At 45.5% G+C, this 1,153,433-nt stretch overlaps 21 protein-coding genes, 5 non-coding genes and 1 pseudogene across 50 annotated transcripts; 16 read left to right on the top strand and 11 right to left on the bottom strand.

Moving 5' to 3' along the window:
- Positions 1–21,040: 21,040 nt before the first annotated feature.
- On the top strand, positions 21,041–73,547 carry Fa2h (fatty acid 2-hydroxylase). Its single transcript, XM_057753771.1, has 7 exons — positions 21,041–21,361; positions 52,504–52,596; positions 62,097–62,239; positions 62,971–63,077; positions 69,642–69,814; positions 70,763–71,015; positions 72,176–73,547. Exons 1-7 carry the CDS (start codon positions 21,092–21,094, stop codon positions 72,253–72,255), a joined length of 1,119 nt encoding a protein of 372 aa, XP_057609754.1. The 5' UTR covers positions 21,041–21,091; the 3' UTR covers positions 72,256–73,547.
- Positions 73,548–77,457: 3,910 nt separating this feature from the next.
- On the top strand, positions 77,458–78,279 carry LOC130864044 (N(G),N(G)-dimethylarginine dimethylaminohydrolase 1-like; annotated as a pseudogene).
- Positions 78,280–90,552: 12,273 nt separating this feature from the next.
- Mlkl (mixed lineage kinase domain like pseudokinase) lies at positions 90,553–111,969 on the top strand. Of its 2 annotated transcripts, none has more exons than XM_057754001.1 (11): positions 90,553–90,921; positions 93,574–93,994; positions 97,819–97,892; positions 99,216–99,399; positions 102,560–102,657; positions 104,856–104,991; positions 105,498–105,582; positions 108,355–108,506; positions 109,340–109,389; positions 109,675–109,815; positions 111,656–111,969. In XM_057754001.1, exons 2-11 carry the CDS (start codon positions 93,576–93,578, stop codon positions 111,685–111,687), a joined length of 1,371 nt encoding a protein of 456 aa, XP_057609984.1. In that variant the 5' UTR covers positions 90,553–90,921; positions 93,574–93,575; the 3' UTR covers positions 111,688–111,969. The 2 variants fall into 2 exon arrangements, with proteins under 2 accessions (XP_057609984.1, XP_057609983.1); XM_057754000.1 differs by lacking the exon at positions 90,553–90,921 and adding an exon at positions 90,982–91,040.
- Positions 111,970–116,771: 4,802 nt separating this feature from the next.
- Rfwd3 (ring finger and WD repeat domain 3) lies at positions 116,772–146,293 on the top strand. 4 transcript variants are annotated; one of them, XM_057754039.1, is made up of 13 exons: positions 116,772–116,882; positions 119,601–120,111; positions 123,482–123,660; positions 125,720–125,787; positions 128,475–128,657; positions 128,737–128,828; positions 134,764–134,878; positions 135,424–135,649; positions 137,364–137,514; positions 140,384–140,560; positions 141,682–141,896; positions 143,014–143,225; positions 144,390–146,293. In XM_057754039.1, the coding sequence occupies exons 2-13, from the start codon at positions 119,603–119,605 to the stop codon at positions 144,531–144,533; spliced, it is 2,271 nt and encodes a 756-aa protein (XP_057610022.1). In that variant the 5' UTR covers positions 116,772–116,882; positions 119,601–119,602; the 3' UTR covers positions 144,534–146,293. The 4 variants fall into 4 exon arrangements, with proteins under 4 accessions (XP_057610022.1, XP_057610020.1, XP_057610021.1 ...); XM_057754037.1 differs by having other exon boundaries at positions 128,472–128,657; XM_057754038.1 differs by having other exon boundaries at positions 125,717–125,787.
- Positions 146,294–156,209: 9,916 nt separating this feature from the next.
- Positions 156,210–253,971, top strand: Glg1 (golgi glycoprotein 1). Its single transcript, XM_057753370.1, has 26 exons — positions 156,210–156,649; positions 200,693–200,725; positions 202,603–202,689; positions 205,036–205,251; positions 211,790–211,993; positions 213,010–213,081; positions 215,392–215,575; positions 216,429–216,643; positions 221,325–221,446; positions 223,582–223,683; positions 225,828–225,981; positions 228,095–228,232; positions 230,487–230,573; positions 231,680–231,742; positions 233,221–233,334; positions 234,536–234,624; positions 236,093–236,210; positions 237,051–237,143; positions 239,661–239,798; positions 241,193–241,316; positions 242,513–242,655; positions 242,830–242,931; positions 243,766–243,873; positions 246,464–246,584; positions 247,289–247,395; positions 249,358–253,971. Exons 1-26 carry the CDS (start codon positions 156,221–156,223, stop codon positions 249,523–249,525), a joined length of 3,531 nt encoding a protein of 1,176 aa, XP_057609353.1. The 5' UTR covers positions 156,210–156,220; the 3' UTR covers positions 249,526–253,971.
- Positions 253,972–257,792: 3,821 nt separating this feature from the next.
- On the bottom strand, positions 257,793–297,120 carry Pdpr (pyruvate dehydrogenase phosphatase regulatory subunit). Of its 2 annotated transcripts, XR_009055735.1 has the most exons (19): positions 296,944–297,120; positions 287,310–287,582; positions 286,054–286,187; positions 284,722–284,803; positions 284,466–284,629; positions 283,257–283,378; positions 282,426–282,543; positions 281,090–281,239; positions 279,888–280,080; positions 276,821–276,945; positions 275,488–275,643; positions 274,744–274,877; positions 273,076–273,224; positions 272,378–272,490; positions 270,420–270,514; positions 268,865–268,954; positions 264,709–264,891; positions 262,147–262,640; positions 257,793–261,304 (listed from the first exon to the last, which is right to left on the bottom strand). XR_009055735.1 is itself a non-coding variant. In XM_057753661.1 (18 exons), exons 2-18 carry the CDS (start codon positions 287,531–287,533, stop codon positions 262,236–262,238), a joined length of 2,637 nt encoding a protein of 878 aa, XP_057609644.1. In that variant the 5' UTR covers positions 287,534–287,582; positions 296,944–297,120; the 3' UTR covers positions 257,793–262,235. The 2 variants fall into 2 exon arrangements, 1 of the variants encoding a protein (XP_057609644.1); XM_057753661.1 differs by having other exon boundaries at positions 257,793–262,640.
- Positions 297,121–309,871: 12,751 nt separating this feature from the next.
- Positions 309,872–322,588, top strand: LOC130863561 (C-type lectin domain family 18 member A). Of its 9 annotated transcripts, none has more exons than XM_057753670.1 (11): positions 309,874–309,969; positions 311,990–312,232; positions 316,599–316,696; positions 317,159–317,280; positions 317,456–317,563; positions 318,339–318,431; positions 319,181–319,287; positions 320,120–320,249; positions 320,561–320,657; positions 321,599–321,690; positions 322,182–322,588. In XM_057753670.1, the coding sequence occupies exons 1-11, from the start codon at positions 309,958–309,960 to the stop codon at positions 322,217–322,219; spliced, it is 1,140 nt and encodes a 379-aa protein (XP_057609653.1). In that variant the 5' UTR covers positions 309,874–309,957; the 3' UTR covers positions 322,220–322,588. The 9 variants fall into 9 exon arrangements, with proteins under 9 accessions (XP_057609654.1, XP_057609652.1, XP_057609653.1 ...); XM_057753664.1 differs by having other exon boundaries at positions 309,884–309,969; positions 321,576–321,690; XM_057753663.1 differs by lacking the exon at positions 309,874–309,969 and adding an exon at positions 311,158–311,293.
- Positions 322,589–330,796: 8,208 nt separating this feature from the next.
- Trnag-gcc (transfer RNA glycine (anticodon GCC)) lies at positions 330,797–330,867 on the bottom strand. The gene has a single exon. It is a non-coding gene; the product is annotated as a tRNA-Gly (tRNA).
- Positions 330,868–336,105: 5,238 nt separating this feature from the next.
- Positions 336,106–337,625, bottom strand: Exosc6 (exosome component 6). Its single transcript, XM_057753969.1, has one exon. The coding sequence runs from the start codon at positions 337,313–337,315 to the stop codon at positions 336,497–336,499; it is 819 nt and encodes a 272-aa protein (XP_057609952.1). The 5' UTR covers positions 337,316–337,625; the 3' UTR covers positions 336,106–336,496.
- Positions 337,626–338,346: 721 nt separating this feature from the next.
- Positions 338,347–361,364, bottom strand: Aars1 (alanyl-tRNA synthetase 1). 2 transcript variants are annotated; one of them, XM_057753768.1, is made up of 21 exons: positions 361,283–361,364; positions 358,742–358,906; positions 355,231–355,419; positions 354,790–354,935; positions 354,061–354,252; positions 353,336–353,480; positions 352,718–352,863; positions 352,190–352,298; positions 351,586–351,736; positions 349,866–349,990; positions 348,867–349,011; positions 347,243–347,421; positions 345,299–345,412; positions 344,479–344,685; positions 343,820–344,004; positions 341,436–341,544; positions 340,848–340,961; positions 339,960–340,079; positions 339,761–339,847; positions 339,317–339,430; positions 338,347–338,887 (listed from the first exon to the last, which is right to left on the bottom strand). In XM_057753768.1, exons 2-21 carry the CDS (start codon positions 358,883–358,885, stop codon positions 338,702–338,704), a joined length of 2,907 nt encoding a protein of 968 aa, XP_057609751.1. In that variant the 5' UTR covers positions 358,886–358,906; positions 361,283–361,364; the 3' UTR covers positions 338,347–338,701. The 2 variants fall into 2 exon arrangements, with proteins under 2 accessions (XP_057609751.1, XP_057609750.1); XM_057753767.1 differs by lacking the exon at positions 361,283–361,364 and adding an exon at positions 360,969–361,276.
- A 2,830-nt stretch (positions 361,365–364,194) lies between these two features.
- Ddx19b (DEAD-box helicase 19B) lies at positions 364,195–389,176 on the top strand. 2 transcript variants are annotated; one of them, XM_057753526.1, is made up of 12 exons: positions 364,195–364,284; positions 370,673–370,721; positions 371,802–371,852; positions 373,161–373,296; positions 373,587–373,679; positions 375,545–375,647; positions 379,968–380,082; positions 380,912–381,089; positions 381,395–381,632; positions 384,356–384,518; positions 384,865–385,056; positions 385,377–389,176. In XM_057753526.1, the coding sequence occupies exons 1-12, from the start codon at positions 364,195–364,197 to the stop codon at positions 385,436–385,438; spliced, it is 1,470 nt and encodes a 489-aa protein (XP_057609509.1). In that variant the 3' UTR covers positions 385,439–389,176. The 2 variants fall into 2 exon arrangements, with proteins under 2 accessions (XP_057609509.1, XP_057609510.1); XM_057753527.1 differs by lacking the exon at positions 364,195–364,284 and adding an exon at positions 367,269–367,425.
- Positions 376,282–376,975, top strand: LOC130863494 (60S ribosomal protein L23a-like). The gene has a single exon (XM_057753528.1). It carries the CDS (start codon positions 376,282–376,284, stop codon positions 376,747–376,749), a length of 468 nt encoding a protein of 155 aa, XP_057609511.1. The 3' UTR covers positions 376,750–376,975.
- A 5,697-nt stretch (positions 389,177–394,873) lies between the features above and the next one.
- On the top strand, positions 394,874–420,319 carry Ddx19a (DEAD-box helicase 19A). Its single transcript, XM_057753234.1, has 12 exons — positions 394,874–395,015; positions 397,462–397,510; positions 401,034–401,084; positions 402,694–402,829; positions 408,762–408,854; positions 413,859–413,961; positions 414,274–414,388; positions 415,617–415,794; positions 416,100–416,337; positions 418,226–418,388; positions 418,735–418,926; positions 419,247–420,319. Exons 1-12 carry the CDS (start codon positions 394,959–394,961, stop codon positions 419,306–419,308), a joined length of 1,437 nt encoding a protein of 478 aa, XP_057609217.1. The 5' UTR covers positions 394,874–394,958; the 3' UTR covers positions 419,309–420,319.
- A 2,668-nt stretch (positions 420,320–422,987) lies between these two features.
- Positions 422,988–475,747, bottom strand: St3gal2 (ST3 beta-galactoside alpha-2,3-sialyltransferase 2). Of its 2 annotated transcripts, XM_057753235.1 has the most exons (7): positions 475,467–475,605; positions 439,578–440,924; positions 436,167–436,360; positions 429,830–430,009; positions 425,800–425,845; positions 425,403–425,522; positions 422,988–424,799 (listed from the first exon to the last, which is right to left on the bottom strand). In XM_057753235.1, exons 2-7 carry the CDS (start codon positions 439,914–439,916, stop codon positions 424,626–424,628), a joined length of 1,053 nt encoding a protein of 350 aa, XP_057609218.1. In that variant the 5' UTR covers positions 439,917–440,924; positions 475,467–475,605; the 3' UTR covers positions 422,988–424,625. The 2 variants fall into 2 exon arrangements, with proteins under 2 accessions (XP_057609218.1, XP_057609219.1); XM_057753236.1 differs by lacking the exon at positions 439,578–440,924 and having other exon boundaries at positions 475,467–475,747.
- An 11,709-nt stretch (positions 475,748–487,456) lies between these two features.
- Fcsk (fucose kinase) lies at positions 487,457–506,292 on the top strand. 4 transcript variants are annotated; one of them, XM_057753325.1, is made up of 24 exons: positions 487,457–487,488; positions 489,680–489,790; positions 490,323–490,474; positions 491,781–491,831; positions 493,352–493,435; positions 493,959–494,031; positions 494,545–494,642; positions 494,987–495,067; positions 495,535–495,654; positions 495,818–495,989; positions 497,270–497,382; positions 498,120–498,221; positions 498,338–498,508; positions 498,943–499,007; positions 499,393–499,763; positions 500,990–501,200; positions 501,362–501,528; positions 501,604–501,825; positions 502,172–502,315; positions 502,473–502,592; positions 504,569–504,756; positions 504,839–504,938; positions 505,328–505,551; positions 505,683–506,292. In XM_057753325.1, exons 2-24 carry the CDS (start codon positions 489,709–489,711, stop codon positions 505,800–505,802), a joined length of 3,231 nt encoding a protein of 1,076 aa, XP_057609308.1. In that variant the 5' UTR covers positions 487,457–487,488; positions 489,680–489,708; the 3' UTR covers positions 505,803–506,292. The 4 variants fall into 4 exon arrangements, with proteins under 4 accessions (XP_057609308.1, XP_057609306.1, XP_057609309.1 ...); XM_057753323.1 differs by having other exon boundaries at positions 493,352–493,477; XM_057753324.1 differs by lacking the exon at positions 487,457–487,488 and adding an exon at positions 487,712–487,779 and having other exon boundaries at positions 493,352–493,477.
- Cog4 (component of oligomeric golgi complex 4) lies at positions 506,293–542,498 on the bottom strand. Of its 2 annotated transcripts, XM_057753327.1 has the most exons (19): positions 542,315–542,498; positions 540,038–540,120; positions 537,900–538,014; positions 537,006–537,180; positions 534,716–534,909; positions 530,510–530,615; positions 529,859–530,016; positions 528,450–528,508; positions 524,139–524,272; positions 520,617–520,735; positions 520,009–520,175; positions 518,404–518,569; positions 512,319–512,381; positions 510,868–510,984; positions 509,596–509,688; positions 508,824–508,907; positions 508,567–508,668; positions 507,919–508,047; positions 506,293–507,744 (listed from the first exon to the last, which is right to left on the bottom strand). In XM_057753327.1, exons 1-19 carry the CDS (start codon positions 542,468–542,470, stop codon positions 507,610–507,612), a joined length of 2,355 nt encoding a protein of 784 aa, XP_057609310.1. In that variant the 5' UTR covers positions 542,471–542,498; the 3' UTR covers positions 506,293–507,609. The 2 variants fall into 2 exon arrangements, with proteins under 2 accessions (XP_057609310.1, XP_057609311.1); XM_057753328.1 differs by lacking the exons at positions 537,900–538,014; positions 542,315–542,498 and having other exon boundaries at positions 540,038–540,089.
- A 229-nt stretch (positions 542,499–542,727) lies between these two features.
- Positions 542,728–584,044, top strand: Sf3b3 (splicing factor 3b subunit 3). Of its 2 annotated transcripts, none has more exons than XM_057753772.1 (26): positions 542,728–542,959; positions 545,321–545,461; positions 546,693–547,019; positions 547,727–547,899; positions 548,798–548,939; positions 551,170–551,282; positions 552,745–552,882; positions 553,731–553,834; positions 555,582–555,747; positions 557,211–557,306; positions 559,191–559,263; positions 565,370–565,521; positions 565,946–566,101; positions 568,011–568,166; positions 568,915–569,058; positions 571,046–571,168; positions 571,937–572,091; positions 576,243–576,417; positions 577,779–577,984; positions 578,079–578,235; positions 579,336–579,461; positions 579,997–580,209; positions 580,846–580,944; positions 582,159–582,302; positions 582,797–582,901; positions 583,469–584,044. In XM_057753772.1, the coding sequence occupies exons 2-26, from the start codon at positions 545,392–545,394 to the stop codon at positions 583,607–583,609; spliced, it is 3,654 nt and encodes a 1,217-aa protein (XP_057609755.1). In that variant the 5' UTR covers positions 542,728–542,959; positions 545,321–545,391; the 3' UTR covers positions 583,610–584,044. The 2 variants fall into 2 exon arrangements, with proteins under 2 accessions (XP_057609755.1, XP_057609757.1); XM_057753774.1 differs by having other exon boundaries at positions 542,728–542,973.
- LOC130864240 (small nucleolar RNA SNORD111) lies at positions 547,326–547,402 on the top strand. The gene has a single exon (XR_009055934.1). It is a non-coding gene; the product is annotated as a small nucleolar RNA SNORD111 (small nucleolar RNA).
- Positions 552,448–552,535, top strand: LOC130864239 (small nucleolar RNA SNORD111). The gene has a single exon (XR_009055933.1). It is a non-coding gene; the product is annotated as a small nucleolar RNA SNORD111 (small nucleolar RNA).
- Positions 584,045–588,451: 4,407 nt separating the features above from the next.
- Il34 (interleukin 34) lies at positions 588,452–643,076 on the top strand. Of its 3 annotated transcripts, none has more exons than XM_057754192.1 (8): positions 588,452–588,616; positions 629,156–629,249; positions 632,052–632,456; positions 636,595–636,728; positions 638,226–638,303; positions 638,541–638,699; positions 642,192–642,327; positions 642,508–643,076. In XM_057754192.1, the coding sequence occupies exons 3-8, from the start codon at positions 632,429–632,431 to the stop codon at positions 642,675–642,677; spliced, it is 705 nt and encodes a 234-aa protein (XP_057610175.1). In that variant the 5' UTR covers positions 588,452–588,616; positions 629,156–629,249; positions 632,052–632,428; the 3' UTR covers positions 642,678–643,076. The 3 variants fall into 3 exon arrangements, with proteins under 3 accessions (XP_057610175.1, XP_057610173.1, XP_057610174.1); XM_057754190.1 differs by having other exon boundaries at positions 638,538–638,699; XM_057754191.1 differs by lacking the exon at positions 629,156–629,249 and having other exon boundaries at positions 638,538–638,699.
- A 426-nt stretch (positions 643,077–643,502) lies between these two features.
- Mtss2 (MTSS I-BAR domain containing 2) lies at positions 643,503–663,394 on the bottom strand. Of its 2 annotated transcripts, none has more exons than XM_057754187.1 (14): positions 662,891–663,394; positions 658,386–658,447; positions 658,220–658,293; positions 657,505–657,589; positions 657,311–657,402; positions 657,156–657,230; positions 655,731–655,888; positions 655,294–655,401; positions 654,335–654,432; positions 652,175–652,391; positions 647,497–647,571; positions 646,962–647,138; positions 646,632–646,797; positions 643,503–646,466 (listed from the first exon to the last, which is right to left on the bottom strand). In XM_057754187.1, the coding sequence occupies exons 1-14, from the start codon at positions 662,957–662,959 to the stop codon at positions 645,679–645,681; spliced, it is 2,244 nt and encodes a 747-aa protein (XP_057610170.1). In that variant the 5' UTR covers positions 662,960–663,394; the 3' UTR covers positions 643,503–645,678. The 2 variants fall into 2 exon arrangements, with proteins under 2 accessions (XP_057610170.1, XP_057610171.1); XM_057754188.1 differs by having other exon boundaries at positions 652,175–652,295.
- A 926-nt stretch (positions 663,395–664,320) lies between these two features.
- On the bottom strand, positions 664,321–776,484 carry Vac14 (VAC14 component of PIKFYVE complex). Its single transcript, XM_057754399.1, has 19 exons — positions 776,102–776,484; positions 762,681–762,831; positions 762,200–762,367; positions 761,091–761,153; positions 760,150–760,257; positions 759,350–759,459; positions 759,001–759,107; positions 757,962–758,096; positions 757,402–757,554; positions 738,696–738,759; positions 732,538–732,682; positions 732,218–732,283; positions 714,389–714,545; positions 704,744–704,876; positions 674,328–674,502; positions 673,030–673,148; positions 671,557–671,636; positions 668,952–669,102; positions 664,321–664,884 (listed from the first exon to the last, which is right to left on the bottom strand). Exons 1-19 carry the CDS (start codon positions 776,203–776,205, stop codon positions 664,722–664,724), a joined length of 2,352 nt encoding a protein of 783 aa, XP_057610382.1. The 5' UTR covers positions 776,206–776,484; the 3' UTR covers positions 664,321–664,721.
- Positions 763,718–763,788, top strand: Trnag-gcc (transfer RNA glycine (anticodon GCC)). The gene has a single exon. It is a non-coding gene; the product is annotated as a tRNA-Gly (tRNA).
- Trnag-gcc (transfer RNA glycine (anticodon GCC)) lies at positions 764,387–764,457 on the top strand. The gene has a single exon. It is a non-coding gene; the product is annotated as a tRNA-Gly (tRNA).
- Positions 776,485–782,347: 5,863 nt separating the features above from the next.
- Positions 782,348–1,093,011, bottom strand: Hydin (HYDIN axonemal central pair apparatus protein). The gene is made up of 87 exons (XM_057753452.1): positions 1,092,964–1,093,011; positions 1,064,536–1,064,693; positions 1,062,422–1,062,547; positions 1,055,593–1,055,712; positions 1,053,771–1,053,905; positions 1,045,043–1,045,242; positions 1,039,822–1,039,946; positions 1,023,418–1,023,619; positions 1,016,306–1,016,489; positions 1,004,416–1,004,515; positions 990,675–990,793; positions 985,356–985,579; positions 979,234–979,301; positions 974,518–974,753; positions 971,475–971,575; positions 969,019–969,154; positions 966,428–966,592; positions 965,025–965,177; positions 949,359–949,597; positions 945,476–945,749; positions 943,755–943,898; positions 940,595–940,738; positions 935,189–935,502; positions 923,228–923,255; positions 909,875–909,993; positions 909,005–909,077; positions 904,345–904,455; positions 903,405–903,614; positions 902,359–902,496; positions 895,899–896,076; positions 893,793–893,920; positions 891,599–891,732; positions 891,033–891,169; positions 890,717–890,844; positions 890,303–890,494; positions 889,848–889,997; positions 887,351–887,590; positions 884,806–884,974; positions 882,058–882,231; positions 881,072–881,245; positions 878,700–878,873; positions 873,099–873,313; positions 870,966–871,103; positions 868,310–868,493; positions 866,275–866,416; positions 863,766–863,931; positions 860,312–860,932; positions 858,340–858,561; positions 853,380–853,588; positions 853,004–853,186; positions 851,964–852,083; positions 851,448–851,607; positions 851,176–851,348; positions 844,972–845,170; positions 842,743–842,842; positions 840,905–841,004; positions 839,672–839,840; positions 838,697–838,932; positions 835,677–835,794; positions 831,910–832,114; positions 830,711–830,946; positions 828,716–828,867; positions 828,437–828,626; positions 825,670–825,772; positions 825,180–825,467; positions 824,088–824,230; positions 821,563–821,781; positions 817,700–817,860; positions 816,138–816,235; positions 814,990–815,188; positions 813,472–813,684; positions 812,496–812,634; positions 810,167–810,332; positions 807,765–807,912; positions 806,713–806,920; positions 806,047–806,268; positions 803,938–804,107; positions 801,259–801,457; positions 799,678–799,836; positions 797,638–797,915; positions 795,662–795,881; positions 794,379–794,591; positions 792,888–793,051; positions 791,901–792,051; positions 790,389–790,619; positions 786,104–786,328; positions 782,348–784,246 (listed from the first exon to the last, which is right to left on the bottom strand). Exons 2-87 carry the CDS (start codon positions 1,064,668–1,064,670, stop codon positions 783,764–783,766), a joined length of 15,339 nt encoding a protein of 5,112 aa, XP_057609435.1. The 5' UTR covers positions 1,064,671–1,064,693; positions 1,092,964–1,093,011; the 3' UTR covers positions 782,348–783,763.
- Positions 982,071–982,922, bottom strand: LOC130863454 (60S ribosomal protein L7a). Its single transcript, XM_057753451.1, has one exon. The coding sequence runs from the start codon at positions 982,914–982,916 to the stop codon at positions 982,116–982,118; it is 801 nt and encodes a 266-aa protein (XP_057609434.1). The 5' UTR covers positions 982,917–982,922; the 3' UTR covers positions 982,071–982,115.
- Positions 1,093,012–1,122,625: 29,614 nt separating the features above from the next.
- Positions 1,122,626–1,129,672, bottom strand: Cmtr2 (cap methyltransferase 2). Its single transcript, XM_057753725.1, has 2 exons — positions 1,129,616–1,129,672; positions 1,122,626–1,125,902 (listed from the first exon to the last, which is right to left on the bottom strand). The coding sequence occupies exon 2, from the start codon at positions 1,125,881–1,125,883 to the stop codon at positions 1,123,574–1,123,576; it is 2,310 nt and encodes a 769-aa protein (XP_057609708.1). The 5' UTR covers positions 1,125,884–1,125,902; positions 1,129,616–1,129,672; the 3' UTR covers positions 1,122,626–1,123,573.
- Positions 1,129,673–1,153,433: the final 23,761 nt, after the last annotated feature.

The raw sequence follows: 1,153,433 nt of genomic DNA, 5'->3' as shown, positions 1-1,153,433 counted from the left end.
TTTGTGGGAAATTTTTAGAAGCTGGCCATGGCCAAGAAATAGATTTTTCTCTCATCTCCAGAGGAAAGGTAACCTCTTGATTTTAGTTCAAAATACTCATTTTTGGACTACTGATTTTCAGAAGTGTGATTTCATTTCTTAAGACCCCAGGCTGGCCTCAAGTTTTCTCCTTGATTGAGGAAGACCTTGAACTCTGGATCCTCTTTGCCCTCCCTCCCTAGTACTGGGACTGTGGGTATATGCCAGTGTGTCTCTGAGACAAAGAAGGAGAGAGCACTGACTCTGCCTCACGACTAAGAACAAAATAATGTAAGTCAGTCTACTGTACATAAATGTAATACATAACCCTGTGTAATTAAGGACAAACCCTGTTATCATTCTCAACGTGGAAACACAGGCTTCCATGGGGATAATTCAAATTAACCACTTTGTTGGACTGTACTTGTTCATATGGAAGTTTTTTAAACTTTAATTACATTTTATTTACCTATGTGTGCATACGTGTGTGTGCGCACGTGCGTGCATGTGCCAGGGCACACGAGTGGAGGTCAGAAGATAATCTGCAGGAGGCAGTTCCTGCCCAACCTTGTCTCAAGCCAAAAAGAAAAAGGTCAAAGATGGAGGCAGGGAAAGTGCAGGGAAGAGAGGGGAACATGGTCAACGAGAATCACACTTACATGAAAATGTTCTTGGAAAAACCAAGACTATGAAAAAAGAAGGTACACTTTAAAAACAAAATGTTTGGCCGAGAGATGGCTCGGAGTGGAAAGGTGCTGCCCACCAAGCCTGACAACCTGAGTTGGGGGGCAGGGTGAGATCCCACAGTGTGGAGGAGGTGCTTGTCCATGATCCCAGTACTTGGGAGCTGAGAGCCGCTGAGGTCTGGGGCATAGTGCAGCAGCTATCATCAGAGCATCCTCCCATCCTCCTGGGGTAACCTTTTCAAAACCAGGTCAAGCACGGTGACTGCTGCTTCAGGGATTCCAGTTAATCCAGCTCGCAAGGAGACAGGCTCGTAGGAACTTGCCCTCTGGTGGGAGAAATGATGGAAACCAAGGATTTAACTGGCTCCATCTTGTATGAAGTTGGGAGAGGATCCAACTTGGTCCAGGTCATCAGCAAAAAGCATTTTATAAAGCCTTGTAGATCCGGCACCATAACACCCAACTATGACAGGGTTCCACGTGCACATTCAACTCCAAACATAAGAAACGCCACAGTAGAAATGCAGTTCACAACCAAATCCATTGTGGGTAGTTCAAGAGCCTCAGTGATCTCTAGTCTTTCTTGGCCAAGACAGTGTGTCTGCTTTTAGATGAGAGACAGAGGCAAATGGATCTCTGTGAATTCCAGGCCAGGGAGAGAGAGAGAGAGAGAGAGAGAGAGAGAGAGAGAGAGAGAGAGAGAGAGAGAGAGAGAGAGAGAGAGGAGTTTGAAATATGCACTTCTACCAAAACAATACTATAAACTACTATTCATTCAAAGGACTTCTTTCCTTGGGTAACTATCTGATGCTCTACTACACCGAGCTCAGAAATCTTATTTCAGTTCTGAATGCTGTCTACCTGTGTCAGGCAAGGGACCCTCAGAAACAAGATACACCTAAGACTGCCTGCTCTTCATCCTCAGAGACAGGGAGACGGAGGAGAGAGAGGGAGAGAGAGAGAGAGGAGGAGGAGGAGGAGGAGGAGGAGGAGGAGGAGGAGGAGGAGGAGGAGGAGCGGGAGGGAGAGCAAGAGAGCAGAAGGCACTATATGCCCTTGGACTGTATTCTGAATGCCCTACAATAGCTCACAAGGTTTTGTGTAAACTTTAGGTCCGTGCCCCATCAGTCTCCCAGTTTATTTTCTCAGGTTACCCCATTGTTTGCTCGCCCCACACTTCCCTCAGCTGACTCTTTTTTCAAACACACTTCCCCTCCACTGATGTCTTCATTCCTGTTAGGTCGCTATTTTCTAAGGTGACCTTTCAATCCTCTTGTTGTTTTGACTGTATATTTCAGTGTTTTAAAGGTCGCCATGGGAATTACAGAGAACGTCCTGTAGGAATGATTGCTGCAGCCCCGTCTCAGAATTGCGCACAAACTTTGCTACACAGCTCGGACCTGTCCACCTTTCCTTCTACTGTGATTCATAGATTGTATCTGTATAGGTTCCTGGTCCATCAGCGTTAATCTGTCATTACGCAGTTGTATTTTAAATCATATGAAACATAAGGGAGAGTTACAAAATAGCCGTCATGCCTGTCTTTTATGCTAATCTGTATGCTCACTTTCATAAATGCTCTTTGTCTCTTTATGAAGAGTCAGGTTACAATATAGTGTATTTTCTTCCCAGGCTGAAGTATCTGTTGCTGTTAGTTAGCTTGCTATAGTGCTCAGGTTTTATTTCTCTGAGAATATCAAATTTCTTTTTCTTTCCCTTCTTTTCTTCTCTCATTTTCCTCCTCCTCTTATTTCTTTTTGAACGTAGGAATGAAGCCATGCCAAGTAAACACTCCACACTCAGCTATGTTCTTGGTTCTCTCCTTCCCCTTTCCTCCCCCTCACTCTCTCCCCTCCCTCCCCTGTCCTCTTCTCTCCTCTCTTCTTCCCCCTTCCCTTTTCCCCATTCCTTTCCTTCCTTTTTCTTCTTTCTTTTTCCCTTGTTCTGAAACAGCGACCTGCTATACACCCCAGGCTGACATTGGTACTTGCCACGCAGCCAAGGCTGGCCTTGAACTTCATGATCCTTCTACCTCTGCCTCGTGCCTACCCTAATTCCCTTTTCTTGTTGTCCTTCTTGGGTGTGTAAATTAATCTTTCTAAAATAAATTTGAAGAGCTTTTGCTATTTTTCAAGTATGATTTCTGCTCCTTCTTTCTCCCTTCTCTTCTATATGTACATATATGTACATCAGATTATTTGATGGTGTCCTACAGATCTCTGAGGCTATGTTTATTTTTATCCATTCATTTTTCTTCTTTTTCCTCAGACTGGAAAATCTCAGTTAATATGTTTTTAAGTTCTTTAAATGTTTCCTCTATCTGGTCAAATCTGTTGAGTCCTTCAAGTAAATTTTAAATTTTCATTTCTCATTTATTGTGCCTTTCAGTTCATATTTGTTTAAAGTAATTCTATCTCTTAAGCTCAGTGTGGGAGTTCAAGTTTACAACTCCAGCACTTGAGAGGTGGGAGCAAGAGGGTCAGGAGTTCAAGGCCAGCCTCAGCTACTTAGCGAGGTTGAAGTCAACCTCAGCTTTATGGAAGTCTGTCTCAAGACAAACATTCCAGCTTCCTTAAAGATGGCTTCTGTTGATTATTCCCCATGGGTACACGCTACATTTATTTACTTATCGTGTATGTGTGTGTGTGTGATTGTGTGTCCACACTCATTTACACACCACACATATAGGTGCCACAGCATGTGACTGAAGGCCAGAGGACCACCTGTGGGAGTCAGTTCTCTCCTCTCCACCACGTGGCTTCTGCTGATTGAACTCCAGGCATTAGGCTCAACTGCAAGACTTTTATCCAGGGGACCATCTCACCAATCCTAGCTCATAATTTGTAACCAAGTTTGATTTATTTTCTTTAAATGGCAGGCCTCATGAATATTAGGTAAATATTCAACTATTGAGTTTCTTCCCCAGCCCTACAATTGGAAATCTTAAGTATTATGGCTCTTAGAAAGAAGGTCCTTGTCCACCCTCCCTCCAGAGTTTATTGCTGATGCTGCTTGGGGTCACGGTTGGCCTAGTGACTCTTATGGGGCAGTTGTATTAACGTCTGTATTTTGGGGTTGCATTGGTCTGGTTTGAGGAGTGGCCAGTTAGTGACTCAATGACTAGAACCAATAACTCGTTGTCAAAAGGCCACATGCCTTCAGCAATCAGCAAGGGAGTTGAGAACTTGGCCTTACCCTCAACTCTAGCTTATTCAGAACTGCAGAATCAACCGGAGGAGAAAGTCTGAGGTCTTCTCGCTTGTTCTTCAGCATATATACAATGCTATAAGCATGTAATTATCCAAGCTTCCAGAACACCTTATGGTGGCCCTAGTTCCCAGATTTTCATTTTTAGCTTTAAAACGGTCTAGAGCAAGTTTCAAACATCATGATGCCAGAACTGGAGAGATGGCTCAGGATTTAAGAGTGTGTACTGATTTTGCAGAGGTCTGGAATTGTGTGCCCATAAGGGCAGCTCACAAATGCCTGTAACTCCAGCTCACCAGGTCTGATGCTCTCTGGTCTCCTTAGCAACACATGCACATGTATAAATCAAATGCAAACATGTAACATGATTAATAAAAACCCAGAGACAGAAATTGGGCTTCAACCTGAAGGTCAGAAAAGTGAAACAGCAGACAGTCACTGGCTCTTAACCTCTACCTCAGTCTGAAATGGCGATCCTGTCTCCAGGAATCTCAGAATGAGACTGTGTGTGAGAGCTGTCTCTTCCCATTTTATATTCCTCTCTAGTGCTGGATTAAAGGCGTGCACCACTACCACCCTGTTTTTATGGCAAACTAGTGTGGCTACTGGGATTAAAGGTGTGTGTCACCATTGCTGACCAGTTTTACCCTCCGATCTTCAGGCAATACTAAGTCCTGTGGGGGGGTGGGGGGCGAGTCTTTAAGAGTAATAAATAAATGATCAGACCTTGGAAAAATACCATCTAAAGCAGTCAGTGATGCTATAGTTGTGACGATCAATAGTCAAATTGAGTGCACATTAAACATGAAATATTAGAATGTATCAATAAACTTCTTTGTTTTTCTATTATTTAAAAATGTGTGTGTGTATGTGTGTGTGAGAGAGAGAGAGAGGAGAGAGAGAGAGAGAGAGAGAGAGAGAGAGAGAGAGAGAGAGAGAGAGAGAGAATGCATGCAGTGCCATGGTGCATTTGTGGAGGACAGTTCTTGCCTTCTATCTGTTGAGGCAAGGTCTCTCTTATTTAGGTTTCTCTGCAATGTACTCCAGATTAGCAGGTCCTCAGGCTTCTGGCTCATCCTCCTGCCTCCACCTCCCATCTCTGGTAAGATTGCAGGGGCAAAGCACAGCATATAGCTCTTTATGTGAGTTCTGGGATTAAACTCGGGTGGTCAGGCTTGGCCAACAAGTGCTTTTACCCACTGAACCATCTTCCTGGTCCACATGCTTTTCTCAAAAACAACGAAACTATATGCTATGGGTCATACCATCATCCTCACACACAGGGGACTGAGGCAGGAGAATTGCCTTGAGTTCAAAGCCAGCTTGAGCTACACAGTGAGTTCATCATAGAAAAATTAATCTGGTACCAACCAGGAAGCTTTGTCCTGCTGCTTAGATGTTCCAGTACTATAAAGGGCTATGTAGTCTCCTGGGGGAGAGAAGTCATTAACAGTCTTACCCACCCAAGAGCCCTGAGAGCTACAATAACAACAGCCTGGCAGGAGATACCCACAGGTGCAATAGTGGCACAGATGCCATGGTTTCTGATTGGATTTAAAGTCTACTGCACAGGAAGAAATGTATGATACTATGCATCTGACCAAGAACTTGTACCCGGGGGGCCTGTAGACCACAGAGGTGAGCCTACTATTATTTTTTAAAAAGATCTATTTATTATGCATATGGTGTTCTGTCTGCATGTTTTGTCTGCACACCAGGAGAGAGCATCAAACCTCATAATAGGTGGTTGTGAGTCACCACGTGGTTGCTGGGAACTGAACTCAGGACTTCTGGAAAAGCAATCAACGCTCTTAACCACTGAGCCATCTTCCCAGCCCATGAACTTACCATTTTTAGTTTGTTGAATGGATATAACATGAGACTGATTGCCTTAGAAATACTCTACCTGTAGTAGTTACTTGTCTATTGGTGTGGTAAAGCACCACGGCCAAAAGCAACATACGCAAGAGTTTTCTTGGGCTTACAGTGTCAGAGGGAGAGAGAGTCCATGACAGCAGGTGAGGCACGGCGGCAGGCAGCCAGAACAGGAAGCCAAGAAGTTACATCTTCAAACATAAACGTAAAACAGAGAAAGTGAAGAGAAACCCTGTCTCGAAAAACCAAAGCAAAAACAAAAACAGAGAAAGCGAAATGAAAGTAGAGCAAGGCTATAAACTCTCAAAGTCCACCCAGTGGACTGCGCCTCCTGAGCCTCTCCAAATAGTCTACCAACTAAGGACCAACTGTTCTAATACACGAGCCTGGTGGGGGACATTCTCATCCCAACCACCACAGTGCCCAGAGATCGCTGCAGCTCTTAGACCTCATCAGAGAAGTTTCTTTGTGCAGTGTACAGCAGTTCATACAGAAGCTCACAACTGGTCATAGCGCAGGGATTAAGGGTTTGTGGAATGATGAGCCATAAAGGGGACAATCCTATTCTCTCCTATTCCCTCCTCTCAAGATGCAACAGACATCATGGAAGACAGGCCAGAAGCATTATTAAGACTGTGGGGCTGTTCATCTAGTAACTGATGGAAACAGACACAGAGACCCACAGCCAGACATTGGGCCAAGATGGAGGAATCCTGCTGAAGAAAGGAAGAACTGAACGAGCTGGTGGGGGTAGGGCGGTCAAGGACATCACAAGAAAACCCACAGAATCAACTAACCTGGGCTCATAGACACCCACAGAGACTGAACTGACAACCAGAGAGCCTGCATGGGACCAACCTAGGCCCTCTGCATAGGTGTGACAGTTGTGTACTTTGGTGTACTTGCAGGACTCCTAACAGTGAGAGCAGGGACTGTCCCTAATGCTTTGGCTGGCTTTCGGGAACCCATTCCTCATACTGGGTTGCCTTTCCCAGACTTAATACAAGGGGAGGGGCTTAGTCCTACCTCAACTTGATATGCCATTCTTTGTTGACACCCATGGGAGGCCTGTCCCCTTCTGAACAGAAATGGAGGCAGAGTGGATGGATGGGGGCAAAGGGGAGGAGGGAGCAGAGAATAGGAGGAGAGGAGGGAGGGGAAATTGCAGTCGGGGTGTAATATAAATAATTTAATTTTAAAAATGCTTAAAAAATGAATAAGTGTCTTCTGGATGTAATAGGTGGATAAACTCATAACCACTCATAACCACTGTAGTTGCTTGCACAGGATCAAGCCAATCAACCTTCCAACCTGGAGGAGGAAGGGGACCATGAGCCCCCACCACTAGCGAGGCGCTATTGGCAACTGATGCCTGCCAGGGGGCAAAAAGTCAGTTTTCTGTAGGTGTGCGGTCCCTGGTAGGCAGATCAATGGATGACCCAATACCCACGCATATGTGGGCAGCACAAATTAAACTTGGTGGCTTATATTTTTTTTCAAAGAGGATGTGAACTTGTGAGATGGTTGGGGTGATCTGGTAGAAGGTAGGGAGAGGAGTCGAGGTAAAAATAATCAAAATACATTGTATGTGTGCATGAACTTTTCTGAGAAGTAATAAACGTTGTAATCTTAAAAATGAACTTGCTTTGCAACATGGCAGGTGGGATGGACGTGGGAGGCTGTTGGCAGGGACAACGTCCGTCTAAGGCTCCCTGGCTTGGGCCCCTTTGCTTAGTAGTTGTGTAGCTCTTGGCGAGTTTCCTAAGATTTCTAATCATTGGTTGCCTCATGGGGACAGTAAGCATGATTAATAATAGCGCCACATTCACAGGGCTGTTAACCGTCAATGCAGCAATCGAATCCGGCCACAGCACATCGTCTGAGGTGATGTCAACATGAAACGCCCAATGCAGGCTGACGGTCACAGCCGCGGGAGGGTTCAGTGGTGGACTAGCGACTGCTTTCAGACAGGACCAGCCTCTGGGCCAAACAACCCCGAGCTTCCGGAGTTCAGCTGTTCTTGCTGCTGGTTGCCATCCCCTCAGAGAAGGAAAGGGTCACAGTACCCTCATCTGGGCATCCAATCCCCCACGCCACCTGTTGTATACAGTTCTGCCTTAATTGCGTGTGGTCTCAGGGAGGGACTAGAATATATAAGAGAGTGAGGGAAAGACTAGCCAGTAGGCTTCCATCCGCGAGTCTGGGGGAAAGTCACCTTCTCTGTTAAGTGAAGATTTTCTAGGAAGAACACCCACAGTTCTGTATGTAACCCCTCACTTCTGCTCTGTTAGCCCGATAAACTCATTGGTGTCCTAGGGTGAACTTTGGTGACATTGTGCCTTGTTTTGCTGTTGGAACCTTGGAGGTGGGGAGATGTTGTTTACATGATGATGTCTACACACTTTCTTCCCGGAAATTCCCGGAAAGGAATTTTAGTAACACTTGGCATACCGGAAGAAGTCAACCAGAGTGTTGATGAGTTCGGGAAAAGCAATGTTGTCTTTGATGTGGGGAGTGAGGCAAACAATTGACTCCAAGGTGTGTGGGGTTGCAGGGGAAATTTTGACACAGTGGTTATAGGGACAATGGGAAGACCTGTGCAGAGAGTAGTGAGACCTGTGACTAAGGTGTGGTCACTTGGGTGGGAAATGCCCATGGGGTAAATTCCAGGATAGGCGGTCTTTGAGGTGGTATGGAATGGCACACCTGTGTGATGGGTGGGGTCCACCCTGGAAGTGTGGAGACTCCTCTGCTCCCAGTAGCACCAATTTACTTCAGAGATGATGGACTTTGAAGAAACTCCATAAGGTGTTTGATTTCAGTGTGGCAAGGCTAGTCATTTGGGCAAGAAGTTGCTCTTGCCTGAACTGCTTGACAGTATGTTGTATAAACTGGACATGCAGAACCCACAAGAAAGTGACCACTGAGCTTTACCAAAGCAAGGCAACATGGTCCTTCAGGGTTCCTGCTTCACAGAAGAAACTGCCAGACATTCTTTAGGACACAGAGGAAAGGGACCAATGAACTTTTTCAATACAATGAAGAATAGTCCATACACTTTCCTTCTTCACTGAAAAGTTTGCCAAATACTCTAGCTTCTTAGGCTGAAGATGGATGCCTCAATATTTTTTTCTTTTTTTCCCTTTATTTATTTATTTAGTAAAGATTTCTGCCTTCTCCCCACCACCGCCTCCCATTTCCCTCCCCCTCCCCCATCAAGTCCCCCTCCCTCGTCATCCCTAAGAGCAATCAGGGTTCCCTGCCCTGTGGGAAGTCCAAGGACCACCCACCTCCTGGATGCCTCAATATTACCAAGGAACTTTGGGTGACTGCTCAGGCAGTTAGATTTCTCTGCCATTTCTAGAGTTTTGGAAGTTGTTTACAATTACATACTGTTTACTCAGATCATATCCTTCTGGGGTCTTTGGAGTTAAAGACGACATGGTTATAGTTTCAGTTTTCCTTAGTTATAAAAGAAAGTAAATTAAGCCGGGCGATGGTGGCGCACGCCTTTAATCCCAGCACTCGGGAGGCAGAGGCAGGCGGATCTCTGAGTTCGAGACCAGCCTGGTCTACAGAGCTAGTTCCAGGACAGGCTCCAAAGCCACAGAGAAACCCTGTCTCGAAAAACCAAAAAAAAAAAAGAAAGAAAAAAGAAAGTAAATTAGGTGTAAAACTTTAGATTCACTAAGATAGGAAAGATAATGCATTGTTTTCTCTGAACAGGCTAACTTCAAATGCACGGAATATTGTAAATGTAATTCTTACTTGATAACTATTTTTTTGAGTATAGTTTTACTATGTTAAAGTTAAAACTTTTGCTGTGGGATAATGTTCTTGTACACTGTGAAGATTTATCACTATTATTGGTTTAATAAAACACTGATTGGCCAGTAGCCGGGCAGAAAGTATAGGTGGTGTAACCAGACCAGGAGAATTCTGGGAAGAGGAAAGGCGGAAATACAGTTGTCATTCAGAAGCAGAGCAAGCAAGGTAGGAATGCCTAACTGAGAAAAGGTACCAAGCCACATGACTAAACATAGATAAAAATTATGGGTTAATTTAAGTTGTTAGAGGTAGTTAATAATAAGCCTGAGCAATAGGCCAAACAGTTTATAATTAATATAAGCTTTTGTGTGTATTTTTGGGACTGAATGTCTGTGGGACCAGGTGGGACAAAAATTTCTGTCTACAAACCTTTCTTTTTATTTAGGCAAAAGGGAGAAATGTTGTAGAATATTGTTTTAAAGTGTATTGCTTTTGTTTGTGCTGCATTTGTTTAACTCTATGAAGCTATGATTCTTTGCCTATCTAAAACACCTGATGGTCTAATAAGGAGATAAATTGCCAATAGTGAGGCAGGAGAAATAAAAGGTGGGATTGACAGGCAGAGAGAATAAATAGGAGGAGAAATCTGAGAGGAAGAAGGAGCAAGAGAATAAGGAAAGGAGGACACTAGAGACCAGCCACCCAGCCACCCAGCCATCCACCCACCCAGCCAACCACAGAGCATGATTTGAAAGTAAAATTACCGAAGTAAGAAAATGAAAAAGTCTAGAGGGAAAAGATAGACAGAATAATTAAAGAAAAGCTAGCTAGAAGTGAGCTAAGCAAATGCCAGGCATTTATAAGTAATAATTAGTCTTCCTGTGTGATTGATTTGGGAGCTGGGTGGTGGGTCCACCCCAAAAGCCAAAAGAGTAAAGAGTAAAAAAAAAAAATACCCACATGCTTTCATTTTCTCTGTGTGTATAATATTCGAATGGGTATGATATTTTATTTATGATCTAACAAATAAAACTTACCTGAAGATCAGAATGCAGAGATAATCACACCAGTTAGCCTTAGAGGCAAGGCAGTGGTGGCACACACCTTAAATCTCAGCACTTGGGAAACACACTTTTAATCCCAGTATTTGGGAGTTGCATGTCTTTAATCCAGCACTTAGGAGGTGGAGACAGGAAGGGCTATGGCTGGGCAGAGAGGAATATAAGGTGGGAGGAGGTAGGAGCTCATTGTAGTCAGTAGTCTGAGGTGACAGTCTGAGCATTAGTGGAGAGAGGAATTCTAGTGGCCACCGTTCTGCTTCTCTGATCCTCCAGCTTTCACCCCCTGAGTTTTTATTACTAAGACCAATTAGAATTTGTGACACACTCTGTGTGTGCATTCCTCTGGAGACCAGAATACCTTCCTCTATTGCTCCACCTTATCTTCTGAGGCAGGGTTATCAAACCTAGAACTCAACAGTTCAGCTAGACTGGCTAACCAGTGAGCCCTAACCACTCTGTTCTCTGCACCCCAGCACTGTGGCTTCAGATGTATACCATTGCACCCAGGTTTCTATGGCTCTGAAGAGATACCATGACCATGGAAACTCTTTTTCCATTTTTTATTTTTTATCTTTATTTTAGCTTTACTTATTCTTTGTGTCTTTCATATCATAAATCCCAATCCCACCCATTTCCCATCTCCTTGCACCTGCCCTCTGCCCCTGCACCCTCCCCCTCCCAAAATAAAACAAAACAAAATTTAAGATAAGAAAGGGAAAATATGGTCATGGATGCTGCAGTGTGTCACAATGAGTTATACACTAAACCCCTTTACCCATATTTCTTTACATTCAGGTGCTCATTGCATAGAATCATTGGTTTGGTTTGAGGCCCCTGGTCTCTGCTACACTATAGACACCGGGCCATCACTGGGACGCTTCCTGGACACCCGTTGCTGTCCTGTGTCATGGGGATCCTTTAACCCTGGATCAGCAGGACTACCCCCCACTGCCACCTGGGCTCAAGGAGATTGCAGATGGGGTGGGTGGATATTGGGGTGAGCCAACACTTAACCCTGGTTCTGAGCCTGAGTAGTTGCAGGGTTGGTCAGCCCACCAGCTCTCCCCTGTCTTCACCACCAGGGTGAGCTCTTCAGCATTGCCCTGGCAAGTTCACCCCTTGCAGAAATAAGCAAGGGTCTGGGCCAGTTCTCCAGCTTTTACATCCTCAGGGTTGGTTCTCCCAAGCCTTCACCTTCAAGGCCTGCTCTACTGTGTTTCCCAGTCGAGGTGTAGGGGTCACTCTCCCAAGTGCTGCAGCTATGAGGGGCAGGGACAGCTCTCCTGCTCTTATGACCTCAGGGCCAGCTCTCCCACCAGAGGCCAGGGGCATGGGGTGGGAGGTGATCTCTCCCCTGCCCATGCTGTCACATGACACAGGATGGGGACAGCTCTCCCATCTGGACCACAGCAACTCTTACAAAGAAACATTTAATTGGGGCTGGTTTATACTTCATAAATTTAATCCATTATCATCATGACAGGAAGCATGGCAGCATGCAGGCAGGCGTGGTGCTGAAAAGGTAGCTGAGAGCCCCACATCTTTATCTGAAGGGAAAAGGAAGTGAACTGTGTCTCACACTGGGCATAGCTTGGGCATATGAGACCTCAAAGCTCACCTCCACATTGACACGCTTCCTCCAACAAGGCCACACCTACTAATAGTCCCACACCCTATATGCCAAGCTTTGAAACACATGAATCTATTGGGGGGGGGGCATTCCTATTCAAACCACCACAATGGTGTTGGAAATACAAACCCAGGTCCTCGTGCTTCTACAGCAGGTCTTTACCAGTTGAGCCATCTTCCTAGCCTCTCGTTTTCATTATTTTCTGAATATTTTCATAAATTTGGACCCTTGAGCAAATAGTTAAAGAAGAAGGGTAAGCCAGGCACGGTGGCTCACACTTGTAACCTCAGCACTTAGGTAGCTGAAGAAAGAGAATCATGAGTTGGAGGCCATCCTGGCCTATATGACAAGACTCTGTCTCAAAAACAACAAATCAAAACAAAGGAGAAAGGAAACACCTGTGTAAGGTGAAGCAGGGAACTGTAAAAAGTCTCTTGTTTTATTGTTTTAAAAATATTTATCTGTAGTTGTTTCTTTCCCTCTTTGCTCTTTTGAGGACCCACCACACAGCTCCTAAATAAATACAGAGACTTATTCTTACTTATAAATGCCCAGTTTTAGCTTTGTTTGCTTCTAGCTAGCTTTGCTAACTTAAATTATTCTGTCTACCTTTGGCTTCTGGGCTTTTCCCTTTCTCTGAGTTCAGGGAGAGATCCTATCTCAAAAAAAAAAAAAAATAAGTAAGGCTGACTCAGTTGATAAAGTGCTTGTCACAAAAGCGTAGGATCTATTTGGATACCAAAGCACCCATGTAAAAGTTAGTTCAGTCAGTTGATGAGACACAGGTTCAGGGAGAGAGCGCATCTCCAAAGAAAGTTTAATGATCAAGTAGAGAGCACTCACAGCAGGTGGCTGCCACTTGCTGGGACTCTGAAAACCTGGAATCTAAAAAGCAAAAATAACTGAATTAAGAGAAAAAAAAAAAGAGCCGGGCAGTGGTGGCGCATACCTTTAATCCCAGCACTTGGGAGACAGAGGCAGGCGGATCTCTGGGAGTTCGAGGCCAGCCTGGTCTACAAGAGCTAGTTCTGGGACAGGCTCCAAAGCTACAGAGAAACCCCCATCTCGGAGAAAAAAAAAAAGAGGGACACACCTGGCTAGAAGCCAGCAGCTGTCAGCCAGCCTGACACGAGAAGCAGTGAAAGTCAGATACACAGAAGGAAAGAAAGGTAAAGTCCCAAGGCAAAACGTAGATGAAGAGAAACAAGTTAAGTTCTAAGAGCTAGTGAGGCAAGCATGAGATAAGGCCAGGCATTCGTAACCAACAGGAAGTCTCGGTGTTATGATTTGGAAGCTACAAGCAGCAGAGGAAGAAACACCAAATCAACCTCTATGTATCACACACACAAAGAGACATGTTCATTACCTTGTGGCATTGGGGTCTCTGGGATTTGGTTTGGAGATGACTGGATTTGACTTAGTGGTGTGTCTCCTCCGTTTTGTGGGCCTTCCCTAGAGGGATAGGAGGGTTCTGGACTTGTTCCGGGAGTCTCACTGCCAAGAACCTTGCTGTGCTTGGGCACTGTAGCACTTCCTGCACCACCTAGTGGCAAGTCAGTCCTGGATCAGGAGTCCCTAGGAAAGCCCATGCTGAAGTGTGACTTGTAGATCAGTGTGCATGAATTCACTCCACTGTCTGATCCCAGAATCCCAGACCGGGGCTGATGTCTTGGTCTCTTTTTCTGGCAGGACTCCTAGTACGTCCAAAGAAAACCAAACTCTGTGTCACTGTTGTGATCCTAGTCATTCTGGAAACTGGGGTTGGAGAACCTCAGATTCAAGGCCAACCTGGGCAACATAGTGAGACAACATTATCAAGACAGATGCGGAGAGGAAGAGGAAGACCAGAGAAAGGAAAGACTTTTACATCATTCTTAGAAATGGAAAACCCAGTAGCGATTGCCGCATGCCTAAGGTGGCTGCGACGGAAAATACAACAAAGAAGACAATATTGCATGGTTGCTGATGAAGTTTCACTAGGCTTCGGCTGAACGGCAAAAGTTCTAATCTTCAGCAAAGGGTGAGAGGGCAGTGTCAAACAAAGGTTTTCTCTTTGGCATAATCAATAAGACTGGGGGTGAAGGTGCAAACTGGCCTAGCTTTCTTACTGCATGGGATGCAGTGCCACTGCGGTCTGACCATTCTGCCCCTGGGGAGCCCTGAAGCTCTGGGCACCTCAGCCTTCAACACCCTGAGGGATGGGAAATGCACTTGTCCTGAATTAGGGGTTCTGGGTTATTTTAGGATTTTTTTCTTCAATTTTTATTTTTGTCCTTTTAAAGAAAAGAGCCTCACTCTGTAGCCCTGGCTGGTCTGGAACTCATTCTGTAAGCCAGGCTGGCCTGGTATACGCAAATCCTCCTTCTCTGCCTCCCAAGTACAAGGATTACAGGCATGTGTGATCACTCCCTGACAGTCTCTTCCACTGATGGCCATTTTGCTTTTCCCCAGGGGCTATCTGCGGAGAGCCATTCTTGGGTTACAGCTAGCAAACCACAGGGGCATTCCTTGCACGTGGGGTAGATTTTCTGTCTACTTAGGCTCAAAGTGGCAAGACATGAGTGCACAAGCAGGTAGGAGAAGCCAGGCTGGGGGCCAATATACTCCCTCGGCAAGTTCACAGCCTAGGGTTTGTGCCAGAACTCAATGCTCCATTCAGCATTTACCCACAGCATTTCCAAAGGAGAGGCAGGAGAGAGAACTGAGTGAGGACCTGCAGGAGCTAAGAGTGACCTGAGGTGGGTGTGTGCGTGAATGCGTGTGTATGATGAGAGTTATGGAGTTCTCAGAACATAACGCACATTAAATCTATAAATCAAATTAGAAAGAACAGACATATTAACACTATTATGTATTCTAATTCATTATTTTTAAAGCAGGGTCTCTCTCATGTAGCCCAGGCTAACCTCAAACTCATTATGTAGTCAAGGATGGGTGGCCTTAAGCAGAGTATGTGTCAATACCTAGAATTCTTTCTACATTTCTCAGCAATGTTTTATCGCTATTAATGCATAATCACTGAGTGACTTTTGTCAGATATATCCCTATTTCACACACACTTTTTCTCTCTCTTTTGCATGGTGAGTGGTGGTTGGTGCCTGTGCATATGTGGATGTTCACATGTGGATGCTCATATATGAATGCATGTGGATGCACATATGTATGGAAGCCAGAGGTTGGTATCTGACATCTTCTTCTGGTCACTCTCCACCTTGTACATTGAGGCAGGGTCTCTCATCATCAATTCAGCTAGTCTAGCTAGTCAGCTGGCTTCGGGACTTCTATCCCTGCCTCCTGAGCTCTGGGATTACAGGCAGCCACCAAGCCTGCCTGGCATAAATGTATGTGTGTATGGCAGAACCTTAACTGGTCCCTTATGCTTGTATACCAAGCAGCTTGCATATAAAGCCATCTACCTAGTCCCTTTATTTCACATTTTAAATACTATATCAACTGCTTTTTTCAAAATTTCAACTTCTGATCACTCGTTTCTAGTACATGGGGCTGTAGTTGATTTCTGTAAATTGACCTTGAATCTATTTCCTTGCTAACTTCACTTATTCTAGTTTGTGTGTGTGTGCCAATTGTTCCTGGCTTTTCTGCCTAGACCACGGTGTCATCTCCCAGTGAAGACAAGTCAGCTTCTTTCCTCTGAGCCTAAATAAATTCCTCTTCTTCTCCTCCTCCTCCTCCATCCTCCTCCTCCTTTTTTTCGAGACAGGGTTTCTCTGTAGCTTTTGGAGCCTGTCCTGGAACTGGTTTAAAGTTTACTGCAGGGGCAGGCAGAACATCCCACACCTTAACCACAGCAGGAGAGTGAAAACAGAAAGATCAGGAGTTCAAGGTCATCCTTGGGCATTGAGAATTGGAGGCCAGCCTGAGACACTTGAGATCCCGTTCCTCTCCCCAAAACAAAAGGCAGGTGTGGTGACTCATGCCTTTGATTCTAGCACTGAGGAGGCAGAGACAGATGGATTTTTGTGAGTTCGAAGCCAGCCCACTCAATATAGTGAGTTCCAGGACAGCCAGGGCTATGTAGTGAGACTTTGTCTCAAAGAGGATAATCTTTTGTTGTTGTTGGGTTTTTTTGTTTGGTATCATGATAAATAAACGTGATATGAGATTTTCACACAATTCCTGATGGGAAGTTATTGTCTTTTTGCCATCGAGTTTGACCTTTGTTGTGGGATCTGTAAATTATCTTTATCAGGTTGAAGATGTGCTTTCTGTTTCTCCTGGCGTGAGAAGATGAAGGATGTCAGAATGTTTGACTAGATTGTGTCAAATGCCTTTTCTGCATTCATCCAGTGGCCACAAGGCGTTGAGTTTTGTTTGTTTATGTGGTGAATGTTATTGAGCTCCCAGTGTTAAACTAAACGTCATTACCTGAAATGGACCCTATTTATTCATGACATATTGTTATATTGTTGTATTGTATTGTTGTATTATGAAAGTTTTGTTAAGAATTTGTGTTGGGGAGATTACCAGTGTAGAAAGCACTGAGTTCAGATCTCCAGGACCCATGTAAAGCCAGATGCAGTAGCATTCATCTGTAATCCCAGCATGCATCTGCAATCCAGCATGCATTTTGTAATCCCAGTTTGCATCTGCAATCCCAGCATGTATCTGTAATCTCAGCATGCACCTATAATCCCAGCATGTCTTTTGTAATCCCAGAATACCCATAGCAACATTGAGGGTAAAGATAGAAGACTCTGGAAGCTTGTGAGTCAACTACCCATGAAGAGACTTGCCTCAAAGCAAGTAGACAGCAAGGATACCTGAGGTTGCCCTCTGACCTCAACATGTTTGCAATGGTGCCTGTGTACCCAACGCTCTTTCATTTATACACAAATACACAAACACATTGGAAATTCTCTCCAGTGATGTTGGTAAGTGATACTGTCAGTAGTTTTATTTGTTTATTTATTTATTTATTTATTTATTTATTTATTTATTTAATGTTTTAATCTGATTTGGGGGTTAGAAAAATGTTGACCTCTATGTTAGTACTTTCTGTTGCTGTGATAGAATGCCATGACCAAAAGCAACTTAAGGACTGGGCGGTGGTGGTGCACACCTTTAACCCCAGCACTTGGGAGGCAGAGGCAGGCAGATCTCTGTGAGTTGGAGGCCAGCCTGGTCTACAGAGTGAGTTCCAGGACAGCCAGAGCTGTTAAACAGAGAAACCTGGTTTTGAAAAACCAAATATACATATGGAAGAAAAAGTTTTATTTTGTCCTACAATTCCAGTGGGAGAAAAGTTCACCACAGTAGGGAGGTTTGGCAGCAAGCAGCAGACATGGTTGCAGGAGCAGGGAGCCGAGAGATCACATTTCCAGAGACACACATGACCCCTCCCCAGTGACAAACTTTCGCCAGGAAGTCCATGCCTCCTAAACCACCCCAAACAATGCTGCCCGCTAAGTATTATGTATTCAAATACAAAACCAACTGAACTCAAGAATATGTTCTGTAGGCACACACAGATCATTAGAATAAAAGCTAAAGAGGCTGGGGAGATGGTGCAGAAGGGAGGATGCTTGTCATGCAAGTTTGAATCTCTAGGATGTGTGCAAAACCAGGCAAGGTAACACAGTCTTATTTTACAATCTCAGCATTTCTACAACGAGGTGAGAGACAAAGATTATTTTAATTAAAAATAGACTATATGGGCCTAGAGAGACGGCCGAGCAGTTAAGAGTGTTTGCTGTTCTTCCAGAGAATCTGAATTTGACTCCCAGCACCCTACTAGGTGGCTCACAACCACCTGTAACTCATTCCCAGGGATGCAATGTCCTTTTCCGGCCTTTGTGGGCACCCTCATGCCTATGCATATACTTACATGAATGCTTGCACATGTGCACGCACGTGCACACACACACACACAAGTAAAATAAATCTAAAAAATAAAAATAAAAGGTAAAGATAGCTGGGAGTGTAGCTTATTGGTAGAATGCTTACTCAGCATGTACTTGAGTTCAACCCCCAAGACAGGAAGGAAACAGAAACAAAACAGAACTCAAGATCAGGGGCTGCCATTGCTAACCACCCATTGCTAACCGCCCATTGCTAACCGCCCATTGCTAACCACCCATTGCTAACCGCCCATTGCTAACCGCTCATTGCTAACCCCCCATTGCTAACCGCCCATTGCTAACCACCCATTGCTAACCACCCATTGTTAACTGCCCATTGCTAACCAGGAGGCAGAATATAGATGGTTTGGAGTATAAAAGCGGGTTCAAATTTCTGTCTTAGTTAATACACCATTTGTTTTAAATTTTACATATATTCTTTTGTTTGCATGCAAACAAAACTACATAATTAAAAATAACAAGGCCAGGTGTGGTGGCGCACACCTTTGATCCCAGCACTTGGGAGGCAGAGGCTGGTTGTTCTCTGTGAGTTTGAGGCCAGCTTGGTAAACATAATGAGTTCCCTGCCAGCCAGAATTACACGATGAGACCTTGTCTCAAAATAAACAAACACAATAAACGAACTGTTAGCATGCCACACACATTATTCTTCGTTCCCACTACAATGTCCTGGAGATTATTTCACCCTGCCCAATTCTTTCTAATGGCTATATGGTATTTTGCTATCATTTCTCCCTCATGATGTATATTTGGGCTGTCTCTATAAATATGTTGTAATTACTGCTATTATTTATGCATCTTGATACAGTATATCTGCAAGGTCAGATTTCTAGACATGGAATTACCAGGGCAAAAATGTGGGTGTTACAATTCTGAACTGTTACTTGTTTGTTCGGCTCAGACAGCTAGCATTGAAGGCAGTAGTGAGAAACAGTAACAGTAACAGCAGACACACCTGAGGAACCTGGGCTTGGCTGCTTCTGCCATGCCAAGTGTTTGAAACATAGGTGTGAGAATGGGGTGAGGGTGACCATTTATGTCTCATTGCCCAGGCCTGCTGGCTAGCTGTTCCTTAGCAGGCCTATGGGCACAGTAGAACTTTTACCTACCCTGGGGTGGGGGGTGGGGATTGAGACCAGATAGCCTGACCTTAAATGCATCTATTGTGATGGTGGCCCTGAGGTTTCTGACACAGGCTTACCACACAGTGCTAGTGCTAGCCCTGTCTGGGCAACAACAGAGGCAACCTGGAGAAACATTTTCTGAAGCTATACAGTGAGACCCTGTCTGAAAATCAAGATAAACAACAACAACAACAACCAAAATGTGTGTGTTCCCATGGAGGCCATAGAGGACATAGGATCCCTTGGAGCTGGAATTGGTTATAGGTAGTTGTGAGCTGCCTGACATTGGTGCTGGAAAGACAGTGAAGGATCTTAGTTACTATCTTCTAGCCCCAGGATAAATATTTTTCTTCTTGAAAATATTACAGTTTTATTTTCCATTCACCAGATGATGTCTTATCCAGAAATCAAGAATAAAATTATCACTCAGAATAAACTCACAAAAGAGATGACGTAGGCGCAAGCCCATCAATTAGCAGGAAAGCCAGCGGTCTACCTCTACCTCGGGATGTCTTCAAACCCCTGCCCTTCCCAAAGAGGAAAATAAGGAGGCTGGGGAGGGCATTGAATCAGCTATATCTTTATTACAAGACTAAGAGGTGACAGAGAGATGCTGATAGATGGATAGATAATAAATTTATAAGTTAATAAAGAGTAATTCCTAAGATAAATACAATAGTCTTTGACAACTCAGAACTAATGAAAAATGTCCATAATGAACAAAACAGAAAACATTTAAATAAAAACACAGTCTAGCTGTGTATCTTCCCAATCCTGTTCTACTAATTATGACTGTTACTCCAATAAAACATGATTTACAAAAACAACGGGCGAGCTGCCTCAATGGTTAAGAGCACTGGCTGCTCTTGCAGAAGACCAGAGTTCCCGGTTGCCAGCACAGACATGGCTGCTCACAACAGTCTGTAAAGGGGATCAACATCTTCTTCTGGCCTCCACAGGCATTTTACGCACATGGTGCCTGTAAGTGAACACACACTTAAAAGTCATCTGTTTACTCATCCAGACCACCCAGTAAAGTGTGTTAATTTTTATTTTAAATTGTAGTTAAAATGTGTATAATATAAACTTAGAATGCTTTAACAATAAATATTCATGGCCGGGTGGTGGTGGTGCACGCCTTTAATCCCAGCACTGGGGAGGCAGAGGCAGGCGGATCTCTGTGAGTTCGAGGCCAGCCTGGTCTAAAAGAGCTAGTTCCAGGACAGGAACCAAAAACTACAGAGAAACCCTGTCTCGAAAATCAAAAAAAAAAAAAAAAAAAAAACCAATAATATTCATCGTTTAGATGCGCATTCATATGGTACAACGATATAATTCTTTTAAATATTACACTATTATATACTGTGCCTGAATTTGGGATGACTTTAAATTTTTCGCCCCAGGCACTAGACTAGTCCTGTTGCTTTTTGTCTTTGTCGCCTCTGCAAACTGCAGAATTCAGTACAGTTAGTTTCTCCCGTGAAGCTGAAGTAGAAGATACGAGGTCACGGAGGATGTCGTTCGGTCTGTCCACTTCGATCCGCTGCCATCCACCTGCAGCCGGACACACCTGGCGGGCACGCCCTCTACCTGCCCAGGGCCACCTGGCGCCCGCGCTCTGCGCCCAGCGCTCGGGACTCGGGTCCCTGCGGGCCAATGAGGAGGCGGCTCCGAGCACGAGTCGCGTCCCACCGAGTGGCCAATGAGAGACCGGCATGCAAATGAGCAGGTGCGGTGGCGGCCGGCCCGTTGCGGCGGCCCGGGTTCCCGAGATGTTAGAGGCGCGCTGGGCGGCCGCGGAGCAGACGGCCGGGCTCCGAGCTCCGAGCTCCGCTCTCCCGCCATGGCCCCCGCTCCGCCCCCCGCCGCCTCCTTCTCGCCCGCCGAGGTCCAGCGGCGCCTGGCGGCCGGTGCCTGCTGGGTCCGCCGCGGGGCCAGCCTCTACGACCTCACCGGCTTCGTGCGGCACCATCCGGGGGGCGAGCAGCTGCTGCGGGCGCGGGCTGGCCAGGACATCACTGCCGACCTGGATGGGCCACCTCACAGACACTCGGACAACGCCCGCCGCTGGCTGGAGCAGTACTACGTGGGTGAACTGCGAGTGGACCCTCAGGTACCAGCCGGCCCGGGGGACACCCCACTCCCTGCTTCCCACCCCTCCCCCAGCCCGCCACTCCAGAGAGTCCAGATCACCTGCCTGCCCTCTTGGAGAACGCAAGGTGACAGCGGCAGCCCTCCCCACCCTCCGCTTCCCCAATTTCTTTCCAGATTGTTAACAGGTCACTACCCCCTTTCCTGCCGCCAGGAGCCTGCCCTTCCTTCCTCTTCCCAGCGCTAGTCCCTGACCTGGCTGAATCCTCCTTTCAACATGTCCCTTCTGCAGCCTCTGCCCCTTGACAACTTGAATTCCTGATTCTGGCCCCAGCCACCGCCACCCCTTTTCTCTCTTCTCTTTCTTCTTTATCAGCCTTTCTGGTCTTCTTTCTAGTTTCAATAATAGGTTCCTGGGCTCACCTGACCTTCTGAGCACACCGCTCTCTTGATTCAAGGAGGCACAGCAAAATAAAGTTCTGCTCAGCTAGCTCCCAGGGCTCCCGTGGGTGGGGGAACTGGACAGAGTTCTATAGATGATGTCCTCCAGTCCCTGGTTTTATTTCTATCCTAAGCAGTGTTGTGAATGTGAAAGACTGAATGTGCCTAAGCCAGCTTGCTAAAGAAAAGAGCTCGATCCTTCCAACCCGATGCTAAGTTGTGTACTGTTGCGTGGTCCAGGCTGCTTGGGGTTTTACCTTCAACACACCTCATTTTAGGATGTGAACACAGAGGTTCCATGAGGTTCTATAAAATGTCTGAGATCAAACAACTAGGTGGTACAAAAATCAAATCCAGAATCAAAGTCGTCTCCATCCCGAGGATCCAAGGGCTGAGAACACAGTCCCTATCTACAGAAGTCTTGGTAGATTCAGGTTGGAGCCAAGCTGATGCCTTGTTCCCAAGCCTGGCACAGGACTGGTGACAAGTGAGGCCATCGTGATTAGATGGGAAGCAGCGCTTGTTCCTTGTGGCTTACTCTTGCTTCCAAGAGCGTTTAGCTCTTTGGATGAAAGTCCAGGTCATGCACTGTTCTAGGAGATCTCTCTTGCTGTCTTATCTAAGCCTTATCTTATTCAGTCACTTGGTTCTTAAGTGGGTTGACAACACTGGCTAGGCACCAACAGACATTAAAGAAAACATAGTTCCCATTCATAGAATGAGCATGCTGATGGGGAAAGGAGGGACCCTATTACCCACATGATAATTATTTAAATGCATCTCATTCATATGTATAATATTTACATGTTGAGTCTGGCTGCAGATTTCAGAGAACAGGTTCAATATGAACTACCTTGAGAAAGTGACATTTTTACCAAGAGCTAATTGAAAGATGGAGCTTGGCTAAACAAAGTGGTGGAAAAAACATTACAGACGGGGGTGGGGGCAGCATGGATGAGAAAAAAAGAGCATGATACAGCCAAGAGACAGCAATAGGACCAAGGTGACTAAGGGTTATCAGGCAAAGGGAAGAGGTGGAAGCCAAAAGTCACTGGGGCTTGATCACATGACCCTCAAAGGTTATGGTCCGGGGCTTGACTTGTGTCATGGAAAAGCCAGAGGATTTAAGCAGGGGAGTGGCATGAAAGATTTGCATCTTTAGAAGAGTGTCCTGGCTCCAGCGACAAGAAGGAATGGAGGGCGCTCCAGGGGGTGTGACGAGACCAGAGGGAAGGCAGCTGTAGAGCTCCATCACCTTGAGTAGAAAGGGAACAGAGATTTCATAACTGAAAGATTTGAGAGATTTTATAAAGTGCCCAGACTTGGCATTCCACAATGGGAGCCCAGCATGCTATGGGAAGCTGATGTTTAGTATCAGGTCTTGCTGAAGGAACAGAAAACTTAGCCAAAAATTGAGTACAGAAATTGACAAGAGGTTAGGACCAGAACGCTGGAGACCTCCAAGGCCTGTGACAGCTGACAGGCCTGCATTGTTTTGTAACCGTGTTCTACAGCCAGAGGATGTGGCCTTTCTACTCGACAGCATCCTGAATGCACTCCCACCCTGGATGGCCTCACCTACCTGCTTTGCCAACCATCCAGCATTAGGGTTTGATTTTGCTTTGTCTTGCCCTGCCTGACCCCTAGGGAGAGCTCAGAGGCAAAACCCAGTTCACCTTTGCCTCCTACTCCTTCTCTTCCCTGTTACCCTAAGAGCCCTGGTGCAGTCATGTTGCAAATATCCAGGTTTCCGGGCCCCAACCTGAGGATGTAGAGAGAATCTACCAGTCCACCTTCAAACCCACAGCAGCCGCAGTTACTCACGTTCCAGTCTCCCGTCACTGTTGGCAGAGCGCAAAAGCAGAACCGAGTTCAAGGTTCTCCTTATTTTAGCTAACGTTTTCTTCGATGGGTTTTGTTTGTTTGTTTGTTTTGTTTCATTTTGTTTTGTGAGATATCTTGCTGTTTAAATCAGGCCAGCCTCAAACTCGACCCCTCTACCTGGGCCTTACAAGTGAAGGGATTACAGGCATGCCTTACTATAGCAGTGAAGGGGTTACAGGCATGTCTTACTATAGCAGTGAAGGGGTTACAGGCATGCCTTACTATAGCAGGCGAAGTTCTCTTTAAACTGAAGGAGAAAAGCAGTCAAAGAAGAAATCAGGCAGGAGTGGGGTGTCCATTAAAAGAGATGACTAGATAAGCCCCCACATTACCTTCTCTCCTGCTGGATTCAGGGTGCTGACTCCTCTGGACGTAAGAGCCCTCTCCTGTTGTGTGAGGAGCAAAAAGAAAATCCTGTGAACTGTTGTCCCCGCCCCTAGGGACCCTTCTCTAGCCTAGTCCTTAAGTGGGGGCACTCTATATCTTCTGTGGGACCCCCTCACTTATCTCCCCTCTTCCCCACTTTGCCACACCCCCTATGTACACACTCCCTCACACACTCACACACACACATTCACACTCACACAAAGGCACACACACGGAACAAGTCAGACTTGTTTGAGCTAACATACTGTGGGGTAGGGGAGATGAGCTGCTCACCTTGAACAAGTGAAAGCCACGGCTGATGGAGGAAGCTGGCCCCTGACTGTCCTAGGCTGCCAGAGGCCAGTTGGATCAAGCTCCTTAACCTAAACACTGACAGCTGTGCTCTCCCACCTGCAGACACAAAGCCCAGTTTTTGAGTTGTGATCACCACTTCCAGCAAAAAATGAAGCAGGGCTGCCGAGATGGCCCAGTGGGTGAGGGTGCTTGCTACAAGTGTGATCCCTGGGATCTGTGCAGTGGACCAGCTGACCTCTGACCCACCCCTGTGGACTCTGCACATGCAAACAATAAAATAAAAACGTAAATAATCAAAGAGAGAAAGAGGCAAGGAAGGGATTTTGTGTCTAACCCTCCTGCCGATCCCACAGATGTTCCCTACTTTGGTCCTCCGTGAGTCTCGGTCACAGTGCTTTACAAACTGACACACCACTTGAGTTATAATATTTGATATTCATATCTACATAGACTCACTTTTTATTTTAGCATTTACTGACCCTAAGTGATAATATAAATTTTGTGGGAGGGAAGACAGGTATGATGTAGCCCAGACTGGCCTCAAATTCACTATGTAGCAGAGGATGACCTTGAGTTTTTGATCTTCCTGCCTCCACTACCCATGTTCCAGAATTAAAGGCATGTTCTATCATGCTCAGTTTACGTGATGCCGGGAACCAACCTAGGGCCCTGGGCATGCTAGGCAAACAGTCCATCAACTGAGCTACAAGTTGTCTCTTGTATCTCCTAAGACCGTCATGGGTACCACTTGGACCCATATATAGGAAAGAGTGATATAAGACTTCTTAAACCTAGTGTTCTGTGGGTCATCTGGGCCTTAATGGAATTGTGTATGGGAAAATGTATGAGTCTATGTGTTTCTGGAGAGAGTTCTAGCTTTCATCACAGCCCAAACCAGGTCCTCTGACAACCACGAATCTGCCACCAAGAAGACAGTAACAGTCAGAAAGAGACCTGTGTTTTCCCCACATGGTATCACAGACCTAGATGGTTCTTATTCAGAGACCAGTGAGATATGAGCTACCTGAGAATACCCTCAAGCAAAGTAAATCTCAACTCTCCAGACTGTAGCAAAGAGGTAGTATTATGTCTGGAGGACTTGAGAGTCACATAGAATGTATCTCTGAGTGACTGAGAAGCCCACAGCTTCTGCCATCTATGGTTCTGCTAGGCTTTGTCATACACAATGAGAGCTTCAGGGCTTGAGTGATTAAATGGGAAGGGAATCTAAATACAGGAAGCCTCGGGGTCCCTTCCCTTCTCTAAAGCCCTGGAACATCTCCAGCACAACCCTACTTGGAGGTCTGAGCTGAAATCTCAGGGAGCTGGGAACCTCCCTCCACATGCATTGTGGAGTGGGGATGAGAAGTCGGCTAATTGAATTCATTGTCAAGGGCTTCACACAAGGGCCTCCCTGGCCTGTTAAAGGTTGCCATCCTTTTCCAACTGCTCTGGCCTGCTGTAACACCAGTAAGTCTTACATGAAGGATGAAACCAGGGTCAGCTAGTAGCACATCTGGAGACCTGGCCACTGATTCCATGTCCAAATCCCAAGAGTGTTCCCTGGTATCACTCCAGACTGGCTTTGAAACCGAGAATTGAAGAAGAGCAGAAATAGGACTCTTGGGAATCCAGAAACACGTGAGACTTATCACCTTTGGAAATACTGCCAGAAAATACCCCAAAATGATGCCCAGATGGCTTCTGTCGTCCTTTCTCCCCTTGCTGTTTGGTGTATCCTCTCTGACCCCATACGACACACATTGTTGCTTCACATGTAGTTTTTGTTTATTTAGACAGGTAACAGATACCCCATCCTCTCCAAAACCTACCTTGCTACTGAAGCTGCCTTTGCCAGGGTCTTGTGAGCTTCCCTTCCCTGAAGCTGGCGGGTGGTTATCCCCTGCTCCTCCCTGGCCTGGCAGTGGTCCTGAGGTTGACCTCTACCGTTGCCTCACCGACTCTTTTACCCCACTTGGATACCTGATCCTTTTGGTTTTCTGCCTGAATTCATTTCCATTGCTACTGTAACAAAATGCCACAGGCAGAGATTTAAATCCACACTGACGTATCCTCTTACCCTGGAGGTCAGAAGTCGGACATGAGCAGGAAGGGCAGCATTTTTTCTAGAGTTGCTAGAGCCGCCTGTCTTGCCTTTTCAGCTTCTGGGGGCAGCCTGTATTCCTTGAGTGACCACTAGCCGGCGTCTCTTTAGTCTCGGCTTCCGGCATCATAACTCCACCTCTGGCTCCTCTGGTTCAATCCACCACTTATAATGCTTTTAGGTTTATATTGGCTACACCCAGATAATCCCGGATAATCTCCCCCAATTCGATCCTTAACTTACACCTGCAAAGTCCTTTTGACAAGTAAAGTAACATACTTACAGGCTTCAAGTATGGGCCCTGGGAAGAGAGAGCATTGTTCTTCCTATCATGCCACCCGTATCCCTGGTTACTATCTCTCAGTCTCTGTTGCTGCATTCTCTTGCTTTTCCTCTGACAGAAAAGAGGGAAAGGCTTAAAACAACCAAGGAGTTCAACCCAGTGGACTTCAGTGACTTTTTTTCTCCACTCCACAATACATGTGGAGGTAGGTTCCCAGCTCTCCACAGTGACTTTTTTTCTCCGCTCCACCATTACATGTGGAGGGAGGTTCCCAGCTCCCCAAGGTTTCAGCTCAGACCTCCAAGTTGGACTGTGCTGGAGATGTTCCAGGGCTTTACAGCAGGGAGGGCACCTCAGGGATTCCTGTAAGTGCCTTTTTACCCAGGTAAACCCTTCTATTGCTACTACCCAGAGGAAGATGTAGGACTCTTTCAACACTGGCAATGAGCTCTTGTCTCCTCGCAGCCAGCAGCACCTCCCAGAGGCAGCGCTGATCTTAACCTCTGCCACTACCAGCTGTTCTGTTCTGTCTCTGAGCCTCCCCTAAAAGTCACTGCACTCTGGAGGGTGGCTTCCTTCACTCAGTATCTCCCCTGGGGATACTCAGTGTTTCCCCATCTCTAACCACAGCTGTCTCTGTAGCTTGCCCTGACCTGAAGGATCCACAGACAAGTTGAAGGGGGAAAAATGGTGACTAATTGAAAAAAGAAAAGTAGGAGACTAGACAGGTGACAAGCTTGTCCTCAGGAGCCCCTTTAGTATCCTTTCTAGATGCTCTCCCCTGCTGTGACTCTACCTTGGCCGGAGTCCCATCCTGCTCCTCATTGCAGCACTCTTCTGGGAAGGTCACCTCAGTGACCCACATCGCTGTGACACTTCAGATGACAGCTTGGTCATGTCGTGGCAATCCTCATTGGATCCCCATGGCACCATCTCAAAGGTTTTGTCTTGTTTTCTCTTATCTCTTTCTCTATAACATCCCTTTTCCTTCTCTGAAGTCCTTGTAGCATTTTACCTAGCCCGATTTATTTCTCTCAGGGGATCTTCACTGCCTGCCTTATCTTGTCTTTCGTCTTGTCTATGAAATTGCAAACTCTCTGAGGCATGGACTTGTCTGCCTCACCTGAGTTTCACTAGGACACATTGGCACACTTGTTCTTGCCTATAGGAACTAAGAGATAATTTGAACAAGCCAATGAATGGGGTGCTTGGAAAACTGGGTTGTGTGTATAACATAAAAGATAATAATTCAGAAATTAAAATGTATGAAAACTACCTCCTGTTCCTTTATTAGCTAAATGGGTTGGCATTGGTAGAAAGGAGGGAGTCTCTTGTTTCTGCCAGAGTGACGGGAGCATATTCCTCACCCAGACACTGCTGGTCACTTCCTTTCAGACTTCCTCCAAGGGATAAGAGTGAATCTGACCATAGGAAATAGGAATAAAGCCAGTGTGGTACACATCTGTAATCCTGGTGCTTGGGAGACTAACACGGGGGGATGGAGAGTTCAAGGCCAGCTCTGGCTGTATATATTGACCATATCTCAGAAGAAAAACAATAGCAATCAATCAATCGAGTCTGGATGTAGTGGTATGTGTCTGTAATCCCAGCACTTTGGAGGCAGAGGCAGGAAGATTGTCACAAGTTCAAGTTAAGGGGAAGGCAATTGGGATATCACCTTGCTCTCGGGGTGTGACTAGTTCCCTAGGGGCTCTTAATACCAGCATGATATACATAGGCATGACACAGGTTGCCTGTATTTCTAGGGCGAGTTATCTTTTCTGATGACTTCTCATGCAAATTTCTCTAGAGCATGCAGTCTTTATGTATGCCCTCCCCCTCTCTCACTGTGTGTGCGTGTGTGTGTATGTGTGTGTGGTCTGTGTGTCATTCTCTGTGTCTGTCTGTCTCTTCCCCCCTCTCAGATTTATTTGTATGTATCTTATATGTATGAGTGTTTTGTCTGAATGTATATATGTGCACCGTATGTGTTCCTGGAGTTGATAGAGGTTAGAAGAAGGTGTCATATCCCCTGGGACTGGAACTGCAGACAGTTGTGAGCTGCCATGGGGATGGCAGGAATTGATCCCAGATCCTCTAGAAGAGCAGCCAGTGCTCTTCACTGGAGCCATCTCTCCCGCCCCCAGGCAGTGGTGCTCAATCTTCTCTTGCTGCCGCCCCTCTAAGGTGGACACACAACTCTATTGCTCTCCGTCTCTCTTCCTCTCTACAACAGAAAGAACACCCTGTCAGTAATAAAGAGGGGGTGTGGACAACAAGCCCAGTGCTCAGTGATGTACTTGCAAAGCTTATGACTGAAAAATATGAAGCCCAGACTTGGTGTTTTATAATGAGAAGCATGTCTCCAATACATAATTATGGGAATACTTTTACTTTCCATTTTTACAATATATTATGTGGTGTATAAGTAGTAGTATCAGGTAAGCCAATTTTAGGGGTTTGCTTTGATGTATTTGAACTATGGGGTATACAAGAGGCCCGAACACCCTGTTATGGGAAAGCTGGTAGCCAGAATTTCCACTGTTACAAGTACATGTGGTTCTGTAGAGTGAGATGGACAGTCGATAACATATCTGGTTGATTATTACTTACGTGAATTAGTCATAATTTCTTCTTGCACAGGAAGGGGAAATAGGATTCCATTGGCTACATCCTTCTCTGCTTGGTAAGACTTCTCAGCATTGCTTAGTGTTGCATAAGGCCCAGGTTTCCTACTGCAAAATGAGTCAGAGTTTTGGGGGAGATTTCTTTAGAAATCTGGTTTTAGCTTATGAATTCAAATAATACAACCCTCTTAATTGTTTTCTAGTGGTCCCTATTCATTTGTAATAATGAAAATATAGGGCTGGGATGTGGTTCAGCTTGTAGACTATTTCCCTAGCATGCACGAGGGCCTAGGTTTGATCCCTAGCACCCTATTAAGCCCAGCATGGTGGTGCATGCCTATAACCCCAGACTGGGGAGGTAGAGGAAGAAAGATACACACACACATAGGGAATCTGAGGCTAGCCTCAAACATGAACATGAGACCCTGCCTCAGGAAAAGAAAGAAAAGAAAGATGGAAGGAGGAAGGAAGGAAGGAAGGAAGGAAGGAAGGAAGGAAGGAAGGAAGGAAGGAAGTCTACAAACTAGGTCACCATTTACTCATGAACATCAAAGGAAAGACTTAGGGGGGGGGGTGTTGTTGTAGTTGCTGTTGTTTTCGGAATCCCGTGTGCCTGAGCCTTACCTTGAATTCCTCACCTCCAGCTTCTGCCTCCCAAGTGCCCACATCACAGGTGTGTGTACACATTACCATACCCAGCTCCAGGGTTTGTTTCGTTGCCATTTTCTGAGACATAGTCTTGCCATGTAGCCCAAGGTGAGCTCCAACTTGGAACCCACTTGCCTCTGCCCCTTACAAGCTTGTGCTACCACATCCTGATTGTTAACTCATTATAGGGCCTGCACTTGAAACTCCCTGCATTGGAATAAATGCGGCTTCTGTGATCGATAATACCCCAGGTCAGGGCGAATGCCAGATTAGCATGGCTTTTTGGATGCTCTCTTTTGACCCTGGCAAACCCTTGGGTGTGCCAAGTTTAACCACCTTGGTGACATAGGGTGCCATTAAAAAAACAAACAAAACCTCAGCTGGTTCCTCGTTCTAAGTAAAAGAGTCATTGAGTTCAAGGATAAAAAGTCAAAGTGCCTTAAATGAAGGATGAGGGGATGGGAACTAAGACACTGGGATCAACACAGGCAGTTTCTCAGAAACGCAATAGTAAGCAACAGGCCAGTATCCATTTCTAAACTCCATTCTGAGCACCTCCCAGCAGGATTAGCTTGTGTCACTTTAGCAAGTTTATCTGAGGACCAGGGGCTTCTCCTAATCCCTCAATGAACAGGTTAGTCTCTTTGGGGGGGGGAGGTGGTCTCAGTTTTTAATTAGCTCACTTTTCAATATTAACAGGCCTGACTATGCCAGGTCCTTATTTACAGCAGAGTTGTGAGTTCTCTCTCATCTTCCCTGACTCATGAAACATGGATTTTCACACTGATTTTTCAACCTCACTCTGCATTCTGCTATGTCACACGTAGTCAGATGATAGCAATCTCCAACCAGGAGAGGTGGGACACTCCTGTGGCCTGGGAGAAGCTGGAGGAGGAGCTGCTGATGGAGCAGCAACAGTGAGAGCACTGACTGTGAGCTTGACAGGGTTTGAGCTCGGCCAGGAGGTAACCAGTGACCGAATGTTTAGATTAGGCTAGCTTCTGGACGCTAGCTTCTGGACGTCGCTCGCTGTAAGGGGTTATCTTGATTAGACTGACTGAGATAAGTTGCTCCACCCTAAAGGAGAGCCCTGCTGTTCTCTGGGCTTGGATCCAAGGCTGTGTAGAGAGAAGGAAGCTGGCTGACGGTGGGATTTGATCAATCTCTAATCCTGACTGTGGCTGCACTGTGTGGCCGGTTACTTCAACTCCTTCCCTTTCCTGCTGTGATAGACTGTACCCTCAAACTGTGGGCACCAGGACAAAGCCTTCCCGTCCTTAAGTTGCTTTTGTCTGAATATTCTATCACAGCAACAGGAAAAGCAACTAATACAGAGGCTAAATTTCTGTGTCATCAGCTGGCAGATACCTTCATGCTAAGTCAGTTTTGCCATACTTTGTGACTGGAGTCTTTTTTTTTTTTTTTTTTTTTTTTTTTGGTTTTTCGAGACAGGGTTTCTCTGTGGTTTTGGAGCCTGTCCTGGAACTAGCTCTTGTAGACCAGGCTGGTCTCGAAATCACAGAGATCCGCCTGCCTCTGCCTCCCGAGTGCTGGGATTAAAGGCGTGCGCCACCACCGCCCGGCGACTGGAGTCTTTAGGGACTTGGGTAACTACCTGATGCCAGTAACCCTTATAGAACTAACAGTAAGGTGGCTTAAGTTTGTTAAGCAATTTGCATTTTAAAATATATTTATCATACGTTATTTTCACTTGAATTCCTTCTTAAGATTGTGTGTGTGTGTGTGTTTGTCATTCTGCACAAGTTGATATGCACCACATGCATGCGGGTACCCTCAGAGGCCAGAGAAAGGCTTCAGATTTTCTGGAACTGGAGTTACAGGTGATTGTGAGTCACCACGTGGGTCCTGGAAAGGGAACCCTGGTCCTCTGCTGGAGCAGTAAACACTCTTAACCACTGAGTTTTCCTTCCTTAGTCTTCCTCCCTCCCTCCCTCCCTCCCTCCCTCCCTCCCTTCCTCCCTCCCTCTCTCCCTCCCTTCCTTTCTTCTTCTTCAAGACAGTGTCTCTCTGTACAGCCCTGGCTGTCTTGGAACTCACTCTGTAGACCAGGCTGACCTTGAACTCAGAGATTTGCCTGCCTCTGCCTCTATAGTGTGTGCCATCATGCCAGACTCTAATTTCTCTTGAACCCTTAGAGTAGACAGAGCAGATTGTTTAGCTGAGAGAGCTCCCTGGGTGGTATTCCCATTAATTCAATGGGGACAGCTGTGCATGACATTAAGCCAGTGGGGAGCAAGTGATTTCGTTTGGAGTAAGCTGGGGTGATTTAGGGTCCCTCTTAACCTCCTGCTTGGGCTTCTCAGCCTTCTGAAGATGGAAAGAGGATCCTTAGGTTGGTTGTTTGCCTTCCGGCCCTCATTGACTGTCTCTGCTTCGTGGACTGTGCAGGACAAAAGGAGTGGGAACATTTCTCTTCTTTCAACATGCCTGAGCTCTGCCCAGTGAGACGTCGAGCTGACTCCAGTCTACTGACCTGGAAGTCAGTCTCGATAGTCAGATTAAATAGCAGTTTGACCTGAAGAGAGGGGAAGAGGCGTGTGTCATGGCATGTATGCTGCACATGTACCTTTGCAGAGTAAAGACTAATGGAAGCAAATCAGGACTGGGAATGTGGCGCAGCTGGTAGAGTGTTTGCTTAGCATGCACAAGGCCTGAGGTTCTATCCCCAGTACTGAATAAATGAGGCGGCTCAGCACTCAGAAGCAGAGAATTGGAAGTTCAAGGTTATCCTCAGCTACACAGTAAGTTTGAAGCCAGCCAGAGCTACATGAGACCTGGCTCAAGACAAAAGGAAGAGAGAGGAAACAAGGAAGGGGGGGAGGAAAAGAGAGAAAATAAAGTTAGCTCTGACTCCCCTGTCCCACCTTTTCTGAGTGCCTTTTCATGTCAGGATATAGTTATAGAAGATGTCCCAGAGTAGATACCAAGGGCCTGGGGATGAACCAAGAGAGAAACTGCCAGGTGCAGGGAAGAGGAGCATGTCCTGATGGGTAAAACAAACACAGACAGACAGACAGACAGACAGACAGACAGACAGACATGAACTTGTTTTCAGAGGCAGGCAGCCTTAGTAAAGGGAGTATTTGCTACATGGCCTTGAGCTTTACATGTAGCTAAAACTGTGGCCTTCAAGAAGGCTCCCCTGGATTGTTCCAGATGGTGGGTATTGTACCTTCTGAAATGACTGGGAAGGAGCATCAAGTCCACCATATTCCAGACATTCTGGTTTCACGTTTCAATGGATAGTAATCAAAACTCACTACAGACATTTCATTAGATAGATGGTTCTCAAAGGTTTATCATGTTTGCAAGCATTAAGTGTTCTCAATGTTGAGATAGTACCTTTTAAAAATTAAAATTGCACATTATTTTTAATTTTTTAATTTATTTTTTATTTTATGTGTTTAGGTGTTTTGTCTGTATGTATGTCTGTGTACCCTGTACATGCTCAGTGCCCATAGAGGTCAGAAGAAGGCATCAGATACCCTGGGACTGTTACAGACAGTTGTGACCCTCCATATGGATGCTAGGAATTGAACAGCCTGTGATCTTAACCACTGAGCCATCTCTCCAGCCTGTACACTTACTCATTTGTGCACGTGCATGCATGTGTGTGCACGGGTGTGTGTGCACTAAGCACCATATGTATGTGGAGAGCAATGATGAGAGTTATTACTCTCCTTCCATTATGTGAATCCAGGGGATTAAACTCAAGATTTCAGGCTTGGTTGCAAGTGTGCTTACCAACTAAGCCATCTCATCAGCCCCCAAACCTGTTTTCTCCTTCTCATCCTCTTCTTCCTCCTCTTCTTTTATGGTTTTTCTTCCAGACAGAGTCTATATTGCTTCACAATTATATTTGTTTGTTTTGGTTTTTGATTTTTGGAGACAGAGTTTCTCTGTGTAGCCCTGGCTGTCCTAGAACTCTGTCTGTAGACCAGGCTGGTCTCAAACTCGGAGATCCGCCTGCCTCTGCCTCCCGAGTGCTGGGATTAAAGGCGTGCGCCACCACCCTCTTCCTATTTTTTATTAACTAGATGCTCTTTTTCTTTTGAAAATTCTACTCATTTATTCAGCGCGCGTGCGTGTGTGCGTATGTGTGTGTGCGTGTGTGTGTGTGTGCATGAGTGTGACTTAGTTCTCTCCTTCCACCATGTGAGCCCGGGGGACAAACTCAGATCATCAGGCGTGGGAGCAAGCGCTTCTCTCCCAGACGCCCACCTGCCACTCTGCTCTTCTCAAGAGGAGCTGTCACTCCTTGGATATAAACGATCTTATCCAGTCTCAGTCAGCTCTATTGCTAGTTTCCCTTTACTTTTCATTTGTGTTTGTTTTATTTAAGTGGTTTTTTCCCATAAGAATTCTTGACATTTCCTTTAAAGAACAGTTATCCCGGGCTGGAGAGATGGCTCAGCCGTTAAAGGCTAGGCTCACAACCAAAAATAAAAGTTTCTCAGTTTGGTCCTTCTTACCAAGAATTCCTCCTTTAAGATTTTATACATTATTTTTTAAAAGTAGCATCCTGTTAATAAGCTGTGCTTAATGTTTTTATCTATGCTTAAATGTTTTGAGCTATGCTTTTCTTGTTATTTTTTTAAATTGTTTTACTCCCTAGAATTTTTTTTTTGGATGTAAGAATCAAGCTTTTTAATTGATCATCCTGTTTTAATGTTTTCCTACTGGTTCTTTGAAGCTCACATTTATCACATACCAATAATTTGCATACATATTTAATACTGCCTGGGAGCTCCATTTTGTACCAAGGAAATCAAAAAGGGCTGGAAGTGAGGGCGGTGGTAGACTGCCTACATAAGGCCTCGGGTTTGATCCCCAGCACTCCGAAAAATGAACATCAACAGCAAAACACATTAATATCAGTGTGTGCCCGTGCATGCCCTAAGCCTAGCACTAGGAGGGCTGAGGCAGTCAGACCATGCTCTCAGGACTAGTCTAGTCTAGACAGTAAGACTGAATCTTTAAAAATATGGCATTTTTATCTTTCCATTCCAAGCAAGGTACTTGCTCCAAAGTACGGGGCAAGTGCTGAGGGTCACACTGTTTGGTGTTCCTAGCCTTGGGGACATAACGTAGGCGAATGAATCTAACCTCTAGAGGCTGGAGCAGCTCAGCTTGCCCTTAGCCCTGTGGTCAAAGAGCAAAATCAAGGAAGAAGTCACTTCATGCAAACTCATGCATATGGTGAACCCTAGTCTTCAAGTTCATGCTGGGGTTTGGAGGGTTCAAAAACGAAGGTTGGAGAGGTCAGAAGTGGGGGCTGGCTAAGAATTTTTGGAATGGCCATGAAATTCTGGAGAATGCAGAAAAGGGGAGAGTTGAGGAAGGAAAATGTAGCAGCAGCTTTCCCTTGAACTCAGCATCAGAGCAGGTCCCACACACGGCTCTGTGTTGGCAGCCTGGGGTGGCATGCTTTGCCTACAGGTCAGGGTGTGCATGTGGATGCCTAGAGGCTGAGAGAGCCGAGAAGCTATCATATTTACTAGCAGGGCGCCTGATGTCTCTCCTGCAAAGTCCTGTACACCTCAGACCTCTTGTCCCTGCGGTCAAGGAACCTGGACACTTCTTTCCTCACCTCTTCCTGTTATTTTCATTCCACGAGGAGCTTATTTATCAAATGTGCTCCTTGGGGGCAGGAGAAGCAGCTGCGAGTTAAGTATGCATACAGCTCTTGAAGAGGGCTTGAGTTCCATACCCAGCGCCCCCCATTGGGTAGCTCACAATTACCTGTAACTCCGCTACCAGAGAATCTGACATCTCTGGCCTCGTGGGCACCTGCACTCATATGTACATACACACATAATTAAAAATAAATAAATTATAATAAATCTTAAAAACAGTGGACTCCTGGTGTAATGGAAACACTATATCTTGATTAAAGCATTGCCTTCACCCGTAAGATCTGTATATCAGGAGCCAGTATGATGGACGGCTCAGCCAGTGCAAACACTTGCCGCACAAGCCTCACAATGGGAATTCCACACCAGAGAAGCATGTTGGAACACCAGATGTGGTGGAGTGTAGCTATAATTCCAGCACTGCTATGTTGAGATGGGAGATGAGAGCCAGGAAAATGTCTGGAAGCTCTTGGTCCAGCTAGCCTGGGGCACGCAGTGTGCTAGAAACTAGAGGATCTTGCCTCACAGTGTTAACAGTTGTCTTCCGACCTCCACACACACGTCATAGCACACATGGGTGTATACACACACATACACACAAAGATGATTTTGTCACTTGGAGTAGGAAAATAATACCCAATCAGGAAAAAAAGAAGGCACGTGAACTTAAGTGAATTTAACACAGATTTTTGCAATTATTACCTCATTGCAAACAGCTTTGTAACTGCAAGAATTAGAAATTGGTATGCACAAACTTTAAATAAAATTTTTTTTAATATTTTTCCTCCCTCCTTCTCTTTTGCCATTCCAGCTCTTTCTCAAACTCATGGCCTCTTTCTTTGACTTTATTCACACACACACACACACACACACACACGTAAAGGTAACAGCCTACTGAGTCCATTTAGTGTGGCTTGTATTTTCCCATCTAATCTGCAATGTCAGCCTGCACTGGGATTCTTCAGGTCTTGTTTAGCACCATGTTGTTGAGATTTCATGAGTGTAGCTATATAAGTTTTTAAAGAGCAAATAGAGGATTGGAATGGAGCTCAGTTAATAGAGTGCTTGCCTAGCTTGCAGAAGCCCTGGGTTTAATCCCAGACACCATTTAAATGAGTCAGAGTCATGGTGACACACACCTATAATTCCTGTACTTGGGGGGGGGGGCAGCTCTGTTAGACCCATCTCAAAACAAGGAGATACTAGACTGTGAATGATGAAACCTAGTAGAAGAGATGGGCTGTCGGTGGTGTGATTCTTTCAGGTGTTGCATGTCTGAATTTCTTCTCATAGGGAAATGTCAGAAGAAATGCTTGAGTAGTTGCCTTGTGGAAATCGGGCATTTGGTGTGCCCTTAAAGGAGGAGTGGGGAGATAAAATAGCCCAGGCATGGTTCCCCGCCGCAAAGGGACATACTTCCAGTGATGTCATAATACTTTCCCAGATGTTCATATCACAAAGCACCACTCGAGGTGCCTGAAAACAACGTTCTCACAGTCCCTTGTGACATCTGACATAAAGATATCAATAGGATTGGTCCCTTCTGGAGGCCCCAAAGGTAAATCTCTTCTTCACCTTTCCCGGCTTCTGGAGAGGCCACCATTTTGGCCTCACAAACCTACCAATGATTGGCCCCCTCTTCACAGGGTCGTTCTTGTGGTTCTTTGTGTCTCCAAGTTTCATTCTTGTAATGAAGATACCATTTGTACTGAAGTGAAGGCCCATGCTGCCCTACTATGACCTCACCTTAACTGGCATGTGTCAGACACCTAGTTTCCAAATAGTCCTGTCCACAGGGTTCAGGTAGATATGAATTTGTGGGAATGGAACATGACTGCTCCCCTTTAAAGATATAACCTGAGCATCCAAGCACATGCAGCTCAGAAATGCCTTAGGGTGAGAGAATATGAGAATTTTGATTGCTTGATTCCATTCTCCAAACCTAACAAGGCAGACTCTCTGGAGACAAGACCCGAGGCATGTGTTTGTCGCAGGTAGGCTGTGTAACTCAGGAGCACCGTCATGTTTGCAACACACTGTTCTGGAAGACCAAGGGGCAGGGCAAGGTTGGAACTGGAGAAATGGGAAGTACTGAGGTTGGCTGGGGTTGTGTCTCAGGATATTAAAGAAACAGCAGAAGGAGCTTGGCATAGGAAGTTACTCAGCGGGTACTACCCAAGCACCCCCACTCTTGCCCCCTGGGACGAATGGAGCTTAACGACAGTGCCACCTTCCTGACGCTGCATCGTTAATGGCTGTGAGATCTGAACAAGTCACTTCGCTTTGCAGAGCTGTGGTCTCCCTGCTCTCTGCTTCCCATCATGGGACCGTGTGTGGTTGCAATGAGAGCTGGAGAAACAGCATGTGTGGGTAGACTGTAGCCAAGATTCCGAGTCCCTTTTACTAAAAAGCAGGTAGGTTTCTGCCAGGTAGATGGGGGTTTAAAGCTAGAGTTGCTGAGTGCTTGGACCTCCTCGGGCACGAATCCCTGCTCCCTAGAGAATTAATGATACTCTGGCTGCGCAGTCACCCTTCCTCATGGTCAGGGTTGGGGTTTTTTTTTCTGACATGCTCATCTCGCCCTGTCTGTACTCGGACCTCAGACACTTGCCTTAGTGACAGACAGACTCCAAAGGCAGGGATGATTAAGGCTTCAGGTAATCCCAGGGACTCTCAGGGTCATTTTCCCTCTCTGTCATTTTTTTTCTTTACAACCACAAACATTCTGTTTGCTTGTTGTGCAAGATAAAATGACCCATTGGTTCTGTCCCTGTGGGGCTTACCTGGCAGTGGGCAGGGACGGATACAGCAATAAACAGGTGGTGGTATGTACTGCAACAAAATAAAAATATTCTGTGTACACAACAGAATAATAACCAGCAGTGCGACAGAGTGGTAGCCCCCACAGATAAAGGTACTCACTAAAAAGAAAAAAAGCATCCCTAGAGAATTGATGTTTGGTAGCTGAGAAGGAGCTACCAGAAGAACGGTATAAATGTCATTTCAGACGGAGGGAACAGGAAGGGCAAAGGGCCTGAGGTGTGAACAGAAGAGGGACTGTTATGAATAAGGACAAGTATGGAGGGAGGGAAGTGAGACATGACCAGGGGTTCTATCTTGGTTGTACTTGTACGTCACTGTCGGAGATTGAGATTTTATTTATAAGACTAGTTGGCAGCTTCTGGGAGGCTTTAAGCAGAAGGCTGAGGAAGTGAACTTCGTGAGATAAATAGTTTGATCTACCATGTGGTAGTCTGAAGGGAGTTTGAGAGTTAGAGGCCATCACTGTTACCCAGGTCTGGACTGGCCTAGCTATGAGAATGCAGAGTCTGGGATCATCCTGGTCACAGAATCATTACAGCTAACTAGTGACTTAAAGATTGAAATTGGAAAACGAAGTAGTTTTGGGTGGTGCCAATGGTTTTGATCTGAGCAAGTAGGCAGCTTGATCAATGGGAGAAGACTGGGCTTGGGTGGTGTGGTTAGTGTTCACTGGGGCCATACTATGTTTAAGCTGCCAAGGAAACTTTTCAAATAGCAATTGAACACATGAGACTGTAGCTTGCTGTCAGCATAGCTACACTAACCATTCATGGCTATTTCTGCTGGCTAGTTTCTGTCAGCTTGACACAAGCTGGAGTCATTTGGGAAGAGGGAATCTCAGTTGAGAAAGTGCCTCCAAAAGATTACCTGTAAGCAAGTCTGTAGGAAATTTTTTTAAATTAGTGATTGATGTGGGAGGGCCAGCTCACTGTGGGCAGTGCCACCCTGGAGTGGTAGTCCTGGGATGATAGGAAAGCAGGCTGAGCCAGTCATGGGGAGCAAGCCAGCAAGCAGCACCCTCCATGGCCTCTGCTTCAGACCTGCCTCCAGGTGCCTGCCCTGCTTGAGTGCTTTCCCTGCCTCCCTCGGTGAAGGACTGTGATGTGTTTATTTCTAAGCTGAAATAAACTCTTTCGTCCTCAGGTTGTTTTGACCATGGTGTCTTGTCACAGCAATAAAAACCCTAAGACACTATTTAGAATAAAATTTTAAAAGGTAACCCCTCTCGGGGTCTGCTTTGTTTTCGTTTGGTTTTGATCTTCAGACATGATCTCACGATGTAGCCCTGGCTAGTAGGGGACCCACTTTGTAGACCAGGCTGACCTCTTAACTCACAGAGATCCGCCTACCTCTGCCTCCCGAGTGCTGGGATTAATGGCGTGTGCCACCATACCTGGCTTCCTGTGATACATTAGACAGCTCAGATATAGGATATTTTCACCAGTGAAAAGAGTTCTGTTGGGCAGCATTGGTCTAGAACTGTGGCCTCTCTGGGATGAGAGTGTGTTCTTGGTTGGAGTCTGCTCCATTCACAAAAACCTGCCTGATATGTTACAGTATGTGTTCACCATGGCCGTGCCACACGGACCATTCGGGAGGACAGCCTTCTCCTCCGGTTGTTCAAGGGATTCATCCCTCTGAGTTAAAACCCTGTGTTACCACCAAGTACAAAATGTGGTGTTTAACCATATAAAGTTCCAAGGGCAAGCTCGCCAGACCCGTCTCCCATGGCCAGTTAAAGGGTCCCCTGTGCAGTGAGGGGACCTGGAAGTTGTCAGGTTAAATGTGAGTAAAGGAGACATAGGCCTATAGGACACAGGAAAGCCTGTGTTTCAGAACCAAACATGGTACCTAAGACAGGTACTCCAATCCCTGTAAGCAAAAATATTCTTCCTTTTAAGAAAGGGACTAGAGAGCTAGGCTGGGGGAGTAAGGTGAGGTATTTAGACATAAGGCACAACATTTGCTGTTGGTTAGGAGGTTGGTTTATCGTTGTTGTTTTTTTAAAAAAACATTTCAGAGACTATTATTGGTTCTTACAATGAAATTATTTTTATAGGTGCAAACAATGGCAGAACAAATATTGCCTTAAATAATTAGACTATGAAAGAAAAATGTAGGAATATTGCCTCTGGGGTGGTCATATTTGAGGTCATTTATAGATCAATGTTTTTTGTCTCTTTTGAAAAAATAACTAAGTCTGGGTTGTAGCTCAGTTGGTGGAGTGCCTACCTACCACACACCCTGCTTTTCCTCCCCAGCACTGTGTAAATGCACAGACACTGGGCGTTGGCGTGTGTCTGTAGTCCAGTACTCAGGAGAGAGAGGTGAGAAAATCAGGTGTTCAAGATCATCCTCTGCTGTATAGCAAGTTCAAGGCCAGCTTATGCTACATGAGCCCCTGCCTCAAAAAACAAAATGGCAATTGCCATCGAGTCTAATCTGAGTTTAATCCCTGGGTCCCACGTGGGAGAGAGAACCAACTCTGACGGCCACACATGTGCCATGGCGTGCACACCTGCACGTGTATGTGTGCACACACAGTAGCTAAAACTTATCAATAAGTTAGAAATAGTCCAATTCAGTATTGAGAGGACAGTCCCTCCAGCTCAGGATGTCACGTAACGGCTCTGAAGTGTGTTTTGGATGTGTGTTGGGTCAATGAGGTGATATAGGTTTTAGATGGCTTCCTAGTATTTTCCTGGTGGTAGCACATCCCATAAAGATCCCTGGTTCCCCGTGAGATAAAGGCTTGAGAGAACATAGTCTGGGTGACCCCTTACCAGTTCTGCAAAAGAACATTTCAAGGCGCTGCCCCCCTGAAGCTGCTGGCGTTCTCATCTGAACCCAGACCCTGGTCCTTTCCATCCGACTCCAGCAGCAGAGGAGGAATCTTGCTAGGGAGGAGCCAGACACCTCAGGCAGCTCCCCTTGTCCAACCTCACCAAGCCCAGGTTGTGACTCCAGGGGGGAGATTTACCCCCACAGATCCCTCCAAGCTCTTAAGTAAGACATCCTTTGGGCAAATGCACCCATCTGCTTGACTACGGAACACTTTCTCGAATTAGAAGTTGGAGGTTAGGGAGGACCCACGTGGTGAGATTTGGAAGAGAACTGAATAAATAGCACGATGCAACATAGTGGTCCATCCCCTGTAATCCAAGAACCTAGGCTGTGAGTTCAAGGCTAGCCCAAGCTACAAAGTTGGTCCTAACTCAAAACCCCTGTCCCCAAAACAGTTCATGGGAGCTGTCAAGATCTAGTATGGGTGTTCTGGCAATATTTTTCATATATAATGCTTTTATTTATTCTTTGAGAGTTTTATACATGTACACGATATATTTTATCATATCTACCCCCAACTCCCTGCTCCAACTTCCTTCCCCCACCTCCCCGCACACAGTCTGCTCCCAACCTCATGAAGTCCTGTTGTCCTTCACCACCAATAAACCACTGAGTCCAACTAATGCTGTCCATATGCATGCGTGTGTGGTGCCATCCACGGCTCATGGACAACCTGCCAGTGGCCCACCCATCTGGTGAGTTTCGAGTGGTGATTTAATATTATCAAGCCACTGGTCCCTTTTTTGGTGTCCTGGATTTCCTATATAAGTTACCTTCTGCTTCTGAGGACAAGGCTGCAGATGATGGCAGCAAAGAGGCCTCATTTCGTGACTAGAAGCTGAAGTCAAGGGCCTACTGCCAGGCTGTCACTCTGTCCCTTCCGTATGTCTTGATCAGAAGCAGGTGGTCAGACCACAGCACAAGCTTCCTGTCAATTCTTTCTGCTTTACTTCTTACCAAGAACCCTGGGATAGTGACCTGGCGCTAACCCTGCTGTGACTATGAGAGGATAATCATGGCCCTCCTTTGGGGGTTCAGTGGCTTGTCAGTCATCAGATGTGACCCACAAGGCACACAAAAGATTAGCCAGAGATGAGCCTGAAGACCCTGACTTCTGATTTGGACACAGGGAGACAGAGAGCAGCTTCTTAGAAGTAGAAGCTAGCAGGCCTTGCCACCTTCGTTACTATTAAAGTTTCCAGTTCTCTTAACAGTCAGCTCCCAGGAGGCCTGGAGAGCCCCCCGAGGGTGGGTTTGTCAACACAAAGCCTTCCTAGCAAAGAAAGTCCTGGCGCTATCATCTTTCTCTCTGGAGCCTGCCCCTTGCACCCAGCCTTGGGCAGTGTGAAACCAGGTGTGTGGAGCCGCCACCTCCTCTGTGCCTGCAGCGGGTGGGGGCAGCTGGACACAGGGCCGGGGCCACCAGCCTCATTTCACAGAAAGGGTTTTCAAGCACAACCCAAGCCGAGGGATAAAAGGACATCTGTCCATCCCTTGGTGCCCAGCCCCAGCTTTCTCAAACAACATTCCTTTATGCGGGTCCCCCCTCCCTCTGCAGCCTCCGCCTGCCATACACTGCCTCCTTTCAGATGGCCTGCATGGCGGACTTGTTTGTTTGCGCTGCAGCACGCAGGCTTTCTGTTGTTCTTTACTGTTCTCTCGCCGTGCACCCTCTGAGCACACCCTCTCTAGGGAAGACAGGAGGAGTGCTGGGGGCAGAGACAGGGACCCTGGCTAGGGGTTTGGAGACCTTCAGGGTGGCCCTCCCAGAGCAGACTCTTCCCAGAGACTAATCATCTGAGAGATCTTGCATAGGTTACCTGCTCCTCCTGGTCCTCAGTTTCCCCATCTGTGCAACCTTCTGTCGGTCCCTCAGGGAGAAGTACATTGATACCACTGAGATGGTAGCTCTCCGTGGCGGGAGATGGGAGGTACAAAGAGCAAGGTTTGTGCTAAAGGGAGCAGCAGTTTTTGATCCACCACTCCCCCATCCCACCATCCCCAAGCATTGCCTGTCTCTGATGCAAACACTTCTAAGTGGAGAAAGCTGGGGAGTGACTTCTCAGGCCTTAAAGAAGGGGGAACAGGCTGCTGCTGAGCCAGGAAGGGAGACAGTTGAATGTCCCTTTTAAGAGCTAAGCATGGGTTACCACTGTGGGCCAGGGAGGACTGTGTAGACCAGCAGACTCCTTTCCAACGTCTTAGTGTAGGGTGATGTGTAGACCCTGACTCCATATCACCTTTCGTGTCTCCTTCAATGTGCCTTTGTCTCCTAGGGAGTTCCCTCTTCCCCTGTGGCCTTGTCTGGATCCCCAGCAACACTGAGTAAGACTTCAGTGACTTTCTACTAGATTCCATGACAAATTATTATAGCGTAAGTGTTTAGACAACAGGAATGTATAATCTCAGAGTTCTGGAGACCAGAAGGCCACTGCCAAGGTGCCATAGGACTCTAGTTTCATCTCCGTTACTGTGATTAAATACTCCAACCCAAGGCATCTTAGAGGAGAAAGGGGTTTATTTCATCTTACAGATCACAGTCCCTCATTGAGGAAAGTCAGGGTGGGAACTCAAGGAGGAATCCGTGGAGAAATTCTGCTTGCTGGCTTGCTTGTTCATGTTTACTTAGCTTTTTCATACATTCCCAGGACTGCCTGCTTAGGGAATGATACTGCCCACTGTGGGCTGGACCCTCCTCCACTAATCAACATGACAGTCCCACGTAGACATGCCCACAGGCCATTGCGGTTTAGGCTGCTCCTCAGTCCAGGCTTTCTTCTCTGCTGGCTCTAGGCTGTGTCAAGTTAGCAATGAAAGCTTCCTACAGCCTGTGGGTTCCTTCTAAGGGCTGTGAACCGTCGCATCCTAGGCATCACCACAGCTTCTGGTATCTCTGTCAGAATGCTTTTCCTCGGCTTCCTGACTCATCTTCCTTGTCTGTGCCTTCATCTTCACATAACGTTCTCTCTGTAGCACCCCTTGCTTTGAAGCTTCCCCATTGTATAAGAATATCAGTTACATCAGAACATACTCTAATCCCCCCTTATTTCCTTTTTAATTATGTATTTACAAATACGATCCAATTCTGAAGTGCTGAGGCTTAGGAGGGTTATGAGTGGGGAAGTGAAACCCTGAAGACATGGCCTGTGGCCCCTTCCCAGAGACAAGGGAAGGAACACTAGTAAAAATGAGCATCTACTGCCACGTCAAGTCCCTGGCTTCTCTTGAAGTTGATCCTTGTCATTCTGCACTGGAGGGAGGAGGAAGTCCAAGGTCTCCCTTCATGTACCTTAGACCCTGGTTCTTCAAGTAGCAGCCTATCACCCAACACACCCAGGGGCTGGGTACAGGGCTCCCTACAGGCCTGTTTCCCGTGGGTGCATCCCAGCCTCTCCATCCAGATTCCTCATTCTGGGAATTTGGGGAAGAATAAAATCCTTGTTCTTGGCTACCCCTTTCCCTCCTTCCCATTGACTCCCCTGCCCCTTCTCCTCAGTGAATAGGACACCCACATTTAGCAGCTCACCAGGAGATTTCCAGCGTTCACACCAAGGGCTGTGTGTATATTCATGCATGTCAGTTTCAACCATAAAATCTGTTGAAAATGCAAGTCCAGGCCTGGGGCTAGAACCCAGTAGAGCATTTCCAAGCATACATAAGAAGTGGGGGAGAGAAAAAATGTCTAGAAATTTCATATAAAAACCTAGTTTTCTGGATCTTCTTAGAAATCACAATGTGATGAAACAGGCCCCATCTCCCATGACCTGAACCTCCTCCTTCAGAGCTGCCCCCTCACCACAGGACACGGCCCTCTGTTTCTCTGTACTGTCCTCATTCCCATCATTCTCCCCAGCTCAAGATCATGTGACCTGAGCATTGAGTAGCACTACCCTTAATGTCTGCCTCCTTCTCTGTGCCAATGCTTGTAGCAAAAGGTATCTCATGCCTTATCAGCTGGAAGGGATTTAGACCTACCAAGGAAACACACTTACTTCCAGGGGAAGGTATTTCCAGAAAGATTTAACTACTCAGAGGAGACCTACCCTGAATGTTGGTGTCACTGAACATAAAGGAGGAAGTGAGCTGAGTACCAGATTCACCTCTGCTCCCTGTGTATCCAGTATGGCCAGCTACCTCATGCTTCTGCCACCAAGCCTTCCCCACCACAAGGCACAGTATCCTCACGTCAGGAGCCCAAGTAGCCCCATCCTTCTGTCTGGTGTCTTAACAAAGCTCTGAGAAAAGTAACTCATACCCTGAGTTGTTGTTTCTTGATGGCTCTGGTTTGAGGGGAAATTTGTGCAAGTGTGTCTCCACTCGTGGAAGTAAAGTCTAGACCATTCCTGCATAGAAACTGTCTATGGAGTCATGAGCCACACCCTGCTGTACTTGACACTGTCACCTACTTAGGCTCTGAAGGTAGGAACAGGGAGTCAGGGTGCCTGGGACCTTCAGGGACTGCCAGTGAACACCTGCCATTTGTGTATTTGTGTCTAATGGGGCTGAACTTGCTGTGAGGAAGCTGGCTGGGGAGGAAAACCCAGAACCATAAGCAGGACTGTGGCCACAAGAGCAAGTGACATCTCGCGACCAGCCAGTGAGTGGCATTGAGCTGAGGGAAGCTATGGCAGGAGCTGCTGGCTTCAGGCTTCCCTTCCATGTGGCCACAGACTATGGCTGGAAGGGTTTCAGGAAGTCAAAATGTCTGTCTCACTCCCCACAGTGATTCTGAGCTGGGAAGGAACGGTGCCAGCCTCTGCCAGGTCCTTGGCAGGTTGCATTGGTGACTCCTTGTAGCTGTCTTTCTCTTTCTAAGGAAAATCAGCCTGTGGAAGGCCCTGGAGCTGTCTTCTCCTGCCACCCTGCCTACATATAAACCCTCCTTATATCTCTCACCTAGACAGCCATTGATCTGCTAATACATGGCTGCCTCCTCTGTTCAGCAGGTATTTGCGTGCCCTCCTGGGGCACGTGCATCAGGGGCCCCACTTTGAAGAGCCCACATTCTAGCTCAAGAGGCAATCAGCAGGTGAATAGGATAGAAAGGAAGTGAGCTGCTTCCAGCCCTGAGCACCTGCATGTCTTCCCACAGCAGAGAATTTGGGCAGGACCCAAACACACAGGACTGTCTCATGTCCCTCGAGTGGATCATAAGAAAGTCGCCGCTTGCCAGGCGTGATGGCAATGCCTATGATCTCAGCAGCCAGGAGGCTGAGGCAGGAAGATGATGAGTTCAAGTCCAGCCTGGACTTCAGAGCAAGATCCTGTCTCAGGGTCCTCTTCCCCTAAAGAAGAAAGCTGTCACTAGACGGAAAGGACACCGTCTGTCATCGCACTCATGAGTGCATGTGTTAATCCTTCTTGTGAAAGCCGGTATACATCTGACTACAAAATTCCTCACATCCCAAATACTGAAACTTGTCCAACCTAAAGTAATCAGCCAGAACAGTTTTCTTTGTTTGGGATTCTTTATTGATTTATAAAGGTCCCTTTGGCATCCTTCCAGGATCAAGAAAGTCTTTTAAATGCATTGTGGAAGTTTCCAAAAAAAAAAAAAAATGTTTAAAGACTTTTAAAGTTAGGGCTGTACCCTATTTCCCTGGGATGACCTTTGCACACTTCTGATTCATGGTCGGTGTTTGCTTGTGGAATGCAAAGGTGAGCCCAGCCTGACTACAGAATAAACACGGGCCTGGAAAACACGGCTGCTGCCACCAGGTCTCAGTTCCTGAATGGGACCAGGGGAACCTCATCCAGAGGATCTTCTGTCCACATGTAGAGAAGGTTCTCTAGACCTTCTGGGACCTCACAGGTAGTCTTGAGAGAATTACTAAAAGAAGAGATGGCTAGGAGGAATGTGTCTAATCCAGAATGTTCCTGCAGCAGGTGATGTCAATGTATGGCTGACCCTAGCTCTCCTTGGAGTCTCTTTCCATGTTGGATGCCTGTTAAGTCTTGTGATACTGACTCGGGCTTCTGCCAGAGAAGAGTGTTGACCCATGATGCCACCCAGGAAGTGCTTTGTTCATGAGGTCACTCCAGGAGTTGTTGAAAGGATGACACTTGTGACAATGCTGCCTGATGGTCCTCATGCCTCCTTGAGGTCCGACTGGGCTGGGGCAGTGGAAGAGGTCACACCTATCCCTTCCCCTTTGTCCCTCTTCTCCTTCGCGGTCAGTGTGCTCCCATTGTCAGCCCTCACTCTGGGCGTGGTCTATGACTCAAAAGAACTCTCCGGAAAGAACCACTGGCTACTCAATACTGGGATGGGAGCTGGTGAGTCACTCTTTCCTGTGACAGCAGACTCTGTCTCCTGGCTCTTAGGAGGAGCAGGTCCCCAGAGCAGCTGTCCCTTGGCATCTCTCATTTAAAACAGAAGTTTCTGAACTGAACAGAAAAGCCTTAACAGTTTTGTTTCCATTTGTAGCCATCATCTCTCTGTCTAACTGGACTTCCAATTGTTTTTTCCAAGTAGAGCCTTAGGATTGGTTCAAAGCGAACACCTGGTCTGTTTCCTCTTATAGCTTCTGTCTGGAGTCCAACCACATCAACCCATTTGAAGCAGGAGAACAAGTGTGAAAAATGGGTGCTCATAAAGTGAGATTTTACTCTGGAACTTCTGTGTGCTGAACCTCTTGTTCCCAGTGTTGAGATAAAGTTGTCAGCTGCCCTTCTTTAGAAGAACTGCCCTTTGTGCTGTAAACGGGCATTTCCTATATATTTGGTATTGGATCTCCTCTTGTTTGGGATGTGTTGCTGATAGTCATCTTTAAAAATGCTTTTATTTGTGGAAAAAATACTGGTATTTCATATGAGCCTTCGCTCTGCTCAGACAGTGTATGTCCACGTGCGTTTTCATCCTTGTTTGTGGCCACTGCCTGCCCTCGCCAGCCTGGAGTAGCACTCCAGGACGATGTGTTCCCTGTCTTGGGGACACCACTTTCTCAAAGAACCATATTCCTCACTGCAAAACAGGGTTAGGGCACTGCATTTGTTTAACGCCTCCAAGAACATAAGCCCTGATGTCCCCCCGACCCCAGCATTCGGTCCTATCATTTGGCAGGAAGTCTCAAGAGTCATTGGCTGTTTTGTGAAGTATGAGCTCTCTGAGGGCATGTGGGTATAACATTCGGTTTCTGCAAGAGTCCAGTTAGAGAAACAGCAAGCAGCAATCCAAAGGTCCCTGATATAAGCCCCTGAATAAATGGTAATCACCCAAATATTTGAAAACAGAGGCGAGAAATGATGCCAAAAGAGGACAGTGAAGACATCATCTCTGACTCAGATGACAAGGGAAGAAGAGCATGATGGGAAAGAGAATGTGCTGGAGTCCCATTACTAGGACTAGTGCTCCTCACTAGGTAGAAGGCTATAGGAATGTCACTGCGCCTACTTCATGTAGTATTATTGCTAGGGAGGTTAAAGGGCCAAGCATACAATAAACATTCATGAGACATTAACCCGTCGTCTCCTAGACAGGGTGACATTTGAGAAGGGAAATGTCAGGGATGTTAGAAAATGGGAAGGTTAGAGGCAGCTGGTCACCTGGTGTCTGCCATCAGGAAGCTAAGACTGCTCAACTCTCTCCTTCTTACCCAGTCTGGCACCCTAGCACATAGGATGGTACCACCCATTGAGTTTTCCCTCTTTAGCTGAGCCCAGGGGTGTCCAACCTATAGTCTGTGGTTCACATGTGTCCCGAGATATTTCACCCAACATAGTTTCAGGTGACAAGATCGTGTTGCAATGTCAGAAAGTCAGGCATCCTGACTGCTAACCTTTTCTGGAAACACTCTCATAGACAACCCCAGAGATGTTCCCATGTAAGACTAAATCCAGAAAAGCTGACAATGAAGATTAGCCTTACCATACACACCCTCCGACCCCATGCCAACAGCAGTCACTAACAAAGCTTCAGGGTTCAGTAAACTGAAGGAATGAGCTGATAGAGTGGTGGCCAAAAGGCATGATGTTGTCTCAGTTCCCATGGTCTGTGAGAAAGGGGTACGAGTTCTGTTTGGTCCTACACGTAGCCCACCATACGCTCCTTGGGAGAGAAGCATGGACCCAAAGACATGGTAAGAGATTCTGTTGTGTCCCAGGACAGACTGGGGAAAGCAGATGGCATGAGGTGGAAACGCTGGCCCTCTTCAGATGTTTTTGGACCTATCAGGTGAAAGAAGGAATTGTGTAGCCCCAGAGGGGAGGAGCCAGGGGTGATTGCCAGGACCTGGAGGCAGCCAGCCAAGCATACTAGGATGTGTGCCGAAGACTGGAAACATGAGTCAGATAGTGGAATACTTGGTGCTTTCCTTCTGTTTGCAGCCGTGTCGAGTGGGTGCCTCAATCGGTTCTGTATATGATGCTCTCAGTGTCTAAAGAGTGTAAACATAGGCAAAAACATTAAATGGTAATATGTGTGAAAATCCCTTCCCAGCTAAGACCATCCTTTTGTCTTAAGTTACAGCAATGGCATTACAGTGGGCAGGACTGCAGTCCAGAGAAGGGGTAGAACACACTGAGAAAGGAGTTGGGATGTATTAGTCAAGAGTCTCCAGAGGAACAAAACTTGTAGAATGAATCTCCCTCTTTCTTATATACATACATACATACATATATATATATATATTTCACATAATATATAATAAATCACATACACACATACATATATATGTGTATACACACACACACACACATATATATAATATATATATAAAAGGGATTTATTAGGATGTTTTACAGGCTGTGATCCAGGTAATTTAACAATGGCTGCTTATGAATGGAAAGTCCAAGCATCCAGTAGTTTTTTAGCCCAAGAGGCTCGATCTCTCAGCTGGTCTTCAGTGGATGCCGGAGTCCCAGAGAAGCAAGTTATAATGACAGGGGAGGAATGGACTTGCTAGCAAGAGGGAGAGCAAGCAGGTGTGGGGGGGTGCTCCATTCTTCCATGACCTTATGTAGACTACCCGCAGAAGGTGTAGCCCAGATTAAAGGTTGCTCTTCCCACCTCAAAGATCCAGATTAGAAGTGGAACCTCTCACTTCAAACGATTTAATTAAGAACAAAATCCCTCACAGGTGTGCTCATGCGTTTGCGTTTTAGTTCATTCCAGACTAGTCAAGTTGACAACCAAGAGTAGCCATCACATGGAGCAACCAGAAGAAAACAGCCACCTTGATAGCACAGTGGCTAAAGCCCTCGGGAGTGTTTTGAGATTAAAACAGCGCTCTCAGGTCGTGCACGAAAGCTCACATCTGTAATCCCAGTGCTTGGGAGACCAATGTAGGAGAAGCACCACCAGTTTTAGGTCAGCCTGGGCTACCAAGTTAGTTCCAGGCCCCTGAAGGAAAAAACAAACAAACAAACAAAGCAACCTGAAAATCGAGGGAACTTGAAAGGAACAAGAAAGGTAACTGAACTGCTGACAGAGAAGGAAGAAAACAGTTTATGAAGAATATCTAAAGAGTTTCTGTTCATAATGTGTTGTAAAATCCGTCTTTCTGTTCCTCAAGAGAACATAAGATGCATAGATAGATAGATATGATAGATATAATAGATATGATAGATAAATAAAATTCAACCAGGTGGGGGTGGTGCAAACCTTTAATTTCAGCACTTGGAAGGCAGAGGCGGGCAGATCTCTGAGTTCAAGGCCAGCTGGCTTACAGAGTTCCAGGATAGCTAGGGCTACACAGAGAAACCCTGTCTTAGAAAAAACAAAACCCATAAGGGGCTGGAGAGACCAGTCGTTAAGAGTGTACACTGCTCTTGCAGAGGCCCTGGGTTTGGTTCCCAGAGCCCACATGAGACTGCTCATAACCACCTGGAACTCCAGCTCCAGGGAATCTGATGCCCTCACTTGGCCTCTGCAGGCAGTGCACTCACACGCACATGCTCACACCTATCCACATAATTAGAAATAAAACTACCTTTTCAAAATCCAAGTATTGAAGCTGTGTATAGTGGTATATGTCTGTAACCCCAGCCTGTGAGAGGCTGAGATGGGAGCATGGTAAGTTTGAGACCAGCCTGGGCTACAAAGCAAGACTATGTCTCAATTAAAAATACGTATATACATAGATATATAAAGAAGAGGTATTAGTCTGATAATTAGCCCACTTCTGGAATGCATCTGGGTTTTCTCTAGAAAACACCAACATGGCCGCCATCACCATCAAGCTCCCTTAGACTTATTTGGAAAGAGAAATATGAGCATAGTAGTGAACTCAGTGCTGCTGGGCTTGCTGGCGCATACCCAGTCCTTGGGAGGCTGGCACAGACGGGGAGCTTGAGATGGGTCTGGCCTGCATTGTGAATTAAAGGGTAATCTGGGCTACATACTCTGTCTGAGGAAAAGGAAAAAAAAAAAATCCCAGCTGGTTGCTCAAACCTCCTAAACCTCTTGCTAACATCTGGCTTCCCAGGGTCACTAGGATTGTGGTTGTTTGGGGGCACAGAGATTTGGGAAGCTCCCTTGGGCAAGGTCCGTCCCTACCCTTCCTACAGGGAAGCCTGAGTTTCACTTCTGTGTAAGCCTGCTCTCTCTGGCCCCAATCCCATGTGACGTCGAAGCTAGCCAAAGCTGTGTGATTTTCCCAGCACATTCCATCTCCTCCTGGCTTTACCTCTTTGCTCGTTTAAATTAACCTTGAGCCCACTTGGGCACACCTTAGCTCGCTCTGTCCCACATGTGACTGCGATTGCTGGAGGACCAGTCTCCCTGGCTTCCAACTGCCTGTCTTTCGTGCAGTCACGTGGACCAGCCTGTGACCCACACAGTCTGGTGAGTAACCAAGCAGGGAGAAAGTAGAGGAGGGCCGTCATCAGCTGTGGCGCAGGGAGCTGCATCCGGTGTCCTGGGGGCCACTCTGTGACTTGGTTTGCCTGACACTTGCTGGGTCTGGCAGCTACCCCTAGCCACTCTCACTTCCTTATGTTTTGCTCGCTCTTCCAGATCTTTCTGCATCTTTCATTTTTGTTTTGAAAGGGAGAAGTACAAAGAATAAGGACACCCACACCAGTGTCTCTAGTCACAGAAGTACTTGCTGTCCTTGGATTCCACCCACCCCAGTTCCACCCGTGGGGTTTCCCCATTCCTAGCTCTCCTGCTAGGGACAGTTGGGGCTCCATTCTCTCCCCATCACCCTGTAAGTAATTTTGTGTCTCTCTTTCCAGGATCCCATGGAGAATGGTGCTGTAGCCTCTGCAGGGACTCAGAAGACAGACACGGCTATTGAGCCACAGTTCACAGTGGTGGACTGGGACAAGGTAGCTGGCAGAGGACACTGGGGATGATTGGGGTTACAGGGTTGGGGGAGGTATGTGAAGCTATGATGTGTGCCCAGGGAAGATGAAGAAGGGCCACTGGGACCCACAATGCCCAAATGTGAGCTGGGACAGCAAACCTAGCTGCAGGCATTGGGGGCTGCGGAGGGCTTGCCGGTGGGAAGCTGGGATAAATGGTGTATGCTATCTCTGCAAGAAACCCACCCTACATGACCTGGAATAAGACAGGTCTCCCATCAGGAATCCTGAAGTTATAAAGGGGCTATGACAGGATTGACATACCCACCCTGGCCAGTGTACATGGAAAATCTACTCCTGGCACCTATGATCCCTCAGGAAAGTCCCTTGTAGATAAAGAACCCACAAGACCCTTGTGGCAAAGGTTATGTGGCAGATAGGGCAGTCTGACAGCCAGCTTCTTTTGTCCTCTAGAGACCATGCAGATCCTAATGCTGTAAGGTGAGCTCTGGAAGAGTAGAGTGGGGGCTCCCCACGGAGAGCACAGAAACGCAGCACTGCCTAGAGGGGCCTGGGTGAGAACCAAGCTCAGATGTTATTTCCCTCCATCTTGGGTCACAGTACTGTCCCCAAGTTGTTATCTCTGGACATAGACAAGAGTGCGCATGTGTGTCCTCTGCCTGCAATGGACACCAGAGGCACAGAAACAAATAGGACAGCCATCCCCTCCTCCTCCAAGCAGTTGTGACAGCACGAGGAGAAGGGACATGGACCAAAGGAGCTTCCCACAGCTGGCTGTTTCTTGCACCCCTTTGACCAGGACTCCCAAGGCTGTGGCCCCATTACTTGGAGAGATCCCTTATCTGTGGGACTCCCTCTGGAGAGCTGCCAGTCCATGACAGAAACATGTAGTGCATCCAGTTTGAGAAACTGGGAGATTCTTCCATGCCCCATCCCCTCCAGAGAGCCATGGGACCAAGAGGAAAATAGACCAGCAAGAGGAAAGACTTGTCCAAGTCACAAGGAAAGCCTTGTGTCAGCTTGTTAGGACCCCCTTTCTGGCTTCCATTCCTGGATGAGCTCATTACTCATCATTAGCGTAGGGTTGGGCAATGATTGCCCACAGTGGACAGAGGAGAAGGGTACTCAGTACAAATAGCAGGCTTCTCTAATAATCTAGAGGATTTGGGATTGCTCTGCATATGGGCAGAACAAGTGAGGAGCTGGACACCTGAGTGATACATGGACCCCAGGAGCTAGACTCCAGACATTGCCTTGGAACAGGAGGGACTTTGATGAGGATGAGGGTTTGGGGCGAGACCAGGGATAAGCCAGTGTGTTCTCACTCAGGCTGTGAGTAGCCAGCAGAAGGTACTTCAGGCACAAGTCCTTTTAGCCAGCACCAGTGAGACTGGCTTAGGGCTTGACTCTTGGAAGAACATACTGCAAAGAGCTCACGGGGGCTATGTCAGTGTGGCAGCCTATACAATATCTCGGGAACAAACTGCTTTGTGACAAGTTGGGGACATGACACACACACACACACACACTTCACCTCCTGCTCCAGAGAGATTCCTCCATGGTCTCCCTGAGCTGTGGTTCAAGGCTGACCCTCAGCCAACGCTGTATGAGGCAAGAGGATGATCTAGTCCACTGGGCTCTTTCACCATCACTTACACAATGAGGAAGAAGGAAAACCATACAGAGGGGAGGAAGGGTGCCCTCCTAGTCCCAGCCTGGCTCCCAGCACATCAGACAGACAGCTGGGCCTGACTCACCTTCCCCACCTCTTTTTCATTGTCTTTCACACACACACACACACACACACACACACACACACTCACTCACACAAACTTCTTCTACCTTCTTCCTGTGTCCCTGGACTGAGAGAGAAAGACTAGGAGTGGCCTACAAGAAGGGGTCCACCACCCACCTGGGTCCCCTTGGTACTGTCCCCACCCCACCTCACCCCATCCACCCTGAGGAAAGCCAGTGCAATGCTGAGCTCTCTGGGTAGAATAAATAGCGCTCTCTCCTCCCCTCTTCTCTTTCTTATCATTTCTTTCTCTGTCTTGCCCTCCCCTCCCTTCTCTTCTTTTCATTTTTGCTCTTCTCTTCCTAAAAGAGTCCTCCCACTCTCTCCTCACCTGATCGTGCCCCAGCTCTTGGGGAAGGAAGGGACTAGGAAAGCTGCCGGCTGTTTCTGACCTGGTTGGGGTAGGTCTGTCTTGAGAAGCTGTGGAAAGACACCAAGGTGGTGGTTTTGCCTCCCCTCCACCAGAGGGTCCGCAGGCCAGGAGTGAGTTTGCAAGAGTAGGACTCCTTAGTTTTGTATTCAAGGTGAACCCTCTAGATGCTGCCAAGGAAGGGAGCCATGGGCTGCCAGGGCCCAGCTTTCCTGGCCCTAGAAGCTGGGGAACCAAGTGGGTCAGACTGGACAGAGTGAGGAGAAACTAGGCTGATCATGCTGGGCCGGGGATAGAAGAATCTGAAAAGACAGCAGAAATGAGCAAAAATCAGGAAACTCTGGTGCCCCACCCTGTCAGAGGTGAGGTCCATCTGACTTTCAGGCTCTGTGTGGAATTTTACCAGAATGATCTAGATTACCCCTTGACTCTCTCAGCTGAGTAGGACTCAGGCTTCCTTAGAAGGAAGAAAAAAAAACAACTAGATCACAACTCCTTCCCATACCTCAGTCTTTGTTTTCTAGAACCCAGCTGGCCTGGTGACCACAGCTGCCCATCACCTTCTCTCTTCAACCTGCTTCATCTTTAGGCTACTTGCTGCGTTCTTCACAGAGTGCTCCCTTGTTAGCCTTCTGTGCCAGTCCTGTTTCAGAGGGCAGGGGTTGCCAGCCTTCCAGGAAGCAGTTAGAGCAGATGGGGTTTAAGGGATCCTGCTGAAGGTCCCCCTCCAAACACCCCTAGACAACAAATGACCACCAACTTAACACAGCTTTGGGTTGTTTTCTGTTGCTGTTTTCTTTCTTTCTGAAACATGTTCTCACTGTGTAGCCCTGGCTGGCCTGGAGCTTTCTATGTAGACCAGGCTAACCTTAAACTCAGAGATCCACCTGCCTCTGCTTCTGCCTCCCTCGGTTCTGGGATTAAAGATGTGTGCCATTCATCGTGCTACAGATGTGCGCCATCGTGCCTGACTAAATTACAGCTTTGCTCTCCAGTTCGTACTTGAGCCGGAATAAATGTAGTGAAGAAGTTCATGAACCATCTGTGATCTCACTGGCTCTGTTAACACTGTCAGCAGCTAGCCAGGCGTGGTGGTGCAGGCCTTCAATCTCAGCACTTGGGAGGCAGAGGCAGGCAGATCTCTGAGTTCAAGGCCAGCCTGGTCTACAGAGCAAGTTCCAGGACAGCCAGGGCTACACAGAGAAACCCTGTCACCAAAACAAACAAACAGAAAAGAAAAAAACAAATGCCAAGAGTCAAGGGATATAGTCTTCTGCCAGAGCTACTTGGCCAACAGCTAAGCAGCCTAGTTGGCATGTTAACCGGAGGTAAGCAATCCGGATAGCAAGTTAGCCGCAGTAGTTACCTGGGCTGACCATGCCCAGTGAGCCCTTTCCTTTCTACTCCCATGTGTCTCGAAATCTTTTCACCTCTTATCTGGCCCAAAGTGAGTCTCTCTGAGCCTATGACTTGAAGAGGAGATGGCAGAAAGGAAGGTCAAACCCGAACAGGTTCTGGAGGCCTCTCCAAAGGCATGGCTACATCTCCTTCTGTATCCTGCCTCAGATTAAACCAGACTCCAACACAATCGGCTTCCTTTACCTTGGAGAGGCTGTACAATGTAGTATACCCTTTTCCATCAAGAGACAGGTAGAAAACCACCCTACCAGATGTGTCACCAAGAAAAATGCATTGGTGCAGCTGGGGAGATGGCTGAGTCATTAAAGTACTTGCCATACAAGCATGAAAACCTGGGTTTAATTCCCAGAACCTACATGTATATATCTGTAACCTCAGCACTAGAGAGAGGTAGACAGGACGACCCTTCCCCAGATCTCATGTCCCCTGAGTGGAGAGAATGCGGAGTACCAGAGAAGAAATCAGGTGACCCAGAGCTACCGCAGTGGTCTTGAGATTGCCCCACTTCTCTGAGTAGGAGAGATCTGCACCAATCCTGGCAGGACCCCAGCCAGCCAGCTCGATACTCCAGCTCGCTGACACTAGGCACAGCTGTGTGCTGGGGAATTCATAGCCACAGGCCCCTGATTCCACTGGCTGATGGGCTAGGTCTCCAGGTGCTAAGAACTCAGGCTCTGAGCTCCATGCTCAGGATCAGGCCCAGCTCTAACTTCTGTGGCTGAGCAGACAATCTTTGGTGTTCTCACCTGTAATATGAGGTTATCACAGTCCCCAGTCTGATGATTAAGGCTTATGAATATAATGAGTATGGGACCAGAGCCCAGGATGACTTATCACTAGGGTGTAGAAAAGGTAGCCAGGAGTCCTTCGGGAACTTCCTGTCCCTCACTGCTCTCTCCACTGGCCTGCTGCTTGGAGGCCCATCCTCTGCTTCCCTGGCTCAGAAAGCTGTCCTGGAGCAGGTGCCTGGGGCCCAGGTGGACATTTCTTTAAACAATTGCATGAACTCATGGCAGTGGGAGGAGCTACCGGCACCCAGCAGTTGCCACCTCCTGTTCTTACTCCCTGGGGAAAGCAGAGCCTGAGCACTTGCCTCTGGGTAGAGGCAGCTCTGGAGGAGTGTCCTGTGCCACCTGGGTCCAAGAGGAAGGGCATGTAGGGAACCAGAAGAAGAGCAGAGCAAGCCCTCCTCACCCTGGCAGCAGGCCCTCTGCCCACTCTCTGGGTAGCAGGCTGCCCTTTCCTCCTGCTGCATGCTGCTGCCAGCTGCATTCCTGACATAGCCAGGAGCAGCCTCCCCCTTCCTGGCTGGGCAGGGGCAGAACTGCGTTGGGGGAAGGGCATGGGGTACACAAGATGCTTGGCCTAGATACTCACTGATTTGCATCTGCATCCTGGGCCCAGCCTGTTGCTCAGGTCTATGAACTACCAAAAAAGGCCTTGAGGCCAGCAACCTGCCCACTCCAGAGTAGTTTCTGGGCATGTTCTCACCTTCATCCACACAGCACTAGCCTTGCCTGTTCTGAGCATCAGGTCCAACAGGCTCAAAGTGAGGGTAGCCATGGAAGTCTCCAGATGCCTGGGAGCTGGAGGCATGGTCTACGTCTTACTTTTCTTTCCTTTCCCCCACCAACCTCATCCAGTGGCTCTAGACCTTTACAGTGCCCAGACCTCCCTTGTACCCAGAGCTTTAGTCTGCAGAGCGGGAGGGCAGGACTAGGGGCCAGCAGGGGCCAGCTCCTAGGAAGAAAGCCACTCACATGGGAGAGCAGGGAGCTAAGAAAGTGCCTGTCTGTTAAAAAGGGAATGAGCTTCTTTCTACCTCATTAGAGCCCACCTAGGCAGTCAGCCAGCACTAGCCTGCCTCAAAATCAGTTTTCTACAGCTTCCATGTTGGAAATAACCAGCAAGGGAGAACCTGTGGCTACCTAGTCAAGACACTGTCTTTCAGGAACCAGGACTAGACACAAGCTGAAAAAAGAAAGAAAGAAAGAAAAAAGAAAAGAAAAGACAGTATGCATATAGCAGCCAAACAGGCCTAGCACCAGGTAAAGGTCCCAGCTCTTGGGAAATCGCTTTGAGGGTGCTACAATGCCAGGGGAAGAAGCCAGACATGGTAGCACATGCCTGTAATTCCACCACTTGAGAAGCAGAGACGGGAAAATTATCTCAAGTTTAAGGGCAGCCTAGTCCACATGTTGAGAGCTAGGTTATCCAGGGCTACCTCACGTAACAAGCCCTGTCTCAGAATACACCGCCAGGAGCCTGTGAGATGGACCAGCCGGTGAAGGCATTTGCTGCTAAGCCTGACAACCTGAGTTTAATCTACAGGACCCACATGGTGGAGGGAGAGACCAACTCTGGAGACTGTCTGTGCTAGTGCAATATGACACACTGTTACAAGAGCATGCACACACACACACACACACACACACAAATAAAAAGTAATTTATAAAAACACCAAAACAAAAACTTATGGGAGGAGATAAAAAAAAACTGTAAGGCCAAATTAAATGTACAAATGAAACTTAGGCATATGGGTGTCATTTGTAACGTGCAAGCATGGAACATGGAAGATCCCGGGGTCTCATGTGAGACAAATGGTGATCAAATGAAAGATGCAGGAATCACCCTAAAAAAAAACTACTAGAAGGAAAAATTGAGAGACATCGCTAAAAACCAATGGAGGTGTTAATGTAAAATGTCTTAAAATAATTAATCCAGGAAGGATAAGATGGCTCATCAGATAACAGTTCCTGCCAACAAAACTGGCAATCTAAATTCAATCCCTGGGAATCCATATGATGGAAGAAGAGAACTGAGTCTCTCCCAAGTTGTCCTCTGACCTCCACAAATCTGTAACATGCATGTGCCCACACACATATCCATGCAAACAACATGAGTAAATAAAATGTTTAAAATTTCGTAAAAATAAAATACAGAATTATGGCAAATAAAAAAGAAAGGACAGAGGGGATAGAAAACAGCAAGAAAGAATAAACATAAACAAATTTGGGATGGAGGGAGGAGTCACTTGACAAAGTGCTTGCTGCATAAGGGTTAGAACCTAAGGACTTCAGAGCAAGGAATTCCCTATAGTGAGTGGACAGTTCAACAAGAAAATGTGACAGGGTGGCCTTGACAGATGACCAGGTTCAGATCACATCTGTAAATGACAGTAATTATAGCACCTGTTCGGCTGGGAATGGTTTAGGCCATGTAGAGTTTTTACAATCATGATTGACATATAACTCCGTGAGTGTTGAGACTGGGGCAAAGCTTCAAGCTCTCATGTGACCTTGCCCAGCCCCTTCTAATGTGAGGCTCAGCAGGCTGGGCACTGCATGACAAGGTATAGACATGGTGTGCTAGAAGGTTCCTCCCATTCTTTTGCCTGGTATAAAGTGAGCATGTGTGCATAGTTGGAGACCCAGGATGGAGATACGGAAGCCATGAGACTGCCCGCATCACTGGACCAAGGCATGAGGTTAAAAAGACAGAGTCAGGAAGGGAACAGCAACCAAGTGAGGTCTGGGCCTTTTTCCCTGGTCACGAAGTCAAGAAGAGTGACTGGTGGCCTTACCTGCCTGCTGCAGAACACCTACCCCCCTTCCCCAAAGCTGTGATGGCAACAGTAGAGAGGCTCCAGAGGGCTGGGAACACCTGAAGCCAGTTCCTGAGAGAGCTGCCGGGGCTGAGCCAGCTTTGGCCAGGAGATGTGCGAAAGATGAGCAGGCTTCCAGATCGTCGCAGGGTCTCTCTCCCAGGCTTGCTTGCTCTTCCTCTCCTTCCCTTGCTTGCCACTGCCACCCTTCCTCCTGTGCTGGCCACCTCTCTTCTGTTGGAAACCCTCACTCTGATTTTTGGGTTGTTGGACTACCAGCTTTACTTACAAGAAACTGAGCAGCTCTGAGGGTATAGACGCTGCTTGCTCGGGATCTCACAGCTGGTAAGCAGCGAGGACAGGATTTCAATATGGGCCCTGACTTTAGGTTCCTTGTTCTTTACTGTTTAGAATCCAGATTAATCTCTTACACTAAGTCACCAGAAATCTTCGAGTACTTCTTGTTGCCTATAGGTAAAACCTCTGAACTCTTTGGCTCTGTATTCCTATAAGTAAACTTCAGGCACATTTTTTTTTCATTATACGTCCATGTTAACACACACACTTATTATATATTGTATTCTTGCCGACTGTGAATAAGAACACAGTCAGATACGATTTAAATCTCTGTGTGTGCATGTGCATGTGTGTGTGTGTGTGTATCACAAACACAAATAAGGTCTTTGGAGGCAGCAGAGATGGCTCAGGACCCAGGTTTGGTTTTTTGCACTTAAAATGGGCAGTTTATAGCCACCTGTAACTTCAGTTTCAGGGGATCCAGTGCCCTTTTCTGACCTCCAGGGGCAGAGGCAGCAGGAATATGCACATGCACACATACATGTGCACACATACACACACATGGAGACTAACACTAACATGCATAAAAATAAAATAAATAAATCCTTACATTTGAAAAGTAAATAGGGCCCCTCAGTTTTTCCTTGGGGGTGAGCTTGCAAGTGCTGCTGAGGTTTGTGTAATGTGTGTCTGGGGACAGCTGGCCTGGCACATGAATCACCATTCCTGGACCTCAACAGGGTGTCCTATTAAGCCCTCAGCAAATTTCTTTCTGCAATCCACAGAGCAGTGTCCAGGAACTGATCTGTAACATGAACCACAGTTGTTTCCAACTCCACATCTGTACCCATAGTCCCTGCAGTTAACCCCACCCAGCAGCCAAATCTTCCATGTTGATGAATAAACCCCATATCATGTTCAGAGTCTTACTTGCTTACCCTAGATCTGGGCATTTGTGACAGTCCTCTTGTCTCTGAATTGTGGCATCCTTGAGTCAGCACTAAAGTGTCTTACTCCGTGTGCTTCACCCTGCGGAATACCTTCCACAGATATTGTTATTATCTGTTTTATAGCGGAGGGAACTGGGTTTCAGAATGTTCAAATAATTTCCCCCCAAAGTGAGTGGTAGAGCCAGGATTTGAACCCAGCACTGACTCCAGAGTCTCAACTCTTAAGTTCTAATCTGTGTGAAACAAAAAGGGGTCTCCTGCACACCTGTTGATTCTTTCCAGAACCTGACAGACCTATATGCACACTTTCAATCATCAAAATACACAAAAATCAAATGTAAAGCAAATTATTGAATGAATAATTACTTGAGTAAATTAATGGACGAGTGAATTATTGAGGCCAACATCAAGAAGAAAGTCTGCAGTGGAGGAGTGGGGGCCTTTATTTATGATGCAGCTCCTGGTGATGCAGAATATATTGGTTCTTGTATGTAGAGTCAGCATGGGCCCTTAGACATCACCACTAGGCTTCGACCTATCTAGCTCTCGGCTTGGCCATACTCTATGATGTCTGGCTCATTAGTTGGGCTCTGCTGGCAACTCCAGACTCTACCAACTTAGCAACTCCAGTGGGAGGAACAGGTATCGGATGGCTCTTGGTCCAAGCAAGCTTAGGCCACGAGCCTGATCTGGATCCCACACCCAGGGGCTGAAAGGGACAGTGTGGTTAGATCTGGGTTTCCCTCCTCCAAAACTACTGTGTGTGTGTGTGTGTGTATGTGTGTGTATGTGTGTGTATGTGTGTATGTATGTGTGTATGTGTGTGTGTATATGTGTGTGTGTGTGTGTATGTGTGTGTGTGTATGTATGTGTGTGTATGTATGTGTGTATGTGTGTGTGTGTATATGTGTGTATGTGTGTGTGTGTATATGTGTGTGTGTGTGTATGTGTGTATGTGTGTGTGGCTCATGAGCCGAGATGGTGCTAGGGAATAGGAAGCTATAACCAAGAGATGTGGAAATGGATATCAGAAGTACAGGTATCAACGGTCCAATTTGTCTCTTGCAGGACCTGGTGGACTGGCAGAAGCCTCTCCTGTGGCAGGTGGGCCACTTGGGAGAGAAGTATGATGAGTGGGTTCACCAGCCAGTGGCCAGGCCCATTCGCCTCTTCCACTCTGACCTCGTCGAGGCTTTATCCAAGACTGTCTGGTGAGCACTGTGCAGGGTCTGAGATGGGAGCACCAGTAAAATATAGAAGGGGAGGGAACAGTTGAGTCCTCCTTAAAATAAAGACTATACTGTAAATTTGGGGGGAGGTGGGACAAGCTGTAGCCATAATCAATTCCTGCACACAGTTTTATCCACTATCTGGGTAACACCCTACCGTGTGCCTGGGCCTGCTCTTTTCCAGACTCCTGTGTAGAGTTGGAAGCCTTTAATGCATCTGTTGACACTTTCCCTGCAATTAGTTCTCCCTGCCCCAAGAAGACAGCGTCTATATAGCTGTCCAGAGTCAGTCACCGTGTACCCCATAGTTCTTTTCTGCCCATGACTCATCTCAAGAGACAAATCCAGGCCAGGTGGTGGTGATGCACACCTTTAATCCCAGTGCTCGGGAGTCAGAGGCAGGTGGATCTCTGTGAGCTCAAGGCCAGCCTGGTCTACAGAGCAAGTTCCAGGATAGCCAGAGCTATGTAAAAAAACCCTGTCTCTTAAAACCAAAGGGGGGGGGGACGACAAACGGACTCACAGCCTCTCTTTCCTTTCCCTTGCTCCTCCCACCACTGTGCCTTTGACCACAGCTCTCCATGGCTTTCTGCGTGTACTTTGGTATCTGCTTGTCCCGCTGTAGCTAAAATGTGAGCCTCAGAGAAGCTAGACCCTGTTGTCCCCACTCCTTCCATGCATCTCTCTCTCTCACCCTGATGGCCCTCCTGCAGGTACAGTGTCCCCATCATCTGGGTGCCCCTGGTGCTGTACCTCAGCTGGTCCTACTACCGAACCCTCAGCCAGGACAACATCCGACTCTTCACGTCATTCACGACAGGTAACGACAACAAACTGCCTTCTTGCTGACTTGTCTCTGTGGGTCTCGATGGCAGGAAACTGTGTTCTCTGTGGTCTGGAGTTTCTATGGGCATAAAAAACCGTGTCACAAATACTTCAAAGTGGAGTTTAGCATAGAACAAATTGTCTTCCCCAATCCAACGGATACAAAAGTCAGTATCACAAACATCATCATATCATCAAGTGTCACAGCAGGAAGGGAACCTCTCACTGAAATTAAAAACAGAGAATGTGCTAGGTATGGCACCCCCCCCAGGAGGCAGAGACAGGAAGATCATTACAAGTTGAGGCTATCCTTATATATATTAGCAGGCCCAGGGCAGCCAGGACTGCATAGTAAGATCCTGTCTCAATTCAAGAAACAGAGAATATACAATCTAGAATTCCTCACTGAGAGACTAGATGAAGACCAGGCACAGTGGTGCACACGTGTAATCCTATGCTTCCAGAACAAGGGCAAGGGAATTACTTACTGTAAACTAGAGGCCAGCCTCATCTACCATAGTATGTCCAAGGCTAGCCAAGGCTAACCAGGGCTATATAATGAGTCTCTATATCAAAAGGCAATAGATAGATAGACAGATAGTAGAAAGGTAGGTAGATAGATAGATAGATAGATAGATAGATAGATAGATAGGTAGGTAGGTAGATAGATAGATAGATAGATAGATAGATAGATAGATAGGCAGACAGACAGACAGACAGACAGATAGTAGAGAAGCAGAGAGGTAGATAGATGATAGATAGTAGAGAGGTAGATGATAGATAGATAGATAGATAGATAGATAGATAGTAGAGAGATAGATAGATAGACATATATATATATAATAGAAAGGTAGATAGATAGACAGACAGACAGACAGGTGGCACAGCTGCATGCCCATGAGCCCATGTTCACATCACAGACTGAAGGAGAACTTGGGAGAAAGATATTGAAACACCATAGACCATCTTCAAAGCTAAGGGCATCACAACAGAAGCTGAGCCTGGCAGGGACACATGATCTCCTCTACTTAGTATGTAGCATGTGCCAGACCATGTATTTTCCCGAGACTCCTCTCAGCAGCCCCATAGAAAAAGCACTTGCTATGCCCTCTCAGAGTTGAGGAGACAGTTACTCCCAAAGGTACACATGTGTCCAAACACCACATAGTACATGGTTAGGTGCATGCTTATCTTCCAGGTTTATCTCCCAAGATTTTTTGAGAGGAGGGACTGGGAGATAAATCGGTTGGTAAAGTGGTTGCTTCACAAGCATGAGGACCTGAGTTTGTCCCCAGCATCTATATAAACATCCAGACATGGGAGTGAGCACTTGTAATCCCCCAACTCAGGAGACAGAGACAGATGGGTCCCCAGGCTTCACTGGCCAGCCTCTCTAGCCTGACTGGCCAGCCTCAAGTTTCAGTGAGAAACCCTGACTCAAAAATCAAAGTAGATGGCTCTTGAGGAGGAACACACCCAAGACTGTCCTCTGATCTGTACGAGCATGCACACATACCTGCAAACGCATGTGCATTTGCACACACAAAGTAGAGCCTGGGGAAGGTAAGTGAGTCATTCAGGGTCATATGGTCAATCTGTCCTCTAGCTCACAGAGTCTCTGCTTACCTTGGTCTCCAGGCACATGCCTCTTCTCCTGCCCAGGTATCTACCTGGGCACCTTAGGATACTGTCTGGGGGTATCGCTGCTTCCCTTGCCTGATCATAGTTTGTTCCTGACATGGCACCAGACAGTTTCCTTCCTCCATACACAGAGGCTTCTCTTCTTCCTACATCCCCTGAGGACAGCAAGTCAAGAGTACTGGGGCCCTCAGTTTATCTGCCTCACCCAGGATAGGGTGGGGGATGAGCACAGTGTGGAAAGTGCCCCCGCACCCCAGCCCAGAACCCAGAGGGTTACCGTGCATATCCCACTAGCCACAGTTACCCTTTTCGGCCCACGCTGAATAGCTCAGGCACAGCACAGGGCTTGTTGCTCAGAGGCCTGCTCACTGAATTGCCCACTGTCTGCCCGGCACTCCCCTAACAATTACCAACAGTGGCAGGGCCGCCGGGGCTGGTGGCCAGAGGGGGAAGGGGACGCTAAAGCTTTGGCCCGGGTCCCTCTGCTGGATTCCTCCAGAGATGCCACTCAGTACCAGCTCCGGCCGGATGGGCAGACTGGGTAATGCTGGGGTGAGGAGGCGGGAGGAGGCTTGACCTATAGGAGAGGGCTGTTCTCTATGGCAGGGACCGTGATTTGAGGGCTCCACAGCACCACAGACCTCTGCAGACAGCTAAAATGTGCCCGTGTGATAAAGGTCCAGTGTGGCAGGCTAGTAAGCTGAGGCCGCAGTGCCAGCAACAGAGGCATGGGAGACGCATTGCCTCATGCATTCCTCATCCTGAAGGTCACCATGCAAGGCACAAGTCACACGCAAATAAAAGCTCACAAAGCAAGGCAAAGGGACACTCAGTGGAGTCCCACTGCAGCTACCGGACAAGTAATGCTCTGGGATAAACACTGGAGTGCCGAGAGTAGTGTAAGCTCTGGGGAGACAGAATTTCAGAGAGGGGTGGTACATACGGGTTCAGTCTGTAGCTGCATCTCTTGTTCGTTCCCAGATGAAGGGTCATTACCAGGCATCTAGAAATTCACTTGGAGCCATTTGTCAAAATGAGGACTGGTCTGACACTGGCCAAAAACCTGGTGGTCACTCCTGCTTCCAACCTGCCCAGACTTTCTCCCTTCCACAGCAGCCCCTGTAGCCATTGGTCCTGGGCCTGCCTACAGTATGCAGATCCCCTGGGCCCTTCGGAGGTCCATCTCAAAGCTGTCTCCCTCTAAGCCTGGTCAGCGCATAGGGTGGCACAGATCAAATTTCATCCAGGAACAAACCTCCAGTGAGGGGTTCTCTGCTGTTCTCTCCTGATAAGTGACTAGGAGCCTTCTGTGTTAAGCACTGGACACATAAAGAAGACCTTAGTCAGGGCTGGGTAGATGGCTCAAAGGTTAAGAGCACTGGCTGTTGGCTGTTCTTCCAGAGGTCCTAAGTTCAATTCCCAGAAACCACATTCCCAGAAACTCACAACCATCTATAATGAGATTTGGTGCCCTCTTCTGGTGTAGAGACATACATGTAGGCAGAATACTGTATTCATAACAAAAACATCTTTAAAACAAATTTTTAAAAATTAAAATTATGATCTTACTCATGGAAAACCTTATCTCCCAGTTGGGGGCAAAGAATCAAATGATATCACAGTACCTAGTGCTTTAGGGCAGAGCAAGATGCACAAGCCAGCCAGAGTGGGTGAAGACAGGGACACGTGGATTGGCTCCCCAGGGACAAGAAAGGTGGAGGGACTCCAGGGAGGAGAGCATCAGCAATCTGTATGCGTGGGAGCCACTAGCGGTTAGATTTGGCCCTTGGACAGGTGATATGGCTGGAAGATCAAGACTTGAAGGACATGGAATGTTGTGTTTGGCAGGACTAGACTTTGTGTAGAGGCCATGAGGTATCACAGAATGGTTTAACAAGGTATAGAAGCATGAACGGAGGCCTGACACTGCCCTGGGGTATAATTTGTGATAAGGCAGTGGGAATCAGAACAGTGAACAGGGGTTGGGGAGATGGCACAGCAGCTGAAGAGCATGTACTGCTCTTGCAGAGGACTTGAGTTCACTTCCCAACACCCGTGTCAGGCAGCTGTAATTACCTTCCTGTAATTCCAGCTCCAGGAGATCACAAACCTCTAATCTTTTTGAGCACCTGCCCCCCCACACACACTTAAAAATAAATATCTAGAAAGAAAAATAGTGAACTGAGATGGTTGAACAGACAGACAGACAAATGGATTTAAACAACAGATTGTGCATGGTGGCGCAAGACATTGTCAAGAAAAACAACTATATATTCCTCTTCCCCACACAGCATCACTTCAGCCATGTGCCTATGTGGAGGCTATCTCCATAATAAATAAGCAAACAGCCGGGCAATAGTGGTGCACGCCTTTAATCCCAGCACTCGGGAGGCAGAGGCAGGCGGATCTCTGTGAGTTCGAGACCAGCCTGGTCTACAGAGCTAGTTCCAGGACAGGCTCCAAAGCCATAGAGAAACCCTGTCTCGAAAAACCAAAAAAATAAATAAATAAATAAATAAGCAAACAAACAAAATGCCAATGGAGGTGAGATCCACATATCATAAAACTAACGTAGCACTTGACTAGCATAGTGGCCTTTAGTGCGGGCACCACCTCCATCTAGTTTCAAGCCCTCTCGTCGCCTCAGAAGGAAACTCAGACCGGATGGGCAGTTGCTCCCTATTCTCCATCCTCCTCCCCACAGAGTTGCCCCTCTGCTCTCTGTGTCCACAAATGGACTTGTTCTGGACTTTCACACAAATGGGACCAGGTACTCTGTGGCCCTTGCTTCTGGCTTCTCTCACTTTGCCAAAGAGATTTGAAGTGGGTGGAGGTGACAGGCCTTGGTAAACTTCTGGGTGTTTCCCCAAGGAGAAACCCCAATGAGTAGCCTGGATGGGTGGGGCCCAAAGGAAGGAAGATGATTAGTTTAATTTGGGAAGGGTTAGCTCTGGAGTCCTACGTATACCATGGGAAGACACGTGGTAGCACGTGACCAGCCGAAGGTGTGATGGAAGCATAGATCTGGGAGCTGCCAGCCTAGACTAAAACCAGTTATGAAGCAGGGAGTTTGGAAAGACAGGCACAGTTTCCACGGTAGAACCTGAGAAGGGACATCCAGTTCCATCTCTTGAATGATGATGGGCACACAACTCAAAATTAGCTAAAAACCACTGGGCTATATCTTTATCTTTACATATAAGGATAAAAGCTCTCCCCAGACTGGTTTTGAACTAATGATCCTTCTACCTCAGCCTCCTAATTACTGAAATTACAGGCATGTACCACTATGGTCATCTTAAGAATGGTATCTTAATAAGACTATTTTTTAAAGAGAGAAAGTATAGCTTGTGAGGAAGGGGGATGTATAAGTTTTTATTACCATGACAAAATGCATAACAAAAGCAACTTGAAGTAAGGGTTTAGCTTGGCTCCCAGTTTGAGGCTATTCCATCGATGCTGGGAAGTCTGGGTGGCAGAACACTACTCAGTTGGTCATATAAGACCACAGTCAGGGAGAATGAGCTGCTGCTGCTGCTGCTTCTCCTCCTCCTCCTCCTCCTCCTCCTCCTCCTCCTCCTCCTCCTCCTCCTCTTCCTCCTTCTCCTTCTCCTCCTCTTCCTCCGCCTTCTTCTCCTTCTTCCCCTTCTTTTTCATCTCTTTCTCTTTCTCCTCCTCCTCCTCTTCCTCCTCCTCCTTCTGGTTTTTTGAGACAGGGTTTCTCTATGTAACCTTGGAGCCTGTCCTGGAACTTACTCTGTAGACCAGGCTGGTCTCAAACTCACAGAGATCCACCTGCCTCAGACTCCCAAGTGCTGGTATTAACGGTGTGTGCCACTACTGCCCAGCACTTCTGCCTTTTTATTCAAGTCTAGGACCCCAGTCCAGCAGACACTGTGGTCCACATTCAGGATAGTTCTTCCCTGTTCAGATTAAATGTTTCTGGAAACACCCTCATAGAAGCACACAGAGGTGTGTTTCCATGTTTTCATGGAGATGTTAAATACAGCCAAGTTGACAAAGAAAATTAACCATCACAGAGGGTAAAACCAAGAAGAAATGGAGGAAACTAGACAGGAGCAGAAGGACTAGAGTTGAAATCTAGAGATCAAAAATGAAAACAGGAATAACACCAAAGAGTAAAAACAGGGATGTCATTAGAGGGCTGGATCTCAAGGACTTTGACCTTGAAGATATTTGCACAGCCTTCCCGCCTCCATCCAGACACAGGTAACTATACCTGCACAGCCTTCCCGCCTCCATCCAGACACAGATAACTATACCTGCACAGCCTTCCCACCTCCATACAGACACAGATAACTATACCTGCACAGCCTTCCCGCCTCCATCCAGACACAGGTAACTATACCTGCACAGCCTTCCCGCCTCCATCCAGACACAGGTAACTATACCTGACACAGACAACTATACCTGCACAGCCTTCCCGCCTCCATCCAGACACAGATAACTGTACCTGCACAGCCTTCCCACCTACATCCGGACTGATCATTTTCCTCAGATACTGTGATTTCAAGTCTATTGACATTTCCTTATTTAGCCTTTCCTGTTCTTCCTGCCCACACACTCATTCATATATATATATATATATATATATATATATATATATATATATAGAGAGAGAGAGAGAGAGAGAGAGAGAGAGAGAGTACTCATTAGGAAAACATTGGCTCTCTGACCAATAACCCCATCACTCTAGTAAAGAACCTTCCCAGGGGGCACTACAGATCCTCAGAGCCTCCTTTCCACTTTACCACAGGACTTTTCAGTGTGACCTGCCCATAGCTACTAGACAGAGGGCAACAACACCCAAGATAGCCTTGGCAAGGTCTCTAGAGCCACCAGGCACAGGTGTACATGGCATCCACCAACCATGAGCATCTCTCTGGCTCCACTGCAGATTATTCCGTGGCGGTGCCCAAGTCCATGTTCCCAGGCCTCTTTGTGTTGGGCATGGTCTCCTGGACCCTCGTGGAGTACCTCATCCACCGTTTCCTGTTCCACATGAAGCCCCCCAGTGACAGCCATTACCTCATCATGCTGCACTTTGTCATGCACGGCCAGCACCACAAGGTGAGCAGTGTGGGTCCTGCTTGGCCCCAGCACATACAGCCAGCTGCAGGAAGCCTTGCAGCTAACGCCACTTCCCAGGAGTCTTCCTGAGAACCCGGTTCTGGGCTTGGAGTGATGGAAGTGGAGGATATTTGAGGTTTTCCAGGGGTCTGACTAGGTTGGGCATTCTAATCTGAGCCAGGCAGGAACGATGTGTGTGATACTCTAGGTTTGTGCCCACACCACGATGATTGACACTAGATTCTATACATCACCCAAATTCATCATCTTTAATGTTTACAACTCATTCATTCAACAAAACAGACAAGAGCCCTCGCCCCTGTAAGGGTATCTACTGAAGACGGTCTTCCTGTGCTCCTATCCCACAGTGGAAACTGACGCTTGGGGACACCGAGGAACTGAGTAACCCTCCCTCTTCCTTTGAGGGTTAAGGGCCAAAGACTTAGGCTCTGATTCTCTGGTTCACTGTAAACCTTCCTCAAAAAAGCTTCCAACTGAGAAATGAGGGGTGGGAGCACCCTATTCAATTTCCAGGATCCTCCCACTACGGACTGTATTAACCCAGGTTGCTGGTATGCGGCTCTCCCATACAACACCAGGGTTCAGTTTCCAGGAAGCCCCTCTGCAAAGGACTTGGTATATGAGGTCAGGACTCCTGCTGTAGCTAATAAGTGGTCCCAGGAGCATGGGTGTCCTTGGGCAGTTTTTCAGGTACAATTCTGGCTAGGAAATGAGGAGAAGGACACTTTCTTTGGGTCCTTCAGGCTTGTTGACCTACCTGTCCCAAAGTTGCAAAGATACCAAGCCTTCCAGGACAGGTCACTGTCCCCTCATTGGGACATCTGACTGCTCCACTCCGTGAGGAACATCTGCACTTTGACATACCATGACCACAAATAGGCTACCAGTCTTGGGCTGCCTCTGATACCCACACCTCTCTGCCCACAGGCACCCTTTGATGGCTCCCGCCTGGTCTTCCCCCCAGTGCCAGCCTCTCTGGTGATTGCCTTCTTCTATGTGTTCCTGCGGCTCATCCTGCCTGAGGCCGTGGCAGGCATCCTCTTTGCAGGGGGTCTCCTGGGCTATGTCTTCTATGACATGACCCATTACTACCTGCATTTTGGCTCACCACACAAGGGCTCCTACCTGTACAACATGAAGGCCCACCATGTCAAGCATCACTTTGAATACCAGAAATCAGGTAAGACTGAGCCTCCCAGGCTTTATTTTTGTTTATTGATTTATTTGGCAGTTTCTGCCCCAACTAAAAGCCAGCCTCCATTCAGGAAATGGCATATACAGAGTGCTCATTTGTGTAGTCAGCTATGCAGAGAGGGGCAAACTCGGATATCAATACATGGCAAAGATTATCTCAGACAGTGATAAGTGTCATAAAAAAAATAAAGCAAGAAAGCATTGGGCTGGGTGTGGTAAAACCTAGGTTAAACTCAACACTCTGGAGACCAAGGCAGGCAGCAGATCTCTGTGAGTTTGAGGTCAACCTGGTCTACATAGGGAGTTTTAGGCTTGTCAGAGCTATATCCTAAGACTCTGTCTCAAAAAAAAAAAAGATAAAAGGAAATTTTATGATATATTTAACTAGCATAACCAAAGTATTATCATCTTGTAATTAACATAAAAATCATTAATGAACTACCTTATATTCTCTTATACTATTTATTTTGTAGAGAGAACATCTTAATTCATATGCTAAATTTTTGTCAGAAATACTTGATCTATGTTTTTCAATAAAATCTATAGTTAAAAAGACAGATTCACAGATATAAGTTGCTCCAAACACACTTCTGAGTTATTCAGTAACTGTGTCAAATATATGTGTTCACATCAAAACTTAATTTGAATTGAATGGAATCATCAATCAGTCCCTCTGAAGCCCTAGCCACACTCCCAGCACTCAGTAGCCCAGCGTTCATTGTGACTACCATGCTGGCATATAAAGCCCTAGAGAAAGAAATTCAAGGAACAGGTCACTGCAGATGTCACTAGAGCTGAGACCCAAATGAAAGGAAGGCCGCTCTGATATCTAGGAAGTGGCAATTCCAGGAACAACACCCCGAGGCAGGAATGAACTTGACCTTGCAAGGAAGAGGGAGAAACTGAAGGAGAGCAATGTTGGGGGGGGGGGGGATACAGGTAGGGCCAGGCCCACCCAGGAGCTCAGGACACATAAGGAATCTGGGGTTATACCAGCTGTGTCTTGGGGAACACTAGAGACACAGGTGTTTGGCCCTTGGGAAGGCCAGCGGGGACATACTGAAATTTTCCCTAGTTCTACAAGTAAATTTCTTTCTGCTCTTCGGTCAACACCTGATCTTCTGCCCCATTTGTCTCCTTCTGCAGGGTTTGGCATCAGTACTAAGTTGTGGGATTACTTTTTCCACACCCTCATACCAGAGGAATCCCACCCGAAGATGCAGTGACAACCGCCAGACCCTCTACTCTGCCCTTAGTCTAGCCCTGGCCCCTACACCCTGTCCTACCCCCGCCTCCATCCAGACCCTACCGAGATCAGCTTGGCCAGGCAGGATGGGCTGTGTCTAGCCCTGGAGTTTGGTGGAGACCTTAAGGCAGGACTTCCCTTTTGGCTTGCTGTGTGAGGATAGCATCCTCTTGATAGCCAAGTGGCCCTTGGGGACTGGCTCATTCTCAGAGAATTAGAATGCCCCAATGGCATTCCTACCTAAGCTTCAGCCCTCAGTACTGACTCAGGGTCTAGACAATGGCCCCAAGGGGCATGAAGGAAACTGACCCCACCTGTGCCTTAGAACCCTGGGCTCCCTGGGAGCTTCCCTATGCAGCAGAGGACCAGTGTCACAGCAGAAGCATGCCATGTAGGCCTGTGGCCACATCTTTCTCTCCTGCCCTCTCTTGAGAGAGTTTGGTGGTTCAGAAGTGAATGAAGGGCTATCCCAAGAAAGGACAGCACGATGCCTCCCACGGGCCACTCCCAGACCCCAGGACAGCCATTCTGGGCCCTGCCAACCCCAGATATCAGCTCTACTACCAGCTGCCTCAGTGGAAGTAATCGGCACTCATCTACCTGGGCAAAAAGCCTGAGGATGGCTGGCATCCATTGTGAGGCAGACAGGAGCCCCTTGTCTTTGGGAATCAACTGCTGCTTTCTCCATCTCTCCTATGCCCCCAAACCACAAAACTGCTCCCCAAAAGAGGCTGGAGAGGTCTCTGCATTGGTGAGAGCCCCAATCCAGCCTTGGCCATTCTTGGCTTCCACCCACACAGGTGGATGCCTGCCCCAACTCAGGACCCTCCCAGCAGTGCCTCCTGAAGCCAAGAAGGGGCTTTCACGTGGGTGCCTTATTGCCTTCCCCGCCCTGAGACCATTCTTCCTTGTAACCAGAGCCCTCCCTGCTCCTAAAGTCTTATTTATAAATTACATAAATATTCTTAATCTGACTCCAAATGAAGTAGCTGGTCAGATAGATGACTCTTTCTAATCCTGTGTGTTGAGCTTATGTAAAGAAAAAAAATCATCTTGCCTTCCTCTTTGTTCCTTTCTTACCCACAAGCCATTACTACTTGAAACTTGTCAAAAACCCAATGGGTGCAAAGACTAAAGAGAAGCAGTGTGACTGGTCCTATGATTTGTACTGTTTACGGTGAAGCTACCTAGAGATTTTGAGATAAATATACAAAACTGCAGTTGTGAAATAAAGATGTAAATAAATTGTATATTTTGAAAAATAAAAACATTGAGAAGAAACCAACAAAGACCCGTTGGTGTGTGTGGGTAGTGACTGGACTCCATCATGATTGGGAAGGAGGATGTTATTACTCTGAGCAGGTTGTATACAGTGCTGGGAAATGAGATAATGCAAAGCTGACTGGCAGGTCAGGTATTGTGGCACACACCTTCAACCCCGGTAGAGGCAGAGGCAGGCGAGTCTCTGAGTTTGAGGCCAGCCTGGTCTAATCGCTGCTCTCTACATGCTGGGTTTTATGGTCTGAATGGCACTTCCACCATGGAGTAAATAGTACTAAACTCTGGAGGCCTGTTATGGATCCCAGGGATTGAATTCAGGTCACTGGGATTTATGACAAGTCCCTTACCGGTCTGACCATCTCACCTGCCCTCATATTTAGTCTTATTACTGATTTCTTCAGACTTCTTCATTTACTGATATACAGACTTACTTCATTTCTTCATTTACTGATCTCTTGAGACAGCATCTCTGATTGTTGTCTGAATTCTGAAGGGATCTCTCTCACAATCTACCTTAACATACCACTGGGAGGATTTTGATTTTTTTTTATTTCTGAGAATTTCATGCATGTGTACACCCAAGTCTGATCATACCTAATCTCCATCCGCCCGTCCAACTTTTCCCGTATGCCCCCAGTATGCTCCCCCTGAGTTTCATGACCTATCTTTAATAATCCATGGGCTGGTTAGTTTTTTGTCAGCTTGACACAAGCCAGGGTCATCTGGGAAGGGAGGACATCAACCGAGAAAATGGCTCCATCAGATTGGCCTGAAGGCATGTCTGTGGTGGCATTTTCTTGATTTATGATTGATGTGGGCAGTGCTACCCCTGGGAAGGGGGGCCTGGGCTGTATAAGAAAACAAGTCGAGCAAGCTAGTAAGTTCCTCCATAGCTTCTCTTTCAGTTCCTACTTCCAGACTTCCTGCTGGCTTCCCTTCATGATGGACTGTGACTGTAATGTGTAATTCAAACAAACCCTTTCCTCCCCTAGTTATTTTTGGTCACCTTATGGTATCACGACAATAGAAGGCAAACTAGAACAACCAGTTAAGTCCAGTTAGTGCTGCCTATATCCATATGGGTGTGGGGCCATCCCTGGGATCATGGGTAATCCTCCAGGTGGCCACATCCTCAAAGACAAAATGAAACAAAACAACAAAATGAAAACGTCCTCCCTCAGCAACTGTCCACTGTTGGCAGTTCTTCAGTATAAACTGGAAGCTGACAACCATCTACTTCATCTAGGCTGGGATCCTGGCTGGGCGGATCTTGTGTAGACCTTGTGCAGGTAACCACAGATGCTGTAGGATCATGATTTCAATAGACAGCACCCCATTGCACTTCCTCACCCTTGGCTCTTACACTCTTAATGCCTCCTCTTCTGCCGTGTTCCCTGAGCCTTAGTGATTAGAACGTTAATACAGATGTCCTGTTTAGGACTGAGCACTCCACCTCTTTTTCAGGAGGATGGGGTGCAAAACAGGGTTTCTTTGTACAGCCCTGGCTGTCCTGGAACTCGCTTTGTGAAGGGGAACACACCAGATGAAGGGGAACACTAATAAAGTAATCCCACACAAGCTCCTAATAGGATATAGTAAGGGGTTCTTTATTTAAGGGGGGGACTCACAGATAACAACAGGAAACACCAAATGTCTTAAGCAAAGGTAGAAACATGCATGCATACAATATGACAAAATAGCTTTGCATAAGTGTACAAATATTGTAAGCAGAAATAGGAGCATATTCAATATAAAAAATATAGTTTGAACTTGTATCAATCAATATGTAAGAATCTATGCCAATGTAAACTGACTATAAATAATAGCTCAAAATTATTCACCCTATTACTCACTATTATTTTAATGTGAGTTTACTCACACTAATCTACCTATTATCCCATTCAATTCCCCTTTTTTTGTGAGATTCCTAAGCCTACAAAATTTCTACCCCAACCCCGAACCCAATATACCAGTTATGATCAATCCCTAATTGATATCCCTAACTCTGAGGACAAACTTTTTTGGGAGAAGGGTTGTCGTCTTCTAGAATTACTTCCAATTGTCATGGGGTGATGTTCTTTCTATGGGATCCTCTGAAAGTAAAATGATTGTTAAGTTCCAAGATTACTGTCTGGTAATATTTGCAAATAGTCTCTGAGTAATCTGTAGGGCTTTTCTGTAGTTCTTATTTGGGGTTCTGGCCAGAACATTGTAAGAAGGTGCATCATTTCAACTAACCAAGTTGGAATCATCTTGAGCAGCTGGTAACCAAAACTGGTCTTATAGTAGCACTATCAATATCATGACATCATATCAACCAGGCGGAGTCGTTGTGGGGCCCCTTCTTCCTGGAAACTTCAAAGATTACTGAAGGAAAATCTATTGTTCATTGTGGAAAACTTAAACATTATTCATATAGACATATATTCAATGAAAGAGGTGATATATACAAAAATAGGTATGGAGAAAAGTAAAATTTTTCCTAAAATCTTTCTTCTTTCTGTCCCATACCAGATGGCTCATGACATGAAACAGAAACTCTGAGTTTTTCTTTTAACAACATGCTTGGATTTAGAGAAGGACTGCCATTTTCCAACTCCAAAACCAGCTTTGATTTTAAGTGAGTCTATTATTCTACTGGTTAGTATATGTGTGTGTGTACAGAAAATGAAATTTTACACTGCAGATGACCTGTCTACATAAGTCATATTTCTCTTTGCTTGGTGATCCTTTCTGGATAGTTATATTTTCCTCTTTAGGCATCTAAACATCCAGGGTCTCTTGACTTTTTGAAGAATGTTATCCTGCAAAGACAAGAACAGGACCCTGCCTCAAACCTTATGAGGTTTTCTTACCACCTGTTCAATTGTCACCTCTGTGGGTGAGCTGTCATTTCTCTGTCTCAGGAGGTTTCTCCTTTACAAATTGAATCTTTATTAATTTTGATGTTATCCATATTTTTCTTCTCCTGTGGAAACAAGAGTGAAACCCCTTCCTCAGCATAGCACATCTCCTGGTTTCCATTGTGAGGTCAACACATCCTTAAAATATACAAGCTTATTTAATTCAGAAGTTTTTACTATTATCCATTCTCTCTCTCTCTCTCTCTCTCTCTCTCTCTCTCTCTCTCTCTCTCTCTCTCTCTCTGCTGCTATTGTTCCTTTCATTGGTTCTTATTCTGCACATATGATTGCAAGATACGAAATTTGTCCAGTAAGGATAACGTCTCATCCTTGGTCATTATTTGGATGGTGTGCATATTGCCTTCCTAGAGAGATGTCCTATCCATTAACCTATCATAACTTTTTAAAAACAGATTTTGATTGTCAAATTCAAATTCAACAGTATGAATTCTTTCAGATAATTTCTCAGCACCATTTGACATGGGTTGAATTTTGTCTGTCAAATTAATGTTATCCTTTTCAATGGTATTAATTTTTTCAGCGGGCTGTTCACTACTAGTCTGTAAAAACTATCATTTCTAAATGTATCTCATTCTTGGCTATGTTATCAAACCATTTTTTAAGGATACAATATGAAAAACAAAGCTAATCCCCAAAATCAAATAAATGTATGCATAAGAAAAATCACGACACCTAGGCACAGGGAGGGCATCAGAGCTAGGAAATCTCTAGCCTCCTCATCCATACTTGCTGATCCAGGCAGGGATGCTGCTGATACTGAGAGCACAGGAGTAGGTTGGCAGGTGCTGGGCCAGCAACCCAGGTCTGGACATATGCTCAGTGGTGTAGGCAGGGTTCCCACAGCAGCACATTTATTGGCTGTCAAGAGGAGCCTCCGGGTGCTTGCATACTCGGCCAGCTAGATTGCAAGCTGGGAGCATGCTGCTGCCCTTGGGAGGACCCGGCTGCTAGGCCAAATCCCTCTCTCCAGGTGAGCCATGACCAGCCTCAGCCACCCCGTCATCTTAGGCCAGGCCACCCACGCAGTGGTGTGGGTGCTGCCTAAGTCCCTGTGTTGCCACACGCTGAGGCGCTCCCAGGGCGAAGAGATAGATTTCGAGCGCCAACAGCGGCTCTGTGTGGACGTGCTAGGCAGCAAGCTGGGGCAGCAGGTGGTGCAACTTCTGGCCAACAGCCTACGAGAACCTTCCCAACTGCTGTTAGTGAAGGACTTGGCCTCATCACCTGTCCCGAGGCGCCCAGCCGCAGGAAGAAGATTGACATGATGAAAGAGGCAATGGAGAAACTTCAAGTCAACATTGTGGAGACAAAAGACGAAAACGCAACCTTAGATAGTGGTGATGTCTTATTCACAGGCAGAGAATTTTCTGTGGGCCTTTCGGAAGGGACAAACCAGCTTAGGCGCTGAAATCTTGCCTGATACTTCTAAGGACTACACCGTCTCCACAGTCCCTGTGGCCAATTCTTTGCATCTGAAGAGTTTCTGCAGCAAAGCTGGACCCAACCTGATTGCATAGGGTCCAGTGAATCTGTGCAGAAGGCCCTCAAGATCATGCAGCAAATGAGGGACCACTGTTAGGACCGAGTCTCACTGTACCACCAACTGTGTAGATCTAAATATCCCTAACAAAAGGCCCATCTTACTGCACCGAATCCCAAAAGGGCACCCAGAAGGTGTAAAGGTTCGTGAGAAACTGGAGGACCATCTACTGATCCCCGTGAGCAATTGGGAAATGGAAAAGGTGGGCGGTTTACTCACCTGCTGTTCCATTTTTATTAACAAGAAGGTAGACTCCTGAGCCAGAGTCCCTTCCCGGCGGCCAGCAAGGTGTCTCAAGCCGGGCTGATGACTCTGTACCCGCTTCTCTGTTTTCCTTGACAATCTGTTGTGCCACTGTGCTGCTAACTCTTGTTTACAGGAAACAAAATTAATTCCAGTTTGAACTGCTTTATTTTCCACGCCCTTCTTCACCTCAGCGGTGGTACCTAACCTGTGAATTGCTAAATGAATTAAACAACCTAGGAAATACAGAACTAACGAATTATTGAAACATGAGATTAATAGCGTGGGAACATTCGGTTTGGTGATGGTGTTATTAGTGTGGAAATGGTTTAGGTGCAGGGTATTCTAAAGGCTGTCTTCCTGATCAGCAAGATAAGCAAGGGATTATTTTTTTTTTTTCTTTTCTGTATCATGAGTCACATTTGGTTCCTGTGAAATTCCCTGGCCCATGGATTTTTCCCATTCTTCTCTCTTCTAAAATCTGAAATCCTTTCTTCCGGGTACTTTCTTTGGCCTCTCCCACTTCTTTCATAAGCACCTGGACCTTGGATTTGTTCAAGGTCTTGCAGTATGGGTGCCTTCCTGAAGGTCCACCTTGGGTGCACTCCTCCTCTGCCCCGTGGCCACATCTCCTACCACCACCAGCCTTCCCTTTCCCTAGAGAAGCACAGTGGGTCCTCAACAGAACTGTGGTCAAAATCAGAATGGCTGGTTGGGGAACAGGAACCTCACAGAGGTACCTCCTGATAGGGTTTACAGGAGACCTGAATGCCGGAAGAGGTTGTTACCATGCCTAGGAAGGTAAATTCAGCCCCAGGTGGTTGATATGGACTGTTAGACCAAGCAGCCTGGGAAAACCACTTGGACATCTTAGAAAGACTGAGCGAGATGCCATGATTTTGCCTCATGACTGGTCCTATAGGAGCATGGAAGAAAATCTTTCTCTGCCCCACCCACCCCCTTTTCAACTTCTTTCTGACTCAGCTTGTACCTACCCCCTTACAATTATTATGATCTTGAAAATCCATTTCCTTCCAAAGAGGCATAGCATCTAAAATGGCTGTTGCTGGTTTGGTAAGAGTCAGAGGGAGCTGCCTCCACCCACGGCCTAGGTGCACAATCAGGAAACGGTTCCTAAAGTCAACTTCAAACAATGTGTTAGTCTCCCGTGAAATATCCATGAATGTTTCCTGTGGAATTTGGCTGAGACTTCTTTCCTCTCTAGCCTTCAGCTTACACAACCTCCAGCTCGTACAAAGCTGAAACAGGTCTCTTACCAAGGACGGGGTGACAGCAAAGGAGGAAGGCTGAGCATTCCTTTCCTTAGAGCTGGAAGAATCAGGCTAGCCAAGGCATGGCACTTTACAAGGAAGAGTGACCCAACCGGGCACTTCATCAGACTTCCGGGTACTGCTACCTTGGCTGCGTAGCCTGCAGTTTGCCATTCAGTGTTTAAAACTGGGAAGACAAAGAAAGATTCCTTTCTGATCTATCCCTCCTCACCTCCCTTTGTGATCAGTGGTCCTTGTCTTGATGAGCAAAAGAGAATTGCCTTTACTGCCTTCCCCTCAGCAGATGGAAGAGTAACCCCTTAGAAATCAAGATTTCCTTTACCACTGTCCCTCTTTCACGTTTATTTGACAACTTTCTGGAGAAATATGTTCCGTCTCTTCCTTGTTGCCTAACTTTACACTCATATCATGCGCAAATATCTAACTATGAACATCCTGTGAACGAGCCGTATCTTGGTCACTATCACATTTCAAAACATCTCATCATGGATGAATAATATGGTTTTTTCCAAGTTCTTATATGTTATTTCTTATTTAGTTGTTCTTATATGCTCTTAAGAGCCAATTACTAAGGCCACCATCTCTCCATCTCTAAGGAAAGATGAAATAATCTAGTTTAATGGCGTGGTTTGTGTAGGGTTGCATGTTAGTCTTTGTGAGTATTCACTCTTTAACATTATACGGAATTCAGACATGATTTCCATGGGGTGTCAGGTTTGTGCCTTCTTATCTTCTTGCCTGTCTTCTTCCAGGCAACGTGTGGTTTTCCAGTCTGTGTGCCAAGCTAGTACAGTCACGACAGAGTGAAGTGTGGTTGTGCTGTGAAAAAAAGGACAAATCACAGAGCCTTTAGCATCCATAGTGTGAGCAAAAATGGTTCTTAAATTCCTAATGTAACATTACCTGTTATCATACGGCTTTCAAATTTATTAATTTACTTACCTCCTTTAGGAAATTTCAGTGAATTGTTCTAGGTGTGATAATCTTTATTGGCCAGCAGGTGTCACAGTTGCAACCGTGTGTAGGTGAGACGGCAGAAAGATGCGATCAGTGCGCGCATTGCCCTGCTTATATAATGACAAATATGCTTTGTTTGACAAATTTAAAAGCACTTAAAGAGATTCCGTACACGGAGAGAGTTTTTTGGTGGTCAGAATCAGAAAGAAAAAAAAAAAAAAACCCAGCCGGGTGGTGGTGGCACACGCCTTTAATCCCAGCACTTGGGAGGCAGAGGCAGGCAGATCTCTGTAAGTTCGAGGCCAGCCTGGTCTACAAAGGGAGTTCCAGGACAGGCTCCAAAACTGCAGAGAAACTCTGTCTCGAAAAACCAAAAAAGCAAACAAACAAACAAACAAAAAAACCCAAAGCTTTCTGTTAGTATTGAGCCATGATGTGCACAGCAGACAGATGTAAAGCCGCAGGCATCTTGGTGTGAAAGAAATGGCGGGCTGCGGTGAGAAAGTTGGAGTCCTAGGCAGGTTGCAGGTGAGAAACATGCCCAAGATGGTGAACTGGGAATTCTGTGGAGCGAGGAGAGGGTGCCCCAGTAAGCGGGACTTATTTCCACGTGGGTGCCAGATGAAGAGGACCACACAAGATGAAGTAATCCCACACTAGCTCTGAATATGGTATAGAAAGGGGTTCTTTATTTAAAGGAGAACTCACAGGTCACAACAGGGAACAGGAATGAGTTCAGCATCCAGGTTGGGAGGGTGCGTGGGCGGGCCTGCATCTTTTTGGTACCCAAGGCCACACCCAACCTGGTCCAGCCTCTCAAAGGCCATTGCCTGAAGGAGGTTCTGTTACGGTTTAGATAAAAGGCTGTGCAGTTCCCCGAGGGGTGCGGACCATGAGGGACAGCCCACCATCCGAGGCCTCTGTGGATCCCAGGCGGATAAGAGGTGACAGGTGAGAGACCTTGGCAGGTCGGGTCATTGGTGGGGAAGCCGGTCCCACAAGGAGCCGCAGTGGGTGATGGATAGGCACACCCTTCAGAGAGAGGGTTTGAGTATAGTTTATTCAGTGGGTTATGGGAGGAAAGGAAAGGGGGGGAGAGAGAGAGAGAGAGAGAGAGAGAGAGAGAGAGAGAGAGAGAGAGAGAGAAACAGAGAGAGAGGGAAGCGGAGGAGAGGAGAGGAGCCACAGCAGCAGCCACCTCTCCTGAACACAGGCTGTAAGAGGAAGGAAGATCCCCTTGCCTTGGCAGAAGTGGGCGGGGCTTGTCTCTTAAAGGGACAGGACAAACCACCAGCTTTGTAGACCTGGTTGACCTTGAACTTAGAGATCCACCTGCGTCTGCCTCCTGAGTGCTGGGACTAAAAGTGTGCACCACTACCACCTGGCTACACTCAGTCTCTTATTCTCAGTTCTGTGACCAGTTGTGAACATCCCTCCCATGTCTGCTGTCCTGGTACAAAAGCTTCTCTGAAAGCAGCCCAGGTCTACAAATACAAACGTGAATATTTAGAAGGCAATTTGATAGCATAATCACATAGCAAAATAGCAATGGCAGATTCTGCCCTAGTGCTCTGACCTCCCCAGCTTTGACCAGGATTACAGGAGCAGGTATGAAATTCCCTCCAGTGAAACAGGCCTCACATCCAATCGGAAATCAGTTAAGTTACTCCATAACAGCCATGCCGCTATTACACCAATGGACATATCTTCCCTGGAAGGTTGGTATTAAACCACGTAGTGTCCAGTCGTGGGTAGGACCACTGATGTCTTTTCTCCTTGGCAATTTAATTGCACCTTCAGTCACTATGACAACCAGCCTACAGGAGAAAGTTTACTGTTGCCTTGAGACTGATCTCTCTATGTTCTGCAGCCAAACTGTGTGGTGTCTCCAGCAATAGGGTCTTACCTCAGTGGGTAGCCAAGGGCAATAGCATTTAAACAATTTGTCCAGCCCCAGCAGAAGTTCAAGAAAGGTTGCTCAAAAGAACTATTTAAATTCTGATCAGTGGGGGGAAAAATCACAGGTTGACTTTTTTAAAAAATGATTTATTTATTTCTACTTTATATGCATTTGTGTTTTGTCTGCATGTATGTTTGTGTGAAGGTGTCAGATCCCATGAAGGTAGAGTTACAGGCAATTGTGAGCTGCCATGAGGGTGCTGGGAACTGAACCCAGGCCCTCTGGAAGAACTGTTAGTGCTCTTAACCGCTGAGCCATCTCTCCAGCCCACAGGTTGATATTAATGATTTAAAAAGTTCCCTTTCCTGATTCTCTGTCAAATACCTAGTGCCTTGCCAGGGCTGGACCCAGGGTCACCTTGTTTCTGTTCGTCATGACCCCAAATCTACTGTCTTTGGGTCTTTCCTGCATGGCTGGAAGTACTGTCCCCTTAATTTTATTCTATAGCATCTTTTTTTAGCTCTTAACTCTGACCTCTGCCTTTGAGCTTTGTATGCTTGCCTCTTGTGCCCAGAACAATATCCAACTTGTAGCAACGGCTAGTGTAAGTCTGCTCTGTCTCCAAGAGGTCTGTCTCTGCCTCGGCTTTGCTCAGTGCCTCTTCTTCTGGTCCCTGACCTCTGCTGCCCTCTGGTGACAACGTGCAGCTCTGCCTCATGATGAGCCTGCAAGAGTTCTATTTGGAAATTCTAGAACTTGCCCATCTTCTCTGGACTGCCCTTCCTGTCTCATTTCCTGTTTGAGAAGGGAAATGGAATGCTGTAGTATGGATTTCCAAACAGCCACAACGGTTGGAGCTTTCTTTACGGGCATTTGGCCTGTGAGAGATAACTTCGAGAAGCATAAAGACTACCTGAAGACAAGACACCGAACTGTCTCCTCATCAGTCAACCCCTCCCCATGCTGGCTGAGCACTGTCTTCAGGGACATCATCTGCCTTAAGGCTACTCCCTGTCAATCTTCTGCCTTAGTCCATTTTATGTAGTTATAATAAAATGCCTCAGACTGGTCTACAAAGTAAGTTCCAGGACATCCAGGGCTATACAGTAAAACCCTGTCTTGGAAAGCCTATATGTGTGTATGTATGTATTATGTATATGTGTATATATATATATATAATATGTGTGTATGTATGTATATATAACCACTAACCCCTGAAGTCTGATCCCAGATGTATATAAAAAGTACATATCTGTAATTCCAGCTCTGGAGAATGGGAGAAGGCAGGCTCTTGAGGCTCACTGGCCAGCCAGTCTAATTGAAATAGTGATCTCCAGGTTCAGTGAGAAGTCCTGTATCAAAAACTAAGGTGGGGGCTGGAGAGATGGCTCAGTGGTAAGAGCATTGCCTGCCTGCTCTTCCAGAGGTCCTGAGTTCAATTCCCAGCAACCGCATGGTGGCTCACAACCATCTGTAATGATGTCTGGTGTCCTCTTCTGACCTGCAGGCATACAAGCAGACAGAATACTGTATACTACATATATATATATATATATATATATATATACTATATAATATATATATATTAAGGTGGTGGGGATTGAAGAGATGATGGCTCAGCAGTTAAGAGCACTTGCTCTTCAAGAGGACCTGGGTTCCCACATGGTGGCTCACAACTGTCTGTAACTCCAGTTTAGGGTATCTGATGCCCTGTCCTTACTTTTGCAGACATTCACGTGATACACATACATGTACACAGGCACAACACTCATGTATGTAAAATAAATAAAACTAGAAACATTTTGAAATAAGACGGTAGGAGGCATAGTGATGGCTCAGTGGTTAAGGGCACTGGCTGCTCTTCTAGGGGACTCAGATTTGTAGATGAACATAATAAAGTGATCCCACACTAGCTCAGAATGGGGTATAATAAAGGGTTTTTTTATTTAGGAATAAACTCACAGATCTACAGTCCTCTGACAAGCGAGGAGCAGACACCAAACCCAGCAGCCAAGAGAGAGAGCATGAGCGAGCACATGAATTTTTTAGTACCCAAGGCCACGCCCAACCTGGTCCAGCATCTCAAAGGCTATTGGCTGAAGGAGTTCCCCAGCACTCCCCCCTTTTGTCTAAATAGCAGTTTCAAACCCAATATAAAACTATATACAATAAGAACAAATATCAAGTATAAAAATTAGAATTACAACCAGCATGGTATTGGCATAAGAACAGACAGGAGGACCAATGGAACCGAATAGAAGACCTGGATATCAATCCACACATCTTCAAACACCTGATCTTTGATAAAGAAGCAAAAAATATCAAATGGAAAAAAGAAAGCATATTTAACAAGTAGTGCTGGCATAACTGGATATCAACATGTAGAAGAAGGAAAAGAGACCCATATCTATCACCATGCACAAAACTCAAGTCCAAATGGATCAAAGACCTCAAACATAAAGCCAACCACACTGAACCTTATACAAGAGAAAGTGGGAAGTACACTTGAACCCATTGGCACAGGGAATCACTTCCTAAATAGAACCCCAGCAGCACAGACACTGAGAGAAACAATTAATAAATGGGACCTCCGGAAACTGTAAAGCAAAGGACACGGTCAACAAGACAAAACGACAACCTACAGAATGGAAAAAGATCTTCCCTAACCCCACATCAGACAGAGGTCTGATCTCCAAAATATGGAGTACAGACCTAAATAGAGAACTCTCAACAGAGGAATCTAAACTGGCTGAAAGACACTTAAAAAAATGTTCAACATCCTTAATCATCAGAGAAATGCAAATCAAAACAACTCTGAGATTCCATCTTACACCTGTAAGAATGACCAAGATCAAAAACACTGATGAGGGGGCTGGAGAGATGGCTCAGTGGTTAAGAGCACTGACTGCTCTTCCAGAGGTCCTGAGTTCAATTCCCAGCAACCACATGATGGCTCACAACCATCCATAATGAGATCTGGTGCCCTCTTCTGGCCTGCAGGCATACATGTAGACAGAACACTGTATACTAAATAAATAAATAAACTTTAAAAAAAAAAAAAAACACTGATGACAACTTATGCTGGAGAGGTTGTGGGGGAAAGGAAACACTCCTGCATTGCTGGTGGAATGCAAGGTGGTACAACCCCTTTGGATGTCAGTGTGGCAATTTCTCAGAAAATTAGGAAACAACCTTCCTCAAGACCTAGTAATGCTACTTCTGCATTGCTGGTGGGAGTGCAAGCTGGTACAACCCCTTTGGATGTCAGTATGGCGATTTCTCAGAAAATTAGGAAACAACCTTCCTCAAGACCCAGTAATACCACTTTTGGGTATATATCCAAAGGATGCTCAATCATGCCACAAGGACATGTGCTCAACTATGTTCATAGCAGCTTTGTTTGTCATAGCCAGAACCTAGAAACAACCTAAATGCCCCTCGATCGAAGAGTGGATAAGGAAAATATAGTACATTTACACAATGGAGTACTACACAGCAGAAAGAAATAACGACAGCTTGGATTTTGCAGGCAAATGAATGGAGCTAGAAAACATTATTTTGAGTGAGGTAACTCAAACACAGAAAGACAATTATCACATGTACTCACTCATAGGTGGTTTTTAAACTTAAAGCACAGAAAGCCAGCCTACAAACCACAATCCCAGAGAACTTAGACAACAATGCAGACACTAAGAGAGACTTACATAGATCTAATCTACACGAGAAGTAAAAAAAAACAAGATCTCCTGAGTAAATTGGGAACATGGGGATCTTGGGGGAGGGTTGAAGGGGAAAGGGGAGAAGCAGGGAGGGGAGCAGAGAAAAATGTAGAGCTCAATAAATATCAATAAAAAATTACAAAAAAGGAAAAAATTCAAATAAAAAAACAAACTAAGATGGTGGTGCAATTGAGGAAGAAACCTAATGTCGCCCCCCCCCCCCGGCTTCCACACACCTGCCTAAAGGAGAGTGCACACACACATGTGCATGCGGGGCCAATCCCATTAGAGTCACTTAAATGTTTTCAGATTTTCTTAGTAGGAAAAGATGCCTTTATTTAATTCTGCTAATTTCTCACCATTTTCTAGACATTTTCTTAGTTCTGCTTTACATTTTAAATCTACAATCCTTTGGGGTTAATTTTTGTATAATGGTTGAGGTTTAGGCCAAGTTTATTTTTAGCTGTTGCTTCATTGCCATTTGGATACCAAATATTTATTAAACAAAAAATTGTAATACATGGACTCTCAAGACTCACCAGTTAAAAAAAATAAGCCAGACGGTGATGGTGCACACCTTAATCCCAGCACTCGGGAGGCAAAGGCAGGTGAATCCCTGTGAGTTCGAGGCCAGCCTGGTCTACAAGAGCTAGTTCCAGGACATCTAGGACTGTTACACATGGAAACTCTGTCTAAAAAAAAAAAGAAAGAAAAAAGAAAGAAAATGAAAATGGGCAAGAAACACAGACATTCACCAAAGAGGCAATACTATGGCAAAAAGCCTATGAAAGATCTTAGCATCATTAGGCACCAAGGAAATGCCAACTAAAATCACTTTGAGATAGCCACACCCCTATTAAAATAACCAAAATTTTAAAAAGCAAGAACAAAACCAAGGTAATAAGATGTCCCACCCAATCTAGGGTCTGTCTACTGGAGCATGTGAAGGGTTAATCCACAGCAGCACATGAAATGAGTGTGACGTTATACTGTAATCCCAAAATCCATGAGGGAGAGACTGAAGGATCAAGAGTTCCAGGCCAGCCTGGACTACTTGAGACCTTATGGGGAATGTGTGTGGGGAGACAACAAATCAGAAAGTATCAAATAAATGAGAAAATGAATAAACTAAGCCCCCAGACAGCCTCCAACTGGGTAGGCCTGATGTGGGAAGTCCTTCTGTATATGTATTGTTTTTATTGGTTAAGGAATAAAGAAGCTGCTTGGGCCTATGACAGGGGAGAATAGAGTTAAGCAGAAAAACTAAACTAATTGGCTAATAGACCAAGCAGTGTTGTAATAATACAATTTCTGTGTGATTATTTCGGGTTTGGGTAGCCAGGAACAAGCAAGCAGCCTCCAAGTACACAGGCCCAAAGTAACTACATCTGCCCATTTGTTGTGGTTTGAAAGAAAGAGGCTCCAGAGGGAGTGGTACTGTTAAGAGGTGTGGCCTTGCTGGAGGAAGTGTGTCACTGTGGGGGTGGGCTTTGAGGTCTCTTTCACTCAAGCTTCCCTCAGGGTGGCTATCAGTCAACTTCCTGTTGTCTACAAGATGTGGAACTCTCAGCTCCTCCAGCACAATGTCTGCTGCACGTCATCGTGATGATAACGGACTGAACCTCTGAAGCTGTAAGTGAGCACCCCAACTAAATGCTTTTCTTATAAGAGTTACTATGGCCTTCGTGTTTCTTCACAGCAATAGAAACCCTAAGAAATTGGTACCAGGGACTGGGGTACTGCTGGGATAGGCCTGACCGTGTGTTTCTTTGGGAGATTTGGACTTTGGGACTTTGGGCTATGAAAGCAGTGGAATGTTTTAAGCACTGAATAATGAGCCATCCTAGTAGGAGCTTAGGAAACAGAAGTACCAAGGGTCTCTTGCACTGTCAGGAGCACACTCAAGAGGTTTCGGAGAAGAATTTCGGTATGCTGCCTAGAGATCATTCCCATGATATTTTGATGAAGAAAGTGGCTGCCTTTTGCCCTTATTCTAAGAGTCTGACTGAGGCTAAAGTGGAAAGTTTTGGGTTAATTCTGTTGGTAGAAGAAATGTCAAAAACAGCCTAATATAGATTCTGTCATGTGATTATTAGTGTTAACTCTAATAAAGATTTATAATGAAAAGGAGCAAGCTGAGCAGGGTAAATTACAAAAAGTAAATTTTGAGGAGAAAAAGAATATCAGAATGTGGAATGAAGCTAAATTCTGTGTTCAAGGATTAAGAAATGAAATAAAGGGAGTGGTGGGAGTGGTGACCTCAGGGCAAGATCCCATCCAGGTAAGTTTCCAACTTGTGGGAAGAAACTAAACAAAAACTTAGAACCTGATATGATGGGACACACCTTTAATCCAAGCATTGAGAAAACAGAGGCTGGCAGATCTCTGGGTTTGAGGCCAGCCTGGTCTACAGGGCAAGTTTCAGGACATCCAAGCTTAGGCAGTGAAAGACAGAAAGCTGGTGAAGATATTAATGAAAGAGGGTTCATGTCCCAGTCCCAGTAAGCCACAGAACTTGGCAACTCTGGCCATGTGGTTCTGGCTTTAGAGTTAAGGATAGAAAAAAACCATGTTATTGAATTTGCCTCCTCACCTAAAGAAAGTCACTGAGGCCAGGCATGTGTCACAGGTCCCCCTGAATGGAAGACTAGTAGAGAGGTCATTGTGTGAAGCTGTGAGGTTGGAGTCTAGATTGCCTTGGAGAACCCAAGATGTTAGAGATGCCAGAGCCATGGGATAGCTGCTGAGGAGAGCTGCCAACAGGGAGTGGAGCCAGCCCAAGAGAAAGAAGTGTGTTGCAGTCAGCAAAGCTGAACTGAGTTGGAGATCTGAAGAGTGTGTTGATGTCAGACATGGAGATGCAGAGTTTGGAGTTTGCCCCGCTGGTTTTCCATCTTGCTTTGGTGCAATATTTCCTCACTGTGTTCCCTTTCTTGCGTTTTGAGATGGTAAGGTATATCCTGTTCCATTATATGTTGGAAATATGTGAATTGTTTGCTTTTTTTTTTTACAGGACAATTACAGTTAAGAGATAGTTAAGAGATTGCCATGCAATTCAGAAGAGACTTTGGACTTTGAAACAAGCTTGAGACTATTATAGACTATGGGGACTTTTGAAGTTGAACTAAATGCTTTTTTTTGTTGTTGTTGTTGAGACAGGGTTTCTCTGTAGCTTTGGAGCCTGTCCTGGAACTAGCTCTTGTAGACCAGGCAGGCCTCGAACTCACAGCGATCCGCCTGCCTCTGCCTCCTGAGTGCTAGGATTAAAGGTGTGCGCCACCACCACCAGGCTCTGAATGTGTTTTTTACATTGTGATATGGCTATAAACCTTTGGGGCCCAGAGAGTGGAGTGTGGTGGCTTCAAAGAAATTGGCCCCCAAAGAGAGTGTCCCTATGAAGAGGTATGGGCTTGTTGGAGGAAGTGTGTCACTGTGGGGGTCTCTTTTGCTCAGGGTTCCCTCTGTGTGACTGCCAGTCGACTTCATATTGCCCACAAGACTTAGGCCTCTCAGCTGCTCCAGCATCACATCTGCCTGCACGCTGCCGCTCTCCCCGGCATGATGATAACGGACTGAACCTCTGAAGCTGAAAGCGAGGCCCCCATGAAATGTTTTTCTCATAAGAGTTGCCGTAGCTACGGTGTCTCTTCACAGCAATAAAAACCCTAAGACCCCACACAATCCATTTCTAGTCTTTCCCGGCTATCTAGCCTTAGTAGTGAATGGCATTTCTTATACCACTAACTGAGGATATAACTGACTTTAATAAAACTCACCTCGAACCATAGCCAAGTTTTGAGATCACCTTAGAGAAAAAAGGAAGTGACTTCCCCCTACTTGGGCAGCCTCCCGTTCCCTTACCCAACTGCTACCACTCCGCTTCTCCTGCCCCAGGATTATCCAACACAAAGCACATGTAGGAACTTCCTCCTTATTTCTAGGGCTTATTCCCAATTTTATTTATTTGCTGCGTTTGGAGTGTGTGTGTGTGTGTGTGTGTGTGTGTGTGTGTGTGTGTCAGGGCCTGCGCACATGCGGAGGTCAGAGGACAACTTGGAGCAGTCAGTTCTTTCCACCCCGTCATCAGGCTCACTGAGCCATCCCATCAGCCTTGCTTTTTAATTTCTATTTTGCTGGACTTCCAGGCCATCCCATACATTGGTTATCAGAAGTCCCTGTAATCTTCTTTTTCCAATCCCTAATCTTGAGGTCCCAAGCAGAGGACCTGGGAGTACTCAGAGAGTTGCTATTTAAAGGATTAGGCGAAAGGACCGGAGTCAGGTAGGGGCTTTAACTGGGAGCTGTCCAGAAAGCGGGTGTAGGAAGCTGGCAGGTCACCAGCAAAAGTCACAGAGGAACCTGGGGGAGTAGTGTCAATCCGGCACCGGTTTCCGGAGGAGGACTCTGGACGGAAACAGCTGTCCAACAGGTTGGTTGGGAGGACTCCGCTGTGGCATGATTGAGTCGCCCCAGCTTTGACTTTCGGCGGGAACAGCAGTTTGTGCGAGTCCCTCGGAGGCACCGGGAGCGCTCAGGCTGCACCGCACCTAGGGAAGGGGCTCTGGAGACCTGAGAACTGCTCCGGCCTAGGGTGCATTCTCTGCTGGGCAGAAGACCGTGGTCCGGGAGCAGCGGGAGACTGATCCTACTGCAATTGCGCGTAGGAAAGAGGGGACAATCGACCCCGCGATCACAAGGGTGAGCCCGCAGGGTCGAGAGAGCTAGGAGCCGCGGCTGAAGGAAGCGGGGAAAACCGCAGAATCACAGATTGGATTTCCTGGAATTCAGGGGTGAGTTGCTTTCGATTCCCTGACTCTATTGGAGGGGCTGTCTGTCTGCAAAGATCTTTGCTGGCCTTCTGTCAAAGCAGGACGGAGCTGGAGGAACGGGGTTTGAGAAGAGGAAAAAGGTAGGGACCCCGCCCAGAGGTGCTGAGTAGGTGGGTACTCGATAGGACAATCTATTTGCAGGACAGACGATTCAGGTTTTTTGTTTTGTTTTGGGTTTTTTTTCTTTTTCCTTTTTTTTCTTTTTTGTTTTGTTTTTGTTTGTTTTTAGAGACAGGGTTTCCCTGTATAGTCCTGGCCATCCTGGAACTTACTTTGTAGACCAGGTTGGCCTTGAACTCAACAGGAATCTTCTTGCCTCAGCCTCTGAGATTAAAGGCAGGCACTACCACCACCCTCACCCCCCACCCCGAACTGGATTCCAGTCTTTAAATATGAATGCCCACTTCCTTTTCTAGGGCCCATTTCATGCAAGGATAAAGTAATCTGATGTAATGTTTGTAAAGGGATGTCTGTTTTTTAGACTGTTAATTTATTTATTAAGACAAGGTCTCACCGGGTAGCTATGGCTGCCCTGGAACTCACTGTGTGGTCCAGCTGGCCTTGAATTCATAGAGACATCTCTCTGTGCCCGCCAAGTATTGAATTTAAAGTTGTGTGTCCCCAAGCCCAGATATGTCTGATACTTTTTTAGCGGGGGATGGTCAGGCTTAGAGTAAATTGTTATTACTACTTCCAGATTTTTCCCCTTTGCTCTCATACATCCAAGGAAAAAATGTGAAGGCAATGTGTTCTGCATCTGGGAATGGCTGGGCCCTGAGATCAATGATTTTCTTTAAGAGTACCCTAACAGTCTGTAGCGATGGCTCAGATGTAAAGAGTACCCTGATGTTAACATCCATGCCTCCTGCCCAGTTCAGTGGAATCCAGTGAGCAAGGAAAACAAAGACCCGTGGATTGCCACGTACTCAGTTTCAGTTTGACTATTTGGGTTCACTTTTTTTTTTTTTTTTTTTGGTTTTTCGAGACAGGGTTTCTCTGTGGTTTTGGTTCCTGTCCTGGAACTAGCTCTTGTAGACCAGGCTGGTCTCGAACTCACAGAGATCCGCCTGCCTCTGCCTCCCAAGTGCTGGGATTAAAGGCGTGCGCCATCACCCCCGGCCCTGGGTTCACTTTTTGACTCATGTTTTAAAGGTCACACCCGGACTTTTACACTGGTGTTGGGGAGCCAAGCTCAGACCTTCAAGTTTGTTCAGCAAACACTTTATGGACTGAAAGGAAACACTCTTCGACTTCCTTGCAAAATTTAAAATCAGGAGGTCTGATGTGAAAGTCCAGATGCCTGGCTGCTCAGGTGAAACTGAGAGACCCTTTGTCCTTGCAGAGCAGCGGGTGTCAGCCTGCCGAGTAACCTCTGCGCGTGTTTAGATGGAGCTGGAGTGGTTTCCTCGACCATGAACCCAGGGGCCAGTTTGGGCCTTTTTCTCTCCAGGATTTGAAGAGAGGATGTGAATGGTTGGACTCTTCCGTGTGTCTGAAACAGAGAGCTGCCAGGGTAACGAAGCCAAGGGTGGAGAGGTCTAGGCCATTCTGAGATACAGAGCAAGAGCCTGTCTCAAAACAAAACAAAAATGGAGAAGTGAAAGATAAGCCGAAGGGCCACGTCACAGAGACTAAAAGGAAGCTTTTCAGGTTTATTTTCTAGACTTATCGTATTATTTCTTGTGTGTGAATGTTTTGGCTGTGTGTGTGTGTGTGTGTGTATGCACACATGTGCACCATGGGCATGCCTGGTGCCTGCAGAGGTCAGAAGAGGGCATTGAATTTCCTCTGAAAGGGCAGCACGTGCTCTTACCCACTGAGCCACCTCTCTGCCCCAGGAGCTTCTCTTCTCTTCTGCACCATCAGAGCCTTAGCCAAGGCTGGCCAAACACTCTACCATGGAGCTATAATCTCAGCTTTGGGTTTTTTGGAGACAGAAGGTAGCTGGGGCTGGCTGTGAACTCGTGGTCCTTCTGCTTCGGCCTCCTGGGTACTGGGATTTCAGCAGCAGCACATCTGCCTGGGAGTATACTCCTTTGCAGCACTGTTCTAAGGCAACTCACTCCACTGGTTTGGGCTGCCTGCTTGGCCCCTGAAGGTATTTCTAATACTTCCAAAGAACATAGGCTAGATAATATGACCAAAATACCCAAAAATATAATGGCTCCCACACAGCTGAAACTGCATCTTCAATCACACAGTTCATAGCAGAAATTCTGGCAACAATGGCAGCTTTCCTCCAAGCAACTATTCAGGAACCCAGGATCTTTTCCTTAGGGTACCAGTATCCCTGAAACCCTATCCTTGCAAACCTGTCTCATCCTAAAGTAGCACAGATCCCATCCACTCACGACCCATAGTTAGGTGCTAACCACAAGGCCTCTCAGAGTGGCAAGAGGTTGAGGATATAGTGCTAGCTGACCAATACTTCTCAGTTCAAGCTCTATTACAAGGGCAGAATAGATTTGACAGACAGCAAGCTCTCTCTGCCTTACGTGGTGGAGGCAGCCCCTTTCTGGTACTGAGATCATAGATACCCTTGACCCTCAATTAGCTGAGTAATAAATACACCAAGGATTGTGGGATCTCAGCCAATCTGTGGGTCTCTTCCAGGTATGGATAAATTGGGACAGATCATCACCTTAGGCCAGCTCATCTATAAAAAGTGTGAAGAAATGAAACACTGCCAGAAACAGTGCCAGCGTCTAAAGGAGCGTGTGCATGGCTTGCTACAGCCTCTCCAGAGGCTCCAGGCCCAAGGAGCAAACAATCTGCCAAAGAACATGACTGAAACCCTGGACAATTTTGAGACTGTCCTGCAGGAGGCTAGGCAGCAGATAGAAAAGTTCAGCAAGAAGTCCAACATTTGGAAGTTTGTAACTGCGGGCAATGACAAGATACTCTTCCTTGAAGTAAATGAGAGGCTGAGAGATGTCTGGGAGCAGATCATGCTGTGGCTTCAGGTTGATCAACAGAGCTCTGCTTCAAAAGCATCCTGGCTGCAAGAAGATCAAGAGGATGCAAGAGAGGATGAGTGAGTATTCCAAAGACCGGGAAAGAATAAATGGGGTTTGGGTGATGAAGTGGAGGAACAGATGGAACCAGGGAGCATCTTAACCTCACTTTGATTTGTCAAAGAAGAGGAACAATGGAGGAGTTTGAACAGTTGCATATACTTGTGACTTAGAAATCCTACTGTATGATAGAGGCTAGTGAGATCTGGGGAAGTCTTTGTGGAGGAGGGGACACATTGTTACATGCTTATGAGTCCCCTTTGCTTCTCTGTTCACTCTTTGATGTAATATACGGAATTCTAATTCATATCTTACCATCTTGGCTTCTATGGGACTCTTTTTCTTGAAGTGAAAATTGTCCAGAAAAAAGAAGTAAATAAACAAACTAAGGAAACGTGGATTGGGTACAGCATGCACGATACTGTTCTAAACCTTAGGGATAAACTCATGGAGTGTAAAGTCTGCTGATAGGAAGCTAATTTTCTCGGAAGCCCTTGAAAGTCACAAGGAAGAGTAATGATACATAAGAATTCCAAAAGAACGGACAAGACAGACATTTCTGTGTACACCTTGACTAATCCATACAGAGACGAGATTGCTCTTATGGCAGAATGTCAGGAACAAGACCTAGCTGAGCTATAATCTTTCAAGCCTCTACTTGCGGCACATCCACTAAAAATAGCCATCTATCTGGTAAAGTTCAACGTGAAGGGACAAAGGCATATGGTTCGTCCTCTATGTTGCTATGAGTGTATACAGCTACTACCTGGAAGCCAATAACTAGAGTCAATAACTCAACCTACCTGAGAGTCAGAACGGAAGCAGGAACTGAGTTAGGAGACCACATTAGAGGTTAGATGAGTTAACAATAGCTAGAGCTATAATGGCTCCCCTTGAACATCATGGAAAGCCAGGCTCTAAAGAAGTGAGGCATGGACTAGCCTGCATGTAGAGGGTAAGAGTTGAGCTTAGGCCACCAGGAGAGGAAAGATAAGGGAAACATGGAAACAAATATGACCTTCTTGGACCTTTTTTTTTTTTTTTTTTTTTTTTTTTTTTTTTTTTTTTTTTTTTTTTTTTGGTTTTTTGAGACAGGGTTTCTCTGTGGTTTTGGAGCCTGTCCTGGAACTAGCTCTTATAGACTAGGCTGATCTCGAACTCACAGAGATCCGCCTGCCTCTGCCTCCCAAGTGCTGGGATTAAAGGCGTGCACCACCACCGCCCGGTGACCTTCTTGGACTTTTGATGACCCAGTGATACGAGCCACAAACATGGTTAGCTAAACGTTAAAAGAGGTTTGTAGGAAAGGAAAGGAAACTGATACAAGATTAACTTCTTATCAGGCAAATTACAGGCTGATGGCCACAGACAGCTATTGATGTGTGCTATGAATATGTTTTATTACCATTGATTATTAAAGAAACTGTGTGCTATGAATATGTTTTATTACCATTGGTTATTAAAGAAACTGTTTCAGCCAGTGGCTTACTAGAGTAAAGCCAGACTGGAAGTTCAAACAAAGATATAGAGAGAAGGTAGGCAGAGTCAGAGAAACACCATATAGCTGCCAAAGGAGACAGATGCCAGAAAGCCAGAATCTTACCATTAGGTCACACCCTCATGGTGATTCACAGATTAATAGAAATGGGTTAATTTAAGATGTAAGGGTTAGCTAGGAATATGCATAAGCTATTGGCCAAACAGTGTTGTAATTAATATAGTTTCTGTGTGATTATTTTGGGTCTGGGTGGCCGGGAATGAACAGGCAGCCTCTGCCTACAAGCCATGATACGGCCTTTATGAGATCGCTAGGAGAGTTCCCACAATAGTATCATGAGACATAGCCTGGCCTAGCTGTGTGCCAAGGGGCATGGAGACATGAACTAGGCAGGACTATAAATGTATCCTAGAGCTACAAGGGTGGAGGGGGCTTATCAGCTCTATCTGAGAGAAAAGATACGGGGGGGTGGGGGAGGAACGGCCTGAATTCTTTGACAGAGAAAGCACAGAAGTTAGAGGGTCTATAACCCAATACTGAGAGTTGGGCAGAGAGAAAGGGAGCAAAGAGGTGAGCCATGTCGTGTCAGCTTGACACGACCTCCAGTCATCTGGGAAGAGAGACCTTCAACTGAGAAAATGCTCCATCATGTAGGCAAGTCTGTGAGGAATTTTTTTTTCACTAATGATTGATATGGGAGCACCTAACCCACTGTGGGCAGTGCCACCCCTGGGTTGGTGGTGCTGGCCGTACAAGAAAGCAAGTGGAGCAAGTCATGGAAAGCATGCCAGTCAGTAAGCTGTGCTCCTCCATGGTCTTCGCTGCAGTTCCTGCCTCTGGGTTCCTGCCTTGAGCCTTCTTGCCCTGGCTTCCCTAGATGAGAGACTGTAATAGGTAAGCTAAAGAAGTGGAAGTTACTTCTGATCACAGCATTTGTCACAGTAACAGTGCCAAGACCAGAACAAAAGCACACATGGACACACCCTTTAGATGCTCGAGCTCAGAGGAGTGACTGTCCTAATGCTCTGCTATGGGGGTGATGATCCATGCCCAGTCAAGTTGGCAGATGACATCGAAGTGGGACAAGTGAGGAGAGTCTTAAGCAAATGAGTTCTTTGTGTAATAAGAGAAACCAAGACATCTGTAATCCATTTAAATACCCACCATCAAAGAGAGAGAGAGAATCAGGGATTGGAGAGGGTGGGCGTATGGTAGTATAGAGAGGTTGGTTCAGCTAGAGGGCAGGACTGACTTCCAACCTTTCTAATCATGAGAAAATGCTGATCCACCCCTTCATGGTGGCAGGAACCATGTGGAAGCCATTAACCTGGAAGACAGGACTGACTTCCTGCTCTGCCCTTTGTGTTTCGGTATGGGTGATGCATTCACAGGGCACCACATACAAAAGATTTTTTTAAACATTTATTTATTTATTTATTATGTATACAATATTCTGTTTGTGTGCATGTCTGCAGGCCAGAAGAGGGCACCAGACCTCATTATAGATGGTTGTGAGCCACCATGTGGTTGCCGGGAATTGAACTCAGGACCTTTGGAAGAGCAGGCAATGCTCTCAACCACTGAGCCATCTCTCCAGCCCCCAAAAGATTTTTTAAAGGCCCAGAATAGCTGGGTATAGAAGTGTATGCCTTTAATCTTAGCATTTGGGAGGCAGGAGGAAATCCCTGTGAGTTCAAGACCATCCTGGTCTACATGATGAGTTTCAGGACAGCCAGAGCTACATAGTGAGATCCTCTGGGGGTGCGGGCAGGGGCGGGCAGAGAGGCCCAGCATAAGAAATTAATCTTCCCCTCATCCTTGACCTCAAGGGACCTCTTTTACATCTCAGACACACTCTGTATTATCTTTTTCCTGCTCTCTGGAGATTTACATGTATGTATTCTGATTCTTCTTCTCAATATATAATCTTGAGTATTCTTCCAAATAAATTTCCATAGGTTTCTCTAGTATTCCTTGGTATATATGGACCGGATATATTGAACATGTAAATTATAGCTAATTGTTCACTGTTATAATTTCATAAATGAGCATCGTTTTGTGTGTTTCAGAATAACTTTCGGATATAGTCCCAGTAATGGAATTACATGGGTAATCGCTGAGTTAAAGGCAATGATCAAAGAGATCCACACAGCCAGACTTCAGGGCATTTCCTATGCATTTGAAAATAAAAAAATGAGTATTAACGGTAGTATTTCCTGCCATATGATTATTTAGACTTAAAATCTGACACCTTGGTGATTTTAATTAGCATTTTTGTTTTGATGCACATATACTTTTTGTTTAGGGCTTGTATCTTTAAGCATGTGCTGCCCCTTTTCCCTGCAGAACAGAAAATCTGCGAGCTCTCTGGATGAAGGTGAGCATTGACGTGGAAGAAATCAAGGAAACTCTGAAACAGTGTAAGTTGTCACATGCTCTGTTACAGTGGATGCTCCCGAATTAGACGTTATCTGTTTGCTAGGAACTCCAGCCTACTCTGCTCCTGCCCCATTCCGTTTTCTCTGCTCACAGGTTTGGGGATATGGAGAGGGATTTTTTTTTTTTTTTTTTTTTAGCTTACTACTCTTGGGTCACATTCCATCACTAAGGGAAGTCAAGGCAGGAATTCAAATCAGGAATCTAAAGGCAGAAACTGAAGCAGACAGAAGTAATGGAGGAGTGCTGCCTACTGGCTTGCTCCTCATAGCTTGTTCAGCCTGCTTTCTTATAACACCCAAGACCACCAGGCCAGGACTGGCACTACCCGCAGTGAACTAGACCTTCCCACATCAATTGTCGATCAAGAAAATGTCCCATAGGCCAATCTGGTATGGGCATTTCCTCAACTGAGGTTCCTTCTTTCAAAATGACTAGCTTGTGTCAAGTTGGCATAAAACTAGCTGGCCCTCAGATGAAAGAACGATTTGTCCAAGTCTATCTTGATGAACCAAAGTATTACCATTACTTGCAGGAGCATGGGTGAGAAGCGGCTTATGAGAGAATGATGATCTTGGGTATTTGAATGACCTAACCCCCCCCACACACAAGTTACATGAGCAAGAATTTAGGAAGGCTGGATCGCTGGTCTCCTACAAGGGTCTCCTCTCACCCAGCAATGATTTACTATGCAAGAGACTGCTGTGAGTCCTGTACGTTTCTAGAGCTTCCTCAGTCTTGTAAGTTTCCTATGAACTTCACAAACTTCTAAGGAAGAAAATGCATCAATCTAGGAGGGAACAGTCACATAACTGACAGCAGTATAGTTGCTGAGCTTGAACTGTCTCTCTATTTGATCTGAAAAGACTGGACATAATGCCAGGTCCCTAGTGTTAAGCTGTGTGGCACCAGGAGTAAGGAAAACTCCAAGATAAAAGAGGCTGGCATTAAAACCAGAAAGACAGGCAAGATCGAAAAAGGAGGCTAGAGACATAGTTCAATAATTGAGCATTCACCAAGCACACACAAGTTCCTTGGTTCAATCACAGGCATCATAAGAAAGAAAAAAATAGATTGGAAGAGGAGGTCAGTGAAGTACACAAAACAATACTACTGGCCTCACATGTGTCTCTACACGTACCGCAGACACAGAGGACCTTCTACCCGGAGTTGAGTCCACTGGAAGCTCTAGCCAGGACCAGTTTTGGTTCATGAGGTGGAGCACCACCACCCCCGTCACATCACAAAGAGGCCACTTCCCTGACTACACTTTCAGCACACTGACTTTTTGTCTCCTTCTGTCTCAGACTCACTACAACCCACACAGAAGATCCCACAGGAAAAAATCAAGGAGATTGAGAAGGAACATCTTACCAGTTCTCCATGGACTTTACTGAAGAAAAATGAGCTCAGCACATTTTACAGAGGAGAGTATCACAGATCTCCAGTCACCATCAAAGTATTCAACAATCCCCAAGCCAGAAGCGTCAGGTTGGTAAGCTGTAGCTTATGACTCTCACGTGTATCAACATTTGTTCTCTGTAACTTCCCAAGGAGAAAGCTATATTTTCTCCATTATTAAATGGGGGAATCAGGCTCTAAAGGGCTAGATGACTTAATTTGTATTATTAAGAAACAGAGGCTACTGGACTGGACAATTGGTTCAATATAGGGCTTGTTGCTCTTACAGGGGACTCAGGTTCAGTTCTCAGCACCAACATCAGAGCTCACAAACATCTGTAACTCCAATTCCAGGGGGTCTGACACCCTCTTCTAGCCCACAGGTGCCAGGCACACAAATGGTACAGACATACATGCAGGCAAAACACTTGTGCACACAAAAGGAAAAGAAACAGACTAATGTTGAGTAACTTTCTACCTCAACTCTAGAACTTTTCCCCTTGTACTCATGGATTTATGTATCATCCAGAATTTACAGTCTTTTTTGGACATAGTGGTGTCACCCCTTAAAATCACAGCACTCGCCGGGCGGTGGTGGCGCACGCCTTTAATCCCAGTACTCGGGAGGCAGAGGCAGGCGGATCTCTGTGAGTTCGAGACCAGCCTGGTCTACAAGAGCTAGTTCCAGGACAGGCTCCAAAACCACAGAGAAACCCTGTCTCGAAACCACCCCCCCCCCCCAAAAAAAAATCAGAGCACTCACGAGGCAGACACAAGCAACTCACAGAGTTTGTTTTTCGAGAAAGAGTTTCTCTGTGTAGCCCTGGCTTTCCGGTCTCCTGAATAGACCAGGCTGGTCTAGGAATTACTGACCTCTGCCTCCTGAGTGCTGGGATTAAAGGTGTGAGCCACTGCCGCCCTGCTTTCGTTGCGACATTTTATTTTTTTATATGTACGATTGTGTAAGTACATCTGAATGAACGTGCCCATGAAGACCAGAGGCAGCAGATTCCCATAAAGCTGCAGTTACAAGTAATTGTGAGCCACCCTACATGGGTGCTGGGAACCACTCGGTCCTCTGCAAGAGTAGTACGCACTCTTAACTGAGCCATCTCTCCATCCCCTCATTATGGCATTTTCAAATACAATTTGGGCCGGCCAGTGGTGGCACGTGCCTTTAATTCCAGCACTTAGGAGGCAGAGGTCAGTAATTTCTGGACCAGCCTGGTCTATACAGGAGACAGGTCAGCCAGGGCTACACAGAGAAACTCTTTCTCGAAAAAAAAAAATCAAATACAATTTGGTTTTCCCTATCTTGACTCCCTCCTCCCCTCAGGAGCATCCCTTTCCAATTTCGTGTCACGTGACCTCTTGCCCCTTTCCTCTTCTCTCAACACCTCTGTCCACTATTTACATGCATGCACACATTAGAAGTTAGGATCTGCATGTGACAGAGAACACATGATTTTTGTCTTCCTGTATCTCCCACAGAGGTGAGTGCACACCCATGTTTAATGCTGCCGCACTCACAGTAGCTAATTGACATGCTTTTCTGTAAATTACCTCTTCATATCTTCTGCCTTCACATTTGCAACTTCTGTGGGGGTTTTTTTCTGCCTGTATTAAATGTTTATGTTATTTTATGTGCATGGACAATTTTTCTACATGTATGTCTGTGTACCGCTTGCATGCCTGGTGTCTGCAAAGGCCAGAAGGTGATACTGAATCCCCTGGAGCTGGAGTTATGGATGGTAGTGAGCCAACATGTGAATGCTGGAAATTGAACCCAGGTCTTCTGGAAGAACAACAGTCAGTGCTCTTAACCTCTGAGACATCTCTCCAGTCCCCAGCTTTATTTTTTAAGTTTATGTGATATTATGCAGGGTCTAGTTTTCGTTTTATCCACAGAGTCAGTTTTCTCTGTATTATCTACTAAATCACCCATCCTTTTCCCCGTTGATGGGCAGCACCACACTTATTGTATAAGTTTTTTTTATTATTATTATTATGTATACACTATTCTGTCTGTGTGTGTGCCTGCAGGCCAGAAGAGGGCACCAGGCCCCATTACAGATGGCTGTGAGCCACCATGTGGTTGCAGGGAATTGAACTCAGGACCTTTGGAAGAGCAGGCAATGCTCTTAACCGCTGAGCCATCTCTCCAGCACCTTGTATAAGTTTTTGTATAAACGTCAGTCTAGTTTCTATATCTCTGATCTGTCCCAAGGGTCAATTTATCTGTCTTTGCATCAGTGAATGTACTGATTGGGCCTTTGAGGTGGGGGGAGGAGTCTGTTGATATTATTACTTTTTTGTCTTGTAGCCCTGGCTGGCTACAAGATTCTCCTGTCTCTGCCTTTGGAGAACTGGGGTTGATGGCATGCAATCATGCTTGGCTTTGTTAAATTCATTCCTAAATTTCTTGCTATTTTTTACACTATTGTAAAAGAAATTATTCTCTTAATTTTGTTTTCACATTCTTCATTGCTAGCAAATTTGAAATAGTCTATTTCTATATGCTTTGGTCCTGCTCTGCCTGCCTGACAGATCTTGGACAAATGTCATTTTCTCTTGGAGCCTCACACAGTGTGAAGTAGCAGACTGGACTGAGTTAGTGGGTGCTGGGACCCTCTATAATAACTGATGCCCACATTCCCGAGGCCATGTTCAGGAAGGGATTTTTGTTTATAAATTTTCAATTAATTTCCTTATTTTTGCTAATCAATAACACACATCACGGGCTGGCGAGATGGCTCAGCGGTTAAGAGCATTGTCTGCTCTTCCGAAGGTCCTGAGTTCAATTCCCAGCAACCACATGGTGGCTCACAACCATCTGTAATGAGATCCGGTGCCCTCTTCTGGCCTGCAGGCATATATGCAGACAGAATATTGTATACTTAATAAATAAATAAATATTTAAAAAAAAAGAACATACATCACAGTTTTTTTCAGGACATTTACTAAAATAAAATATGACTAGTAATAAAAACTCAACATCTTAATTTGCTATATAAGTCACAAAAATACAGTTCTATCAAATACCAGATAATACCAAATAATAGGATTAAGAAATACTAATATTATTCTTGTGACAGATACTTGGGGAGTAATTCTGCATCTGGGAAGTTAGACTGGTAGCCAAGCCCATCAGCGATTCTGGGATCCTATGGTATCTCAAGCCCCTACTACACCATACATTCTCTGGGGACCATCAGAGTCCAGATGCTAATTTCCCCTCTCACTCTCCTAGTACAGTGAGGCACGCTTTCCACAACGAGATCACAACCATGAAGAAATTTGATTCTCCCAACGTCTTGCGTATATTTGGGATTTGCATTGATGAAACGGGTAAGGAGGCTTCCAGGATTGGTCAAGCTTTTGACTGCCTAGAAGATGCTGTCTGTGTTTTAATGTGTTACTCTTTTTTTTTTTTTGAGCTTTAAAGATAATTACAGATTGATAGGTGAGCATTTAAGAGGTTAGAAAGAGAGTTGTGCCATCTGAGTTAGGGATGGAGGTCAGCCACATGGTGGACAAACAGACATGGTGGGGAGGAAAACTTTAGAGACGGTAAGAAAAGCTCAGGTACCAGAGGAAGTGTTCCTCACCTCTGGCCAGCATCCTAAAGAAAGACAAGAGCCAGGCCTTTGAAAGGTGGGCAGGCCCCAGAGACTCAAGGTGGCACTGTGTTACATTCTAAGGGCAGCTGCTAGGGTGGCAGTGAGGGACAAAGAGACAGACTCTCTACTAGGCAGACAGACAGGAGGACCATGACTGAGAGACAGACTCCTTGGTAGGCAGACAGACAAGGAGAGGGGCCATGACTAAGTCAAAGAAGACAGACTCTGAAGATGGGCAGCTCCTTCCTCACTCTCCTGACCGGACTCGAGACCAAAGCCAAACACAGAGACTTGGCAATAGGGCACATGTGACTTCACGTCACACCTCTCCAAACGCTTCTTTACACAACAGTTGTGAGCGAGCAATCCTGTCTTTGTTTCAACCAACCCACCCCAAATTAGGAGAGGAAGACCCTTCAAAAACGTTAAAAAACCCAGCCCAGGAGAAGAGACTGGATTTTCAGACTCCCGAGTCAACTCTCTGATTTGTAGAGGAGAGGGTGTTTCTGTGTGCTTGCTCTCTCTACCTCCACCCCCCACCCGCCCTCTTTCTCTTCCTCACGCCTCATAAAAGCCATTCCTCACAGCTGACTCTGCCTGCTGTGATTTTCCCCACTGCTACCTGTCTCAAGAGTTTTCCTGCCCTTTAATTCTCTGACAGAGAAAGTAAACCCCATCAAAACCCCTCACTGGTAGCAGTGAGGTTATTACCAATGTTCACTATTTCTGTGTTTCAAGGTATAAGCTCCCATCTCCTCTGAACTAACGGAGCTGTGTCTCCCCTTCCCTATCCATTGAAAACCCAGGGGTTGCTTGTTGAGATGCTAGCCTAAGTCAAGGGTATGTTTTGTTTTCTTTCTTTTCTTTCCTTTTTTTTGTTGTTGTTGTTTATTTTTAGACAAGTTCTACTTAAGTAGTATACCTGGGACTGGCTCCGTTGACCAGGGTGGATTTGAACTCACAGAGATCTGCCTGCCTCTGCCTCCTGAGTCTGAGCGCTGGGATCAATACAAAGGCACACCACATCCAGCCCCTTAGGTTTTCAATATTTTTTTTGGATTTTTTTGTTTTTGTTTTTTTATTTTTATTTTATTTTTTGGATTTTCGAGACAGGGTTTCTCTGTAGCTTTTGGTTCCTGTCCTGATACTAGCTCTTGTAGACCAGGCTGGCCTCGAACTCACAGAGATCTACCTGCCTCTGCCTCTGCCTCCCGAGTGCTGGGATTAAAGGTGTGCGCCACCACCGCCCGGCTTTTTTTTTGGATTTTTTGAGACAGGGTTTCTCAAAAACCCTGGTAGCTTTGGAGCCTGTCCTTTAACTGGCTCTTGTAGACCAGGCTGGCCTCGAACTCACAGAGATCCACCTGCCTCTGCCTCCCGAATGCTGGGATTAAAGGTGTGTGCCATCACCACTTCCCGGCTAGCCCCTTAGTTTTTAATGTTACTTTAATTGCTTCTTATCCTTTAGCTAAAACTAAGGGTTACCATGGCTCCATTTCCTCTCGCAGCATGGAAGTCCCTGCTGTTCATTTTTGCTGTTGTTGCCTAGAGAGAGGACAGCAACATCTCCCTTCTGGAAACTACTCCATAGCCTCAGTCCAACCTAATCTGTGTGTGGAAGGGACTGACTGGTGAAGAGTTGAGACCAGAAGTCAAAAATCCCAGGTCAGAGGCTAGAAATGAAAGAGATAACTCCTGCAAGGAGAGTAAGCCCCCGCCATCTCCGAAGAGAGTTGTTACTTCAGTTTCCTTTAGACTGAAATGTTGTACTTTAAAGTCAAGTTGGTCTTAGGCTGGGGAGAAATGAGGCTTGCTTTAGGGCGAATGTATCACTACAGGAAGAAGCTGAGAAGGGACTTGTGACTATGGGAGTCCTGAGTGAGGCTGGATCTTCACCGCTGTCTGCTTCTTTTCCTCTTTTCCTAGTGAAGCCCCCTGAATTCTCCATTGTCATGGAGTACTGTGAACTTGGAACCCTGAGGGAACTGCTTGATGAAGAAAAGGACCTCCCTCTGAGTGTGCGCATCCTCTTAGTCCTGGGAGCAGCCAGAGGCTTGTACAGGTACCAGAAGGGTTAAATAGGCACCTCAAAGAACTGGAGGAGTCAGGCTGGAGAGATGGCTAAGGGCACTGCCTGCCCTTCCAAAGTTCCTGAGTTCAGTTCCCAGCAACCACATGGTGGCTCACAACCATCTGTAATGAGATCTGATGCCCTCTTCTGGCATACATGCAGACAGAATACCGAGAATACTGTATACATAATAAATAAATAAATAGATTTAAAAAAAAAGAACTGGAGGAGTCTAGCCAGGCAGTAGCGGGGTGCACCTGCAATCCCAGCACTGAAGACCGCACTACTAATGCTCTCGGAGGTGATGGGAGGAAGGGCTCCAATTTCCCTTCCTTCCACTGTTTCACTGCAAACTCTGGTGCTGGGCAGGTGCGTTTTTCTAGGTTGCCCACAGAGAGCCACCCACATGAAAGGCAGGGTACTAGCCAGCCTCATTATCCCACTAAACACTGTGTATGTCAAGATCATTAATACACCCTACCTTTGGATATCATCAGGCTACACCATTCAGAAACATCCAAACAACTGCACAAAAACATCAGCAGTTCCAGCTTCCTGGTAGCTGAAGGCTACAACGTTAAGGTGAGCACATCCTCCAAGGTCTCCTTGGGTTGGTCAGAGCTTTGCTATGGTTGCTGCCTAGAAGAGGGTATTGCAGAAAGGCCGCGCTTCTTATTTCACTCCTAGATTTTAGAACTGAGTGCACCTCTTCACCTACTTATACAGCTTTCTGGGTTCCCACTACAGAACAAACTCTGCCCTTGCCTCCCACTCGGATGAGCGAAGAACCGTTTCTCTTAGACATTTAGACACCACTTCTCCATCGCTGAATACTTACCAGGGGGTCTGCTTGTGATCAACTGGGCATTCAGATTCAGAGGATTGTCGTGGGGCCACACTTGTCATTTGAGGTGACTTACAAGGCTCCACAGGGAGCACACCTAGCTAGTGGCATCAACCCCTTCTCTCCAGTGGGGGTCCTCACATTCATCCAGGCTTTGCTCCTACCAGTGGCTAAAGAAGGAGGCTCCCATTAGGTGGGTATGGAGCCATCCAGATTTCGAAGTCTCATGACTTAAAATAGTCAATGTCTCATAACTTTATAGACATACCTTCCAAGAGCCTGCAAGGGACGAGTTAGTTCCTATGTATAATGGTTGCTACAAAGTACAGCATGCCTGTTAGGTATTTATGCCCCCCCAACCCCTACCCCAAAGCAATTTGTATACCAGCAATAATTTTTATAATTAGGTGACTAAGAAGCATAGGTTGATGGTCTACCTATATCAGTTTTTCAGGGGAACAGAGCCGATGGTTAGCTGAAAATCTACCATGACTTGTTTCATTTGCTCAGAGGAAGAAAGGGGTTTGTTAATTCATTGTCCAAAACCCTAAAATTGTAAAGGAATGTTTGTCATTCATAGATACTTTCTCCTCTCTCTCTCTCTCTCTTTCTCTCTCTCTCTCTCTGTTGTTTGTTTTGTTTTTTGAGACAAGGTTTCTCTGTAGCTTTGGTGCCTGTCTCCCAAGTGCTGGGATTAAAGGTATGCACCACCACCACCAGGCTAGGCTATATCTATCTATCTATCTATCTATCTATCTATCTATCTATCTATCTATCTATCTATCTATCTTTTTAATTTTTAATGATGGAAACAAATACAACTGAACTAAAGCTGCTGACAGAACCCTATGATCTCGCCCATCTCTTGTCATTCCTCCAACTTGACTTTGAACTCCCATCTGGCCTTAAGTTTCAGAGCTGGGTTCCAGAAAATGTCCCTGTTGGTGACCCTTTTGTCCAAGGGGATATCTGTGGAGAGCCTTGAGGGCATGAGATGATTGCAATCATAAACTTTCACCAGAGACGCAATCTGGCCTCCTGGTACTTTTCTTCTTGCCCATGACTGCTGTCACTCCATCAGAGGCAGCTGTCAATCCCAGGCACCAGAGCATGGCTATGCCAGGGAGGGGGGCCAAGGTACCGTCATCAACATTCTTTGCTATGGCAGCCTTATATCCTATCCATATTAGCATCCAGCCAGGATCAGTGCCTCTTTCCCAAGCTTTTTGAGTTTGCTCATTGTCTTAGTTAAGGTTTCTATTGCTGTGAAGAGACACTATGGGCACACCAGTGCTTACAAAGAAAAACACCTAATTAGGCGGCTTGTCGTGGTGGGACTGGCAGTGTGCAGACAGATAAGGTGGAAGTAGCTGAGAGTTCTACACCTTGCAGGCAACAGGAAATGAGCTGAGATGCTGGATGTAACTTGAGCATGTATGAGACCTCAAAGCTTGCCTCAGCGGTGACACACTTCCTCCAACAAGATCACACCTACTGCAAGAAAACCATACCTCCTAATAGGGCCACTCCTTTTGGAGGTCATTCTCTTTCAAATCACCACACCCATTTCAACAGCAACCAACAGGCTCCCAGCAGACAGGTGCACAGCTTGCTCTTCCTTCCAGCCTCGTGCAGACAGAGCCTTTCTGCCTTTCAGATGCCTTCCCCACCTAAGTGTCTTCTGTTGTTTTGTTTTGTTTTTTGGAACAGGATCTCACTATATGTAGCTCTGGCTGTCCTGGAACTTGCTATGTAGACCAGACTGATCTTGAACTTACAGAGTTCACCTATCTCTGCCTCCTGAGTGCTAGGACTAAAGGCGTGTGGAATCACACCTTCTGCCATCTGTATGTCTCAACTTTTTCTTGACCTCACCCTTAGATTTGGGTACCTGGCTGACTGTGTCAGCCTATTCTCTTTCTGCACACTGATGGTGCTAATGTCAGCTCCACGGGGAGCAAAAAACATGCGCACCCTTTAGTCATGCAGTGACATCTTTGGACATGTATGACTTCCGGGATGACAAGGATAACTCACACTTTTAATGCAAAATCCAAGCAACACCGTGCAAGGACAGACAGAACAAAGGAGTTCCTCCTGCCACTTCTGCAGCTGCTCCTGGGGAAAATCAAGCCATGATGGAGCTCTATGGCCCCTCCCTCCCCTCGCTGATTGGAGTTGGGTCTTTCACCATGAAAGCCCTAGACCTAGCAGAAGTAATAAGTACGTTCAGTCAGTAAACTTACCAAAGCATACAGGGACCTTATAGCCGTTGTTTCGGAGACTCTTCCCTACCACCCACCCCATTCTATTGAGAAGAGCTGTCCCAGAAAAGAGCTTCTCTTTGGTTGGCACAACATGATGAATTGAACCTATCATGTCAAGCATAGCCTGAAAGCACCATTGGAAATAAATCCCCTAGGGAAAAAGCCACCCCAGCTCCACCTTCTACCTCCCCATCCTGAGGCTTGCCATTTCAACACCTACCTCTAACTCATCTTTCTGTCTAGCTTGCAGGGTTTGAATTAAGTAAGACACAAACTTCCATCAGTCAGAAGACAAAACACACTAACGCAGAGAGAAACCATCCAACGGCATATACCTCCCCTGAGAGACTGAAAAATCCGTATCGTAAATATAACAGACAAGCTGAAATATATAGGTATGTGCATGTTTTTGTACAAATTCTAACTCAGGCAGAAAGGACAGTATAGTCCCCAGTGAAATCCTCTTCTGAGGACCATCTTAACTCTGTTGAACAGGGGGCCGGGGTGCAGGTCGGTGGGGAAGTACTTACTAATGTGTGTAGGTTCTAGCTTGGATCATGCAATGGGTGTGGTGGGGTGTAGTGGGGTGTGGTGGGGTGTTGCCTGGAGTCAGGCAGTAACCAGAAAATTCAGTGTTTTCTGAAATGGCTCAAGGAGCATGGGAAAAGAAATGTGTTACATGCTTAGATTTTTGGTTTCATTTTTTTTAAAGATTTTACTTATTTCTTTATTATGTATATAGTGTTGGCATCAGAGCTCATTACAGATGGTTGTGAGCCACCTGGGAATTGAACTCAGTACCCCTGGAAGAACAGGCAGTGCTCTTAACCTCTGAGCCATCTCACCAGCCCTCATTATTAATTTTTTTAAAGATTTATTTTTATTGTATGTGCACGAGTGTTGTGCCTGTGTTTATATGTACCATGTGCATATGCAGTGTCCACAGCGACCAGATCCGGAATTACAGATAGCTGTGAATTGCCATCTGGGTGCTAGGAACAGAACTCAGATCAGCAAGTGTGCTAAACCATCAGCATCTCTCCAGCGATGTATGGAAGGGTGGCGCACAGGCCATGATACGTGTATGAAGTCCAGGCAATAGCTTTTTGGGTCATTTCTCTCCTCCTACCTCTAATTGGTTTCTGGAGGTCAAATTCAAAAGAGTACAGTGCGGCGAGTTCTTTGCCCACTGAGTTGGCCACCTGACAAACCCTTGATTTTCTTTCAGCTTTGGAATTGTGCTCTGGGAGATTGTCACTGGAAAGATCCCATTCCAAGGTAAAGAACATGAAGGCTGGCCCCATTGGGGTTGTGGTTGGATCAACCTTCTTCTGAGGGAACAGAAATTCCCCCTTGGTGCTGCCATAGCCACTTGGTTAATACAGGGATTCCTTGAACCGGTTAGTAGAGTCACTAAAAGCTCTGTTGTTTCTTTGTTTATTTTCCTTTCCTTTCTTTACTTATTTTCCCCATGTTTGAAGTCCCTCGTTCTAATCCTATCAATGTCCAGAGAGAAGTACGTGAGTGAAAATGAAGCCACTCATCCTCTGTCTTCCATGGTAGGTTGTGATTCAAAGAAGATCTATGAGCTGGTAGCTGAGGGCCAGAAGCAGGAGCCAGTGGGTGAAGATTGCCCTAAGCTATTGCAGGAGATCATTGACGAGTGCAGGGCCTATGAGCCCAAACAAAGGCCCTCTGTGGATGGTAGGATTCTTATGAGGAGTGGGTGGGTGGGGGTGGTGGAAGGGTGTGGCAGGGCTGGGAGGAAAAGAGGGAGGGAAAACTGTGGTTGGTATGTAAAATAAATTTAAAATGATGAATAAAAAAAAAGAATGCAAGCCGGGCGGTGGTGGCGCACACCTTTAATCCCAGCACTCGGGAGGCAAAGGCAGGCGGATCTCTGGGAGTTCGAGGCCAGCCTGGTCTAAAAGAGCTAGTTCCGGGACAGGCACCAAAGCTACGGAGAAACCCTGTCTCAAAAAACCAAAAAAAAAAAAAAAAAAAGAAAGAAAAAGAAAAAAGAATGCAAGCCACACGTTTATTTCACAATTGTAAAAGTTGGGGGTTTTGTTGTGTTGTTGTTTTGGCTTTTTTTTTTTTTTCTTAAAGCTCCAGTAGAGAAATTCACACCCAGGGGTAATTCTGGGTGTGCCCCTTCAGGGGACATTTAACGACTTCTGAAAGCAATTTTGGTTGTTGCAATTCAGGGCAAGGGGAGGCAGGGTGTGTATTCTTGGCATCTAATGGACAGAGGTTGGGATGCTATTCATAGGACAGGGCTAAAGGTGTACCTTAGTGGTACTGTGTGTGACTAGTGGATGGGAACCCTGGGGTCACAGTCCCCAGCAGCACACACACAAAAGCTTAACATGGAGCCCTCAAGCGTATAGGACATCTCGCCACAAATAAGAATGATGTAGCCCAGTTTTCAGCAAGGCAGGGCTTCAGAGATGGAAGCAGGTTACTTTTCTCAGGCCTGTTTCTTCCTCCCTCCCTCCCTTTTACTCCTTTTTTCAGCATCCTTGGGATTATTTCTTTGACTTACTTAGACGTTTTCAAATACTTTTTTAAAATATTCATTTATTTATTATGTATACAGTGTTCTGCCTGCATGTATGCTTGGATGACAGAAGAGGGCACCAGATCTCATTACAGATGGTTGTGAGCCACCAGGTGGTTGCTGGGAATTGAACTCAGGACCTCTGGAAGAGCGGCCAGTGCTCTTAACCTCTGAGCCATTTCTCCAGCCCTAATTTAGCCTTTTTTAAGGTTTTGTTTTTGTTTTTTTTTTTGTAGACAATATCTAACTGTACAGCTCTGGTTGTCCTGGAATTCCCTATGCAGAAGACCAGGCTAGCTTTGAACTCACAGACATCCGCCTACCTCTGCCTCCCGAGTGCTGGGATTAAAGGCATGCGCCACCACCGCCCGGCTGTAATGTTCTTGAGATATCCTTATGCAACGTTATTTGATTAGCTTCTTGTTGACTTTGTCCTACTGTATGATAGCTGCTGACAATGTCCCATGTCTCCCCTGGAAACAACATATAAGATGCCGCACTACTTAATAAGCTTCCTTGGCATAAGACATAGCTTACGCAAGCACTCCCACTCCCAAACTTTGGTATCTTCTCTACTTTCTATTCTCTTTTCATCTGAACTCCTGGTCCTCTCTCTCAATACCCTGTCACCGAAGAATGACCAGGTCATTCACTTTTTCTTTTTGAGGCAGGGTCTGTTCTTGAGCCTGGGGGCTTCATTTTCTCAGCTAGCCTGGAAAGCCATCAAGCCTCAGTAATCCTTTTGTCTGTGACCCCCTTGGAGTTGGGGTTACAAATGTTTCAAGATTATAGGCACACACATGATGCTTCATTTGGGATTTAGGTTTTCATAGGTGGTGTTTTAGGGGTCTGTGTGTGCAAACAGTTTATGCACCAGCCAGACAAACAGTTTCTGTGTATTTTCTATTGTAGACATGTGTTTGTGTTTCTAGCTTGGCTGTCAGTAACTTGCTCTTGTCTCACTTTCTGTTCATTCCTTCATAGAAATCTTAGAGAGACTGTCTGCAATTAACTGAAGTTGTGTATGCAAAGCTAAACGGAAGACTCCCTGGACAAGAAACTGGAAGAGAAACAAACTGGACATTTGTCTTTCATATCTGTTAGTATCAAGTTTTGCTAGGTGCAAAACTTTTTCTTTTCTTTTTTTTAAATGTAGTCTCACCATGTAGCCCCTGTTAGCTTGGAACTTGCTATATAGAACAGACCGAGTTCAAACTGAAAGAAATCTTCTAGTTTTGCCTCCTCAATGTTGGGATTAAGGGCATGGGCCACCACACCTGGCAAAGTTCTTATTTGTTACAAATAGAAAGCAACTCCATGGGGCTGGAGAGATGGCTCAGCAGTTAGGAGTACTGGTTGTTCTCCCAGAGGACCTAGGTTCAATCCCCAGCACCCACATGGCAGTTCACAAGTCCTGTTCCAAAGAATCTGACACCGCATACAGATACACATGCAGGCAAAACACCAATGCACATAAAATAAAATAAATTATTAAGAAAAAAAAGATTAGAAAGAAGGAAAACAATTCCAGCCTAAAGTGGTGGCGCACGCCTTTTATCCAGCACTTGGGAGGCAGAGTCAGGTGGATCTCTGTTTGAGGCTAGCGGTTTACATAGCAACTTCCAGGACAACCTGGATTCCATACAGAAACCGGTTTCAAAAAACAAACAAACAACAACAACAAAAGAAAACAATTCCAGCTATAAAGAATTCCCAGTATTTCTAAAACTATATTGCTAAGATTAACTGCAGATTATTTACGAAGGTTGGTAAATGGTTTTATGTCCATGGCTCTTTTCATGATTTGAGGGATCTTATCAAGAAATGGCCTCTATTTCCCCAGCATTTGAATCTGACCCGGCTAAGGCTTGATTGTTTCAACAGCATGTGGAAGAAGGAACAGTGGACCACTTCCAAGTCTAGGCTTTAAAATATTCCCTCCCTCTCGTGAAACAGTGCCCACCCGTGCACAAGAGTGGTAGGCATTGCTGGTAGATGAGGAGCTACACAGAGTAGCAGCAAATGGTCCCATCTGAGTTCACGCTAAGCCAGCCAGTCAGCCTGGCAATTGACCCAGTTGCATGAGGAAGCCCAGTTAAGATCGAAGAGCTACCCAGCTGAGCCTACCCCACTCCCAATTTACAAAAACATGAGTTCAATAAATATATCCCTGTCTTAAGCCGCTAAGTTTTGGGGTGTTTGCTACACAACAGTAGTAATAGTGAACCCTGCACAACCCTTCCCTTTGCCCACTGAACTAAATACAAAACTTGCTGTTTGGATGTCCATGGTCTGGCCTCTGATCACGTCTGACTTTGTACATCAGCTCCCAGAGATCTCCATATTGTTGTGATCTAGGGACCAGTGATGTTGTTCAGTGATGTTGTTGTACAGAGTACTTGTACAAAGCCCTGTGTTTGATACCCAAAAAAACACTCACTTAGTGGTAGGTAAGGCAGAAAGATTAAAAGTTCAGTCATCGCCTGGTGGTGGTGGCACACACCTTTAATCCCAGCACTCAGGAGGCAGAGGCAGGCGGATCTCTGTGAGTGTGAGGCCAGCCTAGTCTACAGAGATAGTTCCAGAACAGCTAGGGCTGTTACACAGAGAAATCCTGTCTCAAAACACAAGACAAAACAAAACAAAACTTTCAGTCATCACTGGACGGTGGTGGTGCACACCTTCAATCCCAGCCCTTAGGAGGTAGAGGCAGGAGGATCTTTGTGAGTTCCAAGCCAGTCTAGTTTGGCTGGTCTACAGAGTGAGTTCTGTTCTTCTGTCCTTCTACAGAGGACAGCCAAGGCTACACAGAGAAAACATATCTGGAAAAACACACACAGCCAGGCGGTGGTGGCACGTGCCTTTAATCCCAGCACTCGGGAGGCAGAGGCAGGCGGATCTCTGTGAGTTCGAGGCCAGCCTGGCCTACAAAAGCTAGCTCCAGGACAGGCTCCAAAGCTACAGAGATCAACCCTGTCTCGAAAAACCAAAAAAAAAAAAAAAAAAAAAAAAAAAGAAAAAAAATAGAAAAACACAAAACAAAACAAATAAGTTTAGTCATCTCCAGCTACATAGTAAATATGAGGTCCCACAATGACCGGGATCACGACAGCTAAGAACAGCATACCTCGGAGCTGAGAGACCCAGGCTGTTTGTTTCTACCGCTTAGAGCAATAAGTGTAAACTTCAGACCTAGGCCCATAGAAATTGCAGCATCTGGTGAATGTGCTAATCAGATCAGGAGCCATTAGCTTCCCCCCTGACTGTTTACATAGGTTGTTGCCTGGTTACCGGGTGTCCTGTGCAGGCTGGGAGAAAAGGTGTGCACCACCACTATCCAGCTTGATGGGATTTTAAAAACAATTTATTTTCATTATTTCTATTTATGTGTAGGTGTGTGTGTGTGTCTGCATGTGGGCACATACATGACACCGTAGTTTCCTTCACAGATCATCAGAGGTATCAGATTCCCTGGAGCTGGAATTACAAACAGGAGATGTCTTACATGGATGCTGGAAAACAAAGTGAAGAGAAGCAAGTGGTCTTAGCCACTGCCTTAGGGTTTCTATTGCTGCAAAGAGACACTGTGACCATGGAAACTCTTACAAAGGAAAACACTGAATGGGCTGTCTTACAGCTCCAGATGTTTAGTCCATTATCATCATAGTGGGACAAGGAAACATGCAAGCGGACATGGTACTGGAGCTGAGAGTCCTACATCTTTATCTGCAGGCGACAGGAAGTGGTGTGAGACATTGGGCGTGGCTTGATCTTATAGACCACAAAGTCCACTTCCACAGTGACACAGTTCCTCCAACAAATTCTTTCTAGTCCAACAAAAGTCACACCTTCTAATAATGCTACTCTCTGTGAGCTGATGGGGACCAATTACATTCAAACTACCACAACCACTAAATAATCTCTCCGGTCCCTTGTTTTTGTTTTTTAGGACAGGTTCTTACTCTGTAGCCCAGATTGTCCTGAAACTCACTATGTACCCAGGCTTATTCGAGTTGATCCTACTGTTTTAGTTTCCCGGATGCCAGGATGATAGGGGTGCGCTAACACAAAACACCACGGCACACAAAATATAAATAAATATAAGTTGGTACTGATCTTGGTTTAGAGGAGAAAATATACAAAATATCTATTATTTATATTGTCTTCTACCAATTTTACTAAAAATTGGCTGCTGAATTAATAAACTAAAAATGCGGCAATGTAATCTGTGCCTGAAGTTCTGATTTTAAAAACATAGCTGGGGCCGGGCGGTGGTGGCGCACGCCTTTAATCCTAGCACTTGGGAGGCAGAGGCAGGCGGATCTCTGTGAGTTCGAGACCAGCCTGGTCTACAAGAGCTAGTTCCAGGACAGGCTCCAAAACCACAGAGAAACCCTGTCTCGAAAAACCAAAAAATAAATAAATAAAATAAATAAAAATATAGCTGGGTGGTGGTGGCGCCCGCCTTTAATCCCAGCACTCAGGAGGCAGAGGCAAAGGGATATCTCCAGCCTGGTCTACAGAGCTAGTACAATTTCAGAAACATGTTTGAAGAATCTTATGTGATGACTTATACTTCCAAGAAATTTTATTGGAGTAATTTCAAGTTGAAGAAATTGTACAATTTTTTTTTTTTTTTGACCATTGAAGACAAGCTGCCCACCCTGTATGAGAATAAATGAACTGATTACGGACTCCAGAATTCTGGGGTCAACATTATCAATGATATCATTGATAAACTACTATATTATTTAATGAAGTCTTAGAGAAAAGCGGAGGACGTCACTTTTTAAAAATAATATTGATTATGTACACAGTGTTGGCATCAGCTCTCATAGATGGCTGTGAGCAGCCGTGTAGTTGCTGGGAATTGAACTCAGGACCTCTGGAAGAACAGTCAATGCTCTTAACCTCTGAGTCCTCCCTCCAGCCCGAGGAAGTCACTTCTAACATTTTCACTTACATTAGAAAAACGAGATGGCTCAGCGGTTAAGAACACTGCCTGCTGTTCCAGAGGTCCTGAGTTCAATTCCCAGCAACCACATGGTGGCTCACAACCATCTGTAATGAGATCTGGTGGCCTCTTCTGGTCTGTAGGTATTACACACAGACAGAATATTGTATACATAATAAATAAATAAATATCTTTTTAAAAAAAAAGAAAAACGAACGGAGGGGCTGGAGAGATGGCTCCGCAGGTAAGAACATTGGCTGCTCTTCCCGAGGACCCAGGTTCAATTCCCAGCACCCACATGGCAGCTTTCAGCTGTCTGTAATTCCAATTCCAGAAGATCTGATATAATTTATTTTTATTAAAATAAATAAATTTTTATTAAAAAAAATTATAGAAAAGGAGGAGGAGGAGCGGAGGAGAGGAATAAGAAAAGAAGAAAAACAGCCGGGCGGTGGTGGCGCACGCCTTTAATCCCAGCACTTGGGAGGCAGAGGCAGGCGGATCTCTGTGAGTTCGAGACCAGCCTGGTCTACAAGAGCTAGTTCCAGGACAGGCTCCAAAACCACAGAGAAACCCTGTCTCGAAAAAAAACCAAAAAAAAAAAAAAAAAAAAAAGTCTGATGAAATTTTGCCGGGCGATGGTGGCGCACGCCTTTAATCCCAGCACTCGGGAGGCAGAGGCAGGCGGATCTCTGTGAGTTCGAGACCAGCCTGGTCTAAAGAGCTAGTTCCAGGACAGGCTCCAAAGCTACAGAGAAACCCTGTCTCGAAAAACCAAAAAAACAAAAAAAAAAAAAAGAAAAGAAGAAAAACGGATGAGGAACTCTCTTCCTCGGGTCTTCTTCCGGCTAGACGGTTCAAATAAATGCAAAACAGTTAAAAAAAAAAAAAAAAAAAAAGGAAAAAAAAGAAAATGCTCACGCTCTACCGTACAGGGGCGGGGAGCGAGATGACGGACATGGATTTCTACCAATTATAGGAGGATTTTTCGCACGAGGTTCTCGCCAAGCTAGTATCAAGAGCTGGCCAATGAGAGAGCCACTAGTTCAGCCAGCGCCGACCAATGGAAGAAGAAGAAATAGTATTGGTCGCTGCCTTCGGGGACTGACCAATAGGAGCTCGCTGAACCTTGGCTCGAACGGGGCGCTCGAGGAGTCCGAAGAGTTGTTTGGCGCCGGCGGGCGCCGAGTTTTGCGCGGCAACGACAGCAGAAGTCGCAATCGGTCGGGGCGTCCGACCTGGTTCCTGCAGTTTAAGGTGAGGCAGGTACCTGCGTCTCTTTAGCCCGGGGCCTCTGGGTGCGGATCCATCTTCCCTTGGCCTGTGTCTGGTCGCGGGGCCTAGTCTGGTTGGCTGAAGGCGGGTTGCGCACTCTGCGGTGTCCTTCGACCAGGGCTGGGGACCTCGGACTTTTTTCCTTGTGTCCCGAGGAATGTGGGGGGTCCGGGCGAGAAAGGCGGAGACGACGAGCTCTCCGGAAGGAACTGAAGCGGGGTTCCGCTTGCGCAGTTTGGGGCCCCGTGCGGCATAGTTCTCCAGGTGCCTCCGGTGCGCTCGAGCGCCAGGTTGTCTTTGGCCCTTGTCTCTCGCTGTGTTACAAGAACTGCAATTTTACCAGGCCAGCCGAGCTGTGACGTGTGTATTCTCGTTATCTCGTGGCTGCGGGTAAGCAGACTCGGACAGACAGTTTAGGAAACTTTTTAGGTTTTCCAGAAACTAAAAGGGGGAGCCTGGATCTGAACCCAGGTCAGACTGAATCCCCACCGACTCCAGACGCCCTGTTTATTGGGGGTCATCGCCCCCGCCTTCTGGTTCTGAAGCTTCCTTGTAAGATGGCAGATGTGAAGTTCACCTTTTGAGGGCCGCTGACATTTCGTGGCCATCACGCTAGCGGGTTTTTTTTGTTTGTTTTTGTTTTTTTGGGTTTTTTTTGTGACGTGCCTAGGGTAAAGAAGAGGCGCGGGCAAGTGGGTTTGTTTCAGACAAAATCCTGGGTTCGTGCACAGGAATTGGGAATGGTTGTGTTTATTGCTTTCTTCCTACGCGATTGAGTTAAATTAGCTTACTTAATTGTAAACTTTAAATAGCCGCCTGTAAGAAGTGGTCTTCGGAGTGGACGGTCCTGTGTCCCTCGAGTTTGCCTGTATTGATCCGATCCTGTCTTTTGTTTGCATAAGTCTGAAGTAGCTTAGGCTTGTTTGTTTGTGATGTCTCCCTCTGGAGCCCGTATTGCCCTCAAATTTGAGACTATCCTTTCTAAAGAAGGAATTACTGTTAGGACACTAAGCAACGGCAGGGTCTTTTAAGATAATTCTTGTAAGGATGTCGGTAAACCTTAGAACACATTAAAAGCGTTAGTTTACGTGTTTTCGAGGAGTAGTGAAAAATTTTTTAAGCATAGCCTTTTTTGCATAAAAAGTTAAAATTGCTAGGTTCTTTTATAGAAGTCTACTGCGGTTTTAGTAATGTATAGGTCCTGGCATGTTCTTAGTTGTTGTGTTTTGGTTTATCATTTGTTGGAGTTTTTTCCTTGAGAGGATACAGCACCAGCTATGAAATCGATGCTGTGTGGAATTCTCTGCTGTTACCTCCCATTTGAAATCAGAACAATGGTTGCTCTTGGCACGAGATGGGAGGATTTCGTTTTAAAATATAGAACCATGCTGAAAATTAGAATAAAAAATTCTGTGCATTCATTACTCAGATCTAATAGGTCTTGGACTGTGTTTTTTAATTAAATTTACATATATGTATGGTTTTGCTAAGTAGTTCAGGTTTCTGAAACCTACTTTGTAGTTCAGGCTAGCCCAGTTCACCATTCTCCTGCCTCTGCCTTCACCCTGGCAGTGCTAGGATCACAGATATGTCACCAAGACCAGCATATTAGCTTTGATGTATTTGCATATGTGCCAGGGTTAATCCAAATACCTTTGTAGACTAGGCTAGTACTGAGCTTCAGTCCCCAGTCTCACTTTCGCTTTTTCTCAAAGAAATTTAAATTTTATCTTACAAATGTGAAAATGTCTTCTGTGGCTTGGCTGAGAGCAGATGGGTGGGTTAGAACTAAGTGGTAGAGCAATACGCTTAGTGTATTCAGTCCCAGTACCACATGTACCAAAAAATGGCATTTCTGTATATCCTTTGTCACTTTTCATGTTATGAAAGATTAATATTACCTGTTAGGTATAACATTTTGTTTGTTTTGATAAATGTCTTTATGTTGGTTGAGACAAAATTGCAGGGTTTCTGGGAGATTACTTTTTTTTTTTTTTTTTTTTTTTTTTGATTTTCGAGACAGGGTTTCTCCATAGCTTTTGGTTCCTGTCCTGGAACTAGCTCTTATAGACCAGGCTGGCCTCGAACTCACAGAGATCCCCCTGCCTCTGCCTCCCGAGTGCTGGGTTTAAAGGTGTGCGCCACCACCGCCCGGCTGGGAGATTACTTTTTAATACAATATTAAGCCTCCTTATTATAGGTCTTTATATTTTGGGACGTATATACTACACACACACAGAGACACACACATATACTATGATTATAGGAAAGTGGTTGTAAATGGTTTGGTTTGCTCTGGTCTTGTCTTGTAGCCCAGGATGGCCTTGAATTCATGGTGATCCTCCAGGCTCTAGAGTTGGTTGCCAAAACATTTCTTACCTCGTTAATTTTTAAGGTTTTTCTAATTTGCTGATTTGCTAAAAAGACTCTTAAGCAGAAATTCTAAAAGACTGCTTATATCAACTATATAATTTTTTTTTTTTTTTTTTTTTTTTTAAGTTTTTCGAGACAGGGTTTCTCTGTGGTTTTGGAGCCTGTCCTGGAACTAGCTCTTGTAGACCAGGCTGGTCTCGAACTCACAGAGATCCACCTGCCTCTGCCTCCCAAGTGCTGGGATTAAAGGCGTGTGCCACCACCTCCTGGCTGTTGTTTTTTTTTTTAACCTATTTTACTAATGTTTTACAAATGCTTTATCTCTAGTGATGGCTCAGGAGGCGATGGACTGTGATCTTCAAGTACCATTAGATGGCACTACAGGACAGGCTGCTCCAACTGAAGTTACCAGCCAAGGGGCACCCCTCCTCCCGCCTGCCCCAGCTGAAGTGGTCAGCAGCCAAGGAGGAGTACTTGGTCAGCATGTCCCTACTGAAGTGGTCAGCAGCCAAGGAGGACTGCCCCTCTTACAGCCTGTGCCACCAGCATCCATTGATTTGACAGAGGATGCCCAGCTCTCAGAAGGCAATGTGGAGGCAGTCACTCCAGGAACTTCAGAAGCGCATAGACGGGGATCTGGTGCTAACGAGAGTATCCGAGCTGCGACGGCGGTTTCGATGAACAACTTCATTAGTGGGCTGCAGAGACTCCATAACATGCTGGAGTTGCTGAGACCGCCACCTTCAAACCACAGTGTGGGGCCAGTGCGAATGAGGAGAAGAACAGGATCCGTTTTAAGGGCCAGAAGTGGAGGGTCTCAGAGGCCAGATGGTGCCAGGTAAAATATAAGTTAAATGATTGATGCCACTTTATGAAATTAGTGCTTGCCTTTTTTACTTCTTTTAATATTGAGGGGATGGTTTCAGTGATGTACTTTGAAATCTAAAGGTAGGTTTGTCAGCAATAATATTTATTGAAGGTGGCCCCTTTTGTTTATTATTTCTTTATTATGTATACAATGTTTTGCCTGTGTATATGCCTGCACACCAGAAGAGGGCACCAGATCTAATTATAGATGGTTGTGAACCACCATGCTGGCTTCTGAATTTCCAAAATTTAGATGAATTTCTCTCTATAATGTTTGCCATTGACTCACCTGCTAGACTTCCTGGGGCCAAAGTGAGTGGCTTCTGCCTTAGACCTAGCCAAGAAGTCAATTTGAGGGAAAAATTAAATAATGAACTGGTCTTGGCAGCAAGCCCCTAAGCCAAGCTTTAAAACTCCATCCTGCTTGGTTCTGTTGCCAAAGCCATCATTCATGAAGTATTACAACTCTAATATGTGAAATTGAATTTTACCCTAGAGATATTAATGAATAGGATAGATCAGAGTATCTGTTATCACAAAACTAAGGAAGACTTAGGACTGCAGATGATAAAGAAAACCTGAATATTTTTTTTAACTCAAGAACAGGGTGGTCTGAATTGATGGCTCAGTGCTTGGCTGCTCTTCCAGAGGACCAGACCAGGATTTGACTCCTAGTAGCAGCTAACAACCGTCTGAAACCCCGGTTCCAAAGGATCTGACATCCCTCTTCTGACCTGTACTACATGCAGGTGGTACATAGACATACATGCAGGCAAAGTGCCATAAATGTAAAAAAATAAATAAATCTGAAGAGGCAGCTAGGTGTGGTACATGCCTTTAATCCTAGCACTTTTTAGTTCTGTAATAAGGATACCTTATCGTAAAACAAAGCCAGATGGTGGCACATACCTTTAATCACAGCATGCAAGGAGGCAGAGGCAGACTGATCTCTGAGTTGGAGACCAGTCTAGTCTACCAAGTGAGTTCCAGGGCAGCCAGAGATACACAGAGAAACCCGCCCAAGAAACCAAAACCAAACAAACAACAAAAAACCAAAAAGAACTAAACTAAGCTTAATTTAAAACAGGTAAAAAGGATTTTTTGTTGTTGTTGTTGTAAGAAAGGAGCTGTTTCGGATTTGATAGAGCTTACCTTCCATGCACTAAGTTCTGGGTTTGATTCCCAGCATCAGTGAATTGGGAATGGTAGTGTATAGGTGGTTTTTTGTTTGAGACAGGGTTTCTCTGTGTATCTTTGGCTGTCCTGGAACGAACTCTGTAGGACAAACTGGCCTCAAGCTCTGCCTCCAGAGTGCTGGAATTAAAGGTGTGTGCCATCACTCCTGGCGGTAGAGTAATGGAGGAAGGTCATTGGTTAATTAATAAAGAAACTGCTTGGCCTCATAGGTTAGAACATAGGTGGGTGGAGTAAACAACAGAATGCTGGGAGGAAGAGGAAGTGAGCTAAGATGCCATTTCCTCTCCTCTCTGGGGCAGACGCGATGAAGCTCCGACCCAGGATGAACGTAGGCTAGAATCTCCCCGGTAAGCACACCTTGGGGTGCTACACACATGAATAGACATGGGCCAAGCAGTGTTTAAATGAATACAGTTTGTGTGTTGTTATTTCGGGGCATAAGCTAGCCAGGTGGCCGGGAGCTGGGTGGCAGGAAGGCAGCCGCAGCTCCTTCAACAGTAGAGTAGACCTTTAATCCCAACACTTGGAAGGTAGATCTGGAAGATCAGAAATTCAAGGCCATCATTGGCTTGTTAGCAAGTTAGAAGCCAGGTAGGAGTATTTGAGACCTGGTCTATTAAAACAAACAACAACAAAAAAAACCCAACTGGGTGTGGTCATGCTTGCCTTTTAATACCAGCACTTGGAGGCAGAGGCAGGTAGACAGACCTGTGAATTCAAAGCCAGGCTATTTGTGGCTACATAGACCCTGTTTAGAAATGGGGGTGGGGAGGACACAAAAATGTTCTTCTGAAATTGTTTAGGATTGGATGTAGAGATCCAGCTCAGGAACTCTGGACCTTGTGCTTACTAGGCACTATACCAAAAAAAAAAAAAAAAAAAATAAGGACTATAGAAAATTTTCTTCTCTCTTGTCCCTCTTCTGAAGAGGCAGGCTGGTCCTTGCCTCTTCTTTCTCTCTGTATTTCTCTCCCCCGCCCCATTCCCTTTATTTCAATAAAACTCCCACATTAAAAAAAAAAAATAGGAAAATTTTTCTCCTTAGAGTAGTAACAGTGTTTGTAAAATGTGAGCTAAGTTTTCATGACAGAGTTGGCCATGTCTGTAGTAATCTAGGGGTGATTAGTGAAGGAAAACAAGTGACTCTTGATACATTTTGTGGTGTTCCCTATTCTCATCCCTTTGTCCAGACCCATCAGCCACCGTTGGAGCTCCATGTTGTTGGAAAGAATCCTCATTATGTGCTGTTTGGTGGTTGGTTTCCTAAGACTCCATGATTGAATGGGGGGGGGGGGTAATATTTAACCAGTATTTGCCTGGTCTTCTATTTTTTCTTTTTTTAAGAATTTATTTTTATTATCTTAAATTATGTGTCTAGGGGGCTGGAGAGATGGCTCAGCAGTTAAGAGCATTGCCTGCTCTTCCAAAGGTCCTGAGTTCAATTCCCAGCAACCACATGGTGGCTCACAACCATCTGCAATGAGGTTTGGTTCCCTCTTCTGGCCTGCAGGCATACAGACAGAACATTGTATACATAATAAATAAATATTTTTTTTTTAAAAAAAGGTTCTTTTTGATAGATAGATAGATAGATAGATAGATAAAGTGTCTATGTGGGGATCTGTGATTAAGTGTGTGCATTAGAGTCCAGGTACTCAAGGAGGCCAGAGGCATTGGATCCCCTCAAACTGGAGTTACAGATGGCTGTGAGCTTCCGTGTGGGTGCAGGGTACTGAATCCTGGTTCTCTGGAAGACCAATAAGTGCTCTTAACACTGAGCTATCTTTCCAGCCCAGTTATATTTATTTTTGTTTGCCTGTGAGTATGTATATGTATGATATATGTGTCTGGTGCCCATCAAAATCAGAAGCATCAGAGCTCCTAAAACTGGAGTTACAGATAGTTGTAAGCTGCCATGTGGGTACAAGGAACCATACCCAGGTCCTGTGTAAGAGCAACAAGTGCTGTTGCCTGCTGAACCATCTCTCCAGCCCTAGAATATGTTAGTTTCACTCAGCTTTCAATGGAAACATTTAATGACCTTGAAATAGACTGAAATAACTGGAATTGTCTTCATCGTTAGAGATTATTCTTGCAGTGATGGTCCATTGTACTATAATTCTTTTGTCCCTATGTCCACGCAGGTTGAGAACACCAATGTATGCCTACTTTCAGGTAAGCAGGTCTCAGCCCTACATACCAGCCACTGCCCCTGATTCACAGACCAGGAATCCCACATCAGGAACTGATTCAGACAGTGATAGCTCTGCAGAGAATGAAGAGGTTGTTGTCCAGGCAGAAGAACCTGAAGCTAACATCCCAGGTCTGTATTTTATCCAAAACTAAAATCCACATAGCATAGATAGCTTTCACTGGCTGTGGTGACATTAAAAGACTTCGATCTGTCTCATGATTTTCTGTAATTTGTGTTCCAACAAATAAGTCTCTCTGTAACGGTCTTCACAGTCCCTTTCACTTTTTATACTGAGATGATCCACCCACTGCCTCACTAATTAAACAATTACTAGAGCCCTTTAATAATGGCTAGACCAAGAACAGACTAACACCTCCAAAATGTGGCTTGGTGCTAAAGTTCAGAGGTACATCATTTTTAAAGACAAAAGCCACAATTACATCAATGTTAGAGGAGATTGGAATGAGTAACCTTGTAGCATCTGTCTTTTTCCAGATTTTAGCAGTGTCTTCCAGACATAAGATTACATTTATTGATATATGCTTCCTCTAGTTGTTTTAGTTTTATATTTTAGCTTGCACAAACATTTAATTATTTTGGCTAATAACATCTGGACCATGGTCAGGGTCATGGACAGTCCTAAAAGTATTGCCAAGATAGATGTGACCAGAAGGCTGAAAAGTATCTGGGCAGACATAATGTGGAGTCAGGACAAGAAATTACCTCAGTAAACCTGAGGAAGTAAATTGTGGGAGGGCACCAGATCTCATTACAGATGGTTGTGAGCCACCATGTGGTTGCCGGGAACCGAACTCAGGATCTCTGGAAGAGCAGCCAGTGCTCTTAACCTCTGAGCCATCTCTCCAGCCCTGAGGAAGTAAATTGTGTATTTTAAAGTTTTGTGTGCCTATGTTGTTGGTACAAATGTCTATAATGCCATCATTTTTGAGGCTGCAATAGGACGATGTAATGCAAGATTAGCTTGGGCTATATAATGATAAATTCAGCCATCTGAGTGTGACTTTCGTGTCTTAGTATGTTTTATTTTGTGTAAATGGAATTTTATTTGGCAGTTGGTAAGCAGAGACCCCCTAAAGTAGATGTTCTGTTTTCATTTAAAAGCCAGATCATGTTTTTTCAATACCTTTTCCTTTAAAAATCTTTTTAGATATTTTTAAGAATTTATTGTTTATGAGTGATTTACCTGCACATATGCATGTGTATCGTGTACATGTCTGTGCCCAAGGTGGTCAGAAGAGGACACTGGATTCTCTGAAACTAGAGTTTTATCAATGAACCACCATGTGACTGCTGAGAACTAACCGCAGTCCTCTATGAGATCAGCAAGTGCACTTAACTGCTGAGCCCTATCTCCAGACCCTGTTTTTGTTTTTGTTTTTTGGTTTTCAAAGACAGGGTGTCTCTGTGTAACAGCTCTGTCTATCCTGGAACTCACTTTGTAGTCCAGGCTGGTTTTGAATTCACGGAGATGGACATATATAGTGAAAAAGATGAAAATCAACTATAAAGAACAACTATTGAGGAGTTTTTAGTATAAACAGGATTATCTATTATTAGATGGTAGTAAGGAATTTCTATTAATTTTTAAAGATATATATATTAATGATAGTGTTTATATGAAAAATGTTTTTAGTAGTATTATAAAGGTTTTTCAAGTATTGACACTTTAAGTTTCATCTGGTTTTCATGTATACACAAAACAATGGAATAGAGCTTAAGAATTAGTGAGTTTTTTATATTACTTTTTAGATAAATTTTATTTGTATAAATGTATTGCCTGCATATATGAGAACTACATGTATGCCTACTGCCCAAGAGAGAATCAGATTCTCTGGAACTGAAGTTAGAATGGCTGTGAACTGTCATATGGATGTTGGGAATTAAACCTGGGTCTTCTGTAAAAATAACTAGTGTTCTAGACCACTGAGCCATCTCTCTAACCCTGGTTTGCTTTTTAAAACTGAGTGTTGGATATTTTGCCTACTTATGGAATATCCAAAATAAGTACATAGTAATAATAAATCACTGATGCTATATGGTAGAAATCACATCCTTTGCAGAAATATTATAGATTCAGGTGGGCAACTGCAGTGAGGCTGTTAGCTTCTCCTACCTAACTTCTGTCTTTTGTGTATTGTCTGTGCTGTTTCTGGATACAACTTAGTAGAGCACGGAGTTATCTCAGCAGAGCAAGAAGCTACATCTGTCACAGGAGGTGAAACAGTCCATGAAGAGGTAACAAGAATTTTCTCCTCCCCTCCCCCCATTCATTTTCTTCTTTCCTCCCCCCACCCCCCACCAGACAGGGTTTCTCTGTGTAGTAGTCCTAGCTGTCCTGGAACTAACTCACTTTGTAGACCAGGCTGGCCTTGAACTCACAGAGAACTGCCTGCCTCTGCCTCCCAAGTGTTGGAATTAAAGGTGTGTGCCACCATCACCTGGCCTCATTTTCTTTACATAATGTCTTAACCTGAAGTTAGTTTGGCTAACTCAGGATCCTCCATCCTTGGCCTGCTAAGTGCTACGGTTTCAAGCATATGTCATCACATCCAGTTTGAACATCCCTTTAAATGAAAGTTAAGATTTTCATTTTAAATAAGACTACAGGTTAAATTAGAAAGCTTTGCAGGCTTTGTGAATGAGATTTTCAGATGTGGTTTCTATTTCAGTTATTCATTGTGTGACTTTCTTCTTTGGGTAGCCCCGGCTGTCCTGGAACTTTCTCTGTAGACCAGGCTGGTCTCAAACTCAGAGATCTGCCTGCTTCTACCTCCTGAGTGCTGGCAATAAAGGCATGTACCGCCTAGCCTTGCACTGGTTGGTTGGTTGGTTGGTTTTTGGTTGGTTTTAGGACAGTCTTCTTAGGTAGCCCAGACAGGCCTTATTTTAGTATTTGTATATTTCATAACATAGGATACATTTTAGTCAACTTCCTGTTATGCACCCTATTGCTTCCTCCCCCCTCCCTTTTTTTCTTAAGTTTTTCTTAAATAAGTCAAGAGTATCATTGGACAGTTAACAAATAGTTGTGATTATACTCGAGATATATTTTAGCAGAGACTTCTATATCAAAGAAAAGTATGTTTTAATTTGATAAATGAAACTTGCATTTGAAAATTTATGCAGACTCATGCCCACAGCAACAGTTTGTAAGCATGTTTTCTTTTCTCCTTGAGACAAGGTGTTACTTGGCACTCCTGGTTGACTCAGGGTGGTCTTTGAATTTGTAGCAGTGCTCTTGTCTCAGCCTCCCAGGTGAAGGGATAACAAATATATATCCACAGCAGTAATTGGTGTCATCGGGTAACAACTTATGCCTGTCTGATAAATAAAAAAAAAAAAAGTTTCTTTAGTTGAATTTAGTAGCTATAAATGATTGCTTATTGATCAGTGTGTGTGCTGTTTTTTGTTTTTGTTTGTTTGTTTTTGTTTTTCCAAGACAGTTTCTCTGTAGCTTTGGGCCTGCCTGTCCTGGAACTAGCTCTTTTAGACCAGGCTGGCCTTGAACTCAGAGATCCACCTGCCTCTGCCCGCCGGCTGGGATTAAAGGCGCACACCACCACCACCGTCAGGCTTTTGTTAAAATTTTTATGTTCTTTGTTTTCTCATATTTTCCTTTGACTGGAATGAGCTGAATGTTTTAAGGCTATAGGAGTTAATGATTAGTTTAATTTTGCATGTATAAAGAACTTCCTTGGGCTGGGTGCATGTCTTTAATCCCAGCACTTGGAAGGCAGGCGAATCTCTGGTTTACAGAGTATGTTCCAGGACAGCCAAAGCTGTTACACAGGGAAACCCTATTGAAAAGCAAAAAATTGAAAGAAAGAACCTTCTTGACCTGAACAAGGATGACACCAATAAATGCTAATGTAGAAAAGGAAAAGCTATGAATGAGGCTTCGAGCCTAGACAAAGAACTGACGGCAACTAAAGAATGCTGAAAGCAGGAGAAATAGTCTGCCCTGGAGGAGTACACCAAGTAGTTATCCAGTACCTGGATAGCCTGGATAGCAATTCAGTTTCAGCCCTGAAAACACACATAAAAGTAACATTATGTGGACTAAGCAGGATGTGTTTATAGTGTGTTATGTGTACATACATACAAATTATGTATATATGCCCACATGCACATGGGTAGCAACAATTAAAGAAGAAAAGGCCATACATGGGGGGAGGGACATTAGTGCACATGATGTCAGTCCAGGCTGTATAGTAAGACCCTGTTTCCAAAAAGTAAAAAAGAGCCTGCCTACTATCTGATGTTGATTATCGTGATTTCCAGATTGTTTTTACTTTACTTTCTGTAACTTTGGACTACTAACTGCTTTTCTTTATTTGGATTGGAAAAGATAGAGAATCAAACAATTTTGTTAAATCAATAATAGGAGGCCAGATAGGTAGCTGTCCTACTGGTAAAGGCACTTCCTGAGATCCACGTGGTGGACAGAGAAACAACTCCAAAAGTTGTCTTCTTTACCACACATGAAATAATGGGTGAATGAATGGAAACAAGAGGTTTTCTGGGTGTGGTGATGCTACCTGCTTGTAATCCCAGCACTCAAAGGCTAAGTGGAGAGAATTTAAATTTGGGGCTAGTATGGTTCAATATTCAGGCCCTTTCTCAACAACAGTAAAAAAAAAAAAAAAATCAGTGTTTCTGGAATGTAACTTCATGGTAGAAGACATGTTTAGCATGTATGAAGGTTCCCCCACACCCCAGAAGTAGATAGTGTATATAGTATATAATGTATATTTTGTTGGGTTGTATTTTATAAAAATGACATGTACCTAGAAGGTGTCAAACATTCTTTGCAGCTTTTCAGGTAGGTTTATATCATTTTGGTGCAGTTTTATTTGGTAGTTTGTGCACGAGATTGTTTTTGCAGTTTCTGACTTGATTGCATTTCAACTTTCATCGAGAAGTCTCCGCAGAAACCCAACGTTCTACCTTCTGTGGATGATGAAGAAGGGGAAACTTGCACAATATGTTTGGAACAGTGGACCAGTGCTGGGGACCATCGGCTCTCAGCCTTACGCTGTGGGCACCTCTTTGGATATAGATGCATTTCTAAGTGGCTTAAAGGACAGACACGAAAATGTCCTCAGGTAAGGAACATAAACAAGGACGTTGTATTAAGTCAAAATCCCTAGAACCATACTGATTGTGTCTCACTGGACTCTTTAGTGCAACAAGAAAGCCAAGCACAGTGACATCGTTGTTCTTTATGCCCGGACCCTCAGAGCTTTGGACAACAGTGAACAGGAGCGCATGAAAAGGTAGGTGAGGGTGAGTGAGGTAGTGTAGTGGTAAAGGCACGTGCTCCCAAGCCTTGTTCAGCAGATTCAATAACCAGGACTTAATGGAGGCTGGAGAGAACTGACTCCTACAAGTTGTCCTCTGACTTCCACACATGTATGTATACAACACACAGTAAATAAATGTTCCAGGCCAGCCTGGTCTACAAGAACTCGTTCCAAAGAAGAAAAAGGGGAAGAAAAAAAAAAAGCTAGTTCCAGGCCTCAATGCTACAGAGAAACCCTGTCTCAAAAAATAACAACAACAAAAACCACTGCCTAGAGTTTCTCTGCTTCATTTCGTTTCTTTGTTTCTTAGGTTTTGTGTTGTGTATGTGTGGTGGTGATTTGTTGTTTTTTTTTTTCATATAGGGTTTCTCTTTGTAACCGCCCTAGCTGTCCTGGAACTAGCACTGTAGACCAGGCTGACCTCAAACTCACAGAGATCCACCTGCCTCAGCCTCCCGGGGCTGGGATTAAAGGCGTGAGCCACCACTGCCGTGTGTGTGTGTGTGTGTGTGTGTGTGTGTGTGTGTTTTCAAGACAGTTTTGCTATATAGCCATTGTTATCCTGGAACTCACTCTGTGCAGTGCTAAAATTAAAGGTGTAGCCGGGCGGTAGTGGCGCACGCCTTTAATCCCAGCACTTGGGAGGCAGAGGCAGGCGGATCTCTGTGAGTTCGAGACCAGCCTGGTCTACAAGAGCTAGTTCCAGGACAGGCTCCAAAAACCACAGAGAAACCCTGTCTCGAAAAAAACCACAAAAAAAAAAAAAAAAAAAAAAATTAAAGGTGTGTACCACCACTGCCCCTGGCTAGACTTCTCCAGTTTTTTGTGGTGCCCGTTTGACCCCTGACTGCTTCCAGAACTAGGATGTGCACATTCAATGAGAGGTCCTTTTCTTATCCAGAGGCACTCTTTGCTTCTTTTTAAAGCATATTTGATAAAGAAATTATCTAATTTCCTTAATGCTCTGACATTTTTCTAGTCTCTTAATTTGGGATTTCTGAAGATCATTGAGTTTATAATCTCAGGCGCTGGTACTTACATAATCACATTCTACATGATTTGTTGTCTATATAGCATTAAAATGTGAGGCTGGAAGCCAGAGATCATGGCACCTTTACTTCTAGCACTCGGGAGGCAGAGGCAGGCAGATCTCTGAGTTTGAGGCCAGCCCTGATCTATATAGAGATGAGGATAGTCATGGCTACATAGAGAGACCCTGTCTCCAACAAGTAAAGTGCAGTGTGAAGCTGAGGTTGGGAAGTATAGCTTCGTGGTAAAGCACTTGCTTATGGTCTACAAGAGCTAGTTCCAGGACAGGCTCCAAAACCACAGAGAAACCCTGTCTCGGGGGTAAAAAAAAAGCACTTGCTTAACATTGCAAGGTCCTGGTCTTCATTTTAGCACTGGGGGATTAAAAGCTCTTGAATAAAGATCTGGTTTTGCGTGGTTGTCCACACCTGTAATTTCAATACTTTGGAGGCTCATGCAAAATTTGTGGGGGATTAAAAACAATCCTGAGAAAATAGTAAGCCCTAGGCCATAGTAAGACTCATCTTTTTATTTGTTTGTTTTGGGGTTGTTGGTTTTGTTTGTTTGTTTTCCTGGAGACAGGCTCTTATATGTACCCCTGGCAGTCCTATCCTAGAACTCACTACATAGATCAGGTGGCCTCAGACTCAGATCTGTCTGCATGCTTCTGCCTCCCAAGTACTAGGATTAAAGGCATATGTCACCGTGCCCAGCTAAGACCCATGTTCTCACATAGTTAATGTTTTTTAAAATGGTGACATGTTCATGGGAGATAGAAGCAAGAGGATCAAGGCCAAGACTGGGTACATAGCTCACTGGTAGAGCTCTTGACTGGCATCCACAAACCCCTGGGATCTATAGGGGAAATGCCTAGCAAGTTCCAAACTGCCGTGCTACAAAGGCCCTGTCTCTTGAAAGAAAAAGGAGACTAAAGTTTAAAATACCCACCATTGAGAAAATTGCAGACATGTATTAATTCACATTTTACTTAGAGCTGGCGATGCCATTTGGAAGGTTGTGAAACCTTTAAGGGGCCAAGATTAGCTGGAGGAAATGGTTCACTGGGCAGGGAGGACCTTAGGAGTTGACTTACTCAAGTTGTAGCCTGGCTTGTCTACTTCCGGGTTAGATGTGTAAGCGAGCCTTTGTAGAGCCACCAGGTGCTGTAGGATTACCTCATACTGTGTGCTCAAATAAATACTTCCTCAGATTGTTTCTTACTGAGGATTTGGTCACCGCAATGATAAAACTTTACTTTCAGATGTTTAACATAGATACATAGTTATCCTACTACAGGCAATTCTTTTACCCCCTCTGTGTTTCTTTGGAGCCTGTCCCTGGAACTCACTCTGTAGCCCAGGTTGGCCTCGAACTCTCAGAGATCCACCTGCCTCTACCACCCGAGTGCTGGGATTAAAGGCGTGCACCACCCCTGCCCAGCAGTAATTATTTATAAAAGGGTATTTGCAAAGATTTACTTAATGAAAACAATTTTGTTTTGTTAATAATCTAGGTCAAGTAAATTAATTAGTTGAATAAACTGATATATCTATGTGATATAGTATTAGACATTGCAAAATTGTTGAAGTGCATGTCTTAAAACATCACTGTGACTATATTTTGTAAAATATTTTTTCCTTGTTTTTATTCATTTGCTTCCACAATTTCCCCCCCTGTGGAGCAAAGTCCTGCACTGGGGAGACAGAGACGGGAAGATTTCAAGTCCAAGTCAGTATATAGTGAAACCCTGTTCCCCAAACCATAAAAATCAGTCATTAAAATGCATACTTGTGTTTAAAAAGCAAAGTTCAAACTGGAGATATAGTTCAGGATTAGCCTAGGATAGATTAGAATGTACAAATCCCTGATTTGGATCCATAGTGCCACCAGAAAGTGAAGACAGAATATCTACATGAGTATCGATGGATCCTGAGACTTGGAAACAATTTACTCTAGCCTCTTTAGGAAGAATTAAAAATTTTCAAAATGCAGCCAGGCATGGTGGTGCATGCCTTTAATCCCAGTATTCAGGAGGCAGAGGCAGGTGGATCTCTGATTTTGAGGCCAGCCTGGTCTACAGAGTGAGTTTCAAGACAGCCAGGGCTGCACAGAGAAACCCTGTCTCAAAACCTTCCATCCCCAAAACAAGAAAGGAAAAGGATAGAAAAAACAAAGCAGTCATGGGAGCTGGAGAGTGGCTCAATGGTTAAGAACACTGGTTGTTCTTCCAGAGGACGTGGGTCAATTCCTAGCACCCATATGACAGCTAACAACTGTCTGTAACTCCTGTTCTGGAAGATCCTAGGGAAAAACAAAAGGAAAAAAATTGAAAATGCCAGCAGAAAAAAAATTAGTCATCTTTGTACTCAGCTTTACCAAATCTTAACTTTTTGCCAAATTTGTTTTGGAGCCTTCCTAAAAAGAAGTCAGTTCCAAGCAAACAAGCACTGTGCTTTTCTAAAGATAAAGAGAGGTAGATTGCCTCATGGTAGATAGCATGAGTTCTGTGTGAGACCTACCTAGGCAACCTGTCCAAAGTGCTGTTTAAGAACTGTGGAGGCACCGGGCGGTGGTGGCGCACGCCTTTAATCCCAGCACTCGGGAGGCAGAGGCAGGCGGATCTCTGTGAGTTTGAGACCAGCCTGGTCTACAAGAGCTAGTTCCAGGAAAGGCTCCAAAGCCACAGAGAAATCCTGTCTTGAAAAACCAAAAAAAAAAAAAAGAACTGTGGTGGCGCACGCATTTAATCCCAGCACTGGGGAGGCAGAGGCAGGCAGATCTCTGGGAGTTCGAGGCCAGCCTGGTCTACAAGAGCTAGTTCCGGGACAGGCACCAAAGCTACAGAGAAACCCTGTCTCGAAAAACCAAAAAAAAAAAAAAAAAAAACTGCGGAGGCATTTGTTGTTGTTGGAGATGCTCTCTAAGTTGTCCCCTGGAATTGTTTCAGCACCTGAATAGTAGTGACAGGCCTATGCCGCTAGGTTCAGCCTGTGTGGGTTTTTGTTTCTCTGAAGCTACATCAGTCTCGGTGGTTGTACTTGTTTCTGCTACTTTAAGATCAAAGTGTAGCTCTGATCTTTGAAAGTTTTGTCAGATTGGCTCTTAACTCTGAAGTCTGCTCCCATGGATTACCAAGTGCTGTAGTGTAATTTATTAAATACTGTGTTCTTTTTGCACAAACTTTTTATAGCTACCTATGCCTTAAATCAAGGATGTTGTACATCACCTGTTTTTTGGGGGTTTTTTTTGTTTGTTTTTGTTTTTGTCATTTTTGAGACAAGGTGTCATATAGTCCAAGAACAATGACCTTGCTCTTAGTAAACAAGGATAACTTCCCACCCCCACATGTCTTTTAAAGATTATTTTTTTTATTGTGCAAGGCATGGGTGTTTGGTCAGCACAAATATATATGCACCATATATTTCCTTGGTGTTCTCAAAGGACAGAAAAGGGCCTCAGATTCCCTGGAACTAGAGTGCCAGGCAAGTGTGAACTGTCATGTGGGTCCTGGCAACTAAACGCTGTCCTGTCTATGCAAGAGTAGTAAATGCTGCCAGGCGAACGTGGCACACGCCTTTAGTCCCAGCACTCGGGAGGCAGAGGCAAGTGAATCTCTGTGAGTTGGAGGCCAGCCTGGTCTACAGAGTGAGTTCCAGCAAACCCTGTCTCAGAAAAAGAAAGAGTAATAAATGCTCTTAACTGCTGAGCCATCTTTCCAGCCCGCTGATAGTGTTTTTGTTGTCTTTGTTTTGGGTTAGAGTCTCACTCTGTTAACTTCTGAGCCATGTCATTCTAGTCTTTTTATCTTTTTCTCTTTGCTATATCAGTGACATGGAATTTTGTTCTTGTTTTTGTGTTTCATATTTTGAAATTATGTTTAAATACATGCAAATTTGTGATTATATATTGTTATTTTTTATGTCTATTCATGCATTTTACCTTCATTCTAATTGACTTTTTGTTAGAATTTGCTTAATGTATACTTCTTTATTTTTCTAAGCTTTAGCCTTTTTAGTTCTGTTCATTTGTCACTTAATTCACATGCTTTGGGACAAGCCACAGATATACCAATAGATAATCTTTGGGACAAGCCACAGATACACCAGTAGATAATCTTTTTCACATTTAGGTTCAATTTTTTATAATTTACTTGAGCTCAAGCAGTGAATTGGTTCTTTTCCTCATTTTCTTAGGCTATTTTTAGTCTCCATTCAATAGTGTAAGTCAAATTTCTGGCTTCTATTGCTTCCTTTAACTCCAAACCCCAGTGGGCTGACTGTTTAGTCCCACATGCTATTAGAGAGATCATTTTTTACTTTATTTTACTTACATGGCATACTTACAGTAAAGTGTTTATTACAATATGAATTTAACTATGTCTCTTATGGGATCCGCTTGGATCCAATACAATTGAAAATACCAAATCAATGCAGAAAACAAAAATTTATTGAATCCAGCCACTACTTACTGATTAGGGCCCAGAACGCAGGAGCTGAACCCCAGGCCAGACTGTTACAAAGCTTTTAAGCATGAAAACTATGAACATCTGTGCCAAATTACAATTACATTTTCACCAATCAGGATTCAGGGATCAGGGACTTTCCTAGGAACATATCTCTGGTACACTTATCTTCTTCTCATTGGTTGGTTTACTTAATATGGCCAAATGATTTGCCCACCATTCTGGTCTCAACTTGCCAACCAGGATGTTAGTGATGTCCAGTTACCCAAGGGGATCTGAGGAGGTCATGGGAACTTACACTTTACTTGCCCCTTATTCAAAATGGAATTTCTATCCAGAATGGCTTCAATTTGGTTCCTTCTTATCCTGCAAAGTCTTTTTCCTAATACTCAGCTGCCCCTGGCTTTTCCCTTCCAGTGACTTACTGAATGAACAAATGCTCAGGAAGCAGGCAGAGTTAGAATCTGCACAGTGCCGGCTCCAACTTCAGGTCCTCATTGATAAATGCACCAAACTCAATAGCCGTGTCCAGGTGAGTTTGTCCTTTCTAATTAAAGAACAAATTTAGAATCAGAATTAAAGACACAGGCAATTTAAGAGGAATCTAAATACTTAGGTTTATCTCAATGATGGGACATTTGCCCTAAGCCCATACTTGTGAATTCTATGAGGACTTCAGACATAGAGCAACCACTAAGGACTATTGATATTTGGAAATTCTCTGCATTCTTTATTTCAGTTACTTGGTGAAATTGAAATGAAGTTCTTTGAGATTCTTGGTAACATGTTTATGATTGGCAAGAAATCTTTTATCCAATCAAGAATTCATTCTTGGAACCTGGAGAGATGACTGAGTTGTTAAGAACGCTGGCTAGAGAGAACCTAGGTTAAATTCTTAGCACACACATGGCAGCTCACAAGTGTCTGTAACTCCAGTTCCAGGGTATCTGACTCTCTGATACAGATATACATGCAGACTAAACATCAGTGTGTATAAGTAAAAATTTAAAAAAGAAAAACATTTTTGAGAGGGAAATAAAAGAAAAGCTTTCATTTACAAAGTCTTTTTCCTTGTAGGACTTAGAAGCCTTTGTTATGCAGCATCAGAATCAAATGCAGCAGCGCAAGGGCTCCCAAGCACTTTGCAAGAAATGCTTGCCCTCCCGCCAGAACCAGCGTAAATACAGCTTCCAAAAGACCTTCGCAGTATCTCAGACAGGAAACTGCCGAATTATGGCATATTGTGATGCTTTGAGCTGCCTAGTGGTATCACAGCCTTCTCCTCAGACTTCTTTCCTGCCAGGTAAAGAATTCAGAAACTCATCTTTTGTATTCATTACTAGATACTACTTGCTTTTCTTCCCTTTTTGAAGAATCTTGGGCTCAGTGGTGGTTAAACACTGATAACAGGCTATCAACTCACTTTTCTCTGTCAGTTCCCTATTAACTGAATGCAGGTGCTTTGGGTGCCTCAAAGATAATCTTTCACAGTGGCAGGCGCAGACAGATAGATCTCTGAGTGCCAGGCCAGCCTGTTCTACACAGCAAGTTCCAGGAAAGCCAGGACTACATAGAGACCCTGTCTCAGAACAAACAAAAAAGCATGTCTTTCATAGCTGGGTCTACTGACGCACACACCAATTGTCTTAGAACCCAGGGGCTTGAGGCGGAAGTTTGAGGCCACTGTGGTCTATGTAGTGAGATCCTGTTTCAGACAAACAGAAGATGTCTTTTTTTAGCTACAAATAGTACAAGTAGTATAACTATTTTCCTTTAAAAAATTCTTTCATGGCTGTTGCTTTTATTTTGCAAAATCATTTGTCAAGAATGTAGAAATAGGAGTTGGAGAGATAGGTCAGCGGTTAAAAGCACTGGCTGCTCTTCCAGAGGACCTGGATTCAGTTCCTAGTACCCACAGGGCAGCTCACAACTGCCTGTAGCTTCAGCTCCCTGGGAGCTGACACCTTTACACCAATAAACAAAAAAACAAAAAAAAAACAAATTAAAAAAAAAAAGAATGTAGAAATAACCAGTAGTCATATCAATGTGAGGAAGAAGATACATGGTCACCAGTATCATCCAAATAGAATATTCCCTGTGTATGTCGTTTACTGTACCAATTCATTTGAATGTTCGGCAAATTCAAATTTAAACAAAATTGAGTATTTTGAATTGCAAATAAGAGAATTTGAGGACTGTAGTAGTCATTTTATTAATATATATTAATGGGGAGCTGAAGAGATAACTCAGTGGTTAAGAGCACTTGCTGTCTTTCAGGCGGGAAAGTCGTACTCTTTTGGAATTCCATAATTCAAAGCTTAGCACCCATGTTAGGTGTCTCACAACCACCTATTACTTCAGTTCCAAGCCTGTCAGTAGTGGCACATGCCTTTCATTCCAGTACTTGGGAAGCAGAGACAGGTGGATATTCGTGAGTTTGAGGCCAGCCTGGTCTACAAGAGCTAGTTCCAGGACAGGCTCCAAAGCTACAGAGAAACCCTGTCTTGAAAAACAAAACAAAAAAAAAACTTGTCATCTTAGTTTCTATAGCCTTTTGTCTTTGTTCTTTATTGCTCATATATATCTTACATCTCCTATAGGTAAAATATGCTTGATATTTGTCTAAACAACTGTATTTTGGCTATTTGAGACTGGGTCTTGTTATTTAGACCAGGCTGACCTCAAACTTCCAGTAATGTTTTCCACCCCCAGAGACAAGGGTTTTTCTATGTGTACCCCTAGCTGTCCTGGAACTCTGCAGACCAGGCTGACCTCGAACTCAAAGAGATCCACCTGTCTCTGCCTCCCAAGTGCCAGGGTACACAGAGAAACTCTTGTCTCAAAAGGAGGGAGTAAATAAATCTAGGGAATAATTCCTTTTCATTGTTTGACTAGCTGTTTTCTAGGGACTTGGATTCTAAGAAAGGTAAGAAAAGGTTACTTTAAAAATTATTTTAAAAGATAGATTTTGCCTTGATTTACTTTTATATGCCTTTTTTCAATTCTCTTCTTGGTAGGCTTTGGTGTTAAGATGTTGAGCACTGCCAACATGAAAAGCAGTCAGTACATTCCTATGCATAGCAAGCAGATCCGTGGATTGGCTTTCAGCAGTCGATCCAAAGGCCTTCTGCTCTCCGCTTCCTTTGACAACACTATTAAACTGACCAGGTAAGTGATCGTAAGATTGGCCTGGGCCGCTGTGCATCAAATTAGTCTTAGTTCTCTTATTTATCTGAGGCATTGTCTCCTTTTAAAAGTATATAAGCAACAGGTGCATACCTTTTATCCTAGTGCAAAGAGGCAGGCAGACAGATCTCTGAGTTTTAGGCATAATGAGTTCGGGGATAGCCGGAACTATATAAACAACTATATAGAGAAACTGTCTCAAAATAAACAAATGAATAGCCAGGCAGTGGTGTCACATGTCTTTAATCCTAGCACTCAGAGGACAGGAACAGAGGCAGGCGGATCTGTTAGTTTGAGGCCAGCCTGGTCAACAGAATGAGTTCCAGGATAGACTCCAAAGCTACACAGAGAAACCTTGTTTTGAAAAAAATAATAATAATAATAAAATAAAAGTCTATAAACCCTATGTGGTAATTGACCCCTGTAATCCTAGCACTTGGGATCCTGAGAGGCATGATGGTTACTATGTGTTTGAGGCCAGGCCTGGGCTACATAGAGAATTCCAGGACAACTTGATTTGTTTTGGTTTGGTTTTTCGAGACAGGGTTTCTCTGTGGTTTTGGAGCCTGTCCTGGAACTAGCTCTTGTAGACCAGGCTGGCCTCGAACTCACAAAGATCCTCCTGCCTCTGCCTCCCAAGTGCTGGGATTAAAGGCGTGCGCCACCACCGCCCGGCCTTCCAGGACAACTTGAAATACAGAGTTAGAACCTGTCTAAAACAGAAAAGTGAGCATCAAGTGGGGTGTGATAGGAGAAGCCTCTAATCCAGCACCTGAAAGATGGAGACAGGAGAATTGGGACTCAAAGTCAGCCTAAGATGAGGAGTGCGGTAGAAAAAATAAAAGTGACATAGTAGTCACTAAGTTAATGACCTGAGTTAGTTTTTGTTGGCTTTGGACCTAGAATATTCTACACAAACATTGTGTCATGGCACCACTGTCTGTCATTTTTATTTTTTACTGTAAATGACCTAGGCTAGCCTTGACCTTGGAATTGTCCTTCCTCGCCTTTTGGGGGTGGGAGTCGAGACAGGATTTCTCTGTATAATAGCCCTAACTATTCTGGAACTCGTGCTGTAGAATAGGCTGGTCTTATACTCCTAGAGATCTGCCTGCCTCTGCCTCTGGGATTAGAGGTGTGTGCCACACCACCTGGAATTCTCAACCTTTTGAATAGCTGGTGTTTCAGGTCTGCACTAAAGATTGGGTTGTTCTAATTCTTTAGAATTTCATTTAGAAAAAATACTTAACTCACTTTTATTCATGTGTGTGGGTGTTTTGCCCTGATGGATGACTGCACCACCAGAATGCAGGACCTTCAGAGGGTCCTCTTGAACAGAACAGCAACTGCTCCTAACTGCTGAGCCAACTCTCCAGCCTCCAAATAAGATCTTGTAAAAGTGGTGAGGGTGTGCTAGAGAGATGACTTGGTGGTTACAAACACAGACTGCTTTCCCAGAGGTCCCAGGGTCAGCTCCCAGCACCCACAAACACAGACTGCTCTTCCAGGGGTCCCAGGGTCAGCTCCCAGCACCCACATGGCAGCTTACAGCTGTCTTAACTCCAGTTCCAGATCTGAAACTACTTCTGCCCCCCCCAAGGGTGCACAGACTTACATGTGGGCAAAACCCCCATATGTATTAAAAAATAATTTCATGCCGGGCAGTGGTGGCGCACGCCTTTAATCCCAGCACTTGGGAGGCAGAGGCAGGCGGATCTCTATGAGTTCAAGACCAGCCTGGTCTACAAGAGCTAGTTCCAGGACAGGCTCCAAAACCACAGAGAAACCCTGTCTCAAAAAACCAAAAAAAAAAAAAATAATAATAATAATAATAATTTCATAATTTAAAAAAATAAATAATTAAAAGGGGCAGACATGATAGCATACGTCTTAACTCAGCAAGTTCTAGACCTGCCAGGGCTGCATGGTGAGACCCTATCTCAGAGCAACAGTAAGGGCAGGGACAGACTGAAGATACAGCGCAGCGATAGAATGCTTGCCTACCGTGCATTAATCTCTAGGTTCATTGTCTACCACCCCAGGAAGCATGTGTGTTGGGGTGCTCTTACATAGTGTTATTAATGACTACTCCTGGGCCGCTGAATTATAGTTTTTGTGTTTTTTTTTTGATTTATTTATTATGTATACGGTGTTCTGTCTGTATGTATGCTTGCTGACCAGAAGAGGGCACCAGATCTCATTACAGATAGCTGTGAGCCACCATGTGGTTACTGGGAATTGAACTCAGGACCTCTGGAAGAGCAGTCAGTGTTCTTAACCTCTGAGCCATCTCTCCAGCCCTAATTTTTGGTTTTCCTTATATTTTCTACTTTTTTGTATTGCTTACTGATTATTTGTGTGACAGTTAACTATAGAGAAAATTCAGTAGAGAATGGAATGTATCATTTGTGTATTCCTTCAGTTTACCCTTTCATTTCATTGTAACTCATGAATTAAGTTTGCAGGGCTGGAGAGATGGCTCAGAGGTTAAGAGCATTGCCTGCTCTTCCAAAGGTCCTGAGTTCAATTCCCAGCAACCACATGGTGGCTCACAACCATCTGTAATGAGGTCTGGTGCCCTCTTCTGGCCAGCAGGCATACACACAGACAGAATATTGTATACTTAATAAATAAGTAAATATTTAAAAAAAAAAATAAGTTTGCAGACTAGAAAGCAGGAGTGTTTTGGAATTGAGAAGTATGCAGTTCCCAGAGGAAATAATGAAATCCAGCTAGTTTAGGGTGCAGATAAGTTCTCAATAAATATTCCTTTGTTAAATGTCTTATTAAACATCACCATTGTATACATGGTTTTCTTAATGTATAGTGGTAAAATCTCTGTACTCCACAGCCTAGAAACAAATACTGTTGTGCAGACTTATAATACTGGACGTCCTGTTTGGAGCTGTTGCTGGTGTCTTGATGAAAACAATTACATCTATGCTGGACTGGCCAATGGTTCAATTCTGGTATATGACCTACGGAACACAAATGCCTATATACAGGAGTTAGTTCCTCAAAAAGCCAGGTAGGAAAAACTTGTTTTTATGTAGATCACAGCATTCTTTTTAGATTGTTAACTGTATTAGTTCATTCCTCTGAGTGTCTCAACAATTGACTACCAATCTAAGCTCTGGTGCTTTTACCACTTCAGAATCAATAGAATTTGAGGTAGGGTGTGGTAGTGTGTACACCTTTAATCCCAGCACTTGGGAGGCAGGAAGATCTCTGAGATGAAGACCAGCCTGATTTACAGAGTGAATTTTAGACAGACAGAGCTACACAGAGAAACCCTGTCTTGAAATACCAAAATAAAGTATTTGTTTTGGTAACTTCTACATTAAAATCATAGAAACACAGCCTGCAGGTTGGTATCTGTGAAAGGATTTTTAGCATATAGTATTGTTCATAACCTTACAGGTGGAAATTTAGAAAATCTAACCAAAGCCAGACATGGGGGACAGGGCACATCTTTAATCCCACCTAGCATCAAGAGGCAGAAACAGGTCAGTCTCTGAGTTGGAGGCTAGCATGTTCCAGAGAAAGTTCCAGGATAGTCAGGGATATACAAAGAAACCCTTTCTTTTAAAAAGAAAAAAGTCTAACCAGTGCTGGCGGCTTATACCTACCATTCCAGAGCTTAGCGGGTTGAGGTGGAAGAGTTATTACGAGTTTATGGTGAGAAGTCTAGAAAAATCATCTTTTCTGAGTTAAGTCTTTTTGTTACAGTGCATTTTTTTTTCCTTTTTAAGTGTATCATGTGTACTGTGGAAAGTAGATACAGAATGTTATGTGTATTTCCTTTTTCTTTCTCCTATAAAGATAGCTAATTATTTTTAAAGGGTGTAGGAAGCCGGGCGGTGGTGGCGCCGCCTATAATCCCAGCACTTGGGAGGCAGAGGCAGGCGGATCTCTGTGAGTTCGAGACCAGCCTGGTCTACAAGAGCTAGTTCCAGGACAGGCTCCAAAACTACAGAAAAACCCTGTCTCAAAAAACCAAAAATAAAATAAAGGGTAGGTCAGGAAGATAGTCACCCTTCTGTTTGATTTCTATTGAGACCGAAATGTGACCCAGGTCTCCTGGTCATGAGGTCTGGAGCACAGTATTGGATTTGGAGTGTGTGTCATAGTTTTCTTTTTTGCCTTCAGATGTCCTTTGGTGTCCCTGTCATACTTACCCAGAGCTGCTGTGACTGCATTTCCTTATGGTGGGGTGCTAGCTGGAACCTTGGAGAATGCATCCTTCTGGGAGTTAAAAACAGACTTTTCTCATAAGCCTCATGTGCTTTCCTTGGAGCCAGGGGGCTTTGTAGACTTCCAGACAGAGAGCAGCACCCGACACTGTCTCGTGACTTATAGGCCTGGTGAGTTCTGAAGTTCTCAGGGACCTGCTGTTTTGGTGGGAGCGGGCCAGGGATGTGGATTTGTACAGGAAAGAAGACATTCCTTTGAGTAGTTTTGGTAAACATCTCTAAGGCTGACGGGCTTGTTGTATTGCCGCTCTTGGTGCTACAGTGAAGATGATGGCTCCCATTTCCTCCATAGAGTCTGCTTCCCTGACATGCATTTGAAAACTTTCTGCCATGTGCTTCTGGAGTCCATTGCATTTACCTTCAGACCTCTTTCCTTTGCCCCTCATGTCATATCCAGGTGGAAACAGCCTAATGCCCAATCAGGCTTTTAGTTGTTCCATATTTGGGTCCAGCGAAGTTAAGACTGACAGCCATGGTTTTATGGGAGTATCTAGGCATCTGAACTCCACTGCCTCGCCTTAAAAACAAAACAAACAAACAAACAAACAAAAAACTGTATTCCTGATGAACCATGCTGATGGTCATTTTGGTAAGGGTTTGCCTTTTTAACTTGGACTTGAGGTCTCAAGAGAATGGTTCTGGCTATGAATTCTAGCCCTGCTCTAATGGGATTCTGGATATTTAGTAGTGGTTGGTTATGGTGTGCCTTTCACAAGACATATCTTTGTCTTGACTAGCACCAAATATCTTAAATTCTGGCCTGTAACTGGGTGTCTCTCACAGGAAATTTGTTTATACTGGCGGACACCTTTGTTGTGGCTCTTACTTGGTCTGAATCCAATTTATTCCTACCTAGACAGCTGTTGTCTGGGAGAGCCCCAACCAGATCAGCAGACAGGTTCAGGTGAGACACAAAAGTAGCACAGCAGCTCCAAAGCCACAGAGAAACCCTATCTCGAAAAACCAAAAAAAAAAAAAAAAAAAAAAAAAAAAGTAGCACAGCAAAACTCATTAAATAACAAAAGGAAGTTTACTACTTAAAGCTCCAAGGAAAAGAGCCATGCTTTGTAGGGCTCTTGTGAAGAGGCGGAGCCATCTGTGGTACGTATGTTCAGTCAGTGGGTACAGAGTTTTTTTTACACAGCTTAGTTGTAAGTGAGGTTCCAGTACCTAGTTAATTTCTTTTGTATCATCTCCATGAGGTAACACCTATTTCTCTGTCTCATAGATAAAAGCCATAACACCATGCGAACTGTGCTGTTGGAGATGTCTTACAAACTAGATGATGCTGGAGAGCCTGTCTGTTCCTGTCTTCCTGTGCAAACATTCCTTGGGGGACCCACTTGCAAACTATTGACCAAAAATGCCATCTTCCAAAGCCCAGAGAATGATGGTAATGTCCTAGTATGTACTGGGGATGAAGCATCAAAGTCTGTCCTGGTGAGCCTATTTTTATTTTATATTTAAAAATAGTTTGGGGTGTGAGGCCTAGACCTAGCGCAGTGGTAAGACACTCTCCTTACCACTACACAAGTCTAAAGGTAATGAGGCAGAGAGCAATACCAGAAAACACCTGTGGTTTCCAGATGCACGTGTGGGGGCACATATAAATATATGCACATATACGCTCAAAACTGTCGCTGGTGTGTAATGATTACACCAGGTATTAAACAATGTGAAGTAATAGCACAAGTAAAGGGAAGAAAACAGGATTGCTAAAACGTTGAAGTTAATAGGAAGTTGACTTATTTAGTAACAGGTCAAGTGTGAATTTCAGGTCAGCTAGAGCTGCACAGACCCTGTCTCGAGAAAGGGAAAGTCTGGTGGTAGTTTATTAGACCCATTTTGTTATTTCAATATATTTTTTGAGCCATTGTATACTCACTATGTAGATCTTGCTGGCCTCAAGCTTGTCTCTACCTTCAGAATGCTGGAGTTCAAGGCATGTCTGGCATACCGCAAGTTTTAAAAACTTCAGTGTATGATGTTAGGGGTGATGAGTATGTGCTACAGTGCACAGGTGCAGGTCAGAGAATAACTTTGTAGACTTGGTTTTCCTTCCACCTTTACCTGGGTTCTAGACATCGAACTCATTAGGCTTGCATGGTAAGTGTCTTTTCTTGCTGAGAATCTCACCGGCACTATCCTAGATACTTTACAAGTTTCTTGTAATAAATGTTCTAGAAAAGAAAACACTTGCTAGAATGTATGTTCCATGGCTGGAGAAATTGCTCAGCAGTTAAGGAGGATTCAAGTTTGGTTCCCAACACCTAGATTGGAAGGCTCACAGACAGTTGTAATTCCAGCTCCAGGAGATCTACCTTCTTCCACAAGCATCCCACATAGACACACATAATTAAAATAAATATATTTTTTAATATAAGTTCTATGAAGATAGAGATAGTGGGCTTTTCTCAATTGACTCTTCTGTCTCTAGAGGAGACAATATTTAAAAGACTTCTGGCACATAGATGAAAGAAATGAGTCCTTGACTTGCTTTTCAAACCAACTTAAGGTGTGCTAGTTTTGAACAGTGTTAAGGTTAGAGACAGTTCTCACCTGGGCTGACTAACTGCTGACTTCTATTTCTGCTTACTTCTTAAGCTGTGGAATGCTGGCAGTGGCTCGTTGTTGCAGGACTTGAAGACTGGTCAACCTGTCTTGAACATCTGCCCATTTGAAGCAAATCAGAGCAATTATTTGGCCACCTTAACTGAGAAGGATGTCCATTTTTATAAATGGGAGTGAGCATGGTCTTGAGACCCTCCAGTCATGCTGCTAGTTAATGTTAAGTATTATTCTTAGCACCTAGTAGCCCTGAACAAAATACCTGTTTATATGCTGTAACCAGAACTTTTGGATCATGGGTTCATTTTGATTAGTGTGATTCTAGGTCACAGAGACACTAAGATTGTGTATGCTATTTGCACCAAAAGAGTACCTTTGTGAATCTTGCCTGAACCAGTCTTCATTGAAATTCTGCAGATCTTACAGTCCTCTCGGCTGTTATTCAGGATCTCAGTATGCACAACATTTTGGGGCTGTGATACCCAACCGGCCTGAATTGTCTTGGGTCGAATTTGAATGCTCAACTTTTTAGTAACTTGATCTCACCCACACCTCTGCACTGTTTGCCCCAGTGTTTGGTACTTCTCGTGCGGTCTGTGTTGTATCAACAACAGTTACATTCCAGGTGTACATGCTTTCTAGAATGTTGACAAGTCCAGTGATGGAGGTGGCTGATGAGCTAGCTGTATGTAGAGCCAATGGCTAGAGCTTGTGTACATTCAGTTCATTGCATTGTGGGAGGTAAAGAAAAGGACCAGTTGTTGGGGCAATTGTGAAAGACTTAACTTTTTCTAGTTAGCTTAGAATCGTTAGGGGTTTTTATTCCCCACCAAGCCAGTGCTTAAGGACATACGTAAGGAAAGGCTTCCTTTCCTGTGTGTGTGAAATGTCTGATTCTAAGTTGCTTTGATTTGCCTTCCAGTCGTTTCTGCAAGTGTTGTTAATAAAGTGATTATTCTCAGGAAGGTAGTAGACCTGGACCTGTGGATGGCAGAAAGGAAGACACTTAGAACTTGCATTCTGCTGGTCCTGAAATGTCCACCATTTAGAGTTATGCTCAGGTTACATTTGTCTGCTTCGCTTTAGGCTACTCCATTAACCACTGCCTCTAGAACACCTTGTCTCAAGGTGCAGACACCATGGCCGGTTGCCTCAAATATTTGCTTGGGAGGCACTATCCTGTCCTTTTTAGTAACAGTTCTGTCCTATGTGTCAAACTCCGGAGCAGGGAACTGTTAAGGTTAATTTTCCTAGAGTTCCAAGTTGTGGCTACATGTATTCAATGAAACCTTCTATTTGAAGATACTTAAGAGTTTTTTTTTTTTTTTTTTTTTTTTTTTTTTGGCTTTGTTTTAATTTTAAAGCTTTAAAGATGTCGGCTTCCACAGCTTGGGGAAAAAGCCCCCCTCTCTCCCGCGCTTTTAAAAGTAGCTGCCTAGACCTGGAACTTCAGCAGGATAGAACTGAAATTAGATAGAACTTGGGGAACTTCAGCAGGTGGCCACAGAGAAAGCGCCGGGTGTCAGGTTGGTATGGGGCAGGATTAGAGTTTGACTTGCCTTGAAGAATGTTTAACTAAGGCTGACTGGTTAAGTTTACTACCACAGAAGCTAAAATAAATATCAAGCTTTGACACGTTTTGCATTTCCACAATAAATTTGGCCAGGACCTCACAGTTGTTGAGTTTTTGCTCTACTGCTGAGCTGGATCAGAAACCCAAATCTGTGATTTGGAAGCAGATTCACATGATGGACTGATTGTCTAAAGAAAACCTTCCCCTCCTACCCCTACTTGCAGGAACTTTCGTCTCTAGACCCAGACTCTAATCTTAGCACCAGCAGGACGTTTGTTTTTAAATACTATCATAATACTTTGGAATTTCTGAATATTTGCTGTGTTTCTATGTTGTAATATTAGCAAAATAAAGGATTTGCCATGGATAACATCAACTTCCCTGTCTTGTGCCTGTGTCTACCAGAGTATACCTACCTCTTGGGAGAGGGAGGGGCATAATCCTACTCTAGTATATTCTCTGTTGGACCCAGTACTGGATTTGAGTCACACAGGGTGAGCCACTAGACCTGAAGTAAGCATTTAATTTACTGTCTATTTATTTGTCTGATTTACTGCTACTGAATCAGAGTCTCTTGTAGCACAGGCTGGACTTTCCCCACACAGGAAAAACTGACCCTCCTTCTACCTATATCTATATAACCCTCCTTCTACCTATATCTATATAACCCTCCTTCTACCTATATCTATATAACCCTCCTTCTACCTATATCTATATAACCTTCCTTCTACCTATATCTATATAACCCTCCTACCTATATCTATATAACCCTCCTTCTACCTATATCTATATAACCCTCCTTCTACCTATATCTATATAACCCTCCTACCTATATCTATATAACCTTCCTTCTACCTATATCTATATAACCTTCCTTCTACCTATATCTGCCAAGCACACAGATGTACTTGCAGGTGTGCTCCACTGTGCCCAATGTAAATATTTTGTCTAAACTGGTAAGGCTCCAGCTGCCAGTTCTTTTTTGCCGTTGCTAATTGGAAGCTGCATTTGCCTCTTCAGTCAGCCAGTATGGAAACACATACCTGTAATCCCAGCACTCCGGAATCTGAGGCTGGAGGATCACAAGTTTCAGGCCAGATTGAGTTTTACAGTAAGGATATACTCCTCAGACTTTCATGCTTGCCGGCTTCCTGTTACTGCTCAATTGAGGAAGGATGGAAGCAATTTATTTTTTAAATTACCTGTCAAGCCGGGCGATGGTGGCACATGCCTTTAATCCCAGCACTCGGGAGGCAGAGGCAGGCGGATCTCTGGGAGGTCGAGACCAGCCTGGTCTACAGAGCTAGTTCCAGGACAGGCTCCAAAGCCACAGAGAAACCCTGTCTTGAAAAACCAAAAAAAAAAAAAAAATTACCTGTCAATACTTGGACGGGTATTAGTGATGAGCATGTATAGGCCCTTGGGTTCCACCCACTCAGCACAGTTCTAGCCTCTTATCCAGATTGTCTGTTCTGTTCAGATCAGGATTCTGTAGGTACAAACATACTCTGCAGACTGGAAAAGCTGGAAATGTCTTCCAGTTGAGCAACAAATAAAAATACTGGGTTCCAAGAAGAATCTAAAGGTATAACAATACTGTTATTACAAAGCCAAGTGTTTGAAGGAAAGGGAGTTCTGAGGTGGAAATCAATCCCAATTGCTAAGTATTCTAATAGCATTTTTATTTTTTAAGTTATTGTGTATCTACCCTGGCTGGTCTGGAACTCACCTTGTAGCTACCTACATGGACCAGACTGGCCTTGAACTAGGAGAGATCCACCTACCTCTGTCTCCCAAGTATTGGGATCAAAGGAGTACAAAGTACATTCCTAATGGATAAAGAATTTGAATTACTCATTATCTTCAAGGAAGAGATGGTTTTAAAATTATAATGAAATTAAAACCAGGCATGCCAGCATTCTAGAGGCTGTGCAGGAGGATCTCAAGTTCAAGGTAAGCATGGAGAGAAATACCCCTGTGTGTCCCCTTTACCTACCCCCCACCAAAGGAAATGGCATGCACATGGGGCTTCAGCTTTATGTGTCCTGCTTCTTCCGCTCTACTTAGACTATTTAAAACCTGGGAGTGCTGGAGAGAAGGCCCTTGCTGCTTTGAGAGGATCTGGGTCCAGTTCCTATGATCCCACAACTATCCATAACTAAGTTCCAGGGAATCCAGTGCCTTCTGATATCCAGTGCACATACATAACATCAGGCAAAGCACGAGTAGAAACCTTTTTAAAATTTGAAATGGTAAAATGTAAAAGCTCGTTTTGACTCCAGGTTTCTGTCTCCAGGACAATGTAGGCAGATAACCTTTATGCTGAAAAATACAACAGCCATATACATTGTTGAGCACTGTTTATCCAACAGTGAACACTAGGCAGAAAGACTGACCTAGAGGCTCGGTGTGGCCACAACTACATCTGAATTAGATAGAGGAAGTGATGAACATAGAGGGGAAAATAGGATTTGAAGACGATGGCCCTGTTTTGGAAAAAAAAAAAAAAAACAGTTAAAAAGACTTGGAGCTCTATCTAGGCAAAGCTCTGTGCATTGCCAACAATTGGATAAGGTTACAATTAAAGTTATAATTAGAAGCTCTGAGCATCCTGACTACCTAGATTATACAATGAGAGCTTGTCTACAAAAAAGTAAAATTGCTATACCTTCAAACTCTGGCTTCTTATAGACCCTAGCGTCTGACTTAAATGCTATCAGCATTAGAATTGACGCCTTAAGAAGAGAGCTGCTCAGCTTTGTAGAAGTGATGTGAGTCTTCTCCCTCCCTCCCTCCCTCCCTCCCTCCCTCCCTCCCTCCCTCCCTCCCTCCCTCCCTCCCTCTCTCTCTCTCTTTTGTTTGTTTTTCTTTTTTCTTTTTTTGGTTTTTCGAGACAGGGTTTCTCTGTGGTTTTGGAGCCTGTCCTGGAACTAGCTCTTGTAGACCAGGCTGGTCTCGAACTCACAGAGATCCACCTGCCTCTGCCTCCCAAGTGCTGGGATTAAAGGCATGCACCACCACCACCCGGCCAATGTTTGTTTTTCAAGATAGTTTCTCTGTAACTTTTTTTAACTATTATTTAATTAAAAATTTCCACCTCCTCCCCTCCTCCCATTTCCCTCCCACTCCCCCCTTCTCTATAGCTTTGAAGCCTGTCCTGGAACTTGCTCTAGACCAGGCTGGCCTCAAACTCACAGAGATCCTCCTGCCTCTGCTTCCTGAGTGCTGGGATTAAAGGCGTGCACCACCACAACCCACCTTCAAGTCTTTTCTGTTAAATGTGGCCTAAAAAATTGATTGTTCAAAGCCAGGTGTGGTAAATGCCCACCTGCAATCCTAGTACTTGGGAGGTGGAGCCAAGAGGATTGAAGGGGTTCAAGACCTCCTTCACTGGATACTGAGTCTGTGAGGCCAGTCTGGGCTCTATGAGACTGTGTCTCAAAACACAAAACACCTGACCCCTGCCTAGCAATAGATCTCAACTGGTTGTACCCAGGTACAGATGGGAAATGATGACAATGGGGAGGAGAGAAACAGAATCTAAACCTGGTGAAGTTCTGGGACTTGATTTACCCCAGTGGCCCTGGTTCCATATCCTCTCAGGAAGGGGATGCCTTAACTGTTAAGATAATGTACTTAGTATCACTAGGCAAGCATGCCTCTTCCTCAATTTCCCCTCTTTCTTAGTGTCAGGAAAAGCCCCAGCTACTAACTTGTGTTTCCCTGATAAGAGGAAGGACAGCTAGGCGTGGTGGTGGTGGTGCCTGCCTATAATTCTAACTCAAGGTGGAGGCACAATGACCAGTTCAAAGTCATCCTTAAGAACAACCTGGCTTGTGACTAGGCAGTGGTGCGCACGCCTTTAACCCTAGCACTTGGGAGACAGAGGCAGGAGGATCTCTGAGTTTGAGGGCAACTTGATCTGTGTATTGAGTTCCAGGCTAGTTAGGGCTATACAGTGAGACACTCTCAAAAACAAAAATTCCCACAAAAGCAAACCAAACACCACAACAAAACATACAAGAATAATGCATACAGGGACTGGAGAGGTGGCTCAGAGGTTAAGAGCACTGTCTGCTCTTCTAAATGACACGGGTTCAATTCCCAGCACCAGCACCCACATGGTAGCTCATAACTGTCTATGACTCCATTATATGGGATCTGACTTCTTTGCATGAACTTACCTGCAGGCAAAACATTAATGCACATAAAATAATAATACATTTAAAAAAATAATGCATACAGGGGGCTGGAGAGATGGCTCAGCAGTTAAGAGCATTGCCTGCTTTTCTAAAGGTCCTTAGTTCAATTCCCAGCAACCACATGGTGGCTCACAACTATCTGTAATAAGGTCTGGTGCCCTCAGGCATACACACAGATAGAATACTGTATACATAATAAATAAATTTTTAAAAATGCAGACAAAAATACTTCTTTTCTAGAAAAGGTTTTCTTCTTGTGCACAGAATGCGAAGTAGTAACGGATAACCTTGATCTGACTAGAGAATATTTGAAGACTTATAATGGCTGATCTATTGTAGTTTTGCCCTTTACTCTAGGACAAGGTCCTTCCTAAGGTGTCTGTCCTACTGGTCCATGGCTTTCATTTCTAGGGTGCTGCCTTTCTGAAGCCTCAGCTGAGGTGTTTACCCAAGGCTACTTGTATCTCAGCATGGTTTTAAACCCTAAAGTCAATCAATGTCTTCCGGCATTCTAGAGCCACTGAAAGCTCCATTCAGTTCACTACTCCCGCAGCTATTGTTTGCTGGGGCATTTGGAGCCTTGCTCTGTGCCTGCCCCTTTAAAATTTAGCCTGTGACTCAGGAGGAATTCATTCACATATTTTTTTTTTTAAAGCTCTTTTCTGTGGTTTTCCTTCACTTGAAATTTGTTTATTTGGGGAGAGGGTGTTTGTTCCTGTTTGTATTAGTTTGGTTTATTTGTTGTTATGTAATGATCTGGCAGGAGTGAAGTTATTCTAACAAGACATATGTCCCTTTCTTTGGCCACCAGACTTTTCAAACAATGGACTCTAAGAAATTGTAGTTTTTCCAAGGAATCTCAGGCTGGGAAAAGGAAAGGCTAAAGCCTGGTACCATCTGGAGCGGTAGAGGGGAAACTTGGGGGGTACTTGATGGGGAGGGCACAACCATACAGTTCTGACAAATTATCAGACCACCTTGAAGAGAGTGAAGTCAAGAGAAAAATGGGTCAGTGATGGCCAGGACTTAACCCCTTAACTGGAATTGTTTAGCTGTGCATAACTCTTGGATATTATATAAACCTAAACATCATGTCCCCTCCTGCTGTGAAGGAAGATGGACTTGGGGGAGCACCCAGATGGCACTCACAATTCTCTATAAATAAATCTTTTTTTTTTTTTTTTTTTGGTTTTTCGAGACAGGGTTTCTCTGTGGTTTTGGAGCCTGTCCTGGAACTAGCTCTTGTAGACCAGGCTGGTCTCGAACTCACAGAGATCCGCCTGCCTCTGCCTCCCGAGTGCTGGGATTAAAGGCGTGCGCCACCACCGCCCGGCCTATTTGAAATTCTTACACCATCATTAGTACTATTATTCTTTTGGGTTTTTGCGACAAGATTTCTTTGTGTAGCCCTGGTTGTCCTAGAACTCTCTATAGACCAGTCTGGTCTAAATCTGCCTGCTTCTGCCTCCTGAGTGCTGGAATTCCAGGATTAAAGATGTGCACCAACCAACACAGTCCACTGTCTTACCATTTATTAGCTCTCCTGTTTATCTCTCACAGGTGACAGCTCTTAAGCAGTGCCTAGCGTATGTAGAAAATGGTCATCAGCCGGGCGGTGGTGGTGCACGCCTTTAATCCCAGCACTTGGGAGGCAGAGGCAGGCGGATCTCTGTGAGTTCGAGACTAGTCTGGTCTACAAGAGCTAGTTCCAGGACAGGCTCCAAAACCACAGAGAAACCCTGTCTCGAAAAACCAAAAAAAAAAAAAAAAAAAAGAAAATGGTCATCAGCAGGTGTGGTGATTCTGTTTATAATCCCAGTCCTTGAGCAGCCAAGGCAAGAGTATCTGGAGACCAAGGCCAGTTTGGGCTACATAGTGAGATCTAAGCCAGCCTGGTCTCTGTATTAAGGCCCTTGTCCCAAAAACTAAGACAAAAATGGTCAACAGGGGCTGAAGAGATGGCTCAGAGTTTAAGAGCATTGGCTGCTCTTCTAGAGGTCCAGCGTTCATTTCCCAGCACCCACATGGTGGCTCACAACCATTTGTAACTAGATCTGGTGCCCTCTCCTGGCGGGCAGACACACAAGCAGACAGAATGCTGTGCCGGGAGAATGCTGTTAACATCAAATAAATAAATCTTTAAAAAAAAAAAAAAAAAGGTCAACAGTACCTAATGAATAAATACATTAGTCAAACAGGGATCTTAAAACAGTACAATGAGCTAGGCTGTAGTGGTGCACGCTTCCCAACATTCTGGAAAGGCAGACAGATCTCTGTGAGTTTGCAGCCAACCTGGTCTACAAAGCAAGTTCCGGGACAGCCAGGACTGTTTCACAGAGAAACCCTATCTCAAAAAACCAAGAAAGGGGCTGGAGAGATGGCTCAGAGATTAAGAACACTGACTGTTCTTCCAGAGGTCCAGCTCACAACCATCCTAGTTCTCATAAAGGTAATGTATTTATTTATTTATTTTTTATTTATTTTTTTTTTTTTTTTGGTTTTTCGAGACAGGGTTTCTCTGTAGCTTTGGAGCCTGTCCTGGAACTCCCTTTGTAGACCAGGCTGGTCTCGAACTCACAGAGATCCGCCTGCCTCTGCCTCCCGAGTGCTGGGATTAAAGGCGTGCGCCACCACCGCCTGGCGGTAATGTATTTTATTAAGTCTAGGGACTGAACCTAAGATCTTTCATACTAAGCACATAAGCACATTCTAAACCATTGAGCTCTGTGCCCGGGTGCCGTGTGTGTGTGTGTGTGTGTGTGTGTGTGTGTGTGTGTTGACAGCTGGAACTTACAAGTTTCTCCTCTTGCTTGCTCTTCTATCCCAAGTGCTGGAATTACAGGCATGAGCTGCCATGCCTGGCCTGAAATGGTGCAATTTATACTGAAAAGTTAATGGGGCTAGAAGACCTTAGTAAAATCAACCATCTCTCTACTGGTTGGAGTCTATGCCTTCTGTAAGGTCTAGGTTTGTGGGACACAGCCTGAGCTGGCCAGGTTCCCAGATTTCTCAGTGTCTTGTTTCTTGGTCACTGAGACCTTAAGACAGATTTATCTTCCTCCCTATCACTAGACACAATCTGTGGCTTGGTGTAGGATTTGCTCAGTGTAAAATGAAAGATAGGCAACCATTGCCGTTTCTACGCAGACTGTCCATCTCTAGCCTTAGACTGGCTGAAAATAATCTCCCACTTGTTATCTGAGCACTTGCAGACCCAGTATGGAAAATTAATGGCCCTTAGTAACCTCCAGGACTTCTGGTGATGTAGCTGTTGGAGACTTATGTATGTCATGCGAACACTATGAAATATATTTATCCAAGCCAGGCGGTGGTGGCACACGCCTTTAATCCCAGCACTTGGGAGGCAGAGGCAGGCGGATCTCTGTGAGTTCGAGACCAGCCTGGTCTACAAGAGCTAGTTCCAGGACAGGCTCCAAAACCACAGAGAAACCTGTCTCAAAAAACAAAAAACAAAACAATATATATATATCCAGTCCATCCTGAGCTACTTTTATCCATGATTAAGTTTAAGGGAGCCTCCAGATAATTCTGTGGTAGTAACCAGGGGAAGTGCTGGGGAAATGCAAACATACTTCCATTCGTAGAGATAGAGACCAGGGCCAACCACAGTGGGCAGTTTGACCTACAGACTGTTCTTAGGGGTTTCCTTTCCTGGTGCTTAAACCTGTATGCCAGCTCCTCTGATTCTAGTCTTTTTGTTTGTTTGTTTGTTTTTTGTTTTTTTTGAGACAGGGTTTCTTGTTAGAGTCTATCCTGGAACTAGCTCTTGTAGACCAGGCTGGCCTCAAACTCACAGAGATCCGCCTGCCTCTGCCTCCCAAGTGCTGGGATTAAAGGCATGTGCCATCACTGCCCGGCTCTGTTTATGGTTTCAGAACAGCAGAAGCTGTAGTTTTAGTTGGTTCTTTTTTTGAGACAGGGTCTTCACTGTATCTCTGGCTGGACTGACAGACACATGCTACGTCTATCTATCTGGCTGGCATCAAACTCACAGAGTTCTATCTACTTCAGCCTCCTGAGTGCTGGGATTAAAGTCATGCTCCACTACACCTTTTTGTCTGTTTTGCTTTTTATTATGTATATTTGTTTATGGGTGTTTTGCCTGCATGAGTGTCTGTGCACTGTGTGCATGCAGTACCCACAGAAGCCAGAAGAGGGCATTGGAGCCCCTGGAACTGCAGTTACAGTTTTTTGTTTTGTTTTGTTTTTTTGAGATAGGGTTTCTGTGGAACTAGCTCTCATAGACCAGGCTGGCCTCGGAGATCCACTTGCCTCTGTCTCCCAAGTGCTGATATTAAAGACATGTGCCACTTCCGCCATTATGGTTTTGTTTGTTTGTTTGTTTGTGTTTTGTAGCTGCCATGTGGGTCCTGGATCTAATTCCAGTTCTGTGGAAGAGCTGCCTGTGCTCTTAACTCTTAGCTATTTTCCTAGCTTTCCACTTCTGTTAAACTGTATTTTTTAAATATGCTGATCAGTAGAGATTTCATGTCTCAAGTTGTCTGCATTTACCACTAACATTCTGAATTGCTGAACTGGGAGGAAAGTGCACCCGGGATGGGAAGGCTCAGGGGTTCTAGTTGGACACTGTCTGCAGACTAGTTTCATTCTGGGCAGTTCATTAAGTATCTCTGTACAGAACCACTAGTATCTCCCCTCACTACAAAGTATTTCTCAACTGAATTAGAACCTAACCGTTGGATGTGCAGAGGCTTCCTGGAGTGTGAAGCTCTCATCCTAAGGAAGGGTCACTAGTGTGTAGTTGCATATAGGTCAACAAAAATATTTGCTGACACAGGCTTAACCTGGTTGGGCTTAGTGGCTTACAGCCGGCAGAGGCAGAGGCAGGTGGGTATCTGTAAGTTAGAGACCAGCTTGGTCTAAGTAGTGAGTTTCAAGTAAGCAAGGACCATGTAATAGTGTTTCAAAAACGGTGTGTGTGTGTGTGTGTGTGTGTGTCTAAATTCTGGTTCTTCACTAAGATTTTCAGGCAAAGGCCCTCACAAGTTTAATACTATTCCCAATAGCTTTTGGAACTTCGTGTTACAGGCCAGATATTTTCCTTACTCTTTTTTTGAAACAGTCTCATAATGGCCTCAAACTCCTGCCTTCACCTCCTGAAGTGTTAGATCACAGGCATATGCACCACACGGGTTTATGAGGTGCTGAGGATCAAACCCACGGCTTTGTTCTCTCCTCTCTCTCTCTCTCTCTCTCTCTCTCTCTCTCTCTCTCTCTCTCCTCTCTCTCCTCTCTCTCTCTCTCCCCTCTCTCTCTCCTCTCTCTCTCCTCTCTCTCCTCTCGGTTTTTCGAGACAGGGTTTCTCTGTAGCATTGGAGTCTGTCCTGGAACTAGCTCTTGTAGACCAGGCTGGCCTCAAATTCACAGAATCCGCCTGCCTCTGTCTCCCAAGTGCTGGGATTAAAAGGCGTGTGCCACCCCGACCTGGCAAACCCACGGTTTTGTGCATGCTACACAAACTACCAATTGACTTACATCATCAGCCTCTCCTTCTTTTTATTCCTAATGTTCACAGTTTTACTTCACATTTGAGCGATCACCCGGAAAGCCCAAGAGCAAGTATTATGATTTATGTGCGCTTAACCTTTATTCAATTGCCATTTGATTCTCTAGTTAAGGGCGGTCAGGCGCAAAATGAGGCTCTCAGATATCGGGATACATCTGGTTTTGAAGTTCATCTCTATACACACAAAGTTTTCTATCCCTCTTCCTCTCAAGTCTCTGAACCGGCAAAATATTCCACCAGCCATCTTGGTTGTGGCAGCCTAAATTCATTTCTTTTCTTTTTCACGACGACGATTAAGAAATGAGACCACAGTGCTCCTACCCAGGTTTCCTAAACAGCCCCAGCAGCTCCTCCGGGAAGGAAAACCACTTTCCCGCCAGCCGGGTTCAGGGCGTGGGCCCTTCGCCGGGCACCCTCCGCCCTCACCGTGCCGTGGGCTCTACCACCCTCCGGGGAGGAGCCACGCCAACTCACGCCCGCGGCCCCGCCCCCTCATTTAAATACACGTCGCCGGCGGGTGCGTCGAGCTCGCCGCGAACCCAAGATGGCGGTGTGTGGACGTGTACGGAGGATGTTTCGCTTGTCGGCGGCATTGCCGCTGTTGCTGCTAGCTGCAGCCGGGGCCCAGAACGGCCACGGCCAGGGCCAGGGTCTGGGGGCCAATTTTGCATCTTTGCTAGGGCAAGCTGGAGGCGGCAGCCCGGCGGGGCAGCAGCAGCCTCAGCTGTCTCAGTTATCGCAGCAGCAGCAGCAGCCTCAGCCGCCTCAGCAGCAGCAGCAGCAGCAACAGCAGCCTCCGTTCCCGGCGGGCGGGCCCCCGGCCCGGCGGGGTGGAGCGGGGCCCGGTGGGACTGGCGGAGGCTGGAAGCTGGCGGAGGAAGAGTCCTGCAGGGAAGACGTGACCCGTGTGTGCCCCAAACACACCTGGAGCAACAACCTGGCGGTGCTCGAGTGCCTGCAGGACGTGCGGGAGGTGAGAAGGTGGGACGGGCCTGGGAGGAGGGCCGAGCCTGGTGTGGGCCGGAGGGTGTCGCCGGCCTGGAAGCCGCGGACGCCGGGCTGCAGCTTGCCTCGCTCTTTTTCCTTCCGGGCTGTGCTCGCGCCTCTGTCTCTGCTGCCCCTCACTCCCGGGTGCCTTCGGTCAGGCAAGTGGATCCTACCGCTGCTCCTTCCTTCCCCGAGCCCTTATTTCGCTCCCTGTCGGCGGTGTTCTGCGATCGAGACCTGGGCTCACGGCCTCGGCAGGCGAAGGCCTAGGAGCGTGTTTCTTTCTGTTTGCGCTCCTGTCTTTTGTGTGATGCTCTATGCAGAGTGGCTTCTTGCCGAAAAGCAGGGTAGGATTTTCCTATGACTTTCGACCTCGGCAGTTTGTAGCAGTGCATTTCAGCGTGAAAGATGGTCGGCATAGTTAAACTGTTAAAAGATAAATCTGCTGTTTATTTAGCAGTAGATACTTGATTAGGTGACCTGGGTTCTCTTCTAGTGTGTATGTAGTCAAGCGCTGATTTACTGTTTTTAACCACATTTCTTTGTAATTGGTAAATCCTTATTTACCTGGTGCTGAAACTATAATTTTTTTTTTGTCCTCACTTCCTATGGTCAGTTTGTAAAGAGCCTCATTTTTAGGCTACTCCTTCATGTCGCTTGGAACCCTAAAGCCTGAGAAAGTTGCATCATTTGAAGCTATAATAAATATGCGGTGTTTCTGATTGCGTTGTGGGGCCTTTCTGAAGTCTTAGTTGTTTTGGAGACATCTGCTATGTTGCCCAGGCTGGCTGCCTACTGGAGGCATCTTCCCCTGACTGAACATCTTCACCTGGTTTGAACAATTTTTAACTACCTATTAATGAGTTCCAGATCTGATATTGCTTGGTGTGTTTCAGTAAAAGACATTGATAACTTCTTTTCCATGGGAGCTGCAGACATGAGTGCATATTGGTAGAAATACTTTCTTCCAATGTTTAGATAAATAGAACTAGTTCCAAAGGTTGACAGGTGTGAATCATTTCGTTTGGGATTGTTCAAGCCCATTTCGTTTGGGATTTTAGATAAATAGAATTAGTCCCAAAGGTTGACAGGTGTGAATCATTTCGTTTGGGATTGTTCAAGCCCATTTCGTTTGGGATTTTAGATAAATAGAATTAGTTCCAAAGGTTGACAGGTGTGAATCATTTCGTTTGGGATTGTTCAAGCCCATGACGCCCCCAGTGGTTTGTAGACATTTGCTAGTCTTGCTTTATTTAGTATTATATACCTTCTGGATGGTGTACCCAATTGTTTAATCCTGGCACTTGAGAGACAGAGGCTTGCAGATCTTTTTCTGAGTTTGAGGCTAGTGTGGTACAAGTGGAGGGTTCCAAGTCAGCAGGGCAACTTTAAGACTGTATACAAAAAAGAAAGGTAAGTCAGAAGAGGAAAAGACATACAAGAGCCAAAGAGTTACCAGACCCACCAAAAATGTGGAGTCATACATGGTTCTTATATGTAGCTTGAAGACTAGAAGCAAAAAGAAATTATCTGTCTGTCTGTCTATCTATCTAGTTTTTCAAGACAGGGTTTCTCTGTAGCTTTGGCTATTGAGGATCATCTCGCTCTGTAGACCAAGCTGGCCTCAGACTCTGCCTGCCTCTGCCTCTGGAGAGCTGGAATTAAAGACATTTGCTCAGCTATAGCCAAAATCGTAACTATATTAAACTTTTTGGAATTTTCTATTTGATTTTTGAGGATACTTAATAGATGTTGTTCCTTTAAGCTAAGATCCTAATATTGGTCACATTGTTACTGGATTGTTGTAGAAATGGGTTCTTATGAGGGGAAAGTAGCAAAGAATGCCAATTATGGAGCTGTGGAGCCCTCCCCTACCAGGAGCACTGGACGGTTCTGTCATACATGTAAAAGCATGTAGAGGCACATGAGAGTCTTTGGAGTCTTTAACTTAGTGATACGTTTTTTCTTTTTTTTTGTTTTTTTGAGACAGAGTTTCTCTGTAGCTTTAGAGCCTGTCCTGGAACTAGCTCTTGTAGACCAGGCTGGTCTCAAACTCAGAGATCTGCCTGCCTCTGCCTCCCAAGTGCTGGGATTAAAGGCATGCGCCACCACCGCCCGGCTATTTTTTTCTTAGATTAGTTTGGATAAGGAAAATTACACTGGTCTGAAAATGTAGTCACTGGTCTACACTGGTTTTTTTTTTTTTTTAGATTTCCATTTCCCAGTAAGGCTGTTTCAGTAAAATAATTTTTTCTTCTGTCAGGATAAACTCCGATGGCTGGTAACTACATTTCGTGTTGTCTTTGTGATGTTCCAGACTACCTACTTGAGTGCTGGACCACAGAAAATACTGTTAGCTGGCAGAGCATGACTAATTGATGGATGTGATGCTGTGTTCAGAGGAAGGGAGTGTTACGTAAATTGGAGTCCCCCTAAGCCAAATCTTAATATAAATGATGGACATCACTTGCTGAGCAGAGCATGCTACCATGGATCTTTGACATCTTATCTCTGATGTTCAATTGTTTTGTTTTTTCCCAAGACAGGAACCTTTTTGGTTTTTCGAGACAGGGTTTCTCTGCAGCTTTGGAGCCTGTTCTGGAACTAGCTCTTGTAGACCAGGCTGGCCTCAAACTCATAGAGATCCGCCTGCCTTTGCCTCTGCGAGTGCTGGGATTAAAGGCGTGTGCTGGGCTCCAAGACAGGAATCTTACATGGTTCTCATGGCTTGAAGACTAGAAGTCCTGGACTCACTTTGTAGTTCAGGCTGTCTTCAAACTCAAGAGATCCGCCTGCCTCTTCTGTCTGAGTGCTGGGATTAAAGGCGCCCAGCTCACTTGATTTTTTTTTTTTTTTTTTTTTTTTAAGACAAACTCTCCACAATTCTCACTCTGCAGACCTAGCTGGTCTTGAACTCTTTTGGTTTTTTGAGACAGGGTTTCTCTGTATAATGGTCCTTACTGGCCTCGAACTCACAGAGATGTGCTTGCCTCTGCCTCCCAAGTGCTGGGATTAAAGGTGTGCGCCGCCACCACCCATCTTGAGACTGATATTTTAAAGCGTACCCCAGATGTCATTTTATTTACAAGTATTTCAGTGTGTGTCTGTAATACTTAAAAGTGTTTCTTAGTTCCATTTATGAATATATTAATCTCATAAAAGTTGTGAGCTACTATCTACACCTTTTTATAAATACTTTGTATTTATTTAAGATGGGCTCTTTTTTATAATGAGCAGAAAGTAAAATCTCAGGATTACAAACTTTTCCTTTTTGAGACAGGGTCTTCTTGTGTTGCCCTGGCTGGCCTAGAACTCATCTAATCAGGCTAACTTTGAATTCAGAGAGTGCTAGGATTAAGTAGCCACCACCCCTGGCTATTTAAAGCCACTTTCAGACTCAGTAGGTGAGTATTTTGTTAATTGTCCCAGTACTATGGATTGAACCCAGAGCATTTTATTTGCCAGGCACAAACCCTACCACTATACATTTCTGGCACTTTTTTTACTTTCTCTTTCTAATTTTGAGGCTGTCCTAGAACTCACATTTTATAGCCTTAGTTGGTCTTGAATTTACTTTATAGGCCTGAAACACCAGACCTAGATGTTAAACCGATTTGTTTGTTGCTGTTGAGACAGGGTTTCTCTGTAGCCTTGACTGTCCTGGAACTCACTCTGTAGACCAGGCTGGCCTCAAACTCACAGAGATCCGCTGCCTCTGCCTCAGAGTGCTGGGATTAAGGTGTGTGCCACCACATCTGGCCTGTTAACTGTTCTTAGTCATTCACTTGACTGTATACCTAGATCATACTATCTTTATCTAATTAACATTTTTGGTAGTCTTGTGAGGTGCTTTAGTGTTATTTTGTTGTCTTAATTGAGAAATAGGCTGCAACAAGTAGTGTTGTCTTATTGTCGGGGTGAAGCTGATGTGTAGCAAGTTCTCAGACTGAGAGACCATATAGTTTACAATTCATGCTACTGTTTGCAGCTAGGGAAATTAGTATGTAACTGTTGAAGATGCTGCGTGTGTATCAATAGATACAAAATCTAGTACAAGAATCTTTCCTTTGCTATCAAAAACAATTGAGTAGCAGCTTCTGTACACCGAAACAGTATTGACTTCTCAGGCAGACAGACTAACAATATCAGGTAATGTTAAATTAAGTACTGGTCTGGGGGGCAGCAGTTGAAAGCAGTGACTGTTCTTCCCAAAGACCAGGGTTCAATTCCCAGCACCCATATGGCAGCTCACAACTGTCTGTAATTCCAGTTCAAGGGGATCTGACACCTTCACACAGACATATATGCAGCCAAAACACCAATCACTGCTCATAAAATTAAAAAAATTATTTTTAAAAACACTTAAAAAATAATTACTAGTCTGGGTCTATCATGAAGAGAATTTCTGCAATGAAGTGAATCTAAAATCCCAGTTCGCATTAACCCGGATCTTTTTTTCTTAAATATTTATTTATTTATTTATTATGTATACAATATTCTGTCTGTGTGTATGCCTGAAGGCCAGAAGAGGGCACCAGACCTCATTACAGATGGTTGTGAGCCACCATGTGGTTGCTGGGAATTGAACTCAGAACCTTTGGAAGAGCAGGGAATGCTCTTAACCGCTGAGCCATCTCTCCAGCCCAACCCGGATTTTTATTATCAAAATAGAATTAGTTATATTTTCCTGTTATTTGAACTGGCTCCATGAACAGCACAAAAAGTGCATTGGCCCTTTGGCCAGTACTGCCATTAACTCTATTGTGTTTGGTGTATGTGTTTGTATACCTGCAACTTTGGGTGTCTTTTAGCATTCTGCCACCTTTGTCAAAAATTTTCTTCTTTTAGATTTACTTATTTTATGTACATCAGTTTTTGCCACCATGTATGTATGTGTACCATATGTATGCCAGGTGCCCACAGAGATCTGAAAAGGGCATTTGATCCTCTGGAACTAGAGATTAGGATAGCTGTGATCTTTCCATTGAGGCCCCTGCAACAGCAGCAAGTACTTATAGTCTCTGAGGAATCTATTTCTTTTTATTTTGTTTTTTTGAGACAGAGTTTCTCCGGGGCCCGCCCTAGAACTAGGCCAGGCTGGCATTGAACTCTCATATCACCTGCCTCTGCCTCCCAGGTGCTGGGATTAAAGGCGTGCCCACCACTTTATTTGTTGTTTGTTTATTTATTTATTTATTTATTTATTTATTTGTTGGTTTTTCGAGACAGGGTTTCTCTGTGGTTTTGGAGCCTGTCCTGGAACTAGCTCTTGTAGACCAGGCTGGTCTCGAACTCCCAGAGATCCGCCTGCCTCTGCCTCCCAAGTGCTGGGATTAAAGGCGTGCGCCACCACTGCCCGGCTTGTTGTTTATTTTTAAAGAATTTAACAGGGAGGTGGTGGCACAGGCCTTTAATCCCAGCACTTAGGAGGCAGAAGCAGGCAGAGTTCTAGGACAGCCAGGGCACCACAGAGGAACCCTATCTCATAAAACAAGAAAACAACACACAAAAAATAAATTTCCTTTAATCCCAGAATGAGGAAGTGGGTATCTGAGTTCAAGGTCAGACTGGTCTGCGTGTTGACCTCCACACCAACTAAGGTTACATGGTAAGACCTTGGCTTGGACCTCCCCTACACCCAAAAATTTATTTTTAATTATGGGTGTCTGTATTTGGATATTTGCACATAAGTATATGTCTAAGAACACCAGAGGCATTGAATATCCTGGAGATGGAGTTACAGACTGCCTCTAGTCACAGTAAGTAGGTGCTGGGAACTGAACTGGGTTCTCCGGGAAGAGCAATAAAGTATTCTTAACCAATGCGACACATCTCCAATACTCCTTTTTTTTGTTTGTTTTGTTTTGTTTTGATACGGGGTGTTATTTCGTAGACTTGGCTGACCTAGAGCTTTGTATAGACTAAGATGGCCTAGAATTTGAATAGATACACCTGCCTCTGCTGGGATTAAAGGTGCACGCTACCATGCTCATCCTACTTCATCTCATTTTTATTATTTATTTATTTTGGTTTTTCGTAACAGGGTTTTTCTGTGTGACAGCCCTAGCTGCTAGCTGTCCTGGAACTAGCTCTTGTAAAGTAGACTGGCCATGAAAGTGCTGGGATAAACGATGGGTGCCACTACCACCCAGCTTCCTTTTTTTTTAAGATTTATTTATTATGTATGCATTGTTTAACATTGCTGTAGCAGGTAGGAGCCACCATGCATTTACCACTCTGAGACTTAGTTTCTTTGTTAAGTGAGTGAGATCAGAAGAGGGCCTTGGATCCCCTAGAACTGGAGCTACAGGTAGTTGTCGGTAGCAATGTAGGTGTGTAGAACTTTTTTTTTTTTTTTTTTTTTGGTTTTTCGAGACAGGGTTTCACTGTGGCTTTGGAGCCTGTCCTGGTGTGTAGAACTTTAAGACAATTCTGAAGCCATTTCTGACAGCTCTCAGTACTTCCCCTCCTCCCCTGGGAACCAAGGACATAACAGCTATGCATGCACTTACTGAGATGTTGGGAACTTTCCATCTCCCTGAATAGGAGCATGATAACCCTTAGGTGTTGACTCAGTTACTGATGTTTTGACTTAGTCCCTGGGAAGGGGCAAAGTGACCCTCAGAAGTTTCCCTTTACCTCATCTGATCTGGCAACCACTCTCCAGCCAATTATTGGTAGTAGCCATTTTGAATAAGCCAATCATAATAGTTAAAAAAACAACCCCCAGACACCCTTTCCTTCTGTGGTTTTTCCCTTTAAAAATAGCCTGTACCAGACATTCAGGGTCTTCTAGCCTCCCGACTGCTCGAAGACCCTGTCATGACAGAATTAATAAAATCCTCATGCTTTTACATCAGCTGTGATGAGAGATGGTCTCTTGAGGCGACTCCTCCTCCTCGGTGATTGGACGCTAGGGTCCAACAGGTGTAGGGACTAAGTCAGCCTCTTTGCAAAAGCAGCCAGCAATGCTAGCCATATCTACAGCTCTAGGAAGTGAGAGTGTGTGTGTGTGTGTGTGTGTGTGTGTGAGAGAGAGAGAGAGAGAGAGAGAGAGAGAGAGAGAGATTGATTGTGTGTGAGAGAGAGAATGTGTATGTGTGTTACTAGACCTAGGGCGTCCTCCATGTTAAGCAAGCTCTTTTATTTTTTATTATTATTATTTTTTTGGTTTTTCTTTTCTTTTTTTTTTTTTTTCGAGACAGGGTTTCTCTGTGGTTTTGGAGCCTGTCCTGGAACTAGCTCTTGTAGACCAGGCTGGTCTCGAACTCACAGAGATCCGCCTGCCTCTGCCTCCCAAGTGCTGGGATTAAAGGCGTGCGCCACCACCGCCCGGCTTTTTTTTGGTTTTTCGAGACAGGGTTTCTCTGTGGTTTTGGAGCCTGTCCTGGAACTAGCTCTTGTAGACCAGGCTGGTCTCGAACTCACAGAGATCCGCCTGCCTCTGCCTCCCGAGTGCTAGGATTAAAGGCGTGCGCCACACCGCCCGGCTAAGCAAGCTCGTTTATCACTGATTCTCAACTCTCAAGATGTTTGTTTGCTAGTTTTTCAAGACAAAGTTTCTCTGTGTAACAGTCCTGGCTGTCCTGAAACTCGATTTGTAGACCAGGCTAGCCTTGAACTCAGAAATCTGTCTGCCTCTGCCTCCTGAGTGTTAGGACTAAAGGTGTGTGTCATCACTACCCCACTGAAGATATATCTAACTAATATAGTTGTTTACCTTATTCTGGGTAGTCATATATTGTATGGTTTTTAGGATTTGCATATGTAATTGTCTCCTGATTTCTTGTTCATTCAGAGGAAAATAGTGGTATGAATAATGAAAATAGCAATTAATCCAAACATTGTTTGACTGTAGGATGTAGTAGTTTTGTTTAAGATCATTTGAAATTTCCTCTCATGATAACTCAGTGGTTGGAAGCAATTTAACCACATAATCAAATCATTATTGACCTCCCATTATGTACCTGTCATTGTGGAAAGCAGTAGAACTTTGAGATACTGCCATTGCTTATAGTTAAATGAGACTATAAACAAGAAGCAGCTAGGGGCTGGAGAGATGGCTCAGTGGTTAAGAGCATTGCCTGCTCTTCCAAAGTTCCTGAGTTCAATTATTCCCAGCAACCACATGGTGGCTCAACCATCTTTAATGATGTCTGGTGCCCTCTTCTGGCCTGCAGACATACACACAGACAGAATGTTGTATGTATAAATATTTAAAACAACAACAACAACAACAACAAGCAGCTATATAAGAGTATTTAAGGGGCCTGGAGAGATGGCTCAGTGGTTAAGAGTACTTGCTGCTCTTCCAGAGGACCTGGGTTCAATTCCCAGCACCCACATGGCAGCTCACAACTCTCGATACCTCCAGTTCCATGGGATTTGACACCTTCACAGCAATACATACAAAATAAATTAAAAGAAAAAGTGTTAATGTCATAAAAATACTATTTTTTTTCTCCTTGAGACAGGGTTTCTCTTTCGAGACAAACTTTAAAGGCTTTCCTGGTATTTGTTCTGTAGCCTAGGCTGGCCTCGAACTCTCAGAGATCCACCTGCCTCTGTCTGTGCTTATCTCTAGTCATCTCATATCTATGCGTAGTGCTGAGATTAAAGGTGTGCGTCACCTCTGACTGGTGATGCTAAATTCTTTTAGGGCAGAGAAATGAACACAAAACTATGTTAAATATTTGGGTGGAAGTATGGATTCAATCTCTAGTACTGACTGGGAAAAATTTTTTTTTACCCTTAAGTAAGGACTATGTATTTAACTCTGCTTTGAGTGAAGACATATGGAAATTCATAAGTTTATGTGCATAGTTATATTATGCTAAATAGGTACAATATAGTAAAATATACAATATTATCTTATCAGAAATTGTTCATGTACGTCAGCAGCTCAAGGGGGTTCTCCTCGGCCTGCTGCATTTTTTTGTGCTGCGTCTGCTAACTGGGTTTCTAAATAAAGCCCAGAACTGGAATGTTTTTTCAATAGATTTTCTATATACCCAGGCTAATCTTAAAAACTTGAAATATTCTTGCTTTAGCCTCCTAAATGTTGACAGGGTTTCTCTGTAGCTTTGGAGCCTGTCCTGGAACTAGCTCTTGTACACCAGGCTGGCCTCAAACTCACAAAGATCTGCCTGTCACTGCCTCCCAGTGGCTTTTTAATTCCAAATTGAGTTAAAAATTCTTCTCCAAATAATTGAGATAAAGAGTCCCTTCCAGATAATTGAGATAGATACTCCTCCAGATAATGAGGTAAATATTCTCCTCCAGATAATTGAGTTACCTGTAAAACAGCACTGACATTCCCAGCAAGCCCTGAAGAAGTCTCTTGTTGAGAATGCTCTATAGCATATAGTTGTTAATAATTTACTGTTCTGTAGAAGGAAATAATACCCTTGAATAGTTCAAAAGAGGAATTTCTACATTTATATTTTGCTAAAGACAAATGTAAGCAGCAATAATAACAAAACAGCTCAAACGCTCAAGATTATGTCTTAAAAAGCTATTAAAATGGCTTTTAGGTAATTTATTTTTTATCTGTCAGCAATTGTTTACTGATCCTGTATACAAGACACTGCTCAGTGTTAGTAATAGAGATATTGATAATAGCACTTATTGTTTCTCTTTTGTGTTTCTCTGTGTAGCTCTGGCTGTCCTGGAACTAGCTCTGTAGACTAGGCTGACATTAAACTCAGAGAGCCGTATTTACCGTGCCTGACTAGGGAGGGGCGGAATTCTGAGGTTGAGTCTCAGTTTGTGGTGTCACAAACTGGCCTTGAACTCAAAGCTATTCCTCGGCTTTCTCAGTTCCTTTCTTCCTGCTAGCTAGGATTGTTAGGAGCTTCCGTGCTTAACTGCTTAACCTTTTTTTTTTTTTAAGCCCAGGTTGCCCTAGAACTCCCTTTGCCCTAAGAGCATGATCACAAATTCCCAGTCTTCCTGCCACCACCACCCACAGTTACTGGGACTAGGTGTGTGACACACGCCCAGTTTTACTGTTTGTTTGTTTGTTTGTTTGTTTGTTTGTTTATTTATTTATTTTGGTTTTTCGAGACAGGGTTTCTCTGTAGCTTAGTCACCACCGCCCAGCATCTGTTTTTATTTTTAAATGAGGGAAACAAGATCAGTAATTTGCCTCAAATAAATCTGTAAATTGTAAGGTATCTTACTCTTTCTGTTCCTACAGCATTTATACTTAAGGACTGTATTATTTGGTTAGTAATTAGAAGCAAGCTGTAGATGTTAGACAGTGGATTCGTATCAACTCTGAATTACTCTATGTAACACATACTTGATTTAGAAGATAGTGCATTTTTTTTCATTTTTTATCTTGATTATCCATTTAATAATAAGTTGTTTGTATTGAATTAATTAAAATGTATTATTAAAACCAGCTACTTTTTTTTAGGTGTGGTGGTGTACATCTGTAATCTCAGTACAAAGATTGTTGTAGTTTCTAGGCCAACTTGCACTACAGTACCCCTGTCTCACACTCCTTCCTCCTTCAGTGAAAATGCCTCCTAATCTTGTTAATAGAAAAATCAGATCTTCAATTTAACTTCATTTATTGGCTATAAGGGATGTTTTTGCTTCATCCAGAGGAATAATGTTCCAATAAAACTGAAATCAGTCAGTGACTCATCTTTATTAGGGTGAGTTAGATAAATTTGAAACTTAAGAATCTCAAGCCACCCTGGTCTACAAAGAGAATTAATTGTAGGACACAGAGAAACACTGTCTTGAAAAACCAAAAAAAGAAAAGAGAAGAAAGACTCTCAAAGTAACGTCCCTCAGAGCTGGATTAGTAATAATCTTTGTATCTGCATTAAAATAGTGTGGAGGAGCAAGAAGTGTGGACTGGAATCTAAAAACAATAAATAAAGCAAGAGAGCCAGACTTCTATTTTCATTCAGCATTAATCAAATACCAGGAGATGTGTAGGAGTGTTCTGCTTGTGTGCATGTCTATACTACTACTGTGAGAGTACCTATTAGTAAGAAAGCCAGAGGGGGACATCAGATCTCCCAGGATTGGAGTTACAGACAGTTGTAAACTGTCATGTGGGTGCTGGGCTTCAAATTCAGATCCTCTGGAAGAGAAGCCAGTGTGCTCTTAACCACTGAGCCATTTCTTTAGCCCTCATGTAGAGTACTTAACAAAAAGCCTTGTGTTTGACCCTATCACCACATAATAAACTAGACATGTACCAGCACTTGGAAGAGGGAAGCCGGAGGATCACAAGTTCAAGGTTAGCTGGGTAGAGTGATTAGTGCCTTTAACTCAGTACTTGCGAAGCAAAGGCAGGAGGTTCTGAGTTCAAGGACAGCCAGAGACCCTGTTAAAAAAGAAAAGAAGTTTAAGGCCATCAAACCGTTAGATTGAATTTGTGGCATTTATAGTGCCTGTGACTACCTGAACAAGACTGTATTTTTCTTGAGATGGGGGTTTCTCTGTGTAACAGCTGTAGCTGTTCTTTAACTTGATTTGTAGACTAGGCTGGCCTCGAACTCACAGAGACCCACTTGCCTCTGCTTCTGTCTTCCCAAGTGCTGGGATTAAAGATGTGTGCCACTGCCGCCCAGCAAATAAGCAAATCTTAAAACATAATAATAATAAATTTGGGAGCTAGTGAGCTTTCTAAGAGACCTGGCTTTCTGTACAGATATAAGAACCTCATTTCAGAGCCGTAGCACCCACATTTAAAAACAAAACAAAACCAAAAAAGTGTGGCGCGGAACAAAATCCCCAACGTTCTTGTATTGGTCATTAGGTTTATGGTGTCATAACATAGCATGAAGTGCACAGTTTCAAGGATGAAGAAAAAAGATATACTGGAATTTGGAGTTTTCTTTGTGGTTTATTGTGATTTTTGAGACTGGGTCTTCCTCTGTATCCCAAACTATCTTTAAACTATGTAGCCTCGGCTGGCTCTACCTCAAATCTTCCCAAGTACTGAGACGACAGGGTGTGCCACTTCACCTGACTCAGGGGAGTTCTAATAACAAGTGAAGCCTGTCACATGTTAATATAACTACTGAGCATACATCTATTATACATGAAATAAAAATCAGAAGAGTTAAGGTTTTATTGACATGTGGACCTTAAGATATGAGGAGCAGTAATATGAAGAAAACAGAATGGGCTTTGGAATTAGTCTTGGATCAGCTCACATCACCATTTTAGAGCAGTCAACCTCTTCCCACCCCTCACCCCCTTTTGAGACTGTCTCATGGAACACCAGCTGGCCCGGAACTCACAGAGGTCTGCCTGCCTCTGCCTCCAGAGTGCCGGGACTAAAGGCCATACTGCCCTATCTAACTCAGTTTTTTTTATTATTACTTATTTATTATGTATACAACATTCTGCCTCCATGTGTGCCCACACGCCAGAGGAGGGTGCCAGATCTCATTACAGATAGTTGTGAGCCACCATGTGGTTGCTGGAAACTGAACTCAGGACCTTTGGAAGAGCAGGCAATGCTCTTAACCGCTGAGCCATCTCTCCAGCTCCCCCCCTTCTTTATAATCCTCCTAAGGGTCCACCAAGAACATTTCAGAGTATACCACTATAAGCACGCACTTGGGACGGGTGTCTGTGTGTAGGAAGATCATCTGTAGCCTTCTACATCTAGGCATAGCAAGGTCTAACAAGATCTTCAAAGAAAAAGTAAATAAAGCTAGATATAGCTAGATATAGCTCAGTGGCAGTGTTCGCTCAGCATGCTTGGGGCCTTGGATTTGATTCTTAACACCATTAAAAGAGTGATGAGTGGGGTGAAAACTTGTTTTTTTCTTTCCTTTATTCCCTGCTGCCCACCACTACGGGGTCCACTCTGTAGAACTAACTGTCCTGGGACTCAGAGAGATCCTCTGCCTTTGCTTCTGCCCTAGCCCGAGTACTAAAGATTAAAGTGTGTGCCACTCTGCCTGCTGCCTACCTCAATTTTCTTTTTCTCTGCAATCTTTCTTGTAGTCCAGACTGGGGTTTCTCTGGCTCTCCTAGAACTTGCTTTGTAGAGCAGGTTGGCCTTTAACTCACAGAGATCTGCCCTTCTCTGCTTCCTTAGTGCTGGGATTAAAGGCGTGTGCCACCACCACCATCTGACTCAAAACTCCATTTTTTTTTTTTCAATATTTATTTATTATGTATACAATATTCTGTCTGTTTGTATGCCTGCAGGCCAGAAGAGGGCACCAGACCCCATTACAGATGGTTGTGAGCCACCATGTGGTTGCTGGGAATTGAACTCAGGACCTTTGGAAGAGCAGGCAATGCTCTTAACCTCTGAGCCATCTCTCCAGCCCAAAACTCCATTCTTATAAGAGGGTAAAAATAGTTTTGTTCTGAAGATGGCACTACTTAAAACAGATCTGACCTTTGTAGAATGGAATGACTAAACATAAAGCTATTTATCTGCTTGAAACAGAAAGCATTGGTTGTATTGTTTACTTGTATAAGTGCAGATAAGTATAAAAGTTATTGAAGTTTTCCTGAAAGTTAGTGATTCTCTTTTTTTATTTTATTTTAAAGTTAATGTGAAAATGTGAGCTCTTCTGTTGCTAAGGTTGGAACATTTCTTTGGCTTACAAAACACTCAGTAATTGCTGGTTCAAGTGGCTCATGCCTTTCATCCCAACAGAGCAGTGGATCCTGTGAACTTGAGGCTAGCCTAGTCTACATAGTGAGACCCTGTCTTTAAAAAATAAAGTTGAAATACTCCCATTAAGACTGATTAGGAAGAGCCGGGCGGTAGTGGTGCACGCCTTTAATTCCAGCACTCGGGAGGCAGAGGCAGGCGGATCTCTGTGAGTTTGAGACCAGCCTGGTCTACAAGAGCTAGTTCCAGGACAGGCTCCAAAACCACAGAGAAACCCTGTCTCGAAAAACCAAAAAAAAAAAAAAAAGACTGATTAGGAAGGGCTGAAGAGATGACTCAGAGGTAAGAGCACTGGCTGCTTCCAGAGATCCTGAGTTCTATTACCAGCAACCACATGGTGGCCCAGTCATCTATAATGATATCTAGTACCCTTTTCTGGTGTATAAGCATACATGGAGGCAGAATGTTGTATACATAATAAATAAATGAATCTTTTTTTTTTTTTAAAGATTGATAAGGAGTTGGAGAGAAAGTTCAACAATTAAGAGCCCTGACTACTGGCCGGGTGGTGGTGGCGCATGCCTTTAATCCCAGCACTTGGGAGGCAGAGGCAGGCGGATCTCTGTGAGTTCGAGACCAGCCTGGTCTACAGAGCTAGTTCCAGGACAGGCTCCAAAGCCACAGAGAAACCCTGTCTCGGAAAAAAAAAAAAAACCCAACTCTGACTACTTTTCCTGAGGATCTGGTTTCAGTTCCTAGGAACAACATGGCAGCTCACAACTGTCTGTCCCAGTGATCTGACACCTCTTCTGGCCTCTGTGGGTTGCAGTTATTATGTTTGTAGTGTACTGTACAGATATTCACGCAGGCAAAATTCTCCTACACATAAAACTTTGATAGGGCTGGTGATGTCACTGCATGCTAGGGGAGTACTCTACCACTGAACTATCTCACCTAGCCCTTTTTATGTTTTACTTTGAAACAGGGTCTCACTTAGTTTATCAGGTAGGCCTTGAATTTGTAATCCTCCTGTCTGAACCTCCCAAATTCTAGAATTATAGGGCTATGCCACTAGGCCTGGTATTTTTCTTTTTCTTGTTTCCTAAAGGGACAAGGAAGGATTCTCACTGTGTAGCCCAGGCTAGCACTGAACTCTTGAGCAGTACCATACTGAAGTGAAAGATTTTTTAAAAACTGGTACCTCGCCTTCTTGTGTGGTGAGATTATTGGCTTGAGCCATCACATCATCTTGGCTTTTAAAATCACTATAAGAAACTGCAAAGACTTACAGTGTTTTTAATTTTGATTTAATTTTGATTTTCAACTGAAAAGTATTCTGAGATAGAAATTAGGACAGAGAATGTTGAAGTCGGAAGATGTGTTGATGTACTTCCCTTTCTTTTAAGTGTTGGGGGCGGGGGAATTCACATTCATTAGCCTGATTTCTCAGCCAGCCTTCCTGCCTTACTTTACACTGGTTCCATACACTTCTTACCACCCTCATCTGAGAATGCATGGTGTGATGTGGGTTTCTGGAGAGTACAGAGCTACAATTTTGAGTTTCCAGGATTTATATGATTTTGTGGTACGTGCTAGACAGACATGTACTGTGGTAGTGGTTGGAAAGGGTTTTGTTATTTCCTTTATATACATAGTTCAAGTTTTTGTTTCCTTTTCTGTGTTTTTGTCTGTTCATTTACTTGTATCATGTTAATACAGTTTTTAAATCTTACTCTTACATCTTAGGGTTGGGATATTTTAAGTACTGGAACTCCCTTCAGTACTATTCTATGTTTTCTGTTTTTATTTTTTTTAAAAAAAATTTCCTACAGTTTATTTAACTTTTATTTTATGTGCATTGATATAAAGATGTCAGATCCCTTGGAACTGGATCTTCAGACAGTTGTGAGCTGCCATGTGGGTGCTGGGAATTGAACCCAGGTCCTCTGGAAGAGCAGTCAATGCTTTTTTTTTTTTTTTTTTTTTCTTTTTTTCTTTTTTAGGATTTTCGAGACAGGGTTTCTCCATAGCTTTTTGGTTCTTGTCCTGGAACTAGCTCTTGTAGACCAGGCTGGCCTCGAACTCACAGAGATCCGCCTGCCTCTGCCTCTGCCTCTGCCTCCCGAGTGCTGGGATTAAAGGCATGCGCCACCACTGCCCGGCGCAGTCAGTGCTCTTAACCATTGAGCCATCTCTCCAGCCCCTTCTGTTTTTATTTTTAAACGCATCTTCTTACTCTTATATTCCTAATTCCTCACACCTCTACCCTGGCAAGTGGTATTTTTGTCAAGGCTGGTCCTCGACACTCAGTCCCATAGTATTATGAGAGCTTAGATGGCAACCCCAAAGTCAAAGCACCTGTCTTTCTGTGTTACTATGTCACTTTTTTTTTTTTTTTTTTTTTTTTTCGAGACAGGGTTTCTCCGTAGCTTTGGTTCCTGTCCTGGAACTCGCTCTTGTAGACCAGGCTGGCCTCGAACTCACAGAGATCCGCCTGCCTCTGCCTCCCGAGTGCTGGGATTAAAGGCGTGCGCCACCACCGCCCGGCACTATGTCACTTTTTAGATTGCTTTCACAGTTATACAGATATTGTAATGTATTTGTGTTTTGATAATCCTTTCCAATTTTTATTTAATCAAAATTTGAATATATACTGGGATCCCATATTTTTATAGTTTTCTGTTCTTTTTCCATTCCTGAACTCTGGTCATATCTAAGTTAATGATGTCTTATAGGTGACCGGGCCCTGTCCTGAACATAAATACCCCATTATGCTTTATTTTCTTGATATATTTCACTTGGGGTTATTATTGTTGCTCTGTCTTCATGTTCATGGTTCTTTTTATGAATGATGTTTCAGTCTGCTATTAATAATACTATCCAGTAGCTTTGTTTGTATCAAGTTTTTATAAAGCCCAGGTTTGCCTTGAACTTAATATGTAGACCAAGCTGGCTTTTAACTCAAGAGATCCACCTGCCTCTGTCTCCCAAGTGATGGAATTAAAGATAGTCACCACCATGGCTTATTTTCTTTTTTACTTTAGATAATCTGTTTTATATGTAGAAGTTTGATTTGATCACTTAAAAATAAATTTCATTCCTTTTTTGTTACTTAAGTTTTTTTGTATATTAAATATGCTTAAGTTTTTTTTTTTTTAGTTTTTTTTATTATTATTAAAAAATTACGTGGTCCTGGTTGTTCTGGAACTCTGAGATGCACCTGCATTTGCCTGCAGAATGCTGAGATCAATAGTGGGAACTGCCAGGCTCGACTTCCCTCAACCTACTTCCATATATTGTTTTGGGGTTCCCATTTCTTTTACTGTTTTTTGGAAACAGAGTCTTTATATAGTGTTTCTCTGTAACAAACCTGGCTGTCCTGGAATTCATTATGTAGATCAGGCTGACATAAATTCATGGACTCACCTGCCTTTACATCTTGAGTACTGGAATTAAAGGGATGGACCACTGTGGCCAGCTTGGGGTGCTCATTTCTTGAGTGTTTCCTGTTGGCCTGTTTTTCTCATTGTTTGGCATAGTTGTTTTTTTTTTTTTAAATATTTGTTTATTATGTATACAATATTCTGTGTGTGTGTGTGTGCGCGCGCGCGCGCGCGCGCGCAGGCCAGAAGAGGGCACCAGACCTCATTACAGATGGTTGTGAGCCACCATGTGGTTGCCAGGAATTGAACTCAGGACCTTTGGAAGAGCAGGCAATGCTCTTAACCACTGAGCCATCTCTCCAGCCCCATAGTTCTGTTTCTTTACCTAACGAGTCTGCTAAGTTTTTATTATGCACAAGGAGGGCCATATGCAAATCTATTGTGGGTTTTTGTTTTGTTTTTGTTTTTTAACCAGGTCTCTGTTCTTTATTGTTGACTATTATTGCAAGTTCTATCCAGTTTACATCTTCTGAGTGGTGATTTCCCTCCATTACTGAGCAAGAAAATTAGATTCTGTTTGAGTTCTTGCTCAGGGATCAGAGTTCCAATATTGAACAGTATGTTTGTTTTTTGTCTAATTGACAGTATGTTTAAAGAGAGCAGTTGCTATGATAGTTAATCCTTAATGGGTGAAAGGGCATAGAAAGAGCAAAAGTTCAATGTCAGCCTTGGCTACAAAGCAAATTTGAGGCTAGCCTGGGTTATATGAGATTTCAGCTTAAAAATAAAAACAAAGAATTACTAAATGTTTAAATGTATCTTTTGACTCACTAATCCTTTTTCTGAAAATTTATTCAGAATTTGTATAATAAACAGTATAATAAATGTAGAGGCCTTTTTTTTTTATGACAATTAGAAGCAACCTAAAAAAGTGATGGAATAGGATTGGAGAGATGGTTCAGTGGGTACAGGTATTTGCTGCCAAGCTTGAAGACCTGAGTTTGTTCTCTAGGACCCATATGACAGAGAGAACCAATTCCTGCAAGCGTCCTCTTGACTTTTACATGTATGTCATGACATGATATACATACTAGAGATTGAACCTAGGGCCTATGTATGCTCGTTAAACACTCTTTCATTGAGTTTCTCCTTTATTAAAAAAAAAAAAAGGTGGTACACTCTTGTGAGCTGTAATTTTATTTTCTTCTTTAATGATGGGTCCTACAGATGTAAATATGTGTGTGTGACACATTAATATGATGTCAGAGCTTCCGTTTTCCCCCAGAAATTGTGTAACCTTAGCTTTGTAGACCTGTTAGGCCTTGAACTCAGAGGTCTGCCTTCCTCAGCCTCCCAAGTGATGGGATTAAGCACTGATGGGATTATGCCACCACTGCCCAGCAATATTTTTAAAAAAGTTTTTTTCTTGAGTGTATGCTACCATGCTCTGAAAGAAATAGCAAGACTACTAAAAGATGCATGGGAAACTCCCCATTGTATTCTTTTTTATTGTTATGTTACATATGTGCACACACACACAATACTTTTTGTGGTTTTTCAAGTTAGGGTTTCTCTGTATAACAGCCCTAGCTGATCTGGAACTTACTTTGTAGGCCAGGCTGGCCTCAAACTCACAGAGTTCCGTCTGCCTCCCGAGTTCTGTGATTAAAGGTGTGTGCAAGTACTGTGCCTGCTCACACAATACCTTTTTTTAAAAAAAAAAGATAAACCAGGCATGTTGACATGGCCTATAATTCTAGCATTTGAGAAGCTCGAGAAGGAGGATCACATTTCAAGACCCTGTCTCCAAAAAACGAATACTTTCATGTTATATGTTATTTAGGGTAAAGCATTCCCATGACAACACTAAAAGTATCATCTACCTAACACTGAGGACATGGGAAACAGCTAGCCACCCAGCAATCTGGAAACTTAAAAAAATTATTTATTTGTGTATTTATTTATTTTATGTGTATGCACATGCCAACTTGTGGAGATTGAGGATTACGTGTGGAAGTTGGTTCTCTTCTTCCATCATGTAGAATTGAGAGATTGAGTTTACGTTATAAGGTTTGGTAGCAATCCACCCCCCCACCCCCAGACAGGATTTCTCTGTGTGGCTTTGGAGCCAGTCCTGTAGACTAGGCTAGCTCAAACTCACAGAGATCATTCTGCCTCTGCCTCCAGAGTGCTGGGATTAAAGGCATGTGCCACCACTGCCCTGCTTGGTAGCAATCTCTTATCCATTGAGCCATCTTTCTGTCCCACCTTCCCCCACCCTTGTGTTTAAGACAGCTTATAAATAGGTGATTTTAAGTTTTTAGGTAAAAGAACCGTATCTTTGGTTGACTTCAAATTTGTTGACATACTTGGATTTGGTTTAATAATATATTTTCATTTTTTTTTTGGTCAAAGTTTGGATAAATACCATTCATTTACTGTGTTCTAGAAACATAGTAGATACTGAGAATATGGCCATTATCATCCCCCAATTAACTGTTCCCTAAGGATCTGATCCCTACTTTCATGGGGCATTCATCTAGTAGAGGAGATTGGCATTAAGGAATTACGAATAAGGGCTAATGATATAGATGATGTGGCAAAACACTTAATATATTCCAGACTCTGACAATAATTCCCAGTACCATTAAATCAAAACAAAACAAAAACATGACTTTGGGTTTGGGATGTAACTTAGTGACAGCACTCACCTTGCTTGTGTGAAGCTCTGGGATAAATCCGCAACACCACACACATACCCACTCAAAAGTATTTGGGAAATTACAGGTTTGATAAGCGCTGTGAGAGAGAGGTGCGTGGACAGGTTTGGTAAGCGCTGTGAGAGAGAGGTACGTGGACAGGTTTGGTAAGCGCTGTGAGAGAGAGGTGTGTGGACAGGTTTTTAGCTTGTGTTGAGTTTCAAATGACAGCCAGGCACTAAAAGCAGTTTCCAGTAAGAGGTTATAAATTTAGAACAAAATGTTGAGCTAAATCTAAATTTTAGAGCTATTTTAACCTTAAAAAGGTGTAGTTGGGAGTATGAGAAATGGCTGAGCCCTCTTAAAGAATGTGTAAATACGGAGTAGGATTCCAAGGACTGAGCCCCGGGGAATGCTTACAATTAAGGGTTGCAAAAAAGCTGGTTGTGGGAATTGTAGGGAACAGGAGTGGTAGAAAGTTAAAAGGAGATTTGCAAGAATTTATTTATGGAAACCAAGGAAAGGAAAAGTTTCAGTTGTGAGGGTCAAGGACAGGGCAGTTTTTTGAATAGTAGAAATCAGGAGGGTAAACAGAATTAAACACACACACACACACAATTAAGCTTATTGACTGAAGGGGCTGGAGAGATGGCACAGAGGTTAAGAGCACTGACTGCTCTTCCGGAGGTCCTTTTCAAAGAGTTCAATTCCCAGCAACTACATGGTGGCTCACGACCATCTGTAATAAAATCTGTTGCCCTCCTCTGGCCTGCTGGGATACATGCAGGCAGAGCACCATATGTATAATAAATAAATAAATCTTAAAAAGAAAAGATTATTGACTGAGAGAAGGGTATATTGTAATCAAATGTTCTTGCTACTGAGCTGTGCCCCCTCCTGGGGACTTTGTTTTATAAAAAATAGAACAGCAGTTTTTTCAGGACTCAGATTTCACCTAATTTAGACTACATCAGTGTACTTGAAAATTTTGCTCGTTAAAAGGTAAGAATAACATCCCATTTAGTTAAAAATCTTTTCATATGAAAAAATTTGGGTTGCGACTACAGTTTACTGTTTTTGTATTCAACTCCCAGCCCTCCCCACTGACGTACATACACACACACTCACACTCACACACACACACACACACACACAAGATTAAAGAAACCTATCTTAGTATAAGGGCACAGCGATAGGAACCAGTAGTGAGAGACTGGAAGTACCTCATGAGTATCTGCATTAAGAAGGGGAGGAGGGAGGAGAAGCAGCTCAAGGTGTTAAGAGAATTTGTTGCTTTTTCAGAGGACTTGGGTTATAACTGTAGTTCGAGGGAATCAGATGCCCTTTGGAGGCAGAGGCATGTAGAATCTGAATTTGAGACCAGCCTGATCTCCACAGTGAATTCCAGGCCAGCCAAGGCTACATACTGAAAGCCTACTACTCAAAACAGCAACAATAAGCCACCATACCAGAAAAGCTGGCACGTGAATGCCATCATGCCAAAAAGTGTGCATCTGAAACCAACGTGTCAGAGAATGGAGACAGGTGGTTCCCTGGAACTGATTATCTAGCTAGTCTAGTGAAATTAGTGAGCTCCAGATTCAATAATATATATGCCCTGGAACTATAGACTATCGTGAGCTGCCATGTTCGTACTAGAAATTGAACCTGGGTCTTCTAGAAGAGCAACCAGTGCTCTTAACAGCTGAAACATCTCCCTAGCCCTGACTCTGTTTCAGAAAACTAAAGTGGAGAAACTAGAGAGAAACTCAGCCCTGGTTGCTTTTTCAGGGGAAGTACGTATGATTTCATGGCATCCACATGATAGCTCAAGGAAATGGTGCCCTTTTCTGGGCTCCTTGGACACCAAGTATGAGTGTGGTGCATAGACATACACACAAGCAAAACACCCATATATATTTTTTTTACTTTTTAGTTTTTCAAGCCGGATTTCTCGGTAGCTCTGGAACCAACCAGTCCTGGAACTCACTCTGTAAACCAGGCTGGCCTCGAACTTACAGAGATCCACCTACCTCTGCCTCCCGAGTGCTGGGATTAAAGGTGTGCGCCACGCCACCACTGCCCGGCAAGACCCTGTTTTTAATACCAAGCCAAACACAACCAAAAATAGAGAAAGGAAAGGATGGGGGGAGTGCTTTGTATCCACTGGGTATCAGATAACATGACACATACATGCATATGTATGTACATATATATCGGAATGCCTGTCTCTAATTTTCATTCTTGGCAAGTCTGTGCATGCATTGGTGTGTAAGTATGTAAAAATACTTTTTTAATTTTATTTTTTTAATTTTACGTGCAGTGGTGTTTTGTCTGCATGTATGTGTGCGGGTACCAGATCCCTTGGAACTCTAGTTACAGACAATTGTGAGTTGCCATGTGGGTGCTGGGAATTGAACACAGGTCCTCTGGAAGAACAGTCAGTGTTCTTAACTGCTGAGCCATCTCTCCAACCCCTAAGTATTTTTCTAACTCACTATGTATCCGAGGATGATCTTTGTTTGTTTGTTTGATTGATTGTTTTTGTTATTGATTGCTTGTTTGTTTTTGGGTTTGAGACTAGGGTCTCACTGTTCTTCCTTGTGGAAACTGGAACTTGATATGTATACACCAGGCTGACCTGAGTTCTAAGAGTTCTGCCTGACTCTGCCTCCTAAGTACTGGGGTTAAAGGTGTATACCACCACACCCTTTAAAATCTGTGTCTTGCTATGTTTGTCCACGTTGGCCTTGAGGTTTCTATTTTCTGCCTCCACTTCCCAGACTGCTGATATTTCAGGCGTATACCACCATGCTCAGTGTTACACCTGAATTTTATACAAATTGCTATTATTTGTGATCCCCCCTCCCCAGCCCCACAAGCCAAACAGTCCCAGTCGCTCTGTGTAGCCCTGACTGTCTTGGAATTCACTCTGTAGACCAGGCTAGCCTCAAACTTACAGAGATCCCTCTGCCTCTCGAATTTTGGGATTTAAGGTGTGTTCCACGACACCCAACTATTTGATTCTTTTTGTTTTGACTATTTGATTCTTTTTGTTTTGTTTTATTTTACTTATTATGATACAGTGTTTTGCTTGCATATATGCCTGCAGGCCAGAAGAGGACACCAGATCTCATTATAAATGGTTGTGAATTGCTGGGAATTAAACGCGGGCCCTCTCTCCAGCCCAGCTATTTGTTGTTTGCTTGTTTGTTTGTTTTGTTGTTGTTGTTGTTTTTCCAATACAGGGTTTTTCGGTGTAGCTTTGGCTGTTATGGAACTCAACTCTGTAGACCAGGCTGACCTTGGACTCACAGAGATTCGACTACTTTTGCCTCTGTGAGCGCTAGGATTTAAAGGCATGCGCTTTTTAATAATTTCTTATGTCCTGCTTTGGCCCTTGAATTTCCCATTTTCCTAGTAGATGCAAAAAACTCTCCTTGGGGGCTAGAGAGATGGCTCAGCGGTTAAGAGCATTGACAGTTTTTCCAGAGGTCCTGAGTTCAATTCCCAGCTCACAACCATCTGTAATGAGGTCTGGTGCCCTCTTCTGGTCTTCAGGCATACACACAGAATACTATATACATAATAAAATAAATATTAAAAAAAAAACTCTCCTTGAATTGAAGGCACCAAATCTCTAATATTATCTGTATCAGCAGTACTATTTTAAGCTGTAATTGGCACACGTCTTCAATTCTAGCTCTTAGAGGTAGACAGAATTCTGTGAGTTCAAGGCCAGCCTGATCTACATAGAGTTCCAGGACAGCCAGGGCTGCATAAGTAGACACTGTCTCAAAAACAAAAATATTTTTCAATTAATTACTTTTTTTAGGCCTCAAACACAGAGAAATTTCCTGCTTCTGTTTCCCAAGGGTTGGGTTTAAAGGCTTGAGCTCCACTTCTGGCAAGAGTGTATTTTGAATCTGGCTCTTGTCATGGTATCTTTAATACTTGATAAGTGGCCGGGCGGTGGTGGCGCACGCCTTTAATCCCAGCACTTGGGAGGCAGAGGCAGGCGGATCTCTGTGAGTTCGAGACCAGCCTGGTCTACAAGAGCTAGTTCCAGGACAGGCTCCAAAACCACAGAGAAACCCTGTCTCGAAAAAAAAAAAAAAAAAAAAAAAAACTTGGTAAGTGGTCTTTATGACCTAGACCTTTTGAAAGATAATGGTGCTAAAGATGTTATTTAGTTAGTAGATTACTTGTAGTCTTCCTTCATAACTGAGTTTGATCCCAACACTCCATATATTGGGTGTGATGGCACATGCCTGTATCCCAGTATTCAGGAGTTGGAGATTAGGAGAGTCACAAATTTAAGATCAGCCTGGGCTACAGACCTTTTGTGTGTTTGTGTGTAGAAGTGCAACAGAGTAAGATATCAAAGGAAAATCAGGAAATATTTGTATAGTTATATGCATGCTATATGTACTGGCAGGCACTTGAGTTTAGTGTCGTCGCACCCCCCTGCCACAGGGTTTCTCTATGGCTTTGGAGCCTGTCCTGGAACTAGCTCTGTAGACCAGGCTGGCCTGGAACTCACAGAGATCCCTGAGTGCAGGGATTTAAAGGCGTGCGCCACCACCACCCGGCTTTTTTCTCATTTTTTTTTAAGTCAAGCAATGTGTATACATAGTTTGAAACGTCAGAGTGCTGCCAGCATCATGTGAACACTGTAATTTCCCTCCTTAACTCTCTTTCGATTTTCTTTCATTTTTGAGACAGGGTTTCTGAGTGAGATTCACTTCCTCTGAGTGCTGTGAATCTGATTAAAGGCCTGTGCTAACACCACCCAAATTTTTTCCCCCAAATTCTACTTTTTTTTTCCCGGAGAGGGTTTGGTTTTTATTTTTTATTTTATTTATTTATTTTGGTTTTTCGAGACAGGGTTTCTCTGTGGTTTTGGAGCCTATCCTGGAACTAGCTCTGTAGACCAGGCTGGTCTCGAACTCACAGAGATCCGCCTGCCTCTGCCTCCCGAGTGCTGGGATTAAAGGCGTGCGCCACCACCGCCCGGCTGGTTTTTATTTATTTGTTTCTTTGTGTGTATTTTTTGTTTGTTTTTGGAGATGGGGTCTCCGACGATCCCTCCCTTCCTCCCTCCTTGCCTCCCTCCTTCCCTCCCTCCGTCCACCTAGGGCTTGCCACATACTATATCAACATTCAACTATTATACTTCACATTCACCTTCTATTCATTTCTTAGAATTTACTTTTATTTTCGTAATACATACACCTTTTCTTGGTATACTCTATAAGTAAACTCTGTAGAACAAAACATCTTCAAGGCTGAAGAATAGATGGTAATGCCACACTAGAAACGGTATTCAGGAAGTCAGGAGCTGTAGAACACGGCATTTTTTTGGCTGAGTTCTGTGGAAAGCTTTTACCTACTTTAATGAGATCGATTTTAGTCCATTTCCTTGTCTCATTCATCAGTCATGAGTCATCCACATACTCATACAGTAAATAGGTTTTTTTTTTCTTAAAGGAGATCAGATTCATTGTTACATAGGTCTGGTTATTTAAAAAAATAAATCCCACCACCACCACCACCATTAAAAAAATTCCTAAACCGGGCATGGTGGTGCATGACTTTAATCCCAGCGTTTAGGGCTTTGAAGCAGGCAGGCGGATCTCTGAGTTTCAGGCCAGCCTGGCCTACAGAGCAAATTCCAGAACAGCCATGGCTACACACAGAAACCCTTAAAAACAAACACAATAACCCAGACTTCATCTTAACATCTTCGAAATCAGAGTGTACTTAATAACCTAATTATTATTGGCAGAGGTCCCCTTCAGTATAAAGTAATGGCATGTGCGCGGGCGTACACACCACACACACACACACACACACACCATAACACAGAGCTTGTTTATTTTTGTTTTTTTGTTTTGAGACAGTTTCTCTGTGTAACCCTGGCTGTCCCAGAACTCACTTTGTAGACCAGGCTGGCCTCAGAGATCTGCTTGCCTCTGCCGCTGAGTGCTGGAGCTAAAGGTGTTTGCTTGCACTCCTGTTTTCGTAAAGTATGTTTTTTATGATATGATTTAAGTAGTTCTCATATTGTTTGAAATCACAGAGGTTTTGTAGGTGATAAAATATGCTAGAAACTCTGGGTTTGGAATACAGCCAAGAATATAGGCTGTTCTGTGGGGAAGCACGAGTCTCTTTCTTTCTTTCTTTCTTTCTTTCTTTCTTTCTTTCTTTCTTTCTTTCTTTCTTTCTTTTTGATTTTTATTGAGCTCTACATTTTTCTCTGCTCCCCTCCCTGCCTCTCCCCTCCTCTTCAACTCTCTCCCAACGTCTCTATGGTCCCAATTTACTCAGGAGATCTTGTCTTTTTCTACTTCCCATGTAGATTATATCCATGTGTGTCTCTTTTAGTGTCCTCATTGTTGTCTAGGTTCTCTGGGATTGTGATTTGTAGGCTAGTTTTCTTTACTTTATGTTTAAAAACCACCTGTGAGTGAATACATGTGATAATTGTCTTTCTGGGTATGGGTTACCTCACTCAAAATAATGTTTTCTAGCTCCATTCATGGGCCTGCAAATTTCAAGATGTCATTATTTTTTCTGCTGTGTAGTACTCCATTGTGTAGATGTACCACATTTTCCTTATCCATTCTTTGGTCCAAGGGCATTTAGGTTGTTTCCAGGTCCTGGCTATGACAAACAAAGCTGCTATGAACATAGTTGAGCACATGTCCTTGTGGCATGATTGAGCATCCTTTGGCTATATACCCATCCTTTGGTATTACTGGGTCTTGAGGAAGGTTGTTTCCTAATTTTCTGAGAAATCACCAGACTGACATCCAAAAGGGTTGTATCAGCTTGCATTCCCACCAGCAATGCAGGAGTGTTCCCTTTTCCCCCACAATCTTTCCAGCATAAATTGTCATCAGGGAAACACTTGTCTTAAGGAGGTGTGAGCAGGTAGAGAAGAAGATAATTTGCAGACCCTAAGTCAGCTGCATAAACCTGCAGGAAAACAAACTGAAAACTTTAGTCCTGAATTCTGAGTCTGGCAAGTGGCAGACAGGAAGTAAAACAGGGTGAAGCCGTCAGAAGACCTGATTCCAGAAACATCTGAAGGATGTCTGGAGTAGTTATCTGGGAACAGTCAGATTGTTTCTTTGGTAGAAATTGTTCTTTCCGGAAGATCATGGGCCTCTAATCACTTTCCCCTATACTGAAGTTGAAATAAAGTGAATCCTTTTTTATAAAACACACTAGTTAGTTGGGGAGAAACAAAGGAAAAACTTGGCTCTCTAGCCCCTATTAAAGTGAGGCAATTTGATGGTAAAATACTTGACTTTAATATAGGAGGCTCTGTGCTTGATCTTTACTTCAAGGGCGGGGGATGATTCCTACTTATTTTTTTCTTGTTCTCACCATCCTGCCCACATGCCTTATTATGTAGATCTCCTGATAGCTCCTGGAGGACTTTTTCTTGTTTTAAAGAGCAGAAGTGACATTTTGTGATTTAGGAATTTGCAGTTGACTTTTGGTTTTTGTTGTCTTCTGAAAAGACAGGGTGTCTCTATGAAGTCCTGGCTGTCCTGGAGCTCACTCTGTACATTAGACTGGCCTCAAACTCACATCTGCCTGCCTTCCAAGTTCAAGGATCAAAGGTGTGTGCCACTACACCCAACTGATCCATTTTTCAGTTCAATTATAATTTATGACCATCATGTGTTATGGCATATTTGTATATACAGATACACTTGCCTGTGTGCACTTAATGGGTGCTAGAGGTCAATGTCAGGTGTCTCCCTCCGTCAATCACAGCTTTATTTATTGTATTTTTGTAGTACTTTGAGAATTTCATGTAAAATATATTATCATTTACAACTCCTTGTGTACTCTTGGGTGTGTGGCTACCCCTAAACATAATTGGTCCATTGGGGTCACAAACCTTAAAACTGTTACTCTAGTAGCTTTATTGACCAACAAACTTCACGGATCCTTTTGTCTCTACTACCCTGGTGTTGAGATTACAGGTACAAGTTAATGTCTGACTTTTACATGGATGCTGGGGATCTGAACTTATGTCCCCATGCTTGCTTACTAAGCACTTCATCCACTGAACCGTCTCTCTAGCCCCTATTAAAATAACATCTCATGTTCATTTATGTTGGTTAGGTCTAGTGTTAGTCTCTATGTATCCCTGGTTGTATGTATATAGAACAATGTAGAACACACTCTTGCCTGGAACTCAGATCCACCTGCCTCAGACTCCTGAGTGCCAAGATTAAAGACATACATCACCACTCCTGGCCCAACTTAGCTTTTTAAATTATTTATTCTACTTGAATAAGTGTTTTGCCTGCATGTATGTCATGTACACCATGTACATTCAATGCCCAGAGAGGCCAGAAAAAGGCACTGAATTCCTTGGAACTGGAATTGTGACCTGAGTGCTCGGCAGAAACAAACTACTGAGCAATCTCTCCAGCCCCAGTGATTATGGGTTTTTAATAATCTCATGATAAATATAGGCTGGTGGATTGAAGCTTTGTATATAATAGTCTCACTATTACCAGATAATTATTTCCTTTATTTTATATTTTTATATTTGCTTATTTGTGTGTTGGTGAGGGAGGCACATGCCCCAGCGTATGTAATAAAGGTTATTTGACAACTTACAGGAGTTAGTTTTCTCTTTCCTTAGTTTGGCTTCCAAAGCTGAACTCAGATTCCCAGGCTTAGAGGCTGCACCCCCCCCTTCTTTTTAAAAAAAAAAAACAAACAAAAAACGACTCTTTCTTCACTTGCTAAAGAATAGCCCTGAACTCCTGATCCTTTTTTCTCTTTGGATAAGTGCTGGGAATGTAGACTTGCGTCCATTTAAAGCTTTCAGATGGTTGGTTCTTTCTTTCTTCTTTTTCTTTCTTTTTTTTTTTTTTTGGTTTTTCGAGACAGGGTTTTTCTGTAGCTTTTGGTGCCTGGCCTGGAACTAGCTCTTGTAGACCAGGCTGGCCTTGAACTCACAGAGATACGCCTGCCTCTGCCTCCAGAGTGCTGGGATTAAAGGTGTGCGCCACCACTGGCCAGATGGTTATTTCTATTAAAGAACTATTTGCTAAGTTTTGAGTTTTGGATAAATAGGGTAAGGTCAGCTTCTATAAGCCTCAAAAAGATTTTAAAAAATGATAGCAAAATATAAGAACTAAGTTAAACTGCTGTAAAGTCTACATCTGTTAAATTTTTTCATGAAGTTACCATCTATTAATATTAAAGTCATATATGAATAGTAAATAAAATTAGATTCCATAACTAAACTGTGAACTTAAATTCAATTTTGAATAGTTTCAAAATTGGTGGGGATATCAAAAGCAAAGCATATGTTGAATGTGATGAGTGAAAGATCAGTCACTTTCCTATCTTACAAGCACTGCATGAAAAGATTATAATCCATCCTCTAAAAGACAGTGTTGGTCCCAAATAGATTTTAGATGTGCTTTTTTTTTTTTTTTGGTTTTTTGGTTTTTTAAGACAGGGTTTCTCTGTGGTTTTGGAGCCTGTCCTGGAACTAGCTCTTTTTCTTATTTTTTAAATATTTATTTATTTATACGATATTCTATCTGTGTGTATGTCTGCAGGCCAGAAGAGAGCATCAGATCTCATTACAGATGGTTGTGAGCCACCATGTGGTTGCTGGGAATTGAACTCAGGACCTTTGGAAGAGCAGGCAATGCTCTCAACCACTGAGCCATCTCTCCAGCCCCTGGAACTAGCTCTTGTAGACCAGGCTGGTCTCGAACTCACAGAGGCCTGCCTCTGCCTCCCAAGTGCTGGGATTAATTAGATGTGCTTTTAACTGCTTAGGAGAAGTTATATATAACTTGTTGCCATATCTCCCAAAACAGGGCATAGCAGTGGCTTAACTGTAGATAATTCAAATTTTTGTGGGTAATATTTAACTCCTTAGTAAAAGAAAGGTACAGGAAAAGAGAAATTGGAAATACACTGACAGTTTCTTCTAGTTATAATTCACTTTCTGTTCTGGACTACCTTCTTTGTGTCTTTCTGGGTTAATAGCTAAGGTTGTTAACAGCCTGCAAGTAGAAAAAGAGTTGTGTGTGGTGCTGACAGTGAACCCAGTGCCTTGTGCATGCTAGCCAAGGGCTTGCCACTGAACTGCATCCCAGGTAGGAGACAAGGGTATTAACGTCATATGGCCAGTAGTGCACACCTGCAGCCCTAGCACTCAGAGTTAAGGCAGAAAGATTATGAGAGTGAATTCTTAAAAATCAAAAAAAAACGGGCTTAGCAAAAAAATGGCTTAGCAGTTAATACTGGCAGCTCTTCTAGAGGACCTGAGTTCAATTTTCAGCACTCATATAGCAGTTCTTTGTAACTCCAGTTCCAGAGGATAGGATCTGATACCCTCACACCAATCAATGCACATTAAAAAAAAATTCGCCAGGTGGTAGTGAAGCATCCTTAATTTCATCCCTCGAGGGGTAAAGCGTGAGGATTAGGAGTTCAGGGTCATTCTCAGCAGCATAGGAGACCTTATTTATTCTCAGGTTTTTAAATAGTTGATCATCTGAATGTGGTGACACATGCTTGTAATCCAAGCTCTTAGTAGACTGAGGGGGAGGATTGCAGTGAGTTTGAGGACAGCCTGAACTAAATACACAGTGATTTCCATTCGACCTGGGTTGAAAGTGAAAAACCAGGGCCAGGCGTGGTAGTGCAAGCCTTTGATCCCAGCATTTGAGAGGCAGAGGCAGGCAGATCTCAGTGAGTTCTAGAGCAGCCTGATCGATAGATTGAATTCCAGGACTGCCAGGACACTTAACAGAGAAACCCTGTCTCAAAAAACAAACAAATGAAAACACTGATTGCTGCATCCCAGCTCTAGTTTTTTGTTCCGTAGGTATAGGGTGGAGAGTCCCAGAATTTGTATTTCTGACAAGTGTTGTGAATATTGAAGCATTTTGAAATCCCCTGCAGGATCAGAGACTGGTGAGATGGCTCAACCATAAAGGTGAACAAGCCTAGTAACCTGAGTTTGTTCCTCAACCATGTAGGAGATAACCAACTGCACACTAACGGTGGCACTAGAACATAGTACATGCAAATTCACATTCAAATAAACTGAAAAACCACTGCGTCTTGTGTGAATTTTTTTTTTCATCAGGCCAAAGGCTTTTGAAATGAAAGCTAATGACATTTACCTGTTCACTTTCCTCTAGATAATGTGTTTGTTGTTATGTGAGCTATTAAAGGGAAAGAAAGGAGTTTTCACTGGCAATTTTAAGTTCACCTTGATCTTATCTTAAAAATTCCATGCCTATATAAAGTAATTCATAAAACTCTTATTGCTATCTCAGGGTAAAAAAGATGCTATTTTTACTGTCCATAATTAACCTAATTCAGGGAAAAAGAGCAAGCTTATAGGAAAGTGTATCTCTGGAACAAATAAGAAAGCTCAAGAATTGCTTTCTTGAAATTAGTATTCCCAGATCTAGTTTGATGTTGTTGTGTTTATAATTATGAACTTTGTTAGACAGATCAGTGCTAAGTTTATAGGGGGTTAAAAAATTTCTTATATTCAGCCAGCGGTTGTGGCGCATGCACTTGGGAGGCAGAGGCAGGAGGATCTCTGTGAGTTCAAGGCCAGCCAGGTCTGAACAGGCTCCAAAAGCAAAAGAGAAACCCTGTCTTGAAAAACCCAAAACCCAAACAAACAAAAAACTTATATTTAACATGGTTTATTCCATTTTTTATTAATGTTTTTAATGATTTTATTTTTAGTTTATGTGCATTTGTGTTTTACCTGCATGTTTGTCTGTGTGAGGGTGTTAGAAGCCCTGGAACTGGAATTACAGACAGCTGTGAGTTGCCTTGTGGGTGCTGGGAATTGAACCCTGGGCTCTGAAAGAGCAGGCAGCGCTCTTACATTAGCCGTTTCTTCAGCTCTTATTTCTTTTTAAAATAGTATTCGGAGTTGAAAATATGGCCTTACCTGTGCTAGGCAGACACTTCACTGCTGAGTTGTATTCTGAACTCAGCATGAACTTTACAAGATTCAGTAACATCAAACATGAGATTAGCTGGAGAGGCTGTCGTTGTGCTGTTGTATGGAACATGGGAAAGTGGCTGGAGGCAGATAGAGTCCTCCCTTTTCAACTTTTTTGTCTTTGTTTGGCATTAATAGAATGTAGTATTTCAGGTCAGGTGTAGTGGCCACACATTTAATCCCAGCGCTTGGGGTAACCCTACCCCAAGCATAGGAAGGGGGATCTTTGTTAGTTCAAGGGCAGTCAAGGCTACATAATGAGACCCCATCTCAAAAAAAAAAGTACTCTAAAAGCTGTTTCTGTGTGTTGCACCTTTATATTTAGAGTAGCTAAAATTAACTTTCATTTAAATCCTTAAACTTTTTTTTCAGAAAATTTCTAAGCTTATCTCCCATCTTCTGACTTTTTTTTTTTTTTAGTCTTTGTCTCATTTCAAAGATCAAGAACTGTTACTTAGTTTAGTTTTAAATGGTAGGTCTATTTTTAGTGAAAAAGACCCCTTTTCACTTAAAAATGCTTATATTTTAAATTTGTATTTATCACATCTAGTGTCCCAGAATAGCATGTTGAGACTTTGGCATCTTTTATCCTGACAGTGCCAACGCACGCTGCAGCAGATGGTTGGATTGCTGTTACGAGAAGAAACCCACACACTGTAGAGACACTGGCTGACATGAAGCAGAGTTGCTGCCATCATATGCTGTCTCATTAGAGCCAGTGTGTTGACCAGGATATATGCGGATTACAGTAGTGCATCACAGTATCATGTCAGTTAAGCCTTCATCCCAGCTCCAGTATCTGACCACTTGGAAACATACTCAAATTTCATGGGATCTCAGAAACTTTTGAATGGCTACTGTAGGAAAGAAGAATATATACTTTTTAGAATCCAGAATCCAATCAATAAATATTTTAGTATCCCATAAGTGCTTGCAAACTTGTGCTCTTTCTTGGTAAGAAATTTATTTCCATCCTAACCAAGTATCCAGAAGGAAGAGAGATTGCAAACTCCAATCTTAGATGTTAATAATATTACTGTGTGGGGTGAGGAATTAGAGTGGAAGAGAGAGCACATGTACAAAGAGAAAAGTGACCCAAACTCCCAACCGAATCTCCTTCCAACAAGGATGGTATCCCATCCATTTACAAGGGCTCTATTTGCCTCCCACTTGGCCTCAGTTCTCAACATTGCCACTTTTCGAAAATAAGACTCCCAACACAAGTACTTTGAAGGAAGCACTCAAACCATAGCATTTGCCTTAGACTATTGAGAAGTGACGTATCAGTAAAATTTCTTACCTCCCTTCCCAGTTCAGCTTGGGTGTATGGTTCAGTCTGACCTCAAAACCTCATAATTCTACCTCAGTCTCCTAAGTCTTAGAATTACAGTTGTATGCTGCATTCGAATTTTTTATTTTTTTTATTTTTTGAAGTTTGTTGTCTGTGTTTGGGGGGTGTTTTTGTTTCCGTGTATGTATATGCACCACTTGTGTGCCTGGTACCTGTGGAGGTCAGAAGAGAGTATCGGATTACTTGGGAGGCAGAAGCAGGCAGATAAGGAGTTCCATCCAGGCCAGCCAAAGTTTTATACACACACACACACACACACACACATATATATAAAACTTTAATTTAATTAGATTTGTTAGAAAGAAGGTGTGTGTGTGTGTGTGTTTTGCTTGCTTCTCTGTATGTCCACATGGTTATTTGGTACCTGTGAAGGTCAGAAGAAGGTATCAGATCCTCTGGATTGGAGTTATGGATGGTTGTGAACCACCATGTGGGTGCTGAGAACTGAGCTCAGGCCTCTAAGAAATGCAAGTGCTCTTAACTGCTAAGCCATCTCTCTAGCGCCTATTTTATTCTACTTTAAAAAAAAAAATCAGTATCTCTTTATGTAGTTCTGACTGTCTTGGAGCTTGCTTGTTATGTAGACTAGGCTGACTTTGAACTCACAGAGATCTTCCTGCCTCTGCTTTCTGAGTACTGAGAATAAAGGAATGTTCCATGCCTGGCCTACACTTTAATTTTTGAGATTGGTTCATCTTGGCGTTGGGGCATAGCAAAAAAAATTTTTATTGATATTTATTGAGCTCTACATTTTTCTCTGCTCTCCTCCCTGCCACTCCCTTCCCCCCTTTAACCTTCCCCCAAGGTCCCCATGCTCCCAGTTTACTCAGGAGATCTTGTCTTTTTCTACTTTCTACTTCCCATGTAGATTATATCTATGTAAGTCTCTCTTAGTGTCTGCATTGTTGTCTAAGTTCTCTGGGATTGTGGTTTGTAGGCTGGCTTTCTTTGTTTTATGTTTAAAAAACACCTATGAATGAGTACATGTGATAATTGTCTTTCTGGGTCTGGGTTACCTCACTCAAAATAATGTGTGTGTTCTAGCTCCATCCATTTTCCTGCAAAATTCAAGCTGCCTTATTTTTTTCTGCTGTGTAGTACTCCGTTGTATAAATTACCATTTTCCTTATTCATTCTTTGGTCAAGGGGTAGTTAGGTTATTTCTAGGTCCTGGCTATGACAAACAAAGCTGCTATGAACATAGCTGAGCACATGTCCTTGTAGCACGATTGAGCATCCTTTGGATATATACCCAAAAGTGGTATTACTGGGTCTAGAGGAAGGTTGTTTCCTAATTTTCTGAGAAATCACCACACTGACATCCAAAGGGGTTGTACCAGCTGGCATTCCACCAGCAATGCAGAAGTGTTCCCTTTTCCCCACAACCTCTCCAGCATAAGTTGTCATCAGTGTTTCTGATTTTGGCCATTCCTACAGGTGTAAGATGGAATCTCAGAGTTGTTTTGATTTGTATTTCTCTGATGACTAAGGATGTTGAACATTTCCTTAAGTGACTTTCAGCCATTTTAGATTCTTCTGTTGAGAGTTCTCTGTTTAGGTCCGTACTCCTTTTTTTTTTTTTTTTAGTTATTTATTTATTATGTATACAATGTTCCCACTTCCCATATGACTCTGGCTTATGTCAAGTTGACATAAAACTAGCTAGCATGTACAGTTTCTTAAAGAGCCTGTTTTGATATAGATCTTATATTAGGAAATTACTACTTTAAAAGGCATATATATGATTTAGAAATATGGGGAATGTTTATAAAAGAATGTATCTTATTACTATTTATTAATTTATCAGCATTTGTTATAGTTGTATTGATATATTTTTGAGATAATCTCACTCTGTAGCCAGGGCTAGCCTGGGTTCCTCAAGCTGGTCTTCCACCATCAGTGATATTCCTTCCTTAGTTCCTAAGTGCTAGAATTATACTCGTGGCTGACTATCATAGTAACCTGATTTAGTCTAATTCAAGTGGTAGACTAGTCTCAGAATTAAATTGTTCCCTTAGAAGCACCAGTAATTTGAACTAGGTTCTATAAAAAGATCTGCACATCCTAGAGCCTTGACCTATTTGTTTTTTCTCAGACTATTCCTGAATTTAAACAAAAGGAAAAAAAAAAAGGAAGGACGTGACTGGTCCCTGGGTTTTGGTACCAGGTTAATGAAAAAAAGAAATAAAAAAGAAAACGATATGACTGCTCCTAAGTAGGGTGGAAGAGAAAGTTTATTGTAGATGTGTGGTTGAGCATAGTCAGAGGCAGGGACGTAGCAGACATGACCCTGAGCCCTGTGAGGAGAGGAGAGATGGGAAGGAAGAGGGAAGGAGGTGTCCAGCAATCAGGTGCCACAGCCAGGAGACACAAAAGAAAGGGGGTAACCAAAATTATTGGATTATATACGGAACGGTAGCTGGGGGAAGGGCTTGCCATCCTGGAGGTTCCTGTAAGAGGAAGGGGTTGAGGGATGCAGGGAGAACCTGGTGGCCAGCATCTGCTTTGATATGTTAAATAGGCACCTTAGCCATTAGTCCCAGGTTTGAAACCTAACAATCACCTTACCTGCCTTTACTGAGTTTTACCTTTTTTTAAAATCAACATGTTCCTATAGAAGTGAATAATAGTTTTAATATTTGCCAGCAGTATTGTCTACCACACACTTAGGGAAGAATCCAAGTAATGAAAGTAAGTTAAACCCACTACTCTAGGCTTAGTGTAATATGCCTATTTGGACTGTGGGGAAAAGAAATTGGACCTTCCTTGAGATTTTTTTTAAAAATCAAAACCTTATAGTTATCCCACCACATATCAGGAGATAACAAATAAATAAGCCTACAAATGATCAGCATAGGGGTCAACTATGAATAATAGATGGTTGTGTGAGAATTTGTGGCTTACCTCTTTATCACACAAATTAGTAGAGCCAGAGTTTGTATTTTTCTCTGTGTTTGTTTGTGAGAGAAGTATTGAGACAGTGTCTCATGTAGCCCAAGTATTGCTTCCAACTTCAAAGTGCTGGCATTGCAGGCACCATGGGCAACAGCACCTAGAGAAAGCACAACTTTTCATGAGTTAGCATTGTTAGCAGACATACAACCTGTGTTGGTCACTGTCCTTTGGAAAAGTAGTATTCAGCTGCACCCCCTGGATGATCAGAAGTAAGGCACTGAGTGGAAAGTAGTCTGAATCTGTGGAGACATAGGGTCAATTTTTCAAGACTACAAAGAGTTTATCCCATCAGAAAACCATTTTGTTATATTCATTTTGCTTTGAGGAGCAGGCTCTGGACTAAATTAGTAATGAATTGTGCCTGTGTTATTTGTACTGCCTTCAAATTTTCTCAAGGACATCTTTATTGGTAAGCAAATCTGTTGTGAATTTAATACCTAATACTTAGGAAAAGCAACATGTTCTTTTGTATTCCTCTGGTGGAGATTTTGACTTCAGTTGATAAAACTTCAGGATGATTAGTGTTCTAGTTATCATCCAGTTCTCAGTTTCTGTCTCAGAACCTGGGATAGTTTCTACCTATGTCTGCACAAAAAACAGCTCTCGTCTTACAGGAGTAGTTTATTCAGAGTCATTTTGAGTGACCATAATCCAGAAACACAGATAATAGGTTATGCCAAAGTTCATGTTCCAATGTAGTGGCAGTTTTGTGAAGATTTTATAGTTTTATAGAACAGAAAAGTCATAAATGAAGTTTAGAACACACCAATGGGAACGTTAGATTTCCTGTAGACTGAAGACATCTGATGGTATTCTCAGCTTTGAGGTTGGCAGAAGCTATTGGTCTGCTAAGTCAACAGATTCTAAAAGACTTTTTTTTTTTTTTTTTTTTTCCACTATGGCCTCTCTCATCGGTAACCTAAGGAAGTAGTATCCTGGAAACTTACTAGCCAGTGGGAAGGCTAGGCTCATGGTAAAGTAGCCTGACTTATAACCTTGAGCAGACGAGTCATATAAGTCCCTGGTTTTTTATATGTTCATCTGTAGATGTCTGTCCTGCAGTCATTGAGGGTTTTTTTTTTTTTTTTTTTTTTTTTGGTTTTTCGAGACAGGGTTTCTCTGTGGCTTTGGAGCCTGTCCTGGAAGTAGCTCTTGTAGACCAGGCTGGTCTCGAACTCACAGAGATTCACCTGCCTCTGCCTCCCAAGTGCTGGGATTAAAGGCGTGCGCCACCACCGCCCGGCTTTTTTTTGGTTTTTTGAGACAGGGTTTCTCTGTGGTTTTGGAGCCTGTCCTGGAACTAGCTCTGTAGGCCAGGCTGGTCTCGAACTCACAGAGATCCGCCTGCCTCTGCCTCCCGAGTGCTGGGATTAAAGGCGTGCGCCACCACCGCCCGGCCTCTAAAAGACTTTTTATCTATTGTCACAAGACGCTAGTTCTGTCTTGGGGCAAGGAGTGGGTGTTCTGGAGGGCCAGAATTTAGCCCAAAGTAATTAGCCTGGACCTGCAACTTTCCAATCTCTCCACGGCACTGAAATTCTAATCAGCCAATCTCTGCAGAAAGATTCCTTCCAGGTATCCTCCTTCAGTTCAGTTGTAGGAATCTGCTAACTTCTCTGGCAATGTTCAGTGACTTAAGGAGTACGTGTTTTTGTATTTATGCCTCCTGTACAAAAGCATATTAAATCTTTATGAATCCCAAACCCTTGGGAAAGAAGTCTCAAAGCCTGCCCTTAGCAGTTTCCAGTTAAGTCACATAAACTTCTGTAGATGTGTGCTGTAGTTCTGTTAGTCAGAACTCTGTTTTTTGAGACAGGATTTCTCTGTGTATCCCTGACTGCCTTGAAACTCACTCTGTAGACCAGGCTTGCCTCAAGCTCACAGAAATCCGTCTGCCTCTGCCTCTGCCTCCCGAGTGCTGGAATGAAAGGCGTGCACTACCATCACTATTCAGACTGGCCAAGATCTTGTCTGCCTCCCTTAGCCTTCCAGGTGCTGGTTAGTGTTATTCTACCAGCTCTTCCTTTCCTTACAACCTGCTGTGAATTTATGGAACTTAGAGGAAGGCCTAGGAACTTTAAGTCTTAAAAGCAACTATTTCAGTTTTGCTTTTCCTGAAGGAGGAGGGTAAAGTACAGGAATAGCCACAACTTCTGAGTCACTGATGTATAAAAGCTAAGTAAGGTGAGCAGAGTTCTCATAATTCAGGGTGGCTCTTAATCCAGGTCCCTGGTTTATCTAATTATGGCATCTGTCTGTATCTGAATTTATCATGTAACTGTCAAACTAAATCATTTTAGACTTTAAAGAGCTTTAGTGGGTAAAATTGCTTGTCATGCAAGCCTGACAACTTGGCATCCCTGGGACTTACAATAGAAAGAGAACAACTTCTGAAGTTGTCCTCTGTCCTCCACACTTGCACCATGGTGCACATGTGCCTGCACTCACACAGATAATACCCCTCTCCCCCGTGCTGGCTAGATTTAATGTCAGCGTAACACATAAACTAGAGTTATGAAAGGAGGGAACCTCAATTGATAAAATACCTCCATAAGATCTGACTGAAAGGCATTTTCTTAATTAGTGGTCGATGAGGGAGGGCCCAGTGCATTGTGGGTGGTGCCATCCAAGGGCTGGTGGTTCTTGGTTCTATAAGGAAGCTGGCGGAGCAAGTCAGTAAGCAGCATGCCTCCATGGCTTATATGTCAGCTCCTGTTTCCAGGTTTCCCCTCTGTTTGAATTCCTGTCATGACTTCCTTTGGTGATGAAGAGTAATATGGAAGTGTAAGCAGAATAAACCCTTTCCTCCCCAACTTGCATTTTGTCATGGCGTTTTCATCGCTGTAATAGGAACCCTAGCTGAGATACCCCTACAATAATAGTAATAATTAAAAATTTAAAATTAAGAGCCCAAAACAGTAAGTTGGTATATTATACCTGACCACCCTACCATTCCATTTTTCACGGGAGAGGCACCAGACTGAACACATACACTTTAAGCCGTTCATTATTTAGTTGTCATTCCTTGAAAACCTAGTGTTGCTACCTGCAAGAGTACGTTTGGTCATGTTAGTTTCTCCGTACTTTGAGTAGCTTTGTAAAATTCGATATAGTTCCTTTATCTGGAGTCTGTTATGTTGTAAGACATGGAATATCAGTTAAGTGACAGCTTATGCCAGCCTTCAGCGACATGGGTTTTTGTTGGAGTCAGGCAAGTATCTCCAAGTTTGCTCATCCTCTCTCCTGTCTTACTGCCTTTGTTTGCTGCCATTACTCATATACCCTCCAAGTTCCTTCTCGGTTTTATTTACCACTGCGTTAGGATGGATACGTGTGTTAGATTCTCTCTTTCCTGTTGCTAGTAACATTTTTCTTTAAATATTTATTTATCATGTATACAGTGTTCTTCAAGCCAGAAGAGGGCCGGATCTCATTACAAGTGGTTGTGAGCCACCATGTAGATGCTGGGAACTGAACCTAGGTGCTCTAGAAGAGCAGTAAGGGCTGTTAATAGTTGAGGTATTTTTTTCCAGCCCCAAGTTTCAGCTCTTAATTCTCTATCCTTATCATGTTATCATTTGAAAAATTTAGGCATATCTGTATTAGTCAGTGTCTCAGGATGAACAGAACATATATGCATGTAATATATACATATATATGGGGGGTTTTACATGCTGTGGTCCAGCTAGTTTAACAATGGCTGTCTATCAATGGAAAGTCCAAGAATTCAGTAGTTGTTCAGTCCACAAGGCTGGATGTCTCAGCTGCTCTTCAGTATACACGAGAACTGAAGAAGTAGCTTCTAGCTGGTGAAGAAATGGACTTGCCAGTGAGAGCAAACAGGCAAAGAATATAAACTCTCTTCTTCCTTGTCCTTTATTTAGGCTGCTACCAGAAGGTGTGGCACAGAAGAAAGGTGGATCTTTCAACCTCAAAAGATTAAAAGTGGGTCTTTCCATTTCAAATGATTTCAGGCCGGGCGGTGGTGGCGGCGCACGCCTTTAATCCCAGCACTTGGGAGGCAGAGGCAGGCGGATCTCTGTGAGTTCGAGGCCAGCCTGGTCTACAAGAGCTAGTTCCGGGACAGGCACCAAAGCTACAGAGAAACCCTGTCTCGAAAAACCAAAAAAAAAAAATCAAATGATTTCAGTAAGGAAAAAAATCCCGCACAGGTATACCCAGTCACTTGGATTTTAGTTAATAACTCTAAATATAGTCAAGTCGACAACCAAGTCATCACAATATTGTATTTGGAGGTTTGTCTCCTGTCTGCTAGTTCCCAAATAACCATACTGAGTCTTAATATTAATTACAAACTGTTTGGCCTATTAGCTTAGGCTTATTATTAACTAGTTCTTATGACTTAAATTAACCCATTTATATTATTCTGTATTTTACCAAGAGGCTCGTGGCTTGTTACTTAACATCTTGCTTTCCTGGCAGGTGCTGATATCTCTCAGACTCTGCCTTCTTTTGCCTTGTATCTTTGCTTGGATTTACTGCCTGGCTCTATTCTGCCAAATAAGCTTCTTTATTAATCAGTGGTAATAAAACGTATTCATAGCATACAGAAGGGCATCCCACATACAATATCCCCAATGTATATATATTTATTCATGAAATATCCCAACATTACATATATTTTAAAATACCTTAGAACATATGAGCTTGGGAAGATACTTGGGAGAGTGTTTGCCTAGCAAGCTTGAGAACCTGAGTTTGGACCCCAAGATCCACATGAAAAGCTGAGTGTGTTGGTGCACACTTGTAATGCTACCCACAGGAGATAGAGATATGTGAATCTCTGGGGTTAGCTGGCCAGCCAGCATAGCATATTCAGGGAGCCTTGTCCTAATGAGATACAGGGTGAGCAGTTACTAAAGAACGACAGCCAAGGTTAACCTCTGGCTACAAACAAGTACTCACCACTTTTCCTTTCACAGAACTCATTCTCAGTGGCTCCCAACCTTCCTGATGCTGCCACCCTTTAATACAGTTCCTCATGGTACGGTGGCTCCCAACCATAAAGTTATTTTCATTGCTACTTCATAACTAATTTTGCTACTGTTATGAATCATAATATAAATATCTGATATGCAGAGTGACGTACCTCAAATTCTACATTTGTTTGACTTAGCAGTTTTTCTATACTGCTGTATTCTTGAGCTACCTAAGTCTTGAATTTTTTATGTCTTACAACAACACCTAGCATAAGAAATATATATTTGTTAATTCATTTCTTGTGATTTCACTGACGGCTAGAAAATGAAAGAACATTCCCAGCCATATTCTATTTTAGTAATTCTGGGTTTTGTGTCCTGTGGTTTTTTGTTTTGGTTTGTTGTTGTTGTTTTTTCCAGACAGGATTTCTCTCTGTAGCTTTGGAGCTGTCCTGGAATTTGCTCTATAGACCAGGCTGGCCTTGGAACTCAAGGAGATGCATCTGCCTCCCAAGTGCTAGGATTAAAGGTGTGCACCACCACCGCCTGTGGGCCTGTGCTGTTCTTTTGAGATTAAAAATAATCTAGTGTGTCTAAATTCACAGTTTGGAGGAAGTAGGTGTGTTTTATCTGATGGAATGATTTGTTTGGGGTATTGTAGAATTAGCACCCACATCTGTTTTTGTTTGAAATTTTTGGTTTGTAGTTCATCCCCCCCCCCCCCAATGCTGGGATTAAAGGCACGAGCCAACATGCCTTTTAATTCCTTATCAAATGACGTAACAATACAAGTTTCTCCTACCATTTCTTTAATTTTCATTGGCAGTGATATGCCTCTGTTCACAAAATTGTGAAAACATTGTTTTATATCTTATATTTTTCATGATACTCATGTGTTTCTCTTAGCCACTTCTCTGGTCTTTTATTCTAAAGACATTTCGAAGTTTCTAAAATTAACCATCTGTGATTATATTTATAAATCCTTTATAGAGGCTGGAGAGATGGCTCAGTGGTTAAGAGCACTGCCTGCTCTTCCAAAGGTCCTGAGTTCAATTCCCAGCAACCACATGGTGGCTCATAACCATCTGTAGTGAGGTCTGGTGCCCTCTTTTGGCCTTCAGGCATACACACAGACAGAATATTATATACATAATAAATAAATATTTAAATAAATCCTTTATAGCCATGATGTCCCATGAATCTTCAAAGCTTGATATCATAACCTAGAGAAACAAAATCTAGCAAGAAAATGACAAGTTTATGTTTAGTTGCAAATCAAGGTAGTAGGGGTTGTGGGGGTGAGATGGATTAGATTAGCAGACAAGGGCACCTGCTGACAAGCCCAAGTACTTGAATTTGAATCTACAAGGTCAAAAGAGAACCGGATCTCACAGGTTGTGCCCTAACTTCTGCGTGCGTGCGTGCGTGTGTGTGTGTGTGTGTGTGTGTGTGTATGTGTGTGTAAAAAAGACAATATCAAAAAAAAAAATCAAGCACTGGCTTCTAAAAGTAGCAGTTCTATGTCTGGTTATGTCATGCCTTCATGAAAATACACTAGTCTGGTTGTCAGTGGTTTGGCTCTTACCAGTTAAAGATTTGAAGATTGTTTATCATGTCCTTGATAGGGATATTTGTTTTCTTGTGCACGGTTGTGCAGCCTGTTTGGTTAGGCTTTGCTCTAGCTAGTGGTTAGATTCAGATCTGCTTCATGTGTCTTCTCCATGCTACCAGCAGCCTGGACACCCTTTCCCAGGGGAGCCACGAGTACTAGAATGCAGTGTTAATTCCACAGATTCGAGAAGAAAGACCACTGACCCAAATCATGGCCAAATTAGTTAAAACAAGATTTTTTTTAGTCATGTACACATGCTGTCTCTTCCTGAAGGTAAAGTGCAAGGGATCAGCACGGAATGTGAAGAAGTTACGTAAAGGTTTTTGTAGTTCAGGAGTAGGGGGTTTCCAGATGGGGGATTTGGTGGGCAAGTTGGCAGGGTTACAGGAGCAGAACATAAGCATAGCAAGTTGGTCATGGCAACCTCCTGAAACACATGGTTGCAAGGTGGTCATCACAACAACCTGCTGAAACCAAGGCAAGAACCATTGCTGCTTCCTGAACAGGCAGCACAGAACCATTTGTAGTTAAGTTTACAGGTGGGGGCACAGCCCAATCCTTGAAAAACAGGTTTAGTCATAAACAGGAATGAACCTTGTTTGTCTTTATGGTGGGATGGCTTTTAAGCCTAAAATGGAGTTTATCGCCGGGCGATGGTGGCGCACACCTTTAATCCCAGCACTCGGGAGGCAGAGGCAGGCGGATCTCTGTGAGTTCGAGACCAGCCTGGTCTACAGAGCTAGTTCCAGGACAGGCTCCAAAGCCACAGAGAAACCCTGTCTTGAAAAACCAAAATAAATAAATAAATAAATAAACAAATAAAATGGAGTTTATCAACAAGCCAAACCTCCCAAACACATTTACAGCTTTTGTTTATATGTTGACATAGGATTTCAATATGTAATTCTGACTGGTCTGAAATTCACTATATAAATCAGGCTGGCCGGGCGGTGGTGGCGCACGCCTTTAATCCCAGCACTTGGGAGGCAGAGGCAGGTGGATCTCTGTGAGTTCGAGACCAGCCTGGTCTACAAGAGCTAGTTCCAGGACAGTCTCCAAAACCACAGAGAAACCCTGTCTCGAAAAACAAAAACAAAAACAAAAAAAATCAGGCTGGCCTCAAACTCAGAAAGATTTGCCTGCCTCTGACTCCCAAGTGTATTCTGCCTGCATGTATACTTGCAGGCCAGAAGAGGGCACCAGATCTCATTACAGATGGTTGTGAGCCACCATGTGGTTGCTGGGAATTGAACTCAGGACCTCTGCAACAGCAGGCAGTGCTCTTAACCTCTGAGCCATCTCTCAAGCCCTTCAGGGTACTTCTTGATTAAATATCAGATTCTGGTTTTGACTTTATTTCTGTGATGTTTGAAAACTTGAGGGGGTGGGTTTTTTAGTGTTTGTTTCTTTGTTTTAAAACATCTTTCTCCTTTTTTTTTCTTCTAGCCTGAGAATGAAATTTCTTCAGACTGCAATCATGTAAGTATAAGTTTTCAGTAGCTTACCATATGTGCTTTATAAATATGATGACAGATTTTAGGATGCTTTTTCATCTTTTTCTAGAAGCTTTATATTTTCTCTGATTCTATTGGTTTTAAAAGGATGAGAAGCCTTGTTGCACTGTAGAAACCATAAGGTGTGGCTCATGGTCGTCCTTATTACAATTGCCATATAAAAAGAATTTGTGTTCTGTTTATCTAATTAACAGGATATTGGTTTTCTTTGTTGTTGTTGTTGTTGTTTTATTTTGGTTTTGGCTATTGCTGGTTTCTTGTTTATTTTTTGTTTGTTTTTTGATTTTCGAGACTTTTCTCTCTAGCATTGAAGCCTGTTTTGGAAGCTCAGTAGACCAGCCTGGCTGGCCTTGAAATCCAGAGTGCTGGGATAAAGGCCTGCACCACTGCCACCTGGGTGACAGCTTAAAAAAAAAAAAAAAAGTTCTTTCATCAAGATAACTACTGTGAGCCAAGTGCGGTAGTGCATACCTTTGGTCTCAGGAGGCAGAGACAGGGAGATCTCTGAGGTAGAGGCCAGCCTGCTTTACATAGTGAGTTCCAGAACAACCAAGGCTACACAGAGAAACCCTGACTCCAAACAAAGCAAAACCATATTTATTATACAGTAACACCTTCAAAGGAGACAGATTGCCAGGGTGGTGGTTAAACTCCTGAATACATTAAATAAATAATTTAAAAATCAAAACCAAACAACCATATAATAAAGGGTCAATCAAGTGTTTTCAGGGAATAAAGACAGATATTTCTGAACTAGAGTCTGAGCAACTATCCTTAATATTGATCTGTGGAAAGCACTGTTCTGTGAATTCTCAGACAAACTCCACCACATCTGAACAATTGGGGCAAATTTTTTGGAAGTAGATATTTTCTCTAAACATAACAAAACATCACACACAGAGGATCAATATGGGGGTTGTTTCACTAATGAAAACAGATATCTAAAAACCAGGATTGCTAGCTCACGCCTGTATTTCTAGCACTTGGTAGATTTTTGTTTAATTTTGGTTTGGTGTTTTGTTGTTACTGTTTTTGTGTTTTCAAAACAGAATTTCTCTGTGTAGCCCTCAGTGTCCTGGAACTCACTCTCAGGCAGGCCTTGAACTCACAGAAATCCCCTGCCTCTGGCTCCCCAAGTGCTGAGAGTAAAGGCATATGTCACTACTGCCCAGCTAGTTTTTTCTTGATATCACACAATTTAGAATTTTTTTAGTTTTACTCTTAATTATGTCTGTGTGTGGGTTTGTGCACTTAGGTGCCGTATCCATGGAGGTCAGAAAAGACTATCAGATGCCCTGGAGCTAGAGTTACAGTTAGGCACCTCAGAACCTGGGTTCTGCGAACTGAAACTCTAGTTTTTTGCATAAGCAGTATATACTTGTTTGTTTGGTTGGTTGGTTGGTTTTTCGAGACAGGGTTTGTTTCTCTGTAGCCCTGGAACTCACTCAGTAGACCAGGCTGGCTTTGAACTCACAGAGATCTGCCTGCCTCTACCGACCTGAGTGCTGGGATTAAAGCCATACGCCATTACCACCTGGCTAAGCAGTACATATTTTTAAACACTGAGCCATTTCTCTAGCCTATGTACTACATAATTTTAGTTCATAGTTGTAAAAACATGTCATTTAGGAGGAACGAAAAAAGAACATCTAAATGGTGGGTGCTGCTTTAATTATGTTTGTATATATTTTGTGTTTTTTTTATCTGTGATTGAATGTGTGTTACTGGAAATGTAAATATGCTTTATATGGCTGTATAATTAGTCTTGTAGTTTATAATAATCATTGATGACAAATAACCAGAGAATTTTTGTTTTGTTTTGTTTTTTCGTCTTGAACCCAGTTGTTGTGGAATTACAAGCTTAACCTGACTACTGATCCCAAATTTGAATCTGTGGCCAGAGAGGTTTGCAAGTCAACTATATCAGAGGTAAAGTGTGAAATAATTTTTGTGACTATTGTGATTTGTAAGACAAAGTAGAATCTGTTGACCAACCTCCTTATTAAGAGAATGACTCAATTGCTTTACTTTTCTTAGAGTTCTCATCTGCCTTGGTTGTGATACAAGAAGGATATTTAACTAGACTTCTTTTTGTGACTACCCACTGAAACAGTACAATGAATTCAGGGTTTTTTTTTAAAAGATTTATTTATTATGTACACAGTGTTCAGCTTCCATGTATGCCCGCAGGCCAGAAGAGGGCACCAGATCTCACTACAGATGGTTGTGAGCCACCTTGTGGTTACTGGGAATTGAACTCAGGACCTCCAGAAGAGCAATCAGTGCTCTTAACCTCTGAGCCATCTCTCCAGCCCTAAAATCAGGTTTTTGTTATTTCTCAGATACACAGGACAGCTGCTGAGGCTATCAGAATAGATTTTTCCAGAGACCTATAAACCTTCCTAAATGATTTGGCTATGTGTGCAGTTTGGGTGTGTTGAGCACATATATCAGATAATAGGCATTAGTGTTTAAAAGGTAAATTATAATCATTGTTTATATAAGTATAAATTGAGTATAAAGAGAAAAACAATGAAATTGTATGTCAATATATAGATGTTTTGTTTTGAGATGGGATCTCACAGTGTGACTTGGAACTCAGTATGTAAAACTCTGAGATCCACCTTCCTATGCTTCCAGAGTGCTGGGATCCAAAGCATGCACCACCACAGCTGACTTTTTAAATTTATATTAGAATTCAGAAAGAGATTTCTAACTAAAGTATGAGACTCAGAAAGAAAAAAAAAATTGAATCCTTCCTCAACTCCTAAATGCTGTTATCACAAGCATTTACCACAATACATGGTCTCCAGGTGATTTAGCCAGTTACTCTGTTAAAAATTGAGGTTCAGGCCGGGCGGTGGTGGCGCATGCCTTTAATCCCAGCACTCGGGAGGCAGAGGCAGGCAAATCTCTGTGAGTTCGAGACCAGCCTGGTCTACAGAGCTAGTTCCAGGACAGGCTCCAAAGCCACAGAGAAACCCTGTCTCGAAAAACCAAAAAAAAAAATTGAGGTTCAGCCAGGCATGGAGGTGCACACCTTTTATCCCAGCCTTTGGGAGGTGAAGGCAGGTAGATCTCTTGAGTTCAAACCCAGCCTGGTCTACATAGTGAGGTTCAGGACAGGCAGGGCTCTATAGAGAAAGTCTGTCTAAAGAAAATAAAAGGAGGGCTGGAGAGATGGCTCAGTGGTTAAGAGCATTGCCTGTTCTTCCAAAAGTCCTGAGTTCAATTCCCAGCAACCACATGGTGGCTCACAACCATCTGTAATGAGGTCTGGAGCCCTCTTCTGGCCTGCAGACATACACACAGACAGAATATTGTATACATAATAAACAAGAATTTAAAAAAAAAAAAGGATTGAGTGGTGAAAAGACATTTACTGACTTAGTATAAGTGGCATTTGAAAGGATAAAGATCCTTGGTTCTCAGTCTTTCTAAGGCTGCAACTGTTTTAATACAGTTCCTCATGTGCTGACCCCCAGCCATAAAATTATTTTCATTGCTACTTCACAAATTCAATTTTACTACTGTTATGAATTATGGGTCTTAGGTAACCCCTGTGAAAGGGTCCTTCAACACCCACCCCAAGTTCCATGTCCCCTTCCCAGTGCCCCACCCTCTAGGAATCAGCATGTCTAGCTATCTAAAAACTCTTAAACCCTGCTCTTCCAGTTTTTATGGAGACTTCATTGTGTATCTAATATTAAAGTGGGTGGGGAAATCCAGCCAGACCTGTCAGCATTTTCTTGGTCTCTACAGCATTCTGTGGTATTGGCATGACCCCATGCAATAAGAGGGTTCTCATGGTCTAGTAGTACCAGGGAAGGATAGTTCAAGAGTTCAGAAAATGTAATAGCCATCTTCTAGTTTTGAAAGACAGGAAATGTTATGGCTTCTGTGTCCTGAATCAGGAAAGAGAAATCCCAGTTTCTATGACCTTGCTTGGGCCAGAGAGTCGGTGAGGAACCAAATTCTATGTCTCTACCATATCATGATATAACATCATCTTTCCTTAAAACCAATGTATTTCTAACATCCTCCTTTTTGTCTCTTATGTAAAGAGCTTTTAATGACTGAACTCAGGAGGCAGAAGCAAGTGAGATCTCTGAGTTGAAGGCTAGCCTGCTGTATAGAGAGTCCTAGGCTAGCCAGGGCTATATACTGAGATATTATCACCAGCAAAAACAATAACAAAATAAGTTTCTTGGTTTGAATGTGGTTTCTTGATTTTAAATGTGTAAAGTAGCTACTTTTTTTTTTTTTTTTGAACAGATTAAAGAATGTGCTGAAGAACCAGTTGGTAAAGGTTACATGGTTTCCTGCTTGGTGGATCACCGAGGCAACATAACTGAGTATCAATGTCACCAGTACATTACCAAAATGACAGCTATCATTTTCAGTGATTACCGTTTGATTTGTGGCTTCATGGATGACTGCAAAACTGATATCAACATTTTGAAATGTGGCAGTATCCGGCTGGGTGAAAAGGTATCTACCACATTTACTTTTCCAGTGAACCTATGAACTTGTAGATGAAAACCTTCGCAGAGCTCACATGGCAGAAAACTTGGACTTGAGGTGATAGAAAACGAACTTGTACAGACACTTCCTATGATCCAAGACTGACTTAGGGCATTTGTAGGTTGTAACAAAATACCTAATAGGAGTAGTTTAAGGAAGGATGGATGAATTTATTTGGACTTCCTGAGCAGATAACACAGAACTTGGGCTGATTGGTCGTATTCCAAACTGTTAGGAAACAGAGAGAAACAATACCCCTCCTCCACTTTTTCCTTTTTCTTTGTTTTTCAGTTCAAGACCTCTACACCCTTTTTCAAAGCACTCTTCTTTGAGTTAAAGCGCTCTGGAAATACCTTCACAGACATGCTCAGAGGATAAACCTCTGAGCGATTCTAAAGCACATCAGGTTACCAGTTAAGATTATTCATCATCACACAGCCCGCAGTAGTGGCACACGCCTTCAATCCCAGCACTGGGGAGGCAGAGGCAGGCCGATCTCTATGAGTCTGAGGCCAGCCTGGTCTACAGAATGAGTTCTAGGACAGCCAGGACTACACCGAGAAACAAAACAACAACAACAAAAGAGCAAAACAGAAAGAGATTCATCATCACTGTATTCATTGTGCTGTTTGCTGAAGTAGAGAGTTTAAGACAGTCGATGCTACTTCTCACTAGTAATAAGAAAAATGAACTGGTTAACTAAACTGATTATGATCAAGACAGAAAAGAAGTAACTGCTCAACTAGTTTCTTCCTTGGTACAGCCAGTCTTAATGTCTCAACCTTCCTAATGCTGCAACCCTTTAATATAGTTCTTCATGTTGTAGTGACCCCAATCATAAAGTTATTTTTGTTGCTACTTCAAAACTGTAGTTTTGCTACTGTTAATCTGTTTTCTGATAGGTTGAGAACCATTGTATTAGCCTGTTAAACAGGATATCACATTAGACATTTGGTTCTGGACTTGTTTGCTCAGCAAAAATGAAAGACATTCATGAAAAATGATGAGAGAAGTAGTCAAAGACCCGGCATCAGTTCTTAATTGCTGCTGCTCACAAATCTTTTTTGGTTTTTCGAGACAGGGTTTCTCTGTAGCTTTAGAGTCTGTCCTGGAACTAGCCTTGTAGACCAGGCTGGCCTGGAACTCAGCCTTGTAGACCAGGCTGGCCTCGAACTCACAGAGATCCGCCTGTCTCTGATTCCCCAGTGCTGGGATTAAAGGCGTGCGCCACCACCGCCCAGCTATGCTCACAAATCTTGATTAGAACCCAAGATGAAGAAGAAAAAAACCCTTTGTTTATTTGTCCTCTCTTTGTTTATGATTTGCAGACTTCTTTGACAAGTGAACCTTATTTGTGTTAGGACCGTGTGTCTGAAATGAAGGGTTTATTGTTGAGTATTATTTGCCTGTCGGCAAACCATGATGTTTCTTTACACAGCACAGGTTCCTGTGGTCTTGTCAATGTCTCTAAGTCAGCCTTCAAAGCTCTGTAATGTGGACAACTAAAGAAAGACTGGCTTGCCTTTCTTTTTTTTTTTTTTTTTTGGTTTTTCGAGACAGGGTTTCTCTGTAGCTTTGGAGCCTGTCCTGGAACTCCCTTTGTAGACCAGGCTGGCCTCGAACTCACAGAGATCCGCCTGCCTCTGCCTCCCGAGTGCTGGGATTAAAGGCGTGCGCCACCACCGCCCGGCTGGCTTGCCTTTCTTAACAAACTAACTATGGCACAAAACTATTTGAGTCACCCTGATAAATTTAGGAAACTCCTCTGACTTTGCTTAGGGTGTCATTACACCCTTTACTTAGGTGAAATTATATCTGATTCAAAAACTCATTTGTTATAAAATCTCCACACTAGTACCCTGACACCCTTCTCAGGAGTCTTGATACTTTTTACATTGTGTTCAGCAGTCATACAATATAGTTCACCTTTATGATAGTTTTGCTTGTTGCCTGTCAGAGCAATAGCTGATTAGCTTTCTGGACTGTCTGAATTACCAGTATAAAACCTGCTTTCATGCTGGTCTGTGGTGATGAATCCCAGCACTTTGGGGAGGCAGAGCTAGGGGGATCTTTGTGAGTTCGAGGAGCGCCTGGTCTACAGAGTGAGTTCTAGGACAGCCAAGGAAGGCTACATAGAGAAACCCTGTCTCAAGAAACAAAACAAAAAACAAACAAAAAAACCCATGATTTTAGCTGCACGTTTCTAAATCTGCAGTGGCTGGATCTAAAGGCCAAGAAAAATTGTTTATTTGGTTCTAATAAAATAACAAAGGATGCTTCCTTGAACCTTCCAGGTGTAGTACACTTGTATCATTTTTACTTTTGCTTCTTTGTTTGGAGACAAACTAATTTAGCCTAGGTTAGTTTCCCAAATGCTAGGATTATAGGTTTGTACAAACACACCCAATTAATTTTTCTCTTTTGATATAACTACCAATTAAGTGAAATTTCTCTTTATACACAGATCCATCTTCACATGCCAAGTTTTCTTATGCTCTAGGGGCGGTGATAAGGCCTCAGCCTCCCTCATTGACAAAAAAAATGTTCCTTCCTATGTAGTTTCCTCTAGGACCTCAGGGAATGTTTAATCCTCTAGGGCCAAACTTCAGATTTGCTGCCACTGAAACTGACCTCCAAGGCCCAGAGAAGAAAGGATTCATGGCTAATCTGTCCTCACCCTTCCTCTGTATAAGTATGTAAAATAATGTTATGATGTTCAACTTTAGTGATTTTTCCCCCCAAGATGAGTTTTAGAACAAAGAAGGTACATTTTCAAAACCTCTGGAATTTTCTAAGTAAATGTCGGAATGAAAGGGCAGGTCTCCAGAAGTGAAAGTACAGATGGCTCACATCATGAAGAAAAATAGGATGCCTAACAGAAATGCTTAGCTGTGGACTTTTGCTACAGCGTCCGGACGTCTGCACTTTTGTTAGTTATAGCAGTTTAGTAATCAGTTACCTTGAATAGTTGAAATAGTCTTTTCCTTCAGTCCACTGAAATAATCACAGGAAACTTAAAACTAGAGAATGGTAAAAACCCATCAGACTTTTAAATGCTTATCAAGACAGTATTTTTCAGACAATTTTTTTCTCATATATAATTATATAAAAATGTTGCATAATTAATAAAAATTTATTGAGTTTTAAGAGCATTCACTGCTCTTTCAGAGGACTTGTATTTGGTTTTCAGCATCCATGTCAGGCAGTTCACAGCTAAATCTAACTCCTGCTCCTGGAGATTTAATGCCTTTGGCCTCTGAAGGCATTAGCACTCATATATATAGCCCCCTATCTATTCCCCCCCCACACACAATTTAAAATAGAATAAATCTTTTTTTAAAAAAAATTGGCAGAAGATGGTGTCTGGTAGAATGACACAGAAGGTAAAGACATTTGCAATCTAATGACCAGAGTTCAGTTTCCTAGGTCCACATGAAGGAAGGAAAGAGCTGACTCCCATGAGTTATCCTCTGATCTTCACTTGGCACCTGTGCCATTCACACCCCAGCCCTCCCCTACACAGAGGCCTTGGTTTAATCTCTAGCACCATACAATTAAATAAATCTACCTGAGCATGGTGATGCACGCTTCTAATCCCAGCACATGGGATGCCGAGACCAGCAGATCTCTTGAGTTCAAGGCCAGCATGGATTGTGGTTTGTAAGCTGGTTTTCTTTACTTTATGTTTAAAAAACACCTGTGAGTGAGTACATGTGATTATTGTCTAGCTCCATCCATTTGCCTATAAGTCAAGCTGTCATTTTTTTCTGCTGTGTAGTACTCCATTGTGTAACCGTACCACATTTTCCTTATTCATTCTTTGGTCAGAGGGCATTTAGGTTGTTTCCAGGTCCTGGCTGTGACAAACAAAGCTGCTATAAACATAGTTGAGTACATGTCCTTGAGGCATGATTGAGCATCCTTTTGCTATGTGACCAAAAGTGGTATTACTGGGTCTTGAGGAAGGTTGTTTCCTAATTTTCTGAGAAATCGGCACACTGACATCCAAAGGGGTTGTACCAGCTTGCATTCCCACCAGCAATGCAGAAGTGTTCCCTTTCCCCCACAACCTCTCCAGCATAAGTTGTCATCAGTGTTTTTGATCTTGGCCACTCTAACAGTTGTAAGATGGAATCTCAGAGTTGTCTTGATTTGCATTTCTCTGATGACTAAGGATGTTGAACATTTCCTTAAGTGACTTTCAGCTATTTTAGATTCTTCTGTTGAGAGTTCTCTATTTAGGTCTGTACCCCATTTTTTAAATTGGATTGTTTGTTCTTTTGATGACCAATTTTTTGAGTTCTTTGTATATTTTGGAGATCAGAACACTGTCTAATGTGGAGTTAGTAAAGATCTTTTTCCATTCTGTAGGCTGTTGTTTTGTCTTGTTGACTGTGTCCTTTGCTTTACAGAAGCTTTTCCGTTTCAGGAGGTCCCATTTATTAATTGTTTCTCTCGGTGTCTGTGTTGATACAGCAAGCACTTTTCCTGCTTTCTTTTTCTTTTCTTTTTTTCCTCCTTTCTTTCTTTTTTAACTTTATTTTATGCGCATTGGTATAAAAGGATCAGATTGCCTAGAACTAGAGTTACAGACAGTTGTGAGCTGCCTTGTGGGTACTGGGAACTGAACTCTAGTCCTCTGGAAAAGCAGCCATTGTTCTTAACCACTAAGCCATCTCATCTTGGCAGCCCCCCCCCCCCCGCCTTTTTTTAAACAAGTCTTTGTGTAGCACAGGCTGGCATGGAATTTGCTAAGTAGCTGAGTGTGACCTGCTTTAGTTGCCATTCGTGATTTTGTGATTTATATTGTCCCAGGAATGGCGCCTAGAGTCTTTTGTAGGCTAAGTACTCTGTCATCTATGCCACATCCTCAGTACACCTTCCTTCCTTTCTCTTTTCTTTGTTTTTTGCTATTAAGCAGATAGAATTTCACATGAGCTAGACTGACCTCAAGCTTACTATATAGCTGAGGCTAGCTTTGACTCCTGACCCTCCAGCCTCTACCTCCAAGTTAGTGCTAAGATTATAGACCTGTCCCAGCATGCCCAGAAATTCTTTTTTGTTTGTTTGTTTGTTTTGTTTTGTTTTTGTTTTGTTTTTCAAGACAGGGTTTCTCTGTAGCTTTGGTGCCTGTCCCGGAACTAGCTCTTGTAGTCCAGGCTGGCCTCAAACTCACAGAGATCCGCCTGCCTCTGCCTCCCGAGTGCTGGGATTAAAGGCGTGCGCCACCACATCCCGGCTGCCCAGAAATTCTTAGAGCGTTACCCCATACAGCCTCCCAGTGCTGGGGATTGAATACATGAGCTGTGTCTATTAGGCTACCATTCAACCACTGACCCCAGCCATAGAGATAGTCACCATTGTCAAATATTTGTTTGTAATTCAGTTACCCAATGGACAGAACCAGATAGGAACTCAGAGTAACTTTGTAAATATCTTTTATTTTGAAAAAGTAGCCAGGTGTGGTGGTACATGCCTATAATCTCAATAATGTCAGTGCTTCTTTCTAATTGTTTATTTCTGTGTGTGTGTTTCTCTCTCAGTCTCTTCCCACTCTCACCTGCCGTGTGATGACACACATGGAGATAAGAGGAGAACTTGGGAGAGTGCCGTTTCTCATCCCACCAAGTGTTTAAGATTTTATTTATTTATTATGTATATAGTGTTCTGCCTGCATGTATATCTGCAGGCCAGAAGAAGGAACCATATCTCATTATAGGACAGTTGTGAACCACCATGTGGTTGCTGGGAATTGAACTCAGGATCTCTGGAAGAGGAACTAGTGCTTTTAACCACTGAGCTATCTCTCCAGCCCCAATGTCATTTCTTAAGAATTTCTGACCATATATATATATATACAAACTAAATAAATAACTTAGAAAACTTTAAAGCCTACTGTTTTAATAGGAGGGAAGAGCTCCATAAAAATATAAGAACTCAAGACCTTATTATTAGTGCTAAACTATACCAAAATTCCTAGGACTTCAGGGCTGAAGAGTTGACTCTTGTTAAGAGTTCTTCTGCTCTTGCAGAAGATCAGAGTTCAATACCCAACACTTTGTTAGGTAGTTCTCAAGCATCTGTAACTCCAGCTCCAGGGGACATGATATCTTCTTCTGGCCTCCACAGGGACCCATACACATATGCAAATACAGATACATACATACAAATAAATAAAACTTTTTAAAAAAAATCTTAAGAATAATTTCTAAGAATCCTATTTTCCATTTATAACGTGTGTATGTGTGTGAGTGTAAGAGAGATAGACCCATGGAGGCCAGGAAGCTTTGGATCTCCTGGAGCTGGAGTTAGGAACAATTGTGAATCACCTGCATAAGTAGTAGGAACTGAATCCAGATCCTCTGCTAGACCAGAATGTGATTCTTAACTGCTGAACCAACTCTCCAGTCTGTACACACTCCCGTCCTCCCCACCTTTTTTTGAAGAGCAACTGTTTATTTGATCTCTGTATGGTGAAAGATTTAAAATATCCTTGCTATTTTAGGATGCACATTCACAAGGTGAGGTGGTATCGTGTTTGGAAAAAGGCCTGGTGAAAGAAGCAGAAGAAAAAGAGCCGAAGATTCAAGTCTCTGAACTCTGCAAGAAAGCCATTCTCCGGGTGGCTGAGCTGTCCTCGGATGACTTTCATTTAGACCGTCATTTGTATTTTGCTTGCCGAGATGATCGGGAGCGCTTTTGTGAAAATGTGAGTCACTATGAATCTGTTTTTCTTTTTTTTAAATATCTGTAGTTCTGTATTCCAGAATGAAATACACCATCACAAACAGGCACAAATAGGAAAACCAGTAAAGTAGAAGATGGAATTGGTCCCAAGGTACAAAAAATAGTGTTGAATGCTCAGTCTTGAAGATATAACAACATGTAACTAACAGTTTGTTTCTGACAGTCTGAATACATTATTTTTCTACTTTCTCTTACCTTTTAATTTCAGGGTTTTGTTTTTGTTTTAAAACAGGCCGTCTCTACATAGCCCTGTCTATTCTAGAAGTCACTATATAGCCCAGGCTGATGTTGAGCTCACAGAGATCCATTTATCTCTACCTTTGTCCTCTGCCTTCATAGTGCTGGAATTAAAAGCAAGGGCCACCGTGCTGGGCACAATTTCAGTTCTTCAAAACCTATTTTGTCGACAGTGAGTTGATGGCACACGCTTTATTCCCAGCTCTCAAGTAAAATAGACAGTAGTCAGGTTTGGTGGCAGGGACAGGTAGATCTTGTAAGTTGGAGGCCAGTCTGGTCTATAGATTTTCAGGACAGCTAGGGTTGCACAGAGATATACTGTCTCAAAACAAATAAAAAATTATCTACCTTTAAAACCTTATCCTTGGCTAGAGCTTGGCCTGCTGATTTCATGAGACAACTTCCAGTCCCCTTCCTTTTTTTCCCTATGCAGAGAATCGAATGCAGTCCCTTACACGTTAGACCCCGAAGCTTTGTACACACGTCACTGATCTCTTTTCTGACTCAGCAAAGGACTGAGTGACCTCTGTGTCCTCCCTTTCTACATGCCGTTCTGAATTTTTAGTGTTAACTATCAGAGCCACTGTTTATAAAGTCTAACTGACTCTGGTATCAAATTTAAGAGACTCACTTGAGTTTTCTAATTAACAGTGTATTTAATAAAGGTTCTGTATAAGACTGGGTATATCATAACATAACTACTTAACTAATAGTGATCATCGTGTATGTTTTCTCTTGCAGACACAAGCTGGGGAAGGAAGAGTGTATAAATGTCTTTTTAACCATAAATTTGAAGAATCCATGAGTGAAAAGGTACCACTTTGAAGGGAACTATTTATTTACTATGTTATAAAGCTTCAACAAACTTTAGTTTCTTTATTTGGTTTAGATTTGGGTGATTGTTTCTGGAACATAATCTCATACCCCAGACTGTCCTCAAACTCAGGATGGAGCCAAGGGTGACCTTGAAGTCCTGATTCTCTTTCTTTTACCTCCCAAATTCTGGGATTCACATGTGCCACCACTCCTGGCTTTTAGAACATTCTCTGACACGGTTGTCTTGTGGTCTTTCCAAAGGGTTGATATCAAAACACCACCCACATACTCAGATACCAAATATCAGAGGGTGGTCAGTCAAGTTTCTTATACAAAATAGCATAGTTTTTGTATAATAACCTATGCACATTCTCCTGTGAAGTTTAAGTGTCTAGATTGCTTAAAATGCCTCACTTGCCAGGTGGTGATGCAAGCACCTTTAATCCCAGCACTCATGAGGGAGAGGCAAGTGGATCTCTGAGTTTGAAGCCAGCCTGGTCTACAAAGCAAGTTCCAGGGCAGCCAGGGCTACACAGAGTAATCGTTTCTCAAAAAAACAAAATGTGTGTGTGTGTGTATACATGTGTGTATATATCTCACACTGTGGATGAGGTGATAACTGCAGTGATTGTTGCTACATTATATTGTTCAGGGGGTAGTGACTAGAAGATTATCTGTATATAATTGGTACAAACACAATTTTTTTACTCCAAAATAATTCCAATCTATGGATCCACAGAACTGACTTTACCAAGGTATGAATTACTGATAGAGCATATACTCTCCAGAGCTGAGACACTTGTTTAAGTGCATTGAGTATATTTAGGCACCTGGTGTGATTGCACGTGCCTGTGATAGAAGGCACTCAGAAGGCGAAGGCACGAGGGTCTGAAGTTTGAGGCCAGTCACAGTACATAGTAATAGTCCATCTTAAAAAGCAAGTAAGACCTGACAGGATCGCTCAGAGAATAAAGGCACCTGCCTCCAAGCCAGATGACCTGAATTCATCCAAAATCCACATGATTGAAGGAGAAACTCAACCTTTGCAGGTTGCTCTCTGGTCTTCACATACATGTTGTGGTGCACCCACCTACCCCCCCCCACTCACATACAAAGTAAATAATTTTTTTTTTTTGAGACAGGGTTTCTCTGTGGTTTTGGAGCCTGTCCTGGAACTAGCTCTTGTAGACCAGGCTGGTCTCAAACTCACAGAGATCCGCCTGCCTCTGCCTCCCAAGTGCTGGGATAAAAGGCGTGTGCCACCACCGCCCGGCAAATAAATAAATTTTAAAAAATATATTTGTCTTAAACCAAGAAAACAACACTTAAATTGCGATGCTTATACAGTGAGAAGTCATTTGAGATTAAAATTGGAGAAATTTTTAAGTGAGAACCAAGTTAATATCAGCTCTGCATACTCAGGTAGTGTATGCTAACCATCCTAATATCCTTCACTGGTAGCCAGCTGTTTGATTTTTTTTTTCTTAATTTATTATGTATATAGTGTTCTGGGCACCAGAGCTCATTATAATGGGTGTGAGCCATCATGTGGTTGCTGGGAATTGAACTCAGGACCTCCAGAACAGCAGTCAGTTCTCTTAACCTCTGAGCCATCTCTCCAACCCAGCTGTTTAAATTTTTCAGTATTATCTCCTTAAATGTTCTTATTACCCTTAGTCCTGTAGTGACAGGACTTTTTGATGCTTTGAAAAGTAATTTTGCAATTCTATGTTTTGATTTCTTATACAGCTCAAGTATTTACTGTCTTTAGAGTAAACAGAAAGTCTGTTCAACAGCACAGCTGTCACTTAGTTCTTGTGAAATTTATACCAGGAGTATGGCTGAATAGGAAAGAATCCTTTGTGTCAAGTTTAGTGTATTAGGACCCAGCAGACATCTATGTGTTGCCCTTCCAGCAACAATTAACAGTTCACCACCAGATTCCAGAGTTTCCCATTGATTTACTCCTAATTCTTTTCATACTGTTCATCTATTTTTTGTATATGAATGTTTTGCCTGTGTGCATGTATGTGTATGTTGGCAGAAGTTAGAAGAGGGTCAGAATTCCTGGAAATGGAGTTATAGAATGCTGTGAGCTATCGTGTAGGTGCTGGGAATGGAACCTGGGTCCTCTGGAAGAGCTACAAGTGCTCTTAACTGCTGAATCATCCCTCCAGACGCTAGAGCCAGATTTTGCATTTTGGTAAAAAGTACAGTTGTTGACTTGCATGGTTCTGAGTGTCTTCTGCTTATCAGATTACTGAGCCATGTTAAGTGGTCTCACCTCCCCTTACACTCTTTCCTCAGTGTAGAGAAGCACTAACTACACGCCAAAAGCTCATTGCCCAGGATTATAAAGTCAGTTATTCACTGGCCAAATCCTGTAAGAGTGACTTGAAGAAATACCGGTGCAATGTGGAAAACCTTCCTCGGTCCCGGGAAGCCAGGCTCTCCTACCTTCTGATGTGCCTGGAGTCAGCTGTGCACAGAGGTGATTAATGTTTCCTTCAGCTCTTACCTCTCATTCCTTCTCAGTCCCCTTCTGAAGCTTCTCGTGCCTATAACTAGTCATTTCCTACTGTTTCTTTCAGACCTTTTAATTTGTGCAATGGCTACTGAAGCATTCTTTAGAAGAGTGGGATAACGTTACACGAGTTTTAGGTCAGAGTGATCTGACTTTAAATTATGACTCTAAATTATATCATTAAACTAACTGACTGGATAACCTATGTGTTTAGATTGGGGGGAAATTATTAGGAGGTAGGTCTTGTTGCTTTTTTCAGTTTTCCCTGATCACTTTTATAGCTCAAAAACGTGGGAGAACTGCTGTGATACTTGAAAGATAGTTTTGTTTGGTTTGGTTTTTTTGTTTGTTTGTTTTTCACAAACATTAGCTGTTTGGGGCAATAGGGATTATTCTATGGGTTTCTTTACTGCCCTCAATAGTTTTCTTATTAATAAGACATCTAGGGATACACACACACACACATATATGTATAAATGTAGTTCAGTGCTAAGTGCTATGTAACATGAATGAGGCCACCACCCCCCCAATCAAAAAAAGGAAAGGGGGATAAAGGACTTTATTTGGCAAAACATTTGCATTATTAGTTCATAAGGTCTGTAATGTACAACCCTGCAGTTGTAAACCTGGGTCTCTAGAGACTATGTTTGCTTTATGCTGCTGAAGCTTTTGCCAACTTCTAAGCATTTCAATGTAGTAGATATAAATTTAATCCAGAAAGGAAACGGCTTATTCTTTTGCATACAGAAAAGTGCATTAAGTGTAGAGATTACCGGTCCTCAAGCTCACTTTTCATAGCTGTATGACTTACCCCTAACAGGGCGACAGGTGAGCAGTGAGTGCCAAGGGGAGATGTTGGATTATCGACGCATGCTGATGGAAGATTTCTCTCTGAGTCCTGAGATCATCCTGAGCTGCCGAGGGGAGATTGAACACCACTGTTCTGGACTCCATCGAAAAGGGCGAACCCTCCACTGTCTGATGAAAGTAGTGCGGGGTGAAAAGGGGAACCTTGGAATGAACTGCCAGCAGGCGGTAAGGAAAAATATTTCTACTGCCACCTTGGCTGTTGTCTTAGGATTACTGTTGCTGTGATGAAACACCATAACCAATCCAACCTGGGGAGAAAGGGTTTATTTTAAATACTTACTCTTTTCATATTGTAGTTAATCGTTGAACAAAGTCAAGGCAGGAACTCAAGCAGGAATCTAGAGGCAGCAACTAATGTAGAGGCCATAGAGGACTGCTGCTTACTTACTTGTCCCTTCTGGCTTGCTCAGCTGACTTTATTATAGAACCCAGGACCACCTCACTAGAGGTGACACCACCCACAATCACCCGGGCCCTCCCACATCAATCATCAATTAAAAAATGCCCTATAGACTTGCATACAGCCGGGTCTTATGGAGGCTCCTCCTCTCAAATGACTCTAGCCTGTGTCAGGTTGACGTAAACTAGCCAGAACAGCTGTCACATTTTATCAGCCAGGAACCTGACAGGCAGTTTCTCTGGATTTACTCCTCACATCACAGTGAATACCAGGTACTAATGATAGACAAAATTATTGTTTCTATGGGCAGGTTTTATTAAGGATGTAGAAGTTGCTGCACTTCAAAGCTCAAATCCATAATCAATAAAAACAGCTCTGGAGTTGCTTATTTTTTTTCCTGTTTCTAAAGAACTTGCCAAATTGGATTACTAAACACAGAAAGAATAAAGGCAAATCGGTTTCTGCAAAATCAAGGAAGGCTGTTAGCAGAAGAGAACTTGCCTGTCTTAACAAGTTTGATTGAGTTGAAATTGAGAGTTGACATGAATGGAAAATTTCTGGCAGTTTCTTTTGTTCCTTTTTTACTCATATGCTGCAAGCCTGAAACGTTTCCAGAATTACACTGTCTTTATTAATTAAACCAAGGCAACTATGAATAGAAGGGTCTTTATTTCACTGGCTCCAAACTTTGCAGGAAAGGATGTAAAGGTGGTTGGGAGAAGATAAATAAAGTAACTCTTAATTCAGTGTTCATAAGCAAGCAATCCAATAACTGAAGATCAGAATAGAGTCATCAAAATACTTTATAGTGCCTTTGTCTCATTACCTTTGTCCACCTTTGTTACTTTTTTTGAATAATAAATCCCTTGTGCAATTTAGAATACCAAATACAACAGTAGCACCCTGTACAGTGACTTTCCCTTTAGGAAGCATGAACGGTACTTTAGTTTTATAACTAAAGTGTCACTTTAGAAAACCACTATTTGGAGCTGGAAAGATGGCTCAGCAGTTAAGAGCACTGGCTGTTCTTCCACTGAACCCACATGACAGCTCACAACTGTTGCTCCAAGATCTGACACCCTCATATAGATATACATGCAGGCAGAACACCAGTGCACATAATATCAAAATAAATAGTTTACAAAAAAGAAAACCACATTTTATTTTATACTTTGCTTTTGGTATTGTTATTAAACACTAAGTATTACTTGAGTTTTATTTTCTAACCAATCATGTAAAAATCAGAATTTCAGTCTAACAAAATTTGATAGTCTGAAACACAAGCTTATATAAGCTTGGATATTGGAGTAAAATTTTACCTTAGCTTCTGTTCACCCTGACTCAGTAGATAGCATTGTGCAGCTGCATAATGTATCTTGTGGTGGGGTGAAAAGACAGCTGCAGACTCTTCTCTAAAATAGCAAAGTCAGCTAGTAGGAGGCTTCTGGACCTACTGTGGACTGAGTTGTTGAAGATCAGTTCCTCTGTAGTCCTCCTGATGGCTGTTGCCCTCGGTGTCCTCCATGCCAATGAGTGTGCCTGGCTGCAGTCCAGGATGACTCAGGAGACAGCCTCTGCTGGGTTTGCTTTGCATCCTTAATTCCATCTAGAAAGGCTGTGGAGGGAGGGTAGGGGGAAAATTATCTCTCCTCAGCCTACAGCTGCTGTAAAGTGTTCAGGAAAGGAAAATAGACTGGACTCAACTTTATTTTAAGGCACCTTGTTCACTCCCTGAAAGTGAGCTTGTTGAAAGAACTAGTGACTTAGTTTCAAAGTTAAGTGAGTGCCACCCACTTCACCCTTTCTGCCCAGAAAAGGTGCTTTCCAAACCCCAGAGGGTAGCCACAAATAGTGAACTGTGTGGTTTTGACTGCATTAAGACTGCTTAGGAAAGAAACATTTCGTTTTTATTGTACGGTTGTTGTTTGTTTGTTTTTAATCACAAAAACTAAAGGCATTTCTCCAAAGGGAGAGAGTCTTCCATCATCTTCTGTATTATCCATCCTTAAAATGATGAATGCTTTAAAGCAATTCTTTTGGACTTCTTTTCATTTTGAAAGTTTTCTTTCTTAACACAGCGGATTTGAATTAATTTAGTGATCTGTTAACAGTCATCAGCAAGTACTGAGCTGTAAAGCATATGGATAATTATTATCTTAATGAGTATATGCTCCTCAAATTTACCACAGTCACCAACTATTGTCTTGGGCTATGATTAATGGGGTTTAGCCTGTGCTTTCTCACACCAGGGATAACTGCACAGTATTCTCCAGGCAAAGTCTCTCCGAAGCTTTTCTTTAATTCCAGGGCCTGGAATATATACGCAATCATAGCATCAGTTTATAGCGTTTTGTTTTTGCTTTTGCTTTTTTTGAGGCAGGGTTTCTCTATAGACCAGGCAGGCCTTGAACTCAAACATATGCCTACCTCTGCCTCCCTAGTGCTGGGATTAAAGGCATGTTCCACCATGTCCCAGCCAGAAAATGTCCCAATTCTTCCTCTTCTTCTTTTTTAAGATTTATTTACTTTATGAATATGAGTGTTCTATCTGCACATATGCCTTTATGTCAGAAGAGAGCATCAAATCCCACTTTATAGGATTGTGAGCCACCATGTGGTTGCTGGGAATTGAACTCAGAACCTCCAGCCCAAAACTATCCAATTCTTAAGGTGTGTCGGGGGGGGGAGATTTAAACGAGTAAGGGTCGTAATTTTCTGTTTTTCTTTCTCACATTTAAGATTTCGACTCTACAACCCCGTATGTCATCCATCCGTAGTAATAATGGTCTTCCATCTATAAAATGCTTTCCAATTTACCTTGTCTTTTTTTCATGTAGTATTAATTTTTGTTTGCCTTTGTGTTGTTTGTTTGTTTTGGGATCTCAGTGTGTATCCCTGGATGTCCTAGAATTCTAAACCAGGCTGATCTTGAACTCAACAGAGGTCTCTGCATCCTAAGTACTCTGGTTAAAGATGTGCACCACCACACTTGGCTGTTTCTTAAAATGTGCAGTTAAGGCCCGAGTGGTGGCACACACATTTAATTCCATCACTCAGGAGATAGAGGACGGTGGATCTCTGAGTTCGAGGCCAGCCTGGTCTAAAGAGCAAGTTATAAAACGGTCAGGACTACACAGAGGAATTCTATCTCAAAAAAAATAAAATAAAATTCTGCAGTTAAAAGAACTAAAATTTGGCCAGGCTGTGGCTGTGTACACCTTTAGTCCCAGCACTCAAGCACTCAAGAGGCAGAGGCAGGCAGATCTCTTAAGTTTGAGGCCAGCCTGGTCTCCAGAGCAAGTTCTAGGACAACCAGGACTACATAGGGAAACCTGTCCCCTCCCAGGTGTGTGTGGGGGAACCTAAAACTTGTGGGGATGGAGAGTTGTCTCTGGGATTAAACACATCCACATTATGCCTTGAAACATTTGTAACTTTAGACCTAGGGGATCTGACACCCTCTTCTGGCATTCATAGGTGCTGTGTTGCATAGGTTGCTCAGATATTCATTTAGGCAAACCACTCATTCATAAAATAAAAGTACAGGGAAAAAAGTAGAGAGAGATAATGGGAGAACTTAGAGTCAGATGAACTTGTCTAGTTCTCAAAGCTGTTGTTACACTGGAACAGAACCATTAATTGAGCTTGGGTCTTCTGATCCAGTTTCTTCAGTGCTCCACTCTGAGGTGCCTGTTTTCCTGCCTTCATTCCACAATAAAGGATGAGTCAAGCACAAGTAGATGAGAAGGAATGTATTCTCAGTTTCCTGTGCTTTACAACAAACATTTGTGATCCTTAAGGTATAAATATTGTTGGAAAAAGTAAGAAATTGTAACCATTCTTGTTTTCTTATTTTTGTTTTGCTTTCTCTGTGTATCCCTGGCTGTCCTGGAACCTCACTCTAGACTGTAACTCAAAGATCATCCTGTTGTGCTGGGATCAAAGGTGTACACCATCACCACCCATCACATTCTTGTTTTCTAATTCCAACTGTGAGTTAATTGAAATCTCTCACATCTGCCTTAATAAAACACTGTATACTTGTGTACCAGTGTTGCTGCAGCAAAATTTACAGCCTTGTTAGAATCAGATTCAGCTCTAATTAGAGCTGTCTTTTGTTCTTTTCAACTCTGGCTTCCATCTAAGCAGCAGGTTGAGAAATCTGATTAGTCAGGAGGGAGCCTGCATAGGCATATTGTAAAAACTTGTTTGCGGGTGCCCAGTGAAGGGTCCAACCAGGCGAATATTCAAGTGCCACAGTGACTTCAACAGAAAACCTGGAGCAAGTGGAGAAAATTGGGAAGTGTTCCGTTGGAGTTTTTCAGCTTGGCCAGTAACATTTGTAGAACATTGTTTAGATTATGTTGTGAAGTGCTGGACCGAGCATCTGATGATGTGACATTGCTCTTCTCTGTGCCTTAATCACCTTTTTCCCCCCCAATCCAGCTTCAGACACTGATTCAGGAGACTGACCCTGGTGCCGATTACCGCATTGATCGAGCTTTGAATGAAGCCTGTGAATCTGTAATACAGACAGCCTGCAAACACATACGATCTGGAGACCCAATGTAGGTTCTCTTGCTTGTAGCACTGTCCCTTATTGTATTTGATTTGGCAGCACAGAGAACACTCCCTCAAATGACTTCTGAGTAGCTTTAACATATTGACTGAAATTTTGTTGAACAGTGACACATACCAAAGTTTTGTTAAAACCAATACTGAAATTGAGACTTTTGATATGCCTCATCCATGATGAAGGGACAAACTGTGATGATACTTGTTGACAATGTGCTGTACATGAACCTCTCTTGGTCACTGAGTAACTTTTTATAATGCAAAGGCACTCAAGATAGTGTGACCTTGTACACTGCTCCTCTGTCCTTTCATCCTTTCCTACATTGGCTACTTAAATCACCAGGAAGCAGTTCATCATAATTGAGACTGAAGACAAGATGTGATATTTCGAAGCTGTGAACATAGGCAAACTGAGTAGTGACATTTTATCCAAGATATCAGAAAGCTAGTTAAATGCTTGACTTAATATGAAATATTTGATATTCATTTGTTTTATTCCATATGATGTGAAAACAATTCCTAAAACTAGATTGCAAGTAAGAACAGGTTTTCTGTTCTATGTAACTTTCTTGTTTGTTTGTTGGGGTTTGTTTTTGGTTTTTTTAGTTTTTTTAGACAGTGTTTCTCTGTATAGTATTGGCTATCCTGGAACTCACTTTGTAGACCAGGCTGGCCTCCACCTCAGAGATTGCCTGCCTCCCTCTGCCTCCCGAGTGCTGGGCTTAAAGACATGTGCTACCATTGCCGGCTCACATACTCTTCATAGCTTGCATCTGGCAGTGCCTGACAATAAAAAGTCAGTGCTATCCAGCTCTACCATCATTCGTTTATGTGGAAGCTGGTGCTGCTCACACTGCAGGGGAGAATTAAAACGGCATTCTTGCCTAGAGCTTTTGTGTTGGCGAAGGAGGTAGATGCTTAGACACTTAGACTGAGAATGTTTATGGAGTAATAACTATGTCAACCAGAAAAGGGACAAAGGGAAAGAAGGAAACGCATTTTATGTGTATGGTGTTTTCCCAGTATACATGTTTCTGCACTGCTTGCTTGCCTGGTAACAACACAAAGTGGCAAGAAGGGGGTGTCAGATTGCCTGGAATCAGAGCAGTTATGGGGTGCTGGGAATTGGGCTGAGTCCTGTTGTAATCAGTGCTCTTAAACACTGACATATCTCTTCTTTTTTTGTTTTTTGTTTTTTTTTTTGTTTTTTTTTTTGTTTTTCGAGACAGGGTTTCTCTGTGGCTTTGGAGCCTATCCTGGAACTAGCTCTTGTAGACCAGGCTGGTCTCGAACTCACAGAGATCCGCCTGCCTCTGCCTCCCGAGTGCTGGGATTAAAGGCGTGCGCCACCATCGCCCGGCCTGACATATCTCTTCATCTCTTACACTTTAAGTACAATGTGTAGCTCTTTGCTGGGTTGATTTGAACAAATATTTAAGAAGACATGAGATAGTTGAAAATATTTGAGGGGGGACAATAGTATTTTATTTTATATAAAAATAAATAAACCGGGCGGTGGTGGTGCACGCCTTTAATCCCAGCACTCGGGAGGCAGAGGCAGGCGGATCTCTGTGAGTTCGAGGCCAGTCTGGTCTACAAGAGCTAGTTCCAGGACAGGAACCAAAAGCTACGGAGAAACCCTGTCTCGAAAAATCAAAAAAAAAAAAAAAGAAAGAAAGAAAATAAATAGATTTACCTTTTTGTTATTGCTGTGGATATGGTAATGATATCAAATTTTAGAGAAATAGGATAAAGTATTTACTGTGAGTTGCTCAGTTATCAACAAGAGATACTGAGTTTAAACAAATTTGGCTATAGGTTCACAAAAGCTGTAAGGATAAAACGTGATCAGTACACTATTTTCTATTTCTATTCTTGTATTTATTGGAAAATTTTCATAGTAAATGATTAAAAACAAAGCTGTTACACAGACTTAAGCATGCAGAACTTGAAGTGCAAAATGACTCAAAGCTAGTAGAAGAAATAATTACTGTCAAGTTCAATTATTTTTGTGATTCTCAGAAAAATAAATCATGTCATCCTAGGGAAATACTGTATTGAAATAAGAGTTTTGGAGCCTGTCACTAGAATGATTCTTTCATTGCAATTTCACCTCTGTTATAACCAGGATTCTTTCGTGTCTGATGGAACATTTATACACAGAGAAAATGGTGGAAGACTGTGAACACCGTCTCTTAGAGCTGCAGTATTTTATCTCTCGGGATTGGAAGTGAGTATTTTAAAACCGGTGGAAGGCAGTGCCTTATTCTGCCTCTTTGTGTGGTCAGTATCAAATGGATAGGTGTGCATATGGAAAAGAATTTAATAGTTGACTAGAGTGTTCTGCTGCATAGTGTGTGTGAATTTGTTTGCCGCAGTGAGCATGTCAGAGTCAGAGGACAGCTTGATGGAGTCAGTTCTTTCCCTCCACTCTTGCATAGGCTCTGAGGATCAAACTGTGGTCACCAGACTCGCACCATAAAGTGCTTTAACCGTGGAACCTTCTCACCAGCCCATATGTGTTTTTAAACCCAGGGCTTCATCTTAGAGTATACACTCCTACTAAACTGTGTTTCCATACCCCACTTTTTTGTTTTATGGTAATCAATAACAAATTAACAAATTTTTCAAATTCTGGGGTAGCTAACTATCTCCAACCCCCAGAAAACCTACTTACTACTTCTTTGCAGTATCTAAAAGCAGAGTCAACCCCTGCCAGTCTGTAGGGTCCTAAACATTCCTATTCACCACAGCTGTGGAAGCTGGACTCAAACCATTCCTGATACTCCAAACATCTATTGAGAGTGAGTTCCAGGTACCTGTGCAGACAGCAAGAGCATCTTCAGCTTTGACTCTAAAAAGATAGTAGCGCATAAATGACAGTTTGATTTTCTAATCCTTCTCTCATCCTGTTAGCAGAATAAAAAGAAAGGACAAACTAGGGTAGTGCTCTCTACATACAAATAGAATCACTGAAGTTTTTGGTTGTGTTCAGCTGTTCTTTCTACTCTTTCTTTTCCTTCTCCAGTTCTGCTGACTCTGGGTTCTACTGCTGCATCTGTCTCCCACACTCAACAGCTTCCTGTTTAACTTACTTGAACCACTGTACTGTGGTCTTTACTCTTTCTTGCTGATTAATTTATGTTTTGTTCACATGTGTCAATGGAAAAGGGTTACTTGAGGTTTGATGTATATTTATAGATTAGTCGGGAAGGCCAGCCATTATGACACATGAGTGCATATGTGTATAATGGAGACTAAAGCAGAAATATTGCAAGTTCAAGACTGCCTTTGACCGCATAGCAAGACCCTGTTTCAGATAAAGAAATTGGTATGGAAAGGATCAAAGGAAACAGTGATTTCTCCTCTTAGCTCTTTCTCCTATGATTTAAAAATATGTTTCATAATCTACTAAAAGCTTAATGCTAGCCTCCCTCCTGCCAATAAATAGGTCTCCTGCAGTTGACAATAGAATGTGAGCAATCAGGTATCCCTTGATTTGAAGAAAAGAAGCAGGTTCAATACGTAATCCATAGTGTCTTGAGATGATTCAAAGTTAAAGGTTTTATAATTTAATAAGCAATCTTCAGACAAATTAACCACTACTTCATCTTCCATAAAAAGGTGAGTGTTCTGAGTAGGAGACTGTTTTTCCTGTCATTTCCCGTCTTTTTTGAAGCTAGTATATCAGATAGGGTTGCACCGCATTCATCCTAGGAGAAAGTACTTAATGAAAGATTGCCTAGGCTAACAAACCTAGTTTTACTCTGTTGCCTGGGCTACTGAGTCTTATAGAAAAAGTAGGTACCTTACAGAGCCACAATGACATCTTTGAGGGAGACTAGACGTCTTCTATATGAAGGTTAACAAATTTCTCTAAGTTGACTATTGTGTCTTTGTGAGTGGCATTCAGAGTGGGGTGTGGCTGTTTATGCCTGAAATCTCAGTTTAGGAAGTGGAGGTGGATCTCTGTAAGTTTGAGGCCAGCCTGGTCTACAAGAGCTAGTTCCAGGACAGGCTCCAAAGCTACAGAGAAACCCTGTCTCAAAGAATTTATCCTCAGCTACACAGTAGTTTCTAAGCCAGCCTGAGTTATGAGACCTTGTCTGAAAGAGGGGGGGAAAAAGTAAACCTAAAAAACAGCAAAATCTGGCCAGGCGGTGGCAGCGCATGCCTTTAATCCCAGCACTCGGGAGGCAAAGGCAGGCGGATCTCTGTGAGTTCGAGGCCAGCCTGGTCTACAAAAGCTAGTTCCAGGACAGGCTCCAAAGCTACAGAGAAGGCCTGTCTCTCGGGGGAAAAAAAAATCCCTTAGCATGCATGAGAAGGAAAATATGCAAAGTAGTGCTTCTTTTTCCACTCTTAACCTTATAGGTTGGACCCTGTTTTATACCGGAAATGCCAGGGGGATGCTTCTCGCCTTTGCCATACCCATGGTTGGAATGAAACCAGTGAACTTATGCCTCCTGGAGCTGTGTTTTCTTGCTTATACAGACATGCCTACCGTACAGAAGAACAAGGAAGGAGGGTATGCTATCACCTTTGGTTTCCTCCTAATGCCGTTTGTTTTCTACCTGTTCTGATTTCTGTTGTCACAAGGAAGCCTTTCTGGTGTATGCGGTGGGGTGGGAGGGTGTTGTACTACTATAAACATAATCGTTCAATGAGTATCACTGCTGCTACAGTTTCCACCAGCTTCTTTCCTGTGTGTTGGCTTTGTTTTTTGTTACATTTCCGGGTTTTCTCTCTAAATTTCCAAATTACAAATCACAAATGGACAATTAAATTCTGCTGTTCGAACTTTATTTAGCTTTAAAGTTCCATTAGATAGAAGCTTTTAGCCAGGATACAAGTGGCTCTTTAGGTTTCTGCCTTTGGCAGCCAAACACAAGTGCTTTACATTAATGAGATCTCTCTGACAATGCACAAGTTGGAGCCGAAGCTTCAATACCAGCTTCTTGGCATTTCCCTGCCCCAGTTGCCACCCTTTGGTGAAATGTTTGTGTGAACTTCGCTCTCTTCCGTCCGGTACCACATAGCATACTGCTTGCTGTCATTCTGAGACCCTATTGAATATTATGTCTACATATGTTACAGATTGTAGCCGTGTTAGAACTTTACATACCTGAGTACAGATAGGTAAAGTGCTTCTGAGCCTAGACTGTCTAGGATTCAAATCCAGGAGATACAATTAGAAAGTGTCATACTTCAATTGCTAAATTCTCGCCTAGTTTTTTATTCTTGTTTTGATTCTTTTGTATCAGAAAACATAGTATTTCTCATTGGCCACAGATGTTCCCATATCCTGGTATTTGGTTAGTCACAACAGCAGGAGGTTCTTTCTCTTGTAAGTAAAGAAAGAATATGGATCTGGAGAGATGGCTCAGAGGCCAAGAGCACTGACTGCTTTTTCCAGAGGTCCTGCCTTCAGTTTCCTTCAACCACATGGTGGCTCACACCCACCTAAATTGAGATCTGGTGCCCTCTTCTGGCCTGAAGGGTCACACACAGGCAGAACGCTGTATACATACCAAATAAATACCCCCCCCCAGTAGAATCTCTTATGCTAACTTTTCAGGTTTTCTTAATTGCATTTTTTTTTGTGTGTGTGTTCACATACAGACACTTTCATGGCATGCATGTAGACGCCATTAAACAGCTGGCAGATGTTTCTTCTACCATTTGAGTCCCAGGGATCACCAGGCCCAGCACACCTGCCTTTACCCACTGTACCATCTCAACATATTCTTTGCTTGAGCTTTAAAAACTACTTCTTACAGAGTTGAACTGAAATTCACATAACATAAAATTAGCCCTTTAAAGGAAGAAAAAAATCATTAGTACTGGGTACATTCACAGTACTGTACACATGTCAATATTCTGTGACTATGAAAGGGAGCTCCTTGGGCCTGATTCAGTGGGGAAATAAATGTGCTTGTTGCCGAGCCTTTTTCTCTGAGTTCATAACCCACGTAGTGGAAACCAAGAACTGACTCCTGTAAGTTGTCTTCTGATCACACATATGCCGTGGCACTTGCACAATTACTAAATGCACAGGCACAAATAAGTAAATAAATAGATGTAATTTTTTAAAAAAATAAAATGAATCCCCATGCCCCCTAAGAAATTATACCTGCCTCAGGTGTGTGTTTTTTATGGGCATCCAAAAGTATTGTTATCTACCTGTTCACCCTCTGCTCAGTCTATATAATGTCTATAATATACACCCCTGGCTATGTAATTGATGTTCTGTCGTTGCCTGCATGCGGCATATATGTGTAGATCTTGCCTGAATCAGATCTAATATCGTATACTCAATGGAGTAGCAATATTATATTGCTAAACAAAACCCTACTTTGAACAGATATAGTTCACTCTTTTTTTTTTTTCCAGGATACTGTCAGAAAAGGACACCATAGGTATAGTTTAATGGAAAATGCTAGCTGTATAACTGCTTGGAGAAATTCAGTAGCTCCCTAAAGAATTTAATTCTTATTCTAGAAAATAAATTTGGTTTAAAGTTTGGGAAGTAAATGACAGGGCTAGTTATTAGTTTGGTGATAACAGATTTGTTCTGTCTAGGAACTTCATGTGTTTATTTTTCTAGCTTTCAAGTCTTTTGCTCATTCTTTCCAATTTAGCTTTCACGAGAATGCCGAGCTGAAGTACAGAGGATCCTACATCAGCGTGCCATGGATGTTAAGCTGGATCCTGCCCTCCAGGATAAGTGCCTGATAGACCTTGGGAAATGGTGCAGTGAGAAAACAGAGACCGGGCAGGTTGGTGATGGAGCTTCCATTTGCTACCTATAATCAGAATGTAGTGACTCATATTTGTGTAAATTCCCTGAGGTACAATTCATTGTTTGCTAGTGTGATTTGTTATATTTTCAGTGTTCTTTCTAGAAGAAACCCACCAGAGGTTTCTGTTCGTTTGCTTTTCTTTTTTTGCTTTTATGTAAGAATAGTTACATTTTTCATATGTTTTAATGTTATGATTTCTTTATTATTTCTTTATTAGAGCTGATTATTTTCCTTCTTTGTGTAATGTTTAGAGCCAATGTAACTGGGGAGATGGCTCAGAGGTTAAGAGCATTTGTTACTCTTGCAGAGGACCCAGGTTCAATTCCTAGGACATATATGGTGACTCACAACCATCTGTAACTCCAGTTCTGGGGGATCCTATGCTTTCTTTTGACCTTCACTGGCCCTAGCATGCACATGTTGCACATACATACATTCAGAAAAAACACTTATGTATGTAAACTAAAAGAAATCTAAAAATTTTTAGAAAGAAATCTTTTTTTATTATTGATTTTTATTGAGCTCTACATTTTTCTCTGCTCCCCTTCCTGTCTCTCCCCTCCCCTTCAGTCCTCTCCCAAGGTTCCCATGCTTCCAATTTACTCAGGAGATCCTGTTTTTTTTTTCCTACTACCCATGTAGATTAGATCCATGTGTGTCTCTCTTAGGGTCCTCATTGATGTCTAGGTTCTCTGGGATTGTGATTTGTGAGCTGGTTTTCTTTATGTTTAAAAACCACTTATGAGTGAGTACATGTGATAATTGTCTTTCTGGGTCTGGGTTACCTCACTCAAAATAATATTTTCTAGCTCCATCCATTTGCCTGCCAAATTCAAGATGTCTTTTTTTCCTGCTGTGTAGTACTCCATTGTGTAGATGTACCACATTTTCCTTGTTCATTCTTTGGTCAGAGGGCATTTAGGTTGTTTCCAGGTTCTGGCTATAACAAACAAAGCTGCTATGAACATAGTTGAGCATATGTCCTTGTGGCACAATTGAGCATCCTTTGGATATATACCCAAAAGTGGTATTACTGGGTCTTGAGGAAGGTTGTTTCCTAATTTTCTGAGAAATCAGCACACTGACATCCAAAGGGGTTGTACCAGCTTGCATTCCCACCAGCAATGCAGAAGTGTTCCCTTTCCCCCACAACCTCTCCAGCATAAGTTGTCATCAGTGTTTTTGATCTTGGTCATTCTTATAGGTGTAAGATGGAATCTCAGAGTTGTTTTGGTTTGCATTTCTCTGATGACTGATGAAAATGACTAGAAAATGCTGTTGTTTAGCTTTCTGCTACCTCTGTCTAATAGAACAACCAAAAATGTGTTGATATAGAATCCCAGAAAAGATTTTCTTCACACTGTTCTATAAGGTAAATCTTCAGAAACCCCAACTACATTGTGGCCCACAGCTATGAAACTAAACCTAGAAATGGAGTCATGGATAAGATTTTCCTTGTTACGTATGTGTATTACTTGCAGAAACTTGGTGCATTTTTCCTTTGAGTCATTCCCCTCCTCAATTCTGGCTGTTGTAATTCCTCCAATTCCTCTCCTGTCTTCCCTCCTATTCTAACAGAGTCCTGAAGAGTGATCAGTATGTTGAGCCTGAGCTCTTAGCAGAGCACTCTGCTGAGAAGTAGCTTTAGGAGAGAGTGACCTGGAATTGTCCTAACAATCCTAAGCAGCTGAAAGGCATAGTGAATAGTAAGGCTGTACAAGGCAGCATCAGCTCAGTGCCTAAAGCCCAGAGAAAATACCCTTTAGATAATAATAGTATGATAGTATGTGGTTAAAGGGTCTTGGAAATAGCCCATCAGTTAAGAGCACTGGATTGTCTTCCATCACTCATGTGGTAGGTAGCTCACAACCATCTATAAGTCCAGTTCTAAGGAATCTGACTCCCTCCGGGCCTCTGCTGCCCCAAGACACACATGCAGTCAAAACACTTTACACATTTTTTAAATTTAAACTAATTTTTTTAGAATAGCCTACTAAAGTTTATAGGCTGAGGTTTACAGTTTGAAGATACCTGACTACTTCTTGTTCCTCAGTGTACTTACTTGGCCTTCTCAATCACTGTTATCAAATACTTGTTACATCTTAGTTTTAATCAGATAAAGCTTTGTTGTTTTAAAGGGGAGGCAAGGACAAAGAAGACAGACACAGTGTCCCACCTTCCCTTGTTGGCTTCCATGACTGAACACTAAGGCTTGCCTTCTTATGTTCAGGAGCTTGAATGCCTCCAGGACCATCTTGATGACTTAGCTGTGGAATGCAGAGACATAGTGGGCAACCTCACCGAGTTAGAGTCTGAGGTAAGTGATAAGGAGTTCCCTGGAGGAGAGGTGCTGCCCCAGCCTGGCTGTTATTACTTAGCTCTGTCAGTCAAAAGAACCTAGTCAATCCTTTCCTGTTTACTTTATAAAGAAGCAGATTGTGCTGAATTCTGACCCCTCTATCACAGCTCCAGAAAAGCTATCTGCACAGTGTTGGGTTTTTCTTCCCAATTATCACTTACTAAACCTTTTCTCACTTGAGAAAAGATGGCTACTGCACTTTAGGTCTCAGACTCCATTCAAAAGCAGTCTAAGCAGTGATAGTCTCTTATCCCTAAATCTCTTTCAGTGAGGTCATTTCATAGTGTTTGTTTTACATGAAAGATTGAATCATTGTTTCTCTCTGTTATGTCCTGAAGCCTACTAAAATATAAAACTTGAGATTAAGAAGCCTCATAAGGCCGGGCGGTGGTGGCGCACGCCTTTAATCCCAGCACTTGGGAGGCAGAGGTAGGCGGATCTCTGTGAGTTCGAGACCAGCCTGGTCTACAAGAGCTAGTTCCAGGACAGGCTCCAAAACCACAGAGAAACTCTGTCTCGAAAAACCAAAAAAAAAAAAAAAAAAAAAAAAAAAAAAAGCCTCATAAGTGTAGACAGTACTGTTCAGAAGTACAGAGATAATAAAAAACTCTAAAGAATTTGCATACTCTAATATTATTGTCAAATGTTTCATCTCCCCTTTATTTTTGTTTTTGTTTTCTGAGACAGGGTTCTCCGTGTAACCCTGGTCATCCTCGAACTCAGAGATCCTCTTGCCTCTGCCTCCCAGGTCCTGGGATTAAAGGCATCGCCACCACCACCCAGCACATTACCTCCCTTTTCTATCTCTGCCTCTGCATTCGTTCAAGTTGATAGAAAGATCTGCCTGCCAGGTGCAGTGGTTCCTGCCTATAATGCCAGCTGCTACACAGTTCAGGAGACAGAAGCGGGCGGATCTCTGTGAGTTCTAGCTAGGGCTACAAGTTAGACAGATAAAGATAGGAGGAAAATACACACACACACACACACACACACCCTATAGTCTCTTCTTCCTCTAAGCTTGGCTTTTGTGAAGCAGAGTGATTAATCTGTTTCATCTTCTACAGGATATCCAAATAGAAGCCTTGCTGATGAGAGCCTGTGAGCCTATAATTCAGAACTTTTGTCATGTAAGTGATGTCTGGGGGAACACGGGTTACTAACAGAACCAAATTCAACAGGACTTTGGGCCTCAAGGATGTGGGGTTCACCCTGTCTTCACCGTACCCCACTTTCAAATAATAACCAGCTTAAGCAAATTTGGGGGTGGGGAGTTGGAACTGTAGATAGATTGAGGGAGGAGCCAACAGCTTGGGGAACCTTGATGATTGTAGAGCTTGATCCCTGCAGTTAGTAGCGCTCTGCACCTGAGCAGGTGTGTGGCTAGCCAAAGTGGGTGTGGTGGCTTTATAAGAAAAGATACAGAGGCTTGAGAGATCTTAAAGGTTAAGAGCACTGGCTGTGCTTCCAGAGGTCCTGAATTCAATTCCTAGCAACCACATGATGGCTCACAACCATCTATAGTGAGTTCTGATGCCCTCTTTTGGTATAAAGGTGTACATGCAGATAGAGCACTCATATACATAAAATAAATAAATCTTTAAAAAGAAAGAGAGAGAAATTCCAGGGCACAGCTGAGTTGCTTCTCAGGAATTGTTAGCAATAGTAGTAGCTTCCTCTTCGAGCTGTCTCCGTTACATCTCAATGCAAAGTGACTTCTTTTACTTTATTTCTTGCTCCCTTTTTACCCAAATTGTAGGGGTGAAGTGAATTTAGTAACCCTTAATATCTGACAGCTAAGCCAGGCGGTGGTGGCGCATGCCTTTTTTCCCAGTACCTGGGAAGCAGAGGCAGGCGGATCTCTGTGAATTTGAGGCCAGCCTGGTCTACAGAGTGAGTTCCAGGACAGCACAAAGAAACCCTGTTTTTGAAGTGGGGGGAACAGGGGTGTTTGTGGCTGGAGCAATGATTGCTTTTTTTCCAAAGGACCCAAATTCAATTCCCAGTACCCACATGGCAGCTCACAACTGTCTAGTTCCTGTCCCAGGGATCTGACACTCTCACATAGACATGCATGTCAGCAAAACACCAAAGCACATAAAATAAAAGTAAATAAGTCATTGAAAGGAAGAAAGAAAGAAAAAGAAACCTAATCTAAACCTTTCTTCTTCTTCTTCTTCTTCTTCTTCTTCTTCTTCTTCTTCTTCTTCTTCTTCTTCTTCTTCTTCTGCTGCTGCTGCTGCTGCTGCTGCTGCTGCTGCTGCTGCTGCTGCTGCTGCTGCTGCTGCTGCTCCTCCTCCTCCTCCTCCTCCTCCTCCTCCTTCTTTTTTTAAAAAAAAAATCTGACAGCTAGGTATTACCCATAAAGCCACTGCTGCCTCCCAGAAGGAAAGAAGTAATAGTCCTCACAGGGGTGGATGTTCTTGCTTTGTACATTTGCCGGTGAATTTTTATCTTTCCTGGTTTCTTGGGCTTATTTGAAGAATTTAAGCTGTAACTTTTTTTTTTGAAGGCTTCTATTCACATTCTTACATTTTTCATGGATGGCGCTATAGATTATGTTGTTAATTATTACAAATAGAGTGTGAATGTGTACTGTCTTTCCCAGGATGTGGCAGACAACCAGATAGATTCTGGGGACCTGATGGAGTGTCTGATACAGAACAAACACCAGAAGGACATGAATGAGAAGTGCGCCATTGGAGTCACTCACTTCCAGCTGGTCAGTCCATTTCCTGTCTTAGCTGCTGGGGTGATTACTGAATATCTTCCTGCTTTGTAACAACCAAGACGTTGTGCTCTTCTCATTATTTCCAGCTATGTGCCCTATTTAGACTTCTCTCAGTAAATGTGACTTTTTTCAGCTGTGGCCAGGCACTTTCCTCAGCTCCTTAGCATTCAGTGACAGAAGAGGCGTAGTCCTAAAGAACGTTCACTGTAGAGGGGTAGAGACCAGAGCAAGCAACTCCTGCTCTGGTTAATGCTCACATCACTGGAGTGTGTCGTTCTGTGCAGTCGTCTGGATGGACCTCTCTCCTGCTCTACTGTTTTCTCTTTATCTCTTTCCCCCATTGTGTGCTGGAGGTTGAACCAGGGGCTAACCTTACAAGCAGTTTTCTACTGAACTAAATCCCTACACTGCATATCCCCTCCCCCCTTTTAAATCATATAGCTCAGATGTACCTACCATTTGAATAATGTGGCTCTACCATAATCTTTGTAATAACAGGAAGGAAACTAAGGAAGTTCGGTGTAGCAAGCACTTTGTGCAGGAAGAATAATTAGTCAGTCAGCTGAGGCTCTTGACTGCTCAGAGCGTGTAGCCCACATGATTGCATTTCTTGCCATACTAGAATCTAGACTCTAGTAAAAGATGCCAGAACAAGTATAGTGTATGTCATGGCTACACAATCTGGGCTGGTTCAAGGAAGAGAAACAAAACCAGGGCAGGAGTTGGGGGATGAAAGGACTGCAAGAGGAGATACTAGGGAATAGGACTACACATAGAACCTCGAAGGAATGCCCTTGGAAACTGTGCAGATCTGTCAAACACTTTGTCATAGTAAGCCCAGCTGTGTGATTTGAAGGACAGGATGACCAGTGTGCTGTAAAGGGGGAGTCATGAGATCTCAGCAAATTGAAAAATTCTCATGAGCAGTCTAGCCTCAACCTTGCTGTATAGCCAAGGATAACCTTGACCCTCTAATTTTCCTGTGCTGTGGTATTATAGGCGTGTACCATCATACCGGCTTTTTATGTGAAGCTGGGAATCAGTCTCAGAGCTCTGGGCATGCTGGTGAAGCGCTCTGTGAACTGAGTTTCATCCTCAGCCTGGACCAGACTTCTGGAAGTTTTATGCTGATACTAGCCATTGCTGTTAACCATGGTTTGCCACAGAGCTGATTTTCTTTTTCATCTTTTAGGTGCAGATGAAGGATTTCCGATTTTCTTACAAGTTCAAAATGGCCTGCAAGGAGGATGTGTTAAAACTTTGTCCCAACATAAAAAAGAAGTACGTGTCTTAATTGGTCTGTCCTGCCTCCTGAAGTCTCCATCAGCCTCCGAATGAGTATGTAGGGTATGAGGCAACTTCCCGCTCTCTGGCGGTAGTGGTCCAGAGATAGCCAAACCCTGGCACTGTCTGCAGAGGCTGTAGCCACAGCTCCCTCTCAACCACATTTGGTCATGGATAATCTCAAAAGTAAAACCCCTGCAGTATGGGAATATTCTTGATATTTTTTTTCAGCCTCAGTTTAGACTGCCTCTCTGAATCAGGTGTAGGTGTCCTGAGAAGAGAAAGTTGCTGAGTCACCTTCTTCCCAGCCAGCACCTCCCAGTGTGGTGTCTCTGCAGAGAAGCCACACAGCCTCACTGAAGTAGAGCTTTTGAAATAAGTGACTCAACTCCCTTGGGAATTAGGCCTCAGTGAGGTTTTGACAGCACAGCTGCCCAAATCTTAAAAGTTGTTCTTGGTGGTGGTGGTAGTGGGGGATGTTGTTACTAGAACACATTTTGCCTTCCATGAACAGAGACCAGATCCCCATTTTAGACTATTTTTTTTCTGTACCTTTAGGGAATGTTTCACAGAATGTGAACGAGAACAGCATTGTTCTTTCTGTGGTCATATTGTTTCTAATAAACAAGCCACAACAAGAGCTTGAGACTGCAAATGGTATTGAGCCCGGTGTAACCTTTTCCACTATATCTATATACCATGACAGAGCTTGATTCATAAATTAGACACAGTAGGAAATTAATGGTAATTATTTATATGGGTATTTGGGGTGGCCACACATTTTTATCTCAGAACTCAGGAGACTGAAGAGGAAGACTGAGGTCCAGGCCATTCTGGAGTACATTGTTTTAAGAAAAAAATTGAAACAATATACTATATATTAATATAATATGAATATAGATACAATATCTTCTAGTCTGTAGTTCTACCGATCTTGGCATACCTTTTTTTTTTCCCTTTCAAATTCAGAACTTTTACCTTTTCAATTAAATGAGGTGATTCTTAGTGTTTGTTTGACATCCGGATATGCCATATTATAGCATATTAACCTGGTCTTTTCAAAACATGGTTAATAAGAGGGGCAGTTAAATTATTGAAAACAGCAGTGAGGATTACAAGAAAGACATTAAAAAGCATAGTGTACGGGGCTGGAGAAATGGCTCAGAGGTTAAGAGCACTGCCTGCTCTTCCAAAGGTCCTGAGTTCAATTCCCAGCAACCACATGGTGGCTCACAACCATCTGTAATGAGTTCTGGTGCCCTCTTCTGGCCTGCAGGCAAAGATGTAGGCAGAATACTGCATAATAAATAAATAAATAAATAAAAAAGCATAGTGTGCAAATATAAACATGCATATATGAATTAATTAATTCTGGGTACATAATGTTCCCCCTGCCCCGTTCCAGCCCAGTGCCCTGGCATTTGCCCCACTCCACACAGTCTTATGCCTTCTCCTTCCGCGGCAGGGTTGATGTAGTGATCTGCCTGAGCACCACTGTGCGCAACGACACTCTGCAGGAAGTCAAGGAGCACCGGGTATCACTGAAGTGCCGCAAGCAGCTCCGAGTGGAGGAGCTGGAGATGGTAATGCTTCCAGAGACAACAGGACCAGTCCTTAGCTGCAGAGAGACAGGGACAGGGAGATGGAAGCATGAGATGTAGTTACAGCTCAAAATCTTTCTGTGTGACATTAGCTGCTTCTTCACTGTTTTGAGTTTGGTTTTAAATGATAGGATATTTTTTTTAGCACATACCACTAGAAGCCAAACTGGGATATATTCAAAGCATTGGATCAGTACTGTCCTTAACTGTCCACTCATCTGTCCTTGGCATCAGTTTCATCCTCTGGCTGCAGGACTGCTGCCCGAGGCAGCTGAACTACCTACTTCACTTTTCACCTCCTTCAAGAACGGGGGAAAGAGAAATATCCCTTTACCTTGAAATAAAACTCCTTCCCTTAAATTTAGGTCTGTCAGCTTGGGAGCCATGGTTACTCCCCACAAGGCCCATATGAGACAATTGAGGAGGGGAGGGGGAGCATATGACAGTTAGTGCCTTCTCCACACTGCTGCCACCTATAGAGGTCATTCCTAGACAGTATCCGGTCAACAAATAAGTCTGTAAACATCCCATCTTCAGGGGCCAGAGAGACAGTTTAGTGGTTAAGAGTACTTGCTACTCTTCCAGAGGACCTGAGATTAGTTCTCGGCACTCGTCAGATATTTCATGCCTATTTGTAATTCCAGATGCAGGGCATCTTGACCCCTCTGACCTTCTCAAGTCCCTACATTCGTATGCACAGACCCACATCCAGGCATGCATAACTGCATATAATTTAAAATAATAAAAGTAAATCTTTTAAAAGATATATTGACATCTCTAGCTTAAAATCACCTCCCTTCCCACATTGGCTCATTCATGCAGACGGAGGACATTCGTTTGGAACCAGATCTGTATGAAGCCTGCAAGAGTGACATCAAGAGCTACTGTTCTACAGTACAGTATGGAAATGCTCAGGTAACACTTCACGTGTGTGTGTGTGTGTGTGTGTGTGTGTATATACACATATGTATGTATATATAAGTTTAGTTTTGAGACAAGGTTTCTCTGTGTAGCCTTGGCTATCCTGGAACTCACTTTGTAGACCAGGCTGGCCTCGAACTGGAAGAAATCCTCCTGCCTCTGCCTCCCAAGTGCTAGGATCTAGGATTATGAGATAACGGAAGTCAAGTTAAGCAACCATTATTGCAATCAGTTTCTCTCTAGTGAGACAAGGACTGCCACATCTAATCAGCTTAACTATCCTACTGGGCAGTTCTGTATTGCTGTACATGCAGCTCCTCTGTACCCACTCTGCCTTGCCTTGTCTACCCAGTGAGTTCCTGGTATTCGTTTGGGTATTTCTTCTCTATAGCTTCTCCAGTAACCCCACATCCGATATTCACCCCATGCTCTACTGCACAGTTCGTCCTTCCTTCCTTCCTTCCTTCCTTCCTTCCTTCCTTCCTTCCTTCCTTCCTTCCTTCCTTCCTTCTTCTCTTGTTTTGTTGCTGCTGCTGTTGTTTTGTTCTGTTTTTTGAGTCAGAGTTCTCTATGTAGTCCTGACTGTTCTGGAACCGGCTCTGTAGACCAGGTTGGCCTCGAACTCAGAGATCATCTACATCTGCCTCCTGAGTGCTGGCTGGGATTAAAGGCATGTGCCACCAGTGCCCGGCTTCATGATTTTTTTTTTTTAAATGTCTGCTCTCTCAGCTGCCTAGGACCTTGTTTTGGTGCTTTAGCCTTTAAGATGCTTTCTTTTTTCTGTCTTGTCTCTGTAGTTGCCAGTGCACAGTCTGAGTGCCCCCCCGTGTCTCTCTCTCTCTCTCTCTCTCTCTCTCTCTCTCTCTCTCTCTCTCTCTCTCTCTCTCTGTAGTTAATCTTTCTTTTAGATTTGTTCTGTTTGATCTACAGTTTCAGTGGGAATGAGACCAGACAGGGTCTCGACTTTGTCATAGAGAACAGGGTCTTCCTCTAATACTGCTCTGCTTTTCCTTTTTCCTGGAACTCCATGGACAGGTGGTGCACCCAGGTCTCCCCCAGTGTCCTTCTTCACCTTTATCTTAATGCTTTCCAGCCTTACTCTGTCTCTGTGTTGCATTTGAGGTAATTGCTCATCTTCTGTTACCCAGCATACTAATTTGTTGTCAGTTCTCTTTCTTTTCTTTATTTTTAAATCCTTCTCATTTTAATTGTTTAGATAGAAGTGTGCTATACCACTGTTTGGGCTTTTCATTTCCTAAATCTTTGCTTGCTTCTTTTCATAACTACCTGGTCTGGTCTAGATTCTTTTTTTTTTTTTTTTAAGATTTATTTATTATGTATACAGTGTTCTGTCTGTCAGTATGCTTGCTGGACAGAAGAGGGCACCAGATCTCATTACAGATGGCTGTGAGCCACTATGTGGTTGCTGGGAATTGAATTCAGGACCTCTGGAAGAGAAGTCAGTGCTCTTAACCTCTGAGCCATCCCTGGTCTAGATTCTTTATCATGTTTTTCTATATTGTTCCAAAGACATTACATATATTTTTGCATTTTTTCTTTGACCTATTAGCTTTGTCCCTCAGGTTTGAGTCCTTTGTTATGTTTCGCTTCTTAAGGTGTCAGTGTGTTTTATCTAGTTGGTGGTTCCTGGTTGTCCTTAAGTCCTTCAGAGAGATGTCATGGCTTCATGCAAGAGCCCCGGCAGATTATGTATTTTATATCTAAGATTTAGAATAGTGAGTAGGTTGCTTCAATATATACCTACCTCAGCATTCAGTATAGACTGTCCCGGGCTAGAGAGCTGGCTCAGTGATTAAGAGCATTGACTGTTCTTCCAGAGGACCTGAGTTCAATTCCCAGCCACATGGTGGCTCACAACCATCTGTAATGAGATCTGGCGCCCTCTTCTGGCCTGCAGGCATACATGGAGGAAGAATGTTGTATAATAATAATAAATAAAATCTTTAAAAAATATATAGACTGTCCCGTGATACTTTTTATATTGCCACTCAACCTTTTCTGTCATAGCTTTTCATAGTTTGCCCTCTGAGATGTTATTTGTCATGGAGGATTGGGTCCAATTCATACTTAGCATCTAATACTATTCTTATAAAATATAAGTTGATTTTAATTGAATCTCTCGAAGACTACCTGCTCTCTAGTCAGAGTAGTCAGTGAAATGTGTGCTCCAAGAGGAATCCTAACAAGGGATGGCTGAACAAAGTGGAATAAACTAGAAAACCTAAATGAATTTCCTTTTTAGATTCCAGTACAGCCTGCTGATCACCCTGACTTTTTGTCATTTGGTCCACGGTTGGCTCTCAGGTTATAAATCCATGAGTGTGATTCTCCTTAATGAGAAAGTCCTTATTCCCATTGCCTGAAATCAGAAACAAAAGATCCTGGGATAGAAAAACAGTGTCATTCATTGAACTATGTGTTACAGTCAAAATAGATGAGTTTCAATCCCTCATATGCTTCCTAACTCAACCATAACTCTTAACATCATAGATTATTGAATGTCTGAAGGAAAACAAGAAGCAGCTGAGTACCCGTTGCCACCAGAAAGTATTTAAGCTTCAGGAGACAGAGATGATGGACCCAGAACTAGACTATACACTCATGCGAGTCTGCAAGCAGATGATTAAGGTGAGGAACAAGTGTGACCCAAGTGACAGTAACAGTATGAACCCCTTTCCGTTGTGGCCTATGAAACATGGTTAGCATTGTGATTTCCCCAGCTGTGGTCTGTAGTCAGCAGCATTGCCTTCACCTGCCAGTTTGTGGCTTTTTGAGCTTCCAGAATCTCTGGTATGGAGCGGACAGTGTCCATAAGCCCTCCAGGCATTGTGGATGCTGTTCGAGTTGGAAATCACAGAGCTGAGCTAATAGGTGGCCAGGATGGGTGTGCTGAGAGAGCCACAGTCCAGCATCTTCATCAGACCTCTCCACACTCAAGGTGTTTCTTTCTTTTCAAGATTTTTTAAATTTTGTTTTATGTGTATAAGTCTTTCACTTGCATGTATGAATGGGCACCATATACATGCCTGAGACCACTGAGGCCAAAGAGGACATTGGGTTTCCTAGAACTCTAGTAAGATTGCACGTGTGTGCTGGGAGCCAAACCCAGGTCCTCTGCAAGAACAGCAAGTGTTCTTAACCACTGAGCCATTTCTAGCCATGCAAAATGTGTTTGTTTCCATTCGCACATTCTTTTTCTTCAAGTGATCCTCCAGTGAATGTTCTTAACCTGTCTGTATATATAAAGAAATTAAACTAAAGAAAATGCAAAGAAACTTTAATAAAACTGTGCATTTCAGCTTCCCTTTAATATACAGTGCTGATCCTACCAATAAATGTCTGTGAGGATGTAATGTTTATTTATTTGTATGTGTGTGCATGCATGTGCCAAAGAAAGGGGGAAAGGGAGGGAAGGAGAACATGAACCCTAAAACAAGCAAGGGAAACTTGGTGCCGACGTGTCCTAGCAGAGTCTGAGACCCTGTGATGCAGACACGCAGGATAACAAATAGAGATGGGGTTCATAACCAGACAAAGTGAACTCTTGTTTAAGGACAGTAGTAGACTATAGGAACCAACCTCACATGCTTGGTAGATTTCAGCCCTATACTTAAACCACATGGATCCTTACCCCAGATCCCTGTTCACGTGGATTAATAGTTGTTATTTCCTAAATTCTGACACTGTGGTTGGGTAGGTAAGGCTTGAGGGCTGGATAGCACTTGGTCTAGTGTTACATTTGTACTTACACAGTAATTGCACTTGTGAGGTGGTCTCTACTGTGACTTAGCCATAGTAACCAGGTAAACCCATGCAGAATGTAACCAGTGTTCGCAGGGAGAAATGTGGAAAATGTTGGCTATAGGGAAAAAGTAAACAAGGGACCCTGAGTCTGGGCACCTACTGATGCCTTTGTAACTCTCACGTTTTCATGCATTCCCAGGTAGATGTAAAAGCAATCACAGATAGATTAGTTGCTAGTTTGGGATAGCTTTTTTCATATAATTTTGTTTTCTTTGTAGCGGTTCTGTCCAGAAGCAGATTCCAAAACCATGTTACAGTGCTTGAAGCAAAATAAAAACAGTGAATTGATGGATCCCAAATGCAAACAAATGATAACCAAGCGCCAGATCACCCAGAACACAGGTACCATCCTGACTCCACTCTCCTGCTCCCATGGAGTGTAGCCCACGTGGAACTGGCCAGACATGTTACCTATGGGTGCCATATAGCTCATGGATTTGAAGAGAGGAGCCGAGCCTGCATATGAGCTATGTACCCCTCCTCCTTTGAAGCCTACCCAGGAAATTAGAACAAAGGTCAGGGAAGAGCGCTGAAGATCTGGACAGCTGCTCTTGAAAGTCATAGAGGAGGGGTCAGCACAGGTCCCCAGGAAAGGGAATTCTACATGTTTACTCAAACTTCATGAGCATGGCCAGTTGTTTTCAGAAGGGAAATTTCAGCTCTTGACTAGGAAAGCCTGTAGCTTAGCAGACAAAAGTATTATTTCTTTCATGGCACCTTCAGAATTAGCTGTTCTGGGCAAGGTTTCTGTTGTCTGCTTTAATATTGGACCAGAAAGCCCTGCAGAGCTGCTGCAGAGAGGAAGGATCCTGAGGAGTGGTGATGTGCTCCTGAATTGAGTTGCATTGTTTATTAGCAACAGTGGAAAGATAGGTGTGCACAGTTAATCCCAACACTTGAGAGTTGAGGCAGGAGGATTGTGAAATCCGTGTCTCAAAAAATGTAACAAGGCTTGCCACCATGTCTTCCCTACTATGAACAGACATATTCCTTGAGCTTCAAGAAGGCCTTCTCTTCTTTAAGAACAACGCTAGTCCTGGCGTGATAACTCATCTGCCATTTATTAACGTGACAGATTGGTGTTTATAGTCATGACTCTTTGTATCATTATTAATTAAAAACCCAGAGACAGATATTGGGGTTCAGCCTGAAGGTCTGAAAAGCAAAGCAGCCAGTCACTGGTTCTTACCTCTACCTCAGTCTGAAATGGCGATCCAGCCTCCAGGAATCTCAGAATGAGACTGTGTGAGAGCTGTCTCCTCTCATCCTCTCTAGTTTTGGGATTAAGGGCGTTCACCACTACTGCCCAGTTCCTATGGCAAACTAGTGTGGCTACTAGGATACTGGTATGTGTCACCACTTCCCAGTCTGTAAGGCTGATCAGTGGGGCTGTTTTACTCTCTGATATTCATGAAAATGCAAATGAAATGTCAGACTATTGATATAATATGCCCCCCCTTTGAAAGGTGAATTTCCAAAAATTTGTGAAAATTCATAGGTGAACCATTTTACCATATACTGATATATTTTTACTCTAGATTACCGCTTAAACCCCGTGCTAAGAAAAGCCTGCAAAGCTGACATTCCTAAATTCTGTCATGGTATCCTGACCAAGGCAAAGGATGATTCGGAGCTGGAAGGTCAAGTCATCTCATGCCTCAAGCTGAGATACGCTGACCAGGTACACTGACTGGGCTCTCTATACAACTGGAGATGAACATTTTCTCCATGGCCATCACCGGCATTTTCCTGTTGTCCTAAGACCTTTTTTGCCTTCCTCTAAGCTGGGTTGTGAGGGCTCATATAAAAACTGATGCTCTCGGGTGCTAATGAGTTCTCCCTTTGTCATCTCCAGCGCCTGTCTTCAGACTGTGAGGACCAGATCCGCATCATCATCCAGGAGTCCGCTCTAGATTACCGTCTGGACCCTCAGCTCCAGCTGCACTGTTCAGATGAGGTAGGCTGTGTGTGCAAGGAAGGGCTTCCCGGAAGAGGTGACTGGAGAAAATTCTTTGCTGTACTTTCTTCCTGACTGTGGTTCCTTACAGGCCCATCTTCTGGGTAAGACTTGCAGCTTCTGTGTAACACTGAGCTGGACTTGGCATTAGTTTGCTGCTCTGCGGTATTGCGTCCACATTTGTCTGTTAAATAAGAGTGTTCTATTACTTCTACACGTAGTACGGTCTTCCCTTATTATCCTGGATAGCCATTCAGAACCCCTCAAGACTTACCAGGAAAGTAGAAGTGCTCTCCTGATGACTAAGTGCCTGTCCTTGCAAATTATTGGTCTTCCTGGCTAGAAAAGGCCACTTGAGGAGCCCTGCATAGACTCTTAAAACTGTGCAAAGAAGTGTTTACTCTCTTCTGGAGCTGATGTTTGGGAAGTCTGAGGGAACATGTCACATGCAGTGCGTGCCAAGTTGTAGACCTGAGCCAGGTGTTAAGGGTTTGTTTTTAGTATTTTCCTCCTGTGGAGTAGCCTCCTTTCATGACAAGTCCCGGAACAATTGCCTCTTTCCAAAGTGACGGCCTCTGAACTGTGAAAGAGATCAGACCTTGGCGTCTGTCGCTGAGTGCAGATGCAAGGAGTGCACACTCCACTAGGAAGCTGCTCCAGAAGCCTGGACACGACTGGGAGAATCCACATTGATTCTCACCTGTCCCTGAGGAGGAGACCTATTCAGAGTCAGCTACAGGCACCAAGTATTCAGGGCTGATTGGATGGGGTTGATTTTCTCTGGAAGCCAGTTGTTCTCAGTAGGGTGGCCCTGTTTTCTTGTCTCCTGAGCAGATTGCCAACCTGTGTGCTGAAGAAGCAGCAGCCCAGGAACAAACAGGCCAAGTGGAGGAATGCCTCAAGGTTAACCTGCTCAAGATCAAGACAGAGCTGTGTAAGAAGGTAGGCACACCCTCATCCTTGCCTATCTCCTGCCTTCTTTTCTCTTTTTCCTTTTGATTCCCTTCTATTATTTATTGGAAGAGAACCATCGATTAATGAATGGTCAAGGACCATATTACATTTTGAAAAGAGGTAACAGCATAGAATGCTAGGTAAGAAGGCTTATATTTTATATTTGAATACTTTTTTCCCCTGTTTTTTTAAGACAGGGTTTCTCTTTGTAGCCCTGACTGTTCTGGACTCACTATGTAGACCAGGCTAGCCTTGAACTCAGAGATCCACCTACCTCCTGAGTGCTGGCATTAAAGGCATGCACTAACATGCCCAGCTTATATTTGATGACTAAGGAGTTGGTATTATAGCATTAAAAGGATGAAGAGAAAAGGGAGATGTGGGTGTATCTTTCTCCTCTGCTAAAAGTGTTCAAGTCCACATTTCGAGAAATGGTAAGAGGTAGTTAAAAACCAAATCCAAGCTTGTGGTGCACATGTTTATTCCCAGCACTTGGGGAGGCAGAGGCAAGTGAATCTCTGAATTTTAGGCCAGCCTGGTCTGCAGCCAGGACAGCCAAGGTTGAGTAGGGAGACCCAAGTATATAAAAAGAGAACCTACTCCATACATATTCTTGATTACAAATGAACCTGTATGACTTTTCTTTTTTTAAAGATTTTTTATTTATTATGTATGTAACATTATGCTTGCTTGTATTCTTGCATGCCAGAAGAGGGCAACAGATCTCATTACAGATGGTTGTGAGCCACCATGTGGTTGCTGGGAATTGAACTCAGGACCTCTGGAAGAGCAGCCAGTGCTCTTAACCTCTGAGCCATCTCTCCAGCCCTGAACCTGTATGACTAAAGCGAATTTTTAAACAATATTTGGGCTTTGAGGAGATGTTTTTGAGGTTTTGTTGTTGTTGTCTTAAAGAACTTTCTGTTGAAAACAAACTAATTTTTATTAAGAACTCGTTTCTGGGGTTTGGTGTAGTTCAGTAGTAGAGTGCTTGCCTGTTCCTACAATCAGCCCCCACCATCACAGGAGAAAAAGTGAAGGAAAAACACACGCCACCAAGTCTGACAGCTTGGTCCCAGAACCCATGTGGTGGAAGAAAGAACAGACTCAAAGTTTTCTTCTGACTTCTGCAAGCATAAACACAAAATAAACAAACATAATAATTTTAAAAATTCCGGGGCTGGAGAGATGGCTCAGAGGTTAACAGCACTGACTGCTTCTTCTGGAGGCCCTGAGTTCAGTTCACAGCCCAGCAACCACATGGTGACTCCCAACCACCTTGATTGAGATCTGATGCCCTGTTCTGGCCTTCAGGGACACATGCAGGCAGAGTACAACACATGCTAAGTAAGTAAATCTTGGGCGGGGGGGGGGCACTGGCTGCTCTACCAGAGGACCTGGGCTCAATTCCCAGCACCCATGTGGCAGCTCACAGCTGTCTGTAAGTCTAGTTTCAGGGGACCCAGCACTCATGGCAAAGCACAATTTTAAAAAAATTCAGCTGGGCGTGGTGGCTCACACCTTTAATTCCATCACTTAGGTGACAGAGGCGGTGGGAATCTCTAACAGAAGAGATAAACATTTGTGGTCTGTCTTTGCTTCCTGTAATTGCACTGTGCATAAATAAAGTACCTGTGGAATTGAATTTAGTTGTACTGTGTTTATATCCCTCTTGCTCAGAACATCTTTAAACTCAGATAACTCAGAAGGACAGAGATGGGGTTGAGGAAGTGGGCGAGTGGTTGGGGCACTGCTTTCCTTCCTGCAGTCCTTTTCCTAGCAGCTGTCTCAGGCAGCTCACAACCACCTGTAAGTCCAGCTTCAGGGGACCCTGTGCCCTCTGGCCTCCACAGATAACCGTGTCATGTACACATACCCATACACATGTACACATGCACATAAAGTTAATGAAGATAAATCTTTTTTTAAGGACATATATATCTAAAGTAGAACATTTTATAAACAAAGCATACCTTTATTTGGTTCATAAATTAAGTTTTTTTTTTATTAATTATGTGTTGTCTGCATGTGGGTATGTGCTGGAAGCCAGAGGCATTGACTGCTGGAACCCAACTCAGGTCCTCTGGAAGAGCAGCAAGTGCTCTTACCGCTGAGCCGTTTCTCTAGCCTCTTGATTGAGAAGTGGCATTTGAAGGATAGACTAATAGGCTGTAAAAGTTCTCAATCATCAGTCTGATTTTTCAATTTCACATTGTTTGTTTTTCCTAAAGTAACAGAGTAAGTATTATATCAGTAAAAATACCAACATGTAGGTATATTAAAATAAGGTGGCATACCAGATGCCAAGAACTCCTGCCTGATCATCCAATCTTGTACATGCTGTTCTTAGCTTTCTTTAGCTCCTACTGTATTCCTCAGAGGTAGTTAGCAAGTTAAACTGGGTTCCAGAAGTCTGCCTTCTGTGCATACATGGCCACATTACCACCCGCCTGTGCCAGGGTACTTTGTAGTTCATCTTCCCCCTTTGGCCTGTTTATTTGCATGTTCTGTAGAGTAGCCAGCAGATTGGATAAGTTTCCTCTACACAGCTCTTTCCACAATGAACTTCCCCTTTCAGGAAGTGTTAAACATGTTGAAGGAGAGCAAAGCAGACATTTTTGTGGACCCAGTTCTTCACACAGCATGTGCCTTGGACATTAAACACCACTGTGCAGCCATCACCCCTGGCCGAGGGCGTCGTAAGTAATATTTATTGCTCTGTCCCTGTCTGAACTCCTTTGTACTCGAATGCTGCCTTTGAGTAACCTATAGCTACTCTGACTGTGTCTGTAGCCCAGCCATAGACAGCCTCTCCTAGATGTCTGCTAGATGGTAAGCTAGGCCTTGGTGGCAATGAATTTGGGACTAATTTTGCAGGTTTGAAATAGCCAGAGTCAAAGATTTAGTGAAAAAGGAAACGAGTTATTTATTAGGGAATCAAAAATTCAGTTACAGCTAAGCATTGTGGTGTACACCTTTAATCCCAGTACTTGGGAACCAGAGACAGGCAGATCTCTGAGTTCAAGGCCAGACTAGTCTATATAGAGATTTCCTAGACAGTCAGGCCCTGTCTCAAAAAAAAAAAAAAAAAAAAAAAAAAAAGTTAAGTCACAACCATGTCCTCTTTCCTGCACTGAGCATCCTGGGTCTATAATGGGACAATGGCAGCTTCTTGGTGTCTGAAACCAGGGACACCCAGTGAAAATAAGAGGTGTGAAGAGGTTGTGGGCAGCTGACACTAGAAGTCGCACTCCTCACCAGTGGGATCTTGAGCAAGGTTCCCAGAAAGAATTTGACTTTATTGGTCCTGATGAGCTGAGTTCTGAGGTGCTTGGGAATCTTCTCCCTGAAATTACAGAATTGTTTCTATACAGTTGCAAACTTCTTATATTTGCTTCCACAGAGATGTCCTGCCTAATGGAGGCCTTGGAAGATAAGCGGGTGAGGTTACAGCCAGAGTGCAAAAAGCGCCTCAATGACCGAATTGAAATGTGGAGTTATGCCGCCAAGGTAAAGAGCAAGAAAGCCGACATGGAAGCTCTTCTTCCGTTTATGTCTTTGTGGTGTGCATCGCTGCCTTACCTTTGGTAGATCTAACAGTAGAGAGAGGCCTTTAATCCCAGCGCTCAGGAGGCAGGGGTGGGCAGATCTCTTGAGTTCGAGGCCAGCCTGGTCTATAGAGTGAGTTCTAGGATGATCAGAACTACACAAAGAAACCCTGACTAGAAAAACAATATTAAGTCTCTAAAACATGACTGTTCCTAAATCTAGAGCTACCGTCTCCCTTGCTGCAGGCTCTGCAAAGCTCTGTCAGACCAGTACTCTTGGTACTCAGTTTCCCGCAGTTCAGCACTGGAGGTTATCACTTGTGGACCCCGGTTAGGTGGAACAGCCAACACTGAGTCGTCTTCCCCTACTGGTTCCCTCTCCTTTCAGCTGCTCAAGTATGGCTGTGACTCAGAGAGACTTACTGCTTATTGTGTGCTAGAAAATTCTGTTAATCTTACACCTCCTGCTCTGTTCTTAAATATATATCATGAACATAGGAGCTGGATTCCAGGATGATGTACTTAGGGAACCTTTTGGTCCTGATTTTCTGAGTCGTGATTACATAGTGTTCTTGATGTGAACAAGTACTTTTTTTTTTTCAATATTTATTTATTTATTATGTATACAATATTCTGTCTGTGTGTATGCCTGAAGGCCAGAAGAGGGCACCAGACCCCATTACAGATGGTTGTGAGCCACCATGTGGTTGCTGGGAATTGAACTCAGGACCTTTGGAAGAGCAGGCAATGCTCTTAACCTCTGAGCCATCTCTCCAGCCCCGTGAACAAGTACTTACAGTGCAATGGTTACACTTATAACGTGGTGCATGCCTGTAATCCCAGTGTTTGGATGTTAAGGCAAGCACATCACAAGTGTGAGGCCAGCCTGAACCATTCTATAGCAACAATAAAAATTAAAAGAAAGCTGGGTGATGATGGTGCACGCCTTTAATCCCAGCACGTGAGAGGCAGAGGCAGGTAGATCTCTGTGAGTTCCAGACCAGCCTGGTCTACAGTGTTGAGTTCCAGGACAGGCTCTAAAGCTACATGCAGAAACTTTGTCTGGAAAAAACAAAACAAAAAACTGAAAAGAAAAGCATAAAGCATAGTCTCAGCTTTTCACCTTGTTTTTTAAAAAGGTATCAAACACAGTGAAGAGCATAAATATCTGTAGCCTTCTGATTGTCACAAGGACCCCAGCCTGCAGTCTTCGTTGTAATGTCGGAGTAACGAGATGCCTGCTGGGCTGGTGTGAGCAGTGAGTAAGAGCAGGCAGAGACTTCACGCAGGCTGGCATCGTGCCCGCAGCACGAGGGCCTGTGAGTGCTTTAGCAGCACGTGAGGGTGATGGCACCTCTTTGTCTCTCTATGTCTCAGTTTGGGCAGGGGGCACTTGTAGTTTTATGATCCAGAAAAAGTGTTATAGTTGTGTTGGCTTTCTTTCCTCTCCCCCTTGAGCTAAAAGATCTGAATTAGAGTGCACAGGGTGGCTCAGAGTGGGAGAAGGCCTGCCGTGAGACCCTGAAGACCTGAGTTCAATCCCTGGTACCTCTTTAAAGGTAGGAGGAGTGTACCTACTCAGAGTACCCTCTGAGTGCCACGTGTGCATCGTGGCAAGTGTGCATCCACATGTTCACATCTTACACACACACATGCTCTAAATAAGAATAGTAATAATAAAAGCTAGGTATAATAGCACACGCCTTTAATCCCAGCACTTGGAAGGCAGGCAGATGGATCTCTGAGTTCAGGGATAGCCAGGGCTATGTAGAGTGATCCCGTTTCAAAAAACAAAACAAATTAATTAAAAATATTTAATTTATATATTTTATATATTAAACTAGGAATTCGGGGACTAAGTAAGATAGAATCTGCTAACCTATCCAGCTCTCCCTCAGAGGGTCACATTGCTGTCTCCTTCCAGGTGGCCCCAGCAGATGGCTTCTCTGATCTTGCCATGCAAGTGATGACCTCCCCCTCAAAGAACTACATCCTGTCTGTGATCAGCGGGAGCATCTGCATACTGTTCCTGATCGGCCTGATGTGTGGGCGGATCACGAAGCGCGTGACACGAGAGCTCAAGGACAGGTAGAGCCGCCTGGCCATCAAGGAACTACCTGCCCAGGGCCCAGTTTGTACAGCCTCCTGTATAGTGCACCCTCTCACTTCGTCCTCTACGAGGTGGCACCAACACCCACAGTAGAGCAGCATCAGGTGCCCACTGCATCTTCCCATCCAGACTTGACCACATCCGCGGTGTCCTCCTCCTCCCAGTTGCCGTTGCAGCATTGGCAGCTGGCTGCTTTGGTGGTAGCCTTTGTTGGCGAAGGGTTTACCTGCCTGTAGACAATTCTGTCATACCAACAGACCTGCCAGTACTTCCAGAACCGACTCACCTGACCTGCAACTCAGAGTTTTTTAAAAACGAAACAAACAAAAAAAAAAGACAAAAAAGATGTAAAGAAAGGAAAAAGTGTGTATATATTAGCCCATCTCCTTCAGTCTTGACTCGAGCAGTAGGGCTATTTCCGTCACGGAAATACAGCAGGTGACAGCAGGACTCGGAGGAGGTGTGCATAGCATTGAAATGTCTGGTTCCTCTCCTAGAAGCAACTTTGAGCCACATCAAGGCAGGGGACTTCACCAAGTAGAGGGGAGACTAAGCAGCCTGCCCTGGGTCCTGTTTGCCTCTGCTGCAGTGTGATGCCTTCCATCTCCTGCCCCAAATGAACCACTGCTGTCCACAGCCCCATAGCAACAGGCATTCCTGTGGTCTCCCCACTTTAGTGCAGAGGCACGGCCAGTGGACTAGGGAGGGAGCCGAAGTCTGTGCAGCAGGGTGTCCCTGATCTGCACGAAGGCCTGTACTTGAGTCTGGGGTTGCCCTCGAAGTTCTCTACCTCAACAGGAAGTCGTTACTGGTTGGGGTGTGGGACTTCCGAGATGGGGATGACAGGGCCGTGTAAGGAGGGACAGATGGTAGAAACACTTCACTTCATCATTTGGGCTACAGTACAGGCCAGAAGTGGTGGCTTCTAAAGACTGAGCATGGTCTCGAACGTGTGACTGGCAGTGAAGCCAGGCAGACTTCCCAGACAAGCTCTTTTGTGCCTCTATCTGAAGGGAGGTGGAAAGTGATGATGGCATTAAACATGGAGGATTTTCTCAGTTTGTTTTTCCTTCCTTTTTCTTTCACTCATTTGCTGTCTGTACTTACTCTAGTAGGCACTGGCTAAATGTTATATTTTGGTGATTTGTCTACTTTCAATAATCTGAGCTTTACAGGAGCAAGGTTCCCAGCCATTTTTCCTCATTCCTCCAATGTGGAATGACAGGGTTAGGGCCGAAGAGGGAGGAACCCAGGCATTGCATCCCCTAGAGTTGGGCCATGGTGTCACAGTGGCTGTCCGGAGGGTGGCATGTACAGTAGGAGATATATTTATATAATATATATTTTATTAACCTGTTAGATGTCCACAAAGTATTATAAATCATGTGCCTAAAACTGTCCACTTGACCCAGGCCCCTTGGCGGTGCCCTGTCCGCTCCTGGCTCCCATTTAGACCTACAAGTGCTGCCACACCCGAGTGCCGCCCTCCCTGAGGTGAGTTCAGTGCGAGCTGTGGCAGTTACAGATCAGCTGCTCCAAATCACTCCTGGTCTGACCCGACTGACACACATTTGAATTCTGTGGTTTTCTTTTCCGCTCCCTTTTCTCGTGGCAGTGAGTTCCAGGCCTGCTTAGGGTTATAGAAGTCACAAGGGAGTTGCTTGCCGAGCTACCTGGTCCCCTCAGTGCTGCTTTAAGAGTCTCCTGATTCTCTGCAGCTGTCTTGGGATTCTTAAGTTTGATGAGACTTAAAATCCCTGCTCACTGGCTTAAAGCTCCTCCCTCCCCCCAGAGTCTCAGTGTCACACTGGACTGATACCCAATGCAAACATTGTTGAAAGCAGCCCTGATGCCCTGTGATGCAGGGTCACATTGATGTTCTCCAGTAGGCTAGGGCTGGGGCCTGCTTCTAGCATGTCATGGTGTTTCTGACAGGAATCCTCATTGCCTGTAGATTGGGAGGTTGGATGAGTTAGGTTCTTAAAATGTTTGTCATTAGCCGGGCAGTGGTAGTGTACGCCTTTAATCCCAGCACTCAGGAAGCAAAGGCAGGACGATCTCTGAGTTCAAGGCCAGCCTGGTCTTATGAGTGAGTTCCAGAACAGCCAGGGAAACCCTGTCTCGGAAAAGAAAAATAAATGTGATTAAAAATGGTCAGAATAGAAAAGATAGCTATTAGTGTCTTGAATTGCTTAGTACAAGGAAGTGTTCATCTTCCTTGGAGTAGCTCTTACTGCTGGCTCTTGTGGTAGGCCTGGTCTTGAGCGGGTTTTTCTAGTCTATGTGTACAGGGCCCAGTGTGTCCATTCTGTAGTTGTGGGCATAGGAGAGTGGGCTCTAGGCACTCAAGCCCCTGCTCATAAGTCAGTCGTGGTTTAAATTAGCTAGTCAAGAGCCCTGACCCCACAGGGGGGAGCAAAAGTCTGAGCCAGGGAGTTTGGACCAAGGCTTCAGCAGCCAGGTCACTGTGGTCTACTTTGCCGGCTCAAGCCCGTGACTTGGGGACTGTTAGCGCTCCACTGCTACCCTTTGCTGCTTCAGAGAACCAGAGCCCTGGCCAGGGCCTCTGTGGACCGTGAGTCCAGAACCAAACTAACCCCTCCTCTCTGATGGGCTTTCCCAGTGAAGGAACACCTCAGGACAAAGACATTTATTTAGCAGGGTGCATCCCTGGCCTTGATTGCTGTTGCTGCTGTCAGAAGTCTGACCCTGGGAAAGTCTTCCCATTCCCAGAGAGCATCTGGCTACCATTTCCAGTCCTGGTTCTGTGAGTCAAGTCAGCATGCTGAGCCAGTGCACCCGTAGGTAGGGGCACTCCAGGGCCATTGATGAAGTGGTGGTATTTAGTGGTCAGGCAGTAACAGCCCGTTACAGGTACCATGACTGCCATCTCCTGCTCTTAGGTAAGAGAATCCAGGCCAGCCTGGGTCAGAATGTATGAGGAAGAGTCAGTCAGTTCACTGTCGCAGATGAAGCGACAGAAAGTTGTTATCCAACATTATGTCTTCCTGTCTCCTGAAGTCAACTGACAGGGAACACGCTAGGTCAGGGTTGTGAGATCAGTGCCCTCAGCCTTACTGAGAGAGCATTCACTCATGAATCAGTGTGAGTTCCAGAGCTCTCCATGCCCCCTTAGAGGCTTTGGGCCATTTCTGGGCTCTCCTAGCTGGTGTCAGGTTCTTATGAAAAGGTGCTCCCCTTCCCATTCTTTCCCCTGTCCCAAAACAAAAGCAGATTTTTTTCTACTTGCCCCAGGCTCAGTATCTCAGAAGGATAACTGTATGCAGAAGTCCAGCCCAGTCTGGCCCCTGCAGATCTTAGAGAAAGTGGTGGCTCTTTAAGACAGGGTTTCTCTGTGGCTTTGGAGCCTGTCCTGGAACTCACTCTTGTAGACCAGGCTGGTCTCAAACTTATGGAGATCCACCTGCCTCTGCCTCCTGAGTGCTGGGATTAAAGGCGTGCGCCACCACCGCCCAACTCAAGTGGTGGCTTTTTGAATTACATGCTTCTTGGAAGATTGTGTTTCAGCTTCCTGTGAATTTGGAAATACAAAGCTCAGAATGCCCTCTTGGGTTTCTCTGCCCTACTTGGTTTCAGTTCTCAAAGGGCTGTACCTGCTTTTCTGGCTCCCCTTCCCTCCATGGAGCTTTTGCCATTTGTCCAGCCACACTTTTCCCTGGCCTCTCCAATTTCACCTGTTAAGGTAATCAAGTTTAACGTCAAATTTCCCTTCTTGCTACCCAGTTCTCAGACAACAGAGAGTTGCAAACCAAGATTAAACCTGAAAGTGAGCAAACATTGAGACTTCTGACTTCTGGTGGGGGTGGAGGGCTCAGGCTGTTTGTCACCTAAAACACAAAGATACAGCTGTCCGCACAGGCAGGCGGTGACAGGATCTGACAGGGTTCTTCTGTGGCATCTTCACCCCTGCTTGAGAACTGAGCACCAGGCAGTGGACGGTGAAGAGCTTCCTAGGAGAGGAGATGGGCTGACCATGCCTCTAGCTCATGTTTCACCTTTTCCCAACCCAAAACTGACATGAGAACCTCAGAGCATGGAGTCCTTCGCTAGAGCAGGTCCCAGATCACCTAGCAGCGCAGTGGGTGGCAGCGGGCGGGCTTTACTGCCAGCACACAGGTCAGTCCTTGCAGGAAGGCGGAATGCACAGTGAGAGCTGTGCCAGATCTCGGGCCTCTAACCTGTTTTTGCTTTTCATTTTTGTTTTTTGTTTTTGAACAAAAAGTACAATTAACAAGCCTCTTTTGTAAATGGATTTCCTTTTTATGTATAAAACCCCCGCAGTTCCTTGTTTTTACATGTTCATGCTGTGTAATTTCAAGATGTTACTGAGATTCTGAACATAATGTGCATTTTTTTTTTCTGTACAGATGAAATGGGAGAATTTAATAAAGAGTTTGCAGGTTTGTACTTGTTGAATCTTGTCTGTGGTGACCGGGAAGAATCTCCACCTCCTGATCTACTGCTGCAGACTCAGGCACACAGGCCTTGCCAAGGTCATTCTCGGATCCTGGCTTGTTGGGGCCCAGAAAAGTAAGACTGCAGGATTTGGGGAGAAGACCAGTGAATTCAAGGCTAGCCTGGTCTACATAGTTAGTTCCCTAATAACCAGAGCCTCATAAAGAGACATGGTGGCTTACAACCATCCATAATGAGATCTGGTGCCCTCTTCTGGCCTGCAGGAAGAACAGTGTATACATAATAAATAAATAAATCTTTTAAAAAATAGTAATAATAATAGGGGGCTGGGAGTTAAGAACACTGGCTCTTCTTCCAGAACCTGGGTTCAACCCCCAGCACCCACATGGCAGCTCACAACCATCTCTAGCTCAGTTCCAGAGAAGTCAACATCTGACCTCCTTGGGTACCACACATATGGTACACATGCATACATAAATGCAGGTAAAACATTTATAAAAAAAATTTTAGATTAAAAAAAAAACAGAAGTGTGGGCTGGCAAGATGTTTGAGTAAGACGGCCTACCTCCAGGTCTCATCATTAGAGTTCAATCCCTGGGACCCACACAGCAGGAGAAAACAAACTCAGAACTTGTCCTCTGACCTCCACATGTGCACACCTACACCATTGTTCTACAGTTTGTTTTTAATATTTGAGGCTAGAGAAATGGCTCATTGCTTAAGAGCAAAGGATCTGAGCTCGATACCCAGCACCCACATGGCAGCTCATAACCAGCTATAACTCTAGTCCACGGGATCCAATGTTCTCTTCTGACTTCTGTGGGCACCAGGCATGTACGTAGTACACAGGCATACATGCAGACAAAATACTTATTTTTTTATATGTATACAATATTCTGTCTGTGTGTATTCCTGCAGGCCAGAAGAGGGCACCAGACCCCATTACAGATGGTTGTGAGCCACCATGTGGTTTCTGGGAATTGAACTCTGGACCTTTGGAAGAGCAGGCAATGTTCTTAACCTCTGAGCAATCTCTCCAGCCCCTAACAAAAATACTTATACATAAAATAAGAATAGTTTTTAAATATAATACTTCTCTGTGTGTGACTGTCTTGCCTGCTTGCATGCTTTTGCACCACAGACAAGCAGTGCATAGTAAGGCCAGAAAAGGGTACCACGCCCTCTAGAACCAGAGTTATACATGGTTGTTAGAGGTCATGTGGATGTGCATGCTAGCATCAAACATGTGTCTTTGGGAAGGGCAGGAAAGACGTGTTCTTAACCACTGAGCTATCTCTCCAGCCCCAAAAATAATGTTTTAAGTAATAGAAATATAGTAGTCCCAGCTCCTCCAGAGGCTGAGATAGGAAGCTGGCTTCAGCCCATTGTTAAGACCAACCTGGACAATGCTAAGACAAACCTAAAAGGACAGAGGGGCTGTGTCTGAATATGTGATTTAAATGATTGGAACGCTGATGTTGGTTCCCAGCAGTGCATTCAGCAAGTGTTACACACCTGCAATCCCAGCTCTCAGGAGGTACAGGCAGCAGGAACCAAAGGCCTAGACCAGGGGTTCACAACCTGTGGGTCGAGGCTCCTTTAGTCCCTGTAGACCTCTCTCTCAAAAAATATTTACACTACAATTCATAACAGAAAGATCAGTTATGCAGTAGCAGCAAAAATAATTTAGTGGTTGGGGGCCATCACAACATGAAGTGTATGTATTAAAGGGTCACAGCATTAGGAAGGTTAAGAACCACAGCTCTGGGTCATCCTTGGCTACATCCAAGGAGCTAGAACCCAGCCTGGGATGCATGAGACCCTTTTTTGTTTGTTTTGTTTTTTTTCTATTTTTTCAAGACAGTTTCTCTGTGTTGCCCTGGTTGTCCTTGAACTTACTCTGTGGACCAGGCTGACCTCACTACCCGTGTCTGTCTTCCAGGTGTTGGGAATTAACAATGTGTGCCACCACTGTCAGGTGAGACCTGTCTTTAAGGAGGGAAAGGATAAGGGAATAAATGGGGCAGGGGTGGAACACTCGATTCATGTCAAAAATCAGGGATCCAGAACCAAATGCAGTAGCACAACACGGGAGGTGTGGGCCGGAGAAGTTCAAACTCCTATATAACAAGATGTAGGCGTGTGCCCACCACACAACTTATAGGCACTTGAACAGGTTGGCGTGTCTCTTCAGTGGCCTTACTGCTAATATATCCTTGGGGAGGTAGAAGCCTCCATTGCCTGGCTTGGAACATGCTGACCCTTACGGAGCCTCAGGACTTTGGAGGGAATTGCTATTCAGGTAATATATCTAACCCCAACCTATCATGCTCACATAGCCGCTTTAGGTCTGTTGCTGTTTTCCAACCTCCACACAGCATTCATATGCCCACATTTACACAAAAATAAAAAGGATAGAGTTGGGCATTGCTGGTGCACACCTTTAATCCCAGCACTCAGGAGGCAGAGGCAGGTGGATCTCTGAGTTTGAGGACAGCCAGGGCAAAACAGATGGGGGAGGGGTGGTGGGCATAAGGCATGAGTTTTCTCTGCATGTATGTATGTGTTCTGTGCATGCCTGGTGTCTACAGAGGTCAGAAGTTACTGGATCCCTTGGAACTGGATTTGCAGGGAGTTGTAAGAGGTCATGTGGGTGCTGGGACCTCTCCATGATCAGAAAGTGTGGGCTGGAAAGATAGCTCATTGGTTGAAAGCAATGGCTGCTCTTCCAGAGGACAGCAGTTCAGTCCCCAGCACTCAAACACAACTGCTTGGAACTATAGTCCCAGGGGATCTGATGCCCTCATTCTGGCCGCTTCGAGTACTAGGCAGACACATGATGCACAGAAATATAGAGAGTAGTTGATATGCCTGCATCATGAGTCCCCCAGAGCCCACCAGGAATCTGAAATCATAGGCAAAAGCAAAGAGCCTTTATTGTCAGCTTAAACTTGAGCTCTCCTGTTCTCACAGATTGGATTAGGAAGAGCATTAAGCTCAGCTAAGGCGGGATTTTAAGGAGTAAAGGATGGGGTGGTACGGGAATTCTGGATCCAGATGAGGGCTGAACTCCTGATTGGGCAGGATGAGTGAAGGTTGACCCTTGACAAACAGGGATTGGTACTGGCATTACAAGGAAATTGGTAACCTATACACAAGTTAGGTAAACTATCCTTAATGTTCTGGAGCATCTAGTAGTACTTGTCTCAGTTCTGATTGGCCCCTGCAGGGTACAGTCTGTGGCTTTTCCCGGTTATTGCAGTGGTGAGGCCCAGTCTCAGTACTGTTGTTCTGCAGCCTGTCATGGCTACACTGATGTTAGGCCTCTTCATAGTAAGTGCTCTTAATCTCAGAGCTGTCTCTCCAAACAATTCTCTTGTGTGTACCCAGGTTTACCATTGTTCTGAGAAACCACTGAGGACAAATCTTGACATCAGTCATGCAAGGTTTCTGGAACTTAAAAAGGAGAACCAATAGTGGGGAGGGGAGGGGGACGGCAAGTGACCCACAACATCAGACATCACTTCAGTCACCTACTCCCTACAGAGAAATTTTGCAAGCCTGGACACATTTAGGTTTTACCTACATCATTTTATAATTTTGGTATTGGCCATCTCTACAGCTGGCTAGTGCCCTCTGTCCCTCTTTTACATGGACATGGGTTTGCTTCCATGTATGTGGTAGTGGGGTTATGTTCTAAACCCCTTATCATCACAGATGTAAATGGTTTTATGAACAGTGTTATCCTTTGAGAAGGCAGGCAAATACCATGTTGTAACCAAGTTAAAGGACATTTCACAAATGGACACAGCAAGAGTTAATGAAAACATTTTTATTCATTTATATACCTAATACATGAAAAGAAAATCTCAAATTCAGCCATCCAGAAATAATTCTGGCCATGAAATGCAGTTACCCACCCTATGTGTCCAAAGTCAGCTGAATCTGCTCTTGGGAAAAGCTCTTATTTACTCCAATATCTAGAGCGTCCTCGGGACCACACACTGACACTACACGGGGACAGAAGGGAGCTGAGGGAGCCACATTACATGCAGATGTACAGAACTTTATGGTGATTACAATGGTGTTCATGTCTTAAGCACTGACCGGAGAGTTAAGCGTGAACTTAAAGAAGCTTTCAGTGAGATGAGCTATGCACTTTCCACCCCACACCCAGACTACCCTGAGGAAGGAGGCTGACAGGGGTGATGAGAACCCAGACCGAACATTCTTCCTTCCTACCCCAGTCCACTACTGGAGAGTAAGGCACTAGATCTAGGCTGAGAGGAGTATTCCAAGCAAGCTTCAGCTCTTAGTGTGCAAAGGAAATCCTGGCATAGATCTTTTAAAACATGATAAAGATAACTCCCCCTCCTCTTGTAATCTGTCCCTCACAGACAAGGAGGTAGATGTCTGCAAAGAATAAAAACAGGCGAATCAAATATGAGGAAAAATATATATAATTCAAATGTAGACAACTGCTTAGAAGGTCAGGAGTCTTAGAAAAAAATGCTGAAGTTTAACATACTAAGAAAAGACAAAGATGTGTGAAACACTCATTCCTTGTGAAGAGCAGTGTGTTCGTATTGTTGGGGAACTGCAGAAGCAAACCCCATATTGCATGAAAATGGGAGCTTACAGAGCAGCACCTAGGAGACCAAAAGAAGTGCAGGCAGAGGGAGAGGAGGCCCCAGCTGGCTTACCATTTCTGACATGCGCACAGGGCACAGCTATAGCTCAGACACTCTCCTACTCACTGGCTGATGCTCACTCTGTGTCTACAGACATAAAGACGAGATGGACCTGTGCTGTGTTGATACTATGCTACTTATCTATCAGATGGCTATGGAAGTACTGAGAAACAGGCTTTGTGTAATGAACAACTAAGAGAAAAGAATATCTTCATAATATTTCAAGGCTCACAGAAAACTCCCAATCCTAGGTCTTCAATATAATTGTTCAAAGAGATTTAATTGCTACTATAAATCAAAGAAGAGAACATGGAACTCCTCATCTCTGGTAAGTAGATGTGACAACAGATTATCCCAGAGAATCTGTCATCTAAAGCTGAAGTGTTTACATTCCCTTAAGCTAACCGGCTCCCCAAACTGTGCTGTCACAAAATGTCACACAACTTAGGATGTACAGCGATTGTTCTTCCTGGATTTTCAATCATGCCTCTAGACCAGTGGTTCTCAACCTTCCCAATGCTGTGAACATTTAATATAGTTCCTCATGTCATGGTGACCCCCCAACCATAAAATTATTTTCATTGTCACTTCATAAATGTAATTTTGTTACTGTTATGAATTGCAATGTAAATGTTTTCCGATGGTCTTAGGTGACCCCAATGGGATTGCAGTTCACGAGTTGAGTGCCACTGCTCTAGACTAGCATTTCTGTTAACAACCTGTATTTACTCCTGAGGAGCCCAGAATGCTCTATCAACACTGGGGGGAGGGAATCAGGTGTTTCAGGTTAAATGGTGCTTATGACACCAAGCATAGGAAAAGCTGCAGGCTTAGTAGAAGAGAACAGTCTATTTAAAGCACTTATATCAGGGCAAAATGGGGGGGGGGGGTCAGATTTGCAATTACTTATGTTTGAATGGCCAAGAGAAATTCTAAGAATGCATTTAGTGCCAAATATAAGTTTGTTTTGGGGTATATAGTAAGCAAGTGGCAACTCAAAATCCAATGCCTAATCACAGTTGAAGGAACAGGCCCATGACCCTCCCCCGAGAAGGCATTTCAAACAGCCCTGTGTGCCCCACTCTCAGGCCATCTCATGCCATCCTAGCAAGACAAGCACTGTCTGTAAGCTCAAAAGTTGATATCAGCAACAGCCAGGACTTCTAGCTGAACACTAAGAAAGGTGCTATATAATTTTATTTATAATTTTTTAAAAGATCAATTGATCATGCATACAGTGTTCTTTCTGCACATACTCCTACAGGCCAGAAGAGGGCACCATAGCTCATACAGATGGTCGTGAGCCTCCATGTGGTTACTGGGAATTGAACTAGGGACCTCTGGAAGAGCAGCCTGTGTTCTTAACCTCTGAGCCATCTCTCCAGCCCAAAAGTTGCTATAGAATTTTAAATATAGCACTTTCCTTCCTACTTAGAAAGGACAGCTAATTAAGTAACGAGAGATTAAGAAGTACAGAGAAGAAATCAGTCTATGCTGAAAATACTTTTGATGACACCCAATTTTAAACTATTACTGTTTTTTTTTTTTTTTTTTTTTTTTTGGTTTTTCGAGACAGGGTTTCTCTGTGGTTTTGGAGCCTGTCCTGGAACTAGCTCTTGTAGACCAGGCTGGTCTCGAACTCACAGAGATCCGCCTGCCTCTGCCTCCCGAGTGCTGGGATTAAAGGCGTGCGCCACCACCGCCCGGCTACTATTACTGTTTTGGAAGGCCCCCTGCCTCAATTTGGAACTTAAGAGGTAACACTTCCAAAAGTTAAAAGGGCAAGTTTGCTCAAAATCTGTATTCAATTTGAAGTCAGCTTTCATTCAGGCTGTGCAGCCTTACAAGCACATTTCACAGCACAGATCCCTGGAGTGGTGCATCTCTGCTTTCATCTTCACAGGTCAGCCAAGGGTCTGCTCTTGACTCAACAGCTCGCTGCTGCTTTGCTCAGCTTTCTAGCGGAGTTATACACATTTTCTCCAAAATAGCAATTTCCCTTCACACCAAATTCTAATCGTGTGCCCTTTAATAAGTCAGTTAAAATCTTCTCAGAAGCCAAATAGACTGGCCTAGCTGGAGAAAATAGCAAGAAACGTATAAAAAGAACCAGTCTGAGTAGATAACAGGTTCCACAGAAATGACAAAGAAACACTTGAGATTTTTGAAAGGTTTCTAGTAATATAAATTTAGCAGAACCAATGTTTCCAGTTACTGAGAACTACAGTCGAATTAAAGGTTCTCCAGTGCAGACTAGGTCAGTTTGTATATAGAAGAAAATTTAAGTGCTGGTGTTAAATAGCACAGCCTGCCGCCACCCAAGCTTCACCTTCAGAAAACATCCTGTCCCCACACCTGAAATCCTAGTACTCAGGAGACTCAGGCAGGATAACTGCAAATTTGAGGCCAACCTGAACTCTAACGAGAAACCATATTACAGAAAGAAAACAGCAGTACCCTCGAAATGTGAGGTGCACATTTGGTGAGTACTCCAGGCACTTCCATTCCAGAGGTTCTATGGGGCCAGAGTGGGGAGCTGGGGAAGAAGAGCATTGTACTTACAGCTCTCAATGGCCATCTGTACGTGGCTTTGTTCATGCCAGCCGTGGGAAGCCTGAGGCTCTGGTAGCTCTCTGGAACGCAGTATGAACAGCATGGTTTACTTACTCACCCAAGACAACCCACACAATCCTCTCTCTTCTAAAGGGATAGGAATGAATGTTGAGGTCACAGGCAAACTACACAAGGCACAGTGAGGCTAGAAGCCATCTGAAGAAAATCATGGATAGCTAGCTGACCTATGAGTAGCTGACAGAAAAGCAACAACTTCTCAGCCTTGGAGTTCACACTGCTCCTGCTAGGAAAAGCAACACAAAAGGCAACATGGGTTTTATTTTGTTTTGTTTGTTTTTCCTTTCAAATACTGGCACACTTGTTTACTCAGCTAAAAAACAAACAACCTCATACAAAATAGCAGAAATAATATTGCAGACAGGTGGCCCTGGCCTAAACATCTAAGAAAAAGTTGGAGGGCTGGGGACCAGGTTAACTACTTGTCCCTTCCACAGGGCAGGCAGTGTCCATGCAATCCCTCTCAGTGAGGTAGATGGTTAAGAGGTATCAGGTGGTACCCTACAGCACAGTGGAATAGAATCATCTGCCTCTTAAAATATAAGCTATTACCAGGGCTACAGCAGACACACAGTAATCTACCAAAATTAGCAGATTACTCTAAGAACCCCAGCCCAGAGTAGTTAGATTCTGCCCTAAGAAATAATACCAACTTGCCTTAAGATGAATCTAAAAATCAGTGTGGCTCCTGCCTTCCACTGTGGGACTGGCCTGCTGGAGGGGTGAGAAGAGCCTGGATTGTGAGGAGGGGTAACAGCAAATGAAAAGGAAATGGGAGGACAAAAAGGCTTTCAAGGAAAATGTTTAAAGTAGGGCAATCTGAAAAGCGAGGGGACAAAGATACCTTCAGTAAGAAGACAGGGACGAAGGAAAAAGCTCCCAGAATGATGCTCCTCATGGTGAGAGAAGGGAGGAAGGGACAATGTCTTGACATTACTTCCCATGAAAGTCACTCAGCTCCACATCATCCTTTCTACGCTTGTGAGTGAAAAAGGAGGTGACAGGGTAGAGCTTGGCCCTGGCCTGAAACCGATGTCCTGCAATGTCGATCTCATATTCTCCTCGGTTGATGAAATCCGTTGTCACCACCTGTTCTTCCCCATTGTCCTCAGAAAAATTGTGTACATAACCCAGGCATACATGGCGCTCAAGAGTGTAGCTATAGGCACTACTGGTGGTTTTGCCAGCATACTTCCCGTTCCGATAAATGGGTTCTCCCCACCAAGGCCATAAGTCTATGTCCGTGTCGTGGTCATCCAGGATGAACATAGCAAGGCGTTTATACACCCCATTCTGCTTCTGCTGCAGCAGGGCATCCCGACCGATGAAATCTATGCCCTAGAAAGAAAAGGGGAGAAAGCCTGAGATACCAGTCTCCACGACAGTTCTTGGCATGTGAAGGTAGGGAACAAGCAGGTACGTGCAATGGAAAGATGCACATACATATATACCCTTCATTCCTGCTAGCTTTTGGAAAATGATGTCTGAGGCACTGTGAAAATCTGCATCCACAACAGAGATACCAGATGAACTTTGGTAAAAGCAAAAGTGCACGCTTCTTTGAATGGATCTCTGGTGTGGGACTCTCCTCTGTATGCTGTGAATGTTTTATTACCACTGGTTAATAAAGAAACTGCTTTGGCCTATGGCAGGGTAGAATAGAGCTAGGTGGCGCACGCCTTTAATCCCAGCACTTGGGAGGCAGAGGCAGGTGGATCTCTGTGAGTTCGAGACCAGCCTGGTCTACAGAGCTAGTTCCAGGACAGGCTCCAAAAACCACAGAGAAACCCTGTCTCGAAAAACCAAAAAAAAAAAAAAAAAGAGCTAGGTGGGAAAACTAAACTTAATGTAGGGAGAAAGAAGGCAGAGTCAGGCAGAGGCCATGTGGCTACCAAAGGAGAAGAATCTGGAACCTTACCAGTAGGCCACGGCCTCATGGTAATACACAGATTAATAGAAATGGGTTAATTTAAGATGTAAGAGCTAGCTAGTAATACGCCTAAGCTATTGGCAAAACAGGATTATAATTAATATAGTTTCTGTGTCAGGTCTAGGTGGCCAGGAAATGAATGAGCAGTCTCTGTTTACAGATTTCAATCGAAAGCCTACATGAAATAAAAGATATTAGAAAGGAATATTGAAAAATTAATCAAGAATACTTGCTAGAGGAATGTCAAGATGGTTCAGCAGGTTAAGGCTCTTTTCTTTTTTATTTTTTTGGTTTTTCGAGACAGGGTTTCTCTGTGGTTTTGGAGCCTGTCCTGGAACTAGCTCTGTAGACCAGGCTGGTCTTGAACTCAGAGATCCGCCTGCCTCTGCCTCCCGAGTGCTGGGATTAAAGGCGTGCGCCACCACCGCCCGGCCAGGTTAAGGCTTTTATCACACAAACCTAGAATCCTGAGTTAGAGGTAACCTTGGTGTATTTCCAACTAAAAGTCCATGCATCTATATGTATCAATGTTTATACTTATATATACAGGTGAACAAACAATAGTAATTATCTCTAATTAAAATACACGTCATTTTAATTAAGTTATTAACACTTTCACGGCACAAAAAAAATTGCATGTACTTTTTTACATCTAGTTATATGCAGTGGCCAGAGGAATACTATAGCTGGGCATGATGGCACACACCTTATATCTCAGCACTTGAGAGGTAGAGAGGCTGGGGTGGATCTCTCAGTTCAAGGACAGCCTAGTCTACATAGGAAGTTCCAGACCAGTCAGGACTACATAGTGAGACCCTGTCTCAGAAAAGAAAGAAAACAAACTACAGGTATACTGACAGGGAACTGCTTAAATACATTGCTGTGAATAAAGCAAGGTGCAAACTTAACACTATCCACACAAACTTGTGCCATGCTTACACTATAGAACACAAACAAACTTGGCTTCTGAGAAGCCAAGGGGCCAGACACTGGATGAGGTTCAGAGGCGGGAAAGAATTCATAGAATAATCTCTTGAACTACAGTTTTCTTGAAAATAAATAAATAAATAAATAAATAATGCCTAGGGCTGGAAAGAAATCTCAGAAGTTAAAAATATGTGGTTTTTGTAGAGGACCCAGTGCTCTCTCTTTTGGCAACTGCACTCAAATGCATACACCTCACACAGATACACATGCATACACATAATTAAAAGTTAAAAATATATTTGAAGAAAAAAAGCTGGCTGTAAGATGACTAACTTGTGGTACATTAATGAATGACCACAATCAACTAAAAAAAACCTATGCCAGTGTCCTCCACCCTCTGGCAGTAAGACATGTAAGCAAGTGTATTCCCACAGTGTCTCTCCTCCTTGTGATTTACCCGATGCCAGCACTTTCCTGATTTTCCTTATTAACTTAGACAAATCACACTGCTCAGCTGAGAGGCACAAGGGGGATCTGAAAAAATAATACCTTCTCTAACTTCACACGAGACTCTCCTCCACATTCCATGGGAGTGGTGAGGGTGTTTAAGTCTTGTCCCCAGAAGGCAAAAAACTTCTCAATTCGGAGACTTCGAAGAGCATAATACCCAGCATTCCGGATTCCATACTTCTGTCCAACACTCATCACCTCATTGTAGACATGCAGAGCATACTATATGAAGAGAAGGAAAGTTAGCAACCAGTGTACTTTCTGATTAATTGGAATGGTGCATCCCGAGGATTCTTGGATAGGCTGCAGGAAACAGATTTCATTTTTAACAGCTGATTTTGAACAAATACATTCATATTTTAAAAATAAAACCTTGAAACTGCTGAAGACATATAGCTCAGTTCGGAGACAGTTTTCCTAACAGTTACAGGCTTGGTGGCAGACTACTTGCCTAGTGTACACATGGCCCTTGGTTCAATTCTGGGTAATATACATGCAAAAACCACCTCATACCATGTATCAAATGACAACCTAGAAAAAATTATCATGTACAAAAATTACCTAGAGGGGCTGGAGACATGATTCAGCAGTTAAGAGCATTTGCTGCTCTTGCAGAGGACCAGGGTTCAATTCCCAGCACTCACATGGCAGCTTACAATCATCTTTAACTCCAATCCCAGGAGACCTAACACCCATTTCAGAACTCCATGGGCACTGTGTATACATACAGGCAAAATACCCAATTTTCCACCTTAACTTATCCTCCAATGGTGGACCACATTCAAACTGTTAACCAAAATAAGCCCCAAGAAATGTGTGTGTGGTGGGGTAGGAAATAAACAACTAAACTGATACAAAAGATCAGGCTCAGTGGCTGGGGTATCAGTGCCTCCATGACCCCTGGATCCCACAAAGTGATAAGAGAGAACCGATTCTCAAAACTTATCAACTTTGCTGGGCAGTGGCAGCGCACACCTTTAACCCCAGTACTTGGGAGGCAGAGGCAGGTGGATCTCAGTGAGTTTGAGGCCACCTTGGTCTACAAAGTGAGTTCCATGACAGCCAGGACTGTTACACAGAGAAACCCTGTCTCAAAAAAACCAAAAATAAATAAATAAATGATCAACTTTGACTTCCAGCATGTACCAGCCCCTCCAGCCCCTCCCCCAAACATACTGCCTAAATTAAATAGTTCGTTGTAGTTTAAGACAGGAAGCCTGATAAGGCGGGTACAGTCCCAGGTTGATACAAGACAGAGTTTGGGCCAGTTTAGGCTACAAAGCCAGACCTGGTCCTGGGGGATGGGAGATGGGGAGGTAGCATGGTCAAAGGACAAAGACATGACCAAAAACTCCAAAGGAAACACCTAGTATGACTTAGTGTGTGAAACCTACTTCCTTGAGTGATGGAATATAAAAACTATACAAGGAAATCCCAGGAATACACAAGTACTTTTTTGTTTTGTTTTGTTTTTGGAGATAGGGTTTCTCTGTGTAAAAGCCCTGGCTGTCTTGGAACTCACAGAGATCCACCTGTCTCTGCCTCCTGAGTGCTGGGATTAAAGGCATGTGTAGCCACCACCTGGCTACACAAGTAATTTTATTGGAAAGTACTAAGTGCTACAGAGGAAATGGGGAAAAGAGAGGACACAGGTAGGAAGACAGCTTTAAATAAGGTCATCACTCAGAAAGTGATGTGGCTGGACAGTGTAGCACATGTCTTTAATCCCAGCACTCAGAAGGCAGAAGCAAGAGGTCTCTGAAAGTTCAAGGCCAGACTGTTCTATATTGTGAGGCTCAGGACAGCCAGAGCTATATTGTGAGACCCTATTTTTTTTTTAATTTTATTTATTTATATTTTATGTATGAATGCTCTACATGTACTGGGTTGCTGGGAATTAAACTTAAGACTTCTGGAAGAGTAGTCAGTGCTCTTAACCTCCGAGCCATCTCTTCAGCCCCTGTGAGACCCTGTCTTTCTTTTTTTTTTTTTTTTGGTTTTTTTTTTCGAGACAGGGTTTCTCTGTGGTTTTGGAGCCTGTCCTGGAACTAGCTGTTGTAGACCAGGCTGGTCTCGAACTCCCAGAGATCCGCCTGCCTCTGCCTCCCAAGTGCTGGGATTAAAGGCTTGCGCCACCACGGCCCGGCTGAAACCCTGTCTTAATGAAACAAAAAACAAAGTGGTATGAATGATAGGGAGACTGATCAGCAGTTAAAAGCACTTGTGCTTCCAAAACTTCATCAGGTCACCACTACCTGTGAGTCCAGTTCCAGGGAATCTCACGCCCTCTTCTGGCCTCCTCAGGTCCCTGCACACACATGTGCAACACACAGAAATTAAGGTACATATACATACATTTGAAAATAAAAAATCATAATGTGTGTGTGTTGGGAGGGGATGATGTGAGGCCTGGGAGGGAACAGTAGTGAGCTTAGAGATGTCTTTATGGAAGAACATGCCAGGAAGAAAGCTAAGTATTAGGTAGGCAGCAAAGCAACAGCTTAGCCACGCTCCAAGACTAACAGAAATGAGTGCTCCGGAAAAAGACAGTCCAGTTTCAGAAGCAAGAGGGTACATGATAGCTGGGCGGTGGTGGCGCACGCCTTTAATCCCAGCACTTGGGAAGCAGAGGCAGGCGGATCTCTGGGAGTTCGAGACCAGCCTGGTCTACAAGAGCTAGTTCCAGGACAGGCTCCAAAACCACAGAGAAACCCTGTCTTGAAAAACAAAACAAACAAAAAAAAAAAGGTAAATGATGATGGAAAGACTATCAGCTCTGCAAACTGACTTTCAATTTCATTCTGCTTCATTCATGGGGAAGTTTAATTGTAACTGGCATAATCAGGCATATAGATGTGTGGTACAGATCCATAACCCTAGTACTCAGGAGGTAGAGACACCAGGACATGAGTTCTAGGCCAGTCTGGGCTACAATACTGAGACCCCCAAGACCCATTAAAATAACAAAGTCATAAGCAGGTAACACACACCTTTAATCCCAGCACTGGGGAAACAAAGACAGGCTGATCTCTGAGTTCAAGGCCAGCCTGGTCTACAGAGCAAGTTCCAGGACAGCCAGGACTACAGAGGAACAGTATCTCAAATCAAACAAAAAACTAACTCAAAGTGCTAAGAACTTTGCATATGCATCAAAATTATTGATTAGAAATTAAAATACTACTACTGCAGTAGGCTCTTGTTTGTTGATGGGAACTAATCAGATGAAGATGGTCATTTTTTAATCTATAATTTCATAAGTTTAAATTGAGAAAAAATGTTAAGTGACTTTTGGGCTGCTTCTACCTTCAAGTGCTGGGATTTATGGGCATGTGCTACCATACATACCAGTTGATACAGTGCTGGAGATCAAATCAAGGATTTACATGCTAGTAAAACAGTCTACTGAGCTACATCCCAAGACAAGTTTTTATTTTTTTTAAATATTTAAACATTTTATTTCTATTCCATGTATATGAGTGCTTTGCCTATATGCATGTGTACTGTGTATGCCTGGTGCCCAAGGAGTTCAGAAGAGGGCAACTTATTTTCCAGAACTAGGGATACAAGATGGTTGTGTGTAGTAATATGAGCGGCAGGGCTGCGTCCCCGGCACCCAGCTGCCGGCATGGCTAGCTTATGCCCCGAAATAATTACACGGAAACTGTATTCTTTTAATCACTGCCTGGCCCATTAGTTCCAGCCTCTTATTGGCTAGCTCTTACATTTTGATCTAACCCATTTCTAATATTCTGTGTAGTACCACGAGCTAGCTTACCAGGAAAGATCTTAACCTGTATCTGTCTGGAGTACGAGAATCATGGCGACTCACTGACTAGGCTTCTTTCTCCCAGCATTCTGTTCTGTTTACTCCGCCTATCTAAATTCTACCCTATCAGAGGCCAAGCAGTTTCTTTATTAATTAACCAATGAAAGCAACAGATAGAAAGATGACCCTCCTCCATCAGTTGTGAGCTATCATGTGAATGCTGAGAAAGAATGTGGACATCCTGTGCTCCTTCAAATTCTTAGTTATAAAATGACGTCTCTCTTCAGCATTAACTGCTAAAAACGATAAACCCTCTTTCCTGGAGCCTCCGCAGGACTTGTGGGACACACCACTCCAACTCTGGCAGTGCTAAAGAATTTTGGGAAACTGGTAGCCCTGCCCTGAAACAGGAAGACGGAGCCCTCTCACCTCTATGGGGATATACAGCATGAACCCCGGCTCTCCTGTGTGAGTCATGCTCATCACGCGGATCCCATTTGCATAGCCCACACTCATCTCCTGCAAAGAAAAAGCAAGCAGTCAGCACTCGTCCTTCATGCTAGTCAGGAGACTCAGTGCTGGGGGAACCCTGTCAGTGCCCACACTGTTGAACCCTAACAGAGATATAGGCCAAGGAATGCATTTCGTTGAAAATGGAGCACAGCCTCCACATCTCTGCTTATGAATACTACCACTTCCAGTTTCAGGTAACCTGATGGTGAGAAGAGGTGGCATAGTCATTGCTAAGTAAAAATATTTTTATTCACCAAATCTTGTTAATACACTTGGGTTAGCCAAGTAGTATCAAGAACAATAAAGACTAATCAAGAGTCTTCTCTGGGAACTCTGCAAGCAAACTTTGGGCATCTGCCACACAAAGGATAATGCCCACAGAACACAATCCATCTACTCCGGGACAGAGATTCAGATCCTGTGTTACAGCTGCTCAGCTGCCTTGAAAAGTTCACTGATAAAATTATTGCTCCGTGAAGGGAAGTGGTACATCTGTGACAGCACTGAAACAAGTCTCTTTCACAGAATTCTGACAAGATATGGTGTGGGTTGGATCATTCTTTAAAGTACAGAAAAGCCTGTGAAGGATCTGCTCACTAACATGGAAGTTTTCTCTGCCTGGGAGAATAGAGGAAATTATTAAACAATTTGCTATGAAAATCTCAACTCAGGTTTGAACTTCCAGAAGCGTCCATCACTGATGCTGAGCTTATCATGTTACAAGTTGCCAAGTGGCTGTGTGACCGCTTCCTGGAAAGCACTGTTACTCAGCTGTTGTGTCAGAGGACTGGTTGAGTACTGTTGTTAGGGTTCAGCGATACCATTTCTTCCCTGAAGATGGCACACGCACAAAAGTTACGAAAGAAGCAAAGAGTCTGAGCTCAGTGGGCATTCATTTACCTTTATCTTTTCATGTTCACTGTCCACATCTTTTACTTCAAAGTTTAATCCAACTACTACAGAAACTAATAAACATACAAATCTGATATTCAAATAAACTAAATGTACTTCAAAAAATATGTTAGCCAGGCAGTGGTGGCGCACGCCTTTAATCCCAGCACTCGGTAGGCAGGGGCAGGGGCAGGTGGATCTCTGTGAGCTCGAGGCCAGCCTGATCTACAGAGCAAGTTCCAGGACAGGTCCCAAAGCTACAGTGAAACTCTGGCTTGAAACCCCCACCGCCTCAAAAAAAAACCTGCCACCATTATAAAAGAAATAATCTCTAACATTTAAACAGAACTTCTGCTGCTAAGGGTGTGGTTCAGTAGGTAGAGTGCTTGCCTAACATATATGGAGCCATTGGTTTGATGCTCAGCACCATATAAACCAAGTTCATACACACCTGCAATCCTAGCACTTGGGCGAGATCAGAAGGACAAAGTCATCCTCAGTTAACGTAACAAGTTGGAGACCAGCATGCACTACATGAGATTCCCATCACAAACAATAAATTTAGATTACTAGCACCTACCTTGCAGAACAGAGTTGGAAAGTGGTCTGGAGTCATAGGGGCATAAGACAACTCAGATAGTACATCCACAGCCCGAGGGCCAATCAGATTGAGGGCTATATGGAAAAGAACAAGAGATGTCCAGCTTCTCCAGGGGAACAGCTGAGCCAGCGCAAAAGGTCTCTTCCTTTGTTTCTTTACCTACTACTGTGATAAAATACACTGGCAAAAGCAACTTAAAGGAGTTATTTTAGTTCACAGTTCAAAGTCAGTCCATCATATCAGGTAGTCAAAAGCATTAGAAGCATGAAACAGTTGGTCACATGACATCTGTAATTGGGAAACAGTGACAAATGAATCCTGATGACTGCTTAATTCACTTTCTCCATTTATACAATACAGGATCCATCAGGGAATGGTGCCACCCACAGTGGGTGGTTCTTTCTACCTCAATTGATATTGCGATTCACCACAAGCATGTGTATTTCTCTCCCAGGTGATTCTAGATTTTGTTAAATTGGCATTAACACTAACCATCGCATCCACCTAGGACCTGGCCTAGAGCTGGTGAGGTTTACAGTGTCCCTTTACTTAGGGACCTGAGGTTCAACAGCAAGTACCTGGGCACAGACACACACACCTCTCTGACTGGCAGGTGGGAAGAGCCTGGCTAGTGTGGTTTTTCTCCCAAGCTGATAGGAAGGACATATTTTATAGTCTCCTCTGCAATGAGATTAGGGTCATAAGACCAAGGCCTAGCCAAGAGGACACTTCCAGGGCTGGCCATAAGCAAGTACTGTAAAGTTCTCTTTCCCTCCTACGTGGCAGAAATAGCCCCAATCCCAAATCAGTACCTGGAGAACTGTCTACCCACACTAGACTCTGCTGCCTGTGACAGAATTACACATGAGTGCCCTAGTTTAAGACTGTTCTGTACGGGGCTGAGAGGTGGCTCAGAGGTTAAGAGCACTGACTGCTCTTCCAAAGGTCCTGAGTTCAATTCCCAGCAACCACATGGTGGCTCACAACCATCTGTAATGAGGTCTGATGCCTTCTACTGGCCTATAGGATATATGTAGGCAGAATACTATACACATAATAAAAAATCTTAAAAAAAGACTGTTCTGTAGTGTGACAAGCGAGAAGCACACAATTAATCATAATTGCTACTAATGAGAATGAAGGCCTGGGTGAGATGAATGGGTTCAAATAGATGAATGCAAGTCAGTTTTCTCCTTCCACCATGTGCTTCCCAGGGTGGAACTCAAAAAAAAGGTCAATTGGCCAATTATCAAAAAAAAAAAATTAAAAATAAAAAAAGGCTTGTTCTCCTTTAAAGATAGAGGGGGAAGGGTGGGAACTGGTGTTTCGAGACAGGGTTTCTCTGTATAATGCTCTGGCCGTCCTGGAACTTGCTTTGTACATCAGGCTGACCTCAAGCTCAGAGAGATTCACCAACCTCTACCTCCCAAGTGTTGGGATTAAAGGTGTGCATACTTTATGCACATGGGGTTTTGCATATATCTGTGCGCTATATGTATGCAATGCCAGTGGAAGCCAGAAGAGAATGCTGGATTTGAGATGCCACATGGATGCGAGTAAGTGAGCCAGGTGCTCTGGAAGAACAGCCAGTGCTCTTAACAGACATCTCTCCCCAGCCTCAAAGATATGGGTGTTTTGCTTTCATGAATGTTATGTACCACACATATGCAAGTACACATGGAGTGCCGAAAGAGGGCATCGGATCCCCTGAAACTGTGATTACAAGCAGTTGTGAGCTGTCCCATGGGTGTTGGAAACAGAATCCTTGGTCCTCTACAAGAACAGAAAGTGCTCTTAATTGAACTTCAGCCCTAGAGTGTCTCTTTAACACTAATTCTGATTCTCATTTGTAAAAGTCAGATATAAGTAATGTATATGTAATACAGAAGACAATCTAGATCTGTTTCTTTACTGTCGGACCACAGAAGGCTGGTTACCTGTGTATTTCCAGGTGACATCCTCCAGCAGCAAGTTGCTGTCTTTCGGCATGTATTTGTTAAGCCAGGCCCAACAGTGGACCTGCTGGTCAGTTGGAGAGATCATGAAGAAACTGAAAATGAGATTCCCCCCATAAAAAATAGTCAAAACCAAAAGGCCAAAGAAGAATCAGGACCAATCAAGTTCTCATGTAGTTTCAGAGTCCCACAGAAAACATTCTTGGAAATAATCTCTTACCTTTCAAGGAGGGCTATTTCACCGTTCTAGATTCTATACCAATAATGGCAAAATTACACACTTATTAACATTCATAAAGAATACTCTCCTATTAGTAGGAGATATGTCTACACCCAGTTTTACTACATAATTTCTGTTTTTGTTTTGTGTTCTTAGACAGTCTCACTTTATAGACCAAGCTAGCCCAGAACTCCTCATGTAGCCCAAGTTGGTCTTATACTTATAAACCTGCTTCAGACCCGACATTATAGGTATGAGCCACACACCTAACAAGAATTTCTTCTTTCCGTTTGCCTTTGCTGATTTATTTATAGCTGCCTAATGATTAAGATGGGAGTTTATGAAATAGTTTCTGAGTCCCTAGGACTTTGGGCTCCAGAGAAGCATTGAGTGCTCTGCTTCTAGAGCCCTTAAAGTATCAGTTTAATGGAGGGAGCAGAGGGATGGAAGCTCAGCTCACCTGCGTTTGTTCAGGCGTGCGATGCTGCAGTCATTTTCGTACCCTCCATACTCATTGAGCATGCCAGTGTGCACAATGTGGCCTACAGGCACATCCAGGTCATTGGAGAAAAGGTACTGCAGACTTTCTAATGCCTGATCCCCCGTGGACTGTAAGGAAAGGGATAAGGCAAGGACAGTAAACACAGGATCACCTAACAGCATAACCAGCCAGCACTGCACCTTGCTGAGAAAATTCAGTGACACAACACCCACATGACATTATTAGCAGGTTTACTGTTCTGTAAGAAGCCATGAGTAAAGTTAACATTCAGTACTTAAGATAAATGGGACAGCCGGGCGGTGGTGGCGCACGCCTTTAATCCCAGCACTCGGGAGGCAGAGGCAGGCGGATCTCTGTGAGTTCGAGACCAGCCTGGTCTACAAGAGCTAGTTCCAGGACAGGCTCCAAAGCTACAGAGAAACCCTGTCTCGAAAAACCAAAAAAAAAAAAAAAAAAAAAGATAAATGGGACATTCTAGGGGAATTAAAAACTATGTTATAGGACCTAAAATTTATGAAAAATACAATTATACAGATAAACCGCTAAAATAATCTAGAGTTCTTTCAGAATCAGGTTTTTTTAAATTTTTATTGTATATGCATCAGTGTAAAGATCCCGAGTTACAGACAGTTGTGAGCTGCCATGTGGGTGCTGGGAATTGAGCCCGTGTCCTCTGGAAGAGCAGTCTGTGCTCTTAACCACTGAGCCATCTCTCTAGCCCCTGAACAAGTTTTAAAATAGCAGATGAGCCGGGCGGTGCTGGCGCACGCCTTTAATCCCAGCACTTGGGAGGCAGAGGCAGGCGGATCTCTGCGAGTTTGAGACCAGCCTGGTCTACAGAGCTAGTTCCAGGACAGGCTCCAAAACCACAGAGAAACCCTGTCTCGAAAAACCAAAAATAAATAAATAAATAAATAAATAAATAAATAAATAAATAAATAAATAAATAAATAAATAAAATAGCAGATGGAAAATAGGCATTCGGGGGCTAGAGAGACGGCACAGTGGTTACGAGAACTGACTGTTCTTCCAGGACTTGAGTTCAATTCCCAGCACAGAGGGCGGCTCACAACCATCTATAACTACAGTCTCATGGGATTCAGTGACCTCTTCTGGTGTGCAGATTCACATGCAGACAGAACACTCATATATATAAATTTATCTTTGCTGGGCGGGTGGCACTCAGGAGGCAAAAGCAAGCAGATCTCTGAATGGGAGGTCAGCCTGGTCTAAGAGCGAGTTCTAAGACAGCCAGGACTACACAGAAAAACCCTATCTCAAAAAAACAAAAGAGAAAAACAAAATAGGCATTTAGGGGCTGGAGAGGTGACTCAGCAGTTAAGAGGACTAGCTGTTCTAGAGAACCTGGGTCAATTCCCAGCACACACTTGGCAGCTCACACATCTGTAACTCCAAACCCAGGGGACTCCAGTGCCCTCTTCTGGCTTTGTCAGGCACTATGTACACATGGTGCACAGGTATCCATTCAGACAAAATGACCATACACATGAAAATTAAAAAAAAAAAAAAAAAAACATAAAAATACATGAAAGAAGAAAATAAAAACAAGCATTCAATAAGTAGGAAATGTTTCCCACCCTGCTGTTTTGCTTCCCAAATACTTACAGTGATTTCAAACTTTGTAAAAGAAGACATGTCAATGACACACACAGCTTCCTTACAGCACTTCACTTCAGACTCCACAATATCAAACCAGTCTGGCTTGTAGAAAGTCTTGCTCTGTTCCAAGGCAAGAAGGTCTACCAAACAGAAAAAAACAAGGTGGGAAAAAAGAGTTTTGATACTGAAGAATCCCCCACATATTTTGTTATGGCCTACAAGACTTTTTTTTTAAACTCTTCCAGGAATATATTCTAGCTATATGCACTTACTAATTACCAGTTTTAAAAAGGGGTATAGAAGGAATTGATTCAGTAGTTAAAGTGCCTATGCAAGCAGGAAGACCTGAGTTTGAGTCCGTCACACACACACACACACACACACACACACACAGAGAGAGCTAGCTATAGCAGTGGACTCCTATAATTCCAGCATTCCTGGCCAGTCCGTTTAGGCAATCAGTGAGCTCCAGGTTCAGTGAGAAAATCTGTCTGAAAATCTGAAAAAGTGAGATGGAGAACAACAGAGAAAACACTCGACATCAATGTCTGGTCAAATCAAGAGTTCACATACACCTAGATACACATTCATACAACACACACACGAAGCCAAGTGTGGTAGCTTATGCCTATAATCCCAGCTCTTAAGATGTTGAAATAAGAGAACTGATGAGGATTCAAAGCCAACCCGAAATACAAAGTTCTAGGCTAAAATGTGGGATTCTGTTTCAAAGAGACAGACACTTCTTACCCTTATTGGGTGGAACAAAGTACTTTGGCCTCTCAAATCCATGTTTCTCCATCCATCTGGCTCCTTGAGCATCTAGCCGGTCATAAAGAGGAGATGTACGTAACTGCCTCCCAGTCTGGAAGTCCCAACGGGGAACCTTCAGATCATAAATCAGAGCTAGAACAGATTAAGCATAATCTGTCATCTAGGCCCGGCAGCACAGGCTTACAATCCCAGAGACCTGAGTGGTTAACGAACTCAAGGACTACCTGAGCTACTAAATGAGTTCCAGTCAAGCCAAGCCTGGGCAACTTGTGGTTCAAATTCCCATAGGCTCATATATTTGAATGTGAGGTCCCCAGCTGGTGGAACTGATTTGGGAAGGATTAGGAGGTCTAGCCTTGTTGGAAGGTATGTCACTGGGTATGGGTTTTGAGGTTTCAAAAGCTCACACCAGGCGCAGTGTCCCTCTCTCTGCCTCCAACTTACAAATAACATGTAAGCTCTCAGCTATTGCTCTGGTACCAATCCTGCCTGCTGCCATGCTCCTCACCGTATGCTCATGGACTCACCCCTCTGAAATGTAAGCATGCTCCCAATTAAATGCTTTCTTTAATAAGTTATCTTGGTCATAATGTCTCTTCACAACAATAGCAAAGTAACTAGGGAAGTAACTTAGCAAGACCCTTGCTCAAAGTAAAAACTCAAAAACAAAGCAACGGACTGAGGGAGATATACACTTGCCTAACCTGCATGAGGTTATGGAGTTCAGTCCCCATATCATAAGAAAGAAAAGGTGGGGTGGGGGTTGGAAGGACATCTTAGCAGTTTTAAGCACTGGCTGCCTTTCTAGAGAACTAGGTTGAGGCAGTACTCAAGGTCAACTGAAAAGGGTGTTTTGCTAGCAACACACAGAACAGAACACTGCTACATACTAGCTGCAAATCCTATCTACTTTCCTATTCCTAGAGGTAAGCATGGTCTAACAAACTGAAAATGTTCCTAAGGGTCAAATGGGGCATGAGTCCCTATCCTCAGACCTGAAATAGCCACATGAGAAACCCAATTCAAAGCAGTTATTAGAGAGCTAAGGGAAAACCTTGAATGATAAAGTAGGCCACCTAAAAGATTGCTGGAACTAAGCAGTGGTGGTACACACCTTTAATCCCAGCACTAGGGAGGCAGAGGCAGGTGGATCTCTGTGAGTTTGAGGTCAGCCTGGTCTACAACAGCTAGTTCCAGGATAGGCACCAAAGCTACAGAGAAACCTTGTCTTGGGGGAAAAAATTAAAAATAAAAAAAAAAAAAAGATAGATTGCTGAGTGCAATATAATTAGAATAAAGGTACACCTACGCATGACTTCCATGACCCGGTGGCGCAGAAAAGTGCGGCTGCTCTGGAGGGTTCCAAAGCGCTGCAAGTCCAATTCCCAGACATTTTCAGAGGGATAACCATAGACCATCCATTCAGCAAGGAACCTGTTTAGATGGAGACGAAAAGCTGTTGGGCCTCAGATAATATACAGAAAACAATTCAAATAATATAATACAAATCAAGAACCAATGGAAGTGGGCTGAAGAGATGGCCCTGCGTTTAAGAGCACTGGCTGCTCTTCCAGAGAACCTGGGGTCAATTCCCAGCACCCACATGGCAGCTCACAACTGTCTGTAATTACAGTTTCAGAGGATCTGAAACTGTCACACAGACATATATGCAAGAAAAACACCAATGCACATAAAATAAATTTAAAAAAAAAGAACCAATGGAATCAAGAATCTTTGTTGTCACAGAAGTTGAGCAAATCTGGGCAATTTCCTTACATTTTCTAAAATGAACAAAGATGGATGCAAGTACTGTTGTCATAGAAACACTATAAGGCTTTTTTTTTTTTTTTTTTTTTGGTTTTTCGAGACAAGGTTTCTCTGTGGTTTTGGAGCCTGTCCTGGAACTAGCTAGCTCTTGTAGACCAGGCTGGCCTCGAACTCACAGAGATCCGCCTGCCTCTGCCTCCCGAGTGCTGGGATTAAAGGTGTGCGCCACCACTGCCCGGCAAGGCATTTTTTTTTTGAGTCAGGGTCTCTATACACAGCCCTGGCTGTCCTGGAACTATGTAGACCAGGCCTCAGACCGACAGAAATCTGCCTGCCTCTGCTTCACAAGTGCTGGGATTACAGGGGAGTACCACCACATCCAGCTTTTGAAGTTGTTTTTTTTTTTTTAATTTATGTGTATGGATGCTTTACCTGCATATATGTTCACATGCATACATACACTAACAGAAACAGAACAAAACAAAAAACCCTGGTGCTTGCAGAGGCCAGAAGAGAGCACTGGATCTGATGGGACTAGAATTACAGATGGTTATAAGCTGCCATGCTGGTGCTGGAACTGAAGCCTAGGTCCTTTGGAAGAGCAGGTGTGCTCTTCACTGCTGAGCCATCTCTCTAGCCTCACTATGAAGATTTTAACTCTAATAATAGGACCTCTTAGAGCATGTTTAAGATATAAGTCATATCTATGAGAAAATTTATAGCTGTTTTGTTTTCTTATAAATAGTCACCTGGAGTATTATATAGTTATCTCACCAACTCTTTGTTCCAATTGTTTCTTGTAACTTTTTTTTTTTTTTTGGTTTTTCGAGACAGGGTTTTTCTGTAGCTTTGGACCCTGTCCTGAAACTAGCTCTTATAGACCAGGCTGGCCTCGAACTCACAGAGATTCGCCGCCTCTACCTCCCAAGTGTTGGGATTAAAGGCGTGCGCCACCACTGCTCATCTGAGCCATTTGTTAAGTCACTCAAAAATACTGACTTCATGATTTAATCATTCATTTACTTATTTATTTATTTGGTTTTTCGAGACAGGGTTTCTCTGTAGCTTTGGAGCCTGCCCTGGAACTTGCTCTGAAAATCAGGCTGGACCCGAATACATGGAGATCCACCTCTGTTGCTGCCTCCCAGAGTGCTGGGATTAAAGGTGTATGCCATTGCCCAGCTCATTTTTTTAAAAACTTATTTAATATGCATACAGTATTCTGACCAGAAGAGGGCACCAGATCTCATTACAGACGCTATGTGAGCCACCATTCAGTTCCTGGGAAGTAAACTCAGGATCACAGGAAGAGCAGCCAGTGCTCTTAACCACTGAGCCACCTCTCCAGCCTGAGTTGTTGGGTTTTTAAAAACAGTTACTTTTTTTTTTCTTTTTGGTTTTTCAAGACAGGGCTTCTCTGTGTAACTACCCTGGCAGTCCTGGAATTCAATCTGTAGATCAGACTGGTCTAGAACTCACAGAGATCTGCCTGCCTCTTCCCCTACAAGTGCTGAGATCAAAGGCATGCACCACCATGCCCGGCCCGGTTTCTCATTCTTTGTAGTCCAGGCTGTCCTCAAACTCACTGCAATCCTGTCCCTCAGTCTCCTAGGATTGCAAGCATGTGCCACCAGATCAATCTGATTAACTTCCTCCCAAGATCTGGGATTGTAGGATGCAGCAAGGACAACAAATCACCTATTTTTAAGTGTGTGGCTCAGTGAAATTAAGTAGATCTGCACTACTGTGTAACTACAACCACAATCCATTTCTAGAACTCATTTCATCTTGAAAAACTGAAACACCAGACCTATCTAATAGTAACTCCCCACCTTCTCTTCCCTAGCAAATACTATTTTTCTTTCTGTTTCTAGGACTACTAGAAGTACCTCACATAAATGTACAGTATTTGTATCCTTCTGTGACTGGCTTATTTTTTATTTTAAACAAAGTCTCACCATGTAGCCTTGGCCGGCCTGGAACTCTCTTCATGGATCAGACTGGCCTCAAATTTACAGAGTTCTACCTGCCTCTGCCTCCCCAGGTTAGATTAAAAGCGTGTAACACCCTGGCTGATTTTTTTTTTTTAAATAAGGTTTCTCTGTGTAGCTTTGGGAACTTGTTCTGGAACTCGCTCTGTAAACCAGAATGGCCTCAAACTCAGAGATTCGCCTGCCTCTGCCTCCTGAGTGCTGGGGTTAAAGGTGTGCACCCAGCCCTAGCTGATATTTGTAAGTACCTATTTTTAAACTAAAATTTTAATTGCCTAGGCTGAATACCTATTTCATTTACCATACCTAGCTATTTCTAACCTTATATGATCAAAACACTAACATTTGTTACAGCTGAAAAGTTAAAAGGAAAAAATTTCACAGGTTCTGTGATTAACTAAATGACTGAGTTCCCAAAATATTTTATACAGTAACGTTTATGGAATGCAAGGAAACTCTCCAAAGTAATTAATTTGAAGATAACAACTCAAAAATGTTTATTATTATTATTATTAACATTACTATCTGGTCACAGAGCATATTAACAACAAGTAACCTGAAAGGGAAGAACCTGGCAAGCTAAGGTGTCCACAGGTGACTATGGAAAAAGAGACTTACTTTCCAGCTCCTCCACCCAACGACAGGCCAGCAGAGTTCATCCCTGCCAGGACAAAGTAGCCCTGTACTACAGGAGACTCGCCCATGATGCACTTCATGTCTGGTGTGAAGGTCTCAGGGCAATTCACCAACTTCAAAATCTCCAGAGTCTCCAATACTGGCATCCTACGCAGGAGGGAACTCAACAGGGGCTCTGAGCAATCAAAACAAACCCAAACAGAGTCCTCACCTTTAGGGAATTAAATTTTTTAAAGTTCTTATAGTTTTTACTCCTTCCAAAAAAATCTTTTAGGGAAGACTTTCTAAGAGTCATTTGGTCAGTTATGAGAAAGAAGAAAGTTTGGTGGAATTACAAAACACAACTACAAAATGCCTGGCATTCAGAGTAAGAAAAGCCACACTTTTCAAAGGCAAGGCGCTTCAGAGCATAAAGTAATACATGAGGTTACACACAGGCAGTGATCTCAGAGGGTCAGGTGTCGGGAAAAGGTCTTACAGACCACCTAATGTTTCCATGAAAGACAGTGTTTCCTACATGAGACAGACGTACAAACAAGTTTGCATCTTGTTCTATACTGTCTCTGGCCACTGTTCCATGTGGCAGCAGTAATAATACATGGAAACAGGAGTAACTGGTTGATGGGCACAGGGTTTAAAGTTTCCCCTAAGTAGCAGCTTATTTTTTTAAAAGTCCATCAAGGATGAGAGATGGGTATCTTTTCATACCCTTTCAATTTATAACCATGTAACTACAATAATTATTTAATAAAGACAATTAAAGTGATTTAAAGACTTAATAAAGACCATATTACCAAAAAAATCTACTTTCACAATCTCCTGCCTCAGCCTTCCACATGCTGTGATTACTTGCAGGCACATAACACCATGCCTGGCTAATAGTTCAGCTTCGTAAAAACCTCTTCAATTTCATAAGTCTTACCAAAAGAAGGTCCCCTTCTAAAGTATCAGCAGTGATTTAAGTAAATGATGAGTCAAGTTCATTAAACAAGACTGTAGACCCCTGAGTCCAACCAGTACCCACATCCTTAGATCAGGTAAACTCTAGACTATTTTTCATGATTACTATCGTGCTTCCTGGAGTTATCTTAAAGATAAACAAAGAACTATTCATGAAAATGCCTTAAAAAATGTAACATTTTTGAAAAGTAGAAGGCATTGTTATTATAGTTTACTTCACATACCAAAGTGATCCCAATCTTCCCTCAGGTTCTGAATTTCCAACTGGTTCTTGCCCTCAGTGAAAATAGGTTTTGGGTTCTTCTCAAAGCCTCCAGACAATATGCCACCCTGCCAGTTCCTGATGTAAATTCTTCCATCAGCATCCACAATAGCTGAAGAGAAATGACAAGGAAGTAGAGTAAGGAGAAAAACAGGGGGTTAGAAACCAGCCAGATTCTGAGATGAAGAGAGAAAGAAAACACTCATGAATGACTTTACTAACAGACCAGCATGCAATAAATACAGTTATCCATTAGTTTTAAAATACCATTAGAGGTAATGAGGAAGAATTACAGAGAAGGTGGTTTCTCCAATTATCCCAAACATAACTGGGAACCTAAAAGTTTTGCCAATACTTCACAACCAAACTATATTAAAAGTTTGGTTTTATTTTTTTTTTTTTTTGGTTTTTCGAGACAGGGTTTCTCTGTGGTTTTTTGGAGCCTGTCCTGGAACTAGCTCTTGTAGACCAGGCTGGTCTCGAACTCACAGAGATTCACCTGCCTCTGCCTCCCAAGTGCTGGGATTAAAGGCGTGCGCCACCACCGCCCGGCTAAAAGTTTGGTTTTAATAAAGATTTACTTTCCAGCTCCTAGCCAAAGTCTAACAGGAATGGGAGGCACAGAGTTCATTCTCTGAAAAGGTTATCAAAAGCCTTCTAAGACAGGCATGTCTGTCTCTGCCTCCACGCACACAAAAGTAAGTTTCAGGCCATCCAGGACTATACAATGAGACCCTGTCTCAAAATATAAAATAAAACCAGACAGTGGTGGCACACGCCTTTAATCACAGCACTCAGGAGGCAGGGGAATCTGAGCTTGAGGCCAGCCTGTTCAACAGAGTGAGTTCCAGAATAGCCTGGGCAATACAGAAACCTTGTCTCAAAAAACCAAAAATAAAACAAAAAAATCCCACCCTTTCCCCTTCAGTGGTTTGTAACCATTAAATTAAGCATACAGCTTACCTATACCCTTCTACAACTGACACCATTCAAGTTAAAAGGCAAAAGTGATATTCCAAAATTCTCAATGACCTCTATTAGGACTTAAATTAGCTTATAAGACAACAATAACAAAAATAAACAAAAAATTGTTTAATGACATGTTCATTTTGTCCATCTTTTCTTAAGACATAATCAAAGGAAAGTTAAATCTGGATCCACCTCCCTGTAACATGTTCCAGAAAAGAAAAAAATCCTCTACGCATAATGTGTCCTTAATGAAAAGTCTTCCTTTCAAAGGACAGGATATCAGCAAAGAGATAATATTAAAAATAAATAAATAAAGTACAAGTCCTCACTTGGTGTGTTGCTCTGCAGAGGGGTATCCCAGGGACGAGTCAGAAGGTAGAAGTGTTCACAGGCATGTAGCGGGATACTAACCGGCTCCTCGTTGGACAGACCCAGCTCATATGCCCACTACAATGGACAATTTGTAGGTGGGAAGAGGAACAGAAACACAAATGAGCAAATTCAGCCTCTTGAACTAATTTCAAGTGGCCTGAGCGCTCCTATTGCAGTGTCAGGCACGGGAAGTCAAGTTCAGCCTGACCTATCTAGTTCAATTATTTCAACAGTGAGCAATGCTATACTTTCTAAAGCATAAAATTATCTTTTCAATGAAAAGATGGATTTCCTAGTCAAAAGAAGCCCTCTAAATATAATGTCGGGCATCAGCTAGAAACCCCAAACACCAACCATTAAATGCATGATCTGCAGCAGAAAGTATTCCAACATCTGCTGTAGACCGCAGAGTAGAGGACAAGGGAGCAGTCTGCCTCAGAAGTAGAAGCAGCTTACACTCTAGAAACTGGATCCATCGTTCTGATTTATATTTGAGTTTTTAAAATGAATTGTAACATCATGAAAATTTAGCTCTAAAACCATGATTCATGCTAATGCCTATTTGGTGGTCTTCTACTAGGATGGTACTACTGTACCCCGTGTGGAGAGCTGCCTGTATCTGTAACTAAGAATAGGTTTAGAACACAATTCTGGATTGTATTCCTAGTCCACATAAGCAGTGTAAGTGCCTGGTGTCTCTTTAACCAGTAAAACGACAATCCTTTATATCTCTACACAAAAACTCCAAGTTAAACCAAGTCGGAAACCTAGTGCCGTGGTCAACCTACCTGACCAGCACAGTTGACAAAATACTGGCATTCAATCTGTCCTTTATCTGTCTCCACACCAGTAACTCGACCTTTTTTGATCAATACATGAAGAACACTTGTCCGATCATAAATCTGAACACCTGTTCCAAAATAAAGAAAAAGAAGGCAAGTTATTAGTGGGCAGTGGTGGGCACACCTTTAACCCCAGCACACCAAGGCAGAGCAGGAAGATCTCCGAGTTTGCGACCAGCCTGGTCTACAGAGCAAGTTCCAGGACAGCCAGGGCTACACACAGAAACCCTGTGTGTGTGTGTGGGGGGGGGGGGGTTGGCGCACAAATTATTTGATGTTACAGAATTAAGGTCTCTGAAGCAGAATCTCTGCTCCAAAGGGGCATTGGAGAAACTGGGTCAGTACTTAAACAAAACCTCGGGCCGGGTGGTGGTGGCGCACGCCTTTAATCCCAGCACTCGGGAGGCAGAGGCAGGCGGATCTCTGAGTTCGAGACCAGCCTGGTCTACAAGAGCTAGTTCCAGGACAGGCTCCAAAACCACAGAGAAACCCTCTCTCGAAAAACAAAAACAAAAACAAAACAAAAAAAAAACCTCGGCAAGGTATGATGCCGTACACATGTAATTCCAGTACTTAGGAGTCTGAGATCTGGCTACATGCCAAGTTCCAGGACAGCCTGAACTAATAGTGAAACCCTACTTTAAAAAAAAAAAAAAAATCAAAGGCAAGGAATATAGGTTAGTAGCAGAACACCTGCCTGCCTGGCAAAAGCCCTGTGTTCAATCCCCAGCACTATAATGAATCATAAAATGTATGTAACACTCTAGACAGCAGTAAGTCTTTTTCTGATTTACTCTGGATCACATTTAAGCTATAGATTAAACTACCAAATTTTTCTCTAGCCTTGGCACTTCTCAAGTTCACTGGGAGGGGCTCTCATAAATCTGATGTGTATGAATCAACACAAGTAGCTCCTTGGAACAACAACAACAAAAATTAACTCTAAGAAAAATATTCAATGGATCAACTGAAAAACACACTACAGTGATCAAAACAAGAAAGCTGAATATCCCAATGAAGATGCTTTCTCCATGCCTGAGCTGGTGGTGTTCCCTACCATGATACACTCTCTTAGATAACCTCTTCTTTCCAAATCCATGCAAATGATAGTAACAACAAAAACAAATAAACAAATAAATAAAAAGACCCACTCACCATTCTGGGAGGCAGCACTTGCCAGGGCAAGAGCCACATCAGCAGAGGACACCACTGCATCCTCAGGAACATGCATGGCCCCCACCAGATCGTGCACATTGAGGAGAGGGTGAAGTTCAGCCACTTTCTTCGGAGAGATGATCTCAGAAGGGATACCTACAACACTGCCACAGAACACAAGGGGACAAAGACATTCATGGGCTCTGTGACAGAGTCAAGTGGGTAAAGTCAGGATGGTGTCTAGTCTCTTACATACTTCAGCCTTGAGTTGATGCGCTTCAGAGAGATCAACCGGTCCTGAGTTTGGGCCAGAGAGATTGAGCCTGTCCTTAAGTACCCTGTAAGAAAAGTCAATCAAGTGATCAGTCCAGTGGGATCCACTAGATTGATAGGTTAGACCTGCTATAATCCTAGTGCTTCTACTTACTACCCTTGAGTAAATGAATTTGCTCCCTTTGGGCTTCTAGCAAAATTTAAAACACATCAGAGACATAACTACTTTCAGCTCACACTTTCGTGAGCGTCAACTAGAATTCTAGCATATAGAAAAGCACTCATGGGCTAGAGAGATGTCTCAGCGGCTGGGAGCACTGACTGCTCTTCCAGAGATCCAGGTTCAATTCCCAGCACCCACATGGCAGCTAACAAGTGTCTGTGACTCCAAGATCTGACACCCTCACACGGACAAATGTGCAGGTGGGGCACCAATGTACATAAAATTAAAAGAAGTAATTTAAAAAATAAGGCACTCATAATAATAACAAAAGTTACTATGGCTAAAAGTCTTACTAGGGTAAGAACTCATCTCTTTATTAGATAGTTTACCTCTTTCCTTTCTAGTCTTGGTGGAAGTACATTGTTTGGTAAAAGTCATTCATAACACTGATCACCAGAGAGTCAGATCCCCGCTCCTTCCCCAGTACAGCCAAAGAACAAACTGAGCTGAACTGTGATTTAACTGCTAAGACCTGAACGTATGTTCTTTTCCTTCTCTTGTTTAGGAGCTAAGTGGTACCCTTTACCATATATCTAAATGATTGAAATATATATATATATATTTTGTTGTTGTTGTTGTTGTTGTTGTTTTGTTTTTTGTTTTGTTTTTCGAGAGAGGGTTTCTCTGTGGTTTTGGAGCCTGTCCTGGAACTAGCTCTTGTAGACCAGGCTGGTCTCGAACTCACAGAGATCCGCCTGCCTCTGCCTCCCGAGTGCTGGGATTAAAGGTGTGCACCACCACCGCCCGGCTTGAAATATATTTTTAAATGGCCTAGGAAAACTTTCCTATCATGAAAATGATAGGATCTGAACGCCCTAGATTCAATCCCAAGCACTCCCACCAAAAAAAATAAAATAAAATACAAAAGTTATAGATTCTGAAAATGAGCTGGGTTACTGACTGTAATTTCTTTTCTCTATAGGAAAAGTTGAAGGCAAGCTACATGACCTGCCCAAAGGAACACCCTGATTTGAGGCAAATTCTCAAACACAAGTCTTAATCACCAGATCCGATAAAATACAAGACCACACAGAAACTAGGAGTAAGGATTTAAAGACAAGAAGACCAATAAACAGCAGATTACCTGCTTACCTGTTTGGATCCCTGTTTCTTGCTCTAACTGATGGTAGAGTTTGTTTGAATAGTCTGCCATCTTTTGTTCAATACTTGAATGCCTAGCAGTGCTTAGGATGCCAGCACAGAACCTTGTTGAGCCAGCAGCCAGCCTGCAGCACAGGAGCAAAATACTGTTAGAAAGGTTCACTTGTATCTACTGATATAAATTCAGGGTCCAGCACTAGAGAAGTTTCAGCAAGTTAAGAACACTGGTTGTTCTTACAACAGACCCAGGTTTGCCAGGTGGTAGTGGCACACGCCTCTAATCCCAGCACTTGGGAGGCAGAGGCAGGCAGATCTCTGTGAGTTCAAGACCATCCTGGTCTACAGAGCAAGTTCCAGGACAGCCAGGGTTACATTGTGAAACCCTGTCTCCAAAAAAAAAAAAAAAAGAAAAGAAAAAAAATCTTTACCCACCCCAAAAAGACAAAGGTGGAGAGAGAACCATCCATACACATATACACCCCACATTATAATACCCTTTTCATCTAATTTTTTTTTTTTTTTTTTTTTTTTTTTTGGTTTTTCGAGACAGGGTTTCTCTGTAGCTTTGGTGCCTGTCCTGGAACTAGCTCTTGTAGACCAGGCTGGCCTCGAACTCACAGAGATCCGCCTGCCTCTGCCTCCCGAGTGCTGGGATTAAAGGCGTGCGCCACCACCGCCCGGCCCTTTTCATCTATTTTTATGTGTATGAGTATTTTGTTTACATATATCTTTGCACCACATGTGTGCCTCATGCCCACAGAGGCCAGAAGAGTGTATCAGACCCCCTGGAACTGGAGTTCAGATGACTATGACATGCCACGTGGGTGCTGGGGAACCAACCTGGGTCCTCTAGAAGAGTATCCAGTGCATTTAACTGCTGGGCTCTCAAACCCATTAAATCTAAAACTATGCTGAATTCAATGAAAACTAATAAAAGGAAATGGCCAGAATTTTGTTCATCTCAAGAGCACAGGATGCAGCTGTGCAGTGTGAGGACGGCAGACAAGCTGTGCTGTGAAAGCATGTCCTCTTACACACTCTATTCAAATCTGCTACCTCTCTAAAATGCAGAAAACGTTAGTGCTAGAACACAGCTAACCACGGGGTAGATTTCACCTGAGTCTTCTCTCACTAGAGTACTACATTTAGATGACCTACAGGTATGACATTATGGAAAAGTCAGAAAACGAAGGAGCCCTAAACTGTTATTGCAGCCAAACCCCAAGACAAGCCAATCTGATCCTTACCTGCCCTGCTCCAAAAGGACAATATCCTGCCACCCCATTTTGGAGAGGTGATAGGCCACGGATGTACCCATGATTCCACCCCCACAGATGACCACCTGGGCCTGGGCAGGCAGGGCAATAGAATGTGCCTCGGCAGCGGATGTGCTGCTTCTTGCTGATGACCAGGTCTGCCATCCTGGGCTAGTTCTTTGTCTTTGGACAATCGAAAGCAACCGGTAAAGCATCACCAACTGGGAGATAGGGTCTCAGCTGAGAAGATCCAAAGAATCCGAACTAAAAAAACAAAACATTTTTTCACTCTATTTAACTCAGTTCTTATAACTAAAAGAAAAGGATTTAACAACAACAAAAAAATAAAACAAACAAACAAAACAAAAAACAAAAAAACAAGTCAAGTACAGTGGCACAAGTCTTTAGTCACAGAGGATTAAACTCTAGAGGCTTAGGAAGGAGAATCTCTGAGTTCAAGGTCAGCATGGTCTACAAAAAAAGTTCCAAGAGAGCCAGAACTACAAAGGGAGATTCTGTTTCAAAAAAACAACACACACACACACACCCCACCACCACCAACAGCAAGCAAGCAGGCCAACAAAAAACAAGCATAAAGAAGCCTAATCTAGGCCTAGCAGCACAGCCTATAATTCTAGCATTTGAGAGGTGGAGACATGAGGATCCACAGAAGTCCAAGATCATCCTCAGCTACACCGAGATTTTCAGGCCAGCTTAGGTTAGAAATCTTATCTAAAGATAGATACTGACAGACAGACACAGACAGAAAGAATAAGAGCTAGTGAGATAACTTGGTGGGTGGAGGCACTTTGCCATGGAGCCTCATAACCTGAGTCCAACACCTGTAATCCAGCAGAAGTGCTGGGGAGATGCAAAAACAAAGAACAGAGTCCTTAGGAAAAGAAGAGACAACAGGACCCAGAACCCAGTGAAAGCGGCCTGGGATTGACCCAAAGGAAACAGTAAAGACTAAAGTATTAGACACTGTTCCATGGAAAGAGCGAAAAGGGTTTTAGCTTATCATTTACACACAAGTCATACATATTTCTTTTTTTGCTTCATTTTGTATTTTGAAACAGGGTTTCTCTGTGTAGCCTTTGCTATCCTGAAATTCACTCTGTAGACCCTGGCCTTGAACTCAGAGATGCACCTGCCTCTGCATCCTGAGTACTGGAATCAAAGGTGTGGGTCACCACTGCCTGGCTAAGTCATATATATTTCTACAAGATAATATCAATAGGCTAAAGAAAAAGGCAAAGGTTAAGGTCATCAGGAAAAGGATCATACTCAAAGTAGGATTTAAGTTGACTCTTGGAAGACTAAAGGCTGGACAGAGACAAAGACATGGAAAACACACAAAGATAACAGAACAGATTTGACTATCATATCTGCTTAGAATGGCAATAAGGAAACAAGTGAATGCTGGGTAATAGGAACTGAAGGAAGAACCCAACCACAAGAGACTGATATGGTCTAGTATACAAATTACTGGTTGAAAACTAAAAGGTAGGGTTTTGACAAAATCTAACAGGAATACGGAGAACTATTTAAGTCTCAAGAAAAAAAAGCTGACCTACTAGCAGACTATGCCAGCATTAAAGAGCTTAAGACACAGGGTGGCAGACACTGCTAGTAAAGCTGCCACCCCCTCCACTACAGACTCCCCATGGTTCATGGCCTCTAAGGCCAAAGACACCATCAGAAAGGACTCAGAACTGCAATCTTTTTAAATGTCCTTAAGATTTATTTTTATATATGAATGCCTTGTTTGCAGGTGTATCTGTGCACCACATGTATACATGGTGCCTGAGAAGATCAGAAGAGGGTGTCAGATCTGCTAGACTGGAGTCACGGATAGTTTTGAGTCTCATGTGAGTGCTGGGAATCAAACCAGGGCCCCTTAGAAGTGCAGTCAATGATCTTAATGACTGTGCCAGCTCTCTAATACTCAGAACTGGGCAGACAGGGTACACAGAGAAAAATCTCATTCAAATGGAGATCAATATCACTTCTGGCTTCCTGTTAGGCTCTACCTCAAGTTTTACAGTCTGGTGTAGTGACCCACAACTATCACCTAGCACTTTGGAAGCTAAAGCAGAGAGGTTTTGATATTTGCGAACTAACCACATCTCAAAATATTCCAAGACAAAAATAACAACATCAAAGCTAGGTGGTGGTGGAGCATGCCTCTAATCCCAGCACTCGGGAGGCAGAGGCAGGTGGATCTCTGGGAGTTTGAGGCCAACCTGGTGTACAGAGCAAGTTCCAGAACAGTCATGGGCCGGGCGGTGGTGGCACATGCCTTTAATCCCAGCACTTGGGAGGCAGAGCCAAGTGAATCTCTGTGAGTTCGAGACCAGCCTGGTCTACAAGAGCTAGTTCCAGGACAGGCTCCAAAGCCACAGAGAAACCCTGTCTCGAAAAAAAAAAAAAAAAAAAAAGAGCTAGTTCCAGGACAGGAACCAAGAAGCTATGGAGAAACCCTGTCTCGAAAATCAAAAAAAAAAAACCAGAACAGTCATGGCTATTACACAAGATATTGTCTAAAAAAAAAAACCAAAAGACAAAACAGGGGCTGGAGAGATGGCTCAGTGGTTAAGAGCACTGGCTGCTCTTCCAGAGGACCCTAGTTCAATTCCCAGCACCCACATAGCAGCTCACAACTGTCTGTAACCCCAGTTCCAGGGGATCTGACACCTTCACACCAATGCACATTGAAAATAAAGTGAAATTATTTAAAAAAAAACAAAAGGGAAATATAAATTTCTCTACTTGAGTAGTTGTTTGAAATCTAATCTTCATATAACTAGTTTCTATCTATAAATCCAACCTCATCTCAAATTCTCCACTGGGCCTTCTAGGCCACATTTTCAAGTTTTACTAACATTCTCTCCATCTCCTATCCCAAAGGGAACACAGCTCTCCCTGGAGAAGACAATGCTACACATTATCTTAGCCATGTTCTACTGTCTGTTCTTATTCCAATATCAACCATTAACATTTGGTCTTAGAAATGACCCTTGTGTTGGTTTTATATCAGCTTGACACAAGTCAGAGTCATTTGGGTAGGGGGAACTTCAACTGAGAAAATGCCCCTATCAGACTGATCTATGGGCAAGTCTGTGATCTATTTTCTTGATTGGGAATTGATATGGGAAGGCCCAGATAACTATAGACAGTTGTCATCTCTGGGCAGGTGGTCCTGCGTGTTTAAGAAAACAGATTGAAGCCGGGCAGTGGTGGCGCATGCCTTTAATCCCAGCACTCGGGAGGCAGAGGCAGGCGGATCTCTGAGTTCGAGGCCAGCCTGGTCTACAAGAGCTAGTTCCAGGACAGGAACCAAAAGCTACGGAGAAACCCTGTCTCGAAAAATCCAAAAAAAAAAGAAAAAGAAAAAAAAGAAAACAGATTGATCAGTCAGGCATGGTGGCTCATTCCTTTAATCCCAGCACTTGGGAGGCAGAGGCAGGTGGTTCTCTGTGAGTCTGAGGCCAACTTGGTCTACAGAGTGAGTTCTAGGACAGCCAGATAGGGATATAGAGAGAAACCCTGTCTCAAACAAACAAAAAGCAGGCTGAACAAGCTATGGGGAGTAAGCCTCCTCTATGGCCTCCATACAGTTCCTGCCATGTGTTTCTGCTCTGACTTCCCTGGATGATGGACCTGTGATTTGTAAGATGAAATAAAAGTTGCTTTTGGTCATGGTGTTTTATCATAGAAATAGAAACCTAATTAAGCCATCCCTGCTCCTTTGTGACTCAGGTTAACAGGCCTATATCCGTTGTAGGACACGACAAAGAAAACCCTAAGAATTTCTATTCAGGGTTCTGCGAGCACGCTCTTCTCTATGTCTTTTACATACCAGCTTTCTTCCCTCCGTAAGCAGAAAGTCTCCTTTCATTCCTGAAATATTCAATAGGTTGACAGTCTCTCCACAGTGTTAGAATCCCTTCATCTGAGCCGGGCGGTGGTGGCGCACGCCTTTAATCCCAGCACTCGGGAGGCAGAGGCAGGCGGATCTCTGTGAGTTCGAGACCAGCCTGGTCTACAAGAGCTAGTTCCAGGACAGGCTCCAAAGCCACAGAGAAACCCTGACTCGAAAAACCAAAAAAAAAAAAAAAAAAAAGAATCCCTTCATCTGCCTTCTCTGCACCTCAGCCCAATACACTGGTCTCTTTTACATCCTGCAATCAATCATTTCCTGCAATTTGCTCCTTATCTCCAGCATGGTAATAAGCTCAAGTTCCCACTACATAATTTAATAAAGAAACAAAAGCTTCCTATCATAAAATTTTTATTACAAAAAATTTGAAGTTGTACAAATCAGTCATTGCAAAAATTCAAATACAAGCTGGGCAGTGGTGGCGCAGCCTTTAATCCCAGCACTCAGAGAGAAAGAGGCAGGCGGATCTCTGTGAGTTCGAGGCCAGCTTGGTCTACAGAGTGAGTTCCAAGACAGCCAGAGATACACATAAAAACCCTATCTCAAAAAAAAAAAAAAGAAAAAATTCAAATACAGAAAGAACCTTGGAGTTCCCGTATCACAACCATCAATACCAGTGTGTATGGCAATTTCCTAGACTTTTGTCTTCCACCATCCAAACCCTAAGTTCCAATTTCCTCATCCTTTGTGACTAGATGATGGCCACTGAGATTTTTGTCCTTGTTCTTTTTGAGACAAAAATCTTAGTGTACTAGACTATGCAGCCATGAGTGACCTCCTGATCTTCCTACATACACATTCCAAAGTGAAGATCACAGATGTGCATCAGCCTAGTTCTACCACTGAGCTTTTTTTTTTTTTTTTTTGGTTTTTCGAGACAGGGTTTCTCTGTGGCTTTGGAGCCTGTCCTGGAACTAGCTCTTGTAGACCAGGCTGGTCTCGAACTCACAGAGATCCGCCTGCCTCTGCCTCCCAAGTGCTGGGATTAAAGGCGTGCGCCACCACAGCCCGACCACCACTGAGCTTTTTGCTTGTTTGTTTGCTTCTTTGTCTTATGTGTATGAGTGTATTACTTGCACATGTGACTATGCAACACATGTGTGCAGTGCCCAAGGAAGCAAAAAAAAGGGGGGTGGGCACCAGATTCCCTTGGAACTGAAGTTACAGACTATTGCTGCCATGTGGGTACAGGGAATTGAACCTATGCACTTTGGAAGAACAGTCAGTTCTCTTAACCACTGAGCCACCTCTCCAATCCCCAACTGAATTTTTTAAACAAAAATCTATTCTTGAGGCTGGGAGTGCTGGTACACACCTTTAATCTCAGCACTCAAGAGGCAAAGGCAGGCAGATCTCTGAATTTCTGTTTAAAGTCAGCCTGGTCTACATAGTGAGTTCCAGGACAATCAGGTCTATGTAGAGAGATCATTTAAAAAAAAAAAATTCGCCGGGCGGTGGTGGCGCACGCCTTTAATCCCAGCACTTGGGAGGCAGAGGTAGGCGGATCTCTGTGAGTTCGAGACCAGCCTGGTCTACAAGAGCTAGTTCCAGGACAGGCTCCAAAGCCACAGAGAAACCCTGTCTCGAAAAACCAAAAAAAAAAAAAAAAAAAAAAAAAATCTTGGGTAAATAAATTTGTTGAGTGGCAAAACAAACCATTGTCCAATACTTGAGACCTTGTGTTTCATACCAACACTACATTAAAGATAAGACATGACACACCTGGCAGTGGTGATGCGCACCTTTAATCATAGCACTGGGGAGGCAGAGTCAGGTAGGGCTCTGTGAGTTCGAGGCCAGTCAAGTCTACAGAGCCAGTTCCAAGAGAGCCAGAGCTGTTATACAGAGAGAAAACTTGTCTTGACAAACCAAAATCAATAAAAATATATAATAATAATAAAATAAAAATTAGACAGATTCTTGCTGGGCATGGCAGCACCATGCCTTTAACCCAAGCACAGTTAAGCCAGTATGGTCTCGTCAGCAAGCTCCAGGTTAGCCAGTATTATGTAGTGAGACCCTGTCTCAAACAAATAAATAAATGAAACTTTCAAAACCCTATCTTTCACCTGATAGTAAATAAATAAACAGGAAATATTCTACCCCCAACTTCCTCATCCCCCTGCAACAAAAAACAAGCTTTGGCCCTACCACAGTGTTGACACTTTTACCACCAAAACCACTCACTCTGCTGGTTTCAAAGGATATCTCTCACATCATCACACTTGACCACAGCTGATGAAGACCACAGATTACACCTTCCTGGTTTCACTTCTATAGTTCCTGGCTCACACCTCCTTGCCTGAGCCTATCTTCTACTCTGACCCTTTCCAGCTTTCCCCAGGGTGATTTGAATGTCACCATGATGCATGACCTGACCCAAGAATCCCACACCCTGAGCTTCAGATCTGTTCATTAAGTATTGAATGGCCATGCCCACTTGATCCCAGCACATCCAAATGCAAACACCCTTCCTCCATCTTTGCTACACTGTGTACCCAGGGGCTCCACATAACAGAATCCAGAGTGTCACCTAGGTTCCTCCCTTTCTCACCCCTCTTCCCCAATCATTTCTCAGGATCTCCCCTTTCCAGTCTACATCCTAACGCTCACACAGACCCATTTACTCCTCTCCAAATTCCCTGCCATCATATGAGCAAGCCTCTAGGTTTGTAGCTTCTACTTTTAGTGAACACCTTCCTCCCACCACACCTAAGTCCACACACAGGAGAACGTGAGCAGTCTTCCACGGCCCTTCTCACAACCTTCAGTGACAGGGTGATGCCTGCAGGAAAAAGTCAAAGCTCCTTACTACAAAATGCAACACTTTTCACAATGTCGTTTATCTCTGGCCTCACTGTTCTTCTTGACTCTCAAACCCTCACCAAGCCAGAACAGACTACTGGGAACTCCTCTAACAAGTCAGGCTTAACTTTCTCCTGCATGCCTGGGACCTGTGTGCACTGTTTCTCTATCTGGCACAGTTCCTGCCACCTGTATGCCAAGCAAATGTATCTCTTCAGAACACAACCTATTCCACACATATATGGTAGTGTATTTGGGTAAGGGAGTCTCTGTGTTCTCCCAGGACATTCTGTACTTCTCCCAGAACAGAACTTTTCATCCTCCCAAATTATCTGTAAGGCATTTGAGTGGAGGAGTAATACAGCAATTCCCCAGTGGGGGAATCCAAGGTCTAAAGCACATACGTAGGTGTCAAATCTCCTTATATCTCATTACCTGTATGACTTTGATCAGCTTTTTGTGTGTCAGGGTCCTCATCTAAAACATGGATTAAAAATATTATCTCACATAGTTGTGGGAAGCTGTAAAGTGGGGTAGGGAGAAGAAAACAGAGAGAGAAAGAAGAGGGAGAAATGGGGAGGGAGAGAGGAAAAAGACTATCATTCCCCCATTAAATAAAACTCCTAAGGCAGTGAACAACTGTATCCCAGCAGTGAGAAGAGGCAAAAAGAGAAGGAAACTTAAGATCATCCTAGCAGATGCAGCAAATTCAGGCTAAAGGAGACCCTAACTCAATAAACACATACAGGGGCTTGGAGAGATGGCTCAAGGAACAACAGCGGCAGCTATACAAGATATTTCCTAACTATTCAACTAATCTAAGCACGATCCTATCAGAGAGACATAATTTGTGCTGTACACTTTAGGAAACTTATGTGTAAAAGTATAAAAATTATATAAAGTAAACTACTCTATAATTCAAGACTAAACTTTGCAAATCTAGCATCAGAGTCTACCATTTATCCTAACTAATACTACTGCTTTTCTTTTTGTTGTTTGGGGGTTTTGTTGTTATTGTTTGAGACAGGGTCTCTCAAACAATAACAAACAGGGTTTGTAGCCAGTGGCCTAGAACTTACTATGTAAACCAGGGGGGCTTAGACCTCAGAGATTCACTGCCTCTGCCTCCCTAGTGCTTGGACTAAAGGCAGAAGCCACCACAACCTGCTCAAACTGCATTTCAAAGAAATCCAGGTAAGTTTGGACTAAACAGCTGTGAGGCAGAACCAGGTATTCCCTAGCTGGAAAAGAGAACTGCAGAGGTAAAAGAAAAGTAACAGAGTATTCATTCCTCCCTGAGAACCCTTCCATTCTCCAGAACGCTTAGTCACTTTTTCCTAAGAAACCTATGTTCAGGCTGGGAGAGAAAGAAAAGAACAAACAGGAGCTTCAGGAAAGAATAACCATGCCCAACTTCCAGCCTGTTAAGGTCAAGAAAAAGACAGTTGACTTTATACTGACCATGACCTTGGTGAGTGAAGAGATGAGAGCACTGGGGATTAGAGTACACCAGGAAGGAGCACTAGAGAGACAGCTCGGTATTAAGAGCACCTCTTGCTCTTGCAGAGGGCCTGGAATCAATTTCCAGCACCCACATGGGGGCTCATAATCCTCTGTAACTTCAGTTCCAGTGACTCCAATGCTCTCTTCTGACAAGCATGCACGTGGGGCATACGTACATACATGTAGGCAAAATACTCATAAAATAAATCTAATAATAAAAAAGAGAGTAGCTTAAAAAAGATAAAAGTACACCAGGAAGAGACTGTATGAGCGTCCGCTCCAGAAGGTCTGGCACCAAAACCAAAGCAAAGCTCCACGGGGAGGGAAAACAGAGAATGGAGATGTCAAATTCGTTCGAAATGAAACGTCAGCACGTTTAAAAATTTTTACATTTTCGTGAAAATGACTGTGCATCTCTACTAGTAAGAGTGATGTCTAAACATCCTTAAAACCCAGACTGGTTCTGCTCAGATACTACACCAACAAGGTGACAGCGCTAGCCTGGAACAAGGCTCCCTCCCACCTGTAATCCCAGCACACCGGATGCTTAATCAAGAGGAACGTCCAGGTGAGCCTGGGCTACAGTGTGAGACCCTACCACCTATCAAAGACAAAACCAGTGACAGCTCTAACGGCTGAATTCTTCCTCTAACAGGATGAGGCACAGGTCACAAAGAATAAAGGCGGAATGTGGACATCTCCCACAAGTAACGCAGGGGAATCACCAGGATAAGTTTAAAAGCAACAGAATCTGCCTCTGCAGTCTGATTCTGCGGGTTCAGGATGCTGTATTCTTCGACAAATGCATCGGATGCTCCAGACAGTTTAAGAAAATGATACCAAGTCCCTGCCGCCAAAAAGCGGACCCTAAAATGGTGCCTTTCCGACTGGACCCTCGACCATACGCCATCCCTTTACATCCAGATTGCAAGATTTTGCAGAAATGCTCAAAGTGGGCTTGGAGACCGTGGACTCGAACCTCAGTATCACACACAACGGTCCCCTCAAGCCGCCCATTCGAAACCCCACTGCCCTGATTGGCAAAGCACAAACGAACAGTGCGTTTCTGGGCGGGAAAACAATTCCACCTGCAGACGTGTGGGGAACACAGCTGGCTGGGACCGCAGGTGCGTGGCCGCCCGAGCTGCAATCAGCCCCGAGGCCCAGCCGCCCTGAGGGAGCCCGCGCCCAGACCCGGGGTAGCCGGCGCGGGACCCCGAGGTTTCGCACAGCTCTTCTGACTGAAACTCTCGCGTCCAACCACACGGCCTTAGAGACCGGGAGAAGAACCGGGACCCGGAGGCTAAAGCGCAGAGGACAGAGGCGTAGAGGACGCAGGAGTTCAAGGGACGATAGGCCGCCCCACCCTCTTACCTCGGAGGCCCGCCAGTGCGGGGAGCGCGTTCGGCAACGCCCCGCGGAAGTGGAGGGCAGCACAACAGCTACAGAGGGTCGGCGCGGGCCGGAAAGGGGGACGGGGCATGGGGAGGGGAACGGGACGCAGAACGAAAAGTTCCGGGACCGCAGGGGCCTGCGACCTTCCGCGCTTTACGGCCCGCGGCAAGGGTAAGGCCGGCGCGCGCGCGCCAACGCGCCAACGCTCCGTGACGTCACCGCGACGGACCGGCCCGCACGTGGACTTGTTTGGGTCTCGCCAGGCCCCGCCCCCCGCGACCCCGCCCCCTCTGTCAAAATGGCGGCGTGCGGGAGGCGTGCGCCTTTGGGAGGCTTGCTCTTTGTTTTCCGGCCTCCCGCCCGGCTTCATTTCTGCGTAGAGCCCGAACTTCGGAGCCGGGCCACAGCCTCGACCTAGTGTGTCATTTGCCACCAGGCCTGAGCCTCGGTCCTGCTGCGGTAGATCCGCAATCCCAGAGCCACATCTCCGGCCGGTGGTCGCGCTGTCTTCTGTCCCCGCACGGCACTGAAAGCCTTTCGGTGCGAGGCTTTGACAGAGCCCATCGCAAAACTTGTTCTGCGGGCCTGGCCGGACCTCAGAGGCCTAACCTGACTTCCCATCTTACTCCTTGCACCAACCCGGCTTGTCTCTACTCAGAGGAAGAGACATTGTTTACTCAAGCTCCGGAAACATCTTTTACCTTCCATCCCCTTCTCTTTTCATGTCAATCATCAGAGGTGTCCCTTAACTAGCTCCTGACTTCTCTATGCTGAGAATTCCTTGGAGAGTCAAATATTTTGCATGAATAATGTTTCTTGGGAGATTTGGATGCACTTACCATTTTGTCCTTTGCAAACATCCGGCATCCTTGTTTAACTGTTTGTCAAATACAGAGATTGCAAGAATAGGAAGATACCTTTAGCACCTGTTATAAAGATGCATGCCAGGGTGTGCTCTGGATACCAAGAACTGGAGTCAGAGCACCTTTCCGTAGGTTGGTTCTAGTGTCTTGCATTCTGAAATGTCGGGTAGCTGTAGATAGTAAGAACGAGAAAGCAAGCTGGGCATGGTGGCAGATGCCTTTAATCACAGCACTCTAAAGGCGGAGACAGGTGGATCTCTGAGTGAGAGGCCAGCCTGGTCTACAGAGCGAGTTCCAGGACAGCCAGAGCTGTTACACAGAGAAACCCTGTGTCAGAAAAACAAAAAATAATGAGAAAGAAGGAAGTTTGTCTTGGACTGTAGACTCTTGTTACCCCACCCAGTGTCCTTCCTCAGAACAGTGAAGAGAAAGCTATGCAGATCATTTCACTATAGGGCTTTCTAGCTAACACTTAACTCTTTGGTCAAATCTTGGTATGTATCAGATACCACTGTAATTATTGTAATGGCCTGCAATTTATTTGTGCTTATGAGTGATATTTCCTCTCAGCCCACTTCTGTTCCTATGTAGAGTTAGCATGTGGTATTGAGAACATTACAGATGCTTGAGTAGATGGATTTAAGAGGCTATCTGACTAAGCTGGGTGGTTGTGGTGCACACCTTTGCCCCTTTTATCCCAACACTTGGATGGCAGGGGCAAGTGGATCTCTGTGAGTTCAAGGACAGCCATATAGTGAGTTCCAAGACAGCCAGAGCTACATGGAGAGACTCTGTGCTGAAAACATCAAAAAAGAGGCTGAGTGCACAGGGTAACCAAGCATTCCTGCCCTCTCTGAGTTTGGTATTAACGTTGTGTATTACTTCCAGCCATCCAGGTTTCAAGATTTTTTTCATAACTCTTGTCATGTTCTTTTTTTTATATATTTATTATGTATACAATATTCTGTCTGTGTGTGTGCCTGCAGACCAGAAGAGGGCACCAGATCCCATCCATTACAGATGGTTGTGAGCCACCATGTGGTTGCTGGGAATTGAACTCAACACCTTTGGAAGAGCAGGGAATGCTCTTAACCTCTGAGTCATCTCTCCAGCCCCTCATGTTCGTTTTAAAATGTCCTTTAGGGCTGGAGAGATGGTTCATCCATTAAGAGCACTGGCTGCTCTTCCAGAGGTCCTGAGTTTAATTCTCAGCAACTACATGGTGGCTCACAACCAACAGTCTGTAGTGGGATTTGATGCCCTCTTCTGGCATAAAGGTGTATTGCAGACAGAGCACTCATACATAAATTCAATAAATCTCTTAATAAGATCTCTTTAAAAATGTTCTTCAGTAGTAACTTGGTGCTATATGTCATCTGCCATCTCAAAGGATACCCTGTCCATAAAACTGCACCTGTGATACAAAGGTGGAAGGTTTTGGAAACCCAGGGAAAGGAGGTACACACTGACTCTGACTGTGGAGAGAGTACCTTCTCTTCCTCCTCCCCCAGCTAGCGTTGTTGTCTGTACACTTTACTTCAGTCTACCTTGACTTATAGCAAAGACGGATGGACCCCTGCCCCATATAATGTCAGCCCACGTTCATGGTGATGCTGAATGAAAGAACCTGGTCAGAGACAAGTAGCCGGCATACTTTCACTAACTGTAGCTTCCATGCACAAACCACGGGGCATTGTGGCTGCCCCTGCTGGGTGGTGTGCATCTGTGTCAAATGGATTGATGACTTACAGATGGCCATCATCTCCTTGTGCCTTCATATTGTCCATCTATCTCCAGGGTCTCATGTAGCTGGGATTAAAGGTGTGCACCACTGCCCAGCTGAATTTAGAATCCCAATTGCCTCTCCAGTTCATGAACACCCATCTCCTTGATGGAGCATTTCCTTTCTAGGCAACTGGGCCTACATGGTATCCCCACTGTCTTCTTGTCTTTCCTTTCTTTTTAAAAAGATTTTTAGATTTAGTGCCTAATTCCTGTAGAATCCAGAAGAGAGTATTGGATCCTCCAGAACCAGAATTATGAATCACTGTGAGCCACCATGTGAACGCTGAGAACCAAGTTTGGGTTCTCTGCAAGAGCAGCAAATGCTCTTAACCACTGAGCTATATCTCCAGCCCTCCACCTCCCCTCTCTGGGTCAAGATCTCACAATATAGCTCTGGCTAACCTAACATTCCCTAAGTAGACGATGCTGACCCCGTCAAAGACATTCACTGCCTCTGCCTCCCAAGTGCACCACCACCCCTGGGTGTCTTGCTTTCTGACATCCCTTTATTTGTTCATCATCCTGTTGCATGAATTTTTCCAAAGAGACACAAATACCTAATCACCCCAGACAGGGCACAAATGACAGACCAAAAGGATGATGTCATCAAAGTCCCAACTTGGCAAAGGAATGAATTTGTTTAAATTACTTACAGGCCATGGTTGAAGGGTTACTTCCAGGAACATGAGTGACCCCCGAAAGTCTCAACCCAGCTTAGATGACGTCCCCCATAGCTGCACAGCTGACATTCCCCTTCAGTTCCTTCTACCCTCAGTATACTCACGCACCTTCTGAGACCCTGAGACCTCTTGCAGTGGGGAATGAATTGCATACGGCTGACAGAGAGGTATAGGAAGGAGTGGCTGGAATCTCAGGCAAGGGTGTTTCAAAGTTTCTTAAAAGATTGGTTTTCCAATCTTAAAATGAGGATTAACTGTGGGCCATGGATTGAAGTAACCTGGCCTCCAGCATTGCATAAACTCTGTTAGGATTAGTCCCAAATCAGACTGAAAATCTCCCCGTGAAGGTGGATAACTGAGGGTGACTGCTATGGTAAAGAAGACCAATGGTTCATGCCTGTAATCCCTGCAACTCAGAGACTACTGCACGACTGCACTTTATTTTATTGTTGTTTTACGTTTGTTTCTTCATTGTTGTTGAGTGGCGTGGCAATGACAAAGTCTCTTGCAGCCTGGACTGGTTTCTGATTTGCTTTATAGTGAAGGATGGTCTTGAACTCCTCATCCTCCTGCATGCACCTCCGCAGTATTGGGATTACAGGCATGTGCCACCACATTTCCTGATGAACCCAAGGTTTCATGCATACTTGACAGACACTGAAACAACTGAGCTACATCCTAAGCCCAGGGACAGCAATTTCAAAGCCAGTCTAAGAAATTCAGGGAGACTGTCTCAGATAAAGAGTGGAAAACAACAATAACAAAGACAAACAAAAAACAACCCAAGAACAAACACTGGATAGGAAGACTAGGGATATAGCTCCGTAGTAGAGTTTCCTTAAAAAGCATGAAGTCTTAGGTTCAATTCATAGTGAAAAAAAAACAAAACCAAACATGAGCTCAGTGTGGTTATGTATGCCTGTAACTCAAGCACTTGGGAGGCCAAAGCAAGAGTATTGCATTTTGTTTGAAACCACCACATAGGGGGCTGGAGAGATGGCTCAGTGGTTAAGAGCATTGCCTGCTCTTCCAAAGGTCCTGAGTTCAATTATTCCCAGCAACCACATGGTGGCTCACAACCATCTGTAAAGAGGTCTGGCGCCCTCTTCTGGCCTTCAGGCATACACACAGACAGAATATTGTATAATAAATAAATATTTGAAAAAAAAAAAAGAAACCACCACATATTAAATATCAAGCCAGCCATGACTAGTGAGAGGCTGGCACATATAACACAAAGAGGGAGACCCGAGGAGATGGTTCAGTAGTTTATCAAGTACTTGCTGTGTAGGCATGAGAAGCCGAGTTCAAATTCTCAGAACCACTGGGTGGTGGTGGTGCACATCTTTAATCCCAGCACTCAGCACTCGGGAGGCAGAGGCTGGTGGATCTCCGTGAGTTCGAGGCCAGGATAGGCTCCAAAGCTACAGAGAAACCCTGTTTCAAAAAACAAAAACAAACAAACAAAAAACCCAAATTCTCAGGACCTACATAAGCCAGACACAGAAGCACGCGTCTCTAATCTTTGCACTGCCGTGCAGGAATGGGAGGCAGAGACGGTAGAAGCCTCAGAGACTCATGGGCCAGCCAGCCTAGGACACACAACATTAAAAATAAGAGACCCTGCTCGGATGGTGGTGATGCACACCTTTAATCCCAGCACTCAGGAGGCAGAAGCAGGCAGATCTCTGAGTTCAAGGCCAGTTTAGGCCACGGAGGGAGTTCCAGGACGACGAAGGCTCCACAGAGAAACCCTGTCTTCAAAACATGAGTTCAAGGCCAATCAGATCTACAGAGCGAGTTCCAGGACAGATTTCAAAGCTACAGAGAAACCCTGTCTCAAAGAACCAAAAAGAAAAAAAGCAAAAAAATAAATAAAAAAGAAAAATAAATAAATAAATAAAAAGAACCAAAAAGAAAAAAGAAAAAAAAAGAGGGAGAGAGAGATTCTGTCTCAAACAAGGTAGAAAACAAAGACACGAGAGGTCACTTTCTGACTTCCGTACACATGCCATAGGATTCCAATGCTCACATTCATACATAGAAATACACACAAAAACAAAAATAAAGGGTGGAGTTGAGTGGTCATGGCACACATTTAATCCCAGCACTCAGGTGACAGAGGCAGGCACATCTCTGAGTTCAAGGCCAGTTTAGTCCACAGAGGGAGTTCCAGGACATCGAAGGCTCCACAGAGAAACCCTGTCTTCAAAATAAAAAGGCTGGGAGGGTGGCTCAGTGTTTAAGGGCATTGGTTGCTGTCTAGAGGACCTAGGTTCGATTCCTAGCTCTCACATGGTGCTTTACAACCTTCTGTAATTCTAGTTCCAGAACTCCTTTTTTTATTTTCTTTTTGTTTTGTTTGTTTTGTTTTGTTTCGAGACAGGGTTTCTCTGTGTTGCTTTGAAACCAGTCCTGGAACAAGCTCTTGTAGTCTAGGCTGGCCTCAAACTCACAGAGATATGCCTGCCTCTGCCTCCGGAGAGCTGGGATTAAAGGCATGCGCCACCACCGCCCTTTAGTTCCAGAACTCCTGATGCCCCCTTCTGGCCTCTTCAGGCACTAGGTACACACATGATGCACAGACACACATGCAAACAAAACACCCATTCACATAAAACAAGAATTTTAAACTAGTAGAAATAAACTAAACCGGGTATGGTGACTCATGCCTGTAATCCCAACACTAGGGATTTTTTTTTAAAAAAAATTATTTATTTATTATGTATACAATATTCTGTTTATTTATTATTTATACAATATTCTGTCTGTGTGTATGGCTGCAGGCCAGAAGAGGGCACCAGACTCCATTATAGATGGTTGTGAGCCACCATGTGGTTGCTGGGAACTGAACTCAGGACCTTTGGAAGAGCAGGCAATGCTCTTAAGCTCTGAGCCATCTCTCCAGCCCCAGCACTAGGGATGTTGAGGCAGGGGGAATCACTGTGAGTTCAAATCCAGCCTGGTGTATACAGGGAGTCTCAGGCTAGTGGAGTTGGATAGTAAGACCCTGTTCCACGTAATAAAAGTAGAAATTATGATGTGCCAGTTCCCCCAGTACAGACTCTCGGATGCATCACCTGCTCTAACTTTGGGTTTGACTTGGGTGTTGCCTTTCCCTTGTTTACGGTCTGGAGATTATGCTGCCCAGGCATCTGTATCGACTGGAGATCTCCTGAGAAATAGAACCAACAGGCCTTTAATCCCAGTACTCGGGAGGCAGAGACAGCAGATCTCTGTGAGTTCCAGGACAGCCTGGTCTACAGAATGAATTCCAACAGCCAAGGCTATACAGAGAAATCCTGTCTTGGAAAACAAAAACCAAAAAAAAAAAAAAAGTTAGCCAGCTGAATAATAGAAAGCTCAACATGCATGTGTGTCCAGGTTCCCATGGGGGCCAGAAGAGGGCATTGGATCCCTAGGAACTGGGTTACAGAGGACTGCAAGGTACCATGTGGGTGCTGGTAATGAAACCCAGGTCCTCTAGAGAGCAGTCATTCTTTTAACCACTGTAGAGAGTCTTTCTCTGTCCTGCCAGCCAGCTTTCAAATCATGACTTGGAGATTTATTATTAATTATGTAATCTCAGCAGATAGTTTAGGCTTATTTTTAGCTAGTTCTGACAACTTAAATGAACCCATTAAATGAGCACATTTAATCTATGTGCTGCCTGAAGGCTCAGTTACCTCATCTTCATACCATCCATCCTGCTTTCCTGCTTCCTTCCCATTTCTTCCCAGCATCTTCTGTGCCTGGAAATCCTGCCGTGCTATTGGCGGTTCAGTTTTCTATTAAACCAATCAGAGTGACACATCTTCACAGTGTACAAAAAGATTATTCCATAACAGCACTGAGCCATCTTTCCAGCCCCTGTTTTTTGTTTTCTAAGACCAGGTCTCATGTAGGCATTGCTGACCTTGAACTTGGAATCGTCTTACCTCCAAATAGGTCTGCCCCTATTTCCGATCTTTAGTCTCCCCACTGTTTTGCCAACTGAAGTTTTTGTAACCACTGTATCTGTTTGTTAGGGCCGCCATAACAAGATACCACACATTATGCAGCTGAGACAGAAATGTATTTTCCAATTCTGAACATTTAAAGGCCAAAACCAAAACACAGACATAGTTGGTTTCTCCTGAGGGCCTCACTCCTCGGCTTGTAGATGGTGGCCTTCTCCCTCCATGCCTGTGTTCTAATCCTTTCTTCCAAAGACGTCAGTCAAACTGGATTAGAGCTCACCTAGAAGGCGTACTTAACCTCAATTACCCCCGTAAAGATCCAAATAAGTCACGTTCTGCAATACTGGAGTTAGAAATCTACCCTATTGGAGATGCTCTGAGTCGGTCATGACTAGGAATCTTCATCAGACTCAAGGATTTTTACTTATCTTTATTTTACTTTTAGACAAGTGCTCGCTATATAGTGCAGGCTAGCTTCAAATTTATGTTAGTCTTCCAGGCTTAGCATTCCAGAATGTTGGGATTAGAAACATGAGCCTCCATACCTACCTAAGGAATTACATGTCTATTCCTAAATTTGTTGAAATTTTTTTTGTTTCTGTTATTTGAGACAGGATATCTCTACATAGCCTTCACTGTCCTGAAACTCACATTGGTGACCAGCTGACCTCAAACTCACAGACATCTGCCTGCCTCTGTCTCCTGGGTGCCAGGCCTAAAGGTATGCACTGCTACATCTGGCAGAGAATTTTCACAAAGCTCTGTGTTGGGTTTCCTATTTGTTTGATGCAGGGTCTTGCTACATTGCCCAGGCTGATGCTAACCTCCTAGGCTCAAATGATCCTTCAAGGGGGCTAGAGAGATGGCTCAGCAGTTAAGAGCATTGCCTGCTCTTCCAAAGGTCCTGAGTTCAATTCCCAGCAACCACATGGTGGCTCACAACCATCTGTAATGAGGTCTGGTGCCCTCTTCTGGCCTTCAGGCATACACACAGAAAGAATATTGTATACATAATAAATAAATAAATATTTAAAAAAAAATGATCCTTCAACTTCAACCTTCAGAGTACCTGGAGTTTGCACCACTACACTGACTGGTTTCAGATGTTATCAAATACTTTTCTGCCCCCTACCCCTTCTGTATTGGGGATTGAACCTAGGACTCTACTTGTGCTGGGAAGGCACTTTCTACCCAGCTCAAATACTTATCTCTATCTTTGATGTGACCACGTGTGTTTTCCCTTTACTTATTGTGGTAGTTTGAATGTAACTGGCTCCCATAGTCTCACAGGGAGTGACACTATTAGGAAGTGTGGCTTTGTTGGAGAGGGTGTGGTCTTGTTGGAGGACGTGTGTTGCTGTGGAGGCAGGCTTTGAGGTTTCCTATGCTCAAGATACCACCCAGTGTCTCAGTCAACTTCTTGTTGCCTGAAAGATGTAGGACTCTCAGCTTCTACTCCAGCACCATGTCTGCCTGCACACCTCCATGATCCCTGCCATGATGATAATGGACTGAACCTCTGAAACTGCAAGTGAGCACCCCAATTAAATGTTTTCCTTTATAAGAGTTGCCATGGTCATGGTGTCTCTTTACAGCAATAGAAACCGTAACTATGATACTTACTAACCTAGAGTTTCAAATAGTAAACTAACCTTGCATTCTTGTTAAATTAAAGACTATTTAGTCATGGTATCTGATCTACTTTATATGTTGCTAAATCAGGTTATATATTCTGTTGAAAGAGGTTTTGTGTCTGTATTCATAAGGAATAGCCACCTGTAGTTTCCCCATGATGTCTATACCTGGCTTTGAAGTTAACACTGAACTTAGTTGTGGGAGCCCACAGATGTGGATTTGTTCCACCTTGACCACAGATCAGAGGGTTCAGGCCTATTCTTGTTCTTATGAACAAAGTTATTACAGGAGGTTTGACCCAGGGCGTGGCTACTAACAGGATGTTTTGACCTAGGGAGTTTATTTCTTGATGCTTTGGGTATTGAAAAGGTGATTACTTTGTTTCTTGTACTGTGGTAAAGAGGTCTTTTGTCTTTCCCGTCCTCTTTGGCTTGGGGTATACAAAGCTTTTGAGAAATAAACGTGGGGTGAATCTCAGTGCTTACTGGATGTCCTCCCAACTCTATCTTGTGTCTGTCTTTTCTTTTGTATCTGTTCTTTTCTATCTGTCATTTCTTGGAAAATCTTTCACTTGTATCAGTCAGACTTCGCAGCTGAGACAAACTACCTGGCTGTTGGGCGATGTATTTTGCTCTTTTGACTTTTTACTTTTTGACGGGGACCCACCACCCAGCTCCCAAATAAATCACAAACTGAGGCTTATTCTTACTTGTGGATGCCTGGCTTTAGGTTGTCTTGTTTTTAGTCAGCTTGTCTTATCGTAAATTATCCATCTACCTTTCCCCTCTGGGTTTTTATCTTTCTTGCCTGTTTCTTACTTTCCTTCTTACTCCATGGCTGGCTGGGTGTCTGGGTGTCTGGCTGGTTCCTCTCCTTTCGCTTTGTTTCTCCTCCTATTTATACTTTCTGCCTACCAGCCCGGCCAATCCTTTGTCCTGCCTTGCTGTTGGCCATTCAGCTCTTTATTAGACTATCAGGTGTTTTAGACAGGCAAAGAATCACAGCTTCATAGAGTTAAACAAATGCAGCATAAACAAAAGTAACACACCTTAAAATAATTCTCCTCAACACTGGAATTCTAGGCATGGATCACAAATTCAAACCACTCTGGGCTACATATGAAAAAAAGTTCTGGGGAAACACTAATGGAGTATGGTTGTCATCCTAGATGTCAGGCAGTAGGGACAAGGCCAAGCAGCAAGGTGTGTGGCTTTGTACAAAACCCGGGGTCTCAGGAGCTTCTACCTCAAACGGATGGCCAGCATCTTCAAGCTCACCACAGCAGGGAGAGATGGCTCAGCTGTTAAGTGCACTGATTGCTCTTCAGAAAAACCTGGGTCCAATTCCTGACATCTACAAGCAGCCCACAATCATCTGTAGCTCCAGTCCCAGGGCTTCTGACACCTCCTCTGACTGTGGGCACTATACACACAGGATACATAGACATGCATACAGGCAAAACATCCATAAACATAAAATAAAGGGGAATTTTTTTTTCCTTTTGGTTTCCTGAGACAGGGTTTCTCTATAGCTTTGGAGCCTCTCCTGGAACGAGCTCTTGTAGCCCAGGCTGGCCTCGAACTCACAGAGATCCGCCTGCCTCTGTCTCCCAAGTACTGGAATTAAAGGCATGTCCCACCACCACCCAGCTTGAAAGATCCACTCTGTATATAAGTTAAAACCCTGGAAATATGGAAACTCTGAATTAACTGTGATGTACCTGGGACTCACTGTCCAGCTTCCCCATATGCGGGATTGCATCAGAGCAAGGTTCTTGCGACACAAATAAGTTACATTTGTAAACATGCATTGTAAGCTCTATTAAAAGGGAGGTTATGGGGCTAGAAAGATAGCTCAGTAGGAATGGTACCTGCCACCAAGCTGGGTGACCTGAGCTTGGCTTCTGGGAACAGTAGAAGGAGAAAATTCTCTCTCAAAGGTTGTCCTCTGACTTCCACACACATGTTCTATAATCCAGACACCCATACTCTCTCCCCCACACACATAATAGCTATAATTTTTTACAGATAAAAATGCAGCTATTATTAATCATGAAGAGAGCCCACCATGGTGAGCTTGAAGCTGCCGGGCCATCTGTTTGAGGCAGAAGGAGCTCTTGAGACCCTGGGTATTGTACAAAGTTGCATGCCTTGCTGCCTGGCCTTGTCCCCACTGCCTGCTATCTATGTCCCATCAGCGTTTCTCCAGAAACCCATGCATTCCTCCTGTGCCCCAGCAGAATTTCCAAAGGGCTGACCTCTGAGAGACTGCTGCCTCCAGGGCCAGGGACTACACCAACTTCAGAACAACGAAGTGCTGGCTTCAGAGCAGGTGAATACCCTTGGTGGGCATTGACTATGGTCTGCATACCAGTCTTTGATTTGGCTGTGGTAGATCTGCAGCGATTCTGGTGGGATTATGTAGGCTTCAACTAGACCCTAAACGTTATGGCAATGTGCTACCTTCCTGCTCCACTGTGGCCTATTTGTCTAGAGGCAGGCTTGTTCCCAGCAGGACTCAAGTCATCCAAGGGCATCCATCACGGGCTCTCCTCTCTGTCTGCCTTGCCCCATCTTGCCCCTAAGTCACATGGGTAAGCACGGTGGGACCTGGAATGGGCCTCATCTCTCACACTGCCCTGACCTAGCTCTGTAAGGCACATCTTCCTCCCTGAAGGTGCAGCCCCGGCTCACTCCTCTATGATCCTGCTGTGCCACCCGTCTTGGGAATAGTTATTTCCTGCCTATGTTTAATTCATGGCTGGGGGTTTGGGATGCGCTTCCCAAGAAAGGCAAGAACTCCCCTGGGGTCTTGCCCAGTTCCTGCCTGCTTTATGGGCCCACCGCCAAAGTCCTAGCCTCCTCCCCATGAGTGGGGCTAGAGAATAGAAGCTGTCCGTGGGCTTGGAGGACATTGTCCCTGCCAAGGTACAGCCATCAAGTCGCTAATCCACAGTCCTGGAATGTCTGCAGGCCAATCAGCAGGGTCTTTGGGGGCTCCCCGAGGGTGCTAATAATCCTACAATGATTAGCAGGGGCCACGGGGTCAGTGCACACTGCTCTGCTTGCTGTTGCGGAGCAGACTGGCCAGACACTGGAGCTGGAGTAACGAGGCATTTAGAAGGGTTCTGTGTCTCTTTTGAAGCCTGTGCACCACCGAGGGGAGGCTGTTTGGACACAATGATGACTCACTAGCCTCCTCCTTTTGTCTGGCAGCTTAGCGTGACTCCTGGAGACTGTGAACAGCTTCACGAAGCCTGGGTCAGTTAGTTGAACTGCTGAGAGAAGCCATGTCTGCAGCACCAGGCAGGCCAAAGACTCAGCCAGAGCCCTGCCTGGGGCTGGGAGGCCAGAGCCAGTGGCTTGGTCTCTTGCTTGTGCTCCTGTCTCTCCTTGACATCTCCAGGACAGAAGTGCAGACACCCCAGCAGGCTCCAACTCTCCAAGGTAAGGGATACCTAGGTAGAAATGGGAGCAGAGGTGCTGTTTATGAGCCTGAAGAAGGGGTACCAAGGGGTTTCTAGGAGTCAGGTACCCAAAACTGATGTAATATGATGGGACAACCCATTATAACAATCCAGGGAGGGGGGCATGGTGAAAGGATACTGGGGAGGAGGAAGGAGGAAGCAGATGGTCCAGGATTGGAGTTAAGGAGAGATACTAGTTAGAGCCTTCACCTAAGACCTGAGAAGAAACCCAGTGGTAGAAAGGAGCTGCAGCCAGAACTGCTGCTAGTCCAGGGCTGGGTCTCTTATCCCCCTCGTCGTCCCCCACCCACAAACCATTGCTCTGGATTTGGCCTGTCCTCATCTACTTCCCTGTCTCTCTCCTGACCTCCCTCCATCTCTGTCCTGGGAGTTCCTCCCCTACACACCTACCATTGTACCTCCTCATCTCAGATCTGTGTCCCTGGGCGGGGTTGCGCTCTCAGCGGGCTAGGGGGACGTCCCAGATGCTGCTGGTCATCGCTAACCTTGTCTCCTGGCCTCCAGCCCTGAGCAGGAAGGAGAGTTTCTTAATCCTCTCCCTGCACAACCGCCTGCGTAGCCAGGTCCAGCCTCCTGCAGCCAACATGCAGAGAATGGTGAGTATGCCCAACTGCTCTATCAAGGCTGCCAGAGCCCCAAAGTGAGCCCAGGACGGCTTGCCAGTGTCAGTTCCCCCTTCCCCGGGGCACCATGGTCTTGGTCGCTGGAGATCTATGTAGCCTCTTCCTTCAGGGAAAGCCCTTAGCGTGGAGGTCAGTGCCCTCAGCAACTCACACTGGCGTAAAGGACAAACCTGCCTTTCCGGGCATCCTGTTGCCACGGAGATCAACAGATATGGAGGAGCCAGTCTTCCCTCCTCCAGGGAAAAGGAGTTACACAAAGGAGTCCCGCAGAAACGGGAGAGGTGCAGAGCAGGGGAACGAGCAGCATCCCGCTGGGCTGTGGGGGAACTGGTACAGGACCAGGGTTTATCTAGCAAGTATCAGGGGCCTCTCCCAAGTTCCTCACGCACTCAATTATAGAATTTTTTTTTTTTTTTTGGTTTTTCGAGAGAGGGTTTCTCTGTAGCTTTGGTGCCTGTCCCGGAACTAGCTCTTGTAGACCAGGCTGGTCTTGTAGACCAGGCACTCAATTATTTGCAATTTAGAACCTCCATGGTGGAGGCTGCAGGCTTAGGACTGATCATTCTGAGGGCTCAGTAGTACTGCCTTATAGTCTGGGACCCCCCCCCCCACTACCTTCATTGTCTGGGACCCCCAATAGAGACAGCCCATGAGAACAGGCCAGGGAACAAGGGAGGAATTGGGTAAGGGAGGGCAAGGTTCCTCATGGCTGCCTCCCATAAAGTCCTCTGAGGCTGACAGCCACAGTGGGTGGTGACCTTGAGAACTCAGGGGTCAGTTTCTCAGGAGGTGGGGGAGGGCCAGGAGGGAGCAGTCGGCTTCTCTCTCCTGCCCTACTCTGAGGGGCTCTGTCTCCTCCTCATCCCTACTGTCCTGAGCAGCCAGGATCTTCCAAGTTGTACTTGGAAAGCAGTGAGTCAGTCCTTCTACCCCCTGGACCTTGATGACTGAGGAGAATTAGGATTTGTACCTTTATCGGGGCCCTTTAGTCAAAGGCCTGGAAAAATCACATTTGGCCAGAGGGGGGCAGCAGAATTCTTCTGACGGTGGCCAGGGCCCGCTCTTAAGGAAAATACAAGCCAGCCTCCTACAAATCTGCGCACTGTCCAGGCTCAGATTTCTAGATGGGGAACATGGCTGCTGAAGTAATTCCCGTGCCTAGGCTGGTGCTGTTCCCTAAGGAACAGGGCCTAAGGGTGTTTATGCAAGGCTCAGGAAGATGGAGGCACAATTGGCTTTCCTGACGTATCTTGGGCAGCTCCAGAGGTCCCGTCTGAAACGTCAGCGGCTCTGCCTGGTGAGGAAAACAGCTCTGATCATTCATTAGTCAGGCAACTCGGCTCTTTGCTCAGTGTGAGCTGGCACCCCACCGATGCTCAAAGACCATGGGAGTTGATTCATTGGCCATTAGCTTCCCTCTTATCTAAAGGCCGGTTGTAATGGTTCGTTTTGATTGTCTGGAAAGGACTTTCACTGAGCAATTGTCTAGATCAGATTGGACCGTGGGTGCATTCGTGATGAACAGTCTTGATATGTTAACTGACTTAGAGAGACCCAATTTAAAAGTAGGTGGCCCGAGCTGAGGAGAGTGGCACATGCCTTCACCCCAACACTTGGGAGGCAAAGACAGGCAGATTTTTCTGAGTTTTAGGACAGCCAGCTCTACACAGTGAGTTACAAGACAGGGCTACACAGAGAGACGCTGGGTGGCACCATTCCCTGGATTTGAGTCCTGGGCTGTAGAACCAGGGGAAAGGAGGCCTTGAGCTGGGCAACACACACACACACACACACACACACACTGCTCATTCTCTCTCTCTGCTCTTGACTGGTTGTGACGAGCAGCTTCAAGTTCTTGCCTCCTTGACTTCTCTGCAGTGATGGACTGGAATTTGAGCCGAATAAACAAACTGTCTCTCCCCAAGCTGATTTTGTCACCCAGCAACTGGAAGGGGAAACCACCTGAGGATATCTTTCTTTGTGCCGCCCCCAGGACTGGAGCGAGAGCCTGGCCCGAATAGCTCAAGCCAGGGCAGCCCTCTGTGGCATTTCAGCCACCCCAAACCTGGCATCTGTCCCACGGCACACCCCACAAGTGGGCTGGAATGTGCAGATATTGCCCGTGGGCTCGGCATCCTTTGTCGAAGTGGTCAACCTCTGGTTTGCCGAAGGGCTGCAGTATAGACATGGGGACGCTGAGTGTGCCCACAATGCCACCTGCACCCACTACACCCAGGTGAGTGTATTGCCAGTGAGGCTAGGGCGTGGTCTCCTAGTCATCTTAGAAAAGGCCGTATTTTATCCTTAAAAGGACACTGTCTATATTTAGAGGTAACCACACCAGAGCCCTGTACTTGGCTTTTCCTTCTCTCCCTACATAGAAGAACCTTTCTCAAGTTCAGGTACATCATTCTTTTTTTTTTTAAAGCTTTTTTATATTTATTTATTTATTATGTATACAATATTCTGTCTGTGTGTATGCCTGGAGGTCAGAAGAGGGCACCAGACCCCATTACAGATGGTTGTGAGCCACCATGTGGTTGCTGGGAATTGAACTCAGGACCTTTGGAAGAACAGTCAATGCTCTTAACCTCTGAGGCATCTCTCCAGCCCCCCAGGTACATCATTCTTAAGAAAGTTTTTTTCTTTTTCTCCTCCATTCAACAACTATGAATATTTGTTGAGTGATTATACACACACACACACACACACACACACACACACACACACACACACACACCTGGTTCTGTTTAGAGGCTTAGTACAACACTGAAAACCACAAGCAAAATTTTCAGCCTGTTTTAACACTGTTAGTATACACATAATGATAGTGAAATTGACCCAAAAATTTAAATAGAATCTTTGTCTTGTTTCCTGTTTTCTGGAATAAATTATATGACATTTGTTACAATCTGTCCCTAAAACAATTGGACCTTGTTCCATTTTGGTTTCTTTTTGTTTTATTTGTTGTTGTTATTGTTGTTTGTCTGTTTTTGTTTGTTCGTTTGTTCGTTTTTTCTTTTAAAGAGTAGAAAATGCCCTATACCAGCTGAGGTGTCTTGCTGGCCTACTGGTCATTTCTTGATCCTTTCTCACTTAATGGGTTAATTTGGAGGGTTTTCCCCCACTTCTTGAGACATGTCATCAACATGTAGCTCTAGCTGCATGGAACTCCATATGTAGACAAGGCTAGCCTCGAACTCACAGAGATCCACCTGCCTCTGCCTCCTGAATGCTGGGGTTAAAAGCACACCACCACATCTGGGAGAACAGGAGATTTTTAAATTTTATGTTTGAATGCTCATCATATATACCTGTATGCTAGAAGACAGCACCAGATCCCATTATAGATGGCTGTGAGCCACCATGTGGTTGCTGGGAATTGAACTCAGGACCTCTGGAAGAGCAGCCAGTGCTCTTAACCCCTGAGTCATCTTTCTAGCCCTCTTTTATTTTGTTTTGAGAAAGGGTTTCACTATGTAGCTCTAGCTATCTTTGAACTCACTCTGTGGAGCAAGCTAGCCTTGAACTTAGAAATCCACCTGACTCTGCCTCACGAGTGCTGAGATTAAAGACGTGCACCACTATACCAAGCTCTTGTTCCATTTTGTGTTTCTGTGTTTTCTATGTGTGCCTGAGTAAATGGACTACTGTTTTTTTGTTTAAAATGATAATTTAACATTTTGTTTATTTGTTTATGTGTACACCTCCACAAACATGCAGAGGTCAGAGAACAATTTGGGGTGGGAGTTGGATCTCTGGCTTTTTTCATGGGTCCTAGAGACCAAACTGTTGGTTTTGTTCAGTTGGCACTTTTACCTTCTTTTTTTTTTTTTAAAGATTTATTTATTAATTATGTATACAGCATTTTCCCTACATATATGGTGCAGACCAGTAGAGGGCACCAGATCTCATTACAGATGGTTGTGAGCCACCATGTGGTTGCTGGGAATTGAACTCAGGACCTCTGGAAGAGCAGTGTTCTTAACCTCTGAGCCATCTCTCCAGCCCCACTTTTACCTTCTGAGCTATCTCTCTGACTCGCTGTTTTGTGATTTGTTTTTTTTTTTTTAAATGTTTTGTGTTGTGGGAGCTGTTTGTTCCTGGCTGCTCAGCCCCGAAATAACTACACAGAAACCGTGTTAATTAAATCACTGCTTGGCCTATTAGCTCTGGTTTCTTATTGGCTAGCTCTTACATCCAAATTTAACCCAACTCTATTAAACTGTGTACCACCTCGTGACTGTGGCTTACCAGCAAAGTTCCATCCAATGATTGCCTCAGGCGGGGCTACATGGACTCTCCTGACTCTGCCTTCTTTCTCCGAGCATTCAGTTGTGTGTGTGTGTGTGTGTGTGTGCGCGCGCGCGCGCACGCACCACAGAGTAATATGGAGCTCAGAGGACAACTTGTAGAGGCTGTCTTTCCTTCTACCATATGGAGGATTGAACTGTGAACTTCAGAACTAGCAGCGGATGCCTTTATCTGATGAGACCATCGCTCTGTGTTTTGAGGCAGTGCCTTGCTGTGTATTCTTAGGCAGACCAGGCTGCCCTTGAACTGACAGCGCTCTGCTTTCCTCTCCCTCCTGGATTTCAGGGTTAGCTACCATTCCTGCTCCTCTTTGTTTTATGATGTGAATTTTTATCTCATTGATAAGAAGTCTTTTTGTTTTTGTTCTTTTGAAGTTTTTTTTTCCCCTTTTGGGACAGGGTTTCATATAGCTCATACTGACCTTAAGCTTACTATGTAGCCCAGGATGACCTTAAGTTGGTGGTCCTCGTCTCCAGCTTCCAAGTGCTGTGGCTACACAGGACTGTGTCATCATGCCTAGCTCCATTCCATAAGTTTTTTTTTTTTAATGTGCATTGAGATTTTGCCTGCATGTATATCTGTGTGAGGATGCCAAATCCTCTGGAACTGGAGTTATAGACAGTTGTGAACTGCCATGTGGGTATTGGGAATTGAACCCTGGTCCTTTAGAAAAGCAGCCAGTGCTCATAGTCCTTGAGCCATCTCTCCTGTCCCCATCCAATAAGATTTGTTTTGTTTTTTTTTTGAGACAGGGTTTCTTTGTGTAGCCCTGGCTCTCCTGGAACTAGATTTGTAGACCAGACTGGCCTCTAACAGAGATCCACCTGTCTCTGCCTCTCAAGTGCTGAGATTAAACCCACCTGGCATAAATTTTATTTGGTGCTTTTATTGTGAAGGCTGTTTTGTTATTGTTGTTGTTGTTTGTTTTGTTTTCAACAATGATACATGATTGTTTGTTTTGAAGTATGTAATTAAATTTTCTTAATTTATCTCCTAAAATTATATTTTATCCTTTATTTTTCCTCTTTCTTTTATTCTTTAATTTTGAATATATGTGGTACTAGTGATCCAACCCAGGCCCTGCACATGATAGGAAACCACTTTACCACTGAACTATAACTGTAGCTCTAAAATTATAAACTTAAAAATTACATTATATTAAAGCAAGACATGGAAGCATGCCTGTAATCCTAGGACTCAGGAGGCAGAGGCTGGAGGATCGGGAGTTCAAAGTCATCCTTGGGTACACAGAGAGTCTGAGGCGAACCTAAACGATATGAGATCGTTCGTTAAAAAAGAAAGTATGGGTTAGTGGACTGGGGAATGTAGCTGAATGGCAGGGCACAGGTCCAGCACGTGCCAGGCAGGCCCTGAATTAAATCTCCAGCAGGAAAGGACAGCCTATAAACGGAACATGATGAAACATACCTTTAATTCTAACATCTGGGAGACAGAAACAGGCGGGACTCTGTGAGTCTGAGGCCAACCTCTTTACATAGTGATTTCCTGGCCAGTGTTGCATGCTACATGGTGAGACCTTGTCTAAATGTGTGTACATGTGTGTGTGCAAGTGTGTGTGCACGTGCGTGCACTTGTGTGTGCACACATGTGTGTGAGTGTCTGTGTGTATGTGTGTGTACATGTGAATGTGTGCGTGTGTGCAAGTGTGTGTGCACGTGCGTGCACTGTGTGTACACATGTGTGAGTGTCTGTGTGTGTATGTGTGTGTGCGTGTGTGTCTGTGTGTGTATGTGTGTGTGCATGTGTGTGTGTGTGAGTGAGTGCGTGTATGTGTGTGTAGCAGTGGTTCTCAACCTTCCTAACGCTGTGACCCTTTAATACAGTTCCTCATGTTGTGGTGACCCCAACCAAAAAATTATTTCATTGGTACTTCATGGCTGTAATTTTGCTGCTGTTATGAATTGTAATGTAGATATCTGATATGCAGTGCTATAGGGAGAAGTGAAGGCAGGTGGTCATGTTTACAATCTTACCCAAGGTCCTTGATAGCAAAATCTTTCTTCCGTCACTCTCCATCTGCTGACGACCCTCCTTCCTTTCAACACTTAGTAACCGTCCACCTTCACCCCTTCCATTCCACAAGCTTCCCTGAATTCTAATGGCTCTGCTCAGCATAGCTGCTGTTCCTTGGGCCCCAGGGAGGTAAGGAGCCCCTGTCTGCCTGGTTGAGGCCAAAGCCTCCTCAGGTATAATTGTCTGAGCTGCAATCCCCCAGCCTGAAGTAAGGCTAGTCTGAAAGGGTTTCTGTGCCATTGTGTTCTCTGCAGCTTGTGTGGGCCACCTCCAGCCAGCTGGGCTGTGGGAGGCATCTATGCTCTGTGGACCAGGCAGCCATGGAAACCTTTGTCTGTGCCTACTCCCCTGGGTAAGCCCCTCACCAGAGGCTGGGTGCTAGCTGGGGGTGGGGTGAATGACAGGGAGGCTGGGACTGAAGGGGAGGAGTGAGTGGATGACTTCCTCTTAGGGTGCACCCAGCCACCCAAAATGTCTTTACCCTTGTTCTGCATGAGAGAGAAGTAGATAAAAGGAAGAAGAGATAAAAGATTCTGGCCATGAAGGAACAGGACTTGTCCATGAATATCCTTCCTGCTCTGAGGGCAAGTGTCCAGGATTGATACAGAAGTCATCTCTCTTTCCTCGCTGGTCTCCTGGCACATCCAGACCCCTGAATCCCTAACTGGGCCAGAGTGCTAAAGGGGCCCATGGGGAAGGCAGCCAGGACCCATTCCTTCCCCACTCAAGGCCCCTCCTCAACTCTGCCCAAAGCTCCTGGTCCTGCCCTGCCCAAGGCCAGGTTCTCCAGCCCCTCTGATGCTTGCTCTCACAGAGGCAACTGGGACGTAAACGGGAAGACAATTGCTCCTTATAAGAAAGGCTCCTGGTGTTCATTCTGCACAGCCAGTGTCTCGGGCTGCTTCAAGGCTTGGGATCATGCAGGAGGCCTCTGTGGTGAGTGTCTTCCCATATTTGCCTCCTGGAACAGCTGGTACACGAGATTTAGAATTGGTGGGAACTAGCAGTCTGAGGGGCTGTCCCAGAAGCCTTGGCCTCAGCACCTAGGAAAGCGCCTGCCTGACCTGCTGGAAAGAGGCCTCTTCTCAGAATTACCTCTTCTTCTCACCAGAGGTCCCTAGAAACCCATGTCGCGTGAGCTGCCGAAATCATGGATACCTCAACATTAGCACTTGTCTCTGTCACTGTCCCCCTGGCTACACAGGGAGGTACTGCCAAGGTGAGGACTGGGAGCTTATTCTGGCTGAGCCTGAGGGGTGAGTGTGAGGGAGATACACCTCGGCCGGCATACACCTGTCCTGTGGTGTGTTCTGGAGCTGGAACAGTGGGGCCGCTGGAGGCCTGAAGTGGCCAGACATTCAGAGAGTTCCGAGGGAGTCTCAAGTGCATTAGAAGTGTTGACTATCCGGGCAGTGGTGTTACACGCCTTTGATCCCAGCAGTTGGGAGGTAAAGGCAGGTGGATCTCTGTGGGTTCAAGGCCAGCCTATTCTACAGAGTGAGTTCCAGGACAGGTTCCAAAGTTACATTGAAAAACCCTGTCTTGAAAAACAACAACAAAAAAAAAAAAAAAAAAAAGAAAAGAAAAGAAAAAAGTTTCGACCACTGTCTTTTCACACTTTGTGCATCCATTCAGTAAAAATTCAGAGCCCCAAGTGTGTGCCATACCCTGAGCTATATACATGTGATCTAAAATGCTTAGACTATAACCCTAGTGCTTGGAAGACTGAGGCAGCATGACTGTCATGAGCTCCAGATCAACCTAGGCTACACAGTGAACTATAATTTCAGCTAGGGCTATAGAGTAACAATTGACTTGAAAAGATAAAAGGAATCAGATTTGGCCCTATAGACTATCTATTGAAACAAAGACAGAATTAGGAGAGAGAAGGAGCCCCTCCTGTCCCACTGCCCACTCTCCGTGACCTGTCAAGGCAGCCTGAGGTCCAGGTGGTTAGAGGCTTAGCACTCTGCTCTTCTGCTCTGTCCTGGCAGTGCGGTGCAGTGTGCAGTGTGTGCATGGCCGGTTCCGGGAGGAAGAATGCTCCTGTATCTGCGATGTTGGCTATGGAGGAGCCCAGTGTGCCAGTGAGTTCCAACCTGAGGTTGCTTTCAGAACCCTCTTCAGTGTGTGTGGGGTAGCGGGGGGGCTGGATCTGACTTTGCCAGCTCATAACAGTTCATGTGTCAAGCTATTGCCAACTCTTTGCTCAGGAAAAACACTAATATCCTCAAATTGGTCACAGTGGGCTATTTATATCGATGGAATTGGCAAAGGCTACAAACTATGGATTTGTGGGCAGGGAATTCAAGACAAGGTTTCTCTGTGTAGTCCTGGCTGGCCTGGAGCTCACTCTGTAGACCAGACTGGCCTCACTCAGAGATCTACCTGCTTCTGCTTCCTGAGTGCTGGGACTAAAGGTGTGCGCCATTACTACTCGGTTTATGGACCTTTTTTTTTAAAAAAAAAAATGATAATTTATTTGTGTGTGCGTGCCACCGAGCAGGTATGGATGTCAGAGGACAATTTGTGGAGGTCAATTCTCCCCTTCTACCATGTGGGTCCTGGGGATTGAACCCAGAGCATCAGGCTGAGCAGCAAGCGCTTTGCCTACTGAGCTATCTCTCCAGCCCCGAGTTTCCCCAGCCCCCTCTTTCTCTCTCTTGAGAGATCTCATACTTGCAAACTTACCAGCACACTCCTGCCTTCTCCCCATTTCCAGTTTGGAGTAGTTGGCTTGAAGCTGGGGTACCTTGAACTTAGCTCAGCCTGGTGGGAGAGGGTAAGGATTCTGAGGTCATCACACAGACTTGGGCCTTCCTGTTCCTGCTGCCAGCCAAGGTGTACTTCCCTTTTCACGCTTGTGACCTGAGGATTGATGGAGACTGCTTCATGGTGTCTTCTGAGGCAGACACCTATTACGGAGCCAAGATGAAATGTCAGGTAAGGGCTGACCCTCACCTTCCCAGGGTCGTAATGGGGTGACTTTGGGCCAACTTCTCCTGGCCTCACTCTCTTCATTAGTAAAAAGCAGGAGTCATAGATTCAAGGCTCATACAAGCCAGGAGTCCACTTAACACCCAGGAACAAGGCTCTGCCCCACTCCTATGGAAGGAGCTGTCTTGAGTCAGCTCCAGCTGGTAGTGGACAGGCTGGGATGCCATGTCAGGCTGACCAGAACACAGAGTTTCCTAAAGCCAGAAACCCAAGTTTTCCTTCACATTTCTTTTTTTTTTTTTTTTTTTTTTTTTTTTTTTTTTTTAAAATATTTATTTATTTATTATGTATACAATATTCTTTCTGTGTGTATGCCTGAAGGCCAGAAGAGGGCACCAGACCTCATTACAGATGGTTGTGAGCCACCATGTGGTTGCTGGGAATTGAACTCAGGACCTTTGGAAGAGCAGGCAATGCTCTTAACCTCTGAGCCATCTCTCCAGCCCTCCTTCACATTTCTTGACTTGCTAATATTGACAATTGGTCTGATTATATTCAAGATGCCATGTTATTGAGACAAAACTCTCATAAGAACAGGGCCATGCTTGGGCCCATGAACTGCCAGTTGGGTTCATGTGCACACATGGAGGGAAGTCTAACAGCAGAGAGGGAGAGGATTTCCATTCTCAGAGTCAGGAGGTTGTTGGGGATGGAGGTAAAGACAGCCCAGCCAGCACACACATTTGGGATCCTGGCCACAGTGGGACAACAGAATGGGCAGAAAGGTTTGGGCCTGATCGCTACAGCCTGTCCCATATGACCCAGAGTGGGGTTACAGGGAAAAGGTGGGGTGCTAGCCCAGATCGAGAGCCAGAAAGTACAAGACATCCTTGCCTTCTACCTGGGCCGCCTGGAGACCACCAATGAGGTGACTGACAGCGACTTTGAGACCAGGAATTTCTGGATTGGTGAGTGCTTGGCAGGATGGGGTCATTGGGAGGACCTTAAGTTCTACAAAACCCTAGGAAAACATAGACTATGGAAGCCCCCACCCCCCACTAACAGATAGCAAGGGAATGTCAGGGGTTTGGGGCATGGAGCGGGTCAGTAGTCAGGATAGGATGGTCTCCTTCCCTGGGAAGAGGGCCACAGGAAGGGAAGAACCACAGTCGGGGGAGAGTTCTGGAAAGAGAGGCTTAACATCTGGGAGGTTGAAAGGTACTAGGCAGCAGGCTTCTGGACTCTCAGACGATGGGCAACCTTGGCTATCCTGGCGCAGGCCTCACCTACAAGGCATCTAAAGACTCCTTCCGCTGGACTACCGGAGAACACCAGTCCTTCACCAGTTTTGCCTTTGGGCAGCCTGACAACCAGGGGTGAGTCTAGCTAGGATGCTTACCACCTCCCCTGGGCCCACTTCCCACTTGGATCTGTCTGAGCTTCAGATGCCCCTGAAGAACCTTCACCCAGCCTGTAAAGGTCTGGACCTTCCCAGGTTTCAGGTGCCAGGGAAGCCTGGACCCCGCTGATGCAGACACAGGGCTGAGGTCAGGAAGGCACAGAGGTACATTACATGGAAGAGGAGACTCAAGAAGTTTCCATCCAACTGGGTGGTGGTGGCTCACACCTTTAATCCCAGCACTCGGGAGGCAGAGGCAGGCAGATCTCTGCGAGTTTGAGGCCAGCGTGGTCTACAGAGCGAGTTCCAGGACAGGCTCCAAAAAGCTACACAGAGAAACCCTGTCTCGAAAAAAAAATTTCCATCCATGTGTCATTGTTATTTGCACTGGCTACCTGTAGCCCACTCCCTTACCTGCCTACTACCTGCATCAATTCATCATCTCTGGCATCCACCCATCTGCATTCTTCGTGCGTACCTCCACCAGCTGTCCTGTACAGAGAACATTCTGGCTATGTGGCATTGCCCTGGTCTTCAAAGCCCAGTAGTGCCATAATAGGGACTAAGGTGGTGAGTCTATATCTGGAGTCACCCAGGACTCCAGATCTCTCTCCCAGCACACCCTCATTGAGGCCACAACTGACTGAACGGCCAGCAGATATTCCCTTGGTGGCAGAAGGATGAGGGCCTGACTATTCCCATCGTGGCTAAGTGCTGGACCGGGCTGGGTGGGAAGTGACAGAGGCCTCCCAGTCTCCCTGTGGAGAGTTGCGGTGTGCAGGGAACAGAGTGGCACTGGCTCCCAGCAGCCCCTGGGCCTCACAGATGCGGGTGTCCTAAAGGGGTGCAGGGTTGACGACTCTGGTCAATTCCTAATTTCATTCCTCTCCCCCAGCCGTCTTTATTCTGGCTCCACAGGTTTGGAAACTGTGTGGAGATGCAGGCATCTGCTGCCTTCAACTGGAACGACCAACGTTGTAAAACTCGAAACCGTTATATATGCCAGTTTGGTGAGACCATACTTTCGGCTTTCCTCCCTTGGTACCTGTCCCCTGGTGTGCTAATGGTCTGTTTTCTGTTGCTTGGGCATCTAAGTCCTAGGAATATAGTGTTTCTGGGTGCACAGAGTCAGAGAGTTTCCTGCTCAGGGCCTTGTATTTACAGCTGTCTGAGGTTGAGAGGACGATGATGGCCCAGCATTGTGAGCCGTGCCCATGCAGAGAAACAGGACTGGACCCACATCTTGCTTGGGAGTTTTCCAGGGTTCCTCTCCCCCTATCATAAAAGCTATCACCTGGAGATCTATCAGATTCCCTACTGTGTCCTAATTGCGTACAATAATCTATGCGGGAGGGGCAGAAGTGACACCTGGACCATCCCAATTGCCAGCATCCACCTATTAGAATTTGGAGTTCCCCAAGAGAACACAGCCATGGCTACTTCTGGGTGAGTACAGTCGAGCCCTGTCAGGCGGACTCACTCTGTTATGCTTCCGTTCCAGCTCAGAAGCACATTTCCCTGTGGGAGCCAGGGCCCTGAGCCTGGCCAAGCAGCTCTTCTGCCATCCCCGAGTGCATGAGTCAGTTTGCCTGCCTGCTCACCTGTGTGAAACAAGGGCCTGACTGGGACTGAAGGCCCAACATCTACAGAGGTCTCAGAACTTGCACAATGCTGGACATTGGGTAAGGGTAGCACTGAAGCCCGTGAGAAATGAACACGGGGTCCTAAAGGAGCCTAGCAAAGGAAGAGAAAAGCCAGGGACCCTCAGCCTGCTTTTGAGTGGAAAGATAGGTTTCCATGGATCCTTGAAGCAAAAACCAGAGCCAGTAGCCAGAAGATGTTCTGCTCCATCTGGACCAAACTCCCTTGGGCAGCTGGAATTTCCCAGACCAGAGGCTTTACAAAGAATTAAATGACATTATGAATCAGCTGCCTTTGTGATTGGTCAATTTCTTTTTCTTTTTTCCCTGTGTGTATTTTGTTTTTATATTGTTGTTGCAGTTACTGTTTTGTTTTGTTGTGCTTGCCAATTTCTGACTGACCTCAAATTCACTGTGTAGCCCAGGCTGGCCTCCAACTCACGACAAGCCTCCTTCTGTAGCTTCCAGGGTACTGGAACTTTAGGGATGCACCATCATGCCTAGCCAACTGCTGGCCTTGAAGGGGCATTCAGATGGTGGAAAAGATATTCCTGGGATGACCAGAGAGGCTGGTGCTTCAGAGTCCTCGGTCCCTTTCAGCTCATCCTCAGGACCTAAGCCACACTCTGGGCGTTTTTAGGTTCCCTGGTATCTTAGAGACCCAATTCTTTGCCTTAAGGATCTCCTCCTCTTCTTCTTTCTCCTCTTCCTTCTCTGCTTCCTCCTCGTCCTCCTCCTTCTCTTCTCCTTATTGTATTTTCTTTTTTCCTAGCAGCTCCCAATATTGTGCCTCAAGCAGCAAGGTTAAAAGGAATGATACTGCTGGGCGGTGGTGGCGCACGCCTTTAATCCCAGCACTCGGGAGGCAGATGCAGGCGAATCTCTGTGAGTTCAAGACCAGCCTGGTCTACAAGCGCTAGTTCCAGGACAGGCTCCAAAGCCACAGAGAAACCCTGTCTAGAAAACCAAAAAACAAAACAAAAACAAAAACAAAAACAAAGGGGGCTGGAGAGATGACTCAGCGGTTAAGAGCACTGACTGCTCTTCCAGAGGACCAGGGTTCAGTTCCCAACACCCACATGGCAGCTCACAACTGTCTGAAGATCCAGTTCCAGGGGATCTGACACCTTCACACCAGTGCACATAAAATAAAGTAAATAAACAATAAGAAATATTAAAAAAAAATAACTATACCCTGAAAATCTGGGGAGTGGTGTGCGGCGCCTCCTCCTGGGGGTACTATCACACATCACCTTCACACCACATTCTATCTTCCTGTTGAGGAAATGCCAGCAGAGAGGTTGAGTGACTTGCCCAAAGTAGCACAGCTGAGAAACAAACCTGGTCACTTTGGGTGGTATCACCTAATACTTCTATTTTCTTTCACCGATTTAACCTGTTTAATGAAGCCAGGAAGGCACCCAGGAAGAACTGGTGTTCCCCGACTCATAGTGTGGACACTTGAGGGACCTACCATATGCCTATATAGGTGGAATTTCATCTAGGGACTTTATTTGTGGCAAACTCTCGTAAGCCAGGGCACCTGTTTTCCCCAGTCTGTAAAAGTTCATTTTGCTGCCATGTCTGCCTGAATCAGGCCTGAATGAAGCGTACCGACTGCTCCCGATGATACCAGCTCGGAGGCAGAAGGGCCCTACTTTCTTGCCGTGCACCCCACCTGTGCCCTCCTCCCTCCCTTCCCACCTACCCCCTACCCCCGCCTTTAGTTGGAGTTCTATTGGGTAGACAAGGATATGAATCAACCTTAAAGCTGTTCAGGATTCAAGTACCAAGACAACAGCGGTGCGAAAGACGCCACCCCGCCTCCATAAACACCAGCTGGACCCGTGGCGCCGCCCACGACCTTGCCCCACCCTTCCGAGTGAGATGGTCCCGCCCACCTCCCCCGGTAAACCAATCCCTCCCACTGTGACTGGAGTTTGTCACCTGGCCCAAGCACCTGCCTTTAATCCCAGCACTTGGGAGGCAGAGGCAAGCAAATTTCTAAATTCTAGGCCAACCTCTCCACAGAGTGAGTTCCAGGACAACCAAGGTTACAAAGAGAAACCCTGTCTTGAAAAATCAAAACCCTAACCAAAACCTAAAACAAACAGTAAAACAAAAACCCTTAAAGGGTAAACACAAAGATAAGATTAATGTAAATGACTTAATTTTTTTCATTACTGGAGATCAAACCCAGATTCTCACGCATAACAGGCAAGCACCATGTATGTACCACTGAGCGTTGTTCCCAACTGGCTTACTAATATTGTTGCTTTGCACCTGAAGAGACTGTCTTGGGGGTGTGCTTGGGCAGTGTTCCTTATTTCCGGGAGACCATGCACAGATAATCTGAGCTTTACTGGCCTAGGCCACCTACAGATGGGGGCTTCCAGTGGGCATCACTTTGCTATGCGGCCATTAGCACAACCACCCTGACTTGACTTCAGTATGATCCTTCTACTCCTTTCTGGCAGGAGCTGAAAAGGTCCTGAAAAGCTTTGTGTTTGTTGGGTTCTTTGTTCTAAGGGACACAGGATTAGCTGTTTTATCAAGGCATGCCATAAACTGCTGGAATCTTTTCCCTTAATACCAGCTGGATGTTCACTGTCCTCTAGCTACTCACTGGCCTTAGATTGCCCACTGTTTTCTTTCGGGCTTCTCACTCTGCGTACCCTTAGTCTTATATTTGTATGAATCTTGGTTGTAAGCTACAAAAACTAATTCTAGCAACTCTAAGCAGAAATGAGTTTGTGGAAGACATTTGTTAGTCCCTGGGGCTGTGGAAGAGCAAGAGAATCAGATCTGGAAGATCTGGCATGGCAGAGACGGCTTCATGAAGACCTCATTGCCTCTGCTAGGTACAGTAACCACAACTGACACCACAGATGTGGGACAGAGATGCCACTGCTGTTTAAAGCAGGGATTACGGGTCTGATAGGAAGCCCTGAGTCGTGTGTCCAGGTCTTGGCTTTAAGGAAGACTGGGTAAGGAAGGTAGAAAGAGGTGTTTTCAGCTTCTTTCAGGAATGTAGGATCTCTCTCAGCTTGGTTCCACATAGTGAGAAACAGGCTTCTCCTGCACGTTGTTCTCTGACCTCTACACACACTCAGGGGCACCACTGTGAAATGCACATATGCACACACATACAAATAAATAAATAAATGTAATTTTAAAAATCAAAAATGGAAAGAATTTCAAAATAACAAAACTTGAAGTTCTCCTAATGGGACCCCCATTTGACTGCACAGGTTGACCACAAAGCCTGCCTCTGCACTTGAGGATGGGGTCCCACATGTTTTTGCTATCATCCCATGCCAATGGATCAAAGGAGTCCCAATTCAGAGGAGCCCCACTTCAGACCCTTGTTTGCTTACTCTACCATCAATGGGAATTTAAACACTGCTGTGGGGGACCCAGTCACCTCTTGGACACTGCCTTCCAGGTCACAGGAGAACCTGTAGCAGAACTGAGACCACACACACCCTCCAGATCCCATCTGTCCAGACGATGAGGGGAAATCCAGGGCCCTCAGCACCTTCCTCCCAGGCTTGTCCCAATTCTTCACTGTCGTTCCTTAGTCCATTGAGCTCAGTCGGCCCCACAGATCCCAAGGGAGCTATCTTTTCACTACTTCTGTCAGCAGTACCTGGAGGCAGCATCACCAAAACAGGCACTGTAGGACCTTTCTCTGTATAGAACTTGGTTCTCTGCTTCCTTTACCCTGGCATATCCACCAGGAGCAGGCTGCAGAACTCAGAGCTCCTTTGTATTTTCTTCTTTAATTGGCAATGCTAAAACATCTCATAACATCTTTTAAACAGATGTGTGTTGGGGGGTGGTAGAAAGATGGCTTAGTGGGCCAGAGAGATTCCTGCATTGCAGGAATCCCTGCAAGCATCTTGGCAGGCAGGAAAACAAACCACAAAGAGATGAGAACGAGCCAGGTGGTGGTAGCGCGCACCTTTAATCTCAGAGCTAAGGAAGCAGAGGCGGGTTGATCTCTGAGTTTGAGGCCAGCCTGGTCTACAGAACCAGTTCCAGGACAGCCAGGGCTATACAGAGAAACCCTGTCTTGAAAAACCAGAAGGCAAAAAGGTGAGAATGAGAGAACTCAGTTCAGCCCAACTTAGTCACTGGTCAGACTGGATCAGATTTCTAGAGAGTCTGATGCCAGGAGGTTTATGGTCCGCACATTTAAACACAATAGAATTTGGAAAAAAGTTTCCAGGCAATAACCATTCCAATTCCAGGTGCACAACAAAGCTAATAATACGCATGACTGCATAGAAATACCTTTACAAAGTAAAGGCCTAGGACCGCACTTCTCAAACTCCCTTCCTAATGCTGTGACCCTTTAATACAGTTCCTCATGTTGTGGCGAACCCCCCCACTATAAAATTATTCCATTGCTCCTTCATAACTGTAATTTTGTTACTGTTATGAATCATAGTGTAAATATCTGATATTCAACCCCTGTAAAAAAGGTTCCCCTTTTTAACAACCCCACACTTAAATGGGTCAAGACCCACAGATTGAGAACCATTGGCCCAGGATCTGCTTTGGTCTCTGACCAAGATAGTATAAAGGTTATCAGGCTCTGTACGGGTAACATCTCTCTAATTATGAGATAAAGATCAAGGTCTAGGGAGGAAGAGTCTGGGATAATCATTCTCAGGGATTTGGGCGAGGTCTGGCTCTGTAGATAGCAAAACGTCACCAGATTGTTAACGATTTCCACTCCCAGCTTTCTGAGTGGAATGCAAGTATTTCACTTCCTCCATTGAGGAGATGCCTCTGTGTGTTTAAGTTTGGACCTCAGCATACAAACAAACAAAAAAAAAAAAAGAGAGAGAGAGAGAGAGAAATAAAAAATAAAATTAAAAAAAAAACCCACCAGATGTGGCCAGGCCCTGCTTATAGCCCCAACACTTGGATTTGGGGATAGAAAAGTTGGTGGAACTTACTGGCTGCCAGTCTAGTTCCAGGTTCAGCAGGAAACACTGTATTTTGTTTTTTGGTTTTTTGAGACAGGGTTTCTCTGTGTAGCCTTGGCTGTCCTGGAACTCACTTTTTAGACAAGGCTGGCCTTGAACTCAGAGACCCACATGCCTCTGCTTCCCAAGTGCTGGGATTAAAGGCGTGTAGTATCATGGTGGAGAAACACTGTCTTAAAGGCATAGGCAGAGAGATATAGAGTAGGACTCCAGACATCCTCTTTTGACTTCTGGGTACATTCTCCCTGTCTCTGTCTCTATTTCTCTCTCTCTCTCTCTATTTCTCTCTCTCTCTCTATTTCTCTCTCTCTCTCTCTCTCTCTCTCTCTCTCACACACACACACACACACACACACACACAATGTGAGTCAAGAGGTTATTTTGAATTCAAAGCATTTTTCTTGGTATGGTGGTCAGTGCCTGTGGCTTTATGGTGACTGGCTAAGGCAAGAGGATCATGAATTAGAGGCTAGCCTGGTCTATTAGGTAGGGCAGGAGGTGAGGGGCCCAGAAGTTAAAGTGTCCACAATCAGCATTCCCTACTATTGCACTATGGGGCTTGATTACATATAGGCTGAAGGAGCCCCGACTCTTAGGTGATTGGAAAACTCAGTAATGCTCATGAAGCATTATTAAAGTAAGTTAAACTTTAATAATGTAGTCCAGGCTGACCTTAAACTTTCCATTCCCCTTTCCTGCCTTCAGAATGTGCAGGCATATGCCTCCTTTAAGTTTAAAAAAAAAAAAAGGCTGTCTGAAATCTGGGAGGTTATTTGTACGACGGCAAAAATCTTTTGAACTTAGGATTTAAAGGAAAAAAAAATGTTTCTTTTTCAGGCCAGCAGGATGACTCGGGGGTAAATGTTCTTGCTGGCCATCTTGACGAGCTGAATTTCATTGTGACTCTGGCTGTGTGACTCGCCCCCAATAATAACACATACGTCTCTAAAAGTTCCTTTTGCTTCTGGCTCCCAGCAACCCTGGCTTTGCGGCTTAGCACTGAAGCAGGTGTTGGCCACGGGTGTGGGCGCACCAGGCTAGTGCAAGGGTGCCCAGCACAGGCACTTTCTATCCTGGGTTGAAGTGTTCTTAACCAGACCCAGCATTGGGTGCCTCCTCAGAGAACACAAGGACCACGGACATTCTTCCTCCTGTCTTTTGATGGTAACACCCTAAAATCCAGGCCTGGGCAATGAGATTGATATGACTGTGGGTTTGGGTTTGAAGGAAACAGTGCAAGCTTTCCGGGCCTAGCATATTTTTATTTTGAAAGATGCAAAAGGAACCCTTTGTCTCTTTGCCTTAGGTGACTTCCAGGACGACTCTGGCGCTTGAGCACAGCCTTATGTAGGACTATGCTGGCTGTTGGGGTTTGTGCGAGGCCGGGCTGCCCTCTGCTGTGCGCATGACCCCGCCTCCTCCAGTCCTTTTCTCACCCCCTGCACCTTCGCTCCACTCTTTTCTCGTCCCCGATTGAACATGGCTGGAGAGCCCAGGTCTGGCTTTGCCCATCCAGGCCTGAAGAGGCCACAGGACACGACCATCTTCCGGTGAGTCCACCGTGTCAGCAGGGGGGCTGGTTGTCCATTTGTTTGAGTTCCCCCGAGATGGACAAGGTAATCTAAAAGGTTCCCTAAGTGTGCTGCCCACCCAGCTCCGGCTGCTCTACTCTGTGACTTATTCTTGAGCCTCGGGTTTTGTCTGTTACTGAGGGACCCGATTCACTGCATTCTTCCCTGTCAAGTCTACATAACCTGAATCCTCCAGCCTGGAGTCAGGCAGTCCTCCAAGGAGAACCTCTCCTGTGGGGAATCAGAAACTTTTCCCCTAAATAGAGACGTCTGGGAACATCTGTCGTCTGAACGACAACTTGTCCTTACCTTGGTATGCCTGACGTAACTTTTAGGAAAACTTACTTTTTGTTGTTGCTTTAGAATTAAAAACTTATATTTGTTGATTTGCATGTGTGTGTTCGTGTGTGTGTGTGTGTGTGTGTGTGTTTGCGCGCGCATGTGTGCCTGTGTCCATGCACACGTTTCATGGCTCCGGTGTGGAAGTCAGTGTGTGTGTGTGTGTGTGTGTGTTTGCGCACGCATGTGCGCCTGTGTCCATGCACACGTTTCATGGCTCCGGTGTGTAAGTCAGAGGACAAGTTCAATTTGCAGGAGTTTGTTCCTTTCGTCTGTTAAATGGGCGCTGGGGAATGAAACTCAGCTGTCAGTGCTGGTGACACGCACCTTCCCCACTGGGTCACTCACCCATCCAGTTGTTTCATTTGGTATGCGTTTATCTGTATTTTTATTTATTTTGTTTATTTGAGATAGGGTTTCTTTGTGTAGTTCTGGCTGTCCTGACCTCAGACAGACCTCAAACTAAGAGATCCACCCAGTTCTGCTTCCTGAGTGTTGGGATTAAAGGAGCGTGCTATCACCATGAGTTATTTTATTTAAGACACTATTTTTATTCCTTGGTTTCATACCTTTATACAATGCATACTGACTACATCCATTCACCACTAACTGCCTTCAGCTTCCCCTAGTGCCCATCCCACCTCTCCCTTCCTCTTACTTATTTAATTTTTAGACAGGATCTCCCTTTTCAGCCGGGGCTGGCCTCAAGCTCACAGAGCTCCTCCTGCCTCTGTCTCTCAAGTGCTGGGATTAAAGATCTGGGTACACCCTTCCTGGAGGTAATGAGTAGAGCAAGAATTACCTCCATAATCCAAAAATCCATTTACTATATAATCATTGGATAGAGGACATATGAGATATTAAAATAATAAGAACAGGCTGGGCATAGTGGTTCTAGCCTTTAATCCCAGCACTTGGGAGGTAAAGACAGGTGGTTCTTTGAGTTTGAGGCCAGCCAGAGCTACATAAAAAGACTCGGTCTGGAACAAAACAAAACAAAACAAAATAAATAAAAAATAAGAAGAACAGATGGTGAGATGGTTCAGTGGATATAGGTGCTTGCCACCAAGACTGACAACTTGAGTTTGATTCCTGGGACTAAGGACACTAGGCTTCTTTGTTAGAAGGCTCAGAAGCCATCAATTATACTTGTTTATTTTTATTTTTTATTTTTTTAACCTGGCCATTTTGAGGATACTGGGGTCCTGTACAGTTGGTCAGTTCTTAACACTTTCGTCATTAAATTTCATTGTTTTTCACTCCGACTTCTGGCCTACAGAAGCTTGGATCCAATTCTGTTAGCCTGTCAACAGGGACTCAGGCTCTGTTCAGCAGAAGGGCTTCTGGGTATTCAAGATGGTGTGGGGAAAGGAGTGTTTGTTCCTGCTCCAATGCTCACAAGCAGAGCCCAGGATTGTTTTTTGCCTATAGAGCCTCCTCTCTCTCCCTCTCCCTCCCCCCGAAAGGAAAAAAAAAAGAGGCTAGGCCGGGGTCGCAGCACTAAATCCTGCAAGTCCCATGTTTGGATGAGGTAGTCTCTCTCACTCTTCAAAAGAGAAAAGTTACTTGTGCATTGGCCGGGAATCGAACCCGGGCCTCCCGCGTGGCAGGCGAGAATTCTACCACTGAACCACCAATGCCTTGTTGTAGGAGGATGTCCTGCTGGTTGTGATGTTTAGGTGCTGACACGTTTAGCCGATGGACCTTCGATGTTTTGGAAATTCATTATATGGAGCCCTGGATACAACCGACGCTCCTCTAATCAGACGCACATCGCTAAGGTCTGCACGTCTTTTCCTACGCCAGCTCGCTCTTTCTCCTGCCGGCCGTCTTTTCCTACGCCAGCCCGCTCTTTCTTTCTTCTGCCGGCCGGAATTCGAAGCAGCCCTGCACGTCCTCTACCGCCCACCCAGACCTCCAGAAGCCAGGAAGCAGAGGTGGCCGGAAATCTCATCACAGTTCTGGGGACCCCGCAGGCTGAAAGGACAGACCCGCAACTGTCCTTGGTATGAGGCTCGGAGTCTGCCTTTGAGCGGGGCACGAAGGCGACATCATCCGGAGGGCTAAGTGTCGTAACTTTAGAACCCTTCCAGCTGAGCACGCTCACCAGCCTCATCCCGGCAGGACCCAGTGCTTTCGGTGTTCGCACCAGCCCTTCACGTACCGGAACTCACTTGTCTGCACAGATCCTTTATCTCTCCGTGTGAAGAGGGGGTGAGACTGCCCCTATGAGCCTTGTATCTTTTGGAGCTCGACCTTTTCCAAGGCCTGCAGCCAAGGTCAGGTGGCTTGGCAGTAGCCTTAACCTTTCCTGCTGGTCCCCAGTATGCTGACATACTCACATGCCAGGACTAAAATCTCCAGACCCACACTGAGATCTTGGGCTCTGGCTTAACTTTTCCCTTTCATCCTTTGCCGGACTAAGATCCCAAAGATCAGCCGTCCCTGGCTCAAGCAGAAGAGCCTTTGGAGGGCCAGGCTCTAGCTGGACAGCCAAGTGCAGGCGATTGTCCCCCTACTGCCCCCTGCGGAGGGGGGCGGGGATAGCAGAGTCCAGTTAGAAGCTGGTTTGTTGTGGTCTCTCCCAAAATGACTTTGGGCAAAACCCTAAGGTGTCTTCTGGTGAAGAATCCTAACTTTCAAAGGAAGAACTGCAAGTGGGGGGCAGGATGGTTAGGAGTTCAAGGTCAGCCTCAGCTACAAACAAGGCTGTGTAAGACTGATGGAAGGGGGGGAAGGAAGAAGGGAGGGGGGAGGGAGGGAGGGAGGGAGGGAGGGAGGAAAGGAAGAAGGGAGGGAGGGAGGGAGGGAAGGAGGGAAGGCATTCTTGCTCTCCCAAGTTGATCTGAGGATCAGGCAGACTCTGGTTTCCCCTCCTCATTTGTAACCACAGCAGAGGTGACTATGGATGGAGTGAGAGAAGTCACACTCAACTAGTTAGTGGGTGGGTGGGTCTTGTCAGCGGTGTCCTGGGAAAGGGTGGTGGTGGAACAGGTTGACTTCACTGCTCCCTCCTCTCCTGTCTCTTCAGGGTGGATAAAAGCAAGGAGACCCCTCTACTCATCAACCAGGTGCCTGCCAAGAGCCTCAGGACCCACCTAAGTCCGAGGGTCAAGAACACCTACAGCCCTTACAAAGCTTGTAGGGATAGCCGTCTGCCCCTGGGGCAGAGAAAGTGTGAGTGAGGGGCCCAGGCCTCATGGTTCGTGCTAGGGAGGAGTGGAGTGGCCTGGACTGTAGTGAGGGAAGGCTGGCTTGCCCTGGCCATCTGTATTTGCTCTCTGTTCATGTGGACATCAGCCCTGCCCCCTCTCTTGGCAGCCCAGACTGAGGAGCTGGATTCCATCAGGAGGGAGCTGAGCAAGATCAAAGCCCAGGTGGACAGCCTGTTGAAGAGTCTTGAGTCCATGGAGGAGCAGAGGGCTCAGCATACAGGTCAGGTACTCAAGAAGGTGCCCAGGCCACACTCTCAGCGGGTCCCAGTTTTTCCTGTTCACTGGGGGTTCTATCTCTGGCTTTCTCTCACTGTTGTTGTGGTCGTTTTTGCTCTTTTATTCTTCTGGCTTTTTGAGGGGCCCACCACCCAGCTCCCAAATAAATCACACATGGAGGCTTATTCTTAGTTATGAACGCCCAGCCTAAGCTTGGGTTCTTGCCAGTTTTTCTTAAATTACCCCAACTACCTTTATGCCTCTGGGCTTTTATCTTTCTTACTTCTGTATATCTTCTCATTCCTTGGCTAGTTGGGTAGCTATCTTCCTCTGGTTCTCTTGCTCCTTTGTTTCTCTCTTCATACTCTTCTGCCTGCCAGCCCCGCCTATCCTTGCTCCTGCCTTGCTCCTGGTCATTCAGCTTTTTATTAGGACCATCAGGTGTTTTAGACAGGCAAAGAATCACAGCTTCACAGAGTTAAACAAATGCAGCACAAACAAAAGTAACACACCTTAAAATCATATTGCCCAACACACGATAGGCCTCCTTTGCCAGTATTGACTCTGGCTGTTCCACGCCAGAGGGACCTCTGTGACATCTATGTTGTCTGGAGTCAGCTGGGACTTCCAATCTGACAGTTTTCAGAAGAGGACCAAAAGGGAGTGGGAACAGGTGTCCTGGAAGCAGGGCTCCTCATGCACAAACGCCGAGCCCAGCAGGTGACCAGGGGTTACAGGACTACCAAGATGCTGCTCAGGGGAAAGCTCAGACAGGGGGCAACAATGAGTGGTCTGCTCTCCTTCACCCTACTTGTGTTTGGGTTCTGTGGCCACTCTGTGAGCAAAGGCAGGGCACTCTGGTTTGTGTAGGAACCGATAGTCGTAGGGTCCAGACAGGCTTACGACCTCTACCCAAGAGCAATGCCTAGGACAGCCACCTTCTGTCTGCCAACACCCCTTGCTCTTTGACTTGGGGGTTGATTAGCCCAGCTACATCAGTGGCTACGGCCAGGACTTGGACACTTAAGTTAGTCAGTCCTAGGCTGAAATATCATCTTCTGGAAAGGAAGCTGAGCTTTGTAGATTCTAAAGATGTTTCCTATCTCAAGCCCCTCTTGTTACAATTTGAATTTCTGCCACTTTTCTGGCTTCATGCCATTGGTTGCCTCTGGCTCTTGGGGTTGCACTGTACCATGCTGCCCAGGGAGGCCTTGGCATGTTAATGTTCCTAGGTTTGAGACAATCCAAATCTGAACTGGTAACGGCACTTTGTGTAGCAGTAAAGGGCCTAAGTTTTCTCTGCCCTCCCCTATCTTCCTCCATCATTCATGCCCCACACTACTTCCCAAGTCTGTTCAGCAAGATCAGGGTTGGTAGTGGTGAATTCCCTCATGACCCCCCCTCCCCCGGCCTAACCGAGGCTGGATGGGCTCAGAAGAGTGCTTGCTGCTGCCTAGGGCCTAAGTCACAACTGCCCCGGAAAAAGAATGGGCTACAGGAGAATGTTTGCTCTGCCTGCTGGTTCTGGGTTTCCAGGCTTCAGTGGAAGTGGGTATGCTTAGCATGGACAATCTCCAGCACCTCTTCCATCCCCACAAAGAATCTAGGCTAAGGTCCCAGGACATAGGGGTAGGAGGGAAGTTGGGGGTACTAGATTTTAGCTAGTCTTTCCTAAACTCTACCTCCCACACTCTAAGCCAGCCCCTCCTATTAATTCCACAGGTGAAGACTCAAGCATCGGACCAGGATAGCCAGGAGGTGCGGACCCTTCCAGGCTCCACTGTTACTTCTTGGGTGGCTTGTTTCCTTGCCTTGTTTTTGGAACGTCCCTGGTCACACCCATGCAACCTGAAGTAACCTTTCCGGAGCTAGGGCAATGCAAGTAGAAGCATAGTTCAGCCAATCCACCCAGGAAACCTCCTGGTAGTTTTGGGCTTAACTTTGAGGTCTTTTCCATGTGTCCAGGGTGGGCGGGGTCCTCACAACTAGCAGTATCTCACCATCCTCACTGAATTATGGCCTTGCAGGAAGCACCTGACAGGGCCCTGAGCCCCCACTGAATGCAGACTGCCTCTGGTTTCCTCCTTCCCCATGCACCACTAAACCTGGTGGTGTGGCACACTTTTCTGCAGCCACAGTAGTGAAACACACTTATGTCCCTATAATGACACTGAGCTGTGAGATTGTGTGTACCCCTCTAACCAGCCCCTTTTGGTTAAACCCACCACCATGTACCCTACAAAGCCATCCTTTAAAATAGGTAGATAACTTTTGTTTGTTTTTCAAGACAGGGTTTCTCTCTATCTTTGGAGCCTGTCCTGGAACTAGCTCTTGTAGACCAGGCTGGTCTCGAACTCACAGAGATCCGCCTGCCTCTGCCTCCCGAGTGCTGGGATTAAAGGCGTGTGCCACCCCACCTCCCGGCTTGGTAGATAACTCTTATGTCTTGTTTTTATATTGATTTTCACTAGTATAACACTAACTTCAGATCTACTCTAGAGTCATATCAAAAAGGAAAAAAATAAAAGTATTTCTTCCTCCTGGTCAAAGGTTCTTCCGTGGTCCACATAAGCAGCTGAGCAGACCCCTAGGATACCTAAACTTAATAGCAGTCCCAAACAGCTTCCAAGTAAAGATCAGGAACCCTGAACTCCTAGCCAGTGAGGCCAGCTCTGCCTTAAGGACTAGCCAAGCTGTAGTGGTGCCAGTATTTAGGAGCTCTTCCCCTTGGGAGGTCATTGCTACCCTGAGCCAGCACTGGACAGGAGATACCAGGTAATGAAGCCAGCCCAGGACTCCACTTCTGGTTTTTTGTTTCCAACAAAAAACGGTTTTTCGGGCCGGGCAGTGGTGGCGCACGCCTTTAATCCCAGCACTTGGGAGGCAGAGGCAGGCGGATCTCTGTGAGTTCGAGACCAGCCTGGTCTACAAGAGCTAGTTCCAGGACAGGCTCCAAAACCCACAGAGAAACCCTGTCTCGAAAAACCAAACCAAACCAAACCAAAACAAAAAAACGGTTTTTCTCTGGCTGCCCTAGAACTCAAGAGATCCACCTGCCTCAGCCTCCCCAGTGCTGGGTTTAAAGGTCTGTGCCATCACTCCGGGCAGGGCCCTACTTCTGCAAAGCTATGGGAGCCTCCGGTTCTGCTCTTCTACTGGCCAAAGAAGGGGGGACCAGGGCTTCCTTCCAGAGCATAGTCCTTCCCAGCTCCCCAACTCCTAGACATGCATCTGTGCTTTGGCAAACCAAAGGAGAGGGAGGATAGATGTGCACCCAGCCTTCCGAGGACATTTAACTCTCCTGTCCTTTCGTCAAGATAGGGTTTCTGTGTAGCCCCGGCTGCCCCGGCATCTCCTCGCTGCAGATACTGCTCCTGGGGCAGGCGGTTTCTCCACTAAAGGACACTACTACTCCTAGTACCAAGAAAAACAATCACAAGATGTATCTTCAGATATTAAAAAGGTTTTTATGTTTAGTTCGGATAGTGAGAAGTCCCCTTGTTCATTCTCTCAAAAGATGTTTATCATAGACTGGAGCCAATGGCTGATCTGTACAGGGTCCATCCCTTGGAGGACCACACACCCAGTCTCATTTACCAGGTAATCCAGTTTAGGTCGTTTCCAACTTGGGAGTAAGGCTTTCATGTTTTTGTTTTTTTCCAACTGGATAGTGGCCGCAAAGGCCCTTTAAACCGTTCCAACGCAGCTGTCCAGTGCTTCAGTTATGTGCGCGCTACCTCCGCTCTCATTTCTCTGCTCAGCCAAGCCAGGCGACCAAGAGCGCCGGAAGAGAAGGGCGACAGTAGTTGTCCGCATTCTTGTTGTTCAGGTTTTCCAATCAGGACGGGGCGGCGGCGCTCCTCCGGCGGGCAGCCCGCACCAAGCACTGCTGCAGCACTGGATAGAGGCGCTGGCAGCCTTCTAGGCCCAGGCGCACCGCATCCGTCCAACTCTCAGTCTGGCCGCCTTCCCCGCTGCCCAGCAACCCGGCCACCTGGTTGAGCACCGGCATGAGCGCCACCGTGAGGCCGGCGGCAGAGTGCTCCTCCTCGAGGCGCGTGGGGTCCAGCAGCCAGGTGGGCGAGGGTCCCGGCGTGAGGCTCAGGCCGCAGCCCACCACCAGATCGTACATCTCCACTCCCGCGTCTGCCAGGGCGAGCGCGGCGGCCGTGAGCGCCGCGGCCAGGGCAGAGCCGCCGTCCTCCAGCAGAAGCGCGGACACCTCGAGCTGGGCGCGAGGGTAGCGCCCCAGGCGCACCGCGGGCTCCAGAGCCTCCTGCAGCGCCAGGCCCAGCTCGCGCTCCTCGCCGCCGCCCTGGGGCGCGCGACGCCGGCGACCGGAGAAGGGCGCGCGGCGGAAGTCACAGAGCAGGCGGCCACGGAGGGCGGCCGGGGCCTCGCCGCCCGCTCCCGCAGGGCCACCGCCGCGCTCGCCGCCCTCGGCCTGGCGCGGGCCCGACACGGCGCACAGCACCTTGGTGCCTCCCGCCTCCAGGTAGGCCGAGCCCTTGGCCTGGCTCAGCAGCCCGGCGCGCGCGTACACCGGTCGTAGCCGCGTCGGGTCGCGGGCAGCGGGCGTCTCTTCTTCGTCGGCCGCGTACAGCTGTGGCGGCTGGGACTCCTCCGGACCGCGGATGCGGCGGTGGTCTCCCGGCATGGCGACTACCTGCGCACGAGCCACTTCCGCCGGCCGGGCCACCTTGCGCACCGGTTCTTCCGCCTACTTAAACATGCGCGCCGGCGCGAAGCCTATCGGGAGCGCTCCTGTGTCCGCACTGCCTCCTAGCGGCCTGGAGGAAGCATAGCTGGACTTGACCCGCGCTGGGACCTGGACTGGGCTTTTATGGATCTAACCTGTTAAGGCTATTCCTTGAATTTTGCTTTCAGAATGCTTTACATAAATTTGCCCAAGTTAGGGACTTTTTGTTCACTCCTGTACTCAGTCCCCCGGCTGTCTTCAACACTTGTTTAATAAATCGATGAAAAGAACTCTCCCTACACTGTATATATAGATACATGTATAAAATACATAAGGACAGGCTCCAAAACCACAGAGAAACCCTGTCTCGAAAAACCCCCCCAAAAAAAACCCATAAATGTACTAATGCATATAGAGATATATAGATGTCTAGATAGATACATGTATGAATATATATACACACATATGTATATTATATATACATATATAATATTTCTAACACCGAGGAACTGCATAAGCAGGCAGTATCTACTACTGCTTCTAGACACTGATATTTATAGACTCAAATTGCATTTTAGGGCCAGGCCAGGGCCTTGAACCTAATTAGGTAAGAAGAAGGGATAGGACAGTTATTGAGAGACCCCTCCATGCTTATATTACCTGTATTAGTTGTCTGACCTCATATCAGCATCTTCAAAGGGAAGCAGAGAAGGGACATACATGGCCCAAGGCAGAGATTATCCCAAGAGACTGAGAAAGGTGCTTCTCCACTTAAGTAATTCAGTGGAAATTTTCCCCTCAATTTCAGCCCATCCATCCATTTTGCCTCTGGCTCTGCTTTCCTAGAGGCCACCCCTAAAGTTCAGGGGTCTAGAAATGTATTCTGTGAGAACTCAATCCGGAACACGCTGGAACCGCAGCCTGCATTCTGCAGATACACAGGGAGCTAGGGTCCACCTCAGGAGAGAAAGTAGAATGGCTGCATCAAGTATTGCACATGGTCCTTTTTATTTTCTGCAGCAAAAAGGCTTCCTGCCTGCAGACCTGGAAGCCTCAGGCAGTCAGGCTCTAGACATGATCATGACGATGTTAAATAGCATTCCTGGGGTAGTGATTCTACATAGATGGTGCCGACATTTATGGCTCAGAGCAATAACGGAAAGGGGCAATGAATCACAGGACAGCTCCAGGTATGTTCCAGTTACTGCTGGATTAGGACAGATTGGTGACTAAAAGGTCCCCAAACTCAAATGTCTTCGTGGCAGGAGGGCTTCTGGGTAGACTCCTGCATTCTGACACATCGGGTTGGCGGGGAAACACTTCCGGGTGAGGGCTTCCCTCCCATCAGTTCTTCACATCTCCCAGGCGGAGCTGGGCAAAAGAAGTGGCCAGCTGCAATGCTTCCTGAAGGCAGCCCACGTTTTTGCCTGTGGCCTGGGCAGACATATCCTTGCCACCACCTTTACCATCCATCAGGACTGAAACCTGCTGTACCCACTCGCTGGCTTTTAGGCCCCGGTTGGCTGCATTCTAGAAGACAGGAAGGGGAAATGGTAGTCAGAATAGGAGATGGGATTGAGGTGGGGAAGAGAGGAACAGCACAAGGAGGGGAACCACCAACACCCATTCGTATTCTGGGTGACAGCTAGGGCCACTGTCAAGGTGAACAAAAAGCAATGCCAGGCGTTAGCCAGTAGTTACTACATCTACCAACAAGAAGGTCTGGAGTAAAAAGTGCTGAAGGAAATGACAAATTGAAGAATAAGATCAGTAGTTTCTCATTAGGGGTGTGAGTGAGCACGCACGTGCACACACAGTCTTGGCAAATACGACGAAGAGCCCCTCTCTGACTTAGCTTCAGACAGTGCTTCCCTCTGCCTCCTGAGCGCTGGGACTAAAGGCGTGCACCATCATTGCGTGGCTGCAGGTTTTTAAAGTGAGGTCATAAGAAGTTCTGACCTGGGGAACCTGGCACAAGCACGTGATCTTGCCAGCCTCGTTGTCCACTGTGAACAGCATTGCAGATGTCTGAGGAGAGTGCGTCTTGAAAAGCTTCAAAGCTTCATTCAGGGCCTGTGGGGGAGAACTTCCTGTCAGGTCATGGCACCGGGGCAGGGAGCCCTACTGTATGGGAGTCTGTGGAACACAGTCCTCAGAGCAACACCCCATTTCCTTTGAAGAGCACATGCTGTCCCCAGAAGCCCACGCAGACCAAAGGCAGGACCCTGCCCAAACTCTCCCCTAGGGAGCTCCTTCTTCCTCAAGCTACCAGATCTTTCCATGGCTCTGCCTGATTTCAGTACTGAGCAGAGGGCCTCAGAGCCACCACCGATCTGACAAGGCTGGGAGGGAAAACACAAACAGCTGACAGGTAGGGCAGCCCTGGCCCTAGCCCCTGCTTGCCTTGGCTGAGGCCCCGCTCTCCATCTCCAGGATGACCAGGGGCTGGTTGGGGTTGCTGTCAATCAGCTGCTTTGTCTTCTCTAATACCTACAAGACCAGGAGAGAGGCTTAGGCCAAGAGCCCAGACTGGAAACCATGTGAGCCCCTGCTCAGGAAAACCTCTGGGCTCTCTTCCAGCTGCCAACACTGCCAAACTTACTCGCTTCTGGACATCGGCTTTGCTGGCACGGTCTAGGTCATCCATGACCTTCTTCAGGGACTTCAAAGTCTCTCGTTGTTCATCTTTCTGCCACTGGGGCATGACTGCAGTAGCCAAGGCCTGGAACCACAACACAAGTCTGTGCAGGTCTGGGCTACTAAGAAGTAGGGTGAAATTCAAGCCCATTCTACCCCACCCTCCTGTCTTTGAACTAAAAAGTTTCCTTGGCCAGTGTCTGAGAAAACAGAGAACCACAAAGATATCTGTTGACTTTAAGACTCATCCCTCTAGCCAGGCAGTGGTGGCACACGCCTTTAATCCCAGCGCTCAGGAGGCAGAGGCAGGCAGATCTCTGTGAGTTCGAGACCAGCCTGGTCTAGAGATCAAGTTCCAGGACAGGCTCCAAAGCTACAGAGAAACCCTGTCTCGAAAAACAGAAGCAACAACAAAACACTAGTCACTCTATCAACGTAGTAGTCATCACAGCGGGGCTGGAGAGAGAGTGGCATTATAAGGAGGGCTGAGTTCTCAAGTTGAGCCCTGGCCCTTACCAGGCTATAAACATAGCCGCAGAGACCAGAAATAGGAGCTACTGTCTACAAACAGTTCAAGGGCAGTGGTGACATCCTTTCTCAAACAACAACAACAACAAAAACTCCAACACCCCACTTCCCCCACCCAGCACGTGGCTCATGTTTGCAGAGATGATAAGGCCAGAGGACAGCTAGCCTGAGCTATACAGTGTGTATGAGGCTAGTCTGGGCTACAATGCAAGACCCTGGCTCAAAAAATTACAAGTGAAAGAGAAAGCTCAAACACAGGGATGGTCTTACTCTTCAGGCCTGAAAAGGAACGAACAGACCCTGAGCCGAAGGCGCCCATCCCTACCTCACCAAGGTCGGCAATTTCCCTCTGCACGTCCTTGTTGGGTGCAGTCTGGGCCTTCACTTTGGCTTCCAAGACAGAGAGAGATTTCTTCAAGCTCTCTGCCTTCCTGAGGGCCTAGGAGAACAATCAGAGATGTAGATACCAGGGGTTTCTTTCCTTCAGGAAGCAAGTGCTCCGGTCACACACCCCTAGCCAGCAAAGGCTGCACTGTAACTCAGGTTCAAGGGTAACCAGGCACTCATGAGCCAGAAGCCATTTCACATATGCAGCAGCAGAACTCTGACTTGCCCTCCCATACATGGCTGTGCTGGGAGGAAGACGCAGGGTTTATGTGTTCTGCCTTCCATGATGCTATCTGTTTTGGCAAATTTCTATTATTATTTTTATATAATGAGCGTGTGAGCACACGGTCCATGTGTGGAGTTAGTTCTCTACACTATATGTGGGTCATTGGCAACAAACTCAGGCTGTCCTCTGTGGCAAGCGCCATTACGTACTGAGCCCAAGATGTAAAAGATTAAACAGCAACAGCTGGAAATCCTGTGCTGTCACCTGACGGGCAGGGCCCACACACCGGCCTGACCTCACCTTCTGGGCTTCAGCACCCGTGACAGCAACAATCCTCCGGATACCCTTGGCAATAGCTTCTTCAGTCACTATCACAAACGCTCCTGCGTGACTCGAATTCCGGAGATGCCTGAAAGGCAGACCATAAGGCTGTGAAGAGGAGAGTTTCTGGAGCCTGAGTGAGATGCTCCTCACCGTGAGTGATGCAATCTTTCACAGGAGGGAAGGTCTTTTTTTCTTTTTCTGGAGACAGGATCTCACTGTGAAACCCAGGCTGGCCTCAAACTCAGAGATCCGCCTGTCTCTGTTTCACAAGACACCACCACACCCCAGCGGCCTTCACTCTGAAGGGACCTTAGGAGCACAGGCCAGAAGCAAAGGCAAGTGAAGGAGCAGAAGGGAAACAAAGTTGGGCTGAGCCAGAAGTCAGGGCTTCAGAATGTTCAGACCAGGCAGGGTGGTGGTGGCGCACGCCCTTAATCCCAGCACTCGGGAGGCAGAGGCAGGCGGGTCTCTGTGGTCTACAAGAGCTAGTTCAAGGACAGGAACCAAAAGCTTCAGAGAAACCCTGTCTCGAAAATTAAAAAAAACAAAAAACAAAAAAAAACAGAATGTTCAGCCCAAGGCTCAGTTTCCCCAAGTGTCAAGGGACAGGTCTCCCTCACAAGGCTGCTATGAAAATCAAGTGAGACAACATCAAAATGCTGACGCTCTTAATATCCAACTCAGTAATACTGTTAGGAGGTTACACATGACATTTTGATATGTACATTTGATCTTTTGGTGCAATATATGTAAAAATGCTCATTGGTTGAGAACATTGGAGGATTACTTTTTTTTTAAAATATTTATTTATTATGTATACAATATTCTGTTTTGTGTGTATGCCTACAGGATAGAAGAGGGCACCAGACCCCATTACAGATGGTTGTGAGCCACCATGTGGTTGCTGGGAATTGAACTCAGGACCTTTGGAAGAACAGGCAATGCTCTTAACCTCTGAGCCATCTCTCCAGGCCCTGGAGGATTACTTTTAAAAATCATTTTTAAAAACATTTTTAATGATTTATTTATTCTTATTTTATTTGCACTGATGTTTTGCTTGTGTGTCCGTCTGTATGAGGCTGTCAGGTACCCTGTAACAGGAGTTAAAGATAACGTGAACTGCCATTGGGGGCTGGGAATTGAAACCTGGTCCTCTGGAAGAGCAGTCAGTGCTCTTAACCACTGAGCCATCTCTCCAGGCCTACTTTTAAAAATTTTAATACATTCTCTTAAAATAAATGGCTCTAGAAATAGGTCCTATTCTCCAGTTGCTTGAAGAACTCAAAGTGTGCAGTAAGTCTTAGTTGAATTCTGAGAGGTTGGTACAAAGTCTTTGAAAGTCATTTGGTGTCATGTGTTTGAGAATAAGTAAGACTCACCTGAAGGCCTAATTCCGCCAGAAAGAGGCTGGAACTGGATCCCTTAGGTCCCCTTGCCCTCTGTATACCATAAAGCCTGAGGCTTATAGCAGGCTTTAACTGGGCTTAATTGGGCCCCTGAGAAGCTTCCCACTAGGCTTCTTTTGGGACCCAAGTTGGAAGAAACAAGTGGTTTTCCTGAGCCAGCTGAGCCAGGTCTACCACATGGTCTGCTCCAAAGCTCTCAGACAATGGACTCAGTTTCCCTGCCCAGATGCTACTCAAACTGGCAAAGGGAATCATAGAGAGACAGGACTCAAATGAGCCGGGGCCAGAGCAGGAGCTCGGTGGGTACTCTAAGGTCTTGTGGGTCCCGAATGTCCACCAGCTTCCCTTTGAGGCTCGGGACACGAACCAGCAATTTTAAATATGTGCTCATCTCATCGTGGGAAGCACCTTTCATTAGAAACCTAAGAAGTGTTAATGTCAGACACACCAAGGGGTCCAATTGGACCAGCAGGCTATTAGGATTCTCAGGAATCTTATCTGACAAGTGCATTTCTGAGGACTTCATGTTAACCTTAGAAACATGAGAGCCAGGGGCTGGAGAGATGGCTCAGTGGTTAAGAGCATTGCCTGCTCTTCCAAAGGTCCTGAGTTCAATTCCCGACAACCACATGGTGGCTCACAACCATCTGTAATGATGTCTGGCGCCCTCTTCTGGCCTGCAGACATACACACAGACAGAATATTGTATACATAATAAATAAATAAATAAATAAATATTAAAAAAAAAAAGAAGAAAGAAACATGAGAGCCTGAGGCTCAATGGTAGAACACTTGTTTAGATCTGCAAAACCCTGAGTTCCATCCAGAGCACAGCAAAATAATAAGCAAACAAGCAAAGGATCACGGCAGTTGGCTAGTCTAGTTTCATATCCTCAAGGCGGGACGCTAAAAGCGGGTGAGCTCATCTGCTGCTGTTCCTACCAAGGTACTCACGTTCCTCCACAGAACTCAACAGAGGTAAGGGAGCCAGCAGGCCCGGAGGGGTCGTCCAACAGCTCCGACACGGGGACCCCGATGGAGACGACGCGCACAGGGTCAGGATAGGTCTCATCAAACACAGCGCGGAGGCCCTGGATGGCTTTTGCTGCTGCCAGGGGACAGTCCTGGGTATAGACCGGCTGCCATAAAAAGAAGACAAGAGGGAAAAAGCTGGAATAGTCTCTGAAGGTGAGGAAGTAGCTGAGGAGAGAACACGGGCCTGTAACCCCACTGTGTCTGGCACACACCCTGAGGCTTCTGGAAAAAAAAAATCTCATGCAAAACAAAGAAAGCCAGACAGGGATTTCTAACATTTTTTTTTTCTCCCACCCCCCTCTAACATTTTTGTTAAACTGCGAGCCAAATCTGAAGTGAAGACATTGTACTTAAGCACAAAAACACTGGCCACGTATGGAGGAGGGAGGTCAAAGGCCTCCCTCCACATGGCACGGTCTCCACTGTAACAGCGGTCTGAGAACCGCTGCGTTCAGCATCTGTCTCTATGAACAAGTGAGGACGTGGTACAACAGAGGGGGAACATCTGGGCTGCTGAGCCTCCACGACAGAAAGTGATGGAGCAGGAAGACGGAGAACTCAGACACGGTAGAACCTACCTTAGCTGCCTCGATCATGGCATTGGCAATCTCCTCAGCCTGCTTGATCTGTTGGGTCGACATGGCTCCCTTGGCAGTGAAGTCAAACCGAAGGCGGTCAGGAGCAACCAGTGAGCCTTTCTGGTCCGCTTCCCCAAGTACGGAACGCAAGGCGAAGTTCAGAATGTGTGTGGCTGTATGGTTGCTCATGACAGGTCTCCGCCGGGGCTGCAGAGGGCAGAGGAGGCTGCTAGAAATCTGTCCCCAAGTACTAGGAAATCTGAGTTCAATACCTGGGACCATTTGGTAAGAACTGGCTCTTTCAGGTTGTCCATGACCTCCACATGTATGTTGTGGCATGTGCACACAGAGATAAAATAAATATACTTTAAAAAATATTAAAAATAGGCAGGTGTGGTGGCGCACACCTTTAATCCCAGCACTTTGGAGGCAGGAAGAGGCCAGCGTATCTCTGTGAGTTTGATGCCAGCCTGGTCTAAATAATGAGTTACAGAACAGTAAGGTTTCTATTGAGAGACCCACCTCAAAAACAAAACAAACAAACTAACAAAAAACCTCAAAATAAATTCATTAAAAATAAATAAACAAACAAAAAATAAATAAATGAAGTTAGGACCAAAGGAGGTAATATGATAACAATATCAAATGGGGAGCTGTGCAGGGTAGCACAAGCCTAAGATTTTACCAATGGGTGGGGGGAGAGCCCGAGGCAGTAGTATGCCTATAAGGCTAGCTTTAATTACATAGTGTTCAAGAGACAGTCTCAAAACAGCTAAGTAAATAATTAAACATCACACATGAACCAGCACATGCAACTTACCTCGTCAATAAAAAGGCGGACGTGGTCCCCGACTTTCAGGTTTCCATAGATTGTTCCTATGTGCAGCACATACCCACCCCGGACCTGAGCGTTCTTCACTGTGAACTCAGTTTTCTGCAGAGTCAAGGACACCAATAGGCAAATATATCAATTCTCCTTTCAGGTACACATATATCCCTACTATTAGACACGCATGTACACACACATCCCTATCATTAGATACGCATGTACACACACATTTCCTACCATTAGATACCATGTACACATACATCCCTACCATTAGATAAAGTGTACACACACATCCCTACCATTAGATAAAGTGCACACACATCCCTACCATTGGATACCATATACACACACATATCCCTACCATTAGATACCATGTACACACATATCCTACCATTAGATACGCATGTACACACACATCCCTACCATTAGATATGCATGTACACACACATCCCTACCATTAGATACACATGTACACACACATCCCTACCATTAGATACCATGTACACATGCATCCCTACCATTAGATACCATGTACACACACATCCCTACCATTAGATACGCATGTACAAACACATCCCTATCATTAGATACACATGTAAACACACATCCATACCATTAGATACACATGTACACACACATCCCTACCATTAGATACCATGTACACACACATCCCTACCATTAGATATGCATGTACACACACACATCCCTACCATTAGATACCATGTACACATGCATCCCTACCATTAGATACGCATGTAAACACACATCCCTACCATTAGATACCATGTACACACACATCCCTACCATTAGATACCATGTACACACACATCCCTACCATTAGGTACGCATGTACATATACATGCATCCCTACCATTAGATACCATGTACACACACATCCCTACCATTAGATACCATGTACACACACATCCCTACCATTAGATACCATGTACACACACATCCCTACCATTAAATGATACATACTGCCCTTTACTGTACTGAATGCTTGACTTTAATCTTCCTGCCGTCTCACTCTCAAGCGCGAGAACTACAGGTACACAGCCCCACTCCCAGTGTTATACAGTGCTGAGATTGAACCCAGAACCTTGTTCATGCCAAGCAAGAGCTCCACCAACTAAGCTACTTCTTCAGGGAACATCTTAAAATTCTCTAAAATGGATCCTATCCTATGGTAGGAATCAGCTGCCAAAGCAGGCGAAGTGACTTTTTCATCCAGACCAAACACTAAGCAACCACATGGTGGCTCACAACCATTTGGAATGAGATCTGGCTCCCATATATGCAGGGAGAATACTGTACATATAATAAATAAACAAATCTTAAAAAAAAAAAAAAAAAGTGGTCTCTGCCAGGCTGAGGGAGGATTACTGGGAGTTCAAGGCTGACCTGAGCTATAAATGTGAGACCCTGCCTCAAAAATCTAACCAGTCAAGCCGGGGCAGCAGTGTCTAACCAAACAAGCCGGGGCAGCAGTGGTGCAGCAACTGGGAGGCAGAGGCAGGTGGATCTCTCTGCCTTCAAGGCCAGTCTGGTCTAGAGGGAGCTCAAGGATAGCCAGGACTGTTACACAGAAAAACCTTGTCTCCAAAAACCAAAGACCAAAAGAAAAAAAAAATCATGCCAACAAACAAAACCAATCAACAAGTGAAAATAGAGAATCCTTATTATAATTATTCATAAGGAAACATGTAGGAAGCAAGTGTTAGCAGCATCCTGGCTGCAAGGTTCCCTGTACAAGGGAACCTAAGGTCTGAGACAGCCATAGGTCTAAGAAGCAGCTCTCACCAGGCGATAGTGGCACATGCCTTTAATCAGAGAAAATCAGTTCCCCACAGCCAGAAGTATGAAGGAGCAAAAGAGGCCACCCAGCCCCATGTCTGGCCTTCCACAGCTAACAAGGAGGAAGTGTGGCCTTACATCCTCACTGCTGTCATCAACCTTCACCAAGTAGCCTTCATCGTAGATCTGCCCTCCTTGTTCGGCATAGAAGCAGGTCTTGTCCAGCACCACTCCGCACTCCTGGCCAGTGACCACCTCTTCCACAAACATCTTTTCCCTACGCAGAGCGAGCACAGTAGCTACTGTGCACTCAAACTCTGCTCACAGACAGAAATAGGGAAGACAGGTCAGTGACTATTATATTTCTTATATAATACTTACCATTGTTCCTGGGCCGAGATGAACCCAGCTGCTCACATGTTACACAGGCACCCCACCACTGAGTCATCACCCCCGGTCCAATTCACATATTCTTTTGTGGTTGTTTTGGAGACAGGGTTTTAAAATGCAGTCCTTGCTGGCCTGGAATTCTCTATATAGACCAAGATGACCTCCAATTCACTGAGATCCACCTGCCTCTGCATCCTGGGTGTTGGGATTAAAAGTAACACCATACCTGGCTCCAATCACACATTCTTAGTTACCTTGTAATAAATTCCATTTTCAGCATTAGGTCCTAATTGCCTAATTTTATTTTGAAAGCCAGCCCATTAGACTTTATAAAATAATTAGCATACTGATTTCCCACCATGATCAATACTCAGTAGGCTGACTCCAGTTTCTAAAACCCAGGAGTTTCCTAGGGTACAGGCTTTTCCGTGTTAACACTGAGGAGTGTCTGAACAAACTGGACAGTTGGCCACCCTGTATCTTAGACAATGAACTTGGTAAATCTGATTGTGCCTCATACAGTTGTGATAGTCTAGTTCAAATTCTCTCTCTCTCTCTCTCTCTCTCTCTCTCTCTCTCTCTCTCTCTCACACACACACACACACACACACACACACACAGAGCTAATGGACTTGGGTTAGGCATGGTGGCACACACCTTTAATCCCAGCACTTAGGAGGCAAAAACAGGTGGGTTCCTGTTGAGTTCAAGGCCAGGTGGTTTACACAGGAAGTTCTAGGCAAGCCAGGGCTACACAGTGGGACCCTGTCTCAAAAACAGTAGACCAAAACAAACAGGCTCAGTATGTAGGTTTTGATAAAAGATCTCTGCCAGGGCCCATGTAGTGCATTTTCATATTGTTTATTTAGATTCTTTAAATTTTTATTATGCCTGTGAAGAGTTCAGCAGCCACTATGATTGTTTCAAGGCCAACTGCTTTTTTTTCTGTAAGGTGCTACAATTAAGGGAAATTGGTTTAATTGTAGTTCGAACCTCCCTGTGATTTTTTTAAAAAACAATTTTCTGGGGCTGGAGAGATGGCTCAGAGGTTAAGAGCACCGCCTGCTCTTCCAAAGGTCCTGAGTTCAATTCCCGGCAACCACATGGTGGCTCACAACCATCTGTAGTGAGGTCTGGCCTGCAGACATACACACAGACAGAATATTGTACACATAATAAATAAATATTTAAAAAAAAAAAAAAACACAATTTTCTGTGACTATATTTCAAAACAGTTAAGGAAAGCACCAGCTGAGGATGCCAGCGAGAACAGAGGTACACAGTCTGATCACTGGGCACCTTGAGACCGAGCTCCGCAAACTCCCCAAATGAAGAGGAGGGCAGCATGGAAGCAGAAGGAGCAGCAACATACCGTAGCTACCACTGGAGTCTGAACGGTAGTTGTACTTTGGAGAATCGTCTGTGGCCTCCAAACCCTTTGCCCGGAGCTCTTCAATAGCATAAATGTCCAGCATGATGAGGTCTTCCCCACCCGCTCCCTTGCCCTGTGACTTCAGCTGTCAAAACAAACAAAAAAAAAGCCTTAGTTACCTCAATGTAGGAGAAAAGAGAACTGAGACTTGCCAAACTATGGCCAAGGAAAAACTAAAGAGTAGAGAGTGCTTTAATCTTAGCACCACTGACATTTCAGGACGTGACCAGCCTTTGTTTTGGGGGCTGTCCTCTTGCACGGCAGGACACTAAGCAGCATGTCTAGGCTCTACCAAAAAGATGACAGGAGCATCCCTCCCTACTTGTGCAAACTAAAAATGCCTTTAACCCATTATTGCCAAATGCCTCAAGTCGGACGAGAGTCATGATTTAGGGAAAGAAGGCAAACTGATTGGTACCAAAGTAGGGCTTGCCCTTCCTGCCGACATTACACAGTCTTCTCTTTTTGGTGTTAATGGTAATAAACATAGAGGCCATTTCTCAAAAAAGGAAAAATGGCCAGGTGGTAGTGGCGTATGCCATGAGTCCCAGCACTTGGGAGGTAAAGGCAGGTAGATCTCCAAGTTCAAGCCCAGCCTGATCTATAGAGTGAGTTCCAGGACTGTTACACAGGAAACCATTTTGAATAAAAAAAAAAAAAAAAAAAAAAAAGGAAGGAAGAGCCAGGCAGTGGTGGCGCACACCTTTAATCCCAGCACTCGGGAGGCAGAGGCAGGTGGATCTCTGTGAGTTCGAGACCGGCCTGGTCTACAAGAGCTAGTTTTAGGACAGGCTCCAAAACCACAGAGAAACCCTGTCTCGAAAAACCAAAAAAAAAAAAAAAAAAAAGGAAGGAAGACAAGTAGTCCGTCCTGAGGGTGGAAGTGAGATAGGGAGCTGGGAAGACAGGTGCTCAGCAATCACTCTCCACATTCTCTACCTGGGCCATCTTCCTCTCTTCTTCAAAGCCATCCATATCCACCACGAGGCCTTTCTCCTCAGCAATCAACCCAGTGAGGTCCACTGGGAACCCGTAAGTGTCATAGAGGAGCCAAGCAGTGTCTCCTACAGAGTGCAAAGGAATCGCGTCAAAATGGCACGGACAAACCCTTCCTCTCCCACACCAAGGCCTCCCAGGAGGCTGCTGAGAGCGACAGAGTGAGCAGAGTTAAGGCAAGCCAAATCTTTTAGGACTGTGCAGAAGGCAAATTGCTATTTCTTGATCTGAGCGTTTTGAATGAGATCGATAATCATTCTCTTTAAACATTATACTTCAATGAAACGAAAATAACCAGAACTGGAGAGATGGCTCAGATGTTGCTCTTGCAGAGGACTGGCACAACACCCATGTCAGGCTACTCACACCCACCTATTAATCTAGCTTTCCACTGGGTCCAGTGCCCCCTTTTCTCCTCTATGGGCACTGCAATTGCATGCCAAACCCACACTCAAAATCATGGGGGAGGGGGCTGGAGAGATGGCTCAGTGGTTAAGAGCATTGCCTGCTCTTCCAAAGGTCCTGAGTTCAATTCCCAGCAACCACATGGTGGCTCACAACCATCTGTAATAAGGTCTGGTGCCCTCTTCTGGCCTTCGGCATACACACAGATAGACCATTGTATACATAATAAATAATAAATAAATATTTAAAAAAAAAAGAATAAATAAAAATCATGGGGGAAAAAAGCCCTTAGGGCCGGAGAGATGGCTCAGTGGTTAAGAGCATTGATTGCTCTTCCAAAGGTCCTGAGTTCAATTCCCAGCAACTACATGGTGGCTCACAACCATCTGTAATGAGATCTGGTGCCCTCTTCTGGCCTGCAGGCATACACGCAGACGGGATATTGTATACATAATAAATAATTTTTTTTTCTCAAAAAGCCATTAAAATTATTTTTCTCAGCCAGCGGTGACAGTGCACGCCTTTGATCCCAGTACTCAGGAGGCAGAGGCAGAGGTATCTCTGTGAGTTCCAGAACAGTCAGTCTACACAGAGAAACACTGTCTAAAAAAAAAAAAAAAAAAAGAAAAAAAGAAAAAGAAAAGAAAGAAAAAGAAAAACAAAACAAATTAAAAGTTAATTTGGTTGGCTGGTGTACACCAAATGTTATTTCTATATGCGGACATAAATACCTGTTTGGCACTCAGGAGGCAGACACAGGTGTATCTCTCTGAGTTTGAGGCCAGCTTAGTCTACAGAGCGAGTGCCTGGGTTACACAGGGAACCCTTGTCTTGCAAAACCAACCAAACAAACAAAGCAAAAAAACCCACTTATTTGTGATCTCATGCAAATAGAGGAAAATCCTGCTGTGTGTTAGACACACAACAAAATTGTTAATATTTTTCTTCGTGAGATAGTATTTTGTTATGTAGCAGACTTGACCTTGTGATCCTCCTGCCTCAGCACGCTGTGATTACAGGTGCCATAGTGCCAACTCCTAACAATGTTGTTGTTTTGCCTCTGAGAAATGTACCTGGAAAAGGTGTTTACTTTTCACTTCTGTATTGTTTGAATACTTCTGCTCTCTTAAGTCTTTCTTTACACCAAAAGCAGCTCAATTAAAGAACTTTCAACCTTGGCAGAGGCTGAGAAACCACACCTTCTCAGAAGGATTCCCGGTGCGGTGCGTGGTGGAGAAAGGTGAAAGCTGGGGCTCACCTGGAATGGTCTTGCAGTCTCCTAAGCTCTGAATTTTTCGGTCCAGGATGCGCCGCCCTCTGCTGAGTGTCTTGAGAAACTGTACCTCTTCTTCATTAATGATGTCCTTCACCATGTCTGGGTCCTTCTTCAGCTCAGGAAATGCATCTCCCTGACAAAAGAGGTTCAGTGAGGCCAGACACTATTCTATGACACAGTCCCTTCTATTTTGAGACGGGAAATCACTATGTATATAACCCTGGCTGACCTATAACTCGCAATGTAGATCAGGTTGGCCCCAAACTCACCTGTCTCTGCCTCCCTCCCAAGTGCTGGAATCAAAGGCATGCACTACCATACCTGACATCCATGTCTTAAAATATCCATTAACAGGGCAGGAGAGATGGCTCAGTGGTTAAGAGCACTGGCTGCTCTTCCAGAGGTCCTGAGTTCAATTTCCAGCACATAGTGGCTCACAACTATCTCTAGTGGGATCTGATGCCCTCTTCTGGCATTAAGGGGTACATGCAGATAGAGCATTCATACTTAAATACATCTTTAAAAAGCACATCCATTAACAGTACGTTACCACCCATCAGATGCCTCTTAGACTTTCTCCACGTACCAAGGACTGCACGACAACATCGACTAACGTGGCAAAGAAACCCCTGCTGGCGTTCAGTTTCTCATGGGAGTATCGAACAGCTCTGCGCAGAATCCGCCTCAGCACGTATCTGTGAGAAGCATAGCTTAGTATCCGCTAGGAAACATCCCCAGCTGAGGGCTCCATGGTAGCTCCTTCAGAACTCTACTCCAAGCAGAATATGAACTTTTGACCCCTCTGCTTTTGCAGAATTTCTGTTTGACTACTAAGACAAAACCAGACTGGTGTATGAGATCCTAGGCCAGCTTGTCAGGAATGCAGTTTCCTGGGGTGAGCCAAGATCCTGTCTGACACCCTTAGTGCCAGTCTCCCCTCAGTACTTAGTAGAAACTGTTAAATTAAAACTCCCTTTATCTCTTAAAAAAAGGGGGGAGAGGATCCCTCTACCTACCCAAAAGACTACAACAAAACAATAATAAGCATAGTATTAAACTCCACAGTCAGAAAACTCATGCTATCAGTCCAAACCCTGCCCAGAGTGTGACTCACCCCCGTCCTGTGTTGTCAGGTCGGCCGCCATCGGCCAGTGCCACAGTGATGGTGCGAGCATGGTCGGCCAGAACCCTGTAGGCCATGTCAATTCCGTCGGCATCCTCAGCACCGACTTTCCCAGTGTAAGGCCGGGCACCTGTACCCTACCGGTAAACAGCAGAAGAGGCCAATGAGACACAGCCCTGCTGGTGCTGCCAGTCCTAAGCAGGCTCCTACAGGGTGAGGAGTCTAGGAAAGGATGACTGTCTTTGTTTCTCTGTGTAACAGTCCTGGTTGTCCTGGAACTCACTAAGATCCACCTGCCTCTGCCTCCCAAGTGCTGGGATTAAAGGCGTGCACCACCACCGCCCATCAAGGATGACTATCTGCCACATCCCACAACTCCAGGAAAGTGATAGTGGAGAAGCCAAGAGCATTAGGCCAGACCCTAACCCCGACAAATAGCATAGCATTCCCTTATTCAGAGAAGGGTATGCTAACAATAATGAAGTCGGCGGATGGTAACAAGTACTTTGGGCTGTCAAAGCATACGGCCACTCATCTATGATGGCAGTGCTTATTAAAGTCCGTCCTGCAAGCCTCCAGAGGCGTCCACGCTCACAACAGGCTCAGTACCTTCTGAATGGCTTCAAAGTACGGAACGAAAAGGTCAGTGTCGTAGTTGGACATCTTGTTCTGCAGCACAGACACCAGTCTCTCGAGGCCCATCCCGGTGTCGATGCTTTTCTTGGGAAGAGGTTTCAGAAGGCCATCAGATTCCCTGTAGGATACAGAGAGGAAGTTGAAGCAGAGACCCAGGCTGCTACCTCTCTGGGCCCTGTTGGTTAAAAGTCACTTAGCAATGTTTCAAAGTTATTCCTAGTCAGTATTTGCCCTTGTCTGGTTCCAAAGAGAGGGGTAGATACATATTCAGCACCCTTGTCTCATTTGTGATTCTGGGGGGACTGGCAGTGGTGTTGAGATGGGGTCTCTCTACATGGCCCTGGCTGTCCTGCACTTCCCTATGTAGATCAGGCTAGCTTTGAATTCATAGAGATCAGCCTCCTGAATGCTGGGACGTGTGCCATCGTGCCCAGTTCTTTATTCTTAAAGAGAAGGCAAATGACTCAGGAAGATGTTATATGAAATAACATTAGTTTTTCAAACAGGTACATCCCGCTGTAGGGATCAGAATAGAAACCTGACAATATAATTTAAAGAAGCATCTGAAGCCAGCACCAGGGCTGCTCACTGTCTCCAAAAATAAAGATCCCAAACAACCTGTGCAGCTGATTTCTCTTTCTCCGCTTGGTTATAGAAAAAGAACTGCTGTCAGCAGGAGGGAGCAGGGCCCGTACTACCTGTTATACTGAATAAACACAAGGTTCCAGATCTCCAGCACATTGGGGTCATCCTGGTTGACGAGGTGTGCAGCATCTCGACCCCCAATTCGGTCATAGTGGATCTCGCTGCAGGGACCACAAGGGCCTGTGTCACCCATTTCCCAGAAGTTGTCCTTCATGTTGCCAGGGAGGATTCTGGCATCATCCAGTCTGCACAGAGCAAGAAGGAAAAACCGATTTGACACCCAACAAGAATCTTTCCAAGACTTGCTTCTGCCACACAATGGATCCCTATGATTTCTTAGAAAGAAGTCTCCTTCTCTGGCAATTACTAATATTGAGCCTAAATTCAAAACCTACTAAGGAAGCAGAATATAATTCCTCAAAATGCTATAATCATAACCCAATAAAAATGTAATGGTACAGATAAAGTCTAGAAAATATATAATAAAATATTTACTTTGAATATGAATATAATTTAAGCAAATGTTTCTTTTCTTTTCTTTTTTATAAAAGACAGGGTCTCACAACATAGGCCTGGCTGGCATGAACCAGGCTATTAAATATTCTAATATTGAATTAAACTTTTTTTTCTTTAAAAATTTATGTATATGTGGGGTATGTCCATGTGAATGCAGGTCCTCAGAGGCCAGAGGTGTGAGATCCCGTAGGGATGCTTGTTGTGAGTCACAGCATCAGGACCAGAATGAGCTCCCAAATACTAAACCACCTCTTCAGCCCCCTTACCCTAAATTTTGCCAAATCTGTTTGCACTCCAGATCTGGCTCTAGGCCGACTGCTTCATCTCCACCAAAGTAAGTAACATAGAGTCTTTCCACTGGAATACCAAACTCCTGGGTGAGAAGTTCCAGGGCCATCTTACATGCTAATTCCTACAAAAAGAAAGATACAGAAAATGGATTCAAAACCATAATATCTTCATTATAAACTACAAAGATTCAACTTATATAGGAAAAAGAAACTAAAACCATCAAATGATAAAAGTTTCCTAGGGAGTCTTAGAATTATTAAATGTACTTTATTCATTCCTGAATCTTCTAAATGTTGTTTCATCTTTTAAAACAATAAAAATGAATAACTCAGTCCCTTTTTTTAACATGAGGAAATTAGCCTCATGTTAAAAAATTAAAACAAAACAGAAATTTAAGTCACCAATATTGAGCTTACCTTGAAATAATCTCCAAAAGACCAGGAGCCCAGCATCTCAAAGAAGGTGTGATGGTAGACATCTTTGCCCACGTCATCCAGGTCATTGTGCTTGCCCCCAGCCCGGATGCACTTCTGGGTATTGGCAGCTCTGCTCAGCTTTGCCATAGGGTGAGATGGGTCAATTGTGTTTAGGAAGATGGGTTTGAACTAAAAAAGAGAAAGGAACAATCTACCTTTTAAAGGCCTGCAGGCTATGTCAAGTGTCCATCACCTGGCGGGAAGGGGGACACACAAACTGTCCTTTGGATTTTGTGAGCCTGGACATTTAAGAAGCAGGAATATGGCAGAACCAAGGTAAAGAACACCAATCTTGGAGCAGCTTCTCCCTGGACCTAATTCCCAAAAGGTCTCCACCACTGCTAGTAATGCCTCCTGCACAGGGGAAGCCCACCACATCTGAAAGCTGAAAGCGAATGTGTGAAACCATCTGTAACCACTGCGATGTCCTGGTCTTAGTTCAGTGGGTCTCAGCCTTCCTAATGCTGCGACATTTTAATTCAGTTCTTCATATTGTAGTGACCCCAACCATAAAATCATAAAATTCCTAACTGTAACTCTGCCATAGCTATGAATCATAATATAAATATCTGATATTCAGGATATCTGATATGCAACCTCCAACAGGGGGGTCACAACCCATAGGTTGAGAACTACTATCTTAGATCATCCTTCTAGAAGAACTCGTGCAACAAAGCGATGTGCTCACTTGGGAGTAAAGGTGACAAGAAAAACACTGAAATGGATTAGAGAAGTGTAACCCCCACGAGCTGAGATGGATTGGACACATAATTGATACGGGGATTTACCCATTCACACTTGGATGCGTCACTGCTAGTCATACCGCTTTGTGTTATTATTCTCACTAGGCCTGCGCAAGTTGATGTTTTCCAACTCGGAAACCAGTATCTACTTGTGACTGTGACAAATTAATTAAGATTAAATAGGGGGTCAGAGAGATGGCTCAGTATTTAGGAGCTCTTGCTGCTCTTGCGAAGGACCCAGGTTCAGTTCTCAGCACCTACACAGTAGCTCACAATTATCTATTAACTCCATATAGGGGAATTTGACACCTCTTTTGGCATCTGTGGGCATGGCATATACAGGGAGCGTATAAATCTGTACGAGTGGCTGGTGGTGGCAGCACACACCTTTAATCCCAGCACTTGGGAGGCAGAGACAAGCGGATCTCAGTGAGTTCGAGACCAGCCTGGTCTACAAACCGAGTTCCAAAACAGTCAGGACTGCGGAACCCTGTCTTGAAAGATGGTGTGTGTGGGAGGGGAGTATAAGCAACATGCATACACATAAAAAAAATAAATTAATCTTTAAATAAATATTTTAAGAGGTTGAAGAGATGCCTCAGGGGTTAAGAGTACTTGCTGTTCTTGCAGAGGACCCAGGTTCTTTTTCTTTTTCTTTGGGGGGCGTTTTCAAGACAGAGTTTCTCTGTGTTGCTTTGGAGCCTGACCTGGAACTAGCTCTTGTAGACCAGGCTGGCCTTGAACTCACAGGACCCAGGTTCAATTCCTAGCACACACATGATGACTCAACCATCTGAAACTCCAGTTCCAGGGGCTTTGACACCCTCTTCTGGCAGACACACATGTTGAATGCAAAATATTCATACATATAAAAGAAAAAAAAACACTAAAAAAAAAAAGTGGCCGGGCGGTGGTGGCGCACGCCTTTAATCCCAGCACTCAGGAGGCAGAGGCAGGCGGATCTCTGTGCGTTCGAGACCAATCTGGTCTACAAGAGCTAGTTCTAGGACAGGCTCCAAAATCACAGAGAAACCCTGTCTCGAAAAACCAAAAAAAAAAAAAAAAAAAAAAAAAAGTGCTAGGGCCAGGTGTGGTGGTGTATGCCTTTAATCCCAATTCTTGGCAGGCAGAAACAGGCAGATCTTTGTGAGTTCTAGGTCAATTTGGTCTAAACAGTGAGTTCCAGGACAGTCAAAACTATAATAGAGACCCTGTTTCAAAAAATAAACAAAATAAACAAACAAACAAAATACAAAAGCAGCTGTGGTAGCATAGACCTTTAATCCCAGCACTTGGACAATGCAAACAGGCAGATCTCTGAGTTCCAGGGCCAGGTGCTCACACATACACATAAGAGGGCTGAGGATAGAGAGCACTTGCTGATCACACCTTGAAGCCCCAGGTTCAATCCCCAGTAAGAAAGGAAAGAAAAGAAAACATTCTATCAGCATTTTGTGTATCATATGTGTGCCCAGTGCCCAAAGAGCCAGAAGAGGGCACTGGATCCCTAGAAATGAAGTTACAGATAGTTGGGAGACACCATGTGGATGCTGGGAAGAACCTGGGTCCTCTGGACAAGCAGTCAGTGCTCTTAAGTGCTGAACCATCTCTGCAGCCCCCAAAACTTCAATAAAAATAGATTTTTTTTTTTTCCTCTCAGAGACAATGAAAAGATGAAAAAAAATCTTAAAACAATTTCCTTTGGACACCAGCTTACAGGGCTGTAGCCACGTACTTCAGTCCCACTTTCTCAATTGCTCAGTAAAGTAGGGATTTCCTTTTCCTCTTCCTATCTCTGCTTTAAGCAGGCTTTCTCAGCTACTTTGGACTTCCTTACTCTCTCTCTGTCTGCCACACGGCTGGCTGACCACCAGGACACGGCAGCTTAACACAAACAGCATGGCCTTTTACTCCCCCTTCTCCTCTAGGCAACTGCTACAGATTTACAGCTTGCCTGTTCTGGGGTTCTCTTTGAAATGCTAAGAAAAATTGTCCTTGAGCTCCAATAATAAATAATAACAATTTTATTGTAACTTAAATCCTTTGAGACTGGGTCTTACTGTGTAGTCTAGTTTAACCTCAAATTCTTTTAAATTCTTTCTTTCTTTCTTTGGAGGCAAGAGCTCTCTATTACTTAGCCCTGGCTGTCCTAGAACTCACTATGGCCTCAAGCAGAGAACCACCTGCCTCTGCCTCTTAACTGCTGGGATTAAAACAGTGCATTTCCACACCCAGCCTATCAAATTCTTGATCTCAAATGCTATAAAAATAATCTCTTCAGGACTCATTAAAAAATGAACTTATTGGCCAGGTGGTGGTGGTGCATGCCTTTAATTCCAGCACTTGGGAGGCAGAGATAGGCGGATCTATGTGAGTTCGAGGCCAGCCTGGTCTACAAGAGCTAGTTCCAGTTCAGGCCCAAAACTACAGAGAAAGCGTCTCGAAAAAACAAACAAAAAAACAAAACCAAAAATTTATTGGCCAGGTGTTGGAGCCACCTTCTCAACCCTCTTCCATCTAAATATAACCCACAAGCAGTTATCATCTTCATCTGTTATCATCCTTCAGAAACCCAGGCTCTCCATGGGAAGCCACACAGCTCTACCTGGTGACAGGACCCGGATTCTGGCTGACTCCAAGAGCTGGCCTTTAACTGCTGCTCTGCTGCCTTCTGTCAGCCAGTCAGTCCGAAAGAATGACATCCTTACCTGGTTCATGCCTGCGTTGGCAAAGAGCAAGGTAGGATCATCCAATGGGATGGTAGCAGAAGAGTGAACATAGGTGTGCTCATTTTGTTTGAAGAAATTGATAAACCGCTCTCGGATCTCTCTTGCTGTTAGTGTGGACTCCATCTTGAAAGTAACCTCAGGGAACTAATCAAAAAAGAAAGAAAGAATGATGGGAATTTAGGGGAAATAAAACTAAAAGTAGGCATTACTCAAGACTCGTGGCATCTCAAGCCAAGTCAAAGATTGGCAACAGTTGGCTTTTTTGATTCTAAAATCTGTGTGTTGCAATGCCCCAGGGTAGAGTCATTATCAAAGATTTTTGCTGAACCAGCAGAGTGGCCCTGGCCATTCTACACCTGCCAACCTCAACAGACATCAAAGACAGCAGGTGACTTACATTTTCATCCATTATACAAAATATACACTGAGCATCCACTGCCAGGAATCAGAAAAAAAGGGAGCTCATGAGGCAAGGAGAGGCTTAAGAGACCTGGATTGTGATCTGAATCCTTGAGGGGTCACTTCAACAAAAGGAGGAGTCTGTATCTAACGGCCTCTAATAATCTTTCAAACTCTTTCTCTGTTAACCTGCCTCCCGAGGGTTGTACACGGTTCCAGATCCCCAAAGCCAGAGCAGCTAGGTTTGGACTGACACTTTCGTGGCAGTGGCAGTGAGCCCAAGGACAAGCCTATCTGTGCCACAGGCTACCTTAAAGTATCAAGGATGTACCAACCTCTGGGCTGGAGAGATGGCTCAGTGATTAAGAGCACTGGCTGCTCTTCAAGAAGACCTGGGATCAATTCCTAGCACCCACATGGCAGCTCACAACTGTCTGTAACTCCATTTCCAGGGGATCTGAAATTCTCATGCCAATGTACATAATAAAATTTGTGTGTGTGTATATATACATACATATATACACACGTATATAATACATTAGAATTATATATATATATTAAATATAATGTTCCAAAATCTATGTAGCCTGAAATCTCTAGAACGCTAGCTGGAAAAGGGCTGACTAAGAACTGGGGGTAAGGGTCAGTGGTCGAGCATGCATTATTTCAAAATGAGCATGCTACAGAAGAAAAGCCAACTGAATAAGCCCAGGGACTCAGAAGAGAGGCAAGTTGAAAAAGGCAACTTTGCAGCTTCAACGCCTTTGTGTATGTATCATAGTGTCATGGGGTGACAGGCTTTGGTGAGTGTACCAATCACGTTCAGTGCCGTAATGTCATGCACTGGTTGTCCAGAAAAGCAAGAGCTCTCTCATTCATATTATCTAAAAGTCTCTAGGATTCTAGACCCAGATCTAACATTAGTGCCTCACTTTAGCCTGAGTTTAGTCCCTGAATCGAACAGGATTTTGTGAGGATCAAAAACTAATGAAATAGATACTATTACATCAATAAGCATAGGGTTTAAAGATATCCACACAGGACAAGACATGCTGACCCAGACACCCACAACTCGAACTGATTTACAACTCAACTTCGCATTCAGACAGAAGCCCCAAAGGGGCAAAAAGATGGCAAAAAGGCTGAGGGAAAAAACCGGACTAGCATTCCCTGGGTCTTGCTGGTGTTTATAAGCAGTCAAGGCTAAGGTTTTCAGAAACCTTGCCACATCGCGTTCTTTTTCACCCCTCCTCCTCACGCCTCTCTCAACAATGGGCGCAAAAATGAATTTCCCTTTGTAAGAAGACATAATTGTTAAAGAGAAAGTTACATTCCAAAAAACACATGTTTTCCCGTCTTTGCTTATTCATTCAACGTATTAACATGTATGCTGCAAACCAAGATGGAGAGGCAGTCAGTGCCCTCCACAGGGAGATCACTATATACAGAAATAACAAGTGTTAACTAGGATCTAATATGTTGGTTATTGGCCTTATAGAGACTGAAGACTGTTCGATGCTGTGTCGCCAGTCAGACAAAAAGCCCAGCGCTCAGAAGGCTGAGGAAGAGAAATCGGTGCCTTAGGCCTGTGATACCAGCACTCAAAATGCGGAGGCAGGAGAACTGCCGCGAGTTCAAGGCCAGCCCGGGCAACAGGGCTGAGTTCAGGCCCGTCTGGGATGAGGTGTAAGAACCTAAAAAGAATGAACGGAGAAATCTTTCAGCGGGACTTTACTCAGCTGGGTCACCCCGGTCTTCAGGCCTGCACTCCCAACCCCCTAAGAGATTAAAATTAGAGGAGACAAACCCTTAGCTCTGGGTGATGACTTGACAGCAACCGCGATCTTCCCAAGGTCTTGGTCCTCGGCAAGTCACCCGAGGCCGCACCACTTTCAGCGCTCCCAGAGGACAGCAAAAGCTACTCTGAGTCCATGCTCCTGCCGAGCCTGGGGCTCGGTTCCAGCCGCTCCCCAGGCCAGGGGCGGGACGACCCGGCAGCCTGCTGCGGCAGACCCTCCCCCTCCGAGCGCCGGCTCTTCTCGTAGAGCTCTCCAGGCCCTCGACCTTTTCCCCAGAGTCCGGGTCCTCGCCCGGTGCCCACCGCCAGATGCCCCCAGTTACCTGCTCCCTCTGATGCGCAGACACACAGCTATTCCCACCCGCCGCAACCGGCGCCACACTCGTACCTCGCCATCCAATCAGAGCGCTCTTATGAAAAGCGCTCCGTTACGCCTTGCCCTCACCAGATATTATTGGTCCACTCACCAGCCAATCATTCGGAGCGCGAATGAGTTTACAAGCCGGTTTCTGGGAAGGCTGCTGGGCTGGGCTGATGCAATGATCAAGAAAGCTGGGACATGGGGTGTCACATGACAGGGTTGCCTATTGGCTCTAAGAGGCCGACATTTTGGGCTCCATTTGTAAAGACCTAATAGTCTACAAGAGGAATGAAAACATGAATTTGGTGGCGATTACATATTATGGTATAGCACTCCTGTTTTAACTGCAAAGTGGTGTACATACCTCCAAGGTTGTTTATATGGCCTTTTGAAACAGGGACCAGGCTGGGTCAGGGGATTTTCCTGCCTCCCTGACTGTCGAATGCTAGGATTACATGTGTGCACCAAACACATGTTCTGTCACCATAAATAGTCCTCTATTTCCTGTTTAACGGTACTTTGGACTGCAGTAACTGCTTCAACCATGCCAAAGTGCTTTAGCGCTTACCAATACCTCTCTGTTTGAGACAGGGTCTGAATAAATTGTCCAAATTGGGCTGGAATTTTTCAGCCTAGTCCAAGCCTCCAGAGTAGGTGGGATTACAGTCCTGTACCACCAGGTTCAGCTTTGTATTTGTCTTTCTTGTCCCAGTTTGAATTTGAAGAGGAAGAAATGACCTAACATAAGTCAACAGACATCTGGCCTTCAGTTTGCTTTAGAAAAACAGCCACCATTCATAGGAAAAGCCTTTAATGGTGCCTCACACCTATTATTCCAGCACTTGAGAGGTAGAGACAGGGGAAATGGGAGTTCAAGGCCACCTTTGGACTATATTAGACTCAAAATTTATCAGGTCTCAAAATACCATACAAACAAAAGTTTAAGCCGGGCGGTGGTAGAACATGCCTTTAATCCCAGCACTTGGGAGGCAGAGGCAGGCGGATCTCTGTGAGTTCGAGACCAGCCTGGTCTACAAGAGCTAGTTCCAGGACAGGCTCCAAAACCACAGAGAAACCCTGTCTCGAAAAAAAAACAAAAAACAAAAACAAAAACAAAACGAAACAAAACAAAAAGTTTATAGGGGCTGGAGAGATGGCTCAGAGGTTAAGAGCACTGACTGCTCTTCCAGAGGTCCTGAGTTCAATTCCCAGCAACCACATGGTGGCTCATAGCCATCTGTAATGATATCTGGCGCCCTCTTCTGGCCTGCAGGCATACATGCAGACAAATACTGAGAATACTGTATACATAATAAATAAATAAATCTTTTTTTTAAAATATTTATTTATTATGTATACAATATTCTGTCTGTGTGTATGCCTGAAGGCCAGAAGAGGGCGCCAGACCTCTTTACAGATGGTTGTGAGCCACCATGTGGTTGCTGGGAATTGAACTCAGGACCTTTGGAAGAGCAGGCAATGCTCTTAACCACTGAGCCATCTCTCCAGCCCTAAATAAATAAATCTTTAAAAAAAAAAAGAAAAAGAAAAAAAAAGTTTATAGAGAAGGCACTCCACTAAACATTCCACACAGCTTACTTGTTAAACACTATTCATAGGTCGGCTAGTGTCCCCTTTTTACAGATGAGGAAACCCCAAATTACTCATTCCAACGTAGAAACTATTTCATTAATGTGTGTAGCTTTAGAGAATAAACTCATAAATCAAGGCAATTTTAAAACACATTGGTGGATATGTCACAAGCTATCTATAGGCCCAAGATGTTATCTGATGGCATGCTTAGCTTTTGGTGGTCTGCTAATAGATTCCAAATGGTTTCTCTCTATTAGTACAAGACATTAGGTCTAACAGAGAGATTGGTAAAGGACCGCTGTTTCCAGAGGGCAAGAACCAGCCCAAGATAAAGCAATAGCTTCATTCCAGTCTTTACACAGTACTGAAATTATATCTAATCAGTCAACCACAGCCTCTTTTTTTTTTTTTTTTTTTTTTTTGAGACAGGGTTTCTCTGTAGCTTTTTTAAAGCCTGTCCTGGAACTTGTAGACCAGGCTGGCCTTGAACTCACTGAGATCTGCCTGCCTCTGCCTCCCGAGTGCTGGAATTAAAAGTGTGTGCCACCACCACCTGGCTATACACAGCCTCTTTTTTTTTTTTGTTTATTTTTTTTTTGTTTTTTTTGTTTTTCAAGACAGGGTTTCTCTGTGTTTTGTTTTTTGTTTTGTTTTGTTTTTGTTTTTTCGAGACAGGGTTTCTCTGTGGTTTTGGAGCCTGTCCTGGAACTAGCTCTTGTAGACCAGGCTGGTCTCGAACTCACAGAAATCCGCCTGCCTCTGCCTCCCGAGTGCAGGGATTAAAGGCATGCACCACCACCACCCTACACACAGCCTCTTTATAGGAGTTTTTCTTCAGAGCTACACAGCAAAACCACGTCTTTTTCGTTTTATTTTGTTTTCAAGGTAGATCTTCAATTTAGCCCCCGACTGTCCTAGAACTCACTCTATAGACCAGGCTGGCCTCAAACTCGCAGAGCTCTGCCTGTTTCTGCCTCCCAAATGCGGGGGTTAAAGGCGTGCGCCACTATGCCCAGCTGAAATCACTATTTCTTTAAAAATACACACTGTACTGCTGCCTAGGGATTCCTAGTCACTGGCCAACTCAGCAACAAACGACAAACTTGACACTTCAAGTGGTTTTTCTGGCGGAGGCAAGCGTTCCCAGGTGCGCACGCGCAAGCAAGAGCGGTTCCCGGCCCTTCTTTTGATTGGCTAGGAGAAGCGGAATTCAAAGCCTCAACCAATGGAGCTTAGGCTTGGCTCGGCACTGAGTGTGGCGGTTGAGGAAGCCTAACTGCCATGTTGAGCCGTGGTGGCCGGAGATGCTGGCCGGGTCGAGGCCGAGCCCGAGCCCAAGCTCGGAATCCCCTTTCCCTGCCCTTAAGTGGCGTGAGTATCCATGCGGGTAGCTCTCCTTCTGCACCTTTAGGTGCTTTCCTCACTGTGAGAAGGAAGGGAGGGGGAAAGAGTAAAAGCCAGGAGACTTTGTGATCTTGCAGAACCCGGGTGGCTGCTTACCATAAATTAGGAGAAATGGACCTAAATACAGGAGGCTAAATTAAAGTGCCTAAGGGGCCTTTCTCCACGCATCACTTTGGACACCAGGAACTTTCTTCTCAGTTCTTCTCATTGCTCATCTTTATTACGGGTGGACTCAGGGAGTCTAGGTTTTTATTTGATTTATTTGATTTTTTTTTTTCAAGACAGTATTTCTCAGTGTAGCTTTGAAGCCTGTCTTGGAACTCGCTCTGTAGACCAGGCTGGCCTCGAATTCCCAGAGATCCGCCTGCCTCTGCCTCCTGAGTGCTGGGATTAAAGGCGAGCGCCACCACAGCCCAACTCACATTTTATTTCTTAAGCCATGAGGTAGGACTTTCTTTTAATATTTATTTATTATTTATTATGTATACAATAGTCTATCTGTGTGTATGCCGAAGGCCAGAAGAGGGCACCAGACCTCATTACAGATGGTTGTGAGCCACCATGTGGTTGCTGGGAATTGAACTCAGGAGCTTTGGAAGAGCAGGCAGTGCTCTTAACCACTGAGCCATCTCTCCAGCCCAAGGTAGGACTTTCTTAAGCCTAGTTGTTTGTGTGTGTGACTTGTTTTTAAATTATTGTTTGGCAGCCGGGCGGTGGTGGCTCACGCCTTTAATCCCAGCACTCGGGAGGCAGAGGCAGGCGGATCTCTGGGAGTTTGAGGCCAGCCTGGTCTACAAGAGCTAGTTCCAGGACAGGCTCCAAAACCACAGAGAAACCCTGTCTCGAAAAAAAAAAATTATTATTGTTTGGCTGTTTGATAAAGGGTCATAGCACATCTGGTCACATTGATCTCCTCACTTTTTCCATGCCCCAGAAACCGAGGTATTTGTTAAATATTATTCCCTCTGTCTGAAGCAAAATTTGTCTTTTGTTTGCTTTTCATTGTTTATAAATAGTGTCTCACTAGTTATAACCATGGGTGACCACATAATCAATACGAATATGCCTACCTGTGTGCTGGGATTAAAGACTTGCATCACCACATTAAGGTGGTTTTTTTGTTTTGTTTTTGATTTTATTTTTTTATTTTGGTTTTTCGAGACAGGGTTTCTTTGTGGCTTTGGAGCCTGTCCTGGCACTAGATCAAGTAGACCAGGCTGGCCTCGAACTCACAGAGATCCTCCTGCCTCTGCCTCCCAAGTGCTGGGATTAAAGGGGTGCGGCACCACCACCCAGCTAGTTTTTGTTTTTAAATTAAAAAACAATGGTCATGTTGATCTCTAACTCCCTTATTTATTTTCCTGCCTCAGCATCTTGAGTACTGGGATTATAGGTTGCACTACCATGCTTGGATTGATGTATAATTTTTGTTTTTTGTTTTTGTTTTTTTGAGATTCTGTTTCAAAAGAAAAAAGAATCTGAGCACATGGCAAACAATCTCAGAGGATGACATGAAGTTTGAGGTGGTGGTGTGGCTCATGCCTGTAATCCCAGCGCTCGGAGACCGAGGCAAGGTCGCTGGGGTCAGTGAAGCCCCTAAGTGGCCCCATTAGTTGTGTTCCCATGACTTTCATACTGTCTGCCCACCTATGTGAGTTTGTTTCATTCTGTTGAGCAAGTAGGACTTATTCTATTATATTGCATCTTGTATACTTTAATGTTTAACTTTATTATATTGTTTGGAATTTTTTAACCTCTGTAGCCTTGAAAAATACAAAATAACCTACTGTTTTTCTAGCTGATTTTCCCAGGGTTTCTTCTGACTTGAAATAGGTCATGGCTTCACGGCTGTGTGCTTGGTTGTCCCCCTGCCTGCTCAATCCTTAACCTACTTACCATTGCCTGAGATTAATTTATTGTCATGGAAAATGTTTTCATAAAGTTCCAGGAGAATGATGATTCCTTCTAGGGAAATAACAAGGGCCAAGGCTTATTTGATCCCTGTTAGGGGAAAGCAAGTATTTCAGTCCTTAATTTACTATTCTAAAAACTACAGCTACCTCTTCCTTTTAAAAATTATCCAAAACTAAGGCTGGCTAACCTCTGAGATGGCTCAGAGGTTAAGCGCACTTGCTGCTCTTGCAGAGGACCTGGGTTCAGTTCCCAATATCCACATGGTAGGTAGTTCACAACCATCCATAACGCCAATTCTAGGGTATCCAATACCCTTTTCTGACTTCCCTGAGCACCAGGCACACATGTGGTGCACATAGACATGCAAGCAAATCAAATATATAAATCTTTTTAAAAATTATCCGAAACTAAATAAATAAAATGCCAACCATACACCTTTGCATAGGAGAGGAAGAGCTGACCATCTGAAGAAGGCATAGGTGATTCCAAAAGTCCTATATTTCCTTATTAAGCAGCTCTTGCCATTTTCTCCAGGAACTGAATTGGTTTGGTTGGACAAACTGACTTCCTCTTTCTGGTCTCTAATACCTTGGCACCTTCCTTTGGTGTTTTCAAAGCTCAATTTGGTGCAGATCTTTCAGCACTTAATCCTTTGTTTCACAGAACTGAGTGCCAATCTTAGATATCGTATTGATCAGAACAGATGCTATCTTGATCTTAGCTAAAAGTCCGATAAGTGTGTTCACTGAGGCATTTTAAATAACCTGAAAAGTTAACTATTTGCTTGCCTATGTATTCTGACTGTAATTGTTATATGAGCTCCTCTATGCCAACATGCTGGATGTTTCATTTTTTTTCTCTCGGTACGAGAGCATTTAATCCTGGCTAGCTCCGTTGGGTCGTAGGGCAATCTTCAGCGAAAGATGAGGGGTGGGGACCCGAAGACTGCCTTAGCGGTACCGGGTCCCAGGAACTTAGGGGCGCAGAGCTGACGCCAGTCTGACGACACTGCGGCGCGCCGCTTCCGGTCGTCTGCGCCGCAGTGAATGATTTCCCCCAGGGCAGAGCTGGACTTCGCCGCGACCCGCCTGAGCACGGGCGGGCGAGCCTGCCAGCACTGCCCCGGCACGGGGGACCATGGCCACGGATTCCTGGGCCCTAGCGGTGGATGAGCAGGAAGCCGCGGCTGAGTCGGTGAGTTGTCACCCGCCGCTGGTGGACTAGGGGTCCGGTGCCGGTCAGGATCACGGTCCCGTGGAAGGACACTGTTTAAGTTGCTCGGTACAGGGCGGAGGACCCTGGCGGGATGGGACTCGGCCCCAAAGCTGGCATTGATTACCCAGCCCCTCCCACGTTGTGTAAACTCAATTTGGGTGATCGGTTCCCCACAGTACAAGCCTGTCTTCCTGGAATCAGTTGATAATCGATTGCACTCTCAATCTTGGATGGTAATTTTCATATACCTTCAGATGGAAGTTTCTAGGGCTCAGGGACCATGTCTTGCTCATATTTGTATGACTCCTCCCACTTGGTTATTGGTGGTGGAGGGTTGAATGGTCTACCTGTCAATAAATCCTCTCTTGATTGGCTCTCTTTTTCTGAGTCTGGTGCATTGTAGCAAGATATGAGTTTAAATATTACTACTTAGAATTAATTTCTAAACATTCTGAATTCTAGTGGAGGTTTCAATGTAACTCTCAGTACATATGTCTCTGAATTCTAAAGAGTAAGAGTTTCAGCTTGGCATGATGTGGCTCCTCTCATATCTCTTGGATGCTTGGGCAGGAGGAGTGCCTCAAAGACCACCCTGAAAGAAAAAAAAGATTTATTTTCGTTCAAAACTTTATAATATATATATATATATATAACTTTATATATCCACATAGTTTAAAGAGAAATAGTGGTTTGGACTTTGTGCATTGAGGAGAGTATTTTTCTTTTTTGAGACAGCAGGACCTCAATGTATGTATGTATGTATATGTGTATATATACCCTGATCATCTGCCTCTTATCCCCTGAGTGTTGGGATTACAGGCCTGCACCACTATATCATTTGAGAATTTTTTTTTTTTTTTTTTGGTGTTTTCTTGAGACAGGGTTTCCCTGTAGCCTTTGTCTTTCCTGGAACTCCTCTATAGACCAGGCTGGCCTTGAATTTACAGAGATCCACCTGCCTCTGCCTCCCCGAGTGCTGGGATTAAAGGCTTGCTCCACCACTTCCCAGCTAATAACTCTGCTTGTTTTGTAACCTTTAGTCTGATTCAGGCTGGACTGGCCACTCCTGTTCTTAAAGTACAGCTCATTTTGGGAAGGGACGGGGAAACAGCAGATTGGCTTTTAATCTTATTCAGAGGGATTCCTTCTTCATTTTCCATTAGATAAATATACTCTCACCTTTGTCCTTACCTTTCCTCCTCTTAGATATACATAGCCTCATGTAGCCCAAGCTGTGGCCTGGGATGGTCTTTTTTTTTTGGTTTTCGAATAGGGTTTCTCTGTAGCTTTGGGGCCTGTCCTAGAACTAGCTTTCGTAGATCAGGCTGGCCTAGAACTCACAGAGATCTGCCTGCCTCTGCCCAGGATGGTCTTGAATTCCTAATCCCCCTGCTTTCACATGTCGAGTCCTGAGATCACAGTTATGGGCAGCCATGCCTAGTATCTAACTTCCTTCCCCATTTTGGTTGTTTGAGGTAGGGTTTCTCTATGTAGCCTTGGCTATTCTAGAATTTCCAGAGATTTGTCTACCTCTACTTCCTAAAGGTCTTTGAGTACTAGAATTAGATATGCTTCTGGCAGGGTGCTGGGGAGTGCTTTGCAATGGCCTCAATGTATGGAGCACAGTGTGCTGGCGGCTTCACACTTACTCACTTACTGTCTGTTAATATGTTCAGAATGAATGGAGGATGGTTGTGTTTTCATGATTTCCTTTTTCCCTTCCCCTAATCCCCTTTGTCTCTCTCCTCTCTCCCATGTTTCCTCTGCTGTTCTGTAACACTAAGGCAGTCAGGCTCTCTAAGTTTTAGTTTCTGTGAAGACAAATGGGGTTCCTCCATCTGCAGCTAACCACCCATTCAAACAACTTTTTTCTTTCCTGTCTTCCTAATCTTCCTCTCTCTTTTTTTTTTTAAGATTTATTTATTATGTATACAACATTCTGCCTTCATGTATGCCCACATGCCAGAAGAGGGCGCCAGATCTCATTACAGATGGTTATGAGCCACCATGTGGTTGCTGGGAATTGAATTCATGTTTCCCCCGAGACAGGCTGATCTCAAACCACAGAGATCTGCCTGCCTCTGCCTCCCGAGTGCTGGGATTAAAGGCGTGCACCACTACCGCCTGGCTGATAACCATTTCTTTGTAATGATTTTTTATTTTTGCTTTTTACCTACCCTTTACTAGATGATAAAGCTGAGTCTCTAATATTTCATGATTAGTATAACTGCTTTGTGCTAGTTACAAATAAAAATGTTCCTAGTCATTAAGAGTATTTATTTTACGTATATGAGTGTTCTGTCTATATGCACTCAGTCCTGCATGCCACAAGAAGGAACTGGATCCCACTATAGATGCTGTGAGCCACCATGTGGTCGCTGGGAATTGAACTCAGGACCTCTGAAGAGCAGCCGGATGGCCCTGATCCATCTCTCCCGCCTCCCCATTAATATACTTACATTCTTATGGGTGAACCTAAGTCATACCAGGCTACTTCCAAATTTCTGCTGTTTGACAAAGTCTGATAATTGTTGCCTTGGGACATTTCTCTGATCTAGGCCCACTTGAAGGTGTTGTGGATTTCTCTGATCTAGGCCCACTTGAACGTGTTGTGGATTTCTCTGATCCGGGCCCACCTGAACGTGTTGTGGATGATTTGGTTGTGCTGGTGTTGCAGTGCTCTAAGATGTGCTAGTTAAAGTGTCAGAGCCCAGCACAAAGCAGCCTGAAGGTGAGGCTGCGTGTTAGCTGCCGTGGTCTGCCGTAGACCCGCCACAACATGACTGACTGTATCATAGCTGCTCTGCCTGCCTGGTATTGGCTGTCTAAAGTGGGAATTTTTCCACTCTGTGAATTTTTTTTCTTTCGGAACACAGAGAAAATGACAGCTCTAACGATGTCTTCCTGAGAAAGTATTTGCAAGTCAAAGCATTAAGCAAACTTACAAATTATAATTCTGCCTAGAAATTGTAATTAGGATATGTGAGTTTTATACTGTATATTTCTTTCTTTCCTACTGCTGTATTTATGGGAGATTGTGTTATTCTCTTTCGACCATTTAGAAGTGAAAGGAGCCTAGCAGAACAGCCTAATGAATCGTTTCTAATACACCTAGTGAGTCGGTCTTGAGAATAGTCTCTCCACTTTCATTAGGGAGTTTCTGTTGACTCAGTTGTTTAAGTGATTTTTCCTGACACTTTCTGTTCCCCCCATATTCTCCATTTAGTTGAGCAACTTGCATCTTAAGGAAGAGAAAATCAAACCAGATGCCAATGGTGAGTAATCAAATCTAGTCTGAAAACAAGTGTGATTTCTCTTTGATATTTCTATTTTAATATAGCAACTACTTGGAAAATTCCTGCATTTATACTACACAAAGGACTAGTGGATACTGATACTTGTTTGACTTGGGTGTCAATAAACGACTTTAATTCAAGAATGTCTAATAAGAGGATGAGAATATTTAGCTAGCGTGTAAATTACAGTTTATTACTTACAATATGGCTGTGTTGACAGAGATGATTTTTTAACTGTTGTTCAGTTTTTAGTGAGATGCACATAAAGTTTGAGCAACTTGTCAGTTTATCATCCTAAATTTACATCTGTTAAAAAAATGTAAGATGGAGAAGTCGGGCTTTAGCTTGATATAAAGCGCTTGCCTACATACACAAACAAGGCCCCAGGTTCCCAAGAACCACAATACAAACAAGCAAAAAGCAAGATCAGAGCAATGTTAACATTTACCTCACTCTGAATACACCTACAATCTCTGTATATTTTTACATAATTACAATGTTGTTTGATTATATCTTTCTATTAGTCAATATTCTACTTACATGGAATCTTTATGGCATCGTGTTCCCACTGAGAATATGATTTACAGGTATTTTGTTGAGCACAAGGATGCTTTCTAATCAGTGTTGTTGTGGTCACCATTCTATACTATCTCAGAAACGCCATTGCTGTGGCAGAATTAGGCGAGTTTTAAAATAGTACAAGGGGGCCTGGACATAATCACATTCAAGCAGTGTTTCTAAACTTTGTTTTTAATTTATTTATTTTTATTTTATGTGCATTGGTGTTTTGCCATAGGTGTTGGGTCTCCTGGAAATGGAATTAAAGACAACCCTGTGGGTGCTGGGAATTGAACCCAGGTCCTCTGGAAGAACAGTCAGTGCTTATAACCACTGAGCCATCTCTTTAGCCCCTCTAAACTTTATTTAGAGAGAATAAATTGGTTTTAGTAGTGGCTTGGTTTCCTCCTTTTTTTGTTTTGTTGCCCCTAGAATTAGAATTGCCTTAGTTGCTAGGTATGGGATGAGATTTGAATAACATCTACTTTTTATCTAATCAAGGTGCTGTTAAAACCAATGCTCATACAGAGAAAACAGACGAAGAAGAGAAAGGTAATACAGCCTTCAAGCTCTGTAAATGAGGTTCCATGTTCTAGAAAAAAACGTTATGACAAGGTTTTATTTATTCATTCATTTACTAAGGTGTTTTTCAGACAAGATCTCACTATGTCACCCTTGCTGGCCTGGAAATATCTATGCAGTTGAATTAGCTCTTAACTTGTGCTAAATTTCTTTCCTTAGCCCTGAGTGCTGAAATTGCTGACATGTGCCACCACACCCGGCTTGAGACTTTGGGGGGTGGGGTGGCAGGGGTGCGCACTTGCACATGGAGGTCAGAGATTAGCATCAGGTATCTTCTTCAGTCCCTGCCCACCTCTTGTGCTTTTGAGACAGAGTCTCTCTATGTAGCCCTGTCTATCTTGGGACTCACATGTGCTTGGAACTTAGATCTGCCTACCTCTGCCTCTGTCTCCTTAGTGCTGGGATTAAAGGCCAATGCCATCATTCTTTCCGCCTTATTTTTTGAGATAATTTCTTTTTTTTTTTTTTTTTTTTTTTTTTTGGTTTTTCGAGACAGGGTTTCTCTGTGGTTTTGGAGCCTGTCCTGGAACTAGCTCTTGTAGACCAGGCTGGTCTCGAACTCACAGAGATCCACCTGCCTCTGCCTCCCAAGTGCTGGGATTAAAGGCGTGCGCCACCACCGCCCGGCTGAGATAATTTCTCATTAAACTTGGAGCTCACTAACTCAGCCAAACTGCCGGCCAGCCGGTCCTAGGATCTTCTTGTTTTCTTGCCAGCGTGAGGTTTCACTGTTCGACTCAACATTGAATAGGTGTCACCGTGCTGGGGTAAAGTTTAATTTAATCAGTATCTAAAAGAATTGATCGTTGCCGGGCGGTGGTGGCGCACGCCTTTAATCCCAGCACTCGGGAGGCAGAGGCAGGTGAATCTCTGTGAGTTCGAGACCAGCCTGGTCTACAAAGGGAGTTCCAGGACAGGCTCCAAAGCTACAGAGAAACCCTGTCTCGAAAAAACCAAAAAAAAAAAAAAAAAAAAGAATTGATCGTTTATGCTTCAGAGAAATTTCCCATTTTTATTATATTTTAAAATCAGAACTGATGTACTTGAATTAGGAAGCCTAGGTTATTACTTAAAATACCTATGACTTAAAAATACCTATGACTGAGGCAGAGGCAGGCGGATCTCTGTGAGTTCGAGACCAGCCTGGTCTACAAGAGCTAGTTCCAGGACAGGCTCCAAAACCACAGAGAAACCCTGTCTCCAAAAAACCAAAAAAAAAAAAATACCTATGACTTAAATTCATGGACTTTTAAACACTCCTGTACTCTTTCTTCACAGAGGACAGAGCCGCTCAGTCTTTGCTCAACAAGCTGATCAGAAGCAATCTTGTGGATAACACCAACCAAGTAGAAGTCCTGCAGAGGGACCCAACCTCGCCTCTCTACTCAGTGAAGTCTTTCGAAGAGCTTCGTCTGTGAGTATCCGTTGCTTTCTGCAGTCACATACAGATGATTGCCTGCCTATACTTATTTTTCATACAGCATTATCTTTACCTACATGAGGTAAATAATATGCATTTAGTTCCTTCAGGTTGTTCTATAAAATATTGAGGAAATCTGTAAAAGCTTTAGCTGCATTCTCATGTTGTGTTTAGTTATTCTCAGTTGATACTATGTGTACCAGTGAGAAAGAGAAAAGCTGTCTCCTACGTACTTTGCTGTGTTCTTCAGTCTAAGTGACTTGAATCTCTAATGGTTCTTCTAGGAAACCACAGCTTCTCCAGGGAGTCTATGCTATGGGTTTCAACCGCCCATCCAAAATACAAGAGAATGCATTGCCTTTGATGCTTGCTGAACCGTATGTAACTTGATATGATTGCCCTATCCGTTGTTTCTTTTCTTTTTTTTTTTTTTTAAATTATACCTGTTGGCTCATGCCTAATAATCCCAGATAATTAGGAAGCTGAGAGAGGAGGATGAAAAGTTGAAGGTCTGCTCAAGCTGCAAGGTGAACTCAAGAGCAGATTCAGCAATTAAAAACAAAAATGTCTACCAGCTATTTGTCTGGCTTTTAAAAAAGGATTCTATTACATTTTGTGTGTGTGTGTGTGTGTGTGTGTGTATGTGTGTGTGTACACGAGGATGGGCATGCATGCACACCCTGGTATGTCTACACAGATGAGAGGATAAATTGAGGTAGTCGGTTCTAAATTTTCACCATGTGGTTCCCAGAAAATCAAACACAGGCCATCAGGCTGGGCAGCAGGCACTGTTGCCTCCTGACCATTTTGCCAGTCCCCGATTGTTATTTTTACTGTGAATATATTGTTATGAAAAACTTAGGACCTTCAGTGAACTTGAAAAGATTTTATAGGGAATGTCCATGTAGCTACTACCTAGATTCTATCACTAGTATTTTATTATTCTTTTCGTGCATCTGTCTACTAATTGATCTTTTTGATGTTTTTTTGCTTACTTTTGATGGAATGTGAGCTTGATTTTGGTGACAGTCAGTGTTGTTTTGAGACAAAATCTCAGTATAGCTGGCCTCTAACTAATTCTCTTATATTTTCTTATATTGCTGAAGATGATCCACCCATCCATCCATCCATCCATCCATCCATTCTTCCTTCCTTCCTTTAAAATAGCGTTTCTCTGGGTAGCCCTGGCTGTTGTGAAAGTCGCTTTGTAGACCAGGCTGGCCTCAGACTCACTAAGATCCACCTGCCTTTGCCTCCTAAGTCCTGGGTTTAAAAGTGCATCCACTACCACCCTGCTGACTATTTCTTTTTTAATGCTTTAATGCACCTGTTTGAGCGTATACTTTGTGTGCAGGTGCCCTTAGATACCAGAAGAGGAGTTAGCTACATCCCCTAGAATACTGGGATATTGTGCTGGGAACCAAATTGACATCTCTTGGAAGAGCAGCAAGTTCTTGTAAATATTGAGCCTTCTCTTCAAACCTGAAGAGAATTTTGAGAAATTCAAAAGGTTTTAAATTTCTGATCCTCTCGTCTTCACCTCCCAAGTTTAGGATTCCAGGCATGCGCCACCACGCCAAGTTTATGCGACGATGGGGTTAAACTTAAGGCTCGTTTCATGCTGGAGGAACAGACTGCTAACTGAGACACAGTTCCAGCTCCCTAAATTTCTTATTTCTACTTGTGATGAGAAGACACATCCCTGGTCTTGACTTTTATTTTTTCAAATTTTGACTACTCCTTTTTTTAAATTTGTATTTATTAATTGACAGTTGAATTTTGTTATGATATTTTCTGTCGTTCTTTTCTTTTTTTTTTTTTTTTCTGAGGTAGGAATTCTCTGTGTAGCCCTGGCTGTCCTGGAACTAGCTCTGTAGACCAGGCTGGCCTCGAATTCACAGAGATCTGCCTGCCTCTGCCTCCCGATTGCTGGGAATAAAGACATACACCAACACCACCTGGCTAAAAGGTCATTTTTAAGCTTTATAAAAGTTTCTTTTATGTGTGTTTTGCCTGCATGAATGTATGTGTGCTACTTACCTGGTGCTGAACAATGTCAGAAGAAGGTATCAGATCCCCTGGAACTGAATTATAGACGGTTGTGAACCACCATGTTGGTGTTGGGAATTCAATTCAGGTCCTTGGCAAGAGCAACAAATGTTCTTAACCACTAAGCCAACTCTCTAGCCCTTTGCAATCTTACTTGATGGTGGAGCCTCTAAACTTTTTTTCTCTTGTGCAGCCCACAGAACTTAATTGCTCAGTCTCAGTCTGGTACTGGTAAAACAGCTGCCTTTGTGTTGGCCATGCTCAGCCAAGTAGAGCCAACAAACAGATATCCACAGGTAAGAACTGTGGGACTTTGGGCTTCCTATTAGCATATAACCTAAAGGGGGTAACAGTATTCCTGGGCTAAAAGCCAGGTATTCAAGGTTATTTACACTTGTAATTCCAGTACATGACAGGCAGAGGCAGGAGGGTTGCTATGAGTTTGAGGGTAGCATGTGCTATGTAGTATGTTCCAGGCTGGCTTGGGCTACAGAGTAAAGCCCTGTCTTCTTTTTTTTTTTTTACTTTGTTTCTTTCTTTCTCCCCCTACCCCCCCCCCAAGACAAGTTTCTCTCTGTAACACCCCAGCTATCCTGGAACTCACTTTATAGACCAGGGTGGCCTCAAACTCAGAGATCCACCTGCCTCTGCCTCCTGAGTGTTGGAGTTAAAGGCGTGCACCACCACTGCCTGGCTTTTTCTTCTCTTTCTAAATGGTCAGCTTTGAAATATATACATACAACTAACTGGACTGAGCAGGTTATATTTATATATTTAGGAATACACACACACACAACAGGTAAAAAAAGAGTCAATGAATTTGAAGGAAAGTAGAGGTGGTGGGGTACAAGCAAACGTTTGGAGGAAGGAAACAAAGGGAAATGGTGTAATTATAATGTTAAAAATAGAAAAAATAGCCTTTTCGTCAAGATGGCGCCGAAAGCGAAGAAGGAAGCTCCTGCCCCTCCCAAAGCCGAAGCTAAAGCGAAGGCCTTGAAAGCCAAGAAGGCAGTGCTGAAAGGCGTCCACAGCCACAGAAAGAAGACGATCCGCACATCGCCCACCTTTCGGCGGCCCAAGACCCTGCGGCTAAGAAGGCAGCCCAAATACCCCCGGAAGAGCGCGCCCAGGAGGAACAAGCTTGACCACTATGCCATCATCAAATTCCCCCTGACCACCGAGTCAGCCATGAAGAAGATAGAAGACAACAACACGCTTGTGTTCATTGTGGATGTCAAGGCTAACAAGCACCAGATCAAACAGGCTGTGAAGAAACTCTATGACATCGATGCCAAAGTCAACACCCTCATAAGGCCCGAAGGAGAGAAGAAGGCACATGTTCGGTTGGCTCCTGATTATGATGCTCTGGATGTTGCCAACAAAATTGGAATCATCTAAACTGAGCCCAGCCGGCTAATTCTAAATATACACTTTTTCACCATAAAAAATGCTGCTTGGTCTTTTTTTTTTCACTTTCTGGTTGGGCTGCTGACATTGCTGTACTGTGGTATAAACTAAGGTATATGCTTATATGGGATGGGTGCCGGGAAGTGTTTTCCCAGCTCTGAGCAAAAAATAAATCTATTTACTCCATTGGGAAAAAAAAAAAATAGAAAAAATAACCTTTATTGAAAGAACTTGCTGATAAAAATCATTATGCAGTGAGATTAGCCAAACCCAAATTCTACATTTCGGTGGATTTCTATACAGTTAAAATCAATCTAGGGGTGGTGGTGGCACATGCCTTTAATCCCAACACTTGGGAGGCAAGAGGCAGGTGGTTGGATCTCTGAGCTCCAGGCCAACCTGGTCTACAGAGAATTTCAGGATCCATCGTCAGAACTGCACAGGGAAACCCTGTCTTGGAAAAAGAAAAAAAAAAAAAGGAAAAATTCTTAAGCTATGGTGCTTTACATTGGATTTTTCTTTTTTTAATTTTATGTTGCCTATATATAGGTATGTTTGTGTGCCAGGTCTGTGCTTGGTGCCTGCAGAGGCCAGAAGAATGCATCATATGCCTTGGAACTGAGTTATAGAAGGTTGTGAACCTCGTTCTGGGGCTTGACGCTTTCACTTTCCTAGTGTTGTGGTTTTTTTTTTTTTTTTTTTTTTTTTTGGTTTTTCGAGACAGGGTTTCTCTGTGGCTTTGGAGCCTGTCCTGGAACTAGCTCTTGTAGACCAGGCTGGTCTCGAACTCACAGAGATCCGCCTACCTCTGCCTCCCAAGTGCTGGGATTAAAGGCGTGCGCCACCACCGCCCGGCTAGTGTTGTGGTTTTGAGACAGGGTCTCTCTATTATGAAGCCCTAGCTGTCCTGAAATCTGTTGCTTAAATTCTGTCCTCCTATTATCCACTGTTTACCTTTCTAGTTCTCCTTTCCGCATGCTATATTGTATCACAGGCACATTTGTTTACAGACACACATTATAGACTAGGATCCCATGGGAAAATAGAGGAAGTTCGTTTGTTTCCTTTCAGGTGTATGACCTTCCTTAATACAATCTAAGTCCATCCATTTTCTTACAGTTTTTGAGGAGTATTCCATTTTATATAGCTATGAAATTTTCATTATATGCTCATCTTAAACAAACCAAAAAGCTTTTATCACTTTTTTTTTTTTTTTTTTTTTTTTTTTTTTTTTTTTTTTTTTTAGAAAGGGTCTCCCTCCACCTCCTTTTCTTCCTCCTCTGTAATTCAGGCTGTACTGAAACTATGTAATTCAGGGTGGCCATGAGCACCCAGAAATCCTCCTGAGCCTTTCCTGTGTTGGAATTATAAGCATGAGATGCCACATCTGGCCTGATTCATTTTTATATAAACCAGAACTCAAATTGAACACAGATAGAATGTGCAAGTCCTAGACTACTAATGAGCTTGATGCTTTTACATGTAGGAAAAGCTTTGTTATAACAGTTCTAACAACTGCCAGGCATGGTGGTGTGTGTATGCCTGTAGTCCTAGTGATCTCATCTCCAGGTCAGCATGGTCTATGTAACAAGACCTTGCCCCCAAATAGGAGAGGAAGAAAAAGAAGAGAAAGTTCTGAAATTTTCTAAATGGCAAAGAAGCTAATCTGTAGTTGAAATTTCACAACCTGTTCAACAACTTAATGAGATTTAAAATCCCCTGGGGTGTCCACAAGCCTCTGAGTGAGTCAGTAAGGGTGTTTCCAAGTAAGTTTAACTGAGGGAAGGAAACTTACCTTGAATATGTATGGCATCATCCCAGACTAAATTAGAAGGGGGATTAGAAGAAGCAACATTCACCTCTCTGCTCCTTGACTGCAGCTGCAGTGCCCAGATTCTTCATGCTTTACAGTTGCAGCCTCCTCAGCACTCTGCATACAAGCCTTTCCTTCTCGAAGGTACAGGTGTTGTCATAGAAACCCAACAAAATGTAACTAGCAAGTTTTTGTTTTGTGCTCCAGTGGCAGATGTTGCTCTTTTCTTTTCTTCCTTTCTTCAGTCCTTTCTTTCTTCTTTTATTTTTTGAGATTGGTTTTCATTATGAAACCCATGAAGCCTTGGATGTTCTGGATCTTGCTCTGTAGAACAGTTTAGCACTGAATTTAAGAGATCTGCTTGCCTCTGCCTCCTAACTGCTGAGATGAAAGGTGTTTGCTGCCATGCCTGACTGGCCATCCCTATTTTCATGTGTCTTTACCTAGCCATAATCTGACCACTAATAATTCTAGTGTATACCCAGCAGTTTAAAAGTGCAATGATGTAATTGGAGCGATGACGCAGCAGTTAAGAGCACTACTGCTCAGGGGCTGGAGAGATGGCTCAGAGATTAAGAGCATTGCCTGTTCTTCCAAAGGTCCTGAGTTCAGTTCCCAGCAACCCGCATGGTGGCTCACAACCATCTGTAATGAGGTCTGGTGCCCTCTTCTGGCCTTCAGGCATACACACAGACAGAATATTGTATACATAATAAATAAATATTTTTAAAAAAAGAGCACTACTGCTCTTCCACTGGACCCGGGTTCAACTTCCAGCACCCACATGATAGTCACTACTTGTACTCCAGCCCCATGGGACCCGACACCTCTTTTGGCCTCTTGGAGCACTGTACATACTTGGTTCAGACTTACATGAAGGCAAAATACCCACATAAATACAAATTGAAAGGTGTTTTTTTGGTTTTTTGTTTTGTTTTGTTTTGTTTTATGGTAAAGCAGTGGTGGCGCGTGCCTTTAATCTGAGCACTCAGGAGGCAGAGACAGGATCTCTGTGAGTTCGAGACCAGCCTGGTTTACAGAGTGAGTTCCAGGACAGTCAGGAATGTTAAACAGAGAAACAATAAAGACAAATATTTTATACTGTATATATTCTTTACTGTGGCCCCAGATGGATGGGTAGGTTCTATGTGGACTCCCTCAGCCAAACAGACTTTTGTAAACTTTTTTTTTGTTTGTTTGTTTGTTTTTATTTTTTTGTTTTTCGAGACAGGGTTTCTCTCTGACTTTGGAGCCTGTCCTGGAACTAGCTCTTGTAGACCAGGCTGGTCTCGAACTCACAGAGGTCCACCTGCCTCTGCCTCCCGAGTGCCAGGATTAAAGGCGTGCGCCACCATCACCCGGCTTTTGTAAACATTTTGCACGTTTTTCTTTCCAGTGTCTCTGCCTCTCTCCAACCTATGAGCTTGCTCTTCAAACAGGAAAGGTGATTGAACAGATGGGCAAGTTTTACCCTGAATTGAAGTTAGCTTATGCTGTTCGAGGCAATAAATGTGAGTATATGTGGGCCTATAGATAAATCTAAGAGCTTCTTTTAATTTTGAACATGCCCAGGAGTTAAAACAGTTCAATGAATACATCTATGCTCCCTACCCAGATTTAGAAACTTAACATTTGACACATTTTCTTTATTGATATGTTTGTACATTTTTGTTAAAGACTTGTTAAACAAATTGTCTTGTTGTAATTCATTCTTCCTAAATTCTTTTAGTATGGACCTTATGTGGACAGTATATAATTATATGCCCTTGTTACAACCTAGAAATTTTTTTTTTTTTTTTCGAGACAGGGTTTCTCTGTGGTTTTGGAGCCTGTCCTGGAACTAGCTCTTGTAGACCAGGCTGGTCTCGAACTCACAGAGATCCGCCTGCCTCTGCCTCCCAAGTGCTGGGATTAAAGGCGTGCGCCACCACCGCCCGGCCTACAACCTAGAAATTTAACAGTTCCCTAGAAAACTAACTTCTGCTTTACCCTTGCCCCATTGGTACTCAAAATTTTCTTTAGTTGGAAATCTAGGTTGGTCTTGCCCTACAATCTTACTTGAGCCTCCTGTGTACTGGGATTATAGACATCCACTACCATGTTTGGCTCCTTTTTTATTTTATCACTTTTACCATGTTTTCTTATACCCTTAACATATGATTTCACTAATTCTAAATTTGGTTAGCTATGTACCCATTAGTTATTATAGTGGCATCAAGCTTTTTTCTTAAAATATGAACAGAAAGTCATTAGTATTAAATACAAAGTAGTTACAAAATATCTCATGATGGAGAGCTGGCTTTCCTTTGTAATACCTGAAGGAAACGTGTCTTTCCACAGTGGACAGAGGTCAGAAGGTCAGTGAGCAGATTGTCATTGGCACCCCCGGGACCGTCCTGGACTGGTGCTCCAAGCTGAAGTTCATTGACCCCAAGAAGATCAAGGTGTTTGTTCTGGACGAGGCTGACGTGATGATAGCAACTCAAGGCCACCAAGACCAGAGCATCCGCATCCAGAGGTAGGAACTGGACCAGGGAACCTCCAAAGCCTCCCCTTGCATCTTTGGGTTCTCTGCTCTGCTCTGGGCAGCAGTATTTGTGGGATGGGCCATTTCCACAGCAGCTCCCAGCCCGGGATGAGAAGGGAGACCTGGGACCCTCACTCAGCCCAGTACCACGCTCGGTCTGCTCCTCCCTCCTCAGGATGCTCTGTATCCCACTCAGCCTGTGGGGCTGCAGCCCATGCAGGCTGCGGAGGCTGGGCTTGTGTTCCTTCTGGCAAAAAGCTTGAAGCTGTGCAAAGTGCCTGGGCCTCCACTTGCAGGATGCTGCCCAGAAACTGCCAGATGCTGCTCTTCTCTGCCACCTTTGAAGATTCAGTGTGGAAGTTTGCCCAGAAGGTGGTCCCAGACCCCAACATCATCAAACTTAAGCGTGAAGAGGAGACTTTGGACACCATCAAACAGTATTATGTCGTTTGCAATAACAGAGAGGAGAAGTTCCAGGCCCTGTGCAACCTGTACGGGGCCATCACCATCGCCCAAGCCATGATCTTCTGCCATGTGAGTATCTGCTGCCCTGTAGGTCAGTGAATAGACTGGGCACTTAGGGAAGTGTCAAGCTGAGGAGGACCATTGCAGTGACAGGAAATGACAATCCTCACCCACCTGCGTAGGAAATAGTCTCCTTGGATTTTTGAGTTTATAGTTGATATACTTGATTATGCTTGATTCCTTTTAAATCTCCCAAATCCCAAATAATGAGCTAGCAGTATAGCTCAGTTGTAACATATTTGACCAGATGCATAGTTCTAGATTTGATACTCAGCACCACAAAAACTGGAGATGGGTGGTGGCAGCAAGCCTTTAACCTCAGCACTCAGGAGGTAGCTGGATCTCTGAGAGTTTGAGGTCAGCTTGGTCTACAGAACTAGTTCCAGGACAGCTAGGACCATGCACACAGAGAAATTCTGTCTTGAAAAGCAAAAAAAAAAAAGGAAATTCATTGATTTTTGTTTTGTTTGAGCCAAAATGTTACTACTCTCGCTGGACTTGAACTTCTTCCTCAGCCTCTACCTATTGCTGGGATGAAAAGCATGCACTGTCATACCTGGTTTTTATACAAGTTTTAAAAGAGTATCTTATTTTTGTGTGTGTGGGTTCTGTAGGAAGCAGAGAGGCATTCTATGCCCTGGAGCTGGCGTCTCAGGCCATAGGTTCTGGGAACTAAGCACTGATCCTCTGCCAGAGCAGCAAGTGCACTCCACCCCAAGCATCTCTCCAGTTTTGGATTCCAATGAAATTCAGTGGATGACTGATGACCAAGCTTAATTCTCAGAACCCACAAGTTGCACGTGAATGCTATGACATGAACGTGTGTACACACATACACACATACTAAATAAATATAATAAAAAATAAAAATAAATTACTTAGGCTGCCAAGTATCACTACCCCCAACAGCACACAAATGGTGCACACACATTCATGCAGGCAAAAAATAAAATAACTGCCGGGCGGTGGTGGCGCACGCCTTTAATCCCAGCACTTGGGAGGCAGAGGCAGGCGGATCTCTGTGAGTTCGAGACCAGCCTGGTCTACAAGAGCTAGTTCCAGGACAGGCTCCAAAACCACAGAGACAAATACTGAGAATACTGTATACATAATAAATAAATAAATCTTTTTTTTTTTAAATATTTATTTATTATGTATACAATATTCTGTCTGTATGCATGTCTGCAGCCAGAAGAGGGCACCAGACCTCCTTACAGATGGTTGTGAGCCACCATGTGGTTGCCGGGAATTGAACTCAGGGCCTTTGGAAGAGCAGGCAATGCTCTTAACCACTGAGCCATCTCTCCAGCCCATGCTTATACTTTTTTAAACATTTTATAGACTATTTAGAAATGGAGGTAGTTGGTCTTTGTTTTTTGTTGTTTTGGTTTTTTTGTTTTGTTTTGTTTTTTTGAGACAGGGTTTCTCTGTGTAGCCCTGATTCTTAGAACTCACTTTGTAGACCAAACTGGCCTAAAATTCACAAAGATCCACCTGCCTCTGCCTTTCAAGTGCTGGGATCAAAGGTGTGTGTCAACACACCTGACTAGAGATAGTCTTACATGAAAAAGTAACAGCAAGTAGTTCATCCAAATGAATTATATGGCCAAAATTCCTTCTGAGAAAACATTTTAAAGCCATTTCTTTCATTATTTTTGTTTCCCGCTGTGTATTATCTAATATGTGGTGTGTGTGGTATGTTATATGCTCATGTGTTCAGGTGCCTTGGAGGCTAGAGGCTTCAGATCCTTGGGGCTGCAGTTATAAGTGGTTGTGAGCCACATGATTTGGGTGTAGGGAACTGAACTCAGGTTCTCTGCAAGAACATTATGTGTTCTCTAAATCATTGAAATATCTCTCTAGCCCTAGGCAAACTTTTTATTTTCGAGACAGGGTTTCTCCCTAGCTTTTTTGTTTCCTGTCCTTTAATGTTTTTATTTATTTGATATTTTTTTATTCATACATACAATACAGTGTACTTAATCAGATGCAGATCCTGCTACTCCCCTCCAACTTCTCCTGATTCCCGCCCCCGGTCTCCCTTACAACTTTATGTCCTCTTTCTTGTTTCTTTTACAACCCACCAAGTCCAGTTCGTGCTGCCTAGATACTCAAGGTGTCAGGCCGTCCAGTGGAGTAGGGTCAGCTTACAGGATTCACCCCCTTCCAAAACCCTGATCCTCCCTCAGCAGTCACCAGTTATCGGTAGTTCTCAGCTAGGGATGGTGGCTCATGCACGCCCATTCAAGCCTTCTGAACTGTTGGCTGCCTTGATGTGGTTTAGATCTTGTTCAGGCATTTACAGCTGCCCTGAGTTCATGAGTCCAGTGGTCCAGTCGTGTTTAGAAGACAAATTTACTCCAGTTCTGCCCACCCTCTTGGTCTGGCCATCTTTTCACCCCTCCATGTGAGATTTTTGTTTGTTTTTGTTTTTGTTTTTTGAGATAGGGTTTATCTTTGTAACAGCTCTAGCTGTCCTGGAACTAGCTCTTATAGACCAGGCTCGCCTTGAACTCACAGAGATTTGCCTGCCTCTGCTTTCTGAGTGCTAGGATTAAAGATGTGTGCCACCACTACGTGGCCCGTGTGAGAAATTTTAAGCCTTGATGGCCCATTTAAGTCATTAGAGTCTTCATATATCATAATGGCAAGAAACCACCTTTTTGTAGGTATCTTTGTTTCTGTTTTTGTTTTACAGGTCTGTTCATTAAAAACAATTCTCTTCACTCCAGACCCGCAAAACAGCTAGCTGGCTGGCAGCGGAGCTCTCCAAAGAGGGCCACCAGGTGGCTCTGCTGAGTGGGGAGATGATGGTGGAGCAGAGGGCAGCTGTGATTGAGCGCTTCCGAGAAGGCAAAGAGAAGGTCCTGGTGACCACCAACGTGTGTGCCCGTGGTGAGCAGAGACTGGCCCCGTTCCCCAGGCTTGCGGTCCCAGGCCCTCTGAACAAGGAAAGTGCTTGTATCCGTGGTCTCATGGAGGTGGGAGGGCTTTAGACCGATTCCCCTTGGGCAGTAGGAACCACTTGGAGGAAGCCGGCAGTCCCTCCTTGGTGTGAAGAAACTCAGACCTCCAGACACTTGCTTTTTGTTCTTCTGCCGAGGCTGCCATCCTGTAGGCGTCCTCTTTAGTGCCCACAGCCCAGACATGACCAGCCCGAGCCATGTCTCCAGTGGAAGTGGGTGTGTGCGGCTGACGGTGTCCCCTTTTTCCCCTGCCTCCCTCCAACCCCTTTGTGCAGGTATTGATGTTGAACAAGTGTCTGTCGTCATCAATTTTGACCTTCCTGTGGACAAGGACGGGAACCCGGACAACGAGACCTACCTGCACCGCATCGGGCGCACGGGCCGCTTTGGCAAGAGGGGTCTGGCTGTAAACATGGTTGACAGCAAGCACAGCATGAATATCCTCAACAGAATCCAGGAGCATTTTAGTGAGTCCTGAGTTGGCTGTGCCTGGAACCGTTTCAGAGGGGAGTGTGGGAGAGGGGAGGTTTCCTTTGTCCCTGCATATGCTGCCTCCACCTGGGCCTTGTCAGGGAGAGCACCTGCACACTCAGTGCCCTGGGAAGTCGGTATCAGTGACCAGGGCCCTGTTGCCAGCTACTCAGGCTCAGGAAGCCTGCCCTGTGCCTGGAGGAAGCATCACTGTCCCACAGCGAGGCGCCTCCTCAGACTGCCATGCTGCTCTGGGTGACGTCCATTGCATTTCCATGGTAGTCCACGGTGGTCTTCTGATCTTTTTTTCCCTCAGATAAGAAGATAGAAAGATTGGACACAGACGATTTGGATGAGATCGAGAAAATAGCCAACTGAGAAGCTTCACCAGCAACTGGCACCACCCTCAGCACTGTCCCTGCCTGAGAGCGTGGAGCTTTCATGGCATAGGCCTTGACAGGCACCTCAAAGACCAAGGCCTGAGTAGAGACTACCTACCTCATTCAGAATTACGTTTGGACTTGACAGAAATTTGTGCAAATAATGGGGGATGGTAGAAAATTTGTTTACACAACTTTGGAAGATTAGGCATGAATACACAGAAATTTACCTTTTAGAAGTTCCGTCATTTTATTTTTTGTCCAGTGTTTCCTCATCTTGATAAAATGCCCAGAATTCCTTATGACAAACCTTAGCAGTTCTTTGACTTCGAGTGTGCAGGCCAGCCTCGTGGAAGTGAGAGCGCCCAGAGGCAGAGTATGTATGAGATGTATGTAAGCCAGTCCTCGCGCCAGGAGGACGGCTGGAGGAGTTGTGTGAGCTGCTGCTTAGGAATTGTGTGCAATGGCTAAGCTGAGTTACCAGAGCCCTGCTAACTCATTCCACAAAGAGATTTACTATGTTGCACCAAAATGCCTTTGAGGCCTCTCTCTTTAGGTTCGTGCCTCAGAGCATGCTTAGCAGGGAGCAATCTGTGCAGTACAAATCTAGTTATGAGTGGGCTCCGAAAGATTCATGGAGAACTCATCTCGAGACTTAGTCATAGCTCTAGCTTGCCACAAAGCCTGTGTCATGGGGGTACTTGCACTGTCGTTTTTAAATCTGTAACATCACCTTAACTCTTACTAGTGCCAGGCAAATGAAAGGTTACCTGACATTTGGAAACTCAGTGAATACTCTGTCTTCAAGTTTCTGATGGGCAGACTCAATCTAAACAGGTCCAGAATGGTCAGCAGTTGCCAGACATTCTTGCTGTGCATGCAGTTCCTTAAAGGTAGTTCTGTCGGAGGTAGGGAATGGCTCCAGACTTGTGCATCTTGATTCTAAAGGGATTCCGATTATCTGTTTACTGTGCCTGGAAGGGATACAAAGCAGTGTGATGAGGGGACAGCATGGACCACAGCTATTTATCTGTCCAAGACAAGAATGATCACCAAGCATTTGTGCCTTTCTTCCTTGGCACCTGTGAGTAGTGTAGTCACAGCAAACGGTAGCCGTGAAGAGTTCCTCACACCGGGCTAGGCCGTAGGTGCCCATAAAGTGACAGCAGCAGAGCTGAGATGAGCCAGAAGCATCCTCTTCAGTTCTTAGACTTGGACGTGGAGTGATTCCTCTTTCTAGGATGTTTTTTTCATGTATGTGTTGTGCTGGGACTCAAACCCAGAGTCTTCCATATGCTAGGTAAGCACTTTACACTGAACTGTTATTACCCCCAGCCACGGAAGACTGTATCTTAAGGCCAGCTCCATCACCTGGGAAAGGGGAGTGGTTTGCCTAATGTCACAGAGAAACCAAGAGACTGCCAGGTCAGCTACTTCCTCTTAACGGGCATTGACTGATTAGAATTCTTTGTATGCTCCTGGCCAACTTTGATCTATCTTTGGAGTCTTAAGAGAAGAAATTTTTTGTTCTCCCTAAATACTGTGAACCAAACCTGAAATAACTAAAACCAAGGGTATAACTGATGTATATAGACTTTCGCCAAGTCTAAAGAGGATGGGGAAGGTATGCAGCAGACCCTCCAGTGCCTTCTGGTGGAAGTGTAGCTCAGCCATTCTTAACCTAGTGTCTTGGACCTCTGAAAATTCCCTGACTGAGTTTCATGATGTCTGTGAAGTATATGTGTTAGTTCGAGCTTAAGTAATTTCTTGGGAGGACTCCAAAAGGATTTTACACCTTTTAAAAAGGTAAGACCCAAGATTGTGGGTGACTCTGAAATGTCACTGATGTTACTGTGGGCCATATTCCTTCACAGCCCGTACTCATTCCTGCCACCTCCTGTCCCCTAGGGCAAGCTTAGAGCTCTCAGGAGTCCAATACTGAATTGAGTTTGCTGAGCCTTGAACCCCGGGATTTTTTGACGGATTTCAAGAAAGTTACGTGTTTATGAAATGATAAACTGAACCCAGGAACAAAGAAACTCAGGGAAAGAAGAGAGAAGCTCAGGGAAAGAAATGTTTTTGTCTAATGAAAAGTTTTGTGATGTTTATTTTTCATAATAGGTTTTAATGGGTTTCTGGTTTTTGCTTCAAACTCACTTTCCTGCCTCAGTGCTGCGTGCTAGAATTACAGGTGTGCACCATCATACCAGACTGGGGTATTTTGTTTTGAGTAGCATTTATCGATTGTATATATAAGAACTAATCAATTATTGAGACATAGTCTTTTGTTTATTTGGTTTTTTTTTTCTGTTTGTTTTTTGAGACAGAGTTTCTCAGTAGCCCTGGCTATCCTGGAACTTGCTCTGTAATAGACCAGACTGACTTCAAACTCGGCCTCTGCCTCCCAAGTGCTGGGTTAAAAGTGAGACGTAGTTCTTACTGATGTTATAAAGTGTTCATGTTACTAAGACATTAATGATTATAAGAAGTATGTAGCATCTTATGCTTGTTGGTATTAAGTCACGTGTTATACCTTAGGCTAAGTATTACCTAGTTAGTCTGTTTCAATTGGTACTGCTCTAACATGAGTAACTGGAAAACCTCCATAGACCCAGGATTCTGCCCACTTGGCAGAGGTGTGCAAACACACACCTCCTACTTCACTGCAGTAAAACAGGCTAACTATCCAGAAAAAGACCACTGCTGGTAAATTCAGTTTGTAGATCCATCCTCCTAATCTTGGGAAAGAAAAGGATATAAATAGGGCAATAGGTCTTAGAGACCAAGAGTGATGGTCCACACCTGTCAGTCCCAGCATAACCAAAGCTGAGGCAAGAGGGATTCGAGCTTGAAGTCTGGTTAGCCTGGTCTGTCTCAAAACAAAATGAAACAAACAAACAAACAAACAAAAAAACAGGCTGAATATGGTGGTTCATGCTTGGGATATGAAAGCAGGAAGTTCCGGAGTTTAAGGCCAGCCTAAGCAACAAGAGGCTGGGTAGGAGCGTGCAGCCTGGAGATCTTTTCCCCTTTATCATGGACTCCCAGCCCAGGACATAAGACTAAAGCTTAGAATGGTGGGGCATGGCTGAGATTCCAGAGTTCAGAAAGTGATAGGAAGATGAGGAGTCCAGGGTCCTCCAGCTACAAAGAGAATTGAGGCCAGCCTGGTCTCCATTGAGGCCCTGTCTCAACACAAAGACATTTTGACTCCAAAGTCAAGTTGACAAGACTGAAGGAGATATACTAGGAAGACAAAGAGAGCTCAACCTGGCCGAGAGGAAAGTCAAGGTTCACAGGACAAAATGGTTATTTTTTCCTGTGTTTGAGAGAGAGAGGATCTCACTATTAAATACAGACTGGCCTGAAAATCAAAGCAGTCCTGCCTTAGCATCCTGAGTTGTGGGATTCTAGGTAGGAACTACCAAGACCCAGTGATTAGACTGCGTCATAGCCCACTATCCTGCTGTAACAGAATGAATAGCCAGGCCTGGGTAGTCTGAAGATCAGATGCAGCCGGGAAGCAGGTCTGAAGACTGAGTAGTCAACATTGAGAAATTCTTTAATCACAATGTAATGAAATTGGCTTTGTGTTGGAGAGACTACTGACTGCCTCCTTCGCCCATACCACCCAAGGTAATGAAGATTTAAGGGCTCTTCAAGTTTCTCTTGGTCCTCATTGGGGACTCCAGATTCTTGGGAACACCTTACTATTTTATCTGACTTTGTTCCTCTGCCTGAGAATAAATATTCTGTATTCTGTTGCCCGGCTGTTGCAGTGTCTTCCCTAAAGGACCCTGGGGCATGAGATGAACCCAATAACACCAAGGCACTCATTCTTTGATATTTTATCAACGGCTTTGGAAACCTAGTGTGAAAATGCGGACACATGAGGGTAGCACATGCTTTCCTTGGCCTCTAGACTGCCCTGGCTTTTGAATCCATGGGGCAAAGCTTTTCTGCAGTTTCAGTTGTGAAATGGGAAAAGAAGGTGGGGAAAGGTGTCTGAGGCCAAGCTGGGTGTGGCGGCATACAATTGTAATTTTAATGCTTGCAGGGGCTGACCGAAAGTTTGAGTACTGTTGGGACAACATGGATAGCATCTCACCAAAAATAAAAGGTTAGGTGAAGCTTGACTGCTGTCTGAATGGAACACTCACCCTTCTGCCTTAGCTGTAGTTCATGAACAGACAAGGGACATGGATGAGAGAGCAGAGCTTTTTGTGCCCTTTTAGCCTGGGGCTGTGGGTAGATTTTGCCAAGGTAAGAGACATTTTTCCCTAGAAGATGGCTCTTGTTTTCAGTCTTTGGTATTTTCTTACATCCTTATCAGTGTGTTCTCCAGCATCCTAATTCTTCAGTTTCAGAACAGTCTACTGAGTTTAGGTTGTTATTCCTGAGGGCTAACCTCCCCCTGTTTATACTTGAAGGGACTCTACACACAGAAAAACTCTGCTTCCAAAAACCAAATTAATAAGAGACAAAAGGACAACCCAGGTTATGTTACCAAATGAGCCTTTGTGTGTGTGTGTTCATTTTGGTATCTGACAGCAGTAGCTGCTAAATACACATAGAAGTTATCAGGATATGGCTGGTGAGATGGCTCTGTGGATAAAAGCTTCTTAAGTTAGAAAACCTGCCTCGGTGAGTCTTCTTTAGACCTTATCATACCTACACACAGATTTTAATTTTTACGATTTGCTTGTCATTTTAAATACTGTTTTAAAAATATACATTTTTTTTTGTCTGCATGTATATCTGCAGTGCCTGTGGAGGTTAGCCGAGGGCATCCAGTCCCTAGAACTCTCCTACAGACAATCCCGAATCACCATATGGAGCTGGGAATCAAACCCGGGTCCTCTGCTTTTAACAACTGAGCCATCTCTTGAGTGCCCATTTTGTCGAGACAAGGTCAGGCTGGCCTTAAACTCGCAGCATTCCTTCGACTTGCAAATGTTTCCATTACAAGTGCACGGCACCCCACCCAGCCCCTGCACTTGTTCTGGCCAAGGTTTACAAGAGTTTATTTGATGCTTTGGCCTCCAGTACTAATCCTCTGTAGTTCTGCTCCCCACAGCTCTCCTGAACACTGATGGACTGTGCAAGCCTGATCTGGAGCACACTTTGTATCTCAGCAGTACCCAGCAGAGCGTCCTCCAGGAACCAGAGCCACTCTAGTGCTTACCGTTGGGACACACTCGCTTTTTGTTTCTTCTCACCATGTCTCAGGCTCCTTAATGCTTTTATTCACCTCACGTCTCAGTGTCTGGTCATTTCCTCCTCTTTGCCACAGACAACCTTGTTCAATCCTGTGGCCTTATCTGCTGGCAATCCCCCAAATCTATCCCAAAACCTGATGCTTCTAGGGTAGGAGAAACAACTGCTGCTTATCCTGGGATGTTTTCTTTTTTTTTTTTTTTAATTTGGTTTTTTGAAACAGGGTTTCTCTGTAGCTTTGGAGCCTGTCCTGGAACTAGCTCTTGTAGACCAGGCTGGCCTCGAACTCACAGAGATCCGCCTGCCTCTGCCTCCCAAGTGCTGGGATTAAAGGCGTGCGCCACCACCGCCCGGCCCTGGGATGTTTTCTAGTTCCTTTACTATGAACAGAACAGCATGAAGCCTAGCAAACACCCTGCCTATTGTTCAAGTTAGAAACCTAGAATTCAACATGACTTTTTTTTTTTGAGTATTTATTTATTAAAAATTTCCACCTCCTCCCCTTCTCCCATTTTTCTCCCACTCCCCCTACTCTCTCTCCCTCTCCAGTCCTACAAGCAGTCAGGGTTCCCTGCCCTGTGGGAAGTCCAAGGTCCTCCCCCCTCCATCCAGGTCTAGGAAGCTGAGCATCCAAACCGACTAGGCTCCCAGAAAGCCAGTCCATGCAGTCAACATGACTCTTGCTTTCTGTCCCTGAACCGATAAAATACCAAGTCCTTTAGATCAACTGTCCATAACTATGCCGCGGATCTTCTCATACAGTGGCTTGTCAGATGTGCCAATGGCTTTAATCCTAATTATTCAGTAGGCAGACATAGGTGAATTTCTAAGAGTTTAAGGCCAACCTAGTCTACATAGTTCCAAGCCAACCAGAGTTACTCAGCTTTAGCTGTACTTGGTAGCACACACCTATGATCTCAATGGTCAAAGGGTTGAGGCATGTACTTGGTAGCACACACCTATGATCTCAATGGTCAAAGGGTTGAGGCAGGAGGACTGTGAGGTCAAAGTGAGAGTGGATCTAAAAATAAAAAACACTGCATTTTTGGTTCAAGTACAAGATCAAGTTGACGAGGGGCCCTCCCTGCTCCAGTTCTATCCTGTCATCACAGAAATTGATGGCCTTCTGTATTTTCCTTCCTCATTTCTCATTTTTCACACCCCCCAGCCCAACTTGAAGCAAAAAGCAAAAACTGAAACTGCCAAAGTTAAAGGGTGAGTAGAAACTTCCCTCTCCCGGCTCCTAGCTGACGTGAATGTGGGGCAAGAAAAGAATTGGGAATAGGAGCCCTGCCGTGCAGCAGAGTCGGGAAGCACAGTAGAGGACAGCCTTCAGTCCTGCTCTCACAGATCCTGTATCCTTAAAGAGCTCAGGGCTGGAGAGATGGCTCAATGGTTCTAGAGGACTCAGGTTCAGTTCCCAGCACCCACATAGCAGCTCACAACTCTAACTAGTTCTAGGGGATCTGACGCATAAACATAAGTGCAGACAGAAACACTAATACACAGAAAAGTAAATATTTTTATAAAAAGTTTAAGAGAGCTTGCTGGGTGTGATGGTTCATACCTTTAATTCCAGTGCTTGGAAAACAGAGGCAGGTGGATCTCTGTGAGTTCAGGACAACCAAGGCTGTTATACAGAGAAACTGTCTTGAAAAAAACCAAAGAGGCTGGGCAGTGGTGGCGCACGCCTTTAATCCCAGCACTTGGGAGGCAGAGGCAGGCGGATCTCTGTGAGTTCGAGACCAGCCTGGTCTACAAGAGCTAGTTCCAGGACAGGCTCCAAAACCACAGAGAAACCTTGTCTCGGAAAAAAAAAAAAAAAAAAAAAAAAAAAAAACCAAAGAGAGAGAGAGAGAGAGAGAGCTCAACAAACTAAGGAGCCTGCATGGTGGGCTTTCTCTGCAACCAAGATGTTCCAAACAACTAGTGATCTCATGAATTTTTAAATCATTTTCATGTTATGTGCATTGGTGTTTTGCTTGCATGCATGTCTGCACAAGGGTGTCACAGCTTGCAGTTACAGACAGTTGTGAGCTGCCATGTGGGTGCTGGGAATTGAACCCCGGTCCTTTAGAAGAGCAATCAGTGCTCTCAACGTCTGAGGCATCTCTCTGGCATATTTATCTGTTTGGCTTCCAAGACAGGGTTCCTCTGTGTAACAGTCCTGCCTGTCCTGGAACACTGTAGGCCAGGCTGGCCTTGAACTCACAGAGACCTGCCTCCCAAGCACTGGGATTAAAGGCATATACCACCATATCCTAGCTATCCCATGACTCTTAAATCTTCTCACTGGATCTCTTCTCCCTGTTTCAGTGGTAAAAATCTTCAGAAGGTGTGCTCCATTTCTGTATTAATCTCCCATAGTGCCCTGTACTTCCATTATTGACATAATGTCAAGCAATCTTCGAATAAATGGGCTATGATTCCTGTTTTACAGATATGGAAATGAGCACAGAGCTGCTGGGTGAATTGCCCTATAACACTCCCCTAGGAAGAGGCAAGTCTGGATTAAGCCTAGGCTTTCTTCCTGCAGGCCTCACTCTTAACATTGCTTCACATTTGCCTCATGCTCTTGGGGGACGACTTCTTTAGCACACGTCTTCCCTTGTACACTAATACAGTAAGGGTAGGAAGTATGTCTTCTCTACTGAATTCTGAGATGGCAAGCAACACCAGGGCTTGCAAAGAACTGTTCCATGTTAATATGTCTTTGAATGTTTTATATAGCTCCAAGATAATGTTCCACAATCATTTTTCAGTTAATCTTAGTGCTGGGAATCAAAGCCAAGCACCCCTATGCTGGGCAGGTGTTCTACAGAGATTGAGCTACACCTCCAGCTCTATACATTTTTTTTTTTTTTGAGACAGGATCTCTTTATGTAACCTTGACTATGTAAACCAGTCTTGTCTCAAACTCATAGTGATCCACCTGCCTCTGCCTCTCAAGTTCTGGGATTAAAGGTGTGTGCCACTATGCCTGCCTTCTTTTATATAATAAAAGTGTAAGACATGCGGGGCGATGGTGGCGCACGCCTTTAATCCCAGCACTTGGGAGGCAGAGGCAGGCGGATCTCTGTGAGTTCGAGACCAGCCTGGTCTACAAGAGCTAGTTCCAGGACAGGCTCCAAAGCCACAGAGAAACCCTGTCTCGAAAAACCAAAAAAAAAAAAAAAAAAAAAAAAAAGTGTAAGACGTCTTTTCGTTTTTTTTGAGCCAAATAGTATTCCAGCACCTAATAACTCTCCTTTACTTTCTGAATCTCATGGCATCTTGTCACTCCTCCCTGTCTTGTTGCTTACTTACTATATGTGAAGACATCTGGAGTGCATAGGAGAAGGGGAGCCAATGGTAAGTCAGGGAAGTTGGTAATGCCATCCCAGCAGGTGATTCAGTGACAGTTCTAGGTCCAATAGCAGGTAAGAAGTACCCAGAAAAGGGGCGTTGTCCTCTGGTGATTGGTTCGATCATTTGCCTTTGGTCATTCAGATACCGGCAAGGTTCTAAGATGAATGCTTGTTGAATTGGTAAGAAGAAAACTAACCCAGGTTTTGGGCTTGTGCTGTAGAACTGGGTTGTCCTGAAATCAATGGTCACATTTGTCCGTTGTTTAGGCTGTGTGATGTCAGAATTAACTTCTCTAACTGGGAAATAAAGATGACATAGGGATGCTGAGAAATGATTCAAATGTATTATATACGATGAGTTCTTTTGTTTGTTTGTTTTGTTTTTTGAGACAGGGTTTCTCTATGTAGCTCTGGCTGTCCTGGAACTTGCTCTGTAGACCAGGCTGGTCTCGAATTCAGAGATCTGCCTGCATCTGCCTCCCAAGTGCTGAAATTAAAGGCCAGTGCTACTACCGCCCGGCTCATTTTATTTTTAATTACGTGTATGCATGTTTGTGTCCATGACCGCAAAGGCCGGTAGAAGGCGTCGGATCGCTTGTAATTTCGGCACTTGAGAAGTGAAGGAGGAAACCGAGTTCAAGGCAGCTAACTGCAAGAAACCTTGTTACGAACCAAAAAAAAAGGAACTATTTTAGTGTGAAACGAAGAGATACAGTGAGTACTAAGTTACTCTTTGCCAAGCTCTTGGGCGTTAAGTTACAATCAGACCACACCTAGCCAAGTACGCTTGCTGACCCACGCAGCGGCGGAGCGCGGGTGGGAGACGACCTCGCGGGACAGGAACTGACGTCAATTCCGCGCACATCTTCTTCCGCTCCGACCGAGTGGCGCTTCGCGCGGGCTGGGGTTGACGAGGTCCGGAACCTCTCGGCAGGTCTCTTCAGTCTTGGGACCATGGCCACCGACTCTTGGGCGCTGGCGGTGGACGAGCAGGAAGCCGCTGTCAAGTCGGTCAGTGGCCTGGCGGGGTTAGGGGTCTCGGGAGGCCGCCGTCTCCAGCTCGGAGACCTCCGAGTCGGGTCGGCCCGCGCGCCGCTGGAGTTTGCAGCGGGCAATCGCTTAGTGCTGATTTGCTCCTAGAGCGCAGAAAACCCGCTGCGAGTTTCTTATTCGAGTGGACTGAAAAGTTTTTCCCGTGGTGACTCTGTCCTCACTATGTGTGCGAGGCCCCAAACTGGCTTTCTCTTGACCTTTCATAACAAATGCCATCATTTTCATTGCTAAGGGACAGTTTTTGAGCGCGTTTATGCCTCTTTTCACCTAACAGTTCTTACATTCATGCTTAATGTGGTTGGCAGTTTGTAGCTCTCCAGAACAACGGTTTTTGTTTTGCTTTGCTTTAATGCATCACATAACTACAAATACAAACTGTTTAGTTAATATTTTAGTGACGTTTAGTTTCATTTTTTAAGACTTTTTTATGGTGGTGGTGGTAGTGCGTTCGAGACAGGGTTTCATTTAGTGTGGGTTGGCTTCTTATTGTGTAGCTGAGGCTAGCCTTCAGAATTCTGGGTATTTTTCTGCCCCCTCTTAAGCGCTGGAGTTACAGATTTGATGCCTTTGTTCTATTTTTGAGACAGACCAGATGACCTGCAGATTACTGTTTAGTTCAGGGTGGCCTCAACTACTTTCTTTTAATATCTATTTATGTCTGTTCTATGTGTATCTGTGCACCATCTTTTGTGACTTCGTATGTTAGAAGAGGGTGTTGGATTCCGGGGATCTGACGTGAGCCTTTTTGTGGGTGCTGGGAGCCAAACCCTGGACTTCTGCAAATTCTCTTAACCCCTGAACCATCACTGTAGCTCCTGTATTTATTTTTTAAACCACTTATTGTATTTTGTGTATGTATGTTTGTTTTAAACGTGCATGTGTGTGTGGGATGGATTTCAGTTCGTCAGGCTGGGTGACATGCAGTTACCCACTGAGCTGTCTTATGAGCCCCAGGCTGAAACTGCAAGTCTGATGTTTGGTATGAAATTGTCCCTAAAAGATAGTGACTGGGAATTGTTCTCAATTTAATTATGTGTTTTTGAGAAAGAGCATCTCACACTGATGTCCAGTATGGCCTCCAAACCCCTGGACTTCTGTAATCCTCCTGTCTTATCTGGAATTGCAGGAGGGTCCCATTGTACCCACATTTCTGGATTTTTTAAATGTACTAACCAAAGCTGGGGACTTAGTTTTGTAAGAAACACTTGCCTAGCTTGGACAAGGCCCTAGGTTGGGCTTTGCCCCTGCACTGCAGGGGGTAAAAGCTAAGTATGTCCCTAATCTCATTATGGTGTGAATGTCACCAATACCACCTAAACATCCTGGATATTTGACCTAGCCATTCTGCTTATCAGAAGGCTGATGTAAATCCCCTTGAGATATACTTCATCACCACCACCCCAACACATATACATTTTTCACCTCCTAGACACGCATTTAGCAAAGTATAGCAAATCTGAGAGCAGTATAGTGGTTCCAGGAAGGATAACAATTCAAGCTAAGTGTATTGGCTCACACTTTTAATCTCAGCAGTTGGGAGGCTGAAGCAGGTGGATCTCTGAGTCTGAGGACAGGCTTGTCTACAGAGTGTATGCCAGGCAGCCAAAGTTTGTAGAGAGACCCTGTCTTACAAAACCAACAACTCAGTCTGGTGGTGGTGGTGCACGCCTTTAGTACCAGCACTGGGGAGACAGAGGCAGGTGGATCTCTGTGAGTTCGAGGCCAGCCTGGTCTACAAGAGCTAGTTCCAGGACAGGAACCAAAGCTACACAGAGAAACCCTGTGGGGTTTGTTTGATGGGGGCATTGACTGCTGGGTTTTTTTTTGTTTGTTTGTTTGTTTGTTTTTTAAGGCAAGACTCATGTGGCAGGAGCTGGCTTCTAACTCATGATCTCAACTCCGGTTCTTGCTGCCTCCATTCCTCAAGTGCTAGATAAAGGCCTGTAATACATTTTAAACTAACTTACCATGCAGGTTAAAAGGATAGAGGACTATAATTTATTTACTGTTAATAGGGTTAGAGAGGCTGGGGCATGGTTTAGTGGCAGCCTGCCTGCCATTAAGGACACAAGTTCTGTGTCCTGCTAGCATCACCCAAACTCAGACAAACAAAAACTTGGATATGTTCTAGAAAGAGTGTAAGTCACAAGAAAAGGAAATGCTCAAAGGCTTTCTCCCCCTTCCTCCTTATACCATTATGTTTAATCCATGCCCACCTCCTCTTTTTATGCTGCTGAGGAAACATGAGATGCTTTTGCCCAGGCTTTTAGCACTTCCGTATTGAGTGGAACAAACTAGTTCCCCAGCAAGCTCTGCAGTAGTTTCTGCTAACCTCTCACCAGGCAGCCCCACTGCTTCCCTTGGTTGGTTCTCTTGCTTACTGTTTCCTTTTATTCTTACTCAGATGAGCAGTTTGCAGATCAAAGAAGAAAAAATCCAAGCAGACACAAATGGTGAGTCACTGGTAACCGCAGACGAGGTTCAGAGTTGCACCTGAGTCGCTCGGCAGATGTCTAGCCTAGGATGGAGCCCAAATGAGGAATTAGCGTGTATTTCTGAAGAGGGAATGTTTTCCAGATTTTCCCAGCTTCTGATGCTTTAAAAACAAAAGTCACAACCAGGTGGTAGTGGTACACACCTTTAATCCCAGCACTTGGGAGGCAGAGGCAGGTAGAGGTATGGGTGTGAGGCCAGCCTGGTCTTCAGAGTGAGTTCCAGGACAGCCAGGACTAACACAGAAACCCTGTCTACAGAACAAAACACACACATGTCATTGTTGGATTGTGTTCCTTTTTACCTGATATTAAAATCTTTGAAACCTGACTAGGTTCAGGCTAGGCATGGTGGCTTCCCCCGTGATTCCTGTGGTCAGGAGGATTGTTGAAGGTTTTTAGACCACCTCCCCTACTCCACCCCAGGACTATATAGCAAAACTCTGTCTCGGAAACAAAACTCAGAAAGTATGAAAAGGTACAAGGCCTCCTTTCCACGCTGCTCCAGACTTTATTGTGCTTGCCTGTGTTCATTTGCTGGGGCACTTCTAACAAAGCACCCCAAGGTGGGTAGTTTAAGCCATAATAACTGCCAAGTGTGGTGGTGTAAGCCTTTCTTCCCAGAAGAGGCAGAGGCAGGAGGATTTCTGACTTAGAGGCCAGCCAGAGCTATAAAATGAGACCCTTTCTCAAGAAACAACAACCCACAGTAGTTTATTGTCTCAAAGCCCAGGAGATTAGAATTCTAAGATCAAGGTGTCAGCAAAGTTTGTTGCTTTTGAGGGCTTGTAGAAAGACCTTATTCCAGGCTTTTGCTGACAGATTTTGGTGTTCCTTGGGTTTTAATGATTTTACCCAGATCTCACATGGTGCTCTCCTAAATAGCATTCCTTTGTTTATTGATTAATTGATTGACCGGATGCTTGGAAATGCTGAGGGCCACACTCGGAGGTACATTTGAGGTGAGTGCTCTGCCACTCCTCGGCCCTGGGTTCCCCTTTTGATATGGGAGTTGGACACACTTAACCCCATTTCCTGAGGTACTGGGGATCAGGACAGGATAAATGAATTTTAGGAATACTCAGTTAAATCTGTAACACAGAAGTAACTACTGTTAGTGGCGTTTTACTTTAGTTTCATTTGGCTTAATTGTTTGTCTATTCTTTCTTTCTTTCTTTCTTTCTTTCTTTATTTATTTATTTATTTATTTATTTTTTGGTTTTTCGAGACAGGGTTTCTCTGTGGTTTTGGAGCCTGTCCTGGAACTAGCTCTTGTAGACCAGGCTGGTCTCGAACTCACAGAGATCCGCCTGCCTCTGCCTCCCAAGTGCTGGGATTAATATTCTTTATTTTTGAAAGCAGGGTCTTGCTGTGTAACTGAGCCTGGACTTGAATTCATAGCATTCCTCCTGCCTCCGCATCTCAAGTGCCAGGATTACAAATTTGTGTTACTATACCTGGCATTGAATTTTTAATATTCCAGAGTTTCCTTATATAAGGTGAATAAAGATATTCATATATTCATTGTTTCTGTTCTCCGGTTCCTCTCTCCCTATCACTTACCTCTGAGAGGTGACAAGATAATACACAATAGCGCCGGGCGGTGGTGGCGCACGCCTTTAATCCCAGCACTTGGGAGGCAGAGGCAGGCGGATCTCTGTGAGTTCGAGACCAGCCTGGTCTACAAGAGCTAGTTCCAGGACAGGCTCCAAAACCACAGAGAAACCCTGTCTTGAAAAAAACCAAAAAAAAAAAAAAAAAAAAAAAAAAAAAGATAATGCACAATATACCTGATTTTTTCCCATGCAACAGTATAACTTTACATGCTCTCCATATTGACCTGCACAACATTGCATTATGTTGATACATTGTTAATCAGTCATCTAGGGTTTGTCTCAGTTTGATATTATTAGAAACAGTATGTCTCAGAATAACCATGAGCTTAAATACTTTATATTGTGCAGTGCGTTTCTACAATAATTTACCCTGAATAGATTTGCTAGGTCAAGAGTATAAGCATTTGAAAAAAAAATTGTGAGCCGGGCAATGGTGACGCACGCCTTTAATTCTAGTACTCGGGAGGCAGAGTCAGGCAGATCTCTGAGTTTGAGGCCAGCCTGGTCTGCAGAGCTAGTTCCAGGACAGTCTCCAAAGCTACAGAGAAACCCTGTCTCGAAAAACCAAAAACAATTGTGGTGTGCTGGAGAGATGGTTCAGTGGTTCAGAGTTCTCGTTGCAGAAACCCAGTTCTGTTCTCAGCACCACATCAGGTGGCTCACAACGTCCTCTAAGGACACTTGGGCACTCATGTGCTCAGACATTATATAATTATGACAAAAATAAGTCTTTAAGAAATTTCATTATGCTATGTGTGTGTGAGTGATGACGTGCCATGGTGCACAGTTGGAGGTCTGAGGACAACTTAAAGGCGTTGGTTGTGTCTGCCTGGTGTGACCTGGAGATTGAACTCAGGTCATGAGGTTTGGCAGCAAATACTTTTACCCAGTTATTCAGTTTGTACCTTTTATTATTATCATTACCTTGGCTTTTCAAGATAGGATTTCTCTGTGTAACTGACCTGGCTGTCCAGAAACTCGCTCTGTAGACCAGACTGGTCTTGAACTCTGAGAGATCTGCCTGCCTCTGCCTCTCAAGTGCTGGTATTAAAGGGTTGTGTCACCATCACCTGTCTTACAAATATTTTCAAAATGGTGATGAGGATATATCTTAGTTGGTAGGCTGCTGGACAGCATGCAGGAACCTGGATCCAATTCTTAGTACCATATGAACCAGGCATGTTGATGCTTCTTTGTAATCTAAACCCTTGGAAGTAGAATCAGGAGAATCAGAAGTGCAGTGTCATTCCCTGCCACATAGCAAACTCCAGGCCAGCCTGGGCTGCATGAGACCCTGTCTCAAAAACAAAACATAAAGTACCCTTTATAAGGTTGTTTTATTTTTAGTGTTTTTTGGAACAGGGTCTCCGTATATAATCTTGACTGATGTAGAATTTATAGATAGTCCAGGCTAACCTCAAATTCATGAGTGAGCTTGCTTCTACTTCCGTAGTCCTGGGATTACAGACATTCACCACCATACAAGGCTCTTTGTAAGTTTTCTACAATTTTATATTTCTGTCGACAGCCTGAAAGTGTCTGTTAACCCTACAGTCTGATCACAAAATGTTTAGTCAGATTGAGTTTTTCTAGTCTTATAGGTTAAAAAAAAAATGGGGAATAGAATTTTCTATGTAAGGCTTTGCTGTTTTTTAGGATAATTAAGTCAGAAATAAAATATTTTTGTGATTCTAAGTTTAAATTAAGTTTTTTCTTATGCTCTGAACATGCTTCATAAACATAAAATCCATTAAATATAAAAAAGCCAGTTCTTTAGTTTGTTCACTTTATTGTTAATGTTTATGTTGTCCTAACCTGTAGGTGGGTTTAGAGTTTGCCTTTCTGATGACAGCTGTTTTCTTGTGCAGGTGTTATCAAAACCAGCACCTCCGCGGAGAAGACGGAGGAGGAAGAGAAAGGTAACCGTTCTTTGACGTTCTCCTGCGAGATCCTTGCTGTGCCCAGGACGTGGCCACGTGGAGCTGGAGCCACTTGAGTTGTGAGGACAGGAAGTGAGGGAAAATGAAGAGTGCACAGTTGGTTTCTTGCTCTTTGCTCTTTGGGTCCCACCACCCAGCTCCCAAACGATCACACGGAGGCGTGTTCCTTCTTATGAATGCCAGGTCTTAGCTTGGCTCATTTCTAGCCAGCTTTTCTTAACTTAGCCCATCTACCTTTTGCCCTGGGCTTTTACCTTTCCTTATTTCTGTATATCTTTTCTTTCCTTCTTATGCTGTGTGTGTCTGGGTGGCTGCCCCTGGCACCCTCATCTCCTCTTTTTCCTCACTCCTTCCTCTTCTCTTTTTCTCCTTCTGTTTATTTTCTCTGCCTGGCAGCCTCACTGTTGCTCTCCTGCCTAGCTGTTGGTCATTCCCCTCTTTATTAGACCATTTAGGTGTCTCAGGCAGGCAAAGTAACAGCTTCACAGAGTTAAACAAATGTAACAAAGGAACGCAACACATCTTTGCATTATTAAAACAACTGCACCACAACATCTTCAAATAATATTGCAAAACAAGAGTGTGTTGTCCTTGAAGCCAAAAAAATGTCTTCAACAGTGGTGTGTCAAATCTGGGAAGGTGGTGGCTCATTCAGTAAAGTGCCCCGCCCCCCATAAAATCGTGACCTGAGTTTGTACCCCCAGTTTGTACCACACCGTAACTAGGAGCAGTAGCATGCATCTGTGAGCCTAGCTCTGGTGGTGGAGGGGTGGTCTGATAACAGGAGGATCCTGAGCTTTCTGCCGAACCAGTCTAAAATAATTCTATGCTCATTGAGAGGCCCCCTCTCAAAAAATAAGGGGACAGCTGCCAGGCAGTGGTAGTGTATGCCTTTAATCTCAGATTTGGGAGGCAGAGGCAATCGGATCTCTGTGAGTTCGAGGCCAGCCTGGTCTACAGAGCTAGTTTCAGGACAGCTAGGGCTGTTACACAGAGGAACCCTGTCTTGGAGAACAAAAAAAAAAAAAAAAAGAAAAAGAAAAAGAAAAAAAATGAGGGGACTGAGCAGTTGAGGAAGATTCATGATCTCAATCTCTGACCTCCAAACTCATGTACACAAGTATCCATATACACCTTTGTGCTCATACAAACACATTACACACAAAGTGTGTTTGACATGCACCTCAAGGGCAGAACACATGTCTTGTGTGTGCTAGGCCTGAGTTTTATCCCTAGTTCTGGAAAACAGAAACAAAAGGTGTCACTATAGCTGGTAGGGTGATTAAGGAGCATCATGTGCTTGCAGTCTCTGCTATCTGGAAGACTACGGCAAATGAGGTTCAGAACAAAAATAGCTTGTTCATTGCAAGGACAGGAATCCCAGAACTCAGGACCCTGTGTCAGAAGGGAGCTGTGAGTTCATGTGAGACAACATCTCCAAATACATTAAAACTGGAAAGGGAGTGGGGCTGAGCTTACCTCCGCTGTGAGTGCCTGTCAAGGCCTGACGTGGAGATGGGGAGACAGTGTTTTCTCAAGGGTGGCCTCGCCTCGTGTGGGTGAAGAACGTCTGCTTTCCTCCCGACAGAGGACAGAGCCGCTCAGTCTTTGCTCAACAAGCTGATCAGAAGCAATCTTGTGGATAACACCAACCAAGTAGAAGTCCTGCAGAGGGACCCAAGCTCGCCTCTCTACTCAGTGAAGTCTTTCGAAGAGCTTCGTCTGTGAGTATCCGTTGCTTTGGACAGCTGTTAACTTACCCAGTCCCAATGAAAAAGCATCTCTGAACTGGGCATGGTAGCCCTTTAACCCCAGCACTCAGGCAGAGGTAGGTGGATCCCTGTTAGTTTAGTCAGAACTTCTTAGAGAAATCCTCTCTCAAAAACAGCAGCAACAATTAAAAGCTGGTGGTGGTGGCACATGGCTTTGGGAGGCAGAGGCAGGCCTGGTCTTCAGAGTAAGTTCTAAGACAGCCAGTGCTACATCTTCTGGACTTTAACTTTGGCTTTAAAAAAGGTTTTTTTTTTTTGCTTTTTTTTTTAATCATATTTATATCTTTGAGGTAATAATCTACATGATTTGCTGGATAGTGGTAGCACATACCTTTAATCTCAGTAGGTGGTTCTTTTTTTTTTTGGTTTTTCGAGACAAGGTTTCTCTGTGGTTTTGGAGCCTGACCTGGAACTAGCCCTTGTAGACCAGGCTGGCCTCGAACTCACAGAGATCCGCCTGCCTCTGCCTCCCAAGTGCTGGGATTAAAGGCATGCGCCACCACCGCCCGGCCAGTAGGTGGTTCTTAAGGCTGGCCTGATCTACAGAATAAATTCCAGGACAGCCAAAGCTACAGAGAAAAACCCTGTCTCAAAAAAACAAAAACAAAAACAAAAAAAATCCACAAATAGTCTATATGTTTCAAAAATTAGTGCGGGAGGTCGAGGTTGTGATAGAATGAGTACTTGCTTAGCAAATATGAGGTCCTGTTTTTGATCCCTAGCACTTCCAAAGCAGGATTGGGTGACACACCTGTAATCCCAGCACTTGGGAGATTGTGCAAGCAGGAGGCTAAAAAAACTCAGGGTCATTCTGAACTAGAGCAAGTTTGAGGCCAGCCTAGGACAGATGAAACTGTATGAATAAGTTTACAGCAATGGTCTTCTCACTTTTTTTTTTTTTTTTTTTTGCTACCGTTTTTCTTCCAGTATAGCTTTTTTCTTTTTCTTTGGAAACTAAATCTCAGAGTGGCCTGGTGGTGATGTGGGCCCATGATCTAGCTGCTTTGAAGTACGAGATCAGAAGTTCAGGATCTGCCTGGGTTACAGCATGCATGTGGGCTCTCACTATGTACCTTGCAAGCCTTTCTCCCCCCTGAGCCTCGTGGGTAACTAGGTCTGTAGGTGTGCACCAACCACAGCATGTGATTTCTTATAGAGACTGAAATGCTGCAGATTTAGTCAGCATAGCTGAAAGTCTTTTTTTTTGTTTTGTTTTAAATACTCTTAGAACTTTGAATAAAATATTGACTGACAGGCGATTTCTGGATGTCAGGAACATGTCTTATTAGGTAAGAACTTTGGATGACCCCAAGGTTTACAAACATTAGTCTTTTTAGAAAGTGTCTGAAGGCCCGGATTCCTAGAATGCAGCAAAGCCTTCTATGGGCCAGGCTTCGAGAGAGGGAACCACTTAATGACAAAGCGTGCTTACTAGCTCTCAGAAGGGGTTTTCTGTATTTAATTATTTGGCAGGAGACAAAGCATTGTCTGTAGTTGACACCACCGCACTGACTGCTTGAGAATGCCAAATGGATGGAGCTCTTTTGTCAAGTACTATGTGTGTGAGAGAGAAACCCGGAGGACATCCACTGAGCTCGACATCCCGGGGATCCTCCTGTCTCCACCCCCACTAGCACTGAGATTACAGGCTTGTACCACTACCCCTTGGCTTTTGACGTGGGTACTAGACATTTAAACCCAGGCCCTCATGCTTGTGTGGCAGGCACTTTGCCAACGGAGCTATCTTATCACAATCATTTTTTATTATTAAGAAACAACCATTTGTTGATGAGAGTTTCATATAGAGGCTGAGCGGTGGCGCACGCCTTTAATCCCAGCACTCGGGAGGCAGAGGCAGGCGGATCTCTGTGAGTTCTAGACCAGCCTGGTCTGCAAGAGCTAGTTCCAGGACAGGCTCCAAAACCACAGAGAAACCCTGTCTCGAAAAACCAAAAAAAAAAAAAAAAAAAAAACATATAGCACATGCTGGCTTCAAACTCCCTTTCACTGAGGATAACCTGACCTACCTGCCCCTACTTGCCATGTGCTAGGCTTACAGGAGTGTGCCCCCAGGCCTGGTTCATTCGATTCTGGGACTGTTGGTAGAGTGAGCTCTCCACCAGCTGAGCTACATCCTCAGCCCTGAAAGTCTGACTTTTACGGTTTTTTTGGAAATTAGACTTTAAAGTGTTCCTTTGTTAAAAGTTTCATCTGTTTTTGAGATAGGGTTTCTCTGTGTCGTTTTGTCTGTTCCAGAACTCACTTTGTAGACCAGGCTGACCTCAACCTCAGAGATCCACCTGCCTCTGTCTCCTGAGTGCTGGGATTAAAATCATGGACCATAAGCATCCTGAAAAAAAGAAAAAAAAATATTTTAGTTATTTTATTTTATTTATTTACTTACTTATTTATTTATTTATTTATTTTTTTGGTTTTTTCGAGACAGGGTTTCTCTGTGGTTTTGGAGCCTGTCCTGGAACTAGCTCTTGTAGACCAGGCTGGTCTCGAACTCACAGAGATCCGCCTGCCTCTGCCTCCCGAGTGCTGGGATTAAAGGCGTGCGCCACCACCGCCCGGCAGTTATTTTATTTTTTGCCTGCATGAATGTGTGTGCACCATTTGTGTGCTGTTGGGGGTGGGGTCAGAAGGGACGGTAGTAGATGGCATGAGCCCCCATGGGAATGCTGGAGCCGAACTCAGGGCCACGGAAAGAGCAGCCAGCTCTTAATCACGAGCCACCTCTCCAGGCCTCCACCCCCCCCCTTTTTATTTTAAGGTCTCACTACCTAGCCTGAGGTAGCTAAGGACTAGGTAGTGTCGGTTAGTCCTAGGATCCAGTGATCCTCTGGCTCAGCTAGGATTACAGGTGTAATGAGTTGAGCGAGTTCTTCTGAGCTCAGCGTTTTAAATTCCTTTCATTTAAAAAACTTGCCCTCTCAATTCAGCTGGTTTTGGAATAACTGAGTTATGTAGCCACATGGATATCCTGGAACTTACAGAGATCTTCCTGCCTTGGCCAGCCAAGTGTTGCAATTACAGATCTGAGCTAGTGCTTGGAGCTTGAATTGTCCTCTTCGGCAGGTTTTCTCTTATGTATTTGTTGTAAGGTAACTGGATGGAACCCAGATCGCATAGAGTTCTTGGGTTATTTTATTGTTTGGGTTTTCTCATTCTTTGTGGGGCTTGCGTTCGTATACTTGTGATGGGAATGCGTGTGCAGACACTTGGAGGCCTGAGATTGATGTTGGGGAGTCTTCTCTCACCATTTCCCACCTTGTTTTTGGACAGGGCCTCTCTCTCACTGAACTCATAGCTTACCTATTGGCTAGACTGGCTGGCCAGCAAGCTGGGAATTGGGCATCCCCACACACCTTTCAAACACTAGGTCCACCTAGTGTTTGCCACCGTGCCCAACTTGGATTATTTTATACTTAAAGATTTGAAATGCAAACAAACTAATGAACCTGTGGAACCTCTTGGGTTGGTGAATCACGATTAGGTAGTAACTTTTTTTTTTTTTAAACAAGCAAGTTGGAGGCTGTCCTTGTTACCCAAACAGAAAATACTAAAAGGTTTTGTGTCTGAGAACCTACATATGCCAGAAGAGTTTGCCTTTTAGAGGTGGAGAAGACTTAGAGAACTTCTTAATTTGGTTTGGCTTTTTTATTTTGTTTTGTTTTTTTGAGACAGGGTTTCTCTGTGTAACAGTCCTAGCTGTCTCTGTAGACCAGGTGGCCTTGAACTCGGAGATCTGCCTACCTCTGCCTCAAGTGTTGGTATTAAAGGAGTGCGCCACCACTGCCTGGCTTTTTTTTCTTTAGCATTTTTATTTAAAATATAAAATTCTCATTTTTATGTGTGTGGGTGTTTTGCCCACATATGTTTTTATGCCTGGTTCCCTTAGATGCCAGGTGAGGGTGGTCAGATCCATAGAACTTGAGTTGTGAGCTGCCAAATGGGTGCCGAGAATCTAACCAAGCTCCTTTGGAAGAGCAGTCAGTGCTCTTATCTGCTGAACCATCTCTCCAGCCCCTTTGTCTTTTATTGTATTTATTGTGTGTGTGCATGTGCAGAGGTTACAAGGTAACTTGTGGGGGTCAGTTCCCTCTTTCTACCATGTGTGTTCATCTGACAGATCAAACTCCACCAGGCTTGGTAGCAGGTGCCTTCACTCGCTGAGCTATCTTGCTAGTCCTTTTCTACCCCCCCTTTTAAAAGGTAAAGCCTCACTCAGTAGCTTAGACTGACCTGGAACTCATGTGTAGCCCAGGATAGTATGCAACTTGAAGCAATCCTTTTACCTGAGCTTTCTAAGTGTTGGAATTATTGGTATGAGACACCATGCCCAGCTATTAGCTTTTCTGTGAAAAGCTGAACATCTGTGCTGTGATCCAGGCTCTCAAGACAGAGGTGCAGGTAAATAATCAGGAATTCAAGGCTACCCTCAGCAACATAGTGAGATCAAGGCCAGCCTGGATTATGTGAACTCTTTCCTTTGAAAAACAAAAGCAACCAAAAGCTACGGAGAAACCCTGTCTTGAAAAATACAAAAACAAACAAACAAAAAAGCAAAAAGCTTCCTGGGCTGGCAAGATGGCTCAGTGGATAAAAGACATTGCTGTGCAAGCTGATAACTGTTGTCTAATCTCTGGAATCCATGGTAGAAGGAGAGGACCAACTCCTAAAAGTTTTCCTGTAACCTCCACATGTGCATGGGCCACAGCAGGTGAGACCCACACTCACAGGTATGTCATGCACGTAGGCATGGTAATCATAAATACATAAAAATTAAAGATAAGTAAAGGGTGTTGTGTGGGTTTTGTAAGATGTTTTGTGAATGTAGGGATAGTAGAGAACTTATTGTAAACACAATATATATGTAATATTAATTGCTATTTGCTATGTAGTTGATTAAGAGCTTGTTGCCAGGACTAGGAATGTAGCTCAGTTGGTAGAGTGCTTGAAACCCTGGGTGTGATCGCCAGCCCTGCATAAACCAAAAGTAGTGGTGCGGGCCTATCATCTCAGCACTCTGGAGGCGGGGACAAAAAGCAAACAACAAATTAAGAAGTTGGTGCTTTTCTAGTCTTGGTTTTTAGACTACTGCACAGTAACCCAGGCTAGCCTAGAATTTCCGGCAGTCCTCTCGTCTTAGTCTACCAAGTGTTGTGATAACAAGCATGATCTACCACACGCAGCACCTCTCTTAATCTAGTCTTTATTTTTGACTAGACATAATCACATCTGTCTAAATAACCACACTTTCCTGGTTACCATAGAAACTGACTTAATCACTTTTTTTTGGTTACCCTGTTAGTCCAGCTGGGCACTCAAAATTGGGGCTCAGAACTAAAAAATAAGACTTTTAGGATAGCAGTTTACTTGACTTGGTAGAGTGCTTAGCATGCACAAAGCCCTGGTTCTGATAACTGTGGTGTTGCACTCGAGAGATGAGTGAAGATGGGCTGTAGTGAGCGCCAGGACAGCCAGGACTACACAGAGAGACCTGATCTTGTCTCCAAGAAATAAAAATAGTTTTTAAAAAATGAGGCAAACCAGGCCGGCGGCACATGCCTTTAATCCCGGCACTTTGGAAGCAGAGGCGGGTGGATCTCTGAGTTTGAAGCCACCCTGGTGCGCAAAATGAGTTCAGGACAGCCAGGGCTATACAGAGAAATCCTGTCTCAAAAAAACCAAAAATCAACAAAAAGGGTAGGATGATCAGAATGATTAATGGTAGCCTTAACACACAAATACATGTATACATAGAAAATAAATAAATGTAAATTTTAGAATAATAGTTTGATTGAGATAGGAAGCAACATGTCTTGGTAGATCTAGGGTAAGATGTCTAAAAACATCTCATCTCTACCTTGCCTCCTAGGAAACCGCAGCTCCTCCAAGGAGTCTATGCCATGGGCTTCAATCGACCATCCAAGATCCAGGAGAATGCGTTGCCCATGATGCTTGCTGAACCGTGAGTACAGACCCAGCTGTACCTCTTCATAGTTGGTTTAACCAAGAGTTTCACGGATGCCTTTTATTGTTTCTGGGCACAAACAGGTTGTCTGGGACAACCTGCTTTCTCAGGAAAAGAACTTTAGAAATACAGGGAAAACCACATAGATTTTGACATATATTTTTTTCTTTTTCTTGCATTTTTTTGTCTGTTTATTTTGTTGTGTTCAATACAGAGTTTCTCTTTGTGTCCCTAACTGTCCTAGAACTCACTCTATAGATCAGAGAGATCTTGCCTCACCTCCCGAATTCTGGGATTAAAGGCGTGCGCCGCCACTGACGGACTCACATTTCTTTTTTATATAAATATATTTTTTAAGATTTATTTTTAGGGGCTGGAGAGATGATTCAGTGGTTATGAGTACTGGCTGCTCTTTCAGAAGGCCAGGATTCAATTCCCAGCATCCACATAATTGCATGCAACTGTCTGTGATTCCAATTCCAGGGGCTCTGACACCCTCACACATGCAGGCAAAACACCAATGCACTGAATATAAAAATAGTAAATCTTTTTTTTTTTTTTTTTTTTTGGATTTTTGAGACAGGGTTTCTCTGTAGCTTTTGGTTCCTGTCCTGGAACTAGCTCTTGTAGACCAGGCTGGCCTCGAACTCACAGAGATCTGCCTGCCTCTGCATCCCGAGTGCTGGGATTAAAGGCGTGCGCCACCACTGCCCGGCTAGTAAATCATTTTTTATAAAAGTTTATTTATAATTGTGTATATAGATATGTATTATCTGTGTATGGGTATGTGCATGTGTGAATACAGATGTCCACAGCATCTAGAAGTGGGCATTGGATCTCTTGGATCTGGAGTTACATGTGGCTCACCCTACCCTACATAAATGCTGGGTCCTGAGCAAAAAGTGCCCTTAACTACTGAGCTAGCTCTTACAACTCTATGGATACAATTTGTCCTGTTTCTATTTGTCAGTAAAAATAGTGTTTTATTTTAGATCGTGGTTCTCAGCCTTCCTAATGCTGTGACCCTTTTATAGAATTTCTCATGTTTTATGACCCCTCCAACCATAAAATTATTTTTGTTGCTACTCCTTAACTAACTTTGCCACTGTTGTGAATGGTGATGTTCATGTCTGTGATTTCCAGTGGTTTTAGGCGGCCTCTGTGATAGGGCTGTTAGACCCCAAGGTTGAGAGCCACTGTCTTATCAGCCATTAAAATTTTATGTCTTAAATTTTTTTCTTATGCTTTAGATACTATTTTAGAGCTGGGTATATGGTGGATCACACATGTAATTCTAGCCTTTGGGAGACTGGTGTAAGGGAATTTTGAGTTCAAGACCAGACTAGACTGCAGTGAGATATTGTCTCAGAATTAAATAAATGAATAAATCCAGAAATAATAATTGAAAATTACTTCAGAGTTTGGAATGGACCTCATGGTAAAGCAATTACTTGGCATTTATTTATTCATCCATTCATTTTTGTTTTATTGAGATAGAGTCTCACTATTTAGTATTGGCCTACCTGGAGCTGGTTGTGTAGACCAGACTGACCTAAAACTCATAGAGATCTGCCTACCTCATCCTGCCGAGTGCTGGGGTTAAAGGTGTGTGCTAACATTCCTGACCCTTGCTTGGTGTTCTTGATAACTTGGTTTAGTCTCTCCTTCTTCAAAAACAAAAACAAATTTGGTTCAAAACTATTTTGAGGGGCTGGAGAGATGGCTTAGCAGTTAGAGTACCTGCTTCTTTTCCAGAGGATTCAGGTTCAGTTCCCAGCAACCACATTGTGATTCCCAACCATGTATATAACTCTAGTCTGAGAGGCATATAAGTGGTGCACAGAAATACATGTAAGTGAAACCCATTCACATAAAATAATTACCAAAAATACTATGTTGAAATTTTTGAGCTCTGCAACAAAAAGTATACAGAAAGATACCAGTATTACTCTCTAGCTTTAGAATATAACATTAGTCCAGTTGTGTGTGGAACCGCCCATAAACCCTCCTCTCCCACCCCTTTGCCTACCTCCTCTGAAGCAAATGCCACCCTGAGATTGGTTGTTATCTCCTCAGGTGTCTTTGTGCTTTCATTGTGTGCAATTATCTACGGCTCTGAAGGGTAGCTTGCATATTTTTTTTAAGGTTTATAATTAGTTTTTATTGATTCCTTCTCCCCTTTCCAGATTGTTTTTATTAGTAAACTAGCAAATGACCTAGTTTAATGTCTCAAGCATTTTGGGCTGAGGACTGTGGCTCACGTGGGCTGAGGCTCACGTAGTCTGAGGTTTCAAAATGAGAGGATGGACCCTGGTCCCCTCCCACCCTTTCACAGCACCCCCCCATCTAGCCCGTGGAGCTTGCGTATTTTTTTTTCTTTTTTTTTTTTTTTGGTTTTTCGAGACAGGGTTTCTCTGTGGTTTTTGGAGCCTGTCCTGGAACTAGCTCTTGTAGACCAGGCTGGACTTGAACTCACAGAGATTCGCCTGCCTCTGCCTCCCGAGTGCTGGGATTAAAGGCGTGCGCCACCAACGCCCGGCGAGCTTGCGTATTTTTAAAGCTTAAACTATATTTTGTGTAACCTTTTTAGCTCAGCTTCTTTCTTTCTTTCTTCCTTTTTTTTTTTTTTTTTTTTTTTTTTTTGATTTTCGAGACAGGGTTTCTCTGTAGTTATTGGTGCCTGTCCTGGAACTAGCTCTTGTAGACCAGGCTGGTCTCGAACTCACAGAGATCCACCTGCCTCTGCCTCCCGAGTGCTGGGATTAAAGGCATGCGCCACCACCACTTGGCAGCTTCTTTCTTTTTAATGACAAAGCACCATGGGATTGGGTTAGTTGAGATAGACTGTAAAGGTTTCTTTTAAAATACCCATAAGAGCTAATTATGAACTCAATATGCAGAAGTAGGATCATGGATCATTAGTTTGAGGCCAGCCTTCTGGGCTACATAATAAGACTCTGAATAAAGGAAGGAAAATGTGCCACCTGAGTCAGTGTCTTCAATTATCTGTAAGGATGGGAAGAGAGGGCATTTAGAAAGATCTGACGTTTGGGGGCATATTATATAGCAGGAAACATATCCTGGGACTTTTGTGGCCCAGATCTGACTCTGCATTCTTGATCTCCCTGGGACATTTGGAGCATAAACTGGGATACTCCAGAGTCAAGAATGAGGATCTTGTTGGTGTGGGGGGGTGTTTTTTTGAGACAGGGTTTCTCTGTGTAGCTCTGGCTATCCTGGGCCTTGCTCTGTAGACTGGGCTGGCCTTGAACTCACAGAGATTCCTTTTTTGAACTAACAATAAAATGGGGCTGGTCAAGTGGTTCAGGGTATGTGCACTTTTCAGTAACTGACCCCTGTGAGATGGATCCCTGGAACCACTGTGGTGGAAGGAAAGAAGCAAGGTTGAAAAAGAGTTGTCCCTCTGATTTCACACTTGCATGTCTTCACTCCCCCACATACTAATAAACACATAAGCATAATTTATAAATTTTCTAAAGGGACTTGAGAAATGCTTCAATGGATGTAAGAGCACTTGCGCTTTCACGGGACCCAAGTTTGGTTCCTACCACCCTGTCAGGTGGTTCACAACTTGTGTGATTCCGGCTCTAGGGAATCTGATATATGATCTACTTTTCTGGTTTCTTTGGGCACTCATTTGCGCACACATGACACACCTGTACAGAGACATACAAACATACATAAATGGATGAATAAAAGCATTTTAAGAATGTAGGAGTTGAGATGTAGCTGAATTGCAGATTGCTTGAATAGCATATGCAGGGCACAGATTTAATCTTCAGCATTGCCAAAAAAAATAATGTATTAAAGTTAATTTTGTTTTTTTTTTTGTTTTTGTTTTTGTTTTTCGAGACAGGGTTTCTCTGTGGTTTTGGAGCCTGTCCTGGAACTAGCTCTTGTAGACCAGGCTGGACTTGAACTCACAGAGATTCGCCTGCCTCTGCCTTCCGAGTGCTGGGATCAAAGTCATGCATCACCACCACACACCCTTAATGTTAATTCCTATTCAGTGCAGAAACAGATAATATGAAGAAACTTGGGAGAGATTCATTCTAAGAAAAAACTGTTTGATTACCTGTTTTTTGTTTTTTTTTATTATTGTGTGTGTGTGTGTGTGTGTGTGTGTGTGTGTGTGTGGTTGGTTTGGTTTTTGTTGCTGTTGTTTTGTTTTCCTCAAGACAGGTTTTCTTAGTATAATCCTAACTGTCTTGAACTAGTTCTTTTCTGGGGTATTGGGAGGGGATAGTTCAAGACAGGGTTTCTCTGTGTATGTAGCCCTGGTGTCCTGGAACTCTGTAGACCAGGCTGACCTCGAACTCAAGAGATCCATCTGCCTAAGCCTTCTGAGTGCTGGGATTAAAGGTGTGCACCACCACTGCCCAGCAGTTTGACTATATTTGGTTTTTGTTTTAAGGTTTATTTATTTATTATATATACAGTGTTCTGCCTGCATGTATACCTGCATGCAACAAGAGAGTACCAGATCCCACAGATGGATGTGAGCCACCATGTGGTTGCTGACAATTGAACTCTGGAAGAGCAGCCAGTGCTCTTAACCTCTGAGCCATCTCTCCAGCCTAGAATGTTTCAGTATGTTTAACCAATATTAACTTTATTTTCTTTTTTGAGAGAGTGTCTCACTATGTAGTACTGACTGACCAGCAAATTACTGTTGACGAGGCTACTCTTTTTTTTTGTTTGTTTGTTTTGTTTGTTTTTCGAGACAGGGTTTCTCTGTAGCTTTGGAGCCTTTCCTGGAACTAGCTCTGTAGACCAGGCTGGTCTTGAACTCACAGAGATCCGCCTGCGTCTGCCTCCCAAGTGCTGGGATTAAAGACGTGCGCCACCACCACCCGGCATACGAGGCTACTCTTGAACTCAGTAATCTACCTGTTTGTGACTCCTAAGTGCTGGGATTAAAGGCATGGATCATCATACCTTGCTCCAATATTAAATTATTTCTGTTCTTTGTCAATGCAGCCCACAGAACCTGATTGCCCAATCTCAGTCTGGTACTGGGAAAACAGCTGCCTTTGTTTTAGCTATGCTCAGCAGAGTGGAACCAGCAGACGGATACCCTCAGGTGAGTGTAGAAGCCTGGGGCTCTGACTTGCCTGCCCTGAGATGGAGTACCTCAGTCATTGGCTCCTGCAGAGCAGTTAGTGCTTCAGGCCTTGACAGGGCAGAATTCTTTTGGAGACAGCAACTTTACGCAATACCGACCCTGGGCTCTCACTAGGCCAGGGTTCCTTACAGAAGCATGTATATACAAGTGAGCGGTGGGTCTGCTTGAGGAGCAGGTCCCCTGCACTATTTCAAGAGGTGATAGCATCGGTATGCTTGTGGGCTTAGGCCTGTTATCTGTGACTGAACTCATCTGTGGTTTCTCCGCCAGTGTTTGTGCCTGTCCCCGACATATGAACTGGCACTTCAAACGGGAAAAGTGATTGAGCAGATGGGCAAATTTCATCCAGAACTGAAGCTAGCTTATGCTGTTAGAGGCAATAAATGTGAGTATAAATAAAGGTGAAACATGAACAGAGGTCTTGGAATCTGTAAGCCTGGCCTAATATGTCTGACAGCACGATTAATTTCTCATAATGGAAGGTTATTGTGCATGCATTAGTACCTTTATAAACAGTTATATCAGTTTTACCTTGAGTCAGCTGAAGTTTCTGAGTAGCGGTGTGTGTGTGTATGTGTGTGTGCTCACTCTACGATAGAGATTTGACCTTAGGAAAACTAGCTATACAAGTAGAATGAATGTCTGTAGGCCAGAAAGCAAAACAAAGTCTGTGCCAGGATCCTTGACTGAGCTGCCAGTGTAGGAGGAAAGAAGTGAACTACATGAGAAGGTGTATGGTAATGTGGGAACTACATGAGAAGGTGTATGGTAACGTGGGAACTACATGAGAAGGTGTATGGTAATGTTAACGTGGGAACTACATGAGAAGGTGTATGGTAATGTTAACGTGGGAACTACATGAGAAGGTGTATGGTAATGTAGGAACTACATGAGAAGGTGTATGGTAACATGGGAACTACATGAGAAGGTGTATGGTAATGTTAACGTGGGAACTACATGAGAAGGTGTATGGTAACGTGGGAACTACATGAGAAGGTGTATCGTAACGTGGGAAAGAAACACTGCATGACATTCAGATTAGGAGAGGGCAGGGGAGAGGGCTGTGGTGTTCAGAAACCCTGTCCTTTCAGAAAACCTGGCTTCACTTCCCAGCACCCACATGGGGCAGCTAACAACTGTCTGTAGCTCCAGTTCCAGGGTATCTGGAACCCCTTCTGGCCTTTGAAGGCACCAGGGATGCAAAACACTACCCCTCCACCCATTAAATTTTTTTTCAAAGTTTTTAGGAGAAAGGAAAGAACTTGCACGTTTTTGTCTACAATGCACTATACCGGTATTGTTCTGTTTCACAGCGGAAGAAAGCAAGACTTAATTAAGGATGACCCTCGTGTGTTTTATTTATGTGGTAGGAGTATGGTAGCCAGTGTGTGTGTAGGATAGAAGAGAACCTGTGCAGTCAGTTCTCCCCTTCCACCGTGTGGTTCCCAGGATTGAACAAGTGACTTTACTCACTGAACCATCTTACCAGCCCTCACATATGTTTTGAAATCTGGAATTGATTTGTTCTGACAGTTCTCAGAGGATGTGTAAGACTTTTATTTCCAAAGCTGGCTTTCCTTTGTAATACCTGAAGGAAACGTGTCTTTCCACAGTGGACAGAGGTCAGAAGGTCAGTGAGCAGATTGTCATTGGCACCCCCGGGACCGTCCTGGACTGGTGCTCCAAGCTGAAGTTCATTGACCCCAAGAAGATCAAGGTGTTTGTTCTGGACGAGGCTGACGTGATGATAGCAACTCAAGGCCACCAAGACCAGAGCATCCGCATCCAGAGGTAGGAACTGGACCAGGGAACCTCCAAAGCCTCCCCTTGCATCTTTGGGTTCTCTGCTCTGCTCTGGGCAGCAGTATTTGTGGGATGGGCCATTTCCACAGCAGCTCCCAGCCCGGGATGAGAAGGGAGACCTGGGACCCTCACTCAGCCCAGTACCACGCTCGGTCTGCTCCTCCCTCCTCAGGATGCTCTGTATCCCACTCAGCCTGTGGGGCTGCAGCCCATGCAGGCTGCGGAGGCTGGGCTTGTGTTCCTTCTGGCAAAAAGCTTGAAGCTGTGCAAAGTGCCTGGGCCTCCACTTGCAGGATGCTGCCCAGAAACTGCCAGATGCTGCTCTTCTCTGCCACCTTTGAAGATTCAGTGTGGAAGTTTGCCCAGAAGGTGGTCCCAGACCCCAACATCATCAAACTTAAGCGTGAAGAGGAGACTTTGGACACCATCAAACAGTATTATGTCGTTTGCAATAACAGAGAAGAGAAGTTCCAGGCCCTGTGCAACCTGTACGGGGCCATCACCATCGCCCAAGCCATGATCTTCTGCCATGTGAGTATCTGCTGCCCTGCAGGGGATATTCACTGCCCTACCTTCATTCAGCCCCACTTCCTTTGCTCAAGAGGACCAAATTCTCTGTGTGGCAAGGAACTGGCTTGTGGGAATGGGGAAGATGGTTTCTTTGATAGCCACGTTCCTGAAGTTACATAGTTTTACCACAGCATTGCCAGAACAATATCTATTTGTAGGGGATATGTTACTGAGAAAATCTAAAAGAAGTTGCTGATGATTAAATTGTCACAGGAAGAAAGAAGCACTTGAAAATACTGTTAGGAGAGCTGGAGAGATGGCTCAGTGGTTAAGAGACTTCTTCCAGAGGTCCTGAGAGTTCAATTCCCAGCAACCACATGGTGGCTCACAACCATCTGTGATAAGATCTGGTGCCCTCTTCTGGCCTGCAGGCAGAACATTGTAAACATAATAAACAAACCTTTAAAAAAAAACCTCTTGGGCCAGTTGGTGGTGGCGCACGCCTTTAATCCCAGCACTCGGGAGGCAGAGGCAGGGGGATCTCTGTGAGTTCGAGGCCAGCCTGGTCTACAAAGGGAGTTCCAGGACAGGCTTCAAAACCACAGAGAAACCCTGTCTCGAAAAAAAAAAAAAAAAAAAAAAAAACCTCTTGGGAACAAAAGAATAAGACATCATCCTCTGTTAGTTCCAGACTTCCCCTGTGATTTTATTTTAGTTGTTTTTTTTGGGGGGCGGGGGGGTGGTTTTTCAATGCAGGGTTTCTCTCTGTGTAGCCCTGGCTGTCCTGATACATGCTGTGGAGACCAAGCTGGCCTCAAACCCAAATCTTCCTGCCTCTGCTGGGATTAAAGTTGCAAAATGTTCTCTTCAGCCCCTTATTTATTGCCTTATTTTAAACCTGAGGCAGTTAAACCTGAGAACCTGAGGATTGCTTATTACATTCAGTAGTTTAGTCGCTTGAGACTAACTTTTCTCAGAACCATCCCTTCGTGTCTCTGACAGCATGTCAAGCTCTAACCCGGAGTCTCCAGGAATCTGGATAATGGATTAATAGTCTTGTAGAATTTCTGATTTCCCTTATCTCTTTTGTGACTTATTCAGGTTTGTTTTTGTTTTCGAGATAAGGTCTCAAAGGCTAGCTCAGCCTAGCCTTCAACTTCAGGTATTTCTGCCTCAGCGTTCCAAGTGCTAGAATTACAGGTGAATTTTTTTAAAGGTTTATTTATTAATTATGTATACAGCATCTGCCTACTTGTATTCCTGAAGGTCAGAAGGGGCATCAGAACTTATTACAGATGGTTGTGAGCTACCATGTGGTTGCTGGGAATTGAACCCAGGTCTTCTGGAAGAACAGTCAGGGCTCTTAATCCCTGAGCCATCTATCAGCCCATAGGTGAATTTTTAAAATTAATTTTGTGTTGTACATGCAATGGCATGTCAGGATATCTGGTATGTCGGTGCTCTTCCACCATGTGAGGTCATTAGGCTTGGCAGTGAGTATCTTTGCCCACTGAAGCATTTCACCAGACCCAAGTGTATTTTACAGTAGGAACATTGTGAAATTGTTCCCCAGGTGGCATTTTTGCTGGCTATTGTGCTGTCAGATTGGCAGTTTTAGCATACTTGATGTTTAGCTGCTAAGTTTCAGATACTCTTCTGGATCTTCAATAGTCCCTCTAGGTACTAATATTTCTTTTTTTTTTTTTTTTTGGTTTTTTGAGACAGGGTTTCTCTGTGGCTTTGGAGCCTGTCCTGGAACTAGCTCTGTAGACCAGGCTGGTCTCGAACTCGCAGAGATCCGCCTGCCTCTGCCTCCCGAGTGCTGGGATTAAAGGCGTGCGCCACCATCGCCCGGCTGGTACTAATATTTCTTAAACATTTGTGGGGTTTTGTTTGTTTTCTTCCCCAGACCCGCAAAACAGCTAGCTGGCTGGCAGCGGAGCTCTCCAAAGAGGGCCACCAGGTGGCTCTGCTGAGTGGGGAGATGATGGTGGAGCAGAGGGCAGCTGTGATTGAGCGCTTCCGAGAAGGCAAAGAGAAGGTCCTGGTGACCACCAACGTGTGTGCCCGTGGTGAGCAGAGACTGGCCCCGTTCCCCAGGCTTGCGGTCCCAGGCCCTCTGAGCAAGGAAAGTGCTTGTATCCGTGGTCTCATGGAGGTGGGAGGGCTTTAGACCGATTCCCCTTGGGCAGTAGGAACCACTGGGAGGAAGCCGGCAGTCCCTCCTTGGTGTGAAGAAACTCAGACCTCCAGACACTTGCTTTTTGTTCTTCTGCCGAGGCTGCCATCCTGTAGGCGTCCTCTTTAGTGCCCACAGCCCAGACATGACCAGCCCGAGCCATGTCTCCAGTGGAAGTGGGTGTGTGCGGCTGACGGTGTCCCCTTTTTCCCCTGCCTCCCTCCAACCCCTTTATGCAGGTATTGATGTTGAACAAGTGTCTGTCGTCATCAATTTTGACCTTCCTGTGGACAAGGACGGGAACCCGGACAACGAGACCTACCTGCACCGCATCGGGCGCACGGGCCGCTTTGGCAAGAGGGGTCTGGCTGTAAACATGGTTGACAGCAAGCACAGCATGAATATCCTCAACAGAATCCAGGAGCATTTTAGTGAGTCCTGAGTTGGCTGTGCCTGGAACCGTTTCAGAGGGGAGTGTGGGAGAGGGGAGGTTTCCTTTGTCCCTGCATATGCTGCCTCCACCTGGGCCTTGTCAGGGAGAGCACCTGCACACTCAGTGCCCTGGGAAGTCGGTATCAGTGACCAGGGCCCTGTTGCCAGCTACTCAGGCTCAGGAAGCCTGCCCTGTGCCTGGAGGAAGCATCACTGTCCCACAGCGAGGCGCCTCCTCAGACTGCCATGCTGCTCTGGGTGACGTCCATTGCATTTCCATGGTAGTCCACGGTGGTCTTCCGATCTTTTTTTCCCTCAGATAAGAAGATAGAAAGATTGGACACAGATGATTTGGATGAGATCGAGAAAATAGCCAACTGAGAAGCTTCACCAGCAACTGGCACCACCCTCAGCACTGTCCCTGCCTGGGAGCGTGGAGCTTTCATGGCATAGGCCTTGACAGGCACCTCAAAGACCAAGGCCTGAGTAGAGACTACCTACCTCATTCAGGATTACGTTTGAAACTGACAGATTTGTGCAAACAGTGGGGGACATGCAAGGAGAATTTTTGCAGTTTAGAAAATAGTCCTAGACACATGTGGTGGCGCAGACCTTTAATCCCAGCACTTGAGAGGCAGAGGCAGAGGCAGGGGTGTCTGTCATTCCAGGCCAGCCTGGTCTTCAGAGTTCCAGGGCAGCTAGAGCTACAAAGTGAGACCTTGTTTCCAAACATAGTCCTCAGCTCTGTCTCCCTTTAAAGCCACATTGTCTCTTCTATGGCAGTATGGTTGGGACTGGTGGTGTTTCAGTCCAGAACTTGCTGCCCACTCCCTGGCTCCTGTGTTCGGACCAACCTCCAGCCTTGAATAAATGACAGAAAAAGGTGGTTCAGAGACCAGGAGAGCCCTGGCTATAACTTAGATGCCTTTTATAGTGCCAGTAGAGCCCTGAGTGCCATTCCCTCCCATAGCCCCTTCTCTCTTCCTGCTGGTGAGCGTCTTGGCTGCTGCTTTATTCTTCAGATTGGCAAACAAGATGGAAGTCAGCAAAATCACAGACTCACAAGGGAGACTGATTGGTATACTGATTGGTATATCTCTTCCACTTCATCTGTTCTGGACCTGGCTCATTGTTTGGTTCTAATCCATGGGATTTCATGCCAACAGCAATTTAGAAAGGAAGTTATGACCAAACAAAAAAATATTCATTATGCTGTTAGCCGACTTATGGATTACTTCATACATTGTATGAATAAGATTAGATAAGGCACAGTGATAATACATCATTTTCAGAAATTTTTAAATTATGAGAAGCAATTTACTAATCATGGTTTGTTATTTGTATTTTTATGCTTACTAGACTAATATATGTGCATTAAAATTGTGTATGATAGTGCTGTGTCTACTTGAGGCACACATGGCTTCCTGCTTGCTCAGCATGTCCCAGTGTTTCTTCTGTCTTCTCCATGGCCGCTTTCATTTTGGGTAAGTGTGAGCATTCCACGCACACGATCCATACTACTTTGTAACCTGATGACTCAATTGTAGGCATTTTGGCGGTTTTGGCACATATACATCTATTTCACTTTGGAAAGTATCTGTCACCTGGTGTGGGAGGTCCTTCTGTCGATGTGTGCTAGCATGGCCAGCCTGGCATGTATTTTACCATTCCCCAGTTAAAGGACTTCTAGCATGTTCTATTACCCATAATGCCATAGTGACTAGCATAGGCCCTGTCTTGAATATGGTAAGAACTGCTCTTACATTCCTGGATATAGACTTCTTAGGTAAGTGTGGGAACACTTAAAGTCATAATTCATCACCAGTTAAGCCTGCCCCAAAAGTTCTTATCAATTTGTTGCTGCAGTAATACAAAAAACATGTCTTTTTATCTCTTCCTTCCGTAATATCCCTTGTTATTTTTTGAAGTAGGGTCTCACTGTGTAGCTCTAGATGTCCTGGAACTCACTTTGTAGATCAGTCTGCCCACAAACTCATAGAAGAAATCCTCCTGCCTCTGCCTCCTAAATAATGCTGTTAAATGTTAAAGTCATGTGCCACCATGCCTGACTTTGTATATCCATTTTTAAAACTGCCAGGCTAGGAACTGGGGAGATGATTTGACAGTGAAGAGCATGTGCTGTCCTTAGAACGGACCTTTGTCTCCCTGCGCCCACATCACGTTAGCCAGGTACCCGACCCCGAGAGACATAATTACCTTTAATCCCAGCACTCTGCAGACAAGATCTCGAGTTCCAGGACAGCCAGAGTGACAGAGAGTCCATGTCTCAAAGAAAACAAAAACCATCTTTCCTGTAGAATCAGTTTTTGGGTACTGTATTTTTATGTTCATGTAGATCTTAGGATGCCTGGTGTGTTGGTGCTCACCTGTAATCCCAGCCAGTGTGGGATCTATCCCCTGAACCCTGAATTTAGGGAGTTAACCTGTGCAACATCAAGATCCCTTTTCCAGGAAAGGGAAGGAAAAACAACAGAAAACATGTTTAGATGGTCTTTTGGATGAGAGATTTGGGGACCATAGAAGGGAAATGCTTGACAGGGTTGTGGGTGTGTGGGCCAGAGGGTTCCAGCCCTTGAATGAGGGTGAAGATGAGAGCAGGTATGAGATCAATCCGAGGTCCACCCTGGTAGGGTGGTGTGGCAGACAGCAAAGTCTGTGTGTGTACAAGAGTGTGAGCACTGTGAAGTTTAAAAGGGGAAAGGGATTGAGACGGCAGAGCAAGACAGCGCAATAGTTAATGCCTGCGCTGACCCAAAGGACGACACTGAAAATTAACAAGGCAGGCAGCCAGGCAGTGGTTTAATCTGCCTGGCTAGGACTAAATAGTCTTTAGTCACACGCCTTTAACCCCAGAGGGAGGTGGATCTCTGTGACTTCAAGGCCAGCTTGGTCTCAGCAAGTTCTAGGACAGCCAGGGCTACACAGAAAAACCCTGTCTTCAAAAAACCCATGTAGATAGTTGTGGACTAGTAATGGAACAAAATTACCCATCCCAGGCCACACCTGATTCCACAGCCACCCTAGTGTCAGTCCTATTAGCTAATAGGTTTTGTCTCTCCAAATTGGTCCCCTATCTTAGGAGAAAGGACAGTCCTCTGTCCCTAGACTCCGAAGTCTTCATCATGACAGAAGAGTCAGCATTTGGTTAAATGGCATACCTCAACCTGAAGACTACAGAACAGCTGTGAAGAGCAATCTAACAAAGTAGAATGCAAAAAAAAAAAAAAAAAAAAAAGCCTTGCCTTTTAATGAGGGGAACCAGAAAGCATGAAAAAAAGATCAACTACAGAACTGTTGGTATATCTAAGTTGTAACAGTACATTAGACACCTGCTCCCTGTGGGGTTTTTTAAGTGTAGTTCTCTGATCCATTTGACACCCATTTTAGTGAGTGATTTAAGGTACAGAGCCAACATTTTTCCCCCAGGAGATTTTTAATTACCTACTGGAGTTTATTTAAGCATTTATCCTTAAGCATTTGTTTCCCTTGGTGAAGGCAAAGCTGAGGGAGGCGGTCTATGCGCCCAGCAGTTCTCCTGGAGAACTATCCTTTTGTATAGCATCTAACAAGCACTGGCAGCAAGATGTGGGTCCATGGAGTGTGACTGGAGTCGGCAGGAAATCCAGAGAGGGGCTCACCCCATGGGGAAAGGACAGCTTTATGGGTGCTGAGATGATGAGAGCCAATAATCCTTTCCAAGTCCTAGAGGGATCTGAAGAGGGTACAGTGAATTGGTTTTTGTTTCTGAGAAAAGGTATCATGTAGGCCAGGCTGGCCTCAAACTTGCCATATAGCTAAGGCTAGCCTTTAACTCATTTTCCTGCCTCAGCCTTCCAACTGCTGGGATTAAAGGCACGTGTCGCTATGCCTGGTGCAACTGTAATACTCTGTCTTTGGGGGGACTTCAGAGAGCAGAGTCTGAACTAGACTCGTGTAAGAGGGTAGCAGAATTGATTTGTTCTCCCAAACATCCTTACTATTATAGTGCCTCCTTATATACACCTAAGACAGTATAGTTCAAAACAGATGAATGACTCCATGGGGTTTGTTCTTTTTTAATTCAGAAAAAGAAAGGGAAAGAAAAAATTTAAATGTTTAAATAACTATAGAAGAAAAGATCTGGGTGCGGGGACCTACCTCTTCTAGGATGGGGATTAATGGTTTAAACAAAACAAAGGGAGGAAGGGGAGAAAATAAATTATTCTTCTCAATACTGTTTGGCATAATCGCATTGTTTTTCAGCTTCTCATCCCAGCAGCTTCCTGAGAGAGCAGAGATGAGACAGGCAAGAAAAGGGCAGGTGCCTTGACTGCAGGACGGGTAGAGCCCTGGGAGGGTCCTCCTGTAGCCCCACTCAGTGTACCCCCTTTTCTCCACCCCTGCTTTTGGAACCGGGAAAGAACAGACTCAAGAAAAGTTCTTGTTTTAGTTTTCAGGGGTACTTGCTGTCTCACCCCAGCCCGCTGGTACTATCCCTTCTGGGTGACTGTCCCCCCAACCAGGAGGCTGCTTGGTAATGTCAACTTATTAAGAATAGGAAATACTTGTGTGGACACTGCAGGGAAGGGGTAGTACTTTCTGTGGCCCGAGACATTCACTGAAGCCTTTTCACCCACTCAACCTCAGCCTTGAGTCGAGTCATGCAAATAGCTTCCAGCTGTCACCCCGATTCTTTACTCACCAGCCCTTTAGGAGCCGGAAAGTGGGTTAGAACAGGCGAGTAAGCAGGGTAAAGTTGCGGACAGGAGGAGGCATGCATGGCAGCCGCCAATCCGCTCCTCCCCAGCAAAGCTCCAGCCCATCTGCAAAGAACTGTCAAGCAGTCTTGGTTGGGCAGCCATCCCCGGCAGCTTCACGGTAACTAAAGTATGAGCCCAAAGCAAATCCTACCCCCAAGCAAGAGGCTGCCTGCTCCTCTTTGGGGTGACAGTGAGAGAGAACGGTACATGCACAGGCAGCTGGGCTCGGCTCTCCAGCCTGCTGTCCACTGCTGCTCTCGCCTGAAGGCTAAAGACTTATGAGCCTTGTGCGAGGGCGTGAGCAGCTGGGTCCCCGAGGTGTCATTTTGTCTCCAGATCAACAGGTGAACTGGAGAGAAAGCCCAGGGCCAAAGGGCGGACGTTGAGAAGATGGTGGGGGGACAGTAGGAGTGAGGGCACACGTGAGAGAAGCACCTTGCATGTGACCCGGTGAAGCTTCCTACCCTTGCTGACACTAGTTACAGAGTGAGGCCCTAGGGAGGTCCACTCAACTGGGGGTGAATCTAATCCCCTACTACCTGGTGAGACACGGAATAAATGCCCTGGAGAGGGTCTCACCTCGACCACATTTCTTTGGCGGGCTTCACTCACCCATCCGGGCCTAAACTGGAAGAGAGCAGTCCACGGTGCTCCTGCCCAGGCCCGGACCTAGCCTCCTAAAACAAGGAAAAGAAACTCTTATCCAAAGCAGGGTGGGGGGAAGGGGGTCGAGACCCCGCCGCCTCCCAAGGCCATGATTGGTGGAGACGGCGGCGCCAGAAGTTCTCCTTGAGTCGCATGATTGGCTGAGAAAGAGAAGCTCCGCCCAACAGCAGCACTGATTCGTTGCTGGGGACGGCGCAGGGTCCGATTGGTGGGCGGCAGCCCGTCCTCGGCCGGACCAAGGCTTGACTAATCCTGACGTCCCCTTGGGGAGCTCAGTTCCCTCGGTAGACCTCGATCTTGCTGGCCTTGGCCAGCATGTCAATGATGTGGGCTTCGAAGTCGGCGTCGTGCACGCCTGTCTTCCGAAACTCGCCCGCATACCGGTTGTTCTCCCAGTAGTGGTGCCAATTGCCTCGGCTGTCAGCCCCGAACCCATACACGTTCACCTGTGGGGAGGGTAGCACAGGGGTCACTGGGAGTCGGGGATCGTGGGGGTGGGAGGACCCAAGCCAAGCCTAAGGACACTGACTCAGAGGGGGCTGCTGCTGTTTCTGTCTTTCTCGTTGTTTTGTTTTGTTTGCTTTTCTACAGCAGGGTCCTAAGTAGCCCAGGCTGACCTCAAAAAGCTCTTACCTCAGCCTCATTATAGTTGAGATTACAGGTGCCACCATGACCCAGCTATACATTTAACTTTTTAATGAGGCAATTTTATTTTTATTATTTATTTGCGTTTTTCGAGACAGGGTTTCTCTGTGTTATGCTGGCTGTCCTGGACCTCACGCCACAGACTAGACTGGTGTTGAACTCACAGAGATCCCCTGCATCTGCCTCCTGAGTGCTGGGATTAAAGGCATGTATGTGCACCACGCCCAGCTAAGTAATTAGTAAAGTTAAAAGGTACTAAAGATTGGGAAATGCAAGCATACTGTTTATATTACAGAATGAGAAAACCCAATCCACATCGCTAAGTCACTGCTAAGATGGGAAAGGGCTGCTTCCCTCTGTTTCTGGGCTCTTACTTCCTCTCTAGACGGGTACTACCTGCCTACCTCATCACACACATGCAGCGCGAAGAAGAGCACCAGCATTCCTGTGGAAGGGTATCGTCCATGATGCTCTGTCCACCTGTCATGGATGTACTTGAAGAAGGCTGGGTTGTAGATCTGGACCTGTGAGGAGAATAAGAGGCACATGGAAGGTCTGGAGGCCTAGAGGTTCGGGGCAGGCTCTGAGGAGCTCCTAGCAGTTCCTCAGTGGGCTACACATGGGTTTTCCTAGTTCCTGTGGTCAGTGCTGGAGCCGGGCATACCAGCAGATGCAGATTTTGATGTCTTGGAAGGGCACTATGCCATTCCTGAGCCACACGACTAGACACACCTAGAGTGAGCCAGCATCTTTTCCACAGTGGCAGGGTCAGAAGAGGAGAGGAGGAGGTGGGGAACTCACCTTTTCTTTGTCCACTCGAAGGAAGGACTTCACTGGTGCGTAGGTGCTGCAAGATGAGAGAAAACAAATCAAAAAACCTTTCCAATGGCTCTCCAGGACGCAGCAACACGTCTACTCTTTAAGACCAAATGGTGACAGCCTCACAATTTCTAGACTGATCTATTCCATTGACTGTTCATCACTGCAGGACCTCGCTCAGAAACCTCCGGTGGCTTTCAGGATAAAACTGGAATGGTTTAGTCAAGCTTCCAATCTCAATCCTTTCTTCCCCAGACTGTTTGCTGGGGAACTCCACACTTGGATTAGCTAATCATCTCAAACTCATCATGTGTCCTGACTAGTTTTTATGTCCGCTGACACAAGCTGGAGGCACGTGAGAGGACTCTGAATTGAGAAAATGTCTGAATAAATCAGGCTGTAGGACATTCTCTCAATTAGCGACTGGTGTAAGAGGGGCCAGCCCATTGTGGGTGATGCCACCCCTGGGCTGGTGGTTCTATAAGAAATCCCAGCACTTGGGAGATAGAGGCAGACTTATGTAAGACAAATCTCTACAGAGCGAGTTCCAGGACAGCCAGGGTAGTTTACACAGTGAAAACCTGTCTCGAAAAAACTAGTAAATTAAAGGGAGGGAGGGAGGGAGAGAGGGGAGGAAGGGGGGAGGGAGAGGAGGATGGAGGGAGGGGAGAAGGAAGAAAAGGAAGGGAGGGAGAGGGAGGGAGGAGAGAGAGAGAGAGAGAGAGAGAGAGAGAGAGAGAGAGAGAGAGAGAGAGAGAGAGAGAGAGAGAAATCAGGCTGAACGAGCCATAGGAGCCAGTCAGTAAGCAGCTTTCTCCAGTCATCAAGCAGTTCATGCTTCCAGGTTCCTCTTCCACCTTCCTTCCATGAACTATGATGTGGAAGTGTAAGAAAGATAAACCCTTTCCATGCCAAGTTGCTTTTGATTATGGTGTTTCATCACAGCAATAGTAACCCTAACTAGAACACCACCATGTCTATGCAAGTAACCTCTGTCTAGAGTGACTTTCTCTGCTGTCCCCAGGCTTGGGCCAAACCCCATTTCCTGCTTGCATGGCTGGCCATGGTTCTGCTGAGTACCCCAGTACTGCATCACGACAACACTCTACCTCCAAATGAGACAATGGACATCCTGGACTAAGAGACTCTAAATTCATTCTCTCCCTTTCTCCCCCTCCCTCCCTCCCTCCCTCCCTCCCTCCCTCCCTCCCTCCCTCCCTCCCTCCCTCCCTCCCTCTCTCTCATCTTTTGTTTTCAGAGACAGGGTCTCTGTGTAGTCCTGGCTGTCCTGAGACTTGCTCTGTAGACCAGGCTAGTCTTGAACTCACAGAGATCCGCCTGCCTCTGCCTTCCAAAGTGCTGGGCAGTGGTGGTGCACGCTTTTAATCCCTGTCTCAAACCCCAAAGCAACATTAGTAACAAAAATATGATAACATTAAGAAAATGAAAATACGTGGGTTTGCTGGCTGTGTGTGTTAAGTTGACACAAGGCAGAGTATTAACCAAATAAACCCTTTCCTCCCAACTTGCTTTTTGGTCATGGTGGTGCAGAGCAGCTATAGGAACTCTAAGACAGTGGGCCTGCCGGCTGTGGCAGTGTTTGCCTGCAGTCTGGGCACCCTGACAGCACAGGCAGAGGGATAACAGAAAGATTCAGGACCATCAGGACTGTAGTGAGACCCTTTCTCGAAAGAACTAAAACAGGGATGGAGACGGTTTAGTGAGTAAAGGCGCCTGCTGCTAAGCCAAACGACCCGAGTTTGATATCCAACACCCACAAGTCAGAAGGAGAAAATCAGCTCCCACAAAGTGTCCTCTGAACACACAAGCTGTCGCTTGTACGAATACCTCTCTGTGAACACACACATACATACACACACACACAAATAAATGTTTAAAAATGAAATAACGGGCTGGAGAGATGGCTCAGTGGTTAAGAGCATTGCCTGCTCTTCCAAAGGTCCTGAGTTCAATTCCCAGCAACCACATGGTGGCTCACAACCATCTGTAATGAGGTCTGGTGCCCTCTTCTGGACTTCAGGCATACACGCAGAAAGAATATTGTATACATAATAATTAAATATTTAAAAAAAAAATTTAAAAATGAAATAACACGGGCCGGGCGATGGTGACGCACGCCTTTAATCCCAGCACTCGGGAGGCAGAGGCAGGCGGATCTCTGTGAGTTCGAGACCAGCCTGGTCTACAGAGCTAGTTCCAGGACAGGCTCCAAAGCCACAGAGAAACCCTGTCTCGAAAAACCAAAAAAAAAAAAAAAAAAAAAAAAAAAAAAAAAAAAAAGAAATAACACGGCTGGTGGTGGTGGTGGTGCATGCCTTTAAGGATCTCTATGAGTTCAAGGCCAGCCTGGTCTACAAAGCGAGTTCCAGGAGATCCAGGAAAACCTGTCTTGAAAAAACCAAAAAGAAAAAAAAAAAAGGGCACTTGCTGCTTTTGTAGAGGACCTAGGCTCAGTTCCCAGCATCCATATTGTGGCTCACAATCACCTATAGCTTCCTGGGGATCCAACACCCTCTTCCAAAAGTACCAGGGATACATGTAGTAAACATACATACATGTACGTGGAGGCAGACATTCACACTTCTGAAATAAATATATCTAATGTTTCTGTTTTGTTTTTAAGAATTGGTAGGTAGGGGCTGGAGAGACGGCTCAGCGGTTAAGAGCACTGACTGTTCTTCCAAAGGCCCTGAGTTCAATTGCCAGCAACCACATGGTGGCTCACAATCATCTATAATGAGATCTGGTGCCCTCTTCTGGCCTGCAGGCATACATGCAGACAGAATACTGTACACATAATAAATAAATCTTAAAAAAAAAAAATCGGGGGGGGGGGCTGGAGAGATGGCTCAGTGGTTAAGAGCACTGACTGCTCTTCCAGAGGACCCAGGTTCAATTCCCAGCACCCACATGGCAGCTCACAACTGTCTGTAACTCCTGTTCCAGGGTATCTGACAACCTCACACCAATGCACATAAAATAAAGTTAAATAAATCATAAAAAAATATATAAAACAGCCTGGTCTACAAGAGCTAGTTCCAGGACAGGCTCCAAAACCACAGAGAAACCCTGTCTCAAAAAAAAAAGAAAAAAAATTTATATATATATATATATATATATATATATATATATATATATGAATTGGTAGGTAGACAGAGTGGCATATCCTTGTATCTAAGAACTGTAGAGGTGGAGGCAGGAACATTAGTTCAAAGCCTGCCATGGCTACTTGAGACCCTACATACACACACTCAGTGGCTAAAAACATTTGCTCCTCTTGCAGAGGAACCAAGTTTAGTTCCTGGCACCTACACCCTGGAACTCCAGTTCTAGGGGATCTGATGCCCTCTTTCAACCATGGGTTCCTGCATACATGTGGTGCATATACACACACATACACATAAAATAAATACATACTAAAAACCAACAAAACAAAACAAACAACAAACCCACCAAACCTTTAGTAAGCCAGACCTGGTGACAAAACCCTGTAATCTCAGCTACCAGGGAAGCTGAGGCAGGCAGAAGGAGCACACATTTAAAGGCCTGCTTCAGCTGCAGAGCAACTTCAAGGCCAGTTTTAGCGACTTATGAAGACCTTGTCTACAAAAGTTAAAACAAAAATCCTAATAACAACAATAACAAACCCCTCGGTGCAATGCCCAGAGTTCCCAGCTGTGATGGAATTATGACCACAGAAACAGTGACCAGAGAGAGAGAGAAGAGCTCCACAGTCCAGAGCTGCCTCCTGAAGAAACCGGTTCAAACTGGGGGTTTCAAGTTTCACTAGTACACCGAGCAGCACCAAGTAGGAAGAGACACAGAATAAGCCGTGCCCCAGCTAGCCCACCATTGTGAGCCCTCCCTTCTCACTAATGTAACTAGAGAACACTTCAAACCCAGAAAGACACACACACACACACACACACACACACGCCGCTGCCATGGAAGCCTGTCACCCATGTGCTACTCAGCCAGCAAAGAGCCTCACAATCGGATCTGTCCTGTAGAGAGGGCGCTGGCAATCCACATTAGGTCCAGGGCCTTGAAGGGTACCAACACGAAGCTGACATTGGCAGGCAGGTTCTTGGCACTCTCGGGGTACATGAAATGGTGGGTTGTTCGGCTGCCAACATCCTTCTCAAAGCCCACAGTTGGTGCCTGATTCATCCTGAGGGGAAAAAGAGGGTAATATGAAAAGGAGCTACCACGGAAAATGGCACGTGTGTTTTAGAAGGTAATTTGCCACCTACCAAAGAAGAACATGGAAGCTGGACATGATGGCTCACGCTTATAGTCCCAATATTCAAGAAGCTGGAGGCGCGAGGATTGCCACACATTTGAGGCCATCCTGGGCTACAGAGTAACACTTATCTCATTAAAAAAAAAGAAAGAAAGAAAGAAAGAAAGGAAGGAAGGAAGGAAGGAAGGAAGGAAGGAAGGAAGGAAGGAAAGAAAGAAAGAAAGAAAGAAAGAAAGAAAGAAAGAAAGAAAGAAAGAAAGAAAGAAAGAAAAGGGGGCTGGAGAGATGGCTCAGAGGTTAAGAGCACTGACTGCTCTTCCAAAGGTCCTGAATTCAATTCCCAGCAACCACATGGTGACTCACAACCATCTGTAATGATATCTGGCGCCCTCTTCTGGCCTGCAGGCATACATGCAGACAAATACTGAGAATACTGTATACATAATAAATAAATCTTAAAAAAAAAGAATGTATAAAATGACACACACTTTGACTCAGCAATGGTTGTTTAAGATAAGACCATTCCATTAATAAAACGACAGGTGGGTACATTTTGTACATTCATCCACTGAATGCCGATCAGAACAAAGTAAATTTTACACGCTGGCAACAAACCCAACACCAGTCAGCGAAACATCCAAGTGGTGCAAAGCACCCTGATTCCTTTGTTCTTCTTTTTGAGACAGCCCAGACAGGCCTTAAATTTGCTATGGGCCTAAAGTAGGCCTGGAACCCCTGACCCTCCAAGTGCTGGGATTACAGATGGGCATCACTAAGTCCAGGTAAGGCTCCCATTTTGGTAAACATTTTACATAATAGTTGAAATAGCCCTAAGCACGAGGCTGCTGGTCTTGTTTTGTTTATGCGGGCCTTTCTGTCTCCAGAGGATGGAGCACCTTCACCTTAGAGCATCGTCACTACCGCAGTAGGGTGGACCATAAGCGCTGTTCCTTTGCTATGGCGCAGGGACCCAGGAGGGAGCAACCGTCTCCAAGGGCCTCTCTAGCCTTCATGCCAGCTCTATGGACCCAGCACAAATGTCACCCTGTCAGAGTGCCTGACACCATGAGCTGGGCTGGGTGTAGACGTCCCTTGCCACAGGGCACCTCTGCTGTTTCCCTTCTGCTCCTCTCCCAGTAGTGAAGTGTCAGAGAGGGCAGGGAAGCATCCCAATCGCCTGTGGATGGAAAAGGCAAGAAGGACATGGAAGTGTTCAGCTGGTGATGCTGGGGACCAGACTTACACTTGGGAGGACCTAAGAAGCAAACTTCATCTTACCAGAGACTAAAAGACCAACGCTCTGAAGATCAAAAGGCTGTGACTGGGAATGAAGTTGCAAAATAAAGTCCAAGATGATGTTTCATAGGCTCCAGAGGAATGAGAAGAAACGTGGCATTCTAGGAGGCCGATTCATCCTAGATAAGTCATACCCTGGACAGGGGCCAGAGGGTGACATGCATCTCTGGGACATGCAGCCATGCATTCCAGAAACCTATCTGTTCCTAATTGCCTTCAGCAGCCAAAGAAACGCTGGGCAGGGTGGGTTAGAATTTTCTCAGCGCACACAGTGTCTGGCTGTCTCATCCCTTTCACTTATGCTTACCGCGTGCCTTCTATCACCAGTCCACGCTAGGAACTCTAAGACTTTAAGACAATTCTGAAGCCATTTCTGACAATTCTGAATCCTCTCGGCCTCCGTGCCATAGTGCTTCCCCTCCTCCCCTGGGAACCAAGGACCTAACAGCTACACATGCACGTACTCAGTTCCTGAACAATTACCCATATACGTATGTTTTGATTCAGTCCCCTGGGAAACGGGGTCAAAATGACCTCTTACCTCACCTGATCTCGCAACAGCTCTCCAGTCAATTATTGGTAATAGCCCTTTGAATAAGCCAATCAAAATAGTCAAAGAACAACCCCCCTTGCTTCTGTGGCCCCTTTAAAAGTAGTCTGTGCCATCTATTCGGGGTCTCTCGGCTTCTCGAATGCTGGGGGGACCCTGTCATGACAGAATTAATAAAATCCTCATGCTTTTGCATCAGCTGTGGTGTGAGAGGCGGTCTCTGGGGGCGACTCCTCCTCGGTGTTTGGACTCTAGAGTCCAACAGAACTGGATGATCTGCTGGCTAGAGGTGTCAAGAGAAGCTCAATTCCAGCTGGAGTCCATCAACTAAGATTAAAGAATGAATTTACAGGAGGAGACAGCTGGAGGTGAGAGGACAGAAAGGTCAGAGCTGAGTTTCATTGTGATGTTCTCCCTGATTCTGGGACAGAAGGGCTTCCCTGGTTGGTTCCAAATCAAGAGAGAGAGAAGGGTCTGTATGCAGCCGCCTCTGCTGCCGTCTGGCTCTTTATATAGACCACAGACCGCCAACTCCACCCGGATCACCCTTTTTACAAAGCAGTTCTAGGGCCCATTCCAAACACGACATCTTGACCTTGCCTCATGTGAAAGAGAATCCGTGGATGTGTCTGCAGCTAGGACACGCCCACATAAGATGCCATAGTTTTCAGTCTGCAGGTTTTAATCCTAATGACAGAGGTGCCCAGAGAAGCAGGTACCCAGGCATCTGAGGGTTGCCTTGGACTTTTTCCTTCCTTCCTTCCTTCCTTCCTTCCTTCCTTCCTTCCTTCCTTCCTTCCTTCCTTCCTTCCTTCCTTCCTTCCTTCCTTCCTTCCTCCCTCCCTCCCTCCCACCCTCCCACCCTTCCTTCTTCTAGCCTCCAAAAGAATGCCACAGGGTTTCTCTGTGTAACAGCCCTGGCTATCCTGGAACTCACTCTATATACCAGGCTGGCCTCCAACTCACAGAGATCCTCCTGCCTCTGCCTCCTGAGTGCTGGCATTAAAGGCATGCACCACCACCACCTGACTTGCCTTGGAATTTTCAAGTACCCCAGGGTTGAAGCGAAGCAATGGAAGCCTCAGTAGAGAGAGCTCTTTCACCAGCTTCCAGTTTCCCTCCCTTTTAAGTGCCAGCAACGAGAAGATGAAGACAACCCAAATGGCTCTGGAGTTCTGAGTGGAGCTCAGTATTCTCCTATCTCCCTATTCATCACCATTTCTCATCATAAGGAAGATCTTGCAAAAAAATATGGAAATCCTCAGAGACATATTGCTGTGTTGGTGTTGCTATGGAGACAGCAACAGTTTCTAAGACAAAGGCCTTCTGCCTTCTGGGAAATCTGGTTTTCTGTAATGCTCATCGTAGGAGATGTTTAGAAGGAACCTGGGGTTTCAGTATTTTATTCATCATTCATTCATTCATTCATTCATTCATTCATTCATTCATGTGTGCCTGCACTCACCTCTGCATGTATAGGCTAGAGGTTGGCAATGGGAGTCTTCCTCTCTTACTTTCTGTTTCTGTGTGTATGCTTGTTTGTGTGTGGGTGCCCACATGCCATAGTACATGTGTGGAGGTCAGAGAACAGAGTCTGGGTATCAGTCCGCACCTTTCCTCCTTGAGACAGGGTCTCCGTGTCACTGTGTCGGCTGGGACAATGGGTACTCAAGCCTCTGGAGAGTGTCGCTGCCTCTCAGCTTCCTTTAGGGGAGCACTGGGATTAAAGAAAACTATACTATAGCATCTGGCTTTAATATGGGCTGAGAATCCAAACTCGGGTTATCGGGGTTGCCCAACAAGTGCCTTTATCTGCCTTTACCTACTGAGCCATCTCCCCAATCCCCACCTAATTTTTTTTTACACAGCATTTCTCCTTGAAACTTGAGTTTACCATTTCGGCTAGACTGACTGACCAGTAAGCCCACAGGGTCCACCAATCCCAGTACCACCAATACCAGCACCAGTACCACCAGTACAGGTGCATGCTGCAATAGCCAGCTATTACATGGGTGCTTTTATATCCGAACTCTGGTTCTCAGGGTTGCATAACAAGCCTGCCACCCGAACTATCTCCCTAACCCTATTTACTTATTTTTGAGGCAGAGACAGGGAGGGACTCATGTACACAAGACTGGTACTGAACTTACTAGGTGTCCAAAGATGAACTTGAGTTTCTTATCTTCCTACCTCTATGTAAGTGTGTGTCACCATCCCTAGGTTATGCAGTGCTGAGGTTCAAACCCAGAGCCCGGCACATCCTAGGCAAGCACTCTACCAACTGTACACTATCCCCAGCATGACTTTGAGCTTCTCCTGAGACGGGGTCTCACTATGTAACCATGCCTATTTCAAACTCAGAGATGTACATATTTCTGCCTTCCAAGTATTTGGATTAAAGGTGTGAGCTACTGTGCTTAGCTTTGAGATTTATTTATTTTTTATTTTATGTGCATTGGTGTTTTGCCTACATGGATGTCTGTGTGAGGGTGTCAGATCCCCTGGAACTGGAGTTACGGGAAGTTGTGAGCTGCTATGTGGGTGCTGGGAATTGAACCAGGTCCTCTGGGAGAGCAGCCAGTGCTCTTAACCACCTAGCCACGTCAGGCCCTTGAGATATTTTTTTAAGCCAGGAATTTACTATGGCAGCCCAAGTCTGGCCTTGAATTTGGGGTTTTTCAGCTTCAGCCTCCAGAGAGCTGAGATTCATAAATGTACGCGACCGTGCACACCTCACCCTCCTTAAAGTGGAGTTGTTTTAGTGTTGCAAGGACAGCAGAATGGGCAGCAGCAAGAACACCTCCTGCCAGTAACATTGCTCTTTGAAAAACATTATTAAATTTTATTTGGGTGTAGGCGTGTGCATGTGAGTATAGGCACCCATGGAAGCCAGAGGTGTCAGATGCCCTGGTGCCGAGAGTCACTGATAGTTGTGGGTCATGTGACATGGGTACCAGGAACTGAATTTGAGTCCTCTGCAAGAGCAGGATGTATTCTTAACCGCTGAGTCGTCTCTCCAGTCCCAGTAACTTCATTAATGTTCTTTTAACATCAAAAGGAGAGGCAGAAGTAATGCCACTGGTTTGTGCAGTGTTCGGGATAACTCCAGGGCTTTGTGCGCACCAGGCAACTGAGCTACATCTCTAGCCTCCCAAAATGATATTTTGTGGGTTTTATTTTATTTTATTTTGGTTTTTCGAGACAGGGTTTCTCTGTGGTTTTGGAGCCTGTCCTGGAACTAGCTCTTGTAGACCAGGCTGGTCTCGAACTCCCAGAGATCCGCCTGCCTCTTCCTCCCAAGTGCTGGGATTAAAGGCGTATGCCACCACCGCCCGGCTGGGTTTTATTTTTTTTTTATTTAATTTTTTTTAAATATTTATTTATTATGTATACAATATTCTTTCTGCGTGTATGCCTGAAGTCCAGAAGAGGGCACCAGACCTCATTACAGATGGTTGTGAGCCACCATGTGGTTGCTGGGAATTGAACTCAGGACCTTTGGAAGAGCAGGCAATGCTCTTAACCGCTGAGCCATCTCTCCAGCCCCTGGGTTTTATTTTTTTAAGACTTATTTATTTATTGTGTATATAGTGTTCTGCCTCTACGCCAGAAGAGGGCAGCAGATCTCATCACAGATGGTTGTGAGCCACCATGTGGTTGTTGAGAATTGAACTCAGGACCTCTGAAAGAGCAGCCTTAAGCACCAAGACATCTCTCCTCTCCAGTCTCCTATTTTGTAAGTTTTAAAGAAATATTTAATTTTTATTTTATATGTTTAAGTGTTTCACCTGCACATATGTATATACAACAATCATGTGTCCCCTGAAGTCAGAGTCACAGATGACTTCAAGGTGCCGTATGGGTGCTGAGAACCAGACTCTGGTCCTCTGCAAGAACAGCAAATGCTCTTACAGTGATCCCCCCTCTCCAGCACCCCCAAAATTTATATTCTGAACACTTCCTCCACACCCAACCTTGAAAAACTAGGAGGAGAGACCAAGCCCGTGAACTGAAGTCTGTGGGTACTGGTGCACACAGGACACCTGCACTTGTAGCCTATCAGAAGAGGCCAAAGAAGACTGGCAGGATGGCTCAGGGGGGGAAAGAAAAAGCCTGAAACCCCGAGTTTCGTCCATGGGACCCAGGTGGTAGAGGGACTTCTGCGAGCTGTCCCCTGGTACCCCAAGGTCGCATCATGGATGGTCTTCCCCGTCCCCTCCCGATTCCATGACAGCTCACCTCATGATAAAGTTATGGCCGTCCACATCTTGCCCATAGCCAGAGCCCCGAAGGTTGCCTGAGTTTCCCACCACAGCACAGCGCCGGCACTGTTGGGGGTCCCGGAAGCGGTAGGGGTTCTCGCCAGGCACGATCTGGAACAGCTTCTCCAGCACCTCATTGGTGTTGTGTGACTTGAATTGGGGTTGCAGCATCTGAGCAGGGGAGATGGCCGTGAGGATAGAGAGATTCGCCCCTTCAAGCCTCCCCTCCAGTCGGAGCCACACAGACCTCCTTCCCAGGGCTGTCTGGGAGCCCCTCCCCAGGCGGTGAGGAACTCCTCCCCTCTCAATGGCAGCAAAGTCTTGATTCCCAGTCAGTCTCAGTATTGAGAGACCAATACCCTGCCCCCAATGCGCTGGAGAGGCTTGTGGTCGGAGCTGGGGTGTCAAAGTGCTATTTGAGGCATTTTGCAGGGGTTTGTAGGCCTAGGTCATAAAGCAGGGATCTTTTCCATTCTGTCTCCTGGTGGGGGGGGGCGGGCACACCTGTGGGGCTTGTCTGTACCGGCTCTGAACCCTCTGGGAAGTGCAGGGAGTTCATAAAAAAACAAAACAAAACAAAAAACAGAGCCAGGTGGTTGGAATAAAACTGGCTCCCTGTGCCCCTTGTCAAGAGCTGGAACCCAAACTGCTAATGATCAACCAAGTCTCCATGTACCTGAGGTTATCTTTGAACTCCTGATCCTTCCGTCTCCACCTCCTAAGTATTGCGCTTTGTTAGAGACAGGGTTTCAGTACGTAGTCCAGGCTGGTTTTGAGTTTACTATGTAACCCTGGCTGGCTCTGACCACACAGTGATCCTCTTGCCTCAACCTCCTGAGTGCCGGTATTACAGACGTATACCACTGTACCCTGCCAGAGTTCAGTGCTCAGTGGGGCCAGGCAGGTGACACACACAAGAGGCAAAGGAGGTAGGCGCACAGCAAACAAAAGATCATATGCGTACCAAAAAAAAAAAAGGGAAATTCATGGGCCAGTGAGATGCACTTGCTGCCAAGCCTGATGACCAACATTCAAGTCCTGGAACCCACACAGCTGGAGGAGAAAACTGACTCAGACCTCCACATGTGACATGCACAAGCCCCCTACCCCCCCTACACAGAAATAAATTTTAAAAATCCAGTCAGACAGCCAGACGGGGTGGCACACGCCTTTAATGCCAGTACCCGGGAGGCAGAAGCAGGCAGATCTCTGTGAACCTGGTCTACATTGCTGCAGACTGAACCGTAGTCCCAGGGGTTTGTGAACAAGCAGGAGCTGCTCAGGGGACCAAAAACTTTTCTGGAACAGAAACCTGGCTCTGAGACAAGAATTTTCAATTTTATGGTCAAAGGGGATGACGGTGGGGAACAGGAAGAAGTGTGGGTGGAAGGAACATGGCACCTAATAGCCTCTGAGTTCCAACCCTGTGACTGGAGGCCTGGCTCGTCCCCTCGGAAGCTCCCCCCCATCCCTGAGTCCTGGTCTGGCCCTACAAGGTCACCCCTGAGACTACAATGACAGGCAGACATGGGTACTTTTTGAACCTTGATTTTCTCCATAGAACAAGTATTGTAGCTGTGACAGACAGGCAGAACTCCGCTACAAGAGGAGCCTACGGGGTTCCTGCTTCACAGATACAGTCTTGGAAGACTGGCCAACACACAGATTCTGGGCAGTTGTCTTGATACATGTGGTCATGTATCCTCACATCCCTGAAGGAGAGGAGAGAGCTGGGCAGTGGTGGGATCTCTGAGAGTTCAAGGCCAGCCTGGTCTACAAGAGGATAGGCTCCAAAGCTACAGAGAAACCCTGCCTCAGAAAACCAAAAAAAAAAAAAAAGAAAGAAAAAGGCATTTTGCTCCTACACTGGCTGGAAGAACAGGGACCAGAAACTGACTCTCCATGCCAGGAAAAGCAGGCAGCCTACAGGCTCCATTCTTGGCCCAGGAGGCAACCAGATGGCCCTGTGGAACCTGGGAAGTGATGTTCCAGAGATGATGGGGGCAGGGTGGAGGGTATGAAAAGCAAAAGGTCTTGGAACCTAGGAAAACAGGAATGAACCTGTTTTGGATCCTTCTGAGGCTCCTCTGTTCTCACCTCCCTTAGCAGCTAAGATTTACAAAGTCCTTTCCCAGGCCAAAGCCATCTTCTCCAGCCACTGTAAAGAACCAAAAACGACTCTTGAAGTGTTTATAATTACTCTGAGCCAACACTTACCAATAGGATATTCAATCTTAAAATCTACATTTCTCACTCAGGAGGCAGAGGCAGGTCAATCTCTTGTAAGTTCTAGGCCAGCTTGGTCTTCAAAGTGAGTTCCAAGACAGCCAGAGTTACATAGAGAAATCCTGCCTCAAAAAACAAAAACAAAACAAAATTCATATTTCTGGACCAGGGGGATAGCTCAGTAAAAAATGTCTGTGTTGCAAACAACGAGAACCTGAGTTTGGATCCCCAGGACCTATGTAAGAGCCAGATGGGGCCATGCACTTATGTATCCTGATGCCAGCGGCTTGTGGATGACAAACATGTGGACAGGCAGATGTCCAGAATCTCGCCAGCTGGCCAGCTTAGCCAAATCTTTGAGCTCCAGATTCCCTGAGACCCTATTTCAAAAAATAAGGAAGAATGGGACCCATGTGAAAGTGGAAGAAAGTACCAACTCCACAAAGTTATCCTCTGATCTCCACAGGTGCATACATCAGCCACATCATACATGTACACATATAGTAATACACACACACACCACATATAATAACAATTTTGGAAAGCTCAGAAGTTGGAGGAGGGAGTAGCATGAGCCACTTGCTGGCAGGGGAGCGCTTGCTGCAGCTGTGAGGTAACTCCCACCAAATGGGAAGGCCTCTATCTAGGGCCTTCAGATCCCTCACTCACTTTCACAGCTGGACGCTGTTGCCATTTGTGCTGCCTACCGAGATCAACAGCACTTTTCTGGGTCCACAGTGAATTCCTACAAGAACCACAAATAAGCCGGGAGGTGGTGGCGCACGCCTTTAATCCTAGCACTCGGGAGGCAGAGGTAGGTAGATCTCTGTGGGTTCGAGGCCAGCCTAGTCTACAAGAGCTAGCTCCAGGACAGGCACCAAAGCTACAGAGAAACCCTGTCTCAAAAAAAAAAAAAAAAGAAAAAGAAAAAAGAAAAAAAAAAAAGAACCACAAATAGCGGTTCTCCCTCTTTCCAAGCCAAAGCTTACTCCGCCTGTCAGCCATCTGTGATCCAGGTACACGGCTCAGAGCAGATGGGCTTCCCATTCTGTCAGGGTGCTGGGAGTCACGAGACCAAGAAGGGCTGTCAGAATGGCTCCAGAATGAACTGATTCTGGGCAGAAGGCAGCAGGAAGAAAGCAGAAGGGGCCATGGTTCTTACCATCCACCACCTCTGGACATCTGGGGGGAGATTCATGTTCTCTCTAGTCCAGACAGGAGAGATGTTGCTGTCAAAGTGGCTGTCAAACCAGTCGGAGGTGCCGGCATCACCCATGCAGCGGCTGCAGGCACAACTTTTCCCCGAAAGCCCCTCCTTGCCAAGGCGCTGTAGTCCTGTATAGCCCGGCACCAGCTTCACCCGGTGTGTGCCACCCAGGGCCCCCGAGTCCAGGTAGGGCAGGGTGGCCATGCTGTGGTGTGAGTAGGTGAAAAGCAGGGACATGATGAACACCAGCAGGAAGGCCACGGAGAGGAACCACACCCGCAGGGAGCACTTCATCGTGCTGGCCACGGGGCAGCTGTCACCGTGGCCAATCCTCCTCCAGCCCACTATGGGGCCGGCCACGGCACAGCCTGCTTCTTTTGGCAGCACGTGTAAAGGGCATAGGGGCACGAGGTGTGGCAGGGGACTCTTGCCACACCCTCCCTCAAAAAAAAGGAAAAAGCACGTCCGCAGGAGTAGCCCCCCTCCCTCCCCCCGTCCCTGAGCCACTGGAGTCTCTGCTTAAGGCTTCATTGGGTCTCTCAGTCACTAGCTGGGCCACAAGGGCTCTGCTTCACCTGCCACCCTGTCCAGGCAGAGGTCAGTCCATCCCAGCCCTCTGGTCCCTTGTGACTGCTGGCTGCCAGCTCCAGGGACCCCCCTCTTTGGCGGCTTGAAAAGGTCCAGTCTGGAGCAGTCGGGGTCCTTGTGGCTCATGAGCAGACGCTGAGGCAGCCCCTCCTCCCCTGCAGTGGGGAAGTCCTGGAACTCTGATCACAGCAGAGAGCGCAGGGGCTTCAGGGGGCCTGCATTCCATGCAAGAATCTTCTTCACACTTGTAGGCCCTCCTGGTCCAACTCCTTGGCCAGGGGAAAGGAGCCCCACCTGAGGCCGGAAAGAAAACCAATAATCTTCATGGACATCTGTAAAATGCTGTAAAAACCAAGGCCTTCCTCTCCGTAGCTTCTGTCTCGCTGCTTCCCATGGGCATTGCTGGTCCTCTCTCCTGGTGATCGCAGCCCCAGCTGCAGCCCCACAGGGGATCACAAAGCACCGACTCCGACTGTGGGGTCCTCTGGAGCTGGGAACAGCTGCCACGCAGCAAGGTGCTGCACCTAAGCCACGTGGGTCAGCAGAGCTTGAGTGGGGTCCCTCACGAGGCTCCGGGCTCCTGGGACTGCTGGCCTCGGCAGGGCAGCTGTCCTGCCCACCCCTGCTTCTGGGGGAAGGTTGTCCTGCCCTCAGTTCCTGCCAGCAGAAATGCCCTGGCAGGCTCTTCAGGTGCCAGGTGGCCACCGCATGACCCTGAAATTCAGAGAGGAAAAAGATATGCAGATAGATAGCAGGAACCCGGACACATACACGCAAATTTGCTCACACACACACACACACACACACACACACACACACACTCACCCCCATCTCTGTCTCTGTGTCTCTGTCTGTCTCTCTTACAAACACACACACACACACACACACACACACACACAGGCACCACCCATGGTCTCATAGGGGACAAAGCTAGAAGCTCCTTAACAAAAGGGTAGACAAAAGAAAGGGCTCTCTCTTCCAACCATCCACAGACAGCATCGCTTCGCCTAACCCCTAGCCTCAGAGGACTGAGTTAGTGCAGTGCCTTCTCTAATCAGCCTAAGAATAAACAATAAGCTAATTTCCCCAGGGTCTGATAGCCAGGGCTGACATACTCAATTTAGAAAGCCTTGTCCAGCTTTGTGTGGTTACTTTCAGGCAAAATTACAAAGAAATTGACCCAGAGAAGATGGCAAGGTCTGAGAATAAAGGCATTCCCCCACATAGTGCTCTCGGGGAACTTCCAGTACCCATGGGAAGCTGGCAGGGTCCTGTCCGTGATCTCCCAGGTGTGGATTGTACAGGCAACATTTCTGATTGCTTCAGTGAACCGTGAACAAGCCTTCCTGCTCTGATGCACTACGAAAACTCTTCAGGAGATGGGGTTTCGGGCTTCAAAACCACCACCAACTAGCCCCATGGGCAGTTTCCTTCATCTGTGTATTATGGACAAAATGAACTCCAAGAGCCCTGTTAGCACCAACAGCCCCAGGCTCCTCGCTGTCCCCGCAGACAACAGGGAGAAGAGGCCATTTGCAGAGCTGTTGAGTACTGGCCTGAGGGAAAGGAGCCTGAATCCATGTAGGGGAATCACTTAAACCTTCTCTTTAAACCCAGCCAGCCAGAGTAAGTTCTGACGTGACCCCTGGGTCTTGCAGTCACCCCTTCCTTGTGGAGAGCTTTCCGGCTGCTGCTGGCAGCTGCAGGCTGTCTTAGGATCTGTGTTAAAAAGATGCCAACTAGGACAGGAGCCTGCAGAAGGAAGCAGCAGGAAGAGAAGGAGCTGGGGGCTGTTTAGTAGCGAATCGGAGGCCAACTAGGGGCCAGGAGAGAGCGAGAGTACCTCAACAAGAACCAAAGGAAGCAGCAAGTTGGCTCAGTGGGTAAAAGTGCTTGCCCGAGTCTGACAGCCTTCATTCAACCCTGGAATTCACTCAAAGGAAAATCATCTCTATAAAGTTGTCTTCATGTGAGTGACATGTGTCCCCCATCCCCATCACACACAAGAACAATGTAAAAAAAGGGGGGTCGAGAGAGATGGCCCAGTGGTTAACAAATAGTACTGGCTGCTTTTCCAGACACCCGGGTCCAGTTCTCACCAGCCACAGGGCAGCTCACAATCATCTGTAACTCCATTTCTAGAGGATCCATTGCCTTCTTCTGCCCTCCTTGGGTACCAGGCATGCACACGATGCACAGACATACATGTAGACAGAACACCCATACACATCAAATAGAAATACATCCGCCCAGGCGGTGGTGGCGCCTGCCTTTAATCCCAGCACTCTGGAGGCAGAGGCACGCAGATCTCTGTGATTTCGAGGCCAGCCTGGTTTAGAAGAACTAGTTCCAGGGCAGCTAAGATAGATCTTTAAAAAACAAAACAAAAACCCCAGCCCCGTCGTTTTGTAATGGCTCAAGTTTCTTCAGTGAAACCAAAGCCCAGAGCCACCAAGAACTGGTTATTAACACAACAGGGATGATGCTATTCTAGATCGGGAAAATGATGCTCAGAGACGTGACAGAACTTACGGTCAGCCGTGACCTTACGAGTGGCCGTGAGCTCTGAGGCCTGGTCTGACTCCAGAGCCAGAGAAGAGCCAGGGCGCTGAAAGAGGCCTCTGAGCAGCTGCAGCTGCAAAGGCTCAGGGGAGTGAGGGAAAGGCGGAGGTGCTGAGATAACGCAAGGGTCCAAGTACTTTCTTCCATGCCTGCTGACCTGCATCCAATCCCTGGGACCCATGAAGTAGAAGGAAAGAGCCGACTCCCTTAAGTTGTCCTCTGATGTCCACATAGACACACACAAATAATTAAATAAATATAATTTTTTTTTGAGCTTCAAGTCAAGCATGAAGGTACATGCCTATAATCCCAGCTCTTGGGACATAAAAGCAGGAGAATCTTTTGAGTTTAAAACCATTGTGGAAGCTTGAATAAAATGGCCAACATGCGCTCATATATTCAAATGCTTAGTCGTCAGGGAGTGACCCTTTGAAAGGATTAGAAGGATTGGGAGGTACTGTCATAGTGGAGGAAGTGTGCCACTGGGGGTGGCCTCACAACTGTCTGTAACCCCAGCACCCTCAGGCAAATCACTAACAAAATAAAAATAAAATTTAAAAAAGCTCATGGTCGCCGGGTGGTGGTGGCGCACGCCTTTAATCCCAGCACTTGGGAGGCAGAGGCAGGTGAATCTCTGTGAGTTCGAGACCAGCCTGGTCTACAAGAGCTAGTTCCAGGACAGGCTCCAAAGCCACAGAGAAACCCTGTCTCAAAAAACCAAAAAAAAAAAAAAAAAAAAAAAAAGCTCATGGTCATTCTCAACTAGGCAGCAAGGTTGAAGTAGGATACATGGGACCATACCTCAAACAAAAACAAAACACCCAAAGCTTCCCTCACCCAAGGCTCTTGAACTGACTCCAGGGAGATCCCAAAACACTGGCTCAAATGAGCTTCTTCAAAGTTCCACTGGATCATGAAGCATAGCCACTGTATCTTCCAGGCCCCCCTTGCCCATATCCACGCCCAGCATCTAAGGAAAATAACTGAGTTTTGCAGATTCCTGTTCCCAGCTTCTGTAATCTGTAGCCCTAGGAGGCAGTGACTTTGTAGGAATGAGGACCTTCAGCTGGAGAAAGAGCCATGAAAGTGGGGTCTAGACAAGAGCCGGCCTAGGAAGCTTCCAGAGGAAATGCTTCTGCCAGAGATATTATTGACTCCTTTGGATTTAAATCACTATCAGGTCATCAGAGGTAATTGGACTGTCTTGATAGGGACAGAAAAAAATAAATAAAACCCTAGTTCAGCAATATGTTCAGGGAAGAGTAAATGCTCCTGCTTTAGAACCCCATGACCACACAGTTACTGGGAACGTCAGCTTTTGGAGTAGACAGACAGAAGCAAAGGAGGCACCGAAAGTATCAGAGCCTCCAGATAATCCCTCTAGCCCCAGGAAGCATCCAGCACTGGCCTGTGCTTGTTTCATTCCCAACTGTGAACTCCTCACATCCTGAAAGGCAAAGGCAGGAGAACCACGAGTTCAAGGCCACCATGGGCTACACACACAGTTTCAGGTTAGCCTGGACTCCACAAAGAGATGGGGCCTCAAAAACAAATCCAAGTGTTATGACACACACACTTATTCCCAGCACCCAGGCAGCTGAGACAGCAGATCTCTGAGTTTGAGGCCACCGAGGCCCACAATAGCAAGACCAGGCCAGACAGGGCTACATGGCAAAATCCTGTCGAAAAAAAAATAAACATTTTAATTGCTAGAAACCCATCTCGTCTCTACCTTGCCTCCCAGAAAACCACAGCTCCTCCAAGGAGTCTATGCCATGGGCTTCAATCAACCGTCCAAGATCCAGGAGAATGCGTTGCCCATGATGCTTGCTGAACCGTGAGTACAGACCCAGCTGTACCTCTTCATAGTTGGTTTAACCAAGAGTTTCACGGATGCCTTTTATTGTTTCTGGGCACAAACTGTCTGGGACAGCCTCTTTCTCAGGAAAAGAGCTTTAGAACTACAGGGGGAGTAAAAACTGATACAATTAGTGTTTTATTTGAAGCAGTTTTCTGGGTTTTAGAAATTACTTTGGAGCTAGTTGTGTATGGTGGTTCATACCTGTGACCCCCAAACTGAAAGAGTTCAAAGCCAGACTGGGCTACAAGATATTAATACACTGGGCCAGTGAGTATATCTCAGCAGGTAAAGGTGCTTACACTAAGTCTGACCATTGGAGTCGAGGGACCCACATGGTAGACTTTGAGAAACAACTCCCCAAAAGTTGTTCTCTGACCTCCGGCAGTGTGTGCTCACCCCATCCCATATACAAATAAACAAATGGGGGGGGGGTTCTCCATGTATACTTCAAATGCTGCATATGGTCAGCTGTATATGGTGTCTCACTATGTGGCTCTGGCTGGCCTGGAACTTGTAGCTACCCTCTTGCTTCAGCTCCTTGCATGCTACTGTAGGCACGCACCTCCACGCCAAACTTTTACACTGCTATGGCTTTATAGGAAGCTTGAGGCCATCAATGTTGTAAATTTGGGGATACCATCTAGTAATAACCATTTCCACAAGACCTAGCCAATTTCAGCCTGCTAAGGCTAAACAGAGAAGACAGCACCCAGGAGACTGAGATCGGGCCTTTAATTGCAGATGGATTTGCCTCATCTCTTCCCACAGCTTTGTGATAGTCAGGGAATGCAGGGTCAAAAGAGGCTCCCACAGAACAAACAAAACGGAAAGCCTACGGGAGGCCCTCACCAGCACAGTGGTAAATGGAGCAACGGGAACTGGGCAGGCAAGCAGCAGGGACGACGCTGTCAGCGACAGTGCCTTTAGAGCCCATCTCGGTCAGATCCCAGGAGACCAGTCACAGAAATAACCTAATGAAACACAGGTCCGCACAGCCTCAGATCAGCACAGCTGAACACAGCTTGCAGAGACAGGAACTGTCAAAGTAAGGCACTCAGGATGGGGGTGGGGATGGGCAGCTCTAGCCATCCACTCCCACCCTGCCCGAGGGTGTGTCCTAAAGCCTCAACCTGACGACAATAAATCAGTCCATTCTCAAACATCAGGATGCATTATGAACCCCAAGCACATCTGGGGGTGGCTTCTCATTTTACTATTCCTGATCAAAACTCCCAGGACAGGTCAGACAGACAGAACTGAATACCCCAAAAGGCAGAGGCAGGCGGATCTCTGGGAGTTCGAGGCCAGCCTGGTCTACAAACTTTTCCTACCATCTAGGTACGCCATCAAAAATTCTCTTTTTCTACTGATTCCTGCAAACACACTCGAGGGGCCAACTCCTGCCTTCTGGGGGAGGCAACAGCCGAACCTTGCCAAAGGTGCCCCGGGGGCTCAGTCATTATCTTGAGTAAGAGACCAGAGCCCCCTCCAGATGGCTCAGGCTCACTGGTGAAAGTGACTAGGACCCATGAAAAGATGGAGGATCAAGGCTACACGGCTGTCCTCTGGCCTCCACTTAAGAGTCCCTTAAAGGGCTTTTCCTTGGGGCCGGAGAGATGGCTCAGCAATTAAGAGCACCTGGCTTCTATTCCCAGCATCTACATAGTCGGTCACAACCAGCTGTAATTTCAGTTTCTAGACGATCTGATGCCCTCTTCTGGCCTCCACACGCACGACACACACACAGTCATCAGACATGTCACAGGTAACACACACACACACACATAAAGGATAATTTTTAGGTGTCAGTTCTTGTCTACCATGTGGGTCCTGGGGCTTGAACTCAGGTCCTTGGGCCTGAGGGTAAGTGCTTTAAACCACTGAACCGTCTTGCTAGCCCATGTTTTATTTTTGTCCTAAATTACATTTACTTATTTATATGTGTGACACTGCCCAAGTGTAAAGGTCAGAGGACAACTTGCAAAGAATTGGATTTCTTCTCCACTATGTGGGTCCTGAAGATGAAACTCAGATCATTAAGGCGTGACAGCAGGCACTTTTACCTGCTGACCCATCTCGCCAGTACCATGGTTGGTTATTTAATTTTACCTGTACGAGTGTTTGGCCTGCATATATTGCCTGGTACGTGTGGAGGCTAGGAGAGAGCATCAGATCCCCTGAAACTGGAGTTACAGAGAATTATGAGCTGCCATGTTGGTGCTGGGAACTGAACCCAGATCTTCTGCAAGAGCAACAAGTGATGGGTTTTTTGTTTGTTTGTTTGTGACTGGTTTCTCTGTGAGACAGTCCAGATTGTCCCGGAACTTGCTTTGTAGACCCGGCTGACCTTAAACTGACATCCGCCAGCCTCTGTCTCCCGAGTGCTGGGATTAAAGGCGTGTGCCACCACCGCCCAGAGGAACAAGTGTTCTTAATTATTGGGCCATCATCTCTCCAGGCCCTTGTTAATGTTTTTGCCTTTTTTGTTTTGTTTTTTTGGAGACAGGGTTTCTATGTGTAACCCTGGGCTGTCCCGGAACTCACTCTGTAGACCAGATTGGCCTCAAACTCAGAGATCTCCCTACCTCTGCCTGGATTAAAGACTGTCTGGCTTTCCTTAATGTTCTTATGCCATCATATTCCACTGTTTTGGTCTCATTTTTAAAGAATTTTTACTATTTATGTGTATGGGTATGTGCACTCGCAAGCAGGTGCCCAGGGACACCAGGAGAAGGAGGATGCCCTGGAGCTGAAGTTACAGATCTGTAAGCTACCAGATGTGGTTTCTGGGAGCCACACTCAGGTCCTCCGGAAAACAAACAAGCACTGTTAACAGCTAAGCCACCTCTGAAGACCCTTGTTTTTATTTTTTGAGACAGGGTCTTGTTATGTAGCCTGGGTTGGCTTCAAATATGCAAAAATCTTTCTACCTTACCTCCCAAACTGTGGGGTTAAAGGTATGAACCACCACACCTGGGTGGCTTATTTTTTTTCTCCCATCAGCCATCATACTTAAATATTTGTTCTTTGTTTTGTTTTGTTTTTTGAGACAGGGTTTCTCTGTAGTTTTTGGAGCCTGTCCTGGAACTAGCTCTTGTAGACCAGGCTGGCCTCAAACTCACAGAGATCTACCCGCATCTGCCTCCCAAGTGCTGGGATTAAAGGTGTGAGCCACCACCGCCCAGCAAGGAACTAGCTTTTGTAGACCAGGCTGGCCTCGACCTCACAGAGATCCACCTACCTCTGCCTCCCAAGTGCTGGGATTAAAGGCATGCACCACCACCGCCCAGCTAAATATTTGTTCATATGTTACCATCTTACTTTGTATTTTCTGTTATTTTTTGTTTAGTTTTTTCTTTTCTCAATTTTCAGTAGACTGACATATTATCCCTCCTACCCATACCGCTTTTTCCTCTTCTCGTAATATTTATCTTAGCTGGTTGGTGGTGAAGCCAGCCTGGTCTACAGAGCAAGTTCCAAGACAGGTCCCAAAGCTACAGTGAAACCCTGTCTCAAAAAACAAAAATTACCTTTGTTAGCATGCTTACATTTCCCCGAGGAAACCTAGCTTTTCAATGGTGTGATTCTCTTGAAAATGACGGAAACTTGCTGTGACTTAGCAGTTAAATTACCTGCCTAGTCTATGTTATTCCTCTGTGATAAATGTACTCAACAATTCTGGCTTTCCTCTTCTTTTCTTTTTTTCTAATTAAAAATCCAATTTGGAGGCTGAGAAGGCAGCTCAGTCAGTAAAGTGCTTCAAGTGCAAGGACTGGGACCTGAGCTTGATTTCCAGAAACAACCACACTAAAAAACAAAAAAACAAAAAAAACCCAAAAAACAAAACAAAACAAAAAAAAAAAACAGTGCTGGGGAGCCTCTTAGCCTATGAGAGACACTGTCTCAAAAAACAAAGAAGACGGCTCCTGAAAAACACCTGAGGTTTTCCTCTGGCCTTCACACACATTCTCATTCTCTCTCCCTTTCTCCCCCTCTCTGTCTGTCTCTGGACTTTTGCTTACATGTTTTGCCATCTGCGGCAGACACTGCTGGTTGCCCATTGTCAGTGGCTCTCTTAGCTAAGAGCTAAGAACCAACGTATGAAGACTGATCAAAGCCAACTGTAGCCAGCTCCTTCCTCCCTTCCTTCCTTCCTTCCTTCCTTCCTCCCTCTTCCTTCCTTCCTTCCTTCCTTCCTTCCTTCCTTCCTTCCTTCCTTCCTCCCTCCCTCCCTCCCTCCCTCCCTCTCTTTAAATCAGGCATTGGTATAAAGATCAATATGTCTCTAAGAGCTGTCTGTGAACTGAACTCGGGTCCTTTGCAAGTACACTCTCTGAATCAGTGAGCCATCTTTCAAGCCCCCACAAACATCTCTTAGAATGTCCTCATTCCTTCCAGGCATTACAGTACAGTTACAATAGGATTGCCTTCTTGCCTTTATTATTTCAGTGGGGTGGGGCGGGCAGGGTCTTGATATGTATCAAGGCTGGCTTTGGACTCAGTCTTCTCCTGTTTAGTCTCCAAGAGCTACAGGCACACACACCTGGACCTGCTGCTATTTAAAAGTCAGACTGTGCCTCAGCAGGTGAGCTGAGGACTGGAAAAGAGCCAAAAGGGCCTGTAAATCTTTCTTCAGGAGTGTCCACAGGGCTGGCGGATAATCATCTCTCACTGACCAGGTAGGAGGCTGAAATCAGTCAAGAGCTGCTCCAGGCAGCGAGTTCTTATCTTGTTCAGTCCTTATCTGAAAGATCCCATTTGTCCCGTTAGCACACCCTGTCCCTATCTGCTACGACCGGACTAAAGGTGAGGGTAGGAACAGGAGAGCAGTCTTGGCTGGTGCTTATCATCCGCTAGCTCCCGGGTGTGTCAGTCTGTTTCCTTCAGTGTGCTGGCTGGGAGTTCTATCAATCTTGTTAGCGACGGCTTGCTATTCCTTCCCAAGAGACAGGCCTTGGCAAGGATCCCCAGTTCCCTGACGTGAATTGTTTAATTCGGTGCATCCCATCAAGATGGCTCTGTAAACACAGTAGCCATATCTAAAAAGATAAAATTCTAAAAACAGCAATCCCCCGCCTCACCCACAATCACAATGGTTAAGCATTGCCTGGGTAAGAACTGGCCAGGAACACAGACGAAAGCAGGGTTGAAGTCCACAGGCCTACTGGTCTGAGCCTGGAAAAGCGAGCTGAAGAGAAGCTGCTGCTGATTATTGTTTTGAAGTGGCTGGTTTTCAGCAGGCTTTCTCAAGAGACACAGCCTGGACCTAAACTAGGCTGCTGCAATAAGCCAGCAACCAAGTCAGACACTGCCGGAAGGAAGGAGGAAGGAAGAGGGGGAGAGGAGAGAGAGAGAAGAAACCTACAGAGGAAGGAACAGGTTGCTGATACCAACAGCAATGAGATGGTTCTACAGGTAAAGGTGTTTCCTGCCAGGTCTGGCAGCCCGAGGTCGACCCCCAGACTCTACATGTTAGAATGAGAGAATCAACTCCCAAAAGTTGGCCTCTGCTCTCTACACATCCACTGTGGCACACCTGCCTTCTCCTTCCAATAAATAAATGTAAAAAAATTACATGCTAAGTCATGCATTATGGCATGTGTCCACGGTCCCCGCTCTTTTGGGAGTTTGAAGTGAGAAAACTGCTTGCACCTAGGCATTTGAGTCTGTCATGGGCAACACAGGGTAGAAGGGGGGGGGGCACAGAGAGGTTGTGATTTGGGGAATGATCATGTAACTATAGTTGTGGCTGGGGTTGTAGCTCAGCGGTGGGAAGCCTACTTGGTGTATCTGCCTCCTGGCTTCAATCCCGAGCCTGTACACAGAACTGAGTTACAGAATGATGAGAAGTATGGAAATGGAAGTCCACAGTCATGGGGTGCATCCAGGATCAATGCGGACCCTGTATCTTTTCGCTCTGTCATCTTCAGAGTGTAGGCTGTTTCACCCTCTAGTTGTGAAAAGGCTGCTGTGCTCCAGACATTGTAGCATTTCAAGTAGAAAAATGTCAGGAGAGAAAAGGAAGCTTGCTTTTCATGTGCTCTCTGTCTGGTAGCTCACAACCAACTGTAATTCAAACTTCAGCAGATCTGACATTCTTTTGGACTATGCAGGCGGCTGCATGCACATGCGTGCACACACACACAGTATTTAAAGTAAAAGAAGTCTTTTTTTTTTTAAAGGGGAGAGTACTTGTGTTCCTTATGTTGGTGATCAGATTATTGAAACAAGGCACTCCATGGCTTGGAATTACCCCCAGGAATCTCCTACAGGGAGAAGGAAAAGGTTTCAAGAAGCCTGGCGCTAGCCAGAGTGGGAATTCATCTCCCAGAAAGAGATTTCCCAAAATGCTGACAACTTGTCAGCCCACCTCCCTAGAGAGAAGCTCAGACAATGATGGGCAGGACAACTTGACTGATTTCATAACTATGCATAAACCTCACAACAGGAACTCAAGACAGATCTGGGGAAAAGGTCACTGGATCTCTGTCATCTTCCTCATGTGCCCACACTGAATGAATCTCCTTTTCTCTGCTTTGAACTGGATGGTTAGGATACGGGGCTGAGCCTGCTTGGGAGGGCTGCCAGGTGGCCAAGGCCCACCCCCACTGTCTTCACCACCCTTCTCTCAGACTGCCTCCATCAATACTGCCGACCACTATCTGGCCCTCCAGGTGACTGTAAACATCTTTCCAGTCTCTCTGGACCTCCCTATCTAGTTGCGTGCTTTTAACCTAGTCTCTCTACGTATTCCGAAGGGTCTGCCCTCAGTCCTTTTTGCTTCTGCGCACCACGTCTTTTCCAGCCCAACAGCCTGCATTCCCAACTATCTCTCTGGCATGTCCACAAGATACTTCAGACTTGTCATCTTCTGCATGACGCCAAGGTCAGACTCATGATCATAAACAGCATCCAGAGATCTCAAAACCAGGCTTATTTCCAATCATACCCGACCCTCTTGGGATATGAACTCATTTGAATCACAAGCAGTATCTGGCCCACATTTATTAAAGAGTCTACACTGGAACTAGAAAAAAAACCACAAATGTGTCTATATCTCTCACTTAAAATATAAAATCTACAACCCAAACTGTGGTCAGTTCCAGGACAATCTGGACTATAATGAGACCCTGTCTCAAAATTATGTATTAATTAATTCCAAGGCATAGGGATTGTGTTGCTTAATTCATCATCTCTTACTGCATGGTCTAGTATAGTCCTAAGTAGAATAGGCATTAAGGGGCCGAAGAGATAGTTAGCTTGAAGAGCACCGCGGCTCTTCCAGAGGACTTGGGTTCCGTTCCCAGCACAAGGATGGCAGCTCACAACCCTCTGTAACTCCAGGTCCAGCACAGCACACATGTGGTACCCACACGGACATACAAGCAAAACACACACACACACACACATATACACAAATATTAGGGCAGGGATCAATAAATATTTGCCTAACCATCATGTCTTTATAAGTAACCTTAAGCTAAAAGAATTCAAATAAACACTGGCTATGAAAATTGTTTGAAAACCTTATTTTGGAGATAGGGTTTCATGTACCCCAGGCTGACCTTGAACTAGGCTATGTCACCAAGAATGCTCTTGAACTTCTGAGCCTCCTGCCTCTACTTTCCAAGTGCTGGGACTACAAGATAGGCTAAGACACTTATTAGGTAAGTCCTCTTATCAACTTAAGTAGACCCCAACCACATACACCCCTTTTTTGTTGTTGAAACAAAGTCTCATGCTGGCCTAGAACTCACTATGTAGCCAGGGATAATCTTAAAATTCTAGGATCACAGGCATAGGCCAGCATGTCCAAATGAAAGAATTTTTGTTTTGTTTTGTTTTTTTTGACAGGGTTTCTCAGTAGCTATGGAGCCTGTCCTGGAACTCATTTGTAGACCAGGCTGGCCTCAAACTCACAGAGATCCACCTGCCTCTGCCTCCTGAGTGCTGGGATTAAAGGCATGTGCCAGCACCACCCAGCTGAAATATTTTTTTAAGTAGGGAGATAGAGATGATAATTATATTCAGCCCCATACTCATTTGTCCCCAAAATATAGAAGAAAGAGTTTTCTCTAATTTTTTTCACCACTTGTTACTAGGGAGTTACAAATGCTAGCCAAGTACTTTGCCACTTAGCTATAATCACTAGCTTATTTTTTTCGTATGCTTATGAAAAATTTAAGACAGATTTCACTAAATTGCCTAGGAATGCCTCAAACTTGTGATCCTTCTGTCTCAGTCTCTTGAGTAGCTAGGCGTAACAAAGATGGCTCCTCTAGCCATGTAAGCGCAAAGCCTCCCCAAAGAAGTAAGTACCTAGCAAAATTTGGATTCACATTCTGGCATTGCCACTGGTCACCTATTAACCATCTGACCTCTCTGATCTATGTCCTTTTCTATAAGGTGAGACTGTTATCCTTTTCACAGCAGTCCTGAAAAGATTAGAAGCAAAAGGCTCCCAGCTGTCATCCTAGGTAGGCAAGCTGAAGACCACAGTTCACTTAGCCCCCATTCCATTTGGGTAACTCCTGGCTTAGGGCCCCACAGCCCTGTTCAGCATCCTGAAGCATAAGCCCTGCACATAAGTAGTGCTACCCCACATCCTCCCTGAAACCGATCTCCCCCAGGGGCAGCAGTCTTGCTCCAGAGTGCCCTCTCTGACCAATCCCAGACACTGCCACCCCATAGAGTGCCAGGTACCAGCTTCCAGGAACACAGAGGTCTCAGAGACAGAAATGCCTTGGTTGGCCCTTACTCCTACATTAAACACAGTGGGTGTACCTCTTACCCAGTGGCCACTTCAGCCAACCACACAAAAAAGAGATTCTAAACATCTCCCTAAGACCCATCCCATACCTGTGGCTCTCTAATTATATGTCAGCAGTCAGAGTCTACGAAAGACAGGCGGGTTCTCCTTGAGACCTCAGACATAAGGAGGAACAGAGGATGCACAGAAACCCCCAAAGGCAGGAGACAGGGAGAGAACTCAGATGAGACAGGACACATTCAGGGTATGGTACAGACTGAGGGAGAGAAAGTCAAGGCTCTTTGGAGGATTCTGGAGGAAGTAGAGATTAGGGTGGAGAAATGCTGGCTGAAGGAAAGCCAGACAGGAGCTCGCATGGCCCAGACTTGTGGCTTTCTCCTCCCAACTGAGCTAGCTCTCTTCCTACCTTCAAGAGACACGAGCCCTGACTACAGCCTCTTCAAGATGAGACTAGGGTGCTTTCAGAGAATGCTCTGACTCATAGGGAAAAAGAGGGTGCGGTCATTCAAGAAGTATTTCAAGAAGGGACTGACAGCCAGCCTGCCCTAGCATGTCTCTTCCCGTTAAGTAATATCACTACCCCTCCCCCTGCAAAGCTGCGTGGCTCCTTTCTGACCACAGTGAGGTCAGCCTCCTCTACCCAGGAGCAGATCCGTGGGTCCGCTCTGTTTCGAGAAATCCTTAGCTGTTATTAGCCAGGCTTCCTCCAGGAGGGAAGCCTTCCCACGGGTTGACCAAGGGACCCTCCATCTTCAAGACTGGCACTCAGGGTCTTACTCTCTTAATGGAGCTGGTGATGCGTTCCCATGGTTTATCCCAAAGAAATAAACACCTGTGGAGTTCTGGTGCTGGGGGCAGAGCCAGGGCTTCAAGAGGAAGAAAAGGAACTCCCTGAGGAGAGGGCCAGGCTCCAGCCCCAGCAGGACAGTCCTCCTGGCTCTGCTTAGCAACTAGTCAGGCCAACCCTCCCTAACCCCTCCCTCCCCAAATGCACAGACTCGGCCTCCTGGTTTTGGAAGATTAAAAGAAGGGTCAAAGAATGAGTTGGATGTGGTGATCAGCCCCAAATCCTTGTGCTCAGGAGGAAGTGGTAAGCGCATTGCTGACCAGCATGGGTAACAGAAGACCCTTTAGATACAGGCAGACAGAGAATGAATCTGACCGTGTTCTAACACCCACGCTGGGAGAGAAGGGGTCAAGGCAAGCGAGCGGGGCAGGTTGTTTCTCACCACTTACCTGGCTGTTCTCCGGCCCACACACCCACAAGTCAGGAGCCACATGGACACAGGGCTCCCACACCACAACAGTTCTCAGCAAGAACACGCAGCCCAGGAAGGAAGAGCCGGTAGTGAGGGCCACAGGCAACTGTTCTCCTAAAAGAGCCCAATCCAGCCAGGATGATTCATAGAAAAATGGATGAGGCAGGAAGATCTCTTCCTGATTTCCAACCCTTCGCTACCAACACTAAAGGATTCTTACATTACCAGGTGTGGTGGTGAATGCAGAAGCAGAGGCAGAAAGATCTCTGAGTTGAAGCCCAGCCTGGTCTATATAAGAGTTCCAGGGTTTCAGGACAGCCAGGGCTACACAAAGAAACCCTCTCCTGGGAAAAAAAAAAAAAATCAAACAAACAAACAAACAACAAAACAAGATTTCCTAAATCTTTTTTATTTGGGTAGGTTTTTTGTTTGTTTGTTTTGGGGGTTTTGTTTTGTTTTGTTTTGTTTTTTTGTTGTTGTTGTTGTTGTTTTGTTTTTGAGATAAGGTTTCTCTGTATAAAAGCTCTGCCAGCCCTGGAACTCGATCTGTAGACCAGGCTGGCCTCAAACTCACAGAGATCCACCTGCCTCTGCCTCCTGAGTGCTGGGATTAAAGGCGTGCGCCACCACCACCCAGCTCGGGTCGGGTTTTTTTAAAAAGTTATTCATTTGTGTGGAGGAGGTGGAGGGGGGGATGGGGAGAGTGGGGGTGTCTATGAGAACACCTGAGGAGATCAGAGGAGGGCATCAAAATTGGAGTTAGGGGTGTTTGTTAAACTGACATCTTAACAGCTGAACTCTCTCCAGTTTCTGGTTTTTGTTTTGTTTTTGGAGGCAAGGTAGCCCAGGCTGGCCTCTAACTCACTATGTAGCCGAAGATAACACCATGAATTCCTGCTCCTCCTGCCCGTCTCTCAAGTGCAAACATTACAGGAGTGTGCTACCAGTGGATACCGGAAAAGGCTGGGGCTGTTTGACCCCAGCCAGGGCTGATGGCAAAGTGCTGGACTCAGGTGCATACAGCTCCAGACAATACTTATCTAGGCAGGAGAATCTATGCTCCCGAGATGCTCCAGGACACTTTCTACAGCTCAGAAATCTAGCCAGGCTTCAGCCCAGGCCTGAAGTTGAAGTATACACTATATGAAGTCAACATCTACCCCAACATTCTCTATAGACTATAAAACCAGAAAATCGACCAAGGGCCAGCACTGTCGGGAAGGAAGTCACAGGCCCAGGAAGCTGGATGGACTGCTTCCCTGGAAAAGAAAGCTCTACGGAGAGCATGAATGGCTGACTCAACAGGATCCCAGGCCCCTCTGGGATAAGCTTGGTCTAAAGTGGTGGCACACTGGACCAACTACAGCCCTTGACACGACTAAAAGTCCTCCTGGGACACAGGGCCCCAAAAGCCTCAGTGTGCAGTAGCCTCCGCTCAGTGGCCAAAGGTTAGGAGCAGACTAGCTAGTTCCAGGGTCACACTTTAGAGGTGAAAGCAAGACACTTCTAATCCCGGCACTCAGCGTTACAGGAGGGTGGCCAAGAGTTTAAAGCCGGCTTGGACCAAAGAACAAATGCCAGGCCAGCAAGGGCTACAAAGACAGACAACAAAGCAAAAACAAAAACAAAAAACAGGTGAGAGCTGGGTTCTTCGACATCAGCCCCAGGAATGTGCCACCTGGGCTTCTATATGGCACCTTCAATACCCGCGGCTCAGCTATGCCTTCCAGGTGGGATGCATTGGATCTGAGACCAGGCAGCATCCGATGACAGATGCCCAAAACCCTGCATACAATCCCAGGAACTTGGAAGTCAGAGGAAGGAGGTCAGGACACACAGTAGTGCTCAGCCATATAGCTAGTCTGAGGTCAGCCTGGGCTACACGAGACGCTGTCTCCAAACGCCAATAAAGGGACCAGCAAGATGATTCTGTGGGTAGAAGTGCCTGCAGGGAAAGCCTGCAGACAACCTGATGTCATGCTTCAGAGCGGACTCCACAAAGCTGCCACACATACACACAGAGACACACAAATGATAAACTAGAATTTTCTTTTGAACCAATAAAATTTTAATATTCTTTATGATTTACCATTAATAAATATTTGATTTATATGCCTATTTTACATGCCTATGTAGACATTCATAAAATGTATCAAGTGAAACAGGATCATGAGGAAAGTGATTTAAGGTGACCTATTCTGGGACTAGACAGAGGGCTCTGGGGTTAAGAGCACTTACTACTGCTCTTTCCGAGGACCCAATTCAGTTCCCAGTACCCCCACACAGCTCACAACCATCTGTAATTCCAATTCCGGGGCAGTCAATGTCCTCTTCTAGCCTCCTTGAGCACTCTATGTACACAGTGCATGTACACACATGCAGACAAAACATTCATACACATAAAATAATGCCAACATTTCCCCCTCGCCACACTCCTCTTTTTGATACAGGATCTTGCTATATAATCTGGGTGTCCTCAAACTTATCCTCCTGCAGCCGGGCGGTGGTGGTGCACGCCTTTAATCCCAGCACTCGGGAGGCAGAGGCAGGCGGATCTCTGTGAGTTCGAGACCAGCCTGGTCTACAAGAGCTAGTTCCAGGACAGGCTCCAAAACCACAGAGAAACCCTGTCTCGAAAAAAAAAAAAAACAAAACAAAACTTATCCTCCTGCCTCAGACCTACAATGGCTAGATTACAAGTGTGACTATCCATACCAAACATTTAACTTCCCCTTTAAAAATCAATCCTGTTTTCACATTTCCCGGAGGCAGAGTTTCTCTGGATGTTGTATCACCCTATCTGAATACTGGGCTTGTAGTGGGGGTACTGGATGCTTTAGGGTAACAGTCTGGGCTCTGGAAACCTGTCCGGCTCTTGGGCCCCATCCAATCGAAGGCAAGAAACACTACTGCAGGCTGGAAACATAGCTTTGTGGTCAGCTATTATATCTACTTCCTTCATCAAGAACATGACTTAAAAGTACTTTCCCCTTACATCTAAAAAAAAAAAAAAAAACCCTTCTGCTAACCCACCCAATATACTTCCATCAACCGAGCCAATTTCTTATCAGTTTCTATTCTTGTGGCCCAGTGGGAGGAAGGAACCAGGTGGGGAAATGTCTACAGTTCCTGCCAAAATCAGATGCTGAAGAACCCTTTAGTTTGGCAGCTTGTGGGTTTATCCGGGGCTTGAGCGCCGTGTCAAGAGTAGGTATAGTGAAGGTTTACTCAGAAGAAGACACACTGCCAAAAGGCACAGCCATGTAAATGCCAATTGTCTGGCCGACCAAGGAAGGAAGCACCCACATACACGAAAAGCAAATGATCCCTGGGTAGATAGGAAGACGTAGGGCAGTAGCAAGGTTAGTGGCGGTACAGGTGACTGACAGTGTCTAGACAGGGAAACAGACTGGCGCTAGACCAGAGGGTGAAACCAAGAGGCATGCTGGGGTATGTGGTTTTCAAGCATTGGTAAATCAGAACAGGGTCCAAATTGTTGGCACTAACTGGTAACTTGTACTATGTGGGCCAGACTTCCGTATTCTCTGAACACCCTATCTTTAGCTTTCTTTTGTTCTCCTTTTATATTTAGTAATGACTTTTGAAAAGGTCAGCCCATGGTAGCTATGCTAATAGAAACCTGAAGATGTCTGCACACATGCTAGGCCCAGAAGACTTAAGAGAAGCAATACCAACGCGCCCTGCACACCCATGTCCCTAGGGAGGGGAGGCAGAAAGAAGCACAGTGAAAGGAATGAAGGAGACTAGAGTGGGGCCCTTGCTCGGCCACTGTCATCTTTCCAGCAGAGATCTTTGAAGTTTTGGTTATGCAGGCTATGGTAGCATATGCCTGTAATCTTCATGCCTTAGAGCAGTGGTTCTCAACCTTTCTAACGCTGTGGCCCTTTAATTCAGTTCCTCATGTTGTGCTGACCCCCAACCATAAAATTATTTTCATTGCTACTTCATAACTGTAATGTTGCTACTGTCATGAATCATAGTAAATATCTGGTACATGGGATGTCTGATAAATGTGAAAGTGTCCTTCGACACCCAAAGGTGCTGAGATCGCAGGTTGAAAATGCCTGCCGTAGAGCAATCACTGAAAATCCAAGGCCAGCGGGGTCTACGCAGTAAGTTCTAGACCAGCAGGGGCTCCAGAGCAAGACAGAGCCAGAGATAGAGACTGAGACCAAGAGCGAGTAAGCAAGCAAGAGAACACAGACTTCTCCGAGTCCAAGAGCAACCTGGTGCCATCTGGTTCCTCCAGTACCCACCCTGCAGGTGGCCCTGCACCCAGCTTTTTCATATTGTGCATCCCCAGGAGACAGAGTGTGGCAGAGGCCGGTTCGCAACACTTTCACTTCTCTTCGATACCGACAGCCTTCCTCTTCCCTGAGAAGCTGATAATCTGCTGTGACCTACTCAAGAAGGCTCCTGCTCACTAGGTTAGCACTTGCCCACCCCTGGAAGGCCGCAGCATCGGCTGCTGTGAGCAGGCACAAAGGGGAACTTCTCCTTTCCCTGCTTCTGGCCCTCACCTCCAGGAAAGAACACCCAGGTTTGGGGAAGAAAGGGGCCTTCCCTGTCTCCACTGCCTATCCTCAAGGGTGACTCATTCTGGCTCCTAAATTCTGAGCTCCTTGCCAAACTGATGTCCATAATGGCAGACATTCGTGCTGGCACCTGCTGTAGAGTGGGGATATAGGCCTCTGTTCATTTATGATGGCTCCCAGAAAACAGACTTTATTATCTAGGCTATGATGGGGATTTCCAACATAATGGTGCCACCCGAGACCCCAGGCACAGGTGACTTGGAAGCTGTTCAGAGCGGGGTCCTTTTTGAGCCCCTTCCCTTATTAAGGCTGGAGTATCATCACCCCAATAGGTGCCTTAGAATTGACTCGTGTGTGAGTATGCCAGAGGGTGGCAGTGAGCATCCTCCTCTATTGCTTCTAGTTTGAAACATGGTCTCTCATTGACCCTATCACTTACCCGTTCACTGGCAAGACTGGGAGCCAGCAAGCTCCAAGGACCCACCCACCTCTCTCTCTCTCTCTCTCTCTCTCTCTCTCTCTCTCTCTCTCTCTCTCTCTCTTTCTCTCTCTCTCTCTCACACACACACACACACCACAGCACACACGCTAAAATTATAGGGGCAGTAACTACTCCAGGCTTTAAAAACAAAAACGTCGGTATTGAGATTCAACCTCGAGTCCTCAAGCTTGCACGGCAGACACGTTACCAACTGAGCCTCCTCCCCAGTCCAGAACTGACATTTTACATTAAAAACAAAAAACCTAGCAGAGAGTATGGCACACTTCTGCAATCCCTGCTCTTGTTACACACAAGGATCAAGAGTTCCAGGTCATCCTCAGCTACATAATTTTGTTTGGGTGGAAGCTTCACCTCAGTCCCTGGCATCCATATATCCAGAAGAGTCTGGAATGTTTGGGTGGAAGTTCCATCCCAAGCCCCCTCCCCTGGGAATTGCCTCAGTCCAGACTCCACCTACGAGAAAGCCCGCCAAATGATGACCCCTGCCCAGAGATGCTCAAGATCACTCCCACAGAGTATTTAAACTACCCCCCAAGAGAACAAACACATGGTTTTCCTGTCTTCCTTTCCTGTCTTCTCTCTTGGGGGGTTGGAAGGCCACCCGGGAGCACTGGTATGTATCCATTAAACCTGGGCTTTTTCTAATTCAGTTTGATTTGGTCTGATTCAGATTATTACGCTGGCAGAGAGGTTTATCGGGCTACAAAAACTTTTCAAATTTGAAACCAACTTAAGGTACATAAGATCCCATCTCAAAATGGAGGAGGAGGAAAAGGAGGAGGAGGAGGAGGAGGAGGCGGCGGAGGCTCCATTCCAGAACAGCCTTTGCTCAAAGCGGTGTAGCTGTGTAACTCTAGGCAAACCACACCTTTATGATTCGGCCTCGGGTCCTCCAACTGCATAGTGAACTTCACAATGCCTGCCTTCCCTTTGCTGATCTCACAAACTCCTGGCAAATATTAAATACACAATGGTGGTGAACTTCAGCCCCACAGAGAAGACGGAAGCACAGACAGCAAGAGACCCTGCATTTAAGTCTAAGAAGATGGGTACAGAGCCAGGCCCAGGTCCTGGGCACAAAACTAGAGGGGCAGACAGAATATGTCTGTCATTATGGGCTGGCAAACGGTGCAGGGAGAAGAACTGGCTGCCAGTAAACATCTGGAGAGGAGGAAAGATGGATGACAGGGAAATGGGTGTAATGAAAAGGGAACTCAGACCAAGCTCAGAAAAGCCTACATCATCGCCTGAGAATCGAGGAGCTGGTGAGAAATGCCCGGAACTCCCAGCATTTTGTCAGTATAAAATTTTATATCTTCAAATAGGACCAAAGCCTCTCACAGGCACATTCTTCTCTCCGTGAGCCAGAGGCCCAGCAGCCTGGCTAGGGCAAGAAGCCTATCCAAGACTGAACTCGTGGTCTCCTCTTGACAAACCTGAAGCTCGAAACAGGGAACACTGCTGAGATCTCAGAATCCCCTGGCTCAGGCAAGCTGGGTCAAAAATCTTAACTCTCACCAACTGAAAGCGACAGAGAAATGAGGCTCAAAGAGTGCTGATTTTGTCTTTCTGCTCAAATCTACACCACTGTGCTGGATGTTCTATCTCAAAGAGGTCAGAGGGGCATGACAGTCCCCACCAGGAAATCCCCAGCAGGACCTAAAAAGTATAATATCTCTTCATCCACATCCTGATAGGCCCTGCAATAATCACCACAGAATCAGGGGAGGTGGCCTCAGAAAAGAATGCAGGAAGAGCTGGGGCAAATCCTCTTTACTGGGACCTGGTTGAAGCCACCATCAGCAAGTGTCCCCATTTCAGATATATCCCTTTGTAACACCAGCCACCACGGAGGTTGTTCTGGGCCACATGAGGAAGGGGCCATCTGCCATCACATGTCTATGCTAGCTTTTTATCTTGCAGTGCATGGGAAGAATGACTTGGGAATGAGCATCAGAGGCAGGGGAGTGATTCCTCCCGAAAAGCTGCCACTGCTATTCTGGGCCTTGTCTTAGTTCTTCACCTACATGGGACTTTGTTACTGTCTGCTATTTGTTTTCAACAAAATCCCATCCTGGGTAGCCTTAAACTCCTGATCCAAGTGCTCAGATTACAAGATATCATTTGGTTATTTTGAGACAGGGTCTTGCTATATAGCTGAGATTGACCTGAATTCCTACGTAGCCTAGGCTGGCCTTGAAGGAATGATCTTCTAGCCTTCACCTTCTGGTTCCTGGAAGTATTAGACAAGTGTCCTTGCTAGCATTCAACCTTTAACTAGGTAAATTCATTAACAGTAGTAAGCACTGTGGGTTTACCTATAGTGGTTACTGATATAAAAATCAGGCCACAGAGCTATCATCGGGTCTCCATGGATCTAAAAGCACACCAGACGCTGCTTCAATATGCAATGTCTTCATAATGAGCAATACAGTTTTCCTTTAGAGACTCATCTCTCTTCAAATTACTATCCCTATGTCATGCAACCCAAGCCCAGCCAATGAGAGCACCAAATGCACACAGTCGAGTAGTTGGCTAGGCCAGGATTCAGCACTGAGTCCCAGTTTAGGGTTCTCTATAGCAATCTCAGGAAGGGTGCTGGGAGGATGGAGCCAGTCATAAGGTATGTGAAGCAATGGCTGCCCTTTAGTCAAAGGGCACTCAGAAGTAGATTTTCTTTTCTTGAGACAGTTCAGATACCCCAGGTTCATCTCCAACTGATTAGGTGACTAAAGATGACCTTGAACTCCTGATCCCCGCCCCGCCCCTTGCGTCCACCTCCCAAGTGCTGAGATTATATTTATGTCATCACACCGGGGTAAGTGAGGTGGATTTTTTTGTTTGTTTGTAATTATGTATCTCTGGACGTTCTGGAACTCTCTGTAGACCAGGAAGCTGGCATGGAACTCACAGGGATCCACCTGCCTCTGCCTCCCAAGCGCTGAGATTAAAGGCGTGCGCCACCACTTCTAGCAAGGTGGATTTTTATAAACGAAGAAGTCCAACTGATACAGTCTCTGTCACAAATACAATCATTCTCCATTTCTTAAGCAATTTTAGAAAGCCCCTTACGTATCACTTGCTATCGTACCTAAAAGACGGTCTGGAACCTGCACTTAGGTCAGCCCAGGGGAGGCCCATGAGAGCCACAGTGGTCTGGGAACTGATGGTCTGGGATTTATGGGAGTAGTTTGGTTCTGACCAGGACCAAAGTCCTTTTCCAGCCAGGGTCACTACTCAAACCTGCCCTCCTTATAAGAGGCTTTGGTGTGTGAGGCTTTCTAGGGAGGCATGGGACCAGCAATGCCAACTGCCAGAATTCCCTAACCACAGGAAGGACGCGACCACGACAAGAAAAAGATGTGTTTACTCATGCTCCGCACCCCCTCCTGGGGATTGAAACCAGGTGTGCCTTCCCCACGTCTTCTAGGAGTTGAACTCAAGACTCTGGGTTTATATAAAAGGCAGGGGTTTTATCATTGGGCCACATCCCCAGTTCGCTTGTCCTCTGATATCTAGTCCGCCATACCACAAACCAAATGATACTGTCAAAGATAATACATGTGATTCTGGCTGGCTGGCTGGGAATGGAGCTCACTGGTAGAATGTCTGCCTACCATGTATAAGGCCCTGGGTTCAAGCTCTAGTACCAAAAGAAAAAAGTGATTCTAGATCAGGCTTAAAATGCAGAGGGGTGAACTTTCCAAAACTGCATCTCAACCAGGAAGAGTCATCGCTGACTTTTCAAGCAATGCTGGACAGTGCACGGGATGCCTGGGCCATCTGTCCCTTTAACTTCTAAACATTGCCTCCTTTTGGTTGTTGTTTTGTTTTTTGAGACAGGGTTTCACCGTGTAACTCTCACTGGCCTGAAATTTACTATGTAGACTAGGTTAGCCTCGAACTCAGAGCATCCTGCCTCTGCTTCCTGAGTGCTGGGATTATATACACCCACTACCGTGTCTGACTGGATATTGCCTCTTAAATGATATATTTTATAGTACCCTCAAAGTACCTTATTTAGTCTCAGGTTGCTTCAAACAAACTCACACATGATCTAAGTCCCTTGCATCCAGCCCCTTTTCTTTTCTGTATTCTTGGTTTCTGGGAAAGGAACTCTATCTTCCATCTCAGCCTGAAATGTTGAGTCATCTGTGGCTTTCCTTCCTTCCCTTAGCCAGTCTGAAGTCCAATTGATTTTACTACCAAAATCTGTCTCTAATCCTTCAATTTCACTCCACATCGACAGCTGTCCATTCTGTCCAAAGAGCTGTCCTTCACTACAGATGCCTTCTTACTACTCAAACCCCAGCTCTACTGAAGAGATCCCTTCAAGCCTCATCTCCACAGGGAAGCTCCAGGAATCTCCACAAATGTAAACCCACCCCCAATCCCACCCAGAAACAGCCACACCTCCTAACGCTCTGGAGCAAAGGTTAGGGCTCCCCCCAAATGTCTGCATATCACCAGGTCTGTCTGGTTTAGCAGCAGATACCGTAAAACCAAAAGGAGACAGGCAAGACACCTGTAAGCCCAGAACTTGAGGGACAGAAGACAGAAGAACACCACAAGTTCAAGGTCAACCTTGTCCATTAGAAAACTCCAGGCCAGACACAGGATGAGACCTACCCCAAAACAAAACCAAAATAGGACTGGTGAGATGGTTAAGTGGGTAAAGGCACCTACTGCACAAGCCTGACAACACTGAATTCCATCCCCGAATCCACAAAATAATCTTCTAACATTCCCGTGCAAGCTGTGGCACAAATGCCGACCCCCATCTCCACCCTACCGATACCACAACAATAATAAATCAAATTAAAACAAGCACTGGATGATGACAAATGAAATGGGCAGGTGAGAGAGCTGCTGCTCAGTCTGGAGGCCCTGACCCCTCTCGTAGGGGGGCTTCAAACTTCTAGGTCAAGCTCAGAATTGGCTGGGTCTCAACATCATCACTCCACAGTGCAGACCTCATCTGACCCCAGATGGGAGAGGAAGCTAGCAGCCAGGCAGGGGAAACCCAGCTGGGCTGCAGCCAGAGGCTCTATATTTCAGAAGAGCCAAAGGAGCCACACAATAGACTGTCGGGGACTGTTGTGCTGCCCAGGGCAGGCAGCTGTCTGCGTGTAAAAACCAAGGATCTGTCTCTTCTTACAGTCTTATCATACTGACCCCTAGCAAGCTGCCAAGCTGCAAAGAACAAGCACTCCCACACTTTCGGGCAGGCACAATCCTCTGTGACCAGCCCAGCCCTGCCTTGGCCGGAAAGCGTGCCTCCCCGTCCTTGGCAGGGTGGGGCATGGAGGCCCTATCTGGCTGGACGCTGTGGTTCTCTGTCCCACCTCCCTGAATAATGAGACAGAAATTTTATGCTGTACTTCCCTAACATTTGTGTTCAGGCTTTGCATCTCTGTATGTGTAGCCTTCCTCCTAAACCTTCCTTCTCTGCTGAGACTCTATCAGTGCTCAGGCCGGGCAGGTTCTCAAACCCTAGCACCCAGTGCGAGCCATCCTCACACCTGGGCTTAAGGAAAACCTGGCTAGAGCAGAGCTGGGTGTAAAGAGGTGGTGGTGCACACCTTTAATCACAAGTAGAGGCAGGTGGATCTCTTGAGTTCAAGGCCAGCTTGGTCTGCGGAGTGAGTTCCAGGACAGTCAAGGCTATAAAGAGAAACCCTGTCTCAAAGGAACCATTTCTTCCAGGGCTTATGGATGCCCAGCCTAACATGAGAGATGATGGAGAGATGGCTCAGTGGTTAAGAACACTGGCTACCCTTCCAGAGGACCAGGGTTCAATTCCCAGCACCCACATGGCAGCTCACAACTGTCTGTAACTCCAAGATCTGACACCCTCATACAGACATACATGCAGGCAAAACACCAATGCACATAAAATAAAAAAATAAATTATTTTTACAAAGAAAAAGAGGGATGTGAAGCAAGGCCTGATGAACCTTTTTACCTGAACCCCAGCAGAGCTACAATAAGGATCAGGGGGTGGGGGATATGAGGAGCTGACAACAGAGCAGCAGTCCCCCTGGCTGCAGGAATCTATGTTCTCTAGGGAAACCAGAACTGCCTGTTTGCTGCTTAATGCATCCACAAAGGTCAAGAGAAAGGTCAAACCAACTTCCAGACGTCTGGACCGCACAGTGCATTCAGGGCTCCCACTCTGCCCTCCTACTCAGGATGTGGCATTCCTCTGTTGGGTTGACCAGATGGTTTGAGAGCAGAGCCCTCAGCAGCCCTGTGAGTTCTTTATTTACACGTGGACGTGCATCCCTGAGAGGAACAGTGGCAAAGCACTGTGGATAGATAGGAGTATTTATATTGTATGTGCACCCAATCAAAGTCAGTCCCGCAAGGTGAGAGTAAAGTTCGGCTGCCTCTTTTCAAGAACCACACAGCCCTATCTCCAATGTCTTAGGATGCTCGGAGGCTGCCAACAAAGGGACCATGGATGGCTCTTCTCCCTGTCCTGCATAAGACGAATGTCAGGGATCCACAGATCAGGGATAGACAGGAGGAAGGCAGAGGCAAGCGGAACTCTGAGTTTGAGGTCAGCTTGGTCTACAGAGTGAGTTCCAGGACAGCCAGAGCTATAGAGAGAAACCCTGTCTTGGGGAAAAAAAAGAATTGCCAAGACCACCAGTATAGGTGGAAAAATGTAGACAGCTGGGTAACCCCTATGTAAACCATGAGGTGTCTCATTTGAGATGAGAACTCACCTTCATCCTAGAGGTTTTCCCACAATGGCTTCATGGTCAGGTTTATCTTGCCTTTCAGGAACTGATGACATTGCTTCATCAAACACCATGACTCTGAACCCCGACATAAACTATTTATCTGCTCCCCACTTCACAGCAGGCCTGAGAAAATAGCTCCTTACCCTAGAACAGGAATCCCCTTTCTTACCGTCTTCAGTTTTCTGAGTCTAGAATTATCTCTGAGGCTGGAGAAATGGCTCAGCAATTGAGAGCCATTGTTGCTCTTACAGAGGACTAGAATTTGGTTTCCAGCACCCACACTGGGCAGCTCACAATCACCTGTAACTCCAGCTCCTGGGGATCTGTGGCCTCTTCTGGCTTCTGTAAGCACTCACACACATGACACACGTGTACATGTATGTATGTACGTACACACACACACACACACACACACTGGCTTTAAATAAATCTTTAGTCATTTCCCCTGCCCTTGGCACCTAGGGTATTCCTGAGTGATGCTGAGGAACCAGCCAGAAGCTAAACAGTCACAGGTCCATGGGAACATCAAGCCCTCTGGGACAGGGCAGAACACAGAAGGCCAACCACAGAAAATCCCAGGGCAAGCCAACCCCAGCGGACCCTCCTTGCTTCCTAGAGGCCTTTCCCACCGCATCCCCTGGGGTTGCTACCTGTTCTCTGCACAGCCCCAGGACTCAGTACAGGCCTATGAAAACTTTAATTTCTTCCTGGCATTTTAGCTCCAAGTCACCATGTACCTCAAATGACAAGAACTTTGTCTTTAACTGGATATGGGTGGGATTGGGGGTCAGAGACAAGAGACTCAGCATTCCACTGTTTACTGTTGTAAGGCTCCTTTGTAAGCAAAGGAACCCTGTAGGAAAAGGCAGGAAGAATTAGATGTGGGGGGGATCTCTCCCGCAATCCACCTCTTTTCTCCCCTCTTCCACCAGCCCCATCCCCTCCACATTCCCTTTAACCACAGAAACAAATAACTTGTTGATTTTTCCTGCCACAGCAGTTCCCTCTAGACCAATTAGCTATTTGCATTTGTTGCTGATTTTCTTCCTCTCAAGGCTGCTGACCTGCTAAGGCTGAGAGGCTGCGGCCTCTCCACAGGGCTAGGACTCCAACCCCTGAAAGATTCAAGGCAGAAGAGGTAGAGCAGTGAGGGCTGCTCCTCGGGGGTCCCCAGGTTATGTCTCGAGCCCCACGATGCTCTCCTTTGATAAGCCAGGAAGCCTCTGCCCGAGGATGGCCTCAGCTCTAACCACATAGCAAATGGTGGCCTTCGGTAGCTCTATGGCATATCCTCATTCTGATCCCAGTCAGAAGAGAAGGAATCAAACAGAAAAAATGCTGCTGGACGTGGTGGCATAGGAAGTAAACACAGGGGGACCAAGAATTTGAAGCCAGTCTGTGTTACATAACAATGTTCTAGGCTAGTTGTCTACCAGGCCACAGGAAAACCCAAGGCCTGCTGGGTAAAGAGCAATGCCTCAGAGACAGAAGACCTGGGTCCTTCTGCCCCCTCCCCAACAGTTCAGCATGAATAACTTCCGAGTCAGGGCCTCATGCCAATCCACCTGAAGGAAGAGGCGAGGCTGAGGACCCTCTAACACTTTCAACATCTTTTTGTTTGTTTGCTGTTTTGAGACAAGGTTTCTCTGTGTAACCCTGGCTGCTCTGTGGACCAGGATGATCTTCCAACTCAGAGCTCCGCCTGCCTTTGCCTCCCAAGTGCTGGGATTAAAGGCGTGTGCCACCACACAGCTGCTTTCAACATCTTAGACCGTAACTGTGTGTGCTATGTCTACTTTTGATATTTTACAAATAAAATTTTAGTACCCATGGACTGGAGCTATGGTTCAGTAGTTAGGAATATCTGCTTTAAGCAGAGAACCAAAGTTCCGTTTCCAGAGCCCGCATTTAGGCAGCTCAGAACTGCCTTGACACCAGCTCCTGGGAGGTCGGAAGCCTCTGGCCTCTGTGGACACTGCCACTCGCGTGCTCACGCCCACACAGACACACAAGCATACACATAATTAAAAACAATAAAAATAAGCCTTTAAATAATTTAACAACCATATCAAGATAAGCACAAATTAAATTCCCCCCTCTTACATTTTTCTCCCCTTCCCCCCCTTTCCTCACCTCCATTCTGTGTTAAAAGTCAGGAAAATATCACAGAGATCTTAACTGAGAACACACACCGCTCTGTTCCCGGACGTTAGCCTTCTGCTCTGGAAGTCTACGGGAATAGAGTACTGTTCAGTGGACCCTGCTCTTGTCCTCCTGCCCACTCCCACAGGAGAACTCGCCCTCCGTAGCTAGGAATCTGGGGTGGCTGGAAGCCCAGCTATGCCCTCGGGCCCGAGATGAGATCTGTGAAGGCAACACAAACGCTTGATTGACAATATGTTGTAATTACAATAATGATTTGTAAATAAGCAACACGAAGTACTTGGGAACGGCTGGCCGGGGACACAAGCAGCTGTCCCTAGTGAGTCCTGCCTAGCTGAAGGAAAAGTCTGCATTCAGTAGGTGCAGACCGAGCGGAGACTCTTTCCCTGGGAGACACTACTTGGAGATTTCAACCCTAATAGCTAACAAAAATTTATTAACAAGCATTCTGAGCAAAGAGAAAAAAAAAGTCCCTAGAAGCCGGGCGGTGGTGGCGCACGCCTTTAATCCCAGCACTTGGGAGGCAGAGGCAGGCGGATCTCTGTGAGTTCGAGACCAGCCTGGTCTACAAGAGCTAGTTCCAGGACAGGCTCCAAAAAACCACAGAGAAACCCTGTCTCGAAAAACCAAAAAAAAAAAAAAAAAAAAAAAAAAAAAAAAGTCCCTAGAGAAATGGGCCAGGCCCTTTGACTGCTATGGACTTGGATATGCAGGAACATGGGGTAGAACGGGAGACTGATGGAACGGGAGGCTGGGGTAGAGAAACAGAGAGAAGCAGCAGGGAGGAGCCCATCCTAGGCAAAGGGGGGAGGAAAGAGATGCGATGGTGGTGGTTACCAAGCCCCAGCTGCTCTCAGTTACTATGGCGGGCCTCGGTTTGAGGCACCAAACTTCAGAAAGCTCGGGGACAGGAGTAAAAATGCTGACGGAGATGCCAGGTATACCGTTGGCAGCCACAGGCAGCGTCTGCAAAGTAGGCCATATTATCTCCTGAGAACCTCCTTCCTGGGTGGCCCTTTTCAGCTCAAGGAAGCAACCCTCATCACGTAGACATCAAAACGCCACACTCCAGAGAATCAAGTATTTTTCCAGAGGATGATAGCGACTTTTCAGAGCCTCTTTCAGTCCCTCCCTTTTCCATTTCTACTGCCAAGTCCCAGCCTTCATGACATCTTACTTGGGCCCTATCTGGTGTTCCGTATCATCCCTCCTCTCCTTGTCCCCTGATGACCCTGCCATACCAGGCTGCCTATCAGTCTGCCCTTGGCTGGCTCAGAAACCTGTCACACTAAGCCCTTTGCCACTTGCCAACTCAAGTCCTTGCCTAGCGCTTTTCGGGTCAGTCCCTACAGGGCCCATTTCCTCGCTCTCAAGAGAGTCTGGAGGGACTACTCGTCATGCTGCCAGTCCTGCCCTCACCACTGGGAGGCATGTGGCCCAGGCTGGGATGGGAATCTGGGCACAGCCCATCTTGGAGACCAAGTCCATGACACTCTCATGAGGCTACACCCACCCTGAGACCCTGAAGAGCATGTGAGCCCCAAGTCACCCCTCCCTCTGACTGTCATCTCACAGCCTTCCAGGAGAGCCCTTTCTTATCAAAGAAACACTACAAAGTTGAAGTCTCAGGTGCAAAGTTTCTTACTGGCCTCTTCCTTTCTTCTCATCTCTTGCCCCTCTTTCTCCATTCAGAGAGAGCCAAAGAAACTATGTTTCCTTCCCCTAAGGCATATTGTAGAGACTAGAACCCCTAAAAGTGAACAACGACAACAACAAACTAGGACCTCTTTGCTAAAATAAGCAATAAGACCTAAATGTCACTCTCATCTTCCCCTGCCTCGCCTCTGGCCTCTCTTGCCTGACAGCAACATATCCAAAAAATAAAGAATGCTGCCCTGTATCCAGAAAGAAGTAATGCTACCACAGGCTAAGAAGCGGCTAGTGGGCATTAGGCCAGCCTTTTTTGGTCCTATCTTATTTCTGCACAGCTCTCTAAGCTTCCTCAACTCAAGCGTAAAAATGGATAGTTCACCAGGGTCTTCAATCTGAAGACCTCATGGCATGTTAAAACTATGATTAATTAATAAAAAGATTTGTTACACTTTTCTCCTGTTAACTTTTGTTGGTTTGATTTTTTTTAATATTTATTTATTATGGATACAATATTCTGTTTAATATATGCCTGCAGGCTAGAAGAGGACACCAGACCTCATTACAGATGGTTGTGAGCCACCATGTGCTTGCTGGGAATCGAACTCGGGTCCTTTGGAAGAGCATGCAATGCTCTTAACCGCTGAGCCAGCTCTCCAGCCCCTGGTTTGATTTCTTCATATAGGGTCTTACTATATAGTCCAGACTAACCTTGAACTCATAACCCTCCTATTTCAGGTTCCCAAGTCCTGGGATTGCAGATATGCCCTACCATGCATGCTTTTTTGCTGTTGTTGGTTTGTTCCTGTGAACTCATCTATATGTATGCATGTGTGTGCACGTGTGGTGTGTGTGTACGTGTGTTGTATGCACAGAGCATTCACCTCCTTTGAGGCAGGTCTCTTATTGGCCTGAAGCTCACCAACTGACTGGCCAGCAAGCCCCATGAATCCTCCTGCCTCTGCACTCCTGCACTGAGTTTACACGCATGAACCACCATGCCTGACATTTTTTATTCGGGTGCTGGGAATTTAACCCAGGTCCTCATGTTTGAAAGTCTCTCCCCAGCCCTGGATGTTGTACTTTAAATTTCACATGTAAAATAATGACAATGGTGCCCACCTTGCAAGGCAGCTATGAGGCTTCCCTACAGCATGAGGACATGTGGTGCTGGGCTAGCCGTGAGCACTCAAAGATCCCATTCCTGGAGCCATCAGGAGGACTAATTTAACGGACAGGCAGGAATGTGAGTTCTGGGGCTGCCCTGCGCCCCACACCTTGTCTTTCTAACCCTACCTGGATCTAGATCTGCCTGGACATATATATCTCCCTATATATCTGCATCTACTTCTCACTGGCCTGTAAACAGATAGGAAATATTTGCAAAACACTGTATGGTCCCTCTGGCTTGTCTAAACTCCAGATTCCTGGGCATCCTGTCCAGTGTGCAGCCATCACAGGACTTCACCTGGCAGGCACCCTAATCCTCTCAGTCTGAAAAATCTGGATGGAACAGACAAGCGTCTGTCTCAGCTGCCGCTTTATTGTATCTAGGCAGCTAACCTTTTCCAAAGTCCTACTTCCTAAACATCCTGTTTGGTCCTGAGGCCCTCCTTCCAAGAACGGGACTGTGGTTAGAGTAGGCCTAGAGTTAGGCTCAGGCTCCATAGTCAGGCCACGTACAACCCTGGGCGGCAAAAGAATCAAAGACAAAGGCTTCCACAACACAGCTGCCAGAATAAGCCAGGGTGGGGAAATAAGGTGAACGAAAGCCTTTCCGTCTGTCGGGATTAGTTTACCATGCAGCTGTAATGGCTCAACTCAGCATCTGTCAAACTGTTAGACCCAAGGAGCTGAAGAGAGGTACAAATTCAGACCAACTGAAACAAACAAACAAACAAACAAAAAAAAAACTCCGGCAACATGGCATAGGGATCTGTGCCTGAACTAACTCTCCAGGGGATTTCAAGATCTGGAAAATAGGGGCTGGAGAGATGGCTCAGAGGTTAAGGGCACTGGCTGCTCTCCAGAGGTCCTGAGTTTAATTCCCAGCAACCACATGGTGGCTCACAACTATCTGTACTGAGATCTGGTGCCCTGCTCTAGCGTGTGGGCATACATCGAAGCAGAATGTTGTATACATAATAAATAAATAAATCTTTTAAAAAAAAAAGATCTGGAAAATACAAAACACCTTTAATCGTCAGCCTCTCTGCTCTGCCAGGCACCGTGGTACAAATCAGAGATACAGACAGGAGGGTCACTGAAAGCTCCAAGCCAGCATGGACTACACAGTAGGTTCAAGGCCAACCAGGGCTACATAGTAAGACAACACTTTAAAAATGAAAGTTAAGGCAGGCAAGATGGCTCAGGGGATAAAAGCCCATGTCACCAAGCCTGAACACCTGAGTCTGGTTCCCGGAATCCACATATGGAAGGCGAGAACTGACCCCTGCAAGTTCTCCTCTGACCTCCACAGCACGACACATACGAACACACACCCCCCAAATTAATTACTTTTCTAAAAACTGAAAACAAAACGACAACAAAACCTCTGCTTCAACTCCGCACCCGCTAAAGTATTCCAGAAACAAAGATGCATTTAAAGAACTTCCACAAAATCAGGTACACGGCTCAGATCAGGGCGCACACCTGGAATCCCAGGACGGGGCAGAGGCGAGAGAATCAGTCCAAGGCCATCTTCAGCTTCACGTCAAATCTGAAGACAGCCCGGACCTCACGGAAGACCTTGTCTCAAAAGCAAAACAAAATGCAAATACACAAGACCACTACACGGCGAACAAAATACACTACAGAATAACAAATCCATTTCCCACCCCTCTTTTTGAATCATAGTCCCTATACCATCTCCTACTATTTAAAAAAAGACTCAAGAGAGCTGGCTCAGTGGTTAAGAGCACATGTTGCTTTTGTGGAGGACCAAGTTGGTTCCCAGAACCCCCATCTAGGGTCTTACAAGCACCTGAAACTCCAGTTCCAGGGCAGCTGCTGTCCTCTTCTGGCCTCTGAGGGCAGCCACATGCACATGCTCAGACACAGGCAGACACACATAGAAAAATGAGATGAATCTTTAAAGGAAGAACTCAAGCTAAAGAAACCGAGCTGCCTCGCTTTCCCCACACCTGGAACCTTGCTGTTTCTGACCCCTCAATCTGAAACAGCTGCCGTGGCTTGTGTGTGGAGGTCAAAGAACAAGTTTATGGAGTCAGTTCTCTTCTTCCAACGTATTTGGGCTCAGGGGTTAAGCTCAGATTGCCAGTCTCGTTTGGCAAGTACCTTGACCCGGAAACCATCTCACAGACCCCTCTTTTGGGGTTTCTGAGACAAGATCTCATTGTATAGCCTAGGGTGTCTTCAAATGGTAATCATCTTGCCATCCCGAATGCTGGCATAACAGGTGTGTGCCACGCTGCCTGACTCCGGTGACTCTTAATGGCTTCAAAACTAGTTCTATCTTTTGGGCTCTAAAAGTGCCTATGACCTATCAGCCATAGAACTCTACAGTGGCCTCTGGGGCACAGACACTCCCACTGGCCCCTGGCAAGCTTGCACAGTGTGCAGATGTAGACATAAACATTCACACAGACAGTTGGCCCCCTGGCCTCACTTTTCCATTCTCAAGTTACAAGGTTAAAAGCATCCTATTCACAGCCAAGGGGGAGGGAGTATGGGAGGGACCGCGTTGAAGCAGAGAACCATCTGGTTCAGATCAAGACTGATCACTCAGGACCCCCGCAAACTTCAGAAGACTCCCATCCCTTTCTGATGGCTCACAGGTTCCCTCCTCCCTTCCCCACTTTTTACTGGGAGACTGGAGATAGGAGAAGCCTAGTGTGACCCAAAGGAAAAGTCAGCTAAAGAAACAGGGTAAAAACCAGCCGAACAAACAAAAACTGGATCATACCACGCCTGTGTGTCCCCCTCCCTCTTTCCTTCAAGTCAGATGCACCAGGACTAAACTTGAGCTCCCCACCTACAGGCACAGCGCCTTCCTCCACAAGGCACTTCTCAGAGCACACATATCAGGCACCCCTCCCGAAGGGGCAACCACTCCAAAGTTAACAGCAGAAGCCAGATTAGCTGAGGGTATAGTGACCAGAGTTCTCCAACGCCACCATCTCCATAAGGGTAAACGGTGCCTTCCAAACCAGACTCCGGAGCCCACCAAGCTTGAGGAAGGGAAGGCCAATCGGTTTCTAGACATTTGTACACAAGTAGGAGCATGGGTTACTGGCTAGAAATAACTACTTCCCAAGGGCCCCCGGGTGCCCTGAATGGTTCTCGGTGTATAGATGAAACGAGGCAAAATGGGAGGAGGATGCAGTTGGCAAGATTGAAGCAGAAAGGCTAACTTGAGCGAGCAGCAAAGGGAGGGAGACTCCTCTCCAGGCGGAGGGCTATGCAAAGGAGGGGGCGACAGAAGTAAGAGACAACTACACAGGAGAGACTGGTGTGAGCTCAGCCCAGAGCAGGGGCTGGGAAGTTTGATCCAATCACAGGGGCATAGCTGGAGGAACTAACGTGTCTTGACATGGTAAGGGATGGAGAAACAGGAGGGACAAGGGACAGGGCTCAGGCCAGAGACCAGAGGGCGGGCACACTGACCAAGTTTCTGGTTGGCTCATGCCTCAGTTTCTCCAAAGTAGGAAGGAAGGAGGTCAAACTGTCAGGTCTTATAAAAGAGAACTAGGCCACAGAGCGTGGCTAGGGGTCAGTGCCAGGCGTGGGGAAGGCAGAAGGGTAGAGGAATAAGTGCGGATGGTGCAGATAGCTTCTGATCAAGAGAAGTGAGGCAGGGGTTTCCGGATGGAGCAGGTTTCCAAGCTCCGGGTGCTGGAGATACCAACAACCTAGGGTGTGGAAGTGTAGACTAGGAGAGGGTTTTCAAGGGCTGGGGTTGGGGGCTACCAGCAAAGAGTGTCACAGGAGTGCCTGGAAGACTGGGAGCTGCTAGATATGCAGGAGGAGAAGGCGGGGATCCGGATCGAGGCCAAGGCAATCAGACCCCCGCCCACACGGCGCCCGGTCCCGGGGGAAGTTGCTGGGCTGGACCCGAAGGGTCTGGGCCTCTGGGCCAAGCCCTCTGCCCGCACAGAGGAGGGTTGGGGCAGCACGGGGCCCGGGGAGCCCCGCATCCCTCCCTCTCGCATCCCGCCCGCGCACCTCAGTCTGCGCTGGGCGCCGCGCGGGCCATGCCTGCCGCTCCTGCCGCCGCCTCCGCCCGTGCAAAAAGCTGCCGCCGCCGCCGCCGCCGCCGCCTCCCGCGCCCGGACCCGTTAGCTTCAAGGCTCTCCAGTTCGCCTGCTTTGGGCCAGTCCCGCCCTTGCTTGGCCCTGCCCTACCGGAGCGCCGCGGCTGCAGTCTCGGCCCGGCCCCTCCCCCCACCCCTGCCCAGCAAAAGGGAAGGGTGGGGGAAGGGTGCGGGTGCCCCCTCCCCATTCACATCCTCCAGGACTCTCCCCTCCCTCCTCTCCCCCAAGTTTTTCAGGCACGCTGGGATATGTAGTCCAGTGGGGCAAGATCTGCCAGCAGCGCTCCGTGTTAAGGACTATCACTCCCAGAAAGCAATGCACTCCCATATCTGAGATCATGGTCTTTGTAGTTCTGCCCGAATTTAGGGGGTTAAGGCACAGAATTAAGGGGCGTCTTCTTCTGTTTCCCAGCCACGCGGCTCTGGGCACCTGAAATCTGGGCGATGTAGTCTGTGGCGCCCCAGCCGGGCTTTGGTACCTGGTTCATCAAAGGATGCGAATAAGCTGAGGATGCCTCTCACACATGGCTGTGATCAGCTGCGGGCGAGCCCAGCTGAAGGAGACTGTTTGTACTTGCTCTTGCCAAGAGCCGCGACCTGAGCCAGCTGGGTTCATGCCCTGGCCCTGCAAGCTACAGCTGCAGTGAGGCCGCTAGGTTTAGGCTGTTAGAAAGAGGGGACCCAGCAGCGATGTGGGAATGGGGTTTGTCCTCGTTTAGACTATGTACCCCACCTGCGAAGTGTCTTGTAGGCGCCCTACAGCCCTCATCCACTAGGGCTTCCCCTCACTTCAGACTTCCGTCTCTTAGGCGCCCTTAGCTTCTTATTCTCTAGGGTAACGGGCACACGTTTTAAATATTCATCCACACCGGTCTTAACCAATTCTTGCCTCAACTTTCAAACCTTTAGGAAGTTCCTAATTGCTGACACATCTACCCTTCAAACGTCTCTAACTGGCCAATGGTTCTCAAACTGTTGTAGGTTGGAACCTTCTCGAAAAAGCCTGAGCAAGTAGACTTCTGGTCCTAACCAGAAGTTTCTGGTTCATTAGCTCTGGGCCCCCAGACCCTTCCTGTCTGTACTTTCTCTCATCATGTAACCCAAATGGTCTCAAATTCACTTTGTAAGCATGGCCTGCCTGGAACCTATGTTGGATGGATCCTCCTTATCCTCCTGTGGGTTGGGATTATAGACATTAGCCACTACACCCTGCAATGCACTTTGAAAAAAAATGTATGTGTTATGATGCTGCGGTGGTTTGAATATGAATGGCCTGCAGAGACTCATGTGTTTGAATGCTTGACCCCCGTGGGGAGAGGCAATATTAGGAGACTCCCTTGCTGAAGTAGGGATGGCTTTGTTGGAGGAAGTATATCCCTGGGGGTGGATGCCCGGTATGGTCGTCTCTCCCTGCTACCTGCTGCTCAAGATATAGAACTTTCAGCTCTTTCTCCTGCACCATGTCTGTCTGCATGTCACCATGCTTCCTGCCATGACAATCATGGGTTGAATCTCTAAAACTGTAAGCAAGCCATCCCAATTAAATGTTTTTCTTTATAAGAGTTGCCATGGGCCGGGCGGTGGTGGCGCACGCCTTTAATCCCAGCCCTTGGGAGGCAGAGGCAGGTGGATCTCTGTGAGTTCGAGACCAGCCTGGTCTACAAGAGCTAGTTCCAGGACAGGCTCCAAAACCACAGAGAAACCCTGTCTCGAAAAAAAAAAAAAAAAAAAAAAAAGAGTTGCCATGGTCATGGTGTCTCTTCACAGCAATAAAACCTGAACTTTGACTGCATCCATGTCTGTCTAACACTTACGAGGCTGGTGCCAGAAGTGGCATTGAATTTCCTAAGACTGGAGTTACAGAGAGTTGTAAGCCTCTGTGTAGGTGCTGGGAATCGAACCTGAGTCCTCTGAAAGAGCGGCAAGTACTCTTGACCTGTGAGCCACCTCTCCAGCCCCTGGTTGCTTTCTTTGTTTTGTTTTGGTTTTGTTTGTTTGTTTTTGAGACAGGATTTCTCTATGTAACAGTCCTGGCTGTCGTGGAACTAGCTCTTTAGACCAGACTGGTTTAGAACTCAGGATCTGCCTACATCAGGCTCCCAAGTGCTAGCATTAAAGATGTGTGCTACACCACCTCCCCAACTGTTCTGTTTTAACATCCTTCAGGGGGCTGGAGAATTGCCTCAGTGGTTAAGAGTGCTTGTTTTTGCAAAGCCCCCTTTACTGGTAAAGAGTATTTGCTACTCTTGGAGAAAATAGAATTTGCTTCCCAGCTCCCACATGGCAGCTCACAACTACCTGTAACTCCAGTTCCAGGGGATCCTGCCTTCTAGGGGCACCTACATTCACACATCCACATACCCATATACACATCCCCCTTTCTTGGAGGGTTTCCAAGAGTTAAAAATTGTGACTCTTAGCTTTTGAGATATATATATTTAAATCTTCTACAATTCAGAAAAATCTCAAAGATCAAAAATTCACATATTTACAATGCAATCATTTGGAAGGATAGGCATTCTGTTTCCTCGTCTTTGTGGGAGGTTAGAATTCCAACTTCATTAATAGTCAGCTAGCAGATACAAGGATGCCCAACTTGATTGTCAGCTTCTCCTCCTTCTTCCTTTTAAAGAACTTCTGCACAAATCCAAGCTGAGTTATTTTCCTCCTAAATTCTTATTCCACCAGGGCAGTGGTCATGCATGCCTTTAACCTCAGCACTCAGGAGGCAGAGATAGGTGGATCTCTGTGAGTTCGAGGTCAGCCTGGTCTACAGATAGAGTGCCAGGACAGGCAGAGATACACAGAGAAACCCTGTCTCAAAAAAAACAAAACAAAACAAAAAAATCTTAAATTCTTATTCCAGCAGTTTGTTACTGATTAAAATCTATCTTTAACACTTTAACTAGTCTCGGACTTCATTTTTCTCTCAGACTTCATTTTTGAAAAATTGGATAAATATCTACTTTGAGTCCTAGGGATTAGTCTCTAGCTTCCCCCACCCCAACCGAACCCACACCATTCACCCAGGAGCAAAGGATAAGTTTGTTGTGGAAAACACAACCAAGTGGCTAACAGAGGCATTGGACCTTGACTAAAATTGACTCAGGAATGTTTTCCTGCTTTGTTTACACACATAGCCTGTGTGTCTCCATCCCAGGCAATGGGGAGAGAGAGTGGCTGGGTGGATGGGAAGGGACTGGTTAAACAGCAACCAAGACCTTTTGGCCAAGATTTTGCCTCTGCATTGCAGTAATTTGCAATGGCAGCAAATCTCACAGGCAGATGTACAGTGTCTTCACACTTCTCTCACCCATTTCCCAATTAAAAAATAAAAAGGGTGATGCTGGGGATTGAACTCAGAGACTATGCATGTTAAGCGTGTGCTCTGCCTGGAAGTGATCCTTCCAATCCCCGATTTTCTGCTAGCAGATCATTCAGGAAGAGTCCAGAGTCCTTCCCCCTGGACAGGACAGAGATCCTCTCTATCCTTTGGCTCCATCAGCACGCTACCTCCTAACTAGTGTCAAGTGGATTCTCCCTAGGTGTCTGATGTCCATTTGGGTATTTTTGTTTGTTGGTTTGGTTGGTTTTGGTTTCCCAAGGCAGGGTTTCTCTGTAGCTTTGGAGCCTGTCCTGGAGCTCACTACATAGACCAGGCTGGCCTTGAATTCACTGAGATCCACCTGCCTCTGCCTCCTCAGTGCCAGAATTAAAGACAGGAGCCACTATGCCCAGCTAGGCGTTTTTTTTATTTAAATTTTTTTTTTAGGCTATTCTCATATTCTCGCTGTTTCTTTTTTTTCTCTCCCTGTCCCTTGCTATTACCACCACCCTCCCTGCTTTGTTCTCTCTCTACCTCTCTCCACTATTCTCCTCCCTAATCCCTGGGCATGTCCAGTCAGCTGACCATGTCCTGCCTATTTTTTTCTCTCTGAACTCCTCCATATTCGCTGGCTGTTCTCCCACTCATATCTACAATAAAAACCTTAGCCAAATCAAAAAAAAATTAAATTTCTGTTTTAGTTAGCTTCCTATTGGTGTGATGGACACCGTGAAAGCTCTCACCGTGGAGAGGAAAGGGCTTATTTCATTTTCCAGCTTACAGCCCATCGTGAAGAGAAGTCAGGGCAGAAACTTCAAGGCAGGCGCTGAAGCAGAGGCCGTAAAGGAACGCTGCTTGCTGGCTTGCTCAGCCTGCTTTCCTATAGAACCCAGGACCCCTGCTTACAGAAGGTGAACCCTCTTATAACAATTAGCAGTTAAGCAAATGTCCCCCTAGACTTGTCCAGATGGACAAAGGAGGCATTTATTTAACGGAGGTTCCTTCTTCCCAGGTGTGTCAAGCTGACAGCTGAAGCTAAGTATGACACTTTTATTTTCTAGTATGTACATATGAGACTGGGTATGATGGTGCATGTCTTTAACCCCAGCGCTCAGGAGGCAGAGACGGGCAGAACTGTACGTGTGCGTTTGAGGCCAGCCTGGTCTACAAATTAAGTTCTAGGCCAACCATGACTACATGACGAGACCCTGCCTCAAAGATAAATGTAGTATTTGTTTTAAATAGTGTGTGGTGTATGTGTGTGTGGATGGGGGGGGGGCGGTGTGGAGGTCAGAGGACATTTCTGGGTCGTTGGTTCTCCACTTTCACCTTTAGTAGCTTCTGTGGAATAAATTCAGGTTGCCAGGTCTGCCAGGTAAGCTCCTTTACCTGTTGAGCTGTCTCACTAGTTTGTTTTTTAAATATTTATTTATTTATTATGTATACAATATTTTGTCTGTGTGTATGTATGTCTGCAGGCCAGAAGAGGGCACCTCATTACAGATGGTTGTGAGCCACCATGTGGTTGCCGGGAATTGAACTCAGGACCTTTGGAAGAGCAGGCAATGCTCTTAACCACTGAGCCATCTCTCCAGCCCCTGTCTCACTAGTTTTGTGTGAGTGTTTAACCTAGCCTGGCCTGGAACTTGTTATGTAGCTGAGGATGACCCTAGGAACTCTTCATCCTCCTGCCTCGTGTGGTGGCTCACGCCTTTAATCTCAGCACTTGGAAGGCAGAGGCAGGCGAATGTCTGTTTGAGGCAGACATTAATTTTAGAAAACATGAGCTCCCACTCTACCTCCTTCCTAGTGCTGACTGACAGCTGCCATTCTACCTTCTTCCCCATCCCAGTACCGAGGGATGCACACAGAACATTGATCTTGACGAACGCTCTGCCAACTCTGCTATATCCTCAATACTCTACTTTCTATTTCTCTCCATCTGACTACTTTCCAACACACGCCAATAGGAGGCTTCATTAGAAGAGAATAAGTGTATGATTCCCCCACCCCACTTCAGCAAGCTTGCATAAGTCTTCTGTTGTTCCTTTCTTTCTTTCTTTCTTTCTTTCTTTCTTTCTTTCTTTCTTTCTTTCTTTCTTTCTCTCTTTCTTTCTTTCTTTCGAGTGTCTTATTTTACTCAGCATAACATCCTCTTGGCTCATCCATATTGAAGCATATGCCAGAATCCCCTTCATTTTTAAGGCTGAACACTATCCTTTTGTAGGCACATACCACATTTTCTTTATCCATTCACCAGTGACAAACTGCTTCCATCTCTTGATTACTGTAATACTGTTACGAACACGAGCATACAGACATCTCTTTGAGTCCTTGTTTTCAATTCATTAATTATCTGGTTAGTTATCATGTGTATGTACGTGTGCCAAGTGTGTGTGGAGTAGAGGTGGATGCTGAGAATCTTTTTCAATCACTCTCCATCTACTTTTTATTGCACATGTGTGTACGTGTGCATGTGTGTGCGTGCGCACTATGTGTGTACATGCTTGTACATGGCATTCACGAGGTACTGCTGTCTGGGGGACCAGCCTCTAGCAGCACCGAGTTTTGATAGAGATCCACGGCGTTGACAAAGCTCATCTTTTTTATCTGAGGGGGATTAGGGGAAAAGGCGCTCACACAATCTCTTGATGGTTTTCCTCCTTATTCTTTCTCTTTATTCTCTCTTCCCCACCCCAGGTTGTTTTACAGCTTTTATAGCCCAACAGAATCTTCCAGGCAGTACAAGAGTCAGAACAGCTGCATTCCATTTTTTCAAATGAATGATTATAGGTATGTGGTAATAAGAGCAGCGGGCTAAGTTCCTAGCACCCAGCCGCCCACATGGCTAGCTTTATACCCGAAATAATTACACAGAAACTGTATTCTTTTAATCACTGCCTGGCCCATTAGTTCCAACCTCTTATTGGCTAGCTCTTACATATTGATCTAACCCATTTCTAATATTCTGTGTAGTACCACGAGCTGGCTTACCAGGAAAGATCTTAACCTGCGTCTAGTGGGAGAATCGTGGCGACTCACTCACTCGGCTTCTTTCTCCCAGCATTCTGTTCTGTTTATTCCACCCACCTAAGGGTTGGCCTATCAAATGGGCCTAGGCAGTTTCTTTATTAATTAACCAATGAAAGCAACAGATTAGAAAGAAATCACTAATCACTCCCACATCATAGGTAAAAATGTTTTTTATATCCTTCACATGATTAAACATTTTATGTATTACAGATAAAAAACAAATTATCCCAAGAACCCACATACATTCATACTGAAGCAATTTATAGATTAATCGTGTAAGCAAGCAAAGTGTTTTTGTCAGGTCTTTTACTGGCAGGCTACATTTTGTAGTTATAAAGAAAGAGTCAATTACTTTATTACTTATCTTTTTTTTTTTTTTTTTTGGTTTTTCGAGCCAGGGTTTCTCTGTGGCTTTGGAGCCTGTCCTGGAACTAGCTCTGTAGACCAGGCTGGTCTCGAACTCACAGAGATCCGCCTGCCTCTGCCTCCCGAGTGCTGGGATTAAAGGCGTGCGCCACCATGCCCGGCTTTATTACTTATCTTAAAAGGTAATCTTATAAGGAAGATTTTTTTTTTTTTTTGGTTTTTCGAGACAGGGTTTCTCTGTAGCTTTGGTGCCCGTCCCGGAACTAGCTCTTGTAGACCAGGCTGGCCTCGAACTCCCAGAGATCCGCCTGCCTCTGCCTCCCGAGTGCTGGGATTAAAGGCGTGCGCCACCACCGCCCGGCTAAGGAAGATTTTTTAAAAAGATTTATTTAATTATACATACAATATTCTGCTTGCATGTATGCCTGCAGGCCAGAAGAGGGCACTAGATCTCATTACAGATGGTGAGTTGCCAATGTGGTTGCTGGGAATTGAACTCCGGACCTCTGGAAGAGCACCTAGTGCTCTTCACCTCTGAGCCATTTCTCCAGCCCTCTTATAAGGAATCTTAAGGGAATCACAAACCTAAAAGTTTATAGATGAAAAAGAATCAGCCAGCTCTACTTTAAATCTTTAGAGTACATATCCACTCATCAATAGTTTTTTACATCAGGAGATTGAGGACAGAAATGGGTATAAAGAATTAATCGTGCCGGGCGATGGTGGCGCACGCCTTTAATCCCAGCACTCGGGAGGCAGAGGCAGGCGGATCTCTGTGAGTTCGAGACCAGCCTGGTCTACGGAGCTAGTTCCAGGACAGGCTCCAAAGCCACAGAGAAACCCTGTCTTGAAAAACAAAAAAAAAAAAAAACAAAACAAAAAAAAAAGAATTAATCGTGGGGCTGGAGAGATGGCTCAGAGGTTAAGAGCATTGCCTGTTCTTCCAAAGGTCCTGAGTTCAATTCCCAGTAACCGCATGGTGGCTCACAACCATCTGTAGTGAGGTCTGGTGCCCTCTTCTGGCCTTCAGGCATACACAGAGACAGAATATTGTATACATAATAAATAAATAAATATTTTTTAAAAAAGAATTAATCATCATCTTTGGTCATCAACCAAACCTAGTAAGGAGAGTACGTGAGCCAGTAATAATTGGGCTGCTTTGTTCTTGTTCCCTGACCTCAAAGTTCCACATTCAACTCTGCCTTTCTAAAACTTTAGAAAAACATCTTAGTCTAACTATTCTTTTCAAAGCCTTGTTTCAGCTGTGATACACTCTGAAAGCAGTGAACATCTCCCAACATTAAGGTTAAAAAAAAAATTAAACTAGCCGGGCTATTGGTACTCAATGGTTAGTCATTGACTTTAGCTACAATCCATGCAGCTCCTTAGGTGAGACTCACAGACTCTGGTTATGAAACATATTTCTGTATTTATTTTTATTCATCAAAACTCTGGGGCTGGAGAGATGGCTCAGTGGTTAAGAGCATTGGCTGCTCTTCCAAAGGTCCCGAGTTCAATTCCCAGCAACCATATGGTGGCTTACAACCACCGGTAATAAGATCTGGTGTCAACTTCTGTCTGCAAGGACACATGCAGGCAGACCATTGTATACATAATAAATAAATAAATAAATAAATAAATAAATAAATAAATCTTTTTAAAAAAAACTCTGTATAAGCTATCATTATTATCATCAAATTAGACAGTACAGGTCATCTTCTGGACAATCCACAGGTGAAAATGCTCAGTAGAACGGGATGTTTCCAAGAGCTAAATACACTATATTACAGGCAGTGGAGATAGCCCCCGCCCCCTATCCCCCCACCCCCATTCACTCACACCATGCTAGACACCAGGGAAAGAGAGCTGCAGCAAACATGTAAAGGCACAGTAGAAGCAAAAGACATTCTAGGGTCTGCAGTCCTGTGACCTCGCCTAAACGAGATTGGTCCATCGGAGGATTCCCTTCTGCTGGGCTGACACCAGGAACTTCAATTGCAACTGGCTGCTCCTCCGGCATGGGAAGTCAGAGGATGACGTGTGTGCTCTCTTTCTACCACGCAGGGCTGGGAATCAAACTCAGGCTATCAGATTAACCGTGATTGCCTTTACCCTCTGAATGATGCCCCTCACCCTCTATCCTATTTCTTGAGACAAAGCTCATTCAGTCTGGAACTCTGATTCAACCATCCTGAGCCAGCAAGCCCCAGAGCTTCTGCAATCACCCCACTCCCACCCGCTGCTGGATCCCTGACCATGCCTGGAACTCAGTTTGCAAGTTTTCTGTAAAGCTAGCCAGGTGGCAGGACACAGCCCGCTGCTCCTTCTACAGAGTGGTGCTCCAACGTGGAAAACTGGATCCGGTCATCTGGGATTCTCTCATGATCTTCTGGACTCCTCCAAAAGATTTGGGTCATGTCTCCAGCTCTGCCCTCTGCAGCACACACAGATCTTATAGGCTCCTGCTGGCTCCACTCCGCTGCTGCTACTGTTCTTGGTGGACACCCCCTGGTACTGGCATCTCCAAAATGTTGGGATCTTCTGCTGCAACTGAGCTGCACCTTCACCAATAGCCTCTCATAGGCTCTCTTCATGGTGCCTAGCCTTAACTTCTCTGCATGACCCCTTCAATCCTGGGCCTTCAACTGCTACTGAGGCGGCACCTTCAACAATGGCCTCTCCTGGTCTCTCGCAATGCCAAGCCTCAGGTGCTCTCCAGGACCCCTTTGTGCCTTCAGAACCAGTACCACCTGGGTGATGCTTACACGCTACCAAACCTGGCTGCCTCTGGAACACAGTTTCTCTGTGCTCTCAAGAAACACTTCTCACAAGATTTTGCGTCAATGATGGTACCTTTTTTTCTAAAAAAATATTTATTTATCATGAGTACATCATCATGTTTAAAATGTTCTGTCTGCATGTATGCCTGCAGGCCAGAAGAGGGCGCCAGATTTCATTGTAGACGGTTGTGAGCCACCACGTGATCGCTGGAAATTGAACTCAGGATCTCTGGAAGAGCAGCTAGTGCTCTTAACTGCGGAGCCATTATCTCTCCAGCCCTGATGGTATCTTCTTAATCTCCACTAAGTTCTTAGCTCCAGCTGACCAACACCAAGTGCCCAGAAAGCAAACTGCTTTAGTAGTTACGGTATATTGTTAATCACAGTTGATTCTTCAGCTCCAGCTAGCCAGAACCACAGCATGTTTGATGTAGGATTGGCCTCTGTGTGCTGTGAATATGTTTTATCACCATTGGTTAATAAAAAAAAGCTGCTTTGGCCTATGGCAGGGCAGAATATAGCAAGGCAGGAAATCTAAGCAGAGATACAGGAAGAAAAAAGGCAGAGTCAGAGAGGCGCCAGCCAGTTGCTGAGGAAACAAGACATGTAGGAAATGAGGTAATGTCACAGTCACGCGGCAATACATAGACTAATAGAAATGGGTTAATGAAGATGTAAGAACTAATCTGGCGGTGGTGGCGCACGCCTTTAATCCCAGCACTCAGGAGGCAGAGGAAGGTGGATCTCTGAGTTCGAGGCCAGCCTGATCTACAAGAGCTAGTTCCAGGACAGGCTCCAAAGCTACAGAGAAAACCGGTCTCTCTCTCTGTTTTTAAGATTTATTTATTTATTATGTATACAACATTCTGCCTCCATGTATGCCCACACACCGGAAGAGGGCACCAGATCTCATTACAGATGGTTGTGATCCACCATGTGGTTGCTGGGAATTGAACTCAGGACCTCTGGAAGAGCAGCCAGTGCTCTTAACCTCTGAGCCATCTCTCCAGCCAGAATTACTTCTTTTTAAACAGGATCTACTGATCTATTTATATAGACAACACTGGCCTTGAACTTTGAGTGATCCTCCTGCCTCTGCCTTTGCCTCCGTCTCCTGAATGCTAAGATTATAGGCCAGGTTTGAGCCACAACAGGTAGAAATTGCTAGAGCAAGCCTGGCATCAGCAAGGTCGTCCAACCATCCCTGCTCAGGGTGTAAGTTAAGCCCTTTGCTTTTGAGCTCTTTGGGGACACATTCTGTTTTATGGAGCCACTGCCAAAACTGCAGCAGTAGGCATCTCTGCTTCCCATTCCACTGCAGAGCCTGGGATCTGCATTGCTGAACCAGCAGCAAGAAGAAGCACCTCATCACTTGAGAAAGGCTTCCTGCGTTCATAGAAGAAACCAGCACTGGAGATGGGATGAGTGAGACTGGTGTCAAACGAAGAGATGACTCCCATGGGCGCTTGGCAGGTGTGCTTTTCACTCTTCCATGCAGTCGTTTCTAGCCACTTACAACATTCTAGACACCGCTGTAGAGCCAGAAGACGCAGCAGTGAACACACCAAAAATCTTGCTTTCAGAGAGTAAGAAGGGTGTGACACCAACAATAATGGCTGGGTTTTGTTTGTTTTTCCCTCCTTTTTACTATGGAGTCAAACCTATACAACACCCGCAGGCCTTGGGTACCACTGTTAGCTCATTTTATAGATGGAGACAGGCAGACACAGCTGTGTGACTAGCTAAGAGTACAGAGTTACTGTACGATCCCCTATGAGATGGACTTCGAAACCTCTCAGGCTCCTTTATAAAGGACACCAAATTTGGAAAGTAAGTTTTTGTAAGAAAAACTCAAATATAGATAAAGCTCATGTTTTCTGTCCCATGACGGGTTCACTGCAAGTCTTGTCCTTTACCTATCTTAGGTATGTTTGGGATTCCAGAGCCCCTTGCGTGCTAAGCAAGTGGGCTACACCATCAAAGCCATAACATACTGCTTTCCTCTTTACCGAGGAGATTCTCAAATTCAGGATGTAGCCATGGTTGCCCTTCAATTCCTGATTCTGCCTCCACCTCTCATAAGGCTGTATTTATAAATATTTTCAATAGCTGGGCGATGGTGGTGCATGCCTTTAATACCAGTACTTGGAAGATAGAGGTAGGTGGATCGAGGCCAGCCTGGTCTACAAGAGCTACTTTCAGGACAGGTTTCAAAGCTACAGAGAAACCCTGTCTTGAAAAACAAAAAACAGAAAACAAACAAACAAACAAACAAACAAACAAAAAAGAGAATTCTTTTCCTTCAACAAGGTGGGGCTGAGAGATCAGGAGCTGGCGACTCCAAGCGAACTCCATTTCCCAGGGTACGCTGCGCTAAACGCGCAGTCGCGTTAAAGAGCCGGCTCTGGAAGCGCCAGGCAGACGCAGGTATGTAGGTCCGCCGGGGTCTTTCAGTTCCGCTCTAGTTTCGGGCACCTTTCTGCGGGTCTTCTGTGTCTCTGCTGTCGCCCCCAGGGCTAGCTAGCTGCATGAGACCTTTGCAGTGCAGCTTTCGCTTGATCTAGGGTTTTTTTCTTTTTCTTTTTTTCCTGTGGGAGCTCCGCGACTTGGGGACACCTGGCGCACACAGGGGCATTCCCTTGAGCCGGTGGAGCTCCAGCGCTGCACTGATTTTGATTGATTTGAGTCGTTTCTCAGCTTCAGTTTACCCTCGACTAGGTAGACATTTCATGAACATGCTGTTTACATCCTGGTTTTACTCCCAGCCAACTTCTTTCTGTCTCTTGTTCCTCAGAAAGCCGCAGATCAGAGTCTTCCAGGGCCTGGCACACGCACACACACACACACACACACACACACACACACAGAGAGAGAGAGAGAGAGAGAGAGAGAGAGAGAGAGAGAGAGAGAGAGAGAGAGGTAACTTTTAAAGGTTTTTAAATGCTAAAATGTTCATAGTCCCTGCCTGTTCCCTAAGCTGAGCACGATAAACCCAGTATTGGAAAGTGGAGGCTGTAGTAGGATGGGAAGTTCGAGGCCAGCTAGGCTTACAAAGTGAGCGCCTATTTCAAAAATGTGTACTTGGGTGTGTGTGTGTGTGTATGAGAGGCCCTATTTTATTGTCTTTGGATATATGCACTGCACTATCCTATAATTTTGCTGAGGAATGCTAGCACTAGAAAAAACCAGAAACACAAACAAACAAAAAACTTTGGCTAGGTGAGTTGACAGAAGCCTTTACAGTATACAGGAGACGGAAACTGGAGGAAGGATCAGAAGTTTAAGGCCAACCTTGGCTACATAGTAAACTAGAGGCCAGTGTAGGATCCATAAGACCTTGTTTTAACTTAAAAAAGGAAAAAAAAAAAAAGCCCAACCCCCAAAACCTGGATTGGGCAAATGAAGTTCTTTTAAAAAATGGGCAAAGTGTTGCAAGAATTAACTTTCTGTATTCTAAGATCACAAACCACATGTGACAGGGACAGCTCAGGACTGTTTTTCTTACCGTGGCTGAGAGCAGGACCCTGCTAGCTCTACCTGACCTTAGGCAGCCTGCTTACCCTTTGAGCCCAGATTTCTTCATCTGCACAGTGTGATAAAGATCAGCTATCAGGGCTGCTGAGAGAAACTCCCTAAGTGTTAGTTGGAGGATTAAATACTCTCAGCGGGGTGGGGTGGGGTGGGGTGGGGGTTAGGAATACTTCTCAGCCTTGCTTGATTTCTTGAGGCTTTCCCTGCCCTCCCCCCACTTAGTATTCAGAGTTGTCTAGGTTTGCCTTTCTATTGCTGCGATAAAACTCAGCAACCTGGGGAGGAAAGGAAGGGTGTGTTTGTTGACAGTCCGTCATTTAGGAAAGTCAGGGCAGGAACTCCTGGCCATTCTTTAATTGAGGTTCTTTCTTCCTAGTTGACTCTGTTCTATCTACTTGGTGGTAAAAACTAACCAGGAGTAGGGCCTTTGACCCAGAGACTGTTTCAGAACCTTCATCACCTCCCCAAACAGGGTGAAGTCAAAACTCTTACTTCCTTTGTCACCCCAGAAAGATGTGTCATTCACTCAGACACTTGCAGGTGCCACTCTTTGTTTTGGGGACTTGCAGGTGCCACTCTTTGTTTTGGGGACGGGACATTTAAAGTCATGCTTTTTATTTTACAAGTCCAGTGAACAAAGTCATGGACAAGGAGGGGCTGGAGAGTTGACTCAGTAGACTCAGTAGTTAAGAGCACTTGCTACTCCCCCCCTCCCCATGGTTTCTCTGGGTAGCCCTGGCTCTGTAGACTGCAGGCTGGCCTCGAACTCAGAGATCCGCTTGCTCTGCCTCCACGACCTGCCATTGCTACTCCTGTAGAGGACCTAAGTTTGATTACCAGTGCACACGGTGGCTCATAACCAACTGTAACTCCAATCCCAAGAGAACTGATACCCTCTCCTGACCTCTGAAGGCACCAGACACGCACATGGTACAATATGTACATGCAGGCCAAACACTCAGACACATACAAATGATAAAATAAAAATGTAACAGGAATCTATTCTTGTGTTGAAATTCATAAAACTGCGTACCAGAAAGAGTTAACTTTAAAAATATTCACATGTACTCCTACACTGCTGTTTCAGGAAGGCCTTCACCCTCCGTTTTGTTCGGAATGGAACACCCAAGGGGGGTTGATTGGACAGTCATTATCCTGACATGCCAGTACAAGGACAGTGTCCAGGTCTTTCAGAGAGGTAGGTGACATGCCCTCCCACCTTCACTTTAAACTAGAACCAACCCTCCAATCCCCTTCTGCACTGGGAGCCTCGTAGACCTGGGTTAAAACACGTCTCCCTAGTCTTGGGACTTGATACACATGTTATTTCAACGGCCTTTAGATTTCTTTTTTTTTTAAAGGGATATTTTTAAAAGTTTATTTTATGTGTATTGGTGGTTTTCCTTGCATGTATGTGTGAGGGAGTCAGATTATAGAGTTACAGTTGTTAGCTGCCCTGTGGGTGCTTGGAATTGAACCCAGACCCTCTAGAAGTATACTCAGTGTTCTTAACTGTTGAGCCATCTCTCCAGCCCAGGTCTTTAGTTTTCTTATCTGTAAAATGAAGATAACAGTACTTCCTCAAAGAGTTTGGGAAGAATCTAGCTATCTACTGTATGAAAAGCTAAGTCAGTTTAATCAAACTGATTATTACCAGGCTAGCGCAGGCCTTTTGGGTCCGGACAGGTGGGTGGTGATGGTGTGTGTCTCAGCTTTTATTTTGATCGCAGAGCTGGAGATCCGGCAGAAGCGGGAGCAGATCCCTGCTGGGACACTGTTACTGGCTGTGGAGGACCCCCAGACTCGAGTAGGCAGTGGCGGAGCCACCCTCAATGCGCTGCTGGTGGCTGCAGAACACCTGAGCGCCCGTGCAGGCTTCACCGTGAGTGCTTCTGAGCTGCTGCCCCTCCAGCTGTGTTCCTGCTGGAACTCAGTGGTTCCTGTTGCCCCTCCAGCCCGTGTTCCTACTGGAACTCAGTGGTTCCTGTTGCCCCTCCAGCTGTGTTCCTGCTGGAACTCAGTGGTTCCTATTGACCCTCTGGCCTGTGTTCCCGCTGGAACTCAGTGGTTCCTGTGACCCTCAGCTCTCCCAGTTTGTTCAGCATTTGGCTTTTGATTCGAGTGTGTAAGTTAGACAGACTCATCTCCACCATGCCATCCGGGTCATGGAAAAAGGCAGGGCCAGTCTTTGGAGTGGTTTTAGAAAGAAGGAGCCAGAAGCTAGGCATGGTAACACTAGGAAGGCTGAGGCAGGAGGATCACCACAAGCTTAAGGCCAACAAAAACCTTGTCTCAAGCAGTTTGGAGCTAGTATCTCAGTATTCAATAGGATGCTCTCTGGCTTTTCTTGGAAAAGTTCTAAGATCTTGCTGGGTATGGTGGTACATACCTGTAATCTCAGCACTTGGGAGGCAGAGGCAGTGGATCTCTGTGAGTTGAAGGCCAGGGTAGTCTACAGTGAGTTCCTGCCAGCCAGGGTTACATAGTGAGACTTTGTCTCTAAAACAAAACAAAAACATTCATAGATCTTGCCACTTTATACTCTTGCTCCCATAAGTCAGCGGAATTGACTGTGGCCTCCCTTTGAGGAGGGTAGGTGTCAGTGTTTCCTACAGGCTCTGTGCCCTAGCTATTTTACTTGGTCACCTTGCTTGCACAGCAGAAAGGCGTGGAGGAGGACGGTGGCCCTAGGCATAACCATCTCTAGCAGTGGAGGTGGACTTGGCAAGGGGATGGGAACACCGTAGTTGCCAGCAGAGCTGGCACCCCCAGGCACTCATGTGGCCTCAAATTGCTGCCTGTTGCCTCCCCTTCAAATAAGTCAAGGATGTGCTAAGTGGTGGTTGCCTGTCAAGCTGTCCCTTAACAGTCTTTTAAAAAATTGTATGTATGTATTTATTTATTTATTTATTGAGACAGTGTCTCTCTATGTAGGCCTGGCTGTCTTGGAACTTACTACGTAGACCAGGCTGGTCTTGAACTCACAGAGATCTTCCTGTCTTTGCCTCTCGAGTGCCAGAATTAAAGGCATGTGCCACCATGCCTCGTGTGCTCATTGGTCTTGCTCTTGCCCTTTTTCCTTTTGATACCTGTTTTGGAGTCGTCCCCCTCCCCCCCACAGGAGCGTATCATCCTTAGGTGCCATCTGCCCAAGGCCTCTTTCAACAGGGCTCTCCTGCTCTTGACAGGTGGTCACGTCTGATGTCCTGCACTCAGCCTGGATCCTCATCTTGCACATGGTGAGTGGAATCCAGGGTATGGGCTGTGCAGAGGGTTAGAATCTTGGTTCTAGAGATTGGAAGGGACTTTAGGGGTGTTCTACCATTGTATGTTTGCAAGGTGTTCATTGTGTAAATCCAGAGGGCTCTGAAAGAACCAAAATGTTGGAAACTGGGAGCTGATTAGATACAATTTTAGACAAATTAAAAGGTTCATCTAGAGATGGAGAGAAGGCTCAATGGGTAAGAACATTTACTATATAACTGTAAAGACCTGAGTTCAAATCCCCACACCCACGTAAAGGCTGGGCATGGCTTTGTGTGCCTGTAATCCCAGAACCCCTCTTTTGGCCTCCTGCATACAGAGAAAGCAGGCATGCAGGCATGCACACGTATACATTAAAAAAAAAAAAAAAAAGACGCCGGGTGGTGGTGACGCACGCTTTTAATCCCAGCACTTGGGAGGCAGAGGCAGGCGGATCTCTGTGAGTTCGAGGCCAGCCTGGCCTACAAGAGCTAGTTCCAGGACAGGCTCCAAAGTCACAGAGAAACCCTGTCTCGAAAAACCAAAAAAAAAAAAAAAGTAGCCTTGTCTTGCTCCAAACTTACTGTTTGGAGCCGAGAACAGACCTGAACTTCTGATTCTCTACTTTCCAAGCATGGGATTACAGGCTGTGCCACCATGCACAGTTCATATGATGCCAGGACCTCATATGTGCCAAGCAAACGCACCGCCAAGTGAGTCACGTCTCTGGTTTACTGAGCTTATGTTTCTTTGTTTTTGAGGCAGGGTCTCACTGTGTAGCTCTGGTTGGCCTGGAGCTTACTATGTAGACTAGGCTAGCCCTCACACTCAGATCCACCTGCCTCTGCTTCTCAAGTGCTGGGATTGATGGCATGTGCCACCATGCCTGACCAGCTTATGTTTGTTAAAAGACAAAATTTAGAGAAAGGATGAACAGAAGCCTATTGAGATGGCTCCGGGGGTAAAGGCGCCTTCTGTGAAACCAAGACCCACTTAGTAGAAGCAGAGACTCTACTCCTTCTGTTCTTTGACCTCCTTTACCTGCCCTGTGGCACAAGTGTGTGCGTGCACACACATACACACACCCAAAGCAAAACATACAAAAGCACTACTAATGAAAATCCGATAGGATTTACCTCAAAATGAGGGCAGCACTCAGTGTTCCTGAGGGTATTTTTTCCTTTTGTGTATATACATTTTCTAATTTTGCACAGTAATCATGTTAATTTTAAAAATTCGAAGAAGCACCATCAATATAACACTTTTTTTTTTTTTTATTTTCGAGACAGGGTTTCTCCGTAGCTTTTGGTTCCTGTCCTGGAACTAGCTCTTGTAGACCAGGCTGGTCTCGAACTCACAGATATCCGCCTGCCTCTGCCTCCCGAGTGCTGGGATTAAAGGCGTGTGCTACCACCACCCGGCCTTTAATGCCTCCCACCCTTGTTCAGTGTTCTGGCTGAGGTGTTCGGTTCTCTGCATCAAGGACTCCTACTTATGAGCTTCTGCTTCCCCATAGGGCCGAGACTTCCCCTTTGATGACTGTGGCAGGGCCTTCACTTGCCTCCCTGTGGAGAATCCGCAGGCACCTGTGGAGGCCTTGGTATGCAACTTGGACTGCCTGTTGGAGATCATGACCCACCGGGTAAGGTCAGGTAGTTGACGAGGGTGCCCCATCCCAGATACAGCCAGTTTGCATATTCTGAGCCATCACTGAGGAGGGTTTGTGTGGCTCAGATCAGGGAGGAACCCCAGAAAGAATGGTGTGCAGTGTGGACAGCTAGAACTTCAAGCAGTTAGTTTGGGGGCCAGGTGTGGCGACGCATGCCTTTGATCCCAGCACTCAGGAGCAGAGTCACTTGGATCTCTGAGTTCCAGTCAGGCCTACATTGCAAGACCCCGTCCCCAAAAAACAAACAAGAAGTACAGCTTGAGGCTGAGAGGGAAGGGGTCAACACTTACATGATGGTACTTGAGAGGTCCTTCAGCAGCAGACTCCTCTCAGATTCAGTGGTTGGGAGAGCACACAGAACAAGCCAACACAGGGGTGAGAAAGTGGAGGCAGGGCCGGGCCAGGCCCAAGTTAAGTTTTCTCTCTTTTCTCTCTTTCCCCTGGCTCGCTGCAGCTGGGCCCAGGTTCCCCACCAGGCGTGTGGGTCTGCAGCACCGACATGCTTCTGTCCGTTCCTCCAAACCCCGGTGAGCCTGGGACGGCCTGGGACCACCTTCCCTCTCCACACCTAAGGCTGGCCCTTCGTCTGTAACCCACCCTGTGTGAGCAGCCTATTTATAAAGGAAGCATAGGCCAGACCAAGGGGCCAGCATTGCCCTGTTGAGCCTCAGTCTGCCCATCTGTAGACTTGGTAGCTGGCTGTGGTGTCTCATGCCTGTAACTCTAGCTCTTCAGGAGGGCGAGGCAGGAAGATGGCTGCAGGTTCAAGCTATAGGGAGTTCTCGAACAATTTACTCATATCCTACCAGGAAAAAAAACACCCAAATAGGAATGGGCAGAACTGCCCCACCCCTTTGGCCCACAGTTCTTTGTAGAAGAGCTTTAGGGGAGGAGGGATTGCCATTTTCCCAGAGGAATGACCACTTGGCCTTGGAAACTCTGTTTCCCTTTTCGAGCTACCCAGATGCCCCATCTCTGGGCCCTTGCTTCCTCACGGCTGGGGCTCCTCACCTTGCAACCCTGATTGTGCCACCCCACAGGGATCAATTGGGATGGCTTCCGGGGAACCAGAGTGATCGCCTTTCCTGGGAGCCTGACCTACGCTCTCAACCACGGTGTCTATCTCACCGACTCGCAGGTACTGTTCCTGGGGACAGCTGAACTGCCCTGGGACGGGGGCGCTTTTCCAGACCTGGACTCTGGAACCCATTGTCCTCCAGCCTGAGGAGTTGTACATCTCTGGTGCTCACAGCCTCTGCGTGTCAGGCTGTGTTCAGGCACTGGGGCTGTGACAGCCATTAAAGCCCGCCCTTAACCTTGCACAGGTAGAAGTCTGCGCGCTGTGGTCCCACAAACACACCGGTACCCGGCAGACTTGCGTCTTCTCACGTGGAGACCGTCTGCTGACACTCACAGCTGTGCCCACTTTCTGGCTCCTATCCCTTGCTCCTGTCCATAATTCTGTTCCTCCCCTCCCCACAGGGCTTTGTTTTGGACATTTTCTACCAGGGCACCAAGGCGGAGCTACAGCGGTGTGTCAGGCCTGACGGGCTGGTACCCCTGGTATGGTTGCTGAGCTTGGGATGAGGGAATCTTGGGGACTTTCTAGAATGGGGAAAAGCCCCACTCTTAGTAGATGATTCCCGATCAAGCTAGAACCAGTATAAAGACACATTCAGGAGGCAGATGGAGCCAGAGTCTAGGGAGCAGGTAGACTCGGAAGTTCAGGGTCTCATTCTGTGCCAGAAAGCTACCAAAGTTAGGGAACGCAGTAGAAAGAGATATGGAAGCAGGCCAGGATGGACATGGGTGGGAATATTGGGAAAGGGTGTGGGACTGGGGTTGGCAGGAGGGGGTTCTGTACTGTGTGTGTGTTGGTGGGAGCTGCCCAGACCTGGAATCTGGGGGCTAGATGGTTCATAAAGTCCATGCCTATTATAGTAGCCGGCCTTGTGGCTTACTGTATGTGTCTTCTTCCTGCCTGAGCTTTACTTCAGGGTTCCCCACTCAAGCCTTGTGGGTCCCTCCAGGTCTCTGGGGTTGTCTTCTTCTCTGTGGAGACGGCTGAACACCTCCTGGCTACCCATGTGAGCCCGCCTCTGGATGCCTGCACCTATATGGGCTTGGACTCTGGAGCCCAGCCTGTGCAGGTGACTGGAAAAGGGCAACTAGGGTCACCTGGCTGGGGGTGCGATGTTGTGTGACCTTTCTGGGCCAGCATCTCTGCAGATAGGACTCTGCCCCAGCCTTGGGGTTGTGGGGTCCAGTTGCCGCCTTGCCAATAGTTTAGCTGTGCTTTTTATTCTTACTCAGCTGTCTCTGTTTTTTGACATCCTGCTCTGCATGGCTCAAAATGTGACCAGGGAGAACTTCCTGGCTGGGCGGCCCCCAGAGATGGGGCAAGGTGACACAGACGTAGCAGGTTACCTTAAGGGAGCCCGAGCCCAGCTGTGGAGGGAACTTCGCGGTCAGCCCCTCACGATGGGTGAGTAATGCTTTTATTTATTTATTTATTTATTTATTTATTTATTTATTTATTTATTTATTTATTTATTTGAGACAGAGCTGTGTAGCAGCTCTGGCTGTCTTGGAACTAGCTCTGTGGACCAAGCTAGCCTCAAATTCACAGAGATCTGCCTGCCTCTGCCTCTCATGTGCTGGGATTAAAGGTGTGCACTACCACCACCCGGTCCGCTTGTTTGTTTTATTTTTGGGGACAGCATTTCTCTGTGTAGCTCTAGCTGTCCCAAAATTCACTCTGTAGACCAGGCTGGCCTCAAACTCATAGAGAGCAGCCTACCTCTGCCTCCCAAGTGTATGGGCCACCATGCCCACAGGGTGAGTGTTTCTTATCGCCCCTCTGGGTGGAGAGAAAGCTACCTCCTGTGCTGTGGGATAGGCAGGCCAGCCCATGATCAGGACAGTTATGCTCTCCCCATCCATAGCTCTCCTGCCAAGCTACTCCGTTTCCTGTCTTCGTCTTATCTCTTGCTTTGGCTCCTTTTCCTGGTGTGTCCACCTGCTATCTATGGGCCTGAACTCTGAACCTCAGCTTTATCATTCGTCCCAAGTAGCTCACCCCCACGCCTGCTTTTCTAGTATCTGGTGGCAGCCACCTGACCTTGCACTGGAGTGACAGCAGGCCAGGGTCGGAGTCAGTGCTTTTGAAAAAGGATTTATTTTTTAATTTAAAAAGTTATATGTAGCCGGGCGATGGTGGCGCGCGCCTTTAATCCCAGCACTCGGGAGGCAGAGGCAGGCGGATCTCTGTGAGTTCGAGACCAGCCTGGTCTACAGAGCTAGTTCCAGGACAGGCTCCAAAGCCACAGAGAAACCCTGTCTCGAAAAACCAAAAAAAAAAAAAAAAAATCAGTATCGAGAGGGAGGGGGAATGGACTGGGGGGAGGAGAAGAGGAGTGGGGATGGGGGAGGGGAGTGGGGGGAGGGGGCAATGTGTGGGAGGAGGGGAGGGAAATGGGAAACGGGGAGCAGTTGGAAATTTTAATTAAAAAAGAATAAAAAAAATGGAAAAAAAAAGTTATATGTATGCTTACATTGGTATGGATGCCTGTTGGTATGCACATGTGGGTGCTGGTGCCCTCAGAGGCCAGAAGAGAGCATTGGATCCCCTGAAGCTGAAGTGGTTGTGAGCTTCTCGTTATGGGTGCTGGGAATCGAACGCTAGTCCTCTGCAAGGGCAGTATGCGCTCCTAACAACTGAGCCATCTCTTGAGCCCCCTGAGGTCCACACTTGTGTCTTTACAGTGTATATCCCTGATGGGGGCTACAGCTATATGACTGCTGATGCCAGTGAGTTCCTGCACAGCCTCACAATGCCGGGGGTTGCTGTGGCCCAGATCGTCCACTCCCAGGTGGAGGTGAGATCTGTCCGCCCCTTAACAGGTGCCTGCTGGGTACTTGAGGTCAGGTGAGGTGTGGGCTCCAGAGAAAGAAATATCCTGTGTTTGAAACAGTTTACCTATGAGTTAAGGTGCTAGCTCTATTTTAATTAATTATTAACTATCTTTTTTTAAGATATAATCTCATGTAGCCAGGCTGACCTCAAACTTGGCATGTCTCCAAGGATGACCTTGAACTGCTCCCCACTCCAGACGGGGTTTCTCTGTGCAGTCCTGACTGTCCTGGAACTCGCTTTGTAGACCAGGCTGGCCTTGAACTCACAGAGATCCGCCTGTCTCTGCCTCCCAAGTGCTGAGATTAAAGGTGTGAGCCACCACAGTAAGATATCCTAGAGGCAGTAGAGGCTTAGAGATGTTGAGGCACTTATCCAAGGCCACAGAGCCAGGGAGCTGCTAGGGAAGGCCTTTCCGCAGTGTCTCTGTGGACACAGACACCTGTGGGTCTGGTCAGTGCCATGTGCTGGGGGCCAGGGCAGACGGGAGTTCAGAGGTTGCTCTTGGGACAGGAGTAGCTGGATAGATGGATGGGACACATTCTTTGGCTTAGGCCGGGACAGGTCCAGAGGGCGTCTGGCTGGTTGGAGTTCCTGGAGTGCAGTGTGTCTTATTCTTCCCATCCAGATCTTGGTTTCCAAGGGAGAATGAAGGTAACCCCTGGCCTTCAGCTTTCCTGATTTTCTTCTCTGGCTTCACAGAAGCCAGAGCTGCTAGAGGCCTCCTGCTCTGTGGTCAGCTGTCTGCTGGAGGGTCCCGTCCACCTGGGGCCTCGGAGTGTCCTGCAGCACTGCCACCTGAGGGTGAGGCCTGACAGCATGGGCAGGGGAAGCAGGCGGGAGTGCCACTGCTCAGCATTCGCCTGGATGCCCCACGTACCTGCTTCCCACCTCAAGACGCCTGTCCCCCTTCCTCTCAGGGCCCCATTCGTATTGGCGCTGGCTGCTTTGTGAGTGGCCTGGATACCGCCCACTCCGAGGCACTGCATGGCCTGGAGCTCCATGACCTCATCCTGCAGGGACACCATGTGCGGCTGCATGGCTCCCTGAGCCGAGTCTTTACTCTTGTTGGCCGTCTGGACAGCTGGGAAGTAGGCATCTACCTCATGTTCTTTGCCTCCATCCTTAGACTTTTGGGAGCCCTTGGGGGTTTGACTCTATCCTGTCACAAGGGTCTCTGAGCACTGGCCATTGGGATAGACTGTGGGGGGGGTGGCCAGATGTCTCAATAGACCTTAGAGAATTTTTATCCCCATTTTAGAGGCTGGTGACTGAGGTTTAAATGCGGTAGCTTGGGCCCCATAGTCAGTAATGGCCCCCATAAGTAGAACTCAGGATTCTGCTCTAAATCCTAGGCATTTGGGTGGAAGTGTTGAAGTAGTCTAAAGGAGCCTGTTCTTGTGTGTGTGTGTGTCTCTCTCTTCCAGTCCCTTTTGGAGCATCTGTTCCCCAGCCTCTGGCCTGGTATCCCCTATTCCCTTTCAAAGGTCCCTGCATTCCTGACTGCTTCTTCCTCTTCCCCCAGAGACAGGGGGCAGGCATGTATCTCAACATGTCCTGGAATGAGTTCTTCAAGAAGACAGGCATCCGGTAAGTAAGCTGGATGCTCCCACCAGGCCTCTGTGCACCTTGGCAGTCCCTGTGGCTGTTTCTTTAAAGCTTGTGCCTGAGCAGCCCTGTCAGGTCCTCTTAGCACCCTGCTGGCCTAGTACAGTTTGGAGAAGCTGGGTTCTCTCCAGTACTTCCCACCGTGCAGCTCTCATTCCCTGGTTGTGCTGTGTTTAGACTTTGGTTTTCTTTATTCAGTATCTTAAGCAAGGTGCTAAAGTGGCATAGCCTCCCTCCCCTTGTAATACACTACTGCCTCCCATGGGGGAGTTTGTCCCATCCCCATGAGTTGACAGACAGCCCAGGGCTTGGGATGGAGGCAGGAGCCTTCGTTTCCTCTCCATTAATGCACCTCTTTGCACCCCAGAGACTGGGACCTGTGGGACCCAGACACGCCCCCCTCAGATCGAGGCCTTCTCAGTGCTCGCCTCTTCCCTGTGCTCCACCCCATGAGGGCCCTGGGGCCCCAGGACGTGCTGTGGATGCTGTATCCCCAGGAGGACAGAGGTGAAGCCCTGCGGGCCTGGCGAGCCTCCTGGCGCCTGTCCTGGGAGCAGCTGCAGCCTTGCCTGGACCGGGCTGCCACACTGGCCTCCCGTCGGGATCTGTTCTTCTGCCAGGCCTTGCAGAAGGCACGGCATGTGCTAGAGGCTCGGCAGGACCTCTGCCTGCGCCCACTGATCCGGGCTGCTGTTGGCGAAGGTTGCTCTGGACCCCTCCTGGCCACGCTGGACAAGGGTGAGTGTGCTAAGGAGTCCCAACTATGATCTCCTGCCCTGCCTGCCCTTTAGGCCATCAGGTGAAAGGACGAGGGAGCCATGCAATTCTGAAAGAGAAGAGGTAGCCGAGCTTGGTTTTTAGAAAGCTTTGTCCTTGTTAGTAAGGTTTTTAGTGGGAGATGGAGGCCTGGTTGCTAAGCCTCTGGGTCCTCACGGCATCCACAGGGCCTGTGTGTTCGGTGCTGAGTGTCAGGACGGGGGTGCAGAGCTCCAGCAGGGACCGACATATGGGCAGCTCTCCCACACTGTACGTGGACCATATGGCCTGGTGGCTAAGATTCTTAGCCTTAGGGAAAGTGCCTCATTAGTGGCCCTGAGAAGATTGGACCCTCGTCCCTGTTTAAGTTACTCACCTATAGCCACACAGCCAATCGAGACTAAGACTTGAACCCATGTGGTCTGACCCCTGAACTCTTTCAAAATTATTTATTTAAACCAGGTAGTAATGGTACAAGCCTGTAATCCCAGCACTTGGAGGCAGAGGCAGGTGGATTTATCAGTGAGTTCCAGGCCAGCCTGGTCTACAAAATGAGTTCCAGGACAGCCAGGGCTACACAGAGAAACCCTGTCTCGAAAACAACATATCTTTTTAAATTTATTTTGTGTGTGTGTGTGTGTGCGTATGTGTGCATGTCTGTTAGAGGACACATGTGCTCTCCTTTTAGCATGTGGGTGCCAGGGGTTGAATTCAGGTCGTCAGGTCTGGCAGCAAGTGCATTTATCCCAGACTTCTTCACCGACCCATGCCTGAACTCTTAACCATTCTGCTGGCTCAGGCAGCAGTGGAGGATACATTTGGGCTGGAGCTAGCAGAGTAAAACCTTTGCTGGTCAAGTAGGACACACTTACAGGCAGGGGACACATCTTGACAAAAGCTGGTAGGAGGGGGCTGGAGAGATGGCTCAGAGGTTAAGAGCATTGCCTGCTCTTCCAAAGGTCCTGAGTTCAATTCCCAGCAACCACATGGTGGCTCACAACCATCTGTAATGAGGTCTGGTGCCCTCTTCTGGCCTGCAGGCATATACACAGACAGACTATTGTATACATAATAAATAAATAAATATTAAAAAAAAAAAAAAAAAAGCTGGTAGGAATGAGGAGTCTGGAGTGACTGGGAACTGTCGAGACTGGGAGCAGAAGGCCAGCAGCCTTCTCTTCCGAAACCCCTAACTCCTGGTCCCTCAGTTGCAGCTGAAGCAGAAGATCCTGGTGTGGCAGCCCGGGCTCTGGCTTGTGTGGCCGATGTCCTGGGCTGCATGGCAGAGGGCAGAGGAGGTTTGCGCAGTGGGCCGGCTGCCAACCCTGAGTGGATTCAGCCTTTCTCATACTTGGAATGTGGAGACCTGGTGAGGGGTGTGGAGGCACTTGCCCAGGAAAGAGAAAAGTGGCTGAGCAGGTGGGTGTTACTCAGTTGGAACCCACTGAGAAGCCATCTAGGGAAGGATCTCCTGATGGTGGAAACTCAGAGAGTGAGAGCGGGGCGTTCAGATTGACCAAGACAGGCTGTCTACCCCCAGCTTGCGGCTCCATGCAACCGGCTGTCTCCCCTCCTGTCAGGCCTGCCTTGCTGGTTCGAGCTGCCCGCCATTATGAGGGGGCTGAGCAGATCCTGATCCGCCAGGCTGTGATGACAGCCCAGCACTTTGTATCCACCCAGCCAGTGGCGCTGCCAGCTCCTGGGCAGTGGGTGGTGGCTGAGTGCCCTGCCCGTGTGGATTTCTCTGGTGAGTCCCTTGGGTGAGGTATTGGTAACTTCCTCAGAGTCAGGCTTGCAGGCTCTTGTGACCTTGTTGAACCAGGTGGATGGAGTGACACACCACCCATTGCCTATGAGCTTGGTGGAGCAGTGTTGGGCCTGGCTGTGCGGGTGGACGGCCGCCGGCCCATTGGGGCCAAGGCTCGTCGTATCCTGGAGCCTGAGCTGTGGCTGGCAGCGGGGCCTCGACAGGATGAGATGACCATGAAGATAGTGTGCCGGAGCCTGAATGACCTGCAGGATTACTGCCAGCCTCATGCCCCAGGTCAGGACCGCTAAGACATGACCAAATAGGAATGGCAGTTACAGCCAGCTGGGGTGGGGGCAGAACTTGGAGATCCATCCACAGAGGACTGCAGACTATTGGGGACCTCGCCTTAGGGCTAGCCAGGATGTTTGAGGAGCCTTGAAAGACTAGAAGGGGCTAGCAGTCACCCTTCTTAGGTACAAACTGGCACAGGACAAAGTGACACATTTGCCTGTGGTAAGAGAGCCTAAATGTCCCTTTATGGTTTGACCAGAGGAGCTCCATCTTGGGCTGGGAAATTGCAGTGAGGTGGGCTAAGTGGTGGCTTAGGAGTGCAATTCCTTCCTTTGTGCTCATCCCTCAGGGGCCCTGCTGAAGGCAGCCTTTATCTGTGCTGGTATTGTGCATGTCCATTCAGACATCCCTCTGTGTGAGCAGCTGCTACACTCCTTTCATGGTGGCTTTGAGCTGCACACCTGGTCAGAGCTGCCCCATGGCTCCGGTCTTGGTGAGTAAGCCCTGGGCCTCTGTGGTCTATCTTTTTTGTCTCAACCCCTCAGTCTTGCTTATGGTCACGATCCCTGGCCTCTGTGCAGCAGAAAGAGGAGTGGTGTGGGGCTGGGCAGAAGTGGTTCATGACTGGCGCCCTCCTCTGTGTTTTGCAGGCACCAGCAGCATCCTGGCAGGGGCTGCCCTGGCTGCTTTGCAGCGGGCTGCAGGCCAGGCAGTGGGCACAGAGGCCTTGATCCATGCAGTATTGCACCTGGAGCAGGTGCTCACCACAGGTACAAAGTGGACTAGGGTGGTGGAGAATTCCGACGTTGTCCATAGACCCTGTAGGATAGGCTCCCTAGATTTACCAGTAGCCACATAACTGTGTTACTCTTTAAAATGGTCAGTTTCCTTATCACTTTGATTTCTGATGCTTTTCAACTTGAAATGTTTTATCTCAAAGGAGTTAATGTCCCATGAATGCCTACTTGAGGGCTCCTTTCGATTTTTGTGTATGAGTGTTTTGCTTGCATGTATGTAAGTGCACCTTGTCTGAGGCCCAGGGAGTGCCCAAGAGGGTGCTGGATTGCTTAGAGCAGGAGCTAACAGATGGTAACGATTGAACCCCGGTACTCTGAAAGTAGATGCTCTTAGCTGCCGAGCCATCTCTCCAGGCCCAGTTGCGCCTTTCTTTCGTTATTGGGTACCTGCGGTGCCAGATGGTCTTCATGACTACCCTACTCCAGGCTGTCCTTCAGAATCTGTGGGGCAGATCTGGGTTTGGAAGATGGACCTTCAGTCTCCTTTCTGGCAAGTTGGCGCTCTCTTGTGCTATGAACATTTGGGCCCACTGCTCCCTCTGTGGTAGAACTGTGAGGGTCCAGCTAAGACTAAGCTCTGAGATGTTCTTGGCACCAGACTTCTCCTCCTGGCCATTATGGCACTTGGAAGCTAAGCATAATGTAAAGCAGCCGCTCATCTGTCTGGGTCTAGATCCTAGACTGTTCTGGTTACCCAAGGGTCTCATTTCTGGTATAATTTGAAGAAAACTGCCTCAAAAATGTATGGGGTCTTCTCCAGTTCCTCTGTAGCTCTACCTTTGTACCACAACAGGCAGTCATTAGCAAAAGACTTCCATCCGGGAGCTTTCAGTTTCCTTTTGAGGTGTGCCATTCAGGTTCATTTGGTCAACTGACATTTATTGACAATGTACTCTATCAGGGCCTGGGGATAAAATGAGCAAAAACATGTCCTTTTGAGAAAGTCGTGGGATGTAAGGGACCTAGACACTAATCAGTAGCCACTGGGGTGACTTTATGTGTATGGGTGGTTTGTCTGTGTATATATGTCTGCACATTACAAGCAGAGGCCAGAAGAGGGTGTTCAATTGCCCCTGGGACTTGAGTTGTTAGCCATATGTGGGCATTGGAAATTGAACCTGGGTCTTCTGGAAAAGCAGCCAGTGCTTTTAATTGTGGAGCTATCTCTCTAGCCCTCTTCTTTTTTAAATTTTTTTTTTTTTTTTTTTTTTTGGTTTTTCGAGACAGGGTTTCTCTGTGGCTGTGGAGCCTGTCCTGGAACTAGCTCTTGTAGACCAGGCTGGTCTTGAACTCACAGAGATCCGCCTGCCTCTGCCTCCCAAGTGCTGGGATTAAAGGCGTGCGCCACCTCCGCCCGGCTCTTTAATTTTTTTTTTTTTTTTTTTGGTTTTTCGAGTCAGGGTTTCTCTCTGACTTTGGAGCCTGTCCTGGAACTAGCTCTGTAGACCAGGCTGGTCTCGATCTTTTTTAAATTTTTAAAAAGACATTTTATTTTACTTTGTGTGGGTTATGTGTATTTGTTGGTACCTACAGAAACTGTAAGGTATTTAATCCCCTGTGCTATTGCAGGTGGTTGTGAGTTGCCAGATATGGGTGCTGGAAACCAGATTCTGCTCCTCAGAAAGAGCAGTAAGCACCTTTAACTGCGGAGCCCTCTTTTTGCCCCATGTGCTTATTTTCAAACCCTCTTAGAAGACACATTGTGGGGCACTGGCAGATTACATGGAAGTCCTATCTTATGACGTGCCTTATTCCTGCTCTAATGATGTTAGAAATGCAACAAAGCTTGGGTCTTGACTGCAGCCCCTTTCCCTTTCTGCCTGCTGTCATGGCTCACGAGTCTCAGCTAGAGTTGGGACAAGATATATTCCCATTCTAGGGTCATAAAACTAGGCTGGGTGGGGTTGGACCACGGAGGCTCCAACAGTGACAGAATTTGGGGCTTACAGGAGGTGGCTGGCAGGACCAAGTGAGTGGTCTAATGCCTGGCATCAAGGTGGGGCGCTCCAGGGCCCAACTGCCCCTAAAGGTGGAGGTGGAGGAAATCATTGTGCCTGAGGGCTTTGTCCAGAAGATCAATGACCACCTGCTCCTGGTGTATACTGGCAAGACCCGCCTGGCACGGAATCTGCTGCAGGTGAGCTCAGCCCCTAAGTTAGGAAGGCACTTTGGGCTTGGCTGGACCCATTCTCACTGCACCTTCCATGCCTGCCCCACAGGATGTGTTGAGGAACTGGTATGCTCGGGTGCCTGCTGTGGTGCAGAACGCCCGCAGACTGGTGCGACAGACTGAGAAATGTGCCGACGCTTTCCGCCAAGGTGAAGTGTTTATCCACCCAGTTACTTTTGTCTCAGGCCTGACACAACTCCACATATTAGATCTTTGGGCACCTCCTATTTCTCCGTGTGGGAGCCCTATCAGCATAAAACTTCTCTCACGGGAAAGGCCCTCTGACCCCACTTACTAGGAAACACAGCAAGAAGCTCTGCCTTGCCTGCATTGCAGGGCAGTGAGAGCTGACAGAGCCCCAAGGGTAAGGCTGAGAACAGACTGGGCTGGGCACCATGCTAATTGCTTTGTGCATATCAGGCCTAAAACCTGTGCAGTTGGTCCTAATACTGGTGAAGAAGTGCCTTTTGACACTCTCTTCCCTCTACTCAACTGATATCTTGGACCAGGCAAACCATCCCCTCTCTCCCAACCCCAGGAAACTTGCCTCTGTTGGGCCAGTACCTGACCTCATATTGGGAACAGAAGAAGCTTATGGCCCCAGGCTGTGAGCCGCTGGCTGTGCAGCGAATGATGGATGTCCTGGCCCCTCATGTATATGGCCAAAGCCTGGCAGGGGCAGGCGGTGGGGGCTTTCTCTATCTGTTGACCAAGGAACCACGGCAGAAAGAGGCTCTGGAAGCTGTGCTGGCCAAAGCTGAGGTATGTGTTGCTGTCAGGGTTGGGAGTTGGTTGGGGTGAAATACCCCACTGTGATCTACCAACTACACCAGCCCAGCTCCAAAAGGCCTGGGAGTTGATTAAAGCCCTACAACACCTTCTGTCCTATCCAGGGCCTCGGGAACTACAGTGTCCACCTGGTGGAAGTGGACACTCAGGGCCTGAGCCTGCAGTTGCTAGGAAGCGACACCCATCTTTGTGAGGCTGGGCCCTCTGAAGCAGGCAACACCTAGAGGTAGAGCTGCATTTCCCTTCAGTGGAGTTCATCCCTACCTCTTCAAGGCTGCTAAGGAAGCAAGACAGGCAGAAGAGGCAGTGCGTGCAAACAGGACTGTATTCATAGCTGGCAGTGGCTAAGACTTGGTCTCTACTCCATCTGGATTAAGGAAAGTCTTAACAGCAGTGTCTCATGTGGACTTTACAAATTCCATGGCCCACTACAGGCCTACTAGAGCCTTGGAAGGGATGACAATCAGACCAACCCTGATGATACACTTTTAAGACATTCCATACCATGTTCAACTTTGATCCTCAGCCCTCCCCTGGGGGGCGGAGGGATAGAGGTCTATTCCCAGGTCTGTGGCAGTGAACTAGCACAGTCTACAGAAAGTTTTTGATAACCTAAGCCTTTTCAAGCAACACTCCAGACAGTGTCAAGGTAATCTAGTGGCCATGGGTTCTCAACACTCGCATTCTTGGAATAAATTTTAATTTTCAAGGTTGTCTTCAGAAAGTTCTTTCTTGTTCTTGCTGGGAGTAATTCCCACTTCTGGCACTGTGGGGCGCTGCCCCTGAATTGATCCAGCTCCTGGTGCTGATAGCCCATGAAAGGGTTGAAGTCCAGGACTGGATGAAGGTTCTCACTGTCCCGTGACTGGCTATGGGAAGCTGAGATCTCATGCATTTGCCTTCAGGTTTTAGAGCTACTAGTGGAATGGTCTTGCCCAAGCAGCTACCCCTTCCTAAACCCAACAACCAATGGCAAGTCTCCAAGAAGTGTCTTTATTCTGATGTTTATTTGTGAACATCATAGCCTTTAGGTCCCCAGGTGCCTCCAGGCGCTCATGCTGTCAGGGTCATTGCTGTGGTGTGAGGGTGAGGGAATGAGCACTCATGGGAAGGCTGGCGGGGCCATATGCTGCCTGCTTGGCCTCCCACCCCTCTCAGTTGAGAAAGACTGCTCTAAAGCACCCCTCTCATTGCCTTCAGCCTCAGTTGCTACTGGGCAGAACTTGGGAGTGGGTCCAGTCCTTGCTTTCTTGTTGTTGAGCAGTGCTGTAGTCTGGGCCCCTGGCTTACCTAAGCCAGATAGCTTTGCATGGCTTTTTGGCTATAGCTACTTAGAAAATAGGTCCTGGGATGTACTCACTCATAATTGGTTTCTAGCCATAAATAAAGGACATTGAGCCTATAATTCGTGATCCTAGAGAGTTAAATAAGAAGGTGAACCCAAAGAAAAACATATAGTCATCCTCCTGGATATTAACCTTCATCAGGCGATGAAAGGAGACAGAGACAGAGACCCACATTGGAGAACCGGACTGAAATTCCAAGGTCCAAATCAGGAGCAGAAGGAGAGAGAACACGAGCAAGGAACTCAGGACCGCGAGGGGTGCACCCACATACTGAGACAATGGGGATGATCTTTTGGGAACTCACCAAGGCCAGCTGGACTGGGTCTAAAAAAGCATGGGATAAAACCGGACTCGCTGAACATAACGGGCAATGAGGACTGCTGAGAAGTCAAGAACAATGGCACTGGGTTTTGATCCTACTGCACATACTGGCTTTGTGGGAGCCTAGGCAGTTTGGATGCTCACCTTACTAGACCTGGAAGGAGGTGGGAGGTCCTTGGACTTCCCAAAAGGCAGGGAACCCTGACTGCTCTTCGGGCTGATAAGGGAGGGGGACTTGATTGGGGGAGGGGGAGGGAAATGGGAGGCGGTGGCGGGGAGGAGGCAGAAATCTTTAATAAATATTAAAAAAAAAAAAAAAAGAAAAAAGAAAATAGGTCCTGATGTCTGGTGGGCCACATGGCAGCTACAGGCGCAGCCTCTTGATGTCCTCATTGCGAAAGTCTATTCGCAGAGCCAGCACCTGTCGCACTTCAGCAGGGGTGAGGCGCCATGTCAAAGGACCAGAGTTGGCACCCCAGTAATCTAGTATCTCAGTCACCTGTGGGGAAGAATTAACTGGTCAGCTGGGGTGAGTCTATTCTGAGGGAAGCTCCTGGGCTTTACTAAGACAAGTCAGGGACACACAGGAGGGTACCTTGTAGAACTGTGCTACTTGCAAATGAGGGAGTGGCAGGGTTCCAAATTTGGCTATGAACTCTTCCCAGTCACATACCCGCTCTAGATTGAGGATTGTAGCCATTTGGGAGAGCCGGGCGAACTTGTCTCGGATGGTCCAGGTTGTCACCGTGGTAAGGTAGGCAATGAGTGACCTCAGTTCCTTGTCAAACTGCAGACCGCCAAGCTACCAGAGAATGAACACAAACCTTGTCTCTGTTTAAGGCCTGGCCCTATGATGAAACAACTAGAATCCAGTGGTCCTCAGAACTGGGAGCAAAGGCTGAAGATATGGCTCAGCAGGTAGGGGTGCTTGCCACCAACCCATGATCTGAGTTTGATTCCTAGAACCCACATGGAGAACCAGGATGACTGCAAAGTTGTCCACATGTACACTGTGGCATGTGCTCCCCACGATAGATAGATAGATAGATAGATAGATAGATAGATAGATAGATAGATAGATAGATAGATAGATAGATAGATAGATAGACAGACAGACAGACAGACAGACAGACAGACCGATAGAAAAAAAAAAGAACTAGCAGGCAAGACCACCACTAGGCCTGTGACTCCAGTCTGTTCTAGTGCCTCAGAAGCCAGACAGAACTGGGTCTAGCTAAGCAGGCGGTGCTGGTGGCAGAGAGGACATAAATTCTGGGATGGAATAGGGGAGAGCTGTGGGCCCATATTCCTTTGAACTTACCCTATTGAAGGTGGACTTCAGAACCACTTTCTCTAGTTCAACAGCAACAAGGCTGGTCATGAGGCCCGTCAGGCTGTCATAGATGACTGGAGACAGGCTGGCCTGCACAAAGCTTGTATCAGTAGAGTTCATCCAGTCCCTCTGCCTTTACACTGGAGTCTTCCAGTGAGACAGTTCCATGAAGAGGTAGTATCCCCACAGACGACTCAGTGAGCCTTTGGACTCCACAGGATGCCGAGGGCAGAAGGGGTAATTACCTTGAACTCTGCCATCTGCTGTTCCAGGTTAAGGATGAACTGCTGTACCCAAGGGTCATTGGCCTCATAGTCATTGAATTCTTCCTATGATCAGAAGCAAGTGGGGGTTGTAAAGGGCCTCTATCTAAGAATTACTACTCACCTTCATCCTTCCTCTGCCCTTTTAAGTAGATGAAATAAGTTCTTTCTTCCTGTAGCTTCTGACTATAAAATCAGCCTGAATGAGCGTGGCATTTTACATCTATAATTTCAAAGACCAAGGCAGGATTGCCTTAAGTTTGATAACAGCCTCAGTTATACAATGAAATGAGACCCTTGCCTAATAAAATAAAAATAAAATCATTTCCTGTTTAAAAACACAAACCCAAACAAACAAATCCCCTAACTAACCCCAGAAAAGCAGCTTGAGTCCGAGGCTGAGCAGCAATGCTCCTATATCCAGCTAACAGCTCTGGGCTGCAGCAGTGCTCCATTTACGAGGGAGAGGCTAGGCCAGGAGAATAAAGCTCTTAGATGGTTACACAGTGAGACTCTCAAAACTAAAAAGGGCTCCTAGGTCTATGACAGATGGGGCAAAATGTGCTGTGCCTCAGTAAAGATGAGTCACGTGAAGACAAGATCCCTTCACATATTTCTCTGAGCCATGCTGACAGCAGGAACAAACTGTTTCCTGGGAGGAATCCAGTCTTTGATGGAGGTGGAGATGAGCTGACGTTAGGTCTAGTCTGTTCAGATGATTCACTACCTTTGATGACTGTTGTGTCAGACTGACCTCCTCGATGTTGTGGGAGACTGAGAGAAAGGTGTTGATCCAAGGTTGAACTTGCGGCTTGACTGCTGAACTGTTGAGCTCCGCCAGCCCTTCCTGCACCAAGACAGGACAGAGACACATCGTATGTTTCTTCTACCCCTCTCATGACTCCTGCAGCTGAGCAGGCGCTTCAAGAACCATAGTGGAGGTCATGACAATAAAAGCCAGGAACACGTCCCTTTCCAGATCTGTAGAGATTCAGGTCCAGAGAAGAGGTCCTGAGATTGCCTTAGTAAATCTCAAAAGGTGATCTGTGGTGATATTTTGTTTGTGCTTTAACAAATAAAGCTTGCCTGAAGATTAGAGCTCGCCACCCTAGTTAGCCATAGAGGCCAGGCAGTGGTGGTACTAGAGAGACAGAGGCAGAGTGATGTCTGTGAATTCAAAGCTACCCTGGGCCACTTTATATTGAATTAGTCTAAAAGAGAAACAGAGCCAAGCAGTGGTGGCTCACACCTTTAATCACAGCACTGGGAAGGTGAAGACAGGAAATGATACGGAGGGGTAAAGAGAGAAATATAAGGCAGGAAGAGTTCAGAATTCAGTCTGAGGACTTGTAGAAACAGGCTACCCCATTTAGTCTGAGGATTTTGTAGAGGTAAGTACTAGTGGCTGGCTGCTCTGCTTCTCTGATCTTTCAGCTTTCACTCCTTAGTATCTGATTCCGGGTTTTATTAAGACCAATTAGAAATTGCGCTACAAACTGGGCAGTGGTGGTGCATGCCTTTAATCCCAGCATTTGGAAAGCAGAGGCAGGTGGATCTCTGTGAGTTCAAGGCCAGACTGGTCTACAGAGTGAGTTCCAGGACAGGCTCCAAAGCTACACAGAGAAACCCTGTCTCAAAAAACAAAACAAAACAACAAAAAACAAAAAAGAAAAGAAAGAAAGCATGCTACAGTGATTTCATAATGCCTAGTGGCTGTGGTCAAGTGCCTGTGGCTAAGGTCAAGCATCATTGAACCATGTGGTTCAATTCCTCTGCGCATCTTTCTGAGGGCTCTTGTCATTTTGGGATCACCAAGCAAAAATTCTAAAGGATATGGGCTTGTTCATGTGATACAAACTAAAAAAAATAACTGTGGGGCCTTTAGTCTCAAGGGGTTTGCATGCCTTCAGTGACTGGCATGTTTCATCCTCTTTCCCACACCCCTGTATCCCTGCGCACAGTGGAGCCTATAGTAAGCCAGCTAACAGTCTTCTCAGAGCATCATGGTAACAGCATGAGGTCTTACCTGTAAGAGGTCTCGAAATTTGTTGGACACTGCAGCTAAGTCAGAAAGGCAGCTGTCAAACTTGGCCTGGGCCTGTTCCCCTCCAATGCCCTGACTGAACAGCTTGGTGCAGTCACTCTAGGGGAAAATAAAGCTTTAGAAATCGACTGTGAAGCCGGGCAGTGGTGGCGCATGCCTTTAATCCCAGCACTCGGGAGGCAGAGGCAGGCGGATCTCTGTGAGTTCGAGGCCAGCCTAGTCTACAAGAGCTAGTTCCAGGACAGGAACCAAAAAGCTACGGAGAAACCCTGTCTCAAAAATCCTAAAAAAAAAAAAAAAAAAAAAAAGAAATTGACTGTGCCTACGCCATTGCCATTGGAATATAAGCAGGGCAGAGAGGGTTCTCTGAGAAGATTCTGTAATGGTGGCTTTCTGCTTTCACCCTCCCCGTTCTTCTAATGCGGGGGTACCAGTGTCGGGGAAGAGACAAGAAACAGAAATGGTAGAAGTTTACACACACACACACATTTAAGGCTAACAGGGCTGGAGAGATGGCTTAGTGGTGAAGAACAATGGCTGCTCTTCCAGAGGACCTGGGTTCAATTCCCAGCAAACACATGGCAGCTCACATCTGTCTGTAACTCCAGTTCCAGGAGATCTGGCACCCTCACACAGACATACATACAGGCAAAATGTCAATGCACGTAAAAATAAATGAGCCTTAAAAAGAAAAAAAAAAAGAAAAAGAAAAAATGCCAGGCAGTGGTATACACAGTTAGGTCCTGGCACTGGAGAGGGAGAGGGAGGCATATCTTTGTGAGTTCAAGGCCAGCCTAGTTTACGAAGTGAGTTCCAGGACAGCCAGGGCTACACAGGGAAACAATGAACAACAACAAAAACATTTAAGGTTAACTTTTCTAAGTTTAAGTTTTGGTTCAGTCATGTATTTCCTAAATAACTTAGGCAAACAATTTAGTTGTGAAGCTTCAATTCCCCTCTCTATAAGAGGGAACAGATGCACACCTTTAATGCCAGCACTCACGAGGCAGAGGCAGGAGGATCTTGGTGAATTTCAGGCCAGCCAGGGCTACCAGTGAGACCCTGTCTCAAAAACTTGGGTTCTTTGGAAGAACAGTAAGTGTTCTTAACTGCTCAGGTAGCTTTCTAGCCCCTAAAACAGTTTTTAAGTACTTTTATGAAGCATGCTCAACTCTATTTCATGAGAGCACTCAACAAAGCAGAGCAGGACACTATAGAACAGAGAACTGAGGCTAGAATGGAAGGACTTGGTCATGGTTATCATCCCCAGGAGGTCCATAGAGCTCTTGCTAAACTGCCAATCACTACTGGAATCCTACAAATGGGTCTCCGTGTCAGCCAATGCTCAGTCACCTGAGGACAGGTGTTCAGTGCCTTTTCTCCACCAAGTGTGGCTCTATCTACTAAAAGCTGATAGACAATTTCACTTGTACCTCCAGAGTCTTCTTCAGAGTTGAGATATTTTCACTGCAGACTTCCACATTATTCAGAGTCACCTGGAAGATGACGAGAAAGGAACATTATTTCCTGATTGTTGGGTTTGCAGTCCACTCCGACAATATCCAAAATGGCTGACAGCTACATTTCTTGTGGTTCAGAGAAGTTCCAGCTTGAGTTTAGACCCAGCTAAGGAAAGCCAGCACCACTGTTATTAGGCAGGATAAACAGATCTTGGCCCAGACAGAATGGTGAGCTAGGCTCATGCTTTCTCATGTTCCCAATACCAAAGCAGCAAAACCATACTGACTGCAGAAGTAACACACCTGGCTCCATATTACTTACAGATTACTTAATTCAGACAAAGAGGTATGTGTTAAGTCCTGGGCTCAAGATGACCATGTTTGGTAAAGAATGTAATAGACTTGTGATAGACCAGGCACTGTCCTAGATACTGGGGAAAAAAAAACCCTGAAAAAACAGACAAAATACACACTCCCTACAGTAGGCAGTATACTTCAGTGATAAAATGTGTTGGAAAATAGTATTTTGTTTGTTTGTTTGTTTGTTTGATTGATTGGTTTTTGGTTTTTTGAGACATGGTTTCTCTGTGTTGCTTTGGAGCCTGTCCTGGAACTAGCTTTGTAGACCAGGCTGGCCTTGAACTCACAGAGATCCGCCCCCTCCCGAGTGCTGGGATTAAAGGTGTGTGCCACTACCCATCCAGCCGGAAATAGTATTTTAAGGTGTGTTACTTTGTTTATGCTGTGGAACATTTGTTTAATACGTAAAGATGCATTGCTTTTGTTTCTGCTGCATTTGTTTAACTCTGTGAAGCTGTGATTCTTTGCCTGTCTAAAACAACTGATGGTCTAAGAAAGCACTGAACGGTCAATAGCGAGGTAGGAGCAAGGATAGGTGGGGCTGGCAGGCAGAAAGTATAAATAGGAAGAGAAATAAATAAATAGGTTAGATATAAGGCAAACATTCCTAACTAGGCATTCCTAACTAGGAACAAGCTTCCATGTGTGATTTATTTGGGAGCTGGGTGAGCCCCCCAAAAGAGCCAAAGAGTAAAACAACCAACAGTAAGAATGTGCTTAGCAAGGACAAAACCCTGGACTGAATTCCTAGCACCCAGCCCTGGTCCAGCCTCCCAACTCCGATATGTATGTAAATTCAGATAGTGATAAACACTATGATAAAAATAAAACAGGGATGGAGGCACAAATTCAAGATGGAAAGCCCACAGGCTCCAAAGCCACAGAGAAACCCTGTCTCGAAAAACCAAAAAAAAAAAAAAAAAAAAAAAGATGGAAAGCCCTCAACACTAGAGCTGGGATTAGATAGAACACATGAATCCCTAGTATAGGCTAAGGGCTCCTCCTTTTCTGACTTACCTGTTCCTGAGACAAGGTGTAGAAAGAGCAACCAAAAAAGGCAGCATGGGGATTGGAGAGACAGCTCTGCAGTTAAGAATGCTCACTACACAGACATGAGTGCTTGAGTTTGTATGCCAGCACCTAAAAATGCCTATAACTACAGCTCCAAGGACTCCAAAATTCCCTGAATGACAAGCATGCACACCCTCCTTTCCCACATGTGTTTAATCTCTCACAGAGACATATACATACACAGATAATCATTTTAAAAAAAGCAGTAAAGGTGATGTGGCTCAGTTGGTAGAATGTTTACAGAACATACAAAAAGCCCTTGGTGCTGGGCGGTGCTGGCGCACCCCTTTAATCCCAGCACTCGGGAGGCAGAGACAGGCAGATCTCTGTGAGTTCGAGGCCAGCCTGGTCTACAAAGGGAGTTCCAGGACAGGCTCCAAAGCTACAGAGAAACCCTGTCTCGAAAAACCAAAAAAAAAAAAAAAAAAAGCCCTTGGTCTGATTCCCAGCACTGCATAAGCCAGACATGGTAGGGCTCACCTATAATTCCAGTACTCAAGAGGCAAAGCTGGAAGATCAGAAATTCAGTCACCCTTGGCTGAATAGTGAGATAGTAAGTTGAGGCTGACCTGGGATATATGAATCCCTGCCTTTAAAAAAAATGGCAGTATGGAAACAAAAGTAATAAGGTACAAATATGACCATCTAGAGGAAATCATCTTTGGTTTAAGGTACTCAAGAAAGGCTCTATGTTGGAGATGGTTGACTGAATTTACAAAGCCAGAATGCTCATGTTCCATTCATTCAAACTGATGAGAACATTCCACCCCCTTGTCAGCCTCTCTTTGGCTCACTTTCCTATTCCTTTTCTTCCCACCTGTGCTGCTAAGGATCAAACACAGGCCATGCTGAGTAAGTACTCTGCCACTAAGGTATATCTCAGCCTCTCCTTCGGCTTGAGGAAGTCTCATATAGTCCAGGCTGGCCTCAAACTCCCTCTAGAGCAAGGATTCACTGCCTCTACCTGCCAAGTACTGGAACTGCAGGCCTATGCCACTATGCCTGGTAGAAACTTTTTTTTTAACATGTGTGAATATTTTGCTTGCACATATGTATTTGCACATGTATATGCCTGGTACAGAGGCCAGAAAAGGGCAGGCACTGGAACTCCTAGAACTGGAGTTACAGATGGTTATGAGCCACCATTCATACTGGGAACAGAACAGCAAGTACAGGGCCTGGAGAGGTAGCACAGTAGTTAAGAGAGCATTTGTTATTCTTGTAGAGGACCCAGGTTTGGGTCTTAGCACCCATACATCACTTAGCTCACAACCATCCAAACTCTAGTTATAGGGGATCTGACAACCTTTTCTGACACCTGTAGAAACTAAGCATGCACAGTATGTACACACACACACACACACACACACACACACACACACACACACACACACACAGGCAAAACACTCATATACATAAACAAAAATAAATAAATAAAAGTTAAAAAATAAAATACTCAGCAAATGCTCTTAACTAATAAGCTATTTCACCAGCACTGCCACCCCGATTTTAAGAGGGTCTCATGTAGTCTACCCTGTCTTCAAACTTGCTATGTTGATGAAGCTGGCCTTGAACTCTGGATTCTGTCTCTACTTCCTGAGTTTACAGATGTACGTCACCATGTCCAGCTTCTGGCAGGATGTTTTAGAGCAGGTAAATGCCATAAAAACACAGTTGTGGTCTGGAATACGGGTATAGAGACTATGGGTTGTAGGATTAAAATATTTGGGGGACTCTCATGGTCTCTGGCTGGTCAGTGGGTGGCATAGCTGGAGGACAGGGCAGGAAGGAGCCATGACTGAGGAACTTACAGGTTTTAGGGTAAAGGAGAATCCCAGATGCAGAGGGGTTTGAACTGGAAGTCGGCTGGCACCATGCAGTCAGTACTGGAGAATGACACTGCAGCTTAGGCCCCTCCAAACAGGGCTGGGTAAGGGAAATGAGGCTATAGCACAGGCCTGCTAACACTGTTTCCAGAGAAACTGTCCTGTTATGACAGCTGAAGGATAAAGGTCGCAACCCAGTGTTTCCCAGGCTTTTAAGGGCACCAAGAATAACTGTCAAGAGAAAATGGATTTGGGTTCAAATGGTATGGACTTTTAGAGTTTCCCTTGGACTAACAATCTTTGTAAACATGGATTCACTGGGTTTATGCCTGCTCAAGGCAAATGGGATGTCAGGAGAGTTGGGGAATTCATTTTGACAGCCAAATGAATCAAAGTGTCATACAAAATAGGCTTTGTGGGGCTGGAGAAATGGTTCAGCCATTAACGGCTAAGTTCACAAACAAAACGTCAAGACAGGCTTTGTGGTGGAAGTAATGACATTTTAAGTGTTTGGAACACTTAAAACCAGAAATCTGTAACCAAGCATTTAGCACCACCTTTCTTTTTGCCGTATCATGTGGGTCTTCTAACAATGAAACTGTCTAAATGGGAAATTTTCACAGAGCAGAGAAGCGGAGTGAAGGCTCTCGCTGGCTAGCCCTGGGGACAGAAGTCAAGTGGTGGGGAAGTATTAGGAAGGTAGATGGGTGAGGTTTAGGAGGCCTGAAACAAAAGACCAACTAGGCTTGTAGTCTGTGCCAGTAATCCAGCTGTTCAAAGGCTGGGGAAGGACAGGTGCACATTCAAGGTCACCTGGGCTACAGAGGAACTAGGCAAGCCTGAGTAAGTTTGTGAGACTTTTTTATTTTTTTACTTTTTATTTTTATTTTATTTTATTTTTTTTGGTTTTTCGAGACAGGGTTTCTCTGTGGTTTTGGAGCCTGTCCTGGAACTAGCTCTTGTAGACCACGCTGGTCTCGAACTCACAGAGATCCGCCTGCCTCTGCCTCCCGAGTGCTGGGATTAAAGGCGTGCGCCACCACCGCCTGGCTGACTTTTTTATTTTTGAGACAGGGTTTCCTCTGTGTAACAGCTCTGGCTATTCTGGAACTTACTTCATAGGCCAGGCTGGCCTCAAAAGTGCTGGGATTAAAGGCATGTGCTGCCACCGCCCAGCAAGTTGGTGAGGTTTTGGCTCAAAACAAAATTTATAATCCCAGGTGATGGGATTATAAATGTACACTACCAGCCTAGGTTGATCCTCCTTTTGGAGAACACCCGTGATATCCTGAGTGCTGGGATTAACCACTACAGTTATCTCAAGGGAAAAATTTTCGGGCTGGAGAGATGGCTCAGTGGTTAAGAGCATTGCCTGCTCTTCCCAAAGGTCCTGAATTCAACTCCCAGCAACCACATGGTGGCTCACAACCATCTGTAATGAGGTCTGGTGCCCTCTTCTGATCTGCAGGCATACACACAGACAGAATACTATATACATAATAAAATAAATATTAAAAAAAATTTTCAATGTCAGAAAAAGGACAAGGCATCTTAAATAACCATGTTGGATCTGTATGGTAACTAGTTAGTGTGATTTACCTGTGCAGGGTAAGGTAGCAAGTTTTAGGCAATGTCTCTGAGACCAAGAACATGAATCTGATAGAAGCGGAGCACTAAGAACTGCATGGACACATTTTTTGCATACAATCTATCTGTGGACTGTTGACTAAAAGTTCAGCTTTGGAAGTTTCCTTCAGCCTCTAGGCCTCAGGCACCAAACTCAAGTCTAGTGTTATGGAAAACAGGACACAAAGGACCTATAACAGTGCTATTCCCATATGTCAAGTCAGCACGTGCCAGAGAGACCTGATTATGAACCTCAGATTCTTTTTGTGTTCTTCAGTATGTTACAAACTGGCTGCTACCCTGTACAGACGCTTTCATCCTTTTGGATTTCTCTGTCCCTGTTACCATACGATGGGAAGACTCACGACTTCATCACATCTCTCGCTTGTGTGGCTAAATGCCTTCTGTCCTCCTTGAAACATCTTGATAGTAGTCCAGGATAACCCTGAATTCATTATCTACCTTTCTCAGCTTCCCAAGTGCTAAGATTACATGCATGTTCCAAAAAGGAAGTTACTAGAAAAGTAGCATTGGGTGGCATAATGGATTGGTATCCATCAAGACTGTGGCTTCTTCTCAGAAAAACATATAGAAGCCTGACATAGACATTAGAGTTGGTTTTGTGGTGGATGCATACACTGTAGAGCCCCTCAACAGCTTGGCAGAGGAGTCCTGGGAAGAACACTGAGGAGAAGTAAAGAACCCAGGCTTTTGGCAAAAAAGAAAAGCAAAAACAAACAAACAAAAAACATTATGCCTCAGGTTTGCTCAGAGCAGGTTCCTGGGTAGGAAGTGGTTTCAGAACCTAGAGGAATGTTCCTTAAAGCTATTTTCCTTTTCTATTAAGTTCTAGAGGAAAACTCTTCACCCTGAGGTTTTTTATAATCTGGCCAAGAGGTTGCAGTCTAACCTCTCAAGGGAGCTGGGAATGTGGCTCAGTTGGTAGAGAACGCCATGCCTAGCACTGCTAAAACAGGACACACACCTATACTCCCCACACTCCAAAGGCAGAAGCAGGAAGACTGAAGTCAAAGGTCATCTTTCATTATGTATCAAGTTTGAGACCAGCCTTGGCTATAAAACCTGTTTTAAAACAATAAAAACCCTTAAAAAAAAAAAAAAAAAAAAAAAAAAAAAAACCACCTGACCCAGCTGCGAGCCTGAGGGCCACCTACCAGAAAGGACAGCTTGGCTTCATCGGTGCTCTCAATGCCTTTTGTGTCAAACTTGCCCTGCTGGAGGCTGCTGTGCATGATGTTCACAGCACTTGTTACCCCACGCTGGATGTCTTGAAAGGTGGTGGCTGGGAAGCCCATCCGTAGTTTATTACACAGAACATCCCTGTGGGGCAGAAGAGCATGTGCCAAGTTAGTGTTCAACCTGGCCGACAGGACAGCAAAAACAGAGCACCCACTACCCGGACTCTCTGTACCAGCTGCTCTTTTGGGATGGACCCCACTCTTCTTCAGCAACCACACTGTCTGTGATGGTTCTGACAGGGTCACTGTGGTTCTAGCTAATGTCTGCTTCTTCATCAGGCTTTCAGTTATTACCACTGAGCGTCATCAAAGAGGGGACAGTAGAGCTCAGTGAAAAGCAGTGACACGTTGGAGCTGAAGAAGACACTTTGAGTCAAGTCAATACTGGACTTTCTGTTCTACTTCAGAGGTAAGTGGCCCATGACAAAGGATACAGTCTCTCTAAGCCCCAGTTCCACATCTACAAAACTGAAAGCACAGTTCTCATATCAATTTCTTTACTTTGTGTGAGGGGACACATGCTACAGCAAATTTGTGTAGATGAGGGAGGGAATGACTTGCAAGAGTTGGGTTACCTTCCCCTATGTGGGCTCTAGAGAGTAAATTTAGGTTATCAGATTTAGCAGCAAGTATCTTTACCTGCCGAGCCATCTCATCTGCCCTACATCAAGATTTCTATACAATTAAATATTGGGGGGAGCTGAACTGGGCATGGTGGCACACACTTTTAATCTCAGCACACAGGAGGCAGAGGCAGGTGGGTCTCTGAGTTTGAGGCCAGCACGGACTACAGAGCCAAGTTCCAGTATAGCCTGAAAAAAACCAAAAAACAGTAAGAGGGTGGGGGCTATCAGTATAGTCCTTGGCTTGTAGAGATGGAAAATATGTCTTTATAACTGTTTTTTTTTTAATATTTATTTATTTATTATGTATACAGTATTCTGTCTGTGTGTCCGCCTGCAGGCCAGAAGAGGGCACCAGACCCCATTATAGATGGTTGTGAGTCACCATGTGGTTGCTGGGAATTGAACTCAGGACCTTTGGAAGAGCAGGCAATGCTCTTAACCTCTGAGCCATCTCTCCAGCCCTTTATAACTGTTTTTTATCTAAACCACATGCTTTTCTTTTGGGTCTGAGGGTAATGACACGTTCAACATACTTTAATGATTAGGTTAAGTAAAGTAGCAAGGTACTTAAGGCTGATGGACAGTTGCTCCAAGCTATGGATATTATATTAGGAACAGTAGCTTCAAAGTTTTTGTTTCTTTGTTTTTTCGAGGCAGAGTTTCTCTGAGTCCTGGCTATCTGGGAACTTGTTCTGTAGACCAGGCTGGCCTCAAACTCAGAGTTCCACCTGCCTCTGCCTCCCAAGTGCTGGGATTAAAGGCGTGTGCCATCATGTCCAGCTAGCTTAATATTGTTTGGGACTGAATTTGACACAAAAAGAAACAGGTCTGACCGAGGAATCAAGATACACCTAGAATTTTTATGCCTCAAAAGCAGGAAGGGAGTCAACAGTACCTGAAGTCAGCTTCCAGCTCTCTGGTGGCAAGGTTGATCATGGCACAGAGACAGTCGATGTTAGAGCTGGAAAGTGCTCGCCCAATGCACTTTTTAACAATGTAGAAGACATCATCCACCATGCTGGACGTCAGCTGACCCTTTTCATAGGTATCCAGAGCCACAGCCTAACAAAAGGCAAAGCCCTCAGTGAGTGTCCCAGTTCTGAATGTTCTAGATAGTTTTGTTTATACCAGCCCAGCTTCTGCACCCTTTTCTATACCTTAACAAAACAACATGATCACTACATTAGAAAACTGAGTATTTGGGGCCTCTGCCTTGGTGACATCCAATATCTGGGATGTCAGTATACCTGCAGGGAGGCAGGGAACAAGGCTCTATAGGGAGCTGAGCTGTTCTCTTGTAACCTTTGGGAAAGACCCAGCTGGAAACATGAAGAGTGTGACAACTCCGGAGATGTCCTCTTACACACAGCAGTGCTACCCAGTATGCATTGGAAAGCACTCTCAAAGCAGGACCAAGAAATATGACAGGTCTCAGTCATTTCATTCAGCCTGGCTTCTTGGACAGGAAGCTCCACTTGCAAGAGATGTATCCTAATGTCCTACCTTATTGACAGTCTCCCTCATGAAGTACTCCTCCATGGTAATATAGAAGCCAATTAGCTCCTGCATGGTACAGCTCAATAGGCAGTTATTGAGGAGTTTGTCCAGGCACTTCTGGTGCTCTAGGGGACAGCCAAGAAAGGAATATTCACTTTCCCCCCAAGGAAAACAGCAATGTTTTTCATTTTTCAAGTTCTCTTCTGGTTTTTGTTCCAAACAGGTTCGTATTTTCCATGAATAAAGTCACTTCTTTTAGAGTAAACAATTTTGTACAAATAATTTAATTCCTTTTCAACAGTTCTCCAAGATTGCACAGAAGACAAAAGATGCATGCTTCCAGGGCAAAGACCAATATATATTAGATATAAAGCACATTATTATCCTCTATATCAGCACTGTCTAGCTGTTCAGGAGGTATATCTGTGATGGTAGAAATTTTAAAATATATTTATTATTACTGTGTTTGTTGTGTGTGAATAATGTGTGAGAGTGTGGCCCATGCATGCCGTAGTGCTCTTGTGGAGGTCAGAGGACAACTTTTAGGGAGACAGTTCTTTCTTTCTAACATAGGTTCTAGGGACTGAACTCAGGTCGTGAGGCTTGTGTAGCAAGCACTCTCATGGTCTGAGCCATTTTGCCAGCCCAGGACATGGTGTTTTTGTTTTCTGAGACAGAGTTTCTCTGTGTAGTAGATCTAGTTGTCCTGGAACTAGTTCTTGGAGACCAGGCTGGCCTTGAACTCACAGAGATCCACCTATCTCTGCCTCTCTGCTGGGACTAAAGGGGTGTGCCAACACCACCAGGCAAGACATGTTTTATAATTATGTTGTCCAATATAGTAGTCAAAAGCTATGGCATGGCTGGGGAAATGGCCCAGTGGGTAAAGAACTTGACGTACAAGCATAGGGCCAGAATTCAAATAATCCATGTTAAAGTCAGGGGAAAGCATCATACATGATGGCACATACATTCAATTCCAGCACTCAGGAGGTCAAAAGTACGGAGATCTTTGTAAATTCCAGGCCCACATGGTCTACATAGTGAGTTCTAGGCCAACTAGGGTTACATAGTGAGACCAGTCTCAAACCAAAACCAAAACCAAGTCAGGGAGTTGGCAGCCTACTTGTAATCCCATCCTGGGAGACAGAAACAGGAAATTCAGAGAGTAAACTGGCTAGCCAAAGTAGGGCTCAGCAAGAGACACTACTTTAATATGTAATGTAGAGAGCAACTGAAGATACTCAATATGAACTTTGGGCCTTCACACACATACATGTGCACCCTCTACATGCATTCATAGACATGTGAACATACATACATGTGGAAAGAAAGTCAAGATAGGACACCCCATCCTCATACCCCTTTAGTGAAATCTTGCTATATAACCTTAGGTAGACTCAACCTTGTGGTGGTACTTGTGTCTTAGCCAAGTGTTTGAGGGCTGGGCTGATCCAAAGCTTTCTCTGAGGCTCTAATGTGTGGAGATGGAACATAGCTCATTCTCTAAAACTGGCAACATGCTTAGCAGAGCCAGTAATAGCCTGAAGCCAGGGCCTCGGGAGATATCTCCTGAGGCCCTGATGTTTGAAGCCTGGAATATGGTTGGTAGAGCCGGTAATGGACTAGGGCCTGGGCCTTGGGGGAGCTGTGGCTTTGGATCCTGAGAACTCAACTCTTCCCATTTTACAGGGCTATAGCTATCAGTTCTAAGGCTGCTGTGTGCTTGGTCTGTAATGTCCTTGAGATACTCCTACGTTCCCCTAGTGCAACACTTTGATTAGCTTTCCGCTGACTTTCTTCCATTCTTTCCTGGAATAGTACAAAAGACATGGTACTTCTTAATAAAACTTGCTTGGCATAAGATTATTTTATGCAAGGTCTCCCACCTGTTCTATCTTCTTTATCTCCAATCCCCTGGATTTTACTTCTCAGGACTCTGTCACTCAAGAATGACTTGCTGGTCCAGGTCAGCCAAATACTAGCATTACCAGGATGTGCCACTATGCTCAGCTTTATTACCACTCTTGAGACTTCAAATGTGGCTAAGAACTGAAATTTAAATTTTAAATTTATTTTGAATTTTAATTTGAACTTTACAATTTTAACTTATTTTTTTAAGATAAGGTTTTCCTGTGTAGACCTGGCTGTCCTGGAACTCTTTTGTAGACCAAGCTGGCTTCAAATTCAGAGAGTCACTTGCCTTTGCCTCCAAGTGTTGGGATTAAAGGTGTACACCAACATGCCTGACTTTAATTAAATTTTAATTTCAGGGGCTGGAGAGATGGCACAACAGTTAAGAGCCCTTGACTGTTCTTCCAGAGGTCCTGAGTTCAATTCTCAGTAACCACATGGTGGCTCACAAATATCTGTAATGGGATCTGATTCCATCTTCTGGTTTGCATGAAGAGAGAGCACTCAAACACATAAAATACATGAATAAATACATCTTTAAAATAGGATTAGGTAAACTTTTATAGTCACTCACATGCACCTGGAGACTGCTATGCTGTACAACATAGATCTGAATAGTGATGGTTGTTATTGACATTGATAAGTACCTGACTCCAAATAAATTTTTTTTGTTTTATTTTATGTGTTTAAGTGTTTACCTACATGTGTGTCTGCGCACAATGTATGTGCCTGGTGATCACAAACACCAGAAAAGGTTGCTGGATCCCCTGGAACTAGAGTTAAAGGCAGTTGTGAGCTTCCATGTGGGTGCTGGGAACTGAACCCGTGTTCTCTGGAAGAGCAGCCATTGCTCTTAACCACTGAGCAATCTTTCCAGCACCCCTTGTTTTTTTTCAATGCCATCTTTCTCTTCAAAAATTATGAGTGGTAGAACTGGAAGACTGGGATAGGGTGGAAAACTTTCTCTATTATGTAGATCCTCCCACCCCTCTTTTGAGACAGGGCCTCAAACTCAATATCTGCCTGCCTCTGCCTCCAAAGTACTGTGATTAAAGGTGTGCACCAGGCCCAGCTTATTTTTTCTTTGTGAAAGGTTTGCTGCATAACTCAGTGCTGGAACTAGAGGCATGTACTTCCTTATCCTGTTTGTACTATATACTTAAGCTTACTGAGGTGCAACTTCTAATCCACAGAATTCACCATTGTATGTACACAATCCGATGATCTTTACCAACTTATGATATTTGTACAATAGCTACGATCCAGTTTCAGAACGTTTGTCATTTCTAAAGTTCACTAGTGTAAACAGCTCTTTTGCACTAATCAGACATTTACATACACACTTTTATTAAGTCTAACTATAAATGAGACCCGGCACACAGAAAAGTGTAAGAAATGAATAGACATTGGTTTTCCTTGCCTTTAGATAAAGTGTTTGGAAGCCTCAAAATTCCAGTCTAATTCTAAGATGTGGCACACTAAACATTTCCTTTAAAGGACATTTTGTCCAGAAACTCAGTGTTTTCTTATTTGGAGCTCTGTGGCTTGGCTGTGACAAGACAGTGCCAACAGCTTATGCCAGTCCTCCCACCCAATTCAAAAAATATTTTTTACCTTGCTTTACATCTTCTGAAGCCATGGAGTCCCCCACTTCAAAATCTGCGCTGATCCTCTTCCTGAGGAAGCGTAAGTACAGCTCACTTTGGGCATTCATCAGGGTGACCTCAGTCAGGACGGGGTCCAGCTCCCTAAGATAAAGAACACATGGAATAAGAATGCTTTATTCCTCTAAATGGAAGGCTACAAGGTAAACACAGACTCCCTCCTCCTAACCCAGGTACATAAGGATAGTTCTGCCTGGTGGCTGCATTGCCTTATTTGTCATAGAGACATTTTCTTTTTCTTGCTTTATCAGGGTCTCTCTATAAAGCTCTGGTTGTTCTGGAATTCTGTAGAACAGGCTGGCCTCAAACTCACAGAGATCTGCCTGCCTCTGCCTCCTGAGTGCTGGGATTAAAGGTGTGTGCTACTACACCCAGTTTCAACCATATTTTTCACTGGCCAGTACCTGAATCATTTACCTCCAATATAAAAATTACCTATGCTTCTGTAAAAGAAAATATTCTTCCCTAATCTTAATTGAACCGTGAGATTTTAAGAAACACCATTAAACCATCTATCTCAGTGAACAGCCAAAACAATCCTGAGAAAATGAAATTTGAGGACCTGAACTTCCTGAATTCACTGGCTAAGAGTGCTTGCTGTACAAAATGAGGACCTAAGTTGGAATCCCCTGCTAAGTTGGAATCCCCTGCACCTTTTTTTTTTTTTTTTAAAAAAAAAAAGAAACAAAGAAAGAAAGAAAGAAAAAAAAAAAAAACCAGGGGCTGGGCTGGAGATATGGCTTAGCGGTTAAGAGCACGGATTGCTCTTCCAGAGGACCTGGGTTCAATTCCCAGCACCCATATGACAGCTCACAGCTGTCTGAAAATGCAGTTCCACAAGATCTGACACCTTCACACCAATGCACATAAAATAAAGCTAATAAATCATTTAAAAAAATTAAAAAAGAAAAAGAAAAGAAGCCAGGCCAACCAGCCTACCTGAAACAGCAAACTTCAAGTCCGGTGACAGACTTGGTCTTAAGTAAATGAGGTGGACAAGAGAAGAGGAGGAGAGTGACAGAATAGGTACCCAAAGTCTCCTCTGACCTGGGGACTCACACATATAAATAAACACACAACATGCACTTAAGTGCATGTATACACATGTACACCCCCCCCAAGCTAGTGAAGACTACGCATTGCTAGTGTAAAGATACATGTATAAATGGAATCAAATTGAGAGTCTAGGTTTTTGTTTTTTTTTTTTAAAAAAACAGGATCTCTTTATGTAGTCTTGGCTGGCCATAGACCAGGCTGGTCTCAAACTCATAGAGATCCTCCTGCCTCTGCCTCATGAGTGATCTTAATTGAGACAACTGAATGGAGGGATGAATGACCCATTCAAATGAATTGTGCTAGGACCACTGATATCCACAAGAACAAGAAGATGAACCTGATCTCACTATAAATGCAAACTCCCTTCACACACTGAAAAGAACTGGTCAAAACACAAATCTGGTCATACAGTTTGCACAGTCCTCCATTACTGATACATGACCTGGGCCTGACTCTCTAATGACCCCCTAATGATCATCTTATTTCAGGCTCTCTCCAGTATTTTGCACATACTTTCCTTATGCTATCTGAGACTTTCTTTCTTTCTTTCTTTCTTTCTTTCTTTCTTTCTTTCTTTCTTTCTTTCTTTCTTTCCTTCTTTCCTTCCTTCCTTCCTTCCTTTTTTTTTTTTGGTTTTTCGAGACAGGGTTTCTCTGTGGTTTTGGAGCCTGTCCTGGAACTAGCTCTTGTAGACCAGGCTGGTCTCGAACTCACAGAGATCCGCCTGCCTCTGTCTCCCAGGTGCTGGGATTAAAGGTGTGCGCTACCACCGCCCGGCTGGGACACTCTTTCTTATATTCAAACTCATTCTTCCAGTCTCAGGCTTACGGCCATCTCCTCAGAAAGAATTCTTGAAACTTGACCACATTTGGTTGTATCTCATTACATGCTCCCTGTACTTTATACTTCATGTACCCCAGTGGTTAACAGCATGTATTCTAGAACTAAACTGCTTGGATTCTATTTCTGGCTCTGCCATTTTCTAACTTTATTATCTTGGTCAAGTCATTTGGCATCTCTAGTCTGTTCATTTGAAAAGAGTTGTAAATTAAATCAGTGATTTACTACTGATTTTTGCTTCTCCCAAGGGACTACAGTGTATAGAGACAGGATGCTCCTATTCATCTCAGAGTTTATAGGACAGTTTCAGAAAAATAAAACACCTAAACTACCCAGCCAAAAAGTGAGTAGTGTGGAGGTCAACACACCTTGAAGTAAGTGGTATATTTGCTAGGTACTGTCTAGCATGCTATGAATGTTATATACATGTTAACTATCATTATTATCCATTACTAGTATTTGTTAAGTACTGCCCAGCATACAATGACCATTATATACACATTAGCTATCATTATTATGCTGGTTAGGTTGTTTGCTTGTTTTGGTTTTTCAACAAGATTTCTCTGTGTAGTCCTGGCTGTCCTGGAACTCACTCTATTGACCAGGCTACCTGCCTCTGCTTCTTGAGTGCTGGGATTAAAGTGTTTGCCACCACTGTGCAGCTGCTGGTTAGTTTTTTATTTTTTTATTTTTTTTTATAAGGCAATTTAACATAAGCTATGGTATTCTGGGAAGACCCTCAAATGAGAAAATGCTTTCATAGGATTGTACTACAGGCAAGTCTGTGAGGCATTTTCTTGGTTAATGACTAGTGTGAAAGCCCTGGGCAGGTGGTGCTAGCCCTGGGAGGTGGTCCTGGGATGTACAACAAAGAAAACTTTGCAAGCCATGAAGGACATGTCAGTAAGTAGCACTCCATAGTCTCTGCTATCAGTTCCTGCCTGCTTGAGTTTTTGTGTCAGCTTCCCTTAATGATGGGCTGTGATTAGAACATGTAAGTCAAACAACTTCCCCACCCCAACTTGCTTTTGGTTATTGGTGTTGATCACAGAAACAGAAAGCAAACTAGAACAATTACCATCAATTTGAAAGACTATAAGTGTCATAAGAAAGGAATTATATTTGGTTTTGGTCACTTTGCTAGCCTAGGAACCAGTATCTGGTATATAGTATGTACACAGCAAAAAATTTTTATTTAATTTTTAAAACTAAAACGTTTAAAAAGTTTTTTCTATTTTATGTGTATAGGTGTTTTGCCCGCAAGTACGTCTACTCAACAAGAGCATGCAGTGCCTGCAGAGGGCAGAGAGGGTGCTGGAACCCCTGGAACTGAGTTACAGATAACAGTAAGCTGCCATATGGAAGAATAGCTAGTGATCTTCACTGCTGAGCCACCTCTCCAGCCCCTTAATTAATAAAAATTAATTATGTGTGGATGTGGATGTCTGTATCTGGGTAGGTGTAGATGCCCACAGATTTCAGAGATGTTGGATTTCTTGAAGCTAGAATTACAGGTGATTGTTGAGACACTGATTTGGGTGCTGGAAACCAAACTTAACCATTGAGCCATCTCTCCAGTCCCTAATTTTGTTTTTGAAATAGTGTCTCACTAGTATAGGTTAGCCTTGAATTCACTATGTCGCTGTAGCTGACTATGACCTTGAACTTCTGATCCTCCTGTGTCTACCTTCTGGGGTGCTAGTATTATAGGCATGAACTATCATATTGTTTTTATGTGGTGTTGGGCTTTGTGCATACTAGGTAAGCACTCTTACCAATGGAGATATCCTCAGCCACTGATCTGTTATTCTTTATCAACTACATGTGTTTTATATATATATTTTTGTATGGTATCTTCTATTAGGAAAAATTGATAAGAGTTGGAAATTGGTGGCTCATGTCTGTAATCTCAGCATTTGGAAGACTGAGGCAAGTAGATTGCTATGAGTCTGGCTGCTCTTCAAGAGGACCCAAGTTCAATCCCGTGTACCTACATGGCAGCTCTCAACTGTAACTCCGGTTCCAGAGGATCCGACACCCTCACACAGACACACATGCAGATGAAACACCAATACACATAAAATAAAAATAAATCATTTTTTAAAAAGTGAATAAAATCACTGTGGGCATGGTGACACAGGTCTTTAATACTGGTACTTGGGAGGCAGAGGCAAGTGGATCTCTGTGAGTTCAAGGTTATCCTGGTTTACATAGAGAGTTCCAGGAGAGCACAGGGAAACCTTGTTTCAAAAAACAAAACAAAATAAAACAATAAAATAAAATAAAAACTAAAAACCACATTTTAACAAGGTCTCTAAACTAGATGTAAAGAGTAATTGAAACTCATAGGCTGAAGGATTATTACCTTGGTTCAATTTTTTCTGTTGCAGAATTTCTCATCAAGTTACTCTGGACAAGCCGGAACTGCAAAACACCACAAAATCAATCAGAACAGTATTCCTGCCTCCCACTGGCCATTCTTGCCTATGAGGCTAAGTTTCAGGTGGCTAACTAGGTTTACTTTTCTTTCAAGCTAGGGGCGGACTTTCTGGCCAAAGATTGCTTTTGGTTTAGGCACTACTTAATTTTTTTTTTCTTCCGAGACGGGGTTTCCCTGTGTAGCCCTGGTTGTCCTGGAACTCACTCTGTAGACCAGCTGGCCTTGAATTCAGAGATCTGCCTGCCTCTCCCTCCTGAGTGCTGGGATTAAAGGACTGAATCAGCACCACCTGGCCAATTAATTTTTTTTACAGGGTTTCTCTGTAGCATTGGAGTCTGTCCTGTCTTGTAGACCAGGCTGGCTTCAAACTCATCAAGATCCGCCTGCTTCTGCCTCCCAAGTGCTGAGATTAAAGGCATAAACCACTATTGCCTGACTAATTTTTATTTATTTTTATTTTATGTATGGATATTTTGCCTGCAATGTATGTTTAATGTACGTGAAGGTCAACGAGGGCTTCAAATCTTCTGGAACTGAAGTCACAGATGGTTGTTGGCCACAATGGAAGTGCTGGAATCAAACTCAGGTTCTTTAGAAAAACAGCAAATGCTCTTAACCACTCTGGCCCTTGTAATTACATTTAAGAGTAAACACCAGGAGCTGGTGAGATGGTTTGGTGGTCAGGAACACTTGTTGCTCTTGGTGAGGATTGGGATTTGGTTCCCAGAACCCATGTGGTGGCTAACGACCATCTGTAACTTCAGTTCCAAGGAATCTGGTTCCTTTTTCTGGCCTCCATGAGCACTAGGCATGCATATGCTGCACATACGTGCACATGGTCAAAACATTCATACAGAGAAAATAAAAACTCCAGTAAGTCTTAACTCAGGCTGGCCTGGATCTCCTTATGTAGTCTAGGCTGGCCTCAAGATAATGGTGATTCTGCTGCTTCAGTCTCCCAACCGCTGGGATTACAACAATGTACCACCAAGTCCAGATGGCCATTTCTATTTCTATATGCTACTTTTATTTCCTGTGCTTATAAATATGGAAAATAGTTCTGGAAAAGGAAGCCATAAGGAAAAAAAGGTAAAATTCAGAACAAATTATTAATATTTGACATTCAACAGTATCCTAGGAGAAAAATCCTCTTTGCATCACTAGAGGGCACTGTTGTATATTCAATGGCCAAGAATTTGATCTTGTTTCTGTTAAGGTAGTAATAGGCAACGTGCAGAACAGTACACCTTCAGCATCTTTCCTTCTCCTAGTTTCCTGAGTGCCCTGCCCTGACTAAAGCTGCTTTCAGCCTGCAGGTGGTTTCCTCTGCTCACCTGCTGGTGGTAGTCCCTCTGCTTGACGAACTTGTTCACCACCGTCTCCACCTGTTTGTCACATTCTACTTGAAGATGCTTGATCAAGGTATAGAGTCTGCCAGATCCATAATAAGTTTCCACCATGGGTTGGTGGGTTTCCACAATTCGGGCAATCCCTAGAAGGAAGTGAGAGTTGGACTCCACATGCTTTTTCCATAAAATAAATTCCTTTCCCCATCAAAGATTAACTTAGGTCTAACTCAATCCCTCTCAGCTACCTTACTATTTGAAATGGATAGTTCTAGTTGTTGCTTGATGTTGCTAAGAAAATTTATTAAATAGAAATGGTGACTGGTATATGAGCAGGCACTTGAAAAGTCACAGTAAAGCTGTTTTCTCTAGCACGGTCTTTAGAATAGATCATCTTCCTTGTAGTAGTTTATTTTAGGTTAAATTTAGTTTTTTTTAAGTTTAGGTCTTGAGGGTTAGGGATGTTAAACATTCTGGAGACGCCAATTTTACTAATCAGATACTAATCTGGAAACTGGTCAACTCCAGAAAACTATAGGATTGGATCAAACACACCTGAGTAGAGGGAAAGGCAAGGCAAGGATGCAGATGTTGGGAGAAAGCGTCTTTGGTCTCCCTGTAGTAGAGAGAGAGGCTCACCCTCAAACAGGAGAGTGAGAGTGTCTGCAAAGATGATGGCAGCTCTTCGGTCACTCATGTCTGACCCCAGCACCAAGAGCAGGTTCTCCTCAGCCTTGCTGGCCACCTGAAAGCAGAAAGAAACCGACACGTATTTCTCAGACCAAAGGCTTCTTGTCAGCTTTTCTTCCACCATGTTCCCTTGGTGGTTAGAGGTTGGAGGCAGCATTGAGAAACCTCTTTGTGGGTGCTCAAGCAGGACAAGGAACCCAAGAATGTGATTATATTTATTTACTGATCGACTGACCGACTGATTGGAGGCAGGATCTCACTATATAACCCTGGCTGGTGGCCTGGAACTTGCTTGCTATGTAGATTAGGCTTGCCTCCAAGGTACAGAAATCTACCTGTCTCTGCCTATTCAGTCCCAAGATCAAAGCTATGTCATCATACCCAGCATGCTCTCCTCTTTGGGGGAATAATCTTTAAATCTCTGAAAATATGGACTACTATTAGCTAAAAGGAGAAAATACTCCTAATTTCAATAATGACCTTAAATGTCTTAAATATAACTTGATGTATTTATAGTGCTTTGTTGAGGGGGCTGGAGAGATGGCTCAGTGGATGGCTTGAATCAAGTGCACTGGCTTGATTCAATTCCCAGAACCTACAAAGTAGCTCATAACCATCTGTAACTCCAGTTACAAGTCCTCTTCTGGCCCCCACAGGTACCAAGCATGCAAGTGATAAACAGATATACTTGTAGACAAAATCCCCATACACATAAAATACAAATTAAAAGAAAATATTTTAAAAATTAAAAATGTACCATAGGACATTTTATTATTGAGTCATGGTCCCTCTAAATAGTCCAAACTGACTTAGAAGTGACTGTATAAATGAGGCTAGCCTTTCTTAAATTAGTGATATTTCTGCCTCAGGCTAGAATCACAAACACGTTATACCATGATGCCTAGCAACTGTACTTAATTAAATGTTTTATTATATCACAGTGTGTGTGTAAAGTGGGATTCCCCTCTATATGGTAATGAATATGTTTTATTACCATTGGTTAATAAGGAAACCGTTTTGGTCTATGGCAGGGTAGAATATAGGTAGGTGGGAAAACTAAACTGAATGCAGGGAGAAAGGTGGAGTCAGGCAGTTGCCATGTAGCTGCCAAAGAAGAAAGATGCCAGAACCTTAATGGTAAGTCACAGCCTCATGGTGATGCACAGATTAATAGAAATGGGTTAATTTAAGATGTAAAAGCTAGCTAGGAATATGCCTGAGTCATAGGCCAAACAGTGTGTAATTAATAGTTTTTCTGTTTACAACTGAGTGCGCGCCCGTGTGCGCGCGCGCGCGTGTGTGTGTGTGTTTGCCTCAGTGCATGTGTGGAAGCCAGAGGACAATTTACTGGAATTGTTTTTTTCCCTCTGTGGGTCTAAGGGATTGAACTCAGGTTGTTAGGCTTGACAGCAAATGACTCTACTCACTGAGTCATCTTGCTTAATTTCTGTTTGTTTGTTTGAGATGGAGTCTCTCTATGTGGCACTGGGTGTCCTGGGATTCACTATACAGACTAGGCTGGCTCAGAATTCCCAGAGATCTGCCTGCCTCAACCCCCTGAGTACTGGGATTAAAGGTATGTGCCACTATATCTAGCCATCTTACTTAATCTTTAACTAAATTTTTAGAATCAGTAAAGCACATATTTAAATGTTTAAAAGGAACAAAGTCCTTTCTCTTACCTATATCTCAAGATCCGAATTCCTTTCCACAATATTCAGTTCTTATATAAGTATGGACCTTTACTGCCACTCTCCTCAACTGAAATAAGAACAACAGCTTACTATTTTATACCCTATTTATTTAGCAAACCACAAATGTTATAGAGTGGTGGCTCTCAATCTGTGGCTTGCGACCCCTTTGGTAAACCTCTACCTCCAAAAATATTTACATTACAATTCATAAAAGTAGCCAAATTATAGTTATGAAGTAGTAATAAAATAATTTCATAGTTGGGGGTAAAATACTGCAGCATTAGGAAGCTTGAGAGTCACTGTTATAAAGTAAAATAAGCTGGGCGGTGGTGGCGCACGCCTTTAATCCCAGCACTTGGGAGGCAGAGGCAGGCGGATCTGTGTAAGTTCGAGGCCAACCTGGTCCACAAGAGCTAGTTCCAAGACAGGCTCCAAAGCTACAGAGAAACCCTGTCTCAAAAAACCAAAAATAAAATAAAGTAAAATAAACTAATAAATGTAGAATGGTTTCCTTTTTCTTTGTTTCTTTTCTTTTTTTGGGGGGGGGGGGGGCAAGGTCTCTACATAACCGTGGTTGTGTGGTTGTTCTGGAACTCACTATGTAGACCAGGCTGGTCTCAAACTCAGGGATCTACCTGCTTCTGTCTCCTGAGTACTGAGATCACAGGAGATCACAGGACTGAGCAACCAGGTTTCAGTCTCAGTCTCATTCTGAGGATTCCTGGAGGCAGGACTGTCATTTTTGGACTGAGGTAGAGGTAAGAGCCAGTGGCTAGCTGCTTTGCTTTTCTGGTCTTCAGGTTGAACCCCAAAATCTGTCTTTGGGTTTTTATTAATCATGCTACACTATCTTTGGTGACTAATCTTTTTTTAAAGATAAAGTCTCATGATTTATTATGTAGCAGAGGACAACCCTGAGTCCCTGACCCTCAAGCCTCTCTCTCCCAAATGCTGGGATTACAAGCATGAATCATCACAATAACTGAAAACTGTGTCTTTTCTTTTTTTAAATCTTTGTGTGTGAGCTCAGGTAGATCCATGCCACAGTGTATGTGGAGGTCAGAGGACAACTTTGTAGTGTCAGGTTTTTTCAATCCACCTTTACATGGCTTCTGGGGATCAAATTCAAGATCTATGCTTACACTCAAGTACCTTTGGCAACAAAGCCATCTACATATCCTTTCAACTGATCTTAAAAGAAGCTAGCCCCTTAGTGATACATGCCTATAGTCCTATAGACTGGGGTAGGAGGTTCAAGTTCAAGGACAGCTCAGTCTACATACTGAGTTATACCCAGGACCACAAGAGTCTATCTCAAAAAACAAAAACAAAATCAGAAAGTAGTTCCTAAGTAACAGCTTGAAAGGGTGACTCAACTTTTCAACGGAAGTTGTATTTTAATTTTTTTGTATTTTTACCTGGTCTTTTGAAAATCAATATATATCAACAGATGTCTAGGCTATGCCTAGAAAAGAACAGGCTATTTAAAAAATGTGCCACTGGGCGGTGGTAGTGATCACACCTGTGAGAGATTTTCTGATTGGTTTGAAGTGGATAAATCCAATTCTAGTCTGGACCTTTGAGGTAGGAAGACACACATCTTTGATCTGTATTTTGAGGCAGGGGAAAACACGCCTTTGATCTGGATTTTTTTTTTTAGTCGAGACAAGCTTTGGTGTCTATCCTGGAACTAGTTCTTTTTTTTTTTTTTTTTAAAGTATTTCTTTTTTTTTAAATATTTATTTATTTATTTATTTATGATATATACAATATTCTGCCTGTGTGTATGTATGCAGGCCAGAAGAGGGCACCAGACCTCATTACAGATGGTTGTGAGCCACCATGTGGTTGCCGGGAATTGAACTCAGGACCTTTGGAAGAGCAGGCAGTGCTCTTAACCACTGAGCCATCTCTCCAGCCCCCTGGAACTAGTTCTTGTAGACCACACTGGCCTCGAACTCACAGAGATCTGCTTGCTTCTGCCTCTCGAGTGCTGGGATTAAAGCCGTGCGCCACCACTGCCCGGCTTTGATCTGGATATTAAGGCTGGAAGACACAGGCCCTTAATTTGGTTTTGAGGCCCAAAGACACTCGCCTTTGATCCAAATCTTGAGGCTGGAAGACCCACCTTTAATCTGGGCCACACTTCTGTTGAAAGTCTACATAAATGCATGAAAGAAGGGAGCTCTTGCTCTTTGTCTTTTTGTCCTTTCTTTGCTAGCACACCCATTCCTTCACTGGCACTGGAGCCTACTTCTTCAGGATTCCAGTACATAGAGAAATCAGCTGAGACATCTAGCCTTGTGGGATGAGCAACTCCTGGATTCTTGGATTTTTTTGTTCACAGCCAGCCATTGTTGAATTATCTGGACTGCAGCCATTCCAATAAATCCCATACATACATACATACTACATTTCATAAGTTCTGTGACTCTTGAGAACTGTAATACAATGCCCATACCTGTTTGCAAAGGTATTCTGAGAATTTGCTTAGCCCATCCTCATGTAAACCTAGCAGTGGGAAGATCTTGAAGAATCGTTCCACCTGGGGCAAATCACCTTCTTTGGTCGCCATAGCAAACTTCTCTGCTACTATGCCTTTAAGACGCTGCTCAGCTTCCTGCAGCAATTTCAGGTTGGCATCAATAATGCTTCCTGCTCAATGGAGAGAAAATGAAGATCAATGTAAGGAATGGTGCGACATCAATCAGGTCCATGCCACTATGTGTACCACTATTCATGTGGCAAATATGTTTAAATACTGACTGTGTACAAGATACTAGACTAGCAATGTGGATGAATGAAAGATGAATCTGCCATGATTGTACTATCATGAAAGTTATAATTAAGTAAAAGATAAAATCTGTGTCTTAATATATAAAACAACTTATGAGAAAAGTCCCAAGAAAGGTGCCTAACAGTCACATTTCTGGGTGAAGTAATAAAAAGACTTCCTAAAAAAGGTTATGTATCATCTCTTAAAGCTGGACAGGACTTTAAATTCTGAGTATGAGGGACACATTCCAGGAAAAGGAACTGTAATAAATAGATAGAAGCAGAAGTATGAAGAGTATCTGCAAAATACTGCAAGTATTTTGCTATGGCGACCAAAGAAGGTGATTTGCCCCAGGTGGAATGATTCTTCAAGATCCTCCCACTGCTAGGTTTACATGTCCCAGCCTAAAGAAGAGCTCGAGTCACTTGCAAACAGCATGAGGACGAATGACTTCTCCAGAGATGGAGTGACTCAGTCACAGAAAGTCAAGACCCTACACGAAGAATTTTTTTAGTGCATATATGTGTAGAGTAGAAGACAAACTTGGGTGTTATCCTTAAGAATACAGTCCAGCCGGGCGGTGGTGGCGCACGCCTTTAATCCCAGCACTTGGGAGGCAGAGGCAGGTGGATCTCTGTGAGTTCGAGACCAGCCTGGTCTACAAGAGCTAGCTCCAGGACAGGCTCCAAAACCACAGAGAAACCCTGTCTCGAAAAACCAAAAAAAAAAAAAAAAAAAAAAAAAAAAGAATACAGTCCATTTCCTAGCCAGGTGGTGGTGGCGCACGCTTTTAATCCCAGCACTCAGGAGACAGAGGCAGGTGGATCTCTGTGAGTTCCAGACCAGCCTGGTCTACAAGAGCTAGTTCCAGGACAGGCTCCAAAGCTACAGAGAAACCCTGTCTTGAAAAAAACAAAACCAACCAACCAAACAACAACCAAAAAAAAAAAAAAAAAACCAAAAACAAAAAAATAAACCACAGTCCATTTCCTTTGAGAGAGTCTCTCATTTGCCTGGAGCTCACCACCTATACTAGACTAGATAGCCAGTGAGCTACAGAAGCCTGTCTCTGCCTCCCAGTACTGACTGCAGGCATGTGCCACTATTCTGGCATTTTTACATAGGTTCTGGGGATCAAACTTAGGTCTTAGTGAGGCAAGCACTTTACCAAGTACACTATGTTTTCCAGCCCAAGAATTTAATTATATTATATTGCTCTATAAATGAGCAATATGGTTAAGCATCAATTACCCACTAGCCAGAGACTCAGAAGATACAAGATCAGTTTCCTTTTCCATTGTCTCAGAGTTTCTTTTGCCATGGTAAAACACCAGGACCAAAGTCAACTTGAGTTGGGGGTAGGAGTTCTTTAGTTTATACGTAACAGTACACCATTGGGTAAGCCAAGGCAGGAACTCAAGGTAGGAACCTGGAGGTAGGAAATGAAGCAGAGGTCACGGAGAAATGCTGCTTACTGAGTTAGTCTTATGGACCACCAGCCCAGATATGAGCGATGGGCCCTTTTACATCAATTACTAATTAAAGAAATGCCCCACAGACTCACCTATAGACAATCTAGTGTAGGCATTTCTGCCTTGAGGTTCTGCCCAGGCAACTCTAACTTATGTCAAGTTTGCAAAAATAGCAGGATATCTATCAAAGGGGCATATTATCTGCCCAGGATGGTATAGAATTACACTATACTACCAGATATTGAAATGTCCTAATATCACATACCTTCCTAATTTTGCTTTGCTTTTGTTTGTTTGTTGTGTTTTTAAGAGATGGGGGGGGTCTTACTTTGTAGCCCAGGTTGGCCCTGAACTCATGGAATCCCCGTCTCAGTGCTCCCAAGTGCTGCACTACAGACTTGAGTCACCATACCTAGCAACACACACTTTTCTTGATTGAGTTTAATTAGTTTAGGTCACAGAGGCTTACAACCAAACCACAGTCAACAGTCAAGGATACTGACCTTCTTTGCCTTGTCGGCTGAGCTCAATGACTGATTTGTCCAGGCACAAGTAACGATGAATGTGGGCTGCAGCCTGCTCATAATCTTCATTCCTCAAAGCAGTCTGAACTCCATCCATGCAGAACTTCAGGTCCAAGATGTCATCAACTCTCTGAATGGCCTGATAGAGGCGGTTCTGCAAAAAGTCTTTGTGGTTAAAGACAATATCCTATTCCTTCAAAGCACTCTTCAGAATGTAGAGAAATTTAGGAGCAGAACCTAGTTAACCATCAGTCCTTTTCAGCTGTAACTGGCAAATTAAAAATACTACCATAACCACTTATCTTAGAAAACTGTTATGGGTGATAATCAAGACACTAGCAGATACCATGATTTAATTAAATGTGATTAATTCATTTTAATAGAAGCATAAATGAGAATAATCTATATTTATTTTGTTAACTTTATAACTGAATCAAGATGTATGTAATATCAGAAACATAACATCGCTGTGCTGGAATCTAATCTAAGGCTTCAGTGCATGCTAGGTAAATGCTCTACCAAGCTGCATCCCCATTCCCTTCACTGACATTACATTACTTGACTTTCTTATGTTAAACCACCTCTGCATTCCTAAGACAAATGCTACTGGTCTTCGTATGTCTTCGTATATAATCCTTTTTGTACGTTGTTGGATTTGCTCTTAGTGCTTACTGAGGATTTTTATTTTTATATGCATAAGAGCTAATGATCTAGAGTTTTCATGTAGTATCTTGTCTGGTTCTGGTATTTCCTATTGCATTTTTACTGGATGGTTCTTTTCTAGTCTCTAATGTAATTTCTTCCCTCCCTTCTTCTCTTCCCTCCCTTTTAGTATTTGGGAGGGAAGCAAACATCAAAGCTCAGTGGGATTACCTTGGCCAGGTCAAGCTGACGGACTTTGCTGGACACATTCTCAGCTAGGTTGCACGTAAAGGTGATCATTCCAGCCAGCTGCTCTGCATCTCCCTCAATCAACTGCAGGTTGGGACTAGAGACAGACATTGTCAGGGCATACTTATCTGCAGAGGCAGAGGGAATGAACAAGGGGGAATAGGTGTGTGTGCTTTCTCCCCTGGATGGAGACTGTGCCTTCTACTCTCACTTCTTTTCCTATTTCACAATAGTCAGTCAGTCTCTCACTCTGTGTGTGTGTGTGTGTGTGTGTGTGTGAGAGAGAGAGAGAGAGACAGCGCCCAGAGAGAGAGAGAGAGAGAGAGAGAGAGAGAGAGAGAGAGAGAGAGAGAGAGAGAGAGAGAGACAGCGCCCAGAGTGCTATGGTGTTATGCAGGTTAGGAAAATGCTCTATCATTGAGCCACGTCCTCAACTCTCTTTGTTTGCTTTGATAATGATGTCTAATGTAGGCCTGGGTAGCCTGTGTAAGCAGTGAACTCCTTGTTCCTCCTGTTCTTGCCTTCCAAGTGTTACGATTACAGGTGTTTAATACCACGCCCAGGGTGCCTTGTCCCTCTTAAACCCTTTTTGAGGCAGGCATTCAAGCTGGCCTCAAACTGAGATCTTCCTGCTTTAGCTTCCTAAATGCTTAGATTATAGACATATACAACAATGTTCAGCAAATACACAAAATTGATAAAAGCAGTAGTTCTCCTTTTTTGCGGGGCATGGGGAGCTTCAAGACATGCTTTCTCTGAGTAGCCCTTGCTATCCTGGAACTCGCTCTGTAGACCAGACTGGCCTTAAACTCAGAGATTCCTCTGCCTCTACCTCTTGAGTGCTGAAATTAAAGGAGTGTACCACCTCTACCACCACCAGATGAAAAGCAGTAGTTCTTTTTTTTTTTTTTTTTTTTTTTTTTGGTTTTTCGAGACAGGGTTTCTCTGTGGTTTTGGAGCCTGTCCTGGAACTAGCTCTGTAGACCAGGCTGGTCTCGAACTCCCAGAGATCCGCCTGCCTCTGCCTCCCGAGTGCTGAAAAGCAGTAGTTCTTAAACTAGAATTGCAAAACAGAATCACCTGGGAGAATTATTAAAATACATATTTCTGGACCCCACCAACCACCAAAGTAGTCTATAAATTCATGGGTTTCAGAATTTCTTTCTTTTCTTTCTTTTTTTTCCTCTTTGATACAGGGTTTCTCTGTGTAGTCCTGAACTCACTCTATAGTCCAGGCTGGTATCAAACTCAGACCTGCTTGCCTGTCTACCAAGTGTTGGAAGCATGTACCACCACCACCTGGCCAAAATTTGCATCTCTATTAAGGTTATATGTGGGCTAATAGTGATTATTTTTGTTTTACTTTTGGATAGGGTTTTACATAGCCTAGATTAGCCTCTTAACTCACTATGTAGCTGAAGCTGGCCTTGAACCCCATATCCACCTGCCCCTATTGCCTAGGTATTAGGATTTTAAAGTTGTGTAGCACCACGCTTGATTGTAGTTTAAAGCCAAAGACCTTTGTTCTTTTTTTGGGTCTCATAGCCCATGCTGGCCTTGAACTCCTGATACCTCCAACTCCAAGGGTTGAGTATAGATTTGAGCCATCATGCTGAGTTCCAAGAACTTTTGATAACTATCAAAGTGTATATCCTTAGGTGCTCACTTTGAGTTATTACTCCTTTCCATTTCAAATGCTTGTCATTTCATAAAACAAAGTTAGGGAAAAGAATCCTCTGTTTTTCTTTTCTTGAGACAGAAACTCATTCTGTAGCTTAGGCTAGTTTTGAACTTGCAGCAAGCTTCCCACCTTACCCTCCTAAGGGTCTGGACTATTGGCTAAGAAAACTAATTTTAGGGGCTGGAGAGATGGCTCAGTGGCTAAGAGCATTGCCTGCTCTTCCACAGGTCCTGAGTTCAATTCCCAGCAACCACATGGTGGCTCACAACCATCTGTAAAGAGGTCTGGTGCCCTCTTGTGGCCTGCAGACATGCACACAGACAGACTATTGTATACATAATAAATAAATATTTAAAAAGAAAAAAAAGAAAAAAAGAAAACTAATTTTATCCAGTGGTTCCCACTGTACAGTACAACTTCTGCTGTGATATATACTTACCACATTCTGTGGAGAGTGACCATCTTACTTTCAATGGTTTTTTGCTGTTCCAAAAGAGCATCCAGCTCTTTCTCCACCACTTTCTGGAACATTAACAAACATTTTAACTCAGAATTGGTATGAGGAATTTTCTTTCTTTGGAGGGCAGGGAAGGGGCAGGGTTTCTTTGTGTAGCCCTTGCTATCCTGGAACTTGTTCCATAGACCAGTATAGTCTCAAGAGATCCGCCTGCCTCTGCACCACCATACCCGGCTAGGAATTTCCTTTGTAAGTTACTGGGAATTAAATTTATGACCTTGTACATGCCAGGAAAGTGTTCAAATATTAAACTCTATCCCTATCTCTAGGAAGAAGGAACTTTAAGCACTTTTAGAGTTATCTAACTTCACTGGGTATAGTGGCACACATCTTTAATGCCAGCACTGGGAGGAAGAAGTTGTTGAAGTTGGGTCTCTGTGAATTTGAAGCCAGCCTTGTGTATATATCAAGCTCCCAGACAGTCAGTACTACATAGAGAAACCCTGTCTCAAAACAAACAAAATGATGTAACTCAACCTAGCTAAAAAGTGAATCCCATTTCAGAAATTTTTCCTCCCACTAGTCCCTTTGACATCCAAGCTGCTTTGGTTTGTTGTGGCAGACTAAATCATTGGCTATGAAATCTTTCTCATATTTCTTTTGATAGAGAGTCTCATGCAATTCAGGGTAGTCTCTCACTTATTCTGAAACACAGGATGGAAGACCTTGAACTTTTACCTTTTCCTTCCCAAGTGCTAGCATTATAGGTGTATGCACAGCACACATTTCTAGTATATCTGATTCCATCTAGCAGATGAATAACACAATAGGAGCAAGCAAATGTTTACTCAATACTATTTGTAGAGTGTGCCCCACAAGTGGGCTCTGAAGTTTAGTGGCTAATCCGGATGTGTGGTGATTGTCTCTTTCAGCCCAGCACTCAGGAAACAAGCCAGTTTAAGTTAAGGCCAGTTTTAGCTATGTGGTCAATTTGAGGCCTATATGAGCTACATGAGACCCTGTCTCAAAATCAAAACAAGGCCTGGAGAGATGACTCTGGCCATCAAGTCTGATGACTGGAGTTTGATCCTCAGGATCCACATGGTAGAAGGAGACGCCAATTCTGAAAATTGTCTTCTGACTTCTACACGGGTGCTATGACACACTTACTTCTCCTCCCCCATGTTAAAAAGAAACAGAATAAAATGCAGTAGCTAAACAAAAGCAATATCCAAAGAGTTAGAAAAAAGAAAAAAGTTCACTGGGAAAAACAGCTGCCAAACTTTTAGATCAGCGTTTACATCTGATTAGCAAGGACTCCAACCACACTGGAAAATGAACCGACAGCATCAGGTTGCCACGGAAGCAGGTATTACAGAGGTAGTAAGCTATCAATTAAAAGGCAATCAGAATTCTGTCCACACCTATACATCAAAGGGGCAAGAGATGAAATGACTTGTCTGTGGCCAGACAGCTGAGCCTCGCCTATTTAACATCCCAACTCCTAGCGGAGATTTCAACCCTCCTAGAGGGTTGTGAGCTTGCCTACAATTCCAGCAGTGTAACAGGATGCCACAGGAAGGTAGCAAATCTGAAGACAGTCTGGGCAAAAATGAGGCCTTCTCAAAATAAGAAAATGTCCAATCTCCTACAAAGCTCGGCAATTACTGAAAGGCTGGAATTACACACACAATCATTCTCTACAAAACATTTTCTTAAAACTTCAAGTTAATTTGCAGTAACTTCTCCCTTACATGAGTCGAGAAGAAACTTTCATTTCTTTTCACTTCCCAGGCTAAAGCGATTCTTAGTTTGAAAAGCAAATAAAAAATGTATGTGCCGGGCGGTGGTGGCGCACGCCTTTAATCCCAGCACTCGGGAGGGAGAGGCAGGCGGATTTCTGTGAGTTCGAGGCCAGCCTGGTCTACAAGAGCTAGTTCCAGGACAGGAACCAAAGCTACAGAGAAACCCTGTCTCGAAAAACCAAAAAAAAAAAAAAAAAAAAAAGTATGTACGTATAGATAAATAGCACACGCCACTTCCAACGTTACTCGTCAGGGAAATCAATACCGGGGCAGACCAAGAAAGAAGATAGTCCAGGAAAACAGGCTAAATAAGCTTGAATTGACAGGTGTCCCCAAATGCCCGACTACACTAGAGCGTCTCGGAGGTGTTAGCTTCCCCTGGTAAAGAGAATGACGCCTCGGATGTCCTGTGCCGCCGGATTCCTCCAGAAAAAAAGGAGGATCAGCGCCCCACCTCCTCGCTGCAGAGTCGTTCGTACACATCTTCCAGCTCCGGCAGCTCTGTCAGAGAGCGAATGAGCTCGGTGGAGATTTCGGAGCAGCGACCTCCTCCCACCCCCTCCGGTGGCGGAGGCGCTGACAACTTCGGAGGGGATTCTAGATCCGACATCTTGGTTTCTGTTGGGCGCTTTCGGGATCGCGAGGTCCCCTCTGCGTTGGCGCGGTGACCTTTGGGCTGTCCACAGAAATGCCCGATCAACGAATTTGAAGTCTAGTTTTAAAATTAATTTTCTATTCTACAGCAAATTCACTGTAATGTGTAATATTTAAATAACTTAAAAGGCCGAAGGCGCTCGATGAAAAGCATTTTAAAATTTCGCATATTTATCAGGCGGAGGCTGGATTCCTTTTCCCGTCGCGCGCCACCCGAAGGCCCGTCTTGAGGGCTAATGGCGGACGCCGGCGCGTTAGCCCTCGCTGTGGTTTAGGCCTTGAAGGACTTCAGCATCCATCGGATACCGACGCCATCCTTCTTCCAGCAGGCTAGGAAAGCGGCCTGGCAACTTCTCTGTCGCAGAAGAAGCGGGAGGCGTCACGCGAGAGAGCTGCTCGGCGCTCTGGCGGGCGTCGCAGAGCCCTTTTAGGCCAGAGAGATTCGGTAGGCGTGAGGAGGTTAGGAAAACGCTTGCGGTGCGCAAATGGTTTTCTGGGCGCAGAGTAGGGACGAGTCCTTCGAGAACACGGCTCGCACGTCTCTTTCCAGCCCGCGGGGAGGTTGAGGCTGTGTTCTCGGGGGATGGGAGGCCCGAGCGGGGACAGTGAGACCCAGGGAGGAGTCGGCCCCTAACGCGAAGGTCAAAGAACTCAGCTTGCTCAAAAGCTGTAAACAACAGAAACAGTCTTTGGGTCCGAGAATGTGGCTTGAACTTGGTTTTGTCTTCTGAACCTGTTTTTTTTTTCCTGCTTAAAAAAGAAAATAAAGGTCAATAATGTCTGCCCGAAGATTGCAAGAGGTGATCTTGGAACCGGAGAAATCGGGCTTCCTAGGCTGGGGGAGGGGCGGGGAGGGGAAGCTTTCCCAGGGTTGGCGGTTAAAGTCTCCTGCTATTTAGTAGTGGAGTACTCCTGTGCTGTTCCTCCAGGGTGTACCCTTCCGTATGGTAGGAAACCCGTTTGGTTTAGTTGTTGGTTGAGTGAATAGGCGTTTATTTTAATCGCCCATCTGAAGTGTAACCACAAGGCCAGGGGTTTCCTTCCCATCGCCACGAACACAAAAATCTCAAATATAGAGCCTTAGGAGATGCAAGTGAAGACTTGACCAAGATACCCGTTTTTATCTGTTTAAAACAAATGTCCAATCACTTTGGCTGCTTATGGTGCCACTGAAAGTCAGTTTGGAAGTACCAAAATTTAACAATTTAAAATTTTAAATCCCGCTATCTGCCAGTTCCACTTTTGGGAAAAAATATTAGCGGTATGCTTATAAATCTGTATGTGTAGTATTAGCAGTTTGGCTAATTGAATTATAATGTAACCATTGAATATATAGCACCCTTTATTGGTGACTCAATAATTTATAGAGAACTAGCAGCATAGTGAGTATATCTAGTACCCAACCTTTGGTTAAACAGAGGGCGCAAAATGGCACAAATGTGTGTTCTTTTTCTTTTTTTTTTTTTTAAAGATTTATTTATTTATTGTATACACAGTGTTCAGCCTCCATGTATGCCCTCAGGCCAGAAGAGGGCACCAGATCTCTTTACAGATGATTGTGAGCCACCATGTGGTTGCTGGGAATTGAACTCAGGACCTCTGGAAGAGCAGTCAGTGCTCTTAACCTCTGAGCCATCTCTCCAGCCCACAAATGTGTGTTCTTGAATTTTTCTACACATATATAAGCATATGGGAAGATAAAGTTGGAAAGATTTATTCCCAAAAGAATTGGATCGTTGGGAAATGTATCTGAAGTTTTTACTGGGCATTTGAGTTTTAAATGATGTGAACTACAGTTAACCATAAGTTTTCATTTTGTCTGGGGGGCTGGAGAGATGGCTCAGCGGTTAAGAGCATTGCCTGCTCTTGGCCCTGAGTTCAAATCCCAGCAACCACATGGTGGGTCACAACCATCTGTAATGAGGTCTGGTGCCCTCTTCTGGTCTACAGGCAGAATATTGTATACATAATAAATAAAATGAATAAAAAAGAAAAGTTTTCATTTGTCTGACAAAAAAATATAGGCATGTTGCGTTAATTGAACAAGTTCTAGTTCCTGACGCTTCACTCTGTATGTTGGGCAATGAATGTAATTTTTGAGCTTTAGTTTCCTTGACCATAGTTTGTTTTTGTTGTTGCTTTTTTGTATTGGCTTAGGCTGGCCACTGAACTTGTAGTAATTCTTCTGACTCCCCAGGGCTAGGATTATAAAAGAGAGCCATGATGCCTGCCTGGCTATTTATTTACTTATTCCTCCTTAAACTGTTGCTGGGTGTATATGTGCAAACCTTTAATCTCGGTACCTGGGGGGTGGGGGGGGAATTTCTCGGTTCCAGAACAACCGTAACTACATGATGAGTCCTTGTCTCCTGAAAAAAGAAAAACCTAAGGCAGGGTATTGCAGTGTTGTCCATTCTGGCATTTTCTGTGTAACTCATAGCTCAGATTGGTTTTAAACTTGCAGATATCCTCCTGCTTCAGTCTCTCGGCACTCAGCATGCAGGGTCATGCCAATATGTAGGCTTCGTAAGACTCTGAGATGAAGAGTAAAGGTAGTGTACTAGAATGGTGCCTGGATAAAAATGATGCTGTGTCTGTCTTTCCCCTTGAGGATGCACCCCAGGGTCTCATGCGTGCTAAGCAAAGATTTCTAACAATGAGCTCCATCCCAGCCTGAAAAGGCTCTCCCAGTGATAAATGTCGTGCTCTGCTGGGTCTCTCTTCATCTGTCTTCAACCAGACATCCCCATGCAGAAGTTCTTTTAAAAACAGTAATGTTTCTGTTTGTTTTTTTTTTAATCTGTAGCCTACTTTGACTTGATACTGTTGGTATAGCCAAGACTCGAAGTACTGAGTGTCTCAGTTTTGCTTGTCACCATGTTTCTGTACAACTTGACCTTACAGCGGGCCACTGGCATCAGTTTTGCCATCCATGGCAACTTCTCTGGTAAGTTCTCTAGGTGTTAACTTTGTGAACTGAGAGAGAGTGCAGAGTGCTTTTGTTGAGGAAATGTTTTCCATTTATAAAAAACATTTGTGGAGTTTGTTAAATTATGGTGTATTATCTGTTACCTAATTTCAGGTGCATTTCTTTCCAGTTAATTATTCTAAGTATAGGTGCATATCTCTTCCCAGGTTGTGTATTGTTGTAAGGCATAAGCTGTATAAATCATAAAGTCATGGTTCCCCCATCGCCACCCCCTGACAGTCTCACTGTAGTCCTAGATGGCCTCCTGCCTTAGCCTCCCAGAGCTGGGATTACAGTTCTTAATCTGGAGTTTGACATCAGAGTTTTCAAAAGAACATCTTAACTGAGTGTGATAGTTCATGCCTATAGCCCTAGCACTTAGGAGACTGGGCTACTATGAACATGAGTTTGAGACTAGCCTAAGTTAAGATAAATAGTGTCGTCCCCTCCCCCCTTTTTTTTCTTTTTTGCTTGCCTTTTGTTTTTCAGAACAGGGTTTCTTTCTGTAACTTTGATTGTTCCAGAACTAACTCTGTAGACCATGCTGACCTTGAATTCACAGAGATCTGCCTCCCTCTGCCTCTTGAGTGCTGAGGTTAAAGGCGCATGTTGCCACCACCACCAAGCTAAGATACATAGTCTTAAGAAAAAATTAGAACTAGTGAGATAGTTTATCCAGTGAAAGTACTTGTTGCTCAAACCTGACAACTAAGAGTTATAGGTAAGATACTTGCTATGCGAACATAATGATCTGAGTCCATGCAGGACCATGATTATTGGCAACAGGTACTTCCCAGTTGTGTATATTGGTGACCAATTTTAGGAAAATAAGGTAGTTCTGGTTTTTACTTATGTAACCCTTTATAAAAAGCTTTCTTGATAATTACTTTGGTTAGGTCAGTTTTGGGAAACTACCTTTTATTGTTTTGGTTTTTTTGAGAAAGGGTTTCTCTGTCTCAAAAGCTTTTGTTAGAGCTTGCCCTGGAACTTGCTCTGTAGACCAGGCTGGCCTCCAACTCACAGAGGTCCACCTGTCTCTGCCTTCCAAATACTGGGATTAAAGGCGTGTAACACCACTGCCCAGCGGAAAGTACCTTTTCAAAATATAGATTCCGTCAACTAATTTAATTCCATTTGCCCTTTCTATCCATCCTGCTTATTTTGGGGGCTTATTCTGGGTGTTTATGATCTTTATCTTTTGGTGATTTAGGAACCAAACAACAGGAAATTGTTGTTTCTCGTGGGAAGATTTTGGAGTTACTTCGCCCAGACCCTAATACCGGCAAAGTACATACCCTCCTCACTGTGGAAGTTTTTGGTGTTATTCGGTCACTTATGGCCTTTAGGCTAACAGGTGGCACTAAAGACTACATTGTAGTTGGTAGTGACTCGGGCCGAATCGTTATCTTGGAATACCAGCCATCTAAGAATATGTTTGAGAAAATTCACCAAGAAACTTTTGGCAAAAGTGGATGTCGCCGTATTGTTCCTGGCCAGTTCTTAGCTGTGGATCCCAAAGGGAGAGCTGTTATGATTAGTGAGTGACTTACTTTATTTGCTCTTGAGTGCTTCTCTGATTTTTTGTGTGTGTGTGTGTGCGTGCGCGTGTGTGCTCAGTATACTATATATGATACGCTACGATCTTCGCAGTGTTTTAGTCTATCACTAATGTGCTAACATTTGGCATTACATTTGTATTCTGTTTAATTTTGTTAAAGGTTTCCTTTTAAAATAGTAGGAAAGTCATAAAGTAATTTTTATATAGTTGGAAAAAAATAATTCTTCTGCAGCAAAGGCTGGGGTGAAAGGATCTTAGTTATGTCGTCAGTGTGGTTGCTTTCTTCAGCCTGAAGTGATGATTCACATTCATGTCTCTTCTCTGATGAGTTATTGAAGGAAACTGTGTATCTGATCAGGCCTCTAGAAGGCAACCCTTTGAACCACTAGGCCTAGTTCAAAGAAAAACTAACAAAAATATTACTTAGTATTGTGTTTCTCAGTGTTCTTAAGTCCAGAGCACCTTAAAACTTTGAAGAATTAGAGGAATATTAAGATTTTTTTTCTTAGAAAGAAGGAAGGGATTGTAATGATTTTTTTTTGGTCTGCTAACAATAGAGAGCTGTACGCTACTTGTACAGTTAGTGATAACTGTTAATCTTATTTTAAAAGAATAGCATTGTGCATATCTAAGGTTCTTTATTCATCAAGTGGAAATCCGGTGTGTTTCATCTCCTTCAACTATAGGTGCAATTGAGAAGCAAAAGTTGGTATATATCTTGAACAGAGATGCTGCAGCTCGACTTACCATTTCATCTCCCCTGGAGGCCCACAAAGCGAACACTCTAGTATATCATGTGGTTGGAGTAGATGTGGGTTTTGAAAATCCTATGTTTGCTTGTTTGGAAATGGATTATGAGGTACTGAAGACTGTCTCTCCCTCTTTCTTTTAATTCATCTCAATTTTTGTGTGTGTGTAAAATAATTACTTTCATTGTGTGGACATAGGTCTTTTTTTTTTTTTTTTTTTTTTTTTTGGTTTTTCGAGATAGGGTTTCTCTGTGGCTTTGGAGCCTGTCCTGGAACTAGCTCTTGTAGACCAGGCTGGTCTCGAACTCACAGAGATCCGCCTACCTCTGCCTCCCAAGTGCTGGGATTAAAGGCGTGGGCCACCACCGCCCGGCGTGGACATAGGTCTTAAAGCCTTCTTTGTTACTATTTAAATTTTTTTCTCAAATCATTCCGGGGCGGGAGGGGGAGGAGTTTTGAGGTAGGTTTCTCTCTGTAGCTTTGGAATCTGTCCTGAAACTTGCTCTGTAGACCAGGCTGGCCTCAAACTCAAAGTGGTCTGCCTGCCTCTACCTTCTGAGTGCTGGGATTAAAGGTGTGCACCATCACCACCCGCACGGCTCTTAAATTATTTTTTTCTGGCCGGTCTTTTTCACATTAAAATGCTTTACTGAAAACCTTCAAAATGTTTGCACTTGACTATGTCATATCCTTTGCTGTGATTTAAGTGACGGACTGTGGACTGAGATATTTATTGGGAGGAGCTGCATGAGAGATACAAAGTTCTATTTGATGTATTTTTAAGAAGGGGAGTAGTGAAAGGCAAAGTATACTAACTACCCTTTGCTCTGGACAGAAAGCAGCATCCTCTAGTAGTGGCATCCCTGGATATAGAATAGAGATTGGTGTCCTTGTAGCTTTACCATTTGTATAGTAGCATGAACTTTGTCAAACTGTTAGGAATCTGTGAAACTTTACCCTTTCTAAGTCTAAAATTTCCTGATTAGTCTTTGTGGCACTGTCCTACAGGAAGCAGACAATGATCCAACAGGAGAAGCAGCAGCTAACACCCAGCAGACACTCACTTTTTATGAATTAGACCTTGGTTTAAATCATGTGGTTCGAAAATACAGTGAACCTTTGGAGGAACACGGCAACTTCCTTATTACAGGTACTTTTCTCCAGTGCTTCTTTGTGCTTTAAAAAAAAAAAGTTACTTTATATGGGTGTTTTGCTTTTTTGTATGCCTATGGAGGCCTGAAGAAGATATTGGATCCCTATGAATTAGAGTTACAGATCATTGTGAGTCGCCATGTGAGTGCTGGGAATTGAATCCCAGTCTCTGGAAGAGAACCAGTGCTCTTAATTAACTGCTAAGCCATCTCTAGTCTGTTTTGTATCTTTTACTTGCTTCATTTTATGCCCAAACTCAATAAGTTTGACAACATAGGATTTGGGTCTTAATTTCCTATAGCAAATCTTAGCTTTGTATGTTTCTGTTCTGTTGTTTTTAGACAAGTTCTTATCCTTTAGTCTTGGTTAGATCATCCAAACTCACCAGGAACTTACGGCAGTTCTTGCCTCAGTTTCTAGTGTTGGAATTACAGATGTTGGCTACCATACCAAGTTTTATGGGTTCTTTCTTTTTTTTCTTTTTCTTTTTTTTTTTTTTGAGGCTAAATATTTTAAAGTGATTATAAAAAGAGAGAGGGAAAGAGAGACTGGGCACCATATATCTTTAATCCCAGCAGGGGATCTCTGAGTTGGAGGCCAGCCTGGTTGGCAGAATGAGTTCCAGGACAGCCAGGGCTACACAGAGAAACCCTGTCTGTAAAAACAAGCAAAAGGTGCTGTGCCAAGTATTTGAAGTATCTAACTCTTTGATTGGTAACTCTTACCTCTGAAGTATATAGACAAGTCAGTTTATGAATTTGAAAGTTTAGATGAAATACTCTGAAAAGCATTACTAATATTAATCTAAAGAGAAATTGGTGGTCCCCAAAGTGGCTTAACAAGGTGCTTGTCACCAAGCCTGAAGATCTGGGTTTGATTCTTGGAACTACAGCCTCTTTGGTAGGAGAGAACCTACTCCTATGGTTGGCCACTGACCTTCACATGAACACCTTTGTTCATGTCCATCTTCATGCTCAAACGTAACAGTTTTGTTTTCAGGTATTTATTTTTGTGTGTGAATATGCCTGTGTAAGTTACTGCACAAGGACCTAAGAGGATGTCATGGGCAGTTAATGAGCCACTGAACTTGGGTCTTCTGTATGTTTTTAGAGACAGGGTTTCTCTGTGTAGCTTTGGAGCCTGTCCTGGAACTCACTTTGTAGACCAGGCTGGCCTTGAACTCACAGAGATCCCCCTGTCTCTGCCTCGTGAGTTCTGGGATTAAAGGTGCCACCACCCGGCATACTTAGGTCCTCTTAACTGCAGAGCTAACCCTCAATTACCATTTATTTTTTACTGTTTTAAGAAAAAAATTTAGCCGTTGGTGATGATGCACACCTTTAATCCCAACACTTGGGAGGCAGAGACAGGCAGATCTCTATGAGTTCGAGGCCAGCCTGGTCTACAGAGTGAGTTCCAGGACAGATTCCAAAGCTCCAGAGAAAACCTGTCTCAAAAAAGCAGAAAGAAAGAATTTCACCAGGTATGGTGACATGCCTTTAGTCCAAGCACTTGAGAGACATAGGCAGTTGGATCTTACTGTATCTGAGGCCAGTCCTGGGCATATATAATGAACGAGATGCCTGTCTCAAAAAGAAAAAAAAACACAAAAATATATTTGTTCAGACAGGTAGTAAAATAATAAAAGCTATTTATTTAAAAAAACTGTAGGAGACTATATGGCTTTATGTGAGTATCAGAACCGAGGAAGGGGCCTGGAGGTGTGACTTAGCAGCTAAGATCATTGACAGCAACAGCACCCCCCACCACTGGGATATGAGATTACAGGGTGTGCTTTCACTTAAGTGGTCCTCTTATTGTATGGAAAGCACTTTGCCAACTGGACCCCAATTTTTTATTTATCTATTTAGTCTTTTGGAACTGTTTTATACCTCAGACTGGCTTCAAATCTTTCAGTGTAGATAAATCTTGAATCTTTGATTCATCGTTCTCCTAGGTGCTAGGATTATAGATGGAAACTATCATTTCTGGCTTTGTTTTAATACAGGTCAGACTAGCCCCAAACTCACTGTAACTGAAGGTTACTTGACTTTCGGTCCTCTTGCCTCCTCCACTAACAGTGAACATCAGGGGGAAGAAATATTTGGTTTGCTTGTCTTTTAGCTTCTGGCACTCAACCTCATCAGTGGGAAAGACAACAGTTAAATAAAAGCAGGTCAGAGTAGTTTACGTCACTGTTAAGCTTTTTTTATTTTTTCTTCTCACAGTTCCTGGAGGGTCAGATGGTCCAAGTGGGGTGCTGATCTGTTCTGAAAATTATATCACCTATAAGAACTTTGGTGACCAACCAGATATCCGATGTCCAATTCCCAGGAGACGGGTAAGATCTTTGTCATAGAGGAAAGATGTTGTTAGGAAGTGAATTACATTTTTATGATTACAGGATAGTTGCTTTCTCTCTCTTTTCCCCCGAGACAGAGTTTCTCTGTGTAGACCAGACTGGCCTCAAACTTACAGAGATCTACCTGCCTCTGCCTCCTGAGTGCTGGGATTAAAGATATGTCCTACCACCACTTGGCCTGACTCTCTTTTTTAATATTTTATGAGCATGTATGCCAAGGAGGTTGCAGGACAAACTTCAGGAGTCAGTTTTGGCCTTCCGTCATGTGGGCCTCAAAATTGAACTTGTGTTGTTAGGCTTAGCAAGCTTCACTGTCTGCTAAGCCATCTCACTGGCCCCTAGTATATCTTAAATTTATCTGTTGCCAAGTTTTAGTTATTTTTAGTTATTCGAAGAAATAAATGCTGCTTTTCTAAAATAGATATTTTTAAAAGATGAAATTACTATTTTGTTTATTATTATCTAACCCAGAGTAGGATCAAAACTTTCAATTTAGCTCAGGATAAACTTGTCTTTCTGTAATCCTTGTGCCCTTCCAAGTGACAGGATTATGGTCATGTGTTGCTGTGCCTCGTATATTCAGTTCTTGGACACAAAGCTTTGTGTGTGCTAGGTGAGCACTGCCTATTGAGCAAACTATCACTTTACTAGGGTGGTACCTGCCTGTTCACTTTATTGTGAGCTCACAGACTATGATGGTGGTCTTTGAGTTTTGTAATTACTCTTTCCTTTGCAATCTATTTATCCTATGAATACATTATCGATCTTATTCCTGCATCAGTTTTTACATTGTTTCCCCCTCAACTTTAAATAATCTATTTTTTAATATTGGCTCTAGGTTTAACCTAATAGGGTTTAATTAGTTGATCTATGTGGAAATCCATTAATTTCCTAAAAACCTAAGCAGAAACGTAACCTTGACTAAAAATAGTGAAATCAGCCTGTTGATCAGACATTTCCTGAGCATCTAATGGCCAGGACTTTGCTATAAAACTTCATATAGAGTTTGCTAGCAGAAATACTTTATGAGATGTTAACATTAAAAACTCAGAGCAACAGAATTTGGTACTGCATTGATCGGTTGGTGATGGGTGCCTCATGGCAGTGTGAATGAATGTAGTTTTTGTTTTTAAATTTTTGCTCACAGCCTGAAATGATGACTTTAATTTCATGTCTCTTCTCTGACATTTTTCTCTGGAGATGATTTTTGCCTTACTGATCTGATCAGGCTGCAGAATGGAATATTAGCTGTTTTTTTGGTTACTGGGCGTTTAGTATATGTTTCTAACAGACAAGTTGTTTTGTTTAGTTGGCAGCTACTGTGGTTAATATTTGTATGTTAGTACACATACAAATATGTGTACTTGAGTGTTAAAGTTCTGAATTCTAGAGTAAGGAGTACCTATTTCTAAGATGTTGGTTATATATTTGGCCTTGCTAGAATGACCTGGATGACCCTGAAAGAGGAATGATTTTTGTGTGCTCTGCTACCCATAAGACCAAGTCCATGTTCTTCTTTTTGGCCCAAACGGAGCAGGGAGATATCTTTAAGATTACTTTGGAGACAGATGAAGATATGGTAAGTAGACCATGGGTGGGGTGGGGAAATATGCATTTGTTGTAGTCTATTTTGATTTTTAATTTGAATATAATTTAAAACCATTGTCTAAAGTACTTGATATATATATGTATGTATGTAAGATTTACAAAGCTGCTTTGCACCTGAGTGAAAATAGAAAGTTGATACTCAATAAGTCGGAAAGAGGGCTTTTGCCTTGTCTTATTGGTCTTATTGCATCTTGATTTGTCCTATTTGGAGGCCTGCTCTTTTTTTGAAGAGGAAACAGAGGGGGGGTGAATCTGGGGAGATGGGAGGTGTTGGGGGTCTGGGAGAAGTGGAGGGAGGGGAAACTGGCTAGGATGTATGGTATGAGACAATCTATTTTTAATAGGAAGGAAAAGAAATACAGATAACTTAAAAAGTGGTTACTTTGGGGTTTGAATGTAAAATAGGTTTTCCCATTCTGGCTAACAAGTCTTGTAAAGCAGTAACAGTAATTTATATGAATAAGAGAAAACTCATGTCTTAGGAGTTAATAATATGTATGATCTTTTTTGACTTGGTCCTTAACAATGGGCAATTTTAGTTATCTAGATAGCCGTTTAGTTGGAAATTGGTATGGTTCGTAAAGGTTAGGTGCTCATTTTCTGTACCCTATAGGGTCAGTCTAAATTAACTTTGGCATTGAAACAGAAAGAACAGTAGACCATGTATAAGCAAATCAGCCTTGCAGGTCTAAGTTTTTATTTGTTCTCTTATGGTTTAGATACTGAGCATAGTGTTTTACGTAGTTCTGCTTGTGATGTATAATAGTGGGCTACTGTGTCCAAGCTGCACTTGCCTTTACACTAGTCTTTTTGCTCCAGGTAACTGAGATCCGCCTGAAGTATTTTGATACTGTGCCTGTTGCTGCTGCTATGTGTGTGCTTAAAACAGGCTTTCTTTTTGTGGCATCAGAATTTGGAAATCAGTAAGTAATGCTTTTATTGTCCCAGTTTACTTTGGTTGCCACAAATAGTAAAAGGGCGGTATGGTTTCAGGACTGGGGAGCTTTTCACAGAATAGTTAAGGTTTTTCTAAACAAGTATTGCTTTAATTTTCTTTCTTTTTTTTTTTTTTTTTTTTTTTTTTTGGTTTTTCGAGACAGGGTTTCTCTGTAGCTTTGGAGCCTGTCCTGGAACTCCCTTTGTAGACCAGGCTGGCCTCGAACTCAGAGATCCGCCTGACTCTGCCTCCCGAGTGCTGGGATTAAAGGCGTGCGCCACCACCACCCGGCTTGCTCTAATTTTCTATATGTACTATTTACATATAGAAAGCTTGAAGAGGGCATCTGGAACTTGAGTTCCATATGATTGTGAGTCGTCAAAATGTGAACACTGGGAACCAAAGTTAGGTCCTCTACAGGAACAGAAAAAAAAGGCTCTTAAACCACCTCTACCACCACCACCGAAGCATCCCTCCAGTCCCATTTTTGTGTTCGTTTTCTTGTTAGCTTCCTTTACTTCAGTGGCTTCAGTCACTGCCTCTGAGTATCTGTAAAAATATCTTTAGCTGAGTGTGTGGTGGTACATACCTAGACCCCAGCCCTTGGAAGGCTAAGGCAGAAGAATATCAAGTTCAAGTCCAACTTGGGCTACATCGTGAGATGATTGTCTCCAGAAAACTAAAAACCAGAGAGGTTTCCACAAATACTTCTTGTGCAGACCTAAACTTGAAGTTCACTAGTAACTTACACTTTCTGCGCACATCACCAATGTGCCGTTGTCAAGATTTTTTTGCTAATGATTAAAGAGCCATTTCTAGTAACTTGTGAGTTCTTAATTGATTTTTCCTCTACTGCTTTTTGTGGTTACAGTCTAAATTCTTTTGGGTTTCCTGCAAAAACCCAGTTTTTATAGCGCTGTCTCCACATCTCAGCCAGATAGGACAATCCTTAGTGATGTTTTTCCTAGGTCTTTGTAATAACAGTCTTTTTAATTTTTTTAAAAATTTATTTATTTATTATGTGTACAGCATTCCTTTCATGTGTGCCCGTATTTCCAGAAGGGGGCGCCAGGTCTCATTATAGATGGCTGTGAGCCACCATGTGGTTGTTGGGAATTGAACTCAAGACCTCTGGAAGAACAGTCAGTGCTCTTAACCACTGAGCCATCTCTCCAGCCCCTGTAATAACAATTTTTGATGGATCTTCATTGCCATATGGAAGAAATCTGAACTGTAGTTTCCAATTTAAAACCAGTATCTACAACTTAAATTACTTACATAAATGGCAAGGTCTTGCCAGTATCTCTTGTCATGTATACAAATACTTTACTAATTTAAGCTCAGTTTTCTCATAAAATGTAGATACTTTCTAGGAGTTTGTGCTATCTGACTTGTTTCCACTGGAAGTATGTATGGTTATATAGGCCAGGTGTCAATAATCAGGTTTCTTCCTCAAGGCTCTTTACCTTATTTTCTGGAACAAGGTCTTGCACTGAACCTGAAGTGCACTGATTTTGCATAGACTGGCTGGACGAAAGTTCCAGGAATCCGTGCCTGTCTCCTCAGCTCTGGGATTATAGATGGGTACTGCTGCATCCTGATTTTTATGTGGGTGTTGGTTGCGAATGAAGTTTTTCAGCTAAGTTTGTTAATCAAATCCAAGTATACCAAAATCTAACTATACTCAATCGTTTGCACATAACCTATGACAAAGTCTATTTGCTTTTCCCCAGTTATTTATATCAAATTGCTCATCTTGGAGATGATGATGAAGAACCTGAATTTTCATCTGCCATGCCACTAGAAGAAGGAGACACATTCTTCTTTCAGCCAAGACCACTCAAAAACCTTGTGCTGGTTGATGAATTGGACAGCCTCTCTCCCATTCTGTTTTGCCAGGTGTGGCCTTATTAAGTCACCTCTACATTGTGTCAGCCCATTATTAAAATGAAATGTAATCATTTAAAGTTTTTCTCAGATTGAATTGTAGTCTTAAGACTGTCTGTTGAATCACTGCTGTGGAAAACTGGTAGTTCAGGGTCTAAAACCTACCAGTCTGTGAGGGATGTTTTGAGACAGTCTGATTCTGTGTGAACTATTCTTTTTTTATTTTTTTTGGTTTTTCGAGACAGGGTTTCTCTGTGGCTTTGGAGCCTGTCCTGGAACTAGCTCTTGTAGACCAGGCTGGTCTCGAACTCACAGAGATCCGCCTGCCTCTGCCTCCCGAGTGCTGGGATTAAAGGCGTGCGCCACCACCGCCCAGCTGTGTGAACTATTCTTAACTCAAGTATAGTTGTGAACTCGCTGTCCTCCTGCCTTAGCTCCTGAGGACTGAGATTAGAGGTGTAAGCCTGCCTAATGGAGTAAGATTTGAGTTCAAGACTGTCCTTGGTGCAGTTACGTAGGAGTTAGCCATATCATAAGCACATATATAGATATGTAACTGATAATGTGTCTAATAAATTTTTGAAGTCATCGTTAGGGTAATTGGAACATCTGAGATTTCAGGTATAGGTTATATAACAATGCTTCATTTCACTCAGTGTCAAAGTTCCTGATTTCTGAACAAATTGCATGTGTTTTGTTTCTTTTTTTTTATCTGTTTTATTGTTTTGTTTTGTTTTTTTGTTTGTTTTTTCAAGACAGGGTTTCTCTGTGCATTCCTTGCTGTCTTTTGATTTTTTTTTTTTTTAGATTTATTTATTTATTATGTATTCAGTGTTCTGCCTGCATGTATCTCTGCAGGCCAGAAGAGGGCACCAAGTCTCATTACAGATGGTTGTGAGCCACCGTGTGGTTGCTGGGAATTGAACTCAGGACCTTTGGAAGAGCAGGCAAAGCTCTTAACCACTGAGCCATCTCTCCAGCTCCCCCTTGCTGTCTTTTGGAACTCACTCTGTAGACCAGGTTGGCACTATTACCTCAGAGGCCTGCCTGCTTCTTCCTGCCTCTGCCTCCAGAGTGCTGGTATTAAGTGCACTGCTACCACCTAACAATTTTTTTTTGTGGGATTTGTTTTCTTTTTTGTTGATCTGTTGGTTGTTTGTTTGATATAGAACACGGGGGGAGGGGGCAGCCAGGCGGTGGTGGCGCACGCCTTTAATCCCAGCACTTGGGAGGCAGAGGTAGGCGGATCTCTGTAAGTTCGAGGCCAGCCTGGTCTACAAGAGCTAGTTCCAGGGGAGGAACCAAAAGCTACGGAGAAACCCTGTCTCGAAAAAATAAAAAGAACACGGGGGGGGGGGCGTTTCTCTTTTTCCAGTCAGTAGCCCTTAATATAACTTTAAACTAGAGACTAGTTTGTCCTCTCATAGTCAGGTTTGAAAACTTAGTTTAATAGACATTTTCCCCTTGTTGTGCAGATAGCTGATCTGGCCAATGAAGACACTCCACAGCTGTATGTGGCCTGTGGTAGGGGACCCCGGTCATCTCTGAGAGTCTTAAGGCATGGACTTGAGGTAAGATGAATTTCTTGGTTCTCTTGATGGTGTTAAAGGAAGGCCAGCACAAAACATTATACAGACTTACTTCAATGAGGTCAAAGATAAACTACTGTTTCTGTGAACAAATATGTACGCTTTCTTGTCCCTGAAGTTCATGGAGTTTTACCTTTTCCTTAATAGAATGGTAACTCCAGGTTCACTACCTATGACATCTTGGTGGAAGAAAGTAATATTTTCTGTGATCATTTGAAGTTAGAGTTTGTGGTTGGCAAGCTAGGTCTTAAGAGGACTCATTGTCTATTTTCACCAATTTTTATTAAAGTATAACCAAGTTCAATGTTGTTGTTTTGGAAATCTGAAAATATTTTCACTGCCAAAATACTTCACTAAATCTTCAGTGGCCTTGATCAAATTTAGAAACAACATGTGTGCTTGCTTGACTTTCCTTTTTCTTTTTTTCTTCTCTTCCTGGCCTGGCCCTCATTCCTTTTTTTTTTTTTTTTTTTTTTTTTTTTTTTTTTTTTTTGGTTTGTTTTTAAGACAGGGTTTCTCTGTGTAGGCCTAGCTAGCTGTCCCGGAATTTGGTCATTAGGCCTGGCTGACCTCTGCCTCCTGAATGCTGGAACAACAACTAAACACAACCACTACCACCTGGCTTCCTTTGTTGTTTTTAAAGGTCTCACTGTAGCTAGGACTGACCACAGACAGCTGTCCAGTGATCCCAACTTGCATGCCAGAGCTGAAGTTCTCGATTATTTAATGCTCATTGGCTCCCTGTGAGGATCAGCTGCCCACTAATTCTTTCCACACAAAAGAAAATTTTGTGAAGTGTAAGATAAAAGACTCCAGAGTTGCTTTTTAATGCCTTGCCTTTTGTCCTTACAACTTTATAAACAGAGCTTTTGTTATATTTTGAAAATAGTTATAAATAGTTATTGCTTTGTTCCTTCTTGTATGTCTTTCTTTCTTTGACTATCGTCTTATTTGAATAAAAACCAAGTTTTTATTAGTTGAGTAGCATATTGGACATAAGTTTTACTCTGAAGTTTTTTGTGTGTGGGGTGCGTTTTGAGGCAGGGTTTCTCTGTCAAACAGTTCTGGCTGTCCTGGACTCAATCTATAGAGAGGTCCGCCTGTCTCTGCCTCCTGAGTGCTAGGATTAAAGTCGTAGCCATCACCACCTGGCACTGATGAAGTTCTTTTTTCTTACTGTTGTTCTTGGAAACTCAAAAGGTCATTGTCTTGTATTTTCTAGTTCTTCCTAGAAGATGTAGTTACATAACACAGTGCATTAAGCACTCTGTCTCTGGGTCACTTAAAAATATTTAATAAACTTAGAGTGACTTTACATAACAGAATCCCAAAGGTAATAAATACAGAGTTCATGTATGATCTATTGTTGACTCTCCTTATAAGGAGCATCACAGTGTAGTCGGAAAAAAACTGTACCGGACTGTTTGCTTTCTTTGAGCCACTTGTACCGTGATTGTTAGCCCATGGGTAAAACAGTATTTTTCCTAGTGTATGTGTGGCATTTGCATCTGTGAATAGATGTGATTTTTGTCTTGTGGAAGTTAGAGAAAGCAATAAAGTTACTGATTTAGATGGTTTCATTTATTTTCAGTGGTGCTTATCTTTTTTAAGAGTATAGACTTGGCAAATCCAAAGGAAGTATATAGTTTGGCTGTAAACCTGTACCCTTCTGTATGTTCCATAGCTTTTGGTTGTCTGTCATGGAGATTGCCAGTTTTGGGGTTTTAGGTTCCACAAAGTGGTCCAGTTCTTTACCTTACTGTACAGTGTGGAGCCTCTAGAGGCCTTTGGGATATTATTACCTAGCATAGTAAGTTGTAGAATTTCATGCTCACTGGATCTGTGGCTTGCCTGCTCTCCTTTTAGGTGTCAGAAATGGCTGTTTCTGAGCTCCCTGGTAACCCCAATGCTGTCTGGACAGTACGTCGGCACATTGAAGGTAAGTGTCCTTTTCCTCGTAGTCAAGATGGGACTTGGGAACCATTGCCATGGGAAACTTAGAAACTGCATGCATAATATGTCTATATCGCTTCATCTATTACCACAGAAACTTCTGGCACAACACCATAGTTTTTGAGGCTTCTTCTGGTCAGGGTACTTTCATTTACTGCTGCTCATTCTCAAAGTGGATAGAGAGGGTATAGAGTGGCTGTTTATGTTTTAGTTACAGCATAAACATTTCAGAATCATCAGTTGCCTGTGTGATTTTTGAATTTATAAAGCTCTGGTTTCACCTGTGTAAGAGGTATGTTCTAAGGGGAAAATTGTTTTCTCGTTGTACTTGAATTATGTTTTCATTGTGCTAAAATTACAGTGAACGTCAAGATTATAAAACCTATTAATTGGTCCGTTCTGCTCACCTAAAAATGTTTAGATTAATTGAGTGGAATCAATTTCAGAGTAGAAAAGGAGTCATGAAGGAGATGGAATCTGAGTTTTTTTTTTTAATTAAAAATGGTCACCTCAAAACTGAAAGTCTTGCACTTACTTGTATGGTACTCCAATGATAAGAATGTCTTATGACATTGAATTTCAGTCCCATAACAGAACTCTTGTCATGTTTCCTGTGGTTCCCTGTGGAGCAGGTTATTATTCTGAGACCTCATTTTCATCTTTTCTCTCAGGAATGTTGAACTAGTGAGATCTGGCCAGCAAACAAAGCTTTGGCTGGAAAACGGCTGTAATTCTGCCTGAGGTTTAGATGTTCTAGTTGAATGGAACAAGCTGGAGGGAAATGGGAAATGTGTAGGAGGGAAACGTTTTAGAATGTTACGTATTTTTTCTTTTTTTGTGGATTTTGTTCTCATAGTTGGAATCAATTGAAAGGGGAGTGTCATCAGGAAATTGATAGGCTTGTTTTAGCTGAGAAAGTGATTGAATATTTGGTTTGAAGATATTTCTACATTGAATGTAATTTCTATGTAGAGAAACTAGTTGTTGGTGGTCTTAATTTTGGTGGATTGTAATAAAAGGGTTCTAATAAATGTTATTTAGATTAGTTAAACTAGAAATATGCTTTGAGAGATCTGCTGCTTTTAAAGGTAGATCTCATTGTTTACTTAGGCTAGCCTAGAGCTTGTTGTGTCCCGAGTGGCCTTATATTCACAGTCCTTTCTCAGCTTCCTGAGTACAGTGATGGCAGGCATGTGCCCAGCTTCTAAATTTTAGATAGTTTTTGAAAGTTTTAGAGCAGATTTAGGTTTGCTGAATTTACTCCTCGTTTTTATGAAGAAAAGGCAGAAAATCTCAAGTGTTGACTCTAAAATCAATACATCTAAATAGCAGAAAATTATCTCCTGAATCCTAATTCAGTGCTTATTTTGACTAACTCTGGTGGGAGTCTATAGTATTGGTTTCTTGTGTGCTTTCATCTTGTAGTCATCTTTCAGAGTAATTAACGTAGAATTTCTGCCTTGTCATATCAAAGAGACTGGAGTAGTTCAGTGGTAATGCACTTGACAAGCATGCAGAGGGGTTTGAGGCCAGATCTATACTATAGAACCACCAAAAAATTAAAAAAGACAGGTATGCATCTCCTGTTTGCACTGATGTGAAAGGTATAAGCATGCTGGCAGGAGGGGTTATAGGACGGGAAAGAGGCTTATTTGAAGGTGAAGGAAGGATTCTAGAGAGAGAAATGTTCACCAACATAAGTGATGGGCAGTTTCTAGTGTGATGGAACTGGTAGTTGAAATTGATGTTCTCTTAAATATCCAAAAGCTAGGAAGCAACTATTTCCTGATCAGTTTTGCTTTTTACTGTACTTTGGGGCAATTACCCTCAAAAACATGTTAGGTTTCCTGGTCATTTTCTTTCCAGATATCCCACGTTACTACTGAGTGAGCATTCCTCTATCCACACGTGTTTCCGTCTTCAGGCAAATACTAACCTTGGCTGGTACTTGGTGATGTATACTACCAATACCAAGCCTTTTTTTCTCTTCCACAGGTGGCTGGTGAAGGTGCTGATTATCACAGGTGTGTACCTACTGCTAGGGTCTACTGTGGGATCTTATAGGGAAAAGGATGACCTGCACAGAATACTGAGGCTGCCCTAATGGTGTCTCTCAGAGGGAACTTTGCAGTTGGATCTCAGTGTGTATCGTAGTGACAGTCACCCATCTGCTCGCTTATATAAGCTGGTCTAAGGCATAAATAAGCCTCTCTTTTCCCCCAGAGTCTGAACAGTACATCTAGTTGGCTTTTATGAAACTGAAAGAATGTATAACTAGCAAAGCACTGGCTGGAGAGATGGCTCAGTGGTTAAGAGCATTGCCTACTCTTCCAAAGGTCATGAGTTCAGTTCCCGGCAACCACATGGTGGCTTACTAGCAAAACACAGCTTCAGTCTCTTTTAGAATTCTCCATTCTAGATGTATTGACTGAAAGAGTAGGACCTCAAGAAGTATGTGATGTGTCACAGTAAATTGAAGCAAGCAGAGCCAGGTGCTCTGAATATCAAATGAGAAGGAAATACAGAAGATTAGTCATCTACATTGTAGCTCTCTCTTGTTAACTTTTTGGAGAGGACTATTTGCAGAGTAGTTGATCATACAACAAGAAGAGTAAAGTGGGCCGGGCGGTGGTGGCGCACGCCTTTAATCCCAGCACTCGGGAGGCAGAGGCAGGCGGATCTCTGTGAGTTCGAGACCAGCCTGGTCTACAAGAGCTAGTTCCAGGACAGGCTCCAAAACCACAGAGAAACCCTGTCTCGAAAAAACCAAAAAAAAAAGAAGAGTAAAGTGTTTCCTCTCTATGCTGCTTGGTAGTACTCCAAAGGGGCAGCGGGGAGAGAGAGATTGAAGTATTGGGCATTAAGAGCTGTTTTCTTACCCTAAGAGATTCTTCCCTGAGACAGAAAAATAATTTTCGTGTAAGACTCATAACCTCTAGAAAAAGGATTTAATTTTTATAGTTCTTATATTATGCCTGAAGCATGTTGTTGTTTTTTTTTTCTAAATGTCAGCTTTTACCCGGTAATCTCCCTGAGAGTAAGAGTAATTAATCTGTTTCAGGACATTGCTGGAGAATGGAAATAGTAGAAGTTATGGGGTGCTTGGTATTTACTGGGAAATGGGTATTTTCAGGAAATCTGCAATTAAAGGAACTTTAAAGCTTTAGGCATTGTTCTCTCATGTGTTGAGTCATTTATTCAAAGTGTGACCCCTGCTTAAGTTCATTGAACATTTCCTTTATATCTGAGTAGTCTGAACTTGTTGTTAAAAGGGAAGGTGTAGCCCTGGGCTCCCCTTCTCAACTCCATTCTCTTCATGTGTAAGTCAAAAATTGTACGACTTCTCTTCCAAAAAGACTCCTTTTCCCTCTCAGCTAAGGGAAAACCCTGGAAGGTGTGGCCAGTTAAAGCCCTTTATGGATTGACTTTAATTTAGTCTTACACAACTTTCAAGGTACCAAGTTTTAGTAAATAGAAATATGAGATATGGTGCGGTGTTTTTACAGAAATAAGCAGTTTGTTACTACATGTCAGAAATTCAGAGCTGGAATAGCGTTTTAAGGTTGATGATGGGTTGAGATTTATTTAGGTCTTTCTCTAAACTATAGAAATCCATTTAGAGACATCTATATCCTAATTTCCTTTTTAAATATTACTTACTATGGTGTATGTGTAGACACAGCGTGCATGTGGAGTACAGAGGACAACTTTGTGGAGTCACTTCTCTCCATCCTTTATGTGGCTTCTGTGGGTGGAACCTGGATCTCAAGGCTTGTGCAACAAGCACCTTTACCCTCTGAGCCATCTCGTCAGGCCTTAAGTCATTTTATAATAGCAAATAGTGCTTTGTATTATGAAGCCATTATATGTGATGTCTCCAGAGCACTTGACACATGCTAACAGTTACAACAATTTTGGGTTTTTTTTGGGGGGGGGTGTTTCAAGGCAGGGTTTCTCTGTAGCTTTGGTGCCTGACCTAGAACTAGCTCTTGTAGACCAGGCTGGCCTCGAACTCACAGAGGTCCGCCTGCCTCTGCCTCCCAAGTGCTGTGATTAAAGGCGTGCGCCACCACCGCCCAGCTCAACAGTACAATTGTAAAACAGCACCATTTATCTGGTCCAGTACTATTCAAGTTTTAAAAGTTGTATTTGTACTTTGTGAGTTACCACTCTACTGGTCCAGCCATCAGAACTTGCCTGTTGAGAAAGGTCTTTGGTTCTTCCTTTTCAGCCACCCTTGTTGCATACATGTATTAACTGGAAGTTTTGTCAAGCAGCACTTAACCCTTACTGTGTGAAGCAGTTTCATGACATGATTTCTGTTATAAAATACTGATTACAACTCACCAAACTATGTTCTGCTAATGGGGTAGCACTATGTACACTACACCAATAACATGTCTTTACTTCATCCCTCTTATAATGCTGATTCTAATCATTCTAATAATAAGTGATTTTGGAATAATACAAACCCAAAATGGTTCTTGGTGTGGGTAGAATACTAGGTTAGTCCCTTAGCATTGAACTCTGACAAGACTTAGGGCTAGCAGAGCTCTTTAGCTGCCAGTCTCATTTAGTGCCTTACTCTGTTATTCTGTCCTTTGTTTAACTGATTTCTGGGTGGGACAAAAGGTGACAAGATTGATGTAACCATACAGATATAGAGTGGGGGAGGAATCTTATTGAAAACAATAAATGTGCCTTTATTCAGTATGTATACAGTGTTCTAGATTGTGGACATAGGCAACTCAGAAATTGTTTTATTCTGTAGAGTGAAGGTATGGGAAATAGATGCCCTTTGACAATGGGATTCTTCAGGGGAAATTATTAAGGATGCCTTTATATAGAAATCAGATATTAAGACCTTGAGGAACTCATTAGTATTTGTTTATTCAATACATTATGAAAAACAAATTCTAATAAGATTGCTCTTAACCACTATGTTAACATTTTTAAACAGTGAAAAACTAGAAAGGTCAAGGACTTGAAAATATCAACATTCTCCCTTCTCCCATTTCCTGCTTAACTGGTACTCTTCTCTCATTCCCAGTTCTAGTTCTAGAATAACTAAATATGCTCAAACCTCCAGTAGTCCTTTTTAGTCACTAAAGATTATATTCTTGCATTAGCTCCCTTTGGAAGAAGTTAGGGATGAGGGTCTTTTTACGGATTTTTGTTTGTCTTTTGAGACAGAGTCTCACTACATAGTTTAACTTCCTTGAATTCAGAGATCTACCTTCCTCTGACTCCTCTAAGTGCCCGGAATTGAGGAGTGTCCCACCACATCTGGCTAGTCTTTCTAGTTCTCAGAAAATATTCGTTAAATGGTTCAGAATTATGCAGGATTAGCTTAGTTGCCCATCGTGCAGGAAACTCTGGGTTCCATCTCCAACACTTTATAAGTTGGGCATGATATTACATTTCTGCAATTCCAGTACTCAGGAAAGAATCAGAGGGGTCAGAAGGTCATCTTTAGCTATATAATTGATTTAAATCCAGCCTAGGCTACATGATATGATACCCTATCAGTCAGTCAACAATTGGCACAGATTTCTCTAGTTTTTGCATACACACACAGCTATATAAGATTTCCATAGGGGGCTGGAGAGATGGCTCAGTGGTTAAGAGCATTGCCTGCTCTTCCAAAGGTCCTGAGTTCAATTCCCAGCAACCACATGGTGGCTCATAACCATCTGTAAAGAGGTCTGGCGCCCTCTTCTGGCCTTCAGACAAACACACAGACAGAATATTGTATACATAATAAATAAATATTTAAAAAAAAAAATATTTCCATAACTTCTATTTATTTTTGTCTTGTCCCCTCTGATATCTTTAGCAAATGCCTGAAGAAATTCTAGTTTTCAGAGATAAGAGAGGAAGACATTTGTACTCAGTATCTTTGGGCATTTGTTTGTAGGTTGCTAGGGCCCTCAGTCATCTTTTGGACCATCCTGTTCTGTGTGTGCATGTGTGTAGTGACTACACATAGGAGTGTTGTGGAAGGCTTCTGAAACTCTTAGTGTCTCACTTGCCTTTCTAATGCTAGTAAATTTGAGTTCTTTACTAACCACTCCTTTCTTTTCTTTTTCCAGATGAGTTTGATGCCTACATCATTGTATCTTTCGTAAATGCCACGCTTGTGCTATCTATCGGGGAGACTGTGGAAGAAGTGACTGACTCTGGGTTCTTGGGAACCACTCCAACCTTGTCTTGCTCCTTATTAGGAGACGATGCATTGGTCCAGGTGAGCTTGCTTATCTGCTCAGCATGCTGTCATGTTGTTATGCTGTGGTGTACTTGTATTCATGTCTTCGTTCTCACCTTCTGGAAAACCTCAGGGGTACGTAATGTTTTATCAATATAAAAAAGTGTACTGAGAATAATTCCTTTGAGATTTTCACTAAGCAATTTGAAACCTAATATTTCTTATGCTTGCCATTTCTGTTACAAAATCCACTATTACTGTTCGCATCTTTATCAAGTAGGCTTTGGACTTCTTTGAACTGGTGTAGCAAAGCATGAACTTTAAAAAAAAAAATCTTTAAAATTTAATTTGACTGGGCTCTACTAACTCTAGTTTATCTAAATTTCAGGTTTGCCAGGCATGAGAATCATTCTGGGTGATGTTCAAATTGCTAGTTACATTTTGTTCTTTGACTGACTTCTAGGTGTATCCAGATGGCATTCGACATATAAGAGCGGATAAGAGAGTCAATGAGTGGAAGACCCCTGGCAAGAAAACAATCGTGAAGTGTGCAGTGAACCAGCGGCAAGTGGTGATCGCCCTGACTGGAGGAGAACTTGTCTATTTCGAGATGGATCCTGTATGTTATTTTTTTGTTGTTGACCATGTGTTATCTTTGATTATGGTTTTTGGCCTGAGATTCTGAAGCTTGGTAATATTATTATCAGTATATATAATATTGGGTATTGGGAATGAGCATGTTCATAAGACAGTCTGGCCCTTTTAAAGATTTATTATTATTATTATGTATATGTATTTGTGCCTGCATGAGTTTATGTGCACATAGTGTTGAATCTCCTCCTGAAACTTGAGTTATAAGCCACCATGTGGGTGTTGGGAACCACACTTGGTTTTGCCAAGAACAGAGCAGTAAACACCTAACTCTTGAGGTCTCTCAGCCCCAATCTGTTTTGTTTTGTTTTTAAAATAGGGTCTCTTTGTAGCCTTGGCTGGCCTGGAACTTGCTCTGTAGACCAAGCTGGCCTTAAACTTAAAGAAATCCACCTGTCTCTGCCTCCTGAGTGCTGGGATTAAAGGCATGCACCACCATTGTTTGACTAATCTGACTTTTCTTTTTAAGATTTATTATGTATACAGTGTTCTACCTGCAGGCCAGAAGAGGGCGACAGATCTCATTACAGACTGTGAGCCATCATGTGGTTGCTGGGTATTGAACCTCTGGAAGAACAGCCTATGCTCTTATCTTTTGAGCCATCTCTCCAGCCCAATCTGGGCCCTTTCTAAAGAACAAAAATTAGTAAATCTCATTCAGAGTTATGTGAAGTCCTCTTGACAGTGAAATACTTGCTTCTTTTTTTGTACCTCACCCTCACCCTGTAGAACAGACTGGCCTCAGACTTGGAGATCTGCCTGTCTCTACTTCCTGAATACTGGGGATAAAGGTGTGTGTCATTATTATCTGGCCCGCCTTCATTATCTAATGAATATTTGGCAAAGATTTATTTTCTTCTCTTTGTTTTTTAATTATGTGAGTACTCTATCTGATTTCCAACATTATGTCAAAAGAGGGCATCAGACCCCACTGTAGATGGCTGTGAGCTGCCATGTAACCACATGAGAATAGAACTCAGATCTTTGAAGAGCCTCCAGTGCTCCTAACTGATGATCATTTCTCCAGCCCCCAGTTTTTGTTTTTGTTTGTTGGTTGTTGTTGTTTTGCTTTTTAAGATGGGTTCTGATGTAGGACTCTAGGCTGGTGTCAAACAGCAATCCTAAGCAATTCTTCTGTCTCAGCTTCCTAAATTCTGGAATTACACTTAGGAGTCATTGTGCCTGACTTGCCATTTTATATGAAAATGTATCCAGAACTTACCTTACTCTTCAAAAATCTCTACTAGAGTTGAGATTTTGTTTTGACCATGTTTCAGTTCACTTTCACTCAGGTGTTTTTTGTCAGAAGGGTTTTGTTTCTGAGGTGATCACATAGACTAAATTGGCCTTGACCCCTTGGTCCTCCCTTCTGTCTCCATGTGCTGGAATTACAGTCTTGTACTACCGCAGCTGGCTTCATTCAGGGTTCTCATGAAGTTTATATTTCTGTTTCCTGGTTTAGGTTAGTTTATGTTCGTGCCATATCCTGCTTTTTGTTAAAGATATTTTTATTTTTCCCCCTCTGAGATATTAACATGTTAGACATTAACCTGTGAAGTTGATTATGGGACCTGAAATGGTGAAATTCTTGGGCATTAACTATTACAAGGGAGATGTGAGACAGGTGGTAGTAATGTACCTCAGTTGGTAGATCCCCAGCCCTGCATAAACTGGGTGTGATTGCAGTACTCAGTGGAGGCAGTGGGGCCTAAAGTTCAAGTTCATCCTTGGCTACATAGCTAGTATAAGCTACATGAAACTGTTTCAAAAGGAAAAAGAGGAAGGGGGGGCTTAACAACCATGGTCTTCCTTTCATAGGCACAGAGTTTGGGGGTGGATCATAGCACATAGACCTATTTTGTTTTCCTTCCTCACAGTCAGGACAATTGAATGAGTACACAGAGCGGAAGGAGATGTCAGCAGACGTGGTGTGCATGAGTCTGGCCAACGTACCTCCAGGAGAACAGCGATCTCGATTCCTGGCTGTGGGATTGGTGGACAACACTGTCAGAATCATATCCCTTGACCCATCGGTGAGTGGTCCCCTTGGTTTTGTGGGTGGAGCCTAAGTTTGGAACTATTTCTTTCCCTCCACCCTCTTAATTTCTCTGTTTCTGAAGGTCCAACAACAATCTGATCTCTCAGGCATACTTCGACAAGCTCTGTAAACTGCTGCTGTTTTTGATTCTCAAAACACACCTCAAGAGTCTTGGTTGTAGTTTAAAGATACTGATTTGAGACTGACAAATCTTTTTGGCATACGACTTGAATTACTTTTGCAGTGTATTCTCTATTTTATCTGTATTAAAGTGTTTTGTTTGCATGTCTGTATGTACACCAGGTGTCCGATCACCTGAAATGGATAATTTTGAGCCACCATGTGGATCCTGGGAGCTTGGGTCTTCTGGAAGAGCAACAAGTTCTTTTAACTACAGGAGCCATCTCTCCAGCCTTGCCCTTTGTAGTTTAGAACCCCAAAACTGTTTGTTAAAAGGAGATTTACTTGTTCTATAGCTTTACATTATTTTCAGGGAGATATTCTTTGTTTACTTTGACTTGGCCACTTTGACAAAAATAAATAGGAGTTCCCAAAGCTTATTTTGAGATTTAGATTTAATGACTCTACTGCCTCAGCTTATTTTAGGGGTTTTCTTTGCCCTCAAGAAAGATCCTACTTCAATTCTAATAATCTGTGGGTATGTTCTTTTCCAAAATTGATTATTTCTTAATGGCTTGTTTGTTTGATTGATTGATTTTTTTTTTTTTCTTCCCCTTCCACAGGACTGTTTACAGCCTCTGAGTATGCAGGCTCTCCCAGCCCAGCCTGAGTCTCTGTGTATTGTGGAAATGGGTGGGACCGAGAAACAAGATGAGCTGGGTGAGAGGGGCTCTATTGGCTTCCTATACCTGAACATTGGATTGCAGGTAAGGGGTCCAGGGGTTCATACTGATGCCCGGCCTTCTGTAGCTACCACCTATATTTTTACCCAGTACAGGCTTTTTTTTTTTTTTTTTTTTTTTTTTTTTGGTTATGGTTCCAGATAGCCACTTTATGAAGGTCATTTTATAGTGCTGTCATGGATTCATTTTTCTTAGTTATTTAGAGCATATAGGTGGGGACTGGAAAAGTGGCTCAGAGATTAAGTGTACTGGCTGCTCTTCCAGAGGTTCTGAGTTCAGTTCCCAGCAACCAAATGGTAGCTCACAACCATTTGTAATGAGATCTAGTGCCCTCTTCTGGCATTCAGTACTCTTTTTTTTTTTTTTTTTTTTTTAATTTAAGAAAACACATATTAGGCAGGCCAGGAAATAGTATGCACAAAGAGTCTTCATATCTGGTAAAAAATACTTTGTGGTTGATGCCTTGGAGAGTCCTTAGTAGTCCATAATGTAGTTTCCACAGTACTCCTGCCTTTTGAAATTAATTGCCTCACAGCTCATAATTGACCACATTCGCTCTAGTGAAGCCCTGGGTGTCCCAGCAGTCGAGGCAGCTGAGCTTGTCATTGCACTTTGGGAAGCAGAAGCCTAGCATAAGACAGTAGCAGTGCTCTCACTGTGTACTTACTATTTCCTTAATCAGTATTTACATAGAGACATCATTTAGATGAGGTTTTCTGCTTTTTAAATTTTACTTTCTCATTTAGAAATGCTTCAGCATGAGACACAAATTAAACTAATATAATGAGCCTTCATCTCCCCCTTTTCTTAGAGTATTTTAAAGTAAATCCAGGGCAATAAATCATTCCACCTATATCTAGTAATGTTACCACCATAGTGTTTTGCTTTAAGTAAGTAGTAATGTCATACCCACCAAAATTAGTAACAGTTTCTGAATATCTGAAACTTTGCATGTTATAATTTCCCCCTGAAAATTTATGGTTAGTGCAGACCGTAGAAGTTGGCGGGTGGGGGGGACTGGAGAGATGGCTCAGTGGTTAAGAGCATTGACTGCTCTTCCAGAGGTCCTGAGTTCAATTCCCAGCAATCGTATGTGGCTCACAACCACCGGTAATAAGATCTGGTGCCAACTTCTGTCTGTAGGGATACATGCAGGTAGACCGTTGTATACATAATAAATCTTTTTTTTTAAAAAAAAAAAAAAAAGAAGTTGGCAGATGGTAGAGCATGATTTTGATCCCAGCAGGGGGCAGGCCAGAGGCAGGTAAATCTGAGTGCCAGGACAAGCCAGGGCTTTGTATGAGACTGTTACACCGTTTTCAAAAAACAGACAAAAGTTGATGGCATTTATTCCTAGCTATTTGGGGTAAGGGAAATAGTAGTTAAAGTACTTCTGCTCGTTCAGTGTTGCTTCCCATTAGGGAGTATACCATGTCTGGAAATGTTTGTAATCAAGTTTCTGTAAGACAAAATGAGGTCTATTCCTTTGCCCAAAACATAGTTTATACAGGAGAGGGATAAAGGCTCTCCCACCACCACCCCTTCTTCAGTCACTAATTTTACAGATAAGGAGTTAGGGTCAACAATCATCCTAGTTGAGTCTGATGAAGTAGGGATTTTGTTGGTTCTGTTTGCATTATAAACATTGTTATTTCACCCTTGAATCAGTCATCTCTAAGAATCGTGTTCCTTTTTGGGGAAATGATACTTAAAGATAGTGTAGTCAATAAATCTCATTTTTTTGCTATGGGTCTGTTTTTAAATTATAAAACAAAAAAAATTTCTGTGTGTAGTATGCATGTATGCATATATATATAAAATAAGAATTTGTATTTAGACGCTTAGTAACTATGAGAGAATGAATGAATTACTGATTTTTGGGGTGTTGTGATTTGTTTTCTGTTTCACCAACAAGTCATAATCCTTCTGTTGTTTTATGTTAAAGTAGCCAAGAGGAAATTTCATAGTTTCCATTATAAGAAGGCTTCACCTGTTGACATCTTTTTATTAGAATGGTGTGCTGCTGAGAACTGTCCTCGACCCTGTCACTGGGGACCTGTCCGACACTCGAACTAGGTATCTGGGGTCCCGTCCTGTGAAACTCTTCCGAGTCCGAATGCAAGGACAGGAGGCTGTGAGTAATGAAAGACCTTTGGATATTGGTGCCACTGTGAGCTTTTTGACTAATTCACTTTGTACCTTGTTTTCCTGTATGTAAGGAATCCTGGGTTCTTTTGAGAGCGGTTGTGGGAACAGGGTTTCTCTGTGTATCCCTGGCTGTACCGAAACTAGCTCTGTAGATCAGACTGTCCTAGAACTCAGGTCCATCTGCCTCTGCCTCCTGAATGCTTAGATTAAAGGCATGCGCCACCACTACCTGGCTGTTATGGGTTCTCTAACCTAGAGTTTTCTGAGAATTACTTCCTGGCGTGGCACTTTGACATCGTGAGGTTATAGAAAATTTCAGTATTGATCCTTTGAATCTTTTCTTTAGGCTGGGCTACCAAGATTAGGAAAAGCTGGAAACCTTGCATTTATGGCAGGATTATAGTGTTATTTATTGTGACTCTCTACCTAATAGAAAAGAGAGCCTAGTCTTTGTAGTTGAGAATTAATGTTGCTGGTTGCTGTGCTAGTTCTCAAAGATACCTTATTTAATTCTACAGCTGTCCAGCCTTGTAATAGACTCTCATTTATGTTTCCGAGAATTGTGGATTATTGTAGCTTGATGTTCTTGTTTTTTCTATACAACAAGCCTTATGGTGTTTCTTCTTTGGGCTCCCTTTGCTTAAAAGTGCCTTTGTGGGTTTCTAAAATTGGAGACCAAAGTTGAGGTTATGTGTTTGGTCAATCTATTGTGTTTGAGCTTTTCCCGGTATGATTAGAGCTCTTTCCTCTCCAGGTTTTGGCCATGTCTAGTCGCTCATGGTTGAGCTACTCTTACCAGTCCCGTTTCCATCTCACCCCTCTATCTTATGAGACCCTGGAGTTTGCGTCCGGCTTCGCCTCTGAACAGTGTCCTGAAGGCATTGTTGCCATTTCCACCAATACCTTGAGGTGAGAAAAGCCTTATTTTGGGGCAATGCAAGAAGCCTTTCTGCGAAGGCCTCATTCTGCCACAGTTGGAGTTTGTACAGCAATGGCTAAGAGCCACCTCTTTACCGGGAGAGGGTGTTGCAGTTGAAATTTAGTTTGGCTCAGGATTTCAGACCTATGAGCCAAGTTTCAGTGCTTGGCGTTTAGCTTCTGTTTAGACTTTTTTGGAGCCAAGTTTTAAAACTTATTACACTGTAGTCTTATACTTTAAGATTCATGTTTCCTGATGAAATGGTCGTGTCACTGGATTAGTTTTAGAGCACATGTTAAATCTCTTTTAACTATTACTGTGTTTTCATTTACAGAATTATATCTTTATTTTAATTAATTTGCTGTGTAGCTCTGGCTGTCCTGGAACTAGCTCTGTAGAACAGACTGGTCTGAAATCTAGAGATCCGCCTGCCTCTGCCTCCTGAGTGCTGGGATTGAAGGCGTGCGCCACCGCTGCCCAACAGAAATACAATTTTGAAAGAGTGAAATTAAACTGTGTGTGGTAGTTCATGTTACTTCTAATCCCAGTTCTGTGAGGAGGGTAAGAGGTCAGAAATTCAGGGTCATTCTCAGGCACATGAAGCTCAAGGCCAGCCAGGCATGGTGATGGATCAGAGAACAAAGAATGAGAGTGACATGATGACTCCTCAAAGTTCATAGTAGCCAAGAAGATAGAATTACTGTTTCACTCCATTCTTGCAACTCTTGTTTTATGTCTTTAGTTCTAGTTGTCTTCATAGGTGTGCAGTGGTTTTAAAAGACTGGTGTTTTCCTAATATCTAGCGATGTTTTGTTTTGTTTTTGTGTTTTTGTTTGGTTGGTGGAGTTTTTTGTTGTTATTTGGTTTTTTTGTTTTTTGTTTCAGCCCTGTCTGTCCTGGAACTCTACTTTGTAGACCAGGCTGGCCTTGGCCTTGAACTCACAGAGATCCACCTACCTCTGCCTCCCGAGTGCTGGGATTGAAAGCATATTCCACCACCACCTGGCTCAATTTTTTTTTTTTTTTTTTTTTAGTTTTTCGAGACAGGGTTTCTCTGTAGCTTTGGAGCCTGTCCTGTCACTAGCTCTTGTAGACCAGCTGGCCTCGAACTCACAGAGATCCTCCTGCCTCTCTGGCTCAATATTTTTAAGTATTTATTGACTATTCTTCCGAGTGATGTCTGTTCAGATCGATTGCCCATTTTTTAAAGCTAGATAGTTGGGAATTTTTGTTTGTTTCCTCTCATTCGTGTGTGTACGTGTGTGTGCGTGTGTATTAAACCAAATTGTATGTCAGTTGGTTTTCCATTACTTAACTGGGGCAAGTAACTTAGTAATGGTTTATCTGGGCTCATAATTTGGAGGTTCTGTTCCATGATTGTTTCATTGTTCTTACTACTTTGGACAGGTACTGAACATAGGATGGGGCAAAACAATAATTCAGTGAACAAAGTCAGGAAATGAACCAGAGCATGCAGCAGACCCCTTTGAAGGCATACCCTCAAGACTTCCCACAGACCCCACATCATAAAGGTTACCTTGCCTCCCACTATCATTGCTCAGGGCATCAAGCCTGTGGCACATGGACATTTGGGAGACATTCAAGCAGCAAATTCTAAAGAGTTCTTTATATATTCCAAATTCAGGTTTTCTATCAGATAGTTTGAGTGTTTTCTCCTATTTTATGAGTTACTTTGTTTTAGAAGATGTCTCACTATGTTGAGGCTTGGACCTTACTTGCCACCATGCCCGACCAAAGTATAATTTTAAGTAACCCTGATTGCCCTGTCATTCATATATATGGAATATGCTTATATATATAATTTATTTGACTTTATTTTGTTGGTGTGAAGGTGTTAGATCCCCTAGAACTGGAGTTACAGACAGTTAATAACTGTGATGTGGGTGTTGGGAATTGAACTTGGGTCCTCTGGAAGGGCAGTTAGTGCTCTTAACCACTGAACCATCTCTCCAGCCCATATCCTGGCTTTTTTATTTTTAAAATAAATGTCTTTTCTAAGCATGTAAGTACTCTCTAACTCGCCATTTATGTTAGTTTATATTGAGTCCATGTATAGGCTAGTGTGTGAATATATTTCTCCTAGTCACATAATAAGCATACTGTATATATTTCTTTATACCATGCTTTTCTCATTTAATAATATATTTTAGTAATTACTCAATATTATGAAGTTCTGTTACATAGATGTACCATAGTCCATTTATCTAGTATTTTCTTGAATGCTTTTGTTTTGTGATCGATATGAGGGTGAGCAGTGAAATCAGCAAGAAGTTTTGTGAAAAAAAAAAAAAAAAAAATTTAAAAAAAAGCCGGGCGGTGGTGGCGCACGCCTTTAATCCCAGCACTCGGGAGGCAGAGGCAGGCGGATCTCTGTGAGTTCGAGACCAGCCTGGTCTACAAGAGCTAGTTCCAGGACAGGCTCCAAAACCACAGAGAAACCTTGTCTCGAAAAACCAAAAAAAAAAAAAAAAAAAAAAAAAGAAGTTTTGTGAAGTCCTTTTCTTCCACCCTTTACCTTTATCTGCTGAGCCATCTTACCAGCCTGATTTTTACTTTAAATGTATTTTTATTTATAATTATTTTGTTGTGGTATATAATTATATTTGTGGTGTGAGAGAATGAATGGAATATACTATACAGCACTCATGGAGGTCAGAGGGGAACCCTTCGGAGTTGGAGTCAGTTTTCTCCCCTTCCTCTTTTCATGGTTTTTAGGGATTGAACTCAGGTTTGTCAAGCTTGTACACCCAGAACCTTAGCCTAGGGGGCTGGAAAGATGGTTCAACAGTTAAGAGCACTGGCTGCTCTGCCAGAGGCACTGGGGTCAATTCCCAGCAAATGGCAGCTCACAACTATCAGTTCTGGGGGACCTGACACCCTCATAGAGACATACATATATGTAGGCAAAACACCAATACTTAAAAAATAAAAATAAATCTTAATAAAAAGGAATCTTAACCTGCTGGAGCCATCTCTTGATACTGGTGTTAATGTTTTTAACAATGCTGCAGTGAAAATCCTGGTGACTGTGTCAGTCTGACTGTGTTAGAATGAATTTTTGGCTATGTTACTTAGAGCAGCATGTTTCATTTGCCATGTTAGAGAATTAAACTTGCCAGTCTTTGTGCCATTTCCTTAAAGACCAGGATCTTTTTTCTAAATTGTCTTTCTCATATTTGAAGTTTAATTTACAGTTGGCAACGTATCTCTTTCTAGCTTGCAGAATTTTATTTGTAATGTACATTTCATGTATATTATCACTCATCCACTTGGGTGTCTGTATCTTATTGGAAAGAATGTGTAGGTCTTGGTGCTTTTTGATTCTTGCATTGTCAAAGATTTCCAGAAGCCAGGGTGGTTCTTGTTCAGAAGAGCATCCATCTTATTTTATGAAACATGATAAGTAAGGTACTCAGTCACAAGGAGAAACCGCAGGTGGCAAAAACTTGTTCAGCTGTTGTGATTCATTATGCCTCTGTGGAAAAACATGTTTTTGCCACGTGCAGCTTGTTCTTGTGATTGAACACCTTACTCATGTAACTCTAAATTAATTGTCTGAGTCTCTGAATAAAATTGACTATTGCATGAGAGTTTAGTCTCCATTTTCCTAAGTTCAAAAGGGGCGAGCATTCTCCACCTTCTTTTTCAAGACAATATCTCTCATTAAAATGAATTTGCCAGTTGTCTAAACTGGCTGCTCTCAAGCCCCAGAGATCCTCTTGTCTCTTTTTTGTTAGCACAGGTATTAATAGGGCCCTGCTTTTTACATGGGTTTTGGGATGCATCATTCTGGTTCTCAGGGTTCCATACAAACACTTTACCAACTGAACCTTCTCCTTGGCCCATGAACTTTATACTATTGCATTAACTATGGAATGAAAAATTTTGACAATTTTAATATATTTTCAGTGAAGAAAACAAAATTGCAGTGAAAAGTTGGGATGTGTTGCCAAAGAGAAACCTTTCTGATTTTGTCTTTTAAGCTTAGAGAGCTGTCATCTCATGTTGCCTAATGTCACTGTTAGAGCCTCCACAGTGTGTGTTGTGGCTGGTCATGGCTCGTCTCATCAGTTACTAGGCTGAGTGAGTGACTTTTTTACTCCCCTGTCTATTACTGTAGGATTTTGGCATTGGAGAAACTTGGTGCTGTCTTCAATCAAGTAGCCTTTCCACTGCAGTACACACCCAGGAAATTTGTCATTCACCCTGAGAGTAACAACCTTATCATCATTGAGACAGATCACAATGCCTACACTGAGGCTACAAAAGCTCAGAGAAAGCAGCAGATGGCAGAGGTAATTACTCTGACCTCCAGAGGTGCAGTTTTAAAAATGAAATTGTTAGAAAAGTTGAAATTTAAAACATTTATAATTATCTTCCTTCCTGCGCCCCCAGCCTGCCCCAGCACACACACACACACCTTGGAAACAGGGTCTCAGACCATAACTCTGGCTCACTGGGAACTCTGAATGACTCTGCTCCCCAAGTGCTGAGATTATTTGTACGCCATCACACATAGCTGTAGACTTTTTTGTTTTGGTTGGTTGTTGTTTTTTTTTTTTTAATATTTATTTATTATGGATACAGTATTCTGTTTACATATATGCCTGCAGGCTAGAAGAGGACACCAGACCTCATAACAGATGGTTGTGAGCCATCATGTGGTTGCTGGAAATCGAACTCGGGTCCTTTAGAAGAGCACGCAATGCTCTTAACCGCTGAACCATCTCTCCAGTCCCCTGGTTGGTTGGTTTTGCCGTGCAGTGTTGGCTGTCTTGGCACTCGCTATGTAGAGCCAACTACAACTAGCCTTGAATTTACAGAGATCCGCCTGGCTTCACCTTCAGAGTGCTGGGATTAAAGATGTGCATCACACCCGACTGGCTGTCTTTGTTACTTTTGAAAGAACCAAGCTTTGTATATGAAGTGATATAATGCATGTCTGACATCCAAAGCTCTAGGTTAAATTCTTAGGAGTACAAAATAAGGCTAAAACCATAAACCAGGCCCTTTTCAGGACCTTTAAGTGAAGTTCTTTGCCTGGTTTATTGCTTTTAGAAGCTTTTTTGTGGCCTGGGACAAATATGCTGGATTACTCAAAATTCAGCTCCCTCTTTGGAACTGCTCTTTAGTTCTTGAACCTCCAGAATATGCTGTGTTATATGATGCCTGAATTTGAGCCTAGAGAGCCCAGATTTCCCCTATAGTACCAGCTCATCAGAAACTGTTTGCCAACTAGACCAGCCATGTGGGAACCATAGCCAGTTTAAAGGAAAAGAGATAACTGGTCTTGGCCAGGGAAAGCAGAGAACACTTTTGAAAACAGGTTTTCATTTCTGGGTTTTTTTGTTTTTTTTGGGGGGGGGTTCTTTTTCTTTTTTCAGAAATTTTTGGCACTTCTCAGATATCTAACTACTAGTATTTGGATTTCCTTTTAGTGATCTCCTTATTTGCATTTCTCGTTGAATTTTATTGTATATTTGAGTGGTTGAGTGCAGACATGAATATGGTGTTCAGTATCTTTTGTAGGGGCTGGGGTTCTGACTCAGATTGTAGACCACAAGTGCCTCTGCCAGTGGAGCTGTCTCAACGCTCTTGAGGTGACAGACTTTTTACCACTTCTCGTTTCTTACCTCTTCTTGCTTTTTGCATTTAGGAAATGGTGGAAGCAGCAGGAGAGGATGAGCGGGAGCTGGCTGCAGAAATGGCAGCAGCATTCCTCAATGAAAACCTCCCTGAATCTATTTTTGGAGCTCCCAAGGCTGGCAATGGGCAGTGGGCCTCTGTGATTCGTGTGATGAACCCTATCCAGGGGAATACGCTAGACCTTGTCCAGCTGGAACAGAATGAGGCAGCCTTCAGGTAGGATGTGAGATGATCTGGGTGTTGGTAGTGTGATTGAGGGTTCTTGGGGTTTTGACTAATGCCTGCCTTTTCCTTCTTTGCCTATTCGTAGTGTGGCAGTGTGTAGGTTCTCCAACACTGGTGAAGACTGGTATGTGCTAGTGGGTGTGGCCAAGGATTTGATATTGAGCCCTCGCTCTGTGGCAGGGGGCTTTGTCTATACATACAAGCTTGTGAACAATGGAGAAAAGTTGGAGTTTTTACACAAGGTAAGAACCAGCTTGGTTTTTTGTTTCGTTGTGATTCTCTTCGATCTTATATTTTACTAGATTCTCCCATTTTGTGCTAAACTTCTGGGTCAGGTCTTTGGTTTGTGGGTGGGGGATTAGGTGTTTTGTTCTTGTTTTGAGACAGTCTCGCTTTGTGAGACCCCATAAAGATCTTCCTACCTCTGCCTTCTGAGTGCTGGGATTACAACACCATGCCAAAATGAGTTGAATCTTTTGGACAGTAGCTTGTTGACTAATTCATCTTTGGGGAGCATGTGGAACATACCAGGACCTTCATGCTTGAGTGATGTTCCTGTGCCTGGCGCAGGAACCCTGGCTTCTCACCACCTACAATGGTGAGAAACACAGTGAATTGGCCCCTTGTTTACTGTGTTACTAAGCAGGCAGCAATCCGTGTCTAGAATTCATCATCAGCTAAAGAATTAACAGGTTCAAGGAAGTTACTCTTTAATAGAACAGTTTTAGTTTGGGAGAACAATAAACATTCTGTATATGATGCTGGTTATTGCTGCACAGTGTGAATACATTTAATGCCACTGAAATATATTCTCTAAAATGTAATTTTTTTGTTATTTATCTTTTACTACAATCTGACTAGTATTTTATGTACTGTCGTCTATTTAACAGTATCTGAATCTGATGCTTCCCCTAGGGAATATAAAATGTCATGCACTTTATGTTAAACATCTCTGTCTTAAAACTAAGGTGTCACTTTTCAGTAGCATTCTCATCCCTTCACAAACCTCAGTTGCTTCTTCAAGCTTGACTTTGCTGTTAGTCGTGCTGTTAGCAAACTAGTACAGGCTTCTGAGCAGCACTTCCCAGACAATGAGTATGCCTTACTTGTGGCATCTCTTGCTGGGTAAAATGTAACGTGTAGGACCTTTCTACTCAAATGCACTGTTTTGTGGGGACTAAGTGCTGCATGTGCGATTTATTTGTATGGTGAGCAAAATGACACTTGCTGTCTGTCTTCTTGATGGCCGCTTATAGAAATAGTTCTGTGTCAAGGGTCGAGTGAATGTATTGTTGGCTGTGTGTTCTCTGAACGCTGCCATGACATTCTTTTCCTTTCATAGACTCCAGTGGAAGAGGTTCCTGCTGCCATTGCCCCATTCCAGGGCAGGGTGTTGATTGGTGTGGGGAAGCTTTTACGAGTCTATGATCTGGGGAAAAAGAAGTTACTTCGGAAGTGTGAAAATAAGGTAAATGCACTGCTGTGGGCAGGATGATGGCACCAGTCCTTAAAATCGTTATTTCATTAGGAGGATCTTGAAAAAGAGACAGTAGATGATCTCATTTCTTGACTCCTCCAAACAGAATTGGATTTCTGGAACCAGCCTAGTGGGAGGAGAGAGCTGATTCCTGAAGGTCATCCTGTGACTTCCATATGTGCATATGCATGTGCACATACACAATTTAACATTTTTAAAGCCAAAACCACAGAGATACCCTGTCTCGGAAAACAAAAAACAAAAAACAAAATTTTTTTTAAAGCCAAGCAAGGACTAGGTATTGTAACCGAGTGGTAGAGCACATGCCTAGTGTGTGTATTGCCCTGTGTTTAAACCCAGGACCCTATTCCCACCACCACCCCAAACCATCTGGGTACTTACTATAGACTGTTATTTAATGTTTGCAGACTGTATATTGTAGTTGAGGAAACCTGGACTTTTACGTTCTGGATTATATATTCTCAATTCAAGGATTATACAAATTGCTATCTTTGTTTTTCCCTAGCATATTGCCAATTACATATCTGGGATCCAGACTATTGGGCACAGGGTAATTGTGTCTGATGTTCAAGAAAGTTTCATCTGGGTTCGCTACAAGCGTAACGAGAACCAGCTCATTATCTTTGCTGATGACACCTACCCCAGATGGGTCACTACCGCCAGCCTTCTTGACTATGACACGGTGGCTGGGGCAGACAAGTTTGGCAACATTTGTGTGGTGAGTTGGTATTGGTTCTTTGGTGACCATGACATGTGGGAAAGCTGGCTTAGTTTGTGGTGTGTTTAAACAAAGGAGCAAAGGTTATAGTCTCTAATTCAGAAAATTAAGTATAGGTATAGAGTTCAGTCCTATTCCAGTCCTACCCTTAAAGTCTTTATATTCAACCTGTCCTACCTCTCTGGGAAACCTTAGACCCTGGTTCACCTTCATTCTCTCCTCAGGACCTGGTTCAGTAATGATGAATTCAAGCAAGGTGCAGTGCCATACACCTTTGGTCCAATAAGCAAAAGACAAAGGCAAGCAGGTGCCTATGGTTTTGAGACCAGCCAGGGCCTGAATAGTAAGACACTGTCTCATAAACAAAGATGAGTTTAGTTTGAACTAAGTATTTTTTTATCTTTTGCCAATTTTTGATATGTGGTTTTCAGCCAGCTTGATTTCTTATACATTTGTGGTCTGTTTTTGCTCTTAGCAGTGTTGAACCCTTGTTTGTGTCTTGTTCCCTGTGGCTTCTCACTACGAAACAGCAGAAGACAGGCTCTGTCTAGGTTGTTTGCTAAGACCCGGGGCAAATGTGCTGGTGAGCTGGGTAAGCTTGCACAGGACCCAGTCTAAGATGGTATCCCTTTTTAGGTGAGGCTTCCACCTAACACCAACGATGAGGTTGATGAAGATCCCACTGGAAACAAAGCCCTGTGGGACCGGGGCTTGCTCAATGGGGCTTCACAGAAGGTAAGATTGCAGAAATAGCCCAAAAGAAAGCACACCCAATACCTTTTCTGTGGTCTTTCATTTGTAATGTATGGATATTGCGGTTTTCATAAGGTGATCATATCACCATCCCATCTTTATAAACAAAATTTTCTTTTTCTTGTTATGGTTGTTGTTAGGACCTGTCCTGGAACTCAATCTGTAGACCAGGTTGGCCTTGAACTCGCCTTCTTCTGCCTCCCGAGTGCTGGAATTAAAGCCATGTACAACCACTGCCTAGCAATAAACAAATTTTTCTATTTACGATTTATTTTTATTATTTTTAATTGTGTGTGTGTGTTGTAGGTATGTGTACATGAATGCAGGTGGCTGTAGAGGCCAGAGGACTCAGGTCCCCATGGAACTAGAGTTTATAAGTATTTGTGAGCCACCTGATATGGGTGCTGGGAGTCGAGCTCCAGTCCTGGAAGTGCAGTGCATGCTCTTAACCACTGATCCCTTTTTAAGCCCTAGCATGTATGTCTTTAATAAACATCTTGATTTATTTTTTTAAAAAAACAAAAAACAACAAACAAAAAGTTCTACTTATCCTGGCACCTGGGTCACTGAGGTGGCGGGGTCAAACCTAAAATAGTGATGGCTTAGTGACTTTCTTTCTTTCTCTCTTTCCTTCTTTGGAAAGAATCCCAGTGTCCAATTACCCCGAAATGTGCTGTATAACACAACCCACCTGTACTTGCCTAAAAAGGTTTTTAGGTGGTAATTGATGGTTGTAAATTATCTGAACTTTGTGCTTTTGGAACACAAAGCTTTAAGTGATGAAAAAATTTTAAAGCATCTTTAGATTTGTTTTGGTTTTTTTTTTATTTTTATTTATTTATTTATTATGTATACAATATTCTGTCTGTGTGTCTGCAGCCAGAAGAGGGCATCAGATCTCATTTCAGATGGTTGTGAGCCACCATGTGGTTGCTGGGAATTGAACTCAGGACCTTTGGAAGAGCAGGCAGTGCTCTTAACCTCTGAGCCATCTCTCCAGCCCCTTGTTTTGGGTTTTAAAGGCTGGCAAATGGTGCTAAGGTGTGACTTGGTAGAGGGTTTGCCTGGCGTTCATGCCTGAGGCCTACAGTTCCATCTCTAGCACTACAAGGGGAGAGGTGTGTGATATGCCTGGAGGCTCTTAGAAATACAGAACAGAATTGGGGAGGGCTTACCAAACTGTTTTTGATTTGCAGGCAGAGGTCATCATGAACTATCATGTCGGTGAGACGGTGCTGTCATTGCAGAAGACCACACTGATTCCTGGAGGCTCAGAATCACTGGTCTATACCACGTTGTCTGGAGGGATTGGCATCCTTGTCCCTTTCACATCTCATGAGGTTGAGTTCCCACATTTCCTTTTCCTTATTCTCAGATTGTTTCTTGGTGTTGAATCTGCCTAGGATAGTAAGCTGTTACTTATAAGTAGTGTTCTGGAAATTGTATGAGGTGGCAGTTAAAGTGCCTGGGAAATAGAATCTTGAATTCTTTGAGGAAGGTCCTCTGTGCCGTGATGTAGGTACAGGGTTATATTCTGAGCCCAAAGCCTCAAAGCAGCAGTCCAGAGACCAGGAACAATAACCTGAGATTGATGTTTCATGGGACATGTTTGCTTGGCAAGAGTCAATGACTTGGAATTGGGTGTGGTGGCACATAATGCCAAGACTCAGTAGGCCACTGTCCAGATGATTTCAAGTTGAAGGCCAGACTGGACTGTGTAGTGAGACCCTGGCTTTTGAAAGCTCAATGCCCTGTCTGTACTTTGTTATGGAAAGCATAGTCCAGCAGTTGAAATCACTTCTTTCTCAAAGATAGATTCTGTTTCTTCCTTTAGGACCACGACTTCTTCCAGCATGTTGAGATGCACCTGCGATCTGAACATCCCCCTCTTTGTGGACGGGATCATCTCAGCTTTCGTTCTTATTATTTCCCTGTTAAGGTAAGTTGGAAAGGGAATCCTAAGCCCATTTACTGACCTTTTCTGTTGGCCTCTTTTTTTTCTTTTTTCTTTTTTTTTTAAATATTTATTTATTTATTATGTATACAATATTCTTTCTGCATGTATGCCTGAAGTCCAGAAGAGGGCACCAGACCTCATTACAGATGGTTGTGAGCCACCATGTGGTTGCTGGGAATTGAACTCAGGACCTTTGGAAGAGCAGGCAATGCTCTTAACCTCTGAGCCATCTCTCCAGCCCCCTATTTTTTTTTTTTTTTTAAATCAAGTAGTTCTAGCTCAGTGTAGTGGTGCATCCTATAATCCCAGCATTGGAAGGCTGGTAGGAGGATCATGAATTCTGAACTAAACTGGGGTATTTATATAACTTGTCTTTGAAAATCAGTTGGGTTATACTCAGTGGTGGAATATTGTAGTCAGACAAAGCTGCACTGGGTTTTGCCAGTCTGAACAATGGCTACTCGGGTGTGAGCATGAGTATTTTCATAGTGTGTACCCTTTTCTTTGGACATCTTAATTTTGTCCTTCTCTGACTCTTCCATGTCTTAGAATGTGATTGATGGAGATCTTTGTGAGCAGTTCAACTCCATGGAACCCAACAAGCAGAAGAATGTCTCTGAAGAGCTGGACAGAACCCCACCTGAAGTGTCCAAGAAGCTTGAGGATATTCGGACCCGTTATGCTTTCTGAACCCATCTTCATCTGGGGGCTTGTCAGATAGCCCCTCTTTGTTCCCATCACTACTGTCTGGCTTCTGCCGCATGGCAGGAGAAAAGTGATGTGACAATTAAGACTGCGATGTTAAAGCCAATAGCTCTGCACCCTCAACTCCTCCTTTGGAACAACTGGTTCCCCTTATAGTTGGCACTGAGGTCCCCTCCTCAACATAATGTGCTTCAGGGTGGAACACAGTATTCCTTATTCCCAAAGCCATCCCTAAATTCTGGCTCTTGTCTACTTTTGTACACACTCTTAATTTTCATTGTTTTCCTGTAAATACAGTTTTATACAATGTTGCTTTGTGAGATGGAGGGAGGCAAGCTAGGGTGTAGCCATGCTGGTTGCAATGTGGCTTAGTTCTGCCCTCTGAACCCTCCCGGATATATAAAACTAATTTTTAAGGTGGCCAGCATCAGTGTGTCTTTTTCTGGGGAATGATAATTCAAGAGAAAAGTTGAAACAATAACTAAATGTTACTTCTAGGTACCTATGTAGACATCTTGGTTCTAGTGGTTTCTTAAGCCTCTTTTTGTTCTTTGCTGTAGAGGTAAAACGTGTGCTCACCAACCACGTGAGCATAGCCCCTCTTACTCTTGGATATTGTAAAGGGGTGCTGTTCCTTCCCTTCAGATCTTTGCTACTCTGAAGTCTTAAATTTAGCATGCATGATTCCCAGATGGGGAGTCTGATTTCACAGTGCTTGCTTAAGTGGCTCCCGAAATTTTGAGTCTGGTGATTAGGAGTCACTGAGTACAGATGAACTCACATACTAACCTACCCCTGGAGACAATCATATGGGCCATACATAGAGACACATAGATGACCTGGGGGAGGATGTATCTGCAGCACATATCTTGGCCAGGTTGCAGATTGGCCTTGAGTGCGTACATTAGGAAGGACTACCTACTGCCATCCTTTTGGCCCCAAGTGACCTACTTTCAGAACTCTTCAAGCCATAATTGGAAATTCCTCTAACCGGCCAATTTTATGGAAAGCCCTAATCTTTTTGTTTGTTTGTTTTGTTTTGATGTTTGGTTTTTTTTTCGAGACAGGGTTTCTCTGTGTAGCTTTGGTGCCTGTCCTGGAACTAGCTCTTGTAGACCAGAGCTGGCCTCGAACTCACAGAGATCCGCCTGCTTCTGCCTCCTAAGTGCGTGTGCCACTACTGCCCGGCTGGAAAGCCCTAATCTTTAAGGCAGCTCTCTAGCACATTGAACCTGGAGATAACCAACTCACTGCTGGTCTCAGTGTATAATAAAATAAAAGTTGAATTTCTCCACTTGGCCACCTAAATTGACTAAACTGTCTACATCTTATCTGGTAAGAATCGTGACTGGGAGTAGTTACACATAACTTAATTTTTGAGTGCTAGTACTGGCTTCCTCAACGCAGTAAGCAAGTCAGGCTGGCCTGCTTCTGCCCTTCTAGTGCTGGAGTTGCAGATGTGGACTGGTTCCCAGCTTTGTAGTGTAGAGTGGGTTTCTGATACCTACTGGGTCTGGCATTAGAAATCTCAGTTCTGCTGGGCCCTGGTGATGCACACCTTTAAACCCAGTACTTGAGAGGTAGAGGCAGATGAATTGCCGAGTTCAAGGACAGCCAATGATACACAAAGAAACCCTGTCTCAAAAAATAAAGTACCCCTATTTAAAACAATCTTTAATAAGTGTGTAGCAAATGGGTGAGGCTGAATTATTTAAGGATACCACCATGGCCAGCTCAATGGATTGAGCGAGTAGGTAAATGGGGAATTGAGAAAAGAGGGGGTCATGTAGGTTTGCTCTTACCCTCTAAATCCCCTGCTACTTGGATCTGAGAGCAGATGCAGTGCTGCTCAGCTGCCTCAGCTCTTCCCTGACCTCAGGGCAGGGGATTTGCAGATGTTGCTTCCTTTGGAAGATGTCTTGCCAAGAATAGCATTCCTGTGGGGAAGGGGTTCGAGTTGGACTGTGCCTGGAATGTTGCTGTTTTTGGTTTGTGTAGATGCATTGCTTGCAGGACAGCTGCTAGGGCTGGGAATGTACTCCAGGCCTGCTGCCTCACAGGGAGAGGGCGGGCGTCCCGGATGCCGGGTGCTCTCAACTCAGTCTTTTTTTGAGAGCCGGAAATGCTGAGGTATTTTTTCATCTACCCAGCTTTCAGGATCTGTTAATTCTTTAGTTCTGTTTTTCTATTACAAGTAGAAATGCCGTGTTTGCATGAGTCATCCACTTGTTCATTTACATATGAAATACTGTACATGTGTACATTTTAAGTTTATTCATGCTTTAAATTAATCTCTTGAAAGCTTGTCCACTTTGGATACTGTTGGAGAGCAGATAGCTAGTATGGGCACATGGCAGAGACTGAGCACTTAAGCTTGGCTCTTGGTTTTCTGGGGACCTGAGTTCTAGTGAACTGAAGCAACAGTATTAGCTGGTTGTCAGTTTGAACCAGCATAAGCAAGAGCTGTTGCTTGGAAAGCTTGAAAAGCCAGCATTGGAAATGTTGGCCACTGAGAGTAATGAACACCAGTTCTATCCTGGGTCTGTTCTACCTCCAGGTTGGAGGAGAGTGTCGGTGACCTGGCAGCCTCCCACTGAGGATGGAGCAGAGTAAAGAAGCATGGGACTCTGAGTCTCAGAATTTAAGGGCCAAGTCTAATTTCCTCAGGTCAAAAAAGCACAGTTTGGGAAGTTTTATGAAAAATCAGGAAATCCTGCATCTAAAAATTGAGGCAGGGTAGGCAGCCAGTAAGAAACCTGTCATTCAGACCCAGGACTTGTCTACATAGACTGCTGGTATCCGCTCAAGAACCTCGCTTTTGAGTGTTTGAGTCCCGTGCAAGTGACCTAGACCTCACTAGCTGTGACTGGCACTTGTTCAAAGCAAAACAGCAAGTACTAGTTGGAAGTTGGAAGTTACAGTTTCAGGAAAGAGGTTCACTTTGAGGTTGCTGAAGGGCTGTCTTCAGTTCAGCTCCACCCGGACAGTCAGAATCCAGAGCTAGCCTGCCTCTTTCTGGCCACTGTCTGGATCTCATTTGCAAGCCACGCACAGACTCACCCAGCAGACCCCTTCTGTGAGCAAAAATATTGAAATAAGAGGTTTTGTTTCCTGTTTTTACGTTTTACTGTTTTATGGCACATACTGGCATGTGTAGGTGTGTGCATTCAGGGAACAACTGGTAGAAGTAATTTGTCCACCACGTGGAACCTTCGGGTCAAACTTAGATTGTCAGGCTTGGCAGCAGATGCCTTTACTGGCTGAACCGTCTTGCCAGCCCACGAATTGCTTTTGGTAAGGTTTGGGAAGATTTTCATAGGCTCCTTTTGAAAATCCATAGTAATGTGTAATCAGGACATGGGGATAAAGACAAGTACTAGATTTGCTCTAGGCCTTGGACTGGCGCTGTCAGACACACGGGACTCTTGCCCTTAAGTAGCTGGTGCTGTAACTAGAGAAGACAGCTTTACCCACGAAGCCTTGAAAAACGTCTGCGAGAGACCATGTGGCAAAGAAATCCTTGGAAAAGCACTGGACAGTGGAATCCGCTAACTTGAATGTGACTGTTAACAGGGGCGCTGACTGTCCTGAGGGTGGTCCTGGCTCTGTTAGACCTGCTACCACCTCCGTCCTGAACTACCGGCCTAGAAATGGGACACCACACCAGCTCTAGAGCACAACAGTGCTGTCCTGTGGCTGTGTCCTCATCTCTACCTCTTCTGCCTGACAACGCCTTGGCAGAGCTTCTGTGCAGGACCTGCGCAGTGTGGTTCACAGTGGCTGCTGCGAGGGGGTGGGGGTGGGGAATTGGCTGGATAAATTCCAGTGTGGGCATATTGTCTTGCTGCAAGTTCAGGGAATCCAGTTTTCTCAATCTAATTAAGAAAGCATTTCTTGAACAACACTCATTAGCATTTAGAATAGGGCAAGCCCTTGTGTCCAGTCCAGGATTCCCAGCCTAAGCTTGGAGTCAGATGTTAACTGAGTGGGCCCTTACTGGGGAAAGCACAGCTCCCTCCCTTGTTTGATAACGTGATGCCTTCAACACTCCACCACCACCATTGTGATGTCTGGTGCTGGAGGGGCTGAAGGATCCTTTGGGGAACAGGGGTAGCTACCCCTAACCATTCCAAATACAGTCATAAAATTAGGGCAGTGCGGCAGCACACACCTAGAATCAGCACTCCAAAGCAAAGCTCTAGACCAGCTTGAGCTACATAGCAAGTTTGAAACTAACCTGGGCTACACTGAGACCTTACTTTAAAAAAGAAAAAGTTGGCTCTAAAAACTTAGCAAAGAAAGTGGTGCTGTCCTTGCCGCATAGAGCCAGCCACTCAGCCTAGTCACTACTACCAGGTAAGCAAAAGTGACTGGGTCTACAGGTGTGGCTGAGACTCCGGAGGTTTCCACGAGGGCTGTCTCGGGCTTTGTGATTAGACCTCGGTAACCAGCTGTGGGATCTTGGGTAGATACACCACCCTGAGCTCAGTTCCCTGTCTGTAGACGGGGTCAACTGGGTGCTCAGCAATTGAGACCCCAACAAACTCCCCTAGCCACCGTCAGCTATGGTTCAGTGTTAGAATGAGAGAATCTTGTCTGATTCGGGTACTCTGGAGAGGGCCTGGAATTGTCCCTAAAAACCAGTTCAATATACAGAGAAACGAGGGTTGGATTCTAAAGACACCCCCATACTCACCCTCAGGGCTGTCTGTCCCCTTGCCTTGGCTGTGTTTGAGACTCCTACTCCATACTCCAAGACAGGCTGGGGCCATGTGGCCCCGCCCCACCAAGCCCTTGCTGGCTCCCGTTCTAGAATCAAGTCTGAGCTGCTGTAGCTTGTGTTCCCCACCCTCTGACGGGAAGACTGGATTGTAGGCTGAGGGGCCGTCACGGCCTCTCCCACAGGACATTTACTGCCACAGTTCCAAGGCACCTGCTCCAGGCCTCCAGCTTGAAGCTTCCAGCAGTCCGGAGAAGCCCACGTTCTGGCAGGTGAGCAGGGAAATGGCCCTCAGGACTTGGTTTCATATGGCTGCTGTCCTCCCCAGTCCCTGATGGATGCTTCTCCCTCACCAATTTAGCTGCTGTTTCACTCTGCTTCAAGTCAGAGAGACTTGAGCTGGAGTTGACAGGAGGGTGCTGACAGAGAAGCTCAGAAATGCTATAGACTGTCTGCTGCGGGCTTTTAGTCTTAACCTTTGCTTCGGCAGCCTTGCTGGAGAAAACCAGAGCCATATAACTCAAATTAACTTCCCTGTGTGGCCGTGTGAGTTTTGTCAGTGAGCAAACCCACATTCTGAATTGGTTTTGGCTTCCAGAGAATGGCAGATTGCCTTAGGTCTGTACATCTTAATGTGCTATGTGCATGAATTATTGCTTGTATGAACCTCCTAGTCAAAAGTTAATTGAGGATAGCTGGCACGGTGGTACACACCTGTAATTCCAGCACGTGGGAGGTGGAGGTAGGAGAAGTAGTCATCATTGGCTACTTAACAAGTTCAAGACCAGCCGCAAAATAAAATTTAAAAAAAAAAATCTTTAAAAGAAAGGGAAACACGGGGCTTAAGAAAGAACTCAGTTGGTAAAACACTTGCAAGGCACTGAAGACCTGGGTACCTTCCCTAAAACCTGTGTGAAGAAACACTGGGCATGGTGGCATGTTCGCAATCCCATGCTGGGGAGGTGGGGACAGTGGGTCCTTGGGGCTTACTGGCTGGGCAGTCTAACCTGCTTTGCTAGTTCCGGGTTAGTGGGAGACCCTGTCTCAAAAAGAGGTGGGCAGTGACTAAGGAATGACACACGAGTGGTTCTCTGCCCTTGACATTGCGACACACATGGAAGAGCGGCAGAGGAGAGCCAGTGTTTCTGAAATGACAATAAAGTTCTATTTTTACATTTTTCCCTTTTTAAAACTTTAGACAGGGTCTCACGGTGTAACCCTGGCTGCCCTAGAACTCACTCTGTAGACCAGGCTAGCTTCAGACATTGTGTGCATCTGCCTCTATGTCTGGCATAACCATCATTTTAAGGATCTAGGGGGTACTTGCCCCATTAACAAACCAAACTCACAGTGTCTTTGCTCCCCATGAAGCTCAATTGTTTCTCGATGGTTTTGGAACCTAATTTCCATGGAGGACTGTGGAAATATTCTGGCCTTTTTATCATCACTGCTCTTTTTCCTTTTCCCCAGAGTGTATTCTCCACCCAGAGCAAACACTAATGAATACTTGGGGCAAAGGGCAAGGACATTTTTGTGATGCTACTCACATCGTACATGAGTTAGCTCCTTCACCAGGAGTCACAAGACATAATTATTCATTTCTGAGCCCTTGATGCTGGGGTGGGATGAGAGGGGACTTTCCCTCTCAGGCGATTTTTCAGGAAAGAATTGGGAGCAATGTTGCATAGTGTTTAATAGCTTGGTAGTGTTTAATAGCTTGGTTTGTATGCACACAGCTGACTGATCTTGAATTTTTACCTAATAATGGCTGTTGTTCCTTGATTTGAATGTACAATAGAGATTAGAAAGTTTCTTGGGGGCTTTGGGAGGGAGGTGTATTCACAGTGCGTCTGGCTTACCTCATGCTCCCGGAAGCATCCAAAGGGCTCTTCTAGCCTGGGACTGTCCCTGGGCTGTTACCAAGCTGAGCAGGATGAGAAGGTCTGGGAAGGGCATGTTCTTTCCAGACCTCTGAACTGAGTAAGGCTTGGTGGCTGATAGAGGACTTTTTTTTTTTTTAATTGACCTCTTGTCCATCCTGAGGTCAGAAAATTGGTTGTCAGGTCTCAAACCTTTGGATGACCCCTGGCTCTGGCCTCCCTCCCTTTCAGGTCAGGAATTCATCCTTCACTTCTGTATTAGTTACTTTTCGTTTGCTATGGTGAAATACCATGACCAGTGGATTTAACTGGCCTATGGTTCTGGGATATGAGAATCTATAATGGCAGAACAAAGGAATAGTGACCAGTGAGTTGAGCAGCAGCTGAGAGCTCACATCTAGATCCACGGGCAGGAGGCAGAGAGCTCACTAACTAGAAACTTTGGAGCCCACCCCTAGTGACATACTTCCTCCACTTAGCTCACACCTCCTAGTCTTTTCTAATATTCCCACCAACTGAGGATCAAGTATTCAAATGCCCAAGGCTTATGGTGGACAGACATCCCATTCAAAACACCGCACCATCTCAGCCATCTTCCACAGCGTGGGACTAAGTGATCTCGGAGAAGTGGGAAATCCCAGGAAGTCCGTAGGTGCCTCTTTGGGTCCCCACAGTGCAGCTGCTGTGTTGTATTGCGGGGTATACATGTGGTGCAGCATAGTGAGCCTTGGCTCTGCAACCAGTTAGGTTGGATGGATCCCCCTGCAGTTCGCACCACTTGTTACATCTGGGAGGCCATGGGCCATCACTGCACATACCCAGCTGCCTTATCTGTGACATGGAAATGTGAACACCTGTGCACGGTTGGCATGAGCCAACACAAGTAAACATCTGCTAGTTAGCCCGTTATCATCAAAGCTTTGGGGAAGGTACCAGAATAAACAACAGAGACAGGTAGAGAAACGCATTCATCTTCTCAGTCAACAAACTTGTGAGGGTAGGTGGGGATAGTATTGGGGACCCAGGGTGAATAGGGGCTCTTCCGCTTTTGAAATAGTCACGGAGCTTGTATGTAGAAAGTAGGGGTGGTGATCCTGTCCTCTGGGTCTTGAGGAAAGCTCTGTGCTATGAAGAATGCATAGCGGCGGATGAACAGAGACTAGGAGAAGGAACAGGGATAGTGAGGGCTAACACTGAGTGAGTTTGGGCTAGGATGACAGGTTCTGGTAGGCTCCCAAGCTGGGCAAGGGAAAGGGGGCAGGGGAAGACATGAGGTGGGTCAGTGGGAGCCACACTGAAGAACACTGGAGAAGAAGTGAGAATTGCAACTTGACCTCCCTGAGATCCTGTGCTGACAACTTCCAGGCGTGGGATGGTGTTGGGGACCTGGAATGCAACCAGCCTTCTCCCATACCTCAGCTTTGGTGACACCCAAAATAAAGAGCTGTGGAGCGTGGGAGCCTAAGGAAAGGCCTGGCACAAGGAGGCATGCCCTGAGACTTGGGTACTGGGACTCTGGAGATCTGGTTCTAGCCCCTCCACCGGAGCACATGGATCTCTTTAGGTGAGAGCTTGGGACAAAGAGTTTCTTACAGCAGTTCTGGAAGTCTTTAGGAGGTCTCTGGAAGCCATGGCTGCTGCCATCTCTACTCTAAACCCCTGCCCCTGAGACTGCACTGTCCTGGGGCTCCCTGACTTGGCTCTGGGAGAAAGAGACATCATGTCTGAAAGTGCAGTCTGTTCCCTGAATCTGGAAATCTGAGAACTCTGGTCCCCAGGCCTGGAACAACCCCAAGGGAGTTCTGTGTTCTGGTGTCATGCATGCTTATGTGTGAGAGCCATGTCCCTCAACTATGGGACATCTCTTGGGACCTGAGCTGTACTTGGCCTGGGAACCTGCCTCTTAAGCTTCCCAGAGATTTCCATGCTCTCGATGCATGGTGGCCCGGAAGGGGAACCAGCCAGGCTGCCCCTGGGGCCCTCTCCAGGATGGGGGATGTGCCTAGGTTGGGACAGGACATGGCTTTAATTAGGAAGGTCCTGGTGATGAGTACTTCCTGGCAGCCACAGAGGAAGAACAGCCCCCACTTTAAAGCTTGCTGGGGGTACTGACCCATCAGATTTCACAGCACACGGCCATACAAGATCACACAAGCAGGATCCAGCTCCTGTCTGGCCTGGCCACTCACATATCCTCTCCAGCATCCCTTCCTTCCAGCACGTCAACAGCCAGCACGTCCCCACTCCCTTGTCTTTTGATTTCCCTGTGTCCTTGGTGTCTCTTTGCAGACAGTTTCTCGCCGGCTCATTTCTCCATTGACAGTTCTGTGGTGGTGCTGAGCATACGCATACTGTTACGCAACTGATCTTGCCAGACAGAAACTCTACCGGCTTAGCCACTCCCCAGCCCCTCTCCCCAGCTCCTAGGGACAATCTTTCTACTTTCTCCCTCTGATTTTGACCACTCCTCTAACTGAACTTGCAGTCTCTTGTGAACGGTGCACATCACTTGGCAAAATGTCTTCAAGGTTTCTCCAGCTGGACAGTGTGGCGTGGTTCTCTTCCTTTTCCAAGCTGAATGATAGTCCATTGTGTGTGTGTGTGTGTGTGTGTATACATGTACATTTTTTTGCTTATCTATTCGTTTTTTTCTTGAGGCCCCACCACACACTGCTCAAGGGTCCCATGTCTCCACATCCTTATCAAAGTTTATGTTCCGGCAGTCCTTGTTGGTAGCAGCCACCCTGATGCATGTGTTGGTGTCTCTGAAAGGCTTTTATTTATGTCTCCGCAATCACTAATGACCTTTTCATATGCATGTTGCCTATTTGTGTATGATTGTTAGCAAACAGCCCTTTGCCATCTTCTAACTAAGTTGTTTAAGTTCTCACTGGGAGGAATTCTTTATAGATTCCAAGTGTTAACCCCTTGTCAGCTAGGTCCATCCACAGCTTCTTCCCTCTGCACACTGTCACTGTTGGTTGTGTCCCACATACACAAACTTTTACACACACACGCCCCACACACCACATCTTCTTTATTCATTTTTGTTTGTTTATTTGTTTTTTTTTTCCGAGACAGAGTTTCTCTGTGTAGCCTTGACTATCCTGAAACTCACTCTGTCGACCAGGGTGGTCTCAAACTCAGTGATCTGCCTGCCTCTGCCTCCTGAGTGCTGGGATTAAAGGTGTGCACCACAACCACCCAGCTTCATTGTTTAATTAAAATTATTCTTATTTCTTTATCCATGTCTCTTGGTTAAAAGTTAATCCCATGTCAATTGATGCACAAACTTTAAATTTTGATGTAGTTTCACTTGGCTGTTTCTGCTTTGGCTACCTGCAATTTTTTTTTTTTATGTGTAAGGTAGTGTTTTTACCTGTATGCAAGACTATGCACCATATGCCTGCAATGCCCACAGAGGCCAAAACTCTGGGACTAGAGTTATAGACAGTTGTGAGCCAACATGTGGGTGCTGGGAAACAAACCCAGGTCCTCTGGAAGAACGACCAGTGCTCTTAATCACTGAACCATCTCTCCAGCCCTGCTGCCTACAATTTTTTGTATCCTGTCTGAGAAACAATCACCAAGTCCAAAGTCACAGAACCTTTCTTCTGTTTTTCTTGTAGGAGTTAGTTTTCCATCTTACCCATTCTTAAGTCTCTTATCAACTTTACTGCTTTTTATTATACGTGATTATAAGAAATACCAATCCAGGGCTGGCAAGATGACTCAGAGGGCAAAGGTGCTTGCCTTCAGGCCAGATGGTCTGAGTTCAGTGTCCAGAAACCACATGGTAGGAAGAGAAATCAGAATCCTGAAAGTTGCCCATCCCCTGTGTATGTGTGTGTCCCTCTCTGTGCCTCTCTCTCACACACACACATGCACATACACACACACAAGTCAACACATCTGAGCACACACCAAATAAATGTAATCATTTTAAAATGCTAATTCAGAGCCGGGTGATGGTAGCGCACGCCTTTAATCCTAGCACTCGGGAGGCAGAGGCAGGCGAATCTCTGTGAGTTCGAGACCAGCCTGGTCTACAAGAGCTAGTTCCAGGACAGGCTCCAAAGCCACAGAGAAACCCTGTCTCAAAAAACCAAAAAAAAAAAAAATGCTAATTCAGAAATACACAAGTATTTCTAGGCTGGCCTGTGAATTCACCTCCCTCCTGCTTTAGGCTCCTGAGTCCTATGATTCTAGGCCTGTGCAACTTTCCTGACCAGACCCTACGTCCTCACCTCTTACACTCTAACTGCACAGGAATTGTTACCAGGGAATCAAAATGTGGGTTCTCGTGCTGGAGGCCTGATATGGAGCCCAACAGGCTGGATGTTTCTCCCAGACCTTTAGGGGATGATTACCAATGCTTTGATTAGGCAGCCACACTTGGAGCAGTGAGAGCTTGCCTGTGTAAAAGCCCAGGGTCACTTGTTCACATCTCTCCTTTATGGAGTGTTTCTTTCCCTTCCTGACAGTGTGGTATGCAGAGGCCTGTAAATCCTTGCAGGAGGAAGAATTTAGAGCATGCCAACCCTCTATGTTCCACACAGCACAGTGGCACATGCCTGTGATTCTGCCTTTACTTCCCTGAATTAATTATTGATTGTATCTCTCTGAAGCTGACTGGAACTTGGACACCAGGTGTGTCTGTCCTCAAAGGAGTCGCTCAGAAGACTGATCCCTTAACCTCGCACCTCTGTCCATCTCCAGTGGGGAGGGGCAGAGTGGTAAGGGCCGGACATAAAACACACGAGTTAGTCGTGTGGGGTAGGCAAGGGTGGCGTGGGAGAAGGCAGCTGTGGCTCAGTCAATTCTCGTGGCTTCTTGCGAAGCTCCAGTAAGTCTCTCCACTTCACAGATGAAGAAATGAGGCAGGCCCAGACGGCTCCAACCACCCGTGATCATGCACCAAGGCAGGGATGTGGAAGGGCATGGAGATGCCTGGTTGGCCTCGAGCTGCCCCATTGCTCATGCCCCCACTAGATTCTAGAATCTGCACGACAGTCAGGTTCTCTGACCGAATGATAATCCAGGATTCACCTGGCAGCTGCTGGCCCCTCGGGTGGCTAAGCCAGCCCTTCGGCCAAGCTCCCACCTGCCCAAGATGCAGGCCTGGGCTCAAGTGTCGGCTTCAGGGTTAACTTGAGGGAAGTGTGAGGCCTAGGGTCAGTCTCGCAGTTCCTGGGAACCGTCTCCTTTGGTGCCATCAGCGCCTCCCTAGTTTGGCGGGTCCAGGGTGGAGTTTGGACTTTGGTGGAGTTTGGAGCCTTGGTGGACACTGACCAGCTGGGCAGTAAGGATGGGACAACAATCTGGACAGCGGCAGACAGCCTTGGGCTTGAACCCTAGTTTTCTCACCTGCTTTCTGCAGCACCTGTGGCATGGAGCCATGCAATGGGATGGAATGGTATATCTCCAGACTGCCTTATGGCTATTAAGATGGCTGCCGGGGGTGGGAGGGGACCGAGAACAATATGGAGAGATTGGAAGCACAGGCACTGTTGGTAGTACAAGGGAACATTGGCCGCTCCTCAAACAAAGGAAGAATTACCATAACTGGTAATTCCACATCTGGATATGTGCTGAAGAAAATTAGAAGTGGAGTCTCCAAGAGGAATTTATACAGCCATGTTCATAGCATGTTCACTTTCCTGTTAGTCAAGGGGTAGGAAGCAAGCTACCATCCATAGTCAAATGGGACGTGTCTGTACAGAGAATACTAGTCAGGTTTAAAAAGGAAGAAAATGAGCCAGGCAGTGGTGGCGCACGCCTTTAATCCCAGCACTCGGGAGGCAGAGGCAGGAGGATCTCTGTGAGTTCGAGGCTAGCCTGGTCTACAGAGTGAGTTTCAGGACAGCCAGAGATACTCAGAGAAACCCTGTCTCAAAAACTACAAAAAAAAAAAAAAAAAAGAAAAAAAAAAAGAAAAAAGAAAGACAGAAAAAAAAAAAGAAAATGCAGTCAGTCACATGCTCCAACAACATGGATGAGCCTTGAGGACATCACACTAAGGGAAACTAAGTGAAGTAAGCCAAATGCAAAAGGACAGAAACTGAAAAACTGTATGATCCTAATTCCACCACAAGGTAGAATGTCAGGAACTGAGATGATCAGAGTGTGGAGTCAGTTTCAGTTTTGCAAGCTAAGAACGTTCTGGAGCTTTGTTAATTTTAGCTTTATTTTGATTTTGCTATTTAAATTTTACTTTAACCTGTTATTAAACCTATATGCCTGGAAAAAAAAAGAACGTTCTGGAGAAGGGTGGGGACAAGGTTGCACAGTAACGCGAATGCTCAATGCGCCTCCTGACCTGTGTGCTGAGAACGATTCAAGGGCAAAGCTGGTGATGGCCTTGAGTGCTGACCTTCCTGCCTCCATCCGCCAAGCGCCAAGCGCTGTGGTCATCTGGGCCACCGTGCCCAGGTGACACAGTGCTGAGGGTTGGCCCCAGGGCCGTGTGCTTGCTGGCAGGCACTCTACTGACCGAGCTGCATTTCCAGATTTTAGCTTTCCGTTTGTTTTGTGTGTGCATTTGCATTTGTGTTTGTGTGTGTGCATGTGTGTGTTTTGAGACAGAGTTTCTCTGTGTAACAGCCTAGGCTATCCTGGAACTCACTTTGTAGTCCAGGTTAGCCTCACACTCACAGAGCTCCATGGTCCTCTACCTCCTAAGTGCTGGGATTTTTTTTTTAAACCCACAGTTTTATAAAAACTTCCTAGAGGGATTCTGTAGCTATTGAGAGGGGCAATACCCATGAGCGTTTGTCTAGGTCTGTGGAAAGCAAGCTTCCTGCAGCAAGCAATGTTGCCGACCTGGGCACTGAAGAGCTGCTCAGTCTTCAGCAGTTGTTCAGAGCTCGACCGCAGTCACGGGTTTGGGACAGCCTTGCTGGAGGAATGACTTGGCCCCGCACAGGGGACTGATTCCTAGTGCTTATGAATGGGTCGATTCCACGTATTGGAAAGTCCCTGGCAAGAAAGCTGGCTTTCATGGGGAGCAGTTAGCAGGGCAGAGAACTAACTATTGGCACGTGGAGCAGGCTGCCTCATGACTGCTGAGTTCCCTGTCAGTGGAAGCAAGTCGGGAGAGGCTGGTGAGCTGCAGAGGAAAGTCCCAGAGGACGTGAGGACGAAGCCAGGGTGTCCCTGAGACTTCGTGCCTTTCTGACATGATCAGTCCAGGCAAAGTTACAAGTAACAAGTGTGTGCACAGTGGAGCCCAGGTCTGGAGGAGTTGAAGACAAACCTTGACCCCAGTCCACGCACAATGACAGCTGTAACTGGGCCATGCCTAGTGCTAATGTAAACAGGCGGGATCTCAAGTCCTCTCTTCAACCACCTGACGGGCTATTACCACGTGAGAACCAGGCCTGGGGTTAAGTTGCTGCCAGAGGCAGCCAGCAGCCGGTCTGTGGGACTTGAACTCACACACTGTGCTAGACTGGAGACTCCCTGTCCACCTCTCCCAAGCTGGCTGCTCCTGCCCCCTACGCTCTTCTAGGTGCTGAGCCAGCTGCCTCAGTCGACCCTCATCCCTGACCAAAAAAGTCAGCACTGCCCGCTTCTAGCCTGGCTGGTTTCACACAATTAGTAGGTGCTGGCTCCCCTGGGAGCTAGGCTCAACCTGCTTGGTGTTACAAGATCTGATGACAGCGATGACCTTGACTAGGAGCTACCTTCTTCCATTAAATGCAAACTCCTAGGTTAGAGTGCAGTTCAGTTGGAGGCATGCTTCTAGCATGCACGAAACCCTGGGTCTGATCTTCAACGCTGCAGAAACTGGCATAAAGGTGCATGCCTATAACCCTAGCACTCTGGAGGTGGAGACATGATGATCAGAAGTGCAAGGTCTGGCTATGTGGTGAGTTCGAGGCTAGCCTGGGCTACAAGAGACTGTCTCAAATGAAAAGGTCAAAGTCCTGCCCATTGTGTTGAGTTCAGTTCGTTTTGTCTTTTTGGTAACTATGTATTTGGAACCCTGCGCTCTCGGGATGCCAAGACCAGAATTTGCTTAGCACCGTTTTATCATCTGCTGGGCTACAATGCCATCTTAATGGCAGTGATTCGGTGGCTTCCTCTGACTCTGCTCTTAGGCCGGTTGACAGTGCTGTTCATAGCCGCAATGGTGGAGGTCCAGCCGGGACGCGGTTTATCTAGAATGCTGCTGTTAGCTGGGAGTGTGGACTGAGGGGAGCTTCTCCATGCTGCTGTGCCGGGCAGGGAGCAAGGCCTCTGACAGACACTAGTTCAGGACTCGGGGAGTCCACCAGGTGACGTGGGGTGTTGGTACTGCAGATGATGCAACTGACCTCAAGATCTCTGCTGCCTGCTGGGTGGGCAATCACTGAGCGCCCCTCACTGAGGTGGGGAATTACATACATGCATACATACCCTCCCTTCCGTTCTTTCTGTGGCCGCCTCAAGGCCCTGGGTGGAGCTTTGGGAGGGATCCTTTATGATGGACGGAGAAGCTGCTTAGGGGCTCCCCCAAGGTCCCCCTGCACGGGGTGGGCAATGTTCTGTACTCTTTCCAATAGCTTTCCCAGAGGGGCTGTCCCAGGCGCCAGTGAATGATGAGGCATAGGCTGCAGACCAGCTGGACCAGCTGAGGCTGGACCTGAGCCAGGTGCTTTCCGCAGTTCCCTACGGGCAGGAAAGTGACTCCCTGGGCTGCTTCTCGGGAGACGCTGGGCGACACTGGGCAACGTTGCCGCTTGGTTTTGCTGATTGCCGCTCCCCTCTTGGCAGGTGAGAGAAAGGCACTCCTTTCTCTGTCCATGGAAATGGTGCAGGCACATCGTTGCTTACTGCCACAATAGCGTCAGAGTTCTGAACTCTTGACCCCCCTTGTGAGGCTGTCAGGAGGAAGAGGAGGTGGGAGGTGTGGGGAGGAGGCTGAGACAGATGTTGGAGGTACACGAGGTCTTGAACCCCGACTGTCTGCCTGCAAAACCTATGACATTTCCAGAAAAAATAACGTTTAAAATAGTTCTTAAAGCTTTCTTTAAAAATGAATCAAGGGTGAGGATGAGCTTAGTGGTAGAACGCTTGCCTAATGTGTATAAGGCCCTGGGTGCAATCCCCAGGATCGAAAATGCAAAACAAAACAAAATAAACTATGGATGTGGTGGTGCTTACCTGTAATCCCAGCACTTGGGAGACAGAGCTGGGAAACAAAACAAAAACAAAACAAAACAAACAAAAAAACAGGCGTGTGCCTTTAATTCCAGGACTTGGGAGGCAGAGGCAGGTGGAACTCTCTGAGTTCAAGGCCAGTCTGGTCTATAGTGTGAGTTGCAGGACAGCCAGGACTGTTACACAGAGAAACCCTGCCTTGAAAAGCCAAAAGAAATTTAAAAAAGAAGAATAAAGCCAAGCAGTGGTGGCTCACACCTTTAATCCTAGCACCCGGGGAGGCAGAGGCAGTGGATCTCTGTGAGTTCAAGGCCAGCCTGGTCTACAAGAGCTAGTTCCAGAACAGGCACCAAAGCTACAGAGAAACCTTGTCTTAAAAAATCAAAAAAATAGAGTAAAATAAAAAATTAAATATATATGTGTATACACATACAAACATGTACAGATTCACATAATTGAGCAGATTTGAAGTGGATTTGCTCTCCTCTAGGACTAGAGACTTAGAGGCTCTGGGCTGCAGTGGGGGGGAGGGGGGCTAGCCTACCCTGATATACTCAACTAAACACACAGAATCTGTGTTCAGACTCTAAACCTGCAAGATGCCCAGGTCTCCTCAGAATCAGATCATGCTACCCTCTGCCTGCTTGCCTGCCTGCATCCTCCCTCCCTCCCTCCCTCCCTCCCTCCCTCCCTCCCTCCCTCCCTCCCTCCCTCCCTCCCTCCTTCCCTCCTTCCCTTCTTTCTTTCCTTCCTTCAGTCCTTCCTTCTTCAGACTTTTTAGCTGCATCTGATGGCTGGGTTGGGGGAATGTGGCTTTTCTCTTTTGCTGCCAGATTCTTCCTGCACTATGGAGTTCTGTGATTGCATCTGCTTAAGTTCAGTGGTTTCCTCCTTGCTTGCTGTGTGACTCTGATTCCAAGATCCAACATTCTTTTGACCTCCTCAGGCACCAGGCACACACATGGTGTGCAGTCACATGCAGGCAAAATACTCATACACACAAAACAAACAAACAAAAACTCTAAAAATAAAAACTGTAATAAAATAATTTTTTTAAAAAATTTTATTGCATTATAGCTGGGTGCAGTGGCCCACACCTATAATCCTAGCACTCGGGACAAGGGCAGGAGGATATTGAGATGGAAGCCAGGCTGGGTTACACATTTAGATCCAGGCCAGCGTGGACTATATAGTAAGACCCTGTCTCAAAACAACAGCAAAGAATAACATTATTGCATTGCAGTGATACCACAGGGAAAGTCCAGTCACTGGCTCACTCCCGTTAATTGGGAACATGAACGACAACATACAAAGGCAAGAAAAAACAAGAGACTGAGCCAAAGAAAACAACTCTCCCAGGTTTCTTGCCAAAACATAAATTATTCTGATCTCCTCGGACGGGTGTCCCATTAGTTTTCAGACATTTAAATGCACTTGATGTACTTCCGGATCCTTGGCCCAGGGATTCTGCTTCCTGACAGGAGCCAAGTCTGCACAGAGTTGTCTGCACAGATAGCCCCTGAGCCTAGCTTTTGTAACATTTAGATAGCAAAGGGGGCTGGTGAGATGGCCACGTGGGCAAAGGTGATTGTTGCCAAGCCTGGAGAGCTGATCGCTCGAACCCACACGGTGGAGGGAGAGAACCTGCTCCCATAAGTTGTCCTCTGGCTTCCACATATGTGCCACAGCAAGCATGTGCAGGCACACACATGTGCATGCAAGCTCAAATAAATAAATGAACACATGTCATAAAAATAAAATGCCTAAAGAAAAAAAAAAGAAAGAAAAGAGCAGATTACAAAAAGCTAACAATTGGTAACAGGAAGCAAACTGTCTATACCGTGGGGTACTTTGCAGCTGGTAGGAAAAGGAGGCCAGATCCCAGATGCCCAGATAGACTGACTGAGCGAGGTATGAATCAGCATTCTGCTAACATCCACAGAAGACATTTTCCCCCACTCTTCCAGTTTTGAAAACCGGAAGCAGGGTATCTGCAGGTTCGCACTTCTGACGGCTCTGAAGGAGGCTCCTTCCAGGCCAGTGCTTGGCAATCTGGACTTGCTGCCTATCACTCAACGATCTGTTTGCAGAAGGCCTTTTATCCATGTGCATCTCTCTAGTGAGGACACCAGGCACCCGAGTTTGGTTGCATCCTAATCTGGCCGCATCTCAGTGCACAGCATCTATAAAAAGATTATCTTGATTTTTGTTGCTGTTGCTTTAGACACTCCGTGCCTCTGCAGTCCGGCTGACCTGGAACTCGCTAATGCATCCCAGGCTGACCTCACATTGGTAGCCATTCTCCTGCTTCAGCCTCTGGATCATTGGGATTACAAGTCATGGAGGTCAGCTCTGCCAAGACTGCTTCCAAATCAGGTCCCACGCTGAGTTTCAGGTGGTTGTCAGGGTGCCTGCCATTCAGCTCGCCACAGGCACGTGCAGCGTGCTACCCTTGAGGCAGGGAGGTGCCTGGAAGCTCTAGTGTGGTTTGTCAGGGAACAAACACAAAGAAGTCTCTGGAAGGAAGCACACACATGCTCGGAGATCCCTGACAGGGAATGGAGGAAGGTGGTCTCATGCCACGCTCCCTCCTGCCCTCTTCAGAGCTGAGGCTTGCTTGGTGCATGCAGTGATAAGGGCAGGGGGCTGGGAAAGGGAGGACAGCTGGTAGAGCCCATCTGTTCAGTCACCTCAGCCTCTGCTGAGGAGGACGGGCCCGACAGATCACTGACCCTGGCAACAAGTGCTTCCGAAAAAGTTCTGTAACAATCCTCCTCCCTAGGCTGTGTTCCATGTTCAGAAAATCAGCTTCCACTACCCCTCAGGAAGAACTGGACTCTTTTGATTTTTTTTGTTTTTTCAGTCTTCTCTTAGATTCTCATGGGTGGTCTGTGGAAGGAGTGAAGTGAGTGGCCATTTCTTAGCTTTGTGTTGTTATTGTTGTCTTGCTTTGAGACAGGATCTCATGCAGCCCAGACTGGTCTCTTACTGGTTGTTTATCTAAGATGACCCTCAGCTGCTGATCCTCTTGTCTCTGCCTCCCAAGTGTTGGGATTAGAGGCACGCACCACCGTGATTAGTGTGTGCAGAGCTGGGGATGGAACCCACAGCTTTGAACACTTTAGGCAAGCGTTCTACTAACTGGTTTCTCTCTACTTGTGAGGCCCCCTCCGCCTCCTCCTTCTCTGTGCCTGTTCGGACTGGTAGAACCACCTCTCCCCCTCTTGGCTTCTTGCTCACCATAACTTGGCGTTCCCACCCGTGCCAGCTGTTGGATTCAGTTTTGCATCTTGGTGTGCCAACCCCCTAGGCGCACGAGAGACACTCTTCTCAAAGATGCAAAGAGAGCAATATAGGCTTTCTCTGCTGTTCAGAGTGAACCGGGGACTTCATGACCTGATTGAAAAGTGTCTGCTGCAGATGAATGGGAGGTAGGGTGGGAGGCTGCGTGTAACCAGGGCAGGCGGGAGCTAGAGTGAGGGGAGTGAAGAATGAGGCTGGGACCGCTTCCCATTCAGGGCCCCAGATCTTCCTATCCACTTGGCCTGGGGATCAGGGACCACAGTTGCCTTCCCTCGCAGCAGCCAACGCAGATACAGGAGAGTGGAAAAGCCACCCTATCCCTCGCCAGCAGGCTCTTCAGCTTTCATTGCTCACCAAGTAATGCTTGGAGTCAGTGGCCTGGAGTCTGAGACTCTTGTTCCAGCAGGGTCTGGAAATTCTGGAAACGTGAACCTGGAGGGGCGATCAATTCCGTGCCTCTGTGACTGTAACAGAGCCAATCCGGGCCAGAGCTGGAATGAGAGGGCCAGGCCTGGGGATAGGCGAGGGTGTGGTGCCCCCAGCAGCATCCACGGAAAAGTGAGATATGAACCCAAAGTCAACAAGTGTAAGGCCAACCTCTCCGTGCATGCCGGGGGCAGGGAGGACACCCCGACAACAGGAAACAAAGCTGCTCTGTTCACCAAGAATCCCATGTCTCCATTGTTCTCCTCCAGGAACATTCTTGAAGTTATGAAAAAGCAGCCAGCTCAGTCCAAGTCCCTGGCATCTGATCTGCTGTGCCTGGTAGACCGGAATGAGGAGGAGGTGGCGGCAGGGAGAGAAGGAGAAAGGGAAGGAGAAAGGGGAAGGAGGAAGAGATGGGGAGGGGAGGGGGTGCCAGGCAAGGTGCAGCAGTTAAGATGAGGTGCAGGCTGAGTTACAGAGAAGAGCAGGGACTGACTAACAGGTGCCGGGGGCAGACAGCAGTTGGTAGCCTTGTGTGGCTCAAAGGCTGCTGTGAGAATGTGCATGTGTGCTTTGCCTTGTCTGTGCAAGTGTGTGTGCATTTGTACATTGCAGTGTGTGCATATGTTTGTGTGTTCAGGAGTGTGTGCTGGTGGGTACCTGTGTGTGTGTGTGTCCATACAGGTGTGGAGATGATTTCTTTGCTGGTGGGGACGGGAGGGCATTCCTGTGCCCAGTGCAGCAGGTGCTAAGGACGGCTAAGCTGTGGCAGGATGGGGGCCTGAGTCCCAGTGGTCCTGGCTGTGTGAAAAGCTGTCTAGTCCTGTGGGAATGAGAGCCTTTTGAGGTCTCTTTAAAAATAGAGCCCCCCCCCACGCTGGGAGGGAGGCTAAGAAGTTTCTCCTCTCAAGCACAAGATCTTGGTTCAACACCTAGCACCCCGCCCCATTTCCAAGGATCTACTTATAGGTGAGCCCTTTTGTGTTTTTAAAGAGCTTTTTACATGTATTTATTTATTGCGTGCATATGTGCATGTGTGCTGTGTGGTGTGTAGAGGTCAGAGGACGACTTGTAGGAGTCAGCTCTCTCCTTCGGTTGTGTGGTTCCCGGGGATTGAACTCAGGGCACCAGACTTAGCAGCAAGCTCCTTTACCTGCTGGGACATCGTGTCGGCCTCCTTTTGAATTCTTTCTTTCTTTCTTTCTTTCTTTCTTTCTTTCTTTCTTTCTTTCTTTCTTTCTTTCTTTCTTTCTTTCTTTCTTTCTGAGACATGACCTACATAGCTCAGGCTGGCCTCAAATCAATTATGTAGCTGATTTTGAATGCCTGATCCTCCTGGCTCCGTCTCCCAAGTACTGGGATTACAGGCATGCATCACCTAAAACTTTTACAATAGTGATAAAATATACATAGCATAAAATCTACCCCTTTGACCATTTTAAGCGAGCAATTCAGTCACATTAATACATGCAGGATGTGTAACCATCATTGCTATCTATTTTTGTCTCTGAACAAAAATTCTACCCATTAAATAGCTCTCCGTTCCCCACCTACTCTATCCCGCAGCCCTGGGGTAACCTTTATTCTACCTCCCTTTTTCCTAAGTACTTCAGTTCATACACAGTTAACAAAGCAAACAAAACAAAGCAAAAGGGGCTCTGACGCCCTCTTCTGGTCTCTGAGGGCACTGCACACACATGGTGCACAGACGCACACTTAGGCAAAATACCCATGCATACATGCATAAAACCCAGAAACATTATTTAAACCCCAAAATACAGAAGTAAAGTAGCCATGAAATAAACTGCAAAAACTGGAATATCATGTTCCGTTTTGAATATGTGTTTTATAATCAAGATGAGGAGAAGGGAGCAGGAAGAGGGAAAGGGAAAGATAAGATAAAAGATAAGGGACGTATCAATCATTGCCACACTGTCTTGAGGCCTGTGTCATCCTCCACCCCATCCTTAAACTGTAATTAACCTACTTTATGTTGCTATAGACAAGTTTGAATTTTCTAGTTTAGAATTAATATTTTATAGAGGTGTTCTTTCTTTTGAGGGATCTGGTTTCTATTAATGCATATGGTTTATATGAGATTATTTTGTGCTACCGTACATACTAATAATTGACTCTTTATTACCGAGTAGTATCCCATTATGTGGACACAACCATTTGTTTCTCTTTTTTACCCATTTATCTCCTGGTGGACAGTGCAGTTATTTCTGGTCTTTGTTGCTGGCATATTGAAATATCATAGTTTTTTGGTGTTTTGTTTTATGTGCATGGAAGTCTTGCCTGCATGTAGGTCTGTGCAGCATGTGTCTGTAGTGTCTGCAGAGGCTAAAAGAGGGCATTTGATCCTCTGGAACTGGAGTTACAGACAACTGTGAGCTAACATGTGGGTTCTGGATACTGAACCCAGGTCTTCTGCAAGAGCAACAGGTACTCTTAATTGTGGGGCTGACTCTGGCTCCTTGGGTGTGTGGAGGTTGGGAAAAAATACATGCCTCAGCTGGAGGAGAGGGCCACTCTGAAGGCTTGGTTCTCTCCTTCCGTTAAGTGAACCTCGGGGGAAACTCAGGTTGGCAGCTTTGGTGGCAGGTTTGGTGGCAGGTGTCCTTACCCACTGAGCCATCTCACCAACCCTGGTGTGTCCTTTTTAAAAGAGACAAGGTCTGCTGTTACGCAGGCTTGTCTCAAACACACTGTGTAGCTAAGGGCATCATTGGACTGATGCATTTGTGTCCACGCCCAGGTGCTAGGATTACAAGTGTATACCACCCTGCCGACTTAAACTGTCTTTATTTTATATATTGGTGTGGTGCCTTTGTGTCTTGGAGTCTTGCCGAGCTCATTGATTAGGTTTATGGTTTATTTGTTTGTTTGTTTGTTTGTTTTGGTTTCTCGAGACAAGGTTTCTCTGTGTATCGCTGGCTGTCCTGGAACTCACTCTGTAGATCAGACTGGCCTCGAACTCACAGAGATCCACCTGCCTCTGACTCCCTGAGTGCTGGAAATAAATGCGGGCACCACCACCACCCAGCTAGGTTTATGGTTTTATACACTCCTTAGGGCTTTCTCTATAAAAGAGTAGAACTGTCTAGAAATCAGGACAGTCGTCCTTTTCCTTTACAGCCCTTGCCTTCTTGTTCGTTCTCTTTATCTTTTATTTTACTGTGCTGGCTAGACCCTACAGGACAATGCTGAGAGAAGTGTCAAGCGCGGGCACCTAGGTCTTGTCCCAGGCATAGGGAAAGTGTCTTTTGCTGTCACGCTGCTATCACAGGCGGAGGAAGCGGCTTCACAGGCACAGCTGGCTGAGAGTTTTAATCAGGAAAGGGCTGTGTCAAAGACATTTTCTGCCTCTACTGAAATGACAATGTGGTGTCCTTTTCAGTGTGTGATTGTGACTGACCTTTAAACTGCTAAAGTAATGCTTCCTTCCTGTGATGCCATGCCATTAGGGGACTGGGCTTTGGGAGCCAGGAGTGTCCAGCCGGGTCTGGTTCCTCATCAAGACCAGGTTTGGGATGCAGAGATAGCTCAGACAGTAGATTTCTCACTGCGCCATTGTGAAGACCTCGGTTAGATCCTCAGAACCCATTGTTTTGTAAAGCCAGGAGAGGTGGCGCATGCTTGTATGTGTGTCATCCCAGCACTAGGGCTGGGGATTGGGGCAGAGACAGGCAGATCCTGGGACTCACAGCCCAGCCGAGCCTGATTGGCAAGCTCAAGACCACTGAGAGATCTTGTGTCAAAATAAGACGGGAGAGCCAGGTGGGGTGACTAGAGCACTCCTTTAATCCCAGTACTCAGGAGGCAAAGGCAGGTAGATCTCTGTGATTTTGAGGCCAAACTGATCAAGGTGAATAGTGTCCGTGAGGCCATGTCTACATGCACACATGTGACCTTCTTACAAACATATAAACAGACACAGGAGAACACATGAATACAGGCACACGCGCACATGAACACGCACAAGCAAATCCACACACACACAGATGGACAGGGAGGGCCTGGGCACTGGGAGTATTTCTTCTGCTCTGGTTTCAGTTTGTCGTATGGTGACAGCCTGCTGACTCCAAGGTGGTGCTCCCCTTGAGACTGGCACAAGTCCTGGGTCTCGCTCAGGGACTCAGCGTTGGGGAAGAGAGGCTTAAGGAGATTTGACTGGAACCCAAGAACCCCTAGACAGTGCCTTTACCCACTGAGCCATCTTGCTAGCCCTTGTTTACTCGAGTGCACACATCCCTGTGTGTATATACTAGTGTGTGAAGCTCCCCTTATCCATAGACCTAGGAGAGAGTGCCAGGTGAGCTCGTCTGTCACTTCCCACCTGCCCTTTGAAGCAGGGTCCCTCCCTGAACCTGGGGCTTGAGTTTTGTCTGACAGGCTGGAAGCCAGCAGGACCCAGGGGTCCTCAGGTCTCAGCTCTCCTCCTTGGAGCTGGAGTTGCAGATATGCAGCAGGGCAAGTCTGGTGTCCCTTTCCCATGGGCCCCTGCGCCTACGCTTCCCAACTGGTCTACAGTGCTGCTCTGCCCCCGAGGAAGCAGAGGTTTATCAGAGGCTGAGCTGTCTGGCCCTTCCCATCTTGCCTGTCTCCCAGGAATAATAGCCATGTAAGATGTGTGTAGTGGGTGTCAGTGAGTTATTACAGGTATTAAAACTGCTAGGGAGTGTTTAGCGTTATCTGATGACAGGGTATTCTAATGACAAATGAGAACAGGAACCGGATAGGTATTGTAGGTCTCAACGAAGGCTTAGGAGCTCAGAACTTATCTCATTCCCTATTTAATATTTTGGTTGGGTAACAAATTTGTGTGGTTTAAACCACACAACAAAGAACAATGCTGGGAAGGTCTTTTACCACAAACATCCCATAAACACTCAGTCCTTGCCCTTGCCAGGTAGCTGGTTTTAGATTATTAGCTGGCCCATGTGATAACTGAGGAACCCTGTCCTCTGTTGGTCCCCGAAGGCTTGCTCCCTAGAACTTCTGGACTTGCAGTTCATACATTTTCCAGATTGCTTTATGACTCTGACAGAAAGTCTACTAAATGACAGAATTATTTCCTGGCAAAAAGTCCCTCAATTGTAGACTTAGGAGCTGGAGAGATGACTCGGGGTGGAGAGCACATACTGCTCTTCCAGAGGACCTGTGCTGGCTTCCCAGCACCCACATCAGGTGGATCACAACCACCTGGAAGTCCAGATGCAGAGGAATCCAAGGTCTCTGGCCTCTGCAGGCCCCTGCACCCAGACACCCGCCACATACACGCACATAACTGTAACTAGCAAACGTGAATTTAAAAAACAAAAATGAAATCTTAGAAAACTGTAGAGTTACTTGAGTTAAGATCAAGTTTTATTTTTTATTTTAATACCTTATTTATTTAATTTTAATTTGGTGAACATGTGTATGTTTGCATGTGGGTATATGCATATGAGTGCAAACACCCGTAGAGGCAAGAAGAGGGCATCAGATTGTACGGTGCTAACATTACAGGTGCTAGTGAGTTGTCCAACGTGGGAACCAGGAAGTAAACTGGGGTCCTTTGCAAGAAAGAGCAGCAAGCTCTCTTAACCACTGGGCCATCTCTCCCACCCCGTTTCATTTGATTTCTAAGTTTTAAACTTTGTATGTGTACACGTGTGCGTGTGCATGTACCACAGTGCATGTATGAAAGCAGGAGTCACGTTCTCTCTTTCCACCATGTGGGTATTGGAGAGAGAACTTGGGTCATCAGGCCTGGTAGCAGTAAGTGCGCTTACTGACTGAGCCATCTCATTGGCCTAGATTATCTTCTTTTAAAGATGCGCTGCTGGCTGTGAGAAAATTCGGAGCTGCTGGATTTTGACTCTTGAGCGTGAATCATGCTAATACAGACCGTGTTTTAAGTACATACAGCAAACATATATGTACACATTATAAAGTGCTCTGCTCCGCTGGACAGACTTGGCAGCAAGAATCCACACTGAAGTGGGCTTCATTTTAGTGAGGATAATGCACTGTGCTCCTGCGTGGTGAACATGTGGGTTGATTTCCCTCTGTTATCAGAAAGCATGAAGAAGAAGAACCTTACCCGTGTGGCCTTTCTGCAGGTGTGAATTCCACATGCAGGATGGCTTCCCAGACCTGGGGTTGATTACTAGGTATCTGCTTTAGCAATTCTGAGAGATGCTGCCAACTTTTCCTCCACAAAATAAGCACCAAACTTCACCTGTATCAGCTCTGGAAGAGAAATTACCATTTTGCCACATCAATGGGCTCCGTTGTCAGGTTGTTGGCTCTGTACCAATCTGATAAACAAACAACAATGACTCGGTAAGGCTGTCAATTGAATGTGTTAGGAAAGGACCTTAATTGGTGCGTTTAAATACCATTTCTGACTTCCTTTTTGTTTTTGTTTGTTTTGTTTTCGAGACAGAGTTTCTTTGTGTAGCCCTGACGGTACTGGAACTCACTTTGTAGACCAGGTTGGCCTCGAATTCACAGAGATGTGCCTGCCTCTGCTGCCTAAGTGAAGGGATTAAAGATGCATGCCACCACTGCCCAACTGGCTTTTTGTTGACTGTTGTGTTAGCGTCTGAGGTGGCATAAGCAGGAGTCATACTCAGCTCAGATGGGGCCCCGAAGACTGCCCAAACTGATGACCCATCCAAGCCTGGCCTGTTGAGTCAGTGGGTTTATTGGGTTTATTTACAGGCACATGGATGAGAAATTAGGGCTCACGGGCACATGGATGACACCCAAACAGCTGTATCACCAAAAAGTCTGACCCTGGCATGGATGACATTTTCTCCATGGTTGCATAGATAGCGTCTCCCCTCTGTTAAGCCTCCACTTGGTATGTACTAGCAAACAAATGGGGAGGGGGCAGGAGGGAACGTCTGGAATCTCAGGTGGAAATCTAAAGACACTCCCAGCTCTTTCTCTCTCTCCCTCTCCAGACAGGTTCTTTTTTTTTTTTTTTTGGTTTTTCGAGACAGGGTTTCTCTGTGGTTTTGGAGCCTGTCCTGGAACTAGCTCTTGTAGACCAGGCTGGTCTCGAACTCACAGAGATCCACCTGCCTCTGCCTCCCAAGTGCTGGGATTAAAGGCGTGCGCCACCACCGCCCGGCTTCCAGACAGGTTCTTTTTCTCTTTTTTTTATTTTTTTATTATTATTATTTTTTTTTTTTTTTGGTTTTTCGAGACAGGGTTTCTCTGTGGTTTTGGAGCCTTCTCTTTTTTTTATATTTATTTATTGTGTATACAATATTCTATCTGTGTGTATGCCTGAAGGCCAGAAGAGGGCGCCAGACCTCTTTACAGATGGTTGTGAGCCACCATGTGGTTGCTGGGAATTGAACTCAGGACCTTTTGAAGAGCAGGCAATGCTCTTAACCACTGAGCCATCTCTCCAGCCCCCAGACAGGTTCTTATGTACCCAGTTTTGAAGTCACTGTGTACATCACCCTGTGGGTTCTGAGGATCGAACCGAAGTTGCCAGGCTTGGCAGCAAGTCCCTTTATTTGCTGAGCTATCTTGTCAGTCTATCCCGATCCTGCACACATTTATATTTTTAAGTAGTCAAATGACTCTTCTCTGATGACTTTAAAATGCTTAATCTTAGATACAAAAGCCTTCCTCACCTTCAGATGACGGAATTGTGTCTTGGGTTTTCTTCTGTTATTTTACATTCAAAATTTCATCTGTTTGGAATTCATCCTGGCATGTGGCAGGAGGAAGAGATTCCTGTGTTTCTTTCCAGGTGGTTCTCTTTCTGTTTCTGAATGAAGAAGCTGTTCAATAAGTGATTTTTATAAGCCCTTTACTTCATAGAAATTTGGGTCTGTCTCAGAAATTGCTGCCTTTTCCCCTGGAGTCTCTGTCTATTCATTTGCAGTCATGAGTTTTGTTTGTGTGATTGTTTCTATTTTATTGCATGTGTGTCTGAATGTCTGTCTGCGCAACGTGCATGTGCCTGCCCCCGAGGAGGCCAGAAGAGGGCATCAGATGCCCTAGAACTGCAGTTATAGAGGGTTGTGAACACCATGTGGGAATTGACCCCATGTGGAAGAGCAGCCAGTGCTTTCAACCATTCAACCACTTAGCCATCTCTCCAGCCCCCCCTTTTTTTGAGACCGAGACTCACTCTGTATCTTTGGCTAGCCTGGACCTCACTGTGTAGGCAAGACTGGCTTCAAATTCACAGTGATCACCTGCCTCAGCTTCCCGAGTGCTGGGATTAAAGGTATGAGCCACCACTGCCCAGCTAAGATATATATTTTACTAGATATTTTCTTGAGTTCTTTCAGGCTAGTCTGGCCTATTTATCCTTTAACCTAAGGGTTAAAGTTTAGTATTTAGTTACACATGTGGTGGTATTTTAATTGGACTTGCTATAATAAAAATTCAACTATAACATACACACATGAGAAGAGAGTAATTTTCAACGAGTTATCACACAGTGAACACACCGTGGTAACTATTAACCACATATGGAACTAGAATATGACCTGCAGGAAGCTGTCTCCTTCAGCCTAGGTAATCCCTATTTGATGTGGTTCGACTGTGAAATGTCCCCACAGTCTGTGTTGAAGGCTTGACCTCCAGCAAGTGGCGCTCTTTGGGGTGGTTCAGGAAACCTTAGGAGGCCGGGTGTAGCTACAGGAAAGAAGTTCCAGGGCTCCTGGCTTTGGAGACTATGCCTGGCTACCAGTTCCCTCATCACTCTTGGCTCCCTGTCCATCATCAGATGAGCAGGACTCCTCCTCCACACTCTCCCATTATCGCGATACTTTGCCTCATCATGGGCCCAAATCAACAAGTGCTCTGAAACTGTGAGCCGAAATCACGAGACTTCCCTCGGAGTCATTTTCCTCTGGTATTTGTCATGGCAGTGCAGGAGACACAGAGATGGGATCCCACTGTCCTGACCGCTAATTGTCAGTCTCACTTTTTACGCCACAGTTGGGTTTGCTTTACTTTTTAGGGCTGGAGGACGGGCTCAGCTGATTAAGTACTTGACTTACAGGCACGTGGATGTGAGTTTGAGCCCCACACCCCATTGTTGCTATTGTTGTTTTTTTTAAAAGCCAGGCATGGTGTTGCATACTTGTAAACCCGGTGCTGAGGAACTGAGACAGACAGGTCCCTGGGGCTCACTGGTTAGCCAGCCTAGCCTACTTGGTAAATTACAGGCTTGTGAGAGAACTTATCTCAAAAAATAGATGAGTGGCACCCGAGGAATGACTCCTAAAGTGGTTTCGCTGGCCTCTATATAGCATATATGCACACACTGTATATAGACTACAAATAGACTGAGTAAGGGCCTGGTACTACATTACATTATGAGGTTTCTTAATCTCGAACCATCCTTACACTCCTGAAATAATTATTATTGCAGATGGTGCGTGTGTGTGTGTGTGTGTGTGTGTGTGTGTGTGAATGTGGGTGTACATAGGCCATGGTTTGCATGCAGGAGGTCAGCAGACGACTTCTGGGAGCCAGGTCTCTGTTTCCACCATAGGTTAATCTCAAACCATTCTTGCACTTCGGGATCCTTTCTGTCCTTCAGTGTCCTGTACCACCCAGCTGGAGAGGCTCTGGAGTCCACAGAAACCACTGTGGGCTGCTGTATAGACACCTGTGGAGTTGGCAATTGCTTGCTGCACCTCTAGCCCTGAAGCAGGCAGCTTCTGGTTTGCTTTCCTCCTGGGAACTGCAGCTCCCAGTCCTTCCTGGGGTAATAAATGGACAGGAGGAACAGGGATTGCCCACCAAGTTGGGAACATCTGCTTGACTCTCAGTTACTTCTAGCCCTGACTCTTGTTTTTCTTCATTGTCACTCCAAAACAAACCACAACAAATTAAAACCCAGAAACCATAGCCCAAGAATCCCCATCCTGTACTCTGCTCTGTTTATGTTGTGGAAGATGTCCCACAGGCTTGGAGTCTCTGCGCTCTTCTCAGTTTGGGAATCATTGCTATAATTGTCTCAAGAAGAATGAAATATGGGAAAAAATGGTTAAGGGATCTGAACTATAAACAGAGGAAATCCTTTGGGGTCTCAGCCACATCTCAGGATGTGGCTTTAACTCAGAAGGACATCCCAGAGGTTAAGACAACAGTGAGGGGCTGGAGAGATGGTTCAGAGGTTAAGAATGCAAACTGCTCCTGCAGGGACCCGAGTTAGGTTCCCAGCACCCACGATGGGAAATTCACAACCACCAGTAACCTCAACTCCAGGGGATTCCTGTTCTAGTCTTCAGTCACCTGTACTCACACATACACACATATAAAAACACACACACCTAATTTTTTGAAAATTTAATTCTTCGAGAAAAAAAAAGTGTATTACCATGGTATGATAGCATGTGCCTGTACCCCCATCACATGACGGAAGCAGTAGGCTGAGAGTTTGAGGGCAGTTTGGCTACATGCCAAAACCCTGTCCCAAGAGCAAAACAAAGAGGCCAGTGTTTTCTGGGCTGGTTAAGCTGAAATCACTGCTCTGCCCCTGACTGGGACACATTGGTTTCCCCTTCCTCCTCCAGCTCCTCATCAGAATGAGAGGAGTGCAATGAGTTAGAGCTCGCGCATGGAAAATTCCCGCGTCCAGGGAGGGCAGCCAGCAATGTGAGGAGACTCGTGGGGGACAGCATACCCAGTAGGGTCTTCAGTGTTGTCTGACCTTGCCTGGCTCTGACCCTCATGCAGATATATGTGCAGGGGGTACCCAGACAGGGGATGGGCCGTCTCTCAGGGTCGGGGCTTTCACTGTGAAGTCAAAGAAAAGCGCTAAGCAGTTTGCTTTCAGGCCTGGAGGAGAGATGACTCTGTTTAAGAGCACTTTCGGCTCTTCCAGAGGTCCAGAGTTCATTTGCCAGCACTCACATTTGGTAACTCACAACTGACTTTAACTCCAGCTCCAGGGATCTGATGCCCTCTTTTGGTCTCTGTAGGCTCCCACACCCATACATTCACACACACACACACACACACACAAAATAAATAAAATAAAATTTAAGACTGGAGAGATGGCTCAACATTTTTTGTTTGTTTTTCAAGACAGGGTTTCTCTGTAGCTTTGGAGCCTGTCCTGGAACTAGCTCTTGTAGAAGAGGCTGGCCTCGAACTCACAGAGATCCTCCTGCCTCTGCCTCCCGAGTGCTGGGATTAAAGTCGTGTGCCCTCACTGCCAGATTTTTTTTGTTTTGTTTTTGATGGCTCAACATCTAAGAGTGCTTGTTGCTCTTCCAGAGGTCCTGAGTTCAGTTCCCAGCACTGACATGGTGGCTCACAACTGTCTGTAACTCTAGTTCCAGGGGATCCAATGCCTCTTTCTAGTCTCCTTAGGCAACAGAAATACAGGTGGTATATATACATTCATGCAGGCAGAACACTCATACAATACAACAAAAATAAATAAATCTTTAAAACATAAATAAAAAAATAAATTGGGTGTTTCCTTTCGTGACTGCCTGGGCTGCAGAAAGCAAAGGGATGGGGCCAAAGATCATTCCAGAAAACAAATCTAGGAGCAAATAGAAACCTGTCACCTTCTAAGCAGGCCTCTCTGTGGTCCTTAGTTCTGGGGACAGCAGCTCCATGTGAGGGGTTCAGGTTGCTCTTGAACCCAGCATCCATGAAGTGGGTCTCTTAGGTAGAGCTACCCATGGACCATGTGGCATTTGCGTCTGAAGGGTGCCATGGGCATAATGGCTAAGAAAATATTTTAAAAAATATTTTTAGATTTGTTTTAATATTTTATACATATGGCTGCTATGCCTCTGAGGGTCAGAAGAAGAGCATCAGGGTTTCAAGCCAGCTTGTGGGTGCTGGGAATCCAACCTGGGTCTTCAAAAGAGCAACAGATGTTCTTAGTTTCTGAGTGAACTCTGCAGCCTGGAGGGGACATTTTTACACAGTACGCATGAAGGGAGAGGCACTGGGCCATGTCAGGCTGGGCAGCACCCAAGTAGGGCCACCTTCAGTTTTCTGAACAATACTGGACTCTGCTCCAGAAGCTGTTCTGCCAGCCAGGGTGAAGCACCAGCCAGGGCTAGGCTTTCACCGGCTCTCTGTTTCCAATGAACTCTTGCTTATTTTTAAATTTAGAAGTATAGCTTACTTAAAATAAAGCCGGTAGAACTTACGCATTCAGTTTGTTAGCGTTGTACTGTAACGTAGGGCCGTGAACTCAATAACTTATTATAGCAACCCAGCTGTGCTCTCTCACGGGTCTGGAGGCAAGAGATTCACAGTCGATGTGCCCATAGAGCCCTATTCTTTCTGCAGACTGGAGGCGGTGGCGGGGGGGGGGGGGGTGCATGGAGGCATAACGCTGCTCCCGCCCCAGCTTCCTGTGGTTGCAGCAGCTCCTGGTACTGTTCCCTTGTGTGTGTGTCTCTGCAGTCTGCACCTCTATTGGCTTGTGGCCTTCCCTCTCCTCATGAGAGTTGCATGTGGAGTTCAGGTTTTAGGGTACTTGCCTACCAAGCATGAAGCCCTGGGTTCCAACACTCACACTATATAAAAGCTGGGCAGGATGGTTCGTGCTTAGAATCTCAGCCCTTAGGAAGTAGGTGCAGGAGGGTCAGGAGTTCAAGGTCATCCTCTGCTACGTGTACAGTCAAGGCCAGCCTGGGTTACTTAAAATCTTGTCACCCAATAAAACCAAGCAGCACAGGTGTGAGAACACAGTTATTGGATTAGGGCCGACCCCTGTGCAGCCTGACCTTACTCTAATTAGCTAATTACATCTAAAAAGGCCGTAAGGGCTTGTGCTGAAAGTCCTAGAGGCTGTAAATTTAGAGGAAGGAGTCACTGCCTGTCCAGCAATGGCTGCATGGCAATTATGTAACCACTACTCCAGGCAAGAGATGGAACGTTCCTAATTCTCCACAACGTTCTCTCAGGCCCCTTGTAGCCAGCTCCAACCAGCACTGCCCACACTGGGTAGTAACTACAGTAAATACAGTTGGTATCTATGACTATAGATAAAGTTTAAAAAACTTATTCTTGCTGGGTGGTGGTGGCGCACGTCTTTAATCTCAGCACTCGGGAGGCAGAGGCAGGCGGATCTCTATGAGTTCAAGGCCAGACTGGTCTACAGAGCAAGTTCCAGGACAGCCAGGACCGTTATGCAGAGAAACCCTGTCCCTCCAAAAAACAAACAAAAACCAAAAATCTATTCTTACATTTTAATGAATGCAATTACAAAGCATATGGGCTTCTTTTTCTGAAAATAATGTTTCTGAGGCTCATGCATGCTGTCGCTTGGATTAGAAATGAGCTCCTTTTGATGGTTGTGTAGTATCCTATGGTATCACCAGCATCTACGTGTCCAGTCTTCTAGGGATAGATATTTGGCTTATTTCCTGTGTGGGGAACTGTAATATTATTAATAGTCACCCGACTTGTTGGTGTAACAAAACACAGGACAGAAGCAGCTTCCAGAAAGGAAGGCTTGTTCTGACTCACGGTTGGAGAATACAGTCCGTCATGACAGGGTAGTGACGGCCGCCAGAGCGTGAGGTGGCTGATGGCATCCACCATCAGGGCACAGGGAGAGGTGAATGCCGCTGCTCGAATCACTTTCTCCCACAGTGCCACCCACACGTCGGGTGGGTCTTCTCACCCAGCTAGCCTCATCTAGAAGAGTCCAGAGGTTTGTTTCCATGTTGATTCTAAAGCCCATGAAGCTGACAAGATTAACCAGCATGGACACGCCATCCATAAAGCAAACAGAGCATCAAAGGCATAGTTTTGCGCACTCTTTCCAACTTTACTTTTAGCATGTGTTCACATGTGCATGTGCGTGCGTAGGTGAAGGTGCATGCGCACAGGTGAACACGTGCCTACAGAGGCCGAAGGTCAGAGCCAGGTATCCTTCCTCTTGTTCCTCCACTGGGTATGTGCCTGTGCGCATGTATGTGCATGTGTGCATGCGTATGTGTGTGCACTTATGTGTTCGAGCATGTGTGCAGGTGCATGTGCTTGTGTGTTACTCCTGAGGCCAGAGGTTGAGGTCGAGTGTCTTTCTCTACTGCTTTTCATCTTATTGTTTTGAGAATGAGGCTCTCACTGAAGCAGGAGCCCACGGACTTGCTACTGAGCTCTCTGGGCTCCTCCTACCTCCACTTCCCGGCACTGGGATCCAGGTGCATGCCTTCACACCCGGCTTTTACAGGTGTGCTGGGCTGCAGACTCAGGTCGCCATGCTCGCATGACGGGCACTCTATCGCTTGAGTCATGGCTCTAGTCCCTTGGGGTTTTTGGGGGGAAGGGTGTTTTGTGTTTTTTTTGTCACAGCCGCCTTGTCCAGCAAGGAGGACGCACGACACACCGGAACTCTTCTTGCTAAGCAGTTTATTCAGGACCTTGTTAACAATTGTAAAATCTCTCACTCACTCACTCACTCTCACTCACTCTCACTCTCTCCCTCTCTCTCCTCCTCTCTCCCTCTCCTCGGGCAAAACCTCCCAGCCCTTAAGTAGGCATGGGCAACCGACCCCGGATTGCCAGGTGGGCACTGCCCATAGGTCCACGCATATGCAAGCAGCTGACAATCATTGCGTGATAAGTCAGGCCTAGTTGATATTAGGAGTTGATTATCACAGAGAGCACTCGCTTTCGGGATCGTGGAGGGCGGGAGCCAGCACCATGAGGTGCAACTCCACGCAGCTTTCTACACATAGCCATCAGGTGTGACTCCACACGGCTCTTTACATTTTTTGTTTTTGTGGTGAGCTCTTCTGTTGTTGTTGTTTGTATTGAAGGAAAGGCCTCACTGTGCCTGACTGCCTCTAACTCTGGATGTAGACCATGCTAGCCTTGAACTCTCAGAGATCTCCCTGGTTCTGCCTCCCGAGTGCTGGGATTAAAGGTGTGATCCCAGCCAGGCAGAGCTCGGTGGAGATGGTGGTTCTAAGAAGTGGTGTCTTTGCCATCCCTGAGGAAACTTTCCTGCTTCCCGGTCCCCACTTCCCTATAGTTCATTGGTGTACAATTTCCCATGATTCAATTATCTTTCTGCTTCCCATTTGCCTTCATGTGTCTTCCTGCATGGCAGCTCACTGGTCCCAGGCAAACAGAAGGTGCTTCCTGAGTGCTGACAGCAAGGGCCATAACCAGTGCAGACTTCCCAGGACCTCCCTTGGGATCTGGGGCCCTCTGAGACAGACCTTTAGTCTGTATTTAGTGCTCATGTCTGGTGTCATCTTGATGCTCAATGTCATGTGATTACTTAGGCAATTTTATCTAAACATGGGTCATGTGCCATCATGACCAGTTTAAAGAGTCGTCTATGGTTTCTGGATCTTGTGGTTAAAAAATATTGAATTTATCTGGGTAAGATGGTGCATACCTGTAATCCCAACATTTGGAGGCTGAGGCAGGCGAATCACAAGTTCTAGACCAGTCTGGGCTATATAGTGAAATCCTGTCTCAAAAACCCTCAAGTCATCTGTCAAGACAGTTCAGTCGGTAAACATGCTTTCTGTGCAAGCTCGGCACCTGACTTCCATTCCCGGGATCCGCAGCGGAAAGAAAGAACCAACTTCTGAAAGTTGTCCCCTGGCTTCTCCACATGCCTACACATGTTCATACTTAAACACACATCATAGCGAGAGACACACACATAACAAATAAAACAAAAAGTTAAAAAAAAAAAAAACACCAGCCAAAACAAGCAACACAAACGCACTGAATTCCCTTTCTGGGTATTTTTCACCCTTCCCTTTCTAGGACGTAGCTGGTATCTCAGTGTTAATGATGCTGACATCCGGGGCTAGAATTGTCCTGTGTTTCTAGACTATTAGTGCATCCTTCACTTCTGCCCACTGGCTTCAGTCACACCCATACCTGCAGTCGTGGACACCAGCAAATCTCCAATCAGAGGGGGACTGGGAACTGATGGTCTAACGAGTGTATTTTAACCCCTCTGTAACTCCTTTTGGATCCTAGATCCAGGGGTTCACCTGATGAGAATCACTCCAGGGGCCGGTGAAATGGCTCTGCAGCTAAAGGTACTTGCGACCAAGCCTGAAGACCTTAGTTCAACCACAGGACCCATCTTTTGACCTCCACACATGTACTGTGGTGTGCACACACTCCCCTTCCACAAGAATGTACACACACACGCGTGCACACACACACAAGAATGTAATAAAAAATTGAATGGGGTATGGTAACATGTACCACTGATACCAACTTGGGAGACAAAGGCAGGCAGATCTCTGTGATTTCAACGCCAGTCTGATTCATAATAGAGAGTTGCAGGCCAGCAAGGGCTACACAGTGAGACTTTGTCTTAAAAAAAAAAATCTCTTCAGTGACTGTGAATTTTCTAAATAAAGTCAGCGTCAGTGTAGAGCCCAATCAAGCTTGAGAAGCAGCTGCTTGGAAACACTCATGGGCCTGAGTCCTATCTGATTTCAGAGGAAGGCCAGATGTAGGTTGAAAGAACAGTATTTCAATCATATCAGACATGTTGGCAAAGCTATGTCCTGTTGCTGCCTCGGCTTGCCTCGTGGGAAAGGACTCATGGGAAAGCAAGACGAGTTAGAAGGGGACACCCAGCAACTCTTATTGATTGAGCAGAATGTCAGCCGTGAGCACAGATAGTGTGGACTTCCATCGGAGGCCACAGCAAAGGCCAGAACTGTAGTTAGCTCTGGACTTGGCCAGGGAAAAGTGGAGAGCAGAGCCCAGAAGATGACTCAGTGGCTAAAGTCCTTGCCGTTCAATCTTAGAGACTGAGTTTGATCCCTGGAACCCATCGAAAGGTGGAAGGGGAGAACTGATCTCGTAAAGCTTTCCTTTGAACCTCTACTTCCACTGTTGGCGTGCATATGCGTACACACGTGTGTCCACACACACACGCGCGCGCGCACACACACACGCACACAGAGTAGTAAATAAATAAATAAATAAATGAAAACTGCAGAAGGGCTGAGAAACCGCACCGTGCTTTTCAGGCAGCAGAACATGGAGTATGTACGATGGATTAGATTCTTCTTTTTTTTTTCTTTTTGTTAGGTTTGGTTTGGTTTTGGTTTTTTGAGACAGGGTTTCTCTGGGTAGCTCTGGCTGTCCTGGATCTTGCTCTGCAGAACAAAGATGGTCTCCAACTCCCAGAGATCCGCCTGCCTCTGCCTCCTTAGTGCTGGGATTAAAGGCATGCGCCACCACTGCCCGGTTTAGATTTGTTTTTTTGAGATAGTGCCCCACTATTGGAACCCACCAAGAATCAAGCAGCATTCAGAACATGAGTTCAGAGAGTTTCCTATAGCGCTGTGAGCAATAAACTTGTGTGTGTGGTATGTGTGTGGTGTATGTGTGTGTATGGTGTGTGTGGTGTGTGTGTGTGTGGTGTGTGTGTATGTGGTGTATGTGTGCGTGGTATGTGTGTGTGTGTGTGGTGTATGTGTGTGTGCACATGCCTGTGGGATCCAGAGATCAAAGCCGCACGCCGTCCTCAGTTGTGCCCCATCTTAGCTTTTTGGAGAAACGATCTCTCACTGATTCTGGAGCTCACTAGTTTAGCTAGACTCCCTGACCAGCAAGCCTCAGGTCCCTTCTGTCTTCTCTTCCCTAGCATTAGGGGTATAGGCACACTTGCTATGTGTGTGTGTTTCGGGGGAATGCAGCCTCAAACACCAGGGCTGGCAAGAAGGAAATCTGATTTAGTAGCTGGTGTGGATCCAACTTTTAGGGTCTGACACCAGGCAGCTTTTTAGGTATATGTAAGCACTGCACTATTTTGAAGAAAGTTTCTGATGATAATTCACTCATTCTGCATGTACAACAAAGCTTAAGGCATGATTACATTGATATGACCTCTTCCGTAAAGATGGGCTATGTTGACTGAGAAACAGTGCTTAAGATAAGGGTCTAGGGAGAATGACTGAGATAAACTAAGAGTCTGGGGGACCCTACAGGCAGCACCTAGGCTGTTGTAAAGTACGGTGACATTTCCCATAAGGATGGGTTTTGTTGACTCAGAAACAATGCTCAGGATAAGGTCTAGGAAGAAAAAGTCTAAGATAAACAAACATAACAGTCAGGGTGATTCAAGGGGATTCAGGTGTGGCCTGGCCCTACAGGCAGCATAGATTATTATTTTTTCTTTTTTGGTTTTTCGAGACAGGGTTTCTCTGTAGCTTTGGAGCCTGTCCTGGAACTAGCTCTGTAGACCAGGCTGGTCTCAAACTCACAGAGATCCGCCTGCCTCTGCCTCCCAAGTGCTGGGATTAAAGGCGTGCGCCACCACCGCCCGGCAGGCAGCATAGATTATTGGGCTAAAATAACCATTCCCAGTTTTCTGGGTGGAAAACGGCTATATGTCTCTTCCGTTGAGGAGACATTCCTGATTGCCCCAGTGCTTATCTGTATACACAAGGACCTTGTGCCCTCTGTGAATCTCTACCCCACGCCTAGCTTTAATTTTTTTAAAAATGTACTTCTATGCGTATGAGTATTTATTTTTTTCTGTTCAGATGAGTATTTATTTTTGTGTATGCTTGCCTGCTTGCCCAGTGCACAAAGAGGCTAGAATAGAGCTCTGGATCCCCTGGAACTAGAGTTAAGGATGGCTGTGAGCCACCATGTAGGTGCTGGGAACTGAACCTGGGCCCTCTGCAAGAACAGCAAGTGCTCTTAACCACTTAACTCCTTTGCTAGGTGAATTATTTTTTGAGTCATGATTTACTGTGACCTTGACTGGCCTGAAACTCTGTGGCTCAGGATGACCCTGAACTCCTGATCATCCTGCCTCTGCTTCCCAAGTGCTGGGATTATAAGCAAGCACCACCGTGCTCAGTTTATACAGTGCTGGGGATCAAACCCTTGGCTTCTGGCGTGGTAGGCGGGCACTCTATCCACCAACCCGCATTCCCAGCCCCAAATGACTTTTTAGAAAACATTTAAGACTATTCATTTCCTACTGAATCAGACCTATAACACTGATAGCCCTGTAGTAAAATAGCGATATCCAGTGCCCAGGTTGAGGGATCTAAATACCATTTATCATTAGAAAGGATCCTTGGGGAAAGAGCTGATTTCAAGTCTGAGGCCAGAATTGTACAAGAGAGTCTGGAAGGCCCTTATAATGGCAGAGAGTAAGGAAACTCTGATGGCTTCTGGACTCACACACCAGGGCAGGAACCTACTAGGAGGAGTTCTCATTAGCTTAATGATAGAAAACGACTTGAACATCAAAGAGAAAAACGTATCGCCACTTTGGAAAATAGCTTGGCTGTTGCTTATCGTTCAGACTCCGCTGATCATATGATTCTCTGCTACTCTCAGGAGAGAGAAAAACACGCTCATGAAAGGTCTTGTCCTGGTGAGTTTTTCATCAGCATAGAAAGTGCTCGAGGCTGGATAACACACAAAGGAAACACGCGGTCGTGAGGAGTGCCGCACGCCTGGGATCTATCATCAGGAAGGCTGAGGAGGGAGGGTCCTGAGTCTGAGGCCAACCTGGGCTAGCTAGCAAGACTCCGTTTAACACAAACAATCCAGCTGACCAAAAACAAACAAGGAGGGGGGAAAGGGGAGCGGGGAGGAAAGAAAAAAGGAAGAAAAGGACAAACTACTTTATTTAGTGCATAGCTTTTGAGGCTCGAGGGTACAGCATCAGCAGTGGCCTGGTTCTGGTGAGAGCCTCTCTGAGGGAGGGAGGGATCAAGAGGCAGGACAGCCTATCGGAAAGGGGGAGGGGCTGGCCTTGCTCCTTAGAACCCTTTCTTCCCGAAGAGAACTGGAATCCTTTGAGAATGGCAGAAGTTCCTCTCTGAGGCGGTGGTCCCCACCCCCACTCCTCCTTCTCTTTGAGACTAGTCCAGGCTGGCTTCTACTACGCTTACGTAGCCCAGGGTGGCCTCAGACTCCTGCAATTTTGCCTCAGCTCCCTGAGTGTTGTGATTGTAGGTGCCTGCTACCATAGCTGGTTAGGCGCCACATCTTAGAGACTTTACTGTCTTCCAGCATTGAGAGCTGGGGATGCACAAAGAGCCAACCTTCTAAGTTTGTCCCTTGAGGGGGACAAACTAAAACCATGTCCAGACTATAATAATTTATGTACATAGAGAAACCCTGTCTCGAAAAACCAAAGGGGGGAAAAAAAGAAAGAAAAAAAGAAAATAAAGTGGCGCACGCCTTTAATCCCAGCACTTGGGAGGCAGAGGCAGGCGGATCTTTGTGAGTTCGAGACCAGCCTGGTCTACAAGAGCTAGTTCCAGGACAGGCTCCAAAACCACAGAGAAACCCTGTCTCAAAAAACCAAAAAAAAAAAAAAAAAAAAGAAAAGAAAAATCTGGAAAAAGCCTGACTCTAAAGATAGAAGCCAGATCAGTGGGAGACTGGGAAGAGGACTGGCTGCAAAGGGGGAGGCACAAGGGAACTTTTGGGAGTGAAAGAAATATTCTATATCTTCTTTTAAAAAATTAATTGTTTTCTTTTTATTTATATGTACGGTGTGTGTCTGTCTGCATGTGAGTGCAGGTGCCCTCGGAGGTCAGAAGAGGGTGATGATGGAGTTATAAGGAGTTGTAAGAGGCGCAGCATGGGTGCTGAGAACCAAACTTGGGTCCTCTGCAAGAGCAGAAACGCTCCTAACCTAACCACGGAGCCATCGCTCCTGCCCCTGCGATAGTGTACATTTTCAAACTTGTCCACTTGTGGTGAGCTTTACTTCATATCAACTTTTAAAAAAAGCTTCAGTAAATTAAACTAGCAGTTAATTAGAGCACAGCCACCATCATGAAGACAAAGGAACTGTTCAGACCAGGAGGCTCATGACCTATGACTATTCAGAAGACAGAAATAGTCAGGGAATGGAGAAAGGGCTCAGGGCTTTAGAACCCTTGTGGCTCTTGCAGATGATCTGGTTTTGGTTCCCAGAACCCACAGCAGAAGTCTCACAATCACCTGAAACTCAGTTCCAGAGCATCCGATGTCCTCTGGTCTCGAGAGCACCTGTCTGCACATATCCGATACAGATAGACACTTAGGCACATGCACATATATACATCAAGTAAAATAAATAAATAAATACAATTTTTTTAAAAAATTATGGACGTTTCGCATACATGTATGTCTGTGCACCACATATGTCCTGAGGTGCCAGAAGAGAATACCAGTCCCTCAGGAACTGGGATTAACAGATTGCTGGAAATTGTCATGTGGGTACTGAGAGTTAAATCCACGTCCTTTGGAAGAACAGCCAGTGCTCTTAACAGCCGATTCGTCTCTTTAGCCTCCAAGGACTTTTGTCTTACCATGAGGAACTAATTACCTCCTTAACTATCCCTAATCATATTCTAAAGGCCCCCATCTCTAAATGCCATCATATTACTTGGGTTGGAGTGACATATCTTTTAAAAATTAGTCGATTTGTGGCTGGGCGGTGGTGGTTTATGCCTTTAATCCCGACACTTGGGAGGCAGAGGCAGGTGGATCTCTGTGAGTTTGAGGCCAGCCTAGTCTACAAGACCAGGACAGGTCCAAAGCTACAGAGAAACCCTGTCTCAAAAAAACAAAAAAATTAGTAGATTTGTGTGTGTGTGTGTGTGTGTGAATACATGTCCTATGTGCAGGTGCCCATGGAGACTAGAAGAGGGCATCGATCCCCTGGAATTACAGTCTGTAATGAGCTGCCCAATGTGGATGCTGGGAACTGAACCTTGGTCCTCTGGAAGCACAGGAAATGCTCTTAACCCTTGAGTCATCTCTCCAGCTCTTACATTTTACTTATTTTTTTTGCACATGTATGTGTGTGGGCACATACATACTATGACATACATGTAGAGAGATGGGGACAACTTGTGGGAATCAGTTCTTTCCTTCACCATGTGGCCTCTGGAGACTGAACTCAAGTTGTCAGGCTTGGGAATGATGAGACATGTCACTGGCCCAGAAGTGACTCAGATATTCAGTTCATAAGATGCCATGGATGAATAAACCTTGGGAACATGGTGCTAAGGGAAAGAAGCCAGGGGAAAGGACCATGTGCTATGCAGCTCTGTATGAAATGTCCTGATCAAGCCAAGCCATAGAGATGAATATAAAAATATACAGATATGATTTTTTAAGGTTTTTTTTTTTTTTTTTTTTTTTTTTTTGAGACAGCGTTCCTCTGTAGCTTTGGAGCCTGTCCTGGAACTTGTTCTGTAGACCATGCTGGTCTCGAACTCACAGAGACCTATCTACTTCTGCCTCCCAAATGCTAGGATTAAAGGCATGTGCCAACACTGCCCAGCTCCAGAATCTATATTTCTCACTTCCTACTAAAGAAATACAACTTCAATTCTGGGGAATGAATTTTAACACAGAACCAACTGCTGGCCACACATAGGAAAGATGTCAGGGGTCAGACAGAAAATAGATATATTCTGGAGGTCAGGAATGTAACTCAGAGGTAGAGCGCTTGCCTAGTAGGCAGGAAGCCTGAGCACCACATAAAGCAGGCGCGGCAGGACATGGCTGTGGTTCTAACACTTGGGGTGGAGGCAAAGGATGCAGGAGTTAGTTCAGGTTTATTCTTGACTGTATCTGCCAAGTCTGAGGCCTTGTCAAAGAAGAAAGAGAGCCGGGCGGTGGTGGCGCACGCCTTTAATCCCAGCACTCGGGAGGCAGAGGTAGGCAGATCTCTGTGAGTTCGAGGCCAACCTGGTCTACAAGAGCTAGTTCCAGGACAGGAACCAAAAGCTATGGAGAAACCCTGTCTTGAAAATCAAAAAAAAAAAAAAAAAAAGAAAAAGAAGAGAGATGTTGCGGGAGCTCCTTCCGTTCCTTCAGCCAATAGCCACTGAGACACTGAGATACCAGCCCACTGGGGCGTGGTCTCTCTCCCTTTCAAAAAGCGGCCACTTCCCTCTGCTCTCACTCTGGCTTCCGGGTCCTCTTCCTTCCTGATTGAGCAGAGGGCTGTTGTCTGGGACAGTGATCTGTAAGCTTTTCCCCTTTAAATAGATAGCTTCTCTATTGGTCATAATTCCAAACTGGTGTGGGATTGTGACTTACGCCTTCAGAGAGAGGGAGGGAAGAAAGAAAGGAAGGAAGGAAAAAGAAAAGAGGGCTGGCAAAATGGCTAGGTGGGCAAAAGTGATTGCCACAAAATCTGTTAGCCTGACTGGGATCCTTGGATCCCACAGTGGGAGGAGCAAATCAGCTCCACAGTTGTCCTGCGATCTCTCTTCATCTCTCTTACACAGACACACACGTGCACACACACACGTGCATACACACAGAGAGAAACAGAGAGACAGAGACAGAGAGAAATATAATAACACATTTTTTTTTTTTTTGGTTTTTCGAGACAGGGTTTCTCTGTGGTTTTTGGAATAATAACACATTTAAAAATTAAAAAAGCAAAACAGAACTAAACAAAAGCAGATATAGGAACTGTGTCTGGATCCTGCCTAATCCATCAGCCCAGAGCCCACATCTATACAGCTCATATCCCCACCCTTCAGTTAGTTTCCTGTAGCTAGCGTTAAACTCACTTTGTAGCCAAGGATGACTTTGAACTCCTGATCCTCCTACAGGTTACCTCCCAAGTGTGTCACCACGCCCAGCTGTTCCCTTTATCTGTGTCTTAGGCTCAGTCCCCATTAAGAGCATCTGTTGATCCAGCCCTGAGCCCTGAGCTCACTGCCTGAGCCTCCTACATTCTTAAGGGACCATGGCTTGATTCCCAGGAAGAAAATGAGTTTGGAGGCCCGGATATGGCCTTGGGCCAGCTCCCTCCCCGTCTAGGACTCCTGGTCTCAACTCTAGGATGTGGGCTTGTAAGGAATGCCTCTGAAGTCTTCTGGGCCTTGTCCTGCTTAAAGAAAAGTGGCCAGGCTGGGCAGGTGACCCAATAGTCTGTCCCCTAATACTTTTACATCATGCCTGGGCTCTTTGGGGGAGAAGAATGTTCCAGGTAGGTGTAATAGATGGTTTGCAAACATGGCCCCAATTTACCCACACCCATCCAGGGCCTTACAATGCAGCTCTGCTCCTTTCTTCAGAAAGTGGAGTCTGTCTGTCCCGAGTGACGGAAGTGGTTGGTGTCATTGTTCTGAGCGTAGGACTTAGGGAGGGCTTGACTCACTCGCCTCCCTTCTTGGGCTTCTGTTGTGAGAATTAGCCTAGGCTATCCCTGATAGATGCGATCCCAGTGAAGTTCATCTAGATCAGTCAGCACTCTGCAAACTCACTAGCATGAGTGGGGCTACCCTGGGCTACACTGCACCAGCCAAACTCAGAAGGGGGATCAACTGAATCCAGCTCGAACCAGCAGAGTCCAACCTGGGCCAGCTGAGCCCAGTTTGAGTCAGAGAACTCAGCCGGATCAGTTAAACCCAGGCAGGTTCTGCAGAGCTCAGTTTACAACAGCTGAGTCCAGGGAAGATCAGTGATTAGTTTGGCTCAGCCAAGCCCAGGAAAGAGTAGCCGAACTCCGTATGCATCAACCAGGCCACTCCGTGATCAACCTGGATCGCCTCATCCTCACCTACAGCTCATGAAACACAAACTCTTTCAGCCTCTACTCAGTGGTGATTGTGGCAGAGCTGGTAGAGGCTTCCTGGGAACTCTCACGGCTTCGTGAGTAGATCCTGACTGTTTCCTTGTGTGTCTTCTGTGCTGCTGAACTGGCTCCAGAACTCAACAGCCATGATCCGAACTTAGAGTCCAACGTTCCCTCCCTGAGGAAGAGGCGCTAGTCAGTCCTCAGGTAAGGAAAGACCAAAGCAGGTGACTTTGGAAGAAGGGGACAGTGAGCGGATTCTGACTTGGGTGGATAGCTCAAAGTTGGAGTTCCTTAAAAAGAAAAAAAATGTAAGAGTCCAAGATGTAGGCTATGATGTAGCACAGTGGTAGAGCGCTCTTGTCTCAAGCTCTTGCTTGGTCACTGGTAATACACAAAGGACAGTGGTGGCACCTCCCATAATCTCAGCACCGGAGGCTGAAGCAGGAGGAACAGAAATTCAAGGTCATCTTTGAGGCTATGTAATTGAATTTGAAGCTAGTCTGGGTTACAGATGTAAAACCTTGTCTCAAACAAACAAATCCAAGTTCTACCAGCAGAATTAAAGAATGAAATAGTTCACTGTGTCACTGCGAGATTATAAACAACACCAGGCTGTCCCTCCTCCCGACGGTCTACTTTCTACATATAGGAATTTAAACAAACAAACAAAGCAAACAAAAAACAGCTAACAGCCAGGTGTGGCGGCACACAACTTTAATCCCAGCACTGGGAAAGCAGAGGCAGGTGGATCTCTTGAGTTCGACACCAGCCTGTTCTACATAGATGAGTTCCAGGACTACACCTTGAGACCTTGTCTCAAAGTAAAAACAAAAGCAAAAAACAGCTCTCAAGGGCTAGGGGGGTAGCTCACTGGAAAAGGCAAGAACTACCTCAATTACCTCTAGCATGCCGTCAGCCCTACGCTCAAACTCCAGTACCACAAAACCAGATATGCCCAGCTGTGTCTAATCTCTCCCAAATCATGCAAGCAAGTCCTTGCTTCCCTCCGTGGAGGATTTAGCTCATTCAACCCCTTCCCCCACCACCTGCCCTCTCTCTGACTCTGCTCCTGCCCCAGGACCCTGGAGTCATGACTTAGTGAGACTGATATTTCTGTGACTTTGAAGCTGCTCTTCATCGTGGAACTATGCTGACCTCCACCCCTCCTTTTTTTTTTTTTTTTTTTTGTCCTTTCCCTCCACGAGTTTCCCAATAATGCCATGGGCCCCAGGGGTGGGGCAGACTGGGAAAGGCGTAAACCCTTCATCTCCCTCCATCTCTCCATCCTCACCGAGATGGGGACAAAGAGGTAGAGACAGAGAAATCCAGACAGGCTCTGCCCTCCCGGGATCTGAGGAAGTCACAGTCAGTCTTGAGGACAGAAAGATGGCAGAGCAGGGTTGGGTCTCATTGCCAGGGAGGGCAAAGCTGTGGGCTCTAAACAGGACCTTCTTCTGCTGCCGCACTTTCTGTTGCTATGGTAAACACCATGGCCAAGGCAACTTACAGAAGGTAGCAGTTATTTGAACTTATGATTCCAGAGTGAAGAGTCCATGATGGTGGAGTGGAGGTGGCAGGTGGGGTGGTTGGAACAGCAAGCTGAAAGCTCACATCTTGAGCCCTGAACTCCAAATGGTGAGTCTTTAAACTCCAGTGACACCCTTCCTCCAACAAAGCCACACCTTAGCCTCCCCAGACAACACTACCAACTGGGACCAGATAGCCAAATGTCTGAGACTATGGGGGACACCTCATTTAAACCACCACAGCAGTCGCCTCATGTCCCCTGTGCCCATACCCCAGATCCAAAGTCTGTCGTCAGACACCGTCCTATTGGCAACTTCCTTGGAGTTTTCCTCCTGCTTTCCCGTTCCAATGGGGCTCATACTGGGGCTACAGACTTGACACATGTGACCTGACATGGCCCTGCCTCTGTTTCCCACTTGGCTTCTCCATTGGGAACACGCAAACCGAGATGCATGGTGGGGTTCAATGCTGGAGTCCTTTCTGAATGAAGAAGCTGCAACAGGAGCTGAGGACGTGGCTCAGCAGGAAGGAGGACCTGAGTTTTAATTCCTAGTACCCAAGCATAAACAAACAGGCTTAGCTATGCATGTACTGAAAACCCCAGTGCAGCTGGGCGGTGGTGGCGCACGCCTTTAATCCCAGCACTTGGGAGGCAGAGACAGGTGGATCTCTGTTTGTCTGAGGTCAGCCTGGTCTACAGATCGAATTCCAGGACAGCCAGGACTGTTAGACTGAGAAAACTTGTCTCAAAAACAAACAAACAAAACAAAACAAAATAAAGATAGCCAGGTTTTGGTGGTACACTCTTTTAATCCCAGCACTTGGGAGTCAGAGGCAGGCGGATCTCTGAGTTTGAGGTCAGCCTGGTCTATAGAGCTAGTTCCAGGACAACTAGGGCTGCTACACAGAGAAACCCCATCTTGGAAACAAAACAAAACACCAAAAGGGTTATTGTAGTGGTTACATAGCTCTATGAATTTGTCAAAATTCTTAGTTATCATTAAAAACTATACACACACACATACTTGCATGTTATGGAAGTCTTGACACACACAGACACACACACACACACGTATGTATATAAGATTTCCATAACATGCAAGTAACAATGAAAAGATACAGTTGGGGCTGGGAATGTACCTCGGTTAGTAGCGTGCTTGCCTAGCATGCATGAAGCCCTGGGCTTGAGCTCATCCCTGTATAAAGGAGTGTGGTGATGCGTGCCTGTAAGTCCAGCTCTCAGGAGGTGGGGACCAGATCAGGAGTTCAAGGTCATCCTTGACGGCACAGCCACCAAGTGTGAGGCCTTCGAGAGCTAATATGAGACTGTGTCCTGGGGGTGGGGACATAGCTAGTGTAGGTGGCCCTGTAATAGGAAGGTCACTGGGGTGGGATGGGGGGAAGGAGGAGGAGTAGGGAGAGGATCAGAAGAAGGGAGGGCTGAGGTGCAGAGTCTTAACCCAGGGTAAATCTGAGCAATGCACTTTGTGGATGTGGTCCTACCTGCTTCAGAGGCTCTGAGGAGGAGGGCGAGCATGTCTGCTGTGCTGTTTTGCTTTAGACAGGATCTTATTGTGTAGCCCATGCTTACCTGAAACTTGTTATGTAGCCCAGGCTAGCCTTAGCTAAAAATTCCTTGGGCAGTGTAGTCTGGGTCTTACTCTTCCTACTTCCTAGCTTCCTGGCTTCTTTCCTGGGACTTGACCTCAGGGCCTCCCGTATACTCAGCAAGCTCTCTACCACTGAGCTGCACCCCAGCCCTAGGGTCAGCAAGTTGGTACAATTTGGTACATTCTGTAGGTACGTCACAGACGGAACGATGGAGAGGGTCTCCCCCATCACACCTATTCGTCCCTATCCCCCTTCCCTGTGTCCTAGATTGGTGGGCATTTCTCCTGACCTAAGCCAATACAGGGAGAGGAAATCCCAAAGGGATGGAATAGCGCCCCATGAGAAACCCAGTTTTCACGCTGTCTCTGCCCAGGGCCCACGATCTGCTGGGACTGGGAAAAGTGGGGGAGTGCATCGGGTTCTATGGGGGTGTTGACTTTCAGGGTTAATCACCAGCAGGCCAGGCTGAAATTCCTCTTGCATACTTTTTAAAACAAAACAAAACAGAACAAAACAAAACAGGGTTTCTCTGTTTGTGCCGTAACCCTGGCTGTCCTGGAATTCTCTCTGTAGACCAGACTGGCTTTGAACACAGAGATCCACCTACCTTTGCCTCTGCTGGGATTAAAGATGTGCGCCACCGCACCCAGTCTTTTGTTTGCTTTTTAGAGACCAGAGTCTTGCTATGTAGCCCCGTCTGGCCTCTTCATCCTCCTGCCCCAGCCGCTAGAGTGCTGTGACCTCCCTGTTGTGTTCCCACAGCTGGCTACGATGTTTGTTTATTTATTTCTTGGCGTAAGTACACTCCATGCAACATTCAGTACCTACAGTATCACACATCAAATACTTCACCAGAAAAAGTGTTCCTTGATCTGGAGTTCAAATGAAACTGGCCCATCGGTTTTTATCTGACAGGGGACGCAGTTGGGTCACAGAAAAGATCTAGATGGCAGTGAATGCAGGGTGAGACAGCTTCCACTCCTCAGCCTTCCCTGAAGCGTGTGTCACTTGGAATTGACCCGGCGCCTCGCCTCCTCCAGGCAGCCTCCTGGATTGTAACTCCATTGTTCCTGTAGTCTCGGCTCAGGGCTGCCAGCCCCGACCTGTAGACTCGCTCAATCCTTGGCCCGAGGCAGCTGCCGAGGTGCCTGGAGTTATTCCTTGCGTGTGAAGACCAGGCTGGGTGTCTTAGTACTGGCCGCGGGGACAGCGTGCGTGGTGGGTCTTCCTTTGCTGGCTGGTGGCTGAGTGGCAGTCTCGCTCTTACATAATCAGTCTCTCTCCTCCTTCTTTTTCCAGAGCTAGACTTCACGCCGAGCAGCGGCGGCAGTCGGAGAAACCAGAGAAAGCGCCACCCAGCTCCAGATTCCAAGAGGCCTGCTGGGGAGTCCCTTCTCTTCCTCCTCTTCCTTCCGAGACCCCAGAGCCACAGTCTCACATCAGCTCCCGAGCTGCAATGGGACTGGCAGCCACCGCCCCCTGGCTGCCCTCCGCCCTGCCAAGCAGATAGGGCGGTAGCTACCCCAGGAGTACCTGCCCCGTCTCAACCTGGGCCAGCCCTTCCCGACTTGGTGGCCACCCTTGCTGACCTGAGGCCATGTAGGTCCTAGCTCAGGCCACTGGACACACTGCTGGGGACAGTGCCTCTGCTGTCAGGGGGCACCCAGTGCACCATCATGCCCTGGGGACTCGCCTGGTTATACTGTGAGTACTGGGGGGAGGGGGAGTTATACCTGGGGATCCTGTCCTGGAAGGCCTTGGTGGGTGGCTCTACTGTAACCATAGCAACCAGGGCAGCTCTTGTTGGTAAGAAGTTGGGATGCTTTCCAGGGGGTTGCAGGCAGCCCCGGGGATGAGAGATCCACGGCCACCCTCTGCTCGGTTCGGCCTGCCTCTGACCTCAGGCTCAGATGTACGAGCTGAGTGGGCACAACAGATGCAGGATGGGCCGGCACTGGGGTGGGTGGCAGCTTCTCACCTCTGTAGTTTCATTGGCTCTGGGGTGCAGGGTGGGGACAGAGGTTGTAGAGAGAGATTTCCATCCTCCTGGGTGTGGCTAGTTGGGGGTAGGGAAGCACAACACGCGGGGCAGGAGAGGTCTGGGGAAGGAAGCCGCCAGCCCCCTCTACCCCTCTCTCCACGGCAGATCAAAATTAAAAAACAGAAAGACAATGATGTTACTGATAAAAAGAATAAGTTAAAACAAGGATAGAAATCAGCAAAGGACCTGTGGGATGTTTATAGCTGCTGGGTGGGAAGCCAGGCTGAGTCCCTCACAGACTCAATGGCAGCTGCAGGTTTTGGAGAGTCGTTGTCGTGACAAGGACCTGGCCTGCTTCGCACCTCCCATCCCCACCACCACTTGAAGTTACTTATACCAAATAAATGCGGGCAGGGGCTGAAACCACAAGTCTCCAGAGAAGAGCTGGGCACAGTCTGTGTCTGGTGTTCAGACACTGCAAAGGGTGGGGACATTCGGAATGGGTGAAGTTCCCAGACAGACCCAGTGGTGTTCTGGAAGCTTCTACCTCTTAATGGAACATGGGTGGTAGCGTGGGTGAGGGTCTTTTCGAGGAGGACACAAAGGTTAGGTGGTAGACACACTGGTAGAAGTAGGGTGATGGGGCTAGCTCTCCAAACAGGGACGGGTGTGTGTGGTGGGGCTGAGTGGTGTTTGGCTGGAAAGGGCAGGCAGGTCGTGTGCAGGCTCCCGAGGCCTTAAATACCAGGCAGAGGACTGAGGGATTAGGCATCTGAGGGTCAGTTCTTGAGGTGAAGCGATCACACTTAAAGATTCAGTTTCAGTATTTTTAATTATGTGTCAAGGTATGAGTGTGTACACATGAGTGCCAGTGGCCCTTGGAGGCCAGAGGTGTTAGATCTCCCTGGAGTTGGAGTTACCGCCACCTGACATGGTGCTGGGAACCGAACTCGGGTCCTCTAGAAGGGCAGGAGGCACTCCGAACCACCTAGCTACTTCTCAGGTACCACATGATTAGATTTATTTACTTATTGTGTTGGGGTGTGTGTGTGGTGTGTCTGTGTACCATGGTATGCATACGTAAGCCAGAGGAAGTGTGGGCCCTGAGAATTGAACTCAGGCCCTTGGGCTTGATGGCAAGTGTCTTTATCTGCTGAGCCACCTCTCTAGGCCCACCTGAGGGGAAGTGAGGCTGGAAATGAATGCAAGCAGGAGGGGGCTTCAGATGGCATCTCTCAGGACTTGGCAAGGACAGCTGAGGGGAGAGGCTGGCAGGGCAGGGCCCACATTGCAGGGGCTAAGGATCTTGGGGGATGTAGGCTACCTTGACGTAGCTCCATCAATTTGTGACTGGGCTCCATCAAGGTATTTCCTCCTAGTTCTGGGGACTGGAGGTCTGAAATTGGGGTCACTGACCACCATAGCTTCTGAAGGCTCTAGGGGAGGGTCCTCCTGCCTCTTCCAGATTTCTTGTGACTGCCTGTGTCCCTTGGCAGGTGGCAGCATTGCAAGCTTGCACATCACCCCCATCTGCAAGGCCTTTCCCTCTGCACAATCTTCCTCCTGGAATACCAGTCATTAGATCTAGGCTCTCCCCAGGCCCAGGATGATCTCACATCAACAGCCTTTGTTTTAATTACACCTGCAAAGAACCTGTTTCAAATCGAGTCGTTCTGACATTTGAGGTGAACAAGAATTTGGGAGGGGGACGCTATTCAACCCATGAAGCAGGTTTGTGTGTTGTGGTACCTGTGCGGCAGTCAAAGGACAGTTTGCAGGAGTTCTTTCCTACCGCGTGGTTCCTGGGATTGAACTCAGGTAGTCAGTCTTGGTGGCAAGCCCCTTTGCTCACTGAGCCATCTTGTTGGCCCTAATACTGGTTGTGTTTTTTTGTTCCTTCAGCACAAGACTGTGTTAGGTGCATGGCAAAGACTGATTTTTGCAAACTTGCCTCCTTGCAAGAACGTGGTTGTCAGCCCAGTGGTGGTGGCGCATGCCTTTAATCTCAGCACTTGGGAGGCAGAGGCAAGCAGATCTCTGGGATTTTGAGGCTGGCCTGGTCTACAGAGCTAGCTCCAGGACATCTAGGGCTGTTACACAGAGTGGTTGTCAGAGTTCTGCAGGTGGGGAGGGCAGGGGCTGTGGCCCGTATGGAGTGCAGGGCCTGAGCAGACCCCAAGCATCATGGTAAACAGTGCTCCTAGGGCTTGGTCCAGCAAGTGGGAACAAGTGGGGTGGGCTGGGAGGAAGGGGAGGGAAGCTAAGAGGGAGCACGGCCCAGGCCAGTAGAGATACAAAGACAAACACCTTCAAGGTGACAGGAAAGGGAGTGGGAAGACCTGGTTAGTGACATCAGTGATAACAGACTGGGGAGGGGACTCAGCCTGCCTGGCTGTCTTGGCGAAAAGGAAAGGGAAGAAAAGAAAAGGCAAAAGATAATTATTGGTTTTGAGAACAATAATAATAATAATAATAATAGATAGTAAGTTGGATATGGTGACATACCTTTAATCCCAACATCCAAGGAGAGGCTGGTGAATCTCTGAGTTCAAACCAGTCTGGACTTCATGAAAAGTTCTAGGCCAGTCAGGGCTGCATACTGAGAGATTGTTTTTTTAAAAAAAAAAAAAGATACTGATTGGAGAACATTAAAAAATGTCCTGGAACGTAAAGATGACTGTAATAATCTCCCACAGAAATCTGACATATTTATTTTTTCGAAAGCACAGGAAATCAATTAATAAACCTAAAGCCGTCCTACGCAGCGCCAATACTGTTGGTGCGGGCTCCCTTAAGAGGGCCGCTAAACATATCTTAAGTATTTCATCACCACGAGTCACCTCTCCGACAAGTGAATAAATGTTAAGAAGGAATAATTATGGTGCATAAGTCTCTGTCCATAAATCTGTCCTGTTTGCTTTCTAGTTTACGAGTTTAGTGGGTCAGCGTCAGTGGGTCAAAGGTTGTAGAATTTAATTCCATTTTATTATTAAATGTGCCAAGTGTATTTCCAGGCTGAGAGCTCTTTTGGCAGCATCAGGATTATTAAAATGAAATTATCTCATAAAAACCTTTCTCCATTTCCTTGAAATCCCTGGTTGGCTTTGTGTTTGTTTCTCTGGTTACAGACTGATCCATTTGTTCTCATTTGAATTTATTTCTCTCAATAGTGAGGTTGGCCCTTTGGGTGTTGCTTTCTCTTCTATGTTTCTCTCATTCACTTGACCCCTATTCATATTTTTTGTAAGTTCTCTCTATTTTTTTTTCCTGTTTTGTGTACAGATCGGGAGAGTTGTTTTTGAGGCTACAGTGACACCTAGTGGTAATTCCTGGTACTGTTTTAAAAGACTTGCCATTGTTGGGACAGCTGGTGTGTGTTGTCTAGCATCCCAGAGCCTTCAGACTGGAAGGAGCTATAGACCTTCTGGTACATCTAATGGAGGAGAATGCCAAGGTCATATAGTTCACAGAAGAAAGTCTCTGGGTCACCAAAAGCCATTTTAAGATCTGGAACTAGACTTTTTATCCAAAGCTCTGAAGGGAAAATCAAGCAACAGTTGTGAAACCTCTCACACCAAGGAAGGGGCTGAGGGTGCCCTGGAATAACAGGAAGTAGGGGAGATTGGAGACCAGACTTCGGGTGTCTCCCTGAGGACTCTGCTGCCCAGGGGTGGGATGTACTTGCTATTCCAGGGCTCTGCTCCCCTGCGTTTCCCATCAGTATTCGCCACCCTTGAAAATGGAGGATAGTTGATAGAGCTGTGCACAGCACAGCAGGGGGCGTGAGCTGATAGAGCTGTGCACAGCAGGGGGTGTGCACACACACAGTGCTCGGTCTCATAGACTCTCGTTGGCCCACAGGTCTTGGGATCCTACTTGGCATGACTTTGGGGAACGAGAATTTGGAGATGTGGACTCTGACCCAAGATAAGGAGTGTGACCTTACAGGCTACCTTCGGGTCAAGCTGCAGTACAAGAACCGGCTTCAGTACATGGTAATGGGAAGAGCGCCAAACGGGTCCCTGTTCCCAAGTCCCAAGGCTCACCTGGAGCTGTGCTCACTTCCCACCCCAGATATGTCAGCCCCAATGTTATAGTGACATTGTCTGCCTTGGTCTATCACATAACCAAGTGTATAAGAGGATCCCACCAGCTCCCCCCTTCTTCACTGACCTTTAATCTACTTCCATATGGCTTTCAGCCTATAACTCAGAAAAGGTCTCCAGGGACTCATTTGGGATAAAAACCTTCAAGTCAGAAAATGATTCCTTTTGGAGACTGGAGATGCCCACATGGTGTTGTAGTGTTTCTACATGGCTAGGTTTTTATTTGCTTCTCTCTCTCTCTCTCTCTCTCTCTCTCTCTCTCTCTCTCTCTCTCTCCCTCCCTCCCTCCCTCCCTCCCTCTCTCTCCCCCTCTCCCCCTCCCTTCCTCTCCCTCTCCCCCCTCCCCTTCTCTCCTTCCCTGCTTTAAGACCTAACTAACACCATGGCCTTGAAATTCTAACCCTCCTGCTTCTGCTTCCTGAGGGCCAGGATCACAGATGGGTGCCAATGAGTCTGGTTCATGCAGTGATGCAGCCTTATGCAAACCCAGGCTTTGTCTATGCTGGGCAAGCACACTACCATCCCTGGCTCTTGTTTTGATTTTTTTTTTCGAGACAGGGTTTCTCCGTAGCTTTTGGTTCCTGACCTGGAACTAGCTCTTGTAGACCAGGCTGGCCTCGAACTCACAGAGATCCGCCTGCCTCTGCCTCCCGAGTGCTGGGATTAAAGGCGTGTGCCACCACCGCAGGGCATTTGTTTTGATTTTTTGATACAGGGTCTCATTATGCTGGAGAGGCTGGTTTTGAACTTGAGTTCTTCCCGCTTCAGCTTCCCGAGTTCTGGGATTGCAAGCACGTACCCAGCCCTTTAGGACTATCTTTGAGACTGTTTTTGTTGAGATGTCATTCATATGCCATACAACCCACTAACTGAAAGCGTACAACACGGGTTGGTGAAGTCTGAAGACCTGAGTTCAATTCCCAGAACCCACATAAGGAGAGAGAACCGACCCCTGAAAGTTATCCTTTGACCTCCATATCACTGTTGAGGCATGTGGATGCTGCACACACGCACATACACACACACGCGTACACACACCACATTATTAATAATAACAATAAATAATAAGGTATCTGGCTCATTGGTGCTTAGTGTGTTCACAGAGATGTGCAAAGGTTACCTCTGTAAGCATCAGACGAAGCACACTCCTCACCACCAAAGTAACATGTCTTCCTGAAAACCCTTGGTCCATACCCTGGCTCTGAAACTTCAGCCCTTATAGAACTATGTATCTGATTTCACTTTCCCTTTGTCTCAGGGGGAAAGGGAGCTGTCTTCTCATTAGAGGACCTGTCTGCCATCAATCACACTGTTAGGCTGGGTCCCTCTCTGGGGATCCTGTCTAAGCCGGTTCTGCTTCTGACCTCATGCTTTGTTCCTCCCCAGAAACATTACTTCCCCATCAACTACAGGATCCCTGTGCCTTATGAGGGGGTGCTCAGAGTCGCCAACATCACGAGGCTGGTGAGGATCCCTCCTGGGATGGGGAGTTTCTGCCTTCCGCGATGCCCTCAGAAGCATGTGGGGCCTCGGCAGGTTGTCCTATTGACCAGGGGCCTTGCCCTAGCCACTTCAGCCAGCTTGCGGCTGACCTAGGCACAAGGTTGTCTGCTGGCCACAGGCAGTGGCAAGTCCTTGGGGTGAGGTCGCAGCCCAAAGGCCTGGCTTGCATTTCCGCGATCTCTCTTGTCCATGCAGCAGAAGGCCCGTGTGAGTGAGCGGGAGCTGCGGTACCTGTGGGTCCTGGTGAGTCTCAATGCCACCGAGTCTGTGCTGGACGTGCTGCTCCGGGGCCACCCGTCCTGGGATTATCTGCAGGAGGTTCAGACGTTGCTGGAGAATGTTCAGCGGAGCCTCATGGTGAGCTGTGGGCATGCGCGTGGGTCTGACAGATGCAGGGAAAGGCTGCAGAGGGAAAGTTCTGGTGTGAGCTGAGGATGTGGGGGCCATGGGAATAGCATGCAGGAAAAGTGACCAAGGAGGGAGGAGACGCCATGATTGCCATGATGTATCAGAGCAAATGAGCTGGGGTGGGGGATAGGAGGAACTTAGGACCTTAGGGCTTTTTTTTTTTTTTTTTTGAGACAGGATTTCTCTGTAGCTTTGGAGCCTGTCCTGGAACTAGCTCTTGTAGACCAGGCTGGCCTCGAACTCACAGAGATCTGTCCGCCTCTCTCCTGAGTGCTGGGATTAAAGGAGGGCGCCACTACTGCCCAGGCTCATCATTTTTATTTTATAACCCATCGAGGCCAATTAGTGCTACTCACCGAACTGTTCACCAATAATGCTGGCTTGACCTTGTGCAGGCCACCAGAGTGAGCAGAGTGAGTTCACAGATGCACGGGGTGCATCATAGCCACGAGATGGCATTTGTTTATTTATTTATTTAGAGACAGAGTCTCACTGCAAAGCCCTGCCTGGCCTGGAACTTGCTATGTAGAACAGGCTTTGCCTCTCATGCCCTGGTTCTGGGGCAACCCAGGGAATCCTCTGACTTCGCTTCTGCATCTGAAAAATGAGCCTCCTCCAGAAAGGGGGAAAGAAAGAGAGGCAGGCCAGGAGGTGCTGGTGCATGCCTTTAATCCCAGCACTCCGGAGACAGAGGCAGGTGGATCTCTGTGAGTTCAAGGCCAGCCTGGTCTACAAGAGCTAGTTCCAGGACAGGCTCCAAAGCTACAGAAAAACCCTGTCTTGGGAAAGAAAGAAAGAAAGAAAGAAAGAAAGAAAGAAAGAAAGGTAAGTGATGGGAATTTCTGTTCAGAAATTCTTCTGTATTATATGGTAATCACAGATTGACCCGTGACATTAGGTTTTTATCAAAACCCATGGAACACCTAGGGTGAACTCTAATGACTATGACTTAGTTTAGAAAAAAATAGAAGGGAAAAGAGATGGTGTGGCCATCTGCAACCCAGGAGTCTGGAGGCTGAAGAACAATGTTAAATTTGAGGCCAATCTAGGCTACATAGTGAGATCCTGTCTTGAAAACAAACCCCAAACCATTTGATAGCCAACTACGGGCTCAGCTGCATGTCCCACCTGCCTTGGGCCCTTGGTATGTGCCCACTGGGACACACATGCCACCCTGCTTAGCCAGCTGCCTGGCCTCCTTAGCCCAGGCCCAGACCATCTGACACCGACTGTGAGCTCAGGGACAGTGACTGTCACAGCCATCTAGAACCACTCCTGGATGGGTCTTCCAGCTCCTGCCAAGGTTATAGGAAGCTGCCCTCTTATGTTTGTGGACAATATGGGTAGCCCTTTGCAAACCGACTCTGGCTTGAGGTAGAGACCTTTCTTGCTTTTGTTTTACCCATAGAACAGACTCCCAGGAGGCTCATGGAATGAAGCTGGGGAGAGTGTGAGGGCCCCAGTCCTGACCTGGTCCTGGGCTCTCAGTACTGAAGCACTGAACACAGAGATGATTTTATTATTCAGATGTAGCTGGGTAGCCCCTTTCCATTCCCCATTCTCCTGATGGAAGTTGAACCAGGTATAGGTACTCACTCCCTCTACCACCGAGCTGTGCCCCAGCTCTGCAGCCTTTAGTCCTCCTTCCTTTCTAACCCTGTTAAGAGTCTGTGTCCTAGCTTTGAAGATGGATTTCACTTGCCTTCTTTGCTCATGGTCTCAGGACCCAGACACTAGCTCTGTTCCCAGTTGTATAACCTTGAACAAGTCGTTCCACTCCTGGGCTTGCAGGGTTTCACTTGTAAAGGAAAAGGGTTGATGCCTAAATCTTATCCAGTCATAAACTGCGGGTTTGATGACCTCACCCTGTCTGCTCATCCCCGGGAAGATGTCTGAATTCGGGTTCGGCATTACTTTGTTTTCTATTCAGCTTTCATTGTTTCCGTAAGAAACAGCCTGGGGAGATGGCTCAGTGGTCAAGAGCACTTGCTGCTCTCAGAGAGGATCCTAGCACCCAAGTCTGTTGATTCCCACCTCAAGCTCCAGGTAATCCAGCACCCTCTAGTGTCCTCCATAGGCACTCACATGTATGTGGAACACACACACACACACACACACACACACACACACACACACACAGATGCACACTCATACACATAAATAAGAAAAAAAGTAATTTCAGGAAGAGGCGACTCTTTGTTGGAGACCGTGGAGGCTGTGCTAAGAGGGAGCACACTTTGCAATGTAAAGGCTGCTATTCTGACTATTTTTAGTTTATGGTTCGGAGGCATTAATTACACTTACAGGGTTGTGCATCTATCACCCCATCCATTTCGGGCACTCTCCCGTCACCTCACGCAGAAACTGTATACAGGAAGCAGTCATTTCTCACCTCTTTCCACCCCCAAAACCTATGTAATTTGTCTTTTTTTCCTATTATGTGCTTGCTTTTTGGGGTATAGTTTCTAACATGGGTCATACACCATTTGTCTAGCTGCTTGCCCTTAGAGAAAGTTTTCTAACTTTATCTGTTGAATTGGATGAAGTTGAACAGACACTAATCCCACACCTGGCAGAGAGAGCGTGGCAATTTTCTAAGATTGGAGTCAGCCTAGACCACGTATTTGGACTTTGTCTCAAAACCAAAGCAAGGGCCAGGTGTAAAGTAGCATGCTTAATTCCAGCACTCGGAAAGGCAGGTGGATCTCTGTGAGTTCGATAGCCTGGTTGTACACAGTGAGTTCCAGGTAGTCAGAGCTACATAGTGAGACCCTGTCTCAAGACAACAACAATGTACAAAAGAAAAAACTCCCTCCCCCAAAGTAAAACTAAGCCAGTGAAGGTCATACACTGGGTTCAGGGTACAGTTTGATAGTAGAGTGATTGTTCAGTACCTCTGTCTTTCTGCCCTTTCTCTATAGCGAAAGATCCCAGGGCTGGGGATGCAAAGAGCTGGTCTAGCATGCATAGGGCCCTAGGTTCTATTCCCAGCACAGAGAGGGGAAACAGCAGCACTCTCCTTGCTATCCCTTCTGATAGGCTTTGTGAGGAGAAGCTATCTGAGCTCGGAGCCTTTCACACGGTCAGCTCTGCCTGTGAGACTCATGCCTCAGGATCCTCAGGAGGTTCTTCTCTTGTTCTTAAGCAGAGGGCTTTACTTTCTGTCGGACAGTGTTCTGGGCTGGAAGCTGGCGAGTATGCATGTTGGAGCAACAAGGAGGTCCCAGCTTCCTCCCTGTGCTGGCCTGTGTTGTGTCATTTTCTGATGACAGAAGCAGAAACCCCTGTGAGGGATGGCACCTGGGACCCTCATGGCCTTCTGGTCCCTGGAAGTGGTATTTCATTGAGTTGAGACCGTCTCCAGGCTAGACAGCCTCCACGGTTCTCATGTGCTGGGGTCCCTCCTCTCTTTACTCGTACTGCTGGTTTCCTTCCTCCCAGGATGTAGAGATCGGCCCTCAGGTGGAAGCCGTGTTATCTCTTCTGAGTACCCCAGGCCTAAGCCTGAAGCTGGTGCGGCCCAAAGCCTTGCTGGACAACTGCTTCCGAGTTATGGAGCTGCTGTACTGCTCTTGTTGTAAGGAGATCCGGTGGATGGGGTGGGCAACGGTAGACCACAGGGATCTGGGCCCAGGTTTGTGGGCGGAGTCCACACTGCCTTGGGAATGCTCCCTTTTCTGGAAGTTGGCCTAGAGTACGGAGAACGTGTGGTTTGGCCGTTCTGTCCCACAGTGCTTTTTTTCTTTCTGTTTTACAGGTAAACAAAGTCCCATCCTGAGATGGCAGGACTGTGAGCTGCCGAGTCTCCATCCCCACAATCCAGGATCCTTGATGCAGTGTGCAGCTACCCACGTGTACCCTTTGCCTCGGCAACCCCCCACCTCCCTGCCCCGTTCCCCAGGCTCAAGTCATGGTCCGTTGCCCTGAGCTGTCTGTGTTGACCACAGGTCGGGCCACTGGATGTCTTCCAGGAACTGGCCCGGGTCTGAGGCTTTCTGGGATGGTAGGTAGGTAGACCTGCAGGAAAGCCCTCCCGGGAAAGGCATCGTGCCAGGCTCAGCTTCCTGCCTTTTCATACCTAAGTGATGCCACCTGGAGCCTCAGGGGGGAGGGGGGAGGGGAAGGCTGGTGCTGCCACCCACAGCCACCCCTACCTGTGACTGGTTCTGCAATCAGCAAATGCTGTTGCCCCACAGAATTCTGGGACTCACTGGGGCTTTGCAAGCGTGCTGAACGCGGGGTGCTGGACCGAGGACTGACCAAATGCCGTATCTTGCCACAGCAGTGCTTTCCCGGTTCCTTTTCTATTAAATGACCACTCGCTTAGTTTGGCTTGCACCCGTGAAGGTGAACCCAGAGGGACTGAGTTCTGGAGACAGGTGGGTTGGCTTGATTCTGCCTGTGCCTGGGGTTGAGCGTCAGAGCTGCAGTGGGTGGAGCTTTACCCAGGGCCTTGAGTTCTCAGCTCTTCCAGCCCTGTTCTAGCTCTGGAGGGGTCAGTGGGCCTGAGTGCTGTCTGCTGCAGTGTTGAGGTGCCTCCCTGACCATGTGTGTTTCCTCCCTCTGGGTCCCCCACAGTCCCCATGGGTGCCCTTCAAAGACCGACTCAGGTCTCTCCCAAGTTCCCGGCTTCTCATTCGTGTCTATCAGTTACACCTGGCTTGGAGTCCCAGGTCAGGGACGTCGAAGGGCAGGATGCAGGGGTAGGAAGCAGAGTAGGTGAGCAACAGAGTAGGGAAGACAGGCGGGGGCCAGGGTGTTAACTACAGGACCATTTTATTAATACTGGAATCTTCACAGTGCATCTGTTACTTGTAGCAGTGACTACTTAATCACGGAAAGGATGGAAAGGGTGTGGGTAGGAGAATTTATCCAAAACGGAAAGAAAAAAAAAAGTGGTTCTGATGGGATGAGAGGATGGTAGGTGGGGGGTGGGAGTGAGTAGGAACCAGGAGGGGTGGCAAAATAAATTAAAAAAAAGAACACGTTAACAGCACCAGAAAAGTTACTTCAGTCAGAAGACACATCTGAAAAGAATATTTTGCTGTACAAAATGAAAAATAAAATGTAAGTGAAGAAGCCAAAGTCTGTGGTGCAGGACGGTTGGCTCGGATCCCGAGGGTGGGCCTATGTGAGAGGCAGGTACTAAAGAGAAGGTGGTAGTGGGCAGAAGGGGACGTGGGGGTCAGACGAGGGACGGAGTATGTACAGCCCTGGAGGGAAGGGAAGGCTGAGTGGGGATGGGGATGCCACCCCATCCTCTTCCTGCAAAATCCCTGACTGCCCTTCCCATCGGGTTTAGAGCCCCCCTCCCAGATGGCAGTGAGCCCATCCTCTCAGGGACCCCCATCCTCTCAGACACAGCCACACCCTAGGTGTAGGGGCCACATCTGCCCACCCCACATCATGCATCCCTTTCCGTCAGCCCTAGGGGAAGGTGCCACCCCAGGGTTCCACATCTGGCCATCTGCTTTCCTGGACCTGATACTTGGTGACAACTGAGTTTGGTGGACAAGGGCTTAGATCTGGAGCTCATTCTCTAGAAATCTCATGGGTGCTGGAGCACCCAGGACCTTGGGCCCAGGTTAGCCCCAACTCCATTCCATCCTGACGACAGCATGCTCTCCGGACTCCCTGTGGGGTGAGTCGGCTACCTGCTCTACCCGTACCTCTTGAATCTCCCCTCTTGCCCTACACATACATGCTTTGACTCACTCAGACTTGGGGTGCACGGTGGAGGCAATCCCCACTCTTTCTCTGGCCCCCGCTGCCAGCCAGGCCTATAGGCAAAGACTTTCTAGGGATGGTGTTACCTCTGGCAACAGAAAGTCAAAAGCAACCTTCTAAGACTTGCTCCAAGCTGGGCCTGTAGCTCACTCAGACCACAGCAGACTGGCCCGAGACCCTGGCCTACCCTCTCCAGCCTTATTCTACCAACACTCCCGATGCTGGAGAGAGCTGACTCCACCCTTCTCCTGCCACGAGCCTGTCGTGGGGCCCCCACATCTGTCTCAGGCACTCAGACACACACCCTGTATCACTAGCTAGCCCCACACATAGTTCCTGTCTGGGGTCAGCTCCATTTTATTACAGTCATAAAATACCCCTATACCCTCTAATGCTCCAGCCCTCATCCCTAGCAATGGGCGAGACTGTAACCCCAGGCTGTCCCCGAGTTAAAGCCTCGATGTGTCCAGGTGAGAGTGGGATGTTTAACAGTCCTGATGTGCGCCTCTGGCCTCGTTCCCCTGCTGCGCTGCCTCACCTCCACTAGCTACAAGTTACAGGGAGGGGAGCTGGAAGGTCCCCCGAGGCAAGGCCCCTACATTTCCTCCCTCTAGGTTCTCTTTCCACACGAGTGGGCCTGCCTGGCTTCCCAACCTGACTATTCCCTAATCCCAGTCACAAATTGATACTCAGCTGATTGGGTGCCTGGCCCCTCCCATGACCATTCTGCCCCCAAAAGAGTGGAGTCTGGGAGAGGCAGGGTAAAGGCAAGAGGAAAGGGGACAGGGCCCAGGCAGGGAGAAGAGGGAGCCAGCATTCAAGGAAAGAGCTGGGCATATGGACGTGGGGGGCAGTGGGACCAGAGGAAGAGAACTGTGGACCCCGGGCCAGGTGGGGCCCATGTGGCAGGCCCAGCCCTTGGTTATGGGCTCTGGGTTTGGGACAAAGTAGGGCCTCCAGGAAGGAACGGGAGGAGGTGAGGAAAGTATAAAACAGGCTCTGTCCTGGCGAGGTGCGGAAAGGAAGTCGCTTCCCGTGAGATGCTGAGATCAGCCTGGTCGTCTTTCTTTAAAGTGGCTGTGCCTCATTCCTGGCGCTGTTCTGTCTTCTGGCTGTGCCACTGCTCAGAGTGGCTGGCCGTCGCTTGCAGACCAGGCCCCCTACTTGTGCCAGCCCAAACGCGAAGGGGAGGGTGGCACCATCATAAGATGCGGGGCGCCGACCTGTCGTTGGTGACGGTCCTGCGGAGTCGGACCCCGCGTCGAATGGCCACCAGCATGTCTTCGGCTGGGGGGTCACTGGTGGCAGCAGGGGGTGGGGTGGGCGTCTCCTCTGAGGCCGTGGCTGACAGAGCCGTCGGGAAGGGGAACTGGCCTTCACCCAGGGCATGGGCGCCGGCCACCAGCTCCCCGAGCTTCTCTACCAGGCTGTGCCTGTTGGCAGCCAGCTGCTGCTCTTCATCGTCCTCAGCGGCCAGCCCAACCCCAGCCCCGCTGTAGCTGGCCGCCTCCGGGGAAGGGCTGCCCCAGGCTGTGTTGGGGAGGCTGAGCCTCTTTGGGGAGGCTTTGGCCAGGTCTGGAGCCAGAGGCGAAGCCACTTCGTCTGTGTAGAAGACACACTCCTCGCTGCCCGCCCGAGTGGGCCCCACATAACCAGGGGAGTCGGGCACCGTGGGTGTCTTCACGGGGACGATGGGTGGGCGAATGGGGATGGGGCCAGCGCTGGACAGGGCGCGGCGCACAGTGGGCTTGGTAGAGGGCGTGCGGCGGATGGTGGCCACACCAGGAGGTGCACCTGAAGGTAGCCCCATGGCTGTGGGCAGCCCTGCGGTGGGCAGCCCAGCGGTTGAGGCAGGGCGCTTGGTCTGGATCAGGCGGCGGTAGTTCTGGGCAATGTTGCTGTTCCGAGGGATGGTGGATGATTTGTCGAACTCAGGGGGGCCCTCGCTGTCGGCATCCCCATTCACAGAGTAGCAGTCATAGTCTGAGCCTGGAGACACAGGGTGTGGTGAACCCAGGACCAAGGTGCTCCCTGAACCCCACATCTACTCAAGGGAGACAGAAGGAAGGAAGGAAGGAAGGCTTCATCCCAGCTGTCCTGGGGTGGTGAAGGCCCAGCAAGCACATGCAACCTGAGGGACCTCTCCAGGCCTACCCTGGGAGGGAATGGTGTCCTCGGAGCACGAAGGCGTGGTGGTCTGTGTGCTATAGCCGCTGGAGTACTGCAGTGAGTCCCGGCTGCTCTTCTGGTGTTCCAGGCTCAGTCCACGGGTCAGCACCATGGCCAGGTCGCTGGCTGCAGGGGACACTTCCTCACCATGCTGAGGGCGAGGAAAATGGCGGACTAAAGCCTCAACTCCGCATCAAACCCTCTTGGGGCTTTAGAGAGCTCCATGAAGGTGGAGAGAGTAGGCCCTAGGCACGTGGGCGTCCTGGCATTGACTTGAGAGCAGAGGTGGGTCTGGCTGGGGAGCTGTCTACTTACCTTGGCTGCTATGGTGGCAGGAGACATCCTGGGTCGTGGTACCTCCTCTCCACTGGGGCCCACAATGCTTCCACCAGCAGGGCCTGGCTCAGTGTCTCGCAGGAGCTCCACACGATCTTTCCTCCGCTGCAGGGTGGTGGCCGAGGGCTGTTCATGGGGACCCGCCTTGGTCCAGTCCTGCAAGGTAGGGCAAGGCAAGCAAGTCAGAAGGACCCTTGACCTTACTGCCCGTGACCAAAGAGGCCCTTCTTTGTGGTTGAGGCTCAGGGGGTGCTGATCTGTGAGGGGCCTATTGTTTACAATAAGGGCGAAGGCCCGAATCTGGTGGGCAGTGGTAACTTCAGTCCCACCAGCTCAGAGCAGGGCAGGTTGTTCCAAGACTCAAAGGCATGGCCATAGCAAATGCCCAAGTGTCTGCTTCACAAAGAAAGCTCCGTTACATATTGCTTTCTCGCGGAATCTGGCTGCCCGGGGTCAGGAGGACATGGGATGGGCAGCTGGTGATGGCAACGGGACTGGGGCTAAGGGCACTGACCGAGGTGGGGGAGCTGCACTCGCTAACCGACTGGCAGGTTTCTGAGGCCTCGGAGGACGCAGAGCTGGAGGACTTCTGCCATGCAGAGGCGAGTGGGTGGTCGCAGACGGGGCCCGCGGACAGACAGGCCAGGGAGGCAGGGAGGAGAAAAGAGTTCTGGTCACAGCAGTAGCATGCAGTGAGTGGTTTGATAAAGCACTTCACCCCGTACTCCCCTCCTGGTATGACAGGCGCCAAGACCACCACAGAAGGCAGCGTCCCAGGGAACATCCTGCAGGCGCCAACTTGCCCACAACCCAGTCCATATTTTTAAGTCTTCAACTTAGGATTCATTGCTGACAGCTTATGCATGGCAGCAAAGGAAAGAGTGACACCGAGGACAAAGACAGATGTCTGGTTTGGGCATCTTGGTCGATGATGTCACTATTTTCTCAGGAAAGGGACAACCTAGAGTCCTGAGCGCCATTCTGGGTACATGTGGCTGAGCTGCCCATCAGTTCTTTGTGCTTAACTACACGTATGACCTGGAGTAAGGGAAGGATTGGGACTGTGGCTAGGCACTGGGCAGCAGTCGGGCAGGATGAGGCGCGTGAGTCTCTGGGGCAGACACTGAGCAGCAGGGAGGAAGAGGATAGTCGGGTACAGGATCTCGAGGAGGATGCTGACTCTGGCGCTGAGACTGGAGTCGGGGGATGCCCCATCACTGTGGGATGGGTCAGCCAGGCCAGGGTGGCTTCAGTTCCTTCCCCAGCCACCATTTCCATACCTCCCCCATTTAGACCACTAGACTTCCTACAGTGGAGAGCCAAGACCACCCGATGAAAGAGAACAAAGCACCAGAGAAGAGGACCGAGGGGGAAACAACACATTCCCTTTCAGAGATGTGACATTAGACAGTTAAGAAATCTAATGTTAAAACTCAGCAAGGAAATTCAACGTCCACACACAGAAAAATGAAAACAAGACAAACTGTTAACAGTATGAAACTTCTTTAGCCCCAAAGAGAAGATCCACAGAAATACTGACACCTTTCCCTCTGAGGCTGGAGAGAAGAAAAGACATCGACTATCAACGTATTTACTTAGCGCTAGCAATCTCTGCCAGGGCAATAAAGCAGGAGAAAGAAATCAAAAAGAAGCTGGAGAGATGGCTCAGAGGTTAAGAGCACTGGTTGTGTTTGTGTTTCCAGAGGTCCTGAGTTCAATTCCCAGCAACCACATTGCGACTCAAAACCATCTATAATGAGATCTGGTACCCTCTTCTGGCATGCAAGCATACATGCAGGCAGAACACTGTACATACAATAAACATAAGGATGGACTACAACCTGGATTATAAAATAAATAAATCCCTTTTTCTTTTAAGAGGACTTTTTGTTATATTTTATCACAGCAACAGAAATGAACCTAGAATACCAGGGGACTATCTAAATGTCCCGAAAACACAGACTACTCAAATAAATTACATACACATTCAATGGAATGTTACATATCAATGAAAATGATACCCATTTCCATGTAGAACAGATGAATCTAATGTCTCATAAACATAATGCTGAGAGCGGAAGTTAATACATAAGGCACGTACTATATGATTTCATATAAATCATATACGTAAACTTTTTGTGGTACTGGGATCAAACCAGTACTGAACTATACTGGCCTAGTAAATTATAGGCGTGTGCGCGTACACATACACACACAAAGAGCCAGGTGTGGGAGGGTAGCAATGGAGTGATGCAGACTTTGGGGATCAAGCTGTGTCTTGCTTTTTGTGCTGGCTGCGTTGAGTGTTCAGTTTGAAGACTTATTCAGATATACTATTGTGATACACGGACTTTGTATGGATGGACAGAATATATCAATTAAAAAAATTCTTGAGACTCAGTAGTAATGGATTTTAACCCATAGAATCAAATAGTTTTTTTTTTTTTTTTTTTTTTTGAGACAGGGTTTCTCTGTGGTTTTGGAGCCTGTCCTGGAACTAGCTCTTGTAGACCACCAGGCTGGTCTCGAACTCAAAGAGATCCGCCTGCCTCTGCCTCCCGAGTGCTGGGATTAAAGGCGTGCGCCACCACCGCCCGGCCAGAATCCAATAGTTTTATGAGTCCATTATGGCATAAAAAAGTAAATGTCTACACAAATATATGGGGAGAAGGGACAGGTTGATTTTACAGTGGAATTTCAGTTAATAAATCTGGGAGGAAAGATGGAATCGGGAAATACCTATTGTAATAGGTGAAGATGCTGAAATAATGTTGTGAACGGTGGATGGGGACAGGGGTCTTGTAGAGTCCCAAGGTATCACCCATATGATACTTCATTAATTACAAAAGGAAAATAAACAACGGGTAGTCTGATCAACTCCACCTCATCACCAGCCATGAGGCAAAATGACACCCCATGTGGACACAGCACCATTTCTGTGCTGTTCTTGCCAGAGATGTTTGGCCTTTTACTCTCAGCAAGAAGACATCAGACCAGCCCAAACTCACAGGCAGCCTACAGAACGCCTGAATGGGAGTCTTCAAAGTATCAAAGTTGGGAAAGAAAGAAAACTGGGCCATTACACACGGGAGAAGCATAGAAGGCACAAGAACTCAGTGCGACATAGGATTCTGTGCTGGACGCTGGTCTCCTGGACCAGAGGAAAGGACAGAGCAGAAACTAGCTAATGTGTGTGTGTGCATGGGAGGGGGTGGGACCCAAACAACCAAACAGAACAAAATAAAACAAAGGCTGTAGAACATGTGATATGATGCTTCTGGACCAGTCTTACCTGGGTTTAAAAATGGTTGGGGGCAGGCCAGGTGATGGTGGCGCACGCCTTTTAATCCCAGTACTTGGGAGGCAGAGGCAGGCAGATCTCTGTGAGTTCGAGACCAGCCTGGTCTACAGAGCTAGTTCCAGGACAGGCTCCAAAGCCACAGAGAAACCCTGTGTCGAAACCCCCCCCCAAAAAAAAGGTTGGGGGCTCAGTGGTAGAGTGCTTGCCTAGCCTGCATGAGGCCTTGGATTCCATTCTTAGTACTGGACAAAAAGAATTTTACCTTTGTATTTAAACTGGGAGTGGTGGCTCACAACCACAATCACAACATTTAGAAGGATAAGGCAAGAAGACTGAGAGTTTGGGGCCAGCCTGAGTTACACAATGAGACACTGTTTAAAAATCAAGGGGGTAAAGTAAACAAGAAAATTGTTTGGTGATAGATATTGATCTTGAGGTAAGACTGTGAACAGGACGCCTGGGGACACTGTATGTTTTCTGCAGCTCTTCTATAAGCCTAAATTGAAATAAGCCAGACTTGGAGGTATAGTCCTGTAATTCTAGAACTTGGGAGGCTGCAGCAGGGAGATTGCTAGTTTGAGGCCAGCCTGCAACACACAGGGAAAACTGCCCCTGACTTAAAACAACAACAACAGAAACAAACCATTTAAAAATCAATTGAATGAAAAAGTCTAAGCCCTTATTGGGTAGTAGTAAGAAAGAAAAAAGAAAAAGAGAAAGAGAGAGACAGGAAGTCAGAAGGAAGTGTGACATGCATTTAATTACAACCCTAGCAGAAGAACAGAAGCAACGAAAGTCAGGGTAAACACACAATGACTGGGGACTGAGAGATGGCAAGAGTGAACACCTGAGAGTGATCCCTAGAACCCAGAGAGAAAAGGCAAGCCATGACTGGAGGGCTGGCTCAGCCATCAAGAGCTGCTGCTTTCCCAGAGGGCCTGAGTTTGGTTCCCAGCATTCATGTCAGAGAGTTCACAACTGGCTATAATTTCAGCTGGAGGAGCCAGGGCACCTGCAGCCACACGCAGACACACACCTACCCACAATTTAAAATAGTAAAAAGAAACATATGTATTTTTTAAAAAAGCCAAGCATGGTTATGTATGCTTGCAATCCCCACACTGGGGAAGCAAAGACACGTGGAACCGGCCAGTCTAGCCTACTTGGTGAGTTCCAGGCCAGTGATACCCTGCCTCAGAAAGTAAGGTGGACGGCTCCTGAGAAATAATATCCAAGGTTGACCTTGAGTCTCCATATGCATCTGCAGCCATGTGCACCTACACACCCAGACACCCCCCCACCCCCACATATACACAGATACACACAGGCAGACAGAGACACATATACACAGACACACAGACACACACACACACAGAGGTCAATCTGTGCTACCTAAGACCCTGACTCAAAAATACCACATGTGTGGGTGACAGCTCAGCGTCTGGTTCACTTCCCCGCATCCACACTGCAGCTCACAATGGTCCATGACTCCAGCTCTGGGGAATCTAACGCTCTCTTTTGAACTCCTCAGATACCAGGCATGTAAACAGTGCACAAAGTGCAGGCAAAACATCCCCCACATAAAACAGTGAGTAATAAAATGGCCACATACACAAATGGCTAAGGCTGGAGGACATCTCAGTGACAGAGCGCTTGTCTAGCTTGGATCATCCCCACAGAAAACGTCAGGTTGTATAAAACAAGAAAATCCAGGTACATGCTTTTTAAGAAACTCATCTAAAACACGATACACTGTTTAAAAGCAGCGTGGAGACGGAGATCAATGACAGAATCGTGGAATAGCAGGAAGGCCACGTGACCAGTCTCCACTAGCTAACTGCTTCCCCTCTCAAGTTCCCCACCCATGGGGGCCCTCCTAATATTCTCTCACCTGGCTGGTGATGTCGGAAGGCATGGGCGAAGGGGGCTTGGAGTAGGTGGCATCCTGGGAGACGAAGCCAGAGTCGTGGGAGGAGACACTGGAGAGGCGGGTGGTGGCTGGCTGCGCTAGGCTGCGGTAGCGACAGGTGGAACTGGGTGAGTATGTTTGGGCACCCCCAGGCCATGGGGCTCCGCCACCCTTGGCACTGCTACCGCTGCTGGGGGCACTAAGGGAGTGAAGGAGGGCACGGCAGCCAGACAGGGAGACACAGGTGTGTGCAGAGAGGGAAGGGTGACAGATGAGGGTGGGGAGAGATGAGGAGCAAAGGAAAGAAAAGAAAATGTCAGACTACGAGGTCCCCAGAACCAAGTAATACTGAAGCGTTCCGGGATGGCATGTCTGAGTGCTGGGGAGTCCCCGTCAGGGCACACCCAATGAGAGGAGTCCCTCTGCCTCCCACGTTACCATCAGATTGGCTGTTCATAGGTTCGGGATGGGGAAGCTGAGTCATCAGGCATTGGAAACTGAACAGACACAAGCTGACAGCTCCTAAACTGCCTCCTCGCAGCCACAGCGGCTGCTGCGGTCTAGTCACAGTTGGGTATCTGGCATATGGTGAGGTGGGGGCATCTGAAAATGGAGGCTGCTTGCCAGGTGGGTGCTACCTTGTTACCCCCTCTAGGGAAGCAGATTTCTGTGGCTCTCCCTTTTGTCCAGTCATTCCAGCTCTGGCTAGCATTCCTGGCAGTGAAGATGGCCCTTCTCCTGGGCATGGCCTTGGGACTCCAAAGCTCCGCCCCTGAATATCTCCTTTGTTCTCACATTCCTCCTAGGATAGCCACTAGCCACTGCCACTCATTCAATGTTGAAGAGGCCCCTGAGGCTGTGGGCCCACCTAACCCCTGGGTCCAGCTTCTCTCAGGCTCCCAGTGCCCAGACAGAGAGCATTCACGGGAATAGGGTACCTGGGAGAGAGCTTCCCTAATCTATAAGCTGTTCTAAGTTCATTGTCCTCCCTACGAGGACCCTTGAACCAAAAGTATCTCCTTCAAACTGGTCTCAGGGCCAGCCTGATGGATGAGCAAGACTTCAAGCCTCTCCCCATCTCCATGAGACCTAAAAAGCCCACGTAAGCCAGGGCTGAAGCCTGTGGCAACTGTAGGGGACCAACTGGAGGCAACCAGCAGACCAGAGTGTCCTTTCCCATGAAGCCCAAACAGATACTTCCAGAAACCATCACACTACTTCTTTTTTTTTTTTTTCTTTTGTTTTTCGAGACAGGGTTTCTCTGTGGTTTTGGAGCCTGTCCTGGAACTAGCTCTTGTAGACCAGGCTGGTCTCGAACTCACAGAGATCTGCCTGCCTCTGCCTCCCGAGTGCTGGGATTAAAGGCGAGTGCCACCACCGCCCAGCCTCACATTACTTCTTGATCTTAGACTCTTTTATTGTTTGTTGAGGCAGAGTCTCATACAGTCTTGGCTGGCCTTGAACTCACAGAGATACACTTGTCTCTGCTTCCCAAGTGTTGGGATTAAAGGCGTGCGCCACCACCGCCCGGCTTCTTAGACTCTTTTATTGTTTGTTGAGGCAGAGTCTCATACAGTCTTGGCTGGCCTTGAACTCACAGAGATACACTTGTCTCTGCTTCCCAAGTGTTGGGATTAAAGGCGTGCGCTACCACAAATGGTGGTCAACCTAGCTTGTTAAAATTTCTTGTTTGAGACAGGGTCTTAATAAGCATCCCAGGCTGGCTTTGAACACTCGATCTTCCTGTTTCCCTCCCCAAGTGCTAGGATTATTGGCCTGCATCACATGCAGTTTGATCTCACTGTCTTAGTACCATACCACAGTGTCCTAAGCCTGGCAGAGACTGAGGGCTAAATCACCACTCAAGTGTCATAGTTCCCCTTCTGTCACAATGGAGCTAGGACTCACTGCAGAAAAACCTTTGGTGCCTGGTACACAGGATGCTCCATCAATGAAGTCGCTGCCTGCTTTTCCTTCCAACCAACGCCTGCACCCATGCCCTCTACATGTGAAAAGTCTTTGGAGTGCTTAGATGCTATGTGAGTTCTGGGGCACTGAAGCAATCGCCAACTCAGCTTTCCTGGGGTCCCCTAGACCTTCCTGGGATTACATCCCCCCACCTTCCATGAGTTCACCACCCACCTGCACATGCTAGACTTCCGGGAGCTGGAGCTGCTAGGTGACGAAGGTGGCGTCTGGTAGGACCAGCTGTAGTCAGAGCCCTTCAGATCTTTGATCACCTGGACAGAGACACGGGAGCGGTCATTAGAGGTAGCTCCCTAACCTGCAGAATGTCTTTTTTTTTTTTTGGTTTTTCGAGACAGGTTTCTCTGTGGTTTTGGAGCCTGTCCTGGAACTAGCTCTTGTAGACCAGGTTGGTCTCGAACTCACAGAGATCCGCCTGCCTCTACCTCCCAAGTGCTGGAATTAAAGGCGTGCGCCACCACCGCCCGGCTGCAGAATGTCTTATCATGCTTCAGAGAGCTGGCATGGCAAGACATCCCCCACTCTGTCCCCAGCTATGAACTACGCCTCAGGAGATGCCCTGAAGATCTCAAAGCCACCCTAGCCTTCTCCCAAGGCAGGCTTATGACTGAGCCCTGTCTTGCCAGGCAGGAGATGAGGGACGAGCAGGCGCTCCCGAGGACTCATGTCAAGACAGTGCCATGACATCAGGGTTTGAGATCCTCTCTGGACCTTTCTGAGTCAGCTTAGAACACCACTGAAATAACCCAGTGAGGTAACCTGAGGGGGTTGTGCTACGGAGTGTGGGGTACGCAGGAGGTTCCCAATTACAGGGGTGTCCAGGGCAGTGTGTTTCTGTGTGGTGGGTGGGTTTGGCTCAATGGGAAGGGGTGGTGTTCTGGGAGTGGATAACAGCCAGGGATTTCTGGTTTTTGCCCATCTGTGCTGGTTTGAGTCCTACTGGGTCCTGAGCACTTTGTATGTCACCAGTGCGGGTATTCCCAGAAACCCCTGGTCTTCTTCCCCCAAGTGCCTCCCCAAAATACTTCCCTCTTTTATCTACTGTCCCCACATGAGGGCAGGACCGCCTCTTCCCTGGTCCTGGTCCTGGCCTTTGACTCCAAGGCCGGCCGCACCTGCTCACTGGCGGGAGGCAGCTTGTGGGGCTCAGCGGTCAGCACCACCAGGTCGTCAATGATGCCCTGCAGGTGGGTGATCTCTCCCAGCATGGTCAGCTCGCCATTCTGAGGAAGCAACCAGTCAGTCCCTTGGCCCCCACACCTAGTCACCCATTCTGGCAAAACAGGCCTGTTAGGCCTCTCCTCTTTTGCCCTTCCCTGATCAATGCTGATCCAGGCTGAGTCTGTACAACCAGGGTAACTTCTGTAACCATCTGTTTAGACTCAGCCAGAATGTCACACACTGTAAGACCTGCTTTCAGGTCAGGTACACTGGGCCCTGCGTGAATTCACTCACGATCCCCAAGAAGCAATCTAGGAGGTTCAGAGGTCTAACTTGGGTCTGTTCCCCGCCCCTTCCCAGGGAGCAGGGGCCAAGTCACTGAGAGACCCACCACCACAGGCTGAAGGAAGGTGATGAAGGTGCAGAAACGGCCCCGCTCCTCAATCAGCGCTCGGCGCACTGCCTGCTTCTCTGTCTCTTCCAGGAGCAGGTACATGTCATTGACGTCTTGCAGTGCGCTGTCCAGCTGAGGCTGCAGGTCTCCTTTCCCTGCAGGGGTTGGGAGGAGAGGCCGCGCTGGAGGACGCTGGCCTGGTTGGCTGTACCCACGGTTTAGGCCCCTGTGGTGGTGTTTTTGGCTGTGGGGTTGGGGACAAAGGAGCCAGGGAGCATGGAACAGGCTTAAGGCTTGTAGAGGGACTGGTCCCACCAGAGCAGGCAGAGAAGACACATGGACAGACAGACACACACAGCGACACCAAGCTGCACAGCCATCTGGGATCTGGGGTAAGCTAGACCACAGGGAGGCCAGCTGGAGGCCTCTATCACTCAGGATGCTTTAACTGGCCCAGCATGGTAGCCCTGACCGAGAGAGAGAGAGAGAGAGAGAGAGAGAGAGAGAGAGAAGAGAGGGGGGGGGGAATGGATGAAAGCAGGACAAAGAGCAGGGTAGGGACTCAGCTCAGCTTCAGGCCAGGCCATTAAGAGGTGCAGGGGTCAGGAGCTGTAGCGGGGCCTTGGGAGCGAAGAGGAGAGTCTCAGCAAGGATCATAACTCAGCTCGGGCACCAGTGCACAAGGACAGCAACAAGGACAGCACAAAGAAGCAGAGAGAGAGAGAGAGAGAGAGAGAGAGAGAGAGAGAGAGAGAGAGAGAGAGAGAGGAGAGGATGGATGTGGAGGAAATGGTGGGGCCGAAGGAGTCGGTAACAGGTAAGGACCTGGCTGGCCTGGTGGGAGTGTGGGAGTGGGGCAGCCAGGGCCTGCGACCCCCACCCTGCCCAGCCAGTGAACCCCTCCTGGCCTGGCAGACTGACCCAGCAGTGGCTTAGGACTCACTTCTGGCCAGGGGTCCCAAGGACACCAGGGGAAGTGTGCCCCAGGCCCCTCCCTTGGTGGACCAAACGCCTTCTTTGTTCCTTCTTGGCCTGGAGAGGTTCCTTCCAATGGCCCTGAGCTGGGGGGTGGGGGCGAAGGCAGACAAATGCAACAAGGACGGAAGGAGCAGCTGGAGAGACGGACATTTGACTTACCAAGCAGCTCTACAGGACGGATGTGGGAGGAGGAGAGGAGACAGAGAAAGAAAGAATGTGTGAAAGACAGCCGGATGAGCCACTCCTGGGGAGGGGTGGGGGCCTGGGCAGTCTGGGGTGCTGGGTGCTCCCTCAGTCCCACCCGACATGTTGGAGTGTCCTGGGCTGGGGACAGGATCCCCCTGGCCAGGATGATCGATGCCCTGGGGGTGCTCCACAGGGTGGTTGGGGCTACGGAGTGGGGCCCAAGGGACTGGGCCTCAGCGGGGGTGCCTCGGGCTCTACCTTTGCGTGCTTTCTTCTGCAGCTTCAGCGTGTCCGATGATTTCTTTTTGATTTCATGCCTGGCTCGTTTGTACTCTGCGCAGATGTGAGAGGGGGGCTATAGTAAGAGGTTCCTGTGGAGGGGTTCAGGAACCCCCCGCAAAACCCCACTCTACCTTTCGCGTGGTCCTTGTCCAGTTGGTTGGCTGACTTCTTCCAGTCTTCGATGCGCTCCTGCAGTGGGTTGATGAGGCTCTCCAGCAGTGCGCTGCGGGAGAGAGCTGTGGATCAGGGCTCTAGGGGGCCGAGCTGAGAGCAGGGATGGCCTCTCTAGGCTAGGATACCCCTACGAGCCTCTATGCCCACTCACTTGGTGAACTGCCGCAGCTTGGTCTCGATGCTGCGGTGGCGCATGCACATGCGCGTGAGTGCTGAGCCAATGTCCCGCGTGGCCCCTGGCAAGGAAGCAAGCTGCATAGGAAGGGGCCTGGCTGGGGGGGCCTCTGCAGTCCCGGCCTCGGGCCACGAGGGGGCGCGCTGTTCCACAAAGGAAGCCCCTGCCCCACCTCCATCACCAAACTAGGCTGGGACATCCATCGGGCCATCCTAGCCTTCCTTGGTTTCTGGCTTCAGGTACCCTTCTGGAGCCTTCCCTCCTTCCTAGCTGGGACAAAGATGAGTCGCCCAAGGAAAAGCCAGTAAAATTTCTGAACGGTTCTACTGGGACCCAGGTGTGTGCAGATTCTGGAGGATGAAGCCCTGGGTTGGGTTATCACTCAAAAGCACAGAAGCCCAGGTGCTAGATGAACCAGGAGGAAAGGGGCCTCCGAGTCCCCAAGGACTATTCACTTGACCAAACGACTCGTAGAAGGCACATGGGGATGGTTGAAAAACTAGAGCCGCCTACAGCTGCAAGACGATGATCTCTTGGTAATATCCCTGTCACCGCTCACCTGTCCCATGCCATCACAGCGGAAGCCAAGGTCTCCACTCTGGCCTGTGTGTCCTTCCCATGGTCCATATCCCTTTCCAGCCTCCCGGCCCACCGGGCACATCCCCCACCTCCAACCACTCCCCCTCCCCACCTCGGGTGTTGGTGGCCATGTCAGCTACTTTCTGGAAGGCATCTAGGAAGGCCACAGCAGCCAGCACGGTTGTCCTGGGGAGACACACAGTGGGGGGTATAGTCAGCAGGTGAGAGGCCCTTCTCTATCCGTCCCTGCCCAGTGTGGACAACCCTGCACGACTCACCTCAGCTGAGAGTGGAGCTTCGCGGCCTTGGAGTTGAAGTCCTCCCAGATGGGATAGGAGCTCTGTGGTGACATGGGAGAGGAAGGAAGATGTTGTGAGATATGGGGCTATAGGGCTCCCCACATGTCCAAACTCTGCAGAGAGGGCCCCAGGCACAGGGCTAGGCATGAAGAAGTGTCCGCAGTTGGTGCTGCCCATGCTCCCTTAGGGGAGATGGAGGAGACAGTAGGTGGCAGACAGTCTCTTCAGGGGCTTTCTTATTAGGCTCTGGGCTCAGCCCAGTGGAGGACACCATATCCTTACCACATGTGGTAGAAGGAAGGCCCTGACCTGCTAGTGTTTGGGGGACGGGTGCTGTGGAAGGTGGAGATTGGCAGAACTGAAGGCACACAAGTCTAATGTGGCCCTGAAGCTGCTTTGGGTAAGCTAGTCAACCCTGGCTAGCGCCGGTGGCTCACAGGACCAGGGAGGCCATGGCTGCTCCACAGCCTGGTCAGCCTGCCTGGGACAAGTAGGCCCCAGGCTGAATGGGGCCTTGTGCAGCCAACAGAGCCACCTTTCTCCAGCCCCTCCTCTCCCCTCCAGGGGAACAGTGTTGCCTTTATCCTAGCCTGGCCAGAGACTCTAAGTTGGGAGGGGGTTTCCCAATAGAGAGGTCGGGTTCCTGGTGACTGAGTTGTCCAGTCTGATTAAGGGGATTTTCTGGCCAATGCTCTCCCTTCATGGCTGCTAGGCCTGGAGAAAGTTCAGTCCTGGCCTGGGGGCGGCCCTGAGGGAAACCTTGCTCTTTGAAAGGTAGCCCAGGGCTAGCAAAGGCTCAGTCCCTGTCCCACATAGGCAGGCTGGGGCTGAGGCTTCTCTCCAGGTAAAAGGGACAGCAGAGCCTCAGGTCCCAAGGACTAAGGGAGGCTGTGCTTGGCTGGAACCCCAGGGTAGGTCTAGGCAGCTTCTCCGGGGGCAGCGAGGAGGTGGGCTGCTTCACAGTTCCTCCGAAGCCCTTCTCCCTGCCAGTCAAGCCAGTGTCAGGGAAAGCAAATACTGAGAAGGGCACCAAAGCTGGAGGAAGAGGAGTTTGCGAGTGCGCTGTCCCTACTCACACAGCTCTGGATAGAAAGGAGCTAACCCAGGCATTGGCCTCTAGGGGTCTTTCAAGAAGGGCAGTGGTGGCGCACACCTTTAATCCCAGCACTTGGGAGGCAGAGGCAGGCGGATATACTGTGAGTTCGAGGTCAGCCTGGTAAGTTCTAGGACTGGCTCCGCAGTCCTGAGACTATGTACTGAGAAATCCTGTCTCGGAAAACAAACAAACAAAAAACAACGAACAACCCACCAAAAAACAAACAAGCAAACAAAACAAAACAAATCAAGAGGGCTTTCTTACACCTTCTAAATGCCACTTGGCTAAGAAAGCCTGCTAAGACCTCCTTCCAGAGTACAGAGAAAATGCTGGGGTACAGGGTGTCTAAAGTTAGTTCTCCTGGCCCCCATGAATGCTCGGTCCCATGGGCAGTCCCCTGTGGTGGGGACAAACCATGGTGTTGCAGAGGCAAGCCCAGTTTCCTCTCAGATAAATCTGGACACCCCAGTCTTTAAGGCCCTGGGCTCCCCCCACTCCCCATGTCACCATGGCTCATAAAGAATCTCAAAGGCAAAAGAGATGAAAAGACCTGAATGACAGGTGCCCCAGGGAGAGCGTCATCTTCACTGGACCCAGGATCTAAGCCCCTGGGCATATAACTGCATCGCCTGGCCAGGGGTTAGTCCTTACAACATGCATGCTCAGCTCATGCATCTCCTAGCACCCTGTGAGTGAGAGTCCTGAATGAAGTCCATTTTCTTGATGAGGAAAGAGAGGCTCAGCAAGGTTAACTGATTTTTCTGAGGCCCCAGGGAATGGGGCAAGGCCTGATCTTACATCTCACGTACCAAGATAGAGGGGTCCTGTTTTCAGGGGAGCAGGGTGATGAGCACCTACACTTCTAGGTGGGGAGGTGACAGGGACCGGAAGAACAAAGGAGACACCAGTTCCGCCACAAGCATGGGGACTGCCCTGGGGCGGGGGAGGATGAGACAGAAGTAGCTGGGGCTGAGGTGGAGTGTGTGGCTTTGGGGGGTGACCCTGGGCATGTCCCCCCAGCCTCAGGTTTCTTCAGTTGTAAAATCAGGAGAAGGGACACAGCCCCCTCATTGGGCTTGCATGTGGGCTCCGGGGGGCACTTACTGTGGGCGAAGGGAAACTGGTTTAGAGGGCAAGGACCCTCCACCTCTCTGCCGGGAGCCCTTCCCCATAGCCAGGGCCTGTGTGTCTGTGTGACACTCCCCACTCTGGCTTATGATGAGCCCATTTTCTGGATAGTCCAGTGAGGGTTGGGGGTCCCAATGCCTCTATGGACGAGGCCTCTGGCCCTAGGCAAGTTCAAGTCTCTGGGTACAGCTGGCCTGAGATGGAAGGCAGGATAAACCAGCTCTCCAGGGCCCTCCCAGTCTCTGGGGCTGTGGTATCCTCGGTTCCTGTAGTTGAAGATATGACTGGGGACTCCCCCTCCAAGGCCATCCCTCAGTCCAGGGTTGGGCTTTCTAGTAGCTCCCTCCAGAGGGAGCTCACTGGGGATAAGCCCCATGGACAGTCTGAGTCTCCTTAATTTCCAGAGGTGGTCTGGGTTACCCAGTTTCAGAAAGGGATGCTGGTACCAGCCTAAAGCGGCCTTCTGAAGTTCAGGCAACCAGCCTTGAAGTGGCCAGTTCCCTCTATTATGCCAGGGTCCCTGATCACATGCATGCCATTAGTAGGGGTGTATCACATGTGATGCGACAATACTTGCTAAAGCCTCTTCCATCCTGCCCCCACATATCTAGAACTCTTGCCTGCCACTTAGCCCGAGCTCCTTGCTGAGAATGGACCTGTGTCTCACCCGAGTTCCTTACAACTGGCGGAAATGGACGACACAGTCCTGCTGTTTCTTCTGGGCAGAAGCGGCTGCTTGCTGCAGTGTTTGCAGAGTGGCTGCCAGAGGGAGGCAGTGCCGGCAGCTCCCACCCTTTGCCAGTCCAGGAGTGGCCAGGGGAGGTGGTCTGGGTTACCCAGTTTCAGAAAGGGATGCTGGTACCAAGATTAAAACGCTTATAAGAAGGGCAAAAAAATGCCGAGGGCCAGTGAAGGGGCCCTCAGGCTGAGCTGCCGGGGATGGGGGTCCCAAGGGAAAGTACGGAACTATGAGAAGGCACCCACACGCTGCTAGGTGGCAAGTCCCAGGCCAGTGTGGGTTTCGGGCCTCTTTTTTGTGGGGGTAAGGATCTGGAAGGTGGCTTTCCTCACCGGGGGTGTTCCCCTGGCAGCATTGGGAGGGAGCCCCAGTCTCTAATCTCTCTGCAAGCCACCACCTTCCTAAAGCACCTTGCTTGCTTTGCCTGGAACCCCCCCCCACGGGGTAGAGAGCAGCTCTACGTGGCTTCCCCAGCCCCCAGGGTCTAGGGTGGTTCTTGCTGAGTATGTGTGAGCCTAGGGTAGGGGAGTGGGGGAGGCTCAGGAGTTTCTGTGCAGGGCCTAGTTCCTTCCCTGTCTGCCACCCTGTTCCTAGACGAAAGAAGGGGTATGATGGGGGGGGGGAGCAGAAACACTCCCACCCTGCCACTGAAGGAAGGCTCTTCTGCCTGGGCAGTTTTGGGGCAGTCCTGTCAAATACCGGCCTCTTTGGGGGTGAGGAAATATTCAGTAAATTAGGGTTGAGGTGAGAAGCAGGACCTAAGGGTCTCCATAATGACCTTGAACCATTCCCAAGCCTCAGTTTCCCCACCTGAAAGGGATGCCAGCTCAGTCTGACCTTGAGTGATCAGGAAGTGGGGGTTGCTGAAAGCGCTTCCCCAGCCCGGGGTTGCTTCACCAACACCGAGCCTTCTTCCTGCCTCCTCCCAAGGTGGATTCAGTCCTATCCTTGGGCTGCAGGGATGACCCCACCCGAGGACCGGAGTACTGGAGCTTGCTGGGGTTGTTGGTGGGGGGGTGGGGCTGCGTCCACGCAGAGACAGAGGCTGGCGGGGAAAGAGTTAACGGTTCTTTGCTTTATTATTTTTTCCTGCTTTGGCGGTGACAGCATTGTCTGGGCTTCGGGGTGTATGGGGGGGGCATTGTGGTGGAAGGGGGCGGAGGCCCGAGAGACCTTAGATTCGTTAAAGGGACTTAAGGGTCGGTACTGGAGACAAACCTAATTCTTAGTTTAGGGGTCTGGGGCAGGGAGAGCTCGCGGGTGCTCAGCCTTGGATCGCACCGGGCGACCTCATGGACACCCCAACTTGCGAGGACTCCCCCCAACCCAGACAGGCACCCAGAGACCTGGGTGCAAGGCGGGCGCAGCAGGACAAGCTCAGACAAGGACACAGCACACACACACACACACACACACACACACACACACACACACACACACACGAACATCGCCCCGCACGACCACAGCAGGATACGGCTGCCTGCCACACGTCCCTCAGAGGGGACTCGCGCTCAGGGGTACCTTCATGTCGTTGACGATGGCCTGGAAGAGCCCGCCCAGGGCGCCGCACTCCTTCTCTGCCGTCTCCATGCTGGGGCCGGGCGCGCGGCAGCAGGGCGCGCAAGGGGCGCGGGGAGCCGCACAGGGGAGGGGCCGGGCCGCTGCGGGCGCTGTTCTGGGGCCGCGCCGGGGCTCCCGCCTCGGGGTTGCGCTCTCAGCGGCCGGTAGCGCGGCGCTCCGGGGTTGCGGGCCGTGGGCGGGCGGCGCGGGCCATGGCTCGGTGGGGCTGGGGGCGCGGTGGGTAGTTGGCGGCGCAGCCTCAGCGTGGGCACTGGAGCAGCGGTGGCGGTAATCCGAGCCGCCGAGGCTGAGGCTTGGGCGTCACGTGGGCGCGGTGGAGGGAGGGCCGCAGGGAGGGAGCGCGGGAGGGGGCTGTGGGAAAGGCCGGGCGGGCGCGGGCCCATTCACGGCCAGAAACCAGGGCTTTGAAATCCGAGCCTTGGCGCTGCCAGACTGGTCGGGCGAGAGGGGCTGGCGGGCGCGGGCGCCACGGCGGGTCAGGGCGGCGCAGGGGCGGGGCCCGGCCAGCCCCCCCCCCCCCCCCCCGGCGGGAGCACCCCCTCCTTGCACCTTCAAGGCCTTGGGCTCTCCAAAGATGAGTCCAGCCAGGGTGCGGTCCTTAGCACATCCTGCCAGACCGATAGGGAATGCGCACAGATGGTAAAGAGAGCTGGATGCATCGGCGCTGTCCACCCCACAGACCATCCATAAAGTCCACCCTCCTGTACAAACGTCCTTCCGTTCCTTTTCTAACTGGTGCCGATGCCACCTGGATTGGGGGTGGAAATAGTGGTGTCCTGGCCCAACTTCCTCATGAGTAGGGGTCTGTGTCAGACCTGCAGTGTAGTGTGTGTGGATGCACACATGTGCACGTTGGTGAGGGCAAATACTGCTGTCGTCCTGGAGACTCCAAGTGAACCTACTCTCATGGGGTACACATAGTTAGGGCTCTAGGGAAAGACAAGCACAAACTCCTGGCGACTAAAGGGACAGAATAGGCAATTAGGAGTTCATTCGAAGGCCAAGCCAAGAAGGGCCAAAGTCTGGTGACAGGTACAGAGGTTCTTTGAGCTAAATCAAAGGTTGGGACATCTGTCTCTGAACTTTCCTCCCACTCAGTGATCTGCAGTGCCCTGCTGTCCCATTCCTGCCCATGGGGACATCCACATTGCATAGAGAATCAGAAACCAGGGTTAAGGAATGGGAGTAAAGCCAAGAGTACGATGCTGGTCCCGGGAAGAGCTGAGCCCTGGACCCACATCCCTATCAGATGAATGGGCAGGACCCAGTACTGAAGCCAGCTTTCCAAGACAGGCAAGGCCCCAGGGCAGCTACAGCATCAGGCTAGGTATTGGTGTCAGCAGAGGAGCAGGCAGGTTTGGTTAAGGATTCTGTCATTTCTTTATTGGGGCAGGGATGAACATCATTCTGTAGAGGTCTTTGTGCTGGCCTGTGCATTATCTACACAGATGTACATAGACATACACATCATGTCAGTACTTTGGGGACCAAGGTCAAGCTCTTCTCAGGGGGATTAGAAAGAAGCTGCTTCTGGATTCTGAGGCTGTGACCCGACTCAGGAGGGAAGCCATTGGTCCCAAGCCAGGGTGTAGTGGACAGTGCTGGGGTCCAGGCACTCTGCTGGGAGGAACACAACAGTCTGTTCCCTCCCTATACTGGGCTGGTGGTCAGGTCCAGCCCTGCCCGGGGCAGGTTCTTAGGCATCTTGTGGCCTCATCTGGAGACCCTGAGTGCTTCATGGGCCACCTGGGCCCTTTTCATGCCAGGCACATCAGAGGACAACCCTGCGGTCCAGGTGATCACCACGTCCGCTGCGCTGGTGTCTTACTTCCAGGTGCTGTTTCTGGACTTTCTCAAAGTGCTGCAGTAGCTCTGTGTAGTCGATGCTGGGGGAATCACCTTTCTGGGACTTGGGGGCAGTCTTCAGACTGTCTCTGGGAAGATGGGCAGAACTCAGAATCAGTATCTGCATCATGGCAGGTACTGGTGAGATTCAGCTTCTTGGCATGTGTTTGACATGACCCTGTCCAGCAACACCTTTCTAGCATCCAGAGCCACAGTACTTGGGGTCCTATGGCTATCCCCTTTCCTGCAGCTGGTGGGAACAGCCAATACACTGCCTGGATAAATCTCAGCCTGTGGGCTGTTGATGGTGCCCAGAGCAGGCACTGCATGGGGAAGCATTTCCTGTTTACCAGTGGCTCCCTTTGGGGTGAGAGCCAGGGCTAGCAGCCAGCCAGGAAGCCAGCTGGGGCCTGGAACAGGGTCTGGGGAGAAGGGGGAGGCAGCAGCTCAGCCCTTTCTCAGTGGCATGGCTGGTGCTGCGGACAGCTGAGATTACTGAAGTCTCTCTGCTGGGCCCGCAAGTTGGCAGGGCAATGGGTCCCAAGGCCTGCAGTCACCACTGTTCCCAGAGAAGAAGAGCTGATCTCCCCACTGGACATGGTGATGGCACCTACATTCCTGCTGCTACCATTCTTTGTTGTATATAGCCGAAGAGTCACACAGTTGCGCATTGTGTATCTACAGTGCACACGGTCCTCCCGATTGATGTACCAACCGTGTTGCCTCACATCAACTGTGTTTAGCTTGCCACTCTGGTTCCTGTTCTCCTCTGAAATTCCAGCATAGCCTTATGTGCCCCTCCATCAATGGCTTGGAAGCCCTGGCAAAGGGTTTCATGAAGACTGTGGGCCACTCAGCTAGGCGGACTTCCCAGGACCTCTGCGTTGGTGAAGAGGCCGTAGCATGGCTGGTGTTGAAAGCAGCTGGGGAAATGAGCTAGGCAGGCCTGGCCTAGACACTTGACCTGGGGCATGTTGACTCCATTCCTATTCTGTAAAGGAGGCTGCCACAGGAGCCATGTCATGGCGTGGGTATAAGGTTCCCTCCTGATATTACACGAAAGAGACTTGCCTGGTGTTCAGCCCCAGTTCAGGTATGATGGGCAGCTATACACAGCTGCCCAAGGCTGGTGCACCTGGCTGCTGTTTAGACTAGGGAGACATTACAGAGCTTCCACAATGGTACCTTCCCCAGTGAGGTTGGCTGAAGTTGCAGAGTGTTGCAGCCTGTCCAGCTTCAGGCCAGGATCAGGGCATAACTGCTCCCAGATTCAATTTTTGGGGACTTGAGTCACCTCCCACATGCTAGCCCACAATGCGCTTTCCTTTCTTTCAAGGAGGACATACTGTCTGAAAACATCTTAGTATGTGTTCCTGGGCCTTGAGCCACCGCCTCCTGAGCCAGGGCTTGATCACTGTTGGCTGGAGAGTGAAAGTGGCCTGGTGATGCCTACCTGGCTGTCATTTGGGGGTCTCTGCTGCTGGTTGACTCTCCTGGGAATGGGAGAAGAGGCCTCTCCGGCCCAGCAGCTATTGGGAGAGGGAACAACCCAGATTCCTAAGAGGGCAGAGGGACTTGGAGCTTCTAGCCCTAGGTCCAGGGTGTGGCTGTTATCCAGACCATTTAGTCTGGGATGGGGAGATATTCGAGGCTACAGAGATGACAAGGGGGGGGCCGAGAGGTCCGTGAGTCTACATGCTGTCTTGACAATACCCTTAAAAAACACGGAGCCTAATTCCAGAACAGCAACCAGTAAGAGGGTTTGAGGGGTGTTGTTAGTTTTGTCAACTTGTCACAAACTAGAGTTGCTTGGGAAGAGGGAACTTCTACTGAGGAACTACCTCCATCAGACTGGCCTGTGGGCATGTATGTGGGCATCTTTTGATTAATGATTGATGTGGGTGGTGCCATCCCGGGGGAGGTGGCCCTGGGTTGTGTAAGCAAGCGAGCTGCACAATCCATGCAGAGCAAACCCATACTTTCCTCCATGGTCTCTGCTTCAGTTCCTGTCCTGCCCTCTCAGTGATCGACAGTGATTTTTCACAGCAATAGAAAGCAAACCAGGACAAAGAGATACCAGGGTTGGGGCTGGGGAAGCAGCTGTACCTTGCTCTCTGGGACCTCAGAGTAGTGAGCTGTTCTGCCCCATGGTAAGGGGATCCTTCCCCGCCACGAGTAGCCCTGCTGCTTGCTTGAGACAGCATCTCATGTACCTCAGGCTGGCCTTCCTAGCCAAGGACACCCTTAACTCCTGATTCTCCTGCCTTTACTTCTCCAGTGCTTGGACTATAAAGCATCACCCTACCCACCACAATGCCATGCTTTCTTTCCCAGAATCCTCAGGTACTGGTTGGCAGGGTGAGTAGTGACGCCCCAGTCCAGAGCTGACACGCTCCCTACCACTTACCATGTATCTGCTGCCAGCTCTCCTTTAGGGATCTCTCGCCCCACTGAGGATGGCTAGAGCCTGAGTGGCCTGTGCTCCCCAACCCTAGTGAGAGCCCAGGGAGATGTGGGTGAGCGAGCGCATAAACCTCCCCAGCTGTGTTGCTTGCAGGCCACCTGTCTGCCCCACCCTCCCTTTCCAGAGTGTGAGCTGCCCCTCTGCACCCAGCCCTGTAACCTGACTCCTCCTCCAGCTGTCTGTTTCCATGGGCATCTCTATTCAAACTTCCTAGGTCCTTGAAAGGCAGGAAGGCTGAGAACACCTCAACACCTCCTGCCCATTTACTCCACAGATGTATTTACCAAGAAACTGGGAGCCCAGAGAGGGCATGGAACTTGCCTGAGGCCACACAGCAAAGCTATGTAGAACTTGGGCCAGATCCTATTCACTGACCCACATAAGAATCTTCTACACAAGGGCCCCATTCCTTGGGCTCAAGATTCTCTTGATGGACCATACAGAGGCTGAGGAGCCCCCTTTACCTAGTTTCTCTCTGGGGATTTATCTTGCCCTTGACTTGTACAGCTTTCCTCCCCCCTCCCCTCCCCAGACAAGAAAGGTACTCTGGGAAGTGGTAGGGTTTGTGGTCTGGCCTGAAGTCTCTCCCAGGGCAGTGCCCTTCCTTCCCGCACCTCATCAGTGCCTGTAAAGGACAGGCTGAGGAGGCGTGCTGCCATCTCAAGGCCTCTCTCCTCTCAGAAGCAGGAGGAGTCCAGACCAGCCCAAGCCTGCAATGGCTTCCCTGCATCCTGGGTATACTCAACACACCAAGTGTTCCAGACTTCACTTGGTTGAAACTCGGAGCTGACAAGACACGGCACAGGGTGACTGGGAAAGGGGCAGGGAAGGTGGACTGGGCAGCAGGCCTATCCTGAGGCAGTCTGCATCTACTCTTAGGGCAAATGCCTGAGGCCTTCCCTGCAGCAAGGCGCCAGGCCTGCTGAGTGGCTCCAATGGCCTAGGAGGGAATTCTAGACACATAGGGCAGCTGATGCAAGCTGGGTGCACTCCATTCAGCGTAAATCTTCTCAGTGGCTCTGCTTGTTTCCATGGTGACCTGACAAGTGAAATTTTCCATCTCCGATGCCAAATGCCTGTGGATGAGGCAAAGCCTCCAAGGGTTACCAAATATAGACACAGTCCAACAGGCTGTGGGGCTAGGGCCAGCAGAGGGTTCAGGGTGGGAGCTTGGACCCCCCTGCCCAGAGGATGCCAGGCTGGGCCAGCCAGACATGTTTTTCCTGAGAGCAGGACCCTAGTGGAGTAGCTCAGGTGCATTTTTGCCTTCTGTTCCTCTGGCTTGGTGGTGGGAAGGTCCTAGTGATGCTGGGGCTCTCAGAGGGCCAGGTTTGAACGTCTACTAGAATGGAAGGGAAGGCATCTAAGCCTGGGAGGTGCCTAAGACTCGGTTCTACTTGACTTTCGGGACCCTCACTCACTCTCCATCTCTGGAGCTCCTTTCTCCAGGGCCTCTGCTGGGCAAACAGCTCAAACTGAGGCCTAGTCTCTCTGAGCTCCCCCCAAGCTGCTCAGGAAAGCATGGTTATATATTTCTGCCCCGTGAACACTCCCAGAACCTCCCATCTTGGGATCTGTTGTGGATTTGAAGACAAAAGAAAGGAAGCTGTGGGGTGGACAGGGAGGGCTGAAATGACAATCAAGTACAGGAACAGGCCTGGAGGACAGCAGTGCCCTGGGCCCAGCACTCACTCAGTCTGCAGCAGCTCAGGGTTGGGTACGCACTGGAGCCGGTGAGAGAGCAGCTGGAAGGCACTGCTCTGGGGCAGCAGCATGAGCAGGCCGTACAGGGCCTTGATCAGGTAAGGGTTGTTCTTCACGTCCAGCAGTTGTAGGCGCAGATCTGCAGCAGGGCAGAGGGCAGGCGTCAGGGATCCTGGGCCTGCTCTGGAATAAACTAGCCCAGATCCCCTGCCTTATCCTGTCTGGGAGAGGACTGGACCGAGCACTGCTAGGCTGAGACACACCTGTCTTAGGGTGAAGAGTGGCTCCTCTACAGCCAGCCAGGCCTCTCGAGAATTTTATGGCCATGACCTAATTTCTCCCTACCCACCCATTTGACTGACCTATCTAGCAGCCCCCTTAGCCTAAGATTCCCAGACCTGCTGTTGGGCTAGGATCACCTTCCCTAGACCCAGCTGCTTCCTTGGTAATAAGAACTGGGGGGTGGGGGCTTATAGAATAACAGATTCCCCAGTTGGCTCTGCACGTGCCAGCACGTGAGCTATAAATAGGGTGAGCTGGAGAGAAAGAGTGGATTAGGGCTTTGCTAAGGGAGGGCAGGATGGGAAAATGCCTTTTTGTGTAGCGAGGCATACACCAAAGCCCCGAGTGTCTGGGAGGTGATTTAGATATCCAACTGAGACCTCTTTAAGGGCAGGGACACCCTTGCTCTCTGCCCAGCATCTATGTCAACCCTAGGAGTCTAGAACCGCTAGTGACCAGCTGCATCTCAAGGTGGTTGCAGCCCATCTGAAGCCTGATGGGAAGACTGGATTGAGAAGATGCTTTCCTTCCCCTCCTGGGCCTTTGTAGTAGCAATGCTCCTCCTGTACCTTAGACCTTGTCAGACATTATGTGCAGACAGTGAGCCACACCTTCCAGAGAGTGGCCCCGAGCCTTGGAGAGTAGTCTTGCCTCCCAGCAGGAGTTGGGCAAGGAGTCTGGGAGGATGCTGGGAGCCTGAGCAGTCAGGCCCTGCTGCCAGGCAGCAGAGGACTGGGTGGCCTCTCATAGTCCCTCCTCTTTTCCCAAGACGTAGAAGCCATGGACACCTATACTATGGTAACATGCATATCTGATACTCATCCAAGTTCCCAGCACAGAACTCCTACAACCCTCAGTCTCTGAAACAAAATGTCTTGCATGCTAATGCACTGAAGGTTGAGCTGATCACAATGGCCAAAGTAAATCAGCCATGCTTAAATCATGAAGCTCTCATAATAACAGGCTTGGGTTGGGAAAGGCATGCCCTGCTTTTCCTTCAATTCCACTGTAGCGTCCTTTATAAGCAGTAGCCGTGCTTCCCAGAGTTCTGTGAGCCACTCAAGCAAACTAAACAAACCCAAGGGATTGTGTGAGCCCTGATTTATATATAGCTGGATAGTCAGAAGCCCAGGACCTGTGAGACTGGATGCTAGCTCTAAGTAGGCTGTATGAGGACTGAATTGCATTGGAGGATGTTCAGCTAGCTGGAGGAACACCTGTTAGGGTTACAGAAGAACTGACCTGCAAGGTGTGTGCATAGGCAAACTTTTTACCATGCACACAGCTCTGGGGCAGCCTGAACCTACTTCCAGTTCTTTCTTCCCTTTGGGCCTCAAGGAAACTAAGCCTTGCATCTTTGCTGTCAGCACTGTCCCCACCTTATACTTGATCAGCCCCGATCTGCCTTCAGGGGAGCCCTTCTACCCCGTGGGGCCCTCAGGAAGTGAGATGCTAGGCAGGGCATGCTTTAGACAGGTTGAGAAGAGGGTTTCCTTCCCGCTCTGCTGTCTCCAGGACCTGAGTCACTGCAGCACCTGCTGCTTGGAGCAGCTGGTCCTTTAACTGTGGGAGCTGGGCAGGAGGATACTCGAGTCCTGCATTTACTTTTGGGTTTAGGGTAAAGGCTGATTGCTCGGTCAAATATGCCAGGAAGAGTTAGAGGCCCAGGTGGTCACCCAGGCTAGGAAGGTGGCTGCAGCCAGGGCTGCCTCTGGCTTCTCTACCACACTGTAAACACACGTGTTATTTGGAGTGCTTTGGGAACAGGCGCTGCATGTGTGGAGGTGCCAAGAGTTGTGCTCGCCCAGCTAGCGCTGCTTCTGCACATTCAGCCTGGGTGTTACTCACCAGCAGCTCCCACCCATTTGCTCCTGGCAAATGCTCTCTTCCTCAGGAGAGGAGAGGGCACAGCTCCTGGATGATCAGGAACCCCAGGGACTCAGGGCAGAGGCAGTAGGCCGGGAAGGAGCAGCTAGGGACAGCCCCAGGGCAGGGTCTGATGGGTTTCGTGTCAGCACTGGCCTGTGTGTATGTGACCCCCATTTTGAGGAAACGGACAACATTAATTCTGATGCCATGCACCCCATCCCACTCCAGCTGGCTTCTTATCGCAATCACTATCATCTCTTAATAGTACACTCTTGACATTCTAGAACACTCCTGGGGTCACTGCCCTCTTTTCCCTCTCCAAATTCAGTCAAGATGGTATCTAAACTTGGCTCTAAAGCTCCCCTTCTCCCTCCGGGCCAGTTGAAGGTCACAGCAGGTCTATGGTGCTGTTAGAGGCAGGGGTTTGGACAAGGACTCTTACATGTAAAGATGGGACACTCAATCAGCTGCACCAGTTTGTCCACCTCTGTGAGGAAGTCCACGGTGACCTCCAGGTCCCCACTGGGTGGGCGGTCAAGGAAAGTCTCACCATTGGGAGTGTCTTTGCCCAAGGAGTGGCAAAGGATGGACCCCAGAGCCTGGGCTCAGAGTTCCCTGAGACCTAGTTTACAGTGTACAGCCTGTCTCTGGGATTTAGTACATGAAGAATATATATCTATTCTCTCTGCCTTTCTGTCCTTCTAGCTGGAATGTGGCCCAGCTGTCCCTTTTGCATAGGTGCTTGGATTCTGCTCCCACAGCTGTCCTTTGCCTGCCTGGGCCCACAAAGACACTTATTGTGGCCCTGTAGCTCAGCAGGAGGGGGCTGGCAAGAGAGCACCCTGGTTTTTGCCTGAGAGAACAGCTCCTTAGCAGGTTAGGGAAGCTTGGGAACTGGCCAGTGAGTTCTTGGTGTCTGGGTCACATAAGAGGCTGAGAAGGGCAGGCTTAGGCTTCGGAAGGATGCCAGGCAAGAACATTCAAGACCCTTCACTGAAGCCTGCATGGCCAACTTCTGGCCCCTCACAGCAGGACGTCAGTCTTATTTCCTGAATATTGTTCTGCTCCTAGGACATAAATCAGGTTCAAAGATAAGGGTGTTTTGCTTCTCAGTGGTAGATTAAAACAAAAATTCTGACTCTGGATGCCTGGTAAGGCAGGTAAGACCTGTGTCTGTGTGGTGGGCTCCTGGCTTCCACAGTTTCACCATGTGAGCCAACTTCAGGCCTCCCCAGCATGTTCTTGTAACAAAAGCCTTCTTTCTTTCTTTCTTTCTTTCTTTCTTTCTTTCTTTCTTTCTTTCTTTCTTTCTTTCTTTCTTTCTTTCTTTCTTTCTTTCTTTCTTTTTTTCAAGACAGGGTTTTTCTGTAGCTTTGGACCCTGTCCTGGAACTAGCTCTTGTAGACCAGGCTGGCCTTGAACTCACAAGAGATCTGCCTGCCTCTGCCTCCCGAGTGCTAGGATTAAAGGTGTGCACCACCACCGCCAGGCTAAAAGCAATCTTTTTCTTTGGTTTGGATTTTGCGAGACAAGGTTTCTCTGTAGCTTTGAAGCCTATCCTGGTACTAGCTCTTGTAGACCAACTAGGCTGGCCTCGAACTCACAGCTATCCGCCTGCCTCTGCCTCCTGAGTAACAAAGCCTTTTCTTCATAGAAGGGGCAGGAGATACAGAGAACTGAGTACCCCATCTCTTCTCTCAGCCTGTCTCTACTCCTGAGCTTTTCCAGGCCTACCTCTCCTTTGGGAGGCTCTAAAGGGGCTGTTTACTGATAACAGCCCCTTCCTGAACATACCCCATAGCACCCCTGGCGGAAGGCCTTGGTGATATCCCAAGCCCTGGAACTAAGTACAGGAAGATGGCAGCAGGGCCACTCCTGGTCCTTACTGGGGGACTGAACGACAATGAGAGGATACAACTTCTGGATGAGGTCATAGGCATGCCGGTAGTTCTGGGTGAGGAAGCAGAGTGACACGGTGGTGACTGGGTTGTGGCACCAGGAACGGTACAGGCAGCAGAAGAGGTTCTGGCTTTCCTGGGGAGAGGTGCAGCAGTTAGAAGGCTCGGCTCCCTGTCACTGGGTCCACACGGGGCCTACGGAAGGAAGGACCTTGAGGGGTTGTAACATGGGGCTCTTGGGGGCAGCTGGGGTGCCAGCTCAGCACTGGGCTGTGTTTGGCAGCCCAGCTGGGAACAACTGTCACAAAGGAAATGCTGACAGCTCCTCAGACCCTGTCATTACCTCTTGGCCTCACAGAGCCACGTGGTAGTGGCAGCAAGGGCCTAGTCAAAAGTGAGCCTTCCCTTTGTAAGCTGGCATTTCTGCCCCTGGCAAAATGACAGTAATTGTCTCTCAGAACTCTGTGGTTCCAGAGCTCAGGGCTGGGAAGAAATTTCCTCAGAGGTGAGGCTCCTTTATTCATCTCAGATCCCACCTTCCCTACTTTGGCAGCCCATCTCCTGCTCTCAGTGTACCAGGAAACCCGTCCTGTAGCTGCACCCACGCTTAGGGAGCCCCTGAGCCGGAGGAAAATTCTTAAGGCCTCTGCAAATGTCTGCAGGGAACCACAGGAGCAGGGCTGTGGCCTGGATCATTCCAAGTCACTTGGCCTCAGAAATCCTCATAGACACGGACTAAACGTCCTTGAACCTCCCATTGCGGGGTTGAGATAGGGTCATGCTGGGCAAGGGGCAGAGGGAAAGTGACCCAAACCCAGACTGGGAAATAAATCCCTGGCACTTATGCATTCATGATGGCACCAGTCCCTTGTGAGCTGAGGGAAGCCCAATGTCTTGGTCAGATCATGTGGGCACTCCCAGGCCCGCAGTGTCTCTCTGCTTTTTCTGATTTGGCTTTGGGCATCCTTACCCAAAGCCTGGGACAGGAAACAGTGAGATACTATGACAGGCAATTTATGAGACAGATGTGTCCAGCTGTGGGAGTGGGGCCAGAGCAAGGAGGAACACAAGGAGAGCAATTAACTCTTTGTTTTCCAGCAGTACTTCAATCTCGACTGTGAGAAGGGACTTTGCTGAGCAGCAGGCCTGTTTCCAAAGGGGTAGTGAAAGGTGGGGCAGGAACTGAGAAGAGCATGTGGACCCAGCCCGGGACAGGAGGACCCCCAGTTTACCCTCATGGACCTCCTGGGACCAGCTGAGGAGTGAGCTGAGTGCCTGTGCACCCACAGGCCTAACACTGGGGTCAGAGGAATACCAGAGTCTTCAGGTCCTTGAGCTGGTTTCTCAGCTGGAAGAGCTCAGTGGAGGTGAGCAGGATAGTATTGAGGGTGTGCACCATGGTGGACGCGAACTTGAGGTCTTCCTCCCGAAGCAGGATGTCTGCCATAGAGTGGAAGATGTTCTCTGCATTCAGTAGGAGGCAGAGCTGCCTGGAAAACAAGACAGAAAGGGTCACACTACAGAGCTTTTCAGGCTCCCAGAGGAATCGTCTCTTTCTTAGGGCTGTAGGGGCCTCAATGCTGGGGTATATGTGGGAATGGGACTTCAGAGTGCACAGAGTACCTGCTCTTTACTTCCCAACATCACCTACCTTGATCCAGAAACCAGGGCTTTTATATGCTTCATCTGTGTCGTCCCTGCCCGCCCCCCCAACCCCTGCCACAGAACAGTCAGGCCTTTGGCTACCAGGGATGCACCAAGATACCTTCCTAGGATTTTACATACATCAATAATGCTTCCCCATGCCAAGGTGTTCTGCCCCTCTTAGACCTTACTTCTCTCTAGACTTCATCTTCACTTGAAAATATCTCCATGCCCAGGTCATGAAAGCTCCTTGGGGTCGGAGTGTCTGTTATTCAGTTGTAGCCTTAGCTAGAGGGATCCCTGCAGGTCACTGGTGCCAGCAGCATTTGTGAGCTGAATGGACTCTACATGAATGCAGTGGCATAGGGAGGTGAAGTAACTGGACACAGTAGTGCCTGGCTCCACTGGCCCCCATGTATTTCTTTTGGTAAAACCTGGGGTAAGGATTGGGCTCTAAGAAAAAGGCTCTGTTATCAAAAAGGAACTAAGGGAATGAAGAAAAGTGATTTCCCAGGGTCCCTGGGGCAAGGTGAAATAACAGCAGACAAGCACACTTGAAGTCAGACTGGGAGGGCTTGTTGGAGGATCAGGAGTGGATAAGGGCTATTGAGCAGGTGAGTGTGTATGCTTCCTGTTGGTAGGGATTAGTGGTTCAAGGTACCTTGTCCCACGGCTTTTGGACTGGGACTGATGTCTTCTGCCTGTCTGCCTGTCCCTACCCCAGGGAAGCAGCACCACAGATTAGACAAGGGGCAGAGGCTTCCAGTATTGTGCACTGAATGACATGAACCACATTTGAGGCAATAAGCTTGAAACAAGGCTATTCCTCCAAGGCACTGCATTTGTATGGAACTTCAACAGGGCTGGATTTCCTACTTCTCTATGAACACCAGTCACGGCTTTGCAACTGGGCTTGAGATGATTCTGCCACATCCCCAGCCCCAGTCCAAAACCCAGACTATACAGTAATGGAGAGGCCAAACTATGAAGTGTAAATATGTCAAGCCTAGATCCAATGGAGCCAGCAGGCTTGGGCATGGTGGGGTGGGGCTGGGGTTGGGAAGAGAGAGGACCCATGAACAAGGGGTTACTGAATCTCTACTGCACACCCTCCCAGGTGGAGGGGCAAAGGCAGGAGCCTTGTGGCTTCAAACCCAGGCAGGTGATCCCAGGCAGGTGTTCCTAGTATCTCTGTAGAGCAATTTCTTAATCTTTTAAATGGGGTAAATACCTGTCTAAAATAGGGGGAGTAACCAGAAGGCAGGTGGGAAGAAGTCTCATGTGAGGTGCCCAGTGTGTGGTGCATGACACTCAGGGACAAAAGCCTCCACGGTACAGATGACAGTCAGCAGCAGGTGGTGGCCCTTCTGTAGAAACAGGACAGTATCTCCTGACCCCACCCACCCTAAACAAGCCCTGTCTCCAAGGCTGTGGGACAGCAATGTTTAAAAAGGACAGGAGAGGGAGGAAAAGACCACTGACAAATGGCCACAAGTGTCCGTCGCCTGCAGCTGCTGCCATCTCCATGACAGAGACCAGCAGCTGAACAGCTGCCAGGCAGTGCTTCCCAAAGACCCCAGGTCAGCCAGGCTGGGACTTGCAGCAGCTGGAGGGTTAGGGATGGTTTGGAGGAACGGGCAAGGCTGAGAAGAAGCAAGAAGGCACCATAGTCTCCTGCTGTCCCAGAGAACCTGGGGAATGCTGATGGTGGTGCTAGAGGTCAGGTGGTGAAGTTTTCTGGAAATGTTTCTCTTTGCCACTGGCTCCCCTCTGCCTTACCTGACTGTGGCACATTCCTTTCTCTCTGGTCCTTGTCTCCCAGTGGGCTCGAACCCCATGAATATGCTCAAAGTCGCCTAGAGTCAGCGACTTCCACATGTGCTCTCCTGCCCTGTGCCTCACTGAAGGGACTCTAGAGGGGACAGTCCTGTGGATCTCTCCCAGGCAATCTGAGCGGCACAGCACAACAATGAGATCCTTTGTGTCCCTGCAGATTCACCTTCCTGTAGTAGTAAACTCCATACTGCCCACTCAGCCTTATGATCCCCAGTCCTTCATCCTGGTCCAGCCATGTGCTCAGGGCTTTGCCTATGAGCATCCCCACCTCAGCATCATCTCCTGTGGGCTACCACTGTCCCGGGGAAAAAGCCAGCATGTCCTGTTGGTCATTCCCAAGACATCTCTCAGTCTGACTCCCTGCTCGCTTAAAAGAAAATTATTTACTTTAAAAATAATTTTATTATTCCTAATTGTGTGCATGTGTGTCTATGTCTTAGTACAGGTGTCTGCAGAGGCTGGGGACCTTAGATGTCCTGGGAGCAGCAGTAACAGATGGTTGTGAGATGCCCAATGTAGGTGCTAGGAACCAAACCTGGGTCCTTTGTAAAAGCAGTATGAACTCAAAAAGCTAAGCCCTCTTTCCAGGTCTTCCCACACCAAATTGAACAAACCTAAAAGGCAGACCCAAGCTGGCCCTCCCCTTCTTAGGGTCTCATCTATGGCTTCCGGTTGGATCTACTGTGAAGCCCAGCTTCTGCTGCTAAGTACAAAACTGCTCTAGGCTCAGCGTCAGGGACTCTACCACATCTGCTGTGCTGACTGCTGTGCTGACTTCTGGCCATCAAGGTCTCGTGTCCACTCTGTCCTGGGGAAGCCTGGGTCTGATGTGCCTTCTCTGCCTGCCAGACACTTCTAAGAGCAGGTGCTATTTCTCTCAGGGCACTGTCGCTGCGGCCGCACTTTTGTTAGGCTCTTGTCTCTCACACTAGGTCTTGCCTGCAACCCTCAAGTACCTCAAACTAGGAAGGCCTGATGCTCCATCACCATGGCTGGATGGCCCTGCACGAGGGGACCCGGCTCATCTTGTTCAAAGGCTTCATGCACAGAGGCTGGGGAAATGGCTCAGTGGTTAGTGTGCTATGTAAGTGTGAGGACCTGAATTTGGATCCCCAAAATGTATCCGAATGCCAGGTGGGTATGATGGCCAGCCTCAGAAGGTGAAAGTGAAGTGAGATCCCTAGTGCAACCTAACCAGACTAGCCATGTCGGCAAGCTCTAGGCTTGAGAGACCCTATCTGAAAGAATATGAGAGAGGAGCTATTGAAGACAGGTCCCAACGTCAACCTTGGGCCTCTACATGCATGTGCACACATGAAAAACATGCCCCCCCCCACTACATACATACAAAAAATGGAAAAAGAGTAAAAAGGCGCATGGACAGGCCTGCAGGCACTATTGTGCCACAGGCAGGTTCCTACTTACTGTAAATGCTGTTTGGCAGACAATGGACATCTACACTTGAACTCACCCCTATACCAGACAGGCCAAGCCAGGGCTGTCCTGCTCTGTCTTTCCCAACTCCCTTGGGGAGCCAGTTTATCCCAGGAAGGCTCCAGAGCACACGCGTCCATGTACATAGCTGCTGCCCTCTTGGCTTTACTACTGTAATGAAACACCTGAAGCAGTAACAAAAGGATTCTTGGCTCACGGGTCTGGAGTACAAGCCTGGGAGCAAAGGGTAAAGCAACACTTCCATCAGAAGCCAGGAAGCAGAGAGAGGGCCCTCTGGGAGGCAGGACTTATGTTCTAACCACAGCACCTTCTCACCAGGAATCTCCCTTGTGAAAGGTCATTGTAGGGAGTGAGAAGCTGGGAACAGGTCCCTAGAGAGCAACAGTGGGAAGCCCTCGCCCAGGCCTGACTCTGAGTCCCTCCTGATGCTGTGGACATCTGATGAGAACCCCCCTCTGGGAGACCACTAAGCCTGTACCTCTGGCCAGCAGTTCCCAAGGCTCCTACGGGGGTGGATGTTTCTAGTCTGTTAGCTAGAACTTGAGGCAAGGGGAAGGAAGCAGAGGTGGAGGTCAACATCTCCTAGGCTATCTGTCATAAAGGCACAAAAGGACATGAGTAAGAGTGATAGTACAGGCCAGGTCTGGGCAAGAAGAGCAGCTTCTGTTCTGTCCAGAGTGCCCACTCTGCCAAAGTGCTGCCCGAGGAACCAAATAGGACAGGAGGCAAGCCTGCATAGGACATGATACACACACACACACACACACACACACACACACACACACACACACACACACACACACACACACAGAGAGAGAGACAGAGAGAGACAGAGAGAGACAGAGAGACAGAGAGACAGAGAGAGAGAGAGAGAGAGAGAGAGAGAGAGAGAGAGAGAGAGAGAGAGAGAGAGAGAGAGAGAAGGCAGAATAGAATGCTTGCATCTCCTCCATCAGGAGGCAGGGGAAGGACAACCCCAAGTTCTATCACAGGACTGCATAGGCAGCCACAGTTCCCATGTGCCTAGCACTGGGGTATGGACAAAGTCTTCCTGTAGCTTTTTGCAGTTTGCAGAGAAGAATAATCTGAGGTTCAGGGAGGACCCATGCTGCCAGCCGGGTCACACAGATGACAGGAGAGGAAAAATGGAGAATTTAGAACCAGAAGAGTCAGCTTTCTGAGCCCAAGTTCTTCCTCTCACTTTGCCTCTTCTGTGCCTGTCCCTGCGCAGGGGAGGCCTGGCAGATGGCTGCCTTGCAGGGTTGCTGCGTCATCGTTTCTCTGAGTCCCAGCCCGGCTTGAGCTGCCTGCTTGTCCCTCAAGCATAGCGTCAATAATGGAACACAGCTTGCAAGCATTACACATTTGCCCATATTTTTTAATACCCGTATTAAAGTGCTATTCATCATGAGACAATGGCCTGGGAAGTGCTTGGGGAAAGGGCAGAGAGGCGGGGTGGGAGGGAACCTGAACAGGTTCTGTGAAGGGTCCTCTTGTGCCAACCTGGACACGGGTCCATGACGCAGGAAGCAGCAGGAGGGAAGCGGCGAGGTATGCGTGTGGGTCATGTGCTATTGAGAAAGGGTCTCATTAGGCAGCACTGTGCTGTTGGCCTTCAACTAGGGCTCATGCTCATGTCACAGCGCAGAGCCTTGTAGATGTGGTTCTCTTCCCCTCCCATTTCATGCCTTCTGGGTGCTGCCTGGATGGGTAATGGCTGCTCTCTGCTTCTCCAATACAGACCTAGGGCTCCCAAAGGAACAACTGAACACCCCCGGGACTCAAGGGAGGGACTGACCCCTTTCTCTCAGAGCTGAGGCAACACTGCTTTGTCCATAGAGACCTAGTGTATGCCAGAAGGGCTGCACCACACCTGCCAGGCTGCTGTGGACTTGTGGACCAATGTCCTTTCAATCACTATCCCTGGATAGCTGGCGGAAGCTTTGTCCCCAAGCCCCTACCTGGGACTCACTTATTAGTCCCAACTCTAGAGAACACTGTCCTAAGGCAGCTGGGAGGAAGATCTTACTGGTTCTGTAGTACCTTGGGCCCCCAGGTGACCCCAGAGCCGATAGTTACTGTGTGTGGCCAGGCTAGGCAGGAGAAAGCTTGACCCAGACTAAGAGAAGAGCCAGGCACCAACAGAGGTCTCCCTCTAGTGTGTCTTCCTTCTGCCGTGTTTTCCTGGGGAACCTGAACTCTACATGTGGCTTTAGGAACGTTCTTCCCAGGACCCCACTCCCTACATCCTTCAAGTACAAGCTAGCACAGTTGCAAGGCCAAACTAGTGTCCCCTTCCGTGTTGTTACCAATCCTTCCCAGGTCTCCTGGCCTCTGGACAATGATGCCAGCCCCCTCCCTAGATTCTTCTGGCTCTGACTCTCTGAGTCTTGCAAGGGCGTGCTGCTGCCCCATGGACCCTCCGGGCCTGACTAGAGGGTGAGGCAATGGTGACATATGACCTGAGGGCAGTTGAGGAAGGGGCTATGCCACTCACTGGGCATTCAGGCTGCTGACTTCCTCCCTCCCCTCCCACCCTCTTTCTTTAGGCCTGGTCTGTTTTAGGGAGTGACTGAAGGCAGAAGCAGAAAGGCCTCTGACCTCCAGCAGGGGTATCTGGGTAAGCGCTCAGTCCGGAAGGAAGACAGAGGCTCTAGTTAATGAATGTTCCTCCATTAGCTAACCTGCAGACGGTGATAGCCTGCAGTGTTTTTAGGAGCAACCCTAGGCTACCAGGCACAAGTATGGGAAGGGTACCCAAGAAACCTGAGGAAAGTTAAGGGGAAATAGAGACGAGTAACCTCTAGTCAGGAGTCTCTGACGTTTCGGACTGTCCCAAAGTCACCACACCAAGATGGCCACCGGCAGGGTGCTGAACAACTGGCCTGTGGGGCACAGTCTCAACTACAAACAGAAAAGAGAAGGCAGCTGGAGGATCCACCTCCCTCACACTGCAACCTCTCCCAGCGGCTAGTAATACCGACCATCTCTGTTCCAGCCCTTGCTTGCCTCCATGCTAGCTGGCCAGTGACAAGCAGGAAACTCAAGAGTCAGCCCTAGCTGGCAAGTCCCAGTATTCCTTGTACCTTGCTTGTGTCACATGAGAAGCAGGATTTAGATAATTTCACTGGCTACCTCCTGCCTGATATAGAGGGTATACCTGGCATCTCACTGAGCACAAGTCTCCAGCTCCAAACATGGTCTCACTTAGTTCTTTGTGCCTGCTTCTATGGTCTGGCATCAGGACTGGATTCCTTCTATATCCCACATAGGTCTAAAGATCTCTGGCAGGTGTCTGGGCCAAAGTGGCACCTCCAAGCCCGCCTCTGCAAGATGGGCAAATGGGTACCAGCTCCAAGTGCCTCGGTCCACCTGTCTTGAGGCCAGGACAGATCACTACATCTTCCGCCACTGACTCAGCCTTCTGTTCAGTGTCTTCCTTCTCCCTCTGGAGCTTCATTTCAACACACAGAATACCACACGTGGTAGGCGCAACTCTTGCTTCTTCTCTACACTGGCCACTAGTAAATGTTCATGTTCCTTTTAATGGCTCAAGGCCAGGGGGCCTGGGTACTCTCCTCCAAATGCTCAGACTTTCCCAGCCAACAAACCTGGGTACAACCTAACAGCACGGCTAGAAAATACAGAGGCCAGAGTCATCCCTTGGGAACGGGCCTGCTCCCTGACTAACAGCTGGGTTCCTTCAGGGGTTTAAACAGAAAGTAACTTCCAGTCAGCAGAAGCTTGGGTGGGAGAAGGAGTGGGCTCCCGGCCGAGGTTCAGAAAGCTCTAGAGTCCCAGGGCACCCTGCTCCTCCCCCTATCCCCTTTCCATTCAACTTCCTGCTTCCCAAGTATGAAAAACTGTAAATCTGTTTTATTTATTTCCATCAATCCTAGGCAGTGTGCCCCTCAGGGCAAGGCAGCCGTGGTAACCCTTGCCAACTCATGCCTTAAAAATCCATCGTGTTTAACGCAGCTGATGTGTCTGATACACTTAAGTTACTTGGAAGGGGAAGGAGGAGGCGGTGTCATGAGGGCTTGTTTTTCTGGGTCTTGCTGAGAGTTGATGGAAAGGGGACAGAAGACGAAGTGAGAGGAAGAAAGGGGCCTTTTGTCCTCTGTGCTGTTTGTCCCTCTGTTCAATAGAAGCTACTGCCAGGCTGGAGGAAGAGTTGTCAAAGACACCTGGGTGGGCTCGTCCCAGCGATGGTTTCATTAGGGTGGGAACTGTCAGAAGGAAGCTGACCTTCTGCTGAGGCAGCACGTCCTCACTCTGAGTTTGCTCTAGGCCCTGAAGTTACAGGGGAGAGCAGGAGCAGTGAGTTTGTTTCTTCCACAGCCCAGGGTGGGGTTTAGGAGGTCCCATCATAGGAAGAACTCCACCCTGTCCTCAGAAGTTATCTTTGGCTGGCTCAGGGACTTGCTGGGTCTTATTTTCTTGTGTTTATTACCTGCTCTCCAAGGCACATCCACAGGTGCAATGTGAGCCTCCTTTGTCACTTCCTTGTCAGAACAGCCTTCAGCCCCTTCCTGCCTTGCCACCAGCCACCTCCTAGTATCCTTTTCCAGAGCTGAAGTTGGTCCTTCAAGTTGAGCCCTAGCTCCTTCTTGGTCAAGATAAATTTCTCACGCCAAGGGATGAGACTGGAACGATACTCGTGGAACTGAAAAGCACGTCCAGGAAGGACCAGGGAGCCTGGTCACCTGCTGTGGAATTCAGCCTGCCTGTGGAGCTGTGTGCTGAAAGGCTGTCTCAGCTGGAGTTGATGCTGCTGTGAAGAAACACCATGACCATAAACAGTTTGGGGAAGAAAGGGCTAATTTCTTTTTACAGCTTGTAGTTACCAACCAGGGAATCCAGGGGAGGAACTTGGAGGCAGGAGGCAGAGCCCACAGAAGAATGCTGCTTACTGTCTTGTTCCTGTCTTGTTTAGTCTGCTTCCTATACCATCCAGGACCATCAGCCCAGGGGTGGCACTGCCCACAGTGAACTCCCTATCAATCATTAATAATAAAAAAAATGCACTACAAACTGGGCAGTGGTGGCGCACACCTTTAATCCCATCACTTGGGAGGTCAGGCAGGTGGATCTTCATGAGTTCAAGGCCAGACTGGTGATATAGAGTGGTGTCATAGCCAGGGCTATGCAAAGAAACCCTGCCTCAAAACAAAAACAAAACAAAAGCACCACAGGCTTACGAATCTGGTAGGGGGCATTTTGCATTTTCTCAATTGAGGTTCCCTCTTCCCAAATGACCCTAGTTTATGTCATCCTGACATAAACCAGCCAGTGCAGGGGCCTAGGGGTAGAATGGGTCTGGAATGTGCTCAGCTGCTACCTGACCACACGGCCAACTCACAGGCTCTGGACCAAGCTGGCACAAGGACTTCAACTTGGAAATTGGTTTTCCAGGGAGACACTAAGGATACCTTTGCTATGGGAGCCATTGGGGCCATCTTATTAATTATTTTTTGATTAATTAATTATTCTCCAGTGCATTCTAGGTAAGAGTTCTACCACTACTCTGCCAGCCCACTGAGGCCTTCTGAGTCTGAGTTTCCTGGAAACTCCATAGCCCCAAGGTAGCATAACTGCAAACCACCCTGCACTTGGGACCACCTCTGTGGCAGTGACCACATATGGCTGCAGCAATGTTGCCCTGTGATCCATGCTTAGTAATAGCTCTTAGGGCAATTGCTTGTGTTCCAAGGGGCCAGGAAAGGAGCAGGGCCTGGAATCTGCATGCACAGCCCATAGTCAGGCTTGAACTCAGACCACGGGAGAGGTCAACAGAAATGACTCCTAATGACAGATTCCCAGAAACTTGTGTCAGGGGTCCCAGGCCAGCTGCCGCTTGAGGTCCAGAGTGGGAGATTTAATACAATGACTTCTGGCACCCAGGGAGATACGGTCAAAATTGCTGTTCTGAATCCAGGGCTGATACTGTCAGGGAAACGGCACCCTGAGTTCTAAGTGCCTTGGAGTCTCCTTGGTGACTATCTGAGAGCCACTGACGTAACCGCTTTCCCTTCAAAGCCCTCTGGGCTCTGACCTTCTCTAAGCAAGACTTCTTCCTGAGAACACACTATGCCTTCCCTGCAGAGGTGCTTGCCTGGGAAGAGGCTGCTCAGCCTGGCAGGCTCCTTCCGGCCTCAGACCTTTCTGCTCTATATTTCCCGTCACCATTCAGCCTGGCTCACGTGCTCCAATCCCTATATGCTGAAAGAAATTTAAGTTCAGGACAACAGTGGGGGTGTTTATTTGGCCAGAACGTGCATGACAGTTGCAGAAGAAGCAAACCACCCCCCTTCCTTTCGACACCTGAGAGCTCCATTCCTGTCGCTTGAAAGCTCACGGCAGAGATGGCCTTTCCCTCCATCTGTGCCATTCTCCTCTTCAACCTACAGGAGCAGTCCCCTGCAGTCCCCGAGCCCAGTGGGGTCACTCCACTCTACCCTCGAATGGCTGGGGTGACCACTGCCCAGCAGTGTTCCTGTCACCACACACTGCTCTGCTCATTTTCTCTTACTTCATCTAACCATTCCTCAGTGAGTCCTTTTGTTCTAGATGACTGTCACTACTGCTTACGCATCCCAAACATTTACAGATGGCCAGCACTCCCTCCACCTTAGCAGCATGCAGTCAGACACGGAGGCCTTGGCAGGGTTCCCCTGTGCTCCTCTGCCCTACAGCACAAGCTAGTGTGGGTGCAGCAGCTCCAGTGTACATGAGATCGTGGCCCAAGGTGACAATGCTTCCTTTCAAATTCTGGCCTTGCAGCTGTAGGTCCAGGTGATCACAGGGATCCTGACACTTGTTCATGTTACATGTCTTCAATAGGATTCAATGTATTCTGAGAGTTCTAACCTGGGCCTGCCATTCTGACTTCCAGCAGTACCTCTTAGTGTAAAGCTACCACATCTGGTCCCATCAGTGTCCTTGTTCACCCAGGTGGGCTCCTCAAGCTAGGAAGACACCTACGTGAGGAGCCCTTGGATTTATATATATGATGCTGGAGCTCTCCATAGACCTGCACTGAGACCCCTTCTCTGGAGGCTGGTGTTCTGCATTCCCAAGCTTCCGGAACAGGCTAGAGAGGTACTGTCCAACCTGCCATCAAGGTGGCTGCTCCGGGCACTAGCAATGTCACTCTGGCATAGGGGATTTACCAGTATTTTTAGGAGGTATGCAGCTATAGAGCCTGGCCTCTGCCTTGGGGCTTGGGAGAGAAGGTTCCACCAACCTCCCCAGACCCTGTCTTCATTTCTGCTTGGTTCTACACCCTTTTCTTGCCTGAGGTCTCTGCATACTGTATATTGTCCTGACTTCTGTTCACAAAGAAGGAAAAAGAGACCCAAGACTCTTCCGGAGGCAGCGGCTTCCCCGACAGCCTTGTGACTAATCTCAGCTCCTGAGGCATCAGCCTCCCTGAGGGAGTAAAGATCAACTAGTCAGCCACTGTGCTGGCACCTGGTGTTCCTGCCTTTCTGGCTGCACCTGACATTCACAGACCATGGCATCCTTTGTTCAGGAGCTGTGATGACCAACGCTTCTCTGGCCTGCACATCTTTAGTTTAAGGCTTCTGTGAGATCTGATGAACTGAGATGGTTTTCAGTGGCTCTGTATAAGAGCCCACTTAAAGAGCACTGGACATGTGGTAGAAAACAGAAGAGGAAGTGAAATACTAATTCCCACTACTGGCAACAAAGAACAAACATTAGAGTAGCCACGCTGCAGAGCTTTTTGGAAAACAGCTACACGTTCTGCATCTGAAAGAGTCAGGAGGGCAGCAGAGAGCGTAGATAGGGTGAGAAAACATGGCCTAGGGGAGCTGCTTCAGGTATCTGAAGCTGAAAAGAAGGTTTCCTTTAATTTGTACCCTTTCTTAATAACAGTCCAGAAGGTTGGAAATATTCCTTCTGCGACCATCTTTTTCAGGGAATTTTAAGATGTATGAAGTAAGTAGGCTTTGGGACCAAATGTTCCCTGTCCAGGATTAAATGCATGGGAACCAGGAGAAGTCTTAGTCATGAGGTATCCTTAGACCCTGGAAGATGCGTCTGTCTCAGGACGTGGTTATAGATCAGGCTCCCCATGAGCAGGGTTTGTGCCAGGGAGGAGGGGGAGTGACTCCCTTCCCCTCAGGATCCCGCAGCCACCCATTGAGCAGAGACCAGCCAGTGATACACCAAGGTTTTGAGACAGAGTTTCTCTGTGTAACAACTGGCTGTCCTGGAACTCGCTCTGTAGATCAGGCTGGCCTCAAACTCACAGAGATCTGCCTGTTCTGCCTCCTGAGTGCTGGTATTAAAGGTGTGTCCACTGAGAACATAGGTGTTTTAAACACCCACATGTTCTGTCCTTCATAAAGAGAGGAGTCCCCTCTCCTTAAAGTCACTGTGCTCCAGCTCAGAGAGCTCAGGGCAGTGTCTAACAAATTCAAGGCTGCCTGAGCTACACAGGGAGTTAAAAGCCAGCCCAGGGAACTCAGGGAGACCTTGTTGTCAAATGAAGACAGCTCAGTGGTAGAAGGCTTGCCTGGCTTGTGTTTGATGGCTAGTGTAATGGTGGGGTGGGGAGAAGCCTACACATCTGAGAATCTGGGGACTCCCCTGGGGAAACTGTCAGTGGCAGAGCCCTAGAGCAGGATTCATGGAAGGTGATGCCTCACCAGTGGGTGGTAGGACCCTGGCTGGGCAATATGGTGGCAGGGCTTCCCTCTCCTGAAGGACTGGTGCACATTTAACAATGGAAACATGCATTTTACAAATGAGAGGATCAACAGCCGGGAAATAGTATTTTTAGCTACTGTGGCTCTTTGCTTCAAAGGCGTATGTTTCATCTAAAACCAGGCAAACCTCCTACAAAGTCTGCCTGTTTGCAAGGAGTGATTAGCATAATACGAGTGGGGAAAGGCCAGGCTCCACATGGAGGCAGGAGAGCCTACTACAGGGGGAGGCTTTCTCCTGAAATAGAACTGAGTAAGGAAAGTCTTATCAATGGAGTTGAGGCCCCATCTTCACTCGGAGCACCCACCCCACCTCACGCAAATGTCCTGATTATTACCGTGCATGACACTCCGAAAGGCTAAATGCAGCCACAGCTTGGTCCTGGCAGGTCACCCTTATGGGTGCTATTTAAATACCACTTTTGGGCTAGTGAGAAGGCACAGCGGGTAGGGGTGCTTGCTGCCAAAACTGGTGACCCCAGCTCTGTCTCCGTTCTTACAAAGTGGAAGGAGAACATTGATTTCTACAAGTTGTCCTCCAACTCCACACCTCATGCCCAACATATACAACATACACACAGAAAAACAAGGATGAAAAATTAAATTTTGCTTCTGTCTTGTTCAATTTCTCCTAATTTTAAGCATAAAGGGGCCTCTCTGAGTGGTTGGCAAGAGCCAAGTCATGGCAAACAAGAAGGGTGGGAGGCAGGTGGGAAAACCTCAGGTCACAGGTGGTGTGTCTGAGGGAAGCGTCCCATCAAGGCCACAGACCATGGTTGGCTAGAACTGCCTCTCCTTGTTTGCTCGATGTCTTTAATGTCTGTCTTTTCTCACCTGGATACTGGTCAGCAGCCTGAAGAAGGGGCTGTACACGGTGAGGAGACACTGAGATGGTCCTTAAAAAACCACAGGAATCAAACAGGTTGTGACCCACTTCCCAAAGCTGTAGCCACAGATACTTATCTGTGGAGTTAGGTCAGAGACAGGGAACATTTGACAGGCTTCTCTTGTGGCTGTGACACCAGCCACAGTTCTGAGGGGCCTGGACTTTAGGTGGTAGGAGACTTGCCCTCTACGCATCATTGCTGAATGAGAAGGGAAGGGGAGGACTGGTCACGTTTGTTTGTTTCTCGGGGCTTCCCCCAGGAAAAGGACAGACAGGTTTTCCTGTGGAGGGTCAGGAAATGGAGTGCTCTCAGATGAAGCACACAGTGGAAGATGCAAAAATTCAATTATCATGCGGCTGGGGGGGTAAGGGTTGGGGTCGGGAGAAGCAGGAGTTGGACTGGGGCAGCCACTCAGGCTTCAAGGGCAGGTGGAAGGAAGGGATCTCTGGGACTTGTCAACTGTTAGGGCCAGGCTTCCGACAGAGGTCTCCTTCAGGAAAGGAGAGGCAGACCTCGATTCATCTGAAAGGAAGGGCTCGGCCATGGGAGAGGAAGGAAATGGGCTCTCCTCAGGAGCGATGACTGGGTGAAGAAAAGTCTAAATTCAGAGGGACCTGGAGAGAACTGGCTGAAACCAGCATCCATGAAGAGTCCCTCACACTCAGGATGCCACATACTCGGGGTGCCAAGGTTTAAAGCTTAGTTCAGATGATCTGTTTAAATTTTCTCTCCCAAGAACACGGGATTGCCTAGAATGCAGCAAGGTTCCTTGTCGAGCAAGCTGTCTGCATCACCTTCCTGACCTCTGGTGTTTCATGACACTAACAGCAGAGGTGTGTGTGTGTGTGTGTGTGTGTGTGTGTGTGTGTGAAAGGCTGCAGCTGCTACAGCGGATGAGTGAGCCCCTCCATTTCTTTCAACTCACTCCTGGCAGGCTCTGGGCCCACATGCCTTCTGCTTCACTGGAAGTTCTAGAGGCATGGAAGGAAGCCAATTATTCACTTGAGCCTCATGCATACCTGCAGCCCATCCTGTATGCTTCAGGGTGGCTTGAGGTGGCAGATTCTTGGAGGGACTTATTCATCCCATTTGGGCGGAACCAGCTCTACCCCTTTAGTGGCTCACTGGGTACTACAGAGCCACTTGTGAAGCAGCCAGTCCATGCCCCCCTCTTCCTTCTGGGCTCCCTCTCCTTTCAGTCATACACAGGTCCTTTCGGGGCCTTGGGCTCAGGGTCAGGAGCACCTCTGCTTTCCTACTCCCACTGAGTCTTACTGACATTTCATGGCTCAGCTCAGGCATCATTTTTTTCTGGAAGCTTTCCGGGGCTCTTCCACTCCCTAGACACCCTACCCCCACCCCATCTGCTCCCACAAAGTACCGTCATACTGTGATGCTATTGCTTGTGATCATGACTAACCCCAGAGGGCAGGGACTAGCACTGCTTACTGCGATGGGCACCAGGCCCGACACTGGCAAGGACACAGGACAGGCCTGCTCAGAGACGAATGGCTGCTTAGTGTTCTCTGGGCCAGCAGCAGCAATAGCACCATACCGATGCCAGGTAGAGTCTCGTGCCCTTACAGAGCTAGGAGGGCCTCCACACTTGCTCCTAGTGGTTTCGTTCTCAAACTGAGGGCTCCTGCCTGGCCTGACAGCTGTGGCCTAATTTCCAGGGCCATCACTGGGCTCCTTATTTTTACCCATTAGTATTTTTACTGATGATGCCTGGGGGAGCGTGAGGGATTGGAGGAGGGGGAAGGGTGCGGATGAATGGGAGACGTGAGTGCTGTGAGGCTGGAGTCAGTAGTCAGGTGGGAAAGAGGTGGGGCTAGGAACTGGAGTGGGGATGGACCAAATAATCTTTTTATTTAAATTTATAAAAGGAGTGTCCTACCCCCATCACACCCCTTGATTTTCCTCAGTAAGCACTTTCAACAAGGTCACAAATGCACTGGCTCTATAGATTTTTGGCTTCAAACCACATTTCGGGCAGCCTTTAAAAGCCAGTCTTGGCAGAGCTTCATCAAGGCCCGAGGAGAGGGAAAACTAGGGCACTTTTATGCTTGGAGAAAACATCAGTTCCAGGTCACATCTTTCTGGCTTTGTGGAAGCTGCAGGGCATCCTTTCCCTACTGGCTCCAAGCTGCACACCCTGTCATAACCACGTACCAGCACTTCCTCCTTCGGAGCAGTCACAACACCGTGTGGCATTCCTTTCTTGTCACTTGTCTACCTGTGCCACTATGGCTACCTTGGCGTAGGTGGGCACCACAGTTGAGAGCTGGTGTGGGGCCTATGGTATTCATAGGACAGACTGTTGTACTGAGGGAATCTCTGATCCTGCCTCCAGCTAGGCGAGCCCTCTTCTCCAACTATCCAGGCTCTCGAATCCCCTCTACCTCGCTGCTGCACCACACCCTCCTTGGGACTATGGAGGCGGGGCTGTGAGGGTCCATCCCGGGCTCCACAAGTGAACAGCTACTTAAAAATAAGAACTTCAGTTTTTTGCTTGTGTTAAAGAACTAGCTGAGGGTTGGGGGATGGTTCAGTGTATAGTGCTTGCTATGTAAGCATGGATACCTGAGTTTGGATGGTAGCATGCCTCTGTAATCACAACACTCCTATGTGGTGAGATGGGAGATGGAGACACAAGAATCACTAGAAGCTCACAGATTAGCTTAAAAAGCAAGGTGGAGAGCAAGGACTTACACCCAAGCTTGACCTCTGACATCCACACATATCATGGAATGTGTGTACCTGCACACACACAGATTTACAAAAAAGAACCCTGCTGACCCTTAAGGACCCTCTGGCTGTTGCCTGAGACTCTTTTTTTTTTTTTTTTTTGGTTTTTCGAGACAGGGTTTCTCTGTGGTTTTGGAGCCTGTCCTGGAACTAGCTCTTATAGACCAGGCTGGTCTCAAACTCACAGAGATTCACCTGCCTCTGCCTCCCAAGTGCTGGGATTAAAGGCGTGCGCCACCACCGCCCGGCTGCCTGAGACTCTTGTAGTATCCTCTTCAGTAATGGCCTGGGGCTTTGGGGGCATTGGGGGCACAGTGTGGAAAGGGACACGAAGCTGGCTCTGCTAGCACCAGTGTTCCCAGTCTCTAACAAGTGCAGTGTTGCTAGTGAAGGGGAGGTGCTGGCCTTCCCTGTGTGCTGCCCACACCCCTGACCACCTCCTCAGTGCCTGCTCCCATGCTGTCCCGGGGCAGTGGTCCCTCTGGGTCACACACATTGCTTTACTCCGCTTTGCTCTCTTGGAGGGATGGAGGGAAGAGGCAGTCCCTCTGCCAGTTCCACGGTGCTTCACCGGCCTTGCTGCCACTCCTTGCAACTGGCATCTGAATCCAGACCACAGGGTCTGTTGGGGCTGCCTCCCCATTGTCTTCGAGTCTGGTCCCATAAAGAGCTCCTCATCTATGCCCAGGATGGTCACACAGCTTCCTAGACCAGGCAAAGGCCCGTGCCAGGACAGTAAGGTTCTGGTGCTCTCTGGTCACACTGGTCTAGTGAAACTCAAGCCTAGGATACCTGTTGAGGGCTTTGGTGCTGAGAGGACAGGAATGAGTCATTCTGTCATGTAGCTGGGGCCTGACAGGAGGAACATGAGCCAGCTGTGAAGATGGGAGGGAGAGCCAGTTCTGGGGAAAGGATGTGGCTCTAACCGCTGACTTTGTGGCTTTAATAAAAATCAACTCTGTCCTTGCTTGTACACTAACTTTATTAATTTTTTTCAGGGGTGAGGGGCTATGGCCTTTCTTTGTAGGCCAGGTTGGCCTTGAACATGATCCTCTTTCCTTAGTCTCCTGAGTGCTGGGATCACAGGTGTGTGGCACCATGCCCTTATTTTATTAATTTATTATTACTGTGTATGTATGTATGAAGTGTATGTGTGAGTGCATGTGCTGGGGCACATGTGTGGAAGTCCACTTTTATGTGGCTTTCAGGGATTGAATTCAGGTCACCATGTTTGCCTGGCAAATGCTTTTACCTGCCTAGCAATCTTGTTGGCCCTCTTTTTATTTTTCAAAAATCTTATTTATTATTATTATTATTATTATTATTATTATTAGTGTGTGTGTGTGTGTGTGTGTGTGTGTGAGAGAGAGAGAGAGAGAGAGAGAGAGAGAGAGAGAGAGAGAGAGAGGGGTGCAAAAGAGAAGGGGGTACTGTATGTGGAGGTTAAAGGGCAACCTAACCTTCAGATGGATCTTGGATCTGGGGACTGAATTTAGGTTGTCAAGTTTCTGGAGCTTTTGCCAGCTAAGCCACTTTACTGGTTATTTTTATTTTTAAAAATGTAAAATCAAAGCTGTGAGTGGTGTCATATGCCTTTAATCCTAGCACTCTGAAGGCAGAGGCAGGAGCGCCTCTGTGAGTTTGAGGGCAGTCTAGTCTACATAGCAAGTTCCAGGATGGCCAGGATGGGAGAGAAAGAGAGAGAGAGAGAGAGAGAGAGAGAGAGAGAGAGAGGGAGGGAGGGAGGGAGGGAGGGAGGGAGGGAGGGAGGGAGGGAGGGAGGGAGGGAGGGAGAGAGAGGTGTCAAGGGAGCAGCAGGGGCAGTAAGGAGGTTGGACTCAGCAATATGAACACCCACCAATGCCTGAGGCTCTGTGGCTGCTCCTGACACAACACTATCACGATGCCTGTCTCTCTGTTCTGTCTCATTTAATCCTCACAAATAGCAGGTAGTTATGTCTCTCTCTTTTACTTTACTTAAAAAAAACCTTAAAGTCAGGCAAGGTGGTACATGCTTATAATTCTAACACTTGGGAGATGCAGGCAGAAGACCAGAAGTTCAAGGCCAGCCTTGGCTACCCAGTAAGTTCGAGGCCAGCCTGGGCACCCTGTGACTCTGCCTCTAAAAACTCAACCAACCACCTAAATTAAATAGATTTGAAAGCTGGGCAAGGCAGCATGCACCTGTAATACCAGTGCTGGGGGCTAGGATAGAGAGGGGAACAGAGACAACAGTACGATCCCTGTGGCTTGGTGGGCTGCCAGTCTATACAACTGGTGAGTACCAGAGTCCTGGAGAGACACTGTCTCAGGAAAAAAAGTGGAGAATAGAAGATACCTGATGTTCATCTCTGGTCTCCATACACATGATACGCACACCCACACCTACGTGCACACATGAACATGCACAGACAAAACAAATTCAAGGCTGGGAAAGCATATCAGTGGGAGAGCACATGGTGTGTGAAATGCCTCAGGTTCAATTCCTTGCATGGCCAGAATTGTACAGAAAGAACACAGTTCTGGAAGGCAGCCATTCATCTGTTCTGGACTGCCCAGCATCTTCCCGTAAGTTCTTCCTTTCCTGTGGAGATCTGCTGCTCTCTACTCTCAGAGATTTGGTCAGGGTACTCCTCCCAGAACCCCACAGCCCACTCCTGCCACTGTCTATCCCAGTCAGAGGTCTCCTCTAGACCAGGCCCTTCGGAGACATGATGGCTACATTATGCGGTGGCCATGTTTCTGACTCAAAAGACCCAAACAAGACTGATTAGTTTTTTTTTTCCAGGTCCTTGGCCTGAGCAAAGAAATAATGCCTGTGGCTTTTAGATGACAGAGTTCTGTGTCCAGCTCACAGGGAATGCCTCATAAGCATAAGCTGGAAATGGGCAGCTCTATTATGGGATGGTCCTAGAAGCCTTTAAACCCTTCATGAACGCATGCGAATCACTACACATGCCAACTATAAAGGAAAGTGCATTACCTAGATGTTAAAAGTGATAAGGTACGCCACAGGACGAGTAATCACAGTGAATGCATGTGGGAAAAGCTCGGATTCAGAGCATATACAGACCTCTCCACAAACCACTAAGAGAACCACTGGGGACCCCTGGAAAAGGGACACGAGCAGGATATCCAGAGGGCAGATAAGCTAAAGCGGTTGTTCCACTCCAGCAGTCTTGAGGACAAGATGACGGCGAGCACAATGCTACAAGAACGGCTAGAATCAAAGGCATGGTGATGACCACCTTGCTGATGGGACAGAAGCGGGGTGAGTACTCTACAGAGCATTCCTAGAACTGTGAATGCCCCACAATCTCTAGGTGTAAGCCTAACAAGAATGTGTGCATGTGTCTATCTAGGTATACATGTGCCCCAAAAGACATGCGCAAGGTCACACATTCACAACAGCACTATTCCACATCACGCTGAATGAAAAGACTTGACAAGTCCATCAATACTCAGAAAGACAGTAAGTGATGGCGTTTTCACACCGTGGAAGACCCTTTGGAGATGTGAATGAATGCTACAGCCAACACAGGAACTGCACAGTCCCAGTGTGATCAAGAGAAGCCGGGCTTTATAAGAGAATACAAACTAGATGATGCTCAGAACCTCCAGAAGGCTGGGAGGGGCTACTTGGGGAAGGGCAGGGAGGCAAATTCTGTAAACACCGGAAGGGACTGGCCAGGGCTAGAGGGCTCTATTTCTCATCTGAATGTGCATCCCATACATGGGACAACTAGTGGAAATTAGCTGACCCATAATATACTTATGGTTTATGTACTTTTTGTGTTTGAGACAGGGTCTCTCTATGTAGCCCAATTTGGCCTTGAACTCAGGAAGTCCTAGATTACAGGCCTATGCCACACGTACTTTTGGTAGTATATTTTCCTTAAAGGCATCACAGCACAGATGGAGGGAAGGCTGTTATGCTGGCAGGAGAGGGAAGAAAGACCAATCCACATAAACTGAGACAATAAGAAAGGGAGTTTCACCAGAAATAACAAAATCAAGCTAAAATCAAGTTGGAACTTCTTGGCACAGGATAGTCTCCAAATCAACTCTTTGGGGTAGCAAGAAGGACCAGCCAGGCAGAGAGTGGTCTCGTGTGAGAAGAATCTGCCCGAGGCCACGGATTCACTGGTGACGAGGCTAAAGACAAAGCACACACAGTGTGGGGAACTCAGGATGTGGCGTGGCTGGGTTCGGGTGTGGAGAAAGATAAAAATTTTGCTCTTGAAAAAGCAGCATCTGGAAGGCAAGAGTGAGAGTCCAGGCTCAAAACACACCTCACATGCAACTGATGGGAACCTAGGGAAAAATAATAGCTGACCAGACTCCTCTTGAATCCACCTCAGTATAGCTCCGGAACGAGAGGGGCCGATGTGGAGGACTCAGAGAACTGCGGTAAGTCAGGGGAAAATATGTGACCTGGGAAGAAGGGATGAGACATGTCCTCTTGAGCAACAGTCAGATTCTGACCAAGACAAACACTGTCAAAATGCCAGGGAGGTTCAAGGAAACTAGCCTGGCTCACCAGGACGGGAAGAGTGGAGGACCGGAGGCCCTGGGAGACAGACTGGGAGAAACACACAGACCAGCTAAGCAATTTACTTCTGCCTGAAAGGATGGCAGCCACTAGAGCCACACAAGATAAAGAAGAGCCTGAAGGTAGCCATGTCAGGAGGGTCTCTAGTGCTCTATGGGTCGACAAAAGGGGGTGTTACAAGAGCAGAGGGCACAGCTGCTTCTGAATGTAGAGTCTGGCCCTGGTGTGGAAATGGGGAGACATGGGCTTTTAGGTGTGGACAGCCACTGCACTTCTCAGGGAAGGACAACATGAGTTTTCCGGGTCTTGCCAGGTGTGCCTTCTGGGCTCTGTAGGCTGAATTAAGTTCCTGGTGGGTGCACTGAGGCAGCATGGGGTCTTTGATCCCCCCTGCTAGTGTTCACAGGTGGTGCTTCGTAACATCTCACTATCCTGGCAACCACGTTCCCTTTCTTGTAAACGAGTTCCCACATCTGGGGAACCTCAGCTCTGGGGTCCATCCTCTTGCAGATCACATTCCAAGTCCGACAGTGAAGGGTGGGAAAGTGCTCTACTGTTATAGGGACATAAAAAAAAAGCCACAAAGATGATGACAACGGTAACAGACCAAAAGCCTAAAATCTCCCGGGCTGAGGCAATCAACTTTATAGAAAGTTCCATTGTCCACTTCAGATCCCAAGGGCCTTCCCAGGCTGCATTATGAAGAGGCACTTGGCCTGACCTTCCCTGTGGATTGCCTTCTATGGTCACTGTCTGAGGCAGAGTTTGGCACCACAATTCCCAAGCCTCTCCAATGGTTATCACCCATGCTCCAAGAAGAGGCCTCACCTTTTCTGAAAGGGGCAGCTAGTCTAGGCCTTTCACATATGCATAAGAGAGAAACCTTCCAAAGTCAGGGCCCAAGGTGTGGGAGGCTTTGTGAAATTCCTATGTGCTAATAGCAATCATGTGAGGGACAAGATGGGAGAGCCTCACAAGGGTCTGTGCCAAAGGCAGCCCCAGGAAACGTGTGCTGACTTGATAGCAGGAAAAAAGGAAGGCTTCCTGAGGAACATCATCCAATGGATGGACAGGGTGCATCCGGAGCTGTCTTTCCAGGAGTTTACGAGCACTTGGATACTAAGGACCCCACTCGTCTATCCTGGCTCTCATGCCAGGAAGGCAGGAGGATGCAACATGACTTCCAGGGGCCAATTCCAATGCTATTTTTTTTTTTTTTAAGATTCTACACTAGGATACACTTTTAGTTGTTTGCTAATTCACCAAGCTGTCTGAGTTACCAATGTCAAAACTTGGTAAGTTTCCTGGCACACTTAGGTAAAGTCTAAACAGATCCAGAGAGTGTTGCAAGTCCATCTGGAAACACGCTCACAAGCTTCAGACTGAAATTCATCATCAAGTTTTCAGCCCTGAAAACCACACTTTCTAATCACCCTCCGTTCTGCCAGCTGCCTGGCTGTGGGCTGAGCTCTCAGGTGTATGGACTATAAAGTAGGTACTATGTAGGAGACTGGACGGGGGCAAGCAGGTGCCACATCTCTGTAGTGAGGAGCCCAATACTGCACATCCATGGAGTGGGCTCTAAGCTGAGCAACTTTCCCACCAATATGCTGCTGAATCTTCCCCTCCTGCCAGGGCCTCTTGGAAACTGTGGCATATAGTTGGCTGTTTGGGCTGTGGTCACCCTGAAGGACACATGGCCTCTCTCTGCCTGGCACCTGTGGTCTTTAACCTCCTGACACACAGCCTTGTTCAGAGTATGTGGGGGTGCCATCCTTTGAAGTCCCAGGCTCCCTCTGGCCAGTGCTCTGCTCCTCCCCCCAAGTCCCCAGGAGGACCTAATCAATCCCAGCCTGGCCTAACAAGGCCCATCACATGTGGTTTCCATTTTCCAGAAGAAAAGACAGCTCTCTCACAGGGAGTGCCAGTGGGTATGCTGGGCATGGGGACTGCTTGGAGGAGCAGGATGGGCCCAGCTCCAGACCATTTCTAGGCTGGGATGCTAGTCACTTGGCCTGGCTCAGGGTACCTGCATGTTGTGCCTTATGAGGCATCTTTTTCCCTGTCTATGTCAGATTGGACTCCTGGGTCTGGGCACCATTTTCACCATCACAGAATTGTCTCCAGTTAGATCTGAGGTTGAGGGCTGGGTATGCAAAGTGGCTTCTGCTGAACACTCCCCTTTGCTGCTTTGAGTCGAAACAAAAACATCACTTCCCCAGCCCCTGCTCAGGGTTGGCTGGGTGGGGGGCCCAAACGGGGAAAGCTCTAGAGGATTCATACAAGGAGCTGAGCAACTTTAATTAAAGCTGGCAAAAAGAGAAGCTTCTCCTCAGTAGGGTGTCAGACGTTAGGAGGTTTCCTTCAGTTCTGTCCAATGTCCTGTCTCCTTCCCTCAGCTGGGGACCCACTCAATATGGCTGCAAACTAATAAAAGATCAAATTCCACTTGCAAGCCCAGTAGGAGGATCAGGATCTTTTCTTTCAGGCAGATTGAGATTGGTGTGTGTTTGCTGCAGTAATTTTTGTTTTGAGCAAATGAAGGCAATCATTAAAGGCCAACAGGAAGAGAGCTGATTGGTGCTCCTTAGACCACTCTTGGAAGCTGGGCCAGGGCCAAGCATGCTCTTCTGAAATGCCAGTTTAATAGGACAGCAGGTCTTGACACTTTGTCTGCTATCAGCATAGCACAGTGAGCTTTTGGGAGCCAGGTCCATGCCCCAACAGGTGAGGTGGCAACTACAAAGACTCACAGGCTGAAGGGGAGGATTCTCCGGGAAAAGGGATTCCAGAGACTGGGGTAAAACCTGGGGGGAGGAGTCCTGGGGGGTATGAAGGAATTGGGCTTGGAGGTAGGGGTGGTTAACTCACATGAGCTGCTTAGTGGAATTTCCCAGTTATGGAATCAAAGAGTGGCTCCTGACACCCTTTTCCCTAGTGTCTGTCTGGCCAGCTCTACCACACTACCTCAGTGGCCAATCAATTCTCCTCTTCATGACACAGGGCTCATAAGCAAACCCAGGGTGCTAGGGGAAGGGGGAGGCAGTATGAATTAGTAGGAACATGTGTTTAGGATTGTTTGGGAGGGGCTGTCATGCCTATCTGCATAGGGTGGGGAGAGCAGGACAAGAATGAAGCCTCATGATGGGTGTCTTGGAAGGACGTCTTATGACCATGTTCCTTTCCAACTTGGGTCCTGGATCATCCTTTCTGGATACCTGCCTCATCCTAGGGGCACCTTTGGCCCTGGGAGGGTGCTTGAGACTTCTCTACCATCAACTGGGCAGCTGAGCTGCAGACCTTGCATTCACAGCACACAGTGGCTTGTTAAAAATGAAAGCATTCTCTGGCAAGTGCTCTTTGCAAGGCAGCAGGGAGGAAGAGGAGGGGAAAACTCACAGTTGATGGAGCCAAAGGAGGCTGGCCAGAGGCCCTGTTGGCAGGCAGAGTGGAGTGTCTTCAGACTTGCTACTTCCCAGCACAGAAGCGGGCTTGTAAAGATCACAGCTGTTGGGTTACGCCAGAGTTCATATCACAGCTTATCAAAGAGGCTAGCTTTTCTCCCTCCTTTCCTTTTCTCCTGTGTATAAGTGGGGTGGTTCACAGGCAGACAAGGGCTGGATTTGTTCAGCTAGCATTAGCATGGAGGGTGGGAAGAAGCTGGAGGAGGGCAATGCACACCAACACCTACTTTAGGCAGAGTTGGTTTAGTGCAGTCGGGCTGGGTGCCGGTGGGTGCTCTGGCCACTGGGGCAGCAAAGCTAGCTTTTAGGACACAAGGTTTAATTATCCTATTCTCCAATGAAGCCTGTTCCTGTTTTCCCCAAACCAACCAGGGGAAGTGGAGGCCATGCTCATGTTAGGGGCTGGAGAGCAGTTCTCCATCAAATATCACCAGCACTGGAGCTGGAACCCATTCGGGCTGACTCAATCTCACTGTAGACTGGCTAGACGGGCACCATTAACATTTCATTAACATTTGTGTTCTATGGACAAAGCAGGAAGGATCTGGAATCATGTCACATGGTTACAAAGGTTACAATTGAGAGGAATTGGGATTTGAACCTGTGCTAGCGGCCTTGTTTTTATGTCAACTTAATACAAGGCAGAATCATCTGAAAGGTGGGAACTCAATTGAGAAAATGCCTCTGTAAGACTGGGTTATAGGCAAGCCTGTAGGGCATTTTCTTAATTAGTGATGGATGGAAGGGTCCAGCCCACTGTTGGTGAGCCCACCTCTGGGTTCTGTAAGAAAAGCAGGCTGTAATCTACCATGGTTTCTGCATCAGCTCCTGCCTTCAGGTTCCTGCCCTGTTTGAGTTCCTGCTCTGATTGCCTTAGATGATGAACTATGATATGAAAGTGTAAGCCAAATGCACCCTTTCCTCCCTCACTGCTTTTGATTATGGTGTTTCATCACAGCAATAGTAACCCTAACTAAGACAGAATCTAAGCTTTACTCCAAATGCCACACACTTCCTTAGGCTTTGAGGGTGTGTGCGCAAGTTTTGGGTACCCTGCCCTGTGTGTGCCATCTTCCTCCAACTGTGGGCTGGGCCTCAACTTTCCTACCACCAAACCGAGGGAAGGACCTACACCTAGATTAGGGCTTGTGAAGCTGGCTCAAAGATGAGGGCCTGGGGCCACTGGCTCCCTCAATCTCAATTCATGATCTAAATGACTATGTCCACAAGGTAAGGAGCTGATTGGACACTGAGGTCAAGCTGGAGTTCTGGTGTTCCATGCCTGCTTCGTCAAGGTGCAGTCTGGGAACACTGTGGGGTGAGGAGACTAGAGAAAATTCTCTCAGTGCTGAGAACCCATTAGATATTTGTTCTCAAAAGCTCTGGGTGCCTTTGTCTTCCCACAAATGGCAGCTGCCCTGGGCCAAATCATACCACTGCACAAATAATGGTTCTAACTTGTTCACAGGTGCAACCTTTATCTCTATCAGTGAGCAGAATTAGGACAAGAGGAACAACCGAACAGTGAAGGAGAGGGCTGAGAAGCCATCTATCGTGGTGCTCATCAGGCCTGTGGCTCCATTAGTGTGTGTGCCATTAGCATGCCCTTCGTGCTGTTCTTTTTATGGCATGAGAAGGCCTGAGGCCAATGTCCAGGGACTTTTCTTGAGTGCTCTCAACACTTATTAATTAATGTAGGGTCTCTCACTGAACCTGAAGATCACCAATTCGGCTAGTCCAGACAGCCAGTGAGTTCCAGGGCTCTACCTAGCCCCACACCAAACACGGGAGTTACAAGCACATAGAGCCATGCCCTGCTTTTTATGTGGGTTTTGGGGATATGAACTCAAGTCCTGGTGCTTGTTTGAGAAGCATGTTCTTAACTGAGCCAGTGTAGCTCAGGCTTGTTTAGGTCACTAGTAGCCTAAGCTGGCCTTGAACTCACAGCAATCCTCTTACTTCAGCCTCCCCAGTGCTGGGATTAACAACTGCGAATCACAATGTCCAGTGTGAGCATGTTCCCTCTTTAAAGCTATCAGCAGAGAAGACTTATAAAGAAAATGAAAAGAAGAGGCAGGATGGCGGCCAACCACCCCACCTCATTGAAGGCCTTAGTCTCCTGTGCAACTATGAAAGCAGGGAGGGAGTTGCATGTCTGTGATGCCAGATCCTGGTCTGTGTGCCCTCAGAGCCCACATTGGGTGTCTGAGATAGTGATCAGGGGGCTGGTCAGCAGTGGCTGGGCACTGGCTTGGTGGGCAGTGGGTTCTCAGGTAGTTTTTGGGGCATGGTGGTAGACAAGCTGGATGGCTAGAACAAAGGTCAAGGAGAGATTTTAGTGAAGGATTGCTGTGTCAGTCAGTACCCAGGGCTAAGAGACCCTCCGTGGCTGTGCTGGGTGTGGTGAGGCCTGGTCTGGAGGCTGCCTTGATGACCTCTCAGAGCCCAGTGTAGTTCTGGAGGGAACTGAGCTCTGAACAGCAAGTGATTGCCCTGCTAGATATTCCCAGTCCTCAGAGGACAAGGAGAGATGATCCATGGGCCCTGATCTTGAGCCCTTTGAGGAGCTGGGACCATAGTCCAGGCCCCTGGTTCCTTAGAATGCAGATGTTCAGGAGTCCCTGAGGTCCCAAGCTCTGTCACCAATTCCAGAGGGACAACATAGTGAGTGCTGAATTAGCAGTGAGAAGTGTGCAGTCCAGCTTCAAGCAATGCTGGTTGGCATACTGCTTCTTAAGCACACTTTCCATTAAGGAAAAACGAGAATTCTTATCATTCTGAAACACTAAGGGGACACTGAGAAGCCAGCAGAGTCTTACTAGCCTGAAGTTTGTAAACAGAAACATGTTAGTGGCCTGGCTACCAGCTTCATGGAGTCTCAGGTAGGGCCTGAGCATGTCCATGGCACCTGCATTTCTGCTCTTTGCAATTCTGGGGAGGCTGGGTACCATCTTAAGTTCCCATCTCAAGATCTCAGTCTACAGCTAGGAAGGCCTGGAAAACCCAGGGCAGCCCTATACTCCAGAGAGCAAGCTGGCTACTCCTACCTTTACCAAAGCCTTCTCTCTCTACTGGTTCCGTGAGTCTACAGACGAGAACTTCTCATCAGGAGTGCTGACACCTCTGCAGTCTGGAAAACCACATGACGTTAACTGTCACTCATGTGAGGATATTCTGTTGTTCTGATGTGTGTGGGTCCCTGGTGTTATATTTCATGTCTGCTTCAATCTCTTAACTGGAATTATACAACTCCATGGGGGGGGGGGAACAGCTGTTGTAGCAGATGGAATAATAATTTTAAAAAAAGCTGGATAAGCCGGGGCGGTGGTGGCGCATGCCTTTAATCCCAGCACTTGGGAGGCAGAGGTAGGCGGATCTCTGTGAGTTCGAGCCTGGTCTATAGAGTGGGTTCCAGGACAGGCTCCAAAGTTCTACAGAGAAACCCTGTCTTGAAAAGCAAACAAAGAGAGAGAGAGAGAGAGAGAGAGAGAGAGAGAGAGAGAGAGAGAGGCTATAGAAACAAGCCAAGCTAAGGATGGGCATTTATAATTAAGAATAAGCCCGTGTGTGTGAATTATTTGGGAGCTGGATAGCAGGCCCGAAACAGTAAAGAGTAAAAACAACCAACTACATTTTTGGTGTTCCAATGTGGGATTAGAGTAAAAAAAAAAAAAACAAACAGACCAAGAACACATAGTCATCTTCCTCTTTTGGCCAATGAGGTGAAGAATCGGTCTGTAGTGGACCATGCACTCATTGATCATGCTACTGTCACTTCAGCCATTTCGAGATTAATAGTGGTTCTCAATTGGTGCATTCTTGGGCCTCAAGCACACTGGGCAGATGCTCTACATCTGAGCTACCTGCCCAGTCTCTGAACATGTTTGATTGTCCAAAATTGGTGGGGGCAGGCGCTACATTCACCTGGTGGGTAGATGCTGGGGATGCTGTTTAAACATCCTAAGCTCCAACACAAAGAATTACCTGGATTCAAATGCCCACAGTACTAAGGGCTCATAATCTCTCCAGACCACAGGGACATCCCTTTAGAGTTCAGACATCAGAAGCGGTCCTACTATTCTCTCTGTCCTTTCTCATGACTCAGTCCTTTAGCCTAGTTCCCAGGGTGTCTTCAATTCCATTCTCTGACCTTAATCTAGCCTGTGTTTTCCTCTCCCTTGCAGACAGGCCTGTCCATCAAGTTCCCTCTTCTCCCTTTCCATGTCTTGTCCCCATCTCCTGAGTTCACTCTGTGGCTGAGCAGGCTTTGGCATCAGCTCCCAGATCTTCAGGCTTCATCTTATCTCACTGCACCTTCCCAGCTTCTCTTGCTCCCACTTCCTTCCACCTTTCTGGCCCTTCTCAGCCTCCTCTTCTGGCTTCTCCCTTTGTCCAGTCAGCATATGTGAAGCTTCTTAGGGCTCAACCTCAGACTCCTTTCTTCACTTGGCTCCTCTTATTGCCTCTAAATGAAAACTCTACAGGGCAGAATCAACTAGAACCATACTTTGCACAGGACTGGCGCTGTTGATTGAGTGACTACACCATCCATTTCCAGACTTGCATCTTAGAACTAGGTCTCTCTTTGATGCATCAAACTGCTGCTTCGACATTTTACTTTTGATGTTCTCAAAGCAATTCAATCTCAAGCATGTTACTGTCTTTACTCTGATACTCTCAGGCTCAGGGCCTGCATGCTATCACGACTCTTCCCCCGTCCCTTCTGCACTTCATCCCCCAATCCACGCTGCTGCCCATGCCCTTGACAGTCAGCCAGTCTCATCAAGACCACAGCATCCCAGCTGTCTATCCATCTTGACCCTTCTAACTCATTCTCCCAACACAGCAACCTTTCAAACCAGAAATTTGGTCCTATCATTTCTCATCATGTAGCCTCTCACTGACCCCTGAGTAAGGTTAAGAACCCACTTAACAACAAAGAGAACACTAAGAGAGACATACATGGATCTAATCTACATGGGAAGTAGAAAAAGACAAGGTCTCCCGAGTAAATTGGGAGTGTGGGGATTATGGGGGAGGGTAGAAGAGGAAGGGGGAGGGAGGGCAGTGAGTGGAGAAAAATATACAGCGCAATAAAAACAACAACAATGATAAAAGAACCCACTTAAGCTGGGTGGTGGCGGTGTACGTCTTTAATTCTAGCACTCAGGAGGCAGAGGCAGGCGGGTCTGAGTTTGAGGCTAACCTGTTCTACAAGAACTAATTCCAGGACAGGCTCCAAAGCTACAGAGAAACCCTGTCTTGAAAAACCAAAAACCAACCAACCAACCAACCAACCAACCAACCAACCAACCAACCAACCAACCAAAACCCCCTAAAAAAATCAAAACCCACTTAATTGGGTTCTCTGTTTCTCTGTGCCAGTGCCCAGGGCTGAGACCCTCTATAGCTATGTTGGGTGGAGTGAGGCCTGGTCTAAAGGCTGGTCTTGATGCCCTCTCAGACAGAACTCAATAGAGTTCTTGAGGGGACTGAGCTCTGGAACAGCAAGTAATTGCCATGCTGATGTACTGAGTCCCCAGAGGATGAGGAGAGGATCTATGAGCTCTGCTCAACTTTGGGTTCAGCCTCACAGCAAAGAAAACTCTTCATGGGCATTCCTGCCATCAGGTTCTCTGTGCCAACTGCGACTCTGCTGGGGTACCCAGCTCCTACACCTTTGTAGGCACACCAATACAGTCTGCTCCCTAAGCACCCTCAGCCACATTAAGAACTCCATCGCCCTGAGGTTTTGACTCTACTGGTCAAGACAGAGGTCTATGCAGATTTTAACAAGCAGACCTAAGATATACTGCGAAAGAGCATCTAGGACCATTTGGATCATTCTGCAAGGCTCTTTCATTTGACTTTGTTGGGAAGTCTGCAGGAATACTGTTCTCGATCCAGCTTTGATTAGCTTGAATGTGACACTGGGCACTCTTCTGGTGATGCTGCTTTATGATGCTGAGGACAAACAAAGAGGGAGTCCCATGCATGGGATGACAGTTCAGACCTGTCCAGGACTGGGTCCATTCAATGCAAGAACTTGCCTTCACTAAACTAGCCAAATCCTGTGCTACTGAGTAGCTGGGCTCCAGTCCATGTTGTGTTCTGTTTGGCTCACTTACTTTCTTCTTCAAAAGAACAATGGCGGCACTTATGGAGAGGATATTTTACCAGAAGGGAAAACACTTTCAAGAAATAAACACTTAACTCAGTTTTTAAAGAAATGCCAAGGACTACCTGCTTCATGTTGGCAGTACCACAATCTAGTATGAGGGAAGAACCCTCTTCATTCCTTCCAAGAACAATGCAAAGATCAGGAAAAGGGGGGCGGGGGAGAAAGGAAAGCAGGTGGCTACTTTGCCACCATATGCAGCAAGAGAGTCAAAGCTGAGGCATACAAGGCTGACCTGATGATGAATGGGCCTCTGGCCTCCAGGAGCTTTCGTTCACTGCTGAATGTCTTCAGAAGGTTGATCATGAACTTGTAAAAGTAAGAGTTCATAGTGGGAGTGGAAGGAGAGCATTCTAAGCCTTTGGTGCCTGCAAAGAAAGAAACAGAGCCAAGATTTAATCTGATTGTGTGTCTACAGGGTGATGAGACAGAATACAACCGTAAATACCAGGGATCTATGTTTAAAAAGATGAAAGATCTCCAATCAAGGGCCAGAGACCGGAAGCAAGGACTCTATGGGTACATACAAGCACATACAATTTACTGGTTCACTCCTCTGTGTAATACCATACCACTCAGTGAACATCTCACAGGTTAGACCTCTATTAGGTGCTACAATAAAAACCAAACAGGACCTGGAGAGATGGCTTTGTGGTTAAGGGCATGTACTGCTGTTGTGGAGGACCTGTGTTTGATTTCCAGTACCCACACCAGGCAGCCCCAAACCACTTATAACTCCAGGGAATCTGACACTATCTTCTAGTCTCCATGGTAATATGTACTCATATGCACATACCCACGCATACATGTCATACCAAATAAAATAAATCTTAAAAATAAAAACAAATGAACACGATTCTCCCTACTATCCCAACAAATTAGATACATGTGGGGTTTGCTTTGCAAAATTAAGGATAATCAGTGGCCAGTCTGAGAATAAAGAGGTTAGATAGACAGCTGAGCATGGGGGCACATGCCTTTAATTCCAGCATTTGGGATGTAGAAGCAGGTGGATCTCTGAGTGAGGCCAGCCTGCTCTACACAGAGAAACCATGTCTTGAAAAACCAAACCAAATAAACACAGCCCCCCCCCACAAAAAAAACCCCAAACCAAACTAAAACAACAAAACAAAAAGAAAACAACCTAAAAAAAGATGGTAGGTGCAACTTCTTCATGGTCAGCAAAGCTAGCATCTTCCCCATGAGGCACAAGAGAAATTCTTTTCCCAGTGTTGAGAAAAAACATAAATCACGCTATGGGCTAAGGACGGCAAACACCCAGCGGACAGGGTGACCTGTCTGAATCCCTCCTAGCATGGGAAATGGGTTAAGGTGCCCTTCAGCTGGCTCTCAGGAAGCCTGCAAAGTCCTGATGGCTGTGCAAGCAAACAGCACTGCTCTCTCACAGGCCTCGGCTGAAGACACGCTCTGCCTCACTGCCACTCCTCCAGCCTGCTCCTGCATATGTGCCCTCGGTGAAGCCCCCAACATGGAGGGCACAGGAGGAAGCTAATGGGATGCTGGGCTTGTTCTGGTGTGGGCTACTCACACTCTCCACAGCATCCTCCTCCCTTTCCAATGCATGGAGACTCCAACTGTAGTGTGAAAGGGTGACAAGGATGGTGGGACTTCTGTCTGCCCATCTAACAGTGGGACGTCTTTGTTAAAACAACAGCTTTAGTAGTCTCACCCTTGCCCCATAAAGTATGCCTTTCAAAGCACACCACTTACAAGTTTTCAGAATATTTTTTGCTGTACAGAAAGCAGCAATAACTGTGGAATACTTTAACTATTCCTCTACTGGGATCCTGTACTACCTTCCCAGTCTCTTCTCAAAGCCCTGGAAACAAATCCTTACCTATACACTTGCATATTCTATGCAATTCATATACATTTTGCATGAATAAATGGAACCCAAAATGGCTTCTTTCATGAAGCATATATTCAAGGCTTATCCTAGTTGTGCATATCCATTCTTTATTCATTTTTATGGCCAAACAATGGATACACCATATTGTATTTGCTAATTCATCAAACAATGAGTACTTGGTGGTTTCCACTCTGTCGCTATTATGAATGCTGTTCACAGTCATGCCTACAAGTCTTGTTTGGACAGTTTTTCGTTCCTGTTGGCTATATATCTAGGGATGAAACTGCTGGGTAGCACGGAGACTGTTTGGGTCCTGAGGAATTGCCAGGCCACTTTCCACAGTGGCTACAAAGGAGTCTGCCTTCTCTAGACCCTCTCGAGCATGTGTTAGCTGCCTTCCACTATAGCCATCCCGGGGATGGAAAGTGGTGTTCCACTGTGGGCTTCATCTGTACTTCTCTAGCTATATTACCACCTATGTTTATCTTTTCTAGACAAACAGCTACTTGATTCCTTTGCCTATTTCCAAAATTGAACTATTTGTCTTTTGTTATGAGAGTTCTTCATATATATACATATATGTACATATATATATGTGTGTATATATATGTTCTTATCAGGTAGGTGGCTTATAAAACATTTTCTCCTGTTCTGTGGGTCTCTCCCCACTTCCTACCAGGAAAGCACTCCACTACAAAGCTACATCCCCAGTCTACTTTGATACTGTCCTCTGAAACAAAAATATTTGGGCTAGGGGCACAGCAGCTCAATGATAGAGCATTTGACTACTGTGTTCAAGGCCATGGGTTCAATTCTAAGTATTGCAAAAACCAAACCAAACCATCTGTGGTGCTACAGGCCTCATGCACGCGTGGTAGGGAGCCTCTACCCGAGATACATCACCAGTCCCACAAAATTTTAAATTTTGGTTAAGTCCAATATGTCATTTCTTTCTTTTGAGTAAATAGGGCCAACTGAGGCAGCAGACTGCCAGTTTCTGAGCTGGCCTCTTTCTGGTCTAGAAGCCTCTCTTCCAGAAAGAGCAGGCAGGTAGTGGCACAAGGTAGGCAGGATGTAGGGGGTCCTTGGAAATCAAGCTTGGTCGTGGGAGCACACATGGCCTCCAGAAGCATTAGGCCAAGTGTATAAAGGAATGGATAAAAGCACCCAGGGCCGCACAAGTCTCCCAGCGGAGCTGCTGGTGGCCAGTGGCTACAGTGGCACCGAAACACCTCAAGGCCCTTTGTTTTTCCCCTGATCTTTACTGGGAACTAGAAGGCTTTTTACCTACACACTCTGCAGCCTTCAACCCCAAGACCTTTCTACACAACCTCCACACCTCCAAATCCTGCCACCCTAAATCCCAAGACTCTTCTAGACAACACCCTCCATTCAAGACTCTTCCAGACAACTTCCGGGGAACTGTGCTGGGGTATCTTGAGTGAAAAGCCCAGTTTAAGGACAGGCCCCACTCAATTTTCTGTTGTTTGTGCTGCACTGTTCTAGGGTCCATGCTGGGGACAGACTTGCTGCCCTGATCCTGAGCGACTTTGGAATGGCAAATAGTCTCTGCTCCTTGGCCCAGAGGGGGCTGTTTGCAGAATCAAGTGTCACATTCTTACTGATCAAGGAACTCTAGGCCCAGCTGGGACTGATGGTAGATGAGGAGGCTGAAGGCACAGCTGTGGAGGCAGCACCCTCCCCCTCATCATCCTCACCCACAGGAGATACATCAGTGATGGCTGTCATGGCCTGCTTACCTACCCTACAGCCCCAGGGCCATGTGTACAGGAATCTAGTTACCTGTAAGCTTCTGGGGAATATCTCTGCATCATCTGGTCCCTGTCTCCTTCCTGCTTCTCTATGTGCACCTCTGTGTCACCTCATTTCCAGGTCTAAGGCCTCAAGGCTTCAAAGTACTTAAAAGGACAAAGGGACCAATGAAAAGAGTAACCACAAGTACGTCCTCCCTGGCTGTGGCCATCTAGGAGTCCTAAGGAGCTGGGTGCTTTGGGAATACTGGAGTTTGCAGCTTCCCAGGGACAGGGGAAAGAAAGCATCGAGCATAGTGCTCTGGCCTCAGCTTCTTCATCTATAAATAAGGGCAGTTAAGAGTCCCTAACAAGAGAAAACACATGTAATGTACTGGACAAGGCATGGCACAAGTCTGTGTTCAGTAAATGGGGTGAGTGGGACATCATCAAATGTTTCCTGTCCTGGAGAACCGTGTGGGGCAGACTGTTCTCGTTCCCTGCTGAACAGGCTGGAAGTGCAGGGAGAATTAGGATCTGAAACTAACTCATGGATTTCTGTTGGGATACTTCAAAAAGAAGCTATCTGTGCCCCGCCCCTAAGGTCAGTGGACAGACTAGTCAGAGACAACAGGAGAGATGGCTTTGGGGTTACCCTGTTTTCCCTGGACACATTTCTGCTCCTTTTAGTAAGAGCTCTCACTGGTCCAAAAGGACTCTCAGTGACCAGGCTAAATGGAGGTGGCCTTTAGTGGAGAGATAGAAAGCATGGGACAAGTGACTAGTTCTTATGCGCAGTCTCCTCTGGGAAAACCCGTAAGCTCAGCTCTTCAAGTGAGCCCATTGTTCAAAGACCACACACAAGAAAAAGCCCAGTATTCCCTGACTGGTTTTGAAAAGGCCATGTGCCTTTCCAAAAACTTGGCTGACAGGAGGCTTAGGTGTGGCAGTTTAGGATAGCCACCCAGAACTCCAGATTGTCCTATATGAAATACAACCATCAGGAGAGGACCTCTGACCCTAGAGCCCACTTTCTAGGAAGACCACTGCACCCATTCAGGGTTGGTAATCTTGGGCAAGAAAGGGGAGCTGTCAGTGCTCACTGGTGACAGGGTCAGGGTCTGTGAGAGCTCTCTCCACCATGGTTTTCCCTTTTTGCCCAACTGTCTCTGACCTCGGAAGTCTTCAGGCTGCTGTCTGGAGACTCGAGAAGAGGCTCTGGTAAGACTTGGAATACAGCCTCAGCCCAGGCCTCCTCTCAGAGACACCTACAGGTCCCCAGCTAGCAGACTTGCCCATGCCATCACATCTCACCTGAGTGGGCTTAGATCAAAGAGGTGCCACATCCCACTCTGCACAGCTTCCCAGCTGCCTGTCTGGGATCAGAGAGCTTGGCTGCAGCCTCTTGCTGTGACCGTCTCCCCTACCCTAAAAAGGCATAAGAAGAGATTCCCTCTTCTGCCACATGAACACCGATTTTCTTTAGAGATCCTGCCAGGCTGTCTCTCTGGTACTGGGTCTTGAATTCTCCTTGGAGCTCCCACTAGGTTGCTGCCCCCCTCTGCCTCTCTTGTTCATTGTGTTTAAATAACATCTAATATATTCCTCAGTCCCCAGTGATCTGACTCAGTGTCCTCCTGAATCACCTGACCCATCCCAAACCTAACAGTTCTTGGCCAGGGCTGTGGAGCTCAGGAGAGGAGGTAGAGAGAACAAACTCGCCCCAGGAGTGTGACTGCAGAGATTTCCGCCTCACTGCAGCTTGCACCTCCCAGGGGACAGCTCAAACGCCTCCACCAGCCTCTTCCACCCACCTCCAGCTCTTGCTCATCTGGCTGTGCAGTCTGAAGTGGCTCTGTCTCAAGAGGGGCTGGTGCTGCACATGCCTGGGACAGGCAGAGCTGGGTCTGGCTCGGTCTGATTTAGGGCATGCCCTCCAGATCTGCATCTGGACAGAGCTGTTCTAGCAGACTGGACTCAGTTACCAACAGGGCACTTTTGTAGGTTCACTCAAATGGTGGACAAGTTGCTTTGATGGGATTCAGCGGGCCAGGAGGACAGAGGGATATGTGTCTCAGGGCTCTTCCTGAAGGGCTGAGAGGAGCAGGATCTCCACTTCCTGTCCCAAAGAGGACAGGGATGTGAGGGAGAGTGCAATCTCTCAGTCACACAGATCTGCCTTACATTTCTGGTTTGGGCAAGCAAGAAGCCTGTGGGGGCACTGGAAGGAAGCTCACGTGACTGACTGGCTGCTTAGGGGCAGACAGATGCTGTGGGGAGTCCTCTGTATACAAAGACAGGCCAGTGGAGTGGTGGCTGGGGAGCTAGTCCTGCAGATGTTGTTAAGTGAAACCTGATGTGGCGACATGAGAATCTGCAGAAAGCCTCACAAACAACCTTCCCTGGGATGTTTTGGATTGAGTTTTGTGGCTATGTCGTGAAGGAGCCTCACATGTCAGGATAAAAATAGCTCTGGCCTCAATACACAACCCAAGTTACAGTGCAGCAGAACCAGATGTAAAAACATTAGCCACCCAGTTCAGACTCCACTTGCAAGGCCCCGGCTTAATTCACTACCTTCTTCCTTGCTGAGGTCAGGCCCAGGGATCTGGGCAGGCCCAATCAAGTAGCTCTTAGGATTTGATGACTTGAGGGAGTAGGGCAAGAGACAGTGGCTACTGAGAACATACCCAGGAGGCCAAAGGGACAGATGAGATCTAGACCCTGTTGCTGATTTAGCCAGGCCATGGAGACAGTGAGCTGGCTTCTCATCTGTGACCATCTCAGAGAAAGGGGTACAGAGTCCACTCTTGGCAAAGAAAGTGCTTCATGAAGCTGGGCGGTGGTGGCACATGCTTTTAAACCCAGCACTTGGGATGCTGAGGCAGGAGGCTCTCTGTGAGTCCCAGGCCATCCTGGTCTATATAGGGAGCTCTAAGACAGTCAGGGCTACATAGAGAAACCTTGTCTCAAAACAAAACAGAAACAAAAAAACAAACAATAATAACAAAAAGAAAGTACTTCATGGAAGAAGAAGCAAGACTGGGAAGCTGGTATGGAACAAAAGGGAGACTGGTAGGGAAGGAGCAACTTCCTATAGAACTAAGAGACTGGAAGAAGGGAGGCCAAGCTGCTTTGGTCTTTTTTTTTTTTTGAGAGGGAATTGTAGAATTGAAGGTAGTACCATTGTTTGGTTCCATGGATGAAAGAAAGAAAGAAAAAATAGGAAAAGAAAGAAGGGCCCATGGCAAGCAGGTAGATCATGACACTTAAATGTTAGGTCAAGTATCAGACCTGCTGTGACCCTTAGCCCAGATTGCCATACTACTGCTTGGACTCCGAGGGTACCTGGCTCACCTCAGGCCTGATATCTGCCTGAGAGCAGAGCTTGTTCAGGCCTTAGGAGAAAAAGAGATGGATCTTGGGTTCTACTAATTGTTCTGTGGGTCAGGGTGGTCCCACAGAGGACTGGTTACTGTCCCTTTTTTCCACAGCCTGGCAATACAATACATGTGCAGATTTTATGAATCGGGTAGAGATGGTATACAGTGACCTGAGCCCCAGGAGCCCCAGGCTGGGAGATGGCTTTCCTGAGAGGCTCTCCTGCTGTTCTGGAGGGAGTTCTTTTCTGGTCAGGAACAAAGGAGGTGGAACTCAGACCTGGTTGTCTGTGCTGGCAGGAGAGAGTTTATGCTAGGTCACGTGAAAGGAAAAGTCCCTTGTGGGCAACTCTGTCTCCAGTGCCCTGGGAACCACTGTGGTACTACATTTAGGGCAACACAGCACTCACCTAGCCATGTGATAGGTCTCTTCCCCATCACTGTGTGGGATCTGCACTACTTGGGTGTACAGATCTAATGTGAAGGAGGGGCCGTTGACTTCCCTGGAGATGCCCTGACATTGCCTTCTAAAAAGTTCCTGCATGGAGGGTGGAATGATTTCCTCTTATGGGACACAGCACTGTAGTCTCAGGTTCTCAGATCTGTGTCATGGAAAGGCAGATGACAGGACTCTAGACAGGAAGAAGGGCTGGTCTTGCAGCCTCTGTCCATGTGCAAATACGCATATATGCACAGTGCCCAGGAAGTAATCTGGGGAAAAGCAGCCAGCAGAGCAATGAGGACATTTCCTGCATGCTTTCTGACCTCAACACCACCCCACACATCCACTGCCAAGGCAGCTGAGCCAGAAGAGGGCAGAGGGCAAACTGGCTTCCTGCATTCCTTTCTTACTGATTTGATCTTGACCCTCCAGAGTAATGAACATATTTGTAAAGTCTGATGCCAGCTGTGGAGATGTAGATGTGAATGCACCTTCATCTGTCTGGAGGGTCTCATGGCCCCAAGTTCCAGAAAGGGCTCAGGCTAACTTTGTGGCTACCAGTAATTGCGGGTTTGTGAAGGAAATTGCAGTATTGGCTATAGGCTCTTCTCTGGGATTCTTCCCAAGACTGACTTTCTGCCCATCTTGGATGTTTTGTTGTTCTTTTCTATGACTTCTGAGTGTCCCTGGCTGATATGATTCATTCCAAGAGCTTTGGCAGACCAGGGTAAAAGTTCCACTACTTCAGCCTCATTAATGGCCTACCCATTCTGATGGGGCGAGGGACTGAGATTCAGAGTTCTCCACCATGTAAGTTTTCTCAGCTCTTGTCTCTAAGCAGCACCGTGCTTTTGATACCCAATGGCCCCCAGGAACCTTGCAGGACCCCAGCTCTAGACTGGGTCCCTAAAGTAGTTTCTTGGCTCATACTCTCAGTAGCAGGAACCCATATTGCAGCTATCAACTTCTCTGTGCTCAGGAAGGAGGTAAAGAAAACAAGAGACCACAGAAGGGTCCTGGGAGCACCAGGTATCTCAGTCTGCCCATGGCTCATGCAACCTTCTGCTGCTGTCACCCTGAAGATGGGTAAGACGGTAGGGTGCTATCTCCTAGGGAGGAAGGACTGAGGAGCATTGCAGGGCTCCTTCCTCCTGGGCTCCTACTGACCCCCGCCCCCATCTAAGGAAGTCTTTCCTCCATTTCAGTGTAGCTCCTATTACCTGTTCTGCACCACCACACTTGCTTTCTGCCATCTGTCCCCCGAATTTGGGGTTGGTCCTTATTATACTGACTTGAAGACAGAGAGGGTAGAGAATGAACTCTTCCGTTGAGGGACAGGAGGTGGGAGCCACAGCAGGGGTCCTGGCATCAGGATATGGGAGCTGCTTCCTTGACCACAGTTAATGACTGCTCAAGGGAAACTGGTCTCCTGAGTGAGGAAGTGATGGCATCCTGGGGAAATGGGAGAGAGGAAGCCAGGCTGCTGCTGGAGGCCCTCACTCTGCACATCAGGCAGAACATGCAGCGGGAGAACCTGGAGCTTGGGCTCCCATGTGCCTCCTGCTGCAGGGCTCTGGAGATCCATAGCTTTGTCACGGAGGGGTGTCCTCAGTACATGGCCTGTGATTTGACTTGGCATATCCAGGGGTGTACCAAGGCCTGAAAATACTCTCAACTTCTCAGACACTGGTCAAACAGCTAGGGGCCTCTACTGGGGTGGGGCAGGTGTAATATGGATCCAAGGCTAGGGACCAGAATACCATGGAGTTGTGGGGGGAGAGGGGGAGGGACAAAGACCTGGCAAACATCCAAGACTCATTGGGTAATTTCTTACCAATCTGTGTCCTTGGGCCTTTTTAAGGATCACGTGGCTGAGGGAGGTGGTCTCTGCCTGGGAGAGGAGGAGCTAGGCAGTGTGGCCAGGGACAAGAGCTACCTGCCACCCCGAAGGAACCCGAGGAACAAGCACCAGGAATGCCTTGGCTACCTTCGCTTGCAAGGACAGCCCGGAAACAGCCTGTTTGAATTATCCTGTCTCTTGTCTGGGCTGCCTGCCATGCTGAGAGCTATTCTGAGCTTTGTTGAGGAGGAAATGGCTGCCTAGCCTTTTTCCACCTGTGAGACCCAAGACTGAAGGTCCTGGCTGGTTGCCTGCCTGTGGAGAAATTGCCTCAGAGGGTTTTGTACTTAGTCGGTGGTTCAAAAGCATCAAAAGTACTGAAGATGAGGGAAAAGGGCTGTGAGGGTCTGTTTGGGGGCTACTGGAGTGTGAGCCGGGAGGCAGCAGGAGGGCGCTCTCTTTTGTGGTAGAAGACCATGGGTCAGCAATCTACCGGCCCTCATACCTGGCAGAGCAGCCTTATGAGTGACCTCCTGGTGCAAGGTAAGATTCAGTACTAGCATCTTCTCAGGACAGAGCCCTCAGGGAAATACTTACTGGGAGGGTTTAGCAGGTTGGCTCTGCTGGAGGTGGGCACATGAAGCTCTGAGTGGCTGACTCGGAGATCAGGGCCATCAGGTGTGCCTGGGTCATCCGTCTGGCCTGCAGGGGAGGAAGCAATTTCTGCCAGCACCTCCAGATCCTTCAAGACAACCTGGGGAGACAAGCGGAGGATGAAGGACACACTCCCTACTATGGGCTGAGCTGACGTGGCAGAGGTGAAGTCAGAGATGAAGAGTGTCTTGTCGGGAAGGGACACCTGTAGACCAAGTGCTGCTTGCCTATTGCTGTGAGAGGGCTTGGGGAAATGTGGTGAAGGTGAGGATTAAGAGGACACTGATGGCGAGGCCTAGGAAAGGAAGCTGATGAGGCTGGAGAATCTTTCCCGCAGCCCACCTCTTTGACTCTGAACCAGGACTGGAGAGGGCTCCTTGAGATGCAGGTCCTGGGCATCAGGATGAACCATACATAGGATGTATGTCACAGTCTCTGTATTGTATGAGGTTCTTGGTCCTATACTTCCCTGTGCACGAACAGACGTCACTGCAGAGGTGACACTGGGTCACACAGAACCCAAAGGGTCCTCTATACTTTGGGTGTGATTCTGGCCTCTGGTGACTTCCTAACATCCAGACAGGACTGTCTCCCACGTGTTTCCACTCAGTTTTGGGTGGGGGCAAGGCCTCTTCAGCTGCCAACTTGCCTACTGACTTTTCCAGGGAAGAGGCAGAATACACGTGCAAGTTACTCTGGACCATAGGCCCTCTCTCCCCTGGGGTTGCTTCTAAAGTACCCCAGCCCTGAAACAACATCATTTCCACTTGGCACTAGAGCTGCACAATGGCAAAGCCCATCCCATTGTTGCATTATACAGTAGGCAGTAGGGAAAGACCAGGGCATGCCCCTTTGTGTATGGTCATGGGTCCTCCCACTGCAGGTCCTGCCAAGTCTTTCTGCTCCCAACTCACCAGTTCTCAAGAAGGCCTGCCTCTGCCTCACCACAGGTACATCCTTAGAACTAACTCTGACCTCTAGCACATCTCAGCAAACCGGCTGAAGACAGGGACAGCTGTGCCTTCATTGTGCTACCTTGAACCCAGACCAAGAATTAATCATGGGATGGTGTGGGAGGAGGAAGGGGAAAAAAAGAACCACAGTAGGGAAGGGGACTAGGGTAAAAACTGCAGAGCTCTGTGGGTGGGCCCTGAGAGGTTAGCTGGGTGGAATTTGATAACACAAGGTCAAGATAAGGCTAAAATGTGGGTCCTTTTGGGATGATGAAATGTTCTGGAATCAGATAGTGATGATGGCTACAAATCCCTTTAAGCACAAATGCTCTTCAACTGAAGATGGGGTTATGTTCTAATATACACACTGCAATTTGAAAATATCACAGTCTATCCACCCAACCTATGAACACTGGAACTCAGTAACACAGCACACTGCAGACAACAAGTTGCTTTCCTTCAAGATGACAAGGCTCACCGGGAACTGCTCACCACCAAAGGGTATGAAGTATAGTGCACACCAGTGAGCCCAGCACTTAGGAGGGAAAGGTAGGACCAATTTGGGTTTGGGGAGATGGCTCAGTGGGTAAAACATTTACCCTGCAAGCAAGAGGACCTGAGTTTGGATCTCCAGCATCCACGTAAAAAGTCAGGCACAGTGGCACATGTCTGTAACCACAGTGCTGGAGTGGAGGAGATGGTCAAATCCAGGGCGCTTGCTGGCCAGCCAGTCTGCTAAAATGGTGAGCTCCAGGTTCAGCGAGAGACTCTCTTCAAAAAGGTAAAGAGAGCAGGCATGATGGCTTAGCAGGTAAAACCATTTGCCATCAAACCTGCTGATCTGAGATCAATTCCCAGAACTCACATGGTGGAAGCAAAGAACCAGTTAGCACAAGTTGTCCTCTGATCTTCATTTACATACACATGCCATGATAGGCCTGTTTGTGTATAACTCTGGAAAGGTCTCTGACATGTGAGAGTGCCTTACCCGATGCTATGTGACTGTCACTTTTCTTGACACTTTTCTGTTTGTCAGTCTTCTGCTTGACTAGCTTTCCTATACCACTGTTGAGGATCCCTTTGCCTGCTGACCTTTTCCGGCCTCTTGGTCTTCTCTAACACCTGCACCTTGCCTCCTCTAGGCTGGTCATGGTGTCACTCACTCAGATGCCACCTCTACTGTTCCCCCAACACAGGCCCTGAGACCTTCTTTAGGCCTGTATGAGTTCTTGCTCTTATCCAAGCTGCATAAGACACTGGACTGTTAGGAGGGAGTCAGAGCCACCGTTGCCTATGGCTGTGGGCATAAGAATCAACAAAGCAATGGCCCTTGCCAGGAGCTTATGGTTTGCCTGTCCTTTTGTGCACTGGAATTTGGGTTTTAGTTGCTCTTGGAATAGGTTCTATTTGCTGAAATGTGGGAAAGGGCTCCAGAGTGACTGGAAGACATGACCCCTACACAGCCCTGTCATATGGCAGGAACAAAAGGTAGCACCATGTCAGCCCAAGAACTAGAGGACCCTAGGTGGGTTTGGGTTGTAGCCCTAGGGCTCTGTTTCCTAAAAGGAAGAGTCTCCAGCAGGCTCTCGGCTCCAGGAAGGGAAGACACAGAGGGAAGAGGGTGTGGTGGGAAAGCAGATGGCACAGTTATAAAGTTTTGAAAGAGAAGCAGATCCTAGCCCCCACCATTCTCTGGAACTCCATTTCACAAGCAAGGCCCTTTCCAAAGGTCAGGGATGGGAAACTAGATCAGGGACTTGGAGTGGGGGGACAGCATGGGGTGACTCAACCAAAACTAAACAGCAGGGCAAGAATCAAGTCAAGATAAGTTCTACAATAATTAAACAGAGTTTTCATAGGGGTACTCCCACTCCGAGAGAACTGCAACGTATGTTCACACAGAAACTTCTATGTGAACATTCATCCCAGTTGAACAACAGAAAGGTCTCTCTTCTGATAAACAGAATGTGGTATATCCATTTCACAGAAAAATAACCTGGTTATAAAAAGAAATGAGGAAGGGGGCTTGACTCAGTAGTAAAAGCTCTTGCTGTAAAACCTGATAGGCTGTAGGGCACATTTGTAATCCCAGTGCTCCTGCAGTGAGATGGGAGACAGAGACAGCCTGACATATGCTGTGGATCAGCAGAAACAACAGAGATCTTGGCTCAGTAAGATAGAAGGTAACTGACTCCTGAAAGTCATCCTTGATTGTGGCATGTGTACAACCATACACAAATTAAAAAAAAAAAAAAGATATTAGCCTAGGTAGCAATAGGAAGAGCCTCATAAACACTTGCTAAGACAAAGAAGGTAGATATCCAAGGCTACAAACTACCATGATTACATGAAATGTCTAGAAGAGACAAATCTGAAAAGATGAAGGTATATTTATGGTTGCCAGTAGTTAGGGTTGAGACTGCTAATGGGTACAGTTGCTTTCTTAGGGGATGAAATGTCCTGGAATTAGGCAGTAGTGATGGTTAAAAACCTTGTGAGCCGGGTGGTGGTGGCACACGCCTATAATCCCAGCACTTGGGAGGCAGAGGCAGGCGGATCTCTGTGAGTTCGAGTCCAGCCTGGTCTACAAGAGCTAGTTCCAGGACAGGCTCCAAAGCTACAGAGAAACCCTGTCTCGAAAAAAAACAAAAACAAAAAAACAAAAAACAAAAAACAAAAAAAACCTTGTGAAAACATTTTAAAAACTGCTCAGTTTTGGTATATGAACTGTATGTAAAATGTAAAAACTAAACCAAAATTTCAAATTAGCACACTAATTCCCAGTCCGGCAGCACTTTAGAGAATTGGCTTTCTTTCACCACTGCCCAAAGAGCAGTTCTTTCTAATGTCCTATGATCTGACAATTGGTTCAGACTCAGGACAGATGATGAAGAGGAGGAGGTCACCCTGGTCTCCTTCATGCACTTTGCTTCTACAAGTCATGCTGCCCCTCAGAGATCTCTCTGTGCAGGTGGACAGGGACACATGCCCTCTGAGCAAAAAATCCGGGAGGTCAAATGTTCTGAGTGAGAAAAGTATGGGCAAGCAAGGCTGACGGTACAGATGCCCCCAGCTCTTGCATGATCCCTGACACCAGGTACATGACCTAATAGATGTCTGCAGGGTACTTTTTCCATCTGAAGACGTGCCTAGGAAGAACCAGTAGCATGCAGGAAGAATGAGCTGAACAAGGTCATGTCTCCTGGAGCAGCTCAAGAACCAGGCTACAAGAGACAGAGAGGTCAGAGGAGCAAGCTGCACTTGCTTCTGGCTAGAATTAACACTCAGTCACCATCCGTGTCACCTTACACTCTTACATGAGAATCTGAGATTTGTACCGTCACCAGCTCAAGATAAAGAGTGCCTGTTTCATACTCAGCTCTGGTACTTAAACCTAAGTTTGTTAATAAAACTACTCAGGGCTTTGTGGTCAGATATTCCAGACTCCCAACACCTCCCCTAGACCAGGTAATGCTATCCAATGCAGCTCTCCTCTTCCTAAAGCCTACTGAGTAGTTACTATGGTTCTGCTCTGACTATAGGAGACACAGGGCTAGACAGGACAGGCTCTGTCTGAGTCACAGGCTATAGGATGCAAAATTAAACATTTATTGAAAGAGAGCCTCTGGGCTTCAGGAATCAGCAACTTGGTTTGAGGGGAGCCAGGAGCCTTTGGAAGCACTTGAACATGTATCCACCAAAGGCGTGCGTGTGTGCGCACATGTAGGGCATTTGATACATTCTTTTAACTAGCATAAGCTGCTTATGAATGCAGAGAACAACTTGGCACATTCTAGGAAACAACGCTTGTGGTGCTTTAGCTCCAGAGAGGGATGTGAGGACTGGAAGGTGTGTGTAGCTAGAAACAAGCTCAGGAGGCAGACTAGAGTGGACTGTCACAAGCTTATGATCCACACAAAGGAATATGGGCTCCATTTTGCAGGTAATAGCATCTCTGTTTCCCTGTACAAATGGAGACTTGACCATGCAAAGCTGCCCTGAAGGCTGTGAGACCAGCTGGTTCTCTATGCCCAAGGATTCAACCAACTGTGGACTGAAAATATTACTGTGATGTACATAAATACAGTAATATGAAGGTTTTTTTTTTTATCTATTTCCTACACAATGAAGTATAATAGTATTGCCAAAGCATTTAATTGTATTGGGTATAATATGCCACCTAGAGATGACTTAAAGTGCATGGAACAGACTACGCAGGTTATATGAAAATACTGGCCCATTTTATAGAAGGGATATGAACATTTTCAGATTCTAGAATTCAAAGGGTCTCTGCATCAACCCTTTATGCATACCAAGGAACAAGGGGACTTCATGTACAGAGCACAGAAAGCAGGCTCAAAGATTCTGATTTACCACTCTTATTACAAGACTTTTAATCCCAACACCAAGATGTTAATGGCCTTGGCTTGGTGATGGGGTGGACTTTTCATGAGATTGTACACCATCCATCTCTGCATTATTGCCTCCTGCCCACTGGACAGGAGAGCAGAGCCAGAAAGGCTGCACATTTTGCATTCAGAACCCTCTTATTTTAGAAAGCTTAACATCAAACGGAAAATGAATGCAAATTACACTTCAATTGCACAATTAAAGCCGGAAATGTTGTCCACAGGTTCCTCTGGTGATCCCCGCCACTCCTCCTGTGCTTACAAAGCAAATTATTTGTTTCTGGTCCTAGAGACTGGCAAAAAGCCCATAGTCCTGCCTGGGACACCATACATGCACAGGTGCACACACAATGAACTGACCCTTCCTGCCCCTTAAATAGAACAGAACTGAAGAAGGGAAGGGGCTGCTTGAATGGACGGCAAGGAATGACTTACAGTGGATACTGGGGAGTTACTGTGGGAATATATAGTAGCTCTCTGACATTAGCTCTTGTGATCAAATCCCGGGGCTAGCTGTTTCTCACCTGACTCATAATCCCAACTTGGATTTTGGGCTTTGAAGCAACAATCAAAGATCTGGCCCAGGGAAGAGTGCTATGGCAGAGAAAGGTCTTGTCAACAGGGGCTCTGGGAGAGACAGCAGAGACAGTAGAGGTCCACTCTTCCTGTTAGAACTGGCTTTGAGTCTCTGTGCCCAGCCAGGGTTGTGGTGTTCTATACTTCCCTGGAGACCCTGCAATCCTTGGAGTGTGGGTAGGAAGCTGGAGACAAGGGATTCTTGCTCAAGGACCTCACAAGGCCAGAAGGAAAGGCCCCAGAGCCACAGACATGTGGCCAGTTTCGCTCCACCCCCAGAAACCCAGATCCAGTTCTCCTGCCAGTGAGCAGGCTGCCTGGGTCCATGCCCATGGTTGGCCTAGAGTCCTGGCTCTGAGGATGGGGACTAGCTCAAAGAAAGCAGGAGGAAGCCACACCAATTAGTATGCGCTACACAGCATTTTTGCAAAATGAATATAAAACACTTGTGCTTTCTTTTTGTGTGAGAGAAAGAAGAGGGGAGGGGAAGGGAGGTTATAAGAAAGCAATATTCTGCAGGAGCAGGACTCCTGCTGTTACCATGGCAGTGGAAGGGGGTGGGGAGGGCCATCAGCTGGTCCCTGGTTCTGGAGTGCAATGTGCCTTGACTCCTTGGTGGGGTGCAAGGGTCAAGGTTGAAGACAGTGAATACTGTCTCTGAGGGAAGTCTCAGGAGCTGCAGGAAAGGGGCTTTGCATTTCCCATGGTGTGGGCAGCAGAGAAGAGAAACCAGGGATTCCTAAGATGATCCCCTTTGTTGGAGACAACTTTATAGTAGCAAATGGCATTTTCCACATAGGATAAACATGGACACTGTCATCTGTCACCCTCATTTTCTAGTAGCCAAGGGCAGCTCTCTTCTGGACTGTGTTGCTTTTTTCCCATCTTTTGCTGGTCTAATGGGTGTCCAATACCTGTCTAGAGCCCAGCTCAGGAAATGATGTGGGTCTGGAAGGCTTTCTGCCTTCCCCAGGCACTGTGGCTGCTCCACTGTCCCAGCTGGTGAGGCTATAGGCTGCAGTTTCAAGTCCCCACACTGGGGAGCCTGTTCTTGCCGTCAACCAACACTCCGGCTCTAAGTCCCAGGCAATCACTTAGGAGATACTGACCTACTGCAGCACAGGGAAAGGAAATAGATGATGCATAGTTTGGAATAACTGCTGCCAAAGGGATGGATGGACAAGACTACCCACTGAGTTTTAGGAAGCATTAGGAAGCTCTAGGTTTATGTAGTCAAGTGCTAGCTGAGGCTCTGGATGTCAATTGGCTCAGGAACCCAGCTCCTTCGAAGGGAAATCTTTTTCCTATTGTCAGGAAAATCCCAAACTGTGCTCTCTTCAGTGCTGGCCGGGAAGAAGCTCTAAGAATGTTCCCAAGAGGCACACTTTGTACTGGCAAGAGAGATGGATGCAGCTCCTGACTCTGGACACTGCATTCTGGCTAGTGTAAGCCAGTGTCAAGGAATATCTGAAGACTGTGTCCAGAACAGCTGATTGTAGTGTCTCACATGTGATCTGGGCCAGGTCAGGTTGTCCCTCATGCTCTGAAGCAAGGCTGACAGGAAGGCAGAGGCACCAAGGCCTGGCTTTCACAGGAACATTGGGCTTTCTGTTTCTGCCCACATAGGAACTAGTTCCTTCTGTTATAAGGGTATAGCTCAGTGGCCAGGCCTCCTCCATCCCTGGCCACATATGACTTGGCTCTTGCTGCCCTGGGGCTCGGGGAATCAGCCAGAGAATTCACCCTAGGAAGCCAGACTGAAGGCCAAGAGCAGTGGGAAATGCACCCACACCAGCTGGCAGTGGGACTGGAGGCCTCCGCCCTAGACACAAGGTAAACAGGAGCTGCAGAAAGCAGCAGGCAGGCTGGCATTCTGAGCAAAGATGTGGTCACACGGTACCATGAGAACCCTGCCCTCTGCAACAAGATGAGCATTGCCCCAAGAAAAAAAGTTTAGAATTCAGGTGGGCAAGGTCTGTCTAGGTGTGAACACATTTCCTGTCCTATTAGAAAACTACTCAGGTTGCTTTTTAGTGTCTTGGCAAAGCAAAGTAACTTGCATCTGTACACATACACAGCTCACAGTCAACGTTGGCTGACTGAGTACACATCCTAGGGGAATTTAGGCAGCTTTTTTTAATTTTTCCAAATGGACTTCGGAGATCTTTCCTAGCGTCTAGACCTGGACTGTCTATATGAAGGCCAGTCAGTACCTATGCTACTGTCAGTCCCACTGATCAGTTGTGTAGGTTAGTGTAGATGATGCTGGTGGTTGCCCCTCTTGGGGTACAGGACAGAAGAAAGGGCAGCCTAGGGTAGGATCACCGAGAGAGTGGACTGCTGAACCTACCCCCTAACCCCACAGGTCTTCCTTCCTGCTGATCCAGCCATTCTCACTTGTTATCATTCTCACCTGATATCCTGGTTCTTAGGGGTGGAAATTCTCTGAATTGTTAGGGAACCCAGTGCAGCTGGAGAGTGGTACACATGCATGCCCTAGAGCTCTGTCATCAAGTGATGAGCCCCTGCATTGTGGTAATCAGCAGAGGGGAGGGGTTCTGATTCTCCCCAGAGTTCTGCTTAACTGTGGTTTATTGGTAAGCTTCCCACAGCACCTGGCCTGAGATATGGACAGGGCTGGGTGGGACCAGCACATTCTGCAGCCAATGTGGTTGTTAACCTTCTTGTGAAATGTTTCTGAGCAGCAGCTATGGGTTGGACAGACTTCTCTTATAGCTCAGAGCTAACCTGCTATTATAAAGAGTGATAAGGGCTATAAATGGATGGACATAAAGGCAGAGAGGTTCTGGCCCAGTCTTAATGTGCTGAAGAACGTATACTGGGGACAGAGACAGTCAGAAAGAGGAACGGAGATGGAAGGGAAGAGAACAGGGAGAGAGGTGAGAGAGAGAGAGAGAGAGAAAGAAGGTAGGAGGGGAAGAGAGGGAGTGGAGTAGAGGAGAGGAAAGGAGAGATCACACATTAGCTTCAGAGGAATTCAGAAAACCAACTACAAATAAATTCCTCAACTTCTCTGGGTTCTTTGAAACTAGTTTCCTCTCAGGTGAAATGGAAAAAACCCCAGAGCCCTCTTGTGAGGCACCTGGGCAGATGAAGGTGAGTGTTGGGGACCAGGCCTGTGACAAAGCCAGAGAGTTGTCTGAACTGTTACTGTGGAGAGTGGCCCTCTACTGGCCTAGTGTCTTGTGAACCCACAGGAAACTGCCACTTTCAGTTTTCCAGAGGAAGGGAAAAAACCCATGCAATCTGGAAGAACACTTGACTTCTAAAGATGCCAGGAGCAGTGTGTGGTGCATGGGTGACCACAGTCATGGTCTGGCTGTTGCCTCCAGACTACATGGAGAGGCATGGGAGTTGAGAGCTGGGGTCTCTGCTTCCACAGATCTCATTCTGGTCCACAGTTGTAGCTCCCAATCAGATATGTGCACCATGTCTCCTGGGAGTCTGTGAAAAATGCCAGCGCCGCCCAGGCAACCAGACCCAGGCTGAGGGTACAGCAGAGGGGATGTGGGACAAGGCCCAAGTAGCTGGCTCAGAAACTGCAGAGGATTCTGACATAGCCTGGTGTGGACAGTGCTGCAGGGCTTTGAAGTCTAATGGTTGAACTTTGGCCCCTGAAGTGTGATCATTTTGGAAGTTCAAGGAGAGATGGGCATTGGGGGCCTGAGGCAGGGCCAGCCCTTTAAGCAACTCAGTTCCCTATCCCAGGAGCAAGCTGAACCCTTCTGTTTAGTCTTCCTGCTACAAGCAGGCCCTACCCCCGAGAAAGCAAGCTTGCTTTTTTGCTGCCTTTCTCAGCCCACTCTGCTGTCCACCTGGAGGGAGCCAGGCAGCGACCTGTTACAGCACTCTACTCAGGGCAGTCACTGGCCTCAGATCTGGCTGCATGTCTGTCCTCTGTCCCATGCAAGTATTGATAGAGACAAACAGACAGGTCCTTCTGGCCCACAAAACTGACTTTGTGGTGGAATGAGAACAGGCTTCCTGTGGTTACTGTGGGCTCCCCATCCCCTCTAGGGTGGCTAATGGAGAGACGGGGAAAAGTGTGAAACCTAGAGCAGAGGCCCTCTAGACGGACACAACTGTTGTTCTGCCATCCTTGGCAATGACTTGTTGACAAGGACTTAATTTAGAAAATCTACATCCTCCCTAGACTCCTAGTGGTAGCTCCAGGTACTTTTGCTGGGCTGTGGGGTGCAGTCGCTGAAGAGTTGAGCTAGGGGGTCTGGCTGTCCTTAGAAGGAAAACACAGAGATTGGGACCTGGATCCAGTGTCTTCCTCTCACTGCCTGGCAGCTCCTGTTGCCTGCCACTTGGGAGAGAAGAGGGAAGTAGGAAGCTGCAGGGTCAGCTGTGTCCGAGTGCAGACACAGCATCCAGTGCTGTGGATAAGGGCCCTGTGCCATGGGGAAGGGGGACGACGACGGACGGACACGGACCCTGAGCCCCCTGTTTTCTCACAGGGAGTAGGCCCCTAGCTGGAAGAATTAAGCTCTTTGCTACTGACATTATTTTAGTGTTGTTATGGGTGAAAATTTTAATCTACTGGATAATCTGATTTTTTTAATTAATTAATTTATTTATTTTTGGTTTTTCGAGACAGGGTTTCTCTGTGGTTTTGGAGCGTGTCCTGGAACTAGCTCTTGTAGACCAGGCTGGTCTCAAACTCACAGAGATCCGCCTGCCTCTGCCTCCCCAGTGCTGGGATTAAAGGCGTGTGCCACCACCGCCCGGCTGATAATCTGATTTTAAAGAAACCTGTGGAACTGAGGCAGAAGCAGAGAGGTTGTTTTTGTTTGTTTTGGAGAGTAGACAGAAAGAGAACCAGAGTGAAATAAAAAACTGAGGCAAGGAACTGAGACGAAAGAACAAGTTCCATTCTCAGGGAAGATTGTCTGCTTCTGAACACACAGCATTAGTATTCCAGGGAGTGGAGTCAGGACCACACAAAGTCAGAGCTGGAAAGGACCAAGGCCAATCCAGTCCAACTCGAGCATCTTAGAGAGGAAAACTGGTCCTGTGGAGAGCTGGGTGGCATGGGACCACAGGCCTCCTGAACTCTGAGACCCCTGGTGAATTGGCCTCAGCTTTTTAGAAACCAGATGGAGGACAGAGAGGGTTTCTGATCTGAGCCTGGAGCTACCAACTGCCTGTCCCATCTGTGAGTAGTCCAGAGGCAGCCCACAAGGCCTGGAAAAGGTAAGAAAGCAAGGTCAAGATCAAATGCTGAGAGGGAGAGAGTACATTCATAACTTAAGGTCAGTGAAGAACAAAATTCTATTAGGGCAATATGAGAGACCAGTCCTACATGAACTGTATCCAAATCTGAGCTGGCCCCCTGTCCACAGCAGAGACTGTGTGGGGTTTTTAGATCCCCTGGAATCAGATCTACCCAGCTTCCAATTCTAGCTCTTAGTTGCATGACCTTGGGTGAGTTATCTTCCCTGTGTATGAACCTCCTTCTGAGCCAAGCCAAGAGAACTGAAACCACTGTAGGACTACCAGTCAGATCTACTAAGAAAACAGATTGTTGGTATTGTTATTCTGACAAAACCTAGCATTACCTGGGGTACAGGCCTCTGGATATGCTTGCGAGAGGTTAGCTTGCTGTGTTGAGGTAGGAAGCCAACTGTGGATGCCATTCCTTAGGCAGGGGATCCGGGACTGTATAATGAGAAAGGGAACTGTGCAGCAGCAAGCATTTACTTATCCCTTTCTGCTTTCTAATTGTTACCAGTTGCTTCAAGCGCCTGCCCATTCACCCTGCTAGGATGGACTGTATGTACCCTTGAATGTGAGTTGCTTCTCCTTTAAGTTGCCTTTATCAGAGCATCCCGCCACAGCATCAGGAAAAGAGATGAAGACATAAGACAGATGTGGTGGAACAGTGGACCTATGTGTGCCCTGTCTCCTCACTGCAGCGTGGTTCCTGTGGGAGGCTACCATTGAGGCTATCAGAGGGGGCCATTACTGGCTCCTCGAGTTGCCTTTAATAGAAGTGCCCCTATTTAAATACAAGCCTCCATTTGGAAGCAGATCCTAGATGGCTAATCTTCAACTGAAGGCCCTCCCTTTAGAACAGAAGAGCCCTGGTTACCTTGGAATCTACAAGACCAGAGCCTTCTCTTAGCAAGCTGTTGGCTGGGGCATCTTTTTGAGAGAGACTTCATGCCAATGCCCCTGTTATCACTAATCAAAGCAGGAAACCCCAAGCTCAGTTGGGCCCAAGCTCACCAGACTGAAATGGCAAGACTCCTTGATAATGGGGAAATCAAGGTGCTACAACTGTGAGTAGGTGTGCTGAGTAGAAAAGAGACTCAAGGGGACAACAGGGCTGCTTGGCCTTGACACTGAGTTAAAGTAGCCTCGCTGGTAGAAGGTGGGAGGGAGGCTTCTTGCCAAGCCAGATGACCTGAATTTGATCTCTGGAACCTACCGGTAGAAAGGAAATATTTATTTAATAAATAAAGCTTGCCTGAAGATCAGAAAATAAAACTGAGCAGGCAGTGGTGACACACACCTTTAATTCCAGTAGCCACCACTAGTTTGCCATAGCAACTGGGCAGTAGTGGTGCATGCCCTAGAGAGGAATATAAAACAGGAGGAGACAGCTCTCATACAGAGTCTCATTCTGAGATTCCTGGACTGAGGTAGAGGTAAAAGCCAGTGGCTGGTTGTTTTGCTTTTCTGATCTTCAGGTTGAACTCTAGTATCTATCTGACTCTGGGTTTTTATTAGATGTGCTATAGGAAAGAACCGATTCCCACAAGTTATGCTCTGACTGCCACACAGACACATGAATAAATATAAAATTGAAATATAAAAAAACAAAGTAGCCTCTCCCTGATCTGTTTAGGGCATTAGGGTGGGCACCTGCCAGGAGAGGCCACATTAATAACAGCACTGTCTTAGCAAAGCCTGCGCTATTCTTTACGTTACAAATGAGCCCTGAAAGTGTCTTTGGCAGTCTGACTTGACTAGTCAAGCCCTCTCCCTTGAGGGCCAAGAATCTCTTCAGTTTTTCTGTTCTCTTTCTCCAGAGACCTGCACCATGAAAACAGGTTTAATTTCCCAACTTCTGCCAGGGCAACCCCTTTCTCAAATGGGGTTCATGGCATAGCAGGCTCAACCCTGGAGCCGTGCCCTTTGGTGAGAGAGCAAGAGGCCCAGAATTGGAGACTAGCAGCACAGGCAGGGAGGTGCACCAGTGAGCACAGCCAGCAGCTCAAGGATGCCCAACTCTGCTTTGGTCAGGGCTCAGCCTAGGCAGATGTCCTCACAGGTCTGGGTACTTCTGTCACATCTCATCAAGCTGAGGACATGAAAGGCAGTGACCTGTCCTAGATCAGGGACCATCACTGTATTTGCAGGGGACTCTCAGCACCTTTATAAAAAGCCCTTTCTCAGGTGCCTTAAGTTATCCCTGAGACCTCCCCCATGGGTGTACAGCAAAGATCCAGGACTGCACCCCGGCTGCTGCCTCCTGACACATTTGCTAGAAGGTGGTTCTCATTCTTTCTGCTGCTTTTGCACCCACCACTCCCATCAGGCTATAGCTCTTGTCAGCAACTTCTCTTGATAGTGACTTTGAAGTTAAGGGAAGAGAAAAGCAAGAAATTTCTCCTAGGTTGGTAATCTCTTCTGAGACCTGAGATGCTGAGACAGAGTATGCCAAACAGGCCCCACTGCTGAGAGAACAGGTCCATAGTAAGGTGGGACCCAAGAGGGCCTACTTACTGGTTTTAGAGGATTTGCTAAGGGGGAGGGGGGCAGGCCATGGCTGCTGAGGTCCTGATGAGTTTCTGCCAATGATGTCCTTTCTCTTTCTCTCCCTGGATCTGAGGCAGCCAGCTGGAGGCTTCCTCAGCTAATATGAGGAGCGATGTTTCAGACACCGTGGAACATGCTGACGTCAGGGTTCTAAGAAGCGAGGCTGGCACTGGATGCCAGCTTTAACCTAGGGCTGCTGGGGAGGTTGAGGGAGGGGAGGAAGGACATCAAGGGGCACTCTTCACTTCCCCATTACCCACTGCCTAGCTTTCTATTGGAACACAGGCTCCTTAACCTGCTCTGTGCCCCATAGGCAGGAGGAAGACAGAAGTGTGGGCATCCTGTGATTAGGTGTTGTCTGAAGAAACTGAGGGGAGAGGGGAAGCTGTGAGTAGACATGGGGCTCATTTTGCTGAGGTCTTCTACAGAAATGAGGAGCCTCTGTTTACCATGGGTTTGTCTGCATCCTGGGACCTGTGCTTAGCATCTGTTGCTTGCGAGCCCATTTAATCCTTCCAACACACCTAGAGGGAGGTGCCTTTGTTATTTCTCCTTTAGGGGACAGGCTAGCCAACAATTAGGTGGCAGACAGGACTGGACTTCTGAACTGCCTGACCCTAAGACTTGCGTTCCTGATTACCAAGCTGCATGTCACCTAAGAAGAGAACATTACCAGGAGGGGATGCCACTCTAGATCATAGAATAAAAATGGCGTGTTACCTTAGCCGTCACTGAGTACAATCGCCATACAAATCCTGAGCTGTTACTGAAGGACAAGATAACTCACTGGGTATGAGCCTTGCTCCCAGGCAGGGAATTTTTTTTTTTTTTTTTTTAAAAGCCAATTTCTCAATAGGGAAACCTAGGAATGATGAGAGGTGACTGGTGGGCAGGGTCTGTGAGTGCTGTGTCTCTGTGTTCTGTCTAAAAGGCAGGTATGGACTTTGTTAGCCTCATTTCATGGTCACAGACAGGTTAAATTCCTTATGCAAGGCCACTACCCAGGATAGTCCAGAGGTAGAACTCTGCCCTGTGATTGGAAACCAACTGTTCAGGCTGTCCACATTCACTCAGAGGAGACATATGGTCCTTCCAGGTCTCTTCTGAGACCGAGTGCCACCCCTTTCCCATGAGAATTTTACATGTAGGCTGCGAGGCACCTACACATGGGAGGCACGGGTCACCTGAAGCCTCGGGGCCAGCTTATCTGAAGGTGGAGAGGACCCTGGCTTCAGGCAGAGCTCTCTCAGGAAGCCAGCAGCTGTCACCTGGCACTTCCAGGGCACGGGAAGCACAGATCCTAACACCGAGGCCCACCAGGAAGTTGTGGGCATGTGCCCTGCATTCCATGTTGGGGAAATCAGGGTCACATTCCTCAGAAAAAACAAGTCATTGGATGGACCTGTAACTAATGAGAGGATTTCTACTTCAGTGCCAAGAATATTAATTTGACACCTGCAAACTGTGTCTGACAAAATGGATTCAGATAATGTCTACAAGGAGCAGGAGGAAGGGAGGAAACAGCTACTTATCCTGAATAAAGGAAGACTAGACAATGCACACCAGAGGGGTGTGGCCTACCAATCTGTCACTCTGGCAGAACTGAAGAACAATGGCAGTCAAGACACTCTAGTGAGGCCACAGGCTAACAAGACTACAGAATACAGAGCGTAGGGATGAGCTAAGTCTCTGAGCTCTGTCTTCCCTATGCCTGGCTCTTGCATCATCAACACCTGGGTACACTCTGTCTCCTGGGGTTAGTGCATCTAAACCAGAGTGAGGAACAATATAAATCACAGGGCTCATCACAATATTACTGAGAGAAAAAGCGTTTGCAACAGAGATGACAAATAGATGTCCTAAATATACAAAGAGCTTCCTAAAATCAATAAGCAAAGAGAACAAAAGATTTAGGACTGAAGTGGGAGGGGCTTTTTAAAAAAATAAAACATTTCATAGTGAACTGAGAATCTGAACAGAACAAGGGGGAAAAGGGCAATGATCCTTCTAGAGAGATCAGGAGAAAACCCAAGTGCTGACCTCCCCAGGGGGATCTATACTTGAGGGGACACAGGCACAGCAGTTAAATAGTTAAGGGGATGGAGCTTGGCCTCAAATAGATCTGGTTTTGAGTTTAGGCTCCAGCATCTCTTAGTTGTGGGCAAGTTAGAGCCTTAGTTTTTTTTTGTGTGTGTGTGTTGCAAAATGGAAATAACAGAGCTACTCCCTCCCTCAGAACTGCTCTGAGGTTTTCTAACATCTACAACCAGAGTCCAGCATGGTCTGTGAACCCCAGGCAGTCCCAGGGTGACCAGAGCAGAGCAGTGCCTGGAAAATCTGGAAAAACCTATCAGGAAACACTTCCTGTATCTCTTACAGAGGACCCAGGAAGAAGGGTCTCCCACTGCCAAGTCCACAGTGTGTCCTCAAGGTCAAAAGACCAGGAAGGTCTATTCAGGAAGGGCATCCTGCTGAAGACTGAGAGCAGGCACAACCTGACTCACTACTGATTAGCAAGGACCCCAGATCCCGCGAGAGAGGCAGGAAAGAGAGGTCATTCTCTCATAGCAGCCCCCACCCCCAACTGTCCCCAAGATCAGCTTTAATTCTCTCCTCATGAGGCCCACAAGATGTGCCCCTAAAGCCCCAACAACATTTGGCACTTCAGCAAATCGAGTTTCCACAGCCGCAACCTGAACAGAGCAGTTTAATGGACTGTATCTCCTGTGCTCCACTAAACACATCACACACAAAAGCCAATTCCAAGCAAAGGCGGCTGGATGGGATTAAACAACTCAATTTAAAGGACTGAAAACTCAGCTGCTTCCAGTGAAGTCCCATGGAAAGAGCCAATCAGCAGACTTCTCTCCTTCTTTTTGCTCTCAACTCCTTGATGAGTCACTCCTAGCTCACAGGCAGAACTGGGCCACCCATCCACCTGGGTCTCAGACTGCAAGGGGCAGCAGGGTGGGAAGAGAAGAGGGTGTATGTGGGCAGGAGGGGCCAAATGTGTGCACAGACCATCTGTTTGGGATTTTTCTGGAAATGTAGAGAGCCTGAGAGGACCAGGAGGGTGATACCTGCCTGTTGGCTTTTCTCATCAACCCAGGTTCAAGAAAGCAAACCCAGGTTACAGGACAGTTGCTAGGGCCCTAAGTGAGCCTCATAACAAACAGCCCAGGGAAGACCAAGTTGCATCATTCCAAGGAAGTCGAGCAACGTCCCCTTCTCCCAACACCAGTCCTGTCCTCCCCCATGACCCTCCTGCACAAGTCATAAGCCTACTGATATGTGGGGACAAGGCTCTACCATCCCTCAGTGATGAGAGCCCAGAAAAGGGTGACGGCCACATCACAGCTTAGACCAGCAGCACCCAAAACACAGCCAGAAGGACCGATCTGGAAGATGGAGGACTGTGTCCTTGGAAACAGGCACACCCGCCCCTTGGCTGAGAGGCAGGGGAGCCCTGAAAAGAAACTCCTGCCCAAACTCTGGAGCCAATGATGCCAAAAGTGAAGGTAGAGTAACGGTGAGTTGGAGTGCCCTGCTCTCACAAAGACCACCCTCTCCTTTTCACACTAGAAGTTCATGATGGCCCTAGAGGCAAGGCTTTGGGACCAACTTTAAGTGGGTGGCCCAACTGGTGTGCAGTTGAAACAATACAACCACACAGCCCTTTACATACCTCTATTTCATTCCAAACACAGGTACTACTGCTATCCTCTTCAGAAAGAGGAGGAAATCAAGGCAGAGGAGTCTGGGCAGCAAGACAGGGCCACACCTTGTCCTCAGGCAGGTGACCCAAAGCCACACTCACAAATACCTTCCAGGGCAAACAAACTCAGGTAAAGTTATAAACTCATGTCCTGGCCCAAGTGTTCCAGAATGGCCTACAGAAGAAATAGCCTTTCTTGGAAGGCTAACACACATGGTTTAAGAACACAGCAATCAGACGAGCACATCTAATCTGAAGACCCCCACAGCTCACTAAAAGGAAGGCAGGGTAATGTGTTTTATAAAGAAGGTTGGCCTTGGGAACCTACCTCATCGGATTCATCAGATAACGTCTGAAGTAGGATAGGGAACAGGCTGTCTGTGTGCCGGAACATCTGGAGAGCAGAGAAGGGGGTACTCATGACTGCCCTGCTCCAGAGTCTGCTCAATGCAGACTACATGCGACAGGTCTGTTATACCCCCTGTCCCCTCCCTAGCCCGCAGCACCTCATAGCACCTGCCACTCTTCTGTTTGTCAGGCTTTCTCTAAATGGCCACATCCCCAACACTGCGTGTGGGCAGGCCCTGAAAAGCCAAGAAAGACCTATAGATGACCACTGGCCTTCTGAGGAGCTGGGTTCAAGCTCACCTTGCGGGGAGTTTTGATGTAAAGATGGTAGAGCCACTTCAGAACGGCAATCCTGGTCATCATCCCAATGGCTGTGTCACTGAGGTGGCAGTTCAGGACTTGTACAATCCCGTCCAGGTGCAGGGTCACTGGAGCCCTGTCAGTGCTGCGGGCAAGATCAAAAAGCCTGGAGTCATTCTCTCCCCATGAGCTGCAGCACCTCTGGTCGGTACACTCAAAAGCATATTTCAACTCCACTGTCCTGGGCACTGGCAGCAAGCTAAGCAGATGGCCCTCGTCTGGCTAAGTCCAGTGGCTCCAAGGAGGGCTTGTTTCTGTTTATTTCCTTCTGCCCTTTATGAAGGAGCACAGTGTGGGTGCAGCTATGCTGTCCACATGGGGAGAAGGCTATTCTGTTGGACTCCTAGTCACTTCACCTTCCTCTCCCCAGCACCACAGACTCTCTCGGCAGAGCTGGCCGAACCTCTGATTTGAACATCCTGTATGTTTAGCATCCTCAGTGCACCATGCCAGTCCTCTGCTGAGGAAACCAAATTAACATATCTAATGGCACAAGGACAGGTCCCTGAAACACTCTGTGGCATCTGAGACCCTTTGCGGGCAAGTGAAGACCAATAGGCAAGTGAGGATGAGGACTGCTCTGCCATCCTGCCACTCTTGTACCCAACACAGAGCATCCTAGAGAGAAGCAAAAGGGCTGCCTTTGAAGTAGAACTGCTCTTTGGGACTGCGGATGAGGTGGGGACCTGCCTGAGAGAATACAAGATTGTACAGACAATGCTGTAGTTCAAGTCAGGCTTGAAGGTCCCACATACTGACGCTCTATGGTCTCCACTGACAGAAAGCAACCTGGGGAAGGTCAAGTGAAGCTCAGAGACTGAGAAGCTCTACTCAAACTGGCTGTCCTGGAACTTATCAGAGATCCATCTGCTTCTGCCTCCTGAGTGCTAGGATTAAAGTCCAGCAGATCCAGTAAGGCTGGATTTTAAGGTGGGACAGCAGGGGCAGGAAACTTTAGAAGTTGGGGGGCTCCTCTTCTATCATCATATCTATCATCATACTGCATTTCCCCAAAGTGATGACAGTGCAGGTTGCATTGTCCACTGTCCACCTATACAAATGTCTTTCTTCACCTTTCCAGGCTACTCAATTATTCATCTGCACTAGGAACTTGATGCTGTGCATTTCTCACAAGCCTGCAGATTCTGAAGCTCATGTGTTGTGACTAAGGGGTGTGTCTCAGTAACAGCTGGGCAGAATCACTGTTTAATGCACTTTTGTGGTCCCCTGGTGCCTGTTTCAGGGCTAACAGTGGGCATTCCATTCCCAGGGACGAGATGATCTCAGTATGTGACACAGTGACAGAACTCAGAACAGAGCCTCGGCACAGAGAAAGGCAGTCACTGTGCTTTTCCAGGAACCACATGGCTAGGTGTTTCTGATGGCTTTTGAGCATTTCAAACTGTCAAGGCTTTGGCAGCAAAGATAGGCAGAACCAGGGTGGCAGAAACGGTGGCCAGTCAAGTCCTTTATCACTCTATCCTGCTCTCTGTCCAACATAAACACAGTTGCACCACAGATGGGCTTCTATAGTCTCTAGTCAAAATTAGCTTTCATGTTTTAACTAAGCCAACACATTAGCATATCAACATACAATCAATAAGCTGAACATAAAGATCACCAACAAGATGCTCTACATCCTCCTGGAGTCCTAGCCTTTGAAATCTAGCATGCATTTTCCATCAGCTGCACATCCCAGGTCAGGGGCTCGGCAGCCAGCACAGAAATCCACGCTGGCTCTCACGATTTCTTCACACTCCATCTTTCTCTGGAGACGGCCAGAGCTTCCTGTTTCATATCCAGGTCTTGGTTTTCTGAATCCTGGGCTGGCCTCTTGTAGAGTTACTTCTGGAGTAAAGCCCGAGGCTTGGCTCTCTGGGCTACAGCTGCTGTGGCTAGAATATCTGTCTCAGTGATGAAGTAGATGCCTGCTACAGTTTGAGGCCTCAACAGTGCAGGTGGATATTCAAGAATAGCTGCCTTTTTTCAGCCGTACTTTGATATTGCTCTTCTCTAGGGTCTGCAGTAGGTTTTTTTTTTTTCCAGCAGGAGCAACAGGGTGTTCAGGATGCTGTAGCCTCCCCCCCCACGACTACTGCGACATCTCAGCTGAACTAGCCCCCAGCAGTGCCTTCAGGTGGTACTGTGTCAAGCCCACACAACAAAGGGAGCAAACTGGCAGCATTGTGCATGCTGATACTCTTTAATGCTGCCCCCCGCCCCCAGCAAGGTCTAATCCTCAATCAACAAACATGAGGTCATGGACGGGACCTCAAGGTTCATGCCCCCAATCTGGTCCAGAGGCAGTGTCAGATCCATCAAAGCCAAGAGGCCAAGGGCTGAGAACTCATTCCCTTAGCTGGAGACATCCTTTGGGGTACTCTCCCCTTGGCTAGCTCAAGGGGAAGGTCACGGGGAGCAGCTGCACACTTATCTTAGTGCCTGACAAAGGAAGGTCAGGATCCCATCTGTCCTTGAGCAGGCAGCTCTCAGCTGCTCTCCTGGGTGGTGCTGGTTGCTGAGCTCTCCCTGTGCTTGTAGGGAGCAGGGGTTGTGGGGCACTCCTGGGGGCAGGAGTGCTCACACAAAGTGATTAGCTTCCCCGACTAGGCCAAGGACAAGCCTGAGATGTAGTGTCCTCCGCTCTGGCTAACCCATCAGGAACAGAACTGCGCTCACAGGAGGTTTAAAATACATTTCCATACCGGTTCCAAAATGTCTAGACGAGTCACTCCTGAGAGCTTCTGAGTTATTTCAAGGTGTCTTCGGCAAGCATTTTTTTGGTACAGCATCTCCTAATGCGTCTTACAAGTACATGCATTACAAGGTTCGTGTGCACGGCACTGCTGCAGCTTAAAGCACAAACTTGCCCTACCATGCTTCTGATGTCATCAATACACAACCACCTAGTCAGCGGTTCTCTGGGGGGGGGTGTCACCTGTATTTCTGTAGTGTTTAACTTTCTATTCTATTTATATTACAGGTGCAATCAAATTGTAGGAAAGGCAACTCTAAAGAGAGCTTATGAATTCAACGTTGTCTTTTTACAAACACCAGGTCATTACACACTCTTTTCAATCAGCAGTCCTTCAAAGTTGGGCAGCACTGACTTTTAGGCTTTTCTGCTGGTTGTGGTACAGGGCAGCCAATCACACTAGGAGAACAGTCCTGAATGATCACTGATGACAGCATAGCCCTTAGCAAGGCCCTAGCTGCCAGGAGAAAGTCTGCACACCTGTCCAAAAACCTGCCATAGGCATCGGAGAGGCCAATGTGCAATCATTCTATAGCTACCAGCAATTCATCAAGCAAATGCTGGTGCTGGGGAGCCAGCCAGACGAGCTTGGATTTGCACCTCCTCACTAATTTGCTGGGTGGCTTCCAGCAAGACTTAACCTCTGTCCTGCCTCCTTATTTTGATGATAGGGATAAGCAGGGTCTTGTGATAACCAGTGAGGCTAAGTGTGACCAAGTACTTGCTGTCTTCCAGGCACTGTTCCAGGCTTTTCACATACTTTAACTCATTTATATCCCATTCCCCTCTGGGGTCAATGCTGTCACACCCCCCCTCCCAGTTTATACCCACGGGAGGCAGGAAGTGAACGGGGCCCCTTTCTCTTCAGAAAGATAGCAGTGGAGAAATCCTCCCTCTGCTGTCGTCTTGCTTTCTACCATGCTTCTTCCTCCATTCGGTTGTCTCTCCTTTCCATCTCTCCTCAAGGAGGCCCATTTTCAACTTCCCACAAACCTCCTGCACTGTGGAGGTTAGAGGAGTTCAGACCCCTTGACTGGTGCTCCTTGACTGTCTACCTACTTAGACAGAGATGTCACCTGTTTGCTGAGTGGCTCTCTTGGTGGCTAAGCCTTGGCCCCACACAGGGAGAGGAAGGCATCTGTGGTCTCTCAACGCTTTGAACTCCCTGAACCCAGTCTGATCCCTGACCAGCTAATGGAATCAGAATTTAATGCGGATGTCTGTTTTCCTAGGAGAAGGGTCCACAGCTTCATTAGGCTCTCTAAGGACTAGTGATAGTCTTCTTTCTAGCCACGGTTCTTAGCTGGCCACTTGTGCAGGGCTCTGGGTAGGCAACACATCTACAAGATGGGAGGGCAGGTTGCTTAGTGTCAGCCTGTGCAAGCTCAGTGGCCTTGGAGGGAGCAGGCCAGAGGCTCTGAGCATCTAGCCTGTTGTCACAACTCCTATGGCTGCATCCTTCTTAGCACAGACTGCAGGCCGTGATGTTCTCACAAGATGATCCTCCTACCCCAGTGTAGTTTGCAATAATCTTCTGTTTTGTTTTCCTGTGTGTGTTTTCAAAAGGTTGGATTCTGGGTGACAGGTATAAACTAAACCTGGTTCCAGATAACTGGTTTGTGACCTGAACACAGGAACTGAGTCTCTGTAGGCCCACCCAGCAGAGCAGAAGTTTTCAAAAGACAAGCGAGGTGGTAGAAGGTCATGCTACCTTTGTGGTCCATCAGTCACACACTGTCTCTGCTTCCTCCTTCCTCCTATTGTCATTCCCTGAAGCATGACAGTCTCTGAAGCCCAGATTACAGTGTCAAGCGCAGAGTCTTTCTGGCTACAAGTGGCAGCACATAAATAAATATCCTCCCTGACCCCGCCACTCCTACATATGCTGCTGGCTTCCAAAGCCTCTATGTCCAGTGCTGAAACCTCCAGAATCCACATATCCCCTGCACCTCTGTCCAGACCTCCAACCCTGAGTTCCAAAACCCAGTGTCCATGCTGACCTACTTCCCACTGAGGATGCCTAGCAGCCTCTGGGGCTACGTCTAGAGTGCCTGTCACACCTGTTCTTCCTTCTAGTCCAGCTTAGGGATGTACCAGAACATCCTGGGTTTAGTTTTAGCTAAACATCTAGACGCTTCCCTTCCTGTTCCTCTCATTTGTTCCACCCTGTCCATCAGGAAAACTGCCAAGCCTACTTTTCAAACACATTTCCCACCCTGCCAGCTCCTCAGTCTCAGTCCCTTCTCCCCAGCCACCCTGACCCTCTCCGAAGTCCATTTTGTATGGAGCTACCCTTTTCCCCACCTTTCTTCATCCCTAAAATAGATATGATGCTGCCAACCCTCAGACTAGACACCAGCAAGCTCTCAATGGTCTGACATAAGGTGAGCACAGAGCCTGGCTACAGGAGCACTCTTATTAGCCACAGTGGCTTGACCCTTAATCCTCTGTGCAATCAGTCTCCTCTATAGCGCTGCTGTCTCCTGGAAACCTGCTGGCTACTTTGTTGTCTCCTATTAAAGTGTGTCAAAGTGAGAGTTACATTTATGATCTGCCTCTTTACCTCAGAACCTGTGGGGACAAGCCCAGGCAGGTACTCTAGAAATGTGGGTGACTGGCACTTACTCTCCTGTTGCTCATTGTGGGGTGCACAGTTACTTAATTTAGTACCTGTGAGCCTAGAAATGATCGTTGAGTCTTTAGGGATAGCAACACATTAAACATGATATAGAAGGGAGATCCCAAGGGCTGAGAAGAGCCTCCTGGAGTGGAGTGGGCATGTTCTCCTCAGGCCCAGGTTCAATGTTAAGTTTAGAGGAAATTCACTACATGGGAATTGCCATCCACACAGCTTTAGTAGGTAAGCCAGGAGACTCAGCCCAGGACAGGTCGCTCACTAGGAGATTCCATCGCCCTACAGGAGCAGGTTGGAAAGGCAGAGGATGACTTTGCCTGGCCTGCACTGCCCCCCTGTGGAAGCCCATGCTATGGCAGCCTTCCTAGGAGAGAAGGTCTGCACCTAGATCTACCATGGTCATGATTCTGATTGCTGAGCCCTTCCTGCCTCCCATGCCTCCCCTGCCCAGAGTGAGCCCTGCCTTGGATAAGAAAAAGGCTCTGGGTGAAGGCATCTGCAGCCTCATGGCCATTACCACACGACTCAGCTCCCAATCTTTCCCAAGGGCTATCTGTCCAGAGGAACTGGGAAGAGAGGTTTCCATGGATACCTCTTTTGTATATCAGGTACTCCCCAAACGGTGGCCTCACACAGTTTTCCTTGGGTCTTTGCTACAGTCTCTTGCACCCAGAAAGATCTAGACCATTGGCTTCATGAACCACTTACCTGGCTGAGGTGAAGACGCCAATGCCACTTCCGAAGCTGGAGTCACAGGAACCACCTGGACCTCCTGGGGAGGAAGAGGAACAAGGTGACACTGAAGCCTGCTTGCTCATTTGTAGAAAACACCCTGGTCCCATCACCCATACTTCTATTTTAGGCTCCTGAAAAGGAATCCAAGGACCCAGTGCTTCTGCAGTTAGTGCTTAGGGAATAACAGCTAGGTATGAGCATGTCTACCCATGGGGCTCTCACAACTGTGGACACTCATACCGAATATAACTGGGACATTTCAGAAGGGCCTGTAGGCCCAAGGGCAGTGGCTGTGCATGAATTGGGTTATTTAACACTTTAGCCAGCAGGGAATGCAGGCAAGGTTCACAATGAGACATGATTTCATATCCACCAGGAAGGATAATGTAAAAAGGAAGAAAATCGTTACTAAGGGTGGGGAGGAGCACAAACTCTTGCGCATTGCTGAGAAATGTGAAATGGTGTCGTCCCCGTGAATAAGGCTGGCAGTTCCTCAGAAGTCCCACAGTTATAGGCAGCCCAGCAATCCTGCTCCAGAGCGCCACCCAAGAGCAATGGAAAGCTGTATCCCACAGAAGTTGCAGTTCATGGCAATGCAGTTACCTATCATAGTAAAAAGGTGGAAACCGCCCCAATGCCTACGTGTGGATAAACAAAATGAAGCATTACTCAGCAATCAGAGAAGAACAAGTCACAGAATGGATGAACAGCAAAGACATGCTGAGTCAAAGAAGTCAAATTCCAAAAGACTATATACTCAGATTCTATTTTTAGGAAATGCCCAGAACAGACAAGTGTGGAGACAGAAAGTAGATTAGAAGTTGCCTAGGGTTGGAGCATTTGGGGGAGTGTAGTATAATGAGTAAGGGCTTCTTTTAAGGTCATTGAAAATGTTGTAAATTTGGTTGTGATGATTATACAACTTGATGAATATACAAAACATCAATAAAAGGGTTAAGAATGATTCTGGGAAAGAACTGTGACCTTGCACTCTGCACATGTCCCTCAGTATGTGGCCAACTCAAAACTTTACTATACTTAGCTTTCCGCTGCTGGCCCTAAGCAGAACAGGACTGAGATAATTCTGACCTTTTTCTTTTGGCACCTAATTAAGTTTCCTAAAGAGCCAAGACATTGTGCATCTGGAAGACTGCCAATAGGACTCTCTTCTGACCCCAGTTTTGGCCAGAAACTGGTCACAGCTGAGAGCATCAAAGAAAGGAGGAGGGGAGTCGGCAGTGTGAGGTGCTCAGATATAAGGTCAATATCACCAGTCAGTACTTAGCCAATGCAGCCCCAACAGGATGCGCTGCAGACAAAGGACTTCTGCAGCATCCTTCCAAAGCTCCTTTAGCACACAGGGAAGAAACTGTAAGACAGACTCACGTGGAGACGTGGTCTGCAAAGTGACTGGCCAGCCCTTCACAAGTGCCACAGATTGGAGGTCATTCAGAGGACAGCAATTAAGTGTACCATGGAGTTTTAGAATCAAAGGGACAGGAGGGGAAATTGGGGACAGTCAGATTAGGAGTACAGTGGAGTCAGCAATGTCCTACCGAAGTTCTAGACAGCTCAGAGAATAATACAAAAGGAGCTCTTTATTCTTCTGCATTTTTCTCTACACTCAATTATTCTTTAAAAGTGATTTTTTTAAACTTAGGATAATCTATAGACTGTACACAGTACCAGTATCGTGGAGATGAGAAACTGAGGATAAAAGACATTCCATGACATGTTATCAATCAAACAGTATCAGAAGCCTGGAATTTTTCCAGAAAGCCCTATACACACATTGAGAGAGAGAGAGAGAGAAAGAGAGAGAGAGAGAGAGAGAGAGAGAGAGAGAGAGAGAGCGAGCGAGCGAGCGAGCTGTCTAAGTTTCTGCCTGGGATCTTTGTCATAGTCATCTGTTTTCTCTCTAAATCATCAGTGCTTCTCAATCAGGCCTGAGTTAAAAATTTATGGACATGGATACATGAAGAAAATTTCTCAACCAGACCAACAAACTTCATAAAGAAAAAAAACCTGATAGGCTAAATGAAATTGGAAACTGAAGCCCCCCTGCTTTACCAGAGGCCTCTATAACAAAAATCCCAAGTAAGCCACCACCTGTAGACAGTTAACACTCCCAACCAACCCTCCCTTGTCACCATAATCCTGGCCTATAACTCTGGAGGAAGCCCCCATTCCACGAGAGTCTACACCAACACCCAGAACCCCAGGTAAGACCCCAGCCTGCATACTGTCAATACTCCTTCAGTGCCTGGCCAACCTACCCCAAACTCCCCTCCTCCCCTTGTTACCATATCCCGGCTCCCAACTCTGGTGGAAGACACCTGTTCCATTAGAGGCCAGAACCTGTTCCATTAGAGGCCCAGAACCCTGGGTAGGCTGGTTGCCCGTGGACTGAACCCACTTTCTCAGTGCTTGCCCAGCCCACCCCCACCAGCCCTCCCCTCACCCTGCTGGACCAGAGGACATTCAGGCCACCAGAACCACAGGTAGTCCGCCAGCCCCAGCACTGCACTTAATTACACCTATGCTTAATCACCCCACTCCTCCCCATCACCATATCTCAGCTCCCAACTCCTCTAGTGGGCCATGGCTGGACCAGAGACTTCACTTGCTGCCAAAACTCCAGCCCCAACTTGGGTAGAGACCTTCTAATCAATCACAGGCCACTCCAACCAGAAGACCAGAGAGGAAACAAAAAACCAAGGAAAAAAAAAACATCCATCCAACAAAGATAAACCAAGAAGTCTGTACCAAGACCTATAATTACCCCAAACCCAGATGCCTGGATGCCAGTGCAAGCACAATCAACAACAGCCCTGGCGACATGTCTCCACAGAGCCCAGTTCTCCTGCTACAGCAAGCAGGAGTATTCCAACATAGCTGAAGCCCAAGATAATAAACTTAAAACCAAATTTATGAAGATTATAGAGGTCCTTAAAGAGGAAATGAAAAAAAATCCCTTAAAGAAATCCAGGAAAAACCAACTAACCAACCAACCAATCAACCCAACCAACCAACCAAACAACAAAAAAACAGAGGAAATGAATAAATTCCTTAAAGAAAACTAAGAAAATCTCAGAGTAACTTTAACCAAACAAGTGGAAGACTTGTATGACAAGAACTTTAAATCTTTGAAGAAAGAAAGAAGACACCAGAAAGTAGAAAAATCTTCTATGCTCTTGGGTAGGTAGAATTAACATAGTAAAAATGGCAGTCTTACTAAAAGCAATCTACAGATTCAATGCAATGCCCATCAAAATCCCAACAATATTCTTTACAGATCTCTAAAGAACAGTACTCAACTTCATATGGAAAAGCAAAAAACCCAGAATAGCCAAAACAATCCTGTACACTAAAAGAACTTCTGGAGACATCACAATCCCTGACTTCAAACTCTAATGCAGAGCTACAGTACTGAAAACAGCTTGGTATTGGCATAAGAACAGACAGGAGGACCAATGGAACTGAATCAAAGACCCAGATATTAATCCACACACCTTCGAACACCTGATTTTTGACAAAGAAGCAAAAAATATCAAATGGAAAAAAAGAAAGCATATTTAACAAGTGGTGCTGGCATAACTGGGTATTAACATGTAGAAGAATGAAAATAGACCCATATCTATCACCATGCACAAAACTCAAGTCCAAATGGATCAAAGACTTCAACATAAAGCCAGCCGCACTGAACCTTATAGAAGAGAAAGTGGGAAGTACACTTGAACGTATTGGCACAGGAGACCACTTACTAAATATAACCCCAGCAACACAGACACTGATAGAAACAATTAATAAATGGGACCTCCTGAAACTAAAAAGCTTCTGTAAAGCAAAGGACATGGTCAACAAGACAAAACGACAGCCTACAGAATGGGAAAAGATCTTCACTAACCCCACATCAGACAGAGGTCTGATCTCCAAAATATACAAAGAACCCAAGAAATTGATCATCAAAAGAACAAATAATCCAATAAAAAATGGAGTACAAACCTAAACAGAACTCTCAACAGAGGAATCTAAAATGGCTGAAAGACACTTAAGGAAATGTTCAACATCCTTAGTCATCAGAGAAATGCAAATTGAAACAACTCTGGGATTCCATCTTACACCTGTAAGAATGGCCAAGATCAAAAACACTGATGACAACTTATGCTGGAGAGGTTGTGGGGAAAAGGGAACACTTCTGCATTGCTGGTGGGAATGCAAGCTGGTACAACCCCTTCGGATGTCAGTGTGGTGATTTCTCAGAAAATTAGGAAACAACCTTCCTCAAGACCCAGTAATACCGCTTTTGGGTATATAGCCAAAGATGCTCAATTGTGCCACCAGGACATGTGCTCAACAATGTTCATAGCAGCTTTGTCATAGCTAGAACCTGGAAACAACCTAAATGCTCCTCGACCAAAGAATGGGTAAGGAAAATATGGCACATTTACAAGATGGAGTACTACACAGCAGAAAAAATAACGACAGCTTGAATTTTGCAGGAAAATGGGTGGAGTTAGAAAACATCATTTTGAGTGAGGTAACCCAGACACAGAAAGACAAGTATCACATGTACTCACTCATAAGTGTTTTTTAAACATAAAGCAAAGAAAGCCAGTCCACAAATCATAATCCTGGAGAACTAATGAGGACCTTAAGAGAGACATACATAGATCTAATCTACATGGGAAGTAGAAAAAGACAAGATCTCCTGAGTAAATTGGGAACATGGGAACCATGGGGGAGGGTTGAAGGGGAGGGAAGAGGCAGGGAGTGGAGCAGAGAAAAATGTAGAGTTCAATAAAAATCAATAAAAAATATAAATTATGAAAAAGAAAGCTAAGAAAAAAATCAAACAGTTGAAGAAAATAAAACTGTTCAAGCCCTGAAAATGGAAATAGAAGCAATAAAGAAAACACAAACTGAGGGAATCCTGGAAATGAAAAATCTAGGTAAGCTACAGGAACTATATACACAAGTATCACTAACAGAATATAAGAGATGGAAGAGAGAATCATAGGCACAGAAAATAAGATAGAAGAAATAAGTACATCGGTCAAAGAAAATGTTAAATCTAGAAGCTTCCTGACACAAAACACCCAGGAAATCTGGGACAGTATGAAAAGACTGAACCTAAGACTACGTCAGCTGGCTGTGGTGCAGCCTTTAATCCCAGCACTGGGAAGACAGAGGCAGGTGGATCTCGGTAAGTTCATGGCCAGCCTGGTCTACAGAGTTGAGTTCCAGGATAGCCAAGATTATAATGTAAAACCCTGTCTCAAACAACAATGAACAACAAAAAAGGACCCCCCCCACACACAAAAGAGAAAGAAAAATAGGAATAAGGACAAGAATTCCAGCTCAAAGGCCCAGAAAATATTTTCAACAAAACACACCCAATCTTATGGGACACAATGAAAGCGATGCTAAAAGGGAAGTTCATAGCACTAAGTGCCTACATAAAGAAACTGGAGATCTTATACTAGTAATTTAACAGCATACCTAAAAGCTCTCTCTATATATATTAAAAAAGCAAGCTTACCCAGGAGTAGAAGTTCTAGCTGGAGCAATAAGACAACTGAATGAGATCAAGCGGATACAAACTGGAAAGGAAGAGGTCAAAGTATCGCTATTTGCAGATGATATGATAGTATACATAAATAATCCCAAAAAATTTACCAGGAAACTCCTACAGTTGATAAACACCTTCAGTGAAGTGGATAGATATAAGATTAATTTAAAAATAAAAATCAGTAGCCGTCCTATACACAAATGACAAATGGGCTGAGAAAGAAATCAGGGAAACAATAGCCTTCATAACAGCTGCAAACAATATAAAATATCTTGGAGTAAGCCTGGTGGTGATGGCACACACCTTTAATCCTAGCACTCAGGAGGCAGAGGCAGGTGGTTTGAGGCCAGCTTGGTCTATAAGAGCTAGTTCCAGGACAGCTAAGGCTGTTACACAGAGAAACCTTGTCTTGAAAAACAAAACAAAACAAAAATCTTGGAGTAACTCTAACCAAGCAAGTGAAAGACTTGTATGACAAAAACTTCAAGTTTTTGAAGCAAGAATCTGAAGATGATATCAGATGATGAAAATGCCTCCCATGCTCATGGATTGGTAGAATTAACAAAGTAAAAACGGTCATTTTAGCCGGGCGGTGGTGGCGCACGCCTTTAATCCCAGCACTCGGGAGGCAGAGGCAGGCGGATCTCTGTGAGTTTGAGACCAGCCTGGTCTACAGAGCTAGTTCCAGGACAGGCTCCAAAGCCACAGAGAAACCCTGTCTCGAAAAACCAAAAAAAAAAAAAAAAAGAAAAAAAAAAGTCATCTTACCAAAAACAACCTACAGACTTAACATAATCCCAATAAAAATTCCAACATAATTCTTTACAGACCGTACAAAGGCAATACTCAACTTCATACGGAAAAAAAAAAAAAAACACAGGCTAGCTAAAACAATCCTGTTGGATAAAAGAACATCTGGAGGCATCACCACCCCCATTTCAAGTTATACTGCAGAGCTATAGTAATAAAAACCACAGTATTGGCATAAAAACAGAGATTAATCAATGGAATTGAATTGAAGACCCAAACATAAATCCACACACCTGTGGACACTTAATTTTATTTTTTTATAAAGAAGCTAGAAATACACAATGGAAAAAAAAAAAAACGTTTTTAACAAATGGTGCTGGTCCAATTGGAAGTCAGCATGTAAAAGAATGCCAATTGATCCATAACTATCAACCTGCACAAAACTCAAGTCCAAGAGAATCAAAGACCTCAATATAAAACCAGATACACTGACCCTAATAGAAGAGAAAGTGGGGAACAGCTTTGGACACACTGACACAGGAGACTTCCTGAACAGAACACTGATGCCACAAGCACTAAAACAACTATCATGAAATTGAAAAGCTTTTTTAAAGCAAAAAGGGCACCTTCAAGAGGACAAAATGGCAGCCTACAGAATGGGAAAAGATTTTAACCAACTCCACATCTGACAGTGGGCTAATATTCAAAAAAAGTAAGAAACTAGACATTAATAAACCAAATAATCCACTTAAAAATGGTATACAGATCTAAATGGAGAATTCTCAACAGAGAAACCTCAAATGGCTGAGAAACACTTAAAGAACTGTTCAACTTTCTTAGACATCAGAATGAAAATCAAAACTACTTTGAGATTTCATCTTACACCAATCAGAATGGCTAAGCTCAAAACACAAGTGATAGCTCATGCTGGCGAGGATGTAGAATAAGGGGAAAATCCCTCCACGGCTGGTGGGAGTACAAACTTGTATAGCCAGTATGGAAATCAATACGGCAGGTTCTTTATCACTGAGGAAGTCAGAACAGAAACTCAAACAGGGCGGGATCCCTGACGGCTGGATTTCATCAAGGCATGTCCTCAACTGAGACTCCTTCTCAGGTGACTAGCTAGTGTCAACTGACACACAAAACCAGTCAGAACAGCAGGCTAGGCTCCTAATGGTAGGACTGGGACATCAATCCACCATAAAACCTTGGACCTACAATCTGTCCTGTCTGCAAGATGAGCTGGGGAAATGGTGGCACAGAACTTGTGGGAGCGGCTAACCAATGACTGGCTCAATTTGAGGCACATGTTTTGATAGGGAACCCATGTCTGACACTGCCTGGATGGCCAGAAACTGGAAGCTAGATGGCCCAGAGACCCAGGAGAGGACCAAATAATGACTGGTCAAAAAAAAAAGTAAACAAAATGATTCCTAATGATATTCTGCTATACTCATACATAGTCCGAGCAACATCAGAGAGGCTTCTTCCAGTAGCTGATGGGAACAGATGCAGAGATCCACAGCCAAACATTAAGTGGAGCCAGGGGATCCCCAGAGAAGAGGAGGAGGAAGGACTGCAGGAGTCAGAGGAGTTGAGGACACCATGAGAACACAGCTCACAGAATCAACTAAGCAGGGTTCACAGGACCTCACAGAGACTGAAGCAACAAAGACAGATCCTGTATGGGTCTGAGCTAGGGCCTCTGCATATACCTATGATTGTGTAGCTTGGTATTCTTGTGGAATTCCTACAAGTGGGAGTAGGGGGTGTTTTTGACTCTTTTGTCTGCTCTTGGGATTCTTCCCTCCTACTGGGGTGCCTTGTCCAGCTTTGATATGAGGGTTTGTGCCCTTCCTTCCTCCCTCCCTCCCTCCTTCCATGTATCAGTGTTTTGTCTGCATGTAATCTGTTTGCCACATACGTGCTTGGTGCTTGTGGAGATCAGAAGAGGGCATTAAATCCTCTTCTGAAGGATTAAATCTGAAGTTAAAAATGGTTGTGAGCCACCATGTGGGTGTTGGGAATTGAATCTTGCTCCTCTGCAAGAGCAGCCAGTGCTCTTAACCACTGAGCCATCTTCTCCAGTCCTGTGCCTAGACTTATTGTAAGTTGTTAGGCTACGTTGAATGGCTACATCTCTAGGAGGCCTCTTCTTCCTTCTGAAGGGAAACAGAAATGAATCTGGGGGATAGGGGGAGAAGGAAGGTGGAAGGCAGTGGGAGAGGTGGAGGGAGGGAAATTACAGTCAGGATGTAATGTATGAGAGAGAGAAAATAAAAGAAGTTGAAAGCTGATTAAATGTGGGGGTCCTCTTTCCCTCTGGGCCTGTTGGCTACCAGGTTGAGAAGGGAAAGAGGCAGATGGGGTAACAGAAAGCTTTGGTGAGTGGCTCATGAGCACAAACAGAGACAGCCCTCTGGGAGAGATTTTAGTGAATCAGCTTGGCTTTATTCCAGAGTATAAGAAATATATAAGATTGGAGAGCCTGAGGACAAACCCTAATTTGCATTAAGTAGCTGCTCCTCTCACAAGGCTTAGCATGTGACAGTAGGGTCATATAGCAGAGCCCCTAGTACGTCTTCTCAGCAAGGATCTGTGCCAAGGGTCAAGCTTAAGGTGACCCAGGTATCTGGTTTTAGAGACAGTTTTTACATGTGGTCAGTCCTCCAGGCCCAGGGACAGTTTCCAGATAAGGGAAGGTAGAGTCAGGAAGTTCCGCTGGAGGGAGGGAGCTCTGTTTTGCTGAGCTTATTGAGATAAGCTGCTAGGCTACAGGGAGGCTGTGACCTCTGACCAGCCAGCAAAGACTTCCAACAATTAAAAAGGTGCTGGGAAGAGACATTTACAATGCATTTCACTGTGAGAACTAACATTCAACACAGGAAACAGTCCTTTCAAGGAAATAAAAGACAGGTTGGGACGTAGCTTGGTAGTAAAACATCTGCCTAACATGAATATAGCCATGGATTTGGGCTATTGCGTGCCCATGTATACACACACACACACACACACCACATACGCACACGAACATGCACACGCATGCATACACTAAAAATATGAAAGAAGAGAAAACCAAAAAGAGGAAACAATACAAACCCCTCACAGAGCAGTCTTTCCATTGTTGCAGCAATGCTCACATAGCTGTTAGGGCTGACAAACGGCCAGCTCATCTACTGTGACAGGCCTACAGTGTCAGCACTGTCATTGCTCTCATCACAGAGGTGAAGAAAGCAAGACAAAGTCAGAAGACTTGTCCCAGGGTCACACAGCTGGGCATTAAGGGGCCAGCGGCCAGACTCAGGGCCCTGTGTACAGCATTCTGAGGATGGAAGGCTGCTACACGTGGCTGAGAGGATTGTGGAGTAAAAAGTTCCTTTTACTCATCAGGGCAGCGGACACTTAAGAGATGACTCACAGTCCCATGGGAGCTCTGGGGGCTGAGGCTTCTCCATGCTGAAAGTGCATATGCAGCCACTGGTCTCCCTTAGGGCCGGCACAGCACTATGCGCTCAACGGAAAGTGCCCTATTCTACAGGTCCCTTGCACATGCTAGGCAAGAGTTCTGACTGAAGCCACACCGCCAGGTCCTCATCTTGTCTTTAGCTGGACTTCTATAAAGAAGAGCTGTCCCTTCTTGGTCATTCATTCATTCAGTTATTTATAACAAACACTACAGAGTCATGGATTCTGTGACGACAACCATTGTTCCTACTGCTTAAATGTTACCAGCCTCGACTTCTTAAAAGTTTTAAAGTTTACAAAAAAAATCTTTTCTGAAAATTACAAATTAAGTGTTTGGCCTATTCCAGAAACAGCCTATGGTCCCTCTTCCTCCCTGGTAAAGGGGATCTTTATTTCTGTGTTAAATAAGAGGCCACACTGCCACCTGTCTTCTCTAGTCGCAGAAGTGGAGGACGGCAGGCTGTGGCAGCAGGCCAGGTCTGTCCTGGAGTCAGCCTTCCCTGTGCCATGTGCACAGGGCCTGGAGGCAGGTGAGACGGAAGCGCAGTGAGTGACGGAAAGCAGACTATCAACAGTCGGTCGCGATCCATACCTGTGAAGGCCACCCTCCTCATCTTGTAGGAACCCACACGTTTGTTAGAGCACCAAATGTATATTTCAAATTCCCTCAGGGGCATCTCCACTTCCACTCAGCTATCTCTCCTTCTGGGTTTCATCCATAGTGACACAGACAGACAGACAGAAAGATATAGACACACAAAACTTGATAGGAACAACGTTGCCACCCTGCAACTCAAGAGGCTGGCACAGGAGGATGCAGAGTTGAACACGAGTTTGGAAGACAGCAAGGCTCTGTCTCAAGAAGACAAACAGAAGGGATAGAAGGACAGATGCAAACAGAAACTCACCAGAAGGCAAACGCTACAGGAATGTCTATTGAAGGCCAGGTCTGCTAAAGGATGTTACACCCAGTTACTTATAGGGAGGTGGTTTATGGGAAGACAGAACATTTGTCTAATTTCCTGTATCTTTTCCAATATATTTTTTTGTACACGTATGTGTGCATGCAAATTTTTTGCATACATATGTACATGAGTGACTGTATGTGAGTTCACATGTGTAGACAATCTTGTGTTTGCATATGTGAGGCCAGAGGCTGACACCAGGTGTCTTTTTCATCTTCTATACCTAGGCAGGTCTTCTGCTGGTCTCCAGCAAGCTGGAACTCATCAGTTAAACAAGTCTACCCAGCCAGTTGCTCTGGGGATCCTGTTTCTACCTCTCTAGAACTGAGGAGTGCCACCATATCCGCCTGGCTTTTACATAAGTCCTGGGGATCCACCTCTTGACCTCACGCTTTACTGACTGAGCCATCTTTCCAGTTCCGACCAGTTTCTTAAAACACGCAATTCAAGGGAGAAGACAGATGGTAATATAATGGACGTTCAGTCAAGTGCACTGTATGCAGTTCGCTCATGACTCAAAGTGGAAAACCAAACCAAAAAACCCAACAACAACAACAAACAGCAAATCCATGGGGAAATTTGAGCCCTAACTGGATACAGGATCACATTAGGAATTCTTTTCTTTTTGCTGAGGTTTGCTGAGGTATAAGGACCAAATGGTGACAACTTTTTATAAAAGGAGCTTTTCTTGTTAAGAAGCTCACATCTCCAGGTGAAATGAGGTGGTGTGGGACACGTTTCAGACTCGTTCAGAGGGGGAGTAGATGGGGAGATGGAGCTGCAAGATCAGCTGGAGGTAAGTCTTCAAAGAGGTGATGAGGATGCCTTCTGCTACCCCACTCCTTTCACTACTCTGGTCATTTCCCCAGGCTCCATTGATTCTCATCACCACCTACATGTCAGGTTTTAGTATCACCATCTGACAAATTGGCATAGAGAGGTTAAGCAATTGTCCCTAAGTCAGAGGTAAGCATAGGTAAGCACAGAGTGTAGAATCCGGAGATTCTACACTCAAACCACTTGAGTCAGTCTCTCTTTGTTTTTTTTTTTTTTTTTTTAATAAAATTAAAAAAAAAACTATCTTTTTTTCTTTTTTTCATTTTACATACCAATCCCGGTTCCCACTCCCTCTCTTCCTCCTATTCCCTCCCCCATGCAATTCTCAGAGAGGGTAAGGCACATTGCTTTGAGGAAGGACCAAAGCCCTCCCTACTGTATCTAGGCTGAACTCTCCAAAGAGAATGGGTTCTAGAAAGACAGTTCAAGCAGTGGGGATAAATCCTGGTCCCTCTGCCAGTGGCCCCGCAGTCTGCTCCAGCCATACAGCTGTCACCCACATTCAGAGGGCCTTGTTTGGTCCTCTGCTGGTTCCTTTCCTGTCCGGCCAGAGCTCAGGTAAGCTGTTTCAGTGAGTGTACCCATCACGGTCTTGACCTCTTTGCTCATATTCTCACTCCTCCCACTCTTTGACTGGACTTTGGGAGCTCAGCCTACCCACTGGGTTCTAATGACAAAGAAGGATGGATTCATATGCCAGGAATGCATATTTGAAAGACGGGAGAAGGCAGGGAAATGGGTCCTTGCTGAGAGGTCCAGACGGGACATAGCCCTCTGGCCTGTACTAGACCGATGACCTCCAGCACATGTGGCGGTGGAGACAAACATGCTCTATTTTCGTTAGTTGAACCAAAGAACTGGGGGCAGCGCCACTCATGCACAAAGTCCAACTAAGCAAGAGGTTGAGGCAGAAGAACCCTAGGAGCCCAGTTGTTTCAGACCAGACTGAATGGTGCAGCAGGAACCTATCTCAAAAGCAAAAATTCAACCCTCAAGTAAACCAACTAACAGCAGCAAAAGCAACAAAAAACAAAGGAAGAAAATCCTTCTCTCACCCGGTCTTGTTTCTCTGCCCTCCATTTTCAGATAAACCATCAAAAGGATTTTAATCTTTACTGTACCTCCTTCCATCTCAGAACCAGTCGTATCCTACGGCGCCGATGCTGCCACACTGTGAAGGCCAGCACCCCAGTCTTTCTCAGCTTACACAGCTCCAGTTACTACCCTGTGACCTTCGCTTGCCTTCCTTCTTCCCATTTCCTTGGCTGGCTCCTTCGCCTTGTCCCATCCGACATGGTGTGCTCAGGCCCACTGGTAGTCCCCTTCTCTCTCTAACACCCAAGCCCCTGGCATTCCTCCTCAGTGTATTAGTTACTTTGCTTGCCAAGTTCATACAAACATACAAGTTACAAAATACTTGGCAGAAGCAACCTAAGAAAGGACGGATCTAGGTTCATTTTTGAGGATTTCAGTTGTGGAGAAGGCACGGAGGCCAGAGTGCCTCAGTCTGCCTTCACATCAACAGTGAGGTGGCTGGTCATTGTGGTGTTCAACAGGATCATTGTGGTGTTCAACAGGAAGAGAGCCTAAGTGTAGCTAGGCCTTAGTTCTCATAGGTCCACCTCCCAATGACTCACGTCCACTTGCCAGGCCCCACCTTCTAAAGGTTTTCTAACCTGCACACACAGTATCTGCAAGCTGCGAACCCAGTATTTGAAACACCATGTCGGGGGAGACAGTCTAGGTTCAAGCCATGTAACACTGAGCTCCTAGTTCCAGACAGTAATATCAAAGATCCTCATCTGAGCTCCAGGGGAGTGCTGATTTCCTAGTTAAGGTCACATTTCTGTCTTAGAGGCATAACAATTCAGTACATCCTACATTTTCCCACCTTCTCCTGAAAATCTCCTCACTGTCCCTTCCTACTCAGCAGACGGTGACTCCATGCTTCCAGTCACCTGACTCTTTCCCGATTCTACATGTGGACCCCATTAACAAAGGCTCTCTGCTCTGTGATGGCCACTCCCCTCCAAAGGACTACTACAGCCTAGCTTGTGTCATTGCCCTGTGGTGCCTATACTTCCTTTGAAGGTTTTTGACATAGTGGCTGTAGTTCTGCCACGGGTCCCTCTACTCAAACCTGTGATCCCTACAGCATCCAGAGGAAACATTGGCATTCTTTTGGTCCCTCACATGTGCCCCCACCCTGTTGTGCAAAAGACACTGCTCTTTTGGGGTAATGTTCTGGCATCTCCCCTCCACTGGAAACAATTCCCTCCTTCATGCAATGTTTAATTTGATGTCACATTGTCATTGAGGCCTTTTGAGAGGACCCTGTTTAAAATCATGCCTCCCACCTGGACTTTGAAGCTTTCTCTTTCTGTGAAGTTTTCTACAGCATTTATCAGCTAAAAAGAACATTCCTAAAAATAAACCTTAGTATATATTTGTTGATGATTCCTAAGGCTAAATCATTAACATTTAAGGCTCATGATAAATACTGTCAAACACCTGCTAGGCTATTTAACCTCTTCCCTGTTTGCCTCCCAAGAATGGAAGATGTCTGGTTCCAGTCCCTTTCTCATCCTCGGCCTCAGGGCTTCATGTGTGATCCCAGCACCCAGGATACAAACTGCTTCTCCTGGTTTCTCTTATAGGAAAGGCCCTATTTATCCTCGTAGGGCTGCATCATGTTGGTGGGATCAGAAACTGGTATTCAGCAGCAAATTTGGCATCAAAAGTCTTAAAAGTTTATGAATTTATCCTTAGGAAATAATTGCAGAAGTTTGTAAGATTTTGGGCATGAAAGTTCTTTTCAGCAAGGATTATAGGCTTAAGATGGAATTAGAAGCAACTAAGTGATTTATGATAGATTGGCTAAATAGATTAGCGCATTATCTATCTGATGTAATGATGCAAGGTTAGTACATTAACAGGGAGGCAAAGCTTAACAAATAAGGAGATTATAAACTGCATTCCCAAAGACAAAAGACATGTTTGAATGACCTGTCCAGAGACCTACCGTATTAATGTAACTAATTATACAATGCTGGCTAACAGAGAAAGTCAATACATGTTGTGATTTTTAAAATATAGCAGAAACAGCCCTAATATCTATGCACACAAGGGAGAAACAGTCCTAATGTCTACTCATACCATGGAATATAATATTGTTCATCCACAAAAATAAGTTTAGTACTAATATATGCTAACATGGGGAAGCCTTGAAAATATTATGTAAAGTAAAAGAAGCCAGCTCTAATTAGGTACATAACCGCATGATTTCTGTTATATGAATGCTCACAACAGGTAAACCCACATGGCTGAAGGTAGCACAGGGCCGGGGATGGTGGAAATGTTTTGGAACTGGGTAGTATTGATGGTTGTATGACTCTCTGAAGATACTAAAATGACTAAGTTGTACTCTTTACAATAATGTCAAATAAAAACATCAATTAATGCAGATTAGTGCTGATTGAAGTGGAAAATATGCACTACTGTAAATCACTATATTTCTTATGATCCCATTTCTTCGGGTGTGTGTGAAAACAAAACAAAAAATATGCAAGTGTTATACACACAAACAAAACAACACTCGAACCAATCCTACTTGTGGGCGGCGGTGACTCCTGGGTGATGCTGCTACAGTCAGTGCTGTCCTTCTAACATCTCTTCAGGCAGCACATGTTTCCTTTATAATCAGAATGGAAAAACACGCTGTTTCAAGACCTCTGGGAAGCTGGACCTGCCCGCTGCAAGGGCTCCCTCCCCTGGGCCTGGGTATAGTCCCATGCACCCTACCCTGGTGTCACTGTACTCCCTGTTCTGTAGCTGTCCTTACAGGCAGATCTGTGCCTGATGTGCCTGTACTTGCAGGGTCCATAGATGGTGCTGACAAATCCTGCCAAGAGTCAGCTCTGCAAACAGGTGGATTGTACTCCATGCAGAGCGGGGCGGCCACTCTCTACTGGAGATCCTCTGTACAGCTTCCCTTCTCTCTTACCACTTCCTCATTTCAAACCCACTAGGAGAAGCCCCAGCTGAGGGGCTTGCAATGGGAAGACATAGCCATGCTCTGACTTACAATGGTTCTGGCAGACTTTCGACTTTGCACCTCATGCTGCAAAGGTGGTGTTCATGCAACAACTGTGTGTTGTGTCTTCAGTACAGAGTTCACAAACTACACAGAACCCTTCCAACAGGCTTTGTGATAAATGACTTTGGCCAACTGTAGGCTGATGCAGGTGTTCTAAATGTGTTCAGATGCATTTTTGACTCACTATATTTTCAGCCATTGGGTCTGTGACTGCAACCTCATTTAAGTCAGAGAGCGTCCATGTTAAAACAATGCTCCAGCACCTGCTGTGAATAGCATTTGTCACACAAGCAAAAAACAAAAAACAAAACAAAACAAAAAAACCGATTCTGAAACTCACAGTCACCTCACAGGTTAGGTACAAAGGTTACCCCACTCAACAAGTAAGGAAACTAGTGCTGGAAAGACTAAGCAGCAAAGCCAGGTGTGGAAGCTAGAGAAGCTGAGACTGAAGAAAGGCTGAGCAGTTGAGGGCGAAAGAGGTGAAGAGGGCTGAGCCAGGGCTTCTAAGCAGGTTGTTTAAATGCCAGAATCAGTGCTGTGACACCCAAGACACTAGGGTTTTTTTGGGGGAGGATGGGAGTGGGGTCAGGCCAGGCATATTGAGTGCTACAAGGACTCAGAGTCAGGGAAAGGACTTTGCACTGAATATCCCATAAATGGCAGGGCTGATGGGGAGCTGCAGGTGGACAGGACTTGGGGCAGAAGGTACAGAGGAGGGGTTGGCCTGACTGGAGGCTCTGTGGTTTGGGGAGGAAGAATGAGCTCTGGAGGGTTGGGTCTGTGCATGCCTGTTTGATACATGCACACATACAAAGGGGCCTGTCTGAAGGTGCACCACGAGGAGCATACTACTGTGTTGCATATGTGGTGCATGCTGCACCACTGGCGAAGCATGGAAGAGAGACTAAAAGAGGAAGATCAGGCAGGAAGTGCCTACGACAGTCACTTGGTCCTGCCCGGAGTAACAGGAGCAGATGATGGATGGGAAAGGATGGGACAAGCTTGCCCACTGCCTGGCTGGATCATCTGTCTAGTGACTTGCTAGGACTCTGTCTTGGGCATTCTGGAAAAGATTATGATTAGTTATAAGCTGAGCAAGGTTGAGAATAGATGTTTAGCTGTCAAGTGAGACATTCCTGTTTCTAGAAAATACTATAAAGTATGCTGTTCATTTCTTACAATGCCGTTTATGAGTAATAAAACCCAGGCCAAACTGCTGATACGTACCCTGGTTTAGGGTAATGCTCCCTTGAGCAGACAGCTACTTGGAGAAGGCTTTGAAGAACTAGTTAAAAGGATAGAGACTCTGCATTGGCCGGGAATCAAACCTGGGCCTCCCACATGGCAGGGAGAATTCTACCATTGAACCACCAATGCTCCAGCTCACACAGAGCTTTTTAGCTGCTGCCATGACCCACAGAGTGGATCAGCTCCTCTACAGGGAACTCACTGCTGCCACAGAAGCAAACAGGGAGGGGCACAGCTGCCAACTCCTCATACACAGTAACTGAAATACAACTCACACCACAAAATTTTGTTTAACGCAACTTTGCCATTTTAAAATATATAATTGGGTGGTTCTAAATACAATCACAAAGGTGTACAGCCACTACCCTATTTAATTCTAGAATATTTTCACCATTCCCAGAGAAACCAGGATCTGTCCCAAGCAGTCCCAGGACCATTTCCTCCTTGGTCTAAGCAACCACTATTCCACTTGCTGATGGGGATTCAGAGACACTAACTTCCATGTCAAGTCAGAAGGAAGCCATGCAAATACAAGGAAGAGAAAGTAATTCAACACACAAAAAAACAAGATGTGGATTGACACATCATTTTAATTATGTGTGTATGTTAAAAATATAAAAGATATGCCGCAAATCTGACATTGCTTATCTTCGGTGCAGGCAATCCTGCCACTTTGCAGCTTTCCCCTACTGTGCAAATTGTCTAATAAAATGAGAACCATAAAACAAGGGAAGCAAAATAAAAAGCTTGCACACCAGTAAGTTCACAAACTGTCTATTACTGAGCCGTCAGGTCTCTAGAAAGAGCTTTTCCTGTGCAAGGTGTGCATTAACTTACCTAAATTTCCTCTTTCCAGGAGCTCTCAAAAGTGCTCAAGCTACTGCACTGGCCATAATCAAGCCCCAGTCTCTCTAATGGTGGGTGAGAACTTTGCCGATGAACCACACACCAGCTGTGTGCTGTTCTGCCTCTGGTGACGGCACAGCTGAAACCTGATACCCAATGCAGATACTCTACCAGCCAAACCCACAGAAGGAAGCCCTGGGATGTGAGTAAGGCTGTTGTTCCCACAAGGAAGGAACAGCACACACTATGACTATGGTGGTTCTTTTGGCTCCAGCTGCAGGTTCCAGATCCGGCTCTGTCACCCGTGGACTCTGCACAGGTTTTGCATCCATTTACTCTCTGGCTCACTGAAAAGGAAGACATTCTCCACCCGCCCCTCAAAAGATGGTCAGAGACACTGAGGACAAAGGTCCAGGAGGGCAAACTCTATCTCCAATCAACATAAAAAATGGTATTCTTTATTTTACAAATAATCAAGGAAACAATGTAAAGAAAGCCTTTGAAAGGACTGTTTAAAGGCACTGACTAGTGCAGTAGAGATCGCCAGTATTTAATAAACTAGCATCTTCCTGACCCATCCTCCCTGAGAATGGCTAGCACAGGGAGGGCCAGATGCTGAGAATCAAATGAAATGCACAGCTTGGTGCTCCTGCCATGTTCCCAACAGTGACTTGATGGTGGCTAAACCCAGGGAGTTTGTGTAATGGTCTTTGAGGCAGCAAGGGTGAAGAGCATGGACTCTAGGGGCAGCTGTCAGAACCTGAAGGATGGGGCTAACAAAGTACCTGCTTCACCAGACAAGTACCAGAACCAGTCAACAATGATACTGCAAGTTTAGTTCCAGGACTTGTTTCCTCAGCAGCAAAAGTGAAGACTCTGACTCAGGGTACTCACCACTCTCTGTCCCCTCCTGCTTTGGTAGGGAGTCCTCAGGGGTGGGTTCTGTCTGCCTCTGTGCTACAGGCTTTGGCTCATCTGGTTCATCATCCTCGGGAGTGACCAGCTTCATCAGGCTCTGGTTACACACATTGGCCACCTCCTTGATGCCTGTCCACTGATGTAAGGAGCTCCTCCAGGCAAACCACTCCTGAAGCCTGAGACCACCAGTCTTCCTGGTCATGGTCTTCCTTGCCACATGCACCCTTGTGAGATGCTCTTCTTCTCACAGGTGAGCCCTCCTCCACAGGGATCTTTCCCACCCAAGGTACAACAGAATGAGCTCACAGGGTGGGACCTCGGTACATGGGATTGCTCTTTCATATCTGGAAGTAAGCAGGTGAGGACTGGGGACAGCCAGTATTAGCCCGGTGTCCCTTGCTTTCCTAACCCACACTCAGCTCTATCTCCTGCTTCCTAAATGCTAGACCATTTGGAGAAGTGAAGGAGCCTAAGGGAGCCCCTTCCCACTCAGGGTCCCTCCACTTCACAGTTCCCCTCTCCAGAGTAAAGGATACTTTTCTTGCGGTCATCATAGGCCAAGCAGGGTAGGACAGCAGTCAGGATTCCAGAGGAGTAGGGCAGCATTACCCGGCCTGCCAACTGGATGAACTCCCGCATCCAGCACATGGCTGTCAGCTGAATCAGGTCGTCTGGAAGGGGAATTGGTGACTTCTAGAAGGGCTGGCACTTGCATTGGAGAGTTTCCTCCCAACTACCACGCACAAAGTCTAGGCCTGGAGACTGATGCACCAGGGGCTTGACTGCTTCTAGCTATGTGAATACAATACTTCTTGGGTTCTCTGCTTTCTAAAGGTTAGTCCACAGGTTAAGAGAGTGCGGCAATGTTGTGCTGGACTTGAAAAACAGCCATGGTGCTCTACTCTCCCTGGATCCATGCCGCACTGCACTATGACTTGTGTTTCATTTCTAAGAGGAATTCATTTTCCTTTCCTTAGATCCACAAAACTGGCTTCTCTGGCCAATAGCTTGCAGTTATAGTGATGGTGTTGCTGGTTCAAACATAGAACCTATCCATGTCCTATCCATGTCCTATCTCTCTTGGAACCCCCTTCTGATGCCCCATCACCCTATGCTAGTCAAGGACCAGATGTGCATGAGACCATCACAGACCACTTGACTCCAACTGACCCTATACCTGGCTTCAGGGGCATGATAAGGTGCAGCCTGGCCTTGGGAGCAAAACTATTCAGCTGACCTGTAGGTTCATGGCCAGTAACAGGAAGCTGTCGCTGTGACTGTTTCACTGTGGTCTGATAACCAATAGGTGGCGAGGGAAAGGCCTTTCTGACCTCTAAGGACCCTACCTTTACCCAAGGCAAAGCATGTCCATGAGAGCTTCAGAGCAGGTAAAGGGTATTTGTTAAAAGAGAATCTAAATCTCTTTTCTTACCAAACCTATCACTCTACAGCTTCCAGGTACAGAGGCACAGTGTTTCTCCCACCTGGGCTCCCTTTTGCCACATACTGAAGCTTGCATATGAGAGATGGGCTTCTGAGGAGACAGCAGTGACTATAGGGACTCCAAACACTCACCTGTGGTCTGGCAGTGGATCACCAGGATGTTGGCCATCTCAGCAAACTTCACACTGGAGGGGTTCTTCTTAATTTCTTTCAAGAATTCTCCAAGAACCACCTCACACCTACCAATGAGAAAAGGAGGAATGAGCTAGCATCTCAGCTCATTCCTGCTCTGGGTCATATCCCTACACTTGTCAGGACACCGAGCAGAGAAGGGAAGGTGAGCTCTCTACTCCTCCATGGGGAAGGATATGAGAAGAAGTAAAGGGTTTGTCTTGGTCACCAGAACATGGAGTTGTATGTGACAATGGGCACCCAGAGGGATTCTATTGAGTGGCAGCTTCCTGCTCCTTCCCCCACTCACATTTTTCGAATCTCTTTGCCATTGTCACCCAGGATCTGGAAGAGCCCATCCAAGATCTCCGGCAGGTAATCCAGCAGGTTAATGTCCGGCACCGACACCAGAACCAGGATCTGATGGAGGAGGGTGGTGAGAGGGAGAGCTGGGAGACCTGGCTCAGGTGTGGAGCCATCTCCTAATCTCTTCCCCTGGGAAGAGTGAAAAGGACTAGAGGCCTGTGTCACGGCAATGCAGGTACCTTTGGTGGATGGTGCTGGTAGCCATCATTTATCTGCTCAATGTGCAAGGAATAGGGAGTTTGACTCCAACATTATTTGGATGCTGGGGAGAGGGGAATTGATGGGGAAGGCTGGATGAAGCTAGCAGGCTTGCAAAGGTGGAGCTGCTGAATGCAGCACTATGGACTTCAGAGATCCTGGGCATTTTCTAGGACAAGGAAAGAATCCCATCTCTTCAGGGGCAAACAGGACAGGCAGTGGAGACAACACTGGACAAAGTGCTTTTGTTGCTTTGTTTTTTGAGACAGGGTCTCACTGTGTGGTCCTAACTGGCCTGGAACTTGCTTTATAGACCAGGCTGGTCTTGAACTCAGAGATTTGCCTGTTTCTGCCTCTTAAGTGCTGGGATTAAAGTGCTACCATGCCCAGCCCACAGCGTTTTTGGTGATGAGGTTTTTAAAAGTTATTGGGGGATACATAAGACAGCATCTCTTAGCCCAAGGAAACACTCTGTGTGTCAAAGCACATGTGACTCTACCAGAGACTCCTGGTAGCTGGAAGAACCTACCAAGGACTGGACCTTACCCAAGAGATGATGAACTGCCGGGCATATTGGTTGTTAGAGTAAATCCTCTCCCGCAAAAGGGGAATGAAGCCGACCAGGTCAAACCTGTTGCTTTCTGTCACAATGTCCTGTGGGTCAAAGGAGTAAGGGCTATGAAGAACCAGAGCTTAGCCTGCTGTGCTGCTGGCCCTAGGCTGACTTGAGAGTCAGGGAACCATGGAGGGAAACGGCAGAACCAGGGCCAGGTAGGAGAGGTCCCTGGAGAATTGGTATTGTCACAGACTCAAAGTCAAACAAAATGAAAGATGGTGAGGAGAGAAAAGTCAAGAGACCTAAATGAAAGGCAAAACCATACTCTGAAGTCTGGGGTAAAGCCCAGCATCCTGTCATGGGAGGCTAGGGTGGAAGTTCAACTTCATTGCTCTGGCTAGGGTATTAAGACAGAAGATTCTGGGCTGGAGAGATGGCTCAGCAGTTAAGAGCACTGGCTGCTGTTCTTGAGGACCTAGGTATAATTCTCAGCACCCACATGGTAGCTCACAACCAGCTGTAACTCTAGTTCCAGGGGATCTGATGCCCTCTGGTCATCTCTGCAGTGATCAGGCACATAGGTGGTGCACAGACATACACGCAGGCAAAGCTATACACATAAAGTAATAAAATAGACCCCCCAAAACAGAAGATTTTCATGCAGGCATAAAAAAAAAATAGACCCCCCCAAAAAACCCAGAAGATTTTCATTTAGAGGGATGGCACAATTCTGAATTTTGACTGTGGTAATGACACAGCTCTATATACTTGTCATGGAAACTGCATACCAAGCAGTAAGCTTTAATACATATGCATGTACTATATGCATATATAAAATTTAAATGAGAAAAAAACATTTTTCAATGCCAGAATTTCTACTCTACACAGAAGAATAAATTCTAAAAATAAAAGAGGGACAAAGTAGAAATACCTTTAAGAGTCGGTCTAGGAGTTCAGATCCACTTTTCACATTGGGGTCTGGGTCAGCAGCCAACTATGAGGCACCAAAATAGAGAAAGAGGCAATGCTCAGTCATAGTGAGATGGAAGCCAACGGACTAAAGCAAACCAACAGCCAAGATCATGGTGCAGGTTAGAACACCAAGTGGTGTCTTCCCCCAATACCTGACCCTGAGAAAGGTAGGGGCAGGTAATAAGTCAGTCAGCTACAGTGGAATTCCCGTTTGCTCAGGGACAGCTCCCCTCCCCAGCCTGCAAGCTCTGCTGGGGTTCTCAGGCCATGTTCTAACTGGGTCAGATGGTTGTTTCCATTGGCTGCTCCCGGGGCATTCCCATCTTAAAGGGCTTGGTTCCCTCCCAGGGCACTGAGGCAGCAGTGTGGGTAGCATTTAGAAATGTCCATGTTGTTTATTCTCCAAGATTTACAGATTTTCTGGGCCACTATACATTGCTGGGGAGGGCAACTCCTCCAGGCTGAGGGAAGGGCAACTTTAACAATATGAGGGGTGGCAACCCCACCATGGTGAGAGGTATGAAGGAGAGCAACAGGGACCCTAAAGCTCTATGGGGATTTTTTTAAATTTAATTTAATTTTTTTTAAATTTCGAGACGGGTTTCTTTGTGTAACAGTCTGGCTGTCCTAGAACTTACACTGTAGACCAGGCTGGTCTCGAACTCAATGAGATCCACCTGCCTCTATCTCCCGAGTAGTGGGATTAAAGGCGTGAGCCACCACCACCTGGCAAGGGGATTATTCTTTAGCATACCAGGAAAACTGTAATCACTGTCCTTACGAGGGACAGCCTGTGCCATGGAGTCACCTTTGTTACTTTTGCCTGGGAAGTTAGCACTTTTCAAACTACCAGCCTTTCTGTTAATGTGTACAGCAGGCTGATACTGTAACAAAGTGCAATGAAGATGGACAGGGACATCAAGAATATACAGCTAAAAAAATCTATGAAAAATTAGATTCAGACAGTATGTGTCCCTTGTAGCAACATGCTTATCTGTTCTGCTTGCATCTGGGCAGTGCCCCAAGCTCTCGGGGTCTTAGAAAGGCGCGTTGGCTGTTCTTAGTTACCTTACTCAGTCCATCAAACAGAACGTTGAAGTGTGGCAGCACAGCACCCCGGGCCACTTTGACGATGTTGTAGAGGGCCTCGCAAGCGTAGTAGCGCAGCCTACTGTCTGCATCATTAAAGCAGGTCAGCACTGGTTCGATCAGTTCCTTCAGGTAGAGCCCCGAGTCCTGTAATGAACAGGAGGACTAGTTAGAAGGGCTAGGCCCCTGCCTTTGCAGTCAACACTGTCAGTGTCTCTGAGGCCTGGTGCCTCAGAGATGCTCTAGTCATTTGAAGACAGACTCCCAGAAGTGGGTCCACACTATGGGGTCATGGCTGCAAGACCATAAAGCCATGTTTGCTAGTAGTATTATGTATGGAACAATCTTGATAAAATACAAGTCTGCAATAGCTATGCTGGGGCTCAGGTGGGAAGAGATCTGGACACCTCAGTCAGAATGAAGTCCATTTCTGGTGTTTGTCCCTTAGGAGAAAACATACCTTGCCCAGGGCAATAGAGCAGGCTGCCAGGCCAATGAGGCCCCCTTTCCGACTGTGGGGGTGCTGGGACAGGGCAAACTCCTGAGACAGGGTCTGGATCACATGTTTGATTTGCATGGTGTTGTTCTGAGCCACGAAGTCCCGCACCAGCCTGGAGAGAGAGGAGAAAGGGGCTTTGGGACAGGTGAAACCAGGCTGTCCCTGATTCCACAGAGATGACCTTTAAAAAGAGGACTGGGGCAGGTTTTGCTGCTGGCTGGGTCATACCTGTTGACTCACCCAGAGTTTCAGTATTCCTTTATATATAATGCAGTGAGGAAAAGTGAGGCTAGTTCACTTCTAGGAATCTGAGAATGTAAATTAATGTCTTACTAGAAATCAAAAATGCAATGCTTTTTTTTTTTTAAGCTATTACCTATCTTTTCAAACACTTGTTCAGCTTTGCACTCATGCATCCAAGGAGTCCTCAGCATCTGTGCTGGGGACACACAGCTTCATCTGGCTCCAGTCCAGTGGCAAAACTCAAACACAAACAGAAAACTGTAGCAAAATGGAGTAGTGCTACCAGAGAATCAGAACATGTTGCCTACGTCCAGGATGCTGACAGAGTGGTCTCTAACAGGCATTTCCTATTTCCTAGGTAAAGAAAGCCAGGTGTATTAGTCCATTTTGCCTAATACAATGAACCCCCAGGGTCAGAATACTTTAAAGAAAAGAGGTTTATCTAGCTCCCAGGTTAGGAGCTTCACTGGTCCAGTGCAGGCATCAGCTCTTGGTAAAGGAAGGCTTAGCACGTCACTGAGGGGGCTGAGATTACAGATGGCTCAAGGGCTTTTAGGTGGGCGTTGTCAGGTCACAGGCTCTGACTCCAGAAGCAGCAGCCTGTAAGAAGGCTGGGAAAGAACAGATGCACTAAGGCTGTGTCGTCTCCCAAACAGGACAAACCAGCCAGGTGAAGCACGGTGTTTCACCAGTCAGCCTGCAGTTTGGAACACACCCTGAGAAGAGCTCTGCAGACACAACAGAAAACAGCTGGAGCATTGGTGGTTCAGTGGTAGAATTCTCGCCTGCCACGCGGGAGGCCCGGGTTCGATTCCCGGCCAATGCAGAGCTGTTTTTTTTTTTTTTTTTTTTTTTGTGGTCCCTTTCTGCCTTTCTGGTCAGTTTCTTCTGAGAGATCCTGTCAAAGGAGCCAGGCTCCTCAAGCACAGAAAGCCTGAAGCAGCCCAGTCTGGGACTGGGACTACAGATTACTGCTCAGAGTCCATGGAGAGCTGCTGGGCTCTTTAACAAGTATGACTGGCTGTAGGAGTCTGACTTCCTCGCTCCCACCTGAAAGGGGACTCCACAGCACCGCCTTTGGTCTGGGCCAGCTGCCAGCAGGAAGCAGTGTGAAAGCCGAGAGCGGGACCAACAGTTCAACAGGCCCCACATCGCACAGTGGAGGCTCGCCCACAGTCTCCACATGTTTTGCTGCTTACTGAGGGAGTGGAGTTCTTTCCCATCTCAAGGCCTCAAGGCAAATCTACTTCACACAACCACACAAACCCATACCCGTCCTTTGCTCCCTCCGGCTCTGCAGCTAACTGCTCTGCTTGCAGCTGTGCTGATGTGGCAGTATCAGAAGCTGGGCTCATACTAAACATAGACTCAAGGCCCAGGAACAGGGCTAAAGGGAGGTTGCCACACAGCTGCTGACAGCTGGAGCATTGGTGGTTCAGTGGTAGAATTCTCGCCTGCCACGCGGGAGGCCCGGGTTCGATTCCCGGCCAATGCAGTAGCAATCTCTTTTAAATCTAAGAGATGAACATGAATACTTCATACTGCCTAATGAATGTTAAGTATAGTCATAAAATTGCTAATGACTTTGTTTTTGGCTTGATTTTTAAATGCTCTTTATGGAAAATCATAAAAAAAAATTCCACAAAGATCCTGAACCATTGCATCCTGCTTGAAGCCTCAAGAACATGGGATTACACCACAGCCACTATGAGTCACTCTGCCTCCCATTCCTGCCCAGAAGCTGAGTGAGTTCTGCTTTGCCTGGTACAAGCCACAGCAGCACCTGGAATGTGAGGACACAGTGAGGACATCCTCCAGGTTTAAGCCAGGACCCAAGAGGAGAGATGGTCTTCCTACCACAGTCATCCCTGAGACTAGTGACTCTCCTGCCTCTTGCAGGTTCCTGGATATCCATGTAGGAGCTGGGGAGCACTCCTCCTAGATGACAGCCCTGACTTTGAAGGATGCTATCTATGCTGGGGTAGGTAGAGAAAACAGAGCCCTCCAGGATGACAGTACAAACTCATCAAGAAGAGGGAACAGGCAAGAGAGGAAGGCAAGAGAGCTGGTATCTAACAGGAGAAATGTGTTGTGGTCTCACGTGGGCAGGCATGGGAGAGAGTTCTGAAGCAGGAATTCATTCTGGCTGACAGGTATGATGGGCAAGCATTTGGCTTGGTAGAAGCAAGGCCAAGGTTTGGAAAGGTAGCTCCTAGTTAGCAGTGCAAGACCCTGAAGGCCCGGCAAAGCAACCTGCATCTTTTCCTCTCTCTAGTGGCCACAAGGAGCCATGGAAATTGGTCATAGGAGATGGGTGTTAGGAACCTGAGGAGTGATCTGCAGTTGTGGGTTGGGTGCTAGGAACCTGAAATGCAGTAAGGAAGCTCCAAAGACAGCACAGGCTCCCAGATGGACCTACTAGTAAAGGGGAATGTGTGTGTGTGTGAGGAATGTGGTTTTGGTGCCAGAGTCACAACTTTCAATAACAACGTGTTCTAAAGGAGGTGTAAAGTGGGGACAATTCCTGAGCTCAGTGACACCTTCCTCCTATGTTGGACACCAGCTGGGAGACTTACCAGGGCTCAATGTGGTCACCCCAGGTCACTACAGAGGTCACCCAGGCCATTACAAAAACTGTTAAAGTCCCATGTGCACAGGGCTCATTACATTAAGTGTGTAAATTTCTCCAGGCAAACAACTGCTGACATGCAATTGTGCCCCTTGGAGGGGAGGCTTTTCATCAATATTACCAGCTCAGACAGCACAGGGGCCATCCTGGGGCCAGTCTTGTTCCAGGCGCACCCTTAGCAATCAAAACAGGCCACATGACCTCTCTAGCTCTCTGGTGCTATCTCCCCAGAATCACCTTCCACTACACTAGCCCCAGCTTCCTGGGGGGCCTGTTCCTCTACCATTCAGGTCCACCCTCCTCATATGCCCTGCCTTTGGGCACCTCCTGGATTCCTTCCCTCTCATGGTCTACAACAACCAAGGGGCTAGTCCCAATGACCCCACTCCTCCTCTGCACCCAGAAGCGCCCTAATCCATGTCACCTCCTACCTCCATAATGTTTCATTCTTCTCTGCACTCTAGGGCCAGCTGTGTCCAGATCAGTGTTATGCATCAGCAACTGACCAATCAGAAAACACCTGCGAGTGGAATCAGTCTGCAAAACCCGGCAGAGCTGATGGGAGCACAAGCTGTAGGCAAACATGGGCAAAGCCTTGCGTTGTCATGTTGCTGGCATGGGAAAACCTGACCTGTGGGGTTAATTGATGCACCATCGGATGGTGCTGAGCTCTTCTAATCTTATCACATGTTAGCATGAGCAAAGAGCAGCATGCCTGTGATCTCAAAACACACACTGAGAAGAGCCCAGCTCACTACAGCCATGGCTGGTGCCTGGATAAAGACACACACACACACACACACACACACACACACTGGGATGTGACCTGAAGTGATCCTGCTGAGGGGCAACTGCACTCTAAGACTGTGCCCTCAGCCAGCCAGTACCTTGGTCTCGTGACTTCACAGGGAGGGCACAGAGAAGAAAAGCAAGCACAGGGAAGCAGAGAAAGTGAAGTTCAACAGCAGGCGCCCCAGCTCCAGGCCTAGTCTTCTTCAAAGACACTAGGTTGCCTCAGCTTTCATCTACAGCTTGGGAGACAGAGGTGGGGAGTCTTTGGCTGAACTCATTTTTGAAGTTACTATCTGGCCCAGAGACTCTCCTGATCACGAATCCCTGGGGTCCTTTAATGACACAAAGGCCTCAGGATTTACCGTTTTATAACTCTGGAGAAGAGATGCTGCTACTGCCTGGTTTCCCCGCAAAGTGTTGAAAACGGCTCAACGAGTCAGTCCCCTAGTGGCACTGTGTCCTCTAGTGGTTTCTCAGAGTCTCTGCGTGCATACTGGAGGTATGGGAGGCTGGCAGAGACACCCAAGACAGGAGCACCCCAAGACTGGCCAACACCAGGTTTAACAACTCCATGATATCAAAGAGACTGCTACACTGACTACTCCCTTGGTAGAGGAAACTACAGATGGTAGAATACTTTTGCATTGCTTTCAGCCAAGAGAAAATTTGGGGCCACACTCTGCGTTATACAGATATATATATCGAGCCTGCATCGACACCTCTGGCCTCTGTACCAGAGTGTGGTGACAGTCACAGATTACACAAGGACTGGTGAGCTAGCAGGCACTCATGCTCTGGTGTAGGCTTTAGAGGTCAGTTACTGTAGCTACTATCATGCTCAGCTTCTAGGGGAAAAAGTCCATTTTCATGATCATAGAAGGTCTGAACCCTTGACATCAACAAAGTATGTCCTTTCAACTGCGTCAGTTTCTTCCTCCTCTCTTGAGGCCACTGTAGCTGTGAATACATTCAGTGATGATTCTCTTGTGCAGACTCAGCCCCTCAGGTAATGATGGCTTTTCTGTACATCATCCCCCACTGCTCAGGGTTCAGACATCCCTCAAGTCTTCTCCATGCACACAAGGAGTGCAGACGAGGCACATTCTCGAGATATTCTGAAATGAACCTGGAGAGCTGCTTTCTACTTTTTACTGTGAGGATAAATGTCTGCTAGGCAATGTGTGCTGGCTATTTACACATGTGAAAAATGCCTCTAGATGATCAGCTAGAAGCTGTAGGCAAAGAAACTTCAGGACATTTCCTTAATTAGTGATTGATGGGGAAGGGACCAACCCACTATGGGTGGGAACGCTTCTGGGCTCATGGTCCTGGTTCTTTAATAAAGCAGGCTGAACAAGTAATGAGGAGCAAGCCTGTAAGCAGCATCCCTTCATGGCCTGTGAATCAGCTCCTGGTTTCTCCCTGTTTGATTTCCCGTCCTGACTCCCTTTGATGATGAACAGTGATGATGAAGCAGATGCCAAAACACCTAGTCCTCCACTTGCTATTTCACCACAGCAATAATGACCCTAACTAAGACAACTAGTGATCAAATTTATACCTAAAACCTGCCATCCAGTCTGGTATTTACTCTTCAACCCAGTTTACAGCTGAGGAAACTAAGCATCACAAGGCCACACAGCTCTGTGAAATAATCACAAGAATTTCACTTTAAAAAGGAGAATCAGACAATGTGCAGCACATATTCTGCACTGCATGTGTTCATGTACCAGCACCACAGTCAGGTCAGAACCAGGAGACAATGCGTCCTACACATACCACCCAAGCAACGCTCATTCAACAAATGCTGACCAAGTAGCCTGTCTCATTCTGGCTCTAAGGAGGCTATAAAGGTAAGCCCAGAGTCAACACTCATTCCTTCATTATGAAACTTGCTGCCTAGACATGCGGCTGCCTTTTTAAACTTTTCCCCCTTGCAAATCCAATTCTGTCTCAGTTCTCCATATGTCATATGTACTCAGATGGCACATGCAGGCAGTGATTTCCCAAAGAGAATCTGGGTAAGTATATCTCCATCTGCTCCATAGACTACTGGAGTAAGTTGCTTTCCATTTGCTTACGCATCACCAGAAAACTGAATGGGAATGAACACATGCCTCTGAGGACAGGCCAAGGATCTTCTGACAAGGCCTGAGACTTAACTCACAAAACACATATTGAGTTGGGGGCAAGCTAGCAGGCATATAATAAAAATATATATAATAAAAAATATGATATGCATGCATGAAACTATCAAGGAATAAAAATATTGTTTAAAAAAAAAACCTAAGGGCTAGAGAGAATTCAGCAGTTAACACCACCTGAGGCTCTTCCAGAGGACCTGGGTTCAGTTCCCAGCACTCACATGGCAGCACACAGCTGTCTGTATCTCCAGTGCCAGGGAATCTGATATCCTCTTCTGGTTTCCATGGGCACTACACACATGTGGTACACAAGCACACATGCAGGAAAAACACTCATACACACAATATAAACAAAAAATCTGAACCCTTCCCCAACCAAAAATCACACCGAGTATCCACTGGATATGGCTGGGAGAAAGGAGAATTTTGATTTTAGGTGACAACAATTGTGACCATCGGTAAGTGCCCCCTACACTGTAATGCTGTAGTAGGAACTGTGAGCAGGCCTCAGATAGACAGAAAGACAGATGACCTTCCCACATCATAATGCTATAACACCTGTCTTCTTACTTCAAGATAATCTACAAGCCATCCACTAGCTACTTGCAAGTATACAGCCCAGCATTTTTTTTTTTTTTTTTTGTTGCACATTCAGAGTTGTATGGCGAGAATCACAATAACTTTAAGGCATTTCCAGAAGCTCTAGAGACAATCTCTTCCCCTTGGCTGTCACTCCCTTCCTTTAGCTTTTTCCTCTCAACCTCTGGTAACCAGTCTGCTGTCTCTAAAGACATGGTACAAGGTACTTCTGGCCTTTTGTGACTGGCTGGCTTCTTTCACCCAGCATGGTTTCAAGGTAAATCCAAAAAAAGAAAGGTTCCAAACTCCGCAAATTGCCTCAAACCACTCTAGGACATGCCCAGGAACTGGAACTAAGCAAGCATCACTCAGAGCTATGGTCCCTAACTGTGCCTGGGCTCTCAAAGCACACCATATTAGTAGGCTTTTGAAATTTGAAGTGCAGATAAAATTGTACTTACTAGAGTTGCATGGCTGGTGGTGAAAGCTAAGCTCAGGAATACTAGAGAAATCATTATGTGGCCTTCCCATGGCGAACAGTGGGGCAGAGCTGGCCTCCTCTCTACAGAGCCTGCATGATTCGCTTCAATAACCACAGTGCCCTCTGTATCCCCTCCTGTATTTGCCTCTCCAGGAGGGAATAGATCAGCATCTTACCAATCTTTTTATTAATACTGTCCAATCACTGTGTTCCTTGGAACTGAAAGGCCATAAAACCCAAAGTGGGGGCTAGGGATGTAATGTATTTGGTAGAGTGCTTGCCGAGCATGCACAAGCCCTGGGTTCCATGCTCAGCACTACACAGATCAGGCATGATGACACATGCTTACAATTTCAGTACTGAGGAGGCTGAGGCAGAAGTTCAAGGTCATCTTTGACTACACAAGGAGTTTGAGGTCAGCTTGTGCTACATGAAAATCTTTCTCAAAAAATCTCCTCAAATCTACTGAGAACTCAAGAACAATGGCACTGGGTTTTGATCCTACTGCACGTACTGGCTTTGTGGGAGCCTAGGCAGTTTGGATGCTCACCTTACTAGACCTGGATGGAGCTGGGTGGTCCTTGGACTTCCCACAGGACAGGGAACCCGGATTACTCTTAGGGATGATGAGGGAGGGGGACTTGATGGGGGAGGGGGAGGGAAATGGGAGGTGGTGGCGGGGAGAAGGCAGAAATCTTTAATAAATAAATAAATAAATAAAAATAAAATAATAAAAAAAAATCTCCTCAAAACAAACACAACCCAGAGATGCCTGTTTAAAATCTTGAGTGCCTTCATCTTTACGCCATTGTAGCAGCAGGTTGACTGAGGCAGTGGAAGGACAGCTTTTCAGGGCCCGCGCCCAGCGGCTCCCAAGAGGTGTGACTAGACACACGCCAGCACAGGAGAACCAAGCATACCTTTTCTGGCACATTTAGCACCTGAGGATCTGCAGTAACTACAAAAGATCTCACCTCCCACAGGAACACCGAATGCAGTACTGGCAGTCATTCGAGCAGATGGGCTCTTAGAGAACTGAAAGCAGCAGCTAAGGCCACTGCAAAGATGTGCAAGGATGAAATTCATTATCCATATATCACCCTTTGAGTGGGGGAGCCCACTAACAGGAGTGGGATTTCTGGCTTGGAGATTAGGTTTATAGACCTAGCTTGTAGGGATGCCTTTTGGGATAGATAAACCCAAACGGTACATCCAGGTTCTAGCTGTAAACCTGGGAAAGATGATAAGAAATCTCCACTTTCTCATCTGTGAAATGGATCAGCACACCATCTGGTTCATAAGGCAGTGAGAGGAGGGGTGGGTGGACAATGGCTAAACACAGGGATGCTTCTCTATATCCTTCTGCATCCCACTGCTACCCCAGGTGATGGAACTTTACACGCGAGTGGTCTTAGGTTTCACCGAGCTCACTGATGGCCATAGTGACTGAGTGCCTCATATACTCCAACTGCACATGCGAGGTACTAGGCCCCAGAGTGCCTGTATGTGGAGAAAAGGTCCAGCCCCTAGAAGTGGGAGAAATTAATGACTATTACTGAAGCTACCAGCTGTGGCTTTGTTATAGCAGCAGGGGCAGACTATTCTAACCCTATCTGTGCTCTTAAGGGTTTTTGAGAAAAGCTCACGACACACTTACTATGGCTTAGCTTGCATTACTTCCCCTCACCTTCCACTCCACCCAATGGACAGTTTCAGAGCAACTAGGGAAGCCTGAGACTACTGTCTCTTTTAAAAACACACAGCAATCTTTTAATCTGCCTTTGAGATAGAATCCTATTATCTGCAGCTGTGCTTCAAAGGGTCCTAATCATCTCACTCTGGCTACTGAGCTCAGCTGGCATGAGGCTGTGGGCTCCCTGCCTGATCTAGGAAAGCCAGGGGCAAGCCTAATGGGTAGCCAGACCTTTGGCCTCTTTCTGAGACGGCATGATGTGAAGGTGGGTTCCTCCTTCCATGGAGCTCAAGGCCTCGGAGGGGTCTAGAGTATGTATGTATGGAGAGTCTCTAGACACTGCATTGCTCACTGAGCTTTATCACCAGTGCCTCCCAGAGCTGTACCAGTTTTCTACTGGCTACTGTTACAAATCGCCACAAACTTAGAGGCCTAAGACACAACTTATTATGGGTCTTACTGAGCTAATCAAGGTATGGGCAAGTTCTTTATATTTTGGAGGCTCTACAGATGCAGTCAATCTGTGGGTTGGGAGCCCCTTGGGGGTCACAGAGCAGATATCCTGCATATCAGATATTTATATTGCGATTCATAACAGTAGCAAAAATATAGTTTGGAAGTAGCAATGAAATAATTTTATGGCTGGAGGTCACCACAACATGAGGAACTGTATTAAAGAGTCACAGCATTGTTAAGGTTGAGATCATTGCTGTACAGGAAAATCCACAACCTTCCTGTCAGCTTCTAGATACCAACACTCTCTGGATAGCTGTCCCTTAGAACTTCAAAGCCAGTGATAGCTGCCGGAATCTCTAATACTCTTCTTGGCCCCCTCTTTCACACTAAAGGATGCTTGGGGTTACACTGGGTCTGCCTGAGTAACTTAGGCTACTCTTCCCATTTTTCTTTTCTTTTTTTTTTTTTTGGTTTTTTGAGACAGAGTTTCTCTGTAGCTTTGGTGCCTGTCCCGGAACTAGCTCTTGTAGACCAGGCTGGCCTCGAACTCCCAGAGATCTGCCTGCCTCTGCCTCCCGAGTGCTGAGATTAAAGGTGTGCGCCACCACCTACTCTTCCCATTTTAAAATGACCCGATTAGCAACTTTGTATCTGCTATTTTCCCCCATTCTTTGGCTCCGGGATGTATAACAGGCATGTCCATGTCCAGGAACACCTGCATGTACGTGTACATGTAGAGGCTGGAAGCCAACATTGGGTATTTGTCTCCATCATAGGAAAGATAAGCAGAACTGTAGTTTTTGGGACCAAGTCTGTCCATGAACCTGGACCACACTGTTTTAGTTAGACAGGCTGACCAAAAAGCCCAAACCCTGGGCTTCTAGGTGCATTCTGCCAACCCCAGGTTTTACGTAAGTGCTGGGGAAACAAATTCAGGTTCTCATGCTGGTATAGCAGGGACTTTTCCCACTGTGGTATTTGAATGAGAAACATTCCCCATAGGTTTGCATACTGAGCTGTTTGGGGAAGCTGCGGAACCTTTAGGAGGTAGAGCCTTGCTGGGAGGAAGTATGTCACTGGAGGTGTGCTCTCAAAGTTTACAGCCTCATCCCACTGTGGTTTGCTCTTTTTGCTTTATGTGAGTGGATGGGGATGGGATTTCCTGCTTCCTGTTCCAGTCATGGGCTGTCATGCATCCCTGGCCATTATGGGCTTCCCCTCTGAAACTATAAACCAAAACAAACCCTTTCTTCCATAAGTTGATTTTGGCTCATGGTGTTTTACTGCAGCAACAGATTCCACTGAGCCATCTCCTCAGGCTCATACCTGTTATCGTCATCACACAGTCACAGGTTCCAGGGATCAAGGTATCTCCTGGAGGCCATTATTCTGACAACCAAAAAGTAGCAAGAGCAGTACTGACATAAAACAATTATAAGTATTTAAAATAATTATGTAACAGCTGTTTGCACATTATGTAACAGTTGCAATGTCTAGTACTGCATTAACCACTTTGACGACATTAGCTCCAGTAATCAAATGCCCCAACGAATACCATTATTAGTTTGCAGATGACACTGAAGTTAATTAGCTTTCTCAGGCTCACCTGACTAACTAGCGAACCGGCTGAAGCCCAGATACCAGGCTTTAGAGCTCTTACCCACTATTCCATGTGGTCTCTTAAGAAACAGGGTACCTTGGAGGGGTCATTCACTTAAGAACAGGACAAGCACATTCATTTCTGTAGCACATGAGCTGTCTACACTCCACAACTGCCAATGTTCTGACTTTTATGGGGTGTATATGGGGCTTAATTAATAGACTATTTGGCTGACGATTAGTTTGACCAGGATTTTGATGAAGATATTTGATGAGGAACATATGCAAATATGGAATATGTACAGAACAGAGGGTCTTTGAGTTAGCACCTGCCAGACTGTAACATGTGCAACAGCCATACAGGGATCTTGTTTGAGTATCGATTCTAGTTCACTCCAGGACGATGCTAGACTAGAGTCTCTTTTCAGTGACCTTCTGCAAACCATTTGTGAGTAGCAAAGTTCCTAGGCTAGAATGCGATTTTCCTATCAAAACAGTAAAGATAGCTGGATGGTGATGGTGTACGCCTTTAATCCCAGCACCCAGGAGACAGAGGCAGGTGGATCTCTGTAAGTCTGAGGCCAGCCTGGTCTACAGAGTGATTTCCAGGACATCCAAGACTACACAGAGAAACCCTGTTTTGAAAAATCAAAACAGTAAAACTCTTCATTCTTGTGGACACATGTCAAACACCACTAAGCACCATGCTAAGTGCAGAACATAAATTGTCTCTGCTCTTAGGAGGTCATAGTCCCCTTAAGGCCCTAGGAAGTTTCTCTGAATTTTACAAATTCAGGGCAGTGTCTAATACAAAACATTAACAACAAAGCCTCTACTGAACCACCTGCAGTGGATACTTAAGCAGACTGTGCTGGAAGCCGCGATGTTGTGACCGTCTCTGTTCAAGGATCTAGCAGATGACTCAGGTCAGGAGAAAAGCAGATATGACTGTAAAGTTGAGTAGGTGGACAAAACTGGTGTCAGTGTGCAATGGTCTGGCTCTTAACCGTCTCTCAAAGGTCCATGTATTCAAGGTTTACCCCCAGCCCGGCACTACTTGGAGATGACAGGGTTTGAGAGTTGGGCTTTTGGGGAGTGTCCTTGAAGGGCTTCACCACAAACCCAAAAGCAACAGGGCCAATTGGCCACAGATCACCCCGTCCATTTAAATCTTGAGTGTCTGATATGGATGGCTGATTAATATACAGTGCAACTTCACAAAGTCAACAGAACATGGACACACAACCATGCCTACACACCATTGTTGGGTCCCACTATTCAGCATGGCAATCCTGTTAAGACTTGCTAAGCACTGGAAAGAAAGGATGTAAACAGAAAGCTGTATGAAGAGGTAGTTAAAAAAAAAAAAAGTGGTGGCTGAGGAAAGAAACGGCTAAAATGGACATGCTGAGTACTGAGACAAATCAGAGGTCTTCTTATCTCAGTCCAAAGCCATTAGTCGAAGACAAAGCAGTTGTTCTCAACTGGTGTGATTTTGTACCTTCAAGGGACATTTGGCAATGCCTGAAGACAATTTGGGTTGTCACACTGATGGAGTACTACTGGCATCTAGTGGGTAAAGGGCAGAGGTACTGCTAAAAATCCTACAAGGCACAGAACTGCCCACTATAACCAAGAACTATGCATCCCCAAGTATCAACAGCACCAAGGTTAAGAAAGCTCTAGTAAAGAATCTATCCCAGGTCAATAAATGAGCACTACTCCATAGCTCTGGGCTGTCCAAGTGAGCACTGCGCAATGACAGAAATGTTTTCTATTCTGCACTGTGCAGCAGTAGTGGTTAGCTACTGAACATCTGGATTATGGGTAGTGAAACCGATTTTTTTTAAAAAAATTTAAAATGAATATAACATTTTTACTAATTTACTACTTTTTTCTTGAGACTAGGTCTAGCTAATCTCAAACTGGTACAATATTTCTGCTTCAGCCTTCCAAATGCTAGAATTACAGGCCTGTGTCACCAGTCTGGCTGTCTTAAATTTAAATAGATATATGCGGTCCGTTGTTACCATCTTGGTCAATTAAGCTCCTAAACTTTAATGCTTTTCTAGTTTCACAGGCTGCCCCCCTTTTTTTTTCACTGTTCTGAAACCACCTATTCATTCGACTGTTACTAAGATTTGGCTGGGGGGAAAAGACTTCACCTGCTCACACACGCATACTCAGCAAAACATTACTAATTAAACGTTCCCTATTTCGAACACCTGGACACAAAGCAAAACATCAGTGCACCATTACACACACGTATAATACTGCAGAAGAGAGGAGGATCAAATCTCCCTGATTACACTTGCAAGGAAGAGTGTCACGACTAAAGATTAAACATGAAAATCCTCTGCGCAGCGGATCATGCTTTGACCTGATTTCTACACTTGGCCACTTAACGGTCTCTCAGAAGCTGAAAAGAGCCGGCGGGGCAACATCACAAGCAAGTTCTCCACCACTTCAGAGAGGCCACTCTCTGATCTTGCTGGCTTTGACTGAAGCCACACTGAGGATTCCCAGGGTGCCAGGCACTGTGATCAGTACTGTACACACGCATACGTTAAGTCAGTTCATTTTCACTGATGCTATTTGGGGCTGCCAGGAGATTAATGAACTTGGCAAAGATAGGGCTCCTGGATTTCCCGCTCTAAAGCAATGTGCTAAGAGCTGAAATCTGAGAGGTCAATACCAAACCTTCGCCCGGGACAAGCTGAGCCGCTAGGAGCTGCATAGCCAGGGCGGGGTCCCAGTAGCTCTTACTTCTCAATTTCCAGCGCTGCCACTTTCCGCTTTTCATAGAGTTTATCATTGAGGGCCCGTACGATGTTGGGCGTGAGCGGCGCGAAATCCTTCTCCGGGTTCATGCTGGCAGCTCGTGCTGCGCCCGGGAGCTTCGAGACACCTTAGCCCGAGGCTGCCGGGGCCGCGCCAGGGCTAGGGGAGTGTGCGGCTCGTCGTGGACCCCGGAGCCCGCTCATGGGCTACACCGCCCCGGGCCCGCCTGCCTTGTCTTGTCGTCGCGCGCAGCCTCAGGTATCTTGCCCAGACCCCTGCTCTCCCACGCGCTACCCGGACCGCCCCACCGCTCACGCGACCAGCTCCCGCCAGGCACCGGCAACGCTCACTGGGCCGCGGCCATGTTACTCAGGTCACGTGACGCCGCAGGCACTTCCGCCTTCCGTCGGCCGAGGGTTCCGCCCCCCCCGCGGCCACGCCCCCGCGCGCTTTCGGCAGCGCCTCGGCCACGCTCCTCAGGACTCCGCCCCCTCCCCGCCCGCGGCTCGATTCCGAGCAGTGTGCAGAGTGAGAATTGAGAACAGGTGGTGGGAGCTTCAGCCTTGCTGTCAGTTTATTGCAGAGTGGGCTTCTGGAAACGGAATTTACAGAGGGAGCCCAACTCCGTGTAATTTATGCATTAGTTCTTTAGTCACTTAACACTCACTTTCACTTATGACAGCGTTTCTATTATTCTATTTCCTAGCCATTTGTCTTTACATTTATTTGTGTGTATGTGTGTGTGAGTGTGTGTGTGTGCTTGCACCAAGGTGCGTGTTTGAAGGTCAGAAAACAATTTGGGGGAGTTGGATGTCCCCTTCCACCATGTAAGGGTCCCAGAATTGAACTCCTGTTGTTAGGTTTGGCGGTAGACATCTTTGTACGCTGAACTGTCCTTCCAATCCAATTATATTTGAGACAGGACCTCAAACTACCTATATAGCTGAGGATAGCCTTGAAATCCCGATTCTCCCGCCTTCTCCTGCTCAGTGCAGGGATTACAGGCGTGCAGCACCACCGCTGATTTTATGTGGTGCTTGGGTTTGGAACCCAGCGTTCTGAGGTACACCATGAGATTGTCCACTTTCTCAAATATACTCATGTGTGCTTGCATGTGTATAGAGACCTGAGGTCTTCTATAGTTCTTATTTTTTTCACTGACTTCGAGACAAGGTCTCATGTGTCTTAGACTGGACTCAAGCTAAGCAACTAAGGCTAACTGTCCTGGCTAATTTTTATGTTAACTTGATACACGCTAGAATCATCTCAGAGGAGGGATCCTCAACTGAGAAAATGCCTCCATTCGATTGGGCTGTAGGCAAGCCTGTAGGGTATTTTCTTAATTAGGGATTACTGGGGAAGAGTGAAGACAGTTGTGGGTGGGCCAGCCTTGGGTTCAATAAGAAAGCAGGCTGAGCAAGATAAAAGGAACAAACAACAGTCCTCATGGCCTCTGCATCAACTCCTGCTCCCAGGTTCCTGCCTTGAGTTCCCCCCGTGATATAAACTATAGGTGAAATAAACTTTTCACTCCCTAAGTTACTTTCGGTTATGATGTTTTAACACAGCAGTTAAAACCTTAGTAAGATAATAACTAAAAACTTAATGATCCTCCAGCCTCCACCTCCTTAGTGTTGGGACTACAGGTGTGTGCTGCCATATGGAGTTTATGTGGTGCTGAGGATTGGACCAAAGGCTTTCTGCATGTCGGTCTAACTGAGCTATTTCTCCAGCCCTGACTTTTGTGTGACAAGGTCTCTCAGTGAACTGGAAGCTCCTGGATTTGGTAGCTGGCCAGTGAGCCCAACTGCGGTTTATCTCCACCTCCCAGCACTGGAGTTAGACACCAGAGCCGCCCTACCAGGCTTTAAGTGGGTACTAGGGATCTGAAGTCAGGTCTCCAGGCTCACGTGGCTAAACACCCTACAGGATAAGCCACCTTGCCAGTCCTTCAGAACTATTTACTTTAAAACAAATCTTAAGTTCTCACCTCAGCTTTACTTGTGCTCTAAAATAATAGATTCAAATAGTTCTGTTTCCTAAGACATATTAAAATATGGGCCGTTTAAAACTGGTATTATCTCTTAAATTTGGAATTACTAACTGTAACAGGCCCCCACAGCTTAGTACAACTGACTCCATAATGGAAGTACCATTCAGGCCATAAAACCCAGCATGTAGACAGCATCCCTTGCTAAAATAAAAACAAAGGCCTAATCTGTAGCGAGCTGCGTGAAGCCACACCTGATGGCAATGTAGAGAGCTGCGTGGAGTCGCACCTGATGGTGCTGGCTCCCGCCCTCCGTGATCCCGAAAGCGAGTGCTCTCTGATAATCAACTTATAATATCAACTAGGCCTGACTTATGCTATTATCACGCAATGATTGTCAGCTGCTTGCATATGCGTGGACCTATGAGCAGTGCCCACCTGGCAATCCAGGATTGGTAGCCCATGCCTACTTAAGGGCTGGGAGAGGTTTGCCCGGGGAGAGGGAGAGAGAGAGAGAGAGATTTTACAATTGTCAAAAGGTCCTGAATAAAACTGCAGTGAGAAGAGCTCCGGTGGTTGCGTCATCCTTGCTGGACCAGGGGGGCCGCGACACTAATCCATCAAAGTCCATAGTTCTAGGAAAGTCTCTAAATACACTAACCTTGCTTTTTGGCTTCTGTAGTTCTGCTTCTGGAGAACTGTTCTTGTTAACTGAGGTGGGTCAACCCAGGATGTGGGTTTGTGCTTAAAAGCTCTTTCCGAGGAAGGCGTGGGGTTACACTGGAATCTTGAGCAGCCAGTGTAGTCACTGGTCAGCTAATGAAGACTTCCTATTGGCTTAGACCTATGCCTGAATAGTCTTCTCTAGTGGATGCCCCACAACCCTAACTGACCTGTGTGTGTCCATGCTCTGATACCCAGGAGGGCTAGGTTATAGATAGCAGGCCCAAACTTGTTGAGGGCAGGTAGGTGTCTAGGTGGGATCATCAGGAAGCAGCCGTTTTGGGTGGAACAGAAATTGCATCTGTGTGATGATAAAATCGAGAAGGGATGGCTATAGAGTGATTAAAGAGGCAGGTAACAGGAGGATACATTCAAATTTAAGAAAGCTTTCAGGGTCAGGAACTCAGGAGCAGGAGGGCGAGCTTACCCTTGAGTCCAAGGAATGCTGCATTTGCTTTTAGATCCAGAATGCTACACCTTTAAACAGGTGAGAGCACACGCAGAGCCCAGCACACTGCGCTTGAAAGTAGAGCCTGAGCTTTAGCTCATAGGTCAGAGACACTGTGAGTGAGGGGTGTGGTAGGCAGAGTCCTTGAATGGGAAAAACTCTTGTAAACACAATGAACTTCTCCAGAACCAGTGCATTCGAGAGCAGAAGAGATTTCGCCAGTGTAATTAAGGTCCATAACTGACGTTGACTTAAAGGGGAGGGGGGGTTATTGTGTATTGTGGGTGGAGCTGAGATAATCAGGTGAGTCCTCAAAGTGGCCTGAAATTTGCTATGGGGAGATTCTCCTGATGGCTCCAGGGGTCATGTTATGAACAGTCTATGATGGTAATGACGGCGGCCTCTAGCTGCTGAGAGCAGTCCCTGTCATCGATTGCCAAGAAAGGTGATTCCATCCTTAAGGACCAGGAAACGACTTGGACGGCACACAGGAGGCACTCAGGCATATCTTTTCTTACTTGAGTCTTCACATGAAGACAAGGCTGACCCTTGATTTAGCCTTGTGGATCTGTGGACTGAGAATCCAGGTCAGACCATGTGGATCCTCGGCCCGCAAACACCGAGAGAGAGAATAAACCCGTGTTGTTTTAAGCTTCTAGGCTGGTAATCGTGTATGACGTGTCCACAGTAAGCAAACGCTGGGCCTAACCTAAAGCTCAAGAAGTCATGGAGAAATTAACCTACAAATTTCCATGTGTGTGTTTCATAACCCATAGGGTCCTCGCATGTGGCAAAAGCTTTCCCAGCATAGCCCAGTGAATGGAGGAAGTAGCCCCTTGAGCACCCCACCAGTATGAAAACCTTGACATGTAGATAGACTCACGTCCTGAGAAAACGTGTTGTCTGGTACTTTCCTCCTTTTGCCTTGCATCAAGTACTTGTCAAGGACATTCCGAAATGCCGAGCAAAGTTTATATATTCAGGGTTCGATGATGGTTGATAAGAATGAAAAAAAAAATTAAGCCAAGGTAATGGACTAATTCTGGTCTGTTTTCTACAGTGTGAGTTCACATCAGGTGAACCTATGTCTAGTAGAATATCTCACCCGTTTCTTTACTGTTTGGGGTTGGCTCCTTCAGAAAGGTGAGCTGAATTTCCCAAGGGCCACACTATTCACACTGTGATAAGGGCTTTAATAACCGAAGCTGTGCAGTTTTCTTTTTTCTTTTCCAACTAGCAGGTGCTCTTTTCTCCCGAAACTACATTCTGAATCAGGTTGCTAAGAAACCAGCTTCTCCATAAAGCCCAAATGAATGCTTTGTCCACCTTTAGGTCAGAAGTTTCTAGAAAGAATCTTCCCTGATATCTTAGAGATGCAGCGGAATTAAGGTCACTCATTCACCCTGGGACACTGGGAATGAAGACTAGGGGCCATTCTTGCTCTCTGCCTGCCTTCCTCTTCTCTGACCCTGCCCTCCCTACTCCAACTCTTGTAGACTCCTGGGTAATTCATATGCTGCAAGCTCACCACAGTGATGATTCATCTTGCAGCCCCATTTTGGGTGCTTGTCATTGCAGACTTTGGAAGGTTCTGTCGTAACTGTTTACAACACGTATACCAATGCGTGGAAAGGTCATATCATAATGAGTTGAGAGACTGCAGCTGAAGTTGTGCCCTAATCAAAGCTGGAGTTTCAGGGGAGCAGTTCAGCAGTCTAGTTTTGCAGGTTCTCACCAGAGATTCTGATATAAACTAAACCAGGAAACGGCCGACGTTATGTAGCCTCTATATCTGTCGGTCATAGCAGCTGCTCGTGGACTTTTCAAATCCTCTCAGATTGCTAGCTAATATGATTTTGGCTCAACCAACCTCTGGAGAAATCTGCCATCTAATTCTTTGCCTTTAAATCTATTATTTGTGTCTTTTAAATTATTTTATCGTGAAAAACAAACAAACAAAAAATAGCCGGGTGGTGGTGGCGGCACACGCCTTTGATCCCAGCACTTGGGAAGAAGAGACAGAGATCTTTATGAGTCTGAGGCCAGTCTGGACTACAGAGTAAGTTCCAGGACAGCAAGGCTGTTACACAGAGAAACCCTGTCTCAAAAAAACCAAAAAAAAAATTTTACGATATTATTATGTGTGCTTTGTGCATGTGTGTGCGCACATGTGTGTGTGTGTGTGTGTGTGTGTGTGTGTGAGTGCGCGTGTCTTGGAATATGTATGGAGGTCAGAGGACAACTTTCAGAAGTCACTTCTCTCCTCCCATGTGGGTCCTGGGGATTGAACTCAGGTTGTCAGGTGTGGCAGCAATACCTTCAGCTGCTGGCCCCATTGGTTGTACCTTTACTGGCTATAAAGTGAATTGGTCATGAACCATAGGCTTGAGTTCACAAGCTTTATAGGAAAGGCTTCATTCGGCATTAGTTGTGTATGGCATGTACCGGCTGAGGGTTTTGGGGAGGTGCAAAAAGCTGAAGCTCCTTTCCTGTTGGTAAAACACCTTTAAGGGCCTGGGAGATGACTTGGTGGGCAAAGGACTTGCTGTGCAAGCCTGACAGTCTACATTTGAAAACAAGGACCTAACTAAAAACTGGAGGCAGTAGTGCATGTGTCTGCAATCCCAGCGTGCCTCTACTGGGAGGTGGGAGGCAGGCACAGGGGAAATCTCTGGAAGCTCATGGGCCAGCTAGCCTGGCATCAGCAGAATTGAGTGAGAGGAGACCCTGTCTCAAGGTAGACTGGGGCAAGTCTTGTAGGCAAGGACTGACACCTGAGGCTCTCCTCTGACCCCCATTCAAGTGCCATGGCACATGCATACCCACACTCACACACATGTGAGCGCGTACACCCCCCCCCCAAATACATGAATGCAGTACATGTGGGCATGCGCACGCACACAACACCACCATTTAAGTCATGAGGTACTACAAACTGTTATCTTAGTACTCACGAGGCTGAGGCAAGAGAAATGGAGGTCAAAGACAATTTAAGCGACACGGTAAGACCCAGTCTTAAAAGAAACAAACCAAGCCCCAACCAACCAAAGAGAACCTCTAGACTCTCCCCTCCGAGCCTATAACAGGTTACTGGGCGTATTGAAAAGCAGATTGCTGGACTGTATTCCACAGATACTGAGAATGTGGGTCTTTAGCAGCTTCCCAGATGCTACTCCCGGGCGTGGTCCTGGGACCATTCAGACATCTTCTTCTTTAGAGACTTCGTTCTTTAGAGACCATCTGCTTTTTTACTTCCTCTCTCTCGCTGGTGGGTTCCCTAGGATAGGAAAAGGGAAAGAGGTGGAAGCAGGGGGACACTTAGTGAGAGGTTAGTGTCTGCAGAAGCGAATCTACTGCAGAGCTAGTGTGTAACCATATTGACTTAACAATGGCCCCTGTAGGTCAGTGGTCCTATTAATAATATACACTATGAAGCCCCGGGGTAAAGAGGTGGGTATGGAGTCAGGTCTTTGGGTTGAGGCGGGTGCTCCACGTCTCTGTGCAGGTGGAGCTTCCTGTGGGCAGGAAAGACACCTAGACAGCCACCCTTTAAGAGCATGTGACATAGTTGCAGTTTCAACATACAAAACTGGGATAATGTCCTTACCAGGGAGTGATTCCTGACTGAGATGGAGTAACACAAAGGGATGACTGCTGTGGGGTCCTGGTTCTCACTCTGTAGTCATGTGTGTATATATTCATATCATAAGACTACATGGCAATCTCACTCCACTCCAGCCCAATTCAATCAGTATTTGGGGGAGGGTAGGTTTTGGGTGAGAATCAGGCAGCTGTGTGTAGAGATGAACAGAGAACCAGTGACCTCCAGCTGACTGCTGTACTCAGGGCTGGGAAGAAAGACAGAGGTGGGGTCTTCATTAGCATTCTCCAGGATCCAAAGCCCAATGAGGACTGACCTCCTGCCGTGAACAGAAATGAGATCTGGAGGCTGATGGAATAGAATACAAGAGAAACAGTAAGGGACAGCATCCCTGAGTTGCCCTCATGTGACCTGTTCATCACTCTGTAGACGATGACTTCTTTAGCTTTTAAGAAAAAGCAGAAATGATGTCACATCAAAATAGAGTCAGTCATATCTGGGGCTGATGACATCTGAAGGAGAATCAGCAGTCACCTCCGCTGGACACTCGTAAGTGCCGTGTGAAGACCATGAGCGGGATACCTGTGTCTCCTTACGAACTGGAACCATGGCAGAGCGTTTAGCTGTGGGAAACACAACTATAGAGCCTGCCACTGATTCATTTCGCCCAGATGTAGATCTTTATGTGTCACTATAAATGTTAATGTGGAGCATAAATTTCATATCTGCATTTGTAAAACATAATATAGAAATAACTTCCTATATAATTGAACACATATAAGAAAGTCCTTGAGAAATCCCCACATTCTTCTCTAGTCTTTGCTAGGATGGCACAGTACACGGCTTGTGGCCTGAGAAGATGGCACTAGCTGATAAAGTTTTGACTTACGGGGTGATCCCTTTCAGATAATAAACCCATTTGATTCCAGATTCAGTGCCTTCACACTGAGGGCAGGTGACAATCAGCTTGGTAGTGATAGGGGTTTTACTGCCTGATGGGTTTCCCTCAAAGTAGACTGTGATGTTGTTGATCTTCTTGGGCCGCACGGCATCCACAGCCCGGATGGTGAAGGCTGGGTTCTCCACAATGAAGGAGAAGTTTGCAGCATGCAAGAAGACGTTCTTGAAGGGGATGACGATGTTGTATCCGGCTCTGATTAGGAAGGGGCCTTGGGGCTTGGGAGGCAGGGCAATTCCGAAGAGTGGGATGATGTATTCACCACCTATGAGTGACGACAGGCTCAGGATGCCTTTGGTCTCACCCAGGTGGCTGGGCTCAAAGAAGACTTCCACGCTGACCTCAGTGCCGCCCTGGGCTCCTGGGGCTGCATTAATGACTCTCTCCGTGTGGAAGTCGGGACAGTCCGTCTGAAAGGAAAACAGTACCTTGACTCACACAGGGTCCTAAAGAGACCATCAGGAGCCCAGGCCGAGCCCTCCCACTCTGACATTAAAGGACTTCTGTGTGTGTGAGGCTGGGCAGGCTGTAATGTGATAGTCTGTACACTATGGAGCTGAGGTCTTTGCAGGTAGGTGTCACTCATTACTATCCCAACCTTGTTACTAAGGGACGTTAATAATGCACCTTAAGACGTCCAGCTAGATGATGCTGGTGGGGAGAACTGGGACAGTGCTCTGTAACTAGTTTTTCTCTCCTTTCAATCACGTGGAAGATGGAGCATTATGGCTTGAATAAAACTAAAAGGCACCATTCGTATCCTAGAACATTTAACTGTCCGTGAGTCCCACCAGGGTCTTTTCAGCCCTTGAATGCTATGGCCAGAAGCATTTGAGATAAGATTGTCAGCAGACTCCTCTAAGTGCCTGTGATAAACAGGGTCTCCTATGGCCCCTAACTGGATAGACAGCACAAGCAAGAAATAAACCTTTTCTTTTCCTTTTGAGACACCGACACCCAGATCTCAGGGTGGTTACTACTACAAATAACCTGGTCTCTTTGGATTGATATGAGAGTCAAGAGCCCTATGCTTCTTGTTATAACCATGGATTCCTGATTTTCACTGGGGACATGATCATCCATTTTAAAAGCCCCTTTTCCTAGTTCCCCTGTGGCTCAGTTTAGTCCTGTGAAATCTGGTTGCATGGGGCATTGGGAGAAGTATGTATGTAACTTCTCTTCCCTGTATGAATGCCATGGTAATCCATGTTGCTTCAGTACTGGGAAAGAAAGAGTCTGGGTGGCTGATGTCACGGAGTCACCATTCCGGACCAGACGGCTCACATCCAGACTGTTGTGAGAGGCACTCATTTCTATTTGCTGTTGTTTATGTTTCCTGCCGTACATTCTAACAGTTATAATGGCTGATGGATCTGAAATGCTTGCTATGGGCTAGGTCCGAAGGAGGAGGCTTTGCAGATATAGTGCATGCTTGTAAGTGCTCATGGTACTCCTGTGAGGTTGCAGGCTGCAGGCTGCTATGGTTTGGATGTTATCACTAAAACTCATGTTGAAAATGAGTCTCTTTGGTGAGGTATTAAAGATGTGGGATCATGAGGGCGGCCCTCTTGTATGAGTGAATCCATCCATGGATTAGCAGACTGACAGGCTAATGGCTTGAGAGTATATCTATTTATAAAAGCCAGTTGCTCCCCCCCACCATAGATTCATCCCTTACGACTTTGGGACTCCTCAAGAGAGTACTCACCAGTCAGGGGGCTTACCAGATGTAGCCCTTTGATCTTGGACCACTCAGCTTCCGAATTGTGAGCTGAATAAACTTTTAATTATTTATTCATTTTATAAATTATCCAGTCTGTGGTTTTAATTTATAGAAACAGGAAAAGGCTGAGACAGGGCTATTATCTCCATATATAGTTAGAGAAATTAAATAAATTAACCTGAGTCCCCTCACCCCACTGTCCACTCACCCCATTGTCCACTCACCCCGCCGTCTGCTCACCCCACTGTCCACTCACCCTACTGTCCGCTCACCCCGTCGTCCGCTCACCCCGTCGTCTGCTCACCCCGCCATCCGCTCACCCCATTGTCCACTCACCCCGCCGTCTGCTCACCCCACTGTCCAGTCACCCTGCCATCTGCTCACCCCGCTGTCTGCTCACCCCGTCATCCGCTCACCCTGTCATCCGTTCACCCCGTCGTCCACTCACCCCATCGTCGGCTCACCCCGTCGTCCGCTCACCCCGTCGTCGGCTCACCCCGCCATCCGCTCACCCCACAGTTTGCTCACCCCACCGTCTGCTCACCCTGCAGTAGTACTCTGTCTTCTGTCGGGTATAATTGGTAAACTTCGCTAAAATGCTTTGGCTGCTGCCAAGAACAGTCTGGAAGTGGACAGGTTTCTCAGGAGGTGCGGGCAAGGCCTTCAGAGCAAGCTCATACTGGTAGTAACCCAAATCACTGTTGTGCAGGGTCAGTCTCCCGAAAGTTTCTCCAGCTTTCAGGGGCTGGAATTCAAAGGAGAATGTTCCCTGGAAGAGAAGAAAGAGACTCTTGTCATGCTGGACGTTTGATCCATCCTCTCCCACCAAGTGGTCTGTCTCGGCCTTGAAGCAGGTGGTGGCAAACACTGAAGCTGACCCTGACCCTGGGAACTTCAACACAGGTTAGCCCATTCTCTCTCCGTTTTCTCGCCCATCTGGCTTTCTCTATTCCAGGTATTTCTCCATCCCAAATCTTTCTGAATCTGAGAAACAGGTGTTGGCCCCTGCCGAGGAAAGCACATTTATGGAAATCAGCAGCAGGTAAAGGTCAGGCAGCCCCTTCTTTGCACATAGTCAACTTCCTGGGTTCCATCTCTGCTTGAGGAGAAACATTCTCTTTTCCTCACTCTCACAAAATGAAACAAGAACCAAAGGCATTGTTTATAACAGCAGAGAGAAGGACTCAGAAGCACTGCCAATAGGGCATTGGCTTGATGACTTGGGGTTTTCCCATCTCAGTAGAATGTTATACAGCCACAAAAGAATGAGGCAGAATTATAATGAGAGGTGTTGATTGTGTAAGTGGAAGAAAGGAGCTCTGAAAAAATACATAAATCTTGTACTTGTTTATTAAAAATTAATTTACGGTGTGTGCACATATCCACTTGGCCAGAGGGCAGCTTTCTGGAGTTGGTTCTCTCCTGCTACCTGGTGCGACCCAAGGATCCAACTCAAGTTGTCAGGCCCGTGTGCAAGAACCTCTACCCACTGAGCCACTTTGCTGTTTGTGTGTAGAAAAGAGTCTGTAAGAACAGACGTTCCTAGCCGGGCAACGGTGGTGCACACCTTTACTCCCAGAACTTAGGACAGAGGCAGGGGAATCACTGAGTTTGAGGCCAGTCTGGTCTATTGAGAGTTCCAGGACAACCAGGGCTACACAGAGAAATTCTGTAATGAAAAAATAAAGCAAAACCAAAAACCAAACAAACCATCAGTAGTCAAACCCAGGGATGCAGGTCTTATAACTCTAGGTAGTTGAGAGCCCAAGACAGGCAGAGCACAAGATCAAGACCTGTCTGGGTTAGAGAGTGAGTTCCAGGTGAGCCTGAGTAATTTAGTGAGAATCTGTCCCACGGCAGGGGTTGGGGGCATGGGGAAACAGTCTGTAGTTCAGTAGGACAGAGTGTTCCAAGAATGCACAGGCTCAGGCTTTAATTCCTAGCTCATCCAGTTGTTTCCTAACTTAAATTCCAGGGAGAGGGCGTGGTAAAGTGGAAGCATGTCACTCCTGAGCTGAGGCAGAGAAAGCGTAAGCCCGCAGGCTTCTGTTGAGTGCATGCCTTTCTCCCTTGCGGAAAGCTAACCTCTATCCCTTATATCTTTACTCTAGGGAAGTCGGCCATGTTGGAAAATGCTGGGGGGGGGGAGGGCGGAGTCCACATAATGACTGAGGTCCAGTCAACTGCCAACAGGGAGCTAAAAACCTTTCCAGCAACCCCGTGCCTGGGTCTGGAAGCAGATTATCTAGTCTCAGGTGCGGGGGCAGGGGATGACTAGGTGCCTGCCTGCCTGCCTGCCTGCCTGCCTGCCTGCCTGCCTGCCTGCCTGCCTGCCTGGAACCTCATGAGACACAGCTCCCCAACCCCAGCAATGATGGCCCAGCCAAGATGCCACTGAAGAGAGCAAGCATTTGCCGTTGGACAAGATGCTAGGTTTGAGAGTAATTTGTTATGGATCGGCAGATAACAGATAATGGAATTCCATTCAAAATCCAGCGTTCGCTTTATTTTTCTTTATTTCTTCTGAGCAATGTGGCTTCAAAATTTACATAGAAGAGTCAAGAATAGCTGACAGATGAGTGTAAGCTATCGCTGGAGCTGAACTGACAGCTTTACCTGATGCCGACCAACACTTATCAAAGTATATGTTAATAAAACACAGAAGTATTCGCATGAGAACAGAAATGATTTTATCCCAGAGGAGCTAGAACAGACCCATGGATGGATGAGCTTGGTTTATCTTATACATGTTTCTGTAGAGCAGTAGGGTTTTTTTGTTTTGTTTTGTTTTGGTTTTGGTTTTTTGGAGATAGGGTTTTAAGTAGCTCAAGTTGATTTCAAACTCAATACATAGCTGAGGATGATCTTGAACTTCTGATCCTCTTTTCCATCCCTCTGGAGTGCTGGGATTACAGGCATGTGCCACCATGCTCAGTTTATTTATTTATTTATTTATTGGATTTTTCGAGACAGGGTTTCTCCGTAGCTTTTTGGTTCCTGTCCTGGAACTAGCTCTTGTAGACCAGGCTGGCCTCGAACCCACAGAGATCCTCCTGCCTCTGCCTCCCGAGTGCTGGGATTAAAGGCATGCGCCACCACCGCCCGGCCATGCTCAGTTTAAAACCAGAATTTTAGTTAGTTGGAGACAATTCATATTGACTTGGAAAGCAAAGTGAAACTCTGACTCACGTTATACATAGGTTTAGGGTAAGAGGATAACAGTAGTACAACATTGTTTAGACTCTCTTCAAATACCTGTTCTATCTGGCCCTCCTCCCCATCAGCTAGGCTCAAAATAACACCAGGCTAACATCTATAATGAAAGCAAGTGTAGGGGCGACCTCAAACTCAAATGTGAGTAGTTGGAGCCAAAGTACCAATAGCGGTGAGCCTGGTGTGATATTAGCTCCTGCATGGTGCGGGGAGCATCGGCCCTGAGAGCCAAAGAGCCCAGATCCCTGCTGAATTGAGGTGGAAAGCCTAGAGGGACATTCCAGCAGAAGCTGGAGGAGTGGTTTCAGTTTAACTACAAGTTGTTGTGATAAGATTAACCTAGTGGGGGCAGTAGAGACTAGCTGAAGGCTCAAGCAGAGCGCCTGAACTGGTCAGGGGCTGCAACAAAAAGAGGATCTTGCGTCTGAGGCCATTCTGGGTAGCACAGTGAGACCTGTCTCAGTGAAGCTAGAACAGACCCAACTTAAAGCAAAACACCAACAAAACTGTCGGACTGAAGCCCCCTTTTGAAACAGCCTGGCTTGGAGAGAAATCTTTGAGAATAGAGATTACTTGATCACAGCAAAGACACAGGAGACAAAGGACAGATACAATCCTGCCTGCTAACGGCAGGCAGCAGAGTGGAGAAAACTAACCTAGTCCTGGAGATGAGGGAAGAGACGGAGTAGTGTGAAGGGGACAGGCAGAACTGGACAAGGGTGGGAAGGCAGGGTAGATAGAGTTGGGACTTGGGACTTTGGGAGAATTCAGACAGTGAGTTTTGGAACGATAAACTGAGAAAATGAATAAAAAGGAAAGCCCGTCTTCCTCCTGGTTCATAATTCCGGACCATGTCCTCTTTACCATGGTTGGAGGTTCTTGCGTGCCTCTTCAGAATACTCTGCACAGAAGCAAGTATAAGCAACAAGTACACAAGCATGTGTGTGTGTACATGTATGTGCATATAAATGTGTATGTAGTACATGTGTATATGTATGTATGTGTATATGTATGTGTGTGTGTTTTATTCTGATACTTTATACACTTTGCTTTCTTTTTCACACGAAGATCCATGGTCTAGGGATTGAACCCAGAATACCCCATGCATGTTGGGCAAGTATTCTGCAACTAAGGTACACTTCTAGCTCTATGATGCTTTTGTTTGTTTGTTTTGTTTTGTTTTTTGACACAGGGTTTCTCTGTGTAGCTTTGGAGCCTGTCCTGGAACTTGCTCTGAAGACCTTGAACTCACAGAGATCCACCTTCCTCTGCCTCCCATATGCTGGGATTAAAGGTGTGTGCCACCACCACCTGGCTCTATGATACTTTTATAATTAGAAAAGAGATGTTTCCCCTCTAGTTTGAACAAGTCAAACAATGAATAGACAAAGAAAATAGTTCATTTTACCTGTCCATACCAAAGCTAAGTGTCCCTAGTTCACATGAAGACTTTGACTGTAGAAGAAAGGAACACAAGGCTGACTATTCCCACCATTCTTCTTGCCCTCCATCAGGGCTGGCCCACACTCAAGTGTTGCAGAACATAGACCCAGAGGCCCCATGGCTAGAAACCTCTGTCCTAGCCCTCAAGAGTCCCCTGGCAGTCAGGTCCTTACCTCAGAGTTAGCAGGAACAGCAAACTGGGAAGGTAGGTTGATGTCACTCAGCTTGCACTCTGTAGAGAAGGTCACAGAATAGGGCAGGGGATTCTCCAACTTGATGGAGGCTGACGCACTCTGGCGGACTGAGCTTGTCATCTGGATGGTTTTTATAATGCCAGAAGGGATGACCCTGAAACTCACAGTGTAGTACAGGAACTCATTGGTCACCTCGTTCCGGAAGATCACCTGTGTTCACAGAGAGGATAGAAGGAAACGGGGAGAGGAGACGTTAGCCCAGGGTCCTCTGTGCACACTCAGTGTCTCCTGCTATCTGGGAGCTTTGCTGGGCACATGAAGCACACATACTGGGGTGGCTTGGCCAGTCAGTCTGATCCCTCCTAGGCAGCCTTTCTCTTTTGGAACTGTAGTCTGGCTTTTTGCAGGTGAGAGATGATTTAAGAATCTTGGTTCACTTTAGAAGGCACTAGAGCAGTTTCTTGGTCCATTGACAGAATTTTATCAGTGGGGACAGTTAGGCAACCCTAGAGAACAAGTGAGATCTTCAGGATCTAATACTCACTGGGGGTTAGTCTATGCCAGGCTACACGATCCTCAAAGTGTGTCTCAATGCCCTCACCCTTTACAGAGGAGGGAATGGAAGTGTAGCTAAGCTCAGTATCTTGCTCAAGGTCATGTGCAAAAAGGTATTCTGCATGGGTGACCTCAGAGCTCACCCCGAAAGCGCTAAGTACTCTGCTCATCTGTCGGAACTCTCCAGGGAGAATGGGAATGTGGGCCCGGTGTGCTTGTGGTCATTCATATATAGCAACTTAAAACACATTTCTGTTGAGACAGGGTCTCTTGTTGCTCAGGTTAGCACACAGCTCCAGAGGCAGGCCTCACACTCTTGAGTGCTGGGACGGCAGGTGTGTGCCACTGTGCCTGGCTTTCATACGGTTGCTCTTGTGAAGTAGACTCTATCCAAGTGTTTGCTCTTAATACATCGGAATGTCAATCTTGTCATCATTGGATGGCAATTTTATTTATACAGCCTGGCTTTTATATACACCCTTCTAAAGACCGTGTCTAGTTTTATACTTTTAAATCTTTCCCTTGGTGAGTCCATCATTAATGATAACTTCAGAGACTGTCTATAAACAAACAACACGCAAGCCTTCAATCATGACCTCTCCTGTGAGCTACAAATTTCACATATACTCTCCTACTTCAAAGCACGTATCTCATTCGAAAGTTATGCATTGGCAGAATAATTCTGTTTCCCTCCATTAGACTGTGCTTCATAAGAATAGAGGCCGTTCCTGCCTCTGGCCCTTGCTGTGCCACCAGCACTCTGCACAGAGTATGGCCTATGCACTCGATGGATACCTATGAAACAAGCTAGCACGGAGTGAATGCTGCGGTGCTTGGGGACAGTGCCTGGAGGATGGCATCTGCTGTTCTCTAAAACCCCAGGGTCCCAGGGTCAAACCTCCAGGGGCTTGGGAGGTGCCTTTGATGCGGTGATACCTTTGCAGTGTACAGCCCCTCCTTGTGGGAAAAGAAGTTCAGCTTGTAGTCTTTCTTGGAGCCAGATAGTACATCGATGTAATCAAGGCCCTTCAGAGTGACACTTAGGTCTGGTCTCTCCGGTTTCAATATTTCCACAATGACCCGGAATCTGGCGCAGGACAAGAGAGAGAGACAATGAGAAATGATGAGAGACACTGGCACGAGGCTGTCCAAAGGTGGGAAGGAAAGAGGCTGTGTCTAAGGGAAGCTACATCTGCCTTTAACAGAGATTGTGTGGAACTGTGGCTCTAGTCTTCGCTCTGTCACCAACAGCAACTGCCACTTATTGAGCCAGGTACCCAGCAGTTCCTTCTCCATGTTGTTTTCAGATATCCATCTGTCATCTCCAGAGGAGGTTTGTTTCATTAACACCTCCACTTTACAGAAGGGGAAACAGAGGCCCAAAGAAGGACGACAACTTGCTCAGACAACATGCGTGGCTATTGGCAAAACTGGGGTTCAGACTTAGATCTGAGCTTTAGTCTACGATGCTAGGCAGGCTGTCGTCAGGAAGATATACTTCCAGCCTCCATTTCTTCTCTGTGGAAGAGAAGGACAAGGCTACTTGCTCTTGATCTCTGCTGGTTCTTGCATCCATCCCTCTCTACCTTCTGCGGTAAGCACAGTTTGAGGGGTTTTCTAGATTTATAGCTAGGCTCAGGCTATAAGCCACTCAACAATAACAAAGACGATGACCGTTAGGATCATCAGAACTACTGTGTACTGGGCATGTATTTTGTGGGAGGCAGTGCCCTACAGTCTATAAGAATCAGCACTGAACAAGATGACTGGGTTTATGTCCATGAGACACCTGGCTACACAGAGGACTAAGTCTCTGACTGTCCCAGCCTGACATTCTCTGTAAGCTTTGGGCAGGGGAAGGACCAAGCTGGATGGTGGAGGCTATCTGTCCCCCTTCCCTGACTGCTCGCCCCACTCCCTCACCTCTGGGGCTTGTTCAACCAGTTGCTGATTGGCAGGAGCTCAACATAGGGAGTCTTACACGGAACCTCACGGTAGATATTGGCAACAGCTTTGGGGAGCTCGGCAGTCCCATGCAGGGCATACAGCCAGCCAGTCCCATCCGGGAGGGGGAAAAAGAGAGTGCCCTTGGAAGAAGAAGAGACACGTCAGAATGACACAGAAGCTCCTGCCTGACCTGGAGAGTAAAGGAAGTCTAACACTTTCACTTTAAAATTTTAACTTTTGGTGTGTGTGTGTGTGTGTGTGTAGAGTGAGCCCATGTGCAGCCACTTGGAGGCCAAGAAAGGATGCTGCGTATCTTCCTTTATTGCTGCCCACAATATTCCTTTAAGACAGGGCCTCTCATCGGGCAGTGGTGGCACCCTTTAGTCCCAGCACTTGGGAGGCAGAGGCAGGCGGATCTCTGTGAGTTCGAGGCTAGCCTGTTCTACAAGAGCTAGTTCCAGGACAGGTTCCAAAGCTACAGAGAGACCATGTCTTGAAAAAAAAAAAAAGGACAGGGTTTCTTGCAGAAGCAGCAACTCGTCATATTGGATAGAGAGTGAAGACTGAAGAAAATATCGTTTGCTTCTAAGCGCAGAGACCAGCTGCTTTCCTTTTCTCTATGTCACCCTGGCTGTCCTGGAACTCACTACATAGACCAGGCTGGCCTCAACCCAGGAGATTCGCCTGCCTCTGACTCCCAAGTGATGGGATTAAAGGCATATGTCACTACTACCCTGCCTAATTTTTAAAATTGCATTTCAAAAAGATTTGTTTTTATTATTTTTATTTATACGTCTCTGTGTGGGTATGTGCATGTGAGTAGAGGGCCTACAGAGGCAGAGAGGGCATCGGAGTCCCCTGAAACTGGAATTACAGGTGGTTGTATGCCACCCAACATAGGTATTAGGAAGCGAGCTCAGGTCCTCTGTAAGAATAGCAAGTGCTTTTAGCTGTTGAGCCATCTCTCTCTCTGACCCTCAAATTACATTTTCATATCATTCATTTATTCATTCATTCATTCATTCGTGTGTATGTGTACACACACATGTGGCTTCACATGTGTGGAATTCAGAGGACAACTTGTAAGAGTCACTTCTCTGCTTCCAAAATGCTGGTCTTGGGGGTTGCTCTTTTGCAAGGCTTGGTGGCAGGCACATCCCTGGACCTCTTCTGATTTTTGTTACAGATACCATGATGTTTCTGATGCGCTAAACTAAATATGAATTTCTTGATGCTTGTTCTAGGGCTTCATTTCAGGACTGAGCTGCTGAATTCTAAGAGAAACAGAGGCAATGGGGGCACCACTACCTGACAACTGCCACGGCTCCCCATTGTACCAGGATCTGGTACTCACGCCTCACTTGAGTATTCTTCCAACTCTGAGCTCTAAAACTGTTGTCTGGCCCCCTGTCTACACAGCTCCTTGTTCCCACTGTACCAGAAAGCAGGCGGGAGGCCTCAGTTTACCTGGTGCTTGCGGTTCTCCAGATTCATGGTGCGGGGCTTGTAGGTGATCTCATAGGGCTTGTTTTGCTGATGGGCCTCCAGGGTGATGAACTCAGGCCCCTCCCAGTGCTCGCCCTCAAAGATGGGGTGCAGACTCCAGGTCTGGTTGGTACGGTTTGAGAGCAGGATGGTCTGCGTGTGCCTGGAGCGCACCTGGCAGTTGAAATTCACCACCTGGGGAGAAGCGGGCCAATGACCTTCCGTGTCCTCTCCTCTGAATGTCTTCCAGGGGCCAGAGCTGTGTGTGTGTGTGTGTGTGTATGTGTGCGCACGCACAAACACATGTGCTGGGGAAGAGAGCTTTTAACAGCGTTTCCCACAGTGAATCCCAGTGGACAGTCTCCTTTCCCCTTATTCATTCCACAAATAGTTTTGGGTTCCTTCTTTCCAGCTCCATAGACACACATATACACACATGTAATTTTGAATCTGGTTTCAAATATGAGCGAAAACACATACTACTTGCCTTATTCAGTCTGGCTTACTTCATTAAACATATAATTTTGAGTGGCATACATTTTCCTGCAAAGTCATGACTTCACTTTTCATTACAGCCGTACACAATTGCTTGGTGTAGTGGCTGCACACACGCTGTCAGTCAAATCATTTCAGTGCAGCCATGAGACCCTGAGTTCAAGTCCTAGCATCCACGTAAAAGCCAGCGCAGCTCCAGCCCTGAGGGGACGGAGACAGCTGGATCCCTGAAGCTCCCTGACCAGCTAGCCTAGCTGAATTTATGAGCTGTAAAATACCCACCTTCTACTATCCCCACCATCATGTCTCCCCTCATCTCTGGGAAGTGCTTCTCGTTAGTCTCTCTTCCTCTGACATCTGTCAACATCTGGTTTGACTCCATTAAGCACAAATCAAATAATGTCATTCCTCTACTCAAGACTCCAAGTCCTCCTGCTCCAGACGAAGGAACAGAATGCTTGTGTGGCAAGCACTTCAATGACTGAGTTATGCTCTGCTCCCTGCTCACAGTTCTCATAACAGAATTTTATCTAGATGGTCTCCTTGAGGCTGCCTTGAGGGTATAATGCTTGTAATCACAAGCTGAAGAAAGAACATGAAATAAGTTAACGAAGAGGGAAGAAAGATTATTCAATCAGTGGATATGGTATGTGCAAAGTCCCTGTGGCAGGAAGGAACTGTACTGAATGTTCTATACAGTTGTTGAGGACTGAATTCCTTCGTTGGGCTTACTCCTGCCTTTGGCCCATCCCTGGCCAATGCCTACTTGCCTCTTTGATTGCAGGTGGTCCCACGCAGATACCAGACAGGGTGAGGGACAGAGGATTTCCTCCCTGGATGAAGCAGGGAATGTTTTTATAGAGACTTTCCTTTCCTATCTCAGTGGGATGGTAGGTTACTTCTAAAGCAACCTCCATGCCTGAGGTGATGTAACCTTCTTCAGGGCTGATGGAGAAGTGAGGCTTCAATCTCTTCACATCCCACTTAAACCTTTTCCAAGACAGAAGAAGACAAGAGAGATAGTATGTTAATATTCTGAGGGTATGCAAATAAAAGACATCATCAGGACTTTTGACAGCTTGGTCCCCACCCTGACTACTCCCTGGGATCTAGGAGGAGGAAGCCCTGTCAGAGCAGAGGTAGTTAGGGAACATGGGCCAAGATCACTCTCAGATAAGGGGACTCTGCTCCCTCTTAGAGCTGAACTGAGGTGAGAAGTTGGCTGCACTCACTGTCCATGAATGACAGATAGGGAATGTATGTATGAATATGTTCATGTGTTCCCAAGGTTGCATAACTAGCAGGTGGCTAGACTAGGATCATAGTTTCTTAAGACTGTGGCCTTGACCGTCCCATGCACTACCTGTTTAGATCCATAAGGTTGGTGACAAGGCCTTCATGTGAGAGTTATGTCTGTTCTTGGTGGCACTGGGATCTTGATGAGCCTATGAAGCCGTTCCTGTGATCAGGCATTTGGTATGGGCAGAAGGCAGGGGATGAAAGGTGCAGAACAGTCCTTCCAAATCAGGGCTACCATATAGCATCCTCTTGGTGGCATAACACTGAATCTATATGGTGAGGACCCCCGGGGTATGTAGTGGGTACCCGACAGCCATGCCAATTCATGAGCACGAAGAGGAGAGAGCCTGGGTTCTGGTCCTGTCTTTTTATTTTCTGGCAGTGGAATCCCTAAGCCTCACTTCATCTATGAAATAAGGCTGTAAAGCACCTACCCTGGAGACTGTGTTGATTCCAGGTAAGCCTTCCCAGCCTTGCACCCATGCTTACTGATACATAAGTGATTTGGGAGAAAGTTAAACATTTTTTTTACACTTTATTTATACTAAAGCAGATTGTGAATTGTCCTACTGGTGTTTTTTGTTTTTCTAATTCTATCTGATAGGAATGATGCCTAGAGAGCACATTTTGTCCCCATAATTCTCCCCTTCTCCTACCCTCTTCTCTCTCCACCCCTTTCTCCCTGCCTCTTATTTCTCTTTTTTCTTTGTGATGCTGGGAATTGAACTCAGGGCCTTGTACATGCTATGCAATTGCTCTACCACTGAGCTACATCTCTAGCATCCCCTCCTCCTTTAAAAAAGGTTTGATATAGTCCAGGTTAACCTAGCCTTGGACATATATAGCCAGAACAGCTACCTCCATTTCCCAGTCCTCAAGTGCTAGAATTCTATAAAGTGTTCCACCATGCCTGGTCTCCTTTCTTTCTTCTTTCTTTCTTTCTTTCTTTCTTTCTTTCTTTCTTTCTTTCTTTCTTTCTTCTCTCTCTCTCTCTCTCGCCTTTCTCTCTCTCTCTCTCTCTCTCTCTCTTTCTTTCTTTCTTTCTTTCTTTCTCTCTCTTTCTCTCCCTCTTTCTCTCCCTCTTTCTTTCTTTCTTTCTTTCTTTCTTTCTTTCTTTCTTTCTTTCTTTCTTTCTTTCTTTCTTTCTTTCTTCTCTTTCTCCCTCCCTCTCTCTTTCCTTTTTAAAGACAGAGAATCACTATGCATTTTAAATCCTTCTGCCTCAGTATCTCAATCACAGAGATTATATGATAGTATAAGCTGCCTAGAGTTGTTGAGACTGAGCTGGGTGAGTCGTGTGACAGGCATATACCAGGATTGCACCAATGTTTCTACCATGTCACCATGGGAGTACTGTTGCTGTGATGCTTCATTTGAGGCAAGGACAGAATTCAGAGATGCAGATGTCTGCTACGGTCTCGGGAGGGAGACACCGTGCCCATCCTACCTTGCACCCACATCGCCTGTGTTCATCATGAGGATGCGCCGTGTAGATTGCGTCTGATACACGACAGGACCAAAGGGAAGATGCTCCTGGTCCAGGGAAATCTCCAGGGCCTGACAGCAGCCACTAAGGAGAAAGAGGGGACGCAGAAGTCCCATCCATTCCATGAACACTTCCTCGGAGAAAGGAGGGACACGCTTCTTGGGGGCAAAGGTAATTTCCAGCTTGCAGACTTCTTTGGGCTTCAGGGTGATATTGTGGAATGGTTCCAGGGTGATGACCTAGACAGTGAGACAATGTGACTCAGAAGCTGAAGGGAGGGAGGCTCTCGGCCCAGGGATCAAATCTCATCTGTTACCAGCTGGGTCATCTCTGATAATGTTATTCAAAGCCTCCCCTTCACTTGCCCTTTGATGAAGGGCAAGATCATGTCTGTAAAATGTGTGGCTTATGACAGGGATCCAACAAATGTTAATTTCCTGTACTGTCCGATTTTTCAGCTCCTCTTGGGCATTTCATTCTTCCTTCCTCCATGGTAGAGGAAACAGTAGCAGGAAACGTGAAACAAGAAACATCAATCCAGCCTTTCTCAAATGTTCCCTGATGGGAGAGCATCAGGTTAAGCGAAATAAGCCAGACTCAGAAATACAAGATTACATGTTTCCTCTCATATGCAGTCTGATTTAACTATATATATATATATGTGTGTGTGTATAGATATATGTATATGTGTATGTATGTATGCCATGCAAGGAGCAGGAGAACTATGGACAAAGGGGACACAGTATATAGGAGAGGAGAGCAGGAACAAGAGAGATCATGGGGAAAAAGAAATTGCAAAACATTGCATACTGTTTCTTATATGCCAAATCTATATTTAATATCTATAAACACACACATATGACAAGAAAGCAGAAGAGACACTCTGAGGAGAGGAAGGCAATAGGGATAGGGGAGGAGAGTTGGGGATGGTGAGTAAGAACAAGGTACAATCACACACACGTGTGTAAAATGTCATAATGAGCCAGGTGTGGTGGCATATTCCCTTAATCCCAGAACTCAGGAGGCAGAGGCATCCTCCTGAATTCAGCACTCCGAGTTCAAGGCCAGCTTGATCTACAGAGTGAGTTCCAGGACAGCCAGGACTATACAGAGAAACCCTGTCTCAAAAAACCAAAAACCAAAACCAAATCAAACCAAACCAAAGTAAACAAACAAAAAGTCATGATGAAACTATTATTTTGTATGCTAACTAAAAACACAGATAATAAAGAGGACACACTGGGACTAATAAAACTTAGACCCCAGGACTTGCCCAGACCAGCTGATTCAGTGTTTGGGAGATGATCTGGAACCTGCATTTTCTACAGTTCCCCGGGTGACTGTATTCTAAAGTTCAGGAGTTACTGCATAAATTCCTACGTGACTTCCTCTTTCCCCTTAGTCCTGGTAGGAAGCAACCCCAAATCTGCCATAAGGAAGCCAATTCCTTACACTCTCTGTCCAGAGCGTGGAGCGGCTGGAAGGAATGCACCGAGGCTTCAGGAGGCTGCAGGAGGCTGCAGGGAGTGAGGCGAGGGACATGGGAGAAAACTGTCTTGGGGATTTCCTGAACGTCATGACTTTGGGAGCTAGCCTGAGGTAATGGCTCAAGACAAGTCACTTTAACAAAACTCTGGTTACCCACTAAGGGACAATTTGATATAGCCATCTGGGGGTGAAGTTCACTGGCAGAGCACTTTTCACTAAGTGAAAGATTCTGGGTTCTATTCCCCCTCCGTAAAGAGACCAACAAACCAACCAAACAAACGCTGCTCTGACCGGGCTGTTAGGAACTCTGACCCACTGGTAATGAGGAATTTAGTTTGGATTTATGAAGAAAGGGAACAAGGAGCTTTCCCTCTTTGCATGGGATGGTGGGTAACAGGGAGTCTTGGGATGAGGTACTCTCTATGTTTCTGGCTCTGGCTGGCCTCTCACAGCCAGTTTTTCTGTATCCTGCAACAGCCATGGACTCCTCCCTCACCATTTCCTTACACTGACCTTGGCTTCCTGGAGTTCTGGAATGGAGAACAGGACGGACTGGTTAAAGGTGAGCTGGGCAAGGCTGTTGTTTATGATGGAAACAGTTTTCTTCACAACCTGTCCTGGCAGAACAGCTCCTAACTTCACGATCCTGTTGGCTGGATCTAGAACTAAGATCTGGGTGACCAGAAAGAGCAGGGAGTAGATTTTGTCAGTCAATGCGGAAAATGAACAAGACGCTTGTGTCCCCTAGAAGCCAGGGCAGCTCCCTCTTTCCATGGCCTCACAACTTCAGGTCAGTGAGCCTTCATTTCATTACTAGCTCGCACCAGCCCTGAAGACAGGAGCATTGGAACCTCTGTAACCTGTAGAAGAGATGTCCCCTCTTTGCACAACTAATCTCCATCAATGTGCATGTGAGACACACACACACACTCACACACATACACACGCACTCTCATACACTCACACATACATACACTCTCTCTCTCACTGTCTTTCTCTCTCTCTCTTTCTCTCTCTCTCTGTCTCTCTCTCTCTCTGTCTCTCTGTCTCTCTCTCTCTTTCTCACACACACACACACACACACACACCTGTGACTTCTTTTTGTTCTGACTATAAAAACTCACACAGCCTCTTGGATAGTGGACCATGTCACTCACGTTAACCCAGATCTTGCTACCAACGCTTGGTCACTCATTTTTGGCTCACAAGGAATTATTTCTAATTCTCTTTGGAGCAAGAGTTGTGCTTTGTGTTGACAAGAAACACCAGGTGGTAATGTCCTATTGCTCCCGTGGCTTGAGGGGAGGTGGCCACACACCCCTCCCATTTCTCATTTGTTGAAATATCCTATGCATTCTTAAGAATCTTGAATTTTTTCAGGCTTCTTAAGCTTTCTATTACAATATAAAACTTCCACCAGACGTACTATAGTTACCAGATGCCAGTAACACAGGGGTGACTATCAGGACAGGACCATTTCCTACAGATCTGGGTCACCTGGGCAGGAGGCATTCCTGAATGTAATCCTGGGACCCACAGCCGGCTGAGAACATTCACCAATGAGGGTCAGCAGGAGGAATAGCTCATAGATGACCCCATGTCTGCATAAGACACGCCCTCCAGTGGGACGCAGCCTGTGACACTTCTCCAAGAAGACACAGAACATTTCTTTGGTGCTTGCAGTTGACAGAGGTCGCCAGTGCAGTGAATCTAGGTCTGTCTGAGTAAGCTGGGATTGAGCCTGGTTTAAAAATTCCTTCCCGCCGGGCGGTGGTGGCGCACGCCTTTAATCCCAGCACTTGGGAGGCAGAGGCAGGCAGATCTCTGTGAGGTCGAGACCAGCCTGGTCTACAAGAGCTAGTTCCAGGACAGACTCCAAAGCCACAGAGAAACCCTGTCTCGAAAAACCAAAAAAAAAAAAAAAAAAAAAAAAAAAAAATTCCTTCCCACTTTCTACGATCAGGGACACCGTCTTGGTGGAGCCAGATGATACTGGGTGGAGCATTCCCGGGAGCAGGGAAGGGGGATGTGGGGTGGCAAGAGTCTGGGAAGAGGAAGGAAGAGGGTTCTGAAGTCCCACCCATGGTCTCTTACCTTCATTTCTGTGCCTTTGCCTTTGATCTCCACTGTCTGTTGAGAGAGCCCATTGATTTCAAAGGGGATGAGCTCTCGGTAGCTGATAGCTTCCCGAGGGTAGAAGGTAATTGGGATCTCCAGTGTCTTCCCCGGCTTTATCACGTCCACATTGAAGTTCACCTCGACGTGTGGGGTGTTGGTGTATAAACAATCTAAGCTGGGGAAGACCCAGAGGAAGGGGTATAAGCACCAAGAAGGCAGAACTGGAGGGACTGATGGGTCCCCTGTGCTTTCTGGGCTGAAAGGTGACAGATTTTCTGTCCTGCTGTCCTAGAGTCAGGGGAGTCACCAAGGAGCTGGAAGCAATGGCAGCAATGACCAGCTCATGCTCCTTCAGGTGCTGTCAAGTCACTCAGTCGCAGTCACAGCCCGAGGTGCAGGTGGGAGCTCACACGCTCAGTCCACTGATGCTCTTTTTCTCGAAAATTCCTCTCAGTGTCTTACACTCTCTCACAAGGGGGCAGCCCTTCAGTCACTGGCTGACAAAGCTTGACGGAGTGCAGCGCGTGTTCTAGAGTTTGGATCAGGATCTGCCAGTAACTAGCCACGTGACCTGGGAAAATTTGCTCAGGCTACTCAGATCTGCTCCCTCACCTGTGAAATGGGGTTAGTAGCAGCTACCTCATAGGGTTGTTGGAGAAATTAAATGGGATAGTGATGAAGGCACTTTTTTGTTATTTTTTTTACTTATTCTATCTAAATTTAAGTTTATTTAAAATTTAAAAATATTTGTCTTTATTTTTATATGTATGTATGTCTGGCCTGTGTGTGTACATATGTGCACTGTGCCTGCCTGGTGCCCTCAGAGGTCAGATGAAAGAGCATACCCTCCCTACTCCCCCTGGGCAGGAGGGCACCTAGACTTTTCCGGCAGAACTTCCCCGCATCTTCCTGATGTGTTTTTTGGAGAAGGAATTCAGCTAAATGAGTGCCCGGAGCTCAAGGCCTTCAGTAGGCAGAGATGATATTGAATTGTAAAAGGAGGACTGTAAGTAGATGATATTTAAAACATTTATTTTTATTTTGTGCATGTAAGTGTTTGCCTACATGTATGTACGCATGCCATGTGCGTGCCAGAGGTCAGAGGAGGGTGTTAGAGCCTCTGGAACTGGAGTTATAGATGGTTATGTGGGTGCTGAGAATGGAATGTGGGTCCTCTGCAAGAGTAGCAAGTGCTCTCAACCGCTAAACCATCTCTCCAGCGTGTTAGATAAGATTTTAAATTTATTTAAAACTAAATAATAGTCTTGGGATTTAATGTCAGCAAGCAGTCCCAGGACACTGTTCTCAGTATCCAGATGTGGTCTCCTGCTTCAGGCAAGGAGATAGGCATAGAGAATTTAAAAATGTAAAATATGTTTGCATGATAGTGCATATCTGCAATCCTAGTACTCAGGAGGCTGAGACAGGAGGATTATACGTTTGAGGCCAGCCTGGGCCATACAGTGAGACTTCATCTCAAAAATAAAAGACCATATACTGCCCACAACAGCAAAAACAAAAAGAATAAAACAAAACAAAGTTGCTCAGTGTTACAGCTATCAAAGAGTTAATATTGAATTTGGATTTATGCTATTTGATGTGGTAGTGACAAGACACACAAAGTAATTGAAATCAATTAAAATTAAATTAAATTAAAATGCAATTCTTTGGTTGCACCAAGCTACTTAAAGCTAAAGGACATAATATTGGACAGTGAAGATAACAATATTTTTCCATGGCAGAATGTTCTCTGAAGGACTGATACAGAGACCTGTGCATGAATACAGGTCAGTGACTCAGCCAGATTCTCTCTCATTAGGTCTGAAAAGAGCTGTGGAGACCTGGACTGAAATATTCCACAGGGCTGATGCAGACAGCCTGGGTTTGATCTAGAAAATTTAGGCTCAGCACAGACCTGCTGTTCAGTGCAGAGCAATTCAGTTTTTAACTCTCCCAAACTCTTCCCAAGGAAACAAAACAGAAGCTGCAGGAATTTGACAAAGTCAAGAAGAGGATGTTCAGCAGGCAGCTCATGGATGTCCAAGCATTCATATTAATGGTGGAGACCGGGACCCAGGATTCTGTCACCTGTGCTGAACCTTTCCCACCATTTCTGTCTTGGTCAAATGAACTAGTTAACATTAACTGTCACCTTGACACTGTTTATAATCACCTGGAAAAAGATTCTCAGTTAAGTAAGTTTCTTTAGCAAGTTGGTCTGTAGGTGTGTGTATGGGGCATTATCTGAACTGTTAACTGATGCAGAAGGGCCCAGCCCACTGTGGGTGGCACCATCCCTCGGCAGGTGGTCCTGGGCTTTATAAGAGAATGGGCTAAATGTGAGTCTGAGGGCGAAATGGCATTTCTCCATGGTTTCTGCTGTACTTCCTTCGTTGTGAGTTCCCTAGTTGGAGGCAATGCTCAACCGAGTAGCAAGCAGTCCTGACTTCGATTCCTGTCCGAGTTCCTCTCTGAATTCCCTCAATGATGGACTGTGACCTGGACGTGCTAGGTGAAATAAACCCTTTCCTCTCCTAAGCTGCTTCTGGTCAGAGAGCTTCGTTACAGCAGCAGAGGTGAAAGTAGAAGACAGGGCTTCCCCTGCATGGAGTCCTTATGTAGACTCAAGTTGTTCTCTCTGTGAAGATTACTTACCTCATAGATGTTTCTTCTTTGTTGGTGACAACGAGGATTTGTTTGTATGGAGGCATCCCAGCTTGGTAGATGAAACAAGTCCCAAAGTTGTGGCTGGTGAAGGAGAAATGGACAGCTGGGCTCATGGCACAGCCTAAGATGCTGCACACGAATGTTGGGCCATGGCTGATCTGCAAGGAGGGATGGACCAGAGGACTGTACTTAGATTAGAGGCAGGAAGACAGGGCAATTGCAGCCACAGGGTAGAAAAGAAAGTGGTTGGTACTTTACGAATTCTAGGTCTTGGGGTGCCATCTCCAGAGAGTTTGTTTCTGTAGAACTGGCTTTATTTGTTTACAATTAGCAACTCTAACCAGAATCCACACTGGCTCTCGTTCTGTGCCTACAGCAGTGGTTCAGCCTGAAGACAGAGTGAGTGGCAGGAGTGGCGAGTTATCATACAGGGTGGGACTGTGGTTGCCAGTAGGCCAAGGCGAAAGGCTCAATTTCTCACTTTTCCTTGTGTTTCAGGGTAGCAACTGGATATAGTTCTGTCATTGGATTGTAAACAAAAGAGAAAAGGGAAGCTGGGCGGTGATGGTGCACGCCTTTAATCCCAGCACTTGGGAGGCAGAGTGATCTCTGTGAGTTTGAGGCCAGCCTGGTCTACATAGTTAGTTCCAGGACAGCCAAGGTTACACGAAGAAACCCTGTCTCATAATATTAATACTAATACTAATGATGATGATAATGATAACAGATAAAGGGGTCTCCTGTCTTGATTAAATGGGCAAAGTCTTTATTATCTATCTATCTATCTATCTATCTATCTATCTATCTATCTATCTATCTATCTATCTATCTATCTCTCTATCCATCCATCCATCCATCCATCCATCCATCCATCCATCCATCCATCCATCCATCCATCCATCTATCTATCTATCTATCTATCTATCTATCTATCTATCTATCTATCTATCTATCTATCTATGATGTACGGGTGTTTTTACTTGCATATACGTATGTGTACCACATGCATACAGTTCCTGTGGAGACCCTGGGGCAGGGGTTATAGACAGTTTTCAGCTGCCATAGGGGTGCCAGGAATCAAACCCAGGTGCTCTTAACCACTGAGCCTTCTTTCCAGATGGTTCTTGGTCTCAGCCTGGAATGAGGTAAGAACTGACAGCTTCCTCAACAGTATCTCAGCCCCAAGATATGCACATGTTCACGTGATGCATGGCTATCTTGATGCCAGGGAATATGCCGAAGGTTTTCAAAGCCCCCTGAAAACATACATTCCACTAACTTGTCCTTTGTTTGTCCCCAAGTGCAACTGTCACTTTAGGGGGCTGCAGCTGTTCAACAACTGTTACTGGTTATTCCGGACAAATGTCCTACAAGGAAAAACAGGTGCAAAATGGCCAAACTTTGATTCAATTGAGACGGAAATAAGTCCTATGAATAGAGATTCCCATTGGACTTCTAGACTGGGGACTGGCGAGAGGGCTCACGGGTAAAGGGCATGTGCACACACATGCACATCTAGATTGGCATAATAACGGCAGCTCCTTTGCAGTGGAGCTTTTGAGGCAGTGCAGACCACGCTTCCTGCTCCAGGGGGCTAAGAGGTTACCTGTCTGCATGTTCACTGCAGAGCTCTCAACTTCTGAGACTGCTGCAGAGACTGGGGGATGGCGGAAGGTGGGAATAGGGCAAACCGAAATACTGTACACCTCACGGCTTTTATGGATTGCAGACATTCTGGTATAAATGCTTTTTGGACAGTCAATTTCCAGAGTTTTGAGAAAGTTGGTTTTGCCAGGGCTGTCCCTGCTGTCTGATGCCCTTATCTGACATCACTGTTCTTGAAATTTCATTTAATACCGTATCTTGGAGAGTATTGTGTATTTAACATCTCTGCCTATCCAGCTTTACCACTTATTTTAATGTCGAAATAGTGTCATGCTGTGTGGATGGCCATTTGCTTTCCAGTTGACCCTGCTGAGGTGTCTGTTTCAGAGTTTGTCTCTGAAACAACCACGGGGTAGGAATTGCTGGAACTAGCCGGCTGGGCCAACACACCATAGATTCTTTCTGTGTTTGGAAACCATTAAATGGTCTCACCTTGATTTTGAGCTCCAGGCCCTTCAAGACACACTTCTGATATGGTTGGAAAGACAGGTTGGCAGGTTCTGACTGCCCCACATCCACGCTGCTGTCAGTAGGCGTGAAGTCCAAGTACTGTAACAGGGCTTTGGGCCCAGAGAGCTCTGCCTGGTAGCTGAAGTTGAACTTGCCAGTGTTGATGAAGTTGAATTCACACTGAACACATTCATTTAACTCTACCTAAGAGACAGAGGGAGGACAGAGCAGTGGTGAAGAAAGCATCACTCCCTTGTCTAGGGAGAAATGTTCTTTGGGAGATAAGGATAGAGAGGGATATTGATAAGCTGGGTGTTATTAGCTGAATGGCATTGGATATTCCAGAAAGACCTACCAAGTGTTGGGGTCCTCCTATATCTGGAGTATAAGTTGGTAATTTAATTCTTAGATTTTTCTTGGCCGTGAAAAACCTTTCCTGTTTGCTTAATGCAAGTGTTCAATTCCCTGCCTACCATATTCATCCTCTAAAAAATAATAAAAACATTCACATCATAACTACATAATTCTGGGGATGAATTTATTTGTCTGGTCTCTCTAGTATTTGAGAAGGAAGATTCAGCTCATACTCCCTGTGCCATGTCCCCTAGCTAAAGGCCGAGAGACAGTAAGGGTCTTGTTACCCCTTACCTCGTAGAAGTTGATGGTGTTGACCTGGTTGGACATCAGGAGGAAAGTGGAGCCCGTCCGGTCCCTGCACTTGACCTCTGCATTCATAGTGTAGCCCTCGGCCTTAACATTGAGTGTCAGAGGGTGGGCTTTCCTCTTTACATTACAGATCAGATTAAAGTTCACATCTCCTTCTTGCTTTGGTGTGAAGAAAATATCAATTGGGAAACTGACAGGGAGACAAGACAGCAGATTAACTGACTAGTCCAACCTGTGAAAATCTCAGAAAACAAGTGTCCACTGGATTAGTGGATACACTCTGAGCAAAGGACACCAAAAACACCGCTCCAAATTAAGTGAATTTTAAAGATTTTCCAGGCAAAGCCAGGTACTGTTTTGTGGATTCATACACACAAGACAATGAGGAAAATGCTATGGACATGAGAAAAAAAATACTGAGATGGAGATTTAGAACGAGGGCTGAGCAGTTAAGAGCACTGGCTGCTTGCTATTCTGGAGGATCAGGGTTCAATTCCCAGTACCCATATGGCAGCTCACAATTGCCTGTACCTCCAGTCCTAAGGAATCTGATGCCCTCATCTGACCTCATTAGCATTTCACACATACGGTGCACAAACATGTAGGCAAAGCACCCATACACACATTAAAAAAAGTTAGAATGCCCCATAATTAACCAAGAAGGAAAAACACCAGGGAGTCAGACAGGATAGAGATAAAACTATGTATATATAGTTGGGAGAGATTTTACTTTTATATCTTTAGTTTTTTTTTTTTGTGTGTGTGCATGCATGTATATACATCAACAGTATGTGTGTGTGTGTGTGTGCATGCATGTATATACATCAACAGTGTGTGTGTGGAAGTCAGAGGACAGCATGTGGGAGTCAGTTCTCTCCTTCCACCATGTGGGTTCTGGGGATTGAACTCAGGACATCAGGTTTGGGGGCAAGTGTCTTTACTACTGAGTCATCTTGATGGACCAGAAGAGATTTTTATAGATGACAGACCTGGGACCCTGCCATGCATCCCGAGGACTTCATTTTTTCACTCACCTGGACAGCGGTGGGATCCAGCCTTCCATGGGACACACGGTCAGGCTGTTGTTGAATCCTTCGGAGAAACGGGAGTTATCCTGGAATGCAAAGTTGAACCCATGCTCCTCCTTGTTGATAATCTTCACCGTCTCTCGGGCTTCTCTGCCTGGGGAGGAAACACCAGTCCTCAACAAAGGACTCTTCCTAGTCAAAAAGATTGTAGTTGGTAACACCCCACACATAAGAGGAAGGCTTCACAGAGCAATCTTGGCATCCCCGACCTCCGCAGCTGCCTCACTTCCTTCCTTCTGCTTTTCCAGTGACCTTGCTCCTGCAGGGATTCCACATCTCCCTTTGGAATGTCTCTTCCCTGACTGTTCCTTCTAGAGGGTGGATTCTCTGACCTGGCTACAGCTATGCTGGAACTCTGCTAATACCTTTCTCTTCCCTTGCTCCTTCAGTCAGGAGTTATAATGTCTTCTTGGGTCTGTAATGGGAGTGCCCTCTCATTCTCTTTGAGGGCCCACATCTTCATAAAGAATCTCTATGTTGAGTTCTTCTGAATTTGACCTTAGATGACCCTGGGCTTTCCTATGCAGGATTCTGACTCATTATTCTGTTTTTTCTTTGGCTAACATTAAAACGTTTCTCCACAAAATTTTAGGATCATCTTTTTCAAGTCCTTTCTTCAGTCCTGAGGAGAATGAGGCTATCAGATTTCACAAATAACTTTTATTAGCATAAATGTGAACAAATATTACTTGGGACATATCTATACTAACATCAAGTCTATCTGACATTAAAATCTAACTGTGAATCCTGTGCACTCCTAGCTGGTATTCTAATTGAAACTTGATTAAATTTGCATTTAATTTTGGAAGAACTAACCAAATGTTTAGCTCTTATTTGGAAGCATTTTGATGTGACTTAACTCTTAACACAGAGGTCTCGAGAACTGGATTTATCTTTGGATATTGCACATTTAGTTAGCAGTAAATAGAGTTTTTATTTTTGTTTTTGCTTCTAGGTATTTACAGCAAAAAGGGATGAAACTGTTGATTTTTGCACATTGGTCTCTCCCAGCTTACTAAATTATCTTGATTCTAATAGTCTCTCTCCTGACTCTTGAGACTTTCTGTGTACAAAGTGATCCTCCACAGCAACTTAGATCATTTTTCTTTCTCCCTTAAAGTTAATGCCCATTATACTTATTTTTTGACTTTCATGATTGTTACAATCTCTAAGAAAATGTTCAGTTATAGAGGTGATGATAAGTACTCTTGCCCAACTCATTTTAATTCCAACAGCTTCAGTAGCCTTATTTACTACATGACACTGTTGGCTGGTCTCTTGCTATAGCTTAATATTCTTTATGTTTTTCTATAACCCCAGTTTTATTACTGGAGGGTTTTTGAGAGTGGGGATAGGGAGGAACTTCTGATGAATTTTAGCAAGGACTTTTTGGTACATTAACATGATCGTATGGTTCTTCATTATTGACATAATGATTATACTGAAATCAACATCATTGCATTCCTGGGTTACACTCTTTATATTGTCTGACTTACTATCATGAATAATGTCAAAATAAACATTAACGGATCACTTAAAAATTCTTTGGCCATAGCTGTATTTTACACACCCACTCATATCCACATAGAGTTCTAAGGCATCTGATGTTAGCTTTCTTTACATCACAGGTCTCTGCTTGAATGCTACCTTCTTAGCATCTACCACATTCCAATTCTTTCTATCCTCCTAAAATCTTTCTTATAACATGTTTCAACCCCTGCCTTACTATGTATTTTACTTGGTTTTCTTAGTCTCCTTCCCATGATTAGAATGTAAACCTAAGGACTTTGTGATTTATTTTAGAGTATTCCCATCCCATGAGGAGTATTTGGGCTAATCTGGTATCTCTCTCCCCTCTCTATTGGAGAGTGAACCAGGGCTTTAAGCGTGTTTGCCAAGAACTCCACCACTGAAGCCAAGTCCCTGCCAGCCCATCAATAACAATTTCTGAACCCAATGAATATATGAAAAGAAGTTAGATGAATCTGAACACTGTAGAATGGACCAAGCACCAACCAAACACAGCCCACAGCCTGGAGGTGGAGAGACATGTACAAGACCCAGGGTTCTGATGATGAAGAGTCCGTGCAGGTCCTACAGGAACCTGCCCAGGAGACTCCGTGATTCTATAACAAACCTCCCAGGTATTCTCAGGGTGTTAGGGTGTGGCTGCCAAAGACAGCTGATGGAGTTGAGATCGAGAGAAAACTGTCATATGGCTCTCTGATAAATGACAGAGGCTTTCTGACATATCTCTTCTGGAAGGCTCCGAGAGGCGTGCTCCCGGAGTCCTTGATGACCTAAGGTCATGCCAACTCAAAAATGAAAAACTGGCTGGACTACCTTACCAATGAGAAGAGAGCTGAAGTTGAGATGTGACTGGTCAAGAGAGATGAGGGGGTCTGTGGTTTTGCCCACCAGCAGGAAGGGGACTGAGATATTGTGTTCCGGGATACAGAAAGTCCAGAATGCTTCTGTGATGTCCAGGTGAGCAGGCAGGAACTGGAACACAATCTGAGAGGACAATTCAGAAAAGGACAGTGAGAGGCACTTCTTCCTTGTCCTTCTGGAGACCTACTAGTGTGAGGTGACGTTTTCCCAGGTTGTTATTAGCATCTAAAGTAGGTGTGGCTATACGAGCAATGGCAACCAGTTTGCCCCACCTTTTGAGAACAGTCATCTCTCCCATCCACAGACTGTGCTGATTATACTGTTGCACTCTGTGCCATTCTTTGGATGGCATGGTTGTAGCACAGTGGACCGAACTGGCACCAATACCAAAGAAAGACGACCCACATGTTTGTCAACAATCTGGCATATAGCCCAATTCAAAATCATCACCAGGACAACAAGATCTCTCTCTCCTCTCCTCTGTCTGTCTGCCTGCATGCCTGCCTCTGAAATTCAGAAGATAATGAGTGACTGGGCTGGATGGCAGTGGCACTGATGGGGATGGATACCATGAGGGTGAGCTGGGTCATGGCATGCCACAATCTGTCTGTTAAGTGAAGACACAAAGGAGCAAAAACATAACAAAGATGGGAAGAAACCAACTGGTAGAGAGAAAATGGAGCAGATTTCTAGAAAGAAACAGGGAGATCTGGAAGAAAAGTCTGTTCTTAAAAGTTACTGTAGGAACTTCCCCCGGGGGCTAATATGAATTTGTACTTGATCAATCAGGACTGGGTAGAAGAAGAACAGCATTTGGCAAGGTCCATGCCAATGACACAATAACGCAGGAAAGATGTTCTGGAAATGTGTCACACCAGGGACACTACTGTCACCCCAAATCAGCACAGTCTTGGATGACAGATTCTGCAACTTACCTCTCCAGGAACTGGGCAGGGTCTTTGACACATTTCTGGGTTGTGGAGGAGTACATCCAAGAAGGATCACAGCTATGGTGAACCTAGCTCCTGGATCCTATGCTGAACTACTTGGCTTTGGGAACTGTCAATATGTAGAGGCCAAGCGGAGACTCTACAAATATGCTTCGTTTTGTTTGGGAAGGGTTAAAAATAATGAGCTTACTACCAATACAAAGCATGGAGAGAAATACAAAAATTTGGTCTTTTCAGAAAAATGTAGGAGAAGAGGCCACCCTGGGGCTATTTGTCTGTGTGGTGATCATCTGCCAGAGGAGAGGAAGAATCAGTGGGTCCTGGTACCATCACTGCCTATCATCCCCTCTCCCACTTGCTTTGTTCATTTGGGTGATCTTATGGAAGAATTAAATATTTTTTAAAAAAGATTTTATTTTTTAATTATGTGTATGCATGTGTCTATGTGTAGGTTATGTGCATATGATTACAGGTCTCCAGAGGCCAGAAATGACAGATTCCTTTGGAACTGGAGTTATAGGCCTGGTATAGGTGCTGGGAACTGAACTTGGGTCCTTTGCAAAAGCAGAAAGCACTCTTAACTGTTGCCTCTCCAGCACCAACAGCAGCATTTTAATTCATTCTTACTTATGTATCTGTGTGTGTGCACATATGTGTGTGTGTGTGTGTGTGTGTGTGTGTATGCGTGCGCCAATGTTGAAGGTCAGAGATGGCTTGTGGGAGTTGGCTTTCTCTATCCATCATGTGGGTCTCAAGTTTGGCAGCAATCACTCCTACTTGCTGAACCATCTTGTCAACTACCAGAAGGTATTTGAATTCATAATTTCCATTTCATGGACTTATTGCTACATATAAGATCCTCTGTAGAACTTACTGGCCATGGTGCCTACATGTATGCTTTGACTGTCAAGTTCACACATAAATCTGACCCTTTGCACTATATTATTGTGAAGACATTTAGGATCAAATCACAAATTGGGACTCTGTTCTTACTTTTTGCCTTTTTCACTGGGAAAGTAAAGACATGTCCCTTTGCTGCTGCCAATCTTTTAGATATAGATAGTTCTTAACGTCCTCATACTACAAGCCCAGGAATCTCCAGATATTTATGTCTGGTTCCCCTTTGCTCCTTTAATATTCTCATCAAATCCGGGCAGATACTGGGGCTTTCTCCACAGTCATCCAAGAAATCACAGATCTATCTTCTTACTGGGGTTGTACTTGATAGCCACTCAGTAAATACTTGTTGATCAATGATTCTTATCAATCCTATTCTCTCTTCACACACTTGCTATGCAGAGATGGCTAGAATTTTGGGGTTCCCAGCCACACACACCTCTGCTTTCTTTTCAGGATGAATGATACCCTTTTCTGTAAGGCACACAAAGGCTGGAGGGTGCTGCAGGCTTTCTGCTTCTTCAGAGGTCCAGCAGAAAGAGTAGGTGCTATTGGTCGGGTTCAGGATGGTAAAGGTCCTGGCCAAGGGGGAAATCGACAGCAGAAAGTGAGGGAAGGCATTAGAAAAATTCAAGAAAGTGTAGATAGACCCCAGAATTGTCACAGTCTCCTCCTAGAAACCAGAAATGATCTGAGAACTTCATTACTGTAGAAATAAAAATGCCACCTCCCCCTAGGATCTAAAGGATAATGGGAGTCCTTGACTTTCGAATGATAATGCTCCTAAGGCCATATGTGTCAAGGGATGCTCTGTGGTCAAGGTGGGGGGTGAGGGAATACACTTTTATACATATATACAAATATATATATATTTCATTTCACACACATGTATATGTATATATGTATATATGTCCTAGAAATGCTGAAGCATGCATGGACAGCCTGTATATGGTGGTTCTGTTGAACTTGTTCGTATATTGGGTTTCATTGTTTAAGTTGATGAGGACAACTGACCAGGTCTCTTCCTCAAGGGAGCACCAGATCTCATTACAGAGGACTGTGAGCCACCATGTGGTTGCTGGAAATTGAACTCAGGAAGAGCAGGCAGAGCTCTTAACTGCTAAGCCATCTCTTACAGGATGGCTCAGCCATTAAAGGCTAGGCTCATAACCAATACACACACACACACACACACACACACACACACCAAAACTCCCCCTCTGTCAAAATTATTGACACAGGATCCAGCTTCATTCATGCACCAGTTCTCCGATATTATATCTCTAGAGCAAACCCCAGGACATCAAAGCCATGTCTAGGTATCAGTATAGCTGGCTTCTCTGAATTCTTTCTCTTGAGTTCTTTAGAAGGACAGATGGGTATGAGTTCAGCCAATGCCAACCCACATGACTCACCGGAGATTCTTTCCTCCTATACCCACACTAGTGAACTCGATCACTCGGGTGTTTGGATCGAGAGGCCCAGAGCCTGGTCCTCGGAGCTCTGGGTTGCGCCGATGACCACTGATATAGTCTGATTCCTTCAGGTCAAAATGGCAGAATGGCAGGACGCTTCGCCCTCTTGTGACCAGAACGGGGCCTTGCTCTCCTGATGGCAAGTTGGGAATTCTGAAATGACAAAGTTATTTTAAATTGATTTTATATCTGTTGTTGCTTTCTTAGCGGGTTGGAAATGGATATTCTGTCCAGCAGAATGTGAGTTCTGTATGAGCAGAAGGTGGCTTTTCTTGACCGGCAATCATATGTGACTTGACTGGCAACTCTACATAGTACATATTCACTAAATGTTAAATGGATGAGTGGCTTGCGTATGAGGATCCCGAGTATGGGTCCCTCTGTGCACTTACATGTGGCTCCAAGCTTTTTCCTTCTATCAGTGTTAGATGTTAAAAGGAGTGCTTACACTCTGGGTCCACTCCTGGGCACCTAATAGATTACAGAGAAGGACCTGGAAATCCTAAAAAGAAATTATCCTAAGACCCTTGTAGACTGGGATGCATGTGAACAGATTCAGCCTCAAGGCCGAGCAGAGGTGGCTCTAGTGTGGCACAGGTCTCTGCAGTGTGAGAGTCGGGACTCACAAACTCTGACAGCACATGTAAGTCTCCGTCATCCTAGGACAAGGCTTACAGAAGAATTCCCACATCTGGGACTTGCGCTGATGTCTTTGCTTATTTTTCTCTCACTGGACACCAAACCACACCAGCTCCACCAACCCATATTCCCCTCCTACCTTTGTGTATTGTGCTTACTGTGGGCTCCAAATTCTCTGCTTAAATTAGCTCATTTAGTATTCCAAATAATTTTACATTATAAGGATTGCTGCTTGCACTTTGTATATGAGATAGAGGAGTCTCAGAGAATTGAGAAGGAAGTCTTCTCAAAGGGTAGAAGGTGTCTGGTTGCGAATTACTCTTTTTATATATATATATTTTTTGTTGTTGTTGAAAAAAAATTTCCGCCTCCTCCCCGTTTCCCATTTCCCTCCCCCTCCTCCCATACCTCTCCCCCTCCCCCCACTTTCCTCACCCTCTCCCCACTTCTCTTCCCCTCCCCCCACTCCATTCCCCCTCCCTCTCAAGACTGAAGAGCAGTCCAGATTCCCTGCCCTGCAGGAAGTCCAAGGCCCTCCCACTTCTATCCAGGTCCAGGAGGGTGAGCATCCAAACAGGCTAGGCTCCCACACACATCTGGCGAATTACTCTTATTCAACGGAGCACTAAACGTGGCCAGGAAGGGAGCAGTAGGCAGGTGGAAGTGATGGCGAGTTGATAAGTGGGGCTTAGATAACATTCTCCTTCACTGGCCCTTTTAGACTCCTGGGCTCCAAGGTGACTAGGGTGGGAAGGAAGGACAGAGGTGGGAGGGAAGAGGAGGGTAAGAGCTATAGACTTGGGGAACACATTTCCTTACTGGCAGTACAGGGTGCTCTCGAACTCCCCAATATCCATCGGGGAGAACTTCACTTTGATCTTCTGAGTCTTCCCAACAGGCACAAGGCCCGAGGAGGGTTCCACGGAGAAGGGTGACGGAGAGACTTCTGGCCAGTGGTCCAAGGCGCTGTCCAGGGTGCTGCCCGTGCCCTGACTAAGCTGATCTTTCTGACTGGAGCCTGAGGGAGGATGGAGAAAATGTGATAGTCTGCAGCCCACTCACAAGTGCTTAGGGACCCTCTTTGACATCTGGGGACCCATCTCTTATAGCAGGTACACTTAACCCTGGACACAGTAGAAAGGAACCAACTCATTTCCCAGGTGACTTGTGAAAAACACATCTGTTAATTTTATGGTGTTTTCAGATTTATTTCCTCTTGGTTCAGAGAGGGTAGGTCAAGAAAGGGTTTGTGGATCTTCTGCATCAGGGTGGTGAGCTATGAACAGAATTTGTGGAGAACCATTGCTCTAACATAGGGGTTTACAAAGCGGGAGTCCATGGATGAGGGCCCGTTAGAACAGTCTGTGAGTCTCCACAACTGAAACAACAGACGCCTTACTTACCTGCCAGGTGCAGGGCCCTTTGCTAGTGCTTTTTGTGTATACACTTTGGCCTAGGTATATATTCTTTCTGGAAAAATAACTCAAGAGTTTTCACTAGTTTTTCTTTCTTTCTTTTTCTTAAAGAAGATTTATGTATGTATGTATGTGCACCACATGTGTTTCTGGTGCTACAGGGAACAGAAGAGGGTGTCAGATTTCCTGGAACTGCAGTAACAGTTATAAGTCACCTTGGGGATGCTGGGAACTGAGCTTGAGTCCTCTGCAAGAAGCAGCCAGTGCTCTTAACTGCTGGGGTATTTCTCCAGCCCCAGGACAGTTTTTAAAGTGGTCTGAAATCTTCCAGGTTGAGAACAGGAAGATAAGATTCCTAGTGATAAGTGATATGAGCCATCAATCTAGAGGGAAGGAATCCAGGAGGGGAAGAGGCCCACACGGCTATGCAAACCCCACAAAGCCCATGCTCTGCCATCTCTTAACTACTTAGAAAGCCCTGTCAGCACAGGTGGCCTTCTATGAACAGGTGACTCGGGTCAAGCCCTGGGGTTTATCTGGCATTGAATTTACCTTGATTTTCTGGCATGGCAAAGCTGACTGCCTTGCAGGTATCTTCCGAGGTCCAGTTGAATTCTAACAGCACATGTCCTGTGTTAATGAGGTCAAACCTGTGGGTGGATCAGGACCAGATTTCAGAATGTGCTGTCCATATTTTTGCCCTGCCTGAGTACCAGCTGCAATGTTTTTCAAAGGCAAGTCACTTCATTTCTTAAGGTTTTTGAAAAATGTCTGAATTATATTCTTTTGTGTACACACATGAGCATGTCACATTTTCTGTATTCATTTGACAGTGGACACCCAGGCTGAAGCTCTGGCTGCTATGAAGAGTCCACACGGGAGAGCAAACATCTCCTTGACATGTGGATTGTCCTTCCTTCGGACATATGCCCGGAAGTGAGCTAGCTGGGTCACGTGGTAGGTCTAGTTTCAGTTTCATTTTGGGAAATCTCTTTACTGTCTTCTATAAGTCTGTCCTTTTCAGCAAAATGGACAGAGCTGGAAGACATCATGCTGAACAAAACAGACAAAGACATGTATCATATGTTTTTTCTCTCTCATGGGGAAGTTAATACATTTAATCTCAAAGTAGAAGAGCATAGCATAATGATGACTGGGAGCTGGGACGGGTCAAAGGGAAGGCATGGACAGAGAGAGGTCGGATAAAAGGTATCAAAATGCAGTGCAGCGGGAGCAGTAAGTCAGTGTGCTACAGTCTACAAAAGCCTCCCATATACGTTATAAGGAACTAGGGGAGAGGAGTCTGAAGGTTCTGCCTCCAGATAAATGTTAAGGAATGGAAATTCTAATTATTTTGATCCAGTCATTACATACTGTATGCTTGTATTGAAATAGCACACTCTACCCTGTAAATATGTAACATTATTACATGTTAGCCAAGAAGCAAATATAAAATAAAATGATTAAAAACAAATACAGCTAAGTGTCGTGCCCACCTTTAATGGCTAGTCTCCGTGAGTTTGAGGTCAGCCTGGTCTACATAGTGAGGTCCAGGCTAGGCAGAAACACTTAGTGAGACTCAAAAACACATTTTGAGACAGAGTCTTACTTCTATATAGGTGATTATAGATTGGAGCTCAAGATTTTCTGGTCTCAGCCTCCTGCAGAGGGCATTACCATGCCTGACCGAAAATCTTTTTAAAAGGAATTTTTAAAAGCAATTTCATCAGAATGCACTCAGTTAATGTTCGTTCTTTCTTTCTTTCTTTCTTTCTTTCTTTCTTTCTTTCTTTCTTTCTTTCTTTCTTTTTAAAACAGATTTATTTATTTATTATGTATACAACATTCTGCCTCCATGTATGCCTGCTGACCAGAAGAGGGCACCAGATCTCATTACAGATGGCTGTGAGCCACTATGGGGTTGCTGGGAATTAAATTCAGGACCTCTGGAAGAGCAGGCAGTGCTTTTAACCTCTGAGTCATCTCTCCGGTCCAAAGCACTTTCTTTGTAAAAGATGCAAAATATTTATGTAAAGATACAAAGAATTTTAAAACGCCACTGTTTAGCCCTTAATGACAGTTTTCCCGGTCACCTTAAGCTTTCGGAGACTTACTCAAACACTCGGGTCTGGTAGACCAGTGTTTCCTTAAAGAACACGTCATTCGTATGGCACTGATACGACGCAAAGTCCACGTTGGCACTGATCTGGATCCGCAGCTCTCGGTAGTTTTCTTCTACTATCAAGTGGGCAGGCTCAGGGTCTGTCTCTATTACCTGGAACAAAGGCAGCCACATCCTCAGCAGCGCAAAGCCAGCATCCCACAGGGACATGGGGAAGGCACACTACTTTAATCTTCCGTGGAAACGAGCATGAACCCACAAATGCAGCGTAGGGAGACATGACTGGCAAACCTTCAATAGGTCGGAATGAAAAAGAACAACCAAACAACAGGTAATTACTGAGAGGATTAGAACCATGTGGGCATGGGTTTTGGGTCAGATGGCCTCTAAAGAGGACAGAGGAACTGGGCATGGTGATGCACACCTTTAATCCCAGCACTCAGGAGGCAGAGGCAGGCGATTTCCAGGACAGTCAGGGCTATGTAGAGAGACCTTGTCTCAGAAACAAAAACAAGGACAAAAACAAAGCATAGAGAAAAGAGAACCACAGATAAAAGAACAGATATTAATTAAACAGAAAACAAATTGCAAAAGGAAAGGACCAACAGAATTGTTTAGTTGTGCAGAGATTTGGAGGAAAAAGAAAAATAATTTAATAAAATTCATTCAAGAACAAATTAAAAAGCATTAAATAACTGCATAGTAAAAAAAATCTTAAAGTAAAGGAAGTTGAACAAAAACGTTAAAGAAAACAATGGAAAAACTCTATTGCTACTAGATGACTGGATGGTTGCAAGTCTTAGAGAAGACCTAGAAAAGAGAAGCACCTTGTTAACAGGAAAGACAAGTTAATAATCTAAAATTGTCATTTTTCCCCCAGTGACTGAGAGCTGCAATCCAATTCCACATTTCTGTTATGGATTTTAATAATATGTGGCAAATGGATCCAGAAATTATACGTGAGAAAAAAGGATTAAGAATGACCAAAACATTTAGAACAAAACAAACGGGGTAGGAACTTCCCTCCAAACATCAAGACTGATTATGGAACTATAGAAATTAGGCTAATGTCAAAGTGTCTCTGGGATGGACAAACTGACAACAGAATGGAATAGAGAACAGAAATGATCCAGGCACATATAAAACTGGGCTATGACACAGAGTCCCAGCAGATCACAAGGGAGTAGAAGGGCTGACCAAACTTGACAAGGCAGTTATCTCAGTGGAACACAAGAAACTAGAGCCTTGTTGCACATCAGACAGAATTCCCACATGCATGAAATGCTTAAGTACCAAAAGAAAAGCTCAGATTTAAAAATACGTAGAGTGGTGAATATATTATGGGGGGGATGGATTTAAAAATAAGATACAAAAGTAATAAAAGTAACAAAAAACCTGATAACTTTGATCTCATAAAAATTCAGGATATTTTCCATGCTGGAGAGATGGCTCATTGGCTAAGAGCACTGGCTGCTCTTCCGGAGGACCCAGGTTCAATTTCCAACACCCACATGACAGTTCACCACCTGTAACTCCAGTTCTAGTTGATATAATAGCCTCTTCTGGTTTCTGTGTGCACTGTAGGCACATGGTGCACATACATATAAGCTGGCAAAACACATATCCATGATCTAAAAATAAAAAAAAATCTTTAAAAACTTAAGAATAGTTTTTGCTTATCAAAACGTAAAGGGGCTGGAGAGATAACCTAGTGGTTAAGAGCGAATGCTGCTCTTGCAGAGGATCTCAGTTTTGTTCCCAGTACCCATGTTGGATGGCTCACAGTTACCTGTAGCCATAGCTCCAGGGGATCTGATGCCCTCTTCAGGCCACTGAGGGCACTTGCACTCATATGTACATACCCTGACCCACACATGCATATTCAGAATGAAAATGAAGAAAGATCTTAAAAAAAATATGATGTGGGATTCCCCTCTGTATGCTGTGAATATATTTTATTACCACAGGTTAATAAAGAAGCTGCTTTGGGTCTATGGCAGTGCAGAATATAGTCAGGCTGGAAGAGATACAGAGAGAGAGTAGGTTAAGTCAGGGAGATGCCATGTAGCCGCCAAAGGAGATAGACGCTGGAACTTTATCGGTAGGCCACAACTTCAAGGTAAAACATAAAATAATAGAAATGGGTTAATTTAAGATGTAAGAGCTATCTAGAAATACGCATAAGCTAATAGGCCAAGCAGTGTTTTAATTAATACAGTTTCTGTGTGATTATTTCGGGTTTGGATGTCTGGGAATGAACAAGCAGCCATCCACCTACAAACATAAAGAAAAAAGTCAAGCTATAAATTTGTTGAGAATATGTATGGACACATAACACAAATGGAATTTCTTGAAAATAAAAAGAACTTAAACAAAGGATAAGCACTGTAACCAAAAAATGGGCAAAAGGCACAAAAAGCATTCATGTAAAAGGTAGCCTGCATGGTCAATACTTGAATGAAGAGCTATCCAACGTCATTAGTAGTTAGGAAAGTGTAATCAAGCTCATAATCAGAAAATTTCTAAGTTATACAAATGATAAAAGTCAAAATGCCTTGCCTATGATTCACAAGACTGTGGGCTTATCTCCAATATCCCATAAACTAACAAACCAACCAACCAACCAGTCAACAAAGCACCAATAACCAACCAACCGATCATCTAATAGACCAACATCCAACCAACCAACCAACCAACCAACCAACCAACCAACCAACCAACCAAGCAACAACCAACCAACTAACAACCAAATCAACCAACCAACTTCCCAAAAGTCTAACAAAGTCCAATGCTGGAAAGGAGGTGGCTCACAAAACTCCTTTTCTGTAAGAGTGAAAACTGGTATAGTGAGTTTGGAAAGGCTGAGCACTCACATGTCCCCTGACTTAGTGACTCCACTTGTAGGAATGTAAACATGGATGCCAACATGCACAGAAATACTGCCTGTAAGAGAAAAATTTGAAATTTCAACTTTCAGGGAAAAAGATAAAAAGACTGGAATGTATACAGTGGTGATGTGGATTCACAATATCCACATGTAACCATGATCACACACAATAACTGATGTGGGATTCCCCTCTGTATGCTGTAAAGATGTTTTATTACCATTGGCCAATAAAGAATCTTCTTTGGGCCTATGACAGGGCAGAATATAGCCAGGCAGGAAATCTGAACAGAGATGTAGAGAGAGAAACAGATGCCCCAGAACCTTACCGGCAAACCATGAGCCTTGTGGTAAAATATAAAATAGGAATGGGTTAATTTAAGATGTAAGAGTTAGTTAATAAGAAGACCGAGCTAGTGGCTGAGCTGTGTTGCAATTATAGAATGCTCAGGTCAACAAGCCATCCACCGAGGGAGTGACATGGATAGGGATTACCTCTAGGAGGGAGACAAAGTAATGGAATGACCAGAGCTACAAAGGTATTCAGGGCCTCGTTCCCTTGATGGGTATAGGTTAGTTTATCATAGAATTCAAAAGAAAATGGCAAAGAATAAATGCAAAGGGCATGTGTGGGTCAAAGATGAGATCCCGTCATGAACCGAAAGTTCTAACTACTCTAAGTCCAGACACCTGATGGAAACAGGAAAGGATGAATAGCAACGGCTTTTCTGAAGAAAAAGGAGAAAGGACTTGCTGAAGCCATTATCAAGACTGCAGCTGATCTGTCAGCTAAGGCTATGTGTGTTGTTAGTGAGGGCGATGGGTATGGAAACTTAGTTTGCCGCTTTTGGAACTAAAGTCAGATGCAAACCTTTTTCTTTTCCACAACGAGACACTGAAACTGAGAGCAGCAGGCATCCAAGCATGGTGGACTGGGCTCGGTCTGTATTTCAGGTGCCCTGGATACTCACTTTTCGTTTTGTGGTCAAGTTCCCTGGTGTGTTTCGGGGCGCATCCACCCACTTGACTGTGCGCATGCGGTCATCCCAGTCAGGGACCTGGTCTGCAGGGAGCTGAAACACGATCTTGGAAAGCGTGCACTTGACAGTCATCTTCTTCAGGCTGATGGGCACATCTGACTTCAGGGTCACCACCACGTCCTTGGAGCAGCCAGGGTGGAGATGGCCTACCTAGGGAAAAGTCTGGTATTTATATTTTGGGGAATTCAATCTTAAGGTTCTTTGGTGCCTGATGGTGACTCGAAATACATGATCTAGGCCTATATAGGAGATTGACTTAAATACATACAAGAGATTCTTTAACATGTCATCACAAAGTGAGGCACACTGGCTTGTGCTATGAATCCCGGCCCTTGGGAGGGTGCGTTAGGTTTACCATGAGTCTGAGATCAGCTTAGACTACAGAATATGTTTCAGGCAAGTCTGGGCTACAGAATAGACATTCTCTCAAAACAAGCAGGCACACACATCATAAGAAGAGCAATATTAATAGTTACCAATCTCTTACTTGCCTCAAGTACTATTCTAAACTCCTGAGCAGTTTTTCCAATCCCCAGGACATCCTCTGAGAGGTCCAGAGCTACCTCTCCCACTTCACAGACGACAAAACTGCTTAAGGTATTTGACACTAGCGATCTGGGTTTGAACTCAAGCCCTATGACTCCAAATGCCGCCCTCAACCACTGATACTCATTATGATTCATACAAATAGCTGGCTCAATACAGTATACTAGTTTCTAGAAAGTGATCTAATGACCCTTGTGTCCCCAAGCTCTCTCCAGGGTACTGCAGAACACAACTTTCATCTAATGCTGAGATGCTGCTGGATTCTTTCCCCCTCCTTGGCTCACGAGTGTGCAGGGGAACTTACTAGAAGTTAAAGATGATGATGCATAGTCAGACTGAAGTGGAGAGAGCAGAGCCCATATGATTCTTACTAAATCAGATATTAAAGACATTTATAAGTATGTAAAATGGCTGGGTGTGGTAGTGCCCACTCATAACACCGATATTCAGGAGCCCGAGACAGGAAAGTGAGAAGCTCAAGGCTAGCCTGGACAACATAGAAGAGTCTATCTTAACAAGAACGGTGGAAGGATTCTGCCCTTATCACATGCATATTTGAAAATATAGCTATTTTTATAAAAATATGGTATTTGAATTAAAATATAGTTGATCTATTGTACTTTCAAACAAGTATATTTAAAATATTCTTAATTTTGGGAACTAGAGATATGGGCCAGTGGTTAAGAGCACTGGTTGTTTTTCTAGAGGACCCAGGTTTGTTCTAAACATGCATATGACAGCTTATAACTGTCTGTAACTCCAGTCCCAGGAGATCTGATGTCCTTTTCTGGTCTCTGTGGGTACCAGGCACACACATGGTGCACAGACATACATGCAGGCAAAATACCCATACACATACAAATAATAAAAAAGAGAAATCTTAAAAACATTCCTAGTTTTAATTTCTAATAGCTTAACTATCAATTATAATTCACATGGATAAAAGTTCTTTGAGAGTTCTTAATAATGTTTAAGAGTATGGAGGAGCCCTGGCATGAAAACGCTTTAAGTTGCTCAAATACACTGGATGTAAAGGAGATCCCATTTGGTAGAATAAATAGATTTGTGATTTATCATAGATAAAGACATACAAACCAACACCACCTACATGCATACCATACACATGACAGTCCTCTGACAGGGAAGGCATTCTCTCTCCTGCCTCTGGACCGCAAAGACTAATTAAGCTTTGGATTGCTTAAGCTTTATGCAAGGGTGCTCTGTGCACATACAGGAGTGCACAGTGTAAGTGAGCTGCTGGAGGCCTAGCTCTGTCCTTGGCAACTTAGATCATCACATCCATTATGCTCTCTCTGAATCCTCATAGGCCAAATGTGGATAAGAAAGACTGCATGAATTTGGCAAGGCCTTGGAGCTGGATAAGGGATACAGTGTGTGATTAGTTTTCTGTAGGGGTGGATTTGGGCTGAGATGGTGTTGGAATCTATCAGGAGCCTAGGCTGGCCTGGAACTCAGTATGTAGCTCAGGTTGGTCTTGAACTTAGAGTATTTCTGCTGTGTTAGGATTGCAGATATGAGGCAGCATTCTTGGCTTGCTGAGCCACTTCTGAAGGCCATACTCAGAGGGACACAGGGTTATACTCTGGAATAGGAAACTAGGGCCAGTAGTCATTTATCCAGGCCTCCAGAGATTTCCTTAAGTTCTTCCCCACAGCAGGATTTGTTAATCTCCTCTTAGACCACGGGGCCCTGAGGAGTGTCCTCAAGCACTGGGTCTGAGTGGGGGATGGTTACTGGGCAGTTTCTTAGTGGGGGATGATTACTGGGCAGTTTCTTAGTTCAAGATGCGTGCATCCTATTCCATGCACCCTCAGGGATGGGGTGACCATCACACGGGGGTTGGCTTAGGCCCGAGGGAGTCTGGAACCCAGTGAGTAACTTCTGCTTACCTGTGGGGAGAAAGACAGTGTAGCTAAAAGGGGCCACTCGAAGCGAATCACATTCCCTTGGCTGTGATTGGTGATGGTGAAGCTCACGTTGTAGTTGTTCCCAATGTGGCAGTACCCAAACTGGATGTGATCCAACAGGGCAGCTAGGGGGTAGAGCAGAAGGCTGGTGAGTCCTTCCTGTCGCCTTGAAGAACTTGCTTTGTAAGGGAGGCATATCTGGATAGAGACTGTATCACAGTCACAGTTACCCTTTTCTCTTTGGATGGTTATACATGAAAAACTTTGGATCCCTGGGTAGAAAAATCTGCCTCCCAGGGATTGATCAATTTAACCATCCATCCATCCATCCATCCATCCATCCATCCATCCATCCATCAGTTCTACTTATCCACCTACCTTGGCTCTTCTATTTGTTTAAGAGAAAATAAAGATCCTAATGTCATTTGTTCGGTGAGAAAATACAATGAAATATTAGATTGCTAGATAAAATATAGGATTCTCAATTAAATTTGAATTAGAGATAAACAATGAATAATTCTTTATGATAAACATGTCCTATGCAGTACTTTGGGGACATATATATACTAAAAGCTATTGATTGTTTATCTGGAACTTAGTTTTCCCTGGAATACCTCTATTGCTAAGCCTGAGAATACCATAAAGATATGGAATCTGATTTCTAGCTTCTGTTTGACCCTGGCTAGAGCGATGCCATTGCACGGCTTCAAACATGAGGGAAACACCAGTTCCGGAAAGAGTGATGATTTCACCCCCAGGTTGTACACTCCAGGACTAGGATAAACTCCTGCAGGCTGCTTGATGAGCAGGCCAGCAGCCCACAACGTCACATCTCCCAGGATCATCATCCACCTTTGAATCCGATTCCTGGGTGATCATGTGAGTGTTAAAGCTTAAGACGCATGGTCTCTAAACCACTGGACCTTCCACTTAGGGACTGGACTCTGCACGGGGAACATTTCATATCACAATCGTTACCAAAAAGCATTTGACAGTATGGCTGATTGCTTTAAAGTGAATTGTAAACTCAGCTTCAGAATTCCCACCCCAAGACCTCACTTCTGCATCTCCCACCTGCCACCAAGTCCTCCATGGCACTTTCCTCAGCGATCTCTATAACCTCAGACATATCCGGGCCCTCCAGGCTAGCGGAGCCCGTCAGCCCATGGATGTTGTCCAAGGTGATGTCATCCTCGTAGCTTTCTCCCACCAGGTGAATCATGGTCTCCTCATACTGGTTGTTGATCACCGACAGGTGGATGGTGCCTGTCATTCTCCCAATCTTCTTGGAGTGGAAAAAGACATCGAATTCAGCCGTGTCTCCAGGAGAAACAACCAGGGAGGCTGTGTGGGCTTTTTTGACTGTAAACAGAAGTCAGAAGCTACCGTTCAGAAGCAGTTTAGGATACATCTCCAGGAAGACTATGGCTAGAAGGAAAGCATCCCCTTTTAGGGCACTGGGCTACTGCTGATGTGACCGAGCACCAGCTGTGGCTTGGTCTTGAGAGGCCCTGGAAAACCAGCTTCTGAGAGCTGTCACCCTTCTGAGGCACCCACTACTCGCCTTTTTCATTTGGTATGTTTTCCTCTATGATGTAGATGTAGGAGGTGGTGGGTCTTCCTTTGAGAGAGAAGACTCCTAGTTGGTCTCGCAGGTCCACATGGAGCTGGCAGGAGGAAAGCCGGGTTGAGTGGTTGAGTGGTTGGGCTTACAGGCTGCTCGTGAATTCTGAGTCTGGGTTGTGATACTGTGCTGTATTTTGGGGCAAGAACCTCCAAAGTCATTGTAGGTAGTATTCACTTTTTATTTTCTCTTCGATTGCATGCATATGTGTGAATGACATGTGTGTGTGGGTGCACATGTGTGTGCAAATGTGCATGTGTATGGAGGCCTGAAGTTGACAGTGTGCCTTCCTCAACTGTTCTCCTCTTTGTATATAAGCAGGGTTTCTTGCTGAACCCAGAGCTCACTGAGTCAGGCAAATCTAGCTAGTCAGTCTGTCCCGGGGATCTTCAGGCTCTGCCTCTTGAGTGTTGGGATTACAGGTGACTGCCACTCCCTGTCCTGTTTTTATGTGGGTTCTGGGGATCTGTAGCCTGTTCCTTAGACATGTGCATTAAAAGCTTTACCTATTGAACCACATCTCTAGCTCTAGGATTCATGGTTTTGAGAGTCTTAAGAGATCTATGTAATAAACATTAGACCTGGCTAGGCAAAGTGGGTATTCAGTCAGGGTCATCCTTCAGCATCTGAATAGGAACTGGAGGCCCAGAGGTCACAGGTGACCTTCCAGACTACACAGTGCCAAAGTGTGTTGCCAATGCTTCTGTTACACAGACAGACGGCTGAAAATATATTCCAAACTAATGAAATGGAAACAAATACCCACAATTCTATAAAGTATTACATAACTGTGATTTCCTAGAAGCTAGCATCTCCTAGGTACTATGCATTTTCTAGAGTCATGGTAAACATCCTAGCAAGATCGTAGGAAAACCAAGGTGGAAATCTGACCAACTTCAGGAAAACAAGTGGTTTCTGGTCCATTGGAAAGCAGGCATGGCTAAAGCCAGGCATTTGATTTTAGGTGTAAGAAATCTGACTTTTTTTAGAAGGCAGCCATACTGACTATAAAAAAATAAAGTGGTCTAAAGGAGGAAGAAACAGAACCACTGCACTGCAACAAGAGATTATATATTTATAAATAAACCTAATAAGAAATGAAATGGGGGGGCACTGAGAAGGCTCAGTGGGTAAAAGACGCTTGCAGTTGAGTCTAACAACCAGAATCGGATTCCAGGGACCCACAGGGTGGAAGGAGAGACCTGACGCCTGCGGTTATCCTCTGGCTCCACATTCTCATGTGTGCACAGAATAATAAATGAATGTAGAAAGGAGAAACCACATGGAGGAACTTACATTTTAGAAATACGGAGATGAAGGTCTAATGAATGGACAGGAATCCTAAATGTTGCCCCTGGTGGACAGTTAACTCTAAAACCAGGAATTCTCCCAGATAATCCAAAGATGCCCATTTTGATTCCCATGAGATTGAACTTTTTTGGATGTATTTTATTATATGTATGTGGATGTTTGGACTATATGTATGTCGGCACACCATATGTGTGCTTGGTGCCTGTAGCATTCAGAAGATGCTGGGACCCAAACCTAGGTCCTCTGTAAGAGCAACCAGTGCTCTTAACCATTAAGCCATCTCTGCAGCTTCCCCTTTTAAAAAAAGGAGATTTTTTAAAAGGAACATTACAAAATAATTCTAAACCTTATATATGAGCCGAATATACAAAAAATTTTAAGAAAAATTTTAAAAAAATTAGTGGGTGGCAGGCCCTCAGTGAACGAGACTATGGAATAGCACTTTTTCAACCTGTGGGTCATGGGTTCTTTGGAGGTCAAACAACCCTTTCACAGGGGTTGCTTAAGACCACCAGAAATATTCATTATGATTCACAACAGCTACAAAATTACAGTTATGAAGTATCAATGGAAATAATGTTATGGGGCTGGAGAGATGGCTCAGTGGTTAAGAGCACGGGCTGCTCTTCCAAAGGTCCTGAGTTCAATTCCTGGCAACCACAGGGTGGCTGAGAACCATTTCTAGTGGAATCTGATGCCCTCTTCTGTCCTGTTTGATGTGGGAAGGTCATTGGTTAATTAATAAAGAAACTGCTTGGCCTCATAGGTTAGAAGATAGGTGGGTGGAGTAAACAGAACAGAATGCTCGGAGGAAGAGGAAGTGAGTTAAGACGCCATAGCTCTCTGCTCTCTGAGGCAGACGCGATGAAGCAAGCCGCCAGGTCAGACATGCTGAATCTTTCCCAGTAAGACTGGTGCTACACAGATTACTAAATATGGGTTAGCTAAGATGTGAGAATTAGCCATTAAGAGGTTAGAACTAATGGGCCAAGCAGTGTTTAAAAGAATATAGTTTCCATGTAATTATTTCGGGGCATAAGCTAGCCAGGTGGCCGGGAGCCGGGTGGCAGGAACGCAGACCGCAGCTCCTTCTACACCTGTTTATGTATAGAAAGACAGCACACTCATATATATCAATACATAAATCTTAAAAAAAGAAAATAATTTGTGGTTGGGGTCACCACAACAAGAGGAACTGTATTAAAGGGTTGCAGCATCAGGACAGATGAGAACCACTGCTGTAGAGCATTTATAAAGTCCCGCCATGAGAATCATGTAGGGTGGGGCCGCCATACGGTTCTTTCCTGCTATGGGCCTGAAACTTCAGAAGCTGCAAGACAATAAAGCAACATGGTCTGGCTAATGTGTCACCCCACGTGTCACCCTCAGCTGTTACCTGGGCAGGGATGGTGCCATTGTTCTTAAGAATGAGAGGTAGTTTCTCTGAATGGCCCAGCAGAAGCCTCTTAAACAGGAGCAAGGGGTTTCCATGTTGGTTATATAGAGTTGGTCGGATGACAGTCACTCGAGGAAGGGTCCCCTCACCAACGATATCAAACACCAGACCTCGGCTCCTGGCCAGGTTGCTGCAGGAGACAGGAAGAGCAAGGTGGGCTGAGACCAACCTGGCAGCAACACTTTATTACAAAGCCACGGCAGAGGAGCTAGCTGGTACCTGGGCAAGCCATCCAGAGTAGCCTCGAAGATGCACTGGTAGGTCTGCATGGTCTGTGGCGTGAAGAGCACTGTGACGAAGGCATGCGAGCGACTCCCAATACACATCTTGTTGGGCTCCACGTCGAAGATGTCAGTGATGCGGGCGGCTGCCTGTGAAGTGGAGCAGCATCAGATGGCCTTAGCTACTTTGCATTTCTACTGGGGCTTACTGCTCATCTCTCTGCCCTGCTGTGAACGCCCCCTTCTCCAAGATTATGGTAGACAAGCTCAATTACCTTCAGAGTCATGGGCCCTGGATGGAGTGGTCTAGAGTCTGGGGACTTACCCCCAAGCAACATCTGGCTGCATGTGGCTAGAACATAAACTCTGACTCAAATAGACAGACAAAGCCAGTCAGCCAAATGTTCTCACCACCACCCCATGTTGCCCCTAACCAACTAAATTAATATAATTAATGTGGAGCTGAGTTGGAAGCTGGCTGAAGGTGCTGGCATTTTAATGTATTTTGATCTGGGTCTCTGATACACTGATATGATCCCTGTGCCATTTGGGTAAGCCAAATGGGTTTCTCTGCCTTGTTACTTCAATCGCCATGACTAGAGTGCCCTCCTTTAGCATTTGCCCTGTGTCCTGCCCAATGAGTGGCTTTGAGCTGGATGGACTCCCAGTGTGGCTCTGAGAGGACTTTTTCATTCTCATGAGCACTGGGCAGAAAACAGTGCAGCCTTCCCCACTTGTTCTTTGGACAAAGCGTGTTAAAGTTTCACTGCTTTTTCAAAGGGATTCTCTTTACGTCTCAAACTGGAGAGGAGGAGATGTCCAAGTCCACCGTCATAAAACTTATCTCTTTGGAAGTCAGGCTTCACAGTTCTTTGTACTTTTTGTGCAGAATGAGGAGTGAGCAAGTCCTCGGTGCTCTACAATATCATTAGGGAACAAAGACTGGCTGTCGCCAGTGTCCCAAGGTGGTGAGGAGGGATTACATGGTTTCCTAACTCTCTCAGGTGACAGTCTTCCAGAAAAGCACACAGCTTTTGGCTGAGGACAACCTTGGGGACCTCCTCCACCTGCATTAGGCATTAGCCATGAACAATGTGAAGTCTGGGGCATGAGAAACACACAGGCCCAGATGGCACATTGTTCTGATAAAGCTAAAAAGTATTTGAAGCATACACTGAAAATTCAGGATAAAAGCAACCTGTTGATTCAGTCCTTTCTTGTGCTATCTTTGAGGGTTTTTTCTACCACAAAGAAAATGGCTTTAGTATAATTTGTCCGAGAGAGAGAGAGAGAGAGAGAGAGAGAGAGAGAGAGAGAGAGAGAAAGAAAGAAAGAAAGAAAGAAAGAAAGAATATGGTTTTAAGCTTAGCAGACCTCTGAAGTGGGGTTCATTATTTAATATGAATCCTAGCTGTATAGTCCCAGGACATGGGATAGAGGAAGAACTGAGCTTTTCTGAGCCTTAGTTAGTTCCCCTAGCTGTAAAATAGGAATAGCAACCAAGTCTGAAAGAGATGTAGACATGAAAGACAGCAATAAATAGGCAATCAGCTAGCAGAACAGGAGGGCCTCAGTTCACATTCTCTATTGCGCCCGACACCTGTAGCCCGACACTACAGATCTCCAAAGCTCCAAGTCTCCCTGACCAGAAGAATGGGAGATTGGAGGCTCACCTGCCTGAAGTTGGTGGCCATCTTTGGCTTCTCTTCCAGTGCTGGTACATAGCAGTTACACAGTGAATTCAACTGGGCAGACACATGAGTTGCCCATTAGTATGTACCAATTTAGTACAAAGGTATGCGCAGGACACACACATACACATATAGTCCCTGGCCTAAGGGAAGTGGTCTTGTGACCTCACAGAACTTCTAACGGGACTTGAGAGCCTCATGGTTTCTACCTAGGTGCGGGCGCTCCAGAGCAGGGCCTTCCCAGGGTTCCTTTCGTGGCTTTATGCCAATCAAAGAGGGCCAGGCCACAGGGCGCCTCCTACCTTGTTGGAGATGGGCTTGACTATGATGTTGATGTCGCAGGCGATCTTTCCCACATTGCTGATCTTGAAGCGGGCCTTGGCCTGATAACCCACCAGCACGTTGCAGAAGATGAACTTGTTTTCGTCCTCCACGTACAACCCACCACTCTGTATGGTCTGGAGGATGTGGTACAGGTTGGGGCTGGTGCAGATCTGGTGTTCCTCAAATATCAAGACGCTGTTGTCAGTCACAAAGGCTAGGGAATGGAGGGGGAACGTGAGACCGGCTGAATGCCAGAATCCTGGCCTTCTGCTCTCTGGCATGCTAATCTGGATTAAAAACTTTAAAATATTACATTTATTTATATATATTTATATATATTTATATATCCCCATCCTCTGAACGTGAGTGAACGTGTCTCCTTTGTGGAGCTCGTAGGACAACTTTCAGGAGTCTATTCTTTTCTACTACGTGGATTCTGTGGATTGTGCTCAGGGTATTAAATTTGTGGCCAGAACCCTTCGTTCTGAACCGTCTTGCCAGTCCAGGATATTTGGATTTTGACAAAGGAGAATCACAGGCTAGGGTTACAGCTAATGACAGAGTACTCGCCTAGCATACAGAAGGCCTTGGGTTCTATCCCTTGCATTTCAAATATACCGCACACTGGGAGGTGACGGGACAAAGTCTGTTGGCTTCCTCATTTGTCCCTTCTGATTGACACATCTCAATTAGCCTTTTCCTTCCATTGGCAAGCAATGGTGAGAACCAAGGTCTTGGATGGACTTTAAGAGGGAGGAGAGAGTTGGCATACTCTGGTTTAAGGCTCTAGGGAGCTTAGAGGCAAAGCTTTACCTGGGCTCTTGCTGGGTTAAATGCTCAGCATGTTCAGTTACTGCGCATTGCTCTGTGAATGTGCTGTCCACAAGGAATGGCCTGAGGGTGGCACATCCCGTGCCAGCTCGTTTCTCAGAGAGCACCACTCATCTGGGAACCCAGTAACAGACCCCCAAAGGCTAAGCAACTGGAGAAGCAGATTCTCTTCTATACGTGCCAAGGCTCTAACAAATATGGCTGAAGACCCCGGAAGAGGGTCTAAGTTTTCATAGAAAACAGTTCAGCCTTGTCTGCGGGGCATCTTTAGAGAGACTTTCCTGGAGGAGGAGGGCCTGGCAAGTGCCAGTCTTTTAGGAGTGTTGTCCAACCCGAGGCGCAGTACCTGGCAGACATGCTTCAGCAAGGAGAGTGTAAGGAATGCCGGCAGGATTTTCTCTAGGGTCTCGGTCAGAGATATCAATGGCTAGAAACTCTTCACACCTCCCCACAGGGTCAGCCACGCACTCCACGGTGATGACTTGCTGTCCTCCCGAAGGGATAGAGCCAAATCCAGGGTATACAGTGAACATGCCATGGGAGAAGCGGGCCTGCAGAACAAAGATGGGCAGGGTCAGGTGGAAGGAAGCAGAGTGCATAACAGAGCCTGAGACTTTCCAAAGAGCCAAGATAATGAACTGGGAAACAATGGGGCCTCTCTGCCTGCAGGGGCAGAGGCCCTGGGTCCTCATGATGCATGGGTTTTCAGGGTTTCCTTCTGAGCAGTCTCAAGGAAGCAGATAATGTGTACATTATACAATACTTATCTAGATGGGGGAATCTCAAAGCCGTGTGGGTCAGGTGGGGTGCAGAATGGAGCAGTAGTTGAGACAATGGGTGTGGAATAAGATACTGTGGGTCTGAATGAGAACAGCCCCCACCGGCCCATGTATTTGAAGGAATGCTTGGTCCCCAGTTGGTAGAACAGTTTTGGAGAAGGATTAGGAGGTGTGGCCTTGTTGGAGGAAGTGTGCACTGGGGGTAGGCTTTATGGTTTCAAAAGACCATGCCAGGGCTGGAGACAAGACTCAGCAGTTAAGAGCATTAACTGCTCTTCCACAAGACCCTAGTTCAATTCCCAGCACCCACATGGCAGCTAACAACTGTCTGTAACTCTAAGATCTAACACCCTCACACAGACATACATGCGGGCAAAATATAAGTGCACATAAAATAAAAATAAATAAATTATTAAAAGAAAAGCCCATGCCAGGCCCAGTCTGATTCTTTGCCTCTGGCCTGTGGATTAGGATGTAAGCTCTCAGCTCCTGCTCCAGTGACCCATGCCTGCCTATCCGCCACTGAGTTCCTGCCATGATCATCACGGACTAACTTTCTGAAACTGCAAGCAACCCTCTCAATTAAATGCTTTCTTTTATAAGATGCCTTGGTCATAGTGTCTCTTCATAGCAGCAGAACAGCAGCTAAGATGGACAATCTGGGATTTGAACGCAATTCCCAATATATATTGTTTGATGCTGGGAAAATGGCATCTCTGAGTCTCAGTTGATCTCTAAATGTGTTTGGCATGATGGATTGTTGGAGGGTTAAAGGAGAGAATACCTGTGAGCACATACTATAGCATATAGTACAGAATTAGTGCTAAGGAGAATGTCTTATAAGAGAAGCCCTCACACATCCCTGCAGACCCCAGCCCTTCACCTCCCACTTGTAGATATCTGTAGCAAATATTTGGAGTACAATGTCCCATGAGAGAGAAAGACTGTCTTAGGTAGCCTAGTCTCTGTCCTCACATTTTGAGATGTTCTGTGATGCTTTAGCTCAGAGACCCAAGTGTCTTCAGGGGTCTGAAGCCCAGAGCAGAATGAGTTTGGAGACTGCAGTGTGAGGTGGTCATTCACATGCAGGACTCCACTGCAGGAGTGTGAGGTGGCCATCCACATGCAGGACTCCACTGCAGGAGTGTGAGGTGGCCATCCACATGCAGGACTCCACTGCAGGAGTGTGAGGTGGCCATCCACATGCAGGACTCCACTGCAGGAGTGTGAGGTGGCCATCCACATGCAGGACTCCACTGCAGGAGTGTGAGGTGGCCATCCACATGCAGGACTCCACTGCAGGAGTGTGAGGTGGCCATCCACATGCAGGACTCCACTGCCTGGGGCAGCTTTTTGGGTCCTAGAGGATATGGCCTTGGATGTCAGCTGTTGCTTCTTTGCTGTGTGAGGGATGCTTGATATGACCTGGGCTGTGAGTATCTCATCTCATTGGATCCATACTCTGGCAGCTGGAGTCCTGATAGATCTAGGAACCTTAGCAGGAGCTGGTGAAGGTGCTAGGATGCCCTTGCCAGGTGTGACGCCCGTGCATGATGCTGGGAGGTGCTCGTAATCCTACCCTAGGCTGACCAATGCACAGTGCTCCCCACCACAGGGAATGACCTCGGCGCAGTCTACCACAGATAGTTCCTGGTTCTCCGGTTTGTCCCTACTCTTGTCCAGTTTCACAAAGCTGCCCAAGAGCACTGACTGCCAGTGTCTTGTCCAATGCCCCTGCTGCACATCCTTGGAATCCATAGGATCTGGGCACTGGCGTGGGACAACTCTCAACCAAATTCCACCATTCTTCCCCTTGGAGATAAACTTTTTTTACTCAACCCCACTTTCACCGCCTCCAAAACTCTTCAAATGTGTTCCATAGTACTACTGCAGTAGGGCATGCATTAGTCTGACAAAGCTCAGACTCCACTTCTGGGTTCTTCAGGATCCTGTCCCTAAATTCTTACAGGCTGGCACCTTCAATGAGCACATACCATACAGGTACCTGAAGGATGAGCCCCAAGTGTGGTGAAGTGTGACTTCGTGGCTCTGCACGGAAGTTTCTAGGAATTTAACTCAGTTCCTGTCTACTGCCATGTGCTAGGAGCTCTACGAACCCTAGAAATTCCCGGGTAAGCTACTGGGATAGAGAAGGGCTTCTTTCTAGATGTCTGTTTCCTCTAGACAGAAGAATCTTGTTTATATAGTTTAAGTTTTTGAACCTACTTGTGCATAAAAGTTTTCTTTCTTTTTTATTATTCCCCAACTAATATTTTATTAATTATTTGGGAATGACACACAATGTATTCTGATCACACGTGCTTACTACCATTCCTCCTAGGTCAATCCTCCCACCCTTGTGCCCTCCCCCCAAAAAAACCTTCACCACATCTAATTTGCGTTACCCATATATTCACTGGAGCATAGTCAAACCCCAATGGCCAGTCCTTAGAGAAAACTGAGTCCTCACCCTGCCCCCCAGAAGCCATCAACTGTGAAGAGCTATATATTTTAGCATCTTTATCACAGTTTTGTGTGGACTGTGACAAATGGATCTTGATATAAAAATGTGTAAAGTATTTAAGACAGCAGGGATTCAATGAAGGTTTTAAAGCAGGAGAGAATACTCAAATGAAATGTCACGCCTCAGCTCAAAAAGTAAGGATTTCAATACGACTCTATATCCCTGTCACAGAAGAGCCAAATTCTGGGGCTGGAGAGAAGATTTGGTGATTAGGGTCATGAACTACTCTTGCAGAATTTGGTACTCAGAATCAATGTCAGGCCTTGTGGTGCTCTGAATAAAAATGGTCCCCAAAGACACATAGGGAGTGGCATTATTGGAGTAGGTGTGGCTTTGCTGAAGGAAGCATGTCATGGGGGTGGGCTTTGAGGTTGCAGAAGCTCAAGTCAGGCCTAGTGGTTCACTGTGTCTTCCTGCTGCCTGTGCAGAACCTGTAGATCCAGATGTAGAACTCTCGGTACCTCTCCAGCACCATGTCTGCCTGCGTGGCGCCATGCTTCCTGCCATGATGACAATGGACTAAACCTCTGAACTGTAAGCAAGCCCGATTAAATGTTTTCTTTTATAAGAGTTGCTGTGGTCATGGTGTCTCTTCACAGCAATGAAACCCTAACTAAGCCAGGCCTGCAACTATAGCTCCAGGGATCTAACACCCTCCTCTGAGTGCATCGGCACCTGCACTCATGTGCCCAAGTCCACACACATACACAAAACTAAAAACAACAACTGTCATACTAGAGAAGTGTTTGGTGGCAAGAGCTCACTGGAAGGTGTCCTTGCTGTGTTTCTGCGAGGAAGGAGGGCACTCACCTGGTTGGCTATGTTCATGTCTTTCTGAACCGTGTCCGAGAACTTGGCTGCTTTAGTAGCTCCAGGCTTGAAGAAGCTTTCACTCTCCCGGGTTCTCGTGTGTCTGACGTGGCTGGCTCTGTCAGAGAAGAAGGGTACAACCTCAGGTTTGGATGGGGACAGGAGACACTACCTGCCTGCTTGAGGACCTTTCTCGGCTCTGGGGGTAGGAGAGGGCTTTCCTTTGTCCAGGAAGGTACCAGAGAGGCACCGTGGCACCTTGACCTCACTGAACAATTGTGAGGAAGTGACATGGGTGATGACACTTGTGGAATACAAATCACAAGGATTTTAAAAAATACTTCAAGCAAAGTCCACGTGTTAAGGCTTGGTTCCTCAGGAGGACACTATTGGGATGTCCTTAGTTCACTGATATTCCCTCTGTGGGATTGTAGGATCCCAGCCCCTTCTTCTCCCTCTCTTTTGCTTCCTGGTCTGAGAAGAACAGTTTTTTCTCTGCTGCGTGCACTAGTCATGCAGTACTGCCTTGCTTCAGACAGACCCAGCAGATCCTGGTTGACAATTCCAAAACTAGGGGCACAAGTCACCCGTTCCTCTTATAAATTTCCTATCTGAGCTCTTTGGTTACAGCGAGGGAAAGCTAATGACAGAATCAAAAACAACAAGAAAACATACAATAGTAAGGAAGTGGACAAACAGCAGGCCTGGTGGGTGCAGACCCGCTAATTCCAGCTACTTGGGAAGCTGAAGCAGGAGGTTTGCAAACTGGAAGCTTGCCCGGGCTACAAGCAAGTTCTAGGTCAACCTGAACCACTTCATACGACGCTGTCTAAAATGAAATAAATAAAAGGTGGGATGTGGGTGAAGCTCAGTGGTACGGTCTCGCCCCGTACACACAGGTTCTGTGCTCACCCCTCAGCACCATGAACAGGAAACGAGGTTTTAAGGGCTTGAGATCACTGGGAAGCACTACTTTGGAAATTAGTCATATATAAAAAAGCTTTACCTGATGTCATTGTATACATGAAATGATGAATTGTGTCTCCAGTTTTTCATGTTTATAGCCATGACGTGTATAAACGCCAGGATAAATAATAGCTAGGTATAGGTTTTGGTAAGTTGACATCACTTGAAGCCAATGGACCCAGTTGTTGGTTTGTCCAGAGACTACCGTACCTACAGCATGCAGCTATATTTGAGATGAATCTTAAACATTTTGAAAATCTTATGTATTCATTCACTGGTTTGATGACAGAAACACATCTGAGCTTCAACCCCCTTGTGTGCTTTGAATTCATGCAAGCTAAAGTGAAAACAACTAAATACTAAATAAATAAATTAAAGTATTTTAAAATATTTATGTGCACAAGTGTTTTGCTTGCATGTATGTGTGAGTACCATGTGTATGCCTGGTACTCATGGAGGCCAGGAGGGATTTTGAATCTGGAGTTGGAGTTACATACAGTTGTAAACCATCATGTGGGTGCTGGGAAATGAACCCAGGTCATCCGCAAGAACAACAAGTGTTCTTAACTACTGAGCCATCTTTCCAGCCCCCAAATAAAAATAATTTAAATCAAATATAAATTAGAGCCACCAGAAGCACTACTAAATCACTACAAAAGAAACTATGAGGAGGTTGAAACCAAACTCGGAAGAAAGAGATTTTAGGCAATTTAATCCCAAATTTCTTAATATGTTCAAACTTTGCCAGTATAGAAAAATTAGAGCCGAAGAAAATAGAAAACTAGCAAAAGCAGCAAGAGGAGTAGGTCTGTTGCTAAAACATCAGAAAGTAAAAAAAAAAAAAAAAAAATCCAGGTCAATGCAGCATGGGAACTGGTCACCATGTCACCATGCAGCGTGGGAGTTGGTCACCATGTCACCACGCAGTGTGGGAACTGGTCACCATGTCACCATGCAGCGTGGGAGTTGGTCACCATGTCACCACGCAGTGTGGGAACTGGTCACCATGTCACCATGCAGCGTGGGAGTTGGTCACCATGTCACCACGCAGTGTGGGAACTGGTCACCATGTCACCATGCAGCGTGGGAATTGGTCACCATGTCACCATGCAGCGTGGGAGTTGGTCACCATGTCACCATGCAGCGTGGGAGTTGGTCACCATGTCACCACGCAGTGTGGGAACTGGTCACCATGTCACCATGCAGCGTGGGAGTTGGTCACCATGCAGCGTGGAAACTAGCCAAAGCCACCTTCAAAATTTGCTTCTGAGGAAAACAATGAAGCAGCTGTAGCCAAGTGCCCCCAAAGAGCCGCCGTCTTCTGCTCTCCTAACGGGAGACGCATGCTGGAGAAGAGGGTTTTGCTGCTGGAACCAGTGAGGCAGCTGAGGCAGCCAGTTGTTGTCGCAGGGCAAAGGCAGGAACGGCACTTGCTGGGCGAAGGCGCCATTCTGCTTTCTCTTGCCTCCATTTCCAGGGCACCCTTTGCCACCCCTCCCACAGTGAAGGCATAGTTAAGCCTTCTTTTGGTGTAATTTTCTTCTGTCTGTAATCATCCCCAATGCCCTGCAGGATGGCGGAGAGGGCAATGGCTTACCAGTATTTTAGCACACCAGAAACACCAGGACAACACATAAAATCCTGTATCTTTCCATGGAAGACTTTGCCCTATCCATGAGAAAGAGTCTCAGGTAGCCCAGGCTGGCCTAGAACTTGCTAGGAAGTCAAGGATGATGCAGAAGTATGCATCCTTCTGCTTCCACTTCCTGAGTGCTGGGATACAGGGATTCACAATCACACCCACCCCAAAGAGTTGACATTTGCTCATCTAAAACTTATCTTTTTTTGTGATGGCAGCTAGAAAATGCATGAAATCTGACCAGAAAATGTGATTCAGAACCAACTCCTACCAGTGATTTTCCACATAATTTTTCATGAGACAGTTCTAAACCTGAGCGTCTTCATTCACGCAAGGGGATGGGTGGATTGAGTTACGTAAAGTATGTCACAGCTCTTTGTAGAGGATAAAGCACCAAGCCAATAACTTGTCTTACACCTTCTTTTGATGGATCGGACTCTCCCCTGTCAGCCTGTAGAGGGCATATTTGAAGTCGGTTATGCCTTGGTTTTCTATGGTGAAGGTGGTGCTTTTCCTGGTCCCACAGATCAAAGCCCCGAAGTTGATGATAGAAGAGGGGCTGATGGTGAATTTGGAGTACACTGCATTCACAGAAAACTTAATGGGGATGCTGGCAATAATTTCACCTTCTGGGAGGCTGGGGTCAATAATCTATAGTGGGAAGAAGGTTAGGGAAGATGTTAGTCAGTGATACAGCAATAAAATTCCCATTAGCATTTCCTTGCCTGCTTTCATGACTAATGCCTTCCCTGAGGTTGAGGTGTGTCTGACCTTTGGTATGTCCATGGGCCACATTCAGCCAAGGAGAGTTATGAATTTTCCCTAACATAAAATTATAAGCTTACTTTAGAACATCATGGAATTTTAAAAAGCTTTTAAAACTGTTTTTTGAGAATGTCCTACATGCCCACAATTTATTTCAACCACATTCATCCACCACGTCCCCCTCCAACTCCTCCTAGACCCCCTCATATCCACTCCCCAACTTCATATTCTCTCTGTTTTAAAGAACCCTTTGATTCTGTTAGTGCTGCTCACAAGCATGTGGGAGTGGGCTATCCATGGAGCATGGCCAGCTACCAGGACTCAGACTTTAAAGACAACTGACTTCCCTTCCCCGAGCAGCCATCAACCGTCAATAGGTCCTCAGCTAGGGGTGGGGGCTTGTTTGGCTCCCATATATAAAAAAAACACATTTTAAATATAAAATATATAATATTAATAAATATATTTCATACATTATATATATTCCTGGTGACTTCAGTTTGGGACTGCCCTCTGCTGTAGTGTCTTTGGTTGCCACCCAGGCTATCCGCCCTTCACCCCTTCTTTTCATCGGGACGCCGACAATCCTGACAGCGAGTCAGCCTGTTTCTGTGTGCTCTCTCACCTGGCAGCGCAGAACAGGTTGGTACTCAATTTTCACTTCCTTTTTGGCACGAAAGAACACCTGGACGGTTGTGGGCTTATCTGCTGAGATCAGCGAACCCCTTTTGGGTTGGACTGAGATCATGGAATTTAAATTTGTTGGCAAAACCCCTAAGGAGTCCACAGAGAAGCTGGAAGATAAGAGCAAAGAATCCATTTAAACCACTATCCAGGGATCCCGTGAAGCCAGAGAGGACAGCCGGATCTGTTGAGGGCCTGCCTGTCTCTAGATCTCTGTAGATATCATACCAAGCAAAATCCACTATGCTTTTGTATGTGTATATGAATACATGTGTATGTTCTTGTATGTGAGGGTACATATATATGTGTATAGGTATGGAGGACAAACATCAGGGGTCATCTCTGAGCTGGTATCCACCTTTTTATTTTTTCAAAGACAGGTGGATGACCTTGGCCCTCTTCTGCCTCTACCTGCTGATGTCTGTGCTATTACGCCTGTTTCCACACTGTTGGAGATAAACCTCAAGGCCTTGTGCAGGCTACACAAGCACTTTACCAACGGAGCTGCACTCCTAGCCCCTGGTTTTTTATTTGTTTGGCTTTTTTGGTATGTGTACACATGCTTGTGATACATGTGTGTATTTGGATGTGTGCATGCAGATATGCATGTATGTGTGGAAGCTAGAAGGCAATATTAGATGTGTTCCTTGATTGCTTTCCACCTTATAAGACAGCGTCTCCTAGTGAACTCACCACTCACCAAGTTAGCTAGACTGGGTGGCTGGAGAGTTCCTTCCTATGCTAGGCCTACAGATGCCTGGATTTTTAATGTGGGTGCAGGGGATTTGAACTCAGGTCCTCACACAGGGCAGGCACTTTACTCATGAGCCAGCTTCTGGCTTCTTTTTCTCTTTCTCTCTCTCTCTCTCTCTCTTTCTTCCTTCCTTCCTTTCTTTTAAAAAAGATTTATCTATTTTTATGTGTATTGTTGTTTTGCTTGCATGTATGTTTCTCAGAGGATATCAGATACCCTGCATCTAGAGTTACAGACAGTTGTGAGCTGCCATGTGGGTGCTGGGAATTGAACTGGGTCCTCTCAAAGAGATGCCAGTGCTCTTAACCACTGAGCCATCTTTCCAGCCCCGCTTCTGTTTCTTTATAAAAAAAATTCCCAGACATACTCTTCTTGTCATGAGTGGATGTGGATGGTTGTGCTCCATGGGATTCAGGTTACCTGTACATGATCTCATATTTCCCACGGTTCTTCAGTTGAAGGGGCTGCTTGACTTCCTCCATGACCTTCAGAGTCCCAAAATCCAAACCTCCTTCGGCTCCTGCAGAGGCCAGGACATGAGGTAGGGGTGAGTGGGTAAGGGAGCCAGAGCAGGGGTTTCCTTCTCAAGTTTACATGGACAACCATTTCACGGTGAAGACTTTAGAGACCTTCTTTTCTGAAAATTCTGTGGCTGGGAACACCCTTTGTAACACTAAGTCTCGGCAGATAAATAAAAACCTCTTAGTGCATCCACACACCTCCCTAGAGATTCCGTCCCGAGGAGCCACTGGCCTTTCCTGACTTTCATTAGCTAAATTATCTTGAAACTTTATTTATCTATTATTATTATTTTTAATATGTGAATGTATGTGTATCTATGTGTGGGTATATGCAAGTGAGTGCAGAGACCAGAGCTGTGGGTGGGATGTGAGTGCAGAGACCAGAGCTGTGGGTGGGATCTCTCTGGAGCTGAAACACCAGACAGTTGTAGGCTGGCTGCCTCATGTAGGTACTGGCAATCAAGCTTGGGTCCTTTGGAAGAGCAGTGTATGTTGTTATTATCATTGTTGTTGTTGTTGTTATTGCTACTATTCTTATTTTGACAGGGTTTCTCTCTGTAGCTCCGAGTGTCCTGGAACTCTAACTTTGTAGATCAGGCTGGCCTCGAACTCACAGAGATGTGCCTGCCTTTGCCTCTTGAGTGCTGGGATTAAAGATGTGTACCATAATGCCCAGTGTAGTGTGTGTTCTTAACTTTATTTCACATGTACCTGTGCACTAGACACAGGTGGACCCATCAGAGGCCAGAAAAGGGCATTGGAACCCCTGTGCCTGGAGTTATGGACAGTAAAGATCTCTGTAGGTTAAGACAATGGCACCTGACTAACATGGAGCTCTAATAGTCTTGCTGAGGAAGAGACCCCTCAGGGAGAGGGGGTGTCATGGAGAATCAGATGCTCAGGGAAAATACACAGCCCAGGCACTAGGGAAGCATTCTAATCCCTGGGACCTGTGAACACACAACGAAGGGGACTTGATGCAGCAGGTGGACTTGAGGCTGGTGATTGGCTGCCATTAAATGTGGAGACTGACAGGGATTATCCTGATGGCCCAGTGTAACCACGAGGATCCCTGTAAAAGTAGAGGGGGACAGCAGAAGTGGAAGAACCAGGGAGATGGCAGCGTGAGAAAGAAGGGCCTGGTTGGATATTGCTGGCTTTCTAGATTCAGAAAGGGGACATAAACCAAGGGATGTGTGTAGCTTCTCGAGGCTGCAAAGCTGTATCCGTCATCACCTTGATATTCACCTAGTGAGACCTGCTTTTAACTGACCTCAAGACTACAACACACTGTGGGTTTTTTCCTTTTCTTTTCTTCTTTGGAGACATTGTTTCTCATTAGGTAACCCAGGCTGGCTTTGAACTCAAGAACCTCCTGCCTTGGTTTCATTAGTAGTTAGTGTAGATTGTTTTAGGTCAGGAGGTCTGTGGCAATCTGTTACGGTAGTGATAGAATAAAAAGCTGCAGGCAGGAGGAGAAGCTTTTACTGTCAGCTTCTCAGAGAAGAGCCCTGAAGGTTTGATACTGACGACAGTGCCTTGCTATCCTCCACCAAGGATACTGTCATTTGCAGTGACGTTGCCAACATCACTTTAGGCTTACAGGAATATTACAAAATTGTTCCCTCCCCCATCAACCCCACCACCCTACTAACAACACACTGGGGTCTCTCCACCTGGGACTCTACACAAACAGAGGCAACGTATAAACAGCCCCCTTTTAAGGGCTCAGCAAACCTTTGGGGAAGGTGATGTCTAAAGCAATATCATAGGATTCTGCAAAGACCAAGATGTTTTCGATCTGAACAACACCGACAAGGTTGTCTGCATCCAAAACCTGCCAGGGAAAAAGAATTCTTCAGTGAAAGCTGAGACCCACGAAGTGTCTGGAGTCTGAAATACGCAGCATGTAGAGGGAACTCGACAGCAGAGAGGGTAGGAAATTTAAGTTCTGAGAACTCCAAAGTCAGAGTTTTCTAACCTTACATTTTAAGTCGTCTTTCTCTGTTCACTTAAAAAAAATGGGACTCTTCTGTTCTTTGTGACTCAATCTGTAGAAAAGCGGCTAGATTCTTCATGCAGAACACATACTTAATGTTTCCGTTTTGGAAATTCACAGTGTTTTAGCTGTGTGATCATGGCCACCTTCAGATCTGTGGCCTTTAGTAGCTCATTGATTCTGTTCTTGTCACTGGTGGGGATCCGTCCTCCCTGCCCCCAGGAGCCACTGAGCTGGTGCCAGATGGCAGACCAATCTAATTCTATCTAGTTGACTGTTGACCTTGGACACTAACCAGGAGGCAGTAAAGGGCCCCTTAGGGCAAGAACGTCTGGGGTGATCCAACTCTCTGCCATCTTGCTGAACACTCCAGTTGAAAAGCAAATCCACCAGTTTGCATTCTATGTGCTTTGAGTGCAAGAAGAGATTTGTAATTGTCACTAAATTTAAGATTAAAAAGTTTATTTTTAAAACTATGTGTATGTGTGCTGGTATGCTCATGTGGGTACAGATGTTCACCGAGGCCAGAAGAGGGTGTTGGACTCTGGAGTGGGAGTTACAGGCTATTGTGAACCACCCAAAATGTGTTCTTCTGTAAGAGCAGCATGTGTTCCTAACCACCAAACATCTCTTCAGCCCCCAACTCAAGTTCAATTCAGAATTTCTATCTTTTCTTTTGACACACATTTGCCAATATGGTTGGATCTGTGGGTGGAGAACTCATGAGAACAGTGGACTTCCTGTTCCCTCTAAGAATATAGGACACAGACAGGAGGATGCCCTCTGATGATGGAGACAAAAGCCGGAGGATGCAGGCACAAGCCAAGGCATACACTCGTAGGCCCCCAAAACCAGAAGGGACAAGCGAGGGTTCTCCCCTGGAGCCCTCAGAGGGAATGCAGTCCTGCTAGTCTTCAGAACTGGGAGGAGGAGGGTCTGTTGTTTTGAGTCATCTAGTTTGTGGTGGGTTGTCACAGTGGTCCTAGGATACTAAACAAGATGATGCACAAATCAGGGGAGATCCTGCATGATGGAGCTCACATACCAATGTCAGCAAGCGGATTGACACGAGAAAGGAGCGGGGCTCTGAAGGATGGAAGGCACTGAATGGTTACACACACGGCTGATTCCCTCAACGGGACATAAGTTAAGCCCACTTGAGGCAGCGATGTCTCCAGATCTTCAAGCAGGTACCAATGCCCCACAAGGCCTAGAGAAAAATCCCCAGCAGGGATGTAGCAGTGCCAGGGGCTTCAAGCAGGAAAGCGCTTACACCACATGCTGGGAGTGGATAATTAAAGGTGAGGGTGGAGCGAGACACAGTAGAGACCAAGGCATGATCCTCACTGCTGAGAGAGGAGAGCAAAATGCCCCGAGAAGTGTGAGCAAAACCCATTTGTTTGCAAAGATCCCTGTGGACACTGTGGGAATACAGGTGGCCTGGCTGAGGGTGGCATCAGCAGTGCAGACCAAGATGGCGGTGGGAAGGAGATACCCTTGGAGACAGAACAGGTGAGGATTGTTGGGAGGACTGGATTGAAATGAACCCCACCAGCACGAGCAGGGCATTGAGATGGCTGTCAGGTACCAGCGGGGAGCAACAGGTGAAGGTGAAGGTAACGGAAGCAAACAGGATGGATGACCAGGTTTGGGCTATGAAGTAAGGAAAGTAATGTTTACTTTAATGAATGAATGATAGCGTAGCATCATTTATTCATTCATTTCACATTCTGTTGAGTATTCTGTTTTTGGAAGTAAGAAATCAGTTCTGAGTGATACTGCCTTTATTGAGCTTGATACATGCAGAGCAAGATACCATAGACTGAGGTCAGTGGGAGTATTTAATAAGAACTTGTGTGTGTGTGTGTGTGTGTGTGTGAGTGTGTGTTTGTGTGTGTGCGCGCGTGCACACACATGCCCATGCATGCATATTTGATATTCAAGTCTGTGGAGATGCCATTTCTCACCTCAACCCGAATGGCCTTCTTAATGTTGACAGGTTTGGTGGGCTGGAAGTGCACCTGCAGCCCAAACTCTCCCTTGGGTGGGATGCTGGCCTGAAGCACAGACACAGTGAAATCGTCGCCAAGGTGCTCCAGGCTGGAGATCCGCCAGGCCACAGATAGGGGTGTGACATTGCGGAAAACTACTGTCCTGGATTCTTTTCTGCAGAAACCAAAAGAGATTTGATCAAGTTCAAATAATTTTTCAAATGTCAATTTATCTCTCTCTGTTTTTCTCCACTAAAATTATATAATAGGGAGAAGAATCAATAACTTTTATTTTAGATTTTTGAGACTGAGTCTCATTATGCAGCCAACCCTGGCTGGGACTCACTATGCAGACCAGGCTGGTCTTGAACTCGCAGAGATCCTCTTGCCTCTGCCTCTTTTGCTGGGGTTACAGGTGTGTACCACCACTCTTGGCCCAACAGTTTCACTTTTGAGGGTGATTATGTAAATATTCTTTAACTCTTCTTGCCTTTTTAAAAATTTAAGCTGCTTAGATCATGAGGGACGGGCAGATTTACATGATTTTAATTTTTTCATGAAAAAGCTATTTCAAATGATCTCAGATTAACACCATTTAAAACTTAAAGAAAAATCACAAGAATCTCTCTTCATCCAGTTGATCTCGCCTCCCTTGTAGCCACATATTCTCTCTTCTCTGTCATTTTTCAGAACCATTTGAAATGAAACTGCAGGTAATCTCAAATCACTGGGTACACATTTTCTAAGAATGAATAAATTTAATAAATCAAGGGTTTTCACCATCATAAAGACTTTTTGTTTGGTTCATAGTTCAAGTTCAACTTTTATCTCTTTTTCTATTGCTATTCCAACCCCTTTTTATTTTTCCCAGTTAAGGAATCAACCTATGATCATGTATTTTATATAATTGTCAGGCTTTTTTAATGTCTCTTACCTTTCTTTAGTTTTCTTGGCTTTGATGTTTTGAAGAGCACAGGCCAGTTAATCTGTTGACTCTTGCTTACATTGGGTGGTCCGATGCTTTTTTTATGCTTAGATCTTTTGGCGGGAAAAGACCTAAGTTGCAAGCTGTGTCCATTTCAGTGCATTGGGGCAGGAGATCCCTTTAGTGCTACTTTTTCTGATCCTAGTGAGGCTGTGTTTGATGCCTTGTTTAGGTAAGGCTCACCTGATCACTCCACTGTGGATGCAGTCCCCCCCCCCTTTAATTAATTAAGTACCTTCCAGGGAGATACTTTGAGAATATGCCCTGTTTATTTCATTTTATTGACAGGGTTTTATATTTTCCTAGGCTACCCTTGAATCCACTATTTAGTTAGAGGATGACCTTGAACTCCTGATCCCTTTGCCCCCACCTATTAATTACCAGGACTCCAGGCTGTTTCAGCACACCTGGATAGATGCCCTATTCTGAAGCAAACAGTCACAGGCTAGTGTTAGCACCCATCATTCTCTTTCTAATACCATCAATCTTTCTATACTTAGCTGGCATTCTGCTGTCAGGAACAGAACTTCAAGTGTTTATTCCTATACTTATGCCAATAGAGTTATGATTCTCATTCAATATGTCAAAGATCAGTGGCTCTAAACCTGTGGGTTGCGACCCTTTTTGGGGTCAAACAATCCTTTCAAAGGGGTCACTCACCTAAGGCCACTGGAAAATACATATGTTTATTTATATTACAATCCATAACAGTAGCAAAATTAGTTACAAAGTAGGAATGAAAATAATTTTATGGTTGGGGTCACCACAATATGAAGAACTGTATTAAAGGGTCACCACATTAGGAAAGTTGAGAATTAATTTCTCAATAAAAAGATACAGCCTAGCAGATTATATTTGAAAACAGTATCCATCTTTTGCTACTTCCAAGAAAAACAACTCAAAATAAAAAATAGATACCACCTTAGGGTTAAAGGATGGGAAAAGGTATTCCAAGAAAATTAAACTAAGAAACAAGTAGGCATAGCTAGTCTGATATCTGACAGAATAGACGTCAAATCAAAGATAGGAATATCACTTCACAGTCATTGAAGGTAAAATCCACCAAGGGGATATTACAATTCTGAACATATATGCACCAAACATAGGCACACCCAACTTCACAAAAGTCATATTGCTAGATCTAATGCCACAGATTAGTTGGGTGACATATTTGAAAAGATTAACAAGACTGACAAATATTTATTCAAAGTAACCTTGAAACTTTCCCTCTGACCTCTTACTAGTTTCCTGATTTTAAAGGGTTCTCCAATTTAAACACATATCTGAATATTTAAAGCAAGCATTCACATATGAGAGGAAGGAGCATGGGGAGGGATTACTTGATGTGGGATATCTCTTTGCATGCTGTGAATATGTTTTATTAACATTGATTAATAAATAAGCTGCTTTGGCAGAATATAATTTAGTTGTAAGAACTAATTAAGAATAAGCCTGAGCTATTAGGCCAAACAGTTTGTAATTAATATTAAGCCTCTGAGTGATTATTTTAAAAGGGCCTCAGGACTGGGAGGGACAGAAAAAGCTTCTGTTTACAAATGATGTACCAATGTGAGGCTCTCAAATTTCCATAGGGTCTGAGGAACTTAAAAAATAAATGAAGGTTCTAGAACACATAAGCAGAGCCAAAACCAGCTTCCTAGTTGTGTCTCTCATGTGGGTCATGGCGATACACAGATGTGTCTCTAAGCTGTGCACTGTGCTGTGTGGCAGATTGAGGGTTTGTTCATACAGACAAAAAAGACAGGAAGTAAAAGAGGTCCAGATAAAAAAACTCTAAATAGGTTCCAGTGTGTTTTACAATGTTCATAGGCTTAAAAAAAAAGAAGAAAAATGGGCACAGACAGTTATAGAAATAAATGCATAGTTTTAAAAATAAAACAAAGTCTTTAAAGAGACAATAAAAATAATATAAAAGGAAAAAGCCATGTAAAGATGGGAAATACACAGGGAATCGGATCCAGTACATCATTGTGTTGACTTTGAATGTTTTGATGGCTGATGGGTAAGAGACAGCTGCCAGGAGACATGGGCTTGATAAAGAGAGTGATAAAAATATAGCAACCCAAATATTTTTAAATGCCTTAATTTTAAAACAAAAGACTAAAGTATATTTATAAAATGGAACTTAAAAGATGCATTGCTTTGGAGAAGTAATTTTGCTTTTGTTTCCACAGGAAAACAAGAGGCTATGCATTCATTCCCAGTTAAGATGGACCAGCTTTGATCAGGGCAGACTGCCTGAAACTTGACAGGTGATATCTATCAACAAATGTTGCCACTGCTCCTCCCAGGACTTGGTCATTATCTCAAAATTTTATCAGGGACCCTAAAGATACTTCGTCCACAGACAGCAGGAAGTAGTTTGGAGCAAAGGATTCCATGAGGAATATATGTCCACATTCCCAAGAGTTTGGGGGTATGGATGGTCTTTGGTTATTTGGTGTGTTATGGATATCTATATCTATATCTATATATCTTTTTACCATATATATGATAAAAAGACTAATAGAAATGGGTTAATTTAGTTGTAAGAGGTAATTAATAATAAGCCTGAGCTAATAGGCCAGTTTGTAATTAATATTAAGCCTCTGAGTGATTACTTTAAAGGGCACTCAGGACCATGCAGTACAGAAAAGCTCCAGTTAAAATTACTAGCACCAAAGGCCTTTGAAAAGTCACATGGAAACCCTACAGCTATAGAAGTTTCATATATATATTCACATATATATATATTGTACATATGAACTTATAGATGCTGGACTCACATACAAGAGCTGCACAAGATTAATCCAGTGAAAATCTGAGAACAAAAAGGGGAGGGAGCTCATGAAGTCCTACGTCAAAGCTCAGAACCTTAGCTAAGAACCAGTAGGCAACTGATGGCTTCTGGAGAAATAAAGTCAGTAATTTTCAGGAATGTGGCTGCTGAAAGGCTACCCAGAGTTCACAGATGTCCCTACACCCATGTATGGATGACCAGCACTAACTGGATGTTCTAAGTTTGAACACAGAGCACATGAGGTTGTGAGGGAAAAGTGGTGGTGAGGGTGGGAAATAATTGGAGTGAAGGAAATGGGGGGTGGATTTGTTCAAAACACATTATATACATATATGAAATTCTCAAACAATAAGAATTAGATAAAATACATTTAATTAGGTTAAAGTAGTAAATAGTTGGGTTCAGATCATCTTTGCTTGCTTTTTGACTAGTTATTCTTTTTTAATTTTAATTTTAATTTTAATTTTACGTGCATTGGAATTTTGCCTGCATGTATGTCTGTGTGAAGGTATCATACTCCTCCCCTGGAACTATAGTTACAGGTAGTTGCAAGCTGCCATGTGGGTTCTGGGAATTGAACCTGGGTCCTCTAAAAGAGCAGTCAGTGCTCTTAACCGCTGAACCATCTCTCCAGCCCTTGACTAGTTAGTTATTCTTAGTCTTTCAGAAAAGTGTATCAATATATTTCCAACCATGATCACAGACTTATTGATTCACTGCCCCAGTTCTACTGAATCTTGCTTCATGCATCTGGAAGCTCAGTTACCTGACACACATATGTTTTGATGATTTTATTTCCCCCTTTTAAAGTCTTAAAACCTGTCCTGTTGGATATTTTCATTCCTTCTGCTTTTACTGTTCTCGTTCCTGTATTTTTTGATTTAATCAAACCATTCTCCGATACACTGTATCATTTCTTTTAGTGTGTTTTAGTCCTGCTACCTATGAGGAATGAACTAAGGATCCTGGATCTGTCTTGTGATCCACTTTTCTACCAATTCTGGGAGATGATTCTGAGGAACGAATAAGGGCAGGTGACTTGGTCTAATCTTCTTGTAAACCTGATGTCAGTCAGATCTGGTGATAAACAGACTAATGATATTCCTAAGAAAATGGTCCTTGTGTTTGGAATGTTAAGAGCACTTATATAAATAAACACAGATTCTGAATATATGGCAATGGATTCCCTGGAGGTAGGCGAGCACTTGCCATGTGAAATTATATATGCTTCCAAACCATTTTTTTCCTGTTGACTGAAGTTATCAAAAACACTTTCTTAGAGGTTGAGGTGGATTTGTTTTTGTTTTTATCCAAGAGAGGGTTTCTCTGTGTAGCCCTGACTGTCCTCGAACTCTCTCTGTAGACCAGGCTGGCCCCTGAACTCAGAGATCTGTCTGCCTCTGCCTTCTGAGAACTGGGGTTAAAGGCCTGTGTCACTACTTCCCACCTGGGCCTGAGTTATTAATTTGGGCCAGAAAGTGTAAGACTGCTATGGTTGGGAAGTGAGGAGTCACGGAAGATGCCCCAGTCAACTTTCTTTCTCTGTTTTGTTTGCTTTCTCTTTCTGTGATAAACACTGCGACCAAAAGCGACCTAGAAAGGGCAGGATTTGTTTCGTCTTGCACCTCCTAGGTTATCATCTATCTTTGAGAGAAGTCAGGGCAGACACCTGGAGGAAAGAACTGAAGCCGAGACCACAGAGGAATGTGGATTACTGGTTTGCTCCTCATGGATTGCTCAGATTTTTTTTTTTTTTTTCAGAATCCAAGACCATCTGCCCAGAAGGCACTGCCCACAGTGGGTTGGGACCTCCCCCATCAATCATCAATCAAGAAAGTGCCCAACAGACCTGTCTATAGGCTGGTGAAATATGGGCATTTTCTCAACTGAGGTTCCCTCTTTCCAAATGGCCCTAGCTTGTACCAGGTTGACAAAGACTAACCAGCACACTAGTCCAGATAGATGCTGCTCATCTGGCAAAGTCTGATTTGGCGACCCAGCCTTGAGCAGTGGGGCATTACTATTACTTTGGTGGTATCTGCCATCTCTGCCTGACACATACTTCTGAAGGAATTGTGAAGAAAAACGACATCAGACAGAAATTCAGAGCCACAAAAAGGAAGCATATGAAAAATTCAAATATATGGAAAAAGAGAGAATGTTTGATTTTTCTTTTCTTGCTTTAATTAAAAGATCAAGTATGGGCTGGGAGTACGTGTGGAGGAGCTCAGGGACAGAGTCATTTGCCTGGCACGTACAAGGGGGAGTTCAATTCCTAGTGACATACACACAAACAAACCCAAAAAGTCCAGAGTAACTCAAGATGAGTTGGTTACCCTAGAGCTAAATGTTCTTGAGGTTTCCTTCCTCTCCCCAAGTTACCCAGGATTCTTACCTGTGAAGCAAGAGCCGTTCAAAATGCAATTGCCTGGGCTCCACCTCAATTTCTGGGCGAATTCCTTGGCAGTTTAACTTAAAGATGGCTGGTTCTGGGTTCTCCTTGATGCAGCAGACAATGCTGTCTTCGAAGATACCAATTGCCGTAGGGTAGGCCCACACATTTAATATCTATTGAAAGAATTGAAACACAGTCCATTTACACTGATGATGTCAGGTCTCGACTTTCCCAAGAAAGTCAGCCTATGGACTTTCCCCCTTGGATGGTACCTGTTTTTCATTGGGTTTCAGAGTCATGTTGACGGGCTCTAGAAAGTAGGTGCTCGCTTTCACATCATTCTGAAAGCAGAAGTATGCCTCCACCACCATTGGAGAATTGTTCAGGATCGTCAGGGACTCCATGTTGCCGGGGAACAAGGATGACTTATACCTGGAAGTGAATGGCAATGGATGAGGCTGTGGTGACCGAGTAAGGATTTATGTGTAGGAGGAGCCTATGACTGTGCGGAGGCAGTGGCAGGTGGCGAAGGTCATGACATCTGGAGTTGTTCACTTGCCTCGGAGAATACTGTACTTTGATGTGATTCCCCTAAGCCTCGGTCTTCTTATCTTTAAGAATGGGGTGACAGTGTTGCTTAGGGACACAGGAATCCAATTCTCCTGATTAGGAGTTCAGGACGAAATGGGGGCAGTGTCAGTAAAAGCCATGCTTACCTAAGATCTGTAATCGCAGTGTTTGTGAGCCCAATCCAGAAGTCTGAAATTGACAAGTAACCTAACACTTACTTGTCTCTTGACTTTCCACAAAGCAGTGGCCCAAAGTAAAATTTCTCCATACTCATTATATACTTCTTAAAGATGACTTCATTTAACTTCATGTCTTTCTTCCTCTGAGGGAACACAACCCTGAACACAGGGGAGGAAGAGGCAAAATGACCACACACGAATGGAAGTTTAATGCTGCCACCTGATGTGTGCTACAAAGGGTTCAGGGATTTGAAGACAGTTAACCCGAGCGTCTCTGGGGAAGCTTAACTCCTGCTTTCTAAGAGGGGATGATATGGTTGGAGCTTGAGACAAAGCCTCCTAGAGCCGGGCTGGATATTCTACTCCTAACAACCAGATATGGAAATTCCACAATAATCATAATTGAAACCTATTAAATAGTTCATCCAGTGGCTATCAATCAGCTTCTGAGTTCCTTGGTAAAACAGGGGTCCTTGCTGAGCATTATGAAAAGGGACAAGCTACAGAAGGTCTCTCCTTCAGCTGGGAGTCACCTTGCTAGTTTGCTTACCCAGGTGCCTGTATTTGAGACCTAAACTGCACAGTGATGTTCAGCAGGTCAGAGAAAAGCCACCCATTGAGCTTCACGTATATGTTCATTTCACAGGAGGACAAATCTTAGAGTAAAAGTCAAAGTGGTTTTAATCAGCTTAATAGCTAATATGCAGACTCACTTGCCAGAAGACATTGTTTCTTTCTTAATGTAGTGTTTATTTTGTCTCAGTGGGGGATACCCTGTAGTATGATGTCATCTCTGGTGCTCTTGTTTTAAGGTCTGATGCACTGAAGCCTGGTACAAGAGGGTCTGGGATATGTTCCCAGTTCAACAGTATTATTGTTGTTATTATTGTTATATTTAGTGTGCATGTGTTCATGTGTGTGTGTGTGTATGCACACATGCTGGGCAACAAGCATATTTTACATTGAGCATTCTCGCTGGTCCCCATGTTTTATTAATATACCTTGCTCAAGGTGCCTTGGGATGAGGGGACTCAAAAACATAGTTTTTGACCTTTTCTTTGAAAATTAAATCCACTTACTTTGGGTCTTTGCAAATGTCCGGGTAGGTACAGACTCCACGGCAGTAGAGCTGGTACTGGCGGCGGGTCCCAAGGAGCTCGAAATTAAACGTTTGGTCATAGTTGCCAAGATCAACAGAGGAGAAATGCACTCTCAAGGTCACCTCTCCATTGGGAGGCACAATCCACCGGAAGTGATTCAGCCTGAAACACCCACACAGGCTTTTAAAGTAACCATGCTTCTGGCTGAGGGAGGACAGGGGAAGCGGCTGGGACAGGGACTGCGCCACTGAGGTTAGGCGTGGCAGGCTGGGAGGCTTAGGCAGGGCAGCCCCGCCCCTCTCTGGTGCTGTAAGGGCTGCGTGCCCTCCCTCTCCCTGGTTGCTGCAAGGCCTACCTGATGAACTTTTCCTGGGAGTGCTCCCCATCGAAGCTGTTCTGGTCTATGTCAGACATCGGGGCGATAGTCCCCGGCGGTCCCCCGGAGAGGCCTTTTCTGCTGTAGTTTGTCCGACGTTTTTCCTTCTGAGTTTCACGAGCTTGTTCTGATTTTTCTTTCATTTTCTGCTTGCTCCCCTTAGACGGAGAGGTTGGTTCCTCTTGGGCCTTAATTCAAAAGGAGCACAAAGGCTTAAATACCCCTGGCACACCGCAAAGACATGCCTACAGCATGTCTGCAGTCTGGGTGGTGAGCAGCAGGTGCTGCTGGCCTCAAGGAAAGAGTAGTGCCAGATTCGTGGGTTAGTGACAAGGCCAGTGTTTCTCTGGGTACTCTGTCCCCCGAGGAGGAAGTAGAAACCCTAGAGCAATCTTGAAGCTGACATGGAGCATATGGGATAAATTTCAGCTCCTGGCAGGGTCCCATCATAGCCAGCTGGGCATTCAACTTCCTTGGCATCGCCTGGGCCAGTTTCTCCGGCCACCTGCCACATGATGGTTAATATTTTATTGGCATATTCTACTCCCCACCATTTCCTTTCTTCTTCTCTTTGTTCTTAGGGCTTAAAATGGATTTAAAAGAATCTCTTACTATTTTGGGATGGAGTACAAATCAACACTTGTATCTAATTGGTCACGTTTAATAAGCATTTCTCATGCTTCTTGATTTTATTTTTTCTTTTATTTTTAATTTATTTGTCGTCTTAACCTTTATGTGTTGCTATGATGAAAAGCCCGGCAAAGGCAACTGAAAGCAGGGTTATTTGGGCTCCCACTTGGAATCTGTCAAGGCGGAGGAGTCACAGAGGCAGGAGCGCCAGGGAGCTGGCCACGCCGCCCTCTCAGCCAGGAAGCAGGGAGACAATGCTCATGACCAGCAGGCTTTCTCCTTTTCCTTCAGCTCAGGATTTACCAGAATGGCATCACCCACATTTAGGGTCGGTCTTTCCATCCCAATTAACCTAATCTAGAAAATTCCCCCACATATGCCCTGAGGCTTGTCTCCCCAATGGTTCTAGAGCCCATCAACCTGACGCTCTGCTTCTAAGTACTTTAGCTCATGTCTCCTCAGAACAAGGACTGTCTCCTGTACTGCCACAATGGAGTCAGCCAGAGCCAAGGGTGTGAACGATACTCCTGCAATGCACAGTGCACCCAATACACATGCATACTTCCCTGCATGTCGTAGGCATGCATTTTTATAGCTATGTGTTCCTGTGGTGGGCTGAAGGAGAATGGCCCCATAGCCTCATATATTTGAGTGCTTGGTCCCCAGCTGGGGGGACAGTTTTGGGAAGGATTAGGAGGTGTGACCTTGTTGGAGGAGGTGTATCACTGGGGAGGGCTTTCAGGTTCAAAGGGCCATGCCAGGCCCAATCTTTCTCTCCCTGTCTCTAACTGACAGATAAGATACAAGTACTTGGCTGCTGCTCCAGAGCCATGCCTGCCTGCCTGCAGCTATGCACCCAGCCATGATGGTCCTGCACTCACCCTCTGAAAAGGCAAGCAAGCCCCCCCCTTAAATGCTTCCTTTTACAAGTTGCCTTGGTCATGGTGTCTCTTCACAGGAACAGAAAAGCAATTAAGACAGTTCCCAAGTGATCATATATTATAAATATCACGTTGCATTTTTTTTACTACATTTCTGTAGTAAATTTTAATCAGGTTTCTCTGATGTGTGTCCAAGTATGATGCTCAAATAAAGTTTTCCTTGTTAATTGCAAAACAGCTAGAGCTCCTCCTCAAATGATAGGTGGAAGATTGCTTAACTGTTTCTCTGACAGGATCGGTTTTCAGAAGGAGGGGTCGGTGCAGTAGCCACTTCCGACGGTGCTCCCTCTCCCTCTCTACCTTGTCTTTGCAGAGTCACCCCTGGGCACTCTGCTCTGCCGAGGCACACCCATCAATGCCACTCCCTCATTTTCCACCTGGTACTGGACATGCACTAGAGCCTCATGGTGAGGCGGACGGGGCCTACAGGTGGTTTCGTTTCCTGCTGGGCAGTGTGTGGCTTGTAGAAGCTAGCATTTACAAAGGGGCTAAATGTTAGGTCACCATTCTGCCCGTGGGATAAAAGGCCATGGATATAATTTTAATATGCATATAATCTACATATTATTACTCAAATCTATTTCGTTCTGTGATATCTTTCATGAATTATATGCATAATTTCTTCTATTTTTTATTGATTTCATTTTATTAACTTAAAAAAATTAGTTCAACTAAAGTTTATTTTCACATATTGTTAGGCAAGGAGATTAAGAAGTGACTTCATGCATAATATCCAATCTTCCCATGGTAATTTCTTTAATAATCTAACTTTTCCCTGGTGGTGTGTGTTTCCTTAACCCATATCTTTGTATTCTTGTACTGTGCATTACCTTAGTTTTAGAACAAATCTATGTACCCTTTGAAAAGAGCCAGTTTTTCAAGATTAGTATCCACAGTATTGTGTTTCATTATGGCTTTTCAAAAGACATCTGTTTCTGCTGATTCTTCTCCCTCCTCTTCTTTCTCATCCCCAATGGCCCCTGTACACTTAGCCTCCTCCCCATAACCTCTTTTTCTGCTTCACGTGTCATGTCACCCTTCCTCAATACCCTTTTGCCCCTCTAGTGGTATTGTATTCTAGCCTATATCCATACTACATTCGCTGACACACATTACCTTCACACCTACTGATACATATACATTATATCAACACTCACACCCACTGATACATACACATTATACCCACACTCACACCCACTGATACATATACATTATATCCACACTCACACCCACTGATATATACACATTATACCCACACTCACACCCACTGATATATACACATTATACACACACTCACACCCACTGATACATATACATTATATCCACACTCACACCCACTGATATATACTCATTATACACACACTCACACCCACTGACACACATACATTATATACACATTCACACCTGCTGATACTTACACACATTATATCCACACTCACACCACTAACACACACATTATGCATACGTTCACACCCACTGATACACACACATCAACATTATAAGCTAGTTTCAGTTGAAGAAAGAAACTGAAGAAGACACTAGAATACAGGAAGACTTCTCGTGCTCACAGCCTGGCAGAACTAATATTGTGAAAATGGCCATAGTTCCAAGAGCCATCGACAGACTTAATGCAGTTACTCTCAGAATTCTGATGACAACAGCCTCATCACAGAAAAATCATCCCAAGTTTCCCATGGAAGCACACAGACCCTGGTTCTCCAAAGCAACCCCGAGGAAAAGAGCAATGCTGTGGTGTCGCCCCACCCGAGGTCATGCTACACGAGAGAGCCCGGCAACAAAGCACCCAGACCGGTAGAAGGGAGTAGACGACCAAGAAACAAGTCACCTCGTTTTGTTAACTATATAATGCGTGCTAAAACATCTATTGAAAGAGGCAGTATCTTCACGGGACGGTGCTAGAAAAATCAGGTACCCATGTGTAAAGGATAAGACTACCTATACTCACCTTTTTCACCAAAAAGCAATTCAATTCAAAATGTATCAAAAACCTTAATGTAAGATTTAAAACTTTGAAACAAAGAAGGAAAAGATAGGCAGAACACTTTGAGATACAGGCACAGGCAGGGGCTGAGAGGGGCTCCAACGGCTCAGGAAGTCATCTCAAGAATGAACAAACGGGATCACCTGAAGCCAGAAGCCTCTGGATAGCTCAGGAGGCCATCGGTAGAGCGAAGACAAACTCACAGAACACGAGGGAATCTCTGCCAGCTATCTATCTGCCAGTGGAGTAATATCTAGAATAGATGAAAAACCCAGAAACTAAATACCTCCCCCAAACGTCAATCAATAAACAGGCACATGAAATGAAAGTTATTTCTCAAAAGACGAAGTACAATTGATCGACACTTGAAAAAAGAAAAAGAAAAACAAACAACCCCCTTAGACCCTCAGCATCAGGGAAATGCAAATCAAAACTACACCGAGGCTCCTTACACACTGCTGGCAGAAATGTAAACTTCCGCGGCCACTAAGGAAACCAGTATGACGGCTCCTCAGCAAACAAAGGAAAGACTAGAGAACACATGATCCAGCTATTCCACTCCTGGGAATACACTCAAAGGAACCCATGTTAACATACTACAGATACATTTGCTCTTCCATGTTGATTGTGGCACTGTTCACAAGAGCCAAGTTAGGTAGTCAGCCTAGGTGTTTAGTGACAGATGAATGGGAAAAGAATTAATACACACACACACACACTGGAGTTTTATTCAGCTATAAAAAAGAGTGAAATTATATCATTTTCAGGAAAATGAATGGAATTGGAGATTATTATGTGAAAAAGCCAGAACCAGATAAACAAATACCTCGTGCTTTCTCGCATGTGTAGAACCTAGATTTTATATATATGTACACACACACACACACACACACGACATGAAAATAGAAGGGGCACTATTTGGGAAGAGGAAGGGAGCTGGTGGGAGAGGGCAGGAGGATCATGGGGAGTATTATCAGTGCACACGATCCAACTGCTCAGAAATTCATGTTCCCATCACTTGGTATGAAAAAAACACACTAATAATTAAAAAAAACTATTTTTCCCATTTTTTCTTGCATATGAGTTCCAGAGTAATGTGATGTATTTCCTAAAGTCTCCTGGGGACTGGAAAAGAGGAGCAGCAGTCATTCTCAGCATCCTCTCCGGTAGACGGGACACACACACACACACACACACACACACACACACACACACACAACACATGGTGATGGGAGTTCTGGGCTCCTCAGGCAGGAGGGGAAGAGAAACAAGTCTCATACCAGATTCAGACTGCTGCCATGGGGGGTGCCCTTCCTCCCCATCCTGTGAACCCTGCCAAGTGCAAGACCAGTCGCGGATTCCTTACCTTGGCTACCATGGTGTTGAGGAAGAGATCAGAGTCCCCTTCTAATTCTTTTTTCTCGTCCAGCAGGGTCAGGTCATCGTTTGGTGGAATCACAAACACAAAGTGCTTCAGGATCTCAGTGGCAACAGAAGACTGCCGCTTCACTGGGTAAGAGATGATGGAGAACAAGGCAGGAGCTGGAATGGGTGGTCCGGAGGACCCCAGGCCTAGGAGGTCCAGGATCTAAAGGAAAAGGTTTGCGTTAATTACCTGTGAAGATTGTATGCCGATGCCATACCCTGTCAGAATGAACAAGGGTGGTGGCCCATGCAACCTTCCCTACCCTCAGGCCTCTGAGAGACTCCAAGGGAAGGATGGGCCTCCGAATTGGCTGTGCCGGGCTTTTCAGACCTCCCGGGACGCTCTTGCTGTGGGATGCTTATGCTCTGTATTTCTCACGGCCTTTGTCACATTTTATTGTGACAGTTTGTCTGTCTTTTATAGAACTATAAACTCCATTAGGGCAGGACCTAGTTTGATACAGTAGTAGATGGCCTTACCCTCCATAGGGCTGTTTAATTTAAACAGATCAGCTCTTAGCGTTCAGGTGTCTGTAGCATAGATCTGGTTCATCCATTCTCATATTTGATGTTCACTTTGTTTTAAATGTTCTTCTTTCCAAAGATAAACAGAAGTTGGGTTGGGGGGCAGGTTATATACAGCAAAGAGAGAAACCTACCAAACAAAGTAAAAGTTCCGGGTTTTCTCTCAGTGTGCTCTGGATCATACATGAGTCACCTCTAAAGCAAGGGCCTGGAAAGTGGGCAGCAAGTTCCTTCCCAGCATGCAGAAGTCCTTAGAGTAAGTACTCAGTGTTGAGATTGTCATTGCAACAGTATAGGGTATATATAGCCTGTTCTGTGGACTAAGCAGCCTGGTAGGCCTACCAAGTCAAGACCTCCATGTAATCTGCATCCCATCCCATGGACCATGGAGCATCCTAACACAGAACTGGAGTTACTTCCTAGGAGTTACAGTATCCACAGAGAAAGCCATAAGTCTGACAGCAGTTACTAAATCAACAGCCTAACCAACCTATGGATTCAAATGTGGAGGGCACAAAAACTATACAAGAAGATGTTCTTGGCAAAAAGGAAAGAGTTTCTGGCATGCTCACTGCTGAAACACAACTGTGAGTTGAGTAGAGGAGGTGCCGTGTGCTCTTCAGCCTGCCCTGGACCCGCCGTGGCAAGAATGGCAGTAAGGACAATGGCATAAATCTGCCTCTGTGAAGAACTGCTTTTCCCCTCCTCCAACTGTTACCTGCCATTCATCCCTCTAGGGCTATCTTCTGTCTTTCTAAAGAGTCTACCTGGTTTCTGATGAACCAGAGGTCAGCAAACTGTGGCTCTGCCCGCTCGCTGACAACTTTGGCCTGCTGTTCGCTTTTGTAAATAAAAGTTATTGGAACGAGGCCATGCCCACTGTATCGGGTCGGTGTTTGTCTTCACCCTCCGAAGGCTGAGTTGAGAAGTTGTTGGAAGATTGTGTGATCTTTAGCCTAGAATTTTACTTTTTGATCTTTTAAAGAAATAGTTCCCAGACAGATATATATCCTCCTCCACCTAAACCACCAGTTGACATTGCTTTTTAAGGCACAATACTTCTGTTGGTAGCAGTGAAAGGCTACCTAATAGACTGATTCCCATCCTAATGGGAAGTATGTGGGAAAGACATTTTGGAATAGACAAGTCTCTTGACTGACCCCCAAACCCCTCTCTAGTTCCCTGGGTACTAGAGTTGTCAGTATTAAAGATCAACAGTACAGATGGCTTTTAATGAGGCCAGATAGATGGAGTAGAAAGGTCCCTTTAGGCATTATTGTTGTATATACAAGGAGGCATCAGAGATTCATCAAAGGGGATACTGACTTTCAACACAAAGAAACAGTCCCTATGCCTCATTTTGTTTTATCCCACAGAAGTCTTTGTACCTGATCTCCTTTGGGAAGCTTCTCACTCTCCAGGGCATGCTTCCAACTTATGCCTTCAAAGTCCGGAGTGTGGATGTTGATAAAGGGCACCCCCAGATCCTTCTTCCCCTCGTGCTCCTCTTCCCCTTCCCCCTCGTCGCTCCGCTCCTCCATTGCCCGCAGCTTCTCCAGGCGCTCTCTCTCAGCCTTCTCCCTCTCCAGGCGCTCCTTCTCTGCCCTCTCCTTCTCTAAGCGCTCCCTTTCCCGATCCTTGCGGCCCCTGCGCCCGCCGCCACCAGAAGGAGCCTGGCGCTGATCGTCAGGTTCATGGGGCATCTCTTCCATGCCTGCGTGAGGCATCTGGACCCCTTGCTTGCGGTCCCAGTATGTGAGGATGTTTTGAACATCCTTCAGACAGAAGTCGTAGACTTTAAACCGTTGGGCCAGTGTCTTGTCAGCATCTTTTGGGAAGTCTCCTTCACTGTCCTCTTGATCCTGGGCAATAGGAAATCCAAATGCGTTGTTGTCGGTCGTGGGTTTCTTTCTCTTAGAGGGGTCTTCATTTGTTGGCTGGTCTCTGACAGAAATTTTCCTTTCTATTGATTCCATCTTTATTTCTAACTTGGCAGTCGTGGTGGGAACCTAGAAGGCAAAACATATGAATTATGCATCAAACAGCTTATTAAAGACACACAAAACTGCATGCTGGACAGCGAGGGACATCTTGTTTCACCAGGTGGCCTACGATTCAGGTACTTCCCTAGGTCTGGGAAGTTTGGGGGGCACTTTGTGTGTATGGTGGGGAGCTGCGTTGGAAATTCTGCCTCATGGATTTACATTGCAGATGTGGGCTCTACCTCGTGAATTTTGAAATAGGTGCCCAGGCATTTCAGCTCTAGGGCCACTGGTTTGAAGGACCAATAGGAAAAGGCCAGCAAAGACAGTTTTCTGACATGCTTTCAGGTGCTCTGGGAGAGGACAGAGGGGTGATGGTTCAAGTCCGGCAGTATTACGGCTCTGTGACCCTGACAGCAACCTAGTCCTCTCTGTGTGTAGTGGGCACAGCAATAAGAACGTCAAAGGGCTGTTACTGACTGCGTGTGCAGGTTCACATGAGGAATTTATGACAGTGTCTCCCATGGAGTAAGGGTTCTCTTAGTGTGAAGTTATTAAAACTACACAGCTTTTGTATTAAATTTCTGGGGACAAATGGGAGTTTAGAATCTGGTCACACTTAAGACTTTAAAAATGTTTATTTATGCTGAGTGGTGGTGGTGCAAGCCTTTAATCCCAGCACTTGGGAGGCAGAAGCAGGTGAGTCTCTGTGTGTTCTAGGTCAGCCTGGTCTACAAAGTGATTTCCAGGACAGCCAGGGAGACACAGAGAAACACTGTCTTGAAAAAAACAAAAACAAATTATTTATTCAATGAACCTGGTAAACAGAAACCAAGCCTCACCCCCCTCTTCTTACTGTGCTTTCGAATTTATTTTGTAGGCTCTGATTTTTTTCTCTTTGCTCAGATGAAATCCTTAGGTAGGTCTATCACTTTGGGGGACCATTCTTAGGTGATAGCAAATCCAGCCCGACCTCATGATCACTGCCTTCAGTATCCCCCTTCCTAGTGGAGTCTTGAGTGACCAAGGGCTGGCGTTTCCTCTCATCTCTGCTTCTTTGATTTATCCATCTTGAACCCGGCCCAGCAAGGTGGTCATGTGAAAGCACTGGTCAGAGCTGCCTTATAACTAAGAATTCCAGCATCCCACTTGAGCACATGTGAGAAGAGGCCTCAGTTGTCAGAGCCACTGTGAGCACATGGGGTTGATGTGGGATGTGGTACCAGGTCGGGAGGGGGGGCTTTCAGTTGTGTTTTGAAACGGGGTGGTTCTCAAGCATGCCAATCCTTCCCGTCCTCTGGCATCCCCTGATATTGATATTTCTTTCCACTTCCAGAGGATGGATCTGGTCTCAGCTGGTTTTCCCCTGAGCTAGCATTTTCAGACCGGATGACTACATTAGACCAAGAAGGGTCTCAAAAAGCTCAAGAAGTCTTCCCAAGGAATATGGCCAAATGTGTTTTGTGCTAAGCTCAGGTGATACACACACAACTTGTCCCTAAATAGATGGCTGGTCAATGGTCCTTCCTGCTCGGTGTGAAGTCACCAAATCACATTTGAAGCTACTTGCCCTCTATTCTGTGCCAGGGACATAGGAGGGGCAGGGCGCATGTCACAGCCACTTGAGTTAGAAAGGAAACACACACACACACACATACACACTTTCACTTAAAAGCCCCAACAGATTCCAGCTAAAGACTATGATGAAGTCATTGGACAGACTTCTAGGCCGACTGGGCCCCGAACAGTCTTTTTTCCTGATGGTGTGTGAAATGCTATCTTTAAGAAGTAAGTTTGGGGGATGGCGAGATGGTTCAGTGTGCCAAGACACCTGCTGCTAAGCCTGTTGACCTGAGTTTGACCCCTGTGCCCCACAAAATGGAAGAAGAGAATGAATTTCTATACATTGTCCTCTGACCTTCATTTGTGTGCTATAGCACACACACACACACACACGTACACAAATAAATATAAATGTAATTAAACATAAAAATTGGGATGTTAAATTGGCATAGATTATTTTGAATTTTTTTCCAATAAAACATGGAAGTGGTGGTTGGTGAGGAACCAGAGGCACCCAAGGCAGGCTATTACCATTGCTCTTGGTTTCCCATCACAAAGAGAGGGTAAGACCCTATGGCTGAGACGTCACATACTTTAACTGTGGGGCACAGAGAAATCAAACCTGAATTGATCAGGACATTATCTCCTTACTGGTTGGCTTTTGCTGTGTCATAAGGTGCTGCTAAGGGAGAAAAGACGTCAGTGATCGTAACCAGCACTGGACTGCATGCTACAAATGACCTGCTAGGCAAAATGTGCCCACTGGCGCAATAGTGGCAGAGTGTTTATGGAGTAACCAAATGCTCTCTTGATTGGCTCTGAGGCCTGCTCCTCCACAGAGAATTTATACCTGGTACTGTAAACATGCTCAAAACCATGGTTGCCATAATCATAGGCACTGGGGAGAGCCTATCGATGCCCCTGGAGGCAAGTCTTTAATACTAACTATTTAGCACCATCCACAATCCTGTAGCAGGCAAAGGAAAGAGCAAAGACCATGATAATACATTACTGGATAGGGTTCTGGGACTCTGGCTTCATCTGTGAACCATAGGTAGGGACCACTGTCCTGAATGCATGGGATGTCAAAATGCATGACCAGGTGAAACACAAACCCAACACCTACATATAGCGCTTAATAACACTGGGCTTGGTCCTTCTACCTATTGCCCTACCATAGTATCCATGTAAACACAACATGGATAGTTGAGCTTCTGGACGGTAGAGACACTGGGCTGGTTGTGGTTACAGTGGTCGCTCCTTTGCTTCTCAGTAAGCAGGAAGTAAGGGCCGCTACCTGCTTGTTTGGGGGGACTTGTGACTTCTTGAGGGGTGGCTCCTCCTTCGCAGGGCCTGGCTTAGGCTTTTTGATCCTTCGTTTCAGCTCGTCCTCTTCCTTCTGCCGCTCCAGCTCCTGCTGCAGCTTCTTCTCCTGCATCTCCCTGGCCAGCCTTTCCAGCTCCCTGCGTTGAGCCACGCACAGAAAAGAGAGTTTAGGGCCTCTCATTTCACCTGCCCAGCTGGGACCAGCAAGAGCAGGGACCCTGGGCAAAGCTTTCTTGGAAGAAAGGAGTGGGGGAAGGAAAAGAGTGAGGGGAGAAGAGAGGGAAGGAAGGAAGCAAGGAAGGAAGGAAGAAAGGAAGGAAAGGGGCCATAACTATCTTTAAGAGGTCATTCAGCAAATCTCTGATGAGTTGAATGCAATTAGAATTTCTAATTTATCTGTATTTCTATTCCCGTCTCTTTCATGGGAAAGAGAAGGCTGAAAGTAAGCCTGCTCTCTGAGAAAGGATATTCAAGGACAGCGGTGGTATCAGTGCAGGTGCTGTCCGCTCCCCTACACCCTCACATCTGTGTTCAGACATGAAGGAATGTGTACTTTGAATATTAGTACCAGACCAGCTGGCTAAGAGCCAGGATGCTGACTCCGAAAGGCCAGTCCTCTCTTCCTGGTTTTCTTTCCCTTTGTTCTGTGTCTTCAGCCGTGTCTGCCCCTGTGGCTAATAGCAGAGGTAACAAAGCGGGTCCCACATGGGAAGAAGTGAAGAGATGGGACTTCTGAAAATATCTAACCATAGCTTTGTAACCTGGGGATCACAACACTGGATATGATTATGTAACTGAATTCAGTGGCTGGGAACAATCTGGCAATAGTAAAAAGTTTCCGGATGTGCAAGAGCCAAAAGTTAATTAAAAATCAAATACCATGTAGACCAGGCTGGCTTGGAACTCACAGAGATCCACCTGCCTCGGCCTCCAGAGTGCTGGGGTTACAGGTGTGTGCCGTCATGCTCCATGTAACCTTGGCTCTCAACATACCCACTATGCTGTGCACGCCATCACACCATGCATGCAGAGTCAAAGAAGCTGCTTGGCTCAGATTCGAGACTCCTGCATGTCATGAATTGCAGGGTTTTTTTACTGTACAAAGTTTTCTGCTTTTAGAAAAACAGAATAGCTTAATTATGGAAAAGAAAGACTTAAAATATTTTTCTACCTTTTTTTTTATCATGGAAGTATCACATTAGCATGTCACTGTATTAGAATGCTTGGTTGATTTTAAACACTGCTGTATGAGTTTCTAATTTGAGATTCATTTTAAAAGAATCCTAAAATGAATTTTGGCTTGAGCTTAAGGCAGAACTTCCAGAAAATTTTGGAAAACAAACAGACTTCTGATAGTTTGTACTACATATTTATATGAAAGTGTTCCCAACAGTTATTACTACAAATTAAAAATAAACAGTCAATTCTGAAAAATGCTAAAGATACTCTTTGTCCTCCGGTATCAAAAATTTAATTCTCTACATAAAAGTAAACAAGTAACTGGTTGTGGTGGCATACACTTTTAATCCTAGCACTTGGGAGGCATAGGCAAGAAGATCTCTGTGAGTTTTGAGTTTGAGACCAGACTAGTCTACACAGTGAGACTCTGTCTCAAAAGAAAAAGTATATATATATATATATATATATATATATATATATATACTATGCAAATTTATTTCTGTATTTAATAATTAGTAAAATTAAATGTATACCAATGAATTGTTAAAAGATGATAAATTTTATTCTGATTTATTCTGATACCAGAGAATGTTTGGGTTGAACATTAATTTGTCTATATTCTCTGAGGTCATGCACAAGCATTTCTTAGGCAAGGACACAAGAGCACACAAGCCTAGGAAGTCCTGATTTACCTATCTCTTCATCTCCACAAATCTGTAGTTGCTCCTGGTTGCTGTGACTTGCTGCTCACTGATGCTACATCTGCATCCTTCATGATGTGTGTGTGTGTGTGCGCGTGCATGCATGTGCATCCTACAAACAGCTACTGATGAGCTCTGGGGCTCAGATGTGCTCTATGAAGCAAATGCACTGCAGCCTTGATGATAAAGATTTCCCAGGTACCAAAGCTAAGCTTGTTATGCATCTTGATGAATAGACATTTCTCCTATATAGGGGAAAGGATGAAGGTATGCTGTGGGCGGGGGGCAGGAGACACACAATCTCTTTCAGAGTCAGTGAGAGGAAAAAATGGGCGTATATCATAGCTCTGCACCTTCTAATGTTGGAAACCCCAGACCATAATGCCCATGACCATGATGTCTGAAGACAGGAAGGCTGTTTGTGAGATGGGTAGCCTGAGCTTGCAGGCCCAGCTTTCTTGAGTGCTACATGGCATGGGGAGGAATCTAGTTCCTGCGCAGTCCCTAGAGAGGGACATTGAGGGGCTGTGCTTATTCACTCGAGCTGCCCAGACTGAGGGTCATACAGAGGCAGCCATGTGGCTAGCCATTGGTTCCCACCTCTTCTTTCTCTCCCGGAGAGCCTGCCGAACCTCACGGTCAAATGCGATTTTCTCTTCTGGTGTCAGGGCATCATATTCTTCCTCATCTAGGGTTTGGAGACGCTCCTTCTCCCTCGCAATAGCTTCCTTGCGTTTGCGCTCTGTGGAGTGAGGGGGTAGAGGGAGATCAAGGTCTTAGCAGCTTTGCCCACACAGTGACAGCAGGAGGTGGCAGGAGGGTAGATGGCCACACAGTGACAGCAGGAGAGTAGATGGCATCCCAGTCCCTGCTGGGTTTCCTTTATCTCTATAGTGCCAAGTTTGGGTTCCATCTATGGTTGGCTGAGTAGTGGTCCCCAAAGACGCTTACGTCTTAATCCTTAAACTTGTGAATGTGGGGTTTTCCATGACAGAGGGACCTCTGCAGACATGATTGAATTAGCCAGAGTCCCATCAAAAGATTCTTTATAGGAGGGAGGCAGGAGTGTCAGAGACAGGGTTAGCCGCAGAAGCGAGAGTGTGATGGGAGATTATCAAGAAAACAATTATTATTATTAATAATAAGCCCCTTTCAGGTTGATCATCATAGAAAAGTGTTCTAGGTAACAGGAAGCAGGAGGCCAGAACACTTCAAAGGAGCCTGCTCATGGTTCCCAGGAGAATGTGAGGACGCAGACTGAGTTCTGTCCACGAACGAAGTACTTTAAATATTCCCTTTCTTTAAAACAAAGAGCTGTGCAGATGGTGCCCTGAGACAAAAGCCCAAGTGAAGCACAGTTGAGTATCCAGAACCGATGCTTCTCCGAGGCAGGACTCTACCTCCTAGGGACAGTGTAGGCAGTAGTACCCAAGCCCTCCCCCATTGGCCACACTTTGCTGACTTGCTTCTGACTAAACTAATAATAATTCAAGTGACATTATTTTTATATTTTGTATCAATTTTCTTCTTAAAATTGCATTTATTTGCTCTCTCTTTCTCTGTGTGTGTGTGTGCACGTGCATGTGCATGCACACACATGCACACGTGTGTGCCACGGTCCACATACAGATTTCAGAGGACAACTTGTGGGAGCTGGTGCTCTCCTTCTACCCTGTGGGTACCAGGGATTGAACTCAGGTTGTCAAGCTTGGTAGCAAGCACCTTTGCCCGCAGAACCATTTTTTCTGGTCCTTGTTATCTAGTTTCCAATCAATTTTTTAATTGCTATTTTTTTTCACACCATTGAGATAGTGAGAGAAGTGGCTCACCCTGAGTGTACTGTACTTGTAGTTTGGCTGGGCAGCCCAGGCTGGCGGTGAGTTTACAATCCTTCCTACACCTACTGCATACCATCACATTTGGCTATCATGCGATCTTGAGAAGACTTTTGGTATTGTGGGGCTTTACTATCTTCATCTGTAAAATGGGGTGTTGGGACCAATTGGAGTCCTGGCCTTCAGATTCTCTTCCCTGCTAGAGCCTTCTAATTGGAGTTACTAAAAGCTGTGCCTTCCATAGAGGGTCAGAGGATGGGATTTTCACCTGTTGGCCATTGACTGCTGGGTATTTAAGCCTCCATGGTGCTATTAAAAGAGGGCTTTGTACCAGTGATTGGAGGTCCGTGAGTCTGTCTGTCTCTGTGTGTGTTTCCTCAACCTCCAGCCCCTTGCCCGAAGCTCACAAACTGAATTCTAGCGCAGACAGGGGGGTGTGGTGCGTGGCAGTGGGGCAATAATCTTCACTGGTGAGGATAAATTGACCCAAAGTGTACAAAAACAGCACCATTAGGTCAAAGGAACTGTGCGGTTGTCTAAACCAGACCGGCAAGCCAAACATCCTAGGTTAGGATGTGCCCACAGTGTGCTCTCCTTAGCCTGTTTATGATTAGAAACAAGTGCCCCAGTCACTTCCCAGGGCAGAGGTAAGGTGCCAATGAGACACAGAAGTAACAACATCATTTAAGCCCATTGGATGAATTATCGCAGCAGGGAAACAAGTTGAAAAGCACAAAGCCCCATGGCAAGGGAAGCCCTGTTGTGCTTGGGAAGGATGGCCAGGGAGGTCGGGGGCTTGCCTTCTAGCTCCTTTTTGGCCTTCTCCTGGGCTTTCATGACCACATAGTCCTGAGCCATGTTGAGGACATATATGTGCTCCCGGCTGCCGATGGCCTTTAGCAGGCAGAGGAGGGCAGAGGGTGCACTCCGAGCGAAGAGTGTTTCCAGGCTATCGAACACCACGCCTCTAAAGCAGTCACTCAGCTGCAAGCAGAGAGAACGAGACGGTTATTTCAGGCTGGAGATCAGCTGCTCTCTATGAGAGAGAGAAGGCTTGTTCTTGTGTCAGGTTCTGCGTACCCACTGGGCTCCAAAATAAACACCATGAAACCCAAGTCCAGGCGCTGATGCAAAATGAAGGAGCTGGTTTTATAGAACGTACTGGTCCCTCCAAACATAAATGAAGACTAAATGCCTAGTCAGCTATGAAGGAACATGATGGCAGGCGATGGGAGACCAGGGGATTTATTTCATTTCCATGTGTAGAATAAAGAAACAGCTGGGTGGTGGTAGTACATGTCTTTAATCCCAGCACTTGGGAGGCAGAGGCAGGCGGATCTCTGTGAGTTCAAGGCCAGCCTGGTTTATAGTTCCAGGACTGGCTCCAAAGCTACAGAGAAACCAAGTCTTGAAAAACAATGAACAAACAAACAAACAACAACAAAAGAATAAAAGAACAAAGAAAGTGTCAAAAGTTCTAGAAAGATTCATGAGGTGTATGGAAATAAGATGCAAAGGAAAGAAAAGGGAAAGGTTGCCACAGATAGAGAAACTGGCAGTCAGAGCAGCAATAAGACAAAGGCTACCAGCACTTCTCTTTCTGTGTGTGCATGTGTGTATGTGTGTGTACATGTATGTGAATGTACAGGTGAACATGCAGACATATGCATGTGGAAGGCAGAGGACAACCCCAGGTATTATTCCTTGAGAGCCACCCACCTCTTTTTGCTTATTTATTTTGAAATGAGGTCTTTAATTGGGACTTGGGGTTCATCAATTCCATTAGACTAGCTGGCTAGTGAGTCTTGGGGATCCTTTGGTCTCTGCCTCCCCAAATCTTGGATTATAAGTACATATCATCATGCCCAGATTTTATGAGGTGCCAGGCAAATGTTTTACCACTAAGTTGTCTCCCAGGCCCATACTTTTCTTAGTGGTCCAACTGCCTAGGAGAGGAATGACTTTGGCAATGTAACTGGAGCAGAAGGATTCTGGTCATGTGACCACTGAAGAATGACTTCTCCTAAAGTTTAGTATTTACTCAAAAGACTCAGTGGAGACACGGGTGACCAGGAACAACCAAGAGGAATGGAGTTGAATTCCCAGCATTTAAGTAGGTATCAGGCAGGTGTGGGTGCTGCTTGTAATCTTGAGAGGCCAAGATGGGGTCTCTGCAGTTAGCTTGCTAACTAGGTTAGCCAGATAGTCTAGTAATTGATAATCTCTTACTTCAGGGAGAGAGAGAGCCTAACTCCATAAAGAAAAAGTGAAGAGCAGTTGAGAAAGACACCGGAAATCATCAATTTCAGGTTTCCATGTATATGTGTACCTCTCTCCCAACCCATATGCACACACATGGATAAACATGAACACACACACACACACACACGAAATGTTCACTTAATAGTGGCCCAGTGTGAGAAACCAAAGTGAACACAGCTCTGGCCCTCCTAGGTCCTGCTGGTCATGACTGCAGTTTAGTTAAGTACATTTTCATGTGTACTGATGGAGATCAACCCAAAGCCTTGAGCAGGCAGGCAGACAGACAGGCGGGCGGGCGGGAAGGCAGGCAGGCAGGCAGGCAGACAGACAGGCGGGCGGGCGGGAAGGCAGGCAGGCAGGCAGGCAGATGGGCGGGTGGGCGGGAAGGCAGGCAGGCAGGCAGGCAGACGGGCGGGTGGGCAGGAAGGCAGGCAGGCAGGCAGGCAGGCAGGCAGGCAGGCAGGCAGGTAGGCAGGCAGACAGGGAGTCTTCCACTGAGCTGCAGCTCCAGTCCCCTCAAGTTCTTCAAAAGTTCAACATATTGGTTTTGACTTTAAAAGCAGTATGTCCTTAAAAAGAATTTAGAAAGAGTAAAGGAGATATAAAATCCTTAGACCTGCTAACCAAAGCACGCAACACTTAAGTCATACGACAGGAGCTGTTGTTTACCATGCATTTTTTTGACAATTATTTGCAAACATATAAAAGGTCATTTTGTTTTACATACTAATCCTTTTCACATTACATAATGAAAACATTTTTAACAGCAATTTACAGAGAGCCATGCTTTATTTTGGAGACAAGATCTCACTATGCAAGCCAACCTGGTCTCAAATCCACAACACCCCAACCCCAGCTGCCCGAATGCTGGGATTTCAGGTGTATATCACCCTGCCAGTCAAGCTCTCACTTTCAGTTGCTTACATTATAGTTTTTAACCCACCGCTCCTTTTGCTTTATTTACTAATTTATTTTGATGTGTAATCTTCTGCTCCCTGCATCTTTAAAGAGCGGCTTCAGACTGTAGGGAAGGGAGAGACCAAGAGCTGTCAAAGGGATAAGCAAGTGGCTGTTGAGAGACCCATGGGCTCTGAGCCGCTGAGGGTGGCTGATGGCCTAGCATCTCGGCTCTCAGCACAGGCTCAGCTTGCGAGTTCCAAGCCTGTAGCTTTGTGTGGGTGAGTGTGCACGCACCTGTATCCGCTCAGCTAGGATCTGAACAAGAAGTTCATCTGGGAGCACACAGCTCATCAGCCCGGTCTCACCTCCAACACTGGCGCTGACACTGAGCCGCCGCTGGGTGGGCCCTATGAGGAGAGGGCTGGAGGGAACCTGATGAGGGAGGGAAGAGCCAGAAGTCAGAATCTAGCTTTGTCTCAACGACTGTATCTACAAGTCACATAACCACCAGGAATGTCATACAGCTGCTGTAGGCCCCTTATTTATAAACGAGGACGGTATTGTAAAATGAAGGATTCTTATCCTCTCTCAAGAGTGGCTGGTAGCTTCAAGGAGGGTTACCATGGGAGGTGCTGTTGTATCTGTCCTGAACTGTATTCGACTGTCCATTTACTCAAGAGGTATTTACTGTGTTCATCACGCACCAGCCCCTGGTGGACTAGGGAACCAACAACGAGCAGGGCTAACACTGGCGCTGCCTACGTGGCTCTTAACATTCTCATGGGAGATACAGAGGCCGAGCACCTCTCACAGAAATCAGTCATATTTCTGGCAGGGAGGAGGAGCATGATGGGAAAGTGACCAGAGACAGGAATGAAGAGCAGTGATGGGTGGGGATGACCACAGTGAGATCATATTACTTGGGCGACACAACAGGAGACAACATCAAGAAAAAGGCCATTCTGTGAGGAAGCTGCAAGCTACCTCGGCTGGCCCTGTAGGGATGATTTGGGGGCAGGGCTCAGTGTGTAAGGAATCTTGTAAGCAATGGAGCCAATGGAATGGAGGTGGGGGCCAGACATCTCAATGGAATTGGTGAAGGAGCTTGGGGGCGGCCAAGACAGAGCAGGTTGTCAGCACAGCCATTCTTTGGAGGAGTTACAGTGAAGAATGTCTGCAGGATGAGTTAAGAGCAGGGGATGAATGTAAGGTCATGTAAAAAAAGAAGAACACATTACAAAGAAGGAAAAACAGGAGAGAAAGGACAAAGGTGGGAATTTAACTCCTGAACTGAGTAAGAGGGAAAGAGGTGATGTCCAGGGTACAGGTAGAGAGATCAGCCTGGAATGAGGGCAGGGGCAGGAGCTCAGCTGCAGGCAGGGACAGCTCTGGGCTATGGAAGCCTGCTGGGAGATGTGTGGGGGGTGAGGATGAGGTTGTTGTCTGAGCTCGGCAGAAAGATTGCTGACTGAGGAGGAAGAAGAGCAGAGTGTCTCAGAGGTCAGGAGAGTGAGGAGGGCCATAGCATGGGCATTTTGAATGGAGGGCCATAGCATGGGCATTTTGAATGGAGGGCCATAGCATGGGCATTTTGAATGGAGGGCAAATTTACTAGGACAGACATTGGGATGTGTGGTGTTAACTTTCAGGCTACTTAGGAGAGACGAGTAATTTTTCTAGCTATGATCGGTTTGGTGTGGATGGAATTGAGTCCACTGGGGCTGGAGATTGACTGCCTGGGGAATATGATAAAGGAGAAGGCAGAAGAGAGTGTGGACCAAGGGACAAAACTGGAAGAAAACGACAGTGAGGTGGGCAGAGAGAAGGAGGACTGGAGGTTTCTATGGGACCAGTTACTTGAAGATGGTGGCTGGGGTGTAGGGTGTGTGATACCGTTGATGGGTGTGTAGCAAGGTTGGTGTGCAGGGTGTGCGATGCCATTTTGGGGGGTCACTTTTATAGACTATCATATCATCAGCAAATAACGAAAGTTTAACTTCTTCCTTTCCAATTTGAATCCCCTTAATCTCCTTATGTTGTCTTATAGCTGGTGTGAGCCATAGGAAATTACTATTATGGGACTCTAAAAATGGTAGATTGAATATTGGCCATTTTCTATGGTTCAACTTCGCTTCTTCTGTAGCTGTCTTCTCTTCTGTCACTACTTTATTTCAGATAATTTGTAAGTGTGATCGTCTTCCTCCGTCAGTGCAGCCTGAGCATGAGACCTTGTTTTCTTCACCTTCACTTCCCTGGCATCCAGCTGGGTACCAGATGACTGCACACTTATTCCTGAAGGAGTGGAACAGGGACAGCAGTCCCCTGGTAAGGACAGCCACAGAGGCAGAGGGTGCTGGCCCAGCCGGAGGATGCCAAGGAGGAGGAGGAGGAAAGGACCCAACCTTCTGCCCAGGGATTCCTGCCTACCTGTGGTGTTTCAACTGGGTGCTGATGATGCTGCTTCTGAGACCCAGACCAGTGGCTATCCGCCTTGCCTTTGGGGACCATCACACTCCCACGCACACTCTTTGCAGGTTTAAATTCCTGGGTCACTAGAGTGAGTTCTGAAGTAAACTTGCCCAGGTTCTCAGTGCTGAGTCGTGCTGGTACCCCAACATTTTGCGTCATTGAAGACTCCTGGGCTATTAGGAGAAGGTGGATTTTTAGGAAAAGTCATCTTACAATATGAAGGAAAATCACAACGGGGATGGTACACCGAAGCCTGTTACTCTCTTATAGAATTCTGTTTTTTTTTTTTTTTTTTTTTTTTTGGTTTTTTCGAGACAGAGTTTCTCTGTGGTTTTGGAACCTGTCCTGGAACTAGCTCTTGTAGACCAGGCTGGTCTCAAACTCACAGAGATCCGCCGCCTCTGCCTCCCAAGTGCTGGGATTAAAGGCGTGCGCCACCACCACCCGGCTCTTACAGAATTCTGAATCATCTTCCCATACAGCTGACTGACCCGGGTTGGAGGTGGCTCCACCCATCAAGCCCCCTTGGGTCTGGGCTCTTTTCTGCCTGCATTAGTTACTTTTTTTTATTGTTGTGATAGAATCCTGTGACCAAAGGCAACTGATAGATAAAAGTGTTTATTTTGGCGCATGGTTCAGAGAGATAAGAGTCCCTTATGGAAGGGAGGCATGGCAGCAAGCTGCAGGAACAAGAGCTGGGAGAGCACATCTCACAGAGGAAGCTGAGAGAGCAAACTGAAGGGGGAACGAGGTTATAAACACTCCATGACATACTTCCTCCAGGAAGGCTGCATGTGCCTCCTCAAGGTTTCAGAACCTCCCCAAACAGCACCACCAACTGGGGACCAGGTGTTGAAATACCTGAGCTATGCAGGAGATTCCTCATTCACACTACCCTCCTGCCCATCTTTTCAACAGCCCCTGCAATAGTCCGGGCCCACTTTCTTTCCCAGCCCAGAGGCAATGAACTTCTTCAGTTGCTTGTGCATAAGGCCTTGCCTTGCGAATCGGACACTTTACCTTTCTGACATTTTGGGCGGTGGCAAGGCCAAGGAATAGCTAGGGCAGAGTTCTTTCTGCCCTCAGCAGAGCTATCTCCAACGATAAATGAGTTAAGCAAGAAGTGTGTGATTGTTAGCAAATACGGCTTTATGCACACAGTCAATTTCCTCTTTTTGTTTCTGAGTCCCCTTCCAAGCAGATGCTACTCTCGCTCAGCTCCCTCTACTGAAATGCCTTCTAAAACACCAGCCATTTACAATTTGTTTTGAAAAACTCTTGCTGGAGCACCTTAGTGCCTCCTCTGAGCCTCAGTCTTCTGATGGATCCCTTGCCTGATACATTTGCCACATCTTCTTGTGTCCCCTGGGATCCTGTCTTCAAAGATGGACTAGGCACCCCTGAAGGAGACCAGGGGTGGAGAACACGTTTTTTCGCCTCCTCAGCTAAGGAGAACCTGTGGTTCTCTAGCTCACAAGGAGCTGTCAATCATCTCAGCCAGGAAGTCTCCAGGGTTCCCTCACAGTTGCCTTTCATTCTGGCTTACTGTTTTCGGCAACTCCCTCCTCTCCCAGGATTTGGGAATATGCAGAGAGAAGCCATATTGTACCTGATGGGGGACTAGGGAGGCTGAAATCCCCTTGTGGATAAGCCACAGCTGAGTTCTGCGGCAGTCATGGGAACTTGCTGATCCTCCACTCACCACGCCCTTCACCATATCTGACACACCCACTCTGAGGGACTCAGCATCCTCAGAGGCACTGACCACCAGAATCTCACCTAAGTCTCGACAGATCTTCACTGTAGACTCTGGCTCTCCTGCCCACCCCGATCTTCACTGACCATACAGTTTCTTTATAGCTCGTCCCTGTGCCCCAACTGTTTCTCGTCCTTTGCACCCTTCATATTTTAACAAGAGCTTCTAGGTATGATGTTAGTATAAATTTTAATTTGAAGGAATGACTTCCTTTCTCCTTCCCTTTTCTTTCCGTCTTCCTTCTTTTTCTCTTCCCGCTCCGCTGTCCTGTCACCATATTCCCTATGTCCCCTTTACTGCTCAATTTCTCTAAACAGTGATCCAAACCACCACTGTCATAATAATGAATATAATTAAAAAACTTCCAATAGCCAAATAAAAGTTAAAAAAATCAACTAAAATGGTATATTTATTTAAACTTTATATGACAATGGATAGTTCATTTTGTAAGCCAACCATAACAACTGAGACAGTGTTGTGAATTCTCCTGTCTGTTCTGCGTCCCCAGGGGTCCAGCGTACACTATGATCTTGTACTGCACCTAAGCTTGAACTGAGGCTAGTGGCTTCTGCTTGGCATCAGCAGGCTTGGACTTAACTATCTCATTCCAGCCTGTTGACTGTAGCAGACAACAAATGCTGGTTAGGGCCCAACCTTTCCACTGAAGCTCCCGAATACATCAGAAATCTCTGCGTCTTGAGAAACCAACGTAGGGCTCATTCCCTTGTAGCTTTCAGCAGAAGCCAATTCTGCTCATTTACTGGGTCAATGACTTTTTGTTTTTTAAAATATATCTTAGCTCTATGCCAGACACTGCTCCCAGGGCTGCAAATACAGTAGTGAGGAAAATTAACATAATTCCCGTCCCAGAAGCTTCTGTCCTGAGAGCCCTGGGGACAGACAACAAAATAAACTAAGCGAAATGAGAATAGTATGTTAATTAGAGCAAAGGCTCCAGAGCAAGAAGGCAGAAGATGCAAAAGCCTCACTCACCTTCTTCCTTCCCCAAAAGCTGCTAGGTTCTCTCCTTCTTTCCTCAGTGCCTGTCCTGCCGACTCCCTGCCTTTGAGACCCCGCCATTCTAAGTGTCCCCTGGCTTTTCTCACAGTGCTTCCTCCTGACACACAAGTCTTCCCCAAGGATCTCCCTTCTCCTTCTGGGCCTCTCTGGGCCAATCCCACCTCTCCCAGTGTCTGCAGCTCTCACTTCATTGACAGACTCCCCCAGCCCTGTCCCCAGTTGTTGGTACTCAGTTCAGGAGCGCAAACTCATCATTTCGCCAGGATGCTAATACAATCACATGGATCATTTGTTTATTGGAGGAGAACATTTAAGAGACTTGGAATCATGAGATTGCCTGGGATTTTCCCTTAGGAACCATTCTCTTGTCTACCTAGCAAAGAACCTTGTTTTCTCCCATGAGCACCGCAAGTGGAGGACTGAGAGTTAGTTGATCAGATAGCAGGTATAGTGCTATCAGGAACTATGACATGCTCTTAGGGCTTCATGGAGAGAGGATCCAGCTCTAAGCAGTTGCTTTCCTGACCCGTGACCCTCAAATGACCTGATGGAGCCAGGATTCTTGGCTTGTGATGGGAAGACCACTCCAGACTTCTCTATGATGAGATCTAAAAGCTCAATCCATCTCCTTATGCTGCCTCTTCCCCCAGGATTCCTTTTTTCAGTGAATGACTCCACTCTCCTAGTTTCTGTGGCTCGAAGTCTCTGCAATCATCCCTGAACATCCCCCCACTCTTCCAATTCTCTACCATGTAGGTAGACACAGACACAGAAACTGAAATGTCTATGGCTGTGGTATTTTCCCGAGCTCATCTCTGCCTTCCCTCCAAGTGTCAGCCTGCTGTAATAAGAGCGGCGGGGCTGCGTCCCCGGCACCCGGCCACCCGCATGGCTAACTGGTTTTATGGGATGATTGGTATTTGTGAATTACTGTTTATAGAAAATTGTATTGGTACTGTTTCTTGTATATTGATATATTGAAGATTGAATGTGAGTGTTCCTACCTCTATTTGTGGATGAGTATGCTTATAACTTTGTCTATATTGTATTGATACATCTACCATATTACATTGTACATTTCTACCTCTGATACTATGACATTGTTTACAGTTGAAGATCATTGTCTTCATATATTACACAGTTGTTTATTCTTTTAGTCTTCAAGTTAGATAGGTATTAAAAATTATATGTTTGTCATATTTATTTTTAAGTTAATCAGGTCTTTTAGTTACATAGAGATTATATTTAGTATAGATAGTATGATCTTCAGCCTCTTCAAGAGCTGTAAAAAATAGCCTTTAATCTAACCTAAAATTTCTGTGCCAATGAGACACAATTACTCCTGACAACACCACTCTACTCCCAAAAAAACGTTGAGCACCAAAGACACTCCACTGGGAGCTTGTCTTCTTGGCAAAACTGGCCTTTGGGTTAAGAAAAGCCCATACCTCAACTTCTGACAAAAATACAGACTATCCCTAAGTGGATAAAACAGGATTGTCTTATCCTGCCAAGACAGGGTAGGATAGTTCTAAAAATGGTATGCCAGTTATGTTAGGCCTTAGCCAAAGTTGGTTGACTCAACATTACAAACGAGACTTTGGGTGATTGCCCAGGTAGTCAGTTGTCTCTGTCAATTGTTGCACATTTTGGATATCTCTCGATTGTTAAGTAATATTTATTCCCTTCTCAGATCTTTAACGGAGTTAAAGATTATATAATTGTAGTCACTCTCTATGTTATTTAGACTCCTTGAGATAAAATGTTTAACAAAAGTTTTGTTCTCAATATTGTTTGTTATATTTATTATTTGTTATTATTGTATATAGTTGTATTTGGTTTAGTTCTATCTTATTTAGACAAAAGGGGGAGATGTAGGGATATAGGCCCACCCATTGGGGGCGTGTTCGCCTCGGGCTAATGTTTACGGATAAATCTGCTGGGCATGATCCCAGCAGCCCTTTTCTTTTGCTCCGCTTTTCCTGTTCTCCGCGGGAACCTGTGGTCTAGTAAGTCTATTTCCTTATTAAAGCTGTATATATCTATATAATCTGTCTGCATTCATTCACGCCGCCACATCAGCCCAACCACGATGTGGGTTGTGTCTCTTTTTGGTCCTGTGCTCTACTGTGTCGAGCATCCTCCTGCACTGGTCACGGAATAATACCTCTGTATGCTAGGTGAAGAGGATTCTGTGGGATAAACTGGCAATGGGTCCCACATCAACCTTCAACCAGGATGTAGGAAAGGAGGATCAAGGCAACGCCTAGAGGGATGATCTTACTAGTAAAGGGTACCACCACTTGACCAGGCCTGAGGACCTGAGTTCAATCCCCAGAGCTCACATAAAAAGTCTGGTGTGGTAGCATGCACTTGTAAGCCCAGTGCTGGGGAGAAGAAACAAATGGATATTTGGGCCTCACTGACCAGCTAGCCCAGCCTAATTCGTGAACTCCAGACCAAGGAGATACCTTATCAACAAACCAGGTGGGCAGGCAAGGTCGTCCTCTGACTTTCGTACACACGTGCCCTTACATGCACGTGTACCTACACATATACGCATGCAGAGATGAGTTCAGTTTCTGTGAGAGCAAGTTCGGGACTAGAAGGTTCTAACAAAAGGTGACTTGGGGAAGTCTTCATGGAAATGGGCTTTGGGGATCTGGTGACTATTAAAAGGCAAAACAGAGACAAGGACAAGACCAAGAAACCAGGGAAACTCAGAGATGGGAAGGCTGGTTGGGTCACACACAGAGAGTAAACCATGGAGAAGGGGGGCTTACCCGACTCCTCTGCTTCCCTCATGGACTGCTCTATGGCAGCTCTGATGCACAGCTCCCGGGCCCGAATCCCTGAGATGTTGTTACTGTCTGATATGGCCTCTAGGACAATGGAGTCGATGTTCAGGCAGGCTGCGTTGTAGTACTTGGCCATGCTGATGGCGTTGGCTGTCTTTCCTGTAAAAATGGCCAGGGTATTGACTCTCACGGTTCTCATTTGCTCAGTGTCCTAGACAGAAGTTTGTAGAACAGAGGACCCTACAGAGAGATTTCTGAATGCTTCACCTCCAAGTCTCTTAAGCGGCAGAGGTAGCTCGGCAGAGATGAGGAAGTACAGTCAGAGCTGTGGATCAGGAAGTACAGCCGGAGCTGCGGATCTGCTCCTAACCGTGCCACTGCGGCACAGGGGCATGACAAATGACAGCCTCACTAAGGCTTCCCCCCTCAGCTAGAAAAACAGCTTCTACTGGGTAGTCTCTAAAACACTGTGTCACCCCCCACCCCCGCCACTGTTGCTGACACTAACGTTGGGTTTAAACAGTAACCTGTGCTGACTTGGTTTTTCTCATCTCAATCTACTTTCATTAAAATGTAGAAAATTCAGAAATAATAGTTAAGAGCAAAGAAAAAGGATCTCGTAATCCACTCATACAGAGATACTAGAGTCGGCCTCCAGCTGCTAGGCTGTGTGTGTAGCCATGTTATTGATATTGTTCATTAGGTAAAGGTGGGGGCTGGGGAGGTGGCTCAGCGGTTAGGGACACTGGATGCTCTAGCAAAAGTGTAGTTTGTTTCCCATCACCCACACGGTGGCTCACAACCATTGTAACTCCAGTCCCAGAGGATCTGGCGCCCTCTTCTGGTCTCTGTGAGCACCAGCTACACATGCGCCGCACATAGACACGAGCAGGCAAGATATTCATACACATAAAATAAATAAAAGCACAATAAATATAAAAATAACAAAACAAATGGGGGTCTGAGGATGCGACTCAGTTTTAGAGTTCTTGCCTCGTATGCAGGAAGCCCTGGGTCTGATCCCCAGTGCCACACAAACTGGGTATGGTAGCGCAGATCCCTGATCCCAGCTCTTGGAAGGCAGAGGTAGAAGGATCAGGAGTTCAAAGCCATCCTTATCTATATAGAGCATATGAGACTAGCCTCTACTAGAGTCCAAGAAAGAAAGAAGGAAAGGAAAAGAAAGGAAGAGAAGGAGGGGGGAACTGGAGGAAGAAGGGATGGAGGGAGGAAAGGAGGGGGAGAGGGAGGGAACAGGTTACACAGGATGCCGAGTTATAATTCCTAAAGATGTATGTTCTCATTCCTGGAGCCTGTAAACATGCTCCCTTATATGCAAAGTGCCATCATTTTGCAGGTGGATCAGTTTACAGATTCTACCTCGAATATGACTGGATTATCTGAGTGGCCTCAATCTCACTACAGGGGTCCCTAGGAGAGAACAGCAGGAGGGTTGGCGTCAGAGGCAGCAATGTGACAGGAACACACTAGAGGAGACTGCACTGCCGGCTTTGAAGATGGAAGCTGTTGCCCTGGGCCAGAAATGTGGGCAGCATTTCTAGAAGCTAGAGAAGACAAGACAATGGACTGCTCACTAGCGCCCCCCAAAGGTATACAGTCCTGAGCCACTTAAGACTTAGGACCTCCAGGACAGTTAAAGAGGGGCAAATCTGTGCCTCTTCAGGCCACTACATTTGCGGCTGTTACAGAGGCAATATCAAACAGATATAAATTATAAATCACAAGTCTGATACTTTCTCCTCATGAAAAATGGTAGATCATGAATATATTTTCTAAAAATGTGTCTCTGTGTCTGGTATCTACAGGTATGCACACCCAGGCTGGCATGTGTGAAGACTGGGAGAATGTTCTTTGATGGCTTCTCCCTCTTACTGTTTAAGCCAGGGTCTTTAACTGAACCCAAAGCTCACCATTTCACCGAGACTGACTGAAATAAGCTCTGGGATCTGCCTGCCTTTGCCTCCCAGCACTGGGGTTACAGGCAAGTCATGGATCTCCGCTTTTGTTTGGGCTTCGGTGTGTGTGTGGGGGGGTCCAGACTCATTTCTTCATGCCCGTCCTTCTAGCACTTTAGTTACAGAAGCAGCTCCCCAGTCCTATCCTTGGCTCCGCTGTAATACACTTGTGTGATGCTGGTTTTCCAACTGCGGCGAAATAGACACGAAACCAGTTAGATCTCTTTTTTCGCCTGTGTTTTGGAGACAGGGTCTCTGGGTACATGCCGTTCCTCAGATAAAACTCTTATGACTGGCCCTGACCAAGCTGATGCTGCCACAGTTCCTTATGGAAGAGACATGGCATCTCTGATCATAGTCTCCCCTCAGACTGTCACATACCTGACAAGGGTGTCCCATGGATGATGATGGCGATGCCCTTCCGGTTCTTGGCCAGTCGGCCTTCTGCAGAAATGTCGATGCCTAGGTGGCGTGCGATTGCCTTGCTCACGGGGTTGCTTTCCACCTCTCCAACCTCCTCTGCAGAGTGGCTGTCTGTGCTCTGGATCTTGTCAGCTGTCAATGCAAACTACACGTGAGTGTGTGCACAAGTGTGCATCCCGGAGCTTACACAGGTACATAGGCATCAATAGAGATGGGAATGAAGTTTTCATTTAAAATACCCTTGGTTTCTAAAACACCCAATGGTGCAGCAGCCCCACCTGTGGTACACAAGAATGCCTAACTCGGCTAATATTGTGTCTCTGTATTTTAAAATAAAAAGGATGGCTATGTGGAGAGGAGTCTGGAGTTGGCTCTAGGGGGTCCAAGATTCTTCAGAAAATGGGGCAGAGTCACAATTGTGGAATGGGAAAAAGGTGCCACAAAAGGTCAGGGACCACTCAGGCTGGGCTAACCATGAGGCGTGGCACTGGAACTCTGCCTTTATCTCGGGTTTGCCATTGTGTTCCCTGGCTTTAATTCAGATCTCAGGGAAAACGAAGGTCAGAAAATGGGTCCATGAAGCTGGGAGGTGAAGTCAAGGATTCCTTAATGTTTTGATTGGAGGGACAGTTGGAAGAGAGCATTTCTTTAAACATTTCCCATTTGGCTATAATGTTAGCATTAAGGGATCAGGTCTTCCTTAGCCTAGTTAAAATGCAAGTGACCGCAGCAGGAAGAGAATATCACATGCTAAGCTGCTCCACAGGCCTCCGTGTTCATAGTACAGTGTGAGTAGACGAGTCACCAGAGGGTACGCATGGTGGGTGGGAAGCCACTGCAGGAGGCCCAGAGTACCCCTTTGTATGGAGAAAGCTATCCAGAGATTGAACGTCCCTTTTATGTCTGCCTAGACAGAACTGCCCCCTGCTGCAATGCTTGGTTACTTTGGAACGTTAGTTTTTCCAGGCTTTCTTCATCCTCGTCCTCATCTGGGTAGCTCTTGGACTCAGTCATAAGATGCCGCTCTTCTAGGTTGGATGTGACAGAGATCCCTCGACTAAGTGATGTCCTCTTGGTGCTGGCGGAGGTTCCCTGGTCTGATGGCATCTCTTCTTCTTCTGCAGAGGAAGCAGAGGATGAAAATGCAGGGGAAGGAGCTGGGTGGGGGACAAGGGGGATGGGGAAAGAATGGCTGTGCTGACCAGCACCGTGTACTACCAACCCTAATGACTTAGAGCACAATCAGCTGGCTCCCTCTGCGCAGGGTTTCTGCCTTTTAACGTGCTTAGATACTGAAATTATACATTTGCCCAGGAAACTCAGAGAATTCCTAAGAGTCCGAAGTTAAAAAATAATAATAAAGCCTGAGCTAGACACATGGTGACGGGGACTGAAGCTGGCTATATAACTGCCAGAGCAGGAGAGGCACTGCTCCACAGATTTTAATATTCAGGTTGTCAGGACTATGTGGAGACAGTTCTGTACAAAACATCCTGGAGCCTGCGCTCACCCTCAGCTTCTCACCAATGTTTCCCGTGTCATCGTTAAATGTGTCTGGCACCTGTCATACCAGCACCCACCTTATTATGCCTTCTTCCACGGCGTCTCAGTGGGTACTACAGTCTGTGACCACACAAGGTGACCCCCTCTAACCTAGGGGCATTATCTGTTTTGTTTGGAATTGAGATGTGACTAGAGGTAGTTGCCCTTTCTGGGTCATGGTTAGAGAGGTCAGAGTCCACAGCATGGGAGCAGCGTGAGGCAGGGTTGGGAGAGGTATCGGTGAGCACTCAGCCTGGGTTCCCCCGGACCCATCAGTCCTGGATCTAGATCATCTTCCATTGGGACAAATGGAAAAATGAAGCTGATAACTTTGGTGTGTATGGACTTCAAGAGCAAACAAGGCTCTTGTCTGCCTCCTTGAGGTCCTGTGTACACTACAGGCTCAGGGTCTCTGACTCGAACTGTGTCCCTGATCATCTTCCTGACCGTCAGCTGTCCAAAGGGAGGCTCCTTCCGCAATTTATCTTCTTTGCAGCCCTTCAGCTTAACCTGTGCAACACAGTGGGTAATCTCTGCATTTCTGCCTCCCTACATCCACACACTGAAGCCTGGGCCCTCAATGTCTCAGGTGACTCTATTTGAAAATAAGCCATTGAAGTAGGTAATTAGGGTTTCCAGGTCATCATATAGGTATGCCCTGATTTAGTGTGACTGGTTACAACATTGAAGAGATTAGGACAGAGACCCATGCTGGGAAGGCACAGGAGGAAGAGAACTCTCCACAAGAAGAGATGGTTTTCAGAAGGTACCAACCCCAAAGATACCTTGATCAAGTATATCTAGCATCTAGAACTGTGAGAGCCACTTGCTCTGTGACATTTGTACAAACAGCTCCAACAAGTTATTGGTGCTGAACACTGGTCGGAACACTGAATGTAGAGGCAGTCTTTTCTGCAAGTCAAGTGAACAGTCTCCGACTGATTTTCCTTGAGAGACCATGTCCAGACCATTAGGTCATGTCTCACATGCTACACATTGTTGAGCATGTCATACACTGGCTGCTGTCCCATGTACTAGGTTTAAAAGAAAAAGGCTATACAAGGTGTGTGCGCGCGTGCATGTGTGTGTGTGCATGTGTGTACATGCAGAGGTCAGAGTACAACTTTGGGTGTGGTCTTTACCCTCCACTTTTGTTTGAGACAGGGTTTCTCAAACACCGCTGAGTATGTCAGGCTAGCCGACCTGAGTATACCCAGATGAGCTTCTGGTCAGCCCGCCTCCCATCTCATCATAGGTGCTCTGGGGTTGCAGACAGGCACTACTGTATCTTGCTGCACATGGGTTCTGGGGACCTGGCTCTCGTGCTCCTTGGCAAGCACCTTATCCACCGAGCTGTCTCCTCAATGCTTGTCTCATGGAAGACGCAGGTGTGAACAGCAGAACCACACATAGAGGACTGTTAGCGCAGAAGAGAGTGAAATGGGCTGGGGATGTTGCCAGCATGAGGGACAGAGAAGCAGAAAGGAGAGGGCACGGTGTCACCAGTCATTTGGTCCTACAAGTCAGAAAGGGGGCTGTTCTGCTCAAGAACACAGAGAGGTCCTGGGGAAGGGATACGATATACAGGGGTGCTGGACCACAGGATTCGATGGTGCAACAGCAGGGATGCTCATGATGGGTCCCGAGGACCACAGGAGGGCTGTCCTTTTTCCAGTGCAAATTCCCTTGCCCCTGGCCACTTGAATATGCTAGGGCATCAATTCCCACCTTGTGGGAGACATATTATCTAGGCACGGGCACAGGAAGCAGTGGTGCACAATGATTGCTGTCAGTTAAACACAGGAGGATTTGGACTGCGATCTTGGTTCTTCTATACACAGCTGTGTACTTGACTCTCTTTGTTCCCATTTCTGTGTGAATCCCTGGGCTCAGCCTCCAGCACACACTCTTCTATCTACAGTCACTGGTTTTAAGTCTCAGTACCCCCAGACTCTAGCGACAGCAGACTGTGCCAGCTCTGTATCCTTAATACAAAGATCACACAACCTATTTGGTAATGGTCTTAAACGGGATACAGCAGGCAGCTGGTGCCTGGCAGATACTCAGTAGCTGGCCAGTCTCATGGTAGGGGTAGTTCAAAGGGGTGGAACAGCAGTCAGAGCCCAAGGTACTTCATGCTGGGTTCTCACCATTCTCCTGTGACATATTCTCCAGGTATTTCGCCTTCATCTGCTCCTCTTTTGATTTCTTCATCTCCCTAAAGTAATCGTAGACCTCCTGGGGCAGCTTTTCCCCTGGGTTCCGAGGAGGCAGCAGCAGGGTGTTGTAGGAATCATAACCCTTCAGCTGTCGCAAGATCTGCTCAAGGGGAGAATGAAAACTACCGTTGACCTCATTGGAGGTTTGCTCTTGCTCACTGGCCTCATCAAAGCCCTACTTCTACCAGAGGCTGAGATCAACAGAGATGATTCGTGGGTTTCACATGGTGGGGCCCTCTAGAGAGGTCTAAAGGTAGCGCCCCACCCTGAACTTACAGGGATTCAAAATCTTTATTTTGTTTCACACACACCCAAGCATTTCACACGTGGGAGACAAAGTTCTTCTTTCTTTAAGAATAGCACACATACATTTTTTCCCCTAATAACTAACATAGAATTCTATTATCCACTCTGAGTGGGTCATTCTCAAAAAGTGCAGTCACATATCACCCAATGAAAGGGATGTGTTCTGAAACACGAGAAACACATTATTAGGGGACTTTGTCATTGTTCTAAAACCCGATGGCTCTGATGTCTGAAATGTCACTCTATTCTGTGGTGTTGTACAGGGCAATATTCTTTATTATATTGCACTTGGTGAGGTTGTTTCCCATAAATAGAGAATGCAGAGAAAATAGGTAAAATGACAGATGGTGTGTGTGTGTGTGCTAGGGCTTCTGGATAAAGTAAAGCATTTAAATCTGAGATAAATCATATAATTTTTAGTATATACTATTTTGGCACAATTATACTATGTTTTTATGTATCTAAACATTAAATATAATTGCAGATTTTCGCGGTAAGTCTGGCAACCCTAGAGTGCATGTAAAAGGCAATGAAATAAATTCATAAGAGGCATATACATCTGCAAGATGCCTTACTAACGTGACTCTCTGTCTTGTTACATGAGCCTTTTCCATGATTACTACTTTCAGTTGTTTCAATCATCCATAAATTAAGAAAAAAGGAAGATTCAGAGAGAGGAGAGAAGGAGGAAGAGACAGACCTACACAGAGAAAAAGAGACACACAGAGAGAAAGACAGAGAGAAAGAGAGAACACTGGATTTCTCACTAGGTCCTGGAGGCTGAAAGGAAGAGTCATAGTTTCTAAGGGCTCGATGAACCATTGGTCCAGAATTCTATAGTCAGAAAAAAATACATTCTCAAGAATGAGGGAGGAAATGGAGAATTCTTAGATGAAAAAAAAATGAAAAAATTCACCAGCAAACCTACCCTAACTGATAACTAACAGAGTGATGGGTTATAAATTAAAATGACAAAATATAGGAAATGCCAAATGAAACTTATTATTCTATGTGCTGACCAAAATCTAATAGTAACAAGAAGAACTAATAAAAAAATCTTTCGATGGGAATGAAATAGTAAAAGGAAGTCTTGGAATATCAGAAAGAAAATGACGAATAATGGGAAAAAAGGATAAATGCTTCTCCTGTGTGGGTTTCTAACAAAAATTATGTTGTCTTCTATAAGGAGCTATTTGAGACAGTTATATTAAAAGGAGAAGGGTGAACCCCAATTGGTCATGAGTAGTTACATAGACAAAATATAATGTGTGTAGCAATAACTAAAGAAGCAAGATAAAAGATAATACTCAAAATGCTCTGGGAAAATTGAGATGGAATGCTAAGCAACATGGGAAGGACCAATAGGAAGGCGGCACAAGTATACAGAGAACAAAATCAAAAACAACAAAGCAAAATGGCAGATGTAAGCCCTAATACATCAGTAGCTACATTAACTGCAAATGGTGCACAAATGCAAACTAAGGGCAGAGATTGACATTAAAATTATTTGTGCATATGTTTTTGCGTGTGTGTGTGTGTGTGTGTGTGTGTGTGTACAGGGTATAGGTCGATGCTCACTGTCTTCCTCAATCACTCTCCACCTTTTTTGGGGGGGGGGCTCAGGGTCTTTCACAGAATCTGAAGTTTAGCAATTCAGCTAGCCTGATGGAGTCTAGGGACTTCTCCAGGTGCCCCATATGTCTCTGCCTTCCCAGGCTAGGCTCATAGGGGAGCATCACTGTGCCTGGCTTTTTCACATGGATGCTGGGGATTGAACTCACTCAGGTTCTCACACTTCAAAAAAGGAACTTTACTGACTAAGCTATCTCCCCAGACCATATTTTTTAAGTGTCCCAATTAAAAGAAGCCTAAAGGAAAGTTATTTCATAAATAATGGCAAGTTTTACATGTAGTTCTTTACTGTGCAAATACTGACCACAAACATGCAATGGCTTTTTAATTTGCTTAAAGACGCACATGGGAATTACAAAAAAGTAGTAAATTCTCATGGGGAGAGAAGCAGGTGAAGAAAGTCTACAGATAAGGAATTGGTAAGCTGGCAAGGAAATGGGGAGGGAGGCCAGAGGGAAGGCACTGTGGACACAAGGACACAGGCCAGGGGTGGGGCCTGCCACATTAGCAGGGGTGTTTGGTTTGGGTCTCTGCTCACCTTCTCCTCTAAGAGATACTGCTGGTCAAACTCTAGGGAGTAAAACTCAATGGGGAAGTTGCAGGGGTTCCTCACAATCACCTCGGCCTCATCCCCTGATGCGAATGGCAGGAGGGGCCCCAGCTCCAGAACCGAAGGGCTGAATTCCAGCCGTGGCTCCAGACCTTGCCCCTGAGCCAGGAGCACGAGCCTCTGATTGCTCTGGCCAATGTGGAACAACAGCGATTGGCTGTAGAACTTCTGGAAAACATGGAAACAACACACAATGCAAAACTGAGAACCACCAAAGGGACAAAGCTTCCTGCCTCCAGGTGAAAGGAGACACGTTTTCTACATAGCTGTGAAAGAGCAATCACCATAGCGGGGGGCTCTTGCGCGGTGTGTATAGAGCATGCTAGGCACTGGACAAGGGGCCTAAGTGTCATCTTCACGTCTCTGAGTTTCCTGTATGGGTCCCACTCTCTGTCACTCTGGGCCCATGGGCAGCAGAGAGTGCAGTAGAAAAGCCAGGGAAGTAACAGCTTCTGGGACCACTGACTTCCACCAATAACTCTCAGGAACATGGCAAGCATCCCACCTCCCCTGCTCCATTGTGCTATTTCCCTCATTCAGAAGTGATAAGAATCCAGAACTAGGCCGAGGATAGCTCAATTCCTAGCACCACAGAGAAAAATAAAATCAAGCCCAAATCTTGAAAAACCCTTGTTCATCTTAAATCACTCTGAAGAGCTGTAGACATGTTACTCATTTTCTCCGGAAGCATGGGCAGGTTAGATGTGCTAGTGCACACACTTGTAATCCAGCAGAGGCAGAAGGTCAGAGCAAGTCTTAGGTCAGCCTGGTCTACTTAGCAAGTTCCAGGCCAGCCAGAGATACATAGTGGAACTCAGTAAAAGCACAAAGAGGAGGAGAATATGGAGAAGGGGGAGCAAGGGGAGGGAGGAGGAGGAGAAGATGAAGAAAGGGAAAGAGAGAGGATCAGGCAGGGAAGAAGGGTGGAGGAGGGACAGGAGGATGGAGAGAGGGAAGGAGAGAGGATCAGGCAGGGAAGAAGGAGTGGAGGAGGGACAGGAGGATGGAGAGAGGGATCAGGGAGGGAAGAAGGGGCGGAGGAGGGACAGGAGGATGGAGAGAGGGATCAGGGAGGGAAGAAGGGGTGGAGGAGGGACAGGAGGATGGAGAGGAATCAGGGAGGGAAGAAGGGGGCAGAAAGAAGCTTCAGCATCGGCAGCATTATGGGTAGACTCTGATAGGTAGGAACACAAGCTTCAGTTTAGAATGAAATATGAGGTTATTTACTTTTCTACTTTCCCATTGCAGATTCTGAAGTATTTCTTCAAAGCTATTACCAGGAATATGGGAGTTAGCCATATATTGTATAAAATTCACATAGATTTTTCTTATGAAAGAATAGAATATATGAGGCATGGTGGTGCATGCCTGCAACTCCAGTACTTGTGAGGCCAAGGATCGAGAGTTCAAGGCTATCTTAGTGCTATCTAGTGAGCTCCAGGCCATCCTGGGCTGCAAAAACCCTGTCTTTGAAACCATAATCAAAAGGAAAACATCACTCAGATGTTTTTAGCTTTGAATAAAAATTGTCACGGTGAGACGTCTTGAGATCCTTTCTAGTCTTGGGTTTTATTATTCTTGCCATGCGCTCCATTAGGAGTGACTTTGAACTCATGGCAATTACATAAGAGACATTTATCAGGCCGAGGGAGGCTTTCTGCCAGGAAGTACTGACTACCGTGGTGATGGCTGGTAGAAGTTAATAGTTCCTGCATCACTGATGATACACAGGGGAGCGTGCTGTGTGCTCCATTCAGTGTTGCTAATCTTCAGAATGACCCTAAGAGCCCTGGCTGCGACTCTATGCTAGCTTATCAGAAATCCCAGTGTCCAGATGCTTTCAAATTCTGATCAGTAAGAAGGTAAGCACAGTGCATCTGGGCTCTGCTACCCGCTGTCCTAAGTGGAGTCTCGGCAAGGACTCCTGTAATGAAACACATTAATATTTTGGCAGTCGCAATGTTTGAAAACTAAGAAGGATAAAGAAAGACAAAAACAGTCATGTCAGATCAAATGAGATTTTTCTGTTGAGTAGGTTTTAATATGAAACTTATGAAATTGCAACCCCCACGTTTTGAGCTTATTGGATTTCTGAATTGCAATAAGGGAGGTTTGATATGGGAATATTATTGCTTTTTATGTTACCTATGAACAAGCCGAGACTTAGTCAGACAAGTGATTTGTTCCAAGATACACAGCCTGTAAAAACAGAGGCAGAATGCCACTGATACCGTGCCGCAGTGAAAGCTGGCATATCTCTCAGGGCTGCTGGGCCCAGCCCACCAGGCTGGCTACCCAGGAAGTAAGTGACTTTGAAGAACATGCCATTTGTAGAAAGGTATGAGTCTCAGGCAACCCTGGGCTCTGACCTCAAAGCGACCCAGAAGGAAGATCTCTAGAGAGGCTCATATGTTTTCAAGCTCACCTCTTCTTTGGGCATGAATTTCACTTGCACATTGGCCCTCTCGCCAGGGTCCAAGACTCCAGAAGTGGGTTGGATCTCAAAGATCCGAGTCTTTGGAATCATCTCCGCCTGTAGTTTCCGTCTCAAATACTTTGGCATGTGCTTATCCAGCTGGGTTATAAACGTTAGACAGTTAGATCATTCATGTAGCAAACAGTTCTATCCTACTCAGCACTCACAGGAGCTACATTTCCTGAGCACTTTCCAGGCACCAGGGGATGTGTGCCAGAGGCAGAAGGGTGGTATGACATTACACCCAACGGCAAGGCCTGGGGACATCTTTCAGTACCAGGTTTAGGGACTGGGCAATGGCTAACACGGAGAGGCTTCCATAGGAAGTTAAAATGATAGGAGGAAAGGCCCAGAACCCCAGCTCTGGCTACAGCAGTGGTGGAGAGAAGGGAAACCCGGTTTACCTTGTTAGTAGGCTGGGGGGTGTGGACAAACCAATCGCAAGGAACTTGAAGAGTGTTGGAAAGCTGAATGGTTTCCACCATGCACTGTCCACACTGGATTGTAGAAAATTCTACTTTGTTGCAAGACAGGCTCATACTTGGAATGGTCACAGTGGCTTGGAGGCAGAGGTGAATGGTTGGCCCTCCAGACACCTGGAAAGGGACAGAAATTGTGGTGACCATGTGGTTTGGAGTTAGCAACAGCAGCAGTGACAGCGACACAATGTCTCAGGCTGGAGATATAGCTCAGTGGTAGATATCTTGCCCAGGATGCTCAGAACCCAGCTTTTGATCCCCAGGACTGCATAATCTTGGGGTTCTCAACAGGCGTGGCTGGGACCTGGAAGGCCATGTAGGCCCCGTGGCACACCATACCTTGATGGGGAGAATGACTTCTTTGTTCCCCACAGGAATATTAGCCCCTTGTGGGTCACATCTCACTTCAAATGTTTCTGTCTCGCAGTAGGGCAGATTCTTTACACGGTCTAGCTCAGTGCTGAAGCCTAGATGGTGATGGAGGAAATTAATTTTCATGAGCAAAGAAATCAGCACAGAGAAGCTGTTCTCCGTAGCAGGCCCTCTGGGACAGGCTGTCCAAAGTATCACGGAATAGCCCAGAAACTCCTTCCACTGAATGAACAGCAGGAACGCTGTTCTAGAAGGATGGGGCAAGCAGGCGGGCTCCTGGTACCTGTATCGTGAAGAACATGCTTTTCTGCATGAAAAGACACTGGAAAGTGACTGGTGTTGGTGATCTTGATGATGTGGGTTCGGACGTCACCAAGTACAATGTAGCCGAAGTCCAGGATGTACTCGGGCAGCTGGACTCTGAAACAGGTACGGGGCTGTCCTTACTAGTCACTTTCAAGCCTGGGAGGCCACTTTTCCCAAAAGGAAAGAGTGAGTTCTCTCCTTGTGAAGCTTTGTTTTCCAGAGTGGAGAATAGCTAAGGGCCACTAGCAGAGAGACTAGAAACTCCATGCATCCTTCAGAAGTCCACGCGTGTGCCTGGCCATTATCTGGCGACATGTTCAGTGTGGGTCCCCATGAACCTGAAACGGGGGCCTGTCTATTGGATTTGACATTCTGGCTTTAAGATCCAGAATTGCCTGGTTGGCTTGATGCTAGGGATGGCAGCTAACACGAGGTGCATGGCTTTAGTCCTAGGTGATCAATTAGCTTCTCAGGAGACAAGAAACACGGTTTGCCTCACCACACTTGGAAACAAAGGCAACCCAAACACAAAAGGGCCCTCACCTGGCTATTTTGCGGCGACTCCGATTGCTGAAGTAGGTGTCGTCTGTGGTACTGGAGGAGATTGCCTTTTGGTGTTCCAAGGCATAGTCTTGGACTATAAGTCGCTCTACTTCCATCTGGAGATGAGCACTTACCTGGGGCAAGAGCGAGAGCAAGAGCAATTCAGAAGTTCACTCTAGAATGTGTAGTCTCTTTATTCGTTGTGGGCAAGAATTTTTCCCACAAAGGGAAAACTACTGATTTTATCCCTCCCATGTTCCAAATGTGTAGTAAATAAAGATTAGCTTCACAATGAATAAATTCTCATGCACTCACAAATGAGTAAAGGTCTTTTTAAAAAAACGATTATTTTAAGATTTGTTTATTTTATGTATATGAGTGTTTTGCCTACATATATTCATGTGTACCACATGTATGCCTGGTGTTCACATAGTTCAGAAGAAAGCATCAGATCCCCTGGAACTGGAGACAGGGATGGTTGGGAGTTGAACTTGGATCCTCTGGAAGAGCAACAAGTGCACTTGCCTGATGAGCCATCTCTCTACCCCCAAACAACAGAGTTTAAAAAAATGGGCTGGCCAGGTGGCTCAGCAGGTACAGAGGCATCGCTTGAGTGTGACAACCTGAGGTGGAAGGAAGAACTAACTCCTAAAAGCTGTCCTCCGACTGTCTCACTTGCTCTGTGGCACGCGCCCAGTCTCCTGGTGGTTAAATATATAATAAATATTTTTAAAAATAAAAATGTCTTGGCAAAATTCCTCGAGCACTACAGAACTACTGTGTGTTTTCTCTGCATGGCTTCAGCTTCAACGGGCATTTTTAGATTCCTATGCAAGGACGCTCTGCCCTCCGTTTCTTTTTTAAAGTTTTACTTTTATGAAGATGTGTATCTGTGGTTGTGTGCACTCGAGCCCAGAGGTCCACTGCGGCCAGAGGCATTGGTTCCCCTGGAATTAGAGTTACAGGTAGAGGAGTTTCACATTTGGAAGTCAGTGTTTAATGCAAACTCACAACAGTTCTAGATGCTGAGAACAAGCGATTGTGAGTGCTCAGCTGTGGGTGGGACAGCAATGTCACATCCCCTCATAAAGGCTCAGGGGACATCTTGGAGGAGGGGGTTGAAAGAATGTAAGATCCAGAGGATGGGGAGGAGAGCTGTTACACACGTGAACTCACAAGTTCCGTGGTTGCCGTACACGACCGTCATAAGACCAAGTCAGTTAAAAATTCCAACATGGAGTGGGGAGGGGTTCCCAAAGCCCCACCCCTCGCCGAGCAGCTAGTGGTAATTGGTGGCTGCTATTGGAGGGAGAGTTTGCTTGGGGAGTGGTAGACGTTAGTAGGATGCTCATATCCCAGTAGACCATCTCATAAATATAAGCAGCTCTAATTGGACTTGGTTAAAAAAGGGGCAAGAAGCAGAGAGGGAGATGAGAGATCTGTTGGGGTGTTTCAACAGATGGAAGGTATATGGGGGAGCTGAAGGAGGGAGCGGGGAGATGCATATGTGACTCAGATACAGGGTAAATGTGTATGAAGTTTTCAAAAAATAAAAAGAAAGCAATTTTATGCTCAACAATGGACCATCTCGGCTCATTTCCCTGCCTACCCTTCCTACCCAAACTTGTTTTTCCTTCTGAGTCCCCTCTCCTGACAGACCCTCTCTATGATGCATCCAAGAGAAACATCATCCCTACCTCAGTTCACACCCAATCGGTCCTGAGTGCTTAACCACTCCAGCTCTGAAACATTCCTCATCCCCACTCAATTCTCTCTTCCCTGACTTCCATCAGCTCCATCTGCACCCCTACCCCTTCCCACCTAGAAGCATCCCAACAGCTTAAAAACCCCTAGCCCCTCATATCTGCTCTTACCCCGTTAAGCCCTGTCCCCATAGCCCACGACACAGCTACAGGGATCTTTCAGAGATGCAAGCCCAATTAACCACAGCACTTCCGGTTAAAACATTTCAGCGGTTCCTTCTTACCCCTAGGGAAAGTCCAAAGCTCTTACTGGTTCTCCAGACAGCTGCTCACCTCGTTGGGCTCATCTTGCCTTCTTCCCGTGTGCCGCATTTGCCTTGACTGCATGTCTTTCCACTCTGTTTCTGGGATGTCCCACGTCATTGCCCCACCCCAGTTTGCATGCGCTCTCTTCCTCACAGACATTCTGTGCAGGCCGGAGCTGCTCTCACCTCTGTATTCTCCTCCTCAGTGTTGTCCTCAGAGATCATCTCATATTGATTGACAGACTCATATTTATTATACTCTTTCTCCATGTTCTTCTTCGCTTGTTCCAGGAAGCGTTCATACTTTTCATTACCTGTGGAGGGTGGAGGGGAGGGAATCAACCTAGTCAGAGATGCGCTCAGCCTCAAACCTAGCCTCGCAGCTCAGGGGGAGCTGAGAAGGGAAGGGAACATTTTGACACTTCACCTGCCATATTTTCTCTACTTTGGAGGGACAGGTAATTTGTGAGTGAGCTAGATTTGTATCTGAGACCTCACTGAGTTTAATGACATGGCTCATAAAACTACAAGCTGGCCCTCAAGACTATGAGAGACCAACAGGCTCACCTGGAACGCTGCTCAGTTCTCACACTAAACCCTCTAGCCCTGGAGTCCCTTCCAATGCTGGACAAGCTGAGACGACTGGTCACTCTTTCGGGGGCTTTTGACACCCTCAGTCCCTCCCAGTTAACACAAAGGATATGTTGGGGTCAAGTTTCTTTAAATCTAAGAGAGCCACAACACCCTACTGAAGGAGGAAGACAATTAGCAGAGGGATTACAGACACCTGGATTCACCGAAAGTCACTGCAAACTCTAAATGCTGCACAGGTCAAAGTGGGTGAAGAAATGAAAAAGCCGATCGTTGAAACTCTGGGGGACGACGAGACTGTAGTGGACACCGGGGCTTAAGCCCAAACGATGGGTGTGCAGATCTAGGTAACTGAAAAACCTTCCTGATAACCACATCCTCTGTGTTATGGCACTAACGGGGAACCTGATTTTCAACCGTGAGGCAACGGTCTCCTTCCTGACCCTCGCAGCTGGCTCTCTGTCTGCAGGGTCCGGATCTACACATTCGAATACTTATGGCCAACACTGTTTGGACAAACAGTGCATCTGTAGTGACGTTGGACAGGCTTTGTCTCAATATTATCTCCTGGCAATTGAGCAAGTCACCGTTAGACACCACTTCTACTGTATTAGGCCTGTGAGAGTCTACAGGTGGGTTGAAGTGCATGGGCGGATGTGTGTTGGAGCCATGCAAACAACATGCCACTTTATGTGTGCGAATTGTGCATGTGTAGATTTCAGCCCCTGAAACTAGCTCTGGCTGGATCCTGAGGACTGAGGGTGTGTGTGGAGCTGGTTACCTCTCTCTGGCTGAAGTTAAAATACTGGAGTGTAGTGTGGTCTTAGCTTTATTAACATTTATGCTATATGAAATAAAATATATTATGAAAACATGTTTTAGGGGACTGATAATTATAGATTTATTAGATGATCTGGAGCCAGTGAGTTTGTGACTTTAGAGAAGGCAGAGGAAGGTTGGGAAGTGGGCTTCAGTCTGAAGCACTGTAGGGAAAGTGGACCCAAGGGAGGCAAAGAAGGAAGCCATGAAGAACAAGCAGGTTCTCTTGACCTTTGGTCCTGTTTTGGGTAAGGAAGAGCAAACTAAAAGAGCATCTCAGCCAAGTATTAGGACCTACCAAGGCAGGAGTACCAGCCTGGCACAGGAAGCTGGCTCTGGGGACCACATGGGGCCAGAAAAGGCACGAAGGCAAATAGCAAATAGTATGTAACTTCAGTGTTTAAGTGGGGCCCCTGAGTGAAGGTCTACAGGGTGTGGCTGCTTCCTGTGACGGTTCTGTTCTGGGAGTTCTACACCCAACGGTACCCAGACTCCAGCTCTGTCACCAAGATACCAAGCATGCTATTGGGACAGGAGACTGGGAGAGAAGTTTTGGCTGGAAGGGGCATACACTGGTCCAAACCTCTCCCTCTGATAGGGAGTTTAATGATGGCAAAACTGGCCCGGAGTCTTAGTTTGCAATGGTCACAGCTTGAGTCGAATTTACTTCTTGTCCCCAACCCCTGGCAACTGAGGCACAACACAGAAGAGTACTAGAGAAGGTTTTGCAAGCAAAAAAAAATGACCAAACAAAGTGAGTAGCCACGAGCCTTCAAAGATGCAGGCAAAGGCAAAGAGAACACTGGTCGCTTTTGTCCTCTGGGGGTACGCTACTGCAGTGGTGACACTCTGGGGGTACGCTACTGCAGTGGGTGACAATACCTCGGAGGTTCCTGTGCAGATCAAGGCTGATCCGGGGAAAGATGCCTTCTCCGTACAGAGTGATATTTTCTGGGTCCAGGTGGGCGATCTGTATCTGGAAGCTTCTTTGGAAGACCTCAGGTATTCCAGGCAAGTAGTAAACTTTCAGCACCTGCTCCTTATTTGAGTGGATAAAACCCTACATGGCAGAGAGATCAGAGAGAGCTGGACAGTGTGCAATGGACTTACGCTCCCTGTGGATGGCTAAACATACTACCCTCAGATCAGTTCCCAAGGAGCTGTAGGAAAAATGACAAGAAAATACAGGGAAGTAGGCAGCAGAGGAACAGGCACTGCCCAAAAGAAGAACACACAGAACATTTTAACAGAATGTTAAGACAGAAATATTTTAATGGGTTGTTCCTTTCTTAATGTCTGGGTTTTGAGCTTTGTATATTGTGTACACTGGTCCTCTGTGGGATGGTCACTAGCGGTGATGTCTCCCACTCTGTGGGCTGACTATTCAATTACTTCACATTTTCTTTTTCGGTACAGAAGGTTCTAACTTCCATAAAACACCTTTGTCCATTGATAACTTTATTTACTGTGCTTCTGGAGTCTTATTCAGAAAGTTCTCATCTGTGCTTACCTAGAAACTGAAATACTCTTTTTTTTTTCCTTTAGCAGTTTTGCTGTACCAGGCTGGTCTTGAACTCACAGAGCTCCACCTGCCTCTGCCTCCCAGTGCTGGGATTAAAAGTGCGCAGCACTGCCACACTCTACCAGACTAGCAAATTATATCCTGAGGTCTTTGCTCCATTAGATGTTGAATTTTGGGAAGGGAGAGAGATCGGGACCTAGTTTCATTTTCACCCGGAGAAATCCAGATTTCCCAGCACCATCTGTTGAAGATAGTATCTTTTCTCTGATGTATATATTTGGCATTTCTAAAACAACAACAAAAAAATCAGATAACTGTATGTGTGTGCTTTCATACTGTTTCATTTATTTATTTTTTGGTGCCAGTGCCCTGTTGCCTTTATCCCTTTGACTCTGCGGTGTAACTGGAAAACAAGTGTGGTGGTATTACTTGCAGGATTCTTTTTGTTCCGGACTCAGACAGTGGAAGTCCTCACCTTTGTCAGCCATGAGGGAAATGCAAAGGAAGGCGACACTAAATTTGTCTTTTTAAAACACAAAGCTGGTAGAATGTATCAAGTTGGGTGAGAACGTGCACCACAGGAGATGCTTATGTGCCTCTCATGGGACTTTGAGAGCAATAAGCACACAGGGAGGGAAACCCTGTAGGAGTCGGGCACAGCAGCGTAGGAATGGAATCCCAGCCCTCAACTCAGTGGATGCAGGAGGATTTTATGTTCGAGGCCAGCCTGGGCTGCCTAGAGAGACCTTGTCTGAAGACTAAACCCAACACAAAGAAACAGAACAAAACAGTTCATGTCATCATGTAAAGAAGACCATACCCTGGCACAGGCCATGGCACAAGGGACTGCTTGAGTTCTGAGGCGGAGGATGCTGCTTGAAAAAGTTCCAGAAAAACCTCACCAAGATATTTGGCTACCAGCATGTGGCTTCTGCTTTCACTTTTAGGAGCAATTGTGCATAATGGGGAGTTTTCTGTTAATGTAGCCCCCAGGGAAATGGATTCACGTCCCTGGGATAAAACTCTGAAGATGGGGTCAAGGCCTGAAAGGAGAGTCACAGAAGGAAGGGTCTGCCTTTTGCCCCAAGGATTGTGGGACCAATAGGGTGGATTCTAAGAAATATCTTGCTCAGCTCTGGACACAAGACATCATAGGTATACCTACTGTCCAATACTGGAGCAAATATAGAGGAAATAAGAACAATGTGGGCTGATGGAAAAAGAATGAGACACCAGAACCTTCCTTCCTGGGAGCCTATGTAAAGAACATGCTCCTCCTATAAAACTGAGAAACAGAAAAATGCTATAATCAGCTAATAAAATGCTTATTATATTTTGTAAAGCTTGCATTTTAGAAAACATCAAACAATGCTACACATAACACAGGTAAGGTAAAAACAATTTCGGGCTGTCTAACATAATGTAACTGCATGAGCAGCCAGCCTAGACACAGGCTGTAAAAACAGAAGGTCTATGCCTTGCAGACCCTGAGAAATTTGTCACTTCCTGATGTGACAGAGCTGTCTGCAGATGTTGTTTCAGGTAAGACTGTCTGTTTTGTACTTTGCTTTTCCACCCTGGACATTTAACGGAGAAGTGAAAAAGAGATTCGGGGCCCTGATGCTTGCCAAATGACTTATGTAGTCAACATGCTATATAAATAAAGTCTCTTTGATTAAGAGAGAGCTGCTGAGCCCTCAGATGTGCGTTTGCCCATTTCTTCCCCTGCCAACTCCACACCTCCTCTTTGGGACCTGAACCCCGCTGAAGCTGGACTTGGGCAATATACCTAGCAATTTCATTTTTGGCAGAAGTCCCTAGGAAAACATCTATTTACCTTTGGGTCAGAAGATATGTATGGGGAAATTCATGGTAGAATTGTTTCTAATGAGAAACTTCTGGCTAACTCACCTTCTATAATTAAATGTGGTTTCAGTGGAAGACGGGAAATTTCAATATGACTAGGAAAGAAATACTATTCTGCAGTGAAAATGAGTGAACTATAGCTATGATGACAATATGGGGGTTCTTAAAAATCATAATGCTGGGCAAAAAAGGCAAGCTGTCATGGATTACATCTAATTGTACCACTTAAATCATTCTATTTTATGTACACGATGGTTCTGTGGACCATATGGATGTCTGAGGCCTGTAGAGGTCAGAAGAGAGCATTAGATTCCTTGGAATAGAGTTACAGATGGTTGTGAGCTGCCATGTTGATGCTGGCCCTTGAAACTAGGTCCTCTGGAAGAGCAGTCAATGCTCTTAACCACTGTGCCTACCTAGCCACAACTATGCAAGTTTTAAATAAAGCTTGCAAAAAAACAAAGTTCTTTTGGAACCTCAACTGGAAAAGTAATACTGGCCAAATTCTAGTTAAGGAAGTATCTATGATTGAGTATGATTTGTATCTTCATAGTTTTTGAATTTTCTTTGAGCGCGTGTGCGTGTGCATGTGTGTGTAAGGAGGAGGACAACCTTGGGTGTCATTCCTCAGAGCAAGATGTTGGCTTTTGATGCAGTTTCTCATTTGCATGGAATTCATCATAACTAAGATGGCTTCCAGGGAGCCCTAGGGATCTGCCCGTCTCCACTTTCCCAGAGCTGGGATCACAGGTGTGCACCACCATGCCTGCCTCTTTTAGCCTCCCTTGCCCACTTTTTAATATCTTAGGAGTAATACATATTCTCCGAAGGTAATGAATGAGGGTAAGAAAAAATAAGCCACAGCATAAATAATCATAAAACAGTGACATATTGACATATTAACATATTGACATATGTTGAGCTATAATTTATTTAATGCACCTGTGCTGGAGATACACTAACCTTAGCGAAGTCAATAAAATTATCTCAAATCCCCAAACTGAGAGTGACACTTGCCTGTCACCATTCCTATGAGAAGCCATTGCTCTCTCTCTCTCCACTCTCAGGCTTCCTTATATGCTATGTTTTTGATGCTCACTCCTGAATTTCACAAAACCCTCACCCTCATGAATCACTGTGTGAGATCACACACATGTGGTGTGTGTGCACTGCACAGTCCAGCTGCTAAGGGTGCCATGCTTGTGTCGGTAGGGTTTATCTTCACACCATCTTGCTCCCTTCTCCTCACTCCTCCCCTGGGCAGTCCACACAATTCTTCATTTCCCCGCAGAGCCATTTTTCCTGTGCTCACTGTTCTGGGAGGAGGGCAGTCTTAGCTTCTCTCTCCAAAGCTTAGCAATGCGCTTTCCCAATAAGAACGGTTCTCATGCAGTACTGCTGGGCAGATGTCTCTCCATTGCTATACGCTGAATATGCATGGGCAATTATGCATTCTGCAAATATTTGTTTGCATGCTAAGAACTTGGCTTCATAATAGGACAGCTGGCATATTGAGAAAGGAAAACAGGCAGAGAAAATCCCATTCAGACAGAAAGAGAAGCCCTAGGTAAAAAGGGGTTGTCACAGAACCTTCAAGGCCCTGGACCCCAGAAAGGCCTCTTGCAAGGCTGACCCTTGATTGGCATCTGGGAGCCAAAGTTCTGGAAGGTTCTTGCCATTTTCTTGCCATTCCTTACCTTGCCGCATCTGTGCAAATAGTACAGTTTATGTCACCTCCTTGCTTGATTTCTGAGGGAATTTTGCTATGTGACAGGCAGAAGCCCCCAGGTGACAAGCATCTCCAGTGAGTCCCTGGCAGCTCTCAAGCTGTTGCCACGGTTTATTACTGGGGGACTGTGATAATTAAGCTTTGTTGTCAACTTGACTGGCTTTAGGATCACCATGGAAACATCCATCTGTGTGTCTGTGAAGGTGTTTTCAGAATGACTTAACTGAGGTTAGACACACCCGAAATGTGGGTAGCGCTGTCTCATGGGCTGGGGTCCAGAGAGAACAAAAATGAGGAAGCATGCTTAACAAGTGGCATCCAGCTCTCCTGATGCTTCCTGACTGCGGACACTGTCGCCAGCACCTCGGGCTCCTGCTGCAATGCGGACAATCTGCAGCTGCCCCACATCCTTCTCAAATAAGCCTTTCCTTCCTTCCTCTGCCCTTCCTTCCCCCCACTAGCCCTCCTTTTCTTCTCCCCTCCCAATTCATTGCTTTTTTTTTTTTTTGACCTGGTATTTTGCCACAGAAATGAAAAGAATAGCTAAGGCAGGGACTTAGTGTCCCGTGGGGCTCCCTGGCGGGCATCCTCTCAGGTGTGCCTCGCTTCTGACCTTTTGTCTTTGGGTTTCATTCCTTTGCTGATTTCGCTTTGTGCCCTTCTGCTATAATAAATCATAGTTGTGAGAATGACTTATTGCTGAGCCTAAGGAATCTTCCTGGAGAAGAAGGCAATGTGGCATTTGAACAAGTTTGCCCAGCCTCTCAGAAAGCAATCAGTTGGCAAACCATCCCAGATGACAGAAAGGAAAGAAATGTTCACTTTTTACACCCAAGCTGGCCGAAGCACAAAGAAGGAGTTTATGAACCAATTATCACTTGATAACAAAGGTACGACAACAAGTGCTCTTAACCACTGAGCCATCTCTCCAGCCTGATTTCTTCCTCTTTAAAACTGTCATCTTCCGAAAACTTATGAGGTGAGGCTAATGGATATATTCAAGGAATAAACAGCCTTGCCTTTCCCACTGTTCTTTAATAAACAAAGGTCAGCCTTAGACTTGTGAAGTTAGGAAAAGGAATCACAGATGCCAATTCAGAAGCGCAGTTAAGGCTTATCAGGAGAAAATGAAGGGAGTTGATTTAGCCACAGCCATGACAATAGCATGGAGTTAACATACGGGTACACAGGTCAAAGGCCACAGGAGTTGGCGATGGACGTGGGTATGAACGACATGTCAGGGAGAACAGCATTCCTCGTCTCTGGATGATAAGATGGCACAGCGGCTAAGAAGCACTTTGCTGTTGGAGGACTCGAGTCAGGTGCCTCCTAACCGCCAGCGACTGCAGTTGGAGGGCTCTGACGACCCTCTCTGGCCTCCTTGGGCACTCACCCACATAAATAAAAATAAAGCCTCCAAAAGACTATGAATAACTATAAATTAATTATATAGTTTAAAAAATATTTTCTAGCTTTTTTATAAAAATCATGTGTCATCTTCAGGAGGAGAAAAATTCAACAAAGGTTTTAGAAACTGTGAGATCAATACAGTATCATCAGGAGCCACTTCCCCTTGCTTCAAAAGTCAGAGTGACTGTTTCAAGGCTGTGGGTGTCTTCATACATGCAGAGGAAAAGCTGCTTTGGTACAGCTCGTATGGGAGAAGCCCCGAGGAACTGCAAAGACATTTGATGTCCTGGTGGGAAACACTTTCCCCACCATTGAAATAGTATCTCATCATACAGGGTGGCCTTAAATGTAAGGGCCTCCTTCCTATGCCTCCAGAGAACTGGGATTTGAAAGGTGTACCACATCCAACTAAAATCAATGATTATCATGGGGAAAATCCATAGGTTGTATCTAATTGGATCATCATGCATCCATGGTACCTGGAAATGGGTAATGTAGGACTTGATAAATGTTTTTTTTTTTTTTAATGAAGAGTGTCCCTAAGTCTATCTTTCTATCAGTCTATCCATCAATCCATCTATTGACGAGGTTCATATAACCAATGTTGGCCTCAAACTTGCTAAGTAGTCAAGACTGGCCTCCATCAAACACCTGGTCCTCCTGCTTTGCCCTCCTGAATGCTGGGATTATACGTGTGCACCATCATAGTTGACTCCAAATTCTAAGTTCTAACTAAAAAAGCCACACCTGCGGCACTGGCAGTAGTGCTCCCCTGGCTTGTCTGTCTGGTGTGAGCCCTCTCAGTTCAGACTCACCGACAGAGGCAGGATAAGTGGTACTCCCGGGAGAAGATTCTTTGGCGAAGACCGGTAGTTAGTCAGAACCTTGAACTCAAAGCCAACTTTCCCAATGTTTTTCAGTGTGATTTCCCGCTCTGTGACATGGTCAAACAACTGGAGAGAGAACAGGAAGAAGGACTGTTACCTGCCTGGGGCTTCTGCTCTCGCCCTGACAAAGGGGATCAGCACATGTGCCCCATAGACACTCCATCAGATACTGGCCGGTTGTTTGGCCCACCCTATTGTCTGCCCCATCTATGGCCTGCGGGAGTGCATGATGGTCTGGCCCTGTGGAATGACATCTCCATAACTCGGGGCAACACAACAGTAGGATATCTGAGAGGAGTTTTGGTGAGGGTCCAGTGACAATGGTATGTCAGAGGCCTTGAGCCAGACCAGTGACTCATTGCAACAAACATCTTGCAGGTAGGGCTGATTGGACAAAAGGGTAAACTGTGTGATACCCCACAGCTCCTGACGCCACTGGGATGTGTGTAATCCTGGTACTTGGGAGGCGGAGGTGGGAGGATCAGGAATTGAGGTCATCCCTTGGCTGTACAGTGAGTTTGAGGTAAGCCTGGTTGCATGAGACCCTGCCTCTAGAAATCAAACCCCAAAACATCGAAACAAAAATCTAGGCATGGCTCGATGAAGTCCTGTAGTGTGATTAGTGCGACCGAGTGGGACGTAGGTGGGGTCACTTGGAAATACTGCACGTATGTGGGGTGTGTGGGAAAGCGCAGCAAAGAGCCTTGGGCATTGTAAATGGAGGGGTGCGGGAAAATAGTGCTAACAAGAGAAAGAGAAGGACCACGGCAGCTTCTGGATGGAAAAATGAGCATCTTCTGATGTTTAACTTGAGGAGACAGTGAGAAACACAAGGGAAAATGGTTGCAAACAGGGGGACCGGGGCAGGGGAGATGATTACTGATGCGTGATGATTCAAGAGAGATTCAAAGGGTAAGGGCTACAAGCAATGTTTAGGGCAAACCCAGAAAATCCCCACCTGCTGTCTGCAGTACCTGTAGTCCGTAGTTAATGTCCTTGGTGTCAAAGGAGTAGCTGACCAGGGAGGCCTCTCCCTTCAGGACTATCTCATAGGTGGGCCCTCCTTCCACTTCACACAGAGCTTTGGCCTTTGCAATGATGTCACAGTGCCCATAGAAGGTAAATGATATCTGATGGCTGCTGTATGGCCGAAGAACTCCGTAGAGGGGCAAAATGTCAAACACCTGTAGAGAAAGTCACCCCACATGGGAACAGCGGTCATGGTGACGGGTCTGCAGCAGATGAGTTAAGTTTTGTCAGTGAGAGGACTCATTCCGGACTTTTTTTTTTTTATTATTCTTTTTTACTTAAAATTTCCAACTGCTCCCCGTTTCCCATTTCCCTCCCCCTCCTCCCACATATTGCCCCCTCCCCCCCGCTCCCCTCCCCCTATCCCCACTCCACTTCTCCTCCCCCTAGTCCACTCCCCCTCCCTCTCGATATTGAAGAGCAGTCCAAATTCCCTGCTCTACAGGAAGACCAAGGTCCTCCCACTTCTATCTAGGTCCAGGGAAGGTGAGCATCCAAACAGGCTACGCTCCCACAAAGCCAGTTCATGTATTAGGATCGAAACCTAGTGCCATTGTCCTTGGCTTCTCATCAGCCTTCATTGTCCGCCTTGTTCAGAGAGTCCAGTTTCAACCCATGCTTATTCAGTCCCAGTCCAGCTGGCCTTGGAGAGCTCCCAATAGATCAGTTCCACTGTCACAGTGGGTGGGTGCACGCCTCGTGGTCCTGATTTCCTTGCTCATGTTCTCCCTCCTTCTGCTCCTCATTTGGACCTTAAGAGCTCAGACGGTTGATCCAACTTTTAACTGAACTCTTGGACATGTATGAAGGTAACAGTGGAAACACTCTGGGTAGATGCTCGGCTCTAATATAAAGCAGGTGTTTAGACCCCGGGAGACCACTTACTTCTTCTATCCCGATGGAAAGCATCTCCTCCTGCTCAAAGATCCACAGGGATTCTGGGTAGTCCGCCTGGCTCTGGCTTCTTTCTGTTTCTGCGGAGCAGTATTTTATTGCCTGGAAACGACAAAGGGAGGAAAAGCTAGCAAGTGCGTGCAGACTGTCATAGTGCACACCTCTCCATCCCTGTGAGAGAGGAAATAAAGCAGATATGATGACAGGACTGGGACGCAGGGGATGGAGAGATGGCCCAGTGGCTAAGAGCAAGCACCAGAGGACCTCAGTTTGGAATCCCAGCACCCATGTTGAGTGGCTCAGAGGAACCTGAAACTCCAGCTCAAGAGATCTGGCTCTCTCTTCTGGCCACCATGGGCACTGCACGCATGTGCATATATACCCCAACACAAGTATATGTAAGTGAAAATACCTTTTAAAAAACTGGACATTTTTTCCTATGACGATAATTGGACAATGCTCAAAATGTACATATATGTATGTACACAGCAGAGTTATTTTAACAGGGGAGCTCTGAAAGCAAGCTGTCTGCCCACCAGCAACAGCACGCTTTAAGTAAAGCATGCATGGTACCTCTCTACCCAGGGAGGACGACACAATGTGTATTTGTCGACCAGGAATGAGAGATAAGGTGGATTCATTCATGTGAAATTGCATAGCCTCCTGTGAGTCACAGCCTGAAGGCAGGAGTGGGTGCAGACTCATTCTGAGGTTTGCATATGCAAAGCAGTATCTGGGAGACGCCAAGCAGTTCACTAGTAGTTTTCTTATGAATGAAGGGATTCAGAGGAGCTTTGCTTTGATTTTTCTGTACTAAATGAATTCTTGATGACAAGCATCTCTGAGGATGGAAATTAGTGAACATTCAGAAGACAAATATGTGACATTAAAAAGCATGGAAAAATTTAAGGAAAGAAAAGGCAATTAATAGGTTATATATAGTACATATGTATGTATGTATCTCTGTCCTGTGTTATATGTGTCTGTCTATATCCCATGTGATGGAATTGTCTTCAAGAGCATCACTCAGAATATTAAAAGTAGTTGATACATATTCATGATACAAATTTAAAATATTAAAAAAGGTATATAGCTAAGAAAATAATACTTCCACCAATATTCCTTACTCTTCAGTTGTCTCTTAGGTAACCACTGGTTGGGTTTTATAGGTTCCACCTGATTATTTTCTTCTTTTGACTAATTTTTAAAAAATTATTTAAAAATATTTTGATGTATTTATGCATGCATTTGAGAAGATCTTCACCAACCCCGCAACTGACAAAGGTCTGATCTCCAAAATATATAAAGAACTCAAGAAACTAGACCGTAAAAGGCTAATCAACCCAATTATAAAATGGGGCACTGAGCTGAACAGAGAATTCTCAACAGAAGAAGTTCAAATGGCCAAAAGACACTTAAGGTCATGCTTAACTTCCTTAGCGATCAGGGAAATGTAAATCAAGACAACTTTAAGATACCATCTTACACCTGTCAGAATGGCTAAAATAAAAAACACCAATGATTGCCTTTGCTGGAGAGGTTGTGGAGAAAGGGGTACACTCATCCATTGCTGGTGGGAATGCAAACTTGTGCAACCACTTTGGAAAGCAGTGTGGCGGTTTCTCAGGAAATTCGGGATCAACCTACCTCTGGCCCAGCAATACAACTCTTGGGAATATACCCAAGAGATGCCTTATCATACAACAAAAGTATATGCTCAACTATGTTCATAGCAGCATTGTTTGTAATAGCCAGAACCTGGAAACAACCTAGATGCCCTTCAATGGAAGAATGGATGAAGAAAGTATGGAATATATACATATTAGAGTACTACTCAGCAGTAAAAAACAATGACTTCTTGAATTTTGCATGCAAATGGACGGAAATAGAAAACACTATCCTGAATGAGGTAAGCCAGACCCAAAAAGAGGAACATGGGATGTACTCACTCATATTTGGTTTCTAGCCATAAATAAAGGACATTGAGCCTATAATTCGTGATCCTAGAGAAGCTAAATAAGAAGGTGAACCCAAAGAAAAACATATAGGCATCCTCCTGAATATTAAACTTCATCAGGCGATGAAAGGAGACAGAGACAGAGACCCACATTGGAGCACCAGACTGAAATCTCAAGGTCCAAATCAGGAGCAGAAGGAGAGAGAGCACGAGCAAGGAACTCAGGACTGCGAGGGGTGCACCCACACACTGAGACAATGGGGATGATCTATCAGGAACTCACCAAGGCCAGCTGGACTGGGTCTGAAAAAGCATGGGATAAAACCAGACTCGCTGAACATAGCGGACAATGAGGACTACCGAGAACTCAAGAACAATGGCAATGGGTTTTTGATCCTATTGCACGTACTGGCTTTGTGGGAGCCTAGGCAGTTTGGATGCTCACCTTACTAGACCGGGATGGAGCTGGGTGGTCCTTGGACTTCCCACAGGGCAGGGAACCCTGATTGCTTTTTGGGCTGACCAGGGAGGGGGACTTGATTGGGGGAGGGAGAGGGAAATGGGAGGTGGTGGTGGGGAGGAGGCAGAAATATTTAATAAATAAATAAATAAACAAACAAAAAAAGAACAAAAAAATAAATATTTCCTTTTCAAGTAAAAAAATAAAAAAAATAAAAAATTATTTAAAAATATTTTGATGTATTTATGCATGCATTTGAGAATGGGTAAGTACAGAAGTGGAGGTGCCCATGGAGGGCAGAGATGATACCAGATGCTGTGAAGCTGGAGTTTCAGGTGGCTGTGGCACTCCTGATGTGGGCACTGGGAATGCACTCTGGACGAGAAGCAAATGCTCCTAACTGCCAAGCCACCTCTTCAGGTTTTAATTGACTAGAACTTATGGAAGATATACTATGAACCAGTTCTAGGTTCTGGGGATAAAATGGTGACCAGAACAGGAAAAAGAAAACCCCTGCCTTCATGATGCTTGTACTTCTTAGATATTCTATACGTATGCAAATATATCTATTTCACCATTTCAGAAACATAGACTGCCAAGTCTCCAGGCTAGACTGCTTGACACATGCATGTATCCTCTCACTGAAGTAGGAAAGGATAATGGTCCCTACCAACAGAGACAATGTAAAAAAATATTTACAACTATGCAAAGTTTATTAAATATTCAGTAAGTGTTAGTTGTTGGGGCTGAAGAGATGGCTCAGTGGGTAAAATAATGGCTGCTCTTGCAGGGATCTGGATTCTATTCCCAGCAACCACCTGACAGCACATAACCATCTGTCCAATATTAGGGGATCTTATGCCCTCTACTGGTCTCTGTGGGCACTGCATGTACAACATGTGGCACATACACACATGCAGGCAAAAATCACATATATAAAAAACTAAAAAAAAAACTATTAGTTTTTGTTTTTATATAGTTTTGTCTTGACTTAAATGGTTGCACACTATGCACACACTTTAGTGGTTGCCAGTTTTCACCTAGCACTTTTGTATTTAATACTTTCGAGTTTATAGTAGAGAATCTGTTGGTTTTTTATAATAGAATTACATTCCATTGCACTGCCTTGTGCAGATGCAATTTGGCTTATTCAGTTACTCTACTGTTGGAAGAATTGTTCTTTCCAAAATGTTCTTGTTTTTTAAACAAAGCTGTGATGTACAAGTCTAGTTATATCTGCATATAAACACAGGAGCATATCTGGAGAATAATTTAAAAGAGGAAAAATGTGTTTTAAATATTGAAACACCTTCCAAGTTTCTTGTCATAGAGGTTATATCAGTTTGCTCCACTGCCTGTACATATGAAAATCTCTGCTCATGTATATTCTTTGCCATGACTGTGTCTTAGCAAAGTAATTCATTTTGCTTTCTTTTTCATTTTTTTCTGCTATTTCCAAGGTGTAATAAAAATATCTTTCTAGTGGAGAACTTTGTGTCTCCAATGGATTTCTTCATCTGTCATTCTTGAGGAAGTATTGAAGGGTATGGATTCTAAATGTATGTATGTGGATTGTGGGCATGTTGTATATGGGAGTGTTTATGTACATGTATATGTTTATTGTGTTCACATGTGAGAGCAGGTGCCAGTACATATGTGTGTACATGTATGTGGAGGCAAGATGTCAATGTTTACATCTTGATCATTCTCCACCTTATTTTATTGAGATAGGGTCTCTCACTGAATCTGTAGCTCACCACCAATTCAGCTAGACTCTAGGCCTGTCTCCAAACCCATCACCCCAGTGCTGGGATTACCGATGTGTGGCACAGAGACTGGCTTTTACGTGGGCACTGGAGATCTGACTCAGGGCCTCATGCTTGTACAATTGGCACTTTAAGCACTGAGCTACTTCCCTGGCCTGCAGCTGGCTCTCAGCTCGCCTTTGCAGATGCTACAGTGCTCCTGAGAAAGGTACTTTTCCATTGGCAGTCCTGTGGCAGAGAGGGGGAAGAGCCTGGAGATGCCAATTTTTCACTTTCAGAAACTGTGTCTCAAGGTATCCCAGGTGCTCACTGAGGTGTTCACTCTGGGGAAGAGGTGACCTGGACAAAGCTACCCAGCCCCATGCCAGCTCCATCCCAGTGTTGTGCATGGCACGCTGCCCCATCTCTTCTCTGCTTCGGGAAGAACCTTTTCCTTGCTAGCCCTGCCCAGGAGTAAAGGAACCATACCTCTGAGATCACGGTGGAGGCTGCGCGCTTTTTGATTTCTTCAGGTCCAGCTTCATCATCCATAAGGATAGTCCTGGGGGTTGGAGGAAATGAGAGAATCACTCACTTGGCAGCCATCGCCATCAGTCCAGCTGTATCCCCCACCTTCCTCTCTCTCTTTGCCATATCCCAGAGTGAGTCTAGAGTATCACTGAGGGACACTTTCTCCAAGAGCTCAGATGGCAGTGCTCAGCTGTAGAGTGAGCCTTTACACTGCTCAGTTTCCAAGAGGACACCCTTTCCTAGAGCATCAGGTTCATGTCCTATTTTTTTTAAAAAAGCATCCTGGGAAGCATGGGCAATTCTTCAGACAGTTTGGACAAGCCCTCAGTCCTCAATGTTCAAGTTCACAATTTTTTAAAAAAATTTTGTTTTTGAGCCTGGGTTTCACTATGTAGCCCAGGCTGGCCTCAAACTCATAATCCTTCTGCCTCAGGCTCATGAATATTGACATGGCAGGCATGTGCCACCATATCTAGCTGAATTTCATAACGACTTAGAGCGTTTGTTGTGAGGACACAGCGTTTGATAGATGGATAGTGATGTTATTTTCTGCTTTCTACCCTGAGTCCCATCCTCTAGGCAGAGCCTTGCTCTGTGGAGGAGCAATGGGAAGGAAGGACTTAGTCCCCCAGGATTCAGAACTCTGTATGCCACTGGACAGTAGGGATGGTTCCCAGCTCTCTAACCCAGAGAGTCAGTGGTGGGTCTAACACAGAATCTACCCATCTAACTGTTGACTACAATGTGTCTGCATGGACAAGGGAGGGATGGATGTTGAGAATGTAAGTTCGGTGAGAGGAAAGAACCACACTGGCCTTGCCTACTTACTTGATAGAATCACTAAAGTCCATCTCAGTAGACTCTACCATGGGTGGGGCTGCTGGCGAGCTGGCGGTAACTGAGGTTGCTGGGACAGACTCCATCTGGGACGTGAAAGCGCTGTATGGCTTGATGCAGGGTGCAAACCTACCAAGGCAAGGACGTATTGCAAACTGAAGATTGTTGGCCCCTGGGCTCTCATTTTCATGTCCTATACTGAAAAGATCTAGAAGGAAAGCCTGAGCTTTCTTGTACTTGTCTTTTAAAAATCTCCACAGCCTCACCCCATCTCAGCCTGGATCCAGGATTTCCCTTCTGAGCAAACACTGACCCCTGAGATCCCCTATACCATTTTCCTCCTCATCCCTGGCTGAATGTTGAATGTGAGCTGCCCCGGGACTTGTTTCTAACAGGGTACCAGAGACAGTGCCTGGACCACATGGCCAGGCCTAGACAGGAATGAATGAGGATCTGCTCCCAGACAACCAGAGAGCAGAGCTGGGACTAGGGTGAGCTATGTGGGGTCCTGGAAAACAATGACCCTATCCCTGACAATGCTGGCTCCTCAGCCCCTTGCTTAACACATCCCAGTACTGGCCCTGTTGCTGAGCTCTGCTGCCACTCACATCCTGAGTAAAGGGGCTCAGGGAAATTAGGTGGCTGCACCTGTATACAGAAGCCCACAAGTTCAGGTTTTGTCAGAGGCTGTGGGAGTTGCAGCAGGGGACAACTAGTGTCCAGATGTCAACCCACCAGAGGAGTGCGTCTCTGATGAAGGAGAATCCCATCCAGGCAAGACCTGTGGGACCACCGACTCTGGAAACTGTTGTCCTGTCTGTAATTTTACACATGCAAAAACAGCTATGGTGTCTTCCCAATACCTGCACTGTAGTGTGTAAGCTCATGTGATGTGTATGTGTTATCTCATGATTGCGTCTCAATGTTATGGGCACATATATCTGGGATGGTCAGGAAGATGACTTCTCACTAAGCTGTATAATTTTGATGTATAGAAAATATACTAGGATATGTTTCATAACTACATCTATTGTCCCACAAGTGCTGTTCCTTTTACTCAAACTATACACAGTTAGCTCATTTTAACCTTGGAGCAAGTTCAAATTAGACTGAATGTTTCTGTAAATGGATCAAAAGTTAAAAACTTTACAGATACGCACAAGGTCAGAGTTGCAGATGTCTAACCAAGGTTATTAACACAAAGCAATCTAAAAATTATGCCAATTCTTTGCTTGCCAAGTCTGGCTGATAAGACCTAATTCTTTGTGCAGATCTTGCTGTGGTTTGTCTTACCTGGGCACTGTGCCCCAGCCTCTGGTCACAGTCTTATACCTGGAACCTTGAAACCTTGTGTTGCCATGGTAAATGGCTCCATCCTTACCAATTACTGAAGGAATGTGCTATGACCAATAAGATGTAACTCTTGTAACATTTTTTTGTTGCCTCAAGCCTCCTTTAAAAAACGTATTTAAGCTAGGTGAACAGAGAAGCAAGGGAGACTTGGAGCAGAGAATTGAAACAAAGGAGAACTAGAAAGAACTTAGAAGAAAATTAGAGGACAGAAAAATAGATAAAGAACATGATTCCAACAGCACATGTGGGAGTTTATTCTGTAGCTCTCAGATAGAAGAGCCTTAGTTCAGTTTCACTACACCATGGAGCTTTTTTTCAAACCCTGGGAGTAACTTTGAGAGATGGTCTTTCATGCTACTAGTAAGGTGTCACTAATTAGATTAAAAAGGCCTTCGGATGTCACTAAGGCCAAGGCCGAGGCTCACTCCCACTCCTCTTCTTTCTGTGCCTCCTCCTCCTCCTCTTCCTCCCCATCTTTTACTATGTGTTCCAACCCAGTTCACTTATCCAATCTTCCGGGCCACATCAGAGCCCAGGCTCAGCAGAAGGCCCTGGTACTGTCCTATCTTCCCTGTGCAGAAGGAAAGCCTCCCAGCTCACCACAGCTCCTCATCTGTTCGGGATGATGCCCACTTCCCACTGAGGCCTGGAATGCGGTTACCTAAATTATGGAGAGGATTTCTGCCTCTCCAATTGTACCTAATAAAGCAATTCTTTGGAGGTGTGGTTCACTTAGAAAACAAACTCATCAGCATATGGTTTGATGAAATTTTACAAATACACGGACCCAAATACCTACTGCCCCATGTGTAGACAGACTATCATTCCCCAGAAGTCACATGCCATCCTTGTAGATTTGTGCTTTATGGCACGGTGGATACATTCTGCCCACAGTTTTATAGAGATGGAGTCTGTCTGGCATCTATACCTACTGGTGCCTGGCTTCTTTGGTTCAACATGAACATTTTGAGATTAGTGTTGGTATGTGGAACAGTACTGTTTTAGAATGGGGTAGTACTCCGTAGTACTCCGTAATATGGATACTTAACCTATTTTCTTGTTGATGGATGCCCAAGCTGTTTCTAGCCTTTGGATGCTATTAATAAATTTGCTATGAGCATTTGTGTATGAATCTTTATGTGGACACATGTTTATTCTCTGCTTTTACTTGGATCTGGTATGTTCTCGTGTGTTAAGACTTGGTCTGTGGCTTGGTGCTACTATGGGTGGTGGAAGTTTTGGGAGGCAAGACCTAGAGGGCCCTTGGTCACTGAGGATATACCACTATAGGGGCTGATGACAGAAGAAAGCTCTCTCCCTTCTCTCTTGGCTCTAAGGCTCACGATGAGGTGAATGGTTTTAGTTTGCCTTATATCCCATGATGTGTTGCTTTGTCCCAGGCCCAAAAGAAAGAAGACCAACCAACTATGGGGCTGATGCCTCTAAAACTGTGAGCCAAAACAAGCCCTTCCTCTTTATCAGATGACCAACTCAGGTGCTTGTTATAGTAAGGAACACTGACTGGATCATTCTTTTTCCTTAGGTTCTTTTGTGGGGAGCTGCTGGATTATACAACCTATGCACATATAACATGAAAGGAAACTGAGAAACAGTTACACTTGGTGTTCAGATCAGTTTAAGCCATTCAATGCTTACAAGGTGACAGCACATTACATATATACTAGTAGGCCTATTTTTTAAGGGAATGTTTTACATGATTACTACAAATGAAATCTTAGTTTTAATTCATTTCACAAATCAACAGGGGAAAAAGCAGTGTTATTTATTTGCCTAATGAAAGCTCCAAGCATAGGCAGCATTGCCTGCTGTTTTTAGGAAGGAAGATCAGTTTACTTTCCCGTGCGGAAACCCAGGGCTGGCACCATCTGTAACTGGGCTCATTCCAGAACCACGAGCATCTGGAGGGCAGGGTCTTCTCAGCCCTGCTGCACAAACTCTGTTCCACAGAGACTGCGCTCAGCGGACATTCGATTGGCTGGCAGGGCAGGTGGTTAAATGAGAGTGGGAGAGCAGTGTGCTGCATTCCCCCCTCCCCCTCCCCCCCATCTAGGACATTCTTATCTTTCCTGAGCTCTCACTGGGCTTGTTCTAGAACAGATGTCTTCAGTTGACTCTGATTTCTTGGCAGAGTCTCTCAGTTGGGTGGGTACAATAAAAAATCTCTGAGAAACTTGATACAATAAAGACGCTCAGCCCCATCCTTGGGCAGATTCAGGTCCAGGGTACGGCCCAGGAGTTAGTCTTAAGTTGTCCCAGATGCTCCCAGTGATGAGCAGCCACCATGGGTGGGAAGTCGCTGTGATAGCTCAGGATAGAGCCGATAATTAATGTGGGGTTAACACCGCAGCCACACCAGCTAGGGACAGTGAAAAGCAGCAAAGGACAGTCCTGAGCACTTATTAAATCACCCCAGGTCAGCAGAGATGCCTGGGGGGACCCTCTGCTGGGTCACTGTGCACAGAATAGCACTCTCTCATTCAGCATTGGCCCTCTCCCCCCAGGATGTCTTCCAGATTGAAGAGAGAGCATGTGGGAACGCCTATCAAGGAAAAATACAAAGCTGTGGAGTGTCTGCACACCCGGGGAAAACAACACCTCAACTGGGAAGTGAGAGGTCTCTTTGGAAACAAGCAAGAGTTTAATCTAATGAGACTTTTAGCAGAATGGAGGCTTTAACTTATTAAAACCTACCCCCCATCCAAACCCAACATTGGTATAGTTCTCCCCCCCCCCCCGCAAAAAAAGATTCTTTTTGCCTTCAGGTATAGATGATTGCTTTCCTGTCGTGCTGGCTCTCACAGAATTAGACTCCATTATTTCTAAAAGAGAGTGTGCAGCAATCAAAAAAAATCAATATTGCTCCCATTCTAGAAGAATCGCTGAAGACAGCAGGAGAGGACACACCCTTGGGCCATGGCAGCATCCTCTGAGCGTCAAACACAGGCTGATGAGCCGCACCGAGCCAGGCTCAGGAGGCTCGTGGGTAAGGATCAATACCAACCTTTGTGCCACATGGTAAGAAAGGTCCACCAAGCTCATTTCCAGTCCCCATGCACGGCAAGCACAGCATAACAAAACAAAAGCCAAGAACGAGCTTGTGCTTCGGCTGCATGGTGTAGTTCTCAGGAGAGAACTGTGTGTAGATGGGAGGTGACAGATATTCACTCAGGTTTGGGCAGTGAGGTTCAGGTGGTGGGCAGAGAAGGTAGTAGGGACAGGGAACTTCTCAGTACACACCGTGACTGCTGGTTCCATTACACTGGGTTCTGGAAGTGTCCCTTAGAGAGGGTTAGGGCAGCCTCTGGCCTTATGTAAAAGCCTGCAAATGGGCTTTCCCTGGCTGGACAAGGAGAACCAGCACATGTTATTTTCTGAAGTGATGAGGCAGATGTGGATGGCCCGTGTCTGGATCCCCTGCTAGGAGGATGTGCTCGCTGCCCGGGGCTGTTTGTTCTGGGAGCACCTGCCCTGATAGAGACAGCCTTACAACACCAAGAATTTCTCTGGACATTTATGTCTTCCTGTAGGAAGGGCTCACAGGTAGGCAAAGGACTAGTCAACGGATGTGATCCTCTAGAGCCCAGCCTCCTCATCTGTGAGTGGGACAAACTCTGGTGATTCAACCCACTCCCCAGAGCGCCCTGTGGGACTGACTGAGGTACCTCCATCTTCTCTAGCTTCCCTCACTCTCGTACAGTGTCTCCTGAGGCTTTTCCCCTCAATACATGACTTGCAGAACCACCATCCCAGCCTCTGCCTATAAGGAACCCACCATACCGGTAGCTCACAGTTCCAGAGAGGAGAGAGCCTGGCTCCCGGCAACCCTAAGGCTGGTGTGTCAGAGAGAGACATTGGAGTGTGGCTATAACTGAGTACACAATGCTCTGACAAAGCTCTTCATGGCCAAACTCTTCCCCTACTGCCCCGAGCCTTCCCGTTCTCCACTCCCCTCACCTGCCCTGGTCTCAGTGAAATTCTCTCAGTGCCAAGAAAGGGCTTTCTCATTGTCGGCCTGTGGAACACACTCTCCCTCTGCACTCTGCACCGGTATTCAGTTCATAGCTATGTAACCTTTAAGCCTTAGCTTCACTGTTTTCATTGGGAGCCCTGACCTCCGAGGCCAAGTTATGGGGTCATATTCACGCTCTCACAGTCGGCACATTGTAACCTACTCAGCAGCCAGACCTGTCTCCACCACCGCTTTCCCTAGCACATGATGCTGTATCAAGTTTCAGGATGATGCTCACTCAACATTTACTGAATGAGGAATTCTACTCGAAAGTCCTACAAGGCGGAGGAGATGGCTCAGCAGCTAGAGTGCTCGTTGCACAAGCACGAGGGCCAGAATTCAGATTCCCCAGCACCCATGTGAATGCCGGGTGGGTGGGGAGGCCTGACAGTAACGCCAATCCTCAGAAGGCAGAAACAGGTGATCCCTGGGCAAACTGGCTACGTAGGTTAACTGAACCAGTGAACTATGGGTTCAACTGGGAGACCCTTCCTGGATAAATGAGGAGAGGGATTAGGGGAGACTCCTGATGTCAACCCTGGGTCTTCACATGCCTGTGAATACACATGTACCTACATACTTATGTACTTGCTAACACACATCACACTTACATAGACATCAGAGGGGAAAATGACTTGCTAATTTCCTGTATTAAAAAGAGTGAGAAAGGTCTTGTTTGGGGCCTGGGAAGATAGTTCAGTGGGTAAAGTATTTTCTGGGCAAGCCCAAGGACCCATGTTATGTTCTCTACCCCTACTCATACACAAAGTGGTCATGGAGGGCAGCAAGGAGACAGGTGGGGTTCTGGGGCTTGCCAACCACTTGAGCTGAAATGACGAGCTCTGAGTTTATGGAGAGAAGCTGCCTCAGAAAATGAGGGGGAGAGTGACCTCTGAAACTGGACTCTGGCTTCCCCATGTGCACACAAAATAGATGGCCACACAGAGACATCACACACATACACATGTGATCTTGTTTCTCTAAGCATTGCATTGCAATGGGTGATGTAAAAATGACCTCAGTGATCTATCCAATTTCTATATACACAGCTCTTCGCAAGGAAATGCTGCCCCCTTTCAACGTCAGGTAGAATCTATTTTCTTCAGCCCCTGACTCTGGTCTTTCTTGGCTTCTCTGGCCAATGACAATGCATTAGACATTGTGATGTAAACAGCTAGTTTACCATCTAGTGTGGAGATTAATATATATTTATTATATCTTAGGGTTAAAAATATCTCTTCTTCCTGTTGATTCTGATTCCCATTTTGAGCAGCTCTCCCTCCCTTCCTTCCTCTTTATTTTCCTTCCTCCCCCTCCCCTTCTCTCCCTCCATCTCTCTAACATAATCTACTGATCCTCCTGTTTCTAAAGGGAGCAGATGAAAACCGTTGCTTTGAACTATACGACTCGATGGCACATTTTCCTGCTTCCTACACTCAAAGTCTCTCATACACTCCAGCATTTACTGCCTAGATTTGTGGTTTTACATCACAGTTCTTCCTACATGGGAAATCAAACGACAGAAACTGATTCTGCTGCTGGAACCATCCCTGCTGGCATTCATTCTAGCTGGGCCCCATGAGGAGGGGGAAGCCAACCACAGACACAGCCACTATGGGAGAAGAGCCTGCCTCAGTTCTTGCTCAGTCCTCAGATGCCATCATGTTTCTAGCACTTCCACCTGGCCATGTGTGCCAAGGGGGAGGTACTGAGAGCTGAGTAGCTGAAACTCAAACCCTCAGGGATTAGGACTGGACACAAACTGACTGTCCTTTTGGGCCACCCATAGGGTCTTTAAAGACCGATGCCCAAGACACAACCGCAGAAATTGGGTTTACTCAGCATCACTGCGTCTGGAAGCTTCTGCTATGATTCTAGTGTGCCTTCAAGGCTGAGAAGCCATGACCCCATGATGGTGGGGGAAACGTCACAGGGAAAATGGTGGGGAGAGCACATACATCAGCGGAGCCTGTGTCAGGTAACCACAGCCATCACTGCTCACCAGCATCCTGCCAGGTACCACTGAATAGCACTGCCCAATTTGATCTCCACACCAGGATGCTGTAAGTCCCACCGCTTTTCAAATGACAAAACAGAGGCAAGCAATTTACTGAGCTGTGTTAGACTCAAACAAAGCTCACACTCTCAACAGCTTTGCTGGCAACCCTGAGAGCCACAGGTGCGGATGTTCCTGGATGTTCACTGGCCACTGTTCCAGGCCACTGTCTTGGTGGTAAGTCACAAAGCATACCTTCCCAGGCCAAAAGACACTGCAATCCCCCACACAAGGAACTTGCAATGCATTGTTTGGAACCTTCCCTGGTAATCTAAGGAAGAGATGACAGCATTGGCCTTGCCCTTGGGGAGATGTCTCAGGAGTTTAGCTGGGAGAGGACTAGGAGAAGATAGTTAACAGACTCTACCTTGAAGCTACCTAAAGGGAGTTCTGGGAGACACAGACACTTCTGCGTAGCTCCAGAAGGTGTCCCCACTGCTACACACTCTCACAAGGGAGGGAACGCTGATTTCACAGGTAGACTGTGAAATTTCATGTTCAGCTTCAAAGCACTTGGAAAATACTTTCAAAATAGCGAAGTTTTAAAAAATTCAGTTTCTTTGAGTGTCTGGGCTCCCACAGAGGTAGCTTACTTCAGGGACTTTTAATTAACATGAACACATAGATATACAAACTCCTTATGAATCCTGTGACCAAAGGAGCCAAGCAAACCTAACCCGCCTGGGATCGGATCTGCATGGATATTCTCCACTGGCTTCTTTAGAAGCTAGCTTAGCTCCCACCGAATCTCTGTGAGGCTGATGTCTGCTACTGATACTAAAGACACTCAAAAAATGCTTTAAAAGAGTGAACCTGTACCAAGGTGACCGGGGACCTTTATAGCACCATGAAAGCAGGACAAAGAGGTTTTCTAACACTCAAACGTGAAATGAAAAATGCCCTGACTCCGTTCATCTGTGGGGAAGCAGCTGGCATGTCAGGAAACCAGAGTATACCGAATTACAAATAGAACTGGACGGCCGAGACCCAACATGGAGACTGCTTTAGGGTTCAATACAGAATGGGCTAAAGACCTCCCTGATCGAGGGACCTCCCTCTGCTTGAAATCCTGGGTCACTCACTCACAGGCTTGCTTCTGGAAGCTCAGATTTGAGAGATGTTGTACGGTTCTCTCGGGCGCTGAGGCTAATCTGGCTCTCTGGTCAGAAACCTTCACAGCAGGAGAGACATCCTTGGGAGATGGACTGTAGGAAACCCTGCAGCTTCTCAGAGGGCTCTGGGGACACCAAAGAGGGCCTGACCTATTGTTTTCTTTCTCAGTGGACCTCAATTTACTAATAACTGTGTATATGTAACAGGAGTGTTGCAACATATGGAGTTTATATACAGCATGTGATTTCACACTAAGAAGAGAGTGGGGAACTGCCTACACACACACATGCACACACACACATGTATATGTGCACACACACATGCACGTGAGCGTGCACACCACACACACACACACACACACGACGGGGCTTCTCTGGCTGATGCAATCATCACTGACCTTGTTAGAGACGTAGTTTGGGGCTGAGGGATTGACAGGACAGTTAGTTATACCATTTTCTTCCACGGCCTGTGAGAGAACCAGTGCCTAACTGAAGAGGAATAAGAGAGGGGCTAAGACACGGCGCTGTCACGCTGAGAGCAAAGGACAGGGAGTGTGGCGCTATGAGGAGCCAGAGGAAATTATTCCGAGAGAAGAACAGATGGGCAGGCTGGCTCTGCAAAGGGGCAGATGCTGTTTTCTGGGTATGAGAAAACATTCTGCACATTTCCCATACTCTGGGAGGGAAAGAGATGAGCTAACGAGAGGCTAGGGAGATGTCCAGGTGGTAATGCTCTTGCCCTGCACGCATGAAGATGGGAGCTCAGATGCCCAGCACCTATGCAAATGCCAGGTACACTGGCACAAGTCTGTAATGAGGGACGCACAGACAGCCAGGTCCCTGACGCTCTCTGGTCAGCCAGCCTCACTGAATTGATCAGCGAGAGACCCTGTCTCAAAAAAAAATTAGATGGTGAGTGATTGGGGACAACATCTGACACTGAATTTTGGCCCATATATACATACACATATGTACACAGGCATGTGCACACCCACATGAACATGTGTGTCTAAAAATATATGTATATATATACACACATACACACATACACACACATATGTATCATGCATACCCCCTACCCACACACACAAATTGAGGGTCCAAGGGAAACTGGTGTGTGTGTGACTCCTGAATGGGACCTAGTGCAAGATGAGGGTGTGGCTGGCCAGAAGGAAGGTCAATCCAGAAAGCATGCTGGAGGAAAACTGGGGACCAGTTGCTCTGCCCTGGGACTGCATCAAGCTGAAACTCCAAGCAGACAGAATCATCTCCAAAATGACCACCAACTTAAACTTCTGCCAGCCGTCTGAGCTGCCACCCTCTACCTCCCAACCGCATGTGCTCAGGACCTGTCTTATTTTATCCAGTGTGGCAGCTTCCGGTTGCTTCAACTTCCAGAAGTCAAGGTCACTAAGGAGGTGGTCTATCTCTTCATTCTTTGTTGGTTTCTCATACTTTGGCTTCCGTGAACTTACTGTTTTCTAACCTCAACTCTTGTCTTTTCCTTCAAGGCTACTGGCCATTATGCATTCTAATCGTTTGAAGAGAATACGCATGCCAAAGATTTCTCTCAGCTTGTGGTTTGTCTTGGCGCTCCTCCTGTGCCTCTTTGATAAACAAAAGCTCTCAAATCTAAGGCCATGTTTATGAAACTTCACTGTGGTTTTGGGTTTTGAGAAATTTTCCATTATTTAGAGATCACTATTCAATCTTCAAATTTAAAACTAGTTTCACTTTCGCATTTAAACTGTGAGCCCCTGTGAAGTTGCTTTCTTTACGGTGTAACTTTAGGAACGTAGTTTGGATTTTTCCTTTGTAGGTAACAGATCGTTCTGAGGACAGTTGCTGAAGAGCATCCCTCTGTTCTTGGTTCCATCTTTGTAGTGTTTTTATTAATCTATCATTCTGCTTCCGGGCTCTCTATTCTCTTTGCCTCTCTGCACCACTTTGGAAATCAGTGTGGCGGTTTCTCAGAAAAATTGGGATCAACCTACCCCTGGACCCAGCAATACCACTCTTGGGAATATACCCAAGAGATGCCCTATCATATGACAAAAGCATTTGTCCAACTATGTTCATAGCAGCATTATTTGTAATAGCCAGAACCTGGAAGCAACCTAGATGCCCTTCAATGGAAGAATGGATGAAGAAATTGTGGAATATATACACATTAGAGTACTACTCTGCGGTAAAAAACAATGACTTCTCGAATTTTGCATGCAAATGGATGGAAATAGAAAATACGATCCTTAGTGAGGTAACCCAGACCCAAAAAGAAGAACATGGGATGTACTCACTCATAATTGGTTTCTAGCCATGGATAGGGGCCACTGAGTCTATAATTTGTGATCCTAAAGAAGCTAAACAAGAGGGTAAACCCAAGGAAAAACATATAGATATCCTCCCAGCTATGGGAAATAGACATGACTGATGGGCAAAAAATTGGAATCTTGGGGGTGGGGTGGGATGGGGATGAGGGGTGATGGGGAGAGAAAACTGTGAAGGAGAGGATGAGGGGAAATGGGGGAATCGGGGTGATTGGGGATAAAGGAAGGTTGGATAGGGGAGCAGGGAAACTCATACCTTAGGTAAGGGAGCCACCTAAGGGGTGGCAAGAGACTTGAACTTGGAATGGCTACCAGATGCCCAGGGCAATGTCCCCAGTTAGTTCATTGGGGCACCTGAGGATAGGGAACCTGAAATGAACCTATCCTATAATCATACTGATGAATATCTTGCATATCGCCATAGAACCTTCATCTAGCGATGGATGGAGATAGAGCCAGAGACCCACACTGGAGCACCGGACTGAGCTCCCAAGGTTATAATGAGGAGCAGAAGGAGAGAGAACATGAACAAGGAAGTCAGGACCATGAGGGGTGTACCCAACCACTGGGACAGTGGGGCCGATCTATTGGGAGCTCACCAAGGTCAGCTGGACTGCTACTGAAAAAACATGGGATAAAACCGGACTCTCGGAATGTGGCGGACAATGAGAGCTGACGAGAGGCCAAGAAGAATGGCACAGGAACTTTCAACTGGCGATAGATCGAGAGAGAGACAGAGACCCAAATTGGAGCAATGGTCTGAGCTCTTAAGGTCCAAATGAGGAGCAGAAGGAGGGAGAACATGACCAAGGAAATCAGGACCACGAGGGGTGCACCCACCCACTGTGACAGTGGAACTGATCTATTGGGAGCTCTTCAAGGCCAGCTGGACTGGGACTGAATAAGCATGGGTTGAAACTGGACTCTCTGAACATGGCGGACAATGAAGGCTGATGAGAAGCCAAGGACAATGGCACTAGGTTTCGATCCTAATACATGAACTGGCTTTGTGGGAGCTTAGCCTGTTTTGTTGATCACCTTCCTGGGCCTGGATGGAAGTGGGAGGACCTTGGTCTTCCTGTAGGGCAGGGAATTTGGACTGCTCTTCAGTATCGAGAGGGAGGGGGAATGGACTGGGGGGAGGAGAAGAGGAGTGGGGATGGGGGAGGGGAGTGGGGGGAGGGAGCAATGTGTGGGAGGAGGGGAGGGAAATGGGAAACGGGGAGCAGTTGGAAATTTTAATTAAAAAAGAAAAAAAAACAAAAAAAAAAAACAAAAGACATCTATTACTACTATATCGTCACATTCAAAGGGGCCTGGCTAATCTCAAACTTTAGCAATTTCACGTAAAATTTAAGATTGACTTGTCAGCATTCTGACTGAAACTGCTTTGTGGATACAGATCATTTTGGCAAAAATGACATCTTCATTAAGCTGAGTCTTTAAAGTCAATGAAAAAGTGTGTCTCATATTCACCTGTATGTTTAGTGACTTTTAAAAAACATTAAAAATTGCGTGTGTATATATGCATGTGTGTGCATGTGTGTGCGTGTGTGTCTGTCTGTGCTCGCCCACCAGCCATAGCATATGAGGTGGAAGACAACTTTTGGGTTTTGGTTCTCTTCTTGTGGGTTCCAGGGAATCGAATTTGGGTTGTTATGCTTGGTGGTCAGTGCCTTGGCCTGCTGAGTCATCTCCCTGCCCTGATATGCTTTTTTTTATTAATTCAAAAGTTCGTATTTCTTTTCAGACACTACACCTGGGCGCATTTTCCCTCCCTTACAGACAGCAGGGGACTGTTCTTCCCGAGGGTGTTGGGAATGCCCAGGGCGGTTTCGTTGGTAAAGCTCTGCTGACTAGTCTATGGTGACTCCTGCTACTCTCCTAATTAAAACCCTCCTGTAGCTTGTGACATCTGGAAACTAAGTCAAACTTTTCAGCATGGTTCACGGCCCCTCCCTGGTTTACCTCACAGAACTTTCTAGCTAAACATCCTTCATTGCCCTGATGATGGGCTTCTGTTGCTACAGTCTCATTTTTTCCATGGTTTCCTCCTTTGCTTAATGTTTTTAAAGTAAATACTGTCGGCAGTCAGATGGGTCTTCCTGAAATTCTTACGTTAAGCTCCCAATTCACGGAAACTCAGAAAAAAACAAAGCAAAACAAAACAGCATCTTGTTAGAGGTTTGGAAACAGCATCTTGTTAGAGGCAACTAAGTCAAAATGAAGCCACTGGGTAGGTTTCAACACGGCTTGACTGTTCCCAGGGAGGGGAAAATTGCTTCCATGCCTGCAGCGGGAAGGTGTCATGAAGACACCCAGAAGATGGCAAGCCAAGAGAGGCAGGAAGCAAATCCTTTCCTCAGGGTCCTCAGGAGAAACTCAACCTCAGCCGCACATTGATCTCCAGCTTCTGCCTCCCAAATTAGGAGAGAACAGAAAACAGGGTTCTGTTGATGAGGCCACTGATTGTGGAATCTTTTCTGTGAGAAACCTTGTCAGCTCATTCATGCCTTAAAACAAAGCAAGACAACAATGAAATTGCTATTTTGGCCCAACATAATACAGAAAATGGAAGTGGTCTCCTGTTTGTCTTCTGTTCCCTGAAAAGTTCCTTCTTGATTCCTGTGGCTGCTTTCTTCTGTTTCTCTTACTGGATCTACTTCTCAGCCTCCAAGGCTGAGTCCTCTAAGTTTTCCTCCTTTAAGTAGACATTCTAATCTTGATCTTCCAAGGAGACTCGATTGTTAGCACAAGCAAGCGTATTATCCCATTCTCCTAGATCCCCCTCTGCAAACTTAAGGACCACGGTGGCTGGGGGAGTGGTAGTCACAGAACACCAAGCTACTTTCATGCCCTCAGGGGGACTGAGCAGGGCGCAGACTTTGTCTTTATTGTTGCCATTTTCTGTTCCTTCCAGAAGTTCTTAAATGAAGACACAGGCCATGAGGCTGAACTGTGTCACGAGGAGCTGAGCTGTATGGTAGAGATTTACAGATCTGGCTAAAAATTACTCACATGCACTGATGTAGGTGGGTCTTCTATCTATCTGTTGTTTCATTGGTTAATTAATAAAGAAAAATGCTTGACCTGATAGGTTAGAACATAGGTAGGCGGGGAAGACAGAACAGAATTCTGGGAAAAAGAAAGATGAGTCAAACAGACAATATAGGTCTCCTCTCCAAGATGGATGCAGGTTAAGATCCTTCCTGGTAAGCCACCACCTCGTGGTGCTACACAGATTATTAGAAATGGGTTAATCAAGATGTGAGAATTAGCCAGTAAGAGGCTAGAGCTAATGGGCCAAGCAGTGGTTAAAAGAATACAGTTTCTGAGTAATTATTTTGGGTAAAGCTAGCCAGTGGTCAGGAGCTGGGAGGCGGGAAGCGGCCCACCACTCCTTTCTAGGATGCACCATGGGTAATGGTCCTGTCGCCAGCCTGGTCGGAGCCTCTCTTTTCTACAGTAGCCGTGTCACTGTGATGCTCCGTCGCCATCTTTCCAGGCACAGAACTTTCTTCCTAGCGCTATTCTTGGATGATCCCCTTCTCTCAGACTGGCATTTTCACTGACTTCTTTCCTTGGGCTGTAACGCCAGGCACCGACCTTGGCTGTGCCCTTTCCTAGGGCATTTGTCCCTCAGGACATCATATCTGCCCTCCCACCCTGGTGTCCTCACAGGTTCCTACACTGAGTGACGTTTGTGATGTGCAGAGTGGAGAACAAAGCGATCTCAGACCGTGGATCAAACTGTAGCTCTGGGTTTCTAGGATCCCTGTCTACACAGACAAAGACTGTTTCCTACCTAATCTCTCTCTTCCTCCCTGCCCCCTCCTTCCCTCCTCTCCCAGCCTTTCCCCTTCCTCCTAACCTCCTCCCATCCCAATGCTCTTATTTTGGTGACTTGTCTGTGTTACTTGGGTCTTATTGTTAAAAACCCCAGCAATAATACTTCCTAAATAAGCTTCTTGTAAGCAAGCCTGATTGGAAGAGGGGATTCTATCATAGCATCTTTAACGGGGTCATGTGTGTGTCTTCCATGCTTGTCTATGTGTAGACCAGGACGAGTCTATCTTTGTATTCACACAGCACATGGTACAATGTCTGAGCAGAGTCTCCACAGAAGGCCTATTTAAATGAAGAGTAGATACTGTAATGAAATACGCAGAAAGAACTGGGCTGTGTCAGCAGGAGATAATGTTCAAGGTCAGGGCTTTGTGGTCAGTTGCATCTACCATGGTGGCCTCAGTGTTGGGGGTACATTCATTCTGACGCCCCAGGGCTGCTGGAGGACATGTTGCACATGTTGTTTAGTACATGAGAAGTACTCAGTTCTATTTATTGCTCTTGGTCAGAAACCTTCTGGAACCTTCCTCTCACTGCTCCTAATATCACCATATTGAGGGTCTGACTTCATGCAGCTGTCTACAGGAAATATTTCTGACTCAAGACATTTTCTCTGGGCTCTGAAAAGCTGTTAAAAGAGCTTTTTCTCATAGTAGAGATGTGAATCCATTTCCACTGGACTGGCGGTCATGCCTTATGATCTCAGAAGCAGGCATGCTGTACTTCATAGGAAAGATCAAAACTGCAGATCTCAGAAAATATGACGGTGCCTTAACAGTTCCCAGGGCTCCACGGTGACAGAGCTGTGCTGGGGGATGGTGTCTCACGGCTACTTGCTTTCCCGGGGTCAGAAGGGGCCTCTGGCTTGTCATATCTCCAGAACACTGGTGAAGTGGTCTGACCCCTTAAGTACCCTTCCGAGCAGGTGGCATCTAATTTTAGAACTAGACGTCCATGTGGCACAGGACCAGTAAGGGAACCACAATGGGTCCTGTCAGTCATTATGGGGACATCTTTGTTCTCTTCTGTCTGGCATTTATCTTTCCCTTCCCTGCTCATCTGCCTTATCCTTCCATATCCAACCAATTTGCGATCTTCTAAGGCAGTAATAGGAGAAGAATATATTAGTGGGGAGATTACAGCCCCTATTCCCATTGGATTCATCTTTGGATTTCAAAATCCATCATCCTGCTTTAGAAAGAAGCCAGCAAAGAATTTGCCAGGAGAAGGGGCTGGAAAGGCATAAATAACAACCTCAAGTGTTGCCCAAGACAAGATGGCCACTATCCTGCTTCCCCTTTGGGACCATTTGTCCCTCCTCAGAGCTACCTTCCTAGTGCCTAGGGCTGGCTGTTTATTGATGTATCTGATCCAAACTATTCTCCATGAGGTCAAAAAGAATAGCCATGTTTGCAGAAGTTTAAAGGGTCCTGAGAAGTGCCATTGATGAAAGGGAGGGACGCTGAAGTTAGCAAGAGTACCTGCAGCCTTTCAACCCAAGAGGGCCTCCTTGTGTCCCAGAATGGTCTCAGATTGATTTCAGGGGAAAACATCTCAGAGCTGCTTCTGGGATACCACTTCTCAAATGTGGCTTGGTAGCAACATGACAAAGGTGCGGCGGATGTTTATGATGGGGACAGACACTGTGCTGAAAGCTCTCTGGATGCCTGCTGCCTCAGTTCTCATCTCATTTTACTCAAAAGAGCTGAGACTTGGGGAAAATCAGTCACTGCCTATGGGCCAAGTAGGGCTGGAGGGGTAGGTAGCTCAGTGGTCCAGCATGTCTTCACCACACATGAGGCCTGGGTTCAGTGCTTAGCATCTCATCACTCCATTCCAAACAGAGCATCCGTTGATGCAAGGATCAAGTGCAAGTCTGACTTCAATTGGCGCTTAACAAGCACAATGAATTGCTTTGGGGCAGCTGAAGCCTAGGTATTACCCTGAGGGATTCAATAAAGCTGTAATTGGGCCCTTGAACAGACCAAGGAGTTCCCTACTCTAAAACCACTACCCATGAAAGCAGTTTCTCAATTTCAGTCACCAAGGTGTACAGAGCCATTGTAGATACGGTAGGAGGCCAGATGATATCTCAAGCTGGCAGTAGTACTTGGTAGCTTCAACTTCTTGGAATGATTTTTTTAGGCATGTCAAATTCAGGAGTTACAGGGTCTCAGAAAGCTTGAGCCAATGGTTCAAAAAGAAAAACAAAACAAAACAAAACAAAAAAAACACTAAGGCTAGGAACGTGTGGCATACTTGGCTTCTCTGAAAGGAGGCCCCGAGGGGCCATATTTGAAGTGAAGGCCAAGTTGCAGTGTAGACTCCAGGATGGTAGAGAAGGCAGCACTATGGGGTATCTGCCAAGGAAACTGAAGACACGGAGTAGAGCTGGCCCAAGGAGTCTACAAATACTGCAGTCAGCAAACTAGACGATGGCCCAAGTCCACTGGAACTCAGATGACATCACCATTAAGCTCCAGATGTTAGATGTGTTGTCATTTGCTTTGCCATGTTTCGGTCTTATTTTGGGCCAATCTTTCCTTGGTATCCTCTTGGTATTCTCTCCCACTTGTGAATGGGGATGTTTATTAAATGTTATTGTATATTGGATGCATGCAACTTATTTTAAAATTTTATAGCATGGGCTGACAAGAATTTGTCTTGAATCTCAAAAGAGATTTTGGACTTTGAACTTTAGAACAGTGTTGGGAGTATTAAATTATAGCTGGGGACTTTAGCAATTTGACTAAAGATACTTTGCATCATGAGATGAGACTTTGGTCTCCAGGGATGGGGTGTTATGATTTAAAGTAAGACGTTTGGGTGTCATGTTGAGAAGTGGTATGATGTTTCATCTTGTAGTGGTGGCTAATCTTTATTGCCAACTTCACTGGCTTTAGAATCATCTAGGACACACATCTCTGGGTATGTTTGCAAGGATAGTTCCAGAGGAGTTTAACTGAGGAGGGGACACACACAGTGTGGCACAGTCCTTATGCTAGGGTTCCAGACAGAATAAAAGGAGAATGAAAAACCACACTTAGCACCAACATTCATCTCTCTGATTCTTGACTGAAGATGTCATGTGACCTGCAGCTTCATATGCCTCGTCATGACGGACCGTGTCCCCTCAAACTGAGAGTCACAATCAACCCTTCCTTCTTACGCTGCTTTTGTCAGAGCAACGAAGAAATCAGTAGACCCTGCTTTGGCCTTGATGAATGTAGCCTGGTATAAGAAGAGGATTTTCTATCCTTTTCCAAGAGATAAAGAGTTTCTGGGTCTATCATCTTGGTGTCTGAGGATTCCTTGTCTCCAATACTTCAGGATTCTGTGGGAAAGGTTGCACTTGCTACAGGGCCATAGAAGAGTAGAAGGGGACTTAGTGGGCCTAAAAACAGCTACCAAGGTGGGAGAGCTCAGTATGTCTTCAAGACATGTATTTTATGGAAAATATTAGCTTTAATCACGAACTTCCATTAGTATTCGAAATTACCCCCATTACGCAGGCTAAGAATTCAGGACACAGGGTTACATGGGTTAGAAGGATAGGACCTGGACTCAAGTTGGCTTTGTCTGGTTCTATAGCTCTGGACCTCAAATACCATGAATTCAGTACATTTTGGAAAAGTTCTATTTTTCAAGCAAAATAAATCAAAGGATGATGGAGACAGAGGAAACAGCCAGAGGACCAGACTTCTGCTCCCCCCCCCCCCACAGACCTTCCACCTCCTCTCCCAATTACCTTTACCAATTACCAATTACCTTGCTCGCCCCGACGACTCAACGTGAAAACAATGTGTTCTGGTGCTGCAGCGCTCGGTTCCCTTAGGCTCTCATATTTGATTTATTCATAATCTAATTCGAAAATGAAAAGCCCGAGTGGTCTGTGGAGACTACTCAGGCCCCATGCTCGAGTCTTAGTGCTGGCTCAGCTTTGTGGCTGTGAGGCCAGGTAGCGTGGTACTTCAGGTTATGACTCCCTGGTGTCTACATCTCTCGTCTGAAGTGAAGGATAATTCAAGGATAAGCACTTCCCTGATCCTTTCTTATATGTCCATTGAAGCATCTCATTCTTGTCAAGCTGTTCAGAGAGGCAGAAGAGACACACCCAATGGAAGACACATCCCTACAGTGATGATGGCAGCAGGCCCCAGGCCTTGTCAATATCCTTACTACATATGCATGTGTGATGGACTACTGTTCTTCACAGCAGGTCTAGAATACTGTCACGGGCCCTGGCTCACGTGGATCAGCGTGTGGCTAAGGCAGTGGTGGGTATTTCCTGATTCTGAGTATCCATATCCGTTTTGCTTAGAAGCATCATCATGATCATGATGTTGTGTGTGTGTGTGTGTGTGCATATATGTGCACTTGTCGAGGTCAGAGGCTAACTTTTAGAGCTTGGTTCTCTTCTGGCTCCAAGGGATCTGGAGGTCATCAGGCCTGCTTGGCAAGGGCTTTTACCCACTAAACTTTCGTACCACACCTCTTTTTCTTTGTTCTTATATGTGACATGAGGACTAACTTAGAAGGAAATGTATTCCCAAACAGCAGATGTGCTTTAAGCAAATAAGAACTGCCTACAAAATCACACACACACACACACACACACACACACACAATCTATACACCCTGCAGCTGTCTTGGCATCTTCATACCTGCCCAAACAAGAAAAAGAAGCCACCCTTGTGCTTTCATTCCTCTCACAGCCGCAGAAATCAGAATTCTAATTGGAAAGGAAAGGTTAGTGTTGATATGTCTGATAAGTGACCTTTAGCCAGTGGGGTTTTTTATTTCTTTTTTTCTGATGGTGTGCACAGAGACTTTCCGGAGGGCAGGTGGCATTTTTTGGTTCTGTTATATGTGACATTTATGCCATGAGCTTTTCTATTTGGCAGGTGCCAGGAAGCTGACAGAAAAAATTCTTAAACAAGTTATGAAAAACCACCTTCCTCTCTCTGCAGTAACCCAGGAAGGGGTGTTGATTAGTTAAGGGGAGAACCAGGCTTGGGAGCTCCAGGGACAACAGGAAGGATGTACTTGCCAGCTTCGTGGGGACTGAGGTCAACTGGGAGGATGGATGCTGAGCTATACGTACAGGCATGGCACCCACTGGGAAAGTGGACATACCGGTGGTCAAGGCATGGACTCTGACCTGGCAGGAGTCTCAGAGGAGGCTTCCTGAGGAAGAACACTGAAGCTAAGTCTTGAGGATGGACCAGGAGGAAGCCAGGGCAGAGTGGGGAAGAGCTTTTGGCAAAGAGGGGGTGCTGGACAGGAGCATCTCTGGGTGGGGCAGAAGCTGGCACATTAAATAAACAGAAGTTGTTACTGTGGTGTATACAGGGAGGAAAACCATCTAGGAGGAACTCAGGGGTAAGCTCGGGCTAAGGCTGATCATCCCAAGCATCTTTACTTGATTCTGAAGAGACTTGAGTTATCACAGACTTAAGCCAGGGGGGGACACAGTCTCCTCACCGGGACCCTGGATAGAACGAGACTGTGGTGCTCATGTGGTAGCAGGGGACCTGGTAAGGGCTGTCACAACCACCCACATCACAGGTGATGGTGAATAAAATAGAGTCCGAGCAGTGGAAACCAAGAAGAGGTTTTTATAAGGTAGCACAGGTGGGTTTGATGTAGTGGGTGGGGTTTGGATGAAGAAGAATTCTGGCCCTTCCCTGGGGAATAGTGATGCCACTCACTGGGACAAGGAGGAGAGGGAGGGTGAGGAAGGAAGACACAGGGCTGGGGGTAGGCAAGAATTACTGTGCACGTTGGACACGTGTCCTTTGGGAGACAGCCGAGAGAAGACATCAAGAGCGCCCTGAACTTAGAACTGAAGCAGAGGGGACCAGAGTCAGCAGTAGAAGAGGTTGAAGCTACAGCAAGGATGGACGACTGGGGGGGGGGTAGATCTTACTCCCCTGAAGCGACTATTGGCAGAGCTGAGAAGGGAGGGGGGAGGGGCAGGAAGAACAGCGGGGACTATGGGATCTGCCAGTCATGAAGGAATGACCAATGACAGTTTCCACTCCATGGGGAGCACCGGGCGCTGCACACGGCTGCCAGTACACCTCTGAAGATGTATCCTCCGTTATCTCTTCTCATCCAAGGAAAGCCAGGCTCTTGCCATGTTGCTGCTCCACCTTCTGCCCCATCTCCAAACCCAGGCTCTCCCTAGGCCAGTTTTGTTTAGAGATCCGCCCTATCTCAGCTTCCTCGACCTCAGGGGTCCACAAGTCACTACCGGCAGCCCTTGGTGTGAGGCACGTGGCCATGACAACACGACAAGCACATCACCTTCCTGGTTTGGGGCGGCACAGGAGGTGTGACTAAATTAGTCTGACCAGAATAATCTTCCCTAGGCATTCAGAGTCTGGAATGCCTGTAGCCATTTGGAGACTGGGAAATGCTTACCTTTGAATGCGGTCAACATGTGACGGTGGCGAGCAGAGGGAAGGGCAGATAGGTTATCCGTGATGATGGTTTTACAGGAATTTGCCTTAAGCCAGGCTAGGGCTAGACTGGTTCTGGCTCTGCCTTTTGAGTTCTGTCCAAGGTGTGGGTTTCTGTGATTTAAAAGTCCAGCTTACATCCATACTCAGTTCCTATGACTTGGAATCCCCCTCCGCTTCTGCTCTAGGACATGTGGACGTGACATCTCTGAACGTGTCACCACAGTATGTCCTCCATGGTTTCCACACCTGCTTCCCCCTCTAGCCTCAGGGAGGCTCATGTCTTGTCCATGTTCGTGTCCCTGGTGTAACAGCTGAGCTACTTATCAACTCTGGCCAAATGACTCTTTGACTGCATGAACAAATGAATTATAAAGAGAGACTCACTATCAAGATAAAGGAAGATACTGCAGAGAGAAAGAAAAATGGTTTGATAGATGTTTGAATCGATGAAAAATTCAATGTATCATATTCAGCACTGGCCAAATGCATTTTTAAAATGTCATTATTTTAATTATGGAAAGAGCCTCTCAAAAAGTAAAAAATAAATAAAGCGTGCCCTTGCTCCCAGATGGAAGAAGCTCATTTAGCTGTGTTACATCAGAATACTTTCACAAAATCGGGTATTCAAAGTGTATTAGGTCAGGTTGGCTGATTTTTCCATAATTATTTTAAATGTTCATCTACAGAATTTTGTTCCAAGACCAAACAGTCCATGGCATTTAATGAGCAGGCTCCAAGGCTCAGGCCCAGGCCCAGGAATGGGCTGCCAGCTTCAATGAGACACTGGGTCATTGCTAGATGTCTACAGAAGGCATTCAGAACGGGCCTTTGTTACCATGGTAACGAGCAGAGGCAAGAAAAGGGCCGTTGTCACATGTAAGACTCGGATTCTGTACTGGAAGCACTGACAAGCCACTAAGGACATAATAAGAGGTCTCCTCAGTTAAAGAGGCTGCACACCATCCACAGCTCGACACCGGGCTGTCAAAACATGCAGGAAGGAAGTGGACATTACTCTGTCAGTCCCGGTCATGGACTAAGAAGAAAATGAGGTCCTCACCATCACCCACTATTTTCTAGCTCTGTTGTGTCTAGACATACAACACATATATGGACCAGAACAGAAATCCATCTAAATATTCAGAACAAGAAGTATGAAGCTCAATGGGGGTGCACACTCAATGTATATAGGCCATACTTTGGGTTTGAAATGCTTTTGGGGAAACTCTAGAGGCCAGGGAGATGGTTCATCAGGCAAAGGCACCGGCTGCCAAGCCTGATAACCTGAGTTTTATCCTGGACCTCACACAGGAGAGCCTAAGTTCCTATAGGTGTACCCCAACCTCCACATGTATGCCATGGCATGAACCCCACCCATAAAGTAAATAAAATGAAACCCAAAACGGTAGGGGCAGGGGAGCAAAGTTCAGTTAGTAAAGAGTTTGCCATACAAGCATGAAGACCGAGTTTGATCACCAGAACCCACATAGAAAGCCTGATACGGTAGCATGTGCTTGTTAGCCTAGCATATGGAAAGTTAAGAGGCTCACTGGTCCGTCAGACAAGCTCCAGTGTAGTGAGAGAATCTGCCACAAAAACCACAGGTACCTGCATAAGAATAAAATTAGACCCATAGCTCTCACCCGGTACAAAAATCATTCAAGCTGGATCACAGAGGTCAATTAAAAACTTGAAGCACTGGAATGGTAGAAGGAGAACACGGCAGGACACACCTATAGGCAACAAATTTCTGAATGGATGCCTAATAGTACAGGAAACCACTCCAAGAACTGACAAAGGGACTGACTATGTGAAATAAAAAAAAAAAAACTTCTGTATAGCAACATCCCCCCGCCCCATGCAGCAACCAACCAAACCATTACAGACTAAGTAGACAGAATGGGAGACATTCTGTGGCAGCCATGTCTCAGATAAGGGTTAATATCTAGAATATAGGAAAAAGTTAAAAAGATTAAACACCAGAGAAACAAAGTTGCCAAGCAATAAATGGGACAATGATCTGAAGAGATAGTGTTCAAAAGAAGAAATGCCAATGGCCAATAAGTATTTTAAATAGTGCTCCAAACTTTCATCTGTTAGGGAAATACAAATTCAAACTGCTTTGGCAGGGCAGGAGATACGACTCTGCAGTTAGAGCCTAGAAAGGGAGGCATGAGAATGGAGTGATTAGAGGCTTTAGGGGAGGGAGGTGGAGAACACAGACAGAGCAAAGCGAAGGTGGGGAGTTCAGTGGGAAAGGAAGGCAGAGAGATGGGGGACCATCAGGAAGAAGAACCAATCAAAGTGAAGTATGTATCAAAATGCCATACTGAGACCTATTGGAAGCTAATTCTTTTGACTATAAAATGTCATTTAATCACATAAATATGTGATGAAAATTCCCATGGTTATTCACTGCCAATATTTTGTTGAGATTATAATATAATTAGTTCTCCCTTTCCTTATAAGCTAACTTTTAAAATTTCACATTAATTTAAAAACCCATGGTGGCTGGTGCCTGAAGAACAACGCCCAGGCTGTCCTCTGCTTCCACATGCATGTGCACATACGTACACACATGCACATGCATGCCTGTACACACACACATGGAACTGCAGATATATGAACATGTACACATGCATACAGAAAACTCTGTAGCTGATGTAACAAAGACAAAAGTAAGTGGGGGCATCAAACTCGAAAGGCTTTGCTTAGCAAAGGAAAAGGCAAACAGAGTGAAAAGGCTGACCAACTATGGAGCTAGTGAGAGCTCACCAGCTGTACAACCGAGGAGGGGCTAATTTCCAAAACTAGTAAGCAATTCCTACAATCCAATAGCCAAACCAAAACCCCAAAGCCCAAAACTAATGGGCCCATTTAAAAATGGGTTAAGGATTTGAACAGACATTTCTCCAAAAATGTACACATTGTGAGCAGTGACATCAAAACCCTCCAGCATCACCAATCATCGCAGAAATGCAAATCACAGCCTAAGCGGGCCCCTCCCAGCTGTTAGAGAAGCCTTAGTGTGGTGAGGGAAGCCTGCTGTTGCCAGGACGCACAACGGGGCAGTTGCTATGGGACTGAGCACCGAGGCTTCTCAAATTAAAACAGACCTGGGGCAGTAGCTCTGTGCTTGTCTAGCACACACTGAACTCTGGGTTCCGTCCCCAGCAGTAAAAGTAAGTAAATAAAACCACCATCTGATCCGGCAATCTCACTCTTGGGTGTTTATCCAGCAGGACAAAAAGCACAATCTGAAAGAGGTCTGTTGCTTGCAGCATTATCCCCCAAAGATAAGCCTTTCAAACAACCCAAATGCCAACACAAATGTGTAAACAGGATGGAGCATTTACATACAGCAGATCATTCAGCTTGTATGGATGGAAATTCTGCAGTATGTGAAACATGTGTAAAACGTGAGGGCTCAATGCTTATTGCTCAGCCACATCCCCGAGCCAACTTTCAGCTTCCTTCAGGAGCTCTATACTGTTTCCCACAGATGGCATCATCTTCTCCTCCTGGTAACAGTGTCCAGCGTTCCACTTTCCCCAGATCTTATTAACAGTGTCATTGCTTCTTTTATAATAGCCACCTATGATTTATCTAAAATAATCAGATTCCTAAATCAAAGAGTGGAGGGGTGATCACCTAAGTTTGGGGAAGAGGAGAACGGGTACCAACAGTTTCAGTTAGGTAGGAAATGGTGATGCTCTGGAAGCCTGTATAGTGCATCACGCCTGTTGACATTGTTTGAGACGATAGATCTCACGTGACGTGCTCTTACTACGTGAAGTGATCAGTTAAAAACTCTGCAATGGCTTTATTTTTACTGACAGACTTTTAGAGTGCTAGCCACTAGATCCTGAGAGAAAACAAACTTTTGAATATTCCTTCTTAACTTTGGTGGTGGCAGGGTTTTCAAAAATGTGATCCCTGTTTGGAAATTTGAGTTGAGCCACGACTTTAGACTCTGTGATTTCCATCAGCAATGACGTATTAGTCTGAAGATGCTCACGAAAGGCAGGCGCAAAGACCACAGTTAACCCAGAGGAAAGCTACAAAGAGACTGTGTGAGCAATGCGGGTCTGGGGGCTTCCTGGGGAGGCCGTACCTTATCTGATTTTCATCATCGTCCACAAGGAAGAACCAACGGAATTTCACAACCAAGGGGCTACAGTTGGTGATGGTGATGTAGCGAATGACCTCGGTATCATTCAGGATGCAGCCGAAGTCCACCTCCATCATCTCGAAGCTGAGGTTGGGGTAATGCACTTCTCCACGCAAGCTCAGGTTGTCCACCTGAGGGTGCTCCACATACTTAACTGATAGGACTTCCTCCGCCACCCAGTTGTTCAGGTCATTTCTGTAGGAGGGGTCGAACTTGACCAGCAGGTTTTTCTCTTCATTGACCTCCAGTTTTATAGGCTACAAACAAGATAATATGAAGTCACCAACTCCTGTACTTTAAAAATTAAGCTGATACATGACACAGGACAATTAAATTTATGCGTGTCCACATCTTTACATACACACATACATTCGCACATATTTCTTTTAACACATATCTATGCTAATTTTTGGGTTTAAAAAATTATTTTGTCCCTCAAACTCATGCTGAAATTGATTGTCATTAGGGATAGAGTCCAGGAGTGAGACCTGGTTAGTTGACACACGAGTGGGTTGTTACAAAGCAAGGCTGACCCACATGTTGTCTTCCACACACATCCTCCTGTCTTTCCGCTTTCTGTCACCACCGGAAGAGCACGAGGCTCTCCCAGTGACACCATGCTTTTACCTGAAGAACTGTGACCACAAATAAGCCTAATTTGCTTATTAAGTATTAAGCCTAGTACTGTTGGATCATCAACACACAGACTAAGATAGCTATGAGAGTGTGTGCACATGTGTGTATGTGTGATATTTGAAGCAAATGATTCGGCTAAGAACTTCAGGGTTATAAGAATTTAGGAATTGATGCTGGGTGGTGGTGGTGCACGCCTTTAATCCCAACACTTGAGAAACAGAAACAGGCAGATCTCTGTGAGTTCACCAATCTGACAGGTTTATTGCATGGTGCATACACCTGTTTGCTCCACTATGAGCAAAGCAGAACCTGTTTTCTTGTGTTTGAGAGTCATTTTGTTTCTTTCTGTGAATTCGACTCTCTTCTTCTGACTTTCTACTGGGATGCAGTTTTTTCTTGTTGATTCATTCTATTTTTAATAAATTTGATTTTTTTATTAAGGCTATATGAATAAGTAATATGAAAACTGAAAAAGTACTACTAGAAATAGGAGCTCTTGATCCGCCCTGTGTCCCTACCACTAACAGGCCATCATTTTTTAAAAAAAATCTTTAAAAATATTTATTCATTTATTTGTGTGCATCTACTGAGTTTTTGAGTACCACACATGTGTAGAAATCCATGAAGGCCAGAAGATGGTATCAGGTCCCCTGGACCTGGAGCTACAGTGGTTGTGAGATACCATGTTGGTACTGGAAACTGGACATAGGGTCTTCTGCAAGAGTAGTCAGTGATCTTAACCATGGGACCATCTCTCCAGCCCTCCATTTCTTAATTCTTGTCATGGAATTGGTCCACATTACAGTTTTCTTGGGCCAAGAAAGGATGAGTAGGCTATGGTCACAGCTAGTAGCAGAATGAGGAAAAGGACAAGGGGCTTACTCTGGGACAACAGCACTGAGACCACCCAAAGCGTGAGACTTTCCCCAAATATTTTGACCCATACTTCCGGAGAAGAGTAGTTTCTGTTTTGTACATATTTTCTTGGTGGAGTCTGGTGCATATATTTCCCTCCCCATCTTCAGCACTCACCTCATATGTCCTGTCTCTCATCTCTAAGACACTCTGAAGCCCACTGTGTATGCTTCACATCTCCATGGCAACATTTTCTGAGATGCAGATTTAATAGCATTTCCTCCCCAAACCCCTTCATCATTCTGTCTATCTAAGTTAGCTGAAAATCTCATCCTTTAGTTACATTAATCTCGTCTCCTATCCACTCTTTCATTGCTATGGGCTCTTCATTTGTGGGGGCCAGGGAGGGAATCTGCTTTTATTCCATTACAACCATAACAACAACAGTGGGCCAAGACTTCTGATTAAGACTGGTACTCATGTCTGAATCTTCACATCCTCCCATACATTTGTTCTCTGTGCTCTGTTGATGGGGAAAGCCTTGTTAACCAATAATCTTTAAGAGGTGGAACCTAGTTTAGGCGTGGCTTTCTGGGACTGGGAGATAAAAACCTGTGCACCACTGAGGTGTGCTCTCTGTGTAGCTTACCCTGCGGTTGAGCAGAACTTGGATCTTCTGTTCCTGTGGTGTGAGTTTTCCCCTTATAATAAATAAAATATATTTGTTTATCTTTAAGTTAGCCTGGTTAATTTCATGTCTAAGATAACATCAACAGGTGGTGCCAACTATGGATACCATCAAAATTAATAAAGTTTCACTTTGAAAAGTAGAAACCTCTTGAAAAAGAGAAATGACAGCTCATCTACAATGATGAGAACCATACAGGTGGTAAGGAAAGCATATAGGGTTGGGGCAGTATCCTGCTCTTATCTCTACAGGAAAACACACATTTTCAAAAAATTCAAGAGACCCTGGATGTTTGAATGCTGACAGAAGGAAAAATAATTATCCACTAAGGATAATTGAGAAAAGGGAATATGATTTATGAGGTCAGGTAATGGATACACATACATTTAAACATATATATATATATATATATATATATATATATATATATATATGTTTTAGAGTTGGACAATGGCTCTGCACTTCTCTAAATCCAAGCTTGTTGTTAAAAGGAACATTAAGAGTTTCTGTCTCTCCCACATTGGAGCACCGGACTGAAATCCCAAGGTCCAAATCAGGAGCAGAAGGAGAGAGAACACGAGCAAGGAACTCAGGACTGCGAGGGGTGCACCCACATACTGAGACAATGGGGATGATCTTTCGGGAACTCACCAAGGCCAGCTGGACTGGGTCTGAAAAAGCATGGGATAAAACCGGACTCGCTGAACATAGCGGACAATGAGGACTGCTGAGAGTCAAGAACAATGGCACTGGGTTTTGATCCTACTGCACGTACTGGCTTTGTGGGAGCCTAGGCAGTTTGGATGCTAGACCTGGAAGGAGGTGGGAGGTCCTCGGACTTCCCAAAGGGCAGGGAACCCTGACTGCTCTTCGGGCTGATGAGGGAGGGGGACTTGGCGGGGGGGGGAGGGAAATGGGAGGCGGTGGCGGGGAGGAGGCAGAAATCTTTAATAAATAAATAAATTGAACAGAAAAAAAGAAGAAGCCTGAGCTAATAGGCAAAACAGTGTTGTAATACCAAAAAAAAAAAAAAAAAAAAAAAAAAAAAGAGTTTCTGTCTCATATTGGGAGCTATCTGGTATGGGACAGAAGGAAGACTTTAGGAAAAAAAATTACTTTTTTCACATCTATTTTGTCTATATCATATTCTTTATTGAATGTATGTCTCTATGAATAATGTTTAAGTTTTCCACAATGAACACTAGATTTTCCTACAGATCCTTTTCCTGCAGTAATATTTGAAGTTTCCAGGAAGAAGCCGGGGCCCCATAGCAACAACTCCACCTGGTTGTGATGCTGATAGCGCTACTATAAGACTGTTTTTTTTGTGGGGGGTACCAGCTACGGAAATGGTGCGCCTTCTCATGATGTTCTGACCAGAACTCAAAATAAGAACTTCGAAAAATCCCTATTAACTGCTCAGAAATCATTTGCAACTATACTAGACAGTAATCTTGAAACTTAACCATCATTTTACATTTGCAGGATCTCATAAAGAGAGCACTGCCCCCATGACAGTGTGAAGAAATTCTAGAGGATGATGCCCCCTCTCCCAAAAAGTTTGTACTCAGGGCTGGGAACACTGTTTAGGGGTTGTTGATTGTTACTTATATCAGGTAGAGGGTTGAGGTGGAAACTATGTTTATTTTAAAAAGGATAATAGTAGTGGGTAATAGTGAATTATTTGTGAGCTATTATTTATGGATAATTTACATTGGTATAGTTTTTGTATATTGATACAAATTCAAATTATATTTGTTATTTCTGTGCACCTATGCAAGGTTATTCTGTCAGATTGTATACATTCATGTTTCTACCTCTGTTTAGGATATTTTGTATATTGATACAACCTTTAGGATATAGTTTCATATTGACATATATACACACACCTCTGAACAAGATACTTATACATTTGCTGCACATTTGTTTACAGATTATTTAATATTATGCATGAAGTCTTAGTCTTTAAGTTATACAGGTATTAAATATTAGGTCAATAGTTGTTCATGTTTGTTATACATACAGTCAGATTAATTAGGCTCTCTAGATACATAGAGATTGTATTCTGTCTAGATAGGTAATCAACCATTTCAAGGATCTGTAGAACATTTAAATATCTTAGGGTTCTGTTGACATGAGACACAATTGCTCCCATATCTAGATAACGCCAACACCTGCCATCTCTTTGAGGGCTCATGTCTCATCCTTGTAGTTCAGAGCCTGGGTATATCAGCTGTACTGTCTCTGAGGCTATAGGAGCTTTCTTTGGCTAAGTCCCATCATAGTTTATTTGCTTCTGTGTCTTACTTGGGGCTTGTCTCTCCTTTAGTTTTCTATGCTGAGAAATCTTAGTTGGCCTTTCCTTTCTTGTGATCAAAAGAGGTCAGATGGGCACTGCCTGGTACACCCTCTCTCCAAGCACTCTGTCCCTGCCCACTTCAAAGGTCCATCTTGCTGAGTGTGGCTCACAGAACAGTCTCCTTAAGTCAAGGCTCTCTCCTCTGAGATCTGGCAATTGTTCTCTGCCCTCATTTCCACTTCTTCATTGGCGATCTCTCTAGAAGGAAAGGCTGAGCTTTCCAGACGGTGTATGAGCTGGATTTCCCCTTCACCCCTCCTCTTCCACAACCTGTGGTGTCACCTGTCTGTGGCAATTCTACTGTGACCCCATGCCCAGTAGAGAATCTCATGGACACCTCATGGGGCTATTTAGAGAGTGCTGCTTCCGGCCTCAGACTGGCAACTGGGGTGGCCTCATAGCCTTCTCTCTCGGCTTGGATCAGGCTTCTCAGTACTTGCAGACAGGCTTATTCACTGGGAGACTGGACTCATCCGTTCCTTGAGACAGGGTCTTTGGTTAGATTTCCCTAGTAGGAAGTCTTTGCCCTGTAGAGATTAACTTCATTACAATGGGCAGGAGCGAGTGGGTCTCCCTGCTGGGTTGGTAGGTCGTATACTCTGCATGCATCTTCCCACTGACTGAGAGTTGAAATAAGTTATTGCTTATTTGCAATTACCTATAGTTTTTTCTATTGGTTTCCCAGGTCATTTTGTATTTTTTTCTGGACTGAAATTAGGCAGTATATTTTTACTACTTTCTTTTACACACACACACACACACACACACACACACACACACACACACACACACACGATCCCTGCCAAGTTACCTTAGGAGTTGCGGGCAGCAGGGACTTATCAGTCTCACATATGAAGAAGGGTCCGGTTGTTGAGAGCAGCACGTTCACAGGCAGGGTGGTGACGTTCTTTATAGTCAAGGGCTGGTAATCAGGTTCCAGCATGGTATTAGGCTTCTGCACAGAAGGAAAGGGTAACAGAAGAAAAAAGGCAAGTCACAGTAAGTACAGGGAGCCCAAGTAACAAGTCTCATTAGTTCTGAACAGTAACCTGGTCACCCCTCCCTTCACGGGGACATTTATTTCCCCTGGTAGAGGTTTATGGAAATGAAGTGGAATGAGGTGTTAGGATTCTGAAACATGAACTTATATAACCCAGAAAACAGAGGGTATATTTCTGAGAGGCCCTGAGTGCTTAATTTAAAAGAAAACAGAACAACTCCCCCCAAACCCTATAGAAGCCTGGTTGCTAAAGCAAACTGTCACTGCCACCCTGCACACAGTGCACACACTGTACTTACTGCCATCCTGCACACACTGCACACCCTGCCACCTGTGCACACTGTCACCCTGCACACACTGCAACCCTGCCACCCTGTGCACACTGCACACCCTGCACACACTGCACACATTGTCACCCTGCACACACTGCACACATTGTCACCCTGCACACACTGTACACACTGCACACTCTGCACACACTGTACACCCTGCACACACTGTACACACTGCCATCCTGCACACACTGCATACCCTGCAACCCTACACACCCTGCACACACTGTACACACTGCACACCCTGTACACACTGCACACCCTGCACACACTGTACACACTGCACACCCTGCACACACTGTACACACTGCACACCCTGCACACACTGTACACACTGCACACCCTGCACACACTGTACACACTGTCACCCTGCACACACTGCATACCCTGCACACACTGTACACACTGCACACCCTGAACACACTGTACACACTGCACACTCTGCACACACTGTACACCCTGCACACACTGTACACACTGCCATCCTGCACACACTGCATACCCTGCAACCCTACACACCCTGCACACACTGTACACACTGCACACCCTGTACACACTGTACACACTGTCACCCGCACACACTGCACACACTGTACACACTGCACACCCTGTACACACTGCACACCCTGCACACACTGTACACCCTGCACACACTGTACACATTGCCATCCTGCACACACTGCATACCCTGCAACCCTACACACCCTGCACACACTGTAAACACTGCACACCCTGTGAGCACTGCATACCCTGCACACACTGCACACCCTGCACACACTGCACACCAACACACCCTGCACACACCGCCACCCTGCACGCACTGTACACCCTGCACACACTGTACACACTGCCACCTTGCACACATTCACACACTGCACACACTCACACCATGCACACACTGCACACCCTGCACGCACTGCAACCCTACCACCTGCACACCCTGCATACCTTGCACACCCACATACTGCACACACTGCCACCCTGCACACACTGCCACCCTGCACACACTGCCACCCTGCGCACACTACACGCACTGCCACACTATCACTGAACAAAGACTAATAAATCTGTGACAGCTTGTGAAAGACTTGAGGAATTGTTACAACAGTTAAGACATTTGAATCATGTGAATCTCCCCCCTCTGTTTAAATTATTCACTTTACAGACATGCTCATCTTGTTACATTGGCAAATACTCATGCATCTTTCTTATAGATCTCCCCATTAGCAGAGGAGGCAGTGTTGATGCTGCCTCTGTGAGAACTGCTGAACTGCAGTTTTCAACCAGAGAGAGGGCCAGAATGGCTCTTGAGTGAGAGGGTTTTGCTCACTCTAATGTTGGGGCTTACATTAATCTTTGTGTGATCTGAAAAGGGGCATTTTAGCACCAGTAGGAGGTGACCAGGAGCCTCAACCTGTGGGATCTAAGGTAAGAACTCTGATCATCTGGGGGTTCTTTTGATATAAAGCATAGCCCTTAAAAAACAGTTTCCACATTTTGGCTTGCTTTCTCTCCCCATTCTAATTTCATCACCCAACCCCAACTTTCACATTTCAACTTGGCTGAGTCTTCAGCTGTTTTCAGCATCATCATCCCCTGAACTGTGGCTCTTGGGTCCCCAGGAGACCCCAGGAGACAGCACGGAGAACTGTCCACACAGTGACCTTCCCTGAAGGCTGCTGTGTCACTGCAGATGGCTCTGAAGTGAAGAAGCCACACTTGGCTGGTTTTGGCAAGAGGCCATCTGGAGGTTAGCCATGAGAAGGAACCAAAGTCTGGAGAAGTCAATCTATTTTAAAATGACCCCTTCTTTCGGGCCTGTTTGTCTTCCAAATATAAGTAGATGGAATCTGCTTCTGGGACTTCATGAAGTGAGCAGGCTGAAAGTTTCAGCTGACCTTTTCAATCCCACAGAGATGCTGTTCCATCTCCATTGTGGATGAACAACGCAAAGAGCCTAAAGTTGATGGAATGGGAAGCAAGAGAGAAAGCCCCTCCTCTGGCAGGGTTTATATCTTTAGATTCTAATGCACCATAGTAGATGCACTGCCCTGGGCCAGCAGCAGGAGGCGCAACAGCTGTAAGCTGGACAATTCAGCCCAAAGGCCAAGCCCCCACAGGGCTCTTGTGCATACCAGGTAATGCAGATGTGCTCGTCATCATCCCTGATAAATTCTAACAATCGGCAGGAGGTGAGCAACGAGAAACAAGGTTGGGGAGCATCCAAGCTTCTGAGTTTGAGAAGAAAGAATGACAGAAGCAAAGAGCAGGAAGCTCAGAGGGCACCTTGCAGGAGTCGGTTATGCCCTTCTACCACGTGGGTCCTGGGGGGGAGTTGAACTTAAAGCAAAACGATGGAATATTCACGTATTTTCATGCATACTCTGCACTGATAGACCCCTTCCCTTTGATCTGACATACTAGAAATGATGCAAACAGGATTTGCATTTCATAGAATTATAGGTTTACATTCAGAATGCAGCTAAATGTGTACTGGCCTCTGAAGCTTGAACAGAGAAGCAATAGCGTCCTAGGGATGGGTATTAACAGGATTCCAATTAGGTTAGCCTCTAACATGCAAGCACAAGCACGTTGGCTCTGGCTAGACCATCGAGCCTCCCTAGCCCAGCCCCACTGACCTTTTCCAGTCGATATATGAGCTGCCTGGTGGAGAGCTGGATGAGAGGTGCTATAAATTCACAGATGATGTTCACGGATATCAACAAGCTTTTTCCCTTCTGGGCTCCGACAATGGCGTGACATACCAGCTTTTCTTTGACTTTCTGTACACAACACACATTAGCAGTTTTGAATAACTATACTTCAGAGAACTTAGTGACCTAAGAGTAGAAAATGTCTTCGAACCCAAGAAGGCCAGAGCTTTGTACGTGAGAAAGGACCCAGGAGTAAATCTATGCCATAAATAGATTGGATTGATGAGCATACAGGTTTGGGCTGTTAGCTAACCCGACATTCTCATGGTTTGCAAGCCCACCTTGGGAAGCTTCCACTGAAGCTCCAGGTGTATTTAGCTCCCTTGCAGGCCAGATTTACTGCCTCTTAAAAACATGCTCAACTCTTGGTAACCACATTAGAACATGCCCCTACTACAGACCGGGTCTTAAGATTAGGGCATGTGCTATATTCATCTCTGCATCCTTAGTGCCTAGAAGTGTTTATCTCATGGTACATACACAATCAAAGTTGGTTGATGCCCCAAATAACAAGAAAAGGGATACATTATATAAGACTCCCCAGTGAGAGGTACCCTTTATGCAGGGAGAATGTATTCTACTGGAAAACGCTTTGTGAAGAAATAATGGAAAGAAATAAGGTGGAATCTGTGACCCCAAAGAAGCTGGCAAATGGACCAGATTTCCCAACCCATCTCTGGGAGACAATTTCTTATTGCTTCTGATTTTATAAAGAGAAAAATTCAGTGTCAACCCATAAGCCCTCTAAGCAGCAGCTCAAGCAAACACCTTATCTCATTCAGAAAGTTTGTGTTTTGGGGGTGGGAAAGACTCTTGGGTGACTTGGTGATTTCCAAACTCCATAAGGGACTGTAATGAATAGATGCACAGTGCCAATATGCTTAAGTGTTTTCAGCTGAGTGACTGGCACTGATGTAAACAAAACTAGAAAGTCCATTGCTAGAGATTAACATGGCTATTTCTGCTACATAAAATTGCATATATATGAATATTTTGCCTGCATGTATGTATGCATTCCACACATGTGCCGGCTGACTGAAGGGGCCAGAAGAGAGCGTGGGATTTCCTGGAACTGGAATTATATAGCTGGCTGTGAGCTGCCATGTGAGTGCTGGGAACTGAACATGGATCCGCTGCAAGAGCAGCCAGTGCTTTTAACTGCCAAGTCATCTTTTCAGCCACCCCAGAGATGATGTTTTTAAATGGGGTGTCATTTAGCTAGGCAAAGTTGTCAAAAAAAAATGGGGACGTGGCTATACCTGAATAGTAGAGGCAGCCCAGAGCATCTATAAAAGCATGTTATTTTCTGAAAAAAAATGAGAAGAGACTGCTATATGTTAACAGGGAAATTTCTTAGAATGAAAACTGGACATTTTTCTACCACAGACTTGTTGGCTGGTCAGTATTGACTGTGGTAATGAGAACTGGTTTTAAATGGTCCTTTAAGGTTGGGGTTGCGGTAGCTATAGAAACAAACAAAAAAACTGAGCAGAGATGAACCTTGAAAGCAAGAAATGCTGCCATGGTAACTCAGGGCTATGTGTAGTCTTTGAGATAAATACCAAGAGACCTTCATAAGAAACAGATATAGCACAGCAGAGATTTATTTTGGGGAAAAATAACTTCTGACCATGCTCTCCTCTTACCCTGGGAATGGCAGAATAGCCTTCAAGTACCACGTCAATCGTCTGGCCTGGGTACAACTCCATCCTGACAGGGTAAAGTTGAAACACGGGGCTCCCTGTATCTGCGGGTTCCTGGGAGATCTGGGACTGGCGACGGCTACGACTAGGTCCCTTCTTCATTGGTTCCTTCTTACTTTGCTTTTCCTCAGGGCGGAAGTCATCATTCATCCAGAACAGCTGCTGGACGCGCCGTCCTTTGTTCGTCAGCTTGAAGCGGTAATAGTGGATATCTAGGCTGGAAAAGAAGGGCAGGTGCTGAGAGGCTCAGGCTCTGCACCCCAAGATTTATTCTTTTGGAAGTGCTATAGAATGAGCACATTAAAAAAAAAACAAAAAACAAACAAAAAAACAAAACAAAAACAAAAACAAAAAAAAACCCCACCTGCTCAGGGAGTCTAGGTCACAAGGCCACTTAGTGTGATTCAAGGGCTCCCAGGGTTGAGTCATGAACCTGGATTTTGTCCCAGAATCACCACTACCAGATAAAGGCTATGGGGGGCGGGGGGGAGTGGCCTGTGCATTCTTTGTCTCCCCCAGCAGGTCAAGGTCACTGTAGGATTCGTGAACAGAGTTATTTTAACACTCTCCTTAATGAGAAGTGGTTCTGAGGTGAGGAAAGGAAAGCACAGTACCAGCTGGAGGAGAATCCCACTTAGAAATGTGTTGTCTAGGTATGGCTGGTAAACTGTGAATTTACTTTAAACTCAGTGTGAACAACACACACTGATTAAGTCTTGACAGGACAGAGTGGCTGGGCTGAAGTAGACCAGAAGGCCAACCAGACGAGACACTTTCCTCAGACTTTCTTTCTCATTTCCTCATGCTTTCAAGTTGTAACTGTTTCGTCCATTAACTCATTGTGTCTCTATTTATGGGTCTTTAGGAAGGATCTGGGATTTCTATGGTATATTGAAAGAAGTTGAAATTGTGTGTGTGTGTGTTCCCAATTTATGGGCTTAATCAATATATTTTTCTTCAAGAAAAAAGTTCACGTCAGGACAGACAAGGTACTGCACCACCACTTGGGAAGCTGAGGCAAGAGGATCACCATAAAGCTAAGTTTGCCTGGCCTACATAGGGAGTTCTAGGCCCACCAGGGTTACACAGTGAGACCCTCTCTGAAAAACAGCAGCATTTGGAGCAGTAGCAGCAACATAAAGCAAACACCCCAGCTCATCTTCAACTGCTCATTTTTCTTTTAAAAACGTATTAGGCTTTGTGATTTCATCCCATTTGCTTGTCCTCAGGAAATGACAGATCTCACAAGTAAGTTGTAACATCAAGTAAGTAAATCAGGAGAAATAATTTTTAGTTGTCAGGTAGAAACATTTGTCTCTAAATGTTTATGCTCACAGGGCATACTCAACAGAATAATCTTTAGCCAACAGTTTAACTTTATGACCAATGGTAGGTTTGGGTGACAAAAGGTAAGCATATACAGTATGAATAACCTAGATAGGGCCCTTGCTGCTTTTTTTACAGTATGATTTTAATAATCACAGAAACCTGTCCATCGGAGCCATCTTCCATTTTAGAAAGGGAGAAAAGTTCTAAATATCTAAGAGATTTGCTCCAAAATATGCAATCAGAAGGAGTGGTATATAGGCATTCCTTTAGTCCAGGGCTCGGCCAACTTCCTCTGTAAAGAGATGAGGGATAAGACAGGGAGACTTTTGGGCCACATGATCTCAGGCATAACTACACAACTCTCCTCCTTAGTGTGAAAGGAGTCAGATATTCTGGCTGCATGCCAACAGAACCTTCTTCATAGAAACAGGTGGTGGGCGGAGGTGTACCTGTCAGGGCTTTTGCTGATTCTTTTGGTTATTGCTGGCATTGTGATTATATGTTAATAAGGAGAACAACAGGGTTTAGACAGAGGGGAAACTAATAGCTAACTAGAGTTTGTTTATATATTCAGAAAAACTGTTAACTAACCCTCAAATCTCCAGACAAAGGTTGGCATATCCTTTGGGGTTTTTTTTTGACACTTTATAGAAAAACCCCAAATAATAATATATGCTGTACAGAATATTGTTTTCTATAATTAGGTTTGTGTGTACTTAGGAAGTTTAAGTGGTCTGGCTGGTGGTAGCGATACACGCCTTTAATGCCAGCATTCAAGAGGCAGAGGCAGGTGTATCTCTGTGAGTATGAGGCTAGCCTGGTCTACAGAGCTACTTCCAGGACAGTCAGGTTTATATAGAGAAACCTTGTCTTGAAAAAAAAAAAAAACCCAAACAAACAAATAAACATACAAAACCAAAAACCAAAACAAACAAAACCAACCAACCAAACAAACAAACAAGCAATCAAAAAACTAGAAGTAGTTGTTTAAGTAGAAGCATTAGCATACATCGACAAATGCCTTTCGTTGTTACCAAGAGATAAAGCAGAGAAGAAGGTTTTGATATTTACCTGACTCAGAAACACGCAACTGGGCATGTGTAGAACATGCAACTCAACTTTCTGGGTTATCACTTACTTTGTTATTGCTTGTGGTATTTTTCAGTAAGAACCAAGGGATGGATGGGATTGTGGGAAGGACTTCTCAGAACACATGGCATGTGAGTTGGGTTCAGGGACTGTTAGATCAGAAGGCCAGAAGAGCAGCCATGAGGTTTGTTCCCAGGACTGCACCTGAGAAGTACAAATGAGCCAAACCCTGGGAGTCAACTACCGACAACTGCGGAATCCCTCTGAGGAGCCAGGGTCTCACGCTACTGCCTCTTATTGAAATATTCAGACCCTCTAGCTTTTCCTGGGCAGCCAGGGGGAACAATTGCAGCTTAATCATTGCTGCTATGATGGAGAAGCAGGGGCTGGAGAGATGGCTTGGCGGTTAAGAGTACTGGCTGCCCTTTCCAAGGTCCGGAGTTCAGTTCCCAGCAACCACAAAGTGGCTCACGACCATCTATAACAAGATCTGATGCCCTCTTCTGGTATATATGCAGGTATATTTGCAAAGCCCTCATACATAAAATATAAATAAATGATGGAGAAGCAAGTAGATGAAATATGATTCATAAAATCACTGGCTTGGCAATGTCTGGTATATTTGTAATGACTTATTTTTCTGTGTAAACTCTACTTAGGTTTCACCAAGCTGTGCGTTTTCTACATTTGTGGAGAGGGATGAGAAGTTGATTGAAATCAGAAAGGAGAGGTTATGCAGAAATACGGAATCCATCATAAAGCAGCCACCCCTTTCAGCAGAGTAGAGGGACCTAGCCTGGAGAATGTAAACAGGTTTGCTAGTTTGCTCCAACTGTCAACTTCACACAGCCTAGAAACATATGGATAAAAAACCACCACCGCCGCCGACAGAGTCTCAATGAAGCAATCACCTTTATCAGGTTGGTCTGTGGGCAGGTCTCTAGGGGATAGTCTTGGTTAGTAATAGACGTCAGAGGGTTCGACCCACTGCGGATGGTACTATTCCCTGGGCAGGTGGTCCTGAGCTGTAGAAGGAAACTAATTGAGCAAGAGTTCAAGAGTCTGAGTGCCAGCAAGCAGTGCTTCTCCATGGTTCCTGCCTTTGGGTTCCTGTTTTGGGAGAAGTGACAGGGAAGTACTAGACGAAGTAAACCCTCCCAAGTTTTGCTTGGTTAAGTTGCTTTTGGATGGAGCGTTGTATCACAGCGACAGAAAGGAAAGCAGAGCACAGGGTGATGGCTTAGAAACGTCTTCTTGTAGCAACCGTAACCAAGCTGTGACTAGAAAACGTCTAGTGTTTTCATCAAAGAAGGAGAAAGTGAGGGCGGGATAGGAGAGGGATGGAGGGGGTAGTTCTAGTTCATCGAGACTGTGACATATATAACTATGCTCCATGGTGTTCCCCTACCTGAAATGTGCTCCCAGGTTGAGCTCTGGAGCAAAGGGCTTGTCCGACACAATGGTAGAACCAATCCCTGTAGCCTGGATAGGGATCCGATAGGTGTTGCTGTGCTCAACCTCCAGAATGACTGTGTCTTTGAATGTCACGATGTCATCCAGGTTGGCAGTCAGGGTCAATGGAACATCATCTTCTGCAGGAACCATGCCCTTACTGGGTTTAACTGTCCAAAGGGATTTTTTGTTTGCCTGCAACACAAGATTACAAGTTAACCCGGTAAATGTCCTTGGCTCTTCATCTTGCGTACGTCAAAGCCGTCTGTTTCAAATGGCCTACACCACAGGATTCAACTTCAGAGACAAACATTATCATTTTACTTCTTTTAGAATCAGAAAAGCTGGATGTTTGCTGACTTCCTTTCTCAAAAGGCGGCCCGAGTCTGAAGAGCAAGGCCACCCTTCAGCTTTGGGTGCTCTGTGTGGATTTGGTGCCTCTCTTCCCCATGACGACAACCTTGGTCTCTAACAAGCTTTCACTAATTATCTGCTCTGACCTCACAGTTCTGAGATGCCAAGGGAAGGGCCAGCATTCCTTCTGGGATTCTCAGAGGAGGAGTTTGTAGAATCAGAGTAAAGATGAGCATCCTTTTCATAAACACATGATAGGAAGTCATCCTGGCTTTTACTATGTTTTTATAATAATTGAAAGAATTCCATTAGCTAAAATTCTAAGCTTATTCTGAAATCTGTTACAAGGCTGACCCTGAGTTGAAAGTGACTCTTATCATTTATTAACTGCTCAGATATTCACAGCACACCGCTTTTCCTTCCCCAAAGTCTTTGCCAAAGCCAGGGCCTGCTAACGCCTATTCTGACCATTGCACTGGAAGCGGCCAACCGGTCTTAGTGTTCCTGGTCACTTTCACCTTGCTCTAGGTTTTCCTTCCTTAGCACTCATGGTGTTCTAACACAGTACATGATTTACTTATTGTAAGTTCTACATAGGAGGGTATTTGTCATTTGTTTGTGGGCTTTTTTCACAAATATATCCCAAGTATCTACAGCAAGATATAGTATATGGTTATATTACATGTACAGTACAGTGTATATAGAAGACACTTAATAAATATCTGACAAACGAAGCCAGGTATGGTAGTGCATACCTATAATCACAGCACCTGGGAGTGAGAGGCAGGGGGGGTTACAAGTTCAAGGTCAGCTTGAGCTGTATAGGAAGATCCTGTTTCAATAAGTAAAACAAAAGTTAATGAATGAGGATATCAGTCTTTCATTCGAACTCTTTTTGATGGTAGTCTATTCACTTCTTATATAGGGTAATTTGTTTACTTCAGGTTATAACAACTCAAAATATTAGACATTTCATCCTATGAAATAGGTAGAGATATGACTCATTTTGACCTCCTATACGTAGTTTTTGGTCCTTCCTTGGAGTTATGCAGAGTAAATTGAACACCCCCGTTGTACTTAATTGTCCTTCAAATCCTGCATCCCAGACTTAAAGGAAAACCTCAGATGTCAAAGTGAGGTTAAGACGTCAATTATAAAAAAAAAAAAGACTCATGCTGTAAATATTAATTAAAATTTGATTTCTGCTTCTTTGATGGTAATCTATTTTCTACTTTTAGACTTTGCCCTTGTCTTTGAAAGTCTATAATGCATTCTGCTTGGAATTTGATCTCTTTCTAGAGTCCTTCGTTTGATGTGTTTTTATTTTTGGACAATTATCAATCACTGTCTGTTTAAATATTTTACCTCATTCTTTATCCCCAGCCTTTCAGAACTTCCTGATATGACCTCTCTATTAGAGTCTGTCCTGGAATGTCCCCTAGAGGCTCCTGTCCTGAAGTCTTGACCCAGCTGGTGGTGCTGGTGGGAAGCGCTGGAAACCTAGGAGGTGGGGCCTAGCTAGAGGAAGTGAGGTCACTATGGCATGCCTTGAAGAGGATATTCGGGCCTGGGCATCTCTTCATTGCACCCCACCTCCTGGGTGCCATAAAGTTTCCCCATGGCCTCCCAGCCACAGGGATAAAGGTCCAAGTGGTCATGGCCCGAAAATCTCTGAAACCACAGGTAAGCCTTCCTCCATCTAAATGATCTTAGTTATTCTGCTGCAGAGAGGCGCAGCTAGCGGATAGGCGGTGTCTTAGCTTCCTAACTCCATTTCTTTTCTTTTGCTCTCCGATTTGTTTTGCATGGTTTCTCCTCAGTTTTCTTCCGGCTCACTAATTCTCTCTTCAGCTGAGTATAATATGCTGGTAAACAAGCCTAATGCGTTCTTTATTTTGGATTTCAAACTTAGGTCTGAATAGTTGATATTCATGTCTGTAAGGTTTTCAGCCTTTGGGAGAACTGCCAAAATTCTGATTCTGATATCCAGCTCACCAGCTGCTCCTCCTGGTCACCTACAGATCTGATGAGCACACTGGGTTTAGGATTTTTAATCAAGCACAGTGAATATATATCCAACAGACCCGATGTTCAGTTTTTGTGGGAAATACAAAAATGCCCAAAGCACACTCTCTTTCCTGAGGAGCTGACGTGACACTGAGGGAAGCCAGGAGGAGGCCAGGGAGAAAGCACCTCAGAGGAGCCAAAGAATAGGGTGCTTCTCCAGAGGAGGGCAAGCTAGAATCCTCCGACTGTGACATACGCATTTTTCCTCCAAATGTAAGATTAGACCTGATAAACAAGTGGTGTGTCTCTAATTATATCACTATTGATTAAAAAGTCTAACACACTCTCTCTAATTCTATGTATAAGCAATTATTTCAAAATGAATAAAGCATCTTCTCCCTATTTTAGTAGCTATTTCTGCTCATTTAACTCTTGATTCTATATCAGGGAAGAAATTACTTATATAAAATATTTAGTTATTGCCAGTAACACACATTGAGAAAGGGCTATAAAAAGAAAAGCCGTGGAGATGGTTTAGAAGCTTCCAGGATAGTAAGGCAGTACTAGATAAGAATGTGATTATTTGCTTGAATATCTTCCCTGCTTCCCAGACTTCTCCAAGTCATGGGCTCAGGAGAAGCTCTCAAAAGTCAAGCATAGGGAGGAAAACAATGTATTTAAAAGAAAAAAAATCACCCTCTGGGCTCACTGGCTTTGGAGGCTACTTCAGTCTAAAGTCATCTTTTCTGGACTGGAGAGATGCTCAAGTGGTCAGCAGCACATGCTGCTCCTCCAGGACCCAGGTTTGATTCCCAGCACCCACGTGGGCTCACAGTCATGTGTAACCCCATCATCAGGGGACCTGACGCCCTTTTCCTGCCTCCACGGGCTCCAGACACAAAGACGATGCACATACATACATGTAGGTAAAACCCTCACACAAATGAGATAAAAAGACAAATTCTAAAAAACGTAATTTATCCTTCTTCTATTTAATTTCCAAGGTATATTTCTAGCAAAACAGAAAAGAAGAACGTAAAGATACATGCAACTCAGTTAGAAATGTCCTGAGATACTTGGGAGAGGGTTAGAATAGGGTTGTAGTTGTGGAAAATGAGATCATGAGAAAAAGTTAAGAGTCTGCCACCAGGCAGCATCCCACAGGGTGACATCCCAGAAGTACTTTAGTCCCAGTGCAGATGAGAGGCTGGATCTTGGGCAGTGGGACCCACTCACCACCCTTAGGAACTGATTCACAGATATCTATACAAGGAGAAACTAAGGTTTAAGCCCAAATGTTCATTTCCCAATTTGAAACTGAGGACAAACCCTGTTAGACAGACCAGAAAGCTAGTTCCATTTCCTTGTGCTTTGTAAGCCTACGTGGGAAAAAAAGAAAATTGCATATTAAAGTGAAAAATGAATTAAATGAATCTCAGAAAAACATTTTCAGATTTACAAATTGTGTGTGATGAGGACAAAGACGGACAATGTTGAGAAAAATTTACTTCAATGTTGACATTAATGGAAACTGTAGAAAGTCAAAAGTCTGAGCAGTTCTCAGGATTTCCGAATGAGGAATACCTCTAGAGACACGGAAACAGAGGAAAACAATCAAGCATTAAGGGTTGTTTTAGACATGCTAGGACCTGAACAGAGAGAGTCTGTTTGTATCTGAAGGACACTTGTGAGAAAAAATGCTAAGCCTTGCACGATTTAGTGTTATGCGAAATTTCTCTGCACCTTTGCTAATCACTCTCGCCCCGGCCTAGTGGGGCATTAGACTACGCAAAGGACTCGAAGCGCCTGCCTTTCCAGAGCATTTATATACGGTTGTTTATGATTTTACACTTCTGAGACTGAGGAGATGGCTCCGTATACAAGCACAAAGACCTGAGTTCAGATCCCCAGGACCCATATAAAAACCTGGCGTGGTCACCCATATATGTAACCCTAGCTGTGGATCAGGCAGAGATCGGAGGGTTTCGGAGGCTTACTGACCACCAACCTAGTTCCAGGTTTAATGGGAGATCCTGTCTCAAGGAAAAAAGACAGAGAGTGACATAGAAGGACCCCAATGTCATCTTGTGCCTTCATGTGATTATATGGGCGCACATAACCTCCCATACACATGTGCACCTATACTCCCCCCCCCACGTATAATTAAAAAGATACTCCTTATGCAATGAATTTTCATGATGTAGACACACTATTATTGAAAGGAGAAACAACAGGAATGGAATGACACCGTATTACATTCGTCTTTGGGTTCAAAGAAATACTTCCTAACATAGCTTGTTAATTTATGCTTCCAAAGTTATTTTTTTTAAATCAGTCCTAAGGTGAAAACAGAACAATTCTCTGAGCCATTAGTCACAAATATAATGTCAAAGTGAGTTCCATAAGAACTATAAATGCAAATTCAATTTTCTGTAGCCATTTAAAAATGGATCAAGATGGCTCCATTTCACCTAGAGTCTTGGTTAACGTAGGCTGAAGTCTGGGTAAAACCATTTCAGTGTGACCTGCACAATTAAAGCAACAGATGGAAATGGAGTTTTCATCCTTGGCTAAGCAGTCCGTCTCTCAGCATTTTTAGACTTACGGTCTTGAGATTCTAGACAGCTACTTTTAGATAAGGTGATGGTAGCTGCTATAACGGACCCCTAATGCTCAATGGGTTAATGTAATATCAGCTTATTTTGAAGTTGTGATAGAGGCGAGCATTGGCTTCTACTCCACAGTCATTCAGGAAGCTCAGATGAGCAGACTGTGACACAGTTGAACACTCTGGCCATTGGCGAATCACTAGACAGCAAAGCAGAAAGGATGGGGTATTGAATGCTAGGATTTACACACCAGCTCACTTCCATTGGCTAGAACTCCCCCCATGAAGCTACACCTAATGGAGGCTGGGAAATGTAGTCCAGGTCTGAGTCCGCAGTAAAGGGAGATTGGTGCAGTGAGCTGCTGACAAAACTACCTGGTTAGTTTAACTCACAGCTACCTACTCAAATGTACCGCCAAGCCCAACTCTCAAATCTCAGATCCGGAATGGTAATGGGCTCCAGTGAAGCCCTTCCCTATGGTGGGATGCCATGCTCAGCCTTAAAGCAAGGGAGAGGGAGGGGCTTGATCCAGCCTTAACTTAATGTATCAGGCTTTGTTGACTCCCCATGGGAGGTCTTACCCTAGGGGAGGAGTAGGGGCGGGGGCTGAGAGGGAGTCAAGGGGATGGTGTGGAAGGAGCGGTGGGAGGGAGAACTGCGTTTGGAATTTAAAATGAAATTTAAAAAAAATAATAAAAAATAAAATGAAAACAAAGGGGCTCCGGGGAGAGACTCACTTGGCATTTCAAACCCTATGAGAACTGTGGACCCAGACTTCACCTTCATCTGCTATCAGGAAAGATAGAGAGCCAGCTGGGAAAGAGAGCAGGAAAGCGCTAGGTGAGGGGATCCTGCTCTGCTGACCCCTCTGCCCAGTTTCGGGCTTTCGAGCATTCTATATAGTTTTGCTCATCTACAAGACTCGGCTTACACTGCAGATATAAGTCAATGCCATTTAGAACATAAAAAAGAAAGCATGGTGTCTTTCAGAGCGGGTACTGTCAAAGTCATTTCATTCACTCTGTCTGCTTCTCTCCCTGACCAGGGGCACAGTTCAATCCTCTACACACCATGAAGCGAGGCTGTGGCCAGGGTGAGTGCTATTTCAGGCCAGAGGACATCGGGTTCGATGGGTGTATACTGACTGTCTCTATTTGATTCCTGGTTGGATGTTCCAGAAATAAGACCTAAGTTGTTCCCAGGGCTGAATCAGTGAGTTTTCTTTTTAATGAAGCTTATTAATCAATGCCTGGCATAAAATGAGACAGAAAAATACACCACAGGCTCTAAGAACAAGGTACAATAAAATGTCAGATGCTAAGGTCCTGGACTGCTCTCCCTGTCAGTCAGATTGTAGGGCACTGCTGTGTCTGTGTGGCTTTGCCATTTAACTTTCGGGTGAGCCCTTTCCTTTGTGGGAGGCCTAGGGAGAGTGGTATCTTCTGGTGTGGGAGGAAAACTTGGCTAACGAAATGACAAACATGGCAGTTGTGGAGACCATATCCTGACCTTTTGAAGACAACAGGACAGGAAGATGACAATGGATAGAGATGGCTTAGGAAGGAAGGCTCTTAGGGAAAACAAACGTGGGCTTGAGGCGCCTGCTCAGTTGCCCTCCTAGTGCTAAACTTAGGACATATTTCCTGTGGTGGCTTCGATGAAATGCTCTCCCCAACAAGGTCTTGGTCCCCAGTCATTGGCAGTCTGGGGAGGGTTAGGAGGTGTGGCCTAACTGGAGGAAGTGTGTCACTGGGGGCTGGCTTGGAGGTTTCCAAAGACTCAGGTTTTCCTTTGTGATTTGAGATGTGAGCTTGCCACCTGTCACCTCTACTCCGCTACCACAGACTGTTAGCCCTATGGAGCCGTTAGCCAAATAAACCCCCTTTCTCCTATAAATCGCCTTGACCATGGTGATAACAGGAAAGTAACTAGGACAGCACCCATTTAGCCTCCTGACCTAATTAGCTTTGGGTATCGACTGTGCCTTCCAGATGCTGTGTGGTGGTGATGGTTAACTGCGGTCATGTGTGAGGTTCTAGCACCTCGTAAGTTACCGTAAACCACAGATTTATCGTCATTTCATTCAAACCTGAACTGCTCTTATATTGCATAATTACGGGCTTGATAATGTTTTGCTGGAAAAAAAATACAGTTTATGACAATGAGAAAATAAAGATGGATTCTGAGAAAGAATTTAAGCTTTAATATTTTTGCCAGAAAGAAGTAGGTAACGATCTGTGGTAGAGAGAACTCTAAGATGGGCCCTAATATGTCCACAGCTGTCTTTTCCATTATTCAGTCAAATGCTAATGTGGGTGCTCCTTGGAAAAGACCTGGCAAATATAGTTATAAGGTCGTAAGTCAGTCAGTTCACCTTCAGATGGGGAGATTATCTTCAGTGGGCCAAAAGGAGGCTAAACTTTTGGAAATGCCAAGTCTGAGAGACCTAAAGGAAACGCCATGTGATAGGGTAGCTCTGGTGTCCCAGTAACAGTTGAGAGGCATCCATGCTGATGGCAAGTGAGACAGGAAATTTCTACTGCAAAGCAAAACTCTGCCAGTAAACTGAGGATCCCAGTTGTGGGCCTTTCCCTAGCCACCCCTCCCAAGAGAAATGCAACTCAGCTAACATACTTATTTTAGTCCTTGGTGATCCGATAAGAAGGAAGCAGCCATGCCAGGCCTGGGCTATTGACCCATAAAAACCAATAATAAATTAGTATTATCTTAAATCCTAGATTTACGGCAATTTAAAACATGGCAACAGAAAATTAATACAAGCGTCCATATGTTTCTTTCAAAAGATGCTAACAGCAAACCCGCCAAAAATTTCACATTAAAACATAAGATGGAGCTGGAGAGATGGCTCAGTGATTAAGTACTCGGGATAAGTTGAGTCTCACAGATAAAGCCTATGCAGGAGCAGGGGTTCGAGCTCCCGCAGAGCACTGGAGTTGGGTTTCCGGCACCCCCACCCCAGGCACATACACATAAATAAAAATTAACCTCTAAAGAAGATCATCAGCGCCAGGCGGTGGTGGCGCACGCCTTTAATCCCAGCACTTGGGAGGCAGAGGCAGGTGGATCTCTGTGAGTTCGAGGCCAGCCTTGTCTACAAGAGCTAGTTCCAGGACAGGAACCAAAAGCTACAGAGAAACCCTGTCTCGAAAAATCAAAAAAAAAAAAAAAAAAAAAAAAAAAAAAAAAAAAAAGATCATCAGCAATGGATGTCTGCCTTTGCAGCAACTTAGGGCTGGGAAGTCAGCCATTTTCCCAGTCCGCAACCAACATACATAGGAAGTACATGCTTGTGTGCAGGTGAACATGGCTGTGGGAAGGATGGAGGGTTGGGGTTGGTTACCTTTTACAGCTCAGAATCCATGCCCTCCTGTGATTACTGATAAACCCTCCTCCCAAGGTTCCACACATCTAAGCTTAATATCTGCTTTTGTTTTTGTAACTGGCTACCTCCCTCCATTTCTTTGTTATTTATTTATTTATTTATTTATTTATTTATTTATTTATTATACAATATTCTGTCTGTGTGTATGCCTGCAGGCCAGAAGAGGGCACCAGACCCCATTACAGATGGTTGTGAGCCACCATGTGGTTGCTGGGAATTGAACTCAGGACCTTTGGAAGAGCAGGCAATGCTCTTAACCTCTGAGCCATCTCTCCAGCCCCTCCCTCCATTTCTTATACGAGCTCAGCTTCCATGGCAAACCAGCGGGGCCTTTTTTATAAGTTTCCGTCTCGTGTATTTAATATTTCCCATAAAAGGCAGGAGTGATTGCTGCTGCTTGCACGTGTCATACCGGCAGTGTAGGCTTCGACAGGCCTGCTGCTCTGCAGGGCTGATAACTATGAAGCCTGAAGAAAATAGCACCATTCACTTGAAAACAACGACTCCTTTGCCATTTGAGACCTGTGAGGTTCCCTCCCGGGAAACGAGAGGAAGCAGATGACAACAGGAACCCACGTGTGGAGAGAGGGACTGCTTTAGACTTCTATTATCTCAGCAGATGATTCATTCTCCGTGGGGCAAGAACAATGAAGAACTCACCAAGGCCTGGCTCCCTTTCATCATCTGAATGGCATCTGGAGTCATAGACTCCTCTCCCTTGAAATGAGTCATTTTGCTGCTTCAGACAATTGACTGGAGGGCAACAGGGAGGTGCAGAAGAACTGATGTTAGCCTTTTCAAGGGAGGCAAGGCAGGGTCATGACTGAAGTGTGGGTTCTGGAGTCATGTGGCTTAGTGGTCAGTTCTGGAGTCCGTCATTTGTAATGAGGTGACCTTGGGCTGATTTTACAATCGAGGTTTCAGGTTCTCCAGCTGTTCATTGTGTTTTCTCTTTTTCTTTCAAAACAGGGCCTCACTCCTTAGCCAGGAGTGCCCTTGAATGCACGACCCCTGGGATTATAGGTGTATGCCATCACATTTGGTTTGACTCCCCCCAGAGCTGACCCTTACAAAGATGAACTAAAATGGGTGTCCGACATCTCACAGCTTGTCCATCACACAATAAACGACTTTCCAAAACTTCTCAGCTCGTGTTTGTGCTCTACAATCCAGGTCACTCCCAGGTCTATCCGTCCTACATGGACCTGAGCCTGGTCCTGTCCTATGAAAGATTCCGGAATGGCTTCTTACTGTTCGTGCCAGTGTGCGTTAGCCCCTTCCAGACGTCTGTGACAGACATCTCCTCCAGAAAAAAATACCCCAGGTCACTCGAGCTTTGCGTACAGGCTGCAGCGCACACAAACTGCAGACGTGGTCAAGCATTGTCATATGTTGTTCTATTGGTCCGTGTCTGTCTTACAGGGGTTCCTATTGCTGGGGAGAGACACGACGATCCTAGCATGGCAACTCTTATAAAGGAAAACATTTAATGGGGTGGCTTACAGTTTCAGAGGTTCAGTCCATTATCATCATGGTGGGACATGCTGGTGTGTAGACAGACATGGTGCTGGAGCTGAGAGTCATACATTTTGATTGACAGGCAACAGGAAGTGAACTGAGGCACTGGGCATGGCTTGAGCATATATGAAACCTCAAAGTCCACCCTCCCACTTTCTCCAACAAGGCTATACCTACTCTAATAAAGCCACGCCTCCTATTAGTGCTACTCCCTATAAGTGAGCTTCTAGGGGCAATTATGTTCCAATTACCACAATGTCTATACCTTTTTTATTGTTGGAAGTTCATAGCTTGGGGTGGATCTTAGTAGGACCTCAGGTTTTTTTGAGATATCTCCTAGGCCCTCTGCAAATATGGTGGTCCACAGTCAAGATTGGCATCCTATGCATGACCACTTGTCTGAAGACTCCAGCCCCAGCTCTGCTAAGAGATCACCAATGCCTTTTCCAGACTTGTTTCCCAGGACAGAAGGTCACCTGCCCCTCCGAAATGTGACAAGTACCATCACTGAACACGAATGCATGCTTATTTCTATCTTCCACTTGAACCTTCTGACTGACAACCAGTTTTCTTTGGTGGACGAACTGACCACCTCCTCCTCTGGGCTTATATTTTAATGTCTGGCTGTATGCCTGTGGGGTCATTTCTTCTGTGCAATTGTGAATTAGAATATACCACTGAGATGAAGAGGAGAAAGGATGAGCAAGAAATTAAAAAAAAAAAAAACAGCTGGGGATAGTGCAGGGAAAATTCTAGTACACACACACACACATGTATGTGTGCATGACTCTGTGTGGTTGTGTATATATGTATGTGTGTGTATATGAGTATGTGTGTGTAAATATATATGCACATATATATAGAGAGAGTGCACGTATACGTATGTATCTGTGTATGTATATGTGTGTCTCTATGTTTATGTGTGTATGTATGTATATGGGTTATGTGTGTATATATGTATGTATATGTTTATGTCTCTGTGTATGTGTGGGGGTTATGCATTCAGGCATGTGTGTTTATTTTTTTTTTCTTAAAGCAGGAAATAGAGAAGCAGCAAAGAAATAATTTCCAGATTTTAAGTCTCAAATTTTCTGATACATTAAAGAGAAATTTATGAAAATCAAGGATAAAAAAATTTAAGATCAACCAGTTAAAAAAAAAAAAGGTAAGCTGCCCTTGAATAAGCAATAATCCAAACTAACAGAGAAATTATCAGCAACAATTAAGGCAAGAGGTCAATCTTCAGAGGAAAGGAAAAGAATGAAAGATCCCATGGAATAGAATGAGACACCATGGGAGAATTCAGGAAGATGTAACTTTGTGAAAAGAAATGTTAACCAAGCTGGGCTTCGTGGTGCACATCTGTAGTAACAGGAATTTGGGAGGTGGAGAGCCTGCTTGGGCTAACAAGAACTCAATCATCCTGAGCAAGAGAGCCTATCTCAAGATAAACCATGCAAGCCAGCCAAACCCACCGCTGTACAAAAAACATGAGAAGGAAGTAGGAAGTTCCAGGAAATAAAAGGAGGGGAGCCAGGAAACTACTTCGGTGCCTAGTTACTGAATGGTTAATCCCTGACTGACAAAAACCAACATTTCCAAGGTCAAGAAGAGATGATTCGGATTCTACACAACAATTAAAGAACGATGGGGTTATAGTGACTGTGTAGCCAGGTCCCCGTCTTATTCTTGAGGAAGACTAAAATACTAAGTTCATTCATTATTGTTAGAAAAATATCTAATTTTGTTAAGAAAGTAAGGAAGGCCACAGTAAGGAAGGCCACTTAAAGAAATACTGTGGATAAAATCTACAGCGTTCGAATAAGTGCAGGGAACTGAATACAGAGTGGTAGAGCTTGTGGGTCACACGGAGAAAGCAAACCTTAGTGCAAAGTGAGAGGCAGAGCAGGAGCGGTAGCCACAGTCCACTGTAGAATAGTAGTTTGGTCGTAGGTTGGACACTTATTCCACAGCAACTTAATTGATCTTAATCTCTGTTCCTGCCATCTTATGGCAATCACAGTAGATTTGTAGTAGATGTGATGTTATCTATATCACAGCCATCAAAAATAAACATTTGTCACAGTGAATTTCATCTTCCTGTCACCACGGTAACTGCCGCACCTGTCACTATGCACTGGAAATGAAATGCAAAGACTGTTATCACTGGAACGAGACAACACATAGAGAATACAAGAAGAAAAGTGGACCCTGCTGAGGTAAGGAAGTAGCCCTGTTCAGTGCCTGAAGTTCTGAGCAGTGAATGCCCAGCTCTCCTCTGCTGTGCTCAAGAAGCAGCCAACAGAAAGCAATGTCTTATAAGAACCACATTTGAATGAGACATCAAAATTTCCATCCCCAGGGTCCAAGGATTCCAAATATCACAGAACTGATGATTGGATCACAGAGGCAAGAGGCCACTGCAATGTTATCTCAGTGCCAGCTCACTCTCAGGGTCCGACTGATATCTAAACGGAAGGCTTTGGACTAACTGTAGCCAAGGCCAAATTAGAGTCAGGAGTGTAAGGAAAAGGATTCCAGATGCTTCCAAGTAAAAGCTAAGCAACATCCTTATTCTGACCACCAGGGACACCCAGGAGAAGAAGGCACATGCCCCCAGATGAGTGCTGATATTCTCAGGGGCTGGGAGTGCTCCTCAGGCTCACTGCTGCTCAGAGTGAAGGGGGAATCCATCTTCCTGACATTGCTCTGTCAGGACAACCTACATTCTGTGAAACCTTTCCTCACTGAGATACTTTATCCTTCTAAACCTGAGGCAATTTACGCTATTTCCCCAAATAAGTCTGCTCCCTGGCTGCCCTCAGGGCAGGCTGGTATTCCAGGTGCTCCCACACACTCCTGTGTTTGAACATTCGAGCAGGCATTGCTGTTTGGGATGGTTATGAAAGGAGGACTTTATAGCCTGGCTATCAAATCTCCTGCTTCCTGTGCACACTACAATGTGACCAGGCAGTTTCCAGCTCCTGTGGCTATGTGCTCTTTGTCTGTCTTGTCTTTCTCACCATGGTGAGCTCTAGTCCTCTGGAATCACAAGCCAAGATAAGTACTTTCTCCCCTAAGCTGCTTTTCTCGGGGTATTTTCATAGCAACCAAAACAGAACCAATACAGCAGGTATTCTGAAGCAAAGGAGACCCACTGTTCCTGGGGTTGATCAGTTTTAAAATCCAATATAAGTTAAAATTATACAGATATATAAATGTACATACATATACCATGCATATATTCTTCCATTCCAAACTCTACAAAGAGGTCTCAGTTGATTTATAATCTTTTTAAAAAGTCTAGTATATATTTCTGGGACATTAAAATTTTCTCTACACGGTCATTGAACTTCCAATATCACCTTGAGGGAGGGCTTTCCTCTTCCCATCTTCTGACCCCTCCAGCTGTACATTTCTCGCTAAGGGAGAATTGAATCACAGTGGTGGCTATGAAGTGTGTGGCCCTGCATGGTGCAGATCCTGGCAGACAGCTAACAGCAGGGAGCGTCCGGGGAAGGATGACTTTTGCTGACAGAGGAAAGAAAGTGACCCCTCCCTCCTGTCAAGACAGCCAGCAAAAGGAGACCGTGGGTCTACTGGATCTGTAGCCGGCTTGGGGAGGGAGCGAGCAAACTATTAGTTGAGACTTTCTAAGAATAGGTTTAGAATCGGCACTGAGGTTCAGGTTGAGATTTAACAAATGGCATTTCAGTTTCTCTCATCTTCCTAAGTTACCATAACTCAAGTTCTGTAACATTAGTCATGTTTATCAGGCAAGTCACGAAACCCCAGCTGCCATTCGGAAGGGGTTAGTTTTCACCTATGGTAACTTCAGCTGAGACCACTTCAGACTTGTACTAAACTCAACCCCACTGGTTTCCAGGAGGAGCTGGAGGCAGAGACGCCCCTGCAGCAGATCCCTTGTATCGTAGGCTTGGCTCTGATGTGAGGAAGTCATAGACAGTTGAGACATGGGATAGGGAAACGTCCCATCTTACTTAGAAAGCCTATTGGGTCATTCACTGCATACTCATATTAATTAAAAAAAAGATCATTTATGCAGTTTCTGTGTATTGAAATGTACCAAAAATTGCCATACAAAAGGTGAGATTTGGGGCTAGAGGCATGGTTTAGCGGTTAGGAGCATGTACTGTTCTTGCAAAGGACCTGAGTTTCCAGCACACACACTGGGTGGCTCACTACACCTGCAACTCCAGCTCCAGGGGACCTGGTGTTCTCTTCCAGCTTCTGCAGTCACTTGTATAAATGTGCACACATGTACATGTACACACACGCACACGTGTACACACACCCCACTACCATCACCATCACCACCACCACTTTTTCTTTTCTTTCTGAAAAGAAAAATAAAATTTAGAGAGATCTGTGAATTGGAAAGAATGGGTCTGGGAATGTACTGAGCCATGGGCTGCTGTGTCTTTCCTCTGTTGTCCTTGGACCCTGATGTGCTTACTCCTAGGTTCTAGCCAGACCACCGACCTCTTTCATTTTCTAGTGTCAGCTTCATATTGAACCAGGAAGCAACATTTCCTAGGCAAAACTTCATGATTTCTATCAAATGCAACCATGAATTAATTGGGTAAACAGTAGTGAAAGTTTTTTTCTTGACAGGACTTTCCTCTATCAATTATTAACTAATGCTAATATTCTCTAGACAAAATCCATTCCGTCTTGGGTCTTCACGTTGAAATGGCTGCATATGAAAATGGCTGCCTTGACAAGGGGGTCAGGAAAAATGATAAAAACAAAGCATCATGATGAATAAATGCTGCCGACTGGGACCAGTATCCAGTGGGCTGCTTTGAGCCAGAAGAAAGTGATAGTTCTTTTCAATAGTGATTGCTATAAAATAAATAAGATTTGATTCTTCAGAAATATCTGAAAATGTTGACATGAAATGGTAGTTCTCATTCAAACTCAATAATATCTTTTTTTTTGGAACAAGAAACAAACAAAAGAGTTTGTAGGTGGCTAGCAGATCTAAAATACAGAAACATGCAGCTCTGAGACAGACTTATTTTAACATATACATCTTTGCCTCGTTTCTTCCTTTACTTTCCACTGTTGACATACACTGTTTTTATGTGATATGTCCTTATAAGACTTATTTTAATTGTGTGTGTGTGTGTGTGTGTGTGTGTGTGTGTGTATTCGCAAGTGCAGTTGCCTGTGGAAGCCAAAAGAGAGTGCCGAATCCTCTTGGAGCTGGAGTAAGCCATCCAGTATGGGTGCTGGAAACTGAACTCAGCAAGCACTCTTAACTGCGGAACCACCTCTCTACCCCACACATCCTGGTAAACTACACTGAAATACTCTCCGAAGAAAGGGGGGAACAAAAATAGCATAAACATGTTAAGAAATGTTTAAGGGGAGTCTAATGAGAAATGATTCCAGCTACAGTGACGATGTTTTTCAGAGAGTCTGACGCTGGGCTTAGGCCTGTTCAGTGATAGCAAAAGCTGGTTGCTTCTAAACATCTTCACATATGGGATCATATGAAATACATCTGCTTGTTTACCAGATATGCATATTGTGCTTCTTGATTAACAAAAGGATTATAATAAAGACAATTAAGGATAGAAATGACATGGTTTCATACTGCTTAGCCATGTAAATCTCAGCTTTTGGCGCTCATTTTAAACACATATTAGGGAAACAGGGACACTGGGACATCAGCCAAAGTTGTGATAGCCCAGGACTTACTCACCATGCGAGCCCGAAAGTATGCAGGGATGAAGGACTGGTTAGATAGCTGGAGAATTCTTGAAGTGTCCTTCAGAACATAGATATTGCCAAAATCAACCTGAGTGGGGTGTATGAAGATAACCGGGCCTTCTCCGATGCTCTGTATATGACATGCCTGAGTTCCACAAGAGAAAGAACACAGGACCAGGTAAAATGGTTCCCCTAAAGAGGGATGGTGAAAACAAAAGCTTCTAGTCTCCTCTAATAAAACAGAAGAGGTGCAAAGGGTGCTGGTGTGAGCTGACAGCCCCTTCCCACTGTGGTCAGAGGGACACAGAGTTGAGCACATGCAGTCAGACATGTCTGTCTAGCCTGGAATGAATCCCTGGGATGGTCAGCTTCCCTAGGTCAGCCCAGGTTCACACAGTTAGAGAAAATCAGACTCTTGGAGCCATATGCCCCACTCAGTCCTTCAGTCTTGAGAACACGTGCCATGAGGTCAAGCGTCAGTGCTTCAGGCTAGAAGTGTCTGGTTTGATGCCCAGTCCTGTCATTCTGATAACAGTTGACAGGCAGAGCTATTCACATAGCTGTGCAGGTTAGTGGCTGAAATTCACACTTTGAACTATGTGAGCCCATGTTTTCCCTAAAGCACTAGCTACCTCCTCCCCAGCTGCATCTGTGCAGGGCTGGAGTGGTCACAGTGAGCCATGGCGGGGGTGGGGGGTGCTGGCCTGCCGCTGGTCACACCGATAGCATCTTTTACAGAAGCGGTGAGAGAAAACCTTAGCTCATCATGCTCTCTAGGCAGTCAGAATCAGCTCCGTGGACACCACCCAGCTTCCACGTAAACTGAATCTCAGGGAAACAACCTCCATCAAGACTCAAGATTTATCGGTTCAGCCAAAGCAGCAACGTTCAGTGTTTCTGTCCCACCTTGCTTGGAGACTCTTAACAGCTTTGGTAGGTAAACAGTTAATGTAGTTGCTCTAAAGGAAAAGATCTGGGAAGTCGGGCATGAAACTGATCTTGCACTCTTGACTAGAGTGATGGTCAAACTTGGCTTTGCTCTGGGAACAATTGAGGAGCTCGTTAAACATACAGAGATGATGACCAAGGAGAAGATAGCTCTGTGTGTGTGTGTGTGTGTGTGTGTGTGTGTACATGTACATGCACATGAAAAATTTTGGTCCTTAGGTTAGACTTAAGAGCAATTACTAAACCACCTTACAACTTTTGAGCGTATCTATGTATAGCTTTCCTAGGTAAGGCGACATGTGTTTTAGTACTGTAGAATGAAAACAAAGTCCCGAAACTACAGGAAACCAGAGGATATACAGTGATGGCATGTTGTCAGTGAAGAAGATAAAAGCACTATGGTAGCGAAGCATGTGACTTGAATTGCGACTCTGAAAACTGACTCACCAGTGGGGTGTCTTGGCTCCCGAAGACCGAGATGTAAACTGTGGATCTGTGTTCACCAGTGACCTGGGTCTCCAAGGATAGTGGTATGTGCACGGTGCTGTGGGGGGGGATGACCCCGCAGGGGGAGGGGCTGGAGAGCAGGACAGCAGGCGGATTCTCATACAGCTACGGAGAGACAAGCGAGGGAACAAATGTCGTATTGGTTTATTTCGAAACAACGGTCGTTCTACATCCATGGAGAGTCATTAGGAAGGGGTGTCTCACTCATCACAGAGCGGTCTTGGGATAAAGACCCTGGTTCAGCCGAAAGGACATAAGGTTAAGTGGAATGTAGATGAGGCAAAAGATCCCGAGTTCTCAGCACAGCGAGATGCAGAATGAGCACAGCAGGCATTCACGACAATGGCCTCTCGTGAAAGGTCTATATCTGGGTCCCTCGTGCCTTCATGCTTCATTTCCCATTGCCTTAGACCTTTGCACCCCATTAATGGAGGCCACGACTCCAGCGACTCCTGAGCACGCGGTCCTCATCCCACCTGCAATCCTTTGCTCTTGGGATCTCCTTCTCAGCCTGCTGTTCTCCCTGACCTGCCTCGGGGGATTTTGCTTGAATTTGCTCCAGTTACCTGGCTCCCAAAGGCTGCAGAGGTGAGGCCTTGCTCCTAGAGCATCCAGTGAAGTCCTTTTCTATAGCACGGGACCACCTGCATGTCATCATCTCTAGGGGTTGGATATATTTTGGAGCCTAGCTTCTTCTTTTTCACAAGCCCAGTTTCTGGCCCAAAGCTTCCCCTGTAGGTCTGATTCTGAAAACCTTGGGGGCCTTAGCTCTTGGCAGAAAGGCTCAGCATGCAGTCTTCTCCCTTCTAGAAAACCCCTCCCTTCCTGCATCTGGTCTGGCCTAACACAGCTTGACATACTCTTATCTTTGTGTATCATGCCTTGGCTGAGCCCCTGGAGCCTGAGACAAAAAAAAAAAAAAGTCTATAACACTGATCTTTATCCAAATATTGATATTTTTTTTCCTGCTCTAGTTTTTAAAGTTATTTTAATATCTTAGAACATGTGGCAAAAAATACTAAGTATCTTGATGACTATGTAAGCTTCACCTTCAATTTTGCATCCAAGGCAGGTTCTACCTGGTTTCCAGCTCCTGTGTTGAAAGTGCTTCCCTTGACCCTGCAGCTCTGCTCTCCATTCTTGAGATGACCATGCACAACACAGGGCCTCCTCTTCTGCTCGTGGGTCTCTGTTGGATGTGTCCTAGAGCTTGGTCCCTGGTTTCTGATTGTCTTAGAGAAACCCACATAATAATTCCAGCTTCCTCTCCTACATAATAGTCCTTTGGCTAGTGATCTTGTCCTGGATACGCCTTCTTTGTTCAATTTAAACACATGAGTTAGCTCTTTTCATGACTTAGACTTGCAGATGACATTTTGGTTACTCTAAACATGATGCCCCCCTCTCCCCAAGGTTTCATTACAAAAGATGACAAGAGCTGAACATAAAATCCTGGCCATGATTTGACCAGTGGCTGCCATCTCCCTTTCGCTGTATATCTCAGATGCAGCCCAAATCTTTGTTGACCTGTGGCCCCCAGAAACACTTAACTTGGAGCCAAATAAAGCTCATAGTGGTTTGAATGAGGAATGTGTCTTCTAGGATCAGGCATTTGAACACTTGGTCCCCAGCTGGTGGTGCTGCTTTAGGGTGAGGAGACTTGCTTGAGGAGGTGCACCGCTGGGGGTTGGTAACCTCTCTCTGCTCCCTGTGTGTTGAAATGCACTCAACCAATTTTTGCTCAAACTGCCTGCTGCCATACCTCCGGGCCATGGTGGACTCTTACCCTCTGGAACCATTTTTTCCATAAGCTGTTCTCCGTCATGGTGTTTCGCCATAGCAAAAGTGATTATAAACCTCCCAACTACCCTCCCACCCCATGGATTTATATTGCAGTCCATATGCGCAGAGCTAAATTTTGAACCCAAATGCTTTCTTGGTAAACTGCAGGTCATTGGTGACCCTCCATTTCTCTAGTCTATATAAGTCTTTCTGAGTTTTGTGCATATGTGACCTGTTTGGTTCCTCAGGTAGCCAGGTGTAGTGGTGTGTAGAAGGCTAGAGTTCATAGGCATCAAGACACAGTCTCTCTTCCTGTGTAACCCCTAACTTTCTGCTCCAAAAGGTCCATTAATAAACACTTCATTGCCATGTCTTGGTGATGCTATTCAGTCATGGCCATGAACACAAACGAAATCTCCCAGCTCATTTCCCAAGCTTGGTTAATTCGCAGACAATTATTTGCAGGTGCACTTCTGCATGTTGGCTTAATTGACACTTTCCCTTCTTTATCAAGGACAATTTCCCTGGGAAATTAACAGCGGTTTACACCTGCAGCTGCTCCTTCACACAGACAGCAGTCCAGCTGTGCCTTCCGAGCCCAACTCCCAACTCATTTGAGAGCTAGAATTCAGGCACAGAGGAGGTCATGCATGTACACCGGCCTGCGGCTTCTCAGAAGAATGCCCCCCCCCCCCCGAGGGAGCCCACCAGAATAGAGCTCAGCACTGAAGAAGGATGAAGGAACTCACCTGGGGCAGGACCTTATAGCATCCAGGAAGGACATCATGATTGACAAGCTGGATGGTCTTCTCATACGGGTAGTTTAGGAAGCAGCGTCCAAAGTTCACCTCTGTGGTCACCAACTGGAGGGTGGGCACAACACACCTGCTCGAAGGAACCCGTGAAACAACTGAAAATGGAGAGCTTGTTTACACCCGGAAAGGCAGAATCCTAAGCTAAGTGCCTCTGTCACTGTCACGTAGCTTTTCTCTGTTAACTGTATTAGCAGACACCGCGGGGTCCAATGGATCTTTTCAACTCTTCTGTGCTAGTCTCTCCCTGTTAGCCCCACTTACTGGTAATCAGAAAACAAACCTCCGACAGCCATGGTTGCTGGGCAGTGGCAGCCTTTGTCATTGGCTTTTCAGTGTGTTCCTCCTGTGTCTGTGTCAAAAAGGACCAATGGCCACTACATGAAGTCTTAATTAGCTGTGACACTTAGGATGGGTCAGAAAACCTCCAGGGACTAACAAAGCTCGAATCATCTAAATAACAATATCAGTTCTAATTCCTGTGCTGAGTAGCTTCTGGGATGAGTATGGTCCTGCAGCCTTGCCCAGGACTGGAGCTACGTCAGAGCTTCTTGCATGCGGCCCTGTGTCGCTGTCGTTCAATTACTCGGTGGCTCGGGTTTTATTTCATGTCTGTAGCTCTCAGTGTCTAACCCGCCCTGTGTCACTGTCTGACACAAAGCACAGAGATGCTGAGGACTGGTTATTAAGTTCCATGGAGCCCAGCTGAATGCTGACCTTAAAGTCCAGCCTGTGTTACTCTGAGTCAGCGGCTTCCTGTCTCACGCCTCCCTCCCCTGGGGATGAAATGAAGGAGACCCGATGGCATTATTCAGTGGGGCTGTTACTCAGGGCGGTGTGGAGGAATCCAGGAGTGTGTAAGTGCACAGCAAGAGGGGATGAACCCGGGGCGGGGGCATGGCAGGAGTCACTGTTGGCTCGCTGAGGGGATACCGTGGGGAACAGAAGCTCTTCTGTTGAGAGTCAGCAAGCAGTACCCGCAGATGACATGGGATATGGTAACATGAGGGACCTCTCTTTAACCCGATGCCTGTTCCTGAGCATGGATGAGTTTTCATTTTTATTTAGCATGCAAGTTGTCAGTTGACCCGATGGCTTTCTCAAAGCTAATCCTTTGCTTTCTGAGCCAGTGTGGCTGAGAGGATTTATGGTATTTCACGTGGGTCACAGCGAACCCTAGCAGGAAACTCACAGTCCCTTTAGGCATTATTATTTTTTACAATTCTGAACAGCTGCAGGGAAAAGAGGCCGAAAGGTATCAGAAACAGCCAGCATGGGAGTCAAATGCAGCATCAGACCCTAGGCAAGGGCAAACCTCGGGGAGTACAGACTGGACCAAAGAGCTTTCCTGTCTTCAGTGAAGCAAATGAACAAGTCGAATAATAGCGGCGTTTGTAGACCCTGAGGCAGCAAGAGTTCTAGCTTCTTCCAGGTGGACATTTGTCTCTATTCAAGCTTCAGACACACATAGGGAGGCCAGCTGTTATCTCTGCACCAATCGGCACGTCTGCACCTCCTTTAAGATGTATCTTCCTAAGATTCATAAGACCTAAATCCCAGACACTGACATCCTGTTCTGCTACAGCCTTCTCTCTGTCCACAGCCTGTTTGCTGTGGGAGGCATGCGGCCCCACTTAAACGAGCCTTAGGGGCTCATCAAAAAAGAGAGAGAAGCTGGGGGCCTGGGAGACGGAGCTGTGAGTAAAGACTTTCTGTGCAGACCCGAGGAGCTGAGTCAGGAGCCCCCGTCTGCATGTAAAAGCTACGTGTGGTAGGGCGGAGAGTGGGTTCCAGATGTCCCGTGGTCAGCTAGTTTCAGTAAAACAGTGAGTTCCAAGTGTAGTGATAATCCCTGTCTCAAAAATAAGGTGGAGAGATAGAGGGGACACCCAAGATCAATCTCTGGGCTCTACACGCACACATCTGGAGTGAGTGCATCCCTACACTTATGTGTACACGTATGTATGTATGTTAGTATGTATGTATGTATGTATGTATGTATGTATGTATGTATGTATATGCATACACACAGAGTGAAGATGACAAGTCATATTAGAGACTGACAAGTGCACCTTCTACTACGTGGCCCTGACATATCAATAAAATTTAGCAATTCTCATCTATCTGCTAAACTCTTTCAGTTATATACTCTACAAGACCCATCAGAGGGCAACACAGCACACACAAAATGTTTGGTCCTTTGCAAACATTTTGTTTTGAAGTTTTGCCCTTTGCACCCTGGGTTCCATTTTCCATCTCAGGGAGGCAAGAGGAATCAGGTGGGCAATGTTTCTAGTAGGCCAATTGCCTTGTGGGAAGCATCTGGACACTGGGCGCAGGGCTGGGGGGTGGGGGGGACGGGACGCTGGCAGAGAGGAACAGGTGCACGCTACCTGGCTGTAATCAAGAGTGCCAGCACTTCTTCTCCAATGCCCTCCACATCTACCACCAGCGCCAGCTCGTATTTCTGCACAGTGTTGGAGCACAAGGTCACCTGGGAAGAAAAAGGGGACAAGTTGCTGCTTGGAACAGCCAGCTCTCTGCACAGGGGAGCTGGGAGCCGGGAGCTGGGGCAGGAGATCCAGTCAGCACGACTTCTAAGTGCTTTGCTAGACGGCTGGTGTTTTACAGAGAACAAGTTACTTTGGGGGGTGGGGGGTCAGGCATGGTGGATGTTTTCAAACGCTGGGTTAGAAACCCAATGCTATTAGCACAATGGGTTGGTTCATTTCTGAGGTGATTTTTATCATGGGGACTTCACACCCACACAAGGGGGAGTGACCACAGGTGGTGAGAAGTAACAAATAGACTTTCATTATTGAAGTTTAAATTGTTCTTTATGCTACAGGCAGCTATCTAAATGACAAAACCGCAATATAATTGAGTAAACAGCATAGTGAATTTTCTATTACATGAAAGGGAAATGAAAATAATTGTATATTCTCCAGAAACTGGCAGGGGCAGTCAGTTTTTCAAACTAGAAATCTGCCTCCTCTTTCTGTTTTCATTATTTGAGCAGAAAACAGAAAATAGGAAGGGCCAAGCCAGGTCCACCTGAGGACAGTCTACCCAGAACATTTTAGCTTATGTTTGTATTTACTGCTGTCAAACTTTCTGTTTAGGCCCTCTGAAAGCCTCATTACAACTTTTAATTGCTTCCAAATGATTTCTACTGGAAGGGATACTTGTTAGTCTGGAAAACATCTTCTGGCATGGGCTAAGGGTTTTCTGTCTATAAATTATGTATCAGGCACTAATTAAAACCTTTTTGGTTGCAGAGGGACTTGCCACATGCAGATTTGAGTCCACACAGACCTCGCTGAGGTGCGGATCAGAGGGAGAGATGAAGCCAGAGAGAGAGTCTGCCAAATATACAGGAAAAATAAATAGAAGGGAGGAATAGACTTGAACAGAATTTGTCGGGTTTGGAGAAAAGCTGAGGATGTCCACATGCATGACTGGAACCCCTAGTTATGTGCTGGAATTGTGTGCCACAGGAAGAAAGTCAAGGAGTTCCGGCAGGAGGCTGGGGGAGAGATACTGTCTTAACACTCCCGTGCTACCTCTCTAGGGGCAAAAAGAAAGTCAGAGTACATGGAGGCTGAGCATCAAGTAAAAGATAAAACCGCTGCCGCTGAGCTCCTTACTAGGCAAAGCCAGTTAGAGACTGTGATAACATAGCAAACCTACTCAGACCCCTGCAGAAGCACACGGAAGAGCTAAAAAGTCCCAGATGAAGAGTTAAGATGAATAGATCCCAGGCAAGAGATTGCGAAGCTTCTAAAACAAATTTGGGGATGGAACAGTGACTGGATTAAATAGTCGATGATAATATCTAAAGAATTAGCCGTCTTAGTTACGCAGTCTTCCTTTCCCAGAAATCATCACTTCGGTTTAGCAGCCTTCCTTTCTGCTAGATCTCGGTGTTGGAGCAGCAAAGGTGAAGGGAGGCAGCTAAAACCCTTCTCAGTTAACTGTGAACCAATCCTGTTGATGGCACCAGGAGGCCGTCACTGACCTCATCTCGGGAAATCAAGCCCAAGGTGAGGGAGGATAGGGTGGATGCTTTTGCATCCCTTTTCCTGTGGGATCACACACAAAGCTCTAATGGGAGAAACATCGTACACACATTTTCCGGGGCCCAGATTTTTATAGCAAACCTGAATGGTCTGGCTGTCAGCTTGGCATAAATACGATGTTTTTGGTGGTGGAGGATCTGAGTCTGAAGCCAGAGTCTGAGCTGAGTTTTTCTCTTCCGTGAGTGTCAGTGGGGTGGGCTGTCTGCTGGAGCCGTGACTTCACCAGAAAGAACTAGAAGCTGCAGTTCCTGTGAAGGGGCTGCACCTACAGCTATGTAAAGCAACTGGAGTGTAGCTGGTCTGGGGAACACGGTTATTCTAAAGAGACACTTGTCAGACTATTGAAACAGTGGTTTCCAAGGAACTGGAACCCCCTTCCCATCAACTCCTGGAATCCCAAACTGGAGAAAGCTATTTCCTGGTGCTGGCCAATGGGGGGCTTGTCTCCTGAAAAGGGACCTTACACAGTTCCAAAAATTGGTCAGACCACCTCAGAGGAGAGACCGGAGCTGAGACTGTGCTATACTCATGTCAGGACCCCAAGACGACTGGGGAGTGGGTTCCAAGAAATTTCTTTGTTCTTCCCATGGTGGGAATTGTCTCTCTCCTTGGCTTATTGAGGACTGGCTTGCTAGCACTGACTGAGCTCAAGCTCTAAACTCAAGCAGTTCCAGTAACAGGAGCAGTGTGAATTTCTTTGCCCAGCTCTTTTGTGTTTGGTTCCTTGGTCTCAGAGACTTGTTTTCTACAGGCCCAGTTTTGCACGTGATTCCCTGTTGTGGAATATCATTTTAAGATGAGTTAGATTTCTTTATGCTGTTGCATCATTTTAACTCCGTGAAGCTACGTTATTTTGCCTGTCTAAAGCACCTGATTGGTCTAATAAAGAGCTGACTGCACCTGATTGGTCTAATAAAGAGCTGAATGGCCAATAGTGAGGCAGGAGAAAGGACAGGCAGAGAAAATAAATAGAAGGAGAAATCTGTGAGGAGAAGATTGAGGAATGAGAACAGAAAGAGAGAAGGACATCAGAGACCAGCCATCCAGCTACACAGCAAGTCACGGAGTAAGAAGTAAAGAAAGGTATACAGAAATAGAGAAAGGCAAAAGGTAAATGGAATGATTTAAGAAAAGCCGGCTAGAAATAAGCCAAGTTAAGGCTGGTATTTATAGGAAAGAATAAGCCTCCATGTGTGTTTATTTGGAAGCTGGGTGGCAGGCCCACAAAGAACAAGGAGCCAAAAGAGCAAAGAGTAAAAACAACCAACACCAATTCCCCTGGCACACCCAGAAAACCCTAGGTGGCTATCTGAGAGGTGGGTATTTGGCTGTGTGTGCTGAAGTCTGTGCACCTTACCTTGATGGCAGCAAACCCCTGGGCACGTATGGTGCCGCTGCTGGGAGTGATGGTGAATTCTTTGGGTTTCGTGGTGGATAGTTCGGTATTAACCCAAGACCGTCTCTTGCTGTCTGACTCCTGAGAGTAACTTGGGATGCTTTGCAGGCCATCGCCATCCCCACGGACACGCAATCTGAAGGTCATGGGTACCAAAGATGTGTTATTGAGAGAACACATCAAAGTATGGGGAAATCCTGGAAAACAAAGCATGAGATAAGAAAGACTCCCTTCTTTCAACAGCCTCCCTTGGCCAATAAATCTCCCCTAGCAATGGCTGGCATCGTGTATGTAGTTATTACCATTCCTCACTATGTTCCAACTTGTCCTTGTTTGTTTGTTTGTTTATTGTGTATGCATGTGTGTGGGTATGTGTGGCGGTCAGAAGTCAATGTTCCTCATTCACCATCCACTTTATTTCTTGATACAGAATTTATCACCAAACCTGGAGTTTCCTGGTTTGCTTAGACTGGTGATTCAGCAAAGCTCAGGGACCCTCCTGTCTCTGCTTCCTCAATGCTGGGACTAGAAATATGCCCCACTAAATCCGGATAGTTCATGGGGGTTCTGGGAGATAACTTCAGGTTCCAGCTCTTACAGCACTTCGTCAGCTCAGCCAAGTCCCTAGACCCTCTTTAAATATCTTTTATATGTATGTATAAAATAATGGGTTTCGTTGTGACATCCTCATCTTCGCAAATGTATGTCATTCACTCTCTTTGCTCATATCCACCCCTCTTATCTCCTTAAAACAATAATCTTACAATCAATAAATATACTTCATTCATTCGTGAATTAACTAAAGAGTATTTGTCATGCATTAAGTCATGCAGGTTAAACAGTGACACAAGCCAAGGCCCTTGATTGTCACCCAGGCAGTTTCTGCTGCTAGCTATTTTAAATTGTTTTGTAGAGTGTACTTTACCTTTATACTCTGCATAAAAAACAGATTTTTAAAATCTAGAATTTTCTCACTCATGTCTGCCACTATGTGAAAGAAGAAGCCTACACAGTTCTGTTTGCTGTTTGATTTAGAACTTTCCAGGAGGTGACAAGACTTGTACTTGTCCTTTATGAGAATCAGGTTCTCAGGGCTGATGACACAGTGCGTCCTAACAGCCTCTCCCAGGAAAGATGTGATCGTCTGAGTTAGAGCCAGCCGGCCACTAACACTAGTTCACCTCCCCAGAGTTCTGCTTCAGGTCACATCTGGCCCCATTGCTTTCCCCTTGGTGAGACTCACACTCCTTTTGGAAGAGATGTAGGTCTCCTTTGCTGGGACAACAATAAATTGACTCCTTGCTGGATTTCCTGGGTGTCTGTCATTTGCTATCACTTTTAGAGCAGTAATAACCGCAGGATAGTTTACAGGGTTGGTTTTCTACAGACGACATCTGCTTTCCTGCCTAAACCCACCTTCTTTTAGAAATCCCAGAGAGGCTGATGGAAAGTCACCTTCAAAAGCACGGGATTGCTATACTGGACTCCAGAGCTTCCCCAGTAAAGACTCTGAAAACTACACTCATCTGGCTGTGAATGAGTAAACGGTCTGCTAATATAAGGTATTATGAAAAGTGGACTCCCTAGTCACATGGTCCTTCAAATAACTGCCCAGGCCAATTCCCTTGGCTAGAAATTTTTCATCGAATAAATCTCATTACAACTTACTTAGGACAGTCTTGTACTAGTGTCTGTGTTGTCCTCCCTGCCCCCAATCCTTTACAAGGCCTAAGGAGGGGATGGTGGCTTGTTAAAGACCCAGTGGACATTAGCAAGAATTCTATGCCTAGGTTTTTGGCTCCCCTATTCCATCTGCGCTCTGTTCTATCTACAGTTCTTCCTGAATTAAAGTAGTTTGCAGTTCTCAACATCTGTATTCTCTCCCATTAGTGTCTGTAGCTTAGGAAAATTAATGACGCGGCTGGACAGATTGTTCAGGGAGTCACAGTGGTGCTTAAACATCCTCCTGTGCTCAATATTGACTTGAAGGAAACCATTCTAAAAAATTTAATTCTCCTTCAACATCTACATCTTATCAAACCCAAAAAGACCCTTAAGAAGCTCTCTCTTGGGGCTAAGTCGGCTCAGCACTTAAGACCACTCACTACTTTTGCAGAGGACCCTGGTTTGATTCCTAGCATCTAAATGGTGGCTCACTGTCTGGAACTTTAGTTCCAGGGGTCCTTATGCCCTCTTCTGGCCTCCAGTGGGCACTGCATACACAAGGTGTAGTTACATATATGCAGGCAAAACACTCATGCACATAAACTAAAAATAAATAAATCCGAAAAAGGTGTCTGTTTGTCTGTCTGTTTATTGCTAAAACTGGGATCCAGGGTCTTGAACATGCTAAGCAAGAGCTCCACCACTGTGCAGGATCTTCACCCTCAAGACTTCTTGAAGAAACTGGAAGCTGTAGATCACAAGAGCACATGGAATCAGCAGCACAGATTCTTCAAAAAGATGATGTGTGGGGACATGAATTCACCAATAGACAATGGGCCCCCAAAAGAAGATGCCACATGCATGACCAAAAATTGGATGACAGTGGAGAGACTTTTGGGAGCTCATGGGATATTTTACACAAGAGGGTCCTAGTGTTCCCAGTAGACCACGAATCTTCCCAAAGCAGAGGGGAGCATATGGGTCATTTTGCAGATGAGGTGGCACTTTGTAGTTTGTCACAGGCAGAGTTCTGGACAGGAGCTATGCAGCCTAGAAGTCTATATACTAGATTATATAACTTTATGCAGTGTAAAGCATGCCGGGGGCTTCACACAATGTTTTCTGAATAAGTCAAATTCTCCTAACATCCAAATGTAAAGCAACTGACAAACACATTATGAATAGGCTTTTCCTAAAGAACAATTTTCCCACAGTAGACAGGGTCCATTCAACACGAAGCAAGGTAAACAGGAACTAGGACTAGGAAGAAGCAGGGATGCAGATTTAAATGAGCAGTTCTTATTCTGGGCTTTTCCTATTATCACCTTCTAAATAGAAGGGCAAATTAATTTCAAATCAGAGCAAATTAACCCACTAAGTACGATTTAAATTCTCTTTCTCAAGAGGAGTTAGGAGTAGGATTTGGTTACATAGGATTGGACATTGGAAGATCATAAATATAATTTTCTTTTTTTATTGTTAAGGACCAAATTTTGCCTCATTGGGGCACCATCCCAGTTGAAAGCAGGTCTCAAAATAAATAGTAAGTCTATCAATGCTGTGTGTCTTTGGCAAACAATTTAAAAGTCTCCAGGCTCCAGTTTTGCATGTTGGAGACAGTAGCTGTACCTCTGTGAAGGACTGCTAGGTTCAAGCACACCCCCACATGCTATACACTCAGCAGGGAAAAGCCACAAGAAATGAGCAAGGGGAACACTGCTGCTGCTGCTGCCACTTCTATCAGTGGGCAAACATATACAGGAAGAAATGCCACAGGGCAGACACTGAGAGAGACAACAACACAAACAGATGGGACATCCTTCAACCTGGAGCAACTGGACCCTGGAATCAAACCACATCAAGCCCACTTAAACTCAAAAGCATCTCTCTAAGGTGGCTGCTGTGCAGGCGGACAGGCAATCAGAATTTGCATTCAGATACAGGGCAGGTCTGGGAGTTTTGTTCACTGACAGAGCACTTGCCGCATGTACAAAGCCCTGGGTTTGATACCAGCACTGCAAGGAGGCAAAGCAAAATCACCAGCACCACCATCACCACCTCCTCCGAATCTGTTCAGGTAGTGAAAAGGTGCATAAGGTTGCTGTGGACAACTCTTAATGCACAGGACCTAGTTTCTACTTTACATATAACTTAGAAACAGTGCTGCAGAGGAAGAGATTCTCTTGACTAGCTATTAAAATGTTAAGCGAGGAACTTTGTAAACCTTCCGTCTCCTTGGTAAGGATCAAAAAATATTCTATCCAATTTTTAAGTTTAAAATAGAAAGCTAGGACTTGGCTGAATGGCTTAGGTAGTGCGTTAGTTTGCATTTGATTGCTATGATAAACGCCATGACCAAAAGCAGCATGGGGAGGAAAGGGTTTATTTGGCTTCCATCCAGCCAAACAGGTAACAGTCCATCATTGAAGGAAGTCAGGGCAGGTACTCAGTGGGAACCTGGAGGTAGGCACTGAAGCGGAGACTATGGAAGGATGCTTCTTACTGGCTTGCTTTTCATGGCCCACTCCGCCTGCTCTTTTATACAGCCCAGGACCACCTGCCCAAGGATGGCATCACCAGGCCCTCTAATATCAAATTAACCAAGAAAATGCCTTTTAGGCTTACCTACAGGCCAATTTGATGGAGGCATTTTCTCAATAGAAGTTCCCTTTTCTCAGATGACCTTAGCTTGTGTCAAGGTCACTTGCTAGCACAAGGACCTGAGTTTGATCCCTGAAACTTACATAAAAAGACAAGTGTGGTGGCATGTGCTTGTAATCCAGTGCTGGGGAGGCAGAAGGGTCCCCGGGGCTCAATGGCCAGAGAGCCTAGTCTAATTGGTGAGCCCGAGGCCAATGAAAGAGATTGTCTCAAAGGAGATAGGTGTTCATTCAAGGTTTATCCTCCAGATTCCATATGTACACACACATAAGTGTGCATGCATGTACATGCATGGATGTGTACACACACACACAAACACACACACACACACAAAATAAAAAAGTTACTCACCATAGGAAACATCACCAAAGTGCAGAGCAGGGACATTAAAATGGAACGTAGGTCCAATGACACAGCCTCTGAAAGTCAAAACACAAACAGGGAAGTAGGGATGACTTCAGCGGGCCAAGGTAATGCTCAGAACCCGGGAAAAAACACACATGAATAAACAAACATTGGCATGAAATCAGTGACAGAGTCTAAGTGGCCATGGCACGACAGGCCATTCTAGTGGCCATTACAATCATTTTTCAGAGTGTGTGGTGTATCCTGGCAGGCACAGCACTTGTGTGCCAGGGTTTTCATAGGAGTATGGATCCTAATGACTATATAAAAGTTGGGCAAGCATAGTAGTCACTTGTAATACCAGCACTTGTGAGCCAGAGACAGGGAGTCCCTGGGGTATGATGTCTAGCTAGACTAACCAGAATTGGTGAGCTTCAGGCTCAGCGAGAGACCCCACTCATAAATAAAACAGAGTGATTGAGGAAGACACCTGATGTCGCACTGGGCCTCCACAGGCAGGTGCACATAAATGTTCACACACATGAATACATACACACATTCATATTACACACCAATACCCAGAAAAGTCTTCAGGCCTCGAACTGTAGGCTTTAGGAAATGCTAGGGTAACTAGTGTATAACGTCGTTTCTATTTGTGACCATGGAAGAGGCAGCCAGATCACCAAAATAATACACAAAGGTAGAAATTTAACCCAGAGAGAGCAAATGGGGTTTTAGTCCAAGTTCTGCTTGTTTAAATCCTATTAAAAATCCAGTAGAAAATCTCGGTCACCTTAACTGTTTTACTGCTCATGACATGAATTTCTACTTTGTGATTCTGAGAAGAGATAGGGATTAAACAACCACTCGTGTGGCTGAGAGACAGTTCAGTGGTAAAGAGCACCCGCTGCTCTTACAGAGAGCCTGGGTTCAGTTCCCAACACCCACATTGGGCAGCTCACGGCTACCGTAACTCTGGAGCTGACACCCTCTTCCGGCTCTTCAAGCTCTCGGCACACACCTGCAAGCACTCACAACACATAATGTGAAAGAATATACTCAGGAAACAGCAGAGCCCTCACTCAATATTACAGGCTCTTAGAAATTTGTTTTAAAGACTGTGTCATTGAGAAATAACTTACGTACATTCACAACACAGTCATTTAAAGTGTACAGGTTAATAACATTGGGCTAGTAACAGGAAGTGTGACAAGCACAATTACAGAACGCTTCCCGTGCCTCTGAAAGAGACCCAGGCTCTTAGCTGTCACCCTCATCTTTCACCTGCTATCCTTAACCTACCGATTTGCATGGCTTTGCTTATTTTCAACATTTCAAACAACTGGAATTATATAATATGTGTGTGTGTGCATGTGCATGCATGCGCTTATTACTGGCCTCTTTCTTTTGTTGAGCTGGTTTAAGGTTCCATCCATTGTACTACATCATAGCACTACCCACTCTTCTTTCTTTTTCATCTTTTGTGGTCAATAACATTTCATGAATAGATGTGTCATATTTTGCTTTTCTTTGCCTAATATGAATAATGATGTTATAAACATTCACATGCAAGTTTATGCATGGGCATATGCCTTCAGTTCTCCTGAGTATCTACTCTGGAGTGGAATTGCTGAGTCAATGTTCATCTACTTGAGGTAAGGACAAGACTATTAATCAAACTGGCTGCACTAGCTCTCATTTCCTTCAGTGTGCATGAGCTCTCCTATTGCTGCAACACAGTATCTGTAAGAAAGGAGGGGTTTACTGTGGATCACAGTTTGAGGGCACAGTCCACCATGACAGGGAAGGCAGCATGAGCGTGAGGCCACTCACTGGTCACATTGCACCTGCCGTCAGGAATCTTTCTTCTTATTTGGGCCGAGACCCCAGCCTACGGATCTGTGCTACACACAGATGAAGTGGATCTTCCCACCAAAATTAATGCAATCTAGAGACTCCAGCACAAACCAGCCCAGAGGTTTGTCTTCTGGGTGATTCTAGATCCTGCCAAGTGGACAATCAGCAGTAACCATCATACCATCATCGATATGTACATGTGCTGATTCCTCCAAATTCTCACTAGTGGTCACTTTTCCATTGTGTTCCTTATGGCCAACCACACGATGGTGAGGTGGGTTTTCTTGATAAACATTTCCCCAATCATGCTGTTGCTCATACCTTCATACCTATATCTTTTGTATCTTTTGGACCTAAGTATCTTAAAAATCTTTACATAGTTCTAAATTTTGCTATTTGTCTTTTTATTGCATTGTAACTATTTATTTATATATGTTAGAAGTCCTTTATTATATATGTGTGTGTGTATGTGTGTGTGTGTTAGAAGCCCCTTATTAGATATGTGGATTGCAAATATGATCTCCCATTTGGTTTGATAGTGTACTTTGAAGCACAAATCTTTTTACATTTTGATGAAGTCTAATTTATTTATTTGTCTTTGCTTGTTTTGTGCTTAGGTATCTTGTTAGAGAAACCAGTGTCTAATCCAGAGTCATGCATATTTATGTGTGCTTACTTTAAACAGTTTCATTGTGTTGGCTCTTGAATTTGGGTCTCTGATTTATGCTGAGGAAATTTCTTTATATTATTAAGTTTTGATTTCTTTTCCTTTTTAAGTCATGAATGACTGTGGATTTTGGCAAACGCCTTTTTATATTTACTTAGATAACCATCTGTATTATTCTTTGATTCTTTGATTTTGTTGATATTGTATATGTTGCACCATGTTGACTGAATTCCATATGTGAACCAGCCTTGAATTTCTGAGGTAAAATCCATTTGGTCCTGGTTTTTAATCTTTTTCTTTTTTTTTTTTTTTTTTTTTTGAAGTTTTATAATTATATTTATGTACAGAAAACTCAGCAGTACATTTAACCCAGTTTAGTGGCGAGTTCTTTGGCCTTTGCCTTTTCCAGCTTGGCAATTCGAGCCACAGATTTAGGACCCAGGACGTTGCCTCCCCAGTGGCGGCGGATCTCATCATATCTGTCGTTGTAATTGGTCCTAATAGCTTCCACCAGCTTGGCCAGAGCACCCTTGTCTTCCGAGTTAACCTGTGTGAAGGCAACAGTGGTGCACGTCTTCCTGTGGACCAGCCGTCCCAGCCTGGCCTTTCCCTTGATGATGCAGTAGGGGACCCCCATCTTGCGACACAGGGCAGGCAGGAAGACCACCAGCTCAATGGGGTCTACGTCGTGGGCAATCACCACCAGCTGAGCCTTCTTGTTCTCTACCAAAGTGGTGACTGTATTGACGCCCGCTCGAAGGACAGGTGGTCTCTTAGTTGGGACATCCCCTTTGCCGGCAGCTTTCTTCTCAGCACGGGCCAGCAGCCTCTGCTTCTTTTCCTGCTTGGTCTCTGGCCTGTACTTGTGGGCAAGTTTAAGCAACTGGGTAGCTGTTTGCCGGTCCAGGGCCTGGGTGAACTGGTTAATGGCAGGAGGAACTTTGAGGCGCTTATAGAGGATGGCCCTCTGCCGCTGCAGCCTGATGTAGCGGGGCCATTTGACGAAGCGTGTGAGATCTCTCTTGGGCTGGATGTCCTGCCCAATGCCAAAGTTCTTAGGCCTCTTCTCAAACAAAGGATTCACCACCTTCTTCGCCTCCTGCTTCTTCACGACGGCGGGGGCCGGGGCCACCTTCTTCCCCTTGGCTTTCTTTCCCTTGGGCATCTTGCCGGGCTGGAGGAGAGAGAGCTTTTAATCTTTTTCTATGGTGGTTTATTGGTAAGGATCATTATGTCTATAGTTATAAGGATACAAAGGAGGAAATGTGTAGGTTTTATTTTCAGCATGTCTTTGTATGGAGGCATGTTGACACGCTGGATACTGTAGGGGGTATGACTCTTGACATTTTGATGTCAAGAAATTGAATCAAGTAGGAAAGTTTGATTCAAAAGCTTAAAGAATTGATCTGCTAGAGATGATAAAGAAGCCTTGAGGGCCCAGATGAACAGTTGCCATGAGGTGTGAGTTGCTATGGACATAAGAAACGGGCTGATGCTCACGCTGCGGGAAAGTGTCCTTTCGTCTTTCTCCTATGGGACAGAAGCCTGGAGGACGTAAATCATGGGTCAGTGCACATATGTTGCACCTTCTGGAGGAGAATGCACTTTCAAATATTTGGGAAACAACTCCGTTTTCTTTCAAGACAGGGTTTTACTATGTAACAGCCCTGGTTGTCCTGGAACTCACTCTGTAGGCCAGGTTGGCCTCGAACTCACTGAGATCCACCTACCTCTGCCTCCCAAGTGCTGAGATTAAAGGCGTGTGCTGCCACCACCCACACAACTCTAATTTTTAATAGTTTTTTAAAGATAGGGTTTCCTGTAGCCCAAGCTGACCTCAAACTTGCCATAAAACTTGAACTCCTATCTTCCTGACTCTACCTCCCAAGTCTGGGATGACAGATGTATGACAAACACCCTGCCTGAACTGACTTTTAATATTATAACAAACACAGATATATTGAGGGAGAAATTCTAAGCGTCTTGAGAGTATTTTAGAGAAGTCTTGAGGCTTTAAGAAAATCCTAACTGATGTGATGGGCTGAGTGCCATGCATACACCCCACGGGGCACGGTCATTTGCACGCCTTAATTATTCGAGACTGTCTGTAACAACCACAGTGTCAAATGCTACATACACACTGAACAGCAAGCGGCAGGAACTCATTCTCGTCCTTGGAAGGGTGAGGCTGGGCAGCAGCTGCTGCTTCCCAAGCTTCCGTCTTCTCCTGGAGAAGGCATCTTTACTTGTGCCTTTGTCTGTTTGTGTCTGGGTCCTAATCCTCACTGCTAACCCAAATCTGCTGGATTAGAGCCCACCTATATGACCTCATCCTAACTTTATTACCTACTCATGGGTCTCCTCTTCAAGAACAGTCACATTCTGAGGTGCTAAGACTCAACACTGAAAGTCTGGGGACACAATTCAGCCCATAAAAGGATTCTTGGGTTGAATTTGAGAATAAGAGCCTTTGGACTGATGTCAAGATTCTGAATGAGATCTATATACTTTTTTGTTTGTTTTGTTGAGACAGGGTTTCTCAGTAGCTTTGGAGCCTGTCCTAGAACTAACTCTATAGGCCAGACTGGCCTTGAACTCTCAGAGATTCACCTGTCTCTGCCTGCTGAGTGCTGGGATTAAAGGTGTGTGCTACCACAGCCCAGCTGAGATCTATACATTTTTGGGGAGATAGCACAGTTTGTCTCTCTTTCCAATGCTATTCCAAGAGACACATTGGTTTGTAGAAGGATGGGACCTGCTGTTATCACTAACCCTAAGAGAGACGTCCATGGATTTCTTAAAAAAAAAAAAAAAAAAAAAAAAAAAAAAAAAAAAAAAGCCAGAGTGGTGTGTTCTGAAGGTATGATCTTTCTATTTGGTAGAAACAGTCTTTTTAAGCACCAGGGGTCAATATTGTATACCTACCTGGTTTGTTACAAAAAGAGATTTTTTTTCAAAGCCCAAGGACAAATTCTGCTTGCTATTCATGACCATCAGTGACCACAAACAGTTGGAAACCCCTTCAAAACATTTTTATCCGAAAAACTGTAAGTATCTAGCCTTGGCTAGGAGACTAATAAGTGGTCACTTTCACACTGCTCGAGGGCATTGTAAATAAGACAGTTCACAGAGTTCCTGTACAATAGAAATAAATGACAGAGGTTCAGAGAGGAGAAGATGTTTTCAAGAACACAGGCTGATTCGGGTGTTACTGCAATAACCTGTTTTCTCCAAACAGCTTACACCTCAGGGTATAGTCTGTACACTACCACCCTGAACAAACCTAGCTGATTGCAGAAGCTCAGAAGGGTCTGGCCTGGTTATTACATGGATGACCGTAACTAGAAGTCTGCATTAAAACTTTTATTACTTAAGTTACAACTAATAGAAAAACCGGATATCCAGGTAGCATCTGCATCCATATTATAATGACATCCACTAAGGAAAGCAGCACTGGTGAGCATTTTAGACAATCCTACTATGCTAACGGGTTCATATCAACAGACAGTTACAGACAGCCAGGATACGACCTACTTTTTCACACTCTAGAAAGCAAAAGGGAAAACTCTGGTTGGTTTCTATGTTAGTTACAAATGTCCCATACCTAATGGTCAGCTTCACGGGCTCTGGGGACCCATTAACATCGATCAGGAACTCTTCCTCGAAGTGCCCCAGGATGGTAGAACTGAAGGAGATCTGGACAGCTTGGACCCCACTCGGTTCAATGATGCCTTCTTTAGGATTGAAAACAAAGCAGGCCCCCAAGGCTGAAGTTGGAGGGATCACATTGAAGAGGGCATCGATGCTGCCTTTGTTGGATAGGATCGCCTGTGCCAATCAAAGCCAAAGGTGATCAGGGCAAGGGAACTGCACTCAGTTTTCAGGTAAATGCATGATGTCTTATTCAGCATCGGGGAAAACTGCAGGAATTATAATGAAAGGAAACTCTCAGGAGAAATGAATTGTCTGGTATCCTGAATGCCTGAAGATTAGACTCCTAAGTCACAGGTCATTTTATGCTTTCAGTGTTCTCTTTAAAATTCAGTTAGTTGGAGCCAGAGTGATGGCTCAGAGGTTAAAGGTGCATACTGCCCTTACAGAGGACCCAAGTTCAGGTCCTAGAATCATATCGAGTGGCTCTTGACTACCTGTAACTCCAGCTCTGATGCCTATGGATTTCACAAGTACCTACACTACAGGTAATACTCCCCACCTACACATACAAATAACTTAAAAATTTAAAAATCTTTAAAATTGTTAATCATTTGAATTATACTCATACCACTAAAAGGCTGATTGTAATTATATCTATGAATGAAAATTCTCTAGAAGGCAGATAACTAAGGTTAAGTGCAGGCTGTAAGAGAAGAAACCAAATCAGAATGGAGCAGCAGCAACTGCTCAGCCTGTGCCTGTAATGGGACTCTAGGTGACAAGGATGTTCTCCGTGGCACTGTGATTTCATCCTCCTGGAATGTGTTCATCTCACACAGCATTGGATGAGGGGCTGTTTGGGGAGTCTTAGGCAAGCAGTCATCACTACAGATGCTTTATTTCTGTGTGCTAATGTCCTGGCACCAGGCTAGTGCCCTTATCTGATGGCACGGTAGGTTTTGAGTGTGCATGCGAGCAGCTCATGCCTGGCATGCAGAGTCCTCCACAGCTGGTTTCATTCTGATGCTCCCACCCCGCATCTCACCATCTCTGTGTGCATGAACCTCCACTACAGTCACACTATTCTGTTCTTGGCCTCCAAAGAAACTGCCTCTGTTCCTTGACAATTCTGTCTTTACACCTAGAAAGGTAACTGGCTTCCTTCCTTGATGGATAGGAACATCCCCTAATCCATACCCAAGACATTGAAAGTTAATCAAACCAAGTTAGATATCTGTCCTCTGCACACTATATGGAGACTGACCATAATTCTATGTAGGAAGATTTTTAAAATACCTCTTAAATATGCTCTATAAAGCGAGCAAGGAGGGGGTTGTAGCTAGTTCTTACATGCGTGAGGAGGCTAAGGTTAAGTGAAAACTTAAAAGTGTCCAAGGAACACATTTAGAAATTTAGTAGAAAAATGTGAGACACAGACATGCTGAGGTCTGATGGAACATGCTGGAAGCTAAGGGAGAAGTCCCAGAAAAGTCAAATGAAGACAGAGGTCATTAGAGTGAGCTCTGGGAAAGGAATTCAGGGTTTTACGTATAATGAGAGGTCACCCTGACCTTGAGGAAGAGAGTGATTGTGATGGGGTGTGGTTATAGGATCCAGAGGACACCGTCCAGGGAGGAAGAGGTAGGTGAGGTGTGGCGGCCGGCTCAGGTCACCTTTTGAGCTCAGAGTGAGTGGTGAGGATGAGAAGGCAGGAGGACGGGGTGTGTGTAGCGATGGGAACCCAGTGCCCTGACTAGGGAAGCCCCCACTGCATGGCACCAACTGCTTTGGCAGGACAGTGCCTTAGGTGGCCAAGGAGATCAGCTGTGGATAGAGGTCCAGGAGACCGAGCTTTAGAGCGGAGCACAGGTAGGCCAGAAACCATGTCCTCTGCAGAGGAACACAGCCACTGCTGCCAGGGAGAGATAACCACTGCGCCAAAACAAACCATAAATAAGATTGCTTTCTGCTTGGCTTGTCTTTTTATGTCTATTTCCAGCCTTCCTTGTTCTAAAGTCCCTGGAGTCTGAATTGTGCATCCTTCTTTTAAAGAGACCACACAGAAAATGGCTTCGGCTGAGGACTCAGGAGCCAGAGAGCCTGGGTTCAAATCCCAGATTTGTCTCTGACTTTCTAGTTGAGCAATTTAGACAAACTCCCTAAGTTCTCCGTGCCCCAATTTCCCCATCTGTCCTCTTAACTCCTCATATTGCTGAAAGGATAAATTTCTTAGTTCGTGTAGCTGTGAGAGCAGCACCTAGCAACAGAGTTTACAGATAAAAGTGACATGGCCCCTTGCTCAGCACTGCGGGCATAGAAGTTACCTGTGTTTAAAGGGTAACTGACAAATGCTTGTAACTTGTAGGCTATTCCTTTTTCAAAAGTAAGCAATTTTTGAAAATTTCCCACACATTTACAATATATCTTGTTTATGTCTGTGACCCTGAAGGCTACTCTTAAGGTATTCACGGCCCATTGTGCTTCTCTCTGGACACAAGCACAAATCCCCGTGTGTGGCTTTTATTGTTATTTGGTTAACATGACTATCTTTCCCAGATTTTCTGAGCAGTGACAGTTCTTCCCCCTCACTCTGTGTGTGTGTTTGTGCATGCGCGTGTGTGTGTGCATGCATGCATGTACTGCATGAGTGCTTTCCTGTGGGTATGTACCTGTGTGTGCAGATGGATGCATGTCTGTGTACCTGTGCGTGTGGAGGCCAGAGGTCACATCCAGCGCCCTCTTCAATTATTTTGCACCTTATTTATTAAAATGGAGTCTCTCACCGAACCTGGAGCTCACTGGTTTAGTAAGACCAGCTGGCCAGTGCAGGGAAGTTCCACCACGCCCAGGTTTTTATGTGGTTTCTAGGGACATTAACTCAGGTCCTCATGCTTACACAGGAAGCACTTAACTTGGGAGGCATCTTCCCAGCCCCAGTTCCTCTACCTTGGAGAACATGATATCATTCTCTTGTTCTTGACAAAGAAACATCTATTAATGAATACTGAATCTGGCTAATAGTTTGGGACATGGTCCCGAGGCTCCTACCCCTGAGGTCCAACTCTGTGGACAAAGGGATCCCTTATAATAGAACTCAGCCTCCCGTTTGTCTTGCCTCTGGGTTACACTGGAGAATACTGTGCCGTACTCTTGGAAATAGTTTTTTCTTTATGCATCTGCTAAGCTCAGCAATGACGAAGCTCAGCAGCTAGTTATTCAAATTTCTCAAGGAGGTAATGTAATAAATTGAGAGACTCGATGAAGCGTCAGCGCTGGAGATGCTGAGAGTGCAGAATCTCCCCCAGAGACGCACCCCACCATGTCCCTCTCTGCCACTTCTCAACGCTGCCCCATCTGATGCCTCACCTCATTGGACACCTTGGCAGGCTGGGGCTTTGCTCTGCAGTTAATATCTAGGCATGCCTACTAAATTGTTAAAAAAAATTGTTATTATACTCGGGGAAACCATATCTATTTTGCATTAAAACTGTCTTTTCGTGACGTGGCATCCATAAAGTACAATTCATAAGGTGTAAGGAGAATGCATATGGGGTAAATTATACAGCAACAGCAAAGAATAAGAACTATCATACTTTTTCTCTGCCTCAGGGATTCTTCTATCAAGAGCAGAGGTTTTAGCTGTGTACCTTTTCGTCTTAATATAATTCAGATTGTGTTCCCTTGTGTATCATCAATCCTGACATTGACATCTGTGTTCCTTTGCTCTGCTTCAGTTAGATCAGTTACCCCAGTGAGCGTGGGAATGAAGGACACTGTCCCCATGCCGTGAAGGCACTTCTCCTTATAGGCTGGATTCACTTGCTGTGGAAAGATGGGTTGCAGAGAACCTGCAGGACTGAAATGCCAGTAAAGCTCCTCCTATTCACAGATACCATAGAGGGCATCAGCGACCCTGCGCTCATGACATCCACAAGCTGAGTAACTTGGCCAATGTGGCAGTTAGAGTTGCGTCCGTCTTCTCTACGGCCATCATGGCTGTAGTCTCTGTTCTCCCTTGCAGACACAGACAAACAATAGAACATGCTCGACAGTGTGACATGCCACCTCTAACGCTGCCTCCTATGAAAACCTCATCTATGTTCCTCAGAGCTCTTTAGGCTTCAGCCAGCATGTGATGGAGCCGGGGGCAGGGGTGGTGGCGGGGGACTGCAATCTTGCAGGAATGTGCTGGAGGTGAACACTGTGAAGAGGGAGGGATTCCAGGCTCCAGACCCTACTATAGGAGTACCTGCTGAGCCTTCCTCCATATTTATCCAGCATTAGCCTAACTATACAAACTTATCTACTCCCTAACTTACTCAGGCAGAAATGGAGGGCGCAAGTGTCCTTGCTCCCTAAGTGAACGAAGGGACTCAAAGCACCAGCACGGCATCAACACACCAGAGGGAGGAACACAGAGGAATTGACCACATGCACTTGGTGTTTGTGGTGACATAAGGATAAAAGACTCCACCTTTCACAATTCTGTAAGGATTGCAGATTACACACACACACACACACACACACACACACGCGCGCGCGCGCGTGTGTGTGTGCAGCGGGTACACTAAATCCCAGAACCTGACAGCTACATGTCACTTATTAAATAGCTGCTTGCATTACCTTCCTAAGATACAAACATTCACAATTTAGGAGAGCCTAAAAGCAGGTTTCCATGGCAGCCACTAGTATCTATGTGTAAGTATACCCTATAGAAGCTGGCCTATGAGGTGGCGCTGGAGCGACGCCAGCTCTGAAGAACCGTAAGTTCATCCTGGAAAATTCCGGTTTCTGCTTAATTGGGAAGACAGAGAACAGGACTCTCCTTCAGAAAGGGAGAAGGTTGGATTTTTAAAACACAGACTGGGGAAGAGCAAACTGCGGGGCGATCCCCAAGTGTGAAAACAGCTATTCTCATTAGGACCGAGAAAATGCACACAGCCCTGATCTGCAGGATTTAGGCTGTCCAAGAACAAGCACTAGACAGATGGGGAGGTGTATTTATGGTTTTTCCCTCTGCAGCCCACAAATCGAGAAGGATAAAGCCAATGAAATTACAGTGCTGAAGAGTTTGAGCATTTGATAAAGTAAAAAGAATGGGAGAAGACACTCCGCTTAGCATGGGTAGGAGAGAGGTTGGAATAGAGACAGAAAGTGGACAAGGAAAGTGACTTACAAAGACTCTATCAAATAAAAACCACATCAAAAGAAGCAAAGAGAAAAAGGCCAGGTTCTGTCAGAAGCCTCAGTGAACAATGGCAGTGCCTACCTCGTAACAGTGGGCAGATCCAATGAAAACTTTGCCAATGTCCAGTAATTCAAAGTTAAAGTGAATCTTGGGCCCCATTCCTTCTCCTCTGATTCGGAGGGGCAAGCGGATCTCTCGACCTGCAAAATTAATTCTTTATTAGTCAGACAGTACTTTATTAGCCCAAATCACCCACAACTTATTACCAATGTAAGGCACGAGCTTCTCAAATACTCCCCAGGACTATTCTGTACCGAGGGAACTAGAATTTAACTAAGGTGGAAGCTGGCTCTTATCTTTAGGAAACAGTAATATTGCTGGGTGCTTACCTTTAATGAACAGCTTACATAGCAATTTGGGTTGACATTTTATCAGGGAAAAGACAATTAAGAAAGTTAACCTCCAGGTCCAGAAAGGCAAATGCTACGTGTTCTCATTTCTGTGCAGATGCTAAAGCTGGTCCCATGGCAGTAGAGGGTAGAGGAGTGATTACCAGAGGCAGGGCAGGGCCGGGCAGAGGGAGGGAGGGTGAAGAATACAGTCAGATAGGGTTGGGGTGGAGAGCTCAGTGAGAGAGTGTAAACATGGGATGCACAAGACCCCAGGTTACATCTCCAGCACCATCACACACATACACACACGCGTGCACACATGCATGCACACACACACACATACACACACACGATAATTCTAGTAATCCATTGTACAGCAGGGAAGCTAGAACATATTATATATTTCAAAATAGCTAGAAGACAGGCCTGCTTGTAGCACGGGTGGGTAGAAGACCGTGGCCTGAGGCCTGACCCCGGGTTCTACTATTTGAACAAATGTCCGGTGGAGAAGTGGGAGAGAAAGAGAAGTGGAGCAGTCATGTGATGTGGAAGACAGGCGGATGTGGATTGCAATGGGGTGAGGAACAGGCTGATGTAAGCGGTCTGCGCTACCTGAGACCATGTGATGCCTGTGCCTGAGCTGCAGTGTGTGTATGGGGGGGCGGGGGTGAGGCACGTCTGGGTCCGCGACTCCACTGCAGCCAGGATCTGTGTTGATGTCCATGACCACGTGAATGCTCATGGTCTGTACTGCTGCCTAAAGCCATGGTGACGTCTGAGGGCTGTGCTGAGCTGGCCTCCACCCTTCGCTGGCCCTGGGAGAGTTGACCCTGGTGGTGGCATGGATGAGGAAGAGCTGGTCCTGCCCCCTCCTGGTCTTGGGGGGGTGGTTTTTGGCAGAGGCCCAGGCTGACCAATTCAGCTACCACCCAGGCTCACATTCAGGGCTTTGAGTTGGCCCACCCCAACACCTCCCCCATCTATAACCTGCTGGAGCATGAGAAGGGGTGGGTCCTATGGAAGCTAGGCACAGGATTTCCATGACCAGGGCAATAGCGGATATCACAAAGGCGTTGGTAAGGACCTAGTGATGATGGTGTGCCAGGAGCCAGAGGCCTTGAACCAGACCAACACTCATTGCAATGAACATTTGTAAGTCAAGCTTCTTGGGCAAAAGGGTCCACTGTGTGACACACCGCAGCTCAGTTTCCAATACCACTACAACCAACGCATATACGATGGAGTGGAGGGCAAGATGCAGGAGTGAAGTGGGTTTATTATTATTATTTAACTGTTGTTTTGTGGAGGAGGTTACAAGGGTGGAGGGCTGACATGGAAGGACTGGAAAATGAGTGGGATTGGAATGCATAATGTGAAATTCCCAAAGAATCAAAAATTATGTCAAATAAAAAATAGCTAGAAGACAGGATTTTGAATATTAAAACAAATGATAAATGGCTGAGGCAATGGATGTACTCATATCTTGATTTGATCATAACATATTACATGTTGTAGCATGTATTTATTATATATACAATTACTGTATAAATTAAAATAATTTAAAAGTGAATCAAGTCTGAACATTATTCTGAAGTTTTTAATAAAGCCAGGTAGCTTGTCTGGTTCTGCAGATGGTGACCAGGGATGGATATCAATCCTAAAGGGGTGGAAGCCACCACAAGACGCTAAAGGACGTTGTTTGTCTTAATCTGTGTTTAGGAAGACCTAGAGAACTAGCCGTCTAACTTTGTGGAGCTGGTCTAGACTCCTGTACTTTACGGAACTTTTTCTACCTCATTTCATAGATGTCATGGAATGGGCTCAAAAGCGTGTGACTTAACATATCCATAGTGGGCCCGAGTCAACACAGAGCACATAGCCAGCCACTCTTGGTCTTCCCCTTTTATAATATGGAAATATCTTCACTAGATAATAGAAGATCAACTGGAAATTACAGAGTATGTGGAAGTCTTTCCTAACTCCATCATCTCAAGATAATTATTGCCAACACTGTGGTGCCTATTGTCTATGCTTAATTATATCAAAACAATATAAGTTTCTGCCTGATTTTTCTACTTAAAATATGAGTTATACTTTTCCATATAAAATATGAGTCCTGAGTAGGGCTGTATGATTGCTTCCCCGCCTTGGCAGCTTGCATGGCATTTTCTAGTATCATTTCCAGACTGCAGAAAGGAAGCTCTAATCATCCAAATCCTGTGTCCTAAGTGTGCTGTGCCTTCAGCAATGGAGGTCCACCCTCTACTCCCAAGAGGCAACAAAGGGCTGCAATGAAGGTCTATATTGTTTTGGGAGTCAGTGGGACTACCCTGAACAACTATTCAAAACGAGGTTTCTTGTGCCTGGTACTGGAGTCTGTTTTTAGTCTATGGCTCTTGCTGGGGAACACTATCAGCACAAAATTAACTAACTAACTAACTAACTAACTAACTAACTAACTCTCTCTCTCTCTCTCTCTCTCTCTCTCTCTCTCACACACACACACACATACTGTGTACAATTACAGTTTTAGGTAAATATAAAAATAATGATTCCTTGAGGTCTTATCAAACTACCTTGGTAACCTTGGTGTCATCTGTCCCTTGTCTCTCCTCCTCTGTCTGTATTGACTGACCTCCCTCCTCCCTCCAGTTGCAGCCCCCCTCCTGCCTCTACCTGCCTATAGCATACTTTCTTGGTTTCTATGGTTACTCCATGTTGTGCACGCTCATCTGAGGATTTGGAGCTAGGAACCACAAATGAGAGAAAACATGCAACGATTGTCTGTCTGGGTCTGGGTCGCCTCACTCAATATAATCTTTTCTGGGTTCATCCAATTACCTGTAAATTTCATGTAAAATTTCACTTTTCCTTATATCTGAATATTATTCCACTGAGTGTATGTATGACATTCTCATTATCCATTCTTCTGTTGAAAGTCATTTAGGTTGTTTCCATCAACTAGCTATTGTGAACAGACATTATGGAGCAAATATCTGTGAAGTATAGCTGGGTCATATGGTAGATTTTTTTTTTTTTTTTTTGGTTTTTCGAGACAGGGTTTCTCTGTGGTTTTGGAGCCTGTCCTGGAACTAGCTCTTGTAGACCAGGCTGGTCTCGAACTCACAGAGATCCGCCTGCCTCTGCCTCCCGAGTGCTGGGATTAAAGGTGTGCGCCACCACCGCCCGGCTGGTAGATTTATTTTTAATTGTTTGAGAATTCTCCAGACTGACTTCCAGAGCGGCCGCACCAATTTGAATTCCCAGCACCAGGGAATGGATGAAGGAGAGTTCCTACACCTCCACGACCTCACCAGCCTTTGTTATTAGTTGCTTTGTCTGGTCGGGTAGATGAGGTCTCAAGGTCGTTTTAATTTGAATTCCCAATTGCTAAGGATGGTGAATATTTACTGTAGTATTTCTTAGCCATTTTTATTTCTTGTTTTGAGGGCTCTGTCTAGATCTCCAGCCCATCTCTGAATGGGTCATTTGTTTACTGAGTTCTGTGTATATTCTGACACTAGTCTCAGGTCAGATGGGTCGCTGGTGGGGTCTCTCCCAATCTGTGGGCTTCTTCACTCAACCGCTTGTTTTCTTACCCATACAGACAATGCACACAACGGTGAGGTCCTAGTTGTCAATGGCTGGGCTTAATTCTGGGCAAATAGGCATACTTGCTCTGTACATGACTTTGAAAACTTAAAACACTTTTGATGTCCTATTAGGGTCAGTTTTTAGTATTAAACAATTCAGAACTACCAAGCAACATTTTTTTTTAGACTTTTTGTCTCATATCTCTTTGGGCATTTTTTAAAAAAATAATTTATTTTATATCTCAGCCAGAGTTTCCTCACCCTCCTCTCCTCCCAGGCCTTCTTTCCTTCGCTTCTCTGTTCCCTCCCCCAATGAAGCAGTGGCCCACTGTTTTATTACAACACATGTTCGTTTCTTGGCTTTTTGTGTGTGTGTTTGTTTAAGAAAGGCAGTCTTGTGGTATGATTGAGCATAATACCCAAAGGATGCTCAATCATACCACAAGGACGTGTGCTCAATTAGGCTCATAGCAGCTTTAATTTGGAAAAGCCAGAACCTGGAAACAACCTAGATGTCCCTCAGCTGAGGAATGGATAAAGGTCTTGAGGTAGATTGATTCCCTGTTTTCTTTCTTTCTTTCTTTCTTTCTTTCTTTCTTTCTTTCTTTTTTTTTTTTTTTTTTTTTTTTTGATTTTTCGAGACAGGGTTTCTCTGTAGCTTTTTTGGTTCCTGTCCTGGAACTAGCTCTTGTAGACCAGGCTGGCCTCGAACTTACAGAAATCCGCCTGCCTCTGCCTCCTGAGAAACTACCACTTCCGAACTGGCTGTACAAGTTTGCATTCCCGTCAGCAATGGAGGGGTGTTCCCCTTGCTCCATATCCTCTCCAGCATGAGCTGTTGCTTGTGTTTTTGATCTTAGCCATTCTGACAGGTACAGGATGGAATCTCAGGGTTGTTTTGATTTCTGTTTCCCTGATGGCTAAGGATGTTGAATATTTCTTTAAGTGTTTCTCAGGCATTCTTAGAAAAGAATTCTTCTGTTGAGAATTATCTGTTTAGAATGTATCCTATTTTTAATTGGGTTATTTGGCTTGTTAACATTTAATTTCTTGAGTTTTTTATTTATTTTGGAGATCAGGCCTCTTTTGAATGTGGGGTTGGTAAAGATCTTTTCCCATTCTGTAGGCTGCCATTTTACCCTTTTGATGGTATCTTTGCCTTACAGAAATTTTTCAGTTTCACGTGGTCTCACTTATTGTCGATCTTAGTGTTTGTGTTATTGGTGATCTGTTCAGGAAGTTGTCTCCTGTGCCAATGCAGTCAAGATTACTTTCCACTTTCTCTTCTGTCAGGTTCAATGTATCTGGATTTATGTTGAGGTCTATGATCCACCTGGATGTGAGTTTTATGCAGGGTGTTAGACATGGACCAATTTGCATTCTTCTACATACCGACATCCAGTTAGATCAGCACCATTTCTTGAAGATGTTTTCTTTTTTCCATTGTATAATTTTGTTTTCTTTGTCTAAAATCAGGTGTCCATAGGTGTTTGGATTTATGTCTGGGTCTTCAATTTGATTCCATTGATCCACCTGTTTGCTTTTATGCTAATACCATGTGGTATTTATTGCAATAGCTTTGTAGTAGAGCTTGAAATCAGAGATGGTTATAATTCTGGAAGTTCTTTTATTGTACAGGGTTGTTTTAGCTATCCTGTTTTTTTTTAGGGGGTATTTTTTTAAAAATTAAATTAATTTATTTATTTTACATCCCGACCACAGATTTTCCTTGCATGCCCTCCCCCTCACCTCCCTTTTGACTCCCCAATTCACTCCTCCCCTGTTTCTGCTCAGAAAAGGGCAGGCCTCCCATGGATATCAACAAAACATGGCATATCAAGTTGCAGCAAGACTAAGAATCTCCCCTTGTATTAAGGCTGGGAAAGCCCACCCAGTCCCAAAATAGAGTCCCAAAGCCATCAAGAGTTAGAGACAGCCCTGCTCTCACTGTTAGGAGTCCCACAAGAAAACAACAAGCTATACAACTGTCCCATATACGCATAAGGCTTAGGTCAGTCCCATGTGGGCTCCCTGGTTGTTCAGTCCCTGTGAGCCCCTGTAAGCCCCTGTGAGCCCAGGTTAGTTGATTCTGTAGATTTTCTTTTGGTGTCCTTGGCTCCAACAATCCTTCCTCCTCTCTTCAGCAGGATTGCCCAAGCTCTGCCTGATGTCCAGCTGAGGGTCTTTGCATCCATTTCTATCAGCTGCTGGATGAAGCCTCTCTGATGACAATTGGGATAGGCACCAGTCTGGTCACAGGAGATGGCTGGTTCAGGCTACGTGTCTGCTAGGAGTCTCAGATGCGGTCATCTTTGACTATTTCTGAGAGTTTCCCTTGCATCAGGTTTCTACCTGACCCTAAAATCCGCCCCCTCCCGCTTTTCAGTAGTCTCCCCTCCCCACAAACTTGATCGCCTGTTGTTCCCATCCCCACCCACCCACAGTCCACTCTCAGATCTCTTCTATTTCCCTTCCCCAGGGAGATCCAAGCATCCCACCCCCGCCCCTTGAGCCTGTAACCTAGCCTCTGAGCTGGTGAGTTGTAACATAGTTATCCTTTACTTGACAGAAAGCAACAGTTTTAATTCATTGTTGCCATCATCATAATGCCTTGGGGCATCTTATTGTCTTCTGTGGCTATTTAGCTTTTTTATATTTTGGGACAAGGATACTGTCTTTTTGTTATTCCAGTTTGGGGCAACATCATGGTCCTCAGGCAGCTATAACTTTGACTATAGGAAACATGAATGATCTTTACAATAATTGGGACAGTTAATCTATTCAGAGGGGTTTCTTCACTCTACCTGACCCTGGAAAGGAGACATCAGTGATGACAAATACCGGACAGGAGGGGTCCTCAAACTTCCTAATGCTGGGACCTTCAATACAGTCCCTCAGGTTATGGGGACCCTGATCCTAAAACTATTTCTGTTGCTCCTTCATAACTGTAATTTTACTACTGTTATGAATTGTAACATAAATATCTGATATGAGACCCTTGTGAAAGGGCCGTTCTGCCCCAAAGGGATCACAACCCACAGGTTGAGAACCACTGCTCTAGACTATAAGCAAAACTTTCAGAACACTCAAACACGGTCACCCTTCACCGTTACTCCAGAGTTCAAATCTCTTGGCAATGACTTGGACTCTATGGTCAAGTGAAAAGTATTTTTATTGAGATTCCGATTTGTAGACTGGCAGAGAGAGAGAGAACTGCTAATGCATCATGGGATAAACAGCAGGGCTATTGATAACTACCAGATCTTAAACTTTCTCCAGCTCCATCTTTGCCTTGGCTGCCCTCCTTAAACAAACAAACAAAACACAAAACAAACAAACAAACACAAAACAGACAGGTGTTGTAATAAAGTGGTGGAGCACTGTTTCTTTGGGGATTGTTAATTATTAATTATTTCTGTCCTGTCTGTAGATAGCCACTTCCTGTACTGGGGACAGAATGAGTGCAGAAATAAGCACCCCTGCATTTCTAGGAGTCTGTCTAAATCTTAGGGTCATGTTACAAATGTTCCTTTTTCACAGGATTTTCTAAGCAGATATTTTTCTTGTTTTGGCAAAAAGCAGTCAGAAGGACAAACACGGAAGAGCAGTAAACTGTAAGAACAAACTCTTTCCTAGACAAGCAAGATTTTAAAGCATTTGAAAAATAACTGTAGCTTCTGGTGTATGGTTAGGGTAAACCGGCCTTACTCATCAGAGACAAAGCATGCTCCACGGGGTACATTTAATGAGCCTGAAATCACTAAAGACAACAGACCTCACTGCATTAATTACCAGAAAATGAAAAGCACAGACCTTCAAAAGCTTGTTATCGGCTATGTCTGTCACGTCTCCGTGTCCCCACCACCACCCCGCCCCTAGATTCAATCACTAAAATGCTAATCTCCAAGGGATTAAGAAGTGGAAATCTGGGGAGAGGAATCAATGACAAACAGGGAACCTTTCAGAAAAAATGAAGTCCATGTCCTTACAAAAGAGCCCAGAGGGACTCCCATGGGGTTAAGGACTCACCCAAGAGGGCACTGTGAGAAAAGAGCCTAGTGGCTGCCTTGATCTCACAAGTTCAGCCTCCAAAATCAGGGGGCGTAAAGTCTCTCTCATTTATAGCCTTCCTAATCTGTGGTATTTTACCAGGCCCCTGGACTGATCAAAGTAGGAAGCCGTGCATTCAGCCCCTACATTCCCCTGCACGGCCTTGTGTAAAAGAAATGCAGAAGGGGTTGCTGCAGTTGACCTGTTCTGTTCTGTGGGGACGCACGGGCCTCCTACTTTCCTCAGGTAAAACCTAGGGTATCTGTTGGCTCATCTTCCCGTATTGCTCCCTGAGGAAAATCTAAGTCCTTCATGTATCTTGTTGTTGCCCTCTGCCGACTACCTAGGGCAAGCTCCAGCCAGAGGCCAATTTGGTGGTATTTTCAGAATCTTTAGCATATTGTTTATCATTTACATTACAGTTCATGGGCACAGAGTATAAAGATGGCCGCCTTGCAGTTAGACGTCTGGAAGCCAGGCAGGCAGAGCAGCTCTCTTGCTTCATTCTTTCCCTAAGTTATTTTAGGTAATCTAGGTTCTCTTCATTTCCATGGGAAATTGAGACATCTATTTTTACTATTTTTAGGTGTGTGTGTGTGTGTGAAGAGAAGGGGCAGAGAGAGGGAGAGATAGCGCACACAGGTGCCAGCAGATGCCTAGACAGATGATAAATCCCCCTGGAGATGGAGTTACAGGCAGTTGGGAGCCACCTTGCATGGTGCTGGGAACTGAACTTCGGTTCTCTGCAAAAGCACCAGCACCCTTAACCACAGAGCATCTCTCCAGGCCCTCCTAGGGAATTTCAGAACCAATGTGTATATTCCTATTTTAAAAAGCAGTTGAGATTATTATTTTGCTCGCAGCAAATCTACAGACAAATGGGAGAGCGGGAGGGAGTGACAGTTGGAACAACGCTAAATTCACTAAGTGCAGGCAGTGTGGTTTTCCATGTGTACAGGTCTGTAATTGCCGCAATGCTTCATCCATTTCATCGAGCAGGTCTTGCAGGTTGTCCAGTTTACCCCTGAGTAATTTATATTCCTAATGCTATTTAAGCAATATTGAAACTTCAGCTTCCCACTGTTCACTGTTAGCATATAGAAAAACAACCCATTTTTTTTCTGGAAATGAATTTTTTTTCCTGTAACTTTGTTGGAATTGCTTTCTGGTCCTCATTTTAAATATGTAGTCTCCAGCACCGCTTTCTCAGAATTCTGCTTCAATAAAACACAGATGAAGCCCAAGAATCTACATTTGTAATGAGTGACCAGACCTGGGTCAGGTGCAGGCTCTCTAAGGACAATAACTTGAAAAACATGAAGACTGCTAACTATGCGACCTGCCAACAAGGCAGGGTTACTAACTCAGATCTTTCTTTCGCCTCATATGTAAAGGCGATTAAAAACATGATAAAAAAAAAAACATGATAAACATACCTTATGGTCTTTATCTAATCTTGTGATAAAGGAAGGACAATACCAGATATCAGAAATGAAGAGCGCCCAAGCCTAGTAAACTAAGTCAAAGAAAGTCCAGTACTTTGCAGAGTAGGCACAGGTGTTATGGTCTGGTGGCCTGTTTTACCCTCACACCAAGAAGGTGTAAGGACTTGTTTTTATCTGGGAACAGAGAACTGAACCAAGATCTTTGCATAAACCCAGAACTCTGGAAAATCTTCCTCTAACAACACAACAACAATAACAACAACAACAAAGCCTAGGAAAAAATCCCACCTCCTGGCCTAGGATGGGCTGATGAGGCCTGTCATCTAGCCAGCAGACTGAGGAGGGGAAGAGGCTCCTGGGAAAAATCCAAGGCCCATGTGCAGGTTTTCAATCCAAACTTACACAGCACCAGACAGGTTCCAGGAGCAGAAGCTGACTGTGGAAGAGTGGAAGAAGACCCAACAAAATCCCTACGCAAGAGAGTGTTCAAAATCCAGTATTCATGCTCGGTGACTTTACAGCACAAACATTTCCAACTGTCTGAAGGAACAGTCACGTTGCTGAGGTAAACTGGGGGCTACCACAAGCAGCCCAAGAGGGACATAATAGAAAATTCTTAAAGAAACTCTAACATAGCATTCTCAAAAAAATTGTTAAAACAAGCCCTTTCTCCCTTATGTTGCTTTGGTCAGGTATTTTGCAGAGAGGTGAGAAAACCAAGTACTACAGTAGCTTAGAGCAAAGGCAACAGAAAGGAAAGTCAGCAGGGAAGAGCTTTTCTATCCACTTAGCAAATGTCTCTTAGTGACATAATGCCAGGGGGTCTTGGCAGCTGGTTGACGATAAGAGCAATCATCAACAGCCCTCCAAAGGACACAGAATTACATGGAGCTCACAGGAATGATAATATGGAATTACTATGTAAACAGAGCCCTTCCTTGGCAACTGAATCGGTTAGGAAATGACTAACAAAATAAAGAAGACTGTCACACAGATGGAAAAATTACATTCGGTTTACCCAGGAGAAGAATGCTGGGGAAGAATTTGGAACCACAGGAAACAATAGATGAAAACAACTCGTGGTGCATTGTTTGGGAACCTCCTGGAGAGCAGCCAGACCCCTGGACCCATGCCAAGAACAGTGTCCCCAGGGAGCTGGAGGAGGTCCCACCACCTGTGGCATGGGGGTCACATACTGGCATATTTCCAGTCTGCATCTGAACACAGCCACCCTCCCAAACATTTCCTGCAGATCCTGGACGCTGGGCTGTGGCACAGAAGGAGATTTATGCCAATCCAAAACTCCTCATCCGCTCTGCACTCATGGCAGGGCCATCATGAGCATCCTGCCTCCATGTGCAGGGAATCACCCAGTCAAAGCAGAATTCGGTTACCTATTTGCTTATATTTCTGTTTCAATTATTTTCTTTTTCACTGAACATTTATGAAACAAATTTATGTTCTTGGTGCTTGTAACATAGGCTCTATACGGCATGAATCCCACATGAACCTTTCTAGTTTTTTTTTAATAAGCTCATTATTGATAACCATAGTTAATCCTACTATTTACATAGATGTCACTTGAAGACGATGTGTCCCTAACGAAGGTCTCTCCTTTATACACCATCAGTCACTTGTGCTACCTACCTCTACTGTGCCATGTGTGGGTTGCCCTGGATACTATGGATGTTCTGATTATTTAAACTGGGAGGATGAGAGATGAGTCCACAGCCACTGAAGGGCAGCCAGTCAGCTGACCAGATCCCACCCTTCTCTGCACCTGTGAAATCACGTTCCCCAGCCAGCCTAAGAATGTGCAGCAGGATGGGCTGCCAACCCAACCCAAGACTGCTAGCCTCCCCATGAATACGCCTATCCTCTTTTTTTTTTTTTTTGGTTTTTCGAGACAGGGTTTCTCCATAGCTTTTTTGATTCCTGTCCTGGAACTAGCTCTTCTAGACCAGGCTGGCCTCGAACTCACAGAGATCCTCCTGCCTCTGCCTCCTGAGTGCTGGGATTAAAGGCGTGCACCACCACCACCCGGCATTTACCAATATTTTTATACACTGAGACGTCATCATCTTCAGGGGACAAAACCATTAGGGCTTCATGTAATTTAAAGCTGTAGGTAAAACCCACAAAGTAAATATGATAAAAATGACTGGCTTGTCAAGGGTGGGATGGGGCTTAGTGTTGCCTGCAAAGGGGCACAAAGGAACTTTGTGGGGGGATAGGGTTTTCTACATCTCCACTTGGGTGTAGCGATACCACTACTTGGGTTTGTGCACAGACAGGAAGGCTCTGTATGCAGATTATAACTCAAAGAACACATGGGAGGAAAGAGAAGAAAAAGGTAAATTAAATACTTGCCTTTCATATTGGGGAACCAAAGAGAATTGTGTGAAGTTAGGACAAACAGTGATGTAAGTGTTAGCAAGGCGCCCCCCCCCCCCGCCACTAAAACACCCAGCATCCTTTTGACAGTACTACAGGGGGGAAAGGCTACTTTTTGACTTATAATTTTGCTGTCTGCTTACTTTTCCTATTAACATTAAAAAAAAAACTTTGAAGATTTAAAAATATGGAAACTGGATGTGGTGACTCACACCTGTGATCCTAGCACTAGGGAGGCTGAGGTACGGTCTCTGAGGCTTGAGGTCTGCCTGGACTACACAATGAGTTTCAGGTTTGCTTAGGCTACAAAGTGAGATACTGTCTTGACAATCAATCAATGAATCAATAGATTAATAATTAAATGCAAAAGACAAAGAACTTCCTTGTCTCTTCCCCCCGGATGCGCTTTGCAGCTATGCATTCAGTCTAGATCACATGTGACTGCTCTCTTGAGTCTCAAACAGTTCTTCCTTCCTCCCTTGACTTGCATGGCCTTGAAGTCTGTGAAGATGCAGGCAATCTGTGCTTCTGCCAGTTTTCTGGAAGCATCCTCTGGATCAGACCTGCTGAGGTAGTTTGGTCCTGGTATCACCAACAGGATGGTTTGCCCTCCCTGCATCCTAGTGGGAGGTCCTAGCAGGCCACCTGTTCTATAGGTGAGTTTTCGCCACTTCATAACTGGCAAGTATTTTGATGGAAGATATTTTGAGGCCACATTGGATCCTGTCCCACCCGCAATTCCCCCATTACTTTTCACCTGAGTTGTTTATAGCGGTAACGATTGCCACGTGACACATTTTAACTCAGCAGATTCCGATGCCTGTTTGAATGTAACACAGACATAATCTGTAAGCAGCATTGTTTGATTCCTAACTTGTTTGAAGGTCGTCAGTGGGAGTCCTTTGACAGCTTCTGGGTCATGCTGACATGTCTTTCTTTGATCACTTCCTCCACTCAGACTTAGAGGAAGTTGGTTCTTTCCTGCCCAGCCTGGAAATAGTCAGCTCCTTTCACAGTATTTTGTAGCCAGGTTTGGGGATGACTCAAGAGCTCAACGTCGTGTGGATCTCAGTTTTCAGGATGTCTCAGCAACAGCCAAGAAACATGTGGAGGTGCAAATGAACACACAAATTTACATATATACCTATTTATTTCTTCATCTGCCACCACCACTTCTCCTCTTCTTTTTGGTTTTTCAAAAAGAAGGTTTTTTCTGTGTAACAACTCTGACTGTCCTGGAACTCACTCTGTAGACCAGGCTGGCCTCCAACTCACAGAGATGTTAAATATTAGCAGCTGGGCATTATAAAAGGAACAAACAGCCATGCAAGAAAATGTCACAAGTAACAGTCTTGGTGCTCTAAGCATTGAGAAGAAACAGACACAAGGGATTTTCTATTTCCCCCATGGACAATGTAACCATAAAACATTTTAAAGAGACTCTTGAGCTAGTCATGTGTGATGGTTCCCAATGCAATCTCAGCTAGCAGGAGCCTGAAGTACCAGGATCACTGCAAGTTAGAGGCCAGTTTAGATTGCATAGTAAGTTTTAGGCCAGAAACAAAAATGGAGCAAAAACAAAACTTTCATCTGTTCTAGAAAATGTGGGAAGCTCATAGTTTGACTCAAATATCCTTCTATTGATCTCAGGTAGCACCAAATGGCCTTAGTTTACAATCTTCACATTCTTGTACACACACACACGCACACACATGCATACACACATACACATAGACTTTACACATGTACACATGCACAAATACACATGCACACATACATACACACATGGACCCACATACACATACATTTATACGCACACGTGAATATACATACACATGTATACACACATACTTACATACACATACACACATGTGTACGCACACGTACACACATATACATATGTTTTGAGAACTTGGTAACTTGGTTACCACACAAAGCGAGTTCATACCTGAAATGTCACAGTAAATCGTCTGCTGGTAGAGCCTGGCCTCTAGGGGGTTAAAGTACACAGTGATATCAGCTGATGAGTTGGGCCAGACATCGCCTTCCTGAAACATGAACAAAAAAGAAAGGCATTGCTTTCAAATGATAATTCTATGAATTTTTTTCATATATTTAAGAAGTGCATAAAGTTTTGACACACATATAGAAAGCAAAAGGGTCCTTATGGTCAAGTGGATTAGCACATGCATTTCCTAAGCAGTTCCTTTGGTGTGCCACGAGAACACTTCAGGACTATTCTTACTGAATTTCTAATACATGTGTTATTAACTGCATGTGTCAGGCTGCACTGGATCTCCAGGACTCGCAGCTGCGTATTTGTGCCCACGAGCAACTGGCACCTGCCATTCTACTCGCTGGTTCCACAAGTTCAGTTTTTATAGCTTGCATACACATGAGAACATGCTGAATGTGCTGGCTTTGTGGCCAATGCAGAGCACCCCCCAAAGGGTTTGTGTTTATTTATTGTGTGTGTGCACACACCCTCGTAGATGTGTGCATGCCACAGTCTGCATAATGAAGGTTAGAGGACAATCTGTTGGAGTTGCTTCCCTCCTTCACCATGTGAAGTCCAATAATTAAACTCTGTTTGTCAGTCAGGCTGGGCAGCAAGCACCTTTACCCACTGAACATCTTGACAGCCCAACAGGGGATCCCTTTTAAGACTGAACAATATCCTGTTGTATGTACACATCACATTTCTTTCTCCATTCGCCTGCCCGTGGATTCTCAAGTAGCTCCACAGGCTGGCTGGTTAAATCACGCTGCAGAGAACACAGGACTGAGGGCATGCAATACTAAGTTTACTTCCTTTGGGTCTGCAGTAGGAAGAGATTCTGGGTCACATGGTGGCTCTAGTTTTCCTTTCTTCGGAAACCACACACAGAGGCTGAAATCCTGGGAGCCTAAAGGAAACACTTCTACAACACATGAGAAAACACCATTTACCCAGCAGATGGAGACTTACCCTGCTCGGTAACTTATCAAGTAGCACCAAACGTGGACAAGCTTTACAGATAACGTCAGTGAGTTCATGAATATAAGATGCATTAATGAGAAAACCAGGAAGAATGATTGTTTTCCCTTGAAATGGAGTTTTTCTATGTAGCCAAGGCTAGCCTCAAACTCACGGTCCCCTGACTCCATCTCCTAAAGTGTGTGCCACTGTGCTTCATGGGACAGGGCATTTATAAGATGTGTATGTTCAGTGAGCATCTGCTATCTGCCCCATGTGTACCCAGACCTGGGACTTCAGAGGAGATAGAGTAGGCCAAGACTGCAGGGGGCTAAGCCATCAGCAGGTTGATTGACAGGAACATACATGATAAAAGTTGTCCCTATAAAAATAAGGTCCACAGGGGCCACAGTGAAAAAATTATCTGATCTCTTCAGCAGAGGCACTACCTGCCTGACTTTTAAGTGACAACAAACAGAAATACCTCTACTTTGCACAGACAAGTAATGGCCCAAGGGAGGCTACTGGCCAGATCAGAGCGTTTCTGACCTAGCCAGTCATCTCTCACTTTAATCCAAACCACCCCAAAGCCATAGAAAAAACCCCAGTTTGCTACTGTAATGGAATGAGCCACCTAACCCTGATTTAAAACATTGTTTTGACCATATAATCTGGTGTCTCTTCACCAATTTCTCAAGCTGCAAGAGGTGAAACTGCACCTGACTCCAAGAGCCCCCCCCCGCCCTCCCCGCCACAAAAGGTCTGGAAAAGCCATGTATCCAGTAAGGTCCCTAGTGTTGACTGGCCACCACCTATCTATGTTATTACTATGCCACTTAGGACTAAACCGAAAGACTGAAAAGGCCGGGGGCAAAATGTGTGCCTTTTCTTAAAGTCTTCTAAATAGGACTAAAGGAGCACAAGTATTAAACACATTTAGAAATCTATACACGGCTCAATAGCAAATCAAGGCGAGACAACATAATAAACAATCCAGCTCCAGTTTCAGATAGTCCCCAAAGCACCCTAGATAGTCTGGCTGGAAGGAAAATTACTCCTGGAATAAAGACTAGAGAGGAAAACAAATGGCTGACATCATCACCTAGGAGAAGTAAGATCCTTAGTTCAACCCCTGCCCCTGAGGAAAAGGCAACATCAGACAAGACGGGAGAACAGGAAACTAGAGAGCAATCGGAATGACCTATGACCTTCTCAGGCAGTGTCCCTCCAAACTTTAGAGTGACATGAGGACGCTAAGGCTCTGAGAACAACAACAAGGTTACAAAAGTCAGGAAAGGTGGTTTTACATCCCCAGGAAGTCCAAGAGAAGAAAGGCACGCGCTCCTCTGTCTACAGCATCCAGGCAGAGGTGGCTCTTGGCAGGTGCTTGCTGCTATCCATTGAGTCAGCTGTTTCTGCTCTGCTTGTACCTTCTGGAGTTATTACCAGACATGGATTCATTTCTGAAACCTCCTTCTGCCCTTTTCATTGCATTAAGGACCATCAAAACCACACAACTGTAGTGCCCAGAGAGGCCCCTGAGAGTCCACAGTGGACAGGAAGGTACAAGGCACTCTCATGGACTTAGAAATTGCACCACAGAACTTTGCAAGACCTTGAAACACATATTTGGTCCCTTCTGATAAATGAAAACTACTCGGCCCATTGACTGGTAGGACCTAGAAAAGGCAGACGGGCCAAGCAGATATGGCTCAGCCATTCAGCTGTGTCTTCAGTCAGCTGAAGGTATGTTGGTGGTATTCTGCCTAAGCCAACTGATGATTTAGGCATCCTCCTAATCCATGTGATGTGAATCTGCTGGTGGCTTTAGACCCTGCTTTAACCAGACATTAAGTAGATGCAACTAACTTGCTCCAACACAAGCTGGCCAAAGCACCAGGGGACATTTTAATTCCCGTGAGAATCCATGCCAGAAAAATGTGAGTAGCAAGAAGTGGCCCCAAGAGGACCTGGAAATTGAGTTATCTCAGAACATGTTAAGAGGAGCCTTATGGTTTGGGGTAGGCCAGACCATTTTCATGGTGTATGCATGAACAAAGGGGAGCATGGCCTCAACCTCCAAACACTTTTAAACCTGCCATGGTCAAATAAGTCTGCTAGGTAGACACGAAGGGTTGGGAAATAAGACACAGTTGAGAGGTGTGATCTGGATCCCAGAGACAGGGGTACTGGTCCCAGAGAGGACCCTCTGGTGACCGGAGGTCAGCATAAGGAACCCGTCCACAGAGCTCTGACAGAACGAGGACTGGCCCTGGGGTCTTCTCCTGCACAACTGCAGCTGCTTAGCTGAGTCTGCAGCATCCACTAGTAACTTGATCTTTCTCTGCACGCGGGAGATAATTCAAGGACAAATGTCCCTCTACAGTCCTCTCCTGTAGGACTTGGGACAGTGAACTAACAGCTGTGTGTGTGTGTGTCACAACAAAAGCGTGGTCATTCCAATTGCTCTCTCAGAGGGATGCTGGTAGCGTGATCACTCACTACCTCTGCTTTCGGGTGGGCGTCATTAAATAGTGAAACTTCTACTTTCTATAGAAAATGCAGTTTTAAAAAAAAAATGACATTTCCTAGCAAATCGAAGGCCAAACCTAGCAAACACGCAACAAGCCTAAAATGGCCCCTCTTGACTCCTTGCCTTGAATCATCTCATCTTACTCGTCCCATTGAAATGAACTTCCGGGTCACTCATGCTTCTGGAAATGCCTTCTCATTCTTTATTGCTCAGCTCTGACATTTCAGAAAATCAAAACCTTCACAAATTCCCCTTCTGGCTCCAGCATCAATACCCTGTCTCCCCGGACCCCTGGGACTGCCTCTTCCCTCAGATCCCTGCTCCTCCAGCTTCCTCCTGTTTCTAAGACTCTCTCCCTTCTCTGACTGTTTTGCCACTCCGAATGGGAACCTGAGTTTAGAGGATTCAATCTGCCACCATTTCCTTGATGTAAAAAAAAAAAAAAAAAAAAAATACAGTGGCCCTCAATTATCCTATAATCATTTCCCCTTCGCTTGTAATGTTTTGTCCTTCCTCAACTCTATTGTGAGTATACTTGTCAATCAAATGACATAATAGAAGGAATCAACTTTGAATTTTTGAGTTTAATGTTAATTCTCTAGCCCCTTCTGAATAAGAACAACAAACCCAACAACTTCATGGCCAACGCTGAGCCGTTCTGGATGCTTATGAGTATGCAGCCACTGGTCCCGTGACAGATGACAAACGTGATGAGAGAGGCGTCCTTAAAAAATGGTGGCTCACAGTTTGAGGGTACAGTCCCTCATGGCAGGGGCATCTGGGCAGCAGTTGCATTGTGTCCACAGTCAGGGGAGCAGAGAAAGATGGCTGCTATTCAGTTTGTTTTCTCACTTTTATTCAGTCTGGGACCCTGGCTTATGGACTGGTGTGACCCACATTTTGGATGGGTCTTTTAACCTCAATTAACCGATAGACGCCGTCTGAAGTTGCTACAGTTCTTTTATACTCCATGTCCAGCACACACATGAAAATAAGTAGTGCCAATTAGCGGTCTTGGTAGGAGGTAGATGTCTGTTATTTTAGTAGATGTTTGTTGCTTAGCCTGATGACCTGAATTTGACCCCCACATGACCATCTGACCTCTAAGCATGCGCGCACACACACACAAGCACATGCAAACCAAATGAATTAATGAGTAATTAAATAAATGCAAAGCTTAGACACGCTGACTGGCAGGGAAAAGTGATCAGGATCAAGTGGAGGGGACACACAAAAGAAAAGTCACAGAAGAGCCAGGGAGAAAGGGATGGCAGACTGGTGGTGACTGACTGACCTTCAAAAAGTAGCACTGGATCAAAGGGACTTTAGTGAGAACCTCCTTAAAAAGTTCTCATTTAAAAACCCTGAATCTTTCCTCCCTCCCTCTCTCTCCTCTTCCTTCTTTGAAGGATCATTTCTCAAAAACCTCGCTAAATGGGAATTTGAACTGCAAGAATAATTAGTTACCTGTGTATTTGACTTCCTTGGTTGATCTGGAAAGCGGAACTCGATGTTTACAATAAAAATTCCTATGTGTATTAAATAAAAGAATTGCATTTTGATTCTCCGGTTACATATATGACTCAAATATTTAGCTTTCTAGTCAATTTCTAATTTGCAAAGAGACAAGTGTGTTATGGTGGTTTGAACAGGTATGGCTCCACAGATTCATGTTTGAATGCTTGGCCCATAGGAGTAGTAGGTACTATTATTAGGAGGTGTGGCCTTGCTGGAGAAAGGGTGTCACTGTGCAGGCAGGCTTTGAGCCACACCCAGGGGGACCATCTCTCCCTGCTGCCTATGAATCAAGATGTAGAACTCTCAACTCCTTCTCCAGCACCATGTCTGCCTTCATGCTGCCATGCTTCCTGCCGTGATGGTAACGGACTAAACCTCTGAACTGTAAGCCAGCTCCAGCTAAATGTTTTCCTTTGTAAGAGTTGCCAGGGTCAGGGTGTCTCTTCACAGCAACAGAAACCCTAAGACATGTATCTAACTCATGTTTCCTGAGAGCTCAAGTTCTCCCCGCTGCAATCACTGACTCTGTACCTTATCTCGCCCAGCTTCACCCCTGTTAAGCCTTTTCATCCTCCCGTTAACAACAGAAAACCGAGGCAAATTGAAGTACAGTATCTTGCCTAAGCACAAATCAACAATATGTGGCGGGCCAGGAGTCTACGGTATTTTCCCTAACTTCCCCTGCCCCTCTGCAATTCCAAAAGTAGGTCAGGGTCCACCTCTCTCACCATACCAGACAGAAAGGGCAGACATTTAGAATCTACCACCAATAAGTGGACTTATCTGATGCAGCCTGCCCCAGTGATCCTGCCTATGGACAGTCTAACACTGTCCATATACGCTTGAGTTCTTCTAGAAGGTCACTCCAAGCAGGTTCTTTCGTGGAACAAAGTCCACATGAGCATGTGGGTGCTCCTGGGGGATGCTCTGGTGGGGTCTTCATCAAGCTCCCTGTGTTGAGTGACGATCCAGGCCCAGTCCCTTCAGAACAAGATGTGTGAACAATGGCCTCAAGTGGCCCTCTTGATGGCCATGCTTGGTGACATAAACATCTTCAGATATTCCATCATTTCCCTTGTGCAACGGAAAGAGTTCTCTAGTACTAATTATTCCAGGAGTTACAGCAGAAAGATCACTTGAGCCCACGAGTTTAAGAGCCCAGGTGATTCCATTTCCCAAAATGAACAAGCAAACAAAAAGAAAGTTTCTCAGAAAATGAAAACATGCTCTCAAAATCAAATTTTTGTTTTTTTAACTTAAAGTAAGATTTATTTAAAAATTGATGAGTGTGTATGCCTGTGTGTACATATGTATGTACGCATACATGGGAGCACGCGCGCGCACACACACACAGATGTCCACAAAGGCCAGAAGAGGGTATGATATCCCCCTGGAGTTGGAACTGCAGGTCTTTGTGAGCCACTGGATATGGGGTTGGCAACTGAACTTCTGTCCTCCACAAGAACAGCAAGCACTTTTAACCAAGGAGCCATCTGCCCAGTTCTCTATGTCTATGTCCTCAGTTTCTATCAATGACCAACCCATGACCAAAATGCTGCCATCTTTTCTTCCACTCACAACAGATCCAATCAATGACAAAAACTTTGGCTACCTTTAGTGACACTTGGCACAAATACCAACTGTCTCAGACAACAATGATGAAAAAACAAATGGAAATATAAAAAAATGACAAGTAAATTATCCTTGTTAATATTGAGAGAAAAGACCACATTGGCACAAGGCTTGCATAGAGACTGACTACTCAGTTGCTTCAGCTAGGACAAGTAAGTCAAGTCAAGTCGTGATTTTCAAAATAATGCCCATAAAAGTTCCTGAGAGAGAGCTCTATGGTCTGTCCATCTGGCAGAAGAAGCTTTACAAAAGGCACTTTGTGCCTTAATTTCATCTTCAACACACAGAACTCCATGGGGTCCTTAGCTAGAGGAGGTGGCCATGTGTGATGCCCAAGCCTTTCTTTCCCAGAAAGGAAAGGTATTGATTAATTTAATGAGCCAGGAGCAACCTTGCTATTTCTAAGGCTTCCCCGGGCTTCATTCCACCCACACTGGTTCTTAAACACAATAGAGAATGTTCTGGTACAGTTGCCAAAAAGTGGGCCTTAGCTCAAAGACCTGGTAGGAGAGTCCTAGGGAATGAGGCTAAGGGATGAGCCACTGGCAGGGGTGGTTCGCTCTCAGCAGATCCGCGTCCTTGGGCTCCTTCCTGGTATCCATTTTCAAGGAGTCAGCGCCCACGTGTTTGCCCGGTGAGTCACAGCTCAGCTAATGACCGGAGCTGAGGAAGGGCTGCGCAGGACAAAAAGCACTGAGTCTTTCTTCTTGGTCGCCATCTGGACTTGCACCCAACCCGGTTCTGCTGAGCTCATCCACTATACCGAATGAGGAGAGGGATCAAGTATACTAAATTTGAGCTGTCTCTACACGTCTGGGTTGCTAGAACAGCACGTTTCTCTCAGGCTTAAATGGCATCAGAGCACAGGTTACTGTTAACTTGCATGGCAATGAAGAAATGATGGAGTGTCTCTCCCTTTTGATAGTTCATTTAGATGAAGCCTCGGCTTCCCGAGGGCTGCAGGGTTAAGTCTACTTGGGAGATGTGGGTTTAGAGGAGCAGGACTACTGGACCAGCTCAAACACTGTAGACATGCAGCCGGCGCTAGTTGGGAAAAAACTTTGAAACATTCAGGCCTTTCTTTTTGAGAAAATACCAAGTGTTCCACGTTCAGAAAATTGCTGTCTTCAAAGCGCAACCTGAGCCAGCAGCACCACAGTTCAGAGACAAGATGGTTACATCTGTGCTGAGGTCTCGAGATTGCTAGGTGCCCATGGGAAGCAAAAGCTTATTTCTCTTTGCCCGGTGATATTCTCGCACCGCTCAATGTTCAAAATTGAGTTTCTGAGTTTTGGATTTCTCTCTTTCAGGGGGACTCAGGAGACTCAAGCAGAGGGAAATAAGAGAACGAGACCATCAAAGCTCGGCCCAGACGTGGTCTGCCTGGCACAACTGAATATTATATTTATGAAACAGTCAATTCCTTTTGCTTTTCTGGAAGGCACAAAACATGCATAATAGACTCAGGTTATTTCTGAAGATGGGAAAAATCTCAAACGGAAGCAGGTGACTTTACAAATGATCAGTGGCCTGTATGGCTCCATGCCTTCCCGATAAGCAATAAATGGAGAAAGTCAGCTAATGATATAATGATATTAATATGCCAAGATATTATCCGAAGAATTGATATGTAAGAAGCTAGAAGTAAAAAGCTGTTTCTCCTATGCTCTAATAAGTACACAGTAATCCCAATGGCTTTAAAATATCAATATAAATAACTAGCATTTTAAAAAATTCCTTTTAGTGTTCTGTCTCTGGGTTATTCTGGGTCCTTGGTGCCCTCTTTTTTCCCACCAAAGGACATTCTAAGTCCCACAATGAAGTCCCAGCTCTTCATCAGTAGAGCAGTGGCCAGCTTCCCCTCTGTCCATATCCTGAGGAAATGGGAGACAGAAGCAGGCTAGGGCTCTGTGCTTCTGTGGCCACCAGGACTCAGGATACCCAAATCTAACTCCTCAGAGTTCAAGCAGCAGACCCAATGGCCAGGTTTATGGCCACATTTCACAAAGAATGGGCATGAGAAGAAAGTCTGCAAAGACATGGGACCTGTCTTGGTTACTGTTCTGATGTTGTAACAGAACTCCATGACTAAAGCAGCCCTTTCTTGTCAAAGAAAGAGTTTGATTGGGCTTATGGTTTCAGAGGGTTAGATAGAGTCCACGACAGAGGCAAAGCTCTGGCAGATAGAACAGCTGAGAGCACACATCTTGATTCAGAAGCAGGAGGCAGAGAGCTAACTGGGAGTGGCGGTAGTCTTTTGAAAGCTTCAAAGCACATCTACAATGGCATACCTCCTTCAACAAGACCACACCTCCTAACCCAGCAACTGGGGACCAAGTATCCAAACATGAGCTTTTGGGGGCATTCATTCTCATTCAAACCCCTGAAGGGCCAAATGGTGAGGCGGTCCTGGAACACAGTGAGAACTCACTACTATAGAATGTGGGGCCTTTTATTTCTACAGGATTGAACCAAACAACTCCTCATGTGACAATATCAATAAAATGAGATTTAAATTCAAACCCATCACCATCTCTGGGCAACCTGGGGGGGGGGGGTCGTCAGGATTGATTTCCTGATCCTGGATTTCCTTGCTTTAAGTGGGAAGAGCCTCTGAAACCGGAACAATGTTCTCAGAAAATACTCAGTTTGCAGGGCACACAGCCTGTATGCAGGACTAGGCTAAACTTTAGTATTGACTGATATGCTTGAAGAATGAAACCATGTCAATGTAGACCTGATAAAACGAGATTTTTTTTTAAATTTCTATTCAGCCCCTAAGGTATTAGGGGTTTTTGTTATTGCTTCTTTTGTCTCTCTTATATTTACCTCACTTGAACACGCTGCCCTTCCTCCATGGCCAGAGGAAGCCCATCAGAAGGCAAGGTGGTCTCTACCCGCTGATGACCTTTGGCTTTATTTATTTGGGTAGACTGTGACTAAGGTTGGTTATTAGACCAGCTGGTAACACTACTTGCTCCTGATCTTTGCTGCTTCTGCTGCAAGATCAACCCAGAGCAAGGAGCTATTTAACTGGGATCATACCACAGAAAAAAAGTAAGCAGTGATACAAGAGACCTGACAAGTTAGCAATATTCAGAAGAGAAGTTCACTGGTGCAGGATCAGGTGCCCTGGGTGTAGGGGATGCTCTCGGTGTGTGCACACGTGCGCTTTGCTCTCATACTCTCCGATCCCAGCACTTACTCTCTTCCTGGGTCCCCTTGGGGTGGGTGCAGGGAGATGCTCCTGTAGCTCTAAACTTGCCCTTTATCCCTCTACTCTTAGAATTCCCATTTGGTTTTCATGTCTCCAATAAAGACCGTTACAGTAGCCTCACAAATCTTGCTTCTGGTCTTGAATTCTCTAGATCTCTTCCAACACCAATTTTAGTTCTATATTTCTGAAGCTCCCTGGACATCTGTAGTAATCTCAAAGTTGACATGCTCAGAGCCAAACTCACTAATATTTTCTGATTACTATATATCCATCCAACCATTTATTAGCATTGAGCCAAGTGCTAGGGATGAGAATTAAACATTTCTTGGTCTTATGAGCTCACAGTGTGACTCAAATTAAAGACTTAGAATTTATGAGTCAAAAAAGATAAGACTAACCTATTCCCAATATTCACAGTTCCTTGGTATATAATGAACCTGCAACCAAGGGAGACCAGATGGCTAGTTTAGGCCATATCTACTATTTGCAAAGCCAAGACCCAGACCAGAGCTATTAATCTGCCAATTTCTATCAAAGATGTCATAACCTCTCCAGTCACTCCAGTGAGATCTACGGCCCTTATATTGTCTCAATCTCAGTGGCTAATCAAAAAGCATGCTGTGTCTTCCTTTTGATTATGGCTCATATCTGCCACCCCCTCCCCGGGACTGTTCCAGGTCACTATTACCCTCATGAAATCATCCTGATCTTGGCTGAAGACCTGCTTGATATGCCCCTTGTCCTCCAACACCTTCCATCGACTGACCTGTACCATCCAACGCTCCCTCTAGCCACCCTCCTCCAATTCAAGCCGCACACGGATATCAGGGTAAACTTTCCAAGCCCTGTTGAGCACACCACTCTCCTGTAATGGGTCTCAGATCTTCATCAGCACTGGCAAAGCTGGGACCTACAGAATGTCAGCTCCAATGGGTGTTCTGTGGGAGGGATCTGCTCACAGGGAAGTGGTGTTTGGACTCTGCCATGTGGACAAACACTTTCTCTTTCCCCATAGTTGACCCTCCAGAAGAGCATAGTGGGAGACAGGGGGCTATAGGCTGAACATGATAGGCCACCTTCCCTCTGTTCACCCAGCAGAAACTGTTCTGCTCACTGTCTTCCACCCTGCTGTAAACAGAATGTTTCCTTTCCCCGTGGCTCCCACGATCTCTCTACCTGGGAACACTCCCCTCCCTCTTCACTTAATTAAACCATAGCTTTTTGCCAATGTCTGGTTCTTTTTTTTTTTTTTTTTTTTTTTTTTTTTTTGGTTTTTCGAGACAGGGTTTCTCTGTGGTTGTGGAGCCTGTCCTGGAACTAGCTCTTGTAGACCAGGCTGGTCTTGAACTCACAGAGATCCGCCTGCCTCTGCCTCCCGAGTGCTGGGATTAAAGGTGTGCGCCACCACCGCCCGGCTTAATGTCTGGTTCTGATCTCTTCTGTGATGTGGGATTTCCTCTCTGTGTGCTGTGAATACCATTGGTTAATGAAGAAACTGTCTTGGGCCTGCACAGGGAAAAGAGGTAGGCGGGGAAAACTAAGCTGAATGCTGGGAGAAAGGAGGCACAGGACAAAGAATTATACATCAACAACATCGTTGGTGCTAAGGCTGAGAAATCCTGCTATATAGTCAGACTAATCTGAGCTAAGTTTCCAACCACAGACACCAGTTGCTTGGCCATAAGCCAGCTATGAGATGTAAGTGCTCTCATTTCCTTATTTTTATATGGGGCTTTAATTATATATTTTGGGTTTGTTGTAAGGTGATATATACACAAATGCTACATCCTGGGCAATTGGTAAGATGAGCACTGTGACAGGTGGACACAAAGTGTGACCTGCCAGCATCCTTGTCACCGGCCTCCACGCAGTGTCTCTAACGTCGGCCACATCAGTCTCAGGACTCGCCGCGCCAGGCCCAGAAGCAGCCCTGCACCCCCGCTTGTGCTCACTAGATAACCGGGTTCTGTTCAGATGCTCACCAGGGGCTCGATGGTGAAAATGTGATCCAGAAACAGCATGCTGTCTCCTTGCACCAGCCTCCTCTGGTTCTCGAAGGTGCGGGAGAGGATAGAGAGGCGTTCTCGGAGCGAAGGATCCAAGAGGCACTCTTCCAGGAACATGTCGGTTTCCTGCTTTTCCTCCTTGGTCAGATTGTCACAGACCCTAAAGGAAACGAGGAAATAGAAAGGTCACCGTGGGGCTCCCACGAAGAGCTGTGCTCAGGAACTCGCTTCCAGTTTCCTCTCCTGGGACTGTCCTTACACCTCCTGGGGTGGTCCCTCCGTGCCCTGAGTCTACAATATGTAAGTGGGTGACTTTGTGTTGCCTCCTCAGAACTTTCAGAGGCTGAGTCTGACGATCCCTTGTCACCTCCTTCCAGAAGTCCTCTGGGATTTCTTTCCCATCTAAGGCCCTTCTGTTTACTTCTGAGCCAGCATGTATCTGGACAAATATTTCCTTTTAGGTAATTGTGTTTTCCACGCTTATTTTTAAATTATTTAACATCTGCTCTGCTCTCATATGGCGAGGATGACTTTGTTCCTGTTAAGCTTGTCTTGCTTTAATTCTTTCCTAGCTGTTTGTTGTCTAGGGAATAGAATGTGGGGCTGGTGTGAGGGCTGGGTTTATATACTGATTTTACGATCTATTTCCTAGCTCTGAGACTCTGGGAGCTTCCCAATTCCTCTAAGCCTTGGTGCTCGTTCCCAGAAAACTAGAGGTAATGGGACAGAGTTTCTAACCTAAGAGATGGGGCTTAAAGGTGATTTGGGCCTCGGTTCAGATCCCGGCACAGAGCAGGTGCGGCATCAGTACCATCTTTCTGCCTATGTCAGGCATCCACCTTTCTAAGATGCCAAGCTTTTAAGATGCTTGAGCCACGCCCAGAGATGCCTCCTTCACTCACTTCCCAGTTCTCTCTGTCTACCACGGTCAGTGAGAGAACAGCCTCTTCCAAGCCTCTCCTCGCGGCCCACACCTTTCCAGATGACCCTGCAGACTGGCCTGCACTCTCCCCTTGGGGCACTTGCTCCTGTTCCCAGCACTGTGATGCTGTGACCCAGGTGACAGCACATCCTTAGCAAGGGAGTGCTGAGTGGGTGTGTGAGGTCACTGAGTTTCTGTCTCAGCCCTGACTTCCTAGATGACCTCATACAAACTAGAGGCTCCATTTTGTCAAACGGTTCTTTTAAATAACGTCAGTGTTCTGAGCCCTTTGTCTATATCACACAAGGAAATCAAATAAATGGATCCGGTGTGTTCTGGATCAAAGGAAGAAAGCAGCCTGCATTTCCCTTGTACTGCTAGGTGGGAAGCAGTATCCAAGGTAACCAGTCCTTTTATGCCGCTGGCCATATCAGCTCGGAAAGCAAGGAATCCAGTTCTTTTTTATTTTGCTAGTTGACAGCTATCTGAGAGACTTACAAATTGCACATCATTTTGTGGTTGTTTGGATGAGAATGGCTCCCATAGACTCACATATTTGAATACTTGGTCTCTGGCTGGTGAAACTGTTTGGGAAGGACTAGGAAGTGTGGCTCTGTTGGAGGAGGTGTCACTGAGGGCAGGCTTTGAGGTTTCAAAAGACTCAAAAGACACAGGTCATTCCTAGTGTGCACTCTGCCTCCTGTTTGCAGTTTGAGATGTGAGCTCTCAGCTATTCCCGCCCCCATGCCTTCACTCCACCATCATGAACTGTAAGCCAAGCCAAACTTTTTAAAAGTTGCCTTGTTCGTGGTGTTTTATTACTAATACCATTTCAAGTGAGAGACTCCACTTGCAGCAGGAAATTCTACAGCAATCACAGAAAAAAAGACCCAGCTAGATTGACCTTTGGAGGACAGGGAAGAAAAGTGGTTTGTAAACTCCATGTAGGCGCTTCAGATCCCCTGGCACTAGAGTTATAGATGGCAGTAGACTGCCATGTGGATGCTGGGAACGTGACCCTGGTCCTCGGCAAGAGCAGTGAGTGTACTTGACCAGGGTGACATCTCTTCAGTTCACTTAGCATGGCTTTCTGAAGACAGAAAATCATTACAAAATATTCTGGAGAGAGAAAACCCCAAATTTTTTTATTAAAAAAAAAAGCAAGCAAGGGGGAAAAACCATACTTGTTTTGTAAAAAAATACATTTATAGATTCTAAAATATTCCTTGGGTTTTCTCTGGGTCATATGATTAGAACTGATTTTTATCATAATCACAGATGTAATTTTTGAAAAAAAAACATTTATACATTAACAACATGTTTCTTTTAAATTAGAAAACAAGTTGAGTTAAAAATTCAGTGTGGATTAGGTCTCAGATCGGAGCACTGTGAAGTTTTTCACAGGAGCCTGGGATGCAAACCCAGCCCAAGGTTCCACCACCAGAAGAGGCATGGGTTGCAGCAAGACATCTTGTAGCAGGAAGAACAAAGGGTGAGATACATACACAGCACCAGGAAGGGCCTCCCTCTCATGATGTCGGGTATTTTGTCGCAATGAGACAAGTAACAAATAGAGTTGGTAACTGGATGCCAAAGCGACTAAACAGTAAGTTTCCTGGCTTTCAGAGCTGGGAGAAACACTTCCAGAGCTGCCTATAACACGAAAGAGTAAGTGGAGACAATGGGGCCATACCTCCGAATGGACTGTGTGGCCCTAGATAACGGGGGACCTCTGTGCCGGTGTGATGAATGCACGTCTAGAGTCTCCTGTCTTGTTTTATCAGGTGCCATTTCTGTCTTCAGAGTGTTTTTTTTTTTTTTTTAAACCAGGAAGGAGCCCCTAAGCATAACTGAAATTAAATTCATTACAGTAACCCAGGTGGCGGGCTCAAACATCAATTAAGGTTGAATTAACTAGAGAGATGTGTCATTTTGTGCACCTGAATGCCGTGAAATAAATCCCCGCTAACCACAGTGTGGGGTTGTCCGTTGAGGTTACTGTGAGGTCTTGAGCAAATGTAGAATTAGAGCCACCTGCTCTTGAAACAACGACTTTGACCCTGCTGGAGATTCTAGGAGCAAAAATCCGTAAAAGCCCACACTGAGTCCTGAAAATGGGGACCGTGAGGAGAATGCGGCTGGGAGAATCTTGCAGAGCACGCTTGCCCAGACACAGCTGAGCAAGAAAGGAAGGAAGGATGCGGTCCTTTCTGAAGAGATTAATGTCCTTTCTGGCTCCAGAGAAACATCAAAAACAGATCAAAAATGTGATTTCTTCAAAGGATCTTCAATTTCAGACTCTAAAGGTGTTCTGTTTGTTGGTTTTTAAAGAGAAGGACAATTTTAAATCTCAGAACTTCTTCCTAGAGGAGGGGCAAATTCATGGCCAGAACCTGGAGCCTGGTAGTAGCCCCATATTTCTCAGTCCAGACACATGCCCAAGGGTTCCAGTACTGTAAGACAGGCAGAGAGGAAGGTCATCCTTCCCAGGATGGAAGAGGGAGAGGCTGAAAGTCCTCCACTGGGAAAAGAGACAACCAAATCTTGGCTCACCAAGATTCTGTGGGCGAGATACCATGATAGATGGAACAGGAGTTGAAGCCATTTGTTTGAAGGGTTAGAATTTTATAGGGACCTTCGAGCAAACTTCAGTGCTTGCAGATGAATGGCTCAGGGTGAGATGGAAGCCACCTTGCAAACAGACAGCTGAGGGAAGACATCGGAGTCTCATTTTGTGGAGTAACACTAACCTTCTATCTTAGGTCCCTGGGATGCTGAAAAGGGAAGTTTTAATCCCTAGAAATGCATCTCTAACTAGAGACACCTTCCCTCTATGCTAAGCTCAGGACCAAGGCCGACCCTTCTCTCTGCAGTTTAAACCAGAGATGCTGGTGGAGGAAGGGAAGACAAGCAAGAAGCTGTTGTCAGCCTCATCAGGAGCAAGAACATCACATATACAAAGGACTGGGTCAGGGACAACAGCATGGGCCTTGCAGGAGAACACGCGAGGCATTCTCTTGCTGGTTCGTGACCTTGCTACTGTTTTGGGGGGACTGGGCAGACCTCTGTTCTGTGTGCTGCTCATGTGTGGCCTGGGGAATAACCTGAAGATGCGCAATGAAAAAGGAGACCACGACCTTTCGCGCAAGTACCACCATCACACTCGCTGCTGAGTAAGGAGCACCTGCCTTTTCTAGAAAGAGTAGCTGGCAGTTATTTCAGAGACAAGAGCCCCAGGTGAAAATAATCGTAGGAAAGTTGAGGCATGCTTGGGGACACATTGAGGAACAGAAAAGGGAGAAAACCATTGTTGGTCAAGCTAAAGATCAGGCATAATGTGGCTTGCTTGGAAGAGGGAGAGAAGGCAGGGTCACATTCAGTAGACTTTTTACTTAGAAAAATCAATCTGTTTGAGGGAACCAGAAGGTACCTTGATATATGTCACCCCAAGAGAAAGTGAAGACAATCCTATTCAGAGACCAAAAGCCACTGTTAAGTTCGTTGTTTAAAACCTGTGCACAGGGCTGTGATAACTGTGATGTGCAGATGCCACCATGGAGAGCTAACTGATTCTTTTGGCCACACACCTACAAGTGGTGTAGAGAAGCGATATGGAAGGATTAAATGTGGTATTACTGCACGGCAGAGCCCATTCAGCCGTAAAAGAGGGATGCAGTTAAAACATTTGCTGGAACTGGAGGTCGTCATGCTAAGTGAAACACACCAGCCCCACAGACACGGGTGCTGCATATTTTCTCTCATATGTGGAGGCCAAGGAAATATAAAAGGACATGAAAATTAAAATGGAGACTGCGAGGGTGAGAGAGGGAGAACAGGAAAGCGTGGGCGTGAATATAATCAGCATAATCAAAGTTCACTATACACACATCTGAAGTGGAGATATCATAAGAAAACTTATTTTATACAATAGACACATGGTGAACAGTGGGACTGGGGCTGGGGAGATGGCTCAGCTGATAAAGCACTTGTCATGCAAACATGAAGTCTGGAGCTCATTTCCCCAGGACCCATGTAGAAAGCTGGGCACAGGATGCTTGCTGCTAATCCCAGCACTGGAGATGTGTAAGTAGGAGAATCCCTGGGGACTGCTGGCCAGTCCAGCCAAGTCCAAGTGCTCCAGAGTTGGTGAAAGACCCCATTTCAAAAAATAAGGTATACCTCTATAGAGTGATTGGGAAAGATGATAACATCACCCTCTGTCTTCTGTATGTGCATGTATACATTCTTGAACACACATACACACACACACACACACACACACACGGCCAGGCCAGAGACACAGCTCAGTTGTTAGAGTGCTGACTTAGCATACACAAAGCCCTGAGTTGAATCCCAGTACTTGATAAAACCAGGCAAGGTAGCATATGCTTATAAACCCTGCTATGAGGAGACAAGAGACAGGAGGATTAGCAATGCTAGGTCATCCCTGACTACTTAGTGAGGTTGAGGTCAGTCTTGCCTCAAAACAAGACAACAAAAAATCCAAGCAGCCAAACAAACAAATAAAACAGGTAAAAAACAATATTAAAAAAAACTAAGGGTATGAGTGTCAGGGGAAGTGAGGTGGAGACAGAACTTGTGTCTGAAGTTCTATTCTGGATGGTCTGGCACCTTCCATACCTGCCATTTCCTTCCTTCCTTCCTTCCTTCCTTCCTTCCTTCCTTCCTTCCTTCCTTCCTTCCTTCCTTCCTTCCCTCCCTCCCTCCCTCCCTCCCTCCCTCCCTCCCTCCCTCCCTCCCTTCCTTCTTTCCATTTAACTTTTACTGTTAAAATTAGCTTCTAGACACTGGCCTGGTACCAGTCCCCACAGCCCCCGCCCTATGGAGAAACAGTTGGACTTAAAGCTGCATTTTCTCCTTCCCTGCAAACGGCTCCCCCAGGAGGGCGGTTGCGGCAATGCTGCTGTGACTCCCTTCTCGACTTCCCCTGGCTCCACTCTGGCTCCAGCTTTAAACCTGCTTGGCCTTTCCAGCTTCTGCTCAGCAGACATCGTCTGCTGCAGAATTTCCTTCTAAGAATTTCCCACTTTTATTAGCAATTATTAACTATACACGAGTGGGTTTCATTGTGATCTTTCATAGTTACGCAATATTAATAATTAAAGAAAAAACCATCATCGGCATTCCTAGGCCATGAGGTCCGGTGAGGTTTGCAGGCAGGAAAGGCTTTTCTTTCACGGGCGATCCTGTGGTTAAAGCTCATCACCTGGAGCTTCTGCCCACTGTGTCCCCTCATTGTCCTGGATCCTTCTGATTCAATTAGGGGCAGGGCACTGGGGGGCTTCTGCCAGCTCTCCAGGGGTCTGAGACTTTTACTTTTATTCCACACTAACTCGGTTTTAAACAAAGCCTTGAAGCTTCCCAGGGCTAATCCTTCATGGCAATGGAGAGGCAGAGACTGAAGCAAATTGTAATGAAAGCAGCAGCGGTGTTAATTCAGACAGATCTAAGGAGATAAAGTGAGCGCAGCTTCAGACAGGCGAAGATGAGGTCAATCAAAAGAAATGTCCAGGATGCGACCATGAGGCAAGAGCTAAAAGCCGGCTGGTTTTACATTTTTCTAATCTGCTGCTATTTGAATTATCATTTTCTCTAAAATAGACTGCTAAAGATTCCACTAAGAAATCGTTATTAAATTACATGGTTCAGAGAGATTGGGCGATGTTGTGAAAGCCAAAATATAAAAATCATTACATCTAAAGTCTTCTTTTCCTTCCTTCTTTCTATTTTCTCAAAATATCTTTTTATAAGGGTGGGGGAGTGACATTGATGCCAGTCCAAAATGGATTATTTGGGGGACTCACTGTAAGAGCTGATAACTTTGGCCAGGGCTTTGAAAAGTAATATATACATGTACATTTGTGCTTAAGAAAACAGTAAAGAATGACATATTTTTAAAAATTAATTAAGTCTTTAATTATTGCTACACTATAACAGCTTAAGTTTGACTGAGCATCTGCAACACTTGATGCTATAAGGCTCCCAAAGAGCACCCACACTGGAGCCAGTTTCTCAAGGTTGGACATTATTTGTGGTGGGTAAGAATTTACCATAAACTGTGCTTCCCGAGCCCTCCCCCCAGATTAACTGGATTTACCCCATTGTACCCCTGCATTGCTACATAGAGGTGGTTTCGGATACAGACCTATATTTTTCTTTGTCTTCCTCTTCCTGTGTAGCAAATATTTTCCACTGGAAATGGGCAATAATATTAGAGCGGTTATGAATGGTTATCGTCCGCTGATTGGCCAGAGATATGTACGTTTTCTCCATGATCAAGGAATTCTTGTCCAGTCTTATATTCACATCTATGGCAGCTCCATAGAGACGCACAAACACCATTTCACCTAGGAATGAACAAGGTAGAATCACATGAAGATTTATTCTAGGGTGGGGAGCTGGCTCACTTGATAAAGTACTTCCCAGGCAAGCATGAAGGCCTGAGTTCAATTCCTCAGAATCCACCCACACAAAAGCCGAGCATATGTCCAGAAGCCCACAGCTGAACAAGAGGGGAAAGATGAATTCCCGAGGGTTCTCTGATCAGCCAATCGAGCCAAAGGTGAGACCTTGTCTCAAAAAATAAGGTGAATTGAGGAAGCCAGCTGACCCTGACCTCTGACCTGCACAGGCATGCACACATAAAAGACTAACTCTAGAATGATAGATCTGGCCTTTAAAAAAAAATCAAGATGAGGTTAGGGAATATAGAACAACCATCACATATTTTATTCTTCCCAAATCCATCAATCCAGATCAGAAAACTTAATTATAGCCCTTCGTTGAAGTTACAGGAAATCAAACTATCTTTTTTGCTCATTTTAAGAAACATAAACCACACAAAATATGAATTGTTATGGAAGGTTATCTAAGGATTTTCTTCTTCACAAATACTTTTTGGGCTTACAGCCTAGCCAGGAGGACCGTGTGCTTCAGAATCATAAACACCTGCCTCATCTTTAGCTACAGCATGATCTAGTTTCTGGGAGGAGCTGGTCTTCACCAGGGGATTTAAGTCCTCACAGGATTCAGAAAACAGAGTCAGTACGTTAGAAACTGGAGACCAACTGAACAGAATCACGGATCCAAACAATAATGTCAATAGCACACACAGTACTGTGCTGGGGTAGCATACACACAGAGAGAAAACAAAGATAAATCCCAGGAGAAACTTTAAAAGGGATATCAGGAACATCTTCCCTTAGCAAGGCAATGATTGTGGACTGCTACAGATTCACAGGCGTGTGAGGTCACTGGGCATGCAAGAAGACGCCACCCAAGAACTACATTCTGTTCGACTCCGTAAGGCTACTGAAAGTACATTACTTTAATGTTAAAACAGAGAAAGGGACCAGGAGATAAGAGAGCACTGGGTGCTTTTCAAGAGGACCCAGGATTGATTCCCAACACCCACATGGTGGCCTACAACCAGCTATAGCTCTTGGGAAAATGACCCCTTATTCTGAACTCTGTGGGCATCAGATGCAGAACACATTCACACATTCACACACACACACACACACACACACACACAAACACACACACTTATAAAGTAATTTTAAAAAAGATACACTTAAATATCATGCACACACACATGCAGAAGACCTTTGCAGACACATGCAGGCCCCATGCAAGCCATTTCAGTCTGCAGAGTGAAATTTAATAATTGGTGAAAGCTCACAGTTCATCTCATTCGTATATTCTTAATTATGGATGACACTGAGTTCCATTATACAAGTTAATAATTAGATGAGATAAAAGGAACTTCACTATAAATCCTGGTACTCAAAGAGTTATGACCCCAAGATGACGGTGAACTAGAAGGAGCCTGGTCCTAGTTTGCCGTCAGAGAGCTTGCTGGAGTTGCCTGCATCTTGCAGAGCACTTCACTTTGAGTTCATGCCATTCCCTGGTTCTGACCTGAGATAATGGAGAGAAACAAGTCATGCTCCTTTATAGAAAGGTGTCTGCATCCAACTGCGCACAACCAAATATGAGGCTGGCAAAGAACTGCAGCTCCTCGTGTTAGAACCAGCGACACGTGAAAAAAAGAAATGGCTTACCAAGAACAGACACCAGATACCAACAGACAGAGCCCACATGGCAATCAGACTTAGCACATTCATAGAAACCCCTAGATGATCTTGAAGCTGTGCCCAGAGAACAGGAGACTGAAAAGGGATCTCAAATGTGGGGAATAGTCATACTCTAGGCCTTACAGAGAAACAATAAAATAAAATGACCTAAATTTTAGAAAAGATTTCAGGGGAGAAAAAAAAAACAACCTTTAAAGAATACCAATAATAAGAGAATTTTGTTTTTTATGAATGAAATTAGTGAAATGAAAAATGGCTCATAAAATATAAACAGTGGCATGAGGAAATAACATGAGGATAGGGGTCTCATGAGGATCTCAGCAAAGCAATGGCTATATCTACCCAAGATAATATTTCAAGAGGTGATAGCTAAGACTTTTCTGGAATTAAAGACATCGATTCCTAGCTCAAAAAACACAAGGGAATTCAAGTAGGGAAATACATACCTAAATCTATAACAATAAAACAGAAGAAATCAAAGACAAAATCCTGGAAGCAGAAAGAGACAAGACATCGCTTTCAATGGATCCACGGGCAGAATTATACCTGATGTGTTAACTGAGACAGCGGAAACTAAAAGTTAATGGAAGGTCATCTTCAGCCTGACAAACGGGAAATGTGACAAAAGAAGTCTATAGGATTTTTCCGTTTTTAAAGTTTTGTCTGAAAATGTCATTATTTTGTCTGTACCTTTTAAGATAGCGCAACACTGAAATGCCTCAGTTTAACCTGTTTTCCTTCAACACTTTAACGATGCCATCTGTACCTTCTAGCTTTCCTGATATCAGCTGAAGAGTTTGCCAGGGATTACGAGCATTCCTTTTAAGGCAAAGTGTCTTTTTTTTTTTCCTGGATCCTTTTATAATGCTTTCTTTGCTTTTAAACAATAGTATGCCTACATCTGGTTTTCTTTCTTTGTATGAAAAATGTGCTGAGTGTCATGAATATATGGATGAATATAAGTTAATATTTTTAGAAAATTCTTAGATAATATATCTTAAAGCACTTTCAAAAATTTTATTCATCTTCTTTTTCTCTACCTCTGAGGCTCCAGTTACACACACGCTGATCTTTTGACTATGCCCTCTATGCTTCTGCTTTGTTATTTTTCTTAAACACTGCTGTTTCTTTCTGTATCTCATTTTGAGCGTCTTTGATTGGCCTACATTTAGGTTCATGGATCCTATCTTCCTCCTTATCTCTTATTCTTCTGCTAAACTTATATAACTTTTAATTTTTGACACTATATTTTTTCAGTATAAAGTTATTAAAATTTGTTGAATATAAAACAAGTCACTACCAGGGTAAAGATACCAAATGAAAAATTAGCAATCATACCCATAGGAGGCATAGCTTAGAGAAAGTGTTGAGGAAAGAGGAACCAGAATTGTTAAACATGGAGGCTTATTTTCTTCAAGGGAAGTAAAGGCTGCCTTTCCCTGGAAAGAGGGAGTGAATGTCATCTAACAACCTGGTCATCTTTTCACTGTTCTATAGAGGCAGCCTTTACTGGAATCCCCCAAAATCCTGAGCATTGTTTAGGCCCTGATCTGAGCTTTACCGCTCAGTGAATAAAATCCATCCTTATGAAAGAGGGTCATGCACTTTGTATCAATATACTCTCTCCTTATGCTCACTACAAATGCTTCTTCTTTAACCCCTGACCCTGAGCACTGTTTGTCAATAGAACTCATTTGATTATAAAGGACACAGGTGCTTTGCTATAGAGGTGTATTTCGCAAGAGGATTTGAAGCCATCCCTGAAGCTTGGTGTGATAATTGTTATGAGAAATCTTTTCCTGTTTCTATGAGTGAGAGAAATAAACTCCTTGGCCAGACTCTGAAAGTTTTGACCCAGCACCTGCTAAGGTGGCACTGACCCAGTCTCACTCTTTCCTGTTAGCTGTGAGCTTGCAGGGACCCTGGCATATGCCCACTGCTGCACTAAAAGGGTGATACTTCATAACTAGCGGAGTCTACTTCAGGAATGGGAAAGTGGCTCTTTATTAGAAATGGATAAATACATCATAAATCAAATGAAGAAATGATACGCCCTTCATGGATGCTGGAAACAAATTTGCAAAATTTAAAATACATTTTTAAAAATCTATAAAGTCTGCATCTGCCCCAATCTGATAGAGGAGAAAATAGGGAGTAGGCCTGAACTCATTAATACTGGAAAAGACCTTTTGAACAGCACCCTAGAAGCAAAGGCATAAAGAACAATTGATAAGTGAGGCCTCGTGAAACTGAAAGGCTTCTGTACAGCAAAGAGGAATGGAGAACAAAACCTTTACCAGTTATACATCTAACAGAGGGCATCTAGAATATAAAGGAACACTATGGCTAGATGGGTCATATGTCCTCCTGAAGAACCTAGCACTACTAACCTGCTAAATGGGCATAGTATTAAAGTGACTTCTAACAACTTATTTGGTGCTATACCCATTGAGCAGTGCTTCTCTCAACCCTCATCAAAGAAGCTTCTTTTTAGTAGATGATAATTAACACAGAAACCTACAACTGGCCAAAGGATGAAGAATTAAGAAACTATAGAATTCTCAGCCCCCAAATGAGACATCATCCCAGGGCTCAAGGATTGCCGCAGAAGGAAGCACAAAGAGAGTGATCAGTAGAAGAGGTGATTACAAGGGAAGAGTGGTTTCCAGACACAACAGGCCAGCTGGGCTCCTAAACTAACAATGGCTACAATAGCACTCACAAGACCTGCATAAACCAATGCCAGACCACATCCCGGCTTGGAGAGGGGAGGAAGGCAGGAAGTCCCACCCCTCGGTAAGCAGCTACTGGTAACTGAGAGCTGCTGGGGGAGGGAGAGTCAGTCTGCAGTAAGAAGAACTATACTACACATACCATACAAAAGTACTCAGGCAGCAAAAATTGTATTTGATAGTTTTTTGTTTGTTTTTAAGATGACGCAAAGTTGGGTGGGTTAGGGAAAAGGGTAGATATGAGAGGAGTAAATATGGTCAAAATACACTGTCTAAAATTTTAAACAAACTACTAAAAAGGAAAAATATATCTTCAAAACCAAGAAGACAGTTCAATAGACTAGCACAAGATTGCAAACCCAGAAATATAAAAAGGTGTTATATGTTTGAAAATATGTACAAATTTGCTCTAATAAAATACACACAAGTGAAGACAAATTTACATTAGCACCCTCACAGCAAAATATAGACACTATATTGGTTAAAATAAAAAAAAAATGTTTGAAAATGTAACTCCTTGTCAAAGGGGAAGGGAACACAACAGCCTACTCTTCTCCATTCCTGGAGTGAGTCTGGCAACGTGGCTCAAACCATCAATCAAAATTACCATACGTTGGCTGGGCCTCATCTCAGGGACTCTATCCTGGAGATGAGCTGGAGCATGAAATTCAGGGGTGTTTAATACTGAGCTGCTATTAATAAGAACAGAGTGAGAAAACACACATGGGGCAGGAGAAAATGGCTAGACTACCTCTAAAACGAAGGTATTCATTTCTATATCCTTAGCAGGAGCCTCCTCTAGCTCACCTGCCGGGATCCGTGAGGGAGACCACAATCGATGCCAAAGTAAAGTATTCATTTCTGTACCACTAAAAGCAGAGCTCTGTGTGGGTGTGAAAAGCACAGACGTGAGGAAGGATCTACAGATGCATTATTAAGTGGGAAAACACATGCATAGAATGATTTATATTGTATTTTATATTCTGTGTACAGAAGGAAAATATTATGTATTCACATTTGCATTTATTTGCATAAAAACTATCCAAGAAGCTAATAAAATGATAGTGGGTTGGATAAATGGGAAAATATGAAAGCAAGAATTTTAAATGCATACTTTTACAATGTTTTAGTTTTTTAAGCATATGATTATGTTACTCATCCAAAATTTTTAATGCAAGAAAAAAACTGTAGGGCTTACAATAAACAGGTAAAACTGCTAGGCAGCCCAACAATGAAATAAATGTAAAATGAGATGTCACCCCATCAAGCAAGTTAACAAAAATTCAGCAGTTTGACATTGCCCCTTTGGTACTATATTGGCAAGGATGTGGAAAACAAAATTTCTCATGTATTGCTGAAGAAAATATAAATTCATATAATTGCTTAAGTCCATTCACTTACTACTCAGGAAAACTTCATATAAAATGTCTTGGTAAGCCAGAAAATATACCGATAGGCATTTATTCAAAAAGAAAGTCTTATCCAGTTGTAGGACATTGTACAAAGATGCTCAGGGCAACACTCCCTGTGATAACAGCCTAAATATTCAGAATAGACAACATGTGGTGCTTTTGGGTCTGAGGAGATGGCTTGCTCAGTAAAGTGCCTATTATGTAACTATGAGGACCTGAGTTATACAGTGTCTGTATAAAAGCCAAGCATGGTGGTGTGTACCTTTAACCTTAGCACTGGAGGTGCAGAGACAGGCAGACCCCTGGCACTTACTGGCCAGCCACTCTAGGCAATCAGTACCTCTAGGTTCAATGAGAGACCCTTTCTCAAATAATAAGGAGGGCAATAGACAAAGACACCCAACATTGACTTTCGGTCTCCATATACATGCACATATATGCTGTGGGACAATGGTTTTACCCTGTAAAGATTTGTTTCTTGTATTTGCTTAATAAAATGCTGACTGGCCAGTAGCCAGGCAGGAAGTCTAGGTGGGGCAACCAGGCAGGAAGCAGAGGCGGGGCAAGGAGAACAGAAGAATTCTGAGAAGAGGAAAAAGTCAGTTTGCAGTCGTCACCCAGACACAGAGGAAGCCAAACACAGAGCAAGCAAGATGTGACTGCCTTGACGAAAAAGGTACCAAGCCACAAGGCTAAAACAGACAAGCGGGGGCAAAAAGAAATACAAATGTACCATTCAAGGAGAAAAAGACGCCAGGAAATTTAAAGTTGGAAACAAGACTTGCGTAGAAAAAGATGAAAAGTTTAGTAAAAGACCTGATGAAAATAGAATAAAGAGAGCGGTGTCCTGGGGCAAGACCCTTCCCAGCTAAGCTTCCAATAAGCAAAGGGAAGTGCCTATGGAATTTTCTGCTCTTAAGACAAAGGTGATCTTATGCTACAAAGGAATGCTTATCCAAATGCAATTCAAGGAGGGGGCTCAGGCTGCATCCTAAGCAAGCAGCTGAACTTGCTGCATTAGACATGTGGTTCTAGCTTCAGAGGCATAAAGGATACACGTATAAAGGGATTGTGGAATCCTCTTCTACAGATAAGAAGAGCCACTGAGGCCAGGTGTATGGCAGGGGATTTCTGCATGGAGGTCCTGAGAGGTCATTGCATCCGGCTGTGAAGATGCAGCCTGGATTGTGTTGGAGACCCCAAGACCTTAGAGGTTGCATGCAGGAAGTGTGCTGCAATCAGGAAATCAGGGAGGTTGGAGACATCTAAGCCTCTTGCCATCAGATACAGAGCTACAGACTGGAGTTTTCACTGCTGGGTTAAAGTCTTGCTTTGGTCCAGTATCTCATCACTATGCATCCATTCCTCCCTTTTAGACTGACAAAGGATATTGTGTGCCAATATAGGTTGGAAGTATGTAATTTGCATTTTGATTTTACAAGGGGCTACAATTAAGAGAATGCTTTGAGTCTCAGAAGAGACTTTGGACTTTTAAACTGTGTTGAGACTGTTACAGACTACGGGGACTTTTGGAGTTGGACTGAATGCATTTTCGCATTATAACTCCAAGCCTGTTGGGGCCTGGGAGTGGAATGTGCTGCTGTGAATGAGAACAGTCCCCATCAGCCATTTGAATGCTTGGTTCTGGGTTGGTAGGATGTTTGAGGAGGATTTGGAAATATGGTCTTGTTGGAGGTGTACCACTGGGAGTGGGCTTTGAAGTTTCAAAAGCCCACAGCATTTCCAGTTAGCTCTTTCTCTGTGCCTCATGTTTGTGTCTCAAGATGTAAGCTCTGAGCTGCTACCCCAGCATCCCCCCTGCTTCCCTGCCTGCTGACATGATGCTCATGAACTCGCCCTCTGGAACTGTAAGCCCCCAGTAAACTCCTTCTTCTAAAAATTGCCTTGACTGCGGTTTCTCAACTCAGAAATAGAACAGTAAATAAGACAAGGGGCGGGGAGGAGGAAGGGCTCTTCTTTTGTCTCCAGACTGTCAGAAAATTAGCTTTTGATACCCATTTGCCTAGAGACAACCTTTAAAAAGGCTCTCCACGACCTAGCTATCTCAGCGGCAGGCTTGTGGGGCTGCAGAGGCTGTGTGGCTCTGCTAACTCTCTGTGTCCTTGGACTCCCTGCTCCTGCTCTGGTTCCTTTCCTGGTGTTGAGTGCTGCAGTGCAGGTTAACCAGAATCATTCATTACATCCTGGGAAAAATAAATTTCATGGAAGTTCTCATTACATTTTGCCAAGTTTACTACTATCAATCAAGCAAAGCCAAACAGGAACAGAGCTAATTTTCCAAAACTAAACGTGAAGCCAGCTGTGTACCCAGTACATCCCTGACTGTGGCTTCAGGACTCGGTGACAACAGAGGACGCAGATATAGGAAATGAAATACATGAGGGGAACCATGGAGTCTCAAGGGGACAGGTTGGTGATGGAGAGTGGGTGCTTCTCATCTCTCAGTCACAGCGGAGTCAGATTTACCACTGTCAGTGCAGACTGCTCCACCAAACTCCTTGTCAGCACCCTTTGTTTGAGAGCTGAAACGGAGCAATCCGAGCTCACCAGCTACCTGAGCTACTTTTCTTGTCTTTGACTAAACGCCTGACAGGACACAACTAAAGTGAGAAAGGATTTATTTATAGTTTTTGGGGATATAGTTTATGTGGTGGGGGAGGCATAAAGGCAGGGGTATGAAACCGCAGGTCATGTAGCATTTACAGTCAGGACTCAGAGGGCAGCCAGGAGGTGAGGCTGGGTTACAGGCCCTCAAGACCATACCCACTGATACATTCCCCTAGGAAGGCTTTGTCTCCTAACAGTCCTGCAACCTTCCCAGAACACCATCGCCAGCAGGGGACCATGAGCCTATGACACATTTAATTGATACAGCCATTAAATGTTCCTGGGTTACGTGTACTCACTCATCTCTGAAATGAAAAGAAATAAAATAACTCCACATCCTTCTCCAGGGTAGCCCTATAAGTGAGTGGAACTAGAAAAGATGATATTGAGTTAAGTATCTAGACCCAGAAAGATGATATGTTAACGCTCATCAGAGGCTCCTAGATCTGTGGCTTTACTAGTCCTGGGTAGCTGGCTAGATTTCCAATACCAGGCATGATTTCCTTCTTGCTGAGTGAGTCCTAAATCCAACTAGAGAGTCGCTGGCTACCATTAATGTATGCACGCCACCAGATGACACTACAGGTTCTCCTGACATGCTGGTCATTGTTGTGGTTCATAGACGTCACAGCTGGGCAGGACGGTTGGTGGTTTTCCTCCTTCTGGTACCATGAAAGCTAGCCCGCAGGGAGGAGGCATTCTGGTCAGTTCCAGCTCAGGGGCTTCTGGTCCCTGCATCTGAAGTCCATGATATCTTCAGCAACTGGGACTTCTGCCTTCTACCTCTGGGGGCTAAGCAACCAAGGGCAAAAGCAATAGTCTATCATGATTGGGTTTCTCTTGGACATCCTGATCAATAACTCAAAAGAGGTCTTCTCATGCCTGGTACGGAGGTCTTGTGAGAAAGTGTTTGACTTCTGGAGATCGTATTGTCAGCCCAGATGAGACAATTTCATTTTAGCTGTATATGCATATTTATACACAGACCTACCCATGTATATTATGCTATTCAGGCAGCTGACTGATAGTGGGATCCCTTAGGACTTTTCCAGAAATCGTTACTGTTATTTTGCTGTCCTCTTGTATTTATTCCCTTCCCCCTCCTTAATCACAATCAATTGTTCATTATATTCTTTTTTTGGTATGCCTTTATTAGCCTTCACAGGGATAAAAAAGAAATATGTTATAGCTTTAGAAAGAAAACCAAATAAAATATGCATTATATAAAAAGAAAATGCATTATATAAAAATATAATAACCCACCATTTTGCCTTTGGGGGAAAAAGCCTACCTCCCACGTCTGGCTCTAGACTGAAATATCTCCTCTTCAGTAAAAAACGTTAAGACTCTAAAGCCACTGAGGAGGTAGGTCCATCAGCTCGACTTCCCAACTATACCAGTGGTTAATGTCACCTTTAAGGTGACAACCACCTCACCAGGCATTGATTTCTGTTTCTCTGACTCATCCAAGTAACCGAATGTTCAGGAAAAATGTATTTTTCTGTCAAACAAAGCTGTTTTGTGAATACCAGTCTCTCTGGGAGGCCTCAGATTACATAAACTTCCTCGACACCCGGCTGAAAATTTCAGGACTTGAGCAGCTGAGCCATTTGTTAGTCCTGCAGCAGCCATGTGCGGTCTCCACGTCTCAGTTTGATTGACAAAAATCTGAGGTTTTCATACATGCATGCAATGTGTTTTGTGCAAACCCTCTCTCCATTCCCTTCTTCCCAATTCTACCTTCCCCGCCCAGCTGCGTGAGCTCATTTTAAAAAACCCACTGAGTCTCTTAGTGCTGCCTGTATACATGTGGATGTAGGGCATCCACCGGAGTACAGACGGCCTCTCAGAGGCTACACGCCTGAAGAAAACAGACTCCCTTCCCTGACCTACAGCCGCCATCATCGGCAATGGCTGCCAGTCACCTGGGGCTGGTGATTAACACAGAGATGCACAGCTGGTCAGCAGAGATAGAAGGCGGTGGAGGGCTAAGGTTTGAATGTGAATCTGTACCACTCCCCTTCCCTGAAGGCTCAGGGACATCTCAGAAAAGCCAGAGGTAACAGATGCCTGCAGCTGACAAGGGTCTGCCTGACATGAACTGACACTCTTGCTCATGCTGTTTTGCTTTGTCACTGTCTTTCTGGTGTAGAACTTCAGATAGAGCCTAGGCTGGCCTAGAACTCACTATTTTCCCGTGGGCCTCCTCAGTGCAGTGATTACATGTGAGGGCCACCACACACTGCCTGCTTTTGTTTTGTTCTTATGAATAAAACCTTGAGAAGTTCTACGTGTAATCTTTTCTGTTGCCGTGAATATATAATAAAGCTAACAATCATTTCTGGGTAAAACCAGCTGCCTAAGCAGGCTTAATTTTACTACCCATTAATACTCCAAGGACAAAGATGGAGGAATGGGGAAGGGGGAGAACTCTGGTTCAGGCAAATGGGAGAGAGCAAATGCCAGCATTAGTGAGGAACTATATCTGACCTCCTTAAGGAGCAGGGCACTCGTTCAAACTCCTGTCAGAGCAGAAAAGAACTGTAGCTGTGGTTTATGGAGAACAAGCTGAGGGGAAGACCACAGCTGACAGGACCACACAAGGGCTAGAAACATGACTGAGCACTTCCCGCTGAGGCCAAGTCAGTGATCTTTCTTCTAGAACATTGTTTGAGGAAGCATAAAGAAAAGACATTCATCACTAGCCCATATTAAGCGTCCTTCCTGAATCAATTCATATGTCAAGCAGCTGCAGAGAGCTCAGTCTGAGGCTTATTCAGTGACACGGGAAGACAATGACCATGACTGACTGGAAGGGCTCTGCGGCTCATGTGTTTAGGCAATCATTACAGCTTTACACTAATGTAAGGTTCTGGGCATTGATAACCTACAATAAAGATGAAAGCATGCTCTTATCAGGAGATCCTCTTATGTAATGAATAATATCTTCAATCTTCATAAAATTATTCACTTACCACAGATGGCAGAAGCACCTCAGGGAACGAACATTAACTTTTCCAAGACTAGCTAGATTTCAATACACATAATATTCATTGTGGATCGAACTACCCTTCCTTTACAACACAGGAGGAGTCATATAAGCGTAGGTGTCATTTCAAACACTTGTACAAAAGTAAAACTGGAGTTCTGGCCTCTGTGAGAATGGACTGCATTTCAATGCCAACAAATGAAAGAGGGGAATGTTTGTGTAGTGATGAGAAAGGCTGGGGAGATGTCCCTGGGGTGTAAAGGACAGATTTCAGGGGTTCAGGGTCTACCTCTGAGTTCTAACTGGACTTTGGTTAGGATATGTGCCCTTCAGGAAGTTTCTCAGTTTCCCTTCCTAAAAATCTAGATTAGATGGTGGCCGGGTTAGATGGTGGCCGGGTTAAGTCATGGCCGGGTCAGATGGTGGCCGGGTCAGATGGTGGCCGGGTTAGATGGTGACCAGGTTAGATTGGTACTGGGTTAGATGGAACTGAGTTTGATGGTGGCAAGATTAAAATGTGTCTGGTCTTTCAAACTTTGGCTTATCACTTGAAAAATCTAAGATGACTAATCTCAAAACCTAATGAAACTTTTCTAAATTATACTGTAACACATGAAGACTTGTTTATTTATAAATTATACTCCTATATTAGATATATTTCAATACATTAATATATTTAAAAGGATGAGTTAAAATGAAATAAGCAGTATTTTAAAATAAGGAAACCAAAGAACTCTTTTATGAGCATAGAGGCACGGGTTGTGCTTTTCCAAACCCCGCCTTCAAATCTTGGATCTAGTGACCCAAAGGAAATTCCAAGGGAACCTTTTTCCCCTGACACATTGGTTTTTGTGGACTGACAGAAAATGATGTCTTACAAAGATATGGACATAGGTAGGAAAAGTACATCATTGACTTAGTATATTAACATTCATTTCTAAATGTCACTTGCTATTGACACCAACGGCTAATAATGGGAAGGGTGTAGTTAAAATTCAATTAATTATTTCCCACAGTGCTCATAATAACAGCAGTCAGCAACCTCAGCCCAGATATGTCAGGGCTCTCATTCCATATAAAAGGACCAAATGGAACAATTTAATAATAAAATAAAAATAATAACAATAAAAGAAAGATTTTTCAGAGTCAATTAAAAATTCACCTGGGGATTGGCTCTTCTAAATGTCAAACTTTAAATAAGAAGGCCTAGAGAAGTTGAAAGTAAAAGGATAAAAAGAGTATTGAATGTCCACGTTAATCAAAAGGAAGCTATTCTATTGCACAAATGTCAGACCAAGTAGATGGTAATATCAGAACCTGCACTAAGATATTTCATAATGATAAAATGGTTAGTTTGACAGGAAACTATATTAATACTACATTTGTGCATACCAAGTATTATAGTTTCAAAATGCCAAAATGAAAATTGCTAAATCCATAATTATACTTGTGAATTTTAATAACTTTTGGCATCTGCCAAAAAAGGATAAAAAGTAGAGATATAGGTCAAATGACATGATTATTAGTAAACATCTAATTGTAATTTATGGAATATGTAACCTCAAATTGCAGAGAACATTTACTCTACTTGAACATATTCTGGACAAAAATGTTAGTCTCAACTGATTTCCAGGCCTGAAATCATATTGAATTCATTTTCTGTCACTGGAAGAATTAAAGAAGAAATCAGGAAAAATAAACCCACTAACAACAAAATTCCCAAGAATTTGACTATTATTCAATATTTTGCTAAGTAGTTTCTGGGTACAAGAAAAACTGAAATAGAAAATTCTTAAGTTTTCAGGAATATGAAACATTAATATATATATATATATATTCATTGAAGATAAATCCAACTTTAGATAAAAGATTTTGTCTTAAATATATGTATTATAAAAGACTAAATGTTACAAGTCAGTGTTCTAAGTATTCCCCTAAGATTGAGAATGGCCACAAGAACTAAAGCCTGAGGGAAATAATAATGAAGAAAAACAAATAAAATTTGAAAAATGCGAACAATAAAGAAAATCAACTATAGTTGATCCTCTGAGTAAATGAATAAACGGATAAAGCCAAGAGAGAGACCCGCAACTAAGGGCAGAGGAGGAGCGCTGGGCCCGCAGCACAGACACCGTGAGCTGCTGTTTTCAACAACCCTATGCTGAAAACTTAAGATTTCAAGTTATATGACAAAATCCCTGGAAATTTGTTTAAGAAAAACAAGCTAGTAATTAAGAATCTACATGTCTTTTGAAAAGCAAAAGTATGACTTGAATGCTGTGGGACAATGGTCTTTTATCCTGTCACTTGTATTAGTTTTAATAAAATGTTGATTGGTAAGTAGCCAGGCAGGAAGTAGAGGCGGGGCAATGAGAACAGGAGAATTCTGGGAAGAGGAAAGCTCAGTCTGCAGTTGTGACCCTGACGCAGAGGAAGCAAGATGTGACTGCCTCGCTGAATAAGGTACTGAGCCTTGTGGCTAACATAGACAAGAACAATGGGCTAATATAAGTTGTAAGTGTTAATGAGAAGTCTGAGTTACCAGGCCAATCAGTTTATAAATAATGTAGACCTCTGTGTGGTTTTTGGGGGGGGACTTAACAACTGTGGGAACTGGGCAGGACAGAAACCTCTGTCAACACTTGAAGAAAGAAATTCTTAGTCATTTAGGGAAGTAACAACACAAATCTTTAAGAAGGGCTTTTCCACAGAATAAGAGAAGAGAATAATTCCTAGTAACACTCAACTTGATTTTTGTTTGTTTGGTTTTTGTTTTATTTTTTGTCTGTACCTTTGGACTCAATTTGTGTTTTGAGACCACTTTGTTTCATCAGACAAAAACCTGAGAAAGCTATTATCTAAAATGAAAATTACAGGAGAATTTTTTTCTCATGAATTTGAACATAAACCTCTCCAACAAATTATTAGCAAAGCCTACCTCAGCGATTTCTCAAACTTTAAAATTTGTATTTATACCAGAAAGCGGCATTTCAAATCAGTCACCACATTAGAAGACTAAAGATCAGAAAATCTATGATAATGTTAATGAAGGCATTTGATGGAGACCCAACATTCCCTAGACTGAAAGTCATGGAAACCCAAGGCGTGGGAAATTGTTTTAATCTCACGGAGTGTGCGCTAGCGAGCAGTGATCAAGAGCAAGACAGTGAGAGTGAGGGAAACTGATGATGAGCGTAAGAAAAGAAAGTGATGTCCGGTCTCACACACACAATTAGGTCAGGGCTGGATCTCCAGCCTAAGCGCAGCAGCTCAAAGCTCTTCTCTTAGAGACATAAACATGGAATATGCTTGTGACCACGGAGGAGGCAAAGGCTGACTTTTTAACAAGCTAAAAAATTATCTTAAAAACAAAATGTTAACAGAGTTTATTAAACGTAAAAACCATTGCTCATCAAGAACTGTCGCTGAAGAAATGACAAGGCATGCTAGAGACTGAGAGAAAAGACGAATCTTACATCTATCCGACTAGGATTAGTATGTAGAGAGTTCACCTGGAAAGGTTTCTTTACCATTGAACAAGAAAAGAAAAATGAACAAGCAAAAGAGTTACACAAACAGGAGAGATATAGGAATGGCCAGTTATACATGAAAAGAAGTCTCACGTCATGAATTAGAGAGATTAAATTAGAAAATTAAAACCATTCTTTGACTCCATTTTACAGTCCTATTGCATATAACGTGAACACAATGGCCCTCAGTGTTAAGAACGGGGAGTGGCTGGAACTCTCGGTCTCCGCTGGTGGACTTCATGTAAGATCACCCAGATGCTTTGGAAAGTGACATCCTTGCATGCTATGAGAGGTGGCTTTACTTATATAGGTTGGAAGATTCCTCCTTCGCTAAAGCTAGTTTAAACTAAGTCTCTCTAGCTGGAAGGGAATTACAGCTGACAAAAACAGGAAGACATACCACCAAGCCACTGGCTGTGTGGTAGTGCGATCTGGACAAGATGGAGCAGGACCGCTTAACCGTGGGGAGTTAGGAAAAGTCTCGTTGCTCTGACACAAGTGTACAAAGCCAGCAGCTCTGACCTGTGACCTCAATGCCATGGCTGACTCTATTCTGGCTGTGTGCTTAAATGGTTCCTCTACAGTGCCATCTGCATATTTCAACAGACAGCAGTCGGCATGGCTGTAAGTTAAATAGTAGCAAACACACAATATGGAATTTCCATGGTTAATTATGGGATGCGACCATCAAGAAGACGCTAGTGACAAGAGATACACTCTGGGATTTATGTGGGATGTTACAGCAACACTTGCTGGATGAAAGGCTTAAGGCCGCTAGATCTTAATAGACTATTGGACACATAAAAGAATATTCTGGACTGGGATGTACATACATTTAAAAATGTCAGACAAATGCAGCCAGCCATAGGTCAAATGGAAAGCACATGGGATAAACAGTACCTTCAAGTTTTCATGTACATATAAATAACTTCCACCCATCACTATGACTTCTGAGTGCAGGCTTTTCGTGTGGGGCAGCCAATTTGGTGGGAGTCCTATAGGACTTGACATCATTTCTGGTGGAAATATTCCTAGTTTGGCTCTCTACTTTTCCAATCTTAATAAGTTTGTACCACCAAAATACATCTTGGCTTCCTCGTTTTTCTATTCGCCCTTTCTTCCTCTGTAGAACTGAAATTGAAGGGAAGAGAAAGAAGCATACCAGTGTCGTACGTCACGATGAGCTTCCCGTTATGGTTGCCTACGGTCTGGGGCTCGAAGTCCACTTCTAACTGCATGGACTCCCCCACGTTAAGAATCCCGGCCGTTGGTTCTATGGAAAAAGGCCTGCAAAACACGTGGAGGCACGATCAGAACATACTTCCGACTCTTGGGACTAGCAGAGGACTAGCAGAAGATCTGTGGCTCCAGATCTTCAGATGGCTCACATCCAACTTCCTGCTCAGAAGTGCAGTACTGATTGCCCATTGGTGGGAAAGAAGCGAGTTGAACATTAAAGTAACAGTAACGGATCAGCAAGGCGAGAGACCCAACAGGTCCAGTCATTTGTGTTCCTGTTTTGTGTTCCTGCCCTTCAGATCTTTTTTTTTTAATTTGTGGGGTGTTCCTGCTGGGAATAAAATGGATAAAAGTCAACAGTGCCCTCAAGACTCAGAGACTGTAATTTTGAATAGACTGTTATTTGAAAAAGAATCCTGCCTTCCTAGGGCTAAAAGTCCAGTGTGGCGAGTCCAGAGGAGAGCAGATCACAGTAGTGGAAACCTTATCTGAGTTCCCAGAGGAGAGCTTACCAAGACTCCATTTTAAGGGGATGGGAGAAGCGGAGGGAACTTCAAGAGAAGACACAGCACCTCAGGGTTCTTACCAGCTGCTACCATCTCTAGGCCCAAAAAGTCATAGGAAAGGAGGAATCCCAAGAGAAGGCTGCCTGGTGAGCAAAAAGAGGCGAACGGCCTAGGAAGCCGCGCAGTAACAATAAAACAAACAACACCATGATGGGCAATCTCATTGTCAAGTCTACTGAGGTTTCAAATCACCAAGGAGATCACTGAGGCACAGTTCTGGGTAAGTCTGTGAGACTTCCACAGAGGGCTGACTAAAGGTGGAAGACCTGCCCTGAATGCAGGTTCCACCATCCCGTGAGGTAGGGGCCTGAACAGGATAAAGAGGAGAAAAGGGAAAAAGGCAGCCAAGTGTCCACCATGCCGTCAAGTGACCAGCTCTTCCCTACTCTCTCTGCTGTAGTGGACTTGAGGCAAAATCAGGTCTTCCTGGCTTAAGCTATTTCTGGTGGGCACTCTGTGATAACTTCATGAGAAGTAACTGACAAACATCCTAGCCACTCACCTCACCCTCTGTCTGACTGCTTATCCCAGGCTCCTATTGGCTGAATCCAAACAGAAGTCAAAAGCCCTACGGAAGTGTACCATAGAGGTCAGCTTCCTGGGCACACACAGGAGGAAGAAGGAAGGATATGCAGTTAGGAGATGAACAGGGCAAGTTCTGCATCTTGAAAACAGAATTGGAGACTCAGATGTCAGGAGGCACGAGGGTGGATTTGAGCAGCGCAGGATAGTTTCACTGAATGGTCCTGGAATGGGTTAGTAAGCTGGACCTGATTATGAAGCACCTTGAACAACTCATGGAGCTCCTCCTTCTAAACAGGAAATTCAGTCCATTTAATTATTTTCACAGTCCATTTCACATCTTTAAATTGCTAGTTTTTCAAAGTAATGAGGTGGGCAGTGCAGCCGGCAGGCTAAGTTGTTTCTGAGCTCTTCTACAACAGCGTTTGGGATCAGCATCCTTTAAGTCTGCCTGCAGTCGCTGAACTCAGATTCAGAGAACATAAGCTCTCTGCCACGAGGGCACAGAGCAGACACGAGGGTCGCACGAGGTGGTGGCTGAGATTGTTCACTGGGATCTCTGTGGCCTCCAGAAATAATACCTATTCACTTTCTCTGTTGCCCTCTGTTTGAATCTCTACTTCCGACCCCTGATCTTTCTTTTTCTCTCCTTTCCTAGTAGACATGATATCAACTCTCTGGTGATCTCTTGGCGCTACTTCAGGGTAACCTGGAGTTGTTGATCTTTACATTGACCTCTGGAGATGACCGAATGGCTGTGCCACGGCCTTGGACAAATTATTTAAAAGGCCGTTTTCTCATCTAGAAAACTGGTCAAGATAGTACCTGCCTCATAAGGTTGCCGTGTGGAGTAAAGGGATAAGGAGTCTGAGATAATGTCTGGCCCCAGGAGTATTGCATGATACAAATGTTTATTGCTATTTTATCATTCCCAGTTTTCCAGCAATGCTGGAGGAGGAACCTAAAAATATACTCAGGTGTTCAGTTAATTTCGAGCTTCTATTTCTGCCCCTTTTGCCTTCATTCAGCTCTGGAGAGATTGTAACACACCCACGTACAGCACAACTTAGTCTCCTACCCAAACACCGTTCCTTGGCCTGGTGATCTAAGCAATCAAGTTCAACCCCTCAGAATTCAAAGCCACACACTATCTGTTCCCACCCAGGTTTGGTATCCCAACTGCGCGCATTCATATGTATCTGACCCCCGGCTCACCTGTCACACTCCCAGGCGGTTGGGGCGGGGCGGGGCGGGGCAGGTGGGAGGCTTTGGTCTCCTTACCCACAAAGTCCCCCAAGTACTGCACCTGCTGTGACCAAGCAGATGGCCCTGCATAGACAACATGCGACTGCCAGGGTCCTATCGGAAAATGCGCGGCCTTCCCGCATGTGACATTCTTTGACTGCCACTGCTCAGAGCTCAGATTCCAAGTCACTGCTTGCGTAGAACGCTGCCACGTGTGGAGCGCCTGAGGATCTGCATATGGGGTGCTACTCCTGAAACCCCCTTTCCTCTGAAGGGTTATCAGCTATTGAGAGGCACACCCATGGAAGTTAATGCTGGTGCAAGGTAAGCCACGAGAAGAAGCAGGGACGTGCACTCTGCCACTGAGCTGCACCCCCGGCCCACAGTCAATTATGAACGCCAATAAAATTTTCACCTTCTCTTATCAATTTTTATAATGTCTTGGAATAGAAAAGGAGTAAACTTCCAGCAGCCAAGGCATCCTTCCTTTATGGAAGATGGTGAGTCTTCCAAGGCCCAACGTCCTTTCCTCCCTTCCGGCTCAGTAAGACTCTGACCCTTGAGGACAGGGCCCCATTCTGACTTTGAGAACAACACAGCAATGACTTCTCCTTTGCCTCTCCACTTTCTAATACTGCACCTTCACTTCTCTTCCAAATGCATCTCGGTAGCACAAGAACATGCTGAAATGAATTGGACGTGATCCTATTGCAGAAACTCAGCTAATATTCTGCAGAGAAGGTGACGCCAGTGTCACATCTCTAGGACCCGCAGGATTCTAAATTCTATAGAGAGGTAATGGATACTTTCCCCTGCGTGCTAATTGCTAGCTTTAGATTAGACTAAGTTTCTTCAGCAGTGAGAAGAGTCACCTGGGATCACTCTCGCCTCTTGGAGCTGCCCAAGCTCTCTCAATACATCAGATGCTAATTGGGCAGAGTGCGTTAGGCGCTGGTGTTTAATCACTGCCTGTAATTTGATTTTGCACTTTATTTTACTAGAGGCCTTCAGGCCGAACCGCCTGCAAAATATCAAATGTCAGAAAACACTCTTACAAAGAAGTGAAGAATAGTGATCCTCCGGGGTCTGAGGCGGGTTCTGTCTATTACACTGTTCAGTTTTGATATGTCACCCTCATTAATATCAAATTCTTAATTATGGATGGAACTTGGTCTTCTGAAAAATCATGAGTCTCGTCTTGGTATATTAAATAGTGAATATCATCTCAGTGCCTTTCCTCCCCATGGTCTCTCTGATATTTCACTTCCAACTTGAGCCTTTAGGTCTTTAAGTTGCTACCCAACCCTCTATCATCCTCTTCCCAATATTAATCCCCCTTTAGCAATCAACGTTATTGTGTGACCTGCTAGAGTTCTAGGTCAAAGCTGCACTAAAATGGAATGGCAATTGTTTATGTTCTCTGGATATTTTATAGCATACCGCAGCTCCTTGTATTAGTGCAGAAACCATTATGCCCATTTTATAGTCCTTGGAACGTGTGTTCTTAGTTTAAGTCATTGCGGAGGTTTGCAATTGTAGCTTTGCCTCTGTGACATATTGTCGGCCAGGCATCCCATAAACATTTACTGAGCATTTATTTACCCTAGACATTTGCTGAGCGCATGCAGATGAAACAGTAAGATACAATTCTTGATGGGCCTCAGATGTGGGAGCCAACTCTTCTTCGTATCGTCTATTTAAACCGAACTATCTTATACATGTTAAACCATTGTTTAAATGAGAACAAAAGCAAGAGCTGTTTTTAACAGAATTTCCCATGAGATACTGTTTCACATTGTATTCTGAACTAAAAGTGTTCAGACCAAGAGGTAAGGCTTTTGCCTTTATATTCCCCACCTGCCACCAGTTCTATCTCTATGTGTTTATTTGGCATCGTGTTGACAAAAGCACCCTGTCAGGGAGACAGTCCACCTAAGTGGTTTGTAGAAAGGATACCCACTAGGGAATCTCTGCAGAGATTCCAACTGCAGATTACAAATCCAACCACGTCCCTCTCGCTGCAGTCATGAGAAGCCTCACTTGCAAACAGAAGCCAAATGTTGCTAATGCAGAAAATAGACCGCCGGAAGGATGCCCTGTGGTTCACTGCGCTGGCAATGTGGTTAGAAATCATCAATTTTGTGGACAGGCACGAAGGTACAGTTTCACAAAGAGTGTGGAGAGGAAAACAACAGAATTTGCAAGGTGGGGACTCGAGAGACTTGACCACACAAAAGACGGGCAAAATGAGAAACCCGCCTTCACACAGTGAGGGATGGGCAACAGCAGCTAGACTTCCCAATCCTTAGACCAGAAGCAAAAGGAAGAGGAAGTGGAGGGTTATCAGATCCCGGGGACCAGGAGAAGCTGGAACCAAGGCAAGTCAGTCTGATGGCAAGTCAGTCTGATGGCAAGTCAGTCTGATGGCAGAATAACGACCTGCTGATATCCACTGTGATGTGAGATTATCAATTTATATTGTTTAAAGTCACTAAATTTATGATAACCTGGTGTATCATCAATAGCAAATGAACACAGCCAATATTCCCAATTTTTGGTCAAAACAAAAATCTAGGTTTGCTTATAAATTCCCACGGGTCATCCTATGTGTTAAAGAAGGTGACATTTGGTAAGACATGGATGGTAAACCTGGAATGTTCGATCCCTTTAGGATGAAGAGACAGCCTGGTTGACAGCAATGTGGTCTCCCAGCTTCGCAGCTGAAGCTGTAACAAGCCAAGCCACCCCCAAAGCTAGTCCAGCCAGAGTTGGCTGTAAGTGATCAAAGGCCAGAGTTGCAGGAATGCATACCTGCGAGCTTTGAGGTGGAACACGGAGTCTTTGTTGCCAATGTTTCGGATCAGCAGAATCTTCTGGGTGCTGTATTTCACAGGGCAAGTGGAAAAATTCAGCTCGTCAGGGAAGTCCAGGATGGCTCGAGCCCCTCTGGCTTTGACGGGCACAACAAACTTTTCTCTTTCAGTAATACAGGTCAACATGTGGGCATAATCCTGCCAGGAAAGGATACGATCATTATTTGTGGGGACCCCAACATGGCCAAGCTCACTGTAAAAGGGAAAATAGGGGATTATGGCCGGCATTGTGCAGAACAACTCAGAGTGTTCCTCTACAGACTTTCATCACCCCCCAACCTCATTCTCCAACCATTTGAGAAACCTGAACTCCAAGCTTCTCCACTGGTTTATAGATTTTTTTTTTTTTTTTTTTTTTTTTTTGGTTTTTCGAGACAGGGTTTCTCTGTGGCTTTGGAGCCTGTCCTGGAACTAGCTCTTGTAGACCAGGCTGGTCTTGAACTCACAGAGATCCGCCTGCCTCTGCCTCCCGAGTGCTGGGATTAAAGGCGTGCGCCACCACCGCCCGGCATTGGTTTATAGATTTTTGACACTTGGCCAGGCCCTTGCCTCTCAATAGAAAGCATGTCAGAGAGAACACCTCACTATTTGTCCTGAGAAGTCTGTAGAGGAACACGCTGAGTTGTTCTGCAGAACGCCTGCCATAACCCCTAGTTTTCCTTTTACAGTGATCTGTAAAAGGAGCTTTTTGATTTTATTCTTGTTTTTCTTTTCAACAAGTCTCTTTGGGCTTTGGGGACAGAGTAGGGGTGGGAAAGTCTAGCATACAGATTGACGCAGATCAACCGTGCCCTGTACTTCAGGATGCCACGGGGCAGGGAGGAAGCTGTGGAGTTCCCCGCTAGTCTAGTAATTCTGGTGAGGGTACTGGTGCCTGGCAAAGTACTGGCTAGGAGACAGACGTGGTTACAACCTCTTCCCTTTACATGAGGATGGAAAAGAAAATGAACACACGAATAATGTCTATGGACATTATTTCATAATGTATATGCAATTGAATGCCGTCCACTGTGTAGATACATTAATAAACATAAAGGCAAAATAACCAGTGTATAAACCCGTGGTTCTCTCTGCACCCTCAAACCCCCAGCCCCACACCCAGCTTCCCAGTAGGCACCTCTCTGGATGGAAATACATCATGTCCCACACCAAACCCCCTGATTAACGCTACAGCATACAACACCACATAAAATCCCCTGCCAATGGGCAGGAGTGAGAGTTGAGAGCAGGAGCTGACACCCAAACCACTCTTCTTGGACCTGACTGAATCAGCCCAGGCTGCGGACTTTTTCCTAGTCCCCACAAAGACCCCACAAAGCCAGCTGAGGTCCAGCTCCTGATCAGTACACCCCAACCCAGTTCTAAGACATCCTCTCAGGTTTGCTGCAGATGTCCCCGTCATTTGAGTGACCTTGAACAGACTAACACATTCTAGATCCCCCCGCTTTATTTTCTTGGTGCTCTTGAGAACCTACCTAAATCAAGAGATGTCCAGAGTGCAGCTACTTCCTGCCACCCTGATCCTAGCACGGCAGTTTTTCCCAGGCTATTGAGACACTCCTCACTCAAAGACCATTTCCATCCAGTTAAGGTGGAAGTGAGCTCAGGTCGTGCCTCTGGTCAAAGTCACCCTGGTTGAGGACTCCACAGTGAGGACTCCCCGTCTTCTCCCCAGCCACATCTCCTCCTGCTCGCTCTTCCATGCAGCTACCATCTCCCAGGCCCATTCTGAGCCTTCACACTCGATGCTTCCTCCATTCACACCTCGCTGTCCTCTGGTTACTCCAGGTGCTTCTGTCCACTCTCTCGCAGAGACCTCATTGTCTACTCCATCTAAGCTTAGCCCTTCCATGCCACTGACTTCTAGGCATCCCACACTACATCACAGTCCAGGCTTATGCAACATTTGATGAACGTTTGTTGAATTAAGAGAAATCAGTAATACAACACTGGGTAGTAGTGAAAGAAAACTAAGTAAGTAAAGTGATCAAAGGACAGAATACTGGGGAGGGCAGGAAGGACCTCTATGGAGGAGGCGTGCTAGTCAGAGTGGCCAGAGTGAGGAATGAAGAAGCTATATGGCTGGATGACTCTCTGGGGAAGTATGACTCAGAGCTTGTGGCCAGAGGAAAACACGGCAGGAGGGGTAGAGACCCAGCAGAGGCAGGGGCGGGCAGGGAGGTCACAGGGCATCTTTTAAGCCAGTGACAGGACCTGAGGATGGCAGGAAGCATTAACAGTGTGGACAGCTGGTCCCCCACACAGCCCAATTTATAGTTTAGGAAAAGCACTGGTAACCACACGGGCAGTGGACTGTGAGTGGACTTCAGTAGAGAAAGACAGGCCAGCTAGGAGGTCATCAATGTAGTCCCAGGCAAGAGATGATACTGATCTGAACTGTGAGCTAATGTGCTCGTTTCGCCAAATGTCTGCCAAGGAGGAAGTTCTCAATCAGTGTGGCCTGTCACCATTAATCTCACATGTTAAACACAGTGCTGGGTGAAAGCCATTCGGCGAACGGTCTGCTTGTGCTTCCTTGTGTTGTTGAGGTGATCATAAGGGCACCCACTGAAAATGATACCAGGATGAGGACAAGGTAAGTCAGGGTACAGTGAGGGCTTTGAGAAAATGGAGTATCATTAAGAGCTGCAGTCTGAATGAACAACGCCTCCCACAGTCTCAGGCATGTGGACGCTTGGTTCCAAAGTTGGCAGTGTTATCAGAGATGCTTAGATGGTGTGGCTTTGCTGGAGGAAGTGTGTCACTGAGGGTGGGCTTTGAGATGTCGCAGCCTCACCCTATTCTTAGTTTGCTTCCTCTGTATCGTGTTTGCCATCTAAGATGCGAGCTCTCAGCTTTCTACCCCAGTGGCCAGGTTCGTTTGCTGCCATGGCTCCCTGATCGTGGTTGTGATGGGCTCTCATCCCTCAATAATCCCCAATAAACCTTCATTCTGTAAGTGCCCTTCGTGGTATTTTATCATGATAGAAAAGTCACTAATACCACACAAATTCTGTGTGGTAAGGGGCTGGTTCGTCTTAAAGAACCAAGCAAGCCTGCTGGTGGAAGTGACCTTTGATGGAGATCTGGACCACAAAAGGAACTAACCAGGAGAGGTCCAGGGACAGAGTGTCCCTGGCAAGGGGGACCATGAACATAAAGTCTTCAGGTAGGTGTATGCAATAAAAATTAATGAACAGTACTCTCAAAATGTATTAAAGTTAATTTGTTGGGCTCTTCGCCTCGCAATTGATTTTGCTTTTCAGATGGCAATGCCAAGCTTGGGAATGATGATATCCGGACATAAGGAAGTACAAATTATAGCGAAATATCTGGTCTTAGGAAGCCCCATAAAACTCAATCACACAACTGTTTAGTCAGATGACAGCGGCATCTTAAAGAGGTAAGCATTGCTTTCATTTTTCTTTAGGTGCTCAAACCCAGCCAGCAAAGTTTTTGTTGGGAGCCATAAACCGGAAAGCAGTCGGAAGAGGATTAATTAAGGCATCGAGGGGCTGCAGAGCCAGGCTCAGAGGCAAGCCTGGGGTGTTTTGTTTTAGTTCTCGATGTGTCTTATGTCTTGCTAGAGATGCTGAGAAGGCTGACTGACATGGTACCAAGGACGGTTTGGAGTCTTCTCAAATTCCCAAGTGAGGGTTAGACACCGAGTCACAATTTTTTTTCTCTTAACTGATTCCCACACCCAGAAAAGAACATGAAGACAATTTAAAACAGTACCTTTAAAGCACACTCCAATCTCCAGGGTTAGAAATATAATATAATATAATATAATATAATATAATATAATATAATATAATAGCTATCGCAGATTATGTAACACACCAGTAGATACTGTTTTGTTGGTTTGGGATGAACTCAGATACGATGACTCAGGAGCCTAAGCTATTGCTCCAGCTGATGGAATTCCTTCCTGCAATGCAGAGCCATCAGGTCACCATTCAAAGGTAGGGTATTTGTTCCACGCTCCTCTCCCTTCTACCATGAGACTCTGCTGTGAATCACCCCACCGAAAGGCTACCCCAGTAACCGTGCTCTCCAGACAGCCTTCTTTCTGACCTCCCTCTTCAAACCTGAAAACCAGCAGAAAACACTAGCAGAGAAGAATTGATTGTCTGGGAGTAAAAAGAATTGAATCCTGGTTTTTACATTAGTTCCTTGATAGAAAGCAAACAGGCATAGATATCTTTGGAGACTCGGCAGAGGGAAATGGTGCCTTCTACTCCAACAAATGACTGCACGTTAAGGTCAAGGTCAAAGAGACTAAAGCCTTACCTCCCCTTTCTGCCTTCTGTGATGGGGGAAATTGCACAGAGTGAAGACGGATGTGGCCAGGAGTTAGTGAAGTTCCCTTGTCGTCTGGATAACCTTCCAAATCCTTAACCAGTGACAAGCATTTGCTAGATAGTAGCTTCTCAATCTAGATTCACCCTCAGAAGGAATTCCTTCGGAGCTAGAATTTGGAGTTTCCAAACTGGAAACCGAAATTCTTTTGGAAATCCTAGAGAGTTTAAAAAGGGATTGACCAGATATCCTGGGTTTGGCCTGTGCCACTGTAGCACCTCCTGTCGTTGAGCTAAGATCTCAGTGTCATGGGGGTAGCTATGTCCCATCTGTTAAGAGAACCATTTCTGACCTTGGGTATGGAAAGAGAGCCAGGATTTATGAATTTATTTTAATTACTGGTTGTTTAAATAGATAATGTGAATTTACTTTTAGAATTCACATGAATAATATCACCCACAAGGACAAGTGATTTCCCTTAAGTGCAAAGAAGCGTGATCTAGTGCCCTTAACCCTGCCAGTCCACCTGTGCTTGCTTCCACATCCACGCGCTTTCTGCCTTCACCATGTTCCTAGGATCAGCCTCTCTCTCCTACATATCAGATAGCAACCTTTCTGTCACCCCAGGCCTGCCCCAAATCTCTGGATTTCCCTCTTTCCTGAACAGACACACTTACAATAGACCAGCTTACAATCACATGTCAGTGTTCTGTTCCAATGTGTCTAGCACTATGCTGGGCTGTGGGGTTACAGGAAGGGCCTAGACAGAACTAGGGAGAGCTGAATCTAGACAGAAAGAAAATAAAATTCCTAACAACGGAAATTACCGATTAGGAGAACATGCCTGCTGCCGATAATTCCAGCACTAAACTGGCAGAGGCAGGGGAGTCAGTAGTTCGAAGGGATTCTCAGCTAACAGTGAGTTCAAGGCTCGTCTAGGTGCCACGGGATCCCATCTCATATCTGCCCTAAAAGATGTTATGGTATCTACACTTTAATTCAAAGTGCTGGCAATAGAATTTATGATTATTATATATCTAGGGCACATAAAATATGCTAATGTTTTGTCCTTCTTGAGACATGTATTAAATTTTATAGGAAAGCCATTTTTGACAGCTAATTGACCATTTCCCCTAAAAACATCCACAGAGAAAACAGAATAGTGTATCAAATGCCACTATACTCATCACCTAGATTTAACCATAAATGGTGTGCCTTCATTCTGATCTCATCTAAACATGATTCTTAAAGCTCCACCCTGCATTCCCTCCTCCGAATAATACATTCTCACCCTATAGAACTATACAAACATGTTTTCTCAAGTCTAAGTCAGTATTCTGTGTTGCCTCCTAACCAGAGCTTAATATTTTCCCAGCTCAATTTAATAATAAACATAATTTAAGAGGTCAAGAAAATAAATGGCAGGCTCCAGAATTCCCTGGTGCTCTTTGACTAAAACACTGACTATTACGCTCCCATGGTGCACGCTGCATACAATGGTATTAGTAGATTAATAACACAGACAGTGTTTTTTTTTTTTTTAAGTCTGTGTGGGAGGAGACAGGGAAAGCCAAAGTGAATCGACTGCACCTGTTATCTGGGCAGTTGGCATTCTTGGCAACAGCCGTGCCCAGGAAGCCAATCAAAAGATGGCAGGCGAGAATGCAAATGGCTTATCATCTTCAATGTGCTGATATACACGGGTGCTGACAATCCAACTGAGCTTATTAAATGTGTCTTAATTTAATCTTAAATAGAGCTTATTAAAGTCTAATTTACATATCTCACCCCCCCCCCCCAGATGTGAGGAGCATGAATGAGAATGGCAAGGGAAGGGTCAGCAGGGGACACAGAGGCAAACTGTGTGGTGCTGAACTCTTTGACTATCAATTCGGCCAACGGAAGAAACAGGGACACTCAGTGAAATGACTATTTCCTAAACCATACCTGGCTCTGTTTCTCCTCTGCTGCCTTCTGTAACAGCACGAAAGACAGCATGCCTGAGTTTAGCACAGGCCCTGTCGGCTTCCCAACAGTGACGAGTGGGACACTGAACGCTGGATACTGCTGGCAGCTGTAAGGGGAGCCCTGGAAACCAGAATATCATACCTACAGGGCCTCATGCTTGCTGGGTGAGTCCCTCGTCACTGACCTGTATCCTCAGGCCTTCTTCTTCTCTTTTTAATCAAGAAATGGGGTCCCAGGAAGTTACCCAGGCTGGCCTTGAACTCATTCTATCACCCAAGAAGGCCTTGATCTTGAGAACTGTCTGCCTCATCCTTCTGCATGGTTAGGATTGGGCACCTAGGCCACCAGGGATTGACTCGACAATCCATAGCAAAAAGCCTCACATAGGGATTTCTCTCCTCCCTTCTGTCAGCAGTCTCCAAACAGGACAGAAACTCCACAAACACCACCCAAGAAACAAACAGTATGACCAGTGACGAGGCAGGAAAGAGTCACAGGAGACTGCCTCCCTGCCCTTCAGGAAAGTAGTGGCAGCCACATTAGCAGTGAGACCTGGTGATGACATTAACAGCAGGTGGTGAGTCTTAGTGGCAGAGAAGTGGCTCAGAGCTATCTTGTCTGACTCATCCATTGATTTCCACTATAATGGCACCATACAGATATGCATGCCCGCGATTAACATTACCCATAGCCCACCTCTTTATCCTAGGGCTCTGTTTTTGAGAATTCCATACTTATATAGAATGAAATATTATCATATATACCCCTTATCTCCCCATCCAAGTCTCTTTCAATATGCACCCTCCCAACTTCATATATCGAATAACTCATTAAGTTCAGTCGATGCTGCCCGTATGTGCACAGACATGGGGACAGCCCCTGGAGCATGGGGACCTCATCAGTGGCCACAACCTCAGGAAAGAATGATTGTTCCTCTCCCAGCAACTGTCCACTGCTAGTGGCGCCTCAGAAGGGGTGGTGCATTGGAAATCATCTCCCCCACCTATGCTAACAATGGAGCCTTTTGTTTCTACCCATTTAACTATTGTTTTCCGTTCTAGTTCCTTCACACTGTCGTGAGACCCCTTCTGCCACCTCCTGAGTACCCAGGTGGGCTCAAGGAGAAAACCTAACCAGCAATTGTGCCTGGACTCCTGCGTCCTAGCTCCTTCCCTCCAAGGAAGAGCTGGGGTTCCCATGATCTAGGAAAGCCTGGGGGTGGTGCTGAGGGGAAACGGCCTTAGCTTTTGACTGTTTGTGTGCAGACAGGGTTCAGCTTACTGGGCAGGGCTTTGCTGTTAGCTCTTTCTTTCTGGCTGTGGATGAGGGAGATTTTACAGGAACTCAGTCCTTTACGGAGAACCAGTTATCTAGTAGACGTCTGGTGGGGATGAGGAAACTCCATCTCAGCCTGGAGCCCTGACTATACTTTTGCTCAAATTGAGGTTGACTGCGATCAATATTTGAATTCAGGTGTCTTTTCCCAGTTATGTTAGAATCCTGGGAGGGAGGACACACAACCTACTAGTGTCCTATCCTAAAAACCCACTGTCTCTCCTTTCTCTCAGCTCACTGCATCCAGACAGGAACTTCTCTTTATTGGTGGCTCTCTGTATACAGTATAAACCTGCTGGATCCAGGCTAGCAGGGAGTGTCCGGCACTGCCAGGCTTCTTCACAGACTAGTGACTTAGGGCTCATGGGCACCCTTGTCACCCAACAATTCTTTGCTCATTGCTAGTAGCATGGCAACCCTCCTCCTGCTACCTCCTTTTCTGCCCTCACCATCACCAAATCTAAAAGCAACAATCTCTAGAGCACCGCCAACACAAGCTCTGATGCCATGTTTACACACAGCTTGTCCTGGGGTTCAGGGGCGGCGGGGGGTTGGTCTTCAGCATGATGGTGTTGGGAGGTGGTATCCCTTTAAGAGATGGAGACTGGAGGGGAGCTCAGTGCTGGTCCTTCTGCAAGTTCTAGTTTCCTTTAACCCCATGCTATCTCCCCTTTGCAGAGGATGCTACCCCCATGAGGTGACTCAGCTAAGGTAGTGGGTGGGCTTGCTGCAGTTAGAGCTGTTGGCAGGGTCAGCCTCTAAGACGGGGAGGTAGATAAATCCCTTCTTCACATGCCTATCCTCAGGTATTCATAACAGTAATAAAACCACTGACAAAAACCCAGACTAATACAACTACCATCAGCAACAAAATACCATCACCAGCTCTACTACCAAAATATCAAGACCTACCAAATAAATGTGACCCTCACCACCGCCACCACCAGAGCCACTCCTAATACCGCCACCACTACTGTGAACACCAGGCAGTCCTGTGAGTTGAACTACGAAGTGCTTGAGATACATACTCTATTTTTTTTTTTGGCCAGTGTTGTCATTACCTTGTTCTCCTCTGGAGTGAAGAGGATCCGGAATATAGACGGCACCCCCGGGGCCACCTTGTGACCAATGTCTTTGGGACTGATGATTTTAAAGTAAGGTGAGCTTTCTTCAACAACTTTTACCATCCTTGGGATCTGCAGGGGAGACACACGATGGTCACACCAGGCACAAGAGGAAGGCACAGTAAGGCTTCCGGCCACTCCTTGCTATGTGTGGCCTTCATCAGGGTTTCAATGGCTTCAGCTGAAAAGGGAAATAGTAGAGTCTACTTTTATCCTAAGGGCTCTGACAGTCAGTCTTCAAGACTTTAAGCACACACTCAGGAGGAAGTACCAACATCAGCATCAGCAGATGCTCAAAAGTAGCCTGGTCTATACAGTGAGACCCTGGGGAGAGTCAGGGAAAGAGAGAGAGAGAGATAGACAAAGACACAGACACAAGCAGAAACAGACAGACATATACACAGAGACAGACACACACACATACATGCATACAGACAGACGTGTGGGGTTGGGGAGCACATTTTAGACAGGAAAAGAGCAACATATGTGTTCACCAGAGCATCACGGTGACCAGGGAGAAGATGGCTCAGTGCTCAAGAGTACAGGCTCAGACACCAGCTCCCATGTTGAGTGCTTCATAATTGACCGTAACTCCAGATTCAGGGGCATCCGACACCTCTGGTCTCCATGGGCACTTGTATGTCAGGAAGAGAGAAGAGAGCTTATATCTGCCTCTCAGCACACAGCCTTGTGTAAGTCACGTGAGAGCACACCTACCAAGCCTGGAGAAAGTCACCCACTTGTCGATAATTGGAAGTTCCCTGGCTGAGGACCTCCCGTGGGGCCAATGCTTTGGCCGAATCTCACCCAAGAGGTGTTGGGTTATCCACAAAAACTATACCATTTGGAAGATGAAATTTATATATTCCCCTTACCCCAGCTTCCTCATACAGACCTACTGATAGTTGCTTCTTGTTTAGGGTTGGAAGGAATTACAAGGTACTAGAGACTAGGCCCACTCCATCCTTACTAGCCTAATAATATGTAACAAGTGTAAAACAGTTGTAAGAGGGGAGAAGAGAATTCTACATGAGAAAATGAACCTGTTGGCAGCCCTGTGTCCACAGAACATGGCTCTTCTTGAGGCCCGGGGACACGACCCTTGGCACCTCTGTTCTCTCTCATTGCTATGCTTGCCCTTAACTTCCGCTGTGAGCTTCTCTTGCTAACAGCAGTGCAGCCAGAAACAAACAAGCAAAGCCAAACTCTGAACCTACGGTTTTCTCCAGCATCTGGCTTTGCTGGCACTAATCCCCCTATTGATCTCTGAAAGACACCCTGAGCCCTTCAGTGAGCTGCTGGGTGAACACACCTCCACGTCCTCCTGCTCGCTTTGGGCTCCTGCACCGACTCAGTTTCTCATTTTTCTTGTAGCTAGCCTCTTTTCATGAACTCCTATTCTTTCTCTTGGAGTTTAGTATTGCTGAGGTGCCCCCCCTTCACACACCATCTGTTTATTTTTGCACTTAACTGTACTTAAAACTTCCCCATAATCCCTCTTCCATTACTGTCAGGTGTCAAGGAAATCCTCCGGCATTGAATTCTTTTCTTTGAAACAAACCCTAGTTTTATCTCTAAAGAAGAAAAGACACAAGGCTAGAGAAGAAGCCCTTCGTTTAATTATAAAGAGCATGGCGTGGACGTCGAGACAAGTCTTCTGCAGATGAAGTCTGAAGACTGTGTCATATAACGGAAAAGACCACAAAAGAGAAGAAAACCACAAGTTATAGAGTTTGCCTATGCCAGCAAACATACTCACTTTGTCATTGTTTCTTAAAACCAACGGAACTTCATAGACTTCACAGGGAGAATAGTTCTGGAATATGATTTCTGACGGAAAGGGCTGAAATAGGGCCTGGTCCAAGTCAACTCCAGAATACTGCAATTGAAAGAGAAAATTACTCGTACTGTGAACAATGGTCAAGATGACTGGGGGAAGTAATGCAAAGATCTAATTATTTAAAATAAAGAACGTGTGTGGGGGTCATTCAAAAGGGGAAACTACCATAACAATAATTAAAATGAGTGAGATTGTTTTCATTAACTTCACTATGGAAGAAGACAGAAAATTTGGGAGCTGGCTCAGACAAATATAGAGCTTTTAGCATGGAATATGAGTTCTGGTCTCCAGAACCCACATAAGAAGTGAGGCATGGTAGTGCATGCCTGTAATTCCAAGACTGGGGAGGCAAAGACAGGTGGATCTCTGGGGCACACTGGTCATCCAGCATAGCCTAGTCAGTTCCAGATCTCGATAAGAGAGCCTCAGAAAATAAGGTGGGTGCTGACCCAGCTAGCCTGTGAGAATAACCCAAGAGCTCGATCAGCAGTGTGCTTGCCACATGGCTAACAATTGCTGGCTGTGCTCCAGGAGAAAGAGGATGGATGGGCACAGAGAGCACAGGGGATAAGACAGTTGGGTTACGTCAGCCCCCATACATTAGACTGAGGGGCTGAGATATGTGCACGACCTCCTGAACCTGCAGCAAGGCTAGAGAGACGGAGACTAGTCTCCCAAAGCTTGTCTAGGAAGGGTAGGACTCTGACGGACTTTACTCTCGCTGATCTGTAGCTAGATGTGCCACGGAACAGGGATGAACTCGGGTCCCTAAGTCCTTCAGCGCCGGTGCTCGGGGAGGAATAAGGATGAACTAGGGTCCCTAAGTCCTTCAGTGCCAGTGCTCAGGGAGGTCTGGCACCAGCGACTGTGTCTCCTCGTCTCCTCGGAAGGAAGAGTGAGTCACCACAGGATTTGGATAATTTATGCAATCTTCCAATTGTGAAATTTTATAGCTCATAACCAAGAATGATCTTTAAGATGCAAAAACCTGCAGATTGTAATTATATAAACCAGCCATAAATATGAGAAAACAGTATGTCAGCACAAAAAGCCAGCACAAACAAGAGGTGGCAGAAAACAGTAGTGTGACCCACTCTCTGAAATACAAGGCTCAGAATTTAGCAGAGGTAGAAATAGTAAGAAAGTAAATGCAGGGTCTGTACTACACACGACCATGGGAAGCAGGGAGTCAAGGTGTGTGTATGTGTTTAACATCAGGTTAGCCACAGCTGAAGTGATGTTGGTACGGAGGAAGGTTAGAAGAGCATTCAGAAGAAGGCAGACTGAGACGAAAGAAAATTCAGAACTGATATGGGAGGGGATACGAGAAAAGGCCTAGAATGTGTGCAGCATTTGGAGGCTGGGAATACGCAAGTGGGGAAGAGGCGTTATTGCTAGAACCATGGCAGAGAGGTTTTTATAGTTGATGATAACACCAATATAAATATGCAGGAGGCCTTATAAACTCCAGTAGGGTTAAAAAGACATCCACACCATTGAAAACAGAGGCAAGAATGTGCAAGAGATGCTAACAGGAAAAAGGGAGGATTTTTTCTTTTAATCCAAGAAACAAGTGTTGGCTGTTCAACACAGTTAACAAGGTAAAAAGTGTGAAAATAACGTCATTTAAACCCTGGGGAAACAAGTCCAAACCAGCCAGCCAGCCAACCGACCATACAAACAAACAGAACCTGCAGAAATAATATTCTCTACCCCCCCCCCCCCAAAAAAAACCTCCTTTCAACAAAGAAGCTCAAACAGAAATATTTTGGGGAAGATAAAAATATAATTTTAACAATGTCCAAAGGAAAACAATGGAGGGTATTCTCATAGAGGGAGATATTTGTCTTGGATCTTCAGATACAGGGGAAGGAGAGAAGGATGATAAAGGTGTAATTTTCCAGTCTATCTAAACGACTGGGCCATACAGACAACATCAGTGAGAACTTGCTTCTCCGTGACATGTGTGCCCTAGCTGGACACTCACATGGGGCCTGGCGTGGGCACATCCCTATGGCTTCTGATACTGCTGTGAGTTTCACTGGGTGCTCGCTTTTATCAGAGCAATGAGCAACATCATGACATGAGGGGAGCCAGTCAGAAATGAAAGGGCCCATCTTATCACGTTCCCCTCACATAGAGGAAAATTTAACTTACGATGCGAAGTTAGGAATCTTTTGAAGGAAGAGGTAAGGGTCAGAAAATTGACATAAGTAACCTTTCAGGGAGCCAGTGGTTATATGAACATGCTTACACTCATGATACATATATAAGTACACAGATGCAACACACAAGTTTTTATTTTAAAGAAGAAGGCTATTCTTCTTCCAAAAATTATTCACAAGCTTACACACCCTTCATAACAGTAGTGAAATGAGCCACCAACAGACCTGTCCTTGCAAGGCTGATGAAAACCCTTCCCACGCTTTACATTTTCTCTTCCTTCCCACTGGAATGCCATTTCTAAACCTTTGTATGACTTGCTTCAGACATCTGTCTAGCTCAGAGAGGATTTCCCACAGCTTCCTCTTTAGCAGGGCAACCAATCTTCCCTTTCTCTCACGAGAAATACTTCTGCATGTAAAGAGGGGTAAGGAGGAAGGAAAGTTGGGAGTCAACAAGGCCATGAAGAAAGAAGGGAGGATGATGTCCAGTCTTAGGATCCAGGGGTCAAGTTTAGATCGTATGAGAGTCACAAGTAGATTTAAATGTGGGAGTAACATGATCCCATTTACATTTTAATTACATTTATATTTAGTGTACATGTGCATGTGTGCATACACACATACCTGCAAAATATGCTTACTGTGTGTGATGTGTACCTGGAGACCAGAGGACAATTTGTGGGAGTTGGTTCTCTCTCTTCCAGGCAGTACCTGAGAATTGAATCCAGGTCATCAAGCTTGACAGTAAGCTTTTTACCCACTCGCCAAGACCTCATTTACAGTCTAAAACTTCATTCATGTTGTACTGTGGATTACTGGGAATGGAGAGGTGGCACGGAATCAGAGACTAGAGGGCTGGGGGTATGGCTCAGTGGTTCAAGCACTTGTTACACATCAGTCAGACATGGTAGCCACCTCTAGCCCCAGCACTCAGAAGGCAGAGATGAGTGATCCCAGAAGCAGGCTGGCTATCTAGACTAACTAAATCTGTGAACTCTGGGTTCAAGTGAGAAACTTTGCCTTAATAAATAAGGTGGAGAGTGCAGAACCCCATGTCAGTCTCTATATGCACACACACATACACACACACATGTGCACACTCCCCTCCACACACTCATGCAAGCACAGACATGCACATACACACCACCCATACACAAACAAAAGGAAGGGAGGGAGGGAGGGAGGGAGGGAGGGAGGGAGGGAGGGAGGGAGGGAGGGAGAGAGGGAGGGAAGAGCTGTTTCCATGACAGCTATTTGGACAGTCTGCATGCTGTGACTGGACTAATGGTCGAGGAGATGATGAAAATGGTTTGACTGAAGATATATTTGTGAAAGTCAAGGAGTTTAAAGCACTTTCTGCTTGATTTTGAGGGGAGAGAGAGAGAGAGAGAGAGAGAGAGAGAGAGAGAGAGAGAGAGAGCGCGAGCGCAGAGATAACTCTGGAGTGCACCCTGGAAAACAAGATAAATGAGATTACTATCTGCAGGAGACAAGAGGCAAAAGAAACAGAGGCTTTGAGAGACAGAACTCAAACCTGCATTTTGATCTCCAACATCTCAAGCTTGAGCTGTCAAATGTACATGGAGCTGAGTATATGATTGAGTCCGGAGACTGACATGTAGCATGAGATATAACCGTGAAGGTCTGCATCAAACATGGGCTGAGATGTAGCTGATTAGAGACAGTTGCCTAGCAGACAGGAGGCATCCCATGCACCTCCCCGGCACCACTAATATTAACTACATAAATTACAGAAGAGATAAGAGGATCCAAGACGTCATTCTCCTTGAAAAGGTCACCTAAAGGACAGCTTCTTCACCTGTGGGCCATGCCCTCATATGGGGGTCACATAACTGGACATAAAGGGTCATGAAAACCTTGTGAACAGCGAGAAGTTTCTGAATGCATGACCCCAAATTAGTTCACAGTCAAGGGCATAGTGAACCTTAGGTGTCTCTGGCAGCCACGGCCTGTGCTGCACCTCAGGACTTTACTGCAGTCTCAGCACTAAACAGCATGCATACCGATGAGATGGATGCGCATGCGTCACACTGTGGCTGCTGTTGCACCACGCACGTCAGCGAGGGCTGCCTGAAACACTGCAGCTCACAGTCAAGACTATTCCATGTTAGGAACTGCAGTGCCTTTACTGGATCTACAGCACTTTCTGTTGCTATAGAGATGGTTGCTTACAGAACAGAAAGACCGTCCATATTTTCCTGCAGTCACCCCTCAGCCAGGAAATGTCAAATCAGTACATGGCTGAACTGGACTGCATGATTCTGAAACCTCTTGCTTCCATTCTAATGAGTTTCATTTTCAAAAAATAGTTAACTAAACTTTGGCTTGGAGTTCAGATAGAGTTTCTAACTGTTCCTGAATGGCCCTGAACAGGTGTCTGCCATCTTGTGCTTCCTAGTTGAGAAGGGCAGCTGTCTCAGCACTGAGGACGAAGACACCAAAAGATCAACCACCTCTGGAAAACGCTGGCATTCCTCTCCATCCTGTGGTGCTATTTAAACAAGATTAGTTTTTAGTGAAAAATAAACAAGCAATCCATCCCATTAGTATGCAAATTTGCTTTAATATATAATAAATAATTAAAACTGGGGGCCAGCAAGATGGCTTAGTGGGTAAAGACACGTGCTGCCAAGTCTGAGGACCTGAGTTTGATTCCTGCGACCCACGCGGTCAGCAGAGAGCTGACTCCCACCAGGTGTCCTCTGACCTCCACACACATGCCGTAGTATTATCGTGCATACGTACACACACAGTAAATAAACAAAATGCAATAAAAATCACAGTAAATGAAAAAATGGCAAAGATCCATTCCTTATAATTTATTATCAGATGTTTGTTTTGTATACCTATCTTTTCTGAAAGTTTATTTTTAATTATTTTATATGTGTAAAGGGTGTGTATGTGTGTTCAGTGCATATTCACTGCATGTGGCACATGTGTAGAAGTCTGAAGAAATTCTGGGGTGTCAGTTCTTGTCTCCCACCTTGTTCCAGACAGACAGGGTCTCATGTTTGCTGCCACTCGCATCAGGCTGGCTGGCCCCAAGCTCCTGGGATCTTCCCATCTCTCCTCCTATCTCGTAGTAAAAGCACTGGGGATACTGACTTATGCTACCATGTCTGTCTGTACATGGGTTCTGGTGATTAGAACTGAGGTCCTCACGCTTGCTCAGCCAGCATGCTACCACTGAGCCATTTTCCCAGGTCTGTCTTACACACCTATCTTCTATGCCTATATAGCCATTGTCGCTTAATATCTTCTCATACAAGAAGGGGCCATATGTCAAAAAACAATGTTTAGGAGGCCTGATCTAGGATTGAATTTAGAAGAGAAAGCAGAGTTTCAAGGAAAGAAGAAAGATTCCACAAATCAGTATGATCACTCGGACACTAATGGATTACAAGATTCAGAAAAGACAAGGCTTCGGTTGACTAGAGATGACCAGCGTCTGCTGGGCTGCACTTAAGAGAGATGGACGCATAACGCAAAGGAAGGGACACAGAGGACAGCCTGCTCAGTGTCGTGCCGATAAAACAGATGAACACAAAGTTAAAAGTGGGTTAGAGCAGAGAAGTCAGAGCAGCAGGGCAGACAAGGAAGACCCAACACATCCATAATTGATGTTCCTAAAGGGAAGGAACTCAGAAGAACATGAAAAACGGTTCAGATTTTAAGAAATAAATCTCCTTCAGATAAAACAAGAACACAGTTACATAGGAAAAACTCAGCCATGTCTAAGAAAACCCTGAGTATGAATGAAGAGTTCACAGTCTGAGCGTGCAGACCAGACTGTTAGCATGCCTGCAGGGGGAGGGGTGAGCCAACGCTCCAACTTCTGTGAGCACCATTTAATGCCAGACGATCATAAAGGAAGTATCTGTGGGGTTAAAAGTATTCGATCCTAAAGCCAAGAACATATAGTCGACCCTAGAATACAGCAATGTGAATCACTGCTATTTTTTAGGCTAAAAGTTTCTTGGAAATGGGCCAAAGCCATCTAGCAAATGCCTGCATTCCCCCTCTCCCTCTTCACTCGGGGGCAGTTCAGGAAGGAAGGACAGCATGGGACACCAAGGAGAGAGTTTAATTGGGCTTGGCTGATATAATTCTTAGAATTACTCTCACCCTGTAAACAGTTGTATCAAATACTGGTCAGAATTAACTAAATAGGAAGGAGAATTAGTCAAAAGTGACTTTAAGTGAGGTTTGCCCGTATTAACTGTACTGACGTTACCAGGTCACAGAGATCAACACATACGAAAGGAGTGGCAAAGCCGCCCCCTAGGGGATTGGCTAGCCTAGAAATACTGCTTTCTATTTAGCATAGAAATGTGAACATTTATGTGGCCTATGCTCACCTTGGTGTGCTTTTTAAAAGATTGTGTTTTGATTTTTAATTACGTGTTGTGGTGTTATACACGTGGGTGCAATGCCTATAGAGGCCAGAAGAGGGCATTAGATCTCCTGGAGCGGACAGTAAGAGGCAGTGAGAACTGTCTGATGGGGGACCCGAACCTGGGTCCTCTGTAATCACAGAGCCATCCCTCCAGCCTTTGATGTACCTTTTGATGTGTTGTTTCTCCCATGTCTAAGAGTTCGGTGATCTGTGGCCGACATATAATTCGTGTGCTTGCCAATTTCTGCTCCGTAGTGAGGGACATCTCCTTCAGGAACTCTGAGGGGGTCAGCTAGAATTCAACAAGAGCCAGTTGAAGCATGGTTAGTCCGAGGAAGGGTTCTCCTAAGCACCGGTAATGAATAATTTGTATGTGCAGCTTTCGGTATAATTGTGGAATGCCACTAAGTTCCCTTATAAAATATTGAGGATAACTAAATTATACAAGAGAAGAGAAATCCCATGCACTTCTGAGGTCTGCGTGCAGCAACTGAAAGTGACATGCACTAGCTCCCCTTACAGCTGTGAGGGAGGCACACAGTGGGGCCCTAGAGAAAATAAGCCAAGGGACTGTACAGGGATCTGTCCAGAGATCTGCTCACACACACAACAAAACCACTTCCAAACGTCAGAGCTGAAGAGCGGAGACACCTCTGTTTCTGAACCTACAGATCAGGTAAGCAGAGCGCTGGGGTGTTTAACTAGAGCACACACACCGTGCTAAAAGGATATGTAAATTGTAAAGGATCTTAGACGTGTGATCCAGCCACTTAGAAAGGAAGGACGTATTCACACGGAGCTGTAAGCTTGCGTCAGAGCTGGATCTTGCAGCCGATCGTATTCACACTCAAAAATCAGAACACAAAGTGCTTCAATTCTTACCAATTTTATGAGAAGATACTTGTAACTTGTTACTTACATAACACTAGCCCAGAAGAGGATTAGCTGCCCAAACCTGTCACTGTAGTGCACTTGCGGCTGTTGTTCTAGAAAGTTCTTATTGGTCCAGGCCTACTTTACATGCAAGGGGGGCATGATCATTGGTAGAATCTATGCCAAGACTGTTTGTAAGAGCTTGGAATATGTAATTCAGCTGATTTAGGTTAGGGTCTAGAACTCCTCAATAAAGCTTATCTCTGCAATTGAACCCATTTAAAGGAAGACTTGTCTCTAACATAGCTGATTTAGGTTAGGGTCTAGAACGCTTCAATAATGCTTATCTCTGCAATTGAGCCCATTTAAATGAAGACTTGTCTCTAACATTGCTTTCAACTTGGTTTTAAGTCCTTTTTGGTAGGAACACAGGTAAGAGTAACAGAGTGTTAAGAGGTATCAGCAATAGTGTGGTTTAAATTAAAACAACAAAATCTTAACAACAAAAAGCCCGAGCCTTGTATAGACAAGACCAGTAGCCACCAAAAGAGGCAATGACTGACTTCATCTTTCTAATTAAAATGTAACTTGAGATTGGGTTAAAACATAGGGAGTATCATGGCCAGCACCACACTTTTTTATTACTGTTTTCTACAGCTTGTGATTCATAATCCAGTTCCTAGCACATCACTTTTTCACTCATTAGAAATATACCTATTTTTATTTGAAAAGAAAACTACCCATTTCCCAGATATCAGCCATATTTATAATGCTTTGTGCCCTGCAAATTATAAAAACAACTCTTGCCAGTTCTCAGATAACAAATTATTGGGCTGAGCTGTGTGAGAATCTGATATTTGTCTCAACTGAACTACACAAGTGGCAGTTCACGTGGCTCTACCCACCATTCAGAAAAGTTTGGTAAGCTTATTCACATTGTTCCATGATTTGGGTGTGTCCCCCACAGTCACGTGTCAGAGTCCTAGAGAAGGAATTAATGGTTCTCTGGGAGTTTAGCTCCTTTCCCCCCACACATGGGTGCTTGCAGCATGGGGCTATTACTGGATAGAGCTACCCAGAGCTGGACTTCCTGGGCTCCGTAACTGCAAGCCCAAACAAACTTCTTTTCTTTATAAGTTGTCCAGTTTCTGACATCTGCTATAGGAACAGAAAATGGACTAAGACAGAAACTGTTATTCCAACTGATTACCCAATCTAAGCCTGCACCTTGAAGGATATATACAATTTAAAAACTCCTCCAGCTTTGGAAGGCATTTATGCTCTCCAACATTCTAGTTGCTGGTATTATATTAATAAGCGATTCTCTGATATTCTGAAAGAACAAAATGGCATTGACCCAAGTGTACTGCCCTATATGTCTTACACTTAGACCCCGTGATACATTACCATCCGGTTCACTTCTTCCTCTGTGACCACCTTTGGGCTCATGGGTGGCAAGACTTTGCTCTGCAATCCTGTGATCACTTTGGCCAGCCCCCTCTGCACAGCCCCCATGGATTCCTCAAGACTTTTATTTGTCATTTTCAGGTATCTTCTTTGTTCACCTAAGGATAAGAAGGGGTGGATTTACAGCAGATATCAGTTACTTCCTGAAGTGGGATTCCCCTCTGTATGCTATGAATGTGTTTTATTACCATTGGTTAATAAAGAAGCTGCTTTGTCCTATGGCAAGGCAGAATAAAGCCAGGTGGGAAATCTGAACAGAGATATATAGAGAGAATAGGTGGAGTCAAGGAGATGCTATGTAGCTGCTGAAGGAGAAAGTCGCTGGAAACCTTACCAGTAGGCCATAGCCTCATGGTGATATACCAGATTCATAGAAATTGATTAATTTAAGATGTAAGAGCTAGATAGGAAAATGTCTAAGCTATTGGCCAAAGAGTGCTGTAATTAATATAGTTTTTGTGTGATTATTTGGGTCTGGGAGGCTGGGAAATGAATGCACAGTCTCCACTTACAAATGGTATCCAAAGTGAGGCGGTATCTTAAAGGCTGAAGAAGTTCCTACAACAACTTCCTGAATACAGGTCATACAATTTAACATGTATGGTGCATGGCCTGGATGTATATCTGTGCAGATGCTCACAGAGGCAAAAAAATGGGGGGGGGCATTGAATCCCCTGGAACTGGAGTTACAGATGGTTATAAGCCACCATGTAGGTACCGGGAATTGAACCCGAGTCCGATAGAAGCGCAATCAGTGCTCTTACCTACTGAGTCATCTCTCTAGCTCCATGTTCTACATTACTTACAGTTTTTTTCACACATGGGAAGGCTAAGAAAATCATCTTCAAAGTCATATCAAATGTTTGGAACAAAACACATTAAACAAGGAGTTGCATTCCACATGACTAGATGCATTCCTATCTCAAGGTCAGGAATCCATTTTAGGCCAACTACAGGCTTTTCTGCTCGGGAAGACGTGAATGAACACACTAGCCATTCCCTCAGTTTGCCATTTTGACTTCCAAATACAGTAAACAGCCACTGCTCACTAAAGACCTGTTATCTCTACTACGTGATCCACTAAGTCCAAAGATTTGCCTCATGACAATCAACCCTACAAATAGATTAAACATGGGGCATCCCATCTTCACAGCTGGGCAGAGACAAAAAATAAAAAGCAAATACAAGCAGCAGGGAACAAGAGGGAGAAGACGAAGAAAAATGTTTTATGGAAAACATTTAAATTTTACACTCATAAATAAGTTACTCATAAATCTACAAGCTAGGATGTCTCTCTCTGTGTCTTCATGGCTTTGAGATAGTCAGCATAGCTCTTGTGATCACTGTGTCACAAGGTGACACTCTGCCATACCATATTTGGGGTCTCCCATCCTGTGCAAGTTGGTTCTATGGTCACCTAGTTCTTTGATGCAGTTCACCTGCTCATTCGGGTCCAGATGAATCCACCTAGTCAGGCTCATTTTCTCCCGGAGCCAGCTTGTGCAGACCCAGTAGTCCCTAGACTTTTTAGACTGACTTACTAAGGCAACAGTGTGACATCACTTCACCCCAATTTTTCATAATTTGAATGCACTTTCACACCGCCTACGTGACATGCTCTTTTAGAAACAAAACATAAACACAATGGCTCTGCTCTAAACAAATCATAGTAAAAATATATAAAGAGCCCAAAATGATATCAATCGCATTTGTCTTATGCCCTGGCAGTGTGGGGCTGACAGGCAGCAGCCGTTTATGATGACAGGTGATAGATGCAAGGTAATTGGTCAACTCGTTAGCATCTTTCCCACTCTCAGCCCCTCTCGGAGGAAATCACAGATGGGGTCAAGCATTCTCATGGCAGTCCAGAACTGCAGCTGTGCTGTCTGGGTTCATATTTTCACCAATAAAAACTGACAGTTATTGAAATTCTGCAGCCCCTATCAAAAGAGGTTTACTTCTTTCTGGTCTCTGTCCTTCAAGTTTGCCTTTGCGTGATGTCATGCAATCATTATATATTTCTTCCAGGGCATTGGTTTCTGTTAAGGGACGGTTTGTGACAATAGCAACAAACACGACCCAGTTTTGTGCTTTTGATACAACCGGGCTCAGGCCTTTCCACTATGCTTCCTTCTGTCCCCCAAATATCTCTATCTCTAGGTACACTCGGCCAGAAGTCTCCTGGATCTTGTAAATGTCAGAGAGCTGCTCTTCAGGGCAGGTGAGGTCCTGCTAGAACATCAGTATGGCAGGTGGACGCAGATGGCTGCTTGGGAGCCCAGCGCTCAAAGCAAGCATGGTCAGCAACCATGGAAGCCTCTCACAGTTTTTAAGAAGCAAGCCAGAGATTAAGTTAAGTTCTTAAGTTATTGAGGTTACGGAAATACATTTGATCATGGAAAAACCCAGGGAAGACAACAGGCAAGATCTCTTCTGTATTCGTCATGGTTCTCTAAAAGAACAGAACCAATAGAATGAACACCCCCCCCCCACACACACACACACATACACGAAGGAGATTGATTAGGCTGGCTTACAGGATGTAGTCTGGGTAAACCAGCAATGGCTCTCACGACAGGAAGGCCAAGAATCCGATAGCTGTTCAGTTCACAAGGCCTATAAGACATAACTAAGTCTGCACCATCTATTCCCTGGCATTTGTATACTTGAATCATCTCTTCCTTTGAATACACACTATGCTTAGGCCCTTCTGAGAACACAGTACAGCCTGAGTGGTAGGGTCCTATTCTACAGGTCTGTCTTGGTACCTCTGGCTCTTTCTCTCTCAGATCACTGTCTGCCATATCATTGGGTAGTCCAGAAACCTACATAGAGAACCGTACTGCGAACTGTGAACTAGGCCTGCAGCAATGGTGTGGATGTGCTTAAAAATGGGTCCTCTGGGACCCGCTGGCGGCCGTTGAATGAGCTGTAGGTAGTGTCTAGACAGAGTTGAGTCAGGCAATGGCGTGCCTGGAGCTGCACTAGAGGGGCCCAAATAGGAGCATTCAGGTGTGTCCCATCCAAATTCTTAAGACGGGAACTGTGAGGAAAATGTATCCCACTGTTTTAAACCACTACTTGTTATGCAGCAGTAGCTGAAAAATGGAGACTTATAAAAGAGCTAATATAGAAGAAACTACTGGTGTATAAAGGCTTGAGGTCTGCCGAGCTCTCTTGGGAAGCTCCTTCAAGAAGATAATAAACATTTCATATTTTCTATTATTGGTCCATGAGTGTCTTTCACCAGCCTGGGCATCTTCAAATTTTATTCAGCGAGGGGAATTCTGTCTTTGAGAGGTAACATTACAAGAAGCAATAAAAAAACAAGGATACCATGGTGAAACCTAACACTGTACATATTCACTGCTTATATGAAGCAGGGATTACAGATCTCACTTGATGCACCCCACAACACCCCTGAGAGTCCATAAACAAAAGACCAGACCTAGTTCTAGCTAAGCTTCTAGACCCTCCCACCAGGCAGTTGTAGAGAGGGGGAATGGATGAACAAGAACTTCCTATAAAAACATGGCTAGGCCAAATTCAGGACGTGGGGAAAGCTTAGCAGAGCAGTACATTACTTGAGGAGAGAAGAGAGACTGAACGTGAAATAAAGAGTCTTTAACCAACCAGGGGTAAGGACAGACCTTGTTTGGTTTCTGAGACCCCAAAATGAATAATAAAAGGTAAAAAAAAATCATCATTGTTCAGTGAATTACTTTTAATTTTTAGCTAATTAAAATCACATCAAACCCTATCCATTCTCAAAGCTTAGTGGCTCTGTTGCTGTTAGTACTTGCTAGATATATTAACTAACTTAAAATATGCTTTAAAAATTGTTAGGTAGGCTCACACTGCAGTGATCCTGAGTATTTGTAAGGAAGTTATTATATATTGGCCATTTTTAGGAAAAAAATTGTAAGTAAAGAGAAATCATGTCTGATGTTGACCTTAAAATACTCTAGAAAAAAGTGCTTGTATGTGAGGCGGTGTGTGGGGGGAGACAACAAAAGATGGGGGTGTTGTGCACTATTGAAGCTGGTTCATAATGTGCTTTTTAATATGTGCCTTCCTAATATGTGCATGTTTTAAATTTTTAATAATTAAAGTTATTAATAAGGATAGCATCCTAGTCACTATTCTGTTGCTGTGACACTGAGACCAAGGCAGATCCTAGAAAAGAAAGCATTTAACTGGGGGTTGGCTTACAGTTTCAGAGGGTTAGTCCATTGTCATCATAGCAAGCACGGCTGCATGCAGGCAGGTGCTGGAGCAGTAGCTGAGAGCTACATCGTGGTCCATAGGCAGAGACAGACAGACAGACAGACAGACAGACTGACAATGGACTTGTCATGGACTTTTGAAACCTCAAAATCCACCACCAGGGACACACTTCCTCCAACAAGGCCACTCAGTTTTTCCTAATCGTTTTAATCCTTTCAAAAAGTGCCACTTCCTGGTGACAAGGCATTCAAATATATGAGCCCACGGGCCATTTTTATTCAAACCACCATAGGTCACGGTGAGACGGCTCAGTCACTGACATGTGTATGTTCCACAAGCATGAATACACATAAGAAAAACAGGTAAGTGGCCCACACCTCTAACCCCAGTGCTGGGAAGATGGAGACAGGTGGGTCAGATAAAAAAAAAGTTATATAATTCTAATACACAGCGGCATGGTGCAGAGTAACCATTCCTAATTGAAGGGAGCATCAGGGCAATAGCAAGGAAAAGCTGGACCCACTACATGAAATTATTAAATTCACTGCATTGCCTTTATTTGCTCATGAACCTGTTAACACAAGCTCCTTGACTATAAGGCTCACACAACACTGGCATCTAGAAGGGGCTTGGCAGATAATTGTCCAGCTAGGTGGGTATTAAATTGTGCTCACACAAAGAATTTTTAAGGAGGCCCAGACACTTCTCAGACTAAACACTTCAAGCTTTGCTTTGTCTTCCTTAACTTAAATGTCAAGTTTCAACCTCTGTATTTCTACCTAACAAAGTTTAGGCTGAGTAAGTGCTCACTGTCTGTGACTTAATAGCTTCTTTTCAAATATAATGAACAATAAAGACCTAGGGAGATGTATTCCCAGCTAACCATTAGGACAGGACTTGGGAATTTGCACTAGAGCTCTGACTTCATGTATTTTTACCACTGGATTCCTGTGTGGGATGCTGGGGAATAGATGCTCTTAAGCACAAAATTCATTTTTGATAGGGAGTTATATTTTCTTCAGTCTCAGGAACTCACGATAGAGCCAAGTCTTCAAGAATGCAAATTCAGAAAGGATTGCTGCTCAGGAAAGTAGAATTTCCTGATGTGTGTTATTAAATCAGTGAATGTCTCCAGATGTTGCAGGACTGTGTGCTTGTCACATTAATAACTATCATGATCGCCACACTCACGCCTCCATCCATCATCTCCACGCTTGGCCTTTCATCCTAGATGCCTCAAAATGTATCACCGCCTGCCTTCCCTTTATCATCTTCCATTTCCAAACCCTGCATCTTCTCCCAGAAAAGAGAAACAGAAAATGGCCAATTTGCTCCGAAATTAACTCTCAGAAATGTTCAAATCCTTTCTAGCCAGTGAGAAATATATGGACTGTAAACAAACTTGAGACATCTTTGGAGCCAAACACTGTGTTTTGCACTTATGATATTCTTCATCAGCCCACGCCCTTTCAGCACATTTTAACAAATAGGAGCTTTGATAGACAAAAATGCTTCTTCCCGGTTAAAAGTTATTTTTTCTTTTCAGGAATAAAAAGAGATAAACCAAATCCCCAATGAAATCTCATTTCTACTAGTCCAAAGGTTCTAGAATGATTACATCTGGAAGTTAGGCACCTTGGGCCTCGGTAATGACAATAACAACAGTGTCTGCTTTGCTCGTTACCCACTGCCACATAACAGACAAAACAACACTGCTTCCATGACCCTGAACCAGGCTTATAATTGATATCCCAAGTTCCAGCGGCCTGAAAGACTGTAGGAAGCTTGGCTGGGTGACTTGGGCATGGGCACTCTAGTGATGTAGTCAAAGATGGCATTAAGGCCACAAAATCTGAAGACTTCACTAGGGTTAGAAAATTCAAGATGACTCATTCATAGAGCTGGAAAGCTGGGCCTGGCTATCAGTGCAATTGATCCTCTAATAGACCTCTCAGCGGGACTGCTTGAATGTCCCCCAAAGCATAGGGACAGGCATAAGCAAGCCAGGAGATCATGAAGAAGCATAAACACAATGTCATTTTCCATCCGAAAGTCACACGGATCGTTACACATCTGGTCATGCAGATCATCTCGTTTCACTGTGGGAAAAACCACAACAGGCCACAGCTATCAGGATCCATGGTAACTGGGAGCCATCTTGGGGGTTATCAAAAAGTTTAAATGTGATAGTAGTTACAAAGTAGTCTTTGCCCAGCTCCTGACACATAGTGGCTCTTGGCATTACTGTTGTTATGCCGTTTAGTTAAAGCCAAAGCAGCAAGACGAACGTCTGAAGAGAAGAAAATTCTATTCAATTACTCTTGCTTGCTGAAGGTAAATGTGAGAGCTGACGGCCACCCACACATCTTCAACCTCTGATTCTACAGTTGTGCGGTGGCACAGGGAGCCATTCCCCTGTGGGATGTGAGGCTGAATACCACATTAGCAGGAAAGGAGCAAAAGGAGAATATCAATACAACAGGACTTTTTGTTGTGAGTTGGGGTTTCTTTGGGCACTCATTGAGCAAAAAGATTAATTTTCATTTTATAATCCTGCTTCTTCTTCTGCTATCCTACTGTCTCTCAAGCTGCTATACTTCTTGATTTTCTATTTATTTGATATCTTTAAAATTAAATTATTTCTGATGCTACCAGTTTCGCATTGGCCTCTGCTCCCTTCCCCTTGAATGTTTGTTGAAAACAATGTTTCTCTGCAGGATGTGACTTCCTCTATCTCAGGTAGATCAAAGAGAGAATTTTCAGAAGGAACCCTCTTATTTGACCCATGTTAGAGAAAAGTAAGATTCAGATATACAAAGGAAACTACAGAGTAGAACTGCCTTTTCAGAGGAAAACATCAAGTGTTAAAAACTTGCTTAAACTTTAGAAGCTTCTAGACCTGACACACTGAGAAAGTCAAACAGCAAACTAAAAGTCACATAAGAAGAAGGTAACAAGAGAAAGAAAGCTGCCAGACGTTCTTGTAACCTATGAGCTCCAATTCTCATTATTTTTTAAAAAATGGTATTTTATTATGTCAATTGTACAAAACAGTCTGTTTCATTATGGTGTTTTCATTTATGCATCTAATCTTACGGTTATGCCATGACTATAGAATTATAGTTCTAGGGCTAGCCAGATGGCTCAGTAGGTAAAGTACCTGCAGAACACGCATGAGAATCTGTGTTTGGATCCCAGCATTCATGGAAAAGCCAGGCAGGTGGTGAGTGCCTACAACCTTAGCATGAGGAAAGGAAAGAGCCAGGTGCATCCCCATAGCTTGGGGCCAGCAGTTTAGCCAACCAATGAGTCCTGGGTTCAGTGAGAGACTCTGTCTCACATACTAGGATGGCAATAAAGAAAGATACCTGGTGTTAACCTCTGGCTTCCACATGTGCATGTGAGTATGCATATATTTGTAGACACACACACATTCATACACACACACATTTACACACACACACATCATTACCCTCGCAATCAGAGAAGCACAAGTTAAAACAACATTGTGATTTCATCTTACCCTAATCAGAATGGCAAAGATCAACCAAAGAACAATAACAAATCTTATAAGAGTTCAACCCCAGACAAACAGCTGTAGGCAACTAAGAAATGCTGAGCCTGGAAGAGAATAGTCTTCCCCAGAGAAGAGCTCCCAAATTTGCTATCCAATACCAAGTGGTCAGCCCAGTAGTCAGCCCTGAGATCATATCCATACAAGTAACATTATACAAACTGATCAGGCTATATTTATATATTTAGGAATATATATATATGTATATATATATTTATTTAAAGAAACAGAAGTCATGAATTTGAGTAAGAGTAAGTGAATGCATTGGAAGAAGAAAGAGATGAAATGATATAATTATATTTTAGTTTCAAAAAATAAAAATATACAAAATTAAAAAGTTATAGCTGCAAAATAATTATTTTCTCACAGGGGTTCACTTTTCCTGCAATTTAATAAAGAGTAGATGTGAAAATTGATCTGTATAACTATTTGAGTGGACCATACCCAGACCCATGGCTGAGTTGTTAATTTTGAGTGTGTCTCAAGAAATTAGCATTGGACTTGGCAGACTATTGGGGCAGCAACTGATGCACTGAGGGCTCACACTGAATAAAAAGGCTGGAGAGGAAGAATCCACCCGACTCCTCTCAGGCTGACCGTCTGGCCTGGTGAATCAATCCTCTTCTGCCATTTGTATTCTTGGTTTCCAGGCTTTCAAATGTCAGCTGGAATTGATCCCATTGGATACCCAGTATTCTGCTTTCAAAGCACACCTTCTCTGGACCTTTAATATTCAGAGGGCAAATTTTGGGACTTCTATAGTCCCATGAATCAATATCTTATAGTAAATTTCTCTTTAGATATAGAGTATAGATATAAATATGAATTAGTTATATTTCCATAGATGACATTGACTATTAGAATATTCATTATGTATAAAAGTACTGTAGTAATTGATTATAAAGAAAATTATGGACCTGTGTGTGGTGGTTTATTACTACAATCTTAGCACTTAGGAGGCTGGGGCAGGAAAAGTGCCATGAGTTCAAGGCCAGCCTAGGTTACATAGTGAATTACAGATAAGCTGTAGAAAAAATGAAGGGAATGGGAGAGAATGGGAGGGAAGGAAGGTAAGAAGCAGAGAGAAGGAGACAGGCAGACAGACAGACTCACCGACTAGTATGTGGTTATAGGCACCTAGAAATCTAGCTGGATTTTGAGCTTGGCTGGGTATCTGCCCACATTAAGTCTTGGATCACATTTCTAAAGAAAATTGTCACGTTTTGATTGGGCAGGTGATACGTTCAGATTTGTATTTCAATAAAGTGAATAAAGATAAAGCAGTGGCTTTTTAAATATTTTAACTTGAAGTGTTCATACAGGAAGATGCCTCTCACACTAGGAAGGGACGAATGTATTCTTTACGTGTTCTACAACTATTGAGCAATTTACATCATTTCTACTAAAAATAAAATCTGCCGTGAAGAAGACATATTGAAACTATCATTTACTGACAAGTCAAAATTTTAGGATCCAAACATCAATGCTAGCTTCTTCATATCTTACTAGCAACAACAAATACAGAGACTACCACCCACTGGGTCAACAATAACCATTTCTTAATTCTTTACATTTATTTATTGTGCATATACCTATGTCTACATATGTGTGTATGACGTAGGGCGTTCGCAGGACAACTTGTAGGAATTCTCTTCTACTATGCGGGCTTTGGGGATCAGTTTGAGTTGTCAGGCTTGGCAACAAGCGCCTTTACCTTCTGAGTCATCTTGCTGGCCCTAGCCTAGTATTTCTTTTTTTAAAAGATTTATTTATTTTATGTGCATTCGTGTTTGCCTGCATGTGTGTCTGTGTGAGGGTGTCGGATTCCCTGGAACTGGAGTTACAGATAGTTGTGAGCCACCATGAGGTGCTGGGAATCAAACCCAGGCCCTCTGGAAGAGCAGCCAGTGCTCTTAACCGCTGAGCCATCTCTCCAGCCCCAAGCCTCGTATTTCTTAGTGGCTTTGAGAAACAACTCTAAGCAAACGGTTATTAATTTCCTTTTCCCAACACTTGCATTGGTCCCTTTTCACATCTAGTTGCTATAATGATTACAATCTGTAGCATTTTCTAACATGAGAAAATAGCTTTCCAAATGCTGAAAATGAGCTAAAAATCATTTTCTCAACTCTATTTTGCTTGGATTCAAAACTGTACTCTCAAATACTGTTTAGCAGCTTTTAAGGTTTTGTTGGGGGTGTGTATACATGTGTGTGCATGGAGAGGCTAAGGGACATTGAGGGTCTTCCTCTGCGGCTCCTCACCTAATTTTTTGAGACAGGGTCTTTCTCTGGACTAGCGGCTCACCGCTTTGGCTAGACTGGCTGGCCAGAAAGCTCCTGGCATCTATGGTCTCCTTCTTCCAACACTGTGGTTTCAGACTTTCACAGCTATGCCTGAGTTTTATACGCAATTCAAACTCAAGTTCTCTTGATTGCACAGCAAGTATTCTCGCCCGCTGAGCCCTGGCCCCATCCCTAGCTTTTAATCATTTTTTACAATAAAGATGTCTGAGGAATTCTTGTGGTTATCTAGTGTAATATTTTCCCATCATCCTCTTCTCCAGTAAAAATGCATCCACTGTCCTCTGGAAGAGTAGGCAATCAGTAGCTGCAGCCAATCAGAACTTCCTGTTCTCTGCTCTGCATGATTGTGGAGACACATATGTGACAGGTGACACTAACAATGCCAGTCACAATCCTCCTGGGACTGAGAGCTTCGTATTAGGAAGTTCTTTCTTTGGACTCACTGAACTAAAGACAAATGCAACACTGTAGGCATGACATCTTCCCTGTCACAAGAAGCAGAACAAAGTTAGCAACAAGGGATAATGTGAGCAGGATGGAAGGATGGACACATGCACAGATGCACAGGAGGATGGATGGAGACGTGCGTGGGTGGATGAAAGGAGGAGGGAAAGTATAAGTGAACCTCAGAAGACTCTAGGACCAATCCTAAACTATAAACACCCAGTGTTTGTTATTATTTTGTTATACTGTGAGCCATTGCTGTGTTCTAACTAAATGGACTTACTTTCATTAAGCCCTATGAGAGTAAGCTTCTATCACTCGAAATCCAGCACCTTCTATGAGAATTGCTATTTATGGGTATCATACATTTACCTGAAATTTATTCATTGATTTCATTAGGAGGTGTTTATAACTGCTATCCAATGGCATGAATTTCTATTTCCAAGCAAATTGAAAACGATTACCAATTAGGAGATAATAGGCTTATACATAATTGAAAATATAGGCAATTCCCGGACCGATTGATCTGTGCTAAGGGTGCCAAGTGCACCTAACAATCGATTGATCTGTGCTAAGGGTGCCAAGTACACCTAACAATGCCTAGAAACCCGGAGCTTAGGGGAAATCACTAGATACTTGCATTAGATAACCCATATCTGTTAATTCTACACCAAGTATTCATACTTGTTAATACACCAAGTATTCTGTTCTTAGAAAGCCCACATTTGGATGTAACCAGCACACAGCAAAGTGTTTGCAGAAGGTCACAGAAGGAGTCTGAAGATTCCTGGTCTTTGGATGGGTGAGTTCAAGTTCACAGAACATGTGAGTCTAGAGAGAAATTGTTCATTTCCAAATTCTAGAGATCAGAAAGCTAATGCTTTTCTATACATTCTCAGAGAACTCACAATTCAACTTGCAAATATTATTTAGAAGTGATCCTGTCATACCCCTCAAATGCCTGCCAATCAGACTCCTTCTGCGGAATGTATTTTGGAAGACTGTGTACACAGAGGAATGAGTTCAGATTCGCTCTTTGACCCTGCCTATGGCTCCCACTGGCATCAGCAAAGAGCGAGCCTGGTGCTTTCGTCAGTGTCCGCCAGCCGCTGGTGCTGTCACTCATGGTTCCCAGAAGCAAGTCAACAGCAAGCTCATTTGACCCTTCTCTATTGAGTGCCCGCCACTCATCTCTGGCGGGTACATCTTCACTAGAAGCTACCGGGTAAATGTGGCACTTCTGCCTTTTATTAAAATGTCAAATGCAATTCTTTTAATTCATATTGGATGGCTGTAACAGCAGAGTTCAATAATGAAAACCAGTGACAGAGATTGGTTACATGCTATAACACTGTACTCAAGTAGTCTGACAGGCAACAGGGTCATTTTTCTTCTCTTCATTATTAGACTGGCAAACACCGACTAGGAAATTCTTACTGTGTCTCTTTTGTGGGGATTGGCTAGATTGATTCCCATTGAAAAGCATGAAAAAAATACTTGTATCCACCCTACATCCCCAGTAAGAATGACAATAAAATAACCTTGAATTAAAATGGAACTTTCACTCCCAATAATGGTATGTAACCCATTAGCTGACCCAACCAACCATATGAACACAATCAAAAGCTCCCAATGAAAAGCCTTCATCACCCTAAGAGCCTTAAAGAGCTGTCAAGACAGTAACGCAATTACCAGACCAGACCCCAAGGAAGCCAAGCACCAGAGGAGGAAGCAAAGTCCTAGAACATTATAGCATCTGTGCCCTCGGGGCACTTGCTAATCCAGAAACACACATACAAGAGGTGGGGGGAGGGAATAAAAGTAAATCTTAAAAAAAGAATGCTTCCAAAGGGCCAGTTTAAACAAAAATAAAAAGACAAAACAGCCTGTCGTTCTTGTAACTTTATAAGCAGTGAAATGTCTTTTAAGAGCAAGGGCAAATTAAAGGTAGTTGCAGCTTCTCAGTAAAGCACAGTCTAACCAAAGGAAGGTGATTTCAAATGAAAAACCCATGGTGGGAAAAGAAATAGAAGGGGAACATTGCTGTGTAAAGGACTTTAAATGAACGTGCATTCCAACGTGCAGGGAAGATTATTAGTTCCCTGAGGGCGTGTGTCTCTTACGTCTCACCCAGCCCAGGCAGGGCTGTGAAAGGCAGCAGACAGTGCGGAGGGCATGGCGGTGTGCAGAGCTCCCATCCCTTCAGTTTCCAGGCTGACCTTCCCCAGGTACCTCTTCCATGCTTTCTACAGATCTCTTAGACCGCTGCCCTGTTGCCTACAGTGGTAGGCATGTTACAACACACCGTTAAACTGCCTTAAGACCATTAACCAAAAATAAAATATCAACAATCAGGTTCTAGACTCAGTCCCTGTCTCTGGGGAAGTCCAAGAGAAGAGAAGAGAAGAGGAAGAACTGATCTATCAGACAGGAACACATATTATAAAGCCATGGCTGGGTCAAGAAGTCAATAAGCTAAGTCTAACACACGTATGTTCTGACAGTCAGGAAACTGTCAGGAACTACAAGAGATGGAGGGGGAAGAAAATAGCAACACTGCCTGTCTTAGGGTTTCCGGGGTTGGATGAAGCACCATGACCAAGAGCAACTTGGAGAGGAAGGGGTTTACTTCTTCTTACAGGGTCACACATCCCAGTCCATCAGTGAGGAGAGGCAGGGCAGGAACCTGGAGGCAGAAACTGAAGCAGAGCCCATGGATGGGTCCTGCTTACTAGCTTGCTCCCTATAGCTTGCTCAGTCTGCTTTCTTATGGAACCCAAGACGACCTGCCCATTGGTGGCGCCACCCACAATTATCTGCCATCCCCCTTCCTCTTCATCAATCACTAATTCAGAAAATTCCCCCACAGGCTCTTCCCTAGGCTAGTCTTATAGAGGCATTTTCTCAATTATGGCTCCTTCTTCTCAGGTGACTAACTCTAGCTTGTGTCTAGTTGACAAAAAGCCAACCAGGATACTACCTGACTAAGACCTGGACAATGGCAATACTGATAGACGTGCTAACACGGAAGGGGAAATCTCAGGGGTCCTCATTCCTAGACGAAGAACTGTAGGCAAACAATGACTGACAAGAGAGGGAGAATCAACCTCCCCAAGACTGGGCCCCTAACTTGTTAGCCATGCCAGTGTCAGCCCTGAAAACATAGATACAAGCAACACTAAGCAGACTCGGCCATTGGCATATATAATTATTTAAAAAGGGAGTCATGAGTTTGAGGAGGAGGGGACACGAGAGTGATTAGAGGGAGGAGGAGAGAGGAAATGATATATTTATATTTTAATTTAAAAAAAATTACAAGAGCTGGAGAGATTGCTCAGTGCTTAAAATCAGGCATTGCTCTTGCAAGAGAAGACAGTTCAGTTCTCAGCACCCACTCTGGGTGTTGGGAAGCTCCGCCCAGTCCCACTCCTCGTATTTCAGACCCCAGGCCCGAGAAAGCCTGTCATTGGTGTCACTGGCAGCTCCTCACCTGGAAGAGCTCAAGATGGCCTACAGGCTATTAAAGACCTAGCCCATAAGTCTGCCACGTGTGCTCTCGTGTTCTCTCTCCCGCCTTTCTGAGAGTCACCCAGGAATGCTCTGCTTTGCATTGCTCTGTTTATTAAATCTGGATTTATTAATTTGGTTTGATTTGGCTTACTGTATCGGCAGCAGAGGAACCCAGCAAACAGGGATTCAATACTTATCATTGGGGAGCTCAAAAACACCTGTAACTCTAGCTCCAGGGCACCCACTGAGCGCTTCTGGTCTCTGCTGGCATCTACACACACACACACACACACACACACACACAAATAAAATTGAAAAACTGCAAAAGAAACCAAACTGGTAGTGAAGCCAACTTGAAGGGCCATTTTCTTGGCTAAAATGGGAAACCTCGAATATACACCAAATATATACAGATTCATAATGAAACTAAGCTCATAAGTATGTGTAGGAGAGACAGAGAGCCAAGGACTCATTATTTTCATCCCATTTAGATATATTTCATAGAAGCAATGCAATGAATGAGAAAAAAGTCCTATATAGAAACATTCTAGTGAAAATGCCTAAGCACTGGCCGTATTTAAAGCCTCACAATGCTCTCCTGCCAGGCTAATGTATGCTCTTATGCCAAAATCATTAGATGAGATCATGAAGGAAACATGTCAACCAATCACAAGCAGGCTAGCAACACCCGAACCGATAGTCAGACTTAATCTCATTAACAATATGTGAGCAGATAGGAAGAAAACCCTTCAGATTATTCTTCTAGGAAAAAAAAAAAAAAAGATCAACTTGAAACTTGATAGAGCCTTTAGATCTAACCCCAGTTTACAGAAAGCACAGAGAAGTGTTATGTTGTCGTTACATCAAAGGCAGAAATCAATGAAAATTTGGTTATGGAAACTCAATGGGACCATTTAATAGACTCCTACAACTTAAAACTAAAATTAAAAAGTGTCAATGAAAAGCCAGTAAGCTATGAATCATATTCTGGACAGAGCTTCGCGGAGCTCGGCTGTTAAAGTAAGAGTCAGAGCCTGAGGTGCAGTGACTGACACTTGAGGGTACAAGGAATTATTGAACATTTTAGGGGTGTGTGTGTGTGTGTGTGTGTGAGAGAGAGAGAGAGAGAGAGAGAGAGAGAGAGAGAGAGAGAGAGAGAGAGAGAGAGAGAGAGCAGAAGAAAATGCCTGTGGTGTTTTCCTCAGTTACTCTCCATCTTGTTTTTTGGAGATAGGGTTTTCAATTCCTACTTTACACTGTGCATGTAACTATGTAACTTCGGGTAGAACAAAACTCTAAAGGGGAAAGGCCACACAGGAAGGTGAGCTGGAAGGAGGGCAGGAGGGCTCCATTAAGGAGAGGGTCCCTTGAACACAAGCAGCATTGCCACAAAAGAAAGGTTAAGTAGCTTTACGGCTTTTGATTTGGAATTGCTGTTTAAATCACATCAAAAGAGTCTACATAAAACATGGGAAGTCACGCTCCCTCAAACAGGTGTTTGCAACACACAACCTCAGGTCTAGAATGCTTACAGAGTTCCTATAAAACAGCATTTAAAGTAAATAGGGAAAAAAAGAAAGAAAAGGCCAATCTGAATATATAAAACATGGTCGACTTCAATCACCAGAAAAACACAACTAAAATGAAAATATGCCACTATATATCTTCCAGGTCAGCAAATTTGAGTCCGATGATTTAAAAGCAATCATAAAACATCAACCAAAACCAAAAGGCAGCATGTATCCACAAGATGAGCAAAATTTGAGTCTGATAACTGTGAGCATGGAGCCCTGTGCTGAAAAGTACTAAACACTATGGGGCTGTACCTGAATGGAACCACGTCCAAAACTAGTATTTTATTACCTAGTAAACTTAAGGATACCTATGTCTGACCTATGACCCAGGAATTTTGCCCTGGTCCACAGTCTTGAGTAAGGCTGGCGTGTGCATGCTGCAGATGCTGAAGAAGTCTGCCCACAGCAGCTCTTTCTGATTAGTGACGTATTGGGAACCGCCTGCACCTTCTTGGTACTACACGGAGCGCAGTGCTGGGCTCCTGTGACACCTTCATCCACAGAGGTGATGCAGCTCGTCAACACATGCAGGGATTTTACACCAAGTTAAGAAAAAGGAATCAACCACGAATACACACACACACACACACACACACACACACACACACACACACACGGCGATTCGGTTTACATGATGCCCAAATGGAGGGAAAATGGAATCCTGTTTTCAGGAATGCACACAAAAGAGTAAACTATAAAAGCAATCAATAATAACAGTCTCCTGAGTCAGGAGAGCAATGATCTCTGAGGTGAGGGAAGGAGAAGAAAACATTTCCTGAATACCGGATCAGAGAGGCAGCTGTGACTATGGTGGCTGTGGTGGCTGTGGTGACTGTGGTGGCTGTGGTGACTGTGGTGGCTGTGGTGGCTGTGGTGGCTGTGGTGACTGTAGGGGCTGTGGCGACTGTAGGGGCTGTGGTGGCTGTGGTGACTGTAGGGGCTGTGGTGGCTGTGGTGACTGTGGTGATTTTGGTGGCTGTGGTGGTTTGAATGAGCATGGCCTCCACAGGCTCATACATCTGATACTTGGTCCCTAGTTGGTGGAACTGTTTGGGAAGGATGAGAAGGTGTGGCCATGATGGAGGAGGTGTGTCACTGGGGCACGTTTGGAGGTTTTCAAGACTGTGTCATTGCACCAGCTAGCTCCCTGTGCCTTGTCCTTGAGAAGTGACCTTCCAGCATTCTTCCAGCTACCTGCACTCTGTCATCAAGGACTCTAATCGTCTGAAACTGAAACTGTAAACCCAAGTATATTTTCTTTCTTTCTTTTTTTTTTGGTTTCTCTGTGTAACAGTCCTAGCTGTCCTGGAACTAGTTCTTGTAGACCTCCAGACCCAGGCTGACCTGGAACTCACAGAGATCCACCTGCCTCTGCCTCCCAATTGCTGGGATTAAAGGTGTGCACCACCACCACCACTTGGCTTTTGTAAATATTTTCTTTGGTAAGCTGTTTCAGTCATGGTGGTTTATCACAACAATAAAAAGGTAGCTAATGCAGTGGTCAAGAGCACTTGCTGCTCTTCCAGAGGACCTGGGATTGGTTCTTACAACCCACAACAGGCAGCTTACAACCACCTGCAACCCCAGCTCCAGGGAAAACAATGCCTCCAGGGGCACTGCATGCACACGGTGCACATAAAATATCTAAATTAATTTTTAAAAACGTATTTGTGGGATAGTATTAATTTAATCTTGGCCCAGGTGAAGGCTGCACCTCTGAGCCCTTCATGATCACTCTCAAGTTACACATGCACATGTATATCTACATACATATGACTGGACGTGCATGTATGCTTCATATGTTTACATAGATTTGAATTTCACAACTGAAATTCCAAAGAGAATTCATTTTAAAAATTATGCCTTTCTCAAAACTTAGAACACATCCTTAAAATTATGTAACTTAACTTGTCCTAAGGTGGCCTTCCTTCAAGGGTCCCCATTCCTAGCCCAGATGGTGATTCGTGAGGTCTATGGTAGGTCCCTACTTAAAGAGGTATGCTGGCTGGGGAGGACTGGAGTTCTGATCCCGTGAGCAGGTAAGGTGTGTTCCCCAAGAGCACACAGGGACAGAACTGCACAAGCTCAAAGTTGCCCCATACCCGGGGGAAGAGTGGAGGTTAAATGATGCAATGGATAACTCTCCAGTGAAATGATACTTGATAGCTGTGGATGGATTAGCGCTGACTGTTGTTCATTTGATCTCCTCTCCAGTATTCTGCCTTTGACCCTTCAATCCATCTACTACATCACAAGAATAATATACAAGTTCTTAGAAAGGATGTGGAACTGGTTGGGACACACAAACTGACCCCATTTTAAGTCTATGATGCTTCCAAGTTGTCATCAAACAAGCTCACAACTTCACATACACCCACTGAGGCACCACTCTCCGAAGGGAGACTCCATAACAATGTAAACTGATCTCCTTTGTTCCTGACTGATAACTACTGGCCTATCCTACTGTTCTGGATTAATCTCCCTTCCTGAACGGAAATCCTGCTACCCACATTTGAATTTCACCTCAGATCAAAACAAAATGAAACTCTGTGACTGGTGACCTCTGGAGAACCTGGTTAAATTTAAAGATTCATTGTTAAAGGTCAGTGTCCTTTGCTGCGAATACAGCTCCTATGCAGATGAGAAGCTGAACCTGCCCCATGGTGCTAAGCATAATCAGCCAGCTGCACCCACATAATAAAGTGCAGATGGTTAATTGCCCCAGTAAATGACTGCTTCCTTGTGGGCACAAAAGCCCGCACCTAAAAGCATCGATAGCATTCTTGGGTGTATTTATGCTCAGGCTAACAGAACACATTTCCCAAATTTCATCTGTGAATAGACCTTGGCAGGCTCCAACCGCACGGCTTTGGGGTTCGTACTGCTAAGGTCGAATTCAAGGGAGGAGCCAACGGCCACAGGGCAGCATCTCAACTGCTGAAATACTTCTGGGTGGTGAGGAATCTTTTCTGAAAAAATCCCCTCTCATATTGTGTAGGATTCAATAAATAAAGTGAGAATTTCATCACACGCTCCTAAGCTGTAGTCTTACCACCGCTCAATCAACAGAGTCAATCTGTCATGGACTAAAATCTCTAAAACCATGGGTCAAAAACAAAACAAAACCCAACTTTCTTCATTTTAAGATAATTTCTGCCAGGCATTGTTATAGAAATGAAAAAAAAGTAACGGACCATGAAATGAAAATTTTTTTCTTCTTTTAAGCAAAACCACATCCGTATTAGTTTCTTGGTAAGAGAAACAGGATGGATTTTCCCACACCCAAGAACTTTTGTGTGCTAGCCGAGCTCCAGAGTTCAGACACATGCACCCAATGGCTGTAAGACATTCTTCCAAAGATCCCATTTTAAAATCTATCTATTAATCCACGCATGGCAAGAATAAGATTTGCGGAGAAAGCAGAGGAGGGGTAAGCCATGTCTATTCGGAAGTCCTCGGCCAGCTGCAAAGCTCTAGGCTTTGTGAGGGGTCAAGATGCCAGGTCTGGGGCAGAACAGTAATCTTGAGCCTGTGACAACTCTTCTCAAGAAGCCCCGGGTGATGGGATTCTATTCAGTGTAATTGTATGTTAGGAGGAGGAAGGAGTGGTTTGCACTGGTTTTAATTATCAAGGCCACAGTAGCTTTTTCAGAACCATCTGTTTAATTGTGATTACAAACAGCAATGTAAAAACACAAGCGATTAACCAACACCAAGTTCCCTGCCACCAACGGCTTTACCATTACAAGCCACATTGTAGAAGAGCGTGGCATCCCTTCTCTCTCTGCAATATTTCATGATTTAGCAACTGACAGCCTACGATTTATTACAGAACCTCATTCTGAAAGAGCTCAAATTATTAATTAGTGTTCTTCGATTACATCCTCTGGTTATTCCTTTTTATTAAAGCTGGATTCCTCGAGAGTAAAGGGGATTATATGAGAAATGAAGCAGGTCAGAGTCTTTTCCACTTCACGCCAAACTCTGGCGGCTTCCCATGAGACAAATCACCTCTAACGAACTCCCGGGCACATTCCAGGGTGCCGTGAGACTCGTCTGTGGCACTCATGAACTCCAGCGTCTGCTGTCCTGGTATGGGCTCCCATGTCTGTCCTGCTGCCATTTTAGAAGCGGTGAGTGTTGGGAATTGTTCTCAGGCATGAATAAAAACAGCTTAACCTTAAAATTTATTTAACTAGAGATTCATCTGTGCCACTGCAGTAAATTTGAGTGATTTGTTTATTGATGATGATGATGATGATGATGATGATGATGATGATGATGATGATGATGATAATGGCCCTGAACATGGAATCAAGTAAAGTTGCCCAATTTTGGGTTAGGATGCCAGGCTAAACGAATAAAACCCAGATGCAGACACAATCTTATCACCACCCTGCCTTCCACCCAGGACACTTTAGATAGCTTATTAAAATCATTTTCAAAGAAAAATATTGGAGCTTATGAAGTGCCAGTGAAGTTGTGAGAGATTGCTTTTCTTTTCTTTATTCCCCTCTCATAGATTACATCCTATGTAATCCAAATTACATCCAAAGTCTCTCCGTCTCCTCTCCTCTGAGTCCCTCCCTCCAGAGAGATCTCTTCTGCCTTTTCACACAGATTTTTCCCACACTCGGTACAGTGGACTTTGGATAATTGATCTAACATGAAGACCACTACATTAACAGCATCATACACTTCCCCACATGCTTTTTAATCAATGTCAGAACACTTTAAAGTTCACTTTCCTCCTTCACTACCTCAAGGGATAAATATGGGCCTTTAAAAAAAAAAATCAAAGGACTAAAGGCACTTAAATCCTTCAAGGAATGAAGAGCCTGTGTGGTTTTTCAAATTAGACTGGGGGCATCGTGCACTAGATCAGTCCCTCACTCATCCTCCTCTATGCAACCCGAAATCCTTCCAGCCACGAGCCTACAATTATTTCTGCCTCGTTTCAAGCCCCATCCTTGTGAAGAGCCAGATGCTAAGTGCTTCTGTGGTATTAATGAGGAAGCAATCTCAGGGTCATTTGAGAGGAAGAGTTTGCTCCTAGGACAGGGCTAGCTACCATTTCTTCACTGTTCATGGTGGTGACATGGCTAATGGGAGGGTTATGGTTCACCGCATTCAAAGACAGATGAAGCAGTGACCTTTAACCTCTGCGGTTCAAATCCCAGTGGGAATCCAACAAAGAAGGCTGTGGAACCCTCTTAATGATGCCTGTGGAGCTAGAATCCACATACCCAGAGACTCACTAAGCAATCCCAAATGTGGACCAATTAAACCATCCCTTCCAAAGCCAACCAGTTCTGTGGGTTGCTTTCAAGCTTGAGGAGAGTTTTCACATTCTGAGTGTTTGAAGAAACAGCCTCAAAACTGTGACGTGTGCCCACAACTCTCACACACTGCTCAGTGACAGACACTGCATGGACCGGTCTCACGCAGCCAGAGATACTGTTGCAATTCCCTCAAACAAACCACTTCACATCAGCTGTTAGGACACGGAACACCTTCCAGGCAGTACCGCTTGAAGAGCTTTGCAGACAGGCCCTCGGGTTCGCAACACAAGATGTAGCAGAGACGAGAGTACGCCCACTTTACACAAACAGAAAACAGCTCTCTGTCGAAACGAGCACGGTCTTCAGTTGGCACTTGCAAAACCTTCGTTTTTCCAGCTTTGCCTTCCATGAAAATGGTCAATACACCTAAACGTGCGATTGGCTCCCATGCTACCTATAGTGGCAGATGTCTTTAATCCCTGTACTCGGGAGGCAGAGGCACATGAATCTCTGTGAATTTGGGGTCAGCCTGGTCTACACAGTGAGTTCCAGGCCAGTCAGAGCTACAAAGAGAGACCCTGTCTCAAAAAAACAAAACAAAGAAACAAACAAAAGTAATTTCAGTTGTTATCAATACATAATAAATACATAAATTAATAAATTTGGTTACTTCTAGGGACTGGGTTTGAGAACTGGAGAGGAAGAAAAAGTCATGTTTGTGTTTCTATGGTATTTTTCACAAAGCATTTATGCTATCGTGCTAAAATACAAAAGTAATGCTAAGTATTATGTGCATGTGTATAAAAATGGCATGTAATTCCTTTAAGACTTAAAAAGTAAATCAGTGGAGGTTGGCGAGCTCACTCATGGTTAAGAGCACTGGCTGCTTTTCCTGAGGACCTGGGTTCATTTCCCAACAACCACATGACAACTTCCAACCATCTGTAACTCCAGTTCCAAGGCATCCAACACCCTCCCCTGGTCTCTTTGAACATTAGACAGGCACATGGTGCACAGACATCCATGCAGAAACACACCCACTCACACACAAAAAATAAATCTTTAAAAAATAAAGTGTTCTTTTCTAAGATGGCCTGGCTAATTGAGGGAAGCCAGAATCCCCACACTCATGGGGTACGGGCAGGTTAGACCCACAGTTTGAGGCCAATCTCAGTACACAGTTCTAGGGTGGTCAGGGCTACTTGTCTCAAGCACAAACAAAGCAAAACCATTTTGAACGTCCCCAAAGTATCAAAGAGCTAAAAGCCCACAGGGAGTTAAACAGGCCAACATGTAAGGAAAGCCCTATGGGTGAGGAGAACTGAGTAGACAGCTGTGATATCATCTGTTAGACAAGGGGATACTGCATTCTGCTTGTGGCTGAAGGGCAAATCCCATTCAAAGTGTGCAGAGAGAAGACTCTGCCTTCGAGGCAGATCAGAACAGAGTAAACCTGTTCTATCTGAAAGGCCACAGTGGAACACAGATGAAGTCTCAGTGACACGGACAAGAGAAGAGAGGTTGAAAGGAGAAATAAATTGTGCCTGGGACCCTGGCGTCACCAGCTAGCTCTCCAATTCATGAGCATTCCAAACTCTATCACCTATGAGCTCCCAAGTCTCCAGATTCGATTCCTACTTTACAGGGAGTCCAGGCAGTTTGCTCCTCCGAAAGCCAAGTGCAGACAAAGGCAAACCCTCCAGAGGCCTGCGTTTCAGCCACCAAAGAAGTCCCCATACACACTGTTCCGAGGAGGTAAGCAGCTGGCAGTCGACATGAACAAGCATGGCTGAGAGTGAAAACGCCCTGAGAAGAACCAGCAGAAACTCCGCACAGAAAGGAAATCCAACAGATTAAAAGGAAACAAACCCTAATGAAAACTTGAAGGCACCAAACTACGAGTCAAAATCCTAATCATCACAAGAACGCATTTGGTGTGTATTCAGCAGCCGGGCTTATACTCCTTTCCATAATAAAACAAAAATCAGACAAACTAAGAAAACACCCCAAGGGCTGGAGAGCTGAGCCGGCAGTGAAGATGTTTGTTGATCTCAGAGGACCGGGGTTCGGTTCTAAGCACGGGCATTAAGTGGATTATACAACCACCTGTAACTGCAACTCCAGGGGCCGTGACCCCTGCTCTGGCCTCTGAGGACACACACACATTATCCGGGTCTTTTCTTTATTTGGCTGAACGACTCTCTGGATGCATTCCATGCTGCCCAGGAGCTTTTGTTTCTGCCTGGATCTCCCAAGTGCTGGGCTCTCAGGTTTGTGCCCCCACAGACAGCCTGAGGACGCCTATTCTTCAAGATAGAGAGCGCTAACAGAACCAGTGGTATAGAACAGGGACTCTTTAAACATTTTCCCAGGCAAACCCTTTTCACCTGGGAAATTTTCACACGACCATAGGTGTGTGGGTACATAAACCCGCAATACACTGATCATCATAAGGAAATTCATTTTATAATAACTCCTTGATATGCATATAGTTTTACCACTTATTAAAGATGCAAGCAAATGTGCATGGTTCTAAGATGGACTTTTTGAAATTTCATACAGAGAAAACATGGCTGGTATTTGGCATGCAGGAGAGAGCCTCTGCACTGTTGTTCAGGGTTGATTGATAGTTTCATTTTATGGTAGCCAATGCTAAGAAAGACCCATTGCATAAATATGTAGCATAAAGTAGATTTAGGGCCATTCCAGAAATTGTTGGAAATTCTGTCTAAATTGCAGGCTGAAATTCAGTTATTAAAAGCACAGAGTCCTGTGCTCCGGTGGAAGACCCCACATCTGTGCTCGAGTGGGGGACCCCACGGCTGTGCTACAGTGGGGGACCCGACGGCTGTGCTCCAGTGGGAGACCCCATGATTGTGCCCCAGTGGGGGACCCCAAGGCTGTGCCCCAGTGGGGGACCCCAAGGCTGTGCCCCAGTGGGGGACCCCAAGGCTGTGCCCCAGTGGGGGACCCCATGGCTGTGCTCCAGTGAGAGCCCTGGGAACCCACGCCCGTGCATTCATGGGAGGCACTAGCTGGACCTAGTGGGTTATCAAAAAGAAAAAAAAAAGATTTGAAGTTGGGAAAGCAGAATGTTAAGAGGAATATGGGAAGCTGTGGGGAAATGGCATAGATATGATCATATTTCAGTATACATGTGTATGAAATTCTCTTTTAATGATAAAACTAAAAGAATGATACTTAAGAGATGTGTAGGTGGCAGCGAAATGACCTAGCAACATGCCACTAACATTCTGGAAAGGCAAAGAAAGAAGATGAGACAGAAGAAGTATCTGAAAATTAGTGGCCGAGTTCCACAAATGAATGTGAGTCATCACCCCAAGGATCGGACACGGTCAAAAGAACTGTGAAAAACAAGTGTGATAAAGAAAATGAGCAAGGAACGAAAATGGGAGGAGCTCCAATAAGCTCCAGCGGTTCCAAGAGGGTCCATCTATTAGACCCCAGAGAAACTGAAAACCAGAGGATAACACGTTAGCATTGTTCCACCGAAGGAGTCCTAAAGCTGTACTGCAGGTGGGAAAAAATGTGGCTGCTGGTGGGAGGACTAAGGCACAAGAAGGACAGAAAGCGTGCAAGATGTTAAGTATAAAAGCAGGCCTAAGGCAGAAAAGACAGTTCGGTCTAGGCAGGAGAGATGGCTCGGTGGCCTAGAGCACTGGCTGCTCTTCCAGAGGACCCGGGTCTATAGCAACGCTGAGTGTAAAGATGTCTCATGATGATCTGGTTTTGTTCTTGTTTTACGAGACAGAGTTCTCTGTGTAGCCCTAGCAGTCCTGGAACTCGCTCTGTAGACCAGAGTGACCTGAACCACACAGAGATCCTCCTGCCTCTGCCTCCCGAGTGCTGAGATTAAAGGCATGAACCGCCTGGGCTTTCTGCTCTGTTTTGTTGTTCCTGTTGGTTTTTTTTTGGGGGGGGGGCGGTTCTCATGATGATTTTAAAGTTCATGAAATATGGCCATGCATTTGGAGACACTTGCTTTATGACAGTGACAACCCTGAACAGCCCTAGAGGCTGCAGACGCTGCACGAGCTGAGCATCTGAGTCCCACTGCAATGGACCAAAATTCTCCTGCTATTCTACACCATTATGAAAATATTTTTTAAAAATTTAATATATCCCCAAATCTACTAAAACTAATATCATGAGTTAACAAAGTTTCAAGCACAAAGTTGATAAATAGCAATGAAAAATGGAAACTATCGAATTATCATGAAGAGCCAGGGAGATGGCTCAGTGGGTAAAGGAGCTGGCCACCAAGTCTGATGGCTGAATTTAGATCCCCAGGACCCACGGGGTGGAAGAGAATTGACTTCTGATACACACACACACACACACACACACAGAGAGAGAGAGAGACACAGACACAGACACAGACACAGAGAGAGAATAAGTGAAAATGTAAATGAAAGTTAAAATCAATATCATAAATATACAAATAATAAAATATGCATTAAAGCTGTATGTTTAAACTACAAAACATTATGAGTGAGCTAACGAGGTCCTACATAGAAGGAGATCCACTTTGTTGGAGAGGACTCAATATTTCCAAGACGTTAGTTCTTCCTGACCTATTTGAGACAGCATCCACCACTAAGTTGTGGAAACTTCCAGGGACCAGTATTAAAGAGCTTCTCCATGCTTAGTCATGGCCTCTAGCTAGCTAGAACAAAAGAATTCTGCCAGCTGGTTGGTGACATGTTGGCCAATCAAAGTCCCATTGGGACTTCTAACAAACATCAAGAGTGGAATCCAGAATTTGATGAAAAAACAAAGAAGCCAGAAAATCCAGGTCAATTTTGAAAAATAACTCAAGTTACCTGATTTCAAAAGTCACTGTAAACTTACAAATACATGCAACTCTATAAAAAATATATAGTCTAGACAAATTCTGAACCAAAGCTAAGGGTTTATTCGGCCTCCAGGCTACACTCCATCATCAAGGACGCAGGACTGGAACTGAAAACAGTACTGGGGAGAAGCGCAGCTTACTGCTCGCTGGCTTGCTCCACTGGCCTTCTTCCTTTCTTTATATTTTTTGTATTTATTTATTTATTTATTTATTTATTTATTATTTATCTATTTCCTTTTCAAAACAGGGTTTCTCTGTGTAGCGCTGGCTGTCCTGGAACTTGCTCTGTATACCAGGCTGGTCTCAAACTCAGAGATCCGCCTGCCTCTGCCTCCTGAGGGCTGGGATTAAAGGCGTGCACCACCACTGCCCGGTACAACCAGCTTTCTTTACAGCTCAGACCTGCCCACAGTGGGCTGGTCCCGCCTACACTGATCAGTAATTAAGAAAATGCCCAACAGGCCAATTTGATCGAGACAATTCTTCAGTTGAGGTTCCCTCTTCCCAGATAAAGGTTTGTGTCAAGTTCACAGATGAATCTATGATCAACATACTGGGAGGAAATACTAATTTTATCTCAACGAAGCATACAATGTATTAATATCCGGAGTATGTACAGTACCCCCAATGCTCTAGTTTCTCATCTGCTGCTTTGACAGTTACCATGACCAAAGACAACCTGCAGGGAGGAAAGCTCTCTTTTGGTTTACAGGCGACAGTCCATCAGACAGATACCTGAAGCAGGCTCCACAGAGGAGCACTGCTTGCTGGCTCACTGGCAGGTTCATGCCTAGCTAGCTTTCTTATATATCCCAGGGCCACCTGGCAGGCAATGGTACAGCCCACAGCAGGCTGGGCTCTTCTACATCAGTTAATAATCAAGATGATTCCCCACAGCCATGCACACAAGCACACAAACGAGACTCCCATCTCAGGCAAGTCTAGCGGAGCTGACAGTTAAAGCTACACAGGATATCTAGAAATCTATACGAAAAGGACATCCGCATTTTAAAAGACAGGCGATCCAGGTTAGGGCAGCTGTCACTAATGAATGGTCACAAACTGCTTGATCTGACTTGTAGTCAGGGAGATAAAAATAAGGTGATCACCACTCTCTTCCCATCAGAAAGACAGACATAAGTCTTAAATAAAGAATAATCATGTCAAGTATTGAGCAGTATTCAGGGCAAGCTACACAGATAAGGATGGTGAAGACCATGTGGCTCACACTTAGATGTATCTGAAAACAAAAAAGGTAACTTTTAACATGGTTGGGATTTTCTTTGCAGGTCTATTAACAGGTGGGCCTATGCCATAAAGCAAAGATGAACGGACCTGACTGTGCTGGTGAGCACACTGCAGGAACAGTCATGCAGACTGTAGAAGTCACAGGGGTCTGAGAGCATGACAGAAAGAACGGACACCAACCCCTACTCCCCGAACCCAACCCCACCCCAAGCAAAGGGTGAGCCCCACCGGACAATGCTCAAGCCCTCAATGCTCTCCTGGAATTAACCGCTGTGAACTGGGGAACCCCAAAATGCAAAAGAACAAGGGCGCAGTGGGTGGGCCCACATATCCTCCACTGGTTTTTGACGGCAAATGGAAAAACTATTAATAAATTTTATAGCATTTCCTTCAGGAGTTCCACATTTAAAGTCTCTATAGCTTGGGTTGCTCTCGAGTTATCCTGCATGAGTTTGGCCCTTTTTGTTTTGTTTTGTTTTTAAACTGTTTTCAACTTTGACCTTAATTAAAGTCTGGTTCTAACACAGTAACCCTTGAATACACCTGTGTACACTCATTTAGAATGGAGATCTTGTTTTTAACAATCTTCGTAGACATGAAGTGGTGCTTCCGTTGCTTAAAGTAAAGATAAGGAAAACTAAAAACAGTTGTCTAGTTAACACGCCTGCGGTTGTAATGTTCCAAAATGAAAAAGAAACAACCAACAGAGGCGGGGATGGAGAAACTCAAGCACACACAGAGCCCAGAGCTCTGAGAGGCGCAGGCATAAACAGGGCCAGTCCCTAGCAGCAAACTTGGGGCACTTTCTGAGCCAGAAGCGCGAACATGAAAAGGTGGTCACCCGCCGCAGCTCTGTCACAGGACCGCACAAGTACAGCAAGCTTGCGTATTTTTCCTCCCTCCCGCTTTTTCTTCTTCTTCCTCCTCCCCTCCCCACGCGCCCTCTCTCTCTTTTAATTGACCACGCATTTGATCTTCGGGTCATTTTGAGAAGGTGGGCAAAAACAGCTGAAGGAGTGCCAAGGACCTGCCATCCACTTTCCTAGGGAGGAAAGACTGGAAGGGATTTACCCAAGGCTGAAGTCGGAAGCAAGGGTACCCCCTTTCAGGTGCTTCCAGGCGGGAATCCCAAGAAGAGAAATCAAAGATCCCATAACTTTAACAAGGTGAACACTGGGACCAAGGACAGGCAGGGGGACAGCTCAACAGTCCCAATAATTCTACTCTTTCACCCCAAGACCACTGAGAGGTCCAGTGACCTCTGCGCACCCAGAATCCCTCGTCAATCCCACACCCCACTTCCCGTCGAGACTGGGTCTAAACTCACAGTCTCGGCACCTCTTGCGGTCCGCTTTTTCAGGCGCCGCCGCCGCGTCCATCTTGTTGCGATCTGTTGCCACAGCAACCGTTGAGTGGCGCACACTCTAGCAAGAGAAGCGATGATTGGAAAAGGAGGGCGCCCCTAGCAACCGCTAGGTAGCGAAGCAATACATTTTATTTACGGTTTCTTGGGACACAGACTTCACTCTCAACGCTATTCTTAGTCAGACCTTTCTCGGGTTTTCAAAGCCACTTCTCACATGATATCCATGAACTTCTCACATGATATCTTCATGATACATTAGTTCCCCCATTTCCAGAGTATTTATCCTGTGGTCCTTTGACCTCCTCTAGAGGGCCAGGAATGTCCTCCAGTTATGTGCTGAAGGAGTCAAAAGCCCATATCATCCCGAAAGAGTAATTTCCAGATGGATCAGCCCGTCTTCCCTTTCTAAGACAGAAAACAAAGTGATGTTCTACCCAGAGTTTATTTACATTTATTTAACTTGGCCCTTAAGACACCTCCCAACGACTTTAACTAGTGATCTTCCAGTACTTGTTCAATTAAAAAAAATCATATCTAATGATCAATGATTATTGGTCAAATATTAGTTATCGAGAGTATATTCTAGGCACTGAAAGATTGTAACTGTCAAGGAGGCTTCACCAGTTTACTTCACTAGGAGTTTCTGGTAAACACAAGGTCACAGATAGTACTGTGGTCAAATTACAGAGAATGGTGAGCACGGTGGTCGCTGGACAGGGTGGTCAGGGATGGCTTCCTTGAGGAGACAGGACAGGAGCTGGAGCATGGGAAGATAAAAATGGTGGAGAGGTCAAGGGGAAAGCAAGACGTGACCGAAACAGGACATTAAGGGCAGACTTGAGTGTGTGTTAGTCCAGAAAAGGAGAGTCAGCGAGGCCTCAACAGAGAGGGCAGGAAGGACGGTGATGTAATGAGATGGCTCTTTGCAGAACTGCCCCCCCTCAAGTATCCGGTGTTCCTGTCCCCTGTCACATCCTATCACGTCGCCCGGCTTATTTCCTCTGCAGACCTTGTTAACGTCTTTTCCCCTCTGGGCTCCATCAGCACAGATTGTGTTACTTGTATCCCAGCACCTAGAATTGTAACTGGTCCAAGACCAACACCAAAGAAATACTTGTTGGCTGCAAGAAGCTCCAGGCCACAATACCAGGACTCGGGGGCTGACTTCAGTAATATGGGAGAGAATGAGAAATACCTCTGCCTTCGGGAGTTTGAAAGTCTGTGAAAGAGATGAATTACAAACTATATTGGTAAATTCATTGTGTCCAGAATTGGATGATTTACACTCTGAGTGCTGTTCTACAGCCTTCTGGTAGATTCTTTATTCTTTCAATTACATCTGAATTCAGGGTCACAAGTGTAGAATACCTACTGTGTATCGACACTGAGAAAAGCCATCAAGACCGACACCAACTCTGCCTGTGGAGATGTTCACCACAGCTTACACTCGTAGCCCAATAGCTCCTGTGGTCCTGAGTTCTCGATATGCGTCTGGTCCCAACTGGAAGGTGGACTAGAAGTAAATTAGGGTCATAAAGACTTTGAGCAAAAGAAGGACGAAAAATGCCTCGGTATCTTCGAGGTTATTGGCTGAAGGAGTTCCCATAACACTTTGCTAATTTAAAAAATATTGACCACATTGAAATGACAATGTTTTAGATATATTAGGTTGGATATACTGCTCTTAAAACTAATTTTACTTGTATTTTCCATGGTTTCATATGGCTTTTAGATGTTAAAATACATATACGATTGACCTTAAATGTGCATTTGAACACAGGGCCTCTCCTCTAGGATGTTCATGCCAGATGAATACACAAGTGAGCTCTCAATTTGAAGTTAAAATAGTCATTTATTTGGGGCTTGGCACATGGAATAGCAAATTTCAAATTGAGAAATTAGACCAGTATTTTACAAAGAAAACAAGGCAGACTTATTCCCCAAGCTTATCTCACATACTGCGCATGCACAAGGCCAGAAAGGGACCACTGGGGAAGATTCCCTCAGACAGGGTTGAGACCTGACATCCTTGAAAACTCCAGACAAACCAACGGGACTTGAGAAGACCCTGAGGCAGACGTAAACCATGGTGCCTGCAGGAGTTTAAACTATGCAAGGGTATGGTAAGCTTGGCTCTGAACACCGCTGTCAACTCTGAAGGGCAAGAGGTGAGCCCTTGAGTCGCCCCAAGCTGAGCAGAGAAAAACCTGCTAAGTTGGAAACAACCCTCCCTCTCTCCCCCTTACCTCATCCCTCCCACTCCCTCTTCATTTTATATGAGCATTCCGTGGTACAAGATGTGGGCTACTCCAGAAACTGTACCCGGCCCATTTAAGTCCTTTCTAGGAGGAGACCTTAATGGGACAAGAAGACCTCAGCAAAGGGGAGCTGAATGAATCAGCCCCCCAAACCTGCACCAATGTTGTGCTTCTAGAGAATGATTGGCTATGAGAACTCATGAGTGGCATTAGGAACCCTTAAAAACAGGCTCAGGGAGGAAGTTCCCCCTTCCCCTCCTCCACCCTCATCACCTCCAAACAGTACATGTTGGTAGCAGAGATCTCCCAGAACAATGCATCTTCCGGAACTGTGAAAAAAACAAATTAATTGTGTGTACAGTCTGTTGTTTATAAATTCTCTGGTCTTGGGAATTTTGTCAGAGAAGCACAAATATTAAAACATTTTGAAGGCAATGTCAGGTCCCCAGGAGCTGTAAAGAACCAGCCAGTCAAGAGGCCTATCTGACCTCAATTCTTCTTGGTTTCCTACTTATGGGGTATGCTCCCTGAAGAACTCTCAAGAAATGACGCATCCCTTAACCACAGAAGTGTCAGACAAGGAAAAACTTGTTTACTGTCCCCTCCTTCCTACCATGCTCCAATTCAAGAAGGGCCAGAAAACAGTTTTCCAGCTGTGAGCACAGACTGAGACATCAGTGAGCAGAGAGAGAGAGACAGAGAGAGACAGAGAGGCAGACAGAGAGAGACAGAGACAGAAAGAATAAACTATGCCCCCTGTGATGGCTATTCTTATCATCTTGACTACATCTGGAATTAACTCTCTCTCTCTCTCTCTCTCTCTCTCTCTCTCTCTCTCTCTCTCTCTCTCTCTGCCTGCTTGATCTCATTCTCTTTCTGGCAAGTCCATTCCCTCAGTGGCATTCGAGCCCACTTCTTCAGGATTCTAGCATCTACTGAGAACCACCTGAGACATCCAGATCAGTAGATAGCCATTGTTGGACTAGCTGGACCGTAGCCTGTAAGTCAGTCTAATAAAGCCCCTTTATACACACATATACACGCGTGTACATAGCTGTCAGCTCTGTTCCACTAGAGACCCCGACTAATAATACCCTTTCATTTCCCCGTTACATTTCCTGTCTTCAGGAGATTCAAGGTAAAACAGAAGTCACACATTCTTTGTTTCCTTAAGGGGGGGGCAGGTATCTCATGTAGCCCAGGCTGGTCTTGAATCCACTATGTAGCTGAGGGTGACCTTGAGCTTATGATCATCCCATGTCTACTTCTCAACTGTTGGAATTAGAGGTATGTACCACCATTCCTGGCTCACAACTTTCAATCAAATGGCATTGAGACTGTTTTGGTACCTAGGAGGGTCCAGAGATGTCTTGGCATTTGACTGTGTTTATCTACAGGAAAGAAAATCATTTGCCTCACAAAGAAACTTTGAAGAGATATTAAAAGGCTGCAATAAAGTTGCTTTATGAATACAGCCCACAAGCCACATTAGTTTGACTTAATGGTTACATAAGAAATGTGAGCTAGACTTTAAATATGGGCAGAACTGTGTTCATCTTGAAAAATGCAGTAATTGTTTAATGTTAGAGACTGAAGCGCCTATTTTTCCTCCGGCGAGGAAATGAGTTAAGGAAAGTCGAAGGACACCCCAGCGTCAGACCTTAGACAATCCCCCATCCCCAGAGGGATTTCTACATCTTCTAGGAGGACCAGACAGTGGCACTCTGAGGTTCCTGTTCCTCGGGGGCCATCTGCAGCCGATGCACAATGACAGAAGCCTGAACTGAATGATGTTCTTAGCACCAGAAAGACTGACAGGCGTGCAGGCAGGGGAAAAGCAAACACAAAACCAGAGAAAGCCACTCAGATGGAAAGAGACATCTCACCAAAGGCTGACGATGGAATTAAAAAGTAGATGAAGTTTGGGAATGGTTTTTATTCACCTGAATCTCCCCTAAGTAAAGAGTGTAATTGGACGGATACAGACTTTATCCTTAGCCAGACTCCTGAGAAAGACCATGTTTGGGTCACCAGCGTTTTGTTATTGCTAAGCATTGAAATCTACAAGGTTGAGCCATCTTCAGACCAGAAAGTGTGAAGTAAGCCAGATGCTGGGGGGGGGGAGAGGGGTGTGTGCTCCATCCCACAATGCCTATCCACACAAGACAGGGAACTGGGTGTCTCAACACAGAGATGATAATCCTAACTAAGACACACTAAGACAGTATGTATTCATGCGAGTGTAACGTATGTGTCTATGGTGTATGAGCACATTGAGAGGGGTGTGTGCACACAGGTATGTAGGTCACAGGGTGATGTCAGGTATCTTACTCTATTGCCCTCTGTTTTATTTCCTTGGGAAAGGGTCTCTCACTGAACCTGGAGCTAGACTGGCAGGCAGTAAACAAAGCCATCTCTGTCCCACACAGTGCTGGGGTTACAGGCATGCATGACTATATCCAGATTTTTATACAGCTGCTGGGATCTGAACTCATGGCCTCATTCTTGTACAGCAAGAGCTCTTATGCAGCAAGCTAATCCCTCCTATAGCTATGTCATATAGACATATATAAAGATTATTTTCACCAGCAAGGACTAACTTCGCTCCTTTTAAGACATTATCACCACACATTGGGAATTTAAGTTTTCAAGAGACAAAGTAGATAGCATTTCTGCCCTCATACAACTTAGATTCTAAGATGAGCATCTGTATAGGGAATAAAAAAGACAGAGAGTAAATCTCTATGAAATGGTAACGCAGGGAATGAGTCCACAGGCTGTCTGAAGACCCCAACGGTGAGGTCTGAGTGTCAAACCAGGGGCCATCCGCATACTGACAAAGATAATGAGCCTCACAGCAGGGAGCCACTTACAGGGAGGTTATTGGCTGAACAAAATGGGGCAGAGGTGGGACATAAAGGAAGGGCCCAGCCCACATAGGGGACACTGCCACTGGAAGGTGATTCTCCAGAACAGTATATGAGAGAACACTTGGTAAATAGTAAATGGTATATATTATGTACAAGATGCTTCCTTCCTGCTTACAGGTGCTATGGGCAGAAAATGGCCAAGCTCCTGCCTTGGGAAAACCTCTCAAGAGGCTAAATTCTGGGGAAAGTTAATGCAATCAAAAAGATCACGTATCTACATAGACCTAGAAGAGAAAGAACTGTTCAGACTGAATGGTCTCTGGAATTTTCTCAAGTGCTTACTAGATGCAGTTGTGCTGGGAGCTTTGCTGCTCATGAATCCTTACGAATTTATAGGCTTCTTTCAACCTCACAGATGAGCAGCTGAGGCTCAGAAAGTGTGAGCAACCTGCCCCAAACCACACTGCGGTCCAGTAACCCAACTGAGCAACCTGCCTGACTATGGTTAAGATCTTAGCAGAGATAATACAAGCCCAGCCCCGCCCCCACACACCCATCAGAGCCCTGTCTTCCAGCTTCATCTCTGTATCAATGAGATGAGTTCATTCAATTTGCCGAGCCGGATGTCAAGCTTAAGACCAACGATGAGAAGACTAGTTTTAAGCTTTTACAGACTCTAAGGATAAATGTCATGCATACCACATTTTACTACCTGTTGTCTTGCTTGTAACCGGGAAATATCTTACTGCATGGCCTGGGGATTAATTGGTATGTCATAACATATGTCTAGGTTGTAAGACAATGCAAAAGCAGGTTTTCTATGCATTTAAAATGTGATGCTAGATCTTCCAACAGCACATCCCAGTGATTAGCTGTCAAAGGGAGAGCCAGAAAGAGGCACCTGTTGGGAGCTACCAGGCACTAGTAAGCACTCAAAATTGAGATAGACTCTGAACAGCAATGGACATCTGCGCCCAGGGTCAGGGACTGATTCCAGATGGGATGCCATCATATGGGTCTTAAATAAAAGCAGGAGAGAGCAGAGCTATGATTAAAAAGAGGATGGGGGACCAGCGAGATGGTTCAAGAGATAAAGGCACTTGCCACTGAGCCTGACAACCGGAGTTTAGTTCTCAAGACTCACAGGATAGAAGAACTGACTCCTGCAAGTTGTCCTCTGACTGCTACTCAGCCCTGTCCCCTACCCCCACAAATGCACAAGCAGATGTCTTAGCTGGGTTTCCATTGCTGTGATACAGAGCACCATCACCAAAAACAACCTGGGGAACAAATGGTCTATTTTATCTTACATGTCCAGATATTAATCCATCATGAAGGGAAGTCAAGGCAGGAAGCTGGAGGCAAGACTGAAGCCAAGGCCATAGAAAACTGCTACTTAAAGCCGGGCGGTGGTGGCGCACGCCTTTAATCCCAGCACTCGGGAGGCAGAGGCAGGCGGATCTCTGTGAGTTCGATACCAGCCTGGTCTACAAGAGCTAGTTCCAGGACAGGCTCCAAAACCACAGAGAAACCCTGTCTCGAAAAACAAAACAAAACAAAACAAAACAAAACAAAAACCTGCTACTTAATGGGTTTGCTCCTCATGACTTCCTTGCTCAGCCTTCTTGCTTGCTTGTTTGCTTGGTTTCTTTCTTAAAGTTATTAGGATTTTTTTATTAAAAATAGACATTTTTTCCATACAATATATTCTGATCACAGTTTCTCCTCCCCCATTTCCTTGTAGATCTCACCTAGACCAAATTGAACCCTTATTTATCAAAGTGGGAATCTGGGGGACGCTGTGGGAAGTCTAGCCTCCCCCACATTCCCTTAGCTTTAAATACCTCCTGTCTAGGAACCCTGATGCCCAAAAGGTATCTCTCACAGCCTGATGGGTGGAGTTGCTTATAGCTAATTGAACACAGCCATGTCCCACATGATGGTACACACCAAGTCTGCCTTTTGAGCAACAGAAATTAGGATTTTCATTCATTAACAGGAAGAAAACAGCTAAGAAAAGTCACTAGGTGATGTGATATTTCCCTCTGTGTGCTGTGATTACCATTGATTAATAAAGAAACTCTCTTGGGCCTGCACAGGAAATAAAGCTAGGTGAGGAAAATTAAAAGAAATTCTGGGAGGAAGAAGACAGAGTCAGAGAAAAGCCATGTAGCCCACCAGAGACAGACATTGGGAACTTTAGCTGGTAAACCACAGCCAAGTCATGATACACAGATTAATAAAAATGGATTAAATTAATATGCAAGAGTTAGCCAATAAGAAGTTAGAGCTAATGGGCCAAGTAGTGATTTAATTAATACAGTTTCTGTGTGATTATTTTGGGTCTAAGCCAGTCCGGTAACTGGAAACCAACTCGTGGCTCCCTGATACAAGTAGGGAAATGAAAGGAGGGCTGGGGACATGGTTCAGTCATACAGTGCTTGCCCACCCTGTACAAGACCTTGGGTTCAGTACCAAACACTGATCTTTTTAAAAGAACTGGGATTAAAGATGAACAAAGCATTCTAGAGAAAGAATAATGTCTGACTCTCTCTTCATGGCTGAATTAAAGGACCCAACCTGTTCTGATGGGACAAAGCCATCGGTGAGGGGCATGCTCTGCCCTCTGCCCTCATGTGGTGTGTTTCTCTGCAGCTGAAGATGCTGTGGCCTTGATCTCTTTTCAGCCTAGAAGAAAGGGAGGCCTCACAGAGCTTGCTGCAGTGCTGTATGGCTCTCCACAGAATGTTTCAGTGAGTGCAAAGTCTCTCTGGAACAACCACGAGGAATGCCTGAGTTATCAGAAGTATCTTCAGGCCCTCATTCAGCCGAAGTTATTTGAGTACCAATCACTTTAGAGGGTCCTGAAAGCACAAAGATTAGGAAGACATGGACCGTTTCCCCAAGGGCCGTGATGTAACAGAGTGAGTCCTAGTGACTGAAGCCCAGGTCTGGCGCTCTCAAGTCTAATAATCCGAGTACATCAGTACTGAAGTCTACAAACATCCAGTCACACTTGCCTCTCCTGTTCCAAATATCCACGGGCTCATGAAGGTCATGGGCATGAATGTACTTCTTCATAAGCTACGAAGCTCTCACTGACAGTCACAGTCGACTCAGACTGGAGTGTGGGGTCAGCGCCCAGGGGTGGTGACAAGGTGCCCATGTCTCTAAGAGGAAGGAGGACAGAAACGGGGGCAGGTGCTGAGCCTGTGGTCTCCCATACGTTACTGGGCTGAACATCAGCAGGAAAACAGAAAGTCAAAGTTAAAAACATCCTCATTGCCCTCATCTTGCCATTAGACTAACTTCAAGGTCCGGGGGAGTCCGCAGGTCCCTGGGCTAATTAGAAAAGCATATGGACACTTCAGAGGGGTTAATAGAAGTCAGTGATGACCAAGATAGGACTTAGCCTTGCCACCACATGACCTTGAACACAGAAGGGTTGACTTTTGAAAGGGCAAAAACAATGAAGGAAAATCTAAAATGATGTTAGGGCTTACAGAAGTGGCTCTTCTTGATAGGGATATGGGAGGGAAGAAATAAAGTTAAGATACAGTGACAGTGACGTTGCAGAGCTCCTTGCTAAGTCAAATATTATCTGCCTGGCCCTACCAAAGGTAGTCATGGCATTTCAATTTTTTTATTAAATGTTCAATTAATAAGGGTAAAACTGGGTAGAAGAACATTGTGTCTGATATATGCATGGGCAGACAGTATAGGATATGTGTAGTGTGTGTGTGTGTGTGTGTGTGTGTGCACACTTTTGCACATGTGTATCTCCTGATAGTCACAATGAAGTTGAAGACATAAACTCAAAGCCCAGTGGAATGGCATTACACAGTGTGTCTGTGTTCTTTAGAGTTCTCATAGTCTTGCCCGGTCAAGTGTCTGACCTCTCCACTTAGTTCTCCATAAGCAAACTTTCCTCTGCTGTTGGCAGCTCTCACTCACCCCAGAGTCACCCAGAGCCATGGAAGAACGAATCCCTCTACACAGCTGGAATCAGCAATTCCTGTGCAAATGCCAGCAGTTTGGTTCCGCTGCAACTTTGTCAGAGGTTCCGAGGATGTTTCCCATCCTGCACGAACAGGTCTTGTTTCTCTCTCAGAAAACAGTTTGTCATGTAGGGGCTCAAGATATGAGTGTTTCCAAGCCACCTGTCATTACTTCAACATGCTCTCCACTCTCCCTACAGCTAGCACAGCGTCACTGAGTCGCTCATGGCTCTGAATTCATAAACATGCAAAGACAGGGGTTAGCTAATCCAGTGACGTGTCTAACCTCTTCCCCATGTGCATGCCTGGACCCACGGCTCCTGTTTCCCCCACTGTTTTCCACATCCACAGTCTTCTCCCACCTAGTATGGGAGAGCAGATGATAAAGGGGCCGCTGACTGGCTCCTGCGTCCCTCGGCAAGGGGCCTGGAAGCTTTTCACAAATTTCTCGTGCACCTTTAAACTTTAATAACGAAGACTGGATTTGTGTGAACAAGTGGCAGATGGAATTTGCGAGGCAATTTATTTTTGTTCATTAAAGTGTAGCCTGGCCCTCTCAGATCTCTGAGCACAAGGGGTGCTTTACCCTCTAATGAAACTGACGGCTGGCTATCCCGGGCAAGAGAGCGCTCGGCGCTACATCTTAAGTGCCCTCCCTGCCTGGAGCGTGACTGGGCTTTCTCTGTTATGAAAGTTTAAAGAAAGTGAGGTTTAGCTGGCAGATCTTTGAAAGTGAGATCAAAATGAGAAAATGAGCGGAGATGCTCCCACCTGGATGAGGAGGAACCTGTGAGAAGCCCTTAGCCAGAGGAAGCAGGAAGCTGCACCAGGTTTCCTGACCCACGGAAACAGGGAGATGAAAGACTCTCCGTCTTAAGCCACTGAAAAGAGAAGCACCCACACACACTTCCAACACCCTCCTGGTACCATCTTTTCCCCTGTCGTCTTCTCTAATTTGGCGCTGTGAGCTGGTGTCACCAAACTAGGGCATAGGTAGTTCTTTTTCCTACCAAAGCCAGGACCTGCCGAGAGAGAGAGTCATCTCCAGGAAGCTGTGTGCATCACACATATGCGTGCACCATGTTATTGACTCTACTGGAGAAAGTTTGTTCTACGAAAATGTCAATTCATGCTTGAGATAAATAGACTCCCATGCGCCACTTAATATGAAACTTGGAAACTAATATTGATCCCAGCAAACAAGAGCATTCGGAACTAGTGCCTGAAGAGTCTTGAACCTGGAACATTGCTCTGTAGGTAATGGGACTTATCCCAGGATTTTTGAAGACAGGGTGGATGCTTAAAAAAAAAAATTACCTGAGGGTTTCTGGAAGAATGGAGAGGGGCAGGGAGAATCAAGGAGACTAATTGAGGGTCTGTGATAATTGTTTATGGGAAAAATAATGTAGGAATATCTAGAAGTGGGGTGGATAAGAAAAAGGGGAAAATACCAAAAAAAAAAAAACCAGGGGCAGAGACATCTTAGAAATGGACAGCTGGTTAGATAGAAGAAAAAGAAAGAGAGATTCCTTGATATTGATTGAGATTGGGAACATGAATAAAATACAAATTTGAGGATATTGCTGTTTAAAAGTCTGTTTATGCTGATTATCTGATGGAAACGGTACTTTGACTCTGTGATCTCCCGCCCCCAACCCATAACCTCAGTCTAATCAGAAGAAAGGTGTCAGACAAATTCCAGGAGATCATATCCCACATTATACTTGACTGGCATGTCTCACAATATTCAAGGAACATGGAAAATCTGAAATATCATGACAGCAGAAAGGAGCCTAGGGAAATGAGACCACTAAAGAATCCTAGAGAAGAAGAGAAGACATTGGGGAAAGACCACAGGAGTGTGGATCAACGATAAACTGAATATGTGATAATAACCCACCAACACAGGTTCACTAACTGGAGAAATCTGCCACAGACAAGCAAGATGCTGGCAGGAGAAAGGACAGGTTGTGGTGGGGACATAAGGGATTTGCTGCACTCTCTGACCAGCTGCTCTGCAAACTGGAGACTGAAGTTGGCATCTGGAAGCATTGCTACGTATTGATCCATCCGTGGAGTCAGGAGTCCAGGGACCAGACAGGCTCTTGTCCCCCTCCCACAGTTCCTTCTGGTCACTAGAACTCGGTCACCTTTCCAACACCTGCCTGGGGGAGGAGGCTGAGCTGGAGCCGAGCACTCTGCCACATGTTACCCAGCGATCTGGAGTTTCGGTACTGATGTTGAAATGACAAGAAGCACATCTTGGTGAGACAATGAATAATGGGGCAACAGAAGGGAATATGGGCCTGAGAAGAAGGTGGCTGTGTGTGTGTGTGTGTATGTGTGTGTGTGTTTGTGTGTGATATACATGAAGGTCAGAGGACAACTTTGAGGAGTTAGTCCTCACCTTCCACTCTGATCATGAGGCCATCTCTCTTGTGCTTGCTGCTGTGTTCAACTGTCTAGTTGACCCACAGCTTCAGGGCAGCTCTCCTGTTCCAATTCCCATTTCCCAGAGGAGGGTTGGGGTTCTGGATACACACTTGCATATCCAGCTTTCCCATGTGGCCTCCAGGAACTGAACTCAGATTGTGAGCCTTGCACAGCAAGCATTTTAACACACGGAGTCATCTCCCTCTCCCAGGTATGCTTTTTCCACGGCTGTGTTAGGGTTGAAAAGAACTGGGGTCATACCTTGAAAAGCCACAGAGATTTTTGATTTACAAACTTTTTGGATTTTGTTTCCAGTGGGATGTAGCCTCAACGGTGTGCACGCAGCCTTTCCCTTCCTTTGCAAACAGAGAAGACAACGTATGGCAGATACCTTGCTCAGAAGCCAACTGACCACGGAAAATGTCAGTGGTTTAGTCTCCAGTTCCGATTGTTGTTGACAAGGGCCACAGCTCCAAGGATGCAAAGTCTATGACCAAGAACGTTGTGTGACTTTGATGCTCTGGTTAGAGGTGAGAAGAGGCAAGGAGGTAGCGAGGGACAGAAAGACTCTGAGACAGACTTGACTTGGAGTCGTGGCTTCACCACAAACTAGCTGTTTGACTTTGAACAAACCCCTTTATTTTAGTTCCCCTTCAATTAAAAAAAAAAGGTTCCAGGCATGGTATCTGCAGGAATGGAACACTGTGAAAATTAAACATTACACTCTGGGTAATGTGTCAATGCATTCAGCCTGGCATATGGCATCAAAATTAGCTGATAGTCTGTCTCCTCCTGCAGGAGAAGCCTGTGCCAGCTCCACCACACACCCCTGGAGATGCCACGCGGAGAGATCACCCCCCCAAATGCCTGCTGCTCCTATGTCAGAGGCTAATAGCAAGGACACCTGTGGGTAAGGTGAGAACTCAGCTGTCAGGGTTTGAATCTCAGTGCTTCCTACTTTTCTTGCCTTGGGCAAGTAAGGAGTCTTTGGGTCCAGTTTATCCCTTTGTAAAATGAAGGCAATAAAAGACCTATTGTGAAGAGTCAGGGAGTCTCATGCGCAATGTAACATTAAGAGGGGCCACTGTCCTACTGTGCCCTAGTCCATGTTATAGCTACACGGTGATTTGCTCATCCATTCTACAGTGGGTGGCAGTTCAAGTTGCTTCTAGTTGGGGGCTATGAAGAGTTCTGGTAGTTTCTGGTGAGTCTACATATGAAATGTCTGGGTCAAGTGGAACTTCCTGGCCAGAGGGCGTCAGCTTTCAAAGATACTGGCAGTCAGTTTGCTAAACCTGCTGCTCCCTTTGAAAGCCCTCCAGGAGAGCGGTGAGACTGACTTCTTCCACACCCTCAGCAGCACTTGGCAGACTTTCCAACATTCTCATTTGAGCCCTCTGAGTAGATGGAGTGCTGATGTATGCAGTTTATATGTGCGTTTCCCTGGTGACTAATGCATTTGAACACCTTGCCACGTGTGCACTAAACAGTGTGGCGTGTAGCAGGCATCTGACGAATGCTAGCTAGTCTCTTCGCTGTTATTCTTTGAAGTATAATTTTCAAAGAAGGGACACAAGCTGAAACTTCTAGAACTTTTAACTTTATAAACTCCTTTGGCCTGCCTTATATCTTCCCCGCACACCTTTCGCCTCTTCCCTTGGTCAGCTGCCCCCACTCCTGACAGGTCCAGACGTGCTAAATGAGAGGAAACTTCCCATCTCCACAACAAGCAGGCTTCCACCTCTGCTCAGCTGTGCCACTTCCAAGAGACTCAAGCTGCTGAGACTCCAGGCCACCCCCAGTCTCATCCTTTTGACCCCAGCTCCCTCTGTTCCTTCCTGATGAATGGCTTTGACAACTTTCTCATTACTACGGCTGCTGGTCCAAATCTGACTTGAATCTTTAATGCTTTCTGTTAGGAAAGATGCCTTGGTTTTTTAAGACACACAATTCCCTTTGCAAAGCCTGTATCCTGAGGGGTTTGTTAATGCATCAAACCACAGACCTCTGAGGAAAATTCCACAATGTCCCCAAAACAAGAAAGCAGTTAAGCTCTTAGCAACCCCCCCATGCCTCCCCAGTTCAGCCCCTAATGGCGAACTCCAAGAGAACAGAAGAAAAAGCCATTGTGTAATTGATGGTGGACTTAACATCTTTCAGGTTCTTGGGGAAAAGAGAAAATGAAGGCAGTTTAAAAATTTCTAAACCAGGTCAAACCTTTTCATTTACGTTTGTATAAAAGCCTCCATTACATAATGTAAGAGAAATAATTTATTCTCTAAGTAGCTGGGTTGAGAACCCCTTTCACATGAGACCTGCCGCCACTAGGGCATTTCCTTGGAACGCTCACAGGGACCCAAATGTGAGCCCTTCCCACTAGGAACTCTGAGAGGCCGATGCGAGCAGTGAAATCCAGCCATGCCCTCCATCTCCTCAAGCCCCATCACTCTACCCAGGCTGCTCCATTACATGAAACAGTAGGTTTTCAGACCTGGAGAGATCCCATTTTATGAGGAGCTCCTGACTGCACTTTGAGGGAACCCTGGGTGGACCACAGACTGTTCCATCTTCCAGGTAACACTCATCCAGCCTAAAGTGATAAATGACTTATTCCTAGGAGTTGAGAGGGAACCACTCTATAAATTTATTGGGGAGCGTTGAGACCGCAGAAAGGGTCACATGGGTGTGTTAAAATCATTTCAGGGAAACCAGGCTCAGGAACTTACCATACACATCAGACCACGGAAAGGGTGTAACTGCCAGACCTGGACCCTAAAAGGTGATGGACACCTAACACCATGGTGGAATGACCCCACAGCGATCTGACACCTGACGTGTGCGTGAAGGATCAACAACCGGAGGATTTCTTGACTATCCCGGGCCTGCGCTGTCACCCCAGCACCCTGCTGCTGACACAGTGTACCCAGCTGCCTGCCCATGCACTGTTTGATCCACCTGGACCTGAACCTCCCTTCTCCTACTCTCAGACCTGGGTTCAGCCTTTCACCTCATTTACAGCTGGACTCCACAGCTTTCTTTTGGACCCCTGACTCTGACGGCCACCACAGCAACTCCCTCCTCGTGCTGGTCTGGTTCATCTTGTCAACACAGATGCTCTCGGCTGCATCTCCAGCGTCTTGGGGTCTCCAGGGTAAAATGCCCGATGTTCACAGCTTCAGGTAATGGCCTCTCTGGGCATCCATGCAGGGACTGCCCTGCCAAACACCTAGCCTCATGGCTTTTCTTACCCTAAATGTGGAGGAAGATTCCTTAACCTCTTTCCTGTATCCTTCTTGACTGCAAATTCCGAACCACATTGCCAAGTTCTTTGGCTTGCTGGGGATGGAACCTGGGCCCTTCCCTGACTTGCATTTGCATAATCTTTCTGTTGCTGGTGGCTTCCTTTGTTGTTCAGGCTTTCCTCTAATTCCTTTCACACGCAGGAAGCTTAACTGGGTGGGGTCTTGCCTTGAGGTCACCACTTCCTTTATTCCAGTTAGCACCAGGCTTGTCTTTAAGCTTTTTATCTCCTTGAGCACAGGGCTTGGCTCCGACATTCCATTTCCCGGAGCTCTTTTTTCCCCCAACTGCACCTTTTGTATTTCTTTTCTGCCCTGCTTGCTCTTTTCCATTGTAGATCTGCATTAGGGTGGCTACAGCAACCACGTGACACGGTCACTATTAGGCGCTCTTAAAATCTCTGCCAACAACATTAATCCCAAGCTCTACTATTTAGGCTCCAGCAGACTTTTAGGACAGGGGCCCGAAAGCAGCCTGGTTCTTTGCTAAAATACCACAAGAATGGTCTCTAGACCACTTCCTAGCATTCTTCCAATGAAACCTCTTGGATTTGGACTGGAGAGTCTACACTGCCGTCAGCACCACTGTCTTCCACATTCTTACTAGGAGGGCCCATTAACCCTGCTTAAAGGGTTCAACTGCTTTTCTAGTCTAAAGTCCTGTATTCCTCCAAACAGGAGTATGATCGAGCTGAACACAGCAACACTCCACTCCTGGTACCAACTTCTGTCTCAGTTACTGTTCTACCACTTTGAAGACACACCGTGACCAAGGCAACTTTTATAAGAGAGAGCCTTTACTGCTGGGCTTGCTTCCAGTTTTCTGGGGTTAGTCCACCATCATCATGTCAGGAAACAGACAGGTTCAATACTGGAGCAGCGGTGCGATACCAAAACAGGACAAACACACCTTGCAGGTGTAGTAGAGTTCTGTGTGCAGTTAAGAACAAGTGCCTGTTTGCCTGCTTGCTTGACCCATCTGCAGTGGAGGTGCTCGATCACGTGTTGGTGGAGATACACAGGCAGGAAGTATGTCAGGATGTATGCTTGCCCCTGATTGGACCTGATGGGAAATACAGTGGCCCAGTGGTTTTGCCTTTTTAAGCAACTGCGAAAGAGGATACATGGCCATTGTCTGGGAACCCAGAGAGGGACATGGCCATAGCCCATCCACCTAATCAGTATTTAATTAAAGCTTGCTGCAAAGTTGGCTTTAAATTGTGGCAATGGTCTTATTCTCAACAGCAGCCAAAAAGCTTTATATCCTGATCCACAGGCAGCAAGCAGAGAGAGAGACACACCAGGCCTGGTATGAGCTTTGGAAACCTCAACGCTCACCCAGTGACAGACTTCTGTCAACAAGGCCACGCCTACTCCAATATGGCCAGACTTCCTAATCTTTCTAATTTTTCTTAAACAGGGTCACTCCCTCGTGACTAAACATTTAAATACATGAGCATATGAAAGCTGTTCCCATTCAAATCATCACAAATGTGAGCCTGTGACAGATTAAAAAAACAAACGGTGTTGGATTTATATTCTGGAAGACCAGGTATTAATGTATTAGGAAGTTTTATGCATCCTGGCATCTTGTTTCTCTGGATATTAAAGTAACAAGTGGGGCATTTATTGCTATTGTAATTTATTGTAATATTTTAAGGTAATAAATGAGGCATGAGATGGCTCAGGAGGCAAGGGCACTACCTGCCAAGCCTGGCAACCTGCGTGTGACCAACGGCACTCATCTGGTAAGGGAGAAGTTGTCCTGTGTGTGTGTGTGTGTGTGTGTGTGTGTGTGAGAGAGAGAGAGAGAGAGAGAGAGAGAGAGAGAGAGAGAGAGAGAGAGAAGGGGGGAGAGGAGGAGAGGTGTGGTGCGTCTGTATCTATGTGTATTTCCATTTTACATGTGCTTTTGATACCTTCATAGAAAAAGACTACAAGGATCTATACCATATCTATATATCAGAGTAGTTGTTAGGGACATTCTGTGTAGGGACACTCAGGAAATTACAACCAGAATGTAGGGACACTCAGGAAATTACAACCAGAATGGGAAAAGATGAGATCACTTCCTCCTTTAGATTGGTATTCTTGGAGGTTGTGTAACAAAGAAAGGGGTTTTTTGCTTGTTTCTTTGCTTTTCAAGACAAAAGATATTTTAAAGATATTCTACACTAATCCCCGGGGCCTGAGGCCCAAGAAGGATGCATCCATGTCCAAGTCCAAAACGGTATCTGCTGTGTTCCAACTTCATTCCTGCTCTGCAAGCGACAGTGGCCTTCCCATCAACCCACAGGGGTCACAGAGTAGCAGCAGTCCAGGCCTGGAAAGGAGCACTTGAGGAAGGAGAAAGAACGCCACTGTGCCCTGGAAGCAGATGGCGTCTGGGAGAGAAAGCCTGCTTGGCAACCAGGAGGGAATGAAATCACAGGGGAAGCGAGGAAAGCAGCAGAAAAGAAATCAGCTAAAGGAGGTGGTAATTAAGTGTGAAGCTGGAGATTTCCAAGGGGTTTTTCAGCTTTGGCGGAAGTCAGAGGCCCCTGGACAGTTCTGAGGCAGTGTTCAGGCACTGGTTTTCAGTGCGTTTCTCTTTTTCAAAGGAATCACTCCAGCTCGAGCTCTGAACCTGATCCCAACACCAGTTTAATAGCAATGTTGGAAGAACTGCAGTTTTCAAATCATTTCTTCGGAGTGAAAGATTGCCTGGGGCGAGCCGGCATGCTCCCTGGGGTTCTGTTATGCTCCCAGCATGGGTAGGGTAGGCAGGACAGCCATCATGTTAATACACCCAGAACTATCAAGACACATTTCATTCCCAGGCCCTTCCTAGCATTAACCAAGGCAACAGCATCTGGAATGTCCAATAACAAAGAGATTAATTGATGGATTATTTTGCACTAAATTGCTTGCTGTCGCAGCTGCTCTGAGCATTAATAAGCACCAGAAAGCTATGGCTGCTCCAGCAGTGAACAGCTGTAGAGGCTGTAGGCCAGCTCCCTAGCTGGTGAGAGACAGCTGTCTCTATGTCTACACTGACCCCTCTAGCCATTCCAGCGAGAGTTTTGGAAGGCTAGATTTTGTATGTGGTCCTACTTAACAGTTAGATGTCCACATCCGCTGTCACAAAAATGGGTTATGATTTCTCGATGCCAGCAATCAAACTGAAGGCATGGAGAGAAATCTCCTCCAGACATAGTTAAAACCTTCCCAGACCTCATAAATCAGGACCTGTGGTACAAGTCTATTTTAACAGGAAGCTTTTGGGATAAATCATCTTTAAACATTGCATATAGAAGATGGACAGTCTAGATACTTATATACAAAGCTTGAGTTTAGTCTCAAAAAGCAAACACGTACATGGGCTGCAGGGACAGATTAGCAGACAAGAGTACTTGCCACTCTTGCGCAAGTCCCAAGTTTGGTTCCCAGCACCAATAATCAGGTAATTTGCAACCAACTACCTGTAATTCTAGCTCTGGGGAATTTAATGCCCTCTTCTGGCTTCTATAGAAACCTGCACATATGTAATACAGAGAGATACACATATACAAACACATAAATAAAATAAATTATGTGTGTGTGTGTTTGTATATGTGTGCATGTGTGGGTGAACGGATGGATGGGTATCTGTGGAATGGTAAACCAGTCTTCCCACTTATAGAGTTCATTTGTGTGTTACTTTCCTCTCTATGAAAGGATTTGTCCATGTAAGTGCAATGTCTTTATCCCACACTACAAAATTACTAAGTCTTTAAAGTCATCTAATTCTCAGTTTATATCAAATTTCCCCAATACATTTATTCAAACCAGAACATAAACGAGGTCAATATATTTCATTACACACACACACACACACTTTCATTTTCTCTAGTTCTGTATACCGAGATCACAAAGGATTAGGGAAGTAAAACCCCAATTACAACACCTGGCCTTGGATTCTAGCTCCTAGTCTCCTCCAAAAGGAAACAGATCCGTGGGGAAATGGCTGGCTCAAAAACTCCCAGATGTATTTGAAATATATTAAGCCAAAAAGCAAGGAAGTCTTCAAAGATGAACTATGCCGAACAGACCCAGAAGCCAGACGGATTGATAGGGCACTAGGGATTCTAATTAATCTAAGATATTTGAGGATTAAAATAAATAATGACAGTAATAGATAGTACATAATTCACTGAATAAAATGAGAATCTGTGAGTCAGGTTCATGGATTAAATAAGTGAATCAAATGAATGTTTGATAAAGACATATTTAAAAGGCATTTAAATATTCCCAACAGTATATGCTCATAAAAGAGCTACTAACTAGGAAGAGAATGACTTGACAGTGAAGAAGCCTGACAGACCTTCCTTGTCAAGGGACCGCAGTAACATCATTAGCAATGGAGCGACCAAAATGATTCACCTTTGAAAAGATGCTAACGGGAGAACATAGCTTGATTCGTGATGTTCTAATCATGAGAAAACATCAAGGGATTGAGGAGAGGGCTCAGTGAGAACAAGTAGTTCCTATGTAAGCATGTGGACCTGAGTTCAAATCCCAGCACCCATAAGAGGCTACAGCCCCAAGGTGGGCGGTGGTGGCACACGCCTTTAATCCCAGCACTTGGGAGGCAGAGGCAGGTGATCTCTGTGAGTTGGAGCCCAGCTTGATCTACAAGAGCTAGTGCCAGGACAGGCTCCAAAGCCACAGAGAAATCCTGTCTCAGAGAGAGAGAGAGACAGAGAGACAGAGAGACAGAGAGAGACAGAGAGAGAGAGAGAAAGACAGAGAGAGAGACACACACAAAGAGAGAGAGAGAGAGAGAGAGAGAGAGAGAGAGAGAGAGAGAGAGAGAGAAAGAGAGAGGCTACAGCCCCAGAGCTGAGGTGGGCAGATAGGAGGATCACTGAGAATTACTAGCAGATCTAACTCCAGGTTCAGTGACAGACTGTCTCGAGGGAAGAAAGAGGACAGTGATAGAGCAGGACCCTCAGTGTCTTCTTCTGGCCTCCATGCATACCATGCTTACACATGAGCGTACAATACATACCCGTCCCCAACATCACACAAACCCAGAGTCGAGTATTGTCCACGAAACAAGGGACCAGTGATTGTCAGGCATGCCGAGGTCAGAGCCGGAGGTTAAAAGCCAGAAAGACAAAAGAGAGTTAACAATGAAATGCCACTTGTGCTTCATCAAGTGTTAGTTTCCTGAGTCTGAGCACAGGTCATGGCTACTAAAGCGGGGAGATCCCATCACCTCTGGTGGGGATGTGAGAGAAGCGGGTTAGGGAAAGACGCTCAGGAGCTCAGCCTTGGACAGAGCGGGTTGGAGATGTCTGGTAAAAGCCCAATGGAGACAATGCACTCAGGGTAGAATGCTCAGTGCTGGAGTTCAGGAGAACTGACAGGGAGGAAACAGATATTTAGACACGGTAATGATAGTGACTGTGACAGGCATGATGATGTTCTCCAAAGATGTCCATTCTCCAGTGCTCAGCACCTGTGGAGATACTGCCTCAGGTGGCAAAAGGGGCTTTGCAGACATGACTGAGGGTCTAGGCCCTGAGATGGAGATAACATCCCGGACTATCTGTGGGGGCCTGGTCTGCTCAGCCCCTTAAAAACTGAACCTTTTCTCTGACAAGAGGATGGGCTACCTACCAGGGAATACAGGGGACTTCTAGAAGGTAGAAAAATGTAGGTCCATATTATACATGCTCCTATTTCTACATTGTATGGTGGCCAGACTTTCAGGCCAGAGTTCACACCTGGCCACACAGAAGGTGGCCACCCAGCTTTTCAAGACAAACTGATGCCATCCTAAACAAAGGGTCAGGATGTGCTAATGTCACTCTGCTTCTTTGTAATTTTGGAGGTTCGTCTGGGAAAGAGGTGTTAAGTCAGTCTACATGACAGAGCAGGCATACAGAGCAGCCATAATTGCAGATATGACCTAAGTCCCGCTATCCAGGAAACAAAATGCTAATGAACTTCCCCTTCAATTTATGTTTGGTATAAAAGCTGTTTGGAGAATAAACACTGGTGAAATTTTCAGGATGTGAACTCAGGATTTCATGAAGGATCCCTGAAAATTCCCGCCCAATAAAATGATATGAGTTGTGTATTTATTCCCATGCCTCCCCGCTGATCCAAGAAATAATTTATGGTCTGGACTGGTCCCGTACCATGACAGAAAAAGCAATGAGACAGAGTCTTACTCAGAATCCCCCAAAAGGAATGCTGTTCTGGGGGCAACTGGTTCTAGCTCTATAACACCTGTGCTAGACTTCCAACCTATAGACATGTGAAATTACAAGTTAGTATTGTCTTAAGTCACCATTTGCAGTCATTTGTTATAGTAATGACAGAAAACAGAGTATACCATTGGCTCAGCAGTTAAAAGAATTTACTGAGCTTGTGAAGGACCTAGGTTCAGTTCCCATTACCCCCATGGCAGCTCATAGCCAGAATAATACCAGTTCCAAGGTGCCTGATGCTCTCTTCTGACCTTTGCAGGCACATAAGCAACACACATATATATTGACAGAGGTTTCTGTCCCCCCAAGTCCCAAAGAAACACACAGAGACCTACATTAATTATAAACTAACTGGCCTATTAGCTCAGGCTTCTTATTAATTCTTACATCTTATATTAACCCATAATTCTTGTCTGTGTTAGCCACGTGGCTTGGCACCTTTTATCAGTGAGGCATTCTCATCTTGCTTCCTCTGGGTGATGACTGAGTCTTTCCTCTTCCCAGAATTCTCCTGCTCTTGTTGCCCCACCTATACTTCCTGCCTGGCTACTGGCTAATCAGCATTTTATTAAACCAATACAAGTGACAAATCTTTACAGGGTACAAGACCATTGTCCCACAGCACATACACACGCAAGAATAAATAATCTTTGGAAATGAATGTTGGTATCATCAGTATGTAGAAAATGTCTAAATCCATTTTTAAAAAGTATAGTGATTGCTGACAGAAGCGATCTGGAGGAGCTTGTGGAATTTTAATATTAAATCAGTGACTTAGGGGTTTTGTTGCTGCAAAATAACTCCTTGACCAAAAAGCAAGTGGGGAGGAAAGGGTTTATTTGGCTTACGCTTCCATGTCACTGTTCATCGAAGGAGGTCAGGACAGGAACTCAAAAGGGACATGAACCTAGAAGCAGGAGCTTATGCAGAGGCTACAGAGGGATGCTACTTCCTAGCTTGCTTACCCTGGCTGGCTCAGCCTGCTTTCTCATAGAACTCAGGACCACCCACACTGGGCTGGCTCTCCCATCAAGCACTAATTAAGAAAATGCCCTACAGCCAGATCTTACAGAGGCATTTTCTCAATTGAGGTTCCCTCCTTTCAGATGACTCTAGCTTGTGTCAGGTTGACACAAGACCTGTACAATCAGAATAATGAGAACAACACACCAAGATGACTGAGGAGCCGGCAGGGCATGGGAACAAACCAGGAGACAGTGGTTCTTTTGAAGGCAAGAGTGAAGAACCCACGTCACGTGCAGTTTTGGGATCAAGTCGTCTCCTATTTAAAGGTGAGGAGGATCGCCCAGCTGGTCTAGAGCACCTCTTAACAATGAAACCACCACAACCCACCCTTTACTCAGGGAGGATGGCATTTTCCATAAGTGTATCGATAAAGAAAAAGTTTTCCAAATTGAAAAAGTTAGTATACACCACAACTTAATTATTTGAAAATGAAGAAGAGGAAACCCAAAAGTTGTTAAGGCTTCGCAGATGCCATGAAAGCCTGTTTCTCCTTTCAGTACCCCTTTCCTCTTGCCAGTTAAAAGTCCCATACTAAAGAACTAGAAAGCTGAAGGTGTAGCTCAGTTGGTAGAGCACTTGCCTAGCACACATGAAGCCCTGGATTCAGCACCAGTGCTGCATGAATTGGGTGTGGCGGTCCCTAACACTTGGGGTGTGGAGTCAGGAGGAGCAGAAAAGTTCAAGATCATCCTCAGCTACACAGTGAGTTCAAGACCAGCCTGGGTTGCAAGACCCTGTCTCAAAAGAAAGAAGAAAAAGATCAGTCAAAACAGCATCTGGTCTTTTAAGAACACGTACTACACAGGCAGAATGATGGTTAAGACTCAGCTGCAAATGACCGCTTAGACTCTCATCTAAAAATTGTCTTAGGTCCGCATCAATAAGTAGTAGATGTGAAGGTAAAATGATTCACTGGGTAGACAGAAGCAGGGGTCAGTCACTGCCCTTCTGATTTAGGGCTTCTGGAAAGGTTGGCAACTTGAAAGGTATTCTCAGCTTGCCCGGAATGGCAGCCACAGCTCCCAGTGGTCATGAATTGCTCTAGAATCTAGATAAATCACACACACTAAGTCTATCAAGACCACCAGAAACTCAATTTATCTGTGACCCGAGACAGGGTTTTACTGCTTTTCAGATTAACAATTTAAAGTGTTTTGCCTTTCAGCCTCGGGGGTATTGGTTTGATGGATGAGGCAGGGAGATTATTGAATCTCTGGTGCCTTCCAAAGATGTAAATTAAGCCACGGCGCCTCCTTAGCCACCTTCCCGGTTCAAGCTAGGATTTATTATTAACTTGTCACTCCTGCATGCTCATCGAAACAAGTGGGACCCTGATTAATTATGCCTGTTGATTTAAGGCTACTTGTCATTCCACCTTTTTGTGGACAGGATATTACAAAGTCTTCTGATTTGCTTTTGCAGAAGAGTAGCGAGCAAGAGCCCTTTAGAGGACCAGGAGTTTCCATGGTGATATAACGGCATATGGTGTCACGTCTGTAACTCTGCATTGCTCCGATGGTTTCAGTGAAACACTCTATTTCGTGCTCCCTTTCCTGGTCACATCACCGTGGCTGCTTCTGCTTATCTGGATCACTTCCAAAGCAGTAGGAACAGGTATGACATTAAATGAACCATAAACATCAAAATCCTCTTCTCAATTCTGCTACAATTCAGTTTAAGAAAACAGTATTTATTAGATTCCACCTATCTGGCAAGCAGGAAATTTGAATATATTTGTTCATTTCCTCATATAATATTATCGTTGCAGGAAGCATTAAATAAAATGTATATGTGTCTCTCTTCACTTTTTGTATTTGAATATTTTTGAATATACCATTTCTTAATCTTTGTGTAGCTGTGATTAGATGGATCCTGGCTTAACAACGTAAGGGGAAAGATTTGTTTTGCTAACATGGGGTTTAATTCATAGCTTCTTTGCCCCATTCTTGGACAAAGCGTCGTGGCAACAGGAGTAGGGCAGACAGGAAGCATAGAGGGACAGTAAAGGCCAGAGACAAGACACCCACAAGGGTATGACAGCACGGACCAACTTCCTTCGGCTCAGGCTCAACTCCTAGTGTTTCCAGAACTTCTCAAAACAGCACCGTCAGCTGGGATCCAAGAGCTTAGCTTAGTCTTGGGGAGGGCATTTTACAATCAAACTGAACAACCCCAAATATATCAGAATGTGTCTCTAACAAGCAAAAAATCTAAACTATCATTATAATACCTAACAAAACCACTGGCTGATGTTCAAATACCACTCAGGACCGAAAAAATGTTAAATACATTTATTTAAATTAAATATATATTGGATTGAAAAAAATGACATCAAGTCCATACAAAGTATTTAGTTGATGAATCTTTCACTTACCCCATCACCAAAAATCAACAACAATTGATTTTTATTCAGACTACAACCTGACACAGCATCTTGGTCAAACCTTATCATGTTCTATTTTCAAATGTCCAATAGACAAGGTGCCCAAAAAAATTTATAGTTCTAACACAGATAGCCTTGAGTGAGTGAAGAGGGGTATTGATGGGATCCCGGTCACCAGCAGCAAAAGGAAAAAGGGCGATCCAGTCTCTGAGTTCCATTAGAAAACCACTAGAAACAAAAGCATCCCGCCATTACAATTAAAAAAAAAAAACTAAACAAATTATAACTTGAAAACTTTTCTTGGAGGAAAGACCAATTCCCTGAGGAGAGATAGGGAGACGTGGTGTAAACACAACAGTCCTAGGGATACTGAGCTGCGGGGAGAAGGGTTCATCCCTAATCCTAACAGCAGTGGAGGCTGGGCATGCAGCTACAGTACAGACGTCGTCTCTCCACCAGGCTTCACTCAACAACAACAGGGCTAGAGTACCGGAACCGCTACTTCAGGAAGAGCGTGGACTCCATCCTCCTTCCCTCTCCTATTTAAAAAGTTCCAGAGGAGCGCGCGAGTCAAAGACCCCCTTAGGACAGTGCTGAGTGCCCACTGTGTCTGATGCGGGATGCCCTTCTGCATGCTGTGAATGATTTATTATCATAGGCTAATAAAGAAGCTTATTTGGCCAATAGCCAGGCAGAATAGAGCCAGGTGGGAAATCCAAGGAAAGATAACGGGAAAAGGAAGGTGGAGTCTGGGAGATGGCAGCAGGCCCCAGAGAAGCAAGATGTGAGGTAATGCCACAGCCATGTGGTAAGATATAAAATAACAGCCAGGCGGTGGTGGCGCACGTCTTTAATCCCAGCACTTGGGAGGCAGAGGCAGGCGGATCTCTGTGAGTTCGAGACCAGCCTGGTCTACAGAGCTAGTTCCAGGACAGGCTCCAAAACCACAGAGAAACCCTGTCTCGAAAAACAAAACAAAACAAAACCCCAAAAAACAAACAAACAAAAAAAGATATAAAATAACAGAAATGAGTTGATTTAAGTTGTAAGAACTAGTTAATAACAAGCCTGAGCTGATGGGCCAAACGGTCTGTAATTAATATGAAGCCTCAGAGTGGTTATTTGGGAACTGATAGGCAGGAGAGAAACCTCTACTTACAGCCCTCCACACCTCAAGAAGGGGCAGGCTTACATGCTTGGCCCAGAACTGCCACTGGGGTGGGACAGGAGCATAAACATTATCAAAACCTTGAGATCCAAAGACACAGACCTCCTCTCCACCCACCACCACCAGAAAAAGTCGCATCAGGTAACAAAGCCCTGTTGTGAGAGAGCAGAGAAAAACAAAAGCATACAGACCACATCAGGTACTGAGAGGAAAGCCTAGGGTCAGTGGTCGGCTGGAGGTTGAGAAAACCCCTCTGCTTTGAGAAACTCGCATCCATCCTAAATTGCAACATTCTGATACAGGATTGGAAGCTTTTGGAAGGCTGAATACGGGCAAGGAAATGAACCCTAAACTTACCTATGTAGATAGTTCAGAGAACTGTTAAATGTGCTTATTTACAAACATAAAATCCATGTACCCCAGTCTGGGCTCTCTTATATGTCCATTTTTTAACAACAAAACCCTGTGTTGTACAACTCACACATCCCAGAAAGCACAATCAATAGAATGAGACTCACATATGACACCAATTTGGAAATATCAGGCAGGAAGTTGTAAATTTATTTTAAAAAATGTCGAAGCCACCTATGAAATAATTGAGGAAGTCTGGATGTCTGATGGTGTTTTTGTTAAGATGAAAACTGTATTTTTAAAAATCAAATGAAGATATTCTTAATTTCAGAATGAACACCAAAGGATGAAAGAACCAGGGCTGAGAACATAGCTCAGTGGCATAGCACAGGCAGGGATGGTACGGTTTCCAGTGTGCCAAGGGAAGGATGACAGGTAGGGATGGTACGGTTTCCAGTGTGCCAAGGGAAGGATGACAGGCAGGGATGGTATGGTTCCCAGTGTGCCAAGGGAAGGATGACAGGCAGGGATGGTATGGTTCCCAGTGTGCCAAGGGGAAGGATGATAGGCAGGGATGGTATGGTTCCCAGTGTGCCAAGGGAAGGATGACAGGCAGGGATGGTATGGTTCCCAGTGTGCCAAGGGAAGGATGACAGGCAGGGATGGTATGGTTCCCAGTGTGCCAAGGGAAGGATGACAGGCAGGGATGGTACGCTTCTCAGTGTGCCAAGGGAAGGATGACAGGCAGGGATGGTATGGTTCCCAGTGTGCCAAAGGAAGGATGACAGAAGATAACAGCAATGCTCTATGGTCTGTTACTAGCAGTAGATACAACTGACTAATTAGGGATCACCGTCTATATGCTGTGAATGTTTTATTACTATTGATTAATAATGAAGCTCCTTTAGCCTATGGCAGGGCAGAATAGAGCTAGGTGGGAAAATTAAACTGAATCTAGAGAGAAAGAAGGCAGAGTAAGGGAGATGCCATGTAGCTGCTGAAGCAGAAAGATGCCGGAACCCTACTGGTAGGCCAGTCTCGTAGAGATACACAGATTAACAGAAATGCGTTAATTTAAGACATAAGAGCTAGCTAGGCATACACCTAAATCATTGGTGATATAGCATTACAAATAATATACTTTTGTGTGATTATTTGGGTCTGGGCACCCAGAAATAAAAAAAAAGTCTTCTTTTAGAAATTAATAGGAATAAAAATAAAAGTCACTGAAAATTGATCTCCATAGTCAAAACAGTTCCTTTTTTAAATTTATTTTTGTTTGTTTTTCGAGACGGGGTTTCTCTGTGTAACAACCCTGGCTGTCCTGGAATTCACTTGGTAGACCAGGCTGCCCTCGAACTCACCAAGACCTGCCTGCCTCTGCCTCTCAAGTGCTGGGATTAAAGGCATGCCCCCGCCCCCCAGCAAAACAGTTCATTTTTTAAAGATGGGAAATACCACAGATATATGACAAAGGAAACACACTTAAAATACAAAAATACGTGAGATGATATCTTAAATCATGAGATGGTAACTCAAACTATGAGACAGTATCACATAATTCTATGAACAGGAAAAATTGAAAATCTACATCTAATAAACAATCTAGGACTATCTGCCAACACTGACATCAAGAAGTCAAACACCGAGCAATGAAGCCTCTGGAGCGGTCTAGGGGGTGAATGAGCACTCCTGCAGAGCGCAGCACACTGGGCTGTTTTCACACCGTTCTCACCAAACCTCAGAAGATCAGATGACGGAAACACTAAGCCATTTCAGATCACAGGGAAGAGGGGTGAAGGAAAAGGGAGTGGGGTAAGGGGGAGTTTTCCAGAAGCTGGTACAGGAAGAAAACCAGAGCAGCAGTCCTCAGTAAGGCCACGGACTCTTTCAAAGTCTGTACATCTCCACGCTAGCACCAAGCCATTAGGTACCCTTTCATCTTTCACAAGTCAAGGGTCAAACTTTTGCTGCAGAAGCGGGAGTAGGCAGAACAGCTGGTGTCTCAGCATACACTCATGGGGGTGGGCATTTTTACTCAAAACTGTCCTTGACGAATTTTTTTTTTTTAACAATTTTAACAATTATGAAGTCCTGAGCTACACCCCTGGCGCCACCTTCATGAAATCTTGACTTTAGAGGGCACGTCTTTAGCATTCCCGATGTGCCGGGTTTTGAGCTCCAGCCCTCAGTTCACACAGCGACTGACTGAGCATCCTCTCAGCCCCCAGTTATGCATTTTCAGAGGAGACAAACTCTCTCTTCAGGAAGTGCTGGCAGACATTTCCTCAGAAATGGATAAAGTAAGCTGTCATTTCAAAGAAAGTGTCAGCACTGGTTGCCATGATAACAATCTGAGCATTCAAGTGAAAATGAGACTCTTAGAAAATTAATGTTTGCCATCCTCAAGCACTACTTAGATTTTTCTGATGAGATCAGTGATGCTGTTTGAAAATGAAAATTTTGATACTGTGAAATATGTCAACATTTACAAGATCTGCACCACTCCAAACCAGTATTTTCAAAATGACAAATTCAGTTCCAAAATAAAATCCCATGAGTGAGTGATCCATTCAAGTGTAAGATAGACAAACAGATTTCAAAGCAGAAGAATGAAATACACACCTATCAAAGAGTCATTTCAGCAAGCACTGAAGGAGCTACCAGCTGTCAACGTCTGATAGAACAAAGACTATCTAATGACTTTAAAATGTTAACTAGAATTACCCTTGGTCTGCTGGGACAAGCCTGTAATCCCATCTACTCGGGACACAGAGGCAGGAAGATCAAAAGTTCAATGAAAACCCCTGGAGAGAGAGAGAAGGGGGGGAGGAAAGAGAGAACAAGGTCCTGGGTTGCATCCTCAGCAAAAAACAAAACAGACGCCTCTCTTTACAACTAGATATATAAGGCCTTTTTAAATTTTATGTGTACGGGTGTGTTGCCCATGTGTATGTATGTAGCTAATTAAATGGTGTAAATAAGTAAAAATAAATCCCATTATCACTAATAAGGCAACAAAAAATTTCCCAAGAGTTTAGCTTCTTTCCTGGTGACCAATTGCTAATAGACTGCCACTAACCAGAACCACCCTCATCAAGTGAGTCACGAGCAGGAAATGAGGCTCCTTCAGAAACAATTGTACACTTTCACTGCCCGGCCATGCTCTCCTCTCCCCCAGCCCCTAAGTGAACAATTAAATACTCCCCGAGGATTTCCCATAAATATAATATTGAAGGAATAAATCTTCATGAATGCAAATGAAATGAAATGAAACATTAACTCCCGATCAAACTTCCTTAAAAAGTTTCCGGCTTGTATTTTTATTTTTATTTATTTATTTATTTTTTCCGGCTTGTATTTTTAACTTCCTTCATTATCTTTTAATAAAATGAACACAAAAATGTCTGCTTAAGACTTTATTTGTGAATTATAATGGAACTCAAAAACAGCAAAGAGCATGAAAAAATTTCTTTATTAACCAAATACATCACAGAATACTTCTATTTTTAATAATAAAAATACCTAAAAATTTATGCAAGATATAATTATCTACCTAACAGAATTTCAAAGTAACAAATTAACAGATTGCCAGAAAAGTTCATTATATTATTAAAAATATATAACTCAGAAAATCAAGTGTAATTGATATAACCATTTCATGGATAATCTCAGTAAAGTGCCATTCACACTAAAAACTTTAGTAAAGATTAAAACTGTGTTGCCATCATTCTGAAAGTTCCGCACCTCCCTTGATATTCACTACGATCAACATGTTCCTACACAGCCCACGGGGGACAACTACACACGAAGCCCTAAAACTCAATCATCTCTCCATTCACAGTTTACTGGACATTAAGAATGCCAAGACTGCGGAAAGAAGCTCGTCATGATAAATTACCAGACGTAATTCCCACTGTACCATGACCTTGGGCTCCAGCTTCCAGCTGCCCTTTTATTACTTGGATAGTTACAGCTAGGGAAACAGCACCCCAAGAGCACACTAGTCTCACTCCAACCAAAAGAAAATCAAGCCACTGATCTAAAGGCCATGCGTGGCAATTATCAAGAAATCTGGTATAAAGATCCCTGAAATCCATTATAACATATTGGTCAAGTGCTCCGAGTAAACAGTGACACCGAGGAGGTGATGCCACTCACCTCTTTTCATGAACGACTTCTCTAACAATCATAACAGCATTAGCCAATGAGAGGCATCGGTTGGGGGAAAAGTCTGAATGAAGGCACACAGGGCAAATCTTCAGCAGGCCAAGGAAACCAACTCAACTGCACACGCGGAGGCGTGTTGTCACCCGAGCACATACCGATGTCACATGTTTAGTGGCTGAGTACCATCAGTGCATGGCTCCTACCTGCACTGAACTCTGTGCCTATGAGTACATATATCCTTCAGATCAGAACAAGCTATAACTTTCCATCATTAATGTCCTTTGATACAAAAATTGGCATTTCTCCAAAACGAAAGGCATTAAATAGAGCAGGCAGAAGCTGGAGGTCACAAAACTAAATCTCAACAGTGACATGTTCAATTCTGTGACTCAAGGTTGCTGCTGACTTTGTCTCTCTCTTCTTGAATAATCAAATGCAAATGCCTTTTAGCAATGGCAGCATTCAGATCCCACAAAAAATCCAGCAGTGTGCCCTGGAGGAGCACCTCCATCGGCACAAACTGTAAAACCTGCTGGGGCGCACCAGAGAGGATCAAAGCGCTCAGCAGCTCGCTAACGTTCTGTAGGTACTGGAGAACGGGACTGGGAAGGCTCTGATAACCAACGCACAGCAGGACTGCACAGGACCTGAGGGGCTCAGAGGACGTGGGACAAGAAAATGTGATAAATCTGAAACAGCTGTGAAGAACAAAGATCAAGCCGGCCATGAATCTGGTTAAGCAAGACAGCACAGGCAAAATCATGACATCTCCTGTATGAAGCTGCTTCAGTGAGTGGAGAAGGCACTCCAAAAACAAGTGCTGGTATGTTGGGTCGCCATCGTGCAGCAAGGAACAGCTGAAGGTTAGGAGCTCGATGGACTCCAGTAGGTGGACTTCCAGGGGTGGGTGCAGTTTGGAATCACAGAGAGTCGGTGAACCCACAAGCAAGCACTTTATGGGGTTGCTGGGCTCTATAGTCTGCTCACCCTGAAGGCACTTGGTAAGGCTGAACAGCTCAGATAACAACAGTTCCTCTGAAAACACGTGACAACAGTAATATCGCTGCTTGGGCCTGAACTTGGAATCCAAACTCGAAGCTTCCTCTAAGGACTTTTCAACAGCTTCATTAAGAGTCTTTAAAATCTCCCCGTCACAGAAAGGAGAACACTTCACCTTCGGCAGTTTCTTTCCTTCCAAAATACGCCATAAGTGGCACTCGAGATTGGAAGCAGTCCCTTCTAAGAAGGAATTCTGCCCAGGATGATACACGGCATGTTCCTCCACCCAGCTATTCAAGTATCCTTTGGCGATTTTATCTTTCCACGAAAGGGTTTCCAGCATCTTCCGTTCATTATAGGTTTTAAAATACTTGTTCATCTGTCCAAACCATTTTGTGTTTGTACTACAACCAATACTGGATTTTTTAACGAGCCAATGATTTCTAGAAAGACGCTTCAGTTGAAATTTTTGCATAAAATATTGTACAGCGCAATCCCTTAAATTATTCAGTTTCTCTTGTTCCCCCTTCCCCATGCACTCAAAAAGACGAATGTTCTCAGAAATCGTCTCTAACTGGTATCTATGAAAGAATGCACAACACTCTTCATGTCGCTCAAGGAAAGATTTGGGGATCACATGATGAGGAAAGAGCGCTTTCCTGGTCATCTCAGTCCCAAAATTCAACACCATCCTAGACAACAAAGGATGGACAGCCTCTCTTCCTCTGTAGGAGAGACACACCACATAGACTTCTGAGTTTCCCGCCTTGCTAGTAGCAGGTTTGAAGACATGGACTTGGTCAAAGGAACAATTTAGCAGGTACATGAGGTTTACAGAACAATGTTCAAACAACGTAAACATCTTTAGAACAAAAGAGCCGCCGGTCCCGAGAATGGTCAGAGCGGTGACAACTTCACAATAATGCAGAGAAGAGACTAAAGCTTCCTGTTCACCTGGGTTTCCTTGGCAATCAAAACTCCCATCAGCAGTGACCAAGTGAACAGTGGGCATGCTGCTGAGGAAATCCTGAAGGCCAGCCAGATAGTTCAGGTTCATGATGTCACCAGTATTATCTGGGCCAAAGTACCAACAATGCAAGGTATTTGCAATCAGTCGGTCGTCCATTATCATCCTGAGACTGTCGTTTGCTTCATGGTACGGATTCAGGGTATTAGCTACCCAACTCCATTCACAGGGGAACCGGTGGGATTTTAAGTAGTGATTGAGACTAGCAATGAAAGCTCCTGGAGCTTCACAGAGGTGCAGAGAATTCAGCTTTCCGTTCTGAAAAGCTTCCTGAGGAATAAGCGGGAAACTGCACAAAATCTCCTGGAATTTGCACCAGGCTTGCGTGCAAAGCTCGGCATTCACAGCCTTTTTCACGTGAGAAATGATCTTCCCCGCCTTGTTGGTGAAAGCGGTGTGTTCGTGCCACTCATCCAGCTTCTTATCACTCAGGAGGTTTTTCACTGCATTCAGGGAGTTCTTCAAGTCAAGAAAAGCATTGAACTCCGTGTGGTCACAGGTGAAAACCTCCGTAGGAGCTGGGAACTGCCACTCGTTAGTAAGTGGCTTACAGTATGCAAAGTTCTTGGCAAAGAGCTCACAGACGTCATCGAGGACATCCGGGCTGAAGGTCTCAGAACTCGCTGACGGCTGAGCTGGGAGCTTCCTACGCTTACTCATTTTCAAACCAGGTTAAAATCTGGGAAGAGAAAACATAACGATGCATGACTCAACTCCATGGTGAACGAGATGACAGCAGAGTGAATCGGATCACACCCCACAAGCCCAGACGACGTGAGGGCTGACGGCAGCAGTTACAAAAAAGCAATGTGAAATACCGGGGAGAGGCCTAGACAACCGACAACCCTGGGCTCAAATTCCAGCTCTTCTCCTTCCAGCTTAACCAATGTCCTGGAAAATTTACTTTTATACTGAGATCCACTTTTTTTTCTTATTTTAAAAAACTGGTCTTTCCACCGAGCGGTGGTAACGCACGCCTTTAATCCCAGCACTTGGGAGGCAGAGGCAGGTGGATCTCTGTGAGTTTGAGGCCAGCCTGGGCTACAAGAGCTAGTTCCAGGACAGGTTCTAAAGTTACAGAGAAACTCTTGTCTCAAAAACAAAACAAAACAAAAAACCTGGTCTTTTATCATTTTTAGAGGTGGCACACAGCAGAGAATATTTGGCAGTGAGTGGCAGCTATTGCTCCTCGGATTGGACACCACACATGAGGCTCTATACACGTGTACACATTACGGCTTCGTCCTACACACGACCTCAGGTCAAGCTCTAACACACTGTGGCCCTTTTAGCGCTTTTAATTCCCTCCGTAGCCCACCTTCCCTCCAGGAGGGTGTCTCCTCCACCCGAGTCTGGCCTGATCTCTCTGCTGCCATCAACTTACACACCTACAAGGGCTGCTTTACACATTTCACTGAGACTGGTACCTTGGTGGTCACCAGTCACCAACGAAAGCCATCAACATAAGCCTAGTTATAGTCTGATGTTGCCCATAGGCCCTAGTGTGAAAGGGTTGGTTCCTAGCTCATGTTGCTACTTGGTGGTTGGAGAAACTTTAAGAGGCAGAGCTGATGGAAGTCAGGTAAATGAGCAGCTAAGGGACCCTGGCCCCTTCTTTCCTCTTCGCTTCCTGGCGCCATGGATTGAACAGCCCTTTTTCTCCACGCACTCTCCACTATGTCCCACTCACCCCGGGGTCAAAGGCAATAAGCCAACTCACCATCAAGTGAAACTTCTGAAACTGAAGCCAAAATAAACCATTTTCCTAGTAAACCGTTTATCCCAGTGTTTCCTCACAGCCATGCACAGCTAACTAATGCATTCATTATACTGTTTGCAAACTCAAGTGTACTGGTTGCCTCCTTGGTGATGCTGAAACTGTCCAATATTTTCCTGGTCTATCTCTTAGCGTCCTGTCTTCCCTAGGCCTTGTCAGACATCCCCGTGCCGACACCGTAAAATCTGGCAATTTCTTCTTTCACTAACACTTAACAGACACCAAAACCAAAATTTTAAACTAAAAGAAAAATTTGTCCTCAATTTAACTGCAGAATATAAGTGAATTTAATTTATACTCTGGGTTGCAATGCTGCCTGGCAAGGGTGTTGAGAAGGCTCAGCGGGTACAGAATCTTGCCACCAAGCCTCTGACTCCGAGTTCAATCCTGCAAACCCATGTGGTATACGGAAAGAAGAGACCCCTCAAGCTGTCGTCTGATCCCCGTGTTTTCACATACTCACACATAATAAATAAAATTTCAAAAAAGAAAAAAGAAAACTAACAAAAAATCCTACTGCCCAGGAAACCAGAACTTCTATCTTGTTGAGAGGAAGAGGCTAAGAGAAAGACGCATGCCTTTATTTTAATGACACTGTTGGGCAAGCACTTACATTCCAGCAAACAGAGCATTGCATGGTGCCCGTGTCACCTGCCAGGGAACTGGGCAGGTGCTTAAGTTTACGCACTGCACTTGCATTCAATAAACGTTTTTTTTTTTTATCTCAAAATTTGTTAGACGTAAAAAAAAAAAAAAAAAAAAAGACAACTAAATTACCATCCCACGAAAAGCAAACATTTAAGGATAAAAATTATGAGTCAGGCTCATTTCTTTGTAGGCCAAGCAAAATGAATTTCAAAGAAGTGTAAAATGAGAAATACAGATTAGCTATGACCACATACGTGTCTTCATGATGTTGGTGTTTCCTCAGTCTGGTCCTCTGAGTAAACCTCTCACCCCGTGTTTTATCCCGGGTTCGTTCTGTCGGCCTGTCTGTAAGATCCTTAGCGCAACAGGCATCTTCTCAATCATCTTATCTGCCACAGCTATTCCCAGGTCACATGAAAGGGGAGATTAATCGTCACAGACACTCACCCACATCACCTAACAGTTAGAAAAGCTTGCAGTGGTCCTCAACTCTCCTAATGCTGAGACCCTTTAATATCGGGGACCTCCAGCCATAAAACTATTCTGTTGCGTGTGACCCCATAACTATAGTTTTGCAACTGTTATGAGCCATAATGTAAATATCTAATATGGGGGATATCTGATATGTGTGTCATGACCCACAGGTCGAGAACCGCTTTAGAATCGGGAGACAAAAATAGGGTGATTTTTGCCTGCACAAAAACCCTAAGAGCAAATAAAAACTTATTACACTGCGCTCATCTGTCTGGACTCACGCTGTGCTTACTGGGAACTGCGCCTCCATTTAGAACTCAAGGATATTCTGGTCTGGAAAAAGTCTACTTTCAGTCATTAACTTCACAGACTAATTAGTGGCTGCAGTTACGCTGTGAAATCTTACGAAATTAAGTAGGTAATTATCTTCACTCGCAAAAAACTAAAAGGATCCAATCCGCCAATGTTCCTGACTGTTTTAGCCTTTCTGTCGGCGAGTTCTAAATACTGTTTCCCCTTCCTCGCTCCAGTCCAGTCACACACGCCGTCCCTGCTGTCCACTGGCCCATCCACCTTGGAACACTTTGCCCAATACAAAGGGGCAATCTCTATCTGGGCTTTGCTTCCCCAAGTATCTGTACAGCTAATTCCCGTGGCTCCATCTATTATTTGCTCAAAGGCAATTTACTCTGGGAAGCCTATCCTAACACACTTCTTTTGAAATTCCATCTTGAGCTCCCAGGATCCCTTACCTCGTTTTCCTCCGTCTTCCTCAATGGCGTTCTAATTTATCACCAGTTTACTTCACATGTTCTGTTTGTGATTTGTCTTCCCCAAACTGGAACGTAAGCTCCGTGGACAGGACTCTTTATTTTGCTTACTTACACACCACCCCCAAGAGGTTCCAACAGTGGCTAGCGGACAGTGAGGCATACAAGTATTAACCAGATAAATGAATATTACACTTAGCCCCCAAAACACAGCACTGAACAGAATAATGCATTTCAATTTCACCCCAGTACTTCAACGCACAGCTTTTTAAAAAAAATGATTTAATTAAAAGCATGTCGTTTCCAAAGTGCACATGTAGATTTCTCAGTATGTGAGCCTCGGTGCCTTGCATTAAGCACTCCATGGAGTGGCACTGGCATCATAATTCTGTGCGGTGGATCTGTATCGCTTACACTTGCAGGCTCCATAAACAAGTCAAGGAGCGTCCTGTCCAGAGCCACAAAGGTAAAGCTTGTAGAATTCGTGAGCCCAACACCAAAGTCGTTAATTTCTCAACATCTGTCAGCTCTAAACGCGCATCAGACACTGGTATCAGTGTTCCCGCCAACTCTTGCTAGGAAGTTAAAACACTGGGGCGTGTCCGGTGCTCACGCCGGGCACGGGGCAGCCGCTCTCTCACTCTCGTGCAAGGGGGTTCCCAGACCCCGACTCGAGCAGCCCCGCGCCTGGTCCTCAGCGACCCGTCCCGGGCTGTCACTCACCGAGAAGCCGGCCACAAGAGCCGCACGAGTCCACTCCACGCACAGCCCTACTCCTCTAAGCCACCCGCCACTTCCGCTCCCGGGAGCAGCTTCCGGGGGTGTGTCTCTTACGTCAGCCACACGCCGGGTCCGGGACTTGGGAGAGGGCGAGGCAGGAACGAGGCCCTGACCCTCGCGCATGCGCAACTGGAATCATAGCCTCCTCCAGCTTGTGCCCAAGGTGGCTGCAAGATTTGACAGCCACGCTGCTCAGGCTCTCCGCGGGTCGCCATAGCAACGGAACGGGGCTTTGGAACCCTGAGGTTTATCGGTGTTTGGGCACTTGCTAGCACCTAGAAGAGACTGTATTAAAATTGGAGCTCAAAAGATAACGAGTTCAAAGCCAAAATAAATGAACTGGCAAGACAGCATTATCACCACTAAGTAATGTTTTTACGCATTGATAAGTCAATAAAAAAAGAAACTAAGCACGTGGCGTGGTGGCTCAAGATTTTAACACCAACTGTCCTGAGCTAGAGGCAGGCAGATCTATGAGCTCGAGGCCACCCTGGTCTATATAGAAAGTTCCAAGCCGGGCGGTGGTGGCGCACGCCTTTAATCCCAGCACTCGGGAGGCAGAGGCAGGCGGATCTCTGTGAGTTCGAGACCAGCCTGGTCTACAAGAGCTAGTTCCAGGACAGGCTCCAAAACCACAGAGAAACCCTGTCTCGAAAAACCAAAAAAAAAAAAAAAAAAAGAAGTAGGGCTGATAGTGAGACAATCAGAAGCTGTAAGTTAAAGGATGATCAAATATCATGTGTGGAAACTAAACTAACTCCCCACCCTGTGAATTTTCAAGCAACCGCATCCTTATTATTTATTATTAGGAATCATCACAGCTCTTTATTTTTAACTGGAATAAATATCCCACTTGTTAAAGCACCAGCCTCAGGGAGTTGTGGTTTTAAGAGCTCACTTAACACCATGGCCGCCTGGGATCAGCGCGTTCCTCCGGGTGAGCCGGGAAGCACAGCAGCTCTCAAAGCTGAGTGCCTGCTGAACTCTCCCACAGCCTTGCTTTGTGGCCTTGGGCAAGGAAGAGCCATGAGGTGGTGTTAAAATGGACCAAACAAGCCTCAAGTGCCTACTTGATAGTGTTAGCTATGCCTAGAAAAATGCCTAGGATGTTTTCTAAACTGGAGGGCTAAAAGCAGACCTCTCTCGTGGAGTTTTCTCTCTTACTCTTCCCTTACGTATTCAGGATCGTCCATAGAGCAGGGAAGGGAAGAAAGGTAGGGGAGCAGAGAAGGAAGAGAAGGCAAGGGTTAGATGATTGAAGCCAAATGATTTCATATCTGCCACTGAGAATCTGTCTGTTCTATCTGCTGGCTGCCCTGGGCAATCTGGGTTGATTTTAGGAGAAGCTAGACAGGCTGTAAAATGATATGTTTATCACCGTGGATGTGTTCACAAACTGAGAGATGGTGAAGGCAGGTCAAAGAACAGTTTTTGCTTTGTATTATCATTTATGCGATGGAAAACACAGGAAGTAATTCTGTTTAGTGTGTTTTGGTACAAACAGAGAAGGACTGTTATCCAAATGTGGGTGAGGAAGCTTGAGAGGATAGTGTCCTTCAGGAAAGTTGAGGGAATCAGGCATATGATTGGGACAAGGGACAGAAGTTGGATCTGTAATCCAAAAGAATACCTCATTCTTTTTATTAAGCCCCAAAGCAATGGAAAATGTTAAAAATGTTTAAAACCCGGGCGATGGGTACACCACTGTCACATTTTTCTCTTTATTCTGTATATGAAATACTTGCTAAAACTTTAAACCATGATTAGGAAGACTATAAATTCCCCATTTCTAAACCCAACCAAACTCCAATCCATTGTAGAAATGGCTTCTTTGTTCAGTTAACCCATACACACAAATGATTTCTAGAAATCATGTTCATCCATCAGATTTGATTTGAAAAGAGATTTCATGTCTATTAAAATGGATGCAGCCAGGTGTGGTGGCACATGCCTTTAATCCCAGCACTCAGGTAGCAGGGGCTCTCTGAGTTCGAGCCCAGGCTGGCCTACAGCGTGAGTTCCAGGTCAGCCAGGGCTACACAGAGAAACCCTGTCTTACAATTAATTAATTAATTAAAAAATGGATTGTATATTTGTGTATATTTAATCACCAAGCTACACTTGAAATTCTGAACTATCTGTATTAAACTGGGTTTGTATTTCATGTCATTAATGAGCCACACTAAACCCACAAACATTTTGAGAAGGTGTTTTGTAGTTAGCAAATTGCTGGTATATATGCTGGCAGTAGACAAGTGATTGGTTTCATCTCAATTAGTGGATGCCTGGGGAAAGACTACGAGGTCAAATCTGGACTTAGCAGTGACAGAGGTTGTCTAGGGAGCTGTGTCAAGGGCAGGACAATGGAACGGAATGCTATGTGTCTTGTGTGGTCCCAGCAGTTTTCTGAGTCTCTTTCTCCCACTCCCTATGCTCCTGTTCTGCCTCTCTTTGCCTATAAGGTTTATCTTGTGCTTTCCAAGATTTTACTCTCAATCATGATGGGTCCATGCGCCGAGAAGACGCTCCCAGTTCCCCCAGTCAGATAAGCTCCTCCTCCTCTCGACAGCAGGCACCTGACATTTCTCTCCAAGTAGTCCAGTTATTTGTTTCCAATCTGTTAGACCGCAGCGAGACAGTGAGTTTTGAAAGGACAAGGCAGCTATCGATCTCCGCACTCCTGGCTTTTGGCGCATAGTAAGCAATCAATAAATGTTAAATGAAGGAATGATTTTAATGAAGAATGTCCTTGTCTTATAGACAAGGAAACAGGCTCAGAAGTTGAAACTTTTCTCAAGGTTACCTTTCTCCCAGAACAAGGATGGACAGACATGTTCTTCACCTCAATATTTTAGGTAGCCACCATCCCCTTCTTTGCTTGTTTGCAACAAAACCTCTTGGAAATTCTCTCTTAATGCTGTTTCAATTCCTCTCCAACTATTTTACTGGAGGCCCTTCCAAGAAGCTCTGCATCTCTGCTATGTACTTCTACACTGGTGTCTGCACGGTAAGTACAGTACACGAGCATTGAGACTCATCTTTGATTTTTTTTCAGTTGTATTTGATACAGGTGATCTCCTCCTGACTGACTCCCTCATCCAGTATCCTTTCCTCACTGAACTTTTTTCCTATGCATCCCAGACTAACCTAAAACTTGCCATGCAGTCCAGGTTTGCCTCAGACTCACGGTCCTCTTGCTTCAGCCTCTTGAGTGTTGGGAATATAGGCATATACCATATGCCTGTTTCTGATGTCTTAATATTAGAGTGAACCAGTACATATTCCTTGGTCCTTGCCTTAGTTAGGACTTCTATTGCTGTGATAAAATGATCTGAGTGATGTGGGAAGTCCTTCTGCATATGTGTTGCTCTTATTGGTTAATGAATAAAGCTTTGGGCTATAACAGGGCAGAAGATAGCCAGACTGGGAGAGATAGATAGAGACAGTAGGCAGAGTCAGAGAGACACCATGTAGCTGCTGAAGGAGAAAGACAGATGCCAGAACCTTACCTAGTAAGCCACAGCCTCATGGTGATACACAGAATAGTAAAAATGGGTTAATATAAGATGTAAGAGTTAGTTAATAAGAACCCTAAGCTATTGATCAAGCAATGTAGTTATTAATATAGTTTCTGTGTAATTATTTGGGTCTGGGCAGCTGGAAAATGAAAGAGCAGTCTCTGCCTACAGAACATCCACACAAAACCTAGGAGAAGCTGGGAAGGAATTCTAGACATAAAAGAACAGAATTAAACACAACTTCTTGGTAGTCACATATTTCTAGGATAGGCTCTGTTTACAGGCCACAAGCGGAAGCACAGCTCCTTAAAGAAATGGCAGCTTTCTGGTTCATGATAGTAGCATGAACTCTGGCTCTTTTGGGAGGTCCTGTACTTAAATGGGGTCTGTGAGCAGCATGTTACAAATTGCATAATGGTGACATAGACCTGCTGTGTCCCTGGAGCTGGGGTGGTGAGCATGGCTTGCAGAGTTGCAGTTGGACTGGGTGGGGCCAAAAGGCAAAGCGGCATTAGTCTTAGCTATACCACTTAGCATTTTTTTTTTTTAAAAAAAATGTTCCTGGTCAGAAAATGGTTACATATATGCAATGAAGACAGGTTCAGATTTAAAAAAAAAAAAAACTCTGAATGTATCACAGTGTTGGATTAATGTACGTAGGCTTAGAAGAAAGAGGAAAAAAGAGTAGACAGGAAAAAAAAGTAAATTGTTTTAAAAGATAAAGCAAAGTCTTTAAAAAGACAGTAAAAGTAATATAAAAGAGTACAGACAGTCATAGATTAAAGAAGTAAAAAAATCCACGTAAAGATGGAAAATACACAGAGAGTCTGGATTATGCATTTATTGTGGTTTCTTTGAATATTTTGACTGCAGTGAGACATTTGTTTCTGGGACTGCTAAGTTAAATGAACATAAAGTTATCTTGACTTCAAATTTTGGGTCTAAGTATATTTTGTTTTGGAAAACAGGTTCTGTTTTTGTTTCCACAGAAGATGAGAACTTATGGATTCCTTCTAGGCTAATGTGGTTTGATGAAACAAGACCCCCCCCCCGCTGAAAGATCTCCATGAACCCTAAAATTACTTCACCCCCCAAAATAGCAGGAAGCAGTTTGGAGAAAACAATGCCTGAATTCCCAAAATGACTGTTTATAAATGTTTATTTTCATTTAAAGGGGATTGATTATGAGTGATTAATGTTCACAGTCAATTTCTTTAAAAAAGGAGAATATGATATAAAGATATTGATATTAATAAAAATTTAAAGTTGATTTTGTTACACAGTGTATATGTATTTCTCCTCTTGTTTAACGTATTATGTTTGTGCAGCTCATTTAAAAATGTAATGTATAATTAAGAAATATAGATTAATTCATAGTCATCTGTAATAATCAAACCTTAATTATGTTAGTTAAGTTTTATAGATACACAGAGATACATTTCAGTTATATAGAGAATCTTCAACACTTCAAAGACAAATATGGAATTTAAAATGTTTTAAGAACTTAGACTTTTCTTGACAGCAAGACATGTCTGCTTCTGAGAGGTTGACGGGTGTTGAAGAAACTCATTATGGAATTTGCCTTCAACGTGACAAGGGTGGTCATTTGGGCAAGAAATTGATCTTGCCTGAACTGCTTGATGGTACACTGTATGAACTGGACCTGCAGGATGCACAGAAATGACTGCTGAACTTGTCTAAAGGTGAGACGGTCCTTCAGAGTTCCTGCTTCATGAAAGAAACTGGCAGACATTCTGCAGGATACAGAAGAAAGCTACTGACAAACTGCCAAGATAGGTGAAGCAGCCTTTCAAATTTCCTGATTCATGGAAAAGTCTGCCAGATACTATGGGCCTGTAGGCTGATGGATGCCCCAATGTTACAGAAGAATTTTAGGTGACTGTCCAGGCAGCAAGATGTCTTTGTCAATTCTAGAGTTTTGAAAGTTGCTTGATTGCACTTCCTATTTACTTAGGTAATATTAAATCCTTCTGAGGTCTTCCAAGAGTTGAAGACATATAGTTATAGTTTTCCTTAGTTATGGTAAAGGACAAATTAGATATAAAACTTTAGACTCACAAAGATAGGATAGATGATAGAGTATTTTCCTTAATTTGCCAATAACTGTTTTGTATATGTTATTTTCCTAACTGTGCTAAAGTTAAAATCTTACTTTTTATTTAGAGAGAAAAGGGGAGACAGTGTGGGAAGTCCTTCTGTATACGTGTTGCTCTTAATGGTTAATGAATAAAGCTGCTTTGGCCTAGAGCAGGGCAGAATATAGCCAGATTGGAAGACAGAGAGAGAGAGAGAGAGAGAGAGAGAGAGAGAGAGAGAGAGAGAGAGAGAGAGAGAGAGAGACAGAGTAGGTGGAGTCAGAGAGATACCATGTAGCTGCTGAAGGAGAAAGACAGATGCCAAACTTTACTTGGTAAGCCACAGTCTCATGGAGGTACACAGAATAATAGAAATGGGTTAATTTAAGATGTAAGAGTTAGTTAATAAGAAGCCTAAGCTATCGGCCAAGCAATGTTGCAATTAATAAAGTTTCTGTGTGATTATTCGGGTCTAGGCAGCTGAGAAACGTAAGAGCGGTCTCCACCTACATATAAAAAAATCAACATGGGGAGGAGAGAGTTTATTTCAGTTTACCTCAATCTGTCACTGAGGGAAGTCAGGGCAGGAAGCTGGAGGCAGAAGCTGATGCAAAGACCATGGGCAAGTGTTGCTCATTGGCTTATTCTCCATCTTAGAACACTCAGGACCACCTACCCAGGGTGGTACCAACCATGGTGAGCTGGTCCCTCCTATACAAGAAGATTCCTTCTTACAAAGCGACACAGGCTTGTGTCAAGTTAACATAAAACTAGTCAACCAACACAGCCCTCTTCTCTGTATGCCCTTCCTGAGAGACCTCATCCATTCTTAAGCCTTAAATATCATCCACACATCGATGGCCTTAAATATGTGTCATTTGGCTAGTTCTGCCTTTCAACCTCCAGTCTCTTCTGTTATCCAGTTTCCGACTCCGTGTCCTCATTAGCATGCTTCTTGTTGTGATTTGTGTTGCTACAGCAGAACAGTTGGAACTGTCGTCTATGAGCATGACAGTGGCAACCTCTTGGCTTTTGGTGAGGGTCTCATACTGCCTCAACTCATGGTGGAAGGCAGAAGGGCAAGTGGGGGGCATGCAAGAGACTATGAGGGATGAATTTTCTTTATTCACCAGCAGTAATTCATGCAAGGCCAAAAGCATAATAAATCATTTGTGTAAGAAAGGCATGGATCCATTCGTAAGATTCAGCATCCATGGCCCAGGAGTGCCCGCTAGGTATGGGGCAGTTTGAATGAGTTGTCCTCTGTATTCTCTGCATTTGGATATGTGGTCCACAGTTGGTGATGATGTTTGGGAAGGCTCGGGATGTATGTGGCCTTGTTGGAGGAAGTACATCCCTGGGGGTGTGATCTGAGGTTTCAAAACCTCCTGCCATCTCCAGCTCATATGCCTTTCTGCTTGTAGTTCAAGAAGAGATCCCTCAGCTTCCGCTTCTGCCATGGGCTCGCCATCATGCCTCCCTGCCATGATGATGCTAGGCTCTTATCTGTCTGGAAACAAAAGCCCCAAAGAAGCTGTTCCTTCTATAAGTTCTTGGTCATGGTGTTCAATCACAGTGGAAACATAACTAATTCAAGGCCATACTTCTCTATTCCCATTCAGGAATCTAGGCTCAATATAAGCTTGGGTGGTAACCAGCAAATGATAGCAGCCGCTTCATCAGCATCTTAGCTGCACGTGGGTGCATACGCCGGTAACCCCAGCACGAAAGCAGCTAAGGCAGAAACACAACAAATCTGAGGCCAGTGTGGGCAGCTTAGAGACCTGAAGGACAGCCAGTGCACAATACTAAGAGATCCTGTCTTTAAAGGAATTGTAGTTCAGGGTACAGCACCTGCAAGACCCTGTTTGTTCCTAGAAACACACACACATTGAGATGGATCCAAAGCACATCCCTCTCCCACCTACAGCCTCCAATGTATCAACTACCAGAGCCTGGAATGAAACAGAAGCTCTCTCTTCTGGTTGGGCAAACATAAACTTTGCTGTCATTATACACACTAATGCACTTGGAACACTTTTACTGTGGCTTTTTTCCTAATGCCTTTTCTTAATCATGATTTTAAGATTTTTATTTTGTTTCTCAAGGGCTGCTAGGTGCTAAGTTTTCAGAAAGCTTTAAGTGTTGGTTTGTTCAGTGCACACTTGTATGCACATGCTGAAATATACTGAGTCCCATTAATATGGACAATTAACATGTTAATAAAAATTTAGAAATAGGAGCAACACAGCATTAGTTCTCGCCTAGACCTTTTGTTCGCCTTTTGGTGCATCTAATTCATAACTGAAGTATTCTGCTTTTGCTTTGTCTTTTTTTTGCTTTTGGTTTTGTCTCACTGAATTCGTGTTCTTAGTAATTTCCTCTATAGCTTGAAGCCCTGGCAGCAAAGTCTTCCAAGGTTGCCTGGGTTGCTTTTCCTCTCAGTCTTCCATCTCTTTTTTGTCTGCTCTGCTCAGCTCAGTCTGCCATTTCACTTTGTCTCCCCCCAGAAGGTTTGCTTGAGCACCAGGCTATTCTGTTCCTTTCATTGTGTCTCATCCCAACAGCTCTGCTCTGTTCTTTCTTCTCTGGCAGAGGAAAAAGTGATTTTTTTTCTGAGACAGGGTTTCTCTGTAGCTTTGGAACCTATCTTGTAGACCAGGTTGGCCTCGAACTCACAGAGATCTGCCTGTCTCTACCTCCTGAGTGCTACGATTAAAGGCATGTGCCACCACCTCCCAGTTTGAAAAAAATGAATTTTTGTTAACACCTTCCAGGCTTTGCTTAAGACCTTTGTTCCTTTCCAGTGACTGTTTTGGAGCCTGGAGATGACTTTCCATCTGCCTCTTATAGCCCAAGGACAGGAACTTGGAAAAAGCTCAGCAAAAACCATGAAGTCTTTGGCATAATTTAGCCTCTCTCCCTCCTCTAAGATATCAGTAATGTCTAGTTTGAGATAGCCCTTTGCCCTAGTGTTGACTTGACATGACTTAGTGTCATGATAGAAGGGAGTCTTAATTGAGGGATTGCCCAGATAAGATTGGCCTGTGGGTCTGTGAGCCTGTGAGCGTATCTGTGAAGGGCTGTATTAATTATTAACTGAAGTACCCCAACCCACTGTGGGAAGCACTAATCCCTGGGCAAGAGGTCCTATGAGCTATAAGAAAGCTAGCTAGACATGAGTCTGCAACTGAGCCAGGAAGCAGTGTTTGCGCGTGATTTCTGCTTCATGTTCCTACCCTGACATCCCCCAATGATGGACCTATAGTCATAAGCCAAATAAACCCTTTTTCCCTTAAGTTGATTTCTGTCAGGGGATTTCATCACTGCAACAGAAATGAAACTAGGATGCCTAGCAACCGTGTAGTTATCTTAGCTCATGCATGTGTACTTTATGATGCTCACACAAGGATGCTATCACTTAATGATGAATTTTTTAGAGTATCATTTGATATATACATATACATAAATACATACATCTACACACAAGCATGTAGAGCAATTTCCTCCAGCATTCTTAGGGAGATGAGAGGGCAATGGGGAGATAAATTGTGGTGACCCCAACAGACGCCAAATGATCCCAACTACACATAGTAGCAGGCCCTGCTCAGCAAGCTTGGGAATTTTTGGAGGGAGGGTAAGATCTCTCACCAATGCTTTTCTGGCTTACTCTTTCTCCACTGTTTTCTAAGCAAACAGTACCAGCATCTCCAACAGAGAAAGAAGGGCAGAAAAAAAAGGGTGCTCAGAAAGCTGTCCCCACATAACAGCCAGGAAGGAAGAAGTTCACTGGGTGAGTGAACCAAAGAGAGGGGTAGACATGCTGAGCCACGGGGACAGGGGTGTTTATAATAGAGTCAGGCTCTGGACAGCAAGAAATGTGGGCTTGAACAGTGGTCTTGGGACTAGAGAAGAAAAGACAGAGGTGAGGTAAGGTGGGGAAATCTGCAAATGTCCCTCTGCTGTGGAGACTTGCAGCTCCTGGCAGGAGAACAACATGCCAGGGAGGACAGCAAACAGAGTCCCTGCGCGCCTGTGCTTGGAATTGATAAGCAATTCCCAGGGAACTGCTGACATCATGGGTTTTGCCCTCAGAAGGCAGAAATGTTTTAAGCATTGATGATTTACCCTTGTGAGCTTCATCTTCAGCACCCGTCTTTGTGATGGATTGCCACCTGCGTGGCGCCCTGGCATTTCAACCCACAAAATAATTGGCTGTGGAAGGTTGTCGGATGCCTTGCTGTGGAAGGCAACCACAAAAACAAGTTCAATTCCATCAACTCAAATAGATGTGGAGGTTTTTGAGTCTGAAAGCACTGGTTCTGCTTTCAGTCAGCTTCTCCATGACACAAGTTGTGCTTTACTGTAATACCTAAAATGAAAATAGTACACTGCTGTGGAGTTCATGGAGATTGCTTGGTATTTTATGTTCCTTTCTAGTCATTTCTATAAGGGGCATAGAATCCTCTAGATTTCTCTAAGAGGAAGCCAGGGTAACAATGGCGCACGTGAGCAGTCTTAACAGACATGTGAACGCTCTTTAAGATTTCTTTAAATCTTTAAGGTGTTTGATTTTTTTTACTTATGTGTTTGTGTGTATCTCTCTCTCTCTCTCTCTCTCTCTCTCTCTCTCTTGTGCTCTCGTGTGTGTGTGTGTGTGTGTGTGTGTGTGTGTGTGTGTGTATGCAGGTATCTGAGGAGGCCAGAAGAGGGCATTGGCTATCCTGGAGCTGGAGCTACAGAGCGTTGTGAACTGCACAATACAGGTGCTGGAAACTGAACTTGAGTCTTCTGCAAGATCAGCACACACTCTTACTCACTGAGCCATCCCTTTAGCTCCTAAAAATTCAGACATATAGCCAAACTTCATGATGCTGTATATTTTAGTTAATAATAGCCAATTAATCAATATTATCCTGTTGATTTGTTTCGTATAGCTCCACTAACTGCACTTGCTGGGCTTGTGTTATCTCATTTAGCCTCCCAAGAACTATATGAGCCGCTATTATCTGTCTTATAGTTGACAGTGTAACGTGCAGAGGTTCTGTAACTCATGAAAACACTCGCAAGCTGGCATATTGTAAAGTAAGGATATGGGCTCTGCTCTCAGAGCCTCTGCAGCCATAAAGTCCTGTGTTGGCCATCTTGGGCTACATAGTTAACCACTCTAAATCTTAGCAGTTTAGGGGTAGACTTACAGAAGGATGAAGTCAAAGTGGCTTGAAACAGCATCTGCTGTCTAGTCGTTTCTGTGGCTCAGGGAATCTGCGCATGACTTAGCAGGTGTCTCTGTTTCAAGGTCCCTCCAAGGGCTACAATGGAAGAGCAAGCCAGGACTGCAGACATCTCTGGGTGTGAGTGGGAAGGATCTATTGGCAAGATCTTTCCACTGGGTGTTGGCAGGATAGCTCCCTGCTAGCATTTGACCAGAGGCCATACTCAGTTCTTTGCCTCCCAGGCTTCGCCAGGGACCACAAGTGGTAGCTTGCTTTAACAGAGCGAGCAAAGGTGAATCGGGAAGAATGTGAGTGAGATAGAGACCTAGGCTTGTCACCCAGTTTTAGAGATGACATCTCACCCTCTGAGACCATCTACACACTAGAAGCAAGTCTCTAAATCCAGCCTTTACTTGAGGAGTGTGTCACCAGAAATATGTCACTCAGAAGCCACCTACAGCGGCGCCCTTCTCAAACAACTGCCCGCCCCTTGTCATTTGCGGAGCCATGCTAAATGTGCTTATACTTACATAACATGCCTAAAACCTCCTAAATACAGGTGGGTGGGCCAGAGATGGACACTGCTCTCTACCAGGTCATGAAACTCTCCCTTGCAAGAACTCTACATTGTAGTCCAGAGACTTGGGTTGTTCTCTGTTGCAGGCTTTAAACGGAATTGATTGCGAGCTATGGAGAAACCACCATCTTCTGCTGTGGACTGCTGAGTAGAGAAGGCTAGATGAGAAAGAGGAAATAAGCAACAGGGACACACAGAAAAATAGGCTGTGGTTCCTCCCCTGGGTTCGGAGAAATTCAATAAAAACATTTGGATTCTGTTGCTCTTCAGCCAGCGTTGAAATCCATAACATTTAACAATCAATAACGTCCAAGCACCAACCAATCCGTGGGGAGCTCCACAAACACAACGGGGGCAGTGTCAGACGCTGGTTCCCACCAGTCCAGCCAGTCCGCTTCCCTGACAAACCACAGTGTGACTCTCAGAAGGTTTCACTGGGGGAAAGGTGAAGCCTAGGAACCACAAATCACCAGAAGCCAGTGAGAGCTATTGATACCCACTCAGTAACCCTGGTGCCATCGCAGCTTTTCCCAGCGGCCCTGTGGGAGCCAGGATAGTGAGGTGTTTCTGTGTTGATGCCCAGTGCTTTCTGCTCATTCCCCAAGATCCCGAGAAGCGCACAGACAAGTGCCCTAGTCGGGAACACAAGGCCTGTGTCTGAGCTGTGTGAGAGGCGGTGGGAACCATCCACACCCAGAGAATGGGATCGGGGAAACATACTACTTCTCTGAGATAGAGCCCACAGTCTGGACCCACGTGGACCTCCCTAGCAGGTCCAGAGACTGAACACCTCCATGCAGAGTTTCAGGCATACTTACAGGTATGCAGCATTTATCGCAATCTCCCATGCAAAAAGAAAGCAAAAGAATCGGTTTGGGGAAAAGGAAAATACATATAAAATGTTTTCAACTAGCATACATGATCCTAGATATCATCATGACTTTTTGTCAAGTATATTTTTATTTTTAATTAAATCAACTAAGAGTCGGCAAAATTAGTGTGTCCGCTTGGAGACACTGTGACAGGGCAGTTAGTTCTAAACTCAGCAGAAGTTCCTCCTCCCTCAATGTCTCCACCATGGCACTTCTTTGTGCTCTGGTGCGTTCTTTTCTGTGTGTATGTTTGTGTGTGTGTGTGTGTGCGCACGCGCACATGGGTTGCCCATGCATCTGGAAGCCAGAGGTGAATGTTCCTCACTTTTTCTTCACCTCGTGGTTTGTTTGATTTTTTTTTTTAGTTGGGCAGAATCTGTCACGTTAGACTCATTAGCCAGTCCTTCAGCTCATCCTTTCTCTTCCTCTCCAGCATGGGCCACTGTGCCTGGCTTTTTAACATGGGTCCTAGGGACTGAACTCAGGTGTTCACGCTTGTACAACAAGCACTTTGCCAACGGAGCCGTCTCCCCAGTCCCTTCACCCCTTCTCTTCTCTGCCCAGAATAAACAGCACTGAGTATCGTCTGAGAGCTGGTAAGGAAGGGAATCCTCAAGTTTCACCCTGAACTTTACCCTAAGGCTGGTTTTCTTTTGACAACGTCTGTTAAACCTTTTCATGAGAGGGCACAGCAGGTGGTTATTTTTCTCACTTGGCTATGGTGGGCAATTGTCTTGCTTCTTAGCTCAACAAAAGACAAAGTGAGCGATTAGACTCAGAAAAAGATGTAAGCCCCTGTCTGCAATAGCAGTTTCCCTTATAGAAAATAAAGTCAATGTTAGTTCAGGGCTCACGATTAGAAGTTATAACTCATACTCCAAGAGATTCTTTAATCAAGAAATTTGCCTTAGGAGATATTCTGAGTTATAATTTCTTTGTAAATGTCACTTTAAAAAATCATGTGGGTGCAACCCTGTAAGTCTAGCCACTTGAGAGTCTGAAGCTTGTCTAAGGCAGGAGGATCACATGATGGAAGCCTGCTTGGGCTACATAGTGAGTTCAGGGCCAGCATGGACAATTTAGCAAGGTTTTATCTCAAAATAAAATAAGGAAAGCCTGGGGATGTGGCTCAGTACTAGAATGATTGTCTAATATGTGCAAAGTACTGAGTTTGATCCCCAATATGACAAAAAGTATGTGTGTGTGTGTGTGTGCGCGTGTGCACGCATGCACACACTATGATTCTACTTTCAAAACCTTAACTGAATTGTGACACTCTGTGGAGTACCCATTCAACCTATGACAACCACAGGGCTATAATAGACAGACAGCCTATTGGATACTTAATCATCACTGTAGGATTTGTCAGAATGAAAATGACTCCATAGTTTCATGTTTGATTACTTGGTCTCCAGTTGGTGGAATTATTTGTGAAGGATTAGGAAATGTGGCCTTGTTGGAGGAGGTGTGTCACTGAGGGCAGACTTAAAGGTTTCAAAAGACTCATCCTATTCCCAACATGTCTCTTCCTCTCTGCCTGTTGCTTGTGGATCAAGATGTGATCTCTCGGTTGTTTCTGCTGCCACGCCTTTGTCTGCCATCAAGGAGGACTCTCTGAACCATACGCCCAATTAAACCCTTTCTTTGTAAGCTGCCTGGGTCATGGTGTTTTGTCACAGCAATAGAGAAGTAACTAAGACAGCCATTAACAATGCTCATTGTTCATTGCCTGCTCATCATGTGCCAGGTACCAAACAAGACATGCCGCATTTACTAGCCCACTTTATGCTCATTAGTACCCCCATCCTTCAGAAAAGGGTATGAGGGCATAGACAGATTGAGACCCTCTGTTTGTGGTGGAATAGCAATTTGGAACTGGTCTGTCTTTCTCTAGTGTCTTCTCTGAACAACTATGCACCCATGGCCAGCTTTTAAGTTACCATTGTTACTTTAAGTATTCAGCAATACAGTTAGTAACTTTGTGAAATCGTCCTACCAAGCTTGTCCTTCATCCTTCCATCAGTCTGAGTTTAAGTGGGTAGCAACCAGTCAAGGACTACAAAGTGCCCCTTCCAAGCATCATCCATTGATAAGTGTGATTGCTCATGCATCTCTAAGGGTTGGGCAAGCAATTCTTCTGGCCTAATATGGGCATTCTTGTGGAACAGTGGGTTAGGGCTGGGGTTCTCTTGATCTTAGCTGGGCTCTCTCACTCATTCTGGAAACCACTGGCTGAGCCTGGTCTGAAAACCGAGCTCACCCTGTGTGATGTTCATCCCCCAGCAGCCGAACCTGAACTTTTCCTGGGGATGGATGCAGTACTTCAAAGGTTTATGAGAGCTGGGCATGGAGGGCGCGTGTCTTTAAGTCCAGCACTTGTGAAGCAGAGACTGGTGGGTCCCTGTGAGCTGCAGGCCAGCCAGGGTTGCAGGTCTCCAAACAGAAAAAGCACCCAGGGAGCAAAGAGGGCCTAAAGGCCAGATTGAAACCAACACAGAGCTACTTTAGCCAGATGTGATTGACTAGAGGCGAGCCTGGAGTCGGAGTCTGTGGGGGCGGAAGCTTACCTCTGAAGCTGTGGCTATACTGTGTCACTAACGGGAATCATCAGAGTAAACAGTCTTCTATAAAAAGTGGCTCAGAGCATTGAGGTGGAAGCTTGGTTGGTAGAGCGCTCTCCTAACATGCACAAAACCCTGAGTCCAATTCCCAGGTCTACATAAACCAAGCACGGTGGTACTTGCCTGCAATTCCAGCATTTGGTAGAGAGAGGCAGGTGAATCAGAAGTTCAGGGTCATCCTCGGCTACATAAGACATTCAAAGCCAGCCTGGGATATGTTAGATGCTAGGTAGGGGGTGGGGGAGGAAAGGAGCTATGAAAAAATGAGCATGTGAGCCTCCTCCTCTTTGGAGCAGTGCCGACTGAATGTGGAGCGTGTGGTGGGCTCTCACCCTAATCTGAGACATTCGGTACCTCAGTCACCCTTCACGAGGGGACACTGGGGTTTAAAGAGAAGGGGCTTTCTCACAGCCCCCCTTCAATACTGCATACAGTATTTGCTTAGTGTCTACTAAGCACAGCTCTGCCATGTGGCCCTGAGTTCGCAATGCTTGTGGCTTCTCTCCTTAAAAATCCATAGACAGGTCTGTTCCCTCCTGGTCCTAAGTGGACTCAGAGCCTTTAGAGGCTTGGACTTTCCATCCTTTCATCAGGGAGCCTCCTAAAATGTATAGTACCCCTGAGAAAATGTTTGTGAAGAAGTCCCTTCCTTGTTTATTGCTTTGGAAGCTTTGGTTGTAACTCAGAAGGGTGTGTGGTTCCTGGGGTCAGAGAAAGCTCTTTACGGTGATAAACACTAGAAGCCTTTGTAGCCAGCCTGTAAGGACACTGGAGCAAAACCAGGCCTGAGGGACCAGGAACTTCTCTATACCTGTTTCTGGCTTTGCACAACAGTCAGTATTTAGCTTGACTGGCTCTCAGAAAATATTTCAGAAGATCCAAGGAGGCAGCGGACTTTCGTGTGCTTTCCGGAGGTAAAAGGTGAGGAATGTGGACCCAAGCCAGAGCAGAGGATGTAAGGAAGGAGAAGCGCATAGGAGGCACGGAGAAGAAATAGGACTCCGAGAAGTGAAAAGGTGGGCTATCCTCAGGGCCTGCACAAGCGGCTGCAGTTTCGGGTTTTATAAGCTCTTCCCAGGACCCTTGCAGAGGAGCAGACAGCCCCTCACTCACGGTGATACGTTGGCGACACTGCCCCCTGCTGACCATCATGTGACAGCGCAGTCGCCGAGGAGTCATGGAAAAGAATGAACATTGGTTCTCCAGAGTTAGGACTTCTATCCACTGAGTTTCAACACCAGTTTTCAGCCCTGGTTGAGCAGCACCCCAACCCCGACCCCTGCCATTTTTCCTTTTCTCCCAGAAATCTGGAAAATCTGCATTGTTTTCTTTCCCTCCCCTCGGGCGCTGCTGCCCTCTGTTCTATAAATCAGGATTATGGGGCTGGAGAGGTGGCCCAGTGGCTAAGAGCAATTACTGCAATTCCAGATGATCCAGATTCAAATTCCTGCATGTCAGGTGGTTCACAACTGCTCCGGGGGATCCCCCTTCCATATTCTTCCTCTGTTTTCGGTCCTGGGCTCTCTCATATATAAAGGAGGACCTCTTTTAACTACCCCAGCCCACGTGACTCTTATCCCACTTTTAAAGAACTTGCTTATGCCGTGGTTCCTTCCCCTATGGCCTATCATGCTGCAACACTGGAAGATACTCAGTGGTCCTCTGGTTACACCAGAACTTCCTAGGGAGATGTGTAGATGTTTTGGGCACTCTGGGAGAGAAGAGTCACTTGGGGGCTCCAAGCTCATTTAGAATAAGAATGAATGGGATTCATTGGGCTTTGAGTGAAATACAATGCCCAGCAAACCTCTGCTCTGGGCTAAGCATTCCAGCTGCGCAGAAGCAGGAGAACCCACTGCCTTTGCAGTATGGTCCAAAGTGTGGTTCCCATTCTCACGGTGATATTCATGATCTTTGCATCCCTGTGACAAGCACTGGTCTGTACTGCATGTGTGAAATCAGCAACTCTGGGGACTAAAATCTATTGTTCCTATTCTCTATTTATAGAGCAGAGTCAGAGGCAATGAGAAGTTGTTGAGGCCACTTGCCCAAGGTCCCAGAGTTCTGAAGGAAGAGAACCAGGCTGGGAACTGAGTCTCCCTGGGTTCAGTACCCACCTGTGTAACCATTGAGCCACTCAGCTCCTTGCTATCAGCACAAGACTGATGCCGGTGCCTTGCAGGCTCTTGGAGTTAGACTAATTTGGCAGGTAAGCTTCACCCTGCTACTCTGCCTCTCGCTCTGTGTGGATGGATGCTCTTCAGCTTTTACAGCTGCGACTTCCTCATCTGCCAAATGCCATGAAGAGCGATGGATTCTACCTCAGATGATTACGGCAGAATGAAATGGAGCAATACAGGAGGTGGGATAGAGCCTGGAAAAATACTGGCCACTTTATGGACAGCAACTGCTCCTTTCTTTTTATGCTTTTCGGTTGTACTTAATTCATTTGTTGTTGGAATGAGATTGAAATTTTTGCTCCAGGTTCAGCCACAATCTCGCTACGTGAGTGAGAAGTTATCTCCCATTTGGGTCGCTGCAAAACCTTTCTGAGCCATACTCGCCGCTCCTCCCACAATCCTACCGCTGTCCTTAGGCAGGCAAACTATGCCTTTCAGGCTAAATATGTCACTTTATTTCCCTGCTTAAATCTTCTCAATGATATTCCACTGCACGAAAAGAAATATGAAATCTAAGTGTCAAGGAGACAGCTCAGCTGGGAAGAGTGCCTGTCACCCAACCTGACAGCGTGGGTTTGGTCTCTAGGACCCATGTGGTGGAAGGAGAGAACCAACTCCAACAAGTTGTCCCCTGACTTCTACATGGATGTTAATGAAAAAAAAAGAAAGAATTCTATTAGCCCAAGACTCATCGATGAAACTTTTACTATCTGTATATTTGGCAATATCAAATTTTTCTCAGCTCTAATATCCTATGAATGTGGGGAGCACTCTGGAGTTCTGAGTCCAGTACTGAGAGAAGAAAGGGAGATCTGGATTGTGAAATTCCAGTACATGCCATGTATAGTTCATATCTGCCAAGTCTAGAGACAAAGCTGTAGACATGCCCATAGAGCTACAAAGCATACATATTGTCAAAATGCCTTCGAAACTTCTTCCACTGTAACACCTACAACCCTTTCTTAGGCTGAGCTTTCTTCGCGGCCACATCTCTTGGCAAGGGAAAGAGTGCTAATCAGAAAAGATAGTGGTGGCTTTTCCTTTTGCCATGATAAACACTGACTGAAAAACAAGCTGGACGCAGAAGGCTTTATTTGGCTTAAAGGTTACAGTCCATCACGAGGGAAGCCAAAGCAGGAGTTGGAGGCAGAGACCACAGACTCTTTGTCATAGAGGAACAAAGCTTACTGGATCACTCACCATGGCTTGTTCACCTGCCTTTCCTATACAGCCCACTACTGTGGATCTACACTGTATATTCACAGTAGGCTGTGCCCTCCTATATCTACCAACAGCACTGAAAATGCCCCCCACAGATCAGTCTGATGGAGGCAATTCCTCAACTGAAGTTACCTCTTCCCTGGGTAACTCTAGTTTGTGCCAAGCTGACAAAAGAATATCAGCACACTGAGCTACCTGCCAGCATGACTCATCTTAAACTATGGAGGTACATCAGAAGGCTCTAGGTGGACTTGGTTTTATATGATATCTTAGCACTACAACTGTCATTTGGGTACCTGGCACATCATTTTTTTAAAAAAAAAATTATGTCAACAAATGTGTTCATCCCTTACTGTGAGGAGCCAAGAGATAATCAAAAGAGATGTTAATACTTTTATGGAGTGTCAACTGATCAAACACCAAAATGATGGCTATTTATCAACCATGATAAAGACAATGGCAAGAATGTTTTTGGGAAGAGGTATTGATCTCCATTCTGTATCATAGGTAAGGAAATGGAGACACAGGGCAGAACAGTTCTTGCTGATGAGCAACAAAGGCAGAAACATCGTGCTCAAGCTGAGTGCGGTTGAGAATAGCTCTCTGCACTCCTCCCGGGTGAAGCCACCCTCTTCTCAGCCTTGGCTTGTTTGTGAGCTTCTAATTAGCATGTTTGATTAGAAGTCAAGGAACCACGGGGAGCTGAATCCATCTTTTCTACACAGTGCAAACTGGCTTCCTTAAGACCCTGATGTCATCTCGCGCCAGCTTCCAGTGCACACATTAATTTGTGTTTATCCCTGGAGAGAGAAAGGAGGAGTTTGCAGAAAGAGAAAGGTGAAGCCTCAGGCAATGCACAAAGCCCTGTAATAGGCAGTTCTGTTGGGGAGGAGATTACATCAGCTTCAAATAGCAGATGAGTCTTATTTTCCCTTGTTCCTATAACCAGGTACGCCATAAATGTCATATGGGGGCCGAGAAGCAGTAAACGTGCTATTATAAAAGAAGAAGGGGGCATTTGATTCCTGACAGTTGTTTGGATTACAAAATATTGCAATGTCCAAGTAACCTTGGGAATGGTGGGACCTGAGCAATGTTGAGTATTTGCGTACATAAAGGAGGCTCTAGTGTAGGCTAGGGAGTGTATTTATGGGAATTGCAAATCCAAGAGCCCTTTGAACATGTTCACTCTCTTCCTGCTTTCTTAAGCTGGTGTGTTCTTTGTGACTGGACTTGTTCTGCATCAACCTAGAGGCACATAGAAGGTGTGTTTCCTACAAGAGAGGGTCTGCTGTGCTTAGAGCTCCCTCAAAATCCAAGAGAAGCATTTATCCAGATAGTGAGGCCTTTGGGGTTCAGGAGAAGGTATTCCTGACTGTCAGCAAGGCTCGGTCGTCAGTGCTGGCTGGCCACCTGCACTGAAGATCAAGTGCAGTCATACACTATGACAGCCTACCAGCAGCCGCAGTCAATGTTGCTATTCAGAAAGAAAATCAAGACTTTCCGTGATAAGTAAATCATAGGCTCTGGAATTGATCTAAATCAGTCAGCCTCCAGCCTTACACATCTAAAGGAGAAAATTTTATTTAAAATTATTTGACGTTTGAATATTTAAGCCTCAATTCCACCTCTACATTAACTATGTGACCTTGAACCAGTTAAACAACCTCTTTTCTCACCATATCATTTATCTAGAAAGTAGGGATAATTGTGAATAAGGCTATTGCATGGACTAAAAGAGGTAATATATGCAAAGTGCTCTGAGAAGTGACTGATGTCTAGCAAGGGTTGCCTTTGTTATATGCATTTCTGCATCGACACGGTCAGGAATATAGCCAAAAAATAGTTTGGGGACAGAAAAGAGGAAAAGCACGAAGAGAGTGCCTCTCCTCACAGCTCATTCAAAAGGTCATTAAGATCCTTTCCCTTATGTAACCTAGTCAATCCTGCAGACAGAAATCAGCACTGCGGACAGCTCCATCCTCAGCAACTATGACGCGGAGAGTGGCCGGCTTTTCCTCTAAGCAGGCAGGCAAAAAGAGGGACCCTGGAGGGTTCATTCCTGACAAGTGTCTGGTCATAACTTTGTTCTGGAGACCTCTTGGTTCTGCCTGACCTGGTCCTTCAGCTTCCAAAGAAATCTGTGGGCGCCCAGTTTCTTCCCTTTCATGCACGTTAACAGTGTTACAAAAATGTTTAACTAAATCATCTGAACCAATGCACCGAACCATGGATGTGCTAGCCATGGAACTTGGGTGGGGTTGGGGGTTGTTCTAGTGTGTTCTGAATAAATGTCTGCTCAGTGGGTCATCAACAGAGCGCAATAGAAAACCCAACATTCACAGCCAAGAAGAAAGCACAGGGTGGTGAACTCTGCTAGACTCAGAATAGGAATTTGATCAACTTCAAGTCAATTGATAAGTTATTGAGTCAATAGCTTTCCAGAAAAAAGAATGGTGAACTTAACTAGGTGTGTAATCTAGGGCTAAAGATTCTCTTCTTTCCTCACAGAAGGATTTGGCTCTAACACAATCCGTCAATGGTGAACGAGGTAAATATCACCCATGCACAGCTGTTAACCAAGCTGTAGCAGTTAACGTAACTTATATTGCACCTCAGAGTTGCTTTTTCTTTCGTGACAAGTAATATTAGTTTTTGATTAATGACAATGAAGCAAACTCTCCATATGAAATTAATTATTTAAAATGCAGCTTGCTCTTTAAAATTGTGCAAATAATAGTGTATCTGGGACAGAGATATAATATGACTCATGGAAATAAAAGAACACCTGGGGTCAGTGAGGTGGCCCAGCAGAAAAGAGTACTTGCCGCAATAGCCCTATAATGCTTGGGTCTTATAATGGAAGGGGAGAACTGATTCCCCGAGGTAGTCCTCTGACCTCCACGTGGTTGCTGTGGTACTGACACACACATATAAATACATGCACACACACAATAAAAAAAAGAATAGAATTTTAAAATAAATAAAAACCCAAACCTGACATTTAGGTAGTGCTGTGTCATACGATAGACAAACTAACAGAAAGACTCGAAGCATGACTTTCTCATGGGCCCTCTGGACCCACCCCTTCTACTTCGAAGGCTTTATCAAGTAACCAGGAGATGGCAATAGTCACGTTAAAGGACATCATTGGAGCACAGCTACAGAATGGCATAGGAGCCCAGCTCTAACAGCAGGCTGAGCTTCCACATCCCTCACACAGACCACTGAACAGATGTTGATGCTGACACACTGCAGACAGTTTTGCCTAGGGCTGGATTCAATTCGGTGACCTAGACCAGAGAGACTGTGCATGTCCTAGTTCCGAGGGTCTGAGTTGTGTATCTCATTCTTCCGCTCTCAACACTCATAGCAAGGTCAATTCCAGAAGACCCATTTCTTTCTGAGTCTTTTCTTAAGCAACATGCCCTTTAAAAACTAAAGTTAGCATTTAGAATTTAATATCCACTGGGCTCAATCTCAATTCATGCATATTTATAATTCTTTAGACACATATCAATGGCCATAACGTATATTTCAGAGAAATTGATATTTGAAGGGCTGAGATACACAATAAAAATATTTTAAAGACCAAAGTGTAACACAGATAATGTTAAGTAGTAGTTTGCTTGTTAATTAGGTAAGCATGGAACTGCCATGTTTTCATATTAACTGGATTATTGAGAGGTAAAATTTGCCAACTGACACCCATAAATTGGAGGGCATCACTTATAAATAGAGGAGGTATGTATATAGGAAGGCAAGGAAATTTTTTTTAAGGGTTCTTAAAATCAGTTGCCGACAACTTATAATTGGGAGCCTTCACATGAAAGTGTTCCTCTCCAATTTCTCCTTGGGAAAGTGCGCTCATGGCTCAGGATCACTGGCCTGGTTGCGAAGTGGCTGTTCCTTTTAGGTAAACCTCAGATTTTACAGTTAGCCACACTCACCACTTGCTCAAGCTGGAGCGCACCCAACCCTCTCGCCTCACTTTTATCACCTGCCAATGATGGTTAGTTTCTTCGTCAACTGACACAGGTTGGAGTAATCTTGAAAGTGGGAACCACAATTGAGAAAATGCCTCCATTAGACAGACCTGCTGTCAAGTTTGGAGGGCATTTTCTTGATTAATGATTCCTAAAGGAGGGCCCATTTCACTGTGGGCCGTGCCATCCCTGGCCACGTCCTGGTCCTGGATTGCATAAGAAAGCAGGCAGAGCAAGGTATGAGGAGCAAACCAGTGGGCAGCCCTCCTCCATGATCTCTGAGTTCCTGCCCCCTCATAATGGAATAACGGACCATAAGCTAAAATCAACTCTTTCCTCCTTGAGTTGATTTGGTCTGTGTTTCATCACAGCAACAGAAACCTAACTAGGACATTGCCTGGGACCAGAGGACAATAATAAGCCATTGTCATAGAATTGGCCATCTGTGTCCAAAAGTACTCAGGAAGGAGACTAAGTTTTATGAGCATGCGCGTACACCATATTCACTTTGTTTTTCACTGTATCCTAAGAATCAGCCAGGTGCTCTATATAGTTCTCCTTTAAGGCAAAACTCCTCCAAACAGAAGCACCTAAGCTAGGCACATACCTGTAATCCCAGCACTCAGAAGGTAGAAACAAGAAGGCCAGGAATTCAAGGCCAGTGTCGGATACAGAGGGGTTTCTAGCACGATGATTTTCAGACATGGTCCCTATCAGACCCCTCCCTGAGTGTTAGACTTTTATACAGAATGGCCATTTGCATGTCTCTACTTACAGGTCAAATGAGATCTTAAACTTAAGGTTGCAAAAGTTGAACCTCTGGACTACAGGCAGCCACCTCCATCACAGTAGCATCACCCAGTAAAAGGGACCTGATTCCTTGGAGAAATGGCTGCTCTGGGGGCTAAGGCCGAAAATATTTACAGTGAGCCCAGGACACATACATTACAGTTCCACAAAGTAAATAAGGTTTAAACATATATATATGCATGCATACATGTACACACAAACATGCACACATCTCAAAAAGAAAATAAAGCATGCATACATGTAACATTATACAAACTGTTTGAAAACTGTGTGTTTAAAAATATATGTACATATATACATTTATGTATATAACAACAATTAATTAACTAAAAAGAGATCATGAATTTGAAAGAGAGTGAAGGGTGGCTTGTGGGAGGATTTGGAGGGAGGAAAGGGAAGGGGAAAATGATGTCATCATATTATAATCTCAAAAACAAAAAAATTAAGAAACAGGAGGGGAAGGATATGATCAAAATATATTTTATGTAAAAACAATTAAGTAAAAAAAAAATATTAAGAACCTAGTAATCAAATGGGAATGCTCCCAACAGTCAAAGCTCGGACAATTTTACAAAAAAAAAAAAAAAATGAAAAGTAGTATTAGATTATAGTCAAAGAATAAAATAAACACCCCAGAGTCCATACTGAAATAAATGATCAAATA

This window comes from Chionomys nivalis, chromosome 21 (assembly GCF_950005125.1).
Source record: "Chionomys nivalis chromosome 21, mChiNiv1.1, whole genome shotgun sequence".
NCBI classification, from domain to species: Eukaryota; Metazoa; Chordata; class Mammalia; order Rodentia; family Cricetidae; genus Chionomys; species Chionomys nivalis.
This window is presented reverse-complemented; position numbering and strand designations above follow the sequence as displayed.

Bases quoted from the DNA above. Each gene is read 5' to 3' on its own strand.
- LOC130863494 (XM_057753528.1), top strand. From the start codon at position 376,282: ATGGCGCCGAAAGCGAAGAAGGAAGCTCCTGCCCCTCCCAAAGCCGAA.
- Fa2h (XM_057753771.1), top strand. From the start codon at position 21,092: ATGGCCCCCGCTCCGCCCCCCGCCGCCTCCTTCTCGCCCGCCGAGGTC. The intron at 62,240-62,970 runs GTGAGCACTGTG...GCCCTCCTGCAG, and splicing joins GCTTTATCCAAGACTGTCTG to GTACAGTGTCCCCATCATCT. The intron at 69,815-70,762 runs GTGAGCAGTGTG...CTCTGCCCACAG, and splicing joins TGCACGGCCAGCACCACAAG to GCACCCTTTGATGGCTCCCG.
- Rfwd3 (XM_057754036.1), top strand. From the start codon at position 119,603: ATGGCTCAGGAGGCGATGGACTGTGATCTTCAAGTACCATTAGATGGC. The intron at 128,658-128,736 runs GTAAGGAACATA...TGGACTCTTTAG, and splicing joins AGACACGAAAATGTCCTCAG to TGCAACAAGAAAGCCAAGCA. The intron at 140,561-141,681 runs GTAGGAAAAACT...TTTTGCCTTCAG, and splicing joins TTAGTTCCTCAAAAAGCCAG to ATGTCCTTTGGTGTCCCTGT.
- Hydin (XM_057753452.1), bottom strand. From the start codon at position 1,064,670: ATGACAAATAAAAGTCTTGAGGAATCCATGGGGGCTGTGCAGAGGGGG. The intron at 979,302-985,355 runs GTATGGGACATT...TTTGACTTTCAG, and splicing joins CCCGTGAAGCTGACCATTAG to AGGCTGTGTCATTGGACCTA. The intron at 784,247-786,103 runs GTGAGCAGACGG...TTTTCCTTTCAG, and splicing joins AGACAGAGTACTACTGCAGG to ACGGACTGTCCCGACTTCCA.
- Cog4 (XM_057753327.1), bottom strand. From the start codon at position 542,470: ATGTCGGATCTAGAATCCCCTCCGAAGTTGTCAGCGCCTCCGCCACCG. The intron at 520,176-520,616 runs GTAGGACATTAG...GCCTTTTGTTAG, and splicing joins TGAGGGAGACTGTCAATAAG to GCTGTGGCTCTGGATACCTA. The intron at 508,669-508,823 runs GTAATTACCCCT...AGCTTTGTGCAG, and splicing joins AGCAGATGGCAGAGTTCAAG to GCCAGCCTGTCTCCAGTCAT.
- Aars1 (XM_057753768.1), bottom strand. From the start codon at position 358,885: ATGGAGTCCACACTAACAGCAAGAGAGATCCGAGAGCGGTTTATCAAT. The intron at 355,420-358,741 runs GTAAGGATGTCA...TCTCTTTTTTAG, and splicing joins CCAACGCAGGCATGAACCAG to TTCAAACCCATCTTCCTAAA. The intron at 340,080-340,847 runs GTAGGGATGGGC...TTGTGGTTCCAG, and splicing joins AAATTGCCGACCTTGGTGAG to GCCTTGGCTACTGCAGTCAT.
- St3gal2 (XM_057753235.1), bottom strand. From the start codon at position 439,916: ATGAAGTGCTCCCTGCGGGTGTGGTTCCTCTCCGTGGCCTTCCTGCTG. The intron at 425,846-429,829 runs GTGAGGCTCTTT...CTCATCTTGCAG, and splicing joins TCTACAGGACAGATCCGATT to CACCTACGCACCAGTGAAGT. The intron at 424,800-425,402 runs GTAGGCAGGTAG...CCCTCCCCACAG, and splicing joins CGCTGCATGTGTGTGATGAG to GTGAACGTGTATGGGTTCGG.
- Mtss2 (XM_057754187.1), bottom strand. From the start codon at position 662,959: ATGGAGACGGCAGAGAAGGAGTGCGGCGCCCTGGGCGGGCTCTTCCAG. The intron at 657,403-657,504 runs GTGAGTGGGCAT...TCTCTCCCGCAG, and splicing joins AAGCTGCGGCAGTTCACCAA to CGCACTGCTGGAGAGCCTCA. The intron at 655,889-657,155 runs GTAGAGCCCGAG...CAACCCCTGCAG, and splicing joins GCAGAAGAAAGCACGCAAAG to GGAAAGGAGACCTGCAGCCT.
- Pdpr (XM_057753661.1), bottom strand. From the start codon at position 287,533: ATGCTTTACCGGTTGCTTTCGATTGTCCAAAGACAAAGAACTAGCCCA. The intron at 283,379-284,465 runs GTGAGTGGGTCT...ATTTTGGAACAG, and splicing joins AAGTGCTGCCTCCCAGAATG to GTGTTCAGATTTATGATCGG. The intron at 274,878-275,487 runs GTAAGAAGTGTC...TCTGTTTGGTAG, and splicing joins CTTTGTTCCACCCAATAAGG to ACCTTCTTGCCTTGGAACAG.
- LOC130863561 (XM_057753662.1), top strand. From the start codon at position 311,216: ATGGAGGCACAATTGGCTTTCCTGACGTATCTTGGGCAGCTCCAGAGG. The intron at 312,233-316,598 runs GTGAGTGTATTG...TGTTCTCTGCAG, and splicing joins CCTGCACCCACTACACCCAG to CTTGTGTGGGCCACCTCCAG. The intron at 320,250-320,560 runs GTGAGTGCTTGG...ATCCTGGCGCAG, and splicing joins GACCAGGAATTTCTGGATTG to GCCTCACCTACAAGGCATCT.
- Cmtr2 (XM_057753725.1), bottom strand. From the start codon at position 1,125,883: ATGAGTAAGCGTAGGAAGCTCCCAGCTCAGCCGTCAGCGAGTTCTGAG.
- Ddx19b (XM_057753526.1), top strand. From the start codon at position 364,195: ATGTTGAGCCGTGGTGGCCGGAGATGCTGGCCGGGTCGAGGCCGAGCC. The intron at 381,090-381,394 runs GTAGGAACTGGA...CTCCACTTGCAG, and splicing joins CAGAGCATCCGCATCCAGAG to GATGCTGCCCAGAAACTGCC. The intron at 381,633-384,355 runs GTGAGTATCTGC...TCTTCACTCCAG, and splicing joins AAGCCATGATCTTCTGCCAT to ACCCGCAAAACAGCTAGCTG.
- Il34 (XM_057754191.1), top strand. From the start codon at position 632,429: ATGCCCTGGGGACTCGCCTGGTTATACT. The intron at 638,700-642,191 runs GTGAGCTGTGGG...CCTTCCTCCCAG, and splicing joins ATGTTCAGCGGAGCCTCATG to GATGTAGAGATCGGCCCTCA. The intron at 642,328-642,507 runs GTAAGGAGATCC...TCTGTTTTACAG, and splicing joins GCTGCTGTACTGCTCTTGTT to GTAAACAAAGTCCCATCCTG.
- Mlkl (XM_057754001.1), top strand. From the start codon at position 93,576: ATGGATAAATTGGGACAGATCATCACCTTAGGCCAGCTCATCTATAAA. The intron at 104,992-105,497 runs GTACCAGAAGGG...GGATATCATCAG, and splicing joins GCAGCCAGAGGCTTGTACAG to GCTACACCATTCAGAAACAT. The intron at 109,816-111,655 runs GTAGGATTCTTA...ATTCCTTCATAG, and splicing joins ACAAAGGCCCTCTGTGGATG to AAATCTTAGAGAGACTGTCT.
- Exosc6 (XM_057753969.1), bottom strand. From the start codon at position 337,315: ATGCCGGGAGACCACCGCCGCATCCGCGGTCCGGAGGAGTCCCAGCCG.
- Sf3b3 (XM_057753772.1), top strand. From the start codon at position 545,392: ATGTTTCTGTACAACTTGACCTTACAGCGGGCCACTGGCATCAGTTTT. The intron at 571,169-571,936 runs GTGAGTAATGAA...TTTCCTCTCCAG, and splicing joins GAATGCAAGGACAGGAGGCT to GTTTTGGCCATGTCTAGTCG. The intron at 578,236-579,335 runs GTAAGAACCAGC...TTCCTTTCATAG, and splicing joins AGTTGGAGTTTTTACACAAG to ACTCCAGTGGAAGAGGTTCC.
- Fcsk (XM_057753323.1), top strand. From the start codon at position 489,709: ATGGAACACCCAAGGGGGGTTGATTGGACAGTCATTATCCTGACATGC. The intron at 494,032-494,544 runs GTGAGCCTGGGA...GCCACCCCACAG, and splicing joins GTCCGTTCCTCCAAACCCCG to GGATCAATTGGGATGGCTTC. The intron at 495,990-497,269 runs GTGAGTAATGCT...GTGTCTTTACAG, and splicing joins CGGTCAGCCCCTCACGATGG to TGTATATCCCTGATGGGGGC.
- Ddx19a (XM_057753234.1), top strand. From the start codon at position 394,959: ATGGCCACCGACTCTTGGGCGCTGGCGGTGGACGAGCAGGAAGCCGCT. The intron at 395,016-397,461 runs GTCAGTGGCCTG...ATTCTTACTCAG, and splicing joins AGGAAGCCGCTGTCAAGTCG to ATGAGCAGTTTGCAGATCAA. The intron at 415,795-416,099 runs GTAGGAACTGGA...CTCCACTTGCAG, and splicing joins CAGAGCATCCGCATCCAGAG to GATGCTGCCCAGAAACTGCC.
- LOC130863454 (XM_057753451.1), bottom strand. From the start codon at position 982,916: ATGCCCAAGGGAAAGAAAGCCAAGGGGAAGAAGGTGGCCCCGGCCCCC.
- Vac14 (XM_057754399.1), bottom strand. From the start codon at position 776,205: ATGAACCCGGAGAAGGATTTCGCGCCGCTCACGCCCAACATCGTACGG. The intron at 704,877-714,388 runs GTAAGTATTTCC...CTTTCTTTGCAG, and splicing joins CAACCTGCTAAACCCTCCCA to GCACCAAAGGCTTAGAATGC. The intron at 669,103-671,556 runs GTAAGAGTCCTT...GCCCTGCTGCAG, and splicing joins TGAGTGTCCCATCTTTACAT to ATCTGCGCCTACAACTGCTG.
- Glg1 (XM_057753370.1), top strand. From the start codon at position 156,221: ATGGCGGTGTGTGGACGTGTACGGAGGATGTTTCGCTTGTCGGCGGCA. The intron at 239,799-241,192 runs GTGAGGAACAAG...TTTTCTTTGTAG, and splicing joins TCTGCAAGCAGATGATTAAG to CGGTTCTGTCCAGAAGCAGA. The intron at 243,874-246,463 runs GTAGGCACACCC...TTCCCCTTTCAG, and splicing joins AGACAGAGCTGTGTAAGAAG to GAAGTGTTAAACATGTTGAA.